Source organism: Pongo abelii, chromosome 14 (genome assembly GCF_028885655.2).
Source record: "Pongo abelii isolate AG06213 chromosome 14, NHGRI_mPonAbe1-v2.0_pri, whole genome shotgun sequence".
NCBI classification, from domain to species: domain Eukaryota; kingdom Metazoa; phylum Chordata; class Mammalia; order Primates; family Hominidae; genus Pongo; species Pongo abelii.
The window spans coordinates 48,011,575-49,165,007 of record NC_071999.2 but is presented as its reverse complement, the minus strand read 5'-3'; the positions used below and the strand labels follow the sequence as shown (position 1 = coordinate 49,165,007).

Sequence of the window (1,153,433 nt, the reverse complement as noted above, 5' to 3'; positions counted from 1 at the left end):
AAAAAAGTCATCCAACCTTCATGACTTCCAATCAGAGCCACAGATAACCATGAAATACAGCATGTTAACCACATTGAGTTGATCAAATTAGTCCCATGCTCCAACCTGACTGCAAGGGAGGCTGGAATATATGGGGATACACAAGGAATATTTGTTAATCACTAACTACCTCTGCTACATGGCATACATGTAAAATTTTGCCCCTGGATTCTTGGAGTTCAGGGGAGTCTTCAGTTGAGAATCCTACTCTGGCATTAAGAAGCAGAGGAGTGACAGGATTGGTTTGTTTTCCAGAAAGATCACTCAGGTAGAAGGTCAGAGGATGGACAGTCTGAGTAGACTGGAGGCAGGAGGACAAGTTGGGAGGCTCTTACTGCTGCAAATAAGAAAGGAGGAAGGCCTGACTCAACACATTGATAGTGGGATGGAGCAAGGAACAGGCTCAAAATATAGTCTGGGGTTAAAATTCCTCCGTGTTGACGACCAGGTATGACATGCATGGGAATGAAGTGTCAGAGTTGATTCTTGGGTTCCTAGGCTGGATGAGTCAAAGGCACCGTCACGACCACAGCATGAGTCAGCAAGAGAGGCAGGGCCAGGCAGGCAGGACCCTCTTTCCCAGGGTGCAGGAATAATGGTTGCCAGTTATTCTTTTTTCACTTCTTACCTCATAATTTGCCATATTCCTTTCCCATCCCAGAAAACACAGGTCTGAGTCACAGCTGAGGGAATGCAAAAACCAAGACACCCGAGTAAAGGCAGACCTGGCTGGAAGTTTTGGATCCAACCCAGGCATCAAAAACAATCTTAGCTCTACCCATCTAGGCTTAGGTGCTCTGTTGAGTGTTTAGGTCAAAGGCACTTACAATGGCCACCATGGCCATCCCCTGGTGCTCCTTCTTCTCTTCCATTCACTTTCCTTCATCAGGTTTTTTCTTTTGGACTCTTCCCACTTGTCCCTACTGACCTTGCCAATTTGCACCAAGCATTATAGCAATCCCCTCAATCACTCAGGGAATACTGAAATAAAATGTATTCATGTACTTATTCAGAAACCTAGTCTGTTCTATCTCCCATTAGACAACCACCTCATCTGTGGAGAGACCATGTCTTCCCAACTGCTGCAAAACAGAACCTCTCCCACCCCTTTCAATAAAGGGCCTACACTCCTTAATAAGGTTAGCCCACTCTGGGCATTAGAACCCTGAATGAAAAAAGAACGCTGAATGAAAACAAATCAACTGCATTTCTCTGCTTGAAGCATCTTCTTCTTAGCAGAATCTGCATAATAGGGTTTCTTTGAACTTTATATAGGCAATTAAAAACAAAAAAACTTGAGATGAATTGAAACCACACTTAGAGACAAACTCTGCCCAGTTTGCTGAAAGTCCATCCTGTTTACTCAATATGATGAACTATGAATAACACATAATACAACATAATGCTATAGCCACAGCGTGGGACCATTATAATGGATATCAAAAGAGAATGGGCTCAGGCATCAGGGAAAACTTGGTGCTTGGGTTCTAACTCCACCACGTAGTGCATCTTACAGAGCTTCACTATCCTTATCTGCAAACGAGGGATCCTACAAGTCAAATGGCAGTGCTGTGCTCAGCTTAAGCCCATGATATGTAAAGCACCTAGTGCAGGCCTTGCAGAGTAAGAAACACTCAATAGAAGGTAGCCAGTGCTGCAATTCGTCCAGTCCCTTCCTGATGACGTTATGGTGTGACCTGAAATGTTTCTGCCTTCCTTCTTGTCTAGCTCCCGTTCTCTTGTTATCATCCTGACTTTGTGTCCCTCACTGATCCTCATCCATGCCTCACACCCATCCTTGATGGGCTCATTACTTCCTAGCCTTAGTATTAATTGCAAAGGGTTCTCTGTATATTGTTTGCTCAAAACTTGAACCTAAAAGTAGTCTACATCAACTGCTTTTGTGCATACAGATTGGGCTCTTTATGTTACTATTTGCTGCTCTATGAGACCAGGCAAATACTGGAGGAAAAACATGCTTCCACTTCTCCCAGAGCTGCCTGGAAGTATCTTGTGGTGGAGGAAGCAGAGCCAGAGAAATGTGTTCAGCTTGAAACAAATGATTATACTACTCATCGATAAATTACTGTAAGGATCCAGCTTACCATGAATTATTCATGTTAGCTACAGAGAAGCTGGGGTTAAAAACTGGACTATTGTTGCCTTGCTGCAGATTTTCTATTCAACCATTCTTCACTCATTTATATGTGTAGGAGCAGTGAGTACAAGGCTGTGTGGTATGGGCAGCACTTAAGCTTCTGTTCCACATATTTGATATGTTCCCAATATAGTTTGGATGTTCAAAGCTGCTCTATATAGCCTTTCAAGAAAAGGATCTGTAGAAATACACCAAAGCAAACAAATACATACAAACATTAAACGACACATTTTTTTCCACCTGGGCCTGCAAACAGTGTCTTGGCATCTTTACAGTGTCTTAGTGCTTTGATTTCCTTTTACAGATGTTTGATCAACATGTGGAAGTAGCCAAAGCAAACCAAGAAGAAGAAAGTTACATCTTGGGAGAGGCAGTGTGGTTGGAGGGTGACTGGAATAGGAAAAATGTCCATGGTGGAAGAGGGAAGTTGTGGGAAGCATGCTGAATTGTGTCTCCCCAAATTTCATATATTGAAGTCCTAACCCCCAGTACCTCAGAATGTGACTGCATTTGGAGATAGGGCCTTTAAAGAGGTAATTAAGTTAAAATGAACTCATTAAGGTGGACTGTAATCCAGTATGAACGGTGTCCTTATAAGAAAAGGTGATTAGAACACAGAGGGAAGACCATGTGAAGACACAGCAAAAAGGTGGCCATCTATAAGCCTAGGAGAGAGATCTCAAAAGAGACTAACCCTGCTGACACCTTGATCTTGGACTTCCAGCCTCCTGAATTGTGAGAAAATAAATTTCTGTTGTTTAAGCCATCTAGTCTATGGTACCTTGTCACAGCAGCCCTAGGAAACTAATGCACATCCCTTGCTGGTATGTAGTCACAAGTGAATATTTCACAAGTAAAGAAGCTACACAATGCTAGAATAAATGATTATGTATCTATAAAATATGGTGGGTAGGCATGTTGGTATTTTATACAATTTGAAAGTGCCCTATAACTTCTACACCTAAAATTATTGTTCAAGTTTAAATTGTTCAAGATCTTGGGGTTTAACTCATGCAGAATCATACTCCAAGACCCCTCTTTTAAAGAGATATTAAATGAATAATTCTCAAACTCTTCCTTCTAGGTATTCTTAAAAGCAGATCGGAAAAAATGGATGCAGCAGTGAATTTGCCTGGAAAGGGAGCCTGGAGTAACCTGACTTTCCTTAAAGTTAGGTTTGAGATATAATTTACATAAGTAAAATTTTTATTGTATAGTTGGTTGAATTTTTACAAATACATTCAATCATGTAACCACCAACACAATGAAGGTAAAGGGTATTTTTTATCATTCCCAAATTTCCTTATGCTCCTTCCTCTACTCCCAGCCCCTGGCAACCACCAAGCTAATTTGTACCCCTGTAATTTTGCCTTTTTCAAAATATAAGTGGATTCAGACAGTATGAAGCCTTTTGTGTCTGGCTTCTTTTGTATTGTTTAAGACCTGTTTTCCCCCTTTTTATTGGTACATAATAGTTGCACATATTTGTGGGGTACATGGATATTTTCATACAATCATACAATGTGTAATGCTCAAATCAGGGTAATTGGGATATCCGTCACCTCAAATATTTATCTTTTCTTTGCATTCAGAACATTCCCAATCTTCTAGGTATTTTGAAATTTATGATAAGTTATTGTTAACTGTAGTTGCCCTACTGTACTATAAAACACTAGAAGTTACTCCTTTTATTGAACTCTGTTATTGTACCTATTAACCAACCTCTCTTCATCCCCCTTTCCTCTCCCCTTTCCAGCCTCTGGTCACCACCATTCTGTTTACTACCTCCATATATTTTTCACCATATATGAGTGAAAAAATGCAGTATTTGTATTTATATGCCTGGCTTATTTCACTTAATAACTTCTAGTTTCATCCCTGTTGCTGCATATGACAGGATTTCATCCTTTTTCATGGCCAAATAATATTCCATTACATATATATACCACATTTTCTTTACCCATTCATCTGTTGATGGACACTTAGGCTGATTCCATGCCTTGACTATTGTGAATAGTGCTGCAATAAACACAGGAATGCAGATATCTCCTTCACATACTGACTGTCTTTCTTTTGGGTATATACTCAGCAGTGGGATTGCTGGATCATATGGTAATTCTGTTTTTAGTTTTTTGAGGAATCTCCCTACTGTTTTTTGTAGTTGTACTAGTTTACATCCCCACCAATAGTGTAAAAGTGTTCCTCTTCCTCTGCATTCTCACCAGCACTTGTCATTTTTTTGTCTTTTGATTATAACCATTTCAATTGGGATAAAGTGATATCTCATTATGGTTTTGATTTGCTTTTCTCTGACAACTAGTGATTTTGAATATTTTTTCATAGACCTGTGGACCACTTGGATGTCTTCTTGTGAGAAATGTCTATTCACATATTTTGCTCATTATAAAATCAGATTATTTGTGTTATTGTTATTGAGTTGTTTGTGTTCCTTATGTATTATGGTTATTAATTTCTTGTCAGATGGATAATTTGTTTTCTACCATTCTGTAGATTGTCTTTTCACTTTGTTAATTGTTTCTTTTGCTATGCAGAAGCCTTTTTAGCTTGACGTAATCCCATTTATCAATTTTTGCTTTTGCTGCCTATGCTTTTGGGATCTTACTAAAAAAAAAACTTCATCCAGACAAATGTTCTGAAACATTTTCCCAAAGTTTCCTGCTAGGAGTTTTATAGTTTCAGGTCTTACATTTATGTTTTTAATTAATTTTGATTTTTGTATATGATTAGAGATAGGAGTCTAGTTTTATTCTTCTCTATATGGATATCCTGTTTTCCTAGCACCATTTAGCGATGAGACAATAATTTCCCCAATGTATGTTCTTGGCACCTTTGTTGAAAATTTGTTGGCTGTAAATGCATGAGTTTATTTCTGGACTTTCTATTCTGTTCCATTGGTTTATGTGTCTGTTTTTATGCCAGTACCATGCTGCTTTGGTTACTGTAACTTTATAGTATATTTTGAAATCAGATGGTATGATGCCTCCAGCTTTGTTCTTTTGGCTTAGGATTGCTTTAGCTATTCAGAATTGATACGAATTTTAGGATGGTTTTTTCTATTTCTATGAACAATGTAATTGGTATTTGGATAGGGTTTGCATTGCATCTGTAGTTTACTTTGGGTAGTCTGGACATTTTAACAATATTAATTCTTCCAATCTATGAAGATGGACTATCTTTCCATTTTGGGGGGTGTGTCATCTTCAATTTTTTTCATCAGTGCTTTATCTTTTTCCTTGTAGAAATCTTTCTCTTCTTTGGGACCGGCATGGTGGCCCACGCCTGTAATCCCAAGCATTTTGGGAGGCTGAGGCAGGTGGATCACTTGAGGTCAAGAGTCCAAGACCAGCCTGGCCACATGGTGAAACCCTTCCTCTACTAAAAATACAAAATATAGCTGGGTGTGGTGGCCGGCACCTGTATTCCTGGCTACTTGGGAGGCTGAAGCAGGAGAATAGCTTGAAACCAGGAGGTGGATGAGAGAGTGAAACTCTGTCTCAAAAAAAAAAAAAAATTCTTTCTCTCCTTTGCTTCATTTTATTCCTAAGTATTTTATTTCCTGGTAGTTACTATAAATGGGATTGCTTTCTTGATTTCTTTTTTTTTCAGATTGTTCGCTGTTGGCTTATGGGAATTGCTGCTGATTTTTGTATTTGATTTTGTATCCCGCAAATTTACGTGATTTGTTTATCAGTTCTAACAGTTTTTTGGTGGAGTCTTTAGTTCTTTTCTAAATCTAAGATCATTTTACCTATAAACAAGAATAATCTGACTTCTTTCCAGTTTGGGTGTTCTTTATTTTTTTTTGTCTTATCTAAAAGAGATCTGTTGTATGATTCTAGAAACTATTTGAATTTTATATTCAATGCTGACATATATGCTATTTATATCAAAAGTTGAGTAATATATCTATGTTTGTTCTAGTATTGGAATACATTTAAACCTTATATTTGAAACTTAAACAATTAAATTACTTAAATGCAACTGAATAATAATTAAACAAAATTAATACTCTGTGAAGATGCATCATTTTCAAATTTAACAACATCTCTACTAATTATAAAGGTGTTGTGTTCCGCATGTTCTCACTCATAGGTGGAAATTGAACAATGAGAACACATGGACACAGGAAGGGGAACATCACACACCGGGGCCTGTTGTAGGGTGGGGGGAGGGGGGAGGGATGGCATTAGGAGATATACCTAATGTTAAATGACGAGTTAATGGGTGCAGCACACCAACATGGGACATGTATACATATGTAACAAACCTGCACATTGTGCACCCGTACCCTAAAACTTAAAGTATAATTAAAAATAAATAAATAAATAAAGGTGTTGTATTAGAAGACACCCCCAAGAAAGTTCAAAGAGAGATTCATTAAATACTAAAAATATATGGTGCAGGCAATAATGAGCAGTAGCCTTCTTACCTTTACCAGAGATTGAGATTATAAGTGTCTTACACCAATATTATATGTGAAATAAATGAAAAACATTTTTAATAAGAAATATATCCAAATAGGCCACATGAAATGCTCAACAGTTATGAGTCATTGAAACATCATGATACCCTAAAGTCTAAAACTAGTCCATAAGAGTAGGAATAATAGTAGTAATGGCCATGGGCCCCTGATGTTAAGTTAGTAACCACTAAGCCAGTTCCTTACAAATGGAGTCTTTTGTGGTTGGTTGTTTCCATGGGCATGACTCATTTGTTTGATATGTTTAATATCTGTCTCTGTAATGTTTATTTTTTAAAAAAGTTATTGTATGAAGGTTTTTCTTTCCACCGAAGGTCTAGGTTATGGATGAGATAAACACAAAGAAGAAGAGGCACCCACTTGGTCAGCTGGACAAGCTTCCTGGGCTGTTCTTCTCAGCCATTCCTTACTGAATTCTTTAAGATCCAGATCAAGTATTGCCTCTTCTGTGCTCCCATCATGACCCATTCCCTAGCCCAAGGCAGAATGATTTTTCTTACTTTTGGCCTCTCATAACACTGTGCACATATAGTTACCACACTTTATGGCAATTAATTCTTATATGTGTGTATCTGCTGCTACACTTTCATCTGCTTGAAGACAAGGATTGTCTGACCTCTGTATTATAGATCCTGGCATATGGCAAATCCTTAATAAATATATGCTAAATTTAGTTGAGCCTTGCCAGGCACAGTGGCTCACGCCTGTAATGCCAGCACTTTGGGGGGCCAAGGCAGGCAGATCACTTGAGGCCAGGAGTTCAAGACCAGGCTGGCCAACATGGTGAAACCCCGTCTCTACCAAAAATACAAAAACATTAGCCGGGTGTGGTGGCACATGCCTGTAATCCCAGCTACTCGGGAGGCTGAGGTAGGAGAATTGCTTGAATCCCGGAGGCGGAGGTTGCAGTGAGCCAAGATTGTGCCACTGCACTCCAGCCTGGGTGACAGAGTGAGGCTCTGTATCAGAAAGAAAGAAAAAAAGAATTTAGTTGGCCCTTGCAATCCATGATATGCCACATGTCACAGAACCCCTCAGTCAGACTTATGAGAACCAAGAACTGGCCTGTGTAGATGGAAAGCTAGTATCCATTCTAATTTGTGCATCAGGCCTCAGGTTTCCTGCCAGTCTGCCAAGCTTTTGACACAGATTCCTTCTCTGAGCCTATTTGCCCAGTCCAACTACAAGTAAAATTCCTGCTCTGACCCAGATCCACCCCTTCTTGTTCCAGCTCACCAAGGTCTCCTGGTTTGGCCCCATGTATGAAATCTAATATGTGACCAAGGCAACCCTGTTGAAGAGCCTGGCAGGGCAAGCCGGCACTACCAGGTCCCAAGTGATATCCAACTCTCCTGGATGTCTGCAAGGCAACTGGGAGGGCCAAGCAGAATAAACCTTCACGTGAGTATTGGGTCAAGTAGCTCATGTACTGCCCACAGCAAACCCTGCGGCAAGAAGCAGTTGCAGGTGTGGGCCAGGGTGAAGCCCAGGAATAAGCAGATTTGTTGGTTGTGATTTCTTGCTTGTTGCTCTGGCTGTGACCACCCCATCTATGGGAAATAGACAAAACTGGAACAAGTGTTCAGGGAAAAGAAAAAAGGAAAAGGAAGTACAGGTAGGTCCAAACAAGGTTAACGGGTGCTTTCTATTCAGCCCCAATTAGGGCTCAGTTACCCCTTATAGTGAGTTCAATAGTTGACCCCCAAAGATGTGGCCACATTCTAACCCTTAGTTCCTGTAAATGTGAACCTATTTGGAAATGTGTCTTTGCGGATGTAATTAAGTTAAGGATCTTCAGATTATCCAGAATTTAGGGTGAACCCTAAATTCAAAGACAGGTAATAAGAAAAGGCAGGAGATTTGGGACAGAAACAGACAGAGGGAGAGGGCCAAGTGAAGACAAACACAGATTGGCATTCTGCTGCCTAAAGCCAAGGAATGCCTGGAGCCACCAGAAGCCAGAAGAGGCAAATAAATTCTCCTCTAGAGCCTTAAGAGGAGCATAGCCCTGCTGACACCTTGATTTCAGACTTCTGGATCCAGAACTGTGAGAGAATAAATTTCTGTTCCTTTAAGCCAACAAATTTGTGGTACTTTCTCATGACAGCCCTTGGAAACTAATGCACCTCTCCTTTGTTTATCTGCCAGAGAAATGGGTATGTATTGGAGTGTTTGGGTCTATGAAGAAGGTTCTCAGAACATTAGACAAAAAAGGCAAGCCAGAAGGGGTGTGACTGGCCCAGAACCACGAAGAAACAGCTTCTTTTCTCCCAAAATTGTCAGTTGAGACCAGAAGTATCCACAGGAAGGTTTCTATTAATCAATTTAGTTTACCCTAGAAAGGATATTCCACTTACAAGAGAAGTAACAGTAATGGAAATAATATAATTACTGAGAATGACCCATATGGAGACATTGTACCAAATGTTCTACATATGTCCATTTTTTCTAATGAGAAAATTGAGCCTTAGAATGGTTAGGTAAATCTAGTATAGTACTTACTATTTGCCAAATGCAGTTCTAAGAACTTTATCATTATTAACTCCTTAACCCTCATAATAGCCCTATGAAGCAGGAATTATTATTCTCTGCTTTACAGATGAGAAAACTGAGGCACAGATAGGTTACATAATGTGTCTAATGTCACACAGCCAGGAAGTGGAGAAGCTGAGATTCAATTCTAAAAAGTCTTGCCCCAAAGATTCTGCCCTTAACCTTCACCCCATAGCTCTAGGATAAAGAATAGGATTTGAATTCAGGTGTATCTGACCCCAAATCCCATGTTCATTCCATAAACTGCACTGCCTCTTAAATAAACAAATGATGGAATTGCACTGTGAGCAGCAGTCCTGCCCATATGACTGTCCGTGACTGTCCTGGTCCTTCTTGGTTGCAGGCTCCAAGAGTCTTCAGCCAACAGGTTGATTCCTCCCTGTTCCTTACACAATCTTAAGTACAACAGCCAACACAGATAGGGGCTTAGACCCAGCCCCTGGCAGAGGTGGGCATTGGTTCTGAGGGCAAGTCTCTGGGATATTGCAAAGGAGCCCTGGCCAACCCCTTCCCCATGCCATCACAGCCATGTTTGCCCAGTTGTGTAACTGAGAATTTCATTATTTTAACAAACATTTATCAGGTATGTATTGTATGCTCTGCAATGTACCGAAAGCTGGAGATACAGTGAAGGCCCAGGAGGCCCAAGCATACAATTCAGAATGATATGTACTATCAAAGAAGAATAATATCAATAGTGGCCACTGTCTTTAGAGTGTTTATGATGTGCCAGTCATTATATCATGCTTGCACATATGCTGCTCTGGGAGAACACAGAAGGGTCACCTAACTCAGTCTAGGGAGGTCAAGAAAGGCTTCCTGGAAGGTCCTGGTGGACACCTGAGGGATGAGTAGGCAGTATTCAAGTAAAGAAAGAGTGCCAAGGAGAACGGTCTTCAGGTAGAAGAGTCAAGTTGAAAGAGCACACAGCATATGTTGTAGAGAGGGAAAAGAGTTCAGTGTAGTTGGGGAGCAGGGCAGGAGGCGGGAGTAGCAATGGTTGTGGCAAAAGAGTATGTCTGGGCCGGGCGCGGTGGCTCACGCTTGTAATCCCAGCACTTTGGGAGGCCAAGGCGGGTGGATAACAAGGTCAGGAGATTGAGAACATCCTGGCTAACATGGTGAAACCCTGTCTCTACTAAAAATACAAAAAAAAAATTAGTTGGGTGTGGTGGTGGGCGCCTGTAGTCCCAGCTACTCGGGAGGCTGAGGCAGGAGAATGGCACAAACCTGGGAGGCAGAACTTGCAGTGAGCTGAGATCGCACCACTGCACTCCAGCCTGGGCGACAGAGCGAGATTCTGTCTCAAAAAAAAAAAAGAGTATGCCTGCAGGGACAAGATCATCATGACCTTATAAGCCATGCTGAAAGTTTACTAGTCCATCTGAACTGGAGCCCTGCATATTAGTGCCTGTCAGCAGGAACCTTAGCATCCTTCAGCTCTTGCTGAATTCTCTTTTCCTCCAGCAGGAGAGAGAATATGGTAGAGTTGGGGAGGCAGTTATCTTATGTTTTTAAGCCTCTTGATTTTTCTCACCTCTACTTGAGGGGCTACTCCACAGGCCAGGTGTGAGGAAGCAAAGGCTGAGAGTAGGACACAGCAAGTGGGAAAAGACATAGAGAAATTTGATTTGAGAAGCCTGAGGTCTTGGTGATATTTTTGGGAATTAGGAACAAGGAAGAGAGAGCAAAGGGTCAAAAATGGACCAAAAAAGTCAAAACAACTGTTCTTCATACTTCTTACATTTTTCTCTTCACATTTCTCGCAACTTTATCTTCAGCAACTTGAGAGTTTAATTTAAATATAGGTTAACGTTTTTAAATTCGACTTTCAGGATCAAAAAGGTCATCATGAAAAAGTTATAACAAATTGAGAGAGGCGGAGCAAGATGGCAAAATAGAAGCCCCCAGTGATCATCCACCCTGCAGGAACACCAAATTGAACAACCATCCTCACAATAAAGCACCTTCATAAGAACCAAAAATCAGGTCAGTGATCAGAGTATCTGGTTTTAACATATTAAAGAAAGAGGCACTGAAAAAGGTAGGAAAGATAGCCTTGAATTACCTACACCACCACCCCCCGCCATCCCTCAGCAGCACCCAGGGAAATGCAGAGGGAGAATCTGTTTTCATAGGGGAGGGAGAGTGCAGTGATTGTGAGATTTTGTGTTGGAACTCAGTGCTGCCCAGTCATAGTGGAAAGCAACATGGGGCAGAACTCAGCTGGGGCCCATGGAAAGAGCATATAGACTAGCCCTAGGGAGAGGCAAATTGTCTATTTCAACAGTTGGAACCTGAATTCCAGCAAGCCCTGCCACTGTGAGCTAAAGTACTCCAGTGTCCTAAATAAACTTGAAAGGCAGTCTAGGCCACAAAGACTGCAATTCCTAGGCCAGTCCTGGTACTGTACTGGGCAGGGAAGCAGTGGACTTGGGGTGCATACAACCTAGGAAAACACCAGCTTGAGGTAGTCAAGGGAGTGTTTGAGTCACTCCTCCCCCATCCCCAGGCAGCATGGCTCACAGCTCCAAGAGAGACTCTTTCTCTCCACTTGAGGAGACAAGGGTAAGAATAAAGAGGATTTTATCTTGCAACTAGGATACTGGCTCAGCCACAGTAGGACAGACTACCAGGCAGAGTCCTGAGGCTGCATTCCAGGCCCTAGCTGCTTGATAACATCTCTAAGCACACCCTGGTCCAGGGAGGACCTCTCTGCCTTGAAAGGAAGGACCGAGTCCTGGCAGGATTTATCACTTGCTAACTGAAAAGCCCTTGGGCCCTGAATAATCTGCAGTGATAGCCAGGCAGTACTTGCTGTAGGCATTGGGTGAGACTCAGAGCTGCACTGGCTTCAGGAGTGACTCAGCACATTTCTAGCTGTGGAGGTTATGAGAAGACATCCCTTCTGCTTGAATAAAGGAGAGGAAACAGTAAAGGAGACTTTGTCTTGCAGCTTGGGTACCAGCTCAGTGGGACAGATCACCAAGCAGGCTCCTGGGATCTCTTATTCTAAGCCTTGGCTCCTGGACAGCAATTCTAGACCTGCCCTGGGCCAGAGAGGAGCCCACTGCCCTGAAGGGAGAGACTCAGAACTGGCAGCATTCAACAAAGCTGACTGAAGAGCCAATGGTCCTTGCGTGAACATCAGTGATAGCCAGGTAATATTTGCCCTAGGCCTGAGGCAGTGGTGGCCATAGGGAGAGACTCCTCTGCTTGAGGCAAGAGGAGGGAAGAATGGGGAGAACTTTGTCTTTTGGCTTGGATGCTAGCTCAGCCCACAGTAAATAGAGAACCAGGTAGATTCTCAAAGTTCCCGACTCAGGCTCTGGCTCCTGGATGACATCTCTGGACATGCCCCCAGGGGCAGAGGGAACTTGCCTGAACTTCCTGAAGGGAAGGACACAAGCCTGGCTGGATTGTAGAGCCCTTGGGTCTTGAGTGAACATAGGTGGCAGCCAGACAGCGGTCACTGCAGGTCTTGGGTGAGACCCAGGGCTATGCTGGCTTCAGATCTGACCCAGAGCAGTCCCAGTGATGCTGGCCTCAGGGGTGCTTGTGCCACCCCTACCCCAGTTCCAGGAAGCTCAACACAGAGAAAGAGACTCCATTTGTTAAAGAAAAATAAGAGAAGAGAAAAGAGTCTCTGCCTGGTAATCCAGAGAATTCTCCCAGATCTTACTCAAGACAATCAAGGAGGTATCTCTATGAGCCTGCAAGAGCCACAGTATAACTGGGCTGAAGATGTACTCTAAAGCAGATACAGCTGCAGTGATCAAAGTCTTAGATCACAACACCCAAGTCTCTTGGAATACCTGGGAAGCCTTTCCAAGAAGGACAAGTACAAAAAAGCCCGGATTGTGAAGACCAAAATAAATACCTAACTCTTCAATGCTCAGACACTGATAAACATCCAAAAGCATCAAAACTATCCAGGAGAACATGAGCTCACCAAATAAAATAAATAAGGCACCATTGACCGATCCGAGAGAGAGAGAGAGAGAGATGTGACCTTCCAGACAGAATTCAAAATATCTATTTTGAGGAAGCTTGATGAAATCCAAGATAACACAGAGAAGGAATTCAGAATTCTATCAGATAAATTTAGTTAAGAGATTGAAATAATTAAAAAGAATCAAAATTTCTGGAGCTGAAAAGTACAAATGGCATACTAAAGAATGCATCAGAGTCCCTTAACAGCAGAATTGATTAATGAGAACAAAGAATTAGTGAGCTTGAAAACAGGCTATTTGAAATTACATAGTCAGAGGAGACAGAAGAAAAAAGAATAAAAAACAAAGGATGCCTGCAGGATCTAGAAAATAGCCTCAAAAGGGCAAATCTAAGAGTTATTGGCCTTAAAGAAGAGGTAGAGAAACAGAAAGGGGTAGAAAATTTATTCAAAGGGATAATAACAGAGAACCTCCCAAATGGAGAGGATACAACCTACAAGAAGATATACAAGAACACCAAGCAGGTTGAATGCAAAGAAGTACCCCAAGGCATTTAATAATCAAACTCCCAAAGATTAAGTATAAAGAAAGGATAAAGATCAAGGATAAAGAAAGCAGCAAGATAAAGGAAACAAATAGCATACAAAGGAGCTCAATACATGGCATGAGACTTCTCGGTGGAAAACTTACAAGCCAGGATAGAGTGACATGATATATTTAATATGCTGAAGGAAAAAAAAAAACTTGTATCCTAGAGGGGTCAAGCAAAATGGCAGAATAGAACTTCATCAGTGGTCCCTCTGGCAAGCCCACCAATTTAACACTATCTACACACACAAAAAAGCACTTTCATAATAACCAAAAATCAGGTGACCACTCACAGTACCTGGTTTTAACTTCATATCACTGAAAGAGGCACTGAAGAGGTAGAAAACATAGCCTTGAATCCTGACACCGTCCCACTCCCATCTTTCTGGCAGCTGCAGCATGGTTCAGAGAGTGTCTCTGGTCACTGGGAGAGGAGAGTACAGCAATTGTGAGACATTGAACTCAGTGCTGTCCTGTTAGAGCAGAAAGAAAACCAAACTCAGCTATTGCCCACACGTAGAGGGAGCATTTAAACTAGCTCTAGCCAGAGGGCAATTCCTGATCCCCGTGGTGGAAAGTTGAATTTTCCCAAACCTCACCACTGTGGGCTAAAGTGCTCTTGGGCTCTAAATAACCTTTAAAGGCATCCTAGGCCACAAGGATTGCAACATATAGGTGAATCCTAGGGATGAACTGGGCCCAGAATCAATCGACTGAGGGGTGGGAGCATGTTACCTCTGACATACCAGCTGGGGCAGCTAAAAGAGTGCTGGCCTCGCCCCTAACCTCAGGCTGCACTTCTTTCTGCGTGAAAAGAGGATAGGGAAGAGTGGGGAGGACTTTGTCTTGCATCTTGGATCCCAGCTCAGTTACAGCAGGATAGGGCACTGGTCAGAGTTGCAAGGCCTATTTTCCAGGCCCTAGTTCCCAGATGACATTTCTAGACACTCCCTGGGCCAGAAGGGAACTTGCTGCCTCGAAGGGAAGGACCCAGTCCTGACTGCATTCATCATCTGCTAACTGAAGAGCACTTAGGCCCTGAATAACCAGCAGCAATACCCAGGTACTATGTCAAGGGCCTTGGGTGAGACTCTGAGACTTGGTGAGTTCAGGTCAGATTCACCACATTCCCAGCTGCGGTGGCTATGGGGCAAGAATACTTCTGCTCAAGAAAAGCAGAGGGAAAAGTAAAGGGGACTTTGTCTTGTACCTTAGGTACTAGGTTGGCCACAGTGGGTAGAACACCAAGTGGGCTCTTGGGATGCCTGATTCCAGGACTTGGTTCTTGGATGGCATTTCTGGACCTGCCTTGGACCACAGGGGAGCCCACAGCCCTGAAGGGTGAGTCCCAGGCCAGGCAGCATTCACCACAAGCTGACTAAAGAGCCTTGAGCCTTAAGGAAACAGCGATAATCTGGCAGCACTTCCCATGGGCCTGTGGTGGCGGTGGCCATGAGTGAGGCTCCTCTGCTTTTGGAAAGAGGAGGGAAGAGTGGGAAGGACTATGTCTTGTGGTTTCAGTGCCACGTCAGCCAGAGTGTAACAGAACACTATCTAGATTTCTAAGGCTTTTGACTTTAGTCCCTGGCTCCTGGACAGCACTTCTGGACCTATCTGGCACATGGGTGATATCGCTGCCCTGAAGAGAAGGACACAGGCTTGGCTAGATTTGCCACCTGATGACTGTAAAGCCCTAGGATCTTGAGTGAACATAGGCAGTAGCCAGGGAGTGGTTATAGCAGGCCTTGGGCAAGACCCAGTGCTGTGCTGTCTTCAGGTCTGACTCAGTGCAGTCATCATGCTGGTGGCTGCAGGGGTGCTTGTGTCACAATATCCCTAGCTTCAGATGGCTCAGAACAGAGTGAGATTCCATTTTTTGGGGAGAAAGTATGGGAGAACAAAAGCCTCTGCCTGGCAATCCAGAGAATTCTCTCGGATCTTGTCCAAGACCATCAAAGTGGTACCTCTACAAGTCTGCAAGAACCACAGTGCTTTGGCCTTAGGTGCCCCCTAAAGCAGATATAGTTTAGATCACAACACCCAAGTCCTTTTGAATATCTGGAAAACTTTGCCAAAAAAGGATACAAACAAGCCCAGCCCATGAGGACTACAATAAATACCTAACTTCAGTGACCTGAAACAGATGAACTTCTCCAAGTATCAAGACAATCCAGGAAAACATGACTTCACCAAATGAACTAAATAAGGCACTAGGGTTCAATTCTGGAGAAACAGAGCTATGTGATCTCACAGACAGAGAATTCAAAATAGCTTTTTTGAGGAAACTCAAAGAAATTCAAGATAACACAGAGAAGGAATTCAGAATTCTACCAGATACATTTAACAAAGAGATTGAAATAATTAAAAAGAATCAAGCAGAAATTCTGCAGCTGAAGAATGCAGTTGGTATACTGAAGAATGCATCAGCCTTTTAATAGCAGAATTGATCAAGGAGAAGAAAGAATTGCAATAAGTAATCACCTGAAGATACAAAACCCGCTAGTAAGTACACAGGAAAACACAGCACATTATAGCACTGAAGCTGTGGTGTAAACTACTCTTATCCTAAGTAGAAAGACTAAATGATGAACCAACCAAAAGGAATAACTACAACAACTTCTCAAGACATAAACAGTAGAATAGGATATAAAATAGAAACAACAAAAAGTTAAAATGCCAGGGAACAAAGTTAAGGCATAGAGTTTTTATTAGCTTTCTTTTTGCTTGTTTGTCTGTTTATTCAAAGTGTTGTTATCAGCTTAAAGTAATGAGTCATAAAATAGCATTTGCAAGCCTCATGTTAACCTCAAACCAAAAGAAATGAATACACAAAAAATAAAAAGCAAGAAACTAAATAATAGTATCAGAGAAAATCACCTTCACTAAAGGAAGACAGGAAGAAAGAAAGAAGGAAGACCACAAAACAACTAGAAAACAAATAACAAAATGGCAGAACTAAGTCCTTACTTGCCAGTAATAACACTGAATGTAAATGGACTAAACTCTCCAATCAAAAGATATAGAGTAGCTGAATGGATAAAAAATAAACAAACAAACAAATAAGACCTACTGATCTGTTCACTACAAGAAACACACTTTACCTATAAAAACACACATACACTGAAAATAAAGGGTTGGGAAAAAGACATTCCATGCCAATAGAAATGAAGAAAAGCAGGAGACGCTATACTTCTATCAGACAAAATAGATTTCAAGAAAGAAATTATAAGAAGAGACAAAAAAACTCACTATGTAATAATAAAGGGGTCAGTTTAGTAAGAGGAATTTTAAATATATATGCACCCAATCTTGGAGCACCCAGATATATAAAGCAAATATTATTAGAGCTGAAGAGAGAGATAGGCCCCAATACTGGCTGGAGAGTTCAACACCCCGCTTTCAGCACTGGACAGATCATCAAACAGAAAATCAACACAGAAACATCAGAATTAATCTGCACTATAGACCAAATGGACCTCATAGATATTTACAGAACATTTCATCCAACAGCAGCAGAATACACATTCTTCTCAGCACGTGGATCATTCTCAAGGATAGACCATATGTTAGGCCCCAAAGCAAGTCTTAAAAAGTTCAAAACAATTGAAATAATGTTAACTATCTTCTTTGATCACAAAGAAATAAAACTAGAAATTAATAAGAAGAGGAATTTTGGAAACTTTACAAACACATGGAAATTAAACAATATGCTCCTGAATCACCAGTGAGTCTGTGTAAAATTTTCTTTCTGTTTTTTTTTTTTTTTGAGACAGAGTCAATTTAAAATTTTCTCTTCTTTCTTTCTTCTTCTCTCTTTCTCTCTCTTTCTCTCTTTCTCTCTCTTTCTTGTTTCTTTCCTTCCTTCCTCTCTCCCTCCCTTTCTTTCTTTCCTTCTTTCTTTCTTTCCTCCTTCCTTCCTCCCCTGCTCCCTCCCTCCCTCTCTCTCTCTCTGTCTGTTTCTTTCTTTCTTTCTCTTTCCTTTCTTTTTTGAGACAGGGTTTCACTGTATCACCCAGGCCAGAGTGCAGTGGCACGATCTTGGCTCACTGCAACCTTCACCTCCTGGGGCTCAAGTGATCCTCCCACCTCAGCCCCCCAAGTAGGTGGGACCCATGGGCATGCACTACCACACCCGGCTAATTTTTGTATTTTTTTGTAGAGATGGGGTTTAGTCATGTTGCCCAGGCTGGTCTCAAACTCCAGGGCTCAAGCAATCCACCTGCCTTGGCCTCCAAGAGTTCTGGAATTACAGGTGTGAGCCACCACACCTGGCCTAAATTTCTCAAATGAAAATTGAAGCACAATATACCAAAACCTATGGGAAACAGCAAAATAAGTACTAAGAGGGAAGTTTATAGCAATAAGTGCCTACATCAAAAAAGTAGAAAAACTTCAAATAAACAACCTAAACATGCATCTTAGAGAACTAGAAAAGCAGAGCAAAAGAAACCCAAAATTAGTAGAAGAAAAAAAAAATCAGAGCAGAAATAAATGAAATTGAAATGAAAAAATACAAAAGATTAATGAAATGAAAAGTTGGTTTTTTGAAAAGATAAATAAAATGGACAAATCTTTAGCCTGACCAAGAAAAAAAGAAAGAAGACTCCAACAAAATCAGAGATGAAAAAGGAGACATTACAACCAATACTGCAGAAATTCAAAGAATCATTAGAGGCTTCTATAAGTAACTGAATGCCAATAAATTGGAAGACCTAGAAAAAATGGATAAATTCCTAGACACATACAACCTACCAAGATTGAACCATGAAGAAATCCAAAACCTGAACAGACTAACAAGTACCGAAATCTAAGTCATAATAAAAGGTCTCTCAGTAAAGAAAAGCCAGGGACCCAATGGCTTCACTGGTGAGTTTTACCAAATATTTAAAGAAGAACTAATACCAATCCTACTCAAACTATTCCAAAAAATAGAGGAGGAGGGAATACTTTGAAATGCATTATATCAGGCCAGTATTACTCTGCTATCAGAGCCAAAGACGTCAAATAAGGAAAACTACAGGCCAATATCCTTGATGAACATTGATGCCAAAATCCTCAACAAAATACTACCAAACTAAATTCAACAGCATATTAAAAAATCACTCATTATGACCAAATGGGATTTATCCCAGAGAAGCAAGGATGTTTAATATACACAAATCAATCAATTTGATATATCAACAGAATGAAGGACAAAAGCCATATAATCATTTCAGTTGATGTGGAAAAAATATTTGATAAAATTCAACATGCCTTCATTTTAAAACCCTCAAAAAACTGGGCATAGGAGAAATATACCTCAACATGATAAAAGTCATATAGGATGACAGGCGCACAAGTAATATCATACTGAATGGGGAAAAACTGAAAGCCTTTCCTTTAAGATCTGGTATATGACAAGGATGCCCACTTTCACCAATTTTATTCAAAATAGTACTCAAAGTCCTAGCTATAGCAATCAGACAAAAGAAAGAAATAAAGGACATTCAAATTGGAAGGAAGAAGTCAAATTATCCTCATTGCAGATGATATGATCTTACATTTGGAAAAACCTAAAGACTCTACCAAAAAGCTATTATTAATAGAATTGATAAACAAATTCAGTAACATTGAAGGATACAAAATCAACATACAAAAATCAGTAGCATTTCTATATGCCAACAGCGACTAATATTCACAAGAAATCAAGAAAGTAATCCCATGTACAATAACTAAAAACAAAATAAAATATGTAATAATTACATTAACCAAAGAAATGAAAGATCTCTACAATGAAAACCATACAACACTGATGCAAGAAATTATAGAGGACACCAAAAAATGGAAAGATATTCCAGTTCATGGACTAAAAGAATCAATATTATTAAAATGTCCATACTATCCAAAGCAATCTACAGACTTAATGCAATCCCTATCAAAATACCAATGACATTCTTCACAGATATAGAAAAAATAATTCTAAAATTATATGAAACCATGGAAGACCCAGAATAGCCAAAGCTATCCTGAGCAAAAAGAACAAAATAGGAGGAATCACATTTTCTGACTTCAAATTATTCTACAGAGCTATAGCAACCAAAACAGCAGGTACTAGCATAAAAACAGACACAGACCAATGGAACAGAACAGAGAACCCAGAAACAAACTTTGTGGGGAACAAGTTTACTGCACCCAGGCTCTGAAGCCAGGCTGTCTGTGTTTGAATCGTGGCTTTGCCATTAACCTTGGGTAAATAGCTAAATCTCTGTGGACCTTAGCTTCCTCACCTGTAAAATGCGGGAATAAGGATACTTCTCTCATAGGGTTATATAAATGAGTAAATGACGTGATGGATGAAAAGGGTTTAGCAATAGTGCATGTATGAGGCAGGTTAGATGTTGCAACTATCAAATCCCACAGGGTAGTCATGATGGTAAGGAGATGAGGTGAACTGTGAGCCAGCCAGTAAGCATGGCACATAGTATGTCTTAGCTTGGTAAGTGTTAATTTTTGTTTTCACATGTGGTACACAGTACGCATGCAATAAAAATTTGCTGGATCAAGTGAAAAAAAAAAAGAAAAAGTTATAAAGAAGACACTGAATTTTCTGGGAAGCCCTCCTTCCTCACTCCAAACGTTCCTCTCTCCAAATATTGTTCTTTAACTGATTGACTTTGTTGAAACAGGCACATTTGGTTATTAGGGGAAATATATGGTTAGAAGCTTAGGAAATTGTGACAAAGGATTTTCCATGCTTTCAGCAATAGGAGGCATAGTCACCCAGTGTGTTAAACTTTGTAAAAAGGAATTGCGGGACTGGTTTCGCCCCTGCCCTGCCTGCCTAGACAGAACCAAGAGATGACCGTGATTGGAAATGGTACCACTCAGCAGCTGTTCTTATTGGCTGGCTCACAGTTCACTTCATCTTACCATAATGACTACACTGTGGGATTTGACAGTTGCAACATCTAACCTGCCTCAAAAGCTCTTCCTCACTTCCAGGGAGTTCCACTGTCCCTCCCTTAGTTTGGTGTAAGATGTAACCACAGCTTTAATTATTAGTCTTGAGAGAAACAGGGAGGCGGTATCACGACTCCATCTACTCAGCTATGAATGAACAACCCAGCTCTTTACGACTAACTCCCAAAACAAACATCAAACCCCAAAGCATGAATAAAATAGCTATATTCATCATACAACACAACCAGGGCATGCCTCCCTGTTTTTGCTCCTTGTGCAGTATTTTTACATTCTAAAGCTTGAGTACAACTTTTCCTGGTACTTTCTTCTGACTCATGAAAGCATCCACTTAATCTCCTGTAGACAATAGAGGATTCTATTTAGCTGTAATTGTGGAAAAGGCATCATCAAGCTTGCTAAGCAGCAGAAATTGGTTTATTGGAAACAACTTTCTGTGAGGAAAGCACCCCTTGTTTCCTCAAGGATTTGTGTCTTCTTGTTGATTGACTTGCTAAGTGAATTCTGCAAAAGATTTTCCCCTTATACCTATGGAAGGACTGGGAAGGCAAAGTGGTAGAGAAAGAATCAATGTTAGAAAGTGGATGATGAGGCACTCTTAAGCAATTAAGAGACCATGGTTCTTCTGTCCAGAAACCTCTAATTAGGAAATCTGAGGCCCTGCTTGGCTGTGTGTCCTTTGCCCTGCTGTCAGGCCTCATTATGGGCTCCACCAGGATGAGGAAGGAACTCAGAGACAGAGAAGGGACATGTGTCATGCTGGGATGGCGATCAGTCAACCCAGGAAAGGATGTGGACTTAAGCTATTCCTAGTGACTTGAAGTATCACAGTTGCCAAACTCATTTAGTTTAATTATCTAGACTAGCAATTATGTTCATGGGACCATGAAGGTAAGAAAAACAGTAAAGCTACCTGTGTAAGTGTATGTGTTGGGGGAAAACCATTGGCATTTATTGAACGATTAATATGTGATAGTTTTAAGCATTTTTTATGTACAAAAATTAATACTATTAGTTTAACACTCTTTAAAGATGAGAAACCAAGGCTCTGAGAGGGTACATTCATGAATACAGTTACTGTAAGTTAGCAGGGATGGAATTTGAACCCTGGCAGCCAACACACCTGTCTGCTGGATTATCCAGCCAGGCCAGGTCTTAGATGATTGTGCCCATGGGAAAACTATGGCCCCAAGCTGCTAGATCTTTCCTTTTTTTGGAAGGAGGCAGCTTATCTGAATTTTTAATGAAAAATATCTGAATTTTTAAATTGTTGGCAACATCTTTAAAATTTTTTTTAATCTTATTTCAGGTCAACTACTGAGTATAAGCTGAGTGTAGCATAGGATTACTTCCTTCTTGCCCAAAGTCATTAAGTCATTGCTCAAGCTGCAACTCTGTGAGTATGTGGGATAAACCTGGACCAAGGAAGGGGAAATGTAAACAGGAACCCACACCAGTTCCATTTCAGGAAATAGCCTTTGAGGAAGCTTCACAATATTGGGTTATCAGAGGCAGTTTGACCTCCTAGGCTTTGTTAGTTTCACCAGAAACCTAGGGAGAATGTGGGTCAAGATTTCAGATTTGTGATGGAGTAGAGTCTAGATCTGCCTGTTTAGGCCACAGTGCTATAATCCTATAGTTCAAAGATTCCCAACCAGACACATAGTGGTATGTAATCAGTGGGTCACATATAAGCTGAAATACTGACCCTCTCAGTCCTCAGGAGTCTAGGTAGTTTCAGTGGTTATGAGGCCACTCAGGTGGTCACGTGTGGCCATAAGAAGATTCTCTCCTTTCAACTTAACCTATGTTGCAGATGTTATAATTTTTAATAAATGCATGACAGGAAGTTAGAAAGTTGTGAAGCAATACTATGGTCTGTTTCCTATGTAATATGGATTGTCCTGTCTTACCCGTCAAGTGAATGGGATCTATATCTCTATATAAATTCTTTAGTGTAACTTTTCTGCTCTTCTGCTTGTCTAGATAATAGGATATTCTCCTCGAGGTTTTTCCCAACATATTCATGAGGGTTTTCATTAAAAAAAAATCACTACATTTCATTCATTCATCCCTTCTAGTTCTCTTCCTGGCCACCAATCTCACATAGCAATTCGCTGCTATTTAGTATCAATTCATTCAATTGTGGTTTGTTTAGAAAGGTCCCTGGGTGAGGGCATGGGGCTTACCAGGGTGACCAGCTTGTCTCAGTCTGCCAGGAATATTCCTGATTTTAACACTGAAAGTCTCGTGTCCCAGAAATCTCCTCAGTCCCGAGTAAGCCAGGATCGTTGGTCACCATAGGTCTAACACACATGTAGAGTTGTAATTAGACAGAAAGAAAGACCCTTCTTTGTATTAGTAGGTGGTTTGGGGAGGAGGGAAGGAGGAGGAGAATTTGGCTTCACGTGGATAGGTAGGTGTAGGGATGATGGGGGTATTTCACACAAAATAACCTCATATTTTCTTTACTGGATAGACATAAGGTCATCTGCAGAGAGGAAGGTGGGCCAATGGTAGAAGAATTGTCACTTAACAAATCCTACTTCTTAACACATTCTTTTAAAACAACTCAACAACAACTTAGGTGCATTTATATGCTTTGAATGAATGTGCTCTGTCATTTCTGTGAGGAAGCAAATTATTATGAATAACTACAAAAATGAAATGGTTATATATTTATTTTTTCAAAAACAAAAGGCAAATTCCAAAAGTATAATCTAAGATGAGGCATCATGATCACTAGAGGTGCCTGTTCCCATTACTGCCATGCTTTAATCCACTTGCCCTCAACTGTCTACCATCCTCTGGCTCCCCATCCCTCACATCCTAAATAACATACCTAGCTTAAGTAACAATTACTCACTTAAAAGTGGGAAAATATGGTCATTATTGAGGGAGCATAGCACCAAAATCTGTATCAGTCAAGGTTTTCCAGAGAAAGAGAATCAATAGGATATGTATGTATGTATGTATGTATGTATGTATGTATGTATGTACGTATGTCTCTACTATCTACTATCTATCATCTATCTATCTATCTATCTATCTATCTATCTATCTATCTATCTAAGAAGGGATTTATTATAGAAATTTGCTCATGCAATTATGGAGGGACAATATGCCACCTGCAAGCTGGAGACCCAAGAAAGCTGATAGCGTAATTCAGTCCAAGACCAAAGGCCTGAGAACCAGTGGGGGAATGCTGCTGGTGTAAACCCTGGAGACTGAAGGCCTGAGGACAAGGAGCTCTGATGTCCGAGGGCAGAAGATGGATGTCCCAGCTGCAGAAGAATGGAATCTGAATTGTGGCCCTCAAAGACCCACTGGAGGGCAGACACTGGCAGGCTATGGGAGAAGCTGAGGATAGGGTGAGTGAAACTCCACAGGTGACCTTGGACAAGTGCCTAAACTTTCTGTGCCTCTGTGTGCATATCTGCAAAGTGAAGTGGTGGACTATGTGAGCCCCAAGTTTCCTCATGCATTCTAGAATTGCAGCACTTTTTGAGGGATTGTAAGAGGAAAGAAGCAGTTACAGAAACACAATTTTGAAATGCTAGGTCTTTGGTATTTGAAGCCAAGGAATTGGCCAGGGGTCTCTGAAAAAAAAAATAGGATTATGAATAAGATGGAACCAGGCAGCACCCTAAAAGTTTGTGACAAAGGAAGTCTCAATCCTTACATCAGAAGCAAACTTCTCACTGTATACCTTTACATTTTATAAAACATGGTCACATGGAACAATAGCTTGCAGACCGGGAAGCACTTGAACATAATAGTGTTTCATTTGATCCTCATACACTCTTGGGAGATAGAAAGCATTGTTTTTACTCTGTCCATTTTATGAACAAGGAAAATCAGTTTCCAAGTAGTTAAGGTCACAGAGCTGAGTATTGGACTCTGTTCTTATGGATTTCTGTACCCTCCATAGAGAATGGGGTCAGTGGGGTCTTATCCTTGAGCAGCCGTGTCAGAAGTGGGAGCCCTGGGCATAGAGCCTTAGGGACTTATGGAACACACTGTGTCCTCACTAGGCTGGAGCAGGGACTATGGTTGTGGATGCCATAGTTGGTCTGCTTTGGAAAGGGCTTCCTTTATCTCCACCGAAGAGATATCACCAAAGATCTGGGGGTAGCTTTGCCAGTCTACGTGCTGACTCTCTGCTGGAGCTGTCTCCTAATCAGGTCACTGCTAGAGTTCCTCTTCCTAAATGTCCCAGTGCCATGACTTTGGTGCTCTAGCTTGTGGGATTGAATCAATCTTGAATCAATCTAAGAGTCCAGAGTCTATGAGGACTCCTTCTTCTCTGTTGCATACTGCTGTCTGAAGCTAAATGCTATTGTACAAGTTTTGTTGCTGTTTAGATTTTTTTTTTGTTCCCAGATTATTGTTCCAAAAATAGACCTATGATATATTCTTATACATTTGAATTTAATTAAGAACCTTTTTCTCAATGACATAAATATGGTTTTACTGTTTCCAGCCAGGCCAGACAAAGATGCCTGAAGACAGATTTCTAAATGATGCTGTGTGCCAATTTCTCTGATCTTTTTAATATCGTAACTAAGGGGCCTTACTCTGAGATGGTGATTTATGAGTTTGACATGCTGTCCTGTACCACTCTCTGATCACTAGGGAATACGTAGAAACTCACCAAAGCAACTGCTCTCAGGTGTCAAAGTGGAGCCACATTGTCCCTTCTAACCTCATAAGGATCCTTATGGGATTCAGGATGATCACATTTTCAGTGCTCTAAGGACTGTCTCCATATGATCCCAGCCATACCATGACCATTACTGATGTATTTGACTTGTTGAGCCTCCAACAGCATTGCAGACTCCACTTCTTGTGTTCCAACAGGACTAAGACCAGAAGCAAATGTCCTATTTTTTCCTGCCATTTCTCTGCTGAGCAACAGCAGCAACAGCAACAGCTCACCCTTGGAGCTGCTGCTGCCTAAAGAACAGGAGAAGATTCAGGAATGCTAACAATAGTTACCTACATATCCCATGCCCTCTGCCCTTGCCCATTGTAACAGCCTCACCACTTGGGTCAGTAAGAGTCCACACTTGTCCACACCAGTACATCTTGGTGGTCACTTCAGCTGTGGGCTCTGATTTAAACATCCAGCTCAGGGGATGCCTCTTTGGTCCATGTCATAATCAGGAGAAGAATGCTGTCTTTGGATTCTGGAACTGACTCCATTTGTAGTGAAGAGTTTGGGGAGTATCAATAATGGGATGGCAGCATTCATTCATTCATTTATACCTCTAACCAGTCTTCCCTCACATAGTGGTTGAGCACTCAATACGTGCCCTGTGCTTAGCTGAGTACTGTTCAATGGTGAACAAAGAAGACATGGTCTTAAGGAGGAGTTCCTATTTCAACAGAGTAGCCCAAGGAACTTCAACCACTTTTGCTACAGGTGTATTAGTTACTGCCAAGAGTCTGTAAGTGTCCATGGGCCTCATTAAGCTCTGCCTTCCTTCTGCTTTTTGGAGCCTGGCCTTTGGTTGGCCTTGAATGAAGAGTGGGGCCCCCAAAGTACCACTGTCAGCACTCTCCAGGTGAGTATTATCCTGGGAGGGGCCAGGGCATGAGGAAGGCCAGGGCGTGGGGCCATCTGAAGGCTGTGTCATCCCAGGCTTCAGCCACAGAGGTTTTATTACGGAGGAAAGCTGAGCTGTGAGCACGTTGCTAGGCTGTGGCTATTTATTTTTATAAACGAGCCTTGTGCTTAATTTAGAAACCTGCTTTTTCTTTTTCTTTCTTCTTTCCAGCATCATCTGGCTGTCTGGCACCATCAAAGAATTGCATTTCTGACCCAAGAAGAGTTTATGGGTGGATGAGGGTGGGATGGAGGCTGGGGAGAGGATTGATGCCAGCCAGCTGCCTCACGGGGTGCTGGAAACACGTGGCCATGCCATTAGCATCCTGTTCGGCTTCTGGACGAGTTTCATCTGTGACACCTACATAGTCCTCGCTTGGATCAGCAAGATAAAAGGCAGCCCTGATGTTAGTGCCTCCTCTGATGAGCCACACGCCAGAATCCAGCAGAGCAGAAGGCAATGCCATGCAGAAGAGGACCAAAGTCAGGTGCCAGAAGCAGGTGACATCTCCACTCTCAGTTCCTTGGAGGCAGCTATTTTAATAGAACCACTTTACTGCAGCTATTTTGACATGAGGATATTTTGGTATGGCTCAAAAATTCAGCCAATAAGTCTTCAGCTTTTTAAAAAATAAATGATGAGTAAAATAGGCATCTTGCAGGCCATCCATGAGCGTCACCTCAACCTTGATCTTCACCCCCCCACCACTGTCAATCTTACCTTCAGGCATCAAGGGTATATGGATTGGGAACAGATGAAGGAAAGGACTGATAGAGGTTCAAAATGAAAGAAATAGCAGGTCAGGACTCCAGGACGGTTGAGGGTCTTTTAAAGTAAAACAAAACACAAAAACAAACAAAAAAACAGGGTCAACCAAATTCAGATGTCAGGTAGAAGTCAGAGAAGGAATGAAAGATGGGAAATTGGTTATAAACCAAATACAGCAAGTCTGAATTTTGGCTTACTTGTTTTGAGGCTGCTGTACCAAAACAGTTGTGTTGGAAGAGCTGCATGAAATTGTTGGGCAAGAAATAGTCCACTCATGATTCAGATAAGCTCATTTTTCCTCTTCCATGGTCTATTTCTGACTCATAAATGTCTATACATTTCACTTTACGGCTTGTGTGAGCCTCAGTTTCCCCACATAAAATGCAGATGATGATGTCGGCCCTTCCTCTTTCCCCACCTTTTGCTCTCCTTCCAAGTGGCATGATGAGGAATGAGCCAGCATCTTGTAAACTGCTCCAGGCCACCTGGAGAAATGTGCTTGCATAAATAGTCGGCATTAGTATACGTGAGTCTTCCATGAGTAAAGAATTTCAGAGTTGGCAGCCATCTCTGCCTGGTGATTCATGTGGGCACAATGATGCCCTTAGCTACAATGTATGGTGTGGGTGATGAATTTGTTCTTGTCACAGCAGAGGACTGAGTATTCTTTACCCAAATGCTATAGATTGAGTTTGCACATGGGAACTAGATTAGCTCTGAAGAGAGTTGAAAGGAACCTGACATTTCTGCCTGCAATCTAGAGTTTCATTGTACAAACAACCGCAGCAGCACATTTGTGCCCAACCATTGGCTTCCTTTTGCCAGCAAAGAAAATCTTCTAAATTCTTCTGCCATTTGTCAAACCTGCCAAAGTCCCTGGAGACAGTTCTGGTATAACTGAAGGTGGAGAAAGAGAATATTATCTCTACCAGGTTTCACTACTTCCTGTGTTGGTTGTTCACAAGGGGAGAGCTTCTGCATCACAAGATGAAGCTTCGGTGATTTAGATGTGGAATATCCTTCCAGGATTAGGGCAAGGAGGCCCCAGCTTCCAGAATACTGTCCTGCAGCCTCTGCGTGGCTGGGCAGCGGCCTTCATTTGAGCCTTCAGGGTGGAAACGAAGGACACGTGCGTCTCTGCAGCACTTCCGGCTTTCGCTCAATCCTATTTTCAGAGCCAAAGCGCCATCTCCTCTGGTACAGTTAATCTTTGTTCCTGCCACTGACCCATCTATCTTTATTACTTTTCACCACGTCCTGGCCTTCAGATTTCTTATGGATTTCTTTCTCAGGCGTTGTGTTTTGATTCCCTCCTCACATTTACTTCCAAGTGCCAAGAACAACTCTGTTCCGGCAGGAGGATATTATTTGGCTTAAAAAGGAGAATGAGCAGTGGCTTCTTTCCATCAGCATTCTTTAGGTTTACTTGGGAATTCATTCTGGGAACCATTTAGAGTCTCCTTCAAGCCTCTCCCTGACCGACAAAGTTTCTGTCCAAGAGAGTTACTTTGCTTCCATTGTTTCTAAATGGATGATAAGAACCTTTCTTTCTGAGCCTGTGTAGAAGGACTCAACACCCCTCCCCCCATTACTCCCCAGAGATCTTGGCTGGGCCCACAATGGATACACGCTGGGTATTGTTACCATTGTTATAGACTTCAGCATCAACTCCAGTATTTGATGGTCCAATAAACCTTGAGTCCTCTTCAAGAATTGTTAGTTTTTCCCACCTTTGAGAACCACACTCACCCTTTAGGGCAGCTCTTCCTAAGTGACTGACAAACACTCCCTGGTTGAGCTGGTGGGGGCAGATCCAGCCAACAACGGCTTCTCTGTCGACATCACACAGGCCTTAATGACACAGACTAGGCACAACAGCTGGTGCCCTCATGAGTGCCTATTAATATTTTGGGTAGGTTGTGTTGCCCCATCCGCCACTCTGTATAGTGATTCTGGAATTTGCTATTTGATACGAGCAAATGAAGAGATGGAAGGGGCTGTTCACCACCCAGGCTGCAAGCAAGGCTTTCGTGCCCATCTGCCAAGAGGACTCCTTGTGTGCCTCCAAAATGGCCTGGTCCTTAATTTGATCTGCTTGGACTGATTGCAAACAGTGGCTTAGCTTCCTCTAGACCAGAGGACATTCTGTGCTCCCAAAACAGAATGCTACACATGGGAACAAGGGAAAGAAAGGGAGGCTTTGAGAGGTCAGCCAGCAAGGCCCCTGCTTCTAGCCTAAAACCAACGTAATTAGGTGAAGATTGAGCAGGATAAGGCTTTGCAAGGAACATCCCTGGCATGTCAAGGTGATCCCAGGTACGTGAATTGGCTCCTTTTGAGTCTTCCTACAACTCTTGGAGGCAAATAGGGCGGGTATTATTACTCTAGTTCTACCAAGGGAGAAACTAAGTTCTAGAAGTCAACTAAGGAAGTTATGTAACTTACTGGCGGACAGGACACAAGAAACCTCAAATTCCTGACATCTGTTCCAGTTTTTCCCATCACCCCATGTTGCCCTTCAGCAGGGCTTAAGCAAAACAGCCAATGCAAGTCCTAGCCTTTCCAGCTGGGCTGAAGTTAGAAACTGGCATGCATTTACATGGGAGTAGCTGGGGCCTGGGAGGCTACAGATACTGCTTCTACTTGCTCGTATTGCAAGGCAAGGCCATATGACTCAGCAGGGCTGAGACTATTTGGAGACTTGATTTTAACATGGTCATGGTGAGGGGGAGTGCAAATGAGAAAAAGGTACAACAATTTGCATTTGTGTGTGTGTGTGTGCATGCACATGTGCACATGTTTGGGCACACAGTTGAGAAGACACTACTGTCATGATGGCTGTTGCAGGTGGATGGAGCATGTTCCCTTGCAGGTCATCTGCAGTTTCATGGACACACTGTGGCTTCTTACCTAAAGTTTCCACATCTCTGCCTGATGGCTCTCTCTAGCCACAGAAATTTGTTAAGGCCCATGCATGGGGAAGCCCAGAAGAGCATCAGAGTTAAAGGTGCCTGGAGCAACCCTTAACCAATGAAGGATGGAGCTGGTTTAAAAAAAAAGTCTCCGTTTTTTTATACCCCGTGCTAACAGGAAAATCGAGGTGTTTTCCACTGAGCCTTTGAGAGGGACTCCAGAGGAAATAAAACCCAAGTGCTCTGTGCAGCATCCTGCTCATGAACACCGCCTTTATTGGCTAACCCACCTCTCTCTATCTTGCTTCTCCAATCCCTCACTGTGTTTCCGGGGATCATATCCCCAGTAAACATGTGCATCTAGATTCCTGTTTCAGGAATCGAAACTAAGACAGTGGCCCAGTTCCTGCCTCCTGAGAGTGCCTTGTATGTGGTGGGGTTTTCAGCCCTGCCAGATTCCTGCTAAGCGTGGCAGGTATGCATTTCCATGTTGAGCATTGCCCGCTTTCAGCCATTGGCCAGGAAGATTTTGGCTCTGGCAGAAATAATTATAGAGTTTTTCAGGTTGGAAGAATCTCATCTCCAGGAGGACCCCTGCAGTAGTCCAGCAAGGATAAGAAACAAAGAATGAAGATGGGTGCACGCTTGTGGTCTCAACTGGGGAGGCTGAGGTGGGAGGATCACTTGAGCCAGGCAGTTTGAGGCTGCAGCGAGCTAGGATGACACCACTGCTCTCCAGCTTGGGTGACAGAGACCCCATCACAAATAAATAAGAATCAGCGAATGGAATTAAAACAGTGAATGTTCATTAAAAATAATGCGAAATTGAAGCAAGCTTGGAGTTTTCTTGTTGAGCACATGGGCTCCTGAGCAGGTGCAGCCTCAGCTACTCCTCATTACCTTTCACTGGGCAAGCCATGCCTATAGGAGCTCACTTTCACGGGGCATGTTTGGATTGACTTACTGTCTAAATTTCTCTTAGTGCTGCAGCAGGAGAGTCCTCTGCAGCATAAGAAGGTAGCATCAGAACTCCCTGGGGTAGGATCAGGTTCCTGGATGCTGCATTCCTATCAGTTCTCCTGAGTTCCAGCAGACAGCAGATTCGACTTGCAACCAAGCAGACACATGAAAGTAAATGTGCACTCCTAACATTTTGTAACCTGCCTCCCACAAAACAGAAGGCAGTCTTCCGTTTGCCTTATTCCCTGCCTTGCTCTTGACATTTTCACAGCCGACTTTGCATTTCTGACACCTCCCACTTGAATTGGCTCCTGGTCTCTCCTGGCCTGAGAATCCTAGTCACGTGACCCATCCCAGTACACTCTCAGCTCTCTTTACGGCCAGGCCACACACCTCCTCGCCTTGACATTTAGGGCTTGTCATTTCTTTTCCTCCTCTGCTCCAATAAACCAGGACCAGTCAACATTCACTGCCCTCTGGGTGGTGTTTAGGGAAGCTGATACTGGGCTGAGGAGGCTTTTCTGTGTGCATGGGGGTTGAAAGCAAGCATTGCCTTTCCACTTCCAATCTGTGGCTTTGTGACAGTGAGAATGAAACCCTGGGCAGGAGCCCAAGCTCCATGTCCAGGCGTCTTGTCTGACTTGTACAAAGCTGAGTGCTCAAACCAGACAAAGCAACAGTGGCCTGTTCCTGGATGCTGCCTTGTTTATGGCTCAGACCTGTGCCGCTGGTTTAGCTCGTTCACCTCAGAAGGTCTGGTGTGGAACGGAATGATCAGCAGCCTGAGAACATAGAGGCTATGCCAGTTCTGGCCCTCCCTGCCTCTCATACCACATGCTGGAACGTGGGTTTAATCCAGCCTAGAAACAAAGGGGAAGCAAACCTCTTGAGTGCCTAGTGGCAGGTGCTAAGCAATGCCCTTTAAGGGCATGAATATATGGGAGGATAAACTCATCAGAAAGAGAGAAAGCAGAAAGCAAGGGAAGATAGGAAATGGGAGAGAGCAAAATGAGAAAAGAGGAAAATGAATACACAAAGTGATCATTAGGCAGAGGAGTAGCTGGCTGCCACTTACAACTCTTTGAGTGGCACTAATGCCATTTGTTATCCATCCCTGTTTCAAAGTGGGGTCAGGAGCTAGTGGATGCATGTGCTCTCTCCAGAGAAGACACACAGCTCAGATTTTCAAACCATGTTGCCTCCCATGGTTCCCTATATTAGAATTCAGCACAACTCTACTTGCTCAACTGTGAGAGGTCTTAACCAAAGGGTTTGAAGATGCTTTATAACAAATAAATAACCTGTGCAAATGTAAGATGATATATTTTTCCTCCTGTTCACCACCAAGACTTGAATACACATTATCAGCACAATCCCCAAAGGTAATTTTAAGATGCAGGTTTAGAAGATTCTTTTCAAGAGACCATGACAGGTAGGCTGAGCATAATGTCTGGCACATAGTAGGTGCTCAATAAATGTCTGAAATTGAGTTGGTGAATGATTGAGTATGAGAGACAGATCAAGAAGAATATTTTAACGAGAAGATACTTGAGTATTTAACACTGATACTTTTCAGAACATCTGATTGTTTTTGTTCTGGGCCTCACAGATTTAAGGATGAGTGAACTTTCCAAGTGCACACTCACTGGCTGGCCTGTGATCACACACACATGCACCGGGGTACTAAGTGCGAGGAAGATTTGGACAATGCACGGTAATGGTGGAGGTTGAACCTGGCCAGGAGATTCTGGAGAGGTCTCTAGAAAAGCAGGTTCCAAAGCTGCTGAGGTCTCACCAAGCAGACCAGGCCCTGGAAGACAAACATAAAGATAGCAAAGGTATGAAACAGCCTATTGTGTCAGAGAGGTGCAATAGTATAGGTCAAATGGAGAAGAGTGTGTGTGTGTGTGTGTGCACGCACGCGTGTGTGTGTGTGTGTGTGAGTGTTGGAGGGTGGGGCAACCACCGGCCTTTTTGGTCACCATGGGTTTTTCAGTGCCTTCTATGTGACCAAACACTGGCATTAGCAGGTTTCCCTTATTTAGCTCCTCCGGGGAAGCTGAAATCCCATGTATAAGCTATTGCCTTGTCATGGCGGAGGGTGTGGGTATACACATGTCTCCCTAAGGCCTCATGGTTTATGGTAGAGGAGAATGATCTTTTATCTTCAAATCACCTCATGGTGCTTATCTGGTTTCTAGTCTGTATTTCACTCTGCTGTGAACTACCTTGCGGCAAAACCTTCCTGCTTTTTGAGCACAGTGAGCACAAAAGAGTTTTACTGAATGGATGGGTGCATGGGTGGACACTGGCTGGAAAAGACAGGTGGCTGTTCAGAATCCTACGAAAGCCCTTAAGCTCTTCTGTTCTCTCCTAAGGCAGCAAAATTCATTTTTTTATCATGAGTACTCTTTGTTTATTACTAGCATTGCATGTTCTCCCCTGAGGCGCAGAGCCCAGAAGAAATCAGCGTGGAATGAAAAGAGTCAAGGTTGGAGCCCCCACAGGACTTAGCAAGAATGCCAAGTAAGGGTTGTATAGGAGGGTGGCCAGCACAGGCCCTGAGGCCTGGGAAGAAGGGGAAGGGCTTGGAGGCTTTGCAGACCCTCAGACTCTTGGGCCCCGAGCAGTACCCACAGACACAAGTCCTAGTACTGGAATATTGTGCACACATCTGCTGCAGAATGCCTTGGGAGCCAAAGGATTTGATGAAGCTCAAATCAGAGTAGATAGAAGGCAATTATGTTTTTGCATCCTCAGCTCCTGCCACCCTGCAGCTCCCTGGGGATGCACTTGTGGCATTTGGGTGTTTTTCTCACAAAGGCCTGGAGAGAGAAAAACAGCCAGTCACCATCTAATAAATGATCCATCATGTCATCGCTTCTGCTGGCCTCGTTCTGACACTTCTCCCCTTCTGATTGTAGACAATAATTACCCTCTAATTGCTAAGATAATCTCGCTTATGGAGCTACAGCAGCAATGAAAAGCTGTTGTTTGTTATGGCTCGTCCTGAATGTTGATTTAAGCTGAATTACACCTCAGTTCGATCTGAAGAGCAACCCCCACTCAAATGAGGCAAGGTCTTTGGAAACCTGGAACTGGGTGCCACAGCACGTTTCTAGCTTCTCTCCTGGCCTAAGGGCTACACCTCACTTGAGAGAGGTTACTCATCAGCCCCTCCACAAACAGGGCCCTGCAGTGGGATGGATCCCTTTGTGTCTGAGGGCCACCCACCCGCCGTGGATAGAGAATGACTGCAGGAAGGCAGAGAGTGCACCCAATACCCCCCACCAACAAGTGGATTTCTCTGCAATTCAGATTGGCCTTTGACTCTGTGCCATTATCTTTTTCTTCAAAGCACATAACTGAATGGCAGAAAAATATCACAAATCATTAACGTAATTAGTGTTTATTGGACACCCCATATTCACATTGCTTGGTGCTGGATGCGGTACAGCCTGAGAAGCTTATTTCCTGCAACGTGAGCACAGAGTCTGTGTGGAAGGCACAGGGCATATATGGAAATCTGCGGCAGTAGTATTGGACACACTAACAAGCATCAATTTTCAGATGGGGTAAAATGGAGGAAGAGCTTGAGAGAAATGCCTGAGTGTGAGCTGAAGGGCAGGCTTGACAATATAGGTCACTTGGTTGATTATTTCATTTATCTAACTCTATTTATTGAGGACCTACTAAGTGAGAACAGGCACCAAGAATTTTAAAAATAATCAACCATTGCCCAGAGATTTTGAAGAGCTCACATTCTGCTGAGAATTGAAGTGTGAATATACTACATAAATAATTGGAATACAATATCCATGGAGAGTAGGGAGTATTAGGAAAGCATTAAAGAAAGGCTGATGGATTCAGCCAGAGGAGATGGGAGCTAGCTTTGAATTGGGCCTGGAAGGGTTGGTGAACTTTTGAAAGGTTGGCTGAAGGCATTTTTGGCCTGGAAGCTGGAAGGGCATGGAGTAGTTAAAGTAATGTGAAATAGTTCTGTGCGACCAAAGAACATCCGGGGCAAGGCATAGTGAGGGGATGCAGCTGGAGAGAGGCTGAGAATAGCTAGTTCTGAAAGCTTCTGAGTGTCCTGTGAAGGCTGTGGGCTTTACATAACTGGCTTTAGGTAGACAGAAGGTGTAGAGAGCCTCACTCTGGCCAGTGTGGAGGGGACTGGATGAAAGGAGGGAAGGACAGGGCCAGCAAGGACTGCAGGAAAGTGGGCAACATTACTGGAGTTGCAGGAAAACCTTTCAGAGATGCACGGGAGATGGAGTTCATTTGGCTCTTGTGTTGCTTTTCTCTCTTCAATGCCTTTGGGGTACCCCTGCACACAGTTGTCTTATAATTCTCCTAATTTTCTTATTCTGGAAGCCTTTCCATATATTTCTCTTGGGCTCCAAGTTCCATCCTTTATTTCTGTAATGTCAGGCTGCATGACCAGTTTTGTTTTTGGCTGGGTAAGAGAGACCAGGGTGCACACTCAAGTTAGTGGAAGTTTCCCACCACAGGCTGGACTCAACCTGAAGTCCCTTTTTATGGCCAAAACAACTCTTTTCAAGTTGATAGATTCTCACCTGAAGTGGAAATTATTTGCTTAAGGATCTGGACCCCTTTCTACGTACTGCATCAGGGGTGTTAATCATTTAGGGGTCAAAGGTCAGCTAGCCTATAAACACAAATTTATTGGACATCTGCTGTTTACACACCACACTGCTATTCCAGGTTGTGTTCCAGAAAGAGTCCAGACTCTGAGTCTCTGCGAAAGTCCTTTTAATCCCTTCCACTGCCAACAATGCTTACTGCTGGCTTGGGACAGCCTGCCTATGTGCTGTTGCAAAATGCATCTCTCTTAAAACACTCACAAAGCCTGACACATGTCAGTCAGTTGGACTCCCAGCACCTGCCAATGGACACAGAAACAAGAGAAGGGCTGGTCTCTGGACTGCTTTCCAGATAATAAATCTAGCCATATGGAGGAAGCAGCCTCTCCTTTGGAGATGGTAAATCAATTTCCCTAAAAACAAACAAATCTGCATTTCTCTGAGCCTGTTTTTCCCATTTCCCAAAGTTAATATATTCTGGATAATAAAACAAAAGGAAAATAATAGGTTGATGCAGCACCTCCTATGTATGTGATTATCTGTAAAACATCATACTGGGTACTATAGGCTCATAAAAAAACCAAGGCTTGGCCTCTGACCTCATGGACCTTATATTCTACTTGGAGATGTACAGAGCTGGATTAATAAATTTAGGGGCTCCAACCTGAAATGATTATAGTCCTTCCCACCCATATACAGATAATTAAAAAAAAAAAACAGAATTTATGAGTAAGCAAAATTTCTGCATGTTCTTATCACAAAACTCTGGTTAAGTTAATTGAATTGAAGATGAGCTTTTCTCATGTTCTAGTACATTTGCTTTGTTGTTGTTCTAAGCATGGGCTTCATCTGCCTACTAGTAACTCGGATGGGCCATAACTATGCACATCAGAAACTGTAAAACTGTATATACCAGACGATATTACAAGAAGAAAAGTACATGGTGAGTCCCTGTGTCATTCAGGGTTCTCCAGAGAAACAACGGACAGGAGAGGTGTGTGTGTGTGTATGTGTGCATGTTGAGAAAGAGGGAGAGAGAGTTTTATTTCAAGGAATTGACTTAAGTGATTGTGGGGGTGGCTTGAAAGTCTAAAATTTGTAGTGCAGGCTGGCAGGCTGGAAACTCAGGGACAGGTGAAGGTACACTCCAGAGGCAGGATATCTTCTTCCTCAGGGAAACCTGAGTTTTGTTCCTAAGGCTTTTCACTGATTGAATGAGGTCCACCCATACTAGTGACAATAATCTCCTTTACTTAAAGGCAAGTGATTGTAGATGTTAATCACATCTACAAAATATTGCCATAGCAACACCTAGATAAGTGTTTGATTGAGTAACTGGCTATAGCCTAGCCAAGTTGACACATAAAACAGACCGTCACAGTCCCCAGTAAAGGTGTAGTCATGAGCACTGTGGATGGTCAGAGGTGGGAATCTGAGGATGTGATAGCTGGAAGGGAATTTAGAGATCACCAAGTTTAATCTTCACGCACAGGGAAGGTGCCTGCCGTGCTTGGTTTGTATGAAGTATTGAAAACAGGTTTTCCCAATCTAGTAGCATGTTTTATGTGAGGGATTCAAGTGGACTTTTACAGAGGCACAGGGTCTGGATTCTTTCTTGATTAGGGCGTGGTGAATCAGAATGTACATAGCAGTTGTCCAAATAATATTTTTTAATTAGATCACATTGGATCTAGGCCTGAGGCTTAGTCCTATCCTTTGAGGACAGGATCCAAGACCGTCATTTCACTGATATATCCCTAGGGCCTAGCCTAGTCTTGGTACATAATAGGTGCTCAAAAGCATTGGTGGAATTCATGAGTAGAATGAATGCATGGAATTCAGGCCAGTTGGAGGTGCAATATCCTGATTCTATCATAGGAATGTAGACACAGAAAGGAAATATTCTAAGCATGAATCTGAGTTTCATCTGTGGGATGGAAATGCTAGTATATTACCTTTCTAACAGGTATATCCAAAGGAGTATCTGAGCAAATACATATATTTAGCACAGCACTTGGCATATAGTAGGTGCTCAATAATTGGTAGTGATTACTATGACAATATTTCTTTTTTTTAACTCTTTTTTTCATTATACTTTAAGTTCTGGGGTACATGTGCAGAACGTGCAGTTTTGTTACATAGGTATACATGTGCCATGATGGTTTGCTGCACCCATCAACCCATCACCTACATTAGGTATTTCTCCTAATGTTATTCCTCCCCTAGCCTCCTACCCCACAACAGGCCCCACTGTGTAATGTTCCCCTCCCTATGTCCGTGTGTTCTCATTGTTCAGCTCCCACTTATGAGTGAGAACATGCAGTGTTTCGTTTTCTGTTCTTGTGATCGTTTGCTGAGAATGATGGTTTCCAGCTTCATCTGTGTCCCTGCAAAGGACATGAACTCATCCTTTTTCATGACTGCATAGTATTCCATGGTATATATGTGCCACATTTTCTTTATCCAGTCTATTATTGATGGACATTTGGGTTGGTTCCAAGTCTTTGCTATTGTGAATAGTGCCTCAATAAATATACGTGTGCATGTGTCTTTATAGTAGAATGATTTATAATCCCTTGGGTATATGCCCAGTAATGGGATTGCTGGGTCAAATGGTATTTCCAGTTCTAGATCCTTGAGGAATTGCCACACTGTCTTCCTCAATGGCTGAACTAATTTACACTCCCACCAACAGTGTAAAAGCATTCCTATTTCTCCACATCCTCTCCAGCATCTGTTGTTTACTGACTTTTTGATGATCGCCATTCTAACTGGCGTGAGATGGCATCTCACTGTAGTTTTGATCTGCATTTCTTTAATGACCAGTGATGATGAGCATTTTTTCGTATGTCTGTTGGCTGCATAAATATATTCTTTTGAGAAGTGACTATAACAATATTTCACACAATCCAACTCTGGTAGATGCTGGAGGTGCCATGCCCAGAGCATCTTTACCAGCCGTGCACCCTTACCAGCCGTGCACCCATCCTCCAGCTCTGGATACTGAGTCTCAATAGCTCACAGCTGCCCACCTTCCCAGAGAATTGCTCTCTACTGAAATAAGGCTGTGTTCACTAGGAGGTTATGGTTCCTGCCCCCAGGGATAGCCCACAGCCAATGACTGATCCACACAGAGAGACAAAGGGTTGGCCAGCTCCATAGCTTAAGGTGATCAGGCTGCAGCCAGTCACCAGCTGAGCTCTCCTCTAGCTTTTCTCCCTGCCTATTATGCTCCTCTCACTCCCTTTCTCCTGAGAGCATGAGCTCAGTAAATCACTTGACCAAGAGTCCTCGTTTTATAATCTGCTTCTAGGGAACCTAACTTAAGACACTGTTACTTGGAGAGAGCCGCCAATTATTTGTCTGTGCAATAATGAGCCATTTTCTGGTTGTGATTCTGATATTCAGATCCCTGGGTGAGTCTCTGCCACAGAATGTTCCTAGCTAGAAGAAGAACATGGCCTTGCAACTGCAGCTGGCAGCTGGCACTTGGATCATCCACAGCTGACCTCCTCAATCAGCGAGGCTGGTGTACTCATCTTCTTTGTGTTACATTTTGCCTAATTCTGCCTGGCCAAGTCAATTCAATCAGCCTAGCTTGTTCCGTAAACCAAATAATCACAAGTTCAACCACCAAGGTTTGAATTTCGGGGAAAACATTCACTCACTCACTCATTCATTAATTCCTCCAACAGTTACAGAGTGTTGTCCACAGAGCCAGATACCGGGGATGTAGCTACTAACATAGATAAGACATGCCCTCTGGGAACTGACAGTCTGGAGGGAGAAATGGACAAATAAATAGGCAACTGCAAAGGCATTTGTGATCCGTTCTATAACATGATGCTATGAGAACACAGAGGAGATGAGCCAGGATGGAGGTCAAAATGGCTTGTTCTTCATTGTGGTTGACCTAAACAGAAATAAATAGAATAGATATCCCCTAGCACACTGCAAACCAAAGTGGTTACTTCAAAGAAGAAGGTGTCACATGTACAAAGATGTGTAGTTTTAAGCACAAAGAATGGTTGCCTAGTGATGGACAGAATAAAGAGATCTAAATGCAAAAGGACTCTGCCTTCTGTGTTATTACTGCTGTAGCTTTTCTCCCACTCAAACACTCACTTCCTGGGACTCAAAGAAAGTGCAGCTGAATTAGATGGTTTTTAGCTGGGGACTGGCTAGATCAGTGGAAATCACAACCAAGTTCTCCCATTGCCTTTCTATCCAACAGCACTGTGGATCACCTGCAGACAAGGTGAGGATGCAGTGGTCTCACTGCACGGCTGCCTTATTGTCGCTTATTCCTCCTGTGCCATTCATCAATCTACTCTGGCAAGACATGCAGAGGTTATAGCCTAATTATGAGGTTAGGAATGTTAATTGTTCTATGTTGATATTAGTGTAGCTGGTGCTAATGGGAAAATAATTACTACTCTGTGACTTTATGGCCATTTTCATTGCCCTCTTGTGGTTTTGCAGTTATTTGGCTATAGATGATAATGACTTAATATGTGCCTGCTATTATTGCTTTGACTATACAATTGGGAGAGTCAGAAAAGAGGAGGTGTTTGGGAGAAGTTGGAGCCTTTTAAATACTTTTACTTTTCTTAAGTTTTTTTTTTTTCTTTGCAAGGGGTTTTCTTGGGCAGTAAGAATGTAAAATTCTAAAAATTCCAGTGTTTTGGTGTTTCAAGGACCCCAAGATCTTATTCATAAGTCAGCTGTTGGTGATTATGTGTTGGGCCTGAAAGATAAGGAGTGCTCCTGGTCTCTCTGAATGCTACCTCCCACCCACTTTCCTGAGCTGTAGGCCCAGAGGTCAATCTAGATCTCTCCATGTCACTTATTCTCCAGTGTCCCACCTCCAGTCACTCTCGAAGTGCATCGATTGTATCCTGAGCATCTCTCTTCTGTTGCCTCCTCTCTGGTCCTCATCACGGCTCTGCTCATTTATCTTTTCCTTGGACCACTGATTGGCAACCACCAACTTACCGGTCTCTGCGCCTCTATTTTCAGACTCTATTTTTCGGTTCCTTATTTAAAATCCTCCAATGGCTCTTCATTGACTGCAAAATAAAATACAAACTCCTTTTCAAGACACTTCAAGAGCTAACCCTTGCCCACCTTTTTAACTTCTTCTTCCACATTTCCTTCTCATTTCCAATAGCCCCACGTAGCACTCATTATTTGTTCTTCTTCAAGTACATCGTGCTGTCTCCTCCCGCCTCCATGCTGGCGCATATGCTGCCCTTCCTCCCTGGAATGCCCTCGTCTTCCGGAGGCTGCTTCATTTGAGAGCCTTCCCTGATTCGTCCAGGCAAATTAACAGATAATAACTGTTTTAGTTACTAAATATTAAACTCTCTTAAGGCAGGGTCTATATTTGTCTTATTTACCACTGTGGTCACAAGCCTGTTATATCACCTGGCCTATGGAGAGTACACACTAAATATTCAAAATAAGGAACTGAAAAAGTCTCTATTATGGTTTGGATATGGTTTATTTGTTCCCACCAAACACATGTTGAAATTTGATCCCCAGTGTGGTGGTGTTGGGAGGTGGGGCTTAATGGGAGGTGTTTGGGTCATGGGGGCAGATCCCTCATAAATAGCTTGTCGTGATTCTCACCAAGTGACTGAGTTCCTGCTCTGGGGAGGCTAGACTAGTTCTTGTGAGAATGGATTAGTTTCCACAAGAGTGGGTTGGTATAAAACCAGGAGTCCCTTAGGTTTTGCCTCTCTTCACAAATGTTCGCTTCCCCTGTGACCTTCTCTGCCATGTTTTTTAACCCAGCACGTGGTTCTCACCAGATGCTGAGCAGATGTTGGCACCATGCTTCTTATACTTCCCAGACTGCACAGCTGTGAGCTAAATAAACCTCTTTTCTTTATAAATTACCTAGGCTTAGGTATTCTATTATAGCAACATTGAACAGACTTAGAAAAGTCCTCAAGGCAACACATACTTTTGACATCTACTTAGACACACAGATTAAAAGGTTACATAACCACATCTCTTTCTAGAGAGAGGTTGCAAATGAATGTTTTCGTACACAGCGTTTCAAGTAATACATTGAAAACTCATCAATTCAGACTAATGGGAGCAGGAAAGAAAAAGGTTCTTTTAAATTTGTGGTATATTTCAATTTCAGGCTTTTTTCCCCAGGCCAGTTTATTTCAACATCTACCAAGCACCTACCATGTGCTAGGTATGGTCCTGGACACAACACTGGCTATATGAATGTAAATATGACATGGTTCCTGACTTGGAGAAGCCTAAAGCCCTTTGATAAATGCCTTTCTGTAGACTTAATATACCTATATTCACTCTAAATATAACTTGTTTCTTTAAATCATATGGTCATCTCTGCCTGGTTTTGTCTGGAACTTTCCTTCCTGCCTTGCCTATTTGGTTAATTATTACTTGTCTTTCCCACATCAAAACCTTCTCTGGCTAAGACCACACCTCTCCTTCTCTTCCTCCTTTCCTTCCCCAGAATCATTCTCTCTGTTCCTCTTCTGTTTCCCCAGGGCCCTCCCTATAGCCTTGTCCACTGCACCATCCTCACTCCTTTCCCACTATTCTGTGTGTTCCTTCAGGGCAGTGACCATCATTTTATTCTGTCTTTCTAGCACAGTGACTGACACATGGGAGATGCTCAATGATTTTTGATATTGTTACAATGAATGAATAAATAAATGAAACTAGAATTTTTAACTGGAGATCCTGCAAGCCTCTTTTTAATGAATTGTTTATAATTGGGAACACTCACTCCTAGAGACCTAGGCCCCCAAAGTTCCTCAGTTTTCTCCCCCAGTCAACTAAGTTAACATCTCTTAGAATATCTTATTACCTCAGGATTTTATTAGATTCAGCCATAGGAAATTGCTATGTTTTGTGCATCAAAAACAGCTGAATATCAGCACATCATACAGTTCAAACTAATACTTAACAAATCTGCTCAATACTAGTGGTGCCAAGGTGAACATCAAAGTGTCCATATTCAAATGTTCTAGGTTCCAAATGAGAAGACTGGTTTCCTTATCTCATTCTGGGTCTCCCTGGCTTATGTCTCCAAAGCTATTCAGAATGGTCTGCTAAGCCTGCTGCTTCTTTCAGCTTTCCTGACTGGGTCCACAAATGCTTAGAGAGCTGTGCAGAAATCATCCTTTTTAGAGTCACTTATGAAAGGTTAGCACTTATAGCCAATTAGCAAAAGCCCAGTAAAAAGCAAATCTATAATAATTGTCTTTGCATACCATGTGGCACAATAGCTATTATTCATGCCATAGAGGGAATATCCAGTTGTTGGATGGAGGGGCTTGGGAGATGGTAGTTTGGTGAGGTCCCAATCTTGCTGGAAAGAGAGTCACATTGCTTGTCCTTGGGCCCTTAACTCTGCAGCCCTGCTCTTGTCCTATGTGGCCAACCCTCCCCACACCTCGCCCCAGGACCAAGCTTTTGTGAGCTTCACAGCCTTTGCTGGAGACTTTGCTCCATTTCCAAAGCAAGTGGTGCCACTGACTCTCAGCCTCTTGCCTCATTTCCTGTCTATCTCACTTTCACCCCTTAAATCTCATAACCAATATTTCTCTACAGGAATCACCCTAGACTTCCCTCCTTCATGGAGACTGCATTTTCTCTGGTCACTCAAAATATCATTTCAGGATGTTGACAGATCACTTGGGACCCAACCCCCAGCACTACTTTTACTTGGCTGATGTTGTCCAGTGCCCCTCTCTGTTCTTTACCAGCCCCAGAGACAATGATTGAGAGCTAATTGATCCAAAGGGGCAGGAAAAGGGATGAGAACATAGGCCTGCCTCTCAAAGGATCTTCCTTTTGCCGTCGGTCAGGTTCAACTGTCATATAACATTGGTCAAAACTCAGCCTCCACTCACCCCCCTCCTCACACCTCATATTCCCCAGGCTGACCTGGAAAGGTGGAGGAAAAGAAGGCAGAAGGGAGAGATGAAGCCCAAGAACCTGAGTATTTTTCTCAGGCAAGACTCAGGACTGCTCTGGACATTCAGAAGCTGAATGTGCAAGTGTGCTGTGTAGTTCAAGGCCACCACCACTGAAGAGGCCAAGGACACCTTAGTAGGAATTCTAACCTCGCTCCCAGGGAGAGCTGCTTCCAGATTTGCCCTGTAGGCAAATTCACTTTTTTCACCCTCTAAGCGAGTAAGTCCTTGTTCCCAATTTCCATGGTTTAGTCTTCAGTTTCAGTCTTTGGTCTCCTCTGGTCTATCAGCTCCCATCTCTCTCCCAGTCTTTTTCTTTATTCTGTGACACCTGTTGAATGAGGCACATAGGGTTTGTAGTCACTGTAGTGTTCCTTGTGATTGTGAGGTAATAGGCTAATATTATCACTTTCTCAGAAAGTCTTCAAAATTATCATGAGGAGGTGATGCATTCATCTGCTGGGAGGTGTCTGTGTGGTCAGACAAGATGACGGCTACATTCCATTCCAATCCTGTCATTCAATCATTCTTCCTCCAGGGAGCCACTGAGGGACATGATAGTCCAAAGCACTCAGCTAAAACGGAATTGCAAACATGGTACCCACAACTTGGGTTTCTAATCATCCATTTGTATATCTGCATATAGTCTGTCTCTGATTTAGGGTTTAGGTTCCTCTGTATTTTTTTTTCTTTTCCTGCCCTTTGAGAGTTTAATAAAAGTCAGAGGCATCTTGCAAATGGTGACACAAGAATCATTATCAAATATACCTCTTGCACAATAATATATAGTACAAACATTAAGGTGTGTGGCTTTATCAGCTAGATTGCTTGAATGTAAAACAGCTCCCACACTTTTTAGCTGGATAGGTATTTAACGTCTCTGTAAAATGGGAATTATAATAGGATGCACCTTAGTGTTCACTGTAAAGATTAAGTGACTTAATGTATACAAGCACTTACAACAGTCTCTGGCAAATAGATGAAAAATATATATTATCCATAACAGATGTGGTGGAAATATTTATTATCTCTCTTAAGAGTGTTCCTCTGCAGTTTAGAACTCAGGGACCCCCTTGAAGATGCCCCTGGATCTCCCGAAGTCTCTGGACCTCTAAGAATTCCTAGTTCAGCAGAAAGAGTCCCAGACTAGAGGTCAGAAGACCTGGGAATGTTCATAGCCCCACACAGACCATTAAGAGCCGACCACGGGCCAGTCCTCTTACTAGATTCTTCTGTCAGTTTACGAATTCTTCACCAGTTATGCAAGGTGGCTATCTTTTCCCCATTTCACATACGAAATAAACTCAGAAGGATTTAACGACGTAGTTAATGTTAGGAGCAGAAAACACGGGTCTGTCCGGAGCCACTGTTAAGATTCTCCTTTAAAATCCTGCCACATGGTTCTGAGAGTCAATCTCTTATTTCTGTCGGCGTCAAACAGGAATATCACTACCCTGCCCACCTCGCAGGGTGAGATTCCAACTACAAAGTGTTTATGCAAGTCCGCCGTGGGTCGCGAAACGGCGGCTGGCGTTGGAACTGCGATGCCAAACACAGTAAACCTCAAAGACAAGCGAGCCGAGCCGAGCCGAGCCGAGGAGACTTGGGATCCCTCCTCCAGGCCCGAAGCCGGGGTCGGGCGCGCGGCTGAGTGGCAGGTTCACTAGCCAATAGAGCTGCGGGAGGCGGCGGGGGCGGGGCTGCCCTTTGGCCGCGCTCGGCCTTGTGGGAGAGCTAGCGGCTGCCGGCTTGTCTGCGCGGCTTTCAGCGCTGCTGAGGGTCAGCAGAGAGCGGCGGCCTGTGGGGCGTTGTCTAACCCCAGAGCGCTGAAGGCGGGCACCGAGAATCCTGGCGTTAGTCCAAGGGGCCTGGCGAAATCTCGTTAACGAGAACTGCAGGCTGTTGGTGAAGTCACGACGTAGTGCCAGTGGCCTCGTCCCCCTCTGTGCGCAAGGGACTCTCACAGGCTGTGGAATCCGGGCGTCGGGACCCCCGGGGACCTGGGCCTTCTGCTTCCACTCTCATTCCTGAATGTTAAAGGGGCAGGGCCGGACCGGTAACAAGGGAAGGCTGGAGAAATAGCAGGGACGGATTTTCCTCCCGGAAACAGACATTTGCAGGCCTCCTAGAAGGAAAAATCTAGAAACAGTGGGATTGGGGAAAGAACGACCTGGCGGTTCTCATGTCTTGATGGGATCCCCGTTTGCCCTTGGGACACCACCATCTCTCACCTGCTTTATCGTCATAATCTTCTGACTGGATTTCCTGCCCCAAGATTTGCCCATTCCTGTCAGGCCCACTTCAGCCCAGGGTGATTGCTGCCAAGTGCTGCTGATCACTATATTCCCCAACTTAAATACCTTTACAGAGTTCCTCGTTGCCCTCGAGACAAAGGCCTGACACTGAACTTAGCTCTTGAGGCAATGGAGGTTCTGGCTTCCTGATTACCGTTCCAGCCCCATTTCTGACCACTTTCCACTCCCTTTCCCCCAGTCAGGGGTTTATGAGATTAATAAATGGATGAACAAGCTATTTCTAGAAATATCAGCAATATTATCAGAGTAAAAGGAACCATTATAATCTGAATGACGATGAAAACCTATTGTGCTCATGTATCACTTCAGATGGGGAAGTCAACTCTGTCCTGGAATCCAGGGAACCTGAATTCTTATGTTTGCTCAGCTACTAGATTTTTCGCATTATCTGCCATATGTTGCGTCCAGTCTCTGTTCCTTAATTTATAAAATAGGGCCAGTGAAGGAATGTTTTCTATACTCGTATCTTTACCTTTATGAGCTACTTCAAAGATAAATCCAACAGAACAGGGAGAAGCACTTTACACTTCAAAGTATTACTAATGTATAACAAGATAGACGCCATGATACACACCATGAATTACCTTTAAAATCCTTTTCTGGGACACATAGAACTTGCACTTTATATATCATATAAGACAGTGGTCCCCAACCTTTTTGGCACCAGGGACTGGTTTTGTGGAAGACAGTTTTTCCACAGACCAGGGTGGAGGTGGGGAGAACGCTTTTGGGATGATTCAAGCACATTAGATTTATTATGCACTTATTATTATTACATTGCAATATATAGTGAAATATACAGTGCACCATAATGAAGAATCAGTGGGAGCCCTGATCTTGTTTTCCTGCAGCTACACGGTCGCAACTGGGGGTGATGGGAAGCAGTGAGAGATCATCAGGCATTATATTCTCCTAAGGAGCATCCAACCTAGATCCCTGGCAGGTGCAGTTCACAATAGGGTTTGCACTCCTATGAGCATCTAACACTGCTGCTGATCTGAAGGGAGGCAGAGCTCAGGCGGCAATGCAAACAATGGGGAGCGGCTGTAAATACAGATGAACTTTGCTTGCTTGCCTGCTGCTCACCTCCTGCTGTGCGGCTCAATTCCTAATAGGCCATGGACTGGTACCAATAGGTGGCCTGAGGGTTGGGATCCCCTGATATATGATACCTGAGGTTTATCTTTATATCAGGCATGGATTTAAAACACCCCACAGATTTGTTTTCTTATGGCTGCATTTGAGGAGCAGCCTGGCTTATAAGCCTTGACTACTTCTGCTCACCACCTGTACTTAATAGAGGGAGCCATGGGGGCCTGGAGAGAAGATGTAGAAGAAGATATTAGCTAAGGAACCCAGCTTGGATAAGGTAAAGATGGTTTTGACTTGAAACTTTAAGAATTAATGGCCACAGAGGAATTGGAATACCATGAAAAATATTAGAATGTGGAGTCATGGGCTGCTGTAGGTCATTGCTCACACCACCATCTTAAACACCTCATTTTCTCTGTCTTCAGTGCCCTTTCCCAATCTGGGGTGCTTCTCTCCCTTTCTTCCCCCAACCTCCCAACATGCATACATTTTTCACTTAGCTGACCCTTGGGAGATATAATACATGTTGCATGAATGAATAAAGAAATGAAAAACTTATGGATGGATGAAATGGGCACCATGGGCACGAAACCAGAAGATCTGAGTTCTTTCTTGGATCAGCACAACAACCTTGTGAAATAAGTGGGGCAAAAATTTATGGTGCCATTTTACAAGTGAGGAGACTGAGGTTCAGAAAGTTAAGTGACTTAGTTGAAGACACTTAACAAAGTGGCAGAACTGGCCCTTAACCCTTAGGATTTTTTTTTCCTCCCACAACATCATAATTCTTGAAGGCAAGAAAGTCTTAATTTCCACATTTTCAACTGAAAACAAGCCTTCTTTAAAGAAAAGAGTGTATACACACCTGTCTCCTTCACCACCTCCCTACCTAGGCATGTGATTGCAGAGGCAAGCCAGTATTCACAGGCTAATTTTACAGACAAGTCTAAATGGAAAGTGGCACCTGTTAGGAACATATTCAAGAAGAACTGGACCTCATGAAATTTCAGCCCACTTTTGCATACTCTTTTAGTGGAAGACTTCTGCAGAGTTCTCTGTGTATCAACAGAGTCTGTTTTCATGGCAGTGGAGGAACTGAAGGAGGAAAGAAAGAGAGAAATAATAGAGCATATTTTTTCAGAACTATTTCTCCAGAAACACTGAATAATTCAAAGGGCAAGGGCAATTCAGTGATCAGAAGTGCAGCAGTGAGTGAGCTCTAAAAAATAGAACCACTCTTTAGGTCTCCAAGGGACAAGATAAATGAGAAACTTTGGGCATGAAAATGTTGATGTGAGCTCATACGCCTCACCTTTTTTGCTTGCACCGATTCACATCTGTTCCTATAGACTGAAGCTAGACTTCCTAGGTTTTGAACCCTGGCTCTACCACAAACTAGCTTTGTAATGATTCTTAACCTTAACTTTGCCTATTCCCATCTCATAAAATGGGGATAATAATAATTAATACCTCCCTTGTTGGATGTTGTGAGAATTAAGTGAATTCATTTATATGAATTCCCTTAGATCGGTGTCTAGCACATTGTTAATGGTATTGTCACTATCTTCATTACAGCTGCCTCTTGGTAATTGAAACAGAGCATATACTTTTAAGTTAGTTATTTTCAACGGGGTTTTTAAAAAGAGGGAAAGATTGGCCAGATCATCTGAGGTGCTTTTACACATTCTGGCTTTCCTCCCCCATTTTCCATTTCTACCCTCCTGGAAATTAAGACTGTTTAGGTCTGTGAGCTGGGCCTGGTGGCTCACATGTGTAATTCCAGCGACTTGGGAGGCTGAGGCTCTGAGAGGATCACTGAAGACAGGAGTTTGAGACCAGCCTAGGCAACATAAAGAGACACCCATCTCTAAAAAAAATTTTTTTTTTTGAAGTTAGCCAAGAGTAGTAACACATGCCTGCAATCCCAGCTATTCAGGAGGCAGAGGTAGAGGATTGCTTGAACCCAGGAGTTAAAGATTGCAGTGAGCCATGAGCGTGCCTCTTTACTCCAGCCTGGGCAACAGAATCAGACCCCAACTCTAAAAAAAAAAAAAAGATGATAGGTCTGTGATGGGGCATGGGCATGTGTATTTAGAAAAGGCAAATATGGGCCGGGTGTGGTGGCTCACGCCTGTAATCCTAGCACTTTGGGAGGCCTGGGCAGGCAGATCACAAGATCAGGAGATCGAGACCATCCTGGCCATCATGGTGAAACTCCGTCTCTACTAATAATACAAAAATTAGCTGGGCGTGGTGGCACGTGCCTGTAATCCCAGCTACTCAGGAGGCTGAGACAGGAGAATCGCTTGAACCCGGGAGTTGGAGGTTGCAGTGAGCCAAGATTGCACCATTGCACTCCAGCCTGGTGACAAAGCGAGACTCTGTCTCAAAAAAAAAAAAAAAGGAAAAGGCAAATCTGAAATGCTTTCTTTCATCTTACCCCTAAACCTAATACCCCACCAGAATCCCAGCTTGAAGAGATTTCTCTGGAGACTAAGAGGTATTTTTACTTTATGAGGATTACCAGTGTACTATAAGCTTGGGCAGGACATGCACATGTTATGAACTCCATCTGCCTGTCTAAGAAGAGCTGTATTGAAACCACCTCAACTTGTGATTCCAGTTTCCTTTTGCATTATGGATATGCTGATGAGCTGCCTCAAACTTAGAGATGATATTATCATGATGGCACTCTCTGGGGAAAGCCCTAGTAATTTAAAGTTTGATAATATGCTATTGTGTGTGTTACTCTGTAACTGACTTTTTTTCCCACTTAATTATCTATGTGGATATCTTTCTAGGTTCATGCATATAGATCTAACTCATTCTTTTTTATAGCTGCATGATATTCCGTAACAGATATTTCCCATGCTTTCTCCAAACATTTCTTATTGCTAGAAATGCAGATTGTTTCCTACCAGATTTTTTTAACCATGGGGTATCATGTTGTAATAAACATGCTTGAACATATTTTCCTGTGTACTAGGTCATGCTTTTCTTTTCCCTTAGGATGGAATCACCAAAAAGTGTAATCATTAGGTCACTAGGTGTGCACGTTGTAATTTTAGAAAATATTGCCAGAGAGATTGAAACAATTCACCACTTCCCCTCCTCCAGCTTCTCCTGGGCATGCCACATACACTGTGGGAAGGGGGAAGGCTGACCTAGGACACCTTCAGGTGGATGCTACAGTGAGTATGACAAGACTATGATTCATGGTTTCTGAAGTGTTTTGGATTTTATGGGTCAGCTAAAACCTCGTTTAATAACATGCTGTCTGCCCTTTGCTTAACATAACTGTATCCATGATGTGGCTGAATTAACCACCTACCATTGCACAGCCGTAAGTATCAACCCACCCTTCTTCCCTATTTCTAGTTTTGCATGATAACCTGCTTGAGAGAGAGAGGGAGTGGGTGGGAGTAGATGCTAAAAAAACTGCAGGGGTAGGAAAAGGAACTGTGGGAGGGGAATTCATGTACGCTGAACCCAAAGACCCTAGGAGAGATGACAGGGAGCAGGATAGAATCTATTTCCTTATGTCTCTCTCTGCTCAGAGACATTTTCAGCATAATAGCTGTTGACTTCTGTAACACTCTTCTGTAATCTTTTGCAAATCCAATAGACTCTGTGTTGTCACACTTCATCAGCTGTGTTATAATTCCCAATAACTACTACACAACTGATGTCCTATCCCTGAAAAGCTGGCCCAAAATAAATGGCTTCAGGGGGCTTAATGATAAATCAGAGGCATTCTGAATGGATTCTGAAAGTATTCTAAGTCAGGACAAATCCTCGCTGGAATCCAGTTTGGCTGTTTCATTACCAGTTCTATCTCCCGCATGCAAAAAGATGATAAACAACATTGTAAAGATGTAGATGAGATTGGCTTTTGTGACCTAATGTTTCTGGGGAAGAGAGAAGTACACATTGTTAAAACAGGAAAAATGCACAAAATCCACTGGCAATAGAATATTATAGCCTTCATTTTTGAACAAGAATCATTTGTGATTTTATTACCTCGGAAACAAAGACCTGGCTTCTTTTGCATTTTGTAGTGGTTTAATTAACCTTTAAGTGTGCACAGAGAGCTGGTACACCTACTCTACAAACTAAAAGCCACATGAGAAAAAAGTAGAAAGTTGCCAGATATTTCTTACCAACCAAGACCAAGATTCTGTAGGGTCATGTATCAGAGTTGTGAGAGCACAGTTTCCAGGACCAGGCTCTGCAGGATTCCAGCAAGTGAATTAACCTTTCTATGCCTCAGTTTTTTCTTTTGGAAAAAGGGCTAATGGCAATTTGGACATCATTTTTTTTAAGTGGCACTAAGAGCAACCAACAGACAACAAAATGGGAGAGGGTGTATGGACAAAGAAGGAAAATTTAAGAAATAAATCTACCCATAGTGATCATTAATAACTGTTAGGATTTGGATATCATTTTAGTGGAATGAATGTCTATGTAGGGTGCTGGAATTTACAGTATAGTGTAATCTTTCTGTTCGTGGTTTTTGGAGTTGGACAGACCTTGGTTCGAATCCTTCCTCTGCCATTTAGTAGCTGTGTGACCTCAGTTTCTTCATTCACCTTATGAGAATGAAATGGAGGACTGTATGTCACACAGTACATACCCAGTATATTGCAAGGGTGCAAGGCATGGCAGTTATGACTATTATTGCATTTAAACTGTTTTGGCTGCTATGTATTGACCCCTGTATCAGTTTCCTATTGCTGGTGTAACAAATTGCCACAACCTTGATGCCTTAGAACAACAGAAATGTATTCTCTCACAGTTATGGAGGCCAGAAATGTGAAATTAAAGTGTCAATAGAGCCATACTACTTGCAGAGGCTCTGGGGAAGAATCGGTCCCTTGCCTCTCCTAGCTTCTGCTGGAAGCGTTCCTTCCTGTTCTTTGGCCTGAGGCTGCATCACTCCAGTCTCTGTTTCTGCCTTCACATTGCTGTCTCCTTTGTGTGTTTAACTCCCCTCTGCCATTCTTTCATAAGGACACTTTTGATGGTATTTAGGGCCCACCCAGATAATTCAAGATGATCTTCTCATCTCAAGATTCTTAATTTAGATGTATCTGTGAAAACTTTACCATATAAAAGAATATTCACAGATTCTGAGGATTAGGGCCTGATATCTTTGGGGGCACCACTCAGCCCACTTCAACCCTTGCCAATGTGTCAGACTATGTGTCAGGCATGTCCAGGGATATCTGTCATTCCTAGTTGAGGAAGGGAGGAAACTGAAAGGAAAGCAACCATGATTTTATTTAACCAGAATGCTAAGAGTAAAAGACAATATTTGTCAGTAGAAAACAAAGTAATGATGTGTTTCTGTGCTACTGGATCATCATCTCAAACATCAGCAATGACGCTACATAGGTGATAATAGCATAGAGGTGGAGACCTTGGATTCTGGACCTAGATGGCCTGGGTCAAAAAACCAGGTGTGCCTTGTATTAGGTGTAACTTTGGAAATGCTTGATTTCTCTATGCCTCAGTTTCTTTATCTGTAAAATGAGTTAGCACCTATCTCAATGGGTGGCTACGAGGACTAAATGGGGCCTAGTTCACAGTAAACGCTATGTGAGTGTTAGCTGCTCTCATACTTTTCTGTGCATACAGGTGGACAAAAGTCTGGGGACTGGGTTAAATACTTGCTACATTTCTGAAATAGAAATCTCCACTATCTGCTTCCATTCTTTTAATTTCATTAATTGCTTCTAAGAGCATTATGCAGACAACATTCTGCTTAATTAAGAATCATGGTGGCTGGGAGCAGTGGCCCATGCCTATAATCCCAGCACTTTGGGAGACTGAGGTGGGTGAGGAGATCAGGAGTTCGAGACCAGCCTGGCCAACATGGTGAAACCCAATCTCTACTAAAATCACAAAAATTAGCCAGGCATGGTGGCGAGCACCTATAATCTCACCTACTCAGGAGGCTGAGGTGGGAGAATCACTTGAACCCAAGAGGCAGAGGTTGCAATGAGCCAAGATGCACTCCAGCCTGGGCCACAGAGCAAGACTCTGTCTCAAAAAAAAGAAAAAAAAAATCATGGTTATGAGATATCCATTAGTTGAGATTTCTTGTGTAATTATGCACACTAAGAGCGTGCACTACATGGGTAGATATATGAACGGGCAGATACAACTTTTTAGGGACTGAAACTTATATAATATGGGGGCCCTCTTGATGAAAAGGAATACAAAATCACAAAAGCAAAATTAGGTAGAAAAGTGAATATTAGCTAGGCACAGTGGCTCAGGGCTGTAGTCTCAGCTACTCAGGAGGCTGAAACAGGAGGATTACTTGAGCCCAGGAATTCAAGTTCAGCCTGGGCAACATAACAAGACCTCATCTCTTAAAGACAAACAAAAAAAGTGAACATTTACTTAGAATGAGAAGTGAAAGCATAACAAATCACTTGTTCAATGATTTGAAAGGCAAAAGGTCATGAAAGGCAAATGAAATGGAGATTCCAGGGGCTGGCCTGTGCATACGTCCATGGTGTAGGTGGTTAAGAGCAGCATCTCCAGAGTGGTCTTGATGAGGTGGAGGACCTGATTCACAGGTCTCTCCCAGACCAAAGTCAATAAAGTTAAATCCATTCATCAATAAAGGAGATTTATTACATGTAAACTGAAGCAATTTCATTTGTTTTCTTTTTTTTTTAAGACTTCATAGATAAAAATATTTACAGATATGTCTGATCCTACATTCTAATTTGGGATCAGGAAAATACAGTTGTGTGTTTCCTCTTAATCATAACCTTCATCTAGAAAAGGATTCTTCTTCAGATCCTAGGTCTTACCTGGTTGGGGAAGGGAGCCTGGAAATGTGGGCCTGGGGTATCAGGTTAAGATTACAGTGCCTTTACTGTACAGCACACTTTATTTTGATCTTCTTCTCTGTCTCTCCCATCTCTCTCATGTGTGTGAGTTTTCAGATGTTGTATGGCTGACAGAGAAAGTATGTGTGTAAGAAGATGTGTGGACAGTCCTGACCCTGTGGGCTTCTCACGGTTGTCTGGGCAGCTTGGAAGAGCTAGAGCTATTCTTTCGAGAAAGCATTGTCCTGCACAAGGACAGGGAAGGGTGCAAAGCTTATCTGTATCTTCCTCCCATTTCTTTTTCTCACTGTCTTCCTCACTTGTCCTTTTCTCCCTATACTGGAAGCCTACACAAATACTCACTAATTGAGATCTCTGAAAGATCCAAAAGCATGAATAGCTAAGGGTGGTAGAGTTTTGGCTACTGTAACAGGAAATGGGAAGTTCAATGTCGGGGGCTGTGGGATGGTCAGCTTCCGGGCACTTATCAAATGACTCAGGCTGTGCCTGCCCACTCAGCTTACTCACAAGGCCACTACTGCTCTTGGCAACAAGCTGACCCCTGTATTGGGCGGTGCAGCTGGCCAGCTCTGCCAGGCCCAGTGAGAGTGACATGCCCACGCCAGCCTGTTCACACCTCCTCCTCAGCCAGAAACTGTGGTGCGTAGAAGAGTGTTGTAGATTCCAGTGTAGGACATCATAGAACTAGCGCTTCCTGAAGCCAGGGTTCATCTAAATGGATCAGGGAGGTGCAGAAAGGTAGGAACAAAACTGACATCAGCCCCGTGATGGCAAATGAGACCCGATTCTGCTGAGTGACTCAGAGTTTCATCTTGTTAACAAATATATGTAGCAGCCATTTATTCAAGTGTTCATTCAATAAACAACTCTTAACATATGCCAGGCACTTTGCAGTGCAAAAGATATAAAGTTCACATTTTCACTTATAAAACATATGAATATATCAGAAATAATACAGTATAATGTGATAAATTCTGTAATGAAAGATAAATAAAACTTTAAGTAAGCCAAAAAATAGCAAAGATTAATTATGTGTATCTGTATGTGTGTGTAGGTTCTCATTCAAACCAGGGAAATGTGATTTTTTGTTTCTTAAGGACCTCAGTGTCTCCTGCCAGTGCAGCCCCTTTCCCAGTAAGAACCAGCTTTCCCCTCCCACCTTGCCATCAGGGCCACCTTCTTCTAGTGTATTTTGAATGAAAGGGGATCATCTTACATCCACTCCTGAGGTGAGATGGTCTGTGCTCCAGCCTTTTCTCCACGACAACCTCTTCTTAGTGACCACTCACAGCTCCTGCGGTTACTGTCCTATCCCTCCTTCCCCTCACCAGACAGCATCTCATGTCTGTTCTTCCCCAAATATCCCCCCACACAAAGCTGCCATATGTAAAGACTTATGGGAGGGCTGAGGTTATGGAAGAGGTCACAAGATGATGCAGAAGGAAAACTATTTCGAATAAAAAATCAAATGCCACTGTTCTTTAAATGCCATAGCTATCCTCACCCCAATAAATATCTCACGGTCCTTCTTGAGCCCCTCACCTGCCACATGCGCATGACTCTCGTGTCTCTCACCAGAGACCACTGTTTGTTCCCAGCGATGCAGTCCCTGTGGTTTCTCTTTGTTTCCCTGAAGAAAACTCAAAATTCCCGTTACTTCATTCAGCAAAAGTTCAATAATTCTGTGTCCCAGCCTCTCCGGGTCAGACTCAGACCTTGTGTGCATAAATCATGGCCACACCTTGATGTCTTTTCCTTTGAGAAGCTTCTCCCCTAGATGCAGAACAGCAGCTGTCCTTTTGTTGTTGATGATGTTAAAGCATTTTGTTTTCATTTTTGTACACATGAGAGGTGGGATGAAATTAGTCTGTAGACCAGTCTCCTATGGAGTCCCCCATAACCAAGGAGGTATGGGGAATGATACAGAGCCCAGGGAAGGCAGGGTCCAGAGATGGATGACTGCTTGGGTTGAAGTTTTGCCTGTGAGTCAGGGAATGTGTTCTGACAGTCTTCTTGAATCCTACCAGTCTTAAGTAACATGGATTTGATGTTTTCTTTTTTACTTCAAACTTGTGGTTCTAAGCCATGAAAGGATCCAATGGCTACTGCGACATGGCAGTCTCCCAGTGTGATGTGGATGGCAGATGCTTATGTGTATCCCACCTCCTCGCCCACATGGCTTCATCTGTTTGCCAACTCAGCACGGCCAAGTAACCTGGTCACAGTGCTTCAGATAATTCAGAATGAGAATAAGCCAAAGGGAAAAAAAGCAAAGAAAAACTTTCTTTTGTGTCAATGACCTAGGCAATGTCGGGATTTTTTTTTTTTTTTTTTTTTTTTTTAACTTAGATCATCCAGAATTTGGACTTGGGTCTTCTTTGAATGGTTTCTAGGGATTTTTTTTCCTCCTGTTTTGAGAAATCATTCTGGCCCATTTGAAGGGCTGTGATTTCAGCACCAGCTGGGTTCCCTATCTTGGTTAGGTGTCCACTCTTTCCTTTATGGCTGGCAATTGTCCCCTTCCCCAGCACACGGGAGGGAGGGGCTCTCCTCTGAGGCCACTGTCAGGTCTGGGCACGTTAGCTCCCTGGCTGCCTGCCTGGCAGACATTACTGCCACACAGGGCCAGGAGGACACTGGGTTGAGTGGGCAAGAATGCTGGTGGTGGTAGCACCTGTGCTGCAGTTCACCATCTGGGACAGAAAGGTGAGATGGAGCAGCCATGAGCAGATGGAGGGTGCACATTCATGGAGACTCAGTATGTGTCAAATATAGCCTCGTAAGGAAAGGGCACAGGGAGATACTGAAAGTAAGAAGTTTGTCACTCCTTTAAGAATCCAGAGGGAATTCTGCCATGGAGAAATGAATGCAAAGAAAGACTCCTAAACGGAAAGAGGCAATGAATCCAAAGCTGAGACCAATAGGCAGCGAACAACTTGTAACTCAAAGCCACCAGCCTTGCCTTCCAGCCCTCCCTGATCTCCCCTTTTCCTGAATACGTATCACATTTTCCATCTTTATCACTTGTCTTGGCATTTACATCATACCCTGTCTGACATTGTTTCCCAACTCTGGTCTCATGTGTATCCATTATGTCTTCACAGCTTAACTATGAACTCCTGGAGAGTGAGATCATGCATGACAACTGGCAAAAGGTATGGAGAAAACCAGTTTTTAAAACTCTTATGCTTACTATATGAGAAATGATACAATTTAGCCATTGCGTTGTAAGTTGAACTAAATTGAGTAATAGTTATCATAAAAAGCAAATTGGCGCTATAAAAAAACTATTCTCCACCTAATTTTTGGTCCAAAATTATTTTTAAGGTTTTTATAGGAAAAAGTTTTAAACATAAGCTAAAGCAGAGGGAACAGTATAACTAGCCCCTATATAAGCATCATCTAGAGTCCAGAAATTTTAATTGAATTTTTCACCACTTTTGCTTCATTCATCTCCCTTTTAACCCAGAGTCATTAAAAAAAAACTCTAATTATAAAACCCAGATATGTTATTTACCCCTGTATACTTCAGCATGCATCTTTTAAAAATGGGGACATTTTCTTTAATAACCATAATGCTTTCATCCACTTAATGAGCATCAACTTAATATCAACAGTAGTTCCTGGGTATCATCTGAACTTGTCAATTGTCCAGAGCATCATTGAAAAGAAGGCCTGTTACTCAGCTCTGTCACAAGGAGCCATGCTGGGAACTGACCTTGATTACACCTAAGGCCAATTCTTACTTGGTAGTAGTAGCAGAATCTGAGATTCATAATCACAAGCCCTTAGCTTCCTAATCTCTGGCCTGGCCATAGGACTGGCCTGGAGTCCAGCTTTCTGGAGAGAGGCTGGCAGGTTTCAGATAGCTGATGGTGTTTAGAGGGGTGTGTGTGTGTGTGTGTGTGTGTGTGTGCACCTAACCTAGGAGCCACCTTTGGGGGTATTAAGGTAGGAATAGATTTCAGGGATGAGGGATGGAATTCAGGTGTCTGTGAATTTAGATGGGAAAAAAAGATACCTCTGAAGTTTTTACTAACCTCTAATGGAAATTTTAAATCTTTTTCAACTATGATGATAGGCAGCAAACTGCAGAAGTAGTTGCAGTATCTGTGACTGTCACCAATAGAAAGAAAAGTATTTTAATATCACATCACATTATTGCAGGTATTGTCAAATATTGTGAATACTTATTACTTTGAAATTCTGTTAATTCTTTTCTCACCTCTAGATCTGGTTGTGGAACATGTCAGCAAAGAAACACACGTTATTAGATCACAAACTTGTTTTTGTTTCTACAGCTCGGATAACTGTATTTCAGTATGCTTTGTTTCCTTTGTAATTCCATGTATTTTATTTTACACATTTTAAAACAATATTCTGAAAAGGAGTCTGTAAGCCTTTACCAGATGGCCAAGGAAATTCACAGCACAAAAGGCAAAGAACCCCTGGGATGGAGCCAGCCTGTGTGGAGATGCCCAGAAAACATCTCCAAGGATTGTTCCTTGATTAATTCATCAATTTCTTGAACATAATAACCAGGGGTGAGAAATTGGCCCCTATAAGGAGTCTCGGAAGTTGCAAGCGCCATGTGACAGCCTGTCTCCAAAATGACATTGCTCGTTGTGTTGGCATATGAGTCACAGACTTTGGCCAGCTCTTCTGAAAAGATGCTCCAAGTACTCCAGAGTACTATAAATATCCAAGGTATTAATAGAATTCCTCCCACCTCAAGGCTGCAGTTCCTCCCACTGCCTTCCCGCCGCATATTGGGCACATGTGGGGAGGACAGTTGGAAAAGCTCAGCTCACAGGCAGAAGCCTATGCGTTCTGTAGCCATGACACTGACTTGCCGTCCTGCGCCTGGGGAGAGGGAGAGAAAGCAATTTGTCTAAACTCCCTTTTCTGGAAAATGAAAGTGATGCTACTTGCCACCTACCTCACAGAGTTTGAAGTCAATCAGCACAGTTTATATGCGCAATCTTAGGAATATCACATTGTCATATCATAAAAAAGTTACAAAGCTCTGCTAAATGCAGAGGGTAAAATTGACCAGCTGTTGCCAGAATCACATAAACCCCTATTCTTTACCTGAAAATTCATCAATCTTGTTTGCTTCTCACTGTCTAATGACTACTGGCATTATGCAATGAACTGCATATAATTGCTTATACAGTATATAATTGCCTTATATGGTAACATATCTTTAAGTTTTCTAATCAAGATAAAAGATCCTTTACAGTTATTTTTGCTTCCTACGGCCACAGCAATTTATCAGCCCTTGAATTTCACATTCACATTTAGTGCGGCTTTTGGCAGGGTTATGTTAATAACAATCAAACATTAAAAACAGGCTGGTAACTGTTCACATTAGCCCTAAACCGAAGATGATCCAAATGTCCATCGACAGTAGAATGAATGAAATAATTTATAATACATCCTCACAAAGGCATACTATACAGCAATGAGAATAAATGAACTATTGGCTATTGGCAAGGCCATGTATCAGTCTCACAAATACAAGGTTAAGGAAAAGAAGCCAGACAGTAAAGAGAACTCACTAAATTATTCAATTTATGTAGAGTTCACAAACAGGCAAAGTGAGCCTGGGGTGTTAGCAGTTAGAAGCAGAGGTTATCTGAGGAGAGGGAGCAGTGGCTGGAAGAAGATATGAGAGGATTTCTGGATGTTAGTAATAATTCTGTTTTTTGACTTGGGTGCTGGTTACTTGGATGTAGTCATTTTGTAAAACTTTATTGAGCTGTACACTTAAAATGTGTGCACTTTTCTGTGTGTATGTTAAACTTCAAAACAAAGATTTAAAATTGTTAACAAAGAGAAAAGAACAGGGTACAAAAAATTGTTTTCAAACACTCTTCTCCAATGTATATAGCTTCTTGGAGAACTGGTGATGTTTGAAAACAATGTTAAGAAATCTGAAATTCTTGGCCAGTGCAATGGCTCATGCCTCTAATCCCAGCACTTTGGGAATCTGAGGCAGGTGGATCACTTGAGGTCAGGAGTTCAAGATCAGCCTGACCAACATGGTGAAACCCCTTCTCTACAAAAATTAGCTGGACATGGTGGCAGGTGCCTGTAATCCCAACTTCTAGGGAGGCTGAGGCAGGTGAATCAGTTGAACCTGGGAGGCAGAGGTTGTAGTGAGAGGTTGCCACTGTACTCCAGCCTGGACGACAGAGTAAGACTGTCCCAAAAAAAAAAAAAAAAAAAAAAATCTGAAATTCTTAATTGGGATTTCTGGTAATATGAAAGTCACCAGAAAACCTACCCTGCTTTCTTTCCCTCCTTGGATTATAATCCTCTTGATTGACATATTTGTTAACCTTAGGGGGCAGATGTCATAAAACCAAGTCTGTTCTAATGACTTGTTACAGTAGCCTTAAATAAAGGGAGCTATGATGAGGGCTGCCCTACTGAGAGCTTCACCCTGGGGGCTGGGTGATGATGTGGGTTTTGCTCTGACAAGGGCACTCAGCTAAGCCAGGGCAGTCGGGGCTTAGACCCGCTCTTGTTTGGCCCCTGCGATGTGTGCAGCATGGGACTGGGTCAGCGAGATGAAAGGGAACCTTCTTCTAATTGGTCAGCAGAGAGGGCCTTTTTTCCCTAATTGGTAGGCCCAAAGTGGGTGCTGTTTTCTAAGCAGGGCTGCTTGTGTCTCCTACAGGGCCCTCCTTTTTTCATCACTTCCACTGCTGGGCCCGTGTTGGCCTGGAGCAGTGTCCCTGGCTCCTCCAAATGACTGCCTTCTATTTTCCTGCTTCTACATAGGAAGCCTCTGGGAACCACTTTCTTTCTCGTACTTCTCCCTTCACTCACACAACACACTCCAGAGCACAGCCACAGCATAACCATAGGTTGTTTTTTTGCATTGTTGGGATACAATGCAGGAGCCCTGTTTAGGAGTCATTGAAACTCGGTTCCTATCCCAGTGCGTGGTGTTTAGGAGGAGCTTAATAAATATGTTTTCAATGAAGAAACTGCAGATTCTTCACACCTTTTTTGGCCTCTTGGGGTATTTGTTCTGAGTATCAGTGCGGTATAGTGGAAAGGGGGGATATCAGAATCAGAGCCCATGCCAGAATCCAGCAGATTGCTCTTTAGGCCCTGGGCAAATTACTTTCTTCCTATTTCAGTTCCTCATCTGAAATACGGGGATGATACATCTTCTTTGCAAGGGGCTGGGAAGGCTTACATAAGCAAAACGTATGTCGTTCCTTGAACAATGTTTGCACATTGCACTGCATGTTCTTCATTTACTCACTCATTCAATAAACATCCTATAAAGTTGGAATCAATGCCAGAAACCAGCCTGGCTGCAGTGACGCATAGAACATGGTTCCCACTCTCATTGAGTGCAGAATCCTGTGGGGGATATATTTGTGATCATTAAATGCAAATAAAAAGTTCTTGTGGGTCTTATAATAGAAATACGTGCAGGGTTATATATCTGTCTATCCATCATTTAGCTTTCTAAGCATCCATTCTTCTATCTATATATGTACATAATTCTTCTATCAGTATCTCATATGGTTTAGATCTGTGTCCCCACCCAAATCTCATGTTCAGTTGTTATCCCCAGTGTTGGAGGTGAGGCCTGGTAAGAGGTGATTGGATCGTGGGGGTAGTTTCTCGTGTATGATTTAGTACTATCCTCTTGGTGCTGTTTTTGTGGTAATGAGTGAGTGACTGAGTGAGTTCTTGCATGAGCTGGTTGTTTCAAAGTGTATATCACCTCCCCTCTCTCTCTCTTGCTTCTGCTTCCACCATGTGAGATGCCTCATTCCCTCTTTGCCTTCCGCCATGATTGTAAGTTTCCTGAGGCCTCTCCAAAAGCAGAAGTGCTGTTCTTCCTGTACAGCTTGAAGAACCATGAGCCAATTAAACCTCTTTTCTTTATAAATTACCCAGTCTCAGATAATTCTTTACAGTAATGCAAGAACAGACTAATACAGTATATGTATATAATAAGTACTATATGTGTGTCTATTGTTATTATTAATATTGTTATAATTTTGTACATAGAAAGATGACTGCTATAAAAATACCTAAATATATAGATGTTTATATTATGATTATTTCTGGAGCATAGGATTTGGGGTGGATTTTTGTTATGTTTTTCTTTAATATTTTCTATATTGTTTGAATTCTCTATCAACAGGTATCATTTTCAAAAAACATTGAAATACTAGAAGAGGGATGTGAACTTATTAAAATATAAAAATTTTGAAAACCTAATCAAAATGAAAAAATATTAAATGCCAAAACTGACATAAAGAATAGGACACTTGACTAAACCAACAGATTTTAGAGATGAAATGCAATCAATGACCTCTCCTCTCAAAAAATTGTAAGCCCAAACGGTTTTACAGGTGCGTTCTATCAAACTCTTGAGGAACAACAAATTCTAATCTGTATTCTAAATTATTCCAAAAGAGAAAGAGCAAAAGCTACTGAGTTCATTTTATGATATTGGCGCAATCAGATGGACATTTTACAACGATGGTGTTTTACGAAGAAAGAAAGAAAATTATAGCTCAATTTCTCATACTCAAGTAGATGAAAAATATCTTTAAAAATATTAGCTAATTGAACCCAATAGTATGTTTTAAAATAATACAGCTTGATTAATGAATGATTCCTTATTAGGGATTCTGCCAACAAAATTAAGAACATTAGTAAATTAAATTTTTTAAAATCTCACAATAATTTCAATTGATGCAGAAAAAGTACTTGATAAATTCTTTACTTATTTATGATAAAAACTCTTAGCAAAGAGTAGAAAAGGATTTCTTTAATTCCCCTAAGTGGATTTTGGTTACATTCCAAAACCTCCACAAACATTATAGTTAATGGAGAAAATTTAACTGCATTCCTGTGAAGACAAGCATTCTCACTGTGATAAGCCACTATATAACACAACCAATACTATACTGTTGGTAATCCTAGCCCACATTGAAGGAAAGAAAGATAAAAATGGTGACGGAAAGGAAGAAATTAACTGTCAGTGTTTGCAGATTTTATATCCATTTACTCGTAATAAACAATAGGATCAACAGCTAAACAATAAAAACTTGGTGGACATTTGATCAAACCATAAGAGCATTTCCAACAGCAAGCAAATATAAAATGTAATTTTTTTAAAAGCAAGATACCATTCACAATAGCAACAACAACTAAAAATATCTGGTAATTAAACAAGAATACATAGAGCCCCCTTGAAAAAACTTAAATATTCTAATAACACAGAAAAAAACCTGAATGAATGAGAAATATTTCTTATTGCTACATGGGAAGATTTAATATCATAAAGATGTTAACCCTCTCCAAATGTATCTAGTAGGCACAGTGTAATTTCATCAAAATTCTAGTCTGAAATTCATCATAAATTTGTTCTAAAAATGTATGTAATGTTGGATCAGTAGAGCATTTCAAAACTTAAACAAAAACTTCAAAAAAGCCATGTGGTATAACATTGATTCTTGATATATACCAAAATTAAGTTTTTTTATTATACAGAAAGACACATGACATGAATAAAGTTAGAAAGACATTTAAAAATAGAAACAGAGACTTATAATATTCAAACAGACAAAGGATTCCTATCTAGAATATACATGAAGAGACCAGATCAAAGAAGAAGTCAAATCAAACAAGGTAAAGAGAGTAACTTCATTTAGAGAAATGGGTAAAAGTATATGAACAGGCAATTTACAAAGCAATAAACCCCCCAAAACGAACAAATCATAAGTACTTCAGCAAATTAACATAATAATGAGATATAATTTTATGCCTATTTGGAGAACATTAGCAAGCTGAATAACTCCATGTGCTGGGGGATGTGGGAAAACGTTCTGCTGATAGGAATAAGAACTTCGCACAGCCATGGGGAAGCACAATCTACTGCTCAGGCAAAGTAAGAATACCTGTGTTCTATAAACTGGCAAGATTGGAAGGAGGGTAAAGAAACGAGAGGAGCTGAGAAAAGAATGAGGTTTCTGGCATAAGTGAGTAGGTAGATTCAGGTGACTATACCTAAGATAGAGAATGGAGGATGAGGAGGAGCTGGTTTGGGGATAAAGATGATGTTTTCCCAAACACTGCATGTTCTCACTCATAGGTGGGAATTGAACAATGAGAACACAGGGACACAGGAAGGGGAACATCACACACTGGGGCCTGTTGTGGGGTGGGGGAGGGGGGAGGGATAGCATTAGGAGATATACCTAATGCTAAATGACGAGTTAATGGGTGCAGCACACCAACATGGCACATGTATACATATGTAACTAACCTGCACTTTGTGCACATGTGCCCTAAAACTTAAAGTATAATTTAAAAAACCAAAACAAAAAAAACTGTAAAAAAAAAAAAAAGATGATGTTTTCCATTTTGGACCTGTTAAGAATAATGCATTTATGGGACATGAATGGAAATAGTAGGTGCTCAATGAATATTAACTTATTTCCCATCAAATAAGTTTCCCTTTTCTTCTGTGTTTAAGAAAGACAGAAGCTTAATTTGTAATTTTCTCCAGTTTAAATTCATAGGTTAGAGACCAATGTTTCTATTATTATTCCTTCTCAATAATAAAAAATATATAACACTGATTTTCAGATTATCAAAATTTTAAAGCTGTAATTAGGAACTAATGGAGTAGATACTCCTATTTTTTCCAGGTCACCTGATGTCAACATTCTTGGGAATTTTTTTTTTAGAGAATACTGAAGAGATATCATTTCAGACTGTAAAGCTCATGTTTTCTACTGCCAGAAACCCAGATTTTAAATACCAGCTCTGTTAGCATGCTATAAAATTTTAGGCAGAATACTTTCAACAAATGGGCTAATAATTACCTTTCATAAATGTAATTAGAATGAGATAAAATCATATAAAATGCCAGACATAGAAAATGTGCCATAAAGGCTAGTTATTACCATAGGCCCTTACCTTCAATTATTACCTTATTAATTCTACATTTCACAGAGTAGTCTACACCAGCACTATCTAATAGGAATATAGTGCAGGCTACATATGTAATTTTAAATTTCTAGTAGCCATATTAAAAAAGTAAAAAGATATAGGTCAAATTGATTTTAATGATATATTGAATTTAATCCAGTATATACAAAATATTATCTTGTTAACATGTAATCAATATAGTTACTAATAAGATATTTTGCATTTTTTTCCATTCGGCTCTGGCTCATGTGCCACTGTGACCCAGCAGCCATATATTAGACTATTCTGTTTGGAATAGGTTTGGGATAAGGCAGAGAAGAAATATGTATAATTGCATACCCTTATGGCAACCACAAATTGGGTAAGACAAGAACTAATGATGCTTGGAAGAAATGAAAATATATGAAATTATTACCTTTTTTCTGCCATATCTAATGGCAAATAGAAATTTTTTGGTGAAAAAATAGAAACAGAAATTTTTACTGGGCAACAACTATATGCTACATGCTATACATGTGAAGCCTATATTTGTGTCGAGGAACCAGGAAGCTGGAATCCTCAGACTCCAGTTACTGTCGCTATAGTTAGGACTTCCTTGAGACTTAGAACTTTAAGTCCTAAAGAGCGTCCCAGGGAATAGACAAGCATTGTGTCTAATTTATATTCTATACCATGCTTTTCAGCCAGGAACATAACTCCATGTTTTCTCACTCTCCAAGGGGATGATCCAGGCCCTCAAATTATGGGGAATATGGAGAAGTAAGCATGGAGAATGTGTGTGGCCTTGAATGAAGTGGGGATCAATTCACAAGCTCCATCTTTCATGCTCAGTTACTGGGGTGGGACACAGGCTGGCAATCAGGAGGCTGGCCAATAGTAAAGAATTCCACATCACCAGACTCCGTCCTTCCCACTCCTGATACTTTTGACATCTCCAGAGCAGTAGGCAATTCAGCCCTGCCAGTGTATCTTAGGTCAAAGGGAAAAAAACACAGAGCCTCAATGTACGATTCCCAGCCTGAAAGGAACTAAGTGTCTTCTGATATACAACACTTGAGATTTTTTTTTTTTTTTTAATGAAGGCATTAAACTGACCTTCTTTTGAAATGGGCTAGACAGGGTAAACAAGGAGAGATCTTGTTTTTCCTTCGTCCTGGAAAAATAACATTTCTCGCTTTCCAGCTCAGTACAGTTGACTGAATTGGAAAGGAATCTATTTTCTCTGGAAAGATTTATTTGCCCAACAGTTGTGTTTTTGTATATGTGTGTGTGTTGGCAAGATAGATAGATTTTCCAGAACAAGGGTCGTCTTGTTCACGGTTTAAAGGGGCCTAAGAGTTGACAAGGGAATTTAATGTTAGAGAAGGCTTTTGCAGACTTCAGCGTTATGTACAGATTCAGAAGCATCCTAAGTTGCCCTGGGCGCTAGGACAGGGAGGTGGTGGTGCTGAGGCAGTGACTGTGGCATTGCCCCACTTGCCAGAGAGCAGAGAGAAACATCTCTATCTCTTCACCTTTCTGAGTACAGTCTCAAGGCATGGGACCATTGGGATCCGTTAGGAAGCATCTATGTTTCTATTTTTCGTATATAAAAATTGTTCCCCAAAAAAGTAAAATGATTTTTTAATAAAGCCATGTGGAAAAGCTAAGAGTAGAATTTTCTCCTCTCCCTGCAACCAGATTTCTTTTCCCACCTGGAGACACATGTTTTGGAATCAAGCAAAGAACAACATGTAAATCCCTCTGTGGCTGAATTAGAGAAAACACTGATAGATATTGTTAGAAGTCCCTGTTTTCTACCTCCTTCTTTTTTTCAGCTCCATAAAAGACTATCATCACATTGGAAATTTAAGAGCAAATATGTCCTACTTTATGGAAAATTGTTTTCACTACTTTTCATTTTCTTCCATTTCATTTCAAGCATTAATATAATATAAATTAAAATGGTATGTTTTGGGATATTTTCTTGAAAACATTTCTTTGAAGGTGAATTCAATCTACTCCTTGTCATAGAACACCAAAAATAAAATATATCTGAAGATGAGTTTCTTTCCCCTAATTTTTTTGTTTCCAAGTCACTACTTGCTAAGCTCAACTGACAGCTTGGCTGGATTTTGCACAAATGACTTTTCACTCAGCTGGTCTTTGCCTTGCCAGGCGTGGATGGCCAATGTAAAGGAAAGGGAAGGAAAGGTGTTTTTCCTTTTAGCATGAGCATTAAAACTTTTACCACATTTTCCATTGCCCAGTGTCTGTTTTCAAGAAAGCACAGGCCAGCAGAAACCAGAGGAGTCTGAGATTTCTCCTTTGTAAATGTTGGATCCCAGCCTCTTAGTGCATTTAATTTAGCAAAAATCCACATAATTAAATGAAAGGAAATATTTTTCTTTGATGGCAAATGGCTTCCCTGAGGAGAAGCCATCTGATGGCATCCACTCTGAAGTGTTGCTGGAAGATCTCACTGCCCCCGGGCACCATCCTTCAGGACCAGGCTGTCCGCATTCCCAGGGCTGGTAGGACTAGGGCTGAACAGCTTTCTACTTTGTAAGTGTACACTTTCATAAAGCATTTTTAACTTTTATAAAAACATTTTTATTGTGTGCCAAAGTCCATGTATTTGGCAAAACTGGAAATTTCACTAATTCCTATTGTGTTCTTTCTTCCCCCAGTAGGAAGCTGGTTGGGACTGAATCTGGGCAGAACGGCTGTCGCACTTGCTTTGAAGTTACGAGCACAGCAGCACCAGAACAATCAGCAGGCATCTCCGAAAGTTTCCAGGGCAGGGTGCGGGCATTTTCTTCTCAGTCTATTCTCCAAATATCTACCCCAGGCCTGGTGTTAAACAAATATTAATTGGAAATGCTGATCATGAGATCAAAGGAACAGAGGAAAGAAAAATGGCAGCTTGCTGCACATTAGCAAAACGTAAAACAGGGCAGACTTGGACCTAATTTTCAGTTACTGAAAATTGAAAATTGTTCTCGCAGGGCTCCCAGACAAGTCAAGCTTTGAGCCTGTCTCTGCCATGGTCCCTTCTCTGAGTCGTCTCCAGTGCTGCCACCTAAATTCTGCCCCTTTGTCCTTTGATCAGTGCTCTTTCTTTCCCACCCCCATAGTGCTGAGAGCCTTCCCAGGTAACCGCTTCTCTTGCCTCACTTTCTGTCTCCTCACCTCCAGTCAGTGGCCTCAAGGGTTGGAGAAAATTAAAAACAGCTTTCACACCAAGAAGCCCACAATCTCTAGAATGGAATATTAGTTAAGGGTTAATGAATCCTGCACCCTGGGTTTCTGAACAAAGGACAAGAGGCAGTTGCCTTGAGTTGTAAGAGAGAGAATTAAAATGGGATGTTGAAACTTGCTATGTAACTGTCAAGATTGGTTAATCTCAGAGATGCATTACTTATTCCAGTTGTGGACAATCTTAATGCCATCTAAGAAAACAGACTATCTCAGCAGCTGGCTTCAGAATTTCTCCTACCTTGATGAGCCAGCCTGATGCAAAGATTTGAGCAAAAAAGCCTAAGGAAAGTTATGGAAGGAAAAGATAGGACAAAGACAGGATTGACTTGCTCTGCATAAAAAAAGGAAAGTGTACTATTTTTTTAACTAGTGAGAATCTGGGTAGAAGGGTGGGGAGATTGTTGAACCACATGGTACAGGCCCCAGTTGATGGAAAAAAATTATATAACATCAATTTTAAATTGTTTTAATTTGTTGGAATTGGTATCATATAAACCCCTTTATTTATCCAAGTCTTCAGCAAAGGATCTAAAGTACATACAAATTACAAAACAGAACAGATAAAGACGTGTGTGTGTGTGTGTGTGTGTGTAAATTAAGGGAAGGGATTGGATTTTTGACATCCAGATCCACATGATAGAGAAAGCCCACAGTGGACAACGTGGTGATACACATATTTATACATAGATTAAATATTTATGTGGAAATAATTGGAACTTGACCGGCAATATGTAAAGCTACACCTTCCCTCTCCATCTAGAATCCAGGAGGAGAAAGGGGTGCAAGCACCCCTCAGATGGGAATATGAGGCAATTCATTTGAAACTCAAAGGACAGATTTTGGTTTTCTCTGAGACTTTGGTTAAATTAAGAGGGCATTTAGCAGAGAAGGGGAAGGTGCCTGGGCAGCCATTTATCTGACTTGGTTTGAATCTAGTATTATTCTTGGGAAAAGAGGCTATACCGATAGAATTATTAAACTTCTGTCCAGCACTTTGACTATATTAAAAGAGAAGTTGGCTTTTTTTCACAAAAATTTATGAATCACAGACATATGGAATCACCCAAAAATGTTAATGTTAGGAACCTACATTTGGTAAGGGTCGTAGAACTACAAATTCAGCCTCTGGAACCAACTGCATGAACTTGACCCCACTTACTTGTGTGTGGGGTCAAGTTCCTTAACCTCTCTATGTCCCAGTTTCTTCTTCTGTAAAATGAGAATAATCATAGTTTCTAGCTCACAAGGTCCTTGAGAAGATTAAGTAAATGTGCAAAAAGCATTTAGAATAGTTCTAGCACATTCAGAATCTGAATTATTACTCTCTTACCTTCCTACAAGAATCTGGGAAGGGGCCTGTATGCTAAGAAATGTAAGCACATTATCTCAATCCTCCCAACAATTAATTTTCTTAACAGTAGGGGCATTATTAATCCTGTTTTTTTTAACTAAGACCTGAGACCAAGGAAAATAAGTAACTTGCCTAAGGTCACACAACTGGCTAGAAGCAGATGTCTTTGTAGGTCACTGGTTATGTAATTTACACAATAAAATTACACTTACTGATTAAAGCCCACACAGGGAATAGTGCAATATCTTTTACAGTATTTAAATAGAAAAGGAAAACCAAACAGGAAATGGCTATGCTAACTGCATTAGCTCAGCGACATACCATTTTAAATGGGAAAGTGTGAAATGAAATGAAATGGTTACAGTTAATCTCTGAGCAGAAAGTCCACAGAGTAAGTAGTGTAATCGAGCTGACACATGTGAGGAAGCCTGCATATCTCTCAATTTGTGTTCTGTTACTGCTTGAACTTTTCAAAACAATATTAAGGGTGGATGTAGCCAACATCTCAAATATTAAACATATTTGTATTAGTTGAAAGAGAAACAACTTTTCTCCTTAAAGCTATGTTTAAAGCAAAAGTTCCTTTTTTTCTCTTAACCACTTTGAGCAAGGCTGGTTTACTGGAAGTCAGCTTTGATGTCCCCCTTGTGGTTTACAGGCTGCTGTTGGTAACAGTTCTAGGGGTGGGTGGAGAGGTGGGAGAGAATGCTCTTCATTGAGTACCTCCTGTTGTCACCACCGTGCTAGACATTTGGCATCCATCCTCTTTCCCAGTTCCCACAGCCAACTTCTGCTGACGTGGTTTAGCACACAGCCCTGTTCCAGGTGCATAGGAGATCTTGCTGCTGAGCAAGTGTAGAAAACAGTACATGATTAACACTGAAGGCACAGTTAGAACATGATCAGGCCAAAATCTTTTCCTCTCTTGTTTTTCTCTGGAAGAGTAGGGAGCCAGACTACATAGCCTAGAGCTTCCCAGGTTGTGTTCCCCACAGGGATGAGTTACAGACGTATGGAGAGAAAAATGTCTCTCACCCCTCAGGGTGGCTGGGCCAGGCTTGTAACTACCCAGTCCCCAAGGACCAATGGCCTCCGTCCATTACTCCAGTGTGCCTTACAGATACACCATGTGGGTCCTGTGAGCTCACACACTGCCAGGGGAAATGGCATCATTTGGATTTGACATCCTGTCTGTGGGCATAGCAGGAAAAGCCAGAACCTAGAGTCAGGAGCTGTATCCCAAACCCATCCCTTACACCTGTGTGTCTTTGAGCAAATCTTCCAAACTTTCGCTGCTTCTGCTTCCTTGGGGATTTTTCTTCTTCGTCTCCTTTTTTGTTTTATTTGGTTTTACACTGGCTTATTTAGGGTTATGCAAAAGCTGTGATTTGAGGTTTCCAGGCCCTTTCTGACTTTGGCCAGAGCAGCTCCCTTCGGTTTCTTTTACATACTGGGATAGCTGAGGGGCCTCCCCTGGAGAAAGGATTCCACAGCTGTACTGCCACTGGGCTAGTGACATCCATGCCCCCTTTCAATGCTCACCTCCTCTGAGTCTGTGAAAAACTGTTTCCTATCACTCTGTAAAAAGTAAGTGCATCAGTGCACTTTAGGCCAAAACTTTTTCATTCTTAAAACAGATTGTTTTTCTAATCTGGTAACTTGGTCATTTGGTTTTCTGAGAAAGTAAAGCCTCTAGGTGAGGTAAAGGCTTTAACGATGTGGGTGTAAAGTCACCCAGTGGACAGTGAATACCTTCACTCCTCCTGGAAGATTGTGAATGTCTTTTGGGAGCATAGAATGCCATCAATTTTATCTTCAGGTGGCTTGTTTCTCCCCCTCCCTGTTAGATATTATGTGAGTGTGAGCTAATTTTAGAAAAATACAATCTGCAGGATTTGTGCTGTTCATTTCTTAACCCAACAAATAATTGCTAATGGTGACCATTCACTGCTTGCCCAGCAGTCTAGATTTGACTTGTTGTGGGTCAGGTGATCTCTGCTGACTCTTGCTAACACTCTCTTTCACTCTGCATAGTGGGAACCTCCTCTCTGCTCCTCCTCCAGCTGGGTTAGTAGAGATTCACAAATGATTCCTCTTATTCAAAACAGAGAACTAGGTCAAAACAACCTCCCAGAATCTCTGTTTCTGAACCTTAAGGCGGTTAGTAGTAAATAAAGGAGGGTGGGACCTGAACGAATTACAAGATTCAGAATCAAACCCTCTAGCTCAGCCCTGATTCAATCTTGGATATTAATTTGTAGAAGATTCTGAATTCATGCTTTATCCTCTGCTTTTGTGTAACTGTAGTTTATACCAATTTGATATTGTACATTAAGATTTTTGTCATTGGCATGCATCTTGACCGCTGCAGAATGTTGCTTGCTGGGTCAGAGATTAGTCTTTGAGGCAAGATTTAACTTGATGAATGAAGATAACTTTTAGGTACAAGGCTCCTCCTTCATCATTCACAAGCATGATTTATTCACTCGTTTCCACACACTGGCTTCTGTCTCCCTCTGGAAAACTGGAAAGAAGGGTCTTGTTTATATAAGGTGGTTGTAAAATGAATCCATCCCTACAAGGCCTTCTCCTGTGCCACAGGAAGGACTCCCAGACATGCTCTGCACCCTATAAACACACCCTTTCATCCACACTTGGCACACCTTCTCCATTTATAGGCGCTGAGCTCCCTTACTCTATTCTGACCTGGTAATGCTTCTTTCTTCATTTGAAAACTTGATGTGGTTTCTGGAGTCCGTTCTCTCTTTATCTCCAGCCAGAACATGGTAAGGTCCCATTTAAACACAATCTCTTCCAAAACCTTCACTGACCCCTAGGTAGAAATACACTCTCCTTCCTGTTAGTGCCTATGCTATTTATCCATCTCCTCTCTCCTTGCATGTATCACTTTTTACCTTAAAATACAGTAATTTGTTTAGTGCATGTAGCACTCCCATTATTACTATAAACTCCTGAAGAGCAGGAGCTCTGCATCTCCATCAGGACTGGGCCTAGTGTGAGGCCACTGAGGTGTTTACCTCAGACACAAAATTTAAAAGGGCCCCCCAAAGTCAAAATAAATAATATTTTAATGGGACACTCTAAAAAATGAGTGCAAAATCTGTGATGAACTATATGTCAACAGTGTGAATAAAGACAGGATCAATATTTTTCCTTCTACTTTCTCTTTTCCTTTCAATTTTCTCCTTTTGCCTCAGGCACTAGTATGGCCTGGGATAGCACTGTTACTGATTCTGTCTTCATTACAAATTTTTCTTTTGCATTACTTTTGACTTCTTGAAATATTGCATTAAGGTATTATTTATCTTGATTCCTGTTTTTTTGTGTGTGTCCCCTTAAATGACGCCCCTGGGATGAGTGCCCCACTTGCCTTGCCCTGGGCCTGGCTCTGATCACTACAGCTACTAGCACAGATCTTTGTCTGTCAATATGCACTCAATCAGTATTTCATGAATGAATGAATGAATGACTGCAAGCAGAGATAATTTCAGGTGCTTTTGTCTTTTCTTTTTTTCTAAAAGCAAAATTACATCTAACACACAACCCAGCATCTACCAGAACAGAGACAGGCAACAGTGAGGAAAGTTACAGTGGTCTCAGGTGGCTGTCTGGGGTCTCAGTCAGCACTGCTTCTGCCAATTAAAATTATTTGTCCTGGGCTTCTTTCACTGTCACAAAGCACCCTCTCCAGTCTTGCCTGATTTCATAAGCAAACAGTTCTCAAGGAGTTAAATAGCCGCAGAGGTACAGAATTATTTTTCACTGTCTTCTAATGAGTTGTAAGTCACAAACAACAAAAATAGCCTCTTGAGAAGCCCAAATATTGAACGCAGTGGTCTACTAATGCGTTTCTGCAGAGAGAGGAAGAAGGCAAATGGCTGGAATACCAAGAGGGATGAGATCTACCTCTGCCAGTTCCACTACCCAACATGACAGAAAGTACATTTTCATCTCTACACAATAGCACAGACACGTAGGAGGGATTCCTAACTCTCACAGGAAAAGGAAACAGGTCGTGAAGGTGTTGAGTCTGAGACTCACACATACCCTGAAGATTGTAGTTGATTTCTCAGTGTATTCATTACCATTTATCTTTAAAAGACAAGCACGACCATTTGTGAAATCTTCTCACAAAATCATCTCTAGAAAGTTGAGCCTGTAATAACAAAATTATTTCTATGCCTTGGTAGAGGGCCCACGAAAATAATATTTTTGATTTAGTTACAGGAATTCTCTTCGGCAAACAATACTGTTAAAGTGTTTTCTCTGGGCTCTGTCCACCTAATAGTTACCGTTTCTAAGTGGGGAAAATGGATTTTGTTCTGTTACAGTTACTATGATTTATACTTTTTTGTCCGGTTATCAAATTATTGTTAACCTTTATCTATCTTCACTCTTTTTAACCTTAAATAGTTCGACTGTTCAAAAGTTATCTAAATTACTTTTAAAAAGAGTCTAAATAATCTACTCCCAAATCCAAATCTAGAAGAAAGAAAATGATGCTTAAGAGACTACTTCCTTGTGTCTCTGACAGTCTCCAAATCACTTACTTTCCATTTAGTTTCTTTGCAGTTTCATTGTGAAGTGACTGAAAATTCATTTCTATTCTGGGAATTTGGGGATCTGAGATCTAGCAATGTACTCATTTTAAGAAATTACCTTGCAGGAAAAATGTTGAGACATTCCCTGGAGTGTTCCTAAACCAGCTTTGCTAAGGTGTGGGGTTTGGACTCCACATTTAGTAAGGGCCTGCTGTGTGCTCACCACCATGGCTGGCAGCTTCTGCTGTCATCTCATGTCACCCTTTGAAAAGTCTAGAAGGAGAGCAGGTATTGTCAGGCCCATTGTGAAGAAATTAAAAGCAAGACTCAAAGAAGCTGTAATGAGCCTAGGATCATAAGACCAGTAAGCGCGGGTGAGGTCAAGGCTTGGCCTGGATCTCTTACCTCCACTCCTTATTGCTTGTCACATTGTGTACCAATGTCTGGGTATTTTCCCAGCCTGCCATTGATCTTAGAAGGAAAATTCTGCACTGCTGCTGCTCCAAGAGATACAGAGGATGCATTGATCCAACTCAATGTGTTATGTGGTTGATTTCTAAGGTGAAGTGAAATCAGTTCCAAAAAGGTTTGAAGGATTATTTCAAACCATTTGAAGAGATAAGCACTGTCCATCCAGGGTTAAGACCCTATGTGTACCTTCCCTGGAATTCCATATTTATCAGAGACACTATTTCTGTCTCAGAAAAGTCCCCCTAATTTCCAAAGTGGCTTACAAAGAATAGGTTCTAGATCATCTTGAAAAAATTGGTTAGGTGATTGCGTATAAGAAAGAGGACAATTTTATATCACAAAAAGGAAAATGCACCAACGTTTATATGTTTGAATTCAACTGTATGTTGTGCACAGTTCTGTGTGTGTTGGGGTTGGAAGAATATGTGTCATGGAAACTGAACGATGCTGGGAAATACATCCTAATTACTCAGGACCATATGTTTTTTATAAACAAGTAAACAAGAGTCATGGATTCAACTATAATGGATAAAAATCACTCAAGTTAAAAACAATACAAGGAAGTAAAGTAGAATAGCACAGTACAGTAGTTAAGCATGAAGTAGTTAAGCTTGAAGCCAGTTGCCTGAGTTTATAACCCAGTCTGCTAATTACTAGTTGTGTGACATTTGATAGGTCAGTCACTTAAAAACAAAATAAAACAAAACAAAACAAACAAACCCTTTGTTCAATATTCCCCTCTATAAAATGGACACAATAATAATAAGTATGCATAAGGATGTTGCGAAGGTTAGATGAGAAAGTGCAAATGAAATGTCTGATACTTCATAGAAGTGTGTTATAAAAGAGAAAAATATATATACCATTTCTGAGCTCCTTCTAATAGAATAATATATTTCTCAGGTGCAAGAAGTTGGGAAAGAGTTAATCACAACAGAATTGTCACCATGCTAAGAGAGAGAGCAAGTGATTTTACTACTAGAAGCCAGTATGAAACCGATAACGCAGTATGGGGAAGAGAACATCTAACCAATGCATAATAATTAGGATATTGTTGAGATCCGAGCCCTCCAAGCTTCTACATGCCTTTAACAATTAGTAGGTCAATGACCTTGCTCAGTGGATCTCCACTCATCATATGGGAGGCACCAGCAAAATGAAGAAAAACCTGCAGACGCCCTTGTAGGAAATGCAATTAAAGTGGAAAGGCCTAAAATAACGTTTCCGTTGTGCCCTTCACTTACATTGGAGAGTCAGGGCCAGACTGGGAGGCTGGCAGGGAAACAGCTTGGCACTGCAGGCCACCTGGAGTCCATTTGCCAACAGGACTTGTGGCTAACATCCTTTGATAACAAATTTCCCAGAGTCACAGGGCTCTTTTAGATCAGCATGATTCCGGGTCACAAGATGGATGGGAAGCCACAGAGCCCCGGGTCCTTTCCGTGAAGTTAAAGATTACACCGTCCATAATGAAACATCTTTGTATCTCCTCATGGCCACAATTACTTAGTCACTGATTATACAATAAACTCTTCAGAAATAATTCACAAAGATGAGAAATCAAACCCCACCCTTCTATGTTCTGAGGCATGAACCAGCTCCACCTCTTGAGAGAGGGAGGTAAAGCCTATTGCACATCTTCAGCCCATGGTATTTTCTGGCAAATATGGAAGACCCTCAATATTGAAAGGTGGTCTGCAGTTCCACAGGGAGACAGTACAATGGGTGCCTGCCCGGGAATGGCAGTGCCTGGCTTCAGATACGATTTCAACCGATCAGCTCTATAGCACTGGGCAAATTATTTAATTTCCTATGTATCTCAGTTTCCTTATTCACCAAATGGCAGTAATAATTGCACCTACTTCATAAGGTTGTTGGACCTGGCACACTGTAGTTGCTAAATAACCGTCAACTATAATGCCCGTTCTCCTGAGTCGTTCACCTTTTCAATAGCCTAGCAAAAAGTTCTTTGAAAAAACGACAATTACCAAAAAAAGGCATATTTCATATAGATAAAATAACTCACATTGTCTCTTACACGTGATGGGGACCCTGCCAATGATTGTGGCCCTTACGTAATCTGGATAACCATTTGGGTTTTTATTGCTACATGGTGCTTCTTCTGCAAATGGTATTGTCCTTTGTGAACCCCACTGCTTTTACCTTATCATTGGCAAATACTTTTGGGGTTTACTCGAAATGTATTCACTGGCATGGGGAGTATGGATGGCGTCCCTTCTTCATGGAACTTAGATTCTGGTTAGGCAAGGGGTAACAATAAAGCCTAAGAAGTGTTAGGATCCCAAACTCAGAGTTCAAGGGGCTCATGTGTGAGGAACTCTAGGGGGAGGAAGAAAAGAAGTAAAGTTTAAGCTCAAAACTGAAGGCGGCTGAGAGTTATGCTTGAGAAAGTGCCCCAGGTGGGTGGAAGACTGTGGTTCCAAGACCTAAAAGGAAAAGAAGCTTGGAGTTGAGAGGAGCCGAGGACTTCCACCCACCTGCAGCAATGTCAGGAAGTAAGAGGATGATGGTCAGGCTGACCTAGGCTTGGAGACCATGTCAAAGGGTCAGGCTTGATCCCAAAAGTATCAAGGAATCACGGAAGGGTTTCACATTGGGAGTGAAATGGTCTGACCTGAGGTGAGGCTGGATCATCTTGGCTGCTCTGTGAGGCAGGAGAGAATGTGGGAATCCTGGTGGGAGGCTGTGGCTGTCGAGTCGGCACAAGTGCACCATCTTTTAATGATTCTGGCCCAGACTTGGGTGGTTTGGAGGTAAAGAGGTAGATAGATTTGAGAAACATTTAAACATTTGGCTTAAAACTAAAGCTAGCCCTCCCTGCCCCACAAACCAGGATAAGTAGCAACATTAACCTATAGTCGGCCCTTCTGCTACCAACACCCAGGACATTTTTAGTTTGGAAAAAGAAGGGACCTGGTATCTAAAGTGCAGCTTGGGGGTTTTCTACTGAGGTCAATGATCTGCACTGCTCTGCCTGACCCATTGCCGCCTCAGACACTGAAGGCTGCTCAGCCTCCTCTCACCCTAATTACGCTTATCATGCAAAGCCCTAATACAGCCAGGAAGGACTCAACACCAGTCCCTCTAGCCAAACAATCAGCAAACTAAGATAACTTTAAAAAGTGTCAAGCCCAACTTTATGACTCCTTCATAGGCACCAAGGGCATTGTCTCAGCAGCCTCAGCCACCAGACAGGATGGCCCAGGGCTGCTTGTTCCTTGACCTGCTGGGACCAACTGTGACTCATCTATTTACTGCAGAGCAAAGGTAACTTGGGATGCACAAGTTGACAGCTGTCTCCCAGGCGACAATCAGTACTGGAAATAAAGGCACTGGGCTTTAACTGGAAAAGTTTCTACTGGCACAGACCCAGGCTGGATGAGGCAGGGACGTGAGAGATGGCATGCACGTATTTTAAAGAACTGGGGTCCTCACAGCTGATTGGCTATTTCAAGTCACTCTTGTTATTATCTCACTGAGCAGCTTGGAGGCTAGTGATGTCACTTATATGTGCTCTGTTATTTACAGTTTGGATATTTTAGGCCCATAACCATACTTCCTTTCTTGGCAGAAGGAAGATTAGGAGCAGCAATAATATTATAGTAATATGGGTATCATTTATTAATGGGATAGTCTATTCCGAAAGCAGTATGTCACTCAGGTTATACACATTGTCTGTAATCCTGGAGTCACAACCTAGGGTTCGCTTAGGAATCTCCCAGAAATCTTCAAAATACTGGTGCCTGGGTCTACTCTCCAAAGACTGATTGGGTAGGACCAGGGCATTTGCATGTTAAAGCTCCCCAGGGAATTCTAATGTGTAGCTAAGGTTGAGAAACAGCTTTCATCATCACAACAACCTGCAAGGTAGGGATTTTTAGCTTCATTGGATAGATAAAGAAAATAGGGCCCAGGGACAACAGACAACTCGTGCAAGTACAAGATCAGGGACTTCAACCTTGGGTCTGTCTGGCCACCAATCCCTGCTTCCAATTTGCTTCACATGTGTTTCATGAATCCTTAGGTAAAGGGTAAACAGACAGAGCACACAGATGAGGAAAAGGGAGCCCAGGGCAGCAGCACCCCACAGGAGCTTCGTGCACAGGAGGCTCCACCACCACCCTGTGCCAGCTGTGCAGCATGGGGGTCGCCTGCAGGTGAGGGTTCCAAAAGGAGAGTAGCCCAAGTGAGCAAATAATGGGTCTTCATGGTTGCAGCAGCACCTGGCTTCTGTCCAGTCCTCAGAAGCTGGCACAGAGGAGAGATATTTGGTGGAAAGTTGAACGAGGCATGGCCCGGCTAGGGCAGTAGCCCCATGCACACTCAGTTACCTACAGTATCTGCAGAGAGATGAACTTGCTTCCCCAGTGTCTGCCTTCTCATCCTGCACGTGTCAGCTCAGGGCTTGCACCAGGTTCTCTGGGCTGCCTCTAAATCGTACTTGAAGATGTTGGGGTTAACTCAAGAAAGTCATGTTGATTGATATATACTGTCAAATGGGAAGGAAGCATCCTCTGATTCTTGTTTCCCCAACCTAGAGCACCTTTAGCCATAACTGCCAGAAGTAAATATAATCAGGTGGGATTCTGAGACTGCACCTTCCTTCTCCTCTGCTAGGAACCCACCAGGGCAGAGCCTCAGCTCTCAGCCTCCTGGAATGAACCATGAACCCAAAGTAAAGAGCAGAACTCCTTTGACGCCTCCAGCTTCACAGACAAAGGTGAATCTCCTAAGGCATTTCTGGTATCGTTGCTACCAATGACTGAGAGAGCATCAAAGTCTGAGGGGTGGCAGAGGAGAGGGGAAGTTTCTGGAGTCAGGTAGGAGGTGTCCAGCCCTCTCTGTACTCCAGATCTAAACCCTACTCTAATACTCCCCACAAAGGCTTGGATTGGCCACTTTTGTTCATTTATTCACTCAACATTTATGAAGTTTATAGCACTAGGGATTCTTAGCAGAGTTAAACTGGATCCTGACCTTAAGTAGCTCACAGTTTAGCAGGAGAGAAGTCACCTAAAGGGCAAGTGTGATGTCAGAGGAAAGCATGGGTGTGATGGGAACACAAGAGGTAGGAGGGTGGGTGTCCTAGAGGGGCAATTCCTGACTTGGGACTTACGAATGCCTAGTAGGAGTCAGCCAAGGGGAGAGTGGGGGAAACAGTTTTCTAAGTGGAGGGGGCACCTTCAGCAAAGGAGCAAAGATTCTGTTCTTTGCCTCAATAAAGGGTGCTCCTTGTTGAAAGGTCACCTTGGCTTAGCTCCAGAAACTCTTCCTTCTCTGGACTTCAGGGACTTGGACTTCTTTCTCTGCATTCAGGCCAAAGGGCTGAGTCTGAGCAAGGCTAAATTCCTAACTCAGACTTTTTTTTCTTCAACAGAAACATGCAGTTCTGAAGTCCTGCCAGCCACACCAAAGAGCTTTTCGCAAGAAGGCACAGGCCAGGTAGAGGCAGCTGTGCAGTGCGAGGACTGTGATGTTTTGGACTAGAAAATAAGACGCAAATGAGGCCAACAAAACACAGGCACTGTGTGAAGGTGTCTTCTCCCCACTTTATAAGCCTTATGTGTGATAATATTCAATGCCATAACAAGGCAAGCAAATAGGTCCTTGGAGGGAGGGATAGCTGGATTTTAATCCTGGCTCTACACTAAGGTCTTGGATTACTTACTGCAGGTCTCTGAGCTTCATAGTTTTATGTATAAAATAGGATGAAGACCATCCCCAAATACACTTCGATGATGAGAATTAGGTGACATGACAGCAGAAGGGCATTTAGAGCTTGGCACAGAAGGGGTCTCAACAAATGGTAGCTGTGTTTCATTGTTCATTTGAGAACTGATGTTTGGATCCTTTTCTGCATCTTGAAACATCCCAAAATATTCTTCCTTAAGCCCTGCAATTGGATACTCATTGATACTTCTCTGTTCAATTTATACTGCGAGCGGGGGAGGGAGGCTTGAGCTTGGTTCCATGAACAAAGGTGAAGGGTGTAGGTCTCCCAGCTTCATTTCTGTCTCCTCCTCACCTGGAGAGCGATGGCCAATTCTCTTCCCAGGTCACTTGACTTCTCCATGACCATGACTTTCACCTTCTGCATTTTGGAACAATATACTCATGAATGCTAAGAAGTTTTGTTTCTTTCTGCCTGTGCTGAGCCTGTCTACTGTAAAAGAAAAATCACAATGGTTGTCATAGTTATGCTCTTTGCTTCCTGAGTGGATTAGCAGCGGTTTTTATGTTACATTATACTATATTCTGGATCTCTCTTTGATGGTGGGTTATGGAGAAGGTTTGCCAATTCTTTCTCTTACAATTCTTTTTAAATAAATCCTCAGAATTAAGGCCATTTTATTATCTTCTTTTACTTTTAAATATATATATATAAAATGCTCACCAACTTTTAAAAAAACATATTTAAACACCTGGAGTCTGCCATATAGTGGTATTGGGAAAGAATCCAGAAGAAATTGAGGCCACGGGAATATTTTAAAAGGCAGGGCTTGAACACAAATTCCTTCTGCTCCATTTGCATTGTAACCATTTAAGGTGAGGCCTTCTCGGCTCCTACCAGGACTGTTGTAAGAACCTTGCACTCGCTCTCTGTCCTCTTTCCCCTGCAGTGTGTGCTGCTCAAGTATCTCAGTCATCACGTGATACGCCAGCTCAAAGTTCCCCAGTAGCTCCCCACTGATAGCAGGATAAAACCCATTGTCCTCAACCAGACATTCAAAATCCTTTACTATCAGCTTCCTTCTGACTTTCCAGGCACTTGACCCTTGTCAAGTGGGTTTGCTCATTGTCTCGGTGTGCTGTGACAGTGCTTAAATACCTTTATTTTGTGCCCTAGAGTTATGGATCTCTCTGTTTTCCCCCTTCAGAAACCATTTTCCTCTTCCTTGTCTGTCCAAATCTCACCCATGTCCTTTGTGTACTGTGACTGGAAGCTCAGTCTCCACATAGATGGAGACTGCAAAGGGCTACCTGTCTTGATGAGTAGCCATTTTGTGCTCCATTTCCCTTTGCCCACAAATGCATGGATATTCCTGGGCCACATGGTGCCCTGTTCCCCACTTTTTCTTTGACTTTCACTGGCAGCTCTACTATCTTTCCCCTGCTCTGCTCCGGTGACTTCTTAGTCCCCTTTCTTTACAAATCCAGAAGGGACTTGATAGCACAGAGGTATTGTTTCTCTGCTATAATCTATGTCCAAGCGCATTTGCACATAGTTTTACAGTTTTGTCTCCCACATTGTGCACCTGTCCTCCAGGAAAACTTCCCTGGGCAGGCAAGGAGAGGGGAAGTACTGATGTTTCCTGCCTGTCTGCTCTGTGCCTCTCCTGGACACATTTGGGCACACGTAAATTGATCTACAAGCCTGTCAGGAGGTGTTTTGATCCACATTTTCAGAAAAGAGAACTGAATCTCAGAGAGGGTTAATGACTTTCTCTGGGAGCATTTGATACCAGATATGATGCCAAAGATGAAAAAAAAATTGTTGTGGGATGGAGCTTGTTAGAACAGGCTTCACAGCTGTGGTGGGACCTGAGCCAGGCCTTGGTCTGTTGGGCAGGAGGAGAGAGCACCATGAGTGTGAGCAGCATCACAAAGATTTCGGACTCAATGTGACAATGTGATCCTTTACAGCTTCCAGAGATTGTACCTGATTTCCTTTAAGAATGCATATTAAAGTTAATTGCTTGGTTTTGAGCATGCAAACACTGAAATGTGCTGGAACGGTCAAAGTTCAGGGGTAAGTGAACTTTACTGCAGCGTGTTAAGAACAGAATGAATGCTGACAAAGAAGCAGAGACTTTTTAATTTTAACTGCAGGTCAAAAGAGGACTCTTAACACAAGGTAGCTGAAACTGGGCAAACACACGATCCCAGATGGTTTTATACAGCATAAAAATGAATGAGCCAATGTGGATTCATCGATGGTAACAAATGCACCACTCTGTATGTGTGTGAGGGGGTATGTGGGAACTCTCTGTACTTTCTGCTCATTTTTGCTGTGAACCTAAAACTGCTCTAAAAAATAAAGTGTATTTTAAAAGAAAATTAAATTAAATGTTTAAAAATTTTAAATGAATGAGTCTAGTTACCAAAGCTACCAATTGTGGCCTGAGGGGAGCGGAGGACGCATCCTCCTCTTGGTGTTTTGGAGCATAGACTCCTTGCTCAGCTATGTGAGCTTCATCGTCTTTTATTTTTCCAGCTCACTGGGTAATGAAATGCTTACGAGCACTGAAGGCCTAAAAAAACAAGGCATGAAATATTAACAAAAGGAGGAAGAAGAAAATGAAGAGAAGGAACTGGAACACATTTTATAGCCCGTATATTGAAAAATAAAAAGCTGGCTGCAGGTAACAGGTTGCAGAAGCATAATGATGAGGCGTCCAGGAAGAGGAGTTTTACAGAACATTTTACATATAATGACCTTATGAAGTTACTTATCTCTCTAATTTTCTGTTATCTCTTCACTAAAACAGAGCTAAAAAATACCTGCTTCATATGGTTATGGAAAGGATTAAATGAGATAAAGTATGTAAAATGCTTAGACCAAGAGCCTATATTCATTTTTTAAAAATATTTATTGATTGCCAATTCTGGGCTAGATATCAAGGATTCAGTGACAAGCAAAACACATGATTCCTGATGGCCCACTGAGTTTTCAGTCTAAGGGGGAAACAGATGTCAAATAAAGAAACATAAAAATAATTATAAACTGTGGAGAGTTCAATAAAGAAAAAACTCAGAGTGATGTGAGGAAATAACAGGACCTCTGAGTAAATGATCAATAAACAGTAGTTAAAGAGACTTTTTTTTTTGTAACTATGACAGACTAGCTTCTATTAGACAAACACTTCACGAAGAACAACTGGGAAAAAAATGGATAATATATTTTAAAAACTACTTGAAGGATTATTAGAGCTATCAAGGCAGCAAGGGCATCAGTAGACAAAATTCCAGAGAGAAGATAAATACAAAGAAGTTAAGATCAAAATGCAATTCTACTTTGTCCTTGAAGCATTAGCCGGCTCATAAGTGGCTGAAGATAGTTTTCACAATCTCATGAACAAAATTGGAGGTCATGGCTCAATGAGGAGAGGCACTGAGAAACACCCTAGGCTTTCAGCTGGGATCCCTCAAGGACAGCAATCTAAGCATAAAGGCAAACTAGGTATAGACCAGCTCTCACAAAAAGTAAAAGCAGCTCAGCCCAGTTGGACTAAGGTGACTTGGTTCACTTAACTGCCTGGCATTAACCTCTAGGAAGAAAGATAACATCATCCAGAACTTCAAATAATCTCTATAATTTTTCAAAGAATAAAGCCCAGCATTCTTTTTAAAAATATTGTAGAATACAAGGAGATAAGCCAAGTGACCAAAAATCATTTGGAGACAATAGAAAGAGATCCACAGGGGATCTAGATACTATATCGATCCTGGAGTTATCAGACACAGACTTTAAATACTTTATTAAATATATGAATGAAAGTTGTTGATGAGATGGAGAATTTCAACAGAAAACTAAAATCCTACAAAAAAGAGTAAGAAGGAAATTCTAGAACTGAAACACAATAAATAAAATTTAAATTCAAGAAATTAATTAGGAGCAGACTGAACATAGCTGAAGAAAGAAATAATGAACTAGAATATAGGTCAGCAGAAAATATCTAGACTGAACCACAGAGAGGAAAAGAGAGTCAAACACGATAAAAAGACAGTAAGAGATATTTAGGACATCGTAATGTCAGAAAGAGGAAAAAAGCAAGAACAGGTAGAAGCAATATTTGAAGTCACAGTTATAAGAAACACTATGAATCCAATGATAGACAAATACAAATAAACTTCAGCAAGGTGCACAGTAATAAAATTGTTGAAAACCAAAGACAAAATGTTAATAGCTAGAGGAAAAAGGACACATTATCTTTAAGAACAGTAAGGCTGACAGCTGAATTCTTAACCAAAATTATGGATGTAAAAGACAATGGTAGGTCATCATAAAGTGTAAAATATCCCTGCCAAAGTAAGATAATAAAAATACTGAAGTTGAAATTTTACTAATTTCTATTTCATTTTTTAGTTTGTATATTTTTATTGTAAAATAAAAAAACACAAAGACAGAAACCACTCAAAACAAATGTATAGCTGAATAAATTATTTTAAGGCAGACACTCTTGTAACTGCCATAAAGAAACAGAACTTTTCCAGCCACTTGGAACTGTTCCTTGTGTGCTATCCTGATCACAGTGCACCACCTTCCCTAGAAGGACTTTTATTGTAATCTCTTTCTTGTGTTTATAGCTTTATTAACCACATATGCATCCCTAGACACTATAGTCTAGACTTGCCCATTAAAAAATGTTTGATATGTAAATCTCTTTTAATCCACTGCACCTCCTTCTATAGTCCTTTCTTCTCCTCAGACTTTATCTGTTGAAAATCTAGGGCTGTTTGACCTATAGAATTTCCTGAAATCTGGATTTCATTAATCTCATAATCATAGAATATAGCTCAACAAGTCCTCTCTTCTCTGTGTTTCCAGCAAAATTTTAGCTGGACCCACAGCAGTGAACACTGTATTTTCCGGAAGAATTTGTCACTAATGCCTGCTCTAAAGGAAATGCACAAGGGAGTTTTTCAGGCAGAAGAAAAGTGATGCTAAATGACAGCAAAAAATTGTAGCAACGAATGAGTAGTAAAAGAAAGATAAATACGTAAGTAAATCTAAATAAATATTGACTTTATAAGCCAATACTAATAATGTCCTTATAAAGGTTTTAAATTTTTAATATGTAGATTTAAAATACATGACAATGATAGCCTAAAAGGCAGAAAGAAGATAAAGTCAAAATGTTCAAATATGCTTCAATTGTACAGAAATTGATAAAAGTACAAATTTGTATTATACTTTAACCAACGCAGAATGCATGTTGAATCTCTAACATAACCTTTGAAAGAATGTAAAAAGATTATTTATAACTGCCAAGATGTGAAAAAATGGAGTAGCAAAACAAATTTGATTAACTCAAAAGAAAGTAAAGAAAAAAATGTAGAACAGATGAAACAAATTGGAAAAAATAACATAAAAAAACCCCAAGGGTTTCAGCAATTATATTAAATGTAAATAATTCTTAACATTTGTATTGTCAGACTGTATTAAAATGTAACAAGACCCAATAATGCAATGCTTACAAGAGAAGCATCTTGAATACAAGATACAGAAAAAGAGTGAAATAATGGACAGAGATACACCATACAAACCCTAACTAAAAGAAAGCTGCCATAGTTATACTAATATTAAACAAAGTAAATTGCAAGTCAAGAAGGACCCTCTGTAAAAGTGTCAGTCCACTAGGATGATAAATAGGCTTAAATTTGTGTGTTTTATCATGTAGCTTCAGAATGTATAAAAAAAGATAGAATTAAAGCAGAAATAGGAAAATTCACAATCACAATGGAAGCTTTTAAACATATTTCTCACTGAAACTGGTAGAATAAACAAACAATGATAAAAAAAAAAAGTCAGACATGGTCCCCACCTATATTGAACTTACAATAGATTAAAGGATGAATGAATGTAAAATTGCACATTAGCTGTTTGCTCTGAAGTAAAGGAAGACAGTTTTATGACAATGAACATGGCTGGACTGAGGGAATCAAGAAAGGCCTTTCTGAGAGAGTGACACTTGATCTCAGCTCTGAAGGTTGAATAATGGCTAATTAGGTGAATGGAGGAAGAAGTGTGAACCAAAGAGCATTAGATATTGGGCATCATGTCATCCTCAAAGATGCTGTGGTTGGAAGGAAACATATGAGTTTGAAGAACTGGAAGGAGGTCCAAATGACTAAGGCACAGTGTATCACAGTGTATGAAGAGAAGTAGCTCAAAGTCAAGCTGAAGACGTGGGTCAGGCCAGAACATTCAGAATTTTGTCAGTCATGTACAGATCTTGGACTTTATCCAGAAAGCAATATTACTGTTGGATTTATGTTTGAAAAAGATTATTCTAGCTGTGGCATAAGAATAAATTGTAGAAGGTGAGAGTTAACAGAGGAGGCTAGACAATCCAGCAGTTTTTACCAGTGATATAGTTTGGATATTTGTCCCCACCCAAATCTCATGTTGAATTGTAATCCCCAGTGCTGGAGGTGGGGACCTGGTGGGAGATCATGGGGGCAGATGGATCACGGGGGCAGATCCCCCATGTCTTGGTACTGTCTTTGTAGTAGTGAGTTTTTGTGAGATCTGGTCATTTAAAAGTGTGTCACCTCCCCCGTACCTCTCTCTTGCTCCTGTTCTCACCATTTGATGTGCCTGCTCCCCTTTTGCCTTCTGCCATGCTTGGATTGTTCCTGAGGCCTCCCCAGAAGCAGATGCTGCTATGTTTCCTGTAAAGCCTGCAGAACTGTGAGCTAATTAAACTTCTTTTCTTATGAATTACCCAGTCTCAGATACTTCTTTATAGCAGTGCAAGAATGGCCTAACACAACCAGTAACTAGAGATGAAGGATGATGGTGATGACAGTGGAGATGGAGAGGAGTCAGAGTCAAGAGATATTTAAGGGGTAAAATCAACAGGCATTGGTGAAGAATTCTACATGGTGGCTGAGAGCAAGGGAGTCATCAAGGATGTCTTTTTAGTTCTTTGGTTGTACAAGTGGGTTTAACAGTGATGCCATTCTCTAAGAAACACAGACCAGGTTTTGGAGGGGAAATAACAAATTTAGTTTTAGACATGTTGAGATTGAGGCTTTTCTTTTTTTTTTTTTTTGTAAGAGATTGTTCTATAGGACATCTCTCAAGGCACTTAATATATTTTCTCTTTGTGGTGTTTTTGCTTGGTTTTATTTGCTCGTTTTACTCCCTTCTGTCTGACATTTCAAAAATGCAATTGCAAGCCTTGACCGTGGATATTTATCATGTCACTGCATCAAAATATTGATGCTTGCCTAATTTGAACCTTCCCAGGGAGTAATGGAAACAAGAGAGAAGATGGAAAATGTGTCACTATCCCTAGGAGTGCTTGTGGGGTGCTGAACATTGACCCCAGTCAGAGTCTAAATGTGTCAGGGAATTTTCCTGGCTCTAGGTGTTAAAGGCCATTCAAGGAGGCAAGATTGTTTTCCTGGAAGATGCCACACAAGGATGTTCAAGTCACGTTTAGGAGAATTGGCTCTCAATGCACAGGGACATTTCAATGAATTAGTAACGAGCTTTCCTTTCACTGAAAATTAATTCTGTCAAGGATATGAATCAGGTGTCATACGAAAAGAGAGGCCAATCAGCTCTTCCAAAGCAATTTCTTGTTAGAACACCAGGGTGGGTGATGCCATTTCTTTTGTTCCAGGCTGGTTGGGACCCTGTTGGCAGGTCATTTTGAAATTCTTTCCATAAGAAAGAACACGGTCGGCTTGGCACAGTGGCTCACGCCTATAATCCCAGCACTTTGGGAGGCTGAGGTGGGTGTATCATGAGGTCAGGAGTTCGAGATCAGCCTGACCAACATGGTGAAGCCCCGTCTCTACTAAAAATACAAAAATTAGCCAGGCATGGTGGTGCATGCCTGTAATCCCAGCTACTTGGGAGTCTAGGGCAGGAGAATTGCTTGAATCCAGGAGGTGGAGGTTGCAGTGAGTTGAGATCGCACCACTGCACTCCAGCCTGAGCAAGAGAGCGAGACTCCATCTCAAAAAAAAAAAAAGAAAAAAAAAGAAAGAACACAGTGAAGATGACAGCCTGAAGTGAAGTCTATTTATATCCAGAAAAAAAGGCATATATTCATGATTATTTCTCTATTTTTTGGAATATTGACCAATAACCTTATGAGGATGTATCAGGCTCTTTTTGTTCAATACATTTTTCCTTCTTCTGTCTCATGTCACATAATTCTTTCAGAATTTAAGTTATAAGAAATTGCATTTCTATTCATTAAGGTCTGATAAGAAATGTGTTATGGTATCTGATTTGAATGAGGATTGTAAGATTGTTTATGTGGTTAAAATTATGTGTTCTTCCTTAAAAGAGCTTGAATTTTAAGGTTTTCCCCTAAGTAATTATTACTGAGTCTACCTAAAGTTTCACAGTTGCAGAACTGAAGAGAAGATCTGCTTCCTCACTTGGAATAGAGTCCTGAATTTTATAACTATACAAAGAATATAGTTGGAGACAAATGATTTACAACTATTTCATAAGCAGTGGTAGATGTTCAGGAACTTGTTATTTCTATGGTTTCCTATATTTCTAATGTGTTTGAGGATCATCCCTTAGAAGTCTATAAAGTATCAGGATATATATATCTAGCCTAGAACTGGGTGGAACAATGAACCATGACTGCTTGATATCAATGCTGCTTAACATAAAAGCACCATCAAATTTTGAAGCAGGGAGGAAATTAAGCTATCGTGTTTAAGCCACCGCTCTCTGGTGGGCCAGTGATTTAGGATCCTGACTTATTTTAATCCTACCACCTCCCATTATCTATAAGGAAGCAAAGGCACAGAGGGAAGTGTCCTGCCAAAAGTCACACAATTTGTATTTTAGAATTCACCTTCCTACAAGTTCTTCTTCAGAAAAGAAAACTGAGTGTGTGAGCTGATCTTTATCTAACAAACTGATTTCACATATTACAAAGATAAAGTCTTGGATGATAGCACCAGACAGAACTATCCTTCATGAAGTCCCTCTTTGTGGGCTCTGGGAACTGGATGTGGGCTCTGCTAATTGGATGGCCATTTTTATTTCCTTTTTGTATTCTTGCAGACTCCGTCGTAAAGAGGAAGCCGTCAGGTTCTTGGATAATTGCTGAATGGAACTAAGGGAAATGAGAGGAGAGAAGCATCTCAGAGCATGTTTGGACTTGCTGCATGCCTTGGACCCTGCTACACACTGATAACAAGTATTGAGACCTTGAGCTGATAAACAAGGGTCTTTGACTTGAGAGTGTTTTGCCATCCTGTTTGCAAGCTTTGTGTTTGTTTCCTTTCCTCCAAGAGTACATTTTCTTACTCCCCATATGGCCCCAAACCACACATTGAGAAATATGGCCTAGAGTTTGTGATTAATGGAACCCTATCTCCACTCCAACCTCCACTCATTAACCAATGATCTCTACTGGTGCCTGTCACATTTACAAACATGCGAGAGGCCTTAATTTAAATCCGGAACTAAGCTAGTGATTTCAATTACAATATTCTGACTCATTCCAACATTATCATCGGGTAAAATAGCCTCAGTCTTCTAATCTGTAAAATGAATTCAATGTTGGCAACACTGGTCTTAAAGTAAAATAACTTTAAGAAAATTGCTGAAGGCTATGGCATATGACTTAGTGTATTATTATTTTATAATGGAGAGTTTTACCTACCAAAGAAAGGAGTTAACAGCTTCCCATTGCATTGCTGGTAATTTATTATTAATGATTTCTAAAAACTCTAACATTGCAGGAAGCTTCAAGCATCATTACTGCATTACATTTTGCTTTTGTGTTAATGGACAGCTATTTTTCACTGTCATTTTCATGAGTAGCAAGAGAGCACAGATGAACAATTTTAACAAATAAAGAACAATAGAAGACATATTCCAGACTTTAGCACTTATTATTAATAGAATGATCAAATTCAGCCTTATCAGAATGGAGAACTTCCTGGTCACAGACAGTAATCTATATACCTCCTTCTCACCAGTGCCCTCACCTCATGAACCCACTCAGAGGCAAGGGTCAGGAAACACTGCACTTAGTACTTTTGTGCTTAAAAAATTAAAGAATCCAAATTATCACTTTTTGCTTTCTATGTAGTTGAGGAAAAAAAGTAATGTTACAATCTCAGGCCATGGAGGAACTTCTATTCACTTCAACTGAACTTCTTTATGGATTAGAATGAGGAAGCCCTTTGATGTCACCAAAGAGGTCTTTTCCTTCTAGAAGGCTTTTAAAAAATCATGTTCCAGGGAGAGTTCTCTGTTTTTTAGACAATTCTTGGAAGTAAAGACCTCCTTCTCCCCAACAATCTGGAATAATCTAAGTCAAGCCCAGTTGCACATACTACAGAAGCAAAACTATCCTAACCCCCAATGTTAAAAAATGGAAGCAATTCTTTTCTATTGAAGTCACAAGTCCCCATTCTACATCTTCAGCTTGTATTCTCTCTCTATTCCTAATATACCATTCGTAGTAAAAATGCATGTGCCTAAGGATGGTTCTGTCTGAAGATGCTAACAGTCAGCAGAAACAAAGACATTGGGGGTCTCGTTTTATCTTCTTGTTGCAGGTAGTTAGACATAGACATGAGTGAGGCAAGACAGGGCTTTTCTCTGCCACCCACTAGGAATGTCAGGTGATGGTTCAACATTTATCATACTGCCTCTCTAAAAAATGTGACCAGAGCCAGGGAGAGACAGTCTCCAGCTGATCCACAGCTATTAACATTAAAGTGTTAATTGAATGCCAATGTCAGGGAGAAGCAACTTTAAGAGACAAAATGGTAGAATATGACCTTCTGGGGGCACTCCACTGGAAAAGGGAAGAAAGCCTCAGATGGGCATGCATACAACTTCCTAAACACCCTGTCTGTGCTCACTTCCCAAGGGTAAAGAGGGTACTACACATGTGTGCAGCTCACCTCAAGAGAAGAATCACGGGAAAGGGATGCAAGATGGCAGCCTCTGAAGTCCTAGGATGATGGTTAAATACCACACTTGTTCTTCACCCACAATCTGGAATAATCTAAGTCTTGTTCTTCAGATCACCCGCTTCACGTTCTTCCAAGTGTTCTTTCCTTTCTTTCTTTTTCTAAAGCCTTATTTTTTGTTTGTTTGTTGCTTTTTTGTGGGGTTTTTGTTGTTGTTGTTGTTGTTTTGACAAGAGTTTCGCTCTTTTGCCCAGGCCGGAGTGCAATGACTCAATCTCAGCTCACTGCAACATCTGCCTCCCAGGTTCAAGTGATTCTCCTGCCTCAGCCTCCTGAGTAGCTGGGATTACAGAGGCCTGCCACCACTCCTGGCTAATTTTTGTATTTTTAGCAGAGATGGTGTTTCACCATGTTGGCCAGGCTGGTCTCGAACTCCTGACCTCGTGATCCACCCACCTCAGCCTCCCAAAGTGCTGAGATTACATGCGTGAGCCACCACACCCAGCCCTAAAGCCTTGTTAATAAACTTCCACTCCTGCTCTGAAACTTGCCTTGGTCTCTTTTTCTGCTTTATGCCCCTCAGTCAAATTCTTTCTTCTGAGGAGGCAAGAATTGAGGTTGTTGCAGACCCATATGGATTTGCCACCAGTAACTCATATACCTGCAGCCAGTAACAATCTCTTCTTCTGCATGCTGCCCTTTGGTTAACTGATGCTGTAAGAACAAATTAACAAGTTTGAATGGTGTATTTTCAAAAGGATGAAGAATGCCAAGATAACAGCTCTCTGCAAACATGTTACAATTAGCAGATGTAAAAGGTGGAGGAAGGAGATACTTAGCAAGATGTATACATTCATTCATTATTTACATAGCTTATTTATATAGCTTACAGCTAATGAATTGCATATTTTGTTTTGATATCTTCTGACTTCATTGAGTTTTCCTTTATACAGTCCAAACATGTGCAAAAAATATTTTTTCATCCAATTACAGATGGTAGTGTATTTTTTTTCCCAATCAGCAGGGATCTTAATTGTGTAGTAACAGTCAGCAGGAACAAGGACATCAGGGGTCTTGTTTTTGTCTCCTCTTATTTTTCATGCCTGCCCTGTTGTTTGGCTTTAGGTTATCTGATGCCAAGAAACAGCTCTAGATGCATCATATTTTCCATCCATTAATCAATGCTAATCCAAAGAAGTGTTTCGTATACTGAGACATGGACAGGGAAGGTCTCAACAGGGAAGGTCTCTTGCCTTCAGTTACAAAACAAGTCATTGTTTATACTTGGAATCTGTTCTAGACTAATTAAAGGACAAAAGAGAATGCACTATCCATTAAACATCATGACAACTTGGCTATAAAAACTCACAATTTGTTCAGAGTCAGTAAATGGATATTGTGGTATCTGTTATATGTATTATGGTCTAGTGAAGTATTTCCAAAAGGGTGTTTCATGGAAGAGAAGTCCTTGCGGATGCTTGAGAGAAAGGATTCTAGGTTTCAGTAAGTTGAGGAGTGTTTTACACAAGATCTCCCTCTTTGAGACTCATAATGTATGTATATTAGAATTTTATAACTCTGACTGTTAAAAAACAAAACAAACGAAAATTATTATACTTGTGTAACTCAGCATTTAAAAATACATTTATTTGATCCTGGATTTTTTTGAGTAATACCTATTAACATCTGAAAGCAGCAAGTGAAACAAGTGATCTATAAATTATAGTTTGGAAATAGATAGGTATTTTTAATCAAAAGATGAAGTTTCCAGGCCCGGCACGTTGGCTCATGCCTGTAATCCCAGCACTTTGGGAGGCCGAGGCAGGCAGATCACCTGAGGTCGCGAGTTCAAGACCAGCCTGACCAACATGGAGAAACCCCATCTCTACTAAAAATACAAAAATCAGCTGGGCGTGGTGGCACATGCCTGTAGTCCCAGCTACTAGGGAGGCTGAGGCAGGAGAATTGCTTGAACCCAGGAGGCGGGGGTTGCAGTGAGCCGAGATCGTACCATTGCACTCCAGCCTGGGCAACAAGAGCAAAACTTCGTCTCAAAAAAAAAAAAAAATGAAGTTTCCAATCTGAGGTCTGCTACTGATTAGTAGAGCAGCACAATCCACCATCATATCATACTATACTCCACTATGTATCAATAATTCTTTCTTTTAAATGAAAATAACAATACAAGCAAAAATTTGTTAAGTTCTTATGATGTGTCAGGCACTGTACTAAGTGCTTCATATGTCTTATAACTTATAATCTCCTAAACTTGTGTTTATTTTTAAATAAACTCAAGTAGTACAGGAATACATTTTCATTCTAAAAAGTTAAAAAAAAGTATAAATAAAATTCCTTTACATTTAGTGTGTAAGCATCTGGATCTTTTTCTGTGCATTTAAATAAAAATGCGTCTTTGCAAAAGAACATACGTTTCTCATTTTCTAAAACATAAACCATAAACAGAGTCATGTTATGTATATTGTTGTGCAACTAGCTCTTTGCATTTAAAAGTGTATGTTAAACAGATTTTTATGCCAGCACCTGTACGTTGACCACATTCCTTTTCATGATTTCATGACATTTTATATGTACATCTCATACATGTATACGTACCATAAATTTTTTATGGGTAAATATTCAGATTATTTGCAAATTTTTCACCAACGTAAACAAACAATTTTTGTTTCTGTTTCCTGTGGTATGGCTTATAGATAGCTTTGAAGGATGTGGTAACTGAAACAACCATAATGCTGGAGAAGAAATAATCTAACGACTGGTGCATAAGGAAGGAATCCACAGAGGTCAAAAACAAAGTGAAAGCAGAGGCCCCATGGAGAAAGAGATTGCCAAAGTAGTCTTTCTTTCTGAGATTTTCTGCTGAACTCTGGAAAATTTGAGATAGTCTAGTGAAATCAGAGGAGTCAGGAAGTGAAATTTAAGGTCCATATAAGGAAATGAAGCCTATAGAGAACACCCAACATAAAGCTGGTATTCAAAGGGCCACACCTTCGGTGTAATAGTAAACAAGAAGTAAAACCACCATTAGAAGGGACAACAAAGAAATTTGCCTGGCTCAACCTGGGTGCCGGGTAGGGGATGAGGGGAATCTCTCCTGAGAATTCAAACCATTAAACCTGACTTCATGGTGGGTTTTCTGTCTAATTCACAATGTCTTTGTGTTTCAAAAAAAAATTAAGAATATAAAGTGGCCCCATGTTAGTGGTGTCTTTCATCATATTATTAAGTCAAACAAATTCAAATACTCCTAGAGGAATTTCAAGTCAGGCCTCAAAGAATTCCCACTGAAAATGTTATAAGAAAAATAAGCAGTCTACAGTCAAAATTCACAAAACACTTAAAGAACAAAGAAGCCATACATAAAAAGAAGCAGAAAAAATAAACAGAAGAATCAAACTCACAAAGACTTCATATACTGGAATTACGAGATACTAAAGGTAAAATATATTTAATGTTTTGAGAAATAAAGGAAAGGAAGAATATCAACAATAAGAAATTTCTAAGAAGAACCAAATATATTTGTAAAAGAGTCACTAGAGAAGTTTTAGAACTTCTAGAAGTAATAAACATACAACTTGAAATTAATAAGGCAATGTAAACAGCAGATAAGACAGATGCAGCTAGAGAGTGAATTAGTCAATTGGGAGATGTAGCTAAAGAAACTATACAGAATACAGTCTAGAGACATTAAAAGATAGAAAGTATGAAAGAGAGTAAAGAGAGATGGAGAATAGAGTAGGAATATTTGACATACATTAGTGAAAGCTTTAGAGAGATATAATTCAGATAATGAGAAAAATACAAAATATTTGGAGAGATAATGACTGATAATTGCTTTCAGTTGTCAAAAACTCCAATCCTTATGTTCAAGAAGGCCAATAAGTCACAAGTCTGATAAACAAGAGAAATTCATACTTAAACATATTACAGTGAAGCAAAATGCCAAAAGAGAGGAAGGAAATGATTTTTAAAAACAGCAAGTAGAAGACACATCCACCTACAAAGAAAAGACAATTAGAGTGGTGGCTAACTTCTCAACAGCAATAATGACAGCAAAAATTTCTTCATGCTGAGAGGTTATAAATGTCAACTTAGAATCTTGTACTAGGAAACCATCTTTCAAGAATGAGGTTGAAGTAAAGATATTTTCTATCCTTCTGCTTAGCCATTTTTACTGTGTTCTATTTACCTGTTACAGACTGGTCGCTTCACTTCTGAGCACTGCCTCTGCATTCCAGATAGGAAAATGGGAAATGACAAAAGGCAAGAAAACATGCCAGCTGGGCCCCCTCCTCTTTTCCTGGAACTCCTATCCACATTTCCATCTACTTCTTATTGGCCAAAACGCCATCACATAGCCTCATTTATCTGCAGAGGAGTCTGAGACATGTTGCCTTCCCCAACAAAATGTAGCTTTTGTTTGTAAAAAGGAAGAGTATGGTAGACAGCAGATAAGCTACTAATTAATGATTTCTATTATATCAAGAATAAAACATGGTTCTATCCTCAAAGAAATCATAGTCTAATGGGGGAGATGGACCTATAAGAAAAGGTAAATGTAGAATTCCACACAGGTATTTCCATTGTCCTTCTTAAACATTAAATGGGGAAGGTTGACTACCATCATTTTGGATTTTTGTTGGTTGATCATTCAATCAGAAAACCAACCATTTGAGGGTGTGGTGGCTCATGCCTGTAATCCCAGCATTTTGGAAGGCTAAGGTAGGTAGATCACTTGAGGTCAGGAGTTCAAGATTAGCCTGGCCAACATGGCAAAAACCTGTCTCTACTCAAAATACAAAAATTAGCTGGACATAATGGCGTGCACCTATAGTCCCAGCTATTCAGGAGGATGAGGCACCGGAATCACTTGAACCGGGGAGATGGAGTTTGCAGTGACTCGAGATGGTGCCACTGCACTCCAGCCTGGGTGACAGAGAATCAGACTCTGCCTCAAAAATAAAAAACAAAACAAAGAAAACTGACCAATTGAGTTTAGCAATCAGCCTCTTGTGCTAGGAATTATACTGGGTCATAAAGAAAAATCAAATGTGGTTCCCACTAGTGGAAGATGTCAGGCAGAAACAAATACTCTAGTTCAAAAAATTATTACAGCATAAATAGAGGAAAATAAATAAAATAGGGTGCTATGGGTGGAATTATTTCCCCCAAAATTCATGAGTTGAAGTCCTAACCCCCAGTACCACAGAATGTGACCTTATTTGGAGACAGGATCTTTAGAGAGATAATCTTATAGAGTTAAAACGAAGTCACTGGGGTGGGCCCTAATCTAATAGGACTGGTGCCCTCATAACCAGGAGAAATTTGGACATAGACACACAGAGAGGTGATGTGAAGAGACATAGGAAGAAGGCCATTTGCAAACCAAAGAGAGAATGTTGAATCAAATCATTCTTTTACAGCCCTCAGAAAGAACCAACCTTGCTGACACCTTGATTTTAGAGCTCAAGCCTCCAGAACTATGAGACAATCCATTTCTGTTATATAAGCCACCCGGTTTGTGGTACTTTGTTATGGCAACCCTAGCAAATTAATACAGAGAGAGTGGTAAATTCTCCTTGAGGCATGAAGAGTGAAAATGTTTTAGGAAAGCCCTCATGGATTATCTGAAGGTTGGGTTCCAGAATGAGCAGACATTCCCCAAGCAGAGTTAGAGAAGAAAGGGCAATAGGAATTTCAGTCCAAAAGGATGTTATGAGTAGAGATTTAGAAGTGAGATAAAGCATGGTTTCTTAGTCCATTTGGGTTTCCATAACAAAATGCCACAGACAGTGTGGCTTATAAACAGCAGAAATTTATTTCTCATAGTTCTAGAAACTGGGAAGTCCCAGATCAAGCCACCAACAGTTTCAGTGGTGAGGGTCCACTTCCTGTTTCATAGATGGTCCTTTTTTCACTGTGTCTCCACCTGGCAGAAGAAATAGGGATTTCTGGGATCTCTTTTTTAAGGCTACTAATCCTGTGAGGAGCCCTTCTGACCTAAAAACCTTCTAAAGTCATCACATTAGGATGCCTCCAAATACCAGCACATCGGGCAATAGATTTCAACACATGACATTCAGTCTCTATCCTGTGGCATGACCTGAGAAAGCACTACAGCAGGAATGTAGGTTTTGCAGTAGAATGTCATGAGAGAGAAAACTGCAGTAATAGAGTAGCCAGATTAAGAAGGACCTTTGATGCCACAAAAAAAGTGTCTCTTTGAAAAAGAAATATGAAGTAGAACAGTCTTTGTGACTAATTTTCCATAGGACCCAAGTCTGTTTTTTATTTCTATGATGACATTTAAATGAGCCTTCCTAATCAGTTAAAACTGATGCTCAGATGAAATTTGCCCCCTCCATTCTCTAGTGAATTTTGCACAATACCCAGGGTGCTAGTACATTTTGCATTGCTCTAAAGGAATACCTAAGACTGGGTAATTTATAAAGAAGAGATGTTTATTTGGCTCATGATTCCGCAGGCTGTGCAAGCACGGGACCAGCATCTGCTCAGCTTCCAGTGAGGACTCAGGAAGCTTTTACTCATGGCAGAAGGAGAAGGGGGAAGAGACATGTCACATGGCCAGAGAGGGAAGCAAGAGAGAGAAGAAGGGGTGCTACATTCTTTCAAACAATCAGCTCTTATGTAAACTAAGAGTGAGAACTCACTCATTAACACAAGGACAGCACCAAGACATTCATGAGGGATCTTCCCCCATGAGCAGAGACCCAAGGGAGGTGAGGGAGGTGGCTATTGGGATGACTGTCTGAGGCAAGGGTAGTCCAGGAAGAGGGAAGAACCAGGGCACAGGATCTAAGCAGCACACAGACTGTGTCAAGGAACCACAGGGAGTTCTGTGTGGCTGAAGCAGAGCGAGCAAGGAGGGCACAGCTATAGCAGCTGAGGTATTGCAGAAGCAAACGCAAGGGCCAGATCATACAGGGCCTTATGGCCATTGTAAGAATGTTGGATTTGATTCTGAGTAAAAGGAGGAGCCTTTGCAGGCTTTTGAGCAGAGGAGTGGCATGATCTGATTCATGTTTAGGAAGGGTCAGCGCTAGCTTCTGGGCTGATGACAGATGGTGGGCAGCAAGGGTAGAAGCAGGGAGACTGACAGGTATTTAGAGCAGCGATCCAGGCAAGAGATAAAGCTGGTGCTGACCTGCTCGGTAACAGTGGAGGTTGTGAGAAATGGCTGGATCCCTTCCTCTGTCCTCATCCCATCCTCGAGTCCATAAACACTGAGAAATGCACTCACTCCTCCACTCAGCAGAGGTAGCAGAAACAGGATAAAGGAGAAAAGTCTTGATATTCTTGTGCAAATGGAGGCTGTAAAATTGACAAGATAAGAATGTATTTGGGGGTTGATAATTTTTGTAGGGTTAAGTGGTATGTCCAGGGAAATAGGGAAAGTAAAGATACCAAGAAAGGAAAGGAACAAAAATAAGACTTCAGGAAGAGAGGATTGGGATCTAGGAAGGGAAAGAAAAGAAATTCACTTGGGAAACAGCCTTCATTGTTTAGTGCAAAGGAAGAAAGAAGTAGCAGGACATCCAACCCCTCCCTTGATCCTTTTACCTTTTGACCAATGGTTCTTAATGGATGGCTCTACCCCTCAGGGGACATTTGGTCATTGTAACTGCTGGAAAGGAGTGCTACTGGCATCTAAAAGTAGTAGAGGCCAGGGATACTACTAAACATCCTACATCGACAGGACGGAGCTTCACGGCGAAGAATTACGTGGTCCAAGATGCCCGCAGTGCTGTGGCTGAGAAGTCCTGCTTTACACCTATCAACTGAACCTTTGAGTAAAGAACTGATTTTGTCATTCTCAGCATGTAGTTTATTTATTATCATTGCAAGGAAAGGCAGGTGAATGGTTTCGGAAAGAAAGGGCCCATGACTCTCCTCCACAGTTATTGGTACAACCCATTTGGAAGATGTTTGATTGTCCTGACAACCTCTCTCTGTGTCCCACTGCTCCATTCAGCATCGAGGGGGTAAGTGGGTGGATATATTCATGGTGGTACAGAAGAATTAAAGTAAAACAAGTGGAGGTTACACTTTCCTGACACTCAGAATTATCCTGATATTGGTTAATTTTGAAAGCTGGCTCATAAAATTGACTTAATTTATTATGTGACCAAAATAGTATTTTAATTAGTTTAGATTATAGATTAATAGTTATGGTATAAGTTTTTTAAAATCTGAGAAATAACTCAAGACCCTAAGCATCACAACATGGATGCTATGGAAAAATGTATTCTGAGTCAAATATGACACAAGTACCATACAACTTGACACTGAAGAAACCCTCCTTGACACCTTGCCACAAATTCCCTTCAAAGACCCATTTCACATGTACCTTGAAATCAATGACTGTTTGTTACAAGGGTCTCCAAAGTAGGGTGCAGGCATCCCAGAGCTGAGCATAACAGACTTCTATTTACTTATCTTAAATAATAAATAAAGGAGTAAAATTCACCATTAACATAAGGACTGATACAGGTTTCCTCACTCGGTCCAAGCGTTAGAGGTTTGTGTAACCCACAGTTGGCAGGGGTTTCACAAGACAGAGGTGTTAATGGCAGCACCTTCCAGCACTTTTTCATTTTCAGCATATTCCGATATTTTGCAGTTTACATATGCCTGTGACCATGACCACAAAATACTTTTATACTACACAGAGTTTCCTTAGCTATCTCATAGTAAGTTAGTTAGAAGAGCTGTTAAATTTTAAAATGAGTTACTTTCTTCTGTAAAGATACTAGTGTTCCAAAATTGCTTACCATTTCTACCATAAGTGGCTAATAGTTAAGCTAGCTGATATTTTTAAAATAGTAACACGTTAATTTTAATGATAAGTAAGAAAGAAATTGCTTTTGAAAGAAATGTGTGCTATAGAAAGAGAATTTGAAAAAAGACGTTTGAAAATGCTCCTTGGTTATGTGATCTTGATGCTGAAAACAATGTAGACAACCTATTTAGAAATCTCTTGTCTGTACCATTATAAAATTCAAGACAATTTTTTATTATGTTAAAAATCTTTCAGAGAGTTTCATTGAATTTTTAAATCAATGTTTTAAAAAATAAAAAAAGCTCACTTTCAAAATTGTGAGAAAAATGAATTTTTGCCAGAGAAGATGGAAATTAATAAATTTTAACAAAAAGTTTTTTATATAATTATGAATGAGACTAAAAAATCAGAATATTATATTGTAAACTCAGTCAACAACTTTCAATGAGATCTTTGTAAAATATCTTTTTAGCTTGATGGTTATTAAAACCAAGTAATGAACTTGACTGTGGTTATAACCCAGAACTTGGAATCACTATATCACAAATTACAAAACCAAGATAAAAAACAACGACAAAGTCCTGGCAGATTGTTTATTAAAGGACTTCACAATTCTCTCTTGAAAGCCATGCCTTTTGGGTATTCTCTTCCCATACTGACATGGGGCTTGGTCTATATGACTTGCTTTGGTGAAGAGATCACTATGATGCAAACAGGCTTGAAAACATACTTAGATAAATGCAAGCAATAATAAGCTTGAATTTTACTACAATTTAGTTACTCTATTAGAGTAACTAAAATCCAAAACATTGACAATGTAAAATGCTGAGTGAGGATGTAGAGCAACAGGAACTCTCATTCATTGCTGGTGCAAATGCAAAACAGTACAGCCATTTTGGAAGACAGTTTGGCAGTTTCTTGCAAACTAAACATAACCTTACCAAATGATCCAGCAATCATACTTCTTGCTACTTACCCACATTAATTGAAAACTTAGGTTCACACAAAAATCTGCCCATGAATGTTTACAGCAACTTTACTTCAGTGGGTGAATGAATAAACAAAGTATGGTACATTATACAATGGAATATTATTTAGTTACAAAAAGAAAAAACCTTATCAGTTATGAAAAAACAAGAAAGAACCTTAATAATGTTTTGCTAAGTGAAAAATACTGGTCTGAAAATGCTATATACTTTAAGATTCCAAATATAAGACATTCTGGAAAAGGCAAGTTTCCAGAGATAGTTAAAAAAAAAAAAAAAATCAGTGGTTGCCAAGAGTATGGGGGGAGAGAGAGAGGGATGGACAGGTGGAACTTAAGGTATTCTAGTGGAACTATTGTATATAAAACTGTAATGGTGAATACATGACATCATGCATTTGGCAAAACCTGTAGAACTGCACAGCACAGTGCGAATCCTAATGTAAACCGTGGACTTTAGTTAATACTAATGTATTGATATTTGTTCACCAACTGTAACAAAAGTACTGTATTGGTGCAAGATGTTAATAGGGGAAACTATTGGGGGGGATGCAAGTGGGTAGAGAAGGGGTATTTTGGGAAGTTTGCTTTTCTGCTAAATTTTTTCTGTAAACCCAAAAATGCTCTAAAAATAAAATCTATAGGCCAATGCAGGCAGATCACAAGGTCAGGAGATAGAGACCATCCTGGCCAACATGGTGAAACCCCGTCTCTACTAAAATACAAAAAATTAGCCTGGTGTGGTTGTGTGCACCTGTAATACCAGCTACTTGGGAGGCTGAGGCGGGGAATTACTTGAACCTGGGAGGTGCAGATTGCAGTGAGCCGAGTTTGCGCCACTGTATTCCAGCCTGGCCGCAGAGTGAGACTACAATTAAAAAAAAAAAAACTTGCACATTTGGACCTGCCTCTCTTGCTGCTGGGAGCCTTGTGACCTTGTGAAAAAGCCCAAGTTATCCCACTAGAGAGGCCACATGGAGGAAAACCAAGACATCTGGGCTGCCAATTTCCAACTTAGAACATCCTGGACCATCTAACTCCAGCTGAGATGCCAGCTGACTGCAGTCACATGAATGAGCCTGGAAGTGAGCAGCCTATGAACCATCCAGAGAAGCAAAGCCCAAGCTGCCACCTCACAGAATTGTGAGCTAGTGAATGAAAGTTGTTTTCAGTCACTACGTTTTTGGGTATTTTGTTATATAGTAAAGGCTAACTGATACAGAAGTATATTCAATAATAATATTTATAGTGAGAGCACATGGGTTCTATTTTATTAAGACAATATGCATTTATTTAAGCATTGTTTATTTCTCCTATATTTCATCTTTTAAAATTATTGTATTTGAACACAATAGATGCACATTATATACATTCTTAATATATAATAATAAATTAATATACATATAACTTTCAATGATAAAAGTGAATAATCAAAATATTTGAAAGAACATCCCATGCTGGGGATAAGGGACTCTGGAGACCCAGAAAATTCTTTGCAGTCTTCAGGTCTTAGGAGTGCCCCTCCTCCCTCCTAATCTTTCCAGTGGTTCAGCCATTTCTTACATATGAGATAATAGGACAGGTAAGTATAATTCAGAGTGGCCTGTAATTATTTTATGCCAAACAGAACTTCAGCCAACAAATAAAGGTAAAATCTACAAATGTCTACTTAATTTTTTATTTTTAAAGAACAAATATCCTCAAGCTGTCATTGTTTTTATAGTTGTAAACCTGTTACTGATTCTAACCTGATGTGAGAATTAGTATGAGTCCTTGATGTAACTGCAGTTCTTTCAAACTCAGTTTCAATAGGAAGAATCAATGTTGTGAAAATGGCCATACTGCCCAAAGTAATTTATACATTCAATGTTATCCCCATCAAGCTACCACTGACTTTCTTCACAGAATTGGAAAAAAGTACTTTAAACTTCATATGGAACAAAAAAAGAGCCCACATAGCCAAGACAATCCTGGACAAGAAGAACAAACCTGGAGGCATCACACTACCTGATTTCAAACTCTACTGCAAGGCTACAGTAACCAAAACAGTGTGGTACTCGTACAAAAACAGATATATAGACCAATGGAACAGAACGGAGGCCTCAGAAATGACACCACACATCTACAACCATCTGATTTTTGACAAGCCTGACACACACAAGCAATGGGGAAAAGACTCCCTATTTAATAAATGGTGTTGGGAAAACATATGCAGAAAACTGAAACTGGACCCCTTCCTTACACCTTTTACAAAAATCAACTCAAGATGGATCAAAGACTTAAATGTAAGACCTAGGACCATAAAAATCCTAGAAGAAAACCTGGGCAATACTATTCAGGACATAGGCATGGGCAAGGACTTCATGTCTAAAACACCAAAATCAATGTCAACAAAAGCCAAAATTGACAAATGGGATCTAATTAAACCAAAGAGCTTCTGCACAGCAAAAGAAACTATCATCAGAGTGAAGAGGCAACCTACAGAATGGGAGAAAATTTTTGCAATCTATCCATCTGACAAAGGGCTAATAACCAGAATCTACAAAGAACTTAAACAAATTTACAAGAAAAAAACATACAACCTCATCAAAAAAATGGGCAAAAGATATGAACAGACACTTCTCAAAAGAAGACATTTATGCAGGCAACAGACACATGAAAAAATGCTCATAATCACTGGTCATTAGAGAAATGCAAATCAAAACCATAATGAGATACCATCCCACACCAGTTAGAATGGCAATCATTAAAAAGTCAGGAAACAACAGATGCTGGAGAGGTTGTGGAAAAATAGGAATGTTTTTATGCTGTTGGTGGGAGTGTAAATTAGTTCAATCATTGTGGAAGACAGTGTGGCGATTCCTCAAGGATCTAGAACTGGAAATACCATTTGACCCAGCAATCCCATTACTAGGCATATACCCAAAGGATTATAAATCATTCTATGATAAAGACACATGCACATGTATATTTATTGCAGCACTATTCACAATAGCAAAGACTTGGAACCAACCCAAATGTCCATCAATGATAGACTGGATAAAGAAAATGTGGCACATATACACCATGGAATACTAAAGAGCCATAAAAAAGGATGAGTTCATGTCCTTTGCAGGGACATGGGTGAAGCCGGAAACCATCATTCTCAGCAAACTATCACAAGATCAGAAAACCAAACACCACATGTTCTCACTCATAAGTGGGAGTTGAACAATGAGAACGCATGGACATAGGGAGGGGAACATCACACACCCAGGCCTGTCGGGGGGTGGGGGGCTAGGGGAGTGATAACATTAGGAGAAATACCTAAATACCTAATGTAGGTGACGGGTTGATGGGTGCAGCAAACCACCAGGGCATGTGTATACCTATGTAACAAAACTGCACATTCTGCACATGTAACCCAGAACTTACAGTATAATAATAATAATAATAATAAAGAATTATAATAATAGTTCCTATTTTAAAAAAAAGGTGGCAAGATGCTTAACTCAAATGATATCCATTTTTATATTCAATTAACATCACTATAAATACAGGAATACATTGAATTAAAAACAATCAATCTCTGCATAAGCAAAGCCAGTGTTGATTCTAAATAAACTTCAAGCATCATCTTCCAACATCAGTTCTCAATTGATCTAGTCTTTTCAAGCAAAAATGCTTATTTTGCTGTAAGCAAGACTACTGGAATATTGCTATTTTAATCCTAATGTGCTTCATTCAGATGAGGGGGCATCTACTTCTCCTATTCTTATTTTACTGATGAAAAGACATACAGAAGCATTCTGGTAATAAAGGGCTTATCAAAATCTCACAATAAATGGATAGTAAATTTCACAAATGGAGCCTGGGTTGCGATGCTCTTTAGATTTCCCTGTGTATAATACTTTTCATATCCTGTATTATAGCAACAAATAATTGTAATATATTATTTTATGTAATTACTTTAAAATTTTAATTTCCAAATAGAAGATAGATAAACTATTGCCTCAGAATGCAGGCATAACAAATTCAGCAATGAACGGCTTCTGTCCCTTGTAAATAATGGCCATTTTGATAACCTTGATTCAAGGTGTGACAAATATTATAATGAAGGTTATGCTAGGTTAATTATATTTCATGTTGCAGGCATTGCAAATTGAATTGCTTATTTACAGCCATTTATTACAGTTAGAAAGTACTGTCATCAATTTTGATTTAGATGAATTTTATTGAGCAGGAGGGGTTGGTTTAATTCAAAAAGTTTGTATTTTAAAACACACTTGTGTTCTATTTTCTGTGTTTGAACATGTAAGACCTATACTTGCTACTCCTCAATGACTTCTTGCATGTACTTGATTTAACTGAATTGAGTAATAAAACTTATACCCCTAACAGAAATTTCCAATTAAAATGTACAGGACTATTACAATTATTTGAAGAGACATAACTGTAGCAGATATATGTCAACCTATCCTCTGACAATACAATTGTCTACATTAAGTGATTTCACGTCTTTGAGTAAAGGCCCAAATGTTACACTATCTCAAAAGGGTCAAGAGAACACATTTGGATTAGAAGGACTAAGATCTTGACTTCATGAAAGTGTGTCAAGCCATATAGTTTATTGTGCACTGTGTTTACAGCTCTGTATTTCCATCAGTTACTATTTGTTTGACACAGTGTGCCTGGAAGTATACTAGGTGCATTAGTCTGTTTTTGTGTTGCCATAAAGGAATAGCAGAGACTGAGCAATTTATTTTAAAAAAAGAGGCTTAATTGGCACACAGTTCTGCAGGCTGTGCAGAAAGCATGGCACTGGCATCTACTCCACTTCTGGTGAGACCTCAAGGAGCTTCTAGTCATGGCAGAAGGTGAAGCAGGAGCAGACACATCACGTGGCGAGAGAGTGAGCAAGAGAGAGACTCTTTTAAACAACCAGATCTTGGGTGAACTCAGAGTGAGAACTCACTTACTAGTCAAGGGGATGGTGCTAAGCTGTTCATGAGGGATCTGCCTCCATGATCCAATACCTCCCACTAGACCCCACTTCTAACATTGCAGGTCACATTTCAACATGAGATTTGGAGGGGAAAAAACATCCAAAACATACCATTTCACCTCTGGCCCCCCAAATCTCATGTTCTTCTCACATTGTAAAATATAATCATCGCATCCTAATAGTTCCTCAATGTCCCAACTTGTTTCAGCATCAAGTCCAAAGTCCAGTCTTGTCAATTTTACAGCCTCCATTTGCACAAGAATATCAAGACTTTTCTACTTTCTCCTGTTCTGCTAGCTCTGCTGTGTGATGAGTGAGTGCATTTCTCAGTGTTTATGGCCTCAAGAGTGGGATGAGGACAGGGGAAGGGATCCAACCACTTCTCACAACCACCACTGTTACCAAGCAGGTCAGAGCCAACTTTATCTCTTGCCTGGATCACTGCCCTAAATGCCCATCAGTCTCTCTGCTTCTACCCTTACTGTCCACCATCTGTCATCAACCCAGAAGCTAGCGCTGACCCTTCCTAAACATGAATCAGATCATGCCACTCCTCTGCTCAAAAGCCTGCAAAGGCTCCTCCTTTTACTCAGAATCAAATCCAACATTCTTACAATGGCCATAAGGCCCTGTATGATCTGGCCCTTGCGTTTGCTTCTGCAATACCTCAGCTGCTATAGCTGTGCCCTCCTTGCTCGCTCTGCTTCAGGCACACAGAACTCCCTGTGGTTCCTTGACACAGTCTGTGTGCTGCTTAGATCCTGTGCCCTGGTTCTTCCCTCTTCCTGGACTACCCTTGCCTCAGACAGCCATCCCAATAGCCACCTCCCTCACCTCCCTCGGGTCTCTGCTCAAATGTTAGCTTCTCCGTGAGGCCTATACTGCTTATCCTGATGAACAACACACTTCCCATTCCCTGCCACAGCTTTCCCAACCACCTTGCCTGCTCTCCTTTTCTTTCTCGTAGCATTTACTAATACATATATACTTGTTATGTAATAAGACGTCTTATGTATTTACTATTTTTTGCCTTTGTCTGTTTTTGTTTGCCAATGTATTCAGTGTCTAGATGGCACATGGTACATAGTAGGCATTTGGTAGATAGTTATTAAATGAGTGAGTGAGTGAAGATTAAATTCTGGTCTTGTCGGAAATGGGACGGAGAATGGAGAGGGTCTTGACCTCTCTTACAATCCCAAGATCGTGGCATTATTGACAGTTCGGGCCAGATAAGGCTTTGTTGCACAGTGCCTAGCACAACGTCCATTCGGAGGATTCATTTCCTCCTGAAAGTCCTTATCTGGTCTGTACCTCAGACTCATTTTCTCCCTACTAGCATAATTTTAATCTTATCTCTTGCATAAAAGAGGCAAACATTGGAAAGCATTTATCCTTTCTCTACTCCAGTTTACATGACAAAGGCTCACTACTGGACTTCTCTTGGAGCTGGAAGGATTTAGGGAGTGAGGAGTCTCATTGCATACCCCCTGCCCCTACCCAAACAATATCTTTGAAAACTTCCTTTGCATATTAGATCTTGGCTGAATTCAAGGTGTAAATTACAACTGCAAAGACACTTCGGTTTTGTGATTTGTTTAGATTCTAGTAACGATTTCTACTAAAACTGTGTTTTTTCTTTAGAAGAATCAAAGTGAAAGAGGTGAAGAAAAGAAGCAAAAGGTAGAAAACGTAAGGAAAGAAAACTTCTCCCTCTTTGTGTTAAGATTTCAGTTTCTCATATTTGAATCTAGTGCCTCCAGTATAGTTGTCAATCAGTGTCTTAAAACATCCATCAAGTGCTGCCTACTGGCTCTTAACTCAGATTTTAGATACACAAAGGCCAAAGAAGCTCAATTTTCCATCTAGGTAGCACACTAAATGACACTGGCTCCTTCTTAGACTAGACTGCAAACTTACACACTTTTACTTACAGCAAAAATAAAATCTGTTAACTTTGACTTTACTAATTTGTAATATTTGATAATTCTACCGGGGCTAAAATTTGCCTAATAATTATTTATATAGAAATAATTTACTAACTTAAAATGTAAGTAGGAATGCAAGTAAATAGTTAAAATATTTGTGGAAATGTGTCATTTTTAAAAATCTTGTACTCCTTTGAAATTATTGATTTAAATCTCCACCTGGGGCAAGGAGAGAATGTATTTCTGTTTGTATTCTCACATCTAGGGTGCTCCTGGTACAGAATGGATATTTAATAGGTTATAGTTGAGTGAATGAAATAATTCATACATTAAAAATATTTATTTAATAAGGAAGGTCCCCAAAGAGCATTTTACTTGAAAACTGTTGACCTAGTCTTACACTGCCTAAATCTGAAAGTAATAAAAATGCTTGTCTTTAAAAAATAACCCTTGAATCCAACACTATTTGGCAACATTCAAATGTTAGAGGTTATAAACTAAGATGTTCATAACCTCTAGCCCAGTAATTACACTTCTGGCATTCAACCCTGAGAATGTAGTAATAAAAACTTAATGTAATTTAAAATAGCAGACTGTTTTATGTAACCTAAAATGACCAGCAGTAGAAGATAGTTAAGCAGCCAGTGGCAGCTATTGACAAAATGTGATGCAGATCTTAAAGGCTGTATTTATAAAGTATTTTATAACATAAAAAGTTCTACCATACTAAGTTTTAAAAGCACGATTTTAAATTACATATACAATATAAATGCAAACAGGCCAAAACTATGTGCAGAAAAATTACTTGACAGAAATATAACTTGATGTTATCTATGGTTGTGCGTGGGTGCTACAATTAAGGATTTTCTTCTTTTCAACATTTTTTACCCTGAATTCTTTTTAATATAGTTTATATTCCAAACTGCCATCATCTCATGCCTAGGCCATTGCAACAGCACCCTAACCAGTCTCCCCACTTTGACTATTGCATGGTTTTTTTCAATCTCAATAGTAGCTAGAGTGATCTTAAATAAATCGGACCCTTCTTAATAGGTTGGCTTTCTATTACAAACAGAAATCCAAAAATTCTTAACTGGTTGAAAATAATTTGCTTGATCTAACTGACTATCTATGTCGTATATTTATCAGGTACACATTTAAAGACATTTCCCATTTCTCTTGAAATTTATTATTGTCTTCTTGAAAAATTTTAAATCTATTTATGCTTTTTAGTTCACTAAATTTCACCAAAATTATTGACTATAAATTATATTTCACACTCACCACTTACTCAACTTAATCATTTCAACAACTTTTACTAATAGAACCTGTGTGTATTTCACATTCTACCCACAGAAATATAGTGCAATCAAAACAAATCATCTGAAAATGCTGCTAGTAATATCCACTGAGGTAAGGGAATATGAATGAATGATTGACAAGATGAATTCATGTTAAGCAGTTTTTTCCTTTTTTATTTATATAAGAGGAGTATGCTTTAGTGTCAGAAAACCTATTTATTTGAGAGAGATGAAAACTATTGCTCTAGGGGAGAATTACATTAACATTGATTGAGTTCCCATCCGTAGTGGTAGCTAGTTCATATTTGTTATCTCACCTAAGTCTAGAAGTGTTAGTAGATACCTGACATGAGGAAAACAAACAAAGATTTCCAAAGAGCAGTTTAAAATAAAGCAGAATCTTTTGCTTAGTTCTAGTTCAGTGGGTCTCCCTGGACAAAAATTAAGAGGGCTGGATTAGGCCGGGTGCGGTGGCTCATACCAATAATCTCAGCACTTTGGGAGGCCGGCCGAGGCGGGCGGATCACCTGAGGCCAGGAGGTCGAGACCAGCCTGGCTAACGTGGTGAAACCCCGTCACTAAAAATACAAAACTTAGGGCATGGTGGTGGGCGCCTGTAATCTCAGCTACTCGGGTAGCTGAGGCAGGAGAATTGCTTGAACCCGGGAGGCAGAGGTTGCAGTGAGCCAGGATCGTGCAACTCCATCCAGCCTGGGTAACAAAGCGATACTCCCTCTCAAAACAAACAAACAAAAATAGTGGAGGGGCTTAGATTACTGCTGTTTAATAGTAAATAATGCAAGCCAAATAGATAATTCTTTTTTGTTTGTTTGTTTTTCTTTTTTTTTGAGACGGAGTCTTGCTCTGTCACCCAGACTGGAGTGCAATAGCACAATCTCTGCCCACTGCAACCTCCGCCTCCTGGGTTTAAGCGATTCTCCTGCTTAAGCCTCCTGAGTAGCTGAGTACAGGTGCGTGCCACCATGCCTGGCTAATTTTTGTATTTTTAGTAGAGATGGGGTTTCACCATGTTGGTCAGGCTGGTCTTGAACTCCTGACCTTATGATCCACCTGCCTCGGCCTCCCAAAGTGCTGGGATTACAGGCATGAGCCACCGCACCTGGCCAATAATTCTTAGTTTCTAATAACTACATTAAAAAAAGTAAAAATGAAACAGATAAAATTAATTTTAATTATTAATTTTAATACATTTTACTTAAATCAGTACATTTAAAATATTACCATTTTACTATGTAATCAATACAAAAATTATTAATGGGATAGTTTGCTTTTTTTTTGTACAAAGTCTTCAAAATCCAGTGTACTTAGAGCACTTCTCAGTTCAAACTAGCCACATTTCAAGTGCTCAGTAGCCACATATGGCTAGTGGTCACTGCATTGAGCAGTACAGGACTTTATAATAAGGCGAGAGGAGAAAGTAACCAAACGAGAGAGTCAAATTAAGTTCTTTTGGCTCATTGGGCAAATTGTAAATGCTTCTCTGGGATTAGTTGCCTTCAGTTTTTACAACACCAAAGCTGAGAAGTCTGGTTGCAAACAGTCTAAGTTGGATTGCCCAAGATTCTAGCCAGCCAAGAGTCAATCAGTGGATGAGCTTAGTTGCACATGGGTGAAACTTGGCAAGATTTATCTTTGCCATCCAAACAGGTTTGCAGTCCACACCAGATGAGAACATATATGTTTTTTATTATTTAATCAGCCATCCTGATCTTCAGTTAGGATGACCATAGAATTTTTTGTCTGAACTGGCACACTTTTGAGAGAGAAAGAAGGCACTATTAATAATGGTACTGGGACAACAGGCATAATATGAGACTGTTCCTGCTGGCAAATCAGGACATGTGGTCACCCTACCTTTAGTCAATGTTTCCATCTCTCAAAAGAACTTGGGTTACTGCCAGTAGTCACATGTATCTCCAGGATACATGTAACTCCAAGGAAGAGGTGCCAGTTCCCACAGCAGCCTATGCACGAGGCCCTAAATTTATCTTATAGGATTCATCCCAAGAGCCTGCATCATACAGCGTCCTTTACTCCCATGTCTAATAACACTGCTTTGATGCAATTTGCAAGCTTCTTGTTTTGCAATTTTCCACTCTGAGTCTTGTTTAAATTGGGGGTTTAATGAGAAATGGCTGTTCTTAGTTAAATGACACCTCTTCTTGGCAGGGTCTCCCAAGGAAACCAGAGGACCAGTAAACAAACTGTGCATGAAGGTGGATAGAATAGCCCTATTTTTTTTTTTTTTGGTCCTCTCTTTTCTATCTTTCTTTCATTTTCTCTTATATATGAAAAGAAGTACAGCAATCAGCTGTGACAGCCGAGAGAAATGTTTCATGGGAAGTAACAGATGGCTCAAAGCCACCTTCATTTCTGAGGAGAGGGAGAGTGCCTGTGGGCCTGGAAAATTGAAGGTTTGGAAACTAATTTTGTTTGACTCTTTAATCCTTTTCAAACATAGGCCCCAAAATGGAAGATTAAAGGATTTTACTTTTCCTGCTCAGTAAATTCAGCTCAGAGAAGTAAAAGTTATAGAAGCAAAATGGCTGTGGATAAAACAAGACCCAACAGGAGGAACTTACATTTATTAGCCCAAGGATAGTAAATTCCTCTACTTAGGATTTTGTTGTTATTATAGTTGTTTATGTGAAGACTGGAATGTTTTATAAGATTGGAAGACAGTGGGTCACCAGACAACTAAAGTTATATTTTACATGGAAACTACAGTCAGAATACTCAGAGCAAAAAGGCATAAAGTGAGATTTAGAGATAGGTTTGTATGAGCATTACAGTAAAGTAATGAAAAGCACAAAGGACTCAGATCCATTCATTCATTCATTAGATATTTTATGGAGCACCTACTATGTATCTGGCAATGTTCAGTTCTAGGGTCTGGGATCAGCTGTGAACAAGGTAGAGAAGGACTCTGTTCTCTACAACAGCAAGAAGTTAACAGTAAAGAAGTGAACAAATAGTAAAATAATTTCAGATGTGTATAAGCATGTGAAGAAAGTGTAAGAGTATTAGGAGAGGGTATAACTAGAATGAGATGATGGTACTTTAAATAATGTGGTCAAAAAAAGCATCTCTGAGGTGACATTTAACCTGAAACTGGAATGCTGAGAAGGACCCTTCCAGTGTCAGGAGTACTATATGAAATAGTATATTGGACTACTATGTGCCAGGCACCATTCTAGGTAGTGGGGATATTTGGTGAACAAATTAGTCAAAATTTTTACCCTCATAGAGTGTGCTGCTCCTGCTGCCTCTTCTTCTTCTTTTTTTTTTTTGAGACCAGGTATCCCTATGTTATCCAGGCTGAAATGCAGTGGCACAATCACAGCTTGCTGAGCCTCAAACTCCTGGACTCAACCTTCTGAGTAGCACTTAGAGGCACTCAACACCATGCCTGGCAGATTTTTTTTTTTAGAGATAGGGTCTCACTATGCTGCCCAGGGTGGTCTCAAACTCCTCCCACTTTGACCCCCTGAAGTGTTGAGGTTCCAGGTGTGAGCTATTGCACCTGGTCAACTTTGCATTTTAGTGGGGTAGGAAAAATTATAAGAACTAAGTGGAAAAACTCAGCAGGGAGGTGTTTATGGAGAAAAATTAATCCATGAAGATGATAGATTATCGTCAGGGAAGACTTCATTGAGAAGGTGAAGTTTGTGCAAGTACCTGTAGACAGCAAGGGAGGGAGCCACACCAATTTATGGGGGAAGATAAGGCAACAGAGAGAACAGCTGGTGCAAAGGCCTTAGGCAAGAATATGTGTAGCTTGTTTGAGTAACAGCAAGGAGGCCAATGTGGCTAGAGTTTAACCCTAAAAAGAAGACCAATGTATACTTAATAGTTAATATTAGAAGACAGTGGGTACCTCAAAAGTAGAGAGCATCTTTATATTCCAGAACTGTCATCTTCTTGCCCAGAGAAGCTCTTTATCCAACAGTGGGATATAACACTTTATAGCTGTGGGAGATAACACTTTAAATAAAGTTCTCTTTTCATATTTTCCTCATCTACCTCAAATTTCACAATTCTTTTAACATATTATATACACCAGAAGTTTACATGTATCCACAGGTAGGTTGCTTCAATATTTTCTAACTTGATTTATTCATTTTTAAGAAAAGATTAAAGATTCTCTTGCCAATGCTATAAGACTTTATTCATGATTTCAACCAATTATTAGTATAATCTTCCATTTTTTTAGGGGAACTTCCACATACCTTTCTGTTATTGATTTCTACTTTAATTCTGTTGTGGCCAGAGAAAATACTTTGTATGATTTCAACAGTTTTACAAAATTGAGTTTTGTTTTATGGCATTCAATGTGGTCTTAATGATTATCCTGTGTGCATTTGAAAAGAATGTATATTCTGCTGTTGTTGAGTGGAAGATCTCCAACTATCCACTGTCTACTGGCTTGCATAACTTCTGAAAATAAGTCTTCTGTAACTCTTATATTTGCTACTCTGTATATATGTATGTGTGTATATATATATATATATATATATATATATATATATATCTCTTTCCCCCCTGCTGCTTTCTATTTTTTTCTATCAATTAGTGATAGAAATGTGTTGAAATCTCCAACTCTAATTGTGGATATGTGTTTTTCTCTTTTGAGTTATACCAGCTTTATCTTTATGTATTTTGAAGCTCTATTATAGAGGCATAAACATACATAATTATGTCCTGTCAAGCAATTTGTTAATCATTATAGTAATATTCTTCAAATATATTTTGTCTGATGTTAATATAATTGGACTTTGCTTTTTTGTTCAATCTAGAAATTTCTACCTTTTATTTGGCGTGTTTAAACAACTTAAATTTAATATAATTTTTATATAATTGGGTTGAAATCTACCATCCTGATAGCTAAAATTTCTATTTAAAAAATTTTTTTTTCTTTTACTCTTTCCTGACATCTTTTGGAATGAATACTTTTTATGATTCCATGTCATCTCCACTATGGTCTTATTAACTATGCCTCTTTTTAATTGTTTTAGCAGTTTTTCTAGAAGTTGTAATACTCATTTCTGAATTATCACTTTCTACCTTTGAATAATCAAATACTACCTGACATGCAGGATAAAAACCTTACGACAGTGTGCTTCCCCATTCTGTCTTTTGTGTTATTGCTGTGATGGATTTTTCTTCTACATGTTATAAATGCCACAATACATTAATATTATTTTTGTTTTAAAAAGTTAATTATCTTTTAAGCAGACTACACATGAAAAAAGTTTTTTTGTTTTGTTTTGTTTTGTTTTTGAGACAGAGTTTTGCTCTTGTTGCCCAGGCTGGAGTGCAGTGTCATGATCTTGGCTCAGTGCAACCTTCACCTCCTGGGTTCAAGCAATTCTCCTGCCTCAGTCTCCCGAGTAGCTGAGATTACAGGCACGTGCCACCATGCCCGGCTAATTTTGTATTTTTGGTAGAGATGGGGTTTTGCCATGTTGGTCAGGCTGGTCTCAAGCTCCCAATCTCAGGTGATCCACCTGCCTTGGCCTCCCAAAGTGCTGGGATTACAGGCATGAGCCACTGCACCTGGTGACAAAAGTTTTATATTTACCCACATATCAACCATTGCTGATACTCTTCATTCTTTAGTGTAGACCCAAATTTTCAAATAATATTCTTTCTTTCTGATTTTATTTCTTGCATTGCAGTTCTGTTGGCAGTGAATTCTGTCAACTTTTTTCTTTTAAAAAAGTCCTTATTTTTTACTTAGTTTTTCAAATATACTTTTTCTGGATATGGAATTCTAGTTAGATTTTTTTCCTTCTTTTGGTGCTTCACTCCATGGTCTACTGGCTTGCATAGCTTCTGAAAAGAAGTCTTTCATAACTCTTATATTTGATACTTTGTATATTTATCTTTTCCCTCTTGCTGTTTTTAAGATTTTCTTTTTATCATTGATGTTCTGAAATTTAATTATGATGTGCCTTTGTGTGGTGTTCTTAAAATGTTTATTCTGCTTCTTCTATTATCATACCGTTTTTATTAACCATCATTCCTTTTCTTCTCATTTCTTACATTTTTCTGGAGTAATCAAGCATCTTCTATTATTTTCTTTTATTAGCATATTAATTATAATTTTAGTGATTAATTTAGATATTATAATATACACACTAGACTTATTATGGCCCATAATAAATTAATATTTTTAACACCTCCCAGACAATGAAAGGACTTTGGATATTTTAACTCAATTTTTTACTTACTGCCTTTCGTGCTATTTTTGCCATATATTTTAAAACCTATAACATATAAACATAATGTTTATTTATAATAATATAAATATATTTATATTGTTACCTTATTGTTCATGCAGTCAATATATTTACTGACATGTTTACCCTTTCTGGTGCTCTTTCCACCTTTGTGCATTTCTGTGATTCCATTTAAAATAATTCTTCAACTTCCTGAATAATTATTTTAAATATTTATTATTGTATAGTTGTGCTAATTTTTTGTTAATGTGCAAACACTTTTTCCCCCTTGAGTTTTGAAGAATATTTTCACTCAGTATAGAATTCTATGTTGGCAGTTATTTTATTTCAGTAGTTTACAGATCCTATCCCATTGTCTTTTGACTGCCATTATTAATGTTGAGCATCAGTCAATTTATCATTGTTGCTTTTAAAGTAATAAGTCTTTTTCTTTTAGCTGCTTTTAAATTGCTTTGTTTGGCTGGGTGTGGTGGCTCACGCCTGTAATCACAGCACTTCAGGAGGCTGAGATGGGTGGATCTCCTGACATCAGGATTTTGAGACCAACCTGGGCAACATGGTGAAATCCCATCTCTACTAAAAATACAAAAATTAGCTGGGCATGGTGGTGGGTGCCTGTAATCCCAGCTACTCGGGAGGCTGAGGCAGGAGAATCACCTGAACCTGGGAGATGGAGGTTGCAGTTAGCCAAGATCACACCATTGCACTCCAGCCTGGGTGACAAGAGCAAAACTTTGTCTCAAAAATAATAATAATAAATAAATAAATAAATTGCTTTGCTTTTAGCTTTCAGCAGTTTGAATACCTTGTGACTGGAGTAGTTTTCTTTGTATTTAACCTTTGTTGAGTTTCTTAGAGCTTTTTGAATGTGTGGGCTGATATGTTTCATTGGACTTTGGAAATTCTCAGTTTTTATCTCTTCAAATGTTGCTCCTGTCCCATTTTCTTGCTCCTTTACTTCTAGAAGGCCAATCACAAATGTTAGCTCTTTCTTACTACATTTTACATACCCTTACACTCTTGTCATCAATTGTCTCAAAAATACTGATAACAGTAGAGTTGAAGTCTCTTTCTGATAACTCCAATATCTGAGATACCTGTGGATCCATTTCTACTATTTGCTCTTTATCTCTTGATATTCAATTGTTTGGTCCTATGTCCAGGCATGCTCAGTCATTTTCAATTGAATAATTCCTATTACCTACGAAAAACTGTAGTGGCTCTGGTGATATATCTTCTTGCACGAAAGATTTATTTTTCTTCTTGGAAGTAATTAGAGTAGAAGTATGTAACCTTGGTTCAAAGGGGAATTGGGAGAAATTGAGGCTGAGTTTCTGGTTTTGTGAGGACTTGTCTACTTCCAGTCTGCCTTTACTCTCAGTGTGCAGTTCTTTATGGGTCTCAACTCAATAGCAGAATGTTTACCACTGCCTCTCATCTTTGGTTGGGCTTTGAACTCCAATTTTTATCTCCTAGCACCGTGACATGAACAAAAATTTGCTAGGCTTTTTAATCTTTTTGTGCATCTTTCTGTTTGCCTTCTAACCCTGCACAGTTTAGCAATGGCACAATGTCTCAAGAGGAGGAGCAACAGATAACATTAATTTGTTTCATTGCATTTCCTTTCTTTCCAGGATATTTATCTCCTAACTCCTTTCTCCCTTGATTATTGTCTAATGCCTTCAAACTGCTGCATTTTACTATTTGTCCAGGTTTCACTGATGTTAATAAAGGAAGGGCTGATTTGATATAAGCTACTCTCTCATTCTTAAAAATGTGGATTAACTGTGTTTTTAAATTTCTTTTAATTCTAAATATAATTTTGATTAAAATTTTATTTAAACATCAAAAGATCTTATATTTCTTCCATGTCAAATAACAATCTGAAGTTAGGATGCCTATTACTTGGTAACCACATTTTTAATAGATGACTACAATGTAGTTACTCTAGAAATCAAGTGGTAGGAGGAAAGAAACAAACCAACAGATCATATTACCAGGAAGTTGTTAGTTGAAACCAAAGGGAAAGGTACTGGAAAAGAAAGCTCTTCAATGTTGGCGTGGGTGTCTGTAGGAGAAAGAGAACCATTAACAACTCATCTATTTTTAGAAAATATCTTTTTCTTTCTAAAAATATGACTGTTTATCAAGTAGCACTATGATCAGTGTAATTTTGTAAAATGAGATATTGATTGAAAATCAGGTGATAATAATCGTTCTGTGTCTGCTGAGGTTTTGAAAATAAAGTGGCATAACTGAGTAGCCCCTTTTCCTCAACTATTGAAAAATCAGCGGTGGATCAGTCATGGTGAGAATCAGTACCTCATGGTAGCATTCACAGAAAAGTGATAATCTGTGCCCAATTTATATTAAGGGTAGTTATGTAAAGTGAGTGAATGATGGAAGAAATTAACAAACACAACCTCTGGGGTCTTGATTGGGTTGTCAACCTACAGCAAACTATTAACTTGTGCTCTCACAACAAAAATGTAAAACCACCAGGGAGTGGTGCCGCAGTTCACAAAGCAGGTAATACCAGAAAGTGCATGGAAGAAATCCTGACAGACAGTCAAGGAATGAGAAGGAATCTTGGCATCATTGTGTCTGGAGTTCTATTTCCCAGATTTTGTCACTTCTTAGCTATGTGTTCTTAGTCATACAGCCTAAGTCTTTCCTTCTTCACTTGTAAAATAAGAATAATAATAATACCTACCTTGTGAAGCTGTTGCACTGATGAGCAATTTCCTAGTAAAATGACAGGCATGAATAAATTCTTAATAAGTAATTGGTATTCCTGTCACTTCCTCCTGAAAACCTCCAGAATAATAATATATATTTGGTTATTTATTGGTGTGTAATAATTTACGTGGAGGAAAATTGGCGTCATTTTTTTCAGAATGAACTTTCAATTTTTATATTAGAAGAGTCATGTGAAACCAGAAAAGAGTGCGATAATGATTTCATTAAAATAACTCATAATAATTATACCAAGAGCTATTAGAAATTTCTCATGAGGAAATGAAACAATTAAAAACTATGAGGTTGAGAAAGAAGAAAATCAAACTGGGTAGTCTTTGTAATTATGATTTGTATTCCATTTATCATTTGAATACAATGAGACTTCATTGTAGGCTTGGTCCTTTGTCATCAGTGCTTAGAAGCACAAAAATTAGTTGTGGCACAATGAACTTGACACTGATCAGCATGCTATTTCTTGTACCACAACTTTAATGGTTATTCAGAAATAAGAGCCTTTTACTTTATTGAGCCTACCTCATCCTCTTCTTCATGTCCTCAACTTAGCTCCTTACTGGTTTAGAATCCACAGCCCACAATTAAAATCATTCAGTCTCCCTCTTTTTTTTTTTTTTTTTTTTTTGAGACGGAATCTCGGTCTGTCGCGCGGGCTGGAGTGCAGTGGCGTGATCTCGGCTCACTGCAAGCTCCGCCTCCTGGGTTCACGCCATTCTCCTGCCTCAGCCTCCCGAGTAGCTGGGACTACAGGCGCCCAGAGGCGCCTGCCACCACACCCGGCTAATTTTTTGTGTTTTTAGTAGAGACGGGGTTTCACCGTATGAGTCAGGATGTTCTCGATCTCCTGGCCTCGTGATCCACACACCTTGGCCTCCCAAAGTGCTGGGATTACAGGCGCGAGCCACTGCTCCCGGCCTCAGTCCCCCTCTTAACTTCCTTGCCCCTTCCTCTTCTAATTATGAAGGCTGGCGAAACAGCAACTTTCTCACTATCCCTCCATTTCCCTTTATAAAGAAACTTGAGATTTCTAGGCTTGTTTTTCCTACTCTGTCTCCACTAATTTCTCTTAAATCTTCTCCAGTTGGGATACTGTGCCCACTACTCCTCTAAAATTGTTCATATCAAAGTTATCAAATCCAGCAGTCAACTCTACATCCTTAACTCATTGAGTAGTATTTGATACAGATTCCCCACTCTGACAAGCCTTTAGTTGACAACAGGGACACAAAATTACCCACATTGTCTCAGATTTCACAGGCTGGTTCTACTCAGTCTCCTCTGAGGATCCTCTTTTTTTCTGATTTCTGAATATGGGAGTGCACTGGGGCAAGTCCTCAAACTCCTCTTTATACAGATTCACTCCCTTGATGATCTCATTCAGACAATGGCTTTAAATGATATCTACATATTTCATCAAGTCTAATATGAAATGAAGGAAGAGATCAAGTTGAGCAATTAACTTTGAAGTGTTTTAAATTGTTCTTAATTAATAGACTTGATTTCTTACAGCAGGTTTAGATTTGCAGAAAAATTGAATAGAAAGCGCAGAGAATTCCCATATACTCCCTCTCCTTCCCCTAGTGTCCCCTGTTATTAACATGTTGCAGTAGTCTGGTATATTTGTTTTAAGTGATGAACTAATATTATTAAATAACATTATTATTAAATAAAGTTCATAGTTTATATTAGGGTTCACACATTGAGTTTACATCCTGGGGATTTTGACAAATGCACAATGTCGTGCATCCACAATTATATTTCATACATGATAGTTTTGCTGCCCTAAATAGTCCCTGTGCTTTCCCTGTTCATCCCTCTCCCCCCGCCCCCCACCCCTGGCAACACTGGGGTGTTTTAATTGTATATGACTAAATGACTTGACTCTTCCCAGGAGACACAAGAAAAAGCCCATCATTGAGTTTTCTGCTACTCCTGACACACTGCCTTTGTGTTTAATGTTCTTGCTTTTCAAAGCTATTAAGGGACAGCAGCACACTTCTTGGGTAAAAAAAAAAGAAAAAAAAAACCACTTTACCTAATAATGTTCCATCTTGTACTTCTTTCAGAAAGATTGCTTGGTTTCTAATTATCACTCAGCTGTAGCCTCTGCTACTGACGTCTGAAGGCTGTGATTAGCATGGGAGTTCATTGGGAAATAGTTTCTCACATAGATTCATTTCCTTTCTAGGATTCTTCCTACTCTCACTTTTTTTCTCTCTCTTCTCATCTCCATTTTCTAATAACTTTGAGTTATTGACATGTTTTCATCTGTTTTTATGCAATGCCACTTTAATTAAAAATGCCAAAAGCAAAATGATTTTTTGGAGCCAGTCCTGAAGGAAGGCTATGCTTGAGAGTTTCCAAATGGCAGATGCTCCAATATTGGTATTGGGGGTGGGGGAGTAGGGAGTATGGAGAGCTACCAAAGGCCTCGTGTCTTTCTGGAGGATGGAACAGAGGGACCGCTAAGTGGATGGCTTGTCTTTACTGGTAAGGAGAGGGTTTCTATCCTAGTTATCTCAGGACTACCTGCAAAAGTGATGGAAACTTGGCAGGTGGAAATAAAGGTTTGTGGCCTTCAGCTTGACTCCTGGGGGTTTCTCCCTCCTTTACTCATACGACCACAAGCATTGGATTATTTCATAAGCCTTCCATACTAGGGTCTCTCCTTGAAAAAACCTGCCAGTTGCAAAATTATGGCTATTACCAAATGCAGAGAAATCTTCTCAGTGCTAAGGGAGAAGATCATGTATCCAAGAGAGGAAATTATATTCATTGGGTAAACTGAGGTCTAAGAATGGTTCGTTCTCCCAAATGGCTTGCCATTTCCCAAATGCGCATATCAATCCCAAGTGCTCAACCAATGTCAGTGTTGCCATTTCTTTCTTTCTCCCTCCTTTTCTGTGATGTCTCCTCTGTGGCCCCAGGGAGAGCCGGTCACTCCTTCTTCAATCTCCCCATGGTTCTTTAGACATACCTTTAGTATAACACTCTTCATTCTCCACTAAGTGACAAGTTCTTTCTGAGAGGCAAGAAGTTTATCTAGAGCAGGGGTCCCCAACCCCCAGGCCAGCAGACAGGTACCAGCCCATGGCTTGTTAGGAACCAGGCTGCACAGCAGGAGGTGAGCAGTGGGCAAGCGAGCATCACTGCCAGAGTTCTGCCTCCTGTCAGACCAGCAGCAGCCTTAGATTCTCATAGGAGCACAAACCCTATCGTGAACCATGCATGCGAGGGATCTAGGTTGCCCGCTCCTTATGAGAATCTAATGACTGATGATCTGAGGTGGAACAGTTTCATCCCCAAACCATCTCTCCCTCCCCCTCCCAATCCATGGAAAAATTGTCTTCCATGAAACAGATCCCTGCTGTCAAAAAGGTTGGGGATTGCTGATTTAGACCTCCGTGATCCATAGTCAGGTGCTCAAGGAATTGTTAATTGAAAGAATGAACTTAGATTTTTTATACACAGTATAGTGGGAGTCCTGGCTGGAGTGCAGGCTGCGTTGACCCTCTGGCCACTCCAGCATGTCTGGAGGATGAGTGGAATTAGGCTGCTAACGGGAATTTCATGAGGACTGAGAACATTCTGGGAAAGAATTAGTTCTATAAGACTCGTTCCTGGAAAAACCTAATCTCTCCTGCCTCCAGGCGTCTGCACATGCTCTGCACATGTTCTTCCTGAAACTCTGCCTCCACCTCTTTACTGAGCTAATTTTGTTCATATTTCAGAGCTAAGTGTCTTAGGAAACTTCCTTAGGAAACCTCTGCTAGCCACCCAGATTGTCAGCCTCCTTGTTCTTCCTCCCTTGCCCACCCGCTATCTCCAATTTCTACACTGGTACCTATATCATGCTTAGTTACTTGTCCAATGTTTGCCCTACCTGCTTGTTTGTAAACTTCCTAAGGTCAAAGATCATCTTTCTTATGTTTACTGCTATACCCCTAGAATTAGGCTCAGTTCCTACACATAGTAGAGACTCAAAAATATGTTAACGAATGAGTATATACAAATGCCTACTCAGTGCTTCACTGCAGTGTCTCATAAGCATAACAAACCTAATATGTTACAGACTTTTGATTTCCTCACCGCAGTCTGTTTTTTATCTTCTTGATCTCAGTAAATGCATCATCATCCATCCAATTGCTCAAGCCAGAAACTTGGTAGTCATCTGATTCTTCTCCCTTACTGCACCTATATATTGAATCTATCAGCAAATCCTTCCTATTTCAAAATGCATCTCCCATTTACTTATGTTCATCTTCACTGCTGCTGTCCTACTTTAAGCCATCATCATTTCTCACCTGAATGATTACAAATAACTTTCCTATTTCCCTTCTTGGTATCTTCCAATCTACTCTCCACATAGCAGTCAAGATGAGCTTTACATTTTTTTACAAAATGTAAAGAAAACTATCCATTCCCCTTCTATTTAATGGCTTCTCAGGTTCAACCTACAGAAGTCAAACATAGCCTGCCCCACCTTACTGCTCAACCCAGCTTCCTCCCATTCTGCCTCTCTCTCACTTGACTGTAGCTACACCCACTGCAGATTTATTTTAGGTCTTTGAATGGCCCATGTGTTTTTCTTCCTTATACTCTCTTTGCCTGCGAAACTCTTTCCCCAGCTCTTTAAATGGTTGTTTCCTTCTCACCCTTTGGGTCTCAATTTAAATGTCGTTTCCTGAAGGAGGCCCACTCCTGACCACTCCATCAGCTCTTATTCCTGATCACAGCACCTTGACTATTACTTTCTTAGCACTTCACATAAGTAGTTATGCATTTATTAATTTGTTCACCTGTTACTGTTGGTCTGCACACTGGAACGTAAGCTTCATCATGCTTCTTTTGCACATAGCCTCTACATCATAAGCCTATTTTAGTGCTCAGCACATAATAGATGTTTAATAAACATTTGTTGACTGAACGAACAGATAAATGATTGAACCAAACTCAAGGATGACGGGGTGGAGATGAAATGGAAGGGTGGCCCTAGGAGTGGTACAGGGTCTGTCATAACTGGCTGTTGTGGCTCAGACACCAGTTCCTTCTGCCTCAGTCACCATCAGCTTTGGCATGGACATCAACAGTTAACAACTTGTCTAGTGGGCAGTAGAGGCCAAGCTGTCACCTCTGGCAGAGATGAGATGGATGCAGCCCCACAGTAGGCTGGACAGTCTGGGTTCCAGTCACAGTTGAGAAGGTTTATTGCCCGAACTCTTGAGTGGTGCCATATGGGAGGAATTTAGGCCTTGCTAAGACCCATATGGGAAGAATTTGAAGGGACTATGGATTCTACAGAGGAAGTGAGGGTGGAGCCAAGAAAATGTCATTTTATGAGAGTTGTTGTGGCCAGGGACATGTAGGTATTGATTGCCTGTCTTTTAAGTCTTGTCTCTCAATTGATAATGCATTTGGAGTTTGATTTTTATCTTCAAGACATTTAGAGTGAGCAATAATGTTAATCACTGGCATCAATAGCAGTGGAAGATGAGGACTCAAGGAATTAAACGAAACCCCACTGGTGGTAGTGGTTGCAATTTTATGAAGTCACTTTGGAAGTACATTAAAAATCAAATACAAAAGATCTTTGAGCCATGTTCCAGCTGTTATAAAAACCCTTCAGGTATTTATGTCAATGAGTACATTAACAGTCTTAATATGTCACAGGTGGCTGCATTTTATTTTTTAAAGCATTCTTACCAGGTGATCCAATTTAAGTATACATTTGGGCTAAATTCTCATCCTTTGTGGCTCCATAGGGACATGAATTCATTAGTGAACAGACATAGAATTCTTTAAAAGGAAGACTTGTCTACTAGTTAGTGAGTTGGCCTAAAATATTGGAAGCTCTATATCCTGTTTCCACTCTGTTCATGGTCAAATTATTTCCTTCAGTGGGAGCTGGTTTGTCTCAGGGCTGATTTTTTTTGTTGCCCTCCTCAACATGAGTCCTGGGCGAGGAAAATGAGATTACAAAGAACCAACATGTATTAGTCTTGCCCAATACCCAGCCTTTTTAGACTTCCTTGACTTCCATAGCTGAGGCTACTTAAGCCCACTTTCAGACTCAGCCATTTCCCAGGTTTAAGCAGCAGTCAAGTGTTCCAGCACACACCCTAAATCACTGCACACAGATGTACCTCTGGTCAGTTCTGACCTTGAGCTCTGCATTGCACACAGGCCCTTCTGTCACCCAAGATCCAGTCTCCACCTCACATGCCAGTTCTGAGAATCGGGCTTCTCCATTGTTGCTAGTACCTGAGTTTCTGTGATGGAAATCTGATGCTGTCACTGTCTCTCTTTTTAAAAAAATTCATTAAAAGTTTTTTGTATTAAATATACATAAGCTAAAATTTACCATTTTGACCATTTTTAAGTGTGTAGTAGAGTGGCACTAAGTACATTTACACTGCTGTGCAATCATCACTCCCATCCATCCCTAGAAGCTATTCATCAACCCATACTTGGGCTCTGAACCCATTAAACAACTCCTCATTTTCCCCACTCCTTACCCCTAGTCCCTGATAACCCCAGTTTTGCTCTCTGGCCATTGGCATTGTCTCTCTCTCTCTCTCTTTTTTTTTTTTTTTTTTGACAGAGTCTTGCTCTGTCGCCCAGGCAGGAATGCACTGGCACGATCTTGGCTCACTGCAACTTCTGCCTCCCGGGTTCAAGCAATTCTCCTGCCTCAGCTCCTGAGTAGCTGGGATTACAGGCATGTGCCACCATGCCCAGCTAATTTTTGTATTTTTAGTAGAGAAGGGGTTTCACTGCATTGGCCAGGCTGGTCTCGAACTCCTGACTTCAGGTGATCTGCCTGCCTCGGCCTTCCAAAGTGCTGGGATTACAGGTGTGAGCCACTGCACCTGGCCTTGGCATTGTCTCTTGTACTGACTCTTGCCTCATTCTTGCCTGCCCACTTCTTTGTTCTTTGGCCACAAGGACTAATCTGGGACCAGAGTCTTATTTTTTTAAGCCCAACATAGACGGTGAAACTCTTCTACGTGCTTATTTTCTGTCTTCCCAGACTCCTGATGTGAAAGTTAACGTGACTCCATCTTGGAAGCGAATCAGCCGTACTGACTTCTGATTAACCCCCTTTCCAGGATTGACTCTGAGATTTCCAGTTTATCTTTGCTTCTTGTGTAAGAGCACATAGTTACCATAAATCCTGTCCTTAGACCAAATCAACCTTCTTAAACTCATACTTCCCATAAATCCTACCCTTAGATCAAAGTCCTTCCCATTCCCTCTGAAGTATGTGTACCCTTTTCCTATGGTATATAATCCCTGGCTCTGGGGGTAATGGTAAGGAGGTTTACCTGGCTTGCGTCTACCCAAGACCATGCTTCTGTCTGTAAGTTCCCCAATAAAATCTCTCTATAATGCAAGCAGGACTTGTGTGCCTCCTTCTTTGGTTATTAAGTTCCTTCTGCATTTTGGGGGTTGCTTTACATATACAGCCCTTTCACAAAACGACTGAGTATTATTCTATCCTTCAGTCTTCATTGCTTTTCTCTGGTTGTCTTTCATAATTTTCCTACTATGTTGCTTTGAGATCTTTGCTTCCAACACATTCTCTCCACCTCCAACCCCCTTCCCCCATATCTATTTCCCTACCCTTGGATATGGCGTTCTATCTGCTAGACCACACTTCTCAGGGCCTGTAGCCAACATTTCTCCCTACTCCCTAATTCCAGGCCTTGGCTCTCCCAGCATGCTCCATTCCATTGCTCTTCTCAGGCTATCTGGCTGCCCCTTGAGGCATGAGAACATTACCCTTCAGTGCACAGTCACATGGAGACAAAGCCACTGGCTCTGCAACCTTTAGAAGTGCAAAGGTCTCACTCTCTCTAAGAGGGTATAGATTCAAGTTCAGAATTATTAGCAGAGGGCAATGAGAATTCGCAAAGTGTTGCACAATGAAAATAGCACTCTGGTAACAAAAATTGAGATGAGTTTTAATAGGCTAGAGTGACTCAATATAAAATCTCATTTTATATGTAGGTTTAAAAAAGCAATTTCTTTCTTTTTTTTTTTTTTAAATATGCAACGCTTCACGAATTTGCGTGAAGTGATCAACAACATTTCTCCAGCCCCTTCACCCCAACATGTAAAATATGAATCTCTTTGACAACATCCCCAGTAAGAGTGGCCCTGACTTCTTTTGGAAAACTCACTGACAGAGATCTAAGTACATCTCAAAGTGTCCCATTGTTTCTGAGTTGGTTGGATTGTTAAAACCTAAGGTCCTATTCGGAAGAGACATTTCTTCTTCTAATATGCAGTATTATTCTTTGCTTCTATTCAAGTCTGAGTTCTGCCCAAGAATTGGTTTCTATACATTTTATTAGGAGGTATTTTTAGAGGTCAGTGAAATATTACTGTGAAATTGAAAAGAATGACCCAATTCCTCATCTCCTTTCATTAGAAGTGATACATATTAAACCTTATCTCCCACATAAGAGAGATTAGGCAGAATTAGATATTCTTAATAACTCTGAATTATCAAGTACTCCAGTTTCCCAGTGAACCTTTGAAAATAGTGCAGATTTTCAAATCAAAATAGCATTTGGGTCTTCTCTGATAGTCTAATACTCTTTGTCATGTGGTCAAGACCAAGGCAAACAGGAACAGGGACTAGGGTCTCAGCGTCAGGCAGATGAGAGAGGTGATTAAAGCTGAAATGCAGTGTGGAAAGAGAACCAAATAAGGTGAAGAGTGACTTCACCAGCTGTGCAGAAATCAAAGACAAAAATGATAAGATTAATACAAGAAACAGAGATGGTGAAAGCATTTGAGGGACAAACTGAAAGAAGAAGATAAATGATAGAACTGAGGCTAAGTGTTGCTCAGAAGAATTTTCTGGTTACTGTCGATACCCATTGGGAAGGCCAAAGCCCACCTTGCTGCCCTCACTCATCAGAAGGTGACGTTTTTGTTTTGGATGTCTGATGTCCGCTAACATGTGCCCAAACAACAGGACAAAAGATGTCTCAAATCATTTTTAGTTGTATAAAGGACATTCAGCTTTTATTTGAAAGACCTAGGTTCAAGCTCCAATTCCACAACTTACCAGATGTGGATTCAGAGCAAATCATTGACCCTCTCTGAACCTGTTTGTTTTCTAAAGAATAATAACAAAGCCCAGTAATTAGTCCATAGGCATCCAATGAGCTCAGGAGTCTTTGAGCATTAGGGAGCATTCTACAGTAATTAAAGGTAGATTTTTCTAAAAGAAATAAATCTTGCAGGCTCTGAAAAGAAAAACTTGGCTCTTTGTTTCTCAGGAGATGTCAGCTGCATAAAGAGAGCAAAGTGGGAGAGTTTGTATTTTCCTGTACAGTTCTGTTCAAGTGTTCCGTGGCATGTTTTTTCAGCTGCTAATAATGGAAATTCCTGCTGCCAAATATGTATTAATGATAACACCATTTAAACCCTTCCTGGCTGCCACTTTAGCACTAAGCCAGCACATTTGGGTTCCACGAAGCCAGATGGTACACATTTTTCTGGAATTTAGCTTTATGATGCCACTTCAATTGATTCTAGACTTTGTTATATGGTTCTCCCCTAATTTGTCTTACATTATTACAGGAAAGAGAAGTACTTTTTAAAAAATAAACTTGACTTTTTAGAATAGTCTTAGATTTACAGAAAACTTGCAAAGACAGTTCTTATGCTCCATGCTCTGTCTCCTTTGTTATTAGCATCTTACATCACGGCACATTTGCTGCAATTAATTCACCAATGTTGACACACTATTATTAATTTCAGTTCATACTTTATTCAGATTTCCTTAGATTTCACCTAACATCCTTTTTCTGTTCCAGGATCTCATCCAGGATGCCACATGATATTTAGTAGTTGTGTCTTCTTAGGCTGCGACAGTTTCTCACGTCTTTCATTTCTGATGACCTTGACAATTTTGAGGCATTTTTTTGAATGTCCCTTCATTGGGAATTGTCTGCTGTTTTCCTCATGATTAATCTGGAGTTACAGGTTTGGGAGAGGAAGAACACAGAGGTAAAGTACCATTTTCCTCATGTCAAGGATACATTCGACGAACATGACTTACCACAGTTGTTGTTTTTGATCACCTGGCTGAGGTGGTGTCCAGCAGGTTTCTCCAATGGAAAGATATTCTTTTATTCCCTGTTTTCACACTGTGCTCTTCTGAAGGAAGTGACTGTGTGCAGACCACACTATCTCACCTCTTTGAAGGTGGAGTCTCCACATGAATTACTTGGAATTGTTCTGCATGGGAGATTTGTCCCTTTTACCCCATTTATTTCTTTATTTATATCATTATGGACTCATGGATGTTTATTTTATATGTTGAATTATAATCCCATACTACTTTATTTAATTTTTCCTCAAAATTTTCCAGCTTTGGCCATTGGGAGCCTTCAGTTAGCTCCTGTATTCCTTTATAATACCTTCCTCATTGTGGGGTTTTGTTTGCTTTATGTTTGCTTTTGTATTTTGGACATTTCCTTACTTTCTTGCACTATAAGATACTCCAGGCTCATCCTGAATAGATTTTTATGGTGTTGGGGTACATATCTTCTATACTTAATTTGTTGAGAGTTTTTATCATGAAGGAATGTTGAATTCTGTCAAATGTTTCTTCTGTTTCCGTTAAAATGATTATACGGTTTTTGTCTTTCTTTCTGCTAATGTGATGCATTGCATTTATTGATTTCTCATATATTAAACTATTCTTGCATCTCTGGAATGAATGTCACTTAATCATAGTTAATTATCTTTTAATTTTAAAATTTTAATGATCTCTTAAATTTATTATTACTTGCTTTATGGGATAGCATAAAATCTGTATTGGAAATTTTTCCATGTGTACTTGAAAAGAATATGCATTCTGCTGTTGGTGGTGGAGCACCTCATATATGTCAATTAGATCAAGTTGACTGATACTGTTGTTTAAATCTTTCTAGTTGTTTTATCAGTTAATGAGAGAGGAGTATGTAAATCTCCAACTATAATTCCAAACTATAATGCCAACTATAACTCCAGCTGTTTCTACAGCAAATTCTGTCAGTTTTTGTTTCATGCACTTTGGGGCTTTGTATAAATTACGTATTATAACTTATACATTTATAATTGTTTCATCTTCTTGATGTATTGATCCCTTTATTGTTATTAAATGTCTCTTTATCTCTAGTAATACTTGTCTGAAAATCTATTTTGTCTGATATTAATGCAATAATTTCAGCTTTCTTCTAGTTACTGTTTGCATAGTGTATCTGTCTGAAGTGTGTCCATTGTAACACAAATCTGCTGTAATTTATTTTTTGTTTCTTCATCGTTGGTTATTTATGTTAAGCATTGTTTTGTAGATCGTTTCCCTTCAGATGTTTAATTATTTTCTTAGAATAAAATTCATTTAATTATCATCCCTCAAACCAGAAATGTTTAAAAAATTTTTCCATAGTTATATGGGCATAGTGATTATTCTTGGGAAATCATAAATTGATGAAAGTTATAATTATTTTGAAAGGAGTTGTACTATATGTTTTATATTTATTATATAGTTTAACATAATCCTTAAAACCACCTGGTAATATAGATTTTTTATTATTTTTATAATTGTTTTTTGAGATGGAGTCTCACTCTGTCACCTAGGCTGGAGTGCAGTGGCACAATCTTGGCTCACTGTAACCTCCACCTCCCGGGTTCAAGCAATTCTCCTGCCTCAGCCTCATGAGTAGCTGGGATGACAGGCGCGTGCCACCATGCCCAGCTAGTTTTTGTATTTTCAGTAAAGATAGGGTTTCACTATGTTGACCAGGCTGGTCTTGAATTCCTGACCTCAGGTGATCTGCCCACCTTGACCTCCCAAAGTGCTGGGATTACAGGCATGAGCCTGTAATTTATTTTTATTTTTACAGATAAATACCTAAGGATCATAGAGATTAGGCAACTGGTTCAAGTATACAAAACAAACACTAAATGAAAGAGCCAAGGTTTGAATTCAATTTCTGTTAGACTCCATGAGATAATATGAAGTTTTTCTTTAACTCTTTCCCTTTTCTTACTTCACTGCTCTCCCCACACAAGCATTTTTTTTTTCTCCTCACCTATCCCCGCCCCTCTCTTTTTGTTTTTCTTTTTGAGACAAAGTCTTACTCTGTCACTCAGGCTGGACTGCAATGGTGTGATCTCGGGTCACTGCAATCTCTGCCTCCCAGGTTCAAGTGATTCTCATGCCTCAGCCTCTCGAGTAGCTGGGATCCCTGCCCCTTTCCTTTCAGATACTTAGTGGTTCATAGTGTGAAAGGAAAGTAAACACTTTCACTATGCCAAAAAGAAAAAAATTAAGCTGAAAGCTGAGTCATGCAAGAAACTGCCTTTCCTTTTGTTCCTAAGCAGACAGCTACAGATAAAAGGTTAAACATCTCCACAGGTAGCTACTCTATGTTCACCTTATCTCAATTTACTGAATGTGAAACAAATATATAATTGACTATTCTCCTACCTGCTTTTTATCTCTTGCAACATGTGGATTCAGCAATGTGACCATCCAACCCCATCCTCTTTCCACGCCTGCCCACTTTCCTCCTTTAAATATTGAAACCCTCAAAATCATCTCTGGAAAAAGGCGCAGATCATAGACTGTTTCTGTGGTTCCGTGTTCTTTTCTCCTGGTCCTGTCCTTAACCTTGGCAAAGTAAACTTCTGAATTGATTTAGACCTGTCTCAGATACTTTTTGGTTGACAGTAGCACGTTACTGGTCCCTCTGTCAGAGCCCAGAAACTGTGATGAACTCATTCACAGTTGTTGATGCCCTCTATAAAGGTATTGCCATGAGTGGGAATCCCATTCCATAAGAATGTTATCCTATTGTTTTGGTGGAAGATCAGGAAGAGAAATACAAGATGAGGACTTGGGAAAGGGGAGTTATTTTTGTTGTTGCTGTTAAAGTGGTATATATATTGTGTGTGTGTGTGTGTGTGTGTGTGTGTGTGTTTGATGGTGGTGGTGGTGGCCTATGTATTCTTAATGAGATCTCCTAAAAATATCCAATCCTGTCTCTCCAGGCTGATAAGTAATATCTGCTTATATAGCATCCATCATATATCATTTCACAACAGTTTCTAGGAGGAAAACCAAAACTGACGATAAAACATAGAAATAATTGGCAAGTAGATTGATGATAGTGAAGTCCTTGTGTACATAACTGAAGAATACTATAGGGAAGGCAAAGAGGACTTTTGTCTGAATGGGGATTAGTCTATCCATCTGTCAATCTATCTATCCACACAGATAAACATAAATACACACATCTGTATATTACTCATTCTATATGAGCATTTGTATAGATATAGATATGGCTTCTCTACTCTATGTCAAACTAGCAATTACTTTTTCAGCACAAAATACCTTACTCAGCAATGATCCTCAGCAATGAAATCAGATTTTGTTACATCACCAAAGAGTTCAAAAGCTATTCTCCCTTTTGTATTCTGTGCCAATGGAAAGAAACACACAAGAAGATGACTGAACTTTAAACTTAGCAAATTTGAAATGCTGGGATAATTTTATAAATGGCATAAACGCTTTTAGATACAAATAGTGTTATTTCATGTTAATACTTTCCCAGAGCCACCATCCTTTTTTGAGTCTTCAAAGTGATTTAATTTTGATCTTTTAGAAATGTTCTTTTCTCCTGAGAAAAAAATTTGTCATGGAAACAGTGGCAAATGCAAAAAGGGTGGGCATTTACAGTTTCCCAAACTGTTAGAATTCTCAAGTTCTGTCCCTGTTTTTTATGATGGTGGGGGCACAAGGACAGAGATATGGACCGAGGGAGTGTTTGCACCAAGAAGAATATCTAGAAGAGAGTTCTGTACATTTCAGTCTGAATTTCACTGGGTATGTGCCTTATGGGGAGAGACTAAGATGTAGAAACAGAGAGAAGAGACCACTGGTGAGAAGATGAGGCCCTTCCTAAGATTTTTAATATAAATTTATAAACATACAGGTGTATGTGTATGCATATATGCTTTGCACACATATGTATTTATGTGTTGTGTGTACATATGTCTGTGCATGTATATGCATATACACACATATATACATACATTACATACATACACACACATGCATACTTTTTCCCACTGAAGTTGTTGAAACTCTTGAAAGTTGGACTTGAGTAATCAAAAGCAATGCTTATTCTTTTCCATTCAATACCGAGGAAATCATATTTACCACGGGTCCAGAAAAGTCTTTTCTCTCTTTCTCCTCCCCACTACCCACCAGTCCCCATTCCTTTTGCACATGCTATTTGGTCACTGGCCATCCCGAGTGGCTCATCCAGACAGGAGTATGTGGCCAGGACAGGTTAGGGGTCGAGATAAGGTGGATGTTTGCTGTAAGGCAGTGCCTTCCTCTCCTTCCTAACCTGGGGTTGTGCTTCTGGGCATGTGAAATGTATTGGTCCTTACTCCGATTTCCCAAATACAACCTGAAAATGTGAATGTAAATGCCTCTGTCCTTTAGCCAGATGTCTAGAGGGCTATCTGAGGGCCTCAGAAGTAAAACTGACCTCCCCAGGGAAACTAGGCTCTCAATTCCTTTCTTAATTCTCTGTAGGATAATAAAACATGAAGTGGAAGATCTTCTAGACCAGCACCTTAAATTTGCAGATGAGAAAGCTGGAACCCAGAAAGGCTGAGAGGCTCAAAGTCTCACAACTGTTTATGCTCAACTGGGAAATGAATTTGTTTCTCTGGCCCATCAGGCCAACATTCTTTCCACTCAGCTATGCCGCCTCCTGCCTGCTGAAAAGATTCTAGCAGAACCCTCTGATGAAAAGGACCTTATCTTTTTACATCTGCTATTTAAAGTTTATTTTATCATCACAAGATTTTATGAGTTAAGTTATGTACATAAACAAATACTTATTACTTGTTTACTATCGCCCTCCTTTTGGACATCAGAAAACCGAGGGTCTGAGTTGCAGCAACTCCCACAGAATCTCAAAAATGCACCCAGACTGCTCCTGCTTGCAGGACAAACACTCAGTACAAGCTTCCGATGAGGAATGTGGCTGTTGCAAGAACAGGACGCCACAATTCAATCCCTTCCCACGGCTGGCCCTGGCTGCCCACGCACATCAAGCAAGGGCACAGCATCCCTTCCGACAGCCTGACCCCCGCCCCCAGATAAACCGACATGTGGATTGCCAAAGGCATTCATATGCGATGGTGCTAAGACTGCTTGATGCTAACACCACACTTTGATCATTCAGTCAAATCAAAAAGCATTTATTAAGCATCTGTGTGAGGCTCCCTGCAGGGGCTTCTCTTTGTATCCCTAGCATTCACACTTCCCTGCTTTTCTTCTGTGTCTCTTCACCCCTGCCCAAGAAAACTCCCCTATCCACAGGAATCTCACTGCTGGTGTTATCATGTCTTACCCAGAGTGGGATCCCGTTTTGGTTCCTCCCAAGATGCTATGCAATGTCCAGGATGGAGCTTTGGGAATGGACCGGTCCTTTCTCCATTGTAGAATCTACGCATCCATCTCTGCTTCCTGGAGATTCTGTGTGAGGAGCACCTTAGTTAGGAATCAGAGCAAATGGCGATGAAATTTCAGTCTGTGTTCTTCTTTCAGAATGCGGAGTGAACATTTAGGAGGGTTTTTAGAAAAGCAGTTTACAGCCAGTAATTGGAAGCGTTGAAGTGTTTTTGCAAGACCAGTATCTCAGATTACAGATTTATGATTTGCTTGAAAATAAATCATTTATTTTAGGCTTGAACTTTAAAAAGAAAAAAATAAAAGCTTAGAATGATTTTCTTCAAGTTTTCTATGACATTCTTTATATCAGGAAGAGAGATGAGGGAAGGCAAGATGGAGGTTTTAGAGAGAAAGGGGTTCCAACGTTATTTTCCCCTTGGTTCATTTATGAGACTACATTTTCCTAGCTGCATATGCTATTTCCATTGTATGACTCACACAGACAATTTACTACATTTAAAATTGTGTTAAATTCTTTCTGAAAAGCTTGGGTCAAATACACATACTATGTGTACAGTTGGAAATTCTTCCTCATAGATCCAGCTCATGGTATGGATGTTGTATTTGTGTCCTCGTAGCCATGGCAACTAGAAAAGGGTTAAGCCAGGGCCTCAGAAAACCCAGAGGCTGTGCAGTAAAATATCATAAGTGTGTATATACTTCCTAAAATATACTACTCAAATATGGATTAAGAAATCTTAAAACCACTGTCTTAAAATTAATTTTTCATTCCTAGTATGCATGTTATTGCCTAAAAAGGATATTCTCAAAACAATCTCTTTCACCTCACTCCTTGTCTCTCTAAATTGTCATCTAATGACTATTTATCTCAAAAGACAGACTATGTAAATCCATGAGAAGTGCTTTGGTTTTTAGATATGGATGAGAGACATGCCAATGAGAATATGAATGAAGTTGCTTTCTGGCTGAAACAAACTGTCTTTTTTAGATCTCTCTTTTAAATCCATTTATATGAGAGTAATAAAACATTCTTCTCCATTTATTTAAGAACTTACTAAATAAACTTGGGCAACCCTTAACAATGCCAAGATGTTAAACATTCACCAGCTCTAAGAATTCAGACTCTTCTTTGTGTTGGCTGATGATCCTCAGGTCCCTGACTACCCCTTTTAATTTTCTTACACACTTTACCCTGTGAGATAAATTTTAAGAGTTTATCCCCAAAATAACACTGGATAGGAGTACAGAATGCAATTCTGTTTTTTTGTTTTTGTTTTTTGAGACGGAGGCTCACCCTATCACCTAGGCTGGAGTGCAATGGTGTGATCTCAGCTCACTGCAACCTCCTCCTCCCGGGTTCAAATGATTCTCCTGCTTCAGCTTCCCAGGTAGCCAGGATTACAGACACTGGCCACCATACCCAGCTAATTTTTGTATTTTTAGTGGAGATGGGGTTTCACCAAGTTGGCCAAGTTGGTCTCGAACTCCTGACCTCGTGATCCGCCTGCTTTGGCCTCCCAAAGTGCTGGGATTACAGGCATGAGCCACTGCGCCTGGCAGAGAATGCAATTCTTATAAGGCCCAGAGCCATTGCAGCGTTGGATAAAACACCATATTTTATATCCGTACATCTTTCTTATTTACATTTCCAGGTGCAAAAGGAGGATGGGTAAAAAAACCTTCACTAAGTGGTTCCCTGTCCCACTGCCTATTTCATAAGGATATCAGAGAGAGTATTAATACATACCCTAGTCTAAAATGCCTAGCTTAACTTTTAACCTTTGACATAGTACCAAAGTTTTCCACACCCTTTATTTATTTCAAGATATTTCTATGTAGGAAATATATTTTATAATGAAATAATAAATGATAAATCATAAATGGCTTTATGGTTTTATAATAAACATAAATTTATGGGAATATATTTAAATTTTCACTTCCAACCTTTGATACCATCTCATATTTAATATCTAAGAATCAAAAAATAATTTCAGGGTCAATATCCTTGGCCCTTCTTCTGCCATCTGGTGGAGAAATAGAGAAGCAGTGAAATTGATGCATCAGGAGTTTCTTCAGAGTCCTTAAATGCATCAGTCAGCGAATGCTAGTGGGGTATTATTATTATTTTTTATTATTATTAATCAAACAGTACTCATCAAGACACTTGGCATCATTAAACATCATGCTCTGCAAAGTAACCACATCAGTCTCTGTCCCCAGATAAACTATGAAACATTACATGATTGAAAGCTCCCGGACGATTTAGTTATTTTCAAGCAATTAGTTCAACACACAGTGTAAGGAAAGGACTCCTTAAGACTATGAGGTTAGCATTTAGCTCATTTTAGCAGTAATTTGCTTTATAATGATATTCTGACCCCAAGATGCTCATGCTTTTCTAAGCACTTCTAAAGAGAAAGAAAGAAGGGAAGGAGAAAGAGATGCATGCAACTCTCTAATGCCTTACAAATCCCCAAAATGACATTTTAGGCTCATTTTTAAAGCCATTTAAGAGTGTCTGAAAGACTCTTTATGAGCAAAAATAAAATCTACATGAGGTATCTGCATTTTAATCAAATTTATTATAGTTTACAGAGTATGGAGAGCAGAGATGTAATAACAAACATCATAACTGCCACACATTTGAGGAAAGTGACAGCCTCCTCAAATTAACTTCAACAAAATGATGTTCCAAGCCTGTTGAATTGCCCCATACATAGCCACATCTGAATTCCCAGCTTCTTGCCAAAATCCACAGAAAAGAGGCAGCCATAAATCATGTAGGAAATACATTGATTGCTATTAAATATCCTGTACATTTCATGGAAATGTGGCTCTTTATGCTGATGGATTCTGGCTGAAGGCACTCAAGACCAAAGGACCATGCTGTTCTGTATTGAAAGTGGCTATTGGCTTGGTCCATTGCCACCTGCTCTTTGGTTTTAAAAGGGCATTGAAATCTAAGGAAGGCCCTTCACAGTGTTCCAGAATCACTACCCGTGACATAAACAGAGAAAAAAGCAGTGCTGAGGTAACCAATGCTCTCTTAACTCGATGGGGCTCTCAAAGGGGTTATGGAGCATAGTGAACTCCCACCCCTACTTCCTGCTTCCTCCACTCAGCACCCTTTCGGCCCAAATAACCCTTTGGCTTAAAGAGGGGAGAAAGGCTCCATCTTGAACATTGCCCATTATAAATAATCAATGTGCATATTTTGGATATGCACTGGATATGTGATGCTTTTCTAAACAAAATGAGAATTTATGTACCCCCATAATAGACTACAAAAATTACATCCTTTAAAAATACATCCTCTAAAGTTTTTGTTTTCTTTCTTTTTTTCTGTAGCTGCTTCTTTATTTCAACTTCCCCACACACATCCTTGACTGCTGTAGCAATGTGAAAGAAAGGTCAATGCAATTTCCAAATTGATTCCTACAAATTCTTTCCCTACCTGAGTGTCCACCAGGGAGATCACGTAACATCTGCCCACAAGTGGTGGGTTTGGAGGCCATGGAAGAGTAACTGGTGATCACCTGGAGCCTGTATGGGTTTCTTACTATTAGGTTATGTCAGTCTAAACTCATTTCTTTCATTGAAATTGGTACTGTAGTATAAATGCAGTGTATCTAGATGACAGCAAAATTTCCTGAAAGATGAAGGAGGAAAAAATGAACTGAATCCAAATGTGCTGGATTTGGGATAGATAGATAGATACCAAAAGAGGGACATTTCCAGTAGAAAGCTAAACCATTCTGTTCTTTTTTCACATTTTAATTAATAACTTGAAAGAAATATAAAAGGCATGCCTTTAGGAATTTGCCCAATAAATATTCAACTGAGGATGCTCTTGATGACAGTCCATGTGCTGGGATTTGAGGGTAGCAGCACAGGCAATGCAGAAAGCCTGACCTTTGGGAGGCTACAGGCTCTTTAATTATGCCCATGCTAGAAAGCAGGAAGAACCAAAGATTGGATAACAGAATCACAAGCAAAAGCCAGGCAGACATTTTTTAGGCTAAATTTCTCAGAGATGTATGTGGTATTCTAAATTCAAGATCAAAAAATGTAAGAATCCAGCAACAGAAGAAGAATCCTCTTCCAGAATAGGAAGCTATGGCGTTAGCAACTGCTTCATGAAAAGAAACTTAATGGTTTGAGATTACCGATAGAGGGTGACAATGTGACATAGCTCCCCAAAAGACCAGTGCAATCTTGGACTGCATAATATAGATATATGAAACCAGAGCAAATTGGCAACCACTCCTTTATATTTTGTGATGTTTCTAGTGATCTCAGAGTGTCGTATTCTCCAGTGGACACTGCACATTAGTCGGGTCACAGAAAAACTAATGCCTTCCCAAAAGATCTACTGAGATGATGATGGGCTAGACACTAGAAGCTATTCACCAGCCAATGTTTATTGAGTGCCTACTTTGTTTCAGTCACTAATTTTGGTGCTGGGGATAAATGATGGCTACAACAAACAAGGTCCCTGTTCACATGAAGATGACTACTTAATGGCTAAACAAAAGACAAATACATAGTTGATAAGATAACTTTATATACTGATAAAATCTACTTTAAAAACCACCAAAAGCCATGTCATGTGAAGCACATTGAAAAGGACTAGAGATCTGATGTTTAGACTGGAAGGGGAAAGATGAAAGGTACACACAAATACCTTATTAAAATATAAGAAGATTATTTTACATAGGAGACAGACTAAATATATTGTGTAAGGGCCTGATGAATAGAACCACGGCCAGTGGGAGACAGAATCGACTCAACATACAATAAAACTGCCTATAAATCTAGTTATCCCAAAGGAAATCAAGGCTACTCCAGAAGAAGATATATTCTCCAATCTACTTACCAAACCAGAAACAGCACAACCCTTTTGATCAGGAGTTGTAGGCCCACAGCTGGAAGGTTCAACCTCTGTGTGCCCTCAGTACTTTGTAGGTGCCACTAGTAGCTCTTCTCACTCAGCCCATGGAGATGTCATGTCTGTCTCCCCAGCTAGACTGTGAACCTCAGGAGAACTCAGGCTGTGAAAACATATTGTGACTTTCCTCCTAGCACTGTACATGACTACAGCAGGCACTTAATAAATGTTCAACAGAAGGAATTAAAGTATCAAATGAGTAGTATGATTGGAAGACTTTTAAGATGCTTACCATCATGTGGTTCTATAAGTTGCACGTATTTCAGGGAGTGGGTTATAGAAAATCTTAATTGTTTACTTGAAAATTTCAACTGGACGTTCCTCAAATATATAAAACCCAATAAATTAAAATGTATATCTCTTTCCCAAAATAATTGTTTCTCTTCTTATATTCAACATCTTATAAGGTGGCATTGTTATTCACAGAAACAAACGATCTGGGCATAATTTTGGTTGATTTTTTCCCCTTCCACTCCATAGCCTCTCTCTCTCCAATTCCTGGGTGGTTTCCTTAACTTTGCCTAAACCATCCTCTCCATCCCCTACAACCTTGGCTCAGGCTGTCGTCATTTTTACCTGGTTTCATAATCAGGAATCATTCAGTCCCAAGTGACTAAAAACTAACTCAAGCTTGCTCAAGCAAAAATAAACTTATTGGTGTGTATAATTCTAAAGTTCATTGGTAAACTGGTTTCAGACACAGGGGGATGTAGGCTCTAGACTGTTAGAGGCTCAAGCAATATTAATACAGCTCTGTTTCCCCTTCTTCTTCTTCATTTTCCTGTAAGTATTGGCTTAATGATCAGGTGTTCTCCATGTAGCAGGAAAGATGGCCTCTGGAAGCCACAGAGCTACATCCTTTTATGGAGAAGAAGAAGAAGAAGGAGAAGGAGAAGGAGAAGGAGAAGGAGAGGAAGAGGAAGAGGAAGAGGAGGAGGAGGAAGAGGAAGAGGAAGAGGAAGAGGAGGAAGAGGAGGAGGAGGAAGAGGAAGAGGAAGAGGAAGAGGAGGAAGAGGAGGAGGAAGAAGAAGAAGAAGAAGAAGAAGAAGAAGAAGAAGAAGAAGAAGAAGAAGAGGAAGAAGAAGAAGAAGAAGAAGAAGAAGAAGAAGAAGAAGAAGAAGAAGAAGAAGAAGAAGAAAAAATTCTATGTTTGGGCATGCGTATATGAATTTTCAGTAGAGAAGCTTGATGAATACTGCTTGGATTATGTGCCCACCTGAACCAGGGATGGGTACCGTAATGGGTTGTGTTTGGGTCATTTGTCCACCCTTGTGTGAGTGGGCCGGGCAATGAGAGACAGGTGATTCTCTTCCAAAGAAACAGATGCTAGACAAAAAAACAATAGCTATTCTGTACAGTCACACTCTCTCACTAACTTCTAATTACTCCGTGTCTCCTACTTCCTCAGTATATGCTCTTTGTTGCCAAAAAAAAAAAAAAGATCTTCCTAAATGGCAATTCTAATTCTCTGTCTTCCCTCCTGAAAACCCTTAAGTTGCTCCTACTGGCCTGTAAAATAAAGTCAAACTTCATTCGATTCTCACTCCTGCCTACCTCTGATGTATTTCTCCCTAGACTGCTCTCCTGGCCAAAGCTCCAGCCATTCTCAACTGCTTGCAATTTATCAAGCATACAAGATTATTTTGTGCCTTCAGTCTCTACTCACAGTGTCCCTCTTCCCCTCCTTTCACTAGTCCCACAATCCCATTAATTTCTTCCCAAGAGTTTGCCCAAGAAGCATCTCTCCCTCACCTCCCATCCCCCACCCTCGAAAAAGCCCTTCCAGCTCTCCCTCGGGTAGGATTTATCCACCTGTGCCCTGTACACACCTTTGTCTCTTTAGCTCATGCATTCGTTTACATGCCTATCCCCGTCTAATAACTTGTCAGCTCCTAGAGGACAGTGATCAAGCTTCATTCATCCTTGTGTTTCTGGTAATTACCTGCAGATAATAGGCACCTAATAAACCCTTTTGAGAGAGAATGAAAGAGAGGAAGGGAGAAAAGAATAAAAGGAGGGAAGGACAGGAAGAGATTCCCCAGGGCTTGTCTTTTCTTCCCAGATAATAAATACATTTTGAAAATAATATTCTGGGCAAAAGCTCTTGCCTTTGTTATCTAAACCAAGCAATGAGTAATAGTGAGAATTTCAGGTCCAGTCACTGTGAAAGGTAGATGCAGGGAACATGGGAAGAGGGGACAAAAAGGTGACCTTTTATGGCATGGGTCAAGGCAGAGCACCTGCATATCCCACCCATGTAGAGCAGGAGCCGGGTCACAGGCTGGTGAAGCGGCATCTGCAGCAACGTGCCATGGCTGCCCTGTTTCTGGCTTGCTTCTGACTGGGCAGTCATGTGGAGAAATGAAAATGAGTGGAGAAATTAAAAAGGCGACCTAATTTTCTGCTGAAAGCATTTCCAGTCACAGGTCTGAGTGCATTTTAATTATACCTGGACACAGGGGCCCCCACTCAGACGTAACTGCAGTCCCGAGTGGACTGTCCCTGTGGCTGTAAAGAGTTGTCTGAGCTTGTGCTTCTCTCAAGAGCCTGACATCACACTGATCATTAAGCAACTGCGCAGAGGAGCAGCTGGGTGTTTCCATGGCAACCTGCACTGGGTTGCCTGCAGAGCTTGGTAACAAGAGCATTTTATTATGGGTCATTAAGGGCAAAAGGCTTGATTTACATTATTTCCTGTAAAATCCTATTATTTCAGGTGTTACATTCCATCTCCATCTATGTTGCTTTTCTAGAAAAAAAATCATGTGGGTTATTAGGTGGAGAAACCATAAAAGGCTTCAGGTAAACCAAGCCATACAGTGATCTGTAGATGAGAAAAGTATTTTGCCAAAGGGATGCGTGGTCCAGAGGTATCTAGTGTTCTCCGAGGCCAGAGAATTCTTGCTGTGAAATGTGAAGTCATTCCTTTTATTGTCTGTTCCCTTTGCCTGAGTCATGCTTTTGACTGGCATTCATGGGGATTCTTGGATTCTGTGTTCTGCTAAATAAATAACACCAATCTGGCCTGACTCTTCCTTAGCCACATCAGCTGCTGTCCCAGGTGTCTTATATTCCAGCGTGACCAACATGCAGCAAAAGGTAGCTCCTATCAGCGCTTAAGCACATAAAACTCTAGAAAGCAATGAGCCTCTCCCTCTCCTCTTGTCTGTACTTGGGAGCAGGGAGATTAAGTGTTCAACTCTAGCTAGTGTCTTTCTGGTAGCCCAGGCCCCTGGCCAGCACTGCACGCTGACCTGGAGTGGATGGACAGTGATTGCTTTTGAAGTGTAGTAGCATTAAGTCTACGTGGGGAAGGGACTCTGGAAGGTCATTGTCTCACAGCTCCATCTGCTATCTATGATTAAGGATATCAAATCTACAGAGGCCATACCACAAATGCCGTAGAATGTGCTCAAGCTTCCAAACCTGTGTAACCCAGTGATAATTAACTTAGGCCTTTCTAATGCTCACAAGTACTTTATGACTAAGAAGATGCTGGGGGTCTTGCCCGCCAGGAAGAGAGCTGAAAACTAGAGACAAGCAGCAGTGGGGTATCAATCTTAAGTTTTTTGAGTTAATTTAATATGTTAGGAATATATGAGAAGCTTCCCTGTTCAGAAAAAGTGTTTGCCTAAATGAGTGGAACAATGGGCATGTCATTGAATTAGTTCACGATTTCACTGGCATTTCACACCATCCTCCAAGGATGCAGTAATCGACTTCAGATGACCCAAAGCAGAGCCATGGCCAGCAAGTGGGTGACTGTTCATCCTCTGCTTATAAAGATGATGCTACTGAATTGCAGGCTATTTTTTTAACAAAAGACTTCCTTCTCTTAATATTCACCAGAACTGTTAGAGCTAGAAAAAGTAGATTTTTGTGTCAAATTTCAATCTTTGAACTATAGAATTAAGGCATCCCTAATATGAAGAGTGCAGTCTCTTCTATTTGGGTTGAGTGACCCAAGGCAGAAGGCAGGGGAATTAAGACAATGTGGAGAATGTTCTTGGGTGTATCTCCTAGTGAGTCAGAAGGACCAGAGAGGTGAGAACAATTCAGATTTCCTGCTGAGCAGCATGAGGCACCAACACATAGGACATCCAGTGTAACTTTCAAGTCCAGAAGATATGACTTGAGGGTTATGACAAAGAGATTATTTTACAACTTGCTTTTCTTGCCCCACCAAAGGGTTTAGGCTAGATTAGATTTGGAAAATGAGGCTATACTATAGATACACAGTGTCCAGTATGTCAACACTTACAGAACAGAAGTGCATATGAGTTTTGATAGCTTTATATCAGCAGTTACCTCTAGCTAAAAGGGTTGCAGCTACGTGATGTGTCAAACATCCCTTTAAAATGATGGCAATTTAAGAAGTCCAAGGCCGAGGCAGGCAGATCGCGAAGTCAAGAGATTGAGACCTTCCTGGCCAACATGGTGAAACCCCATCTCTACTAAAAATACAAAAAAATTAGCTGGGCGTGGTGTTGTGTGCCTGTCTTCCCAGCTACTAGGAAGGCTGAGGCAGGAGAATCACTTGAACCTGGGAAGTGGAGGTTGCAGTGAGCTGAGATCATGCCACTGCACTCCAGCCTGGTGACAGAGCGAGACTCCGTCTCAAAAAAAAAAAAAAAAAAATCTCCTATTTCAGGAGGCAAATCTTCCAGCTATGTAAATCAGTGAGTATACAAATGATTAGAGTGAATTTTACAGCGAAAGGGGGCAGTTTTACAGGCAACTCCCCACAGCTGGATTAAAAGATGGCATTTAATCATAAATTATTGTCCTAAATCCCCTCCTTCAGCTCTGATATGTTTACAGTCAACACTCATAAAGCATTTACAAATGAAGAACTGTTTTTCTTGTATAAAGATAACTGAATAGGAATGGTATTTGCACATAAAATTAATCCTTTGCAACCTATGTTTTAAATTTCCTCTATAATACATTGAGACAATTTGGTGTAAAATTTAAGATAAAATTTGTATGTTTAAATATTGTGAACAGAACACATACAGAGCAGATTTAAGGAATGAAAACATATTAGACACAATAATGACAAAAAAAGAGATACAAATTTTAAATAAAACCCAATTCAATAAAATGGAAAGGTCCTGAACTTGTAGTGGTGTTAGTTACTTCTGAATGTACCCTTCCCTTGTGTATTCCTGGCTTCTAAATAAATGATCTGTATTACCAAAAATAACAGTGAATTAATATTATAATGGCTTGAGCAAGATGAACTAATTTAAGGAATGAATCAATTATATCTTAAACCACTAAAAATTAAAATAATCTGGTTCTGAATGAAAGGTCTGACCTGCTTGTGAACATGTCTCAGAAAAGATTCCTCTTTCATATTATTTCTCTTCTTAATAGTTGGGAAGAAAATCATTACAACTTTTCCAGGCCTGTCTCTCCTCAGTTCCTGAAGAAATCATTACCTTGTCATTTAGCGTTGGGCTCATGAAAATCCAAAAAGTGTTGTTGAAAATGAAAGATTTAGTTATTTCAATACTTTGCACAGGCAAAACAGTTACTTGAATGATTTTTCTCTTCTTTCTTCAAAAAAGAAAAGTCATATCTATTTATGAGAGGAAATTTAAACTAATACTGACTCCTGGCTTGACACTTCTTTTTGCACTGCTGACTTCAACACTCCTGATTCCATACCTCTTGCTAACATATGTGACCACATAGTGTATTAACATAGTGACATTACACTTCCTCAGTGTGAGACCTTTTATTCTTTCATTGGATGAAATGGTCAAAGATGTCAAAATAGTCCCCTTATAAGATACCTTTACAGGTTAATTGGAATTCAGCAATGGTCAGGCCTGGAGACCATTTAAGTCACAGCAATCTCCAGGGCTGATTAACAAAGAGATCTATAGTTAAAATTTCATAGACTAGCAAAGCAGAATAATAGCTTTTCACTGTCTATGTCTGAGTCTCAGGAGTTTTAAGGGCTTCACAAACGCCACCTAATGATTTTCTGCAGCATCTTGGTAGGATAGTAGGAGGCTGGCATACTGGCTATGGGGTGCAGATGGGGCTACTAAGCCATTGTAGTGGGTATGGGATTTATGTTGGTAATGCATTAGGCCATACTCTTTTTAATTTCATTTTTAAGGATTTTAAGTACATAACACAGGTTGATCATACTCATTAGTCAAAGTCATGCTATTAGCATCAATCTGAGGAAAGTCCTTGATTTGTTTTAATACTTTCCTATTCATCTTCCATTTCTTATCCTATTCCTTTCCCTATTCTACTGGGAAAGTATGTAAAAGTATGTCCTGTCCTTCCAGGTCCACCATATGTAAATGTGTGCATTACGATCCAGCAATTTTGCCCCTGGAAGTAGACCCCAGAGAAAAGCTAGTACAGATTCACAAGGAAGTGTGCACATGTTTCTTTTTCACAGAGTTGTTTGAAGAACAGTAAAAAGTTGGAAGCCACATGTGTCCATCACCAAGTGAAGAGATGCATAAATTATGGCTTATACACATGGCAGAATACTATGTAGCATTTGAAGGTAAGGAATTAAATTCTCATATAGTAGCATGAAAAATGCATGAAACAGAATGAGATCTAGAACACAATGTCATTTATGTAAAACTTTCAAGCCATACACACAAAACAAGGCTAAATATTTCTCAAGATACATGATTATTTCTTGTTTTTCAAGGAAAAAATGGATGTACTTGATTAAGAATGAAGAGAAGAAAGACAAAGAAAAAGAATAAATGTAAGAAAAGGGGAAATGGAGTGGTCGATGGATACAATTCATTAACTATATACCAACACAACACAAAGTATGTTACACTCATTCTCTTATTTCAAACATATTAACAGCCTATGAGGTAGATACTATTATTTCCCCTACTGATAGTTGAGGCAAAGGAGACTTGGAAAAGCTAAATATCTATCCAAAGTTTCACTGCTAGGAAGTGGCAGAGCCAATTCACACATGTAGGCAATCTGGGCCAAGCCACCAGGCAGTCATAAAATCTTCGTCTCTGGAGAGCTGTGCTATGGTAAAGTTTAGATCATTCATTAGGAATTTCCTCACAGCCAGTTTTCTGTTACAACTCTTTGTTAGCTATCAACTAACTGTTAATGGTTTTTGTTTCCAAGTATCTAGATTCCAGGAAGTATTAAAAGCAGTAGACACAAATATAACCAACATTAATATATTCAGCTTCCTAGAAACATACATTTGTGTCTGATCTATTCCTTAGTGTTTCATTAATTTGGTTAGCATGAGTTGATATCTAAGAAACAAATAAGGCTAAATGCGCTTCAAAATTTAATTTCTGGATGTAGAAAACTGAGAAAGTTTCACATGTGGTGACTCATCTCCTTTACTGACTCTGAAAACCTGACTTGACCCTATGTATTATTTCTCTTTAAACTCTGTAGATTTTTCTCAGTAGATTATTAAGCTTCTGAGAGTATGTGTTGTGTTTCTTATTAATATAAAATATAGCATAGTTGAACTTTAAAATATGAAAGAAAAATGTTAATTAACTGTAATAATCCATTAAATTTTCTTCCTAGAAGTTTTATGGGATGTGTATAGGTTGCTAGAGATTAAATTTAGCAGCAATAAAATCTCTTGGCTATAAATCTAAGTAAATATAATTTTTTTAAAGAAAGTCCATAAAGCCACGCCACACACCTATCATTGAGTTGAGGCTCTACTTGCTCTATAATTGCGTCATGGAAATGTCTTGTGAGAGCTCCAGCAAAGATGGCACAAAGTCTGCTTCTGATCAATGAAAGAAACCAAGACGAATGTGAATGGGTCACTCCACTGTCATCACTAAGTAATATAAATGCTTGAGATTTTCACTATTCTAATAAATATTTTCAGTAGGTAATCCAGAAAGAGAAGTAAAAAATTCAATTAGGAAGCCATGACAAAAAGTATTGTCTGTTGATAATCTCATATGAATCCTCAAAAGCTAGAATAAAAAATTGGGGGTAGAGTGGGAGGGGAGATGAAATTTGTCTTAGATGAACTTTGATATTCATGGTTCCAGAAATAGAAAAGGAATCAAATAGTAATAGTGGAAGGCAAATTTAATACTTTCTATCTCTCAGATATTTACTAGCACCTATTACAAAAATATTTTTATTTCCACTAAGAAGAACCTAATTAAAGGATTCTACAGGGACCCCATTTCTTTCTATAAAGCAATGGTTCTTTGTGTTTTGGTGGATTATAAACCTCTTTTAAAATTTAATGAAAGTTAAAGACAATCTTTTTGCAAAACACACACTCATGTGTCATTTTGCATAAAATTGCAGGGGTTCATACATCCAAAATGCAAGGACCTAGATTAAACAGATCAAGCGTATAGACTATACAGCAACTCAGTCTACATTTCCCTCACCAATTCTTTCAAAATTTTTTAAAGTTTTCTAAGAAACACCTTGATATTTACCATTTTTGCAGGTGTTCACAGATTATACAGAAAGAAAATCAATCATGCTAATTTGAGCAAAGCCCAGTTTTGACATAATTAGATTTTGTTTATTTAACTGGAGCTGCCATTGAATTCTGCAAATTGCAGACATCATAATGACACTTCCAGGAACTAGTGCTGAAGGACACAAAAAATATCTGGTTACCAAGGAGAAGTCTAGTGATGCCTTGTACTTGAAGAAGGGGGGCAATACTAATCAGTGGCTATATAAAACTAATAGCAGACAACTAAGAGTTCATCATGGTTTCTAGCTTTTTGAAAAAGTAAATCTATAAGAGTATTTCAGTGGTATAGTTCACACTCAATTAAAATATTGTTGTCTAATCCCCATGACAGGTACATTATTAAGGTTTAATGCAATCATATTTTGGCAGCAAATAGAAATGTTATTTCCCAGGTGCACTGAATCAAATTGAAAACATTTGTTAAGTGATGAGATCAATTCTTTGTCTTGGGATGATCTAATGAGAGGCATTTATCCATTAGAAAAGGCTTTAGATTCCAAAGCTGTATGTGCTACTTACCTGAATGTTCATCTCCATTCCTCAGTGTCTTCAAAACAGGGGTGCAACAGAGATCTAAGATATCGTTAGAATCTGTTCATCTAGCTCAGCCATGCCTAATGAAGGATGTCATTTTCTATTTTCAGTTTCTTATAGCTGTTTCTGTGTGGATGATATTATTTAAAGCAACATGACAAATACAAGCTAGATAATGAGAAGTTGGGAGGTATTATGAGGATCCCTGAAACAGGAAAGCAGAAAGACTGGGTTTGATGCCTGGCTCTGTCACTGAATAACTGTGTCAACCTGCACAGTCTCTGTGGGCTTTAATTTCCTCACATATAAAGTAAAGATAGAATGCTTATCTGTTAGGCATTTTTCCGAGTTGTCATACCAACCATTACAGGGAAGTATGTTTTTCTCAACATGCCAAATGTACTTTACGTTTACTTTTTTAATTCTTTGTAGTATCAATGTACACAATTTAAAAACGTGAATATTACCACAAGACCCAAAACAACAACAATTTTTAAAAACCAGAAGTTTCCTTTCCAATTCCTGCTTTCCAGGGACGATGACTTTCAATCAATTCTTTTGTTTATTTTGTCTTTTATCTCCATTTTTAATTTTTTTTTTTTTTAAGACGGAGTTTTGCTCTTGTTGCCCAGGCTGGAGTACAGTGGCGCGAGCTCGGCTCACTGCAACCTCCGCCTCCCGGGTTCAAGAGATTCTCCTGCCTTAGCCTCCCAGGTAGCTTGGTATACAGGTGCACTCCACCATACCTGGCTAATTTTTGTATTTTTAGTAGAGACAGGGTTTCACCATCTTGTCAGGCTGGTCTCGAACTCCTGACCTCGTGATTCATCTGCTTCAACCTCTCAAAGTGCTGGGATTACAGGCATGAGCCACCACGCCCAGCCTATCTCCATTTTTGTAATATGCTTATAATTTCTGGATGCTTCCTCACATTTAGATATGGTATATTAAATTCGTAAATTGGATGATGTGAAATTGCTTCTTCTACACCACCCTCAATACACACACACTTTCCTCTCACCCATCCTCACCAAAAAAGTTATCACAATTTGTGTTTAAATAGTAGTCAGGGCTTACATTATTATGGCAATAAAAATGTTTAGAGCTGAGCCATGTAATCTACTATGATGCCATTTTTTTCTGAGACGACTTTTTCTCATGTTATTTGTGTTTGTATATATGCCTTTTCTAGTTTACTTTTCATTAATTCCTCTTCCAAATCTCCCCCTGAACTACAAATACCCTCTCAACGTGATGAAATGCATCAGGTTCAATTTCTTTCTCCTATAACCTTCTTGCAGTCCTTTGCCTTGCTGCTGTAATCATTACTCTTTCTTTCTTCCTTCCTTCCGCTCTTCCTTCCTTTCTCTCTTCCTCCCTCCCTCCTTTCTTTCTCTCTTTCTTTCCTTCTTTCCTTGAGAGAGAGTCTTGTTCTATCACCAAGGCCGGAATGCAGTGGCATGATCAAGGTTCACTGCAGGTCAACCTTCTGGGCTCAAGCAATCCTCCCACCCTAGCCTCCTGAGTAGCTGGGACTACAGTTGCAAGCCACCATGCCTAGCTAATTTTTGCAGAAACAGGGTTTTGCCATGTCACCTGGGCTGGAATCATTACTGTTTCTATGAACTCCTAAGGATGTATCCTCCCCAACAACCAGGTGATTGCATTTTTCTCCTGTGATTAGAGCCCCTATTTCCTAAATTTCTTTCTTGTTTGTTTTTTCTTAATTTAGGTAGAGTACATTATCTTGTTGCTTCCTAAGAAATTATGTGTGAAAGGTAAATTTTTGAGATTTGAAAGTACCTCATTCTTAATTGAGAGTTGAGTTGGGTATAAAAATAAAAGTCAGAAATTATTTTCTTGGAGAAATAATATGAAGTGAGGTATGTTTTTCCCTGTTCAAAGACATTGTTCTATTGTCTGCAAGCTTTCAGTGTTATTCCTGAGAAGACTGATGCCATTCTAATTCCTAAACTATAGTGTGTGACCTATTTTTTCCTCTCTGGAAATGTGTTATGTTTTATTGTTCATGAACGTGATAAAATTTCAGGACCTTGGCAGCTTTGTTGTCTTTTCATTTTGTTGTGCTGCTGTACACTTGAAAGGCCCTTTTATCGGAATTCTCATACCCTTCACTTCAGGGAAAATTTCCTGCATTATTTACATGGTAATTTCCTCCCCTCTGTTTTCTAATCCCTTTTCTAAGAACACTTCAAACAGTTTGGTTTTCCGTCTGATTCCACACTGACCCCTTAAAAAAAACTTGATATCTTCAAATCCTAATTCCTGGAAAGGACGGACGCAGCAATGCTGGCTTCATAGGGCTGCTCATACAGGCCAGTCAGCCACTGTCAGCCACAATCCTGGGCCCTAACTCAGGTCACAGGGATGCAGCTTTGCTCATTGCTTATACAGCCAGACAGAACAAAGATTCTCACATTGCCCTTTTTTTCCTTCTTTCTCCCACTCTCCTTCCTTCTTCCTCCTTCTCCCTCTCTTGTCCTCATTTGTCTTCCTCACCTCTCTCCCTTATGACCACTTGGTTCTCTTCCTCTTTCACCCTCTTCCCTTTTCCCTTAAACTTCACCATATGCCTCCATCCTCAAAGCCAGGGACACAAACCCCTGAGCATTGTGCCTAAACATTGTACAGTGCAAATTCCACTGAAAAGGTAGACTTTTTTTTGACATAATACAATGCTATATTTCTTTTATTGGGCTGCCATAACAAAAAACAAAAATTTAGTATCTTAAAACAACACAAAGTTATTGCCTTGTGGTTCTGTAGGTCAGAAATTCAAATATGAATCTGATTAGACTAAAATTAAGATGTCCGTAGGAGGCCAGGTGCGGTGGCTCACACCTGTAATCCCAGCACTTTGGGAGGCCGAAGTGGGATAATCACTTGAGCCCAGGAGTTCGAGACCAGCCTCTACAACATAGGGATACCTCATCTCTACTAAAAAGAGAAAATAAAAACAAAGATGGCAGCAGGGCTGAGTTCCTTTCTGGAGGGTCTGGGGGAGAATGTTTCTTTGCTTTTTCTGCCTTCCAGAAGCCATCCTCATTACTTGGTTCCTGGTGTCTCCCTCCATCTTCAATGTCAGGAACAACAGGTCAAGTCCTTCTTACAGTGCATCTCTGAAGAGGTAGATTTTTATATTGTCTTTGCATTAGCTAAGTCATTAGAAAGTAGTCTTTATATGTTCCAAAGTCAAAAATCAAATAAATCAGTAAAAGGTTTCTAGTTAATTGCTTAAGTTTTATTAAACACTTATTATTTGCCATTCATTTTGCATGTGTTATCTGATTGAAGCCTTTTAACAAGTCTATGTAATAGGTACTCTTATAAGTACTGACTTAGACATGATGAAATGTAGGGAAATTAATTTCTTTACTCTTGGAGCCACAAGAGAGGCTCATTCACAAGTCTGTCTGGTTCTCAGGTCCGTGCTGAGAACTAATCTTCTATGGTGCTTCCTGACAAACATTGTTTAAGGCATTAACATAACCTGCTGGGCAAGCTCAAACAATCCAAGCGCCCATACAATTTAAAAATTGCCTTGAAGTTTTTCATGCCCTCTGCCTGTTTGGCAATGCTGCCTCTTCCACCTCTTTGCAACTCTCTAGATTCAGACACAGAGTTCTGTCAGCTCCTCTCCACATCCTGAGCTCTCTCATCCTCACGGGAAAAGGAAATACAGAAAAAGTAGAGTTTTCCAGATTGTTTCTAGTCTGGCTTACTTCTTTTCGGATGGAAACATTTGGCAAAGTGATCTTTTTAAGGCTATTATAACAATTATATGCAGCAAGCTTCTTAGGGTTCATTTAAATAGAAGTGATTTTCATCAATTCAAGTTCCTGGTCTGCACTTCAGTTACCCGTGACTGTTGTTTTGAGCTGTAAATCTAGTCTGACTAATGCAGGATAATGAGCAAAGTCTCCCTGCTCTCTCTTCACTATAACTCAGTCATATATCATAGTACAAAATCTCGATTCTGACTTTAGATATATATTGAGCAGCTTGTCAAAAGCTCAGCTGGCATTGTGTATGAGGGTAGGAGGAGTTGCTACAATTTAGACGTAACGGAGTTTTTTCCAAAAAATTTTTTCTTTCAAGTGACTTCAACCCCCTGATTCATTTTCAACTTGGAAAAAATATCAGGTACACGATGGACTCTTAGAGCTGGATTTTGGTAAGCACAATGTACAATTCAGTATTTTTTTCTGTAAAGGCAATTTTAATTTTTTTATTTTTTTAATTTTTATTTATTAATTTTTTGAGGTGGAGTCTGGCTCTATTGCCCAGACTGGAGTGCAGTGGCACAATCTTGGCTCACTGCAACCTCTGCCTCCTGGGTTCCAGCGATTCTCCTGCCTCAGCCTCCCCAGTAGTTGGGATTACAGGTGCCCGCCACTGCGCCTGGCTAATTTTTGTATTTTTAGTAGAGACGGTGTTTTACCATGTTGGTCAGGATGGTCTCAAACTCCTGACCTCAGGTGATCTGCCTGCCTCAGCCTCCCAAAGTGCTGGGATTACAGGTGTGAGCCACCACAGCCGGCCTGTAAAGGCAATTTTCAAAAAGCTATTTCTATCATTTTTTAAGCTGATGTGTTCTTCTCTGACTGCCACACCAACTTTATGCCTTATTTTCAACATCTTCAGGGTATTTTTTTTTTTTTTAATTATTGCTTTAAAGTCTAATGAGGCCAGGCGCAGTGGCTCACACCTGTAATCCCAGCACTTTGGGAGGCCTAGCTAGGTAGGTGGATCACCTGAGGTCAGGAGTTCAAGACCAGCCTGGCTAACATGGTCAAACGCTGTCTCTACTAAAAATACAAAAATTAGCCAGGTGTGGCAGGCGCCTGTAGTCCCAGCTACTTGGGAGGCTGAGGCAAGAGAATCGCTTGAACCTGTGAGGAGAGGTTGCAGTGAGCCGAGATTACGCCACTGCACTCCAGCCTGTGTGACAAAGTGAGACTCTGTCTCAATAAATAAATAAATAAAAATAAAAATAAAGTCTAATGAACCATATAACAGATATTCTAAAATATGTTCTACCCTTCAAAGCCAGTTAAGTCTAGTACCTGTTTCATAACAGACAACGATCCCAGTGAATGTTCTGCTGTAATTTCCATGGTGAGAAATAGTTCTTCATAGTCATGTGGCTCCCAGGGTTCTTCTGAATTGGTTTGGAATCCAGGACAAATGGTAGCTTGTTACTTTTAGCAGTCACCACCAGGTGACCCTGTATGGGGTGTGTGGGCAGAGAGGCAGGGTCAGCAAGGTCCCTGAGTATACTGGGTTAAATAGTGCCCTCCCCTCTTCACTCAATTCATGTCCACCTCGAACCTCAGATTGCTACCTTATTTGAAAATAGGGTCTTTGTAGATATAATTAGTTAGGTGAGAATGAGGTCATACTGGATTAGGGTGGACCCTAAACCCAATGACTAGTGTTCTTATAAGAAGTAAGATAGAGATGGCTGGGCGCAGTGGCTCACGCCTGTAATCCCAGCACTTTGGGAGGCCGAGGCGGACGGATCACGAGGCCAGGTGTTCAAGACCAGCCTGATCAATATGGTGAAACCCCGTCTCTACTAAACATACAAAAATTTAGTCGGGCCTGGTGGCGCGTGCCTGTAATCCCAGCTACTCAGGAGGCTGAGGCAGGAGAATCGCTTGAGCCTGTGTGGCGAAAGTTGCAGTGAGCTGAGATCGCGGCACTGCACTCCAGCCTGGGCGACAGAGCAACACTCTGTCTCAAAAAAAAGAAGAAAGATGGCCGTGTGATGACAGAGGCAGGGACTGGAGAGATACAGCCACAATGCCAGGAGCCACCAGAATCTAGGAAGAGGTAAGGAAGGACTCTTCTCCTTCCTTCAGAGGGAGCATGGTCCTGGCAACACCATGAGTTTCAATTTCTTGACTCTCAAACTTTGAAAGCATAATATTTGTATTGTTTTAAGCTGCGCAGTTTGGGGTAACTTGTTTCAGCAGCCCTAGGGAATGAATGAACTGAGGAATCCCTGAAGGATGTCACTAAAGGGGGGCAGGCACAGTCAAGACTGTCCTCTCACTCGGGACTCCTGGGCAGAGGACTCTCAGCAGCTATGCTGTGGACAGCGGGTGAGAGGAATGTCCTGGGGGGCCAGAGCACAGTGACTGGAGATGGGAGTATCTCATTTCAAGCAAAGTGCGGCTGCTGAGATGTGAGGAAAGTCCAATTGATGCAATCCTGGGAAGGCAGAGTTAGAGCTGCAAATTAAATAGACTCCAGGCGTCAACTGGGAGGGAAGAGCCTCCATAACATAGTGATCTTCTCAGTATACCAGCATGCATAAATTTAGGGCCACTGAGCCCAGTCTGAAAATTCTGCAAATAGCTGAACCACAGTAAATGGAAAGATTTTCATTATGAATTAGGAGAAAGTGTTCCTTGGGGAAATCCAAGCTCGGTACTTGAGCCAAGACTCCACTCTAGCTGAATTTGGTCATGTATGCTTATATAATAATGAAATTGATACACTCTTTCACTATTTGATGGTCACAGCCAAATTATTTTTTAATGGTCGTGCTTAACATTTATTTACAAGCAGTCCTCCAGAAGGCATGGATTTCACTGAGGAGCTGACCTTGGTGAGGAGCTCTACTTCCATCACGATCACGTGACACTGGCTGCTAGGGCTGCTTTGAGTTCCTTTTCTAAAGGGTGTTAATGCTGGCCGGTGAGAAATTATAAATGGTTATTCTCAGACACAGTTTGGATTGATCTAAGACCTAGTTAACAAAGATGCTCTACATTAGGACAGAAAAGGTAACTGTGGAAACTTTTCTTCAGTTCTGCAAAATTTTTTCGAAACTATTATCTCTTCACATAGACTTCCCTAGACCCAAACCCTCAAGGCTTTTAATAAGTAATGATTTTCTAGTCTGGATTCAAACCAAGACCTAAAGCCTCGAGTGCCTGCCAGGCCCAACCACATGGTGCTGCTCAGCGTCAAACTTGCTTGAGTCTCCTCCCTTCCTTCTCTTAAAACCAATGAAGCTGGCCAAAAATCTTATTTCTGAAATTTTTATGTTTCATTTTTCCCAGAGGAATAAGTTACATTCTGATCCTATAATAATCAAATCACGAAAGAAACCATTGAGGGCATTTGCTTTGCTGAACTGATGAGATGAATGATTAATTGTCTGAAATTCAGCTTCCTGGAAAGGCAAATGGAGGTACAGGAAGGCCAAAAATTAAAATTAAAATTAAAAACCAAAGGAAAGAGGAAAGAGAAGAGAAGAAAAAGAAAGTAAAAGAGAAAAAAAAAACAAAAGAGAAAAAACTATAAAGTGGAAGAGGGAGAATGTGGAAAGAATATTCCTTTGGGTTGTATATTTGTCTTCTAGGGCCACCACAACAAAATACCACAGACTGGGGGATTTAAACAACACCAGTTCATTTTTTTCACAGTTCTGGAGACTGGACCTCCAAGATCAAGGTGCAGGCAAGATTGATTTCTTCTGAGGTTTCCCTCCTTGGCTTACAGATGTCCGTCATCTTACTGTGTCCACACATGGCCTTTTCTCTGCGTGTGTACCCTCTGGTGCCTCTTTCTCTTCATATAAAGATGCCAGTCATATTGGATTAGGGTCCAGGGAACAGGAGCAAAGGACCTGATGTGAGAGTTCAGCACTTGGTTCCAGCCTTGATTTCTCCCTTGGCCAGCCAATTCCCAGCACCTAATCCAATATGACTCCTTCCAGCTGAGTGACTTCTTTAGGGACCCTATCCCCAAATACAGTCACATTCGGTACTTGGGGTTAGGACTTCAACATATGAATTTGAGGAACACAGTTCGGTCCGTAATAGGTTGTTTGGTGCCTAGAGCTTGCCTTTAACAGGTTGTTTGGTGACCACAGCTATGCCTTCCCTGGTTTAAACTCTTTACCTCATTTCTTCTTGTTTACTATGGACTGAAATGCTATAACGAATGACTTCTCAGAGCTTAGGCTAGGCCCTGCAATTAGTTCATCATTTTTCTTAGGAGAAATTATGTCCAGAATAATAGTGAATTAATGTGCCAAATGCACATACTATGTGCATTCACTATACTCACAACTACACCCAGTTTTTATCTTTGAGAAAAATAAGGTTTAGAGAGATTAAGAAACTTTTTTAACACCCTGAAGCTAGTAGATTCAGCATTCAAACCTAGGTCTGCAACTCAAAACTCCATGCCTTTAAGCACCGAGTCACACTGTCATGCCTAGAATTGAGGAGAAAGATCAGAATGTTCTCTCTTGGCATAATTTAGCAGCAGCAAGCAGGTTTTATCCCCTGGATAGTGTGGTGAGGTGGTTTGCTTGAAGAAGCAACCATAGTTTGTCTTTTCAAATTTCCTTAGATGCAGGGAGATTTCCACCCCCACTCCCTAAGCAAGAAATGACAGAAGAAATACCCCTGCTTCTCTCTACCCCAGCCAGTTATGCCTCCAGGGAACAGGAGCAAAGGACCTCACGTGAGAGCTCAGCGCACTTGGCTCCAGCCTTGATTTCGCCCTCAGCCAGCCAATCCCCCATACGCTCATCTTCTCCTCACTGGTGTAGTAAACCTTCTAGAGCAGTCTCTTTCCCAGGAGAGGGAGAGGCCCCACAGGGGTCCTGCTGAGCCAGGAACCACGAGGACAAGGATTTCCAATTCCCTGCGAACTACAGCAAGCAAATTAGTCACACATCGAAAGCCACATTTTCCAGTCATTTTTATTAGTGAGAAAATGAGTACTTTGATCTGCATCTCTCATTTCTCAATTGAGTTCAAATTCAGAGGGACATAGGGGGTTTTTAATTGGCCTCTCATACAAAGAATGAGAGTGAATTTTGGAAGCATACAGATCTAGATTTGAATCCTAGTTCTTCACTTACTAGCTATATGACTTTGGTTCAGGTACTCAAATTCTCTGAGCTTCAATTCCCTCAACTTCAAAGCAATAGTCATAATACCCACTTCACAGGACTCTTTTAACAGTTAAATGATGTACAGTATATAAATCTCTGCACCTAATAAGTATTTAACAATTGTTAGTTTATTTCCTTCTTTTCTCTTCCTCTTAGTCACAATTCAACTCTCATGAGTTATTTTTATTAAAGAAATATATTTCCTAGTCTGTAATCCTTTATTACAAACATTTAAGTTGATTTTAAGATATCTCATGGATATTGGCAATAAAACTAAACTTGTATAAATAAGTCTTACTGAGTTGCTATCTTCTGTAGATTTGGTCTTCATAGCTTAAATCTTTGAGAATATTTATCCTATTGGAAGCAATACATCTGATGTGATTATTTCAGCAGCATACAAACTTTTTAATTGTATGATTTGGTTGTAGTAATTAGGCCCTTTAAAGGAACTATCAAATAGAAATTTGAACATGTAAACAATGTTAAACTTTTTAGAATCTGAAGTTATTATTTTGCCTTCAATGTACAATACTATTTAGAGAAGGTAAGAAAGGGATAAAATATTTTTAGATTTGAAGCAACAATCTTTCCGATTTCATTATTCAATTATTTTACATTTGTTCTGATGAGAGAACGAAAAGCTCAGCCTTCAGAAGCCACACAATGTTGCTTGCCCAATGGGTCCATGATTAAATGTCTTCTCACATAGAAAGAGAGCAAAAACAAACAAACAAACAAACAGCTGACAGATGAGAGCTGAACATTTCTCACTGATGACTCTTCATTTGGAAGTGAAAATGACAAACAGGTGTGTGACATTGGCTTCAATAAGTAGTCAATCCCCGTGAGCAGATCATGGCAGCTCTGCCTTTAGGCTCTGTGCTTAAGCAATTTTCTGGTCCAAGATAGAAGATGTGCTTTAACAGGGCCCTTTGAACACAGGGTATACAAAGGTTCTACCTCAGGATGTAACAAGCTGTCATGGAGGCAAAGACTAAGTTAGACAGATCCATGGAGATTTTGGCTTAATTCCTGGCTCAAAGCTTGATCTCAGCAATGCTAATGATGACAGGGGACAGTCGTAGTCCCAGGTAATGCTGAGCATCATCCAGGGCATCTTGGTCCCTTCTCTTGGGTATAGGCGATGGTGATATTACCTTTCTCCAACATGGACTTGCTCAGTGCTGAATGCTGCCTTTCCTTCACATTTAGATTTCTTTCTGCATTGGCTCCAGATCAAGGAAAAGAGAAATAACAGAAAATAACTCTAAGTTAGTTTCCTTGAATTCTTGGGGATTGTTTGCCCTGAATCAATGAGGAAGAAGGGTCTGCTAGTGGGGAGAGGGGCACACCAGCTGGTTTCTTCTGTGCCTTCAGCCCATCCTCAACTACCCCCTCAGAAATCCATCTTTGTTTCCTAAACTCAACACAATTCTTTAAGAAGGGTCACAAAAGTGTGGCTCTTCCCCCTCTCCTGTTGGCTTAGAGGTCAGGAAAGGTAAAATAGAACAGAAACAGGGAGTGGACATGAAGTCCCAAATTCCACCCCACTGTAGTCACTCTTAGTTTTAAAGGATGCTGACTTAATATTTACCCTTCCTCCTTATAATGACATAAGGGTTTATAACTGCCATAACTTTGGACCCCCACCAGGGTTGGGGATTTGAAACAAAGTAAAGATGCCATTTCTGTTTTTTTCGAGAGCAGCAAGTTGTGGCTATCTTCCGTATATAGTTTTTGAAGTGTGATTGAGTTATTCCATTGTAAAGAAACTTCATCAATTTTTCTATATTAATTAGTGGAAAATAATACGAGATTGTACGAAGGTTATACACTATCTATTTAGTGACTGCCTTTGACATTGCTAATTGAACCAACTTATTGGAGCAGTAAAACGCTATTGAATGTTGCTTGCCTGGAACATGCTTAGGTTGCCAGCATTAGACAGAAAGAACTATAAGATATAAGTAGGTGTGAGGCTGTTAAGGTCATGCTTCTTTTAGAATTAAGTTTATTCGAGATTTCAATAGTACAAAAACATTTCAATAGTATATCCAATATTTCAATTGTATAACAGAACACATATGCCCTGTGACAGGGCATGTCACTGTGACAAAATTAGTACACCATAGCAGCAACCTTGGAATTTGCATTTTTTAGGTTTAACAAGAAAAGGACTTGACCTCTATGACTCTGTGGTGGAGATGAAGGAGAAAATTGAGGAAGCCCCTGCTGATTTTTCCCTGATCAAGGAGAGATTGTTCTTCCTGGGAAAGGACATCAAGGTTAGCCTCATATTAGAGAAAAAAATTAGAATCTGTGGCAAATCTAATAATGATATGTCCTCACATCATATTTCATCTAAAAGTCAAGGCAATTGATGAAACACAATCAGATCATAACACCCTGGTCTTTTGCTAACATTCACACAATTCCCACTGGAATAGTGGAAACAACTAGAATTTAATGACCAACCCCCCCACCCCGTTCCAGCAATCATTGACACTCGTAATTATGATATTATTTGGTTGTTTATTTTGCCCTTCCCCATTACCCACAGAAAGGTAGCCCTTCACTAAGAAAACTCTATTAGGTGCCGAGAGGCTTATCTGAGGGAGATTTCAATATTATGGGATAAAATGAATGGTTGCACAATCCCATGTCCTAGAAATTCAAATATTCCAAGTCTTACCTAGTTATCGGGTATTATGAAAATTCTCCTGGTTTGCTTTGTAAAAGTAACCAGAGTCTTTCCAAGGAGCTGACTTGTGTGGTTGTTGGAGGGTCTAAAATGTCATTAACTTGGGATATTCCTGGGTGTTTCCTTCCAGAAATATTATCTGACCCTACCCATATACTTCCTGCCCTAATCCCTATTGGGGATACTGACTATGTGCCATCTCACAAAGGTAGGAACACTATTAGGCCATCACTATTAGGCATTTTGGTTTACAGGACTCTGTTCTCCTTTCCTCAAAACTCCTTCCCTCAAAACTTTGACAAGATGGAACTTCCTTGCTGAGCTAAACTGTTGTGTTGGTTGTAGTATTTTATCTTATGCCTTATTACTCACTGTCAGAGCTCAGCGATGAAATGATAGAAAACTTGAGTTATTTTAGTGATGGGGACAGACTATCAGCTATAAAAGTACCGACGCATGTGTCTTAAAGAAATTGAAACAGGCTTGTTTTTTTTTTTTTCTGTTCCCCTCTGTAAAATATCTTAGTTTGGCATAAGTGAAACATTATAGACCAGCATTTCTTAAACGTTAGCATGCTGCGTGCATCAGAATCACCTGGAGAATTGATTCAAACACATACTTCATGTTCCAGCCACAGAGTTTCTGACTCAGTAGGTCCGGGCTGGGACGCACGGATTTGCATTCCTAAACTTCCAGGTAAAGCTAATGCTTCTGGTCTGGGGACCTCACCTTGGGAGCCCCAGTTGGTCACCTTATGTGAGACCAAAATTATTTCTAGTTTAAGCAGAAATCTTGTAGTTCTTGATATTTCTGAAAACCACTTTCAAGAACGCTATGACTTTATATTTAGATGACCAATGGGACTTTAAAACAACTAAGTTTAAGATCCCCCATGTATCTAGTACCTATATTTCTAAAAATAGGAATGGTCTCATGATATGCTGTAATGACAGTAATGAGCATTAACTGAGGCTCCAAAGCTCTGTATGTCACTGTGCTAGCACTTAGCATACATCATATGTAATTCCTACAACAGTATAGCTTCTTAGAAATTATAGTTAATATGAATGGGAAAACTAAGCTCTCAGAGGTTACAGGTGACACAGTGGTTACTCTGCAGCTGGGATTTGAGCCCACACATCTCTCTGTTCCCAAACTTACATTATTTCTTGATGAACTGAGTGGGTATTTGTTATTCCTAGGGTTTGAGAGTTGCCATCACTTAACAGGTATGGATATTCAAGGCCAATCTTATGGAGGCTGATTATTTGTTAAATAATTTATGAAAGTGCACTAACTCTGAAATTATAATGTACCCCACTGTGTATACACAGGTATCAGCTACAAGTACAGAGGTCTGCAGACAGGCTTTCCTTAATTAGGAGAAACTGGAGGAAGCAGGAACACAGTTGATTATGCTCTTTAAAATAAAAAAAATCAAAAAGCAATTTCATTTTCATATTAAATTTTTCACATATATAAGGTACAACACAATATGGAATGAAAGTTGAAGAAATGTGCCTAACTAGAATGTGATCATTCACATTTCAACCATTACCAGCCAGTGCTACTGCAAGAAGACCAAGTCTGCTTTCTTTCCCCTCCTTGAGCACTTTTGAGTTATCCCCTGTGCCTTTTGATTACAGACAAGTCCCAGATCTTTATCCTGTTTATGGCACCTCCAGGAGCCCAGCATGAAATTTTCTCCACTGCTTTCTCTCCTGTCCCTCTTTCCAGAAGACTCCTGAAGGTTTCATTTTGTTGCCCATTCAGTCTCAAGTAGTCCCCATCACTGACTCAAGTTTTCTATCATTTCATCACTGAGCTCTGATAGTGAGAAATGAGGCATAAGACAAGATACTACAACCAACACAACAGTTTAGCTCAGGAAGGAAGTTGCATCTTGTCAAAGTTTTGAGGGAAGGAGAATAGAGTCCTATAAACCAAAATCCCAGTGATGGCCTAATAGTGTTCCTACCTTTGTGAGATGTCACACAGTCAGTATCCTTGACAGCTCATCCTCTTCTGAAGGAGAGCTGTTTACCCATCTCTTGAGAAGGTTCAAACTATTTTTTTTTTTCCTATTCTGCAATCTGTCCTTTCCAAGGCCAGACACAGAGGAAGAAGAATGAGACATGGTCAAAAACATCTCTTTCCTCTTGACTTCTCACCCTTGATCATTTTCTTCCAGTTAGGAAAGTTACCTTTCTAGCTCACCGAACACATTCAATGGCTTCCCCCTCCTCCTTGAACAACAATTACAGCAAGCTTAGAACCAGTTCACTTCATGCCAATTTTGTGACTCAAAAAGGGCACTCTTCTTATTTTTGTTACTTTGAAAATATTTGGGTGTGTGGGAAATGTCTTGGAGGACTTGCTTTTATTATTTCCTTGCACATGGCATTCTCAGTGCCTAGCCTCCTCTCACATTTAGGTGATCATTAGGGTCCATGCACAGTCTGTAACAACAACACTTCATAGCCGCCTTTTCTCTTTCCTGACTTCCATTAAGCAGAGTTATTTAAATTGTTTAGTTTTGTTTCTAACCATAAGAAAATATAGTCATGAAGGCAAAAGTGCTCATGATTCCTGGCTGTGCTCCCCTCCAGTCAGTGGCAGAGAACATCCATAGTCCCCCAACTCCCACTCAGGCTCCCAGCTGAGGTGAGCAAACTTACCTGCTCATGGTGGAAAATCCAAAACAGGGACAAAAAAGCATTTCTGACCCAGAAGCAGAGTCTTCATGGTGTTACTGATCACTCACATCACATCACCCCTCCAGCCTGTGCCCTGCTGGGCTCTGGGCCTGAATCTTCACGACTTTATGTCTTGGCTCTCAACACTGTGTCTCAGGGCTTGGCCTGGTCAATCTTTGCCTATAGTTCAAGTCATAAACTGGTTACCACATAACCTTCCTTTTACCCCAAATGTTGCATAAGATGAAGATGAAACTATGCATGTGGTCATAACCTGGCACCCACAAGTGAGGTTCACGTCAGTGAAACTTTTGAAGAATGAGAAAGTGGTTGGGTAGGGCAGTGGGTAGCAGGTAAGGCAGTAGCACCAATGACTTCCGTAAACAAATAGCAAATTCCATCCTTCCAGGCTTGGCAAATAGCCATCTCATTCTTTTTTCCTTGGGTAAACATTTAAAAGTAAAATATCTGGAACCAGACACTGGACAAAGAGACATTTGTTTTCTTTTTCTTTTTAAAAATAATCAAATAAGAAAAATTATTAACAGAAAAGAGATTGAGCATAAATGCCCAATATCATAAAAAGGATTTGTACTTAATATGCATCTCAAACAAAGTTAAAGTGTCCTAAAAACATTTAGCATTTCAAACGAAGATATTTGCAGGAAGAGTAAGAAACTAACAAACAGTTGTTTTTTTATTTTTACTCCTCTAATGCAAAATTCTTTTGTTGTTTGCTCTTAAGATCAAATTGCCACTTTTTGGCACAGACAGGGGATGATATTTTAAACTGAACTGAATCAAATAAAAGATGCTGGTGGTTTCTTCCTCTTTAGGGCGTAGACCAGCCAAGGCCCTGCCAGGCCTTGGGTCTTCCCAGTGTCACCTAGGGTCATTTCCTGATCACAGAGCAGGCACTATGAAGGGACACAGTATTACTTTGATATCTTTGTTTCAGAGCTTCCAGGGCACAAGCTTTCATTTGAGTTTCTGGTTGGCAAGTTCCCAGAAATATGATCTTTTAGCCAATATAACCCACCTCAATGTTGTCCCAAAGGATTCTAAAATAGATGTTAGCCAGTCAGGTTTGTAACCAGTACAAGTTTCCTGCCAACGCTTCTTCTTGAACCGTAGCTCTCTCTGGAAAGCAAGCAATTACTACTAAGAACTTATTTGTTTCAAACCCTTGAGCAGAGTGCTGAAACAATATTTTGAGTAGGATGCCAGTCTTGCGATGTTTGTCCAATCATTAACATACTACGTTTTCTGGGTTGAATAGCTCAAGGTTACCTAGAAAGACGGGGAAAAGGATTTTGAACCAGAAACACAGATTACAGAATTTGACTGATTGTTTAATTTTTCAGATGACATTCAGAAAGTTTAGAATTATTAAATCTGGCCTGAGCTAAAGTTTTTCTTTCAGTATCTGGGAGGAAACGTTTTGCTAAGCAAATTAAGAGTATAATAAAACTATATAGTCCATTTTAACCTACTAAAAAGAATAAAGTAAAACTATTTTCTTTTTATGTTTTATTTCTATAGATCAGTGCTTTGTTTTATAGTGAAAACCATTTTATTTCACATAGTGATTCATGTAACTTTTTTACATGATAGCAAGAGAATGAAAGAGTATGTTTAGAGAGACTCGAAATTGAGTGGCAGAAGATTTTGTTTCAACATCTCACTTCTTGATCTAGCTCCATATTTTAAAATTAATTTTTGTTATATTCAGCTAGTATTGATATAATTATATTATGATTGTAGGTAATTTGATGAAAAATAGCATCAAATCTAATAGGACTAGGAATGTCTACATTACAGCATATTATGTCTTTGAATCAGCAATACTATATCAAACTACTTTTTCTTTACATTAATTACTATCTTCTTTTCACAGTCCAGCTGAAATAATTTCCTTTTTGGGAAGCCAAAAGGCAAAGCAGAATTGTTTCTCAGTTTAAGCAGCAGGACATTTCATATTCAAGGTGTAAGGTGTGAGGTGAGAACCAGGTGAGATGGGCCAGGAATGTGGCAGCGGGTAAGAGCCAAGCAGCTCAGCAACCAGACAGCAAGAACCCCCTGTGTCTGGAAGAGGTCACTCCAGCTGGTACCCACTACTGAGACAAGGGTAAGGTTTTTCTTGAGTCTGACTCAGCCAAGAAGACCCAAGGAACAAATATTGGTGAAGCACAGGATAATCATATGATTTATTGTCCAAAAGGGCACACCTTTGATTCTGAAAGAAGATGTTGTTAGTGTTGATGCTAAGACAAAAGGTATACACCAAGCCTACTCCAGGCAATGTAGGACTTCCAGTCACCCAGGTAGGATCCAGACAGAGCTGTACAGTTTCCACATCAGAAAAACTTCGAGCAGAGAAAATCATTTACCAGCATTTTCATTTACAGGTCAGGTGGTTAAGGCATGGGCTGTGAAGGGGACTTTCTCAAAGGCCGACGGCAAGTTACTGGCAGAATTGGGACTAGAACTAGAATTTTCTGCTCCCAGCTCAGTGTTTTTCTATCGTACCACATATTTACACAGTGTTTTATTCTTTTCAAAGCATGATCACAACCTCACGTAGCCCCAAGTTTCTGTAGGCCACAGCATTCAGGAATATAAACTAAGGTCGTAACAATAACAAACAGTATTTTCCTGGTTCCTTCTCTACTTGTGATTTCAAAAATTCCAGTTTCACTTTAAATTCCCATTAAACAATTCCTAGGAGTCTCCTGGAGTCAGCTCATGTTTGTTCATGAATAAAATCCTCCCTCCACTATGTGGAATCCATCCTTCCCCTCCACACCCTCACACTAGGGCAGCATAAACACCATGTGCTGGTCTGGAGTCAGAGCTGGGCTCGAGTCCCTTGCCAGTATTATGACCTTGAACATAATATTTAAGGCCTGACATTCTTCTAGGCCTATATTTCTGTAAAATTGGCCCTTTATAGAATTACTTTATCGACCTGTAACTATTAAAGGAAATAATGTACAGTTGATTGTCATTGTTTGTGGCAGTTCTATTCCATAAAGTCACTCCAAGTACTGAATTAGCAAATACTGAACCAATGCTCCTCACGGAAATACAGAGTTAGGTTCCTGTGAGTTACTGGTCACAATACTTTTGTCAACCAATCAATACATTCCCTTGCTTTATGTGTGTTTCTGTTTAAAGGCACTTTATTCAATATATTTGACTGATTCTTTAACATTAAACTCCCAGCCAACAGAACTATAACTCATGCCTAGTGGAGATTTATCTAACCATGTATTCTCTGTAAGGCAGACCACAGCCTCCTTGCACATAGGAAAGCCAGACAGCACTTCAGCACTAGCTTGGAGGCTACTTGAAATAGTGAAATATCTACAAAAGTGCAAAAAAAAAGTGGCATTGAACAGACCACCACAAGGACCCCAGTTTATGGTATGAGAGCTGAAACTAAAAGGCAAAGCGGAGGAAGGTGCATGCTCACCAGGGGACTTAAATTATCCTCTGCTCTGCACTTGTCCATGAATGACCATGAAAGCATTGCAAGTATTGATCGTGGGGTCATAAATTTTAGCAAGTAGATGAATGCAGAATTTGTGAATAGTAAGGAGCGACCGACCGTATATAAAGAGCTTAGCACAGTTCATGTCATGAAACTCCCTAATCGATGTTCACTGTTGTTGTTCTTGTGTGGTTATTGTTAGTTAAGAAAAGCCCCCTGCAAAGTCCTAAGACACGGTAAAGTCACCTCTCACCAAAGGAGATACTGTGTTCTCCAGGACAAACAGTAGGCAGGTCTAGCTCATCGATGAAGCCTTGCATCCCCCATAAGAAAAGTGTTGTAAATTTTTCCTAAGAGGTTCCACATTTCACCAGTTAATGGGCTCCTAGTGAGCCCATTCCAGGTTCTCTAGAGTTAAACACTACCGAAGCCTTAGGCGAACATCATGTGGGTCTGAATTAAACATCCCTTTCCGCTCCTGGGCCCCAGCTCTCTGCATCTCACCCTCACCAGGTGTTTATGTTATGTGTGCAAGCGCATACTACAACAGAATAAACAAATGACCCATCATCAAACAAATTCCACACTCGAACACTTCCCAGTGTCTCATACAAAAGGTGCATTCAGATTTTCATTTCCCTCTTCTTAGTTTTTGTTTCTCGAGTTTCTCCTTTAGCTCTCTGTGTGCCCTTGCATGTTCTCTCCTATTCTTGGAGCATGTTCTTGAAGTAGATTTATTCCTCCTTTGACTGCCCTCAAGGTTTTCTCTTTCTCTCTCCTCCTTGAGGCTTTGATTTCTGGCTTATTCACTGTCTCAAGTTCCAATTTCTCCCTCCTCCAGCAGATCCCCTTTCTGCAGATCTTTCTATAATTGCACTTGTTGTTTTCCTCTGGCCGTCTTAACTTCCAAGAATGGCCTCCTCCTCAGCTTGCCCTTTCCTCCCTTGTGGCCCTGGGATGGGGCTGTTTTCTCTGGGGCAGGCCCAGACTGTCGCCTTTCCTCAGCAGGGAGGTGTCTTCTCCCTGCTGTTTTCTTCCTGTGCTTTTTGTTTAGCCCTAGCTTCTCTCTCAGTTTCCCACTTCCCCTTCCTCTCTTATCTTCATCTAAATCCATCACCCTTGACTCATGTGATTTGTAGCTTTTGATTTAGCAAAAATTGCCTGTCTTAAAATAGGTTGTACTTGAACACTCCGTGTACCTCCCTTACAGAACAGCGCATTATTACATGAATCTGGATACACTCAAGTCACATCCTGACCTCTAAATTGCAACTCCTCACAGGCCAGCCTGTTGTGATTGCCTACCAGTGATGTGCCTTTTGTCTTCCAATATCAGACTCAGAAAGACCTGATGCAGTTACTTACAGTTCCGGAATTTTAAATATTATGCCCCAACATCAATTTGCTCTGTGATTTAGGCACTATGATCTTTGCTGCTTTCACTTCCCCTACCCTGCCTCACTTATCCACTCCACTCTCCAATTACTCTCCTGCAACTGCTCTCCTTAGCATTGCCAAGCACTTCCTAAAACATCCATCCAATGACCTTGCCTCGGTACCATTCTCCTTTCCTTCTCAGCAGCGTTCAAGGCTGTTCATTCTTCCTTCAACAAATAGTCATCGAGTGTTTCTCTGCATCAAGCACTGTTCTAGGCACTTAGGATAGGTTAATAAAACAAAGATCTCTGCCTTCATAAAGGTTATATTTTATTGATGTAGGGAGGCAGACACTACATAACATACATAATATGTAAATTATTAGTAGTGGTTATGAATTCACTACATAGACAAATTAGTAAGTAAATGATCTAGTGTTAATAAACAAAAGCTAGAGAAAAAAGGAAAAATAGGGCAGGGTAGGGAGTCACAGAAGTGCAGGTAGGAGGAAGTCTTGGTGTTGCAAGGGCGGTTGGGTACATTTCACTGAGAAGGTGACAACAGAGACTTGCAGGAGGAGAGAGAGAGAGAGCTACGTGGACCTCGGAGAGAGGGTGCTCCAGGTAGAGGTTGTAGCCAGTGCTAAGGCCCTAACTTAGGACATGTCTGTGTGTTCAGGGAGCAGCAAGGAGGCCAGGGCATTAGAGAGGAAAAAGTTGAGGGAAAGCTCATAGGAAGGGGTCAGAGAGCTACGGAACCCAGGCCATCTAAGTAAGGCCTTGTAGGCCACTGTCGATCACACTCTCCCTTGGCCTCCATACAAATGCTCTGTGCTGGTTCTCTCCTTAGTTTATTTCCTCATTTCCATCTCCAGGGATTCCTGTCCTTGGCCAATCCCCACACAGTTGGGTTTTCCAGGTGTCTTTTTGGCATCCTTCTCTGCTCCCTCACCATCTCTCACTTTTTGATCATATCTACTTCCTTGGCTTCTACTACGACTAATTCCTAGAACTTTTTCCAAGTCACTCCTGCCTCCAAGGTACTGTTTCTAACTCGGTATCTCTCTATCATCTCACACTCAGCATGTGACATCAGCTTTCTCTCAAGCCAGTCATTCCTGGGGTCCTTTCTGTTTCCAACAATGGCAACTCTATTTCCTTGGCCACTTGGGTTTCAAATCTTGTAGTTGCCATTTTCCTCCTTATCCAATCAGTGTTGAAGGGCTCTTAAATCAATCTTCAAAAAAGGAAACTTCACATGGGGATCATATATCCAATAGCATTAAGTAGAGTAGAGTTCACCAGGTCACTTTTAGACTTTTATGATATTGTATTTGCTTACCTGAGTTCTGTATTACCAATAATATTTTCATAATGAGTCTAACAAATCAGAAACTAACTTTGCTTTATGCTCATATCATTCAAAAGTTTATAATAAAGGGCAATTCCAAGGTAGGACCTGGGTTCTAAGCTTTTCTTTTGGTGCCAGAAACTTCAGATCCTGCCGTTTGCTGGGCCTTCCCTTACCCTTGTTCATCATTTGAGTGGCCACGCTGCAGCTCCTGCCTGGCACTTTGATTCAGCAGTTTATCCCAGATCCATTCAGAAAGGAATTTGAGGAACAAGCAAAATCCCTGGAAATAATTTATTGAAAGTAACCCATCCACCCTCCAACCTAATGAAAGATTTCATGGCTTACAAGTCCGAGTGACTCACAACCAGCTTCCACTGCCGATGTCCAGTTTTCAATAGGAAGTCCATCCTTCACCCCATTCCTTCTTGTGCCACAGGGGCACTTTATTTACTCTTTCTCTAGACATTGTTATTTCCTGTGGCACTTCTTTTGCAATAACAAGATGCCAGGTTAATCTCCTTCCCTGCATCTCTCCCGTTCTCTCCCTCCCTCGCTCCTATCCCTCTCCTGAGAAGCCACTGAATGGCCCACATTAAGGCAAACCAAGAAAGACACAGTTAGACACAGCTTCTCCCTCTTAACAAGTGTTATTTCTCCCTCTTAGGGGCACTGCCCTTCCTGAAGCACATAAATTCTCCTTTCCTGTTTGCAAAATTGTCCACTCTTCTTCCTTTGGGAAAAGGTAGGCAGGCTCCAAGGAGGGGCTATGCTCACTGCATGTGGCACGAGCTGTGTTCTGTTGGCCAAGATTCAAAACCAGCACTGGAACAAGACAGTATCAGCCACGGGGTCCCTGTGCCAGGTCCCTATCCATCTCAACAAATGGACTACTCACTTCCAGAGACTGGGTGCTCAGCAGCCACGCCCAAGGCTCCAACAGCGTCCTAACATCAGGGCTAAGGCACTGGAGGGTTTGATGGTTCTGAGGCACTCGTGGAGAGAGGAAAGAGGTGAGAGATAGAGGAGAGAAGAAAGCAGGGCTTGGACAGATAAGGCCAGAGGGGATTTCCCCCTTCCCAAGGAGCTCCCAGCCACCAAAGAGTTTCTGGGCCTCACAAAGGCTTTTCCCAGCTCACCAGCCTGTCTGACCACAGCCTAACAGTGAGATCCAGAACAGATACATCCTTAAAGCACTTAGGCTTACTGCAAAAGGCCAGCATAGTTGCGGGAAGAGTCCAGTTTATTTGGGCTAGGGTCTATGGGCTGCGATTTTCTTACACTTGATCTTAGCCTACAGGCTGAGAATTGACTAGGTTGTGATTTCTTTTTTTTTTTTTTTTTTTGCCAATCAATAACTTGTGTTAATTTAATGTAAATTCTTGGTAAACAACTTAGAAACTGCCTCTTCTTTTCTTTTTTTTTTTATTTTATTATTATTATACTTTAAGTTTTAGGGTACATGTGCACAATGTGCAGGTTAGTTACATATGTATACATGTGCCATGCTGGTGTGCTGCACCCATTAACTCATCATTTAGCATTAGGTATATCTCCTAAAGCTATCCCTCCCCCCCTTCCCCCACCCCACAACAGTCCCCAGAGAGTGATGTTCCCCTTCCTGTGTCCATGTGTTCTCATCATTCAATTCCCACCTATGAGTGAGAATATGCGGTGTTTGGTTTTTTGTTCTTGCGATAGTTTACTGAGAATGATGATTTCCAATTTCATCCATGTCCCTACAAAGGACATGAACTCATCATTTTTTATGGCTGCATAGTATTCCATGGTGTATATGTGCCACATTTTCTTAATTCAGTCTATGATTGTTGGACATTTGGGTTGGTTCCAAGTCTTTACTATTGTGAATACTGCCACAATAAGCATACGTGTGCATGTGTCTTTATAGCAGCATGATTTATAGTCCTTTGGGTATATACCCAGTAATGGGATGGCTGGGTCAAATGGTATTTCTAGTTCTAGATCCCTGAGGAATCACCACACTGACTCCCACAAGGGTTGAACTAGTTTACAGTCCCACCAACAGTGTAAAAGTGTTCCTATTTCTCCACATCCTCTCCAGCACCTGTTGTTTCCTGACTTTTTAATGATTGCCACTCTAACTGGTGTGAGATGGTATTTCATTGTGGTTTTGATTTGCATTTCTCTGATGGCCAGTGATGGTGAGCATTTTTTCATGTGTGTTTTGGCTGCATAAATGTCTTCTTTTGAGAAGCGTCTGTTCACATCCTTCGCCCACTTTTTGATGGGGCTGTTTGTTTTTTTCTTGTAAATTTGTTTGAGTTCATTGTAGATTCTGGATATTAGCCCTTTGTCAAATGAGTAGGTTGTGAAAATTTTCTCCCATTTTGTAGGTTGCCTGTTCACTCTGATGGTAGTTTCTTTTGCTGTGCAGAAGGTATTTAGTTTAATTAGATCCAATTTGTCAATTTTGGCTTTTGTTGCCGTTGCTTTTGGTGTTTTAGACATGAAGTCCTTGCTCATGCCTATGTCCTGAATGGTAATGCCTAGGTTTTCTTCTAGGGTTTTTATGGTTTTTGGTCTAACATTTAAGTCTTTAATCCATCTTGAATTAATTTTTGTATAAGGTGTAAGGAAGGGATCCAGTTTCAGCTTTCTACATATGGCTAGCCAGTTTCCCAGCACCATTTATTAAATAGAGAATCCTTTCCCCATTGCTTGTTTTTCTCAGGTTTGTCAAAGATCAAATAGTTGTAGATATGTGGCGTTATTTCTGAGGGCTCTGTTCTGTTCCATTGATCTGTCTCTCTGTTTTGGTACCAGTACCATGCTGTTTTGGTTACTGTAGCCTTGTAGTATAGTTTGAAGTCAGGTAGCATGATGCCTCCAGCTTTGTTCTTTTGGCTTAGGATTGACTTGGTGATGCGGGCTCATTTTTGGTTCCATATGAACTTTAAAGTAGTTTTTTCCAAATCTGTGAAGAAAGTCATTGGTAGCATTGAATCTATAAATTACCTTGGGAAGTATGACCATTTTCATGATATTGATTCTTCCTACCCATGAGCATGGAATGTTCTTCCATTTGTTTGTATCCTCTTTTATTTCATTAAGCAGCGGTTTGTAGTTCTTCTTGAAGAGGTCCTTCATGTCCCTTGTAAGTTGGATTCCTAGGTTTAAGTTCCCCTGGTGGTCTAGTGGTTAGGATTCGGCACTCTCACCGCCACTGCCCACATTTGATTCCTGGTCAGGGAATCAAGAAATGGAGTAGGTTGTGATTTCTTAATCAAGTTTTGTTGGGAGCTCTGACTCTGAATTTGAGTGCCACTGGTTGCTGTATCTACTTTGTATCAACTCCAGGTGCTTCTCCCACACCTAAGTTTGAGGTTTAAGAAGCACAGTAAAGCTGCTATGAATTCCCAGCTGTGGGAATTTTCCTCAAAGCTTCATTGTCTAAACTCTGAACCTCATCATAACCTCAGTTCTGCCTAGCTCCTAACTAGTAGGTTTCACAATTTGATGTCCTCTTGCTGTGCTGTCCCACTTGGAACTGGTAAATGAGTTCTGGACAGGTATTATTGGCCCATGATCCCTGTAGAAACCAGACTTGCAGAATTGTTTTCAGGCTCCATTCTTACTGTCATGCAAAGGGCTTTGACTTCTAATAGCCAGGAAGGGAGCCTAGGCAGACAGGATATTCCCTGAGTACAACGGGATCTGGCAATGGGCTGTAGGGTGGGAAAATATACAAGGGGAGGAGATGCTTGTATGTAAATAGAGACTTATCTAGATTCCAGGGGTATGCATTTGATGGAGCAAAAACCTTGAGAATACATAGTTGAAACATCTTTTGTGGGCCTGACATATTCTGTCACTGTTTGAAACTAGGAAAACCTCATTGACCAATCTGATTAGCAAATATTAATTAACTAATTCAGTGAAAATGTATTTAACTCAAATGAACAACAGATGTAGTGTTCCATTGTAGACTTTATTTAAATATTTATTTGGTCAATTTGGCCAACATTTCAATATTCATTATATATATGGGCATATTCTGGAAAGACACATTTGGTTTTCCAGTTTGCCATCTCTGTCAAGAGGTGTCCTGGGTTATGCAGCTTGTGTTATTTTTCATTAACTGGTTAGCCTTTTAATTGGTCCCATTGTGTGAAGCAGAATGATGGGAAGAATACAAAGGGAGAAGTTTCTGGAAATGGTGTTAAATTTTGACGTAACTTCCTAAACCATCTCTCATTCTTTGCTGACCTGGACTGCAAGGTCAAGTGCACAGATGTGCTTAGGAAGCCGACAGTGCCAGGTGCCCCCAGGGCCTTGGAGGTGGAAGTTTGGGTGCACTCAACTTCCACAGAGCTGACTCTGAGCTCACTGCCCAGATGATTGCAATAAAACCCTCCTTTCACATGAAAGAAAAAAGAAAAACGTAAAACAACCCTGCTCTGTACCTTATTATCCCAGGCAAGCGTAGGAAATCAAGTCTGAGTCACCCATTTAAATTCAAAGTGCTATTTTTAGTTGGCAGTGTCAGCTGTTATTTGACATTCATCCTGATGTCTAAGCCTTTTGGCCAGAGTTCTAGTCATTTGCTAATCATTAATGGAGTGGATGAGACAAGACTTATTAACAAGATTCAGTTTGAGGGTACGGATTGGTGGCATAATGATCTTACCTCTTTTCTGCAGAATGATCAAAGCTCAGCAGCTAAGAGCCTGTGAACAAACATTACTCCCATCCACATCTTCCCATCTCTACCCTTCCAGAAATAGGCAGGGTTTTATCAAAGAGCTTTCTTGTTTGATGTTATTCAATAAATATAATTTGGGAAAGGTACTATTTTGAAAACCAAGACATTTTCAAAAGCAGCTTTTTTCAAAAATGTAAAGCTGGACTTCACTACTGATGTGTTTGTATTCACGGATCACTCAGGCTTTCTGTGGCTCAAGCTTTGTACGTAGTCCCAGAAATTTGGCAAACCCTTCTTAAGGGAAGCCTCTGGAAAATGTCTTTTGTCCTCAGGCCATTCAGCAAGATCCTAGAATCTGGGGATCAGAGACTACAACCCGGAAGGGACCAGGCTCAGAACCCTGTGGGGTACTAGACAGGAGGTAGTTCCTTCAGCCCCTTTCCTTGAGGTTATGTTTACTGCTACCCCTTGTGCATCCACTATGCCTTTTGTTTAATCTGGTAGAAAAAGCCTTCCTCTTGTTGGTTCTCATGTTTCTAGATTCCAGCACAATACACCTGCTGACTGCCAGGAAGTGCTTTTCACCCCAGGCTGACCAATCAAGGGAATAACCACAGTCTGGGAACCAGAGAAATTCAGCTGCATGTCTGAATTTATCTTAATACATTTTCACAAGTGGAAAATGTGGAGGCCAGCACTGTATAACTTAGTAAATTCAAAATATGGGCAAAAACAATCAAATCTGGTTTTTCCCTAAGAGTGTCAGATGATTTCTTCTGGCTTTCCATTTTACCATGTTATGTAAATGTGTTCAACCAAAGGCAAAGGCTTACGTTCTCTCAGAGCTTCGTTATCATCAAGCATTTGAGTTACCAGGAAAACAATTTGGTAATATATGTCAAAAGCCATAAAAACATGACATTTTGTGCAAGTGATTCCATTTCTTGACATTGTTTGAAATATATCCTCAGGAAATCACCATTGTATACAAAAATTTAGATGACTGAACAATCATCTTGAAACAGATCAAATGTCCAACGAGAGGAGATTTAAGATAAGTAATGATTAATTCATGTCACAGAATACAATGCAGCCATTTAAAACCTCTATCTGTGAAGAATAGCTAGTTGCATGGAGAATATTCCATATCACACACAAAAAAATGATGGAGAGAGAGGGGTTGAAGGGTTGATGCAGGGGGGAGGTTGGGGGGGGAATGAGATTGGAAGCTGGGAGAAAAGAGAAGAATAGAATGTGAACAGCTGTACTTCTGATATATGGGACCACAGGGCAGGGGCAAGGTGTGGGCTATTCCTTGGAATGTCAAGATGAGCACATACACTCTCCAGAGGACTTGTCTACTGCTCTGTTGGTTGGTGTTGGTAAGCTATTCCTGAAAATTTTAGAGTACTGAGAAGCAAGGGTAAGTGAAATTATAAGCAAATGGAGACCACATGCCCACTGCTCAGACCAGGAAGTCACTCCACTTACGGGGCATTCTTGACATGTTTGGTTAAACTCTTCTTTAATTAAAAATAAATACCAATGAAGAGTCCTTCATCTCCAAGCTTTCTTATAACCACAGCACTATGCATCTTCTTTCTTTCCCAGGTGCACTTCTTGAACTATCAAAGTCAACTTGCTTGTAATCTATTCACTTTTCAGCTCATTAAAACTGGGCTTTGACTTCCACTAGGTCTTTGAGATTGCATTGACAAAGATCCCCACGTGGCTTCCTGATTGACAATAGACTCTTTCATGTTCTCAACTACTTGGACCCACCTCCATTTTTAATAACATTTAACCATTTCTTGTTGAAAGTTTCTCTAACACTCTCCAAAGAGGTCATTCTCACCTGGTTCCCCTTCTCTTTCTCTCTTACCATTTCTTCTTTTTCTCCTTTGCTGGCACCTCCTACTAGGCCTGGCCATTTCCACTGACCTCCTAAAAAATATCTCCTTATCTTTCAAGACTTAGCTCAAAGTTTAATACCACTGTGGAGTCTTCGTTTGCCCACTCAGGTTACCTACTGGCCTCCCCAGAGGCAGACTGATGTACAGGTTAACTAAACTTCAGCATCAGGGCCTTTTATTTTCAAAGACCCTGGGTCTCATATGTTCCTGAGGTCCAAGAACTTTGTAAAATTTGCAGCTCTAATCTATTTTAATTGTGACAGGTCAAGTCTAGGGTTTCTTTCTACTCTGATCAGTCCCTAATTCCCTTTGTACAAGTCTCCTCAAGTTGGGTAGCTTGGAATGGCTGACATTTTGGGGATTCAGCTTAAGGAGAGTTGAGTTAGAGAATCACTTATTTGGCTTTAATAAGCTATATTTATGTGGTTTATAATCACTTCAATGTCTAGCGAAGTGACACTAGCTGTCTGGTGTAGCATTGGCTTCTAGAAATACCTCCTACTGCCCATGGGGCTGATTCACCCTGTGCTGTGACGCTCAGGGGCAGGCAAGGCCAGAGGCTACATCACAGTAAGAATGGCCTGATGTGCCCGGCACTTTGTGAAGGTACTTAGGTGGAACAAGGTTTTAAATCTATTGAACTTCTTTCCAATCTTTAAGTATACAAAATTGTAAGAGAATGATTTGGCTTTCAATCAGATCTGGTCAAAAAATCAATAATTAAAAAAACAAAATTCAATGAACCATGCAAGAGGAGAGACCGAATTATGTTTCTGGTCTCTCTATAGAAAATCATATTTAAAAGTCACTGTTACATGAAGACATTATCAAAGAGTACACAGCCAATATATACGAGGAAAAATCTAACAGAGGTTTGTTAGACAGTTTGTTAAGAAAAATACCATGTAGGGTTTTTTCCCTTGGATTTTGTGATGCTTGTGGTATTTGTTAGATTTTTTTTTTAATTTGAAATTTGTTGGCATTTCTTTTCTCACTTTAAATAAAATTTCCCTTTTTATACTTAAATTTATATTTGTAATTTCAAAATTTTTTCTTAAAGAGAGTCCTGCAAATCACACTAACTTGAAGTTGCACAAAACTGAGTGCCCCTGGCCTCCCCTACAGACCCCATAGCAGCCTCAATTCTTCACCTTGTAGCTCCATTGCTTAGACTAGGCCCAAATGCCCACTGCATGCTCAAAAAATGTTTGCTGAAAAATATTTATCTAAATATTATTATATTTAGATTAATATTTTAAATATTAAATATTAAAAATATTTATCTAAAATATTATGATGCCACACTTAGAGTTCACTTGATCTTAATGAAATCAGAGAATAACAGCATTAGTACACCCTCAAAATCCAATCCCAATTCAGAGAAATTGCCTTCAGTTTATATGTTCCTCTGCTCATATAGTGCTTCCTCCTACTGGGTCTCATTTAATCTTTACCATATCCCCAGCTCCTAATAATTTAGAGACAGAATAAAGAAGAAAAGTAGGAACATCTATCATAAGTGACTCATAGTATAGTGTGCAACAAAGTAAAAAAGAAATTAAAGAACAATGATGGAAAATATCTGCCAAGCACCCCTTGAAACAGTGGGCTCCTGAAATTCCATTATCTGCAGAGACTGCCCAGCAGTTAGGAGAAGAGTCAGAGCCTAATGTCTCATCTTCAAACATCAACTCCTTTGCTTTATGACTTTGCTTTGCCTTAAGGCCTTGCTATTTCAGGTGACAAACTCTACCCAGAGGGCTAAATTATAGCTATCCAGCCAGTTGCTCAGTCTGCAGAGTACACACCCAAAGTCTAGCTTTTCCAAATTTCAATCTACCTCTTGCTGGTCTTCTGGGGAAACTCTTTACATGGGCTTCCAGATACACTTGCCTTAGGTTGAGTCTAATATTGATTCCTTTCTTAAGTCATTGAGTCTTAATTCTGGAGTCATGGCTACTTAATTTGCTCCTTCCTCTGGGTTTCATAATCAGAACCCTATGACCTCACTGCAACCTTGACCTCTACCCTCATTCAAGTTCTTTATTTCTTTGATGACTAGTCTTTCCCTAACATTTAGGTTTTCATCACCATGGAAATGCAGTCCTATTCTTGTATCCTTTGTAGGTATTCATCTGGCATCTTTATCATCAGGTCCTTTACCTTGGCATCCCCTCTCTCTATAGATATTACAAGCAAATTTTCCAAAAATAATTCACATTTTTCTGAAATATAGCTTCTCTGGTTCAATCTGCTTATCCTCCATATTCTGATCCTGTCAGTCAACTTCTAAATAAATATAAAACTGACATCCCCAAACCTATGTCTACAGTCCACTTATCCACTATGCACCTGCTTTCTATGAGAGAGAGAGAGAGAGAGAACACACAAGTGAACCCAGGATTTATGAATCAAGGAAAAGGCCTGGATAACCCAATTGAGAAGTCAATAAAAGTAAACACAACATAGTCAGTATAAATAAAAGAAGAGGTCATGGGAAAACTAGCCACGAAGAAGGCAGAATTCTCATCCAACGTTCTAGATAAAATAAAAAGAAGATCTGGAAAACCAAGTTGTGAATGGTCTTCTAGAGAAAATTGAAAAATAAATCTAAAGCCTTGAAGCATAGGACAGATACTTGAAACAAGAAGCAAAATAAAGAAAATATACAAGTATATAGCAAGAGAAACATTATCTTCTTCTGTGAAGAAAGGCCAACTACACTGAAGATACAACTTTTGGGCTTTTGGGGTCCACATGGGAAAACAGTGAAGAAGAAAATCCAATCACCAAGACAACAATGTGGGCAGATTACCTTCATACCTTGTAAAGAATAGCTTTGCAGTTCATTTTTTTAATGTGCTGCATTTTGAGATCTGATATTTAAAAGAATAATAATTAGATTAAAATAGAAGTACATTAGCACAAGAAATGTAAAAGGTTAAAAAGGGAACACTTAATACATTAATTCATATGAGAATTACTTGGAGGTGGAGTCAAAGTATATTCAAGACTGAAGATATAGGGACAATGCATTTCAAATACATTAAGAATAATTGCTTCTTGTTTTGGAATAAATTTGGGATGACTCCAAGAAACAGTTACTCATAATTATAAGTTTTTCAGAATCATAAATTCAAAACCAATTAACAATAGTCCCAACCTGGATTTCTCCCCAGTTCCCTTGATAAATTGGCTGTGGGTGTCTCTTGAATGAGAAATATAACCAGGTTCCATTCGAATTTTTTAGAGGCTCTGACATTCTGCCACCAACACACAGGAAGCAAACAGGTTTTTTTCTACTGGTGTTGGTGTACTTTGTGCTTAGAGAATAGAATATCCCAGGGGAGTGTCAAACCATGAGAAAAGGAAAGGTAAGATATTAAAATCTGCGTCATCTGGTCTTGGCTACATCTGGAGGATGGTGTTTTTGCACATACGGATAGTGCAACCCTGTGTTTACACTAGTAAACTTTTCCTACCCCAAGTCAGAATAAATGTATACATCTTTGACAAATGAAAGGTTCCACTTGAGAAAACACGAGCCTCAGGATTTTACTCTCCCCAAGTCACTAAATCTTGGTATCTTGGGGTAGACAAAGGCCAGTGACAAAATCCACACTGTTCTTCATCCCCCTTTTCACCCCCTCGCTAGGACTGCAGAATTTCCAGGGACTGGATATCAGTTGTTAACCAAACACAGTGACCATCACTGCTTTCTGTCAATTCACGAGGAAGCCCCCAAAAGTAATTCTAGCAGTATGAAATGGCAAGAAAAGTAAAACAGAAAGGTGCTTTTCTTTTTGTTTATCCTAGATAATGGTCCTCCAAAAAGATTTCCTAAATCCATTGCAAAGGATTGCATCATAGACAAATATACTCATACCAGGGAGATGTGTTACACTTTCCTTGTTGTTACAAAGAAAGACACCCGCATTCTTTTCCACCTCTAACTCCATTCTTATGTCTGTTTGGTACTCCTGACTTTGGCATATTTCCCTGGCAGGGGAGATACAGTTTGTATAATCTCTGAAGTCTTGTCCCAGGAGGAGACCAAACCTTACAAAAAGAGTTGTGTTTCCTGAGGAGGCACTGAATAGCCTCACTGTTTTCTCAGGAAGATACTTATGTGTCCACTTTGTGCTTAATCAACTACAGGCCCAGATAACTCAAGCAAAGAAATACTGTAAAGAGTTCACATCTGAACTGTTTTGGACACTTTTCTGGCAAGAATAGAAGTGTTCCAAGTTAGGGCTATTTATTACACAAGAAAAGCAGGCATTACTTGGTTGACAAGTCTCCCAACAAGCTCAGCTTTCACTTCTTTAGCTGCAGTGAAGGGTATTATCTCCATGAGCCAAATTCCAGGTAGGTACTGTGGTAAGGGCCATCTTGGTCTATGAGGGTTCATCAACACAGGTCCCAACTGGAATTTATACATCTTGGGAATATTTTCATTGATGAATTGGAGCCATATTACTTGAATCAAAGGGAAATATCTAATATTCTAAAAAGTTGAACTAGCTCTGACAGTCTCACAAAATTGATATTATTTCAATACAATGTATCAGTGAAACCTAATTTAGATAGGAAAGATTCAAGATTAAGATCACTGGCATTTTAAAAAGGTGACCCCTAAATTATTTGACTGCCCTTCTATTGAGAGACAGGTCTATGTCCCCTTCTCATAAGTCTGGCCTTTATGACTGCTCGAGGAACTGGATTCAGAGAAAGAAACACTATGCTAGTTTTCGTACCCAGGTTTCAAGATACTGGGTTTTCATTATCTATCCCTTCGGATGCTCATATCTGAGATCCAACCACCATGTTGGAAGGAAGGTCAAGCAGCATCTGAAGAGACCCACATGAAGAGAAGCAATGTCCCTAGCCCACACTCTCACTGACTTCCCAGATAACAGTAACAATTTGCCAGGCATATGAGTGAGCCATCGTGAAAGTCAATCTGTCAGCCTTAAGTCAATCTGCCCAAGCTGACCCCCATGTTGAGTAGATGAGTTGTCTTTGCTGAGCACTAAAAAAATTGTATTTTCATGAGCAAAATAAATTATGTCTTGTTGTTGAAGTGTTTAAATTTTAGGGTAGATTATTGTGAAGCAGTATATAACAGATACAGTCAACTTGCCACAACGTATTTTTGCAATCCAAAGATTTAGAATAGATAAGGAGGCAGGACAGATAATCTTGTAGAAGCTGTGGAGGATAGAACCTTGGCCAAAGGCACCCCACATGGCAGATGTGGGGAGACTCATGGAGATTTACAAGTCAGGGAAAGCCAGGAACAGGAGGGTGGGCAGAGAGAGGCCCTCAACCAGTACAAGTCAAGAAAGAAAGATTAAGGGACCATCAGCTATAAGATACCAACAACAAAATGAGCCTAACTCTCCAAAGCAGGTGACAGCCAGGGCCCACTCAAAGTCCAGCACCTGGCCAAGGGTCCCCTTCTCCCCATGCACTGAGGATACATGAGCTTCACTCCCATTACCCAGACATCATCTTACACAGAGTTCCAAGAAAAGGGGAGACATTCAAAAGCCTAAGCAATTATGCCAAAGCATTGATTTAACTCTAAGGAGACAGTTTAAATGATAGAACCAAATTGGACTGAAATTAGTGTGTATATGGGAAGTGGAGAGATTTACCACTCAGCAAGCTGGAGCCTCCTGAGGATTTTGTATCCCATTGACCAGTGTCTGTACTAAATGCCTACCCAGCCCTTGATGCTTTCTTATTCTTCCTACCACAGAGTGATTTGATTTCTTTTTTGGCAACACTATTCCCCAGGCTTGCCCGATCATAAAAACTCAGCTGGAGAATTTATTAAAAATACAGATTCTTATATTTTATATACAGTCCCAACTAGCTCTAACTGAATTAAAATCTCTATGGGAGAGTCTGGGAATCTGCACTTTTTACAAGCACTTCTGTTGACTCCTGTGATCAATTTGACAAACACTGCTCTAAGTTCTAGCTGAGCTTCACCAGGTTAAATATGATCCCACAAGGCCTCTAAGTCCTGCTGCCTGACAGGCTTCTCCTGGCTGTGTTTGCAACTACTATGGAAATATGGTGTTACTCTTCTTGGACCACAATTCTTCCTGATTATATTTCTTTCTCCTTAAATGTTTGGGGTCAAAGTGTTATTTCATCATCATGCTTACACACAGCCAAATTAAATTATGTCAAATTTGGTTAAAGATTTCAAGTCCTTTAAGTCATGCAGATGAATCAACAGCTTGGATGGCTACATTTCCATGCTTGAACCTGGCCACCCAGATTGATTTGGGGTGGATGAGGCCAATCAGAGCAAAGCTAATGGTTCGTGTTCCCTGTTGAGGCAAGGGGTGCCCTTTCTCTACCCCAGATGTGAACAGGGATGCATATATCCCTGTTTGCTAGGGTATTAATTATAATCTTTGGGGGAAAACCCCAGAGTTGAACGTGAATCTACATGTTTAATCTGCTCACCAAGAAAATTTATAATTACTACACCACACAGAGAGCAAGAACTTATGATCCTATCAGACACAGTCTAGACCCTGGAGAAAATAAAGGTAAAGTAGCCAGCAATCCTGGTAATTTATAGTAAAGAAAGAAGATGGCAACAAGTGTGCATGACCTGAAGGCAATTTAAAGAGAATCTGTGGCTCATAGAGGAAAAGCCCTTCTCTTCCCGGCACTGAGTCATCAGCATCGGCCTCCGGAGAGCAGTGCAGGGGATATGTAGTCAACTGCAGATCAGCTGGACACAGCAGGCCCTCTGGATAATGGTCTGTTTAGAAAGGGGGACAGAAGGATGAGTAGGATATGGTCCCTGTCCTCCCACAGTCAACAAACTTTTCAGCCTATGTGGGAAGCGGCCAGGGTGTGATCACAGTCCTGTGGGGGTTCCAGGAAGAAGCCACCTGACCTAACACCAGGGATCAGGAAAGGCTCTGAGAATGAACCTGATTCTGAGAATGAGTAGACTTTAGTTGTTGGATTGTTTGCATTGTTTGATTCATTTTGTTTTTTGTATTTTACCATGTTTTACTATGTTCCAATAAGGATTTGAAGCAATTTTGAGTTGGGATGTTCCAAGTGGAAGTGCATCAAGGGCAGAGAAAACAGCAGGAACTAAGGCATAAAGTCATGATAAATGAACACAGCCAGAATAGTAAGTCAAAAGGGGCAGAGTGGGGTAGTAAGACTTGTGGCAATGACACTGTTAGGAGGTGATATCACCCGGCTGGGCTGGGCACAGTGGCTCATGCCTGTAATCCCAGCACTTTGGGAGGCTGAGGTGGGCGGATCACTTGAGGCCAGGAATTTGAGACCATCCTGGCCCACATAGCGAAATCCTGTCTCTACTAAAAATATAAAAATTAGCCAGGCGTGGTGGTGCACCCCTGTAATCCCAGCTACTACCAGCTACTACCTCAGGAGGCTGAGGCAGGAGAATCACTTGAAGCTGAGAGGCAGAGGTTGCAGTGAGTTGAGATCATGCCACTACACTGCAGCCTGGGAGACAGAGCAAGACTGTCTCAAAAAAGAAATAAAAATAAAAAATAAATGAAAAACAAAGTCTTCAAGGCTGAACACATTTGGGATGTGGTGACTTAAAGAAAGGAGGAATCATTGAGAATAACTCTGAAGTTTCTAGTTTTGGCACACTCTAGATGGAAACAATTAGCCAAGATGGAAAATACAGGATAACCCTTAGGTCAAAGAAGAAGAGAGATTCTCTCTTAGTCTGCTTGTGCTTCTACAACAGAACACCCGAGACTGGGTAATTTATAAAGGTCAGAAATGTATTGTCTCACAGTTCTAGAGTCTGGGAAACCCATGATCAAGGTGCCGGCACCTGATGAGATTCAGCTTGCTGCATCCTCACATAGTGGAAGGAGGAAGGAAAAGAAAGAGCAAACCCACTCCCACAAGCCCTTTTTATAGCAGCATTCATGCATTCATCAGGGCAGAACCTTCATGACCTAAACACCTCCCAAAAGGCCGTGCTTCCCAACACTGCTGCATTGGAGATTAAATTTGCAACACATATATTTTAGGTGACACATTCAAACAATAGCAGACACCCACGCAGATGTGAAGCACTTACTTCAGAACCACTGTGTTCAGAACTGAAAAATATAGGTTACGTAAAAGAAACATCTTGGAACAGCTACCAGCCACAGCTGGGAACTTAAGCTCCAACCTCAGGAGAGAGCAGAACAAGGTTAATTCCAATGGGAAGACAAAAGTTCAAACATAAGATGAAAATAGGGTAGGAGCTCAATTTGCACAACACCCTTAAGACCCAGGGACTGCTTTTCTGGCTACACATATGCATCCTTTCATCCTCTGTTTCTTCGAGTTTTGGTGTTGCAATTGTTTTATTTGATTTTGGTTAAACAGAAAATGCTCTGAGAAGTGACAGGGTACCAACGGGCTGGGGGACAGCAGCACTAGCCTCTCAGTCTCACTCCAGAGAGGAGCAAGGAAGGGGGACAAGACAGTGAGAAATAATGAACAAAGCAGCTTGGACTCTGGAGCCCAAAAGTCAGCTGATGGGCCATGGGAACTGGTCGGACCTGCCAATCACCTAAAGCATTAGCCTGTGAAAAGACTGTGCCCACCCAGCCCAGGCCTCTGGATCGCACAGGACAAGCCCCTGTCCCAAAATACAGCACAGAAACAAACTGTGAGCATACCTCAGCTTTACTGCTAAGCATATAAACCACTTTAGAGAAAAACAGTGGCATTTTGTATAAGAAATTGGCAAGACCCACGGTGTTGATGGTGTGCTGAGAGTTCATGTTTGACCTCACCAACTCTCAACCTATTTGAGTTTCCAGCCCCTCTGAAGCTTGATGACTACACATCAGTAAGACCTCTGATTATGGAAACATTTTCTCTACTGTGTCCTCCAACTGTTACTTGAACTGACTGGTAAAATTTCAGCAGACAATAGTGAGACTGTCAACGAAAACAGTAACTCTTTTAGTGATTCCAGGGAGATCTCTGGATTTACTTGGATGTCAAGAGTTCAGGCATGGTGGAGGGGTACTGAGGAAGAATGGCAACAACTCAAGCAAGACATACTATCAGAAAGAAATTGTCCTTTCTGGAAGAAAAGAAGTATCTCTGGGTGAGTAACTTCCTGCCAAATATATAATTAAATCATAGAATAAATCTGTAGGAACCAGTTACTTCACTACCTTTGTTAATTTTTCATTCAAATGTTTGAAGCCTAGGCAGGGTCCTGAATGTCTAAGAAACAAGGACTGCAGCAGCATTTTAAACAGCAGAATAATGGGAAATAGTGTGGTTCAGCATGAGGTACACTTTAAGGGAAAATGACATCAATGTGAGTTTTCTGTGATCACAGAGCACCAACTCCAGATAAGAGCACCAATCCTAAAAGGCCAACCCAAGTTGGGAAGAATTGGGTGGAGTCCTGCTCAAGTGGGGTTTAACGTTTTCCCTTACCATCTCTGTTAATACCAAACTTTTGTCTGTTGTTGTGAAACAGGAAGCAGGGATATTTAAAATATTTAATAAATAGAATGGCAAGGTCTGGGCCAATCAAAATGGATGCGGGAAATTGTCTAAGCATGTGGGCAGAGTGTTGTTTCAATAACCTGGGCAGGAAGCACTAAGAGGCCAAACTAGGTAATGACAGTGGAAATAGAGAGGGTGGTTTGGATGTTGTGTCCAGAATTTATTCCTTCCGGTAGGTTCTTGGTCTCGCTGACTTCAAGAATGAAGCCATGGATCCTCGTGGTGAGTGTTACAGTTCTTAAAGATGGTGTGTCTGGAATTTGTTCCTTCAGATGTTCAGATGTGTCTGGAGTTTCTTCCTTCCGGTGGGTTTGTGGTCTCGCTAACTTCAGGAATGAAGCCGCAGACCCTCACAGTGAGTGTTACAGCTCATAAAGGCAGTGCAGACCCAAAGAGTGAGCAGCAGCAAGATTTATTGTGAAGAGCAAAAGAACAAAGCTTCCACAGCGTAGAAGGGGACCTGAGCAGATTGCTGCTGCTGGCTCAGGTGGCCAACTTTTTTATTCCCTTATTTGGCTCCGTCTACATCCTGCTGATTGGTCCATTTTACAGAGTGCTGATTGGTGCATTTACTATCCTTTACCTAGACACAGAGTTCTGATTGGTACATTTTTACAGAGTGCTGATTGGTATGTTTACAATCCTTTAGCTGGACCCAGAGCGCTGACTGGTGCATTTTTACAGAGTGCTCATTGGTGCATTTACAATCCTTTAACTAGACACAGAGCACTGATTGGTGTGTTTTTACAGAGTGCTGATTGGTGCATTTACAATCCTTTAGCTAGACACAGAGTGCTGATTGGTGCATTTACAATCCTTTAGCTAGACAGAAAAGTTCTCCAAGTCCCCACTCAACCCAGGAAGTCCAGCTGACTTCACCTCTCAATGTGAAGGACATTATGGCATATACTTAACAGCTCTTGGTAACTGACTGGAAGCACGTGCAATGAGGGGTCAGAATCAAAGATGTTGGCAAAGCCGTGAGCCTCCATTCCAGGGCGAATGTGGTGCCTTTAACAGAAATGAGTAATTTAGAAAAGGTCCAGGTTAGGGTCAGGTTGGAAGGGGAAAAAGAAGGAAGAACTCCAACAATGGCATTTGATTCAATGGACTAGGGGGGAAACCAAGGGGAGGACTGCAACAGAGAGTTGCAAATGTGGGATCCAACATGAAGAGAAAAATGAAAGATGGAGATAGAGAATTAGCTCACACAGACTTAAGTTTTTACTGAGCATAAAAAGACATAGCTTAGTAGCTGCTCTGGATACTTCCATAGGTGGATTGGGACACTGGTGCTGGCACCCACTTGCTCATTTGCTGAGGCTTTTTGGTCCTTCTTGTTCCTCAGAGAAAGGTGAGTGGGGCGCATGGGAAGTGTGGCTTCTGAGCCTTCTAGCTGGGCTGCATTGTGCAAAGTGGTTTGGTAAAGAGGCAAGGCAGGAAAAGAGGCTAAGAGAAGAGGCAAGCTTCAACTAGAGCTTTTCTCAACCACCAGAGAAGTACATTTTTTAAAGTTTTTTAAAGTAGATTTGTAAATCAGTAAAAATGGAGAAAATATTTTACAAAACAAAAATTTTTACATAAAGAAAATACTTAACATATGACTAGGAAATGCTAAATTGTTCAGAGCAGTTTTAGTCTAATCCAAAAAGCTCAGTATAAAACTATCAAACCATCAAATAGTTTTTTTCCCTCTTAGAACATAAGACAATATTAATCAAAAATTGGTATTGTCATTATTAATTTTTAAAAGACTAATCATAATAATTAATAATAACAGTTATACAAATCTCACCTCATCAAGTAGAATCTTTTTGTATTTTGCTTTAATTATATTTACTTTTCAGTAACTTTATTTATCTTTGCTGGGTATTAATTCACTATTTCATCCTTCGAAAATATGTCTTTAATTTTTAAAAATTTATTCTAGGCAACTTCTGGACTGGACATTTAAAAAACTAAGAGTTCCAACAATCCCACCCCTACATAACAACTTAGCTTGTGTGACAAAACATTTCCCCAATTAACCATTCCACTTCACCAAAAACAATTATAACCATATTCACTTGGATAATTTTCTTTTCTCCCAAATTTACTTATATTTCAAATAAAAAGGGAAAGTAAAACAAAGTGATCAAATGTTCATGTTCTGCAGTCAGAGTCCCTCAATTTCAATCCAGGGGCTCTGTATTCATTTCCTAAAGCTGCACAACAAATTATCACAAACTGGGTGGTTTACAATAACACACGTTTATTCTTTGGCAGTTCTGGAGGCTAGAAGTCCTAAAGGAAGGTGTTGGCAGAGCCATGCTGGCTCTGAAGACTCTAGGGAAGAATCCCTTCTTACTTCTGAGCTTCTGGTGGCCCCAGACATTTCTAGGCTTGTGACACTGTTACTCCAATCTCTGTCTCCATCTTCCCTTTGTGTGTCTGTGTGTCCATCCGTCTCTTAGAAGGACACTCACAGTGGATTTAGGGCCCACTCTCATCTAGCATGACCTCATTTCTAGAGCATCTATTTAATCACATACAAAGATCCTTTTCCAAATAAGGCCATATTCACAAGTACCAGGAATTAGGATTTGGACATATCTTTTTGTTGGGTTGGGGGTGCAGCAAAATTCAACCCACTCCAGGCCCTACTACCAGCTGTGTGACCTTGGGCACTTACTTTACCTTTCTGTGCCTTTGTTTCCTTGTCTGTAAAATAGATATGGTGCTAGTACCCAATAGTTATATAAATAAATAATACATGCAAGCCACTTAGCACAGTACTTGAAACATAAATATTAGGTTATTCCTATTTGCTTGGTATAATGGAAGAAACACACAAGCAAAGAAAAAACCAAGATCAATATGACACTCCTCCTTTAACATGCACTATACATTTCTATAGTATGTATTTTTCATTTTAAGTTTTATACAATATTTATATCACTTCTGAATTACCAAATACTTGTGAAATAGAAAAACATTTTAAGAATAATATTAGGCCCATTGTATCAGTCTGTTCTCACACTGCTATAAAGATACTACCAGAGCCAAGCGTGGTGGTGCACACCTGTAATCCCAGCACTTTGGGAGGCTGAGGCGGGTTGGTCACTTGAGGCCAGGAGCTCACGACCAGCTTGGCCAAAATGGCAAACCTCCATCTCTACTAAAAATACAAAAATTAGCCAGGTGTGGTGGTGTGTGCCTGTAGTTCCAGCTACTCAGGAGGCCGAGGCACAAGAATCGCTTAAACCCAGGAGGTGGAGGTCGCAGTGAGCCAACATCATGCCACTGCACTCCAGCCTGGACAACAGGGTGAGACTCTGTTTCAAAAAAAAAGATACTACCAGAGACTGGGTAATTTATAAACAGAGGAGGTTTAATTGACTCAGTGTTCTGTCTGGCTAGGGAGGCCTCTGGAAACTTACAATCATGGCAGAAGGGGAGGCAAGCACCTTCTTCACGTGGTGGCAGGAGAGTGATGGGCAAAGGAGGAACTCCCAAACACTTATAAAAACCATCAGATCTTGTGAGAACTCACTTACTGTCATGAGAACAGCATGGAGAAAATAATGTCCCATGAAACAATCACCTTCCTTTCTTTACATGTGGGGATTGCAGGTCCCTCCCTCCACATGTGGGGATTACAATCTGAGATGAGATTTGGGTGGGGACACAGAACCAAACCATATCACCCATGTTGCAACTTAATACACTGAAGCACTGTGTGGTTAAGTAGTTGCAATAGTTAATAGCTAAGCTAGAACCTGAACACTGGTGATCTGGCTGTAAATGCAGCACTCTTTCTACTATGGCAACTCACCCAGGCAAGTTATTTCATATTTTTATGACAAACCATCCTCCCACATCCAACCCTTTATCTGGGTGTAAAGAAGGGATTGTGGTAAAGATCTTGATTGAAATATACCTCTGACCCCTTATTTGAAGAGATAAAAAGGGAAGATGAATTAGAAAAGGGGGAGGGAAATATGCAGTGATTAAAAGGTGGGCTTTATTTTAAATTTCCTTTTCTTTCAAGTTTTATATTTAATACTTCAGTGTGTTTGCTTCAAAACAAGTTACCAAGCAACGGCTTCAGGCAAATCACCTCAGATCTGCTCTCCATTGCCCCAGGGTTTTGGGGGTCCAAAGCACAAGCAGATGTCTGGAGGGAGCTATTACTCACATCCTCCCCTTCTTAATTTCCCCTTCTTAATTTCGCTCAGTGGCAGTAGCAGCAGTCACGGACCAATCTCTATCACCTCAGGAAAGAAGGGGGCAGAAACAGGTAAGAAACTGGCAATAAAAGGGCAATAGGAAGAAAGCTTTAATCTAAGCCTTTGCCAACTGTGGTGAGGACAAACCCACTCTGTTTTGCTCAAAAGGTATTCTTTGGAAGGAAAAAAATTAGATATGTTGAAAGGAAAGAACATTAAAAAGGGATTCTGGTGTTTTTATCCAGATCACTCAGCCTCTAGTTCTGAAATTCTCCTAAGAGCTCTTGCTAGAAGTCAGAGTTCCTTCAAAAGAAAAGAAGAAAAGAAAAAAATTAAGGGGAAAGTGGTGAGATAATTAGGTAGGAACACACGCTTATAAGTTTTATCCCCAAAATACAGAGTGTGAATAATTATATAAGGAGATGAAATATGAGTAAATATGGATATTACAATCTTCTTTGAAAATAGGCCTTATACTGTTTAATGTCATTTTAATAATCTTGTGGTTTATTCTGTAATGTATTTTCCAAATTGCTGTAGAAAGCCTGAAGGCACATGTACAATGAAATCATTCAGCAAAGTTTTTTAAACAATTGATAATAGTAATAAAATGAAAACTGGCTGTGCTTAACTGTAATTCACAGTGAGATAATTCTCTGCCCTTTTATGGCATTTGTCTCGAAGTGACTGACCTCTGGGTAAGGATTAATTAAATCTCACAACTAGAATGAGGGGCAAAATTCCAGACAAGTACAATTAAATCCTGTTATAAAGCACCTTTTGATTCATAGATTGGGTTACACCTGGGTCAGATTATGCCTCTGGTGTACATGAGAATGCAGAACACATCTTTCACTCTGTAACCCCGAACGCATATAACATAAGGTTATCCTTTGTTCAGGAAAATTGATTTAATGACTGACTCGAGAACGTTTTGCTTTTCCTCATCAATCCCCTGCTGCCTTACAGCTGCTAGTTCCCAGATGATGTCCATGTAATCCTACATTTAAAATATTACAAGATTTGACAACATGATACAATAATTAATTTCCCAAACTCAACTGCTTTTCATTTCTCCAATCTGTCTTCAATAAAAGAAACGAACAAAATGTCCCATGTGCTGTAGCAGCTACTTCAACTAAGCATTAAGAGACTGGTCTTTCTTCCTGCCTTCAGTACTGGGTTTTATTTAGTTATGTTATATTTTTGGAAACTGTATTTTTTTAAAGATATGATTTCTTTATACTTGTGACTTGAAGTCTGCAGGGCATATGTCCTCTAGTAACTGAACTAAGAGCCCAAAGCAGGAAATGGCCAAATAGCCATCAGTTGTGATACTAGGGCTTTGAGCCACGACAGTTCTCAATTGCATTTGGACCAGGAACCTTAAAATGGAACACAGCCCATTCAGGTAACTCTGTGCCTTTTTATCAGCCACCCTTTGGGCCTTCATGTCTTATTTCCTCTCTGCCAAGTTAAACCTGTTGATTAGTTAGACTCCATTAACATCATCCACCATCTGCAGAATATGCTTCTCAAGATCATGGCACTATCAAAGGACTTCCTTGCCCATGTGGGACAGATCCAAGGCCCAGGTTAAATGAAAAGACTTGACAATGTGCAAATAAGACACAGAAGTCACATATGTAGCTTGCTTTGGCTTCAAATAAGCTCTGACTGAGCCAACCAAATCTGAAGAGCTCTAGAGAAGGGTTTTCTGAAAAGGCTTCAAGGAGGCCAGAAGCTTTAGGATATGTTTTAAACGTCAAAATTTCAAGGAATCGAGAGACTGGCTCCGTGAGAAAAGAGTATGCTAAGGGCTAGAAAACATTTTCAGAACGCCATAAGCACAAGGAGGTGAACTATGAGCATGCACCAGTGTGCTTGGCTGAAGGAGATAAAAGTCCAAAACAGCTATGTTTTACCCAAAGCCTCTCCAGAAAGTTGATAAGCAAATATACCCTTGAAAGAAAAGCTGCTTTTCTGTTTTTATATTTAGTGTAGCATATTACAGATCCTCAGATGCCTCTTCTGACTCAAATGATAAAACAGTAGATAATATTTCCGTATTGCTAATCTCTAAAGGACAATGAGTTGCTCATTGTCATTTTGCTCACATATTAAAGATAACACAGAAACTGTTACAGTAGGTTGCTAGTCAGACATGAGCAGATCAGGAAAGGGCCCCTGCCAACCAGGAATGTCAGGCAACCATCAGGTGATGACAGGTGGTTGTTAACTATCTCTCTAAAATAATAATTTGTTGCAGCTGGCACTAGGGAAAGGCAGTCTCCCAGGAGATAGAAAAAACCAGAAGCAGGTGATCAGCAGCTTCCTGATAAGATCTCAGGAGCTGGGAGAGCAGGCTCACACATGCGCATTAAGAGGTAAAATGGTGGCGTTTAACTGGTATATGACCTTCGAGGAACATTCAGTTGGTAAGGCAAGTGCGCCTCAAGTGAGCATGCATACAACTTTAGTAAACACACTGTGCATGATCCCCTCCCAAGTGCTGGCAGGCCACTGCGCATACAGACAGCCCACCCCAAGGGAATAATCAGGGAAGAAGGGACGGAGGACCCTGGAAGCATGCCAACATATAAAACCCCAAGTCCAAAGGTCAGACTGCACACTTAATCTCTCAAATCACCTGCTTGGCCCTCTTCCAAGTGTACTTTACTTCCTTTTATTCCTGTTCTAAAGCTTTTTTAATAAACTTTCACTCCTGCTCTAAAATTTGCCTTAGCACTCTGCCTTATGCCTCTTGATCAAATTCTTTCTTCTGAGGAGGAAAGAATTAAGGTTGCTGCAGATCCACAGAGATTCACTGCTGGTAACATACTTTGGTGCTACATGACTCGGATGCATTCTGCCGCTAAAAAAAGGACTTCATAGAAGTTTGTTAGCAAGGAGCTACCATAAAGATGATGCCCAAAGGTAATGCCTTAAACATGAGCATAGCAGGTCAGAGAAGATTCCAGCTCCAGTATTCCAAGGTTAGACATGATAAGAACACTGTATGCTATTACAAAACTTAAACCCATGTTTCTAGAAATGATACCTGCATTCAGCCCTGGCATTGCTGTCTCCACAGCCAGAGCACAAACCCACTCCTCAGGGTAAGCCTATAGAATTCTCCAGTCAAACGTACAGTTACAACCCTTCTTCACCATTTGCCGAAGGAATCTCTTCTAACCCACAAGCTCTGGAGATAATAGTGAGGATGAGAGCAGCCAGACCCTGAGTGAAACTGAGAATTTTTTCTCCTTCGACAGCTTTTCTAATCACCACTGATCCTGCTGTTCAAGGATTTCTGCGCTAGCGGAGCAGAAAGCCCCAGAATCCCAAGAAGCCTCCTGTCTCAGTGTCTGGGCCGTTGAACTTCTCTAGACCTCAACTCATTACCGAGGCCCAAGGAGCTCAGGGGCTCGCCTGAGGGCTTCCTCTCAGATCACCTCGCTCATTCTCTAGAGCATAAAAAAAACCCTGCTGATTTTAATTTACTTGTAGAGTGTGTTCTCCTGGCTCATTTTCACCCAGAGTAAACCTAGAAAAGTAACATCAACTAGTTAATTCACTTTTTCATTAACTCAACAGACACTTTTCAGTCTTACTCTGCACAGGATGCTCTGTTAGGTTTTATGAAGGGTGGGGCATGGAGACAGGGATCTCTGGGAATGTGGCTGGGAGGGCACTCAGAGGCTGACATGTGGTGGCTGCCACGGAACTCTGCCTCCCACCCTGCTCTAGGAGTTCACTGGGTCAAGAGTGTGAAGAAGGTAGGAGGATCCAGTGTCTTTGGGGGCAAACACTACAGGATGAAGGGACTGTGAGGGAGGCTTGGAGAAGTCAGTTTTAAGCCACTTTTTATTTTACTCTTTGTATTGCTCCTTTATTCAGGTACTTTTTTCTCTTCCTTAGTAATTTGATATTCAGGGGTACATGTGCAGGTTTGTTACACAGGTAAACTTGTGTCATGGGGGTTTGTTGTACAGATTATTTCATCATCCAGGTGTTAAGCCTAGTACCATTACTTACTTTTCCTGATCCCCTCCCTCCTCTCACTCTCCACCCTCCCATAGACCCTAGTGTGTATTGTTCCCCAGCCATTTCTGCCGGGTGAACACATTTCCCCTCTATGTGTTCATGTGTTCTCATCATTTAGCTCCAATCTATAAGTGAGAACATACTGTACTTGGTTTTCTGTTCCTGTGTTAGCTTGCTATGGATAATGGCCTCCAGTTCCATCCACGTCTCTGCAAAGGACACGATCTCATTCTTTTTATGGCTGCATAGTATTCCATGGTGTATATGCACCTCATTTTCTTTGTCCAGACTATCACTAATGGGCATTTAGGTTGACTCCATGTCTTTGTTATTGTGAATAGTGCTGCAGTGACCATATGCATGAGTCTTTATAACAGAACAATTTATATTCCTTTGGGTATATACCCAGTAATGGGATTGCTAGGTGGAATGTCATTTCTGTCTTTAGGTCTTTGGGGAATCGCTACACTGTCTTCCACGATGGTTGAACTAGTTTATACTTCCACCAACAGTGTATAAGTGTTCCTTTTTCTGCACATCCTCACCAGCATGCTATTTTTTTGACTTTTTAATAATAGCCATTCTGATTGGTATGAGATAGTATATCATTGTGGTTTTTATTTGCATTTTTCTAATGATTAGTGATGTTAAGCTTTTTAAAAAAAATGATTGTTGAAGGTATGTATGTCTTCTTTTGAAAAGTGTGTGTTCATATCCTTGCCCACTTTTTAATGGAGTTGTTTGGCTTTTTTTCTTGTAAATTTGTTTAAATTCCTTATAGATGTTGGATATTAGATCCTTCGTTGGATGCATAGTTTGCAAAAACTTTCTCCCATTCTATAGGTTGTCTGTTCACTCTGTTGATAGTTTGTTTTGCTGTGCAGGAGCTCTTTAGTTTAATTAGATCCCATTTGTCAATTTTGGCTTTTGTTGCAATTGCTTTTGTAAGCCAATTTTTATATCATTTTCCAAACAGTCACCCTCCTCCTAACTTTGGACAGAGCTTACTCCAGAAGAGAGTCTTGGAGTAGAACACCATGGACCAAGTACTTGCCGAGCATGCCCACTGCCCTCGATTGTACATATGCAAATACTTTCTTTGCCTATTCAGACATTAGCAGAAACTGTTGAATAAAGGGATAAAGGAGGTGAGAATACTGGTCCTTTATCAGAGAATGAAATAAGCAAAAAGACAAAACCAGAAAAGTAGAAAAGCAGAAAATGACTGTGTTCCTTTGTTCTTGCCTCTTTTTTCCCCCCAAAAAGGGAGGATGCACCACTCTCTCCATTTTCTAAGAAAAGAAATAAAAACTGAGCGGATAACTGATGTGCCTTCTAAGGACAGTGCCAGCAAGAATAGAACGCAGACCTCTTTCTCTGAAATTTTGATTTGCACGAATTCCTCATCTTCACCTTGAGAAAGGTTCTCTTTCCCATCTAAGCCTCAGAGTAAGATACGTTTGGGCTCTGATTTTTGCATAGCATCTGTTCCTAAGTGAGAATGGCCACTGGAGTTTGGAAACCAGAAAGCAAAAGAAATGGTGTCAAGGGACACAAAACTGTTTAAAAAAGGAAAAACCACCAAATCTCTCCCTCAATCTCTCTCTCTGCTCTCACACACACAGATGCTCAATATTGGCAATGTTAATATATCTTCTGAAGAGATAGAAATGAATAAACCTAACAGAATTCATCTTTGGGGAAAAACAGATGGTTATATAATATGGCTTTTGAGTGAGAAGAATTCCTAGAAAGAAAAAAAAAATCAATTGACAATGCAAATTAATTATTGCCACTCACCGCCTTTTTTCTTTGCACAGAAGATAATTAAGATGACACCAAGAAAAACTGCAGGTTCACAGAAATCAGACCTAACAAGTCAAACAGGTTCCTCCTATGTAAAACCAGAGCTATTGGTGTCCTCTCCCCACCCCTGACCCCCCACCATTCTATCTTTCTTCACTTCCTTCAGCAGCCATTTCTGCCGGGTGATGCTGAGCTTTTTGTTGAGTCAGCCTGGCATATCTTTCATTTGGCAGGCTTCTGACAGGCGAGATTGACAGATCTTTGAGACTCACTCCCATCCATCAGCCTGAGAGGCTTCACAGGGGTAGCCTTCAGTGCCTGTAACAGCACTTCCCCAGGGCCTGGCACACCAGCCAGGCTAATATCAGGGAAAAGAGCACGCGGCAATTTGCCAGGCATTGCCCTGCATCCTCATGCACTCACTTGCCAGGGTAAATGGGGAATGCTCAAGTCCTCCTGTTGTAATCTGGAGGAGGCCAACCTCAGCTTAGTTCACATTTGCAGTGTGCACAAACACATTCATACACACATGGGTGCACACATATATAGGCATGCACAGGTGTGCACGTGACAAAGTGAGCTTAAAAACAATAAATTTTACATATTTCTTCTTGTTTTTTTTTCTTATTTCTTTAGCGGAAAAGAATGCTATCAGTCTCCTTAGATGGAAGTGCCTATGACACTTGCCACGCTTTCCTTTTTCAGTCACCCGCAGAGAAAGTCTATTCTTTGGATTCAGACTCTCAGCACAAGATGCACAAATGACCATTCCAGAAAAGCGATCAGGAGAAATGTGTGGGGAAATAATACTCTTTTTTACTTCAACCTCAGTGAATAATGTTTCTTCACACTGCAAATGTGGGTTAACATGCCAGTATTTATCTGCTAGACCCTGTGAAATTGTCTCCCACCCACTCGCTATTCCTGGGTTTCAGATTCTCATTTCCACAAAAATCTGCAGGTTAAACTGTTTGTGATATCTTAAATCTCAATGGCTTGTTGAAACATTGATACTTGGTAAACATGTATTGGTGGAGGACTTCAAGTTTTTTCCACTTCAAATCCAAGTGAGATTTAAAAAAAAAAAAACTAATCCCCATTGTTTATTGTCAGAAAATCATTGGCCATTTATTAAAGAAGCTAGTGCAAGAAAATGACATTTGCTCTACTCCGATGTCAACCAATGGAAGCAAAGTCCACTATTTGACCCCTGGGTGTCCTGTTATGTAACAAAGATTTCTGGTGCCTTTCTTTAGGAAGGTGAACATATCTACCAGCAGAATGTAGGTATTAAATCTAGTGGTCCTTTGATAGTAAGAATCACCCAGGTGTTTGTTAAATATATAGATTACCAGTGTTCTTCAATGACATTTCCCATTCAAATAGTGTGTATCTAGAGCCCCAGGCACCTAAATTTTTAACAAGCTCTTTAGATGAAGCTAAGTAACTTGCTTAGTATCACATTGCTGGCTAGAAGTCAAACTGGGGCTAGATCCAGGTTTTTTGACTTTTAGACCAACAGTATGGACAATTCTGTGCTGTACCAATTTTATCGTGGAAAAATAGCAAAGCTGTCAGGCAAAGAAATACAGGATGGTATACCTTTAAGGCAGCTATATTTACATGAAGCTTAGGTGGCAGTGGAACTTGAGAGTGTTACTGAGCCACCACTTAAGGTTCTAGTTTTGAAGAACATATGCTATCCTTCTAATTTTAGTAACTATTTTTAACTTTATAAGTTTGTGATAAAACTAGGCTATCCCCTTATACAAATCCCCCAAGTGCAATGGTCAGGATTTCACAGTCCCGTCATCACAAAATGTTCAGAAATCCAGCCTATTCTACTTCAAATCTCCATTTCTTCTTTGTCCCACTTTCTAGGTTCTCTGAGAGTTCATAGGTATCTCAAAGGAAGGAGTCTAGTTTACTGTATGCCAGTAAGGAAAACATATCCATGCCCCCGCCCTCGTAGTATCTACAAATCTGGGACAGAGTCTTGTTTTCATCACAGTGACAATTCAAGGGTGATCTGAGCCATTTCCTCAGTGTTACCCACAGTAAAAGAGGCTCCCAACCCTTCTGGCTATGGCTTTTTGGGTTGAAGTCCATGTGATTTCCTCAGCCAGACCCTGGACTGTCCCAGGATGGTTGTAGGCAGCATCTGTATGGAGCCGGGTAGGAGAGATGGACTCTACGACATCCCACAATGAAATATATTTTCAGGTCAGCTCAGAAATAGAAGTGTTTTTATAAATTTCTTTTCAAACCTCAGTTTTAGTTCTAGCTTCTTGCAATAAAATTCCCTACTTCTAGGACTTCTAGTCAGTATCAATTTCATATAAGAAGTCTCAGCCTATTTCTTATATGTATATTCTATTCTTCATCTGAACTTGGGATGCTCCCAAACGATGCCCAAATTTGGTACAGTTAAATGAATTCAAGCAGGAGGAATTCTCAAAAAAATCATTTTACCCAAAATAACATTAAGCCTCATATTGGAAGGTCACCAGCAAAGACTATCAAAAAAACAGAATTTTAAAATTCATAGTTAGGACCTACATGATATGCTTTAGCAGCACCAAAATTTATTCCTGAAGCTAAACTATTATTTTGTGTGACTGTTCTGCAACCAGTCATGAACTTCTTGGGGACAGAGACTGTTTGTTATTCATTATGTGTCCTCAGCACTTAACCCACTGACAGGCATATAGTGAAATTTTAACACATGTATACCAAAAAAATAGATTGCGAAAAGTTGTCCTTTCTGAATTGTGCTGGATGCAAGTTCAGAGAAAGCAAAGGCAAAAGCCAAAAGCACACACTATTGCAGACTTTTGAAAGTAATGGGTTGGCCAGGCGGGGTGGCTCACACCTGTAATCCTAGCACTTTGGGAGACCAAGGCGGGTGGATTGCCTGAGCTCAGGAGTTCGAGACCAGCCTGGGCAATATGGTGAAACCCCATCTCTACTAAAATACAAAAAAATTAGCTGGGCATGGTGGTGGGCGCCTGTAATCCCAACTACTCGGGAGGCTGAGACAGGAGAATCACTTGATACCAGGAAGCGGAAATTGCAGTGAGCTGAGATCGCACCACTGCACTCCAGCCTGGGTGACAGAGCAAGACTCCATCTCAAAAACAAAAAGAAAAAAAAGAAAGTAATGGGTTAAAAGACTACAAGCATGTATGTGTTGTAATGGACCTAGAATGTCCTGAAATATATTAAGATTTGGGCCCTGGTGGTAGGGCCGGGGGAGCTGAGAGAAGCACTCTGCAGAAAGAATCTTCTTGTCCTTTGTTAACTATAAATTCCTCAGCTCTCCGGGGAAGTAGCCCTCCTTTGGTGGAACTCCCTGGAACATAGGGTTCACTTGAGGGGCATTTACCAGTCAGCCCATATTCTCTGGGGAAGAACAGCAGGCAAAGTAATGCTGAGCTGATGGGCCTCTTAGGCCTGAGGAATTCAGGGATGACTACCTAGGTGGCTCAATGGCAGCAGAAGCTGTGGGAAATGGACAAATGGACAACATTGGTGTGAGTTTTTAAGCAATACCCAACTTACCTTTCTTGGTGACATTTTACAACATGCGGCTTTTTTGCTTGATTTACAGCCACATCCAAATCACTGCTGAAGCAGCTCTTCTGCTTCCTACTCCTAAATGCTAAATACCTTGGCAAGTTTGGCACATTCTTTACCGATATTGCTCATAGATCTTTTCACTAGAGACTTTGACATTTCTTAAGTAATGCCTGAGACGACAAATTAGCTTGGAGTCAATCTTCCCGTCTATTTTTATGCAAAGTTTGTTTCCATTTGACTATAAATAGAAAAAAAAATGGGGAAAAAAGATAACTAGGAAAATTGATTTTTAAAATTCTCACATTAAACCAGGTTATAAATGGATGGAAAACTGGGCTTGAAGGTTGACATTGAGCAGGTTACTTAGTCTCTTGCTGTCTCAGTTGTATCATCTGTCAAAGAGTAAGATTGGATTCAATAATTAAATTGTCATTTTAGGATTGGCACAAGAAAAATGAAATTTCCTAGCAGCCTTAAATTTTTTAAAATAAATTTTCTATTAAATTTTAACATATATATAAAGAAAAGTGGCATATTGGCCAGGCACGGTGGCTCACACCTGTAATCCAAGCACTTTGGGAGGCTGAGGTGGGCAGATCACCTGAAGTCGGGAGTTTGAGACCAGCCTGACCAACACGGAGAAACACCGTCTCTATTAAAAATACAAAATTAGCCGAGGGTGGTGGCACATTCCTGCAATCCCAGCTACTTGGGAGGCTGAGGCAGGAGAATTGCTTGAACCTGGGAGGTGAAGATTACAGTGAGCTGAGATCGTGCCATTGCACTCCAGCCTGGGCAACAAGAGTGAAACTCCATCTCAAAAAAAAAAAAACGAAAGAAAAATGGCATATTATGATGATCTTGCTTAATGAATTATCACAAAAAGAACTCAACCATCTAAACACAACCTTGATGAAGAAATCAAGTATTACTAGCATCTCAAGCCTCTCTCATGGCCCAGCGAGTCCCCACCCTGCTCAGCCTTTTCCAAACATAAACACTCATCATTACTTCTAAAATCACAAATTAGTTTGCTTTTGAACTTTATAAAAATGAAATTATACCACATGTTTTTTAACGTCTGTAAGACATATATTGGTCTATAATTTGGCACTAATCAAAATTCAGATTTATCAACATAGGTGACCAAGGTTTTGGGCCTTCATGCCTAAGCCTTTATGTCATTCAGAATTACTCCATATGTGGGGAGGGAAGTGACTGTATGTATTTTGAGCTGAGAGATATTTAATGTACATAATTAGAGTTTCACATAACCATTGAAAGAGCTGGGGAGGCAAAGGTCAAAAAGGCCACTTTAGGAGACCTGGTGGTATAGTGATCATAGAGAAGCCACCACTGATGACATCGGCTGCCTGTCCACAGGAACCCGGAGCCAAAGGAAGCCCTCAGTGAAGATCCCAGCTCCCCAGCCAAACTGTTGCAAGAAAAAAACACCTTCTCCTTCTCTTCCACCTTTCAAATCTCATGTGAATTCTTCCTACTGGCAGCTTTAACCCAGAATCCGATTCAGGAAAACGTTCTGTGACCTAGGGAAGAAGAACACTGAGAAGGGCAATGAAGACACGGAGCTAAAAGCAGATAATGTGGCCAACACTTAGTTATAAACTAGCTGGTGGAAGCAAATTGACCTCTCTGCATTTCTAATCTTCTAGTCTCTCCTAAGTCTTCAGATCCATTTCCAATACAAATCCTATAGTGCCCTCCTTAGGGATACTTAAAAGCCTGCTTCTATTTTACTTCTTTCAAAACCAGTGAGTGACTTAGAAGGTCTTCTCTTTTATTGCAGATGCGTAGAGCAGCTTCTGAAGATCAGCAGGCCTGTGCAGCATCATCTGAGGGTCCCCAGAATTAAAGCAACATGAAACTCTTCATACTGAGCGTGGCCACTTCCCACTGACCATGACTCACAAATGGTGAGGCCACCTGACAGCGTTGAAGATAATTACTATTCATCATCTTCTGCTAATAGAAACTATTTTCTCCCCTAATCTAGGTTTCCAAGTTTAGAAGCTGCCCTGTCCTCATAAAAGAATTACCAGGAAGGTAGGAGGTTTGTTTGTTTGCTTTTCTGTGCATCTAAATACCCTGACAATCTAATCTCTGGAGAGTCTCAGTAACCAGGCAACACAAGTCATGCTCCAATTGTGCGCTCCTCAATCCACTTTTCCTGTGCTATTCCAGTTCAAAGTAAGAATACCAAAGCCAGAACTGCAGAAGATAAATGTGGATCTTTATTACTACAAGCAGATAACAGGGGCTGCCCCCTCTTCTTGTTGCTGAGTAGAAATTCTGAGGCAAGTGCTTTTTAAAAGACTAGAACAGCACATTTTACCTAAGAATAAGATTAAAGCTAGTAACCTGTTTTTCTTACAAAAAAAGAAAATGGAAGGAGATAGCTTTTGTCTGGTGACAGTTTATTTTAACCCAGATGCTTCTTCCATTTGTAATTTGGCCTTTATTTGTGTTTTCAGAAACATCACCAATTCAGAGGGGTTTCTTGGGTGAGGACTTAATGGACAAGGTTAAACACAGCTGTTCTGGTGCCTGAAATCCTTAAGAGTCTAGCAGGACCGGAGCAAGTAAAATAAACTCAGAAAGAGACAAAACGAGTATAAATGAGCATGGAGTCAACAGGCCTCCTGGGCCAAGGTCAGAGGCAACCCGGGGACATGGATTAACAGCGGAAGAACACTGCCTATATAGTACATTTGCTATGAGACAGCACAGAATTGGACATTCTGGCCTTTAATCATCAGGCTATCACAAGGAAAAGTGGTCCAGATTTAGTACTGTGTCAGCACTTTTTATAATAAATGCTTCATTTACTAGGAATTTAGCTATCGAGTTGCAGATGATAAAAATGACACTCAAATGCAAGGTCAAACCGCAAGCATTTATAATTCCTGTCTATTAGCTAAAATACACAGTCCTAATTATCCAGATGAAAGGGGTAATTGTTTTCCCAAACAGTGCCTCAATCTCCAGTGATTTACAAAGCACTTTTACACACATCATCTCATCACAGTGGTGTGTATGCCCTTGTTACACAGATGGATTGAACTGGAAATTGTTTCATTTGCCAGTTTTAAGTATCTTCCTTTTCCCTGTGGGTGGTTTCTGTAAGGCCTGATGGACATATTATCATCTGGATCTTCCAGGCAATGACACCTCTAAAGAGGCCGACAAACTAGAACTATCAGTTCTAACACCTTAGGCAAGAATCCCTCAATCTCTCTGGGTTTCAGCTTCTTCATATATATACCGTAGATATGTTGTCAAAATTGTGCTATTCTTCACCAACTAATAAGAAGTGATAAGAATGAGATTTTTGTGGATATGAGACTTTAATACACAGTGAGAGGAATATAAATCAGCATGACTTTTTGCTGGTGTTATGTATGTAATAAAATTTAAAACGTACGTACCATTTCATGCAGAAAATTTATATCCAAGAATCTATCCCAATGAGGTAGTTACATAAATATGCAAGTATACACAAGACGTTCATCACAATTAGAAACAACCAAAACATCCACCAACATGAGACTAGTTCAAAAAGATACGAGGTATTCATACAAGAGACTCTATGCATCCACTGAAAAGAATCATGTAATTCATATTCGTTGACTCAAATAGAAGCTCCATCACATATTTTCAAGACAAAAGGAATTATAAAGCAGTATGGTTGATACAATCCCATTTATGTGCAAATCAGATAAATTCCAGATTTCACTGTGGTTCAATTCAGCCCAGTGTCACATTCGCAGAAACAACCCAGCAACAAAAAGGCATTACAGAGTAATTTCAGCCTTGGCTCTCCATTTTCAGAAAACATTAAAGAACCTACAATTCCTAACCCACAGCACCACATCTTAAAATAGCCTCTGTATCCCACCTTTTTCATCTTGTTCTCTAATTCTCACACTGTAATAGCTCCTGAAGGCTTTCTCCTCCCCAATATGCTTTTCTACTCCCAACCAAAGATATCACAATGATACCCAAACAGAACAGCCACTTCTCTTTTGTCCCTCTTCCTTCTTCCTTTGTTTTTTTTCTTCAGTGATCACCACACTCCGAAAAATAAGGTGGAGAAAGAAGAAAATGCTAAGTGGACAAAATTTCCTTTCCAGAGAGCAGGAGAAAAAGAGATTGACTATGCATATACTACAATGTCTTAATCTTGTAGCAAGCGCAAACTTATTTAAGTGATATCTACTGCATATATGCCTAGAAGTGTCTGCAAGGATGTTGACAAAATTCTTAACAATAATTATCTCAGTTGGGATTTCCCTGTGAACTTTGCTTTTAATTTTATATCTCTCCTTATACCTCTTTGAGTTATTCATGATGAACATGTTTTGTTTGTAATCAAAACCACGAAATAAACTCATGTCAACATGTAAAAAAAGAGGTTGTAATGATGCTCACAAGAAACAATAGACATGAAAAAATACACAATTTAAGTACAAAGTATAAGCATTTTAAATAAATACGATTGGACTGTCTCTTCCAGTTTCCAACATTAATAAGCTCCATTATTTTGGAATTATTTTAATTGCTCCTACGTGTTAGAGTTGGTTAATTTCTGAACAACAGTCAAATACTCCCCTGTGTTGCTTAACTTGTTGTTCTATTATCAATCAGCCCTGTTTAATTTGTGAGTCCACTGGGTTATGACTTGTACAGCATTTAATGATTTGCAAAATAATGTTAAGTATTTTAAACTCATTGCAATCATTTTTATTCATGTGCTCTGGAAGCCATCATTTTGAGGGGGTCTCTTTGGAGAAGAAGGAGTTGGTGTATGTACATTTGTATACATTTCAATTTTTCCACATCCACACATCCTGGTACCTCTTTCTAAATATATGGCACTTATTTATTTTTAAGATTCACGAGCCAGACAAATTTTTATCAAAATCAAGATACTTGCCCATGCAGTTCCCAACATTCTGACTCGTGAATCTCCTCTTAGCTGGGGAAATTCTGAAAAGAAGTTTACAACACATCGCCGTGGGGCCCAGTCACACAGCTGTTAATAACGACTACCAGGCGGCGAGTCTCTTTGTTCCTGAGAAGTGAGCTTGTCAGTCAGACTCCCCACCCAGAAATGCCAAATGGCACCCTTGCTTATGGCTGGAAATTCCATCCTGGGAGTTTCAGAAAGCAGAATTTTTCCCTTAACTACTATATTTACACTTCAACATTTCTTCAACATTATAACTAAATACCTGAATCAGTTCTAGTCATGGACAACTTATTGCAAGTCTCTTTGTGAGGAGAAAAGAAGAAATAACCGCTGTTCAAAAATCCTAAAAGACCCTGAAAAATTGGAAAAAGTGATTGGAATCAGGCTTTAGCAGGCTGGCTATAGAACAGAACCTTCAGAGCGGGGAAAGTACCCAAAGTAAGTGGAAAATGGCTATTTGGCCCCACAAAATGTAGGTGTCAGGAAGGGACTATACACTTCAGTGATATTCTATAAATATTAAGTGACATTTTAATACATTCAGCAGGGTGTATCTATTGGCTTTCTTTTTATTCTGGAGAAGCTTATCTTTTTGTCCTTCAAAGAGTCGCTTGAGTATCCCTTAGTAATGTGAATAAGGGCGAGTAAGCCCCATTGAACTAGAACTATAATCTGATGGGACCCCTTTACCTCCCATTTTTTAGTGTGACCTGGGAAATATTGCTTCACTTTCTAGTAGGAAGTAGATCAACCTGCCCAGAAACCTAGGCCCTTCTACTCCTGAAGGAGGAGCTTGATGGGGTTATCACCTCCTGAGGGAAGCCTCGTCAGACTTCCCTCACTAGACGATTCTTCTTTTATGTAATTTTACCTTGTAGCACTCCATCATTGCCTCATCACAGTTTTGGCTTTGCATTTACGTTGTTATTCTTCATTTAGTATTTCAATCCTACCCTAGGCTTTAAGCAACATTACAGCAGGCCTAAGGTTCTCTTTGTTTACTATTATATTCCTAATGCCTCACACAGTGTCTGACTCACATTAGCACTCAAAAAGTCCAGTACCTGTTGAACAAATAAATGCATGAGTTGAGAAGTTCTTTTTAGAATAATACCAATCAAGCTCCCAGGGACAGAGAGCATAAATGTTCAAATTACAGGTATCACCAAGGTAGAAAGACCTAAAGCCAGTAGACAGGCCCTGGATTTGAATTAGAAACAGAAAATGAGGTGGTTGTTTAATTTCTACGATGTGGAAGACACTAGAACTGGTCCTGACCCATTGTTTCTGGGAAGGCCTGTGCTAGCACCTGGCTGGGTATATAATGAAAAAACAAAACAAAACAAAACCCATGTCTATGGATGATAACAAGGGCCTCAGACTTTATTATGGTCTAAAGTGATCTTAACTGAGCAATGGACAGGAAGTGACCTTCCTTTTAAGGATGGCTCCAGTCAGGAAAAGACTCTGTCAAAGCAAAAGGTTTCACCCAGTCCCATTTCCATGTTCCTGGACAGCATGCAGTGTTTAGCAACAAGAGCAGGCAGAGTCAAATCAATACACAAATGATGCTTCACCTCCCTGCCTGCCTCTTCTGCTGGAGGGATCTAACAAGTCACCTTACTCCATGTGAGGTGCTTCACATCTAGTGGGTGGTACCCCATGGACTCTCACCTACCTTCCATTCATTTTCACCTGAACCTACCCTATAGGAGATAGCACCTATGGAAGTCACCACATGAAGGAATTGACATCTTTATAACTCAAAGGTCAGTTGGTTTGAAGCCAGTGCCACCAAGTATAAGGCAGGCCACCCTCAAATGACAATTTGTAGCCTATATCCTGACACCATTAACTATTCTTGGAACAGAGAACTTCCATCTCTGTATTTCCAGCAAGCCCAACCTCTGCTAGGAGCTTTTTTCCCTTCACCACCATTGTCCACCCACATGACTCAAAGCAAGACTGAATTTATCCCTTGCCAACACTTAATTGATGCCAGGATACAAGAGGGCAATGACATTAGAGCTGAAAGAAGGAGAGACTGAGTGTCTGGACTGTCTGTTTTTATAGCCACTTAGGGACTTGTGTACCACACCCTAGGAACTTCCAGTGCAAGTTATTCCCACCCAAAACTAGGTAGAGAAGCAGTCTTGTTATATAAAGACCAAATGATAATATATCATTAAGCTCAGTCTGCCTCTTACCAGTGTAACCTAGTTCTCAATCTTATCTGTTATCATCCAAAAATATAGATTGAATCTCATCACCGTTTGGTTAAAATTCTCCATGTAATTCTCATTACCTACAGCAGGGGTCCCCAACCCCCGGATGGTGGACTCATACCAGTCCCTGACCTATTAGGAAACAGGCCTCACAGCAGGAGGTAAATGGTGGGCCGGTGAGCATCACCACTTGTGCTTTCCCTCCTGTCAGAGCAGTGGCGGCATTAGATTCTCATAGGAGCATGAGCCCTATTGTGAACTGCGCATGTGAGGGATCTAGGTTGCATGGTCCTTATGGGAATCTAACTAATCCCTGATGATCTGAGGTGGAACAGTTTCATCCTGAAACTTCCCCCCTACTCCCTCATGCCCCAACCCCTGCTTCATACATCCTTGAATTTGTACTAACTTCACAAGTTTAAAATTTCTTCTTAGATATTTTAAGTATAAAATAATATGTACTCAAAAATTCAAGCAGTATAAACAGTACAAAGAAAAAATATTATGTTCCCCTATTCTATCTCCACATCGGAGGTAAACTGTTAATGTTTGGTATGTGGCCCTTCAGATCTTCTTCTGTATATAAACTTGTATGTATTGGAGTTTCATCATAACTTGGCAAACCAACTAATGTAAACATGTAAAAAACACGTAGAAACAGATGAAAGAACATATTAATACAAAGAGAAAGCAATATATGTCTTCCTCAGTAAACTATGTGCTTCTTTAATAAAAGAAGCATGCCTTGCTTCTTGGTAAATCCCCAGGGCCTATTAAAATTACAGTATAGGTGCTCATTAAATGTTATATAAACAAAAAAAGGAAAGAAAAACATTCCGTTAGTAAAGATCGATCTTTTCTTAGTTTTAATGTGCACCTGAAAAATATGCATTTTATGTGCCCATTGAAACAGGGGACATTTGTCAAGCATCTGCTGAATGCTAGACATTGTGGCTTCTATGGCCATGAATGGGCGCAGGTAGATACATAATGATGACAAATAGAGGTAAGGGCCACAAGAGCATCAAAAAGAAATTCCCACAGGCAATCAGAGGTAGCCAGAGAACATTTCTAGAGAGCAATGTAAGCTTAGTATCAGTGACCTGCCAGTCAACTTTGAGGTGGGGGTACAGACGAGACTTGATTAGTAGTACATAGTGATTTTCATGGCCAATTTCAGGTAATCAATATAGTTAAGAATCAGTTCTCTTAAGCCAATACAAGCCTTCTCCAGCACACCATTGAATCAGGGGATGCCAGCCAGCATTTTGGAAACCCCCTTTCTCCTTCTGTCACCATGACCTTCCAGTGCCACATCATTTCAGCTACTGCATCATTTCCCCTCCCATGCACTCTGCAAGTGAAACAAGGTGTTCTTTGGGATGTCTGGGCAAATGGAGACTGGGAGCAGTAGAAAATTACTTCTAGACCTGATTCAGCTTATGGAAAACAGCCCTCTCCAGGGGCATATGCTTTATGTCTATCTTACTGGCCCTCAAGGTGTCCATTCCCCCCTCTTTTCCCTTTTACATGGCTTGAGCTGATGAGTTCCTTCCAACCCAGTTTTGTTGAATGAGCCAGAAATCTCTCAGAAAGACAAGGAAAGCCAGTGGCAATTGCATATTGTAAGTAGAGTTCGACTCTAACCAAGTTCACATCCCCTGAGACTTCAACCTGTGTATTTAGATATCAGATTTACAGTGGAATACATGGCCTGGAGTCTGAGAGATGAGTCAGAGTGTATTTTAAGAGGTATTGGACACATCTTAAGATTATATTTTTCTTTGAAGCCAGGAACAAAATGTACCAGCTATGCCATGAGAAGTTATCATTTCAAGATCCTGTTTTGAGAAATCATATAGTATAAGTTTCTAGAAGACAGACTTTACAAGAATTAGTCCATATGAGTCCAAAATGTTTTCAGTAGGATTATTTGGGTTTGAGCTCTGCTGTTTATCACAAATCTTGAAAAATATTTCAAACAACCAACAAAAAAACTCATATCCACCTCTTTGGGAGTCCGAAATGTGTTTTTCCAAGTAGGGCATCAACCTACAATATTCTCATTCCTCAGACTCAGACTTGCAAACGAGTGTGAGATTCTAATTTTACACTCAAAATAAACCATGAAAACTAGTAAGTCAAAAGAGATCCCTTGGAGAATTAAATCATGCCTTCGAGGATAAAAACAAAGGGTGGGGAATTGTGGAGACAAAATTTAATCCAACCCAGTTAAAGTCAATGAAACAATATTTTTTGTTGTTTAAATTAAGAATATCAATGCACTATCCCTGAAAATTAGCAGTACATTTATTCTACTTTTTCTCTGGAAGATTTCAGACATAGGGAATTATTAAAGTAATTACTGACATGGAAAAGAAAGCAATGTTTTAAGATGAAGTATAATGCATCAAAAACCAAAGGCTGAAGCAGGAAAGAACTCAGCACAAGAAACAGACCCAAGCAACAGATGAAGGCTGGGCTGGATAACCTTTCACACAACATTCCCAGCCAGGGCCAGCTTCATGAACATGCCACCTGTGCAGTCTTACAGGGCCTCATGCTCACAAGGGCCCTGTAATGCTCTGTGGTTGTCGTTTTGAAATTCTCCATTTTATCTTGGAATTTGTGTTTTTTAAATGAAGTCTAATTAGGCAATGGAGCATGTGCTGGTTTCTTGGAGCCTTAGTCCACAGGAGGGCCTATCTCCTGCCACTTCCCTGGGGAGGATTCTCAGCTGCCTGCTCTTCCACTCCCTGGTGCCTAAAGCCATGCCCAGCCTCCCCTTCCTGACCCTTCCCAGACATGGCTGCTGCCCTCTGGTCCCTGCTAAAGCCTGGGCACAGGAAGGGTCTGAGTAGAACTAGTGCGTCTGGGCCAGGATGTGGTAGTGGCTAATCCCACCCTAGGCTGGCAGCATCACCGTGCATTAAGAACATGACTTGCATCTTATATTTCATAGGATGAACTGCGTGTGTAGGATATACCAACCTCAGTAATTTCCAGAAAGGGTCCTTGGCAGTCTCTTTCTTTCACTCAATCAGTATCTATTATGTGCTGAACATAATGCTAAGCCACTTAGCATACATTCTGAAAGGGAGCTTAGGGTCTGATAGAAGAAAATGGAGAAGGAGAGGGAGAAATAATGTCAACACAGTGTTATAGTTGAGGAATAGGAAAGATACAGTGCTGTCTCAGAGAAGAAAGTGATCCACCCTAGGGACTTAAGAACAGGGTCAGAGAATGAACCTTGGTGGTGAAGGATAAGTGGTAGTTTGCCAGGCATGGGCATGGTGGTGGTGGAGTGGGGACAACTCAGGCAGAGAGGCCAGTAAGCACAAAGACGTGTCAGGAAAATCAAAAACACTGTTCAGAGAACTTTCTAGGAACATGCACTATTTTTCATAATGACTGAGAAGAGACAAAAAAAGGAAGGGAAGGGAAGGAGGGAGGAAAGAGAGGGAGAGGGAGGGAGAAAGAGACAAGGAGAGAGAGAGAAAGAAAGAGAAAGAAAGAAAGAGAGGGAGGGAGGGAGAGGTAGGGAGGGAGGAAGGAAGGAAGGAAGAAAAGAAGGAGGGAGGGAGGGAGGAAGGAAAGAAGAAGAGGGAAGGAGGGAGGGAGGGAGACAGGGAGGGAAAGGAGGGGGAGGGAGGGAAGGGAGGGGGAGGGGAAGAGAGGGAGGAAGGAAGGAAGAAGAGAAAGAAAGGAAAGAGAGAGGGAGAGGGAGGGAGAAAGGGATGAAGGAAGGAAGGACGGAGGGAAGGGAGGAAGGAAGGGAGGGAGGGAAAGAGAGAGAGGGAGGGAGGAATGGAGGGAGGAAGGAAGGAAGGAAGGGAAGAAGAGAAAGAAAGAGAAGGAAAGAAAGAAAGAGAGAGAGAGGGAAGGGAGGGGGAGGGAGGGAGAAAAGAAGGAAGGGAAGGGAAGGGAGAGAAAGAGAGAGAGGGAAGAAGGGAGGAAGGAAGGAAGAAAAGAGAAAGAAAGAGAGAGAGAAAGAAAGGAAGGAAGAGAGAGAGAAAGAGAGAGGGAGGGAGGAAGGAAGGGAGGGAGGGAAGGAGGAAAAAAGAGAAATAAGAAGGGAGAGAAAGGGGAAGGAGGGAAAAAAAGGAAGGAAAGGATACAAAAGGAATCAGGGTTGCTACTGGTCTGGAGTTTGAGTGTAGAATTAGGATCCAAGAGACAATCAGAAGCTATATTTTAAAATGGAAAGCTAGTGTACAGATTTTGGGAGAAGCTGGATGGAAAACTTCACTTTTACAAAGTGAAGTTACAAATGCTTAAGGCTCTCCAGAATCCATCTGAGGTCTTCAGGATAAAATCTAAACTCCTTTGGTGAGGTGCGTATCTGTTTTTGGTTTGTTTTGCCTTCAGTTTATTTGGGGTTGTTTGTTGTTTTGCTGTTCTAGCTTCTTCTCCTCCTCCCTAACTTTTTGAAAAGTTGCCATTCCCCATTGTGCATAGGTTTGGTGGGGTAAAGTCCAAGAATGAAACTGTTACTGTACTATATTTTCTAGTTCCAATTTCTTGGCATTTTAGAGCTCTCTTGGTTTCTGATCAGCCAAGCCCTTGTTCTCAAGCCTATGATCAGACAAATGAGAAGCATGATGTTCTACTAATAACCTTTTATGGACAGATAAACCCAGTCCATTTCAGTGGCTTCCAGTCATTTTGACCATGTGTATTAATTTTCAATTGCTGCCATAACAAATTATGCCACATGCTTGGCAGCTTAAACAATACTTATCTTCACAGTTCTGAAGGTTGGACATCCAACACAGGTCTCACCGGGCTAATATCAAGGTGTTGGCAGGACTGTTTTTTTCTGGAGACTGGAGCGGGGAGAATCCATTTCTCTGCCTTTTCCAGGTTCTAGAGGCTGCCATTGTTCCTCAGCTCATGGCCCCCTTCCTCTATCTTCAAAGCCAGCATTGGTGGGCTGAGTCCTTCTCACCCTGCTGCCTCTCTAGTTCTCTGTAGTTTTAATAAAGGTTTTGCTCTTTATGCAAATTATAAAGATTCCAGATTATACCCACCTGGAAAATCCAGGATCATTTCCTTCTCTCAAGGTCTTAGATACATCTGCAAAGCTCTTTTAGCAATTTAAGGTAATATATTTGCAGATTTCTAGGTTTAAGGCTAGGACATCTTTGGAAGCCAGATCGTCCACTACATGAAGTGATCGAGCTTTGCATCATGATTGTAGGATGGTGATGTAGGACAACTCTGAATCATGCTATCCACTGATGTGATGCCCTGAGAAGAGCAGAGCATCGTGTCTTCAGCATTGCGGCTGAGGATGCATGGCCTGGGTCTGGGCATGGGGGTCTGGACAGACCCAGGCCTAGAGGGAAATTATACAGAATTAAAGACAAAGTACAGAAGTTAACACATCAAGGCCATGGAAGATGGGGAAAGAATGAGGAGCTCTTTTGGATAGAAAGTAACTGAAGAGATGACAACTAGATGCAGTACCTGATTCTGGAGTGTGGCCTGGGTTCAGAAAGGGAAAAGAGACATTACGGAGACTGCTGAGGAAACTTAAATGGGGTCTGTAGATTGGAGGGTAGTGTAAGATCAATGTTAATTTCTCAATTGGGAAGGTTGACTGGTAGAAATGTAGGAAGTGTCCTTGTGTGGGGGTGGGGGGAAAGTACACAAAGGAGGATGTAAAGATGATGGGGCACTGTGTTTGCACGTTTTTGTCAAAAATGATTCAGAAAAATACTAATGGTGATGGAGATTATACACACACACACACACACACACACACAGAGAGAGAGAAAGAGAGAAATGGAGAGGATGAAGAAGTAAATGTGGTAAAATGTGAATATAGGGAAATCTGCATGAAAGGGATATGGTGTTCTTTAAATTTGAAATTATTTCAAACTGAATTATAAAAAATGATGTATAAGGTTTATGTTTATTGAAATAGAAATATGTCTGTGATTTAATTATGTAGAGTATTCCATATATTTATATGTTAAAAGAACTAATGGCCAGAGAATTATAGGTAATTATTAACATTTTCCTTTTACTTCTTGAATTACTAGAGATTTTTATGAGCTTTTAAAAATTTTCCTAATCAAAGGAAAAATTTCCTAATCAAAGGAAAAAATAAAATATATTTCCATTTTGAAGTCAATCTTTTAAAAACTTCACAATTACAACTTCTTATTTGCAAAGCTTTTCAAGTCTCTTTGTTTTCACAAATGGCAGGAGTGAAATTACAGTATGCCTACAAATAAACACATGCATATAAGCAACTCATACTTAGGAAAGACACAGACACATAGACGTGAAATCATCACTTTTTCTAAAGTATACATTTCGATAAGTTCTAAGCAGTGACCTAAAGTTGTCATTAAATGCCCTCAATTACCTAATTATAAGTACTCAATTACATTAATAGTCCTAAATCTTGTAAGCCAGCAGCTCAGAAAATTAAAATTAAATAGAGTGACATTTATATAATACTTTACAGTTAATAAGATTATTTCATTAAATCTTCAGAATCTTGTATTATTATTACACAAAAATCCATTTGTGCCCCAGCCCAGACCTCTCTGCGTCATGACACAGGAGCCAGCAAAGGCCTTTTCTCTTTGATGTGGGTCATGAGCGTATAGGAGCAATCAAACAAAACAAGAGTGGGAACGGCAGGAATGTAATTAGACACTGTTTCTTTGAGACAGGGTCCTGCTCTGCCACCTAGGCTAGAGTGCAGTGGTGCAATCACAGATCACTACAGCCTTGAACTCCTGGGCTCAAATAATCCTCCTGCCTTAGCCTCCCAAGTAGCTGAGACCAAGATGTGTACTGCCACACCCAGTTAATTTTTTAAAGCTTTTGTGGAGATGGGGTCTCACTATGTTGCCCAGGCTGGTCTCAAGCAATCCTCCTGCCTCAGCGTCCCAAAGTGTTGAGATTATAGGCAGGAGCCTCTGCACTCAGCCAACTAGCTACTTTTTAAAGCTGGCTCTTGTAACTTCTCACCCTGAACCACTGATGCAGGCAGTCAGTTTGCAGTCATGATTAGGGCCTGGTCTGCTTTCCAAATCTACGTCAGTGAGAGAGCGGGGGCTCTGCTCAGAGAGCTGCAGGCATCAGTGTTCACCATCAAGCTCTTTATTCATTAATCCTAAGAAAGAGGCCTGAAACCTATGGATGTGGGGAAGTAAGATGTTACATAAAGAGAAGGGAACATAAATCTAAGCAAATGAATGATTAAAGCTATTTTTCCCAAATCAAAAATCATTCATAGATCAATACCTTCATTTATTGGGTAAAGGTCAACCTCATTAACAATGAAGCCCATGCCTTTGGAATTCTAGCTGTGGAAACTGGAGCTGTGCAGCTAGTGCCTAATTTTGCAGGTATCTCATCTGGTGAGTTACAGATCAGCACAGTTTGCAAAAGGAATTTTGTCTTTTGCATACCTTGCTTATCTCTCACTTTTGAGTGGCTTTTAGCAGATTACTCCCCACAGCTTCTCTGTTCACGATGTAATTTTTCAATTGTTGTGACAGATTTGCACCATTCTATTGGAATATAGTCTTCTTACTTCTTTGTTGGGAATCTGTGGTGTCACCAAAGGGGAAGGGAAGGGAGATTCCGCAACATTTGAAGATAGTGGTGAGGAAAGAAAAAGTTGTTTCCGGATTATACACTAGAGTCCAGCCCATTCACTAAACCAGTTCCCCCGGTTGTAACTTGGACGGAGATAGAGCTGGACGGGCGTGAAACTGCTCTTTGTCAGAAAGGCAGAAAGACAGACATGGAGGAAGGGAGGTGAATATTCAGGAAAGAGCAGGCAGGAGGCAAAAAGACCAAGCACCAGAGAGAAAAAAAGAGAGGCAACCAAGATTCCCGAGAGAGACATAAGGGAAGAAACACATTTATTCATGAGATTTAATAAGAAACTGTCTTCTAGGTACGCATGTGAAATCACCTTTTTTAAATCCCTCCTCTATTCCCCTATCAAAAATCCTCAACCAACACCAAGTTGTTTACTAATAGCCTTATGCAAATGGTTGTTTTTGAGAAGAAGACAGCAAACATAATAAACCAGGCTATATAATTTTTCATGGAAATTCAGTTCCTTCCCGTGCCAACAACAATAACAAAAAAGATTGGACAATAGTCTCATTCAAATATTGGTTTGAGAGAGTACTAAATTGTTGGCCTCCCTGAAAGTGTCCATCTGGCCCTGAGAATAGAGCTTTCCTAGGTTATCTGACATTGTTTATGTTGTTACATGGCCTCAGAGAATCATTGCAAAGGTTCTCCTGGCCCAATGCCGCACAGCCTAGAAAGGCCACAGTCAGCCTGCATGCTTCTATTTCACATGCAGACTGCAACGGACCACAGGGAGGAGCTGTAAGAGATGCACACCACTCTGTGCCACAGGCAGGAAGAGGACGCCTCCCCCACCACTGCCACTCCTGCCTCTCAGGCTTTTGTCATTTCCCCACATATACCCACATGGTCACTCTTCCCACCATGGGAACCCATCGTCATGTTGGGAAATGTTCCTACTATGGCCATTAGGAGGTTCTTCCTTCCCCATCTGTCTCCCTCTCACAGTTTCTTTCCTTCTTCCAGTGTAACTATAAATATTTCCAGACTCCAGAAGTCTGAAGAACCACTCGCCCTGCTTCTCAGGCTGGCATGATACTGTTGATGAATTTCTACTTTCCAGTTCCATTCTATGCCTTGCCTGGTATTCTGCCACTTCCCCACTTCCCCACTTCCCCTTTGTGATGGTTGTTACTTTGTGTGTAAATATGGCTGGGCCACGATGCCCAGATACTCAAACGTTCTTCTGAATATTCCTGAGAAGGTGTTTGGGATGAGATGAACATTTAAGTCAGTAGACTTTGAGTAAAGCAGAGTGCCCTCCATAATGTGAGTGGGCTTCATAGTTGAAGGCCTTAATAGATCAAAGGTGGACATCTTTCAGGGAGGTAGGATTCTGCCAGCAGATGGCCTTCAGACTCTAACTGCAGCTTTTACCTGAGTTTCCAGTCAGCTGGCCTATCCTGAAGATTTTGGATTTACCAGGCCTGCACAATCACATGACCTAACTCCCTAAAATAAATCTCTGTCTCTGTCTCTGTCTCTAAATATACACACATCTTGTTGGCTGTTTCTCTGGGGAATTTTGACTCATGCGCCCTTTGTGCAGAGTAAACCAGGAGTGTCCTCATTAACATGTGGCACTTGTACCCCATTGTCCCCAAGGCTCTTCAATAGGCCTACCTCAAACTTCACACACAGCAGATTAGGCACTGGGCAGAGGGTGGGGAAGGGGCTAAGAGGACCTTTGCTACATGAATGTAAACAAGTATTTTATTCACTGTGGGAAGATGCAGTCTGCAGGCATTAGCATCCCATTTAATGAGATAAAGCAAAGGAACCAATTCCTTCTGAAATAGTTGCTTACCCAAATAAGAGTTAACAGAAAAATATAATACTAATCTTTGTTCATTATTCACTGGATTCTCTTGATTTTCAGATATCCCCTTAGATTAAATGTTTTCTTATTTTTTGGTTGTTTAGGTTGGGCACTAATTAATCAACCTGCTTTTCACCAATTTTCACAAAATCTCTCATGTAGTTGACACCTGTGGGACTTTTTACCTAGTACCCTTCTATCAGTCATTGGAGACCCCTGAAGAAAATTTTCTCTTCAACTCTCCTAAGAGAGCTACCCCCTCTTATCCACTTCCATGGTACTGTAGGGTTCACCCTATGAGCCCAGTGCCACCTCCTCAGCACAAATGACTCCCAGGAGGAAGACCCTAACTCCAGCAGAACCAACAAGCTTCTTATCTTGCATTTCTGGACTTAGAATAAGAGAATCACATTCTGTCCCCTTCTACGTGGCTAAAGCTCTGAGAGATTTCAGCAGCCACATTTCCTGTCATAGGATAAAGCTGATCAAAACTGAATGCAGGGAGTTAGAGAGGATTTTCAAGAACCTAATTCCCATTGTTCTGGAGGCCCAGCCATCTTTCTGACCTTAGTCTCCGTGAGGCATGTTTCTATCCTCACAATAAATACCCTGCTTCATTATGGTAATCCAAGTTGGGTTTCTGTCATTTGCAATCAAAGGAGTGCTAAGCAATATGTGTGGAAAAGAACAGCATCTGTGAAACCAGCATTCTGTCCTGGTCCCAAAGCAGCTTGAGTCACGTTATCTCAGACAAGTAGAAACCTGCCCTCGGCCCAAGGGGGTGCTGCCTTCAAGCCACTCCACAGGTGCTCTGTGTGATGGAGTCCTCCAGAGGGTTATGGGTTCTTGCCAGCATTCTGGGGCTGAGTGGGAAAGGGGGCCATGGTGGGGGTGGGGAGGGATGCAAAGCTGGCTTCTTATCCACCATCAAGAAAAAGATTTTTGGCCGGGCGCAGTGGCTCACGCCTGTAATCCCAGCATTTTGGGATTGCCGAATGCGAAATTTGCCGAGGTGGGCAAATCACCTGAGGTCAGGAGTTCAAGACCACCTTGGCCAACATGGCGAAACCCCATCCCTACTAAAAATACAAAAAATTAGCCAGATGTGATGGTGGCAGGCACCTGTAGTCCCAGCTACTCAGGAGGCTGAGGCAGGAGAATTGCTTGAACCCAGGAGGCAGAGGCAGAGGTTGCAGTGAGCCAAGATCACGCCACTACACTCCAGACTGGGCAACAGAGTGAGACTCTGTCTCAAAAAAAAAAAAAAAAGAGTTTTCTTCAACTCTCCTAGGAAGACATTTCCATATATCATCTCCTACAGGGGTCTCATCATCTTAAACACCTGCCTGATATGTAGGCTTTCAGAGTCAACACTGCTGAAATTAACTTTGAAATATTTAAATATTTAACAACTAAAATACTTAAAATATTTGGAAGAATTTTAGACAATAAAAAAAGAAGAAAAAGGGAAATCTGGAAATGCTCAAGTGTTGATAGTCTCTCCCACTACTTCTTGTCTTCTCTCTAGACTTACTTTGGAGAGGAGGCAGAGGGACATTAGAATTTTTTTCTGAGTTCCTACTTTATCTAGACAGAAATATCAGTTTTCCTGCTGTCTTAATCAGTTTAGACTGCTGTAATAAATATATCATAGACTGGGTGACTTAAATGACAAACATTTATTTCTCACAGTTCTGGAGACTAGGAAGTTCGAGATCAGGGTGCCCGCACATCCAGTGTTTGTTGGGGGCTCACTTCCTGGTCTGCAGAGGGTCATCTTTTTATTGTACCTTCACACGGCAAAGAACAGAAAGAGAGCTCTCTGGGGTCCCTTTTATAAGTCACTAATCCCATTCATGAAGTTTCTACCTTCACGACCTACTTACCTCCCAAAGACCTCACCTAATAACACCATCACATTGGAGGTTGGGATTTCAACATATGACTTTTAGGGGAACATGAACATTCAGTCCATAAAATTTCTTTTGTTAGCTTTTCCTTCAAGAGAACTCTTACACACTTAAGGTATTCAGAAGGTAAAACAACCTTCTTACTCAACTTCCCACTTCAACTCATGTTCCCTTCACCCATTCTTCACATAGCAACCAAAAGGCTATTTTTAAGATATAAAATCAGAACACTAAGTCCCTTGTGTAAAATATTGCATTTGTTTCCCACCATATTTAGAATCAAAACCAAATTTCTAACCATGAGTCCCAGAGCCCAGTATGATCTGAGTCTGTATATGTCCCTAGTCCCAAAGGATGTCATCCTTTTCCTCACTTAGTCTCTTCCAGCCACCCTAGCTTCTCTCAGCCCCTGGAAAGCACCTGGTCCAAAAATTATTATTCTAAACCAGACAAACTGTGCTTACAGGGAAGCATCTGACAAAACTCAGGTCTTAGCGAAGCCTGTGGAAAAGACTGCAATGCCAGTCAATAAGCAAAGTTCTATCCTGGGAGACAGAGACTTTTATGGCAGCAGATGCATATCTGTTATTCAACTGTCAATATACGGCAAAACTGAGTGAGCAACTGCCTAATTTTCCCCGTGTTCTGAGTGCCATGGGATCTCAGTCATCACTCGAGTGAGACTAGAAAACTAACACCAGGCTCCTGGCAGTAAACAGAGCGTCATGGTTAATAACAGAAGTTAGGCCGGGCGCAGTGGCTCACGCCTGTAATCCCAGCACTTTGGGAGGCCGAGGCAGGCGAATCATGAAGTCAGGAGATGGAGACCATCCTGGCTAACATGGTGAAACCCCATCTCTACTAAAAATACAAAAAAATTAGCTGGGCGTGGTGGCAGGCGCCTGTAGTCCCACCTACTCGGGAGGCTGAGGCAGGAGAATGGCGTGAACCCAGGAGGTGGAGCTTGCAGTGAGCCAAGATCACGCCACTGTTCTCAAGCCTGGGCGACAGAGTGAGACACCGTCTCAAAAAAAAAAAAAAAAAAAAAAAAACCAAAACAACAACAACGACAAAACAGAAGTTTGATGTAGACGAAACTGGGTTTGAAACCTGACTTTCCCACTTTGTGGCTGTATTCCTTAAGCAAGTCACTTAATTTTTCCAAGCCTCAATTTTCTGCACTTTATAATGTGTTAATAATTTGACTTTGTGAAATTTAAATTAGAAAAAAGTATATAAAGTCCTTTCTTGAAGCAAGCATTTAGGCACTGCTAAATTCTGAGTGGTAACTAAACAGAACTGTAGTCTTGGCTTTTGTATTTGCTTGCATACTCTTTATAGGTGCAGAAGCTAAAAGATTGGTTAAGTAGGGAAAGAGACAGCAAAGCAGTCAACTTCTTGTTGGTTGTGATTGTGCTAGACTTTGCCTGCAGCCTTTACAATACCTGGTGCAGTGCTGAGTACATGGTGAGGTAAGGTTGCTCAAGTGAAGCATATAATCTCCTGCATCAGAAACACCTGTCATAATGCACATTTCTGAGCACTGCCTAAGAATTCTTAGCCAGAGTCCCTGGGGTTGAGGACAAGGATAGACATTTTAAACAAATCCTCTAGATGATTCTCTATACACATATAAATTGAGAATATGTAGCTGAATCTCAAAACAAAACTGATGGGTTGATTGAGAAAAAAAAAAAAAATTACAACTCTGGTCCCAGATGCAAACAATCTCCATCTAGCTTTGCATCTTTTAAAAAATGCTTTCTTCCAAACATAAGTAATATATTAGAATTTTTATGAAAGGAAATGCAGTGAACAAAAGGTCAAGAGTTGCTGGGATATTTATTTCAAAGCCTTAGAGACTACCTCTTTGACATTTCAAAGGTCCTCAATGGGCCTGTAAATTAAATGTTATATGTCCCCATGTTCATGAAAATCCCTTCTTCTAGAGAGCCTCCTCCCACAGAGCAGGTTCTGTCAGGTAGAGGCTTATAACTTATTGATAATATTAATTTAGCACCCTGAGTTAGCACGAAAGCACTCTTACCACCCTGCATTTGTGTAATAAAGCGCCTGGCCCCCTTTTTGATGTTTGATTGCTGATAGCTTTCACTATACATCATTCCCCTTCTCCTTTTGTCCCATATATTAGTAAGCTGGTAAAAAAGCCTGGGTGCTCCCTCCCTTGGCACCCATGGGAAGTTCAAATCAGCACATGTGAGGGAACCCCTCACCCCAGCCCTGTGCCCTAATTTTCATAAAACTCCAAGCCAGTGACCTCTCCCTGCTCTCTCAATCCATTTTTGGAACTTCTTGGGAGTTTGCTGTGATTTCCCTAGAAAGCCTAACCATGAGAGTAATGCGTGTGTGTGTGTGTGTGTGTGTGTGTGTGTGTGTGTGTGTGACATCATCAGTCTAGACATAGGAACTAAATTTTTTGGAGGAGGGGGAGTCTACCTGGTGTCCATAAAGTGACCTAAGCCATCTGAAAAATGAAAGTAGCCTTTTCATCCATCTCGGTAGTTTCTCTGTCCAGTCTGCACACAGCTGAAAGTGTCATTTCCACAACGTGCTGCTCTGATTTTGCTACTTCTTCACTTAAGTTTAAAATTAAAAATGTCAAAGAGTTCCCTACAAAATCAAGTTCTAAAGCCTGGCATCTAAAGCCCATAATTTTAACCCAATTTATCTTTCCAGACTTTCCCCCCTACCATTTTCTCATACCTTGTTCTTTAGCCAAATAGCTGATCTACTGATTCCCAAAGGAATTTTAATGTCTGACTTGTATTAATAATTGGACTTGTATGTCCTTTTCCACTGTTTTCTTAAGGTATTACTTTGATCTCAGGATATTATTTTAACTTCCAGTTCTTACAATTTTTTCTCTACTAGATTTTAAGAAACCAGGAATCTTCTTTGTTCACTCTGTAGGACTTAAGGCAAAACCTGGCACATCATATGTGCTTAATGAATATTCATTCTTCTGATTTGATAAAGCATCATAAACTTACTCCGGGATTTCTCAAGGGTAAGAAATTAAAACAAAGGATAATTATTGATGTGAATTTTTCAGCAAAATGTTGTGCTTTAATCATGAATGACTTTATGGAATTGGGTTTGAGGTTTTTTTTTTTTTTGAGATGGAGTCTAGCTCTGTCACCCAGGCTGGAGTGCAGTGGCACAATCTTGGCTCACTGCAACTTCTGCCTCCCAGGTTCAAGCGATTCTCCTGCCTCAGCCTCCTGAGTAGCTGGGACCACAGGTGTGTGCCGCCATGCCTGGCTAAGTTTTTGTATTTTTAGTAGAGATGGGGGTTCACCATGTTAGCCAGGATGGTCTTGATCTCCTGACCTCGTGATCCACCCACCTTGGCCTCCCAAAGTGCTAGGATTACAGGTGTGAGCCACCGTGCCTGGCCTGAGAAAATATTTTTAATATAAAATGAAATGAACTAATTTACACTCCCACCAGCAGTGTAAAAGTGTTCCTATTTCTCCACATCCTCTCCAGCATCTGTTGTGGAAGACAGTGTGGCGAATTCTCAAGGATCTAGAATGAGAAATACCATTTAACCCAGCAATCCCATTACTAGGTATATACCCAAAGGATTATAAATCATGCTGCTATAAAGACACATGCACACGTATGTTTATTGTGGCACTATTCACAATAGCAAAGACTTGGAAACAACCCAAATGTCCATCAATGATAGACTGGATAAAGAAAATGTGGCACATATACACCATGGAATACTATGCAACCATAAAAAAAGATGAGTTCATGTCCTTTGCAGGGACGTGGATGAAGCCGGAAACCATTATTCTCAGCAAACTAACACAGGAACAAAAAACCAAACTCCACATGTTCTCACTCATAAGTGGGAGTTGAACAATGAGAACACATGGACATAGTGAGGGAACATCACACACTGAGACCTGTCAGGAGGTGGGGGGCTAGGGGAGGGATAGCATTAGGAGAAATACCTAATGTAGATGAGGGGTTGATGGGTGCAGCAAACCCACCAAGGCATGTGTATACCTATGTAACAAACCTGCACGTTCTGCATATATATCCCAGAACTTAAAGTATAAAAAATTAAAAAAAGAGAAAGAAATCTGTCCTTTAGTCTGTTGTGATGAAAAAATTTGAATATTTCTCACAATTGTCATTCATTAATGATAAAATTAGCTTAGGCTAAATTCAATTAATTGCTTTGTTTCAAATGTACTATTTTTTTGCAGGCTTTTTCCAATCATACACTTTTAGTACAGATCTTGATCATTTCATTAGCAATAGTAGGCACCTTATTGCTAAAAAGTACAACATGCTAATTTTTTCCGATAGGATTGGTGTTCATATGAGCACACACAACAAGGACCTGTTGCTCCTTTAAAAAGCACTTTTTCTCACGCCTCTAATCCCAGCACTTTGGGAGTGCTAATCCGAGGCGGGCGGATCACAGGGTCAGGAGATCAAGACTATCCAGGCTAGCACAGTGAAACCCTGTTTCTACTAAAAATACAAAAAATTAGCTGTGCATGGTGGCGGGCACCTGTAGTCCCAGCTACTTGGGAGGCTGAGGCAGGAGAATGGCATGAACCTGGGAGATGGAGCTCGCAGTAAGCCGAGATTGTGTCACTGCACCTCCAGTCTGAGTGACAGAGCAAGACTCCGTCTCAAAAAAAAAAGCACTTTTCTTCTTTAAGCCTCTAGCTAGTCTCCTCTCTAGGAAGATAATAATTCAAAAATCATAGCTTTTTCTGTAACATCTCTAGTCATGCCAGTAAAGCTTCTATCACAAAGACAAAAGATACACCATGGCAACTGATAGAATTCTCCAGTATTTACATGGTGGACAAAAGGTATAAGCGACTTATCTTTCCCTTATAATTGGTTAATGCAAAGAAAATGATATCTAGCAGAAAGTCTTCCATAATGTAGAAGCTACTTGAACACACGTATACCAAGGCCTCTCTCACAAAAGCTACTAATAATATCCCCGAAAACAGGTTCTATTCTCATTTATTAGACAACTTGCTTCATAAAGACTAGTCTGTAGATCTAGACATATAACAATCTGGGAGCTGGGTGCTGTAGATTAGAAAGGAAAATGACTTAAGTAACAAATTCAGTGGGTCACATACTTAAACGTCTTCAAACATTTTTGGGAACCATGTTAAAGCTTGAGTTGATTATTTGTGCTGTGTTTTTGTAAATGTGACACTACTTCGGGACTGGACCACATGGGTCATGGCTTTATAAGCATCACATCAGTTCCAAACTCTAAATTCTATAATACCTTTTCAGTTTTTCTGCCACAACTTCAGCTGCCATTCACTAAAAAGCTCACTATATATACAACACTCAAGACATTTTTGGGTATGTAGTCTTACCCATCTTACTCAACACTCTTCATATGTCTCCAAAATTGCTTCCAATTAAGCATAAATTCTTTATTCTCTATTCTCCCTCAAAACTCCTGCATACAGCCTCACATGTCTGAAATATTTTTCATTCAGCTACTGTCCACATTCTTCACCTTTAAATGCTCCATGTGTTCGGATACTCTGAAAAAAATCTCAAAATTTCTGAAGTCTCCTTAGAGAATTTTATATCTGCCCCTATCCATTTGCTACTCTGAAACATACTTTCCCACATTTTCTTCCTATCTGGCATTTTTTCTGGCTATGTAATATTGATTATAACAGCATCTACATCTAGCTTTAGCAGACTATCCACTGTCAATGCTAAATACATCTTTATTCATAATAATGGAGGTTAATGAAGTAGTTATTTCAAATAAGGCTGCACAATTCACTAAGAATGGCATGTGAGCAGTGTATCACTAAACTATTCCCATCCAGGATTTATTTTATCCTTAAAAAAACAAAAATACAGTCTAGTTTTCTAGCTCCACAAAGCAACATGGAAAAAGAAATCATTAAAACAAACTGATATGAGGTTTCTTAACAAATGTGTATTATTTTGAATATCCAGAGTTACCCCTTTTTATGACTGGTTATAACAGAAACAACATTTTTTGTAAAATATGGAAATGATTCTATGAAGACTAAAAGTGCAAGTAGAGAATATTTAAATATGCTCATATATTTAAAAGAGATCTGGTAAATAAAATCTGAATGTCCCATTGATATCCCAAATTAGATCTGTAATATTTGCATCAAATGAGTAAAATAATTTCTAAATAAAAAGCATGTATTCAATAATGATTATATCTTATTATTTCTTTTGTACTTGTCCTGTAATAATCATGCCAACAAATCTAGAATAGCAGTTTCATGTTATAATATTGTCATCTCTTTGTGCGGATTTTATTCTATTTCTTTAAAAAATTAATTTTTTAGACAGGAGCTCATTCTGTCATCCCGATTGGAGTGCAGTGGCATGATCATAGCTCTCTGCAGCCTCAAACTCCCAGGTTCACACAATCCTTCTGCCTCAGCCTCCCAAGTAGCTGGGACTACAGGCATGAGCCACAGTGCCCAGCTTTGATTCTAAATATGAAAAGAAAGCCAATCCCAAAACATCTCCTTGGCCGTGATTCATTTCTTGGCTCCCATTTTGTTCTATTACATTCCTGAAAAGAACATGCTAACAAGGGGCACTTTTCTTGTCAATCAGCCATTAGAACAACAACAGAAAAAGTGGCAATTCTTATTTCCGTTTCAAAGACATTTTATCAAGAGCTGGTCACTCTATTTTTGGGCAAGAGCTGATTTTAAATTCTTAAATATTGAAAAACTAGCTTCCAGTTAAAATGCAGATTGAACACAAGTATTTACTATTTTTTCTCCAGAAACCTCATAGGGAAAGCAGTAAAGATATTAAAATATATAAATCCACAAGTACAAAGAAAAGAGGAAAATAAATGACTATAAAAAGTTGAAAATCAGAAATCAGATGCGTGAATGATTGCTAACTTGGGAAACTAGAAAAATCCTGGAAGAGCTATGGGGTGGGGAAACCTCCCAGGTAAGTCCAGAAATAAGTAGATGCATATTACAAAGCCACAAAAAGCCTTAGTATTTGGGGGATCAACTACCTCTGAAAGTGTGGGTCTCAAGTGAGGCTAGAAGCCAGAAATTTCATTGAAAATTCATATAAGAAACAATTATCCCCAAAGATCTCTTCCAGTAGCCTGCTCAAGCAAAGAACTACCTACCCGCTTGAAAGAAAACAAAAGGTATATTCATTTCCTGGAAAGACTGAACCAGAGAAACTCTAGCTTCATCTTACTACACATAGTACAGAAGAACTATACTGAAAACAGGGAGAACATGCCAAATGTGAAACTTCTGAAAGGTGAGCCCTCCCCACCCCCACCACAGCACCCTTTGCCACTCAGCCCTAGAAATGCTGGCAGGAAGTCATAACCCTCAGGCATGAAACAGGAGGATTCATATCCAGGGAAACTGGCCTAGCAAAATGGTCTGCAGATATTAAAGCTGGGTTTCCTCTAAGAAAATACCTCAGCTAGATATTATGTTAGAGTGAAACTCACTTCTCAACAAGTCCCATCCATACTCATTCAGAGGTTATAAGCAGCCTGCTTTTGTACCTTAACCATAAATAAGCACACAGCCAATAATAACAATATGAGAAAGACCTATGGTATAGAAGACATAAACCAAACCAAAACAAACAAAAAAGAGAAAAAAAGAAATTTAAGGAAAAAGGCATTGAGTAAAACACTAAGAAACCATCAAACAAAACATAACTAATCCTCATAATTCTCAGAGAAATAAAAAAGAATTAGCATCCATAAAACAAGGAGACTATAAGAAAAGCAATATTTTGTGAACAAAAACAAACTCTTGGAAATCAAGGGAACAAAAGCAGAAATGAACATTTTAATAGAAGGAATGGAAGATAAAGTTCAGTAAATCAAGTAGAAAGTCTGATAGTTCAAGAGATAGAAAATAGAAAGATTTAAAAATTTAATTGATTTAGAGGTCCAATATCATTTTAATGGAATCCTAAGAGAGATAAAAAAAAAACCCAGGGAGATAGAAATTACTAAAAAAAAATTTGAAAATGTGTCAGGACTAAAAAACATTGAAGGATCCACAAAATGCTCAGAACAATGCGTTAGCAAAGATCCATATTAGTTCCTATAGTCAGGACGTTTTAGAAGCTGAAGGACAAAGAATTTCTAAAACCTTCTTGGGAGTAAAAAACAGACAAGGATCAGGAATCAAACTAACATTGATTGCATTATGTTATTATAACTGCAAAATAACAAGTGTATTATCAGAAGCTAGAAGATAATGGAGAAATGCCTTCAAAATCCAGAAAGAGAAGTAACTTTCCATCTCACCACCTAGTCAAATGATCAATTAATTACAATACTAAAACAAAGGCAGCAAGTTCTCAAAACACTTATCTCCTATGAACTCTTTCCTAGGAAACTACTACAAAATGTGCTCTATCAAAACAAAGGGTGAAATCAAAAAGAGGAAGATGTGGGATGCTGGAATTAAGGAGTCCCTCATAAGAGGAGAAGGGAATCCCAAAAATGGTAATAAAATACTATGGTCTGAATATGTCCCCCCAGATTTGTATATTGAAAGTTAACTGCCAATGTGATAGTATTAAGAGGTGTGGCTTTTACGAGGTGATTATGTCATGAAGGCAGAGCCTTCGTGGATGGGATTAGGGCCTGTATGAAAGGGCTGGAGAGAGTGAGTTCCCTCTTTTGCCCTTCCATCAGGTAAGGACACAACATTCCTCCCCTCCAGAGAATGCAGCAACAGACACCATCTTGGAAGCAGAGAGAAGCTCTCACCAGACACAAAACCTGCCAATGCCTTGATCTTGGACTTCCTAGCCTCCATAACTGTGAGAAATAAATTTCTATTGCTTATAAATTACCCAGTCTGTGGTATTCTGTTATAGCAGCACAAATAAATTAACACATGAAGGCAGATTCTGTGGCAACATCTAACTCTCATTGTAGACCTAGAGATCAGTCAGTCCAGACTTGAGGGGGAATAGAGGGCTACGAGAGAGATATTTTTAAGAAAAAAAAAATGTGATAGGTTTCCTGGTGTAATTTAATATATTCAAAGGAAACATTTTTTGGGAGAGTTCAAGAACAAATTAATGGTAGTAAATTATATAAAACAAAACGAATGTGGACAAGGAGGTGATTATTATCTCTAGGGAAAACAAAAAGGTATAGAAGAATGCTGTGAAGGCCGAGTGCAGTGGCTCATGCCTGTAATCCCAGCACTTTTGGAGGCCAAGGTAGGTGGATCACTTGAGGTCAGGAGTTTGAGACCAGCCTGACCAATATGGTGAAACCCCGTCTCTACTAAAAATACAAAATTAGCCGGGCATGGTGGCACACACCTGCAATCCCAGCTACTTGGGAGGCTGAGCCAGGAGAGTTGCTTGAACCCGGGAGGTGGAGGTTGCAGTGAGCTGAGATCGAGCCATTGCACTCCAGCTTGGGCAACAAGAGCAAAACTCCATCTCAAAAAAAAAAAAAGAAGAAGAAGAAGAATGCTGTGAAGAATATTTACATGGAAATAATAATAATAATATAACAAAATATTGACCTAACAAAAGTGATCTATGTTGAGAAAATGTAAGAGAGCTGAATTATGCTCCATAGTAGACAACATCTAAAGCTGAAAATGAGGAAATAAAATTATAAGTATATTATTGGGAGACATTAAATTAAATACCAGAAGAATGCTAAAAGACTTGAAAAGGTTGCTTCTTGAAATGAGGTTTAGGAGTAAAGGACTACTTTTTTCATTTAAAGGTTTATAGTGCTATTTGACTATTTAAATTATGTACATATGTAACTTTGACTAAAAAATATATATAAAAAATTAGAGAGTGTGCTAGCTACAACTTAGTGGTACAAAATTGTAAAGAAGAGTTTACTTAGAACTGATTGTAAAATATATATGATAAGGCAAACTATCTAGAATCACCAAGATAAGCTACAAATGCTTTTATAAAGCTTTGTAATTGAGTCAGTGTGATACTGGCATTAAGATAGACAAATATGGCAATAAGATGAAGTAGAATGGAGAAAAGGACCCAGTTATATACAGTCATCTGATATACAACAAAAACACCACTTCATTTAGGGAGAAAAGACTGGAATTTTCAATAAAAGTTGCTGAGAAACAGAAAAGAGAATAATATGTTTAAAAACTTGGAATAAGAAAAGACCCAAGCAGTGTAAGAAAAGCACTATTTTTAAAACAAAAAATCGATAAACTAGATTTCATCAAAATTAAGAACTTCTATTAATGAAAAGATACATTAAGAGGGTGAAAAGGCAAGCCACAGACTGAAAAGAAAGATAGTTGCAATATCTGACAAAGGGCTTATATTTAGAATATATGAAGAACTCCCACAAATTAATAATAAGAAGTAAATCCAAGTTGAATAATTGGCAAAAGACTTGAGTAAGAACTTTGCAAAAGTGGATATCCAGACGAACAATAATTATACAGGAAAAATGCTCAATTTTATTACCCATTGGGCAAATACAAACTAAAACCAGAATGGTTACTACTCTACACTCACTGTAATGACCAAATTTAAAAGACAAGTACTAGTAAAAGTTGCTGAAGATATGGAGCAACTGGAATCCTCATATGTTGCTATAAAATTTAAATTATAAAATAAAACTGCTTTGGAAAAATGTTTGGCAATATCTATGTGCCTATCCTGTGACACAGCATGTCCACTTCTTGGTAAAGACACAAGAGAAATAGATGTGTATGTCCACCAGAAGACATATAAAAGAATGTTCATAGCAAATGTATTCATTAAAGCAAAAATAGTGGAAACAACCCTAATGATCATCAGCACCAATTTTAAAAAGCCACTGTTATTACATGAAACAATACGGACTCTCACGGACATATGTTGGGTAAAAAAAGCTGGACGCAATTGTTGTGCATATAGTGCAATTCCATTTATATGAGATTTACAGGCAAAACTTACATTTAGTGACAAATCAGAATGATTGCCTCTAAGGACAGGGATATTTACTGGGAAGGAGCAAAAGGAAGCCTTCTAAGGTACTGGAAATATTTTGTATCTTGAACTGGCTTGTGGATCCATGGGCCTGTGCATAAATAAAAATTCAACAAGCTGTACATTTAAGATTCATGCACTCTCCTATATATATGTTATACCTCGATATAAAAGAAAAGTTCATTTGGGGGACATACTGTCATCTACTTTATACCCCTTCACCTTACTCTAGGCCTCATATCACCATTACCTTTGATTTCCAGTACTCCTAGTAAGGCCTGTTTATTCTTGTTCAAACTGAGAGCAGGTTCCCAATTGTTCAGCCCCATGATTTTTCTAGTGTCACATTATACCTCTTCACACACTCCCCACCAGAAACCATCTTTTTTTTAACCATCTCATAAGTATATACCATGCCAGACACTCTAGCCTTCCATCAGCAATAAGTAAAATGCACGCTCTCAGGAAAAGCGCACAAACTATTTTAAAAATTCCAATGCTATCAACTTACTCCACATTCTAAGTTTGCTAAAATCCCCATTCCTACTCCAATTCCCTAAAAAGGAGCAAAGGAAGAAAAGACAAAAAAAAAAGAAAGAAAGAAAACATGGTTCTCTAAATTTCTAATTTTTTTTTCTGGTGGCACAAATTCATTTTCTTTATCTTATAGTTCTTATATGTTTCTGCCTCTCCCTTTGCTTTACACTCTTCTTATTCCCTCTTTTCTCTCTACCTATATCTATTGTATTTTAATAAGTCATATAAAGAATGAGATATCCTTAAATGACTTTTTAATTAATAGATTTTTTCAAAGCAGTTTAGATTTACAAAAAACTTAAGCAGAAAGTACAGAGAGTTTCCATATACCCTCTTTCCAACCTACCCTCCCTTATGCCCAGTTTTCTGATTATTAACATCTTGCATTTGTGTGGTACAATTAATGAAGCAATATTGATACTTTATTGTCAACTAAAGTCTATAGTTTACATTAAGATTCACTCTTTGTGTTGTACAGTTCTATGAGTTTTGACAAATGCATAATATCATCTATCTACCATTACAATTTTATACAAAATAGTGTCCCTGCCCTAAAAATCCCCTAAAGATCCCTCCTCTCCCCTTCTCCATCCCCCATCAAACACACGACAACCTCTGATCTTTTTACTCTCTACAATTTTGTCTTTTCCAGAATGTCATATAGTTGGAATCATATAGTATATAGCCTTTTAGATTGGTTTATTTTACTTGCAATATGATCTAGTTTCCTTCATGTCTTTTTGAGGCTTGATAGCTGATTTATTTTTATCATTGAATGATAGTTTATTATATGAATATGCCATCATTTGTTTATCCATTTCCCCATTGAACAACATATTGGTTGCCTTTAGTTTGGGTAATTATGAATGAAGCTATATAGAATAGGAGAAAAAAGTTTTCTTTGCCTTCTTAGGTTCAATGAAAGAGGCTTGCAAATTAAAGGAACAAAGGACTGATTAATAGGAGATATGGTTCACTTTGCATGCACAAAGGAGCTTCACCGAAAATAAGTGAGAACCCAAAGAGGTGGTTAGACCCAGGACTTATATACCGCTTTAACAAAGGGTGATAAAGTGTGGAGAAGTGACAAAACAAAGGAAAGCAGTATGAGTTTCTAGGGACATTCAATTACAGAAAGGTAAATATATGGGAGAAACTAATGGAAGATAAGTGTTATTTTAGTAAGGTTTGCTTATGCAGACACATCTCATGCCAGCTTTCTGTCTCCTGTGATGAGAGTTGTTTACCGCCTCCTGGCATGGGAGAGCAGAGGGAGGATGCCTCCACAAAGGGAAATTTATGCCATGCTTTAGGCAGAAAGAGAGATGTCAGAGAATTCCTCGTATTATTGCCTTGAGCCCAAAATAATACTTATGCCGAAGTGGCATATTTTGGGCTGACATAGTCTGATCCCCTTTGGCTACTATAAACATTTGTGTGCAGGTTTTTGTGTGAAAATAAGTTTTCTACTCATTTTAGCAAATACCTGGAAATACAATTGGTAAATCATATGGTAGGACTATGTTTCCCTTTGTGATAGAATAACTTTTTAAGCATTCTAAAAATAAAGAAATGAGATACTTCTTCAGAATAGGACATTAGAAATAGACTTCCTTCTGTTGCTACTCCAGTCCTGCTCAATAATGAATCTGATAATTGTTAAGGTATTAACATTTTATCCTCTACATTTCTTCTCTTGAAAAAGCCTCTGAATTACTTGGTATAACAAATCTGAACCAAGTAAATAATATGGCTGGGCAAGGTGGCTCACGCCTGTAATCCCAACACCTTGGGAGGGAAGGTGGGCGGATCACCTGAGGTCAGGAGTTCAAGACCAGCCTAGCCAACATGATGAAACCCAATCTCTACTAAAAATATACAAAAATTAGCTGGGCATGGTGGTGCACACCCGTAACTCCAGCTACCTGGGAGGCTGAGGCTGGAGAATCGCTTGAACCCAGGAGGCAGAGGTTGTAGTGACCTGAGATTGTGCCACTGCATTCTAGCCTGGGTGACTACAGAGTGAGTCTCCATCTCAATAATAATAATAATGATATATGGGTGGTGAGGAAGAGAACCCAATGTCTTCAACAAAATTCCATAGGAAGAGTCCCTATCTTACACCTAATAACTTCCACAGAATAATACTGATTTTTGAAATTCTTTTCAGTAATTCAACAACTTTTAAATAACTTCACTGTTCAATAATTCACTTGGAAGTCCTATTAGGGGAGATTTCCTGGTCTCCTGAGCAGGGGTGCCTATCCACTGGTGTTGCCCTAGTAAAGTGGGGAGGGAAAATGTAATGTGATATTCAAGTACTTTTAATCAAAAGAGAAAAATAAACTTTTGTTAAATTTTTCCCATCTGCCCAGCTCTCTTCTGTGTCTTTTGCATATGTCATCTAATCAATTCCTCCCTTCAATGCTACTATGCTGTTACTATTATCACTGTTTTACTTTCATGGGAAACTGAGACTATGGGAGGTTAAGTAATTGCTGCAAGGAACTAAATAGTAGCGGATCTCAAATTTCAACTTATCTCATTTCAAATCTCATTAAACCAGGTAAAAGATAGGGACTCTTCCTATGGAATTTTGTTGAAGACGTTGGGTTCTTTTCCTCACCACCCAAGTATTTACTCCTTAATGCTCTTTAATGTATTACCCTCTCTGGGTATTTGCATTTTAAATAAGGTTGCCAGAAAATAATATGAAGGAATTGGCATCCACTTGAATTTTATCAATCCTGTGGTTCACTCCCCTTAACCTGCCCCAGAAAATACCAGATTTCATCTAACTAATTCGTCTGAGGATTGTCCACGGAACTCACACTCTTTAAACAACAAAGGAATGTGAGATCATTATTCCTACAAGGACTTCAGAGTTCAAATGAAAGGAACACCGTGTTGGCACTGCTTAGAGCGTTGGGAAAATGAGACTGCGTGTTTCATGAATGAGAGTATAAAAATAATTTTTTGTGGAAATACATCTATCATTGGATGTGTTAGCCTTACCTACTACAGGGAGTATCCAGTCAAAATTAAATGACTTCACACCAAGCAAAAGTGCTGAGATTTGCTGATCAGGACTAGGATATGTCAGATACTTTAGAGCTAGCTCTGTGTTTTTAGTATCAGAATAAGTGATTTCTCTCTCTTGTCTCTCTAGATGACTACTGGGGGACTAACAGCTATTTAAATGCACCAGTATTATGACCTTCTGCCAATCATAGGAACATTGTTATTGCCCCAAGATAATTTACCCTCCCAAGTCTCAAGGTTACATTTCCATCATGGAGCCAGTATTTTCCATTCCTCAGGTGAGTCTTATTTGTCCAAGTACTTTGTAGCATGGTGCTTGTGTACAATGGTATTGAATATTCACTGGCAAATGCTATAGCCTCATTGTAAAACCGGGAATTAAATATGCAAGTTATTTCTTTACAATGTGATTACTGCCATGATGGTTTAATAATTTGCATTTTGCAATTTGCTATACAACAAGAACAATGTGGTAGTATTAAAAATAGTTACAAGAGACCCTGAAATTCTTGAGAGATACACCCTGAGACATGTACAAATTCCCCAAATCACAGATACCATTATAGCACAGAATTTCTCCCATAAAGTTCAGTCAAGAATTACTAAAAACTTTTAATTAACCCCTTAAGACCTTTAGAATTCTATAAATAGAGGGCTAGACTCATTTATAAGGCTAATAATACAAATCCTGTCTGGAAAACTTATTGAAACCGTTTGTGAATTAGCTTTCTTTATTTCCTTATAGAGCACATGGTAAAAGCATTCACAGCATGGATCCAAGCCACTGCCAATGTGGCATTCCCACTCCATAATTTATCCCAAACTCCTGTTTTTCTGTATATCATCTGTTTCTTTGGTTTTTAAACTTTTTCTTCACTTCTATGCCAACACAATTTGCTAATTGGTTTTAGTTTAGTTTTTGTTTTTCTGTTTGTTCCTTTGTTTAGCAGAGACATTTTCCGTAAGATACAGAGGTTTTCTTGTTTCACAAAAGGCATGCAGATGGAAAGATGAGCTAAGAACAATGAAGTCAGGCTGAGATGAGGATGCTTGTCATTGGCTAGGCTATACCCCAGATAAATTACTCACTCCTGCAAATCAGCCTCTTCTCAGTATGTAGGATTTCAATGTGCACCTTGGCAAAATTCAAATTGTTACATTATGTGGACCATTGGAATTACTTGGTAATAGTCAAAACTGTGCATGTTAATTCTCTTGATGCTTAAGGTCTTGCAATTATTTTTTAAGATTCTAATATAATCTGTAAACATATAGTCTGTTTGAGAGTGGGAGGGAGGGAGACTAAATTAGTTAGCCCCATTGTGAGTAAGAAGCTGGGTTATTTGCTTTATGCTTTAGAGACATGACATCATTTAATTCTCCTGGTAACTTTATGAGGCAGGTATATTATTCCTACTTTTACAAGAAATTAAACTCAGAGAAAATTTAAACTTCTCCAATATTACACAACTAATAATTGGCTGGGAAACAGTTCAAAGTCAGGTTTGTCTGACCCAACGATGTTATTTTCACTGGAACCTTGCTACAAAAAATGTCCTCAGACCACAACCTCATTGTCACCTGAGAGACTGCTGAAAATGCAGAATCTCTGAGAAATGTAAACCAGCTTATAATTATAGATATTGAGGTCTATCAGATCTCATTGTGGCCTAGGAAAGAATGGAAAGCAGAGAAACTGAGACAAAGAGAGACTGAAGGGGTTAACAAAGTTGAAGTCACTACTTAATTAAAAAGGTAATCTAGCTCTCTAATCTGTTTTCTCTGGAAACTTTGTACGCTGTCCTTAGGTAGCTTTAGATCCTCTGCTTCCAACTATGCTCCTCTTTTCTTTCCCTACTAGTGGTATTGCTCCTTGCTCAGGCCTAACCTAGGGGTCCTCTTTAATTATTCTCTTTTTATTGTTCTACATTGTAATGCATCACAAATCCTTTTGGATTCACCTCCAAAATAAATACCAAAAGTCAACCACCTGTCACCATCACCACCCATCTCTTTCTTGGGGTGAGACTATTATATAGTCTCATAACAATATGTATAATAACTATAACGATTGTCTCTTATTCTACTCTTCAAACTCCTGTAAGTCATTTAGTACTCCTGTAATTCAAAGTGGTATATTTAATTACTTCTAGTAACTCCTTATTGCATTTAGAATAAAGTTCAAATTCCATGATCTGGCCACTGTTTCCATCAGCCTCATTCTCATTTGTCATGCCTGAGTTACATTGACTTTTCTTTTTCTGGAACCTGTTAAGCTCATTGTCACCTCAGGGCCTTCATATTTCTCTCTGTCTGGAATGGTACATGCTACTCCCCCAGATCTTTCTGTGATCTTTCTCATCATTCATATCTCAGCTCCTTAGAGGAGACTTATCTGATCATCATAACTAGAGTAGCCTTGCCTTGTATCTGATCTTCTATTTCATTTTGCAGTTTTTTAGATTTTTATAGTACTGTTGCAGGTGGATGCCCAGGGAACCAGAGAGTGAGTAGTGGTTTTGCATGGAAGAAGTTATTAGAGGTGCTCTTGATCAACACCTGAAGAAGGGAAGGAAAATAAGAATGCTGGGAAAAGGGAGAAATTAGGCTACAACTGCAGTCTCAACGAAGACCTCAGCCAGCCCCACAGGGAGTTCTGAAGCTAGAATGGCTTTTTAGAATATACCAAGTTTCAAAACGAGGAGACAAGTCTTTATACCCCCAACATTGGATGCTAGCTGCCCCAAGAAGGCACAGCAGCTCTTAAGTTGAGACAATTTCCAAAGACGCCTGAAAGTTAAAACTGTCTGTATGCAACACTCTCAGTCTCTTGAGGAGCAAGATTTTTAGTATTGAATAGGAATATGGGCAACATCTCACCAGAGTCCACCCTTTGAATCCACTGCTTTGTATAAATTCTGGAGGCAGCTTAGTTAGGATGCTGGGGCATCTGATTCTCAGTGAAACTTATTGAGGTTTAGTGGAACAAAATACATCTCTAGCCACTGCAGCCAGTCTTGGGATCACATTCTCCCTCCTCTACTCTCCATTCTGTATGCTCTCTAAACTCGCCTAGATCCACAGGTTTATTTGTCTTGCCTGGTAACATGAACCAGACCCTTATCCTGTGGGGTCTGAGCTCTCAGTCACCATGTCCTTCTCTGATTATGGCTTTTGCACTTGTCTACTATTGTCAAACTTGGGCAAAGGAATAACAAGAGGCACCTAAATAAACAATGTGGGTGCCATATATATTCTTCCCTGTCTCCATTGTATAACAGTAGCCCAATGTCCTAATGATGCCAGGAAGCATCCCCTTCTTGCCTGTCAGTCCCTTAGCACGAAGATCTCAAAGTGCCCAAGAGTCAGCTTCAGCTTATAGTTTAGTAAGATTCCTGCTGTGTCCTCTGGTGAAAGCATTTCCTCTCTGGGAACCAGGACCACTAAACCCACAGAACCCAGAGATGCCAGGAAAGGAAGATACATCCCGCAAGCAGGTAACTGGGAGAGATGAAGGACCTCTACCCCTTAATTCCAGGACCCATGCCTCTACCCCTTAATACCAGGACCCATGTATTCTATCTAGTGGGGATGTAGCACTACATAAAATTCATTGATTACTGGTAAGCACCACACCCTAGATAATGACACCCATCCCCACAAAGTATAATCTCAAAGTTCCTGCTTCAGCTGTTCTTTGAACATACCTTTGCTCTGCTAATCCAGCAGCTTCTGGTGGTGCAGTATATGAGAGGATCGGTGGATTTCTTAGTCATGTGCCCACTACTGCATCCCCTTTCCTTTAAAGTGGGTCCCTAACTCTGATGCCAGTTTGAGTCATTCCATGCTCATAGACAAACACTGCATAGGTCCTCAAGTAGTAGTGCTGGTTGAAGCTCTGTGGAAAGGAAAGACAAACTTTTACATATACTCCCCAAATATATTCCTATTTCTATCAAAATAAGCCACTACTCTTTCCAGGGTGGAAAATGTCTAATGTGTTTAACTTGCCACCAAGTGGCTGGTTGGCATCCTGGAGGGTTGGTGCTGTACTGGGGACTCGGCATTGGTCTCTGCTGCTGGCCATGCTGATTTCTGTTGGGCTCATGCATAGTACTAATCTCTACCACCAGTGACGGTGTCTTTACTCCCAGCTAGGCAGCAGGTCATCCAGCCCCTAAATGCTAAATCAGTGTCTGTTTCCTTGATATTCTGCTAGTACTAACTGCTGCAGGTCAGGACTCCCAAGAAGTAGACTGAGGTAAAGATTAATAAGTAGAAAGTTTGTTAGGGAGTCCTCTTGGTCCTCACTGATGGAAAGGATAGAAATAGGATTAGGCAGAAGAGGTAGGGTTGTGATGTGGTCCCAACAGGGACCAGAGCTAATCCTACCAAAAGATGGAATTGACCTTCAGAGTTGTCCTGAGCTGGGTTAAGGGGGTCCAGTTATTGGAAATGACTACCCTATAGGTAGGAAACATGACCTTTGGCAGGGTAACTCTCTTCAGGTAAGGCAATTCCCAAAGAAAACTATGTTACTCAGGGTTCTCCAGGGAAACAGAGTCAATAGGATGGATAGATAGACAGATAGATAGACAGACAGATAGATAGATAGATAGAGGATTTATTGTGAAAATTGGCTCACATGATTATTGAAGCTGAGAAGTTTCATGATAGGTCATTTGCAAGCTGGAGAACCAGGGAAGCTGGTAACTTGCTTCAGTCTAAGTCCAAAGGGCTGAGAACCAAAGACCAGAGAACCTGAAGTTATAATGTCCAAGGGCAGGAGAAGACAAGTTTCCCTGCTCCAGAAGAAAGACCAAATTCAGCTTTCCTCTGCCTTTTTTGTTCTATCCAGGCCTTCAGTGGAATGGATGGTGCCACACACATTGGGTGAGGATAGATCTTCCTACTCATTCTATTGATTCAAATGCCAATCTCTTCCTGAAACAACTCTACAGACATACCCGGAACTAAAGCTTTACCAGCTGTCTAGGTATTCTTTAATCTGGTCAAGTTGACCCATCAAGTTAACCATCACAGGGTCTGAGAGGTGAAGGCTATCTACAGACAGCATTCCTAGTGACCAGGGAAATAAGAACATCATACCTGAAGGGGTGTCTGGGAAGGCTATGGTAGAGCTCATTACAAGTATGTGTCATTATGTGAAATTATTTTACTTAATTTTTTCTTTCATTTATTAAATATCTACACTAAGTAAAACTAGACTCCATGAGGGCTAATAACTTATCTATTTGGCATGTAGTAGGTAGATTCTCAACAAATATTGTTGAATTTTGAATGAGTAAATTAAAACTGATTATAACTCCTATCAAAATAACCAAAGATAATTTATAGAATGTTATTTGAGGGTACAATTTCACTGATAGATTGGAGGGATTTTTGTGTGTTTTTTGTTGCTCTCTTCTTCCTGTCTTCCTTCCTTCTTGTTTGTCTTTTTGTAGTTCAAAGCCAGAATATAAAGGTCTATAGAAGTCATAACCAGATACCTCAAAATCATTCATTTTTTGGATGCCATCAAAAGAATTGTAGATATTTGGAGGAAGGAAGGAAGGAAGGAAGGGGAGAGAGAGAGAGAGAAAGAAAAAGAGAGAAAGAAAGAGAGAAAGGAAGGAACGAAGGAAGGAAGGAAGAAGGAAGGAAAGAGAGAGAGAAAGAAAGAGAGAGAGAGAGAAAGAAAGAGAGAGAAAGAAAGAAAGAAAGAAAGAAAGAAAGAAAGAAAGAAAGAAAGAAAGAAAGAAAGAGAAAGAAAGAAAGAAGAAAATAAAAGAAAACAGCCTTAGAAATTAGTTTGCCCACCCCTGGAAGAATTCATATTTAGGAGTAACGGCATGAGGAAAAATAAATTGAACTGGAGTATTTGGGTGTGTGTTTATGTGGCATAAACCTGGGAGAGCTGGTTGCTCCCAGCAGCTGCTATGGTGAAGCCGAGACCACATCCCTTGCATATTGAAGCCATAATAGTTTCAAGAGACGTCACCTTTGTGAGGCAAGGGCTGGAAAAATGCTGTTGTTATAAAGAGCACATTTTGGGGTAAATTATTACTTCAGCTTGGGGCAAAGTTGCAAGGGTGAACTGGAAACACTTTTAGGTCCACTACAAGTTTAAAATGTGATGGAGGAGTGAAAAAAATATCAGAGTTTGGTGACTGGAATTTCTGGAGTAGTTCAGATGGTAAAGTTATGGCTCCAAGCACCAAAGGGTTACCCTATTAAACTTCAGGAAATGTCTGGGCCTCCAGTGATATTTTACTCCAACTTCAAATCACAACTTCAATTCACATTTTAAAGAAAACTAAGAAAAAAAATTAAGCTATTTTTAAATTATGTACATTTACCAATTAGATGAAAACCTAGATGCCAACTTGTTACAAAAGCCAAGTGGAACTGCAGTTTTTATCTGTAGTTACCTAAAGAAAACCACGATAAATTTGGTTAATATTTTATATCTATAACTGTTCACCTATATATCTATGTACATTTACATATGTAGACAAATAAAGATATATCAGATGCCAGCTGACTTCCAGATAGTGATTTGTAATATTCTTTTGAAGATAATACTTTCAAAACCATATTTTTTTTTTTGCTAGGATGTCTAGCCAAAACACACTTACTTTTCATAATGGCATGAAATATGTGAAGAATAAGAAAAAATACCTATGAAAACAGCTAGTGCCAAAATCAAACTGAAAATTCAAGGAATGCCAAAGTCTGAAAGGGCGTTATGTGTGCACACTAGTGAGCTGAAGTGGTCAGCCAGATTCACCAAACAGCTCTCAGTTCACTTGCAAGGTCCATTATAGGATTTTCTCATCTGCCCTGTTCATTCTTCTTTGGCTTCTGCATGAACCTAAATAAATACATTCCTTACCCAGAAGGGTGTGTCCATCCTGTGGTGTGGGTCTGGTGATTGGCTTCAGGAAGGAACTAAGTATTGAAATTGGCTGTGGACACCATGGTCTACATTGCCTTCGAGCCACAGTCTTGTTTGTTTAGGGAGAGGAACAGGCTGCAAGGAGGAGGCACCTTCTTCCTCCACTGCTGAATTTCAATGAGCAGAATCTATCAACAAAGTCAGGGCACTCTAAGGCCTGACAGGCCCCGGGCCTCTTCTGGGCTGAGGCCAGATGGGATTTGAGCCTGATGCAGAACTTGTTACATTTAATATTAAAGAAACATGAAGCAACAGCATGACCCAGGGAGGTATAGAAGTTATGGCCAGGTAGCCTTCTCTTTCCTGCCCGCTGTCTGATGCTACTCAGAAATAAAGGCATCTTCTTTTTCAGGATAACTACATAAATAATACATAATAGGTGCTAGTTACACATTTTACTACCATAATTCACAAAAAGAAAATGCCACAGCTTATAAATTGTGTGTCAATTTCGAATTTCATTTTGTCCTTAAAATGATTTCCCTTCCCTAAAACTTGAAAGCCAGTATATTCAGTTGCCTATATAAATTAACTCAACAGTTTGGGGTATGCCCGGAGAGCAGGCTTAACTTCAGTACCAGGCTTGCCAGATTCAAGGGTTCACGACAGAGCGTGGTCTGTTTCTGGTTTTATCTAGTTGTGTACTGGTGGGAAAACATTTCGCAGTGGTATCTTGTTCAGTATTACTCCTCCTAGGGTGTTTCTGTGCCCTCTCAATTTATTTCACTGACAAAAAGCATGTTTTTAATCTGTCTGCATCACTGAACTGACTGAAAAAATGGAAAGCACAAGATAGATTCTATTCCTTGTGAATTATTAAAGCAAGTTGTCAGCAACTATAAATCCTGCTAATGGATGACAGCCTCAGAAACAGAGAATACAATCTGTACAGCCTAGTGGAACAAAAGAAAGAGAATCACTTCTTGAATGGAAAATTGAAGAAATTCCTATTTAAATTTAGAATATGAATTTCAAGGCCATCCTGACAATCAACCCAAATCCAAATTACCCAATAAGTCCTTTTAAGCCATGGTTGGATAAAATTTCATACCATTTTGTTATTGTTGTTGTTCTTGTCTTTCCTTAACATCTTATCTGGTTGAGAGCAGAGTCAGCCAGAGTGATTTAAATGATGTTTCAGAGGAAAAGTTTGTGGGCACTTAATATAGATACCTTTTAAAGCCTTTGTAAAAAGGTGTAAAAATTGTATATAAAATAAAACAGATGTATGACTTTAACCACTAAATGAAACTAAAATAAAGGATATTGAGTTCATGTGAGTTCCATTCTCCCTTTTGCCAATTCTAATTCATTGTCTATTCATTTGGCAAGTGTTTGCTGGAATCACACAATAATTTATTTCCTCTCTGTTCTTTTTGCAGCAAATACTCTTGGGAAGGTATTTAGAACTTCCTGGCCAGCAAAAGAATATGAAAAAAAAAGTCTTTACTATGGTGTTAACCAAAATTTTTCTATTTCACCAGTTTGGGAGTTTATTTTTATCCATCCTACATTAGTAAATGCCAGGGAGTAGCTAAATATTAATAATGTTGTTTTTCTTTTTCAAGAAACACCATGAGCGCCACAGACTCTGATTCAAAATGAACTCATGGCCTAACATCAACGAGACACAGAGCACCAGATGTCAGGTCCAGAGCTGCCCTGCCTGGGGTGTGAAGGAGCCCCTCCCCTCTCTGAGCCTCAGTGGCCCCACATTCATATGACCTGAAGAATAAATGCCTCCTGAAGTTTTGTACTTGAGGCACCTCACTCACCCACCCTAGTCCAGTCCCTGCCTCAATGTTACTACTTTGGTAAGCTTTATGACTCCAGAGCCAACGAGTATGAAGGGCTTTCTTTATTCTGTCTCTTCACAGTGTAAGATGGGTGAAAATTTTAACAGCTCACCTTGACTCCAAGATTAATCACACTCCCAAAGCCCAGCAATAGTGGATGCTTTCTACCTGAGCTGCCACAAGTTGGGGTTAAAGAAGCATTGCTGCACCAAGAGTGTTCAGAAATTGCATCGAGGGCAGTGTCTGAATGCTGACACTGGACTGTTTTGCTCAACAGTGATCACTCCTTTAGTTCTTGTCTTGTGCTCTGGCCCTGATTTTTGCTAGCTGTGACATTTGGCTTTAGTTCCTCTTGGGTTTCTGCCTCCTGGCTTCCGCTTTGTCTCAGCAGCAGAACTTCCAACTCTGACCGTTAGCCATGTCCTTGATCTGGTTTGTCGTGTGGATTCCCTTTGGGTTTCCTGCCCTCTTTTCCCCACAGTCCTGGGCTAAGGTCTGGAGGCCATTTCAAAATCTATGATGGTCACTGTGAGTGTGTCCTGGAAGTGAAAGAGGAGGCCAGAAAAACTTGTTTTCTAATGTTCTTTTCCTACCATATAAAACAGATTTTAAAAAATATATTTTGCTCTTCTGGAATGCATAGGTGTGTTACAAAAATTAACATCTGTGAAGCCTGTGTAGATTAATGTGAAAAGCATTTGTGTAGAAGATTGCCAAGCTATTGCCTTGGCAACAACTCCACAACAGAAAAAGAAAACCTCTAACATCAGCTGTAATTACAAAGTAAAGCGGCTGCTTTTGTTTTTATCAACACAGCAACTCTGTACTTCCAGGTGCCAGTTATCCCCTTCAAATTAGCTATTGTGATAAATTATCAGTTATTTCATCAATTTCAGCAGTAAACTTCTGTCCAAAAAATTGTTTGGAATGACCTTTTGGTATTTCCTTTATGACTGGTAGCAGGCACATTAAAAAAAAATCCTTAATGGTAAAAAGTCTTTGTCCTACCAAATGTGGGGGGAAATTTAGCCATAATCTAGGAACTATTGGAAAGAGACAAGAGACAGAGACAGTGACAGGAATGGATTAGATAGATAGGTAGATAGATAGATAGATAGATAGATAGATAGATGATAGATAGATAGATAGATAGATAGACAGATAGAGATTATGTTTATCACTATTAGACCTGGCTCTAAAGTAGTAAGGTAGATGTGTGCACATGCATGCATGCACGTGGGGCAAAGGGGAGGCAGGTGTATGTGGGAGGGAGTGAGAAAGAGAGAGAGAATATCCTAGGCATTCCAATTTGTTGGTGGAGTGTGATTTTATTTCTCACCAAACAAAAGAAGCGAATGTAACAGGCTGTGCATGCTACAACTTCCACTCTTGTCAGGAAAATTTCTCAGTTTCAGTCTTGATTGGAAGCAGACATTTTTTTGAAACACAGATAATTTGTCAGCTGGAAGGCAGAAGGTCTCTTGGGACACACCACAAGAATGTCTTTCCTCCATCCAGGAGTCACACAGTCTTATCATCTCTGCTGCTGCAAACCAGCTAACACGGTTAGATGTACAGACTTGTGAACACTTTCAATTGGATTTTTGAGAAAAAGGTTACTCTCCAAACTGGTCAATTTGTTCCTAAGCTTCAAGCTCTCTCTCCCTTCCCCATCCAAAACACTTCCTTCTTTTTCTGCTTCCACTAGTCTTTATTTCATTATTATCTCCCTCAGACCCCTCTCTGCCTCTATAAAGATAAGCAATTATTTTAAGCTTCAAACAAGATGCTGCCCCTCGGGGGGCCTTCAAATGCAGTAAGTCTGGGAGAAGATGGAGGATTTGCAGATCAACAGCTCCCTGGTCGATACTCTGGGATACTTTGCAGTTAAGACAAGGGACTGATGCGGATAGTTTTACTACCTATAGAAAAGTATGCAAGTAAAGAGAAACCAAAGCCTCTCCCCTTCTCTTGAGGAATCTGGTTGCTGCTTTCCTTCCCGTTGGCAGACAATTCAATTTTCAGGTGCCCACAAACAGACAGAAACATTCTTGCTTTATGAATTCTGGTATTTCTTAACTCCTACTGTGTATGATTCCTGACCAACATTAACAATGGACTGAATTCCCTGGGATTATAATATTCCCTGAATCCCAGGGGATCTGCCTGTCAGATTCTGGTGAGGACCACCTGAGGCTAAATCAGGACGAAGGCATTCATCCTGTGTTATTGCTCCTAATTCTCCATGGTGCTATTCAACTTCTCACTCTGTAATTGGCATACCTACCTTCCCAATTTGCCAGGACTGACGATTTGCCACATTTCAGAAACTACTTTTGTGTATGCCAGATTATACTGAGGTTCCATGTTCATGGGGTTTTTAAAATCTCTTTTAATCCCTTTGATTGATAGATTACTAAAATATTTCAGGGTGGATTTGTTGGGTCTGTGTCCCTGTTGCCTAAATTCAATTCAGTTTAATTTATATATGGAATTATTACTACAGATAAATATAATCTTCAGTAAGAATTCCATAATTCCATATTTAAAGCTGCAGGGGAAACATACAAATTTAAGGCATAGTTTACATTCTAATTGGGTAGATAATTCAAGCACAAAGAGAAACTTAATATAGGACAGAGTAAAGTGTTGTGTCCTAACACATAGAAAGTTATTTATTTACTACCATTCTGTCATGTGTTGGCCATCAGGAATGGGATACTTATGAGAAAAAAGATGAAAAACACAAAGAAGGAAAAGGGCTCTATCAAACAGTTCTTACCAAAGATATGACTAACATTGAATTCTGAGAGGGGCCTGTGCTCCTCTAGTTAAACTAGAACCCTCTAAATAGTGTTAAATCAATCTGTTTTCAGGTTATAAGGGTGGAAAGCTATTACATTATTTTTGTAATGGTGAAATTCAAAGGATAGAAGAGACCTCACAGACCACTTGAGCCAACCTTCCAGAAGAGGCTGAATTCCCTCTTTCAACAGAAATCTCCCTGTATCAGGGAGAGCCCTTCCACTAAACAAACCCAGAAGTGATTCATTCACCTCCTATTGACTCAGCAGCCCATTCCCTCTTCAGACAACTCTGTTCAACTTTCTTACACTAAGAGGAAATCTGTTTCCCTAAAATCTACACCAGATGGACATCCAAATCCTTCCAAGAAAGCCCTTGGATGTCTGAAAACAGGTATTGTGACCCACCACCCATCTTGTTGCCTGTCTCATCCCACCACATTTCTCTCTTCTACAGCTAAATTCCCTCAATGGATAGCACCCCTCACAATTATTTTATTTTGTTAGAATGTAAAAATAATAAATGACTATTGTAGAAAACACATAAAAATATAAAGAAACAACCCTACAAGTGTGTGATCTAGTTGGAAAGATAAATGTGTGATAAGGATACTATAAAAGCACAAAGGAAACTGTATGTGGCATAGCCCAGAGGTAGGAAAGGGCATGATATTTAGAAAACTGGAGGATCTCAATTTGGGAAATGATCTGTATGAGAGACGGGTAAAAGATGAAACTAGAGATCCAGATGGGCAGAAACCAAATCACAAAGGACTCTATGTGTTAAGACATTTTATTTTTCTCCTAAAAGTTGTAGGGATACATGCCATTAATGTGTTTAAGGAAAGGAGAGATAAGATAAAATGTTTCTGAAAGGTCATTCTGCTGGCAGAGTGAAGAAAGAGTTGAAAGGAGCAAGCTAGGATCAAGAAGAGATCAACTGGGAGGTTACTGCAGAGAAAGAAGTGATGAAAAACAGACTGGCAGCAATGTGGGAGTGGGAGAGAGGCATGGAAAAAAATATTTACGTGATAGAGTCATTATGATTGGTGCTCAATTGAAATTTAGAAGTGAAAGGGTCTGGGAACTGAGTGCATGGCAATTTGAGGAACTGAAAGACTCAATGTGGCCAGAACAGAGTTCATTTCAGAGAAGTGGTAAGAAATGAGAGTAGAGGTATGATTGGGCCTCGTATAGGCGCTTGAAAGAGGGGTAAAGGAGTTAGAACTTCATACCCAGGACAATATGAAGGCTTTGAAGAATAGTCATCAGAAGAGTGTCCTAAGTAAGAGTTCCATTTTCAAAAAACATTCAGGTTTCAGAGTGGACAATGAATTTTAGGGGAGGGGATAAGATAGGAGGTAGAGATAAGAGTATTGCAATAATCCATCCACATGAGACAACATGGTAGCCTGGATGAGAATAGTAGGACTGGAGAGTGGTGGATTAGAAATACTTAGAATGAACTCCAACAGGACTTAGTTATTGATATGATTATAACATTATAACATAATACCTCAAGTCTAGTACACATCTACTATGTGCCTAGCACTGTGCTCAGCAGTTGGTAGGGTGAGGTCAGAGAGTAAGAAGCCATGGATAATTCTTAGGATTTTTCCTTGGTCAATACAGGATGTAAGGGCAGGTTGAAAAGAAAGACAAGAGGTTCTAGTTGATGCAGGAATATCAATGAACAGTGGAACATACATGTCTAAAGTTCAGGAGAGAGATTGGGCTAGATTTGGGAATTATTAGCATAAAGGTGGCAATTAAATAGATGAGAGCAGATGAGGTTCCTGGGAGAATGTGCAGGGTAAGAAGGGACCGTAGTCTAGATTAAAACACTAAAGAACAGAGGAAGTCGGTGACTTTTCCTGTTGACCCAGAATTGGTACTTAAGCCTGTAGCTGACAACTACTGGTTGTAAGTGCCTAACATTCTAAACATAAGTATCAATAATCTGTGCTAAATGTTCCTTCTAGGACTTACTAAGAATTTCAGACTTGCCCCTAAAATAGTCATCCCTTGAGTAGATTTACCATAAAGCTAATGAAACTTAACCTTTAGGGTCTCTCACTTGCACAGGCTGTTTCTACTGTCTCAATAATATATTTACGTCATATGTTTTTATAAAGTTTGAAAAAGTAAAATGCTTTAAATGCAACCATTAAGACTGTTCCAACTTCTCTCCATCACACTTTCCTAGAAACATTTGTTATAACAGGTTTTTGAGTTCTTCTAAGACGATGTTGAGTTGGGGACTCATTTAGTTTGGGTTTAGTGGGGTATTTTATGTAGTTCGTAGTCACTTCCAATGTATAGTTAAGTTATTGCTAGCTGCACTGGTATAGGAGAAATGTTCGTAAAACGCTCACCACGCCAATTCACTCAGAATTGTGACAAAATAATGCATGGCCAGAGGACATATAGTGATATGAACATTGCACTTGCCACTGGAAATACACAAGTAGCAAAGAAAAACAATATGAAATGTTTTGAACTAGAGGCTAGTCCTTTAGAAAATTCTTCCAAATCTTACAAATCATATATGAAACTAATTTGGTCAAGGTTTTCCCACATTTGACAAAAATCCTAAAAATGTATCTAACTATTCCTATAATGAGTTGTGAAACAGTTTATCCTTTGAAGAATCAAAGGGTAAAAGAATACATGTCAAAATTATATTAAAGAAATTAATTTAAGGTTGAGCACAGTGGCTCACATCTGTAATCCCAGCATTTTGGGAGGCCGAGGCAGATGGATCATTTGAAGTCAGGAGTTCAAAAGCCTGGACAGCATGGAGAAATCCTGTTGCTACTAAAAATTAAAAAATTAGCCAGGCAGTATTAGTGCGTGCCTGTAATCCCAGCTACTCAGAAGGCTGAGGCAGGAGAATTGCCTGAGCCTGGGAGGCAGAGGTTGCAGTGAGCCAAGATCACACCACTGTACTCCAGTGTGGGCGACAGAGTGAGACCCTGTCTCAAAAAACAAAGAAAAAAAAGAAAAAAGAAATTAACTTAAAAACATATCTTTTTTCCAAATTTCTTGTAGTAATTGTCAAGTTTCCAAAATGTGTAATTTAGTATGATCATTAATAAAAAGTAAATAGAAAAAGCATAGAGGTATTTATGTATTTATTGTATTATTTTTGTAGAGAAGGTGTCTTCCTATGTTGCCCAGGCTGGTCTCAAACTCCTGGCCTCAAGTTATCCCCCTGCCTCAGCTTCCCAAAGTGCTGGGATTATAGGCATGAGCACTGCACCTGGCAAAAAGCATAAATTTAAACTCAACAATCACCAATTATATTAAATGTAATTGATCTAAACACACCAAATAAAAAGCAGAGATTTGTCAGATTGGATAAAATCAAAAAATAACTACATGCTGTCTGTAAGAAACCCACTTTAAATTTAAAAAGCAGATGGGTTAAAAGTGAAAGAATGAAAAAAGATCTTCCATGCTAACACTCACTAAAAGAAATCTAGAATAGTTTTATTAATATCAGATAAAGTGCATTTCAAAGGAAAGAATTAGCTGGAATAAAGAGGGTCATTTTTAATGACAAAGGAAGCAATCCATTAAGAGGACATGACAATTCTAAATGTTTTTGCACCTATTATCAGAGAGCTTCAAAATACATGAAGCAAAAACTGATAATACTGGAAAAAAGAAATAAATAAATCCACTGTGAAAACTGAAGATTTCAACACCCTTCTCTCAATAATTGAAAGTGGATGAAAATTCATGAAATACATAGAAGACTCAAACTGCACTATCAACAAACCTGACCTAACTAATCTTTTAGAAGACTACATCCAACATTCACAGAATACAGGTGGTCCCTGACTTAACAATGGTTTGAGTTACAGTTTTTCAACTTTAAGATGGTGCAAAAGCCATATACATTCAGTAGAAACTCTACTTCGAATTTTGAATTTTTATCTTTTCTCGGGCTAGTGATATGTGGTACTATACTCTCTCAATACTGGGCAGCAGCAGTAAGCCAAAGCTCCCAGTCAGTCACAAGATCACAACAATAAACAATCAATACTCTACAGCATACTCTGTTACCAGATGATTTTCCCAACTGTGGTCATATGTAAGTGTCCTGAGCACGTTTAAGGTAGGTTAGGTGAATTAAATGCATTTTCAACTTAATATATTTTTAACTCACAATAGGTCTATTGGGACATAACCCCATCATAAGTTAAGGAGGAACATCTGCACACATTTTTTTTTTAACAAATGCACATGGAACATTTACCAGGTATATTCATTTCCTAGGGCCACCATAACAAAATACCATAAACTAAGTGACTTTAAAAAAACATAAATGTGTTATCTTCTAGTTCTAAAGGCTAGGAGGCTAAAATCAAGGTATTGGCAAGGTTGGTTTCTTCTGGAGGCCCTGAGGGAAAATCTGCTTCATGCCCTCTCTCCTAGCTTTTGGTGGTTACCAGCAATCCTTGGTGTTCCTTGCTTTGTAGGTGTGTCACTACGATCTCTGCCTCTGCCATCACATGGCATTCTTGCTGTATGTGTCTGTGTCAAAATTTCTCTCTTCTCATAAGAACAACAGTCACTGGATTAGGGTCCACCCTAATCCAGTATGACCTCATCTTAACTTGACTACATCTGCATCTGCAAAGACCTTATTTCCAAGTAAGGTCACATTGACAGGTACGAGGGGTTAGGACTTAAACGTGTATTTTGAGGGAACAAAATTTAACCTGCAAGACCATACATTTAAGAGGATTGAAATAACACATATTCTCTGACAACAGTGAAATTAAATTTAAAAATCAATAACAAAAATGCATTTAGAAAATCTCCAAATATTTGGAAACTAGACAACACTTCTAAATATCCCATGGGTCAAAGAACAAACCATGAGTGAAATTAGAAATTGAGCTGAATGAAAATAAACACTTCTGATTGGCTACAGCGTGGTGTTTACCTTATTTGAACATGGTTCAAACAGTTGGCTATGTTTGATTGGCTAAAACTCAGTAATTAGCATAAGTGTAGGCCACGGTCTGTTTACACCTCCACTTGTTACAGTACACAGTGAACAGAGAAACCTTTAGAACGAACTTAAAATATGTAAGAAGGCAGCTTTAGGCTAAACTTGATTTAACAACACAATATATTAAAATCTGTTGGATCCCGCTAAGGAGTTTTAGGGACATCAGAGGTTTAAGAGCTTATAGAATAAGATACTTGTATTTGGAAAGCAGAAGGAAATGAATGATTTAAGTTTGCACCTTAAGAAACTATTAATAGAGAAAGAAGAGAAAAGCCCAAAATAAGCATAAAAAACAATTAAAATAAAAATAGAAATCAATGAAACAGAACACAAAAAAGCAGTAAAGAAAAACCAGTGAAACAAAATAAAAACCCCAGTTCTTTGGGGAAAAAAAGTCAATAAAATTAATAAACTCTAGCTACTCAGCTAAAGAAGGGAAAACAAATAAATTGCCAATATCAGGAATGAGAGAGGAAATATCACTACAGATTCTATAGTCATTAAAAGGAAAATTATGAGCAACTTTATGCCAATAAATTCTTCAACTTAGATAAAAAGAACAAATTCTTTAGAGGACACAAATAACCAAAGCTCACCCCTAAGAAGAATTAGCTAACCCAGATTGCCCCATATCTTTTTTTTTTTTTTTTTTTTTTTTTTGAGATAGTCTTACTCTGTTGCTCAGGCTGGAGTGCAGCAGTACGATCTCAGCTCATTGCATCCTCAACCTCCAGGGCTCAAGACATCCTGCCGCCTCAGCCTCCGGAATAGCTGGGGCTATAGGCACATACCACCACACCCAGCTAATTTTTGCATTTTTTGTAGAGACAGAGTTTCACCATGTTCCCTAGGCTTGTCTCAAACTCCCCATATCTTTTTAAAAAATTGAATTCACAGTTAAATTTCCAAACACATACATCTTTAAGTTATTTTTTAATGTTGATTTATATATTTCAACTTTTTTCTCTAGTTGGTTTTAAAAAATCTTTATCTTTCATGTTCTGTATTCTCACTATAATGTTGTCTGGTATATTTTTTAGCATGGGATCCATTGTGTTTCCCCAATCTGAGGATTCATGGCTTTCATCAATTCTGGAAATTTCTCAGTCATACAGTCAGAAGTAAGACTATTCACTCTTTACATCAGCAGTTTAAGGTTCCCTTTTGTGTCTACAGCTGCAGAACATACTCGAGCACACAGCTCTTACCTAGCTCGAATTCCAGTTCCCATAGGCCCTAAATTATTATAACTCTTCTAAATTTAGATAGATTCTTTTTATAAACGACCAGTACCCTGTCTCTAACTTTAATTAGTAGAATATTGAAAAAATACCATCCTGAAGTAGACACATTTTGGAGTATCTGCAGAGTCCATACCCCTTCTTCGTATTTGATCTCTCACTGTCAACCCCTGTCGCTCTATTGTATGATAGTACCTGTATTAGTCAGGGTTCTCTAGAGAGACAGAACTAATAGGATATATATATGTATACATATATACATATATCCATATACATATATACATATATACGTATACACATATACATATATACATATACACGTACACATATATACATATGTACATATATACATATATACACATATATACATATATACATATATACATATATACACACATACACATATATACATATATACACACATATACATATACATACATACATATATACATATATACATATACATACATACATATATACATATATACATATACATACATATATACATATATACATATACATATACACATATATACATATACACATATATACATATACATATATACATATACATATATACATATATACATATATACATATACATATATACATATACACATATATACATATACATATATACATATACACATATATACATATACATATATACATATACATATATACATATACATATATACATATATACATATACATATATACATATATACATATATACATATACATATACACATATATACATATATACATATATACATATACACATATACATATATACATATATACATATACACATATACATATATACATATATACATATACATGTATATACATATATGCACATATATACGTATATACATATATGCACATGTATACATATATACATATACATGTATATACATATATACATATGTATACATATACGTGTATATACATATATACATATGTATACATATACGTGTATATACATATATACATATGTATACATATACGTGTATATACATATATACATATGTATACATATACGTGTATATACATATATACATATGTATACATATACGTGTATATACATATATACATATGTATACATATACATATATATATGAGTTTATTAAGGAGTATTGACGCACATGATCACAAGGTGAAGTCCCACAATAGGCCGTTTGCAAGCTGAGGAGCAAGGAAGCTAGTCTGAGTCCAAAAATCTCAAAAATAGGGAAGCCAACAGCATAGCCTTCAGTCTGTGGTGGAAGGCCCAAGAGTCTCAAAGCTGAAGAACTTGGAATCTGATGTTTGAGGGCAGGCAGCATCCAGCACAGGAGAAAGATGTAGGCCAGAAGACTAAACCAATCTAGTCTTTCCATGTTCCTCTGCTGCTTTTATCCTGGCCTCGCTGGCAGCTGATTAGATGGTGCCCACCCAGATTGAGGGTGGGTCTACCTCTCCTAGTTCACTGACTCAAATGTTAATCTCTTGGCAATACCCTCACAGACACACCCAGGAACAATATTTTGCATCCTTCAATCCAATCAAGTTGACAGAATTAACCATCACAGTACCTCTTCTCTCTTAATTAAACGAAACAAAGGTGGGCACCTAGCTCAAATTGAGTTCCCTTTTTTAGAGTTTTAGGCTGAGCATACACAAGAGTAAGTCAGTTTATAGAAGGTAGGAAGAGGAAAAAAAATGTAACCAAGGCCTTTTGAAGGAGGGTCAGTAGGATGAGGATCAGAAACTCGTAATTAGTATTGTCCTGAGAACTGACACACTCTTCCTAAAAAATTAGATTCCACAGGATTTTAATCCCCAAAAAACTACCCAGTTTATTTAAGTAAGATAGTTGGTGTGGGGATATTCTGGTTGAATCAGAAAATCAGAGCATTTTAATTTTCTAGTCATAGGCCCTGAATCTAGTCTAGTTTAATTTTCTAGTCATAGGCCCTGAATCTTTGAGTCTGATCATGGGAGATAAATAAATTTTTACTTTCTTTTACAATAGTAAGTTCGCCATTTGTGATGGTTAATACTGAGGGTCAACTTGATTAGATTGAAGGATGCAAAGTATTGGTCCTGGGTGTGTCTGTGAGGGTGTTGCCAAAGGAGATCAGCAGGCTGGGGAAGACAGACCCACCCTTAATCTGGTGGGCACAATCTAATCAGCTGCCAGTGAATAAAAAGCAGGAAGAAAAACATGGAAAGGTAAGACTGGCCTAGCCTCCCAGCCTACATCTTTCTTCCGTGCTAAATGCTTCCTGCCCCCAAACATCAGACTCCAAGTTCTTCAGTTTTGAGACTTGGACTGGCTCTCCTTGTTCCTCAAGCTTGCAGACAGCCTATTGTGAGATCTTGTGATCATGTGCATTCATGCTTAATAAACTGCTATATATATATATATATATATATATCCTATCAGTTTTTTTGTTTGTTTGTTTTTTTGTTTTGGGACAGAGTCTCACTCAGTTGCCCAGGCTGGAGTGCAGCGGCACTATCTTGGCTCATGGCAACCTCTGCCTCCTGAATTCAAGCTATTCTCCTGCCTCAGCCTCCCAAGTAGCTGGGATTACAGGTGTGCACCACCACACTCAGCTAATTTTTGTATGTTTATTAGAGACAGGGTTTCACCATGTTGGCCTGGCTGGTCTCAAACTCCTGACCTCAGGTCACCCACCTGCCTTGGCCTCCCAAAGTGCTGGGATTACAGGCATAAGCCATCACACCCAGCTCTATCCTATTAGTTCTGTCCCTCTAGGAAACCCTGACTAATACACCATATTTTATGTGGCACAGTTGTGTCAATTACCAATTAGAGTTCTATATTTGATGCCATAGATCTTGGTTTTTTGTTTTTGTTTTGTTTTGTTTTTCTGAGATGGAGTCTCACTTTGTCGCCCATGCTGGAGTGCAGTGGTGTGATCTCGGGTCACTGCAACTTCTGCCTCCCAGGTTCAAGCAATTCTCCTGCCTCAGCCTCCCAAGTAGCTGGGACTCCAAGCTCACGCCACTACAATGGGCTAATTTTTGTATTTTAATAGAGATGGGGTTTCACCATGTTGGCCAGGCTGATCTCAAATTCCTGACCTCAAGTGATCCACTCGTCTCAGCCTCCCAAAGTGCTGGGATTACAGGCATGAGCCACCACGCCTGGCCTGATCTTGTTTTTAGAGGAATTTCTCACAAGATGTCGTTAGCAAACTGTCTTATTAGTGGCTGGTATTTTTTTAAAATCAATTCTATTCTGTCAATGTTGTAGCAGAAAGTGGAAGATGGCTCAATGGGAGACTGCTACCTTGACATTCTTTCTTTTATCTTGACATATAAAAGTCTATAGATAGTCCATGACTATCTTGACATCCTTTCTTCCATTCACTTTTATAAAGCAAAGCTATCAATAATGCTGTCTGATTATCTGAATTCTGACTTTTCCACTGTCATAAATAAGCTTTTCCAAAACAAATTTCTTCTTAACAAAAAATTTCTAGCTTCACAGATTTCAAGAACATTTCTCCAAACCTATACACAATCTCACAATGTCTTTAATCACTTTAACTCACCCATTAGTAAAATGATTATTTTGAATCAGTTCTCTACCTATAATGCTTTTCATTTTATATATATATACATATATATATATATATTTTGAGATGGCGTCTTGCTCTTGTTGCCCAAGCTGGAGTGCTGTGGCACAATCTTGGCTCACTGCAACCTCTATCTCCTGGGTTCAAGAGACTCTCTTGACTCAGCCTCCCGAGGAGCTGGGACTACAGGCATGCACCACCATGCCCAGCTAATTTTGTATTTTTGGTAGAGACAGGGTTTCTCCATGTTGGTCAGGCTGGTCTCAAACTCCTGACTTCAGGTGATCCGCCTGCCTCGGCCTCCCAAAATGTTGTGATTACAGGTGTGAGCCACTGCACCCGGCCTTCATTATATTTTTATAACAAAATCTAGCTCCCTCTTCCAGAATAAATGCCCCTGGAAAAGTCTCAGATATAGCCTCGTATTTATAAGTATGTGACTAGCATGGGCAAAAGCATTAGAATGTTTCACTCAGAGAATTCACTAGAAGACGAATCACACATACTCCTTTTTCCTCCTTTGAACAGCTAGTGGTCAAAAGTCCTAGAGTGCAGCTTAGGGCCATTCCTGGCTTGATTTGCTCAGTGACCACAAGAATAGTTTCACTACCTGTTCTTTAGTCTCAACAAGCAGAAATAATTCCACTTCCTTTATGGGCAAGAGTATTAATATGAATGTGTTGGTAAAACAATTTGAGGTTTCAAATGATCAAAAAAAGAGGAAGAGTCAAACTGTGAGTATTGGAAGGAAAAGGAAGATAATATACCCTGAATATTTGTTCCCTCCAAATCTCATGTCAAAATTTGATCCCCAGTGGTGGAGGTGGTGCCTGGTAGGAGGCATTTGGGTCCTAGGGGCAGATCTCTTATGAATGACTTGGTGCCATCCTCTTGGTAATGAGTGAGCTCTCACTTTATTAGTTCGTGTGAGAACTGATTGTTAAAAAGAGCCTAGCACCTCTTCTTTTCTCTTGCTTCCCTCCTCTCGCCATGTGATACCTGCTCCCCTTCACTTTCTGCCTTAAGTGGAAGCTTCTTGAGGTTCCTTGCCAGAAGCAGATGCTGGTGGCAACCTTCTTATACAGCCTGCAGAACTGTGAGCCGAATAAACCTCTTTTCTTTATATATTACCCAACCTGAGGTACTCCTTTATAGCAAAGCAAAATGGACTAAGAGAGAAGGTTATTATCATTCTAAGAGATTGAAGAGCTTCTGCTTCTCAACAGTATTGCTGAAATCTTAGGAAGGAGTGCTCACACACATTTCTCTCAATTCCTGATTATTTCACCAATGGCAGGAGAATTTAGGCCAAATCATGCATGCTAATTTTGCTTTTAAAATTGGAGTTAGAGACATTGATTAGTATAAATATTCAAGTAGAATTTATACTAAGTTCATATCATCTCAACTACAGATCAGACTACGTGCCAGGACCAAAATAGGGAAGGAGGTGACAAAAAAAAAAAAAAAGGAAAGATGCAGGTACAGGTACAGTATTAATAACTTCAAACTTTATTTTCTTAGATAAAGCAGATTAGAGTAAGTGTATGCATATACTATTCATACCTGAATCTACCACCCCTCATACTCAGCTCCATCATCCTCATAAAAAGAAAAAAATATTAAAAGTTTAATTGCTCACAATTGAAATGAATAATAAATTACATTAAATCATCCTCAATAAACATTAATTCTATAAATTGTTCTTTAGTCCCAAGTATGGTCCAGTTAGAGAAGAAGAGAGAAAAGGGAGTGGAGAGTAGGCAATAAAAAAGAAAATGGTAAATAGAGAAGAGAAATAAAGGAGAGAAAGGGGGAAAGATAATGAGGGAGGTGAAGAATAACAAAAAGAAAGTCAAATATATCAAAACAATTGGAACGAGTACAAACTTAATTTTTTAAAAAAACTGAAGTAATTATAAAATGTCTTTTCCTCACTTTTTTTTGCCTCCTTCTTTATTGAATTTGTAACAATCTTTTAATTTAAATGTTAATAATAGGGGACATATAACACTTGAATTTTAAAAACTATTTTAAATTTTAAGAAATTTAAAAAATATCATTTTCTAGATATTAAAAATTCAAATGAAGTCTCATTTGACCAAATATGCCAACTCTGCTTTTTGCACCCTTGTTGTGGTACTACAGTTTGTAGAGTTAAAATATAGAAGGAAATGGAAAAAAAAAAAACTTGTATGAGTTTTTTAAATTTTCTCTTTCAAAATTCCTTTTTCACCAGAAAATGAACTCTGAGCTTGTATTCAAGGGTATGTCAACTGTTATCTCTTTGAAACAAACGAATGAAAAAAAAAAAAAAGAAGTACTACTGCCCAATACCTGTTAGCTAAAATATAATGAAGCTCTTGTTGTTTTTTTGCAGCGGGGAGAGCAGAGGGTTAAATGGTCAGCCAACAGCTCCAATTTGTTTCTGTCAAATAAGTCTGTTAAAATGTTAAATCAGCTGGGCGCGGTGGCTCACGCCTATAATCCCAGAACTTTGGGAGGCTGAGGCTGGTGGATCATCTGAGGTCAGGAGTTCCAGACCAGCCTGACCAATATGATGAAACCCCGTCTCTACTAAAAACACAAAAACTAGCCGAGTATGGTGGCATGCGCCTGTAGTCCCAGCTACTCAGGTTACCGAAACAGGAAAATCGCTTGAACCCGAGAGACAGAGGTGGCAGTGTGCCAAGATCACGCCACTGCACTCCAGCCTGGGCGACAAAGCAAGACTCCATCTAAAATAAATAAATAAATAAATAAATAAAGTTAAATCAAGTGAGTGCACATGGAGGAAAAGCTGCTGGTTGTTGTGGCCATTATTCCCTATACTACCTATAGCAGTAACCAGAGCAACATTATGTAACGTAAAAAAATTTTAATTTATCAAATGCAACCCACAGCAAAGATTCTATCCTACGTGAACATGAAGATTATGCCCAGTGATTGCTTCACAATGTTCAACTATTTAAACTTTCATTTCTTAATAGGTCCTATTTTCCTACTTCTATGTCTATATTAACAAACTATAAAATCCTTATTTAATTGTTATATAAAACCTCTACTGTAATGTGCATTGGTGCTGAGATTTTTTGGTGCAGATTCTCAGATCTGCAGAATAAGATACCTAGAGTGCCCCCACTATAGAATGGGGCTCACCAGGTCAAGTTTGGAAGAGACTTTGATTAATAGCCTATCTCCTAGACAAATATTTCCCATTTAAGCAAATTTTGAACTCACTTTAAAGGGAAATTTTTTAAAAAAAATCTATATTCATACTATTTTACTTTGGTAAAAGCATAAGCTATATATAAAACGCCTTACCTTTTAAACACACAATTATGAAACCCAAAGAAATTTACAAATATATACTATAAACACATTAAAACAAAATTAGGAAAACTCAAATTTGCAACATTCATTTAATGGGTGGTGTTGGTTTGCTGAAAATAGTTCTCTGATCTCTGATGTAGAAAAACAGAAACTTGGATCCGGTTTTAAAATGCACTCTTTCTCGGCCAGTGGCAGTGGCTCAGGCCTGTATTCCTGCAATTTGAGAGGCTGAGGCGGGAGGATGACTTGTGCTTAGGAGTTTGAGACCAGCCTGGGCAACAAAGTGAGATCCTGTCTCTACAAAAACAAAAAAATTAGCTGGGCTGGGTGGCATGTCCCTGTAGTCCCAGGTAGTTAGGAGGCTGAAATGGGAGAATCCTTTGAGCCCAGAAGTTAAAGGCTACAGTGAGCTATGATCACGCCACTGCACTCCAGCCTGGGTGACAGAGCAAGACCTTGTTTCAATTAAAAATAAATAAATAAATAAAAATGTAAAAAAACAGTATCTCCCACCTGTGAAAAAGATCCCCCATATTATATATAGAATGAAGTTTAGCTCCTTAGCATGGCACTCAAGACACTCCAGTCAGATGCTTTCCAACCTCATTTCCTTCTGCATTCCTCACTCACCTTTCATCGCCTTCCAGCTGGATGATTTGCCATTCTTACAGAAAAACCCAGTCCTCTCACGGACCTATGACTGTGCCCATGCTGACTTCTCAGCCTCCACTCTTCTCTGCCTACCAACATTCTAATTTTGCTCTTAGATTCAGCTCCAAAGCCATCTGCTCCATAAAGCCACCTCCCAGTTTCCTGGTCTTAACAACTACACCTTCCCCTGAGTTTCCAGAGTGCATTGCTCATATTTGTTTTTATGTTGCCTGGAAATATTAGCCGTTCATAGATCTATCTTCCTCATTACACTGTTAACCTTGGGGGAAAAAATACATGCACAGCTTTATTCTGCTATAATCCCATAGAATTCACTCATTTAAACTACACAATTGAATGATTTTTAGTATATTCACAAAACTGTGAAACCATCATTACAAACAATTTTAGAACATTTTTTCTACCTCAAAAGGAAATCCTATACCCATTAGCAGTCACTCCTTACTCCCCTACTCCCAGCCCTAGGCAACTCTTACACTACTTTCTGTCTTTATAGATTTGCATATTCTGGGCATTTCATATAAATGGAATCATCCAATATGTGATTTTTTGTGTACATGTAATCTTCTAAGGGCAGAGATCAAGTTCTATTCATAAATGGAAAAGTAAATGAGCAGGATCTATGAAAATTAGTTCGGAATCAGACCTGAGTTAAAAATCTCAATTCAGCTATCTACTAGTTGTGTGACTTTGAGCAAGTCACTTCATCTCTCTGAATACCAGTTTACTCATTGTAAAATGGGGATGGGGATAACAATACTTCCCTTGAAAGATGGTTGTGAAAATTAGAAAGAAGATACAAAAGAAGTTCCTAGAAATGGGTTTGCTTAATAAACAGAGGGTGTTATTTGTATTTATCTTTGTATATCCACAGTATCTGGCATAGTGGGTAGTAATGTGTGTTGATTAATTAATTCATTAGTGATGAAGAACTTGAATGCCTTTCCTTCAGCATGCCAATAGACTTTTAACAACTTTGAGGAAGGAGCTAAAGTTAGCAGGGCAAAATCTTTCCTGGAAGATGTAAACTAGTTTCTATTTGTTTCCAGCTACTGTTCTCCCTCAGAAGAAAACAAACCTGGCCAATGGACCACTGAGACAACAGAGCCAATAAACAAATCTAGGATCTGAAATCAGAGGGAATACATTTGAGTTCTAGCCCTGATACTGGCATTCTGAAGTCACTTAGAAATAAAATCAGCTCCATCCATCTCAACTTCTGCTTTTCATTTGCATGTACTTCATCTAATAATCATTTTTGCTTTCCCTATTATGGGACCAAAAAACCTGAATCTCACCTGAGCAATGTTTGAATTCTCCTTTAGATAGTTGAGCAATACCATCTGAACCATGAATAAAGAAAAGTACAGAAAGGGAAAGGCACAGAATAGGTGTTTATCCAAAGGAAAAAAGTTCAACCACCAAAAAAACAATTAAATTGTATCTAGAGATGTCCAAATAAATTAGGAATCTTCATTACAGGAACAATAAGGCTCCCTCACAGAAAATAAATTCATTAGCATATCGATTCAATTTCCCAAAATAAAGAGAGGAAAGAGTAAAAAAAAAAAAAAACCCGTAATAATAAGTTTAGTTGAATTATACTTATACTAGAAGTGATGACTGAATCAACAAACTGAAAGAAATTGAACAGTCTGCCTTAAAACAAGAAGGATATACAAGTAATTCAATCTCTACAGGAGACAAACATGAAAGGATTTTTAAAGGAGAAAGGAATGTATTTGCAAAAAATTTCAGTGCAAGTTACATGAGTTTTCTATAGGACTTAATTTTTTTAAAAACCATAACCCTGCAAGCCATGGAAATAATTAAGAAAACAATTATTTAATTAGAATAGATCATTTGGCAATTGACTACTGAAGCAGTTTCATTTTACCAAAAGGAAAAAAAAAAAAACCAAAAACAGAAAATAATCTTGTAAACTTTTGCTATTTTGACCTTTTTTAAATATTCTGAAAAAATGCCTTCTAGCTAAAAGCATTTGTGAAATTCAGGTGGAGAAATACAAAACTGATGTCACGGAAATGCTTAAATTGATAAATTCCAGTCCTTCCAAGCAGGCTGAGGAAATTTTTAAACACAGCCATGAGGAAGGATCCATTATTGGCATGAAAATAGGTTGAGTATTCCCATCTCAAATTGCTCTCTTTAATGGACTTGTTTCCAAATAATCCATCCCATGATGAGAAGATGTTTACCTTCTGATCCTAAGGAAGAGGGCCAAAAAGTTTTTCCATCCACTTGTCTCTTTAGAAATAAGACAAAAAAATTAAAAAGAAAGTATATCAATTTCCAATAGATCTAGTTTCTTATGCCAGTGGTCTGCTCATATAGTCCATAGACAAGTCATTCTAAAATATCATGCCATCTCCTCACCTCCCTTTTGTGTAAACAAATTTCCTTTCAGAAGATAAACACCTGAGAATCTGTTTCTGCCTCAGAAGCACACAGGTGGAAACAGCCCCTAAAGCTCTCTAAGGGTATTTGCCCACTTTAAATAAGGCAGTTATTCTCTGAGTATCTAGACCTAAAATTAGGAATGATGTATGTATTTTTCTTGTCATTATTTTCCTGATTCTGTAGAGGTCTATTGAAAGTATTTTCTAACACATTTAATATTGCAAGCTACCTGAAGAATGGGCCCAGTCCAGCCCAGTTCCAGTGCTCAGGCCTCAGGAAAGGGAAGCAAGGTATGAAGCTTTGACTGGGATTGTTTGAGAAAGAAACTCTCAATACTGAGACACACTTTCAATGCTGAGCGTCCATGGAAGCGATCCTTCAAGTACTGACAAGCTTGGGAGTTGTGAAAGAAGAGGGAGAACTCAAGTAACAAAACACTGTCATTTAGTATTACCCTAACCATCACTGGACCGTACTGGAATCAACCCCAAACAACCAACGTGAAACTCACTGCAAAAAATAAATGGAACATAAATATCCTTCAGTATAAAATGATGGCACAGAAATATTGTGATTCAACAAGCTTCTGAGCCCTTTCTAATATTCATAATTATTCTGGTTTCTTGCCCCAGCATTAAATGTGATGATTCAATCTTTTTCTGACAAGCCACACAAAATTAAGCCTTAGAGGTTGAGTTTATTTTTGTGCCCTTAATACTTCCCTAAAAGTTTTGTTTCAAGAACCAAAAATCTACTATCCAGGCTAGTAATAACTAGACTCCAGTCCTATCTTTGACTTTTCCAGTGACTTGGTACTTTACCCAAGTTAAGCGCATATTTTCTTTCTCTCTCCAGTTTCTCCTTCTTAACATGGAAACAATAATATGGTACCTATAATTTGCCTCAATAGGGTTATGGTGAATATTCTTCAAACTCATGAAAATTCTTCTGCACAAATATGAAGAGTCATTTTATATTGAAACTTTTACGATACACATTAAGAAAATATTAAAATAAAACATTACAGTAATAGCTTCACAGTGGCTAATAGAGCTGAAAGTCATAATTATACTTACACACTAGCCCTCAGGATACCTGATTACTGACCACAGACATTTTACTTCTCAGAAATGAAGGACACAATGGTCTGTTCAGTTTATACCTTTGTCATCAAAATTGTTTATATTAACAAAAGTTCTATCTGCTAAAGAGTTATTGCCTGTGACTCACATATTTTAAAAATATGCAGCCTGACTAAAGCATCCTCCAGCATCTAAGATCTCTCTTAGCTCAAAAGAGGTATGCAAATCTGACTTACTGCTTAATATTATTATCAAGATTAGTTTGATGGGCACTCTAAGTAAATCTAACCAGAGTAAGAAGAGTAGAATTATGGAGCAGGGGAAAGCATATGTAATTCATTCTAAATCTGTTATCCTGGGGTCAATTCACCAAGATGTTGGCATTATGTCACCTTACAGATACCAAGAGCCCAGTATCAAGTGAGGTATTAGACTGGATCACCTCTGTGCTCACTTTCAGGGGAAGGTTATGTGGAATGACAGGAAGAGTTTAAGGTTTTAGTTCCCACTCCCAAATTTAAACTGAAATTTGAATTTCAGTTTTATCTGTTAATAATGTTGGACAAATCATTTAATCTTTATGAGTATCAGTTTCTTCTGTGTAAAATGGCAACAACACCAACCTCAGAGAATTGTAAAGGCTTTTGTTGCATTCATCACATCAAATTTTGTTTACAGTTCCTTCTGTGAGATTCTTGAAGGCAGGGACTATGTCTTATCCATCCTTAAATTTTGGATGATTAACACAGTGCCCAACAAATAAAAAACATTCAGTGAATATTTGTGAAATTGTGTTGAATCAACTATTTGTACTAGTGCAGCCCTTTGACAACATACTGAATAATATTTTTGTAAAAACAAAAATTCCAGTTTTAAATTCAGGTAGTATGGTAGATTAGAATTGTTCTGCAAATATTCACCTTTGTCCCCCTCTTTGATGAGAAAAGTATATTCCCTAACCCCTGGAATTTAGTCTTGCCCATATGCCTTGCTTTGGCTAATAGGATGCTAGTGACCATGACCTGAGCAGAGGCTTGAACTGAGCTTGCGTAACTGGGCTTGCTCTCTTGAACTGCTGCCTTTCACCACGAGAAGAGCATGTCTTGTGCAGCAAGTAGTCCAAGGAGGATGAGAGACATTTGGTGCCAAGCTCTCCCAAAGCCAGGCTGGGTCAGCCAAACCTCAGCTGACTTTTAGATGTGTCAGCCAGAAATACTTATTACTCTACACCACTGTTTTGGGTGGTTTGCTAGACAACATAATTGTGGCGTAGCTTATTAAAACAGATGGTGTTTGATTAAAGAATGTACACCATTTGCTATGCTATAAGTTCTCAGAGTGGACTATACTTTCAAGCTGGGTCAATTTTTCCATTGAACTCAGTAGATTACCTACTAATATAAATGTGTTATTATTTATGTCTTATGATTCCAATGGCATAATGGTTAAAATTGATAATCTGAGAGCAGTTTCCTCAAGCAAAGTATTTTTTTCTAGGTGAAGTTCACCATGAGAAGTTCAAGTTCATTTGAAGTTTAATCTAGTGGGAAGATTTTCCTTCTCCACTGCCTCTCATGTCACCCATGAATGTCTGGTGCCATTTTGGGCAGAACCAAATTTTTTTCTCTGCAGGCAGTATGATATAGGGAACTCCCGCGGGGCCATGTGTGCAAACTGAGGGAGAAAAGGTAATGAGCAGTCTTCTACTCATAGGAGTGGAAACAAGTCCTATTAATGTCTTAACACTGCCTTCGGGTTTTGCTCAGGCCCGGTGTCATATACAGCACTTTTATTTGCTGATGGAGCATCTCTAGACACATTTAACTTTATGATCAGCTGGATCCAAACAATCAATTGATATTGGAAAGCTTAGGTCATTTGTAGACCTATGGTCAGGTATTCACTCCTATCAGGACCTGGCAGCAAGCCACAAACTGTTTTCAGAAGGAAAATAGTGACTTGATAAAGAGGTCATAGACTTGCTCCAAAATCCTACGGGCTCACACCGTGATTCTCTTAGTCGAACTTGGTGCAGGAGCAGGCTCCATTTAGATTCCTTATCTGCCACAGACACTTAAAGAACCTACGATCCAGCTGGGCGCGGTGGCTCACGCCTGTAATCCCAGCACTTTGGGAGGCCGAGGCAGGCGGATCATGAGGTCAGGAGATCGAGACCTTCCTGGCTAACACGGTGAAACCCCGTGTTAACAAAAAGCCGGACGTGGTGGTTACTCAGGAGGCTGAGGCAGGAGAATGGCGTGAACCCGGGAGGCGGAGCTTGCAGTGAGCCGAGATCGCCCCACTGCACTCCAGCCTGGGCGGCAGAGTCTGTCTCAAAAAAAAAAAAAAAAAAAAAAAAAAAGAACCTATGATCCACTGGTTTAGAAAAGCTGAAATTGCAGAGCCAGAGCCTCTTATAACTAAAGTCTGTCCAACCATGGATTTCTTTTTGCTCTGGACTCCATTCAAGGCTGGAAATATTTTTGGTCAGTGACTAAATGAGTCAGAGCAGAACAACCAAACGTAGTATATGTTGCCTCAAAAATCCAAAGACACCTACTAAACATTGTGCCTCTTTCTCAGTGGTAGGGGCACAAAGGCGCACAATGTTTGCCTCTGGACAGAATAATCCAATATGATGAAAACAACCTGACTCTAGAAACTTTGCTGAGATGGTAGGCACCTAAATGTTCATGGATTTTCTCCTCCAGCTACTGCCACACATGTGCCTTAAAGGTTTCTAGGGTATCTGTTACTCCCTGCTATGCAAATCTTAACAGTAAAATGTCACAGATGTAGTGTACTAATGTGATGCTCCATGAGGTGTTAGAACAGTTAAGGTCCTTGTGGGCCTAATTTTGGCACAGAGCCAAAGAGCTGACATAAGCCTTAGACAAGATTGTTCTTTGGAATACTGGGAAAATGGGCTAATTTAATGACTACATGTTAGATGCCAAGAGAGGTGTCAGTTTGTTTCAATAAAAAAGGCCACAGCTGAAACAGCAGCTTAACTGAAATAACCATTGGTTGAGTTTTAATAATCCATTGCCATTCACGAAAATCCAGTCAAATTTGTATGTTAAATCTGAATATGAAGGGAATCACTTCTCCAAACAAACATAGCTTCTAGTACATAGCTTCTAAGTTTTCAGTGGTGGCAATGATCTCTATGGTGCTTCAAGGATGCAGTATTGCTTTTGGTTTACTCTTTTGGTAGCACGAGGAAGGAGCTCCAGGAGCTTCTGCTTGGCCCCTGTATTAGCCTTTAAAGTAGTGTTCTATTTTGGCATGTATCAGAATCGCTTGAATGGAGAACATAAATTGTTAAACCCCACCCCCAGTTTTTGATCCAGTAAGTCTGGTTGGGGTTTGAGAATCTGCATTTTTAACAAGTACCCAGGTGATACTGATGCCAACGTAGATTATGACTACAGACTGCAGATTGGATAGGTGAAAAGAAATTTTCAAATAAATTTACCAGCCTCAAGCATTTAACATAGTACCAGCATCAGTCAATGTGTTTAACGAAGAAGAAAGTGGAGACAAGTGGTGAAGTTAGTAAGTCAATTCAGTGGTAGCTGGTGAAGAGATCTCCTATTATCCACCTCATATAGTTGCTATAAATTTTAAATGAGGGTATGACTGTAATGTGATCAGCACAGTGCCTGGTATATGGAAACACTCAATAAATATTCTTATTTCAATTTTTTAAAATTAATTTTAAAATCCACCCAATATAGCCACTAATCACCTAAGCATCTTTGTATTAGTTATTTAACCATTTGGGCACTGAGTTTATTCATCTATAAAATAAAGTGGTTGAAATAGGTGATCTTTAATGTCTTTAAAAATCACTGGTTTCACATTAAAAGGAATCTATCATAGCTGTCTTAATTAAGGTTTTATACTCACTGAGGGTGGTCTTTCTTTATAGCTCTGATGTTCTGAAAATCTTGTTTCTTATTTATCTTACCTAAATTTTGCATCCTGTGGAATACATATTTTTCTAAAAAGTAGATTGGACTTTAGGTCAGTTTCTACCTATATTTATGCCTGGGAACTCAGAATTGAGGTACTATAAAGAGAAAAACCCAAATAGTAAAGGCTGTCTTTTCTGTTTATAGGGTCATACTTTTCCCATTTGGGTTTCTCTGAGGCTTTACTGGAGAGAACTAAAGCCCTGTTAGCAGAAGTGCCACAGAGACATAAAAGAAGCTGCTATTGTTTTAATTATATGGGTCTAATTACGGTAATGTGATAGATAATTTACCATACACTGAGGGCTGGAAATTTCAAGTTGTTTTGGGATTAGAACCTGCAAATCATTTTGATTAAAATACCAATGACTTCACTGAAGAGCCACTGTCTAAAATTCTGCACAATCATATTCTTCTTATTATAAAAATTTCATATATGTCATTAACCACAACTTGATGAGAAAGCAAAATAGACCAAAATGAAATGTATGCTTGCCAAAATGGTTAATTTACCATTTACTGTTAGTTTGCCTTCTTTTGAAATGTCCTATCTTTGAATCTCACTGCCTCTTGCCTGTACACTTACCCCTCTCTGTTTTGTATCACCAGTTTTCCCTATTTCCTGCATCTTTGTTTTTGCACATAAAAATACTGTGATTTCTCCCATCTTAAAAAAGAACAACAACAATAACAACGAAAGCCTCTTTTGGTCTCACAGCTCTTTGTAGATACTGCCTCTTTTCTTCTCCCTTTTGTAGCAGTGTACCTCAAAGGCACAGTGCACATTCATCTCTCCATTTCTTCGTCTCCTGTTCTGTCTTGAAGATTCCTATCAGAGTCCCCTCCATTTCAGTGAAGCTACTATTGCCTTTACCTCCATTAACTTCCACATTGCCAATCCAAATGTCAATCTTGGTTGCAGCCAATTGTCCTCCTTTTTGAAATACTTTCTCAATTCAGCTTCCAAAGCACTACTCTATCCTGCTTGCCCTTCTCCCTCTCTGGCTGTTCCTCCTCAACCTTCCTTCCTTCCTGAACCCTCCCTATCTTCCCTACCTCTAACTGTTGGAGTGCCCCAGGCTGAGTCCTCATGCATCTCTTCACTAAGCATGTTATTCTTCAGATGATCTCACTTACTCTATGGCTTTAAATACCATCTATGTGCAGATGATTCCAACATGTCTCTATGTCCAGGCCTTTCCTGATTATCCTATCTAAAATAGCACTCCCTCCTGTCATTTTCTATTCCCTTTCCTTACTTTACATTTTGTGACAGCACTTACTTTTTAGCAGTGACTTTATATTATATGTCTATTTGTTTATTTGCTTATTGTGTACCTCCCTGACTAGAATGTAATCCCATGAGGGCGGGGACTTGGTTTTATTCCCTGCTATATCCCAGCACAGAGAATAAGGTGATGGTGGTATGGCATATACTAGGTACTCAATAAGTCTTTGTTGAGTGAATCATTAATGTCCAAATTTATTCTTTCAAATCATTGAGCACTCATTTATGTTATGTAACAGTGCAAGGCAAGCAATAGCTTTAGCTCTAAGAGTGGGATCACTGCAGGCTGCCTGGGTTATTTACCACACAGCATGCGGAGGTGAAGGGCACAATGGTGAGAGGGTGGAGAAGTGGTAGCAATTCTAATTTGTGTCCAAATAAGGGAATGGCAAATCCAGTCTAGTTTAAGACAGTTGAGGTTGGGATGGGGAAAACAATGGGATGGGTGGGCCTCAGCATAGGGGCACAGCTTCATAACTATCAGGTGAAGAATAGAGACAACAGGACTCCAAATATACACAAGGCAATCCAGAGAAACTATCAGATGTTCTGAAGCAGAGGAAAATTTGCCTAGTCCACAGGCGACCCACAGGAACCCAGAGCCTGGTTCCTTGATTTCAGCATAGGCTCATGGCCGCCTGCAGATGCTGGATGCGCAATCCAGAATCAGCTGTGGGGATAGGGCTGGGGCAGGTTCTCTGGGAAATGCAAAAATAAATATAATCTCTACCTTCAAAGAGGCTGCAGATTTATAGGAGATGCTAAGACACAGCTAATAGAAGTAAAAGCATTACATAACATGTAATGTGCTCAGCAGAGCTGTGAAATCACAGCAAATTATATCTGTAAAGGAATCTATTTATGGATTGTGTTTAAATATAGAACTAGTCTCTTGGGTGCAAGGAAAAGAACAATTTACTAGTTACATATCTCTTCATTTGCAAAATGTAGGGTCTAGAAAGAATTCTTTTTTATGTTTCCTTCCAGTGCTAAATTGCTATGATTCTTAATTCACATACATGTAAGCCTATATAGGTAAACTTATATACATAGACAATAAAATCTCATTAATTTGGACTTTGCTTATTTTGAACTTATAACCAACCATCAAAGTAAGGCTAGTTGAATTTTCATTTTATTTTATCAGTAATATTAGTAGCTTGTTCAAAAAGAGTGAAGACAAATTATAAAAGGAATGCTTACCAACTTTAAAGAACAAACTGTTTTCAAAGCATTTAGAAGTCCTATTTGCAAACAAATAGCTGAAGTGGATGTCAGCCACTTGGACTGATGTTTTGATGCGTTTCATACAGATCCCTGAGCTAGGGCCGCTTGGAGAGAAGGGAGTTGACACACCAGGTCCCTGACCTTCATCTCACCTCAGAGCACCACGAAGCCAGAGCTTGCCTTGACTGAGGACAAAACCAGAGGAAATCATTTGCAGAAGCACCGGGCCTGGCAGATTATGCCCTGAGCCTCCTGCTGTGTTTCTTGCTCTGGCAGAACAAACTTTTTTAACAAAGAAGATGCAGTCTTCTTTAGGTTATTGTGTAAAATTCATCCATTCAATGTTTCTTGAATGCCAACTACATTTATCGAATGTGCAGGAGGCACTATTATATATCCTTATTACATTATAGATTTTCAATACCAAGTGTTTATTTCATTTACAGCTCTTGAGGATATATTTTAAGATATCTTAGTATTCACAGTTAATTTTAATAAAAGTTTCAATTGTACTACCTCAAAAGGCTACATGTGGACCTCACAGGCAAATGGGGATGTTACTAAAAGGAGAAACAAGGGTGATTATGGAATACTAAAATTTATCAAAAGCTTTTATGACTAAGGTCAGAAAAGCTGAAAATCAGAATGAGATGCAAATTGAAAAATGCCAGGAAGGGAATGAAAAAACAGAATCTGGAAACCACACAAGTAAAAATTTTCATTATACCTTAGACAAATCATCACAAAGTTGATCCCAAATTGAAGATAGATATAAGAAAGTAGTAATAGGAATTATACAACCCCTCAGATGAATTTAGTCACCCTCTGTGACTGAGCCAAAAGGCTAATCAAGAGAGGCCAAGGTCTTCAATCTCCCCTGAACACACCAAAGTCATTCCAACCAGATGTTTTTCCCGATGCTGCTTTCTTCACCCACTGTCTAACTTTGCAGCTGTTGTTCTATCTTCAGATCCTTGCTGCAGTTCTAGCTTCTTGGTGCAGCCCTTCCTAATTCCTCCTACCCAAAATGAGAGCCACTTTCTGGATGCCCCGGAAACCTTACAACATTGCAGTTTACCACTAAATGGTTCTCTAATGAGTATGGAGTTCTTCTGGATTAGGCTACAAATACCTTACTTGCAGGATTCATACTTTAAACCTTTTAGTGATTTATTAACTTATAAGAAAAGTCTTACAAGATATAAAAATTTAGTCATATTAAGTAAATATTGAATGAATTGCATTTGTCAAAAATAAAAAACTGTAGAAAATTAAAACTACTTTGGAAAATTTGGGATGTAGGGTTCATAATACCTATTGCACCTAACTCCTTATAAGACATAAAGGAGGCACTTTTGGCTGACAAATCGATTGATGAATGAATGGTAGTAAGAAAGTTTTCTTTACTGAGACCTTTCATTCTAACCTACATATTAATGTATGAAGTTGATTAGTGCAAATAATCATACAGTCATCTCAAAGTAAACTCAAAACATTCACCACCACCACCACTACCACCACCACCCCCTAAAAGTTGCTCAGCCTCCTGTATCCTTTTATGCCTAATTAAAGGCATCACTCCTCACTCAGTGACCTAAGCCAGGAACCTGGCAGTCACAAAGTACTTTCTCCTTATTCCCATATTTGATTCCTCACCAAATTCTGTTGACTGTCTCAGATCCATCCCTGCCTCTCCTTCAGCATGGATTTTACTTGGTTCAGGCCTTAACATCCCCACCCACCCAGACTCTAGGGTTATTTCCCAACTGCTTGCACATATCTGGTCTCACCTCTCTCCAAGCCATGCCACATCCAGCCAGAGAGGATATAAAATGCAAATCTGTTCACGTCATCCCCTTTCTAAATCTTGTAATGGTTTCTAATACCTAAAAGATAAAGTCCTAACTTCTTTGCATGTCCTTCAAGGGCCCTTTTAATCTGGTTTCAGCCTTTCTTTTTAAAATCAACTTTGGCCACCTGCCTATATGCATCAAACCTTCTTCCCATCTAAAATTTCAAAGTCTAGAATTGTCAGACTTGAAGTGCCAAGGCATTTTATCTCACTGTGTAGGACAATATTTGACCCTGTATCCATTTAAACTAGTTGACTTACCTTTATACCTAAACCAAGGACCAATTTATTTCTTGATCACCTCTGCAAAGCTGATACTTTGGTCACCACGACGGCTGGTAAATGCCCCTAATATAGCAATTATTTGATCATATACCCATTTAACCTACTAGAACTTCTCTACTGTCAGAAGGGCAGGGAGGGACATAGCAGATCCTGGCATGGGAGGGGAGTATATAGTTTGGCATTTCATATATCAGCATCACCATAACAACCACTCAAATATTTGTTGAACATTGGTGAGTCAATGATGAAAGAGTTTAGAAGAAGGAATTTCAGGGAAATGGAACAGCAGGAGCAAAGGCTCAGAGGCAGCAGTGAACTTGCAGTAGGCTAAGACTAACCCAAGGTAGTTTTTTTCCCCTGATACTGCTAAATTGAAGGTTTTTATAAAGTAGCTAAAGATGAGGAAAGCAGCCAGTCTGAATAAGCTGTGACTCAATAAGTAGAAGATGAAACCAAAACATACCTCAAAGACTTCTGCCTGGGAGACTGGAAGATTGGTGACACCTTGATGGAAAACGGTAAGACTGAATTGTACATTCAGACCAGTTCTCACCATCTGAATTTGAAAAAATAAAACATAAAAAAGTCTAAGAGGAAAAACTGAATAGTTACTACAAATTACCTACAAACGTCCTTGCCAGTATGAAGATTTATGCCACCTGGTGGCAGTTTATCTAATTTTGTTATTCAATTCTTTACAGTAGTGCAAACTCTCAAAATTTGTACTTACAAACTTGAGCACAGTGTCAGGCATGAAGGAGCTATTAAATTTTCTTTTTGTAGAATAAATGGATGAGTGGAATGTGTAAATAAGTTATTCAATGAAGCAAAGCTCTGTGGTGAAAAATGCTCTGATCCAAAGTTCAAGACAGTTGGCATCTAGTTTCACACTAACTGTGGAGTGATTCCCAGGAGGTCACAGACCTCTCTCAGGTCATGTCCAGCTCTAACATTCTTGACTTTGTATTGGGGTTTCAGTTTATTTATCTAAAAAAAAAAAAGATATGTAAAAATTTCTTACAGTTATTTGAGTTTTTGTTGAATTTGTTCTATATATAACATATTGTTATATATATATAAAAACTCAAATAATATAACTGTAAGAAATTTTTACGTATCTTTTTTGTTATATGTGTATATTGGGATTTTTATTTGAAAAATTATTAGCTGAGCTCAAAAGTCCTTGAAGAGTCACAACATCAGAGGGGCTGTCAGGAGTGATATGTACACTTCTGGCAGTTGAATTTGAACTCACAGCTGGAGGAAACTTGCTGGTTCTAAGTTCTCTTCTGATTATGTTATCATTGTTTCTCCTTAGCCAGATGTTTCTAGTGATAGCTTTCTAGATGACATTCCTCCTATTTTGTCCAGCCTCAGAATCCCCTCCTACACAGCACATTTGACCCCTTCTTATGAGTATCCAGGCCATACTCACAGGTGGGGATTGAAGGGTGAGTACACACTACTATGTGGATTTTTTTCTTTTTAGGCTAATATTATGTTTAATAAATGGGATTATGCTATTATATGTATTTGTCTAATTTTCTCAGGTAAAGCAAAAGATCTATCCAAAAAGAGGCTTTTTAAAAAGTCGTATTCCTAACACAAGGTCTTTATGCAATGGACACTCAGTGTGTCCTTCTCAATATTGATCTTTATGATGAGAGTTAAAAAGCATTATCCAATTTAGGGACCAGGGAGGGACTACATAAGATGATTCGGAAGTACTAGTAGTGCCAGAAAGTAACAGCGTGCTAAAATCACACCCCACAATAGTGGGAGTATGTCAAAGGGACACAGGAACTCAACTGAAAAAGCACCAATGGCCAATTTAAGAAAAACAAATAAAATAATATTAGATTATAATCTAAAGTATATAATAAATATCCATGAGTTCATACTGACTTAAATAAATGATTGAATAATGGGAGAGAGTAGACAAATCTCAGGTATAGAAGAATTTGTAATAATTGATGTAGATACTCCACTGTCACAGTGTGAAACATAACCCTCCACTCTTTAAGTGTGGGCTATGCACACACTGCTATAGAGTGTAGTATGGGAAGGCCAATGAAAGAGTAACCTTGTGATAGAAAAACCTGGCAAACACTGCCTCAGTCAGACTATCAACAAATGCTAAGTCAGGTTGGTAGCACATACCCTCCATGTGAGGTAATGAGAATAGCACGTTACCTCTGTTGTCTTCCTCCCCCAAATCCATATCCTCACCCTAATCATGAGAGAAACATCAGACAAATCCCAATTGAGGGACATTCTGTTAATACAAAATACTTGGCCAGTGCTCCTCAAAGCTGCCAAGGTCATGAAAAATAAAGTCTGAGAAACTGTGATAGCCAAGAAGAATCTAAGGAGATACGACAAATAAATTGTAATAAGTTATCCTGGATGGGATCCCAGAACAGAAAAAGAACATTAGGTGAAAACAAAGGAAATCTGAATAAAGTATGGAATTTAGTTAATAATAATATATGAATATTGGGTCATTAATCGCAACAAATATACCAAACTAATGTTAAGATGTTTCTAATAAATGAAACTGAGTGTTGGGTGTATGGGAGCTTTGCACTATCTGTGCAACTCTCTGTAAAAAGTTTATTTTTAAAAATGGGTCAAATCTCCCATCACACTCATCAGAAACCAGTGCCATGTTCGGAGATGCAAGGAAATGTCAAACTGTTACTAAATATCTTTTGGAAAATTAGATAGCAGAAAACTAAATAGGATATTTTAAAAACAAGAATGTTTCCTTTGAGGCAGGCGAAAGATAAAAGATGGCTTAAGAGCAGTTATATATTTTTTATTTGAAAAAAGTATAGTTCATTAAAGAAAATATAGGAAAAACTACACAAATGCAGAAAAAGGAAACAAAAGCTTTCATAATTCCACCATCTAACACAACTAAGTTAGTATTTTATTTTCAATTTTTTAAAATATGTTTATTTTTGTGAGTTCTTCTCATAGTTGTAGTCCTACCTGATTACACAATTTAATTTCTTGGAAGGTGTTCCCTCTCTTCATTGAAGACAAATCTTACGTAGAGCAAGTTAATTGGTGTCATTCTGCATTTCAGACAGAATTAATTTAAGTGAAAGAGAACCATATGACTTCGCAAGACTATGTGAATATCAAGAATCTGCTCTATGTCTAGGAGGTAGTGCAGAACTAAAGGGGTACATATGGTACTATACAGAAGCTTAAAGTTCTATCTCTTAATCTCACTGTGGAGAGGGTATGATATTTAAGAAACAAAATGGAGAAAGGGAAAAGTCTATTGCCAGGCAAGTTCCTCAGAACTAAGAGATAGGTTACAGAAATAAGGTAATATAATAGGTATTTACCAGTTCTCATACTAAGGGTATTGTTGGCAGAAGAAAGAATATGATTGAGAGTAAATGGTAGGAAGTATATAATAACATTATTATAATCTCCATAATCATCTCTAGGGAGGAGCTTGCATTCAGACAATACTGTTTCTTAAGATTCACTACAATGGCTATTTTCCAGATAAAAAAAGTTTGACATCTTTAAATTCCGTTAGATTGAGGCAACTAGAAACAGTAAATATTCTTGAGTACATACTGCCACCAAGTGGATATATCTGTGTGATGCACAAAGCATTTGCTAACGAAGAGGACAAAGAGGTTTTGACCATGATGCTAGTGTTAAAGCTTTGCTTGCATTCAGTGAAGGCCATAGATCGTATGTAATCCCAAACTGAATTACACCACTCATTCGAAATTCTAGACTAGACTTTAATACACATTTTCAAAGTATTCTGATAAATATTACCAGAGGCTTTTGGCAATGGGAGAAAAATATTATGTGTGCTTACCAACACTATAGATACTAACTTCTTATTAATATTAATGAAACTAATGTCGGTGAATTTCCAATAAGATGAGTCAGAGATACTCAACTTCTAGTAAGGAAGGAAGAGGGATGTCATGGCAGAGACTAGACAGTGGAAAAATTTGGCAATCACTGCCTCAGTCATATGATCAACAATACTAAATCATATTGGTAGTATATACCTTGGATATGGTAATCTTGACTGCCTTGGATGCTAAGAACTCTGGCATGAAGTCTAAGAGAATTACATTTTTGGCATAATAATCTTGGATTTCCCTTTATCTGAAAGCTACTAAAGGTTTACTAGAGTGGAAATACATAGAGACAATGGATGGAATTTGGGTCATTTAAATGAATATTGAGACCATATTTATGTAGAGACTTCCTAGGGAGTCCTGGTATTCTGTAGATAAGTCCAGTTATATTTGTGTTTCCTAAAAAGGAATAATACAATTTATGGAATTGAAATGACATTGAAAGTCTAAGAAAAACTACTTGTCTGAAACTTTATTTTTTGCTGCGTTTATACATCATCTTCTCCAAGAAGTTTACACATCCACATGTGAACACTTCTGGATAGGAAATCTACTAACTAATGTGTTCTCCATTGTTGGGTATGAGATTTCTTGATCTCACCATACTTACAAGTTAATAAATTAGCCTATCACTGTTTCTTAAATGTTGGCAGAAGACATGAGATAAAAGACTTCATTATTCATGCTTAGCAAGCAGCATGAACATCATATTTGAGTAAGTTCTCCTTGCCCCCTAAGTCCCATGGAGGCACCATAGAGGGGTCCAGGTATATCTCGTGCATATAGTGGATTTGTGTCTTAGGAATACTGAGCTTGGGGAATCCACTGCTTTTATAATAAGCAGAAAGTAAGGTGGCTCTTTTTCCCAAAGTGGGACCTAAACTTATCCCTTAAGGTTGCTTTCTGCAAACACAATCTTGAAAAATGGTGGCATTAAGAAAAGGTCAAAGCTTTGCATTCTTGGTATGCCCAGGAAAAAATGCTCTGGGAGGTTTAAGGCCTATTGGCAATTGTCTTTCCTAACATTCAAACAAAGCCAAAATCAGCCTTCCTATAATTTCCACTAATTGGTTCTGTGTTTTCCAATCTCTTTGGTATTTTGTATGTCAAACACCTGCAGTGTGCTATCTTATGCCACTGAGATTTATTTTCTCCACGCTAATCATTTCTAATCCCTTTGAGACCATTCCTCCATGATCATATATGGCTTTGGGCTCCCTCACTATTAGTATTGCTTTCCTCTGAACTTGTTTAATGAAATGGACTATGATATTCCAAGTATGGACCATAAACTGTTATTTAGCTATACATTTCTACTCCATTCTTATGCCAGTGGATGGAAACTATGTAGTTTTTCATTAAAGGAATCATCATGCCAACCAGATTCCATTTAATATAACAGAAAGTCTAAGAGTAAACTCCTTCTTTTAAATAGTTGCTGTTTAGCAGTTCTAGTAGAAACGTGTTAAGTCATTACTGTCCGTTTTTTGCAAATTATGGACCTCCTGTATATGAACTGTTTGTTTTCCATGTTAATATATATGGCATATGACCCCCATACTCCTTTTTGGGGGGCAGGGGAGGGGTGCAGCATCTCACTCTGTTGCCCAGGCTGGTGTGCAGTGGTGCAATCATGGCTCACTACAGCCTCGACCTCCTGAACTGAAGCAATCCTCCCAGCTCAACCTCTCAAGTAGCTGGGACTACAGGCATGTGCCACCATGCCAGGCTTTTTTTTTGTGGTAGAGATGGGGTCTCGCTATATTGCCTAGGCTTCATATTCTTTGCTCAAATAAGAATCCAACAGTCACAGGCTTTTGTTTTCTCCTCCAACTCGTGCATATAGAAGAGTAGGGGATTGACAATGTTTGTCTTCCGCTTTAACAAAGAAAACTGACATGTATATTTACTTTTTCAAAAACAGAGATATCACTTTAGATATTATTGTTTAATTTTTTAAAAAATTATGACTAAGTTACAAACATGCAGAAGGAAAACAGTATAATAAAGCTCCAGATGCTCATCACTCAGATTCAACAATTAAAGACTTTCGCCACATTTGTGTCATCCATGCCTTTTTTCTTTATTATTATTAAAGCCTGTAGTGGCCTCTCTCAGATAACACATTAGTTTATCCCTACATAGTTCAATATGTATTGACATGGATATTTCTAACATAACTTCAATGTCATTAACATCTAACAAGATTAACAATAATTCTTTAGTAACATTTAATACCTATCCTGCATTTAAATTTCCACAATTATCTAAAACACCTGTCTTTAGAGTTGGCTTATTCTAATGAAACTCCAAACTAGGTCCACTCATTGCTTGTGATTGCCATGTCTCAGGAATCTCTTTTAATCTAATAGTCCCCCTCTCATTCTTTCTTTCAATTCTTACCATTGACCATTTGCAAAAATTAGATCAATTGTCCCACACTTTGAATTGTGGTATCCTTTAACTTACTCCTTCCTTCTCCAAATTTTTTATAAACTTGTGGTTAGCTCTAGAGCTTGATTAGATTCAGACTCAACATTTGTGGAAGGAATATTTCAAGGTGTTTCTGTGTACTTCCTATTCCAGCAGATTGAGAAGCAACAATGGTTGCTACACTGATGAAATCATGTCAAGGAATGATTTATTGACTCTCATTTTATTGAGTTTTCCTTCCTTCCTAGAAATGTGATTTCCCATAAAACTGTAACAAAATGTAACATGAGATTTTTCCTGTTGTGCAGTCTTTGTTAAGAGGCCAAAGCTGGCCGGGCGCGGCGGCTCACGCCTGTAATCCCAGCACTTTGATAGGCCGAGGTGGGCGGATCACGAGGTCAGGAGATCGAGAACATCCTGGCTAACACGGTGAAACTCCGTCTCTACTAAAAATACAAAAAATTAGCCGGGCGTGGTGGCGGGTGCCTGTGGTCCCAGCTACTCGGGAGGCTGAGGCAGGAGAATGGCGCGAACCCGGGAGGCGGAGCTTGCAGTGTGTGGAGATCGCGCCACTGCACTCCAGCCTGGGTGACAGAGAGAGACTCCGTCACAAATAAATAAGTAAATAATAAAAAATAAAAATAAAGTTAAATTAAAAAGAGGCCAAAGCTAAGAGCGGTAGCCCCATATTCTTGCAGAGACTAAAGCTTCAGAAGGGAAATTGATCAAACTTTTTTTTTTTTTTGAGACAAGTCTCGCTCTGTCGCTCAGGCTGGAGTGCAGTGGCGTGATCTCGGCTCACTGCAACCTCTGCCTCCCAGGTTCAAGTGATTCTCCTGCCCCAGCATCCAGAGTAGCTGGCACTACAGGTGCCTGTCACCACGCCCGGCTAGTTTGTATTTCAGTAGAGACAGGGTTTCACCATGTTGCTCAGGCTGGTCTCGAACTCCTGAGCTCAGGCAATCCACCTGCCTCGGCCTCCCAAAGTGCTGGGATTACAGGTGTGAGCCACCGTGCCCAGCCTCAGGTAGTTCTTTATTGCAGTGTGAGAAAGGAATAATACACTTCCCTCTTTCCCTTTTTTCTCCTATAGATATTAGATTATTATAATGTGATAATATCTTTGCTAGATACTAAAAATATGAAGATAAGTAAGATATGCTCCTTACTCTGATGGAGCCTATATTTAATAGTAGACAATTAAACAGACCAACATTTAAAAATCAGTTCACTGAGGACCATAAAAAATGATGCTCAGGATGGTTGCTAATGAGGCAAACAACGAAGAAAATATTCTGGAAGAGAAGACCCCAGATCTGAGTCTTAAAGGATAGTTAAGAGTTATTCAAGAGAGGCGACATTGACAAATGCTGTGTGTATGCAATGTGTACAAAGAGCCAGCAATGTGTACAAAGCCAAGAAGCAAGAGAAAACATAGCTGTGGAAGATGATGGTGATCATGGTGAGAACTGCTGTTGACCCAATAACACAGAAAAAAATATTGTGCATGCTTTTCAATATAGTAAAACTTTCTTTATACAGTAGAAGGTAGACCTTCGAGCATTAGTATGACCCCTCACACTGCCCATGGAACAAAAGCTACTGAGCTTTCATGTACAATCTGGCATGGTACTCGCTATATATATATATATATATATGACATTGACAACTGAATTTTGGCCATATCTCCATGAGAAACTAGGGAGACAGTAGAGTGTTGTACTCATTTATGTAAATGTTTATATTGTAGATGTCCTTGGTACTTCCTATTTGCTAATTTAGTAGAAAGCCTAAGTGAAAATAATCCTAAACAAAAATCTGAGTTCTAGTCAGTCTTTGAATGCCAACCAACCTCTTTGGTCTGGCCTAGCTTAATGGCATACTCTAGGAAATGAAAAAAGTACAGAATGGCTAGAGCATGGGGAGTGGTAGAAATTAAAGAAGTATGCAGGGGTGAGAGGATGACAGCACTTATACATTTTAGTGAGTAGGTCTTCATCTTGGAGGCAGTGGGAAAGCCATAAAAATTTTTTGAGAGATGTAATATGACAAGATTTGCATTTTAAAACAATCAATAATGAATCTGTAAGAAGGGATTCAATAAGGAAAGACTAGTCAGAAGGCTGCTCTAATGATACAGATGATAGATGATGACCTGAATGTCTGTGAAAAGTGAGAAAGAGACATGGGAACAGATGGTAGATATACAGTCAGTAGTGTGGGAAGGGAAGGGGATAAGGAAAGGGAGGCATTCAGAAACACTCCAGGGTTTCTGGCTGGGCAACTGCATGAATAATGATTTCATTCTCTGAGATAGAAGACAGGATGGGAGCAGGTTTTGGAGAGAAGATGATGAGTTAAGTTTGGAGGATGTATTTGAGGGGACACAGGATATGTCAAACAGATAACTCTATAGCCAAATCTGGATATGTATTGAAAAGTAGAAAACCAAAGGAATGAAGGTACCTTGTAAATATGAAATATCAAGTATGAAAACAAGGCTGATGGGAGGGATAAGAAAATACAACCTTGGCTGGGCGCGGTGACTCACGCCAGTAATCCCAGCACTTTGGGAGGCTGAGGGGGGTGGATCATGAGGTCAGGAGATTGAGACCATCCTGGCTTACACGTGAAACCCCGTCTCCACTAAAAATACAAAAAATTAGCTGGGCGTGGTAGCGGGCGCCTGTAGTCCCAGCTACTCGGGAGGCTGAGGCAGGAGAATGGCGTGAACCCCAGGAGGCAGAGCTTGCAGTGAGCCGAGAGCCCGCGCCACTGCACTCCAGCCTGGGCAACAGAGCGAGACTCCATCTCAAAAACAAAACAAAACAAAAAACAAAAAAAAAAAAAAGAAAGAAAATACAACCTTAAAACATGAGCTTTAAGAATGTAAGGAACAGGAAAGCATGGTGAGATGTACACTGAAGCAGTGTGTGATGCAGAATTCAGAAAATGAAGGATATTAAAAACCCAATTGTTACCATGAACAAATCTCTTTTCTACAAATGTTTCTCATGAAATGAGAGTACTCCCTTTACTCCCCTTTTTTGTCTTTTGTTTTGTTTTTGGTTAGAAAGGAATGTGGTATTTTGAGCTATAGTGTCTGCTGGAAATTTTGTTTAACAAAATGTAGTAACTGCACACCTCAACCTTCTGAGAATTAAATAAAACAAAAAGTCTACTCCAAATACAGCAGAGACATAGCTCACCTCAGGCACTTGGCAAAAGGACATGGGGAATGTGATGTAAGCATTTCTTTCTCTACAAAAATGCATCTAAGGAGAGTACGAAAAGTTTGTCTCAACACAGTTGACATGTAATCACTGTGACTTCAAACCAAACGTGTTAATCTGGAAAAAGCAGTACTGGCAGATTTCTTTTTTCTTCATTAAGCAATGACCTAGCACAGAACAATGCATTGCTTATGGCAATCTTTGAAATCACAAGTAAACTTTAAAAACACTGCCTACAATGGAAATGCACGTGCCCTAGATCAGGGTTCACACAAACACATCCAGTAAGCATATGGACCATGCTTTCCATTCTTTACTGCATAATTTATTAAAAAATCTATAGAGAGAAATCTATTATTCTACTGCATCCAATGTGTTATGTGTGTGTTAATTTATATTAGCTAGGGCAAAGAGGCTATGTGTCATATTTAACACACACGTATTTCTTGTTTGCCATTTAGCACATACACAAAGACTCATGCATACAAACACGATAACACACGATAACTGAGTAATGCTTTCTTTAAAGTGCTGAACTTTCATAGATAGGTAGCATTCTCTAAGAGTTCACACAAAAAGTAAGATGGATACATTGGAAGTATAACTCTAGGACAATCAAGTAAAAATAAATATCAAATCCCACTTTGAGATATAAAAGCATATAACTCATATGTCACTGTTATTTTTCCTTCCAGCTGCTGAATATATGGGTATTATTTCTGTTTTGTCATGTTACACAGAATAAGCTTCTCTGAGTTTCTCCCAAAAATCTACGTACAGAAAAGCAATTACTAGAGATTCTGTAGGAGTGAGATAGAAGTGGGTGAGGGTTCCTAAATGCTTTTATCTACTTGAACTACCACATTATACCTAAAGTAAGAGCAATACATTCACTAACTTTAAATGTGTCCTCCCCTCCCTTTTTATTCCACAAGAAAATACAGAGTTTAAGATTAGTTCAACTTCACATGACTGTGATGCACAAATTATTTTCGTGTAAGGAGTCTATGCATTTTACAGTAACTTATTTTATGATTGGGTGATGAGACAGTTATACATTCAACTGCCATTATTTTTATTAAGTGCTTTCATTTTCTTTACAGTTATTACAAAATTATATTTATTTTATACGGATGGGTTTTCATTTTCCTGATGCTGTAATGTTTACTTCAGCTTGTTGACCTTTCTTTGTGTTATCTGCATGTTGTAACGTGTGATAAGAATGAATGTAAAGGCTGTGGCAACTGTAATTAATTTTTGTAAAGGGCTGGTCACACGTGGATCTGGTTTATGAATGCATTTGGGATGATTTTAGTAACCAGATCACCTTTTCAGAAATTTAGATGTGAACACCAAAAGAAGCATTTTCTCAACAAAAATTAATAGCTGGTTCTATTTTTTTAAAACCTAGAAAAAATAAAGTTGATTTTTTTCAAAAAAAAAAAAAAGATCAGTTCAACTTTATACCAAGAAATAATAGTAGAGCTACTTGTTGAAATACCACCTCCTAGTGGTAAGGTCATCTGATTTGTTTTATAAAGCACTGGAGTATAGAATATTTGGCCACTGTGCTATTCTTCACAATTTAAAATTACAGTTGGATAAATGGCCCAGTAAGTTTTAGTTTGATAGTATTTTCAAGAAGGTATTTCATTAATGTTTATTTGACTTACAAACTTAATTCCCCTTATTAATAAAATAGCAATCAATATTTCCTATGTGCAGTTAGTAGCAGTGCTTAGATTAAAAACAAAACTTTAAGAGGAATAAGTTCTAGTGTTCTATACCACTGTAGGATAACTATAGTTAACAGTAGTATATTATATATTTTGAAATAGCTGGAAGGAACATATTAAATGTTCATAACACAAAGAAAAATGTTTGAAATGATAGATATGCTAATTACCTTGGTCAGATCACTGTACATTATATGAATGGAAACATTATTATGTATCCATGAATAGGTACCATTGTTATTTATAAATTTAAAATAAAATTAAAAACAAAAACAAAACTTACTAGAAATCTTTGTTGTTGTACCCCAGAAGTCCTAGAAACCTACATACAAATATGTGAGAGTGACAGCTATCTTGTAGACACAATAAGATGATTATTTAATAACCTGATAGTTTTGAGTTACTAAATCAACACTTTTCATTCAGTAAAGCAGCAAGGAGACAACCTTTCATTATATACTTTGGCAGAGATAATCCAAAATCAGATAATCAAAATAATTTTTATTTGGTTGTAGAATGTTGTAGTACATACAGCAAAATGTGTCTGCAGGATACTCCAAATTTACCAACTTCAAACAAAATAATGCACAGTGAAGAATTAGAAAATTATCAACCTTACTCAATACATGGAAGTGTTCCTTAATCTTTATCATTTTCATTAAACAAAATAATATTTTGGATGAGTTCAACATTTCTATCCTATGCTTTATGTTTAGTGCCTTCCCTGAATTGGAAAAAATGAGGTATTTAATTTAAATTTAACACTGGCCTAAGGGAGATATAGAATTAAACTAAACAAGAATCGGTTATCACAACCTCACAACATATATCAAAGTATTGAAATTGTTGGTTTACTGACTGTCACTTTTCACTGGATATTAAATATCCTGAGGGCTACAACTGTATTTTTTAACGTGTCCCAGTACCTCAACAAAATTTTCACTGAATGTATGAATAAATTATGTTAACAAAAAGTTAAAAATAAAAGTATAATTAAGATCCCTTTAATTAATTTTAAAATCTAAAAGGAAAACTGGAGTCACGAAACGTATGTTCAAATCTTACTTCTTCACAAATTTTGTGATTTTTGACCTCCACCTCAATGAAGCTCAGTTTTCTCAGCTGAATAAAAGGGATAATGCCTGTGTACTTCAGAGTAGCTGTAAAGGTAAAATGAGGTAATGTATGTGAAAGTCCTTTGGAAATACCAAACAAATGTTATTTGCTATCATGCTGCCACATATACATGTAGGAAATATATGTATTAAATAAGAAAATTTTTAAGATGCAATGTGATAACTTATATTAAATATATATACAATTTTTCCTAAATGAAAACTAACTTAATTCCTCTCTTTAACTGACAAACACACTCAAAACTGCTCATCCAAAAAAAGTCCCTTCCTTCAAGATGCAGTCCCCAGCTTTTTCTCTTCTCTAGTAAATGCTGTCAAAAAAGAGTTGACATCTGTGCATCTTCTTACTAAATGCAGTGAAAGCTGACTCAATGACCACTGCCTATAGAACAGTTTCAATATGTTTAATCCACTGATTTCTTTTTAATTATCACTTTATTTTATCCCTGAAGATTTCTTTTTGAGTACTTTCCACACCTATCCTGGCTTCTTCAAAACAACTACCCTTTTTTTCTTACTTCTGTGACTATAAGGTTGTATTATTGGATCTCCTTTTTTCTCATCCTAATTTCTACCTAGATGATTAAACCTACTCCAGTAGAATCAGGTATCATCTCTGTATTGTAAGCCTTGAAATATTTGTCTCTGTCTCAGGTTTCCTCCTAATTTCTAGGTCTATATTTCTAATTATTAACCAAAGATTTCTATCTGGATGCCCTTCATTCTACGTAAAGTCAAACTCATTATCCTTCTCTCTTTTTCCAAACCTTCTGCCTCCCTTTGTTGCCAATCTTGGTAAGCAGCCAAGCAGAAATCTTAGCGTCATTAATGACTTTTCCACTCTTCCTCACCTCTTACTTCCATTATCTAGTAACAGGATCTATTGATTCCATCTCTTAAATGTCTCTCTAATCCATCTACTCTCTTCCCTATTTTAATTTCCACCTCCTTCACTGGATCTTCATTATTTCTTTTTGAAATATTTTGATCGCCTCTTATCTAGTCTCTATGCTTTGGTCTCACACAATTTAAATCCATCCTCTTAAATATGATGTCATGGGGAAAAAAAACCACATCCTTACTTTTTTTTTTGGCTGCCTACTCATTGCCTGGAAAATAAACTGCAAGCTCTTTGACATTGCATTTGAGACCCTTACTTATCTGTTTCTAACCTGTTTTTCCAGCCCTAACTCCTGCCCACACCCTTCTCTCTCTAGAATATGTTATGCACTTTCAGTTTCATGCCCTGGTTCACGGTGTTCCCTCTACCTGTTATGGTTGTTCTTCATTTGTCAAAAACCTCTACATCTTTCGAGCCCATGTGATATGTGATTTTTCTCTGTAATATTTTCTCTATCCTGCCTTCTGGGTAAAATTAACCTCTATTCCTTATGTTCTCTTCTACTGCTATTAAAATTAAATTTAAGTTGTAGAAGTGTTTATCTCCTTCACTGTATTAGACTCAAAGGAAAAAGTTGTGTTCATTTTGATTCACCTACGCTTAACACAATGCCTGACCAATAGAGGGTATCCAATAAATACTGAACTGAACACATCTATTCCTGATCTGTGTAATAAACAGGGAGAACAAACTTTAAGAATAATTCTCATGCATAAAACAAATTAGCTACAACATACTGATTTTTGTCAGTTATTATTATAATTAAATGAAAATCATTTGGCTTTGAATAATAGTAAAAATATACCGAAAAGATGAATTATCCATTGTAATCCATTTGGTTTTAAGTAAATCAAACAGCTAAATTTCTCTCTTGCAGTCAGTTTGGAAGGAGGCAGGAAGCAGTTATACAAAAATCCAGTCAAGTATCTGTAAAATACATAGAAATCAAATATGAGACCCTTACTGGTGTTATTAGAATATCAAGGTAAGAGTCATGAAGTCTATTAAAGTTTTTCTGTAAGTTAAAGAGCTAAAAACATTGTAAAGAGTGAAAAATAATATTAATTCAGCTAGAAGTAACCTTAGGGAAAATTACACATATCCTATAGGGGCAGTGCTAAATCAGTGCCATGAAATATTTTTGTATAATTCCAACAGAACCATCTCTAATAAATACTATTTTAAGAAAATTACACTCAGTCTTGCTGTATGACTTTAGATCATGTGTCAGTGTACTATAGCCTATAGGCCAAATCTGGCCCCTTACCTGTTTATTTTATTGTTTAGAGACAGAGTTTATGTTATCCATGCTGTACTCAAACTCCTGGCCTAAAGCAGTCCTCCCACCTCAGCCTCCTGAGGAGCTGGGACTACAGGAGCAGGGCCACTGTGCCTGGCTCCCTCGCCTGATTTTTGTAAACAAAGTTTTATTGGAACATGGACATATTCATTCATCTCTATGTTATCAGTATCTCTTGTTGCTCTTCCTCTACAATGGCGAAACTGAGTAGCTGAGACACATACTGTATGTCCCACAAAGTCTAAACTACTTACTGTCATTTTAAAATAAAAATTTGGCCAACTCCAACTTCAGATAATCATTTGGAAATCTAGTTGAAAATCAAGCTAGTTTGTATGTGGGAATTTCTTACGATTCTAGAATTTAGAATCTTTATGTGAAGATTTATTTTCAAAAATAACATGAAAGTTATAAGGATGTGAGGATAGGGAATGTACAGATATCAAGTACACAGTAGAGAGAAAGGAAATACTTACATACCTTTTTAAAGATTAAATTGTTTTATTTTTATACTTTTAACACAAGCCTGCCTAATTATTCTTCATTAACTAGGAAAAGGAGTGGCTGCTCTTCATAATAGAGTGTTACTGGAAATGAACTTTGCTACCACTATTACATCACTAAAAAAGTAGAAACATCATTCTCCCTGTAGGAATAAAGGAGTAAAGTTTAACATAATTAACTGTTGTTTTTTTTTTTAAATGAGGGGAGGAAAAGGCTAAAAGAGGAAGAAAGAGAAAGGGAGGGAGAGGCAGAGAGAGGGATGAAAGAGAGGAAAAATGGAGAGAGGAGAGAAAACCTACTGTACCTCATTCTTTAATTGATATGAAGCCAATCTGTGTACCAAAATTAAGGCCATCTCGGACATGGGAGAAAAACTTGTCAGGATGGCAAGATGTACAGAGGTTGAGATCTTGGTTCTGGTCCTGAATATTCTGTGGAAGAATTCCTCCCCGTTCTAGAAGAATCCTTAGGAAAAATATTTTTCAAAACAGAGCAAGAGTTTATTTTCCCAATAGCCAAAGCAATATGAAAAATGTATGGATGTTGGCATGAAAAAGTTCCAGGAAAGATGTACCTAGAACAATGTATATTGTTATTCACTTACAGAACATGGACTAGTCAGGAAAAAAAATGCTACACTTTATCAGCATTTATCACCTAACTTCATATATGCACAGTACAACCTTCCATATTGTCCTATAGACATAATCTAGGTACAGAATTTTATAATCAAAATCAAGTGCTTATTTAAGAGGAAATGTCTACAAAAGTTACCAGGATATCAGACAAAATTCATCTGGCTCAGCCAGAGTATGCTTTTTAGTCATCTGGCCCTTCATCTCCTTTCCTTCTATTAGCCAGATTTTTCTCAGAAAACTTGCTTCTCCATGAACACTTTATGATATGAAATATGACTATAAATTAGTGATACTTGATTTAAAAAGTCACATTTAAGAATCAATTTCAAACTTTTCCACATCTGTACTAAATCAGGCAGACTCTGGGTAAGGTTTTGCTGACTGGAATAGAAACATGATTTAAAACACACATTAATTTGCCTTTATAGTAATGACAAATAATTTTCACCAGTTATTAATAACAAAACTTTGTAAATTAAAAGATGCGAAGAACTATAAAAAACTTGAAAGTAAAAAACTGTGTATTTATATTATCTAATATTTTTTCTAAAAAACATATTCCTCTAGTTAATTAGATAATAAGAATAATTTTAAAATATCAGCTTCCTGATAGTTCATTACATTTAGGAGAATTTAGCTGAGGAATGGCTGTGAAGTAAAGTACACGCCAACTTTTCTATATGAAGTTTAAGTAGATCTCTTAAAATTAAATGCCAAATATTTCTTCCTTCACTTTTAAATCAATGAAAGATACCAGACAGGAAAATTTCTGTTATTCAAACTCAAATGAAAACAGATTTTATATTTAAAATGAGTGTTTGTGTACATGTGCATGTCAGCTACTTAAATAACCGCCACCTAAATTCTTCTTAGAGTTACTAATTGTTCTCTAAAATAAATTTCATTTTAGAGCAATCAGAAATAATCAAACTTGCAGTTGAATGAAATCGGACATACCTTGTGGCTTTACGGATGTCAATATAGGGATTTGGTGAATCAAATAGTTGTACACATGCAGGATGAAGATTATGAAATGCCTCTGCTGATTCCCGTGGAAGAGTAAAACAGCAAGGTCCTACTGAAGGTCCGAGTACAACAACAATGTCTTCCAAACTGCAGCCATATTCTGCTATCATAGCATTCACTGTAGCCATAGCAACACCCAACAAAGTACCTTTCCAACCTGGTAAATAGGAATAAAAAGAGATAAGGAAAGTCAAAACGTAGCAAAATTTCACCTGAATTTATGTCTAAGTTAAAAGTGAGCAGATTTAGTTTGTATATTTTTCAAAGTCCAGAAATAATAAATTACATTATCATGTGGTTTTTAAATGAGCTATACTACACAAAGCACCTGACACAGAAGAGACATGTAATGGGAGTTTTCTTCATCTTCCATTTAAAGATGCTCCATACTTTTAGTTTCCACTGAGATCATAGCTTCTTAGTCTTCTCTGTCTCTATTTTTCACATTTTAAAAGATTGTGGTTAAAAACCCACAAAATTTACTTTTATAACCACAAAAAAAATACTATTCTAAGTATACAGTTCAGTAGTGTTGAATTCACATTGTTGTATAACCAATCTCCAGAATTTTTTCATTTGATAAAATGGAAACTCTACAACTATTAACAATAACTCCTTGTTTCTTCCTTTTACCAGCCCCTGGCAATCACCATTCTTCTTCCAGTTCCTGTACATTTGATTACTGTAGGTATATCATATAAGTGAAATCAATACAGTATTTATCTTTTTGTGACTGACTGATTTCACTTAGCATAATGTCCTTAAGGTTCATCTATATTGTAGTATGTGTCAGAATATCCTGCCTTTTTAAAGCTAAATAATATTCCATTGTATGCACACACCACATTTTGCTTATCCATTCATCTACCAATGTACCTTAGATTGCTTTCACCTTTTGGCTATTGCGAATAATTATGTTATCAACATTGGTGTGCAAATATCTCTTTGAGTTCCTGATTTCAGTTATTTTGGATATACTTCCAGAAGAGGAATTTCTGGATTATATGGTAATCTATTTATAATTTTTTGAGAAATTGCCATACTGTTTTCTATAGTGGCTACACAATTTCACATTCCCACCACCAGTGCACCAGGATTTCAACTTCTCCACATCCTCAACAACACTTATTTTCTGAGGTTTTAAAATATTAGCCATCCTAATGGATGTGGGGTGATATTTCATTGTGGTTTTGATTTGCATTTCTCTAACTTCTAATCCATGAACACAAAATTTCTCTCCATTTATTTGTGTCTTCTTTAATGTCCTTCAGCAATGTTTTGCAGTTTTCATCTCTCCCTCACTTTTTACAAAAATATATCTATTATATTTCAATTAACAGCCTTTTTTACTCCCTTCCCACTTGCCCAGACTACCGTTCCCTTGCCATCTTTGTCTTATCTGCCTTGCATCTTACAGTGTTCTAAGATAAAATCATCTTCTTTACTTCTGCTACCTTCTTGTAGCCAAAGACAGAAAGCTAAGAATATTGCATTTTTCCTTTATTCCCTATATCTGGGTTTGATTCAGCTGATATGGTTGGCCAATAATGAGTCCCCTTATACCTTCCTTAAGCACTCCATACTCATATCCTTCAAAAGGTAGGCACTCAGGTGAAGGGATCAATTTTTACAGATAAAAGGAGATGATGAAAGGAAGAAGGACTTAGGTGATAGGTTCAGCCTCTACAGGTAACCCACTGAATATGTGGTTATGGGAAGTACAGAATGAAGACATCAAGTTTCTATCTGTAAGTGGGTAGGATATCAATAATTAAAATAGGAAACCTAACTGGCAGAGAAGACTTTAGGGAAAAAAATGTTGAGTTTTTGACATAATGATTTTGAGGCACCTAGGAAGATGCAGACAGTGATGTTCAAAGGGAAGCAACTAGATATAGGCATTTTGAGTTAAAGAGAGAAATTGTCAGGGCTTTTCTACAGATGAGAGTAGCTCTCTTCTTCAGTGAGCCTCCTCAGTTATCCTCTCACTTGTAGTTCATCCACCTCCTTTCTATTTGATTTTTCTATGTCTATCTATATATACATATCTAGTTAAAAGATCTTTATTAAATTAGTCCCATAGAAGAATTTTATTCTTTTTGATATCTGATAAAAGAAGTATACAATGTATCTAATTATATTATATTTTAAAGTTAATTTATTTTTATTTTTCCAACTTTTTAGGTTCAGGGGTACATATATGCAGGTTTGTTACATGGGTAAATTGCATGTCACTGGGGTTTCATGTACAAGCGATTTCATCACCCAAGTAGTGGACATAGTACCGAATAGACCGTTCTAAAGTCATCACCCTCCTCCCACCCACCACCCTTAAGTAAGCCCCCATGTCCATTGTTCCTTTTTTTGTGTCCATGTGTACTCAATGTGTAGCTCCCACTTAAAGGATATATATGGTATCTGATTTTCTGTTCCTGCATTAATTCACTTAGGATGGCTTCCAGCTGCATCTATGTTGCTGTAAGGATATGATTTCATTCTTTTTTATGGCTTTATAGTATTCCATTATGTATATGTACCATATTTTCTTTATTCAGTCCACCACTGATGGGCATCTAAGTTGATTCCATGTCTTCGTTATTGTGAAAAGTGCTGTGATGAACATACGTGTGCATGTGTCTTTATGGCAGAATAATTTATATTCCTTTGGGTATATACCCAGTAATGGGATTGCTGGGTTGAATGGTAGTTCTAATTTTAAGTTCTTTGAGAAATATACAAACTGCTTTCCACAGTGGCTGAACTAATTTACATTCCCACTAGCAGTGTGTAAGCATTTCCTTTTCTCCACAATCTCACCAACATCTGTTGTTTTTTGACTTTTTTTATAACAGCCATTCTGACTGGTATGAAATGGTATCTCATTGTAGTTGTGATTTGCATTTCTCTAATGATTAGTAATATCAAGCGTTTTTTCATATGCTTGTTGACCATGTGTATGTCTTCTTTTGAGAAGCGTTTGTTCATGTCCTTTGCCCATTTTTTAATGGGATTGATTGTTATTTGCTTGTTGATTTAAGTTCCTTATAGTCTCGGTGTCAGACCTTTTCAGCTGCATAGTTTGCAAATATTTTCTCCAATTCTGTAGGTTTTCTGTTTACTCTGTTGATAGTTTCTTTTGCTGTGCAGAAGCTCCTTAGTTTAATTGGGTCCCACTTGTCTATTTTTGTTTTTGTTTGCTCTTGAAGTCTTCACCATGAAATCTTTGCCAAGGCCTAAGCCTATGTCCAGAATGGCATTTCCTAGGTTTTCTCCTAGGGTTTTAATAGTTTTAGGCTATATGTTTAAGTCTTTAATCCATGTTGAGCTGGTTTTTGTATATGGTGAAAGGAAGGGATCTAGTATTAATTTCCTACATATGGCTAGCCAGTTATGTCAGCATCATTTATCAAACAGGGATTCCTTTCCTCATTGCTTGTTATTGTCGACTTTGTCAAAAATCAGATGGTTGTAGGTGTGTGGCTTTATTTCTAGGTTCTCTATCCTGTTCTATTGGCCTATGTGTCAGTTTTGGTACCAGTACCATGCTGTTTTGGTAATTGTAACTTTATAGTACAGCTTGAAGGGAGGCAATATGACTCCTCCAGCTTTATTCTTTTTGCTTAGGATACCTTTGGCTATTTGGGCTCTTTTTTGGTTCCATGTGAATTTTAAAATAGTTTTTTCTAAATCTGTGAAAAATGACATTGGTAGTTTGATAGGAGTAGCATTGAATCTATAAATTGCTTTGGGCAATGTGGCCATTTTAACAATATTGATTCTTCCTATCCATGAGCATGGAATGTTTTTCCATTTGTTTATGTTATCTCTGCTTTCTTTCAGCAGTGTTTTGTAATTCTAATTGTAGAGACCTTTAATCTCCTTGGTTAAGGTAGCTGTATTCCTAGGTATTTTATTCTTTCAAAATTAACTTATCAATGACTTGAAATTCATATTTATAACTTCATTTTGACTGCTTGATCTTGGATATGTTTAAACTAAATGTTTTCAAACCTAAGAAGTAAAAAAATAATATCCTCTTTTTATATCCAGGAGCCAAGACTCAAATTTTAAATAACTTTTTGACAATGTGATGTAGTAAACCTGACTTCTACTCATTCAATCCCATTATTTCAGCTAGGTCAAAATAAAAATATGCTACTTTCTTTTTTACCTATGAGCTAAAAAGCAAAGTAGCCATAGATTTACAAGTAGACGGAAATTTTAAATATCATCCCTCATTTCACACAAAATCACAGCTACGGGGTAATCTAAAATACTATTTTAAAATACCTCCAGAAAACAAAATTCCATAACCTTAACACAATATACCTTCTAAAAATACTTCTTTGCTCTCAGAGAATAGTTACAGTTAAATACATTAAGTGATGTAAACTAAAAACAGTTTTCAAAACATCTTGCTTTTTCCTACCTCCCTAGCTTTACACATGCAGCTCCATCTGGGTGAACACTTTTCTGCAACATGCCTAACATTCCTATTTCCTGTGGCCTAGATTTCAAGGATTCTCAATTAGAGGCAGTACCACTCCCCTAGGGAGTGTTTTGAAAAGCTTGGAGGGTTTCGTTGTTGTTTGATTGGTTGGTTGGTTGGTTTTGGTTATTAAAGTAACTAGAGGTGCTACTGTCATTAAGAATTTCAGGGGCTAAAGACACTTAATCTGCAATGTGGGATTATCTTGCCCAAAATGTTAATAGCACCCTTGCTAAGGAACACTGTTACCCAGACAAAACCAACAAATTCCTCAGGAATCAACCTAGGTGCCACCTCCTTTGGGAATTCTACTATAATTCATATAATTTGATGTGGATACTCCTCTTAGCTGTCCCTATAATAAAACTATGCCGCCTCTCCCATCATTACACTTACCACAGTGTAATGTAATTAACTGTTTGCTATGTCCATCAGAAAGAAATTACAATTTTTCCTGCACAACAAAATGAGTAAAATTCTAAATGTTTAATTAAGTATACTTACCAGCGTGAGCAACCCCACATGCTTTTTTGACTGGATCTGCAAAAACTATCGGTATACAGTCTGCACCAAGAGCTGCTATTGTGACTCCTCTCTGATTTGTGGTTATTCCATCATAAGAGTCAGGCTCCTTTCTTCCCATAATCCAGATGTCATTGGAATGATGAGTCTAATACCAAAAATGTGCAACAAAAATGTTTTGGAAGTGGGATTTCTTATACCATAAGCTTTCCTGAAGGTACTCACTGTAGTATAAAATTATATAACCAGTTTAAGACTACTAGCATTCATTAAATATATCACTTTTATATATGGGAAAACACAAAATTTACTTATAATTTAACTATTTAAGCTTTTAGTATTATAATCTCTGATAGTTTACGCAAAGAAAAGCAGAGTTTAACACTATAAAATTCAATATAGTGAATAATGAACATCTTTCCATAAAGATAGGTATATCATTTCTTATAGCACTTTCTACAAAATGAAAATTTTTCTTGTAAAAGAAAGTTAATTAACAAATCAATGACACTTTTACTTTTCCCAGACTCAAGTAAAGCTAGAATTCTGTAAGGAACAAGACATTATCTCATCAACTATGACCCTAGTTCCTCCTGGAGGAGATTTATAAAATAATGGCCTTTCTCTACCACCATTCAGTTCCCTTTCTTCTAAATCAAAAAGGGCAGTTGTAGTATACTCTCTGAGAATTAACTGTACTTTTAGAATTGAGGACTCCAGATGAAATATACAGTAGGCTCTTGAATAATGTCATTTTATTCCACATCATTTCATTATAATGTTAATGAAAAAAATTGATTACCCACCCAGTCACTGACTGTGTGAGGTTTGCACCTTCTCCTCACGTCTGCGTGGGTTTTCTCTGGGTACTCCAGTTTCCTCCCACATCCCAAAGAAATGCATGTTAGATGAATTGGGGTGTCTACATGGTCCCAGTACGAGTACATGTGTGTGTAAGGGCACCCTGCAATGGAATGGCGTCCTGATGAGGGTGGGTTGTGGCCTTGCATCCTGATCTGCCAGAATGGACTCCAGCTACCCAAAGCCCTGAACCGAAATAATTTGGTAGTTATCCTATTTGTTTTTCTTACTGTTTTGTAAATATATGTCTAGCTCACATTTATTTCAATGTTTAATACTAGGAATGTGTTGGTCTTTATTTAGAAGTTTGGTGATGTTTTTGTGACAAGAAATATGCCTTAGAAATTTTATTCTTATTTATATCAATCAGCCTATGGTAAAATTGGTTTTATTATGTCATTTCACTTAAAGTCACAATTTCCAAGAACCTATCAACATTAAAGGATGACTTACTCTGTGTGTGTGTGCATATATATATATATATATATATATATATATATCTGCACATGTGTGTGTGTGCATAAAATAGAACTGATCTTTAGGCTATGGTGTATAAATATAAGAAAGACAACCACAGCATTATTCTAAAACTTTAGATAAAAAAGCAGATACAAAAGTTAAATAGCTTAAAGTCCATGTAGTTACTAGCAAAGTAAAAAATATACTTTAGATCTTTCAAAATATAAAGCAAAATTTTACCTTTATTCGGTAAAATTTCTCCACATTAAATCCTGCAGCATTCGCCAACCTACGCAGATTTTCTTGAACCACTACCTTGGGATCTCTCCGTTTGGAACTACTGAAGAGATTGAATGAGCTAAGAGTTGGTATATAAGATATTCCACCTGTTCTTGTAGTAAATCCATGTATGAAAATATCTGTTGAAGATAAGCAGTGAAGATTTAAAAGATGCTACTCAAAATACCAGTCTCTCAATTAGACCTTCCCTGATCACTGCTACCTGCCCTTGTTATTTGGCTTCTAATTTCTATGGCATTTTGTACCTCCATATGTTCTTATGGCATTCTGCTTTGTGTTTGTTTTACACTCCCTATGAGATTGTTGCTCTTCAAAAGGTATCTTGTGTCTCATCCGGCTTTGTTATTCTAACAGCATATAGCTCACAGAAAATACTGTTTAAGCAAGAAGTAAGATGGATTGTTTTAAATTTTACTCTTCTATGAAGGTGCCAATGATTTGAAATTTCAGAATTTCTAAATAGAAGATTTTCAGTGTCATAAATCTCATTGCAAAGGAGGGCTAGATTATTTGTCTTAACATCAAATTTTCATAAAGCAAATTTATTTATTTGGGGTGGCTTTGAAGGCTTTATCCCTTGACACCCCTGATACTACAGGGCCAAACACGACACCTCTGTGTTGCCACTGATGCCAATGAGTAATCAGCCCACAACAGTTAACAAAAGAAAGGAGGAAAAAAAGAGGTGAACTACATCTGAAGAAAGACTGGTTTTTCATGTACAAAGTAAAAACAACAGTTAGTGGTTAATATACCTGGGATCAAAGAAGAAGTGATAATAGTTAATTCTCCTCTCAGTGCTGGCAGACTTCTCAAAAATGTTTCTATTTCATTCTGAATTCCTCTTAGTTCTTGAGCTGTGATTATGTTTATTTCAATGGACTGTTTAAAAAGGCCTCCCCTCAAAGTCACTTGCAAATCTTCAAATTCGAAATTGTAAACATCAGTGAAGAGTTGATCAATAAAAGCTTTCATTAATGTCTTCCTGTTCCTGGGTACAATTACCTTAATGCTGCTCAGATTTCTTTCATCAATTTTCTGTTTAATGGTATACAAAGAGGCAGCCATGCTGGGACAGCTAACAATCTCAAATTCTTCCAAGAGAGCTGATAATCCATTGCTTGTTTCTAATTCACAATTATCTTGTTCTCCATCCCTTTCATAGCTGATGTTACTGCAACACATTATACAGAGAAACTTGGCCTTGGCAGCATGGTGGTATTGGACAGCATTCAGAGTCTTCAGTAATGTCTGATGGCAGTTTTTTTGAGAGTTCAATTTCAAACCAAAAAGATCAATCAAAACAGCTTCTGCCATCCTTGAAAGAATACTTTCATGCCAAATAAATCACCTGCAAATAAAAATTAGTGTAAGAATATAAGATTATATAAGTCCTCTTATAGTTACAACAGAAATTTGTGGTAGATTAAAAAAGAAGTAATTACATTGATTTTAAAATGTAACTAAAATAGTAAATCTAGGCCCCTCCCAGAAAAGCCAGTCTACTCTGTCACAAGAGAACCATGACAATGAAAGCAAAGCCATCTTTTAATTCGTTTTGTGAAAATGCTGGTACATCTTTCCAGGAGCACAACAGTTCCTCTGTTTTGTTTACATAGAACTTTTAAGTAAGGAATTACTTGCTGAGTTTAGACAAAGTCCTGTTTTTAAATTGCAGGGTGTCAACCTGTGTGATATATCATTACTCCTGACATGATTGTCATATTAGGTGTCATCCTTTCATATGCGGGGGCTCATGTTCACGAAGCTAAATGGAGCTGCACGCGAAATTCGCGTTTTAAGATGATAAAAGCTGAGATGGCTAATAGAGTTCCCTTCAGGATTTGTGCAGTACTCCACACTTAGCAATGACCACAAAAGCTATAGTGATTTGGATGAGACAGGCTTCCTCGCAACTTTCTTAATTCATTCTCCCCGTGCAGCTTTGCTCACCTCCAGCCCAGCCCTCCCACCCCATCCTGCGGGTCTCCGGTGACCCCCTTTGGTGACGCCCTTTGCCCCAAGAAGGTTTTCTCCTGCCGCTTCCCCTAACCTTCGCTCCCCATCGCTCGGGGCTCCCTCTGAGGTTCATTTAGCCAGTTTTGAGCGGGTGAACGTCCCCCTTCTCTGTTCATCGTGAATTTCCGCCCAACGTGTGTCGCCGCCGGGTCCCTGTTCCTCCTACCCGCCTCGGCTCACGGGGTGCAGGCTGTGGCTCTGCACCTGCCCAGGAACCTCCACCGGCCGCTCACAGCCCATTCGGGACTTCCTGTCGGACAACGCACACCAGAGGCGATTCGGTCCTCGCCTTCCCGCTCTTCACCTTCGGTTGCACACCGGTCTACGGCGACCTCTGTGACGATCTGCCGCCCTGTCCCTCGTCCTGAGCCTCAGCGAAATTGGGCAGCCGCGAGCAGGTCAGCTGGAGTCGTAAGCTCTGCCCAGCGCTACGATACCAGCGCCTCACCTCGCTCACCTGGCCCACCTCGCCCCGCCTCACCTCGCCCACCTCGCCCACCTCGCCCACCTCGCCCCGCCTCACCTCACCTCGCCCACCTCGCCCCGCCTCACCTCGCCCACCTCGCCCCGCCTCACCTCACCCACCTCGCAGCGGCCGCACAGATTCCCCGCCTGATATGGTCCCGGGATCCCAGGGGAAACCTGACGGCCAGGGCCCCTCGTGCCAGCTGCCGGGAGGCGGGAGGGAGCTCGGGCAGGGCCGCTTGGCGCGCTTGGTGCAAACGCGGCGGGCCCAACGCGAGCGCTGGGGAATCCCGGAATGAGCCAACCGCCGCGAGCCTGCTGCTGCCTCAGCAGTTCCGGGTCTGGGCGGCCCGCGGAGTCGGCATCCCGCAGCCCCGCCGGCGTTAGAGGAACAGGAACCAGAGCCGCGCGAGGGCCGGCCCGGAGCCAGGCGGGTTAGCGGGCGGGAGTGGGCAGGTCGAGTCCAGAAACGGTCGCGAGGAGGCAGCTAGGGGCCCCGTGAGGGGGGATAGGGCGGCGGAACGACGGGCCCTAGGAGCTGGCGCAGGTCGGCAGGAGCTGCAGGTCTCCAGAGGGCACGGGGCGGGGAAGTAGGGGCCCGGTTAGAGAGCCGGGCGGCGGGAACGGCGGGCACCGTGAGGGGACGGCGGGAATGGTGGGTCGCGTGAGACCAGGCTGCTGGAGCGACCTCGGGACTAAACCGCAGTCTCCCTTCTGCTAAGGGAAGCCGTTTCCCGAGGGAGCTGAAGTCCGCACTTCCGGTCTCTGAGGGACGCCTCGCTGACCCCAGCAGTGTGGTCAGGACGCTGAGTTTCCTCACCGCAGCCGAGGGCCAGTCCCTTGTCATGCTAGCTCTTGGCAGCTTTTCCCATGCAGGGCTCAAGTCAGGGGCCCCCTCGAGATGTTTTTAGTGTTTTCTTGTTGTTCATTTGTTTCCAGAAACAAGCTGTTGTCTCTCCTCCAATGCCTTTGTGCTGATTCTTGCTGACCAACACTCTTCCGAGCGCCTTCAGTTGTGTTGACAACACGGATGTCCTCTATTGGCCTTTTAAAATATGTGCCATTAGCAGGACTTAAGTAAAAGGCGCTCATCCCTAAAATCATGCTAAAGGTGCAGTTTAGCATCCCTGATCTGCCCTCCAATAATATAACGTTCATTTATTTGAAAATAGCAGTTAGGACATGGAAGGCCAGTGTATGGTAAAGGGAAAAAATATCCGACCTTCCAAGAGTAAGAGAAATGGTGCTTCCTGGGGAACTGGTTATGATGGAAGGAGAGGTCCCTTTTATCTTTATTGTTGCTCATTTGGTAGGCGCTAAAGAACCTTTGTCTCATAATCTCAGATAGCTGGGAATTTGGAAGAGCTCTCTGGGGTAGGCATGTTCTTGTACTTGACTAGAGACTGGGAGCACTAGCCCAGAATAGAAACCCACCCTTCAATAGCCCTAGCACCAGTTTTGTCAAAATTCATATTTTCTTTGGTCATTTGTTAAAGAGCCCCGAGCGGTAGATGGTACACCCAATCAGAAGGTGCACTCTGCCCTGAGTTTGTTTATGTTAAATATCATTAGATTGGTGCAAAGGTAATTGCGGTTTTTGCCATTGACAAAGACCACAATTACTTTTGCACCAGCTTAATACCTCAAGCAAAATAGAGGTCTTTTAGTTACAAAGGTTTTAAACATTTATCTCTGTTTTTACAATGTGGGATTCGTATTCTTTCATGCAACAGTAGTGGCAGTAAAAAAAATGAAAAAAAATATTTCAAAAGAATGAAGTCAGGGAAGAGAGAGTTTGTTATATTGTATTTGCATACCATTTCCTTTCACCATCTGGTCCTAGTGTCATGTCCTAACACTTCCTCATCCCATTTTCACTCTATCCTACTCCAGTGGTTCTCAGTCTTGGCTGCAAATCAGAACTGCAAGTGCAACTTAAAAAAAAAAAAATTAATGTAGAGATTCTACCCCAGATATACGTTGAATCAGAATCTCTAGGAGTTAGGCCTGAGCATGTTTTGCTTTGCTTTTTTGTTTTGTTTTAATCTCTATGTATGATTCAGATGCATAATTAAGTTTGAAAAAATAAAAACACCCTATTCCCAAGCCACTCAAATAAAAGCTGTTCTTTGGAGGCCACATGATTTCATTCTTTACATTTGCAATTCCTCTACTTAGCAACATACCCTCCTTTTTATATGCCTAACTGCTACTTTTTGTTCAAGGCTCTTCAAGCTCAAACATAATCTTCCCTGAATCCCCATCCCTCATCAAGCAAAATTAATAGCTTCTTTATATTTTGTTCATATATAAGAAGCCCTCTCATAGATGTAGTTTGGGCCCCTAGCCAAGCAATAAGTGGAAAAAATAGTTAAATATTGAATTGTACACTTTATAAGGTTGTATAATTGTACACTTTATAAGGTTGTATAATTGTACACTTTATAAGGATGAACTTTGTGGTATGTAAATTATATCTAAAAAAGCCTTTTTTTAAAAGAAAAAAGGTCAGTTAAACCACAGAATCATGAAAAAGTATAACAAATACCTTAAACTGTATTCTAACCTAAAACAACTGTGTGTTCATTTGCCAAGCTATTGAGAAGGTCAAAGACCTTTTCTTTGCATGTAGTCTACTGATTGGAATTCTGCATACTATCTCTTGCATAAACCGTACCCATAAACCATCAGCTGAGATTTCCCAAGATTTTGTTCTTTTAAGGGGAAAATAAAGGCACCTGTGAAGCAATCTGAGGGCAGATTAATACTTTATAATTTTTTTCTTTTTTGAGATGGAGTCTCGCTGTGTCACCAGGCTGTAATACAGTGGTGCAATCTTGGCTCACTGCAACCTGCACAGGGTTCAAGCGATCCTCCTGCCTTAGCGTCCTGAGTAGCTAGCATTACAGGCATGCACCACCATGCCTGGCTAATTTTTGTATTTTTAGTAGAGACGGGGTTTCACCATGTTGGCCAGGATGGTCTCGAACTCCTGACCTCGTGATCTGCCTGCTTCAGCCTCCCAAAGTGCTGGGATTACAGGCATGAGCCACTGCTATATTTTATAATCTTTTACAGTTAATCTCATATACTTTTGTTGGGTCTTTCCAAAATATTAAACATAGATTTTTAAAGAAACAACAATATCCACACTATTTCATTGGTTTATACAATATTAAGTTACGAAAGTACAATATCAAGCACAACTGGCAAAAACAGGTTTGCAAACAAACACAAGTAAGTCATAAGATTGAACTAGTCAATTGATAGGAGCAGAAATAGGCAGATTTACTAGATAACAGTTTTCTAGCATGATATGGGAATTAGTCACTTATGACTTACAAAGGTAATAGAGTGAGTTAACTGGTTAGAGGTTATGTGTAGATAGGCTAAGACATAAGCTACTGTGCCTCTCCATTTTAATTGACTGTGTGTCTTTCTGCCTAGGGTGTTTTGAGGGCAGAGATAGTGCCTGGCTATTAAGGGAAACTACTGAAGAACTCACCAGACATTTTTATAATGCTATGTAAATCTTATGAGAACAAGTATAATTTTAAAAAACAAAACAGTTATTTTTAAGCCATTTACACTAAGGTTTATGGATCTTTCCAGAAAAGGCCATGTAGCAGATGCAAATTTCCTTGCTAAAAGCTTCTGTTAGTTTCCTAGGGCTACCATAACAAATTGGCACTAACTGGATGACTAAAAACAACAAAAACTTGTTCTCTCATAGTTATGGAGGCCAGTTTATGAAACTGAGATGTTGACAGCACCTTGCACCTTTTGGTGGTTCACTTACCTCTTCTGTTGTCTGGTAACTTGAGGTGTTCTTTGCCTAGGGGCTAAGTGACTTGGAGCTCCATGCCTCTATCGTCAAATGGTTTTATTCCATGTGGGTCTGAATCTCAAGTAGCCCTCTACCTTTCTCTTATAAAGATTCTTGTGTAGAAATAAATGAAGATCAATCAAATGAGAACAAGCAAAAGCTATTTATTCAGGCCTTGTAAGGGAGGGAGCCACAATCTCCTGCATTTTAGCAAAGTCGAAGGCAGGCAGAGGAGTGGGCATGCCCTGATAAGAGGCTCTCAGCATGAGGAAGCTGCAGGCAGGCTAACTAGAAGTGGAGCATTCTGTGGCTTCTTCTTGTTAGTCTCAACTTGGAAATGGGGACAAAAGTTAGGGAAGATGCCAGTTATTAATCCAGTACTGGTCATTTGGGACAATTGTTATAGTTTGTCTCCAAGGATTGTTATTAGAGGTAATGATATAACTTTCTGCAAGTCTAATTTATAGACTTCCTGGACTGGTTACTGTAGATAATGGGTTAGTCTCCTGGGTTGCTTGCTGCAGGTTGTGGGTCAGAGTTCTGTTTTTACATATGGTCTGGCCATTGTCCATTTGCATATTCAGTCACCTACCCTAAATCCAGGATGATCTCATCTCAAGATCTTTAACCCAGTTAAATCTGCAAAACTTCTTTTTCAAAATAAGGTCACATTTACAGGTTCTGGGGGTTAGGATGTGGATATATCTTTGGATGTGCGGGAGGGCACCATTTAACCCACTATAAAGTTCTTCTTGGTTTGGAAATCATGTTTACTTGTTTAGAGGGGGAGGAAAAAAAAGACCTTGCCCCTTGCCTCTCTGAATGAGACAAGCAGGTAGGTTATAACTGGATTTCACCAAAGGTCTATATAACTTCTGTCCCAGAGGTAGAAATCTTTTCAAAACAGTTGCCTGGACATCCTTTAAAGCTTGGATTTGAGCTGCAGACCAACCCCTTAATGTCTACACTCCAAAACAAGAGATGTTTTGGTAATCCAGTACTGTCTATACATTCAGCAAAGCCCCTCCTTTGGTAGAAACCTAGAAGCAGTGTGGATAATGTATGAATGTTGCCTATATTATCTTGGATAGGGAGGTAAGGTATAATACAAACCCTCTGGTTTCTTTCTTTTTCAGTGCCCTGAAACTCTAATCTCATTGCCTGGCCAGAAAAGGAGGTAATCCCTAGTGTCAGCAGATTCAGCGGTACTGGTATATAATAGGTATACAGTTTATTTTTAATTATTCAATTAATTCTTTTTGGATGACTCTGATGACGCTCTAACTTCTCTTAAAAACATGTTTGAAAAGAGTTGTCTCTAAAGCCTGTTTCCTTAATTTATGCAATTCTAATGAATTATCGGTAGATGGCAGTAGTTTGTTTTCATTTTTCATTGCACAACAGAAGTCTGGGGAAAAAAACTAAAACTTTTCCAATTTTACAGCATGAATTTTATGAATAATTGGTTTAAATAAATATTATCGAAGAGTTCTTCAATTTATGTTGCTATAGAAATAGAGATCAAGATGTACTAGTTACTTTATTTTTATTGTATAAATCCAATTTTCTTTATTCTTTAGGTTACTTTATCAAATACTTTAAGGAATACAAAAATGAATAAAACACTGTATTTGCCTTCCCAGTGCTTACAATCTAATGGGGAAAGATACTATAAAATAATGAAAATAATAAAAATAAAAATCTGTTGAGTATTCATTGTGTGACAGGAATTTGCTAAATGCTTTACATGCATTATTTCATTTAGTCTTCACAATAACCCTAATGAAGCAGGCACTAATATTGTTCCCATTTTATGAGTAAGGAATCTGTGGCCCAGGTTGGAAATAATTTTCCTAATCTAGTAAGTAGTGCAATCTAGATTTAAAACTAGCTCTGTCTTACTCTAGACCTATATCTTTATCTAAAATGGTATAATAGAAATACTGAAACAATTCTTCTAAAAAGAGAAAGACCATATCTTCCCGAAAGATCAAGAAAGACCTCCTAAAGAAAATGCCATCTAAATGGAATTGAAAGATTGACTGTGATGTTGACATGATCAGAATAGTGCTTTTGGAGCATTATTCTGTTAGAAAAGGGCAAACTGGAGTGGAGATAGACTATAATTAGATACCTGTTATATTCCAGGCACTTCTAGACATCTGCCATCATGGAGCTTACATTAGTAGAAGGATATGGAAAAGAAGTGTATGAGATGTCAGTGGTGATAGATGCTGTCAAGAAAAATGAGGCAGGGCAAGGGTGAAAGAGAGAGTTATTAGGGAAGGCTTCTCTACTAAGATAGTATTTGGAATTGGTAAGGAGTGATTGGATTCCAGTATAATTTAAAGGTAAAGCCAATGGGCTTTGCCAAAAGAACTGCATGCAGCTTGTAATGGAAAAAGAGTGAAGGTTCTGGCTCATCCTTTGGGTAGGTCAATCAGGGCAGCAGCCTTGGAGTGTTAAGGATTTCTCAAAGGGCTTATGAAACATCAACAATAAGATCTCCTTTATTACTGCCTTGGGAAAGTCTAGTTGAATTGCCTTGGGCTCTATACCCTTGTAGAGACCTCCCTACTAATGAATTCAGGGTTTTTGGCCTGAACAACAAGAAAAATGAACTTATAATTTACTGAGATAGAGAAGACTATGAAGGTTCAGGTTTAATGGTGGTAATAGAGTGGACAGAGGAATCAAAAGTTCAGTTTGGGATATATTGAGTTGAAATGCCTATTAAAAATCCAAATGGAGATATCAGGTAGGCAATGAGTATGAGTCTACAGCTCAAAAGGGATGTTCAGGTTAGAGATATAATTTGGGAATTGTCAGCCTATAGGTGGATTTTAAAGCCATAGAACTAGATGGCATCACATGTAGAATAAGTATGAGAAAAGAAGGAAGCCTGAGGACCGAGCACTAGGAGGTGTAAAATAAGTGAAAAAGATGAGAAGGGACCAGCAAAGGAAACCAAGAAGTATGGTATTTCAAGAAGGCAGTAATTATCAGATGTGTTAAATGATGCCAATAGGTCAACTAAAATGAAGACGGAACTTGTTCATTGAATGTGGCAATGTAGAGCTCATAGATACCGTGATAAAAGTTTTAAAAGTACAATGATAAATGACTGGTTCTAGTGGGTTCAAGAAGAAAGAGGAGAGGAAGTGGAGAGCAAGGATCTTGGCTTTAAAGGGGAGCAAAGAAATGGGTCAGTACTGAAGGAGGTTATGGTGTCAAGCAAGGTTGGTGGTGGTAGTGGTTGTTGATTTATGATGGGCTGTTCAGAATAATACGTTTGACCAAGTAAATGGGGAAATTCTGTTGAGGGACCATTCAAAGAAGTAATGTCTGTGAGAAAAGAGTACAAAAGTAGAGGATTGGCCTTAGACAGGAGCAAGAACACTTTATTTATTGCAAGAAAACAGTATGCTGGTATACAGGTGCAGGTACAAAATCTGGTAGATGGGTAATTTACCATCTTCTCTGATTTTTTTCTTCTATCTCAGTTAAATTAGAAGGTAAATTATCAATTCAAAGGAAGGGAAAAGAGGTGTGGGAGGTTTGAAGACAGAGGATAAAGAGTGAAACAATCATCTGCATAACTTGGTGCATCTTAAGAGCCTAGGATCAAGGGCCCACTTGACATAAATGGTCTCGAATTTAAAGTGAGTCAACAGCATAGTTGTATGTCTTTCTTTAAGCATATTCAGCTACTTGAGTATAAGCAAAGCAGCTGGTTGAGATTCTTCCAGGGAATTAGGACAGGGAGTGAGCTGTAAGGGAAATGAGGGTGAATGCAAAGGACTCTAAGCCAAGTAAGGAGGGAATACATAAAGGGCTGAGGGAATGTGTAAAGATACAAGAGTCGATAGATTGGAAGTCTTGCAGGGTTAAACAGCACATACTGTCAAAATACTACATGGGATGAGCTAGAAAAATAAACAGTAGTTTGCATCTGGGATTATGGATAAGGTAGAGTTACACTCTATGGGTTGCTGGGGAGAATAGATGAAAGAAGACATCAAACAACTGAGCGTTCAGGGATTTAAATATACTATTTTTGTGGATATTGAAATTTCCAAAGAAATACAAGAGAGTAGTGATAGAGGAACAGTAAGTCAGATGCTATAAATCTAGGAATGAGCCTTCCAAGACCTGGAAGACAGCTGATAACAACAAAGAAAGATAAAGCCTATATAGTCTATGGCCTGAATTTCAAAGAAATCAGAGAGGGTTTTAGGGAGAAGAAAAGGAAATATGGTGGCAGTGGAATGGAGAACAGAAAAAAATGTTTCATCTCCAGACTTAGGGGCTTGAGGATGAGGAAGCTGTATCTTTGGACTTCAGTTAAAGCCAAAAGGTAAAAGGGAAGTTCACTGAAAAGGTTGACAATAGAAAGGACTTTGCTGAAGATGGCCCATGAATTTCAGAAGTCAAAGTGGAAGGATAGAAAAGGGTTGGGGAGTGGGTAATACAGCATCACACTAAGGGACTTACCAAGATGAATAAGGATGGGTTCTCATGATGAAGAATGACCTGGTTTCTTCTGAAGACTGAAGTTAATAGGGATGTAGAATTTAATGGGAATTATGCCCACAATATTTTAGGCAGCTTATGGAAATTGCACTGTAATTTGGGGGAGAGAGAAATGGGGACTCACCAGGAAAGTAAGTTACCTAGCAGGAATTTACTGCTAGGTAAGAGCATGAAGAACTCATTGGATTACCTCTTCAGGCATGCAAATTGTGTCATTAGGCCATTGGAGGTCTGTTGGAGCTGCAGCAGCTCTATAAATGCCCCTTACCAGAATAGTTTCTCAAAGAAGACATGTAGATGATAGTAGTGGGAATAGAAAGAGTAAGTTGATTAAAGTGACGTTTTAGCATCATAGGAATACAAAATATAGTGGACCCTTGAACAACATGGGTTTGAACTATGCGGGTACACTTATCCGTGGGTATTTTCAACCAAACTAGTATCAAATATACAGTATACACGTGACTTGAAACCCACATGTAAGGAGGGCGAAGTTTTCGTGTAAGTGAGCTCTGAAGCACTGACTTTGGGACTTGAATATGCACAGATTTCTATATGAAGTGGGGAAGGGGGTGAGTTGGAACCAATCCCCTGCATATACTGTGGGATGACTCTAGTTTGATTCTGGAGTGATATATGGAAGACATAATTCTTCCCATAAAAAATCATAATTTTGGTAGTCTATCTTAGTCTAGCATTAAGAGCATGAACTTTGGAGCCAAAATACTTGAATTCAAATCACATATCTTACACTGAATGGCTCTCTTTGGGTAAATTCTTATATCCATTTGTGTACCTCCCTGTAATTTTTTTTGTAAAATGAAAATTGTAATAATATCTACCTTACAGGGTTAAATGAGTTACTGTTTGTAAAGTTCTTAGAATACCATCTGGCACAGAATAAACATTATATATTTTTTTTAATCTAAAGCACTTGAAACAACAGTGACTAGCACAAAGTAAGTATGACATAAGTATTTACCATTGTAATTAATTGAGAGAACTGACAGTATATACTGAAAGTATAAATGTAGAGGGCATGCATTTTTCAAGGTAGATATATTTAAGGATGAAGTCTGTGACCGTGAAACCCAAATGAAAGAGCTAGAGAGAAAATCAGATTTGGATTCATTAGCACTAATCTGGGACAGTTCTGTGTGTTGAGCAGAAAGGATGTAACATGAACGGAGTGAATGGCTCAGCATCAGGGAAGACTTCATGAAGGAGTAAGTTTGAAGTGAGATTTGAAGGAAGTGACATGAAGAGACAGGAAAGAATTATAAATTTCAAGGAATGGTTATGATACTCTGCTAGGTAAGCTCTCAGGATTTCTTTAGCTTAGTTGTATATTTCTAGATAGATTTGATCTCTACACAGGAAACGATTTAACTTTGCTTTTCTTTTTTGTTGCATATATATCAGGTTTCAATCCTTTAAATTTTTTTGATCACATGTAACTAGTACATGAGTGCTTTGTAGTTAATTGATCTTTAGAAAAGATATTTAGTGATTTAAGGAGAAAAATACTTATTCTTCCTATCGTTACTCCTAAATAAAGAGTAGATCAAAATTTGCTTAGGGCTTACCCTGTCCAGAATAGCACTGGACAGGAGTGCTATATTTCCTGGATTCCACACCCATAGCAGAAATTGTTAATCATTATTGATATCATTTCTCATAGATTCTTTTTATAATCTCAGAATCTATTTCATCATAGTACTGGAGTTACATACTATTAATACTAACCCAAAATAATTATGCAGTGTATATCAGGTACTGTTCTAAGCATGCTTTTATATTACTTTAATTATTAGAACACCCTTATGAAGTTTTAAAGATGAGGGGCTGAGGATCAAAGAAGTTAAGAAACTTACTCAAGGTCACAACTGCGGAAAAGCAGGAGAAGCAAAATTCAAATACAGTTCTACTTTCATTCCAAAATCACTTAACCATTGTATTCTAATTCTTGGCACTAATGATAAAATGTCATTGACATCCCTGTGACATGTTTGACAATTAATTTACCTTTCAGGATCACCAATATACAACAGGAAAAAACAAAAGTGAAAGATTATCAATATAGATTATTGAGTAGGAGTAAAGAAGGTAAATCAAAAAGGGGAAAAGAGGAGATTACAGACACAGAAAATGTCAGACAACAAAGAAAGGAAGAGTCAAGGATTTCCTAAAGAAGGTAATGAAACAATCTTAAGAAATACATAATTAAAAGATCAGCAACAACAAAAATAGCAGTCTGGCAGGATAATTGTGTTAAAATTGATAGCAAATTAGAATAGATGGAAGCAGTTACATTTAGCCAGGACAAACATATACAGTGTTTAGAAAAGGCATACCAACCTGAAAATACAGACCTATAATGAAAATGCATCAACTCTAATTGCTATAGAGTTGTTATGATAGCACTATAATTATAGTATATGTGCAAGTGGTCTGGATAAAAAAATTAGGACAATCAAAATATTTATACGGTTCCATAAAGGAACAGGTATAACATTGCAGTAGGCAACTTTGAATTGTCTATTATCGTTGCCTTTACTTTTGGTTTTGTTTGTATCAGCAAGGGAAAATTACTAATTCTAAATTTAGTTTAGGAGGAAAAAGCGTCAAACATTTCATGATTTTGAGTAAAGAAACATAACTTTCTTAAAATGGCTGTATTTTAATTTTTATTATATACTTTATTCTTTTGTCTAATTGTAGATAATGAAGACGCAAGTTCATTAGCTGATGCTGTAGAGAAAGTTGCAAAGCAACAACAATCACAAGCATCAGAGATAGAAAAAAACAAAAAGGTTCTGTTCAATTTGAAGGTAACTTCTTTATATAGTCTTTTAAATGTCTTTACTTTCTTCAAAAGTAAATGACCAGGAGGTTATTTTAAAAATATGTATTATTGGGCGTCACTTTTAAAGTTATTCTCTGTCAATTATTCTGTTCTCCCTCAGTAAGGTTTACATGGCTATTCCAGTTTTGTGGAAAATTTTACACTCCCAACATACAAAGATTCAACAATGTCATTGCAACTGTAGGATAAGCATATAAAACCTAACATGTTAGATAGAATTATTTTACATTCCCTTATTTGATAGTGTTTCCTAAAATGCTGAATTGAAGGAATGTTAAGTTTTAAGCCAGTGTTTGTCAAGCTATGGATTGTGAGTTACTTGTTGTCAGTGAACATTTCAAGTAGCCTCCCTCTATGTTCCTTTCCTTTTTAAATATATTTATAATCCTACTGCAGGGATTATGGGAGCCATTCTTGGTCTTCACATGCAACATAATTACATATAACTATACTATGTGAATATGACTAAAGAAATGAAAATGAAAACAGTATCTTGTGCTCTGTAATGATTGTTATTAAATATATCATAGAAATGAGAGGAGTAGGCTCAGGAGTTGAACTGCCTAGTTCAAAAGGCCAAATTTACTAATTCTTGTTCCATGATTGAATTTGTTGTGCTCCTGTTTCCTTAGTTGTAAAACAGAGATAACAATAGGACGTGCCCATAAGCTTTTCATGAGGATTAAATGAGTTAATGTGTTTGGTGGGGACCAGGTGGACATGGTACTGGTAGGGCCCTATTTGACATTGGTTTTAAGTATCATTGGCTTTAAGTGCATCAGTAGATATATAATGACAATAATTGTATTATCATGGTGATATGGATTTCTTATAAATATTTGTATTATGTTAGTCACTTCTAGAAAAGAATACATCTATGCAGTAGAATATAATTCAAAAAATAATGTCATACTTTTGTAAAGAAATTTTTTGTGAAACTTTTCAGGCTTCAAACAGTTTCATAGACTTTATTCCGTTTATATTGAGAGCCTACTTTGTGTTAAGCATTTTGCTGAACATTGTCCTCACTCTTATGTTACTTACCATCTATTGGGAAGAGAAAGAAGTAAACAAATAATTACATGTAGAGCAGTAGTGTCAATGATAGAGGCATGAACACAACACAGATTTAACACTAGAGAAAGAGTGATCACAAAAGAAATGATGTTTCAGTTGAGTTTTAAATGTCAGCTGGAGTTCATCTGAATGATTAGGTGTCTAGGACAGGTTTAAAGTTTAGGGAGTAAGGAAGATAATATTCAAAATAAAAAGAACCTGAGGATATTCACAGAGGACATTTGCAGAGGCCTGAAATGGCATTGGTACATTCCTAGAACCATAAATAGTTTGATGGTAATGTAAATTACCGTATGTTTTAAAAAATCATGGAAGATATATACCACGATAAGAAACTTCAACTTTATTCTAAAGTTGATGAGAAGCATTTGACAGATTTTAAGCAAGAAGCAAATATTAAATTTATATTTTAGAAAGAATTCTAGATACATAAAAAGCACTTATTATAATCCAATATCCATTCATGATAAAAACTCTCATCTAATTGGAAATAAAAGGGAACTTCCTTAGTCTAAGGAAGAACATCTACATAAGTTCTACAACTAGCCACATACTTAATGGTGAAATAACGAATGGTTTTCTCCTAAGATCAGGAACAAGAAAAAGATGTTTCCTCTTACTTCTATTCAAGATGGTACTGGTAGTTCAGGCCAGTGCAGCTATGCAAGAAAAAGAAATAAAACTCATCCAGATTAGAACGGAAGAAGTAAATCTGTTTTTATTCACAGATGGCATGATTTTTTTTTAAAGAAAATCCCAAGGAAGCTATAAAAAGCTATTAGAACTAATAAGTGAGTTTAGGAAGATTGCAGGGCACAAGATTAATATCTAAAAATATATTTATTTCTGCACATTGGCAAGAGAAAATGAGAAATTAAAACTTCAAAAGCAATACTACTTACAATACCATCAAAACTATTCAATACTTAGGGGCAAATTTGACAAAAGGTTTACAAGACCAGTATGCTGAACACTGTAAAACATTGGTGAGAAAAATTAAAGAAGACTTAAATATAGAGGTATATCATTTTTATGAAACAGAGGACTCAGTATTGCTAATATGTTAGTTCTCTCAATTTTATTTATATATGAAACACAGTCCTAGTCAAAATTTCAGCAGGCTTTTGGGAGAGAAATACATAGGCTAATTCTAAAAGTCATATGGAAATGCAAAGGACCTAGAATATCCAAAACAATTTTGAAGAAGAAAAGTGTTGGAAATCTTATACTACCTGGGACATTTTCTAACACTAACAACCAATTTTCTGATTCTCTGGATGCCAACTTGGTGTCCAATGATTTGATTCAGTTCTGACACTACAACAGTTTTCCCTTATTTGCAGTTTTGCTTTTCGCAGTTTCAGTTACCCACAGTGAGCTGCATTCTAAAAGTATTAAATGGAACATTACAGAAATAAACAATTTGTAAATTTAAAATTGCAAGTCATTCTGAGTAGCATGATGAAATCTCACACTGTCCTGCTCCATCCTGCCTGGGACATGAGTCGTCCTTTTGTCCAGCACATCTATGCCATATGAGCTACCCATTCATTAGTTACTTAGAGTCGTCTCAGTTATCAGATTGATTGTGGCAGTATCATAGTGCTTATCTTCAACTAAACCTTATTTTACTTAATGACCCCAAAGTATCAGCGTAGTGATGCTGGCAATTCACATATGCCAAAGAGAAGCTGTAAAGTACTTACCTTAAGTGAGAAGGTGAAAGTTCTCAACTTAAAGGAAAGAAAAAAATCATACACTGAAGTTGCTAAGATCTATGGTAAGGACAAATCATCCATCTGTGAAGTTGTAAAGAAGGAATAATAAATTCCTGGCTGGGCATGGTGGCTCACGTCTGTAATCCCAGCTCTTTGGGAGGCTGAGGCAGATGGATAACTTGAGGTCGGGAGTTCGAGACCAGCCTGGCCAACATGGTGAAACCCTGTCTCTACTAAAAATACAAAACAGCCGGGCATGTTGAGTACAGTACAATAAGATAGGAGAGAGAGAGACCACATTCATATAACTTTTATTATAGTATATCGTTATAATTACTTTGTTGTTAGTTATTGTTATTCTCTTATTGTGCCTAATTTATATATTAAACTTTATCATAAGTATGTATGTATAGGAAAAAAAAACATAGTGTATATAGAGTTCAGTACTGTCCATGGTTTCAGGCATCCACGGAGGTCTTGGAACATATTCCCCTTGGATAAGGAGGGACTACTATATCTACCTGGAATTAGCATCAGATCCCACAAGTTAAAGGGCTCAGTCCCATAAGACTGCCCCTGCTTCATGTGCCAGTCACAAATCCGAGGCCACCCATACTTCTGACCAACTGGCTATAAAATCAGAGGTTCTCACAACCTACTCCCGTACTTTCCCTGCACCCTTCACCAGGTTTGAGCATTTTTAGAATGACTCACAGAACTCAGGAAAGCACCTATTACCCATTTATTATAAAGGATGCAACTCAGGAATAGCCAAATGGAAGATATGATGCGTGGGGATAGGTATGTGGGAGGGGGCCTGCAAGGAGCTTCTATGCCCTCTCTGGGCACACCACTCTTCCAGCACCTCAATATGTTTATACCAACCCAGAAGCTCTCTCAACCCCGCATAGTTTAAGGTTTCCTGTGGAGGTTTCATCACATTATTAACTCAATCTTCAGCCCCTCTTTCTTCCCAGAGGACTGGGGAAATGGGGCTAAAAGTTTCAGTCTTCTAATCAAGGCTTGGTCTTTTTGACAGCCAGCCCCCATCCTAAAGCTATGTAGGGACCCACCAAGAATTAATTCATTTGAACAGAAGATCCTCCTATCACCCTTGTCACTTAGGAGATCCCAAGGTCCTATGGTTCGGATGTTTCTCCCGTCCAACCCTCGTGTTGGAAGTTAATCCCTAGTGTTGGAGATGGGGCCCAGTGGGAGGTGTTTGGGTCATGGGGGCAGATCCCGTCATGAATAGATTAATGCCCTCCTTTGGGAGCAAGGGAGTTCTCATTCTATTAGTTCCCCTGAGAGCTGGTTGTTAAAAAGAGCCTGGCACCTCCCGGCTCCCTCCCTTGCTTTCTTTCCCACCATGTGACTGCTGCAAATGCCAGCTTCTCTTCACCTTCTACCATGAGTAGAAGCAGCCTGAGGCCCTCACTAGATGTAGATGCCCAGTCTTCAACTTTCCAGCCATCAGAATCATGGGCCAAATAAACCTTTTTTGAATAAATTGTCCAGACTCAGGAATTTCTTTTAGCAACACAGAATGCACTAATACACAAGAGTTTTAGGAACCTTGTACCAATAACTGGGAAAAAAGACCAAATATCTTTCCATGTTACCACACTACCTGATTTTAATATTTATTATAGGGCATAGTAATCAGGATAATATGATATAGCTAGACATATAGATCCATGGAACAAACTAAAGTGCCCAGAAATAGTCCCACACATATCAATTGATTTTTGAAGATGTATCAAAGCAATTCAGCAGAGAAGGGTAATCTTTTCATGAAATGGTAGAAGAACAATTGGATATTTTCATGCAAAAAAAATTCTGAACCTCAAATTTCACCTCAAACCATATACAAAAATTAACTCAAAATGAATCAAAGGCCTGATTGTTAAGAGTTAAAACAACAAAGTATCTAGAAGAAAACATAGAAAAACTTAGTGATGTTGGGCTTGGCAATGATTTCTTTAATATGACATAAAAATTTTGATGATTTTCATCCAAAAAAATTTTTAAACTTGCTCTTCAATATACACTATTATGAAAACAAACTAAGGTATTCTTGCTGGGGCCCTTTGGCCATTTGGGTTGTCAGACTAGGAGAGAATATTTGAAAACACATCTAACAGTATACTTAAATTTCCACTATAATATACACACACAAAGGCACACACACACACACACACACACACAACCCACTAGAATGGCTAAGTTTAAAAAGACTGACCGTAACAAATGTTGATGCAGATATGGAAGGCCTGGAACTCTCAGACCTGTTAGATGGACTGTAAAATGACACAACCACTTAGGAAAACAGTTTATACTTTCTTGAAAAGTTAAACGTATCCCTACTGTATAATCTAGCCATTTAACTTTTAGGTATTTACCCAAGAGAAATAAATGTGTATGCCCACTGGAAAACTGGAAAGAACCCAAATGCCCATCAGTTAGATGAACTAATAAACTAATATGGTATATCCATACAACAGAATACTACTCAGCAATAAAAATGAAGAATTGATATATACAACAACTTGGATGAATCTTGAAATAATTATGCTTATTGAAAGAAGACTTAAAATTATGTATTAAATGATTCTATTTATATAAAATTAGTGAAAAACAAACTAATCTTTAGAGAAGGAAGGCATATCAGTGGTTTCCTACGAATGGAGAGATGGAAAGGGAGGAATGAATTTACAGAGTATCAGGAGGAAACTTTTTTGAATAATGGCTACATTTATTATCTTAGTTGTGGTGATGGTCTTATGAGCACAAGAAGGTCAAAATTCATCAAATTGTAAAGTTTGAATATGTATTTATATTAATTTTGCCTCAATAAAGCTGTAAGTTTAAAAAGGAGAGAGAAGAAGGGGAAAAGGATGAAGAGGAAGAGGGAGGAAAAGAGGCAGAGGAGGTTAAAGAAGAGGGGGAGAAGAAAAAAATAACATAATTCTCATGTAAGGGCAGAAATGGAGTAAAGGCAAAAGAAACTAAAGCCAAGAAGAAAAATTAACAGTCAATTACATTAGTCCAAGAAAGAGAAGAGATGATAACCAAATTGTATGGGTCAATATACTTCCTATATTGACCAATAACGTTGATAGATAGCCTGATGTAACCAGCAGGGCATATGTCCCTTTCCTGACCATTGGTTGTGCATCAGTCATTCACTCATTTATTGAATGAATTTATTTATTTATTGAGCACCTACTTTGTGCCAGTTACTGTTTTAAGCAGTGGGAAGATGGTGGTAATGAGGACAGACATGGTTCCTGTAGCCACAGAGCTTACTTTCTAGTCAGGGGAAGCAAGCAATAAATTAACAAAATAAAGATAATTCAAAGATTGATGTATTACAAAGGAAATACAATGGGGTAATGTGTAGAGAGTAACTAGAGGAGGAGTGGAATAGTGGTTGGTTCATTTATATTTTGATTTAGGGAAGACCGTTCTGAGACATAATAATAATACTGAATTGTGAAAGACAAAGACCCAACAGATAATAGCCAGGAGTAGAGAATTTTAAAGTAGACCAAACAATAATTAAAAATGCCCTTAGGTCAGAAGGAACTATATATTTAATCAACAAAGGAGACTGGAAAAAGGGAGAGTAGTAGATGAGAAGCATAGCAAAGTAGATAGGCACTAGGCATATATGGCATATAAAACACTTCCAGGAATTTGAAATTTGTTATTAATGCAATGGGAAACCACTGGAGGATGTTGAGCAGGGAAATAACATGATATGATTTATGTTTTGAAAAGATTCTTCTGCCTGATATACACAGACTAGTTGGGGGAGTGGGGAGGAATGGAAATAGGGAGATGAGTTAGACATTAGGTCACACTACAAAGACTGGTCAGAAGTGCATTGGGGATTTTATTTTGGAGGCCCAACCATCAGGATTTGATGAGAAATAGGTTGTGGGGGTAAGGGAAAGGGAAGAATCAAGAATGATTTCTAGGCTTTTGAGTATCCAGGTGGAAAGTTGTACAGTTTATTGAAATCAGAAAGTCTGGGGGAGGAATATGTTTGGTGTGTAAATTAAACTTTTTTTTCTGAATATGTATAGTTGAGATGTCTGGTAAACGTACATATAGAAATGTCAAGTGAGCATTTGAAACGTCAGAGCTGATGATAAAAATTGAGGTTCATTGCCATATTGTATTTTTCAGTGAACTTACCTCCTTTTTCTCTGCCAGGAAAAGGATACAAGGAAGTTTGCATTTTTTGAAACAATGCCTTCTAACATTACAAATTTACTTAAAAAGAATGACCATGGTAGATAAGAAGAGGACTATGGAGGATGGCCTACAGAATTATTTTGGTGGGAAGATCTACAGAATTTGAGAAACAGTTAGACAGATACTTAAAAGAAGGGAAGAGCTAAGGTGGTAACATTAACTAAGTTGGGGAACATAGGAGTGTGATAATTTGCATTTTTGGTCCCAATTTTTCATCCCTTAGTCTATCCGTACCCTTTGCCATACATTACAATGCTTTCCCATAATGGATGGACACACTTCCACCCCTTGACTCTGGGTTTGATTATGTGACTAGCTGGGGTGTTATCAGATGTGACTCAAACAAAAGCTTTAAAAAACTCTTCCATAACTGAATTTCACTCTTCTGCATCTACTATTATCATAAGACATGCCTGGGTTGGCCCATTGGAGGAGAAGATACACATAAAGCAAAGCCAAGACACCCCTGTCAGCCCAGTTAAAGCCAATTTAAATCATCTTACAATCAGCCAATCCCCAGACACTTGGGCAGATTCAACCAAGATCAGCAGAACCACCTAGCCAACCCTTGCTTCTCCCAGGCTTATGAACTACCTAGCCAACCTCAGCTGCTCCTAGTCATGTCAGCAATATATACTCATGTATTGTTGTATGCTACTGAGGTTTTGTGGTTCTGGCAACAGATAATTGATACAAGGAGTAATAGGCTGAGGTTGTAGAAAGGATTCATTCAATTTTTGGATATAGTGAATTTGAGATGGCCATTGGCAGCAGGGTGTAGAACTCAGCAGCCACTTATATTCTGTGAATCATCAGCAGATATATAGCTGAAGATGTAAATTTGGGTGAAATTACCCAAGGAGCATATATAGAGAGTGAGAAGAGGAAATTATGACTGAAATCTGCAGAAGACCTATATTTGAAGGAACTGTTGAGATTGAGAAGGAATTCTCAGAAATTTCTAAGGAGAACCGGAAAAGACTGGTGGTGTGAAAACTAGGCTTTAAAAAGAAGGCAGCAGTTAGCAATGCAAAATGCCCCAGGGCAGCAAAATAAATATCTTTATACTCATTTTACAAATGGAGAAAGTGTAGTTTGAATGGGGTAATTAAGTTTGTTATGCATGATCATACAAACTAGTAAATAGCAATAAGGGTGCTGGAACCTAGATCTTTTGATTCTTAACTCAGGGCTTTATCATTTTTTATCATATTGTCTTTCCTGAGTGTATACTTCTGATGCCTATAAATAAATTAGTAAAATTATTATAAAGTATCTTACATATATAAAATGTCAAAACAATGAGATTTTAGTATTTAGAATTAGATGAACATTAAAAAATATATAACTAAGGTCTTTGTGAAATTATAAGATAATTGTGTTTATTGTATGTTTCCTTGTATTCATTAATTTTTAAATATCTGATAAATATATTCTTATAAGTGATTTTTCCTATATTCATTATGGATTACAACATTGATTTTCCTCTCATGTTTAATATTTTGAATTAATAATGATAATGTTAAAATATATTACAGAATGAACTTCATGAGCTTGAAAAAGAAATAGCAGCTATCTCTGCAGAAACTAAAGAAACAGAAAGACAAATTTATCAACAAGATGCCGCCATAGAGAATACCAAACTTCATTGTGATAGCCTGGAAACTCAAATCAAATCCTTACATTCAGAAAATGTAAAGCTTAAATTTGACATAGAAACGGCCCAAGAAGATTTTGAGGAACACATGATAAAATATAATGCATATTATGCAAAAATAAAAGCACATAAAAATAGTTTGGGGGAAGTAGAGAGCAAATGGTCATTTATGACTGAACTCCATGAAAAACAAGATTTTGTTAAAAAATTAAAGACAATGAAAGAAGAACTTATGCAAGATCTTCAAAATCCAGGAGGGAACCGAATAACACAAGTACAGGTGTGCAAAATTACTTAGTAAAACTATTTTTTCTATTACTCCTTTTTTACAAGTACATACATTAAATGATAAATTTATTGTGAAGTTAATAAAATGCCCATAGCTGTTCTATTACCTGAAGAAACTATTTTCATAATTGAAAAAAACTTGGAATAAGTACATGTGTTATATAACAACGACCCTAGATGCTCAAATGCATAAAGGAAACATCCACAAATCCCCTGTAGATTTATAAAAATATATGGTCAAACAAAGTCACAGTGAACAATTAATCCATTTGTTGTAGAAAATGTAATTCACAAAAATGTTGAAGCCTTAGCTTCTATGCCAATGGATCCAGACCAATTCAAATCAATTTAGTACACTTAATGCTGTTATGCAAGCAATATAAATTAATAACTGAACCTTAAGCATCTTACTATTTCTCTTACTGTTCTTTGAAGACGATAGAAGACACAGACTTAAAATATTGATCATTTCTTGCTAGAGAATTAAAAAGTGTCTTTTACACTGTTGTTCGGCAATTGCCACCATAACTACCACTTTCCTTTTTGTCTTATTTTCATTTGGTTTTTAGTTCTGTTTCAAATGTAAGGTTTCTTTGAGTAACAGTTCTTTATTTTTGTATACCTATAGAAGTAATATTCTAATGCTATTTATCAAAACTAAATTTTGATTTGGCTAGTTTTCTTAAATTATAGAAACACTGAAATATTGGATTTATATTGATCATCCTTTTTTGACTTCTATATTTCAAATGTTGTCAACATACAGGAAGACATTACAAACTTAAAGGATAAAATTATAACTGTAAAAGAATCTATCATTGAAAAAACTTGTTTTCTTGAGGAAGAAAAAAAGACACATGAAAAATTAAGAAAAGAAATAGAGGTAAGTCTAATTATCTAGATTTCAATGTTTTACGGGACCATTTTTAAAACTTACCCTATATTCATATTTCCATAGTTTACTCTCAATACTCAAAACAGTTGAAGAACAAGAAAGAACTATAAAATTTAGTAAATACAAATCATTAATAGATAACTAGAGATAACCCCCTCATTCAAAGATGTTCAAATATGTGAATGTGTTCAAACAATGCAAGGATTCACTCCTATTTAAATCTGGGCAAGGGTTCTTCCAGGTTTTTCTCATTCCACTAAGAACATGATACCCAATTAATGGCTAGAAAGCAGCTATGTAGTCAAAGAGGATGCCCATTCTTAGATATCAAAGACTCCTCAAAATAGAATAAAACACAATGGAAAGCATTGTCTTTCCAAACCTCTCTGACTTCATATTCGCAATTATCAAGAGTCAAGTTAAAAAAACAAACTGAAAATATGCAAAATTGAAAGTCAGAGTAAATTCATAATGTGTTGTGGTGCCACCTGTGGACTTCTGTCGTCATTATTGTTTGGATGAATGGTGAACAGAAATGTAAAATAATATGCTATTAAGGGCAAATAATTTTCACCTGAATACATTAATTTGGAAAATAAAAATATGCATGTTTCAACTTGTTTTTGACTAATTTGACACAATACAAAGCATCTCAGGAAATTAAAGATAAAAATCCTCATCTTCACATATTCGCTATTAAAAAAATCACGATTTTACCTTTTAGTTTACTAGGAATCTAAATAAATTACTATTTTTTTTTGCCCTTGTAGACATTAAGGTTCATTATAAAACAATAAATAGTAAGACAGTGTATTAGTAGTATAAAAGTAGAAAAAAATCTTTTTATTATTTTTGTTCTTTATTTTTGAGACAGGGTCTTGCTCTGTCGCCCAGACTGGAGTACAGTGGTGCGATCTCAGCTCGCTGCCGCCTCGGCCTCCCAGGTTCCAGCGATTCTCCCATCTCAGCCTCCCAGATAACTGGGATTACAGGCATGTACCACCATGCCCGGCTAATTTTTGTATTTTTAATAGAGATGGGGTTTCACCATGTTGGCCAGGCTGGTCTCAAACTCCTGACCTCAGGTGATCTGCCTGCCTCGGCCTCCCAAAGTGCTGGGATTACAGGCGTGAGCCACCATGCCCGGCCAGAAAAAAATTATTAATGAAAAAAAGAATCCAGAAATTATGCATCCATGAATGGCAAAAACAAAATAGATTACCTCTATGGAAAAATAAATAAAAATGTTGAAATAAAACTGGATTCCTACCTCATAATACACATGTGCACATGCACACACACACACACAAACACACACACTTCTAAGTATTGAATACAACATAGGAGAAAAACTTAACAATTTGTGTCAGAAAAGCATTTATTTTAAAAGAGAAAAACACTTCATAAATTCTGTGTTTAAATATCTTTAGTTTTGACTATGCCATAAATTTCCAGATTATGGGAATACACCAAAACAAGAGAAAGAACATGACTCCATTCTAGATTATTATAACACATGTATGTGATAAGAGATAAGAAAATGTCAAATCAGTGAAACATTGGGCAAATGGTATAAAAAGACCATTTTTCTGAACCGTGAATATCAGAAATAAAGAAAAATATGACCATCCTCATTAGCAATAAGAGACTGATAATTAAAACCACAGCAAAGTTCCATGTTTAGCCCATATGATTATCGGTATTACAGTTGGGAGATGTTGAGCGTGGGAATTTTAATACAGTATTCTTGTGAATGTAAATTGCTAAAAGCACTTTGAAAAGAAATGTGAAATTACCTTGTAATTTTTTTACAGTAACATTTTATTGAGGTATAATTGTCATAAGGGTAAGTACACAAATTATAAATGGATAGCTTGATTTATTTAGACTAATATGTACATATATTTATGTTGGTATTACCTAGATCAAGATATAGAACTTTCCCAGCATGTCCAGAAAGTTCTCTTCTACCCTTTTTATCAAATAGCCACTATTCTGATTTTTATGAACAGCTTTACTAAGATAAAATTCACATACCATACAGTTCACCGATTTTTGTCAGATATCCTGCAACGAAGTTTTACAAGTGAAAACAAATTATTCAGAGATTTTTTCTTTTTTTTTTTTAATTTAACTTTTTTTTTTGAGACAGAGTCTCGCACCATCGCCTAGGCTGGAGTGCAGTGGTGCAATCTCGGCTCACTGCAAGCTCTGCCTCCCGGGTTCACGCCATTCTCCTGCCTCAGCCTCCGGAGTAGCTGGGACTACAGGTGCCCGCCACCACGCCCTGCTAAGTTTTTGCATTTTTAGTAGAGACAGGGTTTCACCATGTTAGCCAGGACGGTCTTGATCTCCTGACCTCATGATCCACCCTCCTCGGCCTCCCAAAGTGTTGGGATTACAGCCGTGAGCCACCGTGCCCAGCCTTAATTTAACTTTTAAGTTCAGGGGTATGTATGCAGGTTTGTTATATAGGTAAATTTCTGTCATAGTTTGTTGTACAGATTATTTCAATACCCAGGTATTAAGCCTAGTACCCATTAGTTATTTTTCCTGATCCTTTCCCTCCTCTCACCCTCCAGTGTGTGTTGTTTCGCTCTATGTGTCCATGCGTTCTCATCATTTAGCTCCCACTTATAAGTGAGAACATCCAGTATTTGGTTTTCTGTTCCTGCATTAATTCACTTAGGATAGTGGCCTCCAGCTCCATTCATGTTCTTGCAAAGGACATAATCTCATTCTTTTTATGGCTGCATAGTATTTCATGGTGTATATGTACCACATTTTCTTTATCCAGACTACCATTGATGGGCATTTAGGTTGATTCCATGTCTTTGCTATTGTGAATATTGCTGCAATGCACTTACACGTGTATGTGTCTTTATGATAGAATGATTTATATTCCTTTGGGTATATAATCAGTAATGGGATTGCTGGGTTGAATGGGATTGTTTTTAAGTCTGAAGAATTGCCACACTGTCTCCCACAATGGTTGAACTAATTTACACTCCCACCAACAGTGTATAAGTGTTCTTTTTCTCTGCAACCTTGTCAGTATATTTTTTGTTTGTTTGTTTGTTTGTTTTGTTTTGTTTTTTTACTTTTTGATAATAGGGATGATGGTATCTCATTGTGGTTTTGATTTACATTTCCCTAATGATTCATGATGCTGAACTTTTTTTTATGTGATTGTTGGCCACATGTATGTCTTCTTTTGAAAAGTGTCTGTTTATTTCCTTTGCCCACTTTTTAATGCGGTTGTGTTTTCTTGTAAATTTGTTTAAGATTCTTATAAATGCTGGATATTAGACCTTTGTCAGATGCATAGTTTGCAAAAATTTTCCTCATTGTGTAGGTTTTCTGTTTACTCTGTTGATAGTTTATTTTTGTATGCAGAAACTCTTTAGTTTAATTAGATCCTATTTTTCAACTTTTGCTTTTGTTGCAATTGCTTTTGGCATCTTCATCATGAAATATTTGCCCATTCCTATGTCCAGAATGGTATTGCCTAGGTTGTCTTCCAGGATTTTTTATAGTTTGGGTTTCATATTTAAGTCTTTAGCCCATCTTGAGTTAATTTTTATATATGGTGTAAGGGAGGGGTACAGCTTCAATCTTCTGCACATGGCTAGCCAGTAATCCCAGCACCATTTGTTGAATGGAGTCTTCTTCAGTGCTTGTTTTTGTCAGCTTTGTCAAAGATCAGATAGTTGTAGATGGATGGTCTTATTTCTGGGTTATCTATTCTGTTCCATTGGTCTATGTATCTGTTTTTGTACCAGTACCATGCTGTTTTGGTTACTGTAGTCCTGTATTATAGTTTGAAGTTGGGTAGCATGATGCCTCCAGCTTTGTTCTTTTGGCTTAGAATTGCCTTGGCTATTTGGACTCCCTTTTGGTTCCATAGGAATTAAAATAGCTTTTTCTAGCTATGTGAAGAATGTCATTGGTAGTTTAATAGGAATAGCATCAAATCTACACATTGCTTTGGATAGTATGGCCATTTTAATGATATTGATTCTTCCTATCCATGAGCATGGAATGTTTTTCCATTTAGTTATGTCATGTCTGATTTATTTGAGCAGTATTTTATAGTTCTACTTGTAAAGATCTTTCACCTCCCTGGTTAGCTGTATTCCTAGGGGTGTGTGTGTGTGTGTGTGTGTGTGTGTGGCAACTGTGAATGGGATTTGGCTCAGCTTGATTGGTGTTATATAGGAGTGCTAGTGATTTTTGCATATTGATTTTGTATCCTAAGACTTTGCTGAAGTTGTTTATCAGCTTAAGAAGCTTTTGGGCCAGGACTGTTGGGTTTTCTAGATATAGCGTCATGTTGTCTGCAAACAGGGCTAGTTTGACTTGCTCTCTTCTTATTTGTATATGTTTTATTTCTTTCTCTTGCCTGATTGCTCTGGCCAGGACTTCGAATACTATGTCAAGTAAGAGTAGTGAGAGAGGGAATCCTTGTCTTTTGCTGGTTTTCAAGAGGAATGCCTCTGGGTTTTGCCCATTGAGTATGATGTTGGTTGTGGGTTTGTCGTAGATGGCTCTTATTATTTTCAGGTATGTTCCTTCAGTACTTAGTTTATTGAGAGTTTTTAACATGAATGGTTGTTAAATTGTGTCGATAGTCTTTTCTGCATCTATTGAGATAATTCATGTTGTGTTTGTCTTCAGTTCTGTTTATATGATGAATCATATTTATTGATTTGCATATGTTGAACCAAACTTGCATCCCAGGTATAAAGCTTACTTGATGGTGATGGATAAGCTTTTTGATGTGCTTCTGGATTCAATTTAACAGTATTTTGTTGAGGATTTTTGCATCGATGTTCATCAAGGATATTGGCCTGAAGTTTCCTTTTTGTTATGTCTCTTTTGGGTTTTGGTATCAGGATGATTCTGGCCTCATAGAATGAGTTAGGGAGGAGTCCCTCCTCCTCAATTTTTGGGAATAGTTTTGGCAGGAATGGTACCAGCTCTTCTTTGTATATCTGGTAGAATTCAGCTGTGAACCCATCTGGTACTGGGCTTTTTTCAGTTGGTGGGCTATTTATTACTAAATTAATTCCAGAGCTTGTTACTGGTCTGTTCAGGGATTCGATTTCTTCCTGGTTCAGTCTTGGGAGGGTGTATGTGTCCAGGAATTTATCCATTTCTTCTAGATTTCCTAGCTTTTGTGGCTAGGGGTGTTCATAATATTCTCTGATGGTTATTTGTATTTCTGTGGGGTCAGTGGTGATATCCCCCTTCTCATTTCTGATTAGGTTTATTTTGATCTTCTCTGTTTTCTTCTGTGTTAGTCTAGCTAGCAGTTTATCTGTTTTATTAATTTTTTCAAAAAACCAGTTCCTAGATTCACTGATCTTTTTGAAGGGTTTTTTTGGTCTCAGTCTCCTTCAGCTCTGATTTTGATTATTGTCTTCTACTAGCTTTGGGCTTGGTTTGCTTTTGGTTCTCTAGTTCTTTTAGTCGTGACGTTAGGTTGTTAAATTAAGATCTTTCTAACTATTTGATGTGGGCATTTAGTGCTATAAATTTCCCTCTTAACACTGCCCTTAGCTGTGTCCCAGAGATTCTGGTATCTTTGTTCTCATTAGTTTCAAATAACTTCTTGATTTCTGCCTTAATTTCATAATTTACTCAAAAACGTTCAGGAGCAGGTTATTCAATTTTCAATTTCCATGTAATTGTATGGTTTTGGGTGAATTTCTTAGTCTTGATTTCCAATTTTATTGTGCTGTGGTCCAAGAGATTGTTATGAGTTCAGTTATTTCACATTTGCTGAGGAGGGTTTTATTTCTGATTATGTGATGGATTTTAGAATATGTGCCATGTGGCGATGAGAATAATGTATATTCTGCTGTTTTGGAATGGAGAGTTCTGTAGATGTCTGTCAGATTCTTTTGATCCAGTGTTGAGTTCAGGTCCTGAATATCTTTATTAATTTTCTCTCTTGATGATCTAATATTGTTAGTGGGGTGTTAGAATCTCCCACCATTATTGTGTGGGAGTCTAAGTCTCCTTGAAGGTCTCTAAGAACTTACTTAATGAATCTGGGTGCTCCTGTGTTGGGTGCATATATATTTAGGATAGTTAGGTCTTATTGTTGAATTGAATCCTTTACCATTATGTAATGCCCTTCTTTTCCTTTTTAAATTTTTGCTGGTTTAAAGTCTGTTTTGTGTGAAACCAGGATTGCAACTCCTGATTTTTTTTCTGTTTTTCCGTTTGCTTGGTGGATTTTCCTCTCTCCCTTTACTTTGAGCCTATGTGTGTCATTGCATGTGAGATGGGTCTCTTGAAGACAGCATACCAATGAGTCTTAGTTCTTTATCCAGCTTGCCACTCTGTCCCTTTTAACTGGGGCATTTAGCCCATTTACATTCAAGGTTAGTATTGATATGTGTAGATTTGTTCCTGTCATAATGATGGTAACTGGTTATTTTGCAGACTTGTTTATGTGGTTGCCTTATAGTGTAACTAGTCTGTGTACTTCAGTTTGTTTTTGTGGTGGCTGACTCTGGTGTTTCCTTTCCATATTTAGTGCTTTCTTCAGGAGCTCTTATAAGGCAGGTCTTGTGGTAACGAACTCCCTCAGCATTTGCTTATCTGAAAAGGATCTTATTTCTCCTTTGCTTATAAAGCTTAGTTTGGCTGGATATGAAATTCTGGGTTGGAAATTTTTTTCTGTAAAAATTTTGAATATTGGTCCCCAGTCTCTTCTGCTTGTAGGGTTTCTGCTGAGAGGTCCACTGTTAGTCTGACAGGTATCCCTTTGTAGGTGATCTGACCTTTCTCTCTAGCTGCCTTTAACATTTTTTCCTTTCATTTCAACCTTGGAAAATCTGAAAATTATGCATCTTGGGGATGATATTCTTGTGAAGCGTCTTACTGGGGTTCTCTGTACTTCCTGAATTTGAATGTTGGCCTCTCTAGCTAGGCTGGGGAAGTTCTCATAGATGATATACTGAAATATGTTTTCCAAGTTGGTTCCATTCTCCCCATCTCTTTTAAGGACTCCAATGAGTCATAGACTTGATCTCTTTACATAATTCAATATTTCTCAGAGGTTTCGTTCATTCCTTTTCATTCTTTTTTTCTTTATTCTTGTCTGACTGTCTTATTTTAGAAAGCCAGTCTTCGATCTCTGAGATTCTTTCCTCTGCTTGGTCTATTCTGCTATTAATATTTGTGATAGCATTATGAAATTCTTGTAGTATGTTTTTCAGCTCTATCAGGTCACTTAGGTTCTTTTCTATACTGGCTATTTTGTCTGTCAGCTCCTGCATTGTTTTATCATGATTCTTGGCTTCCTTGGACTGGGTTTTAACATACTTCTATAGCTTAATGACCTTCCTTCCCATATTCTGAATTCTATTTTTGTCATTTAAGCCATTTCAGCCCAGTTCAGAATCATTGCTGGAGATGTGATGTGGTCATTTGGAAGAAAGAAGGCACTTTGGGTTTTGGGGTTATCAGGGTTTTTGTGCTGGTTCTTCCTCATCTTTATGGGTTTATGCTCCTTCAGTCTTTGAGCTGCTGACCTTTGGATGGTTTTTTTTTTCTTTTATCCTATTTGATGATCTTGAAGGTTTGATTGTTATATTAGGTGGATTCATCTGACTAGCTTCATTTCTGGAATATTTTAAGGGCCAACGCTCTGTTCCCAACTCCTGGACTGTGTGCTCTAACTCTGGGGGACTTGTATCAGGCCCCAGTTTTGTTCTCTGGCCCCTCAAGGTTAGGAATCCACTGTGCTGGGGGTGCCAAGGTGCTCCCAGACTGCTGGTCACTATACTCAGATGGGTTGTGTCAGCCAAAGTGTTCAGTAGTGCAGTGATAGCAGGATCCATTCTTGTTTGTGCATGCCAGCAGCAGCAGTAGTGGCAGTGCAGTGGGGTGCACACTCATCAGCTGCGGCAGAGTGCTCATGAGTTCTGGGGTGCTTGCCTCCCTGCAGGCATTCACTACAGTGGCAGAGACAGTGTCGCTAGGGGGAGACAGGGGGTCCCTGCTGATGGCTGTGTGTTTGGTCTCGCTGGTGGTGGTGTTGGCTCAGGAGCAGGGTGCTGGCAGGCACAGATCTGTGTCCAGTTTACCATTTAAGGCATATAATTCAGAGACTTCTTATATAGTCAGATATGTGCAATCTTCACCAAAGTTAAATTTAGAAATTTTCATCACTTCACAAAGAATTTTGTACTTTTTAGCTATGACCTCTTTATCTGTCTATTGTATTTACTCATAGTTTTGCTTTATTATGTTCTTTCTTCCTGACATTCTATGATTTCTTCTTATATCATTTCCTTTTTTATATACAACTTCTAATAATCATTCTTTTAGGGTAGGTCTGCTGGTAACACATTCTTTTATTTTTTTCATGTGAAAATGTCTTGATTTCTCCTTCATTCCTAAAGGCTATTTTTGCTGGATATAGAATTCTGGGTTGACAGTTCTTTCCACAGTTGAAAAGTGTTATGTCACTTCATTTTGGTCTCTGTGATTTCTAGCGCAAAATCTGCTGTAATTCAAATTGGTTTTCCTATATATGTAAGGTATTTCTTTCTTGGTGTCTTCAAGATTTTCTGTCTGCAGAGTGAGCAGGATTGGGGAAAAAACATTTTTCTGTTTTCAGAAGTTTTACTATGACATGCTTTTGCATGGATTTCTTTGCATATATCCTTTTTGGAGTTCTCTCAGCTTCTCAATTCTGTAGTTTTGTATCTTTTGCCAAATTTAGGATTTTTCAGCCGTCAGTTACTTGAATACTTTTTTTAAAAATCTGTGCCTTCTTTCTCCTCTCCTTCCATAACAAAAGATATGACATCTTTTGTTATAGGCTCGTAAGCCCCTGACGTTCTATTTATTTCTATTTTCAATCTATTTTCTCCCTTTTGTTCAGATTGAGTAACTTTAGCTTTCTATTTTTGAGTTAACTGATTAGTTTATCTGTTCTCCCATCCACTCTTGAATTCCACTGAACTCTTCACTTTGGTTATTGTACCTTTTAGTTCTTAAATTTCCATTTCAGTCTTTCTTATATCTTATATTCCTTTGCTCAGACTTTCTATTTTTTACTTTTTTTCCAGGCATGTTTGTAATTGTTTATTGAAGCATTTTTATGACAGAGGCTTTAAAATGCTTGTCAGATAATTTTAACTTCTGTGTTATGTTCGTGTGGTGCTTGTTGATTGTGATTTCTTGCTCAGTTTGAGATCTTATTTTTTGGTGTTATGAGCTATTTTTTATTGAAATGTGGACATGTTGGGTATCATGCTTTAAGATTCTAGATCTTCACTATTTCCAGGTGGCCATTGGGGTCTAGATTCTCCTACCAGTCTCCACTGACTCCATTGTTTCCCATGGAAAGGGGAAAGGCTAGTCTGTAGGCCTCTGCAGATATCATTCTGGGTTGGAGGGAAAAGGAATCCTTGCTACTACTCCTAACATGGCCTCCAGTGACACTGCGAGGACATGGCCTGGTTACTACTGAGTAGTGGTGAAAGTCCTGACTCTCTACCAGACCTCCTTTGATGTTACATCAGGGAGGAGAGGAATATTATACCTTGATGGGTGGAGAAGTCCAGGATCCTCAAATGGGCTGCAGCGACACCACAGTGTTTGGTTTCTTGCTGCTTAGAGAGGATTAAAACTCCTGGCTCCACAGTTAAAACTCCTGACTCCTTAGTTAGCTTTCCCTGAGAGTGCACCAGCAGAGGGATTAGGCACTTCATTACAGCCTTGCAATGGTAGAAATTTAGGCTTTCCACCCAGCCCTTGCTGGCATGAGTGTTGGAGGGCATAGTTTTTTCTGTGGTGTTTGACTTCAGTAAAACAGTTACTGCCTAGAAGTTTTCTGTCTCACTAAGCTGCTATTTTCCTTATCTTTTGGCTAGATAGAACAAATTTTTCTTAGGGCTTTTTGTCTGTACTTCTTAGCATTTCCAGATTGGTATCTTCTCCAGAATCCTCTCTAGGATATATGAGGAAAAAAGAAAACCCATGACATTACTTGGGTCTTGAGATTCCCTGAACAGTTTGCCTTCTTCTCTCCAACTTTCATGAGCTTCTGATGTTTGTTTTATATAAAATGTCCAGAGCTTTTAGTTCTACTTGTCATGAAGAATGGGTAACTGAAATATATCTACTTCATCTTGCCATCAGTGGTATAAATTGGTAAAGGATGATGTAAGTGGTCACTAATGTTAGATTTAGAGGAAATGTTACTGAGGTTAAGACTTCTGTTTTTTGATGTTTCCATCATAAAACTTCTTGTCATGAAATTTAATAAAATTTTAAAGTTTTCATAATAGGGACACCTCTGTTAAGATTCTTTTGAACTTTTTCATTTTAATTCTATTACTTCTAATCATTTAAAAGTTGTCCTCAATTCAGTTAAAAAAATGAAAAGTTAAGAACTTAAAGATTCTCCACAACAAATTATGAAGCTGAAGGACCAATATAGTCAGACCATTGTCTTAAAATGTTACATTTTTGTCAATAATTTTATTTATTCCATGATGAGCATTGATCATTAATATGAGTAACCTTCTTCTCAAAACAAACAGTTTTTAAAGAAGGTGAATTAAAATACCAAAAGATTTTTATTACTTCTTTTTTGGAGTCTTTTTTCTATCCCTTCTGAGTATCTTTAGCCATGGCCTTGTTATAGTTCAAGAATCATCTTTTGCCTGCCTGGACTACAGCATTATTTTGTTCTAATTCTTTTAAATATTGTGCTTTACATATTTTAGTTCTCATATTAATCTTGCTTTTACATTTTTTGGTTTATAAAAATAAAAAATGGTTTTTTGAATATCAGTGTTTTCCTGTCAAGTAAATGCTTTCAGTATTTTTAGGCCATATCTGAATGAAAAGAGCCTTTTCAAATATTTATTCCCAAAATATCCTTCCCCCACAATATCTATTGTCTGTCTTCATATATTTTGGAAGAAAGGAACTAAAGATAGAGTGGAGAAAAAAGATAAGCTATGACTCATTGACAAAAAATTGGGGAAGCAAAATACAAGGCAGGCAAACCCAAAGCTTCAAATACAACACATTGAGCAACGATCAGTGGTTTCTAGTTCAAGGTAAAAAAAAAAAAGTGTTATTTCCAAATCCAAGAGTTTTCAGACAAAGGATACTGGAGCAGTTGAGAAGTTTTTAGCAAATGATGAATGCTGCAAGCAATGCTTTGGGATAACACACATTGTGTAAAGCATTGATGGCTTACTCTTGCCTAAATTTTGTACAGCATGAGTTTAAAATTTAAAAGAATATGGGAAAATTGTGTACACTCTAAGAGCTGCTACGGGTGATGAACAAAGCATATTTAATTTAGTATGATGTAATACACAGCTATATAATTAACAAATGCATTCATTTATTGAGGTCAGCAACAGAAATGATTACACAACTAGAAAGCCAGTCCTATGAGAAAAACCCAGAGCCTGGGCACGGTGGCTCATACCTCTAATCCCAGCACTTTGGGAGGCCAAGGTGGGTGGATCACTTGAGCCCAAGAGTTTGAGACCAGCCTGGACAACATGGCAAAACACTGTCTCTACTAAAAATACAAAAATTAGCTGGGCATGGTGGTGTGTGCCTGTATTTTCAGCTACTCAGGAGGCTGAGGTGGAAGGATTGCTTGAGACTGGGAGGAAGAGGTTGCCATGAGGTGAGATGGTGTCACTACACTCCAGCCTAGGCAACAGAGCAAGACCCTGTCTCAACAAAGGGAAAAGAAAAACCCAGAGAAGCAAAGAGAAAAGAGCTGATCTGAAGGCAAAGTAAGAATTATTCAGGTAGATGCAAAGATAATATAGTAACAAATTATTCTGTTTTGTAGAAAGTACAAGAAGAAATGTCCAATGTTATTAAACCTATTATTATTTATTGAATGCCTGGTATTTTTGAAGCACTTTATATAGGCTATCCTATTTAAATTCCCCATAATAAGATGTCTTACAAAATTTTAGAAAATTTAAATAACTTGCACAAGGCTATATAGCTAATGATAAATGACAGAGTAGGATATGAATCTAAACCTGTTGGACTCTATTTTCCCACTTCTTTTTTAAATATGGTTTTTGTTTTTAGGAATACATTCTCCTTAAAAAAGATTAAAATGTTAGAAGAAAGGCTGTAGTTCCTTTTATACCACCTTCTAACATGTTGTTCTCTCTCATTACTCTCACCTCTTATTAATGGTACACACAAACCTCTTATTAATGGTACACACAAACACAAACTCCTGTGGGTGGAAGAATATTATATAAATGTAATATATGTATCATTTTGCAACTAATTTACTTATTCAACAATCTGTCTCATAGATTTTTCATATTGGTGCAAATTGGCCTACCTAATTATTTTTAACTGCTGCAAAATATCCCACAGTTTGGCCATACCTTAATTTATTTAGCCATGCTACAACTGGTGAACATTTAAGTGGTTTCCAGTTTTTTCATTATTAAAAGTAATGTTGTAGCAAACATAATAAACAAACCCTTTGCACCAAGAAGTAAAATTACTGGGTCATGAGATAAAATCTGTGCTCATTCTGTTATGTAATACTTTCTCTCAATAACTATGAACACAACTAATAGTAATAATATCTTATAGTCAAAATAATTTTATACTGTTTTGTGGATTCTTACTCCTTCATGAGGTTGGTTGAGTAAATGTTGAATTTTTCCTTATTAGAAGCCCCAAATTTGCATATTAGCTCCCCTCAAAAACTTGGCTGTAACTTAAACTGCACACACGAGGGATAAAATTCCAAGGAGCACGGTTGGGAAACAATTAGAATGCTTATAAGCTGAGTAGAGATTTCAGCATCTGCCCATACAGCAACTGCCCAATTCCCACAACTGCCAAACTTTAGGAGTAAAGACCACATCTGTAACTAAGAACTGAAACAAAGCTGGACTAAGGGCAAGACCTAGATCTAAGGACAAAATTGAAATAGATGTACTCTAACTTAAAGTATAAAACAAAGTCTCACAAGTTCAAGATGATCCACCAGTAATTTAACTGACTATTAGAAGAAAACACTTTTCAGAGGAAAGTAATAAAATTCAGAGTTTTCAACATGTGCACAATGGTTAGTAATAAAACATTACTTGATGTGAGGAAAAAGAAATACATTGGCTGGGCGCGGTGGCTCATGCCTGTAACCCCAGCACTTTGGGAGTCCAAGGTGGGCGGATCACTGGAGGTCAGGAGTTTGAGACCAGCCTGGCCAACGTGTTGAAACCCCGTCTTACTAAAAATACAAAAATTAGCCGGGCGTTGTGGCAGGCACCTGTAATCCCAGCTACTCAGGAGGCTGAGGCTGGAGAATTGCTTGAACCTGGGAGGCAGAGGTTGCAGTGAGCTGAGATCGTGCCATTGCACTCCAGCCTGGGCGACAATAGTGAAACTCCGTCTCAAAAAAAAAAAAGAAAAAAGAAAAATATTATCCATAGCTAAGAGTAGAATCAACCAATAAAAATAGCAACAGTTGACTCAGAAGTTGTTAGACAAGGACTAGAAAACTATAATAAGTATGTTAAACGTTCTACAGGATGTTTATAGTGGATATACAAACATCCTTTTCATTTTATCATTAAAAGAAGTGTATAATGATTGATATTGAGGGTAGAGAGAGTATTTTAATCACATAAACCAACCAAATGGAAATCTTAGAACTAAAAAAATAAGTTGAATTTTTAAAATGTATTGATAAACAACAGTTGGTGGACTTTGTTTCCAGTAGACTTGCACTACAAAAAATGCTAAAGAAAGTTTTGTTTTGTTTTGTTTTTAGAGATGGAGTCTTGCTCTTGCCCAGACTGGAGTGCAGTGGCATGGTCTCAGCTCACTGCAGCCTCTGCCTCCCGGGCTCCAGCGATTCTCCTGCCTCAGCCTCCCCAGTATCTGGGACTATAGGCATGCACTACCATGCCCTGCTATTTTTTTGTATTTTTAGTAGAGATGGGGTTTTGCCATGCTGGCCAGGCTGGTCTCGCACTTCTGACTTCAGGTGGTCTACCCGCCTAAGCCTCCCAAAGTGCTGGGATTACAGGCATGAGCCACTATGCCCAGCCTAAAGGAAGTTTTTAAAGCTGAAAGGAAATGATACTGGAAAGGACTAGAAATGGAAAATATGTAGATAAAGAGATGAGTCTTTTTTTGAGTAATTCAAAAGTCATTTGATGCTTTAAAATCAAAACAATAATGGATTTTGGGTTTTATAGCATGTAGAATAAGATATATATCAAGAATAGCCTTTTGTTGTAAGGTTCTTATATTTTTACATGTACTGATATGTTAATTGAAGACAGATTGTGATAAGTTAAGAGAATATATTAAAATTCCTAGAGCAACTTAAAAAAATACATAAAGGTATAGGCATAGCTAGAAAGACAAAGGAAGAAATAAAATGGAACAACAAAAAATACTCAATTAATCCAAAAGAAGACAGAAAATGAAGAAGAAAGTAAAAGGACAAAAGGGACTAATAGAAGACAAACATTATGATGGTAGACTTTAACCCCAAAATATCATTAGTTAAATTAAATGTAAATGAACTAAGCATTCCAATTAAAAGGGAAAAAATTATTAGACTGAATAAAATAAATCAAGTGGCAAGCATAACCTCTTCACAAGAGATGCACTTTTAATTTAAAGCCACACATAGTTTGAAAGTTAAAAAAAGGAAAAAGATAAACGATGAATACACCAATCTTTAAAAAGCTAGTGTAGCTGTGTTAATATCAAGTATATTTCAAGATAAGAACTACTAACCAAGTTAAACAGGGTCAGTCAATTCACCAAGAAGGAATAACAATTCTACATGTACATTTACATAATAACAGAGCTTCAAAATACAGGAGCAAAAACAAACAGAACCAAAGAAAAAAAGAGACAGATCTATAGTCATATCAGATATCTTGACTTTTTTGAGTAATTGATAGAACAATACAGAATATCAGTAAACATATAGAAGATTTGAAGAACTTATCCATCAACTTAACCTAATTAACATTTATAAAGCACTCCACATAACAACTACTGATTACACTTTAAGTGTACATGAAACATTCACCAAGTCACACCATATACTAGATTACATATTTCAAAGTTGAAATTCTATTATTACAGCAGAATTCCCTTAGAGATCAATAACAATGAGATAGCTGGAAAATACATAAGCTTTTGGAAATTGACCATACTTCTAAATAACCCATGAGTCAAAGAAGAAATCATGAGAAAAATTAGAATATATTTGAAATTGAAGGATAATGAAAACACAACATATGGAAAATTATGGGGTGAAGCTAAAGCAGTGTTTACAGGAAAATTAAGTTTTTAATGCCTGTAATAGAAAAGAGAAAAAGATCTGAAATCAACTATCTAAGCTTCCACCATCACAGACTAGAAAAATAAATTCAGCAAAAAGTAAATAGAAGCAATTAAATGATAAATAACAGAAATCAATGAAATAGAAAATAGAAAAACGAGAAAAAAATCAACAAAGTCAAAAGTTTAAAAGCATAATAAAATTGAGAAACCCATAGCAATACTGATCAAGAAAAGAGAGAGATTAGTAGGGACATTACTCCAGGTTCTGTAGACTTAAAAGGGTGATGAAGGCCTATTATGAACAACTTTATGCCAATTTGACAAACAGACAAATTCCTTGAAAAAAAAAGCATACTGTAACACAAGAAGAAATTGCATTCATGTTTAGCCTTATGATCCATTTCAAGTTAAGCTTTATGAATGGTTTGAGGTAGGAATCAATGAAATTGAATTCGTATTTAAAAACTCTTCCCACAAATAAGTTTCCAACTGACACATTTTCATTAGTGAATTCTAATCATATATTTAAGGAAAAAATAATGCCCAATCTAAACAGACTATTTCAGAAAATAGAAGATGAAACTCTTCCCAACTCATTTTAGGAGGTGAACATAACCCTGATACAAAAAGAAAAAAAATTGATAGGAATCCTATCAGAAAAGAAATTACAGACCAATGTCCCTCATGAGTATAGATGCAAGTCTTTAACAAAATACTTGCAAATTAAATTTAGCAATATACCAAAAGTCTAATACATTATAACCAAGCGGGATTATCCTAAGAATACAAGGCTGATTCAACTTTCAAAAATCAAATGATGTAATTTACTATAGTGACAAAATGACAGAAGTAAAAAAGATATAACCAACTTAATAGTTTCAGAAACAGCATTAGACAAAATTCAACACTCTCAACAAATTTTCTGAGAATAGCAAATTTTCTGAGAGTAATATCTCTCAGCAAATTAATAATAGAAGGAAACTTCATCAACTTGATAAAGGGAATTTATTATAAAAAAACAACCTTATAGCTAACAACATATCATACTTACTGGTGAAATGTTGAATGCTTTCTCCCCTAAGACTGGGAACAAGGCAAAGATGTCTGATATCACCTTCTTTATGCATCATTATTCTGGAGGTCCTAATCAATGTTATAAGAAAAAAATAAATCTAAGGCATAAAGATTGGAAAGAAAAAAGTAAAACTGTCATTATTCACAGATAGCATAATTGTTTATGTGGAAAATCTTAAGAAATAGAAAAGACTAATAGAACCAGTAAGTGAATTTAGAAAGCTCATAGGATAACAGGTCAAAATACAAAAATCAGTTACATGTTTATGTAGTTTCTATGTAGTAGCAATAAACAATGAGGAAGTAAAATGAATAAAACAAAACTTTATTCATTAACACTAAATGACATAAAATACTTGCTAATGAATTTTGTGAAAAAATGTGCAAAACTACAATAAAAATTGCTGAGAAATTAAAGATACTAAATAAATGGAATGATATCCTATGTTCATAGTTTAGAAAACACAATATTATTAGTGTCAACTTTCCCCTCAAATGATGTATAGGTTCAACATTGTTCCCTAAAAATCCCACTAAGTATTTTTTCCAGGAATTGACAAGCTAATTTTAAAATTTACATGAAAATGCAAAGGATCTAGTAGCCAAAACAACCTTATAAAAGAAGAATAAATTTGTAGGACCTAATCTACCTGATATTAAGATTTATTATAAAGCTATAATTATCAAGTAACTGTAGTATTGGTAAAAGAATAAATAGACCAATGGAACAGAATAGAGTTCAGAAATTAATCATATTTTGTCAATTTGACAAAGTTTTCAAGGCAATTCAATGAAAAAAAGGAAAGTCTTATCAACAAATGGTACTGAAACAACTGGATATTGGTGAGGAAACAATGAACCTGTATCTCCACCTCATAACAAACACAAAAATTCATCTGAAGTGGATCATAGATCTCAATGTGAAAGTTAAAACTCTAAAGCTTCCAGAAGAAACTATAGGAGGATATCTTCATTATGTTGGGTTAGCAAAGACTTGGTACACAAACTTGCTAACCATAAGTGAAAAATATTGATATGTTAGACCTCAAACTTTGAAACTTCTACTCTTTGAAAGACACCATTAAGAAAATGAAAAGGGCTGGGCACAGTGGCTCATGCCCATAATCCCAGCAATTTGGGAGGCCAAGGCAGGAGGATGTCTTGAGCCCAGGAGTTGAAAACCAGCCTGGGTAATACAGTAAGATCTTGTCTGCACAAATAAAAAAATTAGTCAGGTGTGATGGCACACACCTGTGGTCCCAGCTACTCAGGAGGCTGAGGTGGGAGGATCACTTGAGTCCAGGAGGTCAAGGCTGTAGTGATCTGTGATCATGCCACTGCAGTACAGCCTGGGCAACAAAGTGAGACCTCCCCACTTCAACAACAACAACAAAAGAAAATGAAAAGACAAAATCACAAAAGTAAAAATATTTGCAACACATGTATATGCACAAAGGACTTGTATCCAGGATGTGTAAAGAAAGAATTTCTATCAGCCAATAATAAAGTCATACAGTCATTTTTTTAAAAATGGGCTAAAGATCTGAACAGAACTTAACAAAAGAAGACATAGTATGACCAATAAACACGTGAAAAGATGTATAACACCCTTAACACCAAGGAAACATGAATCAAAACCACAATGAGATACTATTCACACCTTTTTACCCCTAGAATGATTAAAGTTTCAATGAATATTAATACCAAGTGTTGCTAAGGATATGAAACAACTGTTAAGATCATGCACTGCTGGGGAGATTATAAAATAGTGCAACTGCTTTGGAAAAACAGTTTGAGAGTTTCCTAAAAAGTTAGCATATACTGCTGTATGTCCAAATAATTCTCCACCTAGGTGTTTACTCAAGAAAAATGAAAAAAAATGCCTTAAAAAAGTTGTAAAACTTGTATATGAATTCTTACAGTAGCTTTATTGACAAAAGCCCCTAAATAGAAACATCACAAATATCCCTAGAAAGGAGAATGGAAAAATAAATTGTGATCGGTGCGCTGCACCCACTGTCCTGCACCCACTGTCCAACACTCCCCAGTGAGATGAACAGGTGCTGAAGAGGATGTGGAGAAATAGGAGCACTTTTACACTGTTGGTGGGACTGTAAACTAGTTCAACCATTGTGGAAGTCAGTGCGGCGATTCCTCAGGGATCTAGAACTAGAAATACCATTTGACCCAGCCATCCCATTACTGGGTATATACCCAAAGGATTATACATCATGCTGCTATAAAGACACATGCACACGTGTGTTTATTGCAGCACTATTCACAATAGCAAAGACTTGGAACCAACCCAAATGTCCAACAATCATAGACTGGATTAAGAAAGTATGGCACATATACACCATGGAATACTATGCAGCCATAAAAAATGATGAGTTCATGTCCTTTGTAGGGACATGGATGAAGCTGGAAACCATCATTCTCAGCAAACTATCACAAGGACAAAAAACCAAACATCGCATGTTCTCACTCATAGGTGGGAATTGAACAATGAGAACACATGGACACAGGAAGGGGAACATCACACACTGGGGCCTGTTGTGGGGTGGGGGGAGTGGGGAGGGATAGCATTAGGAGATATACCTAATGTTAAATGAGGAGTTAATGGGTGCAGCACACCAACATGGCACATGTATACATACGTAACAAACCTGCACATTGTGCACACGTACCCTAAAACTTAAAGTATAATAAAAAATAAATAAAATAAAAAAATAAAAATAAATTGTGGCATATTTATATAATGGAATACTACACACACTACCTGTGAATAGATAACTTGTCCAGCCCTATTATTCTATCATTTTATCAGTCCATTTAAAAGTAGGTGTTTTACTGTGATGAGAGACCACTTCACTTCCACAAGCATGGTGTTAAAGCGAACAAAATATGGCCTGGGAAGAACTCTGTACATCTATATTTGAGTCCTAGTGGATGAACTGCAACCTAACTTAGTAGGTAGACAAGATGGAAAACCTAACTTAGGAGTATGTGTCTGTAACAACAGCTGAGTGTTGGACAATCCCAGCGGTCATACTTCAACCACTCATAGACTGCTGAGTGTTCAAACTGTGTTCAAATAAGGCAAACACAGAGATGTAACCAATCCCGTTGTTTCTGACCTCATTTCCAATTCCTATACCTCAAAATTTACTTTTTTTGTCTATAAATTTCTTCTGACCACGAGGCATCCCTGGAGTCTCTGAATCTGCTCTGATTCTGGGGGCTGCCCAATTTGCGAATCATTCATTGCTCAATTAAACTCTTTAAATTTAATTTGGCTGAAGTTTTTCTTTTAACAATGGCCATGACCAAAAACATAGATAATAAGTATTTTCAAGGATGTGAAGAAATTGGAACCCTCACACATTACTGGTGTGTAAAATTACAATGGAATGTAAAATTATACAGTCGTTTTGAAAAACAGTTTAGTAGTTCCTGAAATGGTTAAACATGGAGTTACCATATGACCCAGTAATTCTACTCCTCACTGTATACCTGAGAAGTGAAAACATATTCACACAAAATCTTGCACACAAATGTTCATGGCAGTATTATTTATAATAGCTAGAAAGTGGCACCAACTCAAATGTTCATCAACTCATGAACTGGATAAATAAAATGTGGTATATCATATAATGTGCTATTATTTGGCAATACAAAGTAATTAAGTTCTGTTACATGCTATGCCACAGACCCTTTAAAAACCATTATGCTAAGTGAAAGAAGCCAGTCACAAAAGACCACCTATTGTACAATTCCATTTATATAAAATGTCCAGAATAGGCAAATGTATATAAGGAGAAACTAGATTCATGGTTGCTGAGGGTTAAGCGTGGGGACAGGGGAATGGGGAATGACTGCTAACGGGTACCAGGTGATGAAAATGTTTTAAAATTGATTGTGGTGATATTTGTGAAACAGAGTAGGAGTGGAATTTAGCCTTCACCATGATTTGGCCTCCACCCCTACTAATACATTTTTTCCATACCCACCCATTACCAGACCTTGCACCACCCCATCCATTGGAGTTATCCCTGCTGACCACAAGATATCTCTTGAAATGGAGATAAGCAGCATCCCACTGTAAATCTTGCTCAAGGGAGTTAACCTTATTGCAGGCATGTGCACAAGACCAGAAGAATGGCTGATCTTTACCCTATGCCTCATTATAATACTGAAATTCTCACCCAGGGAAGAGCTTATCCATCATATTTTGATCATGCAATGTATGCGCTAGCATGATTTCTCATTGTGCCTGCACACCCTGCGCTCCACCCGGCGCATGTAATGACACTCCCATACCTCATGCACATTCCTTTCACCTTTCCTAAAAACACCACAAAGACCTGCCCTCAGAAAGCCAGCCGGCTAACTCTTGCTCCTGCACTGTCTCCATTGTTTTCAAACATAAGCCCCCAATAAAAGCCTTGTTTGGGAAACTTGCTCAGCCTCGTGTCAATTTCTATTAAATGAGAGCCTAAGAACCTGTGGTTGGTAACAGTTGTACAACTCTATTAATATACTAAAAGCCCTTGAGTTGTACACTTTAAAGGATGGATTATATGGTATGTGAACTATATTTCCGTAAAGCTGTTTTTTAAAAAGATTGGGTGTTCTTGTGGCCTGACACCAAGACCAATGAAGCACTTTCCACTGTGCTTCATTGCCTTCCAGTGTATCCTTGTCTGGCTCAGCATAAATGATGGTTTATTTAATAGCGGGGAAATGGACTACGTGATCTCCTGGATCTTTTAGACCAAATGATCTGTGTTTCAGTGAATCACTGGATACAGGAAATGGAAAATGGAACCATTTTTCTTAACTGATGTTAAAAGAAAAACTTTAGACAAATTAAATTTGATGAATTTAAAACTTTAGACAAATTTAAATTTAATAAAATTAAATTTAACAGAGCTTAATAGAAGAATGATTGGAGAAGCAGCAGCCCTCAGAACCAGCAGAGGTTCGGAGAGCTCCACTTCACAAAGTGGGCAGGAAACATTTATGGACAGAAAATGGAAATGAGGTGCAGAAAGAGGTTGATTGGTCTCAATGGCTCAATGTCTGTTTTATTTGAATATGGTGTAGTCAGCGGACCACCTGTGATTGACCAAAGCTGGCTGCTGTGGTCGACTGAGTCTCAGCTATTGTTACAAAAATATACTCCTAGTTAGGCTTTCAGTTAGTTTAAATACTGTTAGATTGTAGTTCCTTACATAGGGACTCAAAGTAGAGTCCCCCAGGGCAAATTTAGTTTAACACTGGTAACTCTCTTAACAAGAAGGTATTCCATTATGGATACTTCACTTCTGCTAAACTCCCAAACTCCATCACTTGCTAGCTATGAAACTTTGGTTAAATTACTTGAACTCTTTTATCTTTGGTTTCTTCACACAAAAATGAGGATAATAATACCCATATCATAAGGTGTTGTAAGAATTTAATTATATGCAGAAAGCTCTCACCACAGTATCTAACATGTAATGTGTTGAATAAACAGTTATACAATTACTGTTTATTTTTATCATAATTATTTATAGTGGATAGTTTCAAATTAAGTGCTTTCCTCTTTAGAGTAGTCAAAATATTATTTATGGCTGTTTACTATTTATACTTCACAAGCCCTGTTGATGTGTGCTCTTCTTTTGATAGGTACAACATAAGAGATATGATGCAATTCTTAAGCGTTTGCATTGTCAGGTGAACAAGCTTCAGTCAAATAGACGACAGTGGCAATGGAACATTCAACAATTGGAAAAAACTGCAGCCGAATTAAGAAAATGCATTGGAATGCAAGAGTAACATTGCCATAGGGCAATGTGGAACACAAACCATGACAACAAAAATTACGGGACAGAACATTAAGAAAATCTTTTGGATTCTTAATAACAAGCATCCACTATTAGAGGCCTGTCTTAATGACAGATGTCTTTGGTTATTGTTTTTTTTAAATCAGTCATCCATTTGTTAAAATGCCTTCTAACCCTACACTTGATAGCAGTAGACAGACAATAGGAATGTCTACGGGAAAATAATGCAAGAGTCTCTGTGACTATTTGGAGTGTGTAAAATGTATTATACTCATGAATACCTGTTTATGTTGCATTCACTACCCTATGAAGTAAAAATTTAGAATGGAAAAAACACTCAAATTTTCAATGATTTAAATTGTTAAGATATTTTAAAATGTTTGTCTGTTTCAAACTTTTTACTGGAGCTTGTTTTTTTACAACTGCCTTCACAGTAGCCCATAAATATTGATATTTATAATAATGTTTTTGTATGTTCAATGCTTCAAATATTTTACTCCATTTTCTCTTTTCTCCAGAAGGTAACAATCATTTTTCTTTGTTATAAAATAACATATTTTAGAGTGATACAATGAATAAAATATTTTGTTCACTTTTCTTTCTATAAATTATTCATATTCTGTGACTAAAGTTATAACATCATGTAACTCTTAAGAGTATTACTCACTATAGACTAACATATTTTTTCTCACTGAAAGGCAAAATGTCAATAAATCAAATGTTAACTTGTCCCTTTCAAGATAAAAGTGCTCCCCCTTTCCATGGTTCCATTGAGTCAAATACTTAGAAACAAAAACAAATAGAAAGATACGGTTTTAAAATATTCATTTGTAGGATTAAATAATTTCAAACAGCATCAAAAAATATTTAAAATCCATTTTCTCCTTACCTTTCTATGTGCCTAAAATTCAGTATGTGGAGCTGATATAAAACCTGATATTAATAATCTTGTTATGTCTAACAGTCATAGTTTTATTATGGCTTAGCATGGCTTACTGTGGCTAACACTTCAAACAGCTTATCCTGTAACACAATCAGCTTTGGTCCATGACTCAGAAACACAGCTACAATGAAAATGGTGAAACCTACAGATTGTGGGGAGTACACACTATACTCGGCTGAAGATAAGCCGAATATATCGGCTGAATATAAGCCAAATGCTGATTATATAAGTATATTTTAATGTAACTTGCATATTAAAAAGTTATTATATTTTCTAAGTTTAGTTATCGCTTATAAAAAATTCTAGTTTTCTAAAGTGTTTTAAAGTTTATATTGGGATTACAAATATTTGTAAATGATAACACCTTGAGTTATAGATTCAAAAGTTTGTTTTTAAATTCAGATATGAAGAAAATAGGTGTAATCTGCTTAAGATAATGTGCTCTATTTGTAAAAGTAAGTTTTAATGTAGTTTTCTAAAATATCCTTAATAATACATATACCTATTTTACATTTTATGACAATCAAAAATTATTTGAAAAAGAAACTTTTTTTCCTTTTTCTTTCTTTTTTTTATTATACTTTAATTTTTAGGGTACATGTGCACAACGTGCAGGTTTGTTACATATGTATACATGTGCCATGTTGGTGTGCTGCACCCATTAACTCCTCATTTAACATTAGGTATATCTCCTAATGCTATCCCTCCCCACTCCCCCCCACCCCACAACAGGCCCCAGTGTGTGATGTTCCCCTTCCTGTGTCCATGTGTTCTCATTGTTCAATTCCCACCTATGAGTGAGAACATGCAGTGTTTGGTTTTTTGTCCTTGCAATAGTTTGCTGAGAATGATGGTTTCCAGCTTCATCCATGTCCCTACAAAGGACATGAACTCATCATTTTTTATGGCTGCATAGTATTCCATGGTGTATATGTGCCACATTTTCTTAATCCAGTCTATGATTGTTGGACATTTGGGTTGGTTCCAAGTCTTTGCTATTGTGAATAGTGCCGCAATAAACACACGTGTGCATGTGTCTTTATAGCAGCATGATGTATAGTCCTTTGGGTATATACCCAGTAATGGGATGGCTGGGTCAAATGGTATTTCTAGTTCTAGATCCCTGAGGAATCGCCACACTGACTTCCACAATGGTTGAACTAGTTTACAGTCCCACCAACAGTGTAAAAGTGTTCCTATTTCTCCACATCCTCTCCAGCACCTGTTGTTTCCTGACTTTTTGATGATCGCCATTCTAACTGGTGTGAGATGGTATCTCATTGTGGTTTTGACTTGCATTCCTCTGATGGCCAATGATGATGAGCATTTTTTCATGTGTCTTTTGGCTGCATAAATGTCTTCTTTTGAGAAGTGTCTGTTCATATCCTTTGCCCACTTTTTGATGGGGTTGTTTGTTTTATTTCTTATAAATTTGTTGGAGTTCATTGTAGATTCCGGATATTAGTCCTTTGTCAGATGAGTAGATTGCAAAAATTTTCTCCCATTCTGTAGGTTGCCTGTCCACTCTGATGGTAGTTTCTTTTGCTGTGCAGAAGCTCTTTAGTTTAATTAGATCCCATTTGTCAATTTTGGCTTTTGTTGCCATTGCTTTTGGTGTTTTAGACATGAAGTCCTTGCCCATGCCTATGTCCTGAATGGTATTGCCTCGGTTTTCTTCTAGGGTTTTTATGGTTTTAGGTCTGACCTTTAAGTCTTTAATCCGTCTTGAATTAATTTTTGTGTAAGGTGTAAGGAACGGATGCAGTTTCAGCTTTCTACATATGGCTAGCCAGTTTTCCCAGCACTATTTATTAAATAGGGAATCCTTTCCTCATTTCTTGTTTTTGCCAGGTTTGTCAAAGATCAGATAGTTGTAGATATGTGGCATTATTTCTGAGGGCTCTGTTCCATTGGTCTATATCTCTGTTCTTTCTTATCTTGGAAACTATTTCAGATAATAAGAGAATTTCAGATTAATTAAGAACTAAAATTTGAGGTATCCAAAGCCTGATGATTTAGTGGATATGATATTTCAACATAATCATAAACTCTAATATTAGAAAATTGAAGTTATTTTTAATTTTAGTTCTGTATAATTGAACCTAGCTTAGAATATGAGCTCTTTTGCTTAGTGGCGTTTCACACACATGCTTCTGTTTTAAAGCTCAGTCTCTTTGAGGTAAATATTCAGTTCAAAATTCTCCTCTTCTTCATTTTTTTTCTCCATGAAAGTGTTCTAAGTTCCTGGTGGACTTGTTGTGTCATCAGGGACACTGCTCTGCACCAAATGTCATTTTCTGATCTCACTGGCCTCTGCAGAGATCTAATCCATTCTTCCTGGTGTTTAGGATCATCGTGAGTCTGTGGTGTACCTGCAATTGTTTAGTCAATGCGGTCAGCTTCATTGTCCAATCACAAGACCTCTTCTAGCCCTATTTCATTTTCTGTCTGTATGCTGGTCAAATTTTGTCTCTTTGGGACCTGTTATTCTATCCACGCATTCTTCCCCACTCCTTGATTTCAGTATAAATGGATTCTTCCAAGGTTCTCAGTGCTTTTAATGGCTCAGCAAAATGTCAACTCTCAAAATACTGAGTCTTCTGTAAAGGAAAGCTATAATTTCAAGAATACTGTTTCTACTGTGGACTTTTTAAAAAGCCTCATATGAAACTCAAAGCAAACAAATTACTTCTGAATTCTCAGTAGTATCTGTCCTGATCCGGGCCTGCTAGGCACTGTTACCTAAATGATGAGTAAAAGGTAACAAATGCAAGGAAGCAGAGGGAGGGAAAAAACCCCACAGTTAATATCTCAAAATATTACTTACTACATGTGCAATCTATGAACAAATTATAGTTGACCAATGTAAAGAAACTGATATCTACTTTAAGCCATATCTTAAAAACCATGGGAGTCACCAGATTTTACACATTAAAGCCAGTAAAGTCAGCCATTATGGACACTTTCATGGCCAATATAAATGGTCTATATATTGTCTGTTAGACTGTGCGTCTTCCAGTCAATTGATTAATCATGCTATTTTCCAAAAACACTGTAGATACAAAATAACAACACTAAACAATGATAAGGTACTAAGTATGCTGTGCCCTATTTGACAATTTGTATACATGATTTCATTTAGTTCTCAAAATAATAGTCTAAAGCATATATTATTTTCCCTGATTTGCAGATGGGGAAACTGAGGCTTAGGTTGAGTAACTTGCTGAAGATTTCATCACACAGCTCATCAGGGGCAAGGTTGAAATCAAAGCCCTATTTTAGCTATATGGAACTACAAGAAAATGATTCCAAGGACAAGCTTCAATTTTATTATAAATAAGTAATAATTTATTTATACATTTAATCTATCATTTTGATATATTGCAAGGCATACAATAAATTTAATCAAGGGGATAAATTTTGTAATTAAAAATAAATGGCACACACATGCATAGGTAACAGTGCATGAGGGTCAGTGTCAGTATAGTATTTTGGCTGTGGAAAATGGAATCCCACTTATGAAAATTGCTTTGGAACCTTTTAAAGTTTACATAGGACATTGCAATTAAAACTCTAAATTTCTATGTTATTTTACATTGAACATGGAATTCACTGTTTATCCATAAAGGTTATTATAGGGCTATGTGAATACTATAGTGATTTGGAACTATTTGTAGGGGAGTCAGGAATTCAGAAGAACATGTGGTTTTGATTTGTTAGTTGCTCATAGTTTAGCTTCTCATATTTTTAATATTATAAATATTTTATTTTTCATTAACTAAGCTAATGATTACTAAAGCTAATGATCAGAAGCTAAAATATATTCCTGTCAAAAACAGCCCATGTTATCTGTTATTTTAATTTATAATGTATTTCTAACGGAAGTAGTTTTTTTTTTTTTTGGCTGATAAATATGGCAATGTAAGGAATGGGTCTTCTATATCACATTAGCTACCATATAATACTTTCTCTTGAATATTACTGAACTATGACCAAAACCAAGAAAAATAAATTGAAACAGATACTAATAGAAAAATATATCTATTCAATACATAGCTAAGAATAGGCCACTCCAAATTGCTTTTTCTTTTCTGTAATGTTCTATTTAAATAATGACTGTGAGCTCTAGATCTTTAGAAAAATAAAAATAGCATATGATTTGGTAATGACAGCGTTGCTGTTTACATAATCCCATGAAGACAGACATGAAGTAATGAGACTTCAACCTCTTAATTAATGAGATGATGTATTCCAAAAGAAAATTAGAGTTCATGTGGGAAATAGTTTTAAAAGGCTTCTTACCCACAAAGCTCTCTGGCATAAAAATCATGTCAAAATTGGAATAAAACACTTAAATTACAGATATTTGCCAGCATTACTCACTCACATAGCACAAAGTAGTTTACAGGCATTGACAATATACTGCCAGTCTAAGATGAATTTTTAAATATTTTTTGTCCAAAATCAATAAGTCAAGACACATTATCTACTCCATCTACTATTGCTATCTCCCTAACATTATTTTACATGAAATAGACATATGTAATCCCAATGCTTGTATTGGAGAGGCTTCCTTGAGATGCTTTTGAGACTGTTTCTCCCAGAATCCATAGTGCTTCTTTGTATATATGACACTGAAAAAAAAATATAGCAAGCCTACAATTTGCATTAGTTGTTTTGTCTTCAGTGACCTAGTATTGACTAACTCATGCACAGGGATCTCAGCCAGATGTCTGGATCCCTGTGCATGACCTACACACCTACTTGGCAAAAAACAGCACATGATTTTCTCTTCCACCTTTTCCACAGAGACTGTCTAGCCACTCTCAAGTGTCATTCTTTAAAATGAAACCTCTCTGAGAACACTTTCTTCACTTAGATGTAATATTGACTTTGCTGGGCAGTTAAATAATGTTGATAGTATTTTAATTTTAATTTGTGGTTCATCCGAATAAAATATATAAAATATTCAATTCAGAAAAAGATCCATCCTTATTCTAACCTTCCACTAATTTAGATTATTTATCTTCTAAGCCTTTCAGTCTCAATTAATCTGTCACTGTAATTTACTCATGCACAGTTTCCTAATAATCAGTGTAATTCTCTCATGTTTCTTTCATCTCTTTTAATAAAAAATGCAGCTTCCTCATTCAGACCTTAGCTTTTTCAGTCCCTACACAGCCATAAGTTGCATTATCTTCAAGCTCCAATTCTCATTTTTTGTGGTAACTCCAAAGCTTAGTCCAGTGGCCTCAACTTAGATCTTAGTCATTGAAAATAATCTCTTCATTTAGAACCGGCTTATGCAAGAATCTATTATCTCTTTACTTTGACATGCCTTGCAAAGAAAAACTTTCTGAAACATTGTGTAACAGACACAGTCACTGCTTTGCCCAAATCCTCTCAGATTTTTAAAAAATCCTTTCTGAGCAGCCCTCTCCCAATTGAGTCATGCTTTTGCCTCCAAAACTCTTAACCTAAGACTTTCTCCAGGATGTTTGCTACCCTTAAAGGGACTTTGCTTGATATTGCAGCCTTGCTCGGCTCCTTTTCTCCTTACCAGTCTTGCTTCTCTTACCAATTTCTCTGGGAAAGACTTCAATAATAAATCACTCGCTCAAGAATCTTCATCTCAGAATCTGCTTCTGGGAATCCCAAACTAAGTCCACTTACAAGATTAATCGCACATTGAAGTCTCTATTTTCAAGAGATGACTATTGTTCTACTCCCTGTTTCTCCCTCCTCCCTTACCCAAGATCATTTCCACTCCCAGCAGCAGCCAAAGGAAAGAAATCTAATCACTGTCCCATTCAATGTAATTTTGACATGATTTATTTGCTTTAAATAGAAAAGCAAGTCAGGCTGGGCGCGGTGGCTCACTCCTGTAATCCCAGCACTTTGGGAGGCTGAGGCAGGTGGATCATCTGAGGTCAGGAGTTCAAGACCAGCCTGGCCAACATGGTGAAACCCTGTCTCTACTAAAAATACAAAAATTAGCTGGGCGTGGTGATGCGTCCCTGTAATCCCAGCTACTCGGGAGGCTGAGGCAGAAGAATCACTTGCAGCCAGGAGACGGAGGCTGCAGTGAGCTGAGATCATGCCACTGCACTGCAGCCTGGGCAACAGAGTGAGACTCCATCTTAAAAAACATCAATAAATAAATCTAGATTCTGAAACCCCAATTTAAAAGTTTAGAACATTTTTCAACTATGTTGAGGTCACACAATTTTTTAGACAGATTTATTAGAAGTCTCATGCAAGCAGACCAAAAGAGTGATATTTGGGGAAAATATTTTGGTTGTTCTCATTCCGACTGGATGACAAAGACAGGGACATGGACAGGAGCAACTTAGGTCTGTACAGATCCTATGTCCTTCTATAATCATCTTGGTTCTCTCAAACCATTCTTTCTCATCTTTTAAAATGAGCTGGCCAGGCATGTTGGCTCACACCTGTAATCCCAGCACTTTGGGAGGTCAAGGCAGGCGGATCACTTGAGGTCAGAAGTTCGAGAACAGCCTGGCTAACATTTCGAAACCCCGTCTCTACTAAAACTACAAAAATTAGCCGGGTGTGGTGGCATACGCCTGTAGTCTCAGCTACTCAGGAGGCTGAGGCAGGAGAATCACATGAGCCTGGGAGGCGGAGGTTGCAGTGAGCCGAGATCATACCACTGTACTCCAGCCTGGGCGACAGAGCAAGACTCCGTCTCAAAAAAATAAAAATAAAAATAAAATGAGCAATTCTCCCTTTTAGCCATTCATTATCACATCTACAGCTCAAAAAACACTAGCATAATAGTGTGATGCAGACGAAGAGCAATTAACTCCGAAAATTGGAAAGGAGTATGGATCTATAGGACATAACATTGCAAAATATCAGCCACAGCATTTGTCATCATAGTTAGAGAAAATTTATAGTAACTTTAACAGTATTTTTATCAACAATAACATGATATATTTGTAATATTTTTACTATATCAAAACTTAAAATATAAGATTAGTAACAATTTATCAAAAGTAATTGTTAGTGTTGTAAAAATGATTTTAGCTTAGGCTAAAGTCAATATAACTTTTTTTGCCCTGGACCTCAAAACACTTGTAAATTTGTAAATTAATTATGCTAGTCCTCAAAATTTGTAACTTATATACAAATAATTTAAAACTGCTGCAAAATGTCATACACTTACGGAAGTGGGGCATAGTAATAGGAACAAAACTTGAATATCAACTTTTAAAGAACTACATTTATTTATTTGGTTCTTTAAATTAAATTTATCTCACACTGACCAGTGTGAGAGCCCAAAACAGGAAACTGATGGCAAAGAATTCTAACCAATTTTCATGTTATACCTTCTCTGTGTTAGGTAACTGCAAGAATAAATATGATGTAATTCTTTTTACCCAGGAGATCAATTTAGTTGACAAGAAAGACACGTTTTGTGTGTGTGTGTGTGCGTGTGTGTGTGTGTGTGTGTATGTCTATAAAATAGGCTCAAATATGATGTAAAACATCCTGTAACAGAAGCATAAACCAAGCCCTTATTTTATTTTGGAAACACAAAATAAGGAGAAATTAATCCCAACTGGGGAAGGATGTTGCTTAAAGGAAGACTTGGCATTTGATGTGGCTGCAAAGCAAGTATAAGTTCTCATGGATATTCTCATTCATTAGACTCAAAACATTCCTATTTTATTCTCCGTTGTAATCTCCACCAGCTAGCAGACACCTGACACATAATGCGTGCTCTGATGTATGTTGAATAAATTAATGATTAAGATAATCAGTCTCATCAAAATCTCCCAATATCCTATCTTCAGTCTTTCCTACCTCTAATCTTCACTGTCAGTACCATTGCTTGAGTTACCTTCTTTGAGTAAAAATTGAGCATGTAATGCCTCTTCTAAAAAGTAAGAAGAAAAAAAAGCCTTTCCATGAGCACAAAATCCTTGCCATTAGTAAATGGTAAACACTTTAAAATCTGTCCCCAACCTGCTTATCCAACCTCATTTTTTCCCATTCTACCTAACAGATAAAATCTGCAATTCAGCCAAAACAAAATTCTAACTCTTCTCTAAGCATGTGCTTTAACATACTATTCCCTCTGCCTGGGAGTTCTCTCTCCTACATCCAGGAGTCAACTCCAACTCCACCTTTAGGACAAATTTCAATGGTTACAGCTACAATAAAGCTGAACTTCATTTAATATGTCTGAATTTCTCTGCAATGCCACAGCTTAGAAGTAGAGCCACCCCTCAATATAAACGAGGGATGGGTTCCAGGACCCGTATGTGTAACAAAATCTGAGCACGCTCAAGCCCACAGTCAGCCCTGCAGAACTCTGTATAGCAAAAGTCAACCGTCCATATACGTGGGTTTGCATCCCTAGAATACTGTATTTTTCATCTGCATTTGGATGAAAAAGAATCCCATATAAGTGGACCCACACAACCCATGCAGTCCAAACCTGTGTTATTCGAGGGTCAACTGTACCAAAAAATCTGTATCATGATTTCTGAATCAAATTTATAGAGACAGAGGTTTACAACTTAGAGAACTTATGTAAGCCTTTTGTTTAGAATAGGTTAAAATCATTTTAAGCTTTTGAGTCTTGGGCCTCATTATGGACAGTCTAGCATTTGATTGACATAAGATGATACCAAATAAAAGATAATTCACTTATGATTTATAAAAGAACATGAAAATTAGTTTTTCCTGGACTATTTCCAAAATATACTTTTATAATTTTACACCAAAATGTATGAACATTTATAAATACCAAAGCTTTTTTTAAAAATGCTTTTCTAGAAAATGTAAAGATACTTTTAGGTAGCTCTAATGAAAGTAAATGTGCTTAACAAACCACAAGAAATATGCTTTTGTGTCCTTTCATTATAAATACTTTGAACTATGCTTTAAAAGAGTTTGATATATTGAAAAATTATGTAAAATGTTCCATCTTTAAAAGAAAACGCTGTAATAAGCTTCATGGAAATATAGCTAACCAAGTGGGACTGTCTGGGAATAGAAAGGAAAATTCTTATTAAAAATGGAAATCATAACAGTTCTCTGAATACAGTATTATAAATTAGTCATAAATGTAATAAATATTTAAGATGATTTTGGGCAATTTAACTTTGTTTTATTGTTTCTATATGATTATGAAATTTAACTATAATTCTAGTATAGTTTTTTCCAATGATATGCTTTATATCTTTCCTAATTACACCTACAGCAAAGTCATTTTCAGAAAACCAGCTTTCTGTGTCTATTAAATTATTTTTTGCACTGCTGAAAATAACCTCTATTTTGATCACTTTCAAGTAGTCTTTACTTTTTTTCTCTAAAGTTACAATATCCTATTAGTTGATGGCACAGGGGTTTTGAGTACTTTTCAGAGTTTTGGCATCGCAGGTATTCTTAACCATGCTTATTAGGCCTTAGAGAGTGCTAATTTTCTAGTACAAAGGGAGTTTTGAGCTTTCATTAAGATGTTTCCCAGATGCTTTAATTATCAAATACAGTTTAGCACAATTATGGCTGCTTTAACCAGGGATATTTGAGAAATAATGTACATAGCAAAATGGAAAAGCACTGGGTAGCTAATAAATAAACGACCACAGTAACGTGACTTAATATCCCATATATCGAAGAGATAGTGTGTGTTTTATGGTATTAACTATTTTAATTGTGAGTACATCACAATTTAGGTAAGTAAGTTCAAAAATACAGTGTCCCTGAAATTGTATGCATTCTTTGAATCTGAATTAACAATATAGCACTATTTAATATGGTGAGCACTAGAGTAGAGTGAAGAAAAAATGAAAGGCTAAATATACTTTACTAAATAATGGGGGAAAAATAACTTAATAATGTGCATATTTCCAAGAGTATAAATTCATTGAAAGGGTTAAGACAAAAAGTAGATTACAAAGCATTACAGACAATATATTCTACTTGTGTTTTTTAAAGAGTGACTATAAGTTGTGTTTCAAATTGCTGGGAATATTTAGCCCATGTCCAGACCAAGTACTGTTTTCTCTGGGCTAAATACTTCCAGTTCTTCTTTTCTAAAAATGTTTATTTTCATTTTAGATTCAGGGGGTACATGTGCATGTTTGTTACAGGGTATATTGCATGACGCTGAGGTTCCACTTCTAGTGATCCCATGACCCAGATAGTGAAGATATACCCAACAGGAAGTTTATCAGCCCTTGCCCTACCCCCTCCCTTTCCTTTTTTTTTTTTTTTTTTTTTTTTTTGAGACGGAGTCTCACTCTGTCGCCCAGGCTGGAGTGCAATGGTGTGATCTCAGCTCACTGCAACCTCTGCCTCCCGAGTTCAAGCAATTCTCCTGCCTCAGCCTCCCAAGTAGCTGGGACTACAAGCGCACACCACCACGCCCAGCTAATATTTATATTTTTAGTAGAGACAGAGTTTTGCCATGTTGGCCAGGCTGGTCTCAAACTCCTGACCTCAGGTGATCCACCCAAGTTGGCCTCCCAAAATACTGAGATTATAGGCGTGAGCCACCATCCCTGGCCTACACCCTCCTTTTAGGGACCCCAATCTCTGTCTTTATGTCTGTGTGTACCCAGCATTTAGCTCCCGGTTATAAGTGACAACATGCAAATTTTGGTTTTCTTTTTCTGCATTAATTCACTTAGAATGGTGGCCTCCAGATGCATCCATATTGCTGCAAAGGACATGATTTCATTCTTTCTTATGGATGCATAGTATTCCATGGTGTATATGTACCACATTTTATTTATCCAGTCCACCATTTATAGGCACCTAGGTTGATTGCATGTCTTTGCTATTGTGAATAGTGCTTTAATTAAAGTACATACCCGTGCAAGTGTCTTTTTGGTAGAACAATTTATTTTCCTTTGAGTATATACCCAGTAATGGGACTGCTGGGTTAAATGGTAGTTCTATTTTTAGTTTTTTGAGAAACCTTCAAATTGCTTTCCACAGTGGCTGAACTAATTTACATGCCCACCAACAATGTATAAGCATTCTCTTTTCTCTGCAGCCTCACCAGCATCTGTTGTTTTCGACTTTTTAACAATAGCCATTCTGACTGGTATGAGATGGTATCTCATTGTGGTTTTGATTTGCATTTCTCTGATGATTAGTAATGCTGACCATTTTTTCATATGTTTGTTGGCCACTTGTATATCTTCTTTCGAGAAGCGTCTGTTCATGTCCTTTGCCCACTTTTTAATGGGGTTATTTGATTTTTTCTTGTTGATTTGTTTAAGTTCCTTATAGATTCTGAATATTAGACCTTTGTCAGCTGCATAGTTTGCAAATATTTTCTCCCATTCTGTAGATTCTTTACTCTGTTGATAGTTCTTTTGCTGTGCAGAAGGTCTTTAGTTTAATTAAGTCCAAATTGTCAATTTTTGTTTTTGTTACAATTGCTTTTGAGGACTTAGTCATAAACTCTTTGCCTAGGCTGATGTCCACACAAGTATTTTTTAGGTTTTGTTGTAGGATTTTATAGTTTGAGGTCTTACATTTAAGTTTTTAATCCATCTCGAGTTAATTTCTATATGTAGTGAAAGGTAGGGGTTCCGTTTCTATCACAACTTAAGTGGCATAAGTGCAAGTCCTTTCACCATGCTAGTCACATCCCTTTGGATATACTCTTCCTTCACATTGTCCTATGAAAGTTGAAGAAGATAAAAAGATACTGAAGATATAGTCTTATTAGTTGCTTAAAGAAGAGGTCTATTTCATCCCATATTTGGGACTCAGGTTTCTACTAATGCAACCTCAGTTTACACGTGCTTTTCATGGTAGTCATGGCATATTGTTCACTCATATTGAACTCAGTCCTCCAATCTGAGAGATTCTGTTGGCATGAAAAAGGGTTAAACTCCTTGCTAAAACATGAAATCATTATTTATTGTCATTTAATACATTTTTTGGAGGGCAAAGTGCGATGACCCAATAAAAGCCTGCACCACTCATTCCCCAAGCAGGAACATCAAATTCTAACTACACGCAAGAGCACCATCCTCATAAGAACCCAAATCAGGTGAGCAATCACAGTACCTAGTTTCAACTCCATATTTCTGAAAGAGGCTAGAAGAGACAGTCTTGAAGAGCCAAAACTACCACTCCTCCATATCCCAGCAGTGACTGGGGGCTCAGAGAGAGAATCTGTGCACTTGGGGGAGGGACAACTCGGGGACTTTACACTGAACTCAGTGCTGCCCTGGGAGTAGAGAGCAAAGCTGTGCTGGGCTCAGCTAGCGCCCACACATGGAGGAGGCTTTCAGAGCAGAACTAGCCAGAGGGGATTCACCCATTCCAGTGATAGAAACTTGAGTTTCTCTGAAGGCCTTGCCACTGTGGGCCATAAGTGCTCTGATGTCCTAGGTAAACTTGAAAAGTGATCTAGGGCACAAGGATTGTAATCCCTAGGCAACTCCTAGTGCTGGGCTGGGCTTAGATCCTGGGAACTTGTCAGATAAATGGCCTAGAGCAATACCAGACAGCGAGGCCAAGGGAGTGCTTGCACCACTCCTGCCTCAACCCCAGGCAGTGCAGCTCACAGAGATGAAAGTGACTCCATCCTTCTGCTTGAGGAAAGGAGAGCAAAGAGTAAAGAGGACTTTGTCTTGCATCTTGGATACCAGCCCAGCCACAGTGAGACAGGGCATCAGGCAGAGTCATGAGGCCCCTCTTTCCAGGCCCTAGCTAGTGGATTACATTTCTAGACACACCCTGGGCCAGAATGAAACCTGCTGCCTTGAAGGGAAGGGCCCAGTCCTGGCAGGATTCATCACCTGCTGACTAAGGAGTCCTTAGGCCCTGGATAACAAACAGCAATACCCAGGTAGTACACCATGGACCTTGGGCTCTGAGATGTGTTGGCTTTAGGTGTGATTTAGCACATTCTCAGCTGTGGTGACTACAGCGAAAGACTCCTTCTGTTTGAGAAAAGCAGAGAGAGAAGTAAAGGGGACTTTGTCTTGCACCTTAGGCACCGGCTTGGCCACCGGGGAGTAGAGCACCAGCAGACTCTTGGGGTCCCCGATTCCAGGCCTAGGCTCTTGGATGGCCATTTCTGGACCTGCCTTGTAAAAGAAGGGGAGCCCACCACCCTGAAGGGTGAGTCCCAGGCCTGGAAGCATTCATCACAAGCTGACTGAAGAGCCCTTAGGCTCTAAGTGAACATCAGCAGTGCTCTGGCAGAACTCCACCATGGGCTGGTGGTGGTGGCAGCCACAGGGAGAGGCTCCTCTTTCTGTGAAAAGGAGAGAGAAGAGTGGAAAAGGCTTTGTATTGTGGTTTGAGTGCCAGCTTAGCCACAGTAGAATAGAACATCAGGTAAATTTCTAAGGTTTTTGACTCTAATCCCTGGCTCCCAGACAGCATCTTTGGACCCAACTGGGGCCTGGGGGAACTTACCACCCTTAAAGAAGGGACACAAACTTGGCTGGCTTCGCTGCCTGCTAATCATAGAGCCCTAGGGCTTTGAGTGATCATAGGCAGTAGCCAGGTAGTGATTACAGGGGGCCTTGGGTGAAACCCAGTGCTATGCTGTTTTCAAGTCTGAATCGGTGCAGTCCCAGTTGTGGTAGCCTGTGTTCCCTACCCCCAGTTTCAGGGAACTCAGCAGACAGAGAGAGACTCCATTTGCGGGAAAGTGAGGGAAAAGAACACGAGTCTCTGCTTGGTAATCCAGAGAATTCTTCTAGATCTTATGCAAGACTGCCAAGGCAGTATCTCTATGAGTCTGCGAGAACCACAGCATTATTGGGCTGGGGCTCAAGTTCCTTCCAACACCTGGAAAGCCTTCCCAAGAAGGAGGGGCACAAACCAGCCCAGACTGCAAAGACAACAATAAATGCCTAACTCTTCAGTGACCAGACACTGACGAACATCTATGAGCATCAAGACCATCTAGAAAAACATGAGCTCACCAAAGAAACTAAATAAGGCACCAGGGACCAATCCTGGAGAAACAGAGATATGTGTCCTTTCAGACAGAAAATTCAAAATAGCTGTGTTGAGGAAACTTATGAGAAATTCGAGATAACACAGAGAGGGAATTCAGAATTCTATCAGATGAATTTAACAAGGAGATTGAAATTATTTAAAAGAATCAAGAAGAAATTCTAGAGTTGAAAAATGCAAGTGACACACTGAAGAATGCATCAGAGCCTCTTAATATCAGAGTTTAGGCAGAAGAAAGAATTCATGAGCTTGAAGATGAGCTATTTGAAAATACACAGAGGAGACAAAAGAAAAAAGAATAAGAAAGAATGAAGAACACTTAAAAGATCTACAAAATAGCCTCAAAAGGGCAAATCTAAGAGTTATCGGCCTTAAAAAGAAGGTAAAGAGATGGGGTAGAAAGTTTATTCAAAGGGATAAGACCAGAGAATTTATCAAATGTAGAGAAAGGGCCAGGCGTGGTGGCTTACGCCTATAATTCCAGCACTTTGGAAGGCTGAGCCAGGCGAATCACTTGAGGTCAGGAGTTCAAGACCAGCCTGGCCAACATGTTGAAACCCCATCTCTACTAAAAATACAAAAATTACCTAGACATTGTAATTTTTACAGGCGGACGCCTGTAATCCCAGCTACTCAGGAGGCTGAGGCAGGAGAACCGCTTAAACTTGGGAGGTGGAGGTTGCAGTGAGCCAAGATTGCGCCACTGCACTCCAGCCTGGACCACAAGAACAAAACTCTGTCTCAGAAAATAAAAGTTTAAAAAAAAAACCCTACAGAAAGATATCAGTACTCAAGTCCAAGAAGGATATTGAGCAGCGAGCAGATTTAACCCAAAGAAGACTACCTCAAGGAATTTAATAATCAAACTCCGAAACTCCCAAAGGTCAAAGATAAAGAAAAAAATCCTAAAACACATTTTTCCTACTGGCTTATCCTGGACCTTATGGAATAGCATATGGAATAAGACATTTGAGAATAAAATTTGGTTTAGGATAGCACTGTTATAAGTTGAAATCAAACGTTGTTCTAAATAGAAAAATACTTTTCAAGAATATTCTCAATAGCATGTGTGTTTTCTCTATAGCATTTTTTAAAAGAAAGCATATCCTTCAAAATGCATAATTATAAAAGCTAATGTGTACTGGACCTTTACTGTGAGCCACAGCAACACTATAAAATGGATCACAAATATTCTCATTTTAGAGATGAGAAACTGATTTATTTGCTGCGATTCTTATATGAAGAAAAATTCTGCTTCATCAGCTCTTTGATTAACTGGAAACATGGTTCATAGAAGAGAGGCAGGATTGATACTCGATTCTTTCATTTTAATTTTCAATTTTTAGAATAAGAAGCCAGTGTTCTAGCCACATTCAAAGGTAATAAGCCAGATTCCCTTTTCAAAGCATTACAATTAACTCGTAGATTTTTATATATTTGATGTTGTAATCAGTGACAGTATTATTATTGATGTTCAAATAGCCCTATCTTTGACCAGTGAGAGCTTCTCAAGTTACTTTTAATGTCCTTTCGGCAAAACCCCAAGTTTTTGTAACTTACTTGCTTAAGGAATCTCAACTTGTCTCATACTTAACCATCTATATTCCCTGCCTTAGACCTGAAACCTGCTAGTTTACCATGGAGCTCCTGTGTTTTTTTAAATTAGGAAATAGTATTTAGAGACCACAAGCTCAGCATTAAGGGTGTTCATCAAAACTAGGTTGTCACTATTCCTCAGACTTTTCTGTGGGTAGAGGTAGAAAATAAAAATATTTTTGGACTTACAAGTAAATCATCAGTTTCTACTGTATTTTTGACAATAGTTTGGACTGATTTTTAAAAACCCATCAGTTTATACTATGTTTTTCAAGTCAAAGATTACATAGAGTTTTCCTTAACACCTTCACTTTTATAGATGCACTTTTTTCTCCTGTGCTGAAAATTTTAGATCCTAAATCACATTAATACAAATATTTATTGTTTCAAAATAATAATAACAATTTTATTGACAATAAAAAAACTTCAGTTTTTTTTTATTCTTTTTGTCCTTATGATATTCTACTGGCAACAAACAGACAAAATATGTATTTTGTTTCTCTTTTTCATATTTTTAGAAATCACATTTTTATATTTTTAGAAATCATATTTTAAAATCTTTATTTCATCTTATTTTTTAATTATGTGAGATATTTACTTGTTTCCAAATTAAAATTGTAAAGTAAGGTAACTTTAGGGAGGTCTGGATTCCATTTCTGCTCTCTTCTTATTTTCCTTATCCCTCTATGGCATACAATTTTTATTTTTTTGATTCATCATTTCATTGTTTCTTTTTAAATATAAGAAGTACTGTATTTATCCCTTTATGAGACAAAAAGTAGCGTAGTATAGGCTCTTTAAACTTTGTTGGCTTTGTTGCTTCCTTTTACTAAATATACTGGACATATCTCCACGGTGATACATAGAGGTCTTCCTAATTTCTTTTTCATAATTACATCACTTTTCATTCTAATGGATGTCCATGGATTATTCAACTTTTAATGAATATTTGGGTTGTTTGTAATCTTTTGTTGTTACAAATAGTACTGCAATGGATGCTCCCTCATGAAAACGTCATTTTCTATTTTAACTAGTATATCTTTGGAATAGACTCCTAGAAGTGGAATTGCTGGCTGAAAACATACATGCACACATAATTTTGCTAGATATTACTGAATTCCGTCCCCTGGTGTTGTACCTACCATTTTTATATTCACACCAACAATGTATGAGACTAGTTGCTTCTCCAAAGCCTTACAATCACTGTACATTGTCAAGCTTTTGGACTTTTCCTACATAACAGGTCAGAGAACTATTATACAAATATATTCTAATATGCTTTTCTCTAATAAGTGAGGTTCAACATCTTTCATATGTTTAAAGGCCATAAGCATTTCTTTTTTCTGCTAGGTATTTTTTTTATTATACTTTAAGTTTTAGGGTACATGTGCACAACGTGCAGGTTTGTTACACATGTATACATGTGCCATGTTGGTGTGCTGCACCCATTAACTCGTCATTTACATTAGGTATTTCTCCTAATGCTATCCCTCCCCCCTTCCCCGACCCCACAACAGGCCCTGGCGTGTGATGTTCCCCTTCCTGTATCCATGTGTTCTCATTGTTCAATTCCCACCTATGAGTGACAACATGTGGTGTTTGGTTTTTTTGTCCTTGTGATAGTTTTCTGAGAATGATGGTTTCCAGCTTCATCCATGTCCCTACAAAGGACATGAACTCATCATTTTTTATGGCTGCATAGTATTCCATGGTGTATATGTGCCACATTTTCTTAATCCAGTCTATCATTGTTGGACATTTGGGTTGGTTCCAAGTCTTTGCTATTGTGAATAGAGCCACAATAAACATACGTGTGCATGTGTCTTCATAGCAGCACGTTTTATAATCCTTTGGGTATATACCCAGTAATGGGATGGCTGGGTCAGATGGTATTTCTAGTTCTAGATCCCTGAGGAATCGCCACACTGACTTCCACAATGGTTGAACTAGTTTACAATCCCACTAACAGTGTAAAAGTGTTCCTATTTCTCCACATCCTCTTCAGCACCTGTTCATCTCACTGGGGAGTGTCGGACAGTGGGTGCAGGACAGTGGGTGCAGCGCACCGATCACAATTAGACGAATGGCTAACTAAAATAACCAATGCAGAGAAGTCCTTAAAAGACCTGATGGAGCTGAAAACCACAGCACGAGAACTACGTGACAAATGCACAAGCCTCAGTAGCCGATTCAATTAACTGGAAGAAAGGGTATCAGTGATGGAAGATCAAATGAATGAAATGAAGTGAGAAGAGAAGTTTCGAGAAAAAAGAATAAAAAGAAACGAACAATGCTTCCAAGAAATATGGGACTATGTGAAAAGACCAAATCTATGTCTGATTGGTGTACCTGAAAGTGACGGGGAGAATGGAACCAAGTTGGAAAATACTCTGCAGGATATTATCCAGGAGAACTTCCCCAATCAAGCAAGGCAGGCCAACATTCAAATTCAGGAAATACAGAGAACGCCACAAAGATACTCCTCAAGAAGAGCAACTCCAAGACACATAATTGTCAGATTCACCAAAGTTGAAATGAAGGAAAAAAAGTTAGTTGCCTTTTTACATCATTTACTATGTCCTTTGGTGCACAGAATTTTGACCTTTTGATGTAGTTCAACAATTTATCTATTTTTCATTGCCTGTGATTTTACATCATATCTAAGAAACCTTTGCTAATTCCAATGTCATGAAGCTTTCCACCATGTTTTTTCTTCTAGTAATTTTATTGTTTTAGCTCTTATGTTTATATTTTTGATACTTTTTTTTTTGAGACAGTCTGGCTCTATCACCCAGGCTGGAGTGCAGTGGCACAATCTCGGCTCACTGCAACTTCTGCCTCCTGGGTTCAAGCGATTCTCCTGCCTCAGCCTCCCAAGTAGCTGGGATTACAGGCATGTACCACCACACCCAGCTAATTTTTGTATTTTTAGTGGAGACAGGGTTTCACCATGTTGGCCAGGCTGGTCTCGAACTCCTGACTTCAGGTGATCCACCCACCTTGGCCTCCCAAAGTACTAGAGTTACAGGTGTGAGCCACCACACCCAGCCCAATCTTTGATACATTTTGAGTTGATTTTTGTATGTGGTATAAAAGCAGGGGCCAACTTCATTCTTTTGCAAGTAGATACCCAGTTTTCCCAGCACCATCTGTGGAAGGCTGTTTCTTCCTCATTGTATGGTCTTGGTCCCCTTGTCAAAAATCTTTTAACCATCTATGTGAGAGCTTGTTTCTTGGCATTCTATTCTATTCTGTAGGCCAATGTGGCTGTCTTCATGCCAGAATAATCTTTCGTTTGTGACAGAAGTAGCAATTATTTTCTCCAGCTTGTCATTTATCTTTCTACTTTTTTATATTACTTTTGCCATGCAAAAGTTGTTTTATTTTTATGTAGTTGAACTGATCAATTGTTTTACTGTTTTTGTATTTTGTGTCATAGTTAGGAAAGTTTTTCTCGTACTTAGCTTATTAAGAAATACGTCAATGTTTCCTTCTAGTACATGAATAACACCATGTCAATTTATCTAATAATTGTTATCTTCAATTCTACTACAAAGTGTCCATATAAAAAGAGAAATTGACTCCTTTTAGTGAATCCATAATAAGAAACCAAATTGAAAAACACTGCAAAAAGACTGATGGCCAAGCTCGAACATAATGTTTTGTTTATAATAATGATGGCAGTGATGATAATGACAGCTATTGTCTGGTGACTTCATAATCAGCACAAGGCACTGTAGGAGATCTTTGCATACACTAAGTATAGAAAAAGAAAAGCACAGCTTTTAAGAGCTTTAACTTAGGATTTACATGAACTTGAGTTCAAATATGTGTTTTATTATATTTTATTCCAAACTGTCTCACTTACTGGTTGTGTGACTTTGGGCAAGTTTCTTTTGTTCATTAAATCTCATTTTAAAAATCTGTAAAATGGAAATAATAATAGGATTACTTCATGGAGCTGTAAGATTAAATAAGATAATGCATATAAAGCCCTCAGTGATTAGCATTATGTATTTAATACACATTAGCCACTGTTAATCACCAGTTTAGAAATGAAATTACTAAAGTGATGAGAAATTAAATAAAGTCATTTAACTAGTAAGTGTCAGAATTGGAATTCAAACCCAAGCTTTAATCTGTTTTCACTCCAACTTTCTTACCCCTCTTCTACATCAGTAGAAAGTATTTTTTACATGAATACTGATTTTTAGAAAAGCCTTAGAATAGAGCACACTTGAATGTCAAGCAAACAGCTTTTTTTAAAAAAAAATTAGAAACAATGGCATTATTTATTTATTCATTTATTTAATTTTTCTGAGACAGAGGCTTGCTCTCTCACCCAGGCTGGAGTGCAGTGGCGCAATCTTGGCTCACTGCAACCTCCTCCTGCCGGGTTCAAGCGATTCTCCTTCCTTAAGACTCCTCAGTAGCTGGGATTACAGGCACGTGTCACCGCACCCAGCTAATTTTTGTATTTTTAGTAGAGAGGGGGTTTCACCATGTTGGTCAGGCTGATCTTGAACTCCTGACCTCAGGCAATCCGCCTGCCTTGGCCTTCCAAAGTGCTGGGATTACAGGTGTGAGCCACCATGCCTGGCCAGAAACAATCATATTTACAAAAGAAACTTAGTGTACAAAAACATAGTGCATTACCCCATGATTGTTGCCTCTTTGTCCACAATCAAATGGGATATATTCAAAATTTTTGAGCTGAGAACTTAGAGCAGAAAAGGACTGAGAACGTGTGGCTAGATTGGGTAATTAAAATCCTATGGTTGATTGTTAAAGCAGAAACCACAATATGTGTGGTTAAGGAGCAAGCATATACCAGTAGCATCGGGGCTGGTGGAGGCTGGATCAGGGTAGCCAAGATTAGACAAGCTTTCTGGGGGCAGAACAGGAACCAGGAGAAGCCCTAGAAGGGAGAGGGAGGACTGATAGCAGGGAGCATTTATTCCTCATGACTCATGTTTCCATTAAGGGAAGAAAATGTCAAATCTACTCCCCAGGAATGGAAAATTATGAGAGGAATGCTTTCAGCTTATCTCTGATTTTCCTCTTTTCCTAGTAGATGACTGATTTATCTTTTGCAAAGTTGGAAGAACACTTAACCCCTGACTCTCCATAAGCCAGCCTGCAAACCAAGGGCAGAGAGAGTGCATTCTGGGCTGCTGTTGTAGGAGAAAATTCAACTCAGCAAGGCTTTTGACCAAACATCTAAAGACATGTTCCCGAGTTGGTTTTATCAATAATGAAGTTAACATTTTGAGGTTGATTCTTCCAAACGAGAGGGGGAGAAGGTAGTGTGCAAGGGGTCAACAGGCAGAAGCTGAAGCAGGTGAATATCCAGGTGGCATCTGTATGCTCAAGTAACAGTAACGCAGGCAGAATCCCATCCCAAGGTGGAGCATTTCCACAGACACTGTAAACTGTGAATCTAACTGCACTAGTTGCTTTCCTGTGACTAGATTTAGCCTAGAACCTAAGTGCAAGCTCACCCCCTTACAGGTGAAATTTGAGACCTTAGGTGTGAGAACTAGAAGGATAATATGCCTCAAACCAAAAGAGTAGAAAAAGGGAAATTACATGTTTATTGCACTTTTGAGAAATGAGATAGTAAATGAAAGGCTAGAAATACAATAATTTAAAAGAGGAGGATTTTCTAGAGCTTGGGCAATAGGACTGTTGCAGAGCTCATGAAAAGGGTGACACTGAAGATGCAAGAGAATAGAAGGTAATTCATGCAGTGGTCCTGGGAAGCCAGGAGAGGACAGGATCCATGCAGAGAGGAAGGCATAGCCTTGGGAAGAAAGAGCATTCCTGAGACAGGATGAGAAAAATAAGAGAATGATCAAAGGAAAAAGAAAATTTTAAAGTGAGAAGGAAGGAAATCAAAGGAGCTCTTGTTTAGATAGAGGGTGAGGATAACAGCTGAGGGCAAAAGCATAGAGCTAGTGCAATTGAGAATGAAATGATGTGAACAGACATAAAGCTACTGGGAAAAAAGGGATTGACATTAATGATCTAAGTAATGCAGATCAGAGTAAATCCATGGTGAGCCCACTGAGCTCAGCTTTGCCATGGTTGTCCAGCAACGTTCTGTTGTCCAGGATTAGGAGGCACTGCAAAAGATTGGTTGGCAATTGAATTAATACATTCAATATGTCAAATGCATTTTAATTTCTTTCTTTTTTTTCTTCTTTCCTCCCTCCGTCTCTCCTTCCCTCCCTCCTGCTTTCCTTCCTTTCTTCCTTTATTTGATTTTACTTGTAACTGACTTGAAACTCAAACTTTTCTTTTTTAATGAGTATGGATTTTTACCACAGGGTCATCATGTTAAACAGTTATTCTCTCAATATGGTAGTAGAGTTGTAAACATAGAAGTTATAAAAGGTAACATACCTGGGAAGTAGCTTGCTTACTTTGTTGGCTTATTTTAAAACCAAATTCAACATCTCAGGTTACAAGTACAGTATTAATATTTATTGAACACCTAAGAAGTGTTAGACATTTTCGAGGGCACCATACAAACATGTAACTTGATTTAAGAAAGTATTCCAATTGGTATGATTCTGGACCATTTATTCAACAAGCGTACATCTACTAAGGGAATCTCTGCAACATAATGTGCAAGGCATGGTCCCCTCCTTCCTTCATCTCACACCCAGTTGAGCCACTAATACCTGAAGCAGATGAAACAGTTCAGCAGCACTGAAAGAGTGAATATGATGAAATACCAAATACGTTTCACAAATTTTCAAGGAGTGAACAAGATGAGCTATCTTTGAGACGATGGGCAGGATATGGATGAAATAGAAAGGAAAGGCTGGGATATTTCAAACCATAGCCTTTGCGTGCTGGAACAACCACGAAACTGAGCTCGGGGGTCTAACTATCATAGAGAAGATAAAAGAGAATCTTTGAGTCCAAGATGTGTGGAGACTCAGAGGCTGGGTGGGAGTGGGGAAGCAGGGAAACCTGCCTCTGAGGATCTACACCATTGGTTCATGTGCTACTCCCTGGGTTGGTTTAGACATGAAATCATAACTATGGCAGGCTTATTTATAAAGTGTCCTATGAATATTATTATTTTTAATCATTCCATCATTATAATGCTTTTCAGAACATGAAGTCTTTAAGAATCAGTGTTGTCTGTAATCATTAAAGTAAGTCCCTCGCCAAAGCAATCCTCAGCTGACCAACCCATTAGTCCAAGTTAAACTGGAAACTACTGACTTTGGAGTAAGCCATAAGGCCTTTAAGAGACCTGCAATTATTTCTTTTTTAGTCTGTGAATATGCTAAATAAATATGAAGAAGTGGTAATTTAATTTTTAAAATTTGTCTTTTAAAGCCAAACACTAAGTTGAGATGTTTCTATTGTTAATAGGTATAAATACTACTAATGGGTTGATGCCATTTTATCATGCCTCTTGAAAGTAAAAAGAAATAGCCTGGTAATTTTTTGTTTTGACAAGTGCTTGAACAAAACCTATCGTAATATATCTTACAACCCTCAAAGCTATGGCAGGTCATATGTAAGGCCAGACTGACCCTGAATCAGAAAGCCCCCGGACAGTTGGGTGGGTTGTAAGGGATCTCAGGAGACGACTTAGTCCAGGGCTACTCACCCCTCCCAAATCCCCTGCTCTTCACACAAAGAGGCTGAATAGTAGCCTGGTCCTGGCTGCCACGCTCCTGACCTACACCTCCCAACATACCTAACACTTTGACAGATTCACTCATTCATATAAAAAGAATGTACCTGTGGAGAAGAAATTCAGATCCACAGTGAAAAGACAGACATAGTTTCGGCAGTCATGAAGCTTCCAGTTGAGCATGGAAGGCAGATGTGTAAGAGCTATTAGGTTAATTATTTAATTATAAATATGGTGAGTTCTCTGCTTCCCCTCTTACACAGCCCACATAAAGCACAGGGAAGAAGGCAAGCATATGCTGTATAAAATATGCTGTGATTCATTTAAGTTACATTCATGTTCTGTGTCCAACAGCAAAACCCAATCAGCTCAAGATTGACTAAGTTCCATTAGAAATCAAAGCAGAACTGCATATGGCTTTGATATATAATTTATATTTTTTCCTCACCATTTTTATTTGTCCTTTGCCCTTTCCATAGTCATGCCAATAGCCACTACTTCAGGTGTAGAAAGTAAAGCAGCCTTTGCCCCTTCTGGCTTTTGTTTCTAAAAATGAAATGTAAGCCCATAGAAGAACTTACACTGTTTATAGAGGATACATAAGGGAGAAAATATTTGCGGGAACAAGTGGAATTTGAAAAAAGTAGAGGGAGGGAGAGGTTTCCCAAGAAAGGGAGGCCTGGGAGCAGGGAGGAGTCAAATGCAGCCTCCAGGGAGGCAGCAGGAGCCTAGTGCAGAATGGCTTCAGGTAATGGTTGTGACCGGGGAGGAAGGAGGACAGGGAGGCTTCAGAAGGCAGCCAGACTGGAAGGGACAAAGCACATAAGCACATTCTCTTTAGGATACAATCAGCAAACCACTGTCTTGACCCATGCCCTGCTAGGTGTATCCTCCCTACCACTTGGCAACATCTCAGGGAGATTCCATAGCATTTCTGGTAATTTTCAACCACAGCTACAGTCTTATCTTTAGGTACACGTAAGTCTTACTTTAATTTTTTAATTTAAACTAAAGCTTCTCTTAACTGAAGCCTGACTTCTGGCTTTGTTTAGGTACCAGGAGTAGGAAGTGCAGGCTGTTTCTACTGCTGTCTTCTTCTAAACTCCAGCTCCCAATACCACATCCCCTCCTCCCCTCCAGTGGGGAAGAGGAGGGCTAAAAGCAAGAGAAAAGGCCTCTTTACTTAGCTTTTGCTGTTTGTGGTTCTGTCTCAATGGTCATTAAAATGTAGTCTCTGTTGGGTTGTATTTGCAGATTATTTAAATGCCTCCCCACCAAGGAATTCTAATCTGCACCATTCTCTATAAGACACTTTCCAAATGACCTCTTACCAGCCTCCACAGCTTCTGTCCTCTCTTGATGACCCATAGTCTCTTTCTGCTTGCTGGGGGCCATTCACTTTAAAGGCAGCCTCTGGAGATGGCTCAAACCTGGCTCCTCCCAGTATCCACTTGGTGGTGTGCAAAATCCCAGAACAATGGCACATTTGGGGCTGAAGGAGGCTTCCAAGAAAGGCAGAGGATAAATTTTCCTCCAAAAAATGGATGATGGGAATACTAGAGTCAGAAATTAAGTTCGGTTATAGAAAACAAACGGGTATGTCTTGCACAGTTGTGTTCATGGTTTGAGAGTCGTACCTGCTATGCAAAAATAGTAAGTCACCTGCATGAATGTTGTCCCCTGGAATCATATAACACATGGCCCTAATCATCTATTAATGTAGGCCAATTAGTTTTTGTCCATTGCAATACATTTCCCTGGACTTCTTTGAAATAGTTGCAGAGGAGAAGAAGTCAATTGCTATTATCCTACAAGAGCATGACGGCATGATTTCTAACCAGCTTGTAACCTTATAAATTATGATATTCAATAAAGATTATCTAGGCTGGGCATGGTGGCTCACGTCTATAATCCCAGTACTTTGAGAAGCCGAGGCGGGTGGATCACTTGGGGTCAGGAGTTGGAGACTAGCCTGACCAACATGGTGAAACCTTGTCTCTACTAAAAATACAAAAATTAGCCAGGGGTGGTGGTGGGCACCTTTAATCCCAGCTACTGGGGAGGCTGAGGTGGGAGGATCGCTTGAACCCAGGAGGCAGAGGTTGCAGTGAGCCGAGATCACGCCACTGTACTCCAGCCTGGGTGACAGCGTGAGACTCCATCTCAAAAAAAGCAAAAAACAAAAAACAAAAAACCCGAAAGTATCTTCTGGTTTTTATTCAAGGGTTAAAAAACAGAATTTTCTTTAGTAGAGCAAAATAGAGACAGATTTATTTCCCTCCCACCCCTTGCAGTGTCCCCTTCCTTCTCTCGTCAATTGATCAGTTGCTCAAAACCCTTGAGTCACTGCTAATCACTCACTGTTACAAAGCAGGCTTCTGTTTGCCATCTACTTTCTAGTTTTACCTTGTCCTAGCTGTGGCAGCAGGGGACCATCATGTTTTGACCATTTTCTATTTGATTGATACTCTCCGTTAATTTTCTTTTTTTTTTTTCACTTTCTTTTTTTTTTTTCCTTTATTATTATTATTATTGTTATACTTTAGACTCTATGATACATGTGCGCAACGTGCAAGTAAGTTACATATGTATACATGTGCCATGCTGGTGCGCTGCACCCACCAACTCATCATCTAGCATTAGGTATATCTCCCAATGCTATCCCTCCCCCCTCCCCCCACCCCACAACAGTCCCCGAAGTGTGATGTTCCCCTTCCTGTGTCCATGTGTTCTCATTGTTCAATTCCCACCTATGAGTGAGAATATGCGGTGTTTGGTTTTTTGTTCTTGCGATAGTTTACTGAGAATGATGATTTCCAATTTCATCCATGTCCCTACAAAGGACATGAACTCATCCTTTTTTATGGCTGCATAGTATTCCATGGTGTATATGTGCCACATTTTCTTAATCCAGTCTATCATTGTTGGACATTTGGGTTGGTTCCAAGTCTTTGCTATTGTGAATAATGCGGCAATAAACATACGTGTGCATGTGTCTTTATAGCAGCATGATTTATAGTCCTTTGGGTATATACCCAGTAATGGGATGGCTGGGTGGGTCAAATGGAATTTCTAGTTCTAGATCCCTGAGGAATCGCCACACTGACTTCCATAAGGGTTGAACTAGTTTACAGTCCCTCCAACAGTGTAAAAGTGTTCCTATTTCTCCACATCCTCTCCAGCACCTGTTGTTTCCTGACTTTTTAATGATTGCCATTCTAACTGGTGTGAGATGGTATCTCATTGTGGTTTTGATTTGCATTTCTCTGATGGCCAGTGATGGTGAGCATTTTTTCATGTGTTTTTTGGCTGCATAAATGTCTTCTTTTGAGAAGTGTCTGTTCATGTCCTTCGCCCACTTTTTGATGGGGTTGTTTGTTTTTTTCTTGTAAATTTGTTGGAGTTCATTGTAGATTCTGGATATTAGCCCTTTGTCAGATGAATAGGTTGCGAAAATTTTCTCCCATTTTGTAGGTTGCCTGTTCACTCTGATGGTAGTTTCCTTTGCTGTGCAGAAGTTCTTTAGTTTAATTAGATCCCGTTTGTCAATTTTGGCTTTTGTTGCCATTGCTTTTGGTGTTTTAGACATGAAGTCCTTGCCCATGCCTATGTCCTGAATGGTAATGCCTAGGTTTTCTTCTAGGGTTTTTATGGTTTTAGGTCTAACATTTAAGTCTTTAATCCATCTTGAATTGATTTTTGTGTAAGGTGTAAGGAAGGGATCCAGTTTCAGCTTTCTACATATGGCTAGCCAGTTTTCCCAGCACCATTTATTAAATAGGGAATCCTTTCCCCATTTCTTGTTTTTGTCAGGTTTGTCAAAGATCAGATAGTTGTAGATGTGTGGCATTATTTCTGACGGCTCTGTTCTGTTCCATTGATCTATATCTCTGTTTTGGTACCAGTACCATGCTGTTTTGGTGACTGTAGCCTTGTAGTATAGTTTGAAGTCAGGTAGTGTGATGCCTCCAGCTTTGTTCTTTTGGCTTAGGATTGACTTGGCGATGCGGGCTCTTTTTTGGTTCCGTATGAACTTTAAAGTAGTTTTTTCCAATTCTGTGAAGAAAGTCATTGGTAACTTGATGGGGATGGCATTGAATCTGTAAATTACCTTGGGCAGTATGGCCATTTTCACGATATTGATTCTTCCTACCCATGAGCATGGAATGTTCTTCCATTTGTTTGTATCCTCTTTTATTTCCTTGAGCAGTGGTTTGTAGTTCTCCTTGAAGAGGTCCTTCACATCCCTTGTAAGTTGGATTCCTAGGTATTTTATTCTCTTTGAAGCAAAGGAAGTCCTTTATTCTGTTCTGCGAAAAAAATCTTACCTGGGCATTTACCCAATCTTAATAACTGTTCTAAAAGAACAAAACTTCATGCTTAAAAGTAGTGATTCTGCTGTGTCACTGTATTCTGCTTCATCTCTAAAGAGCTATTAAATGCTGCTGGGTCAACTTTAACCTGCTTAGTTGACAGGGTAAAAGAGAACAAAGAAAATACACCTACATAACAGGTCTGCAAATTAAAGAGAAGGCAGCATAGTTGGGGGTCTCTCAAGAATCACACATTTGTGTATTCTGTCTCTCACTCTGGCTTTCTGATTTGTCAAATCTTTTTGATTTTTCAATTACTCATCTATGTATCTTTACAAAAGTAACAAAACCTAGACCTAGCAAACTCTGTTAACATTCTCCAATGAGAAACAAAAAGCAAGGGAGGAGGAACAGAAATAGAGAAATGGCTGTTCAGAACTCAAACAGAATATGTTTTTGGGAAGATGAAACGGTTTCATAACAATTTTGGGCCAACAGTTTATGCTCCTCTTCCAAGGCTCATCCTCCAATTGGTTACAAGCTCTTTTACAATTGTCCTCAAAGTTCCCTAAACACTCATAAAGGCCTTTTCAGTGAACTGGAAGATAAAAACTCTCATTCTGTAAATGTGTTCAAAACCACATTTTATAAACTAATTATGTATTTAAACCCACTAATTTTTCCTGATAAATTAGATGTTAGGCGTGTAGATTTTATGCCATCATCATTTCCATTGATTGCTGACAGAAATATTAGGGATTCAATAGTGTAGAATACAATTAAATAAAACAATTTCAAATGGATGGAGGAGGGCATTCTGTCCTAATGTGAATCATTTTATTTTAGCTAAACCTATTACACACATATATTTATTAGCCATTCACATATACCCCAGACACTTTATGTGCTATACAAAACATAGTGATGGGCTGAGAAATATCCCATGCCATTGTACTCAATAGTAATTAACATCAAAAATCCTGGAAACGGTACAGAGTGGGCAGCAAACCCAGTTTGATTTAATCATTGGCAGCATCTTCTTTTGGGCAGCACATTTGAGTGGGAGTCATGTGTTCTAAATTCTATTCAAGGCAATCCTTTCCTTGAAGAAAATCACATTCTTGACTCCTTGATTTCTCCAGCATTTGAAATTGGCAGAAATGCTTGGAGGAAATTGGCAGAAATGCTTGGGGAGAGCGAACATTGGTAGAGATTCTCAAGATCTTGTTTCACCAGATCTTTCAGTTTCATACCAATTTATAATTCATATATTAACTAAGCAGTTCTTAAACCCATTTGGGGAATCTCTAGCCTTAAAACCTTTAAAATATCTGAGGATTCTAGTTATCTCCACAAGGTAACAGAAGTAGAGCAGAGTATAACACTCTTCTTTTATAAATTATGTTTATATAATTTTATTTGGTTTTATTTTACATAGTCTATATCACTGTCGGCTTTTTAGGTAAATGTCTATACTTGAAAATATTAATTTTTAACAGTTAAACTGTAAGCTAGGGTTCTGGCCTAAATTTGAGGAGAAAGACAAAATAGGAACTTCTTAGCTGAGCACAATATGAAACAGAAAATGGAGTGTTCTCAATTCTGCTGCATGTTAGAATTACCCAAGAGAATTTTAAAAACATCAAATCCTTGGCCCCCTCTCTAAACCAATTAAATCAAACTTGCTTAGAAGCTTGCATAGCAGCATTTTACAAAGTTATATTTCTAATGTAACTGGAACAGAGAAACCATCAGTAAGTTAGAAGAGGATATGTCTATGGCTGTGGGAGACTGGGGAACAGGACAAACATTATTCTTAGAGAATAACAGAATTGCCTAAGGGGAAGATCTATATACAGGAAGAAGGCATAGTGAACCAATAAGAGTTTGATAGAACTAAGCAGAAGAGGTAGGCGTCTAAGATCACCAAACAAAGAAGGACTTCATCTGGGAAGGGTCTGAATCTGAGACTCCAGAGGGTCTCTTACCTGAGACATTTCCTACTCGGCAGCTTTCTAGTTGTCAATCTGGAGAATATTCAACAAGTCCTACATTAAAAGCACTTTTGAGCACTCCAGTAAATTGCTATTCATGGCTCGTTCCTGAGGAGAGATGCGAGAGAAAAAGCTGTATCAAATGAACTAATATTTATCGAGCACTTGCTCTGTGTGAGATACCATGCAAGATATAAAAAAGACAAGACATAGTCCCTGCCTCCAGTGAGCATCTTTCCAGTGAGTTGGAAGGATAATGGTAAAGTGAATAATACTTATGTTACATGTCATCCCAAATTTTGTCTTTCAAACCATCCTTCTTTACACCTTCTTTAACATAACTTAAGGAATATTTCAAAACAGTCTGTAACTAGTTGTCATTTGGTGGATCAAAGTATCCCTGCTGTGGTTTTGGAAAAGAAAAGATCACTATGAACAGGCCTGGCCTAGGAGGGCTCCATAGTGGGCTTAGATATGAGCTGGCTTTGATGGCTAGATTGGCTAGAGATAAGTGACAGAAGGGTGTTCTTGGTCCTGGAGATGAATTTCTTTACTTGGTGTCACTATTGTCGGTAGGGAAGTCAGAGACAGCTCTGGTTTGCTGACACCTCACTGCCTTTGTGGTGTCCACCATCTCCAAAATAGGTAATACCTCACATGAGTCAACTTCCACAAAGGTCTCCAGAAGCAAGGCTCTGTTCATACTGCCACACTATTCACAGTACGCTCTGGTCAAACCACACACACTCCCCCTCATGACAACCTGGCAGCCTTTACCAGGCTAACACAATGACATTCTATCTAAAGAAGGAGCACTTGGCCAGGCATGGTGGCTCATGCCTGTAATCCCAGCACTTTGGGAGGTCGAGGCAGGCAGATCATTTGAGGTCAGGAATTTGAGACCAGCCTGACCAACATGGGGAAACCCCATCTCTACTAAAAATACAAAAAAAAATCAATCAATTAAAAAAATAGCTGGGCGTGGTTGTGCATGCTTGTAGTCCCAGCTACTTGGGAGGCTGAGGTAGGAGAATTGCTTGAACCTGGGGAGCGGAGGTTGCAGTGAGCTGAGATTGCACCACTGCACTCCAGCCTGTATGACAGAGCGAGACTCCATCTCAAAAAAAATAAAAAATAAATAAAGAAGAAGCACTAAGTCTGAAGACATAGTTGGTTTGGATGCTACATTACAATATATGACAAACAACATTTCATATTTCCAGATTTTATAGACCACCCTCTGGGCACCTAAGTTCATTAAAAGCTAATGTTTTGGGAGAGGTTAGCTGCCATCTACCACCCTTATCAAAAATGGGATAAATGAAAGGAATCAGAGAATTGGTAGTGAAAGAGAGAGGAGGTGCCCACAGCAGGAGGTGGAGTATCAAGAGGAAGGGGAGGGCATATGCAGAAGACAGTAGGAGACAGCAAACATGTTCTGCCTGCTTCACAGTCTTCTGGGGACTGTCTTTGCAGGGGTAATCCTGGAGTTTCCCTAGAGCTGCGGCTTACCAAGCCTGGCTGTACATTGGTGCAGCCTGAGGAGGTACTCAGTGAATCAGAATCACTGAGATGGGACCCAGGGAGCAGAAATTTTCAAAGTGCCACAGCTGGTGCTGATGTGCAGGGCTACATGGCTCTAGAATAGTCCTTGCAGGAAAGGCCTGGGATGAAACATTGTAAGCCCTCCCACTGGCAGTTTGATCTTAGGTACCACAGAAGCTACAAGATTAAGAATCCCAAGATTCTGGTCAGTGGTTATCAGCCTCCAAAATGCATGAGAATAGCCTGTTTGAATGAGAATACATGGACACAGGGAGGGGAACATCACATACCAGGGCCTGTTGTGGGGTGGGGGGGCAAGGGGAGGGAGAGCATTAGGACAAATATCTAATGCATGCAGGGCTTAAAATCTAGATGACAGGTTGATGGATGAAGCAAACCACCATGGCACATGTATACCTATGTAACAAACCTGCACGTTCTGCACATGTATCCCAGAACTTAAAGTAATAATAATAAAAAAGAATAGCCTGTTTGATGCAGATTCCTGGGTGCCAGATCAGAGGTTTATGATTCAGCATGTCTTGGGTTCAGGCCAGTAACATGCATCTTCAACAAGCTCCCCAGGTGAAACTGATGCAGATCGTCCAAGGAACACAAACACTGTACTGAGGCATTACCAGAGGGTGAATCACAAACCATCTTCCTGAGTGAATTGACAAAGACTGAGTCAGATGAGCCAGCGCACTGAGTCCTCCTTCCGAGAGAATTGGGTACAGCACACCCAGCCCCCTCTTTTCCACCATGCTGGAAGGATAGAATGATCATTTGTACACACTACATAGGGCACAGCCTCCTAGCTAGGAAAAGTGGTTCTCTTTTCCTCCTCTTTTTTATAAAGAGGGAAATATGTTAGCCTCCAGGACGGATCAGACAGCTTGGGAAGAAGAGTTGTCAGCTGAGCAGAGAAGGTGCATCATTTCACAAACCTGTGACAGTTTCTCTCAAGTTTTACTTGGTGATGTGTCTCTGCAGGGGAGTTTAACTTTCTTCCTCAAAAGGTTTTGCAAAATATTGAGATAACATTTATTTGAAGGAAATTATTTTGTTTTTCCTGAATATTTCTGTTAACACCAATAATAAAGTGACTTAGAATGTATTCATAAAGAAATAAACATAGCCACTCAATTATTTTTAGGTAGCTTGAAATCTTCATAACAAGTAACGGATGTCTTTTCTTATTTTGTGTATTCAATATGCATAATAGCTATCATCATCCGCAAAACCTATAACAAAGAGAAAATTAAAGCCCAGTAGATGGCAGTGTTTGCACTTTTTACAAATTAATTCAGTGAGGCATGATTCCCCTTACCCTGAAACGTATTTGTTTTCAGATTAGTATCAATCTTATTTCAATTTTTAAAAAGCATTACTTGAAGGAGCCCAATCATTTTGTCCTTTTCTGAGCCCACATTGAGTGATTCTGTCACAATTTATTAAATAAGAAAAGTATTTTAAGGGTTATTAATCTTGTCTGAGAGTAGAAAGCATTTAACTTGATCCTTTTCTTTCAGTGTTCCTGGAACTGCTGTTTTTCTCCTGCCCCACTAACCCCCATACACATTGCAGATGCCATTTCCTCAAAAAAGATGGAAGTTAAAAATCAACTTCAGGCCAGAAATGCATTTGTGTTTAAATGAAATTGTATTGGGATTACACCTAGCTGTTCGCTAATATTATTTTTTAAACATTATAATACATTTATGAACAAATACTTTATTGTGTCTTTTGACATGAGAACTAATATATAATAGATGTTGGTAGGTCACTGAAATTAGAAGGGACACAGGTATGGGCTTTGGAGTTCCAGTCTCAGCTCTAATCATGTAATCCTGGGTATAGTAATTAACTTTTCTGAGCATCAATTTTATCATGTGTATACTTGTGATAATAATGCCTACTCCATAGGGTATTACAAAAATAAAATTAGATAATGTATAGCATCCAGTACAACGCATGATATATAGTAAGTGGTACTCAATAAATGCTATCTGGTTTGGGTTTTGTTTGTTTTGTTTTGAGACAGGCTTTCACTCTGTCACCTGGGCTGGAGTGCAGTGGTGCAATCACATCTTGACTTCCCGGCTCAGGGGATTCTCCCACTTTAGCCTCCCTGGTAGCTGGGACTACAGGTGCATGCCACCACACTCAGCTAATTTTTTGTATTTTTTTGTAGAGGTGGGGTTTTGCCATGTTGCCCAGGCTGCTCAAGTAATCCGCCCACCTCAGCCTCCCAAAGTGCTGGGATTACAAGCGTGCACCACCATGCCCTGTACCACCCTGCCAGGTATTTATTTTTTATGTTGTTATATCAAATTTAATCAATTTTTTGCATGTCCTATACAAAACGTTCTTCAAGAACTTCAGAAAAATTAATTCCATAATCTTCATTAGCAATATATTTAGTCCCAACTCTCCTCCAACCTAAGTGATGTTAATTTACTGTGTTTTCTCATCATTAGCATCAAGCCTATATTTTTAAGCTTCCTAGGTTTTAGAGGCACATGGAGACAATTCAACAAGCATCATTTACTGTTGAAGGTTAAAGCAGCTGTACCCTATAATCTCCTACTCAGCTGCCAATACTAAATTTAATACAGAAAGGTGAACACACGGCTGAAATGTTTAGCACAGTATCTATTTTTCCCATCTTTGTTTAAGATTATGAAAATTATATATTGTCTACAAATGCTGGCATTTCTAGTTAGTGATAGTTTCCCAACATCAGGGCACTAAATACATCAAAGTGCTAAGGTATTCTACAATGCATTAAAGTTTGATTATCTCTCAGCTTTCAATTTAATTAAAATTCAGAAGCCAAGCAGGAAAAGATTAACAAAATGAACTGGAATATCAAGAAGAAAGAAAAATATCAAGTGGTAAAGACAAAAGAGGAAAAAAACCACCCTAACAGCAACTTGAATTTTCTATATTTATCCATGTGTATTTGCTTCACTTGGTTGTCAGTTTTAATTGGTCTGCAACATGCTGTGGTTCTAATGTATTCAGAATTTCAATTGTTATTTCTGACATCTATTATAGTATCCCCCAATTCAGTCTATTCCTAGTGAATAATAAGGGTTTCTCTCATTATAAAAATAAACAGCTTATTAAATCTATTGTTAGCTTTTATACCTGATGACACAACTCTTTAGAGGTGCAGAAAATGGGAAACTGTCTCTTTCACAAATCATATTTACTTTACTAAGAGCAAGGGTGATTCATCAAGGTTGGCCCAATGCTAATTGAGATTTTGTAAAGGTTAAAACCAAGGCAGGTATATACCAAAATGTCATAAGTTCACCATCAAAACTCATGTATTTCCAATGCAATTATGTTTTGGTTGTCAAGGCTGTTTTTCAAAAGAAAAGAATGCTACTCTGCCTGGGTGTATATGTGTGTGAAAGTACATATATTTGTATAAACCTTGATAGTTTTAAATTTTGAGAGGCTACATGCTATACTGAAAAGAGCATAGGCCTTGGAGAAAGACAGATTTGGATTCCTAGATGGGTTCTAGCATTTATTAGTTTTCTTACCTTAGGAACTTATTTAACCTTTTTGAAGCAGAGTTTTCTCATCTATAAAAAATGAGAATAATAATCCATGCCCTACAGGAAGTGATTGGTATATTTTATCACAATGCCTGAAATGTAGGAGATGTTCGATACTTGATTAAAAATTAATGTAGAGCATAGGTGAGTCCTTAAGCAACTTCATATATGAAAATCTAGACTTGCAACAACAAAAAAGTAGTTGTGGATAATTATTTTAAAAGATTATTTTAAGAGAAATAACAACAGAATTACTTTAGTAAGTGTCTATTAGCACATTTAAAATTTAACAAAAACAACATGGTACAGAATACTAAGTATGGTGAAATATACTGGTAGAATTAACAGAACACCAAAGGACAAGACATTGTATTATTTCTAAGCCATTCATTTTCTCACTCTTATTAATAAAAATGACCTCCCACTACCACCACATACACACACTTGAATAACACCCAATAAATATTTTATTTATTTATTTATTTATTTACTTAAAAATTTTTTTTTGAGATGGAGTCTTGCTCTGTCACCCAGGCAGAGGTGCAGTGGTATGATCTTGGTTGACTGAAACCTCAGCACCCTGAGTTCAAGCAATTCTCCTGCCTCAGACTCCCTAGTAGCTGGGATTACAGGCATGCACTACCATGCCTGGCTATTGTTTGTATTTCTAGTAGAGATGGGGTTTCGCCATGTTGGCCAGGCTAATCTCGAACTCCTGACCTGAAGTGGTCTGCCCGCCTTGGCCTCTCAAATTCTGTTGTACTTTAAACAAGTAAAACATATTATTTAGATATTTAGGTTAATTTCATTTTTAAATTTAACTAGTGTCAATATGCATGTAATAAAGAGCTGGGACTCACTTTCTCCTGTGAACTTTCTCTGCATGTCCCTCAGACCTTTGACTTAATATGAGAAGTTGGCAAAGTACTTACAAATCTTAGATGGCTTTATTAAAGGGATAATAAAACTGAATGACCACATGTTGACACTGAATGCACTAATGAATCCAGGATTGTATATTCTATAATTATTCAAAATGTTATTAGAATATATTGTCATAAGGTCTTCATTTTAAGCTTTTCTTCTAAGAGAAATAATTTAATTGATGTTTTGTCAGTTTTTCTGAAAAATGAATGACTGAACTAAAGATATGAAGTTAGCTGTAATAGAACAATATGTGTGTTTAAGAAAGACTGTGTGGGTGAAAAAGGATTGGTGGTCTCTTGAGTTGATTATGATTCTGAGAAATAAGATATGCTAAGTTCAACCACCAGCTTCCTTGATGAACCATTTTGAAAAGTTACATTTGAAAATGCTACCGAAAGACCAAAATGCATCTGCAAACTTACAGTATATATAGAAAGGATGTTAAGGAGGCTGATATGGTCTCCAAACTAGTGCATATATCATATATGTGCATTGTCATTTGATTTTGGCACAATCAAGGGTTGTAGGGCATTCCTAGCAACTAACGTGAGCATTTCCTTCAGCCCAAATCTAGCATGGCTAATATTACTGACAGTCTCCACCCACATTTAAAGAAAATAGCCACTAAGAAATGCACAGCCATTCTCTTACATTTCTTTTATTTTCTATGATTCTTCAACTCTCTTATTATAAAATCCAGCTTGTGTGCTCAACATTCTTCAAAGCTCAACATAACACACAAATGTCTTGGAACCTTTATATGCCATTCGCACAAACAGAGGACATGAATAGCAGACTCTCAATTGTAAGTCACATGCATCCTGATATCAGTGTCTGGCTTCTGGGGCTTTCTTGACAACTCACAAGGTTTAAATAAACATATCACACATTTTCTTAATGAAATGAAAGGTTAAGCTTAAACTTTTTAAGGCTCTTCCATTGATTGCATTTTGCACGATATAATTAAGTTTATTAAAGAAGTGCCTATGTACCTGAGCTACTGAATAGAAATAGCAGCAGTTGGGAGAATGATATGACTGGAAAGTAGTATTGAAAATTGGCATTACAAGTTTCACTAAATGAAACAGAAAACTAACAATACGTAATGGTTTTGGTGGGTTGAGCAGCAGCCAAGATGGCGAGGATGTCAGGCCTTGCCATGGATTCAATAATTAGTTCATGAGTTCTGCTGACTTGATGTCTATAATATTATTTATTTATTTTAATTAAACAACTATTTACTAAGCACTAGCTGTGGGCCAGGGTCAGAGTTAAATGCTGTCTCACAAAGGTAACAAAATAGATATACTTCTTGACATGTTCAAGACCTATCAAGACCCATATCACTATGAAGTTTCCGCAGCATTAGTTGAGAAAAGCAGGGAAATTACCACATGATTCAGCAATCCCACTCTTCGGTATTTACTCAAAGGATAAAAAGTTTGATATCTGCGCTCCCATGTTTATTGCAGTACTACTTACAATAGCAAAGGTATGGAATCAACCTAAGTGTCCATCAGCAGACAAATGGATAAAGAAAATGTGAGAATGAAATCCTGTCATATGCAGCAACATGGATGGAACTAGAGGTCATTATGGTAAGTGAAATAAGAACAGGCACGGAAAGACAGATGCTGCATGTTCTCACTCATATGCGGGAACTAAAAAAGTTACTTATAAGGACGTAGGGAGTAGAATGACAGGTAGCAGAATCTAGGAAGGCTGAGTGGGTGGGAGAGGGATAACAAGAGGCTGGTTAATGTGTACAAACATATAGTTAGGTAGAAGGGCTAAGTTTTAATATTCAATAGCAGAATGGGGTGACTACAGTTAACAACAATGTATTTTATATTTCAAAATACCTAGAAAAGAGGACTTGAACTGTCCCCAACACATAGACATGACAAATACTCAAGGTAATGGATACCCGGAATACCCTGACTTAATCATTACATGTAACAAAATATCACATGCACTCCATAAGAATGTACAAATATTTGTACCAACTTAAAACCAGAAGAGCAGGGTAGAGATCCTGTAGGCTGGGATTTCCCTGATGACGTGGACAAGGCACTTAACCTCTTAGTCTCACTTTCCACTATCATACAAGGACAGAAAGAGGATAACAGTAAAACTGCCCCATCTGGCTTTCTCCCAGTGTCGGTGTGATGTACAAATGAGATAATCGATATGAGAATGCTTTGAAAATTGTAAAGCACTCATTTTATTTTCACCTTGCTATAGACAGAAATAATAATTTCCACCTATTCACCTCATATGGATACTGTTGCTTCTTGGCATTTATTGAACAACAACACTCTCTCTCTGATTTACAAATAGAATTAGACAGAGTTCCTGCCCTGTGATTTTAAACTAGGCAGACATGCATGATAAAAAGATGAGAAAACATTCAAGGTAGACAATATTTTGTAATGATCACTAATGTGTTTATAAAAGGCTTATGCATTTTTTGGATGGAAAGTGCTATGGGCATTTTTCATAGTTCTTAAGATATTTGCTTATGGTGAAAAATGATAACCTACATGATTTAAAAAAAGAAGAAAAGAAAGATACAAGAGGATTGAAAAAAAATGAAATTGGAAAGAAGGAAAGAAAGAGGCATGGGGCAGGTGAGACCAAAAAATGTACTGAACATCTCATTACATGCTTTAAATTACACTGAGTCCTAGATGGGGGAAACATTGATATAGGCATGAGATGAAGAAAAACTCAATTTGCAAGTGGACTGTTTGCTGTGCTCAGTAAACTATGCCAAGTAGTTCCACTATGATACTATTATTTAGCTTTGAAAATATTAATATTTAAAATAGTAACAACTATAGTAATACCCCCAAATATGTTAGCATTTGTACGATGCCTCAGATTTTTCAAAATTTTTATGCAAACATTTTAATTTAATTCTCATAATAACTTTGTGGGATGAGCATAATCATTATCTCTAATTTAGAGATGAAAAAGTTGGGACAGAAGTTGGCAAAATAATTTACTCAAAGTAAAATAGTAAGAAGGAGACCCATGGCGTGAACCTAAGTTTTCTGACGTGAACATATGTGCATTATTTGTCTTCATTTCACAAAAGTAAATCAATGGTCTAAAATAAAGTAAATCAATGGTCTAAAAGTAAATCAATGGTCTAAAATAATAAATAATACTGCTTTCTTATGGAATAAAGACTGCTTTATTATGGCTGGGGAAAAAAGAAACTCCGGAAAATAAATTTAAAAGAAAATTCAAAGCAAGAGTTGAATTTGGAAACATTTTCCCTCATACTCCTCATCTTAATCTAGTTCTAGAGTTTACAAATCAATTTCATTGGCTTTCAAAGTGATGCAATCATTAGAAGGATTTTATAAAACGGTTCTTCCAGGCTAACACTGCCTCGTTAAGGAATGTCACTGTGAGGGTTTAATTGTGGAGTGTGGTTCTGTGTATGCATAGCACGTATTTCTTTCATATTTGTTAGGATGCTCAAAAGAGAGTCTTGAAAGGATATTCACTAAAATGTTTAAAGCAGTTATTTTATTTTTATATAGTAATAGGTAAGCATGTGCAAAAATGATATCTAAAAAGAGAGTGAAAATGGTTTTAGAGAAAAGTAAGACAAAGTCACAATTGACATTTCAACTTCAAGAATCAAACAGGATTCTAGTTAATTGTATTAACGACAAGACTAGACAAACAAAACACACACACATTCAAATAATTAAGCATGGTTGTTAGCAAAACTTTAATGATTTCCTTGAAATCCAGCAGTCTTCTGGTCCAAGAACAGATTACTTCATGACCCCTTCACCAAAGTCAGGGTAAAAGATAACTCTCTCTCTCTCTCTCTCTTTCTCCACAATAAGAACAATATCTTTAACACAAGATCTTTTACTATAATAAGAACAAAATCTTGTTTCTCCTCTGATGGACTAGTATCTCCATTCTGGAATCTAAAATGTAGATTGTCTCACTAAAACAGCTGCTAAAAGCCAATTTTCATTTCTTTACCCTTTCATTTTTTTCTCCTCTAATTGTCACAGAACAAAACTACCAAAATGTGTCAGAATAAAACCACAATCTAGAGTTTCTATAGCATCAGAGAATCCTTTGACAAGAAGAGTACTTGATTGATCTTCAGTGTCTGGCTTTAGGAAGGACTGTGCATAAATACTTTGAAAAAAAACTATAAAGATCTTCAGAGAAGACAATTCCATCTTCTTTCTCATTAACTCATGTTGGGTACAATCACTTTCATTGCCAGGAAACTCTTTATACTTTGATTAAATCCCTCATGCCACAGATTAAGAAATATAAATATACAGACTGAATCTCTAAATGTGAAAATTTGACTCACAGAATGTTTTAGATATGGGAAGAACTTGAATTCATTTATTTCAAAAACTTGTGATTTTTATAATATGAAAGAAACTCACCAAATGTTTCTGGCTGGGTCGTACGAAAGAGGCATCTCCTTAATGAGAGGACCTTTATGGTCTGGGTCTCGGCCCACAGTTTTGCAGTTTTAAAAGTTGAGGAGCAGGCCAGGCACAGTGGCTCACACCTGTAATCCCAGCACTTTGGGAGGCTGAGGTGGGAGGATCACCTGAGGTCAGGAGTTCAAGACTAGCCTGGCCAACATGGTGAAACCCTGTCTCTACTAAAAATACAAAAATTAGCCAGGTGTCGTGGCATGTACCTGTAATCCCAGCTACTGGGGAGGCTAAGGCAGGAGAATCGTTTGAACCCAGGCGGTGGAGGTTGCAGTGAGCTGAAATTGCACCACTGCACTCCAGCCTGGGCGACAGAGTGAGACTCCATCTCAAATAAATAAATAAAACATAAATAAAATAAAAAATAAAAGTTGAGGAGTGGTCTAGCTCTGAGTGATGGAATCATTTTAACTAAAATCATAGGAAACTGATTTACAAGCATGAGAATATGGTGTGACATGAGGGCTGGGGAGTTGAGCTGGAATGAGGAAGGGCCGATGTATATATTTTCTGCTGGGCTGTTCTTGTACAGATATCAATGTGTCTGAAAAACAAAGTTCCAGTAGTACTTTATTTATTTAGAATGCAGCTTAGATACAGGAAGTTAGTAAAGAGAGAATTCATAATGAAACATAGATGTTCCAGAGTCTATATAATGGAGTTCTCTTTTGAGCAGATAAGAATCTACAGTCAGTCACACTGAGAGAAACAAGAAGAGCCAGCTGACATCTTGAAGAAGCACAGAGGACCCACACAGGTGACTTCCGTGGTCTGTTTGGTAGAGGAGGAAGGTAAACTCTACATACCCCTGGTATCCCTTGGGGATCAGTGAAAGTGGTTATATCCAAAATCAGTTAATGAGGGGTATGTCAATGTTAGGGAAGAAGGGAATGCTTCACATTGTCTCATTCCATCTTCATAGAAAGTCCTAAGAGATAGGTATTAAATAATCTCTATTTTCAGATGAGGATATCAAGGTTACAGAGTTTACCTAAGTTCACTTGTGATAGACCCATGATTCAAATCCAGCTCAATCTGATGGTAAATCTCATAATACTTTTACTTTTCCATGCTTGCCTATCTTTCCATTAAATATTAATATTTATTCTGATTATTCTGATTTGTGAATATTAAGTTAAAGGAACAGCATACTTTATTTTAGTAGAACTGCCACCAAAGTAGTTACATTTAAAAATGTTTTGATACTTATTTTCATTTTTAATCATTCTAGTCATTTGGTTGTATAATGTTCAAGACTGGTTTCTGATGATGCAGTCAAAGGAAATAAAAGTGGAGACCCTCCATCTCTTTGGACTTTATCTAAGCCAGGTATCACATATGAGGCGTATTCTGCGTCCACTCAACTCTCACAAACTTGGTTCTGGAACCCTGGCCTCATCCTCTCAGTTCCAGAGTTTCTGTTTCTACTCTCACCTCATTTTTCAGATTTAATGCTATAAACTTGACATCTCTGAATAAAGACTTCAGTACCTCCTCCTGCCCAAGGTCACTTTTCAGCCCAAGGTGGACCTGTGCAAATACATCTACAGCACCTAGCACACAAAAGAATCAAGATAAATGCTCCTGTGCAATTAGTTCACCTTTCCAGTGCTAAAATTCTCTAATTTGTTAAACATGATGACTCCCTCTTCACTGATTAATGCTAGAGACAATATACCTATTCTTTGATTCTTCTTTTGCAATTTAGCACTTACCAAAACTTTTCAGGGCATATTGTTATACCATGTATAGAGTTTCCAAGATATAGCTTGTCTTATGTGTCCCATTTTATTATATCATTGTTTTCTTAGAAAAGACTTTCACTTGAATTGTACTTAGAAATTTCATAATTTACAATATACTGTGTATATTCTACAGAGAACTCCCATAGATAATTAATCCCACCTTGTGTTCTCTCCCTCCCCTTCCTTCCTTTCTTCTTCCATCAGTTCTCTAGCTTTCATTTTAAGAGTGGCACTAGAATTCTGTCGCAGATTTGCAGAATGGGATGGGCTGGGATTGAAGCTCTTTTACTTTGGGAACCCATATCCCTCCATACAACTAGCAAATTGGCAAAATTATAAACACTGTTAGACTTTTTATTCATAATGATACCTTCCTGGGTAAACTAGTGCACATACTGAACTGCAGAAGTAGGAAATTCTATTGGAATTTTAGCTATCATTTGCATTAATTGTTAAGGATTGTTTATAGATTCTTCAAAGCAAAATAAAACAAACTTTCCAAAATTTGCCTGCAGCAATGGACATAAAACATGAATTCAAATAATTCACCACTTCTGGGCCAAGCTTCTGCAGAGGCAGTATGTCCAATGAACACTCTGGTTACTTATTGAAATCAAGAATCTTTTCTGCTCTGAGGGAATGCAGTACCAAATCCAAGGTTAGCACTGGATCTCATTTTGGGGGTAGAGGTTAAGTAATGCAAAGCACCCACAGAATGGCCAGAGGCCAAGGGCAGGGCTTGTGACTCAAGAACACATCAGCATCAGCACAAGGTGAGATTAAGTTTTTAAAGGGCCATTAAAAGTATTAATTATTAGAAGTGTTAAAAGTGGGGAAATATAAAAAGAAGTTTCAATGATGACCAGTGAAAATCCTGTTTTAAAGGACTTGCTGAGCAAAGAGCCTATCTTGGAAAGAAGGTGTAGGAAAGGAAAAGAAACACATTTGAGCCTTTTTGTGAAAGTGTTTAACTGTTTGTTTCTAAAATGGTAACATTAAAAATGGCTGAATCTTGACTTGAATGACATTTTTTTTTGAGATAGAGTCTTGCTGTTTCCCAGGCTGAAGTGTAATGGCTTGATCTTGGCTCACTGCAACCTCTGCCTCTTGGGTTCAAGCAATTCTCCTGCCTCAGCCTCCCCAGTAGCTGGGATTACAGGCACATGCCACCATGGCCAGCTAATTTTTTGTATTTTTCGTAGAGACAGGGGTTTCACCATATTGGTCAGGCTGTTCTCGAACTCCTGACCTCAAGTGATCCACCTGCCTCGGCCTCTCAAAGTGCTGGGATTACAGATGTGAGCCACCGTGCCTGGCCAACCTGAATGACTTTTAAGAAGAATAAATATACGCAAAGAAGATGTCTGGAACGGTATACACCAAAATAGTAATCGTAGTTGGTCCCTGAGAGGTAATACTACTTACTGCATTTTTTTTTTTTTTTTTTTTGAAATAGAGTTTCGCCGTGTTGCTTAGGCTGGAGTGCAGCGGCACGATCTCAGCTCACTGCAACCTCCGCCTCCCAGGTGCAAGCGATTCTCCTGCCCCAGCCTCTCAAGTAGCTGAGATTGCAGGCGCCCACCATCACACCTGGCTAATTTTTTAATGTTTTTAGTAGAGACAGGGTTTTGCCATATTGCCCACTCTGGTCTCGAACTCCTGAGCTCAGGCAATCCACTCTCCATGGCCTCCCAAAGTGGTAGGATTACAGGTGTGAGCCACTGCGCCTGGCCAATCTTTTTCTTTATACATTTTTGTATTGCCTATTTTTTCTCCATAAGCACACACACCGCTTTTACAATTGGGATGTGGTGGGGAAGAGAGGACAGTGAACTATTTTTGTTTAAAAGAAAGACATTTTCACAGTTGGTATTAATCTGTAAAATGAATGTTCGCATAGTTGAATTAGCAGGGCAAAGCACCATTGGGGAGGCAGAATATGTGTGACAGAAACAAAACAGAGACTAATTAAAAACAAATGAACACAAAGCTTGGGTTTTGTAACAGCAGCAGAATTTATAGAATTACAGCACCTCTAGAATTATGGAATCCACAATTTCCTGCATGTGTCAGTTTCTGCCAACTTTTGGTTGTCTGTGGTTTTCTTAAAATATCCTTGGAAGGGACTCCCAGGAAATCAGCTCAGTTCAACATTATAATAAAGATTTAAAGAATTTCTACAGGAGCTTCCTATTCCTGACTGTGTTCCAATTTTCTGCCACACACTTTTGATTTAGGTCCAAGGTTTACAAAGATTTACTGAATTCCTACAACACAACAAAGGGACTCTTTCTCATGTTACTTAATGTAACTTAATGTTACTTGATGTAAGCTTCTTAAGAAACTGATGAGGTAGGTGTTATTATCCACATTTCCCAGACGGGGGCAAGTGAAGCTCAGAAAGTGTGGTGCCCAATCTCACACAGCAAGTTGTTGCCTGGGCTGGGATTTGAACTCAGATCTTATGATTCAGTATCCTGTGTTATTTTAATGTTGTGCTAAGACCACCTCTTGAAAAGTCAAAAGATAGCACTAACAGTCCTAGCTTCCCCATATGAATGAAGCCTCTGGGGCCCGTCGGGAGGCAGGTTATATAAAGCATTCAATACATGGATGGTTGGGCTTCAAACAGCTCTAATTAAGTAAATGGCTTTATGTCAATTCACTGTATAAGAGCTTTTTAACTCTTCATAATTTTGTCAGGAATTGAGTGAAGAAGTTGTGTTTTTAAAAATTACATTAATTAAAAATAATTCTGTGTTAATAAGTGGAAAGAAATTGAGAAAGTGAAAATTTTAAAAATTGTAAGGAGAGTAATAATAAAATGTTAAAATTATGCAAGAAGAGACTTCTGGGTTTTTGTAGACATAGGAATTTCAAAATACTGTTCATGGGTTGCCCTATAAATTCTTGGATGGGTTAAATATAAGCTCTAGCATATTCTAACTTATTCCAGTCTGCCCAGTGATCCCAGGGAAAGGTAATCCACAGCTGCCATGGCCCACATGGTCTATCTCTCCTTGTCAACTTCTTCATATCCTCAATCTAAAATTCACGCTACAGCAATAGACTAGCTTTTTACATTATATATGGTGTGATCATCTAAATGATTGCTACTAGGGAATATGAATATGAAAATATGCATATATACATTGGCCACTGATAATCAATTATTACCCAAGTGCTTTATTTATTTAACAAATAGCTTTATTAAGTCCTACTGGTAATTCAAATTGAAGTTTGTTGCACCTGGTCAAGTGATAAATTATGCTTATGTTCACTTTTTTTGTCCTCAAGAATAATGATTACTACACTATAGGCTCCTTAAAGGAATAGATAGATCGTATTTTATACTTTATTGGTAACAAACACAGCTTGAAGAACAGAACCGATTATGAAGTAAATACTTGTTCGGTTTACTGATCTGCTTATGCATCTTCTCGGTGTTGACAATCAAATAAATTGTTAGATTAAAAATAGAAGTGAGATTAGTAAATCTACCAATTCTTTTTCCTTTAGCCATAAAATGTCATGGTGCAATTAGTCTATATTAGGCAGTAGCTCTTAATGTGAGCTTCAGAGGAAGTTCCCTTAACTCCCTGAAATTTTATTTAAACTTTTTTATACATTAATATGTTCATTTTCCTGAAGAAAGGATCCATAGCTTTCTTCAGTTTCTTGGAAATACATAGCTCCATAAACTGTTAGAACCACTGATACCAAATATATCTACCTGCTCCCCAAATGTCAGCAATGATGACTAAGAAAGAAAACTGGTCTTCTTTTGCTTAGTATAAACTATAACATTTTTTTTCTCTGATTTTTTTACCTTCCTAAAGATGTCTGATCTCCAGTCAGAATTAAGTTTTCCTAAATAGTATGTGGAGTAAGGCAATGTTTAAAGACATGGATACAAATAGGATGACTTGAGGCTGCTTCTTGTTCCTGTTCTATACTCTGGACTGAGTTGGTACTTTCTTTCCAAGTGCAGGTCAAGGTTTTTTTTTTATCATTTAAAACTCTAATGGACTAAGTGATCTGGGACCTAATAATGAGGGAAATTACCTGTATCCTTATGCGTGCTCACAGTCACTAAAATCAACAGCATTTCAGCTAACGGTCCCTGCCTTCTCACTTCAGAGGATTTGGGGCAATGGGCTCCTAGCATGAGGAGTTGACTTTGGAATTCATGGTACATCTCACAGTCTAAATTTATCAGTCTTTAAAGGTAGAAAGCTTTTTTTTTGTTTGTTTGTTTTTAATTTAGACTGACAAAACAGTTGTGATCAAATAAGTTTAGAGTGTTTCTCCACAGGCCCCACACCTTCACCATCCTGTGTTTTTAAGTTAATGGTTGACTAGTTTACTGCACTGCTGCAAACTGAAAAAAGCAGTTATGTTAAGGAACATTCCCTTTAGGAAGAAAAATAGAACTTTTACAAATTGATTTTAAACCTGGCTGATAATAACATATAAAAATGAACCTCTCAGCTGTACATTTTATTATTACCTAGTACTTAAGTAGCAGAAGGAGCTATGGAGTCGATAGCATATAACCCTATTTGCTCCTCCAAACTTTTATGTTTAAGTTGGTCAGAAACACTAAATATCTATGTTGTTATTCTTTCTTCCTATTGTTTACCTTTTAACATACATTAACTTATTTAAGTTAACATACATTATTTTTAAGTTAACATACATTAAGATTGCGATATGCCTACATTCTTATTTTTAAATGCTGGCTTCTTATATTTATTTTTACAAAGACAAGACTGTCCCCTTTGGTGGTCATCAGAAAAGTTACAGCTTTATTAACATTCTTCCACCCACCAAGTAAGACAAACACTTGGGAAGCTGTTGAAACTGTAGGGATTTCAACCTTCTGAAGGTTCACTGAAAATCACCTCGCAAAAAGCAGAATAGGAGAAAAGACATACAAAACTTATTTTCATGTGCATAATCCAAAGGAATTGCAGGAGAATGATTGCCCAATAACCCAGTAGGGTACACAGATGCTCATATACCCTTCTTCATAGGGGAAGAATAGGGAAATGTGGATGATTTTAAGGGGGATAGTAAAGAATTTTTAGTGGAATTCAATGAGCTTGGGGAACATACAATGACCTGGGATAAAGTCTGTTGGGCCTGAAGAGCAGTGTGACAAAAGTATGTCCAGTTGTGTTGACAGGCTTCAATCTTTCTTCCTGTGATGTGAGTTAGATTAATAAAAACTCAGGGAAGGCAAGTGCGTTCTTCTTTGGCAGATCTGGTTTCTAGGCAGATGAAAGACCTTCAGAGAACAATTTCATCCTGTGCTTTGGGTGAGACAGAAGACTGAGAGACAGGAGGCAGAGAGAGGGTCAGAGAGACTTTGAGGCTGCTTCTTCAGTGCAGCATGTCAAAGTGCCATATTTTCCGGTATTAGTTTCTGAGCCCAACAAAACCCTAAAAGCAACTTTCTAAGGAAAATGAAGCTTTAAAATTGTTTTGGAAAATTCTGACTCATACCCATTCTATAGGTTGGCTGTCAAGGGTCCATTTTCGGTATCAGAGTTTTTCTGCTTCTTTTGCAAGTTTTAGAGCTTCCTTTCAAGTGAAAAATTTAAGTAAGCTTTCAACCTAATAAAAAAGCTCCAATATCACAACAAATGTCTTCTAAGAAGATTGTCAATTGAGTGAAGGTAGATAAATCAGTTAAAGGGACCCCACTAAAGAACACACGGCACCCAAATAAATCCATTTTAATTTTCACTTTATTTCAGTTATAGTTCACAGCTGTGGTATCATGAGTGGAGAGAGAAGCAGCTCATAGGCGAGCCTGAGTTCAAAGGAATTGAAATTTAGCATGGAATGCAAAATTGAAGACTTCTGCTTCTAAGACGATGATTGTAGAAATACCGAGGTTGCAGGATGTGGACTTGGTGCTACACCAGACAGCAGAATTAGCAGTCTGGGGTGACCCTGAATGTATTGATCAGTGTCCATGAACACTACTCTTTACAGGAGAAAAATGCGTACCTGATAAGCTATTAGAAATGTGTATTTCTGGCCTGGCACGGTGGCTTATGCCTGTAATCCCAGCACTTTGGGAGGCCAAGGCAGGCGGATCACTTGAGGTCAGGAGTTGGAGACCAGTCTGGAAAACATGGTGAAACTCTGTCTCCACTAAAAACTCAAAAAAAAAAAAAAAAAAAAAAATTAGCCGGGCGTGGTGGCCGGCGCCCGTAATCCCAGCTACTAGGAGGTTGAGGCAGGAGAATTCGCTTGAACCCGGGAGGCAGAGGTTGCAGTGAGCCGAGATCGCGCCACTGCACTCCAGCCTGGGTGACAGAGCGAGGTTCCGTCTCAAAAAACAAAAAAACAAAACAAAACAAAAGTGTATTTCTCTTAAAACTCTTTTCCCCATCCTTCTGCTCTAGAAGGGACAGTATAAACTGCTCATGAACACTGACTTTCACATTCTGAGAGGTTAGGTTCTGAGCTTTGGCCCCCTCACACCCAGGGGATCCCACTGGGGTCCCTGCAGAGTGCTTCTACATGCATCCTTTGTTAAGGATGCACAATGGATAAGTATTATTTTCTCTCTTTGCACTGGGGTTCTGACCGCCAGGGGGGAAAATAGCCACACACAGGGAAATGGCATAAGTTAAAATCAAGCAAGCCTAGTGGGGTGGTAATGACTTTCCCAGCATCCAAGTCTTTGCCTTCAGGTTACGTGAAGCTAGAAAACAATGTCATTCATTCAACATTTACAGGGAACTCACAAAGTACAGAGTACTATGCTAAGCACTGGAGGGCATGCAAAAGTGTGCAAAACACAATCCCTGCCCTGAGGATTCCTGCCAGAAAGGGTATTTCAAGTATTACCCAGAACTTACGACCCTTGAAGAAATGCTTGTGTGAATAAAATCCCACTCAGAATTTAAAATAAGCAAGGAAAAGTATACTACTAGGACAATATATCTGTTAAGAGGCAGAGAATGTAAATGTGCTTTAAACATTTATTTCTAAAGTATTACAATGTAGTTGGGATGGAGGGGCGGGGGATGTGGGTGTGTGGGGGGCGGTGGTGGGAGAGGTTCTTGGACGAGCCTGACTTTAAGGAGGCACTGCTTAGATGCCTACACAGCTAAGTTGAATCCTAACAAAGAGGAGGCCGGCACTCTTACCTGGGAAGTGGATAACTTTGAGAAAAAGTAGCCTCCAAGGAGGAAAAAAAGGCAACATGTCACCAGGGGTTAGGATCCCCTCATCCTTACCAACCTGAATGCTGACCGCACCCCGGCCGAGCCACTCTGGGCCGCACACCCCGCATGATCTGCCCAGGCCACGCGGCCCAATTCCACCGTCTACCCCAAGATCACAACCCTGGAACACGCCCGCTCCAGCCTGGAGTCGGCCACGTGCGCCCGTGTTCTACTCTTGGCCCTTCAGCGGGCCCGGCGCCTCCAGGGTCGCCGTAGCAACCGTGCGGTCCCTCTCTCGGTTCCCCCGCTCCCAGTAGAGCAGTCCGGACCGCGGCGGCGGTGGCGGGAGCGAGCGGCCTCGGCCCCTCCCGAGAGGGGGCAGCGCGACCGTGGGCTGCGGGCGCCGCCTCTGCTGCATCGGTGGCTGCGCGCTCCGCTCGGCTCTGCCGGGCTGGGATCCCGAGCCCTAGCGCGCCTCGCTGACTTCCCCTCCTCCTCTGCTGCCGCCCCGTGGGCAGCTTCTCCAAGCGAGACGCGCGTTCGATCCTCCTTCCCCGCGTTTACGGATTTCCGGGGGCGTAGAATTTTGCCTCGGTCCCTACGAGCATCTCTCGGCCTCTCTCCCCCTCCCCTCGCGACTCCCCCACCCCGTGGGCGCGCGCGCACCCATACACTCACACTCGCAGGCGCGCGTGCGCACGCCCGCGCGACTCCAGCCGCGGAGTCTCCAGCGCCCCTCAGCAGATCCCCGCTCTCCCGGGCGCCGCTACTCACACAGGCTTCCAGCCGCCACGGGGCGTCCTCTGTCTGCTGCAGCGGCGGCGGCGGCGGCGGTGGCGGCGGCAGAGGGAACGGCGACTGCAGCCTGGCCGCGTCTACCAGCTCCGTGCCCGGGACAGAGTCCGGGAGAAGCAAAGAAGGAGGAGGACGCCGAGGCTAGGAGGAGCCGCGCCGCGCCCGGCGCCCCACTCCGCGCAGCGGGTTGCCTCCGCTCCCCATACGGCGGCCCCAGGTAAGCAGCTCCGGGGCCCGCAGCATCCCTGGGGCGTCCGGGCTCCGAGCCGGGGTCCTCTGGTCTCGCCCCCGCCAAGGCACCTGGATCTAGACTGAGAGGGGAGTGGGCGAGGGGGGAGGGGAGTGGAGCTAGAGGTGAGGCTGGTAAGGAGGGGTGCGTGGACGCGTGAGGGCTTCGGTGCAGCCCCCACGCCCTTCCCCGCCGTGCCCCGTCTCAAGCTCCCTTACTTTTACGAGCCCGGGGGTGCCCAGCGCCCCAGACAGCTGTTCCCCGCTCTCCCCTACGCCCGCCATCCAGTGTCGGCTCCGGGCTCCGCGCCCGCCGCGCGCCAGTCACCTCCCCTGCACCTTGGACAGCGCACCCCGCACCCGTCTCCCCCGGCGGGCGTCGCCCCCGGGACTCGGTCCTCCCCACACAGTGCTCCCGCTGCCCTCTTCTTTCAGGTTTTCACCCTCCCGCTCTGCATCCCTTCTCCTCCAGCCTTGGCGGACTCCGCTCTGCTGCGGGCCGGAAACTTTCCTCCCCGCCTCGTCTGCGTGGGGTACTATTGTTATTTGTGACTGTTCCCTCTCGCGGGGAGCTCGGACACCTTGGACAGGTCTTCGTCGGCGGGAGCGCGCCCTGCCTGGCCCAGCGCGAGGTAAAGGAGGCACTGGGGCAGCCGGACTCGGCCGCTGCCAGGGTGCAGAGCCCGCGCCTCGGCCGCTGGACGCCGGCCGCCTCCCCGCCTCTTTGGACCCGACACGTGCGAGCCTCCCACGGACGCGGCCCCTCCCAGACCACCCCATGTCCTCCCCGTGCACGGCCACAGCCACCCCATAGGTTGGACACCCGGGGCTCGCGGGTCCTGATTGGCTGAAGGCGTAACCCCGCCCTCTTTCGGAGGGGGGTAGTTCTGGAGTGTTGTGGTTGTCATCCCGCGGCGAGCACATGGGGAAAGTGGGGTCGACAGGTGGGCAAGCCCAGCTCTGTGGAATCTCTGCGTCTCACTGTATAGCCACTGAGCCACGCTTCTTCACCCAGATACACTCCTGCTTCTCTCCTTTTCTCTCCCTCAATCTTTCACTGCTGTAACATTACATGAAAAAAGAAACTGGCTTTGTAATCCTAATTTTGTTAAGATTGCATTTGTTTGGTGGTAGCAATTTTTAAAAGTAGACCCGGGAGAATGCAGGAAATACGTGCGTATGGAGAGCTTCCTGGCCAACTGGGCTGCAGGTTTGAGTCTGGTAGTTTGGAGAAGGTAATGAAGGGTGCTTAAGGGATCTGAAGAGGGTGGAGAAAGTGGGAAGGAAATTGATTCCTGGAGGAGAGACACAGGTGAGCGAGCTTGGAAAGCTGAGCTGGTGGGCCCTCTCGAGAGGTGGGTGCGTGCTGTTGGAGATGGCTCTGTCAAGCAAAGTGGTAATATTAGCTGGTACTTAGCTTATGGTTAACACACTCTGCTTTTGTTTTAGTAGCGTTGCCAGTTTGATAGAGACTTTATATTAATAATGTCTATTCATGTAATGGATATTGCTTATTCCAGTTTCTTGTAATATACAGATTTGAAAGTGATAATGAGTTTGAAAAAGTGAAAGCCCTCTTGGAGGAGATGCATTAAATAGTTAAAGTGCTTTCGGAATATTGTGAGGGAAGACGGATGAGCATTGCATAAAATGCAGATTGTTCTGGCATTATTTAGAGCCTTGAAGAAATATATGTGTACGTATAAATGATACTGATTTCTCTTCATTTCAAAGCATGATTGCCTCTAGCATTTTCCAGCTTTAATTCCTTCAGGCTGTTTTGATGTTGTGTCTGTACATCTAAGAATATTGTAATTCTTATCTTTAGAAGCCTTGTCAATGCAAAACAAACAGCAACTGATGCAAGTTAATGTTGACAACTTTATATTGAGTACACTGTGTGTTATTTTATTTGTAAGCTAGTGAAATATGCAAGAGTAACATAGCATGACTGTTGTTCCCCAGGGACCCATATCAAAACAAAGTGGGGAATCACATGAGGCTATTCCAGGGAGAACAATTCAATTATTTTTAAGATGAATAAAATTTAAGATTCTTGGTTGTAAACAGCAACACTCTTTGAATTATCTTTGTACACATTGGTAGCATATGATAGTAAAACAACATATTAAATGTATTACATGATTCTAAAGTAGATGGTAAAGGCTTCCCATTATTATTATTTTTATATAAGTAGACAGAATTGCTTCTCTGACTGGAGGACCTCCTATTCAAGAAACAGGATTTGATATATGCGACAAATTGGAAATTATTGCTATTGTTAAGAAAATAATTCTGTGTTTTTATTTCTCTAGTTCATACCTTGATTTCCCTAAGGGATTTAGTTTCAAGTTGTGGGCCTATTAAATTTAGATGGGTTTGTATGTAAGAGAATGTATATAATCACATATGCATACATGCAAAATATTTGTATGTATATCAGCACACCGTTGTATATTTATACACATAATTTTAGGGTACATTCAATGTATTTATTCATATATATGTTATTGTCATCCTTAGAATTTTTTCTCATTTCTTTTTGTCCAAAAGGTGGCCCTGTTTTAAACTGTAGAAAGCATTATCACCAGTAGAATTGGCCAATAGATCATGGAAACAGACAATAGTATTTTGTTGCCTGGCAACCACCTACTGTGAATGAAAAACAAAGCAGTGACAGCTGCTTCCACATCCTGATACTCACACTGTAGCTCAGGCATTGCAACCCTCCAAGTGAGACAGATCCACTAAGTTTCATTTGAGTAAGGTGAAGCTGTTTCTTTTTTTTGGATGTTTTTTAAGGAATATTAAATGTTTTATTATAATAAGAATTATTGTGGGATGAAATGAAGCATCTAACTTCAATTGCCCTCTTAAGCCCAATATAAACTGAAAAATGCAAGATTGGGAGGATTGTTTAGACCCTTCTCATTCTTCCCTTTTTAGTCATTAAACATCGTAAGCAAATTTTAAGTGCTGCCAGGTGCTCTTAGGATATTACAAAAACCTGAGTTTTCTATGATACCTAAATAGATGGCAGGATTTTACTGCTAGGAATGAAGTAGAGACTGAGGCTTTAGCCTGACCCTTTAATATTAAGGAACACTGAGGCGTAGTGAGATTATGTGACACAACCCTGGTGACAGACCCAGTCTCAGGATGTCTTCCCCTGGGTCACACTTGACCATTTCCCCCTCATTTCTCTCCTTGATTATTCTTTCTTTGTTTTTTATTTACATAACATTTGCAACCAAGATTTTTATCTTAATAAAAACCTAATATTGTAATTTCTGATATTGTACTTAGAAAATACGATAACATTTGAGAGTAAAAAATCAACATTGACACACTAGGCTAGATTGTGGTCTTAGATGCATTGTGTATAATATATTGTGCCTTCAGTCTCTAAAAGTGCTATGATTCCTGCCTCTTTCCCTAAACTGGGAAGCCCAGTCCCTTGCTTTGGTAGTTGTCTATAGCTTTGGGCAGTCTTTAATAATCCTTATTCTGTGTGAATTTTCAACAGGGATGAGACTCAAGATTGTACCGGTCAGTTTGTATACCTTACGTTATAGCTAATTAATCAATCACTCATTACAATCTCCTATCCTACAAAGCAATGGACATACTGTTGGTGTAGTGATCTGGGCTCTTTAAAGTTCGTGGGGTGCCTGTGTCCCTGCATAATATTTGTTTCAGTCTTTGATCAAAGCCATCTTGCCAAAGGTGTTACCTAATGCCTGTTAGTGGAAGATGAGTCATCTATCTCTGAGAGAGGTGATAGTGCAGATTGTTACTTAATGCTAAAATGATAATGAATGGATTATAGGATGGAAAACTTGGGTCATACATGCATTATTAGTCATTTCTTCTAAACTTAGGAAATATATATTGTGTGTAATACATTTAGAGGTTCCGTGTGCTATTTTAAATAATCTGTATTCCATTGTTTATTATTTATGACAAAAGTAAGCATTTAACTTTAATGTAACTCCTTAAGTAGAAAACCTTGACATTGACTGATTGGAGAAACAATGTAGTGACAGTATTAAGTACCATTAAAGAGTCCTTTTCACCAGAAAAGATGTACTTTAGTAGATTTGTAGAGGGGAATAAATGGATTTACAGCATGTTAAACCTAGTTTTAGAAGCCTGCTATTAACTTGTTCTAGCTAGAAGGATTTTCCAAAAGAATAATAATTTGGCATATTTCAAGTGAACTTCACTTTTAAAAAAAATCTATTTTCCACTGTCTAGATATAATTTGTCTAGGAGAAGTACTTGTTTCAGATCCACTAGGATTAATCTGAATTTCGAGGTTATGTTGCTTAAAAAAATTTCTGAACTATTTCTGTATCCACTTGCATAGTGTGATGTTAAATATTCTTTAGTTCATACATTTAATTTAACCTACTGGAATCTTGAGATTTAATTAACTTCCCTCTCCTATTTTCATGTGCAAGATAATCTGTGTGTATGTGCAAACACACACAATACTTATATTTTTTTCTTTTTGTCACTTTTCATTCCTATGATAGAATATCAGAGGGCCTGATTTGTGTTTCTTTCATACAGTAAAGAGCTTTAAACAAGAGATATTTATGTTTTCAATTTTCTTATGTCAGCTTCTGCTATTATAACCTGTAAACTCCTACCCACCCAAACGGGATGATTGCTAAAAATAAGCAAACAAATAAATATATAAGCAGCATTCTGTTTGCTACCCTCCAGGATAGCCAGGAAGGCATATTTTCTCACTCTTAGGTACACATATACTTCCACATACACACAGAGTTTAAGGTCCTACAGACTCTTATTTAAATAGTGGACAAGGCCGGGCGCAGTGGCTCACGCCTGTAATCCCAGCACTTTGAGAGGTCGAGGCGGGCGGATCACCTGATGTCGGGAGTTCAAGAACAGCCTGACCAACATGGAAAAACCCCATCTCAACTAAAAATACAAAATTAGCCGGGATGGTGGCGCATGCCTGTAATCCCAGCTACTCAGGAGGCTGAGACAGGAGAATCGCTTGAACCCGGGAGGCAGAGGTTGCAGTGAGCCGAGATTGCGCCATTGCACTCCAGCCTGGGCAACAAGGGCGAAACTCCATCTAAAAAAAAAAAATAGTGGACAAAAGTAGTATTTGATTGGGAGAACTGTGTATGGTAGTTTTTCAAGTAAAGATAATGTATTCAGATTTTTAGAAATGTAGCAGCATAGGAAGAATTCATTTGAATTACTCCCTCTGGAAAATTTTCATATTTACACTGTCAACATAACCCCCAGCACTGAGAACAGCGCCCTGTACCTACGACATATAGCCTGGCATATGGCAGACACTAAGTATATATTTTGTGGAATTAATGCATCATCTCTCCCTCTTTGTGTAATGCTGCAAATATTTCAAGCTTCATTTGTGTGGATAGTAAAAGTTTAGAGAATGGAGAAGAAATTACTGTAATTTCTAATTGTTTCTGGCACTGCATATTTTAAGCCAAAATAGCCAACTTAGCCAGCGATATTTTGGAATATATTTCTTGTCAGTATAGAAAGTAATGCCAGGGCTATTTATTTTCCACAAATACAGCCATCCTAAGTATAGAATAGCTCTTTAATAGCCCACAGCAGCATAACAAAGGTTATGGCCGCAAGTCCAAAGGAATAGTTTGTTTAGTTGGTGCTGGAGGGTGAAGTTTGCTAGCCCCAATGTAATTATCCAGACTGGAATGTGACCAAGGTGCTGTGTTAACATCTCTAACAGTGGGAGAAAAGCCACAGGTGAGGGCTGTAATGACTTCAGTGGCCGAAGCCTTTGCTCTGGTCTCATTTGCAAGAGAGCACCTTGAGCATCTCAAAAGCCCCAGAAGCTACTGTGGATGGAAGGGATAGAGCTCAGAGTTACCATCTGGATCCCAAGTACCACATTTCTAGTCATTGGAAGAAGTCATAATTCCAGGTGTTTGTGCCATTGACATAAAACTTTCTTCTTTATCCTGTTGAATCTTTGTGAGGGAGGAGGTAGTGTCCCTGAAGACAACCCTGACAGAATCACAGGATAGGTAGTCTTTCATACCTCCAGTTCCTTTTACAGTGAGTGCCCTTTACCTTTTTACCACTGCCCAGGTGTTTATCTCCTTTGTAGGGTTTTATTCACATCTGTGTATCAGCACATCTTTGTTAAAGAGTAAAAGCTGATAAAAGGTTAAAGTACTTTTCTGGAGGGATTCCTGAGTGTCTTGCATATATTAGGTGCTCAATATGTATTTGCTTAGTTTTAATAGTGGAATTGTACCTACTATTTTAACACATAGGGAAGGTTTTTTTTTTTTGTCCAGGGAACCTTTCAATACCATTTAAATAATATACTATGTATTTCTTTGGGGATTATTTCTTTAATAAACATTTGTTGGGCATTTACTGCATAAATGGTACTGTATTTGGCTTTGGGGATCATACAGATTTTTTTTTTCTTTTCTTTTGAGACAGAGTCTCGCTCTGTTGCCCAGGCTGGAGTGCAGTGGCGCCATCTCGGCTCACTGCAAGCTCTGCCTCCTGGGTTCACGCCATTCTCCTGCCTCAGCCTCCCAAGTAGCTGGGGCTACAGGCGCTTGCCACCATGTCCAGATAATTTTTTGTATTTTCTTTTTAGTAGAGACGGGGTTTCACTGTGTTGGCCAGGATGGTCTTGATCTCCTGACCTCGTGATCTGCCCACCTCGGCCTCCCAAAATGCTGGGATTACAGGTGTGAGCCACCGCACCCGGCCTCATGCAGTTTCTTAAGGCACAGTTGCTGCTCATGGAAGAGAGCATGCTGCTTGCAGGGAAGTGCACAGATTCAATGTGTTCTGGCAAGTGGACTGTGCATGGAGGTTGGTATGGAGAGCAGGGCAGAAGACACAGACCATGGAGGACCTGGTAGAGTCCACCAAAGATTTTGGACTTAATAATGTTGTCAGTGTTTTTCAAATCTGTCTGTTCATAGGAATCCCACGATGGGTTTGTCGCAATACTGATTTCCAGATCCCACCCAAGACCCACTGAATGGACATCTTCAGGGATGTGGCCTGGTGCAGCAGACATAGTTTGCTACTCATGCCCTGACACTCCCTGCTTCAGGATGCAGTTCTGCAAGTACCTCCTATTCCCCACCCGGGGTTTCTTTCTCGTGTGCGGGGAAGCTTAGTAGTGCAGCACAGTTAATGGCCTCAGGAATAGACCTCAGCCAGTGACATGAGAGAGTTGGGTAATATGCTAGCATCCTTAGTTACCCACAGTCATAGCCAGCTAGACAACCTGTGCTTTAAAAATGGCTGTCTCCCTTCTCCATTCCTCTACCAGTACTTCCTAGGATCCCTCCCCAAATAAATAACTTGCACTTAAATTCTGTCACAAGGTTGGCTTCTTCAACATAAGATATGGAGAATCTGCTTTTTTTTTTTTTTTTTTTTTTTTTTAAATAACGAGGCAAGTTTGGGAGACCTGGCCTCAGGTGATAGAGACCTACTGATGAGGGCATTGCTCCTTAGATTTGCAGCTTAGAAAGATGATTCTGGCAGATGTGTGGGAAATGGATTGATGGAGGAGGAGTTGGGGACATGGAGACCAGCTAGGAAGTGGCACTGCTCAGACAATCATGAGTACCTAAGCTAAGGTGTAACTGTTGGGATGGAGATACGGAAAGGATTTGAGATGGATTCTCTAAAACAGTCAGCATGATATAGAGGCCTGCGCCATGTGGTCACTTACCTGCCATTCCCCAGATGAGTGTTAGCCCTCCGTCTCGTCCTGTTGCCCTGCCCTGCCCTGCCCATTGGACTTGGAACCCCTGAAAGGGCTGGGAATCCTCTGTCTTGCCTATAATCTATAATCTTTTTTTTTTCTTTTTTTTTTTCTTTTATTGTAATTATTATTATTATTATTATTATTATTATACTTTAGGTTTTATGGTACATGTGCCCAATGTGCAGTAAGTTACATATGTATACATGTGCCATGCTGGTGCACTGCACCCACCAACTCGTCATCTAGCATTAGGTATATCTCCCAATGTTATCCCTCCCCCCTCCCCCCAACCCACAATAGTCCCTGAAGTGTGATGTTCCCAGTCAAGTAGTACATGTCTGAGCATAAATGAAGGAAAGATAAATTGAAGAATATGAATAATTCACTATCAGATCATTAAAGGAAGAAAGTTATATTTTATGGGAAGGATTTGTGGAGTTGTAGAGAAGGAGAGCTGAAGAGAGATCTGTGGTGCATCATTTTGTGATGAATAGTGATTTTTTCCCCCCTTGCTCTTGGCGAAGAGGTGGTTTTCATCCACCATCAGTTTCTGGAAGACCTAGTATGACTCTGTGCATTTGTATCTGTTGTTTTCCCTGATGCTTTGATAGCCTATATTTTAGCTAAGTGAATGAGTAGTAGCTGGGGGTGGGATTGTTTTTTTTCCTCTTGTTCTGTCAATGCCAAGCTTTTGACTGCAGTTTTTCCTGCCAGTTCTTAGGCCACTAGCTCCCAAAGGGGATAAAGGGGTAAAGAGAGTGAGAGAAAGAAAACATAAATCTGTAAAGAGAGCTGTTTTGAATTGAATGCTTAATTATGAAATGAAGAGGTTGAAGCTTGTTAGAAGATATGAAATAAGATAAGGCAGGCTTCTAATTGTCCCACGTAGGAATACTAATATTCTGGCTCTCTCTATAGTTAGAAATACAAAGGCTGAATAATCAAACAATAGTAACCCGACATCATCCCCATATTTTTGCAAAAGTGTTATTGAGTCAATGACAAAGAAAAGACCAAATTATAAGAAGTGGTGGAGTGGGTCAGCAAAGAGTTTACTGGGCTTTGCTTAACAGTGAGAACAAAAGAGTGCTGACAGTAGAAATACTGAGCATGTGAGTGTAAGGGGCCCCGGACACACAGTAGAAAAGAAGCCTTGTTAATTGTGGATATTATGTACATACTTATGCTATTTTTTATTAAACATTTTATTTTGGGATAATTGTAGATTCACATGTTATTTTGAGAAATCATACAGACTTTGGGAGGCCAAGGGGGTGGATCACTTGAGGTCAGGAGTTCGAGACCAGCCTGACCAACATGGTGAAATCCCGCCTCTACTAAAAATACAAAAAAAAAAAAAAAAAAAATTAGCCAGGCATAGTGGTGGGCGCCTGTAACCCCAGCTACTTGGGAGGCTGAGGCAAGAGAATCGCTTGAACCCGGGAGGCGGAGGTTGCAGTGAGCCGAGATCATGCCATTGCACTCCAGCCTGGGCAACAGAGTGAGACTCTGTCTCAAAAAAAAAAAAAGAAAATAAATAATACAGAGAGATCCTGTGTACCCTTTGCCCAGCTCCCACAAAGATGACTTCTTATAAAACTATAGTGTACAGTTTTATTAGGATATTGACATTGATATAATCCATCAATCTTATTCAGATTTCCTCAGTTTTACTTGTACAACTATGTGTGTGTATGTATGTGTGCACATATGTATTTACTTTTATGGACTATTTATGATATTTTTCATTTTAAAAGTCAGCCTTTTTTAGTGTAGAATGTTTCTTAAGAATTTTTTTCACCTGTTTGGACTAGTCCTGACTTAATTGTAACTGAAGAAAGTGTAACAGAGAATAAATTCCCCAACCCCCTTCCAATGTGGGTCCTGCATAGCAGCATCAGGGGCCATTTGAATGTGGCAGGAAGGTCAGTCAGCTATTCCAGAAGGTAGAACTTCTGGTTTATTTATTCCCTTGTTACCATTGTATGGCAATAAGCAAACCTTTTTAAAGTATGCCTATTGTAAAAGGAGCTTCTTATTCAAGCTCACTGGAACTCCTCTTCCTTTCACCAGCATTTCTATCCTTCTCTCTGGTGTTGGGTACAGCATTCCTTGCTCTTCCTTCCTCCTCTCTGTATATGAGGGGGCTCACCCCTGCAGGCTGCTTTCTCAGATTTCTGAGTCAGCTGGCTTGCTGTGTTTTACCCTTGGGAGGCACTGGTGGGAGACCGCATGGAAAAGGGTGATGCAGGATTTTTTTTTTTTTTTTTTCCCTAGCTGTGGGTAGCATCCCTGGCAATGGGAATTCACATCTGTAGCACAGCTTGTGCTCAACAGACCTTCTCTGGTTCTAGCTGCTTACTAGTGACTTTGTCCCACAGACTCCAGCAATACTACTTCCTGCTATAGTCCAGGGGAGGTAGTGCTTCCTGTTCATGCTAATCTCTAGATTACCTCACTATCTGGTGGTAGGCTGTCTGCACCTCCATCACCTGAGTAGTCAATTCTCCGCAGTTAATTTCCTCAGTGGAAAATCTTGACAATATTTCTATTTTCTAAATTAGACATTCCCCAGTTCCTCAAAGCATGGTAATGTTATAAATCTGGTGAGATTTTTTGTCTTCTGACATTGTAGCTTCTTCCACTCCAAAAAATCTTACTAGTTCCAGGTGGGGTGGACGTTACCTGCATTTATAACTTCACCCCTGCCACCAGGAATCTCTGTCCCTTTGCTGATTCTTCATTCCTTCCTCGTCTGTGGTTTCTAAGCACCTCTTTTTCATACATGTTTGTCAACTTGGCAATCTCACTCCAATGTCTTTGTTATTCTGTCCTTCAAACCCTCATTTGCTAACACTCCCTATCTTATTTTCTACCAGCAGTTCTTACTGACCTCATCTCTTATGTATTATACCCTTAACATACTAACATATTGGTCTTATGATTCATTCCTAAATGTACGTTGGCTTTCAGTTCATACCTCTGCTCCATAGAGTTTGGTTTGGCTGGCACTTTACTGCATGAAAATACTTTTTATATTATTATCAGCCTCCTCCACCTTATTGCCTCTGGAAGTATATGTGGTTATATCATAAAAACAATGTCAAGAACATTAATAAGAATGCTTGGTTAAGAAAAAACAGGCCTCAAGTAGCATCTTCAAACAAGGCAAATTAAGAAGGTCTGTCAATGGAGCAAAGCTGGGGGCCACCATAGTGGTCACACACACTGCCTTAAGGAAGGAGGCACAAAAGAGCAACTTGGATTCCTTAGGGGTGGCAGTGGGGCATTGTGGTGACTCTTCAGGCTCCCTGTCTCTGTTGGAAAGAGGTTTTATTGGTTGCAGCCATGTAGGCCCCCCAGCAGCTTCATTCTTTCTCCAGGGGCCCCAAGCCAAGCAGAGAGAGCAGGAAGCTGGAGCCTCAATTAAGAACAAGGTTTAGCGCTATCTCTAACTAAGATATTCAAAAGGGCACATCAACCACCCAATCGTGGGCTCTCCATCCTCAGATGCTAGGAGCAGTTTAGGCATTGTAGCACACATAGGAATAGTCTTAAAATTAGTAACCATGCAGATCACCACCAGGTCTACTGACCTGAGGCCTGGGAAAACTCAAAGCTTTGGCAGAAGAAAACTTAAGTATTGAAAAATCACCTGTGGGCTAGGTGAGGTGACTCACACCTGTAATTCCAGCACTTTGTGAGACCAAGGTGGGAGGATCACTTGAGACTAAGAGTTCGAGACCAGACTGGGCAACAAAGTGAGACCCTGTCTCTACAAAATTAAAAATATTAGGGATGCACACCTGTAGTCACAAGCTACTCAGGAGGCTGAGGTGGGAGGATTGTTTGAACACAGAGGAGTTTGAGATTATAGTGAGCTATGATCATGCCATTGTACTCCAGCCTAGGTGAAAGAGCATGGGAGACTTTGTCTCTAAAAAAAGAAAAGAGGCTGGGCACGGTGACTCAGGCCTGTAATCCTAGCACTTTGGGAGGCCGAGGTTGGTGGATCACTTGAGGTCAGGAGTTTAAGACCAGCCTGGCCAACATAGTGAAACCCCGTCTCCACTAAAAATACAAAAATTAGCTGGGCATGATGGCAGGCACCTGTAGTCCCAGGTACTTAGGAGGCCGAACAGGAGAATTGCTTGAACCTGTGGAGCAGACGTTGCGGGGAGCCGAGATCACGCCATTGCACTCCAGTCTGGGTGACAAGAGCGAAACTCCATCTCAAAAAAAAAAAAAAAAAAAGAAAAGAAAAGAAAGATCACTTGTGGCTTGTGGTGTGGATGGTAAATGTGTTCAGGTTTTGATGTTTTGTTGCCCTTGCAGTGAGAGCAGGGCTGGGGGATGTGTTGTGGGCTGGTGCACACAGTTATGAATAGATGGATTTTTTTGGAACCTGTCTGTAAGGCCATCCCTTGCCTCTGCTCTCCATAATGATCAGAAGTGGTGAGTGCTGGGCAGGAGGATTGTGGATTAGGCGGCTCTGAGTGAACTGACAATGGAAAAGAAATAAGCTTATTTTAAATGGGCATAAGCTTTGAAGGCAAGTAATTAAGACACACTTCAGCCTCATGGACAAATTAGGGTTCTAGTTAATACAAGTGCAAGATTGGAAAAAATCAATCACGTGCACACCTATAATCACTGAAGAGCAGTTTGTTTAGTAACAAAACACCAATTATGCCTGCCTTTATGTGAGTTTGTCTTCCATTTTCCTTTTTCTTTATCTCTCAGAACCGACTAAGTCCAGGGCCCTTATTTTCTGGTAGTACTCTATACACCCTTTTTCAAGAAAGTCATGCCTATGTGAAAGTAGCTAACAGTTTCTCCTGACATTTTTCTGAATTCTAGTCTTTTATCCATTTCAGTTGTATCTTTCTGCAGAGATGTACACAATGTTTCTTTCCTTATTACTTGGTAATGTGCTGTGGCATGAAGAGAGAGTTTTTAAGTGGAATTTTCTTGGGCATTAGAGACTTGATTCTATCAAGCATCACAAAGCAGGTGCTGTAGAAGTTAGAGAAGCTGTTTTCTGTGCTTGGTGGATGTACTCTATATTGAGTTGATTCTAAGAAGTTTCTGAGTTTTCTCATCTGGTTATTATGAATTTTAGAATAACTGTAACATTTTAATTTTCATATGATATTGCGATTATAGGCCTTTAATCATTTTGTAGAGATTTAATGTTTTTGGAGAAAAGCATGCTAGATATTCATTGTGCGTGCCTAATGAATAGGTATTTGTTGTGCCAAGTTCACATGAGATGCTGGGAACATAGTGGTGAACAAAATAAGCAGCATTCCTGTCTTGGGAGTCTACAGTTTACTGGAAAATACATCAAACCAATAAACAGAACAGTAATTATGTAATTGGATCTTATGATAAGTACTTTGAAAAAACCGGGTTTCTCTGAAAGGGCATAATGAGGGTGAAGTGGTCAGAGGAGGCTTATATGGAAGAGTAATTTATAAATTCATACCTGAAGGGTGGATGGGGTTATCCAGGTGAGAGTCCCAAGTATGAAGTCCAGATGTGTGAAAGCTTGGCTTTTAGAAACCAGAAGGAGGCCAGTGTGGCTGGAGAGTATAGAGAGAAAGGTGAACGGTGGCGGGAACAAGGCTGCTGAGGTGGAGGTTAGGACCCAATTATGCCGGACCTAGTAAACCATGCTGGGGACTTTGGATTTTCTCCTATGTGCAATGGAGAGCCACTGAAGTGTTTTTGCTTTTGCTTTTGTCTGCCATTTAAAAAAAAAATGAGGTGAAATTCACATGACACAAAATGAACCATTTTAAAGTGAACAATTCAGTGGCATTTAGTATATTCACGATATTGTGCAGCCACCAAAAGGAAATCCTATACTCCTTAAGCTGCCATTGAAGGGTTTTAAGGGAAGTGATGTGGTCTGATTTGTAATACATAAAACCCTTCTGGCAAGTTTCTGGAGGAGAGATTGGAGAGGGCAAGACTAGAAACAAGAGAACTAATTTGGAAATTATTTTCAAGTGAGGAATAGATGGTGGTGGATTCCTGGACAAGGGACAAGAACAGTGACCATAAATGTAGAGAAGAGTAGAATGATCCAGGATAGAGTTATAGAATCAGGTTTGATTATCTGTAAGTGACAAAATGCCCTTGTAATGATCTACATCATTGTTTCCCAAAGGGCGATCCGTACACTATTCAGATCTATCTAGGTTGTTTTTAAAATTACAGCTAGCAGCCCATTTCAAGCTACTGATGCAGAACGCTGAAGATAGTCCATAAAGGATTCTTGTTGGAACTGAAGTTTGAGAACCACTCAGTATTGTCTTCTTTCCTTCTTTTTTTTTTAAGACAGAGTCTTGCTGTGTCGCCCAGGCTGGGGTGTGGTGGCACGGTCTCAGCACACTGCAACCTCTGCCTTCCAGATTCATGTGATTCTCCTGCCTCAGCCTCCCGAGTAGCTGGGATTACAGGCATGCACCACCACGCCAAGCTAATTCTTTGTATTTTAGTGGAGACAGGGTTTCACCATGTTGGCCAGGCTGGTCTCAAACTCCTGACCTCAGGTGATCCACCTGCCTCGGCCTCCCAAAGTGCTGGGATCTTCTTTCCCATTTTTATGCTCTGTAGGATTGAAGGCTGCCAACAGTCCATTTAGGTGGGAGGGAATTACAATCAGACACAGAATAGACAAATGGATAACCTAGTGCATGCTTGTAATTTTGAGTGGGAGGAATGCTTTTTGGGGATGCATCTTTAACTTGATCCCAAAGCCAGCATGTAGTATAGACAATTTGATACTTGGTGTTTATTTTAGATTATTTTCTTTGAGTACCGTGACTTTCTCCGAACAAAATAGTGTCTAACTGTGAATAATGCCAGTATCATGAAATACAATGTAAGTAGTGTAGTAATTTATTGTAAAAGCAACAAATAACTGCTAGAAATTAACTTTGGAACTGATGGAAATTATCCTACTATCTTTGCAGTTACTTTATATCTATAAGATTCCTTTTACTTTAAAGAGATATTACACCAATGCTGTAATCCCAGCACTTTGGGAGGCCGAGGCGGGCGGATCATGGGGTCTGAAGATCGAGACCATCCTGGCTAACACGGTGAAACCCCATCTCTACTAAAAATACAAAAAAAAAAAAAAAAAAAAAATTAGCCGGGCATGGTGGCAGATGTGCCTGTATTCCCAGCTACTCGGGAGGCTGAGGCAGGAGAATGGCGTGAACCCGGAAGGCGGAGCTTGCAGTAAGCTGAGATGGCGCCACTGCACTCCAGCCTGGGCGACAGAGCGAGACTCCGTCTCGGAAAAAAAAAAAAAAAAAAAAGAGATATCACACCAATGAACTGATTTTAGAAGCCAGAGTTTCTGAGAACTTTTTGGGAAGATTCTACAGACTCTGGTAAAAAATCACCAGTAAACAAATAGAGATTTTTATCTTTGACTTCTGTTTGTCTTTGGTAGATATTTCTTTTGTTGTTGTTGTTGTTGTTGTTGTTGCTTTCAAATGTTTTAATTTAGAAAAATGAAAAGGTGGAAATCTCTTGCCATTATCAATCCTTTAAAGATTGCTAAATTTATCAAATTCAAAATGGCCTAGGAGAGTGCCTTATGTGTAGTTGGCTCTCACAGTTGTCAGTTGATGTCTAGTCTCCTTGATGCTTACTTAGTGGATATTTCTAAACCCAGCGTTACCTCTTAGACCTGTCACTTCCAGCCTGAATCTACAGCACTCAATGTCTCTAACCCATGTTTTTCAAGTCTTTCAAAGAATCTCTCTTTACAAAATGTATGTAATGTACTTAATTAATTAAGTTATAACTATAGAACTGAAAGAGGTCACAGAGAACATCTAGTCTTCTAATTTCCTTGAAATTATTACCTTTGGAGAGCCTGGAGTGACTAGAATAAGGCTCCTTTACTGAGGGGTAGGTTAGGTCCTTGGGGGTTTATCCCACACAAAAAAAGGGGTGGATACCTAGCGACAGTCAGTGAGGTACCACCTGTCTAATATGATAGCGCTCAGAACCCCTTTGCAGCTTTTACGTGGCCTCAAAGGTTTCTGCTCTTTCTGGAGGCAGCTGTGTCATTGCTCTGCCTATGCCTCTGCCCTCCCGCCTTGGATTCTCTCTTTTTGGGATAAGAAGTGTTCAGCTTCTGTAGGATCTTTCATTTTGATTAATGTTATTTCCACCCTTCTAGAAAGACACTTAGGTATCGCTGGCTGTGTTTCTTTTTCAGAGTGTATAAATTCAGATCTGAAAGGGGTTTCATTGCTTCATCATGGAATTTTATAATGAAATAATAATTTGAGTGCCTGGCTAGTTTTCTTGATTTTTTTTTCTCCTGGAACACTTAAGTTTGGAGAGGGATACGAAGCAAAGCCATCCATTTATTTCACACTAGAGACAGACAGAATCAGTAAATAGCCAGTTTTTAGAAGCTTATTTTTCTCCCACAAAAATGCATGTTGTTGCACCCGGGTAAACACTGTAGAAGAATACAAAAAGAAAGTAAAATTACTCAGAATTCCTACTAGAGATAACCATTGTTGACATATCCAGGCATATCTCTTGAGTCTGTGTGTGTGTGTGTGTGTGTGTGTGTGTGTACACATACGTATACTATATGCAGATAAAGTAAATAAATGAGATTTTTGTTGTGTGTACTATTATATAATCCATTTTTTGATAATAACATGTAATGGGCCTCTCTCCATGTCAATAAATAATTTTTTTAATGACTTGAATACTTTTATTGGATGCTTTTCATTGTAATACATTTCCCAGGGCAAACTAGCATAAATGGAACATACTGAAAAATCCAGTGGGTAGGGGATTCAGGCATGATTTAATCAGGATATAGGATTTCTTTCTTTATAATTGTCTATTTCTTACTCTTTTTCATGCTCCTAATGGTAGCAAAATTTCTGCATCTCTAGGAACACATTAACTTTCCAGAGAAAAAGAGCTTCTCTTCTTTTACTCCTTCTGCTTGCACCATTGTAGGTCATGTGACCAGGGGGAATGTCATTTTCTCATTGTCTCAGATCTGTGTAGAAGCATATGCTAACTTCGTCCAAACTTCATGAATTGGAAACTAAGAGTTTTGTTAGAGAAGAAGCGGAAATGCCTCGCTGACTAGGCAGCTAATGATGTTTATTAGAGTTTACTCTAGATTTACTCATAGACATTTGTTTCCAATTTTTCATTCTAAAATTCATTGCTGCTCTAAGCATACTTGCATGTATACTATTTTACACTTGGGCAATTATCTCATTTGGGTAAATTCTTATTAGAGAAATTGCTGGATCAAAAGATACGCCCCTTTTGCATTTTACATAAGCCATCTAAGCCATGAAACTACACTATTGCCAGTTAGGCATTGATATCCCTCAACTGCCTGTTGTGAGCTTTTTTTTTTAGTCTCTGAACCTTTAAGTGGAGGCTTCAGAATTAAAGTAGAATTTCAGGTGTCACAATTTCTCTGAGCATGACAAATTGGAAGTGACATCATTTGAGGTTAATCAAAGCTCCTGTGGTTTTTAAGTGTTTCACGAGGAAGGCAAAGAGAAAGGGATGGAGAGGAATGTATTCTACCAGCTGTAAGCCTAGTGCTTGGTGGGTGAAGGCCTAGAGATAGACTATTTGGGAGCCCCTGAGTGGCCACATGTATCTTGCTGTCAGCACATGCTTGCTCTGCAGTCAGTCTGTTACTATCTACTTCCCCATTCCAATATAGGATGTAAAGACCAGTGAAGCATAATTGAAAGTGCTTGGAGCTAATGGCCATCTATGCACTTACTCTCTGCTCTCAACTGTAGTTTTTCTGAAATTCTTGCAGTTGAATTTAGTAAAAAAAAAAATTAACTTAGAAATCAGTGAGTTCTGGGGTGGCAACACTTAGTGTGCCTTGGTCATCCTTTTGAGGAAGTGAATGGGGAAGCTCATTAGGGAGGCACACTTGCAGGGACCCAGTGGCAGAGGGGTGCTATTTGCTATAGTAGCCTTTATTAATGTGAAGGAGAAGGGCATTTAGAAACCTAGCAGAAGATTCAGTGTTACGGGTAATGTCTTTTGAGCATCTTCAGACACAGTTGCATATGTCATCCTATTCAATCCTCATGGCAACGTTTTTAATGACAATAAGAGGAAGCCAAAATATAGATTAAGTAACTTGCCCACTGTGATAGAAGGAAGAGTTCTGAACATCTTCCTTCACCACGTTGTTCACCATGTTGCTTCTTCTCTCCCCAAATAGAAATTAACTAATAGCAATTTGTTTATTTTATTTTCACAGATACTAGAAAATAAGCAATACAGTGTTAAGTATTGAAATTGAGATATGGCATTGGAGAGATTCACCTAATAATTGTAAATGATAAGTGACTGAAAGTGTAAATGGCCCAAGTGAGGTTTGTGACCTAGGCAGACAACGAGGAAATTGGATTGACAATGACAAAGTGAACAGGTTTACTTGTGAAAAATGACTGCTAGTTGGGAGTATTCATGAGCATGAGAAACATGGAAAGAGGCCAAGTGGTAAAAATAGATGAGATAAAGTAATATGGTGTATGTATGTTTTAAAGCTATAAATATGCTAAAGAAATGTTAGTACTTATTATTGTCAAATTAAATATTTATTTATGTTTTAAGAGACAGTATCTTGCTTTGTTACCCAGTCTGGAGTGCAGTGGCACAATCATAGCTCACTGTAACCTCGAACTCCTGGGCTCAAGTGATCTCCATCTCAGCTACCCAAGTAGCTAAGACTGCAAGGCATGTGCCACCATGCCTGGGTAGTTTTTAAATTTTTTTTGTTTTGTTTTGTTTTGTTTTGTTGCAGAGACAGGATCTCACTATGTTGCCCAGGCTGGTCTTAAACTCCTGGCCTCAAGTGATCCTCCTGACTCAGCCTCTCAAAATGCTGGGATTATAGACATGAGCCAACACACTCAGCCTAGAAATGTTTATTATGGAAGCATACGTTCATTACAGAAAATTTGATTGGTGGAGATTTGGAGATGTCTCAACTTGTCTGCTATGTTTATTTGGGTTCAGAATGCTAGAAGGATATAAAACAATTAGTAATCAAAAGAGGAAAAGCACAACATAAATGAAAGCAAAACTTTATCAGAGTGAAAATATATGTATGTAAGAAGGAAAATGTTAGGTTGTAGAGTACTTAGTGGGGAAAAATATGGCTTAAGCTCACTGGAATAGAGTTATGTAATACAGAACCAGTTCATTTGACATTTAGAATATGGAACAGTTCTTTGTGGGCATCCACTAATAGAAGCCCCCCTTCCCCCCGACTCTCTTAGTCTCTTTCCCTCCTCCTCATCTCTAATTGATGAGTGCCAGGTGGAGCTGGAGGGCACTGATAGATTGAGTGGTCCTAGTGAGTCTGGTATTGCATCTGGCATCCAGTGTATTGCTCTCCTCAGGCTCCTGCCGGCTGCAATGCACTGCCCATGTTTGTGGTGTCTGCCAGTGGACAACTGATTAAGAGCCACGGGGGAGAGTAGAGGGCTTTGGCAAGTGCCCAGCTGTGTATGACAGACCCTGCTCACTGTAAGTGCTTTGGTGGGAGCTGAGTGCATTATTTCCCACTGATGCGCTAATGAACCCATTACAGAATATCTGCTGTACTGTCTCCTTAGTCACCTTTATTGGAAATTGACTTCATTGCCCAATTGCACTGATTGTTAGAAACTTTCTTTTAAAGCACAGTCTAAACTTTTCCCTCCTTGGCGTGAGGCAATTGCTGCCTGCCTTATTTGGCAGTTGCTGGGAGTAGCTGTGAACACTGGTGATATTGTTGGCTGAGGAGTAAAACAGAAGCTGCATAAAGTTTGGCTCCCTGCATACTTCAGGGCACAGGTTCTGATCCCAAGGTTAAAAACAACACAGAAACAGTAACTAAAAATGTCATTGAGCAGTGCATACTTGAATGGCCTTCAGTGCCCAATGGGGACATCTGTGTTTCAGTGTTGAAGATGCCACTGCAAACTTCCAATGCTCCAAATTTTTGCTTCTGTCTCTTTAGACTGAAAATCTTAGTGTGAAATATTTAGTGCCCTAGGAAAGCTAAATTAATGGTGAGTCAGAGTAATTAAGGCAAAGTAAATAATCTCCAAGGTTCTCATTCCCCGTGAAACTAATTTCATATCTTATCCTTCATGTGTTAAAAATAGTTCTCTGCTAATTCAAGATGCCTGTGCTCTGTGTTGGTGAAGTGCACTTCACTTCTATTGAAAGGATGCAGATTAGAGAGTTATTTTCAATTGGGCAATTTTTTTTTTTTAAGAGAGACATTCATTTTGGCACCATGAGTGCGTGAATCTCTTTGGGTGAGCTGAGAGTTGGATACAGCTGCAGCCGGGCAGATGATGGGCCAACTAGCTTATGATAACTTGCAGCTGGGATATCCTTTTCATCCTTTTAGTGAGAATTCTCAATTCCCATTCTTCTGTTCCATGATAAAATTAGTTTAATTTTTTTGGATGGTTTTTGACTGTCCGTAGCTTGACCTTGTCTGTGTCTACAAATTTAGAAACCAAGTCTGTTTTACTCTTCTGAGCAATGGGAACATTGGGACTTGAATATAATTTTAATTATTTGTCACCTTAAAATAATCATGAAATACAAGCTCATAACCGTTCCCTGTATGCATTTTTAGACTTCAGTGCTCCAAAGTTTACCTTTCTACAGTTGAGCTATAGCAGTGCACTACCCCATTGTCCCGGGGGCTGGGACGATTGTGGTGCTTTGGCTTGAGTGCATGGCTAGGATACTGTGCTTCCTCAAGTGAATGAACTGTGTTAGGATTTATTGTTACAGCAGTAGCCTTAATCAAATAAGATAATTCTTTCTCTCTCTGTGACAAGAAAGTGTTTTGGTTAGAAAGAACGTAGATCTTTGGAGGAAAATGTTTAACATACAGTCCGCAGTTACCTACAGTTGAAATATGAGATCATTATCATTGCTCCTGTGCACCTTCAGGATCCCTCAGTTACCTTTTTTTTTCTTTGAAGGGTTGCCTCAGTCCTTTAGTGAATTAGGGACCTGTTTTTCCAGAGAAATGCAATTTTGCTTTTAGAATGTTTTGAGGTGGCAACACGGGAGTGGAATATGCAGTGTCCAGTACATATCACAGAGTAGAATCTGTATCTAGCCACATGTCCAAGCAGAAAAATGCAGCTAATCAATGGAAGGAGAAGCACATATAAAATGGCTAATGATTCTTTTGTCTTGTAGAGGTTTAGTTTTAGTGTCATAAGAACACTTTTTGGACAATGAAGTCTCTCCTCTTGCTAAAATTTAAATTTCTTTTTATGAGAAGAAAGATACTGAAATTGAGTATAGGCAGACTGTATGTGAAGACATCATACTCTATTCATATGTTATGACTTTTTAACATTACTATCTTTATTATAATCATTACCTAATGATGTGAAAAGCATCATTGCATCTTTGGATCACTGTGATTTCTGAATGAACTGGGTAATGATTATTTTCCGAGTTATAAAGGTGATGAAATTGAAAGTTGGTGAAGTCAATTTGTCATTCATTCCTTCATTGATTCATTGTTTATTTCATAAGTGTTTACTGAGTGCTTCCTAATGTTACTGCAGCTCTGAATATACAAAGATGACATGTCCCTGCCCTGGAGGAGCACTTTTTACTCGAGGAATGGATAGCTATAGATAACTAACAGTGTGTGATCAGCATTAGGAAGCAAATAATTACCAAGCATTAGAGGGGTGCACAGCAGGGTGTCAGATTAATTCTGACAAGGGAGTTGGGGTGCCGTTCATAGACAAGGGAATTAAGCTAGGCTCCAAGGGCTCTCCGGGTGGAGAAGGTCATTCAAAGCAGAGACACAGAGACACAGAAGAACACAGTATGTCCAGGGAGCATAGTGTTAAGTGGGTGGGATGTTGAGAACATGTGGAGAGTACAGGACGATGAGGCTTGGAAAGGTCACGTCGGTTGTAAATGACAGAGTTGGGAAGGTACAGGGTTTTCTGCTTCCCAGTTTGATGTTTTTCCTTTAGACTAGGTTCTTTGTTATTTAGTTTTTTCCCCCTAAATACATCATTAGCACCCTCTATATATGCCATGTTGAGGAATATGACAACTAGGAGTTTCACTTGACAAGGTTATCCATTTAAGCTAGAGGTGTAGCTTGCATTTGGTCCATGTACAAATCGGTGCGTGTTCCTATGGATCAGTTAAGGTGACGTGAGTGGGGGCTAAGGCCCAGACATTCTCATTTAAGTGTTCTACCAGTGAAGCAAATGTCATTTTAATCAACCCCAAGTTGCAAGCACTCTTACCTCATGACCTTAGCCCTAGTTTAGAGGGCTCACAGATTATGTATATTTGGCACTTGCAAATATAAAAGCTTTAGTAATTATTTTGAAGGAGACGGTGTTTTTTAAGCTGTTTCTTCTGATTGAAAAGTAACTTTTTTGTTCACAGACATGAGGAAATGTTAGAAATAATTGAAAACAACTTGAAGGAGGATAAAGTGAAGGTAAGGCATATTAGCTGTTAGCTGATATTATTGCTTGAAATCAGGCATTTTTGTTAGATTTTGTACACTGTATGTGGTGTAAAGAACAAACCTTTCCATTTTTTTTTCTGAGAGCCATGATGTTATCTTAGTAATTGAAAATAATCTTCTAAAGTTGCTCTTTAACTAGATTTACACAATCCCCTTTCAAATCAGCTGTTATCTGCGCTTACATTTCACAGTAAATGTTGCTGTCTGCACAGCCCCGGCTAACAAGAAGATCAAGTGTAACTCTTTTCATGATTTGAAATAAAGTGTTTCCATCGTAATTATCCTGGCTCCTGGTTGTGCTGTTACAAGTGGGCTCATTTCTTAGCTGCCTTTGTGAGGATGTTTCATTGTGGAATATAAGGCCCTCTGTTCAAGCAGAGTTTTCTTTCACAAACATCTTAAGGATTTATCTAACTCTCCAATCATTTTAATTTTTTGTTAGAATATGTTTTTGTAGATGTTTCAGGGTTGTGACTGCAATTAAGACAAGGTAGACTTTGCCTCTGAAGTGTCAGTCAGCTATACTGGGTGACACTTAAGAGGCACTGTATCCCCTGTTTAAATCTTCACTGACCTCGTTTTGGCAAAATTAGAATAAACAGGACGCCTATTAAGCCGCAGTAGGTGGGTTTTAAATAGGTGTTTTATGTCGGTGGTAAGAGGTAAACATTAAACTGTGCTACCTGGGAATGTTGTGAAAAGCTGTGGAATCTCCTTTGGGATTCTTCAGGAATCAGATAAATTCTCATAGGTCTAGGATACAAATTCTCTATGAATCTTATATCTCTGTGATAATACATGTAACTCTTTTTCTAGATAGTGTTCACATTTTATGTTGTTCCACAGGCATTATTGATCTAAACTTTTTTTGCTTATTCTAAGCTAGCAACATTTTCAGTAATGTTTTCTTTAGCTCAAAATTGCTAATTGCTTACTTTCTCAGGGAAGATGTCAATCAACTGCTATGGAAAGATAATAGGACATGAAGTTCTATTCAAGTTGGAGTATTAAATCAATCTGACATTGTACTTAGGAAGTTCTCAGAGGTATTAGTTTGTGGTATTTTGGGAAGTGAATGAGGCTTGAGGGTTGAACTGAGGTTGGGGTTGGAGTGGGAAGACACTGAAGTAACTAGTTGATTTTCAGATTTGTTTTGAATAGAGTCCTCATAGCTCCACTTCATGATGTCATTTGGGATGTTTAGATTAAGATCTGCTATAGACTGAATGTTTGTGTCCTCCAGAAATTTATGTGCTTAAACCTAATCCACAGGTAATTAGATCATGAAGGCAGGGGTCTCATGAATAGGCTTAGTGCCTTGTAAAAGAGCCAGGAGCACTGCCTTGCCCCCTTTACACTCTGTGAAAATGCGGTACGAACACAGCCATCTATGAGCCAGGGTGTGGGCCCTCACCAAACACCACATCTGCTGACGCCTTGATCTTGGGCTTCCCAGCCTCCAGAACTGTGAGAAATAGATTTCTATTGTTTACAAGCCACCTAATCTATGATATCCTGTTATTGCAGCCCAGACAAAGATGAGGCCTAACTCTTCCACTTAGCAAACTGTAATTGCCTGAAACATTTTAAGCCTAACTTTCCTTGGATGAAAAGTAAGAAGGTTGAATAAAATTATTTTCTAAGATTTTCAACTTCTCCAAAAATGATGAATTCAGTTAAATATGAAGAAGATTCAATGCATCATATACCATTAATAAAGAGAGTAAATTTATTAGCCATATTTACACAGTTTGCCTTTTTCAGCTATCCAATGCATTGATTAACTCCCAGTAGTAGGGCTAATTGAGAATGGATTGAATCACTTAGACACTTTTCTAATTACATTAACAAATATAGAAATTTCCCATAAATATTTCTTGTGTTGCTTCAGAGGCTTCATATGTGACACTTTCTTTTTAAAAAGTATATTCTGACTTTAGGTAGATTAAGCATTGTTTTGCATTGTCAATAGTAAGAAGTAAATATCTTGCCTAATTCCCACAGCTGGCTACCATGAGTGCATTTTCAGTACTCTAGGATTCTGAGTGAGTGCTTGTCCCAGATTATTAACTTTCATCTGGTGAAAACGGATGCCACTGGCTTACATTTACTGGAGGCTAGAGACTTAGGTTGTGCTTCTCCATTTCTTTCTATATTGTGTTTTGATTAGTGCCATGCTTACTAGTACTACCACTTAAAAGACATAGAGGGACAATCGTAGGGAGTTAAATTCAAATTTTATCTCATAGTTAACTATATGTGTGAGAAAATTGATAAGAAACTCAAATCTGATTGTGAAGCTTAATTTACCTATCCCTAATTGTCTGAGAAAACTGAGACGTGGCTGTCCTGTGGAACGAATAATAGCTCCCAACTTGCACACCTTTCCCTCTTCTCAACAGTAGGCTATTGACAGCACAAGGAGAAATGGGAAAACTGGAGGGAGACGTTTGCTTAGAGGAAATGGAAGTGGCTACATCTGTAGTTTACATTCATCCTAGAGCTCCAGACCGACCTGGGTAATGAAGTTTAAATTGCCCCTGAGCTGCTTTAATTTATGAGTTTCCTGCTTAATCGAGATGTTGCCAGATGAATTCTTCAGACTTTTGCCAACACTGAGCTATCCCTCAAGACATATCTCAGCAGCCCTATCCATCTCAGATACACCCATGCACATTAAACATTACCCTTCTCCTTGTACCAGTAAGTCCAGTTTTATAGGACATATGGTTTAGAAAAAGCAGACAAGGAGAATATGCATTAATTATATTTGTAGGAGGAGGCAGCATGACCCTAGAGAAGAGCAGAGACACACTTTTATTTTATTTTATTTTATTGCTTTTTGTTGCTCTTTCTTTTCCTGTTCTACTGCTGACTACTTGGAATGATGTTTCCAACTCCTTTCCTGTAAAAGTTTGTAATATTTTACTAATTGGAGCTGGAAGGAGACACAGATTTGGCTTAAAGCAGCAAGAACATGGTGAGCACTTTAAAATGTTATATTCCAAGAATCCTGAGTAAATTCAGCAGATGCAGAGGCGAAGAAAGAGGACCTACGGTCCCTCAAGTTGAAGAGCAAGGAAAGGCCTCTCCCAACAGAATGAAATTCTTCTGAAAACAATCTAGTCTCATGCTGAAAAGCGAGCAGACATCCAGAGATAGTGGGCAGGGAGTTGATATTTGTAACATGCTAATGCAGAGTCATTTCTGTGGAAGTGTGTAGGTAGTTTTTTATACTCTCACAGAACAGTGTGTTTTTTCTCTGTATAAAAAGTGCTCTGAGAGTTACTGCATTTATCTGAAGTAATTTCAAGGTGTTTGGAAAGGTAATGAGTCCATGTGGTGATTTAGAAACGTGAGGGTATTTTCTTTATTGTCTGAGGTAGTTCCATGTGTTTTTGTATGAAATAAAGGTGGTTTCCTTCAGATTGAAAATGTCTATTAAAAATTTTCACTGGTTTTAGTGCTGAGGAATTTGCATTCTCTTGCCTCAATTTTTCTATACCTGAGGGGAAAATTAGGTATCTTGTGGGTATCTCTGCTCTGAGAGCATTGTTTCCTGGAAGGAGAATGAGGACAGGAAGGCAGGAAGACTCTCGGGCCTCTTTCTGTGACTTCGGGCAGCTCACTTAGAATCTCAGTGGTCTCAGCTTCCCTCTCAAAATAATAATAATTGTACTTGCCTTTTTCATATCCCAGGAATTTGGGGAAAATAAGGGAGATAATATTACAAATGTTTGAGCTTCTTCTAGGGAAAATTCTTTATAATCATTATCATAGTTGACATAATGCTCATTGCCAGGCAGGTGGCATCTGCTTGCTTGTTTGCTTGTTTTTTGTTTTTTTTTTCTTCCACTTTAATGCTTTTGGAATATTTGTGATCCTGGAAGTAAAGTCAGGAAAATGCAGTGCCTCTTGTCCCACTGAAAATATTTTCCACAAATTCTGTGCATGTGAACTTTGTTTTGGGCAAAGAGGCTTTTTACTTTATATATGATGACAGTTGTTTGGATTCCCTTGGAAATTTTTATTTATGTTCCAGCTTATAAAATGCAAGGAGAAGAACAATTTAGCTGAAGAGAGCAGGATAGAAGGGAGGAGTGATGGCAGAGGCGGGCAATGTGGACAAGTGCTAGTGGAGTCAACGGGCCCTAAAGAAAACAGAATGCATCACTGATCCAGGGATGTTTAGTGTGGGGCAAACATGCACATGCTGGGTTCCAGGCATTCGGGTGAGGGCACGGACAGATGGCAGAGGACAGCATGCAGTGGGAGTTCTGTTCCTCTACATCCCTCAGAGAGTTCCGTGTCTTCCTGGTATAAATACATAGTACTAACATTCATGAGGATTACCAGGAGCCACTGAAAATAGTGTAAATTACAATCATTTGTCTATTTTAGTGATTCGGGGCAGTGCCTAATGTTGCATTTTAGAAGGACTTGGTTTTAGAAATGTTAAATAAACCTTTAGTACAAGGTGATACATTCTAGCTTTCTACAAAGTGCACTTAGACCAGGATATTCTTTCATGATGGCAGACAAATGAGGAGTTTCTTTTCATTATCTAATGAAAAAAGAGTTGATCTATATTTTCTCAGTGTATTCCTATAGGGAAGAGAGTCTTATTGTTGATAACCTTTCAGACAAGTAGATGCTTCTGCATCCTGTGAGGTATTCCCAAAGCCCCTCTTTAATCTCCACCATTGTGCATAATTTTATGATAATTAAGCAGTTATTTTCTTCTCTTGATAGACATTTTATGAAGGCAGAGACTATGTCACTCTTGCTTACAGTTGTAGCTCCAGCATCTAACATGGTGTCTTAACACATAGAAGATGCTCAGTAATTATTTGTTGAATGAATGGATGGGTGGGTGGATATGCCCTAATATGATGCAGCTTGATTATGCTGTAGTCTGGCTGGATTAAGACATCATCCAAGAAGTAAATACAGTATCTTTAAGTGTTGCCTATATCTACACACTGAAGAGACATCTTCCAAGGTGATGAAAAAAAGTCATACCTTTGAAAATCGTTAAACTCTTATTTTTAAAATGTTTATCAAATGATTCTGATGTGCAGTTTAGAGTGTCATCCTCTGATTTAGAGTTAAACAATTACATTTCACTCTGCAAGATAGTGGCTTCATCACTAGAAGTTAAGAAAACAACTTTATCAGATATTGTAGAGACTGTTTCAGTATAGCATGAGGGGTTGAAAAAGTTCAGTGAGGTTAAGTTCTAATTTAACTCCAAGGTTCAATGACTCTTTGGATATGTGTTTACTTATATAGCTTTATAGAAACTGATCAGTTCAAGCAGCTGGGAGCAGTGGCTCACATCTGTAATCCCAGAACTTTGGGAGGCTGAGGCAGGTGGATCACTTGAGGTCAGGAGTTTGAGATCAGCATGGCCAACATGGTGAAACCGTGTCTCTACTAAAAATACAAAAAATTAGCTGGGCGTGGTGGCAGGCACCTGTAATCCCAGCTATTTAGGAGGCTCAGGCAGGAGAACAGCTTGAACCCAGAAGGCAGAGGTTGCAGTGAGCCGAGATGGCATCACTGCACTCTAGCCTGGGTGACAGAGAGAGACTCAGTCTCAAAAAAAAAAAAAAAAAAAAAAGAAAAAAAAAGAAACTTATCAGTTCCAGGGGCCAGGTTTTCGCTTACTTAACTTTCTGTTTCATTCCCTAGCTGTTTATAAGGTAGAGCTGTTTTTCTCGGTTTTCTAGACCTTGAGCAAACAGCGTCCTTTCCTTTGCTCAGACTTCTGTCTGCCTTGCTGCCATCCTTGCCAAATCTGGTAGAACTTTAACAAATACAATTTTGAATTTATGACTATGTTTATTGACTGTTATTACTATTACTACAAATATTATCAACAGTAACATTTATTGAATACTAATCATGCACTAAGAATACTGTAAACATCATTTAATCATCTAATTTAAGCCTCATTAAGTCCTATTTCCCCCATTTTACAGATAAGGAAACCAGGGCTTAGAGAGGATTAGTAACCTGCCCAAAGCCATTCAGGTAATTAGTTTAAATTCAACTTATTTTGAGATATAGATTCCTACACAGCTATAAGAAATAATGCAGAGAGATTCCTTGTACTTAATTTCTCCAAATAGTCATATCTTACAAAACTGTAGTGCAATATCACAGTCAGGATACTGACATAGATACAGGACATTTCCATCCAACAAGGATCCCCATGCTGCCCTTCTATGCACATCCACCTCCCTCTCTTCTTGTCCCTCCTCTGTCTGTGAACTGGCAACAGATCTGTTCACCATTTCTGTAATTTTGTCATATCAAGAATGTTACATAAACACAGTGTTCAGCCTTTCAATATTGTCTTTTTTTTCCATTCAGCATAACTACCTGGAGATTTATCTAAGTTATTGTGTGTATTAATAATTTGTTCCATTTTATTGCTGAGGAGTAATCCAGGTTTTGAAACATTTATCTGTTTTTTGTTTTTATGTTTTTTTTTTGAGATGGAGTCTCATTCTGTCACCCAGGCTGGAGTGCAGTGGTGTGATCTTGGCTCACTGCAACCTCTGCCTGGTAGCTTCAAGCAATTCTTCTGCCTCAGCCTCTTGAGTAGCTGGGATTATAGGCATGCACCACCACACCTGGCTAATTTTTGTATTTTTAGTAGAGATGGGGTTTCAACCATGTTGGTCAGGCTGATCTCGAACTCCTGACCTCAAGTGATCTGCTCGCCTTGGTCTCCCAAAGTGCTGGGATTACAGGTGTGACCCACCGCACCCGGCCAATCTGTTGAGAGACTTCTGTGTTGTTTCCAGTTTTTGACTACTGTGAATAAAGTTGTGACAGACATTCCTGTACAGGTTTTTGTTTGAACATAGGTTTTTATTTGGCTGGATGAAAAAAAAGTCATACATTTTTGGGATAAATGACCAAGAGTGTACTAGTAGGTAATTGGGTGTTTAGTGTTATAAGAAACTTTTAAAATGCTTTCCACAGTTGTCGTACCATTTTACATTCTCACTTGTAGTGTAAAATGGCTTTGTTTCTCTGCATCCTGACCAACATTTGGTGTTGTCATTTTTTATTTTAGCCACTCTGATAGGTGTGTATTGATACCTGTCTATGGCTTTAATTTGCATTTCCCTAATTCTTTGCTGAAATGCCATGCATCTGTGCTAACATGACAAAGTGGCTCAGAGCCGGCTGGTTGAGGGTGTCCTCACTCACTTGTCTGGTGGTTGGCTGACTGAAAGCTGGAGTGATGAGGTGGCCAAGCCACACAACCACATGTGTCTCATCATCCAGCTGGCCAGCTTGGTGGTAGGCAGAGTTCTGAGAGAGGAGAAGCTCACAAGACCTTTGGAGACCTAGTCTCAGAACTGGCACACTTTCACTTCCCCTGTATCCTGTTTTCAAAGCAAGTCACAAAGCCAATGCAGGTTCAAGGGATGGGGAAATTGACCCTACCTCTTAATGGGAGAAGTTGCAAAGTCAGATATCAGAGGGAATGGATACAAAGAGAAGCAGAGAATTGAGGGCCATTTTGCAATTAATCTACCATATCAGGTCTCTCATATAATTATCTTCCATACATTTTTATCTTTCATAACACACATTAACCTTGGAAACAGTATTTTTTAGGGGAAAAATATTCAGCTGGGAGTTTGAAAATCAATATTATGTGTCTATGTTAAGAAATTGGATTAACGATGCTTACAACCCTAAAATTATCCAGCTTTTTTTTTTTTTTTTTTTTTTGAGACACAGTCTCACTATGTTGTCCAGGGTTGGAACCCTGGGCTTAAAGGATCCTCTCACCTCAGCCTCCCCTCCCAAGTATATCCTGCTTATTTACAAACATTTACCTGTGACATATCCAGGATGGCTTTTGCCTAAATCACAGTGGGACAGTTATAACTAGAGAAGGTAATTTTCATCTTTTTTGTAACATGCATAATGCAGACTTGTTCCTACCTGTCCAATTTCAGCTCAACTGCTTCTGGGATAGCCCCTAATGAGCAAATCCTTACTAAGTACTAGGCACTGGGGATAAAAGAGAGGAATAAGATACCTGCTGAGAGCTCCCAGTCCAATGAGACACACGGATGCACATAAAAATGGCCAGTGGTGTGTTGCATTTCCGCTTCATGCACATCTCTCTCTGCCTCCCCTCCCCTCCCCTCTCTTTTCCCTCCCCTCTCCTTTCCCTCCCCTCTCCTTTCCCTCCCTCCCTTCCCCTCCCCTCCCCTCCTTACCCCTCTCCTCTCCTTTTGACAGGGTCTCGCTCTGTCGCCCAGGCCGGAGTGCAGTGGTACGATCCCGGCTCACTGCGGCCTTGACCCCCTGCAAGACTCAGGTGATTCTCCCACCTCAGCCTCCCGAGGAGTAGCTGGAACTACAGGCATGAGCCACCACAGCTGGCTAATTTCTATATATCATGTAGAGATGGGGTTTTGCCATAGTGTCCAGGCTGGTCTCAAACTCCTGGGCTCGAGCGATCCACCTGCCTCGGCCTCCCAAGTGCTGGGATTACAGGCATGAGCCACCATGCCCAGCCTTTTTCTTTGGACCTCTGGCACTTAAGTTTTTATTCTTCTCACCAGGAGCAATTCAGCCTCAACTCTTTTCCACTATGTCACCCTGAATGTGTCAAGCACATATATTTATAGCCTGCTTAAAGCTTTGTCGGTGGACTGGACTGTCTCATATGACCTGGCTGAGGGATGGTGTTCTGATTTTTAGTTAGTAAGGGATTTCTTTATTTGCTAGTTAATTCTGCTCATCTTGGTAGTGAACCATGGGCTGGCTGGAGATAGTTCAGGTCTCACATCATAATTATTTTATGGCTTTGGCTTAAGGTCCAGTTATCTCTAATGCTTTACTTGTTTTGCTAAGATCATACCAGAAAGTAATCAACATGTATTCTTGCCATTTTACCTATTTTAGAACTTAGAAAACAGTTGTGGATGATTTTATAATTTTATTTTTGTTGAAAATATTATAACAGAGGAGAAAAGTGTGGGAGGATATGTACCAGATGTTAGGAGTGGTAGTCTCTGAGTACTAGATTTAATGATGGTTTTAGTTTGCTTATCTAGGCTTAATTGGGTTTTCTAATTTTATACTGTCAACATGTATTATAATTGTAAAAACATTAAAGATTTTTTATAGGAAAGAAATGTAAGGCCCACAAGTGGTTATTTAGAGTGAGAGAGAGAGAGCATGCAGGAGTGAGAGGTGTTAGAGCTTCACAGGTACATGAGCCCCTGAATAAAGCAGTGCCCGAGGCCTCCTGAATGACTGTGACACAACCTGGAGAGACAAGAAGCAGGTTAGGGAATTTTGACCAGATTCCACTCTTTGATGTTATTTCTGTATGTTTTTCTCCTGGTGTCTATTTCTCTCTGCCCTTCATATAGCATGTCATTCATACTCAAAGATGATGGTTCTGACAGTGATGGTCATATGGAGATGTGGAAGAGGCTGTAAAAGCTCATGTTTAACCAAAAGTCCTTTCAATTAGGAAATTAGGAACACGCATTGATTTTTTTCTGTGTGGAATGGAGAAGCGTTTTGTGTTCTGGAGTGTATAACAATGGTATCTTTTTTTTATTTATTTTTTTAATCTCCTGAGCAGATAGAATTCTGGTGAATTGAAGGATGGAGAAACATGTGACCTCTGAGTTTTCTATTGTGGAGAATCAATGCAGCAAGCAGGAAATACTGCATTGTTAAGCCAGCATTTTATTTACAGATGCAGGGTCAATAAGAACAGAAGTGGATTTAGTTATACAGGCATACATTAATATTCAGATTTTAGAGTCAGGAGTCTAAGACCAGTCACTCACAATATGAATAGAATCCCGGCACTTTGGAAGACCATGGTGGGAGGGTCACTTGAGACCAGGAATTTGAAACTAGACTCAGCAACATAGTGACAAAAAATTAAAAAATTAGCTGGGTGTGGTGGCATGCACCTGTCACCCCAGCTACTCAGGAGACTGAGGCAAGAAGATCTATTGAGCCCAGGAGTTTGAGGCTGCAGTGGGCTATCATTGTGCCATTGCACTCTAGCCTGGGTGGCAGAGGAAGAATCTATCTCTAAAAAAAAAAACAAAAAAAACCGCTAAAATTAAAAGATACAAGTAGAGGAGTTCGAGACCAACCTAGTCAACATGGTGAAACCCCGTCTCTGCTAAAAATACAAAAACTAGCCAGGCGTAGTGGCACACCCCTGTAATCCCAGCTACTTGGGAAGCTGTGGCAGGAGAATTGCTTGAACCCAGGAGGTGGGGGTTGCAGTGAGCAGAGATCACACCACCACACTCCAGCCTGGGCGACAGAGTAAAAAAAAAAAAATACATATATATATATATATATATATATACACACACACACACACACACACACACACATACACGCATATATGTATATATATACATGTGTATACATATGTATATATACATGTGTATACATATGTATGTATACACGTGTATATGTGTATACATATGTATACATGTGTATATGTGTATACATATGTATATACATGTGTATACATATGTATATATACATGTGTATACATATGTGTATATATATACATATGTATATATACACACACGTAGATACGTAGAAGAAATACATCAGCTTATGTACATAGAAGAAACACATCAGCTTATGTCTCTGAAATGTCAGCACTAGATTTCTATTAAGGAAATCTGGTCATAATTGGATAAGGAAAAAAGCAGAAACCAACCTAAAAGAATCAAGACCAAAAGAAAGGTGAGGTATTACTGTTAATAGGCCCCTGAGTTTCTCTTATGTGGTAAGTGATTATACTGTTTCACATTTCAGAAACTGTTTTAGGAAAAACCATGGATACTACATATTTGAATTTTTCCCATATCACTTGACTGATGGGCTTAAAGGCTCAAACTATCTAGGCCAAAGGCATAGAAATATAAATGCTGAGGATATAGCTCTATTTCTCCTCTCTCCTGAGCAAATGTGTTTCCACAGCATGTCTTTTCCTATGGGAGTTGTGATCAACTTCTTTTGTCCCCTTAGGCATCAAAATGTTGATCTTAATTCTTAATTCCAGTGTCCTCTGGCAAGGTTCTGGGGTGCAATATCTATAAATAAAAATCAATTTTGTTACTATATACCAGCAATGAACAGTCAGGAACTGAAACAAAAATGCTATTTACAATAGTATCAAAAATACGAAATACTTAGGGATACGTCTGACAAGAATGTGCAGAAGCCATACAATATTTCTCCCAATCTCGTTGAGAGAAATTTTAAAAGACCTAAATTGTTAGAGAGTTAAAGCTTGTATTTGATAAAAAGTCTCAATATTGTTATGTCATTTTTTCCCAAATTGATCCGTAGATTCAACAAAAACCCAATCAAAATGCCAGCAGTTTTTAAATTGAAAAGATGAATCTTAAAAGTTATATAGATATGCAATGAGGCCGGGCGTGGTGGCTCATGCCTGTAATCCCAGCAGTTTGAGAGGCTGAGGTGGGTGGATCCTTTGAGGTCAGGAGTTCGAGACCAGCCTGGCCAACATGGTGAAACCCTGTCTCTACTAAAAATACAAAAATTAGCTGGATGTAGTGGCGTGCGCCTGTAATCCCAGCTACTCAGAAGGCTGAGGCAGGAGAATCGCTTGAGCCTGGGAGACAGAGGTCTCAGTGAGCCGAGATAGCACCACTGCACTCCAGTCTGGGTGAGAGAGTGAGACTCTGTCTCAAAAGGAAAAAAAAAAAAAAAAAAAAAAAAAGAAATGCAATGAAACTGGAATAGCCAAAACAATTTTAAAAAAGAAGAAGTTTGGAGGACTAAATTTGACTGATTTCAAGACTTGTAATGCTACAGTAATCAAAAGAGTGTGAGACTGGTGTCCCAACAGAAAAATAGATCCCTGGAACAGAAGAAAGAGGCAGAAATAGATCCACATGTGTATAGACCGTGGATTTTAGACCAAGGCATGAGGGCAATTCAGTGGAGAAAGGATTAATTTTTCAACAAATAGTGCCAAAACAAGATATCCATAAGCAAAAAATGAACATCAAACCATATTTTATAATATATACAAAAATGAACACCACATGGACATATATGTAACACCTAAAACTATAAATCTTGTGGAAGAAAACCTAAGAAATAATCTTTGTGACATTGGGTTAGACAAAGATTTCTTAGATATGACACTGAAAGTGCAATTCATAGAAGAACAAATTGATAAATTAGACATCAAAATCAAAAATTTCTGCTCATCAAAAGATAGCACTAAGAGAATGCAAAGATAAGCCACAGTTTGGGAGAAAATATTTCAAATATATATGACAAATCATGTATAAAATACTCAAAATATATAAATTACTCTCAAAATGTGATAATAAGAAAACAACCTACTAAAAAATGGGGAAATGAATTGAACAGATATTCTGCCGGATAAGAAATATGGGTGGTAAATAAGCACATGAGAAGATACTCAACATGATTAATCATTAGGACAATGCAAATTAAAACCCCAGTGAGATAATACAATAGACATAGTAGAATGGTTGTAATTAAAGCAACAAACCATATCAAATGTTCATGAAGATATGGAGGAAATGGAATTTTCACACACTGTTAGTGGGAATGTAAAATGGCACAGCCTGTTGGAAAATAGTTTGGCAGTTTCTTAAAAAATCAAACATGTACCTACCACATGATTCATTTATTTCCACTCCTCAGTATTTCCCCAAGAGGAAAGAACACGTGTCTGTACAAAGACTTATATGTGAATGTTCATAGCAGTATTCTTTGTAATTACCAAAAACTTGAAATAACCCATATGTCCATCAACAGGTGAACAGACAAGCTCATTATAGTATAGCCTTATCCATGCTGAAACTACTCAGCAGTAAAATGTAATGAACTATTGATTCATGCAGTGTGGATGAAACTCAGTATAATTATGTTGTGTGAAAGAAGCAAGGCAAAAATAAAAAGACTACATATTGCATGATTCCATATATTTTAAACTCCAGAAAATGCTAATGACTCTCTAGAAAGCAGATTAGTGGTTCCCTGGGGATGAGGAGGGACAGGGAGGAGTGACAGAGTTGACAAAAGGGCATGGAAAACTTTTAGAAATAGTGAATGTGTTCATTATCTTGATTGTGGTGATGGTTTCATAGGTATGGATATATGTTCAAACTTATGAAATTGTACACTTTAAAGTGTGGAGTTTACTGTGTTTAAACTATTATTCCATAAACCTATTTTAAAAAAAACCAGTGCAGTAAAGTGCTATGGCAGCCAGAAGAGCAGTGATGCAGGGGATTCTGTTAGTCCAAGGAAAGCAATGGGTCTCTCCTGGGAAAGGAAAGTTGGTAAAGGCTTTACAAGGTTGGTGACCTTAGCTGAGCTGGGAAAGATGAATAAGCATTTGTTGAAACTGCTACAAAGACAAAACATTCTAGGTGCAGAGATATTGCCAGTAAGCGATGAGAAATAAGAAGGAGCATGACAGATAATTTGGGGACTTACGAGGAATGTGGGGTCCTGGCAGCCAGAGAGGTAAATGAAGCTAGAGAAGTAGGTAAGGGCCAAACCAGAGGTCTTGTTTGTCATCTCAAAGTATTAGGATTTTAGCCTGTAGGCCCAGGGGAGCCACTGAAGGTGTTTAATCCGAGGAGTAACAGGCCACGTTTGTGTTCCAGGAAGATTATTCTCACTAGAATGAATGCTAACCTACAGTGATTAAGGATATGTAGGATTTTAGTTAAATAAGAGGAGAGAATTTCCAACCAGTAAAGGTTCTCTATTATTACTTCCCATGTAACTATTTTGTTTTGAATGGGCCTGAAAGAAATTTGATCACATGGAACATTATGCACCACGTGTCAACTGTGTAGCTGCATACACATGTATACATATTTCTGGGTTTCTCTCCTGTCTTTGCCTTACCCTACCTGTTGATGTAGAGGGGACATCTGTCAGTCTTGTTCCAAGACTCCTTTGACAAAAGGTTCCAGATCAGAGATCTTGCCTTAATCTGAATTGTAAAGGTGCTCCACTGCAGAATCACATCAGAGTGGAGTTGAGAACCAAGCTTCATAACCTGGAGACTTGGAAGGTATCTCAGTGTAGTTGAGCCATGGTGCAAGCACTAAAGACCAGGCCTATCTACCCTGGGGTGTTTTGAAAAGCCCCCTGCTGTGTTGAAAGCCTGCTGTGTGCTCTGTTGTTAGGGCAGCTATTAATCCCTCAGCTGGAATGTTATGCTTTTGACACTATTAAGGGATGCTGGAAATAATAATACTGGCACAAAGCATGGAGCCTTCTAATGATCACATCCGCACTGATTCTACTATAGATGTTTCCACTTCCTGATAATCTTTGGTCACTAAAACCCAGAGTATGCCAAATTTTATTTTCCTACTCTGGGGAGAAGCTTCCTGTTTTTTTCTTCCTCCTGGGAATGGACCTTCAGCCTTATGAGTTGGAAAACTAAATCTCCAAGGGAGACCTCTGTGTGCATCTCGTGAAAACCTAACGGTTTATTGCTGCTGACTTTTTAACACTAGTGATTTAGTAACCTTTTAATTGTTGTAATTTTAAAAAATGAGATCCAGCCAGCATTTGCATTTTTGGTAAGTCCTGGAGATGGTTATGTGTATTAATTTTAGAGTATAGTCAAATTATTGGGGTATGTATCATAATTTGACTTTAATATTCATTGTCTTATATGTTGGGAGGACTAATATATTCAACAAAGGATCCTGAATTCTTAAAGCTCATAAGTAAAAAACTGAAATAAGATGATGGTGAGAATACTTTCACATGCTTCATAGTTTTGCTGTGATGACTTAATTGTTGAGTTAGTAATTACTCAACTACCTTAAAAGATGGAGAGGAGTGAAGTGCTTGTTATTGTCATTATTATTGTTTTACTGTTACTCTCAGTACAGAAAATAACATCAGTCATATTCTCAAAGATCAGTGGTTCGTGTAGGCTTTAAATTAAGTCAAACCTTGCTAATTGCCCGTGAGGAGCAAAGCTGTTTCCCTGCTGGGAAACAGGTGCATCTTTGCTACATGATGCTGATGTTGTCCTTGCTGTTGTCACCAATCCCAGCATTTCCATGGCTTCCTTCTCCAAGGTGAGCTCCAGCCTTGGGCACAGAGGTGCCTCTCTGTACCTGTTAAAAGGTAAAAAAGCAAAATTATGTTTATTCCTGTAATTCATAGATCTGTTGCCATAAAATAAGCATTTCAAACTATAGAGAATCTTTCTTGTACGGGCTTTAACTTGGTTACAAAGCCAAAGGAAATGGGGTCTTCCTAATTCCTCCTTGTAAATAATTGTAGCTGAATTTATTCCCTGCCTTGTTCTTATTGATGTCAAATACATTCATGTAAATAGTATGATTAGTGTGGCTGACTCCATTTGTGAGAAATTTTCACTAAAATTCAGATTAAAGAGGAAGAAAAACTCCTGTGTAACTTGATGTGAAACTATTACATAATTACTGTTGGTAATAATAGCTAGTAATTACAAAGTACCATGTTCCAGGCATGTTTTAATGTGCTTCACCTGTGGTTACTAATTTGATCTTCATAACAGCCCTATGGCGTAGATACTATTTTCCCTATTTTATAGATCTAAAACTAAACCTCAGAGAAATTAAGTAACTTATCCAGAGGCACACAGCTTGTAAGTGGTACAAAAAAATTTAAACCCAGGCAGTCTGTCATTAGAGTCTGTATTCTGAAGCAACGTGCTCTCTTATATTTTAATTATGGAATACTTTAAAGAAATCATCTTAAAGACTCAATATAAAGTTTTACTTAAATGAGGTTAATAAGTAAAATAGGACAATAATATTGCTGTAAGTTAGTACTTATCATGTCTGGTACTGTGCTAAGTACTTTGTATCCATTATTTAGTATTTTGCGTATATTATTTAATTCTCTTAATAATGCTTTGAAGGAGGAGGTATTTTCAACATTTTGTAGATGAGAAAACTAAGGCTTAGCTGGGTTTACCGACTTGCCCAAGGTCAGATAGTAAATTCAAGACAAACTTCAAAGCCAAGTCCTTGATAGAAATACTTATGTTTTTAACTCTGTGCTAAAATGTAATAACAAGAACTCAAATCAGACTGTTTCATACATAGGCTGCTCTATTATGTAAATCAGGCCATTAGTTTAGAACTTTTTAGTCAATGTAAATAATTCCTACATATCAGAATGATTGCAGATTCTCAAATAATGTTTTCATCTTTATAGTTGAAAGTGCTTCAAGTAATGGGATTTGTACTTGCATAATACTTTTAATTGTTGGACATTATAGTTTGGAGAAGGGCTTCTTAGCCTTTTTAGTGCTGGGGACATCTTTGGTAGTCTGTTGAAGTCCATGGACTGTTTCTCAGAGTAAAATATGTAAATGAATGAAATAAAACACATAGAATGACAAGGAGCCGATTATATTGAAATAGTTATCAAGTTATTAAAACAAACTTGTGTTATGGTAATATACATGCTTCTTCACTAACACATTGTATTGGATCTAGCAGAGCACATAATGACCACTAATTTCAAAGTGGTGATAAACAGATAATATTTTGAGATAACAAGAATTGCAGTGAGATATGAAAATATCTGTGATTTCTGTTGGTGACACATATGTAAGTACTACTAATGCTACCATGATTTGTTGTCTAAATTCCTAGTTGAAGCAAATGCTAAATTTCAGTTAGATACTGGTGACAAAAGATCTGATTTTTTTCTATCTGAATTCAAGAACTTCCATGAATTCTATCCATGGATCCCTTTGGGATCTGAGGACCTGAATTAACAAACTGTAGTCCAGAGGGTATTGCTGAATCTTAGATCCTTCAAGTAAAAAGGTATCCAATTTGAGGGCCTGTTTACATCTAGGTCCTCAAAATGTTTTTGCCTCAACATTACCAAAGAATCTGGAATCGCCTTCATTGCCACCACATAGGTGTTGGCACCAGAGGATTCTGCCTGGGCCTGAGGAAGGCTTAGACATGTTTTCTCCTCTGCATGGTTTGTTGGTTATAAGCCTGTCCATGAAGTGTGAAGACACAACCCTCACCATCGCGGAATGTATAGTTCTAAAGAGAGAAGGCAAAAGGTCCAGACATAAACTTGCAAAGTTGGAGGTGGGATTACAGATGCCTGGGAAACTTGTTTAGGAAGGGCAGTTACGGAAGTGGAAGCAATACGTGCAAGATTTTGATGATAAAAGGAAGTTACTTGACCTTACTACAGTGATAGAATTCACTAGAATACTACTCTTTTCCATACCTTCTTTTTGTGCACAATAATAATACCATATAGTATCATAACACATTGGTTCATTTGCTCATTCAGAAATATTTATTGAGAGTCTACTATGTCCCAGGCATGGAGCTCTCATTTGTTTGTTACTTGAATCTCACAATTCTTTGAGATTATACTCATTTTTCAGACTAGGAATCTGAAGCGATACGGGTTGTGATGTGACTGTAAATGGTAGAGCCAATCATTTTACTTTTTATACTGAGGCATGCCACTTATACTTGTCACCATTCCCAGCTTGCTAAACTGGAGAGGAGGTCCCAATAGCTGAAACACTTTTGGCTGCCCCGATTCCTGCAAGTATCTGAGGCATGGTGATGCAGACTAGCATGAACAATGGTGATTTTCAAGTGAAGTTTGCTGAACTGGTTAAGAGGAGACAAATTGCAGTTTGAAGTTCAGATTGCATTTCAAAACAAGAAAGTGGATTTCAGGTTAATGGATTTGGAGCTAGATGACTTTGAGCTTGACTAGCTTTTGGTAAATCAGCCATATGTTATGAGTCCCCTCATAAATTCTGTGTACTTTCCTCCAGTTTTCTTTGTGCTGTTTTATTCACCGTTACCCACTAGTTTTCAACTTCACTTTTTTTTCTTTTCTACTTACTTACTTCTCTCTTTCAAAAATTCTCTGTTACTTTTTCTCAGAACTATATGGATGAACAGTGATCTGTTGTACTCTATGAAATACCTTCTCTTATGTTTATGTTCAGGTGATTTTCTCATTCCTGTTACCCCTCAACTTAGTGTTGATTGGTTTACTACTGGCCAAGTAAGAGTCCAGCTTATCGACCACTTATTTTAATTTCCTTAATTACACTGCCTGTCTCCTGCCCTAACCTCCCTCTGCCCTTCAAAGCTCCTCTTAAATTTTAACCCTTATTACCATAAAATAAATGTCCAAAGAATTTTTCCTAACATGGCAGTTATTTTTTAAAATTTTAATTCGGTTTTTATTCTTTAAAGGTTTTTTCTAATGATATATGTAATCCAAGGTTACAAAACTGAAACCTACAGAAATACATTAATATAAAAAATATAAATCTCCCATTCCATAATTTCTTTTCTATTTAGTGTATATTGCTTTAAACTTTTTCTTTCTGATGTACACACTGACATATATTAATATAGTTGTTTATATTCATATAAATATGATTATACCATATGTATTTTTCTCAACTTGCCTTTTAAAAATTTTGCCTAGCCATGTATCATAGACATACCTTCAAGTCAGTTCAAATAGATATACCTCAATTTTTAAAGTGGTTATATTAGTCCATTCTCACACTGCTAATAAAGACACACCCAAGGCTGAATAATTTATAAAGACTCACAGTTCAGTGTGACTTGGGAGGCCTCAGGAAACTTACAATCATGGCGGAAGGGGAAGCAAACATGTCCTTCTTCACATGGCAGCAGCAAGGAGAAGTGCTGATCAAAAAGGGGAAAAGCCCCTTATAAAACCATAGGATCTCATGAGAACTCAATATCACAAGAATGGCATGAGGGTAACTGCCCCCATGATTAAATCACCCCCTACTGGGTCCCTCCCATGATATTTGGGGATTATGGGAACCACAATTCAAGATAAGATTGGGGTAGGGACACAGCCAAACCATATCAGTGGTATAGCAGCTTATTTTATGTATATGCCGAAATTCATTTAATATGTTATTTATAGATGGATATTTTAGTTGTTTCTATTTCTTTTACCATCACAAACAGAGCTTTCGTGAATATTCACATATACTCTAATTGCCTTTTAAAAATATAGTATATGTGTTCTTACAATATGATTAAAGGAAGTTTCAAAAGAAAACTGATATGTCCACAATTCTAACATTTTCATTAAGTGGTTTTGATTTCTCTGTATTCCCTTCCAGCTTTCGGCCTTTATATATATGTATGATTTTATGTTTTAATCATTTTATATTTTGCTTTTTTCATTTAATGTTATTTTATGAGCACTTTTACATGTGGATAAATTTTATTTTGGTTCAAATGGAAGTGTAATTTTATATTAAGTAGACATTTCAGTTGGCGTTTTTGTCTTCTCCCTCTTTTGTTTTCTGTTCCGTCTTGTGATGCTTCACCACTTCAAGCTTTCTATTGCAGTTACTTTTCTTCTCGCATATTGTCTGTTAACCATCATCTTCTTCCTCCACTCTTGTGAAGCCTTCTGGCCAGAGGCTGTCATCACCCTGCTACCTCCTCTGTGGAGCTGAAGGCCCAGTATACTCCTAGTGTTCAATAAATAAATGATCATCATTTGCAAGTGAATGTTTTCCAGTTATCTCCCTAAGAAATTCCTTCACATTGCAATGCCTCTACAAACACTGCCTTCTGGAAAAATTGTTGGTAATCTGTAATGCTAAGATGCATTGTAGATGTAGTTTAGATTCACAGCCATTTACACAGTGCATTATTTAGGCAGTTCAGCACCAAGGAGAGTGACTGTTTGCTTTAGCTTGGGTTCAAGGTCAGTGGAGGATTTACTGTGTTTAGGCCCCTATAGTACTGTTGGCAAGATGTAATTTTTCCATAATAGCTGGAAAGCCAAACCCTGTATAAACATAGTTTAATAATGGTGAAAGCACTAGCGGAGATGTACACTGAGGAAATATTAAAGTTCACACTCCCGTAGCTAAGACTTAATTGAAGCAAACAGTCTTTTATTTACGTTTGGGTTGCTTGTTTTAATACCAGTTCCTAGAGTAGTTCATCACGTCTTCCATTCCTCTAGACGTGACTGCCAAAGAGCCCATTTTAGGATTCCATTTGGTCTTTGTCTTGTCACCAGGCCTGAGGAAAGATTTACATCTTCCTTTGTGTGTCTTGGAGATCCTTGGCATGGTATCCTAGCCTCCTTTCCTCATTAAGAGGCACAGCTTCCTCATTAGCTATTGGTACACTGAAAAAAGAATGACCTGAGGGGTTTATTAGGGTCTTGAACTGAACTCTTTCTGTCTGTTTTTATAACAGGTTCTCAGAATCTAAAGTGGGTTGCCCAGAACTTGTTTTCAGAGAAGCCCTGAAAAGTATGAGAAAGCCTCATACTTTCACTGTAAAGGAACATTAACTAGTGCCATTCCTGTGCCCTGTGGACTCAGTAGATTTTCACTGAAATGGAAGTTGTTTCTAGGATAGAGAGAGTCGAAAGCTGCTGCTGTGGTTTTAAATGTGTCCTCCCAAAGTTCATGTATTGGAAGCCCCATCTCCAATGCAACAGTTTTGAGAGATGGGATCTTTAAGAGGTGATTAGATCATGAGGGCTTTGCCCTCATGGATGGATTAATGTCATTGTCATGAGAGTGAGTTTGCTATTGTGAGAGTGGGTTTGTTATAAAAGCAAGTTTGCTCCCCTCTCTCTGGCTCTCTCTCTACCATGTTTTGATGCAGCAAGAAGTCCCTGACCAGATGTTGGCCCCTCAATCTTAGACTTCCTAGCCTCCAGAACTATAAGAAATAAATCTCTGTAGTTCATAAATTACACAATCTTAAGTATTCTGTTATAGCAGTACAAAACAGACTAAGACAGCTGCTAAATCCAGAAGAAATTCATCCATTTTTATGCAGAAAGAGAGATCTTCAGTGCTTTCATTTCTTCCCTGTGTGTTGCAGTACTTATCCTACTTTACCTGCCTCTCTTAAGGCCAGGGGAGGAAGATTAAGTCTCTTCAAAGGACACTAGAGCTTTAGGAGCTTTTTTCCAGTTCAGTGGTATGAGCTATTCAAGTTGTGCCTTGACCATCTTTTCAAGAGTCTTTAATAGAACTTGAGGATTTATACCTGAGAACCCCCTGGGCTGGACCTATTAGAAAATCTACCACAACAGATGCTTGAAAGAGTTTCGGAGTTAATAGGAAATGAGGCTCCTTTATCTTCCAGTGAAAATGTTCTGGAGGAGTGTGATTTGAGGGGTTCCTAAAATTCTATCTATCCTGCAATGTTTTCTCCACTGTCTTGTGGTAAAATTTGTAGTTCTCACAGTTAATTATTTGTTTTAGGTTAGTCATGATGTCTCTAAGAAGTTCTAATGACATTTCAAATAAATTCCTGATGAGAGATTATCAAGGTCTCCTTCTGTGAAAGTGTGAGCCTTCAGGGCTTCTCTGAAAACAACTTCTGGGCAACCCTGAACTGGTTCTGAGAACCTCTTATACAAACAGACAGAAAGAGTTCAGTTCAAGACCCTAATAAAACCCTCAAGGCATTCTCTTTTCAGTGAATAAACAGCCCCTTTCACTGTAAAGGAACATTAACTAGTGCCATCTCTGTGCCCTATGGACTCAGTAGATTTTCAATGAAATAGAAATTGTTTCTAGGATAGAAGGCTTTCATCCTATCCCCCAATTCCCTGTTCCCAGTCTGTTTTACACATGGTAGTTTGAGTGATCATGTCCCTCTTCCCCAAAATTGTAGTTTGTCTAACTGAAAAATCAAAAATATCAGAGTCAACTGAGTCCTTTCTTTATCTCACACCCACATCCAGTCTCTTAGCAGATCCTATCAGCTCAACTTCCAAAACATCCAGAATTCAACCACTTCTCTCCACTTCCAGTGCTACTCTCTTGGTTGAGCCACCATTATCTCTTATTTGGTGTGTGGTTAATTTTATGTGTCAACTTGACAAGGCCAAAGAATGCCCAGATAACTGGTAAAACATTGTTTCTAGGTATGTTTGTGAGAGTGTTTCTGAAAGAGATTAACATTTGAATTGGTAGACTGAGTAAAGAAGATGGCTCTCACCAATGTGAGTGGGCATCATCTAATCTGTCAAGGGCCCAAATAGACAAATAAGATGGAGGAAGGGTGAACTAACACACTCACACACACACACTGTCTCTCTCTCTCTCTCTCTCTTTGCTTGAGCATCCATTTTCTCCTGTCTTTGACTGGACATTGATGCTTCTAGTTCTTAGGCCTTTGGACTTGGACCAGGACTAACACTACTGGCTCCTCAGCCCTTCAGATTTGGATTGTTACTATATCACTCGTTTTCCTGACCAGCATGTCGATCATGGGACTTCTCAGCCTCAATAATATGTGTGCCAATTCTTCATAATTTCTTTCTATATGTCTCTATATATCTGTTGATTCCTTTTCTCTGGCGAGCCCTAATATACATGATTTATGATAATACCTTTCTAACTGGCTTCTCTGCTTCTACCCATGCCCATTTTGTCTATTCTTAATACGACTATAGAAATTCTGTTAAAATGTAATTTAGTTTTATAAGAGTGCAAGGTAATTCAATGTGAGAAAGAATAATCTTTTCAACAAATGGTGCCAGGACAACTGAATCTCTACATGCAAAAGAATGAACTTAGACCCTTTCTCTTATACCATATTCAAAAATTAATTCAAAAATATTTTAAAGGCCTAAAGTAAGACCTAAAGCTATAAAACTATTAGAAGAAAACAGGTGAAAATCTTCATGATCTTGGATTAGGCAACAGTTTCTTAAATATGACACTAAAAGCACAAGCAACAGCAACAAAAAACAGATGAATTGGACTTCGTCAACATTTTATAATTCTTTGTTTTAAAGCACATCATAAAAAAGTGAAAAAGCAATCTACGAAATGGGAGAAAAAGTTGCAAATCATATATCTGATAAGGGACTTGTATCTTGGATATGTAAAGAACTCATGCAACTTAATAAAAAAGGTACATAACACAATTCAAAAATGGGCAAAGATCTGAAGAGATCAAAAAGCACATGAAAAGGAACTCAGTCTCTGAAATGTAAATCAAAACCACTATGAGATACCACACCAGCTTAGATGGCTATATTCAAAAAGACCAATAATAACAGGTGTTGTTGAGGCTATGGAGAATTTGAAGCCCTCATACACTGCCGGTAGAATATAAAAAGGTTCAGGCGGGCGCGATGGCTCACACCTGTAATCCCAGCACTTTGGGAGGCTGAGGTGGGCAGATCACAAGTTCAGGAGTTCTAGACCAGCCTGGCCAACATGGTGAAACCCCGTCTCTACTGAAAATACAAAATTTAGCCAGGCGTGCTGGCGTGTGCCTGTGATCCCAGCTACTTGGGAGGCTGAGGCAGAAGAATCTCTTGAACCTGGGAGGCAGAGGTTGCAGTGAGCTGAGATCATGCCACTGCACTCCAGCCTGGATCACAGAGCGAGACTCTGTCTCAAAAAAAAAAAAAAAAAAAAAAGGTTCAGCCATTTTGGAGAATAGTTTGGCACTTTTTCAAAAGGTTCAACACAGAGTTACCATATGACCTAGCAATTCTTCTCCTAGATATTTACCCGAGAGAACTGAAAATGTGTCTGCACAAAACTAGTACACAAATGTTTATAGCAGCACTATTCATAATAGCTAAAAAGAGGGAACAACGCCAATGTCCTTCAACTGTTGAATAAACAAAATGTGATATAGCTAGACAATAGAATATTATTCATCGATAAAAAGAAATGAAGTACTGACACATGCTACAACAAGGATGAACCCTAAAAACATGTGAAATGTAAGAATCCAGACATAAAAGACCACATATTGTATGTCTCCATTTATAAGAGATGCCTGGGACCAAGAGTTTGGGGTGGGGTTGAAGTGACTGCTGATGGATACGGGGTTTCTTTTTGGAGTAACAAAGATGGAGAGTAGAGGAGGGAGAGGATCAGGAAAAAGTAACTAATTGGTACTAGGCTTAATACCTGGGTAATGACATAATCTGTACAAAAAACCCCACGAGACATGTTTACCTATGTGACATACCTGCACTTGTACCCCTGAACTTAAAAAGTTAAAAAAAATAAAAAATAAAATGTTTTAAAGTTGTCTGTGATCATGATTGTACAACTCTGTGAATATACTAAAACTCATTCAACTGTACATCTAAAATGGATATGATATGTTAATTATATCTCAGTAAAGGTGTTAAAAAAAGCAGGTAAATTAGTTGAGGTCACTTCTTTGCTAAAAACCTTCCAATGGTTTCCCTTCTGTTTCAGAGTAAATGCAAAGTCCTTCCAGTGGTTCCTGGTGTTTCCCTACCTTAAACACCTACTACCTTTTGTCTCATTTACCCCACTACAGGCACATGGCCTCATTTCTGTGCCTCAGAAATGTCACTCTTCTAACTCATGACTTATGAATCTATTGTTCCCTCTGCTGGGAACGCATTCCCCATATTCAGTTGACCCTCCAACAGTGTGGGAGTTAGGGGCACCGACCACTCACACAGTTGAAAAGCTGCACATAACTTTTGACTCCCCCAAAATTTACAACAAAGTAAACTTGAGAAAAGAAAATGTTACTAAGAAAATCATAAAGAAGAGAAAATATATTTTTACTATTCATTAAGTGGAAGTGCATCATTATAAGGTCTTCATCCTTGTTGTGTTCAAATTGAGTAGGCTGAGGAGAGGTTGAGGAAGAGAAGGGGTTGGTCTTGCTGTTTCGGGTAGCAGAAGCAGAAGAAAATTTGAGTTTAAGTGGACCCGTGCAGTTCAGGCCCATGCTGTTAAGGGTTAATCATATATCACACAGCTTCCTCCCTCATCTTCTTTAGACTTTATCCATCACTTTATTTAACCATCTTATTTATTAATAAAATACAACCTCATCACAATAGCTCTTTTCTTATGTTATTTTTCTCTCTTGGTCTTAGAATCATCTAACCCCCCCCCACATTTATATATATTTAAATAAATACATTTATTATATAATAATAATAATTATTATTATTTGAGACAGGCTGTCTCACTCTGGTTGCCCAGGCTGGAGTGCAGTGGTGCTATCTCAGCTCACTGCACCCTCCACCTCCTGAGCTCAGGCGATTTTCCCACCTCAGCCTCCCAGGTAGCTGGGACTACAAGCGCATGCCACCATGCCCGGCTAGTTTTTTGTGTTTTTAGTAGAGATGGGGTTTTGCCATATTGCCAAGGTGGTCTTGAACTCCTGGACTCAAGCAATCTGCCCGACTTGGCCTCCCAAATTGCTGGGATTACAGGTGTGAGCCACCACACCCACCAATGTATTTATTATTAATTGATAACATTGTGTTAACCTTTGATGAAGGAAAGAATTTTGGCCTGGTATTGTTCACCAGTATATCCCCAGTACTTAGAAAAATGCTGGCACACAGTAGATATTTGTTGAAGAAATGAATTAGTGTAAGCTTGTTAGTGAACAAATGGTATAAATTAATCTGATTAGCTAGTTGGAACCTAGGAAACAGTTGGTGATACAGGAAATGGGAGATAGGATATTTTTTTTTTTTAGTGTGGCCTTTCAGATTTGTCCATTTTTGGAAGGGTGGGCACTGTCCGTAAAGGGGCAACCCCACTAAGCCATGAGTATGGAGGGTAAGGGTCCTGGGTGCTAATTGAGAAAAAAAAAAGTCAGAGAGGAAATGGACTGGAAGGACTATGAAAGCAGAAATGGGCCAGGTAAAAGGCAATACCTCTTGCTTTGCAGTTTTAATTGGGATGAGTGCTGGTCCTCCTTAAGAATTGAATTACTGATTGGCAAAACTAGCATGAATAGGCAAAATGGTTTCAGAGTGTTTGGGAACAAAAAAATCTATATATATTACTATAATCAGATATCATTGTAAATAATTGAGCAAACATTACCCAGGAAGAATCAGTTGCCATCTTGGTATGCTTGTGGGACATTTACTTGGTTCATATATTTTTTCAAAACCTTTCTAATGATATGCAACTAAAGAATTATTGTTTGGAAGATACCTCTCTTTGAAAAGTAGTAAATGAAAACATTGTTTCTATTTAAATGTGGGTGAGTGGTGGATTGTTTAAATAGAGACTGTTAATATTGACTAATTTTTAAAATGGGTAATTTAAGAACTAGTTCCTTTGTAATTCTATACATGGCCTGAGAGAATGATAGTTAGCCATAGACTAGATGTTTTCAATATAATATTTTCTTTATTCATTTAATGTCAGAGAACTTTAAATTACTGCATTCTTTGACTATATGCTTGGCTCTATAGCTACATATTGTTATGTTGAAAAACTATTTAAAGACATGTTTAAAATACTATGGCCTAATTTATAAAATTATTTTCCTCTAGGTGGTATCATGTACTATGTACCCTTTAAGCTTGGGTAAAAGGGCTTTTGTGAAGATATTCATACTCTAAAATAAAGAATTTGGCATTTCTAATACTTTAAGATATTTAGAAAATACCATTTAATTAATAACATTTTCATACACATTTTACTTACGTATGATTTTTCAAGAAAACTGATTATGGTGATTTGGGTCTAAAAAAAAGTAGGAATTCTTCAGAAGGACACAAAAAAGGTTTAAAATCATAGCTCAAATTTTCCTATGAGAAATTATTTCAGTAAGGCTGATTTTCTGATCTGCTGTGGGGGATATAGAACAAAGTAAGAATTAGACACCACATTAGTAGGTATGTTTGCTGTGTAAGGGCCCATTGTGTGTTCTGTGTAATTGGCAAATTAGCTGTATGTGTATTTTAAATAATAAAAGTCAAGGTAAATGCATGATGGTCACAAATTATGACTTGTTTAATGACGTGTATTTGTGGATACCAGATCTTTAACCACGTGGTCCCTTTTAGAAGGTCAATCCTAGTCTCCTTCCTAGTTGTGAATATATTATTCAGCTTTTCACTCATGGTCTATAAATATGTTGAATATGCATTTGGGTAATGTATATAACTCATGTAAATGGATGGTGTCCTTGACTAGTGAGATCAGTTCTGAGGAAGGGTTCCCATCTATTTGGTATAGTTCACTGAAGGCCTGAACCAAGCAGAAGCAGCATTCTGTGGCCTCCAGAACCGTGAAGCTTGGAAGAGAGTTGAACCTGACAGACTATTCAAGCATTTGTTGCCACTGCTGAGCAATGCAGAGATTCTTCAGAGATCCAGAGCAACATTTGCTTGAGGATATCTGCTTCTGTCACTAGTCAAGTGCCCAGGCTTTCTGGTATTTACTGTTAGTGCTCCATGTTAGATATGTGACCCCTCTATTCATATTCAGGACCATTCAGTCCGGAAATGGCAGGTCTTGTTATTGTCTAGAAATGGAAAAACCTAACAGACTCCGGAAGGTAGCAACACAAATTTAAATTATTATTTCAAATTCTGGGGTGTTTTTTAGAGGTTATACTTGATTTTATTACACACATCATTGCCTTGGTATTGGAAAGTATAAGGTGCAATGGCAAACATATTTGCTGGTCAGTATTCTAAAAGAAATTTAAGCATGAAGCTGGCTTCCACTGGAAATCATCTATGGCAGGGTGGAATTAAGCCTGTGTTAAGACAGTATCTTCTGGTTCAGTTGGTTCATCCAAGTTTACATTGACTGTTTAAGGCTAGCTGAAGTAGTATTTAGAGGGAGAGATGAGGGAGAAGTTTGCATGGGAAAGGATGACCATCAAAGTTTCATCTCTTTCCACCTTGAACCTAAATGTATTTTCTGCCTCCCTTTGCTTCAGTAAGAACTCAGCCCCACCCCTTCCACTTCATCTAAAGCCTTCAGAACCTGCCTTTTGCTACAGCCTGGTGGCTGGTTCTGCAGAGCTTCCCACCTAGACAGTCCCCTTAATTCTCATTTTGAATCTAGTACAGAGTATCTGGGTGAGAATGCATCTTACTCTAGGTCTAGAGGGCCATACTGCGGAGACAAGTGGGATAAAGTAATTCACCAGACAAAGCATACCACTTCACAGTTTGTCCACAACTGTTAGCACAGGAGCCTATCTTATGACCATTTTGACAGACAGCTTGCTCACCTGATGGCTCTGTGCAATTTGAAAATGGCCACACTGGAATGGAACACTTGCTTGCCATCTCCAGAGCCAAATTAAAGGCATCACAGTAATAATAAGTCTAGAAATTAAAGTTTTTATCAGAGAACTGTTCAGGCTTATATAATTCTGACTGTAGAAAAAAGTTCTTATTGACAGTACATTTGATACATAACCGGTTGATTAGACTTTTCAGAGGAAATAAGCAAACTACCATGTTTCATTTGCTGACAATTTTTGATCATTTTCTTGTCATAATTTGAGAGAATAAAAATATTTACAATAAAGCTCTTCAGGTTTTGTGGCTTACATTAATAATTAAAAGATCAATAAATGCACTGTAGCAGAAGTTTCTACACAAGTATAAATGTGTATGATTGAATCAATAAGGTACATTAAACTATGTTCCCTGCAACCAAGCTGACTGAGAGAGTGCAAAGTGGGTTTAAAAAAAATCAATAAAAGAAGGGAAATGGAAGGAGTTCGTCCTGAAAATGGGTTTTGATCATCATTCTCTGTTGCTCACTTTACCTTCTGTAATGTTGCACTTTTACAGGAAGTTTCCAGAAGCAAGGATTCTTCCTGTCATTGTCTGTGCTATGGTCACCACTAAATGGAGGGATAGATGTTGTTTTAAGCTTTCACCTTGAGTAATCTTCTGGTGTGATTATATATATGTGTTTCAACTGTCCTACCACTGTAGAGATTTTGAATTATTTTTATCCCTGGTCTTTTATCTCTCACATTTTATTTTTGCGCCACATTTGCTTTTTTTTTTTTTTTTTTTTGGAGGCTGAGTCTTGCTCTGTTGCCCAGGCTGGAGTGCAGTGGTATGATCTCAGCTCACTGCAGTCTTTACCTCCTGAATTCAAGCAGTTCTCCTGCCTCAGCCTCCCAAGTAGCTGGGACTACAGGCACACGCTGCCAGGCCCAGCTAATTTTTTGTATTTTTAGTAGAAATGGGGTTTCACCGTGTTACCCAGGCTGGTCTCGAACTCCTGAGCTCAGGCAATCCACCCGCCTCGGCCTCCCAAAGTGCTGGGATTACAGGCGTGAGCCACCATGCCTGACCCACATTTGCCTTTTTCCTTTTACCCTCCTTGATTCCACAAGTAGTTATATTATTTAAAATGGGTGGTAATAAATTTTATTGTTTGTCTCAGTTTGGTAAATACTGTAATATGTTTTATTACATGATTGTTTTGTTAAATACAGCAGAAAGGAATTTTTTATGTCTGTTTAGAAAATCCAGGTTGTAATTGTGGTCTTTAAAGGCCCAGTTACTAGCATGTTGGCCTAAATGTCATGCTTTCTGATACATTTAAACATTGAGTATTTGGGGATTTTATAACATGGTAGTATGTTTCTCATTTTCCACTTTAAAATGATAGACTTTCTTTTCTTTTTTCTTTCTTACAAAACTGGTTTTTCTTTCAAATAAAACAAATTTTAGTTGGGATATCTGAAGCACATAATAAATATTATCATTCCACCTTTGGAGGTGGGAAGCATTGGGATCACAGTCTGGTAGAAAGCCTGCCTAAGCCAGGGCCCTCAGTGGTGCCTCAAAGATGTATCTTGAGCATGATTTTTCTCATCTGTAAAATTATGGTATGGGATCTCTAAAAACATAACTAGCTAACAACAAGTTCTCTGATTCTGTCTTCCAGAGCTGTCCTCTATTTTTGTGGCTATATCTCGTATGTCTTTGTTCCAAACAGAGCAAACCAGAAACTCCTTTAGAGCACATTTTATTATAGCGCCTTCAATAGGAATGCTCTGTTTTCCCAGTTGCTAGTGGTGCATGCTGTGATTTCATTAAATGATAGAGAGTTGTCATTGCCTATGTGCTCATACCCACGGATGTTGAAGCATCAGGTTTTTGAGATCTGGGTATTCTGAAAAACACATGACAAGAGTGAAAAATTGCTTGCTTGTCCTTTTGGATTTGCCTTGTTGCCTCCTCCAGGAGGATTTCCTTAGGAAAAGAAGGCAGGAGGACCTCAGCAGTTTTCAAAGATACTTTCAGGTAGAAAAGTAATGAATTGGAGAAATACTTTTTTGTTTCTGTTTTGGTTACAGATAAGAATTTCTAATTTGGGAGGTCTTCTCCATTAGGATAGATTACAGAAGGTTCTATAGCATCTAACATAGTCTGCCTATCAGGATTAATTTTCATGCAGCCCGGCTTGCAGGTAAAAGAATGGAAGACACAACCCTTGTATTAGTTGTCTAGGGTTGCCATTAAGTGGAAACTAGGTGGATTAAAACAACAACAACAACAACAACAACAACAACAACAAAATTGTCTCTTAGTTCCGGAGGCTAGAAGTCTAAAATCAAGGTGTTGAGAGGGCCATGCTCCTTTGACACCTGTAGGGGAGAATCTTTTCTTGTTTCTGGTGGTTTGTCCGAAGTCCTTGAGGCTTTCCTTGGCTTACACAGCAGCACTTCAATCTTTGCTTCCACTGTCACAAGGTGTTCTGCCTGTATCTCTTCTTCTTTCTTTTCTTTTCTTTTTTTGGTTGGGGGGCAGGAGCAGGGTCTCACTCTAGCACCCAGGCTGTATTGCAGTGGCACAATCATAGCTCACTGTAACCTTGAATTCCTGAGCTCTGTTCTCTTTCTTATAGGTTTACCAGTCATATTAGATTAGGGCTGACCCTAAGGACCTCATCTTAACTTGATTAGATCTTGAAAGACCCTATTCCCAAATAAAGTCTGATTCACAGGTACTGGATGTTAGGACTTTAATATTCCTTTTAGGGGGACACAATTCAACCTTTAATAACTCAAGCTTTTTTTCGTGTCGATGATGCAGAAAGTCTTTTAGTGAACGGTTCAACCTGAAGCTCAGCAATCTGAACAGGGTATATTCGGAAAACAAGTGTCTGGTACAAGGCAAGATGAGAAGGCTTTTTAAAGGGCAGTGCTTTTGGTGTATTGAAAAACTAGGTCTCTCTTTTTCTATGGAGCATTCAGACAAAGTCGAGGATAAATTGCCACATAGGATGTGGCTTACTCTAATGCCTTTTGATGCTTCTGACATGTTTGTAAAGCCCAAGATTCATTTGTGCATAGAGGTTATTATCTTTCAGTTCTTTGTGTGGAAAATAACTGAACTGATGGTGTTTTTCAATAGCACAGTTACTGTGCCTTCCTTATAGCAATTGCTATCTGGTCTTTGCTCTTCTGTTGCACAGAAGGTATTTTGCCTACCATTTGTTGTATTTGGGAGGTGGTGGGGCAGGGGTTGTTCTTGTTATTACTGTTTCCTTATGTGTATGGTATAAAATTATTTAGAATGCATGAAATCCTTACATTTTTGTACTCCAGCCTCATAGTGCTCACAGTGTTGTGGGAGATGGGTCTGGTTATCCAGGTATGAAGGTATATTCTTCATGTATGAAGGGAGTTTAATCCTTCACCAGGTATGGAGGGAGGTTTCCAGGAAGGGACTAGATAATAGCGAGATCTGTCTTGCAACTGACCCAGCCAGTTAGGTGTGGGCCGTCTTTTACTCTGCATGTGTGCCTCCGTGCAATTAGATGTAATTTGTGTCAGTGATGTGAACTGTCACTGTCTGCAGCATGGGCACTGACGTTGCCATATTCAGAGCAGTCTAATGGGCAAGTGGAGAACTTGCTTTGTCTTGCATTACTGGGGCTGAATGAAAGGCCAGAGAAAATGCAGTGAGTGTTGAGGGCCAGTAAACCAAAAACATCAATAGGCAGCATTGTTGAACCCATGCTCTGCCCTCTGAACTTTTTAAATCTACCAACTAATTCTTGTGTGGATTCTCATTTAAGAAAACCTTGGAGCAAGATTTAAGAGGCAACATATCTTACTATTCTTTGATGTAATTGTGTATTGTCTTTTTCTTTAGGGTACTGTTTTTGGTATTGGTTCTTCAGTGTTTAGCAGTGGGAAGCTAGTTCACTTCTAAATTTTTTAAAAATAGTAGGGGGCTGATTGGGCACTCACCATTACTTGGTACATATTTTTTAATGACTTGGTAGAAAATGAAGTTAATTGTATGAGAATGGAAATACATTCTAGGTGCTCAGATTGTTTATAAATCAATTTCAAATAGTCTGGTAATGAGGATTTGAGGGTATATTCTCATGAACAAACACAGTGTGAAATGAATACAGGTTCAATGTATTTTCTGTCATTGCATGCTTTGTCATAAGGAGTGAGGAAGACAAAAAGCTAAGAGAAAATTTTTGTGTCATAAAACAGGAACAGGTCCTTGGAGTTCATCTTATCCATCCTGTATCTTTAGGCAGTTCTGCCCATTGGCTGTGTGAAGCTGCACAAGAATCAACCCCATAAATATGCTGTTTAGGTGATAGCCAAGTAGGAGGAGGGACAAGGGGCTATCAGGCAGGCTTGGTAGTGTTACAAGCTTCTTAAATTATATTCACGTTTCAGATGACTCCTATAAGGTTGAAGTAAATTCTGATGCTGTTAATATTGATTTTAATTTTCTTTCCCCTTTCCTTCGCTGCTTGGGATAAAATGTTAATTAACTCTCACCTGTGAAACTTGTGCGACTTATATTGCTTGTTTAATTTAGATTACAAGCCCAGGGGGCAAGCTCCTTTCTTTTCTCTGCAGTGCTAAGGACCTCAATGGCAGAAATGTTTATTATCATTATGTATTATAAATCGTGATGTTTTGCTAAAATATTGTGCTGATTGCATTTACTCAGAAGTGATAGCTTTAGTTCTTTTTCGCTTGAAAATATTTTATTTTGCTTTAAGCCAGTTAGTGATTTCGTGAGGAAGACTAAGCTAGATACTAAACTAAATGTAGTTTGAATACATTTTTGAAATATGTTGGTTATTCTGAGCCAAAAGCAGTTACACCTTCAGTGTAAGGTATGTTTTAATAATTTTCAATCTTCTCTTACTCCAGAATGGCAATTTGATTTTTTTCTCAAATTCTTCCTAAAGAAAAAAAAACAGGACTGGGACCAAGCTTAAAAAAGCTTGGCTGAGGAAAGGAGTTATGACTGAGTGAAAACAGGTGGCTATACTATTCTGCTGAGAAGTATCTTCAACAGGAACTTTTAAAAATATTATAAACTTTGTCATTTACTATACAAAGCTCTACCCATGGAAAGTGGCAGAGAACTGAGGCACATAGAATAATTCAGTCCAGAAAACACTCTGTGAAATATCTCAACAGAGAGAACATCATTAATTAAAACTGACTTGGAAAGGCCAGCCAAGTTAGTGAAGTTTAAATTAGAGTAATTTTTAGTGTATGGCAAATTGATGTAATTATCCGGGGTGATTACCTAGAATTTGGCAGGGGTTCTTGGGACTGAGGAGGAACTCAGAGAGAAGGTGGGCTTAGTGGGTCTGTGCTTGTCATTACTGGGTTCTCGTTTTATTCATTCAGTAGACATTTATTTGGCATACATTATGTAATAGGAACTGGGTATATGCAGATGAGTAAGAAACTGCCTCTGCCCCCAAGGATGAGACACATCATGAAGAAAGAGTTGGGGAGCAATGTTAAAGAGCAGCAGCTGCTGCAGGGTATCATAGGAGTGCTGAGAATGAATAGCTAGACTATCCCAGATGACAGGAAATGCTTCCTGGAGGAGCTGAGGCCTGAGCTGAGTCCTGCAGAATGAGGGTGAGGATGAAGGAACAGCTGGAGCAAAAACATGCAGGTCAGAAGTTGCACAGACATTGCAGGGAGCTGCAAGTAGTTCCTGGATCACACAGAGTGAGGGTCATGATGGTGAGGCTGGGCTGTGGGCAGATGCTAGATGGGAACCTGTGCTAGGGAGTTTGGGCTTTGTCCTGTATGTGACATGGTACTACTGAAGGGTGTTAGGCAAGAATGTGATGGAGCCAGTATGATGTTTTACAGGGACTTCTGGGGGTTTCTTGATTTGAGCATGGTTTTGAGGGTGGAACAAAGCCAGAGCCATGCAGACCAGGTAGGAGACTTACTGATTTCTCCAGGCAAAACAGAAGAATTATTAAAATCTTGTTGGTAAAAGAAGCAGACTTTGGAGAGTGATCGGATGTAGGTTCTCAGGGCAATTGAGAAATATAGAATGAACCCCCGAGTCCTTGTTTGGCTATCTGGTGGATGGCTGGTGCTAACAACAGATTGAGAATAGAAGTGGAGAATCAGGTTTATGGACAAAGATGAGAAGAAGGTTAATTAGATATGCTTGTAGGGTATAAATAGTGCTCTGGTGTGAGGCCAGCCCTAGAGATACCACCTTTCTTCCTCTCCTTTATTTTCTTTGCTGCTCCCCTACAGAAGTATTTAAGGTAGCCAACTACAGCAAAGGATTTAGGAGTCATTAACATATGGATGGTAGAAAAATTGTGAGAGTAGAAGAGATTGCTCCTATCCCCCATGGGTGAGAGGGAATGCCCCTGAGAGTGATGAGGATCCCTCACAAGGTGGTGGAGATCTTCCGTAGATAGAGTGGGGATCCTCTGGAGAGAGGGGAGGGCTCTCTCCCAGAAATGAATGGGAAGGTCTCCCAGAGTAGGAGCAGGGGAGATGTCCCCCACAGAGTGGGTGGTGACTCAAGAAGAGATCCAGTGCAGTGCTCGCTTTGGCAGCACATATACTAAAATTGGAATGGTACAGAGATCCAGTGCAGGGGAGAAGGCTGTTTACACACCCAGATTTAGCTTACAAAGTTGACTTTCTGTCAGTAAAGACAAAGGTATACTCCTCCATCAGAGAGGCATTATTGTTTTCAGCCTATTGTTTTGTCATCTGCTTCCTTTTGTAGTTTTCTTTAATATATTAACTTTTAAAACTTAATTCCACTTGGAACGAAACATTGACTTCTAGGGGTTGATGGGGAGACATGGCAGAGAATGGACATGTTAACCCAAGGCTGCTGTTACTATTTCTAGTGCCAATTTATTTTTCAAGATTTAAGTACCACAACAAAACATTACAAAAATGTTTTAATAAATAGATGAAAAGTAGATTAAAAACTCAGTTCTTGGTGGGTTGCTGTGAAGATGTTTCCAAATCATTTTTTTTGTCTGTCATATATGAATTAAGTGTTCCCTGTGCTACTTGTGTTTATATTAGACATAGTTCTTCTTCATAAATAATACAAGAGACACGTTTACCTAGACCTAGCTGAATTATCACAAATGCCAATTTTGCAGAGTAGAAATTAATAGGCTTTACTATAACTTAATCAGAAGAGTGGCGTAATCTGAGTTAAATAGATACTTATTTAGATCTTATACATTATCTTGGCATATATAATTACATCCAGAGTACATATTGGGTAAACATAATTTCAGGGAATGTTGGATTGTGGAACATTGAATTTTCTGTTCCATATTCTGCCACTTTCTCACTGAATGACCTCAGGCAAAGCAGATAACTTTTTTGGGCCTCAGTTTTCTCATGTGCAAAACAAAGGTACGGAACTAAGTGGTTTTTGTGGTGGTTATTATTATTGATCAAATGAATATAGCTGAGAAAGAACACATCGGAAGCTTAGCTAGCCAAAGGGCAGAAATTTTCTCCCAGTCTTTCTTTCCCAGTCAGTCAGATTCTTAATGATACTTCCCATACTTCGATTTGCCATTTAACATAATTCGATTTGCCATTTAACGTAATTTAACATATTTCACAAATATGCATGATGGATTGTAGATATGTGGTCAGTTTTTTCTCCAGCTTGTGTTTTATAGAAAAAAGGTTAGTGATACCTCACTCCAAAGGAGTTAGTTGTCAGCTAAGTCTTGGGAAATACTGCTTACCATATCCCCCTCTTAGAAATTCCCAATGCATCTCCCAGTCTCCAAGAAGTTCTGCTGTAAACAAATATGGTTTTGTTTTTTTTAGACACAGCAGTTCCCAAGTGAATTTATGAGATGCTTATTTTCTTCAGAATCTGTTACCATCCCAGAGAGCCCTCGGTCTCAGTGCACATTTTGGGAAACAATGATCTATTTGCCCAAACTCTGCAGATGTTCACTGAGGGGATAGGGTATTAAATGCCAGAGAGATGAGTAGTACTGTGGTGGACTTAGATGTGCATTAACACCCCATGAATTCTTGCAGTGTAAAAGGGCCTGGAAAATGGATATGATATGGAAAGAAATAAATGTTTTTTTCTCCCCTCAAAATCTTTAGCTGACAAGTGCTGCTATTTTGTTTAGATTGACTTTGATCTCACATTAGGCAAGAGAATGGAACTAAAACTTATGATTTTGAGATTTTCACTTTTTCTTTTACTCCAAGGACAGTTCAAGAAAAAGAAGGTTCTCTGACTTGTGGGAATGTGACCTGGTTTGATTCACAGGTCACTTGCCCTAACCCCACCTCATTTCTGTTTTTTTCACCTCTCTCCAGAGAAGAAGGAAAAGAAAGATAGAAAAGAGCAAAGGAGAATAAGAGGAAGGGAAATTGGATTTATAAAAGCCCAAGGGGTATTAAATTCTGGCAGCTGCTGCCATGGCCTTTAGTACATTAAACTATTGTATATTTTCTATAGTAGAAAATAGCGTTGGGGGAGGTTTGTTAACTTAAAATTATTTCTTGTTATGAATTGGCAGTATTGTTTATACCAGATGTGTTAATATGGTTGTTTTGGATCTACAATTAGCCTTTTTAAAACTTTGACTTCTTTAAAATGAAAGTATCGATAAGCAAATGCATAATGTTAATGGCAATAATATTAGTAGCCAAAGTTATTTTAAAAACCTCTCAAAGGTGTTAATATTTTTCAAATGGTTCTATACATTTACTTAGAGGTGGGGGCAGTAGGGAAAAGTGGTAGAGGGGAGAATAGAGAGGGGTTGCCTAATTCTCTCTTTTACTTAGCCGTTTAATGTAAGATCTAGTTTATAAACTCCCTCTCCATCCTGCCTGGCCCTTTCTCTCTACCCGCGGCCCCAGCAGCAACCATACATGGACTTCAGCACCATCTTTATCCATCCCAGTTTTCCTCATAGAAAGCCAACTGACAGCAGGAACCCCATGCCTAAAACAAACTTTCTGGAACAACATTGTAAGGATGGCCTAGTTCTGCTGTCTGCCAGCCAGATAGAGAACATGGATTCCGTTCATTTCTATCTATGTCTAAGTTGTCTGCTAAGAGTGATGAACAGTACAACTTGGGTTATCCTTGCAAAGCAGAACTTCAGCTGGGGGTGGAGGGGACCCATTATTGCTGAGTCTAAAGGAAGATGTTGGTCTCTTATTCCCACCTGGTTTAACATGTGTTAAGGAATTAGCCACAGGATGGTTTTAAAAAAGAATGTAACTGCAGTCTGTTAACCTCATTTGGGGGACATCTGCCTTTGCTCTGGAGTCTGAGATGGTGTGAAGTGCCCTGTGAAAGAGCTGGAAATTCAGTACCAGCACCCATGAAGGAGAGAACAAATGCTAAGAAGTGCAGGGTGTTCTTCGGTGCATCACTTTGTCTTTGAGACAAAAGTCCATGCACACACCTGTAATCCCAGCAGTTTGGGAGGCCAAGGTGGGTGGATCACTTGAGGTCAGGAATTCGAGACCAGCCTAACCAACATGGTGAAACCTCATCTCCATTAAAAATACAAAAATTAGCCAGGCGTGGGGACGTGTGCCTGTATTCCCAGCTCCTTGGGAGGCTGAAGCATGAGAATTGCTTGAACCTGGGAGGCAGAGATTGCAGTGAGCTGAGATCGCACCACTGAACTCCAGCTTGGGTGATACAGTGAGACCCTGTCACACACACACACACACACACACACACACACACACACACACACACCAAGTCAATGCATTTCTTCAGTTTCCTTCTTTAGAGCTGAACTCTAATCCTAGGAGAATTTCTACGTTGCCCATCGAGGCCAATTCTTCTCCTTCAGGCATGTGTGTATTTGTTGAGTGAGTTGGGTGTTCTCCAACAGTTCATTTTTTAAAGCTCATGCAGATGATAGAGTGGTCAATGAATGATTAAAGTTGAAACATGAGGCTGGGCGCAGTGGCTTATGCCTGTAATCCCAGCACTTTGGGAGGACTAGGCAGGCAGATCACTTGAGGTCAGGAGTTTGAGACCAGCCTGGTCAACATGGTGAAACCCCGTCTCTACTAAAAATACAAAAATTAGCTAGGTGTAGTGGTGCATGCCTATAATACCAGCTACTCAGGAGGCTGAGACAGGAGAATCACTTGAATCTGGGAGGCGGAGGTTGCAGTGAGCCAAGATCGCACCACTGCACACTCAAGCCCGGGCAACAGAGCGAAACTCCATCTCAAAAAAAAAAAAAAAAAAAAAAAAAAAAAGATCAAAAATTTCATAACAAAAGTCAGAGCTTAAAACTTTAAAGTTTTGTTTTTTTGGTGTATTCTTTATTGTGGGTTTATGTTTTAATTTTATGATCACACTTTATTTTTTGTTCCTTTGTTGTATAAGTATATGGCTTGTTAAGAAAACAAAATGAGACAAAACAAAAACAGTGTTATCTAATGCTCCTGGGACTGTATCTGGTTACCAAAGAAGGTAAGATAATTAGAACCTTTTTTTTTTTTTTGAGACAGGGTCTTATTCTGTTGTCCAGGCTGGAGTGCAGTGGCATAATCTCGGCTCACTGCAGCCTTCACCTCCTGGGCTCAAGCAACCCTCCTGTCTCAGCCTCCTGAGTAGCTGGGACCACAGGTGTGTACCACCATGCCTAGTTTTTTTTTTTTTTTTTGTAGAGACGAGGTTTTGCCATGTTGCCCAGGTTGATCTCGAACTCCTGAGCTCAAGTGATCTGCTGGCCTCTGCCTCCCAAAGTGCTAGGATTACAGGCGTGAGTCACCGTGCCTGGTGAAAACTATCTAAGTGGCTTCTAGCTGGTCAGGGAAGAAAGTGGCTTTAGAAATGAAAACAGCAAAGAGCAGCAGTCACTTTTCTTGCAGAAATTTCATACTTGTGGAAGTTAAATTTGACACAGGAGTCGAAGATATGCTCTTATTTATAAAATTCTTGCATCCAGCTCTTGTCCTTGTCTCAGGGAGAGGAGCAGACTTTGGCTGATACTGTGTTAACTCTTTAGGTCCTTCTGTTTGAGTCCCTTTACAACAAAAGAATAACACTACTACTTGGTGAGCTCTGAGGCCTGTATTCTTCAGTTTGGCTATGATTATAAAGGTCCAGTTAGTCATATCGTAATCCCTTAACCTTCAAGCATTTCAGGGAACCAAGGTCTTTTGTAGTCATTGCGTTTGGCTCAGAGTGATTGGCTGATAGTTGCTCAACCAGTGCGAAGGGAGACCCTATTTGGTTTCCTCTTAAAAGCAGGATTTAAAAATAAAATGATTCTACCCTTCTTTCTAAATACCCATCAGAAAAAGCTTATCCTTTCCTGCTGGTCAAATACTCTAGAGTTACAACTTAATAATCAAGGAAGGTGAGACATATATCCATGTAATCATGTCTGAATTCCAGGTATGCCAGAGAACTTTACCTTGGCTTTGTCATGCCCAACAACAGGGTATTCCGTGGAGGCAGTTGTGCCCTCTCTCTCCCCTTGTCCCAGTGGGTCATGATGAGAATAAGAGAGTTAGATACTCTTTCTTTTGTACTTGTCTCATATATACTGCATTTATAGCAAGATGAAGCAGGGTAACGCTGACTAAATCACTAGTGTAAAATGTATTTCTTGCATAGCTTTAGATAGAAGCTGTGTGTGAGAGAGAACTGGAGAAAGGGAAAGACAGGCAAGAGCCGACAAAGAGGAAGAAAGAGCCTTCTTTTGAGAAAGGATGATTTAGATAACTATGGATTAGGAAAAAAATCCAGACTCTTTAAGTTCATTTTCCTTTTTAGTTGAATTTCCTCTAAAACATATTACCAGAGTTACAATACAAAGGCAAACTTGACTGGTTTTTGTTTAATCTACACTTATGGATTTGGTGTTAATTGTTTCTACTATCCTGCTAGTCAGGGGAGATATGCAAATGAGCAAAATGGTCCTTGTGCATAGGTACAGGCATATAGATTATTTTATCAATGTGGTAAGATCGTGTTGCCGAGGAGTGAGGAATGCATAGGTGCTAGGAGAATTCCCTCCCCCGTCCTTTCATTCCATGTGTTGGAGGTACTGTTGAAACAAAATGTAGACACAAAGAGAAGCAGTGTCAGACCTCTAAGAGGTAGAGCACATAGAGGACAGACCAGGCCTGCTTGAACTCAGTATTCTGGGTCCTAGGGAGGATAGATATGCCACTCCTATTTGTGTAGAAACATGTGCTACCTTTCATGCATGAGAAGTCCTTTGTATATATTTGATTTATTTAATTGGAAGGTACTGGTGGAGAGGCAAAGTAGACACTTCTATTTGGGTAGTAGCAAAAAGAAAGAGCATGAGAAATGGATTTCTGGAATATTTTCCTGGTGTTCACAACATTATTTAAAAGACCTAATGTGATGTCATGTATGATTTATGCTGTGTGGGTGTTTTTCTACTGTGTTTGAGGCAGATAGGTATTACAGTATAATTTATGATGTGGTTTCAAATATAAAAACTACCCTAGTGATGTGAAGAGATAAGGTGTTGTACGGCTGATCAGATATCCCAGAATAACTGTTTTCAGTAGCAAAGCTTGTATTTGGACATTTTTATCCTAACATTTTTATCCTAATGAAATATTCTGGAGTCTCATTTTCTTTTTTTTCTACAGCTTAAAGGTTTGGTCCAGTTCTTCCTGTCATGTGTATGTGTGTGTGTGTGTGTAGATTCAGGCATTTGTATAGATGGTTAAAATGCCACCACCAATTTGAAGTATAGCAACACCTGGACAGAAAGTGTCTTGGGTCCCATTTATAGTGTGATATCAACCCACTTTTAAATTTTGACTATCTTCAGTGACTCTCACATTGTCTTGGCTTTGGCAAAAGTCTGTTAAAATGCATTTGTACTCATGGAGTGCTTTGTTACCTACTTGAAATGAATATAAGAAGATTAAGAGTTTGAAGTGCTTTTAGGAATAACAGATAGAGTCGGCTGTGTTCCAATTCTTAATTTTCAGTTGAAATTTGTGGTGATGTCATTTCAAAATAATCCTAACAGGTAGAATACAGAGTACTTACAAGGCTCCTGAGTAATTTTTTTGACAATGGAAATGTTAAATGAATGTCACAGCTTTGCTTTTACAGATTTTGGTTTCAATCACGTTCTGGACTTAAGTGGTGGGGAAGTGAACAGTGTCCCACCAAGAGATAATTTCACACCTGCTATACTTCTAAGTGTCCGAATATGGCTTTCGTAGAGTGATTTTCAAGATGCTTAAATATAAAAAGCTATATAGTATATTTTCAAATGGGACAAAAGTGCTGTCTGGCAGGCCGAGGCTCCCACTTGTTCTGCCAAGGCAGGGCCTAAGATCTGTGTTCAGGAATCCTTTGTGTAGAAAGAGAGCTCTAGAGCCCCGAGTGTTTCTTAAGGTGTGGGGATGGTTTGGGAAGGGCTAGAAACTCACAAACTGTGTTGATGCCCCAGGAAGAAAACCTTTTGTCTCCTTGATATTTTTAAAGTTCTGTTTTATGATGATGTAATTTTCTTGGTATATCTTTTAGATTTCCTCATGATTCAGATGATTATTGTCATGTTTGTGTGAAATTGAGGATGCCATTTTGGGAGTCTTTAACAAATAGACCTGGGATTTGTAATCATTATTATTTATTTTAGCAGCCAGACAAATGTTCAATATTGACTTTGAATTCAGTGGAAGGTGGTTGGCTTTGTGATCTTGGATAAATTACTTAACCTATTTTTTTTTTTAACCTTTAGAGTAATAACAACAGTGATGAGAGTAATTTTACCCACTTTATGGATTTGTTATGATTTTAAAAGATAATATATGTAAAGTCCCTGTCATCATGTCTGGTATTTAGGATGCACCAATAAACAATATCTACCACCATCATTATGATTATTACTTTATGTCCAGTTGTTATCTGATGTTACATGTTTCTTAAAACCTTAGGTAGTCGTGTACTCTCAAGGCACAGGGAACTTACTGTATCCTCAGGCAGGCCCACGTTTACTTCTTTGGAAATTTTTCCTCATGCTCCTTTCCTGCCTTATTATAAATTTTTTCCCAGAGGTTTTTACTGTGCTCTCACTGGTCACTCTTAAACCTACATCCCTCTGAACATTTAATTGTTAGAAGTCAGTGGCTGTATTCCTCTTAGATCCTCTCTGCTGCCTAAGGCCCTGCTGTTATGCCATCTCATCATTCCAGTTAATTTCCTTCAGACACCTTCTAGTTAGGATCATAATAACTAACATTTGTATAAAGCATTGGAATTTGCAAAATGCTTTCACTTACATTGTCTTTTTAAATACCCTTTTATCCCTATTTTGCAAAAAAGAACACTGAGGCTCACAAAGGCTAAACAATGTCTGTTTGGTTATATAGCTAATAAGCTGATGAAATAATTTGAACCCAGTACCTTTTGATGAGTTCTTCTCTACATTCCTGTTCAAAGGTGGCCCGAGAACTGGACATTATACCCCAGGTGTGGTCTGTTTAACAGAGTCGAGAGCAGGATTATTGTCTTCCTAGCTTGGGACCCTAAGATCTTTTGTCCTTATACACCGCATTCTATGTTTAACAAGTGTTTACTGAGCACTGAATGAACATAAAGCAATAGCCTAGGTGCTGCAGTTAGAGAGCCATGCATGAAGCAGAGTCCCTATGCTCCAGGGACTGATGTCTCAGTGGCAGGCTGTCTGTCTAATTTGTAGGGTCCAGTGCAAAATGAAAATGTGGGTCCCCTTGTGCAAAAAGCAGGGGAAAAAGTGCCAGTAAAGATATAAAATATATAAAAGCTTTTTATTATTTATGTAGTCTCTGGATTTATGGTGTTTTAAATTTGCTATTTAATATCCTAAGAAAATAATAATTAAAAATTTAAATTATTAGCATGAATTTTACCATTCATCTGTATATCATGCAATACTGGTTTTAAATGTAAGTATAAGGGTACTAAATTTGTATGTGGAAAGTTGAAATTTCACAACTCCATCCTTACCAAACCAGTAGAAACACTGCACAAAACTCACTCAGTTGTTTTTATTTCACTTCTTGTTATGTGCACATCCTACCCATCACTCTCTCCTTTTGGACTACTGGTAAATAAGGAAGAACTGAAAAGAAAATAAATAATGGGTTGCTCTGTGTTTCCCTTTTCTTCTATGTCATTATTTCCAGCAAGTGGTTGACTACTATTTAGAACAACATTGCCTTCTTTCTGCCTGTGAATCAAGTTCTGGTTCAAGTGGAGAGCACGCCCTCTCAGGGTTGTCAGTGTCCCTGTTTACTCACTACTTAGTCATAAATGTAATATGTTTACCTTGTACTTGGCTTTGAGTCTTGTTAGACTTCTTCCCACCCGTTGTGGATCCACTGGACTTCTGTCTTCATGGAGCATCAAAAAAGCTGTATACAAATAAGGTAGAAAGGAATGGGGACACACATGTGCATACCCCTCTGCTTATGCTCATGCTCCAGTGTCCCATCAGGCTTCACTTACAAAACACAAGTTCAAAAATAAAGTTCTTAAACATGTCAAGATGATGACAGCAGAGCATTAAACTCAGATGGAGTTTCTAAGAGTGAAGCTCTTTGTGGCTGCACAAGTCACATGCCCATAACACCAGCACTGAGTAGTAGAGAAAAAGGTAAGTCCAATTCAAAGCAAATGGAAGCTGAGCTATAATTGAGACAGCTCAAAGAGCTTGGGCACCTGGGAAGAGTGGGCAAACTTTCAAGGAGGTGATTTTGAGTAGCCATTGAGGAAGGAAATGATAGAAGAGAGGCATTGAACAGGCTTCTGTATGAAGGAAAACTTGTGCTAAGTCACGGAGAGATGGAAGTACAGAAACTGGTAGGTTCAGGGAGCAGCCCTAGTCCAGGGCTGCCTTATCAAAGAGAACGTAGTGTGTTTATAGAACATTTACTTGTGTGGCACAAGAATATTGAATAAGATCATTGCTTTCTTATTTATATTGCATAGGATCTATAAGTCTGCAAGCACAGTCCTGAGAGAAACATTAGACTTACATATGTGATCTTTCAATAATAACATGTAATTTATATTAATTTTAGATAATTTTCCTTCAAAATGAAACACTGTTCTCTGTCTTATTTTTAGAATGATTACAGTTAAAGATATACATCTTGATTTTTTAAAAATATATCTGCTTGAAGAGAGGATTAGGTGAACTTGCTATAGGTTATTTTCTTTACATGTGAAAATTCCAGCAAATTTACAAATGTTGCTCTTATCGTGTCTCAGAAATAGGATATGAGGTCTGATACCTTCTCTAGAAGTCTTAGACAGAAGGTCAGAATTGGGCAAGAGACTCATTCATTTGGACAGGCTAGAGGTTGGGTGCAGGCATGGCCCCTTAGGCAAAAAGCTCCATAGCCAAAAAGTGTGGCAAGCTTTTTCAGGATTTTGGCCAGTCTTTTTAGGGTTCTGGTGCTCCATTGCATGTTCCGAGACTGTCCACACTTGGTGCGCTACATTAGGGTTCTCTGGTGGTTAGTTCCTTTGGATTTCTTGTGTTGAAATGAGGGATTAATCAGGTGTTTTGTCTATGAGTGCCATAGGACTTGGTGCATTTCTGGTTTCTAGAATTTCGCGTGTGATCTTCTTATCTCTCATCTTTCCAGCCTCAGCATTGATTATGACCACTGGGACATAGATGATTCAGGGGGAGCCTGAATGCCCAGGCACTGCATTGAGCAGCTCCAGCAACCAGGCAGAAGGGCGGGCTAGATCAAGACAGTCACAGAAACCAAAGCCCACACCTAACCTTGAACGTGCGAGTGCTGGTGTGTGTGTGTATTTGAATGAATATATATGTTGTACTACAACTCAGTGGTAGATATAAAAACACAGTTAACACTGCTGAAGGACACCTGACTTCTAATAGGCAGTAATATAATAGGCTTAAGAATCTTTGTGGAAACAAATACTTGGAAGAGTAACTAGCTCCAGACCTTCAGGGAATGGTTGCCAGTGGGAATTAAAATGCTGATTGTCTTACATCTAGATCAGCTTGGAATCAGGCCCTGAGCCTTCAGGGGATACATCAGTTGCCTCCTTGAAAGCTGGAGAATAGTAGTAGGAAAAATAAATTACAGGATGATGATAACTTTTTCCTATGTATGGAATATTTCTTGGTTAATTCATCTTGTCCATTGTATCTGATCTTAATGTAGTTTTTAAAGTTTCTCCATAGAGATCTTGTGCATTCTTTTTTAAAACTATAAATGTGTAAAACCTTTATGAAGAAAATTTAAAAATACTACTAAAGGACACAGTAGAATACCTGCACAAGGGGGAATATATAACAAACTCTTGTTTGAAGGGTCCAACAGCAACATTATATCGTTATTCCTAAGCTATTTTAACAGCTTTATTATGATTCTAATTTTTGTTTTGTTTTGTTTTTTTTTTTTTGAGACGGAGTCTTGCTCTGTCTCCCAGGCTGGAGTGCAGTGGCGCTATCTTGGCTCACTGCAAGCTCCGCCTCCTGGGTTCACGCCATTCTCCTGCCTCAGCCTCCCGAGATGATTCCAATTTTTAAATAATTTCAATTTTTATTATAGATGAAAGGGTACATGTGCAGGTTTGTTATATAGGTATATTGTGTGATGCTGAGGTTTGGGGGACAAATGATATTGTCCTCCAGGTAGTGAGCATAGTACCCAGTAGGTGGCTTTTTCAACCCATCCCCTCTTCCCTCCCTCCCTCCCCCATCTGGTAGTTCCCAGTGTCTGTTGTTCCCATATTTATGTCTATGTGTATTCAATGTTTAGCTCCCATTTGTAAGTGAGATCATATTGTATTTGGTTTTCTGTTGCATTAATTCGCTTAGGATAATGATCTTCAGCTCAATCTATATTGCTACAAAGGACATTATTTCACTTTTGTATGGCTGTAGTGTATTCCATAGTGCATATGTACGCCCTTGTCTTTATCCAAACCACTGTCAAAGGGCAACTAAATTGAGTCCACATCTCTGCTATTGTGAATAGTGTTGCAATGAACTTATAAGTACATGTGTCTTTTTGATAGAATGGATTATTTTCTTTTGGGTATATACCCAGTAGTGAGTTGCTAGGTCAAATGGAAGTTCTATTTTAACTTTTTTGAGAAATCTCCAGACTTCCTTCCACAGTGACTGAACTAGTTTGTATTCCCACCAATGTGTATATGTGATTTCCTTTTCTCTGCAGCCTCACCAGCATCATATTTTTTGACTTTTTAATAATCACCATTCTGACTGGTATGGGATGGTATCTCACTGTAGTTTTGATTTGCATTTCTCTGACGATTAGTGATGAGTTTTTTTTCATGTTTGTTGGCCACTTGTACATCTTCTTTTGAGAAGTGTCTGTTCCTGTCCTTTGCCCATTTTTAAATTGCATTATTTATTTTTTGCTTGTTGATTTCTTTTTGCTTGTAGATTCTGGGTATTAGACCTTGGTCAGATGCATAGTTTGTGAATATTTTCTTCCATTCTTTAGACTGTCTGTTTACCCTGTTGATAGTTTCTTTTGCTCTGCAGAAGCTCTTTAGTTTTAATTAGGTCCCACATGTCAATTTTTGTTTTTGTTGCAATTGCTTTTAGGAACTTAGCCATAAATTCTTTGCCAAAGCCAATGTTGAGAAGGGATTTCCTAGGTTTTCTTCTAGGAATTTTATAATTTGAGGTCTTAAATTTAAATCTTTAATCCATGTTGGGTTAATTTTTGGCTATGCTGAGAGGTAGGGGTCCAGTTTCATTCTTCTGCATATGGCTAGCCAGTTATCCCAGCACCATTTATTGAATAGGAAGTCCTTTCCCCATTGCATATTTTTGTTGATTTTGTTGAAGATCAGATGGTTGCAGATATGCAGGTTTATGTCTGGGTTCTGTATGCTGTTCTGTTGGTCTGTGTATCTTTTTTTGCATCAGTACCATGCTGTTTGGGTAACTGTAGCCTTAAAGTATAGTTTGAAGTCAGGTAATGTGATGCCTCTGACTTTGTTCTTTTTGCTTAGGATTGCTTTGGCTATTCAGGCTTTTTTTTTTTGGTTCCACATGAATTTTAGAATAGATTTTTCTAATTCTGTGAAAAACGATGTTAGTATTTTGATAGGGATAGCGCTGAATCTGTATGTTGCTTTGGGCAGTATGGTCATTTTAACAATATTGATTCTTCCAATCCATGAGCATGGTCTTAATATGTTTTTCCATTTATTTGTTTCACCTCTGATTTCTTTCAGCAGTGTTTTGTAGTTCTCTCTGCAGAGATCTGTGACCTATTTGGTTAGATGAATTTCTAGGTAGTTCTTTTTTTTTTTTTTTTTTGTGGGTATTGTAAATGGGATTGTGTTCTTGATTTGGTTCTCAGCTAGAACGTTGTTGCGTATAGGAATGCTACTGATTTTTGTACGTTGACTTTATATCCTGAAATTTAACTGAATTAGTTTATCAGTTCCAGGAGCCTTTGGTGGAGTCTTTAGGATTTTCTATGTGTAGAATTATATTGTCAGCAAAGAGAGATCATTTGACTTCTTCTTTTCCTATTTGGATACCTTTTATTAAATCTTTCTCTTGCCTGAATGCTCTGGCCAGGACTTCCTTGAGCATTCTTACTTTCAAGTTAATTTCAAGATATTTCTTTTATTGTGGATGCTGTCTTATTTTCTTTTATATTTTTCTACTTGATTATTGTTTCTGTAGAGCAATTTTGTAGATGTTGATAAGTTGATCTTGAATTCGATCACCTTGTTCAAATTTGTTATTTTTCTACTTATGTATTGATTCTGTTAATTCTTATCTATTGGTTCAGCTTTTTTATGTTGGTCACATTTCTCTTTATTGATTGTGTTAATTTTTCTATGTTGATAGACATATTTTATGTTCATCACTTTTTTTTCTCCTCCTTCAATTATTATCCTTCTGATTTCTTTTTGTTTTCTCACAGTGTTGGCCTGAAGTAGTGATAGCAGGTACTGTTATGTGTCTAAAGTTTTTCAATTAATTGAGTGCTTGCTGTACATTTTGGTATATAACCTTTACCTTATTAAGGAAGTTACCCTCATTCTTAGTAGTCTGATAATTTTTAACATGAATCCTTGTATACTTTTCAAATGTTATTTCTACATTTATTGAGGTAACCAAGTGATTTTTTTCATTTAATCTATTAATGTGATGGATTACTTTCGTATGTTTTCTAATGTCAAACCATCATTGAATTATTAGGAAATATGTTTTCCAGACATAGGATATATCTGAACATCGGGATAAACTTTATCTGATCATTATGTCTCTGTTATCTTGCCATAGTCTCCTTGCCCTGCCACTATCTTTCCCTCCTCTTGCCCTCTTTTTCCTCTCCCCTCCTATTTTAATACTGTTGGATGTGATTGACTACGTTTATATTAACATATTTGCATCTATGTTGATAAGTGAGATTTTCTTTCATTGTCCTTATTAGGTTTTAAGGTACCAGTGTTCTTATCACATATGCTGGGCAGCTTATCCTCTTTTTCTGTATGCTTTAATAACTTATATAAAATAAGAATGATCTGTTTGTTGAAGGTAAAACTCACTGGCAAAATGATCTGGTCCTAATATTTTCCTTTTTTGGAAGAGATTTAAAAATTATTATTTCCAGTGCTGTTTTTTATGATTATTGTTTTATCCAAGATTTCTATTTTATCTCAAACAATTTCGATGCTTAATATTTTCAAGAATATTTGATATTCTTTTCTCATTTAAAAATCAGTTTGATTAATAATAATAAAAGAAAAAAATCAGTTTGTAGTTATTTCTGTTTTTTAATTTAACTTGCAACTTCTACCTTTTTATCTTTTTCAGATTTTCTTGAACTATGTATAATTTAGGAATCTTTTCCAAGAACTAGCTTGTTAATCTTCCTTCTCCCTCCTTCTCTCCTCCTCTTCCTCTTCTTCCTTCTTTTCCTTCTCCTTCCTTTATGAATGTTTTTCACATTGATCCCTGCCCTCATCATTCTTTCCTTTATGTGGGTTTCAATTTCAGTTTGTTACTTGCTCTTTGCAGATTCTCGTGTTGACTGTTTAACTTGCTTGTTTTCAGTCTTTTTTGTTTCCTTAAAAATGTACTTAAAATTATAATTTCTCTTAAGATTTCTTCTGTAATGGTTATTTAATATTTATTTTGCAAACTTTTTTTTTTTACTTTTTTTGTTCCTTTGTTATTAATTTCTGATTTTACTACATATTATGGTCATAAAAAATTTTCTATATGATGTTGATCCTTTGGAATGTATTGTGTTTTTCAATATTGTGGCCTATTACCTCATCAATATTTGTGGTTTTAATTGCATTTCTCAGGTAACTAATGATGTCAAGTTGAAGCCATTTCTTATACTAGTTGGCCTTTTGCATCTTCATTTCTCAAGGTTCTATTTCTTTTGTCCATTACTTATTGTGTTGTCTCTTTATTAAATTGTAGAATTTAAAAATATATTTTGTATATACATCATTTGTCAGATATGTGTATTTTAAATATTTTCTTCCTTTTTACCCCAGTAATTTTATATCCTTATTTTAAAAACTATAATTCTCATAGACAGGCTATTTGCTTTTTAAAGCCACTCTGGGAATCTATGGCTTGCCGTTTCATTTTCTTAATGATGTCCTTTGAAGAGCAGAATTTTTTTCTGTTTTGTTTTGCCTAACCCTTAGTGGGTTTTGTGTATGGAAAGATCTTTACCATCCAACCAGTCATAAAGGTTTTTTCTTCTATCAGCTTTATATTTTTAGTTTTTATATGTAGCTCTATGAATCGTCTTGAGTTACTTTACCTATATATTGTGAGGCCTATTTATTCATTACAGATTTACATTTATTTCAGCATCATTTGTTGAAAAGATCACACTTTCTGTCTGTATTGAATTACCTTGGTGCTTTTGTTGAAAATTAATTTGTCCTATTGTTAGCTGCAGCAAATCCATATGGGTCTGCAGCAACCTTAATTCTTGCCTCCTCAGAAGAAAGAATTTGACTGAGGGGGCATAAGGCAATGCAAGAGACTAAGGCAAGTTTTAGAATAGGAGTCAAAGTTTATTAAAAAGTTTTAGAGCAGCAACAAAAGGAAGTAAAGTACACTGGAAGAGGGCCAAGCAGGTGACTTGAGAGATTCAAGTGCACTGTTTGACCTTTGACTTGGGGCTTTATACATTGGCATGATTCCAGGGTCTGTGTTACTTCTACCTCGATTCTTCCCTTAGGGTGGGCTGTCCACATGCGCAGTGGCCGGTCCGCACTTGGGAGGTGCTGCATGTCCAATGTGCTTATTGAAGTTGTACGCATGCTCACTTGAAGCATTCTTCTCTCACCAGATGAGTGTTCCTAGAGCAAGGTCACATACCAGTTAAACGCTCCAGTTTGCCTTTTAGTGTGCATGCTTGAGCCCACTCACCCAACTCCTGAGATCTTATCGGGAGGCTGCTGATCATCAGTTTCAGGTGTTCTCTATCTACTGGGAAACTGCCTTTCCTGGCACCAGCTACAACCAATTATTTTAGAGAGACAGTTTAACAACTGCATAGCCATCACCTGATGGTGGCCTGACATTCCTGGTATAAGGGGGACCCCTCTCCTACTCTGCTCATGTCTGCCTAACTACCTAGTCTAACAATATATGTCCATATACATTTCTTAATTCCTTATTCCATTTAATTGATCTTTTTTTCTGTCGTTATATCAGAACCACATTTTTTGATAGCATTTCTGTAAATCTTTCTACTTTGTTCTTGTTTTTTTTTTTTTTTTTTTTGAGATGGAGTCTCGCTCTGTCACCAGGCTGGAGTTCAGTGGCACGATCTCGGCTCACTGTAACCTCCTCCTCCCGGGTTCACGCCATTCTCCTGCCTCAGCCTCCCAAGTAGCTGGGACTCACAGGTGAGCGCCACCATGCCCAGCTAATTTTTGTGCTTTTAGTAGAGACAGGGTTTCACCATGTTGGCCAGAATGGTCTCGATCTCTTGACCTCGTGATCAGCCTCCCAAAGTGCTGGGATTACAGGTGTGAGCCACTGCGCCCCGCCCTATTCTTGTTTTAATAACTATAGGTTCTTTACATTTCCATACACGTTTTAGACTCACCTGTCAATTTCTACAAAAATCCTCCTGTGATTTTCATTGGGATGGCATTGAATCTACAAATCAACTTTGGGGCAGGTCACGGTTTAATGTTGAGACTTCCCTGAAACATGAAACATCTATTCATTTACATTAGGTCTTTATTCTTTTTCTTCAATATTTTTTGGTTTTCCGTATAGAGGTCTTGCATATTTGTTATTATGTTTTTTCTCTATTTAATGTTTTATTATGAAATTGTAAATAGTATTGTTTTAAAATTCATTTTCAGTTATTCACTGCCAGTATATAGAAATAGAGTTGATTTTCATATATTCACTTTCTGTCATTGGGCCTTACTAAAGGAATTTTTCAATTCCAGTAATTTTATGTGTATGTACATTCCTTAAAATTTTCACTGTAAGCAACCATGTTGTCTGGGTCAGGAGTGAAGCTGGGCGCAAAAAACAGTTTTACTTCTTCTGTTCTAATGTTTATGCCTTTTATATATATATATATCTTTCTTGCCTTACTGCAGTATCCAGGACTGCTAGTTCAATGTTGAGTAGAAGTGGTAGGAGTGGATATTTTCCTGACTTTAGGGGAAAAGCATTCAATATTTCAACATTAATTGTGATATTAGAGTGAGTTTTTTTTAGATAGTTTTATCAGGTTCCCTTCTATTACTAGGAGCTTGTTTTTTTTTTTTTTCTTTCTTGATTATGTGCTCAATTTTGTAAAATGTCCTTTCTGTATCTCTTACCATGATCATAGTTTTTATTTTTACCCATATATTGTTAATATTTTTGTTAATCAGATACAGTTTTGAATGTTGAACTAATCTTGTATTTTTGGGAAAAATACCATATGGTCAAGCTGTATTATCTGTTTATGTATTACTGGGCTTGATTTGCTACTATTTTGTTACAGCTTTTACATCTTTATGAGCGATATTGGTTTGTGATTTTTCTTTTTTGTAATATTGCTATCACATTTTGTTATTAGGGTGATAATTGTGAATTGTGTTGTGGTATGCTCCTTCCGCCTCTTTCTTTCTTTTTTTTTCCAAGAACCCAAATTGGCCCTGCTGATATTCATTACTGTCTCTTTTCTATTTCATTGTTTTCTGCTTTATTTTATTGCTTCCTCCTTTCTAATTACTTTGTATTAATTTATTCTATTTGTAGCTTCTTAACTTGGCAGCATAGATCATTCACTTTAAACCTTTCTTACTTTTTTAAATATAAGCTTTTTAAAGCTACAGATTTTTTTTCTAAGCATTGCCTTAGTAAATCTCACACATTTTTATATGTTATTATTATTTAGTTCTAAATATTTTCTAATTTCACTTATGATTTCTTTGTACCCATGGATTGTTTAGCAGGAATATTCTGAGAGGCCTAGTAATTTCTAGACCTCTTAATATTGGTATCTTATTAAATACTTTGTAGACAGGAAACATTCTATCTGATTTTAAAAAATTTATTGGGAGTTGTTTTTTATTCCAATATATAGTCTGTCTCATGAAATATTTTTCAATGTACTGGATAAGAATGTGTATTATATGAATTTTGCTTTGTTGAGTTTACTATTCAAAATATATTTTAAGTTGAAGTTCACTGATAATGTTCAAATCTTCTGCATTCATACTGTCCTCTTGGTCTGTTGTTTTATAATTTCCTAAGAGAGGGGTGTTAAAAATCTCCAACTATATGAATGGTTTCTATTTTTTCCCCTTATTTCTACTAAGTCTTTGTTTCATATATGTTAAAATTCTTGAGCTTTATTAATGAAATGGACCTCTATAGTAACAACCCCTTGTCATTATGAAACTACCCTCATTTTCTCTGGTAATATACATTGGCTTGAGGTCTACTTTGTTTGATATTTATATAGCCATACAGGCTTTCTTATATGTGGAATATTTGATGTATTTTTTTCATTCTGTTTTTTAAACTTGCATATATCTTTACATTTAAAGTGCATCTTTTTTAATAGAGCATGCATTTGTTTGCTTTCTTATCTAGTTTAAAAATCTTTGCCTTGTAATTGGAGTGTTACATATATATATATTACAAATATATATATTACAAATATATATATATATAGTTGTTGTTTGTTTGTTTTTTGAGATGGAGTCCCACTCTGTCACTCAGGCTGGAGTGCAGTGGTGCAATCTTGGCTCACTGCAGGGGTGTTACATATATTTAATGTAATTTTTGATATTTGTTTTTAAGTGTGCAATTTTGCTATTTGGTTTCCATTTGTCTCCTCTATTTTGTTTCTCTGTTCCTCCTTTCCTGAATTTTTTAGGTTAATTAAATAATTTTAGTGTTATGTTTTATAATATCCTCTATAGTCTTTTACCTATATCTTTCATATTATTGGATAATATCCAATATCCAATTATGTTACTGGTCAATATCAGGCTTTGTTAGGGTAGAACTGTTTTTGTTTTGCCTTTAGTTGTAAGGAAAATAGTTCTTCAAATAAGTATTTATTCTTAACTCATGGCCCTTCTGTGATGTCACTAGAAAGCCCAAGTTATTTGCCAAGCCCCCACTAGCTGGCAGGACTTAAATTGCAAATTCAAGATAATAATTATCAGCAGCTGAAATAAACAGCTGCTGAAATCTCTATTTGGTTCCTTCTGCCTTCCATTGGTTGGTTTTATCCTGTGCTCTTTGGAGTCGTGCCCCATGCATGCATGTACGTACAATTTTAAGTGATCAGCCAAGGATTTAAATGCGGGATTCAGGTCTTATTTCTATGCATTTCTTCGTTTTGGATCACCAGCCCCACCCCCTGTTGCTTTTTGCAGTGCTCTGGCAGCCTCAGACTCTGTCCTCTGACTCTTCATACTAACCAGACTGGATTTCTGCTTGAATTCCACCTATCCCGTCCTAAGGGAAAAGATGTATAAAAGTAGATCTTACCCAGTGTGTTTTTTTTTTCTTTCAAAGGTCAGTTTTCTTCTTCATTTGGTTTCCCTTCAGTGCCTTCAAAAAGTTGTTTTTATGTTTTGTGTGGAGCTTGTACCTATTTTCAGCGAAGTGTTAGTCTGTTATAAGTTACTCCACCATTATTAGAAGTCAGAACTTCTCTGAGGGTCTTGATTGGTGGGCTTATACCATTTATAATGACTTTAAATACTGTTACATCAGGACTTATTCCTGTTATCTTAGTCATATATATTTTCTGTTATTATGTTTTCTTTTTGTTTTACTTTTTCTTCTTTTCTGATTTCCTTTGTATACATCACATTTTCTTTTGTTTAAAAGACACTAGTTCAACATTATGTGATTCTCCCTAACTTATTAAAGTGCACTCTTCTTTTTTATTTTTCTCTATCAGTATCTTAATTTGTTATCCATAATTCTATCAAGAAGAATACAATGGCATACCTATTCTTGGTGTCTTTCACCATCCCTGTTATTTTTAGTTCTTTGCTACTAAGGTCATTTTTTTTTCAGGTTTGAGCATGAGGAAGGGATACAATAATCTGTTCTAGTTTACCATTTTGCTATAAATTGCAAAAAGCTGGTTTTTTAAGAATATATATATATAATGTACATATATGTCCTTTTTTAAAATAGGAAAAGCTAATAAACAGCTTCTAAAGGAAGGTTACTATAGAACTGGTAAGCATAGAGTATTTTTAGTAGTCAGTTATTCCTTTTTGGGCAAACATTAGGGGAAACAAAACAGGTAAAGTCTTCATTTGGAAATTAAGGTAAATTCTCTTAACTCCTAGCATATTGCCTGTTTATTATATATTTTGCTTTAAATTTGTCATCTACTGAATAAAATCTACTCTCAAGAAATGTTATTGAGATATTCTATAGAACTAAGGAATAGGACTATGAATAGGACTTCTGAAGTAGAAAGATAGATAAGCGTGTAACATTCCCAGAGACGCTTCAGAGAGGTATCTAAGAATACTATCTAAAGCTGCCTGGATTTATGGCCCCGAAAAGCAGTCTTCACTCAGGGGAATAGCAACATTTCTGGTTACCCATAAATGGAAAAACTAAAAGACAGTGAAAGGGATAAAGGGGGAGAAAATCTGGATTGTTGGCTACAATGTCTATTCCATACTCCTTATGTTTCTACAGAGGACAGAATGTACACACTGCACCTGAGGAAGGAAAAATATGGAAAGAACACTACCCATTTTTCTATGCCTCCCAAGTCATTCCTCTCCTGAATTTGAGGTTACCTATCTTAGTCTGTGCCTGGTACTATAACAAAATACCATAGAATAGGTAGTTTATAAACAGTAGAAGTTTATTGTTTTCTGTTTTGGAGCCTAGGAAGTCCAAGAACAAGATGCCAGCAGATCTGCTGTCTGGTAAAGGCCTGTTTTTCATAGATGGTGTCTTCTGTGTGTCCTCTCATGACAGAAGGGGCAAAAGGGCTTCCTCAAACATTTTTTTTTTTTTTTGAGACAGAGTCTCACTCTTGTTGCCCAGGCTGGAGTGCAATGGTGCAAACTCAGCTCACTGCAGCCTCCACCTCCCGGGTTCAAGCCATTCTCCTGCCTCAGCCTCCCAAGTAGCTGGGATTACAGGCACCCGCCACCATGCTCAGCTAATTTTTTTGTATTTTTAGTAGAGATGGGGTTTCACCATGTTGGCCAGGCTGGCCTTGAACTCCTGACCTCAAGTGATCCACCCACCTTGGCCTCCCAAGGTGTTGGGATTACAGGCATGAACCACTGTACCCAGCCCAGACTTCTTTTATAAGAACTCTAATCCCATTTATGAGAGCTCTGTCCTTATAACTTAATCACTTCCTAGAGGCCCCATCTATTAATACCAAGTTTCTACATATGAGTTTTGGGGGGACACATTTTGACCATAGCATTACCTGAAAGGTGAGTTACAGAGTAGGAATTCAGCATGCCTCGTTCTTCCAGATCTGCCTGCCAGTAGTTTTCCATCTATGCCAATGGATAAGTTTAATCCTGCAGTAGAGTATTAGCCAACCCCTCTGGCATCAGATATAAAGCTATATTCTTCAATCAGACTGAACAGTAAAGCATTGATATCTTTTATCCCCTATCTGCCTGCTTCATTTGCCTTTTAATTTGTTTTGGAACTTGTGAGAAGTGCTATTTATCTATCTATTTAAACCTCAACAAGATATTTCTGCATTCAGTCAATTTGTATGATGATCAAAATGAGAGTAATATTTCAGAGCACTAAAAAGGGTACAAATGAACTATTGATACATGCAGCAACTTGGCTGGGTCTAAAGGGCGTTATTCTGAGTGAAAAAAGCCAGTTTCAAAAAATTTCATAGTGTATAATTCCATTTATATAACATTCTTGAAAGGACAGAATTATAGAGATGGAGAACACATTAGTGGTGGCCAGGGGATAGGGATAGGTTGGAGGGAGTAGCATAAGGGTGTTCCCTGGTGGGGATAGAAGAATGCTGTTTCCTGATTACAGTGATCGTTATCAGAATCTATACAGGGACTAAACCTATGTAGAACTATATATATACATACATACATACACATGTACAAATGAGTGCATGCAAAAGCTGGCAAAATCTGAATAAGATCTGTAGTCTGTATAAGGGTATCACTATTGTATTTTCTTGGGAAGATTATTATAATTCCAAAAGACACAATTCCAAATGCCATAATCCCAAAAAATAAAATTCTTTCGGTCTAAAATCCCCAAAATCACAATCCTGAAAGATAAAAATCCCAAAAATATAGTTCTGGAAAAAATAATTTAAAAATTCTTTAAAAGATATGTATTTGCATTTTAAAAGGGGATTTATTTATGAAACATATAAAAACATGACAGAACACTTCATAGGTTACCTTACACAATAAAATACACAATACTAACATAGATATTTGTGTAAGCACTAAGGTATATACACAATAATTGCATGGGTATAACAGTTATGAGCAGATAAACCGTATTCATAAAGAAATAGGTAAAAAGGGAAATAATGAGTGCATATCATTATGGTTTGTAACCGTGTGCACCCAGCTTTGTACCTGTGGTCATCTGAAATACTGTGATGAACAACCTAAGTCTTTTGAGGAGATTAGTTAAAAAATCAAGATGGGTCACCACAACATATACAGTCACTCAAATTGCTGAGATCTTGAGAAATGTTATTTTTTACAAATGCACGTGTACAAAAAGTACATCTCTTTATTGAGGAAATTTCAGTGTTTTTACGTACATGCACAAATGCTTACAAACAAAAATTAACATTGTGATAATGTACTTTTGTGGAGTCTCTTTTGCAAAAAAATGCGTAAAACTAATTGGAACTCTCTAAAGGTCTCTACAGATTTTGTACCTCCAGTATTGAAATGATGTGAAGATGAAATACGTAGCAAGTGAATTGTAGAAAATAATGCTGATAATTTTAAATAGTGAAAAACTAAAATAATAAGAAAAAATCTTTTAAAATTCCATGTATGAAAAAGTATATTGCAAGAATAGATTGTGGACAGTTGCCTGGAGATAGTTTATAAGAGTTGGGTGACTTTCACAATCATTATATCTTAAAGTTTTGTATCATCATGAATAGCTGAGGTTTTTCTTTCAAGACACAGCTCTCCTTAAATCATATTCAATTTCCAAATAAAGACAGTAAGAAGGTAATAGTTTCATCTAACATGATGCAACTATCATGTGACTGTAATTTTCAGAATTTTGGACTTTAAGATTTTGATTTAAAGGGCGTTTGATATTTAGGGATTTTGATCCTTTGGGATTTCAACATTTGGGATTGTATCTTTCAGGATTATGATCCAAACCAAGTTTCCTGGATTTGATAATTATGTTGAGATGTTACCATCTGGGGAAGCTGGCTAAAAGAACACGGAACATTTGCAACTTCCTATAAATTGATAATTGTTTCAGAATAAAAAGTCAAAAATAACTGTGCAAACATTGTCAAGCACTTCTCACCTAACAGATAGCAAGCAGGGGGATGAACTATAATGTATAAAGGGAGACATGCTACCAGACTCTTTTCAGAAATAAATTTGGTCCCAGCTTAAAGTCATGATGTAAACAATCTCAAAAACCCAAGAAAATATCCCACTAAATAATGAATTTCTGAAATTCCATTTATCTCTTCTTGAAGTTTGTTCATTTAACTCAAAAGAAGTTTTATTTTCCCCCTTACTAGATGGAATTATTGGCTGTCTTCTTTGTTTAAAAACCCAAGAGTTATGAAACTCAAACTTGTTTATGAATGTCCAAGTGAGTTTTCACTTAGTAGTGGCTCTAATAAAAATCAAGATGCTTTTTAAAAACAATCGATTGTTAACAGGTACAAAAATACATTTGGATAGAAGGAATAATATCAAGGGTTTGGTAGTACAGTAGGGTGACTATAATGAACAATTAATATATAGTTGAAAATAGAATTGGAACATTGCCAACATAAAGCAAAGATAAATGTTTGGGGTGATGGATATCTCAGTTATCCTGATGTGTGTTATACATGCATACACATTGTACATATGTTTCAAAATATCACATGTTCCCCAAAAATATGTACAACTATTATGTATTGTTTTAAAAAGAGAAAATAAGCCAAATAAGTGATTGTTTGTGGGGAAAGAAGTGCAGACTTGAAAACAATTAATGGTTTTGATAACTATCCTTCTCTGCACAAGTATTAACCAGTTTTCACTCTTTAGCAGTAATATATACTTCAGGCCCTAAATATTCAAAACATGAACTAATTTTTCTTCATTATTGAAATCTCTGTATGCAAACCTAGTAGCATTTGAAAGCTAATCTCCCTATGTGCCAGAGTAATTACAGCAAAGTAAATAATCTCCAGTGTTCTTATTCCCTATAGAAATGGTTTAATATCTTATCTTTCGAAACTGGTTTTCAGCTCATTCAAAAAGCCTGAGAAAAGTTCTTTAGTATTCAGAAAAGGAGTAACTTTAAGAATGCTCTGTTGCCTATGTGCCCTCTAGCAATCCCGATTGTGCTGGGGTACCATTCTAGAAGGAGAAAAGAATTCTTTCTACTTCTTTTTGCTAGCATGGGTTGTGTGTTCCTCTCTAGAGCACCAAATCAGACCCCTGAACCAGAAGTGTATAAAAACGAAGTGATCTCTTTGACTTGTTGATGATTCCATAGGAGGCATTCTTCCCTCAAGTCATTTCTTAGCTGATGCCTCAGTGTGATAGGAGGGGCCGCTGCACTTTTCCATGATACTACTTGGAGGGCCTGAGCAACCATGCTGATTTATCACCCACTGGGATTTTTTGTCCTTTACAAGATTTGCAGTGTTTGTCCCAGTAGCTGCACAAGCTCCAGAATTAGTCATTATGCAATTGCTTCCCAAGTTATGAGGCAGTCATCAGCTGGGATGAGCTCTTTGCTTCTCTCTCTGAAATGTTGGATATCAGTGCCAAAGAGAGTCTTGCTTTTTAAACTGTGAAATTGTTTTTCACAGGCTCTTTACTAGTGTATGGGCTGGAAGCTATGCCTTTTTTTCCCCAAAAGGTTAAAACTGTAAGAAGAGTTTCTCAGCGTATATGACTCATGCTCTTTCTAGAGTAAGATCGTTGGGAGACATTTAGTTTTGAATAAATATATCTCTAGTGAAGTGTGCAGAGACTTGACATGTGCTGTTTGCAGTTTTCAGCCTCTTATAATTTTGTGAAAAGTGCAGTGTTGATTGAAAGTTTCTATTTTTGATCATGGTGTTAAGATCATTGTTTTGTTTTACTTCTTGCCTCAATAAAATATGAGGTAAAAAAAAACTTCATTTTTGTGAATTTTTATATGTGTTAAAATTGTAGTATTTTAAATTTTCAAAAGATGCCTTTCTATAATATGGTTTAATTGTTTAAGTTTTAGCTCACAGTCTATTTTTATAACCACTGAGTTTTACATTTTATTATTTATGCTGTGATTTGGCATTCTGGAAAGTTTCTGATATTTGCCGGCTACTCTAACAATTAGGGCCTTTGGAGGTCTGTATTTCCAACTTTATATAATTGATCTTTTCTTTGTTTTTACTGTAGCTTCCAGGTCAAGATTGAATGTGTTTACCAAAAGGTACTTATGTAGGAGTTGTGATTCTTACATATTGGTTGCTGAAAACCAAAGGGGCTTTTGAAGGTGGGATGACAAGCAAAGCATTATTTGTAATAGAGCATCACTGTTGGATATGGTAAAGTAAAATTTTAGGTGAAAACCAGTGACACAAAGGGATTCCCTGGTGACTCACCCATTTTTTTTGAGTCCACTTCTTCATTTTCTCTGATCTCCTTCTCTCCTGCTTCATCATTACTCTCTGCTGATATACAGAGTGTATGAATGTATTCACCACCATATCTTCTTTTTCTCTCTGCCTTCTTTGCCCTGCCAAATGTGAATGTACTGCAAGGCCCTATCCTTTCCTTCCTCAATGCTGATTCTGGTGTGATGGAGCATCTGGAAGCTTAGCTTCAGTTTGTGAGCCTTTCCTGAACAGGGCAGAAGGAACAATAGAAGCTTCATCTACAGTAAGTAGCATATGGGGACCCAAACCAGTCTTGCTCCTGTAAGCCAGGTGTTGACAGAGGGGAGGTGGAGTTACTTCTGGTTACTTGTATTCAGACCATCCTGTATCCCTCCCGCAAAGCCTATCAGATCTGCCCAATTTGTGTGAACTAGAGTCTTTCTGGAATCCCATCCCTTTGGGTGGAACTTGTCTATTTTGCCCAGGTCCTGCTAGTTCTGGAGAGGCTGGGTTCTGTCCAGTGGCAGGTGATCTGTCCTGATATGGCTAGCCTGTGATTGGAAATTCCTGCTGCTGTGCCTGACTTTCTAGATTAAACTTCCTAGTTATCAGCTCTGCCCTGAGTAAGCCTGTGTTTGCACTGTCCTTCAGAACATTGTAGTTGAACAGCCAGCTCCCTTCCTCAAGGTTGAGCCCTAAAATTTGGTCAGTTTCCCAAGCCCTTGCATGGCCTTGTCCTGGTCTTCTTTGTTCTTCAGTGGACTGAGTTTCCTGTTTGAGGGTAAGTTATAACAGGCCACTTTTCTTCTCCCTGTGTTCCCACTGAAGGCTTCAGCAATGACCTCTATTAAGAAATATATTTCTGAAGCTCTGATTCTATATTTTTATTTGCTTAATGGACCCTACCTACATATGTTCCCCTGATAGCTTAAACCCAATCTATGTCTTAAATTGAACTCATTTCCTTCCCGCTCCTACTAGTTCTCCCTTCAGACTTGACCATCCTTTCTGTTAATGGCACAATGGTCTATCCCATCTTCCATGCCAAAAACATAGAGTCATCTTGTATTCCACCTTCTAAATCACTGTTCATATTCAATATTAATTGTTTCATTTCTTTTGTGTCTTTTTCCAACTCCTCATTTGTATGTTTCACTCTGTGCCTTTCTTTATACAGTTGCCTCTGCCTAAGATGCAACTCCTCATTTCTGCTTGTTTAAAACATTTTTATCCTTCAAGAGCCAGTGAAGATGGTTTCTGTTCCAAAACCATCTTCTCTGATATGGCCAGCTGGAAGTAATCTTATATATTCTTAAAAAAAAAAAAAAAAAAAGCAAAGGAATCTCCAAAATGTGTCCTGTCATTATTTATGTACATCTTGAATTGTCCTGGTTATAGTGTAAGCATCTGAGATAAAGGTCTAAGTGCGTGTATCTATGTGTCGTTTATTGCTATATCATATCCAAACCCACCCAGATCTTCCTAAATTGGTCCCTGAACTCCAGGTATCGTTGCTAACTAGCATGGATATCCTTTCTGTGTGCCCTATAGCACCACATTCTGTGGCTCCCAAGCTCATATCAGCCACTGTGTGTTTGTGTCTACCTATAATGGCTAAAAATTGTCCACTATGTATAAAATATCTTTTGAAGTATCCCAATTACTTTCCCAGCTGAGCCCCCAAAAACCAGAAAGCAGACACAGAAGGAACCAAAATATATCAAATAGCAAAGAAAATGGCACAACCACTTTGGAAAACAATTTGGCAGTTCCTGAAAAGGTTAAACATGGAGTTACCACATGGCCCAGCATATCTCTTAGCTATGTATCCAAGAGAACTGAAAACATATTTCCATACAAGTACCTGTACATGAATGTTCATAACAACATCAATTGTAATAGCTAAACAGTGGGAAGAACCCACATGTCCATCAACTGATGAATAGATAAATAAAATCTGGTATTAATATATCTATACCATGAAATATTATTCTGGCATCAAAAGGAATGAAATACCTACACATGTTGCAACAGAGATGAACTTTGAAGACATTATGCTGACTGAAAGAAGCTAGTCACAAAAGGCTACATATTATATAATTTCATTCATATGAAATGAATAGGCAAATTCATGGAAACAGAAAGTAGAGTAGTAGTTCTCATGGGTTGTAGTGGGGGGATGGGGAGTGACTACTGATGGATATGGGGTTTCTTTTGAGGATGATTAAAATGTTCTGGAATTAAATAATGGTGATAATTGCCCAACTCTGTGAATATATTAAAAATCACTGAACTGTGCACTTAAAAAGGGGTAATATTTAGGGTATAAGGATCATATTTCAGTAAAACTGTTATTTTGTTATAAGTGAAGAAAAAAATGAGGCCGGGTGCAGTGGCTCACGCCTGTAATATCAGCACTTTGGGAGGCTGAGGCGGGCCGATCACCTGAGGTCAGGAGTTCGAGACTAGCCTGGCCAACATGGCGAAACCCCATCGCTACTAAAAATACAAAAATTAGCTGGGCACGGTGGTGCGTGCCTGTAGTCCCAGCTACTCAGGAGGCTGAAGCTGGAGAATTGCTTGAACTTGGGAGACGGAGGTTGTAATAAGCCGAGATCACGCCACTGCACTTCAGCCTGGGTGACAGAACAAGACTCTGTCTCAAAAAAAAAAAAAAAAAAAAGTTAGATTTTTTAAAAGTAAAAGGAGAATGGGTCTGAATATGTTTTGTTGAACCAAGGTGAACTCTCTGGCTGTGATTAGGTCAGTTAAAGCACTTTGATGGATGAAGAGATCAAGGCTCAGAGAGGTTAGGTAACCCCTACTTAGACTCCTGCAGTGTGTGGTGGGAATGGAGTAAAGAACCATTTAAGGTGGGCTGGGCACGGTGGCTCACGCCTGTAATCCTAGCACTTTGGGAGGCTGAGGCGGGTGGATCACTTGAGGTCAGGAGTTTGAGACCAGCCTGGCCAACATGGTGAAATCCTGTCTCTACTAAAAATGGTGGTGGGTGCCTGTAATCCCAGCTACTCGGGAGGCTGAGGAAGGAGAATCGCTTGAACCCGGGAGGCAGAGGTTGCAGTGAGCCAAGATTGCGCCACTGCCCTCCAGCCTGGGTGAAAGAGTGAGACTCTGTCTCAAAAAATAAAAATTAAAATTAAAAAGCTTAAGGTGGTCTGAACCTTGAAAAGGCCACTTAATTTGGAGTAGAACCCCATCGTTCAGCATCGAAAGTCAGATCTCTGACAAGGTTCCCTGTGGTAGCAACAGGCTCTGCGAGGGTTCCAGGAACATTGCTCAATGTTGAAAACCTTGCTTGAGAGGGACCAGCCTTCCAAGGTAGGGGGTTTGGTCATGGGGGGTGGGAACACATGAATCAGGCTTATGAACATGAGATACATTTACATTCGAGGTGGAAGACTATGTATACTGTCATCTGTTAATGACTTCCCTTATCAGTCGTGTATGTAATGAAAATCATTTTGAAATATATCAGACTTAGAAAACGGTAAAAAAAAAAAAAAAAAAAAAAAAAAAAAATATGAGCTTATTCTGCTAATCATGGGTTACATTCTCAGAAGAGCATGCAGTTCACATCAGGTGTGTCTTTGTGAACATATCATTCTGTGGGGCCTGGTGACTGCAGGAGATTGAAGTCTAGATGTGCTCAGGACTAAGCCCCACTCTCTCAGGACTAAGTCTGCCTTGCAGGATCTTGAAAGGTGCCATAGATGTGTGCGGTTAGTGCTTGTGCTCTTCTCACTGTGACTTGTGTTTTCTATCCTCACTAGAAACAGAATGGTTGCTGGCCTTGCCTGTGAGAAGAGAATGTTTGGGGCACATGCTTAGGGCTGGCTTTAATTTCTTAGACAAAATGCAGCAGACAATTAAGGAGAAGATTTTAATTAAGCTATTTCAAGGGGGAGAATGTTCACTAATGAGGATTGTCTAAAAGAAACGGGAGAAAACTTGGGTTTTATAAAACAAGGAAGTCACTGAGGAAGGGTAGAAGTGAGTCTTGTCTTGGAATAGGAGAGGGCAAAGTGGTCCCTTGCAGCCAGTGACTGCTTTAACCACATCTCTTCTAAGATTAACCATAAATTAAAATTTTGTCTACTTCTACCATATGTGGCATTATAAAAGTGACAGCAATCTTCAAGTATCACTCAAGGGAATATATTATCATCCCCTTTTTACACAATTGGCATACGACTCACTCATTTACTTCTCAGTGATCAGTTTTAAAGGAAACTCAAAAGATGACCTACCAGAGAGTAAAAGAAAGAGGACTGACTTGTGTGAACTGCATTGTATGAGTGTCCTGGCAAAGTGACTGCTAAGCCAGACCCACTGCAGGTGGGAAAGCATAAACTCAGCAGGACATGAACTTTGGAGGGATGTGATGGAATTATTTTTCGTAAGAGCTGAGGGAGTTATTTTTGAACATAAGAAGTGGTCAAAATTTCCAGGTTTGGGGTTGTTAAGACTGATTTTGTTCTATCACAGACTAGCTCAACAACAAATTAGTCTCTCTCTCTGTTTTTTTTTTTTTTCCTAAGCTTAATTTCCATGATTTTACCATATGGAAACTCTGACTTTTAAAATGAACTTGCTCCACTGAGCAGGCTTGGTGCATTTTTTAAATGTTTCTTGACATTAACAGCTCTATTTCTCAATTAGCAAAGGGAATAAAGTTGATTATGCATATCCATGGGGTGACAATTTACATCTGATTAGCAGCTCTAAGGTAAACATTAAAAGGTCACTATAAATAACTTTTACTTCTTTTGTTCTCAGAAAGACAAGTCACTAAGTCCTAGCTTCCCCATACTCCCTATGGTTAATAAACCCTATTTTAAAATGATGGACTTAAACTAATATTGGATAATAAAATTTATAATATTGGGTAATAAAACGAATTTAAAGCTTAGTTGACATTTTTGTTTGTTGGATTTTTCTGCCCATGTCACTGATACCCTTCTGTTTTGTGAGAATTATTGGCTAATCATAGACATGATTATTGTTCATATGAGAACATGCATATAGACTTGCAACATGTCCTGGTAACCTATGCATGCGTTTATCCTTAGAGCTGAAAGGTCATCCAACATTTTTTGTGACAAAAGATGGGCAAACTTTCAGAGACAGAGAGAGAGGAAATTAGCTTCACCTTTTCTATTATAAGAATGATCAGAGTTGAATGGCTATGAAACAGTTCATTCTTGTTTCACGGCCACTGGAATTAGAATAGTAGCTGACTGTTTTGTGTATGAGAAAGATTCAGAAAAGGAAAACTATAATGTTAATTGTCCAGGCGGTCTATGGTATTTTGTTAATTGGATTTGGCAAACTTTGTACAAGCTGGACTTTATGAGTGTTCCTTGGTTGTGGTTGGTATAATTTAGTTAAAATGGCAGCTTTTTTAGACATGTGACTCTTCTCTATCCATTCACACAAACATTGGTTTTTGTCTTTCTCCATTCTTATAAAACAGTAGAAATAATTCTATTGTTCATAATTTTAATTATAAAAGTATACATGCTCTTTGTAAAAAAAAGTCAGATAATTCAAAAATCTATGTATAGGAAAGAAGGTATAAAGAAGAAATTCATAGGTCCACCTCTTAGAGATGATGATGATTTACATTTTGAGAAATATCCTTCCAAGTTTTTTCTTGTTGTACGTGTAAACACACCTATTTAAAAACACAACTGTGTTATAAATTGTTTTCAAATATAGTTTTTAAAATAAATTTATAACATAGGTGTAGTTTTTTTGTAAATATGCATGTTATTGATTTTGATGGTACATGATACTGTAATATAAAGAGCTACTATAATTTAAGAACACCTCATTGATAGATGTTTAGGTTGTTATTTAGGATAAATTCTGGTGAAAATTCTGGGTCATAATTTTTAATATGTACTCTTAAACTACTTCCCACAAATTTTTATCAGTTTACTCTCAGCAGTATTTAACAGTGCCCATTTTCCCACGTCTTCAATAACTCAGAGTATTTTAAAAAATCTTTGTATTCTGTTATACAAAACATGTAAAATTTGAACTTCTTTGGGAGTTTGAAAATTTTACATAAATTTAGAGGCAATTTGTATGCCTGTTCATGTCATTTGTTTTGCTTTTTCTAATAGGAGGTTTGTCTTTTTTGTATTGGTTCAAAAGAGTTCTTTATATATTAGGGAGATTAGCCCTCTACATATAAATCAGTTTATGCGAAGTAAATTAGATGTCAGGCAATGTGCTAAATATGCAGTTTTCTCTATTTGTTGATTGTCTTCTTACTTGGATTTATAGCATTTTTTTTCCCAATTGAAAAGCTACTTATTTGTGCGATCAAATGTATCAATCCTTATAGTTTCTGGCTTTTACAATTATACTTGGAAAAACTTCTCCCCTTGGATTATAGAAATTGTCCATTAAATTTTCTTCTAATTCTGTGATTTTAAAAACCATTTAAAGATTTAATCTTTCTGGAATTAATTTTGGGGGAAGATACTTGGTAAGAATCCAAAATTATTTTTTCTGTATGTTAACGTTATCCCAACACCATTATTTCAGAATCTGTGGCTTTCCCAGTCATCATACACTAAGTTCCCCTGGATCTTTAGGTCTAGTTCTCTTTCCTCCATTCTGTTCCATATGTCAATTACCATCCACTAATTCAGAGATAAAAAAGTAGATTCACATATAGAAGTATTAGAGTTCACTCACAGAGTTAGGTAGAGAGTGTTTGGAGAGGATTAAGAATGAGTCCAGGTGGCCAGGCACGGTGGCTCATGCCTGTAATCCCAGCACTTTGGGAGGCTGAGGTGGGTGGTTCACGAGGTCAGGAGATTGAGACCATCCTGGCTAACACGGTGAAACCCCATCTCTACTAAAGATACAAAAAATTAGCCAGGCGTGGTGGCATGCGCCTGTAGTCCCAGCTACTCAGGAGGCTGTGGCAGGAGAATCGCTTGAACCTGGGAGGCGGAGATTGCAGTGAGCCAAGATTGTGCCACTGCCCTCCAGCCTGGGTGACAGAAAGAGACTCCGTCTCGGGGGAAAAAAAAAAAAAAAAAAGTCCATAGGCTTCCAGGAGATTACCCCTGAATGAACATTAAAGATATAGTAGGAATGAGCCAAGGGAGGGTGGGGTGATTAATGAGGAGGTGCATACTAGGCAGAGACTTGAATGTGAAAGTCTCTTAGGTGAGGACTAGCAGCTGTGTGTGTATGGTGCGAAATGTGTGACAGAAGTCATGAGAAATGAGATTGTAACCATGGGATAAATGTAGATTTATTCTCAGATGGTGTAATTGTTGTGAGGGTTTATACAGAGGTATGATACTGTCTGATTGGTGTTTTAGATAGTTTTTTTTTTTCTTTTCATGGAAGATGAGTAGTATGGATTCCAGAGAAATTAGGCAGTAGGCAAGAAGATGACGAGAGGTTTCTGTACTAGTCTAAGTAAGGAGTGACGGGCACCCGGACTAAGATAGGGGTGGTGGAGGGAGAGAACAGAGGCAGATGAAAGACTTGTTTTGGTACTTACTTATGAAGAATGATGCTGATGGGAGAGTGAAAGGTGGTCCTAAGTTTCACAGTATTAGTAAATGGTTTCGATTTTCTAGACATAGAGGAGACAAGATTGTCTTGTGAAGAGAAGGAGATGGCAGGGTTGACTTTGTGGCTTTAGAAGAATGGCAGAGATGAGAGAAGGATCTGACTAAACAAAGTTGATGGAGTTCCAGCCTAGTTGCCAATTGAAGGCTAGATAAAATGTCCAAATTGTGAATTTTGCATTCACATATTCTTTTGAACAAATGTCTAAGAAGTTTCACAGGCTATGTACACATGGTGTTGGCGAACTCTTGCCCTTCTCCCACCTCAGACTAGCTGAGAGGTTCTAAAATCTTCTAAACTACATATTTAACTTAGCCAGTGGGAAACAAGTTGTGGTTTCTCAGTTTCATACATTATCTGCATCAGCAGCTAAATTTCTAGATGTGCTTTGCAGATGATATTTGAAGCTAGCAGACTTTGAATAATGATGACCCTATAAAAGTAGCAATAAGAAAGACTTGTTGGAGCTGACAGAAAATCTCCTCACAGAAGCCAGAAATGCTGCTTTCAGAGTTTTTCCTTGCTTATATCCACTGGCTGGTCTCTTTCAAATCAAAGGAAAAATTAATTTTGCTAATTGGAAGGCTATTTCCAATGGTTAAATTCATTCCTGATATGAGTTACAGTGTGAAGACGAGTAAAGGAAGAGTAAAATGCATATGATTTGTGCTACTGAACTGCCAACTGGGTGTCATTAAGTAAGGAAATATGGGTAGCATTGTCACCATCCTCAATTATATTTATTGAACACCATGGTGTTCAGACTTATAAATTGTCACTTGGTCAGGCTGAGTACACTAATAATTTATGCTGGGCAAGTAGAAGAGGTTACTAATTTTGTTTTCTATATGAGTGCCTCCTGGGAAGTTTTTTTAAAAAATCTACTTGTCTTTTTTTTTTTTTTAAACTTATTTATAAGCAAGGCTGGCTGTTCTTTTGCCAAAAAGAGTGTTCTAAATACAAAAATCTCAGAACTCCCATGGTTGCCCTGAATACCTTACATTCTAAAGAGAGAGAAGAGGCTAGATTGATGGATACCACTCTGCTAGTTGGTAACATGCCAGCAAGATTTCAGATCTTCCTTTTCCTAGCTGAGATCTCTTGGAGGAAGAGCCAAGGAACGGGGCATGGATGTTCTGGCCTGGATTTTTCATTCAGGCTACAGACTCTGTTGTATTCTGTAATAATGGAGAAGGTCTTAAAATGTTATCAGGGTGAAGTCTAGCTTCTTTTCCTTGGTCTTTCCACAGAAAGCCAAGAACAGACATGCAAAGTGGGATGGTTTGGGTGGTGGAGAAGAAGCCTTGGGCAAAGCAGAGAGCATGGAAAATTGCAAAAAATGGAAGTGAAAAAGAAATGCATTTGGTAATGAATCCTGTGAGTGTTGAGTGTATGTATACAACGACAGATGTATATTCATATTTATATTAAGTTCATATGTGTATAAGATCACATAAAATGTTTGATGCAGAATACACATTTCACCTATAGAGAGAGCTTGATTTATGGACACAAAAGTAAATGGAAAAAATGAATATTATGACACATAGCCCTAAAGCAGTCCATCTGCATGGTAATGAAAATCTGGCTTTTTCGAGATGCTGACTTTGCCATTTTCTATTAAATCCAATTTGGCTTATTTTTCATCTAAATATCAGAGGCACCAAATAATGTCAGCTTGTCGGAGATGTGCTCAGTGCTTAATGAGGAAATTTGTACTCACATTTCTACATACATTGATTAAGTATCTAACACAGTCTCCTCGTTTTATTTTTGTTTTGTCATTCTTCTACTTTGCTGATCTTCCTTTTATCTCTTCAGTGTATCTCCTAACAATGGTCAATGTTCTTCGGAGCTCTGACCTTGGTCTCATGCTTTATAGTTGCCTGAATCACTTTTATTCATTTTCATGCCTTCTTGACCTCTCTATGTATTTTTTACTCTGGTGGTAGATCCTGGTAGCTGTTCACCAAAATTCAGTCTACCCCTGATCCTAGAAACAAACACAGCTAAACTGCATTTCTCACCTCTCTGGCAGTTCATATCCCTCCATAGAAACCTCCTACAAATGCTTATCTCTGAACTTTCCTCCTTTTGGCTGAGTAGAATGGATGCTACCATCGTATGGGCTCCTGGAACAACTGTCCTCCCCCCAGCCCTGGCCTGAGTTCTATCATCATATGAGAAAGAAATACTTATTACTGAAGCCACTGATTTTTGTGGCCTGTTAGTATATTTTAGATGACCCTAACTAAAACAACTTACCTAGAGCCCAGATCTTTTTTCCTGAAACTGAGATCCAACTATCTAACTGCTTGTTAGACACATCTTGGGTGACATATTTCAGGTATATTGAACTCAGCTTGTCTAAAACTGGTCACTGCCTCCTTCCCTCTGACCCTGCTCCTTCTCCTGTGCCCCTTTCTCTGCAAATACTTGCCCCGGACAACCAGATGCCAAGTCCACATACTTGGGAGCCATTTTTACTATTCTGATTGCCACACTCCTCATTTAATCCAGGAGTTGGCATGCCCTTGGGTCGAATTTGGCCTATGGCCTGTTTTTTTGTAAATAGGTTTTTATGGGGACCCAGGCATGCTCATTCATTTATATATTGTCTATGTCCACCTTCTCACTAAAAGAGCAGAGTTGAGTAGTGGTGACAGGAACCATATGGCTGGCAAAGGCTAAGCATTTCTTATCTGGTCCTTTGCAGATAAATTTTGCCAACCTCTCATCTAGTCAATTGCCAATGCCTGCTAATTCTGTCTAGTATTCTTTTGAACCCATCCACTTCTTTCCATTTCAAATGTCACCATTACCATCTTCATCTGGACTACTGAAATAGCATCCTAAGTGGTTTCTGCACATCTAATCTCACAGTTTTATAATCCATTCTCCATATGGCAGCCACAGTAATCTTGCTAAAAGGAAATGTTGAAGGTCTACTTGTTGCTGCAGTTAACCTCCCATAATGATACCACTCCCAAATCTATGTGACTTTACCTACAACCCAGGTCTCTCTCCCGAAACTCAGATCCAAATGTCACTACCTTGGTTAAAATCCTCCAAAGGCTTCCCATTGCCCTTAGGATAAGGGCAATGGGAAAGTAGCTGGAGCCTGAGTTTGCCTTCTCACTTAAACACTAGCCCTCCTCAGTAGCTTTGAGGATTTTGTTTATATTGTGTTCTCTCTAGTTTCTGGGTCTCCTCCTCCCTCTTCCTACATTCTCCTTTCACCTGGATAAGTCTCACTTATCTCTCAGGTCAAAATGTAAAAGGTATGTTGTCTAGAGGCTCTTCCTGATCTCCAGATTAGCTTTGGTTTCCTTCCTGTGTGGCCCATAGCACCCTGTGCTTTGTCTGTCATTATAGTTACTACATTTGATTGGCCTTATGATTTATCTCGCTTTCTCCCACTGACTGTAAATTCTGCAAGAGGAAGGGCTGTGGATGTACTGAGTCTTGCTGAATATCCAGCCTCCATCATGCTTGGAACATAGCATGCACTGTAGGGTAATATCGTTATGTTTCCTGCCCTCCTGTCTCTCCTGGAACTTAAAATAAGAAGAGTGCCTTCTTAGAGTAAGGATTTTAATTGACCTAATTAAGTTCAAAGAAAATAAGTGATTAACGGAGCCAATCATGAAATAGGCTGGCTTGGTGGGTGCGAGTGGGGAAGAGACAAACTCTGTAGAATACAAAAGCAGAGGAAACTGTGAGATACATGTGTAACCACACATACAACACTCATTCAGTAATTGCCAGAACATCTGAGACACCCAATACTCCAGATTGACATGATCCATTCCCCCGTCCAATATGACTGTGTCAGCCATCTTCAGTCACAAAGAATAGAGGAAAAAGAACATTACTTTTTGTCCTAGTTAGAGCCCTTGAGCAAATGCCATTTATTCAACCTTTCATTTGTTTGTTTAGCAAATATTTGTTAAATGTGATACCAGATGCTTGGAATACAAATGGTAAGAGAAAAAAGGAGTTATTACACTAGTGAGAAGGCAGACACCTAAAATCTAATTATAGGACAATATGGTAAGCATTGTAATTTAGCAATTTGTACAAAGTGGTGTGAGAGCACAGAGGAGGAAGCAAATTCCGTCGTTACCTATTTCTGGCAACATGAAAATGGAAATGTATATATACTTTTTTGTGAGGAGCGGAGGAAGTGAGTAAAGTTCACCTCTCTTGTACTTTGGTTTTGCATGAGTAATTTTTCATTGCTGCCTTTCCCACCTTTCTTTGGGGCTGTGATGGAGAGAGTATGCTGTTTTCCACATGAGTTTGCTTGGCAGATCAGATAATTCATGCTGCAGGACTAGCATTAGCAGCATTTCTTTGACGTACTCGGATGAGTCATAGGAGAGAAGACAGACACTGTTCCCATGATGTCACCACCCCTCCCTGACCTCCCCAAGGAGACACAGGAGGACAACTCAGTTTCTGTGTGTTGACTACTGGAAATAGCCAAATGGGGCAAATTGCACTTGAATGAGTGTGATACCATGTATGTAAGGTCTCAGAGTCTACGTGAGAATCTTTAACCAAAGACTCACTTAGCTAAGAACAAACCCTGGTCTTTGTGGGTCAACATTCATATGGTTCAACTTCAGAACCTCCTTTTGCCTCAGTAAGCCAGATAACACAGAAATGGACTGACAATGTGTTCTTTCCCTTTATTGTCTTCACTTTGTTAAAAAAATAAGGAACTCCTGTATTTTTTTTTTCTGCTCATCTTTTCCTTCATCTTTCAAAATTTATTGGATGTAGGCTAATCCTGATAGAAAATATCATTGACCACTGATGAGCAGAAGTAATTGATAGCATGCATTCACATCCCATCTCTGCCACTGATTAACTGGGGAGACTTGAATGAGTTACTAAAGCTTCCTACGCTTTGATTTTCTCATCTTAAAAAATGAGAATATTAATACCACCAGTCTACCTCAAGATATTATCATGAGGATTAAATGAGATAACACAAATAAAGTCCTGGTATATCCCGAGAGCTACTTAAGGTTATCTTTTGTTACTAAGTCCCAATATCTAAGCTTTACTGATTGTTTCTTCTTTGTTTAGAAGGTCAGGTGCTTTTCCTTTGCTATTCCAATCATGACAGTGGCAAGAGCCTGCTGAAAGATTATCCTAAGGACTTATACATGACTTTTGACTCCTTGGTTGCTGCATGTTGGCCAAGACTTCACATATATTAAGAGATTTCTGAGTGTTTCAACCATGTAGTGTGTGTGTGTGTGTGTGTGTGTGTGTGTGTGTGTGTGTGTGTGTTCTGGGTTTTCTAAAGGCAGTGACAAGTCTGTTAGATTCCCGAGGAGGGCTAATTTGATAAGTAATGGGTATGCCTCCCAGCAGGCAAAGGTGTTCTCATTTCTCAGAATGGCCAGGAGAAAATACTAGCTGAGCTCAAAGTTGAGCTCACAATCATCTAAAAGTCCAGAAGGAGGAAGACAGCAGAATAATACAGATGTTCATAATTCATTAGCCTTTATCCTACCACCAGCATCTTAAAGAAAAAAACCTGTCACCATATAATGCCTTTCTTTCAGAATTTCCTTTTGAGTTCAGGCCTTACGTATTTTAGGGCATGAGTTGCCAAGTACACTGACTCATTTCTTCATGATGTAAGCCATGAACAGGTTACTGCTCAGAGGTTGGAGGACCTACTTTAGGCCAGCAGCGAGGTACGCACATGGCTGTCAGCTGTGCCCTTACACTTTCACTCACCTGGGCTCCCCTGAGAAATGCCATACTCAACTCCTTACCATTAGCTGTGAGTCCTACACAGAGGCCTTGTTAGCATCAAAAAGCTCCTCTTCTCCTCTGCCTTCCTGGCAGCAACCTACCCAGGAGAATAGAAGGAAACTATGCAAGATGCAGATTGCAATTGCTGGGAAGTGACTTTGTGCAGAAAATGAGGATCAACTAGATCCGGATGTAGTGAAGTATGAAGAGACCCATTGTGGGAAAGTGTCATTCGGGTGAACTTGAAAGCTGCGGCAGACTCTTTGGCACCAAGTTTTGTTTAAAGCAAGCACTGTAGAGAACGGCCTTGGGGATCCTGGGAAATTGAGGAAGAGCAGCATGATTTACACAGTAAGGCCAAAAAGAAAGTAAATGCTTAAGGGACAGTAATTTCTAAAAACTAGCAGCTCTAAAGAGACATTCTAAATACTACTTCTTTGAAAACCATTACAAAGTTCAAATATTTATATTGGTATTATTTAGCTGTGATCATTATTTTTTTTGGTTTGACTGAGTATAACATATGCGTTCCTATTTTGTAATTAGGGAAAAATATTGCTTCAAAAAATCTGTAAAGAGACACACCTTCGCTGTCTATGGTTGACTATGGCTACTATGCAGAAAGAAGCATTGGCTTAGTTTAGCTCTTACTCATTCCTTCCCTCCAAAGAGGTCATATCAGTCACTGTGGTAAATGTAAACATGGGAATTCAAGTGCTTCTGAAGATTACCTGTTATCTGTAGGGTGATAGTCCTCAGAGATGTTCCAGGGCCTCAAAAACAAATGTATTATTATTCCCCAGTTGTTACCGTCACTAGTGTGGATTAGAGGTGCTATCATGGGACTGATGAATCTGCTATAAAAGGACTTTTGATCACCCTTCATGGCCACTCAGAAGGTTGTCAGAACTTCCTGCATTTTAAATATCTGTGCTAGGAGACATCCTGGGACATCTGACTTTTGCTCATCTTCTTACTTAATTTAACACCTTCCTCTAGACAATTCAATTTTAGTGTCCCATCAAATATAGCTGAGTGAAATCCTTTCTGACCACTTTGTTTCCTCAATAATTGAGATACCTATGTCTACCACACAGTCAAGAACTTGACATTTTCTGACATATTGCTCCTACCAGTTATTAAAATATCACTGCTTAAAGAATTTAAAGGGGCAATAAGACAATTTCATAAATGGCTAAAATAGAAGATAGACAAGGACATAGGACCTCAAATGAGGGAGATGTTGTTTCTGGTTAGGGCAACCTTATGGAGTAGGTTACGTTTTAAGGTAGGCCTTGAAAATAATAGCGTTTCAGCAAGTAAAGTTGCTTCCTTTACAGACATGTACGCTTCATTAGCTTAGAGGGTAATCTATGGAGGCAAAATATGAGTTCTCTTCCCATAGTGTTCTTTGCGACACATGGTTCAGTGGCTGACACAGAACCATGTCTAAATACATATTTATAGACTTGAATTCCGGGCAGAGGCAGTGAAATAACCACCGCTCTACCAGGAGGAGGAGGTCAAGGTGGTGTCGCCAAGACATTCAACTACACGGTAGAACAAAAAGTTGTCCTTGTCCTGTAGCCCTGGAATGTTTTTCGGGAGGGCACGTACCCCTGTGCTGGCTTCTTGGACCTCACTGCTTTCATACCATATTAAAGAGAAGGTGAAGGAGTGAGTGGGCTCTGAGGGTACAGCCTGGTTGAGCCTCCAGTTTGGAGGTGGATCTGTGGCTGTTTCATCTTGGGATGAAAAGAAATCATCCCAAAAACCCAACTGAAGTTGGTGTATTTTTAAATCTCTCTGTCTTTTGTCTGGTTCTCTTGTCTTTGATGCATCTGCCCTGCATCTCATTGGGAAAGGTGATAATGGACTGACAAATAGCCATTACATTAGTGTAGTGCATCTCTCCCCATCACCAGCTGGACCCCAGACCTGCTTCTGTAACTGTGGAGACACTGCAGTCCCTTCTGAGCTCCCCACTTCCTTCCCAACCCCTCCCTCTCTTGCCATGGGATATCGAAAGGCAATTGAGGAACTCGTATGATGTTGGGTGGGGGGCCTGAAAATTTCTGCTGCCTTGCAGCTCACCCCCAAATAATTGCTTGACAAGTGCCAGAACCTCAAAGTACTACACAACAGCCAGTCATAGGAGGAGAGTTTCTCAGTAGAGTGTCTGCCATTGACCTTGGCCTAATTTGTCTTATTTTGGCTGACAATTCCAAAGATAAAGGATGAGATACCTTAGATTTGATGTGCCACATTCTCCCTCTGAAGCTAAGTTTGTTTTACTAGCTAATGATTTTGTTCTGTTATATTAAAAACCCAAAGTTTATTTTATAAGCATGGCAACCAGCCCTTATATGAATAGTATTCCAAAGGCCCTAAGCGGAACACATAAAATGTCATTTCAAGTGCCAGGTTTTTTCTAATGCCTTTTTTTCTTTTACAGAATTTTGAAAGCAGCTTAAATCTAATTGGCTCCCCCAGGATCTCAACTCCTGTTATATTTGTGGCATTTCTTTTTCTGAGAGGCATCTGGAGAGACTGAACTGCCACTGCTAGCTGGCATGCCGGGTAGGAGGATGCAGCAATGTGTTTTTTTCCCCTTCCTTAGAAACTTTCAAATCTTGGCTCAACTGTTTCTGAGCTTTGAGTGTTTAATTTTTGCAATTGTTTTTGTAATGTTGAATTCTACTTTTTCTATTATTGAATTTCATATGAATGAGAATGGCAGCTACAACCGCCACCACCCATGGTGGCCCAGCCTGCATTTGCTGTGAAAGAAAAATTAACAGAAAAAGGAAAACAAAACACATAGTAGTAGTATAGATCCACGTAAATAATACTTACCAAGCATGGTTCTAGTAAACTGGCTTTCTGCAGGTCTAGCCTACTAAAAGTAAACACCTATTTAGACCGTGGAACTGAGTTGGTTTTAGTGGCCCAGATTCAGATGTTCCTATTATCTAAACAAGTGTGAGAAGACTGCCAAAACCTTTCCTTTAGTCACAGTGAGTTCATATCATTTATGAAGCCCCACATAGTGAATGGAAGAGAAGATAGCTACCTTGAATACTAGAGAAATGGGGAGAGTATAAGCAAACCAGGAGGCTTTGTTTGTTTTAAAATGTTTGCTTTATCCAGATCCTTATACTTAAAGATCTGAGATATAACAACAACAGAAAGGTATACTTATTGGCTCTATTTAAAAAATATATTATTATAAGGCTCTGGTTTCAGAGCCTCAGTTGTTCATTATGGAGTTGAAGGCTGGGAGTAAGGAGCAGTGAACATTTAGGAGGCCATAGACCTGATCTGGGCAAGGCATACTGAGGACATTCTGAGCCCAGATATGAAAACTTACTGAGTACGGTGGGCAGGCAGTGGGGTTAGAAATAGCATATGGAGAAATGACAGGAAACTTCTTCCTCGTTTGGAAGATAAATGACTTGAAGTCTGTATATTAGAAGAGCCTTATAATATTTAATATCTCCTTCTCCTAAACACAGGCCAGAAAAGTGACAACGAGAATGTGCTGAAACTTTAAGTGCCTCTTGATTGTGTGTGTGTGTGTGTGTGTGTGTGTGTGTGTTTATGCATTATGGCCCAAGTGGGAATATCTGTTTCATTTCAGTCTGGTTGTCCTGTTATTGGTTAGACAAGACCTGCCCAAACATAGAGAAATCTAATTTCAGACTTAGCAAGCAATAAAGTCAATAATAAAACACATTTATTAAATTAAAAACAGTAAGATTCTTGTTAACTCATTTAAAAAAAATTCTCAAGATTTTCTTCCCAAGAGAAAAATTTAAATATCTGCCATATGGGATAAGGGCTAACCATATTGCATTTGGGTAAATGTATACATTTTGTTGTCCTAAGGGAAATGGCATGGACTTAGGGAGTCCAGTTTTGATTTTGTTTGTGCCATTATAGAGCTATACAACCCAGGACAAATGTCTTTGTCTTACAGGCCCTTAGTTTTTCTCATGTATAAATTGAGAGGATTGTGTTAGGTGGCAACTTCTAAAGCCTTTTTCATTCTATAAAACATATAAAGTCTCTCCTCATATTCTATAAAACAAAAATATAAACGGGAAAGAAAAGCACAGAAATGGTTAGGACAAAAGTGTGGTAGCTCAATGCTTGAGGAAGGAGTTTCTGGGAGGAGAAGGGAAAGGGGTAGGGCAGGGCTGCATCAAGTGTGGCCTTCTCTCCAACTTTAGTTCAATGTCTGCCTTTCTAATGGCTTTGGATAATACAGAAATGCACCTCCTGTTTGCTCTCTCTTTCTCTCTCTCTCTTTCTCTCCTTTCATGTTTCTCTGTTTTTTCCTTCTTCACATCTCCATTCTCTGCTATCTCTGTATCTCTCTGAGGAATAGATGTAGTTAGGATTCTTCAGGAAGACACGAGAATAATGATGAAGGCTGGAAAAATAATTTTCCAGATTGTTTTTGTCTTTTCATTTCCTGACATCTGCTATAGCTTCAGTTTTAATTAGAAAAAAAATAGTTCATGGGTTGTATGTTCGCAGTGATGATACTAACCTTGAGTACTTGCTGTGTGCTGGGAATCGTTCTTAATGCTTTAGGAGTAATTCTGTATTTAGTCCTCATAACAACTCAATGAGATAGGTACTGTTATCATCACCATTATGCAGATAAGGACACTGAATCAGAGAGGTTAAATAACTTGCCAAAGTTTTACAGTTAATTATGGTGAAGTTGGGATCTGATCCTGGGACATCATTTTCCAATGTCATTACTCTATGCACTCAGTCTTGCTGCATCTTCTCCAAGGCAGAGATGATGTATTTATTCATTTTTTATCCCCTTTAGAATTGGTATAGTGCTTGAGGAAGGTATACTTTGAATTGAACTGAAGGAACACCATCCTATCTGGAATAGAGAGTTGTCCATGATTTCTCTTGCCCTGGGCCTCTAGGGGCAAAGCTGTGCTCAGAATGCCTTCCCAAGGTACTTGTTGAAAAATATTTGACTTGTTATTTAAAAGCATCTACTTCTTTTCTGTGTACACTTATGAAACTTCTTTCAATTTAGAAGTTTTAGTTTTAATACAGTTAAACCATACTTTAAGAAAGTTGGATTTCATTTCTGTATAAAGAGTAAAACTGGAACACTAAAAAAAATGTGAATAAATTAGTATATGAACCAAGTGGTGTTTGAGGAAATAACTATGAACAAAAGGTAGTGAAGCATTGCATTACTGCATTTAGTTATGAGAAAAACCCCTTTAGGGTTGTATTTGCCTGAATGCAGTTGACTTCTTTTGAGATATATTAGGTTTTTCATTTATTATGAACATTTGACACAAGAAAAATAAAAAGGTCAGTATGTTTACACTCCAAGGTCAATATGTCTACTCTTGTATATGGTATTCAGGTGAGAGAAAGAAGTAAGAAAGCTAATCTTTTGGGCATTTGTTTCCATGATATGCAGATAATATCTTTTTGATAGGATTTTGCATTTGAAGGCAAAGGATGCATTGTTTATTCATTATGTCCTCTAATACCTCACTTATCCAGTGGTCATATTTCCAGCAGTTCTATCATCTGGAGCTTTGGAGTATTAGATCATAGAATGTAAGTGTTGAAAAGTATCTTAGGGATAATTTAACCCAATTGTCTTATCTTAAAGATGAAGAAATATAGCCACAAATGAGTAAAGGGCCTAGCCATGGGTTAGAAAAACATCTCCAAATAGAAACTACAAATAGTTTTTATCTCCAAATATTAATTACAAAAATTACATACTGTTTACTCAGTTCACTTCGTAAATATTTGTTGACTAGGTATTATGTGTTAAACATGAGGGATGGAGCAGTCCTCCTTTGACTAGGGTCCCTCCTTGAAGCTTTTACCAAAACGTGTGTGTGTGTCATGAGGCCACAGATAAGAAATAGCTGGGAATTGTTCCTGGTAAACCATTCAAAGATGACAGGGACTTGATCTTGTTCATTCCCCAGTGTCTCATGCTGCTGATCACAGGAAGAAATGGAAAGAAATGGTCATGGCATAGAAATCTGGGAACATTTGGTACAAGCAGATCTACTGACTTAAAAAACCCTCAAGGAATTATTTTTCATTACAGTGTTAAGTCTAAGTTCATGTTGATAACTGACTCAAGAAGAGGTTAGAGTTCTTTCAACCTGCTGCTCAGCATAGTGGTTGAGGGTATAGTATATTTTTGAAAGCTTTCAAATGAAGAGAGTATTAGTGCCTAAAAGAGTGAGCTTCAATTCCCTGGAATTTTTTTTTCTAAAGTTATCAAAATTTATTGAACACCTGCTATGCATAACAACATATCTCTAGACCATGAATAAATAAGTTTAATGTTAGTAGAGGGGAAATTGAGTCATTGTAAATAAACTTGATGTTTGGCCATTAACTTTACAACAGGGTTTTATGTACTGAAACACCATTATCAAGGTTGGTCTTATGAAAGAGGTCATGCTAAATGTGAGACAGAGAGAGGAGAGAGGATAAATAAGCTATATTAATGGCTGCAACCTAGGCAGTGTATCGAATGTGTGACTTCACTTTATCCTCACAGCAGTCCTGTGTGCTACTCAGTGTTGTTACCATTTTGCTGATGAGGAAACTTGGAGTCCAGAGGTGAGGTAATTTGCTTAAGATGATGTAGCTGACAAACAGCTAGATTGGAATCTGTATCTATGGAATTTTAAAGTCCAGGACTGGTCCATTGTGCCTGATGGAAGTGGCATTTAACTCTCCAGCTGACATGGAGTGTAACTTTACAAACACATGCATTCATTCATGTCTGCATCCATCATCTAGTCAACAAATATTTGAAAACCAGCTTTATGCCAGACTCTACAAGGACAGGCAGATCTGAATTCACAGAAAAATTGAACTACAGGATACTATGTTACATAATAAAGACGTGACAAAAATCATAAGAATGTGATAGTTTTTAAAAATTAGCCTGTAGACTAAGTACCATTAGTTTAAGATCATATTTTTTATATTTGGGGGATTTTTTTGAGTTTTATAGAATATTAACTAGACATGAATTCAAAATTAAGTCATTTATAGTTAGCAAATCCATTTTAAAAATGTCATATTGATGTTAAATTGCTGATGTTGGCCCTGGTGACTAAAAGAAGGCAAGCTTCCTTTTTTTCTCCACTTTCAGGATGGTAGCTTCCCCATTCAGCCTCCTGGATATATTGTATGCACATTTGTATAGCACCTCCCAGATTTCCAAGTAAATAGGGTATCAAATGATGTTTTATTGCCTCACCAATTCTGAATTAGTGAAGTCTAAATTAGTGAAATGTAGAGAATAGAGAATTGGAGGACAAGACAGACTAACATAAATATGTAATTATTGTTTGTCAATTTAAAATAAAGTGAAACCTAAAAATAAATAAAAGTAACAAAAAAGAAATAGACTAATAGTATATTCTAGAAAGCACAGGATCGCAAGTCAGAAGACCTGGATTTGGATACAGATTCTTTCACTTGTGTAGCATTGTGCATGATTCTAAATCTCTTTGAGTCTGGATGTGTGCATTTAATAATGCTTATGTCACAATATTGTGAGAACTAAAAGATACCATAGATGTAAAAAAAATGCTTTGCAAAGAAAGTTATAGTGTGAAATTGTGTACTTTATAGAATCATCACTATGATAATTGGCACCTCAAGGTATCAAGTGTCAAACATTGGGCTCAAGATTTGAAGGAAAGAAGAGAAAGAGTGCTCTAGAGAGAGGTTGTTTTGAGTATGAAGGGAGAAGATTGTCAGTATTTGTCTTATTTTTGAAGGCTCAGTTTCTTGCCCTTTCCAGTTTAGGTGGCTTTGGCACCCTACAGCCTCCTGCTTCCAGCCTCAGAGCCACCTGTACGATGTCTCATAGTGGTACCAAAAGCCCTCATCTTGAATCTTTGCTTGTTCCTGACCCATTGCTTCCTTTTGGCCACTCCCACTCATGTGCTCTTTGCTCTCCCTGCCTCCCACCGGCAGTCCATCTCCATGGCTGACTGACTCAGGCTTTTCCTGGGAGCAGGCTCCCTGAACCCAGGCCCCTCCAAATTACTCCCAGTTTGCCTTCATGCTTGCCATCTGCCTTTCCTGTATTCTCTGCCAATCTCATTGACTGCACTCCCAGAAAGGAAAGACAATTTTAATGATATGAGAAAATGGGAAAGTGATGTGTCCAGAAGTAAAAAGGGTTCTGTAGGGCAGATTGGACAGGGAGATAAGGCCTTATTGGAGGGTCTTGGTGGGAGACTCGGTGGGCAGTTTCAGAGGGTGACCCACCTGAGTGTTTAATAGCAGGGCAAGTTTCAACTCTACTTTGTGTGTGCTGAGAGCATATTACCGTGTATCTTTGTGAAAGTATTGGCAAGACAACCAGTAATAGATGGAAATGACTCCATCTTCATAAGAAGACAACACATATGACCACCATGATTTTAGCCCTGACAAGTGATTTTCTAAATCTGTAGACTGGAGGTCAGGGTGCAACGGACCAGCTATCTCAAACTTCTTTTCCCCAGACCCCTTTCTGTGGGTGTTCTCAGTCCAGTTATTTCAGGCCCCAGTAACTGTGATCACTGTGATTGTGCATAATTGCCTGTTGTTCCTTAGTGGGACTGTGCTTGCAAGGTAGGGGTCCTTTGGAAAAATATTATTAGAGAAAAGCAGCAGAGAGGAAGTCTTCAAATCAACTAGAAAACAACCAACCCACGTTTAGTAGGAACAGAAAATGTATGACTCACAGGGACAAACATAGAGGCGGACACCTCTTCACTGTTTCTCTTTCAGACTTCTAAATTTGTGATGGGAGTCCTCACAGCTCTGAGGGAGAGCCTGGTAGATGAAAAATTAAAGTGTATTTTTAAAACTTGTACAGGTAATATACAGACTAAACAATGTGTCCAGGCTTCCCAGTCCTGCCCCTAGCATGTGTCTTTAATTATGATCTGACTTATTTTAGTGGTAATTTCATCTAGATAAATTGTATTCCTTTAAATAATGTTACAAAGACCAGACCTGTGAACTCTTTTGTTCTAGTGTTTTTGTCTCTTTTCCTAAAATGTGTGCAGTGCTTTTGATGTTCTTTGAGAAATCTAAAGACTAGATGAAGAATTCCAGATGAGGCTACTGATAGGCCTGTGATTCCTGGGCATGAGTGTTTCTTCCATTTAGGAGGAATCTCCACCTGTGCAGCCCTCAGAAGGATTTGGAGAGCTTGTGCAGTAGATGCCTCGTGGTTCATAATTTAAATGTCTGTCTAAAAATCTATGCCACAACATACCTTAATATTTGATTTGCTCTCTGTAAAGTTTGCTTTGGTGTTAACGATCTTTTGGTTTTATCAGCCACATTTTATGGGTTATTAAAATAGCACCTTTGATGGGATAAGCAAAAAGAAAATGGCATGGGTGAGGGAGCAGCACCCCCACCCTTACTTCATCCAAGAATGTTCTCTCACAGTGCTTGCAGGGTGCTCCACATGCTCCAGATGATAGGCAGAGGGTGTGATGTATGGCAGGGACTCCTGAAAGGAAGCCGGGCCCCTCCTTTCAGCGCTGCTGACTGCTTGCTGTGCGACCTTTAGAAGACCTTTCACCTCATTTGCCATCAGCTTCCTTGCATGTTAATTGGGACAACAATAACAACCCTGCCTCTCTGTTCTTCGAAAGATTGCTGACATGATTTAAAACTTGCTTTGAATTTCAGAAACAGTATTAAAACATATATGTTTACATATATCCATGTATATATGCATATATTTGTGTATATGTGTGTACACACACACATTTGCTATTCATGCTGAGGCAGAGATCAAGCAAGCTGAACTTGATTTCCCTTGGAGGACTGAACTTCCAGAGATCTGTACCATGGCACATGGCACCTTGTGTGGTCTTTGTAGCTAGGGTTTTCCCCATCTCAGTGCATGGTCTCTCCTCTCGTTCAGAAATCATCTTTGATTCCTCTTTCTCCTTTATCCCCTACATCCAATCTGTCCATCACCAATCCTGTCAGCTCCTCTTTCAAATCCATCTACTTCTACTGCTCTGTTGCTACTACTGTAGACTAGACCACCATCATCAACCTCTGTTGATTGCCTCTCTATGATCTATTTTCCATACAGCAGCCAGAGTGACCTTTCAAAAATGTAGAACACATAATGACAAGCCCTGCTTGAAACTATTCAGTGGCTTCTTGGTGCTTTTAGAATGAAATTCAAGCTTCTAACCGTGACCTGCCAGGCTTACTCTAGCCACTCTGCGGGTTAGCTTGTTCACTGTGCTTTAGCCAAGCTGGGCTTTTTGGTTCTTCAGCTCACCACATTCTTTTATACTTTAAGGATTTTAAAGACTTTATTTTGAGGGACAGTTTTAGGTTGGCAGTAAAATTTAGTGGAATGTACAGAGATTTCCCATATAGCTCCCCACAACCCACATGCATAGCTTCCTGTATTATCAGCATCCCCCCCCCAGACTGCTACATTTGTTATAATCTGTGAACCTGTGATGACACATCATTGTCATCCAAAGTTCATCATTTGCATTAGGGTTTGTTCCTGGTGTTGTACATTCTATGGGTTTGGATAAACGTATAATGACACGTATCCACTCATAGTACCATACAGGATAGTTTCACTGGCCTTAAAATCTTCTGCCCTCTGCCTATTCCTCCCTCCCTTCCCTCCCCCACAACCCCTGGCAGCCACGGATATTTTCACTGTCTCCATAGTTTGAGTTTTCCCTCAATGTCATGTAGTTGGAATGGTATAGCATGCGGCCTTTTCAGACTGACTTCTTTCACTTAGCAATATGCTTTTAAGGTTATTCCATGTCTTTTTATGACCTTGAGGATTTTGCTGTAGCCTTTTGCTCTGTTTGGCTTTAAATTTTCACCTTATTTCTCTATCCTCTCATCACCCTGTTGCATTTTCTTCATAGTGCCTATTGCACTCTGACATTCTCTTTTTGGTTTATCACCTGTCTTTCCCATTAGAACTTTAGCTCTGTGGGAGTGAGAGTCTTGTCTTGTTCCTGGCTTGTACTCCCAGTACCTAACAATTCCTGCTGCATAATACGTACTCAGCAGACGTTTGAAGAGTTAAATGCATGTGTGTCTTGGACATTCGTTCTTTTTAGCTTTACTCTTAAGGTGACAAACTCTTTCATTCACTCTGCTCCTGGTTTGGTCCAGAGAAGAGGCAGAAATTCATGTTAAGTCACTGAGTCTGGGAATTATTTCTTGTTCACCTTTGGCTTCTGAAACTCTGCTGGTTTTCTGCTGAATTTAATGGGTCTCCAGGCGAATGGCAGTTTGGTAGCCTTGCTGGGAATCAGTCATGCTGCAAGAGAGAACAGACGCAGTAGGAAATGATTAAGGGAAAATTGCAGAAAAGTATGATTTAACATTTATTGAGTCACACATTGTACTCAAAGCTGTGTATAACATAAAAAGCAAATTAGGAGACAAGTCAGATATAAAATGAGTGAGCACACACGAGCACACAAATACTGCAGAGAGAAAGGTGTTTCTTTAGATGCCTTCTTTCATTTACCAAACTGTAGTCTTATCAAAACATATAGGCTACTTCAGGAGAGAAATAGTCCAGCCAGTGTTTGTAGCCCAGTTATGCCCTGTGGGGCACAGAGAGGCCTCAATTTCATTACTGGTTTTTAGAGAAACTTTCTCTTAGGCTAACAGACTTTCTAGAGAGGCCAAACCAAGTGAAGCTGAGTTAATGTTCTCATTAAAATGTTAAAGAGGCTTTATTCATGAACGACTGAAGCTGTAATTGCTTTATCCTTGTAAACTATGAAAATATGTGGTGATCTCTTATAGAGGCATTCACCCAGTCCCTGTCAGGAAGAGCTTTGTTTAGTGGAGGGCTTGGCTGCACCTAGGGACTGAAAAGTGGATCCTCTGGGTGAGTCATATGTGTCAGGGATATGGTAGAAGTGGTAGCAAGGGGTCCTCCATCAATCTGTTTTAATTTTATAGATCTTGTTTTGTAAGCATGATTTGATCATTTGAACTTGAGTTCTAATTTGGAAATCACATGAGAATCGAACATGTATGTATATATACACACATGCAAACAAATTTTATGGAAGGAAGCAGGTTTTTAAAATCCTGCTTTTTAAAAAAAAATAGGTTTATCTTTTCTGTAAGCCATTGCTTATTGAGATGAGAATAGAAGAAATTGAAGATGCTGATGTACTGTTGAAACTAAACAAAGAATTGATCTAGAAAAGGTATGGCATGTGATTTGCAGGGTGAGAAGGCACTCAGATGGCTTTGGGAGGTAAGAGACTTTTTTGTCCCTACTTTTTGCTGTCCTTCAATGCCCCAGTACAAAAACATAGCTGTAGAACCGTAGGTAGTGAATTCAGATGGCAAATGCAACTATTTTTTTCTTTCTGGAAGTAAGGATGAAATCGGACTTATAGCACTGAAATCATAGAGTGGTGGTTTTTATATAACTATGAAATTTATATTGGAAATCTCAAAGTGAAACTTAAGAGGAAAAGGTTAGAACATTTTACCTTTTCTCTAATTCCTTATTATTAGAACCCCTGTTTGTCGAATGGTAACAAATCTAGGTCTCACAATATGCAGATATAATATGAGCAGTATCTAGGGATTGCTTTAAAATGGTGTAGAAGGAGAAAATATCTTTTCCTCATTCATCCTAAGTTCGTGGCTGATGCCCCTCTTAGAAAAGACATTAACAAGAGAAAAGCATACAAATTTATTTCATATAAATTGTACATGACCAAGAAGCCTTTGTATGGACATAAAGACCTGAAGAAATGGTTAAACTTGTTTTGAGAAGTGTCTGTTCATGTCCTTCGCCCACTTTTTGATGGGGTTGTTTGTGTTTTTCTTGTAAATTTGTTGGAGTTCATTGTAGATTCTGGATATTAGCCCTTTGTCAGACGAGTAGGTTGCGAAAATTTTCTCCCATTTTGTAGGTTGCCTGTTCACTCTGATGGTAGTTTCCTTTGCTGTGCAGAAGCTCTTTAGTTTAATTAGATCCCATTTGTCAATTTTGGCTTTTGTTGCCATTGCTTTTGGTGTTCTAGACATGAAGTCCTTGCCCATGCCTATGTCCTGAATGGTAATGCCTAGGTTTTCTTCTAGGGTTTTTATGGTTTTAGGTCTAACATTTAAGTCTTTAATCCATCTTGAATTGATTTTTGTATAAGGTGTAAGGAAGGGATCCAGTTTCAGCTTTCTACATATGGCTAGCCAGTTTTCCCAGCACCATTTATTAAATAGGGAATCCTTTCCCCATTTCTTGTTTTTGTCAGGTTTGTCAAAGATCAGATAGTTGTAGATATGTGGCATTATTTCTGACGGCTCTGTTCTGTTCCATTGATCTATATCTCTGTTTTGGTACCAGTACCATGCTGTTTTGGTTACTGTAGCCTTGTAGTATAGTTTGAAGTCAGGTAGTGTGATGCCTCCAGCTTTGTTCTTTTGGCTTAGGATTGACTTGGCGATGCAGGCTCTTTTTTGGTTCCATATGAACTTTAAAGTAGTTTTTTCCAATTCTGTGAAGAAAGTCATTGGTAACTTGATGGGGATGGCATTGAATCTGTAAATTACCTTGGGAAGGATGGCCATTTTCATGATATTGATTCTTCCTACCCATGAGCATGGAATGTTCTTCCATTTGTTTGTATCCTCTTTTATTTCCTTGAGCAGTGGTTTGTAGTTCTCCTTGAAGAGGTCCTTCACATCCCTTGTAAGTTGGATTCCTAGGTGTTTTATTCTCTTTGAAGCAATTGTGAATGGGAGTTCACTCATGATTTGGCTCTCTGTTTGTCTGTTATTGATGTATAAGAATGCTTGTGATTTTTGCACATTGATTTTGTATCCTGAGACTTTGCTGAAGTTGCTTATCAGCTTAAGGAGATTTTGGGCTGAGACAATGGGGTTTTCTAGATATACTATCATGTCATCTGCAAACAGGGACAATTTGACTTCCTCTTTTCCTACTTGAATACCCTTTATTTCCTTCTCCTGCCTAATTGCCCTGGCCAGAACTTCCAACACTATGTTGAATAGAAGTGGTGAGAGAGGGCATCCCTGTCTTGTGCCAGTTTTCAAAGGGAATGCTTCCAGTTTTTGCCCATTCAGTATGATATTGGCTGTGGGTTTGTCATAAATAGCTCTTATTATTTTGAGATACGTCCCATCAATACCTAATTTATTGAGAGTTTTTAGCATGAAGGGTTGTTGAATTTTGTCAAAGGCCTTTTCTGCATCTATTGAGATAATCATGTGGTTTTTGTCTTTGGTTCTGTTTATATGCTGGATTACATTTATTGATTTGCGTATATTGAACCAGCCTTGCATCCCAGGGATGAAGCCCACTTGATCATGGTGGATAAGCTTTTTGATGTGCTGCTGGATTCTGTTTGCCAGTATTTTATTGAGGATTTTTGCATCAATGTTCATCAAGGATATTGGTCTAAAATTCTCTTTTTTTATGCAGCCAAAAAACACATGAAAAAATGCTCAACATCACTGGCCATCAGAGAAATGCAAATCAAAACCACAATGAGATACCATCTCACACCAGTTAGAATGGCAATCATTAAAAAGTCAGGAAACAACAGGTGCTGGAGAGGATGTGGAGAAATAGGAACACTTTTACACTGTTGGTGGGACTGTAAACTAGTTCAACCCTTGTGGAAGTCAGTGTGGCGATTCCTCAGGGATCTAGAACTAGAAATTCCATTTGACCCAGCCATCCCATTACTGGGTATATACCCAAAGGACGATAAATCATGCTGCTATAAAGACACATGCACACGTATGTTTATTGCAGCATTATTCACAATAGCAAAGACTTGGAACCAACCCAAATGTCCAACAATGATAGACTGGATTAAGAAAATGTGGCACATATACACCATGGAATACTATGCAGCCATAAAAAATGATGAGTTCGTGTCCTTTTTAGGGACATGGATGAAATTGGAAATCATCATTCTCGGTAAACTATCGCAAGAACAAAAAACCAAACACCGCATATTCTCACTCATAGGTGGGAACTGAACAATGAAAACACATGGACACAGGAAGGGGAACATCAGACTTCAGGGACTGTTGTGGGGTGGGGGGAGGGGGGAGGGATAGCATTGGGAGATATACCTAATGCTAGATGACGAGTTGGTGGGTGCAGCGCACCAGCATGGCACATGTATACATATGTAACTTACCTGCACGTTGTGCACATGTACCATAGAGCCTAAAGTATAATAATAATAATAGTAATAATAATAAAAAAAATAAATTTCATTTCTCTGCCATTCCACCAAAAAAAAAAAAAAAGAAAAAAGAAATGGTTAAACTTGTTTATTTTTATGCTAGGTGATGAAAAAGTAGATACTTGTGGAGAAATAGGATTGATTAAAGGGAATATTATCTAATGGTAATAAAGTAGGAGAAATTTACCAAGGCTTTACTTTACTTCAGTAAATTTACTTTAGTAAATACTTACTAAAGTTTTTACAAAATACTTTACTTTGGGTTAGAGTTACACTAAAATACATATATCCCAGAAGTGTCTACATTTTTTTTCTTCAAAGGGTCAACTCCTTTTCAGATGTAAGTGCAGGGCATTTGTTAAAACTGGCTCAAGTCTGAGGGGGCAATGGAGTTGAAGGTTAACAGGAAGCTCGCACTCTCTATCATAGATTGGGTAGGTTTCTAAAGAGTTCTTTTCTGAAGGGGTGATGATCTCAGTCCAATGATGTCAATGGTATGAATGGTAAAAAGCACCTCTCATAGTTTTTGAATACAAAGTAGATTCCAATATCTGGAACACTATTGATGATATTTAATAAAACATATTTTTTAAATTATTAAGAGATTTAGAGCAAGATATAACAAATTTCCACTACTGGCTTTTCCACTAAACTCTTGGTTGATTGAAATGGAGTGACTTGCTATCTCTCTCTTGGGGAACTGCTACCTTAGTCCCTGAATTCAGAGGTGAATCCAGAGAGATAGGGATCCTTGAGCTCTATCCAGACACAGCTCAACTTGTCATGTCTCCTCTTCCCCTTCCGCAAAATAGGATTCCAGTCCCTTTCCTGATCTGTAGAGCAGATCTATTCTGGAGGTTTCTTTTTGGCTTGCCTCGGAAATTGTAGTGGGCTGTGATCAGGTCCTCACTTCCCAGGGTGACTCAGAAACCTTTGAAGAAATGTAATGGTGTAATGAGACCTTTAGTAATAATGGGATATGTATAGAGAGTATCATGGGAACAAATAGAGGGATTGACTAATTTATTCTAGGCTGCTGTAGCTTTTGAGAACTTTTGTTTGCTTTCTTGAGTTTTCTATTTATTCATTTGCTGTTAGAATGTTGACACATCTGACTGCTTAGTGTCTCTGCCCAAAGCAGCACCCCTTTTCATTCTAGTTCTGAGAGTTGAGTTACATACATCCAAGACCCTATATTGACCTTACGATTAGATGATGTGTTAGTCCGTTCTCACACTGCTATAAAGATACTAACTGAGACTGGCTAATTTATAAACAAAGGAGGTTTAATTGACTGACAGTTCTGCATGGCTGGGGAAGCCTTAGGAAACTTAGAATCCTGGTGGAAGGGGAAGCAGACATATCTTACATGGCAGCAGGTGAGAGAGAGAGCATGCAAGAACAGGGAAAACTGCCTTATAAAACCATCAGATCTCATGAGATCTTACTATCACGAGAACAGTATGGGGGAAACCATCCCCTTAATCCAGTCACTTCCCTCCCTCAACAGGTGGAGATTACAATTTGAGATGAGATTTGGAAGGGGACACACAGCCAGATCATATCAGATGTCAATACCAAAAATCTACGGGAAATTTTCAAAACGCATTATTGTGTGATATTTTCCTTCTAATACTGGTGTTTTGTTGTTGTTGTTGTTGTTGTTTTGTTGTTTGAGATGGACTCTCACTCTGTCACCCAGGCTGGAGTGCAGTGTCGCGATCTTGGCTCACTGCAACCTCCACTTCCTGGGCTCAAGCGATTCTCCTGCCTCAGCCTCCTGAGTAGCTAGGATTACAGGCATGCCAGCTAATTTTTGTATTTTTAGTGGAAGTGGGGTTTCACCATGTTGACTAGGTTGGTCTCGAACTCCTGATCTCAAGTGATCCACCTGCCTCACCCTCCCAAAGTGCTGGGATTACAGGCATGAGCCACCGCTCCCAGCCCTATTTTCCTTCAAATACTTAGTTCAGTTGTGTCTTAAGGCTTATGTTGATTGGCCAGTGATTGTTTGACTAGTTAACTCATTCATTCAGCAAATATTTTGGGAATATGTACTCTATTTCAGGGGCATATATGGTATCTAGGGGCTGGAATAAAAAGATTGGGAAATCAGATTTGCCTACAAAGTTTCAATCATAGTTCATATGTTGAAAATACAGAGTGAAATACCTAAAGGAAGCCAAATTGCTTTTCTGCAGTTCAAAGACTATATGCAAGATTGCCATATCACAGCCTACTCTGTAGAGTTTTCCATAAGTGCATTTCATGTGGGAAGTGGTACCAGATGTTTTCTATATTACGATAATCTTCATATATTTATTAAGCTGTAACTTGTAAGGCTTCCTGATGGGGCATTAAATGAGGCTCTTTGTGTGCTACTCTGTGTCATTGTAAAGAAGTACTCTGTTAATTCCTGCCTTGTCATTTATCTGGCTTTTACTGGTAATGAAGCGTGTTTCAGTCATTCCAGGAGGGTTTTGGGGATATGCACAGAGAGGAATAAGAGTAACAGAAGGGTTGGTTTCATGGTGGGTTGGAGGAAATACACTTAGGGAGAACCAGGGGTAGAATGAAGCCTTTGGACTAGTATGTTTTACATCTTTATCCCCTTTCAGTACAGCAGCCAAATACTCCAGAATTGTTCTACATTTTAGGAAATGCTAAGAAAATGCTAGGTTTTGAAAGTTTTTCTTTCCTCTCTCAATCATTGACCTGGCATTGGGTTAGGAGAATCCGAGAACTCCCAAGAATTACAATGGAACAGTCTAGGAGTTGAGCAATTTTCCTATCATTTCTAAGCTCTATGCTTGGGGAAGACAGGTTATGTACTGATAACAGGGATTTGATTCCAGGAAAGAAAAGAGAGGATAGAAGAGGGAAATAAAAATGTGGGGTTGTTAGTGAAGAAAAGGGAAAGGAGCAAACAAAACAGGGAAAAAAGATGTTTGGTTGTCCTTCCTTCTCTCCCTTAGCTCCTTCTTCTCACAAAAGGAAGGGGTGAAAAAATGGGCAGATTGAAAGGGAAAAGAAGGGAGTTGAATTAGAGATAGGAGGGCACTTGGAGGTAGTGAGGGAGAAGGAAAATGAGTTAGAGAAATCGCAAAAATAAGTGAGGGGGAAGGAGATGGGATAAGAACTGTTTAAATTCAGGAAGAAGAGAGGGGCTCAGAGAGGGGAGTGCATACTTTAGTCACACTGAGAGCCTTCAATTACTCCCAGCAGGGCATCTGCCAAATAGCCAGTGCCCCTTGCTGAAGACATTTTCCTGACTTTTGTATTAACTTTAATGTGATTCTCTTTACGGTCCCCGTATTGCTGGTTGCAGTTTCATTGACACTCTGTGTGATCAAATAGCAAATGTGGAGGTACAGTTCTGCTATTCCTGCCCCCTTGCAGTTTGCAGCCGACTTCTGAGTAGTGCATCTTGTGTTTGATGTTTGCCATTCCTCCTTGTCTTGTAGGAGGGTTGAAAGGGAAGAGATGTGTTCCTAAGGGCTGTCACATTTATAGCTCATGCATACAAATATTAAAGAAGCTGAAAAAACTCGATAAAATCACATTTTGATATTTTTTTGAAATAAGGTAGTTGACTCCTTGCTGGTCTAGTGACCTGCCCTCATTCACTATACCTGTAGGCGGACTGCTTCTTGAAAGATCTTTCCTCATCCTTTTTCAATACTCAGCTCAGGAAGCCTTCCCAGTATTTCCCACCTGGGTCAGGTACTTTCTAAGTGTGTACCAGTACCTTCCCCTGCCCCTGGCTTCTTGTGCTGACCTTTCCCTGTTAGATCTATCATGCGATGTGATAATTTTTATCCTTCCACTTTGGGGCTCTTTACACAGTATTAGTTATTACTGAGCACCTAGTTATGGAACAAATAATGTCTATCTTCGATGTCTACAGATGCTGGTCTTTAGAGTGTAAAATGCTTCTAAATTTGGCTATGCTTTTAGTTATCTGTTTACAATTAGTCTACATGTTCTGGAAAGAAAAGAGATTTAGCTAGATGTAAGGTGTTTCTGGAGAGTTTAATAGAATATTTGTTTCCAGATTCATGCAACTATAATAGAGGAATTGTGATTCCATTAAGTTTTAGATACCAGAGGACGGTCTTGAAGTTTGGGGCAACCTATTTCTTATGATTCTAGCATTCACAGGCCTGATGTATAAGGCACTTTAAAACCATGCTTCTCAGACTTTAATGTGCATAGGGATTATCTGAGGATCTTGTTAAAGTGCATATTCTGTTGCAGTAGGTCTCAGGTGGGTTCTCACATTCAGCACTTGAAGCTCACTGGTGAGGCTGATTTTGCTGCCCGTGGACCACACTCTGAGTAACAAGGCCTTAAAATACTTTCTAGAAAATAAAGTTGGGATTTATCCTTTGAAAATATCTAGGTGCACTTTATAGTTTGCAGAACAACAAATTTCCTGAGAGAAAGCTTATAAGTGTGTAACTCTTATTTCAATTTGGAAACTTGCTAGAATTTCTCACACTTAAAAACAGTACGTCTGATACCAGTCAACCCCTAAAACTGCTTTTGAATGACATTTTAGATTGTACTGCCGTTAATTAACACATAGCTTTATTTATTTAGGCTTTCTTAGATTTGGGAGGCCCTGGCCCTAGCACTGGCTTTAGTGTAGCTACTTTAGCAACAAAGACTACTTTTAAAGCAGAAATACTCTTTGAAAGATTGACAGTTCGGAGGCTTTGTTTATGATGAGACCTTCACATTTATTGATTGTTACCAAGTTAGCACCATGCGGAGACCTTCTCCAAGGGCATTCAATTGCAGTGGCCAGAAATGGAAAGGGCAATGTTCAGCTCGAACTTTGCAGGCGAAACCTTGCATCTGCTTACATATATATGTTCAGTCAGCTCTCTGAAATTGATGTTTGAAGTTTTTTCTAACAAGATGGCCTTTATTTTACAGGTCCTTTGCTGCCAGCATGATGTCGTATTTATAATATGTGGAGGAGAGAGAGCTCACCATGCTCAGGTAAAGGGATGGTGTGTGCACCACAAATAACAAGCAGGCTGGTTGTCACCATATGGGAAGGGATGTGGTTTAATTATACCTCTGGCATCATTCTCTAATGTGTGTCTTAGTTATATCTGGGGTTCAGAGGGCCTGTGGCAGAAGATCTCAGTGAACTAACATGCATTTGGGGAGCATTTACAAAGTACCTACGACAGGGCCTCTGTAAACAGCCAGCAAGGAAATAGGACTGGTCACTTGAAATCTCTTTCCAACTTCTACAGAGTTTACATAAAGGTACTACCATTGTTCATCTTTATCACCTTATCATGCAGCCTTTATCTTTTCAACACTTATGTAAATACATGAATATTGAAGACTTCTAATTAAAGTCTTATCTCTGTCCCCTTATCTAAAGTTTTCCTTCTAAATTTCCTTTGCATTTTCTTTAGAAATAAGTACATGTCTCACAACTTTGATTTGCCCAAATAGGTCACTGAGATTAATTTTCCATTAACCTTTATTGCTTCTGTTTCTTTCTAATCATCTTCTTAGAGGACTAAACAGTCCCCATTGGGTTAGTCTCTCCTTAGGATATGAGTCATCTTTTTCTTTGATGCCCTTTTTAGGACTGATGTGGATGATAGTGATCTATTGTCCAGTGACCAAACCTGGACCCATTAACTGAGCCAAAGCTTCCGTAGATAGACCTACATTAGGAGTTCTGATGACCATGGCAATTTTATTATTGGACTTGCTTCTTTTGTGACCCAGTCTGTATTAATCTCATCTGACTGCCTTAACAAAGCACCACAAACTGGCTGGCTTACACAATAGAAATTTATTGTTTCACAATTCTGGATTCTGGAAGTCCTAAGTCCAGGTGTCAGCGGGGTTGGTTCCTTCTAGGCTGTGAGGGAGAATCTGTCCCAGGCCTTTCTTCTACCTTCTGGCAGCCTCGGGCATTCCTTGACTTATAGATGGCATTCTGCCTGTGTCTTTACACTGTCTTCCCTACGTGTGTGTCTGTGTCTATGTCCAGGTTTCCTTTTTGTAAGGACACCAGTCATATTGGATTAGGGCTCACTCTAATGACCTTATCTTAATTCGATCATCTGCAAGGACTCTATTTCTAAAAATGTCACATTCATATGTATGAGAGATTTAGATTGCAGCATCTTTTTGGGGTACACAATTCAGCCGATAGCACTATAGGGATACAGGCATACCTCATTTTATTTCACTTGGTTTTATTGAGCTTTGCAGATACTATGTTTTTTTACAAATTGAAGGTTTGTGGCAACCCTGCATCCAGCAAGTCTATCAGCACCATTTTTCCAACAGCACGTGCTTACACTGTGTTCCTGTATCAACATTGTTTTAGTAATAAAGGATTTCTAAATTAAGGTGTGTTCATTTTTTAGATATAATGCTATAGCACAATTAATAGAGTAGAGTAGAGTGTAAACATAACTTTATATGCACTGGCAAACCAAAAAGTTTGTGTGACTTGCTTTATTGTAATGGTCTGGAACCGAGCCTGTAATATATTCAAGGCATGCCTGAAGTGAATTCCTCAAGATACCCCTAAAGCATCTAGCATGGTGCCTGCTGCTTAATATTTGTTGAATTAGTGAATGGCAAGGACCATAAAGGCCATGGCCAAATTTAATTTGACAAAGCAAAGTGCAGTGACCAGAGGTGGGCAGGTATTATGCTGGCATTTGTCCTCAGGGAGCTCTTGCCTTCAGGATAGTCCAGGCTAAACAACCTCATAAATGAGATAAGAGTTTTCCTTTAAAAGTAGTAGCAGATGGGGTTTTTATAAAATATAGCCCTTTGTGTGAGCCGGTACTGCTGTCTCTGTTGGCATCGCAGGTTGAACTGCCAATTTACATGCTGCCTCTATCAGTATATCAAGATATCTTCCAGCTAATTCAATACCATTTAAATCATACTTAGCCAGGCTATTCTTTCTTTCCAGCTGCATCGCTTTGCACTTATTAAATTTAACATTCTCTTCTCTGGCTTTAATCTCTAAATGCTATCCTGAAATAGATCTGCCCTAATCGCGTCTTCTTCCTTCTTTATGCTTCCTTAGCTCAACATTATTACAAGTTATCTTTTGAGTGTTCAGATTTGGGTGTTGATAAATTATTAGGATACTGGTCTCTGGGTAGCACTTAAATGATTTGTTCTTTAGAGGTGCTTATTTGGGAAACCCTTTATTTCCTCTTGGGGTAGTGCTTTCTAGCCATGTCTACTGTTACTTCTAGGAAAGGATTACCTTTTTAATAGCAAAAGGGAGACTCCTGCTGAGAAAAGTGAAAGTCCAGGGGCAGATCTCCTCCTAGGAGTGAGGTAGGCATCTTTAGGAGCCCTGCAAATTCGCTTAAGCCCCTGGATTAGTGCTGTGTGGAGCTGCTGTAAGCAGGCAGGCCAATGTCTACAGATTGACTGTGTGGGTCAGGCCCAGGCCTCCAGGAAGGTGGAATCATTTACTTACAAGGTTTTTCAGCCCCACAGGAGCTTTTGTGTTCTTGGGGGTGGGGCTGCAGGCTGTCCCATGGCCAACTGACAGCATTGGCTTAGACAGCAGTAGATTTATAAGATGATGACAGGCAGTAGGAAATGAAAATGAAAGTAGAAATTCATTTTAGCATTTTTCTGACATTAGTCTTAAGAAAATTGGTAAATCAAACGGCAGATATTTATGGCATGTGTGATGCATGCAGGCACAGTTCCACCAAATGCCAGATACAGATGTATAACTTCATCCTGTGTCTCCATTGCTTATTTTTGTTTTCCATTTTATGCAAGAGCTTACTACCCTTGATGAAAGGTCTCTCATAACTTTTCACATGAACTCTCCTAGTGTGGCTTGTGGGCATGTCTATAGGTTTCATTAAAACTGAAACAGTTAATTTGTTTTGGTTATACAGTGATCAAACAGAGTGATGGTGGGCCAGCCCTTGCTGGCTGCAGGTAGGGCCTGGTGAGCAATTATATTCTAGTAATTCAGCTGTCCCAAAATAGCCAGTGAAGTACCTACAGTGTGTACTACAACAATTATAACATCCCAATAAGTCTTATTTTAATAATTAACTTATCTTATGTGTATCTAACACTTCTCTATTATTAAAGAGAAAATAACCCAGAAAGAAAACCTCAGGTGCCTTGAACATGGAAAACGAGTTTTATTGTTGTTGCTTTGTCTTTACTCCATTTTGCATTCTCTAATTTCACATTTCTGAAAACTCAGCTATAAGATTCTCATGTACTTGATAGTAATTTGCTAACTTGTTAAACTCTGATTTTAAAAAGGGTCAAATGAGAAAAATGATTCTTATGTCTTTTTAGTTAATAATTAACATGGTAAGTTTTTCTTAGATCTCTGACATTAGAATGTAATTATTATATTATGGAAAGTATATTAATTAAACAAATTATACTTCAAGATTCTATCAACATTTTTCAGAAAATTTTTGTACACAAATTAGTTAAAATAGGAATCTTAATGTCTGCTTTCTGTAGGATCTTCTGCCTCTCCCTCTGATGGTTCCTTCTTTGCTTCATTTAAATCACGAGTTTATGTTAAGTGCTTATGAGCTGGTAATATAAAAATGATGAAGAAGAGCAGTGGCTTTTGGCAGGGAACTCAGAAGCTTGGAATTCTCTTTCATCTACATTTAGTTACCACTAAGCTCTGTCAAATTTCTGTAATTCTTCCATATTTTTACTTTCCTTTTTTTAAATCCACGATTATCCTTTCCAAGCATTTCTTACCTTTTTCTTGCTTCTTCATATGACCACTCTGTTTTGTTTGTTCATTTGTTCGTTCATTCATTCATTCATGTAGTACCCTTTTGATGTGTGCCAAAAATTGTTCTGGGCATAGTATCAAGTATATTATAATTTATGTGGGAGATAGCAATGATTTTTGCATGACTATGATGGAGCTATAAAACTAAGTATATCTTTTATATAGGAAACAGAGCAACTAAACTGGCTTGGGACAATTAGGAAATACTTTATAGAGAAGATTGTATTTGAATGGAAATTGGTAGGAGATGAGTGGTAGAGAACATTCTAAATGAAACAGAGGGGAGATTAGCAGAGAGGTATGAGGGGGCAGGGCATGTTTGTGTATTCCATGCTGTTTAGGTATTGCTGGAGCATAAAGTGTGAAGAGGGATATAGGGCTGGATGAGACTCTATAGGAAGGCAGAAATCAAATCTTGAAGGTCCTTTGATGCATTGTTGAGCCTTCTTTTGTATGTCTTCAGTTCATCCTGCTCCTTGCAGGGAGAATGGCTGTGTGAAAGAGTGCTTATATCCTGCCAAACTCTTCCTTTATGACCCTTGTCCTGGTCTCACTGCTTCCAAAGGGAAGTCAAGCTCTCTTTAATTTACTCCATTGAATCATTTACTGCACTAGATTTGCCTGCTTTGCTTTTCACACAGAATTGGCTACTTTGCTCTCTTAGTTTCCATTTTCAAAATCCTTCCCTCCTTTAAGACCTCACTGAAATTCATATCCTTTATGAAAACTTTTCTCTACTCATGAATTTTACCCCTTGTGGATTCCAGAACTTTGAATAGACGCTGCATGTTGCAATTTTCGCATGCTTCTCATATATCACAAGTTATTTTTATAACATTCTTAGACTATCCACATGTTGAAGGGAAGGGCCATATACCTATCTTGTATCCTATTTATGCTGGAAGTGCAGCTTCTTGCATGTATTAATAGTAGACATTGCATGGATGTTTGTTAAAATGGTAGAGGAAAACAGAGTTCCTTTCATTTGAACGGCTGCTACAGAGGTAGAACTGAGGGATTGATTAATTGTCATCTGGAAGGGGTAGTAGTTAACATAATGTCCAGATGAAACTCTTAGAGGGAAGAATAATTGTCAGTGAAGGTGGAAGGATTACATTAAACAAAAGGCAGAAATATGTACAGAAAAGAGATGCAGTTTGAAAATCAGTTAAACTGCCCAAAGGTTTAGACATGGGAAGAAGATACTTAGAAAGCCATTCAGCATGTGTGATTGTCTTTGACAGTGAGTGACAAATGGAATAACAGGAAAAAGCACCTTTATTGCATGAAGATGCTCTGCATTATTAAATAAAATGGCCTCTGGAAAACTTGATTCAATTTAAGACTTCTCAGTTGCAGATCTGGAGACAATCACAAATTCAGAAATATATTTATGAAACTCTGTTGCCACTGAGCTCAAAAGACCGTAATCCTATTACTTGTGATTTTGAAAAGGGTAAACATGAAAAACTGAAAAGAGTTATTGATTAAAGAAGTAATATGAACAGGAATAATGGAACTAAAGTAATTGAGGCAATATTGGGCCTAATGGACCTTGTTCTCTTAATGCCTTTCTTCTGCTTTTGTATTGAGTTGGCCCCAAAGTCGATAGGACTATGTGCACAGAAAAAGAAGGACATGATGGAAGAATTAGTATTGCCGTCTATAAAAAAAAAATCAATCTGTTGTTCTTACAGAAGAACATCAATCAGTCTGTGAAATTAATTAACTGGAATTTTTTACATTTGGCTTCTAAGATAATGAGACAAATGATGAGAAAAGACTGTATGCCTTGCATATAGTAGATACTTGGTAAATGTTTCTTGAATTGAAAACCAAATGATATCATGGATTTAGTTTAAAAACTACTTCAGTGTAAGTCCTTTTATCAGTCCTAATTCAGTCCCTTTTCTTTTACTGGGCTGCCTATATCCATAGTACTGTAAATGTAGATTCCTCATTTTTATTGATTCTTGCTCTGAAGTGAGTTCTCTCACATTTTTACTGCCAAGGAGTCCAGGCCAGCTTCACATGACTTTGGATCTCTGTATTATTTAGTGTCTTAACTGTTTTCTGTGACCAGACTTCCTGCCCTACACAGTATTGGCAGGTTACATTTTTTGAAATATTTTAACAACATTACTCTCTATTCAGAAAACATCAATGTCTCTTTGTTGTCTACAAAATTGTGGGCTCATTGTACTTTAGAGTTCATTCCCTACTACTTGGCTTTGAAAGCATCTGTGTTCAGACTTGTCCAGACACCCGTCCGTACTTAACTTCCACCAGCCTCCTACCCAGACCCTATGGGGAAGACAGATTCATCTCTTCATTCTGTCATCCCATTTTGCAATGCACACAGTATTCTGCATCAAATCCTTCCTCTCATATCTATATCCATCCAATTAAAGTCAGTTCTGCTCCAGGCAATATAGTCCTTAAAACTGCACATTATCAAAAGCTGTGCTATAAAGACAGTTATTTCAGTGGCATAAATAGTGTTGGAGACTTGAGAGCTGCAGGGGCACAATAATCAAAGTTGTTTTACCTGAAGTTATTTAAATAATAATGGTATTTTCTATCTCTGTAAAAGTATAACTTTAAAACCTGAACATCACGAAAAAATGCATTTTATTATATCTCTTTTTATAAGATGGTAGTGAACTAAGCTGGTATTTTAAAAAATTGTTTCAACATCTTAATGATCCACTATTGTGAGAAATGGAGAATAAAGACCTTAAAGCAGCTGTGTTGTAAGCAGAAGACCTTTTTTTTTTTTTTCCTTATGCCAGGAGCCCTAGTCTGCATAAAACAAATTGTATTCCCCAATCAACTGATCACTTTATACCTAATACACATTATGCAAACTCTGCAGAAGAAATGTCTGTAACACTTATTTTTCAAAATGGAGTTTAAGGTCCTTTTTCCTCCACTGAGTTTGCCTTTCACCATTCTTCCTTGCCTGGTGATTTTTCTCTCCGAATACTCTCTTTTAGGTTAATTATCAATTTAAGGACCTCTTTAATTGTTCATCTTTTTCAGAATTTTTAGAGACTGTTTTGAAATAGAGACATATTTTTGTTTCCCACAGTGTCCAATACATTATTAGGGCAATGATATACTAGTTTATAAGCATGCGATTATTAAATTTAGTTTCATCTAAATCCAAAAATTGCTATTTTCTCTATTTCCTGTTCCTCCTGAACACTGGGCCTTGGCTTAATGTTTTTGGGGGGACAAAAAAGAGTAATCCCCATTTCAATGTCAATGCAAAAGGATAAAGACTGACTGATCGTTTTCAGATTAAGGATAAATACATGTGTTAGTTCCTGACCCTTCTTGAAACTTCATTAAAATGATGTTTAAGGGATTTTTATTTTAAAAGGGGCACACCGATGAGAGCAAAGAAATAGGGCAACAGTTGCAGCACTTTGGGATTTGGGATATAGATGGATGAGTGCTAACTTACTTAGCAGACCTGAGAAAGTGAAGTTTTAATCTAGCAGAGGAGAAAGGAAAAAGGTAACCCAAATTATACTGATGAACCCTGCAAAAACTCAGGAACAAGAACCCCTGGAAGGGAGAGTGAAGATACAGTTGAGAAGTATTGGTTGAAAGTTCAGATCTGCTTGCTAACTTTATACAAGGAGGAAACTGCTCCTCCACTCCAACAGAGGGATGAAGATTATGTTTTCTATAGAGTTGGTAAAACAGAAGGTTTTTGGATTGAGAAGTATCAGGAAAGGTTAAAAGGGTATAATATGGTCCTGAAATCTGGTAGATTGTGGATTACACTGATTTACCAAATCCCAAGAATGACAATACCTTCTGTTCTCTGCTCCTTAGCCTACAGGCAGCTAAGGATACCTTTCTTACAGGAAACTCCAGGAAACATCCCTGGGACTCTAACCTAAAAATAGAACTCAAGGATACTGATATCAGGGATTCCCTCAAGGACGGGCCTAGCCAGAACAATTCTAAAATAAATCCTATGTCAACAACCACACTCCCAACCTTTCTGTGGACCTTCTAGTGCTCGGCCCTTAAATATCGCAGACAGCCAAGGATCGTGAGACATTTAAGGAAATGTCTGATATCATGAGAGAAAAAAACTAAAGCATGCAAACAAAAAAAGCAACTTGGAGGAAACAACCTTAATAGGAAGAAGAAATTTTTTTTGTTTGTTTGTTTGTTTTAGACAGGGTTTCACTGTGTTGTCCAGGTTGGAATACAGTGGCGTGATCTTGGCTCACTGCAACCTCTGCCTCCCAGGCTCAAACGATTCTCCCACCCAGCCTCCCTAGTAGCTGGGATTACAGGCATGTGCCACTACCACCTGGCTAATTTTTATATTTTTAGTAGAGATGGGGCTTCACCATGTTGGCCAGGCTGATCTTGAACTCCTGGCCTCAAATGATCCACCTGCGTCTACCCCCCAAAATGCTGGGATTACAGGTGTGAGCCACAGTGCCCGGCCAGAAGAATAAATCTGAAAAAAGAAATCATCAATATCTCCAGACAGATAAGGCATGATATTATAACCATGAAACACAACAGAATTTATAAGGGTTAGGAGGTGAAATTAAGGAAGTTTTCCAGAAAGTGTAGTAAAAAGAGAAAGAATAGAAAATAACAGAAAAAATAAGAGGCTTAGAGGATTGGTTCTTACATCCAAAAATAGTACACCAGATTCAGAGAACATAAAAAATGGAGGACAGAAAACCATCAAAGGAATAATTCAACAAAATTTCTCAAAAACAGAAGTTTCCTGATTAAAAGGGAGTAGCAATAGATGATCATGAAACTTTACAACACTAGAATGTGGCCCAATAAATGACATGGTAAACTAATAAAAAGAAAGACCTGGTATCCCAGAGATAGGACCAACACAAGAGCGAGGCGAAAAGAATTCACAGGTGATGGTAAAAGAGATCTCAACAGCTGTGCGCTGGACTAGTGATCAACTGATCTAAATTGCAGTAGGTAGAGGGGTTCAGGAGAGAGTTCTTCAAGATGGTAAAATTGATTAAACATCTAATGTGTTTGCGCTGAGAGGAGATTTACAGATCTTGGGGAGGCTTTGGGGATAGCATCATGATAAGTACATAGGAAACTAATGCAAATTAAATATAACAATGATTAATTCCAAGGAAGACAAAAAGGCAGAAAATGAGATATAATCATAGAACACTACATGATTCTAAGGATGTAAATATGGATATTTAACACAACCAGAATTATTCTGAGAGGATGGGAACATGAGGCATGCGTGTGTATGATAAAAAACCTAACCCTCATCTTCCTCATTGGGAGGTCAATCAATAATACCTGAAATTGAAAAACTAAGAAGTAGTAAGAGAAGCATGTTATTTAAATCAGTGCATATAAATTTTTGTCTTTAGTATGGCACGCATAGAAACTGATACTGAATAATGTAGGAAGGTGGAGACATTCATTTGTAGAATATTAGGTAGATATAAAACTTCAAATAAAATATTTTCAGATTTTTTCAATGAAAAACCTGAACTTGCTTTCATAAACCTAACTTTTTATATTTCTTACATGCCTGAAATGGCTGAACACAATTCTTGATCAATATCTTAATGATTCTCTCTTCAAATTCTTTTTAGTCATTGTCAGTGAGATACTACACAAGTAGTGATTTTTAAAAAAAACAAGCCATTTCACCACCATTTCATATTCTATAAAAGTTAAAGTTATCTTTAAAAACATTAATAGTTTTAGCTTTCTTCTTTGCTAGACAAATGCAATCCTCTGAAAATTCCAACAGATTTCAAATTCAACTAAATTTTTTCCTATGAGGTAATTAAAAATAATAATGAGGCCCGAATTTATAAAGTGTGTGTTTATTGTTAGAGCAGTCACTCCATAGGTAGCCTGGATGCCAGTAAAAGATGATATTTGACTCAACTGGAAAGAAATATCTGGTATGTATAGACAGAATTTGTGGGGCTGTCCCTTGTAGCTTAGCCTATCAGGCCCTTCTGCCCACACCTTTCTAGAGCTCCACTTTCAAGCAGCTGTGCCTTCTATACCTGGAATGAAACCTCCTTCAGCAGCTACATGGACTGCTTCTGCACAAAGTGAAGGGGTGCTTTCTGCAGCAGCCTGTTGACGTGGGTGTCCATGGATGTTTCTAGTGCCTCTCAGCAGAGCCATGAGGACCATGCCTTTATACCTTGAGGAAGCTGATGGCCAGGTGTGATCTGCCCAGAGGCACCTGCTACCTCAGAACCCCACCTGATTCCCTGAGGCTGAGAGACATCCATACCTCATTGCATACCTGGAATCAATTCTTTGCACAATAGTGTGCCAGCACCTACTGATTTCCACATGTGGAAACAAATTCCAAAATAATTACTTAAAGAATTGAAAGCAGTTATCTCTGGGCCTAGTCCTATGTAACAGTTGAGACTATATTATGAATAAATTGGTTTAAATACATACTAATGTTTAAAAATCTCTTGTGTAGTCTTATTGGATCTTCCAGACCTTTTGCCCTCTTAAAACATTGGACAGAGCTGCTTTCAACTTTGTTTTTATGAGATGAGATGACAAAATATGGACTATACAACTGTGGACAATGGTCTACTTCTTAAATGCAGAGGCTATTTAGTTTGTGGATTATCCACATGCCATATTTTGCCCCAAGGATTAAAATAAAAGGAATATAAATCTGAAGATAGCGAGCTTCATTTTTTAATACAAGGAAAAAGATAAGTTGAAATTCATGATAAATATAGATTGTGTTTTGAAACTTTGATTATTTTCCTGTTGTCCCTTTAACATGTTCCTGGGGAAGTTTGTAATAATGATTTAGGAGAAGAGGTGGGAAACTGTTAAATTAGCTGAAAAAAAATAGAAAGGCGCTTGAGAATACATAGCAGAGAACACATTTCTTTCACAGAGGGTACTGACAGCGTGGTCTATTTGGTGCCCTCCAGATTCAAGGCTGAAACTGGAAACAATGGTGCTTTAATTTGCTGCACAGCTAATGGGCCTGCTGATTTGTTCTCATTTTTTAGTCCTATAGTATGTCCTTAAAACCCTCTCAAGGGTTTATACTTTTAGCCAGAGGTCTCTATGCTTCATTTTTCCTTTTGTTCTCTAAACACTTAGGTTGCCTCTTCCCGATTCATCTTCTGAGAGGCTCAGCATAATGTATGGTAGGAATTGAATAATTTGGATGAAGCCTGTGACATGTCTTGATGATGTTAAACCACTCAGAATCCTAGGAAATAGTCCCAGCTTGCATTAGCAGAAGATTAATGCAGGTGATCTTTAAAGTCTTAATTTTAAAAAATTTACATTTTTGCCAGTGATGATTGAAAAACACTGGCATTCTTTCTGCCCGCATTACTGATTACAATTGCAAATACTTGCAAAAGTACTAGAATGGCATCTCACTGTTCCATAAGGAGCAGAGTATTATTTTACCCTTTTAATGGCTACTAAATATTTAAAAAACAATTTTCTAAAAATATATCCATAACTATATGTAACACGGGCATAAATCACAATGGGAAATGTATTCTGATGCACATGCATAATAATACTTGCTGGATAAGTTTATATGTCTAATTTGCCAAGAAGAAATTTAAATTTTTGAGAGGTTTCTTACTTGCGACATCATTATGAGAAAAGACAAAAATAGGGGTCTTTTGGATGAGGTCAAGACAGTGATTACTCACATTGTTACTACCGTTTTGCCCCAGGATATTCTGGATATGAGCCCAAACCTTATGATCCCCGAATCAGGAATGGTGGAAAACCATGGTGGACTAGTTATTTGGAAGGTGGAATCAAGGAAACCCACCAGCTCTTGAACTTTTCCAGAACGGGAACATATTAAGGGGAGAGGTAATGAGAGCAAAGAGTTTGTCCTGCTATCTGGAGAACAGAGAGGGTACAGTGAGCCTTGGAGAGCAAGGGAGTGTGGGGAGCGGTGGGGCAGGTTGCAGACCACAGCCAGGAAGAGGAGAATCAAGGGAGTCAGCTGTGGACTTGTAGAACTGGGGTTGAAATTTAATTCAAGAAGAAACATTTGGAACATTTGGCAACAAGTGACATGATCAACGTGACATTCGGGTAGATGATTGTTGCTGTGTTATAAAATAGCTCAGAGAGGAGGAAGACAGTTGGTGCATGCTAAGAATGACTGCAGAAGAGTGAGAAGGAGAAGGAATTTGACTTGATGACAGGACTGGTAGAGAAGACAGAAGATAAAGGTAAGTTATAGACAGTGTAAGTCAAGGCTGGATTGCTGCCTTGGAGAACAACTCCCATATTTAACAGTCCAAAAAAACAAAAAGCAAAGTGACCAGAAGATTATCCAGCAAATGTCCAAATGCCTTGTGGAACAGGTCGGTTCTCTTCCCAGATTAAAAATCATGGAATGGTGGACATGGAACAGTTTGCGAAACATAGAACTTTGCTAAACCGATCATTTCTCTTTTGGACGTGCTGTGATTGTAGCCCTTGCCCCACCCATTCCCAGAAGATCATCCAGACAGCAATAAATAAGGAGCGCGATAGGAATTAGAGGTCAGGAAAGGAAGCATAGGTCTGGGGATCATCAGTGAACACAGCAGTGGGGTCTGAGTGTATAGATGAGCATTCTGTGTCACAGAGTGAAGAAAGGGAGGAGCAGAGGTGTGGCAGCAAATACTGTGAGATGCTTCATGAAAAGGCCAAGGAACAAAAAGAAACAGTGGTTGGAGTGGCATTAAACTCATGGAATTGTTTGATCTAAATTTAAGTAGATACTTGCTTCATTGGGGTAAACAGTCTGATTAGTGTTTTCAGACTATACATAAATGAAGGGATAGTTCCAGCTCTCAAGACTTAGGACCCACAGAGAATTCAGAATATAAATGCAGCAAGCTGAGCCCCAAAACCTTTTGGGCTCAGCCACCAGAAAGATTATCATGAGCCCCTTTTCTTTTACAAATAAAATTCACCCTTATTTGTCTTAGGGTTGACTATGGAAATTCTTTAAATGGATATCAAGAAGGAAATCTTCCAGTAAATTCTGCACTGCAAAGCAGTAGTATTATTTAAACAAAGAATACATTAATTTTCATATTGCAATCAAGATCAACCAGCACTTACCCATCCACCAGAATGCATTAAAATACTGAGCACTTTTTTAGTTCTACACTGAAAATCCCTTTGAATCCTGTATCAGTGTTCACTAGACAGAATCTGTCTTTCTATATACTAGATACATAAATATGTATTTATTAGGAGATTTATTTTAAGGAATTGGCTCATGCAAATGTGGGTGCTGGTAAGTCCAAAAATCACAGGGCAGGCCAGCAGTCTGAAAACTCAGGCAAGAGTTGATGTTATAGCCTTGAGTATGAAATGCATAGGGCAAGTTAGCAGGCTGGAAACTTAAGCAGGATGTCTATGTTACGGTCTTGAGGGAGAACTCCTTCTCTTGGAAACTCAGTTTTTGCTCTTAAGGCCTTCAACTGATTAGATGAGGCCCATCCACATGATCAAGGGTAACCCCTCCTGTAGCTAAAGTCAACTGATTATAGATGTTAATCCCATCTATCAAATACTTTTACAGTAACATCTAAACTAGTGTTGGACTTAAGAACTGAGCACTCTGGCCCAGCCAGATTGACTCAGATGATTTTGCCATCACAAATCTCATATTTTTACTATAGTGGAAAGAGCAGAGTCAGCTGCATTTTGCTTCATTTCCCCAGTGTTGTAATCTTTATAAGGGAGTAAAGATTCTGTTAGTGGTTCAATGGTGGCATTCTTACTGGCACTTTTTTTTTCTGTCAAATTGTTAGATAATTTGTTTGAAAAGCTGGGCCATGTTAGCACCTTACCCCGGTCCCACATGGTGCCAAATGGTCTTGTCGTCTTTGCCTGCTAAGAAGAGCAGGGATGGGAAATGCAAATTTTCATTGAACAAGGTTATTGACTACTCAAGTTCTGTAGTGAGGTTGCTCAGCTGACTATGTGACAGTCACAGGGGATGTGGGGAGTTAATATTTTCTGGGAAGAATTTTAATGTTAGAATTTACTGTCTTTTGCACATATAAATTTGAAGCCTTAATGTTATGCTCTTCTGGTTATTTGCATTTAATATGCATGCAAATTCACAATATATACTATATGCCAAGAACATAAATTATAAATTGGTACTTTCCCTGGTTGTTAGCAATTTTGGCCGCTTTAAAAATTAATACTTTGAAGAAATAATATGTTTTCAAATTTGTTTATAGTATCTTTAGTTTCCAAAGGAAAATATGTAGTATACTCTCAACCAGGAAGGTAGATCTCTGCTGTAACATTCTCTGGATTTAAAAAGTTGTGCATAATGCTAAAGGTTAGAATGTTTTTATTTATCTTTCCTGTGTATGGGTTTCAATTAGGTGTTGCAGATGTTTGTTTCCATTAACAATGCTGAGAAATACATGTTTCTGTAGCATGATTGCAGCCTACTGCAGTCCAGTATACTTGGGGGTGAGTCTTTTCAGTGATAAACACACCTCCAGTAGCAGAGCAGCATATTGTACTTCCAGGTGGAAGAAGACCTGCCTGTGCTGCACAACTGAGGGCAGGAGACTCCCAGAGAGGGACTGTAGCCTCTCTGCCTGCCATTGAGGCTTGTTGTCTTGGCAACTAAAACACAGCCATCCATCCTTTCCCCAGGCAGGGAGCTCCAGTCATCCTTGACTTTGCCATGACCTTTTCTCCTCCTCTTTACAATCTGTTTAGGGTTCTGCCATGCATCTCCCAGGCAGCTTTGAATTTTCTCTCCCTTGGAAATCTCCAGGCCACCTCCTGGTTTTGTCTTTCTCCTTTGGACCAATGAATGCTCATCACTGGCATCCTGGCTACTCAGCTTGCTTGCTTCTTCCTAAGTCCAAAGCAAGGCCTCCCAGACCTTCCTGCCCACTATGAAAGTCAGGTCATCTTGCACTGTGAAACTCTAGAGTGCAACATTCTCTGCAGGGTGCAAACATTCATCCTCAGCTTCAGTAGTCTGCTCTCGCACACTATTTGGAATCATTTTAAAAACTCTTCTGTCTGCGCTGTACATCTTTCATGACTTAGTCACCCTCCTCCACCTTACTAACTCTATGGACCACTTTATCCTCTATATTTCTAAGTTATTTCATCTTGGGCAAAATCAGCCCTCTTTAAGTGGTCCAGAGAGAGCAAGGGCCCTCAGCTGACAAGTTTTATTGGTGGCACCATCACCACCACCATGACAATAAATATTATCACTAACTTCTGTGCCAGCATGTTAGCATACTGCAAGTAGCTACAGAAAATGGGCCTGTGGACATTGACTCAAAACTTAAGTTAGGGCCTCTGTGTTATTGTGAAGCCTGGTCAAGGGCTCAAGTCGGGATGAGAATGCATGTTGGTTCTGCTCTTCATTTATGTCCTTGGACATGGCTGGATCTGCCAGGATTAACAGGTGACTTCCGCCCCCCCACCCCTGACTCCTGTTCCCTCCAAAAAAGTGACCTGTAGATAGCCAAATGGTCCTAGGGCATAGACCTGAAGAGGCATCATTTTCTGATTCACTTTTGGGCCAAGTAGGCATTATTTACTAATTTGCAGCTGGGTACTTTATAGGCTTATAGAGGCCTTCACTTACAGAATAGATAATCAAAAAGATTCAAAGTGAATCTTTTTGTTTTTTTTTTTTTTTTTTTTTTTTTTTTTTTTTTTTTTTTTTTTTTTGGAGACGAAGTTTCACTCTTGTTGCCTAGGCTGCAATGGCACGATCTCAGCTCACCGCAACCTCCGACTCCCCTGTTTAAGTGATTCTCCTGCCTCAGCTTCCCAGGTAACTGGGATTACAGGCATGCGCCACTACCCCTGGCTAATTTTTGTATTTTTTAGTAGAGATGGGGTTTTGCCATGTTGGTCAGGCTGGTCTTGATCTCCTGACCTCTCAAGAGATCTGCCCACCTTGGCCTCCCAAAGTGCTGGGATTATAGGTGTGATTTTTTTTTTTTTTTTTTTTTTTAGACAGAGTCTCGCTGTGTCACCCAGGCTGGAGTGTCGTGGTGTGCTCTCAGCTCACTGCAACCTCCGCATCCCTGGATGCAAGCGATTCTCCTGCCATAGCCTCCTGAGTAGCTGGGATTACAGGTTCCTGCCACCACACTCAGCTAATTTTTGTATTTTTCAGTAGAGACAGGGTTTTGCCATGTCGGCCAGGCTGATCTTGAACTCCTGACCTCAAGTGATCTGCCCACCTCGGCCTCCCAAAGTGCTGGGATTACAGGCAAGAGCCAACATGCCCGGCCTCAAAGTGAAGTCTTTTATTACGAGGAGAAAGTGCTAGGTAAGGATAATTTAATTTTGTAATCATTATTGCATCTTGGCAAAATTTTCTGCAGTAGTTTCTTCTCCTTCCCTTCCCTCTTCATCCCTGCTCCTCTTCTCCTCCTTCCCTCCCCCTCTTCCTTTTTCTTCCTCTTCTTCCTCCTGTTCTTCCTTTTTAGATAATAATCATAGTAGCTAATAAATGTATAAAATATTCTGACTGGCTCAGATGCATTTTTCCTAGGCTTGATTGTATCATTGGAAACTCTAACCACAGAGGTCCCATGTGCTGTGGGTGGAACAGCCTTCTAACTGTCATAGAAACACGGAAGCCACATGCTAGATTTACATAGAGCTTAGGAGCTCTGAGTGTAAGAACTGGAGCTTGACTCATTTTTGGCATTCAGACATGCACTGATCTCTCTCATAGCTTAGGATTCCCCAAAAAGGTTGGATCGAGGGATGTGATGAGGTCCCTGAACAAAAGCCATGAGTGAAGAAGTCTGTTAACGTGGACCAGACCGACCTACAGGAGTTTGGTTTTGTTTTGCTTTTGAGATGGAGTCTTGCTCTTGTCGCCCAGGCTGGAGTACAGTGGTGCGATCTCAGCTCACTGCAACCTCTGCCTCCCATGTTCAAGCAATTCTCCTGCCTCAGCCTTCCGATTAGCTGGAATTACAGGTGCCCACCACCACGCCTGGCTGATTTTTGTATTTTTAGTAGAGATGGGGTTTCACCATGTTGCCCAGGATGGTCTCGAACTCCTGACCTCAGGTGATCCACCCGCCTTGGCCTCCCAAAGTGCTGGGATTACAGGAGTGAGGCCACCATGCCCGGTCGAGCTCCTGGGTTTGAAAGTCTAAGGGGCAGTGGTTCTGGGTACCTCCCTTGACCTAATGAGCCTCACCTCAATTCCCCCTACTGACAACAGACTCCTGCTCACACAAAAAACAAGTATACTATGGCATGAACGATGGCTGTGTCATAAAGCAGGGGTCAGTGAACTATGGCCCTTGAGGAAAATCCAGCCTGTGGCCTGCTGGATTGTTTATACATTTTTAAAGGGTGGTAAAAAGAAAAAAAAAAAAAAGCAAAGAAGAATATGCTACAGAGACAGATGTGGTCTTCAAAAGCTAAAATATTTACTATCTGGCCCTTTATTGGTAAAATTTGCCAACCCCTGCCAAGAACTGGTCAGTGATACCTAACGGTGTTACTTTGGGCAGCCCTGTTTTGAAAAAGCAAGGCTCAAGAGTGGAAATGGCTTCCCTGATGGTGAGGCCTTGAGGTTCCTTCCCTTCCCTCTTCACCCCATTCTTTGTGCTGTAGAAGAAGTTGTCTTCCGTGAGAACGTTGTCAGAGGTGTTGATGGTGACTGGTGGATGGCAGAGTGATGAAGGCATGTGGAGCAGAGGAAAAGCTCAAGAGAGTAGGAGAGGAGGGTTGTCAGGCAGCAGGCCGTAAGTCTGACTGTCAGGGAATCCTGGAGGGAGTAACTGAGGAGGGGATCCCAGGAAAAACTCAGACTTGTTAGTCCATGCGTGGAGCTCAGAGGATTGGGACTTAGGCTGTTGCCTTAAATACAACATATCTGTAAGCACTGGGAGGCCAGGGGACTTTTGGTTTGCACTTGTGTTTTATAGTTTACAAAGTCTTTCTCATTTTGTGAGAACCCTCTGAAGCAGGCAGAGTGTGTGTTAATTTTGACCTCAATTCATAGAGAAAAAAAGGATTGATGCTGTGTCAGGGAAATGTCTTCTTCAGGGTCATAGAGTTATTATATGATGAAGTTGGAAATCAAATCTAGATACTCTGGCTCTAAACCTGAGCACCATTCTTGGAATCAGTGAATTATCAAAGTGTGAACTCTGCACTTCTCACCCCCAACACAAAAGCCATCTTACTAGATATTGTTTATTTGTAAGTTCATTATATTAATGTATACAACACTAGAAATGGTTAGAGTAGCTTCAGAATTGGATTCATTTTATGCTTCAGCTTAGCCCCTTCTCACACAGTAAGGCATCTATAGAACAAACTAACCAGAGTGTGAAGGTAATTTGCGTTGCCCCGCATTGTTTGTGTGTGTCTGGGAACTCTGGGTTGAGACAGATTACTTGGATTTTCTAGTTTTACTTTTATAGACAACCTATGAAAGGGGTAATTATGAGAAGTAATTATTGACACTATGACAACCTGAATAAAAATTGAAGTTGTTTGTACTATTTTCGCATAGATATTAGAGCAAGACAATACAATAAATGAATTGAGTGGCCAGTTTTGTGTGTGTATGATTTGGATATCAGAGACCATCATTCCTACATGATATGACACTTTATTTGCCACCTTCACACTTTGACATTTTTGTCATAACTAAATGTGCAGTGGAGCCAGCTGTGGTCTGCGTAGGCTCTAGCACTGTGTCTGGGTCTAACCCTGAGCAATGTATTTGGTTTTGGAGCCAGTGTCGCTGATACAGGTTGCAGCCAGCACAGGGAAATCCATCACAGTAACAGCAATGTAGCCGTCACAGGGAGTCTAACCACATCCATATTCAGATAAGGAGAACACTGAGTACTCTCACTGAAAATGATATGCAGGGACTCTGGGATAATGCTGCCTTTACACTGTTCATAAAATATGGTAAAAATAAAGCCTTAAAAGTCATGCTTGTGAAGAGTGGAGACAGGAAAATTAGAGTAGCAATTCACACAGCACACTTTTCCTTGGACTGAGAAGTCATATCAATTTCTCAAAAACAGGTATTTCACCTCTTACAGCATCCATAAGAAGGCTAGGTCAGCCACGAGTTAGTGGCTTACGAACTCATTTGGACCTTTGCTTGGCTGGCAAATGTCATTTCTTAGCCTTCCATCCACCCAAATCTGGGGTTTCTGTTTCCCCAGCTCTGCACTCTGTGTTCTCTATCTCATCATCTTATTTTATTTTCTTCACAGCACTTTCTACTGTTTGCAGTTATCTAATTTATTAATTGGCTTACTTAATCTCTATCTCTCAGCTTTGGGTTGTAAGCTGCGTGATTGCAGAAGCTGACCATGGCTCTCTGGTTCACTGTTGTTTTCTGTAGCCCAAAGAACAGTGTCTGGGCTGTGGTAAGTGCTCAATATGAATCAAAAAGATGAATCAGTGAATGAATTGGTGAGTAAATACATGCTTTCCTGTTGCTTAACCCTACAGAATAGTCCCAGTACTGGGTTATGATCTTTCCCTAGTGGAAGAATTCAGAGATTCTATTGTTGCCCTAACAAATTACCACAAACCCAGTGGCTTAAACAACACAGATTTATAGTCTTAACAGTTCTGCAGGTCAGAAATCTAACACAGTTCTCACTGGGCTCAAATCAAAGTGTCAGCATAGCTGGAGACTTTGGGGGAGATCCATGTTCTTGCCTTTTCCATTTTCTACAGGTCACACACATTCCTTGGCTGTGATCCCTTTCTGTCTTCAAAGCCAGCAATGGTAGTTCGAGACCTTCTCATGCTGCCATCTCTCTGGTTCTCTACAGCTGAAAAAGATTCTTCGTTTTTAAGGACTGATGTGATTAGATGGAGTTTACTTGGAAAATACAGGATAATCTCCCATCTCCAGGCCATTAATCATAATCACATCTGCAAAATCTATTTTGCCATGTAAGGTAACATATTCACAGGTTCCAGGAAATAGACCCTGGACATCTTTGGGGGTTTGGTGGTAGTCATCATTCTGCCTCACGTGGATTTATTCACGAAGGGGATATAGGGATAGTCAAGCCCAAAGCCTCATTTCTCTTCCAGAATGTATATTGCAAAACAGAGAGTCTTCCCGAGTCATTTATTCATTCCACAAGAAAGATTTGTGGAACTTGTCACATTCTTCTTGGTAATTTGGTTCCTGATGGCAGAGTGAGCCTAGATTGCTGTTTTGCAGCGTTGGATATGGAGACCCTGGGGAAGTTCACCTGAGTTCCTAACCAAGCCTGACAATCAGAAATTGGGCTTCTAACCAGAAAGGGATCAATGTGTCTAAAAGGGACTCAAAGCAGTTGTAGTGGTAGCAATGGTGGTGTCAGATACAGTAATTTATTTATGTTATTTTGGAGTAATTTATTTATTTTATTCAAGCTTTATAATAATCCTGTAATAGAAGCACTATTATTGTCCCCATTTTACAGATGATGAAACTAAGGCACACAAAGGTTAAATAAATTGCCTAAGTGACTGAGCCAGGAGTGACTGGCTAATGAGTGAATGAGACAGGATTCAAAATCTCAGGCAATCTAGCTCTTGACTGTGTTCCCTAACCACTGCACTTCCCTGCCCCTTACGAGGCCCATTAGAGAGTGGCCAAAGAAGCCTCTGAGAGGGCCAGAATGGGTGCTGAGACCATCTATTGGCCTCCTTGGTTTTGTGAAGTAGAGAGAACATGGAATGGTAAGAAGCTTCTGCTTCCTTGGTTACCAGATCTGGGCCTGGATCAAACCACTTCAATTCACTGAGCCTCTGTGAAGAGAAAATAGAAATTCTGCTTGTCTGCATCTCTTCGGTGGGAGAAGGATAAAACGATTATTGAGACGTGCTCTGTAAACGTTGCCCGTTACTATCCACATGTCTAAATGATGAGGCGAGAAAGGAAAGTGAGTATGATCACCTCAGTGCCCCAAGACTCTATCTGGCTTTTGTTACCCTGGGGTAAACTGGAGAGTGTGACTGAGACATGAAATCTTCCCATATTCTCTGTGAGAGAGGGTGATTGATGACAGGGATGTACAGGTCGGCCTGTGACAGCTTGTAATCAATCAGGGCATGAGAAGGATAGCTTGTCTTTGGTGTACAGATGAGGATTCTAATAACCCAACAGTGGCCACCAGAAGGAAAAGCCTCCTGCGCTTGCCTTCACTTCATTTCAGTAGCTGCAGAGTCGTCAGGCAGTCCAAAGAATTTCATGTATGAAGATGGTATTCCTTAGTTTTGCCCTAATTGCGTGAGCACAAGTGACAGCTGTGAGTTCTGGGCTTCAGAGGGAGGAGTAAAAATTTACCTTGGAGTTAGCCAACATCTGCAAACACTTATTTCATCAATCATACAGAGCTGTCAAGAGCAGTGAGGGGTCTGAGATTTTACCCTGCCTGTGAGGTAACAAGTTAGCCTGCCTGATTCATACATGGTGGCAGAAGACACGAAACTCCTGAATCAGACATAAAGGATGTTACTGCTCAATGTACAGCAGGCAGCATGGGCTACAAGCTCTCATCTTGTAGAGCTTAAGGGGAACCTCCCTTGAGGGCAGTGCAGAGGGGGCCCAGGTGATTACTTCATACCTGTTGGATCTGTGTCACAACCTAGGAACACAGAGTTTAGGAAATAACCAGTCTTATAAACTGTTTCTGGCACACTTGCCCAACCTTTGCCCTGGAAGAAGGCATTGTCTTTATGACTCTTGCCAGGAAACAAAATTATCCTCTGTCCTGGAGGAGGAAGCCATAATCTTTATCCTCCCAGGCTGTTTGCTTTACAGACATCCTTGAATAGTAGTCTGAAACAAAAGGTACCACAGGGTAGAGAACTGTCTCCCAATAGAAACTAGTGCATAATTAGCTAAAATAATGACCATAAAAGGTGTTTTTTAAATACGTAAAATTTTACAAGTGAATTTATATAATCTGAATTCTGAGAAGGAGAATTATTTTCTAATTCTTTTCACTTACTGAGTTCTACTAAATAATTTGGAATAGGGATTCAACCAAACTTGTTGCTTAAATACTCAGTTTCCATGGAGTTCAGAACTTCCAATGAATTGGTAATTAATTGGTATTGTAATGAAAGATTGTTTACATAGAATGCGCAAAGGGCATATGATTGATGCCCTCTTTAATCACCTTTGGCTACAGTAGTAAATGAAAGTATACATTTTGTACTTGGACAATGGATGATGCCAATTGAACCTTATTAAAGACTTCTGTGGCCGAGCACAGTGGCTCATGCCTGTAATCCCAGCACTTTGGTAGGCTCTTGTGGGAGGATCACTTGAGGCCAAGAATTCTAGGCTGTGCTGGGCAACATAGTGAGACCTTACCTCTCTTAAAAAAAAAAAATTAACTGGACATCGTGGCATGCACCTGTAGTTCTAGCTACTCAGAAGGAGGCTGAGGTGGGAGGATCACTTGAGCCTCAGGTATTAGAGACTGCCATGAGGGATGATTACGCCACTGTGCTCTGGCCTGGGCACAGAGTGAAACCCTTCTCTAAAGATATAAATAAATAAATATTTTGGCTAAGAAAAACACACACTTTTCTTTGATTTCCATCATGATTTTTTAGCCAAATTCTTAATGGGAAAACTATTATTTGTTACATTTCTTTATATTTGATTTTTAAATTAATTAATTTCCAAAATATGTTATCTTTAGTTATGGTTAATATTACAGACCTATCACTGCCTACCCAGTGTGTGGTCAGTGACAAATTGAGCCCAAATAACTTGTATAATCTATGAGATAACCAAACCCTGAAGATGTTTTTTAGGCTTAAACTTGGTATAAGACCCGAAAGGTACTGTAAATGTTGGAAGAGCAAGGATCTATGTTCTGCCAGGGGTGGTGTAGTACTGTGAATATAGCTTTAAAGGCAGCTGGATCTGGATCAAACTCCAACTCTGCCAATTCCTAATTCTGCAATTTAACTAAAATATATGAGCCTCAGTTTTCTCATCTGTAAATTGTATATAATGATTTCTGCATAATAGGATAGTTATGCAGTCCCCATGAAATAAGTTATTTGAAGTTATTCTCTTTAAAAATGTAAAGAGAATATTGAAGTCAGTGCAGGACCATTATAAAGTTTATTTGATTACTTTCAGCTTGGGTGAAGCTTTAAATTCTTAGTTAAATTCCTTCGCTAAAGCATTCACTTATTGTCTATTATTTTTCTAGTTATCTAGGTGCATTGGGGAATTAAAGTCATCATTTAAAAATCATCCCATGGATATCAAAAGCTTATAAATTGTTAGATGCTAATGGGAAAGTCAAGAATCTGCTTCAACTTATAATTGTAGGCGTACACAGAGCTATCTAGGGAAATGCAAGGGTTGGCTTAAATTCCCAGAATAAAATACTTTGCAGATTTCAAAATATGTCACTCAGTATAAAATTAATTATTTACCAGCCACTCACATACTAATCAGGGTTGAAAGTATGAAAGACCACAGGAAAGAATGGATGGTTACCTTTCTATCACAAGTGCTGGTATTAAGAAATAATGATAGCTCACATGTGTGTGTGATGCCCTCAGTTTTATGGGAAATCGGGAACTGAATATTTTAAAACTAATTACAATTAATTAACATGACTAAAAGCAATGGCAGTTTGGGATTCTATTTTTACCAAATTAATCTCTCCAGTGAAAAGTAGGAGAGAGATTTTAGACTTGACAAACAACTTAAAAGCTTTGCAATAGGAATGGAATGAGAAAGCACAATGAGCAGAAGAATATTTAGTGAAATTATGTACTCCTTAAAATAAGCAGCTACTGTATTTTGCATATAAAGGTAGACATGACTGAAGAGGTAGGGAGATGAGGAAAGTTAATGTGTTTCAGCAGACGGAATGATGGAAGATAAATGCCTTCTCTTGGTATGTAATCTTGATTTGCTGCTATGATGTAGAAAATAATGTAGAAAATAGCACTATATCACAGTGCCAGCTTATGTTGATATATATTTATGTATATATGGATATTTATATGTATGTGCATGAATATATGTGTGTGTGTATATATGTATATATACATATATATATATACACATACATATACACACATACATCCAGGATGTCTTCAGATTATATATAAAATGTTAAGGGCTTTACTTAGTGGAGATTGGGTTAAATATTTACTTCTTGCTAAGTATTACCGTATGCCTAAACTTTTAAAATAGTAGCTATTCCAAAGGAAGAAATCAAACTAAACAATTGGGAAGATATATCAAATCTAGTTTCAATTGGTGGTTCATAGAGATAACTGGGTAACACTGATGTTACTTCCCTCTTGTCCAGCTCATACTAAATAGGCATCTGCCATTAATGGCCAGGGTGCTGTGCTGGATCTGTCATGACTAAACTGATCACGATCATTAGCCTGTCTTCTTAGTTCATTCACAGCCAGGAGGTAGACGGTGGGGGAACACAAACACTACGTACCTACCCTCGGTCCTTGGCATCCAATGTAAGAGGTGAAGTTTCTGAATCTAACCCCTGCCCTCAAGAACCTTATAATACTGTAGGGGAGCTTGCACATTTGTGAGACAGGACAGTTGTAAACATGTAAATCGATAACAATTTTTCTTTATAAATAAAAAATGTTTTCAGTTAATTTTTACAAGTAATATTTTTTCCTACATAATTGTAATTGTTTTACTTTGAAAGACAGTGAAATGACTGTTTCTTCCTCTTAGTTTTCTACTTGTATTTTTCCTTACATTGGACTGTATGATCATGGACACAAATATTAATATTTCATGTCTTTCAGTACAAACATAGCTGTAGTATAAATGAGGAAGGAGAATATCAGCTTAAGTGAAGGAAGTTCAAATTCTGAGCTCTATTAGTCAGGAAAATTGGTATTCCAATAAACAGAGTAGTTGAGGCTATAGCACGTTGTCTGCACAAAGCTGTAGGGTCAGCATTTTTTAGATAGTATCATGGATGAGTAGTTAAGTAAAGGAATCCAATCTCAGTGGGATCTTGAGGGAAATGAAGTCTATACTTTCCTCTCCTTGAACATTGGGGTAAAATGGTCTTTGATTCTGTTGAATCCATCTCTTGAGTGCTTCTGCCCTACGTTCTGCTTCTGTTACTTTGAAAATCCTTTTTGTTGAAATGGCCTTAGTGTCAGTGACACCTATCAGCTAAATTTAATTGCTTTTCTAAAAATACTGTCCTTTTTTCCCAATAATTACTTCAATTCACAATTAATTAAAGCATAACATGTTGGAAATTTTCTTGTTTAAACTCTTCCTATTCTTTACCTTATTGATTAATTTATTTATTACCAATGACCAACTCAGTGTGGGTAGTGTTTTTCTCAGCTTCCAGCTCCCAGCTTTCTTTCTTGATGTGGTTGAATTTTGAGATATTCAAGGCAAGTAGACCATAAAGAGAGACAGATAAAACTGGACCTGGGTGTTCATATGTGTGTGTGTGATTGTGTGTTGGAGGGTTATTATCCCTTTTTAAAGAACTACTTATAGGATGGTGGCAGGATCTTTGAAATTGGAGGCTGAATTGATTATTAGCATATGTAAATTTGGGTGAGTTATTAAGCAACTCTCAAAGTGTTTTTGTTTTCTCTTCTGTAAAACTAGGATGATAATAATATCTAATGATCTTGTTGTAGATTAAATGATGAAAAGCACCTTACAAAGTGAGTGTTATGTAGTAAGTAGTCAATAAATGTTAACATGACTGTTATCATCATGTTGTTTCTATCTTGATTATTTGTATTTTATAGCTTTGTCAAACTGAAAACTTCCTTTTATTTTGAAATATCTTGATAGACACATGAGACATCTTTTAAAAAAATTTAAAAAATGGCCCAGCTTGGTGGCTCACACCTGTAATCCCAGCACTTTGGGAGGCCGAGGCAGTTGGATCACGAGGTCAGGAGATGCAGACCATCCTGGCTAACACAATGAAACCCCATCTCTACTAAAAAACACAAAAAATTAGCTGGACATGGTGGTGGGCGCCTATAGTCCCAGCTACTTGGGAGGCTGAAGGAGGATGGTGTCAACCCAGGAGGCAGAGCTTGCAATGAGCCGAGATGGCGCCACTGCACTCCAGCCTGGGTGACAGAGGGAGACTCCGTCTCAAAAAAAAAAAAAATAAAATTAAAAATTAATGTTACTCTGTTACTTTGTGTCTCTGATTTCAGTTGTATTGATTTAAATCGCACAATTCCTTATAGAGACTCAAGGGCCTTGGGGGCAGGATCATATCTTACTCTTGTATATATCTCAGATTAGGTTCTTAACAAATATGGACAAAACTCTGGAGCATGGAATTGAGAGTCCTGGATTTAGTTCTTGTTTCTTACCTGCTTTGGGCTTTCTTGGGTCATCTCTCTGAACCCAGGATTTTGAGGTCCTAAAGCCAGTTTGGAAACCAAAAAGCCTGATGTTTGGGTTCCAGCTTTGCTGAGGGCTGTTCCAAGTTATGTGGGGTTTCCTGATCAGATATACCTTGATGCCCCTCCAAATCTATATTACTTAAATATTTGATCTATATTTATTTAATGGAGGCATGGGGGAAATAATTTTTAGTTAATACAAATGTAGTATAGTATTAGATGCACTAAATCATTTGCTTTCTCTTTCCAAGGCAGGATCAATGTTCTGGAGGAAAAATAGTGAAAGATTGTTCTATGTTTTACTTAAGGTTGATTTTGCTGTAGGTTATGTGTGTGTGTGTGTGTGCGCACGCGTGCGTGTGCATGTTCTAAAACAGGTAATTGGGAGGCATATTGAATAATTTAAATCTTAACAATTAAAATATCTCACTTTTTTCAGTCAGTGAGCACCAGCCATGCTTATTTGATTTTACAGTTTTAATACACAGTATTAGTGAGTTATTCAGAGATAGACAGGTGATGCTGGGTAGGTATTCTTTGTGTAGGTGGGTGGAGGTGGAGGGGACAGAGTCTTTTCCTATTGAGAATGAGAGTTATAAAGGATTATATAACAAAATTTGAGTTGATTAGTGCATATTACTCAAGTAACTACTTTAGCACTGTAAAATACATTGGCCTATTGTTGTGAGCCTGCTCCTTATAGGTTTCTGTGTACCAAGCATCTAGAAGAACCTGGTGAGTTGTAGGCATGCAGAAAATAGCATATTTTCTCATGTCTGATACACCATGGATTGCTGGATGCAATAACAGCATTTTAGAAGATAAAAAAGAACAGAGCCACATTTAATGTAGATACTGTTTTAAGATGTATCTTATTTTCAAAAATGTTCAAATGTGAAAAAAGCATGCATCCTGGAATTGAGGAGCAGTGGAATTAGAGATGATAATGAGCACCCTGAAATTTAATTTTTTCCTTAGAAAGATTACATTTTTTAATAGGCATAAACTTATTACATGGTTTTAACTACTCAAAGATTAAAAACAGATGCCCTTGTTAGGGAGTATATAATCTACTTTTACCATAATAATTTAGGGAAAATATTGTAAGATTAATTTTGTAAGTTGGCCAGAATATGTATTTCTTATATAATAATATCAAGAAGAACAATAGGTAAATATTTTTATTTTTAGTTTTGAGACAGAGTCTTGCTCTGTTGCCCAGGCTGGAGTGCAGTGACGCAATCTGAGCTCATTGCAACATCTGCCTCCTGGGTTCAAGTGATTCTCATGCCTCAGCCTTCTAAGGAGTTGGGACTGCAGGCACACACCACCATGCCTGGCTAATTTTCATATTTTTAGTAGCAACAGCGTTTTGCCGTGTTGGCCAGGATAATCTCGAACTCCTGGCCTCAAGTGATGCACCAGCCTCGGCCTCCCAAACTGCTGGATTACAGGCATGAGCCACTGCGCCTGGCCAAGATTTTTATTTATTGTTAAAATAGCATTGAAAAAATTCTAAGTGAATCACATATACATGTGAAGTATGTGTTTTTTAAAACATAAAAACTGTGTTGGCTTAGAGTCGTGAATGCTGGTAGTCTCTTCAGTGACACCAAAAATGCATTATGGGAGGGCATAATTGTCAACTCCAATAATTAAGTGCCTGTTCCTAACTGAGACTATCTGCATCAGTGCCTTTTATTTCAATCCAGGTCTATTGATAAATAGGAACTGAATCAGGTACTGGTGATCTTAGACCGTTAATGTATCTTCAGGGCAAAACTTCTTAAGAAAATACTAGATTTTTAAGAGTTTTGTACAATAAACAGTTTGTTCTCATTAATCAATTTTACCTAATTTCCCAATTTTTTTCTCTTAGTGAAAAAGTTTGTATATGTCACAGTTTTTATTTTTTATTTTTGAGGCGGATTCTCACTCTGCTGCCCAGGTTGGAGTACAGTGGTGCCGTCTCAGCTCACTGCAACCTCTGCCTCCCGGGTTCAAGCAATTCTCCTGCCTCAGCCTCCTGAGTAGCTGGGATTACAGGCGCCCACCATGGCCAGCTAATTTTTGTGTTTTTAGTAGAGACAGGGTTTTGCCCTGTTGGCCAGGCTGGTCTCGAACTCCTGACCTCAGGTGATCTGCCCGCCTTGGCTTCCGAGAGTGCTGAGATTACAGGTGTGAGCCACTGCGCCCGGCCTGTATATGTCACATTTGTTTTCTGGTGAAAGTACTAATGTTCATGCCAATTCTGTGCTGTCTGTCATTCCCAAAATTGTATTAATATTCCTAGAAGAAAGGAAAACAGAAACAAAATATTTAGATTTGTAGGAAGTTTTAATCTGAGCCAGAAGTCTCAAAAATTAATCATGTCATGCCATCCATCAAAAGTGGTTTTAAAATCCAGTATTTAGATATATTACACATGCATGGCATCCTTTATCATCAGTTATTTCATCACAGTCTAAAGTTAGATGAATCTGTGCACTGCCCCCCACCACTCAAACACATGCATTAACACACACAATTTATATAAACAGATTGTGAAACAGCCTTGGAGAATAAAATACATAACCATAAATAAATGAAGACCCAGCAATGCTGCTGGGAGACACATGGATATTTTTTAAATCCAGCTATTTGGTTCTGTTATCTTTTACTATGCACTGCACAGATTTAAACTTTTTGGTTTGCTGGCAAGAAAGTTTACTAGGTTAGGAATCAGTTTCTTAAATTACAGTCTTTGCTAGAGCTCAGTGCATTTAAGGGAAACTTTCTCTGAATTAGGGGGTCAAATATTACAGTTTTCGGAAAAAAAAAAACCCTAGACACTTATGATGGTAGTCCAAGTTAATTCTATTTCCTTGGGTGAGGTTTCACTATGAGGACACAATGTACCACTTTGGCTGAGATGCTGTTTTCAATAAATATGGAAATTATGGCTTCCAGTGCTGTGGCCTGGTATGAAATCTCATGGGAAATAGCTTGATACTATGTGATAGATTTGAAATTAATTCCTATCCCTTCCTGAAGTAACCAACCTAAATTTACAAGATGTATCATTATTTCTTGGCCATCCAGAAAGATGGGTAAATATAGTCCTATTTTATAGAATGAGGCTGCAGCAATAAAGATTTTCTAGTCCATATCCTCTTAGAGGACGAGTTGAACAAAGTAGCCTCTGCTTTTATTTGTTGAACAAAGTGGGTTGTACTTTTGTGAGTTAGAGGTGCTCTCGGACCCTTTTCTATTGCTTTGGCTTTTTCTAATGACTCCCAGCAGAAAATTATAATGGGAGTCTTTCCTATTGCCACATGAGGATGGTTTTGCAATGATGGATTTCAAATTAAACCCATATTCTCAACTTTGTGAAATCCTGGCAGGATGAAGGTGAAATGTGTCTGTCATTTTCAAATTATTTGTTAGGAAACAATTAAAGACTTATACTGTAAAATTTGGGGACAGCTGTTTTTAATAGTGGGGGAGGCATGGGCAATGAAAAGGTAGTTTGAAAATCTCAGTGGATAAAGCAGAGATAATCAGAATGTGTTAGAGTGCTATTCTTTAAGTCTTGAATTCTATGTGGCAACTGGATTGTCCTGAGATCAGAACAATCTAATCCATACATGTTCTGGCTTTGCCTTCTGCTGTATCAGTATCTGCAACTAGGAAGGACAGAGAGGAGACCTGGCCTCCCCTGGATGTTTATGAGCTGCAGATCTTCAGGGAACAAAGGCTGTGGGCATGCCATTGATTTGGGACCAGTGTTTTTGAGTATCCTTAATTTTCGGTATCATCTGTGGCAGGTAGCCTGCTCTCCTTAAGTCATGGCTTACCGGTTGAAACAAGACATGAGATTAACCCACTTTTTTCATTTCTAACCAAAGAGAAGGAAACTTTGTAAAGTCTTAATAGATTAATAAAAACAAAAGCTTCTGTGGAACATTTTGAGCCTTGGTAAGTTGATTCTGACTAAATCTAAGCTATGAGTGTTGTATCAGAGTTGGAATTCCATAAAAGGTAGGAAGCTCTGGGCTGAACACACTGGGCTTTGCATAGCAGCACTCCCAATCAGAACCATTTGAAAGGTACAGTTTTCTCCATAAAATTAGGTCCATGTAGAATGTGGTTCTATTCCATTTGTCTCATTGTGCACAAAGTCCGCTTATCCTTAACTGTCATCTCACCAATCCTGATTTCTCATTTTACAGAAAAGAACCCAAAGCTCAAGGAGTTGTAACTTGATTGAAATCTCAAGGTGAGCTATGACAGGACTTATGTTCCAAACCTTTCATTCATGGTCCTATTTTCCTCAGTGCACTATGGAACATAGAATATGCGCTTGCCTGCCTACCCTCTCTTCTTCCCTCCCTCCCTTTTCCTTAGTGTATTCTCAAAGCTGCATCTTCTTTGCTAGTGATTGATTGCTGTGTCCCAGAATTTCTTCAGTGGCTGATTTCCTCCTCTCCTTAGCACTGTTCCTTCCTGACTCGTCTTCCTGGATCTCTGCCACCCGTGCCGTTGGTTATGCTGTTGCCATGTCTACTTTCCAAAGGATTTCTGTGAAGCAAGCTGGAATGTTCTGGACATCTATTTTGTAGTGTGATTATTTCCTCTAGATTTGTTGAATGATTGAAAGTGTCAAATGTAGGATAATTTTTGCTAAGAGAATATTTGTAAGAAGAGCTTCATGACAAAAGTTCATGGGCCACAAGAGTTTTCCAGGGAGGCCAGGGAGACTATTGGGATGAGAAAATCAAGGCCCTGTAAGGTTTAATGATAATGCTCAAAGACAAACAGCAAGTTACACTGGAACCTGGGCAGACACTAGATTATCTGCTGGCTCTTCCAGAGTTATGTTCCAGTGGTTCCATGAAACAGTTATTAATCACAGACTTTAAATGCAAAAACTTTACCGTCAAGAAGATGTTATCATTTGAAATTGGATGTGATGTCCTGCTACTACCAATAACAGGAGGCCCTTTTATAGTATTTGCTGTATGTCACTATTATTTGCGTGACCATGAGCATGGGACCCAGTGCTCTTGACCCATCATCAGCTCTGCCCACTTGTTGTCTCTTAGTTACAGCAAAACTTCTGTGCCTAAGTTCTCCAACCTCAGGCAGCCTGAGGTGGTGTAGGTCAGAACTCTCTTACTTATTTGGTCCCCACTCTAGGAATGAAGCCCTGCCTAGCTGTGCTGGCAGCAATTCTGGCTGTGTTGGGGCTGCGTTTCCCCAGAAGGTCAGTCCCATGATAGGGCCCTGCTTCTTCCCCATTGATTGATAGTTGTGTGCTGACTGGTGCGAGAGGGCTTATGAGAACTGCTGGCCCCCTTTCTGCATCTTGCCCTAGTTCCTGAAACTAGCTGTTCTTTTGCCTCTGGATTGAGGTCAGAGTGAGCATTATGTTTTGCCCATTTCAGTGCATGTGTGTGCTCGCTCGCTCTCTCTTTCTTTCTCTCTCTCTCCCTCTCCTTTATCTCTGTCTCTTTAACTGCAAGTCTAATGCAAGTTTTGGCCCTTCCTTTCCTGCCTTATCTGCCTATGAGTAGCTGACAAGATCCAACAAAATCCTGATATACATCATATTTTATATTGGATAATTTTAGACAGTCTCACTTCTCACATGTGGAAATTACAGGAAATATATGAGCTGAACATGTATTTTTACATTTCAAATAGAGTGGAAGATTTCCTTCTAGCACATTTATCTCTGTCAAAGACCAAAAAAGTCATACATTTATTCTTTTTATATTATATTTTTTTCCTTAGTTTCTTCATAGGAAACAGCACCAGGTGCTGAGTAATTAATACAATTGTGGCTTTGCTTTTTGTAATGGACATTTGTTGAAAGAAATGCTCATCAGTAGAAATGATGATTTTGATAAATTGCTTCAACTTTCACGCTTACCTACTCTTTTCTGGTGGCACCAAATCCCGGTTTTAAGTCTGAATAAAACTAAGCTGAATGACTTTTCCTGTGGAGCTTCCATCCCACTGATTATTTATAGAGTTTTTCTCTTACACCCCCTTTTGGAGTCTGTTCTCTTTTATCACTTCACAGGTATTAATCCCCTTTTTATCCCCTACTGTCTACCTTTATTTCTACCCAGATTTCAGGCTTTCTGTATTCGTTAATGCTTTCCTTCATTCCTTTCTCTCCCCTTGCTTCTGATCTTCCAGGCAGCTGCTATAGAAACGTTTCCCTGTTCCCTGCACACATACACAATAAATGGGTTCTTGGTCCTTGGGGGGAATTAATACCCTGGAGAGCCACCATGCCTGATTAGTAAGCAGCAGATACAGCCACCATGATGTAGAAACATGTTCTAAGAGTGGTGTGTGCCCACATACACCTTCTGAGTTTATGACCTCTTTTGCCCATTAACATTATTATTTTATGTTTGAACTTTTAATTACAAAATAACATGTTTATAATATCATCTGGCTGATAGACCCTGATGCAGCCTCTCCCACCTTTCCACTTACATACCCATGATGACATAAAAAGATAAAAACATATTGGTAGAAAATAAGACTGATAGCCTTTTGCAGGATTTCTAGAGGAATTTCTGCTGATTACAAGACTAATGGAGCTGAATTGAGAGTAACTATCATTGGCCAACACTGGATTTCTATATCAGTTAGAAAGCCTGGGCAGCCATCTCCTGTGGGTACTGCTTTTTGACCTATTCCAAATATTGTTGCAGAGCTCCTTCTCTACAACACCCTTTTAAAATATCTACATAGACGGCAACTCCCAGAAATTTACTATTCTTGTTTAGTGGGTCGTGCTGGAGAAGAAGAATGAAATCCATTGTAGGTGGTAAAGCTCCCACTCCTCTGTAACACACCATCCAAGTATGTAACTGGAAGCAGGAGGAGCTTGTCTAGCACTGGGTGCATGTATTGTGGCTTTCCTTGTACTCTTTGTTTGATGGGAGTTTTGAGTAAATAAATATGCAACAACAGGAAATAATACACCTCAGCCCAGTTGCTTAGGTTAGTCCAGGATGAAAACTTGCTAAACATTAAAAGTGTGCAGACCAACTTGCACTATAGGATGGAACCCAGAAAGGGATTCAGAAGCTACCACCCAAGGGGTATTGCCAGCAGGAGAGTACACATATTACCTGTTGGCCAGTTCAGATATGAATAACTTTCTGCCAGTTCAACAGTAAATAAACACACAGACACACAAAGTGGTGATCCAGGTAAAGGTGATGTTAATAGTAAGTAGGTGTTGCTTTTAAGTTTTTAAATTTAAAATATACAAATTTATTTTAAATTTTTACTTATAAGATTATGTTTATGTACAATTTGTATATTTTAAAACTTTTAAGAGAAATACCTACATAGTACTCAATACTATAGAAATACTTAGATTTAAAAGTTATAAGCTCTTTTTACTGTCTAACCTCACCTCCCCAAAAGTAAATACTACTATCCTTTTTGTTCTTATCCTTCTAAATATATGTATCCATATATACACTACCAACCTACCTATCCACACACACACACACACACACACACTTTAAAATGTAAATAGCATTATGTTGTTCACATTACTCTGAAACTTGTTTTTTATGTAATAATATAGCTTAAAAGATTTTCCCCATATTATTATACATATATCTACTTCATTATTTTTAATAGCTCTACAACATTCCTTGATATGGATACTTCATAATTTACTTTTATCATTCCCCTACACATGGACTTTTTTGTGGATCCCAATGTGGGATTTTTACAAACAGTGCTGTGGTGAACTACCTTGTATCTTTGTGTACATGTGTAAGAATGTCTATGAGACAGATTCCTAGATGGGGAATTGTTGGATCAAATGATACTCATATTTTGCATTATGGTAGATACTGGCAAATTTCCTCTAAAATAACTCTACCAATTTATTTTCTCATCAATGGTCTATGAAAATGCCTATTTTACCCATATTTATATCAACATTGAACATTATCAGCCTTTAAAATATTTTACTTATTTGATGGCAAATAATTTATAATTCCATGGTTAGTAGTGAGTTTGAATGCCTTTTTACATCTTTACTGCTATAAACATTATATTTGTCATGAAATTGAAATCTAACTGGAATTGTTTACTCTGAAGCTCATTTAGAAATTTTGAAACTTGAATTGTCAAATCGAAAGTCATTTAGAAGAACAAATAGGGTGAGCTACTTAAAATTTTGAGGAAAAGAAAAAGTAAATGATAGCAGAAGAAAATACTTGTTTTACAAGGTGTTAAATATATGATACACCTCCAGTGAACAGTCTAAGAAGCAACAGACATCACAGTGGTACAGCTAGCAGGGTATAAAAACCTAATGTATGAAATAATTTAGTATATGATGAGTTGTATCAAAACCAATAAAAAATCTCTCAAAAATGATATTTTATTACTGCTTAAAATTATAATAATACAATTAAAATTATAAAAATCAGGCTGGGCGCTGTGGCTCACGCCTGTAATCCCAGCACTTTGGGAAGCCGAGGTGGGCGGATCACCTGAGGTCAAGGGTTCGAGACCAACCTGCCCAACATGATGAAACTCCATCTCTACTAAAAATACAAAAAATTAGCTGGGCGTGGTGGCAGGTGCCTGTAATCCCAGCTACTCGGGAGGCTGAGGCAGGAGAATTGCTTGAACACGGGAGGCGGCAATTGCAGTGAGCTGAGATCTCGCCACTGCACTCCAGCCTGGGTGACGAGCAAAACTCCATCTCAAAAAAAAAAATTAAGATTATAATAGAAATACATTATTTTAATCTTATAAGGCTATATATATATAATACACTAGAAAAAGAAATACATTAGAAAAAGAAAATATAATTGATGAATATATATGATTTTCAGGTTGAGATGATGTCCTAATTTTGAAAATAAAAACAAATGCTAAAGTAGATAACATTATATAATGTACTAAATTTAAATATTTCTGAATGGTAAAAAAAAAATTCACCATCTATGAGATCAGATCGCAATGAAAAGTGGGAAAAATTATTTTAAACAAATATGACAGACATAGACATAGGGTTAATATAATCAGTACTTAAAGGGCTTTCTCAAATTCAGAAGAAAAAAACCTAACATCTCAATAGAAAATTGATCAAAGGGCATGAGTGGATAAAACATTAACCCTTTCCTGCTCAGGCTGCTCCAAGAAGGTCAAACAGCTGATGAATATTGGGTATTTTAAAGTAGGGTGACAGATGAATGCTTCTTTTGTGTAAAGTTACTACTGTTTGTCTTGACGGTAATGGAGAACACTCTTGTTTTAAAGAAGAGTGTTCTTTAATAGTTTTAGAAGGTAGTATACAACAAGCCACATTTTTACAATTTAATAACTTTCCAGATTAAGAAAAAAAAAGCCTCAGAAATGCCTTAATGACAGCAACATGTGATCAGAGATGAAGCATCACAATCAGATAATGTGGTAAAACAATATAGTGCCTAAATTTTAGCCAAAGAAAAAAGAATAAAAGAAAAAACAGTAAAAGGCTACTTGCATATAGATAATGTGTTTCCGATTTTGTTTTAAAGATACTGTTTCCTTGTGGTATGGAAACTATTATATTTGTTCTAAAATAAATTAGCAGACAGGGGTTCTTGCAAACAAAAATTTCTTACCTTTCTACTGACTCACACTGGCAGAGTACAAACCAGAGGAAACATACAAATCTGACTCAGTTTCCCTGTTTCCTAGCAGTTCTTCTGGGGAGCAGAAGCAGCAAATACATTTTGTGCAAGCTGAAAGAGCCCCAGGCTTACCTGGCCGCACCACTGACAGGAAATAAGTATTCTAAAGAGTACCTCAACAGTGCCTTGCCAGAGGGGTGCAGAATCTGCAATCTCTTTTCAATGCTGAGGCCAAGAGTCAACTTGGCCCTAACCCAGAACAGGGTTTCCTGCTGTGGGTGGGAGCCTAGTGCAGCTAGTAGCTGCAATTCAGTAATCCAAATTCTAGCAGTCTACCCTGAGGAAAATAAACTCAAAGATTTATGGAAAAGGATATGCATTGCAGTGTTATTAAAAGTGGCAAAATGTAAAAACTTAAATACCCACAAATAGAAGAATGTTTAAGTTATGGCACCTTCACAAGGCAGAATATTATTATTGCAGCCTTTAAAGACTCATGTTTTTAAAGACCTCTTAACCAAATGGGAAAATACATTATGTTAAGTGAATAAAGCAGAGTTCAAAGTGGTATTTATGGTATGAGCCCATCTAATTATATGTATTACATATATATATATATACACACACGTATATACACACACGTATGTGTGTGTATATATATATGTGTGGTTGTATGTATATATAAATGCCTAGGAAGAGACTAGAACAAAATATTCCAAAAAACATTTTACAGTAATTTATAGGTAGATAGTATTATGTGGAGTTCCATTTTTATGTATTTTTTGTATGAAATATTCTAGTATAAGTAAATATTTTATCAGAAGTATTTACATATCTTTTTTTTTTAGTTTGAGAAGTTGCAGTATATATATACACACACCCTCTATTCTACATTGAGGCTCACAAGGTAATCCTTTTACTTCATGTGTATATATTTCTTTGTAGTAAAGGGCAGGAGCTTCAGCTTTTGAAGTAAAACCAACAAAAACCCTTCTGAGGACTCTGTATTAATGGCAATAAGCTTTAATTGAGGGGAGAGTGTTTTAATTGTATTCCTATCTTAAATGATAGGGATTCCTAGTTACTGTTGTCTTGTTCTTGGAATACTCTTTTCACACCAGTGTTGAAAGTAGGGTTTAAGGACTACCACACAAACAAGCCCAGAAAATAAAGATGTGGTGTAATCAAGTGTGAGGGACTAGACAGTGAAAGTGGATACTCATCTGGCAAAATTGTTGTTGCTCAGCCTTAGTTTTTACACATGCAATGGCTTATTTCCACCCCTGAAAAGAAGCTGCCTGTAAAGGCTGTCCACTTAATGCTTCTTTGAATGATAGCAGTCCACCCCATTCTCCCAAAATACTGACTAAAACAGACAAAAATAAGCATACATGGTGAGAATGGTGGGATTAGGGAATAGTCCCAATAAAATACCTCAAACTTCAGAGAAGTTTTGTTTAATATAATCTGATTTAGAATAAAATAGAAGACACCAGGAACTGGAATAAAAATTCCCTTCTCAGGACTCTGCGTAGCGTTCACTTTTGTTAAGTGGAGGAGGCTTAGAAAAGCTCCACTAATCACCTTCAAATTAGATGAACTAGGGCTAGGTGGGAGGCAGGCAAGTGAAAGGAAGGCATCTACTAGAAGCTCACTCCTGAATACCATTACTTCTTTTCTATCCTGTAAGAAGAATTTTCTATAAAAAAAGTTCTTAAGTTGACTCTAAAATGGCAGATGTGAGGGCAAAAACAGATGGCCAAGAGCAATTTCTGGAATGTAAACCAGTGGTGTAAACCAATGTCAACTCTGCAGAAATGTAATTGGTTCAACTGAAATGTAAATGTAAATTGATACATCTATGGAAGGCAATTAGGTAACAGCTATGTGAATTAAAAATACAGAATTCCACTTTCAAGTAATTGGAGTGGATGTGATTTCCCTATTCCTCCCACTAAATACAACAAAAACTCCTGGACATTCCATATAGAACAAACACAAGATTCTGAAAGGCAGAGAGGAGGAAAGAGACTGGTTAAGGACATGAGACCCAGAGGAATAACCTGGTGGTAAGTTCCCTATGTTGTCTTCTTATCTTACATATCCAAGACTTGACATTGAAGAAGCTAGCAAGCTGGGAATACCAGTGGGCACAGACAAAAAGCCCCCAGTGAAGCCTGAACAGAAAAAATTGTGGCCCCACTCTTACCCGTGCCAGGGAAGCCTGAGTGCAGAAGCTAGACTTTCTTTCACTTTCCAGAGGCTATAACTATTCTCCTGTGGGGTAATATCAGAGACAAAGTAGGGAGCGAGGATTTTCATCCCTGCTGGTTGGTAACGACTTGTTCCCTCTCCTCATTCATGCTGCAGTATCAGTCAGTGGATTTCCACTTCTACCTAACAAAAATTATGTACCCCTGCCCTTTCTTGCTGGGGCTGTGATATTGGAGACCTAATGGAGACTCAGGACTTTTACCATTGCCTAGTGGTCGTGGGGCTACCCTCACATCAGTGTCTGAGGAGGCCACAGAGAGATCTAGAAACCCCAACCATATCCAGCAGTTAAAATAAACTCCCACTTGGGTGTCAGTGAAGGCCAAGTGGGGAACCTGGACTTTTATACCTGGCAATAGGAGATGGCATTCTCCTTTCCCCTACAGGGGCAAGGTCAGGAAAAGCCAGTGAAAACAGAAGGTTTAAATAAGGTTCAAGGTCTCAGAGCATAATATAAAAATGTTCAGCTTTCAATTGAAAATCTCTCTTTATACAAAGAACCAGGAAGACCTCAAATTGTATGAAAAGAGACAGTCAATAGCTGCCAACACTGGGATGACTGTCAGAATTATCTGAAAAGGACGTGAAAGCAGCTATGGTAAAAATGCTTAAACAAGCAATTACACTTGAAATAAATGCAAAAATAGCTCAGCAAAGAAATAGTCTCAGCAAGGAAATATGAAGAGGAGCTAAATGAACATTTTAGAACTGAGAATACAGAAACTGAAATAAGATGCTCAGCAGATAGACTCAACAGCATAGTGAAGGGGAGAAAGGAAGGCATCAATAACTGGAAGACATAACAATAGAAATTCCAATCTCAATGATGAGAGAAAAGAGAATAATGATAAGCAAACAATGAACAGCACCTCACAGACCTGTGGGATTATAACAAAACATCTAACATTCATGGCATTGAAGTCCCAGAAGGAAGGAGAAAGAAAGCAGTGCTGGAAAAGTATCTGAAGATATAATGGCTGAAAATTTCTCAAATTTGGAAAAGATCTAAACCTACAGACTCAAGAAGCTGAGGAAACCCCAAACAGAATAAACACAAAAAAGTTTACACTAAGATGCAGTATAATTAAACTTCTGAAAACTATATTCAAGAAAAAGTCTTGAAAGTGAGAAAAAAATGACACAGGAAAAATCAATTAGAAGGACAGCGTATTTCTCCTGAGAAACAATGAAACCCAGAATAAAGTGGCACAATATATTTCAAGTGCTGAAAGAAAAATTATCAACTCATAATCCTAAACCCAGTGGAATTATCCTTCAGGAATGAAGGAGAAATAAAGACCATCTCAGGATAAGGAAGATGAAGGGATTTAGTCACCGTAAACCTGCCCTAGAAATGCGATTTGAAAAAGTTCTCTAAATAGAAAGGAAACAATAAAAGAAGGACTCTGGGACATTAGGAAGGAAGAAAGAACACAGTAAACAAAAGCATGTTTAAACATGGGTAAACATTAAGCTTTCCTTCTCCTTTTGAATTTAATAAATATATTTGGTAGTTGAAGTGAAAATTATAACCCTGTCTGATGTAGGTTGTAAATAAAAGCAGAGGAAATATTTAAGACAACTATATTTTAAGTGGGGAAGGCAAAGAGACTTCAAAGTATATAGGGTTTCTATACTTCACTCAAACTGATAAAATGATACTAATAGACTGTCTGAATTATACATACATATGTGGTACCCAGAGCAACCACTAAAATGTAAGAAGTACATTTAAAACACTATAGGTGAATCGAAATGGAATTCTAAAATGATTAACCTACTTGAAACACAAGAAAAAACAGAGATGAAAAGCAGAACAAACAAAACAAAAAGTAAGATAACAGACTGAAGCCCTAACATATCAATAATTGCATTAAATGCAGATAGTCTAAAACCATCAAGATGGAGGCTGTCAGGGTGATTAAGAACATGAACCAGCTGTATCCTGTCTACAAGAAACATCAGATATAATGACATATGCACATTGAAAATAAAAGGGCAGAGAAGATATACAAACATTAATCAATGGAATTCAAGAGTGGCTATGTGAATATCAGATAAAGTAGACTTTAGAGCAAAGAAAATTGTCAGAGACAGAGCTGGACATAATATAATGATGCAAAGATCAATCTACCAGGAAGATATTGCAATTCTAAATGTTAATGCACGAGACAACAGAGCTACAAAATATGTGAAGTGAAAACTGATAGAACAGAAAGGAGAAACAGGCAAATCTACAATTATATGTGGAGAGTTCAACACCCCTTTCTCAAAAGTTGATAGGACAGTTATACAGAAAATCAGTAAGGATATAGAATATCTCACAAAACCATCAACTAATAGGAACAAATTTACATTTATAAAACAGTCCACCCAATAACAGCAGAATATATATATTTTTTCAAATGCCTGTGGACTATATCCCAAAAAAGATAATAGCTTGAGTGATTTTAAAAACCCTCAATATAAGGCCATTGAAACCATAGAGAGTATGTTCTCTGATCCAAATAAATCAAGCTAGAGATAACAGAAATATAAGAGGACAATTTCCAACACTTTGAAACTAAATAATATACTTTTAGTCAATGCATGGGTCAGAGTATTGGGGACATAAAAATATATTGAACTAAATGAAAATGAAAATACAACATAAAATTTGTAGGTAGATAAAGCAGTGATGAGAGGGAAATTTATAGGACTAAAAATTCATACATTAAAAATGAGGAAATAATCTTGAATTAATAATTTATCACCCCAAAAACTAAAACAAAACAAGTTAAACTTGAAGCAGAAAAAGGGAGATAAAGATAAGAGCAGAAGTCAAAGAAATTGAAAACAGAAAAATAGTAGAGAAAATCAGTGGAACAAAGTGCTAGTTGTTTGAAAGATCAATTAAATTAGCTTCTAGCAAGACTGACAAAAAAGGGAGGATACATAAATTACTAATATCAACAAAGATATTGTATATGTCACTGAAGACCCTGCAGACGTCAAAAGGAAATTAAGATAATACTGTGAGCAACTTCACTGACATGAATTTGACAACTTAGAAGAAATGGACCAATTCCTTGAAAAACACAGGCTACCACAACTCACCCAATATTATGTTTGTAATTTGAATAGTACTGTAATTACTAAGGAAATGTGATTTATAATTTTAAAACTCCCCCCAAAGAAATATCCAGGCCCTGTTTGTTTTATGGAGAATTCTATCACATGTTTGCAGAATAATCAATACTAATTCTACAGAGTCTCTTCCAGAAAATAGGAAAGGAAGCAACACTTCCCAATTTATTTTATTAAGCTAGTATTTCCCTGATACTAGAACCAGACAAAAATAGTACAAAAAAGAAAACTATCTACCAGTATCAATCATAAATAGAGAAGTAAAAATACTTAGTAAAATATTAGCAAATAGAATTCAGCAGTATATAAAAGAATTGTTTACCATAACCTAGTGGTATTTATTTTGTAGATGCAATGCTGGTTCAATATTTGAAAATCAATCTATGCAATCCACCACATTAACAGGTTAGAGAAAAGAAGCCACGTGATCATATCTATTGATGCAGAAAAATCATTTGATTAAATTCAGCACCTATTTATGATGAAAATTCTTGGAAAAAAAAGAAGGAATAGTGGGATTTCTTAAACTCAATATGTGACAGTCTACAAAAAAAAAAAATCCTAGAAATAACATTTTAGTTAAAGGTGAAAGCCTGAATGCTTTCTCTTCAAGATTGAGAACAAGGCAAGGATATTCAATCTCACTACTCTTATTCAACAGAGTGCCAAAAGGCAAGAAAAGGAGCAAAAAGCAATAGACTGAAGAAGAAGAAAAAAAGTTGTTTTTATCTGCAGATGGCATGATTGTGTATCTAGACTATATCAAATAATCTATAAAAAAATCCTGGAGTTAGTTCAGCAAGGTTGCAAGATACAAGCTGACCATATAAAAATCAACTGTATTTTGATATACTGGCAATGAACACATTGACACAGAAATTGAAAAATACAATACCATTTACAATTGCTCTAAAAAGAGTTACTTAGGCATAAATATAACAAAACATGTATAAGAAATGCATGCTGAAAACAATACAATACTGATGAAAGAAATAAAAAGGATTTAAGTAAACGAAGAGACATACCATGTTTATGGAGTGGAAGATGTCAATTCTCCCCAAGCTGATATGTAGATATTGGTAGCAATTCCTATCAAAATCCCAAGAATATTTTTTGAGGATGTCAACAAAATTATTCTAAGTTCTTTATGGATTGGCAAAGGAACTATAATATTTTGAACAATTTTAAAAAATAAAGTGGAAGGACTCAGTCTAGGCAATTTTATGAGATTATATAGATACAGTAATCAAGACTGTGGTTGGTGATGGATAGAGATATATCACTGTAAGAAAATAGAGAACACAGGTAAAGACCCACACAAATATGAACAGAAGTGCATATGATTTTTGACAGAGGTGCAAATTCAATTCACTAGAGACAAGATACTCTTTAAATAAATGGTTCTGGAGCAATTTGATATCCATGGGCAAAAAAATGAACTTCATTCTCAGTATCACACCTTATGTAAAAATTCGAAATGGATTATGGACTTAATGTGAATCACAAAACTATAAAACTATTGGAAAAATAGGAAAAAATCTTTGGTATCTAAAAATAGACAAAGAGTTCTTAGACTTGATATCAAAGCATGGAAAAATTTCACTTCATTAAAATTAAAAAGTTTGCTCTGCAAAAGACCTTGGTGAGTAGATAAAAATATAAGCTATAGATTGGGAGAAAATATTTGCAAAGCAGATATCTGAGAAAGGACTGGTACCCTAGAATATACAAAGAACTCTCAAAAGTCAACAGTAAAAAACAATTCAGTTAAAAAAGAGGAAAAAGACAAAAATAAATATTTTACTGAAGAGTATATAGAGATGGCCAATAAGCCTATTAAGAGATGCTGAACATCATTAGTCATTACGGGAATGCAAGTTAAAATCACAATGAGTATCACTATACATGAATCAGAATGAGTAAAATAAAAACTACTGACAACATCAAATGCTAGCAAGATGCAGAGAAACTAAATCATTTTTACATTGCTGGTGGGAATGTAAAATGGTACAGCTACCCTGAAAAATGATTTGACAGTTTCATAAAGAACTAAACATGCAACTATCATACAGACCAGTAATGGCATTCCTGGGCATTTGTCTTGGAGAAATGAGTACTTATATTTACACAAAAATTTGTACACAAATATTCATAGCAGCTTTATTTACAATATTCAAAAATTGGAAAAAACCCTGATGTCTTTCAATGGGCAAATGGTTAAACAAATTGTGATATACACATATCATAGAATAGTGTTCAGTTGTGATATACACATATCAATGAAAAGGAGGAGCGGGATCATCATGGCAGATGGGAGGCAGGACTACATTGCATCTCTGGACAGAGCAGCGTGCGGGGACTCACATTGTGAATGTTAGCTCCAGATCGACTGCAAGAACAAACCAGCCATCCCAAGAGGACCCACACACCCTCTGAAGGAAGTGGACCCGGGATACCACCCCCCAAAACTGTTGAGTGCCCCAACTGTGAAAGTGGGAAAGGGAGACCATCCTCTTCCGAATACACACTCCCACTGGAGAAGCTGAAGGTCTGTTTGTGGAAGAAGTTTCCGACTTTACCTGGAGCTGAGTCAATTTGGAGAGCTGAGCGAAATACAGGAGTTGAGGAAACAGAAGGGCCCTGGGAGCTCACTGGGTCCCCTAGCAGGCCATTCCTGCCTGGCACCACAGGGGTCCAACAGGAGAGGAGCAGGGGGTAAAACCACACAGGGAGAAGGACATCTCTAGCTGAACTTTGTAACAATTTAAACGGGGTGAGAAGCCTCCTGGCCAGAATTCAAAGGAGGGTGCAAATCCGGTGTGCAGACTCCACAGGCAGGCAAAGAACCAAGCCCTTTTCTTTCGTAGTTGGAGGCAGGTATCCTGGGGCAGGTTTTCAGACTCGTATTGCTCTCTGCCTGGAAACAGACATGGGGCTGTTGAGGGGGGCATGGTGGCAGTGAGACTGGCCCTTCAGTTTGTGTGGGAGCTGGGTAAGGCCTGTGACTTTCTCCACTTCCATGACAACCTGCAATTACTCAGCAGAGGCAGCCATAATCCTTCTAGGTAGACAACTCCAGTGACCTGGGAGTCTCACCCCCATCCCTGAAAGCAGCCTTAGCAAGACCCTCCCAAGGAAAGTCTGAGCTCAAACATGCCTAGCCCTGCCCGGACCTAATGGTCCTTCCCTACCCACCCTGGTAGTGGAAGATAAAGGGCATATAATCTTAGGAATTCTAGGACCCCACCCCACCACCCATTCCTTCCCATACTACCACAGCTGACGCTCTCTGGAAAGTGCCACCTCCTGGCAGGAGGGTAACCAGCACAAAAATAGACCATTAAACCACCAAAGCTAAGGACCCTCATGGAGTCCATTGCATCCCTGACCCCCATCCCTGCCACCTCCACCAGAACAGGCGCTGGTATCCACAGCTGAGAGACCCATAGATGGTTCACATCACAGGACTCTGTGCAGACAACCCCCAGTACCAGCCTGGAGCCAGGTAGACTTGCCGGGTGGCTAGACCCAGAAGACACACAACAGTTACTGCAGTTTGGCTCACAGGAAGCCACAGCCATAGGAAAAGGGGGAGAGTACTACATCAAGGGAACACCACATGAGACAAAAGAATCTGAACAATAGCCTTCAGCCCTAGACCTTCCCTCTGACAGAGCCTACCCAAATGAGAAGGAACCAGAAAAACAACCCTGGTAATATGACAAAACAAGGCTCTTCAACACCCCCCAAAAATATCACACCAGTTCACCAGCAATGGATCCAAACCAAAAAGAAATCCCCGATTTACCTGAAAAAGAATTCAGGAGGTTAGTTATTAAGCTAATTAGGGAGGGACCAGAGAAAGGCAAAGCCCAGTGCAAGGAAATCCAAAACATGATACAAGCAGTGAAGGGAGAAATATTCAAGGAAATAGATAGCTTAAAGGAAAACAAAATCAAAGATTCAGGAAGCTTTGGACACATTTTTGCTCTGGAAATTCTCAGCAATAGAATTGAACAAGTAGAAGAAAGAAATTCACAGCTCGAAGACAGGGTCTTTGAATTAACCCAATCCAACAAAGACAAAGAAAAAAGAATAAGAAAATATAAACAGAGCATCCAAGAAGTCTGGGATTATGTTAAATGACCAAACCTGAGAATAATCGGTCTTCCTGAGGAAGAAGAGAATTCTAAGATCTTGGAAAACATATTCGGGGGAATAATTGAGGAAGACTTCCCTGGCCTTGCTAGAGACCTACACATCCAAAAACAAGAAGCACAAAGAACACCCAGGAAATTTATTGCAAAGAGATATTCATCTAGGCACATTGTCATCAGGTTATCCAAAGTTAAGATGAAGGAAAGAATCTTAAGAGCTGTGAGACAGGAGCACCAGGTAACCTATAAAGGAAAACCGATCAGATTAACAGCAGATTTCTCAGCAGAAACCTTACAAGCTAGATGGGATTGGGGCCCTATCTTCAGCCTTCTCAAAGAAAACAATTATCAGCCAAGAATTTTGTATCCAGCGAAACTAAGCATTATATATGAAGGAAAGATACAGTCTTTTTCAGACAAACAAATGCTGAAATAATTTGCCATTACCAAACCACCACTACAGGAACTGCTAAAAGGACCTCTAAATCTTGAAACAAATTCTGGAAACACATCAAAACAGGACCTCTTTAAAGCGTAAATCACACAGGACCTATAAAACAAAAATACAAGTTAAAAAGCAAAACAAACAAAACAAAACAAAGTACACAGGCAACAAATAGCATGATGAATGCAATGGTACCTCACATCTCAATACTAACATTGAATATAAATGGCCTAAATGCTCCACTTAAAAGATACAGAACCACAGAATGGATAAGAACTCACCAACCATCTGCTGCCTTCAGGAGACTCACCTCACACATAAGGACTCACGTAAACTTAAGTAAAGGAGTGGAAAAAGGCATTTCATGCAAATGGACACCAAAAACGAGCAGGGGTAGCAATTCTTACATAAGACAAAACAAACTTTAAAGCAACAACAGTTAAAAGAGACAAAGAGGGATGTTATATAATGGTAAAAATCCTTGTTCAACAGGAAAATATCACAATCCTAAACATAACATGCACCTAACACTGGAGCTCCCAAGTTTATAAAACTATTACTAATAGACCTAAGAAATGAGATAGACAACAACATAATAATAGTGCAGGACTTCAATACTCTGCTGACAGCACTAGGAAGGTCATCAAGACAGAAAGTCAACAAAGAAACAATGAATTTAAACTATACCTTGGAATAAACGGACTTAACAGATATATACAGAAAAGTTCATCCAACAACCGCAGAATACGGTTGTTGAATAGAACATTCTATTCAACAGTGCATGGAACTTTCTTCAAGGTAAACCATATGATAGGCCATAAAATGAGCCTTAATAAATTTAAGAAAATTGAAATTATATCAAGCACTCTGTCAGACCACAGTGGAATAAAACTGGAAATCAACTCCAAAAGGAACCTTCAAAACTATGCAAATACATGGAAATTAAATAATCAGCTCCTGAATGAGCACTGGGTCAAAAACAAAATCAAGATGGAAATTTAAAAATTCTTCAAACTGAACGACAGTAATGACACAACCTATCAAAACCTTTGGGATACAGCAAAGGCAGTACTAAAAGGAAAGCATAACTCTAAACCCCTACATCAAAAAGACTGAAAGAGCACAAACTGACATTCTAAGGTCATACTTTAAGGAACTAGAGAAACAAGAACAAACCAAGCTCAAACCCAGCAGAAGAAAGGAAATAACCAAGATCAGAGCAGAACTAAATGAAATTGAAACCAAAAAAATGCAAAAGATAAAGGAAAAATCCGGTTCTTTGAAAAGATAAATAAAGTTGATAGACCATTGGCAAGATTAATCAAGAAAAGAGAGAAAATCCAAATAACCTCATTAAGAAAGGAAACAGGAGATATTACAACTGACACCACAGAAATACAAAAGATCATTCAAGGCTACTGTGAACACCTTTACACACATAAACTAGAAAATCTAGAAGAGATGGATAAATTCCTGGAAAAATACAACCCTCCTAGCTTAAATCAGGAAGAATTAGATACCCTGAACAGACCAATAGCAAGAAGTGAGATTCAAAGGGTAATTAAAAAATTACCAACAACAAAAAAGCCCAGGACTGGACAGATTCACAGCAGAATTCTACCAGACATTCAAAGAAGAATTGATATCAATCCTTTTGACACTATTTCACAAGATAGAGAAAGAAGGAACCCTCCCTAATTCATTCTGTGAAGCCAGCATCACCCTAATACCAAAACCAAGAAAGAATATAACCAAAAAAGAAAACTACAGACCAATATCCTTGATGAACATAGATGCCAAAATCTTTAACAAAATGCTAGCTAACTGAATCCAACAACATATCAAAAAGATAATCCACCATCATCAAGTGGGTTTCATACCAGGGATACAGGGATGGTTTAACATACACGAGTCAATAAATGTGATGCACCACCTAAACATAATTTAAGACAAAAATTACATGATCATTTAAATAGATGCAAAAAAAGCATTTGAAAAAAATCCAGCACCCCTTTATGATTAGAATTCTCAGCAAAATCAGCATACAAGGGGCATACCTTAATGTAATAAAAGCCATCTAAGACAAACCCACAGCCAACATAACACTGAATAGGGAAAACTTGAAAGCATTCCCTCTGAGAACCTGACAAGATGAGAACAAGACAAGGATGCCCACTCTCACCACTACTCTTCAACATAGTACTGGAAGTCCTAGCCAGAGCAATCAGACAAGAGAAAGAAATAAAGGGCATCCAAATCAGTAAAGAAGTCATCAAACTGTCATTGTTTGCTGATGATATGATTGTTCACCTTGAAAACCCTAAGGACTCCTCCAGAAAGTTTCTAGAACTGATAAAAGAATCCAGCGAAGTTTCCAGATACGAGATTAATATATACAAATTAGTAGCTCTTCCATATACCAACAGTGGCCAGAGAATCAAATCAAGAACTCAACCACTTTTACAATAGCTGCAAAAAAAAAAAAAAAAAAAAAAAAAAAAAAAAAAAAAAAAAAAAAAAATTTAGGAATATACCTAACCAAGGAGTTGAAAGACTTCTACAAGAAAAACTACAAAACACGGCTGAAAGAAGTAATAGATGACACGAACAAATGGAAATACATCCCATGCTCATGGATGAGTAGAATCAATATTGTGAATAATGACCATACTGCCAAAAGCAATCTACAAATTCAATGCAATTCTCATCAAAATACCACCATCATTCTTCACAGAATAAGAAAAAACAATTCTAAAATTCATATGGAACCAAAAAAAGAGCCCTCGTAACCAAATCAAGACTAAGCAAAAAGAACAAATCTGGAGGCATCACACTACCTGATTTCAAACTATGAGGCCATAGTCACCAAAACAGTGTTGTACTGGTACAAAAATAGGCACATAGACCAATGAAACAGAATGGAGAACACAGAAATAAACTCAATTACTTAAAAGCCAACTGATCTTCGACAAGGCAAACAAAAACATAAAGTGGGGAAAGGACACCCTTTTCAACAAATGGTGCTGGGATAATTGGCTAGCCACATGTAGGAGAATGAAACTGGTTCCTCATCTCTCACCTTATACAAAACTCAAGATGGACTAAGAACTTAAACCTGATACCTGAAACTAAAAAAATTCTACAAGATAACATTGGAAAAACCCTTCTAGACATTGGCTTAGGCAAGGATTTCATGACCAAAACTCAAAAGCAAGTGCAATAAAAACAAAGATAAATAGCTGGGACCTAATTAAACTAAAGAGCTTTTGCATGACAAAAGGAACAGTTAGCAAAGTAAACACACAAACCACAGAGTGGGAGAAAATCTTCACAATCTATACATCTGACAAAGGACTAATATCCAGAATCTACAACGAACTCAACAATAAGAAAAAATCAGTCCCATCAAAAAGTGGGCTAAGGACATGAATAGAAAATTCTCAAAAGAAGATATACAAATGGCCAACAAACATGAAAAAATGCTTCACATCACTAATGAGCAGGGGAATGCAAATCAAAACCACAATGGGATACCAGCTCATTCCTGCAAGAATGGCCATAACAAAAAACAAAAAACAACAACAAAAAAACAGTAGATGTTGGTGTGGATGCAGTGAACAGGGAACACTTCTACGCTGCTCGTGGGAATGTAAACTAGCATAGCTGCTATGGAAAACAGTGTGGAGATTCCTTAAAGAACTAAAAGTAGAACTACTATTTGATCCAGCAATCCCACTACTGGGTATCTACCCAGGGGAAAAGAAGTCATTATTCGAAAAAGACGCTGACACATGCATGTTTATAGCAGCACAATTCACAATTGCAAAATTGTGGAACCAGCCCAAATACCTATCAGTCAACAAGTGGATAAAGAAACCGTGGTATATATAAACCATGGAATACTATGCAGCCATAAAAAGGAATAAATTAACAGCATTTGCAGTGACCTGGATGAGATTGGAGACTATTAAGTGCAGTAACTCAGGAATGGGAAACCAAACATCCCATGTTCTCATCGATATGTGGGAACTAAGCTATGAGGATGCAAAGGCATAAGAATGATACAGTGGACTTTGGGGACTTGGAGGGAGAGTGGGAGGGGGGCGAGGGATAAAAGACTATAAATATGGTACAGTGTATGCTGCTCAGGGGATGGATGCACCAGAATCTCACAGATCACCACTAAAGAACTTACTCATATAACTAAATACCACCTGTACCCCCAATAACTTATGGAAAAATAAAAAAAAGGAACGAGTTATTGGTATACACAACAACCTAGATGACTCTCCAGAATATTATGCTGAGTGAAAAACACCAATCTCCAAAAATTCCATGCTGTATGATTCCACTTATATAACATTCTTGAAATGACAAAATTATAGAAATGGAGAACAGATGAGTGGTTGCCGGAAGCTAAGAGCGTGGGGAAAGAGTTAAGTGGGTATGGTTGTGAAAGGGCAAAATGAGAGATTCTCAAGCTGATAGAAATATTCTCTATTTTAGCTGTATCATTGTCAATATCCCGGTTGTTATACTGTGCTATAGTTTTGCAAGATGCTACTACCATTGAGGAAAACTGGGCAAAGGTTACACTGTATGTCTCTGTATTGTTTCTTACAACTGCATGTGCAGATAGGATTATTTCAAAATAAAAGTTTAATTTAAAAATACACATACACTTTGGCTGGGCACTGTGGCTCATGCCTGTAATCCCAGCACTTTGGAAGGCCAAGGTGGGTGGATCACCCGAGGTCAGGAGTTTGCGAGCAGCCTGGCCAACATGGTGAAAGCCTGTCTCTACTAAAAATTCAAAAAAAGTAGCCAGACATGGTGGCAAGCGCCTATAGTCCTGGCTACTCAGGAGATTGTGGCAGGAGAATCACTTGAACCTGGGAGGGAGGTGGAGGTTGCAGTGAGCCGAGATCACACCACTGTGATCCAGCTTGGGCGACACTACATCTCAAAAAAAAAAAGAAAAAAGAAAAATACACTTTGATCTTGAATTGAATTTCTAAGAATTTATTCTATAAATATTTTGTGCTCACATGTACACAATTATTCATTCTATGGATATTCATTTCAATATTAGCTGTAGTAGCAAAAGTATATATTAGCATGTTTTTTAAAAAGGATGGAATTTCCAGAAACAGACTCAAGTGTACCTATTCACATGTATGTGTGTGTGTGTGTTTATGTGTATATATATATACACATGTAAATACACATTTAGATATGTATGTATGTACACATATATATGCATAATTACTCCATATATCCTAATACATTCCAAATGAAGTAAATCTATAAATGTAACAAATGGAAACAAACATAGTGGTAGAAAGTATAGGTAAATATTTCATAATCTTGGAGTGGGAAAAATCTTTTAAAAATGGGACACCAGTAATATAATCATAGAGGGAAAAGATTGATGAATTTAAGCCTATAAAAGTTTAAGGTTTTGTATGACCAAAGCAGCATCACCCAAATATATAAACTGCACTTAGTAATGTAATGTCCATCAAGAAGAAAATGGCAAAATAACTGTGGTATATTCATATAATTGATTACTCCACAGCAACAACAATGAATAAACTACAGATACAAGGAACAGCATGGGTAAATCTCATGCATAGAATGTTGAGCCAAAGAAGTTATTTACAAAACCAGTCTATGGTGTTAAATGTCAGGTTGGGGGTTAGTTTTCAAGAGGAAGGAGGGAGTAGTGACTGGCAGGGATGTGAGGGAGTCTCCATGGAGCTGTGAATATTCTGTATCTTGACCTAGTACAGAGTGCTACAGGTAGAACAGGGAGATGTTTGCCTTGTAATAACTCATTAAGCTGTGTGCTATTCTGTATGTGTATTTTACTTTAAAAGTTTAAAAAGTAAGCATATAAACAAAAACAGATTTTTTTTTGTCTCTCAAGTTAGCAAATGATGTTTTAAAAGTGAAATTGTCTTTTGATTGTACTATAAATTGATGAAACTCTTCAGAACGCACACTGGTATTGTGTTCCAAAATTTTATCCAGCAATTTTCATAACAGGAATTTCTCCTCAGGACAAAATAAGGAAAGTGCAAGAGGGAGCATGCATAAGGATATCCATAGCAGCTTCATTTATAAAATGAAAATCAGGAACACACGGAATGCCCAGCATTGGCAGATTGTTTATATTGATAACCATACATACGGAATACATTCTAGCTTATGCTGAGGCAGAGCTACTTTATCTGTATGAAAAGGTGTATCAGTGGTTTGGTGATCAGGGCAGCAATTTCTAGATCTCTCTCTCATACAGTTATATATATTCATACATAGGCTCACATGTAACTCTCAAAACCACACTGTTAACATCTTACCTAAATAGTTTGAAATACTAGTCACTAAAATGTCACCAGAATTTATCTTTTTAATATGTGTATGTATGTATGTATGTGTGTGTGTGTGTTTACTTGTTTTACCTTTTGCATTCTTTAAAAAATACAAGTAGATAAGTAGATATGAGTTTCAAACCTGAGGAAAATAATAAAATTAAACAAAAATTACTGAGGAACATTTTTGGATGTTTCTTCTAGTACCTCCCCACCTCTGCAGTAGTTAGGTTTTTAAGTTAAAATAGGAGGAAAAGAAGAAGGGAAGAGAGAGAAATGCCAACAAATGATATATTTGTTAAATTTAATCACGTTAAATGATAACATGGAAAGAAGAGTAAGATATGAACCATATCATTACAAACAGTTTTTCTTACACATGAGCAGAATTATTCCTAGGTCATGTGTCAATTAAATTGTTATTTTCATTTGTAGCTTGAATGATAGTGATATAATTCTAAATGTTTCCTAGTATATTGAAAGGATTTAAAAATATTATATGTCAGCTGGGTGTGGTGGCTCATGCCTGTAATCCTAGCACTTCGGGAGGCTGAGGTGGGAGGATCACCTGAGATCAGGAGTTTTAGACCAGCCTGGCCAACATGGCAAAACCCCATCTCTATTAAAAATACAAAAATTAGCCAGGTGTGGTGGCGGCACCTGTACTCCCAGCTACTTGGGAAGCTAAGGTGGGAGGATTGCTTGAACCCAGGAGGTAGAGGTTGCAGTGAGCCAAGATCACACCACTACACTCCAGCCTTGGCAACAGAGTAAGACTCCATCTTAAAAATATATATATATTTTTAAGATGGAGTCTTATATATATAAATATATATAAAATGCATATAAATATATATTTTATATATATATATAATGTCAAACTTAAAGACACATGCACACGTATGTTTATTGCAGCACTGTTCACAATAGCAAAGACTTGGAACCAACCCAAATGCCCATCAATGATAGACTGGATAAAGGAAATGTGGCACATATACACCCTGGAATACTATGCAGCCACAAAAAAAGGATGAGTTCATGTACTTTGCAGGGACATGGATGTAGCTGGAAACCATCATTCTCAGCAAACTAACACAGGAACAGAAAACCGAACACCGCATGTCCTCACTCATAAGTGGGAGTTGAACAAGGAGAACACATGGACACAGGGGGGGGAACATCACACACCAGGGCCTGTCGGGGGTGGGGGGCTAGGGGAGGGATAGCATTAGGAGAAATGCCTGATGCAGATGATGGATTGATGGGTGCAGCAAACCACCATGGCACGTGTATACCTATGTAACAAAACTGCATGTTCTGCACATGCATACCAGAACTTAAAGTATAATAATAATAATAAACTTAAGAGTTTTCATGATTAATTAGATCAGGCATGGTTCCAGGTTTTGTGAAGTTTTAAGATTATATAATTTTTGAGGCTGTCTGTAAGAAGAGAGAACAAAATTTTGAATGCAAAGTTAGTTCCTGGTCCTTGGAAGGGGCCTGTGTGGGCCCCAGAACTTAAGTTTCCGTCATGCCATGCTGGATTCACCTGTTAAAATGTATGCTACACACATACATTTTGTTTACTTATGCCTTGCTCCCCCTCTTTGGGGGGTATTATTGCTCACTATTATTCCATTATGAAAACATACCTACTTGTCACTGATACAATTTAAAGCTCTTATGCAAGCAGATTTATTAAAATACAAAGAATAAGAATATGTAGTTAAGCCTTCCTGCTGAAGTTTCATTAAGCTCACTGATGTCTCAAGGCCCTATACATATAGTAATTGGATTTATTTATTCCTCTTATGTTAAATAAATTAAATTATTCAGTATTTAATGAATGTTATTTATTTACTCTGTAAGCAGCCCTGTACATAAGAATCCTACCACTTCCCAATCCCCCACCAAATTCCACAGTCTTCTCTCAAAATATATTCAAATTTTATTCCAAGGCTCCTCAAAGTTTAATGTACATTCAGATCACCAAGAGATCTTGTTAAAATGCACGTTCTGATTCAGTAATTCTGGGGTGGGGTCTAAGGTTCTGCATACTTAGCAAGTTCTCACATGATGCCTTGTTGCTGGTCCTCAGACCACATTTTGTATGTAGCAAGGCTCCAGAGTCCACATCCCACATCATTCTAACTGTATTTAACATACCTCATTGGAAATGGGGGGCTCCTCCCAGACCCACCACATGTAACTGGCAGGAAAATGTTCATTACAGCCTAGTGGCTCTTAGGGGCTGCTGGTGGGTCATTAGTCATGAATGTAGGTGTAGAAACTGGATTGGGACCCAGCTGATGACAGTGAGCAGGGAGAGAAGGAGGGAGGGAGAGGAAGACAGAGAAAGCGAGAACACAAGTAAGCAAGTGCTAAAAAAAAAAAAAAAAAAAACCAAAAAACAAAAAAAACACTTTATTTTGGGGAAATGTTTATGAGGAAAGTAGGCAGACTCTTTGCACTTTTAGCTTGAGGTCCAAAGCCAGGTGAGGAAGTAAGTGTGAGGTTCTTGCAGGAATCTAAGAGCTTAGAAAAAGAGCCTCAGAGTTGTTCAGTCCTGGTCACACAGATAGGGGTACCTTCATTCCAGGGTTCAGGGCATGCTGTGTGTAGTGACAACCCTTTCAGCAGGCAGCCTGTCCAATCTGTGGGATTTTCTTCTGAAACTGTCAACAGAAACTAACTATATCCAGTGTTTTTTGTGTTTCTGATGCCATAATAGAGTCTTCCCATAGTAACCCTGATATGGTGCTCTGTATGCTGTCAAGCTAATCGCAGATTCCTGTTCCTGATGGGTGAGGACTGTTGAGAGGCTGATTTCCAATAAATACTATTCCAGCAACAACAGAGATAGGAGTTTTTATTGTCAAAGTAAACTAAGGAAAGCACCACATGCCCTGTTGCCCCACCTTTTATATTCTGCATTCCTAGGACAGCCGACACTTTTATTTTTCATTATTGTGGAATGAAATGGGTAAAATGAGATATACCTTCTTTTTTTTTTTTTTTCCAACAGAGTCTTACTCTGTAGCCCAAGCTGGAATGCAGTGGCATGATCTCGGCTCACTGCAACCTCCGCCTCCGGGGCTCAAGCGATTATTGCGCCTCAGCCTCCCAAGTAGCTGGGACTACAGGCACCCACCACCATGCCTGGCTAATTTTTGGTATTTTAGTAGATTTAATCTTATTACTTATAGGTCTGTTAAGACTTTCTATTTATGGTTCAGTCTTGGTAGGTTGTATGTTTCTAGGAATTAATCCATTTCTTTTGGATTATCTAATTTGTTGGCATATAATTTTTTGTAGTAGTCTCTTATCCTTTTAATTTCTGTGGCATCAGTTATAATCCCTCCTCTTTCATTTCTGATTTGATTTATTTGAGTTTTTTCTTGATCTAGCTAATGGTTTGTGAATTTTTTTGAACTTTTCAAATAAACAACTCTTAGTGTCCTTGATTGACCCATTTTAAAAATAGCTTTATTGGGATATAATTTACATACCATAAAATTCACTCATTTAAAGTGTACAATTCAGCAGTACATAATTTTTTCATTTATGTTCAGGTTGTACAACCATCATTTTAGAACATTTTCACCATCCTAAAAGAAACCTTGTACCCAATAACAGGTTGAGTCATTTTTAATTGTATAAATACAATAGACTTCCTAGAACCTGTTTTTGACTGTAATAAATATAATGAACTTTGGGAACCAATTTCTGACTGTAGTTAATATGATGAACGTTTGAAGATGGACTAGTAAACAATAAAATTTATTAAGGAGGTTTGTATTCTGTTAACTCATCTAAATTTGTTATCACTCAAATAATAACACTCAAAATTTTTTATAATTGATAAAAATTGTATGTGTTTATCATGTACAACATGTTTTAAAAAAATGTATACAATGTGAAATGGCTAAATTGAGCTAATAAACATGCATCTCTTCAAATGCCATCATCAAATATCAAATTTTTTGATCAGTTGGAACATTTTTATTACTCAGAAATATTTATTACAAAATGTAAAGCTTAATATTTATTTGCAACTGTGTATCAAATACATTTTGTTGATGATATGATGAAGTGAGTAAAGAAAGGTAAGAAAGGTAGTGATACATAAATGTTCATTATATTATGTTTATGGAGCAAAATACTATGCTAAAGTGGAAGGCACAGATCATAATGCTTGCTACTGATTTATTTTGGGAACCATATCATGAAAATATGCGAGAAAAATACTAAGAACAATTTATGAGAATGAGTAACCAGACTAACTTTTTGAAACAAGTTCTTGTGGAGGAAAAAGCATTAATTTTCAAGTTTACATTATAGGGAATTCTTGAATGTATACTTTCTAGGAGCCATGAAGTCTGCCTTTGCTTTACTCTTTTGGAAAGTACCCTGAATCCTGTTCCTAAGGTTTTTGCAAAAAAAAAAAAAAAAAAAAATCTGACCTTTCTAGCTGATGACAAGTAGACACCAACAAAGATGTTGCTTCTATTTATGTAGTCTTTTTGCCAATGAAAATTCAGTTCCCTTTTTGATCTTTCTCAATTATCAAGAAAAACTCTGTCTCTCAAATATGATACTCTCAAACTAGTGACTGAGAAAATATGAGCGTAATCCGTTCAGGGGGCATCTGTATTTTCATGACTAACAATTTCAACTGCTGTTAGCTGGGCTGGTCACTGTGAGATCTACTCTGTTGGCTCTTCCTAGCTGTAATACACACCATCTTATTCAAAAAGAGCTTGCCTGGCTCCTTCATCTGTTCTCTCTGACTGCTTTCCAGAGGTCAGCTTCCAGAGTAGTTGAAATGTTTTTCCTTTGGCTTCCCTTCCTATAGTCACCCCTCATCAACTCTACCCACAAAACAAATTACCAGGAACTCTTTAATAATATGCTATTAACATTCATATGTGAGGACGCCTGTTGACAGCAATTGGTTGGATATGAATGACTGTAAAAAACTGCAGAATTGCAACAAGGGAAAAAATGTGTTAACCCTGAATGTGATATCAGACTCTTGGAGAGCATTTAGGGAATCTGTGTTCATAAGGCCAGTGCATTAGCAGGCTAGAAAGCAATGTGAACTCATGGAAAAGAGCAAGGTACCATGCCAGGGGCAAGCCTAGGCCTCTCAGCCAAGCTCCCAACTGCTGAGAGGTTTACTTGTTTTGCAAACTGTACAAGTAATTGGTTGTTAAGTCACATTCTGTGGTTTCTGGAAGTGTTGTGCAATTTCGCTTTACAAAAAAAGTATTGCCAGAATGCATTAGAAATAATGATTTAAGATTGAACTGGCTCTGTTGAAATTACCTAAATTACATGCTGCAACATTGTTTTTCCCAGGTGGCCAAAATCACTGACTTAAGATATTTAAAATGTCAGAAGTGTATATTCTTAATAGAGTTGAAGAATCAGCAGTACTTCAGGGAGTATTGTGGATCTTCATCATCATCTAAGTAGCCTTTTGAGACTACATGGGTCGTGACTTGATTTCTGTCATACATAAATCCAAAATGATGGATGCATTCTGACATCCAGACAGGGCTGAACCAGATGTGTGATGGAGTCATGTTTGCCAGATCCTTGCTTCAAACCCTTGAGTATATATTTAACATTTAAACATGTACACCAAAGGATTATTCTTTATACTATTGTAATTCTTAATGCCTAACAGATGGATTGATGGGTGTATGTGTATGTCTGGGTGAGCAGAGCTGGATTAAGGGATGGCAGTTTCCCCGGGCACCTTGCATTGGAACATCAGTGGTATAAATGGGAAACATGACACCTGTTAACTTAGCTTTCCACATATAACACTTAGGCAATTTGCAAGCAAAATTTATTACAAGGCCCCCAAGGTGGGATAGGAGGGAGATAACAGTAAGAGTTGCCGCCATTATTGAACTATCTTTATGGAATGTTTTTATAACAATAACAAAAAAATCATTGGCATTCCTGAACTCTCTCTATTGAATATTTTGCACAGTGTAACAGCAAGCACGACAACCATCCTATTTTAGAATTGCCTGAATTTGACAGGTCACTGTCAGTTGAAATTCTTACACTGAGCAGTATTTTACATAGGTGTGTTTATTGGCAATGGCAATTTGATTTGTTTTTAATATTAAGTTTAAAAGTTGTTACTGTGCTTTCCAAGCATTTTCCTGTATCAGTAAGTCATAAAACTGAACTGAAAAAAAAAAAAAAAAACTATGGGAAAGTGGGAAATGTTTTAACAACATGAAAGTAAATAAAAGAACTTTGAAATCTGTTTTGTAACTTTGTAACCATATCTGTGAGAGTTACCTCTGCCCTCCTGAATATGAATAACTAATGCTGTCCGTTAATGAGAAACCACAAAATTGTGAAATGAAAGACTGACGCAAGTGAAAGTGATATGTTCATTTAGTGCGTGAACTAACCCTGTTCGTTAACTAAGCATAAAGAGAGACACACTTTTCTTAATGGAAAATAAGTTTTCCCCAACTCCATCTAATAAATGTTGAATAAGTACTTTAAAAATATCATTTTGAATGGGTACCAAACCTTTAGCCTTTCTCAGCACTCACATGATCAAATCTCAGTCGGACAGATTGTGTAAGGTGGGTGTGGAGGATGAATGAGCAGGTACAAGCATACACAGTTGAATACACAGCACAAGAAAAGTGCTCCCATGCATGTAATTAGATGAGTCCCAGTTTGAAAAAGTTACAATTTATTTATCACCCGCAAAATGTTGCAAAAATATTGCATAAATGCCAAGAGCACTTTGACTTTACAATATTACGTTGGAGAACTATCTGGACCCTATCCTGATGGCCAGGGCAGATGGTAGATATCATGTGCTAAGAACAGGCACTTTGCAATTCCCAGCATTTGGAAATCTGCCATATAAATTTGAAATGGGTCAAAGTGAAATGCTGAGATTGTTTTATACTTATGAGAAGGTGCAAAATTTCAAAACTTGGGAAAATAGGAAGTTATTTCCTGATAAAAGAACTCTAAAAATGTTTGGAACCAAAGATTAATTTATCTTGCTCTTCTCCAGATGGACAGAAGATGGAAAAATTTCTTACATGAGTGAAGTAAGTCCCTAGTAGTAGATTAATGTTTTTCTTACATTTGTAATGGTCATTTTAAATATTTGTGTTGATACACCTTACATTAATTGTTGTGCCATAATAATGAAGTTATTACTTTTCAGTGCAATAATATGTGTGCAAGCTTTAATGAGAGTCTGCAAGGAAGTGAAAATAAAATAAAATGACATGGTTTATATTACAAATAAAAAAAGAACATTTTTCCAATTGCATGTGTGACATTATATGTGGAAAAATAATTAGATGCTACATGTGCTATACTTTATAATTGCTTTGCCTTTTAGATATTTGAATCTTAGACTTTTATCTCTTCTATGAGGTTGTTGTCATTAGATGAGAGGAGGCAGCATCAGAATGGTAGTGAAGAGATTCTAGAAAGCTCAAACTGTATATTCACAGTCACATAACTCAGATCCAGAATTATTCATTATACCAAAACATAAACTACTTACAAAATATAAATACAGCCACAGTGACTACTTTATTAAATTATAACCACTGGGTGGAGAAAATTTATGAAAATAAAAAAGAACCTTTAAGCTATCTATACAGTTGCAAATGAGTTATTAAGGTGTAGATAAGCTAGTAAGTATCTTATGCAGGGGTAAAAGGAAAAAAGCTTCATTCACAGATATGTACAAATAGAAAGTAATGGATTGTGATTTTTTGGTTTGCTAACCATAAAGAAGTACCTATGTATATCCACCTGATTGTTAAAAGACACAGAGACAGGAAAAATGTCAGATCAAAGATTGGACTATAAAATACAAGGAAAGGGGCTCTAGCACTTACTGAGTGCCTGCTCTGTGTCAGGCACTGTGCTGGACATTTTATACACATTGTAATTTGAGAACAGAGAGTTCTGAATAGCAGAATAACTGGCAGAGCTTAGAAGGGGTGATGCCAGTTGGTTTAGAAGTTCAAGTGATGAAAGGAGGTGGGTAGCTGACACTGACGTTACAGGAGGCCCAGCAATAAGGAGTAACATTTAGGTCAGACCTGGACACTCTGCAGGGTGCCAGACAGGAAAAGTCTTCAGCTGTTGCTACCTGTATACCTCAGTGATGGCTAATGGCAGTTTTGTGCTGGTTCAAAGCACATTAGTCATGAAGCAGGTCTTTGGTTCATATATAGGATGGGAGGAAAAAGGGAAAAGACCAAAAAGCAATCATGACATCGGGGGTATTTATATCTGTTATCTATCCAGCCCCTCATCCACCCAATTTGAGATGGCAGGAGGCATTTCTTGGTTAACTCCTATGACCAATAGCCCTGAGTTCCTGTCACACTCATTTCTAGCTGCAGCTGTGCTTATTGTTGTGGCCCAGCATGTCAGCTGGCTTGGAATGATGTCCCTCAGTCATCAAGGAGAAGTTGTATAATATTCAGTGTACTCTTAAAGATAAACACAGGGAAAATGTATTCTAGAAAGATGAGTTTCATCTTTTCATTGTATTGGTGATTCCTTGAGGGAAGAAATGATCTCATTCGTCTTTATATCCTTTGACATCTAACACAATGTTTTTTACATAATAGTTAAAATATATGTGACATTAAATAGAATAGAAATAACTTCAGTTTCGGGGAAAAAAATGATAACATATTGTTTAAAGTCCAGTGTTCTTATTCTCAGGAAATTCAACCAGAAATGACACTTTGCTCTCCCCATGCTCGTACCCATTCTCAGACCTCAAAATAATGATGCTTTCATTTATTGAATTAAGGAGTCAATTACTGAAATGTCTTTAGTGAAGAGGATATGTTTCTAAAGCATTTTTCAGGAACACATAACAAAAGAAGATATTGTAAAGTGGTGTCACATGATGGAATGATTCCCAGCCATTCTGCATCATATATGCACTCCTGTTCCTGGATGTTTCTCAGCTCAGTGACTTGGTGCTTCTAGCCTTAAGCCATTGCAACTCCCTGAGCTCAAGAGAGGATTAGACAGATATTACCCAGAGACAAAGACCACAGACATTTCACAGGATGTCTCTACCAGAGGCTTTATCAGAGAATCCTTATATCTACCCATGCCTAACACATACCTCTGAAGATTCCAAACTTCCCTTCAAGAGAATCAACATCATGCATTAGAAAGAGCAGTAGGGTCTTGAGTCTGCAGGCTGGGACTTCAGCAACTGTACTTGCCCTAATTGGTGAGCAGTAACGTCTGTGAGCTTCAGTTTTTATACTTATCTACATGCATAAAATGAGTATTATAATATTCAAGATTTTCAATATTTTCTCTACAAAATTATTGGTCAGATGATATGAAATAATGTATCTCATATATTTGGGGATTTGTAAGCACTAAACACACATCAAGCCAGGGTTTTCTGTATGGCCAGACTAACATTTTTGTAGCTTTGCTCCCATGAATGTGTTAACTTACTGCCATTGGTAATATTTGAAAATAAGGAAAATTGTAGGGAACTTTTTACCAACAAACTATGCGGTTACAAATAAATTACTTAGGGTATATTGATAACTCTAAAGAAAGGAAAAACAGAAAGCTTCATTAATAAAGAAGGAAACTCTATGCACAATAAGCACAAACTCTATATGTACACTTTTGGCCTAATCCAATACTCTGTGATTTTTTTTAATTTGTAATTTTTGTGGTTACATAGCAGGTGTACACATTTAAGGGGTACATGAAATATTTTGATACATGCATACAATGCATAATAATCACATCAGGGTAAATGGGGTATCCATCTCTTCAAGCATTTATCATTTCTTTGTTACAAACAATCCAATTATACTCTTAGTTATTTTTTAATGTATAATAAATTATTGTTGACTGTAGTCACTCTGTTGTGCTGTCAAATACTGGATATATATATATTTTTTGAGACAGGGTCTCGCTCTGTCACCCAGGCTGGAGCACAGTGGCACTATCTCAGCTCACTGCAGCCTCTGCCTCCTGGGCTCAAGCGGTACTCCCCCTAAGTAGCTGGGAACTACAGGCACATGCCACCATACCCAGCTAATTTTTCTATTTTTTTAGTAGAGATGGGGTTTTCCCATGTGGCCCAGGCTGATCTCGAACTCCTGGGCTCAATGATTCACCCACTTCGGCCTCCCAAAGTTCTGGGACTACAGGCCTGAGTCACCATGCCCTGCCATCAAATACTAGATCTTATTCATTCTATCTAATTATATTTTTGTACCCACTAACTACTCCCCTTCCCCCTGCTCCTACTATTCTTCCCAGTCTCTGGTAATCATTGTTCTACTCTCTATATCAATTAGTACAATTGTTTTAATTTTTAGCTCCTACAAATAAGTAACAACATGAGAACTTTGTCTTTCAATTCCTGGCTTATTTCACCTAATATAATGACCTCCTTTGCATCCATTTTTGTTGTAAATGACAGGATCTCATTCTTTCTTATGGCTAAATAGTACCCCCTTGTGTAGATGTACCCCATTTTCTTTATCCATTTGTCTGTTGAGGGCTTCCAAACCATGGCTATTGTGAATAGTGCAGCAATAAACATGAGAGTGCAGATATCTCTTTGAAATACTGATTTCCTTTCTTTTGGGTATATAACTCACAGTGGCATTGCTAAATCATATGGTAGTTCTATTTTTAGTTTTTTGAGGAGCCCCCAAATTTAGTTTTTTGAGGAGCCCCCTAGTGGTTATACTAATTTACATTCCTAACAACAGTGTGCAAGTGTTCCCTTTTTTTCACATCCTTGCATACATCTACTATTGCCTGACTTTTGGTTAAAAGACATTTTAACTGGGGTGACATGATATCTCATAGTACTTTTGATTTGCATTTCTCTGATGGTCAATGATATTGAGAATCTTTTCATATACATGTTTGCCATTGGCATGTCTTCTTTTGAGAAGTGTCTATTCAGATCTTTTGCCCGTTTTTTAATTGGATTATTAGATTTCTTCCTAGAGAGTTGTTTGAGCTCCTTCTGTATTCTGGTTATTAATCCCTTGTCAGATAGATAGTTGGCAAATATCTTCTCCCATTCTTTGGGTTATCTCTTCACTTTGTTGATGGTTTCCTTTGCTGTGCAGAAGCTTTTTAACTTGATGTGATCCTATTTCTTCATTTTTGCTTTGGTTGCCTGTGCTTATAGGGTATTACTCAAGAAATCTTTGCCCAGTCCAATGTCCTGAAGAATTTCCCCAGTGTTTTCTTGTAGTAGTTTTACAGTTTGAGCTCTTAGATTTTAGTCTTTAATCCATTGTGATTTGATTTTTGTATATGGTAAGCGATAGGGGTCTAGTTTCATTCTTCTGTATATGGATATCCAGTTGTACCAGCACCATTTATTGAAGAGACTGTACTTTCCCCTAATGTATGTTCTTGACATCTTTGTCAAAAATAAGTTTACTGTAGATGTATGGATTTGTTTCTGGGTTCTCTATTCTGTTCCATTGGTCTATGTGTCTGTTTTTATACCACTACCATGCTGTTTGGTTATTATAACTCTGTAGTATAATTTGAAGTCAGATAATGTGATTCTTTTACTTTTGTTCTTTTTGCTTGGTATAGCTTTGGCTATTCTGGATCTTTTGTGGTTCCATAAAAATTTTAGGATTGTTTTTCCTATTTTTGTGAAGAATGTCATTGGTATTTTGACAGGGATTACATTGAATCTGTAGATTGCTTTGTGTAGTATGGACATTTTAACCATATTGATTCTTCCAGCCCATGAACATGGAATATCTTTCCATTTTTTGTGTTCTCTTCCATTTCTTCCATCAGTATTTTATTATTTTCATTGTAGATATTTTTGTAAAATACATTTTTTTAAACAAATAAAATATTTTTATTGAGGTGTTATTGACATACAAAAAGGTGCACATATTCACTTTATGCAGACACTATAATCATGCCATAAACATAGGCATCATTTCTAAAAATTTGCTTCTTCCCTTGTTTCTTTTTATTAAGTTATTATTGCTATACAAAAAGGTACATTTATTTAATCTATGCCCAGTTTACTTTTTGTTTTCAATTTCTTTATTTTATTTTATTATTATTATACTTTAAGTTTTAGGGTACATGTGCACAATGTGCAGGTTAGTTACATATGTATACATGTGCCATGCTGGTGTGCTGCACCCATTAACTCGTCATTTAGCATTGGGTATATCTCCTAAAGCTATCCCTCCCCACTCCCCCCACCCCACAACAGTCCCCAGAGTGTGATGTTCCCCTTCCTGTGTCCATGTGTTCTCATTGTTCAATTCCCACCTATGAGTGAGAATATGCAGTGTTTGGTTTTTTGTTCTTGCGATAGTTTACTGAGAATGATGATTTCCAATTTCATCCATGTCCCTACAAAGGACATGAACTCATCCTTTTTTATGGCTGCATAGTATTCCATGGTGTATATGTGCCACATTTTCTTAATCCAGTCTATCATTGTTGGACATTTGGGTTGGTTCCAAGTCTTTGCTGTTGTGAATAGTGCTGCAATAAACATACGTGTGCATGTGTCTTTATAGCAGCATGATTTATAATCCTTTGGGTATATACCCAGTAATGGGATGGCTGGGTCAAATGGTATGTCTAGTTCTAGATCCCTGAGGAATCGCCACACTGACTTCCACAATGGTTGAACTAGTTTACATTCCCACCAACAGTGTAAAAGTGTTCCTATTTCTCCACATCCTCTCCAGCACCTGTTGTTTCCTGACTTTTTAATGATTGCCATTCTAACTGGTGTGAGATGGTATCTCATTGTGGTTTTGATTTGCATTTCTCTGATGGCCAGTGAGACTTAAACGTTAGACCTAAAACCATAAAAACCCTAGAAGAAAACCTAGGCATTACCATTCAGGACATAGGCATGGGCAAGGACTTCATGTCTAAAACACCAAAAGCAATGGCAACAAAAGCCAAAATTGACAAATGGGATCTAATTAAACTAAAGAGCTTCTGCACAGCAAAAGAAACTACCATCAGAGTGAACAGGCAACCTACAAAATGGGAGAAAATTTTCACAACCTACTCATCTGACAAAGGGCTAATATCCAGAATCTACAATGAACTCCAACAAATTTACAAGAAAAAAACAAACAACCCCATCAAAAAGTGGGCGAAGGACATGAACAGACACTTCTCAAAAGAAGACATTTATGCAGCCAAAAAACACATGAAAAGATGCTCACCATCACTGGCCGTAAAATACATATTTTTGTGTATTTTATTTCATTGTAGATGTCTTTCACATTTTTGTGAAATACACAATTTCTGTGGATTTCATTTTATCTGTAGCTGTGTAAATGGGATTACTTTCTAGATTTCTTTTTCAGATTGTTTGCTGTTGGCATATAGAAACACTACTGATTATTGAATGTTAATTTTGTATTCTACAACTTTACTGAAATTTATGATTTCTAATAGTTTTTTGGTAAAGTCTTGAGGTTTTTCCAAGTATCAGATCATCTGCAACCAAAAAATTTGACTTATTCCTTTCTAATTTGGATTCCCTTTATTTCTTTCTCTTGTCTGATTGCTCTGGCTAGGACTTCCAGTTGTGTTGAATAACAGTGGTGAAAGTGGGCATTGATGTCATGTTCCAGATCTTATAAACCTGATCATTCATCATGACCAAGTGGGATTTATCCCCAGGATGTAAAGATAGTTCAACATAGGCAAATGAATCAATGTGACACATCATATGAACAGAATGAAGGATAAAAACTATATTATCATTTCAATTGATGCTGAATAAGCATTTGATAAAGTTCAACATCCCTTCATGTTAAAAACCCTCAAAAATCTAGGTATTAAGGAATATACCTCAATACAATAAAAGTCATAACCAACCGACAGCTAGTATTGCACTGAATGGGGAAAAACTTTTTTAGTACTGCTTTTGCTGTATCCAAGAGGTTTTGGTGTATTGTTTTTCTTTTATTATTTGTTTCAATAAATTTTTAAATTTCCTTCATAATTCTTCATTGGCCCACTAGTCATTTAGGAGCTTATTGTCTGATTTCCATGTGTTTGTATAGTTTATTGCTCCTTTATTTCTCCTTCCTATTTGAAGGATATTTTCACTGGATATACTCTTCTAGGATAAGAAGTTTTTTTCTCTAAGCACTTTAAATATGTCATTTTGCACTCTTCTGGCCTATAAAGTTTCCACTGAGAAGTTTGCCAGCAGATGTATTGGAGCTCCATTATATGTTATTTCTTTCCTCTTGATGCTTTTAGAATCTTTTCCTTGTCCCTGACCTTTGGGAGTTTGATTAGTAAATGTCTTGGTCACCTTATTTTGGTTACATCTGCTTGGTGTTCTGTAACCTTCTTGTACTTGAATATTGATATCTTTCTTTAGGTTTGGAAAGTTCTGTGTTATTATCCCTTTGCATAAACTTACTATCCCTATCTCTCTTTCTCTCTACCTCTTCTTTAAAGCCAGTGACTCTTAGGTTTGTGCTTTTGGCTTTTGAGGCTATTTTCCAGACCTTGTAGGTATGCTTCGTTCTTTTTGATTATTTTTTCTCTTGTCTCCTTTGTGTATTTTCCAATAAGTCTGTCTCCAAGGTCACTAATTCTTTCTTCTGCTTGATCAATGCTGCTGTTAAGAGACTATAATGCATTCTTCAGAGTGTCAACTGCATTTTTCAGCTCCAGAATTTCTTCTTGATTCTTTTTAATTATTTCAGTCTCTTTGTTAAATTAGACAGTATTCTAAATTCCTTCTCTGTGCTATCTTGAATTTCATTGAGTTTCCTCAAATCAGATGTTTTGAATTCTTTGTCTGAATAGTCACATAGCTCTCTCTCCCCTGGATATAACCCTGGTGCCTTATTTAGTTCATTTGGTGAGGTCATGTTTTTCTGGATGGTCTTAATGCTTGTGGATATTCGTCCAGTCTGGTCATTGAAGAGTTAGGTGTTTATTGTAGTCCTCATAGTCTGGGCTTGTTTGTACCCGTCCTTCTTGGGAAGGTTTTCCAGGTATTTGAAAAGATGTTAGTGTTATAAGTTTTTGGTCCTTGCAGACATATCTGCATTAGAGGGTACCCCAAGGCCAGTAACACTGTGATGCTTGCAGACTCAGAGAGCTATCACCTTGTTGGTCTTGGATAAGATCTGGAAGAATTCTCTGGATTACCAGGCAGAGACTCTTGTTCTCTTCCCTTACTTTCTCCCAAACAAACAGTCTCTCTTTCTCTCAATGCTGAGCTGCCTGGAGCTGGCAGAGGGGTGACATAAGCATCCCTGTGGCCACCATTATTGGGATTGTGCTGTGTGAGACCTGAAGCCACCACAGCACTGGGTCTTGCCAAAGGCCTGTGGTAACCAATGCCTGGATACCACTTGTGTTCACTCAAGGCCTTAGGGCTCTACAATCAGCAGGTGGTAAAGCCAGCCAAGTTTGTGTCTTCTGTTAGGGCAGCAAGTTCCTCCCCAGGTTAGAGATGCTGTCCTGGAGCCAGGGCCTAGAGTTGGAAACCTTAGTAATCTACCTGATTCTCTATTCTACTGTAGCTAAGCTGGCACCCAAGCCACAAGGGAAAGTCCTCCTGAATCTTCCCTCTCCTTTCCACCAGCAGAGGAGTCTCTCCTCATGGTTACCACTGCCCCAGGTCTGCAGTGAGTACTGCCTGGCTACCACCATTGTTCCTTCAAGACCCAAGGGCTCTTCATTCAACTTGTGGTGGATGCTGCCAGCCTAGAACTCTCCCTTCAGGGCAGTGAACTTCTCTCTGGCCAGTGCTGGTCCAGAAATGCTGTGCAAGGGTCAACACCTGGAAATGAGGACCACAAGAGCCTGCTTGATGCTCTACCCCACTGTACCACTGTGATGGAGCTGGTTCCTAAATTGTAAGACAAAGTCTCCTTTACTCTTCCCTTTCCTTTTCTCAAGCGTAAGGGGTCCTTCCCCATAGCCACTTCAGCTGGCAATATGCTGGGTCACAACTGAAGCCAGCATGTCTCTGAGTCTTACCCAAAGCTCACAGTGAGTAGTGCCTGGGTCCTACTGCTGATTATTCAGGTTCAAAGTGCTCTTTAGTCAGCACGTGATGAATCACCCAAGATTGGGTCCTTTTCTTCTAGCCCAGAATGTGTCTAGAAATGTCATTCAGGTGCTAGGGCCTGGAATGGGGGCCTCAGGACTTTGCCTGGTGCCCTTGTCTACTGTGGCTGAGCTAGTATCCAAGTTGCAAGTCCTCAACTTGGACTTGCAAAGTCTTTACTCTTCCTTATTCTCATCTCAAACAGAAGTAAGGAGTCTTTCCCAGAGCTGTGAGCTGTGCTGCCTGGGGTTGGTGGAGGGGCGGTACTCGCACACCTTTGGCTGCCCTGGCTGGTGTCTTACTAGGTCATATGCACCTCAAGTCCACTGACTTTGGGCCCAAAAAAGCACCAGAACTTGCCCAGGAATTGCAGTCCTTTTAGCCTAGACTGCCTTCAAGTTTATTGAGAACTGTAGAGCACTTTAGCCTGCAGTGATGAGGCTTGCTGGAACTCAAGTTCTGACCACTGGGGTGAATGATTTTTCTCTGGTTAGGGCTGGTCTAAATGCTCCCTCTGTAGGTGCCAGTTGAGTTCTGCCTAGTGTTGCTTTCCTCTGTGACAGGGCAGCACTGAGTTTCAATGCAAAGTCCCACTATCACTGCACTCTCCCTTTCCCAAGTGTGTTTAGGGGAGGGAGAGTACAGCGATGGTGGGATGTACTGCCATGGGATGAGGAAGGGGTGGCATCAGGAATTCAATATTGTCTTTTATATCGTCTTCAGTGCCTCTTTCAGTGATATAAACTTAAAACCAGGTACTGTGATTTTTGGTTCTTTTAAAGGTGCTTTTTTGTGTGTGAATAGTTGTCCAATTTTGTGTTCCTGAAGGAAGCATGATTGGTGGAGGCTTCTATTAAACCTCTTCCCTCTTTTCTCCTAGTTCAATATTTTGATTGTTATCTTAATCACAAACTCTCCCACCTGCACCACAGAATTCAGACCTCTTCCCTCCATCATGTTCACCAAGCTCACGAACGTTCTAGAATTCCCACTTAAATTGAATTAAGGCCCTGTTAACACATTTAAGTGGGTCAGTGACATTCTTTCTCTTTTACTTACCAAAGAGTTATCCTCCATGTATGTGACAGAATAACATGTTTCCTCTGCAGATCCTTATCAGTTTGCTGTTTCTTTTAGAGCGTCTGTTAAACTGCTCCTTGGATCCTAAAAAAAAAAAAAAATTACTTTCTAAACAACGTGTTTTTAAAGAGGTCTCCTTAAACATGACACCCACAGTTTTAACAAACATTTTTCTACAGTTTTGAGCATAGCACACTGTATCATCTGTAGTTTAATATTTGTTTTAACAAGTTACAATAAAAATGAAAAACCAGTTTTGTCAAGCTTTTCCCAATTTAATGCTTTGCCGTCTGTGAGTTAGAGGCATGTGCAGAGACTGGAGGGCATTGGCAATCCTTGTGTCTTCTGCCCATAGACCATGCAAGTGGAGAGGAGCCCCTGTTAGGAACAGATGGAGTAGGTTCAGGAAAATGGCCATGCTTTCTAAACCACAGAATGTGCTTAGAGCAGTTCTGAAAATGAAGGTTTGGAGCTCTGATACTAGTACTTTCAATCTGCTTGAGGACAGGAGAAATGTTCACTCATGTAACAAACATTTATCTTGTTCCTATGATGTGCCAAGCACTAAGGTTCTGTGGAGAAAGCATGGAGCAAAACAGACAAAAACTCTGCTTCATGCAGCATATTTTCTTGTTGGAGGGGGCTATGTGTTCTTAGGAGGAGAGTGCTGTACACTAATTTGGCTTTTTTTTTTTTTTCTTTAAAGGCCTACTTTGTAGTGTTTGCTGATCACAGCTGATTTCAGGCTAGCAATGTGGTATCAATGGATGGGAGCTGGGAAGAGATGAGCACAGTCAACTCTGTAGAGCCGGGAGACACAAGAGGCAGCCACTGAACAATTTCAACATGTAAAGTGTATGTCAGATGGTGATTTGTACTGCAGAGGGTGATGAGGCAGGGAAGGGAGAATAGGGCATGCTGGAGGAGGCTTGCTGTCATAAATATGGGCAGGATAGGCCTTGCTAAGCTGGTACCATTCGGAAGGGATGAGAGTTCTAGGCAGAGGGAACAGCAAGTACAGACTCCTGATATGAGAAGAGGCCAGATATGTTTGAGGAACAATAGAGAAGCCTGTGGGCCAGAAAAGAGTGAGCAAGAAAGTGAGCAGTGGGAGATACAGTGACCCAGACCTACATTGTATAGGGCCTGCAGGCTGATGTAAGGACTCAGCTTTTTCTCTGAATGAGATGGGAGACTTTGCAGGGTTTTGAGCAGAAGAGTGACATGTCTGACAAAACATTTTAGCAAGACCCAGATGGCTGTCTCTTGAGAACAGAATAAATAGAGAAAGGGCTAGAGATGGAGAGATTAGTTAGGAATGGAGGTAATAATCCAGGTGAGAGATGGTTGTGATTTTGACCTGGGTGGTTAGATGTGGTTGTAATCTGGATTGATTTTGTGCCAGAGCTAGCCTGATTTGCTGATGGATTCGATGTATTGTGTGTGACAGGAAGAGGTGAGTCAAAGGTGACTGCAAGGCTTTTGGTTTAGAAGTCAGTCAGACCTGATGTTTTGGTTTTTGCTTTGAAGTCAGATTTAGATTCCATTCCCACCTGTCAGTGGCCCTTTGTTTCCCTTTCTTGCCCATGGATGGTAAGCTCCATGATATCATTTGGCTCTGTGTCCCCACCCAAATCCCATCTTGAATTGTAATCCCCACGTGTCGGAGGAGGGCCCTGGTGGGAGGTGATTGGCTTGTGGGGGCAGACTTCCCCTTTGCTCTTCTCATAATAGTGAGTGAGTTCTCACGAGATCTGGTTATCTGATAAGTGTATGGCTCTTCCCCCACTCTCTCTCTCTCTGTCTCCTGTTCTGCACGGTAAGACATGCTTTCTTACCCTTCGCCTTCTGACGTGATTGTAAGTTTCCTGAGGTCTCCCAGCCATGCTTCCTGTTAAGCGTGTGGAACTGTGAGGCAATTAAACCTCTTTTCTTCATAAATTACTCAGTCTCAGATAGTTCTTTAGAGCCGTGTGAGAACAGACTGATACACTCCATGAGGGTGGGGCATGCTGTAATTTTTACCATTACGTTCCTGTTGCCTAGCACAGCACTTGCCCGAGCATAGGCACTTAATACATGGTTGTGTGAATGTTGTACCTCTCTCCATAGTTTAATTTTCTGAAGTAATAATACTAACTACAGGTAGTTTTCAAGAATAAATGAAAAATAGTATATCTAAAGTATGTTGTACATCTGCCATTCAGAAAACATTAACACATGAAACCTATAATTTTTATTGCCCATATTCTATGCTGTTTAGAATGTTGGTTAAATTTTGAACACACAGAAAGGATGCTGCTTTATAGAAAAAATAATGCTAGGTTATTTTCACCATTTCCATTAAGACTTTGTCATTAAGAGCCATCTCTTGAGTGACTCAAAAATATAGGAAGGACTTCCATGTCTAAAAGCCAGAAAATATAAACTGGTTTAACTGCATTGCTGCAAAGAGGAAGGATCTGTCCTACCCACAGGATTAAAGCAGGATGGAAACGAAAGAAACACCTTCCCTAGGAACTTTCTACATATGAGTATTATTTCCTATGATAATTGTTGTTTTTAAGTGGTGAAAAATGGAAGGCCTGTGGTGGTGTTAAATGTAGATGAGCAGAGACTGAACTATTTGAGCAACAGTACATTTCAGTTGTCATGGTAGCAAAAAGCTCCCGATAGATCTTTTCCCCTGTCCCCAGATGTTTAAAATCTATGTTAACATGCCCTAAATGGTGACAGAGCCAGATGTGAATGTATAATGTCATTTTTTTTAAACCTTTAGCAGTTTAGAAATTTTTTTAAAGCTCAGAGATTGAGTTTAGTTGGGAGTAAGCAAGTGAGAATTTGGTATAACATCTGTGTTTCTGAAGTTTGTATTTTTAAGCCGTATATGAAAACTCAGTTGCTTTTCCATATGATGCGTTACTTCCACACATTTTGAAGAGGAATTCTTAGAAACAATAAGAGCGTATATGGTAATTGAGACTACAGAATTTAAAATGGTCTGTATAAGTCTTTATTTTCTCGTAACATGACTTGGGTACCAATTCAGGCTAATGACTGGTAAAGAAAAGAACAGACACTAATTTGCAAGTAGCTCCTGAAGTTGATTGCTTTAAGAAAAACCTTTGCCTTTATTATAGCTCTTTTAGTAAGTGAAATTGTGTATAGATATTTTCTAAGTGAATTTGATTTTCACTAGCGTTTTAATTTTATAGGATAAAGCTTGTTAGCCAGTATTTTCCTATGAAAATACCTCTGATGAAAGTGAACAGTGTACCCTCTTCTTACCACTGACCCTATGACCCTATGAAAGAATGTTAATTGAGGGCCATGATACACGTTAAAAGAGCAGTTAACTCTTCTTGAGAAAGAAAAATTTTAATGTTCAATTAATCTGTATGGAGAACAATGAACATGAAAGTCTAATACATAAGAGACCTGCACATTGTGCACATGTACCCTAGAACTTAAAGTATAATAAAAAAGAGAGAGAAATAAAATGTTCATTGGAGTTATGTTTTTCTTCTCACTGGAGTATGAAAGAAAAAGGACAAGGGTAAGTTTTTTATAAGGAGATTAGAGTTAGATAATCAAGGAGGAAGAAGAAAACAGGAGACACCAAAGAAAAAGAAAATGTAAATAATTCCTTCTACCTGCTATTACTCTACAAACTTCTATTCATCCAATATCTATACCTCATTTGGGTCCTGGTTTTCCTTCTCACTTAACAGCCTCTTAAAATCTGGTACATTAAGCTCCTTCTGATCTAGGTATGCCACTTTCCCTCCCTGAGGCACCATCTCTTTCCCTAGCTGTGGATTCACCCCCAAGGAGCCCTGGTGTCTCTGAGGCATCTGAGATCCACAGTACTGTCCTTCCAGATCTCCACCCGCCTCTCTGATAAACCACCTGAGCCTTTCACCTCTGACAACTTTCTTAGTGCATGCTTAGACATGGGCTGAGAGAAGCCCTGGAAAATCTTGGTCTTGGAGTGAAAGCTGTGGTGATGCAAAGGTATGACAACTGGAGGCTGTTCATCACCCATGTTCCTTGCAGCAGAGTCTCTTGAAGGAAAATGGGAGCCAGGAATCTCCCTGCTGCCTCATGCGCCATCTCCCAATAAGTATTGGTGCAACTTTGGTCTTGAGGTTTGGAGTTAGGCCTGGGTTTGAATGTTGGCTTTGCTAATAGTTAGCTGTGAGCCCATGAGACATTAAGTAAGTTCTCTCCCTCTTTGTTTCTTCACTTACAAAATGGAGATAATAATACCTCCTTCCCAGGGTTGTTGTGAAAATTCAGTGAGATAATAAAGGCAGGGCTACACAGCGCCTGATAAATCCTCACCACCTACTGTATAAGCCAAAGATAGTTACTATGGGTTCCATGTCAGCCTCAGCCCCTCTTCCTCAACTTAAACAAAATAATAATTAGCCTTTTGAACTGAAGTGCTAAGTAAACAAAAGAATAATTCAGGAATTGTTGCTACATTGCCTGTAATTTTCAAACACGTTCTTTTATACAAATATAACTCTTCTTATATGAAGATACTATTTTGAGGAATTGTATGTATGTGTACAGACTAATCTTTATTCACACTATTGCACCAGACAGGAACAGTCCAGCTAACAGTTTGTAAGAAGGGATGACTTGACCTCAGTTTGTAGACCGAAGTAACTTGCTGTTTTTACCACTGCCATTTATACCTATCACCCAAATCAAAGAATTATACCACATTCCTGGATACTGCATTCCAAATTGTAAAGGGAACTTCTTCCTTTCTAGTATCTCTGAATGGTGCAGAGATATTAAAAGGGAAGTATCTGTGCATCTTGGAAGAGTTTATTTTGCCCTCTTGCCTTGTAATCCCTTCACTCCTCCGAGCACAATGGGGCCTGGCATTGTTGGGCGCAGTAAGAGACAATCACTTAGGTAGGAGCACATCTCCCTGACCTTGTAGAGATACCTCCAGACCTCGAGGGCAAAAGGATTAGACTCGCACAAAATCCCAGATAGCTTTACCTGGATGAACTCTCAGTTTTAGCGTGCTTCATAACTCCATTACTCAATAGCTTCTTTGGTACAAAACAGGTCATTGTCAACAGAAGAAGGAGAAGTTAAGAAAACTAATATTCACTCCAAGACTTTCCCCAGAAGAAAGCCTGATAAATTGCTTCAAAGGGGGTGCCTGTGTGTGTGTGTGTGTGTGTACAGGGATTGAGTGGCAGGGTAGGGGTGGGGGAATAGAATTGCAAATCCAAATGGACCCTCAGGGGTGAGGGCGCCCTTGTTGGCTACCTCCATGGTTTCAAATTCCTGCTGAGTACGAACACTCTCCATAACCTCTCCTTAATTCTATTCACCTCTCAGGTAAGTTTCGAAGGGCTTCTTTGTTTTGTTTTGTTTTGTTTTAAGGGTTTCGCTGCAGACAGAATAACCAAGAAAACAAAGCTTGAGGAGTTGTTGTTGCCTCAGAAACCTAGAAGGCCCTCCTGCAGTGGCCTCTCAAGCTCACTCTCTCGCCACTCATCCTCAATTCCAAACCATTTTATTTCTGATCTCTGATGTAGGCTATGGGATTATTTATTCGTTTTGTTCCTTCTCCCTGAAAGGATGTAGGCCTGAGGATGCATTTTGGGCAAAATCAGTAGAATTCCTTCATTGCCAGTGAAATGGTCTCCAAAGCCTATAGGAAGGTAAACAGATGAGAAGTCACTCCAGACAGCAATCTTTGTCAGACTCTAGGCTGCTGGTCTTCTCTACAATAATTATTAGTGAAATTTTTAATCCAGTTATACAAGCAGTTCTTGGAATTAGTTGGCATGTATTCTGTTACTATATGAAATACTAGCAAAACATTGCTGCTGAATAACTAATGTGATAGTTACTGATATTTTTGAGAACTTCAAGGATGCAGAATATTAAGTAAAACCTTAACAATTTATGAAAGTGTTTTTGTATGGGTATCTGGCAAAGGAATAATTATTATAAGGCAATATCTCCTTGAGATCAATTTTTAATGTGCCAAAGAATTATTGATTTTATCAGATCCTATTGTGACTTTAGGAGAATTTGTGATGAACATTAGTGTTTTCAGGGCCTTTCTCTGCAGAGGAGGATAGCAATCTGGCAAATATCAATGCAGTTAAGTTAAATTGGCTTAGTTGAATCATATAGCCTGTCTTTAGAAAAATCTTAATTTCTTCTTCCCTCCCTTCCTTCTATATTTCATTAAGATAGCATTTACAGCATAGAAAAATCTATACCAATAAGTTTTGCATTCTGATGTAAAAACATTGAAAATCCAACCAAACTAATTTTGAGGAATTAAATCACATTCTAATAGATATTGATATTCTATTACTGACAAGAATAAATCAAGCTGTTCTCTTTGTTCTATTCTTTGTGTACTTGTTTTTACTTAAAAAAAATGCAATGATGGTATTTTAAATTATCTATAAATAAAGCTGCATGAATGTTCCCATAAATTACTTAATCACATATTTTACCTGTCCCAGATGCTCAAGATTTTAAATTATTGCAGTATGCACTAAGTTATGCTTATAAGGACTGAGTGTTTCAGTAAACATATTGATTAGCTGACAAACAGTAACACAATTCTTAAATTCAGAAGTCACTAACATTTAAATGGTAGTATAAGAAGTGTGACTTGTATGCATTGTTGGACTCCTTTCACATTTTATATCTAGTCAAAAAGTTGGTCAAATTATTTGTCTTTTCAACTAAGGTGAATGACTAGGAGCTTGTTGACCACACACGGTGAAAAATATAGAGAAAGCATTGTGATCATTAGGGGTAACTGGCCCTCTAGAGGGGCTCTGGGATGCTCTTGTAAGTGGTCCACAGGCTGGCCCTCCAGTCACCCCCATTGTGGAGCTGAGTCATGTGTGGGCTGCTGTGAGAAGGTGTCCCCTGGCACAGGGCTGTTTTGGGGAGGGTGTCAAAGCCAGGCTGGTCTTTTGCCTTCAAAGTTTCCATGGGAAAAGTTACCTCCAACTTCTATTTGCCAACACCAGGATTATCACATACTCCTTTGGCAGTATTCGTGGATGGGAGCTGTAATCAGCTGAGACAAAATGCAGGTGGGAGGGGTCTGAGACAAATCTGGCCAAAGCTCCAGTTTTCCCCGGAGTTCGCTGCTCATTCCCAACTCCAATGCTCTTTTTAGAGTTTTAATGCTTTTAACAAAACATTACATACATGTAAAAGAAAGCATGTAACAGGTACTTACATTATAAGACTAGAAAGACAAACACCTGTGTGTGCACTGCCCAGCTAAAGACAATTGCCAGTAAATGGAGTGCCTCCTACGTACTTTTCTCCAGTTTGCTGCCCCTCATCTCTCTCCCACCAAACCTCCTTTCTGTGCCTTTTATGTTGTCTTATGGTTTTATTCTACATGTGTGATCTGTAGACAATATATTGTTTTATGTGTTTTTGAGTTTATATGGAGGGACTCATACTCTATTTGACTTTTCTTTTATTCAACATTTTTCCCTGAGATTTATCTGTATTTGTGTAGCTACACTTAATTAATTTTCACTTCTGGGAAATATTCCATTGTATGACTATTCAGAAGTTTTTAATGATCTCTTGATTCATTTGAATTGTTCATAGTTAGGTTTTTTATTTTTATTTTGCTACTACAAATAATGCTGCTAAGACCTTATATATCTGTAAGACATAGGTGCAGATGGTTCTCTGGGAAATACATCTAGTCATTGAAATAATTAGCCAATGGGTATGTGTATCTTCAAATACAGTGCCAAATTACTGTGTAAAGTGGTTGTTAAATTTAAATTCCCACCTGTATTCAATACTCTGTGCTCTTGTCAACATTTGGAAACCACAACTTTTCTAATTTCCCCTGATCTTGATTATCAAATGATACCTCCTGGTTTAAATTTATGTTTTCCTGGTTACTATTGGAGCATTTTCTCATACGTTTTTTGACCACTTATGTTTCCTCTTCTTTGAAATACCTATTTCTGACATTTGCCCATTTCTCTGTTGGGTTGTCTTTATCTTTTGATACCTAGGCATTTTCAATGTTTTTTTTGTTTTTTTTAAAGATAGAGTTTCACTCTGTCGCCCAGGCTAGAGCACAGTGGTGTGACCCCGGCTCACTGCAACCTCCACCTCCCAGGTTCAAGTGATTCTCCTGCCTCAGCCTCCTGAGTAGTTGGGACTACAGGCGTGTGCCACCGTGCTCAGCTAATTTTTTTTGTTTTTTTAGTAGAAACAAGGTTTCACCATGTTAGCCACAATGGTCTTGATCTCCTGACCTCCTGATCTGCCCGCCTTGGCCTTCCAAAGTGCTGGGATTACAGGCGTGAGCCACCACACCTGGCCCATTTTTCAATGTATTCTATGTAACATCCTTTTGGGTTTTATGTTCACCATGTTTGTGGATTAACTCTTCATTTTCTTTATGGTGTCTTTGGATAAAGACAATTTTCATTGTAATGTGTTTCTTCTCATTTTCGGTCATTCATGCCTCATAGCCTCTAATTTACATTTTCTGTTTTCTTTGTCACTCTATGCTGCAATCTGGGGTTGCTCCTTCAAGTCTTTGTTCTAGTTCACTGAATCTTTTTTTCAAGTGAGTTCTAATTTGTGGTGTAACCCATCATTGAGTTTTTTATTTCAAAAGTTTTCTTTTTTATTTATAAAATAATCTGTTTTGTTATTTTTTTGTCTGATTGGATATTTTTTGATCATTAAAATTTTTTCCTCTCATTCAGCCACTTAGAGCATAACAATTTTCTGTTCTATGTCAATTAATGCTAATACCTGAGGCCATCCAGCAAATTTGTAGCTTGCTGTTGGCTTGGTTCCTCACCTACATATATTAATGTTTGGTTGTGAGCTCATACTTGGCTGAACTTAATCTGTGCGAATTATGAGGGATGTATATTAAGGATTTTTTTTTTGTAGAATAGACTTGCCTATGCTTCACTGGGGTACCAGGGCTTCAATAAGCAGCCAACTAAGGACAGCTTTTATTTAATTATTTGGCCTGGGCCAGGCATGGTGGCTCATGCCTGTGATCCCAGTGCGCTGGGGACAAGATGGGATGATTGCTTGAGGCCTGGAGTTCAAGACTAAACTGGGCAACATAGTGAGACTGCATCTCTCCAAAAAAAAGAAAAATAAAAAATTAGCTGGGCATAGTGGCATTCGCCTATAGTCCTGGCTACTTGGAGGTTGAGGTGGGAGAATTGCTTGAGCCCAGGCTTTCAAGGCTGAGTGAGCTATGATCGTGCCATTGCAATTTAGCCTGGGTGACAGAGTGATACCCTATCTTAATAATGATAATAGTTATTATTTGGCCTAGAGTTTTCCTGACAACCCAAGTAATGTAAACTTCACACCATCTGAGATCTGGTCTTCTGTTGTAGATTCTGAGGGGAGACAATTATTTTCTTGTTACATTTATCCTGAGAGTAGGCAGGGACAGTTAGGCTTCCTATCTGTTTCCTCTGCAACAGGCTATTGGCTTTTGGTGCTCTCTTTCATTGAGGGTGAGGTTGTTTCTAGTACCAGCTGAATTTAGGGTCCCAGACTTAACAGCAGTTCTTTCTGCAGACCCTTTGCTTTTTTTTTTCCATTAATGTCCAAAGCTGTTGGTACCTGGTTTGGTCATATTTTTCCTGCATGGAAGGCCCAACTTCAGGGTTTGCTTAGCATTCTTGTTTTAGTTTGTAGGTTTCATCTTTTGTTAGCTTCCCTTGTTTTCTGGAGAGCTCAGCAATGTGTTTATCTGTAAGTTAGTTGTTTATCCACCATGCAAATGTTTTATGAAAGGGGAGCTTTCCTGAATATTTAGCCTACCAAGGATTAGAAGTCCAAATCTGTACCAGTGCTCTTTGCCATTAAAATACCACTTCTCCCTCACCCCACCTCTGGCAAGTGCATATGGTTAAGAGACACCAAGACTTGATAATTGAAAACAATCATATCTAAATCTCATCCATTGGTTTTAAAATTTTGTTCCATGCAGCTTTTGCTGGGGCCATAGAACGGAGGGTTAGGATACGAAGTGCCCCACATCTGCCACATTGGCATCACCAGAGCAGCCCTGTTTTCATCATTTGTTTATTGAGGATCTGAGCAGAATTTCACCTCCAAGAACAAAAACTTGAAGCTAGTGTAGTCTATCTGACACAGTAATGAGGAAACAACGGCTCAGAGGCCATATGTCTAGGAGATATGGGGAATGAGGCTCCAGTACGTCTTTCAACTTCAAATTTCAACCTCAACTTCCCTATATTGAAGTGTCAGATCGTATTTTAGAGATCATACTGGTCCACATTACAGGCTTGTATTTTAATCTTATTCCTTATTTTTTTAAGGGTTATATGGATTTCCCAGCTACACTCACATCAGAGGGAAGAAGTAGATTGTTGTAAGCATTGTGACGATTACTGATTGTCATTATCATGTAAAAGAAATGGAGATCTTAAAGAGTAATGTGACTTTTTTTATCTTATAGTGATTGAATGCGCTAAGACTATGATCCAGATATTTTCACTCCAAAGCACTTACTTATACACTTTGTTTTAATAAGATAATGTTCAATCTGTCATTAAAGTATGTCAAAAAATTTTAGATGTATTTGTATGCTTTAATTTTACTACGTCAATGTGAGAAAATGAAATTAACTATATATGTTAATGAACAGAAATATACTTAATCTGGACTGAAATTTTTTGCTAAGCTTATCCCGTTTCACTTCAGAAGCATAATTTGGGTCTCCGTTTCCATTTCTTTGTTAGAAAGGCAGATAACTTAAAATGCACTCTCTGCTTTCAACTGTCTTTCCTGTTATAGATTTTTTTTTTGGAAAATACAAAGAGAATTCCATAAATGGAATTGGAGGATACCTTCTAAGACTATTTCCACATGGTTTATCTAAATCATTGTTTCTGATATTTATGGCTTCTAAAGTGAAGTTGTATCAACTAATAGTTGAAGAATAACTGTGTTTATTTTTACTTTGAATGAAATTGTTATGTACCCACATAAATATATAACATGTTTAAAAATAAAACTCTTAGAGAATTTTCAGAAGCTCTGATTTGAGTCTAATGGTTCCAATTATGGAGTGGAACATCAAGTCAAGATGAGCTATACTGTCGGTGCATTAGACAGCTCTTTGCAATAGGTGATGTTTTTATTATTCCAGAAAAAAATACTGATAGACTATCCTAGCTGTCATAAAGATTGGAATTGACATGTAAGTACTCTACAGGTAAAAAGCCATTCTCACCTGTCAGGGATATGTGTCAGCAATATGGGGCTGTTATCAAGAAGGTGAACATGATCTGGGATTACATTAACCAGAATGTATGTAGTACACAAGAACCATGAAATTTACTCACTGTGTTCAACATTGATAAGGTCTATATTAGAGCCTAATTTTGAGCTCCATATTTTAAACACAATATTAGGAAATTGGAGATGGGCCAGAGAAAAGTAATGGATGATTTGAAAGTAAAAAACTTATCTATGCTGAAAATTGAAAGAAAGTGGAATTCTTTATAACCAAGAAAGAAAAGCATAGAAGTAGTTTTGCGTGGGTCCTCATCTGGAGCAAAATTGAGACTGACAAGTGCTTCTTACCCTAAATCTATCTTTTAAGGTGAAGGTCTTAGCATTAGATGAAGTGGCCAGGATATCAGAGCTGATTGTTCTTTTACTATTTCTTTTTTTTTTTTTTTTTTGCTGAGACAGTCTCGCTCTGTCGCCAGACTGGAGTGCAGTGGCACAATCTTGGCTTGCTGCAACCTCCAACTCCCTGGTTCAGGTGATTCTCCCTGCCTCAGCCTCCTGAGTAGCTGGAATTACAGGCACGTGCCATCACGCCCAGCTAATTTTTTTTTTAAATTTTTTTTTAAATTTTTTTATTTTTAGTAGAGACAGGGTTTCACCATGTTGTCCAGGAGGGTCTCGATCTCCTGATCTCATGATCCGCCTGCCTCAGCCTCCCAAAGTGCTGGGATTACAGGCATGAGCCACTGCCTCTTTTACTATTTCTTAAATCTTGCACCTGCTCACTGAAAACACAGGAGTGTGAGGACATGGTGTCTGACCGGGCAGGTATCAACTGCTAATTCTAAAAGTAATTCCAAAGCCAAATATGAGCTGAAAGTAAAAGTAAGCTAATGTGGCTGGAAAGAAGGTAGGCTAGCGGTTATGAGAAAGGAAGTCTTGCCCCCTCCTATTCATTCAGAGGGAGGCCTCAGCTAGCCACTGCAGACAAAGAGATGAAGAGAGGTTCCAGCCCTCAAGGAGCTCACTGTCAAGAGCCCACCAACATAGTTGGTTTAGTACTGAAAGATATTTAGGGGTTTGTCAGTTAGAGGAGCAGTGAGAGAACAGCAGACAAAGGCACAGAGTCGTGATGAAGCACCAGGTATGAATGTCATGCTGGTGGAGCAGCAAGTTTGACCAGGAAGCAGACATTACAGTTGGATGCTTAGGTAGGTGTCAAACTGTGAAAGACATTTTATCAGGTAAAGAAAGGTGATTGTCATTCTGCTGTCAATGGCAAGCCATTTGTTTTTGAGATATTTCAGATTTATGTCTTAGAAAGACCCTCTGGGGCAGTTTGGTGAATGGCCTGCCCAGCTTGGGGTTGGAGAAGGGAGTGGCCTGAGCAGATGTAGGGAGAACAGTAAGGAGCCATAGGCTGAAGGTTTCTCTCAGAGAGTAGCTGTGGAGACAAGGAAAGATGGATGGACCATAGATGCTTTAGGAAAAGATAGGCTTTCACATGTTCTCACCGCAAAGAAATGATAAATATTTCAGATGATACATATTCTATTAGCCTGATTTGATCATTTCACAATGCATACATGTATCAAAACATCACATTGTAACCCATAAATATAAACAATTGTTATTAGTTAGCTAATAAAAATAAAACAAAACTTGTCCAGGTGTGGTGGCTCACGCCTGTAATCCCAGCACTTTGGGAGGCTGAGGTGAGCGGATCATGAGGTCAGGAGTTCGAGACCAGCCTGGCCAACATAGTGAAACCCTGTCTTTACTAAAAATACAAAAAATTAATGGGGTGTGGTGGCAGGAGCCTGTAATCCCAGCTACTTGGGAGGCTGAGGCAGGAGAATCACTTGAACCCAGGAGACAGAGGTTGCAGTGAGCTGAGATCACGCCATTGCACTCCAGCCCAGGCCACAGTGTGAGACTCCATCTCAAAAAACAAAAACGAAAACAAAAAAGCAAAACTTAAAATAATTTAGGAGGCAGAATCAATAGGTCTTGGCAAGTCAAGTGGCAGGGTGGTTAACTGTGAGTGATCAATGAATAAGGATGCTTTGAGGTGGTGCTATAGACGAAGAACAGAATTGTCTGTCTATAAATTGCCTATTACTGCTGTAACAAATTGCCACCAATTTAGTGCCTTAAAGCAATATAAATATGTTATCTTACAATTCTGAAAGTCAGAAGTCTGAAACTGGTTTCAATGGGCTGAATTAAGGTGTCAGCAGGGCTGCCCTGCCTCCCGACCTTCTAGGGGAGAACCTTTCCTTTCTTCTTCTAGCTCCTAAAGGCTGTTCACATTCTTTGCTTCATGGCCCCCTTCCATCTTCAAAACTTGCAATTGCCAGTCAAGTCTTTCTCACATTAAGCCAGTGTAACACTGATTTTTCTGCCTCCCTCTTTATAGGACCCTTGTGATTACATAGAGTCCATAGGATCATGCAGGATAATCTCCCCATCTCAAGATCTGTAACCTAATCACATCTGCATAATCCTTTTTGCCTTATGAGATAGCATATTCAAAGATTATGGGGATTAGGACGGTCACATCTTTGGGAGGCCTTTATTCAGCCTACCACAGTTGGGATGGAGAGAGTGATCCCAGTTTGTGCTTGTGATCTGGGTAACAAACTGGGACAGCTAGGTATCTCCTTCTTGCCTGCGGATGGAGATTTTGGTGACATTAAGAATGATTGTAGTCAGGCTGGTCTTAAAGCTGTGGATGGATGGATCAACAGGGGGAGCAGGAAATCAAAAGTCACTACTAGATTAGCCTACAAGCAAAGTGCTGGTGATGTCGACTTCTTTGATTCACATGGTCTCAAAATAAGCAGGAACTCTTGTATTCAGAATGAACCAGAGATTTGTCATTTCATTGTATTTCATTGCTGTTAAAATTACACCCAGAATAACAGCTTTATATTGAAAGTCCACTTCTCTGGAAGTGTATCAACAATGGTTGGAATCTGGCATTTTTGTACTGTTCTAACCTAATGTCGGTTTATCACATTACATCCCATAGTCTCTGCTGTGTTTAATATTCTGTTCCTAGCAAACCTTCGGGTGCATTTCTGATAGGACTGTTCACCCTGCCACCATAACAAATTATACATACATTTTGAAACTCGACATTATGACTCTCACTAGCTTATACATCTTCCCTGAAATATTAGAACACAAGTTAATATTTTGGCATTATGAAAAATGAAAATATGAAGTGGATGGGTGTGTATAGTGGGAGGATGGGTGTGTATGTGAAATACTTGCTTCCAAACCAACAACCTAATGAAACCAACAGTTCCATCCCGACTTCTTTCCTTATTCCCACCTCCGTGCCTGGAATTGAAGGTTGTAGCTGCTTTTGCCTCCTGCAATAGCTGTTACTGTCAGTTTACTTGCTCGCTGAAGGTAATTAGAGTTTCTTGGTCTGGAGCTTGAGTGCAGTTCATGCTGCTGTGATTCTGGCTATGGGAAGATAGCAGGGCAGGCATGGCTAGTGCCCAGCTGATTTTCAGATTCTAACTCTTCATCCTGTGCACGTGCAGTTACATTTTAAGGGGAAACTATTTTTTGCAAGTCTTCAGTTTGCTTTTACAATCTGGGTTTTTTTGTGCTCATGCATCAAAATGTTTAAGTATGGAAAGATTTGTGCTTGGAGTGATTAGAATACAAAGGTACATAAGACGTGGCCCTTACCCTAAAAAAAAAAAGAAGAAAAGTTTATATCTAATAGGAGATGTAGAGCCTTTACACAAATATCTGTAATACATGGCTAAAAATAACAAGTGTTTACTTGATGACAATAGAAGACCTGATGTTTTTTAAAATCATTTTAATGATTTTAAATCATTAATCAGTGCTGCAAGAAAGATAGCATTTTGGTTGTTCAGCAGAAGAAAGGTGTCTGTAGGGAGAATCAAAGAAGCTTTTTTGAGTTAATATTTAGATTGGGTTTTATGGGTAGATAGGATATTTAGAACTGGGAGGAAGTTTAGACAGATGGCATTCCAAACATAGATACAAAATTAGCGGAGGTTAAGAGACAGGAAATAGCATAAGTACAAGAAAAAGTGAGTAATATTGTTTGACTGTCATTGAAATAGTGGGATTAATGTGGAAGAGAAAACTGTGTCATCTATAAAAGGCTTTGAATGCCATAATGAGTAATTTGGTATTGATAGATTTATTTCTAAGTTTTTGGTCTTTTTAAAAAATTTATTTTACATTCCTGAATAAAATAAATTTCACTCAGTCATGGTGTATTATTTTAATTGCTGTTGGATTCTATTTGTCAATATTTAATTTAGAATTTTAGCGTTGCTATTCCGAGATGAGTTTGCTCCATAATTTTCTTTTTGGTACAATCTGTCAAGTTTTGGTATCAATGTTACTATTGCTTTGTAAAAAGAACTTGGAAACTGTCCTAGTCTTTTTTTCCCTTATGCTTTGAAGGAGTTTAAATGGCATTGGAATTTTTTGTTATTTGAAAGGTTTGGCAAGTTGTGCTATGAAACCATCTAGGCTGTGTGTGTGCGTGTGTGTGTGTGTCTGTCTGTGCATGTGTGTCCAGTTTCGGGGATAACTCTAACAATCTTCTTTATTTGTGTGATAATTAGTGTAATATTTCTCTCTCTTCTGGAAGTAGGTTGACATACAATAATTTCTAGAAAATTATCTCCACCATCCATGTTTTGAAATTATTTGCACAGAGTTGAGCAAAGGAACCAATTTTAATTTTTAAAAATGTCTTTAGCCTAGGCAACATAGCAAGACCCTGTCTCTTCCAAGAAAATTTAAAAATTAGCTGGGTGTGGTGTTGTGCGCCTGTAGTTCCAGCTACTTAGGAGGCTGAGGTGGGAGCAACCCATGAGCCTGGGAGGTTGAGTGTGCAGTGAGCCATGATGGCGCCACTGCACTCCAGCCTGGGTGACAGAGTGAGACCCTGTCTCCAAAAAAAAAGAAAAAGAAATAAAATGTCTTCTATGTTAGTATTATCTGGCTCTTATTATTTTTATTTTGTGTAATTGTTTTAGCCTCCTTCATTATCCCCCTTGATTTGGTGAACTAATTAGGTAATTGAAAATTATTTATTTTCAATTTATTTATTGAAAATTATTTATTGAAAATTATTTATTTTCAGTTTATTTATTGAAAATAAATAAGACACTTTCAGTTAATTTATATTTCTGTATATTTATTACTTTTTCTGCTTTCTGTAGTTTTGTTTCCTTTAACTCCCTAAATGGAATGTTTAATTTAGTTTTTATTATTTCATGTTTATTAATCAACTGTTTAAATCTATGAATTTTCCTGTCAGCATGGCTTTAGCTATCCTGTGGATTTTTTTAAAAAGTTATTTTCTGCATGTTACTAATTTTTTCCTTCCTTGACCTCAAAATTATGAGAGAAGTTTAAAATTTTCAGAAGATAAGACATATTTTTTCTAGTTTTGTTAGATATTGATAGTTTTATTGTATTATGATACAAGAATGTTTTCTATACTTTTCTTTTTTGGGGAATTTATTGATGTTTTATTTGTGGCATAATAGATTTTCAAATTTTGTGCCTGTTTTGTAGATATTGGGAAAGAAGTTATGTTCTGTGTTTCCAGGGTGCAGATATGATATATACATGCATGTAGATCATACTATATATGATTTACCATTTTAGTTAGGTTATTTGGATACTCTGTATAGTTCCTTTTTTTTAATCTACTTGATTAATCACAAATGGAAAGAGGTAAATAATTTCCTGCTATTAATTGGTTTCTGTATTTTTGTCTTGTATCCCCATGTTGACATTTTGGTTGGCACAGTCCTTTATTGTGCATGGCCGCCATGTGCATTGCAGGAGGTTTTGCATCCCTGGCTCCTCTGCACAGTAAAGGCCAACAGAGTCTTCCAGTTCATTTTGATAATCAAAAATACCCACTAGGAGAGTAGGGAAAGTATCACTCATAATCAATAACCACTGATGTTTGGAAAATGTTTTTAAAACTTTTTTTGTCTCACTTGTGTGATAATTCTATGTCTTGTGCTAAGACTTAAGATTTTTAGAAAATGATTTTTAATTGTATATGTAAGAAATGGACTTTTCCTCCCTGGGGATGGAATAAAACTGATGAAATATTGATGCCAGAGGAAGCCATTAAGAATCAGGTAGTGCTAAAATAACTTAGGTCAGATACCTGAGTATCTCTCCATTTTGCTGTATGTTTAGGTATAAGAGAATACAAGATATAGCAAATAAACTAGCTCTTCCAATAGCCTTAAAATAAATTCATCTATCATATTTCAGCACAAGGTCCTAACTGTTATTACCACCTGCTTCAATTAATCTCCTAAAGGACAAGCTATATTAAATTGACAAGTTCTTGAATTTAAATATGACTTACTAAATAACATATGTGTAAATTTAAAACTTCTCAAGGTTCTAAGATAAACTTCTAAAGACTCAAGCAAATTTCTGTACATACAGTGCAAAATGAGAATTCTATTAAGAGAGGGTGGAACCTTACCTATAAAAATAAACTTTGAAGTTCTTTGAACTCAAAATGAGCTTACCAATAATTGCATGCAAACAGTGAGGAAGGACTGTAACATTTTTGAAGCAATTTTTGGCTAGCTCATCAGAATTTGAAAGAACTGCCCAAAATGTGTATATAGGATTTGCAACAGCTTAACTGAGGCTGACACACACTGACATCAAAGTCTTTTGTAGGGGAGGTGAAAATGGCTTTCACTGCTGTAGAAAGAAGAATAAGTGTGTATTTTTAGGTATTCACCTGAGCATACAAGAACTGTTCTTAGTGCAGCTATTCTGGTCGGCACTTGAAAATACCTCACAGAGAAGCTGCTCCAAATTTACGACTGGTGAGAATTAAGTCATACTATGTCTGTGAATGCTACGTAATGTTACTTGTTGGTGACAAAAGTGTCCACTAATGTTTACAAAAAAAAACCCAAATGGCTGAGGGTCAACTAACTTTGTACACATAAATTGCTAATTTTTAGACAATGTGAATATGATAAAACCTGGTTAACATAAATATTAATGTAGAATGTCATTTAACTGATCTTTTCTGGTATAGCAGGTGTTTTGGAATTTTTTGTAGAGGTCAAGGACATGAATATCCCAGATAATGTTCTGATGATGTACATGTAGAAGCCCACTGACTCATTCTTATTCTCAAGTCTGCACCTGGATTTAGATTTTTCAGGTCTCTCTTCTTTTTTAAAAAGGCATGATTACTAGCTGCTTGCATGTGGGTGCACCCCTTTTCACAGCCCTCACCACCCTACCCCTGCCCTCCTTGCTGGCTATATTGGTGGCCATCTGGAAGAACACCTTGAATTCTTTCCTACTCTAGGACCACTTTGGGAGATGTCAGTTGGTTTCCAGTGTCATATTCCTCTACTTACAGTAGAATATGGGCTGCTTTGAATTTGGATAAATTTAAATTCTTCTTTTCTAATTAAGAATTGTAATGTTTTTGTTTTGTTTTGTTTTTGACTTATTTGAAGATCTCAAAGTCTTTGCAATTCCTCCCCTTCAGGTTTGCACTCAATTTTCTTTACCATGAACCTTGTGAGCAAGCATAGCTCTCAGTGTTCTGTCTCCCAGAATGCCTGTGCTCCATTTCCCATGTTCCTCCACCCCGATTCCTTGTGGTCTCATGGGGAGATCAAGAACATAGACATGGATAGTGAAAGATAAACAGGAAGTTCTGCAAGTACAGAGAAGACACTGACTCCCTTGTGAAAATAGTAGAAATGCATCTGCTGGATATTGGAGACTGAAATGCTCATTGTCTTTGCATCTGGGAAGTGTACTGTGCACTTCTCAGCTTCAGTTTACAATGGGAGCTTAGCATTGCAAGAGTAGAAAGGAAGCTGTTAAAAGTTATCTAATGTAATTGGATTTCTGATACATAAATCTTCTTTCTAATATCTCCATCAAGTGGATAATTATCTCTGTTTGAACACCTCTGGGTACAGATAACTTTCTCCTAAAACCATCTGTTTCTTTGAGAGGATAGAAAATCCCACATTTTGTTAAGCCACGATTCTTCCTCATTTATGACTTCAACCCATTATGGAATTTACATTTAATGTGTGCTTAGTAGGTCCCAGACACTATTCTCTACACTTTGAGTCTTCAAGCAACCCTATGACATAGCTAATATTAATATTAATCACTTGATTTTAATGATGAGACTAAGTCATAAGAAGGTTAAGTAGCTTACCCAAGGCCACACAAGTAGAAGGAAAAAAAAAATGAAGGAGCAAGAATTCCTATCTAGGAATATGATTTCTGGTCCCATGTGCTTAATTAACTCTATAATACCTATTAAATCTGGTAAGACTTCTAGAATAGAAATAAAATTAACAGATTTTCCAGTTATAAAGTTTTATATATCATTGGGGGAGGAGATCAAAGGTGGAATTAAGTCAAGCAATAATATTTTGATTTTGTGTTCATTAATTCATGCTACAAAGGTACCTACTAAGGGTTGGCACTCTACTAAGAGTGGTTGCAGACAAAGCAGTGAATAAGACCATACCAGCTGTGCTGTAACAGAGCTTACATTCTAGAGACAGGAGGCAAATGTAAGCAGAAAAGTGGATGCATTGTGAACAAAAAAGTGTCAGATAATAATCTGAAGGAAATAAAGCAAGGGGATTTGATTTTACCTCTTGAATGATGCTACTTATGAAGGGAAGGCCTTTCTGAGTAGATAACACATGAACTGAGGATAAATTTCATTATATTAAGTATTAGGTAAATTTTGTTATTGAGTATATTAAGTATGAATTATTAGCATTTCATTATTAAGAATTAGAGATAAAAGTTTTCAAATGTGTCAAAAAATTTTGTAAATAAAATTATTCTAGAGCACAAATATAATACATTTTCCTCAAATTACCACTTCTTTTTTATCTAGTGTACAGTTGTTTGCATCAATTCTTAGTTGAAATAAATTTCACTGATATTCCCAGGTTGTTTTTAAATCTTTCCCAGCCACAAGAGAAGCCAAATGGCCCTATCCACTGTCATGTATATCCTGTGATTTTGATGACCTCTTGGTTTTCTTCCCAAATTGTGTTTAGGGCTCTATATCTTATTTGTATTAGAAGCCAGATCGTTTTAAATGGCTGTGGTGTGTTGTCGGGTAAAGTCTAAGCAAACCTAGTTTTTTCCTTCCTTTCTTCTCTCGGATTATATATTACATGCATATTTTGTTGGATTGCCCATAGAGTTGATGAAGCCTCTGGATCCCATTCTCCTTTTTTTTATATAGTTTCCCATTTTGAACAGCTTTTTGTTCCTTGGGCTCTGTGACTCCGGGTAATTATGGTGACTGTGACTTCAAAGATTCAGGCTTTACTCTCTAAGAACTGTCAATCAGGATAGGGGTAAGGATGCAGAAAGTTGTCAGTTAATAGAGAAGGCCAAGAGTTTGAAGAGCCATCTAGGGATGCTATAAATGAGCTTTCTGTCTGCAATACTCCTCGTTCTACAGTTTGCATGGTTAATGCTATGGTCTAGAGGACTCCTCCAAAATTCATGTGTTGGAAACCGAGTCCCCAGAGCAGTAGTATTGTGAAGTGGGGTCCTTTGGGAGGATTTTGGGTTGTGAGGGCTTCATTCTCATGAATGGGTTAGTGCTGTTATAAAATGGCTTGATGGAGGGAATTTCTCTTTTCTTTCTTTTGCCCTTTTGTCTTTTCTGCCACATGAGGACACAGTGTTCCTCCCCTTAGGGGAATACAGCCATAAGGTGCCATCTTGGAAATGGAGACAGCCCTCTCCAGACACTGGTCCTGCTATCTAGTTTGAAAATATTGAGGCTGGGTACGGTGGCTCATGCCTGTAATCCTAGCACTTTGGGAGGCTAAGGCGGGCAGATCACCTGAGGTCAGGAGTTCGAGATCAGCCTGGCCAACATGGCAAAACTCCATCTCTACTAAAAATACAAAAATTAGTCGGGTGCGGTGGAGCATGCCTGTGATCCCAGCTACTCAGGAGACTGAGGCAGGAGAATCACTTGAACCCAGGAGGGAGAGGTTGCAGTGAGCCAACATCGCACCATTGCATTCCAGCCTGGGCGACTGAGCGAGACTCTGTCTCAAAAAAAAAAGAAAAAAAATATTTTTAGCAGTCTAAAAGGAACATCCATACCCATTAAGCAGTTGCTCCTTATTCCCTTCTCTCCCACTCTCTGGCAACCACTTCTTATTATACTTGTATCTTCAGTGCCTTACACAATGTGTGGTTCATAGTAAACGCTTAATAATTTTTTATTGGAATAGTGATTGAATTATGAATTATAAAGGGGGTAAAACCTTCTTTAAATTTCTTTGTTTAATCCACACTATTTTGGAATGACTATATGTGTCAGGAAGCATGCTGGGTGCAGAACATGGAGCAGCTGAGAAAACAGACATTTTCCTGCCCTCATGGAGTTTACAATCTAACCTAGTGCTGTTCCACAGAAATACTGTGTGATCTATATATGTAATTTAATCTTTTTGGAAGCCACATGTATTAGTTTTCTATTGCTACTGTTACAATTGTTACAATTACGATAGACTAGTGTCTTAACCTAAATTTATTCTCTTATGTTATTAAAGCTAAGAAGACTAAAATTGGTCTCATGGGCTAAAATCAAGGTTTCTGCAGGGCCACATTTTTTTTTTTCTGTAGCAGTATGTACTAAGTTTGTCAAATCTGGCATGTGTTTTACACTAGAGCACATCTTAATGTGAACTAGGCACATTTTAAATGCTGAGTAGCTACATGTGGCTGCCATATTGCTCATCACAGGTCTGAGGAGAAAGAGAGACATTGAAAAAGTAATTCTAAGTGTGATAAGTGTCAAGAAAAAGTATACAGTCCTACAAGATTATACTATAGGGAATCTAACTTCCTTGTCAGCTATGGGAAGCTTTCCTAGAGAAAGCAGAAAATAGTGGCAAGTGGATTGAGTCTTAGAAGTAGGAAGACAGATTGCATGCTTCCCTCCCCTCCCAGTTTGAAACCCTTTAATAGCTTCTGTTGTCCTATTACAACAGTCTGTGTTAAGGATTTGGTGCCAATCTAAGTAGGGAAGTGATGGGGTTAGATATGCACTTCTTAAACAGTTAACTCTGGTTGCTTTTTATGAGTCCTTAATTCTTAACGTTTCTTCCTGAGTTGTGTTATTAATTGAAGAAAATATTTTTTGTTTCATTGTCTTCTATTACGTTTCTCATTAGACTACAAGGGCCAGTACATTTCAATGGAATGTACATTCTTTTAGTTGTTTTTTAGTTTTTAGAAACTTATGTATTACAACATATTGCTAGGATGTGGTTTCTTATATTCTTTGCCCAGGCATTTACCTCCAAAATACAATCAAAGTGAACATCATCCCTTGTCACCATCATGACTGTTAGGCCACTCGTGTTGGTTGACTTTACAGAAGAGGAACCTGGAGTAAAATACCGAAGGGCTAGCCAAGCATTTTATTGGGCAAGGAGTACTACAGCTGGAAATTTCCTAAATTACCGAGGAATCTATGTCTTATTCTTCTGGTAACAATCCTCATCCTATTGTTTTGAGCCTCTGGGATAAATGGTAGCTGTTAATAACCACAATATAAAAGCATCTTGTGTTATAATCCTCTTGAGAAGATTTTAAGGTCAACAGGAAGGCAGAGGTTCTGTTTAATAAAACAAGTTGTTCAGGAAGGTGTGACCTGAACACTGCCTACTGAAATCTTCTGTGTCACTTACCTCTGCCCAGAGTGTAGTTGATGTATTTCCCATCTGTCAGGAGCAGAGCATGGAGAATAGAGAAAGCAGTAGTGGTGTAGCTTCCTGAGACTTAACTGAAATTTGTTTTCTGAAAACTGTCTCATTTTGGCCGACTTTCCACTCAACTCTCACTTGGGAAGCAGGTACTGTTTGCTTCCTTTGGCAAGGAGGACTCAGAGATTTAAGATGTCAAATGGAGTCAAACTTCCTAATGGTTCTCATTATACCATCAATTGAGAAAGTCCTGTGCAGTCTCCTGCGTTCTTTTAAGAGGACTTCATGGGGTTTCTTTTTCAGTGAAGTTAAATATTAAAGGGCCAAGTGATTCACTCCATACTGGACACTTATACGTTTTCTCCCAAGATCTAAAATGTTCTTTCATTATAGGTGCTTGAAACAAATTTTAAATTCAATCTTAGGTGAACTTTTAAAGCAATAAGCTCCTAAGCAGAATGTGGCTCTCTCTTTTGTCATGCCGTCTCCCCAGGCGCACTGCTTTTCCTTCCCCACCTTCCCCGCCTCAGAACTGGTTAAGAAGAGGCATGAAATTTAGTGTCTCTCCACATGGATGCCAGTCATTGTGGGAAAATCTTAAATAACCTCAATCGTACACACCCAATGTCTCTGCTGTGAATCCTTGAAAATATCCACACAGCGAGTCTAGAGGGAAAGTGTCCTACTAAGATAAAGTATGTTTGTAGGAAACCAGTGGTTTCTCTTTACTGATAATTCAGGCATGGCAGATTAAAATAGCACAGATGCCCTGACTGAGATGAAAGTGGAAAACAAAAGTGGTATGTTTTAGTTAGCAGTGGGAGTTTTAGAATTCTGAGTGTTCTTCCACCTCTCATATAATTTTGGTTTGTAGCAAATTACAAAGATTAAAAACTTTTGAAACAGTATGCATGACACACATATTAAATCATTTCCATTAATGTCCTCTAAGCATTGATTTTAACCCAAAACATTAATTTTAGTAGAAATTAATGTATTGTACAATGAAGGTCACTTAATAGAGTGGGTATACGCCATTGAGTGCTCAGGGTGAAAGGATTCTTTCATTTATAGAACTCGCTGACAATACTGCACTTTTACTAATCGGACGGGAAAAGCTGTGTGGTGGCTTGCTTTCCTGATTGCCATCTTTATAACCTTTTAGGACCCGTGTCTACCTGAAAAGTCCTTCGTGTGTCCTCTTGTTTTTTCCTATCAGATTGACAGATATATTATTACATTTTAAATAGCACTTAGTCTGTCATATGCAGCATTAGCCTTGAAGATTTGCAGTCCATGTTGTAATTTTGAGAGGGAAAATTGGTTAAATGACAGGAGAAATATGGCAGTTCATGAACAAAATTCTTTCTGAGTTTCATTTTCTGCTCTAGTCATCCATATCCCTGTCACTAACCTCATTAGGTCAAGGGCTTAAAGGCATTTTGTACAGAATTGGCACATTTTACCACCCAAACAGTGGTTTTCCTTCCTGTTTGGGGAAGCAGTGGTTTTCAAATACCTCCAATTTTTAACTTGAAAAATTAATATTGCACAATGTATTTTGCCTTGGGAAGCCTTTAATGCTGGATACTGAAGTTTATCTCACTTTTCCCATAAGTCTGGGAACTCTTCAAACTTTTATCAGCAGCTGTAAAGATCAAGCAACTGAATTCACTTCTGTGACAGGACTAGGTTTTTTTCCAGTTTAGAGGTGAACACTATACTATGGGTTTGAATCTTTAAGGAACGTTAGCCATATTTATATTGAATGGGAACTATGGAATGAAACATGTGTAGCCCTCCATGGATGTCTGTGTTGCCAGTGTTGTGTTGTGCTGTGTTGTGTTGCCAGCTTACATCTGTGAATTCATCTTAATGGCAGGGCATGAGAACACACACATTTCTTCATTCTTGCAGTGACAGCCACTGCATTTTATTCATGCTAATGTCACGCCCTCTCTTTAACATGAATGCATGTATGATAGTGAGTCTTGGACGCATCTAAAGGTAAAATCAAACAAGCTCCAGAGAATTCATAGAACACTATTTCCATGGTACAGATAAATAACTCTCTTAATATTGAGGCATGGGAATGGAGAAATAAATGGGAATAAGGGCATGTGGATTCTAATTTTTGAGTGCCTTCTTGGTTGCAGACACTCAGAAGGGTGCCAATTTAGAGAAGTAAATCAGTCCTGTGAAAGGAGAAGTCACTGAGATAAGAAAAATGAATAGCATGAGGATGTGAGGCAGTGACATTCAGTCACTAGCAGACCGGCAGTCATTAGCATGCAAGCCTGCTATTAGTTCTCCATGCTTTATGTGATTTCCTTGACCAAGCAGGGAGCCTTTGGAACACTAGTAGCAGTTAATATCACACAAGTTATTGTTTCTTTCTGGAATGCCTTATATTTTTAGTACCAATGAGATCCTTCACTGTCCCTATGAGCCTCTAAAAATTTAAAGAGAATCAAAGAATGCATAATTTATATATATCCCAGAGGTAATGAAGTGACTCAATGATATGTATGAGGAGATGATTTTAAATTCCATGTCTTATGCAAGAGGTGATTTTTATGTGAAAATGGCAAGAACTGGCCTCAGGGATAACCAGATAATTATCCCTCTAACAGCAGGGATAGATTCCAGGAGGATTACAGCTGAAAGCTGTGGTGGCTCAGCTATGCCCTTGCAAATCACAGATGCCACAATGGAACACAGAGCAACTGATGCATTGCACAGAGCACACTTTCCTTCCATCTCTGGAGAGCACCCGCTGGAGACCTTGGTGTCTGAAAAGGCAGAAGAGCAGAGATTTTCTGTGAAAGAATTCAGTGCAAGACTGACTGAGATTTCTGTTTAACAGAAGACAAAAATTGCTTTCTCCACTTTGGTCTGAGAAATGTTCACTGATGAATCAGCTGAAATCCATTAGTGTTGAAGACATGAGTGCCATGACTCCCCTGGACCATCATTGTTTTCATTGAGCTGTGAGCCTGGAAACCCTCTTCACCTAAGCCTCTTGGTCTATGGAATGTTGGAATTGGAAATGTCTTCTTAGTGCTTCCAACAGGAAAGAAGTCAAAATAATATTCCACTGTCCTCAGCTTAATTAAGGGTCTCTGTTTTGTTATTTGAGCCAAACAATTCCTAGCATTTGCTTTTAGGCATTTTGTGGCCTATTCATTTTTTCTCTTGGAAAATTTAGGTGCAAAGGTACAAAATCTTATAATCTAATGAGGGAAGGGGTTTATGTGAGCACAGAAGGGTTGGTGAATTGGGGAGAATTTTTTTCCAGCCTGATTCAGTATTTTGCTTCTTATTTATATGTATGTATTATAATGTATATGTATGTGTATATATATATTTTTGTTTATATATAGCAACCTTCATTTTTGTCTCAGAAAATGCTCTTGATAAGTAAGTTGCCCTCTAATCTCTTAATTTTTCTTCAGCCTAGGAGACCTTTCTGCTCACTACCCTGGTGACTGCCCGCTCCTGCTTTGAATCCTCCCTTCCTTTTACCTAAGATTGTCTGACTCCTTGCCCACGCACCCCCACCCCCCGCCCCCCAACTTGTCTGATATATACACACACACAATAGCAAACAAATGTGTAGAGATTGCTGGGAGGGACTTAAAGATTATTCACTTCAGCCCCTTCACCTCACAGATGAGGAATTGGAGGTCTTATATTTCTCTATTTTTAAACAATCTCCTTGAAGTGTAATTTTAAGGTTTGATTTTTGTTTGTTTGTTTGTTTGTTTTTTGAGACAGAGTTTCATTCTTGTTGCCCAGGCTGGAGTGCACTGGCACGATCTCAGCTCACTTCAACCTCTGCCTCCAGGTTTCAAGCGATTCTCCTTCCTCAGCCTCTGGAGTAGCTGGGATTACAGGCATGCGCTACCACACCCCGCTAATTTTGTTTTTTTTTTGTTTGTTTGTTTGTTTTTTTAGTAGAGGTGGGGTTTCTCCATGTTGGTCAGGCTGGTCTCGAACTCCCAACCTCAGGTGATCCACCCACCTCGGCCTCCCAAAGTGCTGGGATTACAGGCGTGAGCCACCGTGCCCGGCCTAATTTTAAAGTTTTAAGGCAATAATAATTAAGCACCGGTTCCCACCTTGAGTTCACATCTAGTTGAGAAGCAAACATGAGAGTGAGACAGATGGAGTGTATACCATAAGCTTTATTACCAGCATGACCGAATTGGAGAATGTGACTTACATCTGTGACCACATGGACTTGATACAACCCCCTTCGATGTAAACTGAGCCCCCAGTTACAGGCATTGGTAGACAGCCATCATCCTCCTCTGCTGTGGCAGGCTGCTTAAAGCATAACAGAATAGGAGATTCTGTGCCTTTTATGAATTTAAGGGAGGAAGATAATGAGCTAGACAAGTTCAATTTCTTCTCCCAAACTCAAAAATCAGATAAATTATTCCTTCCCAAGAAGAAGTGAATGAGAAGCCAGAGACTGTATCTTCTGGTGGAGTTGATGTTCTTTCCCCTTTATAGAAACACGAGAAATGAGGGAATAGGCATTTATCAACAAAAGGGATTATGGAATCATTTGCCTAGGGACATCTTGCCTAAAATATACAATATGTAAAATGTTATCGTGCAAACAGTAGAATCCTTCCTGCTTTGCCCATTAGCTAATTCCTTCTCATCACGCCTTTCCATCCCTCTTCCCCTCCACTTCCCACCCAGATGGCCACTGAGGGCTTCCTGCTTAAGCCATAGTTTCTGTAATGAGTCTGCATGAAAGGCACTCATTCACTCCAACTGACTGCAGTTTGTTCTATCCTGGGCTTTTGCCTCCACTGAAATTGCTCTCGATGTCATGCTTTGCCCTGCATACCCCTTCCTTCATGTTAGAAAATTCATCACTTCTGTTTAGTTTTCATCCCACTTAACCATTATGAGATGCTAACATGATCGATACCCCTTCTTATTTTAAATGTTAATGTCCTTGGCCCCTGAAGTCCTCCAGGTTCTTCCTTATCATTCTTCCCAATCTTCATCTATCCACATGTTCTTCATTGGCTCCTAAATTTGGGGCCAAATTTTTAGTGAACTACAGGGTTCTTGCCACTTTTTCTAGTTTTTCATTTCTATATGCATCTATGGCTTCCGCTACTGCCTATGTGTTGCTGACTCTCAGATGACCATCTTCAGCTCCAGCCCCCTTTCCCAACTCTAAGCCCAGATTTCCCAAACCCTCTAATTTCTTCTGTGGTACATCTAACTGGGACTTTGAAACGTGACTATCTCCAAATGAAACAAATGGCATCTCACAATGCAATCTGCTCCTGTTTTTCATTTTCCTTTCTTGGATAATATTATCACTATTCCCTTTTTCTCCCAAATGGAAAATCTTAAAGGTATCCTCAGTTATATTCAATGTGTCCTAAACTGTGCTGGGTGCTAAGAAAACAGAAAATTAAAACAAAGCTCCTGCTCTCAACCAGTTCACAGATATTAATTTAAACTAACAAAGCACCTGATTCGTGCAACTATAGAAATATTTATGGGAACAGTGCAGAGCTAACCCAGAGAAGGGAATGATTAACTTTTTCCAGGGTGTGGTGTGGGATGATTATGAACTGGGTTTTGAAAACCAAGTCAGAGTTTGTCAAGCAGACAAAAAAGCAAAAACACCACGTGAAGAGAAGCAGAACTTTAGAAACATCGTGGTGTAGTTAGGGAGCTTTAAAAGGCTCATTGTTGGAGAATGATGATTGGTTGTATGAAGCTGAGCAAAACAGCAGGGACCAGATGGAGAAAGACAGTTGTTTTTTTTTTTTAAACCACTAAGGAGCTTGCCCTTTATATTCTAAGGAAAAGATTTTAATAAAGGATGAGTTGTCATCTCAATCTGCCTCTTCATGCAGTAATGCCAGGGGACCCTTCCTCTTCTGAGAGTGTCACTGGGAGTCTCTTTTATCTTAATCTGTGAGCTACAATGAAGTCAAAGGTTTCAAGAAGAGAACCCAGGTCTCTGAGCCATAGCAAAGAGTCTGAGATATTGATGCAAGGGAACAGAATGCAGAGAATAACCAGCAAATTGATTAATGAAAGTGCCCTAGTTCTATCTATCTATCTCTACTTACCTACCTACCTACCATCCATTCACCTCTCTGTCTAATTTGTCTATCTATCTGTCTGCCCTAGGTGATCTTTATATGCTTGTGTGGTATGCTTCCTAAGAGAGCCTTATGAGAATAAGGAACCAGGGATGGAAAAAGCAACCATGATCCAATTTAGAAAGGTCATTTTTATATCAGCGTAGCTTGGAAAGAGGTGAGGAAGGGCTATTGAAGTATTTCAGATAAAAGGTAAGTGAGTGGATGGCTGCATTTCTATCTAAGGGTATACAGCCATTGCTTGTCTATTACCTTTGTTTTTAAAGCTTCTTTTCCAAAGAGACCTCAGCCATTTTGCATAAAACCAAAGTTTCAACAAACATTTTTTTGATTACCTACACATGCTGCAAGCCCTGGGGATCTGACCCTATCCCTGTAGCTAGCAGACATCATGAAATCATTAGGTTGTACTTTCTCACCATGCTCAGCCTCAGAATTCTGCTCAAATCAGACCCCTAAGACAGCCACTAGTAATAGATAAAAATTGGCTTTTGAAATGAAATCCATTTGCCTTCTTCTGTTTAGTCTCATAGAATGAGTTTCAAATGTAGGGATGAAAATAATAATTATACTAATAGACCCAAATCAACAAATTAGTGTAGGAACTTGAATTTTGGCAGACCCAGAAAAAAAAAAAACTCTGGAGTTGTAGGACCCGCTCTAGATAAAAGAAAGGCTGAAGCTGGAATTGGTAACTGTGCTAGGGATGCCTCATTTTGGGTTATTTCTTATTTGCATTGCTCTCCCTCCTCTCAGCTTGTGATCTGGCTTAACCCCTAGCAGCTCAAGTGGAGTGGGCGAGTTTATCAAAATGTTTCTTGGAGGAGGTAATCACCTCCACACTAGCTGGTTAAAGTATTATTTTCTCACACTGAATGACAGAAAAGACCAGAGGAGTCTCTGTCTTTTTTCCCAGGGCACCCTGACATGGCTGCTGAAGACAACTCTTCTTTGGCAAAAGCTGGAATTTTAAGTCAGATACTGTGTGTTCTCAGTTTGTGCCACTCTCTGTGGGCAATGTGTCTTGTGCCTGTCGACTGCTTAAGAGGTTTCATGCAAGAGGAAGGGGAAAAATGTTTTCTGGATTAGCCTTTTCAGGCAAAGCATTTATCTGACACCTTTTATCAAAATATTGTTGCTGTAGTTATATACTATCTTATGTAACTCAAGTTTATAAATAATAGTGCCACTTGTCAAAGAATTGAAAAAAGTATTACTCTATCACAAAGAAAGATTTGTCACTTAGGGATTTTTTGCATTATGCTTTGAAAGTTTAGAGATCAGTATTTTTATAGTATGGGAGCATTTCTGTGTTTTTTAGAGATGCAAAGTAAACATCTATAAATGTCATAAAGCTTTAAAACCCAAACAAGCTGTAGTCTCATTAGAGAGCAGTCTGGCTAGAATTCACAAATCTAAATATCCTGCCACAAAATTTATTGTAAACAAGAAACCAGGAAAAGGCATGTATGCAATTCAATAAATATCAAGCTCTGGGTTTCTAGCTTGTTAAATGCAAAGATATTTGAAGTTACATAATCATATCCTGACTCATGTTATCAGGATTTACAAATCTACTTTATAAATTCTGTTTCTCTTCCTTGCAGACTGTGGGAACAGAGTAGACATGTAGATTAAGTACTGATCCCTCATCTGCAAGGTACTCATCTCTCTGTGTCTCGGTTCCTTTCCTCTAAAGTATGAACATTTATGATTCTCTTTCCCCTATTTTTCATAAATATAAGATTAATTAATTATCAAGCCACATGTAGACAGGGATGAAATGAACTTCTACAGTTAAGTTAATCATTTCAGGCAGTTAATTTTTTTTTTTTTAACAAAGTGCCTCTTGGTAAGCAGTTTATCTCCTGGATATGATTTGTCCCATTTTAAAGCATATTAAACATTGAAAATTATTATAAGAGGACTAGATAAAGGGGAGAGTGATAGAACTCACTGGACTGAAGATCACATTTTAAAAATAATAATATAGGTAAATTAGATAAAAAAACAAATACTGACAGGGAAAAAGCACATGGTACTGATTTGCACTAACACATGTATTTTGATAACCATTCAAAGTATAATGAATATGTCTTGATATTGACCTTACTGTTAAGGATTTAGTTATGTGATTTTTACCCCAACTTCCAGTCCACTAATTATGCTATCAGATTTTAGTTGTATATATATTTTCCTCCATCTGTTATGGTGAGTTAAAAAACAAAAAGACCTTGGAGAGACCAATCAGGAATTGGCATGGAAATACTTTGTTCAAATTATGAATAAACAAATTGATTTCTTGGATGGAATAACATTTTCTGTTGGCTGTCTCTTCCTCTGGGAGGGCTCATTGTTCTGCTCATTCTTATTTTGATTATCTGGACCTGGTCACTGAAAAAAGAAGAATTGATGGGGCTTTAGCTATAAGAATTGCCATGATAAACTAACTCCAAAAATAATAATGGCATGCCCTTAAATTTTGTGGTAGCTTTTAATTCACAAAGCATTTTCACATGTGTGAACATTTAAACTTATTTAGAATATAATTCAGTAAATTATTAAATTTTTCAAAGATCTATACCTTCTGAGGGTGGAGACAATATCTTGTAGTTATTCATCTCTCGAATGATACTAGATAACATTTAGTACAAACAACTCAAAGTTCTTAGCTTTTAGTCTTTGCTCTATTTTTTTCAGAAATAATTATCTCCCAAATAACCAGTGTTCCTTCCATAATGCTGCAGATAGAAGTATTTTTTAAAATAACATTCCAACAGAAGATAGATATGCTATTGCCACGGAAAATAACAATTTGTATATTCCAAACTCAGAAATAAAATATATTTATTTGCCCTGGGTGTTCATCTTCCTTAGAAATACTAGTACAGTAGAATATATATCATATAATAAATATAGAATTCATTGATCTATGCATTGATGGGTTGCATTAAAATTACTATACCTGCAATATCAAAATACCTATAATTTGTCACCAAGTTCATTGACTGTGAGATAATCATCCTTTTCAAGAAAGCAATATGACTGCATAGAGAAATGTAGTCTTATTATTGCAAGAATAAAAATCTTGTGTCAAATACAAACTGGCATATTAATTCATGCTAATAAATAACAAATGGGAAAAAGATGTAAACACTAACATCCCCAGAGCAACTTACTTATATTCAACATTTGTATAAGAAAGCATAATTTTAGTAACAAAAACATTTAGTTGAAACTTGGCTCAGGAAAACATGCATTTCTTAAATTTCCTTTTCTTAATTATCATCAGTCACAAGTTATTTTGCTACTGCAACCCACGTGGTGATTACGAGGATCAAGAATTTAAAAATTAGGCCAAACAAATAGAAAAATCTTGTTAAAAACTGACATAATCAGTGAGATTCATTTTCTATCCATCAGTGGATCTGTTTTGTTTCTCAGAATGATCCTAAGGGATGTTTACTAGGATGGCATGGTGGGGTTTTTGCTTGCTTGTTTTTTAACATAAATCTTAAAAGGTTAGTGATGCACTAGCAACTGTCCTAGTTCTCCTGGTCGTGATTTATACATAGCTCACCCTTGGATTTCCTGCTGTTCCTGATTTTGTCCAAACTGCTAATTTGGAAGCTCACAGACAAACTAAAGAAACAAAAGGCAAGAATCTTCCCTCATCTAAAAAATTAACTAAACTTAACTGAAATTCTGCCAAATGGATTGAAATCCCCTACTTTCTAAAGAGCGTCTTTGTGGGTACTGGAGCTGTGACCACCCTGGTTATCCTTCCCTCCCCTAGTCCTTTCCCTTTCTTCACATCAGGCTCTTGATCCCAAGGCTTCCTCCTGGATCCATGAGAGAGAGCCCCAGGCCACGGGAGCTTCTGAGGAGCTCAACACCATGCATTTTGTGTCCAGAGCTGAGGAGCTGCTAAAGCTCTGGCAGTCAACAGAATGAAGGGAGAGATGTGTGCTTGACGTTCAAAGTTGCAATTCACAATTACTTTTTGCTTAGGACCCTGGCACTTGACTCCAGCCTCACTGCCCTTTCTTTTGTTCTGTGAACACATCAAGCTCTTTCCAGCCATAATGTCTTTGTTCTTGCTGTTCCCTCTGCCAGGGACTTCCTGGCACTTATCTTCTGCTTCATCATTCAGCTGTCAACTCAGATGTCACTTCCTCAGAGGGGCCTTCCACCCCATGACAGCACCTGCTTTGATTTGCTTTATTGCACTTTCCACTGTCTCAAGTAATCTTAATCTTACTCATCTGTTTATTTTTATGCTCTGTATCCATTGCTTTTCTCCTTCCCCACCCTAAAATAGAAGCCTCACGAGAGTAGAGACCTTGTTTCTCTTTGTTCACCATTACCACTTCTTTTTTAAGAGAGTGATGGACTGGTGGTAGGCATTCAGCAGATGCTTATTGAGTGAAGGAATGAATGGGACTGATGATAGTATAATATCATTACTCTGCCTTCGCATTTGTAGTCAGGGGCTGCAGGGACCAGCCTGGAAAGTCCTCCATCCTGGACACCAGTATTTCTGTGGGAAAGGTATTTCTTTTTTAAAATTATTTGCTCTAAAGATTCACATTTGAAATACTACTCTGATAATAGCTGATTCAGTTTATTAATTGAGAGCAAAGAATAAGTAAACATTTTCATTTAAATAAACAGAGTTTGAGATGTTGGCAATCTGCATTTTGAAAGTAATCCCCTCCTACTATCCAGTCGCAGCCTTTCACTGCACTCCCACTAGTTTATTCATTGTCCCTGAGGTAATAGTGTTTTTGTAAGGCTCTTCTCCTCTTTTAGAATACACACAATACTTGATTTTGTTTATCTTAGGCCTCCTCCTCAAATTCCGTCTATTCCTCATTGCATTTCTTTTTTCTTTTCTGTTTATTATAATTTTTTTTATTTTGAATTTTTGTATGTACATAGTGTATATATTTGTGGGGTACATGAGATATTTTGATACATATACATTTTAGGATTATTTTTCTGTTTCTGTGAAGAATGTAATTGGCATTTTGAAAGGGATTGTATTGACTCTGTAGAATGCTTTGTGTAGTATGGATATTTTAACAATATTAATTCTTCTAATCCATGAACATGGAATATCTTTTCATTTTTTGAGACCTCTTCAATTTCTTTCATTAATGTTTTATAGTTTTCATTTTAGAGATCTTTCACTTCTGAATTCATTTTGCTGGCATTTTGTTAAGGGTTTTTGCATCAATATTCATCAGGGATATTGGTCTGTAGTTTTTTATTTTATTTTATTTTTTAATGAGTCTTTGTCTGGTTTTGGTATCAGGGTAATACTGGCATTGTAGAATGAGTTTGGAAGTATTCCTTCCTCAGTTTGGAAGTATTCGTTCCTCCTTTATTTTTTTCCAGAATAATTTAAATAGAAGTGGTATTCTTCTTTAAATGTTTGGGAGAATTCAGCGGTGAAGCCGTCAGGTCCTGGGCTTTTCTTTACTGCGAGACCTTTTATTATGGCTCCAATCTCATTACTTGTTATTTGTGTTTTGAGGTTTTGGATTTCTTCATGGTTCAATATTGGTAGACTGTATGTGTCTTTATCCATTTCTTTTAAGTTTCCCAATTTATTGGCATACAGTGGCTCATAGCAGCCTCTAACAGTCCTTTGCCTCCTTTTTCATCTGATTTTATTTATCTGGGTCTTTCCCTGTTTTTCTCAATTAATCTAGGTAAAGGTTTTTCAATTTTGTTTAACTTTTCAAAAAACCAACTTTTCATTTCATCAGTCATATGTATTGTCTTCATTTTAATTTCATTTACTTCTGCTCTGGTCTCTATTATTTATTCTCTTCTACTAATTTTGTGTTGGGTTTGCTCTTCCTTTTCTAGTTAACTAAGATGCATTGCTAGGTTGTTTCTTTGAAGTTTTTCTTCTTTTATAACATAGCTATAAACTTCCCTTTTCTAACTGCTTTCTCTGTAACTCATAGGTTTTGGAATGTTGTGTTTCTATTATCATTTGTTTCAAGAAATTTTTCAATTTCCTTCTTAGTCTTTTCATTGACCCACTAGTTATTCCGAAGCATATCATTTAATTTCCATGTGTTTGTATACTTTCCAAAATTCCTCTTGTTGTTGGTTTCTAGTTTTGTTCCACTGTGGTCAGATAAGATACTTGATGTGATTTTTTTTTTTAATTTCCAGACTTGTTTTGTGGCTTACCGTATGGTCTGTCTTTGAGAATGATCCATGTGCTGAGGAGAAGTGTGTATATTTTGCAGCCATTGGACAAAACATTCTGGAATTATCTATGAGGTCCATTTAGTCTATAGGGCAGATTAAATCTGATGTTTCTTTGTTGATTTTCTGTCTGGATGATCTGTCTAATGCTGAAAGTGGGGTGTTGAAGTCTCCAGTGATTATTGTATTGTGGTCTCTCTCTCTCTTTAGCTCTAGTAACATTTGCTTTCTATATCTGGGTGCTCCACTGTTATATTTAAAATTGTTATATCCTCTTGCTGAATTGACCCATAGATTATTATATAATGAAGTTCTTTGTCTCCATTTATAGTTTTTGTCTTGAAATCTGTTTTGTCTGATACCAGCATGGCCACTCCTGTTCTTTTTTTGGATTCCATGGGCATGGAGTATCTTTTCCAGTTCTTTATTTTCAATCTATGTGTGTCTTTATAGGTGGAGCATGTTTCTTGTAGGCAGCAGATCATTGGAGCTTGTTTTTTGTTTAGTTTAGTTTTGTTTTATCTGTTCAGCCACTCTGTGCCTTTTGATTGTAGAGGTTAGTTCATTTACATTCAGTGTTATTATTGGTAAGTAAGGACTTACTGCTGCCATTTTGTTATTTGTTTTCTGGTTGTTCTGTGGTCTTCTCTTCCTTCTTTCCTGTCTTCCTTTTAATGAAGGTGATTTTTTCTGGTGGTATGTTTTGATTTCTTGCTTTTTAATTTTTATGTATCTATTGTATTTTTTTGATTTGAGGTTACCATGTGGCTTGCAAATATCTTATAATCCATTATTTTAAATTGATGACAACTTACACTAATTGTATAAACAAACTAATAAAGAGTATTAAAAAACTCTACACTTTAAACTTCATTCCCCAACTTTTTAACTTTTTATTGTTTCTATTTATATCTTATTGTACTGTCTATATCTTGAAAAGTTGTTATAGCTATTATTTTGCATTGGTTCATTTTTTCATCTTTCTACTCAAGATATGGTGTTCCTATGAGGAAGATGAGTGGTGGAGGCTTCAATTTGGCCATGTTGCTCCCCATCTCTTCCCTTGCTGCATTTCCCTCCCTCCATCTTTCCCTCCCTCCCTCCCTCCCTCTGTCTCTTCCTTCCTTCCTTTTTTTTTTGACAGGGTCTCATTCTGTTGTCCAGGATGGAGTGCAGTGGTGTTATTATGGCTTACTGCAGCCTCAGCCAGTGATCCTTTCACCTCAGTGTCCCAAGTACCTGGTACTATAGATGCACACCATCATGCCTGGCTAATTTTTGTATTTTTGTAGAGATGGGATTTCACCATGTAGCCCAAGCTGGTCTTGAACTCCTGGGCTCACACGCATCGGCCTCTCAAAGTGTTGGAATTACAGGCATGAGCCACTGTGCCTGGCCCTCACTGCATTTCTTGACTGTTCCTTTGGGCCTCCCTTTTCTGTGGTTACATAGTACTAATACTTACTTGATTTTTGTAAAGCCTATTGGATTTCATCACACTCTAACTTTTCTATTGCGCTATATATAATTGCTATACTGATATGCCGCATTTACTTAAAATGTGCTATGTGTATACCAGGCACTACTTTACATCATAACTCCATTCACCCTATAGCAGTCCTGTGATGTAGCTGCTCTTCTTATTCTCATGGCACTGTTCCTGTATGCATCATATGTATTAGGAATCTGAGGCCCTGAGAGGTTAACTGACTCTGAGTAATACAGTTACCAAGTAGGAGGGTCAGGATTTGTACCTTGCAGCTCAGCTCCGGGGTATACTCTGCCTTTCTATCTGCACAAGTACAGGGAGCTTTGTCGGCTGTGCTTTTGCCTTGGCATTCTTTGCCTGCCATACCAGGGGTGAGTCTAATCGGTGCCCTACACAGACTACACTCTAGTTAGTGGTAATGATAAGAGGTAGGTGCAAAACCCTAAAATATAAAATCTAGGGTAATCACTGTGAAGCAGGAATATTGAGAATTTGCTGAATTATTTTATCAATAAAATAATAATTTGCTAGGTCTGCCTTTTGATTATGCACTGTTCTCTCCCCCACTCCTCCCAGTATTATTGATAGGGAAGCAGAAGAACAAATAAAAGAGAACAGAAGTTTTGATTACTGTCTTTTAAATGACTTCTAGGTACAAGGAGCAACCACTTTGTGGTTGAGTTTCCAACTGAGATTAAGAAAGGAGGCTGCCAGGTGAGTGGGAACACTTTATAGAGGGCCACTGAGATGATCTGAAACTCAGCAGGATTTTCACTAATTAATCCTGATGACCTTGTTACCTAAGATAAGCATAACACCCAAACAAAGCACATGACGGCTGGCACCATACAATCTGTGCTTTACAATTACCGATATATTATTTAATATGTCTTATTTTCTAGAAGACTGTCTCCTCATTCCAAAACAAAACCTCATTCCAAAACAAAGCCAATAGACAAATGAAAAATTAGGAATTGTATTTGCAGTACATATGACAGATGATGGGCTAATTTCTCTGTGAAACAAGGGACTCAATTAGTAAAAAGTAATAACTCAGTAGAAGAAAACAAATAGAGAATATGAATGGGCTATTCAAAGAAAAATATAACAGCCAAACAAAGATGGCCTCATTAATGATGGCAAAAATTAAAATAAGAGAGTATTTTTCAATTGTCCATTGGACACAATTTAAACAGTTGATACTATCTAGTGGTGGTGAGAAATTGTCACTCTGTTGGAAGGAGTGTAGCTTGGAATAATAATTTTTGGAGAACTTTTAATTCTATCTATACAAGTTAGAAAGTTATAATTGTAAGAAGGCGTATTGCATATTTTTTAATTGTTAAAACTCAGAAGTAACCTAAAAGCATACCAATAGGAATATAGTTATTATAGCATACCTGTTCAATAGTACATAAAATTGCCATTAAAAAGAACAAACCCATCTATGTCAATGATACAGAACAATGTTGCATGAATATTATATATGGTATGAGCACTTTTTAATAAAATAGCAAATGTTTCCATATTTTAGGCCTGTACCAGCAAATACACACATGTGTAAATATGCAGATATATATGCTTGTATATGTGTGGGCTGCACATGAAACTTTTATGGTTATTATCTCTAGCAAATGGGACTATGGTTGGAGGGAAGCCAACAGTTCTTGCTTAGTTTATTGAACTACTTGAAAGTTTTAGTTTAATCACACCTTACTTTTAAAGAAAAGCCCTAGAGTATATTAAAGCATTTTACTAAAGGAGTTTGTGTTTTAGTCTTTTCCAAAAGTTACTTAGCCCCCAAAAATAGATATTTTTTCCTCGAGGTCCATGCTCTTAGCATGTTATAATTTCTGTTGGAATGAAAGTTGTATTATAAACACATCTTGCTAACCTTCTTCATGATGCCAACTCCCAATATTGTTCTCTATGGCACCTTTCCTACTGTCTTATCTTTTGCAACTGAGTTGATATATTCTCTGCAGTTTTGGGTCTTGTTCTGTTGTTCACAGTTTTGGATAGCTATAACTTGGGATAATTTATGCATACCTCAATAACAATAAAATAAGCATATTTAAATAAGTACTTCTTTTCAGAAGTCGTCTAACCTGCCTGAGAGACAGTAAGGCCTAAATCTGCAATTTGGGAATTGGGGTCCATGGACTTAGTTTTAAGTCCCTCTGATTCCCATATTGTTTTCCATGTCATACAGAAAAGTAAGGTTGTACATGGAATACTGAATTCCAGTGCAGTTTATAAAGTGACAAAGGATAAAAATAGTTCTAACTAAAGAAGATGGCTTAGCACTGAAAAGAAAAAAAGTATAAAAACATCAAATAAGTATGCATGTGTTTGGAGGAACCACTTTTTGTGAAGCATTTTGTGAATAAGCCCCTTGCATATTTGAGGATTCAGCAGGCCATAGGGCTGTCTAACTCTAAATGCTGTTCCCCTGCTTCCTTGTACAGGCACAGCTGAATTCTAGTCAGGCTTGCCAGCAGGCCAGATGTGTGTGAGTTTGCCAGATTTAGCTGATTGAATACTGCCATGAACTGAGAAAGTCTCTAGTAACATATTTTTACTCTGTTTGTGTCATCCTTTTTGTTATGGAAGCTGAGTGGTTTGCAGAGAAGAGAGGTGAGGAATTGGGAGACTGAGAAAAACAAAACTTTCCTCATATTGTTTTGTCCTCATTAGCAGGACGAAGTGTGGCAGGGGATATAAGTAGAGGATTCGGTGACAGAAAAGACATACTGTTATCAGAAAGATATTTCAGTCCCAAAGATTATGTTGGCCAGCCTGTAAAAGGAAATCTGCTACTTTATAAAGCAAATCCAGTTGCTTTTTATAAAACTCTACTTCTCTTTAGTCTCTGTATCTTTCATTGAATTCTCATCTATAATTCACCATGAGGATCCATTTTCCCTTTACCTGGAAGAGTGAAAAAAAGAAGAAAACAAATGAATCGTCCAGTCTGTTTAATGTTGAAATGTAGAAGTGTCTCCTTGTCACCCAGGCAAAAATAAATGAAAGCCTGCCAGAGCAACTAAGGGAAATAGTGACTAATTCACAGTGATCGGGGATAGAAATGCTAGACTTTTCCTGAAGCCAACACAAATCAGACCCATCCTAGAAACATCCTGGCTCCTTCAGAGTGTTCTGCTGGAATCTTAGTCCAACCTGATAGCCCATCCAGTCTTGCTTTGCCTTAAGGAAGTGAACAACCAGCTAATTGTTTTCAAATTAAATGCTGTTTGAATAAGGACACCCAGAGGAATAGTTCAGACTGGAGACTGCAAAATTCTTCCAACCACTGAAGCCCCATCATCAACACAACAGCTGATGGCCTTTCTGCTGAGAAACTGACAGTAATCAGAAAGGTGCTTATTGGGGAGCAGAAGGGGCAGCTGTTGACTAGCAGCCAGTTCCCTAGTAAAGATGTGTCCTGTTCTTCCCAGTGGTACCAGAATCAGCGGATGCTGCCTTCTTGACAGCTCAGCACCAGGTTGGTTTCCCAGCTCTCAGAATGACCACAGAAGCAGCCTTCCAAGTAGCATGTACTCATGGTACAGCTCTCATGGATGGGACCCCTCTAAGTCTTCTTGTGATTTCCCTCAGTGGGACACTGGGCCTAGATTTGCTTAAGACAGGAGATAGTGTGAGTGTGGAAGAATAGCAGTTGTAAGTAGTACACACCCTATCAGCTATGATCTCCTAACCAACAAATCTTCCTATATCTTTTTTGTCATTATTATTGGGGAATTTTTGTATTTATAACCACAAAATGAATTTTTTAAAAATTTAAAACTTCTGTTAGAGACAAGATCTCACTGTGTCACCCAGTCTGAAGGGCAGTGGCATGATCATAGCTCACTGCAACCTCGAATGCTTGGGCTCAAATGATCCTCCTCCCTCAGCCTCCTGAGTAGCTGGAACTATGGGTATGCACCACACAAAATGAATCTCCTGTTTTCAGCTTAACTTCTTATACGGTTGGAACCTGGCTGGTGAGGTGGGAGTGGGATGCTATTTCTAGCCCAGAATGAGGCTCCTGAACCAGCAAGACACTAGGTTCCATTTAGAACAGGAAGATCAGTCAGAGCCACCCTGCTTCTCATTTCTGCCTTTCTTGCCTCTCCCAGGCAGGATCTCCTCCCTTAGGCACTCATCCCTGTTCCTGTCAGGAAGTTTCTGCTAAAAGAACTATCCTCCCAGTGCCCCTTTCCTGAAATTGTGTCTTGTCCCTGGATCTTCTGAAACCCCTTTTCTATAAGAAACAGGCTTCCTGATAGCCTCAGACCGCTTTATGGAAACCCCTACCACCTTCTGGCCATACATGAAATCTGCTTCTTCTAGAGAAGGTATTTCTTTCTATACAATTTTGACTCCCCAAACGGTCTTGGACTTGGACATGGTATCAGAATTCTCCTGACTCTCTATTTTTCTCCCATCTGAAGTAAAAACTTTCCTACCTTAAGATATGCAGTCCAGCTACTGTCTTTCCTGGGTGTTGGGGTGGGACTTTAATGTCCTGACCTACCACTGATCTGCGCTGTGAACTTTCTCCTGCTTCACACTGCACTGTGTGCTTGCACTGGCTTGCCCAGGCTTTTTCTACTGATTGAGGTATGTGTCCTTTTCTTTTTCACTTATTCAAATTCTATATAGCTCAGGTCTTTTACCCTCTCCCCTAGTCCCTTCCCTGGTAACCCCTGCCAATAGAGGTTTCTTTATAAAAGTTTACTGTAGCCCTTCTTTGGCATGTAGCCATATATGGCACTTGTGACAATCAACTTTTATATAATTTACATCTTCTAATGTTATCTAACATTTTAAGTATAGGGTGACTTATGTACCCACTTAGATGGTCAGACTTTTTTTTTTTTTTTTGAGAATAGAACCTTCTGGGAACTTTCTTTGATATAATTATCATCAAGCCCAAGCATGATACTCAAGTGTCTAATAGATAATTGTGGAATGAAAGAAATAATTAATCATGAATGAATGTTTCAAGACGTTGGGAAGCCCTGCTTTCTTTTGTTGCTGATTTGCCAGTTATGACCTATCTAAATACATTTCCTAGTGTGACCTCTTAGTTCTCAGCTTCAACTTACTGTGAGGTTTGAGAGATCTACAGTAGAGTAATTTGAGCTTGTAAGAAAAAAAAACTATTTTTAATTAAACAGTATGACTACAAAGCAAAAGCTGTGGTGGAGTCAAAATAGTGTCTATATTCACTATCATCTCTATAAGTGAGGAAATACAGTATCCTTAAGGGAAAGCCTAATGTTCTATAATATTAATCTCTGCAAAATGTTTCTTTTGTCTTTTACTACATATTAGAAAAGAGAAATAATTAGTTCTAGAGTTAAAAAAAAAAAAAACTGGGCAAGTTAGCCTAGTAACTTCTTTTAATTGCTTGCTTGTTTTCCTGGAAGCATCAAAGAGAATGGGAGCGATTAAAGATTTAGAAAAAATACAATTATTTACGTCCCATGTTACAGTGAGAGCTCACCATGGGATGCTTTTTGCTATACATTGAACATTCATTGGTATCAAAGTTCTTTTCATTTTAGGAAGCCATCCCCAAAGGAGAGCAATTTAAGTAAGGGGAGATTTGAGAAGATTGAGAACTGTTAAATGTGGGAGGAGGTAAGTTATAACGGCCCAACCTTCCTCTACTTTGATTTCTCTGCTCAGTGCTATCTCTAAAAAGCAGTATGTCATCCCTAGCTGCAGTGGAGCAGATTCATACATATTTACCACTTGCGAATTATGAATGTGCAACCCAAAGAGTAGCAGTGTTCTTTGTCTTTCTGCTTTTCTCCCTTCACTAATGATTCAAAACTCTTAGCACATCCAGGATTTGGAGACTAGTTTTGTAGCTTGTCATTTCCATTGTATATGAATTGGGTCTTTGTAATTTAAATGGAATTTTATTTTCCAATTTGGAAGCTTCCATGTAGGTAGACTGAGGTTTTCTCCATCCTCTGTTGGGGCTTTGATGTAATGATTTATTAAGGTACTAGGAGAGATATTGATCCTGCTAATAGCTTCTGCCTTGCCACATAATGTTTTACATTTTACTCAGCTCAAAGACCATATTCCCCTTTTCTGCATCTGATTGACCATAAATACTTTGGCCTTTCCTCAGCAATTATCTCACTTACCAAAGCAGTGGCTAAAAGTCAAGTATTTATAGACTAATTAGTGAAGTCAACATGTCTAAATAGAGTACTTCACATAATACCAAGAAGTATTGTACAGTACTGTGAAATTAGCAAAGTTTGCTACAAGGCAAAAAAGCAAGGGTTGAGAACACAGATGGTTGAGGACACATATATGGCTGATGCTAGTTGTCTTTGTGTGATGATTAAGACACAGCTAAGGTGATGTTTTATGATAGCACTTTTCCTCTGTAGCTTCTCTCCTTAATCCTAACATCTTTTTACTCGTGAAAGCTTTGGGATATTAGCGGGTTTGCAATTTATTCCCAATTTTTTTTATGGTTCACTATTTTGGGATACCAATAGAGAGGAAGATATCATTTGACACTTGAGCTCTTAGATAGAAAGACAGGATAAGAATACAAGAATCACTGTTATTTTTAAAGCTACTTTGTATTTTTAGAATGTCTTTAAAGTATTAATTCTCGTCCAAGATATAATTAGTTCAGTTTTGAAAATAAGAAAACATTGCTGGTTTAAGAGTATATTGGGCTAGGGGTCAGAAAACCTGGTTAGGGCCGGGCACTGTGGCTCACACTTGTAATCCCAGCACTTTGAGAGGCTGAAGCAGATGGATTGCTTGAGCCCGGGAGTTTGAGACCAGACTCCTGAGCAACATGGTGAAACTCTGTCTCTACAAAAAATACAAAAATTAGCTGAGTGTGGTGGTGTGCACCTGTGGTCCCAGCTACTCAGAAGGCTGAGGTGGGAGGATCGCTTGTGCCCAGGAGGTCAAGGCTGCAGTGAGCCAAGATGGTGCCACTGCACTCTAGCCTGGGTGACAGAGTGAGACCCTGTCTCAAAAATAAAAACAAAACCTGCTTGGAGTCCTAGCTTTGAAACCAGTTACCATATATTTTTGTACTGGCTACACAAGTCCTCTGGGCATCACTTTTCTCATTTTGGAACTGGAGATACAAAAAATCTACAAAAATCAAAGGAGATAATGAATGCCCAAGTACTTTGTAAATTGTATAGCACTATACAGATCTAACTATGTTTTTAAATCACTTGCATTTACATAAAGGGCAGCAAAGGATTCCTTTCAAGGTAACTGTAGGCAGAAATAGGATTTTAGCCCAGACTGCTGTTAAGTCCCTAACGTGGCTCCCTATTTTTGCTGTAGTCTTTACTTCTGATTCAGTGTGTACATGGATTCTTATGTACACCTGCCTTTTGCATTCCATATGATTCACGAGGGAAAATATCTTTGGAATCTCCAAAGATTATGGATTTTTTTTGGAAGTAACAAGGAATGTCTCCTTATCTAGGATCCACCTGTAATTATTTATGTTTTCCCCAAGTAGCACTAGTGCACTTAGAAAGATACTTTGTGATTTCTCAGCCAGGCGCAGTGGCTCATGCCTGTAATCCCAGCACTTTGGGAGACCAAGGTGTGTGGATCACTTGCACTCAGGTGTTCGAGACCAGCCTGACTAACATGGCAAAATCCTGTCTCTACTAAAAATACAAAAATTAACTGGGCATGGTGACAGCACGCCTGTAACCCCAGCTCCTCGGGAGGCTGAAGCAGGAGAATCGCTTGAACCTGGGAGGCGGAGGCTGCAGTAAGCGGAGATCGCGCAGCTGCACTCCAGCCTGGGCAACAAAAGTGAAACTCCCTCTTTAAAAGAAAAAAAAAGAAAGAAAGAAAGAAAGAAAGATACTTTATTCTCACAATACTCTAGGACTAGAATGGAAAATAGCAACAGTCAATTCTCCAACATATCTGCCTTAAGTAAGCATCACTGTGTGCCTGATTTATGTCATGCTTTTTGTTTGTTCATTATCCTGCACTTCCTTTAATCCCTCTGCTTGTCATTATCTGCAGGAACTAACAATTTGCAAAACCAGAAACCAAAGCAAAAGTGAATCGTACAAATGACATCAAAAAGGGATAAGGCAGATATATTTAAGTGAGCCAGTTTTAAAGAAGCAGTGAGTAGTTTGACACCAGTATAACAGGAACTTTTTCTTTGGGCCTTCGTTGTCAGAGCAACCAAGTGTCAAGCCCAGTCTGTCTTATGAGATAGCATTTGTTTTCCTGTTTGTTTTGTTTTAAGAAGTAAAATAGCGAAATGGTGATGGTCCTATATTCACTATTAACTTTAGTTATTATTTATTGACTGCTCAATGCAAGATTTCCCAATTCAGCACATATGAATTGGTATTATGACAATAGCTACCTAAACCTACATTAAATAATAGTATTCATGTTCAATTTTGTTGCTGCATTTCATTTTTGTGTGCCATTCCCAACTTCTGGTGCCGCCTAACACCTGTCTTTAGGTAGTGGTGGTGTCTCTAGGTTGCCTCTGACTGTTCAGATTTCCCAACGCCCATCTCTACTTCCCATATTTCCCCATACAGAATATCCCAGGTTCCAAAATTACCTCCTCTTCCTCTTCAATATTATTACAAACTCCCATTTTTTATCATGACTAGTTCCATTAGGAACGAGCAGTATCCTTAAATTAATTGGTAATAAGATATCTGTGACCAGTGAAGCTCCTCCCTAATTCTCCTAGGGCTGTATTTTCACTTTAACAGAAAATGATATGATATGCTATTTGCTTGGATAAGCAATCATTTGTTCATTCATTAGCTCAGCAAATAACTGATTGCCTAGTCTTACCTTCATGTATTAAGACAAGCAGAGGACTACAAGGTTAGGTAGTTCTTTTTGGGTAGTCAGTCCTGGACCTCAGTTAATGACCCAGGCAAAACCATTCATGTCAGGCTTATTTTGGTCCTACTGTGTATACCCAGGAGTGCCTACCATGTAGGCAGCAGCAATTTCAGAACAAATGAGAGGGGGAAGAACAGTTGCAGAGATGAGAGGAGAAGCAAGCTGGGGCATGGAGATGCAGAGAAATAAAAAGGGAGGAGAATGTATAGCCAGAAGAGCTGAATTATTTAACTAGCAAGATTTCTTCTGACCCTAAGATTCTGTGTAAATGAGAAAGAAGAAGGGAGGGAATAAGCTAAGGAATGAAAGGGGAATGAGGAGGGTTCTAGGAATACACTAAAAGGCTGCATTTTTTTTTTTTTTTTTTAGTTAAGAGCCTCTAGGTTAATAAATATCTTATGAAGTACTGTTTATCTCCTAGAGCAGAGGTGAGCCCTTTTCTATAGCTTCTAGGAATTTCAAAAATCAATTGGTGGGTGGCCTCCCTGGCATGCTTCTTTCATGACATCAGAGAATGTCTCCCACAATGAAGTTGAAGCTGTCAATGAATACTTCGGTGTTTTATTTTTAAGCATTTTTTTTCTTAAGTCAGGGCTCTCAAAGAGGGTTGGTAAGAGATCAGAAACCTCTCAGAGTGACAGGGCTAAAGGTCTCTGCTTCTTCCTGCAGAGGTTGGAGATGACTCAGACATCAGGGTATCAGGTAGAGACCAGGTCAGGCCAGCAGGACATTAAAATACAGAGAAGCTAAGAACAAAACCCAGCTACTTATAAAACCAGTATTTTCTAAACTAAAGAAGCAAATGGAAAAAAATTAAGGCCTGTGTAAATGTTATTTAAATCATTTCATTAAGCTTACCACATACCCTTTAAGTCAAAATAACCTCATCTTGTCTGAGTTGGTTTGTGGACACAATTGTGCTGGGCCCATCCTCTCCTGCACTGGCTGAGTGTGCTGTAGAAGAGGAAAGGTGTAAGGAACAGCTAGAACAGCTTTGTGGGCAATTTTGCCATCATGATTGGGTGAAATTTAAACTGATATTAAGATACCAAATGTTCTTTTGCTTTTCAGTCATCATATTATCAAATGTAATAATCAATTGTTGCAGCTTATGAAACCCATGACTATCAAATTTGACTAAATTATAACGTACCTTTTAAGATAAAAGTTTTTGGTGTATAAAAAGGTTTTTATCTTAGAAGATAAAAAATGGGTCAGTAGTTTCCTGAAGCAGAAATATTCTGCATAATTTTTATTTTTTTCTCTCTTTATTATTATTTTTTATTCCAACAACTTGTGAGTCAACAGTACCTCAAAAAGATAATACATCATGATCAAATTGGTTTCATCCCAGGGATGCAGGGATCATTTAACATATATAAGTCAATAGATGTGATACATCACATAAATAGAATTAAAAAGAAAGGCCACGTAATTTTTAGAAAATAAATTATCCCCTGAACTTGATCCAGCACCATGCCTCACACAGCTCATATTAGTTTACCTTCCCTTTATTAATATTAGTTCACCTTCTCCTGCACCCTAGAGCAGGGGTCCCCAACACCCAGGTCATAAACCAATACCAATTTGTGGCCTGTTAGGAACAAGGCTGCACAGCAGTAGGTGAGAGGCAGGCAAGTGAGCATTACCGCCTGAGCTCCACCTTCTATCAGATCACTGAAGGCATTAGATTCTCATAGAAGCGAGAGCCCTATTCTGCGCTTATGAGGGATCTAGGTTGCCCACTCCTTATGAGATTCTGATGCCTTATGATCTGAGGTAGAACAGTTTCATCCCAAAACCATCCCCCCGCTGCCATCTGTGGAAAAATTGTCATCCACAAAACTGGTCCCTGGTGCCAAAAAGGTTGGCGACCGCTGTCTTAGAGCCTTGATACTAGTGTCTCCTGAACCAGTGGGTCCTGAATGTGGAATTCAGTACAGCTTTTAAGGCCTTGATCACAGGAGTTCAACTTGAAGTGGATGATTCTGAAACCAGACATGTTGGAACTGGGTTCTTGTAGGATCTACCTCATTTTCATTGGAGACTAAGGAGGAGCCACATGAGCATTAGGCTCAGAGCATATATACATTTGCAAGATACAGAGGAGTATTCTCTAGAATCTACTAATGCAGTTAGTATATTTTAAGTAATGGTAAATTTCAGCAATGTTAAGAATAACATCATCTGAAAAGTCATGCATTGCTGCGCCGTAACTACTTTTACATGAGGTATTGATCATAGTAGAATACAAAACTTCCATTCTTGTGAAGTCAGAAGATAAACTGAAAATATGAATGAAGTTAGAGATGAATTAGTTATTTTACTCGTCTTTTTGTTGAATAGAGGGACTTGCGCTTCCTAATGAGTCATTTTAAAGTACTTTTAGCAGTTGTTGTTTTGCTATTCTTGTCTGAGTTTGAATTCTATTGACTAGGTAAAAATGCATTTCTCAGTTGCTGAGTTTTCAGATTTCTGTTTACAAGATAGAGACATTAAAGATGGGAGTTTTGCTAGAGACTGTTTCATTGTTAGTTCAGAATAAATTCAATGTGACTGATATTACAGTGGACTGATTGATACACTCTGAGAGAGAACTGTCTCTGTCAACAACAACAGTCTAATTCCATAAATTTTTACTATTTTGTGCCAAAGACTTTCCTACATGGCAAGGATAAAATGCCTTTTGGGAATTTATTATGCTTAAGACAAACATATGGACAGAAAGTTTCAAAAAGTGTAATAAATTCAGTGTTAGAGGGAAACAAGAGTTTGTAGGAGGATCAGAAAGGGCTTCTACACCAAAAGGAGAGACTCTAGGAAGAGGGTTTTTTTTGGTTGTTTTTTTAAATTAACCATTTTCAAGTAAACAATTCCATGGAATTTGGGAAGCGCTTTTGCAGAAGGTAATATCTGAACCCAGTTTTGATAGGCTTTTGATTGAAAGAGGAGGAAACAGGTAAGTGGAGGGAGAGACATGGACATTCCATTAGTGATATCTGTCAGCTTGTATTCCTTTCCTGCCAGCCGCACCTTGGGTTGTCCCTTCTTAGCTTATGGAATCCAAGTGGTACATCTTCAGGAATAGGCCACCAGGGCTGGCCATTCAGACCACAGGAATAGCAGACCACAGGGATGGCATGTGGACCCAGACAGATTAAGGAGACCCAATCCTGAGACATTTGTTGAATTCCCAGAAGAAGTTTTGTTGTGTTTTATAAAACTGAGGTTGCTGCATGACGTAATGTAAATCTGGAAGTCCTGATAGTCATTTTGCCTCCAGTTAAAGATAACCTACTTAAAAATGAAGCCAATGCAGAGGGCAGCAGAATTAAGAGATGGAGAAAGGTCCTCATAGTCTAAGCACCTAGTTCTACCCATACCTGAACCCTTTATCCCTTGAACTTTCCATTAAGTGTACCAGTACATCCCTGTTTTTACTTCAGCCACATTGAATTTGGTTTCTATTATGTGGAACCAGAATAGTTCTAAGAAAGGTTTCTGTGGCGGGTCAGGGAGAGGGATGTTAGTTGTTTTGCTTTTATGAAATTTTGTTATTTTTGACTTAAAAAGAAACTGTGGCAGTTTCCAAATAACTATACCTTCTGAAATAGAAACTTTTTTTCTTTTTCTAATGTGTTCAAATAATTAGGAATTTAAGCTTAGTTCTAAAACTATTATTTTAGAGCAGAATTTTATATCACTAACACTCAAAAGAAGAGCCTTTGGCCAAATTCTAGTCATAGAAAGACATTATTTTCCTACGAAAGGTTTATAGTGTTTGTATATACTCTCTAGCCACTCTCTTGGGGAGGACTTGGGTTTCTGGACAGGAATGCCCCCAGCAGTGGGGACATCAAACCTGCAACCTAAGTTAGGGGTTGCATCTGTCTTTCCTGATCGCACTGGGGGTTAGAGCTGTCTCCCTTTTGGGGTTCACAGTGCTATATCCCTAGTACCAGAGAGTCCCACTTTCTAGAAGAGCCCCTCAAGAGGTCATGTCTTTTTTAGCCTCAGTATTGGGTTTGTAGGCCATCTGAAGATTTGTGGATATATTTAGGCAGAACATGGTTTTATAATATCTGGTCACTACTGTTAACTCAAACTACTCATTTCAAATAGTAAAGTTTCCTGAGCTGTTTGCTGACAAACTACTGAAAATGAAAGTATTCCTTTAGACCTACAACAATAAAACAACCAAAATTGCCCCTTTATATGTTTTATCTAGTCAGTATGTAGAAAGTTCACTTTCAGATCTTTCTCTTTGATGTCTTTATCAGTTACCTTTTTCCATCAAAGATAACTTTTATCTTCACACATCGTTAATGAATGTTTGTAGAAGTTTGCTTCTCTTATACACATATCTTGTCATTTATCTGGAAGTACATATTAAGTTAGGGCATTCTTCCACAGGGCTCTCTGTTTGAAACTATTTTATTTCCATACTTTTATCTCTAGCTTGTTTTTATTTAAGGAAACCAAAGCAGATACAGACTTAAGAATGTGAATGTGTCAAAAATTGTGATTGTTTGTGATTGTAGTTGATTATGTTGGAGAAACCTTTCTTCATGGAAACAAAATTCAGACTTTGCTCAAGAGCCATCTTCCCCAGTTGGTCTGTGAACCTGGGGTGGAACTCTCAGAGATATTAACTGTGATCCAGTTCAGAGGCAAGAAGATGGGCCAGGCCTGACTCTCCTGTGATTTTATGGTTGGCTGGGCCGGCTTAACAAACAATTAGCTTGCATGTATTGTTGAAACAATAATCCTCGATTGGCCCAGAGGGAAGTGTTGGCAACTCAAATGGGAAGAAAAGCAGTTTAGTCCTCCCTGTGTTATCCATGTCTGAGATACTTTGCAGAAGGCACTCACTTCCAGAGAATCCAATCTGACAACGACCAGGACTTGGCAAGTCAATCTCAGTGATGTTGTGAGAAGGATAATTTAGATTAAGTTGTACTGTTTTGACTATTTTTGGTTCTGTTTCTTTTTGTTCAAGTCATTGGGATGCATGAGAATGGTTAAGTGAGAAGTATGGTGATAGGTGAGAGATCTTACATATTTTAATGATTGGTTTATTTATAAATAATTTGTCATCAAAATTCTGTTTTGATAGTCACAAATAATGAAAAAGCAGAAGTTGGGGGTGTGAGGAGCATATCTCTGCTGTCAAAATCTGCAGAGCTCTGGAAGATATGGATCCTTCAGATGTGGTAAGCAGGGCTCCGACAGTGAGGCGGCAAAGGAGATTTATTTGATTGCAGTCTCAGTGTTTCCCTTTACAGTTAGAGTGACATAGGAAGTCCTCCCACCATCCCTAGGCTCCTGTGGAGTCTGGCCCTACCGCTCTGCCCTGTGACCTCTTCTCGTGCACGTGCCTGTAGTTGACCGGCTCCAGGCACACGGCCGAGCTGTCCTCCACATCACCGCATGGCATTTGCACCTGCTGCCTGGGACGCTCTTGATGGGGCTTGGCAGCTCTTTCTCTTCCTTTACCTTTTGGTTTAAATGCCAACTCATCTGAGAGGCCTTCCCTAAATCTGCTGAAATCTGCCCCCTCCATAGCCATTCAGTCTCTATCCATGTTTAACCGTCTTCATAGCACTTATCACTCTTTGAAAATTTGTTTTAGCTTGTCTGTTTGGTCTTTTCCTACTAGAACACCTGTCTATGAGGGCAGGGACCTTATTCAGCACTGTATTCCTAGCATTTAAATATTATCTGGCACAATATAGAGATTCAATTAACACTGAATATTTTATCTTTCAAGACTTGTTCGAGTGCCGATTCATTATTTTATGTTTGAAACATAAACAAATAGTTCTACTGCCTCCTGCCATTACAGAGAAAATGCCAACCTATCGAAATGGCACCCCCTTCAACATCCTCCCCTGCACCTATCAGAGGTCTCTGTAGCTCAGATAAGGTGGATCACTTTATTGAATAAAAGAGGAGAGAGGATAGTAGATGCCAACAATTAGACATATACTATTTGCTTGGAGGAGACATCTTCTGAAGCATCTTTCTGACATAAATAGCAATCTACTTCCCCCTGGGGAACATGCACACTGTTACACAGCGTGGACATTAAGTTTCCAAAATCAACAAGTCCCTGGAAGTTTCTTGCTATTTCTCAGTCCGTGACCTTTGGCTTTGCTTTAATGAATTGTGTGTTCCTGCTGCTTGGCAGAAAACAGGGAGAGAGGCAGGATCCTGGGAAGCTCCACACTCCCCACCGACCCCTCACGGTGACTGGGGCCCACAGACCAGGCCTCTGATGGAGGCCATTCCCAGGAGCCCGGTCCATCCCTCCCCATCCTAACACTGCCTCCACCACTGGGGCCTCTTATGCATGTATGAGAGAGGAAACAAAGAATCTTTACAAAAAGATGATTTTTGTGAGGTAGTTTAATAGAAGAGTAGACAGCAAATGCCACCCTAGGGTCAGCTGGAAAAGCTAGTTGCATAAGAATTGCATTTTCTTTATCACTTTGAAGATGGTAGGATGGGAAAACTCAGTAGCTTCGTATACCTTGGGGTCCTTTAGAGAAGACTGTCAGTTTACCGAAACATGCCTGGCCTGTTTTATTTAGAGGCGCAGACGCATTGTTTTAATGATATCTGGAATTCCTTTGAGATAGCAGAGATACCATTGAAGGTTGTGCCCCTACCTCCCTTGGATGCAGCTGTGTGGTCAGGAGAGCATGTGCTGCCAGTGAGGCCAATTGGGGCTAAGAATTTCGAGGATAAAACAATGGATGGAGTTTAGGGATGTGTGTTGTTTATGTATAAATGGGAGCAGAAGAAAGAAAGTTTTTGAAAGAAAATAAGTACTGACCTCTGTTCAATATAGTTTGTCAGGCTGGTTTCAGAGCAAAACCACTGTTCTCTCTTATCAACTTGTTCTTTCCTTTTAAAGATAAGCAGAAATATCACTCCCTCTTCAGCCTAAATGTTCTGCTTGTCTTGACCAGCAAATGCTTTCAATTATTGGCTTCTTCCCAGAGCAGAGAGACACGCTAAACCTCTGCCAGGTAAGGTGACGCTTACTGGATGAAGCTTGACTTTTGTTCTCTTTGTGGTTGGATCATTTGGGAGATAGGCGGTTCTATTGTGATTATGCTCCCAGCCTAAAATTAATGAGCTAATTTGGGCATAAAACTTGATTTCTATAATTATTTTGGTAATAAGTGTACTCTATCAGGAAAACACAACAGCACCCCCGCTTAATTCAATTCTGTCAGCTTTTATGAAGCATCAACTGTGTGTCGGGCCATGTTTTGGCCCTTGGTGGGGTGAGAGGAGATTAAATGGGCTCTTCAAGGCAGTAGACAACAAGAGGCCTGCTTATATATGAGGTTACTAAGAAATAGTTGTGTGCTTGGGTTCTCATTTTATTGTAATTCAAAATATCATTTAGTGAGTGCCTAACTTTGGTCAGGCACTTAACATGAATCATCTCCACTCCTTACAACAATCTAGATAAGGAGATAATATGAGCTTTAATTTACAGCCCAAGAAACTGGCACTCAGAGAGAATGAATAACTTTCCAAGTTTATACAGCAAGAGAGTGATTCTGATTCACTGTGTACTTTTTTTTCCGGTAGACAGTAACTTAGGCTGGGTGCGATGGCTCACGCCTGTAATCCCAACACTTTGGGAGGCCAACACAGGCGGATCACTTGAGGTCAGGAGTTTGAGACTAGCCTGGCCAACATTAGCCAGGTGTGATGACTCATGCCTGTAATCGCAGCTACTTAGGAGGCTGAGGCAGGAGAATTGCTTGAACTCTGGAGGCGGAGGTTGCCATGAGCCAAGATCGTGCCGCTGCACTCCAGCCTGGGAGACAGAGTGAGACTACATATCCAAAAAAAAAAAAAAAAAAAAAAGACAATAATGTAGATGGGAATGTATTTTTAAATAAAGCCACATCACATGCCAGTTTTAAAAACCATCTACAAAAGAGATAAAGGAGAGAGATGATTTTCAAAATCTTTAAAAGCTCAGTGATCTAGTATGGCTTGAGATTTGAAAACTATTTAACAGGAAATCAATGTATGACATGAAATGAGAACAATAAGACAGGATTTCTGAAAAGTCAGAAGCAAGGGTTTTTTTTTCTTTGCATCATTATGGGTAACAGAAATAAAGAAAAAACTTACTGTTTTGTTCTAAAGGCATAAAACACAAGTAAAAAATGAACATCAGGTCTTTAACATAACAGTCCTGTACTGTGGGAAGCAGGGGCAGGGAACCTTAAATACTCTAGTTCAGTGACTCATTTTTTACTACAAACTATAATATGAAAAGCATTTTATATGACAAATCAACACACAAAAATTTACATATACCCACACAATAACACTCATCTATATGTGAAACAAAATATTTAATGAAATGTTACCTCTATTACATACAGTATACTCTGATAGCTTCTGTTCTAGCTTACCAAAACAATTTATGTTTCTGATCCATTCACTAATAGCTCAAAACATGATGTTTGGGAAACAGGGCTCTATCTGATCCCCCAATTTTTTCCCCTCCTCTCTTTATTCCTTCCTCTCTTTACTGCTCAACCCCAGGAGAAACATCACTATAACAAACAGTAGAAGAAAGAACAACCTTCACCTTCCTTCACACCCTTCCCCATTCCATGTCCCCATGTGTAACATACATAGTCCCTTCCTCTCAGCCCTCATGCATACTCGTTCTTACAGACTGAAAGTTTGTCCCCTGCAAATTCATAAGTTGGTATCTTCACCCCTAAGATGATGGTATTAGGTGGTAGGGCCTTTGGGAGGTGATTGGGTCATGTAGCCGGAGCCCTCATCAAGGAGACAAAACATTAGTAAGCATTTAGAAAGTTTAAATAATATGATAAACTTTATGGACACATAAAGATATTGAATACGCAAGTGCAGAAAATCTTTTTTTTCTAGTATACATAGAACATATAAAAAACTTGAGCCAAAAAGCAAATCTAAAAATGTTTCAAAGGATTGAAAACTTATAAATAATCAAAAGTTGATCATAATTTATTTTAGCTACAAGACAGTAAAAATAATCCTGAAAACAACAGCAAAATCTTGAATATTTCTATATTTAAAAATTAGGAAACAGTTCTGTGTAAACAATGGGTTAAAGGAGAAATCACAGTGGAAATTAGAAAATATTTTGACCTGAATGATATTGAAATGTCAACATATCAAAATATATAAAATGCAACTAATGCCATCTTTGAGGAAAATGTATAGCCTTAAGTGCATATGTTCGAAGGAAGACTAAAAATTAAACAACATTCATCTCAAAAACTTAGAAAAAGGGAAAATAAACTAAAGCAAAGTAGGAATAAGGAAAGAGGAGAGCAGAAAATAATGAAAATTTAGAAACAAAAACAAGAAATAAATGTACAGCAGAAATCATCATCGAAGCCAAGAGCCAGGTGTTGTGGTTCATGCCTGTAATCCCAGTGACTATGGAGGCCGAGGCAGGAAGATCACTTGAGGCCAGGAGTTCAAGACCACCCTCGGCATCATAGCGAGACCATCATCCTTGAAAAATGAAAAAATTAGCTGGGCATGATGACATACACCTATAGTCTCAGCTGCTTGAGGGTCTGATGTGAGAGGATTGCTTGAGCCCAGGAGTTTGAGGCTGCAGTGAGCTATGATCACACCACTGCACTCCAGTGTGAATGAGAGTGAGACCCCCATCTCCAAAAGGGGTGGGTGGGGAGGAAAGGCAAATGTTTTCTTGAGAAGTCTATTAACATTTTCAAGCTCAAACAAGGAAAAAGAAGAGACTAAAACTATAGCCAGGTGGTAAGAATGAAAAAAGAGGAGGACATCATTATAGTTCCTTGCAGACATTAAAAATATGAAGAGGATATTAACAACTTTATGTCAAATAAGTACAAAATCCTGATGAAAACATTAGCAAGTAATATATTAAATAGTTAATACATGAGCAAATTGGAATTAAACCAGGGACACAAGATTGACTCAATGTAATTTTTCATACTAATTAAGAAAAAGCACATGATTACCTCATTATATGATGATAAAGTATTTATTAAAATTCAACATTAATTCATATAGTAATTTTTAGTATAAAAGCAATAAAAGGAAGTTTTCCTAATCTGAATGTTATTTAACCCAACCCAAAGTCTACAATAGTTTATATATGTGTACCCCAAGTCTACAATCTAAAATGTGTCACATTACAGTCATTCTAGCCTTATTCAGACTTGTGACATACCATTCCACATTTAGTTTCTCATCTTCTCTATGGTTTTTTTAAAAATGATGAAGTAAAAGAGAAATGAAGGAAATATTTTATGGGAGGATTAAATATATCATGATGTTAAGTTAGGCATTACCTGAGAGAGTGACTGTATCAACATGCACACACCTGGCAGGAGGACCAGGCTCAGAGGCAGCCTGAACAGATGGGTTGAACCCTGGGACAGGCTGAGGGAGATCAGCTAGCGCTAAGAGCACTGTGACAGTCTTAGGTCTGGAGAGGCTGGGTCCTTAGCCCAGGAAAGGCCAGTTCACTGAGAAGCAGGACTATTGTGTGGTTGGAGGACAGAGGGTACTTAGCCTCTGTGTGTTTGAGGAGTGTTCCTCCTGGGTGAAAGGCTAGGCAGATGCAGGGGGTGCCCCATACAACCCTGAGACTCCAGGGAAATGAGATAATGCTTTTTCTACTCCTTAGTTCCAATCAGTAATAAGCTAGGTAATGTTCTGTGTATGTGGTATATCGTGAGAAAATAGAGGAGACATTGATTTTCAGCAGTTTCCTCCACCTGGTTCAGTACTTTTGGATAGTGTGTCTCACATCACAGGATCTTTTATAATTTCACTTGAGAGCTTATTAATTTTCAGTGAAATATTTTGATATAGTTATCTTACTTCACAGAAACAATGCAGAGAACTACATAGAAAATAAAGTAGCTATTATCGCAGTCATCATCATTACTTCTGCTAGTTTCCTATATTTCCCAAGCCACTTCATCCTGGGGATAAAAACAAATCACAGTAACGGTTACAAAACAGCATTTCTTTGGCTTCAGCTGGCTCGCTCAGATTCCTCCCAAATAGCTCTGGAGTCTCCAGTAAATGTCTCACATACATTCTGTGAATGAGGCCTCTTATTTACCACTAATCACCAGCAAGTTATTCCCCTTCTACCCTGGGAATGTTTCCAGTTGCTATGCCTTCACTTGTCATTGGTAGCTGGGAGTTGTGACTTCTACTGATACCCATCCAAGGTGACAGAGCCCCATATCTAGTGGCAGTTATGTGTAGCTCAGTAACGAGTATTATCTCCCATCAGTGGACGAGTGCCAGTGTCATGCCTTTCTAGTGCCCCACTGAGATTTCAGATAAACCATTCTTAATTTTTAGCTCTGCATTTATTGCAGTTTCTCTGCCCAGGACTCATGAGTGCCCACTGAACCAGTCTCTCAATATTCAAAGACTTTACCTATGTGTGGTTTTTCCACCATTACTTCATTTTTCTGACATCATTGTGTCTTGTCCTAGAAGCAGATTGTTTCCTTGGCACTCCATTTTCTTCCATTCCATCTGAGGAAGCTCCGTGGTTTTTTATGTAAATTGGTCCAAAGATAATCCACCTTATATCCTCCATATGTATCTGATACATTTGATAGAGACAGATACAAATAGAGCGTCCACTCAGATACAGGACAACTATACCACTAGGGCTGCCCCAGCATAAGGGTGAACAGCTGGGCACTTTTTACATTAGATCTTACAAATATTTCTTTCTGAGCATATAAGGTTGTGAGTGACCAAAATGTTAGAGCAGATGTTATGGAAGGTGGTGATGTATTTTGAAGGAAGAAGGCTGTCATGCAGACACTTCTGTGCCTCCTTTATCATTCTGGTTTGGAATATATATTTTTCTTGAAGAAGCATTTATAGAGTTGAGAAAACCATGGAGTTTTTTTTTTTTAAATGAAACTCCCTGCTTCCTAAATAGTCTGAAAAGTAATTATCTTGTATCCTCTTATGGTTTGAAGCCTCTCAGCAAAGTATGGGATTTTTGTATTACATGCAGGTAAATCAGCAATAAATTTCTCCAAAGCAAATATTGTAAACTTTTCTATGAAAGAGGACTAAAATTCTAAAATGCAAGGCTAGTTACCTGCTTCATTAAAAAACATGAATGCAAACAAATTTTATGAAAAAATTATGGAAAGCAATTGGCTAGAGAGTGATTATAGGGGTTAATCTCTGTACTAATTGGCTTGTTTGGGACATACCACCAAACAAGATTCACCAATCATTTCTAGTTTAAGTAAATGATGCGGCATTATAGCAATTAAAACATGATTCATTTTTCCACAGTGTTTTTACATTAACTTAAAAATAATCATTTGGGTTTAATCCAAATCAACAAAAAAATATACAGCATCTAAATAGAGCTTTTACCTTCCAAGTAATTTTTCGTGCCGCTGAATGTGTAGAACGGTGCAAGACAGAGCCTCATTTCTGAACTGCACAGCTTAAAGGATATTCTCCTAAGGCATATACTTCCCTTATAACCCCTATTTATTTATGCTACAGGCCATTACTCTAGTGAATGTGATGCTGCAGTCATTCTTACAGTTACAAATTATAATGTGTATGTGCAAGTTATAACTTTCCTGCACGGAACAAGGAGCGGAACTGTATCAGGTAATATAAGAAGGATAAGTAAAAGTCACTTGATACAATAAGGAAAATAAGTTTTGAATAATATTTTAGCAGGGATTTTTTTTTCCTTGAAAGATGCTTAGTTCTTCTAAATTAAGAGTTTCTACCTGACAAATCCCAAAAATACCATGGGGAGCAAGTAGCCTGATGATATGTGCTGACCGTGTGCTGCTCATGGGCTGAAACTTTTAACACCTGAATCGTGAACATGGTGAAGATTTCTGAGGTCCTTTTTGAGGTCCACGGGAAGTCATTCACTAGCTTGCTATTTTCTCTTTTTGTGAGAGTGACTCTTTGCTACAAAGTGCCTGAGGTACTGCAGTGTATGGAGTTAACGATGGAGGGAGAGGTAGTGGCAGGCAGGGTATAAGAAGACCCAAGAGGGCCAAGCATTGCTTCCTGGGATGCTAGAGGCAAATGAAAAGATGGATCTTGCTACATAGTCAGATAGGTCTTCTCATATGTTTTTGCTCAGCTAGGTGTTTCTGTGAGTTCTTTAGTGATAGGTTCTAAGTCTTTATTCTTTCTTGTATTTTCAGAATACAAGAAAATGTGTTTGTATTTCTAAACACAGTGTCAGGCACCTAGTAGTTATTAAGTCTTTCATGATAATGATGATGATAATGATAGCAGTAGCAGCTAACCTTTATTCACTAAGCACTTTATATGTACTCCGTAGTGTAATCTCTATGACAATTGTGTGGAGGAGTTATTTTCCCTATTCATAGATCAGGTGTGGAATGTTTAAGCTCCTTGCTAAAGGTCACACAACCGGTAGATGTTAGAGCCAGGCTCAGATCTCTGATAATGAAAACTGTACACGAATGCAAATAATTGAATGAACTATCAAGTAATGTAAGCAATATTTTCATTTAAATCCATGGATCCAGAAGCATGCATTTTACATCAGACTGGGACAGGATTTCTTAACCTGTTGTCATTTTGGGCTAAATAATACTTTGTTTTGGGGTCTGTCCTGAGCATTGTGGATATTTAGCAGCATCCCTAACTTCTGCTTACTAGTTGCTAGTGGCAACACCCCCCAACCCCGTTGTGATAACCAAAAATGTCTCCAGAAATTGCCACATGCCTCCTGGAGAGCAAAATTGTTGCCAGTTGACAAATACTGGACTGAGAAGACCACCTTAGGCATCTGCTCTTTAGGAGCACCCATTCCTACTGTGGTCATCTTGGAATATTGTAATTTGCAAAGAGACTAAAAGCATCATTTTCCACAATCCCTAGAAGACCTGGCCTAGGTACACCTACCATCTTCAGTCTGTGATAGCATTATTGTCTTTACCCTCTAGGAGTTAAGGGATGGGGTAGCGAACAGTTTTTTTTCCTTTTTTCATAGGAGTGAAAGAAGGTAAAATATTATCCCTGGAAATTGATCAGACTCTGTACCTGGTGTGGAAATCACTGACCTATTCTGGGAGAGGAAAGGGGTAGACATCAGGGCTGTGGACAAGGAGTGTGGTGGTTGGAAATTTTAACTCAGTGTTTGCCAGCAACACTGAGCCTGTTCTTTAGAACACAAGCCTGTAGCCCAGATGCAGTTATCCTAGGCCCAGAGGAACCTGGTTAAGGACCCAAGTGGGTTGCTACTTACTCCACTATATTTTCTTGAGAAATTATTTCTTGAGGATCTAAAGTATGTTTGTGGTTGGAGTCATACAATGGAAAGGATACGTTGGATTAAGGAGGTTGTGGCTTGGTTTACAACAGTAAGAGCCAGTGCAAATTTTTGGAGGACGAATTCAACTTTTGCACTTAAAAATCACTAATAAAGATTCCCACACTAATTTTACACCAAATTATGGAATAAACAGCATCAGTGTTCACAGTTTGAGAACCTTACATGGCTGTACTGTCATTTAGTTCTACTCTGTTTAGCATTCTGGCATGGATATCCTGGCCTACTAAAAAATGGGTGCTCAAAAATTCCTCAGTACTTCAGAATACATTTTAGGGAATACAGTCTGCTTCAGAGTTACTTAGGTAGGTCTCCCAGAGACCATTCGAGTTTAATGAGGCTAACTCTGTATGTATTTAATTTGTTAAGAAGTAATATAAGGCATGAGAGAATGGCATTTTATAGAATTTGTATGCTTTCAAACTCTGGGCAGACTTTTTTTTAATTTCTAAATTAATTTTAAAAATTAGTGTAAGTAATCTGATTTAAGAAGTGTAGAGTTAGAAAACATATAAACTTGGCCATGTCACTAAGGGCCATGTGCGTCACCAGTGATGGACTCAGAGGTAGTGAGGACAGGAAGGTAGTTGGGTGACAAAACTCATGTACCCAGGACTCAACCTGATAGAATGCCAATCAGAAATGGAAAAAACATATCAGAGACTTCATGAGAGCTAAAGGAAAATACTCGATTTACTGAAATAAATTTGTATTCCAACTTCTTTCAATGTATTGCTGTGGAAATCCTAGAAAAATGACACAAAATATTGAGAAGGGAGAAAAAAACTCAGCGGGAGAATGAATGTAGCCATCCATAGCTGAGGGGGCTTTATCTAGTCCTAGATCCTCTTCTTCAATCAGCCCTCCTCCTGGGGGAAGACATGATGACCATGAACTGTGGCTCCAAAATCAGGTCGTTACTCACTGGGTGCACATTTTTCACCAGGCCCTTTAGGATTTACGTAGTAATCCTCATTTTCAAGAAATGTATGTATATTCTAGGGCTAGGTAAATTAAGGCATGTCCATGAAAAAGATCACTGTGCTTTCTGTAAAAGTGCTGTTATAAACTGCACTTCTCAAACTTTTTCTCAGTACTTCTTAATACTCGTAAAAATTATTTGGGGCTTCAAAAAGCTTTTGTTCATGTGGTTATATCCATCAATACTGTATTAGAAATTAAAATAGAAAATTTTAATATATGTATATTTATTTAATATATATATTTACACATTTAAAAATAAAACACATTGTTTAACTTAAGATACTCTTTAAGAATATATTTTTGAAAACAAAACATGTTAACAAGAAGGTTAGTATCCTTTTACATTTTTGCAGATCTTTTTAGTGTCTTACTCTGGCTTGATGGAAGACATTTGGATCCTCGTAGCTGTGTTACTATTCAACCTGTTATGATGCTTCAGTTAAGGAAAATGGAGAAAATCCAGCCTCAGAAATATAAGTAGTTGTAAACAGAGGAGTGTTTTAATAATCTTTTCAGATAACTTTGGATATTGTTCTTTGATACTACATCAACAATCAAAATCTGCCTTGTTTCTTTTGAATCATATAGCAGTTTTACCAACCATTGCTTTTGCCCCATCAGTGCAAATGTCAACACAGTAAAAAAGGCAAAAAACATTTTAGTATTATGAAAATAAACTTAGCCTCCCAGACCATAAGAAAGGATCTATCAGGGACATCTAGGGTTCTGTGGGCCATACTTTGAGAACCACTGTCATAGAAGAACATTTTAAAATGTAAAAAAAGTCCACAGTGTATTGTTAAGTGACAAAGGGATAGAATTGTTATTAACATTATAGTTTAAGAGTTACAGGTTTTAAATTAAAAATATAAATAATAAAGAGAAAAACTGGAAAAGTATATACCAAAATGTTAAACTGGATAGAAAATAATACCATTTTATTTTCTTCTTTTTCTGTATTTTAACAGAGCTATTTATTCAGTCTTTCACGTGTTAAAAATTAAAACTTTTTTTTAACTTTCTTTTATTATACTTTAAGTTTTAGGGTACATGTGCACAACATGCAGGTTTGTTACATATGTATACATGTGCCATGTTGGTGTGCTGCACCCATTAACTCGTCATTTAGCATTAGGTATATCTCCTAAAGCTATCCCTCCACCCTCCCCCCAGCCCACAACAGTCCCTGGTGTGTGATGTTCCCCTTCCTGTGTCCATGTGTTCTCATTGTTCAATTCCCACCTATGAGTGAGAACATGCAGTGTTTGTTTTTTTCTCCTTGCGATAGTTCGCTGAGAATGATGGTTTCCAGCTTCATCCGTGTCCCTACAAAGGATGAACTCATCATTTTTTATGGCTGCATAGTATTCCATGGTGTATATGTGCCACATTTTCTTAATCCGGTCTATCATTGTTGGACATTTGGGTTGGCTGCAAGTCTTTGCTATTGTGAATAGTGCCGCAATAAACATACGTGTGCATGTGTCTTTATAGCAGCATGATTTATAATCCTTTGGGTATATACTCAGTAATGGGATGGCTGGGTCAGATGGTATTTCTAGTTCTAGATCCCTGAGGAATCTCCACACTCACTTCCACAATGGTTGAACTGGTTTACAGTCCCACCAACAGTGTAAAAGTGTTCCTATTTCTCCACATCCTCTCCAGCACCTGTTGTTTCCTGACTTTTTAATGATTGCCATTCTAACTGGTGTGAGATGGTATCTCATTGTGGTTTTGATTTGCATTTCTCTGATGGCCAGTGATGATGAGCATTTTTTCATGTGTCTTTTGGCTGCATAAATGTCTTCTTTCGAGAAGTGTCTGTTCATATCCTTCGCCCACTTTTTGTTGGGGTTGTTTTTTTCTTGTAAATTTGTTGAGTTCATTGTAGATTAAAAGTTTTTAAATTAAAAATTTAAGGAAAATATAAAACCTCCTACAGTACTGTTACCCTAATAATACTATTTTTACTTCTTGTAAAAAGTATTATTTACTTATTGTAAAAAAAAGTATTATTTTACTTTAGTTTTTTTGTATTATATTCTGCATAATGTCTTTTATAGAGTAGGACAATTTGTTTTCCCACTTACTATTTTATAAGGACTTCCCGAGATTGTTTATGGCCAAAAACTTTCATTCTAATTATATATAAATTACTAGCACTCTTATTACTGATACAGATTTTTGTTATATTGTGATTAACTGGCTAGTCTAAATGGTACCCAATGATATAAGTTAATGTAATTTTTTTCTTAAAGGGGTGCAACAGTAATTTTTCATTAACTGAGTTTAAATAAATGTAATCACATTAATATTCTAACAATTTTAGATCCTTAATTATGCTAATTTGATTTTAATGATTTGGCAAATTCCTGTTCTTGGAGATTTAAAAGTAGCCAGAGGTACTTTCAGTTTAGATGCAGTTTTGTTTTATACGATTGTTGCTATAACTATATTGTTGCTATAATCTTTTAACTTTTGATCATTCTCAACCTGGTTTATTCTACACACAGCATGGGACTAGTGGATAAAGGTAACTATTTTCAAATCCTGGGGTTGCATAATATCTGCACATGAGATAGTTCTGCTTGTTGGCATTCTGCTAAACCATTTTCTAAGCCATATAATTTTCATTTCTTAGTACCACTTGCATGATGAGCTAGCTCTATGTGAAGAAATTTAACACAGGTAGACTCTGCAGATCACCCCCAGGTGGGTTCCTATCAGAGATGATAAGTAGGAAATAATTGGATGGAAGCACCTTTCCTTTGTACAGCTCTGATTCTTTTGGAAAAATTCTACTCTGTCTATCAGGAAATAAATCCTGTAAGTACATTTTCTACTTTGATCATATACTTTAGTTCTTAACAATATCAATGTCAAGCTTGCTATCTCCATTGAATCAGACCATTTATGAAAGTTGATAGGTATTGTTTGAAATACTATGAACATTGGATGCTTTGTTTAGTTGCTTCCCCTTCTCTCCAAGGTAACCTTTACTCACATGCAGCATAAAATATTAGATGAATATTGAAACAGCATATGTACACAGGAGAGTCATCTGACTTCAGTCACTGATTCAGAAGGATCGTGAGTCAGAGGTATTCTTGGCATTTAAACTCAGACTACCTGGATTGGACAGGTTAGTGTGACAGCTGCATTCGTAGTTTGTTGTTTTAATAGCTGTGCAAACAATTTTTACTTATTGGCTTTTTATATAATTGGGGCCTAGAGACAGTTGGCCTAGGAGTAAACTTGGCACTTCTGCTTCTAATAGTATCATTTAGGAAAGTTACTTAGCTTCTGTCAATGTCTTCATCTGTAAAATGGGAATACAGTAGTCCCCCCTTAACCAAGAGGGGTGTGTTCTAAGACTCCCAGTAGATGCCTAAAGCCACGGACAGTACCAAACCCAACTGCTGTCAATTGGAACTCATTTCTGTACATGTCATCCACCCACAAATTTAATGCCTTTTCTATCTTAAGTAAGCACTTATCACGCACTGAGGCCATAACTTTTGCAGTTTGAAGAGACGTGACAGCAAAACTAGCATGAATTTCTTTTTCCTTCTTTATAATTTGACAGATAGATTCTTAGCATAGATCTTAGCAACCTCAGCGTATGATTTTTTCTTTCCATATTAAGAACTTTCACCTTTTCACTTAAAGGAAGCACGGTCTAGTTTCTCTTTGGCATCTCCAAATTGCCAGCATCACTACTTTGTGCTTTGGGCCCATTAGTAAGTCAAATAAGGGTTACTTTAACAGCAGCACTGAGATACAAGGACAGTTGATTTAGCAACTGAGAGGGCTACTAAGTGACTAACTGGGAATGAGTGCCTACAGCAAGGATCCTCTGGACAAAAGGAGGATTCACATATTGGGTGGAACAGTGCAAGATTTCATCATGCTACTCAGAACAGCACGCAATAATACTTTCAGACTGTGGTTGACTGTGGGTAACTAAAGCGCAAAAAAGTGAAACTAAGGATGGAGGGACTACTGTAACGTGGTTTCTATGAGGATTAAATGACCTAATACATGTAAAATATTTAAAACAAGCAGAAATGTTTAACATATATTCACTTCTGTTATCAATATTATTACTTGAGAAATTGAAGCACTCCTCTCAAAATACAAAACAATTATCAAATAATAAAATAATTTCTCTAAATCGAAGATAGATTTGTGCCTTCAGATTAAGTGGGTCAATCACTTTCCCAGCATGATGAAAGAAAAATAACCTATATATTAAAAAATCTACTTAAGAAAGAAAGAGGATTCTGTTAGTGGACTTCTTTTTGGCCACCCTGGATTCTGTAATACAGTGAAGCACAAGACTTTAAAATTCTCATGGAAAACTTTTTGGACCTAGAATTCTCAAAAATAAAGGCAAAATACTTTTAAAGGTACAAAATCTTCTATAAAAGAATAACTTACAGCTCTACTGCAGCAAAATGAAAAATAAATATTCAAAGGCAAGATAAGAGGTACAATTTTTTAAATGGACAATAAAATACTCATAATTTTGAAATTTTATATTAAGATAACTTTTTATTCAATAGATCAATAACATTCAGTGTTAATAAATATAGGCAATAGGTATTCTCATCTATATGCTTTTGGTGAGATTATAATAATGTAGTGAAGCCTTTTTGGAAGATAGTTGGGCAGCATACATTACCATTTAAAAAGTGCATTCCATTTGATCCAACAATTCTAGTTCTTAGTTTCTATGGTAAGACAACAGTCCTATGTATACAAAGAGTATATGCTGGGGGCACGCTGTACATAGGGTAGGACCAGAGGAATAAGGCAAAGAAACATATTCTCTGTTGGCTTCTGTACCCTTTATATTGGTTAAGTAATTATTTTAAGTGCCCAAGAATTCGAAAGTAAGGTGGGTCATAAGTTTCATCAACAAAATTAAGCCTGGTCTACTTTTAAAGGAAACATACTCATATGATCAACAGAGAAAAGACTGAATTGAGTCTTTTCTACATACAAGTGAATGAAAACATTCAGTTTTGAACTGAAATCAAGCTTAGAAAATTTTAACCCCAAAGGAAACTCTCTTGGAAAATTATGACAGAATGAAAATTGGATTATAATGGAAGTCTATCTACTCTATAATTTTATGGTTTTCCAAACAGTATATCATCTCACTTTGTATTGTGTTTACTTAATTAGATGTTTGAAATATGGAAAACAATATTTAGAAGAAAGCAGAAACATAGTCTTAATGAGACTGAAACAGCAGAAGCAGAAAAGATAAATTCAGGTGTCTTTATGTTTTAATCATACAAATAATAATTCTGGTATAGACATTGCACTGGCTCGCTTTTATTCCTTTCCATCAGTCAAATTCTTTTTCACACACATTATATCAGATTTTTCTTCTTGTAAGATGCATCAGGCTAAATTCAATGACAGAATGAATGTTTCAATGACGAAACCAAAAAGCATATTATTTTTAGATTTCTTCTCAGCTGGGCTGAAATTAGCTATGTAATGAACTCTATAAACTGTATACAAAGATTTAGAAATGTAGGCTCCAAAATCAATATATTTTTTAAAAAATCAAATTCTCCCTTCCTTAAGTAGCATATTCTAGTATTTTTAGGGGAGAGAAAGTCTGTAACTTGGGTTGGGGGAGTTATGGGGAGAAATATGCAGTTAAGTGTAACATTGTATAGCGGTCATCAAGTGACCATAGCTGCCTCTGTAGTTGTTGTGACATTGTGAATGTGAAGCACACAGTAGGAGGTTTGGCCCAGAACATCCACCAAATTCTAGCTAATGGTTTTTAAATTATTAATTTATTATTAAGTGTCTGATATTTGTGAGGGTCTGTGCTGGGCACCCTTATGCGTAGATCTTCGGGAGGAGGAAGCTGAGGTTGAGGGAGGTTATGTCTTGCCATGTGTCTTAGTTCATTAGTGTTGCTATAACAAAATACCTGAAACTGGGTAATTTATGAAGAACATAAATTCATTTCTCACAGTTCTGGAGGTTGAGAATTTCAAGAACAAGGCTCTGGCAAGTTTGGTGCCTGTAGGGCTGCACTCTGCTTCCAATGTAGTGCTTGTTTCTGCATCCTCCAGAGGGGAGGAACGCTGTGTCTTCACAAGGCAGAAGGGCAAGAGGGCTGAATGCTGTGTAATGCATGTTTCATATGGGCCTTAATCCCATTCATGAGGAACAAGCCCATATGACCATGTCACCTCTTAATCCTATCACACTGGCCATTAAGTTTCAACACCTGAATTTTGGAGGGGGCACATTCAAACCACTGCACCATGCCATTTACTTCAAAATAAATAATGATTCCAAGTTAAGAAAAAAGTAAAGTAGGCTAGAGTATAACAATAGCTTTCCACTTTAGGACCTTGAACTGGTACTCCTGAACTGTGGTATCTTTCAGTTAGTGTGAGTGGGAAGGTAGAGAGAAATTATATAGTAGCATTAATTCATTTTAGAATATAAAAGAACATTTAACTCCAAAATGTTCTGCTAAACACTGCTTTTCTCTATTTCTTTTCCTGGCCTTCTAGTTCAAAGAACATTAACATTTTATTTTTTTTTTCAGTATTTTAGAAAGCTATGCCTTTTTATTATTACAGCATGAAAATCTCATTTAGAAACTTTTTTGCTTTTACTGTTTTTCATCCTGGTTTTTCAAGGCCAGAATAAAGAATGAAAATAATGGGTACGAAACAAAGGCTTTTAAGTGGAAGATGTGGAGGTTTTAATTAAAGGATGATGAAAAAGTGACTAGTCCTCCAAATCTTTAATAAAGCTAGTTAATTCTCTACTAATGCTGTAGGAATTATGCTCTAGTGAGCTGGGACATTTTACTCATAATCAGGCAACATTATGTGCTTTTAATTAGCAATTGTACTTCCATTTGTCTGCCACTATTGAAAGAAAAGTGATACCAAATAGTACACTATATTGTTGTATAATCTTCAAAAAACTTTAAACATCCAGCTTGCATAGAGCATTGTTTGTTAAGCATTGCATGGATCAAATCAACAGGCACCATCTCTGTTCTCTATGAGTACACTTTCCAAAGTAGAAACCGTTATGGATAGATTAAGAGAACCAACCAACTTAAGAAATGAAGAATATAAATTATTTAGTAACCCCACTGGATGGGAGAAAATATTTGCAAATCATATATTTGATAAGGAGTTAATACCCAGAATATCTAAAAACCTCTACAGCCCAACAACAACAAAATCCCAAGCAGCTTGATTAAAAAATAGGCAAAGGACTGGAAAAGACATTTCTCCAAAGAAGATACACAAATGGCCAATAAGCACAAGGAAAGATACTCAGCATCACTAATGACTAGGGAAATGCAAATCAAAACCACATGGAGATACCATTTCACACCTGTTAGGATGACTACTATCAAAGAAAACAAAATAAGTGTTGGTTAGGATGTACAGAAATTAGAACCCTTGTGCATTGTTAATAGGAATGCAAAATGATGCAGCTGCTGTGGAAAATGGTAGGACAGTTCCTCAAAAAAACAAAAATAGAATTGCCATATGATCCAGCAGTTCTACTTTTGGGAATATAGGCCAAAGAACCAACATGGATGAACCTTGAGAACATTATGTTAAGTGAAATAAGCCAGTCAAAAATTGAATTGAGTTGATGCAAGCTTTAAAGAGAATTATTCAAGTTTTGCAAATAATGATTTGTAGTTTATAGGATTCAATTTATATGAAGTATCTAGAGTAGTCACATTCATAGAGACAGAAAGTAGAATGGTGGTTGCCAGGGGCTGGAGAAGGAAGAATGGGGAGTTATTGTTTCATGGATGTGGAGTTTCCATTTTGCAAGACGAAGAGAGTTCTGTGGATGGATGGTGATGATGCTTGCACAATGTGAATGCAACTACTGCTACTGCACTGTACATTTAAAAATGGTTAAGATGGTAAATTTTGTTAAGTGTGTTTTACCACAATTTTAAAAATTTAAAAATATACATTATTTAATATTGAATGTGAAGGAGTAGTTGATAAAATTAGGCATTTAAAGATGAGTTAGATTTTTGTTTGATTGAGTGATTGACTTATTGAAAACCTTCAGAGTGCCCTATATCATTCTAGACATCAGAGACACTGGGTCGGAAACAAAGTTACCACTCAGACTTCATGCTGCTTCACAACAAATGAGAGTGGAATCAGATAATAAATGTGTCAACTAATGCATATATAATTGAATTTCAGGTGGTGATTTTATGAAGAAAAATTAAGTAGGGTAAAGATAGAGTCGTAGAAGCACTCTTTGAAATAAGGTGCTTAGGGAAGACCTCTCTGAAGCAGTGATATTGAAGCAGAAACCTCAATGAAAAGAGGGCTATATCCATGCAGACATCTTGGGGAAGAGCATTCCAGGCAGAGGAACAGGCATGTACAAAGGCCCAGAAACTGGAATGTGCTTGGTGTATTTGAGGACAGCAAGAAGGCCAGGGAGCTGGAGCAGAGCGAGCTGAGCAAAAAGAAAAGTAGAAGAAGATGGGAGCAGAGAGCAAGGCAGGGAGGCATGTTGGTGGCCAGGGTGGAGGGCGTGAGGAGGGGCCATGTTTCATACACGTGGGTGGGATGGGGATTTGAGAGAAGTAAACATGTCAAGAGTGACTATAAGGATTTGATCTCAACACCTTGGTGAGTGGTGGAATCTGTCATCTCCTGAGATAGGAGCCTGGAGAGGAACACATGTGTGAGGTGTGCAGCAGGAGCTTGGACCCTGATAACTCAAAAAGACCCCTAGACCAGTGTGCTTTTTAATGAGAGGAGCTAAGAAACGTGAGCGTCTGCGGTTAATGAGTTGGAATTGTCTCTATGAAGACCATGGGGTGAGAACTTGTTTTCAGATGTCACCATCAAGACAATGAGTTGGCAAGAAGATATGAGATGGACTAAAGGGGTCTGAAGGCTAGGATGATGTGAAGAAGGCAGTTGGGCAGCCTTCCTGAAACTTGTACGTTGGCTGTAGCCATGGAGTATGGAAAGGAAGCGACAGATTCCATGGGTCCGGTGAGGAAAGAAAGGGAGCAGATTACTTGGTAAGAACCTCTGTGTTAGGTGAAGAATAGTAATGGACTAAAAAATTAAGTGTGGTACCTTCTTATTGATCATGTTTGTGGTGTGCCAGACTGCTTAAGATGTCCTGCACGTGAATCACTTTTCAGGGAGAATCTGGTGATTGGGTGGCTACATTTTCTGTGCTGATTATATTAAAATACATGGCATTAGTTAATGGTTAGACCTACCTTCTCTGGAATCAGAACAATACCTCAGAGAGCAAGCAGATCATTCTATTATCTTCTAGCATAGGGGGCCTCAGAGGCTACCAGGAGGTTGGAGGAACGAGATAGGGCATTGACGGGACAGAACTCTGGGCCTCTTCTACTAGAGCAACTCTGCCTTTGTCAGAAGACATTGCTTTCTTAAAAGATTTATTTCCTTAAAAGATTTTCTTTGAAAATAGTTTAGCTGCTAGTGGGGAGGTTAAAAAGTCACTGATCCCATTCACAATCCTTGTTCGTCAGGTAAGAAAACTAATTTAAGAATAAATGGTTTGCCCTCCTCGCATCTTCTCTTTAGTCCTTATTCTTATCTTACTTTCCCTTATTCTCCTCTTTTCTACTTTTATAGTTGTTGCAGTTTTCCAAAGGAATTTTATCTGCATAATCTTACCATCAGCCTCTGGTAATTAGAGCAGATGCTGTAAACTATCATTAAAAAATAACAACTCAGGCTTTGTGCCTTCTAAACTAAACCACTTAAAACCAACCCCATTTCTTGGAAACCTCATCTGGGTTAGGTTCAAGGAACTTGGGTTTTTAATATGCACCTCAGATTATTCTGATGCAGGTAGTCCTGAGCCCACCTTTTGAGAATAACAGAAGTAGATATCTTTGAAAGGAGCAACTCTTATAGAGGATGGGAGTGAGGGACTGTGGTGTGTGTCAGGAATTACTGTTGAACTTTATACATAAGAAACAAAACTTAGAAATCAAAATGAGTCATTCAAGATGCACTGTTGCTGTGATGTGGTTGAAATCCAAATTCTATGTTCTTGCCACAAAACCACTGCTTCCCAAATGAAGGTCTACAGAACAGTGATTTTCCACATTGAGGATTTTTTCCTGTTATTCTTAGTGAAATGAGAAAAATGTGGAACCAAGCTGTGTTTTATAAATAATTTCTATTTATTCCAAGATTCTCTCCTCCAAATGTTTTGAGTTTTAAAAATTCCTCTTTTATGACATGATAGTAATTGTATGTAGTCACTCTTTATTTTTTTACAGTAGCATGAAATCCACAATCTGGGTACCAGTACACTAAAGCACAAGGGTCTGCATGAAAAGACAGCATGATGCAAAGAGGGGAACTGTGCCTGCCAGGCGTCATCACCTGCTGTCCCAGGATCCTCGAAGGGCTTCTACAGGGCACTGTTTGGAAATCACCGATGTGGTAGAAGTGTGCCAGACAAGGCGTTGCGAGACCTTGGTTCTAATCTTATCTCCTTCATTAATTAGTTGTGTGACTTTAGCAACTCACTTCATTTCTCTGGGCCTGTATTATCATCTAGGATTCTGTGTGCTTAAGGACAAATTTCTGTATTTTGAAATATGGGAATTATTAAAATGGATTAGGGGTTATTTTTCTTTATTATGAGTAATTCATCAGCTCTACTATATTTGTATAAAATGACTAATACAATTTTTTATTAAGCCCAGTACACAAAAAGCTCATTAAGCCAATACTGGCTTACCCAGAGTGGTATTTAATTCAAGGCAATTTCTGTTCCCTAGTAATCTAGATCTCTGTGGTTTAGTAGTAAAAATATTGAATTATCTGAATCTAGTTAATCCAAAACTCATTTTTTTCAGTCTCCCTACTTTTAAATAGAGTTTTTCCTCAGATTTCAAGAACTAGATGTGACTGAGAGGCACACTCCAATGAGTACCAGCCTCTGACATTAGAAAGTGAGCCCACCTTGATATCCATAATGCTGCTCCTATGATCTTGTCTACAAATAAATTGTTATACACGTAGGATTGATTCTATTCATGATTCTATACATGATTCTGTACAGTTTCTGTGGTGTCTTTTAAGTACTTATATGCCATAGCAACTTTAAAACTCAAATTTTCGTTTAGGGCCACTCTCCTGCCTTGTAGCATTTATTTCTTTGTATACTCAAAAAAGCATGTAGTGAGCCTACACCGTCCACTGAGCACTGAACGAAGCCTTGGAGAGACCATTCAGACCTGACCTCAGGGAGCTCCCAATCCAGCAGAGGAGTTAGGCTTACAAATAAATCATTATTAGAACATTTATATTTTCAGTAAGTCTTTGCACTCAAAGCCTTCTATTTACATTCATTCCAAGCAAAGACCTTCTGGGGCAAAGTATATTTTATATCTCTTACTTTTTAGGGGGAAGGACATGAGAGTGGTCTTACAGGGCTCTGTAACAAAATTACTTTGGCATCAAAGGACTTGACTTGTGTGCAGTCTGTCTAAGGTATAGGGGAGACTTTGCAGCCCTCCTTATATGGGATTTGGGCACAGTCCCCCTTGATGAGAGCGAGAATACCCAGCCCAGCTCAGTGGTTGTGAAGCGGCCTGACATCAGCCTCTGACATCAGTCTTTGGATAATACTGGCTGCTGCTCTCTAGGGGCCTATAGTACCCTGCGCAATATGTGTCATCACATCAGGTTGTACCCAGATATGTCTTATGGTGGCTATCTCGTTGGTCTAAACTTGAACTCATCCTTTGGAGTTTATTGATTGGTATTTTTAATAATATATTCATAAAATATAAAATTTAATTATTATCTTACTATAGAAAAAAACCTGTTTCTAGACATGAGTCAGTTTACCTTATTCAGAAGGTCTGGACAAAAGTTAAGTTTACTTTTTCACACAGCTCCAAATAAGAGAGTAGGGCAGAGTATGCTGTTCTGGGTTTTGTTTGAAAAATAGTGATATGTCCTCATGCATTGCTATATTAAGGAAAAACCATTGTTTCCTGTGTAATGTACATATATTACCAAATTTCTACAAGTAATTACACTAAGAGCTTCCCTCATTCCCTCCCTGCTTCCCTTACTCCCTTCCCTTAGCTAAGTTGGAAGAATCATATTGTTTGGATATGGTGGGTGACCACCATTGATCTTAAATAGAGCCTGTTTCGACCCAGCCTTTCCACTGGGCCTGATCCCGGTCTCTTCTTTGCTCACTGCTGGGGTTGCTGCAAAGCATTTTAGAGCCTAGACTTGCTTGCTGCCACTTTCCTGACCTTAAGTGCTTAAATTATGTCTTCTATCTCAGTACCACTTTCTTCTCAAATCCTCACATGCCATCTCTACCTGACCAGTGGCCCCCCGGCAAAGCCTCCCTAATCCTCCATCTGCATGGTTCGTGTGATGGTGATTCAGTTCATGGTTCTATATCCTGTTCCCCATGTAGATAAAAAGCTCTGTGAAAAGAAAGATGATATCATATCATTTTTGGGCCCCACCCAGCTAGCCTAGTTTCTTGCATATGGTATTTATTAGTGATACTGGAGAATTTTTAACAATTTAAATAAAACATTGTCATAAAATTGAAAAACAAACAAACATGCCTTTTACTTCAGGGAACTTATTAGTAAGATAATTAAAACATCAAGATACCTTGTGTGTGTGCAGATTGACTGTTGTACTTACCAAAGATAATGAAAACCAGGGATAATGAAGTACATTCCAGTAAAGTTTGTTGGGGAAGGGGCTCAAGGGCTTGCTTCTGATCCACTATGGAAGAGTTTGAGAATGGGTACTATTCAGGGTCATGAAAATGAGAATCTAGATCAACAAGCCATGCAGCAATGAGGAAGTGCTATTACATTTCTAAACTAGAGTGCACTTATTTATTCACTTATTTGATGAACATTTTTAAAAGCATTTACTATGAGCTAAGCACTTTACTGGGTTCTGGGAACACTAAGATGAATAGGGCCCAGGCTCATTTAGGAAATGTATAGCCCAGTGGGGAGTCAGTTACATTAGTAGATACTTAAAAAGCAAGGTAAAGCATTCAAGGAGGGAGATGTAATACTTATCACTGTGGGCCTGGGAGGGACACTAAACCCACTGCAAGTCCAGACCAATTCTGCAGTCTAAATCAAGGGCATAGAGAGCAGAGGAAACTTGACAAGGGCTTTGAATATGAGTCTGGGACTGCCAAGAAGGTTGCTTATGGCACAAGACATTTCAGGCTTCACGGGGTAAGTCAGAGAGGATCGCAGGGGATTCAGAGTTCCTTGGACTTTCTTTGCTTGGTGCTGCATTCTCTTGCTGACTAGCTACTTTGTCTACCTCAGGCCTACTCCTGGGGTCTGGGGTCTCCTGGTCTTTGGGTGGCCCAGTTTGTCTGGCTGCCACACCAACATTCAGTATAAGCTTTCTGCCAGGTGCTGTGGTGAGACAGATGAATTTACCACATCGTCAGAGCTAGCTAAGGGTGGATCCTTGGAGAGGTGTGAAAAGTCATTTTGGTTGTTGAGACTAGCTCACACTGACATTCTCAATGGAATGGGAAGAAATAGTCAAAGTAGTCGCCAACCAGGCTATAGAGGTAGGTTGAAGTTTTGTTTTTAGGCTAAAGAATTTGTTTCTATTAGTAGGCAAATACTTTTTTTAAGCAGGCATGTGATTAATGCAGTCCTGTAAGCCAATAGTTCAAAGCTGGCGTATAAGGTTGATGGTGAGATTGGGAGAAACAAAAGCATGTATTCCATAATGTTATTTAACTCAACTGAATTGAACCTGTTGCACTTGTCTGAGGAAGAACTAATATGTATCTCAGTTGGCCTAACAATACCTCTTAGGGAAACTTTAGCACAAAAATTCCAAACTAAATGGACTTGTATGGTTATTTGAATACCTGGGACTAACGCTCAGGGTTGTTGTTGTTCTCTATCCATGCTGTCTGGATCCCCAGGCTTTCACATACTGTAGAAAGGAAACAAGATTTGCTAAGGACTCTTGACATGGGTGGGGAGAGTTTTGTCATGTACTGCCTGGAATCACTCATTTTGATGCTGAATTTAATGAAAGAATGTTAAAAATAGAGGTTCCACTTGTTTTTACTTTCTATAATTTACTTTTAAATTCTTCCATGTGGACACTGTGGAGTATGTGTATTACACGTGAATTATTCTATCTCTCAGAGATGGTAAACCAATATCTGAAGCACCTAATTGAGAATATTCAATTCAGAGTGTTTAGTATTTCAAAGATGCATGAGGTGGTTACCATAAACATTTCAATTATCAACGTATCTGATCAACAAAGAAGACTTAGAAATGTATTTTTTTTACAGTGGTTAAATGGAGTTTAAGATTTGTGGATTCTGTACTATTGCATGAACAAAATTTGGGAATCTAGTGATACAAGTCTGGAAACCTGGTCACCTTTCTAATATCACTGTAGGTTTATAGCCTAGACCATTGTGCATGCAGGATTGTTCTATAGTAACTAAAATAATGCTGAGTATTGCACTAGAACATCAATGCATCTGCCTCCACTGAGCTCTTGATGCAAACTGCTGAGGGGCACTGAAAAGAACAGAGACAGTGACTTATCATGGAACTGATTATCTGTGCTGTGTCTGCTTGCTAATAGACATTTGCACGTATGACAAATTTGGTAGTAAGGTACGGGAGAGGAGACCTACATATCTCACCTACCAGAAGGAACCTAATATTGATAATATTGATGATTACATTGGCTTAGATCTGTTCTCACAACACACTTCCTGAGAATGAACTGAATAAAAAGAAGCAAAAAATAGGAGTTTAAAAGAGAGGACAACACGTTAATATGGTTGACACATTCTTCTTCGTGAGGAATGCACTTCTTAGATTGGTTTTGTTTTGGGGATGCTGTTTCTTTGAACAAGCATCTATGTTTCCTGCCTAATTGTCCCATAGGGTCCATGTTGAAAGGAAATAATAGTACATTCTTTGACTGTTGGGCAGAGCAGATATCTTAGTCTGTTCAGGCTGCTATAACAAAATACCATAAACCATGTGACTTATGAACAACCGAATTTTCCACAGTTCAAGATCAAGGTGCCAGCAGATTTAATGTCTAGATAGGGCCCACTTTGTTGTTCATAGATGGCAGCTTCTAGTTGTGTCCTTGCATGGTGGAAGCAATGAGGGTTCTCTTTGGCCTTCTTTTATAGTGATGTAGTCACCTCCCAAAGGCCCCCACCACTGAATAACATCACCTTGGAGGTTAGGATTTCAACATATGAATTTTGGGGAGACACACACATTCAGACCATAGTAGCAGAGATAACCGGCCCATACTGGAGTTGATTAAACCTGTGACCATAGGCAGAGGGCACTCACTCCTGAACTTCCGGTCAAAGACATTGATTGGGGTTTATTCCATGAGATATGGCTTTCACAGGACTCCATACTTCACATGAAACTTGTAGAGACCTACAAACTTAAGGGCATTTTTTATGAGACAGGGTTTTGCTCTTGTTGCCCAGGCTGGAGTGCAATGGCGTGATCTGGGCTCATTGCAACCTCCAACTGCTAGGTTCAAGTGATTCTCCTAACTCAGCTTCCCGAATAGCTGGGGTTACAGGCACCCACCACCACGCCCAGCTAATTTTTGTATTTTTAGTAGAGATGGGGTTTCACCATGTTGGCCAGGCTGGTCTTGAACTCCTGACCTCAAGGTGATCCACCCGCCTCGGCCTCCCAAAGTGCTGGGATTACAGGCGTGAGCCACCACACCCGGCCTAAGGACATTTTTCTTAAATGACCAGGCCAAAAGCTCCATAAACATATATTCCACCATAAAATATAATTGTGATGCACACTATAGTTTGTATTCTATAACACACATTGTTTATTTATGTGGTAATCTGAGCCCTCCATCACTGGATTAGCATAATGGCTTTAGCCTGTTTTCATCTTAGGGTACTGTTTAGAAGGAAAAATTAACATGTTCTGTTTCTACTAATCACAAATTCCATTTTGTATTTCTTTGATATACATTCTTTGATGTGACAGAAAACTCAAAATCTCTTTCAAGGAAGAAAATGGCAGTGAATGTGTTTAACATGTACACAATCTCAAGAGCTTAGTAAACTACACAAAATGGGGAAGCTAATATTCTGTGTGTTTGGGGCTGCTTTGTTTGAGGAATTTAATTACAATCCTGGTGGCTTTCTAGGCATGTAAGAAATTCTTCTTCCCCAACACTGTAGAACATTTTGCAACTATCCTGTTTGATTTACTACACTACTGAGAGAGCAAGCTAGATAAAATACCAACTAGAGTTTTCCAGAAGCGGGAGCCAAAGAACCAAAGTACTGCAGCTTTGTTCTTCCCTGTTGCTCCCTGTTCTTGTGCAAAAGGATTTTGTTTCTCCCAGATGGCTTTGATGGTCATTGCAGAGCAAGGAAACATGATCCTTCAGTAGACAGGAGAGCAGAGTTCTCAAAATCCTTGCTTCTGCCAGCTGGAGAGAAAAGGACTGAATCCACAAGCTGTTTCATGTCCCCATCTGCTTACATGTTGATAGCACTGAGGCAAACCTTCTCTAACATGTACACTCTGTTTTGTGCAACAGGAGTGTCCTTGAAAAGCTGTGTCTAATTCCCATTTTTAGATCCCATAGAAGCTTTCCCACTGACTTACATTATGACTTCAAAGATGTTTTATCTGATACTGGATTGATCTCCAGTTGGCAGTGGCTTTAACTTCCAGTCCTTTAGGCTTTCTGTCAAGACATTAATGATATGTCAGTGAACACAGGGATTCAGAAACTTTTGGTAATTCTGTTATAAAGGAAATAACCATTCTTTACTGTATATTCCACCATTCACTTATTCCACAAGCATCTATGGAGTTCCCGCTGACTGCTAGATACATAAGGCAGAAAATAAATAAGGCTCAATATCTACCCTTAGGAAGTTCTAGTTTCCTGTGGAAGTTAGGCTTAGATTTGCAGGTATAGGTTAGTATAATTAGTGCCATGCGGCTTGTGTGCACTAGGCCCTGGGAACAAAAATGAGGGACATCGGGCTCACTCTGGACATCTAGGAAGTGTCCAGGTTTTGTCAGATTAGGAGGGCATACGTGGCATGTTAGCAGGAAGAACAGCTGTGAAGGCATTGGAGTATGGAGCAGGACATCCTGGAGGAACTCTGATCTGTTCCATGAAGCTCAGAGCAAAGATTTCCATGAGCAGTTGCTCTCCAGCACTTTTCAGCGACTGTGATTCTTTGTTTGAAGCTGTAGCACTAGCATAGTGTAGTGGTTGACAAATTGACTCTGGAGCCAGATGGCCCAGGATCACATCTTGTGTGTAATTTGAGGGAAGTCCCTTTAGCTTTTCTGTGCCTAAGTCTCCTTATCTATAACATGAGTATTGTAATACTATTATCTACCTTGTAAGGTTGTTGTGAGAATTTAATCAATTAACAAGACCTAAGATGTAGAAAATATTATATAAGTATTTGACTTGTTCCTAAGACAACCCAGGCAATGAATTGAAAGATCCCAGAAGCGTTTCTGATGAAAAACTAACTGATACTCCAAAGTTTAGGAATAGAAGAAAAGACTTAGCCTTTCTGTAACTCTACTATGAATGAAAATTACCTAGAGACCTCATTAAAATGCAGATTCTTGGCCCCATTCTCAGAGAATGTAATTCTTAGGTCTTGGCTGGATCCAGGAACGTGCATTTTAAAAATCACCCACAGTGATTTCATGCAGATACAGTCTGAGAATTTTTGAGAGACATTGCCAAAGACTTTGCTGTTTTGGAGTACGTGACGCACAGGCACTCAGAAGTCTTGTGTTTTGTTCCCACCTCTGCCGTGTACTGGTTGCGTGACCTTGGACAAATCAGTTAATGCTCTGAGCATCCATTTCTTTCTGTGGGGTTAATATTGTTGCATTCCCGTGAAAATGAAACAAAATGTGTATCTGAAAGTTACTGATGAAGCTACCATAGCTAAGTAGTCTTGTTGAAACTGTGGGTGCCTCAACCTACAATCTGGCATATAGAAAGCCTCAATCCTGGTGACAAGGTTATTTTAGGAAGGGGGGGCTACAGTTGGAGCTGGACCTCTGGCAGCTGCTTTTCTCCATAGAAACTACCTGTCTCCTCTATGGCATCTTGACAGTCCAACTAATATTCCAATGCTCAGCAGACATAGGTGATGGGAGTTAATTTGTAGAATACTCATATAACAAGAGCTGTTATAAAGGTATGACTTGTAAAGACACAAATATTCTACAAACTAATCCAAAATAGGACTGGCAGTAAGTTTTGCCATATCGCTTTAGACAACTGAGTATGGAAGAGTTAATTAGAAAAGGCTGGTTGGATTGGGTGAAGCCAAAATCTAGAACTTGGGTGGGGAGGAAACAGAGGAAGGCTGGCTGGGTGATGGGCTGGCCAAGCATCTTCATCATTCCCTTCCAGCTGTTTAAGATAATACTCCCAGCTCAACTGATGTGTTTGGCTACAAGTACAAGTTCATATGCCAAAGTCAAGAGAGAAGAAAGGGTGGACTTAGAAAAAATAAGGGAGAGGAAAGACATTTTATAATTTATTAAGACAAAAATACATTTGGTGCTAGATACAAACATTTAAATGACTCTTTCCTGAAATATAATTCCTTCTGGTTTAAGAATTTAGCAGCTACCCATAGGGACTTACTGTGATGGAGCAAAAATATTTAGGACTAAAAACAAAAAACTCTCAATTGCACATTAAAGATATGTAAAACTGGTTTGAATTGTATTTTATTCTACCTCAACTTTAATAGAATCCAACAACAAAAAGAGCTGAAATATAAAATTGCCTCTTTGTCTCAAGAAGTGAACATGAAGTAGATAGATATTATTGTTCTACTTAACCCACAAGAATAAAAGCTAATTATTACTGCTCCTGTAACTGCCTGTTGACAGAAATAAATGCACATGCAAATGTGTATATAAATGTACCTGAACGTAAACAAACATTGCATTAATATATACATTTCACTGTTAAATATTGATGTTTTCTATGAAAACATTTACATAATAAATTAATGCAGAATCATAGTTTTGAGATCCTTATATTTCTTTGAAACCTATATTGTTTTTTAAACTATGTGATTAATAGCTAAGGGTTAACTTTTCCTTAAAGGTAAAGGAGTACTTGTGATTTTTCTCCTTTTTTATTGATTTTAAATGTATTGCTTTTGTGTTATTTGTCCTCATTATAATAAATCTCATAAAGGAAATGTCAGTCACAAATGCAGATATTGTCATAAAGCCTGACCTATCATCTATTAATAAAAAACTCAAAATTTCCTGGTGGAATAGATACATAGTTGCTTTGGGTTTTGTTACAGATGATTCACTGGGTTACAAGGAGAAGTCTGTGTTAAGAATAATGGAATAATAGTTTTATTGTGTATTATTACTTCAGGATGTGTTGTTAGTTACCCAGTCCAGTATTTATTAAAACTATAAATGATCATAGAAGAGTGACCAAGGGCAAAGAATGGATCTTAGAAAAACAGTAATAGTCCCAACCTGTGCTCACCTCTCCGGTCTTTTTTCTTACCGCTTTGCCCCTTGTTCTCTCTACATACCAGCCATTGTTCTTCTGAAAAAATTTTTTTCAATGTTTTACACCTTTTCTTCACCTGCTCTATCACCCAGGCTGGAGTGCAGTGGCGTGATCTCAGTTCACTACAACCTCCGCCCCCCGGGTTCGAGCCATTCTACTTCCTCAGCCTCCCTAGTAGCTGGGATTAAAAACTTGCACCAGCATGCCCGGCTAATTTTTGTATTTTTAGTAGAGACAGGGTTTCGCCATGTTGGCCACGCTGCTCTTGAACTCCTGGCCTTATGTGATCTGTGTGCCTCAGCTTCCCAAAGTGCTGAGATTGCAGGCGTGAGCCACTGCGCCCAGCCACAAATTATGATTATTATTCCTTTAACTGTGACCCTTCCCAGATAGGCTATAAACTCCATGGTGGCAGTCACATTATATTTCCCATCATTATCTCTCTGGCATCTAACCCAATACTTGACATATCTTAGGTGCTTAATAAATACTTGTTAGAAAGATGGATGGATGGAAAAATGCTCATAAAAAAGCACAGATGCTGACCTCATGAGGCAGGATCTTATAGCAATTTGAGCCAAGATATCTGTACTTCTAAAGTTCTCAATAAATACAGGTTTATTACTGACTGATGTGACTGCTATGCAAAAATGCAAGTGATAGGCAGCAGGTCAAATATGGAAGGCAAAGTGTGAGAACTGAGAATATCAGAGTTATTTCTTTGGATCCAAAATGGAAAAAAAAAAAAAAAAAACCCACACACATTGGTTTTGGAAGCTTTCTAAAAATGTACTTCTAACATTTAATTCTTTTTTGTAAATTGTTTTATTATGTAGTATTTAAACATCTCTGGAATAGTGCTGGCAAGTTTTTCAGTCAATTATATGCTCATTGGCAAAGTGTTTCAAAATATTATGGTAGACTTTGGAGCTGTGTGCCATTCGGCAGCTCACATGACATTTCCATGTCAGAATGTTGCTTTTTTTAATACATTTGTTCACCCATCACTTGAGTGCTTCTTGCCAGCTTTTGTTCTCAGGATGGAGTAGGTTTGAATTTTTGGATGAAAATATGCAAAATGGTATGAGAACCTAACCATGTTAGGTAATTAGAAGTATATAGTACATAAGAAGGAAAGCAGGTTAGAATTAGCTTTCTGGGCTCTGTGACTCTGAGACAACTCTCATGTAACTGTTTGTAATGGTTTAAATCTCAACAGCCTTTGTAGATCTGCCAGTAATTGAAAAGCTCAACCTGATTCTATAAAATAATGAATACATGTATATGTATGTATATTAGATATGCATCTACATACAGTATTCATAGATTATGCATATATAATATCCATGGATGGCATATGTATAATATCCATAGATACTATATATATTGTCCATAGTGTATATATATATAATATCCCTAGGCTGTATATACATAATATACATAAGTATACACACATACGCACTTCTCAGCCTTAAGTTAGGGAATTTGCATTATCGCCTGTGGAAAGGAAAGGAAATATCTGGTGCTCGCCTTTTGGATTCCCTAGAATGAACCTGGAAGATTATTACAGTTTGAAGCAGCAGTTGCTGGTGACAGTTTTTCCCCTACAAGGAGGTGAAATGATGCAGACCAATGGTCTAACATTTCCCAAAGCACTATAAAAGAACGAATAAGAATCAGTGAAATGTTATAGTGCTGTATGCCTTATTTTGGGAATTTTAGAATTATTTTGGCAAACTCCTTTATCCCAGGAGAACCTCTTGACCTAATTTAGTAAGTTCTAACTGAAAGATCTTGCTCATAGCACAGAATACATGCTTCAGAGGTGGTGTGTTGTTTCATTTTGGCGTTCGCCTTTTAAAAGTTCTAGAGCATTTCAGGTCAATCTGATATGCTTATACTGAAGTAAACTGATATTTGGATTTCAGTACTGTGGAGCACAAAGTCCACGTAAATGTAACTGCATGAACTCTATTGTGCAGTTAATCTATAAAATAAAGTCTTCTGAATAAAATTATTGTCTAAAAATATTACCAACACTAAGAATGTTCCTGAAGCAAATCTCAATAAAAATTAAAATTGTTTTATATTTAAAGAAGCTTGTCATGTCCAAGTAACTTTTAAAAAACTTTATGAAAGAGAAAACACATTTAGCAACATGCTTTGAAAAACAAGCCAAGAATGGATAGAGAGCCTGAGGCTGCTTCTGTGATTAAATGCCTCAGCTCATATCCTTATTTTATCCAAAACACATAACTTACTGAGCTGTAGCTCCATTGAGCTCTTTAAGGAACTAAATATGTAGAAGAATAGTTCATGAAGTTGAAACTTTAGAGGAATTCAGCAATGTAAAATATAGCCTTAAACTTCCATGTGGCATTAGTAGAAAAAGTTCACAGTATGGACATTGCTGAATTTCCTTATATTTTTTCTGCATCCCTACAGTAATAGGAGTGGTAGCAACAACACTAGCAGCCATATTTAATGCTTACTTTGTACCAACCCCTGTTTTCAATGAGTTACAGATAGTAATCTATTTAATTATCACAACCCTATAAGTTAGGCATCATTATCATTTCCCAATTTACATATAAGGAAATTAAGCATAGAGAGGTTAAATAACTTTCTCAAGATCATATAGCTAGTCAGTCAGTCATAGAGGTGGGATTTGAACTCAGGAAGTCCAGTTTCAGGATTTACACTTTGAACAACTGCATTATCCTGCCTCTCCCATATAGATGAGTCTAATTATGGCCCAGTAGAAGAAATCAAAATGCAGGCAATGGCTTTGTCAGAGCCTTTAGGAGCGGGCCCCAACAGGAATTGTATTATGCAGAGTAACAACTGCTCACCTTTTAGAATTTAATTTGCAAAGCACTTTCACCTGTACTTATTCCTTTGCTCTTTACAGTAAATTTACAAGGTGTTTATTCATTTAAAAATTTTACAGAATACCTATTATATGTCAGACATTCTTCTAAATGATTGAATACAGTAGTGGATGATATAACATTCTTGCTCTCATGGAACTTACATTCTTAAAAGGATTGTATAGGTAATTACAATGTTAGTAACAACCATCACTCTGTATGAATGCATCAGAAATAGGAGTGCCGGCTCCCAGGAAAGCAAAACCTTGTCTGTTACCAATTCTAGAAGGCCTGTAAAATCTCACATGGATTGATCTGGAGGCTCTTTGAGCTCTGATTTTATCCACACCAAGACAGTCCTATAATATTTATAGATTATTCTTTTTGTTGTTGCTGTTCTGTTACAAAATTATTTTGGTGACTTCCATCTCCTACTTAGATCTATACATATGTACAGAGAAACCCTTTCCACAATGACTTCCAACAGACGTCTGATGTGCAACACTACTCATGAAACTTTCTGAGCCCTAATTTTGCTAAAAATGAGTAAATATAAGGCTGTCCAACACTGAGAACATAGGTCTGGAAACTTCCAGCTACTGGAAAATTCTCATTCAGGAAAGGGTGGGTGTTGGGGGTTGGGGAGACATTTTTTTTTCTTTCTTTAGGAAAAGCAAACCAGCTTTCATTTTTAAGGCTTCTGCAAGAATGGGGCTTTGCTGTTGAATTTCAGATGTTTGCCTATATCAAATGACATTGGAAAACCTCTTCATTTGGTTTAAACACAAAGCAAAGGAAATTTGAAGATGAATGAGAATACCATCCACAGACTCTGTAATCTTTCTTATTTGGACATTTGTCTTTTTAAGGTTTTCCACTTCATTTTCACATTTTCCAAATCTATATTGCAGGGTAGTTAACACACTTAGAAAGTCCAGTTCGCGCTACATCAGATGTATTCCAAATTTTAAGTGACAATTCTGTTGCATCCCACTATGCTTCAAAAAATTTGAGCTGTGCCGTGATTGACGGCAGAGGTATTATGTCCTAGAAATGAAAGCTGAGGATGTGGCTCACAGACCCTGATTCTAGTGGGCAATTTGTAACCTTTCTCATGGGAAATCAGAGGGAATAAATGACAGACTCAAGGTATTTCAGTATGGCTGCAGTTTAAGCAGTCGTCCATTGCTGTGCTAGTGAGCGGAGAGACCAATGTTCCTCTTTCTCTAACCTGTATTAGATACTAGTGGGGAGACTCATTAGGACAGGCATTTATTCACCTCATATTTTTAACAAATATTTTAACCACAGTTTTATTTCGTTAACACCTAATATCCCTGATATAGGCTATTTTGTCATCTGTTCTAAAGTATTGCTGTGATATTTTCTACCACAGAGTAGAATGTGTAGAAGACATTGCTATTTGAGCTTTAAAATGTAGTAATTTCTGAATTACCAACAAGACCTTATTTACATGCTGAGAGCTGTATTATGATGAAGCATTAGTCTAGCTGGATGGTTTCCAGATGGATTTTTAAACGTTAATAAATGTTTCACATTTATTTGATCAATAAATGCATATATATGCTTTTAAAAATGAAAGAGTGTAGGAGGGCTTATAATGAAAAACTATAGTGCTGGATCCCACCTCCAGACTTACTGCCCAAAGAAAAACTAATAATTTCTTTTAGCTGTTTCTATGTTTATATTTTTGTTAGTTCCTTTTTAGTTCTAACTGTGTAATATTGGCTGAATCAAGTATTGCATGTGTGTGTGATCACAATTTCTTGATTTATAAAATTTCAATATTATCTGTTGACTTAATCACTGTGATACATAATGATCTAGCAGCTACCCATTGCTAAAATACCCTCCTATTTTAGAGAGTAAAACCTCTAAATATTTTAGAGAGTAAACCCCAGAGGTTCTTGTTACCTGTATACCTATGAATAATATACTTATTCTTTCATTTCTATCTCAATCATATACAGTACCAAATGATTCCTTTTTAAGATGAGACTATTACTTAGTCTGTGTTGCTATAACAAAAATACCTGACACTAGGTGATATATAAAGAACAGAAATTTGTTTCTTCTAAGTTTAGAGGTTGGAAAACACAAGATCATGGTACTGGCAGGTTCTGTGTCTAGTGAAGGCCTGTTCTATCCATAGTGTGTTTTCATGGAAGCATCCTCACGTAGAAGAGGAGGAAGGGCAAAAGAAGAAAATGCCATATCCTCACATAGCAGAACAGCTAAAAGGACCTACGCTAGTTCCCTCCAGCCCATTTATAAGGCACTGATCCATTCATGAGGATGGAGCTCCCGTGACTTTGTCACGTCCCCAAAGCTTCCATCCACCTCTTAATAACAACACAATGAGGATTGAGTTTCAAATTTTGGACAAATTCAGACCACAACAATCATTCTTTCTATAACTCCTTTTAATACCTTCCAGTTTCTCTCATATGTGCTTTTAATTTTAAATTATTAAGGTTGATATAATGTTTTTCAAATATATTACAATTCTAGTTGTAATATTGTTAGGTTGATTCTAATGGTTAAAAATCAATATATAGGTATGAATATGTAGTTATAACTACTGATCTAAGTTGTATACTATGATTATATTTGTTTTTCCTAGAGTTTCTAATTGCTTTTACTTTTCTTTGTGTAATCGATTCTAATGGTTAAAAATCAATATATAGGTATGAATATGTAGTTATAACTACTGATCTAAGTTGTATACTATGATTATATTTGTTTATCCTGGAGTTTCTAATTGCTTTTACTTTTCTTTGTGTAATCTGCCTTTATTGCATTCTTAAGTACTTTCACCTCAGCAAATAGAATAAAATATTTAGAAATCCCCTTTTTCCTAGATACTTCCCTCTGTCCCAGGTTGGGGTAACTGGTACCCAGGCATCTTGCCTTGCTCTTACTTGGATTCATGCCTTTTCTTACTTTAATTTTATTTACTGCTGAAGCACATCCTCAAGAATTTTTCCAGAAAGGACATGTGGGAAGTAAATACTCTGAATCTTTGTATATCTGAAAGTGACTTAATATTTTGGCTAGATTAAGATATATAAGTTAAAAATAATTTTCCCTTAGAAATTTGGAGGCATTGCTCTATTTTTTAGTATCCAGTATTGTTGACAAGAAATTCAATTCCTGTCCCTTTGTAAGTTACTAATTTTTTCCTCCTCAGTTTTTAGAAACTTATCTGTAGCAACTCTTACAAAAACATATCTGGTTATGATTCTTTTCTTCATTGATTATGTTTACCTCTTGATGAGCCCTTTAATTTTGAAAACACCTGACCTTCAGTTATGGATATTTCTTTTCAATTCCTCTCCTTTGCTTTCCTTACTGGGAATTCTCCTTGGCATTCTTAGTAGTTGGGTCTTCTGGTTGGATTCTCTATATCCTTTGTCTTTTGTCTTCTGTTTTTCATTTCTCTTTCAGTTTTTAAAAGCTTTTTGGAAGAAATATTAAACACAATTTTCTTTATATTGATTTTTGTAAAATTGATAATTGATTATTTCTTTAATAAAATCTTCTTTATGTTTTTAGAGTTTCAAAAGTTCTATTCTCTCAATTACTCAAATTTCCTCAAGGGTTTTTTTTTTATTATTATTATACTTTAAGTTTTAGTGTACATGTGCACAATGTGCAGGTTTGTTACATATATATACATGTGCCATGTTGATGTGCTGCACCCATTAACTCGTCATTTAGCATTAGGTATATCACCTTAATGCTATCCCTTCCCCCTCCCCCCACCCCACAACAGTCCCCAGAGTGTGATGTTCCCCTTCCTGTGTCCATGTGTTCTCATTGTTCAATTCCCATCTATGAGTGAGAACATGCGGTGTTTGGTTTTTTGTCCTTGCAATAGTTTGCTGAGAATGATGATTTCCAGCTTCATCCATGTCCCTACAAAGGACATGAACTCATCATTTTTTATGGCTGCATAGTATTCCATGGTGTATATGTGCCACATTTTCTTAATCCGGTCTATCATTGTTGGACATTTGGGTTGGTTGCAAGTCTTTGCTATTGTGAATAGTGCCACAATAAACATACATGTGCATATGTCTTTATAGCAGCATGATTTATAATCCTTTGGGTATATACCCAGTAATGGGATGGCTGGGTCAGATGGTATTTCTAGTTCTAGATCCCTGAGGAATCGCCACACTGACTTCCACAATGGTTGAACTAGTTTACAGTCCCACCAACAGTGTAAAAGTGTTCCTGTTTCTCCACATCCTCTCCAGTACCTGTTGTTTCCTGACTTTTTAATGATCACCATTCTAACTGGTGTGAGATGGTATCTCATTGTGGTTTTGATTTGCATTTCTCTGATGGCCAGTGATGATAAGCATTTTTTCATGTGTTTTTTGGCTGCATAAAAAGAACAAAGCTGGAGGCATCACGCTACCTGACTTCAAACTATACTACAAGCCTACAGTAAGCAAAACAGCATGGTACTGGTACCAAAACAGAGATATAGACCAATGGAACAGAACAGAGCCCTCAGAAATAATGCCGCATATCTACAACTATCTGATCTTTGACAAACCTGACAAAAACAAGCAATGGGGAAAGGATTCCCTGTTTAATAAATGGTGCTGGGAAAACTGGCTAGCCATATGTAGAAAGCTGAAACTGGATCCCTTCCTTATACCTTATACAAAAATCAATTCAAGATGGATTAAAGACTTAAACGTTAGACCTAAAACCATAAAAACCCTAGAAGAAAACCTAGGCATTACCATTCAGGACATAGGCATGGGCAAGGACTTCATGTCTAAAACACCAAAAGCAATGGCAACAAAAGCCAAAATTGACAAATGGGATCTAATTAAACTAAAGAGCTTCTGCACAGCAAAATAAACCACCATCAGAGTGAACAGGCAACCTACAAAGTGGGAGAAAATTTTTGCAACATACTCATCTGACAAAGGGCTAATACCCAGAATCTACAATGAACTCAAACAAATTTACAAGAAAAAAACAAACAACCCCATCAAAAACTGGGCGAAGGATATGAACAGACACTTCTCAAGGGTTATTTTCGTTTGTTGATTGCAGACTTCTTTATCTTTCCAACTTTCTTCAAATGTCTGTCAGTAAGTGTTATACAATTATATTTAAGAATGAAAATTTGACTGCAAACTTTGTATCAGAGATTATAGCCTGATATCTTGCTTTTTAGGGTATAGTCTAGAAATCTGGTTGTTTCCCTACAGAATTCTCTCAAATTTCTGCCTTCTTTTGATCATCCTTTCTTCTCACGTGTACTTAGGCTGTAGCTTTCTCAGTCCTGTTCAATTCTATCATCTAGAATTTTTCTAGCATTTCCTCATTCACTCCAATTTTCTTTGGCTTTGTAGATTTATGGCTATTTGGGAACCTGAGAAGGCATGGAATAAGTTGATGTGATCCGATTACCATATTGAACTTGAAGCATCTAGAACAAGTATAAATCTCGTGTCTCTTTACAGTTGCTTGAAAGTTAAAATGTAAAATAATTTGATATTACCTCACCAAAAGATAGCTGTTTCTTTTATTTCCTAAAAGAGTCAGTACTATCTACCTGACTTTTGAAGTCAGAGTGGTTTTGGATATTGATCTTTTTAAAGAGAAATCACTTTGAGGTAAGAATAATGTAAAATTTTTACATATTTAATGTATGTAACTTGGTGAGTTAGAGATAAGTATATAACCGTGAAACCATCACCATAATCTATGCCATAAACATATTAATCACCTCCAAAAGTTTCATATTATTTTGCAGTAAGAACATTTAACATAAGATCTAGCAAATAATGTCACTGCAAATTTTAAGTGTTATAAAATATTAACTATAGGCACTCTACTGTACAGTAGAGCCCTAGGACTTGTCTTTTATAACTGAACATTTTTACCCTTTGACTAATACCTCCACATTTTGCCCTTCCTCTAGCCCTTGGCCACCACCATTCTATCTGCTTTTATGAGTTTGATTATTTTAGATTCCTCATATTAGTAGTATCATGTAGCATTTTTCCTTCTGTGCCTGGCTTAGTTTACTGAGCATAATGTCTTCCAGATTCATCCATGTTGTTGCAAATGACAGGATTTTCTTTTTCAAGGCTGAATAATATCCCATTGTATGTATATACCACATTTTCTTTATTTGTCCATCTGTCAACAGGTATTTAGGTTGTTTCTATATCTTGCCTGTTGTGAATAATGCTTCAGTGAGCATGAGAGTGCAGAAATCTCTTTGTGACCCAGACTTTGATTCCTTTGGATATATACTCAGAAGTGGGATTTCTACTATCCAGTGGTAGTTCTGCTTCTTTAAGGATCCCCATACAGTTTTCCACAGTGGTTGTACAAATTTACATTCCCACCAACAGCTTATAAAGGTTCCTGTTTCTCTGTGTCCTCACCAACATTTGTTATCTTTTTATTTTTTATAATAGCCTAACAGATGTGAAGTGATATCTCAGTTTTAATTTGAATTTCCCTGATGATTGGTACTGTTGAGTAGGTTTTCATATACCTGTATGTCTTCTTCAGAGAAATGTCTACTCAGTTTCTTTACCCATTTTTATTGGATTTTTTTGCTATTGAGTTGCAGGAATTCCTGATATATTTTTGACATTAACCCTTTATTAGATAAATTATTTTCCCCCATTTTGCAAAGGTTTTCTCCCATTTTGTAAGTTACCTTTTCATTTTGTTGATTATTTCCTTTGTGGTGTAGTTTTCTAGATTGATGTGATCCCACGTATCTATTGCTTGCTCTTGTTGCCTGTCCTTTGGTATCATATCCAATAAATCATTGCTGAAGTCAACATTATGGAGCTTTTCTTCTAGAAAATTTATGGTTTCAGGTCTTCCATTTAAGTCTTTATTCCATTTTGAGTTTTTATTGTATACAGTGTAACAGTAAGGATAAAATTTCATTCTGTTGTATATGGATGTCCACTTTTTCCACCGTCATTTGTTTAGTCTTGGCACCCTTGTTGCGGATCATTTGATCTTACATGCCTGGGTTTATTCTGGATTCACTACTTTGCTCCATTGTTCTATATGCCTGTTTTTATGCCCAGGTTATCCTCTTTTGATTACTATAGCTTTGTAATATATTTTGAAGTCAGGAAATGTGATACTTCCAGATTTTCCTTTGATCAAAATTGCTTTGGCTATTCAGGGTCTTTTATGGTTTCATATACATTTTAGGATTGTATTTTTTGTTTCTGTAAAAAAATGCCACTGGGATTTTGATAGAGGTTTCATCGAATCTGTAGATTGCTTTGGATAGTGTGAACATTTTGATATTCTTCAAATCAAAATATTTTTGTTTGATATCTCAAGCTTTTCCATGAACATGGGATTTTTATTTATTTATTTGTGTGTGATTTAATTTCTTTCATCAGTGTTTTACAGTTTTTGTGTTCAAGTCTTTCACCTTCTTGGTAAAGATTATTCCTGAGTACTTTGTTCTTTTTGATGCAATTGTACATGGGATTGTTTTAATTTCCTTTTCAGATAGTTAATTGTTTATGTATAGAAACAGAACTAATTTTTATATGTTGATTTTTACAACCTGTAACTTTATTAAATTTATTATGTATAACACTTTGTGTGTGTATGGACTTCTTAGAGTTTTCTGTATATAAAATCATGTCATCAGCAAACAGATTATTTTATTTTTTCTTTCCAATTATTTCCTTTACAAAGTAAAAAATATATATATATTTCTTTTTATTGCCTGGTTGCTCTGGCTAGAATTTCAGTACTCATTTGAATAGAAGTGGTAAGAGTGGATATCCTTACTTGTTCCTGATTCAATAAGATCTTTCAGTTTTTCGCCATTGAGTGTGATGATACATATGAGCTTTTCATGTAAGGCCTTTATTTTGTTAAGGTAAATTCCTTCTTTACCTAATTTATTAAGTTTTTATTATGAAAGCATGTTTAATTTTATAAAGTGCTTTTCTGCATCTATTAATATTATCATGCGATTTTTATCCTTTATTCTATTAATATGATGTATCACATTGATTGATTTTCATATGTTGAGACATCCTTGCATCCCAGGAATAAATCCCATTTGGTCTTGGTGTATGACCCTTTTAATGCACTATTGAATTTGGTTTGCTGTTATTTTGTTGAAGATTTTTACATTAATGTTCAACAGAGATATTGGCCTGTTGTCTTTTCTCATGGAATCTTTGTCTTGGTTTGTATTGGGGTACCTGTACTCATAAAATGAATTTGAAAGTGTTCCCTCTTCTAGTTTTTGAGAGTTTAAGAATGTTGGCATTCATTCTTTAAATGTTTGATAGAATTCACCTGTGGAACCATCTGATACTGGGCTTTTACTTAGTAGGTGGTTTTTGATTACTGATTAGCTCTCCTTATTTGTCATTGATCCGATTAGGCTTTCTATTTCTTCATGATTCAGTGTGGTAGGTCCTGTGTTTCTAAGAATGTATTCATTTCTCCTAGGTTATCCAATGTGTTCATATATATTGTCATATATAATAGTTTATTATGGTATTTTTTATTTCTGTGGCATCAGTTATAATGGCCCCTCTTTTATTTGACTTATTTGAATATTTTTTTCTTAGTCTGGGCAAGAACTTGTGTATTTTATCTTTTCAAAAAACCAACACTTTGTTTTATTATTTTCTAATGTTTTTCTGTTTTCTAGTTTATTTATTTCTGTTCTAACGTTTAATATTTTCTTTCTTCTGTTAGCTTTTGGCCTGGTTTGTTCTTTTTCTAGTTCTTTAAAGCATACCATTAGGTCATTCATTTTAGTTTTTTTTTTTTTTGTTAAGGTAGGTGTTTATACTATAAACTTCCCTCTTATTATTTCTTTTGATGCATCCAATAAGTTTTAGTATATTTTTTATTTTTATTTTTCTCAACATACTTTGTAAATTTCCTTTTCATTTCTTTTTGTGAGCCAATAGTTGTTTACGAGTGTGTTTTTAAATTTCCACGTATTTGTGAATTTTCTCTTTTTTTGTTATTGATATCGTGTTTGATTTCACTGTGGTCAGAAAGATACTTGGTATGATTTTAATCTTTTTAAAATAAAGATTTGTTTTGTGACCAAGCATGTGATCTACCCTAGAGAATGTTCTATATGTACTTGAGAACAATGTTTGTTCTACTGCTGCTGGGTAGAATGTTCTGTACATTTCTGTTAGGTCCATTTGGTATATAGTGTTATTCAAGACTGCTGTTTTCCTTAATAACTTTCTGTATGATCAATCCATATCGAAGATGAGTTTTTGAAGTCTACTACTATTGTTATCTTCCTGTGAAGCTGACTCTTTTTTCCCCTATACAATGATCTTTGTCTCTTGTGACAGTTGACTTAAAAGCATTTTGTATATTTCAAAAATAGCTACCCCTGCTTTATTTTGGTTACTATTTGCTTTGAGTATTTTTTTTCATTCTTTTACTTTCAGCCTATGTGTCCTTAAATTTAAAGTGCTTCTCTTGTAGACAACACATAGTTGAATCTTATTTTTATATTTATTTGGTGAGTTTGATCCACTTAAATTATTGATAAGTAAAATACTATTGTTATATTGTTAGTTGTCTTGTTTTATAGTTCTTTTGTTCCTCTTCCTTTTTGCTGTTTTATTATGTGAGCTTTTGTAGTAATAAGCTTTTATTCTATCTTTTGTATCTACTATACTTTTGTAATTACCATGAGGTGTACATAAAACTTCTTATAACAGTCTATTTTAAGATAACATATCTTCAATAACATGCCAAAACTATGTTTATTACACAGTTATTGATGTGATAGTTTACTTTTTATATTGTGCATTATTAATATTTTTGGTTATAGTTATTCTTAAAACTTTAATATTTTTACTTTATATTAGGATTATAAGTAATTTATACATCTTCATTACAATATACATTGTTATGTATTAGTCTGTGTATTTACCTTTACCAGCCAAGATTTATATTTTCATATACTTTCATGTTGCTGTTTAGTATCCTTTTGTTACAACTTGAAGAACTTCCTTTCATACTTCTTATAAGGAGGACCCAGTGTTGACATACTTCCTTAGTTTTCATTTGTCTTGGAACATCTTTGTCTCTCATTCATTTTTAAAGGACATTTTTACCAGATATAGTATTTCTGGATGGCAGCTTTTTTTCTCTTTCAGCACTTTGAATATAACATCCCACTCTCATCTTGCCTGCAACATTTCTGCTGAAAAATCTGCTAATAGTTGTATGGAGATTTATATATGTGAGGAGTCCTTTTTCTCTTTCTTTCAAAATTGCCTTTGACTTTTGACAATTTAATAGTAATTTCTCCTAGAATTCTTTAGGTTCCACCTATTTGAGTTCTCTCATGAATTTGAATGTCCATTTCCATCTTCAGGTTTTAAAAAGTTCAGCCATTATTTCTTTAAATAAGCTTTCTGTTCTTTTTCTCTTCTTCTTCTGAATGTCCCATAATGCATATATTAGTTTGCTTGCTGATGTTGCTTGCTAATCCATATATTAGTTTACTTGCTGATTAGTCTGCTTGCTGTTAAGTCTAGTGGGATTTCCTCACACTTTTCTTTCTTCTCTAATAATTCGAAATAATATGTCCTTGAGTTTATTCTTTCTTCTGCTTGATTGAATCTGCTGTTGAAACTGTTTAATTTTTTAGTTCAGTCATAATAACTGCAGCTCCAGAATTTCTATTTGGTTCTTTTTTATGGCTTCTATCTCTTTGTTGAACTTCTAATTTTGTTAATTTATTTTCTTGATTTGTTTTCTTATAGCTCACTGAGCTTCTTTAAGATAATTGTTTGAATTCTTTTTCTTGCAGTTATAGATCTCCATTTCTTTAGGGTTGGTTACTGGAGCTTTATTTTGTCTTTTTGGTGGTGTCATTTCCCTGATTCTTTGTGATCCTTGTATCTTTGTGTTGGTGTCTGTGCACTTGAAGAAGCAGTCACCTCTCTCCATCTTTATAGACTGGTTTTGGCAGGGAAAGCCCTTCACAAGTCATCCCGGAAAGAGATTCCGGGCAGAACATTTGACAGGGTCTGCAGGTGGCCCTGTTGATGAGGTCCATGGGTGGGCCGGGTGTCAGGGTCTGTGGATAAGTGGATTTGTGTCCAGGGTCTTTGTATTGTGGATATTGACCTTTATTATTTATTTTCCTATTGGCAACCTGTGTCTTTTTTGGAAGTAGTGGTTATAGCTGTTACCAAAGATGTTTCCAAATTACTCTTGCTTGCCCCTAAATATAGTATGTTTATCAAACTAAGAAATTAACATTTACACAATACAATTAACTATAGTCTATACTTTACTCTTTTTTTAACTAGTTTTTCAACTGTGTCCCTTTTTTGTTCCAGGATCCAGTCTAGGATACCACAGAGATCATATTTCTTTAGTATCCACCAATCTGTGACAGTTTTAGGTTTTCCTTGATTTTCATGACCTTGACAATATTTAAGAGTAAAGGTCTGATATTTCATAGAATATTCATTAGTTTCCTAATATGTTATCACAGTTAGAAGAGCATTAGGGATATTAGGGGAAAATACCACAGTGGTAAAGTACATTTATCATAATATCAAAGGTACATGATATCAACATGACTTTAAATGGTGATGTGTGAATCTTGATTACTTGATTAAGGTGGTGCTTGCCAGGTTTCTCCACAATTACTACTTTCCTCTTCCATATTAGTTTCAAGCAAGTCACTAATTCTATCATCCAGTCAAGGGGAAAAAAATTAACTTCCATCTCCTGATAGAAGAATATGAAAGAATTGTAGACACATGTTAAAAGCCACCATAGTAATTAATATGTTAGGGATACTACTTAGAGTCATTTTAACTGTCCTGCTCCTTGTTAAATGAGTGGCTTTTGGCCACTCATTTTTTGTATTCATCATTGAGTTTTGCCTGTAGCCGTTCTAACTAGATGTTCTAATTATTGTTTCTCTCATTTCATCTTTTTTTTAATTTAGAATTCTGCAAGAAAGATACTTTTCTCACCCATTTATTGATTCAGTCGTTCAGTTGACTATTGACAATATTATGAACTCATGGATCATTATTTTATTCTTTGAGGTATATAGTCCGGTATTATTATTTATTGTTTCTCAAATTGTTGCAGTATTGGCCATTGGGAGCACTTTAAGGTTGGCTTCTGTTACTTTGATGTGTCCAGTCTTAGTTATTATTATCATTATTTTCTAACATTTTCATGCTTCCTGTTACTATAAGATGCTCCAAGCACATCTGTAATAGATATCAACCTAACCAACAGTGAACAAATCCATAATCTCAGAAATACATATTAAATGTTAACAGACTATGCTAAATTCCATGGAGAACAATGAAAGTTTAAGATATTTCCACCTCTGAGGACACTATAATCTGTTTTTCAAAGGTAAAACAAACCAATAAAGATGACTCAAAACACATGGCAATGCAAAATTATGTCAGTAAGGGCTGGAGAAGCTCTCAGAAGAGGAAAAAGTACCAGCGAGTTTAATATACCAAGAAAGGAGGTCCAGTGAAATATATATGGTTTAGTCAAGTGAAGGAATTATTATTATAGGGTATGAGAAGCCATGAGAAACAAACTCATCTTAGATGAAATGGACAAGTTTTTTTATAAGATAAAATTTACTAAATATTATATTAGAAGAAACAGAAAATAGGAATAGCTCTGTATTTGTTAACTAAATTGAATTTATAATTCAGAGCCTTCCCACAAAGAACACTCCAGATCCAGATGCTTTCACTAATGAATTCCTTCAAACATTTAAGAAGAAATACCAGTCTTAAACAAAGACAGGAAATAGAGGTGGGGAGAACACTTCTAGTCATTGTTTGAGAGCTTCGTAATTCTAATACCAAGTCCTGATAAGGACATTATTAAAAAAATCACACATTGATATGCCTTATGATCATAGACACAAAAATGTTTAACATACAATTAGGAAATAACACATAATCACTGCAGTGATGTGTTATTATGTATTAACATACAATAATACATCCTGACAAAAATGAATTTCAAGTATGTATGCATTCTTTAATATTCAAAATCAATCCACATTAATAGAAAAAAAAGGTTATCTTACTAGTTAGAGAGACAGCATTTGATAAAATTCAACCTGTAATCATGATAAAAACTCATACTAGGAATAAAAGTATCTTTCTTAATCTGTTAAAGGGAATCTGTGAAAAACCTTCAACTAATGATGTTAACAATGAATACTTTCCCTTCAAATCAGGAAAAGAGATGTGGGTGTTCACTCTCACCAGTTCAACATTGTACTGGAGGTCGTAACCAATGCAGTCAGGCCAGTAAAATAAATAAAAAGTATATAGATTGGAAAAGAATAATAAAAATATTTGGAGACAGCAAGTCAAAAATTTACTTAAAAAATTGTATAGAAAATCCTGTGGAGTCTAAAAAAGATCTATTTGAACTTAGCAAAAATCTCTTGAATTTACAAGGTTTCAGGATACAAGATAAATGTAAAGTATCAGTGCTATTTCTATACAGTAAGAAACATTTGGTAAATGAAATTGCAAATGAAGACTCTATATTAAGATTTTTATTTCAAAATATGTGTATATTTAACACAGTCCCAAAAGTTTGGTTTTTTTTTTGGTGGAAATTGATAAATTGGTTCTAAAATTTATACAGAATTATACGGACTTATTAGTGTCAAATTATTTTAGAAAAAGATGACAGTGTTGGGGGACTAGCTTTCTGATTTCAAGACTTCTATAAAAGCGTTAAGAAAATATGATACTAGACAAGGATAGACAAATAGATCAATGGAACAGAATATGTTGTCATGAAATAGACACAGACTTATACAGTAAATTGATTTAATAACAAAGCAATTTTGTTACATATAGGAGAAAGGCTCATTAAGAAATGGAGGCTGGGTGTGGTGACTCATGCCTATAATCCCAACACTGTGGGAGGCTGAGGTAGGAGAACTGCTTGAGCCTAGGAGTCTAAGACCAGCCTGGGCAACATAGTGAGACCCTATCTCTAAATAAATAGTCAAAGTAACTGAGCATGGTGGTGCACCTCAGTAGTTCCAGCTACTTGGGAGGCTGAGGCAGGATTGCTTGAACCCAGGGGTACTCGGTTACAGTGAGCTATGATTGTTCCACTGCACTCTAGCCTGGGCAACCAGAGTAAGACACAGTCTCTTAAAAAAAAAAATAGAAAAAGAAAAAGAGCCAATTGCTAGAGCAATTATTGAAACAAAATGAACCTTAACACCTTCTTCAGACCATACACAAAAATTGATTCAAAGTATATACTTTGAATTAGATCTTTACATGAAAGTAAAATTTATAAGATTTCTAGAAAAAGTCAAAAGATGATAACTACTTCTTTTTTTTATTATTATACTTTAAGTTTTAGGGTACATGTGCACAATGTGCAGGTTAGTTACATATGTGTACATGTGCCATGCTGGTGTGCTGCACCCGTTAACTCGCCATTCAGCATTAGGTACATCTCCTAATGCTATCCCTCCCCCATCCCCCACCCCACAACAGTCCCCAGAGTGTGATGTTCCCCTTCCTGTGTCCATGTGTTCTCATTGTTCAATTCCCATCTATGAGTGAGAACATGCGGTGTTTGGTTTTTTGTCCTTGCGATAGTTTACTGAGAATGATGATTTCCAGTTTCATCCATGTCCCAACAAAGGACATGAACTCATCATTTTTTATGGCTGCATAGTATTCCATGGTATATATGTGCCACATTTTCTTAATCCGGTGTATCGTTGTTGGACATTTGGGTTGGTTCCAAGTCTTTGCTATTGTGAATAGTGCCGCAGTAAACATCCGTGTGCATGTGTCTTTATAGCAGCATGTTTATAGTCCTTTGGGTATATACCCAGCAGTGGGATGGCTGGGTCACATGATATTTCTAGTTCTAGATCCCTGAGGAATCACCACACTGACTTCCACGATGGTTGAACTAGTTTACCGTCCCACCAGCAGTGTAAAAGTGTTCCTATTTCTCTACATCCTCTCCAGCACCTGTTGTTTCCTGACTTTTTAATGATCGCCATTCTAACTGGTGTGAGATGGTATCTCATTGTGGTTTTGATTTGCATTTCTCTGATGGCCAGTGATGATGAGCATTTTTTCATGTGTCTTTTGGCTGCATAAATGTCTTCTTTTGAGAAGTGTCTGTTCATATCCTTCGCCCACTTTTTGATGGGGTTGTTTGTTTTTTTCTTGTAAATTTGTTTGAGTTCATTGTAGATTCTGGATATTAGCCCTTTGTCAGATGAGTAGATTGCAAAAATTTTCTCCCATTTTGTAGGTTGCCTGTTCACTCTGATGGTAGTTTCTTTTGCTGTGCAGAAGCTCTTTAGTTTAATTAGATCCCATTTGTCAATTTTGGCTTTTGTTGCCATTGCTTTTGGTGTTTTAGACATGAAGTCCTTGCCCATGCCTATGTCCTGAATGGTAATGCCTAGGTTTTCTTCTAGGGTTTTTATGGTTTTAGGTCTAACGTTTAAGTCTTTAATCCATCTTGAATTAATTTTTGTATAAGGTATAAGGAAGGGATCCAGTTTCAGCTTTCTACATATGGCTAGCCAGTTTTCCCAGCACCATTTATTAAACAGGGAATCCTTTCCCCATTGCTTGTTTTTGTCAGGTTTGTCAAAGATCAGATAGTTGTAGATATGCGGCATTATTTCTGAGGGCTCTGTTCTGTTCCATTGGTCTATATCTCTGTTTTGGTACCAGTACCATGCTGTTTTGCTTACTGTAGGCTTGTAGTATAGTTTGAAGTCAGGTAGCGTGATGCCTCCAGCTTTGTTCTTTTGGCTTAGGATTGACTTGGCGATGCAGGCTCTTTTTTGGTTCCATATGAACTTTAAAGTAGTTTTTTCCAATTCTGTGAAGAAAGTCATTGGCAGCTTGATGGGGATGGCATTGAATAGATCCAAAATTGACACCCTAACATCACAATTAAAAGAACTAGAAAAGCAAGAGCAAACACATTCAAAAGCTAGCAGAAGGCAAGAAATAACTAAAATCAGAGCAGAACTGAAGGAAATAGAGACAAAAAAAAAACCCTTCAAAAAATTAATGAATCCAGGAGCTGGTTTTTTGAAAGGATCAACAAAATTGATAGACCGCTAGCAAGACTAATAAAAAAAGAGAGAAGAATCAAATAGATGCAATGAAAAATGATAAAGGGGATATTACCACCAATCCCACAGACATACAAACTACCATCAGAGAATACTACAAGTACCTCTACGCAAATAAACTAGAAAATCTAGAAGAAATGGATAAATTCCTCGACACATACACTCTCCCAAGACTAAACCAGGAAGAAGTTGAATCTCTGAATAGATCAATAACAGGCTCTGAAATTGTGGCAATAATCAATAGCTTACCAACCAAAAAAAGTCCAGGACCAGATGGATTCACAGCCGAATTCTACCAGAGGTACGAGGAGGAACTGGTACCATTCCTTCTGAAGCTATTCCAATCAATAGAAAAAGAGGGAATCCTCCCTAACTCATTTTATGAGGCCACATCATCCTGATACCAAAGCCTGGCAGAGACACAACCAAAAAAGAGAATTTTAGACCAATATCCTTGATGAACATTGATGCAAAAATTCTCAATAAAATACTGGCAAACCGAATCCAGCAGCACCTCAAAAAGCTTATCCACCATGATCAAGTGGGCTTCATCCCTGGGATGCAAGGCTGATTCAACATATGCAAATCAATAAATGTAATCCAGCATATAAACAGAACCAAAGACAAAAACCACATGATTATCTCAATAGATGCAGAAAAGGCCTTTGACAAAATTCAACAACCCTTCATGCTAAAAACTCTCAATAAATTAGGTATTGATGGGACGTATTTCAAAATAATAAGAGATATCTATGACAAACTCACAGCCAATATCATACTGAATGGGCAAAAACTGGAAGCATTCCCTTTGAAAACTGGCACAAGACAGAGATGCCCTCTCTCACCACTCCTATTCAACATAGTGTTGGAAGTTCTGGCCAGGGCAATTAGGCAGGAGAAGGAAATAAAGGGTATTCAATTAGGAAAAGAGGAGATCAAATTGTCCCTGTTTGCAGACGACATGATTTTATGTCTAGAAAACCCCATTGTCTCAGCCCCAAATCTCCTTAAGCTGATAAGCAACTTCAGCAAAGTCTCAGGATACAAAATCAATGTACAAAAATCACAAGCATTCTTATACACCAATAACAGACAAACAGAGCGCCAAATCATGAGTGAACTCCCATTCACAATTGCTTCAAAGAGAATAAAATATTTAGGAATCCAACTTACAAGGGACGTGAAGGACCTCTTCAAGGAGAACTATAAACCACTGCTCAATGAAATAAAAGAGGTTACAAACAAATGGAAGAACATTGCATGCTCATGGGTAGGAAGAATCAATATCGTGAAAATGGCCATACTGCCCAAGGTAATTTATAGATTCAGTGCCATCCCCATCACACTATTTCTTAGGATACTAAAAGCACTCACATTATAGAAAAAAAATGAGTAAACTATACTCCACAAACATTAAAGTCTCCCTATAAAAAACATTTTTAGTAGGCAAGCCACAGAAAGGGAAAATATTAATAGTTTGCAATGCATATGTATGAAAAAGGAATTGAATCTAGAATATATAACAAAGCTTTAGAACTCAAAAAATACAAAGAAAATATTTTCCTTCCAATTGGCAAATTACTTAAACAGAACCTTCACAAAAGAAGATAAGAATGTTTAATAAACATTTGAAGGCGTAATAAGGACATCATTAGCCATGAAGGAAATGCAAATTTAAGTACCACTTCACATCCACTAGAAAAAGCTAAAAATAAAAGGACTGAGCTCACCAAACATTGGTGAGGACATGGTAATACTGAAATTCTTGTACCGTGCTCCTGAGGGTATAACATATTACAGGATTTTTTTGAAAACTAGTGGTTCCTTATAAACTTACACATGTATCTTAACTATGCCCTGGCAACCTCACACCTATTTACTTAAGAATGAAAGGATATATGGCTTTGTATAAGAACATAAAGCCCTGATAAGAATGTTTGTAATAGCTTTGTTTATTAATAGCCAAATACTGGATCAAGCCAAATGACCATAGACAGGAGAATGGATAAGTTATGGTAAATTCATATAAAGTAATATTATATGTAGTAGGTTACTAGTCATTTATACAATGGAATACTTATGAATTAACTACTGGAAGATTTAACAAGAATTATAATCATTACATTGAACGAAAGGAACCAGGCATAAAAGAACATATACTATCTGGTATACTGTATGATTATATACGAAGTTCAAGTATAGGCAAAGCCATTTATGGTGATAGACATTGGAATTTCACATTTGAGTGGGGCTTGACTAGAAGGAAACTTTCAGGGGTGATGGAAATGTTTTGTATCTTGACTTGTGTGTAGGTTACTTGGGAAGGTACATTTATCAAAGCCTAGTGAACTGTACACCTAAAATCAGTGCATTTTACCATATATTATACTCGCTGAACAATAAATTAAAGATAGTCTTTGATAGTCTCTATTGATCTTTGGTGAAAGGTTTATCAAACTTAGATTTTCTGTATTCATAAAACATAGGAAGGAGTGTGGCATTTCTCAAACTTGGCATATCTCAAAGTAAAGTCACTATCATTTTATACTCCCTAAGCATGCAGACATATACCAGCTCCACTCTTGAATCTCCACATTCTGTCAGTGTTCTTACAGTCTCCCCCACACCTAGGCTCGAAATATTCCTATAATCGTTGACTGCATCTTTTTTCTCATTATCCATTTCATCTAATTGATGGAATTTTTTCTCTGCATTTTTCTTCAATCCAACCCTACTTTTATATTTCCACTGCTATCTAACTGACCTATTCAAATAGCAATAGCCTTTTTTCCTATTCTAAACTTTGATGCCACGTTCATCTTCAAAAACACTTTTAATTGAAATCTGATACAAATCTGATACTTCTGATAGCTCTAAACCAGCCTACAAAATTTCAAATTTGTTATTCTCAATTTCACAATCATCTTATTCTCCAACTCCATAAAACTCCACTCTGTGTGTCACTACACTGTGTCATGATTTGTCTCATCTCTACAATTTTATTATTGTGAAAGAATGAATATACGTGCCTTCTTACAATATTAAAGGTACCTTCAATAAAGGTACAAATAAATCGTAAACAATAAGTTAGTTGGGGGACTGTTCCATCATTTTCTTAGGTTATATGAAGACACTGCTGGTGAAGCTTTATTTTTGACTCATTTGTTTAACAAGAATGTAGTGCACTGTGCTGGGCACAGTACAAGATTTGTTTGCAAACATGATGTACGTGGTCTCTGCCTTGACAGAATATGAAGCTTACCATATTAGAGAGGAATCCAAAAATTATAATTCATTGTGATAAATGTGATGGGAGGGCTGTCATATTAGTCTCACAGTATCTGTGGGTCTTCGTATTAGTTAATTGTGATTATTGTGATGGTTGATTGGGTGTCAATGTGACTGGTCTAAGGGTGATATGGTTTGGTTGTGTCCCCACCCAAAATCTCATCTTGAATTGTAATCCCCATAATCCCCACATGTCAAGGGAGAGACCAGATGGAGGAAATTGAATCATAAGGGCAGTTTTTCCCATGCCATTCTCATGATAGTGAGTTCTCACGAGATCTGATGGTTTTATAAGTATTTGGTGGTTCCTCCATTTATTTTCCCTCCTGCACCTTGTGAAGAAGATGCCTTGCTTCCCCTTCACCTTCTGCCATGATTGTAAGTTTCCTGATGCCTCCCCAGCCATGCAGAACTGTGAGTCAATTAAGCCTGTTTCCTTTCTAAATTACCCAGCCTCGAGCAGTTCTTTATAGCAGCGTGAGAATAGACTAAAACAAAGGAATACCCAGATAGCTGGTAAAGCATTAATTATTCTCAGTGCTTCAGTAGGCACTGAGTTTATCCTTCTCCTGATGAAAGGGAAACCCAGCTGGACTGTTTTGGCATTTGATTAGAATAATAGGGCTGCCCCCAGGGGAATCTGTGAAGGTGTTTCCAGAAGAGATTAGCACTTGAGTCAGTGGACTGAATGAGGAAGATCTGCCTTCAATGTGGGTGGTTACTATCCAACCAGCTGGGATCCCAGATGGAAAAAAAAAGGCAAAGGAATGGTGAATTCTTGCTCTTTCGGGGAGCCAGGACGCCCTTTTCCTTCTGTCGTTGGATATCAGAAGTCCAGACTCTGTTGTCGTTGGACTCCAGGACTTACACCAGCAAAGTCCCTAGGCTCCTGGGCCTTTGGGCTTGGTGTGAGAGTTACTACTTTCTTGGTTCTAAGGTCTTCAGACTTGAATTGAGCCTTGCTGTCAGCTTCTCTTGTTCTCCAGCTTCCAGATGGCTGGCCTATCATGGAACTTCTCAGCCTCCATAATCAAGTGAGCCAGTTCCCCTAATAAATCCCTTATTATACATCTCTCTCTCTATAGATCCTATCAGTTCTATCTCAACAGTCAAGGTTCTCCAGAGGAACAGAACCAATAGGAGAGGGAGGGGGAGGGGGGGGGAAAGAGAGAGAGAGAGAGAGAAATTTAAGATATTTTAAGGAATTAGCTCATGTAGTTATAGACACTGGCAAGTCCAAAATCTGCAAGGTAGGCCAGCAGGCTGGAGATCTAGGGAAGAAGCTCAAATCCAAAGACAGTCTGGAGGCAGAATTCCCTTTCTTGGGGGACCTCAGTCTGTTTTGCCTTATGTGCTTCAACTGATTAGATAAGGCCCACCCACATTATGGAAAGTAATGTGCTTTACTCAGTGTCTACTAATTAAATGTTAATTTTAACATCTTCACAGTAACATCTAGACTTGTGTTTACAAATATCTAGGTACCATGGCCTAGCCAAGTTAACAACATAAAATTAACTATCACTGCATTAAAATTAAGGCATAAAATTTTAAAGAGTTTGAGTAAGAAACAATTTATGGATGGAGAACACCAGATTGCAAGAGGTTTAGTGTCTCAATGACAGAATGAGCCAAGTATTTATTGGGAAAATGCTAAGGTAAAATAAAATTATTTGACTGGTTTGCAATGACAAAATGGCCTTTTCTTTGGTACTTTCTTGGAAAGTCTAGTCACATAATTATGTTCATTAGCTGCTTATGATGCACTGGGGTTAAGTTTTAGTTCTAATGTAAGCATTTATCAGAAGTGACCTGAGTTAAGTTTTGCTTATGTTGGCAATTTAAGCAAGATTAAGGCTATTTTTAAGGCCTCTGGTTGTATTTGCTCAGGAATTTTTCAGGCCTGACCCCCTGTTTTAATTTTGCTTAAACAACAGTCAGGAATCTGAGCATGCCTTAGCTGGGTCCTCCAGCTCTGGGTCTCTCACAAGGCTTCAGTCAAAGCAATGGCCAGGCCTGTAGTCATCCCAACTAGAGCAGCATCTACAGCATCTCTGCTCAACCGGGGCAGAATATATTTCCAAGCTCATTGGTTGTTGGTAGGATTTAGTTTCTCATAAGCTAATAGATAAAGGGCCCAAATTTCTTACTGGCTGTTGTCTTGGAAACATCCTTCAGTTCCTTTCCAAATGGGCCTCTCCATAGGGTGGTTCACAAAGTAGCAGCTGATCAGAGAAACAGGGCAAGAGAGATGTCATTTATCACTTTTGTCATAGGTGGCACCCCATGCACCTATGATGCACCTCTAGTTGAGATTCACTATATAACATAGTGAGCAGACCATTTCTACTGGATCCAAGGGTTTTGGTCAGAAATAGTCTGTTTTGAGATTACAGAGGATGGTAGGAACAGATATTTCTGGTGAATAACTTAGGTCTGATCTGTGGAAAATAGGGAGGCCTTGTAAGTTCTTTAGTAGTGGATGTACATAATTAGAGTTACATTTTAAGAATTATCTCATTTATGCATTTATTCACTTATTTTATTTATTTTTGAGATGGAGTCTCACCCTGTTGCCCTGGCTGGAATGCAGTGGTGTTAGCTCACTGCAACCTCCACCTCCTGGGTACAAGCCATTCTCCTGCCTCCGCCTCTCAAGTAGCTGGGACTACAGGCACACATCACCATACCTGGCTATTTTTGTACTTTTAGTAGAGACAGGGTTTCACCATGTTGGCCAGGCTGGTCTCAAACTCCTGAACTCAAATGATCTGCCTGCCTCAGCCTCCCAGAGTGCTGGGATTACAGGCGTGAGCCACAGTGCCCTGCCTTATTCACTTTAGTTCAAATGTTTATCACCATTATAGCCTGAGGATGACCCATTTTGGGCTCTTTTCAGGATGAACTACAAGAATAAATACTAGCTAGAAGTTATGGTTGATATGATTTGGATGTCTGTCCCCTCCAAATCTCATGTTGAAATATGATTCCCAATGCTGAAGGTGGGGCCTGGTAGGAGGTGATGGGATCATGGGGGTGGATCCCTCATGAATGGTTTAGCACCATGCCCTTTGTGATAGGTGAGTTCTCACTAAGTCCATGCAAGATCTAGTTGTTTAAAAGAGTCTGGGACCTCTCCCTTTTCTCTCTTGCCCCTGCTCTCATCATGTGATGGAACTGCTCCCATTTGCCTTCCACCATGATAGTAAGCTTCTTGTGGATGCACCAGAAGCAGACACCAGCGCCATGCTTCCTGTATAGGCTGCAGAACCATGAGCCAAAATAAATTTTTCCTTATGAATTACCCAGCCTCAGATATTTCTTTATGGCAATCTAAGAATGAATTGACACAATGGTAGTGCATAAATTGTGATGTTATGAGTTGGAATGAATGGAAAATAGTGTTGACAGGTTTTCAGTGAAAGGGATAAAGAAGGATACTCTATTTATTGCAGGTTCACTCTCAGTCTATTTGTGCTGCTATACCAAAATACAATAGATGGGGTAATTTATAAAGCATAAAAATTTGTTTGTTCACAGTTCTGGAGGCTGAAAAGTTCAAGATGAATTCACTGGCAGGTTCAGTTTTCTGGAAAGGGAAGCATTCTTCCAAGATGGCTATTCTGGAGGGGAGGAACCCTTTGACCTCACATGGCAGAAGGCAGAAGAGCAATTATCCAAATGCTGTGTGAAACATTTTTTAACAAGGGCCTTAATCTCATTTACCTGGGAGGAGTCCCTATGGCCTAATCACCTCTTAAAAGCCCAATTTCTTAATACTATCACATTGACAACACCTGAATTTTGAGGGGGACACATTTTAACCATAGTATTCCACCCTGGCCCCTCTCCCAAATTTATGTCCTCTCACATGCAAAATACATTGATTCCATCCCAGTAGCCCAGTCTAAACTTGTTCTAGCATCAACTCAAAGTCTAAAATCCAGAGTCTCATCTAAATCCTATATGGGTGAGACTCAAGGCACAATTCATGTCAAGGCAAATTGCTCTCCAGCTATGAACCTGTGAAGTTAAACAAGTTATGCACTTCTAAAATATTAATACAATGATGGGACTGGGCGCAATGGCTTATGCCTGTAGTCCCAGCACTTTGGGAGGCCGAGGCAGGTGGATCACTTGAGGCCAGGAGTTCGAGACCAGCCTGGCCAACATGACGAAACCCTGTCTCTACCAAAAATACAAAAAAATTTAGCTGGGCATGGGGGCAGGCACCTGTAATCTCAGCTACTCAGGAGGCTGAGGCAGGAGAATCGCTTGAACCCAGGAGGTGGAGGTTGCGGTGAGCCGACATTATGCCACTGCATTCCAGCCTGGGTGACAGCGAGATTCTGTCTCAAAAATAAAGTAAAATACAATGATGGGACAGACATAGGATAGACATTTCCATTCCAAAAGGGAGAAATAGCAAAGAAGAAAGGGGTAACAGGTCCCAAGTAAGTCTAAAACCCAACAAGGCAAACATTAAACCTTAAGACTTTAAAGTAATCTTTTACTTCGTATCTTCCCTTCAAGACATACTCAGGTAGGTTGGGTCTCCAAGGCTCCAGGAGACCCTTCTATGACAACATTGTTGAGCATAGCCCATGAAGGAGCTCTCACGGGCTGGAGTTCAGCCCTTGTAGCTCTCTCAGGCTGGAGTTGCATGCTGTGGCTCTACAATAATGGGATTTTATGAGTGAAGCTGCCCCCATGGCTGCACTAAGGATTGCCCTACTGGGGCCTCTCTGCAGTGGCTCTGACCTCACAGTTCCACTAGTCATTGCACTAGTGAAGGGTCTCTGCCATGGCCCCACCTCTGTGGCAAGCAAGTTCATGCCTAGGTCCCAAGGCTGCCTGAGACATCCTTTGAAATCTAGGCGGAAGCAGCCGTGCCTCCCAGCTCTTGCACTCTGTAAGCCTCAGAATTACGAACATATGGAGGCTGCTGAGGTGTACAGCTGCAGCTAGGTCCACTCAAACCACAGCTGGGGAGGCTGAGGAATGCTGTACCAGAATGTGGGGAGCAGAGACTTGAGATTGCCCTGGGCAGTGAGTCCCCAGATCCCTCAGGCACCCTGGGCCCCTTCCTCAAAACCATTCTGCCCTCAAAGCCCTAGCACTCTGGGCCTGTGATGGGAGGGGCAGCCTCAAAGACCTTCAAAATGTGTTTAGAGCCATTGGTCCATTGTCAGTGGCTCCTGGCTTTCTTCTAAAGCACCTGGCTTCTATCCATACTAATCTCCTTACCAAACAGTCACTTGGTCATGCACTTGGTTTTCTCTTCTAAATGCACTTATTTTTTATTCTCCACATGTCCAAGCTGAAAATTTCCCAAATGCTCACAATTTGAAATAATGGAAAATTCAGAATTTACTCCACCAAATATTCTAGTTAATTGTTCTTAAGTTCTGCATTTCACAGAGTCCTAGGACAGGACAGAATTCAGCATAATTCTTTGCCATTTTATAACAAGGACGGCCCTTCCTCCAGCTTCCAGTACCCTGTTCCTGATGTCCATCTGAGATCTCAACAGAATAATCTTTAATGTTCATATTTATACCAACATTCTGTTCACAGCCACTTACGTAATCCATAAGAAAGTCAGGCTTTCTCTAGTCTTCTGCTTCTTCCTAGCCCTCACCACAATTGCCCTTAATGTTCTGTTCATGACGATAGAGGCTTTTTCCAGCATTTACCCATTACCATTCCAGCTTCTACCCATTACCCAATTCCAAAGCTGTTTCTACATTTTTAGGTATTTATTACAGCATCATCCCATTCTTCTGGTACCAATTTCTGCCTTTGTTTGTTGTTCCTATAACAAATACCATTGATTAGGTAATTTATAAAGAATAGAAATTTATTTTCTCACAGTCCTGGAGGCTAGAAAGTTCAAGGTTAAAGCACCAGAGGATTCCGTTGTCTGTGGTGCCGGCTGCTCTCCACTTCCAAGATGGTTTCTCTGGAGGGGAATATTGCTGTGTTTGCACGTGGTAGAAGGCAGAAGGGCCAGCTACCTGAATGCTGTGTGAAGCCTCTTTTATAAGGGCCTTGATCACATTCATGAGGGAGGAGTCCTCATGGCCTAATCATCTCTTAAAGGCTGTACCTCTTCACACTATCACATTGGCAACACCTGAACACATTTCAACTGTGGAACTCTCCTTGATTAGACCTTCCATGGCTAGGAAACAGGGAGGGTATAGGAGAATTCAAGCTACTGTGGGCTTTTAGCTCCTCTGTTCAGTACAATATTGTATGGGTCTGGCAAGGACAAAGTAGTGTGGCTCAGTGAGCCCTTGCAAAATGAATGTATCCAGAGGAACTGTATGTTAAACCTATAAATGATGAGATTCCTGCCAAGCTTTTTTTGAATTAAAGTCCCGAATATGGGGGAAATAAGAATGTTCATTAATGCAATAAGACATTTCTAAATGAATGTTACAAATCAAACAGTCTTTGCTTTTATTGCTTCTAGGGAATTATAGCCACCATCATTTTGTGGCTCTGTGCTTGTAAAATACAGTACATCTTTTCATTATACTTTCCAGAGTAAAAGGGCGTATGGTTTCTGTCCACAGTGACAGAGATGTTTTCTTGAACAATACCCAGGAAAGGTCACATTGGAGATTTGAGTCTCAAGCCCTATGATTTAAATTTAAGGCTAAGTTTAAAATTGGCATGTCTAGAGCTTGCCAAGCTCCATTAAAAGCCATGGTGTCATTTTGGATTACAGTTAAATAGAACAGGACCCCATGGGATCGTGTACCTCTCTTGGTAGCAGTACACTGATTTTCTTTGTACTATTACCTGGCTGTGTTGTTAGGTTAGGTATCTACTTTCACACCAAATCCTGGAAAATAATGTCTAATTTCATGAACCGATGTTTTTCTAAAGTATATAATATTCTGGCTTTTCAATTGTAATAGAATTTCTGTAAATGCCTAATCATGTCTCTCTGTTTATAGTTGATCTTAAATGCTACTTTTTTCACTGAAGCCTTCTTGATTCCATTCATCCCCAACAGAGAGGATCTCCAATTCCTCTGAGCTTCATAGCACATTTTCCATCACTGATACCACCCATGATCTGTTATACAACAACACTACTAATATTTCCTAACTTTTTTTTTTTTTTTTGAGACAGAGTCTCACTTTGTCACCCAGGCTGGAGTACAGTGGCACGATCTCAGCCCACTGCAACTTCCACCTCCCAGGTTCAAGCAATTCTCCCTGCCTCAGCCTCTTGAGTAGCTGGGATTACAGGCATGCACCACCATACCTGGCTAATTTTTGTATTTAGTAGAGACAGGGTTTCATCATGTTGGCCAGGCTGGTCTCGAACTCCTGACCTCAAGTGATCTGCCTGCCTTGGCCTCCCAAAGTGCTGGGATTACAGGCATGAGCCACTGCATCCCGCCAACATTTCCTAACTTTTGATGAGTTCTTATTTTATGTTACTCAGTGCACAAAGCAATTTATGTGGCTTCTCTTACTTAATCCTCGAACAGCCTTTGCGGGAAAAACATCCTGCAGATAAGGGGGCTAAGTTATACAGTTTTAGTACCTTGCCCAAGGTCACACAGCCAGGAAGTAATGAAGCAGGAACACCCTCAGCCAGTTTGGTTTCAGACCCCATTATTACAAACACCTACTGGTACCACCTTCTTATGGTTTTTGACATCCTAGTTGTATCTCTCTACAAGACGGTTAAGATGCTTGACTAAAAGACTGTCTTGATTACTGCAGTGTTCCTGGAATTTTCCAACTTACTGTTTGGCTCATAAGTGTATAATGAATAGTGGCTGAATGAATGTTTAAAAATTGCCATTAGGATTTTATAAAAAATGGGCCTACTAGTTTAGGCATTTAATCTGAAAATTTGGTTGTTGGTTTTTTTGTTGTTTTTTTGTTTTTGTTTTTGTTTTTGTTTTTGTTTTGAGAGAGTCTCACTTACTTGCCCAGGCCCGAGTGCAGTGGTGCAATCTTGGCTCACTGCAGCCTCCGCCTCCTGGGTTCAAGTGATTCTCATGCCTCAGCCTCCTGAGTAGCCAGGATTAATAGGTGTGCACCACCACACCTGGCTAATTTTTGTTTTCTGTTTTTGTTTTTGCTCTGTCACCCAGGCTGGAGTGCAGTGGTGTGATCTCGGATCACTGCAAGCTCCGCCTCCCAGGTTCACACCATTCTCCTGCCTCAGCCTCCCAAGTAGCTGGGACTACAGGCACCTGCCACCATGCCCGGCTAATTTTTTGTGTTTTTAGTAGAGACAGGCTTTCACAGTGTTAGCCAGGATGGTCTCCATCTCCTGACCTCATGATCCACCCACCTCGGCCTCCCAAAGTGCTGGGATTACAGGCATGAGCCACCGCACCTGGCCAATTTTTGTATTTTTTGTAGAGACAGGGTTTCACCACGTTGGCCAGGCTGGTCTCGAACTTCTGGACAGAAGTGATCTGCCCACCTTGGCCTCCCAAAGTGCTGGGATTACAGGTGTGGGCCACCGTGCTCTGTCTGAAAATTTGTTTCTGAGTGGTATGAAGTAAACAGAATGCTAGTGTATGAGGTTTTAAGAAGAGTTGCTATTCATTTCACATTCCTCTCACTTAGTTTAGATCCATTGGTTCAAGTCTTTTTTCTTCATTCTTTGTCAAGCTCACCTTTCTTCTTTCATGCAAAGATAAACTAGCTCTGTTTTCCTCTGCTCTTTTTCCTTTTTGTTTGTGTAATAATCCTAGGCTCTGGTTCTGTAGAACTTGAAAATACCATCAATCATTTTCCCTTGTTTCTTTATTCATGACTGAAGCTTTTGTGGCCAAAAATCCAATAAACTAAAAATTTCAAAAGTTATGCATGACCTTCCTGGCTCCATCATTTTCTGGTCTCTCTAAGGGACTTTTGGTCCTGCGGTGGGGCCATGAGCTAAAAGGTTTGGGACAGACAAAAGTCTATGGCATCCAAAGCTATCATTTCAAGGGACATGTTGAAGCATTTATTTGGTGAGCAGTAGCCCTGCAACACAGTGTGAGAGTGGGTACTGGGACAGCTGGTGGTGGGTAAGTTGTGGGGGATCTCTGTGTTGCACTGGAACCATCAGAAACAAACATAGAGATAGCTGACTAAAAATGAGAATGGAAATCCAACTAGAGCCCTCGCTTTGTCACCCTCAGCCATTAAGGTGAATGCATCCACAAAGAGATACAGTAATATAGCCACAGAGGATGTGGGCTCAGTTCCTGATGCAATCAGGAAAACTAAGTGTTCTCATTCATCAGGACAGTGGAGGAACTGTGGGTCACATGGACGGGCCAGAGGAAGATGAGAAGTTTGCAGTGCCAGCCTTGATGTAGCACTGCACGTAATCCCACACCAAACACAAAGGAGCTTCTCAGTTTCCAGCAAGTTCTCTCTTTGCCTAAGGAAGAAAAGTTGGTAGAAAAAAATATACTGCTTAAAGCTGGGCATTTGTATTTATGTGGGCCTGCCTGAATAAGACAATATTTAATATAAAACTAAAGTAAATTAGGCAAGACAAGTTCTTAATTAATTAGTAATATTTGAATTAATTTAGTATGTTGCAGCATTATCTGTTCTCTTGTCAGTTCTGTTTGGGAAATATTTTTCTAAATCACCAAGGCTACAGAGTGAGATGAGGGAAAGTACCTGCCCTGAGGCCTTTGAACTTTGATGGTTACAGGTTCTAAGCCTGAGGTCAGCAATCTGTGCATTTTTTTCTCATCTGTAAGATGGAGCCAATACTTTTCAATTGCAGTGTTGTTTGTATTAAAGATCCCAGATTTAAAAGCCACTTGTACAGTGCCTTATATCTGGTAGACACTCAGTAAATACTGTCACCACTCTTGTGCTCATACCCTGCCCACAGTTATTCAATCCCAGCCTAGATAAGAGGAAAAGCAGAGGTTCGCTTAGTTATAAATACTCCTGACCTTTAGAAATTTCTAAATACGATATTGAAAGTTTACTGTCCCACTCTGCCATTGATGAATAAGATGATTTGGGGTACAAAATTGATAGAAATTAATAACATCATGCTGATAATACATATAAGTGATAATAATACCATTACAGGCAGTAATGGTACTTTAGACATATCCTAACAGTGTGCTTTTCTTTGCTTCCAGAAGCCTCTGGTATGTCAGAACCATGCTGTCTTCCATGGGACTTCCTTTGTGAAGAGCATCCATTTAAAAGACTTTTATGAATACATGGTTTCAATCAAGTCCCCAAAGAACACATTTGTCTTCTGAGCTGCTGGCAGTTTTGAGGTTTGTGTTAATTTTTTCATTTTTCTTACTGAAGATATTAAGTTTGAGAGATTTTTTTAATGGAAAATATTTGTACTCTATTTCAATTAGAACTCTGGGAGCAGATTTTAAACAGATTTTCATTTCTTAATTTCATTGAAAGTTAGATTTAAATGAAAATAAATATCTTGTCATACTTATTTATGTATACCCTGTGGAATGTAACAAGGATATTAAAAATAAAATATACCCCACATTGGCTTAAAACAAATTTTATTTTTGTGTTTATAAATTCTAACTGAATAGATTCAATAAATTTATGCCAAGCGTCTACATATATCAGATTTAGTTAAGTACTTTCAATTGTTTAAGACCTTGTGGATAAATTATATTTTGAAACATTGAAAATCAAAACTGAATTTGTCAATATCAACTAGTATTATCATTTTTCAAATTATAAAAACTCAGTGCCCTGAGTGTTTTCATTTAGTTCTACCAGAGGATCTTCACCCTATGATTTATAAATGATAGAATAGGACTTGTTTGGGGTTTTGTGTGTGTGTGTGTGTGTGTGTGTGTGTGTATGCGTATTAGCAGTTTGAAAAATTACTAACAATATTGTTGCTTACTCAAGGAAAAAGCTTGCTAGTAGAGCAAGCATTTCATTTTGGAAATACGTGTTTGCTGTTGGGATAGTACCAAGTAAAACACTTGTATTTTGAAGGTACTTTCTGACAAAGACCTAACCAAAGGCTAAATTCAGTCCGTGCATCTTTCAAAGCTGGAAGAAGAAACAGGATGTAGGGTAAGGCTTGGTACTTTGAATGGATGAAAACTAAATGAAGGGCAAAGGAGAAGGAACACAGTACTTTCTAACATGACACATCTTTTCCCATAGGCATTTATTTCATTTGGTGGTACTTTTCTTCTGTCCATGGTGACAAATGCTTTCTCTCTTAGTAGCCCTTTACTGTGGTTCTACTTTTTTTATTTCTTTTATTTCTACTAAGAATCAAAGTAGATTTTACTGTAGTGCTGGGCTAGACTCCAGTTTTCCCACTGTACCCTTCGCTGTTGGGCCTCATGATTAACCCCCATTGAACAGTGAGGCAGAGGGTATTTACTAGGGTATGGGGTAGATGGGAAGTTGTGCCTCCATCCTCAGCTCTCTAGCCTGTCAATTCAGTAGGGTATCACAGTGTGTTGGAACCTAATAACTGTATCCATAGAAACAGAAGTGCTGGGAAGGACGTGAGAAGTTACCTAAATGTTCCTCCCTAGTCTACAAGCAAGATTCTGCGTGAACTGTCTGAAACCAATAAAAATCCATTTGTTTTCAAACCTTCATACCCAGGGATCCAATTTCCTTTTTTTCTTAGTTTTATTTTTTTTTTCATTTATTGTGGTTAAAACACACACACACACACACACACACACAAAACATGAAATCTACCCTTTAACAAATTTTTAAGTCCATACTTTAGTGTTGTTAACTCTCTGCATGTTGTACAGCAAATCCTTACAATTTTTTCATCTTGCTTAACTAAAGTGCTATACCTGTTGTAAAGCAACTCCCTGTTTCTCCTCCCTTCAGCTCTGGCAACTACAATTTTACCTTATTCTATGAGTTTGACTACTTTAGGTACTTCATATGAATGAAACCATGCAGTACTTGTCCTTCGGTGACTGGCTTGTTTCACTTAGCATAATGACCTTAGTTTATCCATTTTGTCACATATGACAGGATTTTCCTTGTTAGGCTTAATAATCTTCTGTTCTACATATAGGCCATGTTTACTCATTCATTTGTCAGTGGGCATTTAGGTTGTTTCCACATCTCAGCTATTGCGAATAATGCTGCAGTGAACATGAGTGTGTAAATATCTCTACAAGATCCTGTTTTCAGTTTTTTTGATATGTACCCAGAAGGGAAATTGCTGGATCATATGGTAGTTGTATTTTTAATTTCTGGAGGAATCTTCATACTGCATAGCAGAAGTACCAGTTTGCATTCTCACCCTCAGTGTGCAAGGGTTCCAGTTTCTCCACATCTTTACTAACCCTTGTCTATTTTTTTAAATAATAACCATCTTGAGGTGATATTTCATTGTGGTTTTGATTTGTATTTCCCTGATAATTAGTGATTTCGAATATCATTTCATGTATCTGTTGACCATTTGTATGTCTTCTTGGGAGAAATGTCTATTCAAGTCCTTTGCCCATTTTTAAATTATATTATTTGGATATTTTGCAGTTGAGTTGTAGGAGTTTATTATATATTTAATATATTAACCCCTTATCAGATATATGGTTTGCAAATTTTTTCCCATTCCGTAAGTTGCTTTTTCACTCTATTGATTGCTTCCTTTGCTGCATGGAAGCCTTTTAATTTGATATAATTCTACTTGTCTGTGTTTGTTTTGTTACCTGTTCTTTTCTTGTGATATCTAAGAAATCACAGCCAAGACCAAATATTATGGAGCTTTTTCCCTGGGTTTTCTTCTAGTAGTTGTGTAGTTTCAAATCTTATATTTAATTCTTTACTTCATTTTGGGTTGGTTTTGGTGTATGATATAAAATAAGGATCCAGTTTTATTCTGTGGCATGTGGATATACAGTTTTCCTAACACAATTTATTGAAGAATAAGTTCTTACACTTTTGTGGAGTCTTGGAACCCTTGTTGAATATAATTTGATCCTATATATATGGGTTTATTTCTGGACTCTCTATCCTGTTCCATTGGTTCATATATCTGCCTTTATGTCAGTACCATGCCATTCTGACTACTGTAGCTTTATATATTATAATTTTTTCATCTTGCATGACTGAAACTCTATATATAATATAGAGTTTGTTGTTACATTTCGACATCAGGAAGTATGAGGCTTCCAAATTCAACAGCATACTGCATACTGCTGTTGAATTTGGTTTGCTAGTATTTGTTGCTAGCAAAAAAGTTGCTAGTATTTTGTTGAGAATTTTTGCACTTACATTCATCAGGGATATTGGCCTGTAGCTTTCTTGTGGCATGGTTCACTTTGGTATCAGGCTTATGCTGGCTTCATAAAATGAGTTAGGAAATGTTCCATCCTTTTCAATTTTTTAGAAGAGTTTGAGAAGGATTAGCATTAATTCTTTAAATGTTTGGTAGAATTATCTGGTGAAGCTATCTGATATAGGACTTTTCTTTGTTGGAAGATTTCTAACTACTGACTCAATCTCCTTACTAGTTATGGGTCTGTTTAGGCTATTTTTTCTTTATTTAGTCTTGGTAGGTTGTATGTTTCTAGAAATGTATCTGTTTCATCTAGGTTATCTAATTGGTTGGCATATCATTGTTCCTTGTAGTCTCTCAGAATCCTTTTTATTTCTGTGATATCAGTTGTAATGTCCCCTCTTTCATTTATGATTTCAAGTCTTTCTCAAGAAAGCCAATGTAATTTCTGAGCTTATATCGTGTTAATTTATTTCTGCTTCCACTGAAAAAGAAAATTTATTGGTCAGACTTCCCCTGTATCATCCTAGTCTCAGTTCTTAAATCATCCTTTTTCTCTTTGGGAGAGATAAGCCCATTTTTAAAACTTTTCCTATAAATCTGCATAATCCAAAATTTTAATTATCCTCACAGTTCTTTCCTGAGTCTCTTAAGTTCCCTACATTTCACTTAAGTTTTAGAGGCCAAATAGGTTGAAGGAACATTAAAAATCATCTATTGATGTTTCTTCATCAGGGCAGTATTGGCATTTTAAGTGGGACAGTTCCTTTGTGATGCAAGATTGTCCCATGCATGTTTAGAATGTTTAGTAACCGGCCAGGTGCAGTGGCTCATGACTGTAATTGCAGCACTTTGGGAGACCGAGGCGGGTGGATCACCTGAGGTCAGGAGTTCAAGGCCAGCCTGGCCAACATGGTGAAATCCCGTCTCAACTAAAAATACAAAAAAATTAGCTGGGCGTGGTCGTGGGCGCCTGTAATCCCAGCTACTTCAGGAGACTATGGCAGGAAAATCGCTTGAACCCAGGAGGTGGAGGTTGCAGTGAGCCGAGATCACGTCATTGCACTCCAGCCTGGGCAACAAGAGAACAGCTGTCTCAAAAATAAAAAATAAAAATAAAAATAAATAAAAGAATGTTTAGTAACCACGGTTCTCAGGAACCAAAGGCAAACATCTCCCTCAACCCCAGTTATTGTAGTAACCAGATTCAAACCTTCTTCCCCTTGTCCAGCAGTGGAGGTCTGCAACTGTCCAGACTACAGAAACTTCACTTAGAGCTGACAGTGCCCAAATGGTCAGAAAGATGGAGCTGGGTGTAGCCCCCTTTTTCTAACTCCGGGTACCATTCTCTTCCCACTCTATTGCACTTCTACTCTGAGCCACATTTATTTTTTAGCTGCCTAGAAATTCACTAACATACATAAATGGATGGATAGACTCTTTTGAAGAATGAGAAATTCTGGTTTGGTGTTTAAAGGAGACAGTTTTTCCTGATATAGGAACATGGATGAGGGAAAGATAATATTAGAACTCAGTACAGGAAAATGGCAGAGAGAGGACAGCTCTTGGATGTGGAGATGGAGATGGGCTTGGACCTCAGGAGAAGTGGTGGGGCTGATGCCGCAAAGGTGGCCGGTCAGTTACTGAGAACAGAAAGGGTAGAAAATCTGAAATCTGCAAGATGACTGGGAAAAGGCAAGTAATAAAGTAGTATTTTTTTTCACTTGCTTTTCACCAAGCACCATAGTTTCAGCTGTCTGCTCTAGGCCACAAGCTTCCTCAGAAAGTCAAGGATCAGTTTGTGGGGAGCTCAAAGAGCCCTTGATTACAGCCTAACCGCTCTCTCCCTCTAGTCCCAACATCCTTGGCCTCACCCCCTACTGTCCCCCTCCACACTTCTGCCTTCTGCCTCACTTACTTACTGTTGCCAACACCCAGTTCCATCTTTATGCATGCGGAGTATGGGGAAATGACTTGACAATTTCTGTTTCTCCTGATTTCACCAAGGGCTCAAGTAAAGTTATAAACTAAAAGGAGAGGATATAGAAACAATTGACCTTTGGGGACTTTCTCCTCCAAAGGCTTGGGGAATTTCTGCCCCGAAATGGCTCTGACCTCTTGAGGCTTTTATCATAATATAATATGAATACAGCGTCTCCATGAAAAACCAAATTATCATTCACTACTATTTTATTTGGGTTTAAGAAATCATTGAATTCCCCAGTACACAGGTTACTTAATAATAAAATGAGAAGAATTCATGAATTAACAATACAGTTTCCAGTAGGGGTATCTCAATTTTTATAGTGGGATTACAGTTAATATCTACCTCAGCTTCCACCAAATACACACAGTGAGTACAATGTTGAAAATTGAGAACTGGACTAAAGGGTCTTTTTCTTTGATTTCTAGTAAAATGAGGAAGACTACATGATAAGATGTATCATCTATGAAAAGGCTAGATTTATGGGGATAGAAAAAATAATATCAAAAGATTTTCATTATGTTGTGTTATTTAATTATTTAAAGTTTTATGAGTGAGTTCCTGAGTCAGGTTTTTAAAATATGGGGATTTTCCTGTCTTGTCTTCTTTTTTGCATAGGACATCAAGTTATATTTGGCTTCTCAGAATTTCTCATTTCCTGAAATGCACTACTAGCTGTATAAACATGGAAGGATAAATATTAGCTTTATGAGAACACGTTCCTCTACTAGTTGAAAAATAGCATATAATAAAAAATACAAGGATGTAATATTGAAAATTATAGATCAATATGCCCTCTTATTGTGGGCGTATATCTAATCCTCATGCATGGAGTCTGTTTTTTCAGAAAAACGCACACTGTATAATACCACTTGTGTCTGTGATTTATTTCTACCCCTCATATTTAATAATATATCTTAAGTGACTCTTGCCTTACTAGTGAAATGTTTCAGGCTTATTTTCCACTGTGATTTAAAAAATGGAAAAACAAAAAAAAAACAAAAAAAAACCTCTCTGGCTCCTTGCCATTAATTCTAAGAATTGCACATGATCCAAAATTAATAAAATGTTAGTAGGTTTCCTTCCTGCTGGAGTCCCCCAGCACCCAGTGAATGAGCTCCTTGGGGATTATATTAGAAAATGTTTATTGGCAATTTTGAAAGAAAAGGAAGTCTTTGTGAGGAGCTTAAAAAAGTAATATTAATTGCAATCTTGCCCAGCTAATCAACACTTGTAAGTGTGCAAATTATTATTCCAAAATCCAGACTCTATGAACATTTGTAGAAACAATGAAAACTTGGCATCTATTAACTGTGTCCCTTAAACCTCATATTCATACCCCATAAGGAAAAAAAAGAGTTAGTCAAATAAATAGTGTATGAGTTGAAACATTCTTTTAAAGCTGGAGGACTCAATATAACTACATTCAGATAATTCACTTCCACCTGAAAATGACCATTCATTTGCCAAAAGTGCCACTGACTTCTCATTGCAAGGATAGTCTTTTCTTCTACAGTAAGTCTCCATTGTTTCTCTTTCTGAAGATGGAAAATAATCAGCCTTGTATATTCTCAGCTCAGCTCAGAAATAAGAAAGTTAGACTTATTAGAACAGCTCCTTCTAATTGTCTCAATTTCTACAGCTTTCTTTTTTTAGACAACAAATTTCAAAAAAAGTTAATTTTTATTGTCAAGTAGCTTAAACCTACAGAAAAGAGCAAAGCGTATGTATTCACCCCATATTTAAAAATTTTTAAATGTTCTTCAGATGTCTACTTCTCCTTTCCCAGAGGTACTATCACGATAATAAGGTTGTTGTATATTATACCATTTATCACATATATAGTTATAATTAATCTCTCTCTATATATATGTGTGTATACATATATATGTATATGTATGTGTATATATATATGTATACACACACACACACATATATGTACAATATTTTTTAAGTTTACATAGATGGGATCATACTGAATATATACCTTTGAAACTTGTTTTTTTCTCAATTTTTTTTTTTTTTAGAATTCTCTCTGTTAATATATGGAGATCTGTTTCATTCATAGTGGTTAATTGTTGTATAGTTTTCCACAAGTGAAGTATGTTCACTTTATCATAATAGAACCAGTCTGTTGCTTTTTCTGGACAATCACCTGCCTGCCCCCCCTCCCCATCTCCTCTTTTACAGTGGATGTATGAGGTGACCGTATGATGCTGCTATGTCCCACCTACCATAGAAGAGGCACTTGGGAAATATCTGTTCTGTACATTCTGCTACAAAAACCTTTCACTTCCTTCTTCCTAACAGTGTTTCTGTTTTGTTGTTTCTGTTGAATGTGCCTCTATCCTTTTCTATTGATTTTTCCATGAGTAGTTTCTAATGTAGCTTTACTCGTTATATCTCAATCAACTATAATTGTGTCTGAAGAGTGGGAAATGACAAGGGAAACAGAACAAAGACAAACTAGAGAGAGTAAAAGAAGGAAGAAGGGGTCATTTCCCCCCTTTAGCTTCTAAGGGTTCAGTTGGTGTCCAGGAGAGTTACTTTTTGAAGTACATTTGCACATTCTTTTACACTTCATTATCTGGGAGGTCAGCTAGTTTTTGAGGCCTTTTCTCTTCCATTAGACAAATAAAAAATTTCTTTTTGTCTATTTGTTTCAGAAGCACATTAGAAAAATATGCATTTTTTTTTAAGTTTAGTATGTTGTTAAAGGTTCCAGATGTATCTCAAGTTAAATGTTGTTTAGTGTCTGGTACCTTCACTAAATAAGAGCTATTAAAAATTCTCAAATGAATACAAATTTGTATTTTTGGTAGATTTTAGGCTTGTTTTATGGAGTGTTATACCTAGCATGTGCTCAATGAATCTTTTTTTGAATTACTGAATGAATAAACAAAGTAACAAATATTTGTAGCGATTACAGTAATATTTGTAGAGGTTACATGGTCGTTTGACTTGGAAAAATGTTAAAATTTCTATTAATCATCTTTCATCTATTGAAACACTCCAACACTTCAATGCTTAGGCCTCCTGTAATTGAAAACTGAGGTCTATAAACAAATATAAGATTAGAGTTAACTGAGACCATCCATTCCCAAGAGTTATTAAAATTAAGGACTGTGTTTAGGGTTCCCACCTTATTTAGGGCTCTAAAAAAGTGTCCTTTATGGTAAAATTTTAAGAGCTGTATATCTTAGAGTTTAGGCTCTTCTCAAGTTCTGTTTTGCTATTCTAAGAGATTAAAGCCTTTTTTTTTTTTTTTTTTGGTTAGTTATGTTTTTGTATATGATTGTGGCCTGGGCCAATGCCACCACTAAGAAAATGGAACTTTTAAAAATTCAAGAGTAAAAGCCACTATTTCTAGAACTGACACAGCCTTTCCTAGGTTCAATCATTACCCCTTTAAATTATTTATTCCCTTCCATATCTGGAAATTATTAGACTGTAAATGATCTCACCACTTCTCAAATATGATTTGGTTTATGAAAAGATGAATTAATAAGTATCGAGAACTTCCTTTGGTTTTCCTTAGCAATGCTCTGGTCTTTTCTGAAAGTTGAGTTTATAGGGTTTCCCTCTCCTTAATCTTCATTTTTGTTGTATTTAATGGAATTCTACTAAGCTACAATATTTATGCCAAGTTTCATTTTCAGCAGACTTTCATAATGGAGCCTAAATCCTCAGAAAATAGAGTTCCTGTCAGAAATGTTGGCACACATTCCCTATCACTGCCCCGCTGGCCATCTACACACTGCTTAGGCTGTTGTGGACATGTGGAATCAGCAGGGAAATGCTTTTCACTTTTAGCTCACATATGTTTTTAAGTAGAATTTTTCTGTGGTGGTACTGATATCCCCAGTATGAGATTAGTAGTGCTATTTTCTTAATGGTCAAATTTTGATATTTATCAATAGCCATCATAATGATAGATCTGCTGATGGCCTTGGGTTCTCATCTGGCACATTAATTTATAAATGTGGTAGAATTCCAACACCTTGTAAACTCTTTCTGGTGGATTTTACTTTAGAAAATCAACTCACTGCTCTTCCAATCTGTCTGCCTTCAAGTTGTTGCATGAGGACTCAGCTCAAATCACCAGCAAACCTGCAACTTCTTTACCTCCTTCTCCTTTCTCTGTGGGTAGGCCCATTCTCTCAGGAATACCGGACAAGAGGGTCAAGCTACTGAGAAACATGAGAAAACATGTCTGGTAATAGACCTGCTGAAATCACTCTATATTTGTTTTTCTTTTCTTTTTATATCAAGGTCCATATTAATTTTTCTGAAAAAGTAATAGTTAGACCACCAATGGCTTAGCAGGAGGAAGATTGGTCATGGTATTGGATTCTAAATTTTTCAAATGCAATTTGAGAAAATATTCATCAAACTTTGAAATAGAATAAAGAAGAGTGAGAAAAGTAAGTGTAGGTCTTAATTCCAGTTAGGGGAATCAGCAGCTTCATTTCAAATACATTGAAACCTGAATTTGGAATCTTTCATACAGAAACTGCAAAGCAAAATTTAAGGATAAGCAATACATTATTCCCAAAAGTGTTGAGAAGACAAAATTAGATTAACAGGTCTCAGCAAAAAACAAAGCTAGTAAGTGTTAGGAACTTAGAAAAATCTTAAATTTATTCTCACTCATAGGTGGGAATTGAACAATGAGAACACATGGACACAGGAAGGGGAACATCACACTTCAGGGACTGTTGTGGGTTGGGGGGAGGGGGGAGGGATAACATTGGGAGATATACCTAATGCTAGATGACGAGTTGGTGGGTGCAGTGCACCAGCATGGCACATGTATACATATGTAACTTACTGCACATTGGGCACATGTACCATAAAACCTAAAGTATAATAATAATAATAATAATAATAATTACAATAAAAGAAAAAAAAAAAAAAAAGAAAAATCTTAAATTTCAAGCGTGCTCTTAATACTTGAGACATAGACATAAATAATTAAGCACAAAGAGTCTCAAGGATGCTTGTATAAGAGACAAAATTAATATAGGGAAGCCTCCTTAATTAGGGTGAACTAGGGAGAGAGCACATTTGTTGGAAGTAGGTGATGTTTCATTTCAAGGGCAGTTGTACACTCTCAAGTAAATCCAATAATATAAGCTTGTTCCTGATGGGAACCTCAACAACAACAAAAACCCTCACTATCTTGCTTCACGAATCTCTAATTTTCCCCTATGAGTTTTGCTCCAGGATAATACATAGTGGAAGGAATCACAAAAGTTTGGCCTTTCACCATCTTAAGCAACTTGTATTAATTTTAAAAACCTAAGCCAGTGGTAAACTTAATTTGAATATAGGTGTCCTAATATACTTTTTTGACAAATTCATTACTATTAAAAGGATGTTTTAAGATTACAGGTGTATTGGTGCTGTAGCCCAGAATGATGATTTCCAAGTGATGATGTTCATTTACATATAGCATTTTATTTCCTGTTAACAGTTAGGTTTTACTCAAGGGGAAGAATAATAAGACATTAAAGTGCAGGGCACCTGACTTCCTGCTTCTGTCTCCATTCAGAGAAAGAGGTTACAGAGAACAGACATCCCAGCACCCCTAGCACAGGAGAGATAAGGGGAGGAAAAGATAAGGACTAGGAAGGGAGATTGCCAACCAGCTTTCTCTTCCCTATTAACCCAAAATTTGGCATGCAGCCAGTGTTTCTTTAATTTTTTCTTTAGCTTCTATTGATAGCCCAGAGATGAGTGTGTATGCTGGAGGTTGGAGAGGGACTTCCCTTTTAAATAGACACAAGAGAACTGCATATTTTTATGAAAAGGACATTTTTTGAAATTCTTTCCTAAAATGTGGACAACACTTGAATAAATACTATAGGCAAACATTTTCAAGATAAAATTTCTGAGATCATTTCCACTCATTTAGAATTTTTCACACACACAAAAGACTGTTAGTTACCGAACAATGCCATCACTGTTAGAAATTCCATCCTAAATTTTAGCAGAGAATGTGTAATCCCCCCAAAAAAGAAAACTTAAGGGAATGGAATGTATTTTTCATTTAATTTAAAAGAACTTTTTGTTGTTTTAAAATTCTGGATAAAAATCCAGGAGGCATAGTTTCTTAAAATTATCACAAGAATATATATTCAACAAGCCAAAGGATGATGGTCATAGTAGGATGAAACAATGTTCAACATTCTACAGCTCAGTTTGCTCATCAGAAAGATTACTAAATTGAGAGATCATGTGAGGAAATTCCACTTGCATGGAAAATATCTGTTTATAAAAATGATAATACAAGACCCATATAAAATATAATTTATAAAAACCTATTTTCACTTCTGCCCTTCTTAGCGAAGTGAGACATAACCCACTTAAATTCTACTCCCTTTTATTCCTGTCTGAGAATTCCTGCCATTTGAGAAAATATGCTGTTGCTTAATTTATTGGTTGGAAATGCTAAAATTGTGTTTGTGAAATTAATATTGTAAAAAGAGATGACAAGATGTAAATAGTATTAACCTTTCATTACACTGTACTTAGAACATTTTTTTCCTGAAATTTCCATACTCAGCTTCATTTTCCAAAGGTCCTGGAAAACCTGCATAGAACTTGGCTCATATTAGGCTACAATTTAAATGTTTACTGGACAAATAAACAAGAAAAATAATTAAAGGTAGCCTACAAAGGTGAATTTCCAAAAATCCCATAACTTCAGTGGGCTAAATACCAGATGGAGAAGGGTGCTGCAGATATGATGCTCCACATTTTCCTTTTATGCTTCGTCTCCAAGGCCCTACTCTATTTATTGCTGTGGCATCTGGCAGGCTTTCTTTTCTGGGCTCCACATGCTCCGTGCCGTGTGTTAGAATTTTCCTGGAACGAAAGTCAAGGAAATACCGTTTCTAAAAATATGCCTTATGGGGTTTTTTAAATATAATATTTCCTTTCTACTAGCTCATTCACTTAGGGAACCTAATAAATGGTATTCATATGTAGAAAAAAATCACGGTGAATCTGATTTTTTCTATGCAACAAACATAACAATTGTTTTAACAAAGTGTGCAAACATTGTCTTCTTTTTCAGGAAGTTTTATTTTTGTGGGTTTATGGCTACAGACGTTCTATGCTTACTAAAAATAGTAGCTAAAACATTTATTCGGTGCTTATTTATACCAGGAACTGTTTTTTACATATATTGGCAAGTATAGTCCTTTAACAGTCCTGTATAGTAGATATTATTTTTTATATTTTATAAAGGAGGAAATTATGCTTAGACTATTTTTCTTTTTATTTTTTTTTGTGAAAGTCTTAGTTTTAAAGGATTTTTTTATTTAAACATTTTATTATGCAAATGTTTAACTATTCCAAATAGTTTAAAGACGTTTACAGTAAATGCTCATACCCACCACTGTGCATCATTCTATCCCTCTATCCATTCATCATTCATGAATCTTATTTTTGGACACATTTCTTTCTTTTTTTTTCTTTTTTTTCTTTTCTTTTTTTTTTTTTTTTGAGATGGAGTCTCGCTCTGTCACCCAGGCTGGAGCACAGTGGCACAATCTCTGCTCACTGCAACCTCCACCTCCTGGGCTCACACCATTCTCCTGCCTCAGCTTCCTGAGTAGCTGGGACTACAGGCGCCCGCCACCACGCCAGGCTAATTTTTTATATTTTTAATAGAGATGGAGTTTCACCGTGTTAGCCAGAATGGTCTCGATCTCCTGACCCCGTGATCGTCCTGCCTTGACCTCCCGAAGTGCTGGGATTACAGTTGTGAGCCACCACACCCGGCTTGGACACATTTCAAAGCAAGTTATAGACATTAGTACATATCCTCCTAAATACTTGAACGTGCGCATTATTACCAGAATTCAAATTTTATGATTCTTTGTTTTTTCTTTTGAGGTAAAATTTACATATGATAAAACACACAACTTTTTATGAGTGAATTTCCATGAGTTCTGACAAATGTATCTGCCTGTTGCACCCAAATCTATATTACCCCAGAAAGTTCCTGCAGGCCCCTCCCAGTATCCCTACCCCACCAAGAGTAAATCACTTCTTTCAGGGCTTTATATAAATGGAACCATACTCTATATACTCTTTCATGTCAGAAAGAGTATGCTATATGCTCCTTTCATATAGCATAATGTTTTTGAGATCAGTCTGTTATTGAGTTCATTGGTAGTTCTCTATTGCTGAGTTGTATTCCATTTTACCAGTTTGTTTATCCATTCTTCCACGTTTCGACTAGTATGAATGAGCTTCTATAAACATTCTTGTACAGATGTTTTTGAGGGCATAGGTCTTCATTTATAGTAGGTCAACATCTAAAAGTAGGATTCTGGTCATAGATAGGTGTACTTTTAATTTTTGAAGAAATTGCCAGATCTTTTCCAAAGTAATTTTTTATATTTCCACCAACAAAATGTGAGAGTTTTAGTTGTTCTACGTCCTCACCCATATTGAGTGCAGTCTGACTTTTTAGGTTTAGCCATTTTGGTGGGTTTGTGGTGATGTTTAATCATAATCTAATATGCCTTTTCCTTGATGACTAATATGTTGAAATCATTTTCATATGCTTACTGGTCATTTATATAATTTTCTCTGTAAAGTGTTCATTGCAGTTATTTTCCCATTTTTAAATTGGATTATTTGTGTTTTTATTATTGAGGTAGAGAAGTTCTTTATATGTATGAGCCATATATAAAAATATATATGTATGTAAATATGTAAACAAGTATTTTATTAGGTATATTTTGCAAGTATTTCTTTCCAATCTGTGCCTTGCTAATTTATTCTCTTAGTGATGTCTTTTGATGAGCAGAAGTTTAAATTTTGAGGTCTAATTTATCAGGGCTTTCTTTTTCTTTCATGGGTAATTATTTTCTGTATCCTGTCTAAAACAAGGTTATCTCTGTTATATATACACACACACACGCATATATAGTTTGAAAATTTATAGTACAGTTGTAGCTTTTATGTTTAGATTTATTATCCATATTAAATTAATTTTTATTTGTTGTGTGAGGTCAGTGTAGAGTTTTTTATTTTCTGTATGGATATTTAATTCTTCCAGCACTATTTGAAGACGTTCCTTTCCCCCATTGGAATTTCAATTTCTTAATGTTATTCTTAAAGATCAAATGACCACATAAATGTGCATCTATTTCTGAGCTCTCTGCTCTGTTCCATTGGTTTTGTAGCTCTTTATATAATCAGTGTACCAGACTACATTAATTTCTGTAGCTTTATAGTAAGTCTTCAAGTCAGATGGTATAAGCCTTCCATCTTTGTTCTTTTTTTGTTTTTTACAAAATTGGTTTGTATATCCTAGTTCCTGTAAAATTTTAGATTTATTTTAGAATTATGCTGCTGGTTTCTAAGAAATTAGCCAAATGGGATTATGATTGGGAATATATTTATTCTAGGGATCAGTTTGGGAAGAATTGACTTCTCACCAATATCAAGCCTTCCAATCCATGAACATACACTATATCTGCATTTATATAGGTCTTCTTTAAAACCTTTCAGTAATATTTTATATAAACATCTTAAATACATACTATTATATTTATTACTCAAAATTTTATTTTTAAATATTTCAGATAGAATTTAAAATTTTTATTTTTCAAAGTTTCCCATTAATAGGTGGAACTACAATTATAGTATTACCCTGATAGCAAAAGCTGACAAATACATAAGAAGAAAGGAAACTGTAGACCACTATTCTTTATGAATACAGATAGAAAAATTCTCAGCAAGATACTAGCAAATTGAATACAGCAACATATAAAAAAGATTATACACCAGAACCAAATATAATTTATCCCACTAATAAAAGGTTACTTAAACATTTGAAAATTAATCAGTGTAAACTCCATATTAATAGAATAAAAGAAAAACATACAATCATCTCAGTAAACTTAGAAATAATATTTGACAAAATCCATTTCATGATAAATATGCTCAACAAACTAGGAATATAAGGAAACTTTTTAACCAGCTAAAGAACATCTATGGAAAACCCACAACTAACATTACATTTATTAGTGAAAGACTGAAAGTTTTCCACCTAGGATTGGGAACAAGACAAACATTTCTACTCTACCCACTTCTAGTCAATAATGTACTATTGACTATGAGCTAATGAATGAGTTCTGTGAGGTTGCAACATATAAAATCAATATACAAAGACCAGTTATATTTGTATACACTAGCAAGGAGCAATTTAAAATGAAATTAAGAAAACAATTTTATTTATAATAGCATCAATAAAAAATACTTAGGAATAAACTTAACAAAAGCAGTGTAAGACATGCACGCTGAAAACTGCAAAGCATCATTGAAAGAGATTAATCATGACCTAAATAATGGTGAAACACACCATAATCATAGAAAGCTTAAGTTAGCAAAATGTCAGTACTCCCCCAAATATATCTACAGATTCAGTGCCATCCCTATCAAAATCTTATCTGGCTTTTGTCTTTTTTTTTCTTTTTTGTGGAGAATGGGGTCTCACTATATTGCCCAGGCAGATCTTAAACTCCTGGGCTCAAGCTATCTGCCTGATTCTGCCTCCCTAAGAGCTAGGATTACAGGTGTGAGCCACTGCACCTGCATTGGCTGTCTTTTTAAAAGAAATTTATAGGCCAGCCATGGTGACCCACACCTATAATCCCAGCACTTTGGGAGGCCGAGGCAGGCAGAACACGAGGTCAAGAGATCGAGACCATCCTGGCCAACATGGTGAAACCCCGTCTCTACTAAAAATACAAAAAATTAGCCGGGTGTGGTGGCGTGCGCCTGTAGTCCCACCTACTCGGGAGGCTGAGGCAGGAGAATTGCTTGAACCCAGGAGGCGGAGGTTGCAGTGAGCCGAGATCACGCCACTGTACTCCATCTGGCGAGAGAGTGAAAGTCTGTCTCAAAAAAAAAGAAAAAAGAAATTTATGCTTCTGAACTTCATATGGAAATATAAAGACCCAAAATAGCCAAAACAATCTTGAAAAAGAACAATGTTAGAGGACTCACAGCTCCCAATTTCAAAACTTATTACAAAGCTAGAGTAATCAAGAGTCTTTGGTACTGGCAGAAGGATAGACAGATAGATAAATGGAATGGAATAGAGAGTCCATGAATAAACCTATATATCTGTGGCCAGCTGATTTTCAAAAGGGTTCCAGAGCAATTCAATGGAAGAAAGAATAGTCTTTTCAACAAATGGTTCTGGGACAACTGGATTTCCACATGTATTAATAATACAAAATAATGAATTTGGATGCTTGTGTCACACCATATACAAAAATTAAAAATGATCCAAGATTTAAATGTAAAAGCTAAAACTATGAAATTCTTATAAGGAAACATAGGTATAAATCTTTATAACCTTGGATTAGGCAATAGTTTCTTGAGTGAAACACCAAAAGCATATACAGCAAAAGAAAAATATAGATAAATCAGACTTTATCAAAATTTTAAACTTTTGTGCTTCAAAGGACACTGTCAAGAAAGTGAAAAGAGAACTCAAAGATGGAAGAAAATATTTGCAAATTTTATATTTGATAAAGAGCATATCAGATATATGAAGAAATTTTAAAATTCACTTAAAAAGACAAATAACCCAATTTAGAAATGGGGAAAAGATATGAACAGACATTTGTCTGAAGAAGATATTATAAATGGCCAATAAGCACATGAAAAAATGCCCAACATTATTAACCCTTAGGACATGTAAATCAAAACAACAACGTGGTACCACTTCATACCCACTTGGGTTACTATTTTAACTGTCTGTTGAATTACTATAGTCTATCATTTTTAGAGAGTAAATATAGTAATATAGTATATAGTACTGTAGTAATTGTCTAAAATTGACAGACAATAACAGTGTTGACAGGGATGTGGTAAATTTGGAACCTTCATGCATTTTGATGGGGTTGTAAAGTGCTGTAACCACTTTGATAAAACACCTTGACATTTTCTCAAAAAGTTAGTCACAGAGTTATCTCGCTCCTAGGTATAGGCCTAAGAGAACTGAAAACATACATTCTCACAAAAATTGTACATGAGTGTTCATAGCAATTTTATTCCTAATAACCAAAATAATAGACAACCCAAATAGCCATCAGCTGATGAATGGATGAACGAAATGTGATATATGCATGCAGCAGAATATTATTCAACCTAAAATCAGAATGGAATACATTTACATGCTACAAAATGGATAAACCTTGAGCACATTAAGCCAGACACACAGACTACATATTGTCTGATTCCATTTATATGAAAAGTCCAGAATAGGCAACTTCATAGGGACAGAAAGTTGAGTAGTGGTTATAAGGGACTGGGCTGGGGGGGATGGGGAGTGACTGTTAATGGGTACAAGACTTCATTTTGTGTGATGAAAGATTCTGGAATTAGGTAAGAAGAATGGTCGCACAACTTTGTGAATGTACTAGAAAGCATTGAACTGTACACCTTAAAAGAGTGAACTATACATTATATAAATTATATCTCCAATAAAAAAAAAAGTTGTACTCTATAATTTTTGTAAATCTACTTACTCGTTCTGATAGTTGTTTGGTAGGTTTAATGGGATTTTTTATACAAAATATACGATTCAGAAAGTTTTGTTCCTTTCTAATTTTTGTAGTTGTTCTTTTTATTTATTATAATGACTCAGACTTCCTGTTTAAGGAGTAAATGCTGAGTACAAGTGGTGAGAGTGGACATCTTTGTCTTGATCCTGATTTTATGAGGAATTTTTTATTATATTAACAATCAAGTATAATTTTCACTGTAGAATTTTCAGAGACGCATTTTATTGTATTAGGGAAGTTCTCTTTCATTTCTAGTTGATGAGTGTTTGTTTGTTTTTAAATCCTTAGTGGATTTTTACTTTTTTCAAGATTTTTTTCTGTTTCCATTGAATTGTCATATAGTTTTTCTCTTTTGTTACTGGAATTTTCCACTGTGTCTTATACCTGATATCAAAAAAAATAGACAATATAAGTAGAGAATCCCACAACAGATTATAGAGCCTAGGGCTACAAGTGGTCAGTATCACTTCTACCCACATTCCTTTAACTGGAACTAGACCTAAATACAAGGGATCATGAGAATTATAGTCTTCCTGGGTGCCTAGGAGAAACACGAAATGATTTGATGAAAACAGAGCAATTTGATGATAATGAATAAAAATATAGCCCTTTTATATATTATTATTTTAAAGTAACAAATCTCTTCAAAAGAAGACCCAAATACTGAGGCTGAACAAATAAATGAATGGATGGTAGGTGGTGCAAGCCAGGTTTCTCATTGTCAGGGCAATTGCCATAAGCTAGGAGAGGGGGCTGCAACAAACCCTTTATGCTGGATTAGAGTTGGACATATCAGCTAACTTCATGTTAGCTTAACTACTATTTAATTTGATAAATATACATATGGACAGACACAGAAACAGTTATAGATATGTGCATATAACTGGGTTTGAATATGTATTTATACTTCTTGGCTCTTTCTGCTGAGGGGGCCTGGGAGCAGTGATACCTCAGTAGCATCAAGCACATGCGGTGCCCAGACCATGGTTTCTAAATATTATCCTCCAATAATAGGAACTAGGGATCCTCAGAGAAATGACTGAGTTTGTGGCTGGGACAGTAAAAATACAAGATCTTGGAGCACATGGTATGCCCTAAAAAAATAAGTGCTCAAAAAACAAAAAGATGTAGGCATGTGAAAGGCATACAGGAACCAATTTAATAGAGCTCCCAGAGACCAAAGCTGGAACAATTTGAGCCACAAAATAAATAACATGGTATTTGATTATAACCCAAAGTATAAAATAAATATGTCTGAGTTCATCCTAATATAAATAAATGATCAAACAAATAAATAAAGAGTCTTTCTTCTAAAAGAATTCCAAATAGTACAGGTAGATATATCCCCCTTCAGATAGAGAAGCTTACCCTCCCCCTTAAATGTGGGCTGGATTTATGACTGGCTTCCAAAGAGGGGAAATAGTAACTTTACAGTGAAAAAGCCTGGTAAACATTATCTTAACCAGGTGATCAAGGTTAACGTCACCATGATAAGTCAGGCTGACGTCATTTGCCTGCCCCCGATGTGATGTAATGAGAAGTTTACCTTGCCTTGGTGATATTCTTCCCAATAACCCTAATCAGCCAAAAGTGAGGGCATGCTTTAAAAATACTTGGCTAATATCCATCAAGACTGTCAATGTCATGGGAAGCAAGAAAAAACTGAGAAACTGTCACAGACCAAAAAAGACTGAAGAGACATGATGTCTCAATGCAGTGTGACATCCTAGGCTGGACTGGATCCTGGAACAGAGAAAGGATATTAGTAGAAAGACTGGTAAAATCCAAATGAAGTCTGGAGTTGAGTTAGTAGTAATGCACCAATATTGGCTTCTTAGTTGTCACAAACGTACCGGGCCATGGTAATGTGAGATGTTAACATTGGGGGAAACTGGGGGAGGAGTATGTAGGAACCCTTTGTATTATCTTTGCAATTTTTTCTGCAAATTTAAGATTATTCCAGTATAAAAAATTGTCAAAAACACTAAGAAGGCCCAAAAGGTGAAACAGATATTGGCAAAGCTCTTGTGGTATGAGTAGAAGTACAGGGCCTGAGTCCTGACTGCTCAGCCTCTTCTCACTCCTCACTCCCTTCCAGGCTGCCTCCCTCCTTCCCCAGGTCCCCAGGGTTCTCTGTCACATATTCTGAAAAGTACTGCCCTGCAGAATTAAATGCAAGCTCCTCAACATGTCTTCTCGGGCCCTTCATATTCTCACCCTTGTCTAGCTTTCATCTTCATCATCTGTTGACCTCTTGCCTCCTATATTTATTTCTGTATTTATTTCCTTCATATATTTTGAAGGCACTTTCTTTTCCTCAAGCAGATCCTGACCTTCTTGTTGATTTTGAACATGCTATTTTTTCAGCTTGGAAGACCATTCTCAAGTTTACTCACCCTCAAAAACTCTTCAGAAATCATCTTAGAATTCAGCTTAAGAGTAAGCCTTCTCTTGAAAGACTCTAAGGGAAAGGGACACCTTTCTGAAACGTTTCTACAATAGCACATGGTTCTAGTTGCCTGTGTGTGTGCCTATAAGCATTCCTCTTGCCTGCAAATAGTCCACAACCTCCTTAAGGAGATGTCATTCGTCTCTCTCTGCCAAATGTCAAGCACAGTACATGCACATATTAGGTATTCAATAACTGTCAAATAAATGAATGAATGGATGAATAAGAGTAGCAATTTTATTGAAATTAGATTATTTTCTTTTTGTAGCCTTCTAATTTATTTGAATCTAGTTGTCATGAAAATACAAATTCAACGTTTTAATAAGCAAATTGATCCCAGTTTGCCAGTTTAAAAGAAAAGCATTGGCTTTTTAGGAGTAAGTACTAGCCTCGATTCAGCCAGCATGTATACAACATATTGAGAGTGGTTGGGTATTTTTTCCTTTAAATAACAAAAATTTCACATGATGCATACTTTACAATAAATGAAATAAGTACTGTAGTGTTGCCTTTTCAGTCTGCTGGTGTTTGAAGTAGTTGTCAGTAAAGCTAGCTGCATACATTTATCTTCATTAGCCATTCCAAGGTGATGCTTTTTGATGCAGGTGGCCCAGCTCTTCCCAGGCACTTTAATTTGCCAATTATTGTACCCACTATCTGTAGAACAGATAGTGATTAGTTTCACATTTTGCTCACTGGGCAGCTTAATGTTCTTGTCACCTTACATTGAGTTTTAAATGTGCAAAGCGCAAAGAATGTGAAACATGTTTCTCAGACTTGGGGGCGGTAGTGGCTGTCATGCCTAGTAACTTGAATTACTCCTGGATACAGAAATTAAAGGGCCTGGTTCATTAACAAAGAATAAAATAATCTGACAAAAGTGCATCAAAAAAGGCAACATGAGTGTGTGTGTGTATAAAGGTTAGATGCATCTTTTCATTGTCTTTCACAAAAGCATCATTTGCTAGTGAAGCATCATTTGCTAGCGTGTGGGATCTGAGTGCTAGTTTGCTGGCTTAGATTACTACCGTTTAAAGAAAGAGAGAGAGAATGGCAGGATCTTATTTAGAAAATAGCATTCTACCTTAATAATTTTCTTCTTTGAGTATTCTAAGGCAACATAGGTCATCCAAAACAGAGAATGAGAGGCACCGATTTTTAACGTAACGACTATGCACTACCTTACATTTTGGACAATTTTGCTCTAGCTATGACTCATTAACAAATTTTTTTTTAATTGCCAGAGAAAGTTGAGAAGTTCCCTTTGGAAAAATCCAAACCACACTTAGCAGTTTCATCTGATGTTCATTTGTTTAATTTCCTGGGAGTGAGGTTGACTCATTTATGGGGACTTAACCTGGTGCCATTATTAGCAGAAAAGATTATTTAACATTTTAAGAAAACATGGGAAAATGCCAGGCACATGGCATCCCAAACATAAACTTTATTTGCTACCCTCTTGAAGAATTTGTTTGCACATAATGTTGTTCACACCAGTGATAACAGAAAATGTATTTAATAACTACTCAGAATTAATATGCTGTAGTATGCATGGCTGCCTAATTTAATTTATCTCTGATTAAGCCTATTATGTTTGAGATCACTTTACAGAAGAGATTTTTTTGCCAGCTGTAAGCTTATTTGAATTGTAATATAAGTTAATAATGTGTGAAATAACCAGTGGTGCCTACTTCTAAATGTTAATTTTGCCAACTGACTTCCTGAGTTGCATACCCAGACCATTAATGGGCATTTAGTTAATATCTTACATGAAGACCAGCTATTGGAGTAAATATGAGAATTAACTATTTTAGTAGGCAAAGACAAATGGCACAGAAATTCTTTAATTCTGAAATCCAGTGGAAAAGCTCTTGCATTATAAAAGTAATTGAAAATCAATGACTGATAATCACATAACATCACATATAAAGTAACATGTACTTTTTACATGACTTGTGTTCTAAATTTATTTCCTCAACCCTAAATCGTCTCACTGGATCAGACAGAGTGGGACCCTCGGGGTTCTAGCAGTGATCTATGCAGCACCTGCCTCACTGTCTGTGTGATCAGGTCTCTTGAGTGGGCCCAGCACCAGAGGGAGGGGGCTTTGGCTATTGCTGTTCAGTGGCTTGTTCTCCACATTACAGACCAAGCTTTGTATGTTTATCCAGAACCAATTGTTTCATCGGTCAGTCTAATCCTCCTTTTCAATGTCTTAAGTAATTAGCAACAAAAAAGTGATTGGGCTAATTACATTCCCTTGCTCAGCATTTGGTCTCATACAAGGTTCTGTTCATCCTTAGACACAGTTTGCATGACTCAGAATGTGAACTGTATTATTTGTATACATACTTAACTTTGGTAAACTGATTCCTCTCTATCCATTCCTAAACTGCTTTTCTCCCTTTTTGTAGTTCTTTTTTTGGCTCTCTAATTAAAATTCCACCCAGTCCTCAAAGCCCCTTAAAAATTGTACCTGCTCTATGAAGATTTCCTAACCATCCCAGGCCATGACCACATCCTCATTGGTTGGTGGTGGGGTCATTTGCCTTGATCATGTAGTCACCTTTCATGTATTCTACTTATAGACTCCATGAGGACAGAGACCTTGCAATTTAAATCGTTATACCCCACGGTGCCTAATACAGTTTCTTGTAAGAAAAAATATATATATTAATAGATGGTAGTGATTGATGTTCAGAATACAAACATGACAAGGGAGATGCTTATAGATCGTGAAGCCTAGGTGAATAAATAAATGTAGGTGAATACATAAAGTCAGTTTGCGGGTTCTCATTTGTTTTAAAGTTGAAGTAGAAACTTGCATGTAATAATTAACAAGTCAGAGATCACGAAGTAGATTTCTCCTTGCTTTAAACAGCTCTTGCTAGGCCTATAGTTTGAATCTCAGAATGTGTGTAAAGTAGTGTTTCTTAACCCTGACTTACATGAGAATTGGCTGGGGAACTTCAAACATGTATGCCCATGACAGGGACTCACCTTCAAATCAGTTAAATCAGGGAGCACTTTTTAAAAAGCTAGCCAGATGATTTTAGTAAGAAACCAGATTTGAGAACCACTGGTGTAAAGGAAACTTAAAGGTCATTAAATTCACATATCCATCTGGTGTTTGATTGTTGTATACAGCTGTTTAGCAATGAAAGAAGAGTGTTTCTAATAGGATTAAAATTGCAGCTCTCTGGTGTAGGTTTCCATGCCATATCCAATCCTTCTCTCAAGCTAACACCCAAGGTGACCTACTCTCTTGGTTTGTAGAGAGCTATCCCTTTTTTTTTTTTTTTTGAGATGGAGTCTCACTCTGTCGCCCAGGCTGGAGTGCAGTGGTGCGATCTCCACCCACTGCAAGCTCCACTTCCCGGGTTCACGCCATTCTCCTGCCTCAGCCTCCCGAGTAGCTGGGACTACAGGTGCCTGCCACCACACCCGGCTAATTTTTTGTATTTTTAGTAGAGACAGGGTTTTACCGTGTTAGCCGGGGTGGTCTCGATCTCCTGACCTCGTGATCCCTCAGCTTCCCAAAGTGCTAGGATTACAGGCATGAGCCACTGAGCCCGGCCGCTATCCCATTTTTTAACACAGAAAGTTCCACATAGTAGGAAACTCCTTATTACTGGGCAAACCAGGGCAGTTGGTCATCCTACTACCAACACACTTATGACTTGGATACCACAGAAGTGGTTTTGGATAAATTTCCTCTTGAGAGGAAGTGGGGTTTCTGATAGAATTTTTAATGAAAAAAATAGAAACAGAACACTTTAAAACCTTAGCAGCCTTGAGGGGAAAGAGACATATCAAAAGAAAAAGGGAAAACATTGCAACAGGTTCTCATAGAATTTCTGCAGTTAAGATGAAGGGGGGGGATTATGGCATGTAATTAATTAAAGAACATCAAAACATTCACTCACTTTTATCTCTGTTATGTAGGTAAATTAAGGATAATTTTGTAACATAAGAAGGCATGGAGCAAAAATCCCAAACTTGTAAACAGTAAGCCCCTTGAGGATAGTTTTTTCTTGTTGTTATTTTCCGGTTTTGGTTTTTTGTGGTTGTTGTTGTTGTTTTTTGTTTTTTCGAGGCAGAGTTTCGCTTTGTCACCCAGGCTGGAGTGCGATGGTGCGATCTCGGCTCACTGCAACCTCCGCCTCCCGGATTGAAGAGATTCTCCTGCCTCAGCCTCCTGAGTAGCTGGGACTACAGGCGTGCACTACCACACCCAGCTAATTTTTTTGTAGTCTTAGTAGAGACGGGGTTTCATGATGTTGGTCAGGCTGGCCTCAGACTCCTGACCTCATGATCCGCCCGTCTCGGCCTCCCAAAGTGCTGGGATTACAGGTGGGAGCCACCGCACCCAGCAGAGGATAGTTATTTTTACAAAGAGAAAACAAATGATTATTGACAGCTACATGGAAAATTACTGACAGAACTAACATATGGCTCCTAGATCATTTTCTGGTAGGATCTTTGGCCCTTTTCCTACTACACATCCTTTTAGTCCCAGTGACATTTAGCATAGTACCCTCCTTTCAGATAAAAATAAGTGTTGTTAGACTGATAGAAAAATGAAAGTATTTTACTAACAAAAATACTTTTGTCAGTTTATTTTATAATGATAGCATTAACATTTTTTCATCATGAATGTCCATTTGAGTTTTATGCTGATATCATGGTATAGTCCTGTAACCTAAGGATTAACTTATCTCAGTTATTTCCTGTTTTGATTGATCACTGGGTAGCCAGTCTGACCACTACATAGTTGATTCATGTTACTTATTGATTGCCAAAATTGCCAGAGGTACCCTGGTCATTTAACTGTCTTTATAATCAAATCAAATCCACTATGCAGCAATTCAGTCAATAGTTTGGTGTTCATCTGTCTAAAATGTTGATGGTACCACATAGGGACAAGATATTAAGCTATACTTAAAAATAGCTCATTTCATTGAAATCATAATAGATTTTTCTCCCACTCTAAAATTTGTATGCTGCTATAGGAGGGAGCATCAATCAATCAAAATTATAACATATCCTGTTGTTCTTTTCTTCCTTAAAACATTTAGCTGAAGTTGTAGAAACTCACAGAAACATATGTTAGAGTGGGAAGTTGCATATCAACTCATCCAGTCTTTTCCAAAGTATGTCAATAAATATTACCTGAAAGAAAAGAAGAGGGAGAGTCTGTAGTCAAGTAAGTTTGTATAATGGAAGGTAAAACAAAATGGGACAGACACCTTGAATATACTCATATGTGTTTCAAAGCTTCAAGAATGGGGAGGGGGAGGCATGAGACGATCGAGGTGTGTTTCAAAATCATCTAACCACAGAACTCTTTGTCATGAACACTTGGAGGGACTTCATCTAACCTCCTAATTTTATAGTTAAATAAATAGAATTCTAAAGGGGTCAAGAAACTGATGCTGGGCCAAATACTTTCCTTTATTGTTTTTGTCCCGTCCTCCCTTTCCCCTACTTACATAAAAGTAGATATCAATATAATGATTTTCTTAATATAATCAATGTATCAATATAATGATTTTCTTAATTTTCTGTAAGAGCTCTGCACACCCCTTTTCAGTGGCTAACTGATGTGTTGCTTCCAGGTGACCAGCTTACCAGTGATGTGATGCCTAAAAATGGAAATGAAAAATTAGTCACTTGGAAAAGATGTACTTTTAGACAGCTTAAGGTTTCAATATCATCTCATATTCTGATTTGAATAGCTTTTTTTAAATTGGGTACCTATAGTATGCCATATGGGTACATATAGTATGCATTGTATGATTTAATTCTCATAAAATCCTGCAAAATAGAGAATATGTCCATTTTCCTATTAGGGAGTTTATTTAGTAAATGGAAGACGGGATTTAAAATAAGGTCAATCTGACTGTAAAGTCAAGCTTTTTGTTAAGCTCAAAGATATGATGATGGCTACATTGGAAGTGATGTTGTTGACAACATAGTTAACTTTTTAAAAAAAGTTATTGGTCCATAATTGAGTATGACAGAGGATAGAGGACTACATAATTTGGGGTAGGCAAATTTATAAGAAATATAAGCAGGAAAATAAACATATATTCAAGTAAAAGGATTACCTGCAAGCTGACACAAATTTCTTTGGTAGATGAGGGGAGGAATACACACATATATACCTTGGTGCATACATATACGCATATATTCTTGAGCCAAAAAATAGATATATTTCAGAGCGATAAGAGTCAATATATAGTTAAAAGTTGATCTGGACATGTAATTGTGAGAATTTATTATGTGATAGGTTTTGTTGCAGGCTATACTGCTTTTCATATGCATTTTGGGTACATTTTGTTGAATGATAAAATGTAGTTTGACCATTAACATTCAGTGACATAAATTGCTTAACTGCCTTCCAAGTCAGCGATCATTGTTTGGAATTATCTTAAAGCCAGATGATTTTCTGAAATTTCTCTTCTTATTTAGTGAACGTACATAGCTTTTGTTATTATAGTTATTTAGTTGGGCCAGTCTTCCTGCTGTTCTATTTTAAAATCTTTTATGTCTGTTTCCTTTTTCTCCTTCCCCCCTCCCTCCCTTTCTGCTTTCTTTCTTCCCTCCTCCTTATAGTCTTCCTTCCTTCTTATTGATAAATTGATATGCATCTACCTCAAATTGATTATTTGTGCAAACTTCTGGAGCCAAGATAACAAAATGCTGTTATCTGGATAAAGATAACATTTATGGAAAGTCAGCTTGACCTTGCCTGATAATCCCTAAAAAATAACAAAGAAGTAAAATGATTTTGTCAATATCCTCCTTAAAAGTAGTTGTGAGGTGGTTAGTAGTTGATTTCAGGTAACTCATAAAGTTCTCTGGACAAACAAACTAGACCAAAACAAAATACATAAGTACATATAACTACAAAGTAAAATGTATAACACTAGAAACTTCTGGTTTTATTAGATTGAACACATGCTTTCATATCTTCCTGTTCCAGAAATCTCACTAAAATTACTCTCACTAAAATTAGTAAAGAATAAAAAATAAATCTCATTAAAATTACTACAGAATAAAAAATAAATCTCACTGAAATTAGTAAAGAATTTTAAAAACCATTAAGCAGGGACACAAAGCAAATGAGAGCAAACAAACAGAGGAGAGGCTACTGAACGTGACATATCAGGCAATTTGTGGAAGACAGCAGAGTGTTGGAGGAGGAATAGCTGAGGTGCACTGAGCGAAGGCTTCAGATTCATGCATGGGATGCTGCGGAGGCTTAGGAGTCACGAGACTGGAAAAAGGAGAATCGATTGCCAGGAGCTTCAGACCAGCAGAGTATATGGAGTAGTTATGGCCCTCCCTAGCTCACACTGCCACTACCAATTCTCCATCCCTATGTGAGGCATCAGGGATACTCTTAGGCTACATTGAATCAGAGATACTCTGGACTCAGGGATTGGGCCCAGGAGAGAGGATGAAACTCCACAGAGAGAACAGATGAAACCCTCCTGGACTATTCCCTGACATAGCTCCCAGGGAACCTACAGCTAGGGACTGGCTCCTTAGGCAGGGGTTTAGAGATTCTTATGTGCAGAAACTCAGTCCAAAAAATGACTGACTGGCAGAGTCCCTGTTGAAATGGTTAGATTCCCCACTCTGTTACCTCAGAGGGATGCCAGTCAAGGAAAAAGCACACCCTGTCTACACTCAGGGTTTCCGTTGGAAACTAGACCCACTGTTTTTAAATATAAATGAATTGTTTGTTTCATATATAATGTATATATATGAAATAAACATGTATATTTCTTAAATATAAATGAGTAATGAAGGGCCACCAGATATTTGAGGATATCCACTGACATAAAATATAGAATAAAATATAGAGATCAAAACAGAGAAAGGGGCTAAAGGAACTCAGAGAAGATATAGATATTTCAGGAAGCAAATGAAAAGCTTTTAAAAACCTATAGTAACTTCAGAAAGATGAGAGACACTGTTATATCTATAAAATAAAAAGTATTCTATAGAACAGGAACAATTAGAAAATAAGAAGGAGGTATTGGAAATTAAACTTATAGAAGAATATAAAATGATTCAGAGGTAGAGAAGTCAAACTTTCTAGAAAGTAGATAGTCCAAACGTTTTCACACTGCTGATAAAGACACACCCAAGATTTAGTAATTTATTTAAAAAGGAGGTTTAATGGACTCACAGTTTCACATGGCTGGGGAGGCCTCACAATCATGGCAGAAGGCAAGGAAAGAACAAAGTCACATCTTACAGGGTGGCAGGCAAAGAGACAATGAGAAGCAAGCAAACGGGGTTTCCCCTTATAAAACCGTCAGACCTCATGAGACTTATTCACTCCCATGAGAACAGTATGGAGGAAACCACCCCCCTGATTCAAGTGTCTCCCACCGGGTCCCTCCCACAACACATGGGAATTATGGGAGCTACAATTTAAGATGAGTTTTGGATGGGAACACAGCCAACCATATCAGACGGAGATGGGGTGAGGTGGAGGGGAGAAATATAGTGGGTTAATCCACGAGGTTCCACATTTTACCATAAGCATGCCAGAAGGAGAAAACAAGAAAAAAATGGTTCAGAGACAAGTACTAAAGAATAATAGAAGAAGAATTGTCAAAATGGAACAATGCTATTTTCCAGATTTTCAGAGACCATAAAGTGCCCAAAATGATGGGTAAGAAAAGATTCTCATTAGCTCATTAGGGTTCTTTACTCTAAGACTTCAGAATACCAGGATTAAAAAAGAAGATTCCAAAACCTTCCAGAGGAGTAACACAGGTCACATGTAAAAGATCATACCTGGTAAAAGGAATAGTAGTGGCCTGAAACTGCAACACTGGAAGCTAGAAGACAATGAAGTACAGCCTAAACATTTGGAGGGAAAATTACATTTTACTTAAAATTCAATTACAAGTTTAACTCACAAAACAAGTATGAGAGTAGCGTTAAGACATTTTCAGACACACGAGGTCTCAACAAATTCACCTCCCATGTACCTTTTCTCAGGAAGCTACTAGAGAATGTGCTTTACAAAAATGAAGATGTAAACCAACAAAGAGGAAACCATGGGATCCAGGAAACGGGGGTTCCAACACAGGAGAGAGGCATGGGGATTTCACCAAATGGTGTTAAAAAGAAGCCCCAGGACAACAGGTGGGCAGCTGGCCTGGAAAACCCCTAGACCAGAGGGGCTGGACGAGAGGCTCCTCCAGGGAAAAAGAGATCCAGTAGACTAACCAGTGGGCTAATTGTGTAAAAAAGAAAAATGGTTTCAATATAAGTTCTATAGTTCTTTTGGGTAGTTCATGAATGGTTAATGATAGATACACAAAAGCGGTAAGCAAAATAAAAGACAATACCAGGAAAAATAAGATGTTGAACAACATCAAACGCATACTCTTTTACTACTTGTCTCGGTAGTAAACAATATTACATGGTCATAGTAAGGTAAACTAGAATATCAGTTTAACCCCAAGTTGCCATTTAACCCACTGGAAAGATCAGGAAAGAAAACTTGGGAACGTGTGATAGTATCAGAGTGCTAAATTTTCCTTATTTTGGATAGTAGTAGTAAGGCAGATAATCTCTGAAAACTATAAGTTAATAAATATCAGTATACACACAGTACTTAAGTATAGGGATGTAAATAGCATAATTAAAAGTGGTTTCCTCTCCCATGGTGAAATTCAATCTCCCTAGTTACAGTTGCTGGACAGTGCTAGTTTTCCTGCACTGGACAAGACTATAGATTAACCAAACCAAGAACAGTTGGTTGCAGCAAAAGTCTTACTTATATAGGAGGTTACACACTCTGGAAAATAAACATCTTTCATAATAAAAGCAAAAAAAAAAAAAAAGTTTCTCCTGAGAAGCAGGAAGGGGGACTGGTAGGCAAAGTGGGGGAAGGGAGTACTCTTTTTGGTTATAGGCCTTATAACACTATTCACCTTTTTAAACTATGAGCATATATTACTTTAATAAATACTAAGCTGATTTTTAAAAATTACTGGAATGAGAAGTGGAAATTATAAAACCAACATGCACAATGCTCCCACCCCCCAAATAAAGCAAAAACAAAAGAGGAAGATGATGGTGATTTTTTAATCTTTCAAAACTTGTTTATCTATCTCATATCTAATAGCAAAGTAGAACTCAGGACCCTCTGCCAGTCTTACTCCAACCAACATTTCCTGTCATCTACACCTACTCCCCACATTCATTCTTTAAGCTAAACAGAGCTACTTCATGTTTCCTGTACAACACCTATATTTTCCTTTATCTGGTCCTTTGCTTGTAGTGCAATTATTGTTCACCTTCCATTCACACATATTCCTAACACACACACTCACATACACTTATCCCTTACCAAGGTAGCACCTCCATCCCTTGAACACTTCCCTACCTGTTTACATGTCAGCTCAAAAAGCTCTCTGAGGGATCTTTGAGGGACCCTGGATAATAGTGTTCTCCCCTTTCTGTTCATTCCTGCTGTATTGCCTTTAACACCAGAGGACAGGAACCATATTGCACTAGTATTTGTTCCTCCTATAGTGCCAGGCAGAGTGCTGGCATATTCCAGGGATCGCCTCAGATATTAATCATTGGGCAAATTAATCTTCCATTAAAGGTGAAATCCACTCTGTCATGACCCAGTGCTAAACATCTCTATCTGCAAAAATAAACATCACTAGAATGTATGGCTTTTTGTTTTTGTTTTAAGGAAGCTCATGCGCTTTCCTCCTAAGCACGGAGAGCGTGCACAGAGCCCAGAGGTACTGCTCCCTAAAAGTTTGCTAGTACTTCCTTCGTGGGGAATGTGGAAAGCTTGTAAGTTTTAATTTGACTCTGCAGGGTTACAGGTAGCATGGCACTGATGTTGCTGTGGGAAGGATGTCACTTAGGTCTCCAACTGAAGAATCACCTAGACATGACCCTGGGCCTGGTGAACAGCCTAAGATATGCCAGGAAAATGGAAACCCTGTCATGAGGCCAGAACAGGAAAATAAAAAAGTCCACAAATAATGATATAGCAAGCATAGCACAGCTTGGACTTGCATTCATAGCTTCCCATGCTTAGTTCAGGTTTCTTTCTATTTAATCAGACTTTATACCACAAGCCCCAAGTCTCTTTTATAACCATTCAAATGATCATCTAACAGACTATAACAGGATTGATCTAAAACATCCGCCTGTGGAAATAACAGAAGCCCAGCAATATTATGATACATGCAAACAATGGGGTACAATGGAGTCTTTAAAAAGAATACGGTAGGCCAGGTTAGTGGCTCATGCCTGTAATCCCAGCACTTTGGGAGAATGAAGCAGGCAGATCACTTGAGGTCAGGAGTTTGAGACCAGCCTGGTCAACATAGGGAAACCCAATCTCTACTAAAAATACAAAAATTAGCTAGGTGTGGTGGCGGGCACCTGTAATCCCAGCTACTTGGGAGGCTGAGGCAGAAAAATGGCTTGAACCCAGGAGACAGAGGTTGCAGTGAGCTGAGATCATGCCACTGCACACCATCCTGGGTGACAGAGAGAGACTCCATCTCAAAATAAATAGTTAGATACAATGATGGACAGGATAAAAAAAAATGTGGCACATATACACCATGGAATACTATGCAGCCATAAAAAAGGATGAGTTCATGTTCTTTGCAGGGAAATGGATGAAGCTGGAAAGTATCATTCTCAGTGAACTAACACAGGAACAGAAAACCAAACACTGCATGTTTTTACTCATAAGTGGGAGTTGAACAATGAGAACACATGGACACAGGGAGGGGAACATCACACACCAGGGCCCGTCAAGGGGTGTGGGGCAGGAGGAGGGATAGCATTAGGAGAAATACCTAATGTAGATGACAGGATGATGGATGCAGCAAACCACCGTGGCACGTGTATACCTATATAACAAACCTGCACATTCTGCACATGTACCCCAGAACTTAAAGTATAGGAAAAAAAAGAAAGAGGTAGATCTGTAAGCCCTGCTGTGGTGAAGCATTTTTAATACATACTGTTAAAGGAAAAAGTAAGTGTGGAATAAGATTACCTCCTTCAGGTCTCTGCTCAACTGTCACCTTTCCAATGTGGCCTTCCTTAACCACTGAATTTGTACTTGAAAACATTTTGTCCTCTCTCCCCTTTTTCTCTGTTAGCATTTATCCCCATCTGATATAATCTATAACTTATTGTTTATTTGTGATCTATCTTCATACTGGAATATAATGTACACAAGGGATTTTGTCTGTTTTATTTACTGCTTTTCCCCAAGTGCCTAGAATAACCAAATGAATGAATTTATATGAGAAAGGTTTATTATTTGCATAGAAACAGTACTGGAAGGCTATACAAACCTCACAGTAGTTACCTGTGAGCAGTAGAAGTAGACTAGGAGCAAGACTAACTTTTTATTGTATACATCTTAACATGTACATGTACGTATCTTTTTAAATAAAAACACTAGTTTTATAGGGAATCCCATTTAAAGTGTTTTGTGAAGGCTATGATAAAATAATCACTTATTAATAAACACCATTATTTCTAATTGTGAGATAATAAGTAGCATTCTGAATTTCTCTTCTTTCCAGAAGTCAAGTTGTAAATGGGCCACTATTCAAGTTCATGGGCTTTATATTTTATGAAGTCTTTACCAACAGACTTTTCATTTTCCATCAGAGCAGTGCCCTGTGTACTTACATTGCAGTGGGAGAAAAATAGATTTTTAGGCCAGATACATTTATATCTACTACCTTTTAACTAAACGACCTAGAGCAGGTTACTTAACTAGCCTGAGTTCCCTTACCTATAAAATTGGGATAATTTTCCCACTAGCAAAGGCTGCTCTTAAAGCAAAACAAGACCAAGTATATATATTCAATGCCTTGCAGCGTCTGGTCCAAGGTAGGACTCAGTATGTAAGGTCCTTCCCCTTTCCTGACAGAAGATGAGCCAGAGAGAAGACCCTTCATGATATTTTTACTTCTAACTACTCAAAATGTGGTCTCAACATCACCAGGAAGTTTATGAGAAATGCAAAGTCTCAACGTTTACCTGATTTAATGAATCAGAATCTGCAGTTTAAGAAAATACCTGAGTGATCCCTGTGAACAGTGAAGTTTCAAAAGCTCTGTTTTCATGTTTCTTATAGCAGTGTTTCAGACAGGCTCCTATTAATCATGTTGTTGTTTTTTAAAATTTTCTGTATTTTACAATGCTTTGACATCTTGGGGCCTTGTGGACTTAGGATGCTAAACCTTCCTGGGTCAGCTGATTCCTAGAGATAGCAAACATCTTGCCCGTGAGCTCGCCTTTGATATTCAAACCAACCAATCCTGAGTCCACGCCACTACCTGCTTCCTTTTATCAGGCTCCTGCAATCCGGAACACTATTTACCTGCCCTGAATCACTCCGGGGCCAGGTACTGCATAACTAGGAACCACCCCTATACCACAGAGCCTGCTGAAATTATTTAAATTAGCTGTCCTAAAGCTGCTTACTCTGTCTTGCCTGTTCTTTCCGTGGAAACCATAATAAAGGCCCTTGCCCACATTTTCCCCTTATTTCCTCTGCCTCCTACTGACCCTGGTGCCTCCCCAGGTAGCCCAGTGTGGTCTGGCATGCCTGCTCTTCTTGGAACTGTGACAAACTATCCTCTCAATGACAGTCAGTTCCTGATCTGTTGGCCTTGTCGTACCTGAATAAAACCAAAACCCCAGGTACATTTTTTTAAAAAGCTGCCTTTGTAAACTTCTTTGTTAGTTGAACTCTTCCTGCCATCTGCTGCCCCCCACTTCACCTTGCAAATTTAACGTTTATTTGGAGAGGTGTGAGAGTGTCCAGCAGAGCCAGATTTTCTGGCAGGGGACAGCTAACAAGCCAAAATCCATGAGGATACTAAGCCACCTCATCAGCCGGAACTTACTTTTAAATAAAGATGATCAGGGATAACCACATAGAAGGTTGTAAATCTGCTTAATATCGTATGACTATATTGAATGCCAATAATACTCCTTAAGCACAAGCTTTGAATACTTCTGAAATTGCTATTACAAATGATTAAGACCTCCGAGGTAATGAAACCATTTGAATTGAAACACACAAACTTATTTACAGCATTCTAAAATGTCAAAAACAAATGAAAACCTGCTAATCCATCCTTTCATTTTTCACTATGGCCTCTTAATATGGTATATATGCTTTACATAGAAGTAACTCCTGCCAGGGAGCAGCTATTATGTTACCAAGCAGCTTCCCTTCCCACATTTGCATTTACCTCTTGTCTCTTCGGTTGTAGAAAGAATCTTGATATATGGAAGTGAGCTAACTGAAGCTGAGGTTAATCAAAGCAAGTATTAAAAGAACATAAAAGGGACTTTTCTCCCTGTGACTCAAACAAAAAAAAAATACAATAAGAGGTATCTATTTTAGAAATATTTCATGTTTGTTAGGTAAGACTGTGAGAACAGAAGATATGAACTTTTGCCTTATGAAAGTTATTTTACTACAATTTTATTAAGAAATTAAAATTTGTTTAACACCTTTTAATTCAAAATATTAGAAAGGGAAACTTTCCATTGATTGTTTTATGATCATCAGTTTTGTTTCCATAAGAAATACGCCCATTTATTATTACCTTAAAAAGAAACTGCAGGTAGCAGGATTTTGCTCCCCATAACTGGCCCTATCAGATTCAATATTACTGCCCAACCAGTGTCTAAAATTTGACTTGTAGCGTGAATGAATCACAATGTCCCCTGAAACCACTTGTTTCTAGGAGGTATTTTGTTTGATCGCTCCTTGACCCTTTTCCAAGAAACCTAATTTGCCCAAGGGAGTCTCACACTGGAAAACAGTGTTTGCGTCTGCTTAGGGAAATGTGCCTGAAATAATGACTTATTTAGAACTGAGAACAGAATGGAATGGAATGGATTGATAAGCCAGTTTGAGCAGGCAGAGAGCAACTTGGGCCTCTAAACTCTTATAAAAGGAGCTCTGCAGCAAAGCACTTTGCCTAGACTGTATCTGGCAAGGCCCATCTTCATTCAACAAACATTGTCTCTGTGAACTCTGTGCAAAATTCTTACTCTTAGAAATGCCTTAAGGCATGCCATTTCATTTTAAGTTTCACTTACACTTCCAAGATGGTGCGGATTTCTCGATTCAGCTCTGCAGACCCCAGTGTAGAAATTGCTCTCCAAGGTATGTTACCTGTTTTAAACTCAGTTGCGTCCTTTTAGATGGCTGCAGAATGCTTGTTGGTGGTGATGCCGCTCTGAGTTAAAGTGCTTTCTTGGTTGTCAGGAGAGTTGGCGAGTGTGCTGATGCATGAATTACCCAAAGAGAGGGCTTGACTCAGCTTCTTTCTCACTTACTGAACTGAAAATGAACCAGCAGTCAAAAGTAGGGGGGTGACATCTCATCTAGAGCAATGAAGAATGAGTTGAGGCAAAAAAGGGGGGGGACAAAAAAGAACTTTACTACTGGATTGCTCTTTGTGTTGCTGCATTTCCTGTTTCTTTTGCTTTTTCTTTTTTCTCTTCAGTTTTCTGCCAATAAAATATAGTCAATTTGTCTCATAACTATAGCCTCAAGGCTAGTAACTTTGAAATGGCAAAGGTGCAAACAAAAATGCTCTTAAATTTTAAAAACCTGGAGCTAAGTTGATCTTCCTCTTAATCTTTATTTGCCGTTTGAAGTTTTTTAAAAAATTAAACCATTGACAATATTTACATTGGCAAGGCTAAGCTTAAACAAAGTCTTATTTAGGTACAGTGGTAATGAGAGTTTACCTTTTTTATTTTTAATTTAAATCTGTCTTTGCACAATTAGCAAATTATTAAATGACCTCTCCTGCAAAGTCTGCAAGCAATTGCCTGTTCCAACTAATAAGAGAACATGTTTTACAAGGTTCATGTTGATTAATTGACAAATGCTGATAAAATCAAAGCAGTGCAAAAATGCAGTGCACCAGCTGCAGCATAAATTACTTCTGTTCAATAATGTTTCCAGTGGCTATACATTTATGGTTTACCTTTCAATAAATATTACTGTCTTAATTGAAACATCCATTGTGGAAATTTATCTCTGAAGATGATTGTCAGGAACCACGGCTAGGACTAAACATTTCTATATCTGTGTATGCTTTTCTGCTCAATTAAAGGCATTGATTGCTGTGAACATTTTAAAGATGGATGCTTTATATTTTGTATGAAAGGAACACAGATTTTAATATACTTGGAAAATCATATACTCTTGATTGACCTCAGTGTTCTCTACATTTCTGATAGATTCAACAATAAATACAAAATATAACTTCAAAACTACTAGCCTTACACCAATCCATCAGCTGTTATGGCAGCTATGAAGGTCTCCATTAGAAGGGCTATAGCTGGCTTGTTTTATGCTCATGTATGTTTCCAGCATCAGAGATGCTTGGCCAGACCCAGATTTTTCCTTTTGCATATGAATGAGCAAAAAAGATGTCAGAAAGATCTCCTACATCGTGGATAAAACCCAAAGGTCCAGAGAATTCCAGCAGACAGGGAATGTAAGTCAGGGCACAGACTATCTTGCAGGGTTCCTACTCCTCTCCTGTTGTGGTCCATGTCCATCTGACAGACTTCCATACTCTACTGCCTTAAGAACACCTGGCATGTAAATTTAGGGGCCCAACCAAACTGGTCCTTTAGTTTAGACATCCTAAGATGTCCTGCTCATCCACACTCCTGGAAAAGTAGATATCTTCCACAAAGTGACATCGACATACTTTTCTCAACAAAGTCATTTCAGTTCAACAAATATTTATCAAGCCTACTGTATGTCAGGCACTGTGCTGGGCCCTTGGGATATACACACACATCAGACAGTTTATCCGGAAGAAGCTTACAATAGACAATCATATCTCTGAACATTTGCAATGTGTTATTTAAAAGACATCTTTCTATAATTTGCCAATTTTTTGAGCTCCTATTGTGTACCAGGTATTATTGTAGGTGTTCAAGAAATATTCTAGATGTTTTCTTTCTTTGGTATTAATCAGAGGCCACTATGTTCTCATGGCCCTCTAAGGCAAATCTCGTTTGCCAGTATTCTGTTTGAGCTACCCCACTTGCTGATTACCAGTTCATATTGTACTCAAGATTATCGCAGCTTCCAGACCTGGATTGAGATTAGGGTTTGACTGGTAGGACAGGACTGATCAGAGACTATCATTCTAAACTTTAGTCAAAGAGTACTGTGCCCCCAGGATGGGCATGAGGACTGTGGAATAGGAATATGGGATTGTTGGATGAGGGAGTTAAGGGCAATTTGGGGCATGTGAGAACCAAGCTGATTTGGAGATGTGGATCACAGTAGGGACAGATTAAACTGGCAAGCCAAGGCTGAAGGTTGGGCAGAAGTTAGATGGGGTTTATAGACAGGAGAATTCCAAGTATTTGACTAGAAGGTAAGCCCAGAAGGCAGAATAGCCATGGAGGGCATAGGGAGGCAGCCAGTTAGGAGAGATCAATGCAGGTTAACAAGCGGGTGAGTTAGAGTCGTCGGCCCAGTAGGCATTTAAGCATTCTAGAAGATAAGGAGCCACTGGGATATATTCAACCATCAAGAAACTCAGGTTTAAGAAGGAAAAAAAAAAAGGAAATCCTTGCCACTGAAATTCTGGTAATCTAGGCCACAAAGCTCTGAGCAAGTGGCAGTGAGATGGAGAATTTCTGAGTCCAGGCTTATTTTGTTCTCTCAGCCCAGACATCATTAAGACAGTGTCTGGCATGCTGTAGTCACTCCACAAATATTCCACTGAAATGACCTGGGTTCCAAAAGGGAGGCAGATTCCAAAATGAGGCCATCCTTATATGGCAGTATACAAATTAAAGTGTCTTGGCACTTAATGAAGAAAAAAAAAGGCACAGGACAAACCCACAAGAAGGAAGATGATCATTTGTTTCAAAGATACCTGCATTGTCTCAGTATTCACATTTGTTCCCTCCCTTAATTTCTTTTCTTGTGGGTTGGCATTTAGGAAGAAGGGAGACAGACTACTGTGGAACCTGGAAAGTTCTGAATGTGTGGTTAGCTATTACCCAGATTGGAGATGTTTTCCTCATCGGAGCTTTCAGAAAGAAAGCAATGAAAAGGGAAGGCTGCAGTGATTAAACCCTGCAGAACTCCCAGGTTTATGTCTGTGAAGATTCCAGTGAGGAGCCAGAGCTTAGCTGAATTGCTTGCGTCACACCCAGAATCTCTTATCTCCCAGGAGGGGGCTTCCTGATGACCTCCATCCCCAGGAGGCTCTTTTGCTTTTGGTGATAGCTGTCAGTAAAAATAATAGGAAAGATTGTTCCATGTGCCCTTGGTAACGGTCCTATTATGCTAGTGTTGTACATCACACATAAAAGTTGTAAAACACAGTCTTTTAAAAAATGCCCTCTTTGACAAAGTTGGGTCATTGAGATCCAATAAAAACCACCTGAGCAGCATCCATGCCCTTCAATCGCCATTCAGAGCCCCCAAGCCAGGAAAGACCGGAGCACCATTCCTCATTCTGCAGTCCTGGACCATGTTCCCTGTTTTAACACTAGATGGGACCTTGTTGTTATTACAGTGGCTTTTTTTAAAAAAGGAAATGTATAAGACCCAGAAAGTGGGCCAGGGGCAGTGGCTCACACCTGTAATCCCAGCACTTTGGGAGGCCAAGGCGGACGGATCACGAGGTCAGGAGATCAAGACCATCCTGGCTAACACGGTGAAACCCCATCTCTACTAAAAATACAAAAAATTAGCCAGGCGTGGTGGCGGGTGCCTGTAGTCCCAGCTACTTGGGAGGCTGAGGCAGGAGAATGGCGTGAACCCAGGAGGTGGAGTTTGCAATGAGCTGAGATCGCGCCACTGTGCTCCAGCCTGGGCAACAAAGCAAGACTCCGTATCAAAAAAAAAAAAAAAAGACCCAGAAAGAAGAAAACATTTCTCTAGAACATAGTATTGTTCTATAGAATCAGAGAGCACTGGAGCAGAAAACAGCCAGGAAAAGAGTCCAGTCCAGTCCTTGCTTGTCATTCTTACTTGAGAAAACTGTGACCAGCCCAAGTTCACAGAGTGGGTCAGTGGCAGACCCAGAGCTGGAAGCCAAAACCCAGGTCTCCCTAGCCCAGGGCAGCCTCTGCCCCCTGCCTCATGGCCACATGCCCAGGGAAGAGGTGTGGGTGGCACTTGGATCCAACAAACCATCTTCTTTTATATAGAGAATAATAAAAGAGTGAAATCCCCAAGGCTTGTCCTCCTGAATACATCCCTCCTACAACTTGACTCTGTAGATGACTCAAAGAAAAATGAACAACGAACACAATTCAGTTTTTGTACCTCTCTTATACACGTTTTTAAAATGCCAATATGAATGAATTAACTTGATTTTTTTAAATGTGAATAAATGAAATATGTTTCTAGCTAACTTAATAATTTAAAATTCTGGTTTAGTTGGGCACTGTGAAACGGGTCACAGTCTGTCTTCTTGGTCTTCTCAGCCATTTACCGGCCATCTTCACTTGAGCTATTGTCACCCCTGACCTTTTCCTAGAACGCAGCTGAAGACAAGGGATGTCCCAGAACTTTTTTCTCTCTCCAGATCCACCCAGGGGACCTTGCTTTTCTACTCTTCCTTTGCCATCTGTGAAAGAAGTAGAATATGAAGCCTGTAGCTCAGCCTTCACCTCCACTCACACCAGTGTGATTAAATTATTGAAAGAAAATGATCCGCTCTCCTTGCTCTCCTTGCTGCTGACTAACAGGTCCCAGCTCAGAGCAAAATCCTTGCAGACCCTGTAGTTGATAGGCCTGGCAGACTGTGTTTTAGCAGACTCTTTCTTAAGAAGGTTAAGGCTTATGTTTTAAGCCGACTGAAAAGGGGTGCTATTGCAGTCTGCTTAAAACACTTTTGTTTTTCCTCAATTCACTGGTAGCTCCCCCTACCCCACTCACAGGCCTACAGTGCTAATTCTAATCTTTAGTTCAGTTACTGCAGCGTTCTCACTTTCTCTGTATCTACCAAAGTACTTCACATCCTCTTCTTACTATCTGTACTTCCTAAACAGCTAGGATCCTTGGGAGAAGAGCAGGCTAGTCATAAAGAAACAATCTAGATTGTAATTTTTGCTTCATGTTAGACATTGCACACTTAAACCTTTTTGAAGTAAAACGCTTCTAAAAGTCAAATCTGAAAAGCTTGGCATGTGTGGATAATTGTTTTTTCTTCACTTGGAATGCCTCTCCTCTGCCTGGTCTGATCCTATTCATCCTTTACAACCAGCTCAAATGTCACCTCCTCAGGTGAGCTTTCACTCTCCCTACACACAGGTTGCCTTCCAGGATCCTCGCTCTTTACTCCATGTGCTGCCAGAGCCTCTTATTCCCACACCGGAATATACCAGTTATCTCAAGTACATTATAATCAGTTATATACGTGTCTGTCCTGCCAGCACAGTTGTGGACTCCTTATCAAGAGGGACAGTGGATGGTGCCTGATTCACCTTGCATCACGCAGGCAGAGCATAGTAGATGATGTACATCAGGACTTCCATGCATATTTACAGGATTAAATCAAATTATGTCAGTGCCAGCTCTTTTAATATAAGGATTCTGAGCTTTTGGAAGGTGGATCAAGTAAAAGCATAATTTAAAAGTCATAGTCTTCTGAAATTTCCTGAAGACAGTTCCTGAAGATTTAAAATGTTTATATTCTTATTTTTAATGCGCACATGTTATATAAAATTAGCCATATATTACTATGTATATGGGGACACTGGTCATTTATTTGCTCCCCACATCTGAATTGAACAGAATTTTTGGTCATAGATTCTCTTTGCTATATACGAAAGACGTATACTGGAAACGTGTGTAAATCTAATGTCTGTAAATAAAAGTATGTGTTAAAATGCACTAAGGGAGCTGTTTATAGAAAACATTTTTCCAAGTGAATAATATTTATATAAAAATGATAATTTCTGAACTTATCAGAGGATGTGCCTTTCATAGAGTAGTATTTTTCCCAGAATGATAAAGGCACTTCTATATTCCAGTCAAAATTCTCCTGGCATTGATTTTGTTTTTCCATAGTATATTTAAAACACTGGACTTATTCTTAAGAAGATTTTTAATTTATACAACAGACATTCTAAAGTTAATAACTCCTCTTACTATCATAAAATTGGTATGTATTATGTATTATTTCTCAGCCCATTAATAAAAAATTACTTGCATGGGCATTTAATGATTTTAACACTAATATTATTTGAAGGAATCCGTATATTATACCCTTGATTTGCAAGAAGAACTGAGGGCTGATGTGAACGCTGACACAGAGCCGGGATATGGAAAAGGACCCTAGGCATAAATCTCAGTGAAACACTTATTGTCCAAAGAACCAAAAATATTGTGCTTGGAACTGAAGTTTTATGAGTCTTATTTAAATGTTTCCATTTTCATTTTTACCAGATTGGCCAAATTCAGAGCAAGGCATGGGTTAGGGTGGTGTGGGCTTGGGGATATTGTCATTGGTATTTAGAGTGAGTGACTGTCAGTGTCTCTGTGCATTCAGAATGCAGGGTCACTGCTGCCTCTTGCCCTATCTCCCAGTGGTGGGCACAGCAGAGGTCTTTTAATAATGCATTCACTAAGTTGAAAAATAATATTCTTGGCTCTGGAACTACATATTTAACACATTCTCAGGCTATGCCATATGGAAAGCCTAGTGCTTTTAGACTGAGGTTCTGCCATGCATAAATAAAACACTTGAGTGTTGACCTTTTTCAGTAAACAATACTAGAAATGTTGAGTACCTTTAAAATTCAAATGCAGGTTTTAAAATGTGTTCTCATTTTCATGGGCAGCTGAGACCAGCCTGCACTAATACCCAGCTAATCTGGGGGCTGTGAAGAGCTGGGGAATCAGTCCGACTCGGCTCCTCTATGCTTGTTTTAGCTCCATGTGCGGAGGCTCTGGGGCCCTGGTCTGTTCAATTCTCCCTACGTGTAGGCGTTTTAATTTCCCAGGAGATCTCTCCCGTGTCTGGGCATTCGTATGGTGAGCATCAAATCTGGACCCACATATATGCCTCTACCCAATTTTAATTAAGTAGTAAAACTGGTCTTTATTTATTAGAATTTTATTTCAAACACCAACATCCCTCCTTCTACCTCTACCTTTAAAAACATTTCTATTGGCTTAAAAAAAAAAGTGGTTTTTTTGCTCCTAAAAAAAATATCTAAGGAGAAAACCTCCACTTCATTGTGAGATCTTGTCCAACTTTTATTACTGGTTCTTGGGATCACAACATACAGAGTGGAAGTAGCTGACTGGAGATTGCATTTACCCAAAAATGATGATTACCAGCAGACCCGCAGTGCCGCCTTGGGGCAGGTAGGTTCTAGGGCAGGACCTCCAGGTGGGAGAGCTGTATCTGACCTATTCTACTGAATTAAAAATTAAAATCTGTTTAGAAGCAGGCTGGTCATTTCTAGCCTAGAGCATCTAGTAGTAGTCCTGGGTTAATGAATGTGTTTTAGAATCAAGTTTCCTTTCTCCTTGCTTCAAATGGCCCCTCTCCCTTTGTTTTACTCCTCCTGTCTTTTTTCCTGTCTAAACAATGGAAGTAACCATGATAATTCCAACAATTCGAGCTGAGATACTGATTTATAAAAACATACAGCCCTTGTAAGAAATGACATGTATATTTAGCTTAGTATAATGTAATTTCAATCAGTTAACTGGAGTCATTAGTTAATAAGGAATTTTTTTTCTTGTAAGTCTTGGGGGAAATTGCAGCTAATATGCAAACAACTTTGCATCATAATGCTTAGTTAATACCCTGGATGCAACATGGAATCATTCCAATTTCTTATACAACCAATAGTATGTAATGACTACTGATCTTACATTAGAAATATCAGAAATCAATAGGACAGATCTTCAGTCTTTTTTTGTCTTTCATGGCTGTGAAATTTTTGAAGCGTACTGGTTATCTTATAGAATATCCCTGATTTGGGTTTGTCTGATGTTCTCTCATGATTAAATTGAGGTTATAAAATTTTGGCAAGAATACCACAGAGGTGGTATAACCTTCTCAAGTGTATCAAGCATATCATGTCAATGTGTCTTATTACTGCTTTCAATACCTGTTTAATAACATCAGTTGAAACAGTGTTTTCTCCAGTTAGCCAAATTATATCATTAATAAAAACATAGTATTCTTGTGTCATTCTTATGATTGAGGTTCATATTTAGTATTTTTTAAAATACACTTTTATACATATGTATAAATTTACCTGGATAAAATGTTACTTCAGTGATTTGTATTATAATTAACACTTTTTATAGCATTCTAGTTTTAGGCATTCATCTAAGGTTGCTCTTATTTTTAGTTTTCTGATTGGTAAAGTGCAGTTTTTATGGAAACTACGTGAGATGATACATGCGAAAGTGGTAGCAGATAGTAGTTGCTTGGCAAATTTTAGGTAAAGTACAATTCTGATTTTGATAATTTTTGTGTTAAAAAAACTCACATTCAATCTCAGGGCAGTAAAATGTCTTTAAAAATGTCGTGAGTTACCTACATATTGTAGTAAGCACTGTCAGCAAATGTTTAACTTGGAACCTAAAAACACTTCAATAATCACTATTAATACAGAGATTTTTAACATTTCTGACTCTTCAAGTTAGCCACTTGTTCCTACTTCTTTAATTGCCCTGCTAAAAGACCCTTTAAGTTTCTCAATAATTCATCTTTTCATTCATTTAGTGGTTTTTTATCTAACTGTTAGAATTGATCATTAGATATAAATGACAGGAAAGCTCTAGATTTATCAGACTTCAAGGTTCAGGCTTCTGAGATCTATTAATAGATAAGGAACAGGAACGAGGTTTAGCTTCTATTTCTCAGGCTGAACCTCTGTGCCTAATTCACCCTTTTAGATATTTATTTCCTATTTTTAATTTTATGTGCTGATGTAAGGGGCTGTCTTACATAACATCAAAGTTCTGGGAGTCAAAGGTTTCCTCGAGGTAAAAAATATACATATATATAAACATGTTTTGCCTATAGCTGTATGCTTTTGATTATTTCTGAAACCATTTTCTGAATCTATAATACACTCATGGATGTACCTATAGGCATATTGAAAATAATGCATTGTGGCTTAAAATGTTTCACCAGAAAAATCTGGCTCGTTGCTCATTTATTGACTGAACGTGTGTGTTTTGCTAGGTCAGTGCTTATATATACGATAGTGAACAAAAGAAACAGAATGCCTGCTTTCATGGAACATCAGTCTAGTAGGAGGAATAGACATTGAGAAAGAAGTAAATGAAAAATATGTAAAAGCACACAAAAAATGTTAAAGAACGAGTTGCTATAAGAAAGGATGTTCATCAATAATGTAAAAAAATATAAGAAAAGATTGAATTTGAGTGAGTCCAGTGATTTCTCAGCCAGTGTTCTGTCTGCAAGTTGAAGCCAGGAACACTATAACATCACATTTGTGGACCCTTAAGATTAGAAGATAGGAAGGCCAGGGACGGTGGCTCCCACCTATAATCCCAGCACTTTGGGAGGCCGAGGTGGGCAGCTCACGAGGTCAGGAGTTCGAGACCAGCCTGACCAACATGGTGAAACTCCATCTCTACTAAAAATACAAAAATTAGCCAGGCGTGGTGGCTGAGGTCAGAGAATCACTTGAACCTGGGAGGCAGAGGTTGCAGTGAGCCGAGATCTCACCATTGCACTCCAGCCTGGGTGACAGAGCGAGACTCCGTCTCAAAAAAAATAAATAAATAAAAAGTGAAAAAAAATACAAAAAAATTAGCCAGATGTGGCCCGCAGGTGCCTGTAATCCCAGCTACTTGGGAGGCTGAGGCAGGAGAATTGCTTGAACCGGGGAGGTGGGAGGCGGAAGTTGCAATGAGCCGAGATTGCACCAATGCACTCCAGCTTGGGCAATAAGTGCGAAACTCCGCTCAAAAAAAAAAAAAAAAAAAAGATTAAAAGACAGGAAAGTTTATTTAGTAAATTTCTCACGCAATACTACACTGTTGAGCATAGAAAGTCAACCAGCTGCTTCTTCTTCAAAAATTTCAAGAAGCCCTCTCCTTCCCTTCCTCCTTTTAACTAATTACTCAAATAGCTATGGATCGACTGTATACCATAGTGGCTGTCAAATTTGGATGCATATCAGTATCTCCTTTGGAGCTGTTTTAAAAAATGCCTGCTCCTCACATCAGATCCACTAAATCAGAATCTCCTGGGGGTGAAGACCAGGCATATGCACTTGGAAAAGCCTCCTCAGGCAATTTGATTCAATTCCAATACCCATCAGAGGTTGAGAGCCACTGTGTGCCAGGCATACAACATAGCTTTGTGGCTACTGAGAGAAGCAAATAGCCATCCAGGGGACAGATACATGTTTGTATGGTTTGTAAGTTTAATATTGAAGCATTTGATTGCTCTGTGGAAAACTTACATTTTCCTCCTGAACTAAACTAATCCTTTAAGTGTTCTTGTGCCATGGAAATCCCTATTTTTATCCAACAATTCCTTTGAGGTGGAAACCTGGGATTCATTTTTGAATGTTACCTTCTTGGGCCCTCACACATGTCACTCACTCCCTCTCACTTCCGCATTCCAATTGCTCACCAGTGCTATCTCTTCTGTCTCCAGAAATACCTCTCAAATCCGTTCCCTCTCTTCATCTCTGCTGCCACTGCCTCATCTTGCCTGGTCTCCCATAATTACCTCCAAATAGATTTACCCTTCTCAGGCTTGTCTTCCTGTAGAGCTTACTCTGTTCTTCTCTAAGAATTATTGCTCTAAATTACAAATTTGACCCTGTCACTCCCCATTTAAAATATTCCATTTGGTCTCCATTGCCTGTGGGAATTAAACTCCTTAGCATGACCCCTGCCTACATGGTTAGCATCATTCTCCACTTTTTCACCATGTTCCCTTTAAACTACAGCCAAACAAAAATACTCATTTTCTGTATCATGCCACATACTTTTCACACAGAAGTATCTTTGATCATAGTGTTGTCATGCCTGAAACACATTTTAAGGTGTTTTATTATCCCTCTCCATCAATTTTTTCCTCTATTTAACCTTGGAGAAAATCTAAAATTACCTTCAAAGTTAATTGTTTTTTCTTCTGTGTTGTTTCTATTAACCTGCGTTTTAATGCATTTACCCATTTATCTGTATACCTGCTTTATACTGACCTATTTATCCAGGCCTCCCTTCTTTGGAGTGAGTTTCTTGTTCACCTAGAATTTAAAATGGTGCTGCACACAGTGGAAGTTACTAAATATTCACTGAATGAATGGAAAAAAGAATGGATGACCCTGAAATCGGTCCACCATAAACCCTAACCATTGGCACTGAGTCCATTCTTTGGTGTATTGCTTAACTAATCTAGTTCACCTTCTATATCTGCTTTACTTCTAATATGTGAAAATCAGTCTCATCCTGTATCTTTTGCCCCAGGTCACAAACCCAGTAAGCTGTCATTCTAAAACTGGCACCAACTCTTTGGAATTCCGTTAGTCATTATGGGCCATTTCCATAGTTGCACTAAGTTCTCAAGGTCAAATGATTGAATCCCAATAAAGTTGCCACAAGCTCAGATTTTCGGGAAAGGAAAGTGGAAGCATTTAACCTAGTGTCATATTATGTTGGTTGCAGGACTGGGTCTTACGGGCTTGTTCTGTGAATGTCTGACGCTAGCTCTGGGTTGGTGAGTAAATCCCCCCATCACCACCTCAGGCTGGAATTTCATGCGTATTTTGTTTATTCTGCCCTTCCCAATGTGCTTGCAGGGGAGGACTCACAAAATGGGAGTTGAACAGTTCTGTCATCTTTGCTGTTTATTGTTAATGGCCTTCCCCAAAAGTATTGCTATTTTTCCTTGTTCTTCCTCTGAAGATATTTTAAAATATCTTCTATAAACATCCCGTTGGTATGTTTTTCAAAATGTTCAATCCCAGTCCTGTATTTAGGCCTCTTCAGCATTCTTCTAGGAATTATTCCCACACACTGGTGTTTGTCTTTACTCTCGTGTCCTTGGTTCCATTTATTACTTGTCATATTAGAATCAAAATTCATCAGAGAAGTTATTGTAAGCCATAGTGATTTCTACAGTGGCATCTCTTTTTGTTTCACTAGGATTATGACTATCCAGTTATAGAATCAAAATTTTATTTTTCTAAATCTCTTACACTTATTAGCCCTGATACCTGTGTGTTTATATCACACATATTTTCTCTGAACCTTAAAAAAAATGTTTTCTGTAAGTCAATGATGTGGATCTGATTAGAATTAATGTTCTCTATCTTCACATAATGTTATGAACTCCAAGCTGTATAGTAACTTTCTTCCAAAAGTCCTGTCATCTTCATATTGTTATTGACTTTTTTTTGCAGCTGGTCAATATCAAGGCTGTTACATAGCTCTTCTCTGCCATGAAAGGTTGTGAACAGACTCCTGCCATTCCTATCCTGGTTTAATTAAAGCATTGTAAATCTGCTCTCCATGACTTTATTTAAAGCTCTCTTAACATATATAATATTTTATGTATTGTTTTTGGTCTCTTGGTTAATGAATTCTGAGATTACTTTCTATGTTGTAAAAAATGTGCTTTATTTTCTTTCTACTGGAATGATCTATTTTATGCTTTCTTTGAGCAGTAAAACCTAGTTTTAGTATTTCATGAGTTGGTGAGTAAATGTATGTTTATATTGTCAAGACTTTCCTAATCTTTTCAGTCTGTCTTTTATAAAGAAGCTCACTTTAGTTTTCTAGTTGATAAACCAGCATCTTTATGTAGGAAAACATTGTACTTTGGAAGCATGAATTTAAATCCCTTGACATTTTTCTCAAAGCAACTTTTTAGAGAATAAAACTACTACTGTCATTATATACATATAGAGACCAATATAATCTGAATAACTTGACTTAAATGTAAAATAGTAAAGAGGCAGCTATGTCCTTTCAGCAGCCTCCAACGCTCCCGATTTCACACATTTGAGTTTACCATTTCCTGCCTGAGCTGCCTGCGCACTTTCTCTCTCTCTCTCTTCCCACATAGGTTGTTTTTTTTTTTTTTTTTTTTTTAATCCTTTGAGACTCAGCCCATATTCTTCTCCATTCATGGTGTTTTCTTGATACCCCAGATGAAAATAACACCTTTCTTCTGCCTCAACCACACACTTCTACAATAAATATTTTTCTTTAATATTATTTGTTTCAACATCTAGTTATTGACCTCTTAGGCATTATGGAGACTTTTTTTGTGAATGGAAATAAAGACTGATTAGCAGGCAGAATTTTGTTTCTGAACCATTATATTTAAAAAAGCATAAGTGACAAAAGCTTTCAAAATACCAACAGCATGTAAGTATTTTGTGTTTTTAAAATAGAAATGAAATATGTAGGTTGTGTGAGTACCGTGGTTTATTTCTTGAAGCATATGAATCATAATTATTCCTATCCATTTCAAAAGACCCAGGCACCATTGTGTAAAGGACAGTATTAAACAGAATCTGAAGCTTGGTGCAGTGGTCAGTAACTGGGCAGAGAGGACAGGAGCCAATAGTATATCCTAGTAGGTACCAGCTTCCCATGGCCTCTGCTTTCTCAGCTCTTGGTGGCATTGTCAGTTGGAATGGAGAAGTGGAGGCTATAATGTACAATCACACTGCTAAGAATGAGTCCAGATGGTCATGTTCTGACCAACAGGCCACACTACCCCTTAATGCTTCCCAGTGGTGAGGTTAGCTCCCAGTGTGGAGTGCTCCATAGGAGTCCTGTGTTTTCATTTGCTCCAGGTTGTAGGTTTCCTGGCTGGAACGGCATACTCCATTGCATGGCCCATCAGTTTCCAGTTTTAGAATGACCATAAGGAAAACAAACGGTGTTTCCTGGTAAGATCTCATCATAAGTGACCAGACAAATCCCTATGTCAAGTCTGTCTTCTGCGTGCAGGGTATTATGCTAAGAGGTTTGTAATCTCCCCTTGCCTCTTGTATACAAATATCTGGGAAACTAATGGAAGAGAAAACACAAATACATAGATATACAAAAAAAAAAAAAAAACCACACACACACAATAATAAGACACGTTAAAAGGACACATAGAACAGTGGTTGTCAAAATACATTTGGTCAGTGGTTCAATGGTGGATACAAGCTTAAAAATTTTTGCTGTATCTGTACCATCAAAACATTTATTTACTTATTCATTTTTACACAGTTCAATAAAGTACTCATTTTAGCCTCATCCTAAACAATGATGTCAGGTTTTCTTTTAATATTTTTTCCCTGACACATATTAGGTTGAACTATATGAAACTGCCAATATTTGACCATTTTTTAAATCCACAGAAACATCAATTTCACATGACTCAAAGCAAATATAGCTATTAAAAATTAAAATAATGGTGTTGGGTCCCACATTAAATCCTCTGACATACCACCCTTGGGGAACTCTGGAGTTCAGAGGAGCAAGTGGTTGTAGAAAATCGATCTTACATGGTGTCTTGGAGGAGGTGGGCCTTTATATGAGCCTAAAAAGAGAGAAGCATAGAGAAGAGAAGGAACAGCCACACCCACAGTGGAGCAGCTGTGAGCACTGGCGTGTGGGAGGCAGCGTGCAACACCAGGCAGAAAGGAAGACCGAAGGACTAGAGGGAGAGCGACTAGCTCCTTGGATGTCTCAACCCTTGCTTTTATTTGAAAACCATGTTTTCAAAAAAAGCATATGAGCACAGTTTTAAGACCTCTCTTAAGTCTCCTAAAAATTATTCTCTTATTGTTTCTAATACCTTGAGCAGGGTCAGGTATTTCTGTTAGAAAGCACATGGTTGTCACCAGGGTGACCATGTTGGCAAGAGCCCTGTAAGGTAAGTAAAGGAGGTGTGAATCTGAACTGCATGAAGACGGCTGCATAGGCTATCAAATCCCGGAGAAGGCCCTACTGCCAGTGTTAGCAACTGACTGGATTGAGGCTCCCTCCAGTGCACTCTAGAGGTTTCCTTGGCCACTTCTGTGGACATCTTTATATCTTGCTGGCCCATCTCTACTGTGCAAAGACTCTAGCTTCAGGCCTGTGTCTTTACCAGGTGCAAGTAATGGGTAATCACCCAGCACATTCCTCTGAGCTTACTATGAAAATATATTAAAGGTCAGTTTCCCAGGACCAGTTTTCATGGTTGCCATGCCCCTGGAAGGCCCTGACTTAGCCTTGTCTGAGGTGCATTCCAGCAGGGAATGTTGAAGCATCTGGCAAATTGGCCATGGAACAACATGAACCATAGTTTTTGGAATAAAAAAGGAACAAATGTGTTGAAAAAACTCAGAGTGCATCACGTCATAGAAATGTGTCTTTATTACATTTAGAGCTAACTATAATTTATGGTTAGGAAGTTATGGATAGGATTTATTATCTTCTTATATTTAAAGAGAATAAACATATGTGTATGTATTTTTTTTAAGACTTAATTCTTTTAGACCACTTTTAGGTTCACAGCAATTTTGAACAGAAGGTACAGAAATTTCCCATATATCTGCTATGGTTTGAGTTTGTCCCCACCAACACTCGTGTTGAAACTTGATCACCAGTGTGGCAGTGTTGGGAGGTGGGCCTAATAGGAGGTGTTTGGGTCATGGGATTAGATCCTTCATGAATGGCTTGGTGTTGTTCTTGAAGTAGTGAGTGAGTTCTCGCTCAAGGAAGACTGGATTGGTTCACCGAGGAATGTTCTCATGAGAGTGGGTTGTTATTGTTATAAATAGGATGCCCCTGAGGTTTTGCCTCTTCACACATGTTCACTTCCCCCTCGATTTTCTCTGCCATGCTATGATGCAGCATGAAACGGCCTCACCAGAAGCCAAGCAGATGTTGGCACCATGCCTTTTGTACAGCCTGCAGAACCATGAGCTAAATCTTTATAAATTACTCGGCCTCGGGTATTCTGTTACAGCAACACTAAACAGACTAAGAGATAGCCCCAGACCTCAGACATACATGGTCTCCCCCATATCAACATCCCCCTCAGAGTTGTTACAATTGATAAGCCTACTTTGACACCAGAGTTCACAGTGTAGATGTGTTTTATTGACAATTAATTGCTGTTTGGTGAATAGGGTTAACGATTTGTATCTAGCAAAAAGAATAAGGCAGGGCTGCTCCTTTGAGGTAATAGTGTCTGAATCCCCCTTAAAAAAAGAAACAAATAAACAAAAAAACTTAAAGGGCGAAAGTAGAAAGCAACAATAATAACCACAAAAGCAATCCATAAATGAATCTCAGTGCTGAGACGGAGTTGAAACTGTACACAGATCTTTTTATTATTTTTTTTTCTTTGGAAGTTATTTAATAACTGATTTGTCAAATCAATTGACATCATCTTTTTCTTTTGTAAAGCCCGCTGACAGATACCAACACCACATGGAACATTAGAAATTAGTGGTCCTGTACTATACCTAGGCACTTTGGTTTCTTCCAGTTGAGGTATATGTTGAATAAATAAATAAAAATAGAAAGAAAATGACTTTGACATTTTAAAGATCTGTGTACAAGCACAACTGTACACAGATCTTTAAAATGTCAAAGTCATTTTCTCTCTTTTTTTTTATTATTATTATACTTTAGGTTTTAGGGTACATGTGCACAATGTGCAGGTTAGTTACATATGTATACATGTGCCATGCTGGTGCGCTGCACCCACTAACTCGTCATCTAGCATTAGGTATATCTCCCAATGCTATCCCTCCCCCCTCCCCCCACCCCACAACAGTCCCCAGAGTGTGATGTTCCCCTTCCTGTGTCCATGTGTTCTCATTGTTCAATTCCCACTTATGAGTGAGAATATGCGGTGTTTGGTTTTTTGTTCTTGCGATAGTTTACTGAGAATGATGATTTCCAATTTCATCCATGTCCCTACAAAGGACATGAACTCATCCTTTTTTATGGCTGCATAGTATTCCATGGTGTATATGTGCCACATTTTCTTAATTCAGTCTATCATTGTTGGACATTTGGGTTGGTTCCAAGTCTTTGCTATTGTGAATAATGCCGCAATAAACATATGTGTACATGTATCTTTATAGCAGCATGATTTATAGTCCTTTGGGTATATACCCAGTAATGGGATGGCTGGGTCAAACAGTATTTCTAGTTCTAGATCCCTGAGGAATCGCCACACTGACTTCCACAATGGTTGAACTAGTTTACATTCCCACCAACAGTGTAAAAGTGTTCCTATTTCTCCACATCCTCTCCATCACCTGTTGTTTCCTGACTTTTGAATGATTGCCATTCTAACTGGTGTGAGATGGTATCTCATTGTGGTTTTGATTTGCATTTCTCTGATGGCCAGTGATGGTGAGCATTTTTTCATGTGTTTTTTGGCTGCATAAATGTCTTCTTTTGAGAAGTGTCTGTTCATGTCCTTTGCCGACTTTTTGATGGGGTTGTTTGTTTTTTTCTTGTAAATTTGTTGGAGTTCATTGTAGATTCTGGATATTAGCCCTTTGTCAGATAAGTAGGTTGTGAAAATTTTCTCCCATTTTGTAGGTTGCCTTTTCACTCTGATGGTAGTTTCTTTTGCTGTGCAGAAGCTCTTTAGTTTAATTAGATCCCATTTGTCAATTTTGGCTTTTGTTGCCATTGCTTTTGGTGTTTTAGACATGAAGTCCTTGCCCATGCCTATGTCCTGAATGGTAATGCCTAGGTTTTCTTCTAGGGTTTTTATGGTTTTAGGTCTAACGTTTAAGTCTTTAATCCATCTTGAATTGATTTTTGTATAAGGTGTAAGGAAGGGATCCAGTTTCAGCTTTCTACATATGGCTAGCCAGTTTTCCCAGCACCATTTATTAAATAGGGAATCCTTTCCCCATTTCTTGTTTTTGTCAGGTTTGTCAAAGATCAGATAGTTGTAGATATGCGGCATTATTTCTGAGGGCTCTGTTCTGTTCCATTGATCTATATCTCTGTTTTGGTACCAGTACCATGCTGTTTTGGTTACTGTAGCCTTGTAGTATAGTTTGAAGTCAGGTAGCATGATGCCTCCAGCTTTGTTCTTTTGGCTTAGGATTGACTTGGCGATGTGGGCTCTTTTTTGGTTCCATATGAACTTTAAAGTAGTTTTTTCCAATTCTGTGAAGAAAGTCATTGGTAGCTTGATGGGGATGGCATTGAATCTGTAAATTACCTTGGGCAGTATGGCCATTTTCACGATATTGATTCTTCCTACCCATGAGCATGGAATGTTCTTCCATTTGTTTGTATCCTCTTTTATTTCATTCTTTCTTTCTATTTTTATTTATTTATTTATTCATTTTTTGAGACAGAGTCTCACTCTGTCGCCCAGGCTGGAGCGCAGTGACGCAATCTCAGCTCACTGCAACCTCTGCCTCCCAGGCTCAAGCAATTCTCATGCCTCAGCCTCCCGAGGAGCTGGGATTACAAACATGTGCCACCACACCCGGCTAATTTTTTTTTTGTATTTTTGGTAGAGATGGGGTTTCACCATGTTGGCCAGGCTGGTTTCGAACTCCTGGCATCAAATTGATCCACCTGCCTCGGCCTCCCAAAGTGCTGGGATTACAGGTGTGAGCCACTGTACCCTGCCTGATTTTATTTCTTATGAGTCCAGAAAAACCATAACTTCTGGTGATTAGTATATTTCATTGTCCTTGAAAATACAGTGAATTTTATTTGAGTGTTTATTTGTTTGCATTTGAAAATGCAGTTTTTATTATTATTGGGTGTGGTAAGGCCAACAGATCAGGAGATGACTGCCATAGAAAAGATAGTTTGTTACTCACAGTTCCAAAGAGAAGGAAGCATGCCACGCCACACAATGAGGAGCCACACAGGGAGGCGCCAGGGTCAGTCAGAAGGGAGAGGAAGTGAGAGCGCCTTTGTTGTGATTTCTGCAGAAGAGGAGGCAAGGCAAGGTGGGATAAACAGGCGTAGGATGGGCTAGTTTGAATAATTTAAGTTCTGGAGTATAAGGGCTCTGTCTAGTATGTGATACTTGGCTCCAGGGTGATTAGGCCAGAGGAATAGTGGTTCAGCATCTGACAGCCAATAAAGGAGGTGGTCGAGGGTCTGGGCTCTGGATTGGTTGGTTTGCCTTTGAAGTGTGTACTCCCAGGTGAGGTGTTTGTTTTCTTGGATTGGCTAGCCCTGGAAGGGGAGATCCTTCCAATGTCAGCAAGAACCCATATGTCAAAGCATCAGGAATATAGAAAATCAAATAGTAATGATTAATACAGTGTGTTTATACATACTTATGTGTGTATGTATATATACACCCACTCATAATATTTAATCAATGAATTTGTGTATGTGGGAGGGAAGGGTGTGTGTCTACTAAGTACTAGGCACTGTTTTGGCTGATGGCAATTTACCAAGAAAAACATTTTTAAAAGGTTAAAAACAAGCCTGCCCTCATGGATGACTAATTTATCAAAGAAATAACTATGTAATATAACTTCAGATGCCAAGAAATCCTGGAGAGAAAGAAAATAGGGCTAGTAGAAGGACAGAAGGTAACGCAGTTGCTATTTAAGGTAGAGGTCAGGGATGACATTTTGTCAGAGAAGGACCCAGGTGAGGGAACAGGGTGTTTGCACACTTATCTGGAGGAACCACAAGTGCAGAGTCACTAAGAGAAGATCACACTTGCTAGGCTCAAGAAAGAGTAAAAGCACCTGTGTTGTGGGAGCTCCAAGAGAAGCAGAAGCTTTAGGAAATGATGTTGCCAAGGTGACCAGGAACCAGAAACTGAAGGACCTTGGAAACCACCTAAGAAGGATGGGAAACTGTGTCTGTTTCTGTGAAGCTGAAAACCTAAGCCCTATGAAGACAAGAGTTAAGCTTTAAAATCAAAATGCAAACGAAGTAGCCATCAGCCCACTCTATTTCCTTATTTTCTACACTATTAGATTTTTTTTTATGTTCATTTGAAATGGCTTAGTTTGCAAATAGGGAAGCTTAATATCTTTCTCCCCAAAGATCTACATTTAGAAGTCACTTTTACAGTTTAAAACAAACAAAAACTTCTCCACACAATGCAAAAGGACAGCTTCAGGTCATGACTGAAAATGACTTTCTGTACCATTGAGTTGCCTTGGCATCCATGTGGTATTTAAATAAAACGAAATGCAATTTTTTTAACTGCTACACTTTTGTAAATCTAAGAGATGAAAAACGAGCTATGAACAATCAACAATTTGTTTTTATTTTCTATTAAATTGTAGTGTTTTTTGCACTTGGTATCGTTTACTGAATATAAAGTAAAATTCGCTTGCACTCCACTTACTGTAAGAGTGCCTACAAAGAAAACCTCATTTCAAATCTAATTGTGGACATTGTGCCTTCATTAAAAATTCATAGGGTTTGTGAATGTGTCACATAAGTATGAATCTCCATTATTTCCTCAGCTCTTTTCCCACTGCCAGTTCTGATCAGAATTTTAAAACACCCATATCAAGAAAGTTGTTCTCTGAAGAACAAAAAAAAAAAAAAGAGGGAATAAAGAAAAGAAATTATGAATGGAAATAGAAAGACCTTGTGACCAAATATGCTGCAGTTTTCCAGTTTCGCTTCAGTATATGTAGGTCAATAGGCAGGGGCAAAACAACCTTCCCTAACCTCTACATCTTGGTATTGCTATTTAACTACTTCCTCTCAGCAAATTTAAGTTTGTTATTTACTAGTAGCTGATCAGTTGTTTGTTTTGTTTTATGTAAAGGGAGGACACTAAGCAGTAGACTGTTGGAATTACCTTCTTCTCCATCCTAGTTCTCACACTTCTTCATCCACATCAGCAAGACCTCCGTAACATACAAAATGCATATTTTGTGCACGTTGCTCACACAGTGGACAAGGCAATCAATGCTACACAGTTAAATCATTTGGGTAGGCTCCATGTTGAGAGCCTATTGTTTACACTTTATATGCATTCACTGGTTTGCATCAAGAATATGCAAAGTCAAGAAAACTAGCAGAAAGCATAAAATAAGAACATATAACTGTAACAAAACTGTGATCACATGGCATGAAAGAAATATACCTTTCTGGATTTCATATATAAGTGTGCAGTAATTGTATTATGTTTAATATATTTTGGAAATTACCTTTTCTCCTCATATAATCTTATTTTTGCAATTTAGCTCAGCAAGGAGCTTCCAAATCCAGAAACAATTTCAGCTCAATACAATTGGAAGGATATGACTATAACCTCCGTTTTATTTTGCATCACATTTTTAATATTAACTCATGTTTTCTCTTTTCCTTGCTGCCCTTCCTAACATGGCCTGCTCATCTATTTGATCCCCAAGCGTGTGCTCCAGCAGCAGATTACATATCCAAAAGATCCCTGCCATTGCTGGTCATTGCTCTGAATTTCACATTACACAAGTCTTTCCCCATTCGATCTACTGGACCAAAGGAATTTACAAACCAAAATTGTGATGCTCATGCCGAATCCCAGTCACACACAGGCTCAAACTACCTAGTTTATTATTCTGCTCTCATGTGTATCAACAATGAATCAAAGCAAAATACTTGTAGAAAAAAAAATGCAGACCAGAATATGTACTTTTCAGGTGGGAATAGTGGCTGGGAAGTTGTGCTCATGAAGCTGTCCTTAACAGAGTTTTTGCTGCTGCCGTCGTAGTCGAAAGCATTTCTTTCAGAGGGCCTATCTGAAAGGATCTAGATTTTAACTCTCAAAATATATGACAGTTTTGCTAGTAATGTTTTATTACTTTCAGCTCCTCCAAAAGGCATTATACGTTAGCCTCTCCAATGACTCGTGACATGAGGATTGAAAGCATCAAGTGGAAAAGCTCAGGAAACTGGCCCACAGGGTACTTGTGACAGGAGCTCTCCTCTGGTATGCAAATTGTGCTGCCAAACTGCTGTGCACATTTCTTAGGAGAGTCAGAGAAAGCGACTTGCCCAGATCAGTTCTCAGGGTTTCAGTTTGTCTCTACTGGGAATGAAAAAAACAGCTGCCACAATGGGTGATGATTCTAATCAGCATGCAGGGGGACTTTGATTTGAGTGTCCCACATGATAACTGACATAGATCCTCACTCTTTCAGCACCTCCAGAATGTCAGCTATCCCTTGGAATAGGAGTTAGAAGTTGGGTTTTCTGGTTTATCCAGCTTGTGGCTTTACCCACCTCCACAGTATCCCCCACCCACCTCACCAACCCTAGTTTCTGTAGCTCCTATTCCCAATGACAGGTAGAAAGGAGAACTGCATTCCAGGCCTCTTCCTTGTAGCTAGCTGCCAACATGATGAGATAGCTTGTGTTAGAGAGAGTGTATTTGGTACAAGTAAGAGAAGTAGAACAGAAAAAGGTTCTGGCAGTAAGGGGGTGAGGTAAGAAAAAGTAGTAGTAACCTGACTCCACCTCCCAGCCTTTCTATATATAAAGCTGGGACCAGCCTTTCTACTTTGCCATCTGCCTCACTCACTAGTGCATTCTATCAGGCAGTACAGTTGTGGTGAGGGTGTGGGTGATTTAGAGATTGCAAATAGAAGCTGTTGACACAGGGAGAATGGACCTGGACAGTCCTTGATAATGATGATGTTTATACCTTCTTTATCCCAAGCTCTCAGCTCAAACCATCAGTTTGCCCTCAATATATATACTTGGACTGAGTTAAGCCCAATTTGGATTACAGATCAACCCTAGGTAGACAGTTTATATGTTTGTTTTCTCTCTCTCTTTCTCTAAGTACACAATTATTATTCTGACTTATTTAAGAAAAATGTGCCTCTCAATAAAGCATGGGTCTTGAGTTGTCTTTCAGCAGTGATTTCTGCTGGTTTGCCCAGATTCTTTCTCTTGCCTACTTCTACAACTGAAGTCTAGGGTTTGAGAAGGCTGACTGGGGTAAGGGCCATGTAAAGGTGCAACAAATCTTCAGGTCCTGATTGCCATGGAAACCTCAGACCAGGGCTTGACCTTGCCATGACAGGCTATCTCCTGGTGCATTGCTGATGTTGGCACTTTCCCTCCAAGCAACTTACTACTCCTGGCTTACCCTTCTGGTTTCAGCCAACTTTTTTTGTTTTCTTTCTTTTTAGAAGCAGATATCTAGCAGGGTTTCCTTTACCAAGCCTAGTAGAAAGCCTAGTAATACATAAATAAGTGGTTTTATCCAGAATCTAGTTGTTGTTTTCTTATAAGAGGCATGTTCCTAAGAATTTCTAATTTGCCATGCTATAGCAAGTTCATGTCTGCTGTTACTTTTATTTTGTTTAGTTACCTGACTGTATTATTGCAAACTTTTTGAAGACAGGGTCTATGTCTTGTTCACTATTACGTTCTTGGTATCAAGCACAGTGCTACATACAGTCAACATCTTATAAAGATACGTTGCATAAATAAATCTCCCCCCAGGGATGGAACTAACCTTTACCCTAGACTTCCTTCTCTCTTTAGAGCCAGTTAAACCCAGAGGAACCTTCTAGTCTGCCGCTTTGTGGGAGAAAGTTGGAGTTCCCCAAATCTATAACAATAGACATCCAGGCTAGGGTACATTGAGTCCTGGGCCCTGCCATTCATTGGCTTTCTGACCTTGGGTAAAAATCCAAAGGAGTAGCCTTCTGGACCTTAGTTTATTTTCTTTTGTAAAAATTTGGAATGACATCTATCTCATAGGTTGTTGTGAGTCTTTTTCGTGAGATCGAGGATGTGAGCTACTTGCCACAGTGACTGCTATATAGGGAGCTATTTTCCCAGTGGGTTGCATCTGGGGAGTGTGGTTGGCTGGCAGATAAGGAGTAAGGGAATGGCATTCCCCTTTTACTTTATAGACTTTAGCTTTGTTTGAACTCATTACATGTATCAGCAATAATACTTTTAAAATAAAAAAATCCCCACCTCTCTAGTGTATATTGATATTTATTCTCAGATTGAAGAGAACTGTGTCATTGCATTTCTGTGCAAATTTTATCCCTACAGAAAAGGATGGTGAATTAGCCAGTAGTTAAGAATGATAGCAAGAGTTTGGGGAGTGCGTTTGAATGAAGGTGGTGACCCCTATTAAAGTAAGGGTTTGATCATACAGTGAGAAGTCTGGACATGATGGTGCATTTTGTTTTATGTTGATTATGTGTCTCACTGTCACATCTACCTTATTTTTATCTTATTAGCAAAATTCTGTGTGTAGTAGATACTGTCAAGTTGATATCTTGGATGAGTACACAAAAATATGTCTACTTCAGTATGTAAGTAATAAAATCATCATCCTAATTGCCGTAATAGTCAAGGCCTGGTGAATATTTGGAGTTGACAGCCACTGCGGTTCTCAAATGCCCTCGCTTCACACACTGCACTGTTTAACCACCACTAGTTGCTGGTTATTTTCTTAAGTTGTTATTTTTCAATAAACATTATCTCATCATAAGCCATAAAGTTGAGAATTGCTCAAGAGTAAAGATATCAGAGGACTTGAAAAGCAGAAGATCTTTTTCATTAACACTAGAAACAAAAAAAAAACTAATAATGCTGGTGGGAATTCTTTTAAAATACTTTTTTAGGTTGGGTTTAAGCCATCTAGCTGTGAAAAATAGTAAATCATCGTAGCAATAGCAATATACTGCAATTCCCACAAAGAACATTCAGCACGATTTCTTTTTTATAAATAATAAAACCTAAATACATACAATGACTCTAAGCGAACGTGAAATTGCATTAGGTACCATGAGCCAGATGTTTTCCTCTCTCATCTGTATTCTTTAAGGTCAATTTTTGCTCATGCCTCCCTCTGCTTTTCCACAATTATTTATGTAATCCATGAATAAATAATGGAATGGCATTCGATCCTGAACTGGGTTTGGCAAATTTGAGAGGAAGTATAGCTTTGTCTTACACACAGTAGGCAAGAAGGAGACAGTGCCTCAGAACACAGCCATTTAAAACCTTTCTAGGCAGCAGCAGATTTACTTACTCCATATCAGATCAAACATAACAAGTGTGTTCACATCTGATGTTTAGTATAAGTTTGTTTATAGGAACTTTGGAGAGGATTTTTTAAATCATTTTGCTTTTGAAATTATTTGCTTGCAAGTTATTTCTTTCATTTAAAACCAGCTCTAATTTCTCCATAATGGTGCAGACTCAGTAATTTCTGCAAAGCGAGACAGCCCAGTTACAAATGGTTTTCAGCTATAATGACTTTTATGTGAATACTAAATTTGATAATTAGAATTGTCACAATATGGAATTTATAAACATTTAGTTAAATATTTGTTTTAGATAGTGTGCTTTTCATTGCATGTTGACACAAAATATTTTCAGGTCTTCATCATTATTGTAGACCCTATGCCTCTAGTGCCTAGTTGAGAACACAGCCCTAGTTAGAAAAATAGACTAGTTGCTCAGAGGCAGATGGGTCCTTTGGTCTGTAAGACTGTAGTAGAAAAAGAGACTATTTGAGGAATATAGTCCTCCAAATGCCATCTCCTTGTAAGGAAGGATTTTTATGTGGCATTCTTAAGAGGGAAATATCTCCTCCTATTGAAAAGTAGAATGTGTTAATGGGGGACGGTAGGGGTGGAGGACTTTTTTATGCAAATCTGTGACCAAGACAGACAGAGGGTAAAGGCCTTGGGTCTGTAGCAACAGTGTTTTGTAGGGCCCTTCAACTTTGCCTTCAGTGCTGGAGCCTTTCCATCAGCATTTATTCTCTCATCTCTTTTGATGGGGGTAGGACCCTCCATGGAGGTTTTCTGGATTATGAGGGCCTGCTGAGATCACCAGGTGTAGCCAATTCCCACTTTTGATGATGCCTGACCTCCAAAAGCAGCTAGAACATAAAGACCTTTTACCAAGAAATAACCAGGATTCAGCTTCTGAATCATGTATGTCCCTGGAGGTTGGAACCACCTTTCTGTGCCCCCTAATCTGCCTTTAGCCTCAGGAGCATGAATACCTTTTGGACACTCAGGCCTTTTTCTCTTCTGATCACCTTCATTTAAATCTTGCTGGATACAACCAGCAGCACTAAAGATTTGACCCATTTCCTCAGAATACTCACTGCTGAACTAGAACTTTCCAACTGGATGTCCTGCTGTGCAGTCATTTGCATCAGGCTCCTGTGCTCCCATAGCCCTCCCCTAACTACCCCGTCATGCCTTCTGGGTTACTCCCAATGATATAGCCATACAATTTATGAGGCCCTGAGAAGCAAAAAGGACCATCACAGGGGACCCAAAGCTCCACTGTTCTTGCTCACTTGTTACAGAGCATGAGCAAAGGCTATGGGTGGTCATTTAGAGAAAGATAAAGCAACGTCTCTCACCCAGGGCAATCCATGCAAGGTGGGTGTGTTCTGCTAACGCTCCCTGTCCCAGGGCGATCATGACTGCAGGGCTAATGCTTTATTCATCATGCTGCAGTGGCATCATTAAGAGCACATTTGTTTAAAGAGTAACTAACATGTTATTTGTCACCCTACTAGGAGAAATGTTAAACAGGATGAGCAACTGGCTCAGGCTGGTCTTGGTCTGATCTGGGTTTTATTGCAGGTAGATTTCCATAAATTAAAGGGCTCCAACCAGGGCTTTTTGGAAAATAGATAACTAATTTGCCAGTTTGCCACCATTTAAGGGTCAGTTATTTATCCACTACAATTAAAATGTTCCACTTTGTAGCTTAATATGTTTTCCACGGTTCGGTCAAGGTATAAAATGAGTACATAATGAAAAAACTGAGCACAAAACAGCACAAATTATAGAATTATGTATTGTCTGATTTCCTTTATGTAAGAAGACAATAATGTTTACAGAAATTGCTTTCTGTGTATCAGTGCAGCTGAAGAGGCCAGGATGTGACCAACATTGCCTTTCTGTACTGTGTATGCATACAAAATTATTCTTTGATTTGTGGCCATGTGTATGGTTTATAGAATTCAGCTGTCTTGATGGCTACATCTTTGAAGCCTGACATCCACCTGAAGTCTTGTCCCAGAAGCATTCTCCCTTCCTCAAGATGACGCTTTCCTGTCTTTCTTGCTCTGTCTCAGGAGTCCATAGCTTTGCCATTTTAGTTGAGGCTTTTATTTAGTTACGACATTCTATTTACATTGTCTGCTCTTTAGAACTTTTAGAATGTGAATGTGAAGAGAACACAAGAGTGCAAACAGAAAAAATTTGACCGGGGGAGGCAAGAATTATCTGATATGTCCTTAGTTACTTTCATAAATTTATCTATGTCTAGGTAAGATGGTAGTTAAGCCTCAGTATCCCTATTCCAGGGATAGAAGAGTCACTTTCCAAGATCACATATCACTGCAGAGGTAGGATTTGAGGACAGAATTTAGATTTAGATCTCCTGTTCTTCAGATAGGTGCTCAGGAGAGAGAACGGTGAACTCTTAGGACTATTTGGCACAGTGAGCTGCCACACCCATCATTAACTGAGGCTGGATAGTTGCCTGTCAGTAACATTTTGGAGACATGTTTATCTGGGAGAAGTAGGAATCGATAAACTCAGGTTTTACCTGATTCTTCAAACCTTGATGAATTACTCTATGAACCTGTATGCATTTGCCCTGAATCCCAGGGTCTTAGAAAAGCTTTGCGTAAAGTGGGACTCTTATAGCTTTAATAGATCCAGGCTTATGTTTACTGATGATATTGCTTTCTTAAATAATTTACTCACCAGCAAAGTCTAGCAGTGATCACTTTTTTTTTATGGTCTGTGTATTTTGGAAAGTAGAAAACAACAACATATGATAGCAGGTTGCGTATGTGGTTGATTGATATCCATGAATGAGGGGAAGGAGTTGAGCCATTACGTATTTCATAAACTGTCTTCAAGTCTAATGTTGCCCTTTTCAGAAAATCTCTAGAAGTCTAAATGTGAAAGGTCCTATATTTTAAAACCTGCCTAATCAAAGACTTTAAAACTACATACAGTAGCCTGTCTTCCCCACAGAGGATATGTAGCAAGACCTCCAGTGGCTTCCAGAAACCTCCAATTGTACCAATCCCTACATATTACCATAGTAGCATCAAGGCCTGTTTTCTTTTCTTTTCTGTTTTTAATGGAAAGAGGGGCACTTTATACATAAGGTCTCAAGATTTTTTTTGTTATTTGTTCAATTTAGATATATAAAGCATATTTTTTTCCAAAAGCAAAGTTTTCCTGAGAAAAATAATTTTACTTGTCATGTCTCTACACTTATATTTGTAATGCCGAGTGATATTTTTCTTTGTGCCAAAAGAAAATTTTTCTTATCTGCTGTGCTGCACATGCTAGTTGAGTTGTCTCTTTGGCAAATTTGGTCATTTTGTTTGATTGCATGATTTTAGAGGGGGGCCTTCAGGTCATCTCTCTTTCTCTCTCTTTCTCTCAATATAGAGTTCTTCAAAGATAGACATGCCGTGGGTAAAACCTTACCTATTTAGCAACCATGTCCTCTCTAAGATGGAAAGATGATAATTTGTCGTTTAAAATTGGCTGCTATACAAAGTAGAAAAGTAATCACAAACCAATAATGGAATTTCATGTTTGAGAAATGGTTGGGTCTGCTTTTCATCCTCTGTGGTGCATGCCAAATGGAAACTTTTCCTTTCTTCCAACAATTTCACTTCTTTAGTACTGTACATATATGCCTTTGTTACACTAATGTACTGCTTAATGGTCTGGAGATGCAGTTATTTATAGATTTCAGCTCATTCAAAGAGCAGCTGCAAGAAGTCTCACAAAAGGAGAACATCACTGTAACCTGCTTATGACCCTACATTGGTTGCCAGGGAGGTGTGGAATCTTAAAGCTTAGAGGGTGACTTGTTAAGTGCATCTGAAGCTTATCTTGAAAGATCTGACAGATTTTTTTTTAATTGTCATTCTTTGACACTTTGAATTCATCTGTATTCTAGTATACAAGAAAAATCCCTCCACCCTCATTGTGTTCTTTAGCTTTAAACTTCCAAGCTTTGGGACTAAATTCTGGAACTGAGATTTTTTTTTTCTTGGTTCCTTTATTATTTCCTTCTTTTCCTTTTTTTTCCTTCATTTTTACTTTCCTCTCTTCTTTCCTCCTTGCATGAATTCATTTGAAATTACATGTAAAATATTTATATTTTATATAAAATGTAAAATATATTTTATAAATTTATAACTATATTATATATATATTTAACACCTACCACATTTCAGGTACTTTGCTTGCTAGCTGCAGGGTGTGCACAGATGACTAGTTTCCTTGATCATCCTAAGCTTATAGTTTATTAGAGACATGGTAGAGATAAACTAATTAGAATATGAGTGAAAGTGCTGGGATAGAGCAAGGTACAGAGTGCTATGAGAGTATGGGAGAAAGAGAATATATCTCCTTTATCTTTCTGCCTTAACAGAAAACTGGAAAAAGAGTAGAAATGGCATCTCTCCTTAGGTGCAATGTAGTGTGATGTGACACTTCGGGAAAAAGTTCAGTGACTTTATAAACACAGATGGTCCCTGATTTAGGATGGTTTAACTTATGCTTTTGGGACATAACTCCATTGGGATGTAACTCCAAGTCAAGAAGCTCCTTACAACTTGTGATGGGGTTATGGTTTCTACTGAATGCACAGCGCTTTCTCACCATCATAAAGTTAAAAAATTGTAAATTAAACCATCGTCATTTGAGGACTGTCTGTTGTATTGCCAGCATTAAATACATTTTCATCTTACTATTTTTTCAACTTAATGGATTTATCAGAATGTAACCTCATCATAAATTGAGAAGCATCTGTATATGAATAACTAGTTAGATATTAAAGAAGACCTTTTGATTTCATGGGTTTGATACTAAGTGCTATAGGGTTCACCCCTATCTGAATTGATCTTTGTCCAACTCCATCTTCTGCCCATACTGTTTCCCAGAAATGGCTTTTCTCGCCATCACTGAGAAAGAGCTTTTTAGTGTTATTTGATATAATATTCCTACTTTACAGTCATCTCATCAGAAATTCCCCATGATATGCCTAATCTAAATCTATTACTCAAAACCTTAATCCTATTATTTCCCATTAATCAGCTGACATTGATCATTAATGAATAATTACCATCCTCTATATTTAACAGATTTGAGACTTTATCATGCTTTATCATGTAGGATGTTATATAATCCCATTAGCTACCTTTTCATTCTTTTCTTGAAACTCTCCTCTAAGTGCTCCCCAATACCCCAAAACTTACTCCTATCTAAGAATTAAGGAGTAACATAGATTTAGCTGACATTTCTGAGGAGGGGCTGAGGAGAGATTTACACTGTATGCTTCCCAGTGAAACCATCTGAAATTCTGCTTAAGTCATTGATCTTCTCTGTAGTCGTCTTTTCTTCATGGGTGGGCACCAAAGATCCCTCCTTTCTTTCCCCTCAGAACATTCAGCTTTTGTGTTTTCTTTTACCACACTTTACAGAGCAATTCCTACTCTGCCCCTAAACTTGCAGATTCCACTCATCTCCCTTAACAATAAAATGAAACACCCAGTAGTTAATAGGACCCATTCTCCTTAGAAGCCAGATTAGTAACCCATTACAATAATCAGAGAATGTCCTTTGAACTCCTTTTGTATTTGAAGAAATGATAGTGAGAATTTTACAAAACTGATGGAAGATACTAAGATTTTTAGTTGTTCCTCAGTGGGAAGATTGATCTGCAGTTACATAGTTTACCATTATGGGAAGCAGAAGTATCTCCCCTACTATTCATAGTTGCTTAAAAAATCAAAGAGTTAATACATAAGCATACCTATTTCACAATTATCTATATTGTTTTAAACCATGGAACATTTCCATAACCTCAAGAGAGTATGGCACTGACTATGTGAAGATTGAAGTTAGGTATTTCCTTAGTGATGGAAGAGGAGAGTGGACTTTGGAAGGAAATGTATCTTTCTTTTTACTGTAAATATATACCATGATAATGCTAATGGAGAGTTCTTATAAAATAAGAAAGTTGCAGATACCATATGAAATAAGCTTCCTTTGGTGTCACCTCTTTTCTTTTTGAGATGGAGTTTCACTCTGTTGCCTAGGCTGTAGCGCAGTGGCTCGGTCTTAGCTCACTGCAACCTTTGCCTCCCAGGTTCAAGCCATTCTCCTGCCTCAGCCTCCCAGGTAGCTGGGACTACAGGTGCACATCATCACGCCTGGCTAATTTTTGTATTTTCAATAGAGATGAGGTTTTACCATGTTGGCCAGGTTGGTCTCAAATCCTGGCTTCAAGTGATCCACCCACCTCAGCCTCCCAAAGTGCTGGCATTACAGGCATGAGCCACCATGCCTGGCCTGGTATCAACTCTTTACAAGACATTAACAAATCTGATTCTTTCACCATAATTATTTTGTTATTGAAGTAGGTATAAACCTAAGGACTTACATCAAACAAAATCATGCTTTTTTTGGTTTTGTTTTGTCTTTTTTAAGACAGGGCCTCACTCTGTTGCCCAGGCTAGAGTGCAGTGGCACAATCTCAGCTTACTGCAACCTCTGCACCCCGCACTCCCCAGCTCAAGCAATCCTCCCACCCCAGCCTCCTGAGCAGCTGGGACGACAGGAGGGCACTACCATGCTTGACTAATTGTTTAAGGTTATTGTAGAGATGAAATCGCCCTATGTTGCCTAGCCTGATCTCAAACTCCTGGGTTCAACCAATCCTCCCACCTTGGTCTCCCAAAGTGGATTATAGATATGAGCTCATATCTGGGATTGTAGATATGAGCCACCACACCCAGCCTATTTCTTTTTTTCAATAAGAGGGATTTTCAGTACCTAGCTGATCTCTACCCTCCTTTAACAGGAATCTGTGTTTTGTGGACAATTACAGGTAGGTTTTATTATTCATGCTGTGTGTATCCCTGGTACCTATAGAAATTGTTCAAGTGATTCTCCTGCCTCAGCCTCCTGAGTAGCTGGGGCTACAGGCACCCACCACCATATCCAGATAAGTTTTGTACTTTTAGTAGAGATGAGGTTTCACTATATTGGCCAGGCTGGTCTCAAACTCCTGATCTTGTGATCCTCCTGCCTCAGCCTCCCAAACCTGTGCCATTTTTTAAGCCAAATAGTATTTTCATAGACTTGATAAGTTGCAAGAACTATTTGCTCCATTATCTAGCCCAGTGAAATACTGAACATAAATATATTTTGTTGAACATTTATGAAATTGGTATGAGATTTTATACTTCAATATATCTTAACAGGAAACAAGTTAGGTATCTGTTAAGGCCAAACAAAGCTGTACTTTTATCCTTGGCATTTTGTGTATCAGATTGTTTTGTGGTGCTCATACTTCATTAAAGCTGTAAGTAGAAACTGCCAGTTTCATAATTGGTCATGAATCTCTTGAAAGTTTTTGTAGTTGCATAGGCAGAAAAAAACCTAGAGAAAAAATATTTATACGTCTTTTAAGTGCATCATATTATTTATTTTTATTTGTTTTTATTTTTTTGAGACAGAGTGTTGCTGTTACCCAGGCTGGAGTGCAGTGGCGCAATCTCAGCTCACTGCAACCTCTGCCTTCTGGGTTCAAGCGATTCTCCTGCCTCAGCTTCCCAAGTAGCTGGGCTTACAGGCATGCACCACCACGCCCAGCTAATTTTTATATTTTTAGTAGAGACAGGGTTTCACCATGTTGGCCAGGCTAGTCTCGAACACCTGACCTCAGGTGATCTGCCCGCCTCTGCCTCCCAAAGTGCTGGGATTACAGGCTTGAGCCACTGCGCCCAGCCTTAAATTACATTATATTATTTTATGTATTTACTTTTTTAGAGATGGAGTCTCGCTCTGGCAACTAGCCTGGAGTGCAGTGGCGTGATCTTGGCTCACTACAACCTCTGCCTCCCGGTTTTGAGCAATTCTCCTGTCGTAGCCTCCTGAGTAGCTGGGACTACAGGCATGCGCGACCACCGCTGGCTAATTTTTGTATTTTTAGTAGAGACAGGGTTTCACCATTTTGGTCAGGCTGGTCTCAAATTCCTGACCTCAGATGATCCACCCACCTCGGCCTCCCAAAGTGCTGGGATTACAGGCGTGAGTCACCGCACCTGGCCTACCTCATATAATTTTATAAAGGAATGGTGGAAAATGAAATATTGTGCTCCAACTGAGGTGTGGCACAGAAAACTAGGGCAACACTTACTTTTAGAAATATCAAGTGTTACTCACTGTTTTAGAATTAATTACATAATTATCTACCAGAACACAAAGATCCCAGGGTATCTTAATGGAAACACTACATTTCCAAATAAAATAGTAATAATTATCACCTACTGTATTCAGAGTGCTTTATTAGCTATAATTTTTAACTCCCCACATCTCTGTGTGTAAATAAACATTGCTAAGAAGATTAATCTTTTCTATAGTTTAGAAATAATAAAACTAAGGCAGAGAAATTGATGTGAATGATAAATTAGGCATTATGGTCTTGAATCACTTAAAGAGGCAGATATTCAATAGGAACAATAGATGCTAACAAAGTACCAAAATCATTCTTGCAACTATTCATAAATTACTAGTCGGTAATTAATTAAAAGTATTACCTTTCTTCCAAAACGAGTGATCGAATCAACTTAAATTTTGTGAACAATGTCACGGCAGCCTTGAGACTATTGGAAATTCCTAAGATGTGACAGAGCTTACTTTAGAATCACCATCCCAGGCACATGGTAGCCACACGAAGTTGTATGTCATTAAAACCACTGGATTGGGAGACTGAAGAGATGTAATACATTGAATGTCACAAGAGTTTGATTGGGGGATAAATCTAGGTTTATACACCACATCTTGCCAACAGAACAATGCTTTTTTTCAGTGGAACAGTAGCAGTTTGTTACTGTTTTCAATGAAACACTTGCAGTCTGTTAAGTGGCCGTGAAAGTGTTAGGTAGAAACGATGGGTCTCCAGGACACTTGATGCCCCTTTATATGACTGTAACCACTAAGGTGAAAACTGTCATTGGAGCAGACTGTTACAGAGCCAAGGAAAACTAAAGCCATCCCTAAAATAGTGTAGCAAAAAGTCAAGGTGAAATGTGGTGGGTCAGGCACAAGTCATGAGCCTACAAAGTAGAGGGATGTCCTCTGATATAGTGTTCCAGAACTGCAGACTCATTAGAGAGAAAAAAAATGTGTGATTAATGCCCATTTGGGAAGAATCTGAGGTAGAAGGAGGCTAGCCAACTAAACTTCATTTGGGGAGATAAGTAAGACAAATAGTGACCTTGCAAAGATCTGAAACAGCTCTGCTACAGGGCCATTTGAACAAAAGAATGAACACATTCTAGCCTGACTCTGCCTTGCTACTCTGAAATGGTTGGAAGTGGAGAGAGAAAAGTGCTATGAGATTTCATCGTAGAAAGATCGTTGGTGAATGGACCAGACATTTAGGTTAGCTATCCATTTCTTATGCTATTGAATTTATTTTCTATGGTGAGAATCTCTTTGTCTGATGGCACCCATAGCCTAAGATAATTGATGTACAATACACATGCAGGTTCTCAGTTCATTTGGATAGTATAGTGGGAAGGAATAAAATATTTATTCTCAGTACAATTTGCTTCCAAAGTTAGAATCATTCACTGTTGGACGATGATGATGATGATTCATCTTCCTGACAGACAATTGGAAAAAAATTCCACACTATCTTACATACCCCTCTAGTTGAGGGCTAGGGATTTGTTGAGACCATAAAAACTATTTGCTCATTATTCACCTGTTCTTGAGAATTGAACCCTTAGCTTCCATTTGAATTAAACTTCTGCTCAACTGATCAGAATTTCTTTTTGACAGTACAGTGCTCAAGGAATTACTGATTCTTATACCTAAGAATGAAAGAAACAAAAAGACATGCCATAAAAGGTTCGAACTTCACATTAGATACACTGTCAAACCATAAGATCTAATTCTAAAATCATCATTAACAGGAACATGGTTTAGAAAAACTTCTAAATTTATACTAAAATAAAAATAAATATTTAGACTTAGTTGTTATATCTAATCTACTTAAGATCAAACTTGTCATGCCACTCATCTGAGTTTTGAACTGGTGAAAGTACGCTTAAGATATAGGTGAAAGCTCTGTTTTTGCATTTGTAAGGGTGGAGAGAAGGCATAGCATTTTATAAATAGTGTGAGATTGAGTAGAACTTTGTAACTTTAATGTTTAATTGTTACTTCTATTTATTAGATAAGTGCATTAAAAGACTATATATATAAAAGCTGGGCAATTCTAAGGAAAATTCAAACCAAAAAAGTTGTGGCCAGTTAAATTATCTTCCCAATGAGCTGAAAAAAACAAATGCTCTCCTTTGCCTCCTTTGCCTCCCTAACACCCTCTAGATCTTCCTTTATGGACAGCATGCCATCCTTCTCTTCTGCCTTTCCTGACTATTGTAATTTAGGTACCCTCCTTTTCCAGCTGCATGGTGAATGGGTTCTTGCTTTTTCCTTCCTCCTCCCAACTTTTTTTCCTCTCTGAATACATTCCACAGACGACCATCTTCCAAAATAACAGCATCAATTAATTTTTTAACTTAAAAAAAATCTTCTTTAGCCCTGACTCTGCTCCCTCCATTGATGTGTATTGTGTGTGGAAAATGCTGTGCACGGACTGATAAGCCCCCATTTGTGAAGGTGCTTCAGTAGGAAGCAAGGCCTTTGAGGTACTCACAAATGGGGCTGTTTATTCAGCCAGCCCAGGCTCCTGGTGAGTCGATGAGTTGACCCACACATCTCACAGGGCTCTAAGGTTTTAACTGAGCCACAAGGCAGCCTCTGAGCGATGGGAAGCAGCCTTTCTTCTGTGCCCGAGACTGGAAATCGGTCTTTGTTTTTGATTTTGAATAGATAACAGTTTGTTCCTTGACGTTTTATCTCAGTTAACTATTAAGGTTTCTCACCACACTTCTGTCCCATTTTGCAGAATCTGATGACCTCCGAGGGGACCCTGCACTCAGCCATCAAAGTGCTCCTGCCCCCCTGGACGCTCATAATTCAATGGTAGATGCAGGTGGAGTTGAGAACATCACCCAGCTTCCCCAGGAGCTTCCTCAGATGATGGCTGCAGGTAAATGCCAGTGGCCAGCACAGGACACAAACAAGGATTTTTTGAGTTCTTAGCGGAAAAGCTTGTCCCACCTTGAAAAATATGCATTGAACCAGGAGCCTGGGCCCATAAAGAAATCAGTCTGTAGAATTAGTGAAAATGAAAGAGCACTAAGTCAAATGTGACACAGTCTTCTGTTTTGTTTTGGGTTTTCTTAAGCTTTGTGCTACTTGTTTTAAATTTGATTTATTTATTTAGAAATCCTTCAGAAAAGTCACTTTAAGTAGACACCTGTATTTTCTTAGTGTAATAATGTAAAAGTTTGTAAAGGAAGGAATGGATTACAAGGTAACACTTAATAAATTCAGTCAGGACCAGTTCTACTGCTTGACAACTATTTTCTTATTAGATAGAAGGCCTGCCTGCTCAGGAATTACACCTAGAAACAGTAAGCCAATTAACTTGTTTTACCAAGAGAGTGTTACTGCTTTGCCTCTCAGCCTTGTGACTTAACTAATGTTGTTTCACTGGGAGAAGGAAACAATTCTTCAATTTTTTTCCAGGGGTACCTCCTTAATAGCATGCTGTGTATAATATAAACTACATGTCATTAAGTTTTCTCCCAGAAAGTATTTGGAAACACTTTGTGTTTATGTCTAGAGAAAACATTGCTGTAGACTATAGTTCTTTATTTTTTTTGTAGTTTGGGAATGTGCCAAATGAAGCCTCACATCTCTAGAAATGTGATTCTCTTTAAAACAAACACCCTTGCCTATGGACTCTAAAGCATGGTTTGTTTTTCCCCACAGCAGCTGATGGTTTGGGGAGTATAGCGATAGACACGACCCAGCTCAACATGTCCGTGACAGATCCCACAGCCTGGGCTACAGCCATGAATAACTTGGGCATGGTTCCCGTGGGGTTGCCTGGACAGCAGCTCGTGTCTGGTAAGCTTTCTCCTGGTTTCAGAGATGCTTGCAGCAGTGCCGAAGGGTGTAGGTGACAGGTGCCTGGTAATCTCTCCGTACCGCGAGTGTTGGACACAGTCTTTTATTTATGACTGGGGCATGTTTGGCAAGTTGTACTTGAGATTCTTTTCCTCATCACCTTTCTCTTCTGCCTAATAGCTGTTCTCAGAAAAAGCCACACTAACTGTTATTGCTATACACAGTCTTGCAACATCAACTGCATTTTTTAAAATTGGGAAATAGAATGGCTAATATTTGCTTTCCAATTTGCAAAACTCATTCACCTACATTATCCCATTTGATTGCACTGTCTTCCCTTTATGATAGGTAGGTATTTCTTTTTGTTATTACTCTTGTTAATGTTTCCATTTTACAAATAGAGAAACAGAAGAGCAGAGTTTCGGTGACTTTTCCAGCATTGAAGTGGCAGAGCTATAAACTCAGCTCAGCTGACACTAAATTCCCTATTTTCTGTCCACCACATGGTGGAATCCTAATACAATGGATGCATTCAGCAGAGAAAATGTTTAGAAATACCACAAAGTCAAAAGTCATCTAAAAGATTTAATCATTGAATTTAACAGGTGTTTGCTGAGGATTTTACATGTGTCCTGTAAAAAGTGCTTTGAGAAATAGAATAAATATATATGCATATAAGTGTCTTTGAAGAGCCTTTCTCTCTAAATTGAAAATAACAAAACAAAACACCAACACCTGAAAAACAATGATAAAAATGATGTGTAGAGTCAGGTGTGTTAAGTAGTGGTGCAGACTGGTAATGTAATAACCAGATCGGTCACTGGGGCTTTGAGGAAAGATGTTATAGGGAAGGTGGGGCTTGAGCTAAGTCTGGAGAGATGAGTAGGATTTGTATATTCACTCACTCATTCATTCATTCAACAAGTATTCATTGAGCCGCTGTCTGGTGCAAGGGCTTCCGCAGTAAACAAAACAAGTATGGTCTGCCCTCTCAGAATTTATAGTGGAGAGATGACAACCAGGTATTATGCAGTAGTCATTGTTATAATGGCAGAAGAAAAATTCACTTTTTGGCCATCAAGGTAGGTGAAGGTAGATGGTGTTCATTAAATAGAAACCAATCGCTTTTGGAATGTTGCTAAGTTCTACTCCCACATACCTGTGCACTTTATGCTGAGTTGACCAAGCATTTGTTTTTTGTTGTGTTTCTTTTTAGTCAATAGTGGCCATAAATGAAAAATTCCAAATTAATTATAGTAATATATGTGTGTGTGTGTGTGTGTGTGTGTACATGTGTGTATGTGTATATGTGTATACACATATATATAATATATATGGTTTCTTTTTTAATATAACAAGAAAGAATATGAAAATGGATAAGAGACCAGGGAAAGTAGGAGACAAAGGAAATACAAAGGCTGAGTTTTAAAACATTATATTTAGGATATTTATTAAGTTCTTCAAAATGCTATCAAATTCATACAATTGAAGATTAGTCTGCTCTAGGGAGGTAGGTGTACATAAATGACATTTTCTATGGCTTGAACATGTGTTTATCCCAGGCCCCTTTTCCCTAAAGCTTACCTAGACAGATACTTTCTTCTAATAACTTGAAAGTAAAGATTTCTATTTTTCCACCCACATTTCCCCAGCTGCCTAATTGAAATATTCAGAGAGCAGAAGTTACTTACTCTTGTCTCACCTCCTACTTCTCTCAGAAAATGTTGTACGACTTCTAGAGTAAGCCAAAACCTTCATAATTCATTATTTTTTTCTTGTGATTTTGAGTCTTCTGACATTCTAACCGTGACCAATTTATGATTTTCCCAGCAACTTGCCATGAAAAGAATTACAGCCCTACTCGTTATAGAAGATTTACCGTATCTGCCCCGAATTACTTTTTCTATCTCCTGTGTTAGCCAAATTGCTTAAACTGTTTTTGAGCCTTTCAGGGTCTTTCTGGGCTTCCCTTCATTATTTACACAGCCTGATAATTTAACTGTACTTTGCTTTGTTCTCAGGGCCACCAGCCAACTACATTCCTTGATACAATCTCAGGGTCAGGTTCTGTTGTGTTTGGTTAGTGTTTATTTATTTTATTCCAGTCTTTTTTCTGTGTATTTCAATCATACTTAATATAACATTTTCTATTATGCATTTTTAACATCTTATCCTAAACTATTTTTCCATTGTATTCTTTTATATTAAAAATTTAAAAATAAGTCATCAAATCTCCAGATTACTTAACCATTCTACTATTTACATTTAGGCTGTTTCCATTTTTTCACTGTTACTAGCCAAGTTTCTTTAAAGAACTTAGTCTCCCAGAGCATGCAAAAACATCTTACCTTTTCTACAAAATGGTGATCATATCCACTTCATGGAACTGCTGTGAGATTTAAATGGGATAATTTAACCTCCATATGGTAAGCATACATTAAATAGTCTTCTTACTCCTTTGTTCTTATTTCTTCCTTTCTCCTTTCTGCTTTTTTTAAAGCAAATAATATTTTGCTTTAAAACATTGCAGTGGACATTTTTATGGATGGGGCTTTTTAGCTGTTAGAATTATTTCCATTGGATAGATTCCTACATGTGGAACTAGTAGGTCAAAAGAAGTGAGGATTTTCAAGTTTCTTGTTAAGTACTGGTCAATTAATTCCCAAACTATACATATGGACTTAATATTTACTAATTTGATATGCAAAAATGGCATCTTTTTAATGGTTTTTATATTTAATTTTTCATTTATGAGTTCTTTATTCCATTTCTAAATGCAGAAAGGTTTGCCCACTCTGGAAGTTGTTATATTCCCTATTTTCCATGCCCCCAGTGACTTAATTCTGCCTTTTATTGGAAATTAAATTCTTATGCATATTTTTGTCTATTTCTGAAGTATCTATTCTTTACTACTGATTTATCTATTTTTATTCCAAGACCACATTGTTTCAGTTCTTATGGTTCTATGGCATGTTTACATGACATATCTGAAGCCCTTTTTACTGTACCCGGTGTGCAGCACTATTGTTTCTTTTCCACGTAGCCATAGAGCCATGGATGCCACTGCTTGCTTAGGTGTCATGCTGGCCACCTCTGGAGTTCTTCACTGTGAATGCAGAATGTTAGAGGCAGCCTTTAATGTTTCAGAAGGGACTTAAAGATTATTTAGTTTAACCTTCCTTCCAAGAAATCCTCTTTAAAACATTTCTGACAGGATTATGGAGAGGCTGGATTTTATAAGTACTTGGCTTTCTCCCAAAGTTTCTGATATTTCTAAATGACCAACCACTCTTCCCATATTTGTTGAAATTAAACTGACACTAAATCCCTTTCCTCAGTGCTTCTTCAATTTATTGAGAGATTAAAATTATCAGTAAAGCAAGGCATAAAATTTTTATATCCTCTGATTTTATCAAAATGATTTCCCAGGAAATCAAATCCCTCATTACTGTGGTAGCACACCTTTCAGATGTGCTGTCGTGCACTTCCACAGCGACGCCTCTTCCACTTCCCTCCCCTTTCATCATCACCAAATGTTCCCCTCACCATGATTCTGCTCCCACCTTTATGAACTTCTCTGTTTACCTTCTTCACAGGAAGTGCTACTTAAGATCATTACATTGAATTTGTTCCTTTTATCGCAAATATACCATTTTATACAGTTATACCCCAATCCTAAATCCCATACTCCAAAGTCCTGGCTGTTCTGTGAGATGATACTTACCTCCATTATTGTGTCTTGTTTGTTTTATTCCCCATACTTTGTTTTGGTTTTGTGAAGTTTTTTGTTGCCTTTGATTTGTTTTTGTTGTCAATACTTTGTGCATTGGTGTAGATCTAGGTTTTTTGAACCAATCTGTTGGAACATTCGTGTTCCACTGTTGCTGTAAGGTAGAGTGGAGGTCACATAAATATTGTACTTAGGTGGCCTAACAATGGTGGCAAACTCTGGGTGAAACACAGATAAATTGCTTTCTTTGTAGGTTTTCCCAAGGCCTTTACTATGCTAATGTGCAATAAGTAATTCTCAAAGAGTGGGATCTACTATGTACAATTCCTAACTTAATTTAGCCTTTAAAAGATGCCTGCATTAGGACAAATACCTAATGCCTGTGGGGCGTAAAACCTAGATGATGGGTTGATAGGTACAGCAAACCACCATCGCACATGTATACCTATGTAGCAAACCTGCACATTCTGTATATGTATCCCAGAACTTAAAGTAAAATTTAAAAATTAATTTAAAAACAAACCTGTGAGCCTCTCATGAGACGCTAGAATATTCACTGTGGAGATCCTTCTCCACTACCATCCATCCTTCTAAGCCTCATATGATATCCTCTGCATGATTTGGTTTACAATTTTGTTTGTTTATGTTTGTGCTGAACAGTGTCACTCCCTAATCTCAAATTTCAAAATAACTCTCTTGTGGTCAGGTGTTGCCTGAAACCTTCTTCTCAGTTTTCTGTGGCACACGTTGTCCCTTTTCAGAAGGCCCCACCTCTGGTGTCACAAGTTGAAATCTAGAATATCAAATCCCAAGCTTTGGCACCTCTTGTGTGACCAGCTGCTCTCTTTCTGTGTAACCTAATTTCTTTTCCAAAGTTATAATCATCAACTGGAAGGAGAGCTGAAAAGCAGGAGCTGAGTACCCAGGTTTTAAGTTTCTTGCCCAGGCCTGCATGGGAACTAGTAGTGCTTTCTGGATATTCTCTGGCCATGAGATAATACCTTGCTTTTCTATAAACTTTTTGAACTCTCCTTTCCTATTGTCAACAATATTTCTTTAGCCGTTATTGACTCTGGGGTGATACACATCTTTTACTCCAAGCTTCTTAGCATGCCATTTGTGCTATTTTAAACGCATGTTCCAAAAAGACATGATACTTGGCCGGGCGTGGTGGCTCACGCCTGTAATCCCAGCACTTTGGGAAGCTGAGGCGGGCGGATCAAGAGGTCAGGAGATTGAGACCATCCTGGCTAACACGGTGAAACCCCATCTCTACTAAAAATACAAAAAAATTAGCCGGGCATGGTGGCAGGCACCTGTAGTCCCAGCTACTCGGGAGGCTGAGGCAGGAGAATGGCGTGAACCCGGGAGGTGGAGCTTGCAGTGAGCCGAGATGGCGCCACTGCACTCCAGCCTGGGTGACGGAGTGAGACTCTGTCTCAAAAAAAAAAAATAAAAAAAAAGACAGCATACTTCCCAATTAACTACATAGAGCCACATCCTTTATCAGTGACTAATTTGGAGCCAACAAAAGACTTCTTCACACTTGTAAAGGTCTATCAGCACCCTTAAGTGTTCCTTGGCTCATACCTTGCTGTTTCTTTTTCAGAAGCTCTGGGTTCACTGTCACTGCTTCTGTTTCCTGCCATTCTGAGAAGAACTTAGCTTTCTAACTCATGGAAGGCTAAGATAGGTTACAAGTCTTTCTCCGTCCCCTTCACTACCCTCTCCCATTCACTGGTGTTTCCACTTATTTTCATTCTTCTCTGCTTCCTCAGAGTACTTTTTTCTAATTTCCTTCTTGGGTTGTTTAATCCTCACAGGAACACCTTTATCCTCTTTAATATGCCCAGATATGAAGGGGGATTTGTTAAATCCTTTCATCTCCTCAAGCATCACTCTTTTAACTGAGATTTATTGAGCCAGATGTTATGCTAAATACTGGGAATACAGGACATAGACCTTACTGTCATGCTTTAGAGTGGTGGGAAAAACAGAAAAGAGTAAATACACAAAAACAAATCAACATGATAAGTGGTTATGCTATTAATAGATAAAGGGTGCTATAGGATGTCACTGAAGAGAGTTAAGCAGGGAAGTAGCAGGATCAGAATTATATTTTTACAGAGCATGTTTGTAACCCCTGTAGAGGACTGATGGGGGTGTGGAAAGGTTGGCAACCAGACAGGAGTTACCCAGATAAGAGACAGTGATGGCAGTAATGCCAGCGATTATCCTGAGCAGTAGAGATGGAGTGATCTGAAGGGACTCGTGAGACATTTCATTGTAGAAACCACAGGAATGGATGACTAAGACCACATGGAACATAAGGAGAGTGAAGAATCAACAGTGACTCCTAGGCTTCTAGACTTGCAAGCTGCGTTAACCATAGAGCCATTTGTTTAGAAGGTGGGGAAGGCGAAAGAGAAGGGTGGGTAAGATGGCTTGTTTCCTTTTGGATATGTTGAGTTTGAGGAACCTGTTGAAAGAAAACCTGTAGTGAGCAGGGAGATTTATGGGCCTGGCATGTAGGAAGGAAGGCCTGATGGAGATGTGGCTTTAGTGGCCACAACATAGGGATGGTTGTTGACGCCCTGGGGACCATAACACCCAGACACACTTCTGCTGTGAAATTAGGAAGAAGCTCTCAGATGCTGCTTCAGGTTTCAGCATACCCTGCAGCCAGGTCTCCAGATCCCTCTCTTGTGTCCCACTACATTCCTACTATTGCAGGGCTCCAAGATTTGAAATGAGAGAAGTGGTCAGAGATAAAAAATAGAATCTGGAAATCCTGCCTGAAACTGTCTCTTCAGCTTACAAATACACTCAGGACTGTCTGTTGATAAACCACCCCACATGCTTGTTTTTAAAATGAAAGTCATACTCATACCAGCAAAGTTTCTTTCTTTAGTCCCTTCAGATATTAATGGTGGCATTCTCTGACACAGGCATGATGAAGGGGATACAGACAGCCTGGCGGGTACCAGTTGGGTCTCTAAAGGACGATGCTCAGAGTTCTCTTTTGTTTTTATTTTCCATCTTGTTGAAAGATTTCTCACTATCAAGTGTCAGAAAACAAATAGGCCCTTGACTTATGTTTCACAATTTATGTACCTGATTTCATGTACTTGTGACAGTTCTGTTACACTCTGTGCAGTTACTTACCCTTTCTTCCCCAGGACATTAGGACAGTACATTGGTATATTTATTTACTCACCACAGTATTACAGGATTTTTTACAAGGCACTAGAGGAACAGCAATTGGCCTGACCGACCAGTGGTGCTCTTACGGAGAACATGTATCTCTAAAGAAGATGTTATCAAATAATTATACAAATGACTAATTATAATTGTGGGATGTTATAAAGAGGAATTGGGAGCCTAACTTTGTTTGGAGGTATTGGAGAAGCTACAGAAAAGGTTCCTCTAAACTAGTAATATTCAAACTAAGACCTGAAGGATAAATTAGACTTATCTAGTTAGCAGGAGGGAAGAGCAGAAAGAAATGGAGAATTTGAAAAGATGAGAAAGTTCTAAAAGCAGAAAATGTCAAAGACCTGAGATGAAAGGAGCTTAGCCCCTTCAAAGAAGAGAAAAGTGGGTGTATGTGGGCCAGAGGTGGTGGTTGGGACGGAGTGGGATTAGCAGGTTGGTGCTTAACACAAGTCTGGTAGGATAGACCGGGGCCAGACCATGCCTTCCAAAGCTTGGAGTACAGACTTTATTTGAAGTGCAAACTACTGAAGTTTTAAGAAGATAAGTGACCTGTGGCTCATGTTTTTTGTTTCTTTATTTCTGCTAACAAAAAAGTATCTGACTTGTTTTATAGAGACTGCATTGAAGAATGGCAAGAGGGGAGGCTGGGTTTATATCTAGAAGGCTGCTGTCCAAAAAGGGATGGCAGAGGTAGATGGGGCAGAGGTAGATGGCGTAGATATATCCAATGGGACTGGAATATGGAGCACCTGCCATGTGCAGGCACTGCCATAGGTGCTACACACGCTGTCCTGCAACTTGCATCGTAGTGCTAAGCTGATGTGTGTGTGTCTACAATATTTCTTTTGTTTCTTTTTCTTTTTTTCTTTTTCTTTTTTTTTTTTTTTTTTTTGAGACAAGATTTTACTCTGTCATCCAGGCCAGAGTGCAGTGGCCTGATCACAGCCCACTACAGCTTCAACTTCCCAGGCTCAGGTGATTCTCCACCTCAGCTTCTCGAGTAGCTGGGACCACAGGTGTGTGCCAGCTAATTTTTTGTATTTTTAGGAAAGATGGGAATTCACACCATGTTGCCCAGGCTGGGCTCTTAACTGCTGGGCTTGATCAAGCGATCTGCCCGCCTTGGCCTCCCAAAGTGGTAGGATTACAGGTGTGAGCCACTGCACCCAGCCTGTCTACAGTATTTCTAGAGATAAGACAATGTGTAAAATCTGTTTCCAAAAAAGATTTGCTTTGGCCTATCCCATGTACTATATAAGGTAATTGACATCACTTAAAGCAAATCAAAGATTATTCTCAAATAACTCTCTACAAATGACAAAAGCCTATATCCTTGTTGGCTAGAGATGTTACAAACTTTTGTTAAATGCTTAATATAATATAGTCACTTTTCTATTCCATGGAATGAATAAGGTAAATTTACTTGCTTAGTATTAGATCGACCTCTTGTGAATTATTAATGTAAAAATTTTTTCATCCTGTGTATACTACAACAAATACATATATATTTAAATTTTATTCTAGTTTGCACCTCTTGATTAGCTTAATCTTTATTTGCTCTGTTGTACTCTGGCATATGTACTACTCATTAGCCTTTTGAACTATGCTGGCCACATTCTTACTCACTAGACTAAAACTAGAGATATATTTTTAAATAATTGCATGCATATTGACATATGTACAGATATTAAATATATAATCTACAATATATAATTTTTATATGCGTATATATCACAAATACATACATTCCCTAATTTTCTTGATTTCCTCTGGAGTAGAGAAGCTTCAGTATCTTTAACAGCCCAATAAGCTGAAGGAAAATATTTGCATTCCACACTAGGAAATTGTATCCTCTGCTCAGAGTGGACATTCTAATTCAGCAGAGAATAGAAAGAAAAGCCAGACAATTAAATTCCCATATTAAAATGAGTTTGAGTGTTCCTATACTGATATAAGTGTGTGTATATATGTGTGTGCATGCATGTAAATTATTGTATATTGAATTTTTGCATTGGGTTAATGTCAAAGTCTTTTATTTGTAACTATGGATTAGTTGCATAGGAGACTTCCATATCCATTGTTTGCTTTTATTTCCTTTTATTATTCTGCAGCCTGCCTTATAGTTTACAGTGTGTTACATACTGCATTCTTGAATTGTAAGCACATGTCATTTATGTGCTAATATAATTATTCTATCGTCTGTCTAATAGACTGTGCTGGACTTCTTCTATGGGAAAGAACTGTAGCTAATCATCTTTGTATTTCCTCTGTCATTAAAGCTGGGTGCTTGGTAACTATGTAGTTGAATGAATATGTAATTTGGTTCATTTATACAAATAATCACATAAAATGCATAATACCTGGAAAAGTCACTTTTATACTTGGTCCTTAGACTGTCTATACTATAGATTTTATATCTTCAGTTAAATATGAAGAGTAACTATGACCTCCAGCCCCCTTATTTGACATCCATGATTTATTTTTCTCATAATTGAGCATTATATTTTCAGATTCTTTCTTTTTTAAAAATGTGTCTTCCCTGTCTTTCTTTATCATGGTTATGCTTTCATCTACCTTCTTGCACAGATGGAGTATATTTATAATAGCTGTTTTAGTGTACTCATCTAGTGATTCTATTATCTGTGACATTTCTGAATCTCTTTCTTGATTGATTTTTATCTTTATTATAGGTCTTATTTTTCTGTTTCTTTGCATGCCTACTAATTTATTATTGGTTGCCAGACGTTGTGAATTTTATGTTGTCAGGTGCTGGATTTTTTTCTTTTTCTTTCCTTTTTTGTCTTCCTTAAAATATTTTTAAGATTTTTTTTTTTTTTTTGAGATGCCATCAAGTTCCTTGGAAACAGTTTGATTCTCTCAAGGCTTTGATTTTATACTTGGGTTAATGGATCTAAGCAGCCTTTAGACTGGAGATAATTTCGTCCCATTTCTGAGGCAAAACACTTCTGGGAACTCTTTACTGGTATATTGCGAGGTTGCTTCTCTCTGGATCTCGAGAACTTGAGCTACTCCCTGTCCTTTGTGAGCTTCAGAAAGGTTCCATCTGTGGCTTTTGCCCCAGCCTTCGCATTTCCCTCTCAGTCTCTCCTCATCAACATGCAGCCACAGACTCTGAGGGGACCTCTGAAGATCTCCAAAGCTCTCTCTCTCTGATTGGCTCCTTCCTCTCTTGTACTCTGCCCTGAAATTTCCAGGGGCATTGGTCTCCCCAGATGTCGAATTTAGACAGACCTCAGGCTGTGTTCTGGTTTCTCTTCCTTGCATCAAGCCCTGGAAACTTTCTAGACAGTGGCTGGGACTATCATGAGTTTCATTTATTTCCCGTCTCTCAATGATCACTATCCTGTACTTCTTGTTGTACAGTATCCGAAAACCATCATTTCATATATTTTGATTTTTGAGTTGTTTAAAGTAGGAGAATAAATTCTATCCTTGTTACTTCCTGGTGGCTGGAAGCAGAAGTTTACAGACAAAGTCTTTTTAAAGTGAATGTACGTATTCCCTAGGGATATAAGAAGTTAAAGATCTGAGGCTATGATATGAGTGACTTTACTAGGAATACTAAAAAGAATAGTAATAAAACCTATAATTATTTGGCACCTAATATGTGCCAAATACTCTAAACATCTTGCATCATTGAATCCTCTGCTAGCTAAATATTATTAACCCCATTTTATAGATGAGGGAACTGAGTTTAGGTGATGTGAGTTAACTCACCCAAGGTTACTCAGCTGGAAGGAAACAGTGCTGGAATTGATAGCCAGGTCTATCTGCCTAAACTGTTTCCACTATATTAGGATTTGGGGGCAAATGATTAAAGCAAAATCTCCTCTGTTTTTTGCCTTAGGCCAGCTCTATCTTTACACTTTTGTTTTTAAAAATAAATACCTTGGGTGGAAATACATCATTAGTGGTTGGGGGGTAGGGGAGAATCATAGAGATTTATTTGTATTACATTGAAATTTAAAGATTTCAATTATGTAATTATTATGCACATCACTTTTTGTTGTCCTTGAATGCTGCAGATTTCCATTTTTGAACCTGGGTCCTGTGATCTAGATATTATACTAAAGTTGAACCAGGAACAACTTTGTAACATCAAGTAGACTTCTATGAATAACACCATGGTGGTCATGCCTCAGGTTTATGACAGTAACCAAAAAGTAATCATCAGTATGGGAGAGAATATATACATTGCAGTCTGAAAGCAAGTAACACTCTCTCAAAGAAAACAGAAACTTGGAATTTTTAAACTTTAGCACAAATGAAATGGACTTGAGTCAACCTATGTACATCCTGCATGGGAATTCCAGAATGCAGAGCAGGTGGGATTGCTGATTTGGTAACTCAGGTGGAGGGAGTTCCTGGCTAATGGATTCCATTTCTCAGAAAAGGACAGGCATCTGCTGAGGATAAGTGGGCTGATGAGGAATGGAAGGTTGGAAGAGAAGGGAGAACCCTTGAAGGTTTCACTGGGGGAGAGACAGGAAGCTGACCAGAAAAATATGGTAAGATGTCTGGACACTCTTTGAGAGCCCTGCATGGTTTTCTCCAGCACTGTTGTGTCCTCCCAGTAGGCAGGCACAGAGAAGGAAGTTCTCTGTGGGTTTATCCAAGGTTGGATTTTAACAGGTGGCGAGAATGAAAGGACAAGGGGACAAAGAAGGCATGATCATTTTCAGGAGAGTAGTTTCAGAGCTGGACTACACACTCCTACAAGAGTGGCAGTGGAGCCACGAAAAAAGGGGTGGGCTGATGGGGCAAGAAAGTGGAAGGGTGGCTGGATGTGCAGCGCTGAGGATGGCAAGCAGGGGGTTGGAAAGGTGGGAAAGTGCAAGGACAGAGGGGCGTTAGCCTATTGCAGCAGTATGTGGGCATCCTTTCTGTGGTCTTTCTGGAGAAAAAATTTTTCCTTCAACATTGAGGAACTGTCTCTGCAAGAGACAGATGGTGGCTTTAGAGTAGAGCCTGAGGTCTTAGGTTTGAATCCAGGCTTGTTCCCTTAGCTGTGTAAACTTGGGCAAGTTAGTTAACTTCTCTGAGTTTGTCTGTAAGGAAGGAGAAGATAATCATCATCAGAGAATTGTTGCCTTTTCTAGAATCGGCGAAGTGTGGTACATACTATAGGGATCAAATGTGTTAGTTTGTGTTACCCTCATTGGAGAGCAGTTTAGGAAGGCATGGGGAAGGGGAGAAGAGTGACCTTGGATAACTTCCTATTTTAAGGGAATGAAAAGAGAAGACTTGGCCCCCATAGAAAATGATCCCCTTGTCCTGACGTCTCCTATTCGAGGAGAAGTGACAACCATTCTCTGCAAGCCGTGTTGGAGGCACCCACACGTACCCAATGCTCACCCACAAATCATAGCTCTGTGACACTGTAGCTGACCCTTGGACAAAGCCAGGGTTAGGGCTGCTGACCCCCATACAGTAAAAAACTTACATAAAAGTTTTGACTCCCCCAAGACTTAACTACCAGTAGCCTGATGTTGTCCAAAAGCCTTATAATAACGTAAACAGTTGATTAACATATATTTTATATTTATGTGTATTATATGCTATATTCTCACAGTAAAGTAAGCTAGAAGAAAAATAAATGTTATTAAGAAATGATAAGGCAGGGGCTGGGCACAGTGCCTACAATCCCAGTACTTTGGGAGGCTGAGACAGGTGGATTGCTTGAGTCCAGGAGTTTGAAATCCAACATGGTGGTAAAACCCCGCCTCTGGAAAAAAAAAAAAAATTAGTGGGGCATGGTGGCATGCACCTGTAGTCCCAGCTACTCAGGAGGCTGAGGCAGGTGAATCGTTTGAGCCTGGGAGATTGAGGCTACAGTGAGCCATGATCGTGCTAGTGTACTCCAGCCTGGGTGACAGAGACCCTGTCTCAAAAAAAAAAAAAAAAAAAAGAAGAAATAATAAGGGAAAATACATTTACTATCCATCAAGCAGAAGTGGATCATCATAAAGGTCTCCATGCTCCTCGTCTTCACGTTGGGTAGGCTGAGGAGGAGGAGGAAAAGGCAAAGTTGATCTTGCTATCTCAGGGTTGTCAGAGGTGGAAGAGATGAAGGAGGTGGAAGGGGAGGCAGGAGAGGCAGGCATACTTAGTATAACTTTTATTGAAGAAAATTCGTGATAAGTGGACCTTCAAAGTTCAAACACATGTTGTTCAAGAGTCAATTACATTAGAGCATTTTCTGCAGGTCATCTGTTTCAGCATCCTCTGGAAAGTAGATTTCTGGGCCTATTTTAGACCTTCTAAAACATGAGGCCTGGAAACTGCAACTAAAGTTTGAGTCCTTGAAGCACCCCAGGTTCTTGGCTGGTGGAGAAACAAACCAAAAAAAAACCTCATTTGGCCTTGGAATGGGTAGGGAAGCTTGTCTGATGCTACATTTCTGCAGTCTTACTTACGATGCAATTTTACAACTGAAAAATTTTTAAATAAAAGTAGCTGAGCTGTATACCTAAAACATAGTTGCATATACAAATTAAAACTCGTGTATTGAGTGTCTGCTATGCTCAAGCACTGTGCTGTGGTCTGAATGTTTGCATACCCCCAAATTCATATGTTGAAATCCTAACCCCCAAGGTGATGATATTAGGACATGGGGACTTTGGGTGGTAATTAAGTCATAAAGGCAGAGCCTTCATGAGTGAGATCAGTGCCCTTTTAAATGAGACCCAAGAGAGCCCCCTCACTGCTTCCACCATGTAAAGATGAAATGAGAAGAGGCTATCTTTGAACCAGAAAGTGGGTCCTCACCAGATGGCACATCTTCCAAGTGCCTTGGTCTTGGACTTCTTAGCCTCCAAAACATAAGCTTCTGTTGTTTATAAGCTACCTGGTCTGTAGTATTTGTTACAGAAGCTCCCCATAGACTAAGACACACAGTATATAATCTCATTTACTTGGTTATTATCTTGAAAAGGATGTTTTGGGCATCAAGACAAACATGACTGAACTGTAATAAACTATATTTTCCTCTTTAACGGGGACATTATCTCGCTGTCTATCATAGAAGATATAATTTTGACCTTGAGGCTTTACTTCTGAGTGTTTATGCCTATAGGGCAAAAGGACTCTTTTTCTTTAAGGGGAAGGAGAAATATGGTAGTCTTAAAGTTCAGTAAGTCTTTCTGACCACAAGGGCATCTTTAAAGAAATATTCCTCACTTCACTGGCTGGGACCCTTGTGACCTCCATCAGTTAATGCATCCTAGCCATTTATTCCATCTCAGCAGGAAAAATGAGCCTCAATACCCTAATGTGAGGTGACTCCAGTCTCCATGGGGACCCTATGCAAAGAGTGAATCACTGCTGATGAAGTTCTAACCAGAGACATTTTCATGAACTGTGTAATCACTCAAAAATGTTCATTTTATACTTTCAACACTTAGTGGCCTCTCTTGGAAACCATGTATTTGAGAACATCTTTTTGAATTTGTTCATCCCCAGCTGTGAGGAAATACTGCCTAGTCATGGGTAGGAAAAAGGCAATTTAGAAAAATAGTAAAGGAAAACGATGATTTCATCCTTGTCTGAATTTTCTATGTCATCCTTGCTGGGGCTTTGCCAAGAGAGGGGCAGGCCAGAGATTCTGCAGGGGCACCAGAGAGCCCAGTGTGCAGCAGGCCTCATCCACCAGAGAAGACTGGAAAGGGCATGGAAGTGCAGGAAAAGCCACTCAGTATGGCAAGAGGAAAGCACACGGCCATGGGCCCTGGAGAGGTGGTGTTGCTCCTACCCTGCTCTATCACACGGTGGCGAAGTGGCCATGGCCAAGTTGCACAGATTTTGAGGGCCTTGTGGTGCCTAGCTGTCAAAGGCAGGTATTCAGGCTCCCTTAAAGCTCTGACTTTCTAAGACTTAGAGGGAAAATCTTAAAAATCAAGAACATAAGACATTAATATGCACAATGCTAAAATGACTAACATCTGGTTAATATCTGGAAGGAATAAAGCAACATGGTAACTTTTAACAGGAACCACAGGAAGAGTATCTCCTGTGGTTAAGGTAATCTTGGCCGGGACTGGTGGCTAATGCCTGTAATCCCAGCACTTTGGGAGGCTGAGGTGGGCGGATCCCCTGAGGTCAGGAGTTCGAGACCAGCCTGGCCAACATGGTGAAACCGTGTCTCTACTAAAAATACAAAAAATTAGCTGGACATGGTGGTGCGTGCCTGTAATCCCAGCTACTCAGGAGGCTGACACAGGAGAATCACTTGAACCTGGGAGGCGGAGGTTGCAGTGAGCCGAGATGGTGCCACTGCCCTCCAGCCTGGGCTACAAGAGCAAAACTCTGTCTCAAAAAAGAAAAAAATTAAGGTTATCTTTTTGGTGGGGATGATGTTGTTTGTTTGTATATCTGGTCTTTAATGGATGCAGAGAGCTCTTACTGACTCAGTCACACATACAGCCATGTGAGTGGTGTAGGAAAATCATTGTAAGGAATTCAAATCTTGCTAGACTTTGAAGAAACAAGGAGCAAGAAAAGGAAGGACATTTTCCTGCCAGTTTCCGGGCTTTTGATGTAGCAGTGGCATCTGCTGAGTAACCGGTACCGGAGGACAAACACGAAAATGAATAGTAATTTGGATGCTAGTGATTAGATGGTCTCAGTTCAAGCAATCTTCAGAAAAGAGCAGCACAAGTAGAGATTTTCTTATCAGTAAGAGGTAACTGGAGTACATGCTATCTGAAATCTCAAATAAGTGGCCACTGTTTTTATTTGTAATTGTTTTCATCGTGGCTCTATCTGATTTCTGAATTTACAGTTCTGTAAAGAAACTTTGTGGAAATATGAGCAGGAAAGAATAAGAAATGCATATTTTCTCACCTGCATCACCTTGGCAAACCTCTTGCTATTCCTGAGCCCATCGCAGCCTACATGGCACGGGCTTCTTTGAATGAGTAAACAAAGTATTCTGCTTTAAACAGCTTCTTGCTGGGCTCCGTGCTTGTGGATAAGGCTGTGTTTCTTCGGATCACATTCATGAGAATGAAAGCAACATTGGGGCAAAAATAACGAAAGTATGGATAATTAAGAATTTATTGTGATATGTTGTGCACTATATAGGAAGATAATCACACCAACTCAATGTTAGTGGAAATCATAAGATTTGAGAGTTTGGAAGGACTTTACATAATAATATCTCATGCTGGTTTTGTTTTGTTTGGAGGCAAAGTCTTACTCTGGTGCCCAGGCTGGAATGTAGTGGTGCAATCTCGGCTCATTGCAGTCTTGACCTCCCAGGCTCAAGCCATCCAAATGATCCTCCTACCTCAGTCTCCTGAGTAACTGGGACTGCAAACACACATCACCACACTTGACTAATTTTTATATTTTTAGTAGAGATGGGGTTTTACCATGTTGCCAGGCTGGTCTTGACCTCCTGAGCTTAAGTGATCTGCCCGCTTTGGCCTCCCAAAGTTCCAGGATTATAGGTGTGAGCCACTGCACCCGGCCCTGGAGATAACATTTCATTTAGACCTTAGTGATCTGCCCCATAGTAGTGAATGTGTCATGCTATTCCCATGCTCATGGCGGATGTTGCTAGTCCATCAGAGGGCCTTCTTGCTACTGAGGTAGAATGTGTGCTTCCATTGCAACATAGCACTCCAAGGAGCCAACACCAGTTCATACGTGAAGAAATCTATCTGCTAATCTTTCTGCTAACACTGATCTGGTCCAGCCCTTGCATTTTTTTTTTTTTTTTTTTTTTTTTTTTTTTTTTTTCCTGTAAAGGTTTTATTATGTGGGGAGGGGAGGAATTTGTCCTACTTGGCAGCCACTTTCCTCATGGAAGCCATGACCAGAATGTTGCTCGGCTCCTCTCTCTTCCTCCTCCTTGGCCTTTTCTTGATGAATTTGAGAGCCTGTTTGTCTTTGGAGACCTGTGGCAGCTCCATGGCATGTTGTATGGGGCAAAGCCACATACCTCTCAGATCACATCTCCCATGAACTTGGTGTGCTTGGTGGGATGTTCATGCCAGTGGCTGTGCCTCAGCTTGCTTGTGTTCTTGGTCACCTCGTGGCCCTTGTTTGAGGCCCAGGGCCCCGGAGTAATGCAGAGCCATGGCTGCTGCTCGTCATTGGCTGCCACAGCACTTTCATATTATGGACAAGGAGACAGAGAGGTCTGGAGATTATCTTGTTTAGTTCTACAGAACAGTGTGTCTTGACTGGTTTTGATAGATTTGAGAGAAATACTCCAGGCACTCTTGCTTATTCCTTTCCTTGCCTAATGAAGAACATGCCAAGTTCGGGATGCCATTGAATTTTCACTCAATGAAATTGGCTAGTCATACAGGAGCAGCCTAACCTTGGGCTGATCAAGAGGAGACTTCATTTTTCATTCATTCTCTGTAAGAATTTTGTAGATATTAAAGGAAAAGCCTATTGATATTGCACAAGTGTATTAGTTCTTTATGTATTGCTGTAAAAGAATCCCTGAGACTAGGCAGTTTATAAAGAAAAGATGTTCATTTGTCTCAGTTCTTCAGGCTATACAAGCACAGCACCTGCATCTTCTAGGCTTGTGATGAGGTCTCAGGAAGCTTACAATCATGGTAGAAAGCAGTAGGTATGCCCACATAGCAAGAGAGGGAACAAGAGAGAGAGGAGGTGGTGCCAAGGTCTTTTAAACAACCAACTCTCCTGTGAATAACAGTGAGAACTCATTCATTACCATAGGAAGGGGCCATCCATGAGGGATCAACTCCCATGACCCAAACACCTCCCACCAGGCCCCACCTCCAACACTGGAGATCACATTTCGACATGAGATTTGGAGGGGACACACATCCAAACCATATCAATAAGGCAACTGAGATATGGATCAAATTAGTGAACTACATTCATTTCTTTACATTCATAGAGTCTCAATTATTCCTTGTTTCATTTTTAATTCTTGTAACTTTCTTTGTGCTAGAAGACCACGCTTAATCATTCATCCTCTCTTTATGCGCTATCTATTTGTCCATTCACCCATCCATCCATCCATCCATCCACCCACCTGTCGTTAGTCCATCCATCCATCCATCCATCTATCTAATCTGTATGTTCTGCCTAATGATGAGCCTCTTAATGGAAAGAACTATATTTTATTCATCTTTGTGTTTCTTATGCCTCCTGGAACCATTCTTGTTATGCATTGATATTCAATAAATATGTATTGAATAAAAAAATCTTTAGCCTGTGATTTCTTGCCCCTTTTATCTAATCTATTTTATTAGAACACTACGAACCATTTGCCCACTTTCTTTCCAATTTGAAAAGAAGAAATTAAAAATACCTTTCTTAAAAGCTTGTGATTACCTTTTATCAGGACTTAGGCCTAAATACTCATAGCAGGTAGCTCTGAGAATACTTAAGTTTCTTGGAATCACTTGTACTTCCAGCCAAAGAAGCGAAGTACTATTGTGTTTTGGCTGAAAATGAACTCTCTTCAAGCAGCAATTTAAAAATACAATGCTTCACATTATTTTCTCTTATTATTGGTCATCCTCCTTTTTTATATGAATTATTTCTAATGACTAATGTAAAATATCAGAAATGCCTGCAGAACTATGCCTGCTTTTGCCTCAGACCTTTTTATACTGACTTATAATTGTCAGGATAGGGACCCATCCCACTCCAGCAGCCTCACACCAATTTCTCATGGCTGAACACAGAGAAAAGAACACAGCAAAGATATTTCTTCAAAATACATCTAATGAGAGTCATTCATTTTACACTTTGAATGAAAAAAACAAATTCATAAGGAAATCAGTAGCTTTTAAAGAAAAACATATTAATGATTTTAAATGTGTATGTAAACATGAAACCAAAATATATAGAAAATATTGAAACTAAAATTTTATTCTCAAGAAAAAAAAATGGGTATTTGAATTAATATTACATTCCTCCTCCGGAGTTTAGCTCTTGTTGCCCAGGCTGGAGTGCAATGGCGTGATCTTGGCTCACTGCAACCTTCACCTCCTGGGTTCAAATGATTCTCCTGCCTCAGCCTCCTGAGTAGCTGGGACTACAGGCACCTGCCACTGCGCCTGGCTAATTTTTTTTTATTTATATTTTTTGTATTTTTAGTAGAGACGGGGTTTCACCACATTGGCCAGGCTGGTCTTGAACTCCTGACCTCAGGGGATCCACCCGCCTCGCCCTCCCAAAGTGCTGGGATTACAGGCATGAGCCACTGCACCCAGCCTCATACTAGTTTTAATGTCATAGTTTAGTAGTATCCCTCCTTCACTCCCATATTTATTAACCATCTTTTATTGTGAATACCTAAAGTTATTCCTGCTGTCATGGAGCTCATATTCTGATTGTGGAGACAGGTAGTAAACAAGTAAACCGATTGATGAACACATCATTAGAAATGGTAATGATTACTATAAAGGAAATAATACAATGCTGCAATAATAGACCATAAGGGGGAACTTACCATGGATCTTCAGGTAACTATGAACAGTGTCTTTGTGGAGACTAAATTTAAGCTGAGATTCTGAGGTATGAGAAGGAGCCAGCTCTGGAAAGTGGAGAAGGAAGAGCATAGAAGAGGACCCCAGAGGCAGAAGGAGCTTGACTCGCTTGGAGAAGTCCTGGACAACCAGCTTGGTGGTTGAGGTGGAACGGGTTATGTGAAGAGCTCAAAGTGGTTGTTAGAAGCCCTGCAGGTCCTGGGAAAGGGTTTGATCTTAATTCTAACATTAATTGATTGAAGATGATTTATTTATTCATTCCCTGAAACAGAGGGATTCTATGATTGAATTTAATGTTAAAAGAGAATGGATTTGGGAAGTGGGGTAGGAATAGAAGCAAGAGAATCAGTTAAGAGGCCACACATATGCAGGTCCCAGGTGAGTAGGGCTTTGACTTGGGGCATGATAGTGAAGTTGGAGAGATAAGGACAAATTGGAATAAGCTTTTGAGGTAAAAGCCTTAGGATTTTGTGATGGATTAGATGACAGAGGAGTGAGAGAGAGAGAATCAAGATGAATGCCAAGTTTCTAGCTTAAGCAACTGGGTAAATGGGGTTTATGAAGTGAGAAACACAGGAGGAACAAATAGAGGGAGAAATCATGCACTCAGATTGGTACCTCCTGGGTTGGAGCTCCTGCGGGAAATCTAAGTGGCGATATTGAGTAGACACAGGGATATATGGGTCTGGAGTAAGAGATGAGTGGGCCAGTGATAATCACCTCCAGAGAGATCTGTGTTCATCAGCATGACTGGCACCATGGACATGAGGGAAATGGCATAAAGAGAATAGAGAGAACAGCAGTAGGCTTTGAAAACTTCCAGCAGTTATAGTTTAGGAAGAAGGTGATAAGCCAGCAGAGGGGGTTGAGAGGAAATGAGTAGTCAGAAAATTAGAAGAAAAAGAGAAGTGTGCAACATTATGGGATCCAAGTCACATATTCAGCCAAGTAGTAGCTGGCATGATTGATTTCTTCTGAGGGGCAAAGTTAAAAGACTGCAGTGGGGGCCGGGGTCATTGGTGACCTTCACAAGGGCCATTTTGGTGGAGCTGTGGGGATAGAAGGCAGGTCAGTGGGTTAAAGTTTGAACAATATCATAAGGAACGGGTGAGATGGTACATAGGGAGGTCTTGCAAAAAGCCAAAAGGTCTGCACAAAGAAAAGGGATTTGTAGTAGTCGGTGCCTTCAGATAGTAATGGATGTGCTTTTTTCATTCTGTTTTTAAATTGGCCCTCCTTCAAAAAGCAAAAACAAAACCAAAAAAGGGAAGGGAGGGAGGGAGAAAGAAATGAAAGAGAATAATGAGAAATGAAAAAGAAAACTAGAAACCTATAGACAACTCTTTGAAGTTATTTGTCTAGAAGTCAGGCAGATAGATTGCGAGGTAACTTAAGGGGGAAATGGCAATGAGACAGAATTAAGACAATTAGGATATGACGGTACACTTTCGGAAATGGTTTAAGTAGGAAGAAGTATTTGATTCAGGGGATAATATAAAAAGTAAAGTTCTAAAGAGGCCCAAACTCCCTGATTTGGGGAAAGGTTTTTAGGTTATTAATATAGATGGTGAAACTGAGACAGAAAAATGGTGAATCCTTGGTCTAGGATTAAGTATTATGATAAGCCACCAAGAGGGAGCATTTTAAACTCAAAATGCATTATTGGCTGACACAGTCTTGTACTTGCCAAAAATTTTATAAACTTACTAAATTTTTGCAGGCATTCTCCTTGATAAATAATTAAACAAGTATCATATGTGTCCATTGAAGTTATTATTAGACACAGCCATCTGGTGCAACACCACTTCTCCCTTTTGAGTAATTTCTCCTCCTAAAGAGTCAGTTTACATGTCTAAAGCTCATTTATATGCCATGATTTCATATCTTTGTGCCGTAACTCATTCTAAATATTTACTTTGGCTAATTAATTGATTATTGTGAAACTGACTGAAGGCTGCATGGCTTTTAGAAATGATGAGAATGATTATTTCTCCTGCTGTGAAATAATGCCGCACCTCCCCCATTCAGACGTGCTCTCCAAGTATATACAACACATGTAGATAATAGACCTCTCATAATCCTTACCTCATTTTCAGCACTCACACTGTATCTTATATTTGCACATAAGTTATTTGTTCTTTCACACAGGCTAGGTCAGAAGACCAAAAATTTTTTTTTGTTCTCCCCTTCTCCCCCTCTGTCAAGTGTAGTAGAAGCAGTGTTATCATCTCCAGGGAAGAATAGGACAGCCATTGTTTCCCTAGACCCTACTGGCTTGGCTCCATGAAATGGGGTTGTATGTCTAAATAAAGAGATATTTTCACTTAAACAAGATGACTGTATTTAGCCTTGTGAAATTCCAACAAGTTGCATCATGATTTTTCAGGTATATGAACTTATGGCTACAGAAAGTTAAATTCCTTTACTTCTTTGACCTTCAGTTTCCTCATTAGAAAATGGGACTATCAATAATATCTATCTTTCTTTCTTCCTTTTCTTTCAAAGATCATATGTATTGTGGATAATGTCATTTTTAAAAAAGGAAATAAGGAGATGTTTTGGAGTCAGTAAAGCCCTCTACGTGGATTAAGTATTCTAACTGTTGATCCCTTCTCAGCGTTTCTGGAGCTGATTCAGAGGAATGCATATTTTAAATTTTGATATTTCCAAAATTGCCCTGTATAAAATTTAAACCCATTTTACACTCACACCAATAGGGGCTATTTAAAATAATTTTAACTTTTACTAACTCCATGGGTGAATGATATCACACATCTGTTTCCATTACTTTGACTACTCTGTTGGTAGTCTTTGAGCTGTTCCCAGTTTTTCAATAGTATCAATAACTCTGCAATTAGTATCTTTGACTTCTTATTTCCCATTTGGACTATTTCTTTAAGGTCAATTGCCAGGTCAACAGATGACATGGTCATTTAGTTACTGTTGAGACATCACAAAATTACTTCCAAAAGAGTTTTTCTAGTTATATTCTTATCAACAGAGACACTTACTTGAATGTTTGCTATTTAGTTTCCCTGCTAAATCTGGGTGTAATTAAAATTACTTTTGTTATTTAGTAAGTTAATTTTGTTAATTTAGTAAAAGATGCTGCCTTCTTATTGCCCAAGAACTATAACTTTAAGGGCCTCCTAATGATACCACAGCCAGATGGAAGCCTGGCAGTGGCACCAGTGGTTTGTTTTCTGTTCTTTTCACCTGCTAGTTAATAATTAGGCAGTATTTCCAGACTCACAGTTGGATAAGATTGAACAGCTCTTGTTCAGCTGTTAATGATTCAGAGACACCTTCCTCTGCCTCTCCACCTATCAAAATTTTACTAGCTTCTCCAAGGGTAGCCTCAGGTCCCACTTCATTCTAATAGCCTTCCCTGGTAGCTCTGGCCAATTTCAGAGATGCTCTCTCCTACCCACCCAAAAGCAGTTAGTCCTTTTATTTGCTCTGCTGATAGGATTTTGTGAAATGGATACACTCCACATCCCAGGTGGTGTTAACATCATGCCTTTTCTCTTTAGTAGGTTTCACTGTTTATGAGCAGAGACACTTCCTAGTGCAGTGCTAGCCACATATAGGTGCATAATTAATACTGTCAGTCATGTTGAACTGAGTTCCTTGTCAAACAGGTTTTACCCCAAAGAGTAATGGAGTACAAAGAAACACTGTACTCTTCCCTCACAAGTCATTTTTAGAACTCTGAACAGGCAAATCAAATTTATTAATATAGGTGGCTTTCAGATATTACTTTTTTCATATTGTTCTGATTTGCTTTTTAGGTATCTTTCCCTAATGGTCTTTTCCTGTTTAGTCTTCTGGCTTATTCCACTGAGCAAGATAAATTTCTCTTCAAACAAAATAACTTAAGCATCCTCATGCAATGGGTTGAGTTTCTTTCTATTTAGATCATGTCTCTTAAGTGACACCAATCTGGCAGCCTTCATTGTTGTTACTGACTCTGTCTCTAATGTTAGCATTTTCCAACTCTGCTATTTTCAGAATAGACCTGTTCATGTCATTCATGTGTTTTTATTAGTAACCTCCGGTTTCATTGACATACTGAGCTTCTCCAGCTGGGGAAAAGCTTCCACCCACCTATGGTTAACTTTTCCTGAGCAGTCTGAAGTACTTCCAAACATTAATATCCAATTTTACCTCCTATACTGAGATTTCTATGCCACTGATTCTCTAGTCTGAATCCTTGTCAAATGTTCGAAAGCACCAGTTATGTATATGTCTGTCTATGTTTTCACATATGTATCTATAAATGTTTATATATGTATATACATATGTATTTACATATGTATATATGTGTGTATTTACATATTTATATGTTTATGCATATATGTGTATATGTTTTTATATATGTAAGTGTGTGCGCATGCGTATGTTTATATATCTCCTCTAGCAATCAGAATAAAATTAAAACTACAGAGATTTTTAAACCTTTCTTTTTCACCTTTCAACACTTTTAAATGACTGTTCAAGCAAAAAGTCAATAGGCATAAAAGACAGTAGTTATGCAGTTGAGTAGTGGGGATGAGGAGGCCCTTGGGAATCCCCTGTTGGATCTCATATCTGTCTCAGAATGTCACTCATATCTGTTACCCCTTACCCACCAGGCTCTGTCCACACTGGCCTCCTTTTAGTTCTGAAACATGCTAGGCTTGCTCTTGCCTTCGGGCCTTTGCTCCCTGTCTTCCCTCTGCCTATAATCTCCTCCTCCATATCTTCCCACCACAGGCCAGCTCCTTGTTTTTAGGAACTGAACTCAAAAGTTCTTTTCCAGACAGACCATCTTAACCAATCAAATGGCTTCCTCCCTCCTCTCTCACCCCAGGTAACTCTCCTACATCCCTGTAAGTGGCACTTAGCACAATCTGAAAGTAACTTCTTTCTTTACCTTTTGATTATGTCTATCAATCCTCACTGGGAGGTAAGCTTCCAGAAAGTAAGAAGCAAGTCTGTCCTGTTCAAAGTTGCATCTCCAGTTCCTAAAACAATGCCTGGCATATGGAAGGTACTTATTAATACTTGCTGGGGGAAAAAATATTTTAATAAATCATTTGCTTTAGAGGACTCTAAATCTTTTCATATAATTTTCTTCTCCCATTTCTAAATTAATTGGAGTTGTTTTTCAACATTCCATTTTTTTAAAGGTGTTCCACTAGCTTTTTTCTATAATGTTACCAGGTCAAGTTTTGATATTTAAACTCCAGAATTTGAAAGCTTGTTGTCAAAAGTTGGCTGCAATGAATAAACTAAAGTGTGTTAGCATCAATTCTAAACATGTTAAGAAAACAACCAAGGAGAAATTTCTATTTATAAAGTGAGTGAAGTGTCCAAATTAATTTCTCAAAAAGAATCCCCAAGACAATCATATTCTTGGACCATTTAGATTCTAATATCAAAAAGTAATTTTATTTCTGATTTTTTAATTGTTCAAACACAATGCTTACCATTTTACATCCAAGTCAACAATGGGTGGCTAAAAGTGGTCTTTGGTGAACATTAGTTTCAACTGACTTTCTTCACTTACAGATATACTGAATGGGGAGCAGCTGTCAAACACATTATTTCCTTAGGAAAATCACCTTAATATGATATTGTGATTTGTGTTGTTTTCATTCCTTTATCATAGAAGAGTGTTCCCAGGCTGAACTAGACTTTTTAGACCTAAAAATCATTCTATATAAAGTTAAATTTTCCCATAGACCTGTCCATTCTCCTTAAATAATGCTCTTGGGAAAACAACGACAACATTGTTACAAAGAAATTTCATACATCCTCAGCACATCCCTGTAAGGACACAGAGGGATGTGTAACATGAATCCTGTCTCTTCCATTTTCCATCAAAGAATTTTTTTGTTGTTGTTTAAAGAACCTAGAATGTACCAAGGAAAGTTTTGTTTGTTTGTTTTGTTTTTGAGACAGAATCTTGCTCTGTCGCCCAGGCTGGAATGCAGTGGAACAGTCTCAGCTCACTGCATCCTCCACCTCCAAGGCTCAATTGATTCTCCTGCCTCAGGCTCCAGAGTAGCTGGGATTACAGGCACCGGCTCCCACACTCAGCTAATTTTTGTATTTTTAGTAGAGACGGGGTTTCACCATGTTGGCCAGGCTGGTCTCAAACTCCTGACCTCAAGTGATCTGCCTGCCTCGGCCTCCGAAAGTGCTGGGATTACAGGTATGGGCCATGGTGCCCGGCCTCAAGGAAAGTTTTAATAACGTAATTTTATTATAAAAATTTGAATACATGAAGGTATAAATAAGCAAAAATTGTCATTTGAAGATGCAGAAATAACCACTACATGTATCTTGTTGTATTTCCTTCCAATTTCTTTTTCTACAAATGTATAAACAAATGTGTTTAATCCTAAAAACTTGATATCATTCCAAATATACAGTTGTTTATCATTTTTTCATACCAATGAAGAAAAAATGGCAAAATTTTCTCATGTCAATAAATACCTTTTGAATGCTAGCTACACATATTGTTAGCCCAGCCCTCAAATTCTCACCAAAACTACTATTATTGTTTCTTTAAATATTTGCTAATGTGTGAAAAATATCTTGCTTTTATTTGAACTTTTCCAAATCTTAATTTACCATATCTATTTCTTCTCTTTTAAATTTCCCTTTTGTTTTTTACTTATTATCTGTTGAAACATTTTCTTTTTTTCTTGTTGATTTACTAGGGTTCTTTGTTGTGGATTCTGCCCCTTTACAAAATAGGTCATATATGTTGCAAACATTTTTACTTTAAGGTTTGAATTGATTTAGGCTGTTGTGTTTTTATAGAATTGTTACTTAATATAAAAGTTAATGATTTTAAGTTTCCTCTCAAAATTAATCTTGAGAGTATTCTAAGAGTTATTTATTGATATTATAAGATAAAATTTTCTCCTGCTTATAGATAATTACTTTTTAATTTTTAATTATGAAATATCCCACATGTGCAGAAAAAACGACTCATTTAAGCATCAGAGAACCTTTCCCTGCCATCCAGAAAGCGGGGCACCTTCCACTAGATCCCAGTGCCACAGTCCTTCCAGTTCCAGTAGTGCCATGATGCCAACATACCACACGCTTTTTTTTCCCTGAGCTTTCTGCACAATATCCTTCTCTAAGAAAGTAACCAATGAACAGCCTTGTTTGAATCAGGGTACCTAGTTGGGGCCAAGGAAAAAACCGGGAAACAACTGATCATCCTTTCAAGTATATTATCCTGCCACTGAGAGATGACCCAGCAATGAGGATTGCTATCTCTGTGTTCAGGTGTGACAAGGAAACTATGTTTCACCCAGCAGTACTTAAGACTATCCTTTTAATGGTTTCAAAGACAGTGTGCTGTTGGAAACTCTGCCTCCTGACAGATTTGTTTTCTCCTGAATGCCTTTGGTTAGAGCACACCACTACCTTTTGGGTTGAAAAGGTGCAGGGCATAGTAGAAAAACCTGGCTAAGAGCCATGTAGTTCTATTCAGAAATGTTTGTCTCAGCCACGTGAACTGAGGGAAATTATTTAATTTCTCTGAGTCCCAGTTTTGTTATCTGGAAAATGGAAGTTATATCATCTAATTCACGGGGTTATGGGAATGAATAAGATAATATATAGATGCATTTTACACACTGCAGTGTGTAGAAGGTACTCAGTAATGGGTGGTATTAATATAATTATTGTTATTTGATAGGCTCGTCTTGTATTGTTCTCTCTCCCAGAAGATTTTGCTGCATTGTTAGAGGAAGTATTTCTATTTCTTGTTCCTACTGTGCTTGCCATAAGGAGGCAGCTTAGAGTAGCTGCTGTCATTCATTCTCTACAAATGTTATTGTGTCAACAAAGCTGTATTAATAATAATAATTGTTTGCATTATTGTGTATGTGCCAGGCATTTTTCTAAGCATCTCAGTCCTTATCTAATCCTCACCCAGTGAAATCAGTGCTGTTATTACTTCATTTTTGGGAATAAGCACACCAGGGCACAGAGAAGCTAAGTAATCTGTTTGAAGTCACACTGCTAGTGAGTGGTGCAGCTGGGATGTGAACACAGGCAGTCCGGCTCCACTGCCGATCAGTCTCATGCATTGTGTCCTGCTGCCTCCCTGTAGTGGCAGCCTTTACATTCTGGGACACTTAACTTAGAAAGGTGTGAAAACACCTTCTGGAAGGAGAGAAGAAGGATGCTCAGAATTGAGAGTCATTAACCTGCAGGGTGGTGTCCAGAAGGAGAAAGCCATTGCCAAACAAATTCATGCATTCTACTAGCAACACCCTGGCTTTGTATTTCTTTCAATAAAGAATCTCCACAGTGCTGGGAGAATTCCTGTTGATGGTAATGGTGTCATTGCTCGTTTTGCTGAGAATCCTTTCTGTAATTGCAGCCCTATAAACAACAGCAGCAGGAGGCCATGAGGGAAGTCTTTGTGGAGAGTACCATGGGGTCTGTCGCCTTTGAGTAAATAGACCCTATTTATTGAGCATGCAGAATTTATTTAAAATACTAGTTCTAAGGGAAGCAAACAGAAGCATACATGGATTTCCTATGGATTGCAAACCCAAAATAATAATAGTGCAATATTAATAATACTTACACTAGCTTTATCTTAATATTCATTTTAGCACCCAGAATGATGTTTCTCTCCTCAATTCTATTTTAATCTGAAATATAAACAGCTTAAGGTTTGCTTGCCTTGAATCATTATTACCGTGAAGTTGAGCCATCTGTGTTTTTCTTATTCTGCTCATGGCTCCAAGGAGAAGTCTTGAAATTTAACAAGTTGGGAGAAGAATTTCTGTGGAGTAAATTCAGATAATACAATGACACCTAAAACCCTGCAAGTTTTTATCTTATTTTGGAGAAATTTCCTCTCTTGGATTGTGTTGAGAGTGAGAATTAGCATCACTGTACCAAATCATCGACAGTCTTCAAAACCCTTTGAGGTCTGGTACCATGTTTTACACTAGATTTTGTTCAGTTCATCCATAATCCCCAATATGCTGCTTGTTGACTTCTAAAACTATAGAATTGGCATATAACTGGCTGTGTTTGTTTAATTTGAGATCTATTAAGTATCTCTTGTTAGGAAACTAAAAAGCTTTATATATGCATATCTGATGCTTTTAAGTTGATGCCAGGGAGGACAACCATGCCCTCCTATCATGCATTCCCTAGTTGAAACCAAGACCTTGGCTGGATATAGCTTGTTCACTGTGGCAGTGTTTTCATTTTTACCTATGACCTAAAGTATCTGTTATATTTTATAGTTTTAATGAATTGACATACAATAAATTGTACATATTTAAATTCTACAATTTTGTAAGTTTTGACATATGTATATACTTGTGAAATCATCACAATCAAAATAATGGACATATCAGCCACACCAAAACATTTCCTGTTCTCTTTGTTATCTCTTCCTACTACCTACTCAGACCCTCTCTCTTACTCATCCCCATCCTGAGACAACCACTGATCTTCTGTCTCTACAAATTATTTTGCATTTTCTAGAATTTTATGTAAATGAAACCTATAGAATGTACTCAGTTTCTGGTTTCTTTCACTCAATATAGTTATTCTGAAAGTCACGCATGTTGTCATGTATCCTGATGGCTGAATAGAAATAGAGTGGATATCCTTGCCTTGTTTCTGACCTTATGAAGAAATACCATTTTAAGTATGATCCTATGTGTAGTTTTAAAGTACATGATCTTTACTGAGGAAATTTCCTTTGATTTTTAGTTTACTAAGAGAATGGATGTCAGATTTTCATCAGATGCTTTTTCTGCAACTATTGAGATGATCGTGTGTGTGTGTTTTTCTTTTTTAGTCTACTACTTTGGTAAATTACATGAATTAATTTTTAATGGTTTTTTTTTAATTTATGAAGTATTTGTTGATCATTCTTGGGTGTTTCTCGGAGAGGGGGATATGGGAGGGTCATAGGATAATAGTGGAGAGAACGTCAGCAGATAAACACATGAACAAAGGTCTCTGGTTTTCCTAGGCAGAGGTCCCTGCGGCCTTCTGCAGTGTTTGTGTCCCTGGGTACTTGAGATTAGGGAGTGGTGATGACTCTTAAAGAGCATGCTGCCTTCAAGCATGTGTTTAACAAAGCACATCTTGCACCGCCCTTAATCCATTTAACCCTGAGATGACACAGCACATGTTTCAGAGAGCAGGGGGCTGGGGGAAAGGCCACAGATCAACAGCATCCCAAGGCAGAAGAATTTCTCCTAGTCAGAACAAAATGGAGTCTCCTATGCCCACCTCTTTCTACACAGACACAGCAACAATCTGATCTCTCCTTCCTTTCCCCACACTTCCCCCCCTTCTTTTCAACAAAACCGCCATCGTCCTCATGGCCCGCTCCCGATGGTCGCTGTCTCTTCGGAGCTGTTGGGTACACCTCCCAGACGGGGCGGCCGGGCAGAGGCGCTCCTCACCTCCCAGACGGGCGGCCGGGCAGAGGCGCTCCTCACCTCCCAGACAGGGCGGCCGGGCAGAGGCGCTCCTCACTTCCCAGACGGGGCGGCCGGGCAGAGGCGCTCCTCACTTCCTCCCAGACAGGGCGGCCGGGCAGAGGCGCTCCTCACTTTCCAGACGGGGCGGCCGGGCAGAGGCGCTCCTCACATCCCAGATGGGGTGGCAGCCGGGCAGAGGCGCTCCTCACTTCCCAGACGGGGTGGCCGGGGAGAGGCGCTCCTCACTTTCCAGACGGGGCGGCCGGGCAGAGGTGCTCCTCACTTCCTCCCAGACGGGGTGGCGGCCGGGCAGAGGCGCTCCTCACCTCCCAGACGGGGTGGCCGGGCAGAGGCGCTCCTCACTTCCCATACGGGGTGGCGGCCGGGCAGAGGCGCTCCTCACTTCCCAGATGGTGCAGCCGGGCAGAGGCACTCCTCACTTCCTCCCAGACGGGGTGGCGGCCAGGCAGAGGCGCTCCTCACTTCCCAGATGGGGCAGCCAGGCAGAGGGGCTCCTCACATCCCAGATGATGGGCAGCCAGGCAGAGACGCTCCTCACTTCCTAGACGGGGTGGCGGCGGGGCAGAGGCTGTAATCTTAGCACTTTAGGAGGCCAAGGCAGGAGGCTGGGAGGTGGAGGTTGTAGCGAGCCGAGATCACGCCACTGCACTCCAGCCTGAGCACCACTGAGCATTGAGTGAGCCAGACTCCGTCTGCAATCCCAGCACCTCGGGAGGCCGAGGCAGGCAGATCACTCGAGGCCAGGAGCTGGAGACCAGCCCGGTCAACACAGCGAAACCCCGTCTCCACCAAAAATACAAAAACCATTCTGGCGTGGCGGCCTGCGCCTGCAATCCCAGGCACTCGGCAGGCCAAGGCAGGAGAGTCACAGGAGCCCGAGGCAGGGAGGTTGCAGCGAGCTGAGATCACGGCAGTACAGTCCAGCTTCGGCAACAGAGGGAGACCGAAGAAAGGGGAGAGGGAGACAGAGAGGGAGAGGGAGAGGGAGACCGGAGAGGGAGAGGGAGAGGGAGACCGGAGAGGGAGAGGGAGAGGGAGACCGGAGAGGGAGAGGGAGAGGGAGACCGGAGAGGGAGAGGGAGAGGGAGACCGGAGAGGGAGAGGGAGAGGGAGACCGGAGAGGGAGAGGGACCGGAGAGGGAGAGGGAGAGGGAGACCGGAGAGGGAGAGGGAGAGGGAGACCGGAGAGGGAGAGGTACTTTTTAATGTTAAACCAACCTTGTATCTCTGGGATAAACTCTACTCGGTCATGATGTATTATTCATTATACTATATTCAATTTGCTAAAATTTTGTTTAGAATTTTGCATCAAAGTTCATGCTGAATGTTGTCTATAGTTTTTGTTTCTTCTAATGTTTTTATCTGATTTAAGTAACAAAAGTAATGCTGGAATCATAAAGCAAATTGGAAGGTATACCCTTTTCTTTAATTTTCTGGAAGAGTTTGTGTAGAATTAGTATTATTTTTTCCTTAATATTTAACTTCTACTAGAGTAGGATTCTCTCGCAAAGTCATCTAGGCATGAAGTTTCCTTGTGGGAATAATTGTAACTACAAAGTCTACTTCTTTAATAGATACAGGGCTATATAGATTATTTATTTTTCTTTCAATGAGCTTTGGTAATTTGTGTTTTTCAAGAAATCTATTCCAAGTTGTTAAATTTATTGACATACAATTTTTGTAATATACCTTGATATTTATGTATGGGAACTGTAGTTATGTTACATTCTTTATGTCTAATATTAGCAGTTTGTATCTTCTCTGCTTTCCTTCCTAAGGCTGGCTGGAGGCTTATCAATTTCATTGATCTTCACAAAGAACTAGCATTTGGTTTCATTGATTTTCTCTATAGTTTTTCTGTTTCACTAATTCCTGTTCTTAATTTTTTTTTTTTCTGCTTATTTCAGGCTCAATTTGCTCTTTTTTTTTTAAGGTTTTTTTTTTTTTTGTAAGGTAGAAGCCATGGTCATTGATGTAAGACCTTTCTTCTTTTCTAATATAAGCATTTAGTGCCTTAAACATTTTTAAAGTACTGTTTTAGCTGCATATCATGAATTTTTGTTTTGATTCACAATACTTCTAAATTTCCCTTTTGGTTTCTTGTTTGACCTATAGGCTATTCAGAAATGTGTTATTTATTTTCTAATTATTTGGTGACTCTCTAGATATTTTTCATCACTATTTTATAATTTAATACTATTGTGGTCTCAGAATACACTTTATATGATTTGTGTTTTTTGTAATTTTATTAAGGTTTGGTTTATGCCCGGAATATGGCCAATCTTGATAAATATACCCATGTAATCTTGAGAAGAATATGTTTTCTGGTTTTGTTGGGTGAAGTACTCCATAAATGTCAGTTAGGTCAAATTGGTTGATATTATTTAAATTTTTATATCCTTACTGATTTTCTATGTACTTGTTCTAGCAATTATTAAGAGAGGGTTGTTGAAATTTCTGACTGTTAATTGTGGATTCATCTACTTCAGCGTTCCATTTTATTAGTTTTTATTTCACATGTGTTGAAGTCCTGTTATTCAGTGAATAAATATTTGGGATTGTTATATTTTCTTGTTTAATTGACCTCTTTATCATTATGAAATGACTCATTTATCCATAATTATATTTTTTATCTGAAATTCACCTTTCCTAATATTAGCATGCCCCCTTTCCAGCTTTCTTTTGATTAATGTTAGCATGGTGTATTTTTTTCCGTCCTTTTATTTTTAACTTATTTATGACTTCGTATTAAAAGTGAGTTTCTTATGAGTAGCATATAGTTTTTACATCCAATCTGATATATTGGATTGATCTCTGCCTTTGGGTATTTATTTAGACTATTCATATTTAATATGATTATCAGTGTGATTGGGTTAAATCAATCTTAATAATTGATTTTATTCTTTTTTTATTCCAATTTTCTATTTGTCTGCCACCTTTTGGATTTAGTATCTTTATGATTTCAATTTTATCTCCTTTGTTGGCTTATCTCTTCATATATATTGTAAGAACTATATACTTTTGTATTATGTTTGCTGTCATATATTTTACTTCTATATATATTATAAACCCAAAATACATTGTGAGTATTTTTGCTCTTTTCAGGCAATTATTTTTTAAAGAGTTCAAAAATAAGTAAAAAATTGTTTTTTTTCTATTCAACCACATATTTGCCATTTCCAATATTCTTTATTCCATTGTGTAGATCAAGATTTACGGCTCATCATTTTTCTCTGCCTAGAGGAATTCCTTTTTAATATTTCTTATAGTGTAGATCTGCTGGTGATGGATTGTTTCAGCTTATTATGTCAGAAAAAGTCTTTCTGTCACTTTCATTTTGAAAGATATTTTCACTGGGTAAAGAAAAAGTTAAAGAAAAGATTTTTTTTTAATTTCAGTTCTTTAAAGGTGCTATTCTAGTGTCTTCTGGCTTACATTGTTTCCAACAAGAAATATACTCTTATTTTTATCTTAGTTCCTCTGTATGTAATATGTCTTTTTTTCATGGATGCTCTTAAGAGTTTGTCTTTATCATTGATTTTAAGTAACTTCGTTATGATGTGCCCTCATATACTTTTATTAATGTTTCTTGTGCCTTCTATTCTCGAGTTTCTTAGACCTGTGAGCTTATAGTTTCTATCAAATTTGGATAATCTTCAGCCATTATTTGTTCAAATATTTGTTCTTGCCCCACCCTCTTCAAGTAATTTAATTACAAATATATTAGACTCCTTGCAGTTGTCCCACAGCCCTTTTATGTTCTGTTCATTTTGTTGTTGTCTTTTTTCTCCATGTTTCATTTGAATAGTTTCTATTGCTTTTCTTTGAGTTTACTAACTTTTTAAATAAATCATCTAATCTGCTGTTAATTTCATACAGTATATTTTTTATCTCATACATTGTACTTCTCATCCCTACAAGTACATTCTGAGTCTTTTTTTAATCTTCCATCTCTCTATTTAATATGTTAAATCTTCCTTCTGCCTTCTTGAACACATGGAACACAGTTATGAATATTTAATATTTTTGTCTACTAATTCTGTCATCTATGTGTTATTTATTTTTTTGTTCTACTGTTTTATTTTTATCATTATTATTGGTCACATTTTCCTGCTTCTTTATATGCCTGGTATGTAATTTCTCCTTTTATTCATTTTTTACTATTGCTATAACAAGTAGCCACAAACTTAGTGGCTTAAAAACAACACAAATTTATTATCTTGTAGTACTGTAGGTTGGAAATCTCATGCAAATCTCACTGGGCTAAAATCAAGATGTCATCGGGGCTGCATTTCTTTCTGGAGGCTCCAGAGGAGAATCTATTTTTTTGCCTTTTCCATCTTCTAGATGTTACCTATGTTTTTTGGCTCATTGCTCTCTTCCATCTTCAAAACTGGTAATGGAGGGTTGAATTCTTCATACATCAAATTACTCCAGCCTTCTCTTCTGCCTCCCTCTTCCCCTTTTTAGGACTCTTGTGATTATATTGTGCCCCCATCAATAATCCAGAATAATCTGTCATAAAGTTAGCTGATTAGCAATCTTAATGCCATCTGTATCCTTAATTCCTTTGACATGTAAAATAATATATTCAGAGGTTTTGGAATTATCCTGTCATACCTGGTAATTTTTCATTGGTTACCAGACATTGTGAATTTTATCTTGTTAGGTGCTGGGTATTTTTGTATTCTCATATCCGTGAAGTTTATTTTAGGACCCATTTAAGTTACTGGGAAGCAGTTGAACCTTTTGAGGCTTGCTTTTAAGTTTTGTTATGAGAGATCACGGCAGCTTTTTGTCTAGGGCTAGTTTTGTCCTACTACAAAGGTGATACCATTCTGAGTATCCTACCCAATAGCCTCATGAATTATGAGGCTTTTCTACTCTAACTGATGAAAATAGTCTTTTGTAATCTTTATGGATTATTCCTTCTAAACCTTTTGGGTGTTTCTTTCTTCAGCTTAGTGTAGTTTTATCACACACATACACTGATTAGTTCTCAACTCAAGACTTGCTTTATATCTCCAAGGAGAGATGTGTTTGTATGCACACATGTGTGCAATTCTCTTCTCTCTGATACTTTACTCTATGAACTCTAAGCTGCCATCCTAAACTACCAACTATTTCTTTACTCGGGGAGACTGTCAGACTTTTCCAGAGTTCCTCTTCCCTGTGCTATAGCCCGGAAACTCTCCTGGCAATAAGCTGGGGCAATCATATGGCTCACTTTGTTTGTTTTACTTCTTTCATGAATCGTTGTCTTGCATTACCTCATGCCCAGTATCTGAAAACCATGTTTCATATACTTTATCTGGCTTTTTAGTTGTTTCAGGTGGGAGAACATATCCAGTCACTGTTACTCTCTCCTTGCCAGAGTAAAAGTCAAACATTTGGTATTTGCCAAACATTTCATTTTGATATGGGCAACAATGATGCCTAAATATTTAACAAATGATAGGTCTTGGGCACTGACCAAGCGGAACAGATGCTGGCCTAAAACTGTGATATGGCCATACTGGTGTTTACCAGCTAAAGGTCCATCTTGTCCTGTGTTCTGGCCAGACCCTGTCATCCATCCAATTTAGGGTTTTATCATTGACAGCCCTGGTGAGACAAAAAAAGCTTTGCAATAGAACTGACCTGAGTGTGAGTTCCTACTCTTCTGCTTCTAGCTGACACTTGACTTTCTCCATATCTTAAGTTCCCTTGCATTGTTGTCCTGAAGATAAAATTAAATAAGGTATGCAAAAATGCCTAGCAGCTTGCCTGGTGCCTATAATACTTGGTTAAAATAATTACTCTACCTTTTCCCATACCTTCTTCCGCAATTCATCTGGAGTCCCAAAAGCTAGATTTTTACTCAGAGGGTAATTCACTCAAGAAAAAAAGGGATCATATCTAGGAGTTTTGTTCGTGGGAAAGCGATCCAAAACAATCACAAATGTGAGGTGGGGAGTATCTTAGTTCATTTATGCTGCTATAACAGAGCACCACAGACTGGGTAATTTATAAAGAAAAGAGATTTATTTGGCTCATGGTTCTAGAGATTGGGAAGTCCAAGGGCATGGTGCCAGCATCTGCTCAGCCATCTGGTGAGGGGCTTCTTGTTGCATCATTCCATGGTAGAAAGCAGCAAAGCGAGTAAGCATGTGAGACAGAGAGAGAGTGGGGACTGACCTTGTCTTTTTATCAGGAGCCCGCTCTCACAATAACTAACCCACTCCTACAATAACTAATCCACTCCCATGGTAAAAGCATTAATCCCTTCATGAGGGCACAACCTCCCTCATAGCCTAGTCACCTTTGAAAAGCCTCACCTCTTAATGCTTAGCAACATTAAATTTCTAACCATGAAATTTATAATACAAACTATAGCAGGGACAAAAGGAAAAATTGGGCAGTGAGCATCATAGCTAAGAAACCTTCTGGTCAGGCTGGTATAAAATCTGTCCAAGAGGTAGCTGGTGTGCATGGTCACAGGTGAGGCCAGTGCAAGGCAGGCCAGCCAAGCAAGGTGTGGAGGGGTGAGGCCAGGTTAGAAGTGCCCAGATTTCAATTGGAAGAGGTTGGTAGGAGTCCATCTGACCTGGATCCTCCCAACTCATATCTCTCTGCTTCTTATGGTAATAACAAGAGCTGGCCTGTTACCACTTCTTGACAGATGGTGGCCAAGGGGGACAGTGTGAGGGATGCTTTATAGGACCTGATTTCTCTGACATTATCCTGTGGAATTAGGATTTACCTCTTACATGTATGACTTTCTGTTATAATCTACTGTGACTGTGTCAGTCATGTAACTCTGGATAGAGTTTCAGCTCTTTAATTTCATTTTAGCAAGGTTTTCAATAGCTTAAAGTACTTTTTTGTCACTTTAATTTACTCTGAAAGTTCCTGTCCCTCTTGAAGCATGAAGCCTAAACACTTGTCTTCAACCTTTCTGTGTTCTTAGCACCTGACATGCCTTCAACACAAGTACTTGATGATGGTGAGTATTTAGTAAGTGTATTATAGCGATCTTTGTTCAAGACATCAAGAAAAGACACTGAATAGAAGAGGTCCCAGGATTAAGTTCCCATAATACACACTTCATACATCCAATTTATTCTATTTTAGTTCAGTTTAACTTAGCTCTGTTTAACAAAAGCTTTATGCTGAAATTATTCACTTCCCTCATGTCTCTGTCCCATCACTCTCTGATAGAAGGAAGTTAAATACTTGTGATATGCTTTTCAAATTCTTTTGACTGACTGACCAAATGTATTTGAAAAAATGTGAAGATCTGTTTTTGTTATAGTAAAAAAAAATAATTGAATAAGGGCATGAATGCCCAAGCTAATATTTCTTTTCTGCTATTCTGGCAAATTTAAATTCCCTGTTCAGTTACAACAAGCAAATATAGATTAGCCAGCCCTTGTACTCTGTCTCTGTGACAGATTTATCCTTTATAACCTCAGTCTTCCACAACGTGTGCACTTTTGGTATAGACTCAGCTTGCAAGAGGCCTACCGATCTGGAATGTTCCTGTGTTAGGAAGAGGAGAAATGTAAATAATAATATAGATAAAGATAAATAATACAACACCAAACAATCCTCTGCCCCCAAAATGTCTTTTGATAAATGCAGGAAAAATGACTGCTATTGAAAGTGTGGCTGGGTCCCATGGGGTAGCCACTGTCTGACCTGGATATGTATTTACAAAATGCTCTGTGCTTGGCTTTGGGGATACAGTGGCTTAGCTAGATAGATACTTTCACTGAGGAAGGCCACATACAATTCAGAGTATGGTCAGGCTCTTTTCAGAATGATGATATAGGTACTTTGTGTGCCTTGCTAATAACACTGCCACTTTCTAACACAGCTATGTGCCCAGGTATCTGCATCACTGTGGACTGGGGGCACCTTAGGGCCAGGGATCCTGACTTACCTCTATGCCCCCAGTGTCTTGCCTAGCAAACTTGTATGTAATTAATACATGTTGAATGAGCAAATATCTTAGAAGGACCTAGGGCAGTATGCCACTCTGCTTCTCAATTTTTCCAACTATAAAAACTGGCTGACCCTAACATGGAGAATGGCACGGTTCTGCTGAGAACCAAGGATTGCAAGCATCGAGGATACACACATACATAGACACTATCTCTCTCTCTCTCTCTCCCCCACCACCCCTTTCTTTTTCTCCCTCTCTCCCTCTCACCTGTCACACTTCTGTATACTTGTTAAAACACAGTAATACACTGAATATATTGAATTCTCTTTCTGGACAAGGCGGGCACTTAGCACCATTGCAGAGTCTCAGAAGCCACCAAAATAAGAAAAACTGCTGACTATAATTTACATTTGTGTATTGATTGCTTGTTTGTCAATTGCTGGCACATAAACGTCCACCATACAGTTTGGCACTCATAATAACAATGTGAAGTAAGTAGGCAGGTTGCAGCCTCACATCTGAGATGAGGAAGCTGAACTTGACATTCAGCTAAACCCTGAATACTATGCATCCTGCTTCTCCCTCTCTGCTCTTTACCACCCTAGAGACTACAAACGAGTAGATTCTCATCCCCAGCAGAATAGTGTGAACCACAGCCTATTTCCCTGTGATTCCAGTGACACTGTGGGCAGATGTCTTCAGTCTGCCAAACCTCAACTTCCTTTTTCATCTGTGGAGGGGGAAAAATCTTGTGGAGATATAATGAGGACCAGCTTTTTAAATGACTAAAAAAGGATTTTGAAAATATAGCATGGCATAAAAGCATAGTAACAATTCAAAACTAGATGCTTCTGTGAATAAGAATGAAATATAGACCCCTGAATGAACTACCTAACGTTCTTTGAAGTTATAACTGGGCAGAAAATACTTAATTGAAAATGAAAAATCCTTTCTGGGCACAGTGGCTCATGCCCGTAATCCCAACATTTGGGAGGCTGAGGCGGGAGGATCACTTGAGCCCAGGAGTTTGAGAACAACCTGGGCAACATGGTGAAACCCCATCTCCACAAAAAATATACAAATTAGCCAGGTGTGGTGGCAACACCTGTAGTCCCAGCTATTTGGGAGGCTGAGGCAGGAAAATCACTCCAGCCCAGGAGGTTGAGGCTGCAATGAGCTGTGATGGAGCTGCTGCACTCCAGCCTGGGTGACAGAATGAGACCCTGTTTCCAAAAAAAAAAAAAGAAAAGAAAAGATAAAAGAAAGATTAAGAAGGAATGAAGGAAGTAAAGAAAGAAAGGGAGGGAGGAAGGAAGGAAAGAAAGAATGAAAAATCTGGGGGATAGTCTCTGCGAAAGAAAGGAAAGGAAGGGAAGGGAGGGGAGGGAAGGGAAGGGAAGGGAGAAAATGAAAAATCTGGGGGATAGTCTCTGCTTTTGATCTTGACCTTTCCAGAAGAAAAGTTTAGGGTATGTTTTTCATGTGAGAAATTAGCTCTCTGAGTTTCTAATGTTGAGGGATCAACACTGTGGAGAAAAACATTATCCAAACAAGTCATTAAGGAATGCTCCTCCAAGTATACTGCACTCAGCTCAAAAGGATAAATTAGTTTTAAATGGCAATTTGTTAGTTAAATTATTCCCTCTTAGCTTACTTCTCTGAAAAATTTGCCCCTGGAATTACTCAGGATGTTGCCAGAAATGACAAGCTATGGGGGAGTATGGGTTGGCATTGGTGCTTTCTAAATTAAAATGCAAAACAACATGTAAATAAGTAAATCTGGCCAGGGCCTTGGATGTAATGAAGTATTTTTAAAAGTCTGGTGCTGCTCAGTTTTAATTTATTAAAAAGAAACATGTGTGTGTGTGTGTATGCACGCGTGTATGTATGTGTATGTGTGTGGGTAAAAAAGCTCAAAATAGACAGAATCACTTGGATGAAGAAAATAGAATTACAAAGGGAAAACTCAGTCTAAGGGGAAAGTGGGTATGCCAAACATACGAACAAGTGCAGTTGGTGTGTCGGGTACAACACCTAATCTTCCTGGCAGAAAAAGCAGAGAGGAAACAGCTCCCAATGCTGCAACTCTCATTTCCAGGCATGAAAAATATCTTAGGTCCTGGGGGAGAAGGAAGGGGAGGTTTCTGATTTCCCTTGGAGAAGTTTCTTTTGTAGAGAAACTATATGGCACTGTCTCCTCAGTAGTTTTCCTAGAAGGCCTCCTGGTTTCCACCCAAAGAAGTTAGGACAGATAATAAAACATGAACTTAAAAAGCCACCGAGAAGTAGGATATGCTTTTTTTTTTAAAGGAAGGACATGAAAGCAGTCTTGTAGCACATATACACTCTAATATACACATGCATACACTCACACACAGAAATGATATAATGTTTATCAAAGTGATAGTAATGTGTTGAGTGCTTACTCTGTACCAGGTATTCTTTGAAGCCTTGTACATATTTTAATTCGTAATACTAATCCTCAGAACAATGCTGTCAGGGTAAATACTCTTTTTAGTCCTTTTTTTTTTGCAGATGAAGAACCAAGGCACAGTTTCTTAGTCTACCCTTGAACTAGAACTCGGATGGTCCCTCCATCTGTCTGCTGTTGCCTCTCCCTCTGACTTACTTCCTTTCTTTCCATCTTCAACTTTACTTCTTCCTTTTATTTCTAATCTCTACTCAGAATCTACAGTTCCTGTATTTTCTCTTTTTCCCTTAATTCACTAATTCACCATAATATAGAAGTGAAGATGAAGTTTATTGCATGTGGTTTATGCTTCCTATTTAAAATTTTAATAGCAGATGAGTGAAATTTTATTTTTGCTTCTTTTGTAAACTTGTTTTGGTTAGCTTGCTTTTCAGTTATGTTCCTGTTAAGTTGTAGTATTCCCCTGAGGCATGGGATTATGATGTCCTCTCCTGTCCCTGTTCCTGTCCTAAATTTTTCAAGCACTCCCAAGTTGAATGGTATGAGATGACCTTGTGTGGATTTGGATGAGACCATACTTACCCTACTGCCCCTCTATGTTATCCTTTGATCTCAGGTCTGGGTTCTTGTAGCTAGAAGGGAAGGGAAGGGAAGCATGAGGTCCTGCCTTCCAGATGCCATATTAACAACTATTCAAAGACCAATTCTGTCCATTTATTCTGTGAACACACCCTCATTCCTTGTGCCTCTTAGCCTCATTATCTGTGAAATGTAAGTCATCATCACCATAATTTTCCAACTATAATAAAGGAATAACTAACAAGAACCCTCATGGCTCTTACTATTCACTTAATAAGACAAATAGAAAGAATACCACATGTCATTTGCTTAGAATCATATATGAATTTATGCTGTGACATTGTGGATTCAACAACCAAATACTACTTTGTCTTGTCTCTTTAGGATGAACTCTGTAAATTCTGCAAATTTTATAATTTCTTTCGTTCATTTAACTGATACTTGTGAAGAGGATACTATATGCCAAGAGCAATGTTGGACCCTGAGATAAGTGATAGTTATGTTACCCATTCTCCTTGCCCACACAGTGTAGTAGAAAAATTAAATTAATATTAGATCAGTGTATGATTTACAGACCACACACAATTTGCAGTTCCCTTTAGGAATATTCATGATGTGTTTACCTTTAAAACAGGCTCTATTTTTGTCTCTCCCAGTCTACAGCTATATACTGATATTATTTAAAGAGACCAGTTCTGTGTTGTTTCAGTCCCTTCAAGCAGTAAGTTTAAACTGAAACCTACATAAATTGTTTAAAATAATATGATGTGAATGTTTTCTTTGAAACTAAATATTGAATGTTTTTCTTTGTTCTTTTTAAAATTTATGAGACATTGCCTATCTCTCACATGCCTTTGTAAACAGAAATGAAGATTGATAAATAAAATCAAAAGGTTAACACTTGCATATTGCCTCAGAAAGATGCAGGTTTCAAAGGGAAGTTTCCTATAAAGACATTTACATGCTGTGAATTACCATCTCTGCTGTTATAAATACTGACTATAGTGGGCTTTATATCTATATGGTGTCACCAGGCTGTTACCTGACTTCAAATAAAGAGGAAGTTCTATAGAGCAAGGAGGCATTGAATGCCAGAAAGAAATTATAATTTATTTAGTCTTTCAACATATATTTGGAGTGTCCCCACTCCTCAGAAAGATAGAAGTAGATGTATAAAAATTAGCGACTTCTTAGGGGCTTGACTGAATGTTCAAAAATATTTCTCAAGATTTAATAATTGTTTGCCCCTACCGTCTGCTCCCGCACCATAAGCTTGTCAGCTAGGACAAAGCAGAGAACACCAAGAGCCAATTCAGTCGTTTTCTCCCTCCCTATCATTATATAACAGTCCTGCTGTACAAAGTCACATAACATAGTACAGAAAGAAAATTAATCATCAGCTAATGAGATAGGGATGTGAAAAGAAGTCTGAAAGAAGTAATTTAGAGGCCCCAATTAGGGCCTGTTCTCATGGTTCCCCCGTGTGCATCGCTGGCTGATCCCAGTTCCAGGGGTGTGAGAAGGGCATGCAGGGAGGAGGCGGAGGGAGGAAGGGCAACAGGGAGTGGGGACAGGGGGGCTATAGAAGCTTCAGTTTGTGGGGACAAAAAGAGTCTTTCGCAGTACTCCAGATGAGAGCTAATGAGGACCTAAATTAGCAATGGGAACAAAAAAGACAATGATATAGAAATCCTTTCTAAGGTGGCTCCATCTGAAAGGGTTTGGCAGGTCACTAGATGTGGTTACCTATAGAGGTTTTAAACCAGGACTGAGAGAAGGAGTGGTGCCATTAAAAGAAACAACCAAGCCCTAAAGTTATTTAACCCAAAAGTGTCTAAGAGGAGTCGAGTAGGACAGATGCCCAGAATCCTGTAAGCAGTTTGCTGTGGAGTACATTCAGTTAAGATGGAGCAGGGAAAATAACTTAGTACAAATGAGCTTCCAGCCTAAGGAATTGACAGTAACCCCGTGTGCATCCCTGAGACCTGGCAATGGCCCTTAAAACTGGAAATTTACAACAGAGGATTCAGAAGAAATCAGTGTTGGGGAAGAAGTCTAAGAAGATTTGCTTAAGAAGATTTTTTTTTTTTTTTTTTTTTTGAGACGGAGTCTCGCTCTGTCGCCCAGGCTGGAGTGCAGTGGCGCAGTCTCAGCTCACTGCAAGCTCCGCCTTCTGGGTTCACGCCATTCTCCTGCCTCAGCCTCCCAAGTAGCTGGGACTACAGGAGCCCACCACCACGCCTGGCTAATTTTTTGTACTTTTAGTAGAGACGGGGTTTCACCGTGTTAGCCAGGATGGTCTTGATCTCCTGACCTCGTGATCTGCCCGCCTCAGCCTCCCAAAGTGCTGGGGTTACAGGCATGAGCCACCGCGCCCGGCCCAAGAAGATATTTCTATAAGCACATGCTACAGTTCACAAACCTGAGGGTGCAGGGAACCTGGTGCACACCAAGGGGTGAAGGTGGAGAGGAGAAAGAACAGAAATAATGCTGTGGTGAGAGCAAAACAACAACTACCTGGACAGAGGGAGGAAGTGGAGGAGGACATGCTCCATGTGTCACTTCCAAGCTCCAGACCCCCAGTAGGCATCTGCCAGGAAGGCAGCTAATGGTTCACCTTCCAAATGTGGCAACAGGAGGATCTTCTTGCCCTCTGTGGCTGAATCTGTCCTGCAAGAAGAAATTTGCTGGTGAATTAGAAGGAACAGGAACTTTAAGAGAGGGTTGTCTAACCATTATAGCTATTGAGGACAAGGGAGGAGAAATTCAAGACAGGAGGAGAACTAAGAAGACGGATTTTGGAAAATTGAATGGAAAATGCAAAATCCTTCATTTAGTTTCAAAATGTCAACTGCAAAGTTGCATGAGAGCATCCTTCTGCAGAGAGACACGACGTGTGTGTTTTAGTAGAATGAGGTCACTTAGCATTTGTCAACTTTGTGATGGGACTGCCAAAAAGATGACATGAGATGACATGAAGCTTTCAGCACAGGTGTGTCACAAAGCAAGAAGTAAACATGACCATTGCTTTTTAATCGTAACATAACAACTTAGTAAAATATATACATACAAGTTCAGAACTAAGAAAGGTAGAGACCACCATTAGTAGGTTGATCAGCTTCTTCCTGGCCTCTTTCTGTGGATAACCCTGGACCTCACAAAAGGTGGATTTTTAGAATTTTTAGACGTCAGAAAAGGTGGATTTTAGTTCATGGAAGGACTGAAGGAAGAGGCTGCTGAGGCTGAGTGGGAGAAGAGTCAGGTATTGCTGTGAGCTTCCTTTATGGATTTGACCAGGAACAGTGGGAAAGAGAATCAGACTTGTTACAGGAACCCAGGAGTGCTGAATAAAGACAATGGATTTAACTACAGGGTATCAAGTCCGAAGTCAACATATTAGGGATAAATTTCTCACTTTGAAAACTGTTAAAAAAAAAGGAATGGGCAATGTCAGGAGCTAGTGAGTGCAGTGTCACTAGAGGCATCCAAAGGAAGGCATGCTGGAGAGACAGAGAACTCAGGTGCACAGTGAAGAAGCAGCAGGACTCTTGATTCTAATTCCAGCTCTCCTCTTAACTAGCTGTGTAACTTTGGGCAAATCACTTCACTTCTCTGGGCATCCACTTTCTCATCTCTAAATCAAGATGGTAGGACTAGATAATGCCCAGGTTGCTTTCAGCTTTGAAATTTCCTAATCTTTGGTTAGGGCCAGTGTCCATTGCCTGCTTGTCAAAATGAACCCCTCCACACCTGGTTGTCATATGCCAGCATGGTTTTCATGGCTCAGCTGTGAGGCCCACTGTGTTTTAAGAGTGTGTTTCAGCAGGTCCAGAAAACATGGAGCAGCTTGCTCTGACTGTGTCAGCCCAGTCCTCTGCACAGAAACCGCTCTGCCCTTGAATTCCTGGCCCGCAGTGTAAGTGAATTTTACAGAAGCTTTGATGAGCTCTTACCTCCTGCTCACTCAAAACACACTTGCTTTTCAAGTGCACGCTCCATGCACAGATTGCTGGAAAGATCTGATGGAGTTCTTTGAGCAGTCAGTTTTTCTCCATACCAGCTTTGGTCAGGAGTTTTGAAATTCTCTTTGCTTCATGTCATGTCATATTTTCAAACATGGACACAAATCTCCTCACTCAAGTCAACAATACTTAGAATAGCTGTCGATGGCTGCATTCCTCAGTTCTGCCAGCGTTGCATCCTGGTCAAAGGAGACAGAGGGTTTTATTGATGGAATGAAGTCTTTGTTTATAAAGTGTGCACGGCAGGGCACCAGGAACTCACTCTGGATATACATCTTAGGTTTAAATGAAAAACATACCACACTGCCTTTGAAACTCTTTGGAAAGATTACAAAAGCATTTTCAATTTCACTTTCTCAAAGATCTAGTTTGTAGGCATTCACTCATAAAGTATTCTGTTGTGTTAACATAATCTGTGTGGTTAATTTGTTCTTAACAAACATGTAACCATCTTCAGAGTTTGTTTATTTCACAAAGGGAAAACCTAAGAGCTATTCTGCTTCCAGGAGACTGGTTTTGAACATTTCTCCTAAGAGAACATTTAGAAATATCTTTGTATTTATGATCCCAATAAGTGTGTTTTGGGGATACCTTTTTACATGCCCATTGCATATACAGATGTCATCCTTTTCAAGAACCTGGTCAGCTGTCACCCCCTCCAGGATTCCTTCCCTGACACTCCCCTGGCACCCACCCCACCCCCCACCCTCAACCCCATTTATTTTCTAGGTAGGGCTGCTGTATCAAAGTACCACAAACTGCGTGGCTTAAAATAACAGAAACATATTGTCTTGCAGTTCTGGGGGCCAAAAGTCTGAAATTAAGCTGTTGGCAGGGCCTCATTCTCACTGAAAGATCCAGGGAAGAATCTGTTTCATGTCTTTCTCTTAGCTTCTGGTGTTTGCCAGCTATCCTGGGTGATCCTTGACTTGCAGGTGCATCTCTGCAGTCATCACATTGCATTCTCCCTGTGTGTCTGTGTCTTTTCTCCTCTCTTATAAGGACAGCAGTCATATTAGATCATGCCTACCCTAATCCAGTATGACCTAATCTTATCTTGATTACATCTGCAAACACAGTATTTCTAAATAAAGTCACATTCATAGGTATGGGGGATTAGGACTTTTAACATATCTTTTGGGGGGACACAAGTCAACTCTTACAAACCCTATCCCAGACTGGTTTAGATGTCCCCTTTTCAGTGTTTTCATAGCACCCTTTATTTAAATGTCTCAAAATAAGTGTCATTACTGTATTGGTATTTTCTGCTAAGTTGTTTCAGTCACTAGATTTCCACATCTGTGAAGGAAGGACATTGCAATGTCTTTGAATGCAGAGTACCTAGCAAAACACTCAACACCTAGTAGGCACTCATATGTTTGTCAAATGAAAGACTTTTTAATCATCATTATGATTGTGTGTCTGCTATGTTACTAACATTTATATAAGGTTATGTAAATATTCTATATAATATTAATATATTTATTAATGCTGTATGTAATTGCTACCATTTATTGAGTATTTACCATGTGCTGAACATTATGCTGAACACTTTGGTTTTGTTTTATTAATCCCATTTAATCCTCACAAGAACATTAAAAGGTAAATATTATTCTCTTTATTTTACAGATATTATAAATGAGGCTTAGAATGATTAGTTAAATTTCCCAAAGTCATACAGCCAGTGCATGACTGCAGACTTGAAGTCTCCACACTTTGATATACTGCCTTCACCCAGGTGTTCTTCTTGGATGACCATGAAGACCAGTATGTCTAGCTAGTATTCATGTTCTCCTTCCCCTGGTGAAGACACTGAAGCCCAGAGAGGTTAAAAAGCCAGTCAGCTGGCCAGGTGCAGTGGCTTATGCCTGTAATCCCAGCACTTTGGGGGCTGAGGCGGGCGGATCACGAGGTCAGGAGATCGAGACCATCCTGGCTAACACGGTGAAACCCCGTCTCTACTAAAAATACAAAAAAAATTAGCCAGGCGTGGTGGCGGGCGCCTGTAGTCCCAGCTACTTGGGAGGCTGAGGCAGGATAATGGCATGAACCCAGGAGGCGGAGCTTGCAGTGAGCCAAGATTGTGCCATTGCACTCCAGCCTGGATGACAGTGCAAGACTCGTGTCAAAAAAAAAAAAATTGCTGGTCAGCCTTAGGTCATCCAGCTGTGCCAGATCCCTTGACTTTAAGATCACCTTTTAAAAAATGTTCACTTTTCCTCTGCTGTTCACAAAACAGTTTTTTAAGAATGCTTGAAAAAAGAAACCATGGAATGAAAAAGAGCATTACTTTAATAGTTCACAAATTTAATGACATTATAGAACAACAAGACTTGTCAATTGCAATAGGAGACTTCTGAAAAAGTTTCTCCACTGGAAACTTCTGGTAAACAGAATGTCCTTATGTATCACGTGGCTTCTCTGCAGAGTGATGATAGGTCAGTAATTTTAACCCAGTAATTCTGGAAAAAGAAGCAGCACAATTGCGTGTTTGTTAGAGCCCTTCCAGCCTGTCTCTGTGCCCTGCACAAGTCCTGGGACCCGGCCCCACACACTTGCACTGTCCCTGGACTTGAGGGTCCATCTGGCGTCAGGCAGGAGGAAGGGGGCTCTGGAGCCCTGCATTCTAAGACTCAGCATCCAAGCAGGCTTTATGCTGGTCAGGCTGTGACCTGTGCTCCGTGTCTGATAACTGAAGGGTCTATCTCCTTCCCCAAACCCCAGGCTTCTATTTTGTTGTCTGGATCCTATCTTGCTTCTCCTGCCTGACTCCTGGCTTAGGTAACCTGCCAGTTGGCCTAGTATTTCTCAACTTGTGACTCCATGATGTTCCTGCAAACTTTATTTCCCCTGGGCTGGGTCTGAACCCTGGACCAGGGGGTGCAGGCCCTGTGACCCGTAGACAGAGTCCTCTGGGCAGCTGCCCCACCTGGACCTGTGTTTTATCTGCTCTGTGTTCAGCCACTTTGTCAGGACACCCTCAGCCCAGGACTACACCTGTAATGCAGCCATTTAGCCTGATTACCGCCTTTTCCTCTTATTATTTTCTTAAAACACTATGTTCTTCCTTCCAGACCAGACTTGTTCCTAGCACTGACAACTTCTCTCTGTCCCTCCTCCCTGCCCACACCTAACGTAGTTAGTATGCCCAGCCTTGCCTGGCAAGAGGCCTCAACTGCCTTTCTTTCAAATGAAATCTAGTTCTCATCTCAAATATGAGACTCTTAACTGAGGCATTGACTAGAAAGGGCAGAAAAGGAGCAAGCCATGGCTAGTGGGCAGCAGACAAAGAGAGAAGGAGTGAGGAAGGGCAGCCCAGGCACCGGGGCCCTGGCCTGGCAGGGTGCATCTCTGACTCTGAGTTCCAGGGAGAGCAAAGTTGAAACTCACTAGCTTGAACAGCAGGGTCCCTCTGATCTGATCTAATTCCTGCAGTCTCTCCAGACATTGTGGCCACACTGCCAGATGCACACCATGAAAGAGCCATGAAAAATTGTTTGGAATTCCCCAGGCCTACCAGGCTCTCTCCCAGCAATTCCCTTCCTGGACTCGCTCTGTGTCCTCTGAGCCTCAGCTCATGTGTCCCGACTTTTTTGCTGAGTTTGGTTCCCACCCTTTATCCTCTCCTCAGACTCAAGTGGGGAACTTACTACTGTTACCTCTGTAACTCCGGATCCTGGCAGTCGTACGTGCCCAGGAAATGCTGAATGAATGCTTTAATTCAAATGAATGAGTGCTTTAATTAATTCAACTGCCATGCCTCTAAAATCCTGAACACAAAGCCCCAACCTGCCTTCTGAAAAATGCTCATCCCATTGATAAAACACTGGCCTGTGAATCAGTAAACAGGATTTTTTTTGTTTGTTTTCATCTCATCCAACTGGGAACAGACAACCAAAAAGAAACCTTTGCCGAGCCTTGGCTGTGGACACTCTCTGCTTGGAGCCGGCAACACAGAGAGGAGCCAGACAGGGCCACGGTCTGTGATAAATAACCCTTCCTTCCTGTCGTTTTAGTACAGTTTTGATAATAAAGTTCTACTGTATACATAATTGGATTCTTTCTTGCTGTGATTTCAGCAGTCCTCCTCTTTGCGCTGAGTAGAATTACAACTCATTATCTCTGAAGCTCACAGGGGCAGCTTTTTCTAACAGGGCATGGAACTGACTCTTCGGGTTGCGCTGCCTTCTCCCCTTTGTCTTCCTGTGTTTGTGTCTTCCTCGATTTTCAGTTTGTGTGTTTGCTTTAATGAGTGAGTGCATCATATGCTCCTGTGCTGTTAGAGAAAACAATTTCCATCTTTACATATATTGTTAAAAAAGTAATGGGTTCTTTTTTTTTTTCTTAAAGTCTAATCCTTCCTTACTTTCTCCTCTCAAATACTGAATCTCCAGTCCTTTCAGGTCCAACATAATTTACGTGTTAATTCCTTTCTAAGCTCTTTTCAAGCTACTGCACTTGCCATGCAGATTTCATTAAACCTCATAGTCTCCTCATATTGATGTCTCAGAAAAAAGCAAAGCAACTCTTGCTTGTATATTAAAATACGTTGTAGAAGAGTGGTATCTTCTGTCCCCATTTCTGGACATATATTTATTTACTTAGCCTTCAGAAAGAAAACAGAAGTCTGTTAACAACTAAAGAGAATGCAAGCACTGGGCTTCTCTTCTCATTTGTGGGAAACATCTGCTGATTATAATTCACAGGGCTCTCATTTCAGGGTTTGCAGTCCTGAGTGGTTTCAGCCTTAAATCATCCTGTGTTGGCAAATAATAGCGAGGGCCAGGCCAGGAAAGAAACAGATGAAGCCGATGTATGGAATGAGATTAAATAAAAGCACAAGCATGCCAATATTCCCATTGCCAATATTTCTTTTTCTAATATATTCACCTTGGAGGCCCATATGTTATTTTAATGATGATGATGTTGAAAACCATTCTGTTCTGGAACTTCTTTAGAATTGATCGGCAGGACCCATCTTGATTTTTTTAAGGGTAAAGTACATTTTAAGAAGTAGTGGCATGTATTAGATGAATAATCAGGTTGGGTCATTCTAGATGGAAACTTTGAAATAGTCACATTTAATATGTGTTTAAATACTGAGGCAAAGACCTGGGCCCTCCTTCTGACTCTGCCATCTGTTTGATTTGGAATGTTAGGAGTTTTACTTAAGCACTTTAAGCCTTACTTTCTTTTCTGTAAAATGGAAATCATACTTGTGAAACTTTCTGATGATTGACAGGATAAACAAAGTCATCTCTGTCACTTAAAAAACTTTAAGTCTTTTGTGTGTCAGTTTGTACTGAGCAACATCAGCATGGAATCCTGGAGTCTTGGAATTCTAGCACTCCAAGAGATAATCCAGTCAAACAGTCCCATATTACAGATGAAGAAACTGAGAGCCATAATTGTAGAGGAAGTACCTAGAATGTCAGGGTGACTACTTTGAAAGGAAATGCTTGTCATTTATATTTAGGGTTCTTTTCTTTTAAAAAAAAAATCCTCCTTTTACTGAAGTCACACTGATACACTATGAAATTAAACGGAGTTTTTAATAAATGGGACAGCAGTTCTCTTGTGGTTATAGATCAGAATCACATTGTTTATTCTGTTCAGCCCAGAGGAGGGTGGAAATGTCCAAAGTAGCTGGCGGAATCTGTAAACCTTTTCTCAGAAAGGAAACGTTTTTGCTAGACCTTCTGTATTCTCTGGAGCTTCTTAGTAAACAAAGGGTGTGGTTATTCTTACATCTGCTTCTGGGCTCCTCCAGCCTTTCAGCACAGGTAAGCGACAAGTGAGGCCATGCGGAGGTCTAAGGCACAGGCTGTACAGGAGAACTGTACAAAGGGGTTATGGGGGGCAGGGGTGGGGGGCAGGAAGGAAGACTGGAAGTGATGTAAGATGAGGAGGGAGAAGAAGATAGGATGGTATGAGACAAGAAGGAAGTTTCATCCTTGCAGAGTAGAGGAGGGCACCATGATCTATCCTGGCCTGTTTACCTGGGAACATTTTCATGCCATCCGTGAGACTGTTTTCTGCCAACAGGGAAACTCTCATGAACGGGATCCCCTTGTGGCTACTCAGTACAGTATTTTCATAGCCCCTGCTGTTAGAAAGGTCGTACTTATTAGTGTCTGTATGCCACCTTTGAAATCACTTGCTTCATTATCACACTAAAAAAAAAAAACAAAAAAAAACCTGGAAAACCCATTTGTTTTGCACACTTTGTATTTTCAAGTTTGTGTGTGTGTGTGTGTGTGTGTGTGTGTTTAATACAGGGCATAAAGATTTCAAAAGAGTGGGTCAATTATTTGTTGACTAAATTATAGGAAGAAAGTGCAATTATCCAATAGAATCCAGAAATGTATATAGCTAATTTTATGCCTGCACGTATCTAACCCAGCCATAGTAATTGTAATCACTCTTTGTTTTGCTTTTTTTTTTTTTTATTCCAGGGGAAATAGGTTAGGTGGGCCCTGAATACATCATTATAAAGTATGCACATATAAATTGAACTTTCCTAAATCTAGGTCACTTGGGTAAGAAGGCTCTTTTGATGAAACCACGATGACAATTAGATTCACAGAGCACTTCAATGTTAAATGATATTCTTCCCATATTCTGGGTCATAAGGTGGTATAAACAATACACCAACATTAAGAAATAGAAAATTGCATTCACAGTAATAGTGAAGCTTCATGGTGCATGCTTTTACATTTTAATATGCTGTGTTCTTTCTGCCATGTTAATATTTTAAGTAATATAATTTCCTTTTCATGTAGTTTAATGTTCATCTTTTCCTTTTTTTCTCTTTACCCTTCTGGCATAGCTTTCTATAATATTACATCTTATGCCAGGAGAAATTCCTGAAAAATAGAAAGTATAAAGTCAAATAATCTGCAGGAAAATGGCAAAAACAACAACAAAAATGGATTTAATCTCCAGTCAAAATGTTATCTTGTATACTTTGCAGACTCAATCTGTGTCCCGGGCTTTGATCCAAGCCTCAACATGATGACTGGAATCACCCCCATTAACCCAATGATACCAGGCCTTGGACTGGTACCTCCCCCACCACCAACAGAAGTGGCTGTTGTCAAAGAAATAATCCACTGCAAAAGCTGTACTCTTTTTCCTCAAAATCCAAGTAAGTAACACCTATGAGAAATATTTGCTCATTTTAAATGTTTTTCTTTTAAATTTTGAAATGGCATTGCAGTCATTTTCAGATGTGACTCACACGTAAATGCACAGAGTGGGGATCCGTTCTACAGAAGGCCTTTTGTCTCTCGATTAGAATAAATATACAGGGATGTGGCCACGTGTCTGTCCAGAAGCTGAATCCACACTATAAAGCCAGTATGTGGGATTTAGGGATGTGTATCCAGCGTTAAGACTTTTTGCATGCAGTGAAGCCTAGTGTTTGCCGGAGAACACAGTGTGAAATATGTGAGCACTTCCATCCATCTTCACAAATGTGGGTGAAAAACTCTGAAATATGTTTTGCTAGATGGAAAATTGAATTAATTTGACAGTTAGCAATTTGGGGGCTGGGGAGAGGGAAGCCCGTATCTCAGAGTTTCTGGACCAAATTGCATTTGCTTGAAGGAAACATACATTTGATGAAGTAAATGGGCCAGAATTTTATTTTTTTAATTTTGCCTCAGATACTAAGTTTATGGGCTAAAAGAGCTAGGATTTTTTTTTTTTTTTTTGTCATTCATATTAATCAGTGTTGCCTTTTTTAAGTGGACTTTTCAGGAGATTGCTTTAGTAATCTACATATAAACTAGGTAAAATGTTGTGAGAGTGTACATTTTATCTTTTTATGCAGCTCCTTCCCAAAATTTAATAGTTTGCTCATTTAAATGTGAATAATAACAAAGTGGTTTTTTTCAGGCCCGGTGTTTCACAGCCAAGTAAGTATTGTGCGTGCTTTTGTAGGTTATGCTTCCTGTATTCTGTTTTGCCGCTCCTTTATCTGGAAACAAGACAAAGCAGATAACATGCTGAGGTTTTTCATCATGTTGTCATTTCGTCATGTTTTGTACTTTGGGAAGTTTTTTCCCTCCCTTTTCTGGGCTTCTGTAGTATAAAGGAGAAATGAAATTATGCAAACATTTGCTTTATCTTTGTTCATGGACAAGCATATAGCCACTCTGTGTAGCAATGAACACAGAAAGTAAAGGTTGGGAGCAGGAGGGGAGAGGAACTTAGAAATGAGACAGCCTGAGATCAATGTAAGATGGCATAGAAATTTACCGTCACTCAGTCTGGAGAAAGTTACTCTGCAAGCTTTAGTTTTGCCGGGAGAACCAGAGAGAGCAAATAAATGAAAGACAAAACTTTCTGTTTTGTTGTGATTATTAGATCTTCCACCTCCTTCCACAAGAGAACGACCTCCTGGGTGTAAGACCGTGTTTGTCGGAGGATTACCAGAAAATGCTACTGAGGAAATTATTCAAGAAGTCTTTGAACAGTGCGGTGATATTACAGCAATTCGGAAAAGCAAGAAGAATTTTTGTCACATTCGCTTTGCAGAGGAATTCATGGTTGATAAAGCCATTTACCTTTCTGGTACTTTGCATTACATAAGGAGTTTTCTAGGCATTTTGTTATGTTTTGTGATGTTAATATGAGCTTATTCCCTTTGGCCTTAATGCAAAATAAAGTCTTCATAGTTTGGGGCTGGAAAAGGAGGAATTCTGCCTTCTTCCTTGGCTGCCAGAAGCTCTGCGCTAAGCCTGTGAAGGTACTTCACTGCAGGAGCAATTTCCCACCATCCAGTCTTTAGGAATTCCATCGAGCTTCTAATTAATGTTCTCAAGTGCTTATTAGATGAGAAGCAATATTATGAGTACTAAGGACCATTATTCTTAACTGGATGTAATCCTCTGGAGGAGTAAAGTGCTCTCTCAGAATAATTTCAGGTTTTTGGAAGTAGATTCACTTTCTGGACACCAAGGTACCAAAGCAAGGTCAGTTCCTTGCAGGAGAGTAGCTTAGGGGCTCTAGGAGAAGGCCCAGTATCATTGCCTCGTTGGTGGTTCATTAAGCCTTGTCCTTTGGTGCCAATTTTTATAGGCGATTTTTACAGATACTGAGATTAGGCCTAGTGCTGCCTTCCCATCTGTGGGTATTGGGCCAAGTGAATGGAGTCTGTCCACAAGGCCTTTGCCAAACCCAAGAATTAGGGGCTGGCTTTGGAAGGACACATTCTGAGACTGAACTCACTGCCCTTCCCTCACACTCCCCACCTCCCTTTTTCAGTCTGTCCCTCTGCATTTCACCTCCCTATTCCTGAGGCAAAGCTGATGGGGGAACATGGGAAAACAGTAGTGGCTGGGGGTGGGGAGGGGCAGGCAGGGGGGACCTATCTGAGCATTCCTGCCAGGTTTTACTTAATTTCTGCAGTCCACCTCTATTGCCATGAAATTCTGTGCAAACTCCAGAAGCCTTGAGGTTATTCCAATACTGCAGAGACTTTCCTGAGGTAGACAGTGATATGGAGAATTTTAAAACCCCTTATTTCAGTAAAACCTTATAAAGTAGAAAATAAAAACCAAAAGCAATTCAAAATGGAGAAGGAAGACAAAGCCTAGAATGAAGACATTTCATAACACACAATCCGCTGTTAGACAATGGGGGTTCTGGTGAGTTTGTGGCACTGGGTTTCATGGCCTAGAGCCTGCCTCCATTTTCTCATCTGCAAAATAAAGATAGTAACAGTATGACCTCGTAGGACTGTGAGGAGGAATAAATCAAATAATGGATATTAAGTGCTTAGCAGGGCACCTGCAATATAGAAACCATTCAGGAAATGGTTGTTTTTAACACGAATATCCTGATCATGATAAAGAAGGGCTGATTTTTCTATCTCAAGAACCCTCTCCTGGGGACCTGGTTTCTAATCACAGCTATACCAAGAAAACTGCAATCATCCCTCAGTACACTTGGAGGATTGGTTCCAGGACCTCCTGCCCCCACCCCATGTATATCCTGCAGAACCCTCATGTATATGAAAAGCCAGCCCTCCATATATGTGGGTTTCACATCCCTCGAATGCTGTGTTTTGGATACACTTTTGGTTGGAAAAGAATCCACCTATAAGTGGACCTGCACAGATTAAACCCATATTCACAGGTCAACTGTATTCTTTAACCTACTTGATTAAATGAGAAGGTTAGAGTAAATCAAAGGCCCTTTTCAACACTAATGCAACACAATGTTCACACCCAATCAGAAGCCTCATAAGACACTGACAAAGATGAACAGTCCCAAATTTAGGCATATGAAAGGTGCTCCTTGATTATACCTTGATCGTATGATTTTCCAGCCTGGGTGCTGGTCCCGCTTCTCTCAGCAAGTCTGATTGCTCCTTGGTCTGCCACATTACTGTAGGAGGAGAAGACAGCTAGGCCTCACCTCCAGCCTCCCTACCTGGGTGCAGAGGAGCCTCCTAACTCTGCCTCCCTGCCCTTGAGAGGCTGCAGCGTCAGTCCCAGGAAGATCTGCAAGGCCAATTAACTAGAAAGGCAGGAAGGAAGTCAGGCGGCCCCTCCTGTTTGTGGGCTCCAGCAAGCCCAAGCCCAGCTGGAAGGCCTGGCTAATTTTAGGACCACATTCACATTTGAAGGCCTAGCTAATTTTAGACTCAGCCTCATCAGGGTCTCTTTTAAGTCCTTAATGATGATGTTTCTGTGAAAGTGAGGGTGTTTCTGGAGCCAGAAATGTTTGAAAACTGATTCTCTGGACATGAGCAGGGGAAAGGTGCTTGGCCAGTTGGGATAGCTGGCCAGTTTAAACAGTCCTGCCTGCTCAGCTGTTATGCATGTATCACTGTGGCCTGCTGACTTGTTAAGTTCCCATGGCCCACAACCAAGATACATTTTGCTTTTGCATTAATTCTGCACATCTGTGATTAGATGTTTTTGTTTTTGATTGGTATTGTTATGTCTTCCCATTTTTAGATAACACTTGAAAATCTAGCAGTGAGAAGGGTTCCATGGCATCACAGAAACCAGATGTGAAGTCAATATCTTATTTGTAACTTTTCAAAGGTGTGAAGTGGCCTCCTGGGGAGGAGCCAGCCTCTACAGAGATTTTCAGCTGAGTTTTATCCCCAAGTGCTAAAATAATCCATTGAAATCTACCATGAGATCTTGAACATCAGCACAGTGCAGCCTAGCATTTTACAGTTGTATCTCATTTGCAAAGCCCCCATACTGGAAAAGTGCTTATGTTGCTCTCTCCTCTGGCAGCCCCCAGCAGCTGTGTCTCTGCTGGGACCTGGCTTTATGTTCTGAAAATCTGAGTACCCCAAACTGAAGAGCAACCTCAAAGTCAACTCTTCTTCATTTGAAGTTAGGCCAGCTGACTGGTTTCAGTTCTGTTAGTGTTGATCTCTCAGATCAAATTTCTGCTCATAATCTTTATCTAAGTTGGGTAGCTCACAGTGAATCCCCCAAAGATTTCCAGGCCCATCTTTTTCTTTGTCTAGCTCTGGGCTCCTGCACGGGGCTGCTGTGGCCTTAAAATATTACATGAACAATTTGTCTGGTGCTGCATACCAGATGAGGTGCTGCAGGGCTGTGAGGAAGGCAGCGGTGAGGCCTCTTGATTGAAGGTAAAATATTCTCTTGCGCGCCCCAGAGGATAAGTGGAAATAAAACAGCATTGCAAAATTGCCTTGGTAATTGTGGCTTTTGCAGCTGCTGAGAGAGAATTGAGCAGCAGCATTTTCTGGGGGAATGTAGCAATAACTTGTGAGTGAGGTGTCTGGAATTCACTTTGTAGATCTTTTTAAATATCATAGATGCTCTTTATTTACTCATATTTCACCTATACAATAGAATTATAGTCAACTGAAAATATAATAAAGCCAAGGCCATAAAAAGGTAGAGAGAAAAAAATGCTTCATACCAAATTTGTTTCTGAGCTTCCTAGAAGCCAGGGAGAGGAAGGAATCATCATGATAAGACCCTAGTTCCTGAGATCATCTTCTCTTGGGGATACTGGTTTGGAAGATGGGTAAGCAGCCCACTGAGACAACTCTCCAAGGTGTGTTTATCCCCAAACCTGTAACAGGCCTAACTTTACAGAGCTTCAAGATTGCTGGGGAAAAGGATAATTGTTTCCCGCCTCCTATGGGAAATGTATCCGTAGTGACAGCAAAGAAATAAGTGAGCATTTGCCTAAGTGTGCCTTGAAGGTCTGGACCAAAAACATGTGGCCATTGTGACATTATGGTATGACCAGAGTTTCCATTGGTTTCAGGTTATAGGATGAGATTAGGGTCTAGCACCGACAAAAAGGATTCAGGCCGCCTTCATGTGGACTTTGCCCAGGCCAGGGATGACTTCTATGAGTGGGAATGCAAGCAGAGGATGCGTGCCCGGGAGGAGCGGCACCGGCGCAAGCTGGAGGAGGACCGGCTCCGGCCCCCATCCCCGCCCGCCATAATGCACTACTCGGAGCACGAAGCCGCTCTGCTGGCCGAAAAGCTGAAAGGTATGGGCCGCCCACGCTGGCTTTTCTTCCTCCACAGGGATCCCCAGACACGGAACCCTGTGCGTTTCTCCTGCCTCCACCATTGTCCCTTCAGCACAATGTCTGCTATGCCTTAAGAAGGCTGTAAGAGTCTGGTGTAAGCACAGACTCTTTACAGAGCTGGGGTGGGGTTAGCTGGGGGGTCCCCTGGAAGCTGCAGACACCTGGGTTTCATCTTCTGCCTGGGACAGACCCCTGCCCCTTCCCAGAATGCTCACCCATGTTCTCCATAGAAGTGTATGTACAGTCACTCAACAAAACTCACTGAATGAGGGGACAGAAAGGTCCCCAAAGCAGGCTATTATCTTCTGACCCAGTGTTTAATGAGCCGGGCAAGTATTTGTGCCATTGGTGGGGCATTCTTAGTGTTCCTCCAGCTCTATAGAGTGTGCATGTTTACCAGACTCCTAAAGCCCTCTTCAGGCAAAACAGCAGACATGGTGCTAGGGTCCATCGAGGATAGAAAAGAAACATAGAATAGGATCCCTGTCTTCAGAGATGCAGTTGAAGGGACACATGCAACATTTACAGGACGATTAGCAAGAGAAGAGAGTATGTTTTATTTCCTCTAATGTTTTCTGAGGCCCTCCCTGGTGTTTTATGCTGTAGGAAATAAAGACATAGGAAGGCTCTAGTACCTGCCCCTGCGAACTACAGTGATGCCAGATTTTGAAGTTAGGATGACATGTGAATTCAGTTCTATTACTAACCAAAGTTGTGTGAGCTGAGCAACATATGGGCATTTTACAGGCAAATGATGGTCAGACCCTCCTGAGGTCACTGAGCACTGTCAGGATTTGATGAGAGAATGTAAGTCACAGTTGCTGGCCACATGTAGGTGTCTACAGATAAACAATTAACTGTAATACCAAGTCAATGGCATGATTGTCAACCAAGGTATATGCAATACGCTTTGGGGACTCAGGGGCCAGCGCAAATAATGTTGATGAAAGTGTCAAGAAAGTCTTTATAGGGGAGGCATAATTTGAAATTTGCAGAATAAATTTTTTCCCCAGGATAAAAAGAGGCATAAAGGCATTCTAGTTAGAGGCTGGAGACCTAAGAATAAAAACCCACAGAAGCAGAAAGGAATTCAGCATAGAAGCTGCCTTTCTAGAGTGAGGTAAAGCTGGAATGGCAGTCTGGGCCAGATGGCACAGCCCTGAAGGCTATTGCTGGATTTGGGTTTTATTCCATAAACAGTGGGGAAGCTATTAACAGATTTCTGACGAGAAGAGGGATGTGATTGATCCTTCAAGTGTTTTAGAACATAGCTGGTGTATTGCTGGCAGTGTATAAAGTGGATTGGATGTTTTCACTAAAAAAAATGTATGAAAAGCTGCCTAACACCTATTTTAGGAAGATAGGAAGTTGACATTCTATGCTTTTAAAAAAAAAAAAAAAGGTGGCAGCGGGGGTGCTGTGCTTCCAATCTTTATCCCCCATCCAGGGCTTGAGAATCCTTAATCAACTGCAGCTGCCACTGAAATACCCGCACCATAACCAAGGAATGCTTCTTGCTGATGCTCTTGTGGTGTGTTCTGCTGCTTTGAGAAACCATGTCTTACTGATGTAAATACATAGGCCATGGCTGTGCCTTTAATAAAGGGCATATGCAGTGCAGATACAGATATCATCTCACTTTTCCCTCCAGCCTAGAAACCACAAGGAGTGGCCAAAATGAGATACAGCAGCAATGTTCTCAACAAGGAGTATTCACTGGAACAATAATTTTTCTTTAATATCCAATGTATTGTGGTATCAGATTATGATCTACACAGACTAACTGTATTCAGTTTGTCCACACCTAGAAGTGACAAAAACTGCACCTTGATCTGTGACCTCCTGGAGGAATTTCATAAAAGCGTATCATCTAGTTATGTTGTTTTTAAGAACCCAGTACAGGAGTGTCTCCACACGTATGAAGTATGTGGCATTTGCCTCTCCTTTTAGAGGATAACAGATTGGGATGTCAATTTGGTAAAGTAATTTGCAAGCCTTGCCATTTCAAAAGTATATATTTATATAGATGAGTATAATTTGCAGAATTCAGAAGCTGTACCTTTGCCAAGTACTGTGTGATCCCTTGAGGAAAGAACAGATTGGAAATTTTAATAGATAGCTGTTACAGTAGAATGAACTAGCTGGGGATACATCTTAGGCAAGAGTCAGGTAATATCAAGCTTGACAATTTCAACCCAAGCATAGAGTTTGGAATATAAACAGCATTTAATTGCTTAGGAAATTGGCTGCCTTAGAGAGGAAATCCACTCCATGCTCCTTATAATGTTGCAAAGCCAGACAGGAGGAGCTGAGGACACTGTTTCCCTGAAGATGATTTCATTGATGTGGGGACATAAAATACAGTCAAGACCTAAGGTAAAGAAATCTGTGTCAGAAAGGAAATGGAAATGCAATCTGAAAATACCTAATTGGATTTGATTTTTTTCCTCCCCTGAGAAATCTTACTTAGATTTATTACAGATACTTTTCCTCTATTTTATATCATACTTGTTTATTCTTACAATTTTCTCTTTGAAAATCAGCTTTATTTAGCAAAATCTGTACAAACCAAGTCTTTCTTATGACCCACAAGGCCCTCTTCATGTCCTGTCCAATGCTAAAACTGTGCACATAGTAGGTGCTCAGTAAAATAATTCTTTTCTCTCTTTTTCTGCTATTTGGATCTATGAGCACGTTGAATTTCTGGCCAGTGGTTCTACTGGGCATGACCAGATGTACATGGAAATGATGTGATGTGTGCTCAGCCATCCTTCCAATCACTCAAGAAGTATTCTTTAATCAGCATTTTAACAAATGCCTGGCACTGTCCTAGCCAGTGGTGGAAAGGACAACGGTGAACAAGCCCCTGCCTCAAAGAGTTTAGGTGTCTTGAGTGACACAGGCAATAACAAATCACCTTGCGTTTGCCACTTATAATAGTGCACTATTATAATAAATATAATAATCCCCCTGTTATATGTGGGAAGTGCAGAGTGCTGTCGCAGGGGAGATAGCCAGCCCAGATGGGCAGTGCCAGAGTGAGAGAGGGAGGATCTTCTGGGACCAAGTTATCCCATTCACTGGCTACTTGACCTTCTGAAACCAGAGGTAACACTGTGTTGTGTTTGTGTAGTGTCTGAGACATGGAGTCACCCAGTGCCTGTTACATTAATACAAATTCTAAAAAAGAAAATTAGTAGGCATCCTGCTGGTTAAATAGACATTGTTCTGAGACAATTCAACTTAATGAAGACCGACTGGGAAGTAACTGCTCAGAAACCCAAAGTTTATAGCATGGCTTTGAGAAAGTGAGAAGGAGCTCAATAACACCATAATTACACTTTATTGGAAACAGTGGCACCAGGCAGATGAGATAATGAATTTCAGTGTGTCTAACACAGACCATCCACCCCTGGAGGAACCCTGTGTTTGGACTGTGGAAGGAAGAGATTGATTAGACAGTGAGGAAGGATTATATTCTAATTCACTGGGATTTCTCTTGGCAAGAGCATTTAAAAGTTTTTGTGTACTTTGTACCCCCTTAGAAAGCTTCACATAATCTTTCATTTTGTGGATGAGATGAAGAGTTTCTCTCTGAATCAGGTGACGTCCTGACAAAGCCTTGCAAGCAGGGCCTTTGGTATTTCCTGATGTGTCAACAAGAATACCATCCTCCTGGGATCAACATTCATAATTTCCAGAGAACTGGACTCTGATTTGCATATAGAATAGCCCCATGTCAGCCTGCCAGAGGGAGGAAGGGGCAGATGTGGTACCAGCATTTTGCTGAGATGGTTGTCAGTATTTATGGTTCCATGAAAGTAAAAATCAATAATGTTATGAGCCAAGTGGATGTCCCATTAGCTAAAAGCCAGGCTTCCTTCATAGAGTAAGGGAAATATGAAACATAGGAGCCTGTTTGCAAATTATTTCCTTATGTGTTATTGACCTTCATAGAGGCAAGATAGGCCGTTTTATTTAGAAATATTTTGCTTGACCCTAAAGCAGGAATAACCAGTGCATTTTCATATTGCCCCCTTAATTTTCTCATTTTTACAGCTACTAAATAGTTAAGGAGATTGCATGTGTGTTTTGGGGGTAGAAGGGAACATTAACTGTTTGTTTAGCCTTTTATACTGTCTGTGATCTGGTTAGTTGATGCGGGGTTAATTGAACAGCCAGGAAAAGGCGACTTCTTTAGGGACACGTACAGAAATTTGGGGATTGTGATAGCAGCAATGCTTTGACCATACTGAAATTCCAAATCTGTTTAGACGACTATGTGACTGTACACTGTGAGCAATTTCCAGTTATCTTTGGAGCCAGAAATCAGTGATAACTACAGACATACCTTTCCTTGTGTGTGTATGTGTGTACACATGTACAGAAATTTGGGGATTGTGATAGCAGCAATGCTTTGACCATACTGAAATTCCAAATCTGTTTAGACGACTATGTGACTGTGCACTGTGAGCAATTTCCAGTTATCTTTGGAGCCAGAAATCAGTGATAACTACAGACATACCTTTCTGTGTGTGTATGTGTGTACACATGTGTGTGTCCCTCCATTTCTTTAGAAAGAAAAGCATTTTAGAATGTCTTCCTTGTTTTCCCTCGTTCTGTTCAAACATAAAATCCCTGTCTCCTCATTGTTCCCTTATAGACCCAGCTGTAAATAAGGATACTATAGCCCACCTAAGTTTCGTATTCAGTGCTCCCGGCTTGGCTGTTATCCCATCTATTGTTCTGAAATTCAGGGCTGCTTCTCCCTGTGCACACAAAGCGGAAGGAAAAAAACACTTACCAGCCTGGTGTGGTGGCTCACGCCTGTAATCCCAGCCCTTTGGGAGGCCGAGGTGGGTGGATCACCTGAGGTCAGGGGTTCGAGACCAGCCTGACCAACATGGAGAAATCCCATCTCTACCAAAAATACAGAATTAGCTGGGCCTGGTGGTGCATGCCCGTAATCCCAGCTACTCAGGAGGCTGAGGCAGGAGAATCACTTAAACCCAGGAGGTGGAGGTTGCAGTGAGCCGAGATCACGCCATTGCACTCCAACCTGGGCAACAAGAGCAAAACTCCATCTCAAAAACAAAAACAGAAAACACTTACCAATTTGGTTTATTTTCCCTATCATTATCTATGTATCAGTTTAATTAAAATTCACCAGGTACCCATCGCTTTGTGCCATGCCCTGGACTTTCAGATGTGACTGTAGCATGGGCCCTGTCTTTTGTTAAAGAATACTGTGACAGTGAAATCATGACTGTCTTACAAATATAAAATGAACATGTGTCAATGATTTTATTTAACTCACTAATTAATGAGGAGACCAAGAAAATGTTAAAACTGTTTCGAAGGAGAATTCGCTTTATAAAGATTTACATTTTCTACTGAACAAAAATTAATTTGCATTGTTACAGAGACGAATTATTTGTATTGTTATCAGTTTGCTACGATTTATGTTCTACTCCTACAAAGTTGTAAAATAGCCTAGTGTCAGAGATTAGCCAAAGAATTAAAGTTTCCCACCCCCTGTAGAATTAGGTAATTCATGCCCAGCATTCCATAGAAAGGGTCTATAGTAATCTCTATGCCCATTTCCAAGTCTTGAACACTTTTTTTTTTCCTGGATAGAAGTGACAGCTGTTCTTTAATTGGTCATGGGGACAGGGATAGAGACTCACAAAGCTCTTAAGAATCACATCTATTCCTTTTGAAAGTCTCTACTATCTCAGCTGCTACTTTCCACTTCAGGATTTCATTATCTCTTACTTTGGTCAGCTCCTAACCAGTTTACCTGGCCTTCACTGAGTCCTTTCTTCAGTGCTTCTCAAACCTCCATGTCCGTAGAAATCACCTGGAGTAAAATGCAGATTCCAATTCTGGAGGTGTGAGAAAGGCTGAGTCTGCATTTTTAACAAGCTCGCAAAGGCTGCTCCTGCACCTGGTCTTTCAGTATAGCAAAGAGTTCTCCCATATGCAGTTTCGTAATGCCTACTATGTGCCAAGTACTCAATAAATGTGGAAGAGAGGGAGAGGGAAGGAGGTTAACAAAGTCTGAAATAACCAGAAATGAAATGAGATGGGTGTGGATTCCAGTGGTGACATCTGATAGTATCATTATAATATTATTTACTCCTCACAAAGCTAAAGAGCAATTATCTTCCCAGAATTAAAAATGCTTTCAAAAACATTTTTGAGTTATTTGATAAACTGTTTAGTGCCTCACTGCAGAGGGCCTTGCTTCTGTGGGATTATCTGACATCACTCTTAACTTTCATTGCCAGTGATAATGACTTCTGAAGCCTGAAGTATAACAGGATCATTCAGCTTAATTGTCATGAGAACATCTATCTCTAGTAGATAATGGCATATGTGAAAATACTCTTTGACATGAAATTTAAATGTTTATTATCAACTATGATGTTTCCTAACTTTTAACCATTGCATTTGTATCTTTCCAGTATTAATTGCTACAAATCTATTAGGAATACAGTAGTCTCCCCTTATCCTTGGGGGATACATTCCAAGATCCCCAGTGGATGCCTGAAAGCATGGATAGTACTGAACACTGTATATACTATGCACAAGCTTCTTTTTACTTCTTCACAGTTTCATAGATAAATTGTTCTTATCCTAGATTTTAGCAACCTCAGCATACAATTTTTTTCTTTCTTTATTGTGAAGAACTTTTACCTTTTCACTTAAAGGAAGCACTTTGTGGCTTTTCTTTGGCATTTCCAAATTGCCAGCGTCACTACTCTTGCATTTTAGGGCCATTATTAAGCCAAATAAGGGTTACTTGAACACAAACACTGCTGTACCATTACAGTGGATCTAATAACCCAGGTGGCCCTACCAAGTGATTCACAGGGAGGTAGTGTAGACAACGTGGATACCCTGGACAAAGGGATGATTCATATCCTGGTCAGGTCAGAGTGAGACAGCGTGACATTTCATTATGCTATTCAGAACAGTGTGCAATTTAAAATGTATGAATTGCTTATATCTGCAATTTTCCATTTACTATTTCCAGTCTGCAGTTGACCACAGTTAACCGAGACCTAGGGTAACTGAAACCCCAGAAGGTGAAACTGTGGATAAGGAGGAACTACTGTAGAGTGCAATAAAATATAAAATACAAAGGGAAAAACTCAGAGTAACCAGAAGACAGAAATATGTTTTGTAAATTTTATTCTCATATTAGCCCCTCAAAACTGGAGACAGATCTGTAAACCAACAATTACCATACAGTGCGACTAATGCTTTAATAGCAGGATATGCGGGGAATTGTGGAAACATAGCAAAGAGACACCTAATTCATCCTAGAGTTGCAGAAGAGATTTCTTTATAAAAGGGCACTTACGCTGAATCTTGAGGGAAGAATAACAGCTGACCAGGGGGACCAGGAGTGGGAGAGACCCAAGGGTAAGTGGGGATAAGGGAGGCATTCCGTGCTGTTTAGCAAAGAGGGCTCTGGCAAAGGAAGCGGGGACGGACAGATGGAAGGGAAAAAGGCAAGACCCGTGAATGGAACCGTCCATTAACTCAGGTGCATTAACATTGTGAGGACCTGATTAGAAAACGGTGGGTAATTTCTAATGAGCAAATGATATATATTCACTCCATCATATACCAATCATTCCTAATTCTTATGGTGGAAAAAGCACATCTGCACATTCTAGCTTCTAAACTGCATCCAGTTCAGAGTTATGCCTGAGCATGTTCACAGAAAGTATGTGGAATTTTATAAGTGCGTCTTTGATGTGATTTTTACGAGCAGTGTTAATTTCTTTCCACATGAATGGCTTTAATAATGCTGCAATCTAAATCCTGTTTAAATTAGTTTATATTGTTTTCTGCTTTCTCAGTGATCCTTCCACTGAATACAAAATTGAATTTACAGTTGAGTATTGAAAATGACTGCTCCCAATATCCTCCTGTAGCCATCCAGAGGGAGTTACTGGTTTAGTCTTAATTAATATAAATTAAAGTCACTTCTTACATGGCAACAAATATTGACTGGAGTTATCAAGCATGCCTTAACTAATGTTTTTTTAATTTAATTTGAATGTCAGTACATCAATCATATATCGGCCTGTCAGTTTCAGAAAGTTCAGAAATGAAGATGAAATTGGGAGTCTTTGAAACTATATTCTTCTTATAGGCTAATGGAATTCTGCCTCCTAGTACTTGTTAACATGTTAGAAAATCTCTTGACTACTTACTTTTGAAATTGTGTATTTTCAGTGGCTTAATCCTAAGAATATTGTTTCCTCTTTCTGAAACTATAATCTGCTGGTGAACTTATTGTTCTCTAGGTCTAGGTGTGAAGGGCAATAAAATGTGGCTTTCAGACCATTTGAGCAAACATGCATTTTTAAAATTGAAGTGTTTTTTTTCCTGATGGTAAAGTTAGTCTATTTATGAACTAAGTGACCACGAGCAAGAGAAGGAAAAACTACCTGTATATGACAGAAAGAGGTGAACAGCATTACACTCTGTCCCTGCAAAGCTCATAACAAAAACGTTAAGGATTTTTCTTTCTCTGTGTTATGTAGATATGAAACTCATAGCAAAGGGGAAAAATAGTACATGAAGTCAGTGTTCTCTTTTTCTGTTATCTTTTCAGAGGAAAAAAAAAAGATTTCTTCTAAGCATTAGGTTTATTTCTGCTGTCTGTTCTTAGGTCCATTCTCCTAACATATATTGGTGGGAAGAGAGGTAGAGAGTGTGGAGGGAGGCAAAATTTATTCTGCCGGTAACGGTCGCAGTGGGCCTCTCACAAACATAATGCTAAATTATGGGCCTCTCCATGGGCTGAACATAATGTTAAGTTGTGTGATGGATTTTATCTTACACAAGCCGCTTCGATCCATGAAATGAGATAAGAAACCATTGCAGCTGGAGTTCACTGAGGGTTGAACTTAGACTGAAATTCCAGAATTAGCAAAATGGTATAAGCAGCTACGATACTCAGTAAGTGTGTTCTGTGCCTATGGGTTGAGATTTTCAAGGAAACTCGAATCTGTCATTCACAGGTGTTTTGTGGGCATTCCCAGGCCAGTTATCTCCTCTGGTTAAAGTGTGAGGGCAGGGGGGCAGGGTTGCTCAGAAAAAAAGCTTTGATCCCCAAATCTAGAAGGCTGCTGTGCAGCAGGAGAGGGCTTAGAATGGTGGCTGAGCATGGGCACATCCCTAAAAGCTGCTTTCTTTCCTGGGGAAGGCAGAGCTCAGCCACAGGACCTTGAATTAGGTTCAGCCCCACCTTCATTCAGGACACGCACCTCCTGGGCAAGCAGCAGCCATACTAAGGAAGCTGTACTCCTGGTCTGGGAGGAGGTCTTTGGGAGAAAAGATACTAAAGATGTTTGTAAAGCACCCTATAAATTTACAAAGCACTCAACGGTGGGAAGGTTTCGTATGATGTGTAAAATACTAATAAGAACTCAATGATTGATTTTAAAATCTGGTGAGTGAAATGAAATCTTTTTCTCAAGCATGCATCTCCCCCTGTCTATTCATGTGGAGTGTATGTATGTTTATATGCAAACAATACATAAGGATGTCTCCGATGCCCCTCCAGTGGAGGGGACAGTGCCTGGCACACAGTTGACACTCAGTACTTTTTAAGCGAATGGGTAAGAATCTGAATCTTTCCATCTAATTTTGCTCCTGATTTTTAGAATTCAGAGTCTACCTAGTTTACTTGTAAAAATGTAGGATATTTTTCCCTAAAGCACATTTTCTAGGGATTGCAGAATACAAATGAAAGGCTTCTCCCCTCAGGTTTGCCTGGAAAGTAGGCAATGAGCCTTTAGCAGTAGTCAGATCGATTAATGTTGTAACAACTGACATACAACTTCCAGTTCTAATTAACTTAATCACCCACAAACTTTCTTTTTCTCCACCTCCAAGCCATACAACACGGGTTTGGTCCAGTGACCATTCCCAAATAGGCAAGTCTGTTTTCTTTGAAATAGACTTTATCACTTATTTTCAGGTGGAACTTCATTTCCCACTTCCTATCCCCCCCACACCATGCACATACATCTCAAACCGGGTTCAGATGGGCTCTCCATAGCCATCTAAAGCAAACACAGAACACCTCAGGAAACATGTTCTCTTTTGTGGAAAACTAGGAAATATTCTATTTTTCAGCCTAATTAAATATATGGTATTAGCCCTAAAATGGAATTAGTTTTGAACTACAGTAGAACAAGAATTGACTTATTCCTACTACCTGCCTTAGGGACAATACCATACATTACAAATACTTTTAAAGTAATCCAATCTTTCTTCCACATTTTAACACTAACTCAGCTGATTCTATAAATGAGAAAACTGGTAACACTGTATAACATTTTTGATAAAGGAACAGAGAAATGAAGTAGAGGCCAAGTAGGTTAATAACAGTTTTTCAAGTCCATCTTAAGAAAGAGAAATCAAGGTTTGGTGGAAGAATGAGGCTGTACCTTATTCCTAAGAATGCCCAGAACAAATCTCCTATAGCTGAGCTCATGGAGTTGGTAGATGAGAGTGTGAACCTCCTGAGTGGTTCTATGGTGCCCTGAAGTTAGATGGGAAAAGAGAAGTTAAGTGATGATATGGCAGTCAGTCTCAGGAAAGCTAATTTGTTGAGTTCTGAAAATATATCCACTAGGTTGGACTATGCTGTGTCTTTTGAGAGGAACAAGAGTAAAGTGTATTTTCTCATCTTGGCATGATTTGTACTTGGTGGTTTTCCATTTCCAGATGATAGCAAGTTTTCAGAGGCTATCACAGTGCTGCTTTCCTGGATTGAACGAGGGGAAGTGAATCGGCGCTCTGCAAACCAGTTCTATTCCATGGTGCAGTCGGCCAACAGCCATGTCCGCCGGCTAATGAATGAAAAAGCGACCCATGAGCAAGAGATGGAGGAAGCCAAGGAGAGTTTTAAAAATGCCTTAACTGGGATTCTCACTCAATGTAAGTAAAATTTTGGGGGCCATCTCTTTTGTTGTGATTTTGCCTTTTCTTTTTTATTAATTTTATTTTTTCATTTGGGGGTAAGTAGTTCAATAATCTCCCATTTTTACTCCATATTGAATGGCAAACTTCATAACCTATTTCATGTTCTGTGGCAACTTGGAGGAACACGGACCCTGCCCTGAGAGTTTACTTCTCAAGGTGAGCAACGTTTCTGTAGCTTTTCCTCAGAACAGCAAGCCTGGCCACCAGGGCAGAGCAGCTAGATGCATCTGTGCCTGCTGGACCCACCACGGTTCATATCATAGCTGCAGGGCCGCCACCTTTCACCTGCAGGCTGTCCACACAGACCCCTATGTCCTCCTAGTGCTGACAGTAGAAAGCAAACTTGAACACATTTTCCTTGGGCTCTGTGTAGGAAAAGGGTACTATCAGAAAAACTCCTCAGGATCTTTTATCTGGGGGAGCTGTGGCTGTCAAAATGGGCAGCTCAAGAGTAGAGATTTTTTTGTCCTTTCTTCATTTGGAAAACAAATTGCCTTAACTACTTAATGCCAGTGATTTTTTTTTATGTCCAGAGTCTAAATGATGAAGGGGTGTAAATGGGGCTTTCTCTTAGAACAATAGTCAGAGTAATTACCAAGGGCTCTATTCAAAAAAAGGGCGTATTTTTTTTCTATGGGCACTCTATCTGTGTCTGTAGTTAATGTCACAACGGTATCATGCATCACAGCTGCCGATGTTCTCTTGCTTGGTAAAAGCCATTGAATGACACTGTAACAATGCCATGCCCCATTCCATACCAGGTGCAGGGCCCTACGTGATAGTGACATATGGGATGTATATTTCCATTCTGAAGATAAGTACTATTTTCTGTGATATAGTGTGCCAAAATGCCTATCACCTCTTTCATCAGTGCAAACACAAGGAATAATGTATCTGTCAGGATGGGATGGAAGAGAGGGCAAAACTGAGATCTTAAATGTAAAAGTATCTTACATGACTTTATCAAAAGGCAGGTTTTACAGCAGCGTAGCATATAACAAATTCCCAAATATAAATTCTGATAAGTGACCAAATATCCAGTATAAGACCAATCTGTCTTTAAAGAAAAGGAATAGGAAAAATAAGACTGCTCTGTCCTCACACAGACTGATACCAGACCACATTACCTAGATTCACCAGCCTTGAGGAATGACCCTTTATTTAAGAGTGTATGTCTAGAAACTCTAAGGTTATTAGGGATAGAATTTTTAAAAAGCAATATTAACAGCAGTTTTTAAAGGAGGGAAGAAGGAATGGATCAGTGGATGGAGGGAAGGTAAGAGTGAACTGGTAGTAGAGAAAAATGAGAGAGAGCATAGTAAAACAATTCTAATAATACACTTTCTTCAGAGTTATGGTAAGAAGTCATATGCCTGAACAGTGAAATGATTACTGTATGTTTTTGCCTTTTGCTCACTGGCATCAATTTTAAATAAGTTCTAATTTCCATGCAGTTTATAGTCCTAACGGGCAAGGAAGACTCAACCCTTGGCTCTAACAATAAAGATAAGAGGGCAGCCATGAATAGGTGAGAACTTCGTTTTCTTTGGCAGTAACTATTGAAAGAGGCACCTATTAAAATGAGGCCCCTATGATGTGGCTGAAAGAACGCAAAATGTCTACCTGTCATTATATGGGTGTAAGTTGGCCCATATTTGAAGCAACTGAGAGATGGACAGAAAAGTGTAGCATGTGGGACTACAGATACTTTTTGGTATTACCACCAAATTGGAAAATGACGTGGAGATTTACAGCAATAATTGGCTTCTGAATGTTGGACGTTGTGTTGAGCATCCAGCCTCAGGCAGCACTGAAGGCCCCCGCCACATTACCTGGAGGCTACACTTTGGATGCCTAAGCAAGTGAGTAGGTGAGGAGAACAGGCACCCCCCTGGGCAGGCTGGCTCATCACTCCCTGAGAAGGAGTGAATGAAGGGGTGGGGCAGGGCCAGCAAGATCCTGTCTCCTGGAAACCACAGGAGTGGAGACTGCCTCTTAGGCACCTCAACTTTGAAATATCAAAAATGGAATCCTTGCTTTTAATCTTCAAACCTGCTCCTCTTCTGGTTTTTCCTTCCCATTCTCATAAATTCTCAAGCCAAAGTCTTGTACTTTTTATATCTGCCATCTCCCACCACCACAACTGACTTCCAGGTTATCAAGAAGTCCCATTGTTTCTTCCTTCAAAAGTATACCCCGATTTGGCCCACCCTTCTTCATTGTAACCGCCACCACCCAAGTCAGGCTTTGGTTACTTGATGTGTCAGTTAGACACAGCATCCACATGTGAGTAACAGAAAATTCTGCCAAACGGTATCTGAAACAAGTAGAAGATGTTTCTCTTTGGACACAGTAAAATCCAGATGCGGGGTTTGTTGGTACTGCTCCAGTGGTTCAAGGCTGCCAGGGCTGAGGTCTCTCTGGTGCTATTTGCTTTACCTGGATAGTTGTCTATGATGGTTGCTGCTGCTTCACTTGCCATCACATCTTCTTTTTCCAGCTGAAATCACGTAAGAAAAGAGGAAGAAAGACACAGGAAGGAGTTGCGTCATTATAGCAAGAAAGCAAACTTGCCCAAAAATCCATCCCCAGCCAACTTCCATGTAGGTTTCATTAGGCAGAATTATTATACCTGGCTATGCCTAACTACAAAGAATGTGAGAAATACAATTTTTGAGTGGGCCTACTGCTCTCCAGAGTAAAATCGGTGTTCTCATAATAAGGCAGGAGTGGAGACTGGCTACTAGGAAGAATTTTGCAGTTTTTGCTATACAGAATGCCTCCCTTTCTACTTCTACTCTGGTTTGATTTATTTTCACATTCCATCTCATACAAATCAGGTCATGTCTTCCCCACTAAACCCTTTGAGTAGCTCCCCATTGCATTTAGAGGATATTCACTGTCCCTAGCTGACAGAGCTCTCTGTGCTCACTTCTTTAGCTTCAGTTATCCTCAGACTCACCATGCATCATCTCCATTGGCTCCTCTCCCCCTGAGCCCATCAAAACCACCTTCCACCACTCGGCCTTTATACATTCTGTTCCTTCTGCCTGGGGTGCCCTTTCCCATACTCTGTGTGCTTGACTTCTTCTTATCCTGTAGGTCTTGGATCAAGAGCCACCTCTTCAGAGAGGTCTTTCTGGTCCACCCTCTTCTAGTAGATTTGCCATCACTGCATCTCTTTTTTTTTTCTTTTTTTTTGAGATGAAGTCTCACTCTGTCACCCAGGCTGGAGTACAGTGGTGCAATCTCGGCTCACTGCAACCTCTGCCTCCCGGGTTCAAATGATTCTCCTGCCTCAGCCTCCCGAGTAGCTGGGACTACAGGCGCCCACCACCACGCCCAGCTAATTTTTTGTATTTTTAGTAGAGACAGGGTTTCACCATGTTAGCCAGGATGGTCTCGATCTCCTGACCTCGTGATCCGCCTGCCTTGGCCTCCCAAAGTGCTGGGATTCCGGGTGTAAGCCACCATGCCCAGCCTACTGAATCTTTATTAAGGTCCTTTGTAACATTTATCCAAATGAGTAGTGATTTCATGTTATGTCTGCTTTTAGTTATTATAGCAGGCATCACAAAGGAAGAGACATCAATATATATCAAGTCATCAATATATATCAAGCCTTATAACATAGAAATATGCAAGAAATATTTGGTGGATGAGTGAGTGAATGAATGAGTAAATCAGAAGACAGGCAGGAGGGAACCCTGAAACAGTGGGTTCAGAAATTTCTGGTGACCTCGTTGAGTAGTTTGGCATTGATGTTAGCTTCATCTGCAGGAAACAAGGTTTCAACTTGCATGCATAATGAAGCAAATCAGAGAAAAAGCTCAATAGCTGTACTTTTTATTGGAAATTGCCACACTTTACCAAATTCTTGGTCAGAGGCTAGGAAATATTAGGAGGGTTGGAGTAAAAGAATCACCAGCAATTTATGTTGTAGTATCCCTAGTTGTAACCATCCAACAACCTCTGTATTTACCATTTGCCTGTTACTATTTGGGAGTCCTCCTTAGCCCTGTAATTTGATTCTGAGAAGTATTTCAGCAGTTGGCATATCAACTGAGATTGTGAAAATCCTACAGTTCTGGCCAGGGTGTACACATCCCAGCAATGGAGATTCTGAGGAGCCTTCCTGTGAGTCTCTGACAGCCGAGATCTTTCAGGATGACTGGAAGATGGGGATACCTTAAATGTGAGCCTGGGCTAGAATTAAGCCTGTGAGGCAGAACCAGAAGATTGCATATCTCATTGAGCAACCTCAGAATTTTCCATTCTCTTCTATGTGCTTTTACAAAAAGGGCTGCAAAAAGAAACCCAGTCTGTGAAACTATTAGTAGTAACCTGACTAACCTGGTAGGTACGTACACATCTCCTCATCCTTTAATCCGAACTCCTCTCCTTTCCTGTCCCAAGTTTCCCTCTCTCTAGTGGAGCTATGTTTGTGTCTCAACTGTACTTCCTGCTTTCCACAGCTCTGTTCAGTGTGGTAAGATGTGTTTGATGTCAGGACTTCGGGGATGCTTGTAAAACGATAACTGCTAAAGTCCTCAGTGACTGACACACTTGCTGCATTTTCCAAAAGCAGAACCAGTCACACCCCATTTGTCTGCATTAATATTTCTGGCAAATACCACAGGAATCACATTTTGGCTTCTTCCCTTAGAATGAGATTAGAATTGTTAAGCATGAGTATTCAGGAATTGCACCTCAGCTTTCCTTCTCCCAGGTGGATGGAAATCTCCTGGTTATTCCATAGCAGCCCCGACTGCTCCCTCCCACATAAAGGATCTCCTTAGTGTCAGTGCCAAAAGATCTCCCCAGTGTCAGTGCCATCCTTCATGGCATTCCATGGTAGTCTGTTCACTAAACAGCCAAGCATGTTGGGAAATTGTCAGGAAATTGTCATGAGGTGGTTTGGAAGCAGGTGTATTGGCAAACTAGCTAACTAGTGGAGCAGGCCGCAAACAAGCCAAACACGGAGGGCTCACTCAGCAGCTTCCAGGGAAGATCAGGTACATTGCAGAGTTCAAAGCATGGTAAAAGCATGTGGGTCCCCTTATGGATTTTGCTGGAAATAACCAATTGGCTGAGTAGGACAAGGGAAACTTCAGGTGTGATCCATGAGCTGGATTAGACGCACCTATCTCCTTTCCGTGCTTGTGTACTTGTTCTTGCTTTCATTTGGAAAGGATCCATAGGCTCAAATGTTTGGCCTAGATTGCTCTCCAGCCACCGTTCCTGAAGTTCAGTGCTTAACAAAAGTTTTTTGAAAAACATCAGAAGTCATTAATAATAACATAAAGAAAAAGTTGTGATTTATTTAAAGGTCTCCATCAAAGTCCATCAGTTACCCTCTGGCTTTGATGGTGTTTAGTTCTGCCCATATTTATGAAAGTTCTAACCTTTTTTATATCTCTGGTCTTCACCCAGGACCAGCTATTAAATATCAAAGTCATTGTTTTTAGCAAAGTCTTAGCTTAAAGTGTCAGGGGGCTGTAATTAAACCCAACCCAAGGCCCGGCGCAGTGGCTCACGCCTGTAATCCCAGCACTTTGGGAGGCCAAGGCGGGCAGATCACGAGGTCAGGAGATCGAGACCATCCTGGCTAATACGGTGAAACCCCATCTCTACTAAAAATACAAAAAATTAGCCAGGGGTGGTGGCGGGTGCCTGTAGTCCCAGCTACTCGGGAGGCTGAGGCAGGAGAATGGCATGAACCTGGGAGACGGAGCTTGCAGTGAGTCGAGATGGCGCCACTGCACTCCAGCCTGGGTGACAGAGCGAGACTCCATCTCAAAACAAACAAACAACAAAAAAAAAACCCAACCTGAATTTTAGGGAGTACGACATCCATTCACTTCTGTGTAGGGCTATTTTTCTCTTCTGACCATGGATGTCCAGTTATGAAAGACGTTAAATGAGGACATCATCTATCCTGCTGTGGCACCTGGGGCTTTCTCCTCCCTTCTGGGCCATCTGGATAGACCTCATTTGCTAGATATAGAAGAAAGAGAAAAAAAAAATTCGGCACAGATAAATCATCTTTGTCATGTCACCTTATCCTGATAGCATCCTAGTCTCATCTTTATGTCATTTCTTAACCCGTCCATTTGCCAGAAACTTCCCCAGGTTTTCCAACTCAGAGACATTGGAGTTTTTATCTTTGCTTTTTAAAAATGTATACTTCACAGGAACTCCCCATAGGCCTGCCCACTTTCAGTTTCTCAGTTATGAACAAAGCTTGTCATTTCAAAGCTCATACAGGAGCTGTTTATAAAGTTCAGGAAGCATGGACTACCACATTCAGTTATTAATATGCATGCCAAGATGATAAGTTTTGCATGCCTTTTTACAATTACAACACACACATATCTAATAAAAATTTAAACACTCCATGATATCCCCATTTTGCTACTTTCCCAACATGCTTCCTGGTAAGAGAGAAGGGAACAAACTGGAGAAAAAGGCAAATGGGAAAGCCAGCAGCAGTGCAGAAGGGTTGATTAATATTAATTTAAGAATATGTGCCATACATATAATGAGCATGGATAAAAAGCAGAAATTATAGAATGTTAGAGCTAAGAGGGATCTTAAAGGGTTGGGCCAAACCCTTTGATTTTACAGAGGCGGAAACTGAGGCTCAGAGAGCAAACATGAGAGGCCTTGGTCATTTAGTAGTTTATGGGCAGTTTAGAACCAAGACTCTTGGCTCCTTGTACAGTTTGCTTTCTAAGTGTGTGTGTGTATGTATGTGTGTGTATGTAAAATGAAAATTAAGAATATTGTAAAGGTACAGCTTATAGGTAGAGTTGAAGAGGTGTGCTGACATCACACTGAGTATAAATGCTGCTATCTGGCTAGAAAATGAAGTATTTGCTTCTGGCACTACCCTCTTTCCTACCTCCACACATTTGCTTGTGCTGTTTCCTTTGCCTGAACTATTTCCCCTCCTCCAAGTGCCAGAATTGAAGCCCACTTCTGTCACATTTCCTCCATGAAACCTTGTTTATCCATTATAACCCATAATCATCTCCCTTTCACCTACCTTCTGCAGCACTTGTTAATACTATCTACTTGAGGACTTCCTTATTTTCTAATTATTTTATGCGCATCAAGTTTATTGGTTTGTTTGCTTGATTTTCCCTCTAGCAAGATTTTAGGCTAAATAGAGACATGGGCCACTTACTGTTCTCTTTTCTACCTCACTGTGCCACTTCTGGACCCGGCATAATTCTTGTAAGCACATAGAAGACCTAAGAAAAAAAATATTGGTGTTGACCAATCACAGGTGGAAAGGAACGTGGTGCTGAAAATTGGGCTTGAACCTAATATTGCAGAACACAGCCTAAGTGTTTTTTAGTAAACCATGATCTCAATGATCTTAGCTCTAATATGCCATTCTCTTTAAAGTAGAGCATACAGCATATACTTTAGTTGAGAATTTTACAGTAGGAGTATTAGAGTACTGTTATCAATATTATTTCAACCTGGAGATAGGAAAGGTTAGAACTACCATGCAACTTTGCTTTATACATTTGTGATAGGAAATGGCATCAGCCTCATCTTAGGTCTTAAAAGCTGCAAATGGTGGAAAGACTTTTGACTAGGCAGAGAGATCTGATTCTTTTTTTTTTTTTTTTTAAACATATTTTCTTTTTTTTTTTTTCTTTTATTGTAATTATTATTATTATTATTATTATTATACTTTAGGTTTTATGGTACATGTGCCCAATGTGCAGGTAAGTTACATATGTATACATGTGCCATGCTGGTGCACTGCACCCACCAACTCGTCATCTAGCATTAGGTATATCTCCCAATGTTATCCCTCCCCCCTCCCCCCAACCCACAACAGTCCCTGAAGTGTGATGTTCCCCTTCCTGTGTCCATGTGTTCTCATTGTTCAATTCCCACCTATGAGTGAGAATATGCGGTGTTTGGTTTTTTGTTCTTGCGATAGTTTACTGAGAATGATGATTTCCAATTTCATCCATGTCCCTACAAAGGACATGAACTCATCATTTCTTACGGCTGCATAGTATTCCATGGTGTAGATGTGCCACATTTTCTTAATCCAGTCTATCATTGTTGGACATTTGGGTTGGTTCCAAGTCTTTGCTATTGTGAATAATGCGGCAATAAACATACGTGTGCATGTGTCTTTATAGCAGCATGATTTATAGTCCTTTGGGAGATCTGATTCTAATCCAAGTTTGACCATTAATTAGCCTTGTGACTTTGGGAAAGTCTTTTAAGCAACTTCAGTCTCCTTTTTCCCATCTCTGTAATAAAAGGGTTTAACCAGATAATCCCTTAAGGTTCCTTTCCACCCTTAAGATTCCACAGTTCTTGTATCAACCACGTGGATCCTTTATCATCTCTGGATATCTAAATATAGGCATCTTCCAGGACCCAACCATGAGGTTCAAAGTTCCTAAAGTGATCATAGAACAGGCGATCAGATATTACTCCGTGCAAATGTTCTGCCTATACCTTGCTGTGAAGGTTACTCCTCCTGGGCTACACTGTGAATTTTTAGCCACATTTCAACCCTGAGGTTATGTGCATTGGATTCTGCAGGTGCTGAAGATTGGTCAGAATTATTGTCAAAGACAGCTGCGCAGGGCACTGACAGTTCTCCACTGTCACGCCCTCATCTATCTTCTTGGGTAAAATCGTAAAAGCCTCAAGTGTCTGAATGAATGACTAAATTCATTCCACAAATATTTATCAAGTGTCAGGTTGTGTGCTAAGTGCTAGAGTGAAATGTGAGGGGTTTCTGATCTCTGTGTACTGTGATCCCCCTTTTAGGCAGATTGGTGTCCTCGTCCACATTTCTTCTGCCTGAAAAGCTCTTTCTGAAATCATTTACTTCTTAGGAGCATCTCAGCCAAACGTTTTTTATTTCCACCAAGGGAAATTTGGCTTCTATGTCCCCTGCTGTCAAAAAGGAATTTTATGAAGTGTTAAAATGTTTTCCCATGTCTGTAGCAGTCATTGCTGTAGTTCATCCATGGGAAAAAAAATTCCCCATAACTGCTTTAACAATGTGACAGGTTTTCTATTTCTCCTCAAAATTGTACTGATGGCTGTATTTGCCAATGCATTAAGTGCTGGAAACATTATTTCCATTAAAAAAATACCTCTTTGGTCTCAGGAAATAAATATCCAGAGAAAATAATATGTATAAAAACTTCAGCATCAAGGATGAGCACAGAATGTTCTGTTTCACAGGATGCCAAAGGTGATGGTGGAGGACACTATGCCTGCCAGAACTGAAATGAGTCTTTTTTTTTTTTTTTTTGGTATCCTTCCTTTCAGTCTCATGGAAAATATATACACTGAGTCACATCATTATGTTTTTTAAAAAAATCTTTAATAATACCAAAATGTAAGATAGAAATCAAGTCTTACACTCTGGAACAATAAAGAATTGGAGTGCATATTAAGTGAAACACAGCAATTCAGGAAAGGTATAACTTCTGGGAGCTAAAGATGAAAACTCTGTCACTTTGATATGAGCCCAGGTCTAGGACTGGACTCTAGCCACTGCCCCACATCAGGCGAGGGGAATGTGTGTTGATAGCATTGGGGTACTCTGAGAAACAGTCTCTGAGCTACACTGGACAAAATCCATGCATAAAAAAAAATTTTTACAAAGATTTTTTAAAGCCAAGACACTTTCAAATTGAGGAAAAGTAAGGTGTCAGTAAAGTTACTTTAAAGCAGAGATGATGTGTTCTTGACTCTGCGTAACTGAAAGAGAAGTACAACTTAGTGTTTGTTTTCCAACCAAAGAAAATTGTACCTGGGGAGAATCATGAAAGAGTAGCCACAGACAAAGTGAGAAGATTTCTATTTAAGGAGAGAAACCACTTATGTGTGTAGACACCTTCTATAGCAAGGTAGCTGTATGACCTGCAAAGCCAAAAATAATTGCTATCTGTTCCTTTCCTTATAAAGTTTGCTAAGCCCTGTTCTAAAGGCTCCCAGAGCCAGAAAGGAGATTCAGGATGGTCTAGCCCAGCCCCCTTTGCCTTGGGATTCAAACAGATGGACACTTTCTTCAGGTCACACAGCTAGTTAGCGATGGAGCTAAGACTTGACCAACACAGGTTTCCCAACTCTCTCTTCCCCTCTACATGCAACCCCCAAAACCATGTTGTATTCATAAAAACACTCCCTTGGCCCCACCTCTGTAAGTTTCCCCTGCTGAGGCTTATTCAATGACTTTTATTTCAAAAAAAGTAGGACAGACTGGATTTTAGACAAAATGAGAAGGCTGAGGGCACACACTGAGAGAAATTGGTTCCAGCCTGGTAGACACAAAAGAAGTAGGGACCTTTTTTCCAGACACTTTGATTCTTCTGCACTGTGGCTCATGTTCTTCAATATGCTTTTGTAGAGAGGTAAATGCAGCTTCCTGCTCCATCACAACCTCCAATGTTTGGCTTGTTTGCATTGAAAATTCAGCTTACCTGCAAGTTTCAGCCAAGGGGTCATTTAAGCCTTTCCTGGCCTCCCTTGGCACCCTCTGCAGCTCTCTTAAGCAATTCTCATCTTGAGATTCAATCATATATATGTTGTCTCCCCCAGGGACTCTGAGCAGCTCAAGGACCAGCTGCATATTTGGCCCTTTTTATCCCCGGTGTCTAGTACAAAGTCTAGCACATTACACACCCCAGAGCTCATAAGACTTTGGCCCATCATATAATGGGTATAAATACATGATTTGAAGTTGGACAGATGTAATTTCCATTGCCAACTTCACCACTTCTAAATATATGACCTTGGACAAGTAAATATTCGTCTCAGTGAACCTCAGTTTCTTCATCAATGAAATGGGCATTCATACTAGCACCTACCTCAGAGGGTCGTTGGAAAACTTAGGTAAGATAATCAGAGGTTCTCAAACTTTAGCATGCCTTGGAATCATGCAGAGAGCTTGTTAAAACAGAGTCTGTTGGGCCCCATCCCTAGAGTTTCTCCTTTGGTAGGTCTGGGGTCTGAGCGTTTGCCTTTCTAGTGAGTTCTCAAGTGATGCTGATGATGCTGGTCCAGGAGCCACACTTTGATAACTACTGTTTTAAATCATCAAGCATAGTGCCTGGCCCAGTAAGGGCTAAGTAATTAGAAATTGCCTATCACAGGGCTGGGCACGGTGGCTCATGCCTGTAATCCCAGCACTTTGGGAGGCCAAGGCGGGCGGATCACTTGAGGTCAGGAGTTTGAGACCAGCCTGGCCAACATGGTGAAACCCCGTCTCTACTAAAAATACAAAAATTAGCTGGGTGTGGTGGTGCGCACCTGTAATACCAGCTACTCAGAAGGCTGAGGCTGGAGAATCACTTGAACCCGAGAGGCTGAGGTTGCAGTGAGCCGAGATCATGCCACTGCACTTCAGGCTGGGTGACAGTGAGACTCCGTCTCAAAAAGAAAGAAATCTCCTATTACCATTATATGGTTTTCATAACCATTAAGGGAGTTAGTGGAGACCCAGAGGAGATCAGGGTTGCCATTTTGAGGGTCACAAAGAAGAAAAGATCCCCAGAAACCAGGTCTGTCCTCCTGCTGCTATGTGATGACTCTTAGCATCGAGCCAACAACTGAATACAGGGCAGGCTCAATGAGTCTGGACTTGTTTCTGTTATTTGTAATGGAAACTGCAAACATACATATCACTGGTGCAGACAATTGGTCACCATGTAATTCATGCCTTCTGTCATCTATCAGGAATGGCAAAAGCTAAATTTGATTATGCACTGTTGGCAAAGGGTAAGAGAAACAAACTGAAAAACACTTCGGGGACATAGAGTGCAACTTGCCAGTACCTTTCAAAATTAAAAATTCAGGTGCTCTTTTATCTAGCCTTTCTACTGCTAAGAATTTTTTATAAAGGTATTTCTGTAAGGATTTCAGAAGATATGTTGGAAGATGTTTATAGCAGCCTTATTGATAACATACATATGAATAGATTTCCAAGATATATTAAGTGAAAAAAGCAAGGTACAGAATAGCGTATATAATATTAGCACCTTTGTGTAAGTAAAAAAGGTTTCTCATAGAAAAATACACACTGTTTGTACTATATGCCTAACCTTATATTCTGGATGGATGTGCTAGGATCTGTTAATAGTGGTTACTGGTTACCTTTAAAAAGAGAAATTGGTAGGGTTGTGAAGATGGGAAGGTAGACTTTTTTTTTTATATCGTCCCTTTTTTCTTCTGTACATACATTACTTTCATTTAGTCAGTAGGGGTAATCTAGGCAGGAGATTTATTGGATTTAAAAAGCTTAATAAATGCTATATATTTTGAGGAACTATTAGATTTATAATCTCATGTATTGCTTTACTTTCCAAAATTTTTAAATATATGCATTAATAAAGAGCTCTACAATTCCCTGGAGTATACTTGGAGTGATGCAAATCTTCAAAAGTTACTATATGCCTAATATCTTTCTGTTTTATTTGAACAATTTGATCATTTCTTGCTTGCTTGAAATTTGCTTAAAACATCCTGTTTTTTATATACTGTGATCAGTAGGCTTCTCTTTATTCTATTCAAATTCCATTCCCTAAAACAGAGGTCCCCAGCCCCTGGGCCAGTACTGTCCGTGGCCTGTTAGGAACTGGGCCACACAGCAGGAAGTGAGCACCAGGTGAGTGAGCATTGCTGCCTGAGCTCCGCCTCCTGTTAGATCAGCAGCGGCATTAGACTCTTACAGGAGCATGAACCCTATTGTGGACCGTGCATGCAAGGGATCTAGGTTGCATGCTCCCTATGAGAATCTAAGTAATGATGATCTGAGGTGGAACAGTTTCATCCCCAAACCATCCTCAACCCCCTGTCCTTAGAAAAACTGTCTTCCACAAAACCATTTCCTGGTGCCAAAAACGCTGGGGATGCTGCCCTAAAAGAAACGAATATCTGGCCTCATCTAGCCAGGAAGTTCAGAAATATGATGTCTGCTGTTGGTGTTTTGGCCTCAGTTTTAAGAGGGCTGTAATGGACTCACAATGTCACATGAGGCTTTTTTTACATATCTCAAGACAAAACCCCAGAATGCCCTTTTCCTCCTCAATTTGAAATTCCGGTCCATGCCTCCTTAAAGTATGGGTTTGACCGTATTCATTCTCTGTTGCCTGGGCTTTCTGCCAGGCTGACTGCCAGCTCCTTCATGCTCAGGACCCAGAACCCAAGTGAATGTGCAGGAGTCTGTCTGGGAATCTCTTTTATAGCAGCAGCTTCCTCTTATGTGCTGTCCGACACTTACCGCTCCTCCCTTGGACTTTGTCTTGCTCCTCTGGGTATCCTGAGAGCTGGAATCACTTACTGCATTCCCTCCATTATAATTCTTCAGTCTAGAGCCAAGGCTCACCAATTCCAGCACTACATATAAAGCCTTACACTTTTCTTCTGTCCCTTCTCCCCTAGCTATTAGTATTTTAAAACAACAAAAACAAGCTGGGGTGGGCGAGGTCAACTATTTCATTTGTGTCATATGCCTTTGAAAATCTCTCATGGGCTATTCATAGAGGATTTGGGAAAATGTTATCCCTTAAAGAAAGAAAAATGTCCTCTGTACCCTGCAGAGTTGAGGCTCTAACATGAGCCCAGATAGCATTAAAAAAACAAAAACTAAGCTTGGAAGATTTGTTTGAGGTGCTTTATTTAGGCAAGCCTACTGCCTTTAAGGACTTAATCAGTTTCTCCAGATATTTGGGACACTAACTGGATTAAGGCTCTTTCACCGCTGTTTAGCTGGAACAAGGAATACAAGAGGTGCAGGGCCTGTGAGAAAGAAGGCAGTCGGCAAGACATGAAGGGAAAAGGGCTGTGTTCGTGTTCTCTGGAGGACTCTAACCTTTCTCTTTCATCTCCCATGCGTTCCTGCCCAGAGCAGGAGTCTTGTGCAGCCCAGAAATCTGAGCTTTTGTACCCAGTGGCTGCTTTTTCCCAGGGAGCTTGCTTCAGTGTGGTCTGTTCCTGGATAAACCGATGTCCTGTTCTCAGCTTTCCCTCCCTGAGAAGGCTAAAGACCAGTGCTTCTCATGATAGTCTGTAAAGTTCTCTGTCAGTAAGAAGTGTGCTCTAAACTCAGCAAATATCCAAACATTTTGGGGTGGGGAAAAGTGCAAAAAAAGTTGTTAAATTAGTCTTATGGGTTTGTTTAAAATTGGAAGAATATATACATATATGTGTGTAATGTGTGTATGCTAGGTGAGTGTATGTATCTCCACACATACACATGTGTAAGCTAATGAAAATAACCACTAGTGAGGGTTTGCAGCTGTATGGAGTGATTAACAACTTCATCAAGGCTCTGTTTATCCTGCCCTTAGGGTCATTTACAGCTGCTGGGTATACTAGGGGCTCTACTGTGATATTTAAAACTGGCATTCAGGCATACTTCTGAAGAATTTATCATTTTTAATTTTCTTATGATCCTCAAATAACCTAATTTAGGCAAAACAATTAAAACACAGAATTGGGGAAAAAGATTTGCAAAGTGGGAGGGGTAAATTTAAATTTTCTGATGGAGAGCTCTTTCAGTTGCTAAAGAAGATGTGGGAAAATATTATCCCTCAAAGAAAAAAAATTTCCTTTACCTGCAAAACTTTTGAGTATACTTTCTTGAATAAGTGGCAATCAAACAGAATCTATGCTTTTTATCTGATACAGGATTGTGTGGGGCCTCTGGCCACCAGTCTCTAGAGCACTGAGGTGGTGAAGGCATTGGATAGGGAGTGGGTCTCAATTTGTTCTGCCTGCAGCACAACTTCTATAAGCTACTTGTTTTGAGCAAATGCCAATGCCATCTTGTTTGCTTGTTATATCTTTCTCTGAGAAGCAAAGTTTTGAAGAGCCTGTTTAGATAGTAACTTCTTAACAGGTTTTATTGTATATAGATAGAGTAAGTAGTATGAATTATACCAGAGAGGTAGTCAGCGGTCATCTAATTCATGGACTTCCTCTCTGGTGTTTCCTGCTATAAGCAATGAATAGTGTATTTACATCAATACCAGTAGTCATCCTGATTTATGAGCTTAAAAATATGCTGTCTTTGAATGACATTCATTAAGGCATACTCTTAGAGGTGCTTTTTCCCTAATGATGATGAATTAATGCTGATCAAAGCACTCCTCCAGAGTCCTTTTTTGTGTGTGCCCAAGAACTTTCATTTGCAAGACAAATGGCTGGTTCAGGGACAGTGTGTACAGCAATTAGAGAAGTAAAACTGGGCCATGTGAATACTGTGAGAGTGGTTTCCAAACCTGAGTTACACAGTTATTGGGGTTTTGTTGGATTTTGTTTTGTTTTGTTTTTGTTTTGCTTTTTGATTGGTATAGGGAAAAAAAGTGTATAAGTTCATAAGTATAAAATTAAATCCCACTTAGTTTTACATCTAATTAATTACCCTATTGAAAAAGAATACAAGAAATTGAGAATGGCCCGGAAAATGTTGGCCATATCTCTTTGAATTCTGACTTCTTTCTGAACCCCTAATCCATATTTCAGCTCCATTTGGATGGTCTTCAGGCATCTCAAACTCAATATGTCCGAAAGCAAATTCCTTTTCTTCTTTCTCAGCCCTCCACTGGTGCTTGTTCTCATAGTTTGGGATGTGCTTCCCAGCTCCAGTCATCGTGGTACCTCCCACCCCTCTTCCTTCTCCCATGTAACAAGTCAGCTGCCTCCTCCTATCAAGTCTCCCTGTCAAATGACTGCCTGTGCCACACTCCATGCCAGAGCCTCTGCCTTAATTCATTCCTTTGTAATTTCTCCCAAGCCAATCCTACAGTATAAAGTTCCCAGTCAGAGTTAGCATACATGGTCCCTCTTGATTCATACCTAACACTAGCCCCAGCCCCAGCCCCAGCCCCACAGCTACTTTCACTCATCCTCCCACAACTCTATACCAGCCTTTGAACAGGCCACTCCTGCCTTCTGTGCCAAGCAAGCATTGCTTCACTATTTAAGACTTGGCAGAAATGTTGCCCTATTTGTGGAATGTTTTCTAATGCCACCTATCTACTTAGCTACTCTCTTCTCTGTGTCTTCAAAGCTGTCATCTGCACCTCTCTTGCACAGGATAATTATCTGCTTGTCTTTCTTTCTCTTCTGAGACTATGATTGCATCAAGGACAAGACTGGGCCTTGATCATATATTTCTAGCAATTAATCAACTTCCTGGTAGCTAACAGGAATCCAGATGTTTGTTGAATGAATGAATGAACTGAACTTATGCCCTGGGATATGGTAATAACGTGTTCTAAGTAACCAAGGCACTTAGCCACAAACAGGATATATCTAATAGCACATGGCTTGAGTAGATATTAGGGGATCTCCTTTTACCCCTAAACCTGTGCACTATTGGGCCATTGGGTCCTTCTTCTTAGTTCTTTCTTTTCTATACTCCTCCAGGTGCGTTACTAGTCTTCCTTACCTTCATTCTCTCTGGCCCCTTACACGTTTTTATGAACAGATATACTTTTCTTTAGTGTTTCATTTTTATTAACAGCCTTCTCTGATTGATGTCAGAATTTTCACTATTACCACCCAAACACTCAGTCTCCACCTATATTGTCCTTTCCCCCTTAGGACTGGTGTCAGGACATCATAGTTCTTCCTCTTCTAAATGATGCCAAAGAGCTCTGTTATTATAAGCAACGAAGCCCATTACTCTTTAATAACCTCTTGATCACCACCCCTGCCAGCCTAGATTTGGGGCTGACTGTTCTGTGTTGCCCCTACAGAAGGCAGCTGAAATTCCCAATGATCCCAGCCTGTGTACAGACAAAACATGCAGAAAGCCCCGGCGATCCACCGGAACAGGTTCTCTCCTCTGCTGGCTGTGCTGCAGGACAGCCAACTAGAGCACTAAGGATCAGTGGTCAGCTGACGGCTAGCACTTAGAGCAGCCCCAGGTGTTTAGCCTGGAGTTTAGTTCTTCCAGTTGAGGTTGAGGAGGGAAGCCACATGTGCCCAAGGAGAGTATGAGTCAAACTGAAGGCAAATCCTCCTGTTAAAATTGAGTCAAATAAATTCATCATGTGACATGATGACAGGTTTTGCTAAATAAGGAGATTTGGGGTTGGGATTCTCCTGAAGTGGAAAATAGTAAAAATATTAATAGCAAAAAGATAAAAGCTCTCTGTGAAAATCAGCCATAGATTGAGAAGTAGTTGTTCATCAGCATAGAAAAGTATTCACAATATTGTAAGTAAATGGAATCTGCTTTTTTCCTTTTGCTCTATCATACATTTATTTTGTGTGCTAATTTAAAAATTATGGCACTAAGTGTTGTTCTTCTGTGGGGATTACTCTATTGCTCTTTGACATTCTTTGGACACCAGAAGATTTGGAAGAGCTTTGATGTCCTTTTTTATAATAGAGCCTTGGGAATCACTTATGAAAGATTTATGTTGATGGGGTGTTAGAATCCTTGAGAAGCTAATTTTAACTGTGCCTTCTTAACTAAAAATTTAGAAGTTCAGGTTTAATCATATGATTAATTCAGTGCTTTAATTTCCTTAATCTCATGCTTACTGGATCAATAACTGTTTAAGCAAGATTAAGTCTACAGTTAGTTGGCTCCACCCGTAATACCCGCTACTAAGAGCCCATGCCTTTGTCTATGTAGTTTTGTTCATAACCCCTCAACATTTACCAGTCCAGTAGCACCAGGCCTGAAAGCAGCAGAAGTACTAAATTAAGTCAAGATGATAGAGTTAGAACTTCAAGTGGTTTGGGAGCCAGAGGGCGGGGAGCCTTGTGAAAGTGATAATGGAATGTGATCATGAGGAGCTATGGAGGGCGCCATATAGTGGTTGAAATAAGACCTGCATTCCAGTGCCGCTGGTTGGGTGAGCTTTGGTCTGTCTTGAGGTAGAGGCTGTGGTTCCTGTTCCCTGCCAGAAGGCTGGAGGGCTGGCTGCAGTCAGTGCAACAGGTGGAGAAAAAGGAGCCAAGGAGGAAAAATGACCCCGAGATTGAGGGGAGATATGGCACGGCTATTCATTGTCCCAACTTGGAACTTGGACACGATAATGTCTTGAGAGGACTGTGATTGAGTCCTTGAGATAGAGACCAAAAGAGAAAATGATATATGTTTGGCTCTTCCTCGTTCAGCCACTTCTCCCTGGCTTCACTTCTCTGCACCCAACCCTGGCATTACTTTGTCTGCATATCTGGATGCCAACACCAGTGTCTATATATCTATAGATCTAGGTATATAGATAGACCAAATCACATATTGAAACAACAGCTAAAGAATGCTTGGAAGTAGATGCCCATGTCCTTCTCCCAGTCATACTTAGAATTTGTTTTAACCTAAAGTTATGGAGACAGACTTGAAGGGAGACATCCCCAACCTTGCTAAAATGTAAGTACGAAAGGCACAAATTGGATGGATATTGATGATGTTGTTTCTATTGTGACATCATCCATAGACTCCTAGTGTCTTTGCTTTGCCTCCCTATAGTGATCACAACATAAATTACTTGTCTTGTTTGACTTCCTTGTTCACCAAAGTTGAGCAGATTGTGGCCGTTTTCAACGCTTCTACCAGACAAAAAGCTTGGGACCATTTCTCGAAAGCCCAGCGCAAGAACATAGACATTTGGCGAAAGCATTCTGAGGTTGGTGATTTTATTATTACTTTTTAACCACCATCACACAGCTGGATTGGCAGAGAATAGCATGGCTGCAGCCATGATGGTTTCTGTTACAGTGGGCAGTCCGCCTGCCATTGTCTGATCTCACTGTCAGCTCCAAATGCAGCTGAGATTTGTTCCTTGTCCAGAAAAGCAGCTGACTTAACACTTAGGGAACACAGTGTTTTTCTCCCCTGCAACGGGAGAAAATACTTTTTCTCATTCATAGTAAAGATTTCAGAAATAAACCAAGACACTTTCCCTAGCAAATTATTTTGAAGAAAAATGGAACTTACAATAGAAAACTGGCTTTTAAATACAGAGAGTTTTTTTTTTAGTGTTCTACGTGATGATGACAGTTTGCTCTTCGGACAAGTATGCCTTTCCGTCCATATTTTCTCATCATAAGCAACATCTTAGTCCCCTATGCTAGCCATTAAGTCCTATTACACTTCTCTCCAGAGCCAATGTTGTAAGGGGAATGAATATCTAGGCCAACTGGGTCCACCCATCAGCAACCATGCATGTGTGAAGTGAGTATCTACCCTCCAGAGAACAGTCTAGAATTTGACCTTGCCACTTAGAAGGACCAAAATGTGTCATTAGTCATTGGTCATCCAGCTGTTATTTTTAACTCCACAGAGTAGTGTACGCTTTGAACCTGTAATTTAAAAGTAAGTATACTGTCTTTGCTTCTTTTTTTTTAATGAAAGAATGTTTTTCATTTGGATGCCTCTCCATCTCTAGCATGTTAATATTAAAGTTCTCTAAATGACATTCCCCTCTTTCAAAATCCCAAACTTATGGAAGGTAAGGTTTATTTATTTAATGATTTTGGCTCACACTTGTAAAATAAGTATTTTATATAGAGTTTGAGGAATCACAAAGTACTGTGATATCAATCATTTGGGTAGCATTTTAAGTGCCCATTAACTAATGCTAAATTACAGTTGAATACCAATAGCACTAGATGTAACATCCACATGAATACCAAATGAATTCTTTATTATCACTGTTATTATAGTGAATACTGAATGACTTCACAATAATGCGACACTTAAAATGCTAGTGCAATTTATTGTTAAGGACATTTTTTATTTTGTTCACTAATGCCTACGGTGGTTGGTGACTGATACAGTTCTGTTTTTCTGTTCAGGATTATGAGTAAGGAAGAGGTGGGATTTCTCTTTAATTTTTCAGGGGCCAGAAAAATGAAGGGTGCTTACCTGATGTTCTCCCTAACTCTGACTTAAGACCCAGGTCAAGGTTGATTTTCAAGATTAAAAAAAAAAAGAGTCCTCTGTTTGTGATGCAGTATACAAACTGAGAGTTATGAAAACACAAATTGGAGTCCATAAACTATGATTCAGATTTGGGAATGATCAGTCTGTGAATTGTTTATTTCTTCACATAAAAACCAAACATGATTAAAAGGAATGTTGAGAGAAAGGCTGGTGGCCTGCTGCCGAATAAACCTGAGCATAAAAAGGCCATCATTAGAATGTGAGTGTCAGCAAATGTCACATATTGATCTGAATCACACTTCCCGCCATGTCTGCCTCAACTTCTCACCTTCGCTTAACCCTGCCTCCTCCGCATGGGTGCAATGGGGAGCAGGATGTGTGAAGGCTTCCACGCAGGTCTAAGGAAGCCTGCTTGCTTTGTTTCGTACTAGGAGACAGAAATGATGCTCCAGAAGGACAGATGGAGTGCAGCTGTCAAAGGTGCTCCTGCGAAGGGGCTTTGTGCCTTCCTGCTACTTTCCCCACCTCTTTTGATATACATTAGGCCACAGAATTCTAAATTAGCTGTGATTTTCTCTTGCATGTTGCTTAATTGATTAAATACCAGTTGGTAATTTAACATTGTGGATGATTTCTCAGTTGCGTATAAGCTTAATAATTGGCTTGATTTTTTCCCACATTCCCATGTACAGCATCTGTTAATTATCTGCAACACCTCCACAGATTTATTAGAGTGTACTAGTGATTTAATGCTGAACCAGAGGCACCCTGTGGAAACACCCTCAGCTTTTTTTCCTCAATTTTTTTTTCTTTTTCACCACCCTTTCCCACAAGAACAACTACCATATGACAGTTTGTCATTAATCGCAGGGACTAAACAACAGTCCCTTTCAGCCTCATTTATTCTTTCCACCTGACTTTTCCTTGTTTCAACTGTTAAGCCACCTCTTTGGGAATTGGGCTCTTTGTCAGTAGAAAAATTAGCTGTCCACAGCCTAAAAATTTCCCCACTAATCACATGTGACACTCGCCTCCAATGCCTGATGGTGTTATTTAAGATGGAATTGGCACCTCTTTTTTCTGGGTGGCATAATCAAATAAGGAGGCCTTGTCTGCCTTCCCTCTGGCCTCTCAGGGCTGCCTGTGATTGGTGCCCCTGCACCCCACCTCGGACCTTGTCTCTCTGCTTTCTCCCTTCCCTGTCCTCTGCAAGGGTGATTCCCAGGGTACAAAGTTGACCATTCAGATGCTGTTAGCAATAAATACTTTCCTCTCCATCATGCTGTAGTTAAAATCTGTGAGCTAAGGAGAGAAAAGAATTGAGAAAACCCATAACATGGACTGATATGTGCATGTCCATCAAATGGGCACTGGAACCATGTTTAAAGTCATGCCCCTAATAAATTAGTTGTAGTAATTTAGTTTTATTATTACTCATATGTTTATTGATCATAACATGAAATTATTTTAACTATTTGATTTTTATTTAGAGACTTTACAGAGGGAAAAAGTATAATGGAGGCTTTCCCCTGTTTTAAGTATTTCTGAAGATAGTACATGTAAGAGAACACAATGAATAAGGAGGGATTCACAAATATGTAATAAACAGCTTGATACAAAATAATAATATAAATACTTAGCATAAGTGATTACAATGTTCTGATTTTAGGCACAGTAGTAAGAAATTTCCTGTGTAATTCTTTAATCTTTACAATGAGTTTTCACATATGCTACTACATCCAAACAGCCTTGTATTATTATTCCTCACTTGTGAGTGAATAGACAAAGTCTCAAATAAATAACTTGATTGTGGTCACTCCCCTAATAAGTGGAGAAAGTAAGATGTGATCTTAAGATCTGTGGCTCTAATTTATGTGATGCTAAAGCAACCATTGCAACAAAAACAATAACCCCAACATGACCATGTGCAACACAAAAGAAAAGGCATCTGTTTGTGTTTTGTTCCCTAACATCTTACTAATTTTAAATTTTGGATATCTGAATGGTGTGTGTGTGTGTGCTTATGTGTGTATGTGATCACACATGGGCACATACACACATGCAAGGGCACTATGTTTGCATGAGAAATAATAATGTCCAGCATTATCAACTGAGCAAACCAAGTGTCTGGCATGATGCTAAGTATTGTACATGCATTAACTCATTTCATCCTCAAAACTATTTTTAATCATAATATTCTAGTGAGCAATTTAGGTTAATAGAGATGAAGAATCCTTCCTAATGTCACACCATGTGGGTCAGTGGTAGAACAGTCCATTTTAAAATTTCACTGTTCATGTTCTTAACCATAATTTCTAAGTCCTTACTGTACATGTGCCAGCCATGTAACAGGTATTTCTGTGTAATCTTTGCAGCCCTATTAGGTGGATGTTATTATCCCCTTTGTACAAATAAGGAAATTGAGACTCAAGAGAGATTAAATTATTTGCTAAAGAGCCCTAGTCATGGGTGAGCAGGGATTAATCTAAGCCTGACCTCGGTCTCTCCTCTACCCCACACCCCTCAGAACCTCCTTTAGGTTAGGTGAGGCTATATTTGGGAGATAAAAGCTTTGGATTCTGAATGTTAATATGCCAGTCATATATACCCAAAGACCATTGGAGAAAGCCATATGTGTTTGTGACTCTGACATTTGTGTATCCTCTACTTGCAGGAGCTTCGGAATGCTCAAAGTGAGCAGCTCATGGGCATCCGCCGCGAAGAAGAAATGGAAATGTCTGATGATGAGAACTGTGACAGCCCTACAAAAAAAATGAGAGTCGATGAATCAGGTAATGCCGATAACTGCCACAGACCCATGAGGTATCATAATGATCTTCCAAATCTCAGATGGGGAATAAGTATTGGGAAATGGCCCTATAACTTACTTTTATTTGAATTATACTAAACTTTCATCTATGAGTGACTCTACTTTTTATTAATAGAACTTTAAACTCCTTCTTGGGAACAGAGTGATTTAAATTGCTCCAGTTATTTCTCCATACATAGATCTGGGGCCATTAAGCTTTTTTCAGGGATATTTGCCTATTTCCATGAAAATCCTTTTCCAGAGTACGGCAGCCACAGCTGATGCTAAAATATGGATAAAATTTGATTTTAGTCAGTGTACTTCTTACATGGGAATTGTTTAATCCCTGAAGAAGCTTTCTAGCTTCTGAGCCAAGATGCTGGAGAATTAGACTTCTTTTCCCATAAATCTTCTTTCACCTAACCTGTAATTAAAAGGCTGGCCCCATTTGTTACCAAGCTAGGGGTGTCACTCCTTAGGCTGTAAAAAGAAGAGAAGCTTAGAGAGAACCTTGCTTTGTGTGCTCTGTCTAATGGGAGCTGCTGATTTAAAACGCTCTCATTGAATTATATATGAATCCATTGGTATTGTAAAAACAGGCAAGGGAAAAGCTCATTCAAAACATGAGACACCAAGGGAAACTGCTTGTCTGATTGGAAGGGTATTGTCCGAAGGACCTAAGAAGAACCATAATTGCCATCATTCCGAAAAAAGAAAATTACAGAGATGGTATAGATTTGATCTGTCTCCTCATGTGTACAAGTGAATAAAACACACACCTGTTAAAGACTTTTTAACAGAAAGATTGCAGGTGACCAGGAATCGAGGATCTTTGCTAATTTATTAAGAAGCCAAAATCAAGATTCTAAAAGGATCAGGTCACCAAGACTGCAAAGTGGTCAGGATGCTCTGTTTCTCCAGGGCTGTAGAAGAGAATGTCAGGGGTGCGAGTGATGATCATAAGAAAAAGCTTCTGCCTGCAGGCATATAGAGAAAGGGCTTTAATTTCCTTAAAGCAATGGTTCTCAAAAGTGTGGTTCTCAGTCCAGTAGCACCAGCATCATCTAGAAACTTATTAGAAATGTAAGTTAGCAGGCCCCACCCAAGACCTACTGAATGAAAAACGTCTAGTGGCTACAGGGGTGTGGGGAAGTGAAATCCAGCAATCTGTGATTTAAGCCCCATAGGAAATTCTGATGCATGCCAAAGTTTGAGAACCACTGCCTTAGAAACTTTCGCTTTCACCCTCAAATTCATTCATTTTGGCTTCTTTCAGAAGCTTAACATACAAGTAGGCACCATGCCACTATTTTCTGAAGCCATATATCCCTTGTCTGAAAAATGAACCCAGCACTTATGTGTCAATGATGTATGTCTCCTGCTAAGCCCAGATCAGATTCCTCAGGACTGCTTTACTCTTGGGTTTGTTTATTTGAGGAGACCACCTTCCTCACAGGATTTCTATTCTACAAACCTTCACATAGCAAAAGAAGGGAGCAAGGATTTGTGTGAATTTCTTAAGTTCAACAAGATCTTCAAATAAAGAAATAAACTTTTTTTTTTGTCAAAAGCGCTTTCATCCTTTGTGAAGCTTCTGGATGAGAGGCAAGTTGACATGAAAGTTGGATTCTTAATATCCTGACAAGGTAGGTGTAGGAGAAAAGAATTGCATCAGTCAGAAATTCTCATTTGAACCTGTGGCTTTTTGTTTTGTCTTGGTGATGTTTCTTTTTAAATAACTTGTCAATTTCCCAAGTAAGAATTGTGTGTAATTTCATAGTCTGCTTAGGATAGGGCCAGAATAATGATGACTGAACAGTATGCTCACTGAGGAGGTCTTGCGGCACGTACATGCCTATAGGATCGGGGCCCAGCCTCTGCTGCAGAAGCATCAATGGAGATGTGATCCCCCGACACCTCTCTCGGTTTATTCCCCAGGCGTCTGATGAGAGCGTGAAGTAGAGCCTGAACTTTTAAAAAAAAACTTTCACCAGTCTTGCTACTTGGTCAGCAGAATTAATGAGCAAAGTGCAGGGCATGTTGTGTACCATGTTCTGAGGGAAGAGATGAAAGAACCGGAGTTCAAATGCCAGGTCCCGAGGAGTTCAAAGTCTTTTCGTGCTTTTCAAAATGAGATGGACCAAAGAACGTGGCATGTGGTTTCTGAAGAAAGCACAGGACTGATTAAAGGCAAAGGAAGGCAACTAACCTTTTTTATTCCACGGGGCCCTGAAGATCTGGCCCAAAGGCAGGCAGTTGTTTTTCTTTCAGCCCTGCATATTTGGGGACACAGCCTGACAGCAAGAATTCCCATCTGGTCTTTTGTTCAAACCTCAGACAAATCCCTGCTAACTTTTGCTTGAAGCGGGGAGGATGGAGGCCATAGACCGAGGGAAACACCTTCCAGCGGTATCTTCTTAGGTGACACATCACTTCTTTTTAGGTACACATTTGCATCTGCCAGTCACCTACATAGGAGCAGTCCTCTCAAAATGTAGCACTCTAATTCACTAACAGGGGAATTGCCAGTGCTGAAATGGAAGTGAAATTCTCCATCGTTTAAGGAATCCCCTGCCAATTTCCTCTCTGCTAAAACAGTGGGATTTTGCTTCAGACCTCCTGGGTAGTAGCTGACCCAGGAATTCTTGGAAATTCCAGAAGAGAATATCCTTCAGTCGTCACCTGCCTGTGCCAGGAGGAGATGCTGAGGCTGCACCCACTGCAGGGTGCTCTGTCTCTGATCCCCCAGGGCCAGCTTTGCTTGTCGTCACCTCCATACTAAGACAAAAAGTACCCTGTAATGGGTTTTATTTTGTGGGGCAAGGAGGAGATGGAAAGAATTGACTTGTTTGGTTTTTAGGAGAGGCACAATTTATTGTGTAAGGACTTATATGATACCTTGGGTTTACTTTTTAAAAAATAATCAAAATGTTTCAATATATCTCTGCTTTTTGGTTATGAGGAATATTTCATTGTACTTTTCTTTTTACTATATATAGTAATTTGCAATATATCTTTGGCTATAATTCTGCAGTACCTACAATAGAATTCTGGGTGGGGTTTTCACTCTTCATCAGTTGAATCTTAAAGGGGAAAAGGAGTTCACTGGAGCAAAACTAAGATGCTGATAAAAATGAAAATGAATTTTGTTAATAAATTTGAAAATAATGACAGATTTATTGAAGTATTCATTCTAGAAGATCGGCATCCTGCTCTGAAGCCTGTGAAGATAATTTTTGATAAAAATTCAAATTTATTGTTGTTTAGTCTGCCTCCTACTGAAATGAAGCCAGACTTTAAAATCCGGATCTGTTCTTCCTTTTTCTCTTTCTCTCTCTCTTCCTCCCTCCCTCTCTCTCCCTCTCTCCTTCTCCCTTACCCTTTTCCACTCCCTTCCTCCCTCTCTTCCTCCAGGTTGACTCTGTGGGGTGGGATAGTGTTCACAAGAAATAAAAAGGAGAAAGGAAAGAGGAAGCCTGTCCTAGATTGTAAGGCCTCAGATGGCAAAACCCGATACGTTTTAGTATTGTGAGAGTTAATGAGTCAATGCATGTAAGGCACTTCTGACTTTACTTACAGTGTTGAACATCTACTAAGTACTCAATAAATGTTAACTCTGCTTGTTATCTTAGTCATCCTCCAACACCTGGCCCTGGGCCTTTCCCCAAGTACGTAATCAATAAAAGTCTGTGGACTTCAATTCATATTCCCCTTCTTCTGATCTTAATGTTTTCGATGCCTTTGTCCCAGAAGTTGATAGGAGGATGATAACCCTGAGAACATTTGCTCTAATTAAATTGAAATGGCAAGTATTAAAGAGGCATGTTCAAACAAAATGTTCAGAACTTTATACACACAAAATTCAGTGTCACATGGCAAACAGGCCATGGCCCAGAGAGCTGTAACCTAGCATTGTTTTGATTATCTACATTTTGTATGTTCAAGGTGCTATGGACCCAGGGGACACAGAGTTAGTTATATACAGGGTACCCAGTTCTCTAGGGTATAAGACTCATTTGAAAAAAGTGTTTTAAGTTAAAAATATTAGGGATGTCCTAAAGCCGGTAAAATAAATTTATTATAAACCAAAATGAACATCACTACATAGTGTATGTACCTCACCCAATATTTGATGAGTGTACTTTGAACACAAATTTTAGAAGAGTAAAACTTAAAAAGTCCCTTGGTCAATAGACGGTCATTATACCTTTCCATAATACACAAACAAATGTTTTTGGATTTTAACTGCATTTCATTTAAACTCTGAGCTCCTTATAGGAGCAGACACTCTAAATTATGAAGAGTGTTTTCTGAGTTGTCAATTTTTCATGAAAATTCACCACAACATAGGTACAAAGGAATTTTTTTTTTTTTTTTTTTTTTTTTTTTTGAGATGGAGTCTTGCTCTGTCACCCAGGCTGGAGTGCAGTGGCCTGATCTCGGCTCACTGCAAGCTCCGCCTCCTGGGTTCACGCCATTCTCCTGCCTCAGCCTCACCCTCCTGGGTTCACACCATTCTGCCTGCCTCAGCTAAGACTACAGGCACCCACCACCATGCGTGGCTAATTTTTTGTATTTTTAGTAGAGACGGGGTTTCACCGTGTTAGCCAGGATGGTCTCGATCTCCTGACTTCGTGATCCGCCCACCTCAGCCTCCCAAAGTGCTGGGATTACAGGCGTGAGCCACCACGCCTGGCCCAGAATTTTTTTTTTTTTAATTTCACTGAGAATTCAAACAAGGACTTTCCAAATCTTTCAGCCACTAAATCAAATTAGGAACTCATAATTAGGTTCAGTTGGAACTAGCAGTATCAGCCTATCTGAATAGTTATATAGGTAGCTGGAAGCTTTATGTTAAAAAAATAATAATAATAATAAAAATAATAATAATAGGGCTCTCTGACCATCCCATTGATTTCTTTGAATAGCAGGACAACCTGTTTTTTCTGATGAAGTATTTTCTGGGTGGTACTACTTCTGAAAGATCCTTAAAAATGCCCATCAGGAAGATTATAATCAGGCACAAGCTTAAGAAGAGGCTCACTGCTACCCCATCACCAGCCAGGCACAGAAGAAGGAGAGGGTTACTAAATACCAGACCAGGGTGCAGCAGCTGACTGAAGGGGCCAACTGCAAGGGGCTCTGTCATTCACACTGGTAGAAAATTCCTTTTAGGAAGCACTGAATGTAACTGAAAGCAGGCTCACCCGAGATTGGCTCAGAACTTGGCAGAGGGACAAGAGAATTCAGACACTGAAAGTGAGATGGCTCAGTCTGAGGCCACATGCCAGGATCTGAGCTCCGGGCACCAGCAGACCCCAAGGGCAGGGGTGTCTGTGTTGAGTGGAAGCATAGAAGGATAAAGCTGTTTTCACATGTAATGACAGCCAAGGGCACCATCTCCTGAAAGAGACCAGTGGGGTGTGTCCATCACTGACCGCTGAACTAAAGACAAGCATTTTCTCTTCTGGGAACCCAAGGGGGCCAAACAAGGAAATGTGATGAATCAGAACTAATGTGGCTTAAGGATGATAAAAGAAATCTTGCAAGGTAGACTGAGTAGCCTGCTTTCTTCCTAAACTCTAAACAGAGTTTCATTTGCAAAGGAGCCAAGGCTTTCCTGTTTCTTTCCTTTTTTTTTTTTCTTTTGATCTTGCTAATCTTGCCCAAGGAATTCAAATAAATGTTTATTTTGGGTGGATTTTTAAGTTCCCTAATTTCATGTGCAGTTACAATTCCCTTTCCATAATGGATATGCTTCTGAAAAGTGTAGAAATTTTTTTTTTTGTAAATTGCTTCACCTTTTAGATGCAAGAAAACAGATGCTATTTAAATTGATCCTGTCGCAGAAGATTCCATTTCAATGGAAGCACTCCTTCTGCCCAACCAGACTGTGTTTGTTTTGTAAATTCACACTTGGAGCCTAAACTGTCTTTAAGCTTAGCCCCTTTATAATCCTATTTTTATGTAGCACCTATCAATGCCATGATTCTTGACATCTCTCTCATATATGCACAAACTTTCCATAATCTGGTATTTTATGTAAGATTAATCTGTGTTGCTGACATTGGTGTCTACGGGACCAAGGACTTTCTCTAATACTCTTAACTACTCAACTGTGCCGCACCTCCATGAAACTTAGTTGAGGCCTAGCTGAAGTTCTTAATCCATACCTGTTTGATCCTAGCTTAGACCTGGGTGGGGTCTCCACAAGGTTTCCTGCATGACAGCCCAGCATGTTCCCAGCTCCTGTCAGGCCCTGGCGTCTTGCTTAGTGCTGTGAGTCCCTTGAGCCTTGTGGAGGGCTTGAGCTGATGGGCAGTTGGCAGGGAGAGGAGAAGAATGAGCAAATTAGCAACCAGTCTTCAGAAAGGGAGAGCCACCGAGGCCTTGACCTGGGAAAGGTTAAGACACATGGCCAGGGAGCAGTACAGGGTCACCCCACTGCTGCCTGTGTGCAGCCCAAAGTGCCCTGATGCTTATTGACTGCCAGGAACACCATTATCTACATTACAGTTTATTATGTGTTCTGGGCATTTCATTCTGGTAAGGTTTGATGCAGGATCATTACATAGGAGAGTGGATTCAATCCTGTTTTGTAGCAGGCTTTAAGGACACTGAGGGAATATTTATGTAATAAGATGCAAAGTTGCTATGGAAAATACTATAGCAACCTAACGTCTTACCAGAGCCAAGCAGCCACTTGTAACAGCAATCTAAATTTACATTTATTTTAGTGTCATTTTATCGACACTCTTAGTATCTTATTCTGACAGGATGTTAAAATATGTTTTCAGCTTGCATTTGAGCAAAATTAACACAGTGTTGTTGGAATTTAAGTGCGGTTTGCACAACTTCTAGAAAAAATCGGGATATTTTTTGAAGGAGTTTAGATGACAGAATCTGGGCAAGTTTGTGAGCTTTTTTTGTTGTTGTTGTTCTTTCCTAAACACAGGAGAGAATTCTTCAGTAGAATTTATTCCTGATTTTCCATTTTCATTTATAAGCAATACGCAGGAATCTCTGATTTTGAAAAATGGATTATCCTTTACAACATCGATGAATTTTGTCAAATGCTCACCTGTGATTCTAGCAGATACTTATAGAAAACACTTTCAGTAGGTCACCTCATTGCGCTCTAGCAGCATGTAACATTTTAAAAAATAAAAGTTGTTTTTTGAATAAAAATAATACCTGGTCATTTTTGAAAACCTAACAACTAAGAATAATGAATAAAGAAGAAAACAAAATTGTGTTATAACATTACAGAAGAATGTTTTGGCTTCTAATTTATTTCTTTTGCACAGTTAACTACATAACTATTTTTCCGTGTATTTTTTAAGGCTCAGTAATAAAATTCTACATGATTTTGGTTTCAGACAAGAGTCCTTGTGTAACAAGTAAGCCTTTGTTAAAAGTTTTCTTTTTATATATTAATGGAATAGAAAATAGAGAACAAATAAGTTGTATTCTTCCTGGATCATAGGCTCTTTCCTGTGGACCTTTGAGAGATGAAGCTAAAATCTTTGAGCTGGTCAGGGTAGATTCCTGAGGTTATTAAAAGCATGGTAACTGGGCCAGACCTTCCAAAGGCATCTTTTAGGTCCCTTGAATGTGAGTATGGCAGAGAAGCTATATATATGTAGGCCAGTTGGTAGTGGAAAAATAGTATCTATTGATTTTCTTCTCTACCTCTCCATCTGAAATCTTGAAGTGTGACTGTAACATTGTTAAAGTAGGACACTGGCCAAAAGAATCAATACTAGGCCATATTAAAACATACACTGTTACCAGCCTCTTAGCACAGTGATGTGCTGTTTATGAACATCATTGTCCTAATTCTCCTCTGCTTTTATACTGTATTGTTCATCAAAACACAGTAGGTGACATAAAGCTATTATACCTTGACTCCTAACACTGTTGCACATGAGCTTCGTTAATCAAAGACTTGAAGATGCTAGGGATACTGCATGAACACAGAAAATGAAGACAGGATGATGTCTTGTAGAATTCTAGTAACCATAGGTAGTTAAGAGCCACATAACTAATTTAAAAAGTAAGTACTTCCTTCCCTTTCTTGGAAATTCTACTTGCCATTATATGATACTTATACTTAGAAGCCCTGGAAATTGAAGTTTATAGGAAATTATTATTACAGTAAGCTCTCCCACATCTAAATGGCTTAGAGACCCTTCTCTTTCACTTGACTGAATGCTCTTGATATCAAAGAGGGTGCAAGAGCTCAGCAACTCTTCTCCCCAGTTCCAGTACACAATGTGTGAAGCCTTCTAGGAAGTGGCTAGAGAAAGAAAATTTTATTTTAGACTCCCATCACTAGCAGAGAAGTAGGAAGAAACATTTCTGGAGCGAAAGTTACAAGACAGAGTCTATTAATTGTAGCATTTCCAGCAGGGCATTGCAGGGTCTTTAATGAGCCCCCTTTAAGTTCTAGAGCTGCTGTGTCCCAAAGGCCCTTGCTTTCTACTTGGGGCATGCTAGTCATTGCAGCTCAAAGCAGTTACCTCAATTTTTCGTTCTCAGAATTAGTTTAGAAACATCTAAACATTGAACACTAGGGTATTGGTTAATTAATGGTATATCCATGAGCAGTCTTGAAGGAAACCATGGTTTAGACTATATAATGGAATGAAAGAAGGTTCTCAGTATGTTGTGAAGTGATAAAAGCAGTTACAAACCAGCATGGATAATTCCAATTGTGTGTGTATGTGTTATATTCACAATTTATGTTAGAGGAAAATCTGTGAGGATATAGGTCAAAATATTCAGACTGATTATCACCAGATGGTGTAATTACAAGTGATTTTTGTTTTTTTTTTCTGTGCATTTCAAAAATGTCCTCAATATATGCATGTATTTTTTAAATAATTAAAACTACAATAAATATTTATTAATTACCTAGGAGAATCTATGAAAAAATTCATGTTGATTGAGGAATACTCCCTAGACTTTTCCAGTCATTCTGGAAAGTCAAGAATAGTAAGGAATAGTAACTAGTATCAGATAATGATAGTTTATTGAATTGCCTTCTTTTTCTTTAAATTAGGGAATTTCCACATTTAACTCACTGTAATATGCTTACCTTCCCAGACCACATAATCTTATAATTTCCTATTCTAAGAGCTAATCATATTGGTATAAATATTAAATAATGGATCCAAGAAATAATTCAAGTTCTAAACCAGGCAGAAATGTTGAGTTCTTACCCGCAGAGAGATTGGCAATGATGAGAAGTTACGTTATTTACCCAAGATCGTAAGTGGAAAGTCTAGAGCTCAATACTAGCTTTCTCCTTTTCAGGTTAATGACCCTTTTATGGCACCACTGAATTTTATGGGAAAAGGACTCCAGAATCTCTTTCAAATGCCTTCAGTGATACCATAAGAGTCAGTAACCAAATAAAATCAACCAAGGATTTTGAGTGCCTGCAGTGTACATGGTGCCATAATGCCTTTTGGAGGCAAAGGTAGCCTGGAGATGCTTATTACCTTAAAATGTTAATCCAGACAAAGCCGACTGGGGCTTCTGCTTGGTCTTCCCATCATTTTCGTATTTTCCCACTAACTAGAAGGAGATTTGCTTCAACATAGGCAACGCACCCAGCAAACTCTTTTTAAGCCCATCCCAACAGAAATGCCACCCTTAAAAAATATTCTGGAAATTGGTACCACCCATTTGCTAATTGAATGACATTTATTTCCTGAAAGCAGAGTCTGCTGTATGGCTTTAGACAAGAAAAAGAAGAAAAGGAAATGCTTTGAAGAGGTGAAGTGCATAGGGATGTTCACTGCTGTGTTATGTGTTTCCTTTGGTAACCATAAACACTGTCACAACCCATGTTTTCCATTTCGTAAGTCCCCAGAAAGATAAAGAGAAAAATGAAGACATTCCTCAAACCTCAGGCACATGCTTGATGGTTGATCTGAAATGATCTGAGCTACAATATCAGCCCTTTGATTTCCCATCTCATCCCGTGTTTTCTTTGCACCCCCAGAGTCTGGGAGAGCCTACCTGAGGATCACCAGTTTATTGATTCACCATCTAATTTCAAGACTTATTGAAGTGCCTCTCCCTGTTTCTCTGTTCCTGAGGCTTTTCTTTATGAGATGTGCCTCTCAATATAGCTTAAAAATAAGAGTCTGAGGGACCTCATCTACAGTAATTTCAATCTTCTTGAGATTCACAGACTCAGGCAAATTCTGATCTTGGAAGTAATATGTCTTCTCCCTTCCGCCAATGTCCTAAATTAATGAGAAAAATGAATTTTTGGTACCCCCAAATAATGATCAGTTGAGCTGCTGAATAAATACCACAAGTTTATATTGGATACTTGTGATTTTTTTGTGATTACAAGTTTTCAGGCACAACTTAATCTACAACATATATTTAGCAAATCTTTTGGAAGTAGGATGAGAGATTTTATTTTTCTTGTAGTGATTTACCAGTCAGTTGTTTATGAAATGCCTCCACGTGCAATACTAGACTTTTCTAGTGTAGTTTATCTACTGAGCCTCCTAAAGCCATCCATTTCTCTACCCTTAGTCCTTTGCCTCCACGAATTGTCTTAATGTCATAATACAAAGCAGTGATAAAGTTAAAACAACAAATATTCAGTAAATTCTCACAATGTGTGTGAGACCATATCCTTTGTCTTCTTTACAGTGCCAGATTAAGGGGAAAGAATAGCTAACAAAGTCTTAAAAGACTGAGACTCAGACTTGAATCTGAGAGGGTTGCTTATCTCCTCTGAAAAATCCTCCTAGCATACATCAGTTCTGCTTTTCCTGGAATAGTGTCAGATCACGGGTCCTCACAGTCTCTGCCCACTGTGCCCTCCGAAGTCATAGCCAAAAACTAGTAGATAAACTCTAACATAAAGAAGTGTGAGAGCATAAACTTGAACATGAAGAATGCCCAGCCCACTACATTATACATGGTAGGGGGGCAAGATTTTGTTAAATGAATGGATAGGAAATTAAAACTAGGAAGAACTAATTTTTAATCTGTTGGGGGATATTTTTTTCATTTTGAAGAAAAAAAAAACCCTATTACCTATTTAATCCTCACAGTACTGACTACATTTTTGGATAAGGACCCTGAAGTCTCTTGGAGGTTTAGTTTCTTGCCCTAAGCCTCATAGCTGGTATCTGGCTTCAGAGCCCCTTCTCTTTCTCTAGCACTCCTGTGCGTCTCTCCTCTATATAATCCACATCCACTTGATTCTGTGAGGTTGGCAGGGGTAGGTATGTGGGATGCAGAGCACTATGTTATGTCGAGTGTGTCTTTCAGGGTGACTGTGCCTCAGACACACCCAGTAGTCCCCAAAGTATCACCTGTGTGTGGTGCCCCCTCCCCTCTGTGGAATTCTGCTTCCATCATTATATATCAGACACTGTATGTTACTCTTTTTAGTAGGAAGAAGGTGATGTTCTTTCAAGTCATTAAAATGTGGGGGACTATGGCAAGAAGGATGGGGCTAAGAGGAAGATGAGTAAATGCTTTTTAAACAGCTCTACCTTATTTTTCTAATTGAGAAATAGCTGTTTGGGCAAGTTTACGAGGTGACCTTGATTGAATTAAAGAGGTAACAACTGAAACTTTTTTCTGTAGAACTAGGTTGCAATTTTTGCAAATGATAAACTATATCTCGATTTAACTTTCTGTTTCTTTCTTCTTTCTTTCTTTCTTTCTTTCTTTCTTTCTTAGTAATTGAAAGTCATTGGGTTCTTGGACTTTGAAATAGGAAATAAAATTTAAAATTGACTTTTTGACCCTTCTATGTAACACTTAGCCTCCTAAGGAATATTGTAATTGGTGCTGGATCATCAGTGTCATGTTAACAAAGCACTTTAGATGAAACTATCCATAGTCCCTTCCCTCTCATGTTCAATAAAAAGCTAGTAACAAGAGAGCTGCCTTCTCAGAGGAATTCTTTTAACCTTTCAGAAACAAAATATTTTATGCTAATTTCTGCTTAATTGGAAGGAAGTCATTTTTTAAAAAATCATTGAATATGGGTTTGAAGTCTGTTCCATCTCTGACCTCTTTAATTCAATCAAGGTCACCTCATAAACTTGCCCAAACAGCTCTGTTTCTCAATTAAAAAAAGGTAGATCTGTTTAAAAAGCATTTAGTGTTTGATTAATAGTGCTTAACTGGCACCTCAGCACTGGCAGAGGCTTTTTTTTTTTTTTTTTTTTTTTTTTTTTGGAGACAGAATCTTGCTCTGTCACCAGGGTGGAGTGCAATGGCGTGATCTTGGCTCATTGCAACCTCTGCCTCCCAGGTTCAAGTGATTCTCCTGCCTCAGCCTCCCAAGTAGCTAGGACTACTGGTGTGTGCCACCACACCTGGCTAATTTTTTGTATTTTTAGTAGAGATGGGGTTTCACCGTATTAGGCCAGGATGGTCTCAATCTCCTGACCTCATGAAATGCCCGCCTCGGCCTCCCAAAGTGCTGGGATTACAGGCGTGAGCCACCGCGCCCAGTCACAGAGGATTTTTAAGGAGGCTCTGGTAAGAATAAAACATTGCTACCTGAAAAATTATACTCATCAGAAACGCAAAACAAATCATTTTAATGAACAAAGCAAAAACTGTTTTTTTGTGGGGATGTGAGAAATGTTATCATGCTCAATATATAGAGGGTTTAAATGTCTGAACAACTCTCTCCCAGGGAAAAATTGCTGTAGTTTATCCGTCCAGACAGTTTATAAAATACATGCATTTCCCCTGCCCAAGGACTCCAGGACTAATGCGGAGTTTGTCAAAGCAAGATTTTGTAGCACTCAAACTCTGGGGATAAAAAGAAGTGATGATGTGTCCAGTTGAAGAATGTGAACTGAAGCCATCTGAATCACTGAAATATTGAGAATTCCGAAAATAAGTCCTTGGCTTCCTTCTGCGTTTCCTCCCCACTGTCAGGCCTGACTAAGCACTGCCAAGCTCACTATGATACTCTCTTTGGAAGAGAGGCTTATCTGGGTGGTAAGAGCGTTAGAATGGCTCTGAGAAAGGGGCCTCTATGAGTGAGAACCAGTGTTGTTGGCAGGGGGAGTTCAGAGTCACTGAATACAGTAAAGAAGTAACTTTGAGCCTGGGTACAGTGACTCACACCTGTAATCCCAGCACTTTGGGAGGCCGAGGTAGGCGGATCATTTGAGGTCAAGAGTTTCAGACCAGCCTGGCCAACATAGTGAAACCCTGTCTCTTCTAAAAATACAAAAATTAGCCAGGTGTGGTGGCACACACCTGTAATCTCAGCTAGATGGGAGGCTGAGGCAGGAGAATCATGTAAACCCGGGAGGCAGAGGTTGCAGTGAGCCAAGGTCACACCACTGCACTCCAGCCTGGGTGACAGCGAGACTCTGTCTGGAAAAAAAAAAAAAAAAAGTAACTTTGAGCAGATGAGGTCAGAGGGCCCTTGAAGTACCTTGGTTTTATTTCTGGCATGGCTTGGCAAATAATATCCCTTCACCAAGCCTCAGCTTTCTCAGCAATGACATGAGGCTCATCCTGAGAGTTCCTCAATAAGGCTATGAGAAATCAACAATTAAGGGGTTCTGTGGCATTTTGCAAATACCAGGCACTATGGCAATGTGGAGGGTTGATACTGGTGTAGAGCAGAAGGTGTGAATGTGTGGTTCACGGCCCCGTCTGCACATGAGAATCACCTGGGAAACTTTATACACATACGAATGGCCGCAGGTTAATGCCCAGGCATCGATATTATTAAAACAGTCCCCAGGTGATTCGCTGCACAAATTATTGAAAACCACTGGCCTGTAACGTGAGGATGATGGCTGTCATATAGTGCTTAACTGGCACCTCAGCACTTGCAAAGGCTTTTTAAGGAGGCACTGGTAAGAATAAAACATTGCTACCTGAAAAATTATACTCACCAGAAATGTAAAACAAATCATTTTAATGAACGAAGCAAAAATTGTTTTTATGTGAGGATGTGAGAAAAGTTACCTCTTTTCCCACCTATTAGGTGGGAAAGAAGGACAAAATGGATTGAGGTGAGGTAAGGTAATGTGGGAATGAGAAGAAAACAAAAATGGAGTAAAGGATAAAAATCTGTAGAGGACAGGAAGTGACTGACATAGGCAATGATAAAGGAGCAAAGAAAGGAGAAGTGAGAGGGAGGTAGTTTAAGTGGAGCGTGTGAGACCCAGGTGGAGAAGTCCCCTCACAGGTCTGTGTCGGGCACATTTGGAGTATCCTCTGGTTCACTGGAAAAAAGGGCAGCTTGAAAAGGGAGGGCAAGGGTGGAGGGTGGCCTGATATGAGTGGTGATGCAAGCCAAGGACAGAGTCCCTGCCTTTCTCTACCTCTAGGAGAACAGACAGGAACTGTTTGCTCATCCATCAGCAGTGAGAGAGGGAAGCAGGCATGCCTGGCCACTCGCCAAGGAGAAAAGCCTCTGTGAATCTAGAGACTGGTGTGGTAAGCACGTGTACACGGGAGGGGCTTCCTCTCCCACAGTGAAAAGGCTGGTCCCGGGGCCCGGTCAAGGGCAATTAGTTCCAGAGGTTCAGCCTGGCCTCTCCTGGGTGCAAGCCACAAGCCTGCCATAGCAGAAACTTTCTCCAGACATATGGCTGCAAAGAAAAGTAATGCACAACAACATTGAGCAGATGAGGACAATGTGTTTTGGAGACACTGCTGTAGGATTTACGCAAGCATTCAGTCACAGTGTCATTTCAGGAGAGGCAGGAGGTAGCATTCAGCAAGGAGCAGGCCGATAGGTTAATGGAATGTGAGAAGACATGGCAGAGACAGAGAAGCCCAGAAGGCTGTGTTGGGTTGTAAAAGCGGGAGAGAAGGTCCTTTCAGCTGTTGGAAAAGGCTGAAAGAAAGCAAATATGAAAAACTAATGAAAGAAATCTAAGACTAGAAGGAAGTCACGAAGAAAGCGTTAGGAAGTGGGTACCTGGTCCCTAAAGGCCAGGGAGGTGAAATGTTGGCATGCATCAGAATCACCCTAGAAACTTGCTGAAAGGCACATCCCTGGGCCCCGTTCCAGAATCTCAGATTCATAACATCTGGGATGAGTCCAAGGTTTCTCATTTAAGAGATACCAAAGTGGCACAGATACCTCAAGATGCCAGCTATCTCTTCGTACTGGGTCCTCCCACCTTGGTTATACATTTAGGGAGGATGCAGATACTTTCTGTCCTATTGCCAGACACAAGTAAGTGTTCATAAGTCAACTTCAATGTTGGTAATGAGAACAGTGGGGAGGAGGAGGCTCAGAGACAGCCCAAGCACAGTCATTGCCCAAGCATAAAAGTGAAGTCTTGGTGCCCACTTGGTAGTCTGGATAGTTAGGGTTTACCTAAGGCAGAAGTAACTTTCAAAGAACTTTTCTGTTCAACTCATGATCGCAAGTGTTTGGCATTAAAAAATAAAAACTTTACAAAAAAAGATGCTACTCCTTGCAAAGAGCAATGCATAGAACTGAGAAGATACCTTAGGTTTGAGCTGGCCATCATTTCACATTTCATAGCGTGGATGTGTTTTACTTGGTAGAAACACCAGTTCAAATATTAATATAACTCTGTATGTGTGCACGTGCGTGTGTTTCTGCATAGAGGGTAGAGCAGGAGAGGGGAAATGCCACTTCTTCAGGGGAAAGTTTCTTGATGAAAATTAGAAATGACCACTTGTTAAAAAGGAAGGAAATTTGTAAGATGGGAGGAAAACGAGGTCACTGCTTTTATACTGCAGACTGGTGAGAAAATGAGAGGAGTTGTTTTGGAGGGAAGGATTGCTGTTTAAAGTTTCTCTCTTTGGACAAGACCAACTACTAGTTAGGATGAAGTCACACAGGGCCAAGCCCGTGGTGGAGTACTACACCCAAGGGAGGTGCACTGTCTGCAGGGGAGGGGGTACAATTCCTGAAAGCCAGTGTCATTTTATTATCTAGCTTGGCTTAGCTAAGTCTGACTTTCCAAAAAAAGAATCCTTAAAGCCTTTGGAAGATTTTTTTTAAATGGCCCTATAATCTTGGAAATCAAAATAGGGACTGAAAGTGAAAAAGAAAACTAAAATCTAATTAAAAGAAAAGGAAGTGGGGGAAATTGCCCCCTGCTGATATTCTCCTGCCTGGCCTTGGGGCTCAGTAGGAAGCAGCCTGCTCTGCTCACCTCTCCCTCCATAGCCATGGCATCTCCTCCTGGAGATCACTGAATCTTTTGGTAAAGCGGTGTTCACTGTGCAGCAGTCCCACTCTGCTTCCCTTCAGCTTTTCAATGTGTGAGCTCAACTGCTGCCTTCCAGAAAGAGCCTCCCCCAGCTCTTATGTTCCAGCCAAAAGCCTTCTCTCTCTTATTTGACTCCCACTACACAGTGTGAGGATGGCCCCTCCTGGAGCCCTTCTAACCAGCTTCTACCAGGTTCCATATCTGTAGCTCTCCCTGCGGCTGGGCTGGGAGCTGCGGAGGCCAGGCCGGGCAGGGGCTGAGAGCCCTGCTTCCCCGCCCTGTCCCCAGCTTGGCCTAGAGTAGGGGGCTCAGCTCATGCTTGCAGCATTCACTTCTGATGTGTTTCCCGGAGAACTCTAAAGACATCCTCACCTGACAGAGCATCCTTCAACAGCGTTTTAAATGACAGACTTATCCTGCTTTTGCAAGAAGTGAACATGTCTCTTTCCTTTGCTTATTTTCCTCTGAGGAAAATGGGGATGGTTTTGGGTCGGATCAGAGGATAATAATGTAAATGGAAAAGTGATAAGGCATGATGTGAATTCTCCATAGTGGCAGCAGCCCAGCAGCATCTCCTAGTTCTGCTGCTGGTGCAGAGTACTTCCTCCGGGAGAGCTCTCTGGAGGAAGGAGCAGAGAATTTTTTTTTTCCTGAGTCACCTGCTGCCCATTGTGCCTCCAGACTCACATTTAAGCCATCATAATAACAGGATCTAGCTTACCTGCACTCTCCAAATTACCCTTATTCACTGGCCTCACACAAAGATGGAAATAGACACTGCATTGTGCTTCTGTTTAGCTTTCCCTAATAATAGCTAATGTGCAGATTCGAATACATACTGCACGTATGAAATGTTATGTCAATGCTAAGTTGTAATAATAATAATCCTGCAAAAATGTAGCAGAAGAAATTTCCATGAGCAATTTGAGAAAGATTGCTGCTTCAGTGGTGATACAGGTATTATTGAAAAGCAGATCAATTGTACTTTGTTGGTACCATAAGAGGCTCTCCAGCAGGAGACTGGCTGTTGGCAGATGTCATCCTAGGATACTTTCCAGCGCTGTGCCTGGCCACTGGGAGGCACTGATGGCAACAGCAGCCATTGAGAATGAGGCCACCAACGATGAAGGACCCCGAGCCTCTAATGGTCTTCTGACATCGTACTGGTCCTTGTCTTTGGCCTTCATTAGCCCAAGCAAAGTAGACTCAGGGGACAGAGTTCATGGGAGGTCAGCATAACAGCAGAGGAGTTTCTGTAACCTTTGTTCTAACTGAAGGCACAGACACTTTAAAAATCAAACATGGGTGAGTTCAGATGGATGGGGTGAATAGTCGCATACTGGATCTTTGGGAATCCTGAGATCAGCATGGGTCTATGGACAAAACTCTCTCAATAAAGCATTATTAGCAACTCAGGCTCTTGAGCTCTGGGATTAGTGGGTATCAGTGTGGCCGTTTGAGAGGAGAGGGACACAGGGCAGAAAGTAGGATCCCTAAGTGGTTCCAGCCAGGCCTCAAGATTTCCTGAAGGGTGAGTTTAACTTCTCCATAAATCATCCTCAAATTTGTCCTGCAGAAAATACTTGCAAGCTTATTTTAAAACAGGATCCTCCTCTCTGCTTTCATAGCAGAGTCTCTCTCCAGCAGAACACTCCCCAGATAGAGCCAGAAATTGAATGTTTTACTTCTGTTAGGAGCAAACTAGCCACTACAGTAGGGTCCCTGGTTTACTCCTTTCTCTGGGATGGGTGGCACTTACATGGAGCTAAGCTAGCCTGGTGGCATTACATGGAGGAATATAGTCCTAGAGCCACACCGTTTACCTCCAACCAGCAACCTCTGTCTCCCAGAAACTCACTTCCATCATGTGGAAAATAGAAATAGTAATCGTATTGACTGTATCATGTTTTCATGAGGGTGAAAGGATACTGTGTAAAGAATATGCTTACCTCAGTGCCTGGCACATAAAAATCATTAGCTGTCACTACCGCTGTTGCTATTCCCATGACTGCTACTGTTATTTGAAGAAAACAGAATAGCGACTGTGCCTTTTGCTCAAATCTTCCATAGGAGATAGCCAGGGCACAGGGCAAGCTGAGCTCATGGGACCTGGGCACAGGGATGCAACAGGGCTGCCTTCCCAGGTGCAGAACATGGAGTCGGGGCTCATACAAAAGGAGATCAAGGAATAAAACCAGAATGACAAGCCAAGTATGTGGTTCTTTCCGAAGCATTTCTCCAAACAAGCCAACCACAGCCCGTTTAGGAATCGGGATAGAATGAGCGGCGGTCTGAGCAGTGGCTCTCAGAGTGTGGTCTCTGCACCAGCAGCATCAGCACCACCCGCGGACTTGGAAGAATGCTAATTCTTGGGCTTCCTCCCAGACAAACTGAACTGGAAACTGAGGGTAGGGCCCAGAAAAGTGTGTTTTAATATGCCCGCCAGGAGCTTGTAATGCAGGCCAATGTTTGGAGAACACTGGGTTAGAGTAACACCAGCTGCTATATAAAGATGGCCTAACCAAAAAAAAAAAAAAAGTGTTACTTTTTGGGCACACAACAGTCCAAGGCAGATATTCTGGGCCTGTGGGCACCTTTCCTCCATGTGGTGACTCAGAGACCCAAGCTTATTCCAGCAGCAGGCAGAGAATGAGGGACTGTGCAGAAGGCATCCTCACTCCCCCTCACACTCCATTGATGAGAACTGCTCACATGGCACCCTCTAGGGCAGTCACCTCTCAGGAGCAACACTGCTGTATGCAAAGAGAAGCATGAGTTTGAGTACACAGCATGATAATGTCTCTGCCACAGAATAGCATCTAAAGGCCTCAAGGCACCTCACAAGAAGATTCAGAATGTAGAGAAGCAGATAGAAGCTGGAGAGAGTCCCTGTCACTGGGCCATAACTACAGCTCCCTTTCATAGTGGAGCAGGAGGCAGGATCGTGGCTGAGGAGGCAGCCGTTGAAGGCACACAGATATTGTGGTGACATTTGCTAGGCCAGCCTGCCTCCGCCCTCCTGTGTTCAGGGGCTATCGGTACAACTGCCTCCCTGGGTAGCAGCCAATAAATTCTTGAAAAAGACTTTCTTTGCATGTGGGAAGGAAATCTACAGTTCAGCAGTGTCCTTCCAGCATTTTAGGGGGACATCTGGCAAAGTGGAGGGGGAATGTTAAACGCAGAGTTGCCTAAACACACAAAGACTAAGAGTTCTGGAGAAACACAGATATTGTTAGAAACAATATGTTAAAATGTTTTATTATTTAGTTACATCTTGCCTGAGCATGAAAAAGATATTAACAGACTGTCAGCTTACTGGGACATAACCCAAAACAACTTACATTTTTCATATATTGCTAATTATTTTTCTGAGGCTGGCTCAGGCTGGTAAAAGAGATTTCAAGGCTTTCTCCAGATTATTTACTTAAAGAAGTTAAGCATGGCATTATCTGTTCCCATGGAAACACAGTAAGACAGGAGACAGAAGACGAGGTCACTTTGACCATAATTAATATAAAGAATAATGGTTTATATAGACTCTAGTAAAGAATATAACAAGATGCTGCAATACCTTTAAGCCTTTTCTTCAGCAGTGCAGTTCAATCTTTGCATTGATTTTCATACACTAGTGTCACTTTGGTCGTTTTTTAGTCTAGTGCTAAGTTTTGAAGTATAACAATCTTGCCTAGCAAAATTTTTCCAATTTTATTATTTCATTTTTGATCCAATCAGAAAATTCCAGTATTCAGAATTTTTCTAAAGTACTGAGTAAGTAGAAATGGATGACTGTGCTGGCCTTAAGCTTCTTGTGAATGCTACAGCTCCTCACCATGTTTTCTTAATAAATACATAAATGGGTGGTTGGTGAATTAATTGATGGTACTCCAGAGGCACCACTAGATTCAGCAGTGCCTTTAAAATCACCAACAAAAGATTTAATCACATTCAGTCCGGTTGACATTGAAGGTGTCTAATTCTATTCTTTTTTTATTATCAGAAATTGGTGATCCACATGGGGTGTCTCTTACGTATTCCATTAATTGGCACCCGGTGCACTCCTTAGGAATTCCTACCGAAAGATGCACACTGTACTTTTTTTTTTAATCCTTATGCTTATTTGGATAGTGGATTCATTGTGCAGTCTCATAAGGTAAATTTTATCATGGAAGCTTGATGACACATTTTTTCAAAACTCTTTAATTTAGTACAGTATTCCAGAAAGAACTAAAGAGAAGAGAGAGAAATAAAAAGAGTTGCCGTTTCCAATTTCTGAATTTTTAATATACTGAGAAATTATATTAAGTCAGAAATTATTAGGATTTTTTTTCTGTTAGAGCTCTGGCCCAAGAAACATAATATAGCCTCTTCCAGGCAGCCTTGTCTGAGGAATAGATTCAGGGCTGCAGTGTGACACTGAGTGATGTTTACAAACAGGTGGCCTGAAGCTAAGTGGAGTCAATATACAATTTCTCACCCTTTAGAAGATAACTACTTGCTGCCACATGAGTAACGAAAATTTTTTTGTAAAAATCAAGCTTGAAATCATTTAATCAGGAATGTAAATCAGTTATGTGCCCCAATTATAAAAATGTTGGTGGAATTTGCTATGGTATTGATTTTTTTTTTTTTTTGGTGGGGGGAATTACAGCTGTTGTGGGTTTTTTTAATATGATGATATCACATTCCTATTCCGGGAATGCAAACAATATTATATCCTGCTTGGCAGGCACTGTAGTCACTTGGCTTAGCCAAGAATAAGAACTCTCAGCAGTACCATTCCATAGGTTTGTAAGAGATCCCCTAAAATAATGGATGGTACACTTTCCTATATGTATTTATGTTCAGATAATTTATTTAAATAATGCTGCTGGCACATGCTTTATAGCTGCTTGCATTTTGCTATACAGATTTCAGCATATCTTGCAGACTATGTAATTCATTTGGAAAATGTAATTTCCATCCCTGCATACTAATCGATTTCTTCACAAACACCTGCTATCAGTTATGATAATAAAAATGCCACTCTGAATTGAAAAAGGGCCAAATAGAGCTTCCTAAGGAAATGACTTAAGTGTCTTTGAATGCTACTAAATGTAGTAATGTGCCTATGTAGTGCCAACACTTTCTTCATCATTTGCATTTTCTGTGATTTTGCCCTATTACAACATCCCTCTCACAAATGATTCCTCATAACCATTTCCTTATGGCTTGGTAAACGGAGCTGTCAGCAGGTGGTATCTCAGGGTGTGGACAAGATCCTAAGCTGGGCTGCACAATGTTAAAAAGCATTGGCTCATGCTGCGGCATACGTGCTGGATAATTTCTGATTTTATGAGTCTCTGAAAACTGTAAAAGTGGCTGCTCCTTGGTTTTGCACACACATACACCAAATAAAATCTCCTTTATTCATTCTCTTCAGCCTCCAGTTCATTCCATGCACCATTGCCAAACTAATGTTCCTAAATCCCAATTTCATCATGTCCTTCCACTACCCCCAAGCACTGTCAGTGGTTCTCAACTGGCCGCTCCATTGAACCTAACCTTCCCCATCTTCTCACATCACCTGACGTGGATCCCCTTTCTCTCACTGCTTCCAGACAAACACTTGGCTTTTGGTCAAGTTTCTCTCCTTCTTGCCCCAAGTGTTCTACCTTTGATTTTCATCTCTGGGCTTTTGCTTATGCTCTGGCTCCTGACTGAGAGACATCCTTCCCAAATTCTTGGGGTTTTCATCTTCCAAAACCCTCTTTTATTCCTTCAGTCTGAATTTTTATTTCCCTTCTCTGAACTCCTATAGGATGCATTTTTTTTGTCATGCATCTCTACTCATTTATTTATTCATTTATTCAGTCAACCAAAATTTATTGAGTGCCTGCTGTATTCCAGACATCACACTATCCTTTCGTCCTTTGAAAGCAATAGTTTCTTTTTAAATGTGTCAGTTTCTACTAGATTAAGCTCTTTGAGAGAAGAGATGTATTCTATCTCCTCTTTTTGTGGTCTGAGATGCCCACACAGACCTGAGCACAGGTAAATATGAAGTAAATACATGTTAAGTAATTGATCCCTACTGGCTTGAGGTAGGGAAATTTCTGGGTAATTGCATGTTCTGTTTGATTAGTAGTTCAGTGTGTACTACACAGAGATTATCATTTTGCAAGATGGAGTACTGTAAAACACTCAACTGTAGAACTATTTTTAACGTAATTTGACGTTTGATATTTGAGGAGAGAATTCACTATGGTCTCAGAGCACCTCAGTAAAGCTTTATCACCATGGAACTGTAATGTGCAGGTAAAACACTCAGGAGGCAACCTTGATTTGGTCCTCTGACATGGGGAACGGGGGCTGGAAACGCGCATGCACTGACAACCTGGTGTGCAGTGGGCTCCACGCCGTGCCCTTATCTACTGGAAGTTACATGTTTGAAGTTTCTGGTAACAAGCATTTCAAATTTTCTTTCACTTTTCTCTTGCTTACACAAGTGGGGAATGGCTTTTCTGTGAGGGGGAAGATTAAAGGGAGACTGGTGGGAGAGTTGGTGGGGGAATGTGAGACTGGTTTTGAACAGCCTGGTAAGAACTAAACACATGGACCGATGGTAATCGAGAGCAGAGACTCTGGAGCCTGCAGCCTGGGTGTGAAGGCTTTCTGCTACTTACTTTGTGGGATTGGATGAGTTACATAACTTCTCTGTACCACATTTTTCTCATCTGTAAAGATGGGGATAAGACCAGCACCGGCATCACAGGCTTGATGGGGGTATGAAGTGAGTGAGTTCATACAAAGCTCTTGATCCAGTACTTTATGAGTGCTCAGCAGGCTATGTTGATTTTCGGAGAGACCCCTAAGCAATAAGGTAGAAACTAGGGAAAGGAGTTTCCCTACCCTCAATCTTTGTTTGGTACCATTTGTTTTCTTTTTCAGTTTCAGCTATTTCTGAAGCCTTGAGATGTGTGAGACCCTGAGTTAACTGTCTTGGTTTCTTAATAAGATAGACATATGAATGAAGTCTGAATCTAAATGTGGAGAATTTGGGGTTTCAGGGAGAGGTATTAGAGTAACCACTCAGCCTTGTAGAGGAAAAGAGTTTTAATCTGTTGGTGAAACAGATGGAACTAGCTTCCCATTCTGATAGGAGTTGGAGGAAAACAATCTGTGCAATTTGTCCCAGCAGTAGAGCAGGAAGGAATGGTGTGCATATAAATTCCTCTCTCCCCTGGGTTGCTGCTGCATGTCTCAACCTGTAGAACTGCTGATTATTTGAAAGAAAGCAGCCCTCCAAGGAGCTAAGCAATCCCGTAGAAAGGGGGAAGACGATATTTAGTAGATATGATTGTTGCCTGGAATTCTGAATGTTGTCACCACCTAGCACCACATACCAATGTCTGTGAGGGTGTCTAGCATTGAGGGAGAGGTCAGGGGACAAGAATTTGGGAGGAGTTAATCCCACGCCCATAAGAAACATTCATATGTAAGACAGAACAAACAGAATAGATAAAAGTTCCCGAGAGAAGTGATGCATACCAACTACAAAATAGAGCCCCAGGGTATGGCATTTTGCTTTTATTTCTGAGCTGGTACAAACATTAAGAACTTGGGTGACAGACTCCCTTTCCCTCAGAAGTCCTCCTCAAGCTAAGCAAGAAGGTGGTAGCTCACCTGAACTCGTTCTGTTTGTCCTTCAGCCCTGGCTGCCCAGGCCTACGCTCTGAAAGAGGAGAATGACAGTCTCCGCTGGCAGCTGGATGCCTACAGGAATGAGGTGGAGCTGCTGAAACAAGAAAAAGAACAGCTTTTCCGAACAGAAGAAAACCTCACCAAGGACCAGCAACTGCAGTTCCTGCAGCAAACCATGCAAGGCATGCAGCAGGTACCCGGCCCAGATGTTTTTTTTTTTTTTGAGAGAAAGGGATATGTGTATTAAATGAAAATGGAAAGGCAGCTGTGTGCTGGAAAGGGTGAAGGAGAAGAAATGACAACCAAAAAGCCAAGTTCCTAGGACAGAAAAGTGCTAATGACTATTTGTGAAGGGTAGAATCTGGAGAAAAGCCAAGCCAATAAAATATGTTGAAGAAATCACCCTGGAGGTAGGAAATAAAGGAAAATGATTTGGATTTAGGAGATTGAAAGGCTGCATGTGAAATATAGCCCCATGGCAAATACCTAGCAGATCCCTGCATGATACAAGCGTTTTGTAATCTTAGAACTTTTAACTTCAAAGCAGGACAACTGATTTTACAAAAGCAGTTTGTCTGTCTTCAAGATTAGTGTCAATGTAAATTATATTGTTTCCACTTTTTCTGTATTACACTTAGGATCTAGTCAGGTTCTTTGAGCACATTACGTGTTTAAGAAATGTTTGTTGATGGAATACATGAAGCATCAGAGTTTTGGGGGATAGATAACTTTAGAAACAGGGCAATAGCTGTGTTTTTGTTGAAGAGTGCCAGACTTCATCCTGGCATACTGAATTTAAAGATGTGTATTTATGGCAATTGTTAGAAAGGAAATGAAATTTGAGGGCTTTGGAGTAGGGAAAAGGAACAGGTACTGTGGGAAATAAAATGTTGACGGGAGGGGAAAATCTGACTGTTGGCAGTGAGGGAATAGAGTCAAAGATTCACAGTCAGATTTGTATCTGAAAACGTCAATTGGTACCTGATATTCTTAAGGTGTTTGGGCCTTTGAGTTACCTTAGAATAATAGAACATAAATTATCATCATGGGTATTTTTAAATTACCCCTCTGAATATACAAATCTAGTCAATATTTTCTGAAAAAAAAAAGATTGTTTTTATTTAAACCAGGGAAATATAAGTAGAATGATGGAAAGTTAAAATATATAGAGTCAATTTTTTTTAATTCCCCCATCCATATTGACTGCTCTGTAACATCCAGAGCATGGATTGCCTACAGAAGTATCTTAATTATTAGAGGTAACTACTACAGAAACATCAACCTAACAGGGAAAAATAATTGAGAGGGAGAGTATAAAAAAGAATCACGGATTGGGAAGTGAGCAAGTTAATAACCAACTCATACAAATTATGTCTTAAACATCTCCTGCCATTTTAAAGCAATTTTTGAGTCTTGGCTTAGAGTCCTAACTGGTTGATGTTCACAGTGTGTGTTAGACTAATCAGTGAGATTCAGAGGTCAGAGCCAGCCAGGAAAACGTCATTACAGTTATTGCTTAGGTCTCTGTACTTGAAAATCGATGTAACAGCTGCTGTGTGAGACTTCTGGGGTTGTCCATATGCCCCAACATTGGGTGTTTGTCAGCGCCCTCGCCAAGATGAGAGGCCGTCAATTTCCCCAAAGACCATGATGCCAGACCTAGCCCAAAAGCCACTACGTCACACTTTACACAACTCTCCCTTTCTCCCTCTAGAAAAGATTATCCCAGTTGCTTTAAAAGTATATAAAGTCTTTTAGGTTATTGCAAATTCAAACCTAAAAGAAGTCAGAGGAGGCAAGGGTGAGCTGCTCAGTCAGGGTTGCAGAAGCACTGAGGAGCCACGTGCCTGGTCCACAAAGGAGCAGTGTTCCAAATCACCACCTGAGCCATCCTCCTGAACAAGGGATTCAGTTAATGGAGCTTCTCATATCTTTTCAGAATCTCCTTGTCAGTAGGAAATGTACTTTATATAGCTAAAAATGTAGTTGAGACAGAAATGTATTGTCTCACAGTTCTGAAGGCTACAAATCCAAGATCTAGGGTCCAAAAGCAGGGTTGGTTCCTTCTGAGGCTGTGAGGAAGAGCCTGACTCCTGCCTCTCTCCCAGTTTCTGGAGCTTGGCTGGCAATCTTTGGCCTTCCTTGACTTGTGGACACATCACCCTGCTCTCTGCCTTCATCATCCCTCGTCATTCTCTGTGTGTGTGTGTCCAAATTTCTGCTTTTTATAAATACACTGTTCATATAGGATTAGGGGCCCACTCTGCTCCAGGATGACCTCATCTTAATTACTTATATCTGCAAAGACTTATTTACAGATAAGGTCAGATTCTGTGGTAATAGGGGCTAGGACTTCAACATTTGGATTTGGGGCTGGGGGGCAGGGCACAATTCAATCCATAACAGACACATAGTAGACAGTCAAAATATCTGTGTCAAATGAGGGAATGAATAGACAAAGACCTGGAGGCAAGCCTAGCATGGTGCCTGTGGGAGCTCTGGGCTGTGTGGGATACTGGATCATGAAGGGCAAGACAGGGAGCGGGAGAGCCAAGGCCTGAGAGGTGTGTGCGGTGCCTCCTTAACCTACAGAAAGCACTGGGTCCCCGGTGGCTGCTGTGATGTTAATGTTTACTGGTTGTTAGGCAGATGTATGGCTATCTCTGCGGCAGAACATCTTTAACAGAGTTTTAAAATATAGGTGCTTTTTAAAGTCTTGTTTCTATCATGACCTACCTTGTATGAATAAATTACCACAATTTGCTAATTTGAATCCCACCACAAAGAATTAGCCTGACTTTAAAACCTACCTTCAATCTCCACTTTATCCACTTTATAAATCAGAAAATCATGGTTTCACATGAAAGATGACAGAGAGAGGAGGGGTCAGCCTCCCATATGTCACCATAGAATTTCCACATTCTATGTTTGGGAAATTATTTCTGTGACAAACAACAAAAAAAGAAAGAGCCTTAATGACCTTAGGACTAGCAGACAGCTTTTGGAATCGCCTTCAATTTAGCCAAAAAGCTTCTAACCTTTCTTTCTTTAACCCCTTAAGGATATGTTCACTGACGTCACACAGTTTTGCATGTGTTCATGAAGAAAACACTATGGGCAGGGTTCCTAACACGGAAAAACTCTTGGGTGACTTTGTCTGGATGTTTCCAAGTTTACCCCTGCACCATGTGAGTCACAATTTAATAATATGAAAGGTTTCATACAAAAAAGAATAAGAGCTTGTATCCATGGTAACACGGTAGCCTTTAGGTAAAGGCTAAACTGGCAGTGAAGTTAACCTGTCTATGCCACAGGGATAGTGAGGCTTTTGACTTTCATTTGTACCTTTAGGTGTACAAGTAAAGACTATACATATTTTAAACTCTAATTTTTCTTCAGGTTACCACACTAAATTCTTTTGTTAGGTTTATTGAGGTAAAATTTACATACAATGAAATATATTCTTTTCAGACATACGTTCTATGAAGTTTGACAAATGCATACAGTCACATAACCACCACTACCACAATCAATATATAAATGAGTTCCAGCACTCACTCCCTTTTGCCCCTTTTGAGTCAGCCCCACTCCCAGCAACCACTGCTCTGTTTTCTACCCTTGTAGTTTTTCTTTTTCCAGTATATCATATAAGGGGAATTGAATAGTATGCAACCTGTTGAGTCGGGCTTCTTTCTTTAGCATAATGAATCTAAGACTGATCCATGTTGCTGTATGTATCAGGCATTCATTCCTTCTGATGCTGAGTAGTATTCCACCGTAAGAAAGAGCTGTGGTTTGTCTGTCTAGTCAATAGTTCGTGGATGGATAGTTTCCAGTTTGGGACAAATAGGAATAAATCTGCTATAAACATTCACTTACAGGCTTTTTGTGTAGACATAATTTTTCATTTTACTTGAGTAAATCCTAGGAATATGATTGTTGGGTCATATGGCAAGTGTGTTTTACTTTCAGAGAAACTGCCAAACTCTTTTCCCAAGCATCTGTACCATCATGCATTCCCTCAGGACTGTCTGCAAACTCCGGTTCTGCATCCTCATCAGGCAGCACTGGCATGGTCAGTTTGTCTTTTTTCACCACTGTAGTAAATTTATAGTGATATCTCATTATGGTTTTATTTACACATAAATTTGCAGTATTTTTATTTTCATTCATGAGGATAGGTCAACATGTCATAATTTTTGAATAATCTGCTTAAAAATCAGAATTCTTTTTGAAGCCTTGTGTAAATCATATTGACAGGACTAATAAATATTTGGATAACAGCAGGATACCATTAAAAACTGCTGATCATAAAAGTGCGTATGACTAATGATGATTATGTCAAAACGCTCCTTCCTAAATAATTTAAGCTGATGCCTTTGAACAGTGTTAAATCTAGTCTGAAGACCAGCTGTCTTAGGCCAGCAAGCCAGTGGCCCGTGTGGAGCAGTGGCTCTCTCACACTCTTAGCTTGACATTAGTAAGGTGCAGGCCTGGTCCACTGTCTTGACAACTTTCAGCAAGGGAAGATCAGGAAAAAAAAAATGGGAAAAGTAGGTTGATTATGATCAAAAGCATTTTAGAAATTAAGTGACAAGCATTTTTTTCTTTATACTAAAAGTAGAACATATGTGTGATTTTCTGTGTGTACATTGTTAAAATCTCACCCACTTAGACTAATTTTGTGGAAGATGAAGAAATATAACATTACTACTTTCCTAAAATGCAAAGTAACCCCAGTTAGTTTTGTCAGATGTTGGGTAAGAGTCAGACTTTGGAATATCTACTAAGGAATAAATGAAAGTATTTTTGAAATTAAACATAGTGATTACATCTGACCCCTTGGGTAAGTTCAGCATGTCTTCTGCAATCTTGTTTAAACTATTTAGTTGCTTAGTAAGGACGTTTTTTTTAAGAGAAAAAGCTTGCACTCAATTCCTCCCCAAAACTCACATGTAATTAAGTCTGATGTTGTATGTCAAAATCAAGATCATAATAATGTTAGGGGTGGTGGTGATGGTGGCTCTGGAGATGAAGGGACTGTGGAGGTGATGGTTGCCATGGTGGTAAAGGTGACTGCAGTAGTGATATTGGCTCTGGAGGTGAGGGTGATTGTGGTGAGGATGGTAGCTGTGGTTGTTTTGGTGACTATAGTGGGGGTGGTGATGAAGGTAGCTGTGGTGGAGAAGGTAACTGTGCTTGTGAAGGTAACTATGGTGGTGAAGATGGCCGTGGTGGGGGTGCTGGCTGTGGTGGCCTTGTTAGCTATGGTGGTAAAGGTAGCTGTGGTGACTGTGGTAGTGACGGTGACTGTAGTGAGAGGATGGTGACTGATGGTAATGTCAACTGTGGTGATGAAGCATCTGTGAGGGGGATGGTAACCTCAGTTGTGTTGCTGGCTGTGGTGAGAATGGTGGCTATGGTAGTGAAAATGGCTCTAGTGGCTGTGGTAATGAAGGCAACTATGGTGAGGATGGTGGCTGTGGTTGTGTTGGTGGCTGTGGTGGTGAAGGTGGCTGTGGTGGGGGTGGTGACTCTGATGCTAATGTTGGTTGTGGTGATGGAGGCAGCTGTGGCAAGGATGGTGACTTTGGTGGAGAAGGTGGCCATGTTGGGGCCTAGTGGCTGTGGTTGTAGTGATGGCCATGGTGAGGATGGTGTTAAAGGTGGCTGTGGTGTTAAAGGTGGCTGTGATGAAGATGGTGACTGGGGTAGAAATGGTGACTGTGATGGTAATGTTGGCTGTGGTGATGAAGGTAGCTATGGTGAGGATGATAAGGATGGTGGTGAAGGGGGCCATAGTGGCAAGGGTGGCTATGGCTGTGTTGGTGGCTATGGTGGTAAGGAGGCTGTGGTAGCATTATTGGTGCTTTTAATGATTAGAAAACTTTAGGGAAAGAGATAAAATGAGCATATTCACTAATATTTTATAGGATTTTTTTTCTTAAAACCTTGTCCCTTAAAAATTGTGGAAATCCTCAAAAGTGCAGCAGACCAGATGCTCCCAGCCAACTTCAGAAGGTAGTGCTCCAGAGAACTGAGCAAATGCAGGGCTGCAGGCAGGAGCACAGAGTGTCACCAGAGTTTGTGACAGGAGGCTTTCCTTTTTCCTGATCATTCTTCACTTTTGTCTTCTGTTTTTAATTTCTATCTGAAATACCCAACAGTCAGATAATGGACCTAATAGGTGGGTGCTCCATGCCCATCATCTTTTTCCTAGTATCTTCCATTTTAACTTTATCTTTGATCCTTCCAATTGAAGTTTCTGCTTGATAATCATATTATTTTATTTTCAAGAGGTTGTTTTGTCCTCTAATCATTATCTTTTCGTGCAATCTTATTTGTATTTTATGGGTGCAGTATCTTCTCAAATCTTTTTAAGAATACTAAGTAGGATTTTTAAGATCTTTGTGGTTCCTGAATCATCTCTCTTTACTCCAGGATGAGTTGTTTAGCTATTGTGTTTCAGTCTCTCTCTTTTATATACAGGTTTCTTCATGAGCAAGGTGATGGCTGGTAGTCTGGGTATATTTAGGTGTGGAGGGCTTGGTTTGCTTTTCTGTGAAGCTCTGTGGCTTTGCTCATTGCTGTGTCTGGATCTGTTGCATGGCCGAGTCTTTCTCCTGGGCAGTGGCCAGCCAAGAGCTCTTTGACAGGCAGGCTTCATTTTAAGGAGATGTGGGGATCCCTTGAATGCCAGAACCTGTCATACACTAGGAACTCCTGGAACTCACTTTCCTTTCTCCTTGTTTTTGTAAGTTTATTCATTGACAGACATTTTAATTGAGTCTCTGGAGGAAGAAAATACAAACACATACATTGCCTCTGACATCTTGAACAGGAGCCTGTTTTGGGGGCCTTTACCGTTAACTTTAACCCAGTCTTTGAGTGAATTCTTGGTTACCATGTGGCTGGGGCGGGGCGGGGCGGTGGGGAGTGGTGCAGTGGGAAGCGTGGGGAGTATTGCAAATTGTTCTGGCTGCCCGGAAACATATAGAGAAAGGAGGAACAGCAAGCAGGTTCATGAATGTCTAGGAGGAAGGACGAGGGAACTTAAGGTGGCACACTTTGGAGTGAAGATAGCTGAATCAGCAAGAAGAGGCAGATGCACAAAGTAAAATAGTTTCTGAAAGCGAGAAAGGAAGACAAATAGGAAAAGGTGACATGAAGAGGCTAAAATATGGAACAAAGAAAGATAGATAAATAGTGAACTTGCTCTCCACACTACTTCTGTTTCCCTGTCCTAGAAGAGAAGGTGGCAGGACTAATGGTCCAGAGCAGGGCACGCCTAAGCCCCCATGCATGTGCAGGACACAGAACAGTAGAGTCCGTTCCAGACACAGGGTTGGGAAGGATGTATAGAAGTAGTGAGGGATGCAGAAGAACAGTTCTTCCTCTCCAGTTAAAAACCGCTTTCAAAGGAAGATGCACAAGCATAGAAGGACAAGAAAAATGGAAAAAGAGAAATCCCTTTAAAAGAAAAATTCAACATTTTGTAGTGATAAATTGTATTTTAAGAGCTTCTAAAAATTTTTTTCAACTTTTATTTATTTTATTTTTTTGAGATGGAGTCTCACTCTGTTGCCCAGGCTGGGGTACAGTGGCGTGATCTCGGCTCACTGCAACCTCCACCTCCCAGGTTCAGGTGATTCTCCTGTCTCAGCCTCCTGAGTAGCTGGGACTACAGGCGTGTGTCACTGCGCCTGGTTAATTTTCGTATTTTTAGTAGAGACGGGGTTTCACCATGTTGGCCAGGCTGGTCTTGAACTCCTGATCTCAAGTGATCTGCCCGTCTCAGCCTCTCAAAGTGCTGGAATTACAGGTGTGAGCTGCTGCACCCAGCCTCAACTTCTATTTTAGATACAGGGGGTACATGTGCAGATTTGTTACATGGGAATATTGCTGAGGTTTAGCGTACAGATCCCATCACCCGGGTAGTGAGCATAGTATCCAACAGGTAGTTTTTTAACTAATGCCCTTCTTCCTCTCTCCCCTGTAGTAGTCCACAGTGTCTGTCACTCCCATATTTATGTCCATGTGTACTCAGTGTTTAGCTCCCACTTATAATTGAGAAGATGCAGTATTTGGTTTCCTGTTACTATGTTAACTTGCTTAGGATTAAGGCCTCCAGCTACATCCCTGTTACTGCAAAGGACATGATTTCATTCTTTTTTATCGTTGTAGTTGTATTCCGTGTGTGTGTGTATATATATATGTATATATATATATGTGTATATATACGTATATATATATGTGTATATATGTATATATGTATATATGTATATATGTATATATGTGTATATATGTATATATATGTGTATATATATGTATATATGCGCCCCATCTTCCTTATCAAATTTATCATTTATGGGGACCTAGGTTGCTTCTGTGTCTTTCCTATTGTGAATAGCATAGCAATGAACATGTGAGTGCATGTGTCTTTTTGGTAGAATGATTTCTTTTCCTTTACGTATACACCCAGTAATGGCATTGCTGGGTCGAATGGTAGCTCTGTTTTAAGTTCTTTGAGAAATCTCCAGACTGCTTTCCACAGTGGCTTTACTAATTTATATTCCTACCAACAGTGTATAAGCGTTCTCTTTTCTCCATATCCTCACCAGCATCTGTTGCCTTTGACTTTTTTAATGATAGCCACTCTGACTGGTGTGAGATGGTATCTCATTGTGGTTTTGCTTTGTATTTCTCTGATGGTTAGTAATGCTGAGCATTTTTTCATATGTTTGTTGACCATTTGTGTGTCTTCTTTTGAGAAGTATCTGTTCATGTGCCTTGTCCATTTTTTAATGGGGCTATTTGGCTTTTGCTTGTTGATTTAAGTTCCCTAGAGATTCTGGGTATTAGGCCTTTGTCAGCTGCATAGTTTGTGAATATCTTCTCCCACTCTGTGTAGGTTGTCTGTTTACTCTGTTGATAGTTTCTTTTTCTTTGCAGAAGCTCTTTAGTTTAATTAGGTCCCACTTGTCTATTTTTGGTTTTGTTACAATTGCTTTTGGGGACTTAGCCAAAAAATCTTTGCCAATGCCAAAGTCGAGAAGAGAATTTCCAGATTGGCTTCTAGGATTTTTATAGTTTGAGGTCTTGCATTTAAATCTTTGACCTGTTTTGAGTTAATTTTTGTAGACAGTGAAAGGTTAGGAGTCCAGCTTCAATCTTCTGTCTAAGGCTAGTCAGTTATCCTATAACCATTTATTGAAGAGAGAGTCCTTTCCCCATTGCTTGTTTTTGTCAGCCTTGTCAAATATTAGGTGGTTGTTAAGTGTGTATCTTTGTTTCTCAGTTTTCTGTTCTATTCCATTGGTCTAGGTGTCTGTTTTTGTACCAGTACCATGCTGTTTTGGTTGCTGTGGCTTTTTAGTATATAGTTTGAAGTCAGGTAGTTTGATGCTTCTGGCTTTGTTCTTTTGGCTTAGAGTTGCTTTGGTTGTTTGGGCTCTTTTTGGGTCCATTTGAATTTTATAATAGTTTTTCTGAATTCTGTAAAGAATGACATTAGTAATTTGATAGGAATAGTGGTGAATCTGTAAATTCCTTTGGCAGTATGAACATTGTTATGATATTGATTCTTCCAAACCATAAGCATGAAATGTTTTTCCATTTATTTGTGTTGTCTCTGATTTCTTTTAGCAGTGTTTCGTAGTTCTTTTAGAGATCTTTCGCCTCCTTGGTTAGCTGTATTCCTAGGCATTTTATCTTCTTCGTGGCTACTGTAAGTGGGGTTGCATTCTTGATTTCACTCTCAGCCTGGATGTTGTCGGTGAATAGAAGTGCTACTGATTTTTGTACACAGTTATTGTATCCTGAAACTTTACTAATTTTAAGAGCCATTGTGAAAGATTTAAATACTTTGATGTAGAATGTAAAAAAAACTAAAGATAGAAAGTTTGGAAATTAAGTTGCAATGTATCAGGAGGATCTACCTTCTAAGTAGAGTTCATGAGCCTCAAAAATGTTCAATTAGAAGGAAGGAATAGCCCATACACAATGATCTGGTTATTGGCTCATTCAGGAAGAATGATATCCTAATATCTTTAATATATGACAGATTATACATTAGTGCAGAAAATAATTCAGTATCACTGGACAAGGCAAGAAAATCTTATTACAGTGTAGAGAAAGGAGCTTTCTCTTAGACTCTCATGTACAAGTAGTCAAATATTCAGCTTTAAAAAGCTCAAAAAATAAATATGTGTATGTATAAATAGACACTCATACACATATAAAAACCTGGAGTCTTTACAAGCTGTGGCTGCAAAGACATACCCCATGTTTATCTGATTCTTCGACAACCCAGATTAAGTTTCTTTCTTTTTGAATAGGATAGAATAGAATATGAACGTGGGAAAGACATTTCCCACGTTCATATTAAAAGTCACTGACATTTTACTAGAATCAGAAAAATCATAAAACATGTACATCTCTCAGATTACACAGCTTTAAAAAGGTTTAGTGACTTAAACATCAAGGTTCACAAGAGTTGCCAAATTTGGGGTCGACCATGGTCTTCCTTTAACTACTCCAGGGTTTGTAATTTCATTTTTTATCCATTCCTCGGCCAAGAATATTGGGATGGTGCATTATAACAACAGGCCACAAGGTGATAATCCTCATAATTCCTTGGCACCTTTCCTTAGGCTGTTCAAGGTCATTTGTATGGTTCCTGCTGGCAGTGTGTGCATTTTCTGACATTTGCAGATTACACTCTGGTACATCCCAAGAAGGTAAGTATCTCACTTCAGTGTGAGACTCTTGAAGGAACGGTTGGCTCCATTTGGAACCAGAAATAGAAACCAGTTCTCCAATTCTTGGCCCAGGGCTTTATATTACAAAGCCCTACCTGTTTGAAATGATCACACATGACACCTGTTAAGAGGTTTTGGAATTTTCAGAGCACTTTCCCTTTTGATTCTGGACAAGATACAAAGACTAAAAATGAAGATGAGAGAAAGCCTTCTTATATGTTTTTTAGCAGTTTTGAGTGAGGATGGGCCACTGAGTATCTTGCTGTCTTCACTGACCAGAGGTCATAAGATGAGGAAGAAGATAAGCCGTACTCATGCCACCTAAGGGCATGAATAATGAAATGAAAACACTGAACTAGTAGAAGGAAAATGTGACTCCAGCTTCACTGTTTTCTGTACTTCTTTGGGAAAGTCAGGATGTCTGGACCTCCAGTTCTTCTCCTGGAGACCAGATGCCTCCAACCTCAGTAAGGGCTTGCTACGATAAAATCATACATCACATGTGATCATGTATGTGAGGACATTTTGAAAAGATATTCACAAATGTGAACTGTCATTGCCATATTCCAGGTGAAAATATGAAAAGATGTTGAGGCTTAAAAGAAGACTCAGGCTCACAGAGTTAGTCGGGACAAGTCTAGGTCATAATTTCCTGACACAGGGTGGCCTGTGCTGTTTACTGCAATGCCCGTTACAACAGGAAGGCTGCGGTCCTTACAACAACTCAGGGGTATGTGACTATCCCAGTGTGTCAAGTAGGAAACTGAGACCTAGAGGTGTCAGGTGAATGACCCAGGGCACAGGTACACCACGTAGAGTCAGAACTGCAGCCTAGGCCTGTCTGACCCCAGTCCCTGTGTTCCCTCTATAACCCCACACCGTGGCTTTCCAGAGTGTACCCTGAAAGCAGTGCTTCGGAACTGCAGTCATCAAGACAGCAGAAGACAAGAAGTTCCATCCTTCATATGCTTGGAGATTGCTAAAATATTACTGGCAAAAACCCATTGCCTGTTTTCTGACTCTGTGTCATAGCCCCTAAGTTGGTCTTTGCATTAGCAGAGCAAGAGCCTGTGAAAGGAAAGGAAAGTAACATACATGCAGCTTTTATTAAATTTGAATCATGAAAATAAATCTCTTCACTTCTGGGAAGGGGAAGAGAAGCCCTAATAAAATTTAACTATGAGAGGCTTCATCTCATTATTAGTTATCCTGCTCTGCCATTAATTAATTTGATCATCAAATGCATCCTCATTAGTAATCATTCCTTCTCAAAATAATGAGGCTAGCAGACGAATCAATGTAGGAGCCAGGGGCAAAAATAATGGCATTGCCCTGCAGACTATTATTAAAATCATTTGGCTTCTGCCTTTTGCTGCTTTCCCTGATGTCTGCAATGGGAAATCCTGACTCTCCAGTAGACTTCCATTCCCAGGATAAAGGAACTCTGCTTTTCCCAACACTGTGTTCCTGGCAGTCTTTGGATGACCTTTGAATGACCTTCCCTTTCACTACCTCTTTTGGAAACTGCCTCCTGACTTACAGTCTATATCATATGATGAGTACCAGATTTATAGTGAAATGGATCTTTTCTTAAATGTAATACATCAAAGCGGACTTTTGCTGCAGACAGATACTGGCCTTCCACGCTGACCATTGTCATCTTTCTCCCTCCAGCTACGGACACTAAAATGATTCCTTGTGGTCTGGCTTTGACTTCATTTCTTTCTAGTCTACCAATGCCAAGAAGCCGACTCATTCACACTGAAGCCCTGAACCCTGCCAGCAACATGGCTGTCTGTATATAGCAGGTGTTCTGCTCCCAGCCAAACTGATGTAATTACCCATTTCAACTCCGGCCGCAGTTGGGGGGTCTTCATGCTCCAGGGCTTTCCTCTATGCAGCTGGCTAGGAGAGGCAGCATGAGGATTAGGAAGACCAGCCAATTCCCTTCTCATCAGAAATGAAAGCAGTGAAGAAAATGCAGGGAGAAATTTGATGGTGGGGCAAAGAAATACAGCATTGGAACAAAGAAGAAAGAAGAAGAATTAGAGGGGGGGCAATTCCTCTTTTTTTTTTTTTCTTTTTTTTTTTTTTGAGACAGAGTCTCACTCTTGTCACCCAGGCTGGAGTGCAGTGGTGCAATCTCGGCTCAGTGCAACCTCCGCCTACCAGGTTCAAGCTAGTCTATTCTCCTGCCTCCGCCTCCCAAGTGCTGGGATTACAGGTGCCTGCCACCATGCCTAGCTAATTTTTGTATTTTTAGTAGAGACAGGGTTTCACCATGTTGGCCAGGCTGGTCTTGAACTCCTCACCTCAGGTGATCTGCCTGCCTCGGCAAAAAAAAATCCTTTTTATATGACTAAGAGAAAGCACAGAGAAAGAGAAATATAGGTGGGAGTCTCAGTTTGTTGTTTAAATTTTTATTTTTTCATTTTACAAAAGAATTTATGCTCAATGCACAAAACTTGGAAACATAAAAGAACCATAGAAAAGGAAATAAAAATCATTCATAGTGTCACTACCTAGATATAACTATTGCTAACATTTACATATAGCCTTTCAGTCTTTTTCTCCATATACATATAAACATAGAGTGTTAATTATTTCTAAATACTGGCCAATAGAACAGCCAAACTTAGTCAGTTAAAGTGTCTGGAATTGTAACCAAAGTGTGGAATTGGGAATTCAGTTCCAAGATGTTAGATGGTTAGTTAAAGACTATGTTTTCTCCTCTGTTTAACAAAGCACCCTGAATAGTCATCAAGGGAAACGTAAACAAATTAGTGCCCAATCTGGTCCTCACTTTACAGACCACCCATCTCACTCAATTGATCGGTGAATACACCCTGCATGGTCAAGTTCTTATCTATATGCAGCTTCTTCCATCTGGTAATTACTGTCTGGTTTTTGTACTTTCTGTTTCTTCTCTCTGTGTCTCTGTCTCTGACTCTCCTTCTCTGCATATTTCTATCTCCTCTTTTATAATTGCCTCTCATTACCTCTCCAGTTTCCAGTTTTTGCACTTTCTTTTTCTTCTCGGTGTCTCTGTCTCTATTCCTATCTCCCCTCTCTCTCTTTCACACACACACAGACACACACACACACCTTTAACAAATAGCCATAACAGCCTCATTTACTGGGGAAGAAAATAAAGAAGAAAGTATATTTGAATTTTGGCAGTAAGTTTCCAAGGAAGAGTATAATAAGTAGTGCTTATAAATGAAAGACCAACACAGTGACTTTTCGAGATAAAAAAAAAAAATTATCTTATTTTCTTCTTCCTTTTGTTCTCTTAATTCATCCTGCTGACCCACCAGACAACTGCATTCTATTTTTTATGCCCTCCACCACCATTACCATCTTAATTTATTTTAAACCAGGTATCACTCAGGGATTCAGTCAGAGTGGGTTTCACTGGCCAGCTTTGGAATTCTTATTCATGGTATTAAGATATGTATATTTCCACCCATGATTTACATTTTGTACTGAGTCATTTGCTGAGCCAGTGTGTTACACATTTTTCAGTCATTTAAACATAGGGTGGTACACCATGATTTTGTTCTCTCATTCTCTGTGCACCTTGTCCTCTTCTCTCTGGTGTTTATATTTCTTTCCTAATGGTTTGTATTTCTTATCTTCAGTGCCACTTAACTTCACTTTCAGGAAGTTTTTGTAAAGGCCTAACTGTGAAGTCCATAACATTGTAAATATACGCTACTATAAGCTCAATATGTAGGACATATAAAGAAAACCATACTTTTCAAATATACTGGGAACATTTACAAAAATTAATCCCATACTAGGCCTTAAAGCAAATCTCAACAAATGTCAAAAGAGTGGTATTGTATTTTATGACCACACTAAATTGTTAGAAATCAGTGCTGAAAATGATAACTAAAATAAATTTCATGTATCTGGAAAGTTTAAAACATACATCATTTTTACAGCTTCAAAAAGAAATCAGAATTAACTTAAAAATACTTAGAAGCAATTGATAATTAAAACATATCAAAACTCGTGGGATGCAGCTAAAGCGGAACTTAGAGGAAAAATTTAAAACTTTGTTTTAGGAAAAAGGAAAACTAGTAACAGTGAGGTAAGCATCCAATTTCTATTGAAAAAAAACAATAGGCCAGGTACAGTTGCTAACACTTGTAATTTCAACACTTTCGGAGGCCAAGGCGGGAGGATATGCTTGAGCCCAGGAGTTTGAGACCAGCCTGGTCAACATACTGAGACCCCATCTGTACAAAAAAAATAAAAAAATAAAAAAATAATTAGCTAGGCATAGTGGCACATGCCTGTGGTCCCAGATAACTGGGAAGCTGAGGTGGGATAATTCTCTTGAGCCTGGAAGGTCAAAGCTGTAGTGAGCCATGATTGCACCACTGTATTCTCCAGCCTGGGTAACGGAGAGAGATCCTGTCTCAAATAAACAAACAAAAAATAATAAACACAAAGTAGAGGGGATAATACAAATAATAAAAATAACTAAAATAGCAAGCAACCATACAATAGAGAAGATCAACAAAGCCAAATGTTTGAAAAGACGAATAAAATGGAAAATCTTTGGCAATATGTATCAAGAAAAAAGGGAACAACCTATAACAGTATTAAAAATTAGGTATAACTATAGATGTAACAGAGACTAAAGAAATATAAGAATATTAGGAATAGCTTTATGACAAATATTTTAACTTTTGTGATACAAATTTCACTAGGAAAAAATAACTAATGAAAAGTGAATTGGAAAGAAATTGAAAGCTTGAATTAATAGCTTAAATTTTTTTTTTTTTTTGAGACCGAGTCTCGCTCTATTGCCCAGGCTGGAATGCAGTGGCGTGATATCGGCTCACTGCAGCCTCTGCCTTCTGGGTTCAAGTGATTCCCCTGCCTCAACTCCCAAGCAGCTGGGACTGCAGGTGCGTGCCACCATGCCCAGCTAATTTTTGTATTTTTTTTAGTAGAGACGGGGTTTCACCATATTGGCCAGACTGGTCTCAAACTCCTGACCTCGTGATCCACCCACCTCGGCCTCCCAAAGTGCTGGGATTACAGGCATAAGCCACCATGCCTGGCCAATAGCTTAAAATTTTATATCAAAGCAACAGACCCAAAATTGCTTTATAGGCAAGTTCTACCAAACATTCAAGAAAAATAATACCAAGGGTGGGCGTGGTGGCTCATGCCTGTAATCCCAGCACTTTGGGAGGCTAAGGCAGGCAGATCCCTTGAGCCCAGGAGTTTGAGACCAGCCTCGGTAAAATGGCAAAACTCTGTTTCTACAAAAAATTAAAAAATTAGCCAGGCATGGTGGCACATGGGTGTAGTTCCAGCTACTCAGGAGGATCATTGAGCCTAGGAGGTCAAGGCTGCAGTCGAGCCACTGCACTCCAGCCTGGGCAACAGAGCAAGACCCTGTCTCAAAAAAAAAAAAAAAAAGAATACCAATCTTTAACTAACTCATTCAGAGAACACAAAAGGAAGGCACACTTTCTAACTAATTCATAAGGCTAGTATACTTAATACTGAAATAAAACAAGGACAGTTAAAAGTTAAAATCAAAAAATTATAGGCCAGGATCAGTTATAAACAAAGATTTATAATTCCTTTAGAAAAGCAAAATTAATCTGGTATTTTATAAATCACCAAATTGGATTTATTCTAGGAATGCAAGGTTAGTTCAACATTTGAAAAATCTATCAATGTAATATATGTCATTAACAGGCAAAACCAGAATAATACAATCATTTTGATGGCCAACAAATATCCATTCATGATTTTAAACTAAAACAACCAAAGAAAAATGAAGCTTTTAACAACTTGAAATAGAAAGGAACTTTCTTATCCTGTTAAAGGCTATCCCCAGCAACCTCAGTGACAAAATATGATTTTTTTAACCTTCCCAGATTAATCCCAATATAATCTCTCTCAATCCTCATATAATCACTTGGACTAGAATGCAACTGATTTATGTCACTTGCTTTGTATCATGATTTACATTTTCAAATTGTCCCTGGAAGCAGAAAAACATTGCTACATGAAGTCTACTAGCAGACCCTAAAAATGTGGTCTCCCTGTTCTTCCCTTTTGAAAAGTCATCAACACTAACCTTGGTGTTATCCCTCCCCTATTTCTACAGTGAAAACTTAAGTACCCATATATCACAAATTATCATCTTTTTTGTGCCATCACTGTGAGCAGCTGGACTTTCACATGACTTCAGCAAAACTCGTGATTGGAAATTTTCACGGGTAAACATCACATGCAATGTTAAAATGTATGCAATTGCCAACTGAGAGTAGGGGGGTTGCTAAAGCTAGAGGAGCACTTCATCACAGGCTTGTGGATATTGATAGTAAGTGTTTAGCTAGGGCTCTAATTTCTCTTAATTTTCATATCTTGGAAACCTTTTCTGCTGTTATCATTCATGGCCATGTTGACACCATTTATTGCAAAGGGTCCGACTAACTCGGCTCACTTCTTTAATACTTTCTATATTTAATGTTTCTGAAGCAGAGGAGATTGGTTTAAGATGATAATTTTCTACACTTTGGAGTCTATGCAAGATGGTGGTGCTGTATTGTATTTTGCCAGCTAGATTTCAGCAGCAGGTATTAAGAATATGTGGCACATTTCACAATGGCAGTATTTGTTGAGGTTTTCTGCTGCTGCTGCTATTATTATTTTTCCTTACAGGGAGTCTGAAGTTCAAAGACAGGGCAAATCTGAGATAGTTCAAAGGTTCAGTAGTTGCTACAGGTGGTTGAAAGCCTATGGGGAAACTGTTCCTGTCTAATGCAGCCCTCACCAGTTTATCCAGGGCTTGATCCTGGACTAGGGAATAGGTGAAACTTGGAGACCTCCAAAGGTTCTAGTTACTCTGACACTCCTAAAATGTTGGCTTCCAGATAGCCTAAATGTGTTTAAATGACTTGGAAACTTTGGGGGAAGGAGCAAACTTCCTCTCCCTCTCACTTCCCTTAGTGATTGATGAATGTGCCCATTTATTTACATATCTTGTTCCAAAGCCACCTAAAGATTAAATGTGCTAAGTTCAGAGCTATTCTCTCTTTACCCTGCCTCTAAATGTGTGATTCTCCTAGTTGTAAAAATGTTTACTTGTATTAACAAAGAAAAATTGGGAATATTGTAATCATTGGATTAACTTCACTAAAGTTCTACAGTTATCAGGAGTTAAGTAGTATAGGTGATACAGACCTTCTAAATCCATAATAAAGTTTTCCATCCTTAGTCAGATATCTATGGCTGATGGATCAGACCTTCAGCTGTATTTTCTCTCTTCACTGATCTGCAAAACAGGCTAGATCATTGCAACTCTCACCATTAAGATTCAACTAAAAGCTCTCTGGACTCCAACACATATTCTTATTCCATAATCATTAAGGCAAAAGCTTCTTTCCTAAACCCGCAACCAAAGAGACTAGTGATGATGGTAATATCTGTTGTTAATGATGCTAAAACAAGTTATTGTTTGGTTCTCCAGTGGTTAAACTGAATGAGGCCCAGATCACTTTGCAAAAGGTACCTCCAAAGAGGGCCACAGGCCTTTGGCTACAAGTCACCCATAGGGGTTTTTCTAGCTGTAATCTCTGATCATGACTAGGTTATAAAATCTGTAAAGAAAGAACAAATTTCTGTTGGCCTTCAGGGCATAGTGCAAGACCCAGCTGTTCAATCAAGTTCTTATTTGATTGAAGTAAATGGGCCAACCTGGCTGGAAAGCATGTTGATATTTTAAATTTCTACATTAACAACTGTACACATGCCCAGAGGTTGGGTGATGACCACCTCACATAATTGCAAAAAACAAAAGTGATAAGAATAAATAAATCCAAGCAAATTGGATTATCATTTGCAGCAGAACTGCCAGCAAAGGCAAGGGAGAGAATATCACTGATACGTGTTCCTACTTCAGCAAGGTATTTGACACCTTCTCTTGTGAATTGCATGAATGGTGTTAATTCAAGTTGGCTGGCCTATGTTTTAAACATGGGCTGAAGGAGGGCACCCAGCATGGCTAGGCTGGGGATGAACAACTGACCTTTCTCTCTGAATATTAATCCCCAGTACTGCCCACTCATATGACTTAAATGTCACTTCGCCTCGTGGGTCTTAGTGTCTCCATTTTTGCAAAGAGGATAATGACAGCACTTTCATTTAACTCAATGGGCACCTTTTGCCATTCAAGGAGCCTCACATACTTAATGCATGTTCTTTAGTCATACAATATCCCACTGGTAAGTATTCCTATATTTATTTAACATGTGAAGAAAGTGAAAAACGGGAACCTGAGATGACCCTGCAAATTACAGTGTTAAGAAAATCATCTGTAGAAGAGAAAATAGATTTTAGAGCCTTCCAAACCACTTTTACATCCACCTTTACTGTGTTCTGTAGTCAAGAAATTCGTTGATATCTTGCTTTGCAAACGATAAATAATTAATTCCTCATGTGACAGTTGTAAGGATAGAAGGCTTGGGGAAAAGAGGAGACCAGAGCAGTAGCTTGTTCAAGCTTGCACAGCAAGCCGATAATGGAGCTAATCATGCTAGCCTTTGAAATGCTGGCATGCAGTTTCATTTTTGCCTTTTTGCCAGTCCTTGACTATATTTCTTTTCAGAATAATGTTGCCATATTGGGATATAGTATATCGTGATTAATAACTCCAGTGGATTGTGGGAATGCCACAAAGCATCTGTCTTTCACACCAGTCCTTCCCAGGGGCACATTCAAGCAAAGGAAATGGTCTCTAAAATCTTGTCTGATGAAACAGTTCTCCCCAGCCCCTAACCCAACAGGCCAAGGTCATGACTCTCCCCGTCTCAGGCACTGGCTGCTTGATAATTGTGCGCCTAGTGAAATTTAACACTCAGAGGATTCTTTTTTAAATATTTCCTCCTCTAAATTTAGACAACATTATTTTCATTAATTATCATAAAATGGAATGAATAATAATGGCCAAGAAAGAAATGCAGACTAAAATTTTTTTCTTTTGAACTTCATGTGTATTTATGCCAGTAAGAAAATAAAATAGTGTGATAAAAGGAAAAAATTGCAACTATCTATCTATTCAATAGTTTTCTTTACCTAACACTTTGAACTTTGATTCTTGATTATAGTTAACATATTGCTGTATATAAATAATTGTCCAGTAAATCATAAGTATTAATAAAACCAAATGCAAAGGTCACAATTTAGGCAAGTATTGTGTCTCTGATATAACATTTTCTTGATTTGTCTTTTAGTTTTAAAGCAAGCAATCTATAAAGAAAATTTTCAATTTTAAAAATACTGAAACGTAAACATATTTCACATATGAACTAAAATTTTCACTTGCCAACTAAAAATGTCTCATTGTCTTAAATTTTAAACATAAAAATTCTCAGAGTGGTCCTGTGGGATGAATGGAAGTAGCTCAAGTTCTAGTTCATCGTCTTTGCAAAACTGTGCTGTCATTGTTTATTTTGAATCTAGTATAGAAATGCAGAATATATGTAGTGCTACAGGAGGCTGGAGACACTATATCCAAAGCAAGCTCAAATCAGAACAAATGTGTGCAGCTAAGTCCATGTGTGAGAGAGAGCTGGAGCAGACTGTATAAAGCTAGAAATTTTCCAAATCAGTTGCCACATAAAATGTTTATTAAAGGGCAAGCAACAGAATATGCTAATTTGAAGATTACATACATATTATTAAATCTTAACAGTAATGGCAACAATTAGAATTTAGATCAGCAAAAGATTGTTATGAGGAAGGAGAGTTTTATCAATGATTTTGCTTAGAATTGCTGGTGCATAGTGATGATAGATGGATACACCTTTAGTTTTATTATTGTTTTTACATTTTGTACAATTGTACCTGCTTAACTCCTACAGCGAGGCAGGTAGCCCAGGCCCCGTCCTTGGTGCCCCGCCACTTCCTGCAGACTTAGGCCCTCAAGTCTGCATCTCAGATGGCTTCCTGTGTTTTCCAACCTCTCTATGCCTCCTGAGGTCCTAAAAAAACTCACTCCTCCCCTTGGAAATTTTTCATGGCTCAAAGATTCTTGGATTTTTTTCCTTTTCGCTGCAGCAGAGGAAATCCCACTGCATTCCAGGCCAGCCCTGGGGAACCTGGAAACATTTCAGCTCTAAGTCCTTGTTCTCTGGAGTTCCTCCATGCCCTCTCTTCCCCTAGCGAACACACAGCCTGTGCCCTCCCTTCACCGTTGCCCTGGGAAATATTGCTCAGATGTACGCACACAGTGTGCATCCTTCAGCTTGTGCCTTACTTGGTCCACAGGAATCCTTGCCAGGTCACGGTGCATCAGGGTCCTTCATGCCTCAGGCACCCCCATGAGAAGCCAGACCCTTGGAAACACTTACTTGAGCTTTCTCACTCCTCTCCATAGCTGTCCCAGGCTCCCAGAGTAATGATAGGCATGACCCCAGGGTTCATTATCTTGACCTCTCAGAGATCAACCCAGGCAGGCCTGCACCTCGGCTGTGCGGTCTGGCTGACATGAGGATCTTAACAGCAGGGTCAGGGAACAGGGCCATGCTCCCACCATCTCTTAGCTATAAATGAAGCCTGATCTCATCATGAACAAGAGATTGCCCTTCTGCCTAGCAATGAGAATGGCATTTAAAATTCAATATCAGAAAAGATATTGACGAGATTAAAGGCCTAGAGGAATTGATTTATGAGGAAAGACCCAAGAAATTAAATATGTATAGCCTAGTGTAATAGGATATTAGGCTCTGAACACAATTTCATTTCTATGATCCAGCATTCCTGTTATCAGTCGTCTGAATGGTGGAGTTCTCTCCAAGAGATGTTTCTCCCCCAGGGATCACCATGCCTGAGGCAGAGAGCGGGGCACCAGGGTTAATACACTGGCCATAGGCTTGGATACCCTCATATCTTAGTGTAAATTGAGTGCAGTTTCATCCCCAGGTGGAAGCAGATGACATTTTAAACTAGAATAGATCTTGAGTAGTCTTACAATCCCATGTAACAAGAAAATTCAAGCTAGTTCAATTCTTTTTTTCCCAAGGAGAAAAGTGAGCATTGTAGTTACCAGGTGGCAAATGATTTTCCTTCCCCAGAGACAGATTCTCTCCTTTGTCAGAAATCCTGTTAGATGTGTTTGCCTTTAGGCGAAGCCTTGCTCTTAGGTTGTGATAATGTTCACTTGACTTTTTAAATCTCAAACTTTCTCTAACAATCAGGGATTAGCTCAGGATTCAGTGTCAGATGGAAAACAAGCATAGGTAGACCTCATCAGTGGGACCTAAGGCTGATATTCCTAAAGAGTTCTGAAGTCAGTGAGAACCAAAACTTGATGGAGCAGTGGATGGTCTGGAGAGTCATGGGGAGACATGAAGACACAGTAAGCTGTGGGGTGGTGGGTTGTAACAGAATCCCACCAAGAGAAAGGGGATTAAGGGGTATATACTTCCATCTCAAGCTCTACAGTAGGACAAGGATCTGGCAGAGCTGGTCACAGGTGGAGTTCAGATTGCAGGCTGAAATACTAGGAAAAATCAGGTTGGCAACAGGGTACAGAGGCAGGATGGGGCAGGACACTCTCATGGGTATCACCACATAGAGCGAATGTTAAAAGGACTGCTGGGATGAGACCATCAGACACAGTCACACCCACCATCGCCTTTGGTGAGAATTCCCTTTGGAAACCTCTGGGCCTCATTTCCTTAGGTGATACTCTACTAGCCTTAAAGGATTATCCCACTGAGTAGGACATCTGATTTATAGCAAAGTTACAGAGATGGAACAACAGTTATTAAAACTGAACCAAAAGAGTAAAAACACATTGAATTTAAATTGATAACATTCTGTGGGTTCAAATATTTCCAGACTATTATCGTGAATATTCAGTGGCTCATTTCCAATAAGTGGAACAAGTTGTGATTCAAGATGGATCCCCTGAGCTCATTCTCCTGACCCCTAAACTGATCCCTGGAAATCTCCTGGATTCCTATGGAAACCATACCAGTTATAGCCATTGTAAGAGTACTTTACTTTATACTGTCCTGACTTAGTTATCATGTACATGTAAGAATCTTTGTGACCCAGCATCTAGAGGAGAGGCTACTTACTGTTGTTTCCTCTGTATCCTTCACATTGCCCAGCCCAGTACCATGCACACAGCAGGAGCTCAGTGTTGACTAAAGGAATGAATGAATAAATATTAGCAGATTGTTTTAGAACTAAACAAAGAGCCAAGCACTGGGGAAATCCTGAAATAAAGAGAAGAAGAAAAGAAATTGTGTGTGTGTGTGTGTTTGTGTGTGTGTGTGTGTTGGTGTCAGTCACTGTCTATATCTATCTACCTTGTGTTAGTTTACCTGACCCACCACCAGCCTAAATTTAGAAAGGGTACTTACTCCTCCATCCCACAGAAGTTCCCCTAACCCCACACTATCCTGCCAAAGATTCCTGAATTAATCACAATCCTGTGAGTTTCAGCTTACAACAAGATGTGGCTGATGTATTTCACATAGGGTATTTGCACTGTCATCTATGACTTTCATGGAACCAAACTTATATAATCTGTTAACTATATAAAAACTTCACCTTGGTAACAAAATTATACAATTTAAGAAAAAAGACAAGGAAGGGGTTGTTGTTCTTAAACGGATGTCAAATTTACCACACCGCTCACAGAAGTATACACAAAAGCATGTCTCTAACAAGCCTGGCTCCTAAGTGGAAATGATGAATGTTTAGATAGAAATCGTTGCTAGGAGGATTTTAAGTTTGGCATGTTCTGATTTCCATTCCAAATTCACAGTGCAGTGTGATTGCCAGGATAGAAACCATGGGTTGAGGTAGGAAAATTGAGTTGTGCAAGTGGTAGGTCTCTCCCAGACAGCATGACCTTGGATACATGACTTAATCTCTATGTGCCCATGATTCTCCCATCTGTAAAAATGGAAATGTGACCTCACTTATTCTAGGGCTCCAAATAACATTTGTAATGCTCTTTGAATTTGTCAGAAAGAAAGACCCATTACATACTGAAGTCTGCATCCCCAAAGAGCATTACAAATGCTTCCCATTAAATCAGTGGCCTGGAAATATCAAGATGTGTCAGGTACAGCATTTATTTACCTGCTTATGGTCTGCCCAAGTGTTTCCACTTGATTGGCATATGGATAATTGTCTAATTGGAACACACTCAATTGTAACCACCAAAGAATGTAATAGTGCATCTGTTTAATGCCACACTCTCAAATGTTAAAATTATGCTGCCATCAGCCAATCCAACCAAGAGACTCTTCTGATTAAGTTCTAGCTGCTTATGAACTTCTATAATTGAGGCACTTTAGTACTTAAAAATTCAAACTGGAAAGAATATTATAGAGACTCATAAATTGCAAGTGAAAAAGACCAGAAAGGCTGACTTAAATCATCTAGTTGTGAACTACTTCCCTGTTTTTATAGGACCTCTAGTCAAATGAAGAGTGGCAGTTTTGAATCACCATCGTTTTGAATATATAAATATTAGATTATGAGTTTATACCTTGAAAACAAAAGAGCACATTAACTTTGTAGAATGCAGAAAACAGTCTAGGAGTGATTTTATTTTTCTGATAGTGGTGATTTTGTTCTTATTGTGGTGAAACTTGAAGAATAAATTATGTAATTATAAATTCATTGATTCGATTTCCTTAGCCTGTTGAGAAATATTTCTTTTCAGATTAAAAAGGATATCTGGAACTGCCAAGTAATGAATCAAAATGTCTTAAATGAAACTGCTGTTTTCCTCAAAAAGTTTTATGTATCCATATGTTTAGAACAATACATTTGTAGTTTATCATTCCTCAGGTGGTTTTTTGGAGGGTTGTTTTTGTTGTTGTTTTGGTGGGGTTTTTTTTATTGTTTGTTGTTGGATCATGGTTTAATCCCATAGAAGTGGGGAAACAAGAGCAAACATTCATTTATCCCTTCATTTATTCATTTATTCATTCAGCAGCTATTATATATTAGAGGTAACCTAATCTTTGACCTTAATATTGGTGAATGTAGTCTGGTTGGGGAGACAGATATGAAATGCAGTATACTGTATTAAGTGCTTTGGGAGCAAGAAGATAGATGAACTAACTTTGCTTCAGTGATTAGAGAACATTTTTATGGAGGAAGAACCCAAGGCTACCACATTTCATAGTGTAGGTTCTGCCCCGGACAAGAGCAGCAGGCCAAAGGGGTAAGTGGGAATGAAATCAAGCCTCAAAGCCAGTGCCCAACCATATGCCTGGTGAGGGATTGTCTCTACCTAGAGAGGATGGGGCTCTTTTCAATTTTACAAAGGCATCATCTGAGTTGATCTTGGGCCAAAAGCAACATTTGAGGTGGTGCTTAAAGAATGAGTAGGAATCAGCCAGGCAGAATTCTGAGTGGTAAACTTGTCGTAAGTCATGGAAGCAGCTGGCATGTCTGGGGAAGGATGAGTTTAGTGGTTTAGATTTTATCTATAGGGGTTAGAGAATTCACAGTACTTTTAATCATGGGAGCACTTTAATTCATAGGAAGTCAACTCTCTCAGGAGTGTCGGGTAAATGGCAGGGGGAACAGGAAGAACCCAGAGGACAGGAGATGGTAGCCTTTACTATGACAGCAAGGATGGGATGGAGAAAAGGTCAAGGAACCGGCAAAGAGGTTGTGAAGCTGATGAAAGGGCCGGCGTTGACTTCAAGGTTTTAACTCTGGATACCAGGGGAAGAGGTTTAGACTAGTTGGGGTGGGAAGGGTAGTGTGCCAGTGGGCACAGTTGGAAACACAGGAAGTGAAGGGTCTGGTAGGTGGTAAGAAAGAGGCAGAGGCTGTAAAGGCAGTGTTGTAAAGCACCAGCACATGTGATGTGTAGTTAAAGCCATGGGCGTGAATAGGATCCCCTGGAGAGAGCGTGTAGTGAGAAGAAAAGAACCTGGAATACTAGTTGCCAATTAGCAAGGCACTGGTGACTGTAGTGAGAACAGTTTGAGTAGAGTACTAGGGATTAAAGTCACATTATAGTAGACTGAAAATTAAATAAGCAAGATTAAATAAGCGTTTCAGGATACAGTGGTTTTCATCCCCAGTTACACATTAGAATAATTACCTGTGAAGGTGTTTTAAAAATGGTCAGTGCCTGGGTCCCACCTCCCAATATTCTGAGTTAATTGTTCTTCTGTCAGGCCCAGAAATAAGTATTATTTTGAAAATCTTCCCAGATAATGTTAATGGAGAGTCAGAATTCAGAACCACTGCTCTTGACTATTTTAAAAATTATAAATAAACCCCTATAGCTAGCAAGTATATAAGATGCTTAAAATCACAGGGAATCAAAGAAGTATAAAATTTTTCAAAGATGAAGAATCTTGGTGTTCTATTAAACTGGCAACAATTAGAAAGCTGAACAATGCTTTTAGTGTTATTATTCAGTAGAGCACAGCAGCTCTTACACACCACTGACAGGCAGGTAGACTGGCATAACCATCCCAGAGAGCAGCTTTGACAAATTCACTCTACCACTGGATATGCATCCCAGGGAAATCCTCCCATAGGGCCATAAGGGAACTTGCACTAGCATGTTCCATTGCAGGCTTGTATACAGCGGGAAGAATTAGGGTAATCTGAATGGCCTTCACTGTCAGAGTGGGTTGGGTAAAATGGGGTGGATGTACCCCATCAGAAGCATGGATTAGACACATAAAATAGTAAAGTGTATACCTATGTAACAAACCTACACGTTCTGCACATATATCCCAGAACTTAAAGTATAATAAAAAATAATAATAAATCAAGCTCAGTGAAATCTCAAGGAATTTCAAAGTTTCCTTATGTATAGCACATTTGGGGAATAAAAGGGGAAAATCTATTAGATTTTTTAATAAATTCATTTATTAACAAAAAATAGTAACATGGATGGATCTTAAAAACATAATGCTAATTTAAAACATAGTAAACAATAAGAAACATAATATCACATACAAATACACACAAAACAATGACTATATGTTTTGGAAAAACACATTGAAATAAAAATCTAGACACTACATCATTGACACATAAGAAGAAAAGGAAGCACTGATGAGAGGGAAGACATTTCATTTAAAAAGTGTGAATCCAAGAATGGATGAGATAAGAGGGAGGCTAAAAGAAGAGTGGTCAAGAGAAAGGGGTGTATATGCACACACACGCGTGTGTGTGTGTGTGTGTGTGTTTTAATAGAAGGAAGAGTTGTAAGTGTGTGGATGAAATGAAGACTCCAATGCACTTCTCCCTCTTATTTATTCACAGTATTGGTAATAGCTGAGAGAGGTGTCCAAGTAGTATTCCTTTCTTTGTTCTTCCCCAATCTTAAATTCATTTGATTTTTTCTCATTACTAAAGCAGTATGTGTTACAGATATACCAGAAAACTGACAAGCAAAAAAGAAAGATCCATGAACCCACCCACCCAGAGATAGCATCTAGATCCTTTCCTATGAATATGCTGCAAAGTTAAATTTTGTAACCTGAATGTATTTTTTGCTGAGCAGTGCTTTTTGAGCTTCTTCTGTGTCATTAGAAGACATTTGTGCAACTTCATTTTAAATGGCTGCATAGTGTCTGATGATACAGATACACCATTATTAATGTCCACCTCCCTTCTTCTGGGCATCAGTTATTTTTGGTTTTGCCACCTCAAGTGCTGCAATAAGCAAACATAAGCTACCTACCTTTGAAGACAACTTCCTATCTTTCATTTGGCTCATTTTTCAAAAGAGGTTTAAGGATTGGATTTGAAATCGTCTCATGAAGTAAAATTCACTCAGCATTATCCAAGTCAGGGCACCAGTTCCCTTTGGAACTGTTCTAGGGCCAGTCAGGAATGTGAATGAAGGAACAGAGCCATTCCCCACGGTCTGGACACAATGTAGGTGCTTGTCAGTGTGCCAAAGTGCAAAATGGGCTCCTTGGTTTCTGTACTTTAATCAGTGATGCACAATTAAATCCCACAAATTGTTAAGTGAGCGCATGTGGAATGTGTACATTACCTCACATGTGATTGATTATTCCACGGGCAGGTGGTGAAATAGGACACACTGAGCTTTTAGAAAATTACAAGAAATCACTGTTTATGCTACCAAAGTAGGTTCTTACATTTATACCCAGTGCCACAGTAGTTAGCAGAACAAGCAAGCCCCAGGGAAAGCACAGTGTGTTTTTCTGAGTACTTCCTACCCTGCAAAATTCCCCCAAACCAGTAGTTTTGGAGATTTAATTTAATCCTTCCAGTTGGTAGGTTTAAGCTTGAGAAATCCAGTGCCAGTGTTTCTCCAGGCTTTGATGGTTAGGAACTGGCCAGGCAGCTCTGCAGCCAGCTTGTCAAGGCCCTGAAGAAGTAGCCTGGCTATTGGAGACAGGTCTCTTCATGGCAGGAATCCACTAACATTTTCAGATCATTAGTAAAGCAATTGTTATGTACAGTAGCAGAAGAAATGCACTTCTGTCTTTTCAAACTAGTCCTTTCTTGTCAAGAAGCTCTGAATAGTCAGAGCTATTTCCAGGGCCTGTTTTGCAGCTCTTGAATGTATTCTCCAGCCTATGTGTATATTAACATATCACCATGTCCCAAAGAATTCGCACTGCACAGCGCTGTGCTTTTGGCAGACGAGGAAAGCCTTCACATGAGTTAAGTTGATAGGGCAAGGGAAGCTCAGGGCTTACAAAAATCCCTTCAGTGGCCCTGCTTAAAAATAGCAGTGTAGGCCATAGCTTAATGTTTTGACAGTTTATATCAGCAGTTTTCTCAGCTGATATATTGATTGCAGTTTGGACTTCAGTCCTGCTGATCTAATAAAACATCACCATCATAACAGAGAAAGTAAAAAGATCTTTTGTGGTCCCAGCCACTTGGCAAAGTAGCTTTATAGAGTTACTGTAAAGCTAGCTTTACTGTAATATGTGAAATGAAGCAACATTGGACAAGTTGACTATATTAAAATTTTTTCATCTATGAATGTAATGTATTAGCACTATCCTATATAGTTTTACAAATAGGCATTTGCTCAAAGGAATATAATGATGCCTTCACAAATATGAAAACAAGTTTTGTGCATCAGTATCACAAACAACCTAACAGTGTGTCAAAACTGCAATGCCCTTGATATTTAGTGCGGAAAACACACAAGGTCAACTGAGGTCTGAATTAAGCTTCAAGACTTGTAAACATCTTTTACTCATAATTTTGAATGGGTATTGTGGATATTTTTAAATCACCTGGCCTTCAATCCTACTTATGCTAAATATCCTTTAATTTCACAGCAATTGCTAACCATCCAGGAGGAGTTAAACAACAAAAAGTCAGAATTGGAACAAGCAAAGGAAGAGCAGTCCCATACACAAGCGTTACTAAAAGTCCTGCAGGAACAAGTAAGTGAATGAAACAGCTCTGATTTATGAATCAGTCCAAACACCCCATTGCATACCTCCCTCGTGCGTCACCCGTGCAAACATTTACTGAAAGTAATTTGCAGTACAATTAGTCTGAACCCTGTCAAACTTCCTAGCAGCTTTGCTATGAGGAATTTATAACCTCATTCCCAGCATCACTATCCTCACTCCTATACTTGTTTAGATTGCCCAAGCCTGCCAGTGTTGTGTGAAAGTTTCTTCCAGAAGACAACCAAATTTTGATAAAGTTTCAAAATACTGGCAATGAGGTATGTTTCAAAGTAAGCAGCTGGTTTCCTCTTAAGTCTAACAGTGAGGAAAATGAGTTCAGCATAACCCATGAGACTCCTGCAGACACATGAACAAGGACTGATTCATAGCAACATTTAAAATATATCTTCCCTGTGCATCAGGGTACTTATCTAACCATGGTGAGCAACAGACCTTTTATATGAAGTTTGTAAATCTGATCATTTCATTCTGGCTTTCTTTGATACAAAAGTGTGGCCTGACATTGATAAGTGGATTGGAAGTATTGTCTTACAGCAGGGTAAGATGGAACACTTGGCAGGCAGCAGAGTGAAATCTAAGCCCACTGTCTACATGAGAGGAGCCAGGAGAGCTCTTGAAATGCCTTCCTATTTCTGGCCTTCACTTGCTGCCAACAATGTACGAATGGTAATTTGAAGGAAAAAGTTGCATACAGTAACCCCAACCCTCTGTGTGTAATCAAATGCAGATTGTTTTAAACTTTTCACACACATCATGGTTTTATATTGTATAAATAACCTTACACTGTATACATAACTTCAAAGGTGACATTTGAGAAAATATAAAGTCAGGTCTATGTCACTTTATGAGTGATTTTTTTTTTAATGGTTTGGGGTCCAGAAAATATCTTTTTAGTTATTTTCTCCCAAAGGTATGAGGGATTTGTGAGAGAAAAGTACAGATATTAGTTTATAAACCTTTATAGCTTTGGAAGAAAATGCTTTATAAAACTAATAATTATCTTTATGATGAATTCAGTAACTTGTACTGAGGCTGACTCTGTATGATTTCAGATATAATAGATTGAAATGAAAAATCTAGTTGACTGAATTCACAATGACCTGCAGTTGAGGAGACCTGAAATCACTGTGCTTTCCACTGTTATATTGTGAAAAGACTCCCAGCAAAGTGGAACTGAGTTGGTCCAAATTTGCTCCAAATCAACCAGATATAGCTCTGAGCTTTTGTTGTTTTCTGCTGTCACCCTGATTTTTTTTCTTTTAGATAGCTTTGACTGGAGTGGGGAGGGATGAATTTCTCTTTTCTCTAAATGACTCAAATCCTTTATTTTGAAGTCCAAACCCTGGTCATAAAAATAGATTCTGAGTTTTGCTGAAAGTATTGATATGTCTTGTTACGGTGTACATTTTTAAAGAGCAGAGCACACACAGGTATAGGTGAAACATCACACTTCACTCTCCATTATTTTAAAAAAAGAGAACGTGAAGAAGATTCGAAACAGCTAAAATCATTAAAGACCTAGAAAATACAATTGAGAAGAATTTTAAATCTGCAATATTAATTTAAATGGGATAGCTCTTTCCAAGCAAAAATACCAAGAATCTTTAAGCCTGACACCAAATGTTTTTGGGTGCTGGTGCCATTACCAAGCTGTTTGTCCAAGAGCCCCTCACCTGCTACCCCTTAGTGGTTCTTGCAAAAGGGGCCATGCAGGGTACAGGTTTCTTTCCATGTCCCTGCACCCACACACAGATGTGCACTGATGACACCTCTCACCTCCACTGACCACTGCCTTTGAGGCTTTCTTTGGATTTGTGTAGAGTAACTCCATGCGTAAACAGTTTCAGTGCCCACATAGATGTGGCCTAAACAAATGGACACATGCAGGGAAACATACATCCTGCTCTGCAGATTTGGAATGTTGCTATTCACAGGATTGCCCCATGCTGGGAATCCTGACAAGAAAGGATAGGTCCTGAGGGCAGACCTTTCCCACCCTCAGGCCCCAGCCCCTCCAGGGAAGGTCAGGCTAACCCCTAAGCTCTCAGTCTTCCCATTTGCGAAGATGCAGCTTTTCTAGGTCCCTCCAGGCCTCACTGACTCCTGCCTTTCATCTCCTTTACAATGAGGATAGCTTCCTACCTCTGGAGCTTGTTCACAAACCTCAGTTTCATCAGACAGGATGTTCAGCCCTACCTGGGGGAGAGTAGCAGCTAAAGGAGAGAAGAACAGGGAGCAGAGAGAAGAACAAAGCAGCAGCTGTCCTGGAGCTGCAGCTCGAGGAAGGAGAGGTGGGGAGCTGCAGTGGGGAGGGGTTTCCTCCGTGGTTCTGGCAGTGGAGCACAGCGGAGTGAACAATGCCAGGAGACAGGGAGTAAGGGGGGAATAAACAGGAGCAGAAAAAGCGACGGCAGAGTTAGAGGACATCATGGAATGGGAAGAATGGAGTTTATTTAAAAGGGAGGAGAGCAACTGGCACATTTATGTTGGTAAACACGTAAAGGTGGAACAGACATTCACAAAATAGTCCTCTACTTCTGCTGAAAAAGAACAAGACCTTCTGAGCTAACCCCCCTCGAACTCATGGGAGCACAAGCTACAGGACCTAAGGTGGGATGAGCAGAGCGGTTGATGAAGAGGAAGATGAGGGATACCTACAATAAGAAACTCTCAGCTAGGAAAAGAGTGAGGGGATTTTAAAAAGTCCTTTTGTGTCCTGTGATAATAGACAGTATTCCTATCACTGTGGCACACCTCTGCATTGTCATATATGCCATACATCGCCCATGCTCCCCTGTGTCTGTCGTGTGTAGAACCACCAATGATGTTGCCCTAGAGAACAGTGGGCAGACTTTTTTCTTAAGTGGGTGTGATATGGAAATGAGCCAAAGAGCCTTTGGTCCATAATCAACTACCCGATCCTCAATTTCTTCATGTTGCCATTCCTTTGGCAAAACCCCTTCTTTGGCGTGGAGTGGGTAGGGCTTTTTTTTGCTGGGAGTTTAAGACTGGCCTTAAAAAACTAAAGAAGCTTTCATTTTAATATGCACAGGTAGCCAGAAGGAACCAATGTTATGAATCAAACACATTGGTGGTATATGTGCATTGATTTTCTTTCAAATCTTAAGTATTTTTTCCTACCATGAATACTTTGTATTAGGCATAAAAAAGATAATGGAAGAGATGCTGCTTTCCTAAGTCAGGAAAAAATACTGGCAAAACAGTTGCAAGCCAGCTCACCCTCTTCCTTTGCCGTCTGATTCTAAATGTCTGTTTTGCATCAGGATAGGATAAAATGACAACTAAAGGTTTCCTGAAACCTCCTTATAACTGATTACTCCTAAGTCTCCGAGAAAGAGAAATGTTTTCAAATATTCACTGTTAAAAATCTCATTAGAGAAATATCATTTCTTCTAATGCCTCAGCGGCCAAGGAGATGTCATCCAAACTCTTTCTCTACCAAAGAAGCAACCATCTTTAGTCCTCCAGAGATGTCAGTCATTCAAATATATTCTCAAGGAGGACCTGTCTAGTAGCACAATAGCATGTTAAAAGCAGCTGAAAATGCATCATTCACAAATAATCGTTAATATAACATCATTTTGCTGGTGGCAACTTGCAAACACTGCAGGGTTTAAATTCATAGCAATCCAACTAGGAAATGAAATCATTTATTATTCTTAAGAACCGATTTTATACATTTTATGCCTATGGAACTGCTTTCTAATCTTATTATTTAAAAAATAATGACCAAGACCCATTTATTCTTTTGCCAGGCATCAAACTTCATAAAATATTGGTCTCAAACTGGCTCCAATAAGGCTCATTAGAAATATGTGCTACATCTGTTTTACCTCATTGGAAGTTTTATAAAATGCAACCTCAGATGAATCAGTTAACAAGATGATATACTTAAGAGATTTGCTTGCTTATTCATTTTTTTGTTTTGTGTTGTTTTTCCTTAAAATTTGCAGTTAAAAGGTACCAAGGAATTGGTCGAGACCAATGGCCACAGCCATGAGGATTCAAATGTAGGTACCACAAACCTGGTATTTGTTCTTCTTGCTTGATGTTGGTTGAACACATGGGGATGTAGCACTTTATCTACCACATAAAGGAAATCAGCAGCTCTGCCTCTCAGCAGCTTAAGATTAATATGTAGGGTTTGGCAAGAAAATGTGATTGACAGGCACTGCTATTGTTAGCCTAGTTTATCAAATGTCAATTTAGAAGTCTGTGAGCTAATCCCCACCATCAAAAATTATAATTTCAGTGAGTCTGTTTGAGCTCTTTGTATTTCCAAAACTGTAACTGATGATATACTGGGAGGGAAATAGAAAGAGACCCGACAGGGTAATCAGTTGCGCATTGCATGTATATTCATTAAGTTTGCCTGCCAGCGAAGGTGGTACCTAAATGACTGACATGCTGAAAAGATCTCAGAGCAAACCCCTTCTCTCAGAATAGCCCTTGAAGTGTACTCCTTCTCTGTTCCTCACCCAGAACAGTAGCACAGTGCATCCATCTTCTTGATAGAGAATAATGTGTGATGGTACAAGATCCCAGTTACACTGTGACTTCCTCTCTTAGTGTTCCTTGAATATCCAATTGTCAAAAAGTAAACAAGTATTCTTTTTGCCTTGAAAGTTCTTTAGTCTCAGATGGAATATTATACCATGTAGATCATTGCCTCTCCATATGTTTGATGATTTTGTCTTTTTTAAATCTCTCTGATATCTGTATTTGATTATCCTCATCAAAGAAAATGCTTACTAAGCAGTTCTTTTCACCGAACACAGAATTAGACATGATAATGAATGCCTGATTACACTAGAGCTAGGAGAAATTATATATTTCTTGTTCACTCTTGTTTTAATTATATACAACAGAAAGCCTAATATTCAGAGTATCAAAAAAATCCCACTTAATCATTATTGTTCCTACCCAGCAGATATTTAACATATGATGTTTATTGAGGACTTATGTGCTCATAGTGCTCTGCTAAGTTCTAGGGGAACAGAAATGGGGGTTACAAAGAAATATAAGACTAGTTGTCTGCCCTCGGGGAACTTATAACTGAGTTAATGAATTAAGAAACACATGACAAGATACAGGACATGATAAGTATACAAGAAGTTGAGGCAGCTATGATGTGATGTAATTTGAAATCCAGACTTTGCTGCTTATTAAATGTGTCAGCCTGACAAGTTACTTAACCTCTCTGAGCTTCCTTTTTCTCACTTGTAAAAAGAATGGCAAAGCCTATCTCAGAAACATGTCATAATATTGTAATGAGCTAAGGCCTGGGAAAACCTTAAGGTGTTACCCGTATGGTTTCTTTGTGCTAGATAATCAAGAAAGGTTTCCTGGATCTGTGGGACTTGGGTTTGGTTTTGGGGAGTGAATAGGATTGAGAAAGTGGAAAGCCAGAGGAGGAAGCCATTCTTACAGAGCTCCCCATAGGCAATGTTGTGAGACATAGTTTATCTTTCCACTCTCATATTCATGACCCCCATCCTTACCCTAAAACCCTTTTTCAGCACCCTGTCTTCCAGGGACACATGGCTGCCACATTCTCAACCAAAACCTTCATATCCACTCCACATACGGCCAGTCCCTCTGTGGCTTCCAGGGAAGCTGCTGTCTGTTCCAATAAGGCAGACAAAGTGGCAGTGGGCCTCAATTTCCTAGTTTGTAAAATGGGGATAACTCCTACGTTGCCTTCCTTAAGGCTTATTGTGAGAAGCAAATGAGATAATGTATGTGGAAGTACTTGTAATTGTGAGGTTCTAGCTAAGATGTTTTGATTATAAATTGATCTGCTGATTGAATTAGATGATACATGTAAAGACAGGCCTAACACAGTATCTAGCCCATAGGCCCTTTTTGAAAAATTTTAAAAGTCATTTATTATTCAATGGAAAAAGTAAAGTGAGATAATCTTCGAGGTCTTTGTCCCTTCTACAGGAAAGTTTTCAGCTTTTTTAAGATACCTGTCTAGAGTCTATGATGTAGGCTTTGTAATCAACTGGAAGCAATGACTGTTGAGAGATGGGGTTCTGGCCCAGTAGGAAGGAAGAGCAGCACCTTGACCTAGGGGGTGGGGGAGATATTTGTGAAGTAACAGAGCCTGACAGTCCTTGCCAGTCACTGCGGCTGGCCACCTCCCTCCCTAGGCAGAGGGCTGGGCTAATCTTTACAATCACTGCCTGTTTTATCAGGGGTTTCCCAGTTGGTGGATTACTCGCTTATCCTCTTTTCTGTCTGAACTTTGTCTCCTTTTGGCAGTTTCCCCAGTACCTCCACTAGGGCATGTGAAAGAAAAGAAATAATCATCAATTATTTTGCCCTCACATTAGGAGCACTGGCAACATATTTTGCAAATCTATTCTTAAATGTCTGAAATGAAGTCTACGTCTCATCTGAAGTTGCCACCAGCCTTGTGGTGGTCGAAAGAGACGAGGCCTTCAAACCCGACTGAGAGGGTTTGAATCCACTTTGATCACTGAGTAGCCATGTGACTGAGGCAAGTTATTTCTGAACTTCACCTTCCTCATTTGTGTTAAATGAAACCATATTAACACCAAGTCTAGCGTACACACTCAACAAGTATTAATTCTCTCTTCATGCATCAATAGTATTTAATATAGGCTGGGTGTGGAGGTTCATGTCTGTATTCCCAGCACTTTGGGAGGCTGAGGTGGGCGGTTCTCTTGAGCCTAGGAGTTCAAGACCAGACTGGGCAACATGGCGCACCTGTAGTACCAGCTACTTGGGAGGCTGAAGCAGGAGGATCACTTGAGCCCAGGAGGCAGAGGTTGCAGTGAGCTGAGATCACACCACTGCACTCCAACGTGGGTGACAGAGCGAGACCCTGTCTCAACAAATAAAAAAGTATTTAATATAGCAGACAGGACTTTTGGCAGGATGAATTTTAAGGCAGAACACAAGGTTTAAAGCCTCTGGCCCAAAGGCTATTGTCTGAGACAAATAAATTATTTTTCATTATAACTATTTACATCTGGGGGCAGGAATTTCATGCATTATCATTTATTAATAACAATTATACAGTGGACTGGTGCCAACTTAGCTGAGTGTTCTTGTGAGAGCTGACAATTGTTTTTTTAAAACCACTATTGTTTTATTATAAAAAACAAAAGTATGTTTGAAGCTTGCAAATTATAGAAAGAAAAGAATATTATAGGGGTAAGGAAAAAAAATCTTGGTATCTCATTACTCAGAGATAACCACCATTAACACTTTATTTTTTCTAGTCATGTATATGACCAGAGGGAAAAGCCCATAAATAAATGAATAAATAAATACTATCATCTTGTCTTCAGTTTTGTACCTTTTTGATTTTTCATTATACCATAAATATTTTTCTTGTCACCAAATGTTCCTCAAAGACATGATTTTTAATGGCTGTATAATGTAGATATGATATAATTGAACTACACGCCTGTGTGTCAGGCATTTAACTTCCTGTTTTTGCTATTATAAATAATTCTGTAATTAACATATCCATAAATCTTGGGTGCATCTCATATTTGTTTCTGGGGGTTTCTGTATATTAATAGCTGTGTGGTGGAGTCTGACAGGGAGCTTCAAACTTCTGGAATTGCCTGGCATTCAGAATGCCGGTACGGCTGCTGCACCCTTGTAGTATCTATTAGTCGTCCTGAAGGAATCCACTAAATGATACATAGAGTCTTGAATTTCCTCATTTGTCTTAGTCTCAAGACTCATCTAGCTTATGGTCTGTTTGTTAGTATTACTTTTCTGTTGTTTTTACGTTCTACTGTGTACCACCAGGATCTGACCAACACATTGCCCAGCATGCTTGAGGTCTCAAAACAGACACACCCTTAAAAAGCCCAACCCTTTCCCCTTATCACAAGATCTTCTGAGAAGACATGCCCAGGAGAAAAGTTTTCTGAAAGCAGATTTAAAACTGTTAGGGCCAGAAACTGAAGTCAACTGCAAAGGCCTTGTTCTCCAAGAGGACTTGCGCAGTTCACGCTCACACCTGCTGGTTGTTTTCTCTTTGTATTTGGAACTGGATATATTAACGACAGATAGGCAAGTCAACCATTTAAGTGTAACCAAATTTAAAACTAACCTGTATTCCAGTTCCTTTAAGGATTTCAGTTGTTTCAGACCCAATTTTCTTTCCTGGAAAGCAAACCTATAAATTTTCTTTTCATCTCTGTCTCTGAGCTATTTCCACGTTCCTAGGACTGCTGAATAACTAACCTGGTCCCTGGTAATTATGTATAACAGATATCGACATCTTAAATTGTAAAAAAATATATATATATATCATGTTCTTATCTTGCATCTTTTTTGATGACCTTCTTCCCAGCAGGATCGCCACCTATGATCCTTGCATGTGTGTGTCTGGTGAAGGGGAAGGATGGGGAGGGAGAACTGTAGGATCAGGTAGGAGGAATGAAATGCAGTGACAGCTTCAGCCAGCAATGTTTAAAACAATTTGATCTAAAAGCTTTCCATGAATTTTCTCTCCTCCCATCCTTGTTTCTGTTATAGGAAAGTTGCTACCTCACATTCCTCTATTTGCTCAATTCACACTCCCACACTGGGGTTAAATAAATCATTTGCAATTTGTAAAGAGGTTTAATTGGTGACGCTGAAGGTTGCCACTGTCAAACAGAACACCCTTCCCATCCACCAATAAAACAAACAAAAACACAAAAGAAAAAAGACTTTTCAGTTTTTCATGTCACCTCCTTAAGAAAGTAAATCCTTGGAGCTGTCTTTAAATCTGTCAGAGTAAAGACGTTAGGAGCGTATGGAAGAGATATGTGTAAAGAACATTCTTCAAGTTTAGTACAGCACAGCAGAAGGCTATCGTTTACCATGTATTTTAATGATGTATGTGAGGGAACCTCTGCATGTGCTGAGTCCTCTGCTCAGTTTCTGAGTGTAGCTTCCACCCTTTAGGTAGGGAGGTGTGAGAGAGAATACATACTGATGTACCAAACAAGGCAAAAAAGAAAAAGACAACCTCTACGAAAGAATGGGACCGTATTTTCTAAAGGTAAAAAACAACTCAGGCTGGATTCTTTCTTCCCAGAACTTGCTGCCTGGTCTTAGGGGCCCCGATCTTGAACTGGGAGAGGAGCAGACAAAACAGAAAGGGACAAATATAAGGTTTCACACCTTCCTCACCCCAACCCACAGCTCTATCAAAAGGAAAATGAGGCCGGGCACGGTGGCTCACACCTGTAATCCCAGCACTTTGGGAGGCTGAGGCAGGTGGATCACGAGGTCAGGAGTTTAAGACCAGCCTGGCCAAGATGGTGAAACCCTGTCTCTGCTAAAAATACAAAAATTAGCTGGGCATGGTGGCATATGCCTGTAAATCCCAGCTACTCGGGAGGCTGAGGCAGGAGAATTGCTTGAACTGGGACCCACGAGGCAGAGGTAGCAGTGAGCCGAGATCGCGCCACTGCACTCCAGCCTGGGCTACAGCAAGACTCTGTCTCAAAGAAAAAAAAAAAAAGGAAAATGAGCCCAGACCCACCAGGACTGAGCCCAGCAAATACTAGCATGGGACCAAAGGTGTTGCAGCTCTTGCATCCTGCTCCATATGTTTCTCCTTCCAGCCTTCCTCCTTGCTGCCCGTGACCTGTACAGAGACCTCATTTGTGCCCCCACACAGCCTGACATCACTTTCTACTTGGTAGAACATTCATTGAGGGAGGCAGCAGAGTGTAGAGGTTAAGAACAGATCCGGACATGAAGCAGTCCAGTTTCAATCTGGGTGACCCTGAGCCATACACTGAACCCCTGCACCTCCATTTTGTTCACCTCCAAAATAAAGGTAATAACCATACCTACCTCATAGGGTCACTGTGAGCTTTGCTTTGCAGTGCTGATGTGATCAGCACATGTTAGACATTACTGTTACCCAGCCTTGACACACTGGGCACTGGGCAAGGTTTTGGAGACCCTGTGGTGAGTAGTAAAGATGTGATTTCTGCCCCCACATGGAGCTGACTCCAAGTCATCATGCCTTTCACTTACCAAAACCAGCTAGTCCTGTTTCATTCCATCAGGACTCATTCTCTGCCTGCAGGTCAGTATCACAGTGGGAATGATGAGCTTGAAGTAATTTATTTGTATTTTTCCAGCAATCCTCTGGAGACGAGACCTTTTTTGGAAGGACTGGCTCCATGGTAGGCTTGGGAGAAGAGTCTAGTAGGAGTGGGGCACAATGAGTGGTACAGAGAACTTTACGGCCTCCAAAAAAGCTCAACTGGAAAATCAGGAGCCACTTTGTCTTCCCTTTAGAGAGGGATGGGCCCATATCTGTAGATGTCTGAGGTCACCTTTGCTCTGCAGATGCCTGAAGTCAAGAAGGTGGACTTTTCATGGACTAATATTTCCTTTACCCTATTGAATATATTACCCTGTCCACATATTAAATGCTCATACCCAGAACTTGCTCTTCTCTCCCAGTTATAGCCCTGTAACATTATTGCTTTTCTCCTGCCAATGTTCCCTTCCCCACCTCTAACCCTACTCTCCCTCTACAACCCCTGCCCCTATGCAGCTGCCTTCTTCCAGCTGTTTCACTACATTTTCTGCTGTGAATTAACTGCATGTGCTGCAATTCACTGTGAAACCCATAGTTCCATCTGAAAAAATCCACACATGTCCCAACCCAGCACTCTTGAAAAGGTCAATGATTGCAAAGGGACCTTGTTAGGACACCCCCATCCCAGCATATACAGAGCTCCAAGGAAGGATTAGAGAGGGAACTGCTGTCAAAAACAGACAGAAGCTGGTTCATGGTGAGTGTTCTTGTATCCAGTCAAGGCTCAGAGAAGTTTCCTTCCCAGACACCTCAATGCCAACTGACTATGTTTCCGCTGCTGGAGGCTGGGGCTAGAAGTTTGTCCTTTTTATCAGGGCCGGAGTTGGTGGTACCTGCTTGGTCATTAGTGAATTTGGAGCATGTAACAGGATTAGCAGGTTTAATAAAGCTGACAGATTGAGTTTAGAGAAGTGAAAATACCTTCTTCCTCCAGGCCAGGTTAGAGAAAATCAGGCAAAGGAAACAAATTTCAGTGCTGTATGAAATGGTCTGACATGGACATGGATACCTATATAAATAAAACCAAGATCTGAACAAAAGTTACCCATTTTGGAGACAGAATGTCCTCCTCCAGAAAGGTTCATGATAATCCTACCAGAGATAAATGCAAAAGCAATTGTTTTGAATGGAGTTTGGTAACTTTTATAGAGCCAATATACATACATATAAATATGCATAAATACTGTTTTCCCTAAGTACCATTTTCTTTTTGTGGAAAATGTAGAAATGCAGAAAAAAATAAAAAGATAACCATTTGCCATCTTCACCACTCACAAATTAGTTTCTACTTCTTTCTGTTTCCATTATCTTTGTTTATGTGCATGTATATACATTTTTATCAAATTTATAGCATATCATATGGACAATTTTACAACCTACATTTTTCTTTATCAATAATGAGCATTTGCCCATGTTATTAAATAGGTTTTTAAAATGTATTTTATCAGGGCATAATAGATGTACATATTTTCAGCTACCTGTGATATTTTCATATATTCATATCATGAATAATGATCAAATCAGGCCAATTGGATATCATTTGCCTTAAATGCTTTTCTTTAGTCTGTGAACACTCAAATTCTTCTCTTTTAGTTATGTTGAAATATACAATAGATTACTGTTAACTCTTGTCAACCTACTGAACTATCAAACTCTATTCTATCTAAGTGTATTCTTGTACCCAATAATCAACCTCTCTTCATCCCTAACCTTAACCCTGCCTGGACTCTGGCAACCAATCTACTCTCTATCTTCATGAGATCCACTTTTTTAGCTCCCCCATACGAGTGAGAACACGTGGTGTTTAACTTTCTATGTCTGGGTTATTTCACTTTACGTAATCACCTCCAGTTTCATTCATGTTGCTGCAAATGACAGGATTCCATTCTCTGTATGGCTAAATAGTATTCCATTGTGTATATATATGCCACAGTTTCTTTATCCATTCAGCTGATGATGGACACTAGGTTGATTCTTTATTTTGACTATTGTGAATAGTACTGCAATATATCAATATATCTCTTTGGAATATTGATTTTCTTTCTTTTGAATATATACCCAGTAATGGGATTGCTGGATCATATGGTAGCTCTATTTTTACTTTTCTGAAGAAACTCCATACTGTTTTCTACAACAGCTCTACTAATTTACATTCCCACTAACAGCATACTAGGGTTCCCCTTTCTTCAAATCCTTACCGCCATCCATTATTTTTTGTCTTTTTGGTAAAAGCCATTTTAACTGAGGTGAGATGACATCTCACTGTGGTTTTGATTTGCATTTCTCTGATGATTAGTGATGTTCATCTTTCTTTTTTCATATAACTGTTGGCCATTTGTATATCCTCTTTTAAGAAATGTCTATTCAGATATTTTGCCTATTTTTAATCAGATTATTTGTCTTTTTGCTATTGAGTTCCTTATGTTTTAATTCCTTATATTACGGTTCTTAATCACTTGTCAGATGGAGAGTTTGCAAATATTTTCTCCCATTCTGTAGGTTGGCTCTTCAGTTTGTTGATTGTTTCCCTTGCTGTGCAAATACTTTTTAGCTTGATGTAATTCCATTTGTCTATTTTTGCTTCTGCTGCCTGTGCTTTTGAGGTTTTCCTCAAAAAATCTTTGCGCAGACCAGTGTCCTGGAGCATTTCCCCAATGTTTTCTTCTAGTAGTTTCATACTTTCAGGTCTTACATTTACATATTTAATCCATTTTGACTTGATTTCCGTACATGGTGAGAGATAGGGGTCTAGTTTCATTCTTCTGCATACTGTTTTGCTAGCACCACTTATTGAAAAGACTGTCCTTTCCCCAATCTATGTTTTTGACACCTTTGTTGAAAATCAGTTGGCTATAAATGCATGGATTTATTTCTAGGTTCTCTACTCTTAACAGTCTTATGTGTTTGTTTTTATGCTAGTAGCATGCTGTTTTAGTTACTGTGGCTTCATAGTATATTTTGAAGTCAGGTAATGTGATGCCTGTAGCTTAGTTCTTTTTACTCAGGACTGCATTGGCTATTTGGGATCTTTTGTTGTTTCATGTAAATTTTAGGACTTTTTTCTGTTTCTATGAAGAATGTCACTGGTATCTTGATAGCGATTGCATTGAATCTGTAAATTGCTTCAGGTAGTATTGACCTTTTTAACAATATCAGTTCTTCCAATCCATGGGCATGGAATATCTTTCCATTTTTTTGTGTAATCTTCAATTTCTTCATCAGTATTTCATAACTGCCCTTGTAGAGATCTTTTACTTCTTCACTTAAACTTATTCCTAGGCATTTTACATTTTTTTAGCTATTATAAATGAGTTTTCTTGATTTTTCAGATTGTTTGCTGTTGGCATATATAAATACTAGTGATTTCTGTACATTGATTTTGTATCCTACAGCTTTACTGAATTCATCAGTTCTACCAGTTTTTTGGCGGAGTCATTAGGGTTTTCTAAATAATAAGATCATGTCATCTGTGAACAAGGCTAATTTGGCTTCTTCCATCCAATTTGGGTGCTCTTTCTTTCACGTGCCTAATTGCTCTGTGTAGGACTTCCAGTATTATGCTGAGTAAAAGTGGTAAAATGGGTATTCTCATCTTTTTCCAGATATTAGAGGAAAAACACATTCCATTTTTCCCTATCTTGTATGACGTTAACTGTGTTTGTCATATATGGTCTTTATTATTTTGATGTATGTTCCTTCTATACCTGGTCTGTTGAGAGTTTTTATCACGAAGAGATGTTGAATTTTCCCAAATGCTTTTTCACCATCTATGAAATCATCATATGGTTTCCATTCTTGGTTCTGTTAATGTGATGTACCACTTTATTATTTGCATATGTTAAACCATCCTTGAATCTCTGGGATGAATCCCACTTGGTCATGGTGAATGGTCTTTTTAATTTGTTGCTGAATTAGGTTTGCTGGTATTTTGCTGAGGATTTTTTGCATCTATGTTTATCATGAATATTGGCCTGTGGTTTTTTTTAATAGTTTCAGTTGGATTACTATTTGTTCTTCTTTTTTAATACGTGGTAGAATTCAGCAGTGAAGCCATCAGGTGCTGAACTTTTCTTTGTAAGAGACTTTTTATTACTGCTTCAATCTCATTATTTATTATTGGTATGTTCAGGTTTTCTATGTCTCCATGGTTCAATCTTGGTAGATTATATGTGTCCAGGAATTTATCCATTTCTTCTAGGTGTTGCAATTTGTTAGTATATAGTTATTCATAATAGACTCTAAAGATCATTTGTGTTTTCTGTGATATCAGTTGTTTTGTGATTTTTAATGACTGCCTAATATTTCATGCCACAGATGTACTCTAATTTCTTTAATCAGTCCCTGCTGTTGGACTTTAAAATCTTATTTGTTTTTGTTCTCATGGATAATAGGCAGTAGATATTAACAGTGTATTGGTTAATTCAGCTATCATTTAAAGCAATTTATAAATAGGGAAGCTTTTGTACTTGATTGGAATTTAGGAACAGAGGAAGATTCACTGATTTTTTTTAATTAAAGCTAAGCCCCTACTTGGTAAATAATGACATAAACAGCCCATAATAATGGCTAGATATTACCACATAGAGAAGATACTGAGTTCCTCAACAGGAAAGGAAATAACCTCAATAATATTTGCATTTCGAAGAGAAAGGCAAATTTTATATACTACATAAATAATTTAGAAGAACAATACTTAGATATATTATTTGAGGTCGTGTGCTGTGAACTCTATGTCCGAACCTTCTTTGTGGCCTAGGGATTCTAGAGCCTATGCTCTGTATGGACCCCAGACCAAGGTTAATGGCCATCCATACCCAAATGAGACTTGTCCATCCTCTTGAGAAAATATGTGAGATTAAGAAGAGTGATTAATTAAAAGTTAACAAAATGAGTTCTAACCCAACCCCAAAATTAAGCATTTATTTCTACTTATGGCCAAGAAGTTTCAGGTAAGCTCCAAACCATCAACAAGGGATGCATATACAAACATACAGACATGACTTGCATGCAAGCAATATCATTTTAAAGTCAAATAAACCTAGAGGGCTCAATTACAGTATTCCTGCCTCACAAGAGGTATGGCTTAGCACTGCCTGATACCCTGAGCAACAAGGAACAGGAGGAACATTCAGTAGCATCTATGGAAAGAGTCGGGAGCCCAAAAGGTAGACAGAAACAGAAGATTACCCTAGTGCTTCATGAAGACAGCAGGGGAGGGGACAAGGCACCAGGATTAGTGGTATAAAAACAGCCAGGAGCAAGGATGCACCAGCAGGTGAACTCCCCTTCCTCTTAGTTCTGTATGCTACTCAGGAGCCATAGGGCTTCCTAGACGTTTGTTTTTATGATTTAGATTATTAAATATTCCATAGTGATTTCCACACCACTTCATTTCTGCTAACCACATGTGAGACCAGGAAGGGGAGAGTTGTGAAATGCACCAGCCCGTGCTGGTCTGACTCCATCTTTGACACTGGTCTTCGGCAAGGATTCCTTGCCTGGTACTCTCCAGCTCTCCCAGGATGGTTCTGCAGTGCTGCAAAGGGCAGTCATTGTCTATTTCTTCACACACTGCTCATCTCCAACCTCATCCATCTCATTGACACATAGCTCACTGGGATGTGGCATTTCTTTGAGGAAATATGTAGGAAAATGACAAGGAAAAATTAGGTACAAAGATAGAATGAAGAAAAAAGGGAAGAAAGGCAGGAAAGACTGGAACAGGAAGAGCTGCCTAAGTTTCACGGTGCTCTGCACGTCAGCCCTTCTAAATTGACCCTGGCAGGCGGCAGAGCAGCAGTTTTCACCATCATGCAACTCTCCTGCCAATTCTAGCTGTGAAATGTGCTTGCATCAAAGGTATGTTTGCAGTTGTACAAATATCCACACTTAATGAAATGCTTATCCTAAAATAAGGCTCTTGAATTGGAAGCAAAAAAGCTCAAATGTCAGTCTACAAGTAACATGTTTGGTGGTCTTCCTGGGGGAAACAAAGATTGGACTTGGCAATAAATATGTTTAAATTTCCCGCAACAAACTGAAGTGTGCCCTAATCCTTCCAACCTCAAAACTCTCCCCAGCTCTGATGAAGACCCCCCCCTCCTTCCCTTGCTGGGGCCTAACAGTGAGAACCATCCCCAGTTGTGAGTTCATGGCCACCAAATGAAGCTACACCTTCCCTCCTTACTGACCTGCCACCATGCCCAGGGGGACCTGACATCCTGTTTGTAACCAGCTATAACTGGGCATTTAAATCAAACCTCCAAGACTATGAACCCCACACTGGTGGCTTTAAATCTAACCTAGGGTCTCACAAAATGTCAAATTCAGCAAACTGCACGTCAATGTTCATCTCCTTCACATGTTCCTAATTCAGGCAGAGCAAAAGTTGAATTTGGAAGGAAAGCTGTTGCCCAAAGGAAAAGGCATTCACATGTTTTGTTACAGTTTTAAATTATGTTTTTATTGAAAGATAGCAAGAGTTTCCTGAAGAAGAAAATAAAAAAAAAGACTGCATTTCTAAGCTGTGCAGACATCAGAGCCAGGGAAGTCTTTCCCTGTCACCCTCTCTGGGCAGCAGCCCCTTGCCAGGTATATGGAGGCCATTCTCTGAAAACTCTAGGTTCCCCTGAAAACATTCCGCCGGGCTTGGAACACTTAATAGAGCAGAAATCTATTAATTTTTTTTTTCCAAGAAAAACCTCAAAGTCTCAGCTTTCCCATCTTGAAACTGTCCTTGCAGGGGAGACCTGTGGCTGTGATGCTCAGTAACACGTCGTTTCTATTGTTCTGTCAGCCTCTCTGTGAGATTACACAGTGGCTTTCTCTGTCTGGACAATTTCCAGACTGTTCAGTGTACGCTGGTGAGCTACTTATGTTTGAGACTTGCAGAATCTAATTTGCAAAGGCAATTTCTTTCCATGCTAACTTTTAGGAAGATGACTTGAAACTATGGGAACAGTATACAAGTACAATCTATATCAAGCCCCAATACCTGTGTCAGTATAATTCTCTGCCCCCTCACTACACACACACACAATCACACACACATATATGCATAACATATAAGTCTCACAGCTGTAAGCATATATATCATTCCTGACCATTTTATATGACAGTATTCAAACTAGTCCCCTTGGTAAAAACAGAATAACTATCAGCCTGGTATTCAGAAAAAATGTTGGCCTGATTTCCTGAATAAATGGCTTGAGTCAACAGGTCAAATTCAGCTTGGTGCACCATTCATTAAAAATTCTAAATAATTAGATTTTGTATTGATATCTCAGCTTCTCCATCTATCTTATCGCCCTTTTTGTCTGCAATGCAAATTCTGCCTGTTTTTAAGCCTACCTCAATTCCCATTTCTTAGGTCCTTACCCTAAGATCAGTCCAAATCAATCACCATCTTCTCCAGATTCCTACAATTTATCATCATTCCAACCATCTTGAACAACCCACTTCTGACAGGCTTATCTCCCCGACTCAAATCATGTTCCTTAAAGTGGAGAATTTGTATGTATTCCTTGCAGAACCTAACACAGTAATGAGCCTATGCAGGTAGGTACATTAGTAATACTCATCGATTGATGATTGCATTGATGGAAGTGCAGCAGCCTCAGCCAGCTTGTGAATCTGTTTGGAGTGGTTAGGTGAGAAGTACAAATCTTTCTTCTGCACACTATCTGCAGGTGATTTTGAAGATAAACACACATCACTCCAGTTAACTTTAAGATGTGTATAAAAGTCTCGTGGACTGACAGTTAAAACTGAGGTGGTAGAGATCACATCATCCAACTTTCTTAGTTTACAGGTTTTAATTAGATATATGTTTTCTTGTCTAATTGTTGTACCTATGAGTCTTATGTTCTCTGAGGCTATACTTCTCAAACTTTAATAAGCAATTGAATCAAAGATAGCTTTTCAAAACACAGATTGCTGGGCCCCACCCTAGAGTTTTCCATTGGGCAGGTCCAAGCTGGGGCCTGAGATTTTGCATTTCTAGTAAGCTCCCAGATAATGCCAGTGTTACCAGTCTGTGGACCATACTTTTCCACAAACTGTCCACCCCAGGACAGGCTAGGTGCCACTCTGGGCATCCCCAGCACCCTGGCTGTTCCTTTGTCATGGCTTATATCATACTGTATTTAATATATTTTACATGGCTTATATCATACTGTATTTTAATACATTTTACATAGCTGGCTGCCCTATAGACTCCTACATTCTTTGATAGCAGGAACCACTATTATTCATCTTTGAATCTTGTTGTCTTAACACAAAATGTACCCTTATTGTAGGTACTCAATAAATGAAAAGAGGAGGAGGCTTAATAAATTCCAATCAAATTATACTGAACTGAGGTGTACAGATACTTCATTTAATCCAAATGCTGAATTTTGCTGCCATTCAACCCCCAAAAGAAAATACATCATTAGTAATTGTGAGACTCTGGTTCTTAAGAAATCACATTGATTTGGATAATATGCGAAAAAGATCAGTGGACCCATAACTAGCCACTCCTAACAAGGTCCATCCAAGTCCACATGACAGGCACAATGCCGCCTGTTGGGAGCACATTGGATCACAGAGCAGTCACTGTCCTCCAGGAGCACATGGCCCAATGAAGAGAGGGCACACACCTGAAAAGGGAACTCACTCAAGACTGACTGCAGGCTTCTCAGTAAGGAACAGACCTGGGGTGGGATCAAGGGCTTGAATCAAGTGGAGAAGCTATAGTTTCCTGAGACATCATTCAGACAGAAGGCAGCATGGACTAAAGGCCCTGGGGTATCACTGCCTGGGGCCCAGTCATGATGCCACTAACTTCCAGGTGTGTGAACTTAAGGAAGCTACTTACTATTATTATCTCCATTTTACAGATTAAACAGTGAGGCATACTTGTGCCTCGGTGTTTAATCTGTAAAATGGAGATAGTAAGAGACCAGCACCTGCCATCTACCAAGCACTCAATAAAAGCTGTTAGTATTATTATCACCACTATTATTTGGTTTATAATCAGAGGATCTCCAATGCACCATGCAGAAGCAATCAGGAACGCTTGGTTCTTGGAATAGTTCTCATGTGTGGCATATGCAAGGCAGCGGTGAATAGAGAGAATTCAATTTGGGGGTGTGAGAGAAGGAAGATATTCAGTGTTTACTAAGATCTCACAGTAGGCCAGGAAAACCTTGTAAAATTTGATTTTACTTTAATAATAATCAAATCTTTCCCTTTCTCATTTATCAGATTGTGTCCCATCTATTTTTGTGACCTAATTTACCACTATAAAGGTCAAAAAATCCTCTAAATTTTAATATTATCATTAGTAACATAAACTCAGCAGGTGAAAATTATGATAGTGGGTGCTTTGTAGCAGAGAAAAATAAGAAATGTCATACTGAGAAATGAACTGAGAAAATAACATGCCAAGAGCACCATAATACAATTAATCTTTACCAGCAATAGAGTTAGTATCATACAAGATAAATCAAACCGACTAATTCTGGATGCACATACATACATTTTTAAAAAGTATTTCACTTTAGTTTCTTCTGTTTGCTGCTCCGTTTTTATTGGTTGAGGAGATTTTTCATGTTAGTACTTTTTCAGGCTGTGAAGGGCGTGGACTTGAGTAGCTATAGCAGTGTGGGTTACATTTTCTACATACTGAAGAGAAACACACAGCTATTTTTGAGATAAAGTGTATTTTTTCATTTGGTTATGTCTACAGTGGCATGTAGTAAAACTAAAAATAAAATACTACAACTTAACAGTTTAAATAATGAATGGGGTTACTGGATACAAAGGGATTTTTTTTTTCTCGTTTTTAGATCATTTTTGTTTAACATGGCTGTCACAAAACTAGACCAAAAGAAAGTCATTTAATTGCCAGCTTGAGACCACAATTTAAGCATGGTGTGAACTGTGATAGTCATTATTAAGTTATGATCCAGGCAGCAGTGATCTTCTTAGTATTTAATGGGAAACATTAAGAAATTGAAATGATCCTTTCCTATCAAAGTCTCTGTCCTTTATGTAGAATATTCTACTTGGGGGCTATATATGTATCATAATCCTATTTTTCAAATAAGAATTAAACAACAATATATACATACATGTATATATGCAAACACATATATATGTTATGTATATGTGGGAGGGGGTTATATATAAACTATAAAAGGCAAATATCTGAATGTTAATAGCATTTATATCTTGGTAGTAGAATTTCAGTTAATTTTTAATCTTTACTTTGTGTATTTTCTACAGTGAATACATATTTTTATTTGTAATGAGAAAACAAAGGTTATTACTAAGAAAGTCAACTAGAAAATATGTCTTATATTTTGGAAAAGAAAGGAAAAAGGTTATAAGCTTATGGTTTGGTCTCCAAAAAAAATTAAAAGTTAATACTTAAAACATTGAAAGCATTAATAATAGATACAAATGAAAAATTAACTTCCTTACCTCCTTCAGTCTACGAGATTAAAGAAATTGTGTTATTTTAAAATGATACTACAATAAATGCATTTAGGGACCGAAAGGCTGTAAAATGTCCAAAGTCATTGCATAGTTTTTTTCACTATCCACTATACATATATATTCCTCATAGACTTCTAGCTGACTCCAGGCCCAGGGTACTGACCAAACCCTTATGATGGCCAGTCATTTTCACCCATGAGGTCTGGCCTTTCTATGTAGTAACAAATTCATTTGATGTAATATTAGAGGGTCTACTATTTATATTTTTTCTTTTAAAAATATCAGTTGCATCTGTGTACAGAGCACTGTGCCAGGTACTGAGGACACTGTTGCTCTGTAGAGATTATAGGTAGAGTCATCACATAAAATTCAAACAGATGTCTTTGAGGGTGAAAGGCAGCACTGTTGCTACTTCTGTGGGGACAACAGGTGCAGTGGGACCATGCAAGAGAGAGGCTGGAAAGGGGTATTCCCAGCCTGAATGCCACTGTAGACATAACCAAATGAAAAAATACGCTTCATCTCAAAAATAGCTGTTTCTCTTCAGTATGTAGAAAATGTAACTCACACTGCTATAGCTACTCAAGTCCACGCCCTTCACAGCCTGAAGTACTACCATGAAAAATCTCCTGAGGCTTCCATTGTGCAGACCTTGACCATGGAAGGCAGCTGGGAAAAGGCACAGGTGGTGAGAGCCCATCACCCTCATCTTCCCTATTTCCAGCTGCCTTTCTAAGACCTCAGCTCCAATATTTTAAGATATTAGAGGCAATACTTTTTTATTTATGTATTTATTTATTTTTTGAGGCAGAGTCTCACTCTGTTGCCCAGGCTGGAGTGCAGTGACGTGATCTCAGCTCACTGCAACCTCCACCTCCCGGGTTCAATCAATTCTGCCTCAGCCTCCCAAGTAGCTAGGATTACAGGCGCATGCTGCCATGCCTGGCTAATTTTTATATTGTTAGTAGAGACAGGGTTTCACCATATTGGTCAGGCTGGTCTCGAACTCCTCACATCAAGTGATCCACTTGCCTTGGCCTCCAAGTGCTGGGATTACAGGTGCAAGCCACCGCGCCTGGCCTAGAGGCAATACTTCTAATTCTTCGTGATCTCTGATTCTGGTATCAATATTCTGCTAGCTGTGTAGACTTGACTTGTTTAAATGATTTTAACTCGCCCCTCTCTGCTTCACACATAGAATCTTTCCATTCTTCCTTCAGAATGGCTTCTTTCCATTCCTTCAGAATGGCTTCTGTATCCACCTTTTCTCTCTCTTCCCGTCACCTCTGTGGTTCCACCTCTGTGATTCCACATCCTTGGGGTGTGGCTGGAGAAGCACCGGGGGCCTTCTTGCCTGAGCCTCTCCACCTGCCCAGCCAATCCTGCATGTGGCCCAACCACAGTCTTTTGGAGTGCTGCTTTGACCTTGGCCTTCCCCTACCCACATCCTTCAAATCAAGAGAGCATGTGTCCCACCTCTTCTTCATTGGCCCCAGCACTCTGCCTTTGAAATCCCTCCCCGTTTCACAGACTGTGGTTAAAAGTCACACTAAAGTCCATCACCAGCAAACAGCAGCAGCCAGCCAGCCCCCTCAGTCCCTGCTAATGCTGCTCCTCAGCCAGCCCCTGGGTGGCTTCCTCCCTGCTCCCCTTTCCTTTCATGTTTGTGCAAGAACCACAGCTCACCAGGCCTGCCTGGAGCCTTGCTGGCTCCTGAGTGAGCTAGGACTATAGGCAGCCCTCAGGAGGGATTTGATCACAGAGCACCACAGCACTCAATATCCACGCAACCGGCAACCTAGCGTAGTGGTTAGGACTCTGGAGCGAGACAGCATTGGTTCAGATCCTGAGTCTGCTGCTTACTAGTTGTGTGACCTTGGGCAAGTCATTAGCCTCATTATTCCTCATTTTCTTAACCTGTAAATTGAGAATGTAATAGCGTGACTTTGAAGAGCACTTATGACAGTTGAGTTTATATTTGTCAAGTGCTTATAACACTTCTTGCATATAGTAAGTACTGTACAGATGTTTGTTAAATAAATATAACCAAAGATGACCTAGAAAGAAGGCCACCAGGATAAATGCTGTATCTGGATATCTCTGGCACTAAACTACACTGAGTTTTCATCTTTCTTTAAAGGGTCCTTCATGTGACCTGTAACTAGTTCTCGCTTATTTTAATCTTTGCAATTGGAAATCTTAGAAAACACGGTTCTTCGAGTTGTCTAAAGACATAATGTATGTGCTCCCGATCTGGCAATTCAACCCCAATGAGGTGGAACATCTCAAAATGTAAAATATGGTCACATCATGATGAATCACTGCATCTTGGAGCCCCACACATCTGCTTTCAGATTGTCTCTCTGATGCTGAAAACTGTTGGGCCTCTGAGGCTCCCGTTATACAGAACTTGACCATCAAAGGCTGCTGGGAAAGGGCAGAGGTGGTGACAGCCCATGACCCTCGGGATGGGCAGTGCCAAGATTTCACAACTGATTAGATCAGCAAGGCCTTGGGATTGCTGCCCCAAAGGAAATTCCTGAGATCCTGCTCACTCTTTGGGGATGGATGCATTCTTATGTTCCCATAAGAAACCATAAAAAATTCTAAAGCTTAGTCACTCATGCTCATCAATCCTTTCCTCATCCATTTGGTTTTTTATTGTTTTTCTCACTCTGCTTCCTCTCTCCTCTCTAATTCTGATTGGCATCAGAAATAAAGGATAAATTTATATGGTCTGTACCAAGCTGGCTACCTGAATCTGAAGGGAAGGTCCAAGTCAGGGAAAAGGGCACAGAGCAGGCATGGAATCAGAGAGCAGGAAGACACTGTGGAGATCATCCACTTCAATCCTGTCTTTGTATAAAGAGCAAAAATGAAACAAAGGAACACAGCAGGCCAGTGGCAAATAGAACCAGTGTCTTCTATGTCCAAATCATCATGTTTTCAATATTCCAGGCCATTGTTTGTGCCTCATTCTTTCATTTATCAGCCACTGGGCACCTGCTATGTGCTAGTCTCTGGCTCATAAAGGAAAGTGTGAGGAGATATCTCCATTGTCCATCCTCCCCCAACCACAGTTCTAATCATATAAGGAATAATTTGAAGGTTATTGGCAACTAGCACATCATTTGATGGACTGCTTTTGATACTTTGCAAAATGTGAGTAAAGGATAAGAATGTAACTGATAGACATCTTGAGAATTATCTATAGGGCCCCAGATTTCATGAAGTGTGATGTTTAAGAGTAGGGCCTATGAGCAATTAGCAGAACTGAGCCAACAGCACAAGAAGGCCATGGAAAAAGCGGGCAGGGAAGGAAAACGAGCCTTGTGGTATGCTGTTGGCAGAGTCCGGGGTGACATGGAGAATCTTTACCACATAGATCTTGTCGACTGTCCCACTCACCTTGCACTAGCAGCTATGGAGGCCACCAGCCCTTGGAGGGTCATACGGGAAGTCACGTGGCGGTGGTTTCTCTATTTAGGGGGTGGGTGGTGTCACTCAGTACGTTACTTAATTAAGTATTCAGCGATTGGCTATCCTTACATAAAGCTCTTCAGAACAACAACTGTATATCATTGGTTTTTCTTTCTTTAATTATAAGGATAATAACAACAACACTGACAGAAAAATAGAGAAAATAGAAAATATCCACTATTTGAACACAACCACAGTTATCATTTTTGCATAAATATTTTTATATAATTGTAGTCAAAGTCTTATACAGAATTATTGCATGGATTCAGTACCCCAGGTATATATTAACACTTGTTCCATACCCAATCAATCCTGTGAATCATGAAAGTGAGTAATGGTTGTAATAATGATGCCACAATATATTCCTAGAAATTTATAGTTTTTGAAAGCTCTGTCTCACTTATATTTGGTCCTCACAGCAACCATGGGGAAGAGGCATAGGGTATTATCCATGTTTTTCATTAAAGAAAGTTAAGGCTTAGAGAAATGCCCTGCCTAAAGTTATCTAGTATGTAAATAATGTGACAGATTTAGAACACAGCTTCCATTTGGCCATTCTGCCTCACTTGCTTAGATGTGATTACTGTCTGAAGAAGGCAGTGGTTTTGCAGAGGAAACAAACAGGTGAAATGTGATGTATAAGTGATGAACTGCCATATAAGTGGCGTAGGAAATGTGTGCAGATAAGGAATCCTTGCAAGTGGCCTGAAACAGATGCCTCTGGGAGATACAGGACTTGTGCTGTGTGTAAAATGTAGGTAGGAAGTGGCAAGGAAAGGAGGAGAGAGCTTTCTACGAGCATTTCTGGACATAGCATAGAAAGAAGATATGCTAAGTTTGTTAGGAGTCAGCCCAAAATGCCAAGCAGTAGCATCTGACTTTTTCCTGTAGGTTGTCAGAAAGCATCTGAAGTTTTAAACCAGAGATAGATGAGATAAAAGTCACATATTAGAAAATTGACCTGGTGGTATTATGTAAGATAGACTGGAAGAGGAAGAGCCTAGAGGCAGAGACAAAGTAGGAGGTTCCTGCAGCGGTTAAAGTGGTCAAAGTGTGAAATCCGCCAGATGCAGTGGCCGTGCCTGTAATCCCAGTGCTTTGGGAAGCTGAGGCAAGAGGATCGCTTCAGGCCAGGAGTTCAAGACCAGCCTGCTCAACATGGTGAGACCACATCCCTAAAACAAAGTATGAAACAGGCAGAACCGAGAGTAGAGCGCCAGTAGTGGAAATGAGAATGTGGCATGAGAGAAATCTCACAGACACTTGAGAGAATTTGGATTTAGAGACATCTTAAAAGCACTTAGGGGATAGTAGAGAATGAATCAAAGACAAAATGAGGGTTTGAACACCAGCAAGTGGAAGAATGATGCTGACATTAATAAAAACAGAAAAGTTAGAAAAGGATGTGATTTGATGAGTGAGATGAACTGGGTTTTAGACATGAAATTATAGAATTTTAGAAAATTACATCAGAAGGACCTGGACTCAGACTTTTTTTTTTTTTTTTTTTTTTTTTGAGACAGAGTCTCGCTCTGTTGCCCAGGCTGGAGTGCGGTGGTGCAAACTCAGCTCACTGCAACCTCCACCTTCTGGGTTCAAGCAATTCTCCTGTCTCAGCCTCCCAAGTAGCTGGGACTACAGACATGCGCTACCACACTCGGCTAATTTTTGTATGTTCGGTAGAGACAGGGTTTCGCCTTGTTGGCCAGGCTGGTCTCGAACTCCTGACCTCAAATGATCCACCTGCCTCGGTCTCCCAATGTGCTGGGATTACAGGCGTGAGCCGCTGCACCCGGCCTAAGGACACTTCTTTAAATGAAGCTTTACATAGGAGCCCTGTATCATTAAACAAAAGAAAGGAGTAAAAGAGTAGAATTCCAGAGATGTGTCCCCTTGGACCATCCATGTCACCTCTATAAAGCTAATAAGGTTCCATCAAGTACTATTCAAAGATGATTGGCCCTACCCAGCCCCTCATTTTTAGACAAATGATCTGGATCTTAAAGATGTTGAGTAATTTGCCAAGGTCACCCGGCTGTTGGAGGAAGAGTCAAGGCTGAAACCCAAGTATTTAGTGTCTCTTCCACTGCCTCATGGCCACCTCTCATTCTGAATTTGAACTGGGCATTGGTAAATTCAGGCAGACAAGCCCAGTGGTCAGTTGGTGGTAAAGAACAGAAGCTTAAAGAATTAAGATTGATCATAGCTGAACCCACGAGAATGAAAGAAAGGGAACAGAGAAGAAAAATTGGGGAGCACACTTTGGCAAGGGCGAAAGCTAGAGAAGAGGAGGAAGAGAGTAGCCTCTTCTTTACATTCACTGGGCCAGCAGAGGGAACAAAAAAGCCAGTGAAGACTAAACAAGAAATTAAGAGGAAAAAAGACCAGGACCTCCTGTGTAGCAGATGTGAGGCAGATGGTTTAAGAGGGGCCAATGTCAAGGGTGTCAAATATCATATGGTAAGAGGACTGGGAAAATAATCATTTGGCAAGAAGAGGGTCACTGGAAATATCTCAGAGTAGATTTGTTGGAGTGACTGATGAAAAAGCTGAGATTTCACATGATGAGGCAGTAGACACAGGTGGACAACATGTATTCAAGAAGCTTCGCAACAGAAAGAAAACAGCCCTAAAGGTAAGGAAACCACAGGAATAATTAAGTGAAAGCAGTAGCAGAAGGATTTTATAAGCCAGGGAAGCCATTTTCTTGGTCCTTAGGGGCTTGGGTAGGTGGAGAGAAACAAAAACAAAATAACAAAGCACGATTCTAGCTCAATAAACTATTGAAAAAGAGCTCCTCTAAATGATACATTACTTTGATCATTTCTCAAAGTAAGTGATGAGGACTCTTAGAAGGGAAATTTCTGCCTTCAAGTAGCTAACTCTTTAAGAAGTCTTTTAAAAAGTCTGTGATATCTAGTTTCCAGTTATTGAAAACCTCTTCTCCAGCCCTTTAATGATTCCTTCTAAGTATCACAGAAATTAGAGTTAAAAGGTAGACTGAGAAAAGATTTATTAGGTAATCTCCAATCTCATGTCAAGTGCAGAATTGTTACCTGCAGTGCATTTTCTAGTCTGGTGTGCTTTTACTGTGTTCTTGCCACTTCCTTTGGGAGACTACTTCATAATCCAATAGATCTCACTGGGAGGAAACTCTTGATCTCCATCCTAATGTTCCCATCCCGCCGTGTATTTTGTATACCAATAACAATTCATACTTAGTAACCTTCCTCACCTCCCACCCCATCCCACTCACTCACTTCTACTTTGTAATTGCTAGGCATCTGGAACCTCTTTTCTGGAATATCTGGTAGACTCATCATTCTTCTGGGCATGTTGCATCTATCAGGCTAAAGGATTTTAAGGTGATAAAAGGATAAAGGGTCTTCATAACTTTATGTTTCTAATGATAAAACTTTCCCATTCTGATAAGGTTCTTTCCATTCTCTAGAGATTTGGGGTGGAGAGAGTAATAAGGACCATGAACTTTTTAAGAAAGGAGCAAAACCATGTGTAATTTATGATTCAATGTCCCTATAATATGTGTTCCCCAATTACTAAAAAGATAAGTTGGAACGTCCTGTGTAGAGAATATGAAATCCAACTGAGAGATTGTTCCCAGAAGAATTTTGGCTTCACCAGACTTACTCTCATGGATCTTATAACCTGAGCATCTCCGTAGAGGGGTCCAAAAGGATGCCAGCACATGCAGTGGTTTGTGTTACAAGATAGAAACACTGAGCTTGGGAATCTACATTTTTTATATCAAGTGTAAGCAAGCCTGCTCTTTGTCCCACAAGAAAACATCAAGATTTCCTGCTGCAAACAAAACCAGAGAAAGGCCCCATAAAAAGAGCTGTCTGAGCCTTGCTTCTAAGTTCAGAAACGTGCACATCCTACTTCCTCCAAAATATTTTGACAAGATGCTATAGAAACCTTAAGTTGAACATTTCCAAAACTGAACACACAATCTTCTCCCAGACTAGCTGCTTCTCCATTTTCCTATTCACTGAGCCACCTACTTGTTCTCAATATTTTCATCAGCCACCAGGTCACCAGATTTTTTTTTTTAGTTCCACCTCTTAAATGCTGTTTGCACTCTGCATACCATTGATTTTGGGTTTTGACTGTCATCATCAAAAGGCAAAAGTGGATACACTTTTGCAGTAGGCTGACTCCAGTTTCATTTGCCTCTAAACCAATGTCCTAAAATGCAGAGCTGAAAACTCTTCACCTGTTAAGCCTCCCAGATAAAATCTACACTTCTTACCATGATCTACCTACTTCTCCAGCTTCATCTTCTCATATTTCTTTCTTTTAGACCTTTTATAAGAATTGCTTGCTGGTCCCTGGGTAAGCTTGCACTTCTGATCACTTTGAATGCCATATCCTTAAAAACTTAGAACTCCTTGGCATATAGTAGACATGTGATGTATATATGTAGCATAAATATTTATTCGGTGGCTGAAAGTAAAAACAGGCTTAGCTTAAATGCAACAGGGAATTGGTTTGGGAATTAATTAATTCCACATGCTCTCTTTGTATTCCCTTCACCTTAACCAATCATGATGATGGTGCTCTTTTGACAAATGTGATAACTTAGATTTCTAGACATTAAATAAAAACAAAGGGAGAGGGTACAGTTGTTGCTTATATCTACTTTGTAGACTACCCCATACTTGGAGATTATCAATAATTATCATTATCTTGTTCAACTGAACAATACCAATATAAATACAGACAAATTCAATTAACCTTATTTTTCTAAGGAACTCATGATTAGTGAGTCATTAAAACAAAACTCTCCTTTTCTAATAATTGGAAAAGGTAAAACCACAGCATATAATGTGGCTGTCTAAAATCACTATCCTGTCTTCTATCCCTTGAAATACAACTATATTAACTTTAACTTTTCTCTTTGGCAAAATAGATGACATAAGCATTCACCCATCTAATTAGCTCTGTGACTTTGTCAGCAAGAGCCTGAGCTTATACTATGCCCAAGGCAGGATTAGGATCCGGAGCTTAGTCAGTAGTGACTCTTTCGAGTGGTCATGAGTTGGTCCACTTCACTCAATGCTATGCTATAGACTATTTAATATGCTTGGACACACCCTTGACTCTAATGGAAATGTGTTTTCCCTTTTGGAGATTCTTGAGGCCAGTTTATTATAAGATGCAAGAAAACATTCCTTGGAGCCTGCCTGATCAGCTTCAATGATACTGTACCACTTCCAGCATAGTTCTTCTGCCTCCTAGAGGAGTCAGAAAAACAGCTCCATCTCCAACCTGGACAAAACTCACAGATGTCCCCAAAAGCTGGGAGGTCTGCCAAGCCTTGGGTCTCCGTCAAGCCAAGGCCTGCTGGACTGTTGTGGGAGCCATGCAGAGAGATGTGTCCACTCCAGTCACTGGCCATGACTGCATGAGAACACACCATTTGTTGTCAGCAGAGCACACAATCCAGTATCCAATCTCAAGAAATACTTCCACAGAATGGTGACCCTAAGACTCTTATCTTTCCATACTAATTTTTCCAACCCTAAAACATCATCAAAGCAAGAGTCACTGGGTCTTATCTGACTCCTTGTAGACATTGTTGATGCAGCAGCATTTCTTTGAGCCTTGCTCAGAGTCCCCTTTCTATGTGACTCCACTTTTGGATGGACCTGGGGAGAAAACAGCACTCTCAGATGGTCTGTCTATTCCACCCTTGCCTTTCTCTGCTGGCTCCTGACATCTGCCTGCCCTCTACAGTCCATTTCCCTCAATGAACCTGGATCTTCAACTGTGTGATGGCCCCAGGACACCACTCAGTCTTGGCAATTAATGTGGGCCTGTTATCTGCTAAACTCATTCTGAATAATTTCATTTGGCCCCAATTATCATCCAGGCTGTGAACAGATGACCCTCTCTTGGAGATATTATTTCCACTCAGCTCCAGGGTTCATTTTTTGTATTTTTTTAATGATGCAATCATTATCCTAGTTAATGTTCTTCCATCCACTTTCTTCCTACACCTCTCTTGGGAGACTTTACAAAGCCTCAGCCTGTATCTGCTCAGCAATCTTAACCTCCCAGGCCTGGAAGTCCAGTGCCATGTCCCTGTGGGACCTATTTGTCCTTAGGGCATATAACTAACAGAATTCAGCAGGCCCACTGACCCCGCTACCCTAGAAAGATGATGTGTACACACAGACCTGTTCTGCTCCAATGGAGAAAGTGCCTAATCAGCCTAATCGGAAAGTACCAAATGTTATTTTATCATAGGAGGAATTTCTATTTCCTTTCCTGCAATTCCTCTTTATAAATGTTCTAATCCCATCTACATAATAAGCCTTTGGATTTGTTCTATTTTAAAATTCTTCATTGTGTTTCCATTGAGGCTGGCTCCCAAGATCCTGTTTTTGATTTGTAAGAGCATCTTTCATCTCTAGTAACCTTTGATGTACAGCTGGCTCCAGACTTAGCTTAGACCACTCCCCAAACTCTTTCTGACTCCTGTCCTTATTGGGATTTTCCTACCATCAGCCTGAGGCCTGTTATACCCTCTGGCCAACCAAGTTCTTCCCTGTGATATATCATCACATCACTGTGATTTTCTCCATTCTTTACCTTATCCATTTTCATTTCTCATTCAGTCTTCATCACTTGGTCTTCAGCAAATAAGTGGGACCTTAAGTGGAGCCTCTAAAATGCTTATCAGATATTACCAACTGCAATTTCTCAGTAGAGCCTTCTTTCTTGGCAATTTCTAATTACCCCTGGATTACAAAGCAGTAGCTCATAAGTTAAATTAAGCTCAGAGATCTGTTTTGATGGCACGTGCTGGGTTTATTTTTCTTTGAATGCCTTCAGGTATGGTTTTCACTTTTTGCAGGCTCGGCATGCTCCCAATACTTCCTGTATTCTTGGATCTGACCAGTTTTGTTACTTTGTACTAACTATCTAAATATCTCTCCTATAACCACTTCCAGTTCTGGGGACACCTGTCAACCCATTTGTTCAAACCTTCTGAATTCTTCCTCATCCATTCGGCTCTCCCTACCTGTTCGCTATCATTCCTGCAGGTTCCCCACCACTGCTCAATATACTAGTCCTTCTTTGGAGCCATCTTTCAGTGAGCAACTTTCCTCCAGTTAAGACTCAACTTCCCTAATGATTCTACTATCCCATATATGCAGGTCATATATGCAGATCATTAATTTGACTTTCCATTAAATCACTCTCCACTTTGAGTCCTAATATCAAAAGTCTAGGATGGTATGAGTTAAATCTTTATCTCTGTTTTTAAATGTAAAAGACCACAGAAAGAACTAAAAATAGTCCAGCCTCAATGTTTCACATGTTATTGGCTTGTTGTACAACTCTTCATTTTTAGTTTTCAAAAAAAAAGAATTTACCAAGCTTTGCTTTATCTGCGTCTTGCATTTATTCATGAGGATCCATACCTACTCAATTTAAAAACACTTCTAACAATTCTATCTTAGCTCCCCAATAGGCCCTGTTTCTCCACACACTCACACAAATTTTTAGCATGGTATTATAAATCAGTTTCCTGTATGCTTTCCCAAAGATTATTCATATTTGAAATAAAACATGTTAAAGTAGCTATAATCGAATACAGTTTTAATGAACAGAGTTTAATGAAAACATGGACAAAAATCTAAGATAACTTGTGCCAAATTTGCCACTTGTGCAGAGAATTACTTGGTATGTGGGGCGCAGTACCTAGGAGCCTAACTTTACATAACTACTTTTCTCCTGTTGGGCAAATAGATCAATTGTATAAAAGATTTGATCTTTAGTTATAAATAGAAGTGATGACCTCATTTATAGAGTTTAAGAGATCTGGTGTTTTTTATTGACATGCACAGAATCTACATAAACCCATATATGGTTTTTGGCATTTAACTTTATAGGAAATCAATGTGTTGACAGTTGCATTAGTCAACCAAGACCGAGAGAACAATATTGAGAAAAGAAGCCAAGGCTTAAAATCAGAGAAAGAAGCTCTGCTAATAGGTAAGGAAATTCTGTTGTCTTCATTCTGTTCTCTTAAATAATTATTAGGTAATTAACTTAATATTTTAGTTATTAACTTATTAATTTAAACAGCATTGCCTTCTGGTAAAAGGTGAGATTAATTTCATCAAGATTATATTACATACATTTCAAATTAGTGGCATACAAACTAATGGGGGTTTTGCCTTTCTGTAACTGTGTATGTTAACTGATTGTCAGACGTGAAACTGAGTTCAAGAATATGCTAATTTGCATCTCACATGTCACAAATCTGAATTTCAAAGCTTGGGCATGCCACTTCCAACTGGAGGCCAGGTTGCATCTAGTTCCAAACCAAGCCATATCCACAGGCTCAAGAGCAGCTTTGAACCCTGAGATTAAACTCTAAGCCCCTTAGCAGAGGCCACATCCTAAAGTCACCCCCAAGGCTAGACCTGCAATGCTGACAAATAGGGCCATGCAGGGTACTGATGCTAGGCTAATCCAGGACAGTTGGCTCCAGGCTTCCCTGTCCAAGTATGGATCCTTTTGTCCAGGATGAACAAAAGAAGCATCCTCAGTGGATCCAGATGTCTTACTTATTTTCACAAGGAAGAATTCTTGATGAGGATGTGCCAGCAGTGTGCATGGAAGCCCATCTTAGACGCCTATATGTTTAAGGCTGTCTTTGAAGCGCTCAAATTCAGAGGAAGGGAAGCCACCACCCTCATGCTGTGATGCACAGAACTGATTCAAGCTGCACCTTGGCACTGACCCCAGTGTGGGGTTGCCAGGTGAGACTGGCTCCATGGTGGCATGGTTAAGACTGAAGAATGAGGCCAATGTACATGCAAGACAAACTGTTCTTCAGCAGTTCATTATCTGACAGAAATAGTGCCTGGTTGCATTTTTTTTTTTTTTTTTTTTTTTTTTGAGACAGGGTCTCACTCTGCTGCCCAGGCTGGAGTACAATGGCGCGATCTCCACTCACTGCAACCTCCTCCTGCCGGGTTCAAGTGATTCTCCTGCCTCAGCCTCTCTAGTGGCTGGGATTACAGGTGTGCACCACCATGCCCAGCTAATTTTGTATTTTTAGTAGAGACGGGGTTTTGCCATGTTGGCCAGGCTGGTCTCAAACTCCTGACTTCAGGTGATCCACCTGCCTTGGCCTCTCAAAGTGCTGGGATTACAGGCATGAGCCACCACGCCTGGTCCCTGGTTGCATTTTGTAAATACTGCATGTGCTCACCTAAAAATGACAGGTACAACAGGGCCTAGAGAAGCTGGCATGTGAGGAATTAAATTCAAAAGATAGTCCAGAGTCCATCCATCATATATAGATTTTTCAACTACAGGGTTATTGAATATGACATCAACTTAGAGATACTCCGAGGAAAACCAATTATTTTTTTTTTGCTCTGATGATATACAGCTGTAATAACATGCCGTGCACGAGTCTCAGAAGACATGCTGATGTGCTATCAGTTCCAGGAACCCAAAACGAACCCATATGTAGTTGGTAACTGGATTTTTCTTCCATTGGAAAACATGTCCAAGTCTGACAACTGTTTCTTTGTCACTCAGTGTGACCAAGGTGTGATTTTTCCCTATAATGCTTTTAGGGTATGAACAAAGCAATTAATGATCTGCAGTAAACTTTTCCCTCTTTAAGTAGGAATAATTCTGTCCACTTGAAGGTTAAAAAAATGGGAACCAGTCTCTATTTTTTTATTTCCTTCCTTTCACTAGAGATTGCTGCTTCTTTTCTGTTTTAATTGAAGAACACAGTTCATTTACAATGTTTTCTAAGTAGTTATTAGGTTTTATTTATATATGTACACACATACATGTACTTTTTTCAGTTGGCTACTTCAAATATTTTTAAACGATGTGCTTTATATGCAGTACATTAATGGGAGTAGGTAGGAAGATTACATTTATAACATGCTGTGCCTGATGTCTTTGGTATCACAAAAAACTATATAAAATTAGTTAATTCAAGTTTGTTAAAAAGAAAAATATTAGTCAGGATCTCCAATAAAAAGCATACACAACCAACTCTAAATTTTCCAAGACTTTTCCCTTCACTGTTGGCCTTTTGAACTAGTTTACTAATATTAGCATTTGAAGTTAGGAGTAGAGCAAAAGAGAAACAGGGGGTGACACTTATTTTGAATCAATATATGAGAATATTTAGATAGAAGGGAGGCCAGAGACTTAAGTGATTAAAATAAACTTAGGAGTTTAACTTTCCCTTCAGTTATCCATTACATTGCTACCTTTCTCAATATTTTATTTTATTATTCTTAATGACAGTTTGGCAACAGTTGTGATTTCCTTGCCAAACCACTTCCAAAACATCTATATACTTCTACTCTTTTGTATAATCCTCCAAAAGAGGATAATCCTCCAAAGAGAGAATAATCCTCCAAAAGAATGCCACAATGGGGAAGAGTTTCCAAGACCGGCAAAATGGATCCTGCCAAAAGCTGCAGTTGCTGCCTGCCACTAAATGATCCTATCTGCTAATTGAGTTTGGTCATTCATACTTTGTAGATACCTGAATCTTGCGTCCATAAAGAGCTCCCCTGAAGCTTCTGGAATCCAGATACAGACTGTGGTAGGGACAAAACTGCTCTGGACCAGAATAGAGAAAAAGGATTTCCTGGTGCTGGGGCTACACTTTTCTGAAGAATTCTCATACACTGAATGATTCTAGGAGCCCTCTGGCCTTCTGGTACATATGGAGCAGTCATAAATACTCTTTGCAATTCCCCGTGAAATCTTCCCTTGGAATAATTAAGTCAGTAGAGAGGACACAAAAGTCATGCTGTAGGCCAGCCTAGAAGGCCAAGGACACAGCAGAAAGTCTCCCACAACTTGGAAACATTAATTGGCAAAATCTTCATCACATCTGCATGCTTATAGTATATGCTGTATGCCAATATAGTCAGATGATCAGTGCCCTCTTGGGGCACATAAATGTTAGATAAGGAACACACACTGGCACAAAGCATTCCCTGGAAGAGAAAGGGAGTGAGAAAAAAGCTCTTCTAATGGATTCCATCTACAGAAAGAATAAAACTGAGGCTAGAACTTCCTAAACAATGAGCAATTCTAGTTACGTATAATTATTTGTGACACTGATTTATATGGGCAAAGGGGTATATTCTGTCCAGACATTCTCATGACTACTGTATAAAACTAGAGTCTTTATTTCAAGGCATAAAGTTGGTACTTATTAGAGAGGATCCATGGGATTTCATTGACATAATTTGGAATTTTGCAGATCTGGATCCTGAGTATTATTAGAGTTCGACCATTCTGACGGACTTTCTTCTTGACAATTAATGGGTCTTCCAATTCAACTAAAGAAGACAGGCCCCTGGAAAATACTTTATTATTGTGATTTCTGGGTTATTCATTTTGTAATCAATTTTTGTGGAGACAGGTTGACATATAATTGGACCTTAGGGAATTCTTTTTGTGGGGGCATTGCAGGGTAGCACTTTTTGTTTCATAATGCTATAGTAACCACACATAAGGTCAGCTTGACATTGCTCAATGTCTATGCCAGAACTCCTAGTTCATTTCACATATGGCTTACATGTTGGATTGGCATACACTGAAGTTGTTTGGGATAGAATGAGTCATTACTTTTGATTTGGGGCCAAAGTTTTGGAGCTGTGTTTGGCTGGATATTGTTATGAAGGAAAAATTGATCAAATTTTTTTTATTGACAAGCTAATAGTTCTGCAGAGAGCTGAGAGTACAACTCTCTGGGTCTGTATCACTCTGTCTTCTCTTGCTTTTTATAATAATTCCAACACAATAGATTTCAATCCCAGCAGCTCTGATTGACACCTTGTTGATGCTAGTCGTTGTAAATACTATCCAGATATAGTCAAAAACTTCTCCGCAACTTTTAACTGTAACAAAGCAGCTTTTCTCTAAAACCTCCCTGGTCCCCTGAGAACTGTCCTCAGGTTGACAATGATTGGGCAAACTTTCTTACATATCCTGAGTCCTCTGCAGATCAGGACATACGCATCATTTCCATCACAGTCACCATCTCACACGTGCACAAAACCAGACTATACCAGAAGCGGAATGCTCCTCCTAATGTGGGTATAAAGAAACAGCTGAGTAGAATATGGAAAAATATTTTTAAAGGAGGTTAAGCAATAACTTTTTGGTGATTTCAGTGAATAAAGTTGAGGCTATATTTAGGCTGTACCTGAAAAAAGTAATCTTGGGAGTATGTTCCTCTCTGAAAACTACTGACCATAAAGAATGAGTCATTGACCTAAATCTTGTTTCCACGGCACAAATGTCCATATCAATAAATCAACAAACATTTGTCATGAGCCTACAATAAGAATAATCAGTCTTCATTGTGGAAAAGAATTATCTAGGCAGCCTATTTAAAAGGCAGAATCTTTAGCCCCACACACAGGTGTGGTGGCTCACGCCTATAATCCTAGCACCTTGGGAGGCCGAGGCAGGAGGATCACTTGAGCTCAGGAGTTCAAGACCAGCCTAGGCAATATAGTGAGACTCCCATCTCTACAAAACAAAAAAAAAAAAAAAAAAAAGTTAGCTGGGCATGGTGGCATGCACCTGTAGTCCCAACTTCTTGGGGGGCTGAGGTGGGAGGATCTCTTGAGCCCATGAGCATCAGGCTGCAGTGAGCTGTGAGCAGCACCACTGCACAACTGCCTGGGTGATAGAGTGAGACCCTGTCAAAAAAGAAAAAAAAAGAAAGAGAGAGATCCTGTTCATTGCAATACTAACATCTGAGGGGATGCTAAAGCAGGCATATCTGGTACTATGTTTTGAGAAACGCTGGCCTGGTTTATGCTATCCCATGCATTAGCTGATGGTGGAAAGATGATCTCCCCTCAAGAAGTTCATAGATAATGAGAAAGAATGCAGTTAATTACAATGAACTGTGATTCGTAGTAAATCAGAGACACAGAGAAGGAGCTACTTTTGCTACAGATGCCTTGTCAGAAGAAAGGACAGCTGAGCTAGTCCTAAAGGATGAAGAGGTTTTCACTGGATGGATAAAGAAGTTGTTAAGGGCATTTCAGGTACCAGGAACAATTTACTACTAAGAGGTTCAAATACAGTCTGAGGGGTTTAATGGAAAAAATAAGACAGACAAATATTACAAAACAAAACTAACTAACCAACCATACAAGATCAGGTTTTGTACTCACCAAGTAAGTGGAACAAACTTTTTGGAAAATTAAAGCTTTTTGGAATCCCAAGGCACTGAGAAGCATCAGCCCAAACCACAAGTGTTTGATCAGTTTCCTACAGTTTCTCTCCACTTCCCATATGCGCTTCGTCACTCTGCAGCTGCCCACAGACAACTGTCCCCTCAGGGCTTACTAGGAGACCCAGATTTTGCATGGCTTTTTTCCTGCCGATTCTCCAGTTCAACATCCATGGACCGTTTATATGGGCGTCAACATGAAACAGGACTATTTCAGGCTGGTTTATGGTCAGGCCTCTGGTAATTCCCAGCAAGATGTGACTATCTAGAGACACAGCTGGTCATCTGCAGAGCCAAGGTCTCTGGAAAGCCCCAAGGTGCCCCTCTATCCCAATGAGCTGATGGGCCCCAGGGTCTTTTGAAGCTTCCTAGGAGACTATCAACCAGTGTAGATGTAGAGAAAGCTAATCTCAGCCAGAACTTTAGAACCTGACACAGAGAGTTTGGAAAGAAAACTCCAAGCAGCCTGGGGGCAGGGAGGAGTATATTCTGGCAATATTCCATTTCTCATTCCACTCAAAGAGCATAATGTGCTGACCAAACTGAATGTACAAAGTGATAGTTTATTCTCATCGGGTAACCAATATAATTAAACTATAACAGGGCTAACCAATCCCACCCCCATCTTTTGTGTAAGGATGCAAAGGAGAAACCATAATACCTAATGATCTCTAAGCAGCCCTGAGCAGTGGGGGAGGGGGAGTGGTCCTAAATATTTGTGGATTGAGGCATTTCATCCACTGGGTAATCTAAGGCAAATCACTTATCCAAACCACTGTGATAAGTGTGTAAGCCCTCATACTGTATAAAATTAGGAGGTTTGATTAGATGGTCCTTTTCAACTCAATTCTCTGTAATATATGAGGACTATTATGAAAGCTGCATTACCCCTTAGTGATCTTGTATGTAAGTGGAGCATCATGTGCATCAATATATAAACATGAACTCTACTATCTTGTACCTTTACAGCAAACGAGAAGGAAAATCTGTCTTGACACCATGACCCCTTTCCACCAACAGTCCATTTCCTGCCCCTGTCCAAAGCAGGATTCCTCCAACGCACTATGCTCACAGTCACCATTCCCTCCTCCCCTCTCTCTCCAGCCTACTCCAGTCTGACTTGCATCCTCACACCAAAACCATTCTTTTCCACATCACCAGAGAATTTTATGTCACCAATTTCTCAACTCCCTCCACCTGGCAGCTACTTTACGTGGTTGACTACTCACATCTTCTGGAAATACTTCTCTCTGCCATCATGATGCCACACTTTCTTATTGATTAAACCCTCTCAGAGTCCTCTGATGAGTTTTCCTCAGCTTACCTCGAAATTTTGGGCTTCTCCAGGCTTCAGTCTTGAGGCCTCTTCTCTACCTAGGTAATCTCAATGAATACTTTGGCTTCAAATCCCTTTTTGTTGCCATTGCAAATGTATACCATCTCCAGCTGCCATTTAATATTCTTCACTTAGATGCTAATGCACATCTCAAATTTAATGAGGACAAAACAGAACTCCCGATTCCCCTTTTTCCTGCCCTAATGTGCTCCTGCCCCAATATTCTCATCTGAGAAAACAGTCCCACCCAGTTGCTCAAGTGAAAAACTGTTTACTCATCTTTCATTCTTCCCCGGCCTCACTGCTCACACCAGCCCCCTGGCTCTCCCTTTGGAGTCCGCTTCTCCCTTTGCAGTCCAGATCACGACTCACCACTCTAGTCTCATGCAAACACTTCCAACTAGCCTCCCAGTTCCCCCTCTGCTCTACCCTCCATACAGCAGCTTGAGGGAAGTTTTTAAAACATAATTCAGATCATGTCAAGCACCTGCTTAGAACCACTCTTTTGGTTTTCTGCCACATTTAGAATTTAAATCTAATCCAAACTCTTTCCCCTGGCACACAAGGTCCTGCATGGTGTGGCCCCCACCTACCTCTAAACACATGTGCCACTCTCCAGCCCAGTGTGTTCTGCCAGCTCACTTCCACCTCAGGGCCTTTGCACTATATGTGGCCTGTACCTGGAATGGTCTCCTCCAGGCTTTCTATGGCTGGCTCCTTCTCATCTCACACTTGAGAAGGTCTGCTTTCTCAGGAAGAGGCCTTCACATAATCGCTGTATTAGTCCATTCTTATGCTGCTGATAAAGACATATCCAAAACTGGGTATTTTATAAAGAAAAAGAGGTTTAATGGACTTATAGTTCCACAGGGCTGGGGAGGCCTCACAATCATGGCAGAAGGTGGAAGGCAAAAGGCACGTCTTACATGGCAGCAAACAAGAGAGAAGAACCAAGTGAAAGGAGTTTCCCCTTATAAAACTATCAGATCTCATGAGACTTATTCACTAGCATGAGAACAGTATGGGGAAACCGCCCCTATGATTCAGTTATCTCCCACTGGGTCCCTCCCACAACATGTGGGAATTATGGGAGCCATAATTCAATGAGATTTGGGTGGGGACATAGCCAAACCACATCAATCGCTTTGTGTAAGGTAGCATTCCAGCAAACTGCAGGTTGCTCTCTCTTCTGTCCTCTTCCCTGATGTGTTTTCTTCATTGTGCTAAGCACTATCTAAAAATTTTTAATCTTTGTGTTTATTATCTGTGTTGCTCACCTAGAATAAAAGTTCCACAGGACCAGCCCCTTGCCTATCTTATGCAATGCTGTGCCTCTAGCACCTTGCCACCTCCTGGCTGCTAAGTGTTTCAAGTATTAAAATAAGTGATGAAACAGTACAAATCTGGCACTATTTGGTTAATTTAAATACTGCATCCTTAGTCTTAGTGAGGCCCAATAATGAAAATAAACTAGATGGTTTTGATGGGAGAAGCTCAGAGTGCTTTTGGGTAGCCAATTTAAATGGGCCTTCCTAACGAGGTTTGCCACAGGCAACTAGAGCTAGTTAGTTTCTCTTTCTAAAGTAGTTTTTAAGATTCTGAGATGTGCAAAAAGCCCAATAGTACTGACAATCTCCTTTGTTCTTTTAAAATTTTTTAAAATTAGGCACTTAAAATTTTTTTTTCCACTTTTGGAAACCCATTCTCAAATATGGAGGCCTTCTACATCTCCATGGAAACAAGCAAGTCCAATTGTTGAGCCATCCCCTTGGAGAGTCACCAGTTCAGTAACAGCTAAATCCACCACCCTCCATTCCTAGTGTTCATTTTACCAAGCCTTTAGGTCCATTCCAGAGGACCATAAAATAGTCTCCATATTCCAGGTTTGTGGTATTTTTCATTAACTTTTGAGTTACAGCCATCCTTTTTCCATCCCCAGGGAATGTCCCAGTTCCTTTAAAAAAAAAAAAAAAGCTGCAAAGAGGCTTTACTTGTTTATTTAGAAAGATCCCCTCAAATGAACCTGATCCAAAATCACAGGGCCTAGAAACATTTTCTCAAGTGGCATGACTGATGCTTCTGTGGTGCTACAGGGATGGACAGATGCAGGAGTGGGAGGTGGGCTGAGGAGAGGCAAGGTACCGGGGAGGACGATGACTCATGCTTTCCTTTCTGCTGTGTCTCTAGCAACACTGGATAATTGGGTTGTCATCCACAGGAAAAGCTTGGGAAGCCTATTTGTGACTGCCTGCCTTGGCCCTGCATATATCTAGTGGCAATTGCTGAACTCTTATAAGGAAAAGCTAATGGCTTCTTAATATCAGCTACCACAGAGATGGTTCTGAATACCCTCCTAAAAGAATACTCAAGTCCACGTCAGGATTTCTAATCTGATTTTAGAATCTGATTTTCCCGTTAGTTATAAGCAAAATAGTTTCAGTGAAAATTTTCCTTGCTCGAAACATCCAAGTTACTCCATCCTTCTAAATCCATGACAGGACGAGTTAAGAGTAAGAATTTTCAGTGAATAATACCTCAAAATTACCTGGTTTTTGAAAGATCTGTTACTACTTGTAGAAATGTTTAAGGTTCTTATTTATTCCCATTTATCAATAATAGACTAATAGAATTTTTAAACAAGTATACTGGCAATTTCCAGTTCTGGCAAATAAATACTTTCAAGATATACCTCTTATGAATGTGTACTATGTTCTGGATATGGAACCAGAACACACAAAGACTAAGAGCACAGCTCCTTGGGCTGCAGACCCAGGATTGGGGGTGAGAGATAGCAGACAGTGGAGGAGCAAATCCATGTTCACAGATGGTGCCAACTTCACAGAGGCAACAAAAGGGGCCACTCTAGGTCCTCCCATTTCTGGTGTCCTTAAATGACCCACGTCAACACTTCATCTCCTAGGCTAAGGGTTATCAACCTCTCCCCCAACCCACCCCATCCTCCTCTGACTTGTTCTATTCGTCTACTAAAGACATTTATGTTGATAACCATACACCCATGGGCATTTACAAAAGGCTGTAGGTTATGCAGGAGATGTTGAAGACTCTCCAGCCAAGGGGAATATTAAATATGAAAAATGTTGTTATCTATTTGCCTGGGGTAGTTTACTTAAGACTGCTCAAGTCTTATGCCCTCTTTCTCCATGGGAGATGTATACACCCTTGTCACCCCAAAGTCTGCAGTGCCACTGCCACTCCCTGTCTCAGCCCTGCTGCGTAAGCAGATGTCCACCCAAGGAATGCTGCTCCCCACCTTGCAGCAGCCCTCACCTGCCTGGCAGAACCCCGCGGGGGAGGAGGAGAAAAAAGCTTCCGATTAGGAGCACCCCCTCACCTGCTCACAAAGCCAAAGCTGACTCTTCCTTCTCCCTCCCCTGTCCTTCTGCCCATCACTTGTGGGAGGCTCTCTGTGGAAAGCAGTGGCCATAGTACCTGGAATGGTCAGTGAAAGCCCCACTCAACATCCTGAAACAGGGGATTCCCTCTACATGAACTATGATTCACCCCTTACTCTCTCATTCAACAAACAGAAGGACTAAGTTCCAGTATTTGATAGTACAGTAGGGAAATTATAGTTAACAATAATTTACTGTATACTTCAGAATAGCTAAAAGAAAAGATTTGGGATGTTCTCAACACAAAGAAATGATAAATGTCTGAGGTGATGGCCATGCAAGTTATCCTGATTTTATCATTACACATTGTATACAGGTATCAAAATACGCCAGGTACCCAAAAAATATGTACAAATATTATATATCTATTAAAAATTTTTTAAAACAAAAAAAGGAAATGCAAATGAAAATAATCATTTTTAAATAGTTCTACTATATTCTAATTTTTTGAAAGAAATCACTCATGAGCTTTTATATTTTAGCTCTTATTAGTAATAGAATTACTTAGAATGCCACTTCACCAGAATTGAGAATTTCAGACACAGGGAAGTAGATCCCAGGTCTCTAAAATTAAAATATAAGTAAATAAATAAGGGGAGGGGACAACACAATGCTGCCTGAGTACATTAAAAGTGGCTATTTTTCCACTTAAAGATATTTTTAAAGTATCATCATTGCCTTCTACCATTGCCATTATTTCAAAAAAGGACATTTTGACAAGAAAAAAGTAAGAATATAACCTCAGAATGAAATGGTAGTTCTTTGTATCTCAGGAAGAACAGGTCAGTCTTTAAAAACTGAGATTCTACCTTTACAGGGAAATGTGGGAATTGTTTCTACCTCCCCATCTCACTGTCATCCTCTAGAAGCCATGGGAAAGCAACATTCTGAGGATAGGTCTTGGAGAGTCCCTTTGGTTCTCTGTTCTCAGCCTGAGGATGAACTGGGAACTTTCATTTAAAAACTTGACACTCATCCCATAGCATCAGGGAGCCATGAAACCCTATGGCAGATCAATCCAAGGTCACCTACAAATATAGGATGACCTAGTACAAGAATGCTGTGTGCACCTGTGCCCACCCAGATGGCATTTCATACAGGTGAGAGTCTGCCCTGGCTCCCAAGCATGAAGGTTCACAAAAAACAGAACATGAAGGCTTACCCTCAGATTTAATTCATCTTGAAACTTTTTTAACAGAAAGCTAAAACTATCAGTCTGAGGACAACCTTTCTTTTTTTTTCTTTTTCAACTTTTATTTTAGAATCCAGGGGTACACGTGCAGGATTGTTACAGAGGCCTATTGCATGACTCTGAGGTTTGCGGTATGACTGAACCCATCCCCCTCGTAATGAGCATAATCCCTAACAGGTAGATTCTCAGCCCTTTCCCTCGTCCCTCTCTCCCACCTCTAGCAGTCCCCAGTGTCTACTGTTCTCCTTCTTATGTCCATGAGTACCCACTGTTAAGCTCCCATTTATAAGAACATGCAATATTTGGTTTTATTTCTGCATTAGTTCAGCTAGGATAATGGCCTCCAGGTGCATCAATGTTGCTGCAAAGGGCATCATTTCATTCTTTTTTATGGCTACATAGTATTCCATGGTTCATACCACATTTTCTTTATGCAATCCACCACTGATGGGCACCTGAGCTGATTCCATGTTTTTGCTATCGTGAATAACAAGTGCACAGCTTCTTAACAAAAAGCAGTCTACAGTTTATGGAGTTGACTTCCTCATGTTCACTATTTTGATTTTGGATCCAGGAGCAGGGAGAAGAGGAAGGTAATGCTTTTTACTTCATTCCTGACTTCAACATCCAGCTTTTCATTTGTCAATACAGCTGATTTGCATGATGGAAGAGCCTTATAATTTATAATCAAACTGCAGCCAAACCATCCATTCCCAGACCTTTTAAAATGATCTTGTAAATTACGGCAGCAAGAAGGGGAGAATAAGCTGGCTCCTTTTGAACAAGAGCGACAACCAGGGAGAACAGCAAATGTTTCAGGAAGAATTTGGGCTTCCTTCAATGGCGGTTGGGGGAAATATAGATTAAATACTTTTCATATCTAGCAACTGTAATTATCAGGAAAATTTGAGGCGGCGTGATTTCTGACACAGTTGTATGAGCCATTTTCATACTGCAAAGTCCACTGAGGGAAAGAAAAGATAATTTTATCCTTCCAATAACTATAATTTTATATTGGTAAATCAAGCATAAAATTGGTAGTTGAAATGTTTCCAGGAGTCTTTGTTTTGAAATACCTTTATTCAGCTGTATATTATCTCAGAGCCTAACTTTGCTAACTACTATCATTCCAGGAGAAAAGTGTTCTGTTTGCCATGTTACTCTTACTGCCTTCAGAATGTGCTATTATTGAATGCTTGTTGAGTGCTGCTAGAAATGGCAAGACCATAACTCAGCCTGACAAAACAGTCACTGGGGTTAGACAGCATTATTTAACGGAGACTCTCATTTGCCTTTGAATAATTTCCGATGTTTGCCTTTTTAATTCAGGTATCATATCAACGTTTCTTCACGTCCATCCTTTTGGAGCCAACATAGAATATCTTTGGTCATACATGCAGCAGCTGGACTCCAAGGTAAATTATTTTGCTCGAGTGAACTTTCATTGCTCAAATTTAGCATGTTGATTGCTGGCTGCAGGTGGACTCTGCATGAACTGAACTAGGGCTGTAGCAGCCTATGGGGGTTGATCAGCCCTTCCCTTTTGCAAGGACCTCAGTTTTTGGCAGATTGTTCTCTTCTTTTTGCTTGCTTTTGTCTTTGTAAAAAGAAGAGCAGTTATCCAAAATGACAATAACTTTCAGCAGATGCCAAATTAATTTGGAAAGCTTATAAGAGATTTAAAAATAGAGGTTCACCTGAAAGTTCCCAAAATAAGGGTGAAATCAGGTGAGTGTGGCTAATAGGGCGTTATCCTCAGACCATATTCTTCTAGGATTCCATGTTCTGGACTTCAGACAATCGAGGAAAAATCATCTCAAATAATATAAAGATCTGATATGACTCAAGAAAGCTGTATTAATGGCTGTTTTCCAGCATTGTTCTCTAAGTAGAAAGAAGTGACTGCAAAATTCTTCTCAGCTGTGCCCCTCCAGGCTCACATCCAGAGCCAGACATCATTCCTCACCTCCCTAAAGCTCAGTTTTTCCCATCCACAAATTAGCTGTACTCCTACCCCACTGCAGTATTTGTGTACCCAAAGAGAAGAGACAAAAAGAATGTGATTTATGTGTCAAATTCACGTGAACGATGGGAGGGGCCCTGACAAAATAAAACAACATCATTAACCAATACTAGGGAAGCCCAGGAGCAGGGTGGACACAGAAGCAAAACAGAGAAGCTAGAGAAGCCAGCGAGTTGCCTGTCAAATTTCTGGTCATGAAAGAAAATGGAAATAGGTAAGAAGATCCTCCATAGAACACAGCAAAATGTATGGGATTGGTACAACCAGACCAGCAGCCTGCAGTGCTGTGTCCCTGAACACAGATAAATCATGCTAAATTTTCAATGGCTAGCATGCATCAAATGACTACCTTGTGTTCTTATTTTGATTCAAATAATCTTCCCAATACATGATCCCAAAACTGTTTAACCTCTTAAATGAATCTAACACTTCCCCTTTGAGAGGAATCTTTTCAGTCATACAGATTCATGCCTTTCATGACAGGGTAGAGGAAAACAGGGTGAAAGGAGTTAGAGAATTTTAAAATGCTGGAGGTTCAGAATCATCTATTTTTTTCTCTGTGGTTTCCCCTCACATGCACAGGGAAGTAAGAGAAAGTGTTCATGTTAAACTCAGATGAAATGAGAAGGACTTGCTGCACAATGTTCCTTTGTTGTCATATAGATTTGAAGGATTTCTCTGCTGTTGTTTCCCCTTTACTGGTATCATTGTTCCTTAATATCACCACCACCTTTGCCTGGAGGATTAAACAAAACACTGCTTGCACCAATGTGTTTGGCAAAGAATAACCCCTCAAGAAATGATTCCTATTGTTGCTGCCATCCTTCCCTTGTACTGTTGACATTTCTGTTCTCCCCTTTCCAGAAGTCCCAAGTGGGAAGCCTTTGTTGAGAAGCAGTTGTTGTTTTAGTAGGAACTGAAATGGCCAAGAATCCACTTGTCATTTATCAAAGAATTTCAGGACTCTTTGTTTCCTCCACTCCATCATCGCAGGCTGAGAATCTATGATGATCACCAGTGAAGTGTGTGTGCCTGCGTGTGTGTGTGTGTGTGTGTGTGTGTGTGTAAAATCATCTCCTGGGAATGGGCAGGGATTGATAAGTAATGAATTGATTTGTTTTGGCCGGCGGGGAGGGGTAGGGGGGCGGGGGCGGGGGCGGGGTGCAGGTGGAAGCTCTTGTTCTGTTCTTATCTTCAGGGCTCAGGTAAGATTTGTGATGTTCCCTTACCAGTCTCTGAGGAGAGAGAATTCACATGCCTGGTCCCTGGCCATTAGATGATGGGCCTTTCTGAATGGGATTCAGTCTAGGGAATTGTATCTCATCGCAGACTGGTACTTTTATTTTAGATGATGATGAAGAAAGTATTTCCCTCACAGTGGAAACACAGGAGGTGTCCCCTGCCTACCCCCAGATAGCCCTCCATCTTCTGAATGAAACGCCCACTAGAGCTGTCAGGTTCCTCCTCATGCCTGGGGTAGAAAGTATATTGAAAAAGTACTCTAAAACTGCTGGGCACCAGGGATCAGACCACATACTTTCTATTCCAGTGAGGCTGAGAGGATATTTAGACTTTTTAATCCAGAGAGCAAAATCCAGTGTCCACCCTGTACTGATGAGAACAGGGAAAGCAGGCTCAACCCAGTCCTGTAATGTCACTGTTGTGGTCAGGATTTCCCCAAAGGCTACATATGGGTGTAAGAATGACTAGGAATGGAAGGAATTAATTTAAATTATGCTGGGCATGTACATTGCACATGGCTTCTTAAAACCATGTTGCCCAATAATAAGCTATTTTCCAGTTAAATATGATTCCTGCTCTTGATATTTGCATATTTGCACATTTTTCTCTTCTTGGCCTTTTCTAAATTACCCACTCTCATTCACCCGATTCTCTTGTATGAGAAACACTTGAAAAAGAAAGATTCATTCAGAGGAAGACAGGGTAAGGGCTGGGGGCGGCCATGGCTTCTGAAGCTTTGCTGAGTCAAAAATCATGCCCAGAGCACAGCAGGCAAACTCTTTAAAATAGGCAACACTATCATCAAAATGGTTTCTATCAATACATAGAATCTCCCATGTCAGCCCCAGGGCCCATCAAGCCCAAACTCTTGTCTGTCTGAAGCAGCCCAGAAGAAACATTTGACGTGAGCATTAGCAGATGAATACTTCTTACAGTCAAGAGGAGGGTTCGTCTGCTCTTCCCTGTTTATGTATCCTTTAGGAGATGAAGGCTCAGTTTTCCAAGCATGTCTGGTTGCCCCCTCTACACACCTGCAGCCTCTTCCCAAGGCCCATGGTGTGGAAGATTTGGTTCTGAAAACCAGACTCGGCGTAATGTGGCCACAGACGCTGGAGGATATAGAAGGACCTGCTATTTTGGCATGACACCACTGTGACCAGCTTGAGAGGTCATGGGCATGTGTTACATTTCCCAAAGAGGGGAGAATCATTTGCACTTCTGTACTAATAGTATACCTCTGCAAACACAAAATTTAAATGTCTTGGCTATGGAAAGGAGATTCAGATCCTGTTTAATTAATTGGATAGCATTCTTTCCCAGACTATAGCCAGGTGGTGAGGGTGGGGAAATGCTCTCAGTAGTGTTTGTGAGATTGCCCACCTGAATGATCTTTAATAGTATTCTGGGGTTCTCCTTAAGAGCAGCCTGTCACAGTGATATCAATGAGTGATCCTTTAGACAGACTATAATGAATGTGTTTTTTAGATATTACAGCACTTCTGGAAAGCATATGACAGCAGAGATAACAATACTCCCCACTTGACTACATAAAGAACAAAAAAAAGTCTGTGCACCACAGTGAGAGAAGTTGGTAAGGTTACCAGGGACCTAATGAATGCTAGGATAATTCAGTGCTTTTCATGTACCCAGCACTGTTTTAGGGACTAGAGAAGAAGAGGAGATGGCCAAGGCACAAAAGAAATCTAAGATAGAACCCTGTTGTCAACAAGCTTGTAGCCTAGTTATGAAATGATTTGAGAATCAGACATGAACTAAGGAAGTGCTAAATTGGGTAGGGAAGATACTCTCTGAACTAGGAGTTAGAGAAGGGTGAAATCTGTGAGCCATAATTAACAGCAAGGTACCCTCGAGTCCATGCTTCTTCTGGTGGCTTCCCTCTGGGATGCTTTAGCTAACATTGCCACATTTCTTTCCTTTCTCCTCTTTCTACCCACCCTTTCTTCTCTCCTTCCTGCCCTCATTTTCCTTCCTCCTTTTAATTCTCTCCTGTTTATCTTCTTTCATCACATTTTTTCTGCCTCCTTCCCTTCCTCTACCAGTTTCTTGCTTCACTCCTTCAAATTCCTGACTTCTTGCCTTTCCTCTTTTCCTTCTTTCTCCCTTCCTTCCTCCCCTCCCTTTGCCCCATCTACATTTTGTATTTCCCTCTGTGAACATTTATTGTGAGGTTTCTGTGTGTGCTAACACTGTGCCCTGCCCAGGATGTGAAGAATGAACAAGATTTACATGTGCATTTAAAGGCTAAAAGTCAGTTTTGCCCATGCAAGGAAGTCTGGTTTTCAACTGGCTTCCCTGATGCTCCAGCCTCTGCCAGTGTCTTTTCAGTAGCCCAAACAGGAGCCCCTCTTCACCAGGCTTCCCTAGCCTGGTGATACGGGATATGGAGCCAACCATGATGAGAACAAATTGATTTGCATCTGCTTGTGTCCATTTGTACATGTGCTTAGAGGCCGGGCAAGGAGGCAGTAGGCTTGGCCTAGAGTCAGCAAATTAAAAAATAAATCAAGCAGATTTTATAAATAACTTCTGCGGTATTAACAGCACACAAGCTCCTTGGTTACACACAGCCTGTTTCCTTCTCATGTTTGCTTTCTTTCTTTTTTGTATTTGTAGCAAATAAATCCTTCCTAAAAGAATAAGTGTAAGAAAGTTTCAAACAAAACAGATGGAAGAATCCACTGACAATATCAAAGATTGAAAATATATAGGCTACAAATTTCTTGGCAAAAAGCCAGCTGGGTAAGAGGGTAATCAAAACTTCAGGGTTATGACTATCCTCCCCACTTGCTAGAGCACCAGATACATGGTGTATGGGAAAAAGATTTCATAGTCATGGCATCTATCTCTAATCTATATCACAGTGCTACACAGTGCTCCCTTAACCACGTGTATTGCAATCTCCTCATAATATGCTTGGGAGTGAGGGAATGTGTCACTCTGAAAGCCAGGCTGGATTCATAGGCCCTACTCCAAGTTCTACCCCTTCACTTACCTGCTGGGCAAGCAACAGCTCTTCCCTGGAACCCAGGGCTCCATGTGTGAACAGGAGTAGGAGCTTAGAGAGAATCCCTGGTTTCAGAAGTGATTCAGGGAAGAAAATCGTGCAGGAGATGAGGAAAGGGGTAAACTTCACTCAGAGCTCGGCCAGTGAGGTCTGGGTGCTTGGTTTAAGTAATGACTCCAGAGTCTCAATTCTCAAGACAAAGAATGTACTGGTGGGAAGGCAAAGGATATTGTGACGGCAAGATGATAATAGCTGACAAATTATTAGGAAGAGAACAGAACTGAAGTAAGCGGAAGTATTTGTAAAGTAAAAATTCTTTGGCCATAGGGAGAAAATGAAGGACAAATTGAATTTTCTCTTGAATTTGTCTTAAAAATCACAAAAGATAAAATATCATAAAGGTTATTTTGTCAGGGTGGGGGAAAAGTTTGAAAATCATAAAACTAACTTACTGGATACAGATTTCTCCCTGAGCTTTCTTCTGTCATGAGATATACATATCTTTAAAGAACTTTAAGGAATTCTTCTAGAATTAGCTGAGATCCCTTTTTTTCTTGTGACAGGGTCTTACTCTGTCACCCAAGCTGGAGTGCAGTGGAGCAATCACAGCTCACTGCAGCCGCCAACCCCTGTGCTCAAGGGATCCTCTTTCCTCAGTCTCCTGAGTAGCTGGGACCACAGAGACATGCCACCATATCGGCTAATTTTTGTATGTTTTGTAGAGATTGGGTCTCTCTATGTTGCCCAGGCTGGTCTCAAACTCCTGGGCTCAAGTGATCCTCTCACCTTGGCCTCCCAAAGTGCTAGGATTATAGTTGTGAGCCACCATGCCCAGCTGCTGAGAGCCTTATTAAATGGATATTTTAGATAGATTTTTATTTGAAGTGGTCTGTTCCATAATTATGACAACTCTATATTAGTTACATCTTTGTGGCAGAACCCAGCTGTTATATCTTACACTGCCAACAGAAACTATAGCTAATACATTTGAGATTAATTCCCATTACACTAATTTCTGGCTTTCTCAAAATCTGAAGTATTAAGTAATTACGAGGATTTCAAATCCCAGTTTCACTACTTCTTAGCTGTTTGACCTTGGGCAGCTTATTTAACATCGCTGTGCCTAAGTTTCACCATCTGTAAAGTGGTTTTTGGGGGGGTTATCCTTGGTATTAAATGACTTAGTAGAGGAAAAGCATTCCAGAACAGTGTCTGGCACACAATAAGTGCTACTAAAGTGGGGACCGTCATTTGTTTTGTGCTTTAAGGTGCGCAAAAGACCTATCACATCCTCTCATTTTGACATCTTTGCCACAACCTAATCGACAGATAAATTTTGTATGGCTTGTCCTAAGACTAGAGCTAGGATATGGAGAGGCCAGCACACAAACCAAGTCCTCAGGGCATTCCATGTGTTTCTTTCCAATTCCCTTGTCTTGTAAATGAGAAAACAGGCCCAAAGAAGTTAAGTGACTGGTTACTTAACTGATTACTAAACTGGAAGAGGTTACTGATTGTTCTATCATTGTGATCCAAATCTTTTGCGTCTCCTTTTCTTTACTCCAGCAAGTGAGGGGGACACTTGCTTGTTTAATGAGCTTTCTGATGAGATAATGCAGGTGAAGAACTTATTCTTCCCTGCCCCACAGTGAAGACTCGGTAGATGGTAGCTACCTCTCTCCCACTGCAAGCCTTGTCCTGCTTCCTTTGTGGTTAAAGTCTAGGCTCAGGTCAAAAGACACCATGGAAAACAAGATGTTGCCACATTTCAGTACATGCTAGCCAAGACTTCCCATGATTTGCTTACCGTTTTGGTGGATCATTAATGTGGCGGTGCCCAAGCATCAGCAATATGAATGTGTGTGAGCCAGGTGAGTTGGGAATTTTCAGTTTTTTGCTGTTGATGTTGATATCGCTCTAATAGTATTCATCACAGAGGAGCCCTCCCCTCCTGTACACAGATGCCTTCCATGGCATCCACACCCACCCAGGGCCAGAGAGGTAGTGATCAAGAAGATTATTTCCTGTCCTTACTCCATGGTCCTCTCCCTGGTGGAGGTGGGCAGGGGTGGTTAAGAACAAGGCACCACAGCCAGCCAGGAGGTCTGGTCCACACTTACTGCCTGTGTTACCCTGTGGGATTTACTGAGTCTCTCGGGGCCTCAGTTTTCTTGTTGGTAAATTATTCCCTATCTTATGAGAGTGTGGTGAGAATTAAATACTGTTTTCAGAAGAGTCTGGCAAGGAAAAGTTTCCTGGTGATTGTAAGTTGTCACACTTTTTACAGCCAACTGCAGGGCTGCTGGGTGGCACTGCCCCTTCTGACTGCAGCTGGCCTCCTACACGTTATCTTTAAATCAGATATTTATTTTACCCTCAAGAACTTAACTTTTTCTCCCCTTCCTAACGAATGGCACAAACCTTCTTCCCTACATTTCCAAGGGAGGTGGCGGTTACACTGGAAACAGGGTGCTGGTGGGCTGGCGGGCACCTCGGCCTGTGTGTTCCACCTCTCCTTGATCTGGGGAGGGACATGCTAGGGGTGGCACTTGAATTTGACTGGAGACTACGGCCCACCATAGATGATCTGTGCTGTCCTCCTCCAAAAGAAAGAAGGAACTCGTTGAGAAGATAACTTGGTCTCAGGAGGCTTAAAGAAAACTGCCTCCTGGACCTGTGAAAAACTAGTTTTGACCACATACCACTCCGTACCACAAAAGGTTAGATAATAGCGTCATTTTCTATCAGTATTCCATATACACACACATATACATGTCTACATAAGAAGAGAGAACTTGTGCCAGGCATCGTGTTACATTTTACACATAATCCTTACAATACCCTGAGAGATATGACTTCTATTACACACCTGAAGAAACTGAGAATTACAAATGTTAAGTAATCTTCCCAAAGTCACACAGCTTGAGGCCTAGCCAGAGTAAAATCCAAGCTTGTCTGGCTTAAGTCCCCATTTTTTTTTTTTTTGAGACGGAGTCTCTCTCTGTCCCCCAGGATGGAGTGCAGTGGCGCCATCTCGGCTTACTGCAACCTCCGCCTCCCAGGTTCAAGCGATTCTCCCGCCTCTTGGCCTCCTGAGTAGCTGGGATTACAGGCACGCGCCACCACACCCAGCTAATTTTTTATATTTTTAGTAGAGACAGGGTTTCACCATGTTAGCCAAGATGGCCTCGATCTCCTGACCTCAACCCACCTCGGCCTCCCCAAATGCTGGGATTACAGGCATGAGCTACAACACCCAGCCTAAGTCCCCATTCTTAACCCAAATATGCCTGACTATAAGAATGATCTGGGATGGTTGTTAAAAATAGATTATGTGGGCTACACCCAAGACAGCTGAGTCAGGGTCTCCAGAGAAGAGGCTGGCTGGGGGATCTGATTTTTTTTAACAAGTGCCCCAGGTGACTGCTACTGAGAAAGACCTCCCAACACCCCTGGTTGCTCACCCCTGGCTGTTGACAATCATGGGACGTGCTTAAGGCACACCAATCAAGGCCCAGGCCCCAACCCATGAAAGAACCCTTGGGTTCTTTCCCAAGTTCTGTCTTTGATAAAACACTTAACCCTCTGTAGTTCACAGTTTTCTGAGCTATAAAGTGGAGATGCATCATAATATCTGCTCACAAATCTCATCAGAGTGCTGTGAGAATGAAATGAGAACACTGGTGGTGACTGAAAGAAAACTTCTCAAAGTTATTATGAGCCTTCACATAATCTGTCTCATAGGCTTTTGTCGGTTGACCTGGGAATTTAACCATCCGTCTAATATGGTGTGTATCGGAAAATGCATTCAGATTTCAAAATAATTCCCAAAAATTTTAGAATACATTTCAATTTTCAGAACTGCCTCTATTTAACTAAAGTTTTGTATTATAGGCCCAGGAATATTTAATGTGTCATATGAAGTCTTTTCCATGAAAATATTAAGTGAACAGTTGATTTGACTTCTTGGTCTATTTGGTGTCTCTTTTAAATGAATCCTAATATTGTTAAATGGAAAGTGTAGACTCTAAAATGATATCTCTACAGTGATTACACCATGAAAAAGTGTAATAGCTCTGATTCATTGAACATTTCTATGTGCCCAAATCTGTGCTAGGCCAGTAGTTTTCATGCTATCCTTATTAAATGTTATTTCCATTTGCTGAGACTTAAAGAGACTAATTATCTTTGTAAGGGTCATTTAACTTGTAAGAATGAAGATACGGGATTCAAACAGAATATCAGACCCCAAATTTTGGGAATATTCAAACAGAATATCAGATCCCAAATTGGCTGCCCTGCTGTATAAAATCCACATGCATACACATGGATTGGCATGCTAACACCGGAAAACAAAAGCAATCACTGTGCTAGAGCAGAGGGATTATGGCTGATTTGTTCTTTAAAATGAATTATTGATGTAAAAATTCATCTAATAAACATCTAATAAAAATATGGAGAAGAAAAAAGTTGCATTAAAAAATATACCTGAATTTTATGACTAGATATCAAGACTTGTATTGTGGTAGGTTTTGGAGTTTAGATTCCATTTTGAAAGCTTTATGGTCTCTGGTGCATGTGAAAATTAAGGAAGAGAAAGAAATGTGGGTGGCAAGAAATCCACCCGAATGTCCTCTGCTCCTGGCAGCATTAAAGAAAATTGCTGTCCTTCATAGATGAGGATGAAGCCACTAGTAGCTTTCCAGTAGTGGAGATGGATTTGCTCTGAGCCCTCTTAAATTCCCTCCCCATCTCCTTTTATATCAGGGGAGGGCTGTTCAGGAATGGTGCTCCCAGTAAGGTAGCCATCCATATGAAGGGTGAACTCGGCACTTTCCGCCCAGCCAACCCATGCCCCACCCCGCCAGCTGCTCGGGAGATGGGATAATCACATTCAGTACTTCTGAATGTTCCTTCTGTAAGGACATCCCCTGACAGCCCAGTAGAAAACTAAATGCTGTTCATATCACTGGGAAAGCTCATCCTTCCCCAATCCATTCCTCCTTTAAGATGAGTTCCTTTCCCCAAAGTGACTTTTCTTCCTTTCTAACAGATATCTGCAAATGAAATAGAAATGCTTTTGATGAGGCTGCCACGCATGTTCAAACAGGAATTCACAGGTGTGGGAGCCACGCTGGAAAAAAGATGGAAGTTGTGTGCCTTTGAAGGAATTAAAACTACCTAACTGTGAAGAGCAAAGCATCTCTGGAAATGAAACCATGTGAACCTGGCCAGGGCTGTGCGACAGGGGAGCAGGAGGTGTGGGGTTGGTCCAGCACGCAACCTTTGTGGAGCCATCGAAGCCTGCCTTTAGTTATATCTGTGGTGTTCTCTTGTGAGTGGAAATGTAATTGTGTACCAGTTCCTTAAAATAAACAAAGCTTCATACTGTGACAGATCTGTTTCCTATGAAAACCAAACAATGATTCCACAGTCATAATGATGGCAAAATCTTAAAATATGCTACATTTGAGAACAGCTCACCAAGCAAAATATTTAAAGTTAATGATGGTGTAGCAATGATTGTTGCTAGGCTACAGAGTTGTATATGTAATGTATAGCTGAAATCATTAAATGACATTTTCCTGAAAGTCTTTCTGTTTTAGTAAAAAAAAAAAAAAGAAAAAAGAAAAAAATTTACAGTGAGGGAAAAGCATACCAAAAGAAAACTTGAATATGTGTCTAAACAGTTATTGTATTTTGTAAATTAAGTTATATGCTGTTCCAGGGACTTTTGCCTTATTGAAGAGGCAGAAAATATGATTGGACACATTGAGAATGCTTTATCAAGAATATTATTTTTCTAATGTAACAATTCTCCATCATAAGTTCTTTTAACATGGACTGCATAACAATTTTCATAAAGTGTAAATAATGGAAAAACTAGTGTTATTGTCTTGTACTTGGTATATAACATTCAGGTTTATGCATCAAAATAAACATTCAGTAAATATTCCTGTTACAAGTTTTATAGCAAAGATATTAATTTTTTTCAATAAATATGACTTCTACCATATTGGTTTTACAAATTATTCTTTGATATATTTTATTTCTCCCTTAAGAAATCTTTTTCTCATTATTCAGTCCCATCTCATATCCTAGTATTTAAAAATGATAAAATACATGAGTGACATTAAGAGATAAAACATTATTTCAAACAGGAATAATATATAAAAATTGTGGAGTGGAAATTACCAAGAAAGGAGATTATACAGCATTAATATACAGTATTAGAGTAGATTTTTAAAAATAGTATGACATAGCATCCACAAATAATAAACAAATTTTACCTTGTTTTGTGTCCTCCTGGGCGGATACAAAGTAGCCAATTAATCTTATTAACTCTTGGATTTATGTATCTGTATGTTTACTGGAAAACACATTAGAAAATAAATTAAGGGATCCACACTTGGACCAACAATTTAGATAGAATTTGGGTTTCCCCTCTTTATTTTAATAACAAATGGGATATGACTTAAAATTTTGTCCCCTTCCTGCTATCCTACATAAGAATCACAAAAAAGACAAGTATCCTTAATTGTAATTGAAACATTTTTTAGGAAGACAGCTAAACAGTTAATCTTCTCTGATATTATGAAAAGATATTCATAATTTCTTATTGGACTTTTTGTCCTTTATTGATACCTTTATTAAAAAGTACCTTTATTGATCTCTGATAAATTAAGGTATTTATTCATACCTCCCATAAATATCTACACATGTGTTTTGTTCAGGCTCAGGGCTAACACTATGAATATAAAGGTAAGTAAGAAAAGACCCTCTCCTTAATGTGCTCAGAGTTCAGTGTGAAAAAGACATTTTTGGCCCAGCGCGGTGGCTCATGCCTGTAATCTCAGCACTTTGGGAGGTCGAGGCGGGCAGATCACTTGAGGTCAGGAGTTCGAGACCAGCCTGGCCAACATGGTGAAACCCCATCTCTATTAAAAATACAAAAAAAAACAAAAAGTAGCTGGGCGTGGTGGCAGGCATCTGTAGTCCCAGCTACCAGGGTAGGAGAATCACTTGAACCCAGGAGGTGGAGGTTGCAGTGAGCTGAGATTGTGCCACTGCACTCCAGCCTGGGCGACAGAGCCAAGACTCCATCTTAAAAAAGAAAAAAGAAAAAGGCATTTTCCCAAAAATTTCTATATGATGTGATTCTGGTAGCAAGAAAGATATGACAGGTGCTATGGCATTCAAACTATATGTCCATATCATATTAAACCCTACACACCTTCCCTTACCATCAGTCCATGCCTGCTACCACCATCATCCTGACAGATTTATATCCAAATGAAGAGACACAAACAAAGACACAACAGTCAGAAAGGAGAAGACATCATTTACAGATGATGCTATTATTGTAAAATAGAAAACCTAAGCAGTTCACGTGAAAAACAACAAGGAAAAAAGAATTCAGTAAAGTGGCTAGTTCTATAAAGTCATGAAGTCTGGTAAGGATACAGGGGAAGGTACCACAGCCTGTGCTATTTCTAATGGAAAGCATGGTGGATATTCTCAAACATGCATTGATACTTTCAAGTATTACTGGCAGTCACGTTAGCAGAAAGACATCCTGCACAGAGTAAACCCCCAACTCTGAGCTCTGTGCTCACACAAAGCTGAGGGACCTCATATTAGATCTGACAAGAAGATATCATTTCCAAACACGTGGATATGAGCCCTACGGGGCAACTTGGGGGAGTGAAATGGTTAATTCTGCTTCCAAAAACATTAGAGTCATTGCTGGAGATAAGCTTCTGCACTAGAAAAAATCTATTTTGGCTGTAAATTTTTTATTTATACTTGAAATGAATTCTGTTACTTGTCTAGAAATATGTTGGTTATATATTTTAACTTCAATTATGTGAATCATTTATCTTTGGATTTTTTTACATCCTCTAAATTATTTCACAGACTCAAGTTCAGATGGGACTTTGGAGATCACCTGGGGAAGGAACTAACATCTGTGCCTATGAGGGTGGTCTGGAGACTACATATATCTGTCACCCCATCCTCTTTAATCCTCCTGATAACTCTATATGAAGATAATATTATCATCACCATTTGTCACACAAGGATAACGAGGCTCAGAAGTTTTAAGTAATTTGTCCAACTTTGCAGTTAGTAACTTTTGAATCAGGATTTGAACCTAAGGCTAACTGTCTCCAAAACATATTCTCCTTTTCGCTGGTCATACTTCTATTAATAGTTCAACCCACTCCATCCACCTGTGAGCCCAATGCCATCCAGTGCCTTTGGATCCCTTTTTATTCTCCTTTATTCTCCACCATCCTTACACATTGGTAGAGGGGTGAAGACTCTTCACGCCTTTCTCTCCTTAGAATAAGCAGAATATTGAAAGTTTGGAGAGCCCTGTGATCTGGCCCCAAAGGGCCTCTCTAACTTGCTTTTTCACTGTTTCCCTGAAAAGGATTCATCTTTTTTCTTGCTTTTCTTCTTTTGTTCATCTATTTGAATGAAACGATCTTCATCACATCTAGTTATCACAGTTCTACCCAACCTTAAATGTGAAATAAGCCTTCATGCCCCAGCAGAAGTCACTCCTCCTGCCTCTGCACAGCCATCCCACACCTTCTGAAGGCGCTTGCCACCCAGCTGTCCTTGCCCTATTATATTACAAGCTCTTTGATGGACTGAACACATCTCATTTACTTTGAATTATTTCTCAAAGTGGTTTTGCTTACAAATATTTAGAAAGTAGGACAGAGAATGATCCAAGATGTTTTTCTACCTCCAGGGACCAATCTGCCTATACTTACCCAAGGGGAAAATATTACAAAATATTTGAAAAGGCTGCAAATATCTTAGATCCAAGATTCCAAGGTGGGAAATGTGAGTGAGAATGTACTGCATATTATTGAAATAAAAAAATAAAAAATAACCCAATTCCTATTCAAACTTCAAACCCAGATCAATTATCAGCTGTTCTACAAGGCCCTGATTCCCTCAGGAGCCCTTCTCCTGGGCTTCCCCTACTATTCATTACATTTCTATTGCAGCCCATTTACTGGATTTTAATCATTTTTTAATGTGGCTGTCTTTCCACTCCTGTAGGCAGTAGACCTCGCTTATTCATCCCTCTAGTCCCTCAGAGTCTGACATATCATTACTTTTAAATAAATATTTATCACATTAATGAAAGAAGAACACCCACAGGAACTTTCTGAAGTTGTTGAATCAGAATCTACTCAGGTATTATGTCCAGCAATAGAGGCTAGAACTTTGTGTCTCTCCATTGTAATACCATGGCAGAACCCTTATTTTTTAATTTTTCTTTTTTATTGTGGTAAAATACTTAACAATTTAGCCAGTCATAAGTATACAATTCTGTGACATTAAATGCATTCACGATATTATGTAACCAATCATCACTATTTATACCCAAAACTTTTACATTATCCCCAACAAAATTCTGTACTCACTATACAATAACTCCTCATCCTCTTACCCTTCTAACCTCTGGTAACTTCTATTCCCTGCATCTCCATGAATGTACCTATTCTAGGTATCTCATGTAAGTGGAATCTTATGGCATTTGCCCTTCTGTGTCTGGTTTCTTTCACTCAGCATAACACCTTTAAGGTTCATCCATACTGTAGCATGTGTCAGAATTTCATTTCTTTTTAAGGCTGAATAATAGGCCAGGCACGGTGGCTCACATCTGTAATCCAGAATTTTGGGAGGCTAAGGCGGGCGGATCACTTGAGGTCAGGAGTTCGAGACCAGCCTGGCCAACATGACAAAACCCCATCTCTACTAAATACTGAATACTCTACTAAAATGCAAAAATTAGCCAGGTATGGTGGCACATTTCTGTAATCCCAGCTACTTGGGACGGTGAGGCAGGAAAATTGCTTGAACCCAGGAGATGGAGGTTGCAGTGAGCCGAGATTACGCCACTGCACCCCAACCTGGGTGACAGAGTGACACCTGCCTCAAAAAAAAAAAAAAAAAAAGAATAATATTCCATTGTATAAGAACTCTTCTTGCTGGTTTAGGTATTTTTTACCTATTACAATAAGAAAAAGTCATTGATCAGTGTTGGAAAATATTTAAATACCACATCAAAAACAACATTTGAAAGTGTAGGGAAGCTTATTTTTAACTCAATAAACTGTTCATTTTCATTGAGGGTAAAAACAAAATGAAAAAAATAGAAGATGTTAGTAGTAATTGTATAGAAAATGAGACTAAACAAATGTCCATGCAACAAATTATGATTCACAACAAGTTTTTTCTTGGTAAGGGTCGGGGATATTTTACTTTGAGGTTGGTTCTTGGGTTTTTTTTGTTGTTGTTAAGGGGGGCAGTTGTAGCCCTTTTCAGAAAATGGCTACTGTGTTTATTTATTGGACTCAATAATAGGTGGTTTATCTCCAAAACATAAGACCTCTTTTCCCATAAACTGAGAAAATAGAGATAATCACATCTCTAAAAATCTTATAGCTTGACTTATTTTTCATCAAAATGGTAAAAGGTTCACACGTATATTAAATAAGCCTGTCATAAGTAGCTGAAGAAACTATCCTGTGTAGCGCACCGAAAATGAGCATTTTAAACAAGCTATAGTGAATGTGTTTACATATTAGATCACTAAAACACTGTCCCTCTAGTTCCACCACCTCCCAATTCCTCCTCTACTTGCAAGTGGACTTTCTTTCATTCCCAGGCTTCAAATGTTTGGAAATGTCTCCTACTGTGTAGGCGAGCACTCAGGCTGCACTGGAGTCAAGCCCGGCCCAACAGTCACTGACCTTGTGGCCATGGCACATCCCTTAACCACACCGAGGTGCTAGTCCCAGATCTATAATATGGGAACGTTAATGCCTATGTCATAGGGCAATGATTAAATAAGACAGAATGCATAAAGCACCCCCTAACATAGAGCCAGGCAGACTGAAGGCATTTGTTTCTACAAAAATAGTACCTAAACTACATCATTCCCAGAAAAGGGAACAAACCCTTTCCCTATCAGCCTATTCCTATCCTGACCACTGACAGTCAATCATATGCTTCTAAATACAAGATAAAATAACTATAAAACAAGCATAATCCCTACCAATAGTCCATTAAACATGTTCAAGTGTAAGACTGACATTAGCAAGATAATTGTAATTCTCTAACCTGCAAAGACTTCCGCAACTCTTATAGACAAATAAGTAGTGACCATCAAAGTTCTCTCATCACAGACAAAATTAAAGCCTGAATTCTTTGTTACAGCTCCCTTTTTACTTGTTTGGTATATTTCCAATAAGCAGTAATTAGGGTCAAATACATTCAGCTGTGAAGAAACTATGGCTCTGGGCTACTGCCATTTTGAATGATGGTCAACTAGGTATACAGTATGCAAAGATTACATAAAGTATTAATTATGGTTTTTTTTAAAACCCAGCGAGACATTGTCAGGAAAAATTATAGTTGTAGCTGCAATAGTATTATTTTAGAGAACATACACATCTATTATAGTTGCCGAGAGTGTCAAAGTAAAAGACTCCAGTAAATCTAGTAATTACAGACTGTGTTAATAAAATTAGCTGCTGTGGTCCAAAATTTTAACTGTTGCCTGCTCACGAAACTGTACAGATACCCAAACAAGCTGAGATGTTTGCTCTGCACATTTCACCTCTTACATAATATACATTTATCAGTACAGGGCTATTTACTTCATGGGAAAAACAGAAGCATAAAAATAAATTGCAGACATTTTACAGTAGAAAATGTTACGTCTTCAATACGAAGCAAAAAAGTGGTTAACGTACAAATAGCAAGTGCATTGCATGTAATGAAATGCACTTTTTGCCTAGCAAATGTATTTAGTGTGTGTTGAAAGTTGTAATATCTTCCCCAGCACAAAGAAATTTCTATTATAAAGCTCATTTGCTATTGCAGGGAGTGAAACCCTTTTTCTTGTTTACTAAAGTACTCCATCTTAATATCAGCCCACAACACTGTCAAGTTCACTTAAGAAGAGCTATGTGTAGATAAGAATAGGACTGAATCAGAAACCAGAATATTCCATTTCATCTGCTTTTCATATCTGAGAAAGTGCTATGTAATTCACTACATCTGGTAGCAATCTCATTTTGGAAAACATTTTTCTTTTCAGAAGAAAAGGCTAAAAATGGGTCAATTTGAGGCTCTCATCAATAAATAAATCTTTTGCCTTTGAATATGTTTATGCGTAAGTGAGGATTTGTTTCTCTAGTATTTCTTGAGATAGAATAGCAAGTATGGTCTGGGAAGTCAAACATTATCTTCAGGTGGAGATAATGTATGAAAACCATTGTGGGTCTTTTATTAAACAGACATTATTATATCAAAATCAACATATCATGCATCATTTTTAAGACTTGCAATCATAGTAAATCAAGTTTCAAATATGAAGTACTATTAATTCTTAGATTGTCTAAGGCTGAGCAACAACAGGGTGGAATTTTGCACCTCACTGTTCCTTGAGAAGATAAAGGGAAATTTGGTTCAATGTGTATCTAAGACAAGGTTTTGTAGGCTGAGCCTTGTATGCAATTAGACTGTGGATAGCGGGGCACAGTGTGAAATCTAGACTGTGCTAACCTATAGTCAATTTTTTTTTTTTTTTTTTTTTTGGAGATGAAGTCTCGCTCTGTCGCCCAGGCTGGAGTGCAGTGGTGCAATCTCAGCTCACTGCAACCTCCACCTCTCCTGCTTCAGCCTCCCTAGTAACCAGGATTACAGGTGCCCACCACAATGCCTGGCTAATTTTCATATTTTTAGTAGAGAAAGGGTTTCACTATGTTGGCTAGGCTGGTCTCGAACCCCTGACCTTGTGATCCACCTGCCTCAGCCTCTCAAAGTGCTGGGATTACAGGCGTGAGCCACCGTGCCCGGCCTAGTCAACCCATTTTGGCATTGCTGCTCTACCACGGGGGACTGGTAAATGAAGTACATGGTCATTTGGTCTGGAGGGGATAGATCACCTGCCATAGAGGCAGTAGAGTGAGGTGCCCAAGAGCATTCTTCTGGAATCATCCCGATTCAGTGATCATTGGCACATGATTTAATCTCTTTGAGGTTTAATCCTGAAATGGGATAATACTAACCCTTATAGAGTAATTCTGTAATTTTATCCATTGACTACGTAGTACTAGGTCATCTAGGATTACAGAATTCTTCAAGCAAAAGTTTTCAATCTCATGGCCTCACCGTCCCCTGCCAATTGAAAAGTGTTTCCCCTCAGAGATCACCACTAATATATCAAGTGGAATCAACTTTCTGATTCCTCTCTGGAACAACAAATGCTTTCATACAACATAACAGAAAATCTCCCACCTATCTTAAGAGCTTTGTGCACTGTGTGGAACTAGAATTAGGACTTCCAAAGAACCCCAGATTCCTGACGCTTCACTGAGAGATTCTGAGAACTCACGAAACCAGTGAATAACAGGCAAGCTCCTAACTCAAACCAGGCCTCTTGGAAGAGAGTCTTGGCAAGGACATACCTGGTATGTTTTCTTAAATACAAAGTATTTCGGAGGAAATACAACAACATCCCACTCTTGAGACAGAGAAGGGACTAGATATCTTCTCCTGGGTCCTCTATCTCCAGTAAAGATGGAACACTTTGGTGGGAGAATCAAAGGGATAAAATCCATCTTGTGCTCCTCTGTTTCATGTTACTTTATGGGAAGGCAACGTGGATGTTTTTATCCCATATTTCCCCATGTTCAGACCGGAGGAAGGAAGTGGGGAGAGAAGGAGTTAAATGGTCCTTAATGCCATTTGGAATTTCTCAAACTTGGAAGTTAAAGCTGGGGTGTAAGAGCCCCCAACTCCTGCTTTGTTCTTACAACCCTTTTGACTCCGTATTTCATATTTCCTTCTTTTCCCATAGGGCTTTGCTCTGTGAGTACTTATGTAACTGGCTCATTGATTAATCAGGTCACGTGTAGTGATTTTCAATGAACTGGGAAGGAATACTCATTACCACACACATATACATTCACTAATACACAGATGTATACACATCCACACATACCCACACTAATAAAAATTCTTGTACACACACTCATGTAAATATTACATCTGGTACAAATATATACATATGTAGCCACATTTATACACATTCACAACTTCACTGACCTCCAGATACCTCTGGGTTTGGCAATCATTTTTGACCCCTCAGGTTCTTCCCTCTCCTCCCTCTATTTCTTTCAGCTTTTCACTTTTCCCAGTAGGATGACTAACTTAGGACAAATAACAGAAGGTGACACTCAACCCTGTAGGTAATAAACATATGGAATTTACTTTGAAAAGATGATACTGGCAGGAAATGTAGGAGGATTGAAAATACTTCAAACAAATTTATGAAAGAGCCGGAAAAGGAAAAGAAACTGACACAGTTAACCCACAAGGACATCAGTGAACTCTGTTCCAGGGAGGCACTGCCACAAGGTTCTAACTCAGGAATTTTTTTTTTTTTTTTTGAGACAGGGTCTCACTCTGTTGCCCAGGCTGGAGTGCAGTGGTGCAATCTCTGTTCACTGCAACCTCCACCTCTCAGGTTCAAGAGATTCCCCTGCCTCAGCCTCCCCAGTAGCTGGGATTACGGGTACCTGCCACCACGCCCAGCTAATTTTTGTATTTTTAGTAGAGATGGAGTTTCACCACGTTGGGCAGGCTGGTCTCTAACTCCTGAACTCAAGTTATTCACCTGCTCGGCCTCCCAAAGTGCCGGGATTACAGGTGTTAGCCGCCACACCTGGCAGAAATTATGTTATTTACACAGAAATAATTTCTATGGCATACAGAGGTTATTAACGGCACTATTTAATGGTCTATCTATATCCATACCTCTTGCTCTGTAACATTGTAATCTTGTCCTATTCCAGCTCTGAATTTGATCATTTATGCTGCTTTGGCCAATGAGATGGCTGCAGAAGCTGGAGAAACCTCTGTGCATTTGTGCTTGCCCTCTTGCATGGTTAGGTTTGCATACTCTTGTACTCAGACACTGCTAATGAGAATGCATTGGGCTAGCTCACCGGGCTAGCCATGACACATATGTGCAGCTGAGCCAAGTGGCCCCAGCCAAGGCCATCTGGATCTGCTGATGGTCAGTTGATTCCTCAAGAAAATATGTCAGAGACAAGAAGAACAATTCAGCCTCAATAGTTGATCTGCAGACTTGTGAACTAAATAAATGATTGTTTAAGCCACCGAATTTTGGGGTGACTTGTCATGCAACATTATTTGTGGCAACAAGTAACTAACATTGAAACTTATCTAGAATTAGGGTGCTGCTATAACAAAAAAAAATGGGCAGAGGCTAGAAAAATTATGAGGAAACTGCTACAAGAGAATGGAAAGATGACAACATGGGTTATGCAGTAACAAAAAAATGAGAAAACTGCTACATGTGTCAATTCAGATGGTAGAAAATGTGCCTAATAAACTTGAGATTTGAGCAATAACATTTCCAGGCATAATGTTGAAAGTGTCTGCTGCATACTGGTAAGATTCTACAAGAAATGAAAGGGCTAGAAAAATAACTGTCCAGTGCCTAAGCAAATTGAGAGAGACCATAGGGGAACTAGGACTTCTTGGTTGGAAAAGAAAATTGCTTTTCATCTGTCTCTTCAGCTGGCAAAAGAGTCTCCAAGTAAAATATAGCCTGAGACAAGTATCTAATCAAATACTGGCTTTAAGACCATCTATTAAGACCCTGGAAAGAAACAGGACAGAAAACAGCAGATCCTCTAAGCTCAACAAATGTGCTACTAGGAGTTTTAAGAGCACTGTCTCACAGTACTTAACTTGCCCAAATAACCATGGTTGAATCTAGAGAGAGATCTAGCTCTAAAAGTATTGTAGGCATTGCTTTTGGCCCATTAGATTTATAAGAAACTCACAAAAGTTTTGATGGTACTATATTGACAAAAGGATCGCCAGCTTATACTAAAAGATATTGAGACTATTCAAAATGTAAGAAAACCTCTAGGTCTCTGATTTCCACAATCTGGAAACAGGCTAAGAAAGTTGTTTAAAACACACAGGAGTAGCCAAGGGGGTAGAAAAGACAACCCAGATGGTACAGAACAGAGCCTCAGAAAACAGCGGACTGGGGAGTCACTTCCAGGAGGCAGAACCAAGGCCTAATCAAGAATATTCCCTCCTCTGGAAGAGAAGGTCCTGGCAGCATTTTCAGGGATGGAATTCAGGATTGCTATGAGCCAGTGCCTCTTACTAGCTTTCCATTCTTTCCCTTTTTGAATAGGATTGTCTACTATACTTATTCTGTCCTTTCTTACCCTATTGCATTAGGTTTGAAGGTCAGATTTCTTATCTTTTTCATTCATAGATCTTCAACTCAAAACAACTGTACCCAAGGAACCGCATTAGGACCTGTTTTACACCTTGAGATCCTGGACCTTGAGCCTGATGCTATGATTAGATGAGACCTTTAAGGATCTTGGGAGGAGGGAGAGAGTGTATTTTACATACGGGAATAAAAGAAAGAGTTGGGGCCAGAGTGTGAACATTCCACTTTCCTATCAGTTTCCATTCTAATTCCTGTATCAGCTTTACGTTGCTACACATAATGCTGTATAACTGACCACACAAAAATGAGTGGCCTAAAACAACCATCATTGATTGGCTCACAGGCCTACAAGCTTGTAATTTAAGTTGGAAATTTCTCCTGATCTTAGTTGGACTCACTTATATGTTTTCTAGGTCAGTTGGCTCTCAGCTGAGACTCACGTTTCTGGTGGTGGTTGGCTAGTGGTTAGCTTGGGGCAATAAGGTCAAATGACCTCAGTTTTGTCAATCCCACTCTCCCCCCACGTCTTTCTCATTCTTCCAGGAGGCTAACCCTACCATATACTCATGGTTAGCACATGGTAAATGCCAACTGACAGCATTAACTTAAGCACACCCTGAGAATGACCCTATATGGCAGGTGCACCTGAATGTGTGTTCTGAGCTAGGGGGTTTGGGAGTGGCCAATCTGGAGATTCATTCCTTGTCTATGAGGAACATCTGAGCTCCCTATCTGTCCAGTGGAACATGGGCTATATGGGGGACTGAGACCCCGAGATTGGGGTTGCATGAAAGTTGCCAAGTGGAGGCTGTCAGGGAAAGGGTGTTAAGTGAAAATGCTGTAAAAGCCACGTTTTTTTGCAAGCGGTTGTGATTCTCCTGCCCAGCCCACCGCCACTAGGCCATGCAATAATTCTGTCCAGCCCGTCAACACTGGACTCTCTCCCCTGTATGTAAGCCCCCAGTAAAATCTCATGTCTCATTCACTGGCTCTGGGTCTCTTCTTCAGCCTCTTGAACCTGGTACCATCCCCAGTGGAGTCTACAGGGGTTCAATACAACAGTTATGATGAAGGAGCCAGGGAAGATTAAGATTTGTAGTTATAAACAGCAGCAAGACAGCAAGCCTCAATGCACAAGGACTTTCTCAGTCTCTGCTTGCATCATGCCCGTTAACTGCTGATCAGCCAAAATAAGTCACACATCTAAGCCCAGAAAAAAGGAGTGGACATATCAATATAATCAACCTACCAAAATTCCCAAACTGTGTCCCATGGAAACTAGCATCCCACAAGATATTATCAGATGTTCCACTTAAAAAAGTTCTATGGTCATACATATTTGTGAAATGCTGCTTATTACATTCTTTTATTAAGTCATACCCGTTAGCCTATTGAAGGCTCTAAGAATTCCTATTCTGTTTACCTTGATCTAACTGGTGTCTCCTACAATTATTTCGCCATGAAACACATTAATTATTGAAAATCTTAAACACATCTTGAGAACTGTTTCATGAATCACAATCTGAGTAACACCAGTCTATGTTATAAAAAGTCACTGTAATAATTGCATTATAGTAAGGAGCTTTACGAGGCCTAGAAGTTTTCAAGACACAGCTAAGTAAACCACTAATAATAATTATTTTCTCTACTTTCATATGAGAAAACCAAGAATCAGAAAAGTTAAGTAAGTCCCACAGAAAAGGAGCAGCAAAGCTGTGCTGTATCCTCACATCTGCCTGATTCCAAATACCTATCATCTTTTTATCTCCCTACCTTTCAAGGGTGGAATGTCAGACACCATGAAAAATGGCAGGCAGAGCAGCACAGGGTGATGGCCTCATAGCCAGGAAGCTGGCTTTAGTTCTGGCTTAGCCACTGACTAAATTATCTTGAGCAAGTGACAGCCTCTTAAACACTTTCAATAGGAAACACCATTCTCTATGCTCCCATACAGCTAGAAGAATCTGGAAAAGATTTTTGTGAACAGTCTTTGGGACACAGAAATCTTCTGAGGCTTCCCCATGTGCCACAGTAAAAATGACCTCAAATGTACTGCCCTGTCATAAATCTAGTACTGAACACAACAAATTCATTTTCTAATTTGTTTATTTCAAATCACTTAAGATATTCAAAATAGCCTTCAGGCTGAAACTCTTCCCTTGCCCTTTCTAATTTTCCAGTGAAATCTCAATGATGTATTCCAGTGAGGGTATATTAGTATTCTGAAGAAATACAATACCTGCATTGTAGACTCTAATTTTAGAACATTCATCACTGAGATGGTTTTCTCCTTCTTGTCCTATTTTTTTTTCAGGTTGTCAGCCTGTTGAAGTATATTAAAGTAGGGGGTGACTTTCCTCTATGAAACATTTCTTTCTTGAGGTCCTGCCCTTTATGAGGAATGGAGGGAGGCCCAGGAAAGGGAGGATCTGCAGCCCTTGGCCACTCTGAGTCTGCACTCTAACTGGGGAGATCAGACGAGGAGCCGAAAACCCCAGCTGAACAGCAGGAACAAAGTCACTTCATCAAAGCCATTTTACTGTCATGGACTCTGTCCTGGCTATATGTTACCATCATGCTGAGGCAATAGGTGAACTGGTCTCAAAGTCATTTCCAAGTCAATTCTGAAATACACCTGGTTTGGGTGAGACAGCACCACACAAGACATTCAAGCAAATTCATCATCTTGGAGGAAACATCCAAAATACATTTGAGCCTCCTGTTCTCCTGCAAGAAGCCATGCGACTTCTACGCTGTTATTGCCACCAGTGTAACAGTCCGTACCGGGTCTGCTTACTCTTTCTTTAAGGCATGGAGGGCCGCCACAGCAGGATTTCTCAACCTCGGCACTACTAACATTTTGAGCTGAGTATTTTCTTGTGGGGCTGCCCTGTGCATTGTGGGATGTTTAGCAGCTCTAGATGGCCACTAGATGACTACAGCAACCCTGGTCCCCTTCATGGCAATCAAAGACTCCAGACATTTCCAAAAGTCCCCTGGGGGGGCAAAATCTCTACTGGCTAAGAACAACTGCTCCAGAGTATGAGAAAAGAAAAAAAAAATTAAAAAATATGTATTTTTGGTAAAAATTGATCCCCCCACCACCATCACCAGGTAATGACCGTGGGGTGCCAAGCTTCCCTCCAAGCCCCCGCCCTTGTGTCCAACTGAGACATCTCAACAGCTGTTCACACTAAAAACCCTCATCATTTAACAGCAGTTCTTTTCTCTTTCCCACTTGTCCTTGACTGCCAACACCTTTTGCTGCTCTACTCACCAGGTTTTATAGCTCTTCATTAGGCTTCCACTGGGGAGAACGTTCTCCAAGCTTTTATAGCCATCACTCTTGACTTATTTGGGATGAATTTAGTGGCAAAATTGGGGAATAGGCACATGAAGTCTTGGGTCCTAGTGGTGACTAATCAATGTCATGTGCCAAGCATGTGTCCTCCAGTTCCTTCCTTTTCAGGGTGAATTCTCTGTGGACCCATCTAAGCACATTCTCAAGACCTCCACCTCTACAGAGCTAGGGTCAAACTAAGGGTCTTAAAAAGTCCTGAGTCTCAAAAAGGTAGTATCCTTTGCTTTAAATCATTAAGTGGTAAGATGGGAGAACAAAGATTTAAGGGTGGATTGATCCACCTCCAATGCCTCTGCATTTCCCTTTACCAACACACCACCACACTCCTTCAGGAAATGAGAAGCAATGATTCGGGAACAACATGAAGGGCATTCCACATTTCCTCCCACCTTCCTCACATACTAGAACACACATGAACATCTTTATACGCCTACAACATCAAATCAATAGATTTGATATTGTATCAAATAATTTTTCTTATTTTTTTGGAGATGGAGTCTCGTTCTGTTGCCCAGGCTGGAGTGCAGTGGTGTGATCTTGGCTTGCTGCAACCTCCGCCTCCCAGATTCAAGTGATTCTCCTGCCTCAGCCTCCCAAGTAGCTGGGATTGTAGATGCGTGCCACCATGTCTGGCTAATTTTTGTATTTTTAGTAGAGACAGGGTTTCACCATTTTGCCTAGGTAGGTCTCAAACTCCTGACCTCAGGTGATCCACCCGTCTCAGCCTCCCAAAGTGCTGGATATGTTTTAATATGCATGCTTTAATTTTAAAAACATAACATTTACTCTGTGGCATATCCTCATTTAATCCTCATAACAACCTAGCAGCAAATACCCTATTCCTATTTAACAGTTGAGTAAACAGAGGCACCGATGTTTGCAACTTCCCCAAGATCACACAAGAGGCAGGGCTAATAAGAGGCAGGGCTGGGGCAGCTACAGAATGTTCTAATTAGCTTCTAGTCCTTTGTAGAGAAGGAAATGTTGAAATTAACTAAGTGTATTTGTTGCTTAGTGTATTCGTGCCTCTCTCCAGAGAAGCGGAACAAATAGTTTAAGTGGGTAGATGGATGGGTAGGTAGACAGACATTTATTTTAAGGTGTGGTCCATGCAAATATGAAGTCTGGGAAGTCCAAAATCTGTAGGGCAGGTAGGCAGACTGTAAATACAGATAAGAGTCAATGCTACAGCCTTGAGTCTAAAATCTTCAGGGCAGGCCAGCAGGATGGAAACTCTGGCAGAATTTCTATGTTGCCATCTTGAAGCAAACATTGCTGCTTCTTTAGGAAACTGGTCTTTGTTCTTACGACTGTCAACAGATTGGATGAGGCCCATCTACATTATGGAGGGTAATCTACTTTATTCAAAGTCAACTGATTGAAATGTTAATCACATCTAAAAATTACCTTCACAGCAACATCTAGACAAGTGTTTGAACAAACAAGGGGGCACCACAGCCTAGCCAAGTTGACACACAGAATTAACCATCACCCCAAGGAACAAGAATAAGGCAGAAGTATTATTCTTGGCATCCACTGATTGCTCAAAGGGAAGCTGACCCTTCCAATTCCAGGTGCTTTGCTCAATGTGTCAAAAATAAGAACAAAGCAGTAGAAGAGCCACAAAGAGGATTATCACAGACACTAGCGGGAACACGTCAAAGCCAAGCACTTTCCTCAAAGGAAGGTGGAGGGGAGCAATGCAGGGAGTGACAATCCAGGATGCCGCAGGAATGAACAGCAGCGTGGCTTACTGCCTTGAAATCTATGCTTGGAGATTATATCTGACTTATTTTAGGTAGGTCTAAATGTTAACATGTTAACAGGGCATGCCAGCATCATTGGCATAATGGAATCCTGATGGGCTCTGAACCAGCTTCCCACCTAAACTCTTCTTCTATTATCCAAAATGGCTTGTAAGGGTGCTTAGGGGTGGTAAGCACAGGAAAATACCCTCTGAGCTCCTTCAGATTATTTCATCTAGTGACAAGCCTATGGAGCCTGAGCGTAAGTTAACATGCTTCCTTTGCAGGAAGAGTGTTTCCACTGCCTACAATCCCGTCTGGTGCTGTCTGCATCCTTGGCTTGCTTTCAGTGATTTTATGTTGTTGAGGTTTTTTGGTTTTAATATGTTTTCCTCCTAATAAAAATGGTTAGTAGAGAGAGGTCTTGTGTGCTGCAAAGAGAATACATTGTAGGATGTTATGTATTAAAAACTGGCTTGGGATCCAGGTGTCAGCTTCTTCCTACAACTCAGCTCAGAGCTGGTTCCAATTCTCTTTGCTATGCTCAGACTGGTCTCTGGAGAGCAAAATGTCCGTAAGTAGAGATTTTGTGAAATAGTCACATGATATTTAAAAAAAAAAACAAAACAGATACAGAGAGATAACTCAGTTGTTCAAGAGGGAGACCATAGCTCCAGATATATTCCCAGTTCTCCTCCTTGCTATGTGACCTTGGGCACTTAACTACTCTGTGCCTGTTTATCTACAGTAATACCTAAATGGTAATAAGACTTGTCAGTCTTCTTCCTACCTTATCAGTAGTAAGTTAGGATGTTAGAACACTCTATAATCTTAAAGTATGTAAATCAAGCACAGCAAGATACAGAAACCATCAATATCATCATTTTAGGTCAAAAATAAGTTTTAAACTCCAGGTTCCGGTGATGAAAGGCTAGTGGTCAGAAATGCTGTCAGCTGGCCCACAGCTCATCTCCATGTTTAACGTGCTCGCCTTCAGATCAAGGAGTCTTTAATGAAAGACAACCTCACAGTACACTAGCATTGCTGTAACAGCAGATTGACAAAAATGAGATGGCTGCTCAGCAGCAGGTTTTTAAAATGAATTTACTGTTTATGAAATGTGCTAGATTGATGGTGCCAGTGACTGAGTCTGCCTCTTAAAGGGAGAGATCAAGGGGAACAAGGACAATGACCTGGGCAGCCTCCCCTCCATCCCCCGGTCCCTGCTAATCCCAGGCAGGAGGTTCAGGCTAGCTGCCAAGTCCCCAAAAGGGAAACAGTATCTGGACTTATGGTGAAACTCACCGTGGAACAAGAGAAGAGATTCAGCCCTGTTTGTTCTTTACATTGGCAAAGAAAATGTCAGTGAGCCCCAGTTTTGTGAAGACAGAGGAAAGATGAGGGCTCTTCTCCTGGTAAAACTGTCCTGTGTTCATTTCTTGGGAAATAGCTTGAGGGTAGGGAGAATGCTTTCCCCAAAATGAGATAAGCAATGCACACAGTCATTATAGCATAATCATTAAAGAGACAGTGACTGTCCTCATCAAATCCCCTGAAGTTTGACAACCTCCAACATCATACCTTCCAATTCTGTATGATCATCAGGCAGTCCTCCCAGGCTGCAACGAGTCTTATGATGTCCTTCTTTTATATTGTCAAAGAATTTCTGCCAATCCCTAATAACCTCATTCTGTTTCCTCAATCATTTTCTTGAAAGAGACTGAAACTTCGTAAAACCACAGCTAGCACTTTTGAGGTACCTCCAGCATCTTTTGTCAGGCATTGTGGGTGAAGAACATAAGGAGCGATCACAGCTGAGGAAAAGTGACCCTAAATCAAGGAGAGCTAGGTCTCTATTACCTGCAAGTGCCCCTGCCTGAGAGCTTTGAAAGTGCTCCCTCTATTGTCAGCCTGGGGTTCTTTTGTCTTTTTACTGACTACATAAGGTTTGGCACCATCATGGATTTGCATTTATGTGTATCATAAAAGTATTCCTGAGACAGTCAGCCCTAAGTGAATGAGGTACGAGTGTAAACTGAAAAAGCATCCTGGTTTGACACTCAAGATACAGCAGCAATCTTTACAAAGTGCTCAGCCCATGTACTTCTGGGAAGCCTCAAATGCCTGCCCCAATAGTCCCTGTCTGAGGGGCTTGCCACATCCAGAACACTGTCCCTGATGCAGCCTGGTACAACGACTCTGCATTCTACAGCAGGACCTCTTTTGGACATAGCTGGACAACCCAGTCAGAAGAGCTGGACGGTGGGACCTATAGTGACAGCCACCAGAAAGAAGAATCCGCAGAAACTGGGAGAAACTCCAAGGCCAGACACCAGGCAGAGGTGTGAGGTTGGAGAAGAGCAAGCAGCAGTCAACGGGAATAGCAGAGGCAGGCCAAAATCACTGTCATCACAATGGTGGACCAGCAGGTCAGGGAACAATCTCTCCTGCTCTCTTGATCTGCATGGTCTTGCGGGAGACCTACTCTATACATACTGAGCTGGTTTCCAGTCTCCCTGACTTCCATGTATTTTATGTTTTTTAAGTGGGTTAACCTTAGCATGCTCCTGTTTCTTGAATCTCACAAGAGCCTAATACAAGTATCATCTCACTGCAGCTCAGGTCAGTGGAATGTAAGGGACAGTGCCTGCCCTGACCTGGATTTATACCAGCTACTCCTAATATTAGTGTGAGTCTCCTAAATAGCCTGTGGCTAGAGGAGGATTTATTCACTCACTTCTTCAGGCATTCAGCAGTCTTTACGAATGCCTATTATGTGCTAAGCAATGTGCCAGGAACTACAGCTATGAGAGATAATTAGAAATGGACCTCAATCTCCAGAGCATTCCCAAAACGCCAACTTCCCTGTCTGCAGTTCTGATCGTCAGGCAGCTTGCAGATGCAAAGGTTTCCCATCCTCAATATTTTCAGTCAGAGATTATGGAACAAACACCACTGTTATATAAACACACCTTCACTGCCAGAGGATCAACAAGAGCTTAGGAGGGTTTAGGTATATAGACAATTGGGAAGAGAAAATTAGAGGGAAACATCTAAGGAAAATGATTGAAAGTTTAGCTCTTCTACTCAAAAGAGCCCAACAAAAATAAAAGATAAGCAGAAAAAAAGACACAAGCCCTAAATACTGCAAAACACTTTTTTAATGATACGTTTCCAATAGAAATGCAATTCCAACCTACCCAGGTTTGGTCAGCAGATGGGAGAAGGAGGGTAATGATGGGTTTTTTGAGATACGAGGAAGCCCGGATCCAGAGGAAAGTAGAAAATGACTGTTTTCCCTGGTAATATTCTAGGGGAGGAAAGGGCCGCTGTTAGCCCCTAAAACATTTTTGTGTACATTAGAAAATGATGCCTTCTCTGGGCAGATAAAATCCCATGCCAGCACTCAGGCCTCGGCCAGTATAGTGTAGCTAGATTTCTGCCCGCTTTTCTACTCTTGCCGAGCGTTCCTTGTGCACTTAACAACTTATAAACCCTTCATGTCACAGAAAAGGGAGGAAAAGGGAGAGAAACAGACAAGAATCACTCAGAAACAGAAACTGAGGTAGAGACAAGGAGGAAGAAAGAAGAGAAAGAAAGGCAGGAGAGAGGGGAGAAAACTCAGAAGGAAAAAAGGAGGAGAAAGGGCGCGCATGCGCACGCACACCAGACGCCTCAGACTTGTGTCTCCATGGCCAACCAACGCTTGGTAGTGAGAGACGCCAGGCCAGGCGGCTCCTCTAAACATTCGTTTGGGTTTAAATCAACACATCCGTCTTAAGGAGTGACTCTTGCGATGCACTGGGCTTGAGGCTCTGGACACAGATCTGGGAAATGGGCTTCCTGTCCTAAAAGGGCTACTGCCTGTTGGGGGAGCACAAAATGAAATAAAATGTCTACCAACCACTCTGGGAGCACCAGCCTACACATAGTTAATTCTGACCAGAAAGGCTCATTTCGGGCAAAGGCATGGAAGTCTTACGACTTTATTACACATTTAGAAAGTCAAGCTTGACCAGAAGAAAACAACCAATTAACCACCCACCCATCCACCTACCAATCAACCAGGCAGGGCCCTTCCTCATATTATTGAGGTGTGTAGTTGCTGAAGGCTTTAATAAAAAATGCCAACTGTCTTGTCAGACAGTTTCAACCATCACAATTTTCTGTTAAAAACAAAAACAGCTGATCTAATTCACTCCACCTGCATCACCACTGCCACAAAAATTTCCCTCCCACCTACCCCCATCTGCTATGCGGCCTCATTTTGGAGATTCCTTTAATAGTGTGGGGGAGAATCTCCTTATAGCACATGACATTTCCTAGATCACTACCTTGGTTACCAATTTAAAATCTTCCAAACAGCTGAAGTTTAGAAACATCTCTGTTGTTTAAAATTCTCCAAATATAGCTCAAAACAGCCCTGGTCATTGTCAACCCAGTTCGTTAGCTGAGGAAATACCTAACAGTCAACTGGGAGCTAAGCCCCATGAACATGAGCCTGGCATGTGTGGATGTATGCAGGAAGAGAGATGCTACAAGAGGAAGAAGTGCATTGAAAACAAAACCCACCTGCTGCATGTTTTTATCTTAACCAGTGCTCCAGGGTTCTAGTTTTTTTGTTTCTCACGGTAATTCATTCAACACATATTTGCCAAGCCCTTGCCTGAGTATTAAATACCAAGCGAGGTTTTGCAGACACAGCAGTGAACGAAAGAGACTTAATTCCTGCCCTCAAGAAATTGACAATCTCATTTATAAAAAGAACTACAGCACACAATAAATTAATTATTCAATAAGCATTACTGAGTAGTAACCACAAGTGTAACTGAGGCAAAGTACAAGGCTCTAGGCAAGTGTGTAACTGGGGCATCTGATAAGGTTTGCAAGACAGAGAAGAGCCCCCACAAGGCATGCACCTAAATTAAGACAAGAAAACTGGTCATGTTGGATGCCTATTCACTTCAGTAGGGACGGCACCAAGTTCAAGAAGCCAAGGAAGAGTCCCAGAACCAGCAAACGAGATACAGGGTTTTATCAGTGGGAAACTTACCCAAAGAGACGTTGCAGTGACAGCAGGCTAGACAAGAGAACCACCATTGCTTGTTAAAAAGCATGCAGATTGTACAGCACCTTCACTTAGCACCCTCTCCCAACAACCCCCACCTGGCAACCTTAATTTAACCCAACACAAAGGGCCTAGATCCTCTGTGTGACCAGGTTCCGGGGGGTGGGGGGGGAAAAAAAAAAAACAGGCTGGGGGCTCAGGTGTTCCTCATAGATAAGGAATGAATCTCCGGGTTGGCCATGCCTAGATTCCCGAGCTTGAAAACCACATTCAGATGTGTCTGCCATAAGGGTCATTCTCAGGGTATGCTTAAGTTGAGTTATTGCTATCAGATGTTTCTACCATGCACCACTAAATAGGAGTTAGTCTGACAAAGAGGTAGGCGAGAACAGGCCAAAGGGAGAACAGCCACACCGAAAACCTTGAGGCCAGTGTGGCTTCCACCCAGATCCTGAGAAGTGATGGTGGAGTAGGTGGGGGTTAGATCACGGGCTCATAAGGCCAATTTAAGAGTAACCTCCGTTTGCTGTCTTTGAGGCTCAAGTTTGGTTTTTCTTTTTGTCTCGGTTGTCTGAACAAGAAATATCTAGAAAGAAATACCTGATCTTTAGTGTGAGATGGCTGCATCATGTGAATGCATCCTAGAAATATCAATACAAAGAAGATAACCTTTGCATTTCAAAATATAGGACTACACGACACTCCAGTAGCCCCTTCCCTACCTTCCCAGTTCCAAGTACAGCTGCTGCACCATCCAAGCGATGCCTCCCCAACCCCCCCGCCCCCCCCCCCCCCCGCCTCTCTTAGCAATGCCTTACAGAGCTTCCAGTTAACTTCCATCAACTTGAGCTTCCTGACAGCTCGCCTAAGGCTGCCCTGCTTCTCTGTGGGAACAGAGCACAGCCTCTTAATATTAACGTCATCAATTCCCTCTAAGAAGGTTAAATAGCACAAAAGGCTTTAGTGTATCCTCTTTGGGTCTACATTCCTGCCATTTATTCATTTTAATTCCTTTCTCATTCATTTTAATCAGTGATATACTTAAAAAAAAGAAAAGCTAGGAGAGGAAAATCCCAGAATTATAAGTTTAATAGTCCAAAAATGTATAAAAGATTTCAGTTCTTTTAACTTCCCTTCCCCTAGTCAGATTCAACTAAAGGTACACAATAGAGGGAGTCAAGGTATTCCTCTAACATTTACAATACATGATTTTGCTTCTGAGTAAGAAATTGGCGGAAATCTTTCTGGTTCTGGCATTGCCGGAATTTGAGATACAGTGTGGTCTCCAGGGATGGGAGTTAAGTTCTGCTCTGGATTTCAACTCTGATTTAATTGCCAGTGGTAGTCGACAGCAGTCGTGATGATTCCCAGGCTGCAGGAAGGTGGTGTGTGGTCAGTGATAGGGCACAGGAGTGCTGCGTCATGGTAAGCATGCCACCCATTTCCCATCCCTGGCAGAGTTCTTGAGAAAATTCATGGGCTTTTGAGCTTGACAACCTGTGGCTGAATGCTGGCTTAGCTATTTACCAGGTTTAGAATCTTGAAATTGAAAGGACAAGGCCATAGAAGGGTCATCGGTCCTTCAGATCTTCAGGACTTCATCAGATTAAGTCACTAACATCTGCTCTGACCTGGGGAACATTTTTCCAGTCCTCACTACTGTATGCACACAAACATGGTCACTCGAACAGTAATAACTCACATTTGATTCGTCTGTGGCCCTGAAGGATCACTTAACCTTTGGAAATTCTTTGCAAGTCTTTCTATAGGTCTCCATAAAGTCATCATCATAAACAGGCACATAAACAGGTCTATTCCTGCAAGTGCCTCTAGCCTATCAGGCTTAAAGGATCTTGCTGCCACTCCCAGAAGTAGCCCATTTCCCTCCAATGTGCCCCATGGCAAAACAATCCGCCACTAATGGTCTTGCAGGTACAGTGGGGACCACTGCTTCTCCATCAGGTATCACTCTGATCCCAGGAACCCTCTTAGTGCCTAGCTGGATTGTGATGTCTGCTGCAATTCTAAGAATGACTCACAGTGTGGGTCCTTCTGAGTGTAAGTGGAATCTGTAAATATGATGAGCTATCACTTCTGTGATTATGCTACCTTATTTGCAAAAGAAAGATTATCCGGGTGGGCCCAACATAAACCTAAGGAACTCTTTAAAAGCAGAGTTTCCTCCAGCTAATGGTAGGGAAGGCAGAGAGATTCAAAGCACAAGAAGGATTTGAGATGCTGTTGCTTGCTTGAAGATGGATGGGCAACGTGGGGAGAAATGCAGGTGCCTCTAGAAGCTGAAAGTGGCCCCCAGATGACAGCCAGAAAAAACATGGGACCCTCAGCCCTGCAACTGCGAGGAACTTAATTCTGCCACAACCTGAATGAGCTCGATAGCAGATTTTTCCCCAGAACCTCCAGATAAGAGTCCAGCTCAACCAAGACCTTAACATCAGCTGCATGAGACCCTAAGCAGAGAACACAGCCAAGGCTGCCTGGACTTCTGACCTACAGAACATACAACAGACAACATAACGATGTTGTCTGGTATTGTGTTACACAGGATAGAAAACTAATGCCTGGCGAAAGGGGAAGAACAACACTCCCACAGCAGTGTTGTTTCCGCGCTCATATTTTATAGTTCAGGTAAATGAATCTTTCTGATTATTTACAACCTTATTGTTTTCCAAAGACCAGACATGTGTCAAGTGGGCATTGGGCCTAGAGATAGTCAGTATACTGTTTTCAGAATTACCTTTCTCAGCTACTGGTTAAAACTCTTCTAGGCCTTCTTTCTTTCTGACGAGTTCCTGTGGGAGGCTTTCCAGTTCCACCTTGAAGAGATGTACGAGGTTATCTTGATTCATTTACTCCTTCATTTATTCATTAAACAGTGGAAGCCCATCACATGCCAAGCTCTGTTCTAGGTTCTGGATACACAGAAGGAATGCATTAAATCCTATCTCTCGTTTCCATAAGGGGCAAAGAGGCAAACAGATACATATCTATGTTGGGTGATGCCAAGTGCCATGAAGAAAAATAGAGCAGGATAAGGGGATTAAGAGCAACCCAAGAGTGGAGAACGAATTTTACAGAGTGGTCTGCAAAACCTGACAGGGTTGCTATTTGAGCAGGTGAAGAGTGAGCCCTGCAGATGTGTGGGGGAAGAGCATTGCAGTCAGGGGATTCAAGGATAAGGGTGCTGAAGTGGGGGAGTGCTTGGCACATTTAAGGACTGACATTGCTGGAGAGAAATGAGCAAGGAGGAGAGAAGCAGCAAATGAAACTAGTGAAGTATCAGGGCTAGATCATGCCAGGCACCATAGGCCACTGAAGAACTTTGCATTTGACCCTGAATGAGATGGAAAACATTGGATGGATTTGAACTGATGAGTTTCATGATGTGACTTGCATTTCTGGGGTGGGGGAGATACAGGGGAGGAAAGATGAGCTAGTGGGCTACTGCAGTAGTCCGCTGAGAGTGGATGGTGGCTTGTCAGGGAGGTAGTAAGGGAAATAATGAGAAGCTATTGGATTCTGGATATATTGGAAGATGCTGGTAACAGATTTGTGGGTGCCTTAGATATGGAAGGTAAATGAAAGAGAAGAGTCAAGAATAGCATATGCCTGTGTCTGAACTCCAGCAGTGGATGTGGCTGAAGTTGTTTCCCAGGAGACACCCAGGTTTCCAGTCTGTTCTACCAGTTCTCCAGGAGCCACCAAACATTCCAAAAGCCCATTGGTGATGTCCAAACTTCACTTGAGACCCCTGCTTTGATGAATAAAAATGTGGACACAGCCAAGCTTCTGTTGGGAGGCAAGAACCCAGGTGAGGCAAAATCTTCCAAGAAACAAAGATCCCTGGCTCAGCAGTCAGTCTGTTTTTGTTAACCATGAAAGGGCAGAAAGAAGCATGACAGTGGTTCCTCAGGCCCTAATTCTAACACACTTACGCATTTCTGCCAAGCTCATTTAAGTATGACATTGAAGTATGAGTATGACGTCTGGAACTGGGTCCTAGGTGATCCTGAGTCTCAGCTGGAGAACCGGTCCAGAGAGTATTTCATGGGTTCTGTACCACTTCAACCCAATCATTGTTTTTGTATATGACAGAGAACAAGCCTTGGAATCCTGGCATTAAAATCACATGTGGTCTCTGAAGGTAGAGTGTCATTTTATGAACAAGAGGAGAAGTCTGAATAGAAAAAACCTTTTACATAGCTAAAAAGAGCTAGTCTATACAAAATGGTGCAGAGCCATTTCTCCCAGCTCCTCCCACTAAACACACTATAAAATTTGGAAATAGTGCAGTAGGCCCCAAAGAAGAGAAAAGAGTGGTAAAAACAAGGTGAGCTGGTGTGGGATTCCAGGACTTGAGGAACAACACAAAAGGAAAGTGATGGGGTATCTTGCATCCCAAATCAGGCCAAGGGGCCAGCATGAGACAGCCAGTGACAGAAGGTGGTCAGCCCTAAAGCCTCTTGGTCCCCATGGTCCCGAGACTCTTCTCCCCAACTCAGAGACACTGGGTTGGGGGCAGGTGGGAAGAGGTGGAGCCCCAGCAACCAAACTGACCCAAATTAAGGCTCAGAAAATTAAAAAGCTAAAAAAAAACTTTAGCTCATAAACGATTCTGATATTCTTGTAGCTAAGTATTAATAGGATAGGCTGACATATATGGCAGAGTTGAGCTGCAGGACCAATAAAATGTTCCCAGTAAAAGGTTTTATCTAGAAATAGAGATGTCCAGGTAGGGTTGCTAGTAGTGAAAGCCCTTAACCTTAGCTTTATATTTTAAACACAGGCAGATTGAGGTTAAATTGAAATACACAATTTTATTGGTGTACAGGAAGCAAGAAAGAGACATTGGTCTGTATAAAGCTCTAAAATAAAATTTGATTTTCAGCTAAGGTGCTTTGGGGGAATATACATCAAAGCAGCTTTTGAATAAAATTGAAATGTGCTTTTGAGCAACATTTCAGGGTAGTGGGCCCCTACCTGTATCAACAAGGCCTTACTTTTTTCAGGCCAATTTAAATATGAAAATAGACCATCTTCCTGAATCAGACCAGAATTTAGGATTCTAGTGCCATCATGAAAAGTATTATTACAGATGAGCAATGAGAAACTTTGGATAGTTCCTAAACTGTCCATATCTGAAGAAATAAACATCATAAGGTTGCCAGTTAACCAAGCTGGGGAAGAAAATAAAGTGTTGGGGTGGGTGGGAAGAATGTTTGAAATGTTCACCAACATATCAAAGAAAACAGAGGTCAGATATGAGAAATTAGTTAAGGATTAACTCAAGAATGTGAAATAAAACATCCCATATGGAGTTGCTATGTAATCAGTCAAATAACCAAACTGCCTCTTCTTACCCTCCCTCTTCGAAGATAAGATCCCTCCATAAATGACCTGTTCTGTAAAGAACAGTGGGAAAAATTGGTTCTTATGAAAATGGATTTGAAGTTTTTATGTTTGTTTTTTTTCCTTTTTTGAGACAAAGTCTCACTTTGTCACCCAGGCTGGAGTGCAGCAGCGCAATCTTGGCTCACTGCAACCTCCGCCTCCCAGTTTCGAGCAATTCTCTTGCCTCAGCCTCCCGAGTAGCTGGGACTACAAGCACACACCTCCACGCCTGGCTAATTTTTTGGTAGATACGGGATTTCACCATGTTAGCCAGGCTGGTCTGGAAGTCTTGGCCTCAAGTGATCTGTCTGCCTCAGCTTCCCAAAGTGCTGGGATTACAGGCGTGAGCCACCGCATCCAGCTGGAAAATCAATTTCAAATTTCAAGAAGAGAATTTCCCTAATAACACCCAGAGGTTTTCAAAACAAAAACTGTAGCTAATAAAATCTGGTTGGATATATGCCTTTCACAATGAAAAAGACTCCAAAATCTGTTGTACTTGTGTAGAGAAGTATTTTTTCAATCAATAAGAGTCTGAAGACCACCAAGTCCGCAAAGGCTGAAACCTCTGTCAACTATTGAAATGACAACTAGAGTCATGCAGCCAACTGCTCCCTGGAGCATGATGAAGATGCTCACTGTCATCTCTCCAGCAACATCCCATGTGGTTTTCTGCAAGTGTCTTTGTCTTAATTTCTCAGACCTTAAAAATGTAAAGAATTTCTAGCTTGCTAAAGTCTGTATTAAAAGAATGGAATATAATCCGCCAGATTAAAAGTGAGTTTAGGGTTTTTTTGTGACTTTTTCTTCATTATAAAAATAGTACACACTCAATATTAAAAACCTTTGAAAATACAGAAATATATAAAGAAGAAAATGTTTAAAAACCCTTAATTTCACCATCTAAGTTCATTAAAAATTGGTTTGTATCTTTCCAGCATTTTCCCTAAACATATAACTTTTTAAAAAATTGTAATCATGTTACATGAAAAGTATATATCATTTTCCTCTTTATATCTCTTACTCTTCTATATCAATACTTTTCAATACATGATTTTGAATCACCACATACTATTCTATCTCATAGATGTACCATAATTATCATCCTTATCATTGAATATTTAGTTCACAACCAATTTTCTCTATTAAGAGTTTTAGTGAATATCCTTGTATGTAAATATATTTTCTGCCTCTCTAATAATTTATTTCTGATTTGCTCACAGAATTAGAATGGCTAAGTCAAAGGGTATAATGTGTTTAAGGCCATGGGCTAACTGAAACACTGCTTTTTAGAGAGGTGAACTAGATTATACTCTAATCAGCCACGTGTAAGAATGCTTGCTTTACCATATCCTTGAAAGAAATGATTCTTAACAAATTTGTGGGTAGACTTCTGTTTCCAGCATCGGCCAACTAGAGAGTTTCAAAGAAGCCTTCTGTCTGAGAATAACCAGAGAAGCAGGATAATATATGTTTTTAAAATATTTTTAAAGACATGAGACCTATCAAGAAAGTAAGACTTGTGAGGCAAAGATATGGAAGAGGAGAAAACCAAAAAAATGTACACCCACAATTCAGGGTCACTTTGATACTTACAGCTGTTACTGATGTTCAAAGTGAAAGTGGCAGCTAAGAGTCTGAGAAATAGAGAAGGGCTTTTAACAGCTTCAGATTTAACAGTCAAAACTTGGAAATCACTAAGAAGAAGGGGCTGTGGTAAGCACCCTGGGCTTTCAGGATTGGAGGCCTAAAATGCATGGGTGAACCAGCAATAGACCACACCTCACACCTAAGTCAAGCTTGATTGGATTAAGGTGATCAACTTCCTTGCCTAAATGCCTGCCAGAAACAAAGTAAATCCTCTCTGGAAGGGATAGCATAATCCAGAGCCACAAATTATCTCTGCCATTTTTCATGAAAAATATCTGAAGAGTTCAATAAAGAATAAATAGATATACAAAAAAGCAAGGCTAAAGAGAAAAAGAAACAGAAACAGAGCAGTGACAACAAAAACAATCCAGATACTATAGCTATAAGACACAGCTAGATATGTTCAATAAATTAACAAGAAGTTCTGACAAGAGTTAGAACCAGAAAATATAAAAAAGAAGCAAATTACATTCTAAAACTGAAAACTATCAGTGAAATATAAAACTCAATAGATGGAAACAACATAAATATCCATCAACAGATGAATAAATAAAATATGGTACATGTATACATTGTTATTCAGAAATAAAAACAAATAAAGACTGATACATGGTACAACATGGATCCACCTTGAAAACTATGCTAAGTGAAAGAAACCAGCCACAAAATGCCACATACTGCATGATTTCATTTATATAAAAAAATGTCAAAAACAAGCAAATCTATAGAGACAGAAGCAGACTAGTGGTTGCCCAGAGGTGGGCATCATGGGAGGTTAAGTGGTGATGACTAAGAGGTCAGGGTTTCTTTTCCAGGTAACAAAAATGTTCTAAAAATGTTCTAAATGTAAAAAAGAAATGTGGTGATGGATACACAACCATGTAAATATACTAAAAGCCATTGAATTATACACTTTAAGTGGGTGAATTGCATGCTGTGTGAATTAATGTCTCAATAAAGCTGTTTTAAAAAAATTCTCATAGCATGATTCCAAATGGATAGATTTAAAAGCCAATTAGGTACAGTTCAAGACAGGTGTGGTGGTGCATGCCTCTTGTCCCAGCTACTTGAGAGGCTGAAGCAGGAGGAACACTTGGGCCCAACAGTTCGAGGTTACAGTGAGCTACGATCACACCATTGCACTCCAGCCTGCGTGATAGAGTGAGACCCTGTCTCTAAAAAAAAAGAAAAGAAAGGAAAAAGACACTATTAAAAAGATGTTTAGTAAACTGGAATATAGGCCAAAATAAAATGTATTGATTGACACAAAGGGACAAAAAGATGGAAAATACAGGAAAAAAACTTAAGAATTATATGGGACATGGTGAAAAGTCTGACAGACCTATAATGGGAGTTCCAGGGAGAGAAAATAGAGCAAAAGTAACAGCTGAAGAAATAACGATGACCCTCGATGTTCCAACAGAAAAAGGATACTAACCAAGCTCCATTAGCCACAAGAAAGATACATAGAAGGAAATCACACCTAGAAAATATCACACTTAAAATTTTGAAAATAAAAACCAGGAGGAAATCAGAAAGGCAGGAAGATAAAGTCTCATTATTAAAAAAAAAAAGAAGATAAAGACATTTTTCAGTCAAACAAAACTAAGGAAAAAAAACCACCACAGAAGCTTCACACTAAAGGAAATAATGACTTTTTTTTTTTTTTTTTTTTTGAGATGGAGTCTCGCTCTTATTGCCCAGGCTGGAGTGCAGTGGCAAGATCTTGGCGCACTGCAACTTCTACCTCCCGGGTTTAAGCAATTCTCCTGCCTCTGCCTCCTGAGTAGCTGGGATTACAGGCACCCGCCACCACGCCCAGCTAATTTTTGTACTTTTAGTAGAGACGGGGTTTTGCCACGTTGGGCAGGCTGGTCTTGAACTCCTGACCTCAGGTGATCTGCCCACCATGGCCTCCCAAATTGCTGGGATTACAGGCGTGAGCCACCACACCCAGCCAATACTGATGTATTCTTTAGGTTGAAGAAAGATGACTTCTCAATGAAGCAAGGAGATGCCAAAAGGAGTAACGACCAAGAGAACTAGTGACAATATGGGTAAATGTAAAAGAATACTGACTCTATAACACAATCGCATCCTCTAGGATTTAAAATTTATACAGAATCAACACACATGACAACAATATCACGTAAGATGATGAAGAGGGAATAGATTTAAAGTCCTTACATTGTCTGGGAGAGCTAAAGGCATTGTTTTATTTTCTAAAAAGTCAGTAATTTAAGATAACTACTAAAATTATATAAATATTAACAGAGAACATTTGAATTATGAGAAATAATTAATTCAAAAGAGTCAATAAAGATTAGAAAAAGAAAGATAACAAGTGGGAAAAATAGCATTTACTAAAATACATCAGTAAATACAGTACATCTATACTAAATACTGAAAATGAAATATAAAGATTGGTAGATTAGACTTAATAAAAATCAGCCATATATTGCCGATAGGAAACAGGTACTAATTATAAGAGCATTTAAATATTGAAAGTAAAGAATTGTGTGATGTGTGAATCCATTGGTCAGATAAAAAAAGAAGGAAGAGATAGGACATTGGAATTCTGAGCAAAGAAGTAGCTGCTACAATTTATTAAATATCAGGAAAATAAACATTGAGGCAGGGTTAATTACCAGAGATAAATAAGGATGTTTCACAAGATAAAATGGTTAATCCACCAGGATCACATACAATTCTGAAATTATATGTACCTAACCCATATTTGTATGAAAAATATATAAAGCCAAAATAACAGAAGTAAAAGGACATGTAAAAAATTCACAATTACAATGAGAGATTATAACATAACTCTCTCAATAATAGATAGAACAAGCAAACAATAAATCGGTAAGGATACAGATTAGTGCAACAGGATTACAAAACGTGGCCTAATTGACATATTTAGAACACTGAATATAATTTCAGAATGCACATTTTTTCAAGTGCACACAGAATATTTACCAAAATTGACCATATGTTGGAGAATAGGGCAGGTCTCAAAAATTTCAAAGAAAAAAAATCATACATGCTATATTCCCAGGGGACTCTAAAATTCACCTAGAAATTAACAACAAAAAACAACTAGAAAATACATCTGGAAATTAAGAAATCCAGTGCTAAATAACCCAAGATTCAAATAAAAAATTATAATGGAAATTAGAAAATATTTTGAACTAAATGGTAATGAAAATATATCAAAGCTTATGAATCACAGTCAAAGCCTTATTTAGAGGGAAATTTATGGCTTAATAAGCCAGTCAAGAAGAACTGGAAATCAATTTATCTGAGAAACTATTTCAAGAAGTTTTTAAAAAGCAAATTAAATTTAAATAAAAAATAAAAGATATTACTGAAATAAACATAGGAGAGGAGAAAATAAGACAAAAAGTTGGTTCATTCAGTAGACTAATAGCCTAGATCAGGAATAAAATGACTTCTTCTGTAAAAGACCAGACAAAAATTTTTTTTTTTTTTTTTTTTTTTTTTTGGTCTTTGCAGACTTTACGGTCTCTGTGAAACTCTTCATCTCTGGCATTGTGGTGCTGCTATATATAATATACAAATGAATAAGTGTGATTGTGTCCCAACAAAACTTTATTTTATAAAAACAGACACAAGGCTAGAGTTGACCCAGTGCTGGAACTGGCCAGCCCAAGAAAATAAGCCCTGGTCAGGGGTGTGAGTTTCTATAGAGAGCGCTCACACAACTAAAATTAGGGCTGAGAAAGAGTACATCATTACAGGTCCTATTAGACATTAGAAAGCTCATAAGAGATCATTGTGAACAACTTTGGGCCAATTAATTTAAAATTTTAGATGAAATAAACCCTAAGGAAAGTGCAACTTATCAAAACCAAATGCCAACTCAAAATAGTTCTGTATCTATTGAAACCTTCCTTAATGAAAATTCTAGATCCAGAATTCACCAGTGACTTCCATGAAATATTTATGGAAAAAATTACATAAAATAGAAAAATTCTGTAAAGTATTAAAAGAGACAATACTCACCAAATCATTTTATGAGGACAGCATAACACTGAAACCAAAATTTGCCAATGACATTACAATAAAAGAAAATTAGAGCTCCAGCTCTTTCATATACACAGATGCAATAAATGATATACAAAATTTTAGTAAATCAAATATAGCAACCTACAAAAAAGATAACACACCATGAACAATTTGGGCTTAAGAAAAAAAGTTGGATTTCACATTCAAAAATCAATGCATTGAAATGTATGTATTGAATGTATGTATTGAAATCATTGTATTGAAAATAACTTCCAAACCATGGCCTCTAGGGAGGAGACACTCATCTTGCAGCTGAAGTTGCCCAGCAGGAGGAGGAGCTCAGTTCGTGGAAGCAGACACCGGTGGAGGCTTCTGTTAAAGCAGGAGCCAGAGCCTGAGCCCCTGGTTCTGTCTTCCGACGGCCACCAAGTCGAGACTGCGCTCAGCCAACAGCTAGTGCTGCCTGCGCTGGCATGGCCGAAGTTTGCACACGACTATGTACCAGCAGTGCAGGCTGCAGTTTGAGGGGCTGGCTGGCCTGCTGGGCCTTGGCCTTTTCTGCCTCTGCTACCTCACCTTGGCCATGGATGCGTTCCCTAAGTCCAGGCCCTCACACCAGACACTGCGCTGACCTGGCCTGCTGCTAGGACCTGATGGTGACTGTTCAGACAAGGTGCCATTCACCACGTGGTTAATAAATGCTGGCCAGCCTCTCCTGTGCTTGGGGGACTAAGTGATAGTCTACTTCCCCCAAACCACTTCCAACCTGGCAGATGCAGCGTGGGGTGGGGGAACATCGGGGGCGGGGGTGGCAGTGAGACGGGGGTCAACATGTAGGGTTGCCTGCGGATGCTGGAAGTGCTGAGATCTCTGCTGTTTGGGCCTCTTTGCAGTAGCAGCCTGTTGCTCTTGTGTCCTAAGTTGGTTCCTTCTGGTGGGTTCTTGGTCTAGCTGACTTCAAGAATGAAGCAGTGGACCTTCCCTGTGAGTGTTACAGCTGTTGAAGGTGGAACAGACCCAAAGAGTGACCAGCAGCAAGATTTACTGTAAAGAGCGAAAGAACAAAGCTTCCACAGCCTGCAAGGGGACTAGTGGCTTGCTGTTGGCTTGTTATGGGCGGCCAGCTTTTAGTCCCTTATTTGTCCCAGCCCACCTCCTGCTGATTGGTCCATTTTACAGAGAGCTGATTGGTCCATTTCACAGAGTGCTGATTGGTCCATTTTACAAACCTCTAGCTAGCCACAGAGCACTGATTGGCTCATTTTACAAACCTCTAGCTAGCCACAGAGCGCTGATTGGCACGTTTTACAATCCTAACTACAGAGTGCTGATTGGTGCATTTTACAATCCTCTCGTAAGATGGAAAAGTTATCCAAGTCCCCACCCGACCTAGAAGTCCAACTGGCTTCACCTCTCACTCTTAGATGGCTTCATAGGGTATTTCCATAGTATACAGTTGCAGCGTGCTTGTAGGGCCTGCCCACAGTGACAGATCTGGAAGACTACAAGGCCTTCTGTGGCTCCTCAGTGCTGCTCCCTGCAGTTGCTCAGGATTGGATTTCTATCACAGACTATAAGCCACTTCTGGATTCTGAGACAACACACCTTACGGGGAACATCAGGCCTCAAATGGTGGTGGATATGTGTCATTTGACTCATGCCTTACACATCCTTTTGAAATCTTTAAAATAGAGAAATACCAAAGAGCCTGAAACTGGTAAGAGAAGCAATCCCGGAAGGCAAGACAGGCAAACAGGAAGAGGCAACTCTTCCCTTTTATGTGATTTGCAAACTGAGCAAAGCTTCCCAGAAAGCCTTGAAGATCCTGCAGTTCTTAACAGTGACCCAAGAGTTAGACTCTAACAGTTCAGGATGTTGTGGTGGGGCTTCATGGCCTGAGCTGCCAAAATTGATTAAACATTTCTGCAGTATATGGTATAGTCTGACCTGAGAAAGATGTGGATTACCATAGTACTCGAACATCGATTCCTTTGCATTTTTCAGAGAAGAGCCTGGAATTCTACAATATCTGTAATTATATGGGCTTCTTTTGTAAGGAGCTCTTTGTAGTTTACCAGATAGTCATTTTATGCCTGGAATTGAAGTGTAATAAACTTAGTCTTACTGAATTGATCACAGATGATATACTTAAGGGCAGTTTACTGTTTAATAAGGCATTCTTTGGGTCTTCTCATTCAAATGATAGACTGTATCCTCAGAAATAAGTGTTTTAATATGTAAATTTTCTTAACTGTCAGAGAAGTCGTTTCATTAAACATTTTGAATTAATATCAAAGTGGGATATTGATAGGTTAGGAAGATAAAGGAAACAACCTTTGTAGTCTGTGAGTTTCCCTCACAAATTACTAATGTTTTCCTAAAGTTAGCCTCACAGTCCTTATGTTGTACATATATAACATTTTCTAAACTATGTACCATGGTTTCACTTGCTTTGGAATCTTTAAGTTCAAACTTCCCCTCACCCCCCATCCTTTAATTCATCTTTTCTGTGTTTGTTCAATTTATATTATTCAGCATTCTATAACCATGTAAAATTTAGGTATTTTTGTTTATTTACATACTAAGCAACATTTTCACCAAATTGCAGATAGTCTGCCCAGATTCAAAACTATACAACAAAATTAGAAGGAGAAATTTGATATGTGAGTATCAGTGGCAAATTTAAGAACGCGTCTTGTAAAAAAGGGATCTTTATTCTCCAGCCGATTTTGCATTAAGGCCCATTGTTACCAATTTTTTTAAAAAAGAGAAGGCAGAAATCACAGATGTAAATGTAAAATTTTTGTATCCCTGGTGAATAATTAAGAAAAAACAAAAGCTTAAAACTACTATGGACCAGATAAAACCATCTACAGCCAGATTTACCCTACTGGTCACCAGTTTGCAACCCCTGGAATGGGCTCTTGTTTTATTTTAAAAGCCTGTGTTGCTTAACAATCAACTTTGAAATTGAGATAGTCATCACTTTTTCATTGTGGAATATATTGTAATTCATGCTTTGAATAGGTAGGCTTTAAGTATCCTATGCCCTTCTCTGTTATGAAGATGGAACAGGCCACTTATGACTACTTCTCTCGAGGAGTTGTAGAAATAAATGACAGTCAGATAGGGGAGAACAAAAACAAAAAAATCAAAAATAACAAAACAAAAACCTCTTTGTTCACAAAGAATAGAAAGGAATATCCTTTATCTATTAAAGAATACCTATCCAAACGTACAACAATCCTCACAGCTAATGGTAAATTGTTGAAAGATTTTGCTCGAGATTTGAAATGAATCAAAGACTCTTGCCATCACCACTTATATTCATATTGTAATAAAGGTTATAGCCAGTACAATGCAGCCAGAATAAGAAATAAATATTTAAGAGTTGGAGAGGAAGAAATAAAATAACTGGTTGCTTTTTTCTTTTTATTCTAGAAGGTAAGATTATATATGTAGAAAGTTCAAAGTAACTTAAAGCTAATTCAAATTTATAACTTATAAGTACTAGTTTCAGGATAAATATACCAATTATATATCTTTGTACTAGAAAAAAAGGAAAATAAAACTTTTAAAGAGATTCCATTTGCAATAACATCCCATTTGTAATAAATATGAAAAAAATCTAAAAATATATATATGTAAAACCTTTACATAGGAAACAATAAAACATTACTGAGATAAGTTAGAAAATATCTAAATAAGTGGAGAGGATATACCATACAAGGGGTCTTCACAAAGTTCATGGAAAATGCATATTATGAAAAAACTATAAATGGATTTCAAAATCTTTTTGCACAAAAATAAACTTGTACTAACTTGTTATAACATGTCTGAACCGAATCCTATTTGATGCACTAAGAAGTATAAGACGTCAGTTTGAAAAGAGCTCCTTTCAGGGAAATAATTTATCTTGTTTGCACTCTAATTGAAGAAGACCAACAAGAGCAGAAACAATAGTCAATACCATAGACATCTCAATTGGTTCAGCTTACACAATCCTGACTAAAAAAATAAAGTTGAACAAACTTTCCACTTAATAGGTGCCAAAACCATTGTGCCTAAATTAGCTGCAGACAAGAGCTGAGCTTTCAATGAAAATTTTAAAACAACTGAGATCAAGATCCTGAAGCATTTCTTTGCAGAATTGTAACAGAATTGTAACGTGACTTTACCAGTATGATCCTGAAAACAAAGCACAATCAAAGCAATGGCTACCAAGAAGTGGAAGTGGTTCAGTCAAAGCCAAAGCAGACTAGACAAGAGCAAAGGTCATGGCAACAGTTTTCTGGGTTGCCCAAGGGCCAAAGAACAATAATATCTCCTTATTATGAGAGTATTTTGAGAAAGTTACCAAAGCTTTAGTAGAAAAATGCCTGAGAAAGCTTCACCAGAGTTTTTCTCCACCATGACAATGCTCCTGTCTTCTTATCAAACAAGGATAATTTTGTGAAAATGTCTATAGGAAATCATTAGGTAATCCACTTTACAGACCTGATTTGGCTCCTTCTGACATTTTTCTCGTTTTTTTTTTTTTTTCTTATCTTAAAATATCTTTAAAGGGCACCTACCATTCTTCAGTTAATATAGCAAAAAATGACTGCATTGACATGATTAAATTCCCAAGACCCTCAATTCTTTAGGGATGAGCTAAATGGCTGATACCATAACTTATAAAGGTATCTTGAACTTGATGGAGCTTTTATTGGAAATAAAGTTTATACTTTTTATTTTTATCTTTGAATTTCATTTTTTCCACAAATGTTTTGAAGTACCCTTATATACACATATTGAGTCAATATTGCCAAGATGACAATTTATCTAAATTGATGTATCAATTCAATGCAATACAAAACAAAATTTTTGCATATATGTACCTAATAACAGAGCACCAAAATACATAGAGTAAATGCTGACAGAATTGAAGAAATAGTTCAACAATAATAGCTGGAGACTTCAACACTTCACTTTTAATAATAGACAGAACAACTAGACAGAAGATCAACAAGGAAATAGAAGTCATGAACAGCTCTGTAAGCCATCAGGAGGTAACAGACATCTGTAGAATATTCCACCCAAAAATAGCAGAATAAAAACTCTTTGCAAGTACACATAGAACATTCTCTGAGATAGAACACATGTTAGGACATAAAATAAGTTTCAATATATTTTTAAAGGATTGAAATCATACAAAGTATATTCTCTGACCGTAATGGAATGAAATTAGAAATCAATAACAGAGGGAAAGTTATAATATTTATAAATATCTAGAAATTAAACAATACACTTCTCAATAACCAATGGGTTAAAAAATAAAACATGAGAGACATTAATTTGAGTTGAATGAAAATAAAAACACAACATACCAAAATTTAAGGGAGGCTATGAAAGCAGTGCTTAGGAGGAAATTTATAGCTGTAAGTATCTGTATTTTAAAAAAGAAATAAGATTCCGAATCAATCACCTAATCTTTTTCCTTAAGAAACTAGACAAAGAATAGTAAATTAAACCCAAAGCAAGCAGAAGAAAGGAAATAATACATCAGGATGTAAATAAATTAAAGAATAGTCTTTTCAACAAATAGTGAACTGAATATGTACATGCAAAAAGATAAAGTTGGGTGTGTACCTTATACTATATTTTTACTCAAAATATATTTACTCAAACATAAGTTTACTCAAAATGCATCAAAGACCTAAATTATGGACAATGAAGATAGCTTAGGTTAAATCTTCCACGGCCTTGCATTAGGCAATGATTTCCTAGAGATAACACGTAAAGTATAAGAAACCAAAGAAAAAATAACATTGGACTTCAAAATTAAAAAAATTTATCAAAAGACACTATCAAGAAATTGAAAGAACCCACAAAACGGGATAGAGTATTTTCAAATTATATGTCTGATCAGGTTCTAGTATCCAGAATATTAAAAGAAGTATTACTCGATAATAAAAAGACAAATAACCCAATAAAAATTGGGAAATAATCTGAATAGATATTTCTCAAAAAATGATATACAAATGGGAATAAATACATGAAAAGGTGCTCAACATCATTTATCATTAGAGAAATGCAAATCAAGTCAGAATAAGATACCACTTCACATCCACTAGGATGGTTCTAATAAAAAATACAGATGATAGCAAGTGTTAGACAGTTTGTGGAGAAACTGAAACTGTTGTCATTGTTGGCAGGAATGTAAAACAGTACAGCTGATGTGTAAATCAGTTGGGCAGTTCCTCAAAAAGTTAAATGGAGTTGCCACATGACCTAGCATTTCCATTCCTAAGTATATACCTGTATTAGTCCATTTTCACATTGCTATAAAGATACTACCTGAGACTGGGTAATTTCTAAACAAAAGAAGTTTAATTGACTCACAGTTCTGCATAGCTGGGGAGGCCTCAGGAAACTTAGAATCATGGTGGAAGGCCAAGGGGAGGCAAGGCACATCTTACATGGTGACAGAAGAGAGAGAGAGAGAGAGAGAGAAGAGGAGAGAGAGAGCAGAACAAGAAAACAAAAACAACCTGTCACTTTTAAAACCATCAGACCTTGTGAGAAGTTCCTCGCTATCTTGAGAACAGTATGGAGGGATACTGCCACCATGATCAACTCACCCTCCCACCAGATCCTTCCCTCAACATGTGGGGATTACAATTGAAGATGAGATTTGGTTGGGGACACAGAGCCAAACCATACCAATACTCAAAAGAACTAAAAACATAGGTCACATACAAAATTGTGCATTAATGTTCTCACTCATAAGTGGGAGTTGAACAATGAGAACACATGGACACAGGAAGGGGAACAACACACACTGGGGCCTGTCAAGGGGTGGGGGGCAAGGAGAGGGAACTTAGGGGACAGGTCAAAAGGTGCAGCAAACCACCATGGCACACGTATACCTATCTAACAAACCTGCATGTTCTGCACATGTATCCCAGAACTTAAAATTTTTTAAAAATGTGTGTTAATAGAAGCATTGTTCATGGAAGCCTTATTCCTAATAGCCACAAGGTGGACACAACCCAAATATTCATCAACTGATGAATAGATAAACAAAATGTGTTATATCCATATAATGCAAGATTTTTCAACCGTAAAAAAGAATGAAGTACTGATACATTCTACAAAATGGGTGAATCTTCAAAACATTATGCTCACTGATAGAAGTGAGACATATAATACCATGTATTATATGATTCCCTTTGTATGACATTCTCAGAATAGACAAATACATAGAGACCTAAAGCAGATTTGCGATTACCAGAAACTATGGGGAGAGGGAAGTAGGAAGTAACTGCTAACGTACATAGGGTTTCTTTTTGGATGATGCAAATATTCTGAAATTAGATAGTGGTGATCTATCTAGTTGTGAATATATAAAAAAATTTTTGAATTGCATAATTTAAAAGAGTGAGTGTAATGGTATGTGAAGTATATCAATAAAATGTATTTTCAGTGATTATCAAGGTCCCTTTAAGTAAGTTTTCTCCAAAGTAAACCTGTCCAGTTCTTTTGATTATTCCTCATACCATTAATTCAAACTCCTACAATAATGGTGACTATTTTTTTTCCTACAGGGATAGTCCTAAAGTTTAAACTGAAGCATTTAGAGAGCACAGTATTGGTTCAATCACTAAAAAATAGAATAATGTTACTATCTACAGTTTCAGACTTTGTATTTATATTAATGCAGCTGAAGATTATATCACATAACTGCAATGTGTTAGCTCATATTGACCTTACTGTCACTTTAAACCTTGAAGTCATTTTTCACATATCGTCTATTCTATACTTGTAAGATTGGCTTTTTGGATATAAGTGTAGTAGTTTCCATTTAGCCCTATAGAAATGTATTTGATTTGGTTCAGTGTTTAAAATCTTCTAGTTATTTTTAGAAATATTCTTATGTTATTACCAGATACATGAAGTATTCCTTCCTGTTTCCTATCAGTTTCCAATTTGATCAGTATTCTATCACTGTTCTCATCCAGGTCATTAACGGGCAGAAAGCAGAGCCTTATCATATACCACTACACCCTTTTCTCCAGGAATCAGCCACAGTTCATTGATTAATGCCCTTTCAAACTTGTGGTACATAAACTAGGCTATGCTGTTGTAAAAAATAAACCCTCAAATCTCAGTAACTCAGTGCAACAGAAGTTTAATTTGCAATCATGTATCAGTCCAGTGTTGGTTGTGACTCCTCTAGACAGTTTTCCTTTAACCAGTATCTAGGAAACTGGGTTGTTCCCATAGAATGGCTCCACCGTACATGAAGATAGGGAACAGAGAGAGAGTCAAGAATCTCATGGGAGATTTTAAGGGCCAGATCTGAAAGTGTCATATATCATTTCAACCACATCCTATGAGCCGTACTAGTCATATGGCTCCAAACCAAGTGCTGGAAATTTTGTCTATGTGCCCAGGAAGAGGAAATAGGATTGATGGACATCTAGCCATATCATAATAACACTTCAATCTTCCAAAGTTGGCAGTGGGCTGGGCGCAGTGGCTCACACCTGTAATCCCAGCATTTTGGGAGGCCGAGGCGGGTGGATCACTTAAGGTCAGGAGTTCGAGACCAGCCTGGCCAACATGGTAAAACCTCCTCTCTACTAAAAATACAAAAATTAGCCAAGTGTGGTGGCACGCATCTGTAATCCCACCTACACAGGAGGCTGAGGCTGGAGAATCACATGAACCTGGAAGGCAGAAGTTGCACCATCACACTCCAGGCTGGGCGACAGCAAGACTCTGTCTCAAAAAAAAAAAGAAGTAGGCAATGGCAGGAGACTCCTCCCCAAATGAGCAGAGATGAATGACCTTTGCAGTTGTTTTCTTTTCCTCTCTGGATTTGCCTTCCTTTGCAGCTCTTTCATTTACATCACTGCCATCACCACCTGGACATTGGAGGCTGCTTCAGCCCCTAAGAGATACCCACCAAAGGAAGACTCACACATTCCCCCAACCTAACAATGTGGACATTAGTGGAGTTAGATGAAATAGGTCAACTTATTACTTCCACCGCCCAAAGGAATTGGTGATAAGTCCAGCTTCTCTAATATGATCTCACGTTGACCCTCTTTTGTATGTGGGCCTACATCTGTTCCAAGCAGAAACATTCTTGGATGTTTTGCACCAAATAATTATGGGAGTTTTTACCTAATAAATCACCTCTTCTCCAGAAAATCGACACTTAGGAAGTCCTTCTTTTTCAGGAGAGACCCCAGCCACAGCCCTAACCCCAGGAGTACAGATCTTCATGGAATTAATCAGACAATCCTAACAGAGTACCATATGTACCACCTAGGAGATAGATGTGATCATTTTAGGATAATTCTTTGTTGTATGGAACTGTCATAACAACTAACATGTACTGAACCACCTGTAGCGATTATTTCTAACAAAAACAACCCTGCAATTTTCCAAATGTTATCTAGGATCCACAGTTGAGAACCACTGGGATGTATATGTGAACTCTTTCAAACTCAGCCCTTCAAAGACATGGATAATTTAGCATTCAACACCATGCACTTTATGAAATAAGGCTCAAATGCCCTTCCTCCTATTTCTCTCCTCTGTTTCAAGGCAGAATAGATTTGGCTGATGACAGATGTGGTGTAAGTAACCACTCTTGGAATGTGACCTGATGCTTCTGGATTCCCATTCTTAGTTTCTTGTTCTCCAGGAGAAAGAATAGGATTCAAATCATAGTAAAATCTGAACAAGCAGCCCCTCCAAACTGAGCCTTCTCACAGAGCCCCACTTCCTGTCTTTGCCAGGCCCATATCCCCAAGCCCTTACTTCAGATCCTGGTCCATCCCCATAAGGTCTTTTCAGAGAATAGAGCTTTATAATTATTATTAAATTAGTTATTTTGGTGATTGGTAACATTCAGTAACTAATTTAGTAATACTTGATAATTAAAATATCCTTGTAGCCAGGGTGTGGTAACCTGGACAAATGTATCTCTGATTCATATATTTATGAAAGCTTTCTAAACTGAAAACACTTTCAATATGACTTTTACTTTTCCTCATTCCAAGGTGAGGTCATAATGATAATCATAGAAATATTATGAGATATGACAGCATAAGGTACTACATGGACTTTTTAAAACCTTGTATCAAATATTTACTAATCCATGTGACTGTACCAACATGCATTGTTCCAGCAGGCTATCGTGAATGACTTTGTCAAATGTCAGGCTAATATCCATATGTACTTGTGTTACATTCTCCTAATCTAGCTAATAATATTAACTTTTCCCAAGAACAATAAAAACAAAAGAAGCTCATCTCAATTTAAAAGCACACAGGGGAAAACAAAATTCTCCAATCTGATATGTCTTTTATATGATCTTGGAAAAGTCTTTATTTGTATTATGTTTTCATTGTTATAATCTCTAAGGGAGGCAGTATGAGGCAGTGGATAAAAGCCTGGATTTGGAGTCAGGAGACAGACCTGGACTCTGCCTCTTATTGCTGGTTGACCTTGGGAAAGTCATTTAACTTTCTCCTTATCTCTAAAGTGGTAAGAGTAATGCTTTCTTTCTACTTAGGATCTAATTAAGAAAACAAAATCCCATTCAGATATTTACAGCCCAGGGAATTTAATACAAAGTATTGCTTACTCAGGTGGTGGAGACTTTAAGAGTCATAAGGCAATGGTGGAGTAAACCAGAGATTTCAACAACAGGAAGCTATACTACTCCTCAGCAGGAGAGAAAAGGGAAGAAGCAGAGTTCTGGAGTCCGGACACAGAAGGCTTGTCTCGTAGGAAGTAGACCCCCAGAGAAGAAGCAGCTACCTGCTGCTTAAGGGAGAAGGCCCTATCTCCCATTGCTTCCTATTAGCTAAACCCAGCTGGCAGCCAGCTAATAAGGATGGGAGCATAGTTTGCAAGGTCTGGCCCCTGCTAATACAAAGCAGAGCAGAGAAACAGTGAGGAATAAATCTGAGGGCAAATAAAGTGCCTTTGTTGGGTTACAGTGAGCATTAATGTAAACGAAAGAACATATAGGAAAGGCCTTTGTAAACTATAGAGGTCAACAAAATGTAATGAAGTGTTGATTTATAAGATGCATTTCATTTAAAACATCAGGGACATCTCTCTCTCCTCTGATCTATAACATTTTACCTTTACTTTCCCTCCACTTTCTTTCTGCCCAATTGTCTTTATTTTTAAACAAATGTCACATCTTTCCCTGCATGAGTTTAATCCCTGAGGCCAAGCCTATGTCTATTCATTTTCGTAAGCATCACCATCCATTTCCCTTAGTAGATATTTAGTAAGTATTGGAAGGAGGAAGGGAAGAAAAGAATGAAATCAGGAAGAAAAGGAAGAAAGGGAAAAAAGAATAAAAAAGGTGGAGGGAGGAAACAAACGGCATATCCTGAAGTTAAACTAACTTACAGTATAAAAGATGATTCCCGCTGGGTGCAGTGACTCACGCCTGTAATCCTAGCACTTTGGGAGGTCGAGTCCAGTGGATCACAAGGTCAGGAGATCAAGACCTTCCTAGCTAACATGATGAAACCCCGTTTCTACTAAAAATACAAAAAATTAGCCAAGCATGGTGGCAGGTGCCTGTAGTCCAAGCTACTTGGGAGGCTGAGACAGTAGAATCGCTTGAACTCAGGAGGAGGAGGCTGGTTGCAGTGAGCCGAGATCGCGTCACTGTACTCCAGCCTGGGTGACAAAGTGAGATTCCATCTCAAAAAAAAAAAAAAAAAAAAAAAAAAAAACAGATGATTCCCATATTGAATATTAATGGCATTAAGGCAGAAAATTCTTCATCATATAGATTTGACTGGAATGTTACAGGATGTTTAACATCCCTGAGCCCCACCCATTAAGAGACACAAGTTCCTTCTAGTCGTGATAAACACAGCCATCCACATTTCATAGCCCCTAGGAGATGGCTGAGACCCATTCTTAGCTGAAGGATACATCTCCATCGAGCCCAGCCTCACGGCAATCCCAGGCATCCTTTCTTCTATGCTACCAACCCAATATACTTCCCTTTCACTTTTTATTTGGTTTTATGATAAAATTATTCATTGTCATATCTGTTTGGGGAGAAAATGACTAAATGAAGTATAAATGTTCTCAATATTCATCATCTACATGCAATGCAAGAGACAAAATGATCCAAAGGAAATTTGAGGAGGTGAACTTTGTCATAGAGGAATAATTTCATTCAGAAAAAAAAAATTAATTCCTTTGCCCTGTTGGGACAGAACTATTCATTTATTCAATCAGCAAACCTATTGATTAGTTTTTATATGCCAGGTGTTGTATTGATGCTGGGTACATGGATATAAATAGGACATAGTCTCTGTCTTCACGGAGTTTTTGATCTAACAATGGAGATTGAGATGTGATCAAATTGACGGTGAGAAATAAAAATAAAATCCTAACCCCATCAACCAACTAAACAGACCACCTCTTGGTCAAGAGAACCCCAAGGTAACCTTAAAACTGAGTTCCTAGCCATGATGGGATGGGAGGTCGTACCTGCCTCAGTATACCCCCTCCCCCACTAATGGCCATTAGACTTTCTTTTCCAAGGGTTTCTAAGCCCTTTTGAAAGACTTGCCAGACTCCCCTCCTTGTTTGTGGTTTCAACACAACAAACAACCAGCGTTCCTTCCTGTTAAGAGGTTGCTGACCGTGGACTTGTTCAGGCTGGTTTACAGACGCTGCACACTGTGTGCTTCTGTGTCCTCTATTTCACCTTTTGATGTAAAAAGCTTAATTTTAATGCATTTAAATGTTAAGGCTCCACCCCAAAGCAAACATTGGATGGATGGATGTTTGCTTACTATGCATATGTATGCCCCTACATGAATATTCATAGCCTTTTTTTTTTTTTTTTTTTGAGACAGAGTTTTGCTCTTGTCACCCAGGCTGGAGTGCAATGGCACAATCTCAGCTCACTGTAACCTCTGTCTCCCGGGTTCAAGAAGTTCTCCTGCCTCAGCCTCCTGAGTAGCTGGAATTACAGGCACCCACCACCATGCCTGGCTAAGTTTTGTATTTTTTTTTTAGTAGAGATGGGGTTTTGCCATGTTGGCCAGGCTTGTCTCGAACTCCTGACCTCAGGTGATCCACCCAAAGTGCTGGGATTACAGGCGTGAGCCAACGTGCCTGGCCCATAGCTCCTTTTTTAACCTGTTGAATATATATACTTAGCTAACCCATTCAGCATACATTTCTGTCTCATTCTTCCCTCCCTTAAAGTGCCTGCTTTCAGTTTCTGTGGGAGGCTACACTTCCCAGCCTGTGGAAGAGCCAGCCTGCAGGCTGCAACTCTTTATAAGAAAAAAAGCTCTTCTTTCCAAATTTACAAACTCCATGATTCTCCAGTTGACAGTGGGGTTCAGGACACACTACTTTACAGTATTTTAAGCTGAAGAAATTTGAGAAAACTGCAGAAGCAGGAAGATCCCTGTCACCTTCCTCTGCCCTTCTTTCCTGAAGCAGGTCATAAAGCCTAAGAAGGATTTCTTGATATTCCTCTGAAGCAGGTCATAAGAACTTCATGTGGGAGGTACCCTCCCTATACCAGGAGGAAAGGAATATCTTTATCTCTGAAGGCAAAGAGACACAGAGAAGAATCTGAATAAACAGGCCTTGCTAAGTTCCCCCAATTTGTTACCATTAGATCACACTCGTTGCCCTATCATATTTCTCCATGATGCTCCACTCTTCATCAAAATGACTGTAAAAACATTCAAGTTTAACTGTTTATTTGGGTCTTCATTTCCCTATGAAGGCTCCCATGTCACATAAAACTTACATTAAATAAATATGTATGCTTTTCTCCTGTTAATCTGTCGTTTGTAATGGGGAACTCTGCCGTAAACAGAAGATGGAGAGGAAAAAATATTTTCCTCCTCAACAAGACAATTACAATGCCGTGTGTTAAAAGCTATGACAGTAGCCAAGAGCCTTAGGGACATGCCTGAGTGTGTTCCATTTCAGCAGCTATTTAGGGACACTTTGAAAAGGCCTGGGCAATAATTGGTCCACACTGTGGACATCTAGGAACTTCCCATCACAGTCAGGGCAGGGACCTTGGAGGGCAGAAAGGATGCTGGTGAGTTGCCTGATGTGGTAATATCCTAAGTTACAACTGCAGGTTCAATTCAAACCCTTGAACTGTGGGACCTACAAAAAAGCAGGCAGCTGGTGGCAAAGCACAATCCATTTTGATTTGACAAGATGATCCTTGTTTGTCTTTCCTACTAGGCCAGCTGACGCATCAGCCTCTCTGTTGCTTAATGACGCAGTTGTTATTGTTGCTTTCCAAAATGAAGCATCACATGGATATACAGATGTGTGCAAAAAATATTTATGGCCTCTCCCAATGAAATACATGCCATGGCAAGCTCTCCACTGAATGCATTCACTTATAAATGTCACTCCACCCCCAACTTGCCAAGAAATAAGGGTCCAGGAATGGCAACATGGCCCTATAAAGATGTACAAAATGCACACTGTGAATTAGTCCTTAAAGATGAAATGCTGTGTGCTTGGAAGTACTTAAATCTTTGTTGAAATTTCAGATTTCTCCTGCTTGAACTGTGCATGCTGACTGTGATTCATCAGGGCCTTACTCCTGTTCGGCTTCAGACATGCTGAGAAATGACCCAATAATCCCAGAGGAAGATGAGCCCATCCATCCTCTGAATTTTCAGAAACTCAATACACATATCTACTAAGAAAGTAAGGCCGTAATGTCATGGTGGCCTGTTGTGTCAGGGTTACCAGCCCAGGACCCACGATCAATAGACACTGAACCAATGACTTTGTCTATGGATTGACAGAGGCCTTGTATCTCAGGGAGCTTTAGATGAGCATCACATGAAACGGAGCACTACACACGAGTCTGCATGTGTGTGCATTTGCATGTGTATGTGTGGCCATCCTCTGTTACAAAGCCCTTATTTGCAAATCCTCCAGGCATAAACTGAAAAGGAAATTCATTCAAATGAGACAATAAAGAATTTGAAAGTGCTTTCTAAGCTGTAAAACACATGCTAATGATAGTTGGTAGTTGCCATTTTATTATTAGTGCCATTTAAATATCTGATTGTCATAATTAGTTATCATCAACATATATAGAGGAGAATTTTTGTTATTTATAAAGCTGCAACATGAGTTCCTTTCAGGACTAGAACTATCTTTAAGACAGAGAGCCAAATCATGAGTGAACTCCCATTCACAATTGCTACAAAGAGAATAAAATACCTAGGAACGCAACTTATAAGAGATGTGAAGGACCGCTTCAAGGAGAACTACAAACCACTGCTCAAGGAAATAAGAGAGGACACAAACAAATGGAAAAACATTCCATCCTCATGGATAAGAAGAAGCAATACCATGAAAATGGCCATACTGCCCAAAGTAATTTATAGATTCAATGCTATCCCCATCAAGCTACCATTGACTTTCTTCACAGAATTAGAAAAAACTACTTTAAATTTCATATAGAACCAAAAAGAGACCATATAGCCCAGACAATTCTAAGCAAAAAGAACAAAGCTAGAGGAATCACACTACCTGCCTTCAAACTATACTACCAGGCTACAGTAACCAAAACAGCATGGTACTGGTACCAAAACAGATATATAGACCAATGAAACGGAACAGAGGCCTCAGAAATAATGCCGCATATCTACAACTATCTGATCTTTGAAAAACCTGACAAAAACAAGCAATGGGGAAAGGATTCTCTATTTAATAAACAGTGTTAGGAAAACTGGCTAGCCATATGCAGAAAACAGAAACTAGACCCCTTCCTTACACCATATACAAAAATCAACTCAAGACGAATTAAGACAAACATAAGACCTAAAACCATAAAAACCCTAGAAGAAAACCTAGACAATACCATTGAGGACACAGGCATGGGCAAAGACTTCATGACTAAAACACCAAAAGCAATGGCAACAAAAGCCAAAATTGACAAATGGGATCTAATTAAACTAAAGAGCTTCTGCACAGCAAAAGAAACTATCATTAGAGTGAACAGGCAACCTACAGAATGGGAGAAAATTTTTGCAATCTATCCATCTGACAATGGGCTAATATCCAGAATCTACAAGGAACTTAAACAAATTTACAAGAAAAAAATAAACAACCGCATCAAAAAGTGGGCAAAGGATATGAACAGACACTTCTCCAAAGAAGACACTTATGCGGCCAACAAACATATGAACAAAAGCTCATCATCACTGGTCATTAGAGAAATGCAAATGAAAACCGCAATGAGATACCATCTCACACCAGTTAGAATGGCAATCATTAAAAAGTCAAGAAACAACAGATTCTGGAGAGGATGTGGAGAAATAGGAATGCTTTTACACTGTTGGTGGGAGTGTAAATTAGTTCAACCATTGTGGAAGACAGTGTGGCAATTCCTCAAGGATCTAGAACCAGAACTACCATTTGACCCAGCAATCCCATTACTGGGTATATACCCAAAGGATTATAAATCATTCTACTGTAAACACACATGCACACGTATGTTTACTGCAGCACTATTCACAATAGCGAAGACTTAGAACCAACCCAAATGCCCACCAATGATAGACTGGATAAAGAAAATGTGGCATATATACACCATGGAATACTATACAACCTTTAAAAAGGATGAGTTCATGTCCTTTGCAGGGACATCGATGAAGCTGGAAACCATCATTCTCAACAAACACAGGAACAGAAAACCAAACACCACATGTTCTCACTCATAAGTGGGAACTGATCAATGAGAACACATGGACACAGGGAGGGGAACATCACACACTGGGGCCTGTCGGGGAGTGGGGGGCTAGGGCAGGGATAGCATTAGGAGAAATATTTAATGTAGATGACCAGTTGATGGGTGCAGCAAACCACCATGGCACATGTATACCTATGTAACAAACCTGCATGTTGTGCACATGTATCCCAGAACTTGAAGTATATTAAAAAAAATTAAAATTAAAATAAATAAAAACAAAAAATTTTTTTAAAAAAGAGCAAGAAAGTGCTGTACTAGGAATTTTTAGTGTAGAAGCTAAAGCCCTAATAATTTTATTCTAAGTAGACAGAGAAATAAGCAAAGTTAAGGAAAAAGACAACCAGAAAAGAGATGAGGAGAGGGCTAGAGGCTGGGGACTGTGGAGTCAAAGGACTTTTAAGAACTAAACGTCTGGCCAGGCGCGGTGGCTCATGCATGTAATCCTAGCACTTTGGGAGGCTGAGACGGGTGGATCATGACATCAGGATTTTGAGACCAGCCTGGCCAACATAATGAAACCCCGTCTCTACTAAAAATACAAAAAAAAATCAGCTGGGCGTGGTGGCAAGTGCCTGTAATCCCAGCTACTCAGGAGGCTGAGGCAGGAGAATTACTTGAACCCAGCAGACAGAGGTTGCAGTGAGCCATTGCACTCCAGCCTGGGCGACAGTGTTAGACTCCATCTCAAAAAAGAAAAAATAACTAAATATCTTCAATTCAAATCTAAGTTGTGTAATGCCGCAATATAAATCCTTTCTCATTGCCCTAATACTTCAGGAAGCCTCTGCATACCCGACTTCATCGGTCAGAAAATATCTGGAAGGGTGAAGGAATCAAGGTGGCACTGAGCAAGGGGTGACAATACAGAAAAGAATCAGACAGCATGATATGTCAATACAGTTCCTGAAACTGGTCTGTTTTGGCTGCAGCAGAAACTCAGAGCCAAAAGTTACTAGAAGAAATTTAAGTTAATCCAACAGGGTCTTTCTTCCTCATGGGGCAGAGCGAATGATAACATTGTATGCTCACCATTGTTCTTAATGCTCCACTTGCAATAGTTTATTGAATCAGCACCCCAAACTTATACAGGTATTATTATGCCCATTTTATAGACAAAAAGCAGAGAAATTAAATCACCTGCACCAGAGCACAGTGAGTAAGAAGAGTACCCGAATGTAGGATCTGGGCTGATGGACTCTAGGACTCACATTTTTGTTCACTATACTCTGAAGCCAATGTCATTTGAATCTCAAAAGTCAGAAGGACCCCAGCTGACATCTGGGGTACAAATATCTTGTGATTAACAGTTTTCAAATGAGTGAAATTGGGGCTGAGCTGAGTTTTGATTGCAGGGTCTTTCAGTGTTCTTGGAAACCAGAGTCAGATCAGTGCTCACAAACAGAAGCCCCATCAGCCCGTGGAGGAGAGAGCCCATCGGGACAGCCCTGGTGTGGAGGGCATGCATCGTTCCCATCTCTGGGAACTGGACCAGCACTAGCCAGATGTTAGGAATGTGAGAGGGGAGCAGAGGAACTGACCCTGATCTAGAAAAGCTGCAAGCCAGATCCAGGAAAGACCCGAAGAAGCCAGTTCAAGTTGAGCTGGACCTCTAAGGTCCAGGCAGTATCCACAATTACAACCTCTTTTCTTGGCTTGTAATGATGAACTTGAGTAACCTGAGCAGGCCCAAGGAGTCAGGTCTCCAGAAGCCTGGGGTGGTCAGTGGAGGCCTGTGTGTGCCCCCAACTACCAGGCAGCAAGCAGAAACTTGTGTCAGAGAGATGTAGTGGAGACATATTGGCAAAGCAGTGAGGACCCAAGGAGGGAAGACCAAAACAAGAACTGTGAGAGGGATGTGTGAGAGGAAAGTCCATGAGGACAGAGGAACAAGTAGTTGTTTGCATTTGCTTCCCCAGCCCTTTGGCATAGTAAGGCTGGGCCAATTTAAAGGGCTTCCACCAGAAATGGCAATAATGATTACGTGGCTGCATTTGATTCTTCAAAGCACTCTGACTGGTTTAGACCTCTGAGTCTACAATCAGCCATCAACCAGGCCTGCTTCCAGAGGCAGCATCTTCTGGAAACAAAAGGGAATTTTCTCGTAACCCTTTTAAGAATCCTGAGATTACAGAAATTGGGAAGATAAAATTATTGTGAGATAAGAATACTTTTAGTTGGCAAGTGGCATTGGTGTTAAAATAAATTTAAAAAAAAAGAATAATGTGTGCAGAAAGGTGGATCAGCAGTTTTATAAGATGTAGTTTCAGGGGCTAATGAAGGCATAGTGCCCCCCAATACTGTCCCAACTTCCTCATGTTGGCTGAATTTGCTCCATCAGTGATGTGTCTTCTCTCCAACGGCTCTCTTCAGTGTTCCAGCACAGAGTTTTCTGGAATATATCTATCCCCCAGCCATGGACTTATGTACTCAGCCCACTAGCTCCCCAGAAATAACAAGTACCTGGGGATCTCATGACTATTCAGCACTGGGGGAAAAGGATGGTGGGGAAGGTGGATTTGGGCTGATTTTCTCCCTTTTTCCTGTTCTGCCAATACCTCCCATCCCAGAGAACAATCAGATGCCATCAAATGAGCAACAGAAACTAATACGGATTTAATGAAATGAGGGCCTTGGATTGACAGTACTTTGTTTTAAGGACTCTCTGGGCTCTGGCAGCATAATTTATTCATAACCTGCTACTCCCCAGGAAGGGAAGACAGATGGTTTATCTATTTCCAAGTTGGAGGTTGGAAAACTAAGATCAATAGGCATGATCCCATGGCAAACGCTGCTGTCTGGCTGTGCTCCAGATCCCTCTCCGCCTTTGTCCTCCTCCCACTCTAAAGAATGAAAATGCCAGAGATTCATGTTACAAGCTTCCTTTGCAACTGAAGGCAGTGTAACAGAACTATGCCAGTAGGCCTCTGGGAAGGATTTCTTTTCTCTGATCACAGGAGGGAGGCATGCAAAGATAACACTCTTCTGTGACCCTCCTTTCTGCCTTTGGATGTTGTTAGGTGAAGATAACCCTGGAAGCTGTGGCAGCCATCTTCTGGCCATGAGGGGAAGGCCAGAGAGTGGCTACGATAACAACCTAGTGCCTTGATGTCATGGAAGTGCTAAACTTACCCTGGAACCACCTTTGTCCAGATTTCTTGTAGACTAAATAAAATCCTTTTTATTGTCCTATCCTCTGTTACTTGTAGCCAAACACATTCCTTTGAATTTAGTTGCAGTAAATAGAGCAGCACAGATAATATCTGAAAATACAGAATGGCTGAGTTGAGGTGGCAGGGCAGAGAGCAGTGAGGGTCCAGCTAGAATAGACTGGATGTCTGTAACACTTGCTGGGTGGCAGCAAGACATTTGCTTTGGACTCTTGCTTGTCATGCCTTGAGATTCCAATCACGTGCCAGCTGAGGCTGTAGTGTTAAGGGAAATGGCAGGAGACATTTTGGATGTTGAGTTATGTTGGCTACTTTTTGAAGCTTTTGGCAAAGTCCTACAAGAAGAAGATGAACACAGATTAGAAAAAATCTGTCAGGAGGGAGGAAAGAGAAGGAACTTTTCTGAGATGTTCTCTGTTAGTAATGTGAGGTCTGAATTGACTGAGAGTTTCATAATTTGGAGACATGCTGGAGTCAGAAGCAGGCGAGTATAGACATAACAAGAAATAAGACTGACAACATTCCCAAGTTCCCAAACTCCCCTCATCCAGCATTCTTCGACAGGCAAAGAAGGCAAGTCTCCTGGCAAAGTTCTGATCAAAATAGAGCCTCCGCACCCAACCTCTTATTTTGAATTGCTTCAGAACAACCACTATTAAGCCTATAAAGAGGGGAGACAGACGAAGCAGCCAGACCAGATCCTGGGTCATGGCCACCATGGAGGTGCCCTAATCAGATCTCCCTTTGAGAAAGAACTTGCAGTGAGAGTGGTTAGCTGACGGCCTTCAGTTCCTTTGGGATCCTGCTCTGCTTTGGAGTGGAAATCATACTGTTTCTGAGCAGCTTCCAGACAATGACAAGTACAGTAGGCATCCAAGGGCCTGGCTATTTCTGCCTAATGTGTAGCTCTCTTAATGAGCTGTCTTTGCTCTGCAGTTCCCTGTTGAGTTGGCAAAGACTTCTGCCAGATCTGTGTCATAGTCTGAGGATTTTCCTGCCCAATCCTACTTCTACCCCATCTCTTGTGACAGGTGTGAGATTTACATCATAGTCTGAAGGCTCTCCCTTTCCAATTCAGCCTCCTTAACTTTTAACTTTCATAAGTGTCACCACCTAAAAATAAATTGCTTACACTCCTAACTCCATCTCAGTGTTCTGCTTCCTAAAGAACTCAAACAGACACATTGGTTGCAGGAATTGACTTGAAGCAAAGATATCAGAAAGTCCACTAAGATTTTGAAGCAATTGCATTGCCAGATAGACTCTAAGGCTGGTCAACAACAGGCTATGACTGCTGAGCTCTGTTTAACTCCTAAGACAGTATCAAGATCCCAAAACCTTGATCTAAAATGAAGTGAGCTGGAAAGGCTGTGCAATTTCTAAGGGGAGCGTCTTCTCTGATGTCTCAGGTGGGTCACAGGGGACAGGAATAAGGAACATTTTCCCAAAGATCAGTATTATAGGCTGCCAGATGGGCTAACCAAGGAGTTTAATCCTCTCTCAACCTCATTATTCTAGATCAACAAAACTAGATATGTGGCGGGGAGGGGGGAACCACATTGACCATTGTGTTTCCTATCATTCTTTTTTCCAATTGCAAGTTTTAATGAAAGGTAAATTAAACTTCAGCATCATTGCATTTGAAGCAGATACATTTTCTTTTAGTTATCAACTGCTACACCGTAGGAATCTACACCGAGATGTGATGGCATGGAGACTACATATCACCCAGATGTGCAAGATTTGGTGCTAGCTACAGTAACTGGATGATCCTGTGGAGTTCTCTCTCAGACAATGGGCCACAGCATTCCACCCACAGTGGCTGTGGGAGAGGAAAGATATCTACAGATGGTGGGTGGCCTGCGGGATGGATTCTGGTAAGCACTTTGGCAGCCTACCCACAGACATCCCCAACTTGCTCTTCATTTGTCTTCCTTCCACAGTAGAGGCTGAAAACCACAGATTTCTGCTTTCTCAAACTTTCTTTGCTGCTGAGACAGAGGAGAGGTCAGCTGGGGAAGCTTCTGGAAAGGTGTTTTTCTCTCTAATACTAGGAGAGGTACAAAGGGAGAGGTCTGTTCATCTCCCCTGCTTCCTTTCTGTAGTTACAGTCATCAGTCATGTGAGGATTTGATATCTGCAGCTATGTTAGTTATCTTGTGACTGGGAAAAAGCAAGAGAATGGCAGAGACACAAATCCAGGCCCTGACACCTGGAACTACCCTCTTCAGACATCTTGCTGGGTAAACAATAAATGTTCTTTATTATTATTATTATTATTATTATGCTTTAAGTTTTAGGGTACATGTGCACAATGTGCAGGTTAGTTACATATGTATACATGTGCCATGCTGGTGCGCTGCACCCATTAACTCGCCATTTAGCATTAGGTATATCTCCTAATGCTATCCCTCCTCCCTCCCCCCACCCCACAACAGTCCCCAGAGTGTGATGTTCCCCTTCCTGTGTCCATGTGTTCTCATTGTTCAATTCCCACCTATGAGTGAGAACATGCGGTGTTTGGTTTTTTGTCCTTGCGATAGTTTACTGAGAATGATGATTTCCAATTTCATCCATGTCCCTACAAAGGACATGAACTCATCATTTTTTATGGCTGCATAGTATTCCATGGTGTATATGTGCCACATTTTCTTAATCCAGTCTATGATTGTTGGACATTTGGGTTGGTTCCAAGTCTTTGCTATTGCGAATAGTGCCGCGATAAACATACGTGTGCATGTGTCTCTATAGCAGCATGACTTATAGTCCTTTGGGTATATACCCAGTAATGGGATGGCTGGGTCAAATGGTATTTCTAGTTTTAGATCCCTGAGGAATCGCCACACTGTCTTCCACAATGGTTGAACTAGTTTACAGTCCCACCAACAGTGTAAAAGTGTTCCTATTTCCACATCCTCTCCAGCACCTGTTGTTTCCTGACTTTTTAATGATTGCCATTCTAACAACTGGTGTGAGATGGTATCTCATTGTGGTTTTGATTTGCATTTCTCTGATGGCCAGTGATGATGAGCATTTTTTCATGTGTCTTTTGGCTGCATGAATGTCTTCTTTTGAGAAGTGTCTGTTCATATCCTTCACCCACTTTTTGATGGGGTTGTTTGTTTTTTTCTTGTAAATTTGTTTGAGTTCATTGTAGATTCTGGATATTAGCCCTTTGTCAGATGAGTAGGTTGCAAAAATTTTCTCCCATTTTGTAGGTTGCCTGTTCACTCTGATGGTAGTTTCTTTTGCTGTGCAGAAGCTCTTTAGTTTAATTAGATCCCATTTGTCAATTTTGGCTTTTGTTGCCATTGCTTTTGGTGTTTTAGACATGAAGTCCTTGCCCATGCCTATGTCCTGAATGGTAATGCCTAGGTTTTCTTCTAGGGTTTTTATGGTTTTAGGTCTAATGTTTAAGTCTTTAATCCATCTTGAATTAATTTTTGTATAAGTGTAAGGAAGGGATCCAGTTTCAGCTTTCTACATATTTCTAGCCAGTTTTCCCAGCACCATTTATTAAATAGGGAATCCTTTCCCCATTGCTTGTTTTTGTCAGGTTTGTCAAATTTCAGATAGTTGTAGACATGTGGCGTTATTTCTGAGGGCTCTGTTCTGTTCCATTGATCTGTATCTCTGTTTTGGTACCAGTACCATGCTGTTTTGGTTACTGTAGCCTTGTAGTGTAGTTTGAAGTCAGGTAGCGTGATGCCTCCAGCTTTGTTCTTTTGGCTTAGGATTGACTTGGCAATGCGGGCTCTTTTTTGGTTCCATATGAACTTTAAAGTAGTTTTTTCCAATTCTGTGAAGAAAGTCATTGGTAGCTTGATGGGGATGGCATTGAATCTATAAATTACCTTGGGCAGTATGGCCATTTTCACGATATTGATTCTTCTTACCCATGAGCATGGAATGTTCTTCCATTTGTTTGTGTCCTCATTTATTTCATTGAGCAGTGGTTTGTAGTTCTCCTTGAAGAGGTCCTTCACGTCCCTTGTAAGTTGGATTCCTAGGTATTTTATTCTCTTTGAAGCAATTGTGAATGGGAGTTCACTCATGATTTGGCTCTCTGTTTGTCTGTTCTTGGTGTATAAGAATGCTTGTGATTTTTGTACACTGATTTTGTATCCTGAGACTTTGCTGAAGTTGCTTATCAGCTTAAGGAGATTTTGGACTGAGACAATAGGGTTTTCTAGATATACAATCATGTCATCTGCAAACAGGGACAATTTGATTTCCTCTTTTCCTAATTGAATACCCTTTATTTCCTTCTCTTGCCTAATTGCCCTGGCCAGAACTTCTAACACCACGTTGAATAGGAGTGGTGAGAGAGGGCATCCCTGTCTTGTGCCAGTTTTCAAAGGGAATGCTTCCAGTTTTTGCCCATTCAGTATGATATTGGCTGTGGGTTTGTCATAGATAGCTCTTATTATTTTGAGATACATCCCATCAATACGTAATTTATTGAGAGTTTTTAGCATGAAGGGTTGTTGAATTTTGTCAAAGGCCTTTTCTGCATCTATTGAGATAATCATGTGGTTTTTGTCTTTCGTTCTGTTTATATGCTGGATTACATTTATTGATTTGCATATGTTGAATCAGCCTTGAATCCCAGGGATGAAGCCCACTTGATCACGGTGGATAAGCTTTTTGATGTGCTGCTGGATTTGGTTTGCCAGTATTTTATTGAGGATTTTTGCATCAATGTTCATCAAGGATATTGGTCTAAAATTCTCTTTTTTGGTTGTGTCTCTGCCAGGCTTTGGTATCAGGATGATGCTGGCCTCATAAAATGAGTTAGGGAGGATTCCCTCTTTTTCTATTGATTGGAATAGTTTCAGAAGGAATGGTACCAGTTCCCCCTTGTACCTCTGGTAGAATTCGGCTGTGAATCCATCTGGTCCTGGACTCTTTTTGGTTGGTAAGCTATTGATTATTGCCACAATTTCAGATCCTGTTATTGGTCTATTCAGAGATTCAACTTCTTCCTGGTTTAGTCTTGGGAGAGTGTATGTGTCGAGGAATTTATCCATTTCTTCTAGATTTTCTAGTTTATTTGTGTAGAAGTGTTTGTAGTATTCTCTGATGGTAGTTTGTATTTCTGTGGGATCAGTGGTGATATCCCCTTTATCATTTTTTATTGCATCTATTTGATTCTTCTCTCTTTTTCTCTTTATTAGTCTTACTAGCGGTCTATCAATTTTGTTGATCCTTTCAAAAAACCAGCTCCTGGATTCATTAATTTTTTGAATGGTTTTTTGTGTCTCTATTTCCTTCAGTTCTGCTCTGATTTTAGTTATTTCTTGCCTTCTGCTAGCTTTTGAATGTGTCTGCTCTTGCTTTTCTAGTTCTTTAAATTGTGATGTTAGGGTGTCAATTTTGGATCTTTCCTGCTTTCTCTTGTGGGCATTTAGTGCTGTAAATTTCCCTCTACACACTGCTTTGAATGTGTCCCAGAGATTCTGGTATGTTGTGTCTTTGTTCTCGTTGGTTTCAAAGAACATCTTTATTTCTGCCTTCATTTCATTATGTACCCAGTAGTCATTCAGGAGCAGGTTGTTCAGTTTCCATGTAGTTGAGAGGTTTTGAGTGAGTTTCTTAATCCTGAGTTCTAGTTTGATTGCACTGTGGTCTGAGACACAGTTTGTTATAATTTCTGTTCTTTTACATTTGCTGAGGAGAGCTTTACTTCCAAGTATGTAGTCAATTTTGGAATGGGTGTGGTGTGGTGCTGAGAAAAATGCATATTCTATTGATTTGGGGTGGAGAGTTCTGTAGATGTCTATTAGGTCTGCTTGGTGCAGAGCTGAGTTCAATTCCTGGATATCCTTGTTAACTTTCTGTCTCATTGATCTGTGGGGTGTTAAAGTCTCCCATTATTATTGTGTGGGAGTCTAAGTCTCTTTGTAGGTCACTCAGGACTTGCTTTATGAATCTGGGTGCTCTTGTATTGGGTGCATATATATTTAGGATAGTTAGCTCTTCTTGTTGAATTGATCCCTTTACCATTATGTAATGGCCTTCTTTGTCTCTTGATTTTTGTTGGTTTAAAGTCCGCTTTATCAGAGACTAGGATTACAACCCCTGCCCTTTTTTGTTTTCCATTTGCTTGGTAGATCTTCCTCCATCCTTTTATTTTGAGCCTATGTGTGTCTCCGCACGTGAGATGGGTTTCCTGAATACAGCACACTGATGGGTCTTGAGTCTTTATCCAATTTGCCAGTCTGTGTCTTTTAAATGGAGCATTTAGTCCATTTACATTTAAAGTTAATATTGTTATGTGTGAATTTGATCCTGTCATTATGATGTTAGCTGGTTATTTTGCTCGTTAGTTGATGCAGTTTCTTCCTAGTCTTGATGGTCTTTACATTTTGGCATGATTTTGCAGCAGCTGGTACCAGTTGTGCCTTTCCATGTTTAGTGGTTCCTTCAGGAGCTCTTTTAGGGCAGGCCTGGTGGTGACAAAATCTCTCAGCATTTGTTTGTCTGTAAAGTATTTTATTTCTCCTTCACTTATGAAGCTTAGTTTGGCTGGATATGAAATTCTGGGTTGAAAATTCTTTTCTTTAAGAATGTTGAATATTGGCCCCCACTCTCTTCTGGCTTGTAGAGTTTCTGCCGAGAGATCTGCTGTTAGTCTGATGGGCTTCCCTTTGTGGGTAACCCGATCTTTCTCTCTGGCTGCCCTTAACATTTTTTCCTTCATTTCAACTTTGGTGAATCTGACAATTACATGTCTTGGAGTTGCTCTTCTCGAGGAGTATCTTTGTGGCGTTCTCTGTATTTCCTGAATCTGAATGTTGGCCTGCCTTGCTAGATTGGGGAAGTTCTCCTGGATAATATCCTGCAGAGTGTTTTCCAACTTGGTTCCATTCTCCCCGTCACTTTCAGGTACACCAATCAGACGCAGATTTGGTCTTTTCACATAGTCCCATATTTCTTGGAGGCTTTGTTCATTTCTTTTTATTCTTTTTCCTCTAAATTTCCCTTCTCGCTTCATTTCATTCATTTCATCTTCCATCATTGATACGCTTTCTTCCAGTTGGTCGCATCGGCTCCTGAGGCTTCTGCATTCTTCACGTAGTTCTTGAGCCTTGGCTTTCAGCTCCATCAGCTCCTTTAAGCACTTCTCTGTATTAGTTATTCTAGTTATACATTCGTCTAAAGTTTTTTCAAAGTTTTCAACTTCTTTGCCTTTGGTTTGAATTTCCTCCTGTAGCTTGGAGTAGTTTGATTGTCTGAAGCCTTCTTCTCTCAACTCGTCAAAGTCATTCTCTGTCCAGCTTTTTTCCATTGCTGGTGAGGAACTGTGTTCCTTTGGAGGAGGAGAGGCACTCTGCTTTTTAGAGTTTCCAGTTTTTCTGCTCTGTTTTTTCCCCGTCTTTGTGGTTTTAACTACTTTTGGTCTTTGATGATGGTGTTGTACAGATGGGTTTTTGGTGTGTATGTCCTTTCTGTTTGTTAGTTTTCCTTCTAACAGACAGGACCCTCAGCTGCAGGTCTGTTGGAGTTTGCTAGAGGTCCACTCCAGACCCCGTTTGCCTGGGTATCAGCAGCGGTGTCCGCAGAACCGCGGATTTTCATGATCTGCGAATGCTGCTGTCTGATCGTTTCTCTGGAAGTTTTGTCTCAGAGGAGTACCCGGCTGTGTGAGGTGTCAGTTTGCCCCTACTGGGGGGTGCCTCCCAGTTAGGCTGCTCAGGGGTCAGGGGTCAGGGACCCACTTGAGGAGGCAGTCTGCCCGTTCTCAGATCTCCAGCTGCGTGCTGGGAGAACCACTGCTCTCCTCAAAGGTGTCAGACAGGGACATTTAAGTCTGCAGAGGTTACTGCTGTCTTTTTGTTTGTCTGTGCCCTGACCCCAGAGGTGGAGCCTACAGAGGCAGGCAGGCCTCCTTGAGCTGTGGTGGGCTCCACCCAGTTCGAGCTTCCCAGCTGCTTTGTTTGCCTAAGCAAGCCTGGGCAATGGTGGGCGCCCCTCCCCCAGTCTCGCTCCCACCTTGCAGTTTGATCTCAGACTGCTGTGCTAGCAATTAGTGAGACTCCGTGGGCGTAGGACCCTCCTAGCCAGGTGCGGGATATAATCTCCTGGTGTGCCATTTCCTAAGCCCGTCGGAAAAGCGCAGTATTTGGGTGGCAGTGGCCCGATTTTCCAGGTGCCTTCTGTCACCCCTTTCCTTGACCAGGAAAGGGAACTCCCTGACCCCTTGCACTTCCCGAGTGAGGCAACGCCTCGCCCTGCTTTGGGTGCACAGTGCGCTGCACCCACTGTCCTACGCCCACTGTCTGGCACTCCCTAGTGAGATGAACCTGGTACCTCAGATGAAAATGCAGAAATCACTCGTCTTCTGCGTCACTCACCCTGGGAGCTGTAGACCGGAGCTGTTCCTATTCGGCCATCTTGGCTCCTCCCCCCAACAATAAACGTTCTTAAAAGTTCTGTCTTTGCTTGTTGGGTTTTGAGTCACTTGTAAGGGAATGTATACTAACTGATCCAATTGCAGACTTCTCCAAAAGGAGTCTCCAGTTATTTTTGTTACCTATGTACATCTACCCTAAACTGTAAATAATATATCTTCATATGGATCATGTAAAATATTAGAAAGTACATTAATATCATAACATTGTGAAATCTTATTCCTATGCAGTTTCATACTCACTAGTTAAGGAATATATCATCTATTCACTGTCACATTGTCCAACCCCAAATCACTCGTTCAGTTGGAAATGCTAATAAAATATCTAGTCCCACGAATTAGATTCCATACAGTGGGCCAGGCCTAGAGATGCTTTTTCATCCTTGCAAGTGATAGAGGTAAACAAAGCATGGCACCGGGACTCAGGCCCCTGGTATTGGGAGAGGACTTCCTGCTAAACCTAACTTTGCTACTGGATTCTTCCATCACTTGCCCCATGAGAGGGACAGAGCTCTAGAAGTACAAAATGCTGTTATGCCTTCCTGCCAAGCAACTCCAGTGACTGGTGTGAGCCATCCAGGACAATGACTTTCTAATCCCTAATATTCTTTAGACATCGTCCAATCTACTGCCCTTACTACACAGATAACAAATTGAGGCCCAGAGCTATGGAGTGACTTGCTAAGCTCACTTCACTACTTAACAACAGAATGAGGTGGGAAATTAAACCCAGGTCTCTTACTCAGTGCTTACTCTTACTCAGGTGCTTTATCTATTTAACTTTTCTTTCCAAGTGGGCAAGACCCTGCACAATCTCTTCTTTTGTATCACAGTTTTCAAGAGATCTAATCCAGAGTAGTCATGATCATATCTAATAGATGTCCAATAAAGTTTAATTGAACAAATGAATGAATGGCTATAGTCTAAACATGGGAGAATTGCTTTGTGACTGCTGAAGTCAGACTTAGGAGCTGAAACGTGTTTAGAAGATTTTCATCCCAAATTATCCCACTGAAATGAAGCATTCTATTGCCACATTACAGGCATTTGACATCATAGGCACTTAATACTTGCTGAATTGAACTAAATGGAATTGACTGTCTATGGGATCAAAAGTATCACAGACTTATACTGTACATATTTAAAAAGACATCTTTGCTTTTCAATTACATTATTAAACAGAGCTGTTGGAAAATGAAGCTTTCTAAAAATATTGGTGGGAGAAGACGAAGATGCTTACATTTCTCAAAAATATGTAAGAAAAAATGATTTCAAAAATCATTTGCTCATGATTTCATTCATTCATTAATTGACCTTTATGGAACATCTCATGTCTGTCAGTGCAGATTATAGGCACTGTGGGAAACTCAAAGGTGAAACAGACACAGTATCTTCCTATTTCCAAAGTACTTCTATCTTGAAATGCAGATAAGATATGGATGTCTACATCTAATAAATAATTTGTTACAATAATTGGGTTATAAATACACATCTATATACATGTATACACCGTGAGCTCCCAGGAGAGGGCAGGTTCATGGACTTGGCCTTGGAAGCTGAGTGTCTCAAGCATTGTGGATTCTCATTCATCCACCCTGAGGTTTTGGTGGTGCTTGCTATGGTCACATGTCAGCCTATCTTGACTTGGTAGCAGTTCTGTGAAAGCAAAGGTCTCTAACATATCCTGGGGATCAGGGGCAAGTAGGTGGATGGGACATGGGGTAGGTTAGGAAAAGCTTCCTCAAGAAAGTGATAATTGAGGTGACAAGAGAAGGATGAGTAGGAGATAAGCAGGTGAAAGAATAATGAAGAATATTCAACTTAGGGGAAGTAGGAGAAGGGAAAGAGGAGTCTGGGGCCAGGCAAGACTGGAGAGGCAGGCAGGGTTCTGAGCAGCCATGTTAATGATATTGGCATTTACCAGAAGAGAGGTGGAAAGCAGTTGAAGCATTTTAATTAAGAGGGCTTTTTGATATATATTTAAAAGTGCTTATTAGTGAGTCAAGGCTGAGATGATTTCTTTAACTACCTTGCAAGCTAATAATAGAGTCAGGATACTGGTGATAGACTTTGCAAACTGCTCTCAGAAGAATTCCTTCTTCAGATTTGATGGTCATGAGAAATTCCACAGGTCCCCTTTGCTGTTCATCATCAGAGACACTTGAGGGGCACTGGCAGTGATCTGGTTGCTGATCTGGGCTGGATAAGAGTGTAGTGCTGTGTTTGTATCATGATAAATTTAATGTATGCTGCCTCACGGCATCAATGCTTTATCAAAAGAATAAATGGAAAGTTATTCCGGGCTGAGAGGGTAAAGAGATCAGTTTATGGGAAAGAGAGCCTCCTTATGCACACATTCTGTAAACTACAGATCAAAAGCCAGAAGAGGAATGCTGACTATGAATAATGAAATCACACATGCAAAGGTCTGGATGGAGTCAGACATCCTGACAATTTCTTTTTCAAGGAAAAATCAAGGCTTTTGCCTGGCGCTGAATACTTTGAAGATAAGTGCTCTGAAGGCAGAGCAAGATAGCTATCACATTCAGTAGAGATAGGTGAACTTTCAAAATTGGGTTCATTTAAATAGCATGCCCTGGAGGGCCCCTCCAGACAAGGAGGGCCAGAGTAGCATTCACGACAGTCGAGGGACAGTTTAATCTCCAATAACTTGGTTATTCCACGATGTCCGGTGGTTAGGGACTGAGCTGACCTTACCTGAAGACTTTAAATTAAAAACTCAAGCCCATATCCTAAGTAAGAAAATTCCAAATGTGGTTGAATTGTCAGAAAAACAGTGCAACCATTATCACGCCCCAGGCAAGTACATTTCTTAAGGCTCACTCATTCCCCAAGCTGTTAAGCTTCAGCCCTCCCTTCTCCCCACATTCAGTTCTAATAGAACTGCTGGTTCCCAGGTAGAGTGGCCAACCATTCCAGTGTGCTTGGTACTGTTGGGTTTTAGCACCCAAAGTTCTGCATCCTGGACTGCCACTCTAGTCCTGGGTGAACTATGTTAGTTAGTCACCCAACTGCCGTTACCAGTGTTTTCTGATGGTCACACACAGTGACCTGCTTGCATCCCCACCCGGCCTCTCAGCAGCTATGAATGTGGTCTCTCTCACTCTTTCCTTCTCTCACTCTCTCTTTCTCTTTCCTTTGCTAACACTTCCCTACTAACCACCAGAATGTTCATGCTTCTCATGATTCTGCCTTTAGCTATCTCTTTTTCTCTCTTCACCATTATAGCGGGTTAAATAGCACTCCCCAACCCCAAATTCAGATCCAACTGAGAACCTCAGAATGTGACCTCAGTTGGACCTAGGATCTTGCAGATATAAATAGTTAAGATGAGGTCCTATGGGATTAGAGTGGGTCCTAGATCTAACGTGACCAATGTGCTTGTAAGAGGAGAGGGCACACAGAGATAGGAAGACACAGAGGGAAGAAGGCCATGTGGCTATGGAGGTAGCGATAGGAGCGATGCTGATGGAAGCCAAGGAATGGCAAGGATGGACAGCAACTACCAGAAGCTAGGAAGAGGCAAGGAAGGGTCCTTCTTTAGGGACTTTAGGGGGAGCACAGCCCTGCTGACACCTTGATTTCAAATTTCTGGCCTCCGGAACTGTGTGAGAATAAATTTCTGTTGTTTCATGCTACCCTGCTTTGTGGTAATTTGTTATAGTAGCCCTGGGAAACCAATATAACACTGTTCTTAAGTAATTTTATTCAACCCTCATGGCTTCTGTTTCACCTACACTCCAGTGATGTCTACTTCTACTTCACATACACTTGCAATGGGATTCCAGGGGCATCTCCATGGCCTGATGCTTTGAGGAGGACAGAAATAGTCAGGAATACTAATGTCCCAGAATCTGAATCTGTCTAGAACTGACTGCTTATTGATGTGGGTTATTCTGCTCTGTAAGGGGACACACACACACATACACATGTGTATGCACTGGCCTGTAGCTCTTTCCTGAGATGGAGACCTATATTTTCAAGCACCTCCTGAAACAGCGGACACAGTAGAGCCAGGCGTTCTGCACCTACTGTGTGTGTAATACATCTAACTCTGAGTTAGTCTCTCCCACATACCTCCTCTTCCCTTAATAACCTTTTCTCTAGGTTAATAGATTCACCAAACACCTGCCTCCCCAGTCTCAAATCTTGATGCTACTCTTGATTATTTCTCCTGCTCTACATTTATCTGTCCACTAAAACCTCACAATTCTCTTGCAGGAACTTCTCTCTGTAGAGAGTTGGGTGAGGTAGAGGGTGTGTCCAGCTCAGTTGACCTCCATGGCTGGGTTTCAGACAAGTTTCTGAGCAGGTCTGATGGCCTGGGGCCTGGGCCAGGGGCAGGAGGTCCAGCTGGAAGCCAATCTGGTAAGATATGTGTATGAATTTTTGAGAGAATAGCCTACATATTTCTGGCTCACCAGCTTATGATAACCAAACAAGGTCATACTTCCCTTTTATAATCCAAATTATCATGGCAGAAGACTTCATCCTGCTTGCCTGCAGGAAACACATCTTCCTCAAAGTGTTCTTATGCTATTTCCTAAAGTTCCTGGAGGGATGTCTCATCTGTATTCACAAATCAAACTGGCACCTGCTGGCATCAGAAAGTGCATTAGGCAGGTCCCTTTCGGCCATGTGTGTCAGAGCCCATCACAAACTCGCTTATGAAAGATGAGAGAATAATGGGCTCCCATTGTTGAGAAAGATGCTGCAGCTTTTCATGTAATTGAAGTAGCAGTGGAGGGCACAGCGGCCTCGAGGGCCATGCTAGTGCTCAGCACCTCCACTGTGCTGCTTCTCTTTTCCCATCTCTCATTTTTGTCTGTCTCTGCTCTCTTTTATGTACCAGCTTTGTTTTCTCTGTAACCCATGGCACACCCCATGGCAGCCCTTGCTTAGCAAACCCAATGGAAAGGAAGCACCTTTCTCTCCCGTCATCTATGAATCAATCCCAGGGACAGACTCTGATGAACTCTATGTGGGACTCACACCCACACCTGGGCTGTTGCATGCGCTGTTGCTGTATCCAGGGAAAGGGCCACCGTGATTAGCTAGGCCTGGATCAGGAGCTTGTCTTTTCAGCTAGGAGACAAGGTCTGTAACTAGGGAGGAGAGAGTGGAAAGCCAGAATCAATTGCTACCACAGGCCACCACAGCATCATTTGTCTTCCTTTCCTGCTCTGGTTCCTGAAGGCCCATGCCTGCTCCCTCCAGAGCCACATGGTACAGCCTGGGCATTGCTGTCATGAGACTCAGAGCACAAGCAGCACTGCTTAAGTCTCAGTGACAAAGCACATCACAAAGAAGACCCAAAAGGGATTATTTTATGCAACAACTCCTAGCCTGACACCCAAGGGCTCCTCTTGAAACCAGCAGTCATATCTAGCAAAGGATGTGAGAGGAAGCAAGATGACAATATCCAGCGTGTGGAGCCATGTGAAGAGGAGGTGGAGGTCATCAGACTCAAGACTGTCAAGGACCAAGGACCAAGGGCCAAGGTCAGCCTCATGGTCAGCAGTTCAGTCAGGACCAAATGGGACCAAGAATGGGGAACTCAGAGATGGAACCAGCAGGTGGAGTATTATTGACCCAGGATTTCTTCTAAAAGGTTGAGGTGTGTATGTGTGTGTGTCCCCTTACAGAGCAGAATAACCCACATCAATAAGCAGTCAGTTCTAGACAGATTCAAATTCTGGGACATTAGTATTCCTATTTCTGTCCTCCTCAAAGCATCAGGCCATGGAGATGCCCCTGGAATCCCATTGCAAATGTTTACCTTGCACTTCCAGGCCCTGCTGCCACTTCTTATGGCAACAATAAGAAAGCACAATGCCCCATTGGGATCAGGGCCAATAGAGAGCCAGACAGGGTTGGAAGCGGTGGTATGTGAGCAGGACTGCCAGCTCCTAGAGCGGGAGCCCAGGTACCACCCATTGTCCTGGGTCGTTTGTCATAGGATGCGAGGCTGGTAGTTCTGCTGCAGCCCATTCTGGTCAATATGGGCCAACACTGCTGGCTGTGCCATTGCCTGGGCCCTGACAAGTCAATAGAGTCAAAGTTGGCAGCCAAGCTAATTTGAAGGGTCCGTTTAGACTTAACCTCACTTGCAGTTTGACACACAGATGATTGTGCTTGCCTAGAGAGGCTTGGGGAATAGAAGTTTGTGGCTTGACAGAGTGTAATTAACACATCAACTACACAAAGCCCAAAGATGGACTCCACAGCAACACCATGATTACTCCCAGGAAACACTCTGGAATTGTATCATCCCATCCAAATGCGTTGGGACAAGCGTTTATGTGTCTGGATGAAAGTCAAGGCAGATTAAGAAGTGCTTATGCCAGAGGCAGCTTTTCTGACCAGCATGAGGAAGCAAGAGGTGAGAGGAAACCAGAAGGGGCTGGTTAAGTAAATAATTCCACAGCTATGAAACAGAATATGATGCATAACTAGGACTTATATGATGGAAGAACATGTAATGACACACTATAATGTAAAAAGGGCAGAATATAAAACTGAAGAAGCAGTATCATCAAAGGACTCCCAAATATTTAGTAATTTTGTGTGCTTTTAGAATAATTTTTAAAAGTTTGTGCACCTGGGTTACTTGCATAATCAGAAAATCTCAAATAGTATTATTTTTAAAGAAACAACACCGAAGGTCAGAATGACCTTTCTCAAGCAAGTAAATATCTTTTAAATCATTGCTACCCTTCCCTCCCCGTTCCCTGGCACTGAATCTTGCCCAGAAGTCTTGATTGAGAAGTGAGGTAGGTCCTTTTCCCTTTTCTGCCCTTACTAATAGTTCAGGCCATCAAGGGGCAGAAAGTCCCAGGGTCTAATCTCATATGAGAGGCACACACAGATGGTAAAGAGAGCCATTTCCATGGAGACTTGAAAAATAAACTGTTTAACTTAATGGTGTTCTATAAAAACCAATTACTAAATAAAATAAACTATAACAAAGCAACACCACAATGGCCATCTGTCGTGAATGTTGTAAAGGAGATTTCTGCATGGAGAAGGAGGTTGAGCCAAAATATCTCTAAGGACTTCTCCAAACCTGAGATTCTATGAAATAAATAATGAGCTGGAATAAAGGGAGAACAGAAGGAAAAAAACGAGTCATCCCTCTCTATCTATAGGTTCCGCAATCTGGATTCAATCAAGCAAGGGTCAAAAATATTTGAAAAAAACAATTAAAAATATCAATAAGAAAAAATCATACAACTTTGAAACAACGCAACAACAATTTGCATCACACTTACACTGTGTTGGGTATAAGTAATCTATCGGTGACTTAAACAGGAGCATGTGTATAGTTTATATGCAAATACTGTGCCATTTTATATCAGGGACATGAGCATCCATGGATTTTGGTATCTGAGGGGGTCCTGGAAGCAATACCCCATGGATCCTGAGGGATGACTGCATGAGGAAAAACTCTGCTTTATATGTTCTGTGACTTCTGGTACCACTGCCTGAGAAGCCTCAGATTGGTAAAGTGACCCTTCTTTCATGTTCCAAAAATCTTATCCTGTATGTAGCCTGTTTCTCCCTAAAGAACACTTGGCCATCACCATGCTTCCGTCTGCTTCTCTGTGTTTCTGTCCTTCTGACAGTGCAGTCCCTTCGTTCCCTCTGCCAGCAGCATGCAGCCTGAATTGTGGCAAGAAGCTCCCTCATAACCACCAGATGCCCAAAGGAGAGTGTCCTCTCTGAAAGGACTCAACTCAACTCCTCCTCATTCTTCTACCCTAATACAGAATCAAACACCAGAAAACACATGGGGCAATTTCTCAGGGCATAATGCAGTGGGAAAGCAAGCAGGCGGGGCTCATGATGGCTACACGCTACGCTGCCCGTGTATTTTAGGCCAGTGTGTTTATGTATGCTATGCTGGGTTTCAGGAATTATTTATCAGATCTAAAACAGAATTTTTTTTTCCTGGTATGTTTGTGGCAAAGGAAGGAGGAAGAGGGAGCTAATATTGGCTAATAATTGGGAGGCACATTTTAGATGCTTATCTTAACTCATTTCACTCTTCTCAAGAACTCTATAGAGTAGGGACTGTGAATCTTAGAGTACTCAAATATCTTTCCCAGGATCATGCAGCCACTAAATGGCAAAGCAAAGGTTGGAACTGGGTTTGTCAGTGTCTTAAGGTTTTATTTAGCCAATTCATAAGCCCATTCAAAAACATAAGATTTTGTTAAATTTTTCTGAGTGTCATGTCATTTGAAAAAACATTAATAAGTGATATAAAGGTCATACTTGTACCTCACCAATATTTCAGCTTCAAGTTACATGTAATTAAATTGTATAATTTAGAATATAATGATGCTACTGTATTAGCAAGACAGACACACTTAGTGATGCTGACTACTGAACACAAAAGAGCCATTTAATTTAAACAACATCATTCAAATGTTTGCTTTGCCTAAAGCTCATAAAATGCCATTTCATTAAATCATGTTTTCATTTATATAAGATGACTGTCGTATCAAAGCTATTTGACTGTCTTAGAATTAAAACAATATGATGTATTTTTATTAAATTATGAACATATAGGGAAAATACTTTTTAGAATAAAATACACTTGGCTATATTCATTTATTTGCTAGTTTAATAAATCACAGTAGAGCATCTACAATGTACCTGGTGCCCTTCTAGGCACCTAGGGTACAGCTGATTTCCCACACAGAGTAAGTGGAGGGCAGCAGAAATTATAGGAGGCTGGGTAATCGTTCCCATAAAATATCAGATCCTAATCCCCGGAACCTATACATGTCACCTTACATGGAAAGAGGGTCTTTGCAGATTTGACTAAATAAGGGTCTTGACATGGGAAGATTATCCTGGATTCTCAGAGTGGACCCTAAGTACAAACATAGATATCTTTCTGATTGAGAAGCAGGGAGAGAATTTTTTCTCCTAAGAGATGAGGTCTCACTGTCTAGCCCAGTCTGGAGTGCAGTGGTATGAACATGGCTCACTGCAGCCTCCACCTTCTGGTCTCAAGTGATGCTCCTGCTTCAGCCTCCCAAGTAGCCAGGACTACAGGTGTGCAACCACCACTCCCGGCTAATTTTTTCAAAATTTTTTGTAGAGATGGAATATCACTATGTTGCCTAGGCTGGTCTTGAACTCCTGGGCTTAAGCCATCCTCCCTCCTTGGCCTCCCAAAATGCTGGAATTACAGGTGTGAGCCACTGCATTTGGCCCAGAGAAAGATTCGGACATTGACACATGGAGGAGAAAGAAATGTGATGATGGAGCATAGAGAGATTTGACGGTACTGGCCTGGGGGGTTAGAGTGATGCAGCCACAAGCTATGACACGGTGCCAGAAAGAGGCTGGGGCAGCTCCTATGGAATCGGTCTGCCAGAGTAAGGAGACTGGATTTTAGATTCGAGAGCTGTGGAGACACTGAAGGATGTTAACGGGGAATAACATGATCTGCTTTACATCATGTAGGAGTTGCCATGTAAAGAATGATTGTAAGGGACAAAGAGACATAATTGCAGCACTGCAGATCAGAGATGCTGGTGGCTGACTGGTGTACCATCTTCACCTGGAAACCAGCCCCTCTTCTGGGCACCCCTATTTTAATTGATATTCCCACTACGTCCCCGGTGACTTATGGCAATAAGCTGGATGGCCCTTTCTACTTTTCCTTCTCCCAATCCACCTACCTCTCTCCTGCCATCACATCTGATCAGGTGGCCTCCAACCCGGTGGCATCCCAATCCATCTCCACCTTCCCGTGACCACAACTCCGCTTTTGCTCAGCTCATTGCATTTCGCCTGGATAATTACCTTAGAGCACCTGGATTGTACCCTAGGTCCACCACTTATTAGCTAGGTTACCCTGGACAAGTTACTTAACTTCTCTGTTTTTCAGTTTTATTATTTGTAAAACAGTCTCACCTCACAGGAGGGTGTGAAGATTACATAAGATAACAGATACAAAGTACTTAGAATAATGAATGTCATTAATAAACAATGAATCTTAGCTGCTATCCTCATCTTCATCTTTTTCACGATCTACATCATCATCACCACCGTCATCCTCATCCTAGCTGACAGTCCCCCCACCTCTGCCTTCCTGCCTGTCTCTCCTCCAGTCCCTCCTACACACTGTGACAGATTAGCCTTCCTAAAGTGCTGCTTCGATCAGATCATTCTCCTCAGACTCTTCCAATAACTGCAGGATACTCCCGTATGAAATATCAACTCCACAGCTTGGCTTTCAGCCCCTTTGCCTTTTCCAGTCTTCTCACTTCCTTACTGATTTTCTATACCACAGCCAAAAGCTGACCCTCCCTTTGCCTGAACACAAACCGAGGCTGAATTTGCTTTTTCACCCCAGGCCTCTGCTCTTCCCTCTGCCTCCCCCAACCTCCCCCAGCGCTGCCTCCAGCTTGCATCCCTTACTGCCTGTTAGGTTTGAGCTTTTTACTCTTTGAAAACCTTCAAAAGCTTATTGATACTTCCTGTGGGGTCTCACACTTCCCTCCCCTGAATAAGCTCATTTACCTATGTGTCTATGTTGGAGCAACCTGCAGACCCTCTTTCCTGCCTGCTTTTATCAGAAGAAGACCTACAAACAATTTAATCCAGGGCACTGCCCCGCACTTGACATCGTCACCCACTCTGTGACAACGAGTTTCTCCTGATGGCCTCATAAGGCAGCCAGGCCTGGGAGGGGCAGAAGAGGATCCAATGCTTCCTTGCCTTGCAGTGAGGTGTCCACTGTCCCTAAGAGGCAAAGCTAAAAGAAAGGCAAATTGGAAACATGCCCCTTTCTCAATGTAGGATTATAGGGTCAGGCTGTGTGATCTCTGAGGCAAGGTGCAACTTCACAGATGATTTGTAAGGTGACAAGCCCACCTGTAGCTTTTCCCTGGGTCCCATTTAGGAGTTCTCAGCCCACATGCACCCAGCAGCTGCGGTGACTCAGCAGAAAACATCATTACACATGCAGCTGAAGCTCCAGGTTACAAGAGTCTTAAATCAACCCTTAGAGAGGCATGACATTTTCCCTACACAAATGTGGTGTTCCTGCACTCACAGACCTGAGGAGATAGCTGCTGAGTGGATGATCAGAGGGAAGAAATTCAGGACCAGTGCTCACGGAACATCTGAGGGGACAGCCTCCTCATGCAGGGCCAAAATGGAAAGGTACAAGAGAAGGAAACATCTACCTAGAATTTCAACTCGAATCCCCCCTACATACTTGGAAATAGTCTTGCAAATTTTTGTCTAGTAGTAGTTTGCTTGCCTCATTGCCAGGAACATTCTCAGCTGCCTCCCCTACCCAATAGCACATCCATGTTTTCATAGAGGAAAGGAGATTTCCACTCCAAGATAGGAAGTATGGGAACATACAGTTTGATCCCCATTTTTACTGTTTTCCCCTTCTTAAAAAAAAGGGGGATTCCCATTTTACTGTTTTCCCCTTCTTAAAAAACTGGCTTGATTCATGATCCAAGAGAGGCAGAAATTCTTGGGATCACATTCCACATGCCAGTGGGTGGGGTGCTTGGCTTTAAAAGTAGAAAACAGGCTCAGCCCCTCTCTTGCTCTCTTGGCCCATCTATGCTCAGGCAGGACGGGTCCTTTGTATTCAGGCTCCATGCTGGGTCACAAACCAGACAGGCCTGTTATTGGGAAGCCCAGACAGCCTCACCCCTCTCTTCTATCTCATCTTTCTCCTTCATTTATGACATAATGAGGTCAGCCTGATTTTCACTGGGAGCCACATAACTTCCATTCTGGTGGAAGGAATCGGAAGGTAGATTTTGGTTCCGGGGGCCCCACAATGCTGCAGTCCAGCGTTGCCCAGGAGCCCTATGTTCTTGAGGTCATAGGGCACTCGCTGCATCTACAATAAAAGAGATCCCACTTTTTGTTCCCCCTGGGGAATGCTTGCACCATTGCTCAATTAGTTAGAACCCAAATGGAAACTCCAAACCAATAGCCATTCGGTAGAGAATTCCATGTATCTAAATTGTAGTCTCAAGTATTGAATTTGGCAAGGTCTAAAGTGTAGGTTGGCCCAAGGAGAAATGGGCCTGTACAACCCTTTGGGTGGGATGCCTTTGAGATCACCTGTAGGATCAGCTGCATAGAAGAGACTCACAACCCGGGAGAAGCTAGAGAAGACTCCAGATTTGGGAGGCAATATGTCTTAACCTCTTGATTGCTCTCCAGGGATTGGCAAAGATCACCCATAAGGACAGAAAATGTAAGGTCCCTGTCACACCTAGGTAATGCATCTCATCCCCTTGCCAGATTAGAAACTCCTCATAATCTGGAGCTGTGTTACTCATCTTCATATTCAACTGTCAAGCACTGAGCCTGGTATAAGATAGGAAATCAACCCATATGTGTTGGGCTGAATTAAATTTGGACTGAAGAAGATATGGGTGTGAATTTAAGGATAGGATTGAAAGACATGAGCTCTGTCAGGGTCCAAAAAGAATTCCCCCAAACTATCCCTGGTCACCTCATTTGAATAAGAAGCAAATGAATATCACCAAATGGAACCAGAATCTTTAAATACAAAAGATAAAGAATTGTGAAAAGAGAGACAAAATTATTAAAGGAATTGGTTAATAATTTTCAATTAATAATTAATTCTAATTTATTAGGTTTTCTTTTTATCTCCATGTATTTTCTTATACATCCTCCCATAAGTGATTGCAATATGGGTCCTCTAGTCCTTCTCTTCTGCTGGTTGTACTCCATGCATGAACACACATGCACACACATACATGCAGTTATCCCTCTCAATTGTGTATGTGCTAAGTTGCTATTCAGAAAGGAATCCATGAAGAAATAAAGTCCCAATGAGATTATCACCACAAATCTTTTCCAAGGCCCTGGGACTCTTCTGTCATGGCCTCTTAAGTGTACAGCAATGATCCAGAGGCCAGTTATTTTCTGGAGATTAAGAATCAGGTAGGTTAAACTGATGACCTGAGATTCCACCTTGGGGCAATCACTTCCGCCAATTATTGAAGTTACTGCTAGTTTTGAAATAGTGTTTGCTTTATATCTCAAATAATGTAAATCTCACAGGCAGGAAGAGTCCCTCAGCAGCTATTCCAGCCCCAGTGAGAAACCAGAAAATATGCTGAGACGTTATGAGACAGTGAAGACCGGGATCTATCATTGGACTAACACAGCAATCATCTTTAACATGCAGAGAGGAGAGGAAGACTTGTTTCATCTCATTCATGTTGCAGGGAGATGCCACCGATTTGAGTTTCAAATTATGGCATAATAGCTCATTTATGCAAATCATAAACAAGATTATATAATGTTGTTGTGAATGAAATATACACACCAATCTAGGTAGGCCTTTCTCCCTTGTTAATTCTTATATTTTGTTTGTCTTTAATCTACCATTAAGATTGAAAGTCCTACATTTGTTCATTCAACCAAAATTTACTGGCACACACTGTGCTTGTTCTGTGTTAGGCAATGGGCTCCAGGGAACCTTAGGAGCTTCCAGTCTATTGTGCGAGATCAGATATGCTCGCAAGCAAATGCAATTACCATCCTCCTGTAAGGGCCATGTGAGGTGTATTAGTTTCCTTGGGTTGCCATAACAAAGTACCACAAACTAGGTTGCTTAAAACAACAGAAATGTATCTCTCAGTTCTGGAGGACAAAAGTTGGAAATCAAGGTGTTGGCAGGGCCAAGCTCCCTCTGGAAGCCCTAAGGGAGGATCCTTCTTTGTCCCTTCCTACATCTCTGCCTTCAGCATCCTCTGGCTTTCTTTGGTTCTGGCCTCGTCATCACTTGGAGCTCTCCCAGTGTGTCTCTGTCTGCCCAGGGCTGCCTTCTTCTAAGGACACCAGTCTTACTGGATTCGGGGCCTGCCCTACTCCAGTCTGACCTAAACTGATTACATCTGCAATCACTCTATTTCCAAATAAGATCACATCTGTAGTATGGAGGTTAGGACTTCCTATCTTTTTGGGGAGCATAGGGGAGACACAATTCAACCCACAGCAAAAGAATCTTTAAAACCTGATGCCCTCTTGTGAATGGCAGCAAAGCATCAAGGGTCATTCTCACTCTGTGAGCAGGACCCGAGGCGTGAATATAATCCAGCTTATCTGGCCAAGGGTCAGCACCTCACACTGGACCCACGTCGATGTTTGTCCTCTGAGCATCAGGGCAGACCGACCAGAAACCTATGGAGCCTCTGAGGTTGGACTTCTGGGGAGTGTTCTTCCTTCTCTTTTTCTCTTCTTTCTTTTCCCCATAGTATCTTATGCTAAACCTAGAATGTACTTTCTAGACATTATCCTACAAATTCTTAAGAGGGGTCTGAAAGTTTTAGTAGTTTGCATAGTTCCACTTCCAGTCATCTATATATCTTGAGCAAAAAAAATGTGGGGATGCCTATCCTGAGCTGTCTTCTTGGACCCGTGACTGCAGGACAAAGAGGCTTCATAGGTGAATTAAAGGGCTGCCAGTAACCCAGGGAAAGGTCTCATGCCTGCAAACCAGTCTTCAAGGCAAGGGCCACTTTTAGTGGGAATTTATACAGCTTTCCTAGAGGGAGAACAGTTTATGAGACCAAGAAAGAGAAAAATCAAATTGCCAACTCTGAATTACTCTGCAATGAGAGTTACTTTGAGGATGTTCATTTCCCGTGACGTCTAGAAGAGTGCTGATATAGGTCGTTACTTGGTAAGTGCTCCTGTTGGAATTATCCTGGGAATTAGCAGACAGCTGAGTTAGGACTCAGGTCACACAGAGGGCAGATTCCTAACTGCAGATTCCAACAGCTCAGGTGAAAAGCTCCTGACTCCCCTTGCTGCTCCTCTGCCCTCTCCCAGTCCAACCTGAACCCGAAGCAGCAGAGCAGCGGGGGGAGGGCATGGAATTGTTCACACCGTCTTTCCCTGCAGGTTTCTGCAGGAGTCTGGTCTGAGCTAGAGAGAGAGGAGAAGCTTGAAATAGGATGAGAGATTGCAGTTTTAAGATCAGGTTGTTTTTGAAGTTTTTAATATCTGATGATAAGCATGTACATCATTACCTGGAAGTAATCAGAAAAGCTATGCACTTGGCCCTAGATACTATCCAAGGTCAGGGAGGACTGGGGTTGAAAGACAACAGTAACAGAAAATGAAGGGGTCTTCTGTTGGTGCCCCATTTTGTCCTGCTGATATAGGTATGATAACGAGATTATAGTGGTGCTAGGAGAAAGTTATTTATTGAAAGGTCAGATGTAGCTCAAAGTAGCATTACCATGAGTGAGAAATAGAAGTCCTAAGTAGATTTCATTTAACCATTGAATTCTATTGCAGAAGGACAGCCTTGCAGACTTGAGTCTTTGGAAGGTGGAGGTTGTAAAGGGCTTCAGCTTCCCATGGAGACATCCCTCCCTGTCCTTTGTCTTGCTAATACCCTGTTTTCTCCATCCAGCTCCCTCCTTCAGGGTCCCTGCTTCCATTTGGGTTCCCTCCCAGATTCTACCTCAGAGAACCCTGTCTCTTCCCAGGGGAGTTTCCACCCCTTGGTTCCTTCCTTTGTGTTGCAAACTTGAGTATCGAGGGTTCAGCAGATCTTAGAGGAAGTGCTCAGCCTAGTCTGATAGACACTGGAAAGATGTTGGGTATTCTCCTGGCAAGAGTGAGGGAGGAGGTGGATCCTGCCCCTGTAGCTTCAACATCACCTGGGAGCTCAAGAAACAAGAATCTCAGGCTCTACCCAAACCTACTGAACCAAAATCTGCAATTTAACACAATCCTCTGGTGATTCATATAAACATTAGCATTCGAGAAGCACAGCTTTCCTCAGTAGAAATCAGGAAGGCACTGCAATCTGGTTTTAGCACATACCCTTGTTGTTGTCAATGACACTGAGAGAAACATCAGGCCAAATACCACTTCCTGCATCTTCTATGCTGCATTTGAACCTGTGGATTCAAAATAGTCTTGTTTCTTCCGGTCATACTCTGAATGGCAAATTCTCAAGATCTCCCTGATGATATATATATAAAATATATCTTTTTTAATTTCTAAGGTTTCTGCAGTCATGCCCCATCATCCATCTTTCACAAAGTGTACAGCTGCAACAGATGTATAACCAATTGCCTAGCAGGACTGGCAACCCTAGTTACCCCAGAGCAGGTGCTAAAATCCATTCTCCAGCAAGGTACCCAAATGCCACTTGGTCACCTGCCTTCCAAGCACAGGCCTCTGGAAGTGGCAGATTCTAAGAAAGAGATAAAGTTTTTGGGTACAATTTTTGCCCTCAAAGCACTAGAAACTAAGAATCTTGATTGGAAATCTCTTCAGCGTTCCTTAGGGAATGTATTTCATAAAACCTGGCTAATTTAAAAAGCAAAACAAAATCTCTAGAGGAAGAAGTAACATTCTCCAAAATTCAAAATGTGTACAAAATATAAATCTCTGACTTTAATTTTTGGAGGTTTTTTTTCTTCCAGTAACTATCCATAAAGCTCTCATGATGGAAATTGAGAACTGTTCTGCATTTCCTCCCAGCGTATTTTAACACTTGATTTTAACATTCTGAACTTTGCTGGGGCCTCCTCCCTAGCAATCACAGCATTAAATCAACATAGCAGTTCAAGCTTCAAACCCCTCATTCGGGATGTGCAGCAAAATGCATCCAAAAGCTACTCTAAGATATAGATCATGTATAAACAACTCAACAATCCCTTGAATAACCCATGCCCCATGCTTTTTTTTTTGGAGATGGAGTCTCGCTCTGTCTCCAGGCTTTAGTGCAGTGAAACAATCTCGGCTCACTGCAACCTCTGCCTCCCAGGTTCCAGTGATTCTCCTGCCTCAGCCCCCTGAATACCTGGGATTATAGGTGTGCGACACCACGTCTGGCTAATTTTTGTATTTTTAGTAGAGACGGGGTTTCACCATGTTAGCCAGGCTGGTCTCAAACTCTTGACCTCAAGTGATCCACCCACCTTGGCCTCCCAAAGTGCTGGGATTACAGGCGTGAGCCACTGCACTCGACCACATGCTCTTGTTCTCAGAATGGCTTCTAAAAAAACATATGCTCAGACATAACGAGGTCATTTTTTTCTAATCCAAATTGCAACTCAGGTCCAAGAAGTGTATTCTTTTGCATGAAATATTCTTTCCAGGAAGTTTCTCCCAGGTGAGAAATTTTAAATGTGCTTCTTTCAACAGGGAAGGCAGACAAATGACTTTGGCTGGTCAAGGGTTATATTTCTCATAGCCAGGATATTCCAATTGGTTTCTCATTCCAAGGGATCAATAAACAGCCAGGCTTATATGCATAAAACTGTCTTGGCCTCACCAATGCTAACACAGACCATTTCTTGAGCTTCCCCTAAGGTGGAGGCTTAAAAAAAATCCTGACATCACTGAAATATGTACAGTAACAAAAACAATAAAAGGAGGAACATGAGAGAAACAAACGGGGCTCTGGATGTGCCCTCAAGACAGTTGTTCAGCACAGTTCAGACTTTCTTCTTGTGCAGAGGAAACACAGACCAAATTTAACTCTGTCAGCAAGAACAAGCTGAGATTTCTGTCATAGTCATCTTTGCCCCAGATAGGACCTATAAGAAAAACAGTCTATGTGAGAAGAATTAATGTGACAGGGGGATCACTGTTAGTCTGAAGGGCCTCAGACCTGCAGAAGAACATAAAGATAAAAAATGTTTAAATGCTATAATCCCCATTTAGAGACTTCCTTAGCGTTTGGGCTTCAGGTGGGCAGATCCGAAATCCATCCAGTCCTCTCAGCCAATGTCTGTCCCTGATGATCAACCATCAGCTTCACAGCTCTTTCATCCCTGAAGGGGCAGAGTACATGTGGGATCACATGTTTACTCCTGGGAGCAGAATCATGGCAAAGTTTGCTTCTCTACTTCCTGGAAGGGGTTTCGTGAGAACCTGTGCTCCTCTCAAAAGTAGGTTGACTTTTCTAAGAAGCTTTTGTGAGAAGGTAGGATCAGAGCCACTCTGTCATCTTTCACCCTCTCTCATGGACAACCCTCTTTCTCTTGAGTCTCCAAGAGACATCCTATATCACTGTGATTTAAAAAAAAAAAAAAATTGACCTTCAGATCCCAGGTGCAGGAATTTGGCTACCCATTGGGTTCATTTACCTCTATACCCTTTCACCAAATCATAGGAAGAACCATTGAGAAGACCAACTTGGATTTGTGCAAATATAGTCATCATGGCAACCATACTTGTTCAGTCATTCAACCACGGAAGAACTTTCTATTAATATTGGTATGGACCAGCCAGATGAGCCCTCAATGAGGACAGGCAAATACAAAATTCAGTGTAAAAAACATAGGTAAGAACACAGAAGACCAGCATCACAATCAAACATGGTGACAGGACAGCGTCCTTGAAGCTCCCTAAACAAATGAGAAAAGAGATTTCAAAACAGTAATAACCACGAGCAGATATTTATAGAGCTTGTGTGCTAAACAATAGTCTAGTCCCTGCAGCTAGAGAGGAGCACACTTGGTAGAAAAACAATTTTGCCTCTGCCCTGGAGGACTTTGTGGATTAATGAGGACACAGAAATGTGGATGTGTTTTTACAGCCCCACAGGGAGGTTCTACAACACACAGGTGGGAAGAAAGTCATCTGAGAGCAGAGTGAGGTACTCGGCTTTTTTCAGAGCAACCAGAGACAGTTTCTCAGAGGATGTTCATCACTCAGGAATCTGAAAGGACAAGCTAGGATGACAAGCCAGCAGTGTTTGCAATGTCTTGGGCTCATTGAGCAGACAGTAGTGTTAGACGTCAAACAGACCTGGGTTTGGACCATAGCACAGACTCACTGCGGGATGCACAGCCCTGAGCAAATTACTTAGCCTGGGTGAGCCTCCATTTCTGAATCTGTAAAATGGGAATAGTAATAAATATCAATCTCAGAGAATCATTAGAAGGATAAAACACCACAAGACATACAAACTGCTCACTCTCATGCCCAGTACATTTGAGGCTTTCGATAAGAAATGACTTTTTTTAGTTTTCATATTTTGTGCTTCAGTTCTTAAAACTGAATGATGGACCACATTTAAGAGAGAGAGTCCCAAAAGAGAGAGGATTGTTGTGGTTTCTGCCTTCCACCCCCACAACTTTGCACTAAAAAAGAAAAAAGAAAAAAAGAATGTAATGCAGCAGCTCCCCAAGGCATTACATTAGTGAAAAAAAAGAACTTGCTGGTTTTCCCTTTGAGCCCTTTGAGAGAAATCTGAAGAGTCATCCCTATGAAAGTGAAGGCTGACAACAGTACCCCATTTCAGCATGCCTGCTTGGTTTACGGACAGCCACCTGTGCGATCAATACTGCAGGGCTCAAGGTAGCAGGCTGTGTTCCAGCCCACCCCACACATCAGGGCTGCTTATTGATTCCAGCTGCTGCTGGAAAAAGCCAGAGCTCCTATTCCTTGATTTGGAGAGGCAGAATTGGGGATCTGGGGCTGACTCTTGAGAAAACTGGGGGCCCAGATATTCTCACAGGTAACTCATAAACTTGGGTCATCAGAGAGCTGAGTCAGCACTCAAAGGTGGCTGAGAAATTGGCTCTCTGGTGGCAGAACTCTCTAGGCTAGTTAGTGTAACAGGAGGGGGCTCTGCCCTGGAGTTCACAGCATTGGTAAGTAGCATTTATTCAGCATCACATACTGATGGCCAGACTTAGCAAATAAAAATACAGAATGTCCAGTTAAATTTGAATTTCAAATGAGCGATGAATTTTTTTTAGCATAACTACATCCCAAATATTGCAAGATATAATTATACTTAAAAATTGCACATTGTTTGGCCGGGTGCGGTGGCTCACGTCTGTAATCCCAGCACTTTGGGAGGCCGAGGCAGGCGGATCACTTGAAGTCAAGAGTTCAAGACCAGCCTGGCCAACATGGTGAAACCCCATCTCTACTAAAAATACAAAAATTAGCTGGGTGTGGTGGCATGCACCTGTAGTCCCAACTACTCAGGAGGCTGAGGCAAGAGAATCGCTTGAAGCCAGGAGGTGGAGGTTGCAGTGAGCCGAGATCACGCCACTGCACTCCAGCGTGGGTGACAGAGAGAGACCTTGTCTCAAAAAAATAAATAAAATAAATAAAATAAATTGTACATTGTTTATGTGAAATTTAAATTTACCTGGGCATCCTGTATTTATGTCCCAAATATTTCATAGGACATTCTTTTTTTTTGAGACTGAGTTTCACTCTTGTTGCCCAGGCTGGAGTGCGATGGCACGATCTTGGCTCACTGCAACCTCCACCTCCTGGGTTCTGGGTTCAAGCGATTCTCCTGCCTCAGCCTCCCTAGCGACTGGGACTTTAGGCTCCCGCTACCATGCCCAGCTAATTCTTTGTATTTTTAGTAGAGATGGGGTTTTACCATGTTGGCCAGGCTGGTCTCAAACTCCCAACCTCAAGTGATCCACCCGCCTCAGCCTCCCAAAGTGCTAGGATTATAGGCATGAGCCACTGTGCCTGGCTTCATAGGACATTCTTTTTTCTTTTTTTTTGAGTAGGAGTTTCGCTCTTGTCACCCAGGCTGGAGTGCAGTGGCGCAATCTCAGCTCACTGCAACCTCCACCTTCCAGGTTCAAGCAATTCTCCTGCCTCAGCCTCCCAAGTAGCTGGGATTACAGGCGCCCGCCATTACGCCTGGCTAATTTTTGTATTTTTAGTAGAGACAGGGTTTCACCACGTTGACCAGGCTGGTCTCAAACTGCTGACCTCAGGTGATCCACCCGCCTTGGCCTCCCAAAGTGCTGGGATTACAGGCGTGAGCCACCGCGCCTGGTCCCATAGGACATTCTTATACTGAAAACTTATTTGTTGTTAATCTGAAATCCAAACTTAACAGAGTTTCTCTTGCATTTTATATCTGGCAAGGCTACCACACACACACTTATATGCATATGGGAACAGACATGGTTCTATCTGCTACAGTCCTTCCATCCAAAGCAGAGAATCGCCCTCAGCAAAAGTCCAAACTTCTCCAGCTGGCATTCCGGGACTTCCACAATCTGCCTCACTCTCTGCCAGCCCTTTTCCTACACAGCCACTCCATTCTAGCCTAGATGGTCCTCTTCCTGACTCCTGAACATTTCCAAAAATTCCTACCGCCCCTCACAAAGGGACAATGACTTGTCATGCTCTCCCTCCCATTTGAAGATTCACACTCACCTGTGCTTCAAGACCCACTCAAATCTTATCTGCTCCTCAAAGTGTTCTATAATTACCTTTTCCTCCATGCCCCCCAAAGTAGCCCCCATGTGGCTCCTTCCTGCTTGGAACCCGGGGAGTGTTTGCTTTCTCCCTCATTCAGTTGCCTGGGGTTGTCTTGCCAGTTAATTTTCATTTGTTTCTTTAGCAAGCATGAGCTGACGTCTGTAACTATGGCTCAAGAAATGATACAAATCTTTATCTGTTCTGAGCCCCCACCTGCCTGGCTGGTGGGCAAATGAATCCCGGTCCTTGTGTGGGCCCCCATGGTGGGACCATGTAAGCTTCATATGACTCCCAGGCTGGTAGCATGTGTGAGTGTGTGGGGATGGGGTGGGTGAGGGCGGGGCAGGAGCAGATGCTAACTCCACTCTGTCTTCAAGTCTGAAAACACAGCCTGGTACACACACGTTAACTACCAAATTACACGGTCAGTCTGGCAACACCTGCTTCAGCCGGAGTGCAGATGAATGAGTTAACACTAATCAGCTCCTGGGATCCGACTCAGAAGCAACATCTTTGATGAAGCCTTTTCTAACTTTTTGAGAAAGAAGCCAAAGCCTTTGCAAGGGCCTGTAGACGCCACCTGATTCTTCTTCCTCCCTTTTTTCTTGGCTGCATCTCCATCCTGAGATGGAGCAGGGACCCCTCTTAGGGGCCTGTGCCCCCCTCACCACCACAAGCATGGAAATGAAAAATGTTAAGTTCCTTCAAAGAAAATTGCAGGAACTTAGCTGGCCCTGAGAAGTAAATGAGCAATTTGATCAGCAAGAAGGTAATAGTAGCCTAAAACAACAGCCAAGGAAGTTAGAGTCATGGGATGTTTGGTTCCCTATAGAAACTAAAGATTAATTCTTAACGTATGTCCCTGAGTTGTTTTTCAAAACCTGGACCCCCACCAAATGTATCTGCTGGCACAAAGACCTTGGATAAGGGGGAACCGGGGACTGAACTCCAACTGCTGCTCTTCGTTCTTTCTTCCTGATGAGCCTGGAAGAAGTCACACATGTGAGCCAGAGCTAACATTCTTTTCTGCTAACCCCAAATTTTTAAACAAAGCTTCTTTTCCTTAACCAACTGCAAATCAGAAAATCTGTGAACCCACCTATGACGTGTAAAGGCCCTGCTTCAAGCTATCCCACCTTCTTAGGCCAAACCAATATATAACCTCCATGCCTTGATTTAAATTTGCCTGTATTAACTTGTTTTCCTGAAAATTTCCCCTGCCTTTAAAAACTCTTGCTTGCAAACCTTTGCAAGGGGTCAGGTCTTAAGCATGAGCTGCCCAATCAACATTGCCTGGTGCCCTGCAAATAAATGCCCTCCTTTCTCCCTCTGCAAACCTCGGTGTGGATGTTTGACCTTATTGCAGCAGGTGAGCAGACCCCAGTTCAGTTCAGCAACATCGCCTCTCCTTCGCTCCCTCTGCCTCAGCCACACTGCACCCCCGCCCGGCTGTTCCTCAAACATGCCAGGCACTACGCATGCTCCCTCCTTGCCGTTCTCACCTTTGCTCTTCCCTCTGCTAGCTACGCAGCTCACTCTCCCTCACTTCAGGTCCTTGCCCTAACATCACTTTTCGTTGAGGTCTACCTTGGCCATCCTATTATAGTTGGAGTACCCTTCCTAGTGACCTCTGTCCATTTCCTGCTCTATTCTTCTTCTTCAAACTTATGGTCATGTAAAACACATATTTTTTACTACCTTTTTCTTATTTACTATCTATTGCACCACCTTCTCCCACTGAAATTTAAACTCCATAGAGCAGAAATTTTAAAATCTATTTTGTTCACTATTGTATCTTTAGTGTAGTGCCTGAGACATAATAGGCAGTCAATAAGTATTTGTTGAGTGAATAATTTTTTTCTTGAATATTTTCACCAAACATTATGCCACAATCTGTAACTCCACCTAGTTTTTTTTCTGATGTCCACAGATGCACCTCTCCAGTAGGCTGTGCGTTCTAGTAAATGAATAATGGATGCCCAAAGGAATTGAGGCAAAAAAAGTGTGCCTTACTCTTTAACTCGTAAGACGTAATACTTGCTGATTAAATCAAAAGGGGAAATTTTAAAACATACATGCCCACGTCCTCTAACCTTAGGATAAAAGAAGTAATCTTAGGGGAAAAAAAAAACAAGAAACACAGTGCTGACCTTTGCAGGGGTTGAAGGTGCTAAGGGCAGTGGCTGTTTCTCCAGCAGACGTGGGGACCACATATTAAACCATCTCCTCCCTTCCCTCTACCCCTGTGCCCGTCGCCCAGTACATACAACACAAGCTCCATTCAGAGCTGTTGAGTGCAGCCTGTAGCTACGGAGCAGGTGAAGTTAACTGGCCTCCTTAGGGATTGAATCCAGGCTTTGGCCTCATTAGCACCAGCTGCAACCAACTAGTCACACACAGGCTCCACACAAACAAGAGATCACAGGATGGCTAGGCAGGTGCATGAATAAACCAACACACCCGTAAATAATGAAATATTTACACGAGGCAGGGTCAGCAAGACTTTGTGAGGAGGGCATTGAGTGAGAGGGGAAGAGCATCAGCTTCCTTTCCTCTGGACAGGAAAAAGCAATGCCCCCTATGTGTGTGTTTAAAGGAAGCCAATAGCCCAGGCAATTTGTAACTTGGGGTGTTGCTACTATTGCTATTGTTCTTTTGATTATTCAAGAACATTTCTTTTCTGTTTTAAAGAAAACTAATTGCAACATCTTGGAGGCAAGGAGGGTTCATTTTCCACCAGTCAAGCCCTTTGTCAATTAAGTAATAAGGTCCATTACACTGCTTCTTAAAAGCAATTAACCAACCGACCCTTCCTCAACCTCAGCTTTCAGGAAACTCGCAGCTTCCAGAGGTGGCTGTAACATCAGGGGTCATTTAGCAAATAAAGGAGAGAGTCTTTGGACTGATTCATAGAGAAAGGCCATGATTTTCACCACCTACTCCTTTACCTAAAATGCTTGCCACAGGGAGGAGCTCTGAGACTCATGTAGCTAGTTTTCCTAGCCCCGTCCTCCACACAGAGCCTGAGGCAAGAATTACAGTGCGGCTGCTTTATTGGAGAGGTGTAACCTTGGAGAGGTGAGGAAAGAAAGGCAGGAAAGATGAGGATCAAGGTGATGCAATGGTGCTGCTCTAGATGCTGCTTCTTGGTGAGTGGCTAGAGACACAAGCTGCTCTGAGGGTGTCCGCTCAGCTCGTGGGACTTCTGCAAAAGATTAGCCAGGATGAATCACACCTCAGGGTGGAGGGAGGACATACTCTCCACCTCAAGTTACCTGGGTTCAGGTTCACACTCCATGGAGGTAACACCCTGCATTTCTGGGTATCATCTGCCTCCTCAGGAGCTGCTCAGGAGGCCAGGTCCCATGCCCATGGCTGTGGTATTTTATCCAAATCCTGGAGTGGAAAAGTGACCAGGAATGAGGATGCTCAGCAGTGGGGATGGGGTTATCAGAAGTATTCAAACCAGAGTGACTCCATCTTGAATAGGAGTTGGGTAAAATGAGGATGAGACCTGCTGGGCTGCATTCCCAGGAGATCAGGCATTCTTAGTCATAGGATGAGATAGGAGGTTGGCAGGACTAGTATCACAGGATACAAGTCAAAAAGCCCCGGCTGGTAAAACAGCATTCAGTAAAGAAGCCAGCCAAAACCCACCAAACCCAAGATAGTGATGGAAGTGACCTCTGGTCATCCTCACTGCTCATTATATATTAATTGTGATATTTGTGTGCTAAAAGACACTCCCATCAGCGCCAAGACAGTTTACAAATGCCATGGCAACACTGGGAAGTTACCCTATATGGTCTAAAAAGTGGAGAAACTCTCAGTTCCAGGAATTTCCCACCCCTTTCCTGGAAAATTCATGAATAACCCACCCCTTGTTCAGCATATCATCAAGAAATAAACAAGTGTACTCAGTCAAGCAGCCCATGCCGCTGCTCTGCCTATGGAGTAGCCATTCTTTTGTTTCTTTACTTCTCTAATAAACTTGCTTTCACTTTACTCCATGAACTCACCCCAAATTCTTTCTTGTGCAAGATCCAAGAACCCTCTCTTGGGGTCTGAATTGAGACCCCTTTCTGGTAACAGGGTCACACAGACTCAGGGCCCCAACTGGATTCCAGGCAGTTCCAGGGCTTGGCAAAGACAGTGATGCTGTTGGTGGGGTGAGGGGTGTGAGGGGCAGGCAGCACCTTTGGAAGTAAGGTGGCTTTGAAGGAATCTGAGGAGGCTGTCAATATTTGTGTAATACAGTGGGGATCTCAAAGAGTTCTTCCTACTTCCAACTCAGAAATAACATTTCTTCAGGGAACATCTTTTGAAATCCACCAGTCATGCCTTTTGGCTAGTTTGTCTGCTTATATCGAGATCAGGTCAGAGATTCACCCGAGTGGTTCTGCTGAATGACCACTTTCCCCTCTGAGGCCCACGCTGTCCTGCACTTTGTAAATGCCATGTTCCCAGGTTCCCCTTGCTTGGGCCCAGATGGCACCTTTTCCCTGCTCAGCCGCTTTCCTCAGCAGAGGACTGACATTCTTTGAGGTTACAACCAGGGCCTTGGGCAACAAGATTGTGACCTTGAATGACACAGAAGCCTCAACCAAGATGTCTCCATTTTTCAAGGTGGCAATTGCAATGAAGTTGGTGCCAATGGGAAACATATCCAAGATGGAATGACACAGGGAAGGACATGACTTGGCAGTGGTCCATCCAGGTGGACAGTCTGTCTTTCTTTGTCACAGTTTTTATTCCTTGTGGCTTGAGTGCCATGCTTGCTACTTGCAGAGACTGGCATGAGAGGTCAGGTCCAGAGCATGGCACAGCACCTCTGTGGGGGGCTGGTGAGAGGCTTCAGTGACATTTCAAGGCACCAATGTCCACGGCTTTCACAAAACATTAGACATAATTCAAAGGAGATGGTTTGGGGTCCATTTAGCAATTTCTTTCAAAAAAAGTGATGGAATATGCATTTTTTTTCAGAAAGAATATGCATTTTCCCACAGACCGTTCATTGCTTTGCACCTGAGAGCCTCTAAGATGTGTGTGGATGTGTGCGTGTGTGTGTGTGTGTGTGTGTGTGTGTGTGGATGTGTGTGTGTGTGTGTGCACATTGGGAGTTGTGAGGACAAAGAATAAGACGGGAACAAAACAAGAAACAAATTATTTGCCCCTTCCCACCCTCCACAGCAGCAGAAAGCAAATCAATGCAGGAGGCTCTTTCAGAAGCAGCAGATGAATAGAAATCTCCCTGCTACTGCCCTATGCTCAGAAGAGACAGGAACCCTTCCTGCTCTTTAACTGTTCTGCCTACAAGATCCATTGCCATGCTTTTTTTCAAGAGGAATTCAAAATTAATTTGATTTTGCTGCATCTTGTCTCATTTTTATAGAAGTGCTAACTGTTCATTCAAAAATAAAAATAAAGGATCATACAAGATGCATGCAGCTGCCTTTTATATTCAGGGATGAAAAACTGGTTATGAAGGAGGTTAATGTTGTTATTCCAGAGAGATAACCCTGGTTGCTATGGCGAGGAATCTTCTGTCAATCATCCCGATGAAGTTGGCTTCTCTTACCAGAACAGCCTCTATTAGAGCTGCAGTTTGAATACATATTTGCCACTGAGCCTTGACTCAAATGTTTAACTTAGTGGACAGGTCTGTGTTTTATCAATTGGAACACTGTAGATGGAGACTTGTAGAAAATGCAGCTGAGGAAAGCTGCATGCTCTCAGAATAAGCCAATTTAACCACCCAGGTTAGGCATGCTTTAATCTCCGAAAAAGAATGAAAAGATTTTGGCCAGAATCAAGCTAACCATGACCAGCAAAGGAAAAGCTCAAAAGAAGATGTAAAAATGTGTGGTGTGACTTGGTTTGTAAAATGGGATTTCCTTTGGATGGATTTAAGTTAATTGATTGATTTTTTTTTTAATCCAACGGTTTTGATCTGTGACGCTCACAGCTTAATGATCTGCCGTTCCTGCTGAAATTTATTCAGGCAATAATCCACAAGAAATTGGTTGTTTTCAGCAGTTTATGACTTGTTATTTAACATTTAACAGAATGGCTATTTATTTTGGAAACAACCAATTCTGAGAGGTTTATTGCTATTGTAAACCATAATCAACTGCTTGTATCATTACTAGTTTTGCAAGAGATAAAACGGGCAGCTGCAAGGGGAAAATTGTTGAGTAGCTTTAAACATTTGCATTCGCGATTGTACAGGGGAGTTCCTTCACCTTGAAGTTCGCCTTTATTTACGGCAACTATGCGCTTGCCTTCAGTATGAAATTTTCAGGGTTCTGGTTAAAATCGGATCCTAATACGATAATACTCCAGAAGGTTTCTGTAATTTTTTTTCCCCAATTACTTACATGGAAAAAGAAGATAAGATTTTGATGGGCAAGGACAATGCAGCAGATTACATTTTGTTTATCCTAATATCATAGCAGGAATTGAGTGTCACTACTTTTGTAGAAATGCAAGTGTTTGAGTAATTTATTCTACCAGACCCTCAAAGAGCTCCTTCTGTTGCCAGGGTTTCTGCTGCAGCTCTGGCTGCATGGCTGTAAGATTCACCGCCATGGCCTGAGTCCGAGAATGTGATTAAATCTCTGAGCCGTTCAGCCTGGAGATGGTGGGGGCACGTGCAGCAGGAACGATGACTTACAAAGGACACGATGTGCAAAAAAGCCACAAAGATTCTCTCTTGGGCAGGTTTGGTGGGAGATGTTTGGGATTTCTGGTGGAAATCACAGAGTCCTAGAGCTGACAGGGGCATGGAGGGGTGCGAGAGGGGCTCACGGTCCCTAGGGAATAAGTGTTCTGCGCCCTGGGGCACTGAAAATAACTCCTTGACAGGGAGCAAATCATTGCATCTTTATGAGTATTGGTTCCCACTTTTAAAAGTGGAGATAATAATAATGGCACCTCTCCTACTACAAAAAGGTTATGCTGAGAAACAAGAAGAGTGGGCTGAAGTATCAAAAAGTAGATTATGAAAGGGTGAAGATAAAGTGCAATGCTTTAACTATAAACGTGTTATTCTTAGTTATTCTGTGTCTACCAGTAGGCTAAATCAGTTAAACAGCCACAAAGATTTTGTTTCAAGACATTTGGTTTTTGAAAATTTGTTTTGCAAGCATCACAAAATGACTTCCTCAACCAGAAGTTTTTCCAGGCAGGACCCCATGCACAGTATTTTCTCTGTAGGAAAACGGGCTGTAAGAAGAGAGATGTATTTTTATCTTGGGCCAAGGGGGAGCGGATCCACTTCTCAGGCACTGTGGTGAGGACTTGTGGTAGCTGGGGTCGGGGTGGGGCATACTCCTCCTTATTGCTTCCTGTGCTCAGACCACAGCCCTCAGAGGGGCTTAGAAGATTTAAGGGACATGAAGAGCCAGCCAAAGAGCCACAGATGAGGGAGAGGAGAGGGACAGAAATAGATGCACACTGAAAGATGACGACAGAGAAATGCATACAGAGAGGGAGATAGAGCCAGTGAGGACAGAAATAGCCAGTTACCAAGAGAGACAGAAAGATGACAAAGATAGACACAGGAAGAGAGACAGGGAAAGAGAGAAAGAGACGGGGGAGACATCATAATCATAGCAAATACTTATATCACACTTATTATGCGAGAGGAAATAGAAGAGATGATGAGATTCAGAGAAAAAGAGTCACAGGAGAAATGGAGGAAGAAAGTGTGAAAACAGCAAGATAAAGGGCAGAAGATGGAGGAGAGGAGGAAAAGGAGGACCAGATGAGAAGGGCAGCTCTCCTGAGTCTGTGTGTGTGTGTTTGGGAGAGAGAGAGAGACAGAGGGAGAGGGAGGAGAGCGAAGGCAGCTCTTCCTGTCCTCCCAGGGAGCTGACAGAGGCCCTCATTAGTAGCTGCAGGACTCGAACAGAAGGGAGGAGAAAAGGCAACAGAAAGAAAACTGGAGATTGTCCCTGTTTTGTGTGGATTTGCTGCAAAGGGCAAACTCATTTGCAAGGACGACAGATCTCAAATTTAAAAAAAAAAAATCCCTCCAAACTCCCATGGCTTAAACCGAGAAGCATAAAAAGGTATGAGAAGGTTGGCAGTGCCCTTTTGCTGGGAGCACGCAGTGGGGACTTGGCCCAGTTGCCCTGTGGGCAGAGGGCTGGGCTGTCAGGATACAGAAATCACACCCAGGCCCAGAGCTTTCCATCCACTCCGGGGGGAGGGAAGCAACAGCCACAAAATGACAGGGACGCCAAGAGTCCCGCTCGGCTCTATTGTTATCACACGAATTTCTAGTGCAAAAATAACAATAATTGCTCCCTTGTACTTAGCATTTATTATATGCCAAAGGCAGCGCTGAATTTTTTCATGCATTATCTCATTTAGTCCTTACATAGCTAAATGAGGTAACAGCTCCCATTTCACAAAGGAGGACCATGTCTGTCTGAGCATATTCTTAACTACTCTGATATGGGTAATAACAATGTTGAAGGAATTTTAAAAGAAACATATGCCCATAACTCCACATTTCTTTACACATGTAACCAATTTCTTTACATTTTTATAATAAACTCATACTCTATATTTTCATTTTTTCATATACATATCATCACTCTCATTATCATCATTATTACTGTGTCGCCCTCCTTCCCTTGGACTGATGGAAGACACTCTGCATGGAAATTATTGTCGTATATCAGGTCCCTCAGGATCTGTGTTACATCCATGTGTACCCAGTGAACGTTTCCTGAGTACTTTGATGTGTCAAGAACTGTGCCGGGTCCTGGGGTAAGTACAAAGTCCCTGCTCAGCCCAGTGCGAGAGATAGAGAATGCAAAAACTCATTTGCATAAAGCATTTATTTGTAGGAAGCACTCATTTGCATAGCACACTCATTTGCATACCTGAGATGGCCTCTGCACCAGCCCGGGCTGCAGAGCCTGGTCCAGGTTCCAGGATAATGAGAATGATGGTGAGAACTTGACCCAAGGTTGTCTTTACTTTTGTTTCCCCCTGAAGCAGCCAACAAGAAGTAGCAAAAGGGACATAGATGAAGATGCAGCAGGGAAAAGAGGGTTCCCAGAGCCTTGGCCCAGAGCTTTGTGGTCCTGGCAGCTGGTGTGGATTTCAGACCACCAGGATGGAGGAGGGCAGAACTGCTGCCTCATTGCTTGGGAACTCCCAGCCTCGTCAGCCACCAGAAGCAATAGGTGTGACTCAAAAAGGCAGTAATCCTGCCACTCAGCCTGCAGTGTCAAGGTTCTAGGCCATCACTGTGCAATGGAACCTTGTGCAATGCTGGACATGTTCTCAATGTGTCTTGTACATAATGGTAGTCTGTAGGTTCATGTGGCTGCTGAGCACTCCGTAAGTGGCTGATGTGCCTGTGGAAACAGATTTTTAATTCTATTTAATTTTAACTAATTTAATTTAATGTTTTTATTGTTTCATTATATTTTAATTTTTGTGGGTACATAGTAGGTGTATATATTTATGGGGTACATGAGATGTTTGGATACAGGCATGCAACGTGAAATAAGCACATCATGGAGAACGGGGTATCCATCCCCTCAAGCATTTATCCTTTGAGTTACAAACAATCCAATTACACTCCTAGAGTTATTTTAAAATGTACAATTAAGTTATTATTGACTATAGTCACCCTGTCGTGCTATCAAATAGTAGGTCTTATTCATTCTTTCTATTTTTTTATACCCACCTCCCCCCATCCAGCCCCCGACTACCCTTCCCAGCCTCTGGTAACTGTCCTTCTACTCTGTATGTCTATGTCCATGAGTTCAATTGTTTCAATTTTTAAATCCTATAAATAAGTGACAACATGAGATGTTTGTATTTCTGTGCCTATCTTATTTCACTTAACATAATGTTCTCCAGTTCCATCTGTGTTGTTGCAAATGACAGGATCTCATTCTTTTTTATGGCTGATTAGTACTCCATTATGTATTAATATATGTACCATATTTCCTTTCTTTCTTTTTTTTTTTTCTGGAGACAAAATCTTGCTCTATTCCCCAGGCTGGAGTACAGTGGTGTGATCTCAGCTCACTGCAAACTCTGCTTCCTGGGCTCAAGCGATTCTCATGCCTCAGCCTCCCATGTACTGGGATTACAGGCATCCACCACCACACCCAGCTAATTTTTGTATTTTTAGTAGAGATGGAGTTTCACCATGTTGGCCAGGCTGGTCTTGAACTCCTTACCTCAGGCAATCCACCTGCCTTGGCCTCCCAAAGTGCTGGGATTACAGGCTTGAGCCACCATGCCTGGCCTATGTACCACATTTTCTTTTTCCATTCATCTGTTGATGGATGCTTAAGTTGCTCCCAAATCTTAGCCATTGTAAACACTGCTGCAACAAACATAGGAGTGCAGATATCTCTTCTATATACTGATCTCCTTTTTTGTGGGTATATACCCAGCAGTGAGATTGCTGGATCCTATGGTAGCCTAATTTTTATTTTTTTGAGGAACCTCCAAACTGTTCTCCATAGTGGTCGTACTAAATTTTAACTAATTTAAATTCATATGTAAACAGTAACATGTGACTACTAGCTGCCACATTGGACAGTATAAATCTAGACTGTGGATTCCAGGCTAGCCAGCTCTGGGACAGTCTTTCTGTCCCCAGGCCTGTGCTGCAGGCAGGGCCCACAAGTTTTCTAGCCATCTATCTATCACAGGAACTCTGTGAGCAGACCCGGCTTGCGTCCTTATGTGTGTACGCATCCTTGGCTTTCACAGCAGTTTGACTTTCCTATGCCTTGCATGTGGGTGGGCGGGGAGCAGAGAAGAACAGCTGCTTGCATCAAGCAGGTTTTTTCTTGCAACCAAGCCAACTCAGGCTGATTTAAGCAGAATATACACTCATTACAAGGACATCAAGAGGATCACATATTCAGCAGGAGGGCAGAAGAACTAAGTTCAGGCTCCTACGGCCTGGACAATGGCTTGGGTCAAGTGAGGAGGTCACAGTCTACATTGCTGATACTGCTAGCTCCAATCACTGGATGCCCCCACTCAGTGTGCTGCACGTGCTGCCCTAAAAAGATTATCCTTCTGCAGCCACTGCCAGCACCCTTGTCATGGTTATAACTTGGCGGCGATGTGTCTGTTTGGTGGTGACTGGGCCATCTGGCCACCTGCTAGCTGCAAAGGAGGCTAGAAAAGCAAGTAGCTGCCACTTTCAGCCTCTAAAATGGGAGGCAAGATCTGCCTTAGCTCAGGGAATTCCACAAAGCCAAGGAGCGGGCTCAGATGCTCAGCAGCGATGGTAAGAATGAATATTCATTCATGACTACTGCATAAACTCATTCAAATCTCCATTGAGGCAAGCGAGAACTACATCCTGAATCCTCTAGCTTCTGGAAAGCCTATTGTGAATCTAGGCAGGCTAACAGGAAACTACAGCCAAGTCCCATTGTATTGGCCACCCTGTAGAACTGCCTTCCCCGAAGGGCATGGTGATGTGGTGCCATAGGCGGACAGAAAGGATGTTATATGACACAGCCCCATGAAACATATGTCTACCTAAGGACAATGTCCATGACATGTTGAGGACATTGTTCTTGACCCCTCACAGGGTCCTTTTTATGAGAAACTATGAGCGAAGTTCCTCTTAGGCCTCAGAACTGGAAAAGCCGTGCCTTGCCTGACCAGCTGTGAACAGTGTGAATCAAGGAACTGATAGGCACCAGCTTTGGGTTGGTTGCTGGAAAGCTGAGGGCCAAAGCCATGGCCCACCAAGAAGACCCCAGAGTAAATATTTTACATAAATTTTTCTTATTTCCTTTTGCCCTGATCTTGCCACCAACTTTCAAGTGAGTGATTTATTTTAAAGTTCAGTTATAAGTTTGTTTGACCTCAGCTCCTTTTTGGGGCAAGTCAAAAAAAAAAAAAAAAAAAAAAAACCATAATAATATCAGCCCATAAGTATGCCAACAGGTAATTTCAACATGCCGGAGATGCAAAAGGGCCAGTGGGCTCTCTGCCTGGGGACATGGGGACGCAGAGGCTGCGGAAAACTGCGAGGGCCCCCTTTGGAGAATGAAGAGGTGAGTGCTCATTCATGAAGAGGACAAGGCAAGGGAGACCCTTCCAGGCATCAGGAGCAAAACCAATATTGATGTTTGGTTTTCAGCCCTTTTTTCCTAACATTCCCTGCTGCAGTCTGGAGGTGGGGTTTTAACACCCAGGTTCCTGGATGGTTTTCTCTGACTCATATTTGTGCCTTCCACATTTTTCCAATTGTAGGGGGGCTGGAGCAGAGTGGGGGAGGACTCTGGTGCTAAATTAAGAGGCTATTTTTCTGGCCCCGCTTCAATCCCATCTGCCCCATTTGGCTTCCATCCCCACGACAGGTGGGCCTGGCACAGCAGCTTGGGCCTTTCAGTTAATTGTGGGCGGCTCTGAAAAGGCCTGTTCATTCACTTAGGAAAGAAACACCCAAATAAATCCACCCCCTTTGGAGGATTTAGCAGCCAAAGTAGCTTTCTAGAGAGCAAATGGTGCCAGACCAATTTAATTTCCTTGTCTGATAGAATGAAAGAGCACACAGATAAGGAAACAAGCAATAGATGCAATCTCCTGGGCTGCACAAGAGCTGCAATGCTGCCCGACATGATATCCTCATCAGCTGAGCAAAATGCCAGGGTTACAATGGGGTGAGATACAGAGGAGTCAAGCAGCACTTGATGGGCCAAATGCCTGAGGCCCTGGAGCCCTGGGTGGAACCTAGGCTCTGGGGCCAAGGATTGAGGTGCAGTGTTTCAAAGATCTTCCTGAGACTGAAGGGTTCCTTTATTTTACAGTTTGGTGACCTTCCTGATGAGCTTCAAGCAAGGTGCAGAGGATCTCTCATGGGAGGGGGTGGTGTGGCTTCAGGGCCCCTTGGTGGTGGGAAGCTTCACTGTGCTATGGAGCCACAACTGTCCTGAGAAGGGGCTCCTCTTCCCTTGGCCTGGCACCTTTTGTGTGAAACAGCATTTTATGTTTGAGAGAGCCTGGCCTTGGGTGTCTTGGGTGTCAGGCAGATCCTGAGATTTGGGTGCCATCTTTGATTCTTCTTATTAGCTGGGTGTGCTCAGACGAGTCACTTACCCTTTCCAGACCTCAGTTTCTTTGTCTGTGCAATGGGAATAATTCTGTGTACCTTGTTGTATACCGAGTATTAGAGGTTGAAATGAGTGTAAAATGCACAGGGCTTGGCACTCAGTAGGCACTAATAAATTGTCTTTCCTTTTCCCTCCTACACGCATGCTTCCCAGTGCACCCCAAATAGTTTGTGCCCAATGAAACAGCACTGGTTACATTAGTCCAGATATACCATTGTCACAAGGGGTCTATGTAATTAAAATGAAAATCCCTCGGGGGCCCAGAACCCCAGGACAGGAACTGTGTAATGAGACATAATCAAATAAAAAGTAAAGCACATAGGATCATAATCACAAATGAATATAGCCAGTTGGACTTTGTATTAGGGCACTCCAGAGAAACAGAATCAATGGGAGGTGCAGATAGAAGGGGAGATCCATTTTAAGAGATTTGCTCAGGAGGTTATAGAGCCTTGAAAGTTGAAAATCTGCCAGGTGGATCACCAGGCTGGAGACCCAGGGAAGAAGTCATGCTGCAGCTGAAGTCGGAAGGCTGTCTGCTGGCAGAATTCCTTCTTGCTTGGAGGAGGTCAGTATTTGTTCTATGAAAGTCTTTGACTGACTGGGTAAGGCCCACCCACATTATGGCAGGCAATCTGCTTCACTTAAAGTCCTCCCATTAGAATGTTAATCTCATCCAAAAACACCCCACAGAAACATCCAGAATAATGTTTGACAAAACACTTGGGCACTACAGTGCCCAGCCAATTTGACAAATTAACCACCTGCTCAGGGGAACCTCGTTTCAGTCCCCACCTCTTGCCCCACTGGGTTAGGGGGTACCCTTCTCTGCCCCCAGGGCCCATAGAGTCTTCTTAGAGCCAAGGCTCATGGCCTATCAAGCTCTGTATCCCAGTGACTAGCATAGGGCCAGGCACATAGTAAGTGCTTAATTAATGCTTATTGAATGTACAAGAACTAAGAGATTGTAGGTGCTTAGTGATTTCACTGATAGCCCTTCTGTCATCTTCTTGAACTAGGAGGATGCAGGAGTCGTTAGTCTGTCCCCTAACATCTGGACTTAGCTCCACCCAGGAATATACATGGCAGCATGGAGACCACCCACCAGCTTTCCCACTTACTGGCCGTGTGATTTAAGACAGCATACTTCACCGATGTGGCAAAGAGCAGGCACTCAACACACAACAGCTCTCATTCCGTAAAACCAGGATTAGCCAGAGAAATGCCTGCAGGGAAAGCTGACCAGACTGTGTGTATTCTGACACACCCCCAGGAAAGTCTAGAGAATCTTTGGCCCAGGCTTAGGACAAAGCAAGACATGACAGTGTTGGGGAGGACAATCAGGGCACTGTTATTTGAGTCTCTAAAAAGTGTTGGACACATTTGATTCCATCACTAAATCATCACAACAACTTTCCAGGCAGGGAGGGCTTTTGAAAGTGTTTTGTGCCATGAGTCTATAGACCTCTCGTCAAATAATGTTTCAACTGCTTATAAAAAAAATTATAAAGGAAACCAATTAATTTTAAATGCAGTTTTTATAAAATTTAAAAAACATTTGTGATACCATGGTGTATGTGCCTCATTACTAATGCATTAAATATCTAGCGGTAGGGGTGGGGGGAGGGGGGAGGGATAGCATTGGGAGATATACCTAATGCTAGATGACAAGTTGGTGGGTGCAGCGCACCAGCATGGCACATGTATACATATGTAACTTACCTGCACGTTGTGCACATGTACCATAGAGCCTAAAGTATAATAATAATAATAATAATAATAAAAATAAAAAAAAAAAAAAAAAAAAAATATCTAGCGGCAAGTCTAAAAGCAACTGTAATTTTGGACTGGATGTATACAAATGATATTTGGAGTTATCTGTAACAACTGTAATGTAATATAGGGGCGCGGTGGCTCACGCCTGTAATCCCAGCACTTTGGGAGGCCGAGGCGGGCGAATCACAAGGTCAGGAGATCCATACCATCCTGGCTAACACAATGAAACCCCGTCTCTTCTAAAAATACAAAAAATTAGCCAGGCGTGGTGGTGGGCGCCTGCAGTCCCAATTACTTGGGAGGCTGAGGCAGGAGAATGGCATGAACCCAGGAGGCAGAGCTTGCAGTGAGCCGAGATTGTGCCACTGCACTCCAGCCTGGGCAACAAAGCGAGACTCTGTCTCAAAAAAAAAAAGAAAAAGAAATATGTGTGGCTTGTTCTGGTGACAAAATCACAGGCTGCTAACAAATGTTGCTGACATTCATAATAAAACAAAATGCTAAATTTTAGTTAGAAATTTGTGAAAAACAAAAATGATTTTTTTTCCAATCCAAGTCCAAATACCCACCTCTATTTCATTCACAATTTCCTTGGACTCCATTATTAAGGTAAATCTTTTTATCCCCAATTTACAAATGAGAAAACACGAGTTCAGAGGAGTTAAGCAAACTTTCAAAGATCACACAGTAAGTGAAAGAGCCAGGGCTCAAACTCAGAAGTGCTGTTTGCCCCTAAAGTTTGCTCTATTTTCACTATAAACAGCAGTGCTTCTCAATCATGCTCACTTGTGAATTTGTTAAAATGCATATTCCTAGGCTCCACCACTCGAGATTCTGACTCAGCAGGTCTGCGGCAGGCTCTGAGATTCTGCATTTCTGACCAGGTCTCCCATGATGCTACACTGCTGATCCTGGGACCACACCGAACTTCCCAATAATGATTTGGGGAAACTCTATTCAAAGTAATGAGTCTCCCAGTCCTTGACTTCTGAGCGGGTGAAAGAGACGATCACTTTGGACAGTTGCACTGAAAGTCAGAGAGCCTTTGCAGTCAGATGTGCGGGTGCAGGCTGGTTCTCACCACCCCGTTTGGCTGTCTCCTTCCCCCTTTCCTTACCATCACTCTTTAAGCTGCCTGCTTTGATCATAATCCTTCTCCAGGCTGCCATTTTGTTCTGTTTCACTTGGATAAAAGTGCTGTGGCAGAAGAAAAGCCCTCAGAGTGATTTGCCCTCAGTTAGGCCCTGAGGATGGCCTTGCCTGCAGCTCTTGGAGTGAGCTGAGAGGTCCACACTGCCCCAGGCCCGGACCCCTGCTGCCCTCCTGAGCTGTGTTCCCGCAGAGCCCTTGCAGACAGGCTGTGCTCTGTGCCTGGGCCTCACTCAGCCTGCATCTAGTCCAGGGATGCTCAACGTTGGCTGGATATGGAGAAATACTGTTGCCTGGCTCCCACCCCAGAAAGTCTGATGGTCCGGGGTGCTGCCTGGGCATTAGAACTTGTAAAAGCTACACAGGGGATTCTAAGAAACAGGCAAAGCAGAGGATCACTGGTTTAGTGAAAGGAATTGAATTGTGCACACATTTACAGAGTGCCAGCCATGTGTCAATGTGTTACACGCATCACTTTATTTCATTCTCACAGCAATCCTGTGAAGTAAGTGATATACTTCCATTTTACAGTAAATTGTCCAAAGCCACACAACAAGTAAGTATATGACCTGGAATTTAAATCCACATTATCCTTTCTCCAAAGTCCGAGTTCATGAAATCTGCTATTTCCCTGTGAAGATGACATAAAAATGGCAACATTCTTACACCTAGGCCCGGCGTCTTCCTTTTAAATCAGTGTTTATTCTTTTTGCTGTGATCAAGTGTTTAAAAAATGTCACGGATCTGGAAATTCATCAGCCTGCACCTTAAGGAGGCTTGAAGATTTGCAAGGTCTTTTCCAGTTCCAGCTTTGGCTTCTTCGGAAGTCTATTTGTCACAAAAGTGCCTCCTGTTCATTTCACTGGATGCCTCCTCTGGCATCCTAAATGCAACATGACAAGTGACAAATGTTCTGAAAGGAAGGGAGGTCCTTGGACTACAATCATGTTGGAATGAATGACTACCCCGAGCAGACTAAATAAATTACCCAGCATTCACTTTAAGCCAGGAGAGAAGTTTTCAGGAACTTAGGCTAAGAGTCTTAAGCTCCCTAAGTGTCTTAAGGCAGCAGGATAAGGGGGAAAGAGGACAGACTATGCAGGTAGAAGACCTGGGAGCAGATCCAATCCTACCCCTTCCTGACCGTGTAGTTCTATGAAAAGTACTTATGCTCTTGAACCCCTTCTTTGTGAAATAAATCTTGAAATTTAATGCATTAATAATGAGGCACATACATTACTATATCACAAATGTTTTTCAATTTTATAAAAAATGTTGTTTTAAAAATTGATAGACTGCTAGCAAGACTAATAAAGAAGAAAAGAGAGAAGAATCAAATAGACACAATAAAAAATGATAAAGGGGATATCACCACCAATCCCACAGAAATACAAACTATCATCAGAGAGTGCTATAAACACCTCTATGCAAATAAACTAGAAAATCTAGAAGAAATGGATAAATTCCTTGACACATACATCCTCCCAAGACTAAACCAGGAAGAAGTTGAATCTCTGAATAGGCCAATAACAGGATCTGAAATTGAGGCAATAGTCAATAGCTTACCAACCAAAAAAAGTCCAGGACCTGATGGATTGACAGCCGAATTCTACCAGCATTACAAGGAGGAGCTGGTACCATTCCTTCTGAAACTATTCCAATCAATAGAAAAAGAGGGAATCCTCCCTAACTCATTTTATGAGGCCAGCATCATCCTGATACCAAAGCCTGGGAGAGACACAACCAAAAAAGAGAATTTTAGACCAATATCCTTGATGAACATCAATGCAAAAATCCTCAATAAAATACTGGCAAACCGAATCCAGCAGCACATCAAAAAGCTTATCCACCGTGATCAAGTGGGCTTCATCCCTGGGATGCAAGGCTGGTTCAATATACGCAAATCAATAAATGTAATCCAGCATATAAACAGAACCAAAGACAAAAACCACATGATTATCTCAATAGATGCAGAAAAGACCTTTGACAAAATTCAACAACCCTTCATGCTAAAATCTCTCAATAAATTAGGTATTGATGGGATGTATCTCAAAATAATAAGAGCTATGACAAACCCACAGCCAATATCATACTAAATGGGCAAAAACTGGAAGCATTCCCTTTGAAAACTGGCACAAGACAGGGATGCCCTCTCTCACCACTCCTGTTCAACATAGTGTTGGAAATTTTTGCCAGGGCAATCAGGCAGGAGAAGGAAATAAAGGGTATTCAATTAGGAAAAGAGGAAGTCAAATTGTCCCTGTTTGCAGATGACATGATTGTATATCTAGAAAACCCCATCTTCTCTGCCCAAAATCTCCTCAAGCTGATAAGCAATTTCAGCAAAGTCTCAGGATACAAAATCAATGTACAAAAATCACAAGCATTCTTATACACCAATAACAGACAAACAGAGAGCCAAATCATGAGTGAACTCTCATTCACAATTGCTTCAAAGAGAATAAAATGCCTAGGAATCCAACTTACAAGGGATGTGAAGGACCTCAAGGAGAACTACAAACCACTGCTCAATGAAATAAAAGAGGATACAAACAAATGGAAGAACATTCCATGCTCATGGGTAGGAAGAATCAATATCATGAAAATGGCCATCCTTCCCAAGGTAATTTATAGATTCAGTGCCATCCCCCATCAAGCTACCAATGACTTTCTTCACAGAATTGGAAAAAACTACTTTAAAGTTCATATGGAACCAAAAAAGAGCCCGCATTGCCAAGTCAATCCTAAGCCAAAAGAACAAAGCTGGAGGCATCACGCTACCTGACTTCAAACTATACTACAAGGCTACAGTAACCAAAATAGTATGGTACTGGTACCAAAACAGAGATATAGACCAATGGAACAGAACAGAGCCCTCAGAAATAATGCCGCATATCTACAACTATCTGATCTTTGAAAAACCTGACAAAAACAAGCAATGGGGAAAGGATTCCCTATTTAATAAATGGTGCTGGGAAAACTGGCTAGACATATGTAGAAAGCTGAAACTGGGTCCCTTCCTTACACCTTATACAAAAATTAATTCAAGATGGATTAAAGACTTAAACGTTAGACCTAAAACCATAAAAATCCTAGAAGAAAACCTAGGCATTACCACTCAGGACATAGGCATGGGCAAGGACTTCATGTCTAAAACACCAAAAGCAATGGCAACAAAAGCCAAAATTGACAAATGGGATCTAATTAAAGAGCTTCTGCACAGCAAAAGAAACTACCATCAGAGTGAACAGGCAACCTACAGAATGGGAGAAAATTTTTGCAACCTACTCATCTGACAAAGGGCTAATATCCAGAATCTACAATGAACTCAAACAAATTTACAAGAAAAAAACAACCCCATCAAAAAGTGGGTGAAGGATATGAACAGACACTTCTCAAAAGAAGACATTTATGCAGCCAAAAGACACATGAAAAAATGCTCATCATCACTGGCCATCAGAGAAATGCAAATCAAAACCACAATGAGATACCATCTCACACCAGTTGTTAGAATGGCAATCATTAAAAAGTCAGGAAACAACAGGTGCTGGAGAGGATGTGGAGAAATAGGAACACTTTTACACTGTTGGTGGGACTGTAAACCAGTTCAACCATTGTGGAAGTCAGTGTGGCGATTCCTCAGGGATCTAGAACTAGAAATACCATCTGACCCAGCCATCCCATTACTGGGTATATACCCAAAGGATTATAAATCATGCTGCTATAAAGACACATACACACATATGTTTATAGTGGCACTATTCACAATAGCAAAGACTTGGAACCAACCTAAATGTCCAACGACGATAGACTGGATTAAGAAAATGTGGCACATATACACCATGGAATACTATGCAGCCATAAAAAATGATGAGTTCATGTCCTTTGTAGGGACATGGATGAAACTGGAAACCATCATTCTCAGCAAACTATCACAAGGACAAAAAACCAAACACCGCATGTTCTCACTCATAGGTGGGAATTGAACAATGAGAACACATGGACACAGGAAGGGGAACATCACACTCTGGGGACTGTTGTGGGGTGGGGGGAGGGGGGAGGGATAGCATTAGGAGATATACCTAATGCTAAATGGCGAGTTAATGGGTGCAGCACACCAGCATGGCACATGTATACATATGTAACAAACCTGCACGTTGTGCACATGTACCCTAAAACTTAAAGTATAATAATAATAAAATAAAATTTTTAAAAAATGTTGTTTTAAACTAATTGGTTTCCTGTGAAATTTTTTTTGTTATGCATTTGAAAACATTATTTGAAAACAGATGCATAGCTAACTGGGTGTTGTAAGGATGAAAGAAATAATATAAAGAATGTTTGGCACAAATATCAGGCACTCAGCAATTAACAGCCATTAATATTATCATACCTTGCTTTGCCATAATCCTGGCCGAAGGACTGTTTCTTTTTTCCTCTAAATGCTCTTGGATGACGTTTTCAGCTGTTAAACACGTATTCTTATTTAGCCACAGTGTTGTTGTAAAATACTTTGGTTCAATTTCCAATCTAGAGATGAGCATATTTGCCTACAGGCGTTTCCTATAAGATCAATTCCCAAGGCTTTATGTGAATATGTACTAGAAAAGACCCCAGAAAAAAAGAATATAGTTGAGGTTAGGATGTTGGAAATACTGGTAGTTATCCATTCTTTTAAAAATCCACTCGGAATATTTGTATAGTACTTGAAATAAAATAAAAGCAGTGGAGTAAAAAAGATAGGCTGTGAAGATGAGCAGTTTTTGAAAAGCTATCATGTACAGGCACTAAGCAGGCATGTCTATATGAAATCATTAAACTCTCCAAATAACCCTCTGAGGTATGTATTATTATACCCATTTCATGGGTCAGGAATCCAAAAGAGGTTACAAAACTTCCACAAGATGACTGTGCTAACAGAGTGGGTCAGGGATTCAAACTTAGGTCAGTGTGACTTGGAAAGGTGTGCTCCTTCGACAGGTCCTATGGCCATCAGTGAGCACCTAATGCAAGTGGCTCAGCAAAGGCTGTCCTGCCTAGTCACATAGCTCGTTAGCTGCAAACTAGGAGACTAGAACCCATGTCTTTGTTCCTCAGAGTTATAGGAACTCAGGTATGTTCTTTGAGAAAAAAAATTGCCTCCATCAGATATATTTTTTAAAAGAAATTTACAAAGTCCTCAAGTAAATCTTTATTGGATAATTTAGGTTGGACCACATATTATCAGAAAATGCCTTGATAGTAACTGATAGATGTGTTGCTACACCTCCTCCCCTCTCAAAGCACTTTGGATGGGTAGATACAGTTTTCCAAGAGGCATCAGCATAAATATTAGATCATGAAAAGAAACACTAGGCACCATCCTCCTTTGAAAGTGGATCAAATTGGCAACACACGTAGGTGTGTCTGCTTAATGGAGTCGAGGGAGAACAAGACCAAAGATGACTTCATGTCAAGTGAAAAACATCTTCATACAGAGCTGAACATATGCAGATCCCATTAGAGCAATGCAAGTCACTTGCAGATGTTACCTGGCAGCTTTGCACCTGGCTCTGTGAAAAATACTAACTGGCTTCAAGTTATAGTCAGACACCTGATTGGCTGGGATGTAAAATAAAAATTTAAATCCATCAGTGTGGGAGGCTTGCAGCATGGAGCCTATACAAGGCATTCTATGCACAGAGTCCGTGCTTGGCATTGGTGAACTCCTATACCGGGCTCCAGATAGAAAACTTAAAATGATGCAGTATTACCCAACGTGGATTTAAACAAATAAGATTTTCCAGCTACCTGCAAAATGGAGCAAAGATTCATGCCTGGAACTGGAAATAAAAAATGCCAACTCAAATTTGGTGCTCTTAGGCCGAGGATGAGCCACTTCCTCCATGTATAAAAGAAAATGGTTCAACACTCTAGTGGCTACTCTGTGCAAATGCAAAATGGTTCTTGGATGAAAAAATCAATGTTACTGTGCCTTGCAAAAATATTAATAATGCCTTGAACAAACACGTCTCTTTGAGGAGTCCAGAACACGCTGTGCATTTCTTCTCATTACTCCCTATGCCCTTCTCGTTAGTCTCACTGTCTCTCTCTGTGGGCAGCTAGGTGAGTGGTATTTCTTTCTTTCTTTTTTTTTTTTTTTGAGACGGAGTCTTGCTCTGTTGCCCAGGCTGGAGTGCAGTGGCGCGATCTCGGCTCACTGCAAGCTCCGCCTCCCGGGTTCACGCCATTCTCCCGCCTCCATCTCCGGAGTAGCTGGCACTACAGGCGCCCGCCACCACGCTGGCTAATTTTTTGTATTTTTAGTAGAGATGGGGTTTCACCATGTTAGCCAGGATGATCTCGATCTCCTGACCTCATGATCCACCCACCTCGGCCTCCCAAAGTGCTGGGATTACAGGCGTGAGCCACCGCGCCCGGCCGGTGAGTGGTATTTCAGAAGGGGAAAACAAGGTGAGGCAGCTTGGGGAGCTGGGTCGCAGACCCACAGCTCCTTGACTGCCCAGCAGGAACCACGCCCCAGCACCCTGATGCTGTGGGTGTCTAGCAGATGGATGCAAGTGTAACTAGTGCAAAAGGGAAAAAAGGCCAAAAGTAGGAAAGGACAAAAGATGAGGGAGAAAGAAAAGCTTTCACTGCTATTGTGGATTTGTAACTCCCAGACAGCAAAGACCAAAATTTCTTAGGCTAAGCAGCCTCAAGAACAAGAAACGGTTGCTGATGAGGGTTGGGAGACACAAAACCTAGAGGACAACAGAGTCAATTGCCATGCATTTCATCATGTGATCCAGAAAGTCAGAACCCTCATCAGTAACCCGAACACCAAAAATCTCTAAGCCTCTTTTGGCTGATCAATTTGGCCCCTAAAACCAATTTACACTACGGCAGTTCCCACTGCTGCTAGTGAACGAGGCACTGAGCAATTACTGCCTGGCCTATCGCTGACCCCACTAGGTGTTCATGGCTCCAGATATTTCTGGTCAGTTTACATGGGTGACACATTTGTCAGCCAGATTGTTCGTCTTTCTCCAGGAGTAACTGCTGGCCAGGCTTTGAGGGAAAACACTGTACTCCCTTGATATTATTAAATACAAGAGACCCCCACACCTTCTGACACCAGAGACTTTACTCAGAGCCCTAAGGGAAGAAGCTGCATGGAACTAAGGGCATTATTGAGCCACACACCAGATCTGAGGGACTTCCCTTTTGGCATTCCTGCTCTATTAAAAATTCAGTCCATGTAATCCCAGCTACTCGAGAGGCTGAGGCAGGAGAATCACTTGAACCCAGGAGGTGGCGGTTGCCGTAAGCCAAGATTGTGCCATTGCACTCCAGCCTGGTCAACAAGAGCAAAACTCCGTCTTAAAAAAAAAAAATCAGTCCAAAAAAGAGATGGTGACACATTATAATCATCTACTTGTCTCTGCATTTCTACATAGAGCATATGTAGGGAATAGCTGCTTCATAAATATTTTGAGTAAAAAGTGTAAACTAATAATTTCATCAGTTGTATCTGTTTTCGGGTTTCCCACACACCACACATATTCTTGCATGGTTTCAGATCATGGTAATATGTATTCAATTATGTCTATACAGAAAATTGTTGTTCCATACATAAATCCCATCAACAGAGTCAAATAGAACACACTCGCTGTGGGATTCTGTGTATTGTTCTTAATTCACTAGACTGCTGTGAAAAACATATTCATCTTCTGAAAAAACAAATCCAAGCTCCTGTTTTATGGTAGACAGGCCCTTTATTCTATGTAAGCCCAACACTACCAGTCCTCCTCCTTCTACAGATTTGGAAACAGATTACTCAATAGTGCCCATGACATCATGAGACCTTTAGGCCAGTTAAGCAACTGCAACATACACTCGGCCCACAGAATGTCTAACTGGCCTTAGTAGATATTAAGATGTGACCACTTCATGGGGCAGGATGTGTTTGTATGTGTGTGCCTGCCTGCATGCACACATAGGGGAAAGACAATGAAAGAGGCAGAGAGGGGAAACAGAGGGCACATATGTCTGTACTCTCCTCCTGTTGGAAGTTGAAAACAGCGGCCTTATTCTTTACGCTAAGTATAGGTTCCAGGCATTCGTGCAGTCATATTCAATAATATATTCTGGGCCTGACAGTTCAGATGTGTCAGCATTTCTATTACCATTGCCTGTGTTTAGAGTTCTTTATGGAGTCAAAAGTGCTAAGGCCAAAAATTGATATGAAGATAACAGAGGCAAGATGTAAGTAAATAAACCAAGGAACCAGGCACTTTTCTTTGGTATTTGCATTACAAGATAAATATAAAAATCAATTTAAAAGTATTGTTGGGCTGATTTCTATTTTTTCCCTTCTTTATTTTGGTATGAGAGGTTAAAATCCAAGTTTCAATAATGGCTTCTGAGAAAATTCACATGTCTATGATTTGGGTTTCTAATAGCTGCTTTTAAAAGTGAACCAATCGATACTGTGTCCTGAGGGACAACTGGGCTGAGCATCTCATGAGGAAGTGAAGGGAAGTGTAGAAAAAATGAAAGACTAACATAGACTTTTAATAAATAAAAGAGTTCACAATGTAGATGAAGTTATATAACACACGAGGTGTTCTTCAAGGGTTATACAACAGAAAAATTGAGTGTAAATTCAATTTTGGCAGGTTAAATTTTATTTTAACTGCATTGGGAAAACCACATAGATAAAACTATCTTATTGTTTATCCTTTACAATTTTAAAGCAAAACAAACACAACAGCATTTTATTTATTTAATTGTATTGTATTTGTATTTTCACATATTGGCTTTAAAAAATCTCTGCTTACAAGAAGAAAGGAAAGCCCAAACAAGAATGTAGTATGTAAGCGAGTACAAAATGGGATAGAGTAGAAGGCAAACTGATTACCTAAGTCCCAAGAAGTCAGGAAACAAAGTGTAACTCAGATCCAAGCAGGGTTAACCAGGAAAGGCTGCATTTCTGTGTGTACCTGCTGCTTTCTTCAGCACTGCACCATACAACATTCTGGGGCAGCCTGAGAGATGCAGACTATGCAAATATAGTCTCACATCTCACCACCAAAGCACAAACATTCCAGAGGCATGGAAGCCAAAGTGTAAACACTTCTGCAGTCAACTCTTAACTATTCACATTTACAGAAGGAAAGAGCAAAGGCACCACTAATCCAAGAATAGATAAATGGAAAGATCACTGAGTTAGCTTTGGAATACACTCTTGAATATAGGTGTATCCATGTTCAAGGAACTCACAAGTCTGTTATGAATATTAGTCATAAGGAGTTAGAAACTTTCTCCGGGAGTCAGAAACCTTTTCACCATTTATTACAGCTACTGGAAATAGAGAATCAACTGGACAATCTCAAAGACACATTCTTAGACTGGTAACTAAAGTTCCATTGACTCCACCAGACAACTATAGAACTATACAGAATTTTGGAATTTGGCAAAAATAGTATGGCATGGACAAATAACCCTGTTCAAAATTGAAAATAAATAGCAGGAAACAATTTTTAAAAATTCTATAAAAGTACTGAAATTCCTTTCAATTGCTGCAAGTTACCTCATTTCAGTTGTCTTGTTTTCATTGCCTCTCTGCTCCTTTCAATAAATTCAGTCTTCTTGTTTTCATCTTTAATACATTGAGCTATCTCTTCATTTCTTGTGCAACGTCTGCTGCTTCACTTTCATGAGCTGTCTTCAGAACCTTGCTCTGGATGTTCTCCTTGAAAGCTCTTGTCCATGAACATTTCAGACAAAATCTTATCAAAGCTTCCTCCGTCATCACTCTGAGTCAAAGAAAGTCACTCTGCTAAACTTTACAACAGAACTTTTGCTATGTGCACTTGGATGGACATCATAAGCTTCCAGGGAAGAATTAAAGAGATTAGGTACTCCTTGCCCATGATGCACAATGACACTGGATCCTTTCATAAACCTAATTTCACATTTATAACCCCAGGTCACATGCATGAAAGAATGAGCCAAAAGTCATACAAGCCCCTTCATTCTGATTCCCACATATTTAGAATGAGTGCAATATAATATAAACAGCATGTGTTTCAGAATCTGAATTTGGTTCCTAGTCCCACCACTTACTGGCTATGTAATCTTGGAAAAGATCCTTAACTCCTCTGAGCCTGTTTCTTAACCTGTAAGATGGGGATACATAATAGTACCTCTTAGGCTAGCTATGAAAATCAAGGTAGCACAGGTAGAATGTTTGGCACAGGTACTAAACGTTAGCTAATATTATTAATGCTTTTCTTAAAATGAACTTATTCTAATTATTGGCTATCAGCATTATAGTTAAGATGTCCATATTGAACCAACATCTCTATGTGATTTTTATCCTGTCATAATTGAAGCTTGCCACTGTTGATTCCCCCCGCTAAGTTGAGATACTAATTTGAAATTTATGCTCAACATCTAGCCTGAGTGATCATATTCTACCCGTGTGAAATTAAGCTCCCTCTTAATGCTGAAGATTGAATATCTATTTCTCTACATCTATGTAATATAGTCTGTTCAGACTTAAAATTTGGACCAGTGCTGCTAGACACTGTTGAATCGAACAGAGAGGGAAAGGGTTATTATGGCAGGAAGAGAAATGAACATTACTTAATGAACTTGCATTTCAATTGAGCAGGGTTTTTAATACAAAAGAAAGAGCTTTTTATAAATTCTTTTGCTCAGCAACAATAAAGAGGAAAAGAGCACTCAGCTGGGAACAATAGCTACTCAGCTCATAAAAAATCATTAGAAGGAACATTTTCTTTGTCCGCCATGCCCAGCAATTTTGTTGGTGGGCAATGATCCAGATCACTTAGGTTCCACCTATAAAAATGAGTCCAGAGAACCTTCTCAACTTTTCCAGCTAATAAATTATGCTACCAAAGTCCTAATCTCTTAATGTGTGTAATGCCACCATAAATAAAATTTTGACTCATAATTCATGGAATGTTTTTGCTAAGTAGATGATACTGATCCAGCCATTAGTAGGATTTGCTCTTTGGGTTGCTTTTCCATTAGAAGGGAGGGACTAGGCTGACACATTTACTCATTCCCATCAAATCCTCCTTGCAGCCAGGAGCCTTTATCTAGTTGATGACTGTTGGGCGAGGTACAGGGTGCCAGAGGACAGCATGGTCCCACTGTGTGAAACTTGCTGGTGTACTTGGATATTTAACTTTCCACTGCAGTCTCTGTAGCTCATCTTAAGTTGGTTGAGTCAAGAGAAACTGCATATTCTTGATATAAAGAGCCTGGCTGATTCATCTTCTCCCACAAATGATATTAAACCATATTAAGCTAATTGTCAAGTGTGTTCAATTACCTTATCAATAAAAACTCTTTTCTGTGTTCAAGGTTCCCCAGGACAACCAAAAGATTTCTGCACATGAATAAAATATTATTTCTAATGACGCTGCTGGGTGATCAATCATAAGCAAGCCCATTAATGCAACTCTTATATGTCTTGTTAATTAAAAAGTATGAGGGAAAAAGTTTCCTGTTTAAGAATGTATTTTTTTATTTTGAACATTTTGCACATTTTAAGAATGAATTTATATCTTTACTGCCCGATATAGTAAGTATTCAATATTTGCTGAATGTCTAAAATACATTTCATAAAAAGTAAAGTGCTTTGAAGACTAAACAATGTATTCCAAGCCCCATATTTTTTCCTTACTAAACTTCCCTCCACTTTCGACTTTATGCTGAAGACTGGCACCATCAACTAAGATCTAAATAGCATTCTATGTTCCCCTTTAATTAACTGTCCATGACTTACACTTTCTCTGCAATCTGAATTGTTTTATTTTTAAAAGGCCTTCCTAGTCCCTCAGATTGCATCTAAGATGTAAGAATGCACAGAAACTGCAGTACCAACAGAGCTTAATTAAGCAGAATATGCAATGACAGCAAATATGCAAGTGCAATCTTTACTGAAGACAGGTAACCACTCAAATAAGTTTTCACAAATAAGGAGTTGGGGGGTGGGTGTAGCTTGGTGAAAATTCAGTTTTATAAGTATACTGCCATTTAGATAATTACTCCTGAATATCTGCAACTGTACTTGTTCACTGCAACAATAAACAAGACAGGTATGATCCCTGCTCTCAGAGAGCTCATAATTCATATTACTTTTGCTGGACGCACCAGAAAAAGAGGGATACATTTTAGCCTTCTACTATGTAGGTATAGTTGTGGAGATCTGGGGATTAGGATGGCATCCTTAGGTACAAGGATAACAGCAGAAAAATAGTAGTTGTATTTATTATCTGAAACTTTCTGAGCTTATACTCCAGTAACTGTAGTTCAATTACACATGCCTGATTTTGTTCTTAAGTAATGCCTTCACAGACTCAAGGGGAAAAAAAAAATCCCAAACCTGTCCTGCTGCATATTAAAGATGACCACTGATTCTTTCAGTCCTCTCTATCCTCTCCTTTTGAATCGAGGCAAGCTCTGTAATTCTTAGACCAACTGAATATGGCACAAGTGATGCCCTGACAGTTTCCAGACCCAGAACAATCTGGTGGCTTCCATTTTTGTCTCTCAGACGGACCACTCTCTAAGACAGCTGCTATGATGACGATGCTCTAGTAGCCCTGTTGAGATGCCTATGTAAAGAGGAACCTATGCAGAAAGGAACTGAGGCTCTCAGCCAACAACCAGGCCCAACTTGCTGGCCAGAGAAGTGGTGCCTCCAGCCTGTTAATGCTGCAAGAAATAGAGACGAGCTGTCCCCATCATGTTCCATCCAAGTTGCAGATTCGAGGGTAAAATAAACGATTACTGGGACATAACTGAAACTTTACCCTGAATCCAAGGTATTATTAAAGATAAAACTAATTAAATGAGGCAGTGAAGGAAGTAAAAATTATATATTTTTTAGCGTTTACATGACTAAATGCTTTACACATCCTTATTCTCTACAATAACCTTATTCGATAGGATTTTAAAAAAATTTTTATTAAAGTTCTAGGGCACATGTGCACAACGTGCAGGTTTGTTACATATGTAGACATGTGCTATGTTGGGGTGCTGCACCATTAACTTGTTATTTACATTAGGTATATCTCCTAATGCGATCCCTCCCCCCTTCCCCACCCCACAACAGGCCCCGGCTTGTAGGATTATTTTCTCTATTTTATAGATACAGGTTATTGACTAAAAAATTAAGTAACTGCCCAAGATCACATAACAGGAAGATAGTATTCAAAACCAGATCTGACTCCAAGGTACCTGCAAAGAAAATGAGAATTAAGGAAATTCCAAGCTAATGCTGGGGTGACTCAAATTCTCATGAATAAAGTATGGATTAGGAAAATATGACATCAATTAAAAGGTGCATCTGAGGGTGCCCCAATACTCCTTAGCAGAGCTTTCCAAATTAGTGGTAACATTTTTTGATGCATAGTATTCAGAAAACAGCAACATTTTCTTAGTACGTAAAACTTTATGATGCCTGCTAAATGTAAGTGCTCCAGAGTAAAGAGGTTACAAAGATGAATGGCAAGATCCTTGCTCTAAAGGTTCTTGCATTTTAGTATGAGAAATAAGGTATGTTACACCAAGAGTTGCTTCACAAGGTACCAAGCTATAGCCCCTATAGGTATGTGCCATGTGAAGAAGAAAGTGCTATGGGAATTTATTCATTCACTCAACAACTATTTATTGGGTGCCAATGTAACACCAAAGACGACAGATACCATGCCTGCTCTCAGAAAGCTGACAATTCATATTACTTTTGCTGGATGCACCAGAAAAAGAGGGACACATTTTAGCTTGGCCTTCGACTATGCCTAGACTTTGGGCAGGTGGACATCTGGGGATTGGGATGGCATTCTTAGGTACAAGGATAACAGGAGAAAAATGAAAACACTAAAGCATGAGAAAATTAGTAGGACATGTATGGGGACTTTAAAGCAAGAACCATATTTTATTGACTATAAGGTTCCATCAATTTAATTCAGGATCATTATTTTATAAACCAAAAGAAAAAACAGTAATTAAAGTTTTACAGAAATGGTTCTCAACTGGGGGCGATTACTGTCCTCTAAAGGGCATTTGGCAATATCTGGAACCATTTTTGTTGTCACAACTGATGAGAAACGACTAGTCTTTAGTAGATAACAGGTCAGGGATTATTGCTAATCATCTAAAACGCACAAGAGACCTCCCACAAAAAAAGAATTATTTGGCCTAACATGTCAACAATGCCAAGGTTGAGAACTCCTAAACTACAGAATGCTAGAAGTTGAAAGATGCATCTAGGATATCTAAAAAGTATTTTAAGATACAGAAAATGCAGTAGTTCAGTTTACCTGGAATGAACCCAAGATTTGTAAAGGAATACTGGGAAATAATGCTGGCACTCTATCTGAATCTGTTCTCTCACCTTTGGAATAGTAAAGTGATAATGATCAGGGACTATGTTTTAAGAAATTAATTTAATGCAGTGTAAGTCACGGGGCTGGCCTTTGATGACCACTCTGTCCAAACCTTGCTTTCCAGAAACCCTGCACTCTAATCACTCCAATTGATATATCTATTTCTGCTAATTCTCATCTCAGAAGAAATAACACTCACCTCACCAATCATATGGTATCTCTGATTATTTTTCTTTTTTAAAGCCCAGCTCTATGCCACTTATTCCTCCTCTCATGCAGTGTTTAACGCATTCTTTTCTTCCTTTGAACTTTTAAAATATATCATCTGTATCTAACAGTATTCACTATTTATGTGATTTATCCTTCCTCTACATGTAAGTTCCTTTGGTTCATGATCCATGACTGCTTCGTACTTGCAACTCTCAGGGGACCCACGATAGTGCCTTGCACATCAAAAGGGGTCAATAAATATTTGTAGAATGAGTAATGAATAAATATACAGTACTGGAAGACTATAATTAAATACAAACTCCTCAGACTTCTCTCAACCTTCCCTCACAGGGCTCATTTTGTAAACCTGAATCATTTTAGTAGCTCTCCAAGTCCTCATGCTTTAGCTATAGGGTCTCAGAGAGAGCGGGGTTCTTTAACAAGTCCTTAACCCCTACTTTACTAAACACCGTTTAATAAATTCCATTACATTTCAGATCATATATCCAAGAGGTATCAGCCAGTGCTTGTTCTCAAGACATTTAAAACACCTTATACAGAGTCCCAAATTCCCTGAAAAAAAAAATAGACAATGAGGGTACAAATACAAGCAATAAGAGAAGTTCTACTCATTGCTCACAAATCCCAATTGCATTCTTGATAATCATACTTTTTGCGTGTGTGTGTGTGTGTGTGTGTGTGTGTGTGTAGGGGGGAATTTAGAACATAACAAAAATCTTAAAAATGTTGAATGTCACAAAGAAAATAAGAAAAAAGATCAGTTATAGAATTTAAGGAGATCTTTAAAAGATAATAAAAAGCAAGACTATTAACATTTTATTGTGATACAGCTTAATGGTGGAAGATAAGATTGTGGTCAATCCATATAGAAAATTAAGAAGACCATGTTTTAGAATATTTTGCAGGGCTTTGTTTTTTTTTTTTTTTTGAAGTCCCCTCTTTTTTTTCCTTCAGTGTGGTCCTTAAGCATCAATGTTTGGTGGTTGTTTCTAGCAAGTCTTTTGCTTCATTTATTTTGGCTGCTACATAAGGAGATCCACCTGAGAGAACAAAGAAAAATGAATTAAAATACACTTCATCATTGACGTACTTTAAAGTCCCCAAAATATAAAAATACTCTTTTTTGATATTGTCTCACACATTAATCCTCTGACAAATTATTTTATAAGCTAACTAGAAATCAAAACAGTATAAATTAAACTTGATTAGTGAAGTCCTACAACTATCAACAATAAAAAAAAACCTCTGAGAAAAATGATGAAAGAAAATTATAATCAGGAATAACTTGAACAACATTCAACTATTGCACTGGTCAGACATTCACCTTTCAAGTATTTGACCAGAGAATTTTCTAAAATTAAGTGGATGGTTAGGCAAATAAAATTACAGTCTTTTCCATGACTTTTTTTTTTTTTTCTTAAAGACACATTCATCTGTGAAAACGGGTATCTTTTTGAAGAAGCTAAATCAATCCAAGGGGTCTTTTAAAGTATCAATCAAGTCTTATGATGTCACAAAAATGAAATGCATGTTTAAAAAGGCAACTATGTACTATCCAGTGCTAAAAACCTATTTACTTAATAGAGATAAATGATCTAATATTAATAAATGAGAGATAAAAATAATGTCAAAAGAAATTTTTTGTTCTCTGAAATGATTCTATTAGAATATTTACAGAGTGTAGTTTTGGATTTACACTGCGAAAAATAAAATTAATTCAGTTCTTTTTTAGAGTTCTTTGCAATGAATTCTTTCTAATGCAAACAGCAAGAGGAAAATTCAGGTGAATTTCAAATGCAGAAACATTGTAAATCACAAACAGAACCTATTTGACATACAAAAATACTAGCACCAAACTGTCACATGAAAGCTAAACATCATACACCTTCTAACTTCTAGTCCTGAATACTGTCATTGTTTAATGCTCAGACTAACAATCATATTACAGCTCACCAGTCTCTTTGTGTTTTTTATTTTGTATTCTCCCCTTAAGTGCAAACCATCTATAGCTGCTGAAAATATCATAAGGTCTCAGTAGCTTACAACAAACCAAAAAGCATCTAGCTAGTATTGGTGTAAATTGTCCTGACTTTTTTCCGGCCTTTTATTGACACCATACCACCCAACTTATGAAGGGAAAAGAAAGCAAAGAAAATAGATCAACAAACATGGTGTTGTGGTAGAAAGGGTAATGCTGGAGAAAGCTATATTTACCTCTTTGCCCTTGAGGATGCAACTGACATTTTCATATCAAGATCTGAATTGCTATAAACACTTATGGAATATATCATCATAGTATGTCCTTGAATATGCTATAAGAGTTACAAAGAAAGCTTATAAAAGTTTAAAGCACTTGGTTATGAAATATGTTGATTTCATGATTATCTTTGAAGACAATCTAGCAATCAGGAATTAGGTAACATCAATGTGGTAAGCTGTTTAAATTCTTAGAGTTATCAGGGTGATGTCCTCAATGTCTTGGATATCCTCAGCAAATATTAAAATATTAATTGAACTTAAACATAACCTTTAATTGATATGCATTCTGGGTATTTAAATCATAGGCCATAATATGCTCACTCAGCAGCTGGAAAAAAATCTAAGGCACAGATGATAGAAAGTCTTATTAAATATTATACTTATTGATAGCAATGTTAGAGGGAAAAAATGACATGACAATTTATTCAGAATAATGTTGAATTCTCTACCACTCACTCTAAGTTAGAGGGCTTTTAATTTATGTACATGGTAGACATTTTGGACTGGTTCTTGCGACCCTCATTCTACCTCTTAAATAGTTGGAAAAGTTCCTCAGCCCAAAACTACAATTCTTACAGTCTCTTCAAGTAGTGTTTGATTCACATTAGGTTCCATTAATTAGAGCCATTCTTGTGAGACTTGGAAGGCTGAAATGAAGGAAAGGCTTTCTTGCTGCACCTCTTTATCATTACTACTACTAGTAAGCAAGAGTGTGGTATAGTGGTGGCAGCAACTGTGCTTCTCCCACAGTTCTAGTGGCAGCCTGTGAGGCAGCAGCTTCCCTGACAGAGTAGCTCTGTAATTGTTTAGGAATGATTCTTGTAGGCCAAGTGTAGAACTTGCTCCTTCAGATCTTCCAACAACATGTAACCTGTACTAAATGCTCTCCTGGTTAAAATACCTAGTTGCTGGCAGTAAATCCTGACTGATAACATAGGATAGGATGCATACCCTAAATTTAACAAAAACAAAATACTCTTGGCTGGACACAGTGGCTCACGCCTGTAATCCCAGCACTTTGGGAGGGTGAGGTGAGAGGATCACTTGAGCCCAGGAGTCTGAGACCAGCCTGGGCAACATAATAAGACTCTGTCTCTACAAAAAATTAAAAAATCAGTTGGGTGTGGTGGTGCACACCTGTAGTCTGAACTACTGGAGAGGCTGAGGTGGAGGATCACTTGAGCCGAGGAGGTTGAGGCTGCAGTGAGCCTTGATCGCACCACTGCACTCCAGCCTGGGTGACAGAGTGAGACCACATCTCCAAAAAAAAAAAGAAAAAAAAGAAAAAGAATAAAAAAAAAAAACACTCTTCAACCCCTCTCAGTTTTCTGGCGGAATTCAGTGGGTTCCATTTAATTAGAACACTCAACTTCATCCTTGGTATTTCTGTATCTTTGTACTTCTACCACTAAATATTGCCAGAGGTCTTTTGCTTCTGGCTATTGTGAACCATCATGTTTAAGACCAACTCTCCCACTGACACCCAACTAGAAGAGCTAAATAAAATATAAACACATCAGTATAAAAGCACTGGAGGGCTACCAAGTCAGTCAGGTCTTGAGGGCCAAGATACTGGAGATAACGGAAATGCACATTCTGCACTGCTTTTTTCCTTCAAAGAAGCCAGACACAGAAGAGTATATCATACTATTCCATATATACGAAACTCTAGAAAAGACATGTTTAATCTATAGTCTATGGCAGAAAGAAGAATGGTGATTACTCAGGCTGTGGGGAGGGACTGGCAATGGGAAGGGGCAAAAAGGAACCTTTGGAGCTTATGGAAATGGTGTATGTCTTGACTGTTAGTGGTTACACGCACATATATATTTGCCAGAACTTATCAAGTTGTGCATTTAAACGGGTGCATTTTATTCTATATAAATTATATCTCAATAAAGTTGATTAATAAAAATCCAGCAGACTATATATTGTTGAGACTATACTTTTAAGAAATAGAAAAAAAATACACTATCAAAAATAACGCTGACATTGTTATACTAATTATGAGATAAAGTACATTTTAAGGTAAAATGTAAAAATAAAACAGGCAATTTCACAGTGTTACAAGGGTCAGTCTACTGGTAAGAGAAAGCAATTGTAAATCTGAATATACCTAATAAGATAGCCTCAAAATATGCAAAGAAAAAAAGGAGAGAACCAAAAGGAGAAACACACAAATCTACAATTTTAGTGAGTGATGCCTCTTCCCAATAATGCATAAAACAAGTAGACAAAATGAAAGAGTAAGAACACCGAAGTTAAATAACATCAACAAACTTGATTTAACTGACACACATACAACATTCCACCCTACAAGTGCAGAACGTATCTTTTTTTAAACTGCACATGGAACATTTACTGTAACTGATCATGTGCTAGGCTATAAAGCAAGTCTCAACAAACTTCAAAGATTAAAATAACAATAAACGGTGCTATTTAAAGTGTGTTCCATGGATGAAGGTTGACTTACAACTGCTATTAGACCATATATAGATTTGGAAATTGAGATTAAGTGTTTAGAAAATATACCTGTTTGAAATAATAGTGTACCCCTGTAAAACCTGGATCTTACATACATACTTTTTTCTTCAATTTTCTCATAATTTCATTTTCATTGTATTTTACAAAAGCTGTCAGTTCACCAGAGATTGAGAGAAAAAAACAAAGTCCTCCAACACGGAGTTTGAGAAACATTGAAACAGAGTCTGTTAACTGACCATAGTAGAATTAAACACATATAGAAGATCCCAATGTTAGAATATTAATCAATATACTCCTAAATAACTCATGCATCAAGGAAGATATCACAATAGAAATTAGCATTCGAGAGAGAATCAACACAGGGAAAGATTAGTTCTCTAAAAAACTAATCAACTTCATGTCAGAGCATGTAAAAATGTAAAAGATAAATTCCAAGAAAAAGAAAACCTTTCAAAATTAATAAGAAGAAATGGAAAATCAAAAGAATATTTAAGAAAGTAATATGTAATTAAAAACCTTCCCATAAATAAAAATCCTGGCCATGATTTTGTTGAATTTTTCCAAAAAACAGAAAAGAAAGAAAACACTTTAAACTCTTTTTATGAGGCTAACATATCTTTGATAACAAACCCTAATGAAAATGTCACAAGGAAACCACAGACTCAGATCTCTCATGAGCACAGGTGCAAAACAAACAAAATATTTACTTATCAAATCAGACTAGATATGACGACCAAGTTAGGTTTATATCAGGAATGCAAGACTGGCTTACACATTCAAAAATTAATCGATGTAATTTACCACATTAACAGAATAAAAAATAAATATATATTTATTAATTTATTTTTTGAGACGGAGTTTCTCTCTTGTTGCCCAGGCTGCAGTGCAATGGCTAGATCTTGGCTCACTGCCGCCGCCTCCTCCCAAAGTGCTGGGATTACAGGCGTGAGTCACCATGCCCAGCCAAAATAAATACAAAATCATGTCAATAGGTACAGAAAATTCAACACACATTCATAATAAAAGCTTTCAGTCAAGCTTCTGCACAGCAAAAGAAATAATCAGCAGAATAAACAGACAACCCACAGAGTGGGTGAAAATCTTCACAAACTGTGTATCTGACAAAGGGCTAATATACAGAATCTACAAGAAACTCAAACCAATCAGCAAGAAAAAAATAAATAATCCCATCAAAAAGTGGGCTAAGGACATGAAAAGACAATTCTCAAAAGAATATACACAAATGGCCAACAAACATATTTAAAAAAATGCTCAATACCACTAATTATCAGGGATAATGCAAATCAAAACCACAATGCCATACCATCTAACTCCTCCAAGAATGGCCATAATTAAAAAATCAAAAAAAAATATACATGTTGGCGTGGATGTGGTGAAAAGCAAACACTGTTACACTGCTGGTGGGAGTATAAACTAGTACAACCACTATGGAAAATAGTATGGAGATTCCTTAAAGAAGTAAAAGATCTACCATTTGATCCAGCAATCCCACTACTAGGTATCTTTCCACAGGAAAAGTCATTATGTGAAAAAGACACTTGCACACACATTTATAGCAGCATAATTCACAATTGCAAAAATATGGAACCAGCTTAAATGCCCATCAACCAGCATGAGGATAAAGAAAATATGGTACATATATATAATGGAATACTACTCAGTCATAAAAAGAAATAAAATAATGGCATTTGCAGCAACCTGGATGGAATTGGAGACCATTATTCTATGCAAAGTAACTCCGGAATGGAAAACCAGACATTTGTATATTCTCACTTATAAGTGAAAGCTAAGCTATGAGGACACAAGGGCATAAGAATGATATAATGGACTTTGGAGACTTGGGGGGAAAGAGAGAAAAGGGAGATGAGGGATGAAAGACTACACATTAGGTACAGTGTACACTGCTTGGGCGATGAGTGCACCAAAATCTCAGAAATCACCACAAAAAAGCTTTTCCATGCAAACCAAACACCACTTGTTCCCCCAAAACTACTGAAATAAAAGTAAATAATAAATAACAACACTAAATGAGAATGGATTAAACAATCCCAATCAAAAGGCAAAGGCTGTCAGACTGGATTAAATTACAACATGATCCAGCCAGGTGCAGTGGCTCAATGCCTATAATCCCAGCACTTTGGGAGGCAGGAGGATCACTTGAGCTCAGTAGTTTGAGGCTAGCCTGAGCAATATAGCAAGACCCTGTTTCTATTAAAAAATAGAAGAAAAGCAAACTAACATGAGCCAACTATATGTTCTCTACAGGAGACACACTTTAGATTTGAAGACAAAAATACTGAAAGTAAAAGGATGGAAAAAGACATATCCTGACAGCAGCAATCACTGAAAAGCTAGAGTGGCTAATGAGACAAAGTAAACTTTGAAACCAAAAACGTTATTAGAGACAAAAAGGGACACTCCGTAATGAAAAATGGGCCAATCAATCTGGAAGATGAAACAACTGTAAACATATGTGCACCTAACAATAGAGCACCAAAATATATGAAGCAAAAACCAACCGAAGCAAAAACCAACCAAAGCAAAAACAAACTAAGAAATGAAGAATAAACACTAGCTAATACCCCACTTTCAATAACAGAACAACCACACAAAAGATCAACAAGGAAACAGAAGACTTAATACTATAAACTAACAAGACCTAACACATATTTATAGAACACTACCCAACAACAGAATACGCAATTTTTCTCAAATGCACAGAGGATATTCTCCAGGACAGAGCATATAATAGGCCATAAAACAAACCTTAGTAAGTTGAAAAGGACAGAAATAATACACTGTATTCTCCGACCATAATAGAATGATATTAAACATGAATAACACCACCCACAGCGCATGGGACACCGCGATAGCAGTGCGCAGAGAAATGTATTGCTGTAAGTGTCTATGTTAAAAAGGAAGATGGCTGGGCACAGTGGGTCACACTTGTAATCCCAGCACTTTGGGAGGTGACGGGGGTGCGGATCACTTAATCTCAGGAATTTGAGACCAGCCTGGGCAACAGGGCAAAACCCTATCTCTACAAAAAATACAAAAATTAGCTGAGCAAGGTGGCATGTGCCTGTAGTCCCAGCTACTCAGGAGGCTAAGGTGGAAGCATCACTTAAGCCTGGGAGGTCGAGGCTGCAGTGAGCTATGACTGTGCCACTGCACTCCAGTCTGGGTGACAGAATGAGACCTTGTTTCAAAAAAAAAAAAAAAAGAGTTCAAATCAATAACTTAACCTTCAACCTAAGACAATGGAAAAAGAAGAGAAACAACTGTATGTCAATAAATTACATAATTTAGAGAAAATGGACAAGCTCCTAAGATACAAACTACTGATACTGACTCAAGAAGAGACAACTTGAATATTCCTGTAACAAGAGACTGAATCAGTAAACAAAAAACTACCCACAAAGAAAAGCCCAGCCCCTGATGGCTTATAAAAGAAAGAACATTTCCTAATTTATTTTGTAAAGCCTACATTATCTTCACACCAAAACCAGACAAAGATATCATAAGAAAGCTACTGATCAATATATCTTATAAGTGTGGATGCAAAGATACTAAAACACAATACTAGCAAACCAAACCCAGCAACATATAAAAAGAATTATAAACCACAACCAACCAAGGGATGCAGGAATTATAAACCTTGCATCCCTGTGGGATTTAACACAGGGATGCAAGTTTGGTTTAACCACCAAAAAATAAATATAGCCAATCTCATCAAAAGAAAATAAAATATTCATAATGATCTCAATACATGGAGAAAAAGCATTTGACAAAATTCAACACCCTTTCGTGAAAAAAGCACCTAGCAAACTAGGAATAGAGAGAAGTTCTCTAAGTGTTAGTATGTTTGTAGATAAAAAGCATCTATAAAAAACCCACAGACTGAATGAGCAAAGACTGGATGCTTTTCCCTAAGATCAGAAGCAAGACAAGGATGTCTGTTCTTAATTATAATGGAGGTTCAAGCCAGTCTAATGAGCTTAAAAAAGAAAAAGACATCCAGATTGGAAAGCAAGAAGTAAGACTATCACTATTCATAGGTGACATGATCTTGTATACTGAAAATCCTAAAGAATCCACTAATAACTATTAGACCTAATAAATAAGTTCAGCAAGGTTGTGGGATAAAAGATCAATATACAACTTAATTGTATTTCTATACATTTATAATAAACAACCTGAAAATAAAATTATAAAAATAATTTCATTCACAATAGCATTAAAAAGAATAAAACAGGAATAAACTTGACAAAAGTCCAAAACTCAGACCTGTAAACTACAAAACACTATTGAAAGAAATTAAGATCTAAATAAACAGAAAAACATCATGTCTCTGTGGATCAGAAGACTTAACACTGTTAAAATGGCAAAATTCCCCAGTCTAATTTACAGGTTTAATGCAATCCTTATCAAAAATCTCAGCTGATTTCCTTGTAGAAATTGAGAAGCTGGTTCTAAAATTCATATGGAATTATTATGGAAGGACCAAGAACAGCCAAAACAACTCTACAAAATAAGAATAAAGTAGGAGGACTCACATTTCACAATATTAAAACTTACTACAAAGCAACAGTAATCAAGACAGTGTGGTACTAGGACAAGGACAGACAGACTGATCAATGGAACTGAACTGAGAACAGGAAGATGAGGGGACAATAGCTAAAGGGGTTTGTTCCTGAGGTGATGAAAATGTTCCAAAATTGAGTGTGATGTTTGCACATGTCTGAGAATATACCAGAACTACTGAACTGTATACCTTAAATGGATGAATTGAATTGTATGGTATGTGAATTATATCTCAATATAGCATTAAAAAAATAATGTAGAGACAAGGGGATCTGAAGAAAAATATTTGAGTCTGATTTGGTTTATCAGATCATTAGAGAATCACAGAAACCCAGAGTTGGAAGGGTCTGAAAAGGTTCTACCTCTTACCCAATAAATGAATTCCTTCTATGACATCCCTAATAAGTTGCTTTCTAGTAGTTTTCAATCAAATTACCTTTGCTGCCTCTATCTGCCATCACTTTTTCCATTGCTGTAGCTCCAGTGCCTAGAAGAGTACCCTGTTCTACCCACTTCCAGAAAGCCTCAATTAATTACTAGCTGACTGATGTCTTACGTTCCAGCTAGAAGAAAAGTCTTCCTTATGGGGGTCAAATTTTCACTACTTAGTTTCTTCTCAGTGAACATAATTCTGTCCTCATAGAGGCATAGAAGAGGGACTTCACATATACATGCCACATTTTAAGTATTTGATATTGCATAGATCCCCTCTAAGTTTCTCAGTATAGCAAATTTTCTTTTTCTCTAACCATTGCTTTGGCCAAAAACCTAGGAGTCATCTTTCCTCATTTTTTCTTACGCCTGATTCATAAGCTTTGTTGGGTGTTCCTTCAAAATATATTTTGAATTAGACCTTTTTTTTTGAGAAGGAGTTTCGCTCTTGTTGCCCAGCCTAGAGTGCAATGGCTAGATCTTGGCTCACCACAACCTCTGCCTCCCGGGTTCAAGTGATTCTCCTGCCTCAGCCTCTTGAGTAGCTGGGATTACAGCCACCATGCCCGGCTAATTTTGTATTTTTAACAGAGATGGGGTTTCTCCATGTAGGTCAGGCTGGTCTCGAACTCCCGACCTCAGGTGATCTGCCCGCCTCGGCCTCCCAAAGTGCTGGGATTACAGGAATGAGCCACCGTGCCTGGCCTAGACCTTTTTTTTCCCCCTCTTTACCTCCTCTACTACAACAACCCTCATCCAAAACAGTATCATTCTCTTGGATTACTACAGTTTTCTCTAGTGACTTCCTTGCTTCCACTCTTGACTCCCTATTTGCTTCATAGCTGCCAAAATAGTCTTCCTAATACTGCAAAACAGGTAATAGCATTCCCATAATGCCTAAAAGTAAAACCTGTAGTTTGTAGTATGGCTTGCAAGCCACTCCATCATTTAGACTTGGGCTTCCTCTCCATTTGTATTTCCTATCACTCTCCCTTTTGCTTCCTATGCTCCAGCTGATCTGCTTATAATTCCAGAAACAAACCATATGTTCTCATTTCAGGACCTATGCACTTGGTGTTTCTTCAGCCTGAAATATTCTTTCTTCATTTTGCATGACTTACTGCCTTAGGTCTCTACTCAAATATTATCTCCTTAGAGAGAATTTCTAAGAAGGCTGTAAGTAAATCAGCAACCGCCTCCCCTCCAGCTGCCATTCTCTAACTCATGCTCTGCTTTTTCTTCAAAGCACTTATGATCCATGACATCATGGACATTTTTTATATCAGCCTTTTCTGCAAAACAAACCACCCCAAAACTTAGTGGCTAAAAGCAACAATGTTCTTTTTATTTCTCACTTTTCTGTGGATTGGTAGGGTGGTTCTTCTGAGCTGGGTGGTCCAGGATGTCCTCACTAGGGCCTAAGCTGGGATAGCTAGGCCTCTCTCTACTTGGTCTTTCTTCCATCAGGAGGAGAGCTTAGTCTTCTTCACTTGGTGGACTCAAGGAGCTAAGAAGGTAAGAGCTGAAGCTGCAATGCTTCTTGAGGCCTAGGCTCAGAAATCACATGTCATTTTTTGCTATATTCTATTGGTCAAAGCAAATGACAAAGGCCATCCTGAATACAATGGGTGAAAAATCAGACCACCTCTTGGTGGGAGGAGCTATGAAGAATCTGTGGCCATTTTTCAACTACCAATTACCTATCTACTATTGTCTCTCACAGTGGAATATAAGATTCATAACAGCAAGGTCTTTGGTTATCTTCTTCAGTATCTAGTGCATTATCTGGCTTACATTAAGTACTCAATAAATTTTGTTGAATGAATAATTGCTTATATGACATTGTTTCCAGACACCTCATGATCCTGTTCAATTTCCTCTAAGTAGTATTTGGTTTGTCAGTATCCTTAAAAAATCTGGGATCCAGAAACAGACACAAAATTCTAGATAAGATCTAAATGCCTAGCTCAGTACAGCTTGATAAATATTAATTGAATGAATGCATAACAAATAAATACAGAAGATTGCAGTAATATTTGGTCTTTAATAAAGATACTATGTGTCCTTTATGCAGCTTAGGACTGCATAAAATTTTTAGCAGCTTTTATGCTGTTGAATCTTACAGGCCTTGAGATCAAATACATGTCCCATGGCTCTTTTCCACGTGAAACACTGCCAAATCTCTGTCCCACAGTTATACAATTGACTTTTGAGACTTAAAACATTACATTTATTTCCCCCAAAATTTAATCTCTTCGAAATCATCACCTTCTCTAGTTGATCATTTCCATTGACACACAAACCTGCTAAAAATTACTCTTCCTCTTCCTCTTCCTCACAAAACTTCTCAAAATAGCTGTGTATATAAGCCAACTCAACTTCCGCATCTTTTCACTCCTTAGCCCTGCACCAATTAAAACTGTTTTTTAAGGTCATCAAAGTCTTCCAATGTGGAAAAAATACTCTGGACCCTCCTCTCTATCCTTATTTTAATGGTTCTCACAGCAGCATTCAGCCCAGTTGATCACTTGGTTTCCTTAAATATATTCCTTTCTTAGCTTCTATGGTATCATTTTCTCCTTACATTTTTTTCCTTCTGTCCCCTTGGATGATTTCCCCTTTTCTAACTTGATCTATAAAAGTGTTTGGTTCCTTAGACCTGGATCCTCGGGGTTTTTTCCTCCTATTTCTTATCCATACTTTCACTTTTCATGACCTCTTAAGGCTGGTTTCAACACCATCTTAAACTGACGATTCTTAAGTCCAGTCTGCTTCTCTGAACTCTAGAGTAATTTATTCAATTCCTATTCTCCATTTCCACTTGGACAATCTACTGACTAATTCATTTAACATCAAGACAGTATTTTTTTTCTCCTAAACCTGTTTACAATCACCTGTCCACTCTAGATCATCCCCATTTCAGTAAATAGCTCCACCATCTACCTAATTTTTTGACTCAGAAATCAACAGGAAATACTAAATTTCCTGTATCAAATCAAGCAGCAGTAACTGTTGCTTCTGTTTCTAAAAACATAAGTCAAATTCACTTTCTTGTCTCCCTCCTAAACTAGGTCATCATTATTTCTCACTCAGATTACTGTACCAGCCTCCTGGATGACCGGCTAGCCAATTAATTTGTCCTACTGTCTCAAAAGTAACTTTCTGTACTTTTGCTTTTGGTTATGATGGAGTAGTGTGTTAGATGCTCACATTAAAAGCAACTAAAAAAAGCCAGACAAAATTCACAACAAAAATGAAACAACCACTAAAAAACCCCACCTGTTGAATTAGTGTTATAAAGAAACTTCTAAGAAAACCATGGCTTGAGGGTCCGAAGATTCCGGAAGGGGAGGAAACTTAGAGAGGTAAAATGACATTCTGAAATTGCTTTTTCCCTTAGATTATTTGATGATTCTTGGTGTAAGGCAAGAAATTAAAAGTATGGGCAATGGACACAAGAAGTCTGCTGCTGGGGGCAGGCAAGGCTTCTTGCAGTCTCACAAGCTACTAAGACAAAAATTGTAGACTCAAAGATTTAGAACTCAACTGAAAAAGGCAAGTTTGAAAATAGAGCCTGATACACAGCTGATTTTTCCCTCTAAGTATATACCAAAGTTCTGAACTTGTACAGGGTAGAAGCAAAGTAGAAAGTTTCTGAAAAAAGCAAGAAGCTTCTGAAAAGTTTTCAGAAGTTTCAAAATGCTAAGGAGACTGTGATTAGAGATCAGAACCTGCCACGCATAGGGACCCCACCGAACACCCCAGAAACCCAGTTGGAACCCTTAGAGCAGTGGTTCTCAAACATTAGTGTACATTAGAATCAACTGGAGGGCTTCATAAAACACAAAATGCTAGGCCCCAAACCCAGGTTTTCTGCTTAAGTAGGTCTAGGGTGGAACCTAAGAGTTTGCATGTCTAACAAGTGCCCAGGGGAAGCTGCTGACAGTGTGGGGACCACATCTTTAGAAATACTGATAAAATGAAATACACCAACATTTGGATGATTTGTAACTCTCAGCGAAGCAGTATTTCCCAAATGACCAATTAATGATGTTACAAAATCACAGATGGGAAAAAAAAATTCAAAGTAAAAGACAGACCAATGGATTTTAATATAATAGACTTTGAAAGTTCATTGGCATGGTTTCAGGTTCCAAAATGCAACTAATCTTTAAGAAACTACCACTTGTTGAGTTCTGGTTTAGTAGCAAGGAAGAATATCTGCAATTAACTAAAAAGACGAATAAAATACTCTTTCCTTTCCCAACTACCTATTTGTGTGAAGTCGTATTTTCTTCATAAATTTAAACAAAACAACATATCACAAGAGAATGAATGTAGAGGTTGATATAAATATCAGGGTATTTTCTGTTAAGCCAGACATTAAAAGAGGTGTGCGAAAATGTAAAACAATATCACTTTACTCATTAGTCTTCAAAAATTTTATCGTGGAAAAGATAAATTTTTATAAAGATTATGTTATCTATATTAATATATAACAAGTTTAATATTTTAGAATGAATTAATAGGTACATTTAAACTTTCTCAGTTTTAGGCCAGCATAGTGGCTCATGCCTGTAATCTCAGCAGTTTGAGAGGCCAAGGTGGGAGGACTGCTTGAGTCCAGGAGTTAGGGACCAGCCTGGGCAACATAGTGAGAGTCCATTTATACAAAGATAAAAATAAAAAATTAGCTGGGTATGTTGGCACACACCTATTGTCTCAAGTACTTGAGAGGCTAGGGTGAGAGGATTGCTTGAGTCTGAGAGGCCAAGGCTGAAGTGAGCTGTGATCACACCACTGCACTCCAGCCTGGGCAATGGAACAAGACCCTGTCTCAGTGAACACAAAGAAAAAGAAAAAGAAAACAATTTATCAGTGTTAATTTCTATTACTGTAAATACTCACAGATAGAATCCATATAAAGTCTTTTTTGGTCTGAGACAAAAAAGTTTGAAAACTGTTCCTTTCATACAAAATGTATGGCATTCAAAAAAATTACTTTGCATACAAACAGAAGGCCTGAAAACCAAATAACTATGAGTAATATATTTAAGAAAACAGAGGAAAGATGGAAAAGATACGTAAAATTACAGAGAATTGGATTTCATAAAAAAGAATCAACTGGAAATTTTAGAAATGACATTAAGAGCTTAATAGATAGTTTAAGAGGAAATTAGACAGTGTAGAAGAAAGAACAATGAACTGGAAAAAATTAATAGTCCTAGTATTACTTGAGGAGTGGCCAAAGTAATATTTTATTTCAGACTGTAGTAAGTCAAGAGAGTATTCTGTATTCTTTGGACAGTCACTAAAGAAACAGTTTTGTTTTCTCTGAGACAGGGTCTCACTCTGTCACCTAGGTTGGAGTACAGTAGCATGATCATAGCTCACTGTAGCCTCCATCTCTCAGGCTTAAGCAATCATCCCACCTCAGCTTCGCAAGCAGCTGGAACAACTGGCATGTGCCACCCTGTCCAGCTAATTTTTTAAAATTTTTACTGGAGAAAGGGTCTTGCTATGTTGCCCAGGCTGGTCTTGAATTCCTGAGCCCAAGCAATCCTCCTGCCCAGGCCTCCCAAAATAAATTGTCTTTTAAAAAAATGTATCTATCAAGTTACTAAAGAAAAAAGTATAAAATTTTTAAAAAACAGAACCAGCTAAAAGTCAAGGATCAGAAAAAGGAATATAGGTGAGTCAAATAGAAAACAAAAAGTAACACACATATATGTGTGTGTGTGTGTATATGTGTGTATGTATATATTCAAATACCAGTAAACTACATTAAATGTAAAAGGACTGAATAGTTACATTAAAAGTCTAAAATTGTCACACTTAAAACGACTGCATGCTGCTTGCAAGAGACAAACCAACAAGCGAGTTACAAAAAGGCTGAAAATAAAAAGATGGAAAAAAGATATACCATGTAAACACTAACCAAATGAAAGTTGGTACAGCTATACATATTTTCGATAAGGTAGGCTTTATGGCAAAAAGCACTACTATAAACAATGAGAGATATTTAAAACAAGGGAGAAATACATATGTAAGATATAACAATCCTAAATCATTTGCCCCCAAAATCCTTTTCACCATAAACAAACAAAAACCTAAATGAAGAAACAGACAAATCCACAATCACTGTAGGAGGTTTTACCCCTATCTTAACAGATAATGGAGTAGGCAGACAAGAAATAGTAAGAATGCAGAAGATCTGAACAATACAGTCAACAAACTTTACTCACATATCTAGAAGACTGCATCGAGTAACTGCAGAATATATATTCTGTTCAAGTGATCACAAATTTTTCCCAAAATTGACCATGTGCTAGATTATTGAAATCAGAGTATGTTCTCTTCCCAAATGGAATTAAACTAGAAAGCAATACTATAGAGATAACTACAAAACCCTCTATTGTTAAAAAATGAAGGAATGCATGTCAAATAACACACGTCAAAGAAAAAAATCATAATGAAAATTATAGCATTTTGAACTGAATGACAGCCGAAACCAGTGATCTGACTATTCATTTCAAAAAATTAGAAAAAGAACAGCAAATAAACTCAAAGATAGTGGAAGGAATGAAATAACAATGATGCAAAAAATTATTTTATAAATAGAGATTAATAAGAGATGATACAAATAAATTACTAATATTGGGAATAAAAATGTGGCTTAACACTGTAATTACAAACATTACCAAGGTAATAAGAAGATATTATGAACCCATTTATAACAATAGACCTGAAATTTTAGGTGAAATGAACAAATTCCTAAGAAAAAAACTAACCAAAATGATATTAAGGAGAAATGAAAAATATGAAAGAGATGTGGATCTTTTAAATAACCTGAATTGGCCAGGTGCAGTGGCTCACACCTGTAATCCCAGCACTTTGAGAGGCCGAGGCAGGCAGAACACCTGACGTCAGGAGTTCATGACCAGCCTGGCCAGCATGTTGAAACACCATCTCTACTAAATAATCTACAAAAATTAGCCAGGCGTGGTGGCACACACCTGTAGTCTCAGCTACTCGGGAGGCTGAGGCAGGAGAATCACTTGAACTCGGGAGGTGGAGGTTGCAGTGAGCAGAGATCGTGCCACTGCACTCCAGCCTAAGTGACAGAGTGTATCAAAAATAAAAAATAAAGAAATAAAAAAAAAAAAACAAATAAATTGAATCTGTAATTTTAAATCTTCCCACAAAGAAGTCTCCAAGCCCAGATGGCTTCATTTGTGAACTCTTACAAATACCTAGAAATAAGACTAATCTCACTTTGGGAGGCCAAGGTGGGTGGATCACGATGTCAGGAGATCGAGACCATCCTGGCTAACACAGTGAAACCCCATCTCTACTAAAATACAAAGAAATTAGCCGGGTGTGGTGGTGGGCGCCTGTAGTCCCAGCTACTCAGGAGGCTGAGGCAGGAGAATGGTGTGAACCCAGGAGGCGGAGTTTGCAGTGAGCCAAGATTGTACCACTACACTCCAGCCTGGGCAACAGAGCAAGGCTCCATCTCAAAAAAAAAAAGAAGAAAGAAAGAAGACTAATCTTACACAAACGTTCAGAAAGTAAAGAATGCTGCCCAATTTCTTTTAAGAGGCCAGAGCGCCTTGATAACAATATTTGTCAACTTTCAAAAAAAGGCAAAATAACCAGCTATTTTTTTTTCATAAATAGAGGCAAAATTTTCCCCTTTAATTTATGCCATGCATAGGAAATCTTTGCCTAAGTCTATGTTTTCTTTTATATGGAAGTTTGTTTTACCTTTCATATTTAGGTTTGTTAAATTAAATAAGCAGGATGCCATTAGCCTGGGGCTGTCTCTGTACTTAGTTCCTACGTAATGAACTACGACCTAACTTAGTACTTCCACAAACTGAAACCCAACTTAGAAGTATAACAAACAGATAGTTTCAGCTGATCACAAGCAGCCAACTCATCACACCATGCTCAAACAAGGTAAATGCTTCATCATACCATGCCCATGCAAAATAAGGCAGATGCCTAGCTGAAGCCAATCAGGTAATTTATCTGCTTTGCTTCTGTATCTGGCCTATAAAAGCTTGCTGCTCATGCTGTTAAGGGCATCGTCTGAACCTCTTCTGGTTCTGAGTGCTGCCCAATTCATGAATCATTCATTGCTCAAATAAACTCTGTGAAATTTGTCTGAAGTTTTTCTTTTAACAGGTTATAACCCATTAAGAATTAATTTTGCATATGGCATCACATGATTCATTTTTCCCATATGCATATATATGGATAGATTGGTGTCACTGCCTTGACTAACGTTAAGACACCACCAGTTTTACCCACCAATATTTTTACACCATCAGTGCAAAGGTTGGCAAAGTGAAAAAGGAATATAGTTATGATTTGTGCACTTTTCTGCCCATATATTACACTTTTATTAAAGTATACTTAAAAATAAAAAATTAGAGATTGAGGATGAAAGAAAAATGACTTCTTAAAAGGTATACTGAATTATATCACTCTACTGTTTAAAAGTTGCCAGTAACTTCCCTTTGCATTTAGAACAAAGTTAAAATCTTATATAGAACCCACAGTATTTCATTATCATAATACATACCTAGTTTTAAAAATCTGGGTACTACTTTATCTCATGGTATCTTTCCACTTGCCTATTATATTCCTATCACACTAATTTTCCTTCAGGTCCTTAAGCACAATAAATTCTTTCCTCCCTCAGAGGCTTTGCACATTAGCCCTTTTACTTTCTTTACCACTTTTCACACAGCTACCTCCTTCTCATCCTGTACGTCTCCTCACAGAGGTTTTCCCAGTCATCCTATGTAAAGTTGCCTCTCTCTTATGTTTTATATCTTAGCTCATTATACCCTTTATTGCCTTGCTACAACTTGAAATAGGTTTACTTATTTTTTATCTGCTCCTCCACTGGAATGCATGATCCCACGGGGACAGAGATCTAATTGTCTTGTTGAAGCTGTCTTAAGATTTAGCACAATGCCTGGCACATAGTAGGTGCTAAATAAATAATTTTTGAGTAAATGGAAGATTAGTGTCAGGTTGTTTCCTATCAATCTAATCTAAGAAATTATTTAATGTATTAGTTATCGCTCCCAATTCTGTTTTACCTACCAAGTGTTTGCCTTGTTTTTATCCATGTTTAATTCATTTACTCACCAAAAAAACTTATGAATTTAGAGTTTATGATGTGTCAGCCATGTAAGTTATAAAGAATAAGCCACGTTCTCTACTTTTAAGGATCTCAGCATTTATCAAGGAAAATCAATGCATAAAACAAAATTATCTCTTTACCAAAAATTTAGTTAACACAAAGCCTTAAATCTAAAATGTTGAAATGAAGGGAAAAGAAAGATGAACCCTCCAAAACAAACAGTCCAGTAAATGTATCAAAAAACCATCACCTTTTCTTAGTGAATCCATGATGACTCTTGGGGATTACCTCTTTCTTTTTCTAAATATTTAGAACACATTTTTAAATGTAATATACTGTAAGAAATTACAATATATTATTACCAGGACTTCAAATAAAAATTAGCTTATTATACAATGAGAGTAATTAGAGAAAATCCATTCAACAGTATAATTACTTTGACTTGTTTTTAATCCCAATATTTAATTTTGACTTAAACACTCTAATAAGGAAGTGTGAGAATACCGTGTGTTTACTGAAAGGCGTATAAGTGGGAAAAGGTTGAGAATCTCCCCACTGCGGGCAGGCAGATTTCATCTAAATGCAAGAAAGAACTTTCTCGTAGTTAGAGCTGTCCAGCAGTACAGCAAGCTGCCTTGTGAAACAGGAAGCTCTTAATCACTAAAAGTCTTGAAGGTGAGCTAATAGGACATTTTCCCCGGGACAGAGCAGAAAGCCCAGATTTAGGAGGCAGCATTGATTAGATCAGTGCCTCTCAAGCTACGGCAAAGGTGTACTTTTTAAATATTTCAAACATTTCCAATCTGTAGTGGACCAATACTTTTACACGGTACAAAAGTATCACACATTTGGGTATCGTGGCGATGTTATAAAGCTTTCTAAATGTTTACTTTTGATTTCTGTTTTTAACTTGCACAAACTGGACTGGTAAGAATAGGCAAAATACACATTAATTAAGACTGCATTAGACAGCCTGTAAGAAATCTCTGAGCAATCTGTCCTCTCCCCTTCTATATTCACTACGCATTACTGTAAAACTACTCATTTCATAACCACTAACCTCTTTCTTCATCAATTTAAGAAAAGCAGTAATCTAAAAGATATTAGCCTTGAAAGCGTTAGATCAAGACCCGAGATGTTTTTACTGCATTAATTTTTTATCTCACTACATTGAAAAAGAAAAATTTCCTTTTTACCAAAATACGTCTGAATGCCTATTTAAAACTAATTACAAAAATTTATTTTCAGCCATTTCCCACACCTAATTTTCTGGTGTCACTTTCTTTGCACAGCTGATAATGAAATGTGTAACAAATTATAGTTGGTCACACATTTGAAATTCCAAACTTGTTCTATCAGCTGGTAGCAAAACCAACAGAAAAGTTCCTTGGGGGTGGGTGGGGAAACATATTCATGAATTCAGAAGCACTGGAAATGAGATTTAAGTATTTCCAACTACCTATAATACCCAGTGGTGACCTGGCTAAAGTAAATATGTTGAAGGATTCTAAGAAGAAGAAACAAAATTAAAAGCTGCCCATTCTCATACTTCCCCAAATACTCTTGGATTTCGCTTTCCAAAGGCAATGAGGCATTTTTGTTTAAAATCTGTTAGTTTCCCATTGAAAACAAAACAATCTTCCTTCTCAAAAGATAACTTTGAGATTTATGAGCTATCATCTCTCAACTCCATCAAAGAGAGAAGTTCCAACATTCCTATCACTACACTTTTACTAGAGCAGGAGTTCTTAACTGTGAGTATATGGATGGGTTTTAGGAAGTGCATGAACTTTCTGAAACTCCAAATGTTTATAAATTTTGGGTGAATAAGCAGTTATATGGAAAAAAAGTCCACAGTTGTCAATATATTCTCAGAGGGAACAATAATCCAAAAACATTAAAAGCGTCTTTCTTAAGTTAAAAATCTGATCTGAACAGAAACACAGGGTACAGCCTCTACATTAATTGAATAGGCATAAAATGTTATTAAATCATGCAAACAAAAAGGACTTTAGAAATAAATCCTGTCATTTTGTAAATAATAAAACTCATATTTGGAGTTAAAGGAGTGTTCAAGGCCTCAATGCTGGCTAGAAGGTAGAAGCCAAAGAAAAATGCTGATCCCTTGCTCTGAAGTCCATTCTTTCACACCCAGCTACCCCACACAGGGCCAGACTAAAGGATATTAGTAAGCCCACTATAGTCAACAATCCCACCTCGAATAAATACACCATCTCAAAATAAATCGTAATTCTTTAAACACTACTGGCTCATAAGATAGCCCACAATGCAAAGTAAATGAGCTGAGTGAATCTTTCAGTAACTGTTGAAACTGTTCAGAAATTTTTAGCAAAACCTCTTTTCAAAGTTTATTCTCATGTTTATTCACACTAAAGAATAGTAAGTGCAAAAACCAACAGAGATGATGCTTAGCGAAAAAAACTTTTATAGTAAGTAATTAAGTGAGAAAGCTGAAAAAGAATGCCTTATTTTGGTACTGGTTAGGATGGAGAGGAATCCAAAATTTGTTTTTAATTTTTTTGAAATAATTAGGAAACTGAAAGTCTGTAAATAAGAATCCAAGAAACCCTTCACTTTCCTCCCCCACCCTCCTTTGACTTCTGAAATACAGTGTAACTTTCTACCATCTGTTATTTTAAAGCAGAAACAGCAATGAACATATGGGCTTTCTCTCTCAAGCAGCTGTAGTGTAGTTAAAGTTATAATAATTGTCTTTCTGTAAGATAAATTTACATTAAAAACCTGGCCAGTTAAAAACAAATGGCTCAGCCTCAGAGCCTTCCAGAATAAAATTAAGAAATTCAGAATCATCTATGACATATTACATTCACAGATTTGGAGGAAATCCTCTAACTCTTGTGCTTTTACATTGAAGGTTACATAAATACAATTTGTGATGCCCAAATCAGTTTATACAACCAAAGAGTCCATAACTTGTGTTTTTGGTTTTTCTTGATAAAAATGGTAGGCGCATCAGATGGGTTCAGGAAGTCATATATAAAAACCAGCAACTAAGTTCTTGAAAGCAGATAATATAAATCCACTACTTGTGTGAATCACTGAACTCCAATCTAAATGCTCATTTATGAGGAAAAAATCACAATACGTGTGGCGCACAAACTTCCATCTCAACTATATATCATTTATAATGACTTTATCTGAAAGGAATTCACAGCATATTTTGATATACATATTATGAAAAATAGGAATTCTACCTACCTTTATCTGGGTGATTCAAAATCATGACTCTCCTATGAGCTGTTCTAATCTTAGCCTTGCCAGCAGATGGGCTGTGAAAAGAAATTAAAGTGCTTATAATAAATAGCGCCAAATGCAGATTATAAATTAAGGGTTTATATGGGTTTCAAGAAATTATACCTAATGAGAATTTCACCATCTTGTGGACAAATACGAAATTACAGCTTTCCACTTAATTCCACTAACCATCAAAATAAATCATTGATTCAATGTTACATGTGTTTTTCTTCTGTCCTTTGTAATGCCAATTCTTATTCTCAATCAATTTAGAAAACAAAACAAGATATAGGTTAGGGGAGTCAGCTTCTGCAGACAATACTGTAAGTTTGAAAACTTATGCTTCTAAGTTATTTGGGGGGAAGGCGGCATATACGGTGTAGCAGACAAGTATTTGGATTCCAGAGGTATACTGCTGGACTTTTTTTTTTTTTCTCTCAAGAAGGAGGAGTCTTGCTCTGTTGCCCAGGTTGGAGTGCAGTGGCATGATCTCAGCTCACTGCAACCTCCACCTCCCAGGTTCAAGTGATTCTCCTGCCTCAGCCTCCTGAGTAGCTGGGATTACAGACGCACACCACCACACCCGGCTAATTTTTGTATTTTAGTAGAGACAGGGTTTCATCATGTTGTCCAGGCCAGTCTCGAACTCCTGACCTCGTGATCCGCCCACCTCGGCCTCCCAAAGTGCTAGGATTACAGGTGTAAGCTTCCACGCCTGACCCACTGCTGGATTTTAATCCCAGCATTGCCACTTAAGATTGGGTAAGCTTGATCAAATTTTTATCCTCTTGGTGCTTCAGTTTCGTCACTGTAAAACAGGGCTAGAGCAACTGTAAGGATTAAATGAGTCAATGCCTACAAAGTGTTAGAACAGTACCTGGAATGTAGCAAGTGCTTCATTATAGTTATCTTTTACCTTTACAGAGGATCTCAAAACTCTTTATGTCTCATAGTTATTTAGCTTTGTGGGGAAAAAAAAAACAAAAACCCATGGGAAAAGCTTGGCTGTTAAAGCTTATGCTATAAACAAAAATTAAAGTAGATAATTAAATAATCCTAAAATTATTTGGGTAAAACCCAATGTATCCAGTATTGGAAATGTTGCTTATTAGTACATTTTCTAGGCAAGGAAAAAAAAATTAACACTAACAACAACAAAATCCTACTACTGCTACTTAATAGCTATACTATCTTGTTTAAGCTACTTAACTTTTCTGAGTTTCAAATGGGGATAATAATTATTGTAAAGCTCAAAATAATTTAATTTGCATGGATGAACCACAACGTAATAGCTAAAAGCATGTGCTTTTACAGTTAGTCAGAAACACGTTCAAATTCTTGATTCTACTACTTATTAGCTGTGAAAGTATGTCTTGCTTAAACTCGGTTGCAATTTTCTCATACGTAGCATACACGTAATAAAACCTACCCCAGGTTTATTTTAAAGATAAATTAGATAATATAAGTAAAAAGATTAACATAACCTAGCACACATGAAAGTAAAGGATGTTTATGAGACTGTATTAGATATCTCCTGCATTTTGAAAATAAAGTGTAACTAACCTAACTTAACATTTCTTGGATGGCTCGCAGCATTGTCATTATTACCAATTAAACTCTCAAGGTCTGCAGATGTTTACTTGTCCTCCTACTAAATGGACCTAGAATGTTATTTATTTAAGTTCTATTTTGAACAGTGCCTCCCCTATGCTATCAGTTGTCAATCCTTGATTCTGCTATTGTTCTAGTCTTCAGCAGTTCCTTGCTAGTTACTTGCTACCTCTGATCTGTGGGTAAGTGACACACCACCAAGCACATTAAAATGCACTATTAAGTGCTGAGTAAGCACATAAAATAGTCTTCCATGAGTAAAATGAATTAAATATTTTCCTATAAGGACTTAAGGGTATTCTTCTTGGCTGTTTACCTATGTCTTTGAGGCAGCATTCTAAACTTATTTTGGCTTGCAGGTACCTCCCAGATAGACAATTAAACATTGTCTGGTTAAAAGACTACTGAATTTTGAGAAAGTAACTATTAAACATCATACCAGAGGTATGAACACTATACTGTTTAATTGCCTATTAAGAAATAAAAAAATATTATACTGAAAAATTACAGCTCAATGATTTCAAGTTCTGTGGCTAATCTACATTTATCAACTCCTTTTTTTTGCTACACAGGTGCTCTGTGGCACATCTTGCCTTTATTACTTACGTTTTCTAGCTGTTCTGTATGTATTTGGCATGTCGTGTTAGGTAAATTCTAAATAACTTTAGGGCTGAAGCTATGATTTGTATCTTAAAATAGAAATTAGGATTGCAGGCCGGGCGCAGTAGCTCACGCCTGTAATCCCAGCACTTTGGGAGGCCGAGGCGGGCGGATCACAAGGTAAGGAGATCGAGACCATCCTGGCTAACATGGTGAATCCCTGTCTCTACTAAAACTACAACAAATTAGCCAGGCGTGGTGGCAGGTGCCTGTGGTCCCAGCTACTTGGGAGGCTGAGGCAGGAAAATGGCATGAACCCGGGAGGCGGAGCTTGCAGTGAGCCAAGATTGCGCCACTGCACTCCAGCCTGGGCGAACAGAGCAAGACTCCGTCTCAAAAAAAAAAAAAAAAAATCATGAATGTGCATCATTTCAGATAATATACAATATTGTTGATAGGTTCTTAAAAACTGTGATTTTAAGCAAAATGATGTATGGCAGGTCCCTAAATAATGTCATTTCCTTCAACATCCTTTCTTTATAACATTGATTTAAAAAAATTGGTTTCATTATAGTCATTTTGTTTAAAGTCACAGTTTACAAGAACCCATGGGCGATATTAAGTGAGGACTTACTATACCAGGTATAAAAACAATTTTCCTGGGCAGCTTTGTAAAATAATTCAGGCTTTTTGTTATAGACATGAGTTATATTGCAGGACACTATTCTCTTGCAAGGAAAAACACAAGGCAAAGACTCAAATATGCATTTCAATAAATAATTCTCATATGCAATATGTCAGAATGTATAGTATCATCTAGAACACATACAGTATTTTTAAAATAGGTTATCAAAAGGATCAGCTCCATTTTGCCTTCACCTACCTGTTATATAGTCTACATAGCTGAGATTCAATGAATATACTCACATCTTAAAATTATCTTGTCATAATCAACATTGCCTGACTGAAAAGAAAGGGCTAGAGGAAAGCAGATAAGTTTTATTTACCTTTCCACTTAATGTGTTAGGGCAAATATCTAGCTTCTGCGTTCGTGACAGACATGGAAAGAAACAGGAGTGAAATTTTTTTCAGCACCTGATATTTGGTAGGTATTATATAAAAAGGTATTATCATATCATTCTTATATTATTCCAACAAGGCAGAATATTATTACTCTCAATTCAAAAATGACGAAGCCAAAGTATAGAAAAGCTGAAAACAAAACAAAACAAAAAAGCTTGACCAAGATCATACAGGGCAGCGCCTAAGCGACAGAATCAGGGCAAGAATCTGCTTTGCTTGGCTGACATTTATTGAGTAGTTAGTAAGTACCATGTGTTGCAGACATATGTTCACTGTGACACTATTTACAACAGCAAAGATATGGAATCAACCTAAATGCCCATCAGTGGTAGACAGGATAAAGAAAATGTGGTACATATACACCATGGAATACTATGCAGCCACAAAAAATAATGAGATCACAGGCTTTGCAGGAACATGGATGAACTGGAAGCCATTATCCTCAGCAAACTAATGCAGAAACAGAAAACCAAATATCACATGTTCTCACTTACATGTGGGAGCTAAATAGTAAGAGGGGAAAAACAGACACTGAGGCCTACCTGAGGGTGGAGGGTAGGAGGTAAGAGAGGAGCAGAAAAAATAACTATTGGGTACTAGGCTTAGTACTTGGGTGACAAAATAATCTATACAACAAACCCCTGTGACATGAGTTTATCTTTATAATAAACCTGCACGTGTAACCCTGAACCTAAAAGTTTAAAAAAGAAAAAACAAACTTCCAAAAAAAGAAGTTCACATATATTATAGAATTTAATCTTCACGGCAACCTTATGCAGTTAAAACTAATCTATTATCTCTATTTTACAGATGATGAAACTGGGGTCACCCATTTAATAGGTGTTAAACTGGTATTTGTATGCAGATATACTTGATACCAGAGTCTGCGCTCTTAATCACTGAATTTTCCAAGTGACTTTTATACAGCTTTCAGTTCTATGGGATAAAAATTTATAAATATATATCTTAAGAGAATGTAAAAATATAGTCAACTCCTGTCTGCCCTAACAACGTAAGTGCCCTGCATAATATTAAAGAATTATCCTCAAAAACCTTTGTACTTGGTTTTATAATGTGTTTCATACTCAGATTTCAAGATAATCAACAGGGTATTTTGGGAGGCCAATAAAAGTTCAGGAAAAATAACAATGCCATTCTGAATGATATTAAGCAAGAAATAGTTGGCAGTATAGCAAACTCCCTAATCTGACTCTCATGCTTAAAATCATTTCCTATTTTCTATTGTCTGATAAGGAGAGATCTCATCTAAGAAGAGATGAGAGGGTACTTCACAACTTTGCCTGTTTTTTTGTTTTGTTTTGTTTTTTTAGGGGAGTGGGATACTTTTAGAGCTGAGGCTTTAAAATATAAAAATTTGGTATTTTCTCCTCTGCCACCTACTCATAATTTTAAATGTAAGTATAACCTTATTGTAACGTTTTCTCTTTTTTAAAGACAAGCTTGGCCACACAACAAAACAATACTTATGCTGCACACCTACCTTACACCTAAAATAAGACCAGCTTCTCGCCTACTCATTTTCTTTTCAAATCCTCCTTTATAGTAGGATGAAAGGCTCTGTAGAGGAAAGAAAGAGCAAGAAATCATTAGTTCCACGTATGAGGTGGCATGACCTCAATCTCATCATGTAGCTGCAGTGAGAGTAATGCATTTTACTAGAAGTCAACTCAAAATTATGGGGCAGGGGGAAGCACCAAACAATGAAACTTTTCAAGAAATTTTGACCAATATGAAGTCTTTAAAAATGCTAACTTTTTTTCACTTTAAAACAGATTAATTTTTCTATACCAAGATACAACAGAAAGAACAAAACAGACTGGTAGAAGCAAAATGCTTGAACTTTTTCTAAGCTCTGTAGTACTTTTCTCATTGGATAACCTTGATGAAGTCATTTAATGTTGATATGGCAGATATCGTTTAGCCTATCACACTAGCCAACAGAGAATGGGGAGGAACTATTGAAGACGGGAGTATGTCACACTAGCAGACAGGCAAGCCAAGACAGGCTGGGAAGCTGGATTAAAAGGTTTCAATGCTGCTGGAGAGGCATGAACAAGGTGAAGAGGAGGACTCGTGATATAATGGGAACCAGATTGTGCAGGGCCTTGTAAACAATGGAAGGAATTTAGAATTTTAAGTGGGAGGAGAAGCCAGAGCACTGGAATAACAATCTAACTTGATTTAATCTAACTGCCATGTAGAGAATAGAAAGGTGCAAGAGTAGAAGCAGCAGACCAGTTCAGAAAACATAACAATAATCCAGACAACAGATGATGATAGTATGAACTAAGGTGGTAGCAGAGGAGGTGATAAAAGCAGTTAGATTCTGGATGTATATTTAAGACAGAACTAACATTTGCTTGATGGATTGAATTTGGGATATGAGAAAAAGAAAAATTAAGAATGATGTTGAGGACACTGTTATGTGCTCACCAGATCCCCCCATCAGGAGTGAAGGACTTACTCCCCAGACACTGGGGCTGTGGCTGGCTGATAGCTCCCAGCTTTCAGACACTTTAGGAATTGCCTTGCCTAAAGGAAGTCAAGCTCATCCCACTTTGCAGGGCAGCCTGTATCTACTGACTGGTTGACATGGGATAGAAACATTGTATTTCTCTAGGGTTCAGTCCTTGGACTTCTTATATATACTCACTTCCTGGGTAATGTCATTTAATCCTATGACCCCTTGCCCCAACTTGGGATAACTACAATGAGCCATCCTTGCTTAGAGATTATTGTGAGATGGGCTGAGGCTTTTGTAGGAATGCACTGAAGCCTAACTTGTTCTTCCCTTTCTTTCTGGAGTTGTTTATGCTAAGAGCACTCTTTAATAAAGGTATAGCTTGCTAATCTTTATCTCACTCTGCTTTCCAGAGAACCCAAGCTGTGCAAATGACTTCAAGGTTTCTGGCCTAAACTGCCAAATTGCCATTTAATGACTTAGGAAAGGAGCAGCTGTTTATTTGTTGTGAATAACAGACATGAGGAGAATGATTTCGGATATATTAAGTTTGAAATGTCTTAAACATCCAAGGGGAGAATGTCTGACTTAACATCGGACTTTACATTTGAGAGTCATTAGTGTACAGGCAGCATTTAAAGCCATGAGACTGAAGTGAGACGGTTTAAAAATTAGAAGTCCAAGGAGTCTTCCCTAAAGACTGCAACACTTCGTGGTATAGAAATGGAGAGGAATCAGTAAAGGAGGAAGGTAATTACAAGTCAAGAGTGAGGAAATGAAAAATGGTTTCAAAGTTTCTGATAGGTAAAGTAAAATGAGAGCCACGAACTGACCTCTGGATTTAGCAAAGAGGACGTCAAAAACTGAGAAGAGCTGCAGAAAGTGAAGTGAGCGTACGATTAGAGTGTATTTAAGACAGAATGGGAAGAAAGGAATGGAGATAGCGAGTAAAGACACTATTTTCAGTAGCTCTAAACAGAGAAACAGGATGTACAAACTTAGCTTTTAGGAGGAAACATACACATATATGATTACAGGCATAAACGTTTCTAAGCATGAAATCATTTCCTTACAAAAGGAGGGAAAAATAGGTATGCGTACATGAAATAAAATCTGAAATAATTTTTTTTTCTTTTTTTTTAACTGCTAAATTTTCAACAATGAGCACAGGCCATTTATACAATTAAAGAAAAAGAAGAATACTAAAAGAAACTAAGGAAATGACTAGAGCTTAAAAAATGGGTTCTAGGGAGTCAGATCTGGCCATTTATATAAGCTATACTGTTTGAGCAGCTTGTTATAAATTTCTACTTGGTAATAAATAATTCCTGGCAATTAATTCATTCAATAAACACTTCAGGAACTGCTGTGTACCAGGCACTTTTCAAATGAGAGATCAAGGACTGTCCTTCATCACACAGATGCTAATCTATCAATGAATCAATACTGTGAGAATATAATATACTCTCCAAGTTTCAAGTAATTTATAATCCAGTAATAAAACAAATAGTCCCCCACCCCTGACACAAGATTTGAAGAGAGGAAGGATAATCAAATTGGGTTAAGTACACACACTAACCTGAACAAATTTTATATCTTTCTAAACATACATAGAGAGTATGCACATATATAAAGAGAGATATAGAGAGAAATACAGATACAGAAACAAATGGAAAGAAGTAAGGGGGCCGACTGTGGGAACTGTGGGGCGTGGAATTACACGCCTGTAATTCCAGCACTTTGGGAGGCTGAGGCGGGCGGATCACCTCAGGTCAGTTGGAGACCAGCCTGGCCAACACGGTGAAACCCCATCTCTACTAAAGATACAAAAATTAGCTGGGTGTGGTGGCGCACGCCTGTAATCCCAGCTACTCTGGAGGCTGAGGCAGGAGAATCACTTGAACCTGGGAGGTGGAGGTTGCAGTGAGCTGTGAGTGCACCACTGCACTCCAGCCTGGGCAATGGAGACAGACTGTCTCAAAAAACGAGGGACTTAGAGGAATAGGGGCTGGTTTTAAGGTTTCTTTCAGGAAACCAAAATTTTTACTAGATGCATATGTTACTCCCTAAATTAAAGGTAATTAGTTGATTTAGTCATAACAAAATAGAAGTATCACCAAATATTTGCTCTTACTTTTGTTTTTAAATCATGCCTGAACTACTGCATAGAATAATTCTTTATTCAGGAAAAAAATATTTCAATGAGTCTTTATTTACCTTAGGGAGCTCTAAAATTTGGAGCCAGCATAATAAAAAAGATAAATTTATCATGTTTCATAAACTGTCATTCCCACTATAGTCACCAAGCTCATTAATCTTAAAAGCAGGTACTGGTATCTGAGCAATTTTTTCACTTTCAGTTTTGCCCAGGTAGACACAGTTTCAGAAAAGGCTACCGAAAATCTAGTGTCGGGAAGTTCATATGAACACTGATTTTATTACGAGTAAGTCAATCTGTATATACATATAATCAACACAACCCTTCCAAAAGATCTAGACCATTTTGAGAATAAAAACCTAACATTTGGGGCTGTGTGCAGAAAAGTATACAAAGAGAAAAACAAAAAATTGCTATGTTACACACTACTAAAATACATTCAACCCTCAGTATCTGTGGGTGACTGGTTCCAGGACCACTCATACTAAAATCTGCAGATACTCAGGCACCACAGTCAGCCCTACAGAAACCACAGATACAAAAAGTTGGCCTCAGTGTAGGTGAGTTTTGCATCCCATGAATACTACATTTTTGATCTACATTTCATTGCAGACATGGAGGGCTCATTGAGTTTATTTTTTAAAATCATGATTAAGTGGACCTGTGCAGTTCAAACCCAGGTTGTTCAAGGGTCAACTGTATTTACACATTTTTTTCAGAGAAAATCATGCTTCCTAAACTTCTAGAAAATTTAGGTCTTATATAACTTTGAATAGAACAAAACTGTTATCACAGTATTTTAATTTATTATTATGTTTGAATTAATATCTATGTCATGAGAAAGCACAAAATTGTAACTCTGTACTCCTCCCCACTAATAAAACTGAAAGGTCCTTTTAAGCTTGAAAATAATATACCCATATTGCATTATATTAGGACTTACAGGTATAAGCCACTGCAGAACCATTTTCTGACAACTCTGTGGTAGGTCAAAGAAAATGTTTAGAACCAAAAAATTAGATTAAGGAACAAGTATACCATCAAATAGATGGAGTAAATGGTCCTTTTTTTCTAAAAACAGAAACACATCCTGGACCTTACAAATGATTATTTTGTACTATCCCATTCATAAAATACTGTATATATAAACGACAGAAATCAAAACCATTTTCCTTCTAAAGTTAGCACTAAATGCTGTAGTGCCATGTTAGATTATTTTGTGTCTCCTTTGCTAAGTTAAACCAAAGTCTTCATTAGCTAATTCATCCACTCAATAGCTTGAAACACAAAAGTCCTCCAGGCAACTAGAGAAGAACTGGATCATCCCATAGTTTTAAAGAATACATTTATCATAAACTATAAACTTTATTATGTACAATAATCTATTTGATTTAAAGCTAACAAAGGTTTTTAATTAGTATATTTTTCCATAAATTTCACTTGATCATAAAATAAAATAAATGCAATTTTAAAAATTATATTCAAATAAAAGGACAGATTCACAAATAGAAAATTAAAAGCCTCAAAAAAAAAAAAAGATGAAGGATGGGTTTTCTCCCACAGAAAAAAAATTTAAGGGTAACTAGACATTGGCTGAGTCAATAATATACATTAATACATTAATTAAAAAAAAAAAAACAAGCAAAAGGGCACTCGTTAAAAAGAGCAGACTGAATCATAAAGATCTTTTGCTTTCCAAAGTGCCTTTGAAATGAGAAAAGACACTGTAAATTTTAAAACACCCTTAATAGGCCTAGAAAACAAGAAATGGGATAAATAGCAAACCAGAAAGTTTAAAGAAATCCTAGGTAAAATTTGCATGTACAGAAAAATCCCAGCAGCCTCAAACAGAGAAAAAAAGAAACCCTTTTCAGGAAAACAAGAACACTAAATTCAGAGTCAACAACAATAAAATAATCAGCAAAACTTATTAAACCAGAACAATATAAACAGTTCATTCCTACTCTACTCATATAGAGCATAAGAGGCCAGGCACCTGTCACTTTTGCCCTGAGGCTGAGAAAGAGAACCATATGCCTCTTTTTCTGATACGCATCTTATTTTGGGTGGTAGGTACTAAGAGAAACAAAGAGGCATACCAGCAGATCCCATTTCAGAACCCAGAAGCCTAGGGAGGTGAAAAGCTATGCCAAGGAGTAAAATATACACGGTGCTCAACCTCTCCTGGACTCTCTCTAGGTACCAATCCTGCCTCTAGTCTCCTTGCTCTGAAAGACATGCCTGTTGACAAACCCACCTATGTTATTTACAGCCCACTGTCAACACTGTCATTCAATTAAGCTGTTGAAGCAACCCTACCAAACTGCTGAAGAAAAGTCAAGAACATTACTTCTATTAGTCAATTTAGTCATCATAAATATGAATCAACAACCAAGGATCATTGGACATTTGAGCAAACCCAATTATCATGGAGGGGAAAAAAAGAGCCAATATGAACACATAACAATTGACTTTAGGAAAAGGAGATAAATTAGGAAGCAGAAGAGAATTTGGCCAAATTCTAATTAATGGCTTTAGAAATATTCAAAAGGATACCACATTAATTAAAAAATGGGTTGCCAGAAAAAAGAAACAAGAAAGAATCCTTGGAAGTTAGAAAATTACTAACGTTGGCCGGGCGCAGTGGCTCACGCCTATAATCCCAGGAATTTGGGAGGTTGAGGTGGGTGGATCACTTGAGGTCAGAAGCTCGAGACCAGCCTGGCCAACATGGTGAAACTCCATCTCCACTAAAAATACAAAAATTAGCTGGGCGTAGTGGCGAGTGCCTGTAATCCCAACTACTCAGGAAGCTGAGGTAGGAAAATCACTTGAACTCGGGAGGCAGAAGTTGCAGTGAGCCGAGACTGCATAACCGCACTACAGCCTAGGCTCTGTCTCAAAAGAAAAAAAAAAAAAATTACCGACATGAAGAATTCAGTGGATAGACTGAAAAACAGAATGGACATTGCTAAAGGCCAACCTGGTGATCTGGAAAATAAGCTGTGAAAATACTGTAGAATGAAGAGCAAAGAAAGATAAGGAGATGGAAAATAAGAGATAAAACGCTAAGAGACGTAGAGGACAGACATCTTTTTATTAGGTCCAACATCTTTCTGTTAGGAGTTCCAGAAGCAGAAAAGAGAGACAATGAAAGGAAGAAATAATAAAAGAAAAAACTGTAAGAAAATCTTACAGAACTAAAGACCACTTTCAAATAAGTTAGGGCTCACTAAGAATTCTTGTGAAATTCCAGAACATCAGTAAGAAAGAGAAAATCCTACAAACTTTCAGAGCTAAAAAAATAAAAAGCCACCACCACCAAAACCTAAAACCCCAAAACCCAAACAAAAGAAAACCAAAACAACAGGTTGTCCACAATGGAATAAGAATAATAAGACCACCAAAAAATCTAGCTGTGAGTATGCAGGAATGCGGGAGTTCGGGCACTGAGGCTTAGTCTCAGCAGAGATTTCTATACTTCTCTAATGTTGGCTCCACCAGATTTCAAGGAGCTAGCAGCTGATAATTAACAGTGAGAATAAAAGAAACAAACTGTTTAACAAAGCAGAAAATACATTTACCATCCATGCATTCCATATAAAAAACTTATGTAAGGCACTATTTCAGCAAGATGAAAAAAAAGTATGAAAAAGAGATAAGATTGAAAAACAACATGTTAAAGCTTAGAGAAAGCAAATAAAGTTTCAAGAAACAATGAAAAGAGACCCCCATTGAAACATGAGCCTTGGACAATCTTCTTTGAATGACAGACATTTAGTGACACACAATTACAGTTCCTGTCTTTTTAGTAACCCTCTTTGGTTCAATAATTAATAATATTTACAAAATCAAAACACTGTATATACTTGCATCTTTACTGAGGTAAAAATATAACTATGATTATGACAATGATAAAGATATTCTAAGATGTTTTACTGCAAACTCTAATAGTAGCACTTTGTGAAAAAGAAGCCAGATTTATTGAAAGCTAAGTTTCTTACCTTGAGCCCCACAAGGAGGGAAAAGGGGGTACACATCATTTCCCTTTAAGAAATGCAGGTACCAGGCTCAGACTCTTTATATTAAAGTAAGGCTCCTCTGAGATGAGGGAGCAGGTCATATGAGCCGCTGAAGAAAGAGTTTACATGAGCATATCCCTTATAATCTCTTGAATTACCCTGCCTTATCTGTGAGCCTCTACCAACTACTGAAGATTTTCTCATTTTCTTGCTCTCTCTTCCTTTACAATGTTAAATAATGTAGTTTTGCACAACTTGGTAATTTTCTATTTACAGTATACTGAAGATCACCATAACAAAAAAGAAACGATTTCTGAAATTATCTCCATTTATTATTTATAAACATATGGAAAGATATAAATATAATTCATTTAAAGAACTATGTTACTGTGTCCATTGCTACTACTCTATTTCAAGCCATCATCATCCATCACCTGGACTATCTCAATACCCGCTTACTGGTTTCACAGCTTCTACTCTGGCTCTAGGTAGCAAGCAGAGTGATAACCTAAAATGCAAATCACATTGCCTCCATGCTCAAACCCTTCCAAGGGCTTTCTTTCATGCTTAAGGTAAAATTTGAAGTTTTTTTTCATTGTCTATTAGGCCCTAAGGGATCTGGGCCCAAGCTACCACTATGCCCTTCATACACTCCTTTGGAGTTACTCTTGCTGCTAGACTCATTTGCACCTCAGGACCTTTGCAGTGATCCTACCACCTAGGAAGCTCTTACACCAGGGGCTCGTATGGCCTGCTCCCTTATTTTCTTGGAGAAACCTTACCTGGCCTATCTAAGGTAAAGATTCCTCATTGCTGTTACTCTCTAGCCTCTTACCCTGATTTGGTTTTCTCAAAAGCACTCGACACTTCTAGGTATTATATATCTTACGTCATTTATTTATTTATTTATTTTTACTGTGTCTCTCCACTAACACGTAAGCTCCTAGAGGGCAATGTCTTTGGTCCATAACTATATCCCACTGTCTATGGTAATGTAGTATGTAGTAGGTGCTCAAAGAATATTTACTGAATAACTACCAATATTTTAGCCAAATAAAATATAAATAGGAAAACAGAAAATACACCTATGTTCCCTCTAATCACAGACATGCATTTATAGGACTGTAAAATCACTTGCTGTTTTTTTGAATCTAAGTTTAATTATTTGTCAGTATGTCATCCTTTGGTGCTGTCATTATTCATGGCTAACTAAGCCTCACAAGCCTGTAATGTCTTTGCTAAAAGAAGCAATTCATTTTTTGTGACCTATACCATAATATAAATGTAAGATACTATACACAAACATTCAAAATTTCTGGTTTTATGTTCATGAACTAGAACTTGATAAATTTAACAGCTGTGATAATGGTATTAACATGACATTCTGTCCTCCAATAAATTATAAATTTGGAAAAAATGACAGTCTTTCTGGTAAGTTTTGAAATATTTATTGAAATAACATATAAAGAAGGTAGTTTAGTAGTTTTACATTTAGTAGTATTATATCAACTTTGACATAACTTACTTTCCCTGTTTAATTACTGTTCATTTATTTAATAAACATTTAGTGAGTCCCCATCCCTGTGCCAGGAACTTAGAATAGCTGATGATCAACTTGGTTTGCAGCAATTTGACAATCTCAAATCTGAACCAAGTTGATCTATCCCAGATCTGCTTGTTTCCCTGAAGCCAACGTTTATGCTGCAGGGCCTCACTGACTTTTCTTTATATTGTCTTCAGTGGTTGCAAACTACAATCCATACTGTTGCTTTTACGGATACATACTGTCATTCATTTTTTCACTTATATTCAGCTCCCCAGAGTAGCTATAATGCTGGTACGAAAATGTATGATAAGTTCTACAGGATTTCATGGTTGGAATCTCGTAATTTTATGTTTGAGATGGCCAGGCATGATGGTATAAGGGGACTAGTTTCAAATTACAAGATGGCATCAACTCTTGGATAAGTTTCATCAGGACAAGAACCATGTCTTCTTTGTTCATCAGCTATTCCAAGCTCCTGGCACAGGGATGAGGACTCACTAAATGTTTATTGAATAAATGAACAGTAACTAAACGGGTAAAATAAGTTACATCAAAGTTGATGTAATACTACTAAACAGATTATAATAATTAGATGTCAAAACCAGGAATAAAGTTAGATATAAAAATAATGTGACCAATAACTTAAAAGAAACTGAGCCAGTAAATTAGACAAACTCACCAATGATATAGTGAAGGAAACAAACTTCTACAAACATTGGAAAATCCAAGACATTTTCTAAGTTAATTGAAATATGTCATACGAACAAAAATCAAGATGAGTCTTCTAACTAAAGCCACGTTTAACTTACAGGAGTTGAAATCTTCTTTGCAGTTTCTGTGATAACTTGTTCTAGAGGTTTCCAGATCCGAAATGCATAGCGACCTAAATAGTAAAAGGAATAAAAGCAAACGTATTTTCTATAATCAAAATCAATCAACACCTTCAAAGTGCTTGCAACAGTATTTATTGATAGTTTATATATGTTATTTCAATAAGTATTTCAAAACTTACCAGAAAGATGGTCAATTTTTTCAAATTTTTAATTTATTGGAGGGCAAAATTTCATGTTAATACCATTATCATAGCCATTAAATGTATCAAGTTCTAGTTTATGACCACAAAACTAGAAATTTTCAATGTTTATGTATAATATCTTACATTATATTATGGTATAGGTCACAAAAAATAACATCCTAGTATTCTTTCTACAACAAACTGTAAAGTCCTATTACGTATAAAAGATACTTATAATACTAAAATGATTAATTGTATTGCTTTTTATGATAATCACTTTGAAATATATAGAAAACAAATTATATTTATGATCTATACTACACAGAAATGGTTTTAATGAATTATCTCTAAAGTAAAAAAGCAATTACATATGAAATACTTACCAAGGATGTTAATTATCAGTTTTTCTCACTGAGGATGGCTACTCTCTCTGAAAACTTATTTTTAGTTCTTTCCCTAGTTAGGAATCCTAATAATCAAAACTCCCCTGAGTTTTAACAACTAAGAGTCAATAGTAAAACAGGTTCTAAATTATTTTGAGGGCATCAAATAAGAGTAAAATATTATCTAGCTACTTTATCTTTTGCACCCCAATCAGATTGTGTCTTCTACTAGTATCTCTTTCTCCAAGAGTCTTGCTAGAAAACCAGTATATGACACTACAGGCTTTAATTCAACTTCTAACCATAAGCCTATTTGCAAATCAAGAGTTCTACTGCAAAAATTCAACTACCTAGACCTTTTAGAAAAATTTACCTGCCTATGTATACTGTTATTTCTGTGCAAACATGTTACAGTGAAAGACAGGATGCCAGAAATGGGAAAATGTGAAGATAAAAAGGTCTTGAGATAAAGGAGAACATTAAATAAAGTGAAATTAAATGAGGCTGATTCCCTAACTTGCCTGTATCTCTTATCACATAGATGTCATCTTCCATTTGATTTTATTATAGTATGAAATGTAGCTTTTATATTACCTCAAAATTCTTCAAAACCACAGTGACTGACATCTAATCTCAGTTAAAAAGCAGTTAAATGCTTCAAGATGTGACATCTGGAGGTTTACTCTAACTAGAAGACCGAGTTAGACATCTAAGTATACTTTCTCCTAATTTCTATTATTTGGTTGTATTTGACTCTAGAAGAGATCTTGCTGTTATTTAATATAATATTCTAGTCAGTAATACGAGTTTGGGAATAGTGTGTTCTATATAGAATACACACACCAATTCTGGTCATTCTACAAAGACGACCCTGGAAAAAATACATCTTTATCTAATTTCAAATGAAAACCTTACATTTTAATTCATAACTATGCCTACTCTAATTAATACTAAAATTCCTTTATGTTTAGGGGCAAGTTTGTCAGAATTCTGTTTGAGACATGATATTCTTCTCATGAAACCTCAGAAATTCATTAAGTATAAGTTATATAACTGAGACTTAAGACCTTGATGACAAAAACATCAAGAGAATCTGAACCACTGATCTAGATTTTAAAGTTCTGATTGTTGAAGTGTTTCATCATTTCCAAGACAAAAGATTAAAATAGTGTTTTAAATGATCATTGTGAGAAAATAAATACCATACAAAACAAGACCCTCTTATTTCTCATTTTTCTATTAGATCTTACTAAACTCCATATAGCCAAAATGGAATGCAGCTCTGCCTAAAAGATCCAATTAACAAGATCAAGCCGATAGAACTTACAAACACAAATGCTAGAACAAAAAAATAAATCTTTATCAATAAGGACATATTCTCAAATTAACATTTAATTAGGATATAGCTATGTAATTGAAAACTGCTGTAAGTTAATGACAGACTCAGCAAATTTACTTTACTTTCTTTCGAATGGGCCGGGCACGGGCACGGTGGCTCATGCCTGTAATTCCAGCCCTTTAGGAGGCCGAGGCGGGTGGATCACGAGGTCAGGAGATCGAAACCATCCTGGATAAATTTTGTATTTTTGTACTAAAAATACAAAAAACATTAGCCGGGCATGGTGGCGGGTGCCTGTAGTCCCAGCTACTCGGGAGGCTGAGGCAGGAGAATAGCGTGAACCCGGGAGGCGGAGCTTGCAATGAGCAGAGATCGCCCCACTGCACTCCAGCCTGGGCGACAGGGTAAGACTCTGTCTCAAAAAAAAGAAAAACTAGCATTGTGCTATGCTGAATAATGGCCTTCAAAGATGTCTATGTCCCAATCCTTGGAACCTGAGAATATGTTACCCTTATGTAATAAAACTGACTTTGCAGATGTGATTAGGTTCAGGATCTTGAGATTGGGAGATGATCCTTGATTATCCAGGTGGGCCCAGTGTAATCACAAAATCTTTTTAAGAGGGAAGCAGGAGAGTGACAGTCAGACAGAGGTTGGAAGATGCTAAGCTGTTGGCTTTGAAAATGGAGGAAGGGTCCATGAGCCAAGGATGAAGGCAAACTCTGTAGGCCAGGAAGGGTAAGGAAAGGGGTTCTCCCCAGAGCCTCTGGAAGGGGCACAGTCTTGCCCATCCAAAAAAAAAAAAAAAAAAGAACTATTCTTTCAAAAAAGGTAATTTTAGCAGTGAAAAAAATTCCCCAGGGTTTATCAAGGTAATTATACCAATATGTTTAGAGACAAATTAATAAACAACACGGAACAACTATGCTCATGAGAAAGAACTGACAGCTTAAAATGTATAAACCTGTCTGCAAGAAAAAATAAATACGGGAGAATAAAAGAACTCCATGCCACTTACATTGCATAATATTAAAATTTCTTTTTATAGTATACTATACCTCAAACGGAAAAAAATGCCAGGAATAAACTATTATTGGAGCTAGTTTTCCTGGCTTTTCTATCACTAATTTTCTTCCCTATAAAGTTTATCTAGATTTTGCTACAATGACAAATGTTCAGTAACTACAAATGGTGGAAAGAATGAGAATGTATTATGTCTGAAAACCAAAACCTCAGAATACTAAGGGTCTACTCATGAATCACTGTAGATGCTATTTGGAAAGATTTCTCCTGCAATTTATTGGTATATATTCTTTATCTTACCTGCAAATGCAAAAGCTGCAACACCCAGTCCTACAGCTATCAAACTTCTTACCTATGGAAGAAAAAATGAATATTACTTATGATGTAACATGCTGGGTTTTAAAAGTAAATCATTTTTAATAATGAGAATAATTACGTTACAATACTACACTTTCTTTAAGCTCTACTGTGAAGACCAGGACTTAAAAAAAATATGCAGTGTCTATGGGATTATATCTGCTGCTCACTATATCAGCTAATTCTCAGTGAATTGATTCTAGAGTTTCATTTAATTTCCATATATTTGAATCCACTCTAACCCAGAGCTTTTATATTACCTATTGCTAAAATTTTTTCTATAGACGATTTTTAATAGTGGGTTTAATATATTTATCTTCTATAAAGATAAAAAGCACATATTTCCTCCTCCATATTTTACATTTGCAATGTTCAACAGCATTTGCTATATTTAAAAATTTCATGAAACCTTACATCAATGTTTAGGAAAGAAGTCAAGCTTCCAAACTTAACAAAAATGATAAAAAATTCAAAAGTTAAGGTCTACCCTTCTAGACCAGTGTAAAAATTTTAAAATAAGGGTCCAAAATTCAGAATGTCAGATATAAGCCAATTCCAATGAGAATTTATTTTAAATTGGCTATATACCCATAATATTCTGAGCTTTTCTCCTTAAACATCTCAGGAAACTATTAGTGTCACAATAACAAAAGATTTATGTGGCAAAGATCAATGGTAATCCTCAATATCCATTCTCTCTTTTTTTTTTTAATAGGATCAGGAATTCCTGTTTTTAGCTAGATATATTTTTCCAAGCCTCCCTTAGACTTAGGTATGGCTATGCTAACTAAGCGTTGACACATAAGATACAACCAGAGTAGTGTATGCAACTTCTGAGAAGTCCTACAGAGGGTAAGGAGATGTCCTTCTCCATTTCTCCTTCCTGCTGGCTGGAATGCATACATTTTTGCTGGAGCAACCCTCTTGGATAAAGTAGGAAGAACAATGAGATGAAAAGACATTGGTTCCAGATGATCACGGAGCTGCCTTCCCACCCCTGAATTGTCTTTATTTATTAATACATGGGATAAAAATAAAAGTTCTATCTTCCTAAGCCACTATATTTTGGGTTTTAGGCACTTCTGATAAGGTAACTAAAAAAGCAGCTAGCGTTCAAACTTCTTTTCTCCTTCTCATCTGGCCACTCCCACCCACTCCCCCACTGAAACTTCCACCTATCAATCTCTTCCCACACAAGGCAAATGGTTCTTGGACCAAGGAAAATATCCCCTTCCAGCCTCACAGGCCCATTCTATTCTGTCGTCATTTCATAACCTCTTCCATGTTAAGTTACAAGCCGCTAGCCCGCCTCTTAGAACCTCTCATTTCCTTTCCATCGTGGAAATCTATCCTCAAGGAAATCACTTCTCAGCGTTCCATCTGCTATTCTACTACTCCTCAGGAATTTCTTAGGCCCCATCGCTTCCCTACACAACAAGCTCAGGGATTTGCCCCTGCCCAGGACTGGCAAATTGACTTTACTCACATGTCAGGATACTAAAATACCTCTTGGTCTGGGTAGACACTTTCACTGGGTGGGTAGAGGCCTTTCCCACAGGATCTGAGAAGACCACTGCGGTCATTTCTTCTCTTCTGTCAGACATAATTCCTCAGTTTGGCCTTCCCACCTCTATACAGTCCAATAACAGACCGGCCTATATTAATCAAATCACCCAAGCGGTTTCTCAGGCTCTTGGTATTTAGTGGCTCCTGGTTTTACCTCAAATGTTTCTAATCCTTCTTCAACAAACAGTTGCTGGCTTTGCATTTCTCTTTCCTCCAAAATCACCGAGGCCTTGACTTACTGTTAAAAAGAGGACTCTGTATATTTTTAAATGAAGAGTGTTGTTTTTACCTAAATCAATCAGGCCTGGTATATGACAACATAAAAAAACTCAAGGATAGAGCCCAGAAACTCGCCAACCAAGCAAACAACGTTGAACCCCCTTGGACACTCTCTAATTGGACGTCCTGGGTACTCCCAATTCTTAGTCCTTTAATACCTATTTTTCTCCTTCTTTTATTCGGACCTTGTGTCTTTCGTTTACTTTCTCAATTCATAGAAAACCACATCCAGGCCATCACCAATAATTCTATATGACAAATGCTCCTTCTAACAACCCCACAATATTACCCCTTACCCCAAAATCTTTCTTCAGTTGACTCTCTCCCACTGTAGGTTCCCACACCGCTCCTAATCCCACTCGAAGCAGCCCTGAGAAACATCGCCCATTATCTCTCCGTACCACCCCCAAAATTTTTCGCCGCTCCAACACTTCACTATTTTGTTTTGCTTTTCTTATTAATATAAGAAGACAGGAATGTCAGGTCTCCGAGCCCAAGCTAAGCCATCATATCCCTTGTGACCTGCACGTATACATCCAGATAGCCTGAAGCAACTGAAGATCCTCAAAAGAAGTGAAAATAGCCTTAATTGATGACATTCCACCATTGTGATTTGTTTCTGCCCCACCCTAACTGATCAGTGTACTTTGTAATCTCCCCCACCCTTAACAAGGTTCTTCGTGATTCTCCCCACCCTTCAGAATGCACTTTGTGAGATCCACCCCATGCCCGCAAAACACTGCTCCTAACTGCACTGCCTATCCCAAAACCTGTAAGAACTAATGATAATCCACCACCCTTTGCTGACTCTCTTTTCGGACTCAGCCCGCCTGCACCCAGGTGAAATCAACAGCCTTGTTGCTCACACAAAGCCTGTCTGGTGGTCTCTTCACACGGACACGTGAGACACTCAGGAAAACGCAAATAAACATCACAAGAATCTGTATACAATTTGAGGGGATTCCGTGGGTTTTCCTGAAGTCCTTCCAGCTCACAAGCTCCAACATAAGAATCTTTCTTTAAAAAGAAAGAAGTCCTGAGTGCGGTGGCTCTACTAAAAATACAAAATTAGCCAGGCATGGTGGCACATGCCCATAATCCCAGCTACTCGGGAGGTTGAGACAGGAGAATCGCTTGAACCTTGGAAGCCGTGAGCCGAGACTGCGCCGCTGCGCTCCAGCCTGGGCAACAAGAGCAAAACTCCGTCTCCAAAAAAAGAAAGAGAAAAAGAAATATAAATATATAAATATATGAGCTCACTGAAGTCAAAGAGGATCTCTCAATTTTTGACTCCTAGAGCACATCAGAAGTTCTGTCACATATATTTCACTTTTCATTCATTCGATAATAAAAACTTAAGTTTTTAATAATAAAATTAATAGACTACTTCTAAAGACTTATTTTACAGAAGGAAAAACAAAGGCCTTGTAACCTTTACAACAACAAAAGAAAAAAATGGTGGAGAGGAGGCTGGACTAACTTTCAGCTCCCACTCCGACAGACAGAAACAGCATGTGGAGACTCACACCATGAACTTTTGCTCCAAGAACTACTCCAGAAACACATCAGGAAAACCAAAAGAATTCACAGACCCTTTGAAAGAAGCATGCTTGCCATTGCAGACTCCATGAGACAGCAGAAAAACCGTTGTTAAGTGCCCAAAGTGTGAGAGGGGGGAAGTCTGCCTCTGAACATACATCCTCACTGGGGAACCTGAAAATCCAGGGAACAGTAGGATTTAACCTTACCTAGAGCTGAAGAGAGCTAAGCAAAAATTAAAAGTAGAAGCAACAGCAGGAAGAGCCCTATAAGCACTCCTGGTCCCCAGGGAAGCCATTTCTGACTTTATGTCACAGGGGTCCTTCGGGAGGGCTGCCATTGGAATTAGGGAAGGACCACAGGTAGAAGTAAAGTTCCAGGTGAACTTTGTAATAATTTCAATTGAGCATGAATTTTCCTGGGAGGAATCGAGGAAGGGGTGGGAGAGGGTCAAACAGGAAGTGCAGATATGAACACAGAAGATGCAGCATGCAAGGAGCCTGAAAGCCATGCTTGCTTTCTCAGTGGGAGGCTTATAGCCTGGGGCAAATTCCCAGTGCTGAGAACCACACCCCCATACCCCACAGTGGCCACAGCAAGCCCTGCCCAAAGACAATCTGAGCTCAGATAAGCCCCACCCTTCCCCAACCTGGTGATCCTTCTCTACACACTGCTGCCTCCCACCACGCACACCAACCCACCCCACAGCCAAAAATAAAGGACATAATCTCTTGAGAGCTCTATGTCCCCACCCATCAGCTGAGAAAACCAAATAGTTATCCAGGTGATCTTAGGGCAAGCTTGTATCCCCCATACTGCTGCAGCTGATGCTCTCTTGAAAGCTCCACCTCCTGGCTAGAGGCCAAGAAACTGAAGCCATTATAGCAACTCATAAAAGAACAACCACACTCTAAGAAAAAAGAAAACAGCTAATTCCACTGCCTGTAGCATCCTGGCTAACCAGAGGTCCTGAGTCTGTCCATGTAACAGCTGTACTACTAGTACCCAGTATTCAAGAAAACCAACTCACTAAACAAAACTACAAAGAGTCCACTTCACTCCCATGCTACCTCCACTGGAGCAGGTGCTGGTATCTACAGCTGAGAGACTCAAACACAGATCACATCATGAGGCTCTTTGCAGACACTCCCCAGTACTAGCCCAGAGCCCAGTAGCTCTGCTGGGTGGCTAGACCCAGAAGAGCAGTAACAATCACTGCAGTCTGGCTCTCAGGAAGCCCAATCCCCAGAGGAAGGTGGAGTGCACCACATCAAAGGATCACCCCATGGGACAAAAGGATCTGAACAGCAGCCTTTGAGCCCCAGATCTTTCCTCTGACATAGTCTACCCAAACAAGAAAGAACCAGAAAAACAATTCTGGTAATATGACAAAGCAAGGTTCTTTAACATCCCCAAAAGACCACGCTAGCTCACCAGCAATGGATCCAAACCAAGAAGAAATCTCTAAATTGTCAGACAGATTTCAGAAGGGGATTATTATGTTACTCAAGGAAGCACCAGAGAAAAGTGAAAACCAACTTAAAGAAATTTAATATAATACAGGATATGGATAAAAATCTCCAGAGAAATAGATACCATAAAGAAAAAACAATCACAACTTCTGGAAATGAAAGACACACTTAAGAAATGCAAAATACACTGGAAAGTTACAACAACAGAATCGAACAAGTAGAAAAAAGAACTTCATAGCTCAAAGACAAGGCTTTCAAACTGATCCAAACTGACAAAGACAAAAAAGAATTTTAAAAAAGGAACAAAGCCTCCAAGAAGTTTGGGATTATGTTAAATGACGTAGCCTAAGAATAATTGGTGTTCCCAACAAAGAAGGGAAATCTAAAAGTTTAGATAATGTATTTGAGAGACTAGTTGAGGAAAACCTCCTGGCCTTGCTAGAGACGTAGACATCCAAATATAACAAGTTCTAAGAACACCTGGAAAATTCATTGCAAAAAAATCATCATGTAGGCACAAACACAGGTTATCTAAAGTCAAGATGAAGGAAAGAATCTTAAGTGTTGTGAGGCAAAAATATCAGGTAATCTATAAAAGAAAACCTATCAGAGATTAACAGTAGGTTTCTCAGCAGAAACCCTACAATCTAGAAGGAATCTGGGTCCTATATTTAGCCTCCTTAAACAAAACAATTTTCAGATTCATATAAGATAAAGGGGTAGCAAAAGGTATTCCGTGACAATGGACACCAAAAGCCAGCAGGAGTAGCTATTCTTACAACAGACAAAACAGACTTCAAAGCAACAACAGTTAAAAAACACAAAGAGGGACATTATATAATGATAAAAGGATCAGTCCAACAGGAAAATACCACAATCCCAAATATATATGCACCTAACACTGAAGCTCCCAAATTTACTATTAGACCTAAGAAATGAGATAGATGGCAACACAATAACAGTGGGGGACTTCACTACTTCACTGACAGCACTAGACAGGTTATCAAGACAGAAAGTCAACAAAGAAACAGTGGACTTAAACTATACCCTAGAACAAATGGAGTTAACAGATATTTATAGAACATTCTACCCAACAACTGCAAGAATATACATTCTATTCATCATAGAACATTCTCCAAGATAGACAACAAAATGAGTCTCAGCTGGGCACAGTGGTTCACACTGTAACCCCAGCACTTTGGGAAGCTGAGGCAGGTGTTCAAACACCTGAGGTGTTGAACACCTGAGGTCAGGAGTTCAAAATCAGCCTGACCAACATGGTGAAACCACGTCTCTACTAAAAATACAAAATTAGCCAGGCGTGGTGGTGCATGCCTGTAGTCCCAGCTACTTGGGAGGCTTGCTTGAACCCAGGAGGTGGAGGTTGCAGTGAACTGAGATCGCACTATTGCACTCCAGCCTAGGCAACAAGAGCAAGACTCCTTCTAACAAAAAAAAAAAAAAAAAAAAATTAAAAAACAAGTCTCAATAAATTTAAGAAAATCAAAATTATATCAAGTACTCTCTCAGACCACAGTGGAATAAAACTGAAAATCAACTCCAAAAGGAACCCTCAAAACCATGCAAATACATAGAAATTAAATAACCTGCTCCTGAATGATCTTTGGGTCAACAATGAAATCAAGATGAAAAATAAAAAATTATTTGAACTGAATTGACATTGGTGACACAACCTACCAAAACCTCTGGGATAAAACAAAAGCAGTGCTAAGAGGAAAGTTCATAATATTAAATCAAAATGTATGTAATACATCAAAAATTCTGAAGGAGCACAAATAGACAATGTAAGGTCACACCTCAAGTAAAAAGAGAAACAAGAACAAACCAAACCCAAACCCAGCAAGAGAAAAGAAAGAAGGATCAGAGAAGAACTAAAGGAAATTGAAACAGCAACAACAACAAAACAAAAGTGAAACAAAAACTGGTTCAGGTCTTTGAAAAGATAAGTAAAATTGGTAGACCCTTAGATTAACCAAGAAAAGAGAGAAGATCCAAATATGCTAAATTAGAAATGAAACGGGAGATACTGAAGCAGGCTCGTTGTATGGGGTAAATACCAAGGCTCTTGGTTGAACAGTCAAGGAGATGGAGGTCACGGACACACACTACACACACAGACTTGAGTTTGGTGCAAAGTTTAATAGGCAAAAAGAAAGAACAGCTCTCCCTTGAAGAGATGGGTCCTGAGTGGGTTGCTTAGTAAAAATGTCAGGGTTTTTATAAATGGGCTAGTGAGGAGGGAGTTAGTGGCAGGTGGTGGGGGCGGTGCCAGTGAGGAGGGGATGTCTTATCCTCCTAGGGCCTGACGATTTAGTTGGGACCAGGTGTGCTATCTGTATAGAGCAGAGTTTTTTTTAATCAGCTCTCACTTCATTCCTGGATCACATGGGCAGACTTAGTCTGTGATGCCTTCTTTTGCTTATCTGGGAGGGAGAGTTTCTGTGTCTGTTCCCAGACATCTTCTTGCAGCTGCAGGCATCCCCCCAACCCCCCCAACGTCTCCACCCCCGCCTCCCAAGTCCACTTTTAGCTTCTCTATCTTGGTGTCCTAAAGGGAAAGGAATGTGCTTATTAAGGCCCACTGTTTTTACTGGGGCCTATTGTGAAGTTTGGTGATTACCCAGGAGACTCCCCACCCTCCTTCTGTGCTCCAGGGGTTTATCTGTGATTTACAGCCTGATCTTTCAGGCTGCTTGTTTAGTTAGAGAAGTGATTTATTTGAACTACATGAGGTTAGAAGGGAGCTATTTCTGAGCTACTTTATGTTAGAAGTTTTCCGCCAGGGACTCCTCTTCTCCCCGTCTACCCAAATACTTTATTTCCATTTCCTATAACAATATTACAACCGATACCACAGAAATAAAAAGATCATTCAAGAGTACTATGAACAACTTTACACGCACAAACTAGAAAACCTAGAGGAGATGGATAAATTCCAGGAAATATACAACCCTCCAAGATTAAACAAGGTAGAACTAGAAACTCAGAACATACTAATAACAAGAAGTGAGACTGAAATGGTAATCAAAAAAACTGTCAACAAAAAAAAAGTCCAGGACCAGATGGATTTACAGCTGAATTTTGTCAGACATTCAAAGAAGAACTAGTACCAATCCTATTGAAAATATTCCAAAAGATAAACAGGGAATCCCCCCTAAATCATTCTATGAAGCCAGTTATCACCCTAATACCAAAACCAGGAAATGACATAACAACAACAAAAAGAATACCTATAGACCAAAATCCCTGATGAACATAGATGCAAAAAACCTCAGCAAAATACTAACTAATCAAACCCAATAGCATATCAAAACAATAATCCACTATGATCAAGAGGGTTTCATACCAGGGATGCAGAGATAGTTTAACACACACAAGTGAATAAATGTGATATACTGAACAGAATTGAAAATAAAAATCACCTGATCATCTCAACAGGCACAGAAAAAGCATTTGACAAAATCCAGCTTCCCATTATGATTAAAACTCTCAGCAAAATCAGGATAGAAGGAACATACCTTAGGGTAATAAAAGACAAACCCACAGCCAACATAATACTGAGTGGGGAAAAGTTGAAAGCATTCCTTCTGGGAACTGAAACAAGACAAGGATGGCCACTCATACCACTTCTATTCAACATAGTACTGGAAGTCCTAGCCTGAGCAATCAAACGAGAGGGAAATAAAGGGCATCCAAATCGGTAAAGAGGAGGTCAAACTGTCACTATTTGCTGAAGATATGATTGTATACTAGAAAACCCTAAAGACTCCTTCAAACATCTCCTAGAATTGATCAATGAATTCAGCAAAGTTTTGGGATACAAAATTAACGTACACAAATCAGTAGCTCTGCTATACACTAACAGCGACCAACCTGAGAATCAAATCAAGAACTCAACCCCTTTTACAATAGCTGCAAAGAAAAAACAAACAAAAAAATACATAGGAATATACCTAACCATGGAGGTAAAAGACCTCTACAAGGAAAACTATCATACAAAAGACTGCTGAAAGAAATCACAGACAACACAAACAAATGGAAACACATAAACACATCACATGCCCATGGATGGATAGAATCAATATTGTAAAAATGACTGTACTGCCAAAGGCAATCTACAAACTCAATGCAATTCCCATCAAAATACGAGCATCATTCTTTACAGAGCTAGAAAAAACAATCCTAAAATTCATATGGCACCAAAAAAACAGCCCACACAGCCAAAGCAAAACTAAGGAAAAAGAACAAATCTGGAGGCATCACATTACCCGACTTCAAACTATACTATAAAGCCATAGTCACCAAAACAGCATGGTACTGGTATAAAAACAGGCATATAGGCCAATAGAACAGAACAGAGAACCCAGAAATAAAGCCAAATACTTAACAGTCAACTGATCTTCCACAAAGCAAACAAAAACAAAGTGGAGAAAGGACACCCTATTCAACAAATGGTGCTGAGATAACTGGCAAGCCACATGTGGAAGAATGAAACTGGATCCTCATCTCTCACCTTATACAAAAATCAAGTCAAGATGGATAAATCTAAGACCTAAAAGCACAAAAATTATAGAAGATAACATCAGAAAAACCCTTCCAAACATTGGTTTAGGCAACTATTTCATTAAATAACCTGCTCCTGAATGATCAAAAAGCCAAAAGCAAATGCAACAAAAACTAATATAAATAGATGGGAACTAATTAAACTAAAAAGTTTCTGCACAGCAAAAGAAATAATCAGCAGAATAAACAACCCACAGAGTAGGGGAAAATATTTGCAAACTATGTATCCAACACAGGACTAACATAAGCTATCTACAAGAAACTCAAACTAATCAGCAAGAAAAAAATAATACCATCAAAAATTATGCTAATGGCCAAGCACGGTGTCTCATGCCTATAATTCAGCACTTTTGGGAGGCCAAGGCAGGCGGATCACCTGAGGTCAGGAGATCAAGACCATCCTGGCCAATATGGTGAAAACCTGTCTCTACTAAAAAACACAAAAATTAGCCAGGTGTAGTGGCAGGCACCTGCAATCCAGCTACGTGGGAGATTGAGGCAGGAGAATCGCTTGAACCAAACAGTCACAGGTTGCAGTGAGCCGAGATCACGCCACTGCACTCCAGCCTGGGCGACAGAGCAAAACTCCGTCTCAAAAAAAAAAAAAAATAATAATAATAATAAAAATAGATGTTGGCATGGATATGGTGAAAGGGAACACTTTTACACTGCTGGTAGGAATGTAAACTAGTACAACCCCTATGAAAAACAGTATGAAGATTCCTTAAAGAACTAAAAGTAGAACTACTGTTTGATCCAGCAATCCCACTCTTGGGTATCCAACCAGAGGAAAATAAGTAATCATATGAAAAAGATACTGCACATGCATGTTTATAGCAGCACAATTCACAATTGCAAAAATACGGAACCAGCCCAAATGCTCATCAATCAAAGAGCGGATAAAGAAAATGTGATATATATATACACACACACACACACACACACACACACACACACACACACACCATGAAGTACTACTCAGCCATAAAAATGAACAAATAATGGCATTTGCAGCAACCTGGATGGAATTGGAGACCATTATTCTAAGCGAAGTAACTCAGGAACGGAAAACCAAATATTGCATGTTCTCATTTATAACTAGGAGCTAAGGTATGAGGATGCAAGGCATAAGAATTGACACAACGGATTGTGGGGACTCATGGGGCAGGTAATGGGTGGCAGAGAGGGATAACAGACTACACACTGGGTACAGTGTTCAGGTGATGAGTACACTAAAATCTCAGATGTCACCACTAAAGAACTTATCCATGTAACCAAACACCACCTGTTTCCCCAAAACTTATTGAAATAAAAAATAAAATAGCTGGGCACAGTGGCTCACGCCTGTAATCCCAGCACCTTGGGAGGCTGAGGTGGGTGGATCGTCTGAGGTCAGGAGTTCGAGACCAGCCTTGCTAACATGGTGAAACCCCATGGCTTATACCAAAAATAAAAAAATTGGCTGGGTGTGGTGGCAGGCACCTGTGATCCCAGCTACTCGGGAGGCTGACACAGGAGAATCCCTTGAACCTGGGAGGCGGAGGTTGCAGTAAGCTGAGATCGCGCCATTGCACTCCAGCCTGGGCGACAAGAGTGAGACTTAGTCTCAAAAAAATAAATAAGTAAAATAAAATACGAAGAAATAAAAACAACAACAAAAAAACCCAAATTAGGTAGATCACTAGAGTAAAAAAGGATGTTCAGTAAATAACCAAAATTGAGCAATCAAATCTTACTTATCCACACTAAAATGATAAAATACAGCACAGCTAATCAAAAACCCATTTATTTACTGGAATTAAAATTCCTTATTCAATTTCAAATCAAGGCTAAAAAAATTTTTTTAAATCTTAAAAATTCTCTATTGAAAGGGTTTAATCTAAATTACCTCTTTCTTTGTATTTTAATTTGATATTAAAATAAAACTTTTTGAGCATGAACAATTGATAGTAAACAAACAAAAACATATTTTGAAGTTGAAATAAACTTGAAATTTTTTTTAAATCATGTATCCTATACAATCAGATTTTGTAATCTGAAGTAAGAATAAAAGTCTTCATTTTGGGAGGCTGAGATGGGAGAACTGATTTAGCCCAGGAGTTTGAGACCAGCCTGGGCAACACAAGAAGACCCCATCTCTACCAAAGAAAAGTTAGTTGGGTGTGGTGGGGTGTGCCTGTAGTCCCGGCTGCTTGGGAGCCTGAAGTGGAAGGATTGCTTGAGCCCAGGAGATTGAGGCCGCAGTGAGCTGTGATTATGCCACTGTACTTCAGCTTGGTGATAGAGTGAGACCCTGTCTCAAAAAAACTAAAAAATTTTTTAAAATTTTAAAGGAAAGAATAAAAGTCCTTATAAAGTTTCCTGTGGAAATAGTAAGGCTGTTAGATCTACAAGCAATTAAAACTGGCCGGGCACAGTGGCTCATGCCTGTAATCCCAGCACTTTGGGAGGCTGAGGCAGGTGGATCACCTAAGGTCAGGAGTTCGAGACTAGCCTGGCCAACATGACAAAACCCCGTCTCTACTAAAAATACAAAAAATTAGCCAGGTGTGTTGGCAGGTGCCTGTAGCCCCAGCTACTCAAAAGGCTGAGGCAGGAGAATTGCTTGAACCTGGGAAGTGGAAGTTAGCGTGAGCCAATATCATGCCATTGCACTCCAGCCTGGGCTACAGAGCAAGACTCTGTCTCAAACAAATAAAATAAAACAAACAAACAAAACTTTAACTGGCCCAGAATAATATGAATTGTTTCCTAGAAAAAAATTTATCTACTACCTAGCATTTTTTTATTTGCTAAAAAGCCATTGGTATTTCTTTTCAGACACAGATTTTGTGAGCTGTAAAACAGTAACAATTCTCCTCAAACTTCCACATATGTGAATGACTCAAACAGGAAAAAGAAACTAGTTTCAAATGTAGAAAACATAAGTATAAGAGAAAGGGAGTCAATCTAAGTCTAAGTAAGTAACTCAACACAGAACTCCTGACCATACCTTTCTTTGGCTTTAATTTTTAAAAATAAAATAACATCTAAAACACAATGGGGTTTTTGAATAACCTATGGTTTACTTGGCATAACTGTGTAAATATCAGATAATTCCATTAACATGTTCTCTATTTTACTATTGTTGAAAAAAAATTAGCATGCTTTCATCACTATGCTATTTCTCATTTACTAAACTTCTGTATCATATCCTTGGGCTAAGAGGATCTGTATTTTGTTTCTTTTATATGCACAACACCATATCTGATCCAGTTGTAAACATGAAGATGTACTTCAATTTTTATTTTGAATGTTTTTTAAACAATGATGCTTTAAAACTAAACTGCCGGTAACAGAATGAGAAAAAATGACATTGAAAAGACAATATAATAGTAAAATGGTGAATCAGGCATAGTGTTAGTACCACAACTACAGTCATTTTCTACCAACTAGGCAATAACCAGGTTAAATTCTGCAGAAACAGAGAAATGTTGCTGTTTCTTTGACTTAGGAAAAACTGGGATATGAAAATAAAAGAAATCAGGAAGTACGATTTTAAAAAGTAAGTATATTCCTGTACCCTAGTATAGGCTGAAACTGCCGTAAGTGTCACACATATGTAGCAGTGGATGATGAATGTGGATGCCATGAGGCTTTTTTTTTTTTTAATTTTTTTTTAAAAAAATTCACAAGGCTGCCTTGGGCAAGTTTTAGTTTTGAAACATTTTATTTGAAGATTCAGATGTTTATGGCTTTAAAAAGTAGCTAACATTTTCTAGGCCTGCAGAAAATCTAATTATGGGATATATTTTTGTTGTTGCTACACAAAATTAAGGTAGCACATACTTCTACTTATAGAACAAGCTGATCTTTCTATAAATATATGCACATATATACTTAAAAATGAAATCAGTTACAAATGCCACCAATAAAATTCTTTTACAACTGGTCCAGCATGTTTGGGAACAGTGGTCTCTATGTAAGAAAAACCAAAAACCTAACATTCTACTTAAGTCAAATTTAGAAATTTAGTTTTTAATAATCTTGTCATGGTCACCATGGGGAAAAAAAAGATGATATATATTCAAAAAACAAATTTATGTGATATGAGACAAGGGTATTTAAGTTTTTTGTTTTTTGTTTATTTTTGAGACAGCGTTTCGCTCTTGTTGCCCAAGCCAGAGCGCAATGGCGCAATCTCGGCTCACCACAACCTCCGCCTCCCGGGTTCAAGTGATTCTCCTGCCTCAGCCTCCCCAGTAGCTGGGATTACAGGAATGAGCCACCATACCCGGATAATTTTTTTTTTTTTTTTTTGTATTTTTAGTAAAGAGACGAGGTTTCTCCATGTTGGTCAGGCTGGTCTTGAACTCCTGACCTCAGGTGATCCACCTGCCTTGGCCTCCCAAAGTGCTGGGATAAAAGGCGTGAGCCACTGCACCCGGCCTAAGTTTAGAGTACACTTGTCAAAAATTACAAAAAGCATAGCTTTTACTGCATTCTCTCTGACGATATGCAATGCATGAATATTTTGGATTTAAAAACTTCCAGGCATATGCATAATAGCACTGCAGAAAGCAACAGATGGCAAATTGTCAGTGAAATCGATTGGTTTCAAAATGGTGGCAGAGTTACCACAGAGAATCCTCATTCTAGACTGCTAGGTCTAGCTAAAGAAAAATCTTATGTTCTCACTAAATAGCATCATTACACAGTTATGGTTTCTGATGCCTGCTGGCCCTTCAAGCCTACTCTGTACCATCATCTTCCTCATCATCAATTAGTACCCTTTCCCATTCCTCATGGCTCTTACTAAACTTTTACTTTCTAAATAACCCTTCAAGTTTTTCATCCATGCAGCAAGCATGAGCCCCTTATACTTTCTACTCCTTCACACCTGAATGCTATGTATGGGGCTGCTATGGAAAGTCCATGGGCTTCAAGTTAATCAGGCCTGGGCTCCAATTCCAATTCAACATTCTGTGATCCTAAGCTACTCTCTCTGGGCCCATTTCCTCATCTATAAGATTAAGATACAAATACCTGTATCGTAACATGCTCGTAACGATTCAAACAAGGTTATGAAAAATGACCAGCACCTATGTGAACGTGACAGACATTCCATGTTGGTCCTTTTTTCATTCTCATATTATTTACTTACTCCTTCTGTTCCTCTCTGCTTTACTCCTGGGAAATCTTACTCAGCAATCAACTTCAAGCTCATCTTCTCAATAAAGCTTTCTTCACTCACCTCTCACCCAAACAAAACTCTTCAGTACTCCATAGTACTCAGCAGATATTTTTACTGTAATATATATTACATTAGTTAATACTCATTTACCTATTTCAAATCCCTTCCAACATGTAGGCTTCCAGAGGTAGAGACTGTGTTTTATTTCTTTGGATTTCCAAAATCTAGCAAAGCGTCATTTTCTAAAAGTTTGTATAATGACATGAAAATTATCTTAAGAAACTTTCCCACTGTTAGAGCGGGTCTTTGGTCTTAGAGCTCCCAAGATGGGGTGGGCCGCTCCCAAGATGACGGCAAGCCTTTTGTTCTCTGACCTGGGGTTCTTGGCCTCACAGATTCCAAGGAATGGAACCTTGGGCCATGAGGTGAGTGTTATTGCTATTAGAAGCCGTGGGTCTTGAAAGAGAATGGTGGAACCCAGCAACCAGTGTTCAGCTCAATTAGGGTACTTAGCCATGCAGTAACAAAGGTGAACCTTTAGCCTGATCGGGTGCAGCAACGTGCACCTCGCTGAATCAGAAACGCAGTGGACACCCTGCCGGATCCAGAGGGGTGTAAGTCAGCGGCAGGTCTGCAAAGGCAGCAAACAGCAGTGGTGGACAGCGAGCAAAAGCTCAGCTCGAACTGTAACAAACACGGACCAGAAGAGTGTGCAGCTGCAAGATTTAATAGAATGAAAACAGAGCTCCATACAATGGGAGAGGACCCAAAGGGAGTTGCCCACTCCCTGCTCCAATGCCTGGGTTTATATCCCGATCACTGCCCCTCCCCCTGTGCTCTCAGGCGATATGATTTGACTACTTCTTTACCTCCTCCTTTTAGCTTAATTTGTATTTTAGTGAGCCCTCTTTACTACCTGATTGGTTGGGCGTGAGCTGAGTTACAAGCCCCGTGTTTAAAGGTAGGTGCGGTCATCTTCCCCAGCTAGGTTTAGGAATTCTTAGTCGGCCTAGGAAATCCAACTGGTCCTGTCTCTCACCACCACCGAGATGTCTCTTGTAGCTCATATTTTATGTGTACCATACTGGTGACTGAAATTATGTTTTGAAATGGGAAAATATAATGGACAATGCTAGTTAAACGTAATTAAGAATCTAACATATGGTCATGCTTCAAAATATCCTGGACCAGGTAAATATATCAAAAAGTCTCACAGAAGACAAAGACAATAAAGTTAGGACCTTATGTCTGGTAAATTTCCTTACCAAAAAAAAATGAAGATAATCCACAGGTTATGTGGAAAACATGAAAGAATAACTAATTTGTTAAACAAACATTAAGGAAAATAAACTCCCAATAAAAAGGTTAGATAATTTAGCAAACAGGCATTTGAAGGCTATTTCCCATCTCTGACTGGTTCATTAATTAATTCAATAAATACTCAGTGAGTATTTACTATGTGCCAGTCATGATTTTAAGCCCTAGGGATACATCAGACAAAATCCCTATCCTCATGAAGGTACATTTTAGCAAGAGAGACAGAAAACAAACAATTTTAACACGAAAAATATGTAATTATTTTACACAGTGATATGTGCTATGGAAAAAAATTAAGCAGATAAAGAAGTAGGTGTGTGTTTGTGTGGTGAGAGTCAGGGAAGACAGAGACCCTCTCATATTGTTTTATATTTTATACTCAGTACCTGTTTTAAGAAAAAAACAAGGAAGTGAAATCAAAGACAGGCAGCCCGGCCCCAGGCCCAAAACCAGGCCCGGGCCTGCATGGCCTAAACCTAGTAGTTAAAAATCAACTCATGACTTAGAACCCAATGTTACCCATAGATTTCAGGCACTGTATGGAAGAACACTGTGAAATTCCCTGCTCTGTTCTGCTTCACTCTGACTACCAGTGCATGAAACCCCTGTCACATATCCCCTAGATTGCTCAATCAATCACAACCCTTTCATATAAAATCTTTAGTGTTGTGCGCCCTTAAAAGGGACAGAAATTGTGCACTCGGGGAGCTTGGATTTTAAGACAGTAGCTTGCCGATGCTCCCAGCTGAATAAAGCCCTTCCTTCTACAACTCGATGTCTGAGAGGTTTTGCCTGCGGCTCGTCCTGCTACGAGAGCAACAAATTTAAAGTGAGTAGGGCAAGCTTCACTGAAAAAAATGACTTTTGGAAAAAAATTAAAGCAAGAAAAAGGATTCCTTAGATTTTGGATTAGCAATGGGAACAAGTGTAAAGGCCCTAAAGCACAGGTGTGCCCAGTGTGCCTAACGAATAGCCAGAAGGCCAGTGTGCATACAGCAGGAAGAGAAAGAGAAAAAAATACGCAACAAGGTCGAACAGGTCACAAGCGGAGCAGATCATACGGTCAACATAAAGACTAGCTTTTCTCCGAGTGATACAATACATCATTCTTTTGAGCAGAGGCCTAAGATTATTTCAATTAAAATTCTAAGGATCATTCTACTTGTCATGTTGAGAATAGATTGTAGAGGATGAAAAGCAGAGGCATGGGGATGAGTTGTAAGTCTACTGAAATAATCCATGAAAGAGATAATGGTCACTTGGGCGAGAGTGATTAATGATGGAAATGAGGAAAGTGGTGAGATACTAGATAGAGTTTGGAGGTAAGGCCAATAGGATTTGCTGAGAGACTGGATATGCAGTCAAGGTTTTGAAATGGGAAAATATAATGGACAATGCTAGTTAAACATAATTAAGAACCTAACATATGGTCATGCTTCAAAATACCCTGGACCAGGTAAATATATCCAAAAGTCTCACGGAAGACAAAGAATATAAAGTCTTTGCCACTAAAAGGAACTAAAAGGACCTTTTAGTTGTCTTGAGCAACTAAAAGGACCTTTCAGTTGTCTTGAGCAACTAAAAGGAAAAGAGAAGAGTCAAGGTTATTGTCTTGACCAACTAAAAGAATGACACTAACTGCCTTTTGCTGCAAGGACTGTGAGAGGTCTGTGGCAGAGAAAGGGGATGTCATGAACTCTCTTTTGGACTTACTTTCTAACAATATGCCATGATGAGTATGATAAAGCCTAAGCGAAATAGTATGAGAAGTCCTAACACCTAGGGGGTAAATGTAGAGGTCTCATCTACTAACGGAAAAGAAGAATGAGCCGGATGTTTGGAAAACATTCATTCTTTGTTATCTTGCAGTGAGTTAATTCTCAAAGGTTAATCACAAGCAAATCACTTTCTGCTGAACTCAGTGTTTTATGCTGTCTTACTATTAGGTTCAATTTCCACAAAGAAAACTCTTTGAATTTAAACAACAGCAAGTGGAAAGGAGAAAAAAAGAGAGGAAACAAGAAAGACTGCTGGCAAATCAATATAATTTGGGTAAAAGAGGTATTATACATGCAGATTAGAATAAGGAGGGGAGGAGAATTTACATTCAAGAAAAAGTGTCAGACACAATAAAATGACAATAACAAGAGAATTTTTAAAACTGTCCTGCCCTAAAATCTTCAAGCCAGTATAAATTTCAGACTTTCATATCTAAATTGAACCAATCTACATTAATACACCCTACCTTTACCATTATTGTTCCATTGCCAAAAGCAAATACATTTGAACTTCTCCCAAAACACCAATTCCCATGAAAGCCCTTACATTAAGCAAAAAAGAAAGGCAAAGCTAACTACATTTCTATTTGCTCTGTTTTTAAGTTGCTTAATTTCTCTTAAACCACAGGCAAGCATTAGGATCTATTGCAAGACTAGTGAATAAATAAAAGAGCAAAACAGCAAAATCAGAGGCCAAACATGTTAAGAAACAAAACTCTTAGACTTACCCAAATGAATGTTACTCCACTCTCCAGCATAATTAACAAAAAACTCCACAAACTTAAATCTTCACTACAGATAATGATTTTTTAAGAATAATCTTTTTCACACTGTCAGAAAAGGTCTAGAATAAGTAAATAAATAATAACAAGAATGATCTTTTAAGTACTGCTTTGCATTTACTCAAAATAACGGTGTGAGTCATGGCTCTACTTTCTCATAATATAAGAAGCTTTGAGGTCGGGCATGGCAGCTCATGCCTGTAATCCCAGCACTTTGGAAGGCCAAGGCAGGTAGATCAACTGAGGGTCAGGAGTTCGAGACCAAGTCTGGCCAACATGGTGAAACCCCGTATCTACTAAAAATACAAAAATTAGCTGGGAGTGGTGGCACACGCCTGTAGTCCCAGCTACTGGGGAGGCTGAGGCGGGAGAATCGCTTGAACCTGGGAGGCGGAGGTTTGCAGTGAGCCAAGATCATACCACTGGACTCCGGCCTGGGCGACAGAGCGAGACTCCCTTTCAAAAAAATAAAAATAAAAAAATTTAAAAAGCAGCTTTTTTAAACCAAAATGTGAATAAATGTGACTGGTCAGAAAATCTTGCTCCCGTCATCAACCATGTCCTTCCTGACAGCCTGGAGAGCACTTGGAGCCCCTGAACTCATCACAGGCTTGCCAAACCAGGTTGCATATTTGGCTTTAAGTTCTTGAACCCAGGAACATGGTGACAGTTAATTTTATGTGTCAACCTGGCTACACTATGCTTACCCAGTTAGTCAAACACTGATCTTGCGGTTGCCATGAAAGTATTTTGGAGACGTGGCTAACACCTATGGAGTTTATCTTTGATAATCTATGTGGGCCAATCTATATGGACCAATCATTTGCAAGGATTCAAGCACAAAATTGAAGTTTCTCTGAAGAAGAAGAAATACTGCCTCAAGAATCTCATCCTATCTGAAAGCTCTCAGACTGTGGGCCTGCCCTACAAATTTTAGACTTGCCAGCTACACCACCACAGCTGGTCCCTACCTTATGTGGCACCATAACATTTTTTCTCAAGATAAGCTCTCCCTCTTTTGAATCTGCTGGCTTTCAGTTTGGGAGCTGGAGCACTTGAGTCATATCCCCCCATCTTAGTTGACTCTTAATGCATTCCTGCCTTTCTGTTTCACCACCCTTCATGTAAAGATGTTATGATTGATCCCTGTCCCTAACACAGGAGAGTGCCTGCTCTATATTGCTTCTCAGCTACTAAGAAGGAGGAAGAAACAAAACTATAGTAGTCCTCTCTTACAGTTTTGCTTTCCATGGTTATAATAATATATTTCCAGAGAAAGAGAGACCATATTCACATAAGTTTTATTACAACTATAGTTATTATTGTTCCATTGTATTATGTTTGTTGTTACTCTCTTACTGTACCTAATTTATAAATTAAACTTTATCATAATTATGTATATATAGGAAAAAACATTGTGTATGCAGGGACCAGTACTATAGGAAAACAATACTGTATATGTAGGGTTCAGTACTATCCATGGTTTCAGGCATCCACTGGTGGTCTTGGAACACAGACCCCACAGATAAGAGGGGGCCTACTACACTATAGACAGGCAGCAGGATTAAGTAAACATCTAACCATGAAAGAAATCAATGTCAGTGTTATGGTCTTGCCTATTTAAATATCACCACCTGACTACTTCCCAGCTTACTGCTCCATTGTGATCCCAGGCCACACTTCAAAACTTCCCTCCCTCACCATGCTATGAACCTCTAGAAGGCAAGAGGTAGGCTTCATTCACCTTTGTATTCCCAGTATATAGTATAGGCTAAATAAAAGTTAGCAGTTAATTGACTGCATGGATGTATATGCATGGAGAGACAGTAAAACAGACAGCTGGCCAGCTGGCTCAGTACTCTGCTTCTGAATCACAGATTGCTTCTTAGAAAAGTACAGCTAGAACTGAAGCATAGGGTCAAGGTTAGGCCAAGGAGGGAAATGTGAGGATACAGGGAGAGAACAAAGGTTAGATGTTGAATTCTGACTGAGATTCTGCCCTCACCTCACTGTTACTGCAATCTAGTCAATGTGTGTGTTGGGAGGCAGGGATCATCTACAAGATATGTTAAATATCTATAGTGTGGGGAAAAGAAAGAGATCAGATTGTTACTGTGTCTGTGTAGAAAGAAGTAGACATAGGAGACTCCATTTTGTTCTGTACTAAGAGAAATTCTTCTGCCTTGAGATGCTGTTAATCTGTAAACTTACCCCCAACCCTGTGCTCCCTGAAACATATGCTGTGTCAACTCAGGGTTAAATGGATTAAGGGCTGTGCAAGATGTGCTTTGTTAAACAAATGCTTGAAGACAAATGCTTGAAGGCAGCAGTGGTTAAGAGTTATCACCACTCCCTAATCTCAAGTACCCAGGGACACAAAACACTGCAGAAGGCCGCAGGGACCTCTGCCTAGGAAAGCCAGGAATCGTCCAAGGTTTCTCCCCATGTGATAGTCTGAAATATGGCCTGACCGTCCCCCAGCCCTGTAAAGACCTGACCGTCCCCCAGCCCTGTAAAGGGTCTGTGCTGAGGAGGATTAGTAAAAGAGGAAGGAACGCCTCTTTGCAGTTGAGACAAGAGGAAGGCATGTCTCCTGCCCATCCCTGGGCAATGGAATGTCTTAGTATAAAACCAGATTGTATGTTCCATCTACTGAGATAGGGGAAAACCGCCTTAGGGCTGGAGGTGGGACAGGCGGACAGCAATACTGTGCTCTTTAAGGCATTGAGATGTTTATGTGTATGCATATCTAAAGCACAGCACTTAATTCTTTACCTTGTTCATGATACAGAGACCTTTGTTCACGTGCTTATCTGCTGACCTTCTCTCCACTATTATCCTATGACCCTGCCACATCCCCTCTCTAAGAAACACCCAAGAATGATCAATAAATACTAAGGGAACTCAGAGGCTGGCGAGATCCTCTGTATGCTGAACGCTGGTCCCCTGAGCCCCCTTTTTTCTTTCTCTATACTTTGTCTCTGTGTCTCTTTCTTTTCCAAGTCTCTCATTCCACCTAACGAGAAACGCCCACAGGTGTGGAGAGGCAACCCACCCCTTCATATAGAATATATTAAAAACAGACTAGGCCTGCAGAATATTTTAAACAGAGATTAGACCAGACAACTTGTAAAATGTAAAGTCAACTTCTATCTACTTAACATTATGGGGTCATTTCAAGATGATAACCAGGTAACAGATTATTACCCCCACAGATAAACAGGTAAGTCAAAAACAGACAAAAATTTCAAAGCCAAAACCAAATTCTAGTTAGAAAATTAAGCCAGAAAAAAATATTTTAAAAAGCCTTCAGCATTTGAAACGAATTTGTTAGAAGAAAGAACTATAGTAGGCTCTGTATCTTTGCTTTGTGGGTCTTGATGGCTGGCACATGTCAAGTCTAGTAATGCAACTTCTGAGAATTGTTCTTTGGCCTGAAGCTTCAGATACAGCTGCTCTCAAAGGTTCAGTCTTCTGGGCAGCTCAAGGTTCATTTGGGTCTAGGAGTGAGATTCTTTAACTTGCTCATCCCTGCTATTTAATTCACTAGTCCTAAATGTATATCTTTCCTTTTTTTTTCTCTCTCTCTTTTGAGACGGAGTCTCACCCTTTGCCCAGGATGGAGCGCAGTGGTGTGACCTCAGCTCACTGCAACCTCCGCTTCCCATGTACAACCAATTCTCCTGTCTCAGCTTCCCGAGTAACTGGGACTACAGGCACACGCCACCACGCCTGGCTAACTTTTGTATTTTTAGTAGAGATGAGGTTTCACCATATTGGTCAGGCTGGTCGTTTTGAACTCCTGACCTCAGGTGATCCACCTGCCTTGGCCTCCCAAAGTGCTGGGATTACAGGCATGAGCCACCATGCCCAGCCAAATTTATCTCTTTCAAGTTTAAACAGTATCCTTAGTTTTGTTTTCTCATATTTGAAGGAAAGGGCCTTTTTCACCCAACCAACAGCTTTTATCATTTTATTATTGTACTGAAATTTTATTAGAATTTTTTGGCCAATGAATTTCTAAAGTCCTGAATTAAGTTCTGAACTATTTTGCCTATGTCTTCAAATTAGCCTTCCCTTGGTGTCCCCACCCCCTGAGACTCCTAGACACTCAATCACACACTTCTCCCCTCAGTAAATTTACTTGTTGACCTTTTCTGGAAATTTTTCATTTCTGTTTGATTGCATGGAAAGGTACATGCAAAAGCAAACACAGACTTCTAGGTATAGAAACACTATAATTTTATACAAAAAGATGTTTCTGTTTCATTTTCAATAGTTTCCACGAATGTTTTGTTGATATTTCTGACTGTAATAATAAATTAAGTCAATGTCACGGAATCATAAAGTTGAAAAAAATGACAGAGAACATTAGCCAAAACCCACATTTTATGAGGAAGACACTGAGGGCCTGAGAAGTTATATGACTTGCAAATTGCAGCAACAATTATCAGTGTCTACACTGGATTAGAGCCCAGGTATCCTAATTCCAGACCAGAGCTCATGCCTTCAAGCAACAATCTGAAGTCACTCTCACATTACCTTTAATGTATTATAAAAATTACTCAAGATTTTTTCCAGTGTGAGCTCACACTCAACAAAACACCCCTATCTGCCCATTCACAAAAAACATATAAAGTCTTGTACAACTTATTACTAGGTAGGTTTTTAAATTTTCTAGAGAATACAGTGTCATTTTTATTATTTAACGTCAAGCTAGATCCTAGCACCAGTCCTTGGTGTCCTTAATTCTTTATTTCATGAAATTTTCTATGGTCTCCCTTCCCACCCAGTGGTATTTTCTTTTTTTTTTTTTTTTTTTCCTATTTTTTGAGACGGAGTCTCGCTCTGTCACCCAGGCTGGAGGGCAGTGGTACAATCTCAGCTCACTGCAAGCTCTGCCTCCCGGGTTCATGCCATCCTCCTGCCTCAGCTTCCCGAGTAGCTGGGACTACAGGAGCCAGCCACCACACCCGGCTAATTTTTTGTATTTTTAGTAGAGACAGGGTTTCACTGTGTTAGGATGGTCTCAATCTCCTGACCTCGTGATCTGCCCGCCTTGGCCTCCCAAAGTGCTGCGATTACAGGCATGAGGCACCGCGCCTGGCCTCCCCAGTCGTATTTTTAATACTCCTATGTTTAATACAAAAATGGAACAGTTTGATAAGTATGAAAGTGGCATTACTAGTCCCTCTTTCAGCTTTTCCTCTGGATGGGGCCATGCGACGATCTGTCATACCTCCAGTACGCAGCCTGTTAATCATGAGAGGTATACATTTTGGCCAACAAATCAAAGTCTTACAAATTGTCAAAAGAATGGTTCAATGAACAATCTCCTGAACTGATGCTGGGAATGCAAATTGGGACAATGTGTCTTGAGGTTACTTTCATCACAGGAATCAACAACCTTAAATATATTAATGTCTTTAGGCTTAGTAACTACGATTCAAAAAATTTATCCTAAGAAAATAATCAGAAAAATCCATAAAAACATTTAAGAGAAAATTCATCACTGTGTTTTATCTGTAATACAAAAAAATGGAAACAATCTGACTACCCAACAATGGGGGAATCATTAAATAAATTAAGGCACATGTAAAATATGGGTCAACAATTAAATATATTATTGAGGAATGTTAGCAACCATATGTTAAGTACAGAATAAAAGCAGGCTATAAAAAAGAATATTTTCATTAAAACGTAGTCTTGGGATCATTAGACTTCAGAATCAAAGAAATATGGTTTGAGTTTTGGCTCCTTACTTGTCAGCTCCATGACCTGCCCAAGTTACATGACCTCCAGTGTGTTCCTTCATCTGTAAAATGAGGATGGTGACTGCACCTAATTCCTTGGGTTGATACGAATTTTTATAAGTTAGGGCATTCATATATGTAAACTAGTTATTTAACATGGGATAAACATTCAAAAAATGGTAGCTATTACAATTACTATATAACATTATATAATCGTTTCTTTTTAAAATCAGGAGGTAAAAATAAAGGTTATTAAAAAAAGAAAAAGGAAGATCTCACCTGGTGAGATGGGTTTAACATGTTTTAACATCAGAAGGCAGAAAACCCTCTGACCTGTCCACTTTAAAATAAACTTTAAAAATGAATTATTTCTTACATTCTTCAAGAATAACTACATTGATCTTTGGTGTCTCCCTTTTTATCCTTGCACTTAAATCTGCACCCTGATCATAAAAATGATCCCACTGCATCTCTAGTTGGCCTCCTTCCTATCAAGTACTCCAAGCTTTTATTATACTGACTTTGAAGTCTCTAGTAAGAACCCCTCAAACTCTCTTTTTCGGCTTATATCTGATGTACACCTTATCTGCAACATTTTGTAGTTTTGCTTACTTCTTCTTGCTTGGGAAATCATCCCCTTTAATGAAAGCTACTTTTACTCCCTTACAGCAACCGATTTTACTTTAAGGCAGTGGCTGCTACGGCCCGTCTGCAGCGGCCCCCACAAGGACGTTGGCTGCAGAGCGGGAGGCACCATGGGGGCTGGACATTCAGCAGAGCTGCCGGGAGCTGAGAACAGGCAGGAGGCTCGCCGCCTATCAGCTTGGCAGGGTAGGAGCCAGTGCTCCCGGGAGCAGCTGCAGCCACTCAGCCGCACTCTCAGGGGCCCAGGAAGCCCCCTGCCCCTACAGGCTTAGAAGTGCCTGCTCCCGCTCCCTGGCCTCTCCTGACTCCCGGCATCCACTTCAGTGTGGGGCAAAGTTGTGGCTAAGCTGAGGCACTGTCTCAACCCAGCCGGGTGTGCATGACAAGAACGGTGATGACATGCCAGCCCCCTGCCACTTCGGCCCCCTCTAGACTTTGGGCACAAGCCCGGGAGGGAGGTCCAGCCAAGGGGCTGAGGGTAGCTTGGCATGGACCTGTGGGCTCCCCGCAGCATCTAGAGCCAGGGTGCTGTGGAGGGCATGTTGGTGGCAGCAGGAGGTTTAAAGTTTCCTGGGCAGGAAAGGGTGGGTCCCCAGCGGAACCCCTCCTTCAAGCTAGGACTGGCCTGAAGCCTGGGGGCCAGGCTGCCAGTTCTGGATGAAGTCCACCAACCGGAGTATGAAGTTCATTGATGACCAATTGGCCAATTGGATGGTGCTTTTTCCAGGCCTGCCCATGGCCACCCATCAATCAATCAACATGCACTTCCTCCATTCTGAGCACATAAAAAACCTGCACTTAGCCAGACACCCTTATCAGGATGACCTGCCTGCAGATAGGAGCTACCCACTCCAGTCTCCTCTCTGTTGATGGCTGCACTGGGTGTGGTGGTGCGACCCATAGTCCCAGCTACTTGGGGGGCTGAGGTCAGAGGACTGCTTGAGCCTGGAAGGCGGAAGTTGCATCACTGCACTCCAGCCTGGATGACAGTGAGACCCAGTCTCTCAAAAACAAACAAAAAAAAAGACAGAAACTGAAAAACATTTTGTCCAATCACAATTTTAAAAAGTAACAAAATAAAATGGAATCTGAAAAACAGTATTCAGATAAGAAGGCAGACTTTTAGAATCCAATTTTTAAAATGTAAAATTAAATTGGTACTTTGGACTGGGCACAGAGGCTTACACATGTAATCCCAGCACTTTCAGAAGCAGAGGTGGGAGAATCCCTTGAGCCCAGGAGTTCAAGACCAGCCTGGGCAACATAGCAAGACCCCCATCTCTACAAAACATAAAAATAAAAATTTAGCCAGGCATGATGGCACACTCCTGTGGTCTCAGCTCCTTGGGAAGCTGAAGTGGGAGGATCACTTCAGCCTGGGAAATTGAGACTGCAGTGAGCTATGATCACGCCACTGTACACCAGCAAGATCCTGTCTCAAAAGAAATAAAAAATAAAAATTAAAAAATAAATTGGTACTTTGAAGAAAGTTATTTACAAATCAATACAAAAATTATTCAAAAACCACATAAAAATATAGAAATCTCTTAAGTACTATATAGTAATGAAGTCCTTGAAGTCAACTTTAACATCACTGCAGCTAGGCATTATTTGGGGAGGAAAGTGCTATTTAAAGTACCATTCTTTTCTCCCTTGGTTTAGTTCTCTTCAGTTCTAATGCCTACTACACAAAAACTATTTTTTCAGTGTGGTAGTGATTGTTAAATTCTAGGTATTCCAAAAGAAGTGAAAATCATTCTCTTGAAGACCATATTCAGTCCTTTAGAGGAATTAATATGCAATATTTAACCTTATACCCAGAGATAGGTTCTTTACTGTTCATTTGACCTGTACTGATTCTATAACAAACTTGAAATACAATAACAAATGGCAGAAAGGTTAAGAAGTCTCTTTCTCTCTCTCTACTTCCTTTCACAATCCCCTAGCACCCTCCCTCCATTAGCAGTCCCTAACACCAGATATTGAAAAACAAAAATAAAGCCCAAACCAAACAGACACAAAAGCGCTTTACTGAAGCTTCAGGGAAAAATTCTACTGTCCTTGATGGACTGAAAGCAGCAGCCACGTGTACCAAGACAAGGATCTCTTTTGCTCTTACCTCATCAGCTATATAGGGAAAAGATAAAGGAATTGGGGAAGATTTGGGTGGGAGGATAAAAATGGATTAGGATCTGAAGTTATGACCCAGAATGAAGCTCCCCATGAGATAAAATGTTATATACACAGGACTCACTGGAGAAATGCCTGATTTTAGGACTGGGGCAGGAAATACACAAAATGAGCCTAGGGCACCATGTAGTGCCAGAAAGCAAGGAAGGGCTCAAAAAAACCCCACAATGTTGGGGGTATGTCAAAGGTACACAAGAGTCAACTGAAAGAGATCCCAATGGCCAAAGATAAAACAGCTTCAGCAACAACATAAATGTGGTAGTGGATTATAATTCAAAGCATAAAATTAATATCCATGAAACCAAACTAATATAAATAAGTAATAAATGGGAGTAAAAGGACAAATCTCCGCCGGGTGTGGTGGCTCACACCTGTAATCCTAGCACTTTGGGAGGCCAAGGCGGGCAGATCACAAGGTCAGGAGATCGAGACCATCCTGGCTAACATGGTGAAACCCCGTCTCTACTAAAAATTCAAAAAATTAGCCGGGCGCGGTGGCAGGCGCCTGTAGTCCCAGCTACTCAGGAGGCTGAGGCGGGAGAATGGTGCGAACCCAGGAGGCAGAGCTTGCAGTGAGCCGAGATCGTGCCACTGCACTCCAGTCTGGGCGACAGAGTGAGACTCCGTCTCAAAAAAAAGGACAAATCTCCCATACAGAAGTATTCCAAATAATCTGACAGATTACATTTAAGGAGGGAGAGAGCATAACTCTTTCCCTCTCTCTCCCTCCTTAAATGTGGGCTGCACAAAGTGACTTTCTTTCAAAAAGTGCAGTATGCAAATAAAATAAAGTTTACAGTTAAGAAAACTCACAAATACTATCGCATCAGATTAGATCAACATCAATTGCAATAAACATTTTTATAGTATGTACACTTCATATGATGTGATGAAACTGGCATGTCATTTGTCTTTTTTTTTTTTTTTGAGATGAAGTTTTACTCTTGTCGCCCAGGCTGCAGCACAATAACATGATCTCGGCTCACTGCAACCTCCGCCTCCCAGGTTCAAGCAATTCTCCTGCCTCAGCCTCCCAAGTAGCTGGGATTATAAGCGCCTGCCACCACGCCCAGCTAATTTTTGTATTTTTAGTAGAGACGGGTTTTGCCATGTTGACCAGGCTGGTCTCAAACTCCAGACCTCAAGTGATCTACCCACCTTGGCCTCCCAAAGTGCTGGGATTACAGGCATGAGCCACTGTGCCCAGCCTGGCACTTCACCTTTCTGATTGATCTTCCTCCCAAAAACGTAAACCCCCAGTCCAATCATGAGAAAAACATCTAAGAAATTCCAGTAGAGACTATCCCAAATACCTAACCAGTATGCCTCAAACCTGTCAAGGTCTTCAAAAATAAAGCAAGTCTGAAAAACTGTCACAGCCACAAGCAGCCAAGAGACATGAAAACTAAATGTAATGTGGTACCTGGTTGGGATCTTGGAACAGAAAAAGGACATCAACTAAAAAGTATGGGAATCTGAATAAAATATGACTTGGGTTAATAATAATGGATCAATATTGGTTTATTATTTTTTTTCCAGTAGGGTCTCACTCTGTCACCCAGGCTGTAGTGCAGTGGTATGATCGTAATTCACCGTAACCTTGAACTCCTGGGCTCAACTGATCCTACCACCTCAGCCTCACAAGAAACAAAGACTACTGGCATGTGCCACCACAAGTGACTAATTTTTTAAGTTTTCTGTAGAAATGGGGTCTCACTATATTGTCTTGATATGGTTTGGATCTGTGTCCCTGAGCAAATCTCACTTTCAATTGTAATATCCCCAATGTGGGAGGTGGGGCCTGGTGGGAGGTGATTGGGTCATGGCGGCAATTTCTCACGCGTGGTTTAGCACCATCCCCTTGGTGCTATTCCTGTGATAATGAGTTCTTGCGAGATCTGGTTTTCTGGGGGTATGCAGCACCTCCCTGTCTCTCTGTCTTCCTCCCGCTCTGGCCATGTGAAGTGGTGGCTCCCACTCTGTCTTCTGCCATGATTGTAAGTTTTGCAAGGTCTCTCCAGACACTGAGCAGATGCCAGCATCATGCTTCCTGTACAGCCTATGGAACCGTGAGCCAATTAAACCTCTTTTCTTTATAAGCTAACAGTACTTACTTCTTTTTGTTGTTGTTGAGACAGAGTCTTGCTCTGTCACCCAGGCTAGAGTGCAGTGGTATGATCTGGGTTCACTGTAGCCTCCACCTCCCGGGTTCAAGGTATTCTCCTGCCTCAGCCTCCCGAGTAGCTGGGACTACAGGTGTGCACCATCACACCCAGCTAATTTTTGTATTTTTTAGTAAAGGTGGGGTTTCGCCATATTGACCAGGCTGGTCTTGAACTCCTGGCCTCAAGTGATGTGCCCGCCTTGGCCTCCCGATGTGCCCGCCTTGGCCTCCCAAAGTGCCAGGATTACAAGCGTGAGCCACCACGCTTGGCAACAGTACTTATTTTATCTCCAATAGCATGGAAATGATATTCCAAGGACATAAGACAGTGCAAATGGAATTCCACAAAATAATACTCTGTTTCCCTTACACTGTGGATTAAGAGAATACTTAGCATTTCAAAAAGTGTTTTCTAACACTGCTTTTAGGAGACTGTGCTTTCAAATTTCTCATTATCAGTGGAATTCAAATTACAGCTGAAAACAGATAATGTGTTGGTCGCAGGCCCATCTGCATTCACCAATCAATTCCTTGGCTATTCTCTGTTCCGTCAGAAAAGCTAAGTCCTACAGGCTCTTGTGTCAGCTGGTCCCAGTAGAGTCAGACCAATGGGATGCAATGGTGAAAGACTGGACAGTGAAAACAAGAAAGAAACCACGGTATTACCGCCCCTTCCTCTCCGTCTTTAGCAACTGCTCCAGCAGCAGCAGTGGCTCCAGCTCCCCCTAAACAGACATCCATGGTTCCAATTAATGTAGAGCGGTTTTGAAAAACACCAACTCCTCCCTTTGGCCCTACAGCTCTAGGAGTGCTAGTGGTTCCTTGCTGTTCCCAGTCTCTGGATTGCTTCACCATCCTGTTTCGTTTCTCAACAACTCCACTAGCTATGAAGCCAATTCCTTAAATTACATTTCCCTTCTTTTATATTATTGAAGTTATATGTTTTCCTAGTTAGACCTTGACATAATTTAAAAAGTTGAAGGGGAAAGAGAAACAAAGAGAATATTCTGAATAAGAGCACAGAGGCAACAAAGCAGAGTACCTCTGGGATTCATCTACTTCTCAAATGTGTGACTTTGCACAAATTATTTCAGTGCTTTAAGCCTCAATTTATTCATCTACAAGTAGAGGGTTATAATATTAGTAGTATCTATACCTCCTAGGGTTATTATATAGACTAAATGAGTTCATGCATTTAAAACATTAGCATAAAGCCTGACACAAAACATTTCAGCTATCATCACTCTTATTGCTGCCATCATCTCCTCCTCTACACTCCCATAGTACTGCCCACTGTAACGCATTTTCAACTGGGCTTGTCCTCTTCTACAGGATCTCCGCTGCTGAGGAGTTCCCAGTCTAAGAATCTAGGTTTAGTTTCTACCCTTCTTAAACACTGCTCTGGGCTTGATTCTCCTGAAGGCCTCCACTGATCACACAACTCCTACAAAATTAACTGCCTACAAATTTAGTCCACATTCCTTAACCCTCCATTTGGAGCTATCTACAGTTGTTAACCCAGCCTACCTTTCCTTATTTTTCTTCCTTGATATAACCTACATTTTAGAAAAACTTGTTTATCCCTTTCTGGTTTCTTCTGAAAAATCAAACATCTGGTAATAATGGTTTATTCCAATGATCTGCCTCCTTTAGAAAAGCAAGTGCTCTCTCATTTTGCTATAATCATCACTCATATAATGCAACACCATTTAACCCAGTCATCCCCTCACTCATTTGTGCCGCCTGACTGCCCCCTTTAAGCATCTGAATTTGCTACCTCTGCCTAAGATTTTGTTATCTTTTTAACTTAGCTCATATTCTTCCCTTTTCTCAATGTTCTACTCATTCAACTCACTCTTCACAGTTTTCTCTGATTTCCCAAATAAGAAACAATGGCTCATTCCTACGAAATCAAGCATTTTATCCATATATTTCTCTTATGACATCTATGCCTTAGTCTTTCATTCACTTACCCTTGAAAAGACATTTACTAAGTATCTGCAACCTACCCCGTGCTGTGCTTGGCCCTAGAAGTCATTCTCAAAAGTGAATCAGACAGGATCTCCACTGCTGGGGAGTTCCCAGTCTAGGAGTCTAGGTTTAGTTTCTGGTCAAGTCCCTTGAGGAAAAAATGCATATTTGATTCATCTTTGTATCCACTATAGCACTTAGACTCAGAACCTTACCTAATAATGTACGACTCCATAAATAAAGTGTTAAATGGATGAATAAATAAATGAACAAAAATATGATAGCACTTAGAGAGCCTGTCTTTAATTGGGCATTTAAATTTGCTCCAAATTTGCCTCCTAGAGCAACTGTTTTCATAAATAGTTTTACTGGAACATGGCCACATTTATTTATTGTCTATGTGTTCAGTCTACAACAGTGTAGTTGCAGCTAGATGTGTGCAGGTTTGTTACACAGGTAAATGTGTGCCAGATGCTATATGGTCTGCAGAGCCTGAAATGTTTACTATCTAACCCTTTACAAATTAAGTTTGCTATCCTCTGCCCTTGAGGGTGGCAATCTTGGTTTATTTATATCCTCCCTATACACACTTAGTTTATAGCTTCCATATATTTGGTGTTACCCAAAAATTTATTAAAATGAATTTAATTGAAAAATTAAAAACAGAACCTATTTCTAAGTTGGAGACTGCCTGTGTTATTGGAGATATTAATAAGCAATGATCAAAACTTGAAAAAGCACATTAGAAGTCAGAGTATTATACGTACTCTGATTATACACATATTTATTAGATACTTACATTTTAGGCCTCTCCTGACTATTACAAAAGTCAAAGAGGCATAGTTTCACTTATCTTATTCTTTTTTTAATTCCTTAAGACTGTCCGTTCATCATTCTATAACATTTCCCTAATCTACTTATCTCCAAGCTAGTTGGTTTCATTCATTTGTTAATTTAATGATTCAACAAAAATTTATGAGGCAGAGCAACCATGTGCCTGGTACTATGTTGGGAACTGAGAGAATGAGTATTTTTAAAACTTCATCCCCATCTATAAAGAATATCTAATTTTAGTTAAAAAGGCATATTTCAAAGAGAAGAAACATTATTTAAATAATGCCAGCAAATCAACAAATGGGCCGTGTCAGGTATCTGTTACCACTACCTGGTTTCAAATATTCACTAGAAAACCAAAATAACTACAACAATTAAAAAAACAGAAAAATTACTGTAAATGTTCCACTACCATGAATCAAAAAACTTCTAAAAACTGGGAAAAAAGATCACTCCATCATAGCTGCTACAGCTGGGGAAAAAAAAAAAAAGGCACCAAAATTGTTTACAAATTCCCTATGGCATTTTATTCTCCCTAAACAACATAGGCAGTAAATAACTTTTTAAATAAATATAAATTGCCTGAAAGTGTTATAAAATGCTAAAACTTCTATTTTGAGACTGAAATTTCAGTCCAAGAAAACAAGAGTTGTACCAGAGGGAAATGAAGAAGAAAAAAAGTATTCTTCCTCCTCACAAGAGGGGTGGTAGTTGTGATGGAGAGAGGAAAGATGGAGACTATTCACTCATTCAACAAATACTTATTTAGCTTTTACCATATAAATATATAAACATTTATTTGGCATGTGCCAGGACTTATGCTAAGTTCTGGGGAAAAAGCAGTGAGCAAGACAGACACAGACTCTTGCTCTCCCTTAGAGGCTAACATATAAGAGGACCCTACAAGGAAAAAATACAGGTGTCAATATGATATTAAAATCAAATATCCATGTTTACTTATTAAGTTGCTCAATAATAATAGAAGTTAATAGCTATTTCATAGACAAATAATTAAATGGCTATCATGTGCCAATTACAATGCCAATCACAGATACAGATAAAAGTGTTTTCCCTGAGGACTTCACACCATAGGTGCTTATACAAATATAAATAATTTTGATGTATCTTAATAAACTATAATAAAAACTTGTGCAACTTCCTAAGGAAACACACAGTATAAAACAATTTTCTTCTACTAGGCAAAGGGAACTGGGCTCAGGGAAGGCTTCACACTGGATGTGTCTTAAAAAAAATAAATGAATAGGAGTTAGCCGAGAAAAGAATTTCAGAAGAGAAAGCTCTAGTAAAGTCACAGAACCATAAAATTTCATGAAGGAAACTTAATGTAACTATAGTACAGGGTACAGTGCAATGTAGGGGATGGGAAATGTGGCTGGATATGTCATTTGAGGAGGATCAGTACATGAAGAGTCCTGTGTAAGATCCTGAGAAAGGTTTAGAGATTGTGTTAAACTCATAAAAAGGGATGGTATCATTAACAAGTCTGTATTGTAGAAAAATAACTGACGGCAGTGTGAAGTTTAGAAAGGATACAATACCAGAAGCAAAGAGACTTGTTTTTAAAGGCGATCACTACAGGCCAGAGGAGAAACAATAAAGACTAAGAGAATAGCAAGGGAAGGAATACCATGAAAAAAATTAGAGATGAGGCTAAGTGACTGATGAACTGAATGGTGGAGGTAAAAGAGAAAGTGGAGATGATGGCACTAGTCAAGAAAGGGGGAAAGAAGAGGAGAATCAGCATGTTCAGGGAAGACTATAATGAGCTACATTTTAAATAAGCTGAATTTTCTATTTTTGTGTATGGTACTCACTGGTAGACATCTGGAAATTCTTACTCCATTCACTGAAAGAATAGTTCTTCTCATTTCTTCCCATTCAAGAATAACATTCATTCATTCAACAATTTCTTTTTGGAATGTTTACCACACATCAGACACCATTATAAATGCTAGAAATACATACCAGAGAACAAATAAAGTCCCTGTCCATGAAACTTAACATTCTAGCCTCCTATTATGGTGTAAAAAACAGTGGGGAAGAATCAGTTAGACCGGGTGCGGTGGCTCACCCCTGAAATCTCAGCACTTTGGGAGGCCCAGGAGGGTGGATCACTTGAGGTCAGGAGTTTGAGACCAGCCTGGCTGACATGGGGAAACCCCATCTCTACTGAAAATACAAAAATTAGCTGGGCGTGGTGGCAGGCGCCTGTGGTCACAGCTACTTGGGAGGCTGAGGCAGGAGACTCAGGTGAACCTGTGAGGTGGAGGCTACAGTGAGCCGAGATCCCGCCATTGCACTCCAGCCTGGGCAACAGAGCAAGACTCCATCTCAAAAAAAAAAAAAGTTAAAAATATAGGTATACAGTACATAATCCATGTGATTACCAACGTAAGCTTCAAAGTATTGTTAAAACATGTTTTAAATCATGTTATCATTGCAAAATAGTAAAAGTACTGCCTTATTTTTGGAAATGAATAAATGCCTGAAAATTTGTGTTCGACAGGTTTTAGTTTTCACGTATCAGGATTGTTTATAATGAAACACATATGTGTCTAGTTTTTTTACATGTTACACTATCCTAATAATAACAAGAGTTGTGGGGGTGGGAGGAGGGAGAGCATCAGGAAGAATAGCTAATGCATGCTGGGCTTAATACCTAGGTGATGAGACAATCTGTGCAGCAAACCACCACGGCACACATTTACCTGTGTAACAAACCTGCACATCTAGCACATGTACCCTGGAACTTAAAATAAAAATTGAAGAAAAATAAAAATAGGAGTTACGATTTTCAGGAAAGTAATGGAAACTAAGTGACTACCGTTTCATACAAACTGAGTTTTGTTCAAACTGCTTTAAAATTTGATAATAATCTCCTCTTAAAGTTTCTTTTCTACTTTTCCATGAGAAACAGCTTTGCTAGTGCAAAGTTTGATTATGACTTCTATTAAACCATTAATTGTAAAATGCTACTTTATTCAAGATGCTACCTATTTTGCCTATTTTTAAAAATTATTTTAATCTCCTAAGCAGGCTAATGAACGTTAGTTCTTAGTTTCAAAAGAGAAGCTTATCTAAGAAAAAGTTATTTAACAAATATGACAAGATATATTTATTTCTTTTTGATTTTTCTTTTAGAGAGACAAGGGTCTCACTATGTTGCCCACCCTGGGTCTCAAACCCCTGGGCTCAAGTAATCCTCCCACCTGACCTTCCAAATTGCTAGAATTACAGGCATGAGCCACCATGTCCAGCCCAACAAGATATATTTCATAAACCTTAAAATGAATTACATTTTTAAAATACAGTGTGAAAGTTTTTTTCTTTAACTCATTGACAAACATTATTTTCTATTTTCAATAAGATTTCCAAATATGCCCTACACCTAGGCCATTTTTTTTTCTTTCCTAATATTTACCTTTTGTCAGCTTCTCATTGCTTTCAGTACTTCCAAGTTCCCTAAAGTTATTATCAACAATCTTCTGCCTCATTATTGGTCATTGCCTGGACCAACAACTCCCAAAAGAAGCAGAACAACCCCTTAGGGACATTCTGAAAGTACATGAGGCCCTGTTTGGTTGCACAATAATTTGAATAGAAGGGAGGGTATTTGGTGGATGGGGGTCTATTGATCGTAGAAGTCCTAAAATATATGAGACAAGCCTGTATAACAAAGAACTGTTTGCATCCCTCAATTTTAAAAGATTCAGTAGGTGAAAAGTGTATGATAATCTTAGTCCAGAACTTTATTACATATAAATATATCATTATTACACTGTTTTAGTACAGACTGACTCTTCCACAAGTGCAAGTGCCGTGTAAATTGAGGGAGATTCCACTGTTTTGTTCAAGTTTTTACCAGAAATTGTTCACCATTTAGGAGAAATAAGTTTGTAAAGAACAATGGTCCTTCTGCTATTTGAAAAGCCAATATAATACATTTGATAAACAATTTGCATTGGTAGCTGTCACATACACAGTGATCCTACAAATTGGTGCAATATGCCAGCAACCAATAATTACTTCATTATGTTTTCTAATGTAGTAATGTCTAAGTATTTACACATTTAAATTGTAGACATATTAACATGTTATTTTCTTTTTTTTGAGACAAAGTCTCGCTCTGTCGCCCAGGCTGGAGTGCAGTGGCGCGATCTCTGCTCACTGCAACCTCTGCCCCCTGGGTTCAAGCAATTCTTCTGCCTCAGCCTCCCTACTAGCTGGAATTACAGACATGTGCTACCACGCCCAGCTAATTTTTGTATTTTTAGTAGAGACAGGGTTTTGCCCTGTTGGCCAGGCTGGTCTCGAACCCCTGACTCAAGTGATCCGCTCACCTCAGCCTCCCAAATTGCTGGGATTCTAGGAGTGAGGCACCGCTCGCAGCCTGTAGACATGTTATTTTCTAATAAAATATTTCACCTTTATGTCTCAATTAAAGCATTATATTGATTATTAAAAGTTATGTTTACAGGTAGATTTTATTGTCTATGAATGTGACTTCAGGATTTCAGGATATTACAGGACACAGACAGTTTGAGAATCACTGGCCTACACTTTAGCCTTCAAGTACCTGGACTACTAAAGGTGCTTCCTATCTGGTACTCTGGATTCTGTAAACTCCTCTTCCAAGTAAAAATACCTACAGATGTAAAAGTCACCAATATTAGTTCTATCTTCCAATTACCACAGCTCCCAACTACCTTGAAAGCCTGATACTCAGATTTTTACAACTCTCCACAAAAGGATTACTTCTGCCTAATCTTGTTCAGCTATATCATACACTGAATACTACATCCAGAAATCCTTATTTCTAAGGAGTCAGCAAGTCATAGGAGAAAAAGTGTAGCATTTGGAATCGTAGATCTGCCACTTACCAGCGATGATCCTGGACAAGTTACTTAAAACTTTCTAAATCTCTATTGCCTCATTTTTTTTTTTCTTTGTTGGAGACAGGGTCTAGCTCTGTCTCTCAGGCTGGAGTGCAGTGGCGAAATCATAGCTCACTATAACCTCAAACTCCTGGGCTCAAGCGATTCTCCAGACCCAGCCTCCCAAGCAGCTAGGACTACAGGCTCACACCACCACGCCCAGCTAATTTTTTTTTTTTTTTGCAGAGATGGGGTCTCCTATGTTGCCCAGGCTGGCCTCCAAACTCATGGCCTCAAAGTGATCCTCCTGCCTGGGCTTCCTAAAGCGCTGGGATTACAAGCCTAAACCACCACTTGGGCAATATTTCATATTGAATGTTGAAATATTACCGTGCAACTGTGCATGTATCAGGTTAAAGAAAATACATTGTTAAAATTAAACCCACCTGTTTCTCTTCACTTGTTTAACATGGCTACAAAAAACTTAAAAATACGCCGGATGCGGTGGCTCACGCCTGTAATTCCAGCACTTTGGGAGACCAAGGCGGGCAGATCACGAGGTCAGGAGATCGAGATCATCCTGGCTAACACGGTGAAACCCCGTCTCTACTAAAAATACAAAAAATTAGCCGGGAGTGGTGGCGGACGCCTGTAGTCCCAGCTACTTGGGAGGCTGAGGCAGGAGAATGGCGTGAACCCGGGAGGCGGAGCTTGCAGTGAGCCGAGATCGCGCCACTGCACTCCAGCCTGGGCAACAGGGCGAGACTCCGTCTCAAAAAAAAAAAAAAAAAAAAAAAACGTAAAAATACGTATGTGGCTCACAATATGCTTCTGTTGGACAGTTTTCTGTTAGACTCTTCCTTTTTCCAGCTCTACAGTTCATCCTGAATACACCACTTGCAGTTTCCAACTGGGCCCTGTTTCTGTGCCGGAGACTTTGGAGACAGTACTCCTGGTACCCGAAACACTTTTTCGCCTTCTGCTTGCTGAATGGACTGTTTTTATTCATTCAGATCTTAATTTTTAACTACAGCTTTCTCCAAGAAGCGTCCCTGATCCCACCACGTCCCCTGCAAGACGGTACTAGGGCCTCCTATGAGATAGGAAAATCCACATACAGCACTTATTATACTGTATTTGCAATTGCCTGTTTTCTGGTTTGTGTCCCAGACAAGACTGGAAGCTCCTTGAGGAGACAGATCCTCAGAACTGCTCCATCTTCCACGCCCAGGCGTCAAAGCCCAGCACAAAGCGGTCTCTCCACTGAACAAGTGAGCGCTAGGGCACAGACTGAGCGAATGCGGGGGAGTACAAAGGTTCAAGGGTGAGGCGGTAGAGGGGGCTTAAGCAGAAACTACAAGGGAGCCAGAGAGGGGTGGGGGCCGCTGGCAGGACTCACCAGCCCCTGCTGGTCGACGTCGGCGTCGGGCCGTTTGGCCGAGGGCTGCAAGTACTCAGCGTAGCGCAAACTCTCGCCAACTGGAGCGATGACGCCACGGGCAGCCATGGCAATGCAGCCTGGAGACTCAAGGCGCCGCGGCACTGACTACGAGGCGGCCGTAGGGACAAACTAGTTAGCGCGGTTTCTTCTCGCAGATCCAGTGGACTCTGCGCTCGTTGTGCTATTAAAGGCGAAGGTCCCGGAAGATACCCTTCTCACCCGAGCTGGGTAACGTGTCCCGTGCAAGCCCGGCGTCACACTCCGAAAAGAGCCAAGGGCACCGGGACGTTCTTGAATCACACTCGCAGGCGCAAACCCAACGCTGACCCTCAGGGAGCTTTATATACTTGAGCCTGGCCCCTCCCCAGGCCGCCCTAACGGACTGGGCTTAAGCCCTGCGAACTGATGTTGGTCGAATCAGATGCCTGCCCAGTAAGCTCGGAGTCTAGCTGTAGTGCCTGAGGGTGGGCTTGCCTGAGCTTTCCTGACCCTCTTCCGGGCAGCCTTTTTTCTCACCCTCAACTACTATTCGCACTTCTGTTTAATGCCACAGTTCTCCCACCCCGGGAGAGAAATTGAAGAGGCAATTTGCTTACTCCACCCCCAAGTAAATGGCTGTATTTAAGGTGAAATTACACAAAAGAAAGTTGTGGCTGGGTGCGGTGGCTCACGCTGTAATCCCAACACTTTGGGAGACCGAGGCGGGTGGATGACACCAACTTCGCCGATATAGTGAAACCTCGTTTCTACTAAAAATACAAAGATTAGCTGGGTGTGGTGGTGCGCCCTGTAATCCCAGCTACTCAGGAGCCTGAGGCAGGGGAAAAAAGTTGTAAGCAAGTAGGTAAATCTTACTCTCCCTCAAATGAGTTTGTGCTGATTTGTATATATAAAAGCCCATTTTATTATTAAGCTTTTTTTTTTTTTTTGAGACGGAGTCTCGCTCTGTTGCCCAAGCTGAATGCAGTGGCGCAATCTCTGGCTCACTGCAACCTCTGCTTCCCGAGTATCTGGGATTAAAGGCACGTGCCACCACACCTGGCTAATTTGTGCGTTTTTAGTAGAGACAAGGTTTCACCATGTTGGCCAGGCTGGTCTCAAACTCCTGACCTCAGGTGATCTGCCCGCCTCAGCCTCCCAAAGTGCTGAGATTACAGGTGTGAGTCACCGCGCCTGGCCTCCATCAAGCTTTTTAGAGCAAAAATTAACCAGCAGTTGAAGCTTATGGTGTTTTCCAGCTTCTGTACTAACTTGGCAGCTCTTTGGCTCCTTATACCCTTTGCAAAATCAGCTGACAGGAAGAAAAAGCTTTACTTTTTTTTTTCTATTCCTGAGTTTAAAGTTTTGAGGGTCTATTAATTTGTTCACTTAGTTAATATTATTAGCATGCCTAAGAAGTTAGGTCCTAGAAATTTACAATCTTGTAGGGAAGATAACACTGACGCAGAATAATAATACATACCAGAACATGAGCACACGCATTGCATAGCAGTATAAAGAGAACTGGACTGGGAATTAAACCGCCGTTGCAAAATTACAACTGAGAATGAGATCTGACCTAATCAACACCATCTTGCTTCTAACCTCCAAGCTGTCTTGTATATTCCTGGTCGTAGGCCAAACTAACTTTGGGAGGAATGTAATTCATAGTTTATAGTTTGAAACAAAGATGATAAAAGCCCTTTCCCAAAACAAACCTCCTTCTTGCCTGGGGACTAGACTGCCTTTGTAGGACTAACAAATTAGCCACAAGATTAGAAATTATGATTTAGGAGTCATGCAGCTGGAGGCTACAAGATTCTGACCCTCCCCAAATTGCTGCTGGAGCTAACATCACTATTGTAAAAACTACCACCAGTGCTTGCGATATTTTGCAGACCCTGCACTTGATGAATCAGCTGGCATCACCCAGATCGATCAACTGGCTCATCTGATCTCGTGGCCCCCACCCAGGAACTGATAACGCAAGAAGACCACTTGGACTCCCTGTGATTTCATCTTTGCCCTGACCAATCAGCACTCCCAGCTCACTGGCTTCCCTCTACTCACCAAGTTGTCCTTAAAATTTCTGATCCCCAGCCAGGCGCGGTGGCTCATGCCTGTAATCCCAGCACTTTGGGAGGCTGAGGCGGGTGGATCATGAGGTCAAGAGAGTTAGACCATCCTGGCCAACATGGCGAAACCCCATCTCTACTAAAAATACCAAAAATTAGCTGGGCGTGGTGGTGGGCGCCCGTAGTCCCAGCTACTCGGGAGGCTGAGGCAGGAGAATCGCTTGAACCTGGGAGGCAGAGGTTGCAGTGAGCAGAGACCGCACCACTGCACTCCAGCCTGGCGACAGAGTGAGACCCCGTCTCAAAAAAAAATAATAATAAATAAATAAATAAGTAAAAAATTCTGATCCCTGAATCCTCTGGGAGACTGATTTGAGTAATAATGAAACTCCAGTCTCCCGCACAGCCAGCTCTGCATGAATTACTCTTTCTCTATTGCAATTCCCCTGTCTTTATAAATTGGCTCTGTCTAGATAGCCAGCAAAGTAAACCCATTGGGTGGTTACAGGAAAAGGAAGAAGTCTGAGTTCTAGTGTACCTCCATTATTTTCTGGGCTTGTA

General features: G+C 39.2%; 5 protein-coding genes, 2 long non-coding RNA genes and 1 pseudogene across 40 annotated transcripts; 3 read left to right on the top strand and 5 right to left on the bottom strand.

Moving 5' to 3' along the window:
- The first annotated feature begins 25,963 nt into the window (after positions 1-25,963).
- SMIM2 (small integral membrane protein 2) lies at positions 25,964-30,868 on the top strand. 2 transcript variants are annotated; one of them, XR_008512646.1, is made up of 3 exons: positions 25,964-26,316; positions 26,530-29,442; positions 30,603-30,868. XR_008512646.1 is itself a non-coding variant. In XM_063714811.1 (2 exons), exon 2 carries the CDS (start codon positions 26,606-26,608, stop codon positions 26,990-26,992), a length of 387 nt encoding a protein of 128 aa, XP_063570881.1. In that variant the 5' UTR covers positions 26,108-26,316; positions 26,530-26,605. The 2 variants fall into 2 exon arrangements, 1 of the variants encoding a protein (XP_063570881.1); XM_063714811.1 differs by lacking the exon at positions 30,603-30,868 and having other exon boundaries at positions 26,108-26,316; positions 26,530-26,992.
- A 37,650-nt stretch (positions 30,869-68,518) lies between these two features.
- Positions 68,519-71,840, bottom strand: LOC103892226 (uncharacterized). The gene is made up of 2 exons (XR_656447.4): positions 71,731-71,840; positions 68,519-70,261 (listed from the first exon to the last, which is right to left on the bottom strand). It is a non-coding gene; the product is annotated as an uncharacterized LOC103892226 (long non-coding RNA).
- A 51,958-nt stretch (positions 71,841-123,798) lies between these two features.
- LACC1 (laccase domain containing 1) lies at positions 123,799-295,032 on the bottom strand. Of its 17 annotated transcripts, none has more exons than XR_010136680.1 (12): positions 294,758-294,894; positions 292,909-293,504; positions 292,094-292,272; positions 290,516-290,681; positions 285,454-285,679; positions 284,163-284,323; positions 282,860-282,981; positions 269,174-269,266; positions 234,863-235,053; positions 163,003-163,103; positions 161,946-162,143; positions 156,351-158,833 (listed from the first exon to the last, which is right to left on the bottom strand). XR_010136680.1 is itself a non-coding variant. In XM_054528967.2 (7 exons), the coding sequence occupies exons 2-6, from the start codon at positions 293,468-293,470 to the stop codon at positions 284,164-284,166; spliced, it is 1,293 nt and encodes a 430-aa protein (XP_054384942.1). In that variant the 5' UTR covers positions 293,471-293,504; positions 294,758-295,032; the 3' UTR covers positions 280,499-282,981; position 284,163. The 17 variants fall into 17 exon arrangements, 5 of the variants coding, with proteins under 5 accessions (XP_054384942.1, XP_054384943.1, XP_002824274.1 ...); XR_008512645.2 differs by having other exon boundaries at positions 156,351-157,795; XR_008512642.2 differs by lacking the exons at positions 156,351-158,833; positions 161,946-162,143; positions 163,003-163,103 and adding exons at positions 199,212-199,522; positions 235,801-235,893; positions 237,515-237,586.
- CCDC122 (coiled-coil domain containing 122) lies at positions 294,309-338,624 on the top strand. Of its 6 annotated transcripts, none has more exons than XM_054528973.2 (8): positions 294,948-295,071; positions 299,600-299,685; positions 304,165-304,310; positions 305,029-305,190; positions 305,718-305,827; positions 314,459-314,857; positions 315,632-315,748; positions 337,859-338,624. In XM_054528973.2, exons 4-8 carry the CDS (start codon positions 305,145-305,147, stop codon positions 338,006-338,008), a joined length of 822 nt encoding a protein of 273 aa, XP_054384948.1. In that variant the 5' UTR covers positions 294,948-295,071; positions 299,600-299,685; positions 304,165-304,310; positions 305,029-305,144; the 3' UTR covers positions 338,009-338,624. The 6 variants fall into 6 exon arrangements, with proteins under 6 accessions (XP_009246898.1, XP_054384946.1, XP_054384948.1 ...); XM_054528972.2 differs by having other exon boundaries at positions 295,039-295,201; XM_009248623.4 differs by lacking the exons at positions 294,948-295,071; positions 304,165-304,310 and adding an exon at positions 294,309-294,570.
- A 49,651-nt stretch (positions 338,625-388,275) lies between these two features.
- On the top strand, positions 388,276-960,069 carry ENOX1 (ecto-NOX disulfide-thiol exchanger 1). Of its 12 annotated transcripts, none has more exons than XM_063714804.1 (19): positions 388,541-388,980; positions 505,500-505,565; positions 536,031-536,077; positions 617,608-617,683; positions 688,530-688,673; positions 759,691-759,834; positions 760,623-760,760; positions 812,641-812,814; positions 814,038-814,244; positions 817,944-818,177; positions 828,978-829,190; positions 847,776-847,882; positions 851,816-851,933; positions 875,865-876,049; positions 904,934-905,041; positions 909,049-909,105; positions 937,082-937,184; positions 949,715-949,800; positions 959,729-960,069. In XM_063714804.1, exons 6-19 carry the CDS (start codon positions 759,765-759,767, stop codon positions 959,858-959,860), a joined length of 1,932 nt encoding a protein of 643 aa, XP_063570874.1. In that variant the 5' UTR covers positions 388,541-388,980; positions 505,500-505,565; positions 536,031-536,077; positions 617,608-617,683; positions 688,530-688,673; positions 759,691-759,764; the 3' UTR covers positions 959,861-960,069. The 12 variants fall into 12 exon arrangements, with proteins under 12 accessions (XP_054384935.1, XP_063570874.1, XP_054384936.1 ...); XM_063714805.1 differs by lacking the exons at positions 536,031-536,077; positions 617,608-617,683 and adding exons at positions 525,130-525,181; positions 526,162-526,334 and having other exon boundaries at positions 388,740-388,980; XM_054528962.2 differs by lacking the exons at positions 536,031-536,077; positions 617,608-617,683 and adding exons at positions 525,130-525,356; positions 526,162-526,334 and having other exon boundaries at positions 388,741-388,980.
- LOC112128580 (large ribosomal subunit protein eL36-like) lies at positions 777,510-777,809 on the bottom strand (annotated as a pseudogene).
- On the bottom strand, positions 845,845-847,639 carry LOC129049511 (uncharacterized). Its single transcript, XR_008512641.2, has 3 exons — positions 847,575-847,639; positions 847,085-847,318; positions 845,845-846,264 (listed from the first exon to the last, which is right to left on the bottom strand). It is a non-coding gene; the product is annotated as an uncharacterized LOC129049511 (long non-coding RNA).
- Positions 960,070-1,071,879: 111,810 nt separating the features above from the next.
- On the bottom strand, positions 1,071,880-1,150,904 carry DNAJC15 (DnaJ heat shock protein family (Hsp40) member C15). The gene is given in 6 exon segments (NM_001133819.1): positions 1,071,880-1,073,640; positions 1,094,781-1,094,851; positions 1,099,612-1,099,688; positions 1,109,128-1,109,201; positions 1,112,379-1,112,430; positions 1,150,777-1,150,904. Coding segments are annotated over 6 exon segments (453 nt in total). The 5' UTR covers positions 1,150,885-1,150,904; the 3' UTR covers positions 1,071,880-1,073,569.
- Between the last annotated feature and the right edge of the window lie 2,529 nt (positions 1,150,905-1,153,433).

What these genes read in the sequence shown, in the direction of transcription:
- SMIM2 (XM_063714811.1), top strand. Translation starts at nt 26,606, where the DNA reads ATGGAGGCTGGGGAGAGGATTGATGCCAGCCAGCTGCCTCACGGGGTG.
- LACC1 (XM_054528967.2), bottom strand. Translation starts at nt 293,470, where the DNA reads ATGGCAGAAGCTGTTTTGATTGATCTTTTTGGTTTGAAATTGAACTCT. An exon ending in AGAAATTTTACCGAATAAAG is followed by an intron (nt 290,682 to 292,093) that starts GTAAAATTTTGC and finishes TTTTGGTATTAG; the next exon opens with ACTCATCATTCCAATGACAT. An exon ending in GACATCCGTAAAGCCACAAG is followed by an intron (nt 284,324 to 285,453) that starts GTATGTCCGATT and finishes ATTTTTCCTAAG; the next exon opens with GATTCTTCTAGAACGGGGAG.
- CCDC122 (XM_009248623.4), top strand. Translation starts at nt 305,145, where the DNA reads ATGTCAGACAACAAAGAAAGGAAGAGTCAAGGATTTCCTAAAGAAG. An exon ending in TCAAGGATTTCCTAAAGAAG is followed by an intron (nt 305,191 to 305,717) that starts GTAATGAAACAA and finishes GTCTAATTGTAG; the next exon opens with ATAATGAAGACGCAAGTTCA. An exon ending in ACCGAATAACACAAGTACAG is followed by an intron (nt 314,858 to 315,631) that starts GTGTGCAAAATT and finishes GTCAACATACAG; the next exon opens with GAAGACATTACAAACTTAAA.
- ENOX1 (XM_054528960.2), top strand. Translation starts at nt 759,765, where the DNA reads ATGGTAGATGCAGGTGGAGTTGAGAACATCACCCAGCTTCCCCAGGAG. An exon ending in AACTGGGATTCTCACTCAAT is followed by an intron (nt 829,191 to 847,775) that starts GTAAGTAAAATT and finishes TGTTCACCAAAG; the next exon opens with TTGAGCAGATTGTGGCCGTT. An exon ending in GAAAGAAGCTCTGCTAATAG is followed by an intron (nt 937,185 to 949,714) that starts GTAAGGAAATTC and finishes TTTTTAATTCAG; the next exon opens with GTATCATATCAACGTTTCTT.